This window comes from Argiope bruennichi, chromosome 6, assembly GCF_947563725.1.
Source record: "Argiope bruennichi chromosome 6, qqArgBrue1.1, whole genome shotgun sequence".
NCBI classification, from domain to species: domain Eukaryota; kingdom Metazoa; phylum Arthropoda; class Arachnida; order Araneae; family Araneidae; genus Argiope; species Argiope bruennichi.
The window spans coordinates 67,555,218-68,500,636 of NC_079156.1; the positions used below are offsets into that span (position 1 = coordinate 67,555,218).

General features: G+C 29.2%; 3 protein-coding genes and 1 long non-coding RNA gene across 9 annotated transcripts; 2 read left to right on the forward strand and 2 right to left on the reverse strand.

Moving 5' to 3' along the window:
- Positions 1-1,083: 1,083 nt before the first annotated feature.
- On the forward strand, positions 1,084-121,636 carry LOC129972461 (harmonin-like). Its single transcript, XM_056086604.1, has 14 exons — positions 1,084-1,329; positions 81,614-81,747; positions 94,932-95,005; positions 97,010-97,118; positions 101,770-101,794; positions 102,000-102,075; positions 104,014-104,102; positions 104,786-104,930; positions 107,462-107,616; positions 111,239-111,723; positions 113,691-113,744; positions 116,784-116,860; positions 118,674-118,802; positions 119,477-121,636. Exons 1-14 carry the CDS (start codon positions 1,310-1,312, stop codon positions 119,720-119,722), a joined length of 1,818 nt encoding a protein of 605 aa, XP_055942579.1. The 5' UTR covers positions 1,084-1,309; the 3' UTR covers positions 119,723-121,636.
- Positions 121,637-175,380: 53,744 nt separating this feature from the next.
- Positions 175,381-902,169, forward strand: LOC129971598 (transcription factor Sox-6-like). 6 transcript variants are annotated; one of them, XM_056085520.1, is made up of 14 exons: positions 175,381-175,489; positions 328,876-328,910; positions 391,539-391,611; positions 833,732-834,490; positions 845,616-845,787; positions 886,713-886,814; positions 886,932-887,084; positions 891,456-891,616; positions 894,077-894,212; positions 895,790-895,877; positions 895,972-896,172; positions 897,395-897,562; positions 898,748-898,955; positions 900,463-902,169. In XM_056085520.1, the coding sequence occupies exons 4-14, from the start codon at positions 833,736-833,738 to the stop codon at positions 900,728-900,730; spliced, it is 2,412 nt and encodes an 803-aa protein (XP_055941495.1). In that variant the 5' UTR covers positions 175,381-175,489; positions 328,876-328,910; positions 391,539-391,611; positions 833,732-833,735; the 3' UTR covers positions 900,731-902,169. The 6 variants fall into 6 exon arrangements, with proteins under 6 accessions (XP_055941495.1, XP_055941496.1, XP_055941493.1 ...); XM_056085521.1 differs by lacking the exons at positions 175,381-175,489; positions 328,876-328,910; positions 391,539-391,611 and adding an exon at positions 686,682-686,698; XM_056085518.1 differs by lacking the exons at positions 175,381-175,489; positions 328,876-328,910; positions 391,539-391,611 and adding an exon at positions 692,064-692,190.
- Positions 747,664-762,800, reverse strand: LOC129971599 (uncharacterized). Its single transcript, XR_008784813.1, has 2 exons — positions 762,583-762,800; positions 747,664-748,119 (listed from the first exon to the last, which is right to left on the reverse strand). It is a non-coding gene; the product is annotated as an uncharacterized LOC129971599 (long non-coding RNA).
- A 14,820-nt stretch (positions 902,170-916,989) lies between the features above and the next one.
- LOC129972524 (bone morphogenetic protein 5-like) lies at positions 916,990-936,222 on the reverse strand. The gene is made up of 6 exons (XM_056086689.1): positions 935,716-936,222; positions 932,888-933,077; positions 930,809-930,960; positions 927,549-927,722; positions 923,653-923,738; positions 916,990-917,932 (listed from the first exon to the last, which is right to left on the reverse strand). The coding sequence occupies exons 1-6, from the start codon at positions 936,101-936,103 to the stop codon at positions 917,672-917,674; spliced, it is 1,251 nt and encodes a 416-aa protein (XP_055942664.1). The 5' UTR covers positions 936,104-936,222; the 3' UTR covers positions 916,990-917,671.
- Between the last annotated feature and the right edge of the window lie 9,197 nt (positions 936,223-945,419).

The window sequence follows — 945,419 nt, forward strand, 5'->3', positions numbered from 1 at the left end:
AACAGTTTTGTAAAATCTGCAATTTTTCGAAAAATACGGAAAATTCAGAAATCGTTTGGTACAACCGATATATTCACTTTAGCAAAAATAAGAATGCAGCTAAAAAGAGTATTTTTTCGTCTTATAATATCTTGTATAAAAACATTTTTAACTTTGAAAATATAATCAAGAAATCACTTTTATTATTAGAAAATATTTTTCAAAAATAAGCTTATTTATGAGAATATTTGTATTCCAATTAGTGTTATTATTATATATATTTTTACATTCTCGTTTTATTTATTGATTAATCTTTAATTAATTTATTATTAATATATTAACTCTAATCTTAATCAATATATTATTTAATCAATTAATAATTTATTATAACTAATCTTAATTAATCTATTAATTAAATAATAATCCAATTATTAATCGGTAATTAATTTATTAGTACTACTCTTAATTAATCTAGTTATTTTGATATTATTTAAAAAATAAATGACATTAAAATAAATAGATTTTGAAAATCTTAGAATAATGAATAAATATAGAATAGTTAATGACAAACAAATATCACGTAAATACAAAAATAGAATATTGAACGGCAAGGAGTCAAGCTGTGCAACTCAATCCGGAAAGAGGCAGACGATAATAAATTCACCGTTGTTAGGCAATCCGGAATTATTTTTTATTGAATAAAATTGTTATATTGTCTTTTTAACATCGATGATTTATTGTCGATCTGAAATAAAAGAGCCGCATTTTGATGCGCATGTTTCTTTTTTACATCCTCAACAAATCATATTTCAATATTTTAGAACATGCAGAATGTTTGTCTGTTGAAAGATTAAAATTAGTTTCGGCAAATGATGCAACTGTATTTGCATCACGAACCTCGGTGCACCTAAAAATGAAAACCAAATGAGGGACGATCTTTAAATAGCGCGCTACAGAGAAACGGGGTAAAGAACCCAAAACAGAAAATGTTTTACTTTTAGAACGCGAGAAAAACACACGAACAACAACATTTTGAATTGTTCCGGTCTGCTTTGCGCATGCGCCAGGTACATCTGCTGTTCGAGGCCGACAGTAAGGTGGCGTTTGCTGTCAGAACAGGTGGCTGGTTTGGTTCACTTCGGTAACGCCATTTATTCTACATCCTTTCTGTGCAAAAAAGAAGAACGTAAACTTATCAATTCGGCAACGGTCGTTTTTTTTTCGGTTTTTCCATCGCTGTCGCTGTATATACAGCCCTTGTGGTGAAGGTGCATACCCTGTGCAGTGTTTTTTCATGTGAATTTTTACACCCATATCATCTGAAGAAAGGATGAGGCCGAAAGATGAGAGGTAAGAGCTATTTTTATGAATGACAGGAACTAAGCGTGTTGTTTATTTCTATCTTTGAAGCGGAAGAGAAATTTCTGCTACGTTCGTTTAATTTGTATACGTTTTTTTTTCAAACTCTTTTTAGAATATTTAAAAATAAAACGATAAATTTGCAGCATTTTCTCCTTTAAATATATATATATATATATATATATATATATATAAAACCCTCCATATAATTAAAAAAATTATATATATATTTTTTTCATTCTTAGTTGGATTTCATAAAAAGAATTATTTTTGTAGATATTGCAAAACATTGAATCTCATTTTTATTATCAATATTTAAATAAGAATTATTTATCTATTTATCAGATTTTTAAGTATTTATTGACTGAACCTCAGGTGAATGTACGTTAGTTTTTGACATCTATAGATTGTTTTTGTTTTCAAATGAAAATGAAAATATCATTATTTAGAGTTTTAATATATGTACCAAAGATTTTTTTAAATTAGAATTTCATGAAGTTACACCTTAGGCATTAAAAATAGCTAAATTTCGTTCTTTAATCATAAATCGTTCATGTGAAATACGTATATTCATATTATTAGTTTCTTTTTCGGATATAAAGTTAATGCATACTAAAAATGTTTAAATATAATGATTTAAATGTAATTTCGATTGCAATTAAAATATTTGTAATACTTTCTTGGCAATCATTTGTAAAATAAAACAAAATGTATATAAATAATTTTTAATTTTTCTTAAACTTTAAGTAATTTCAGTGTATTTTGTTTTCGTATGTTCAGTGTGTTTTGTTACTTAATAAAAAAAATATATTTAGTAATTGCGCACGATTGAAACATAGAATGAAGAATTTATGGAAGGTTAGGAGATCGAATAAAGTTACTGAAATCCAATTAGTTTTATACTGACTGAAAGTTCATGTTAAACTGGAAAGTTTCACGTCTTCTTTGTAATGACTTGTCACGAAAGTTTTGCTTGATTATAAATCGTGGAGAAAAACTATGTTTTTTTTTTTGATAATTAATCGTTTGACTATATTTTTATTTCGTATTTGGATACTATTCTGAAATTTGTTTTTGGAAACTTCGGGGAAGAATTCTTTGAAATTTCATAACCGTAGTGAAGTCTGAAAACTGTATAAACTATTTTTAAAGGTTAACTTAATACAGAACCATTGATTAAAATTTTACTTTGTGAAGTATGCAGATACACCCACAGTTGTAAATTGTCACTTTTATGCCAATTTTATCAGACAAAGACAATTAAACCTTTGGCATCTGGCAATAATAACGGGACTCAGTTATTCGCTGAATATTCTATTGTAACGTTACATATAAACAGATAATCGAATATATTTTTTGTTTGATTTATTAATAATGCTATAATTATTTTTGGGAATTGCATTGAATTCTCGTTATAAAATTCGAATTCCGAAATGAATTTCGAAACTTTGAATCAGCATTTTTAATACATATGATAACCATCGTCAGGATAATACGTTATTTTTACAATTTCTGAAACTTCTTTATTAATCTACAGTAAGTTTTTTTTGTTAACATTTGGTTTGATGGCGACATTTAAATCTTTACAGCGTTATATTGTCAAAGTGAAATCATGATTTCAGACACAAAAAATAAAAGAACCGTTCGGGGATCTAAAACCTGAATAGTCTTTCGAGTTATAATCGGGTCTATTCTTTTTCTTTTTTCAAATTTTATAACAGAAAGTTCGTAGCATCGTAATAGAATCTACGAATTCGCATGTAAGAACTTTGTTGTTACATTTCGGATTATGATGAATATTGATATAATAATTTCCTTTTTAAAGTGAAGGATTGAAATTACATTATTTTAGAGACCGATGATACATGATATAATTAATGCTTCATGTTTTAAAAAGGATTAGAGAGCTTGCGATAATATAGTGCGATTGATTTCTCAACAGAAACATATTATTATGTAACTTTTTCTCATAATATGATAACTAAATGATGAAATGATGTTATGACTAAAAGAAAACACACGAAGGAACATTCTTTATCATATTGCATACTAAAAACTGATGAAAAACTTTTCGAAATACATCATTTTTGTGTAAAAAAATTTTTTTGCATATCAAAATTTTTTGAGGAAAAACTTCGAATATGAGTTTTAATATGAGAATATGAGAAAATAATTAGAAAATAATTCTTAAAATAATGGATTTTACCATAGTCATATCTGATTCAAAATTTTATACAGATCATTTATTTAGGAGTAAGAAAGATCACAAATAAAATTGCATCTCGTGCCATTTTAGAATTATTGTTTTCATAAATACATGAAGAAACATACTGACATAATGCTAAGAATGTGTTTTTCGGATTCAAAAATATATAAAGCGCCCATATTCATCAATATGTGGAGGTTGAATTCTTTCAAGATTAAAAATTACACTCTATATATTTACATATGGAAAAATAAAATAATTTTAAATAACACTTAACGTTTCGCAAGTTAGTTAACTTGATCTTTACGACGCATTTAACTAAACTGAAACCTACCAGTCTCAAATTTCAGACGATTTCTGGTCACGATTCGTTGACACCTGCTGAGTGCAAATGACACTTCACTGGTAAGCATCCTCCTCTGAAGTTTCCTCCAACGATTTCATTACAATAGCGTCAATACGGAACAATGTTATTCGATCCGTGTGATGTTCCAATAAGTCGGATTCATTGTAAACCGAGTTCTGAAAGATGAGAATAATTTTACCTTTGCTCGATTGTTCCGAAATGTTTCATCAGATAACGGAATGAAAGGTGTCAGGAATCAGTTCCACAGAACTCATACAGAATTCGAACCGAGTGTTATGGTTACTTGATCCATGGAATCATTAAGGGAAAACTTTCCTTGCCTTTATAAAGTGTCTAAAATAAATTCTTGCTAATGATAGAGTCAGTCTGAATACAATGCTTGATGAATGTGAGGATTGTAAAAATCGTCTGCAGGCGATGAAATTTTATACAAAATATTCTGTTGAAATGATGGTAGCTGTAAAGAAAAGCAAATATAAATATTAAAAAAAATGTTTTTGAAACAGTTTTATTTGTATAAAATAAAGCAAATTTTTATTATTTTTTATTTTAATGGATTTCAGATTTTTAATTTTCAGTTTATAAATCATTACGGAATAATGAAATATTCTATTCTTAAATCTTTTATCAGATGGCAACGCTCGTTTTGAATGAAAATTTAATTAAATTTATCGATTAACTGATAAATAAATTTTTAAAAAATTAAATGTTTATATGTATGTATTATCATTAATAATGCAACGATAATTTCGAAACTAAGAGTTTCAGAGAAAGTGCGAAAACGATCCGAATGTTTCATTTTAACAAAATGAAATAAATTACATAAAAGTGTTTAGAAATTATATTTATAAATAAACATAAAATGATTAGAATTAAAATATTCTTGCTCAGAGCTTGAATTTAAAAAAAAATGAGTGATAAAAAAAGCCATGTATATTTTAAATCGAATAACACGAAAAAAAAAAGATGTGAGGTTGTAAAAAACAAAACAAAAACAACCCTTAAAAATGCCATTTTTTAAAAAAATTCTTGAGCCCTTTTCCTTACATTTTTTCAATAAACTGACTTTTAGATGTTTGTGATAACTGTTGCATTGTTTTACAACTACTCAAAATTCATAATTGATAAACATTATGGTTATGCTTATTTTTTTGTATGAATACGAATTCTTTTTATACTAAGCATTGTTACTCGATATTTCCCAACTTATTATTTTTGAGCGCTTTAATTCATTCGTTTGTAAGTTCTAATATGCATACCATCTACTTAATTTGTTAATGTTACCAACATCATCTGACTAGGGCTCAAAAATGCCCGTTCCAAATGATCTCTGGCGCTGTATCAAAACGACAGTTAATTAAATTAACAAAATTACTAAGGTCTGGCACTATTAGGAACTTAATTTTTTTTCATAGTATTCTGAATAAGACTAATTTAATACTAACCACTAAATAAATTAATTAAAAACCTCTACCTAATTGCATCATTCTAGAAGTAAATAAAGACGCAGAATCAAATCTAAAAAATTAACAAGAACGTTTTGTTGCAATATATATCTAGTAAAGAATGAGTAAGTTTACTGTAACTTTTTTTACGGTCACACAATTAATTACATTTTGATTGAATAAATACCTACTAATAAATGAAACTGTTTCATAGTGAAAAAAGCAATGCTAAAATTGCATTTCTGTTTAAAAGAAATCTTTTGGTGCAGTAAATATTTAGAAGTGACTAAATAAGCATACCGCAAGGAAAATAGTTTCAAAGATAGCGAAAATAACAGTAATAATATTGTAATTCTATGTTGAAACAAATATTTTGATACGATAAATAACTAATAGCAGCTAAATGAGCATACCGCAAAGTGAAATTATACCGTAGATAGTAAAAAAAAAGGTGGGGGGGGGGAGGTTGCAAAAATGTAATTCTGAACGAAACTAATAATTTGATGCAGTAAATATCTAGAAATGGGTGAGCAAGTATACTCCAAAATTTTACAGAGAAAATTAAAACAACAATACAGCCATTGAAAAAAATATTTACGATATTGCATCAGGTTTTAAACACTCAATTACTGTTTCAACTGAACATTATTTATGGAAATTTCGAACTTTAAGAACCATTGTAACATCTGCAAGTATCATTTAACTATATATTGCTTTATACTAAAGCGTTTGCAAAATTCCTAATGGAATCTAAAATTGACAACGCATATTTAATTTATGTCACGTGATCATGAATTAACTTCACTGTGATAGCTCATATTTATACTTTCTCGTATATGTAGTATAGAGAAAGTGTAGTAATCGTCAGAAAATTCAAACTCGAGATGTTGACAAATCTCCACATTTTAAATCACTCTGAGTTTGAAAAACACATTTTTAGAAAATGTCTGTCTGTCTGTCTGTGTCAGAGATAGCTCAAAAACGTTTTGATATAGATGGATGAAATTTAGTATACGGTCTTTACACCAAATTTGTATATTTCTATCAAATTTTGAGCAAAATCCGTCCAGAGGAAGTTTGACTGTTCGGCTGTTCGGATATAATTTAACATGATAACTTCAAAACGAAGAGAGCTAGATAAATTAAATTTGGACCACAGATTTAACATCTATAGCATAAATACCTGCCAAATTTTGAGCCAAATATAATCAGGTGTTGACTGTCAGTCGGTCTGTAAGCTCAGAGAAATGTAAACGCTATAATTCAAAAACGAAATCATTTAAATATATCAAATTTAGTACGTGATTTTGTGACTACTAGTGCAGTGTTGTGTCAAATCTTTGTTTCAATCGGTTGAGAAAAGCATGTCTAAATCACAAATTCGTTTTTTGGATAATATTAACCGCATGCTAGATATTTATGGCCACGTAACTCGCCAAGGCAGACACTGTAGATTCATTAAAAATGGTAAATTTAAGCCAAAAGTCAATATTTCTTAACACCAATGTCATATTAAACGTTCTCTGGCGTGACAAGTTTATTGGAGGGTATGCCAGCACATTTTGGGAAGATCACTCCCATTGGTTTCAAATTGTTGTTGTTGTTTATAATGGCACTTGCCATGGACAAGCTCTCTGACGAAGTCAGCGATTTTAAGCCAAGGGAGCGTCTCTTGTTTCAGTAGCGCCAACTAGAGCCAAGAGTACGTCTTAGCTACTCACACATCACATTTGCTTGCACACCCCCTTTTTACAGGGGGGCACATTCACGCATCTCACAGATAGAACAGATGAAGAACAGCCATGTCCGAACCGGGATTCGAACCCAGGACGCCCAGGTCATGGGGAAGACGCGCTACTCCTATGCCAGGAGGCTGGCACTGGTTTCAAATAACCTCATCCAGTCTATTTAAGTTATCGAATATATTTTTTTCCGGATTCAATCATACTTCCTTTATCGCAATGCAATTTCTGAATCAAATATCTGAACTGTCTCCTCATTACTAGTAAAAACAATGAAATACGTGCTAAGGAAAGATATAATTGCGAGAAAAGTGATAGCATGAGATAGATTATTTCTTTTAATCCGCACGATTCGAAACATACCAATTTGTCTTTAAAGATGGCACGCAGACTGTCTAATCAGTTGAGATGTCAAAGATGATAAACGGAAAAAGTTCAATGTCAATGCAAACTTTTGAACAAAATAAAAAAGAACTGGAGGCTTTCTCTTTGTAATTTGTTACCGTTGGATAAGTAAGTGTCCCATGACTCAAAATGGAAGACGCGAAGATTGCCTGAAATCACTGCAGTTTCCCCTTTAATCTTCTCTGCTTCTTTCTGTTTTCGGGACTTAATAACTAAAAATGTATAATAATAACAATGATTGCTTCACTTATCCGGAGGGATAGGCATTTAGAATGTGCCTCCTCCGGAAAACAATGCAAAACGGTTGAGATGTTCTTTTGTTTTTATGTGAAATAAGAATTTGCATGAATTTTGCATGACTTAACTGCCATAGGTTTGGTTTTTTTTTTTAAAAAAGCAAAACAAGTTCAAAAGGCTACAGATCTAAGATGCTAAATAAGTCAAGTTTGTGGTTTTGATGAAGTTTTCTGTTGTAAGTGTTCTTTATCATAAATGAAAGCTTTGAATATTTAATCATAATGTTTTGAAATTTGTAGAAAATGAATGGAAATTTTTTTTGAAAATTAACGTAAAAATGAATTATTTTCTGTCCCCTTTTTTTAAGTATGCCTATTCTTGTAGTTTGTCAATTATCCAATAATTTGCAACATATGAAGATTTGGTTTTCGCCAAAAATAACTTAAAAATAATACATAAATAAAATGTATTTAGTTTAATCATATCTCCTTTATTTTATATATTAGCAATAATTTTTTGGCATAATAGGGGAAGAATATGGCGGCTAACTGTGAAAAAGCATTTAGAAAATAGACTATAGAATTAGTATGAAGTAAAAAAATGCCAAATATTTATAGAAAATAAGCTTAATAGGTGATTTATATATCCTGACACTTTTTATGATCCAATAATATCAGACATTTTTATTAAAAATATTGTTGCAAACAATAACATGTTTTGAGTACTATAATGATTTATATAAAAAAGTACAATATATAAAGAATATTATACATATATTTTAAAATATCTTTCTCTATATCTTTGTTGGCATTCTATCAAGTACTATTTAACTGCCAGTTAATTTATGTGTTGTACCTAAAATTTTCATTACCTTTTAAAAATTTATTATGTTACAAATATTTCAAATTTTGCCCACAAATATAGAAGTATAAGGAAGATTTTAATAAAAGTTTAGAGATCTTTAATTAAATTGTCAATTGTTTTGAAAAAAAAAGTTCTGAAAATATTTTCATGGGTATAGGCACTTATGCACTTATTGTATGTGCAAAATGAAAAAGACGATTCAATGAATCCAAGCACATTTTATTTTTGTATGTATGATACTGTATGATTTTTATATGAATGTTAAAGCGTATAATTACACATTACTTTGACTTTGAAAGATTATCTAATCATAATATTTACACAAAGTTTGAAAACACCTTCACAAAAAATGGCATAATTGCTGACTAGGTTTTGTTGGAATGAGTTGTTTACAAATAATTCTTTGAAACCGAGCTTCCAAACAGAATTTGATTGACATTTAATTTTATTTTACTGCCTACTATTGTATACCACGCCTACCTTCTCTTCTTTTATAAAAAGGCGAATGTCTATTTAAGAAAAAATTGCTGATGCTTTGTTGACCCCGCCCCGTATTACATAAAGATGTCTTTTTCCCTGTCTGGGATTTTTAATTGAATGAAAAATGGATGATATAAGATTCACAAAGGCATCTATTTGTCTGTGAAATTGTTAAGTTTTCAAGATTTCCATGAAAGGAAAGACCTTCACGCACCATTCGTTTTCTTCGAAACGTTATTTTCGTACTTTTAGCAATGATTCTTCTTTGAATAGAATGGCAACAGCAGTGAAGGTGACACGAGATGAGTCAAATTTTAGAGGTCAGGTTTAGCAATGGAATCGTTGAAGAACAACCTTTTTACTTTATTTTTGATGAGCATAAGAATTATGCGTTCTCGCCATTTTGTAAGAATTTCGTAATAGTTAATTGTTTTTACGGTGTCTTTTCATTAAAATAATTAATTTCTAGATAAAGAGAATACCTTCTTTGTAGTAAGAAACTGGATAAAATATTTCTTAACGACTGTTGTTATGAAGTTGAATATATTGTTAATAATCAAAAACCGATAAGATTAAAAAGAATTATGTATTTGATGTTCAGAATGGGGATATTTTTTTCCACATATTTCTAATCGCTAGGAAAACTATTGACTCAGAAATTAATAGTGAAAACTCACTTTATTGTCAAATTGATTATAAAGCTTAGACATAATGACATTCAATCAAGCCATGTAAAAAATCATTCTCTTTTTAATGGCATAGTCATTCTTTTTTATCAAATGGCCACTTAAAAAATTCCGACCTTTTATTTTCCAGAATTAGTTACAGCAATGTAGATAATATGTTATTCAATAAGATTGGTGGCTTAATCTCAACTGAATAATTACGTCTGATTTTTATAACTTAGAACAAATTTTTCAAACCAAAATTACGTATTTCTTTGATTTGCGCATGATTATGGAAGAATATAATCATTTGCGCATGATCATGGAAGAATATAATCATTTAGGCATGATCATGGAAAAATATTTGATTGAAAGAGATCATGATAAATGATCTCTTTCAATAAGATATTTATCACTCACTAGAATTCCAAAGGGGGGGGGGCTCTTCGCAGTTGAAGTTGAGGAGCTTCCAGCATGGGGGTTGATTCTCGCCAGCATTGTGGGTACACGAAAAGGTGGGAAGTCTAGTTTCCCCCATCGATGCCGGGGCGTACTTCCTTAGGGAAGGGTTGTACCGTGGCCAGTGATGGCCCTTAGAATTGAACCACAATTTCCACCAGTGTTGCTGTTGCGGCGCTGCGATCATTCAAGTTTTATCGTGTGCTTTCCGGCGCGTCGGAGTAGCCAGTTTGTGATTGTCATGTACTAGAATAAAAAAATAAATAAACATATGCTGATATCTTTTCCCGTATTTCAAACGAATTAAAATAATCGCAGGGTATTATTCTATTCCTGTATAAAATGCTATCTTTTCCTTATTTTTCAAAAACTGATAGAAGTTATTGCAACTAATCCTGAAATTCAAATTCTTGCTCACGTTATTACACTTCCTGAATTTAACACGAAATCCATTTGCATTTAAGTCTTATTGCTCTGAAAATCAATGCTTTCATCTAAATTTCCTTTGTTAAATTTAGTATAAAGAGGAAATTAACTAGAAGTTTCAAAGATGAGAGTAACTATTAATTTGCATATCTGGTTTCAATTAGTAACAGTCGACTGCAATTGCTCGAAAGAGCAGCAAAATGCTGAGCCCATAAATTAAAAAGGAAAGACAGTAATCTCTATAATCTAAAGAAGCTTTGGTAAATAATCAGTTCCATGTAAACTTCAAAACATATCATTATGTTAAGAAAATTGTGATAAAAGTTAAATTTCTTCAAGAATTATGGCATAAATGAGGAGGAATCATAGATAATATCTTTCCTGCTGATTTATCAAGTGTAAGATCTGTAATCTTTTGAGTTGAAGCGCAAATGAGTCACTTCCAGCTTAGCAAAAATTTACATAAATTTAATTTTGGTGTATGAGGCTTTAGTTTTTTTAATTTATTAACTAAATTTAATTTATGTCTATTTTATGTTGAAATGTAGAAGAAAAAATTTATTATCTTTAAAAGGAAAAAAATGCGGAAACGGACATTTGAAATTTATTCAGATTGTTATAAAGGTTGTTCCAAAATTAACGCTGTGGTGGTATGTAGATTATTATGATCCATGCAGGAAGCAACAGGACAAATGTTTTTAGGAATATTTCTTTTAATAATCACATTCACACACTAAACAAGCACAAACACAAAGACAAGACATTCACTCGCGCGGCTTCACAGCATCACATTTCATTCCGATTACAATCGCAATGCACTATGGGCTGACATATGGGATGTCCTAATCAGGCATCGCCATCTAGTATCCAAAAGAGAAGATAAGAGTAATGCAACTGCTACAACGCAAGATTTGAATTTGCCACCATTCGTTCAGTAAAATATTAGCAACCCTATTAAAAGAACCCATTTGACAGATGATAGTTTAGGGTTAGTAAAAAGGGAACGTTACATGATAGAAAAACGTGTTAATGCTAGATTTGAGTTAAATAAAAAACAACTATTTTCTTTAAATTCTTACATTTTTATTGAATCCTAAAGTCCACAGGATAGAGTAATGTATGGAATAACACATATGGCAAATGGCTTCTACAGCTTTGTTAGCACATACGCAGTCTTTAGTCGAAATTTTCCATGACCATATTGAATAAATGTCACTGAATTTCGTTGATGCAGCGAAGTATTTCCTTTTTCAATGCATGTGTGCTCGTGGGCTTGTTGACATAGACCTTTGACTTCAAATAACCCCATAAAAAGAAATCCAATGATATTTACTCCCACGATCTAGGGGGCCAATTCTCAAATTGTTGAACTGAGGCCCGCAAGACTTTCATTATTTTTGAAATATTGTTCAGCAATGAAAACACGATGTTCTATCGTGTAACGTTCCATTTTTACCAACCCTACACTGTCGTCAAATGGGGTTGCCAACACTTTATTGCGCGAATGCTGGCAAATTCTAATCTTGCGTTAATTTTGGGACATCCTTTACTTTACTAGAATAAGGAAAGTGATATTTTACATGCTTTTCTCATTGAAAATAAAATGAATTAAAAAAAATTCCCAACAATTTTAAAAAGCTGAAAGATATCAGAACAGTAGCTGCTTCCTCTCTTCTATTATAATAGAAGCAGATAGTGAATTTAATTTGTCCCATAATAATAGTTGTAAAAAATATAAATATAGCAACTTTTACTATCAAATATCTAGATTAATTAAAAATATTCTAATTTTTATTTTGAGAGTCCAGATAGTTTCTTCAATAATTTCATTACTGCGTTTTAAATTTGTAGGAGGATTCCTTAACTGCGAAGCTTTGCTTTTGTATTCAGTTTCTGTAAGAAGTGGTTCGATGATCCTTAAAACTCGTTTTATGGATTTCTTCTTTTTCCGAAATCCGGAATAATGTAGATTCGGATACATCAATGGCTTGAGCTGCTGTTCTTATGATGGCTGCCCTGCTTATAGGAATATATTTAAGTTTTTGAAGTAATTTTTACACAATACTGTGTAACATCTGCAGTCTTTTTTTTTCTGTCAAAAAATCAATATTAGTAAAAGGTTCACCTTGACAATTATTCTGGGCAGAATATTTCTAAATTTTTTTATATAATCATTTTATTGCACCGAAATTGTTTTGTAGCTAACGTAATTGCACCTTTCTGTATTTTTGTTTTGTTTTTCTTTCAATGTACCAAGAGCTGGATATTTGACATTCGGTCTTTACTTGAAATTTTTTTGTTTAGCAAAATTGGTATTTAAATGAAATAAAACAATTGATTCTTATGGATTGATGAAATTAGAAAGGTATTCATAATTCATAACAATTAGGTTAATATAGAAATTGAGAGATATATGAAAACTTATGTCAGAATTCATGGAACATTGATTTTGATTGAGGGTTTCACAGTTTGCACCATAGTATGACTTATAACTACATTCACCAATAATTCCTGTTTAAATATTCACTTGCAACTATTATGGGACAAAGAGTGTATAATGTTTAAATAAAAACTGAAATTTTAGATGAAAAAACAGAAGTTACAGTTGGACAAAAGACGTGAATATAGAATTTTAGAATCGAGTTCTCATCAAACATTTATATAGATTAATAATACTTTATAGAAGCAGGAATAAATTTTTGGTGAATAATTTTAATTACAGCATTTCATGTTTTCATAAACATTAATTAATTAAGATAAAACATACATAAACTATACATTATGCAGACTGTAGTTTCTTAATATCTAATTCAATTCCAAATAATTTCTGCAAAAAATTTATTTCTGAGAAAAACTGCAGATTTCTCTCTTTCCCAAGGCAATATAACTCATATCTATGAAATTTTCATCACACATCTGTTGTTTGAGTATTTTGGAGAGTTGATATCAAAGCTATTATTCATTTTTTGGGGCGATAAACTCACCTGCATTCAATTTCTTAAATCACATATGATGATTATCTCAAAGACAGGAACATGTAGTCAAATAAATAACCTATGAACATCTTATGCAGTAATTTTGCAAACGTCGCTCTAATCTGGCTAATGCATCGGTGTCTGGAATAAGTTGTTTCCTTTCTCTAACGGCGTCTTTTTCGCATGAAGTACGTTTTTATCAGTCCTTAACCTTGGCTTGAGTTCAGTCATAGTGGATTAGCATTCTGTTTTCAGGAAATCTGAAATCGCGCTCAAGCGTAGTTTTCTGTTTCTTGTTGGTGGAAAGTGTCATGTTTCTGTTTTCTGCAGGCAGTAAATGGCTCATTGGAGAGCATTGCTTGACTTAATTAAATTTGATGAAGTATTCAAAGATGTGTAATGGTTATTTACTGTTTGGATTTTTAAATACTCTTGTCATCTGATGAACAAGTAAATGACAATATTTGTGGTAGACCTATCTGGTCTAGCTATTGTTGATAATTTATTGATAAATCGGTAAGGTTGTGTTAGCCTTGGAAAGGAAACATCACCGATGAATTTATAAACATAATCAATTTGACTTCTATTCGAAAATTTAGTCTATTTTAAACATGCTGATGTTTTTTTATTAATAAAGAATTTTAACAAGAACAATTTTTCATTTATTACAATAATCTCCAGTCTGAATTTTTATTCTAAAAAACTGCATTAATAAACTGCCTATCATTTGCTTGCTGCAAAAGAGGGGAACACACATAAGCTTGTAACTAATTCTGATATTCTTGTTAAAAGTCTTTATTGTTTACAAAAAAAGTATATATATATATATATATATATATATATATATATTGTAATTTCTTGAAATCTTGGGAAAATAAGAATAAGTCAGGTATTCAGAAATAGACATTTTTGCCGTAGAACATGTGGATCCAAAGACAAATTACAGAGTTCTCTTTGTCAGTAAATTAAGTCAAATAAAGAATATAGCAGATAAAATTTATAACATAGAATTAATAGAAAGCAAATTTACAATTAAGTTTTAAATTCTTACATGTGTATGAAAAACTCTATGCAAATCAGATGTCTTTTCAAACGGTAACCTTAAAGAAAGTAATCCCAAGTTTTGTTATGCTGATACATGATATATGCCATCATTTTTGTTGTGCCGCTTGCTACATGCCATCACCTTTGCTGTGATAGGTACATCTTTTAATGTTGTCATTTGTGCAAATGGGTTATTATGATATTGTGAATAAGTTTTCATTTAATCTATATTATACACGTTATCCTACGATTTTTTTTAAAAATTAAATCACAAAAGTAAAAACCCTGCCGTGGCTTCTTTTTGCGTTTGGAATTCCATGTTCTGAGAAAAATTATTTGTTTCTGTATGTTTAATTATCTCACAATTCTAGAAACATTCAATAAATTTATAAGATTTTAAATACTACAGGAGATAGCAATTTCTACAGGAACGACGTCATATCTTTAATTGTTTCTGGATTTGCAGATAGCATAATTAATATAAAGGAATTTTTACTTTCCCGGAAGACAGAAACTTATCTGGAATAATCGATGAAATCACCAAAAAAAAAAAAAAAAAAGAAATATTGCCACCACCATGTTGTCATTCTAAGAAATAAAAAAATGTTTCCACCGCCATGTTGTCATTCTAAGAAACTAAATAACTCTTATATGATTTCATGGTATAGTGCATGATATTTTTACAGGTGTTATTACGATATGTAATTCATTCGAATTGGGTTTTATAAAAATTTTACCATTTTCTTTCTTGTAAAAACCTCAAGCTCTTATGTTTGTTCGAAATATAATGAACAAAACCGGAAAGTAAATAAAATAATGAAGCATTAGTTAACGATAAATAATAATTAAAATAGTTATTTAATCGAGTTTCATGAAATGCATGACGATAATTTTCCTAATTATTACTGCTTGTAAAAATGAAATAAAAAAAAACATTTAAGATGTAGACAGTAGGAAAATGTTCTTGGTTGCAGTATTGTTCTTCTTTTCAATTGTGATCTGGTTTCCAGTTTTAGAAACTTCATATTAGAATGTAATTTTCAACTCACATGGGTCACAAGAAGTATATTTCAGTAAAATAAATAAGTGAGATCGATGTTTGTTTTGGAATTTACACAAGGGTTTTTATGAGGCAGGCGTTGTATTTTGAATATTTGTCACAAGACTAAGACGATACTTAAGCTAGGTCTCCCTTTTCAAATTTCAAACTTCAAACGTCATGAAGTTCGATTCTAGGCGTTAACATACTCTCCATACACTTGACATGAAATTGTCTTGAAGTCGAATCTATAGCCTGCTATCCTCGCATCCCAACGACGGAATTTTACAGACGATCAACAATCATTTTGGATAATATTGATTTAAAAATTGCCAAATGCAATTTGTGAATAAACGAGCAAGCAAACTAACAATGCAGTCCTAAAACAGTTTTACATACTTTCTAAAGTATTGCGCTGTCAGTAGTTAAGCCATCAGAAACTATAGTGTCTTTTTCTTCATAGATTCTTCACGCTTTTTGATCAACACAACTTATAGTTAAAATGTGAATTGGATCAAAATTGATCACTATCATTTTTTACTACCATAATTCTTTTCTACCATAACAAATTATATCAACTATTATCCTTACGTCCGACATGTATTCTTCTATTGTCCTTCAATTTCAGCTCGCAACGGACGATGAAAGATTATTTAGTCTAAGTTCTATTCAAAACCTCACACCTCCTCCTATTTTTTTTTTTTTTTTTTTTTTTTTTTTTTGGCAATTTGTGAATAAAATATTGTAAGATTGGATTTACTAGATTAGAATTATGTTTCAAAATTATAGTTGGTCAAATTTTGCGTATAACTGCAGGGCTTGTTGGATACAAAGCCATTTATCATTGTGATAAATTTTTATTTCTTTTAAGTAATATTTGTTTTTTTATAACAAATTTCCCCCATAATTAGTGCGTTCTTGTTTATTCAGTTTTAAAATGTTCTTAAGTTATTCATAAAACTGAAAATTGTTATTCTATTTTCGAAAGGTTTTCACTTAAAAAAAAAAAAGAATGCGGGACAGAGAGAGAGAGAGGGAGAGAGAGAGCTAGAGAGAAAAGAACTATCATAATTTATAGTTTAAGGTAGGAGAAAGTATTCCTTTGTCTGTTTCCATTCAAAGAATCAGATAAATCAAAAGCCAGAGAAATTGATTGATTTATACTAAAAAGAAAGAAAAAGGTATAACTTTAAGAAAATTGATCGATTGGATTCTTTGATATATATATATAATAAAATTTCGGTTTGTTTGTCTTATATGGTAAAAAGAGATGCCAATTTTATAGATATAAAAACTTTTTTTTCTAGATTATTATTATTATTATTGCTAAAATATAAGCATTAAATGTAAGATTATCAGTTTGGATATTTACTTGATCAGATTTACTTGATTTGATTTGATTTTTCTCTAACTATTTTTTCGGTTTTCTAACGTATTCATTTAAAAAATGTTTTAATAGTTTCAAAACATATTACTTCTTAATAAGAATTTCCAACATTATTAAACAATTCTGCATTCAGTTCTATTTTCAAACAAAATTATTAAAAACAATTAAATTATTTTTTCAAAAAACTATTTAATCATTCAAGAAGAAAAAAAAATGCAAAAATGAAACACAAAAAGATAATATGCAAAAATGTTTTTTTTTTTTAAATTTGTAAAAAGAAAACGGGAAATGACTCTTTCTTGTACTTTTATAATTAATACATTTCAAAATAAGCAGCCCACAGGTGAAACCCAATAGCATATTAGAGTAACCGTGGCCTGAAAGAAGTAAATCAAAGCAGTTATTATAAAAAAAAAAGAATTTAATTGAAATCGTGATTCACAACTGTACCCCTTGGCGAAGAATATTCAGATACGAATCTCGTTTAAAAGTTATCGTAATTGTCTTAAAACATGATGAAAGGAGAATTTAATTCTAGGTTCTTATGGTAAATTAATTATATTTAAATCTGAATAAAGAGTTTCCAAGTTTTGATTTTCACTTAATTTTTTATACGGCGTTGAGAAATTTTGTTCTGAAATGTATCACAGTTTAATTTCCTGTATATAAATATATATTCTTATTTTTAACTGCAATATATTCTTATTTTTAACGAACGAACGAATTCTTAAACGAAAGGATTTTATATACAAGAGCTTTCAAGATTTCCTAATCTTAATTATTGAAATTAAATGATTAATTAATTGAAATTATTGAATTAAATAATTATTGAATTAAATGATTTCTAATTCTTAATTATTGAAATTAAAAGGAAAAACCTACAATGAGAATTGCGTTCTTTTTAGTTGATGAATCTGTTCTAATCGTACTTTCCATGTATGTGTAGTTTCAAACGATTTCGCAAGAATGAGAAGTGACAGCTAATATTTTTTAAAAATTCTTATTACATGTTATAACTATTTATCATAACAATGGGACCAATCATAAATAATGTAAATGAAAGTGTTTTAATGCATTTACCAAGAATTTACGCTCTACTGAAATGAAAAAAAAATTTTTTATGCAAGGTCGGAAGACTGAAGACATTAGTTGAGTTTCTCACAAATTTTTAATAGCTGTCAACTTTGCACTTTCAAACCAAATCAAAACTTGCTTAATGGGATATAACTACTACTTGCAGAAATTAAAAAGAAATAACGCAACTTCAAAAGAATTGAGAGGTAACTTAAATTGTTTACTTTTCTGAACAAGTTCTAGGTTAACTTATTGAAATGGATGTGTGCCAACTAAATATGCACTCAAAAACTGCAATCTGAATATTGACTTTTCATTCAGCCCGAATATTTAGATTAACTTTCAATGCCAACTTCACATTCATATCATAACATAGATACATATTTGTGATTGTGCGTACAGTGAGGATCGATGATGAAAAATACAATATTTTCTCACCAAGCAGCCATCCATTAAGATTTCAAACACAGGTGCCCTGCTCCCTTATTTTAAGCGGCTATCAACATAAAAGATTTCGGTCAGTAGCTTGAATATGTTTGGCGCAGACCATTGTTTCCTATGCAAATCGCACTTTCGTTTTCGCCAAGATGAAAACTATAATTATCTCACCTTAACCCTTTTTAGTTTTTTTTTTTTTCGCTTACCCTAGATCATTTTTCCATCTTGTCAACAATCGGAACAGGGTCGATCGTGTTAGGAATGGAATTCGACGCGACTGGTATACGTTTTACGACTAGGCATAAATTTGATCGTCTTCCAACATGTTCCGATTCTTTGTAAGCCAGGCGTTATTGTATTCGTTGTGACAGCAGACTTGTGAAGGACAGAGAGGTTTCATTTTACCGTTCTTTTACGACATTTCATATTTTTGATTTTCTTTCATATTCTCTGGCTGGATTAATGCTGAGAGTGAGAAAAATATGGCTGGAGATGATCGTATCTTTTTACACACCTGTAAAAGAATGAAGTTATGTTATCGAGATGCATGTTTTGACACGTTTTGTCTGGGAATGAATTCAAAAATTTATGGTGCTTGTGTAAAAGCTCTGTATTGAATCGGTGTCTGAATCCTATGATGACATGCCATTGATATGACTGAAAACTCAGCAATTGTCTCATTTTTAACATAACATTCAAGAGCTTTAATTTGAGTTTAGCTCAAGGTTTTGATATGAGAAAATTTTTTTATTGGATCAAGATACTTTTCAATAGTAAATATTATGTGCTTATTTAACGAAAAGATTTACATTAATCTTTTATCAAGGGTGCCTATATATCAAATTACATATATTTTTTAGAGGTGATGTGTAATAGAAAGAAATTTTAATTATTGGAAAGGAAAATAATTTAATCCACTATTTGTATATTTTTAACTGAACAAATGATGCAATAAATTCTCGCTCTGCTTTGAGCGTCATATCAATGCTCCAGTTACAAAATATGCAAATTGGCTGCTGCATTATTGCATTATTGGCCGGTTTTGAGATGTCATTTTTACTATCAGCTAGTTGGTCCAGAATATTGGCACTATTGAAATTTCAATTAAATTTCTAATACAAAACTCTATGTTCTTGATTTTCTCAATAGACTTTAAAACCGTATTAGTTTTATAAACATAACCTGCTCTTTTTATTGTATATATAAACATTCCTTATAGAGTCGAAACCCATAATATTAGAGTATCTTTAAAAATGTAACTTTTCATGTAAATCCACCTTCTATTTATATGCTGTCTTCTGAAATAATGTATTTTCAATTTCTGAGACCTTATGCAAACTATGCAAATAATAAGTACAATATCTTTTCCTTAGTTTTCAATATTGGAGGAAAATCGCGCAATTAAATATTTGATGAAATAATAAAATATATTTGAATTTTATTGTAACAATGAAATTCGTTATTCAAAATTATGCAGTGAAATATTTTCAAAATAATTTCAAGAATCAAAGAATTTCAAGAAGAAGAAAATAATTTCAACCGAATTAGTTTCATGAAGAAAATAATGCTTTAAATTTTGATTTATTGTGTTAATTATTTTAAATCAATAATATGTTCGAATTTATCGAGGAAAAGGGTAAATATTTTTTTGGTTTTTAGTTAATTAAAGTTCTAATTAAAAATTACAAAAAAAAATCACTTCTATTGCATATTTTCACCTTTTAAAGTAATATTTATGTTAAATTTTGTAACTCTAGACCACAGATCTACACTGTAGAGCGCTAATACACACAAAGACACTCAGGCCATTATTATACATATTGATTATCTTTTGTCCTGGAATTTGAACTATACAATAATTTTTCAATAAACAGTGCTTTGAATTTATATGTGTTTTAGTTTGAATATAAAATATAAAATTATATGGATGTAAAGCAAAAAATAAAGCAACGCTTCCTAAATTTCTTTATTTTTCTTTTAATTTTTAATTAATTAAAGTTCTAATTTAGAAAATCACTCCAATTGCACCTTTCTACCCTCTAAAGTAAGATTTGAGTTAAATTTTGTAGCTCTAGCCCACGTAGTTTGCCCTGTAAAATGCCAATACACACAGAGACACTCAGGCCATTATTATACATAGATTATCTTTTGTCATGGAATTTGAACTATACAACAATTTTTCAATAAACAGTGCTTTGAAATTATATGTATTTTAGTATGAATATAAATGTGGAATTATAAATGGATCTAATGCGGAAAAATAAGATAACGCTTCTTAAATTTTCACTTATTTTTTTTACTAATATATATATATATATATATATATATATATATATATATATATATATATATATATATATATATATATATATATATATATATATATATATATATATGCTGCAAAATGAAAAGATGCGTAACATCAGATATTTGACTTTTATTAAGGAAGAAAAAAGCCATTTCAAACTTTCAACTCGCACTGAAAATTCACTGATTTTATTAAGTGAAGACTCAAGAGTTACATAAAAGTGATCGCGACCCTTAGATGGAATTTTCCGAAATCCACAACTCCAGCTGCCATCAGTTAAAAGATAGTGCTCCTAGCGAGTAACGAGACCTGCCGCAAATCATTGTTCCAAAACGCGCGCAGCAGGTCGGAACGTCAAAATCGTTTGGGTCCTTGAACCCGTTTACCTTGCGGATTGATGCGAGGACGAGAGTGCAAACAAACATGGCCGAGCTGCATCCATACTTCTCAAAATGTAGATATCAGCGAATATGCTGTTTTTCTCAGGAACGTGATTAATCACGTGATTCAATAGACCAGGACGTTGCCAAAAGCTAGCGACAAGTATTAACAATAACTTATTGAATGATCGCCTATTTTTGAATACTAGTTTCAAAAATGGAAATATGGAATTATCATGGTATAAAAGAAATGCAAAAATATCATATAAATTTTTAAAAAGTAATTAAAAATAGTTTCAGTTAAATCTTTGTTCAAAAAAAAAAAAAAAATTACGGAAAATGGTTCAACGTTTTAAACCTGTTGTATTGGTTTTTCAAAATTTTTATTTAACTTTTATAACTTTTTAACTTAGTTTTATCATTATATCCTTTGCAAATAATTCGCAAGTTGTATATAAATATACAACTGTTCCTCAAATAATTTTTAATGACTTCGTTGGACTTGTTAAAATAAATAACTGGAGTTTTAATCTATTATTTTCCTTTCAATTTTTATCTGTTTATATCATACTACATTTCACACAGGAAAAATGTTTGTATACAACAGTTTATTATGATATCCAAAAAAATATACCTTGATTATTTGAATTTGGAAGCAAAAATTGAATAAACTCAGAAAGTGAGATGATATCCATTAATCGTTCATTATATGTATGAGTATATTCTCAGAGCATCAAGAAACAACACATTGTTACAGCAAAATTCTCCAATAAAAGATGATTTCCTGATTACATTCCTGATTATTCTTAATTTTCGTTAAATCAAAAGCATTCGATAATTATCTATAAAGGATTAAAAAGTTCGATAAACATGTTTAGAATTTAAATGCTTAATTGAATGATGATGCATTTACTACATATTATTTATATAGAACCTGTTTTATTGTTAGTAATAATGGATACCTGATAAATTTACTAAAAACAATTTTCACAAATGAAAACAAGTAATATAATTTTTATTTAAAGAGTAATTTGTTATAAGTACTAAGCAATTCTTCAGATTAAAAAAAAGGGATATTTTTGTATATACATTTTCTCTCCTTATTTGTTGATGTTGAAAAAACAGAATGAATTCGATCGTTTGTAGAATTCATCTTAATTTAGTTACATTTTTTTTTTCATATTATTAATGTGTTTTATAGACATCACATTTTATTTATAAATTTATAAAACATTTTCATCTGAATTCTTTTTATCGAACAATTCTTTTATGTCAAAACATTTTTATTTATTTCATTACAATTATCAGTTGTAGCCATCAATTCGTCATTTTACTTTAACATCGATTCATAATGTCAGACGATTTTCAAATGGGTTGAATAAGAAAGTGAATGCAGCATTCTTCGAAACTTGCAGCAATAATTCTCATTATTGTTCTTATATTTGCAGTGATGCGTTTATTGCTTTGAAATGAGAATAACCTTACAGACCATCTGCAACTATGAAATGAGGAAAAAATTGGTCAATTCATCAATGATTTTTTCATTCTTTGTTCTTCTTTCTTCTTCTTCTTTTTTTTTTTCAATGAAAATTGCCACCAGCTGTGACTCTCGAATAAACTTCTTGGGGAAAACTGTTCAAACTGAAGGAAAAGTTAAGAGGGGAAAAATAAAATAGAACGGGCACTATTGACTGGAATCAAACCTTAGAAAATTCGATTGTTTCCGCTGCAATGAAGCGATTCTTAATGAATTCTAGATAGATAAATTTCTATTTGTGGAATAGCTGTGTATTGTTTTTAAATTCTTAAAAAATACGTGTCTTGATGTCGAATATATTCTTTTGATTATTTTGATAATTATGTCTTTTTATGTGACAGTTTCATTGAACTTCTGAATTTATTCAAAAGATCAAGGTCTTTTCTTGAGCAATGTTGTCTATTTCTTCTGAATTTCCTTTTAGAAACAATATGAGTTTATTTCAGTTCACCTTCAAAATTCAATTTCGTTTTCGAATTGAAAATGAATTTTTGTTGATATGAGCAGAAATTTAGGACAAATAGAATCGTATAATATATTTAAATTCAACATAAATCACTGTAGAAGCTTAATATATGATAAAATATTCACTTCAAATCAATCAAATTTTTTATCTTCTTTGATATTCTAAACAATATGATGATTTCTAAATGAGGAACAAAACAAGTGATATATTTTATATCAGATTCTTCATTACTAATAACTTGAATTTTCAAATATTTTTAAAATGTTTAAAAATGGAAAATAAATAAACGCAAAGCGCTTGCTAACATCACCTTAAGACATCATATCTTTGATTATTTCACTTTTTCTGCACAATGTATTTGTATTAAATGTGTCGTATGCATTTGTTTTAATTTTACTAGATATTTATTACATAATATCAGAAGAACAAAATATTCTAAACAATATGATGATTTGTAAATGTGGAATAAAACAAATGATATGCTTTATTTCAGATTCTTCATTACTAATATCTGGGATTTTCAAACCTTTTAAAAATGTTTAAAAACGAAAAAATAAGTAGAAGCAAATCGCTTGTTAAGCACAAATTAATAATGAATTAAGATTTATTTTTGATTAATAATTTTATATAGGACTTTCTTTAAATTACCTTTAGGCATCGTATCTTTAATTATTTCACATTTTCTGCTCTAACGCATTTCGTATGCATTTGGTTTAATTTTACTAAATATTTATTACATGAAAAGAAAATATAATTCGTGGAATACAGGATGTAGACATTTACTTGTTTTCTGTTTTAATAAGCGTTAAAAATTACTCAAAATAGAAGCAGTTTTCCAGCGTACAACAACCTCGTTCCTTCTTTATATAGAGTGATAATTTCCAACAAAACCTGCAAAAAGTCCTTAACCGTCTGTTCCTGTTAGTGCGACAAAAAAGCAATCACGTTCGTCACTAGAAACAATGGAGGAATGTATTCGAATTAGGGTTAGCGAGGAAGAGAAAAGTTACTGAAGCGCAACGCATCCGCTGTTGTGACAGGGGTATGTGCGAGCAAGTAACGTTTATTTTTTTTATAGTTTTCAATTTGCATGGGATGGGAGTCTTTCGAAAGTTCGAAAACATCGCCTGCTTTTGAAATGCGGATGACTTGATGCAAATGGAACTCTATTCTGGAAGTTTCGCAAATAGGCATTCCAATGTTGGCAACATCATTACGCTTTCAACTTATTATTCGCTGAAATTAAATTGTTATGAATATGAACATAATCTCATAAGTATTACAAAGTAAAAATTTTTATTGGTTTATTTAAAGTCAAAGATATCTTTAAAGTAGTTGTTAGCAAGCTTCGATTTTTTTTTTCTTAACAGTTTTTAGCGATAGTGTTTAAACTAATATAATTACTTTTAAGCGTTCTAAAATATTTTAAAGGATTCTTCTTCTACGAACACACGAACTCTTCCTGATGAAGAAACGATGTTTGTAATTGCTATTTTTTTAAAAAAAAAACTTTATTCTTAAAGCGTGAATCAGCACTTTAAAATAATAAAATCACATAACAAGATAGAGAGCTTATCGTCCATTTAGTTTAAAAATAAATAATTGTTTAAAGAAACAAACTGTTTAAATCTTGTAGGGGTATTTATTATTTCTTCTAGAGAATGACAAGCAATTCCTCTAAATTTAAAACAATGGCATTTTAATCTATTACGTGATATTTTCCTTTGTCTTTTAACCCATTTCTGAGATACTTTTTTTCAGAGTTTAAAAAAAACATTTAAAGCATAGAAACTAATTTTATGTTATTTAGGCACTTTTTTTAAAAATTGAAATTGAGAAAATTATAAATTTTAATGGTTTTTATATTTTATTTTCAGCTGAACTCCATCTTTTTTTTATCCTTTTCTTTGGATCTTTTTCGTTTTTTAGAAATTAATTAAAAAAAAATCATAATCCTAAACTATGTGATAAATTAAGCTATAGCCAGAAATTACTTGCATATTAATTTTTTTGAGTTATTCCACCTTATCTCAGCAATTTTTTCTAAAGAAATCATTAAAAAAAAAAAATTCTACGTCTATCAGTAATGTTTTTTTTTGAAAAAAAAAGTAAGAAAAAGGCGCACTACTTTGCAAATCTCTTTATCTTTTACTTTTATCCTTCACCGAATCTTTGGTTTATATTTTAAATTAATTAAATTTAATAAGAATGGGCGTCCTTCTTAATATATATTAAGCGCCTTTGATGACTTGTTTTATCGAAGGCATTTATGGTAAATAAATTTCAAATAGATTTCAAATAAATATTCTGCGCAATTATTTCTTAATGGCTTCTTCACTAAAATATTTCGACTTCAAACTTTGAAAAACATGTAACTCATATTATTTTAGAAGCTTTTCACTATTCTATTTATTACGTCTTGCATATTTGTAATTTTCTGTCCTTATTTTTATACACCTAATTATATCACAGCAACAATGCTTATAAATGGGCTAAATTTTTTAAATTCACCATTGTTTGATTCTGAATTTAAACTTAATTATTTTACATAAAACTATAATCCGAATCTTTAAGTCTTGATCAAAAACAATAGAAAAAATGTCAGACTGAAATGTTAATAACAGCAATGAAAATGATTTGAGAGTCACTATTTATAATCATCTCAAGAATGAACTATATTAATGCAAAATATGCCAAAAATATTTTTTAAAAATAGAAAAAATTATACGAAAAAAAACTGACATCATTGAAAAGATGATTTTTCTTTAAATTTTAAATCGATGAAAAAATTCTTGTTCTGCTATATTTTCGGAAATATTGCAGAAAAAATGCTAAAAGCTTTAGTAAATGAAAATTTCAGAGGATTGCTCCGTAGTGCATATTCACACTTCCCAATTATGCACGTGCTTTTTATGATAACTGTAGGTCAAATGGTCTGGTCTGTAGAGTATCAGCACACGTTCACAATCACACACGCATTCATCTTTATTAGTAGTAAAGATACTTCGTGTTTCTCTTTTAATAAGACAATTATTTAACAAAGAGAAAAAAATACATTTTGAAGTACAATTAGATAGCAATTGAAGCAGATTTGACAAAAATCTCATTTAATGATATTAAAAAGCAGACGATTCAGCATCCGATTTTGGTTAAATGAAAATCCAACGACACTCGCAAAGCGCTTGATTTTGACAACGCGCTTTCAAAAATATTTTTTAACAGGATTACTCGTTTACGAATTGATGGCTCATCACTGATTCTATACGTCATCAAAGTGAGTGATACTCATATGCTCCATTGCGTAACAAAGGGGAAAGCTTTCGATAGAATTTTAATAATATATAAAAAATTTAAAAGCTCAATTCCTTATTTTGCAAACTTTCCAACAATTAATGTTTCACGTTCAAGGAAAAATCAGACACCAAGTCTAGAAATTGAATTTTATTCTCTCAGACGTCTTAAGAAGAAGGAAGAAATTAAAGTTTCTTCTAATAAGCAGGGAGGGGTAGATTTTCCAACCAAACCGGTCGCCTTTCTTTAGATCTCTACCCTACTTTCGAACACCATTGTGAGCGATCACGGAATCGCCTCTCTCTCTTCTGGAAGAACCGCACGAAGGAAAAAAAAAAATCGTTCCTCCTCCCTCACAAAATCGTGTTACTTTCTAAAAGTAAAGGTGCTCGCCTGCTAAAAAGTAGTAGTGGGTGTGGGCAGCGGAAGACGATATTTGGTTTAATTCTTTTACTCTATTTGTAGCTTTGCTTTTTTAGATAGATATATCGATCTTGTTTTAAAGCACCGTTGTTGAACTACTTGAACTTTATTTACTAAAATACAGGAAGTAATAATAAAGTTGTAATTTTTTATGATATTATATAAGTATAGTGGTTCAAAAAATGTTCATACAACTTTTATTTTGAAAAAAATTATTCAGGAACTGATTTATTTAATTTAAGAATTCTTAAATTATGAAGAATAACATTTTATAATTCAAAATTAAAATTATTAATTTAAAAAAATGTCAATTCAAAGAATCAAAAGTGACGCCGTAATATTAATGTTAATTAACTGAATCCAAGGAGAATTGTCTACTCTATTAATGCTAAACCCCATACTCAAACACTTCAACGCGTAAATAAATAAACGATGAGAAAACCAACGAGAATGGTCTCCCATGAACTTTCTCGCATACTCTCTAATAAACTTGTCATGTCAGTGAACGCCTTACTTGGCATTGGCGTGTTTATGAAATATTTACTGTTGTCTTCAATTTAGCATTTTTAGTGAATCTCTCTTGCCATACTTGGCGATGCAATAAATCTCTGTGTTGTAATGAACTTTTATTTTAGACACGCTTTCCTTAACCGATGGAAACAAAACTGCACTTGTAGGTCACGAAATCCCATACCAAATTTCATATATTTAGGTTATTGCGTTTCCACGTTTCTGAAAGTACAGACCAAATGACAATTGTTGGATTCGTCTCAAAATTTGACAGATGTCTACTCTATAGATGTTAAATTCGTGTACCGAATCTTATCTATCTAGTTGTGGGAGGTCTAAACCGTGGAGATTCGTCAAAATCTGGAGTTCGAATGTTTTTACGATTATTATACTTTCTGTATACGAAGTACACGATAAAGTAAAAAGATATGAATGGTTATTAAAAATTATATTTCATTTACTTAAGAGGACAACTACAGGCGAAATAATTAGATAAAAAAATACTGACAAAATATTTTTTTAAATTCGCCACAGTAAAGAAAAAGAATTCCCACAGCTATATTGTAAGTTATATAATCTACTCTGGCTTTAGATTATTTTATACAATTATAAGAAAGAAAAAATACATAAGTTCCATAAAATAAGGCGCAACATACCCATAAAAAATTTTAAATTAAAAGCAAAATACTCTTCTAATACATGTCAGTGATGCCATAAAAAGATATTATTAAAAAAAATATAATATTCAAAATAATATATTATTAAATTTGAACATCATGTGATTTTGATTTCTTAAAGTGAGAAATAAAATAATTCAAACTCAGAGAATTCAAAGAAATGGAAAGAAAATCTTTTAGAAATATCACGAACATTAATCTGTAATTATAAAATCTGATTATCTTAAAATTATGTTTGTTTATAAGTAAAACGCTTAAATTATTAAGTATTTAAATAATGTGTTTTATATTTAAAGTATTTAATTAATATAGTTTTACAGTTTTCTAAAGTTATGTAGTATAGTTTTATAGTTATGTATTTATTATACAACAAATTTCATTAATTTATAGTATCAAAATATTTAGTCTGATAAAATATGTTCATTTTAAAATCTAATTTATAGTAACAAAATATTTAAAGCAAAATAAATATTTTATTAGAGAAAGTGTCAAAATATAATGTCAGTAAAAAATTAAATTGGAACTGATTAGAAGTTCTTGGAGTTTTGGTTGTAACAAAGAACATTAAATGCAGTCTTTCATTTTTTTTTTTATGTTATTTACCCTTTATTATACGTTACATAATTTCTTCATCTGTTCTTATTCAGAATCATTTATTCTTGTTCATGATGTAGTATTAAAAAGACCTCGATATATATAATAATGTTGAATATCGGCTTTTTTTCCCCCACTTTTTCGTGATACTTTTTGAGAAAAATAAATCCTTATCTAAATTTACACTAACTTATTAAAAAAAAAAAAGAGTACGAATTTTGGCTGAAGCGAGACATGAGCATGAAGTTATTTTTCATAGTGCCCAAAATTGAAATCAGTCAATCATTGTTATTAGCATGCTTCTACCAATGCCAATATTTATTAATGTTATCGTTTTTCAACATAAATTGTGGGTGGCATGTATTTTGAATATAAATTTGTTTTCGATACTGTATAATAGGACCATTTTTCTGAAAATTGTTTACTAAAAAGTTCATCAAAATCTACCAATTCTTTCATTAATGTTATTGAATTGCATTTTGGAGTTTAGCATAAGTAAGAATTGATTATAATTTTGTTTTTTAAAGTGTAGAATTTTTTCACTAACTTGAAATTTGTTGTCGAAAAAAATCATCAGAATCCACTGCATGTTTTAAATTCCAAATTCTGTATTAAAAACATTTTTTTCATTATCCTCATCCTAATTTAAAAACTATATACTAAATCTAATTTATTTTTAGAGAATCATTTTAAAATAAAAAGCAGAACACTTCGTTCTTTCTTTTACAAACGATAAAAAAAATTAATTCAAATAGAACAGGTTTACGAAGATATTGTCATCCTAAAAAACAATTCTTAACGACCTTATAAATTTGAAACAAGTTTTATTCCGAAAGTTGAACGCTCAATAAAATATTAACCCTGAATTTCAGCTGAATTGGTGCCTTACTACAAAGTATTCAACACACAATTAAACTTTTAGGAAAAGCAAAACAACCAGCCCATGCAGAAAAGATAAGAGAATCCAGCTGCGTTGGAATGGAATGAAAGAAACTATACAAATGGGCGCGTTTTACAATTCGGTAATTTTCACTCTTTTGTGGTTCCATTCAAAACCACACGGTCAAAGAAAGAATGTTTCGCTTAGGAGAGCGTGATTACAATTTATATCAGATAGTGTTTTCGTAAGTTAGTTGTAAACGAATCGTCTAATGTATTCGGTGTTGTTAAAAGCAAGAAGCGTTTGAAATACAGAACTGCTGTTGCTTAACAAAGAAATCATCGAATAAAACTATAAAATTTGTTGTTGAATCTTAAGCTGAAATTCAATCTAATTTGTAATGCAAACAACAACTTTTATATTTACAATTAAAGTGGCCGAATTCTGTATTTTGATTTAAAGCGATTTTTAATTCTAGGGTAATTTAATATATATTAAGCGTGTCCCAGAATTAAAGCAAGATTTGAATTTGCCTCATTTGTGCAGTAAAGTGTTGGCAACGCTATTAAAAAAAACCCATTTGACTAACTGATAGTTTAGAGTTAGTAAAAAGGGAACGTTACACGATAGAATAACGGATTAAAACAAGATTTGGATTAAATAAAAGACACATTTTTTTCTTTACATTGTTATATTTTTATTGAATCGTAAAGTACATAGGATGAAGTTATGAATGGAATAACACATAGGGAAAATGGCCTCCAAGGCTTTGCTGGGCACAAATGCACTCTTTTGTCCAAATTTTCCATGACCATTTTGCATAAATGTGGCTGAATTTCGTTGATGCAGCTTTGAATTTCCTCTTTCAATGCGTACATGCTTGTGGGCTTATTGTCATAGACTTCAAATAACCACATATAAAGAAATCCAGTGGTGTTAAATCACACGATCTCAGGGACTAATTCTCAAATTTTTCAACGGCCAGACTTTAATTGTTTTTGAATTATTGTTCAATTATGTTCTATAGAGGAACGTTCCATATGTACTAACCCTAAACTATCAGCCATCAAATGTTTTTTTTTCGCGAATGTCAATGGTTTTTAATAGGGTTACCAACATTTTAATGCACGAATGGTGACAAATTCAAATCCTGTGTTAATTTTGGGACATACTTTATATACGTTACAGTTAATTTTATTAATTATTTTTTATTAATGATAACCGGTAAAAGCGATGAATTAATTTTTATTAATGACAACCAGTAAGAACGATTAATAATTTTTTTAACGATAACCAGTAAAAGTGATTAATCCATTTATTGCACTGGCAGATTATTATCGACAACAATTGAAAGCTGAAATTATGTTTAATTTGGAATGCGAACAACTATTTTATTGTTCGTAATTAAAATAATCGAAATCTAGTGTTCGTGATAAACAATTTTGTTTGTATTTTTAATTCTTCAGTAGTTTAACATATGTATGTTAAAATTAATTTCATCATTCGATTTTTATTAATAATAACTGGTAAAAGTGATTCGTTAAATTGACAGATTACTATTGATAAACAGTTATTAATAATTCTTACCATGGTTATTATTAATTGAAATAACTGATCAATTATAAATTGATTTATATATATATATATATATATATATATATATATATATATATATATATATATATATATATATATATATATATATATATATATATATATATATATATATATATATATATGAAAGGAAATTCTAAAAAAAACAAATTTTATAATCATGCAAACAGAGCTGTAATTAAATGACCAGAAAGATAGTCGAAATTTAATAAATTTTAAGTAAATAATTTATTCTAGAATATAATTACAATCTAGATATTTGTTTTATAATGGAATTTCCTGACTAATCCGTATCCCATTTATGAAAAGCTCAGGTTTCCTTATTGCTCGTGTTATATTACTTCGATCTTTTATTTTTAAGTAAAGATGATTTGACCTTCATAAGCGGAGCTGTAGAATTTATTATTAGCGAAAAAGGAAATAAGTGTTATAAATATCTAAAATAAATAGTTTCAGTACATTCATTAACAGTCATGTATTTTATTATCTTAACGAAAATTTCAAATAATTTTTGAATTATCCATGAATTTTTGTATTCTGTTCTTACTTTGTCTACATTGTCTTAAATAATATACTTTTATACTTAACAGTATGCATGCATCTAGAATTTTATGCAACGTAATGTAATTGATGAAAATACTAATTTAAATCGAACCGAATTAAATGAAATACGTAAGGTATATTCCTATAAATATCAGAAATTCGTGAACAAATGTGTTTTTCTTTCATTTTAAATAATCAAATAGAAACAAAAATGAAAATTTGTCCGGAATTTAACTGTATAAATTTTGTTTTCAAAATTCATATTTTAGTGCAATAAAATTTTGACAATACAATATCAAGTGACGTTTTATAAGCAAATGAATTTTTTATGAGGAATTATTTTTATATAAATAAATTGTTTTGATTTTCTTATATGAATATATATGAATTTTGATTTTATTATATGAATATGAAAGCCAAAATTGATTGTTTTACATAAAGAAGCAATTTTTTATCAAATTCTCACGAGTTATTTATTTTCCCTTTAAGTTTCCCCCCTTCCCTTTAAGAAAGACAAGCAACAGCTGTATATTTTTAGATTTGCTAAATTTTCTTATACTTTTATTGGATTTTTAAAATCCCCCGCACTTAAAAAAGAAATGCAATCGCTTAATATTATTACTACGAGTAACTTTCTCATTTTATAAAACTTCCTCTCACAAAAAGACATTAACCATTTTTTTAAAAGTTTAGCCAATCGAGAACTTATATTTTTTTCAAATCATCAAATGAAGTCTATGTACCAATTTCCCAACAATAGATGTATTTTGACCTACTAATGTTTATCGATTACTTTTTCTTGTTTTCCGAATGTGCCTCCCTTAGATCATGGGAGTTGCAAACGGAAGATTCTAGGTGATGATAGTCATCTTTCTGTGCTATTATTATTCACAGTTTCCGGATTAAACAATAGTGATCTTTAATCTGATGGCTCGCCTTTTGCTTTAAGTAATATTGTTTTATTTGTTATCCACTACACGTTTAAAGAAAGACCATATGTGCAATAGAACTTAGAGGATCTCTTCTATTATAAAATCTGGTTTTCCTGAAACCAAAAAGGAAAACTGTAAATCTGAATGATTTTAAACTCGGAGTGGGTTTGAGTGATTTTCTTTTTTATGAATGTCTGTCTGCTCGTGTGTCTAATTGACATAATTCAAAGACATAACAAACTAGATCGACAAAATTGGATTTGTCATCTCTTTACCAAAAGAAGAATTAAATTAACCAATTAAAGGTCAATATCCAATTTTCCCCGTCAAAAAAAAAAAAAAAAAAAAGGAAAAAGAAAGACTTTCCAAAGAAATGTAAACGTATGTTTCTCTTTCATTATACAATGGAAAATTGATTACTCGAACTGAAGCAGTTCATAATCACCTATAATAAATCGGAAACTCCGTTAATAAAGATTCACTCATAAATTTTAATCTTAATTAATAGAGTTTTATTTAAAAATTTTAGTCTAAGTTGATGAAAATTTAATCATAAAATTTAGTCTTAGTTAATAGAGACTATATCATAAAATTTACTCGTAGTTAATAAAGACTCAATCATAAAATTTAGTCTTAGTTAATGGAAACTCAATCATAAAATTTAGTCTTAGCTAATAGAGAGTCAATCGTAAAATTTAGTCTTAGTTAATTGAGACTATATCATAAAATTTAGTCTTAGTTAATAGAGTCAATTATAAATATTAGATTCGGTTATGCTTCTAGACAAAATTTTCTGCAATGGTTTATTTGAAGATATAAAAATAAATACCATTATAGATTAACATCTTAATTAACTCAAAAATTAATAGTATGGATAAGTAATAGGATTTGCCGGTGTTACTGATTCTTGTTGTTTCCTTTGCATTTTCTAAAAGATTTTTAAAGAATATTTTCTTTTCCTCAAGAATACGGAACTTTGAGACAAATTTACAAAGCTATTTTTTTTTTACAAGAAAATACTATAAAATTGTTTTCATCACAATTAAAATGCGTAATAATGGAACTGTGTTTTTGATTTTTTCCTCTCTTTAAGTAACTTCTTGAGTTATAAAAGATCACTTCCCGATAAAGGCAGTTTACTGGCCGTCACATCTTTAAAATCATCAGCAATAGCAATTTTGACTCCTCTTACTGAAAAAGCCGTTTAATTTATTAAAAAACTATCAGTACTCACATGACAATGCCCGTGACGTGATGAATGTTAGAAAAATAAAATCAGAAAGACTTGAAATAAAGCTATCAAAACAAAATAAAAAAAATAGATTTTACATATTTTTCTGAGAAATCCTACGATAGAGTTCGTCAACCTCAACCACTAGATCAGTTTCAAAAGTTTTAAATTCATATGAAAATCACTACCCTTAAAGTTTCATTAATGGTTAAAGTATCATTAATGGCTCTTCGCCACACTCCATTTCCCCCTCCCCCCCAAAAAAAACACCTTGGTTTTTTAAATTAACATTTCCTACTTTGAAAAATATTTACTAACAACCATTGTTCCAATTCAGAAATTCATTGCTTCATATCAATGCTTGCTCAATAAATGCTTAATTAGTATTTAATCATCTTTCTCATGAGAAATATACATAGTATAACAGATAACTTACCATTTGCAGAACTAATATTTTTAACTTTCTAGTGTTACCTTGTAATTTGATTGCAATTAAGCAAGTTGCTTTGTACAAACTTTTTCCTGGAGCTAAATTCCGTAAATGACATATTAATGCATTCTGGCTTTAAATTCAATTTATAATTGGAACTGCGTTAATTAAATTCTCAAATTTTAATTAAGCTTCTCAAAATATTTAATTAAAAAAAATCATTGTTCCAGACTTTTTAGAAATTCAAACATATATACAATCCAAATTTGCGAGCTGTTGCCAAACGACGATTAATTAATTCGGTGAGATTTTAAGTCCACATAAGCGTTTTTTTTAAATAAATTTTCATGATTCATGGTTTTCTTATTTGGCAACATGCCAAACCAATAAAGAGGCAACATTCCAATTGCTGGAAAAATTTAGTTATTCATTGATCGAATCAGCGAGAAAAAAATGAACTCATCTTGAAAACAATTAATTTTAAATCAATCAATGAAAAAATTTGATCGTTCTTGTTTTAAATTAAAGAGAAATGTTCAAATAATCCCTTAAACGGATTTGAAAAAGTAAATGGAAAAAATATCGGATGCAAAAAATTTTCTGGTAAAGCGACTTAGTTTTAAAAATTCCTTAAGATTCTGTAAATTATCTTATATGTTCAAAGCAAATTTTTTTTTAGAAATACAGTTATTTGCTCTTTCTTGTTAGTTCAAGTACTTTTTTCTTAAGATCGTTAGAAGTAATATTATAAAGAAATCAGTGAAAAAAACAAACAAACTATAAAATTTTTAATAAAATGTTTTTCTACACTGAATTTTAAAATTCGGGCATTGAGATGCATTGAGTCATTGCGAATACCTGTGTGTCAAATTTCATGGCTGTAAGTGTGATGATAGACTTGTGTGGACATCGACAACACACTGATAGACAGACAGATACATAAACATTTCTTTTTATAAGTAGATATAGAGCGCCATTAAAAATTTTACTAGCTTGGTTAATAGAGACCTTTTCGGTTGATAGAGATCCAGATAATCAAGAACTTCCAACAGAAAATTTCCTATTTGCAAACATATTTTTGATGTGTTTGCACTATTCATAAATAAAATAAATGTTATATACATCTTTAATCCTTATTTAACAAACTAAAACATTTTTAGTTTTATTGCATTTAATTATATGAGCCCTTTGTCTGTTTATACAAATTTGAAATGTATTTATTTACAATCAGTTCATTGTGGTGCTCATTAAAAATAAATTTTGAAAAAATACTCTTGAATTTTAATTGACATCACCGGATAAACGATACTTTTTAGTTTTAAAATTGCCTTTTCTTTTTAAATAACAGTTTCTGAAGTGATTACGGTAAATATCAAAATAACAAATTTCGGAAAACAATGAAGTCAAACTTTTTATGGAAAAGGCAATTTCAGAAACTTTTAAAGTATTTTTGTCGTATCCAGAATCCAAGAATTCCAATCCAGGTTTTGTTATATAATAAATAAGAACAAATATTTTTAAACCACTACAATATGTGGAATTTTTATGTAGATGTATATAAGAATATAGAGGGACAGCATTCTCAATTTTTTAAACTTTTTCATTAAAAATTTTCATCCATAATATTGTTTAGTTCTATTTGTAAGCCAACTAAATTTAATATTACTTTACACTGCACTGTGAAGCTGCATTCTATTCTCCATTCCATTAAAAATATAAATATAATAAATTTAATTTGATTCTATTATATGACCATGAATTGGTGCCATTGAATGAAAATATTTATTGTTTGAATTACATCAGTGTCAAGATAAAAAATAATATACTTTAAAGTACACTTATTATCAAGAAGAAAAACGTAGCCCAGTTGTACAAGAAAGAAAGAAAAATTTTAAAGGCATAAATATTTTCTCAGAGAGTTGAAGTTGAAATTCCACAACTTTTGATCAAAGATATCAATCATCATTAAATACTGAAATTTGAATGTTATTCAAGCGTATCAAAATAATGCATTTATGAATACCAAATTGAAGTGGATCGAATTCACACAAATATAATACACACAATGCCAACAGAAACAACAAAAAAGAGCTAAAATTTCATTCAAATGTGCAGCTAATTTCCGTTTTATTCTAATGAAATGTTATCGAAGGTTAAAGGAATGGAGTCCCGACTCCCTCACACACACCATACCAGAACAATGAGCAGATGTTTATTCAAGGACTCTGCTATCACAATGGGATAGGAAAATGGTCTGTTGAGATGAATGTTGTGGGGTAATAAAGTCAGTAGGTTTCTGTTATTGTGAAGCATGAAATAAATGGGAGAATCTCATACTCCCACATGTCTCTAAGTAAAAGGATGTGTGTAGTTGACAGGATCATTGTTCTTGCACTGTTACGGTGACTTCATTGGCTTTGTTTCATTTTTTTTCTTTCTTTTTTATCTTTGGAAACTACCTGTATTAAATAACCACCGAAAATTTTCCACTGTTTTATCAAAAAATTTGCTAGTATTAAATAGAATTAGTGACTTTGATTATCAATTAATATATGCAAGAAAAAGCAAACACAAGCAAATTTAACAAATTCATAAACAAATCAAAATTTCGAAAATTATTGCCAAATATAAAAGATTGGTTTATAATTTTAAATTTTATAATCATTGAAATAATCTATAAATAAAATATTATAATAAGTGCGTGAGGAAATTCCTTTTTAATCGCTGCTATTTTGTATCATGAAATAATTATTTACTTTTATTTGTTGCGGACGAAGTTTAGAGAAATACATTGTTATATGCTCAGTTTTCAAAATATCACTAAAATATATGTTTCGTTTAAATAGAAAAGAAATTCGTAATTTATACTTAGAATTATACAACCGATATTGCAAATAAGGAACAACAGCTGTTTTATCAAAAGAGAGAGAGAGAGAACCTAGCTTTGACAGTAGTTTTGTACAGTTGTTTATTTTTTTTTATTTATAATGCTAATTTAGAAAACGGCTATGAGTTTTATGCGATTTATAATGTTATTCTTATTAATTTTCCAAGTCTTTTCAAACGATTTATTTATTTTCCATTTTTTTCGCCTGTTTCCATCAAAAATCCTTCAAGGATTTTTTTTCTTCTGAAAAGTCGTCAAAAAAAAATCTAATTCTCAAAACTTGGAGAAAAAAAAAAGAATGTTAAATGAAAATACATATTTCAAAGTTATTTCATTTATATATGTAGTTATTGAATGGAATTCCATTGAATTTAGATCACTTCAATATTTTTTTTCTCTCAAAGATAAATTCTGAAAGGAAAGAAAAATCATTTTTCCTTTTATTTTTTTACTTACATTATTCATTTGTTTACTTTCTCATACGTAATAAAGATGACAAAATAGATTTAAAAAAAATTTTTACAATATATTCGGGTATACTATTCTTAGAAATAAGAATAAACTTACACAAACCATCATTTTTCGTGAGATTTCGAATTTTTTGAGAACTTTATAAAAATAAAATTACTATTCAAGTAGAAATGAGATTTCTTTACAGCCTATGCCGCGCCTTTATATCAACTACTGCTTATATGCAACGTATAAATCAAGTTTCATAACAAAATTCGAAATTATATCCTTGGTTGCCAACGAAAACAACTTCTACCAAATCATCAGTTTCCTTGTAAGGGCCAAAACACCAAGCGGATCCACGATCCTGCAATTTACCAGTGCCTTCATCAAATCTCCCCCAATTTCAATAGAATGCCATTTCCAATTACCCCCAGGCTCTTCATGGTGGGTTGGCCCCTTATAATCAGATAAACTAGCCACAAAGTACAATTAAGATTCCACTGACTCCAGATCGGCTGACTGCCTTCAATGGATAGATTTCCCCCTTGTAATAAGTGAGTTACCTGGCCTTAGGAGGTCGCTCACTTCCTGCCGAGTTGGAAAGTGGGTTAAGTGCCTGTTCGTGGGATTTCACCAACAGGTCGGATGCGCTTACATCCGATTTGCTCTCATCTTCGGTATTTTACACTCGCTTTTCTTCAGCTTCTGACCCTTTTTCGCCTCACCTCTTCATACAAGAGAATTCTGTAAGTGTGAAAGATGGCCAGGTCTCAGGAGGAGAGCTGTATATTGGAAAAGACATCATAAATGGGCATTTGGGGGAAAACATCAAAAATGGGCTCTTGTTTTTGTGTTTAGTATTGACAGATAGAAAAGCTAAATTGTTATTGGGTAATTTTTTTAAAAAAATAAAACCTCGTTGAAATGTTAATATTTGGATTTTTAGAGCATCATAAATAATAAATATATCAAAGATTATATAAGTCATGATGTTCAATAATTTTCTCTTATTTAAATTTCTATATAAAAAATATTCTATATAATCTTTCTGAATAATCTAAAATATATTTCTGTGTAATTCTATATAACTCCGAATTTCTATTTTGTATGAAAATAAATGAGGGCATTTAATTAAATAAAATTGTAGATTATTTAATTCTATTAACTTCATTACATATATCACTGTACGTCATCAGTTATTTCTCGTGTGCTTACAAGATTTTTCGCTCTTTTGTTTCTTTAAAAAGTATTCGCTATGTTTGATTTTATTTATTTTTGATGAATCGCGTTAATATTTCCCCTTTTTTTTTTATAATAACTTGTAATAAAGGATATCAGTTGTGGTATTAAAACAGAATATTAAATATTAATATTCAAATTATTATTCGAAAATAATAAACTAAATTTAAGTCGCTCATTTGAAGCGTATATTTATCTAAATAAATATTTTTATGTCTCGTATGTAGCCTTTTTCTATCCTCATTCATCAATAAATTTATGTAATTTTTTTTTGTTCAGAATTTTTTTTTTCAAATTTTGTTACGATATTCAGTTATAATCAGGTTTAAGAACATCAATGCAATAAATTTTCTTTTGATTTCATTTCTCAAAAAGACAGTTAAATGCAAATAATTTTTATTTAATTTTTTTAAAAAGCTTCACTGATTTAAGATATGTTTATTACTGTAATAAATTGATTTATTTTGCAATAAAAATAGCTATGTATTTATACAATGTTTCTCTATGGTAATATATATCTTACCTAATATGAATTTAATTTGTCCCTAATATGAACTTAATTATGAACTGTCTAAATTTACGAACGATCATGTTAAAAAATAAGCAACGAAATAGATGGGATTTTTTTTTAACATTCAATGCCAGCTATGGATCAATTGAGCATAAGTTACATTAAAATATATGTTTTTGATTCAAACTCTCCAAGTTTACTATTTTCGCTCTAAAATAAAAAAAATGAGCTATCACTTATAATAATATTAGGAAGTGTAATTTAAAATGTTGTATACTATATTTTTGCAGAGTATTATGTATATTGCAAAATTTCTCATAATATAGTTTATGATAAGCAGTTTATTAGTCCTCGTTTATTAAACAAAAGAAATTATATCTTAAAATTGTGTCAGAGTTCTATGGTTATTATCTTTCCACCAATAAGCATATCTTACAATGATCTGTATACTATAAATCTTGAGAAGAATTTACATAGAATTCGCCATACCCCCTTAACCTTCTTCCCAAATTATATATAAGTATTCGTCAATAATTAAAGGTTAAGCTTTTATAAATCATAAAACTTTTACGACTTAATAGCCTACATCTTTTAATTTCGCAAGCGACGTTGCAGTGATTGCCCTGAAATACAGGTTTTACAAGGATTCTTAATTTGTAAATCATCGAAATCTATGAACGGCTAACAAGTTAGACAAACGAACTTTCTTCTTCGAAGCATTTTTTTTCCTATAATCGTTTGGAATATTAATTTAAATTATGTCTTGCATGACATCTGTGACTCATACAATTTTGACTTGTGGAAAAAAGTAAAAGAACATTGTAAGTGGATAGGAAAATTTCACAATTTATTAATGATGCAAATCAGAAATAATAAATTTTCACTTTTATAATAATTATTTACTTTCATTGTTACATTCACACATTAATAATTAAACTTATAATCTGTAGATAAAAAAAAATCAGGATTTAAGATATATCACAGCCATGATTTAATAGATAATTAAATTTGAATGCTTATGACTTAGTAACAAATGGACAATTTTAGAATGAAATAATGTATTAATAAACGATGAAATTTATCATCTGAAGATTATAACCATTTTAAATTACAATCATTTCCTGAAGGTGGCAGTTGCAGTTAGGAAATAAATAAAAAAATTATAAGTAATGTAATTAATAAACGATAAATTTTATCGTCTGAAGGTTATAAATATTTTAAATTACAATCATTTTCTGAAGCTTTCAGTTGCAGTTTGGTAATAAGTAAATAAAAATATATAATATACTGTAGTTTAGTGTAAATATAATTAATTTTGACAATTGAAATGATGTTCTTGTATGACGTCACATTTCATTTTTAAAGTAATGAAGTTAGTAATTAGAATAATATTCTGGATTCTAAATTATGTTTATTGTCTTTATGTTCATCAATCATATTAGCTTCATTAAATAATGTACTTAAGATTGTCTGAAATTAGTCAGATAAAAATCAGATAAGATTAAACCTAGAAAAAAAAATTAAAGCGAGATTCGAACCGAACATATAGATAGATCCTCGTAGAATGTTAAGGATTTAGGTTTGATTTGTCTATCTTTATCTTGTTACGAAATCTTGTTCTTAATTGCAAGCCGAATTAAAGTACAGGTAGAAAATTTAAAGAAAATTCGAACTTCCAATCTGGAACTCATGCAATATGTCTGAATCTTTTAAAATTTATGTTAAATCTTTATTTTATTTTCTAATTTTTACTTAAAATTTACTCTTATGTTATGTTAATTTACTTTTTTAGTTATTTTCCGAAATGCAGGAACAAAAAATTGTAATCACCATAAGGGCTTTAGTATGAGCCTAATTAAAGCAATGGGAAGCATTGTTCTGAAGTTCACTGAAAAATAGGTTTAAAAATTATTAAAATGAGAAAACAAAAATTGTATAAAAACAAGATTGATATCTTTCAAAGGCTTATATCTTGATTTTTAAGATAATGTAAAAGAAAGGTTTCTGAGCTATAATATGCCTCGAAAGTACTGTGGGAAATATAAAAAAATTATAAATATTTAATTAATCAATTTTAAAAAAAACTTTCTTTAGAGTGTATCTACTACTTCAAAAGTAATTATACGCCAAAATTGATAGCAACAAGCTTAATAGTTTTGAATAATTTTTTAATACATATCTCATCATGCCTATCGCAGTTACAGATAAAATGGTTACCAGTTTAAACATTATTATGATAATGCAAATTTGTGATAATACGACTTGAACAACAACAGCAAAAACTGTTTGGAAAGAATAAAACTTTTTCATTAAAATTTCTTCAAATTTGTGATAATACGTTTTGAACAACAACAACAACAAGAAATTTTGGGAAAAAGCAAAACTGTTTCATTAAAATTCAGAAAAATCCAAATAATTTTCAGATTATATTTCAAGCTATAAAGCAAATCTGTCATTTTTTAAATCAATTCTAAAGTCACACTTGGAGGAAATTTGTGCATTGGAAGAAAGTTCAATGATTTCTCTACTGAAAATTAATAAAAAGTAAATGATCACAAGACTCCTTTAATTTAAATCCAGCCTTTCATTCAATTCCCTGACATAAAAGACTTTCTTCAATTAATCCATTCATCAATCATTCCACAACATTATTTTTAAAAAAATTATTTTGATCTGGAAATCTGTCTTTTTTAAAGGCGTCAAAAAAGAAAATTTTTACATATGAAAGAAGCTTTATCCTCATCAGCCTGTTCATAACGGCCATATACCTCGTCGTTACAGAAGAAGATGGACATTTAACGGACAGCGAACTACAGCAGTTCCATTCTCCCAGTCAATCACCCATCTTCTTTTGCGAGGTTACAACTAGGAAGTGGACATTTTCTTCAATGTCAGGGTCATCACGAGCCACTGAAACGCCCGAGGATTAATATTTGTGCTCGCCTCAGGCTAAACTCTGAAGCAGCAGACTATTATTCTCAACGGATCTTATTCTCACGACTTGCCTGGTGTCGCTTTGTTTTCGAAGTGCTATTAAGCCGGTTTGGGATGATGGAGTGATTGATGTAATTCTTATTGGATGAGCGATAATGACCTAAGCTAATTATGATGCAGTGTCGCAAATCTCCCCTTGGTGCAATTATCCTTGACAGTTAGAATTATGTAGTCACCGCAAGCTTCTTGGGTCCAGTTGTTGGAATAATCTTCTTCGAGTTGTTCTCAACGGTCTTCTAGAACTTGAATTAGGAACAGGATTCTAGATGAATTTTCAAATTGTTCTTAAAGAATATTTATAAAAAAATGGTGCAGTTTCTCGAATGTAAACAGATTAAATTCTTTTACTACTTACCTGGATATTTTGACAGTTTGCTCATGTCTAAACTTGCTAAATTCGAAAGTATAGTTTTGATAATTGGAATACTTTTTTTCTTCTTCTTCAAAATTAGAACTAAAAATTTATTGTAACTGAATCTTTATTATACTTACAACATTTGTTTGATATAAAGTGATTTTATTCACATCAATGAGCTGGAATTTCCAGAACTTCAAGCGTCGTAGATTTTCAACATAAAACTATTAGAGAAATTTTTACTTTATTATGAAACCCATTGGATTTAATTTGATTTTGCGTACGATATCAAATGAAGGTTTGCCTAATAGAGGAATCTAATGCAAAGAGTATTATCTTATTGCCCCATTCTTTATAGTGGCATATGTTTGAAACGCATTATTGGCCATAATAGAATCCACTATAAGCTTAACATCATCTATCTTGATTTAAAACTCCCACTCGACTTGACTTTAGGTTATGAAGTTATCGACAAACTACTGAATTAAAATTTTGTTCTCATAATTGAAACTGAGATGAAAAGTGCTTTTAAAATTCCACATTATTTATATTAGAGAAGCTAAGCAATAAATTCGAATTTATTGCATATATTTTGATATTATAATCATCGTGTTACGAAACAAATTGCTTTAAGTCATTTGAAGACACAGATGTTCATAAAGAATGAATGGTCGAAGATGCTTTGTGTTCATAAAAGAATATCTTGCCTCATCTATCATAGAAATGCAGTGATTATTTCACAAAAGATGAATATGAATGGTGATAAAAATCTGGCACATAAAATATATTTGCATCTACTATATACGATAAAAATATCAACAGCAATTTGTCGATGCTATCTTGTCTATGATATATTATATTCTGAAGACAACAGTACAGGAACATAAAGAGAATAAATTCAGAGCAATTGTTTTTAATAATGGCAATACAAATATTGATTTATAGATGCTGCAAATCATTATAATAATGTAGCAGATGATTTATACTTGATAAAAAAATATAATAGTTCAATATTTTATATAAATTTTCTTTTCAAAGAAATTGTCGGTTTTAATTTTAAATCAATTAGTTTAAATGAAATGAAGAGGGGAGGGAGTAAGTTCAAAATTTGAACAGTTCCAAATGAAAATATCTTTATAACAGCTGATTTATTTTCACTCTTTATCTTTCATGAAACAGGGTGATTGCGAGCAAATTATGTATCTTAAACTAGATGACACCCGGCACGTTGCTGCCGCTGAAGAAATAATTTTGGAAATATCGTTTGACATTTGAAATTGCTAATCGGATTGAAATTTGAAATAATCTTGTTTAATTAGGAATGATGCAAAGAATGATATTTATTTTTTGTCGGCAATCAATACATTCATTGAAATTGAATGATATGTAAAGGAGAAGTATAAATAATATTTATTCCATTTTTTGATTTCATTATTCAAGTTTACTTTATGATAGACAATATTTTCTGTTTATCCGTCTTCAGCAAAAACAAATAAATTTCTTGGAGGCCCGACTCGTGAGCCTCCACCATAGAACTAGCTATGTGGAAAACATGGATTTTCTAGATTTGGAGCTATAAGTTGGCAAAGTTTCATCACCATCGGATTAACAATACGGCAGCGCATAAAATACAAACAAACAAAAATTCATTTTTATATATTAGATACAGTAATCGTACTGTGCCTCTAACCTTTGCGCAAGTGCAAGCCATAAGTTGACAATGTTTCATCGTAATCGGATTAACAGTTAGCAGCGCCTGAAATATGAACAAACAAAAATTCATTTTTATAGATTAGAAACATAAATCAAAGAAAGTCAAAAGAAGTATATTTTACTCTTATCTAATTTATATAAAAAAATATCCTTTTCATTACAAGAGTTTATATAAGTTGATGCCAATATTCTTCAGTCCTGTGCATGAATAAAATGGTCAATTCTTTCCTCTCAAGTAACATCGACCAAGTGTGAAGGATCACAATTATACCATCATAAGAGTTCTTCATAAAAATTTGTAAAAAAAAAATTATAACAGAATTTTTTTTATGAATTGGAAGTTGCGTATGTTCCAATGTCATTATTCATTTTTTGACTGATTTCTTAAAATGACTTTTTGCCACCATGATTTTTATAATTCAAAAATAAGATTTTATTATATATACATCAAGATTTATTCCTATGAAACAAATTTTTGTTGTATCTTAGATAAAATAATAGTTCCTTCTTTTAATTTATGAAATAATGTATTTCTTAGTCAAACTACCTTATATTCCTGCTCAGTTTCAATACTGAGTAACGTCTACACTTGTGTGATATGATAAATAAATTAATACTAAAAATGCAAAGATTCTATGATCAAAATAAATCTAAGGATCCAAAAATATCTTTTTTGCCTTGTGAAGCATGACTAGGAGACTAAAACATGTGAAAGGTAAATTACCGCACTACACGTGGATCACCTGAACTCAAGTGAAATGAGAGAAAAAAAAAAGAAAGAGTTTTCGCTCGAAAATATCTCGATATCTTGATGAGTCTAACCTATAACCCGAAGCTATCCGTTTCATAACCAACAAGATCTTTTCACAATCATTTCTCTCAAGATCTTCCAACGATGAACGAAATTTTCTCTTCCTTACGTCATGTTGTTTTGTCACAGTAGCGCGAACAAATGTTAATTTTCTTTTTTGAACATGGACAATGATGGGATTCGACGTCCCTTTTTAACGCTGCTAAACGGACGTGACAAGCATGTGACAGGAAGATGTTCAAGTCCTACCTTTTAGTATTCTTCGCACATCTTGCAGCACATCTGTACAATGACCTAACCGTTTTGTTTCGTTAGCATGTTCATTATTTCTCATTGTGAAAAATGAGACACAAACTCATTGTATTTTCAGATGTTGTTGAGAGTTCTTAGGAACTAGAGTCTCCTTTAATTTAATAAAATGGTATATAAATGAAATTCAAACATCCTGTATTTTATATCGATTGTGGAGTTGAAAATAAAAGAGGTCAACAATTTGGTGAAAGGTGCGGAAAGAATGAAGGCGGAATCTTTGAACTTTGACATCTTTACCGAGGATATATCTTCATTTCATTTCATTTAAGCAGGTGGTAATGGTTTGGTCTCACGGCAAGAAGATGGAAGATATTTCATAACAACTTTCATGGCCCCAATTTCATATTGCTTTTATCATAACTGCTTTAAGGATTACACAGCACACAAATATTTATTGTAAGTAGAGCGATTATGCAGTGGAAAGGGACAACAAGCAATGCAGTAACATATTAACTTGTATTTTATTTCCATCTCAGATAATTGTATTTATCAGGCAGTTTCCAAATCAGTTCTTTTTACTTTGTCAAGTACATAGCATAGAGAAAACATAATATTCATCAAAAAATTCGGAGAGTTTTTGACGAATCTCCATGTTTTAGACCATACTGAATTCGAAAAACGCTTTTTTTTTAGAAAACAAAAATAACTTAAAGCTAGACGAAGGAAATTTGGTATATGATCTTTACACCAAATTTGTAGATTTCTATCAAATTACAAGGAAAATTCGTACAGAGGCTGTCTGTCTGGCTATTAGAATATATTCTAACGCCATAACTACAAAACGAAGAGAGCTAGACATATAAGATTCGGTACACAGATTTAACACCTATAATATAGGTATCTACCAATGTTTGTGTCAAATCTAACGATGGTGTTTAAAACACAAATTCGACTTTTGGGATACTATTAAGGCATGCCAAGTATTAATTGCCAAATATTTGGCAATAGATGGCATATAGATACAATTCATTTTACTAAAGAAATCGGCTGATTTTGTCATGATAAACAGAGGATATGTTTAATGTTGAAATTTTTTATTTGCTACTCATCAAACGATAAATAAATTTAATCTTCTCACGTAGCTCTGGCATCATCTGATTGGTTGCATTCGTGTATATGAAGTCAAAATTTTATATATGCAATTTTACTCATTTACTGAAAAATATTAATTAATTAATGTTCGAAATATGATTGGGTTCTTTTTTTCTTTCTTCTCTTTTAAAATAAATAAAAACAAATACTATAAAATATCATACCAAAATTTCTGACTGACATGAAATATAAAAGTAGATAATATATCTGGATTTAAACTGATTTGTTTTACTTTCAGAAACACAAGCTGCTTTTTCTCTTCTTCTAATTCTGCACACTTTCCGGATGTCCTATATTTCCAGTAGCAGATATATCTATCGAATGCATCTAAATTCGTTTTTAGTCTATATCTTTTGCCTGCATTTTAAGGAAGATTTAGAGATCTAACGCACTTGAGAATAGCTCATTTTATGATAACTCCTAATCGTTAAAATACCACTATCAGAAATCATATCCTGCTTTTATCGAGTAAAAGAAGATTAAACCAATATTAGATGTTAATTTTTGTTCAATAGTTTCGAAAAGAATGGATTAACATTCATCTATTTCGTAGCAAATAGAGCGTTTTAAATACCTCAATAATTTAAGAAATATTTAAATTACTTCTTCAAAGATTTGTAATCTTTCATATAAGTAAAAAATAATAACAATTTCCAATCACGACTGTCTCCCGTTTCCGGTATTTTATATGTAAGCCATCAACCGCATAACAGAAATCTGTATTTCCGTTCTTTAAGAATAGAAGATCCTTTTCCAATAACTAGAACTCAGAAGTCTACGTTCTTAGAATTTATAAAAACCCGTGGTAATATACTCGAGTCATGCATCGGTTGTTGCAGAAGTATCGCACTTCGTGGATCAATTGGTAATTCTTGGATCAGACTGGTAATAATGAGTGCAATCGATGGTTGGGTTATCCATCGATGCGTTTACAATGTTAATCGAAATCCTTCGAAAGAAAATAAAAATTAAATATTTGGGCAAATTCCAGAATTTATGTCCTTCCGACATCCTGATTAAGTTTTCTGAAGCTGATGTTTTAACGGTAGGTTTTTGAAGATTTGTTTTCTGAGAGGAAAAAAACTGCCGTTTGTTGCTGATTTTGGAAGGAATGTCCATTGGATTATAACTAGGAAGGTTGCATGTATATGTAAACATCGGAAAAATGGAAGCAAAGCAGAACTAAAGAGTTTTTTCACTTCATGATAATCTTAAGCTTTTGTTTACTGTTATAAAAATAGATTTTGTTTATTTACTGACTGATATAGGTTTACAGAAACGTGACAATAACATGTTTTAAGCTTCATTCTTATAAAGGATGCGATTTATAAGTATATATTGGAGCTAAAGGTGGGAACATTAATAAGCTTATAGCAAGCGACATATTAACAGATACTGCCATTTCCTTTTCCACGAAAATAATCTATTTCATATGATTTGTAGAAGCTAAGATAATCATTTTATGACAATTTCCAAGAGATTTTTTTTCCTTCTTTTTTGTCAATTTTCAGTCTTCATATTTATTTCAAGTAATTTTTAGATGTATGAATTCAAATAACATAAAGAAATGTTTACAACATCCTATCGGGACGATTTTAGGTAGATTCCTATAGGAAGACTACCTATTGCAATGGATTTCATGACAAGACTTCAGAAAAATGTTTTAGTTCATCACCGATCATGGTCCCTAGAACCCAAATGCATATAACGCTTTGTCCGTGTTATCTTGTGAACAGAATAACTAGAGTAATTTTGTTTGGCTTGGAATATGTTGATAGAAATGTAAAAATCTCGCATGAGTTCGTAATGAGTCCGTCCCAAAATAGCCCTTGTGTTGCTTCAAACGGGACGTTAATATAACTAAACTAAACTAAACTGAGCGTCCTGGGTTCGATTCCTGGTTCAGGCATGGTTCTTCTTCTTGTGTTCTATCTGTGAGAAGTGTGATGACCCCCCCCCTGTAAAAAGGGTTGTGCAAGCAAGTGTGTGGCATGAATGAAGTCCGCCCTGTAAAAAGGGTTGTGACGCATGAATAGCTAAGACGTACTTTTGGTCCTAGATGGCGTTACTGAAAAAACGAGTGACGCTGTCTCGGCTTAAAATCTCTGACTTCGTCAGCGGGCTTGTCAATGACAAATGCCATAATAAACAACAACAAAGTTTTTAGATAACTGCAACATCTTAGATGTTAGGGGTTGAAAAGGGATTTTCACGCTCTAATTTTGACTATTTCTGACATCAACAATTTATGTCACTAGATAATAATTCAGATGGGAAAAAAAATCTATCTTTGCCTTCTAGTTTGCTGTGAGGAATGTTTTTTTAAAATTATTATCTAAGCGATTTCTGGTATTGATAAAAAATCTGTTTTATTAAAATCTTACATATTTATATAATTAGAAACCTTTGTTTTAATTTTTAATATTATTTGGAATGGTAAAAATAATTACAGATTAACAGTGATAAATAATATGATCTGAAGTAATTCGAAAACCAATGCAGGTATTAATCATGTTTAGTTTTATTATTCATAATTAAAACTAGACTATTTTTCTGTATTAGATATTCATGAAAATCATTAGATGCTATAGACTTTCTGTTATGTGGTAGATAGCAGACCAGAGGGCAGTTGGATTAACGAAAGTCGACCTTATAAGTCAGAAAAGAGGCATTATTAGTTGAAGCGTACTTCAAAACATGCAATATAATAGCAAAACCCATGTTCATTACATCAAAATTTACCAACTTAACAATATATATGTAATAAATATTACCAAATAGAATTCTAAATGCCCTGTTTAAGTTACTGAAATCTGCTTGTTATATAATATATTTTGCATCTGGCCTTTACGAAATCGTTGGACTATAAAGGTGGCAGGGGTGTGTAATGTCAGATAACTGAAATCCGACTATAATTCAAATTCGCACAATAAACGTAATTTCTACATAAGGTGAATTACAAAATAAAGTTTTTGATCTGCAAGATTTGTAAAAAAAATTTGACTGTTTTCTTTACTTATATATATTCATAGTTATTTTATAGTACACACTATATAACTCCTATATCTCCTAAAGTAGTAACCTAAATTCCTAGCCGGACTAGAGTACTTAATATTAAAGGTAAAATGTGTAAGAAATAAGAGTTGTAAACAAGTGCATAAACCAAAAATAAAATAAAATAAATATTAAATATAATAACATGATCTTTTTTATGCTTTAAAATTATTTAATTCTGCACCAAAACTTTTTGTAAATTGCAAACACTATTATGGAAATCTCTAAACAAAGGATTTTTGAGTAAAGAATATATTAGTATATTTTTAGAAATAATTATGGTTTAAATTGAATTTGATAATCATTTTAATTAATCATTGTCCGTCAAAAACATTAATATTTACGATTAATTTTTTTTTTTTTTTTTACTATTTAACCTATAGATTCTCATAAGCTTAAACATATTTATCAATAATAATCATTAACATTGATATATTTTACTTTTAACTGATAAATTGAGTTAGTATTAAGGAATCATTACAGCCATGAGGAATTAGCATTCTGTACGATAATATCCATGCAATGATTAATACCTACATTTTAATGAATTTATTTATATTACTTGAGAAATAGCTGTTTTTTACTCTTAATGCTTTTGCTCAGAAATTGAAAAATTAAATATGAATTTGAAAAACTTCGAAATATTGAGTGGACAATCATAAAATAATATAGTCTTAGAATAACATAAAGTTAAGAAAATGTGTGCTTTAATCATTTTTTTTTCTAAATGAATGTAATTTCATTAGAAATTTTATATATATATATATATATATATATATATATATATATATATATATATATATATATATATATATATATATATACACATATACGCACACACACATACACTATAAAAAAGAAATACTGATAATACTGATTTGAGCCCGCCCTCCTCCCGCCGCCGAAAAAAAAACACCTCTGCTTTCTTTACAATTGAACAGGTGGAAAAAAAATGAAGTCCGAAAAAAACTATATACAATTTTAGGCTTTCTTAATATTTTGTGACAATTTTATCTAATAACATGTTTTATTGTTTCCTTTTATTTTTTCATTCATTCATAATTGACTTAAACGTTTAACAACTGGTTGTGCCATTTGAATACTACTAATTATACTTATCAGTATTAGCAATTTTCTTTCTTACAATGTTTGAATTAGACAATATCTATTCATGTAGGAACAGTTCAATCTCTTTTATCAGCTGCTTCCGTGCGTGATTGGCCTGTTCATGTTAACCGTTTGATTGACATAAATGTTAGAGGCAAAAATGTGTTCGCGATATCGTCTGCTATTTTTCCAATAAAACCTCATTTCCGCAATCCAGACAGCATTTGAGTTGTAATTATGGAATACTTAGAATACATTGAAGAAAGTTCATTTAGTTTAATCCATTGTTAGAACATGCTTTTTCACATGAAATCCAACTCTTTCATAACTGATATTTTTCTAATTCTTAGAAATTGTTAATAAAACTTAATCAACTTAATTAAATGTCGCCATTAAAATTACTGTTGTATTATGTTCTTATTCCACCTTTCATCAAGAATAAGGTTAACATGTTTCTTCATAAATTGGATTTTAATTTATCAATAAATTATGGACCTTGGAAAGCTGTTTCGGGGAAAAGGTTACTGTTTTTGGAATTTTTGGTAAAGATAGGAGATAAAAAAATCATAACTTTTTCATATAAAAACGCAATTCAAAAACGATGTTATATAAAATATTTTAACGTATTTTTTATATTCGCTCTTTTTCCTAAAGAAAATTCCTTTTTTCTCTTAGTAAATTCTTTTATTGCAAGGGGGAGAATGTGCTAATAATAAAAATAAGTGCTGAATTTTTATAGCTTTACATTCGAAATTAAACAATTCGAATGTTTCTAATTCGAATTCATCAATATTTTCTTTGCTTCTTCGAATTTTTAATAAATACATTGTAAATATATTGTCTATAGTTTTAATTTATTTTATTTAATTCAAAATCAAATCTAAAAATTGCAAAACCAATTTCTTTATGTCTCAATTGTTGTTTAATTAAATACATTTTTATTTTGTACCATTGTGTCTATTTTGATTTATTTGACAATTAATTCAATCAAAATGCAATAAAAGTTTATAATTTAAAAAAAGAAATGAACAACTGCACAATTTTTATATTCTAAACGTTGTATACCTATTGCTTATTGATTACAATTACATATTTATTTATAAGAATTACTAGTTTTAAAATTATTATTTTTGTCACTTTATTCATTAAAATTATTTATTTAATTGTTAATTAATCAAGATTGTTAATATTAAAAATAACTCTTTACTCTCTATTTTTTGCTTATTAATTGCTGTTTTGTCTAGTGTTATTCATTCTTAAAACAATTTTTTTTTATTTTGAACTTTTGCTGTAATTTCCTCAGCTTTGGGGGAGTTATGAACCATAATGTTCATAGGAGGAATAAAGTAAATTGTTGAATTCTAATTGTAAAAAATGTTTCCAACTTTGAGATAATTAAATCTTTTATTATTTATTGGATGCTTATTCAATATACTTCGAACATTTATGTAAAAAGAAAATTCGAAACCTTTTGGCTCAATATTATTCTCTCTATATCAATTGTGTTGAAAATATTTATTTTTGTAAAATAGTTAAGGCCTTTTGCAATAGAAAGTTTTATTGTGTCCAGAATTCAAAAATAATTGATTAAAAACAATATATTCTTTTCCAATAAAATAATAATCAATATTAAAGTTTTCAAAATAAATAAATGATATATGTTTACATTAAAAATTAAAAAAAATTATTTCCTTCAATTTTTATCATAACTTGCTTATTGTAAGAAATTAATATTAAAAAATTTGAATATATAAAAATAAGCATATAAAATTATATCTCATTAACCACCTTTAGCGACCAGCTGGTTTGTAGTGACATATGGCCACTAAAAATCTTAATTAAATATTTCATGTAACTTGATCTTAATGGCTTTTTCAGATTTTGATAAAAATATAATTCATGTTTCGAAGTCTTATGCCATTCTATTAATTTTACTATGCATTTCTTTTATATTTCCTGAGTTCCCCTAAAATTCGTAAAAAATGCATAAATTCAAACAATGTAACCTAATTTCTAACCTAAATAATGCAAAATTTGGCATTTTTGTAATGTAATAGTAATATAAATATGAATATAATCATTCTAATAGTAATATAAATATGAATTTAAATCTTTTACAGATTCTTCTCAGAATTAATTAAATATGTCTCTTACTTTCTTGAAATCTGCTTTTCCAGTAATGATTTATGCTAAGAACATGATAGTAATTCGGATTGTAAAACAAAAACGAAGCAAATAGTAACTTTTATCAACAATTTCAATCTTTTCGAGAATTTTAAGAAGGAATTTCTAGGAATTTTTAGTATTATCATTGGTAATACGTTTAATATTCGCTTAGAATTTTTCTATTCTTAATGGAAGCATGCTTAACGCATTTTTTAAAAAATTGATTAAATATAGTAAAACATTTATGCAACAACATCATCGATATCATTTAAATGATAATTTCTTGACTAATAATATAATTAATTTTTGTGCTGTAATATTGTTGGAAATTACTGCAAAAAATTAATTAATTTAATTTTTAATTAAATTCCTAAATTAAATTTTTTTAAAAAATAGCTCCGAAATGCACATTTTTACTCTTTAAAGTATTTATGTACCAAGTTTGGTAGTTTTAGGTCAAATGGACTGGCCAGTAAAACGCCAGCATACACACGCACGCACATTCATCATTATTATAAGTAAAGATAACGAGGTGCAGCAGCAATTATATACGAGCAACTGCAAGTGGTTTTTTCTGAATTCGATTATCTTGTTATATCCATTTAGCGTGTTATCCATTTCATAATGTTATATCCATTTCATAATGTTATATCCGTTTCATAATGTTATATCCATTTCATAATGTTATATCCATTTTCCTTGTTATATCCATCAAACGGACTAGCCATTAAAGGACCAAAACATACACACGCACATATATTATAAGTAGAGGCAAAGAGGTGCAACTGCAATTATATTGTATGAGCCAACTGCAAATGATTTTTGCTGAATGAAATTATCTTGTTATATCTATCTTTCAGTTTGGAATAAGCTCTAAACTTTGCTAAACTTTTGAAAAATTATTAAAATAGTTAGATTGTGGTAACTATGAGATGTCATTCTGCTTAAAGATAAAAACTATAACTACATAGGTAAATTATAAATAGTTCTAATGAAATAAATTAGCTTCATCAGGCAGACTGAAGAAATTTATGAGATTTTTTAAAATTATTTTTTGAATATTTGTAGAAAGAAATATCTAACAATAAGATTGCTGAATTTAAAGAACCGTAGTAGGAAAAAATATATAAATCCTAAAAGTAGTTGCATTTTTACGATGATTCCTTTTTTTTTTTTCACTTATGCCTAAAACAGAAAGGACATTGTACTTAATAAAATGTCCCATTTCCGAAAGCATAATCTAGAATAACATCTTACCTATGAAGACTGTTCAAACTATATTCAGTTCTTTAACCCGAACAGTAACTTCTGTAAATATTAACTCTGCAAACAAACGGCACTGAAATGTCCCCTATTTCTTATAGAACAAATATAATATTCAGCACATGTTACGAGTCGAACGTGCCTGATAGAGGCGTCTTTGTATTTCATCTGCTTTTGGTTTTTGATAAGCTTATGAAGCAGAGACAGGCAGATGTTTCTTAGTTTAGAAAAGAGCATTAGAAAATCATTTGTATTCTGTGTTTGTAAAAGCTGGTCTAATTATTCTTTCTGCTGAAGATATGTTTGTTCTTTTAAAAACGTTTAATTTTAGAAAACAATAACCTTAATACCAATTAATGTTTTATTCTAGAACATGAATAAAATAAAGCGTTTGATAGAATTTATGATTCATATTTAAAGAAATCTTTGGAGTCAAATTTATAAACGACAGACCTATTATTTTATGTGGTTCATATCAAAAGAGCCAGCAGTTTTTGAAAATAATGATGTTTAATGTTATTTTTGCTATAATGAGTAAATAAAGAAAGACAGTGAATGCGAGTTAGATTGATCATATAACTAACTAGTTTGGGGTTGGCAAATTAACTAGTAATAAGCTCTTGTGAAAATTTTTGTAAAGGACTTCCAAACTGACTTTCTAAAATACATTCCAGCTTTTTCTTCAAAGATTTCTCATTTCTTTGTAAAATTTCTTCATTGAATTTGAGTTGAGTCATCAAAAATTTCATTAATAATTTTTTAGAATACCAGTGCTTTGTTTTTAATAAAAAAATTCTTAATGAAGATTCATTTTTTAAAATTACCAACTGAAAGTTATTTTATTTTGTTTCTACCAATGTAATCACATTAATATCTAGCAAAAGACCTATTTTTTGGCAAATGTTTAACAAAAAAAAAAAAAAAAAAAAAAAAAAAAAAAAATAGGGGCATTTTTATGTTTGTTTTTTATATGATGAATACTGTTTGAAAAGTAGCTCTTTAATTTATCATCCATGAATAATGTTTTATATGTTTGCAATATGAATCCATTAATGGCTTGAATCCAATACATTAAATTTATCCATATGTTTGTAGCATATATATAAGGTACTCACTTTAATCGCAGTACAATAACTCATTTCGTAATCGTCAGAAATAAACTTATTCATCCAACTGTAAAAAAAAGCTTAAAATGTTGCAAATAACACATTTTATGGTTTTTAAGTCAATAACTGTACAGAAGAAAAAAAAATTCTTCTCAAAATTTTCGTACATTGCTCCGTGGTTGTTCTATTGGTTAGAGCTAGGAGAGTAATCTTGACACTCTTAACTATTTAAAAAAAATTGCTAATAAAATTGACCAAATTGTGAAGCTTTAAATATTATTTTCCTTTAGATGATTTAAGCCAATCAATGGTTATGGCTTCGAGCAAGCATCTCACACTGATTGGTGGATCTTCCTCGGGAACAATTATTGAAATGGTCTAAAAAAGGTTCAATTTTAGTCTCAGATGTGTGAAGCTTCTATTTATTTTATTTTTTTAAGCTGTTAGTATATCAAGAATGCTTTACTAAACATTGCAATTTGTAAGGAATGCTGTATAAAAGGTTATTAATCTTTTCAGCAGCCGATTTAATAACTCAACAAGGATAAACTATATATATAATCATTCAAAGCATTTTTTAAATTGACAGTATGCGGCTATCTCTAACAGTTTAGATATTAGCTATTATACCATAGTTATAGTGAATATAGCATTATATAGATACTATACTATACCACATACACACACACACACACACACACACACACACACACACACACACACACACACACACACACACACACACACACATATATATATATATATATTATACCACCAGGACTATAATGAATAGTATTATATGTAATATATCCACATTATATGGGATCTAAAGAGTATAATTGAGTAAAGTGGAATTCAGAGCATTTAAAGAACTGCGTCATAGATTAACGAATTTTTTTATTCGAATTTCTACAGCACCAATGAAACAGACTTTATAAAATTATTCGATTTTACAATATTATATATATAATGTAAATTATCTACAGATGCTCTATCAAATCATACCAGAGAATAGAAAAAGAAATGTTATTATTAATATTAAATACTATTTAATATTAATATAATATTATTTCAACAGTTTGCACAGAAGTGTTGAGAACTTTCAGTTGACTTGGAATTCTTCTCCCTGTTACTATTCTTTATAATGAAGCTACAACTGCGCATCAACGAAATCTCTTAATTTTCAAAAATGTAATCCAACATTTCACTCCATTCAATAGAAATAAAAAAGATATGTTAGAATTCAAAGTGAATTGGAATGCTAAAACATATTTCGATCAATGCTTTAAAGAAGTCTTTGTAAGCATTCCATTTTTAAAACATTTTTTTCTTTTCTTCCCGAGTGATTAAATTTTTAATCTAATCATTCTTTTGAAAAATTATCATAATTTTGAAGAAAAGCGTTTCGTTATAAAACGCAATAACTTCATTTACGATGGTGAAATCGGAGAGTAAAACCATGGTTGCACGCAATAGTTATCCGGTTTATCTCAACATTTTTTATCTCTGATTTATCATTCTAGATAATCTGCTTTAACCTAAAAAATTATTTGTAACTCACTGAAAAATGAAATTTGAATATTTTGAAATTTCTGTTATAACTAATATGAAGTATAATTTTCGAAATTATTCGTGATAATATCATAATTATTATTATTATGGCATAAAATACTGTCACTTATTTTCGAAAAATAATGCAAAATGTGAAATATAAGTATTTTGCTAGCATTTATAGATCGGTTGAATCAACAAAATTGATTAACACGATAATAGTAAATAAATTTAAATATTTAGAGCTCTCTTATTTATTTTGCTTTCGCAGAAAGAATTCAAATTTCAGATATTGTTTTCGATCAGTTAAAGTTTTAGCGGTTTAAATACCGATTAAAACAATAAAAAATAAAGTAAAAATTTGTTTATAAATATTGAATAAAATTATGCGCTTATGGATACAAAGGATTTTTCTATATAACACATTTATTATTCATCCGTTTTATTTTCCGAACATTCGAAATTTATTCGAATTATTCAAATTTCTGCGTTATTTATTGAACATATTACTCAGTGATATTAAAAAATCCGTCTAAAAACGACTGCTCAAAAATGTTTTCAATCTTGTAGTTAATCCTTAGCTCGATTGATCAAGCTTTAATGCTTCTTAATCTCGTCGCTTTATTTTAGTCACCATGACAATCATACCTAATATAAAGCCATTTCATACTTTCGTTCCTAAAATCTTTGTAGATTCTTTTTAGTAAAATTAAAATTAATCATACAGAAATTGCTAATGAAACTCATCGATTATATCTTTGACCCTAGATAACTAAACTTATATTAGGATTACTATATCACTAATCATTCAACTCATAAACTACAAATCAAAAACAAATATAATTTTATATTTCTTTCATTTATTTCTATCAAATGATCGTAACTTAAAACAAGTGTAATTTCATTTAAATTAAATTAAAAAATAGTAAAGCGATAGAAGTTGGGGCTTAAACCCTTATTAAAAGTGTGCTGCGTACAAATAGCTTTGTTGCAGTCGCAAATAAACATTGTATTTTGTATATGTACATAAGAATATGCATTTACTTTGTACTTCTGTCTTTTTTAGATGAACATATAGTATGAAATTTGCATTAATTTAATCTTTTCTCGAATCCAAAGGGACGTAGCAGAAAAAAGTAAGAAAAATTGCAGAAATATTCAGAATTGCCGATTATTACGGTACTTCTGCTTGTTATCACTAAACATACGACTACTAGACGACGACTATACAAATTTCAAAAAGTAATCAGTGTATCAGGGGTTGTCCTCGTCATCTGACCAATGGTTCAAAATTACGAGGTCTCAAAAATAGCCCTAGTGTTGCTTTAAAACGGGACGTTAATATAACTAAACTGAATTAAACTTTGATAACCCATTTTATAATTTACCAAGGCATTTTGAGCGATGTGGTGTGTGTACGACGGGAACATATCAAATTCACAAAACTAGCAGGGGGTTGATGGTCTATTAAACGAATATTTAATTATCATAATCAAGAACAAGAAACAAATAAATAAACAGTAACGACTTCAAAAAAAATTACAACATCCGCTAGCCTAACTGTTTAATCATTTTGGAGCCTAGAACAACATTAATTGTAGGAACGTTCTACAAATACTGAAACCAACACTCGCCTTATGACAATTAGGACTATGGAATAATTTTTTGATTTCTCCGTTTCAGTGAATTCAAAACCTGTAGTGATCTATGCAAAATATTGGACAGTTCAATGAAAATCAAATAAGACTGTATTGCATATCTTGAAAATTCTACTTTCACATTTGAGCAGATTTCAATTCTTCATTCTTGTTTATATTTAATCTCCAGAAACAAAATGATATGTCCCTGACTGTTATTATATCGATTATTTCTGGCTATATCGATGAACCGAATCATTTGTGTGTTAGGCGGCTGACTACTAGTCACCCTGCCGTCCACGGTTTCTTTGTAATTCGCAAGAATCCGAGAAGTGGCTTGCGTGCGGCAGGGGTAGGAAGCCGAAACCCCGGGTTTCGCAGGGGCGGCACCCTTGCGTGATATTCAATGTCACGCACGCAGGAAGCCATCGAAACACGCACGAGAATCCAGCTGAGTCGTGTTCGAAAATTGACGGCACCAGACTCGTTGACTTTTTTTACGGCCTGCCATGCGTTTCCTTTATGTCGCTCTGAATGGCCGCTGTGAAGAGTGGTAGTGCTTTGAACTTGAGATGAACGTTAGAAGGACAGTTTTATTAAGGACTAATGACGATGACGCAGACGGGAACTCCTGGAGTTGAATTGGATGTGAAATACTTGATAGGTTTCCCTGTTTTTATCTTTTTATCAAACTAATGACATGGTGTAATTGAAACGCAGCTCAAGACGATGAAATTCCTTTAATTAACATTGGAATGAAAATTTCAATGAAATCCTTCAATGGATACATGAAATAATTTGAATCCTGCTCTAAGATGAAGCCGTTTTGAAAGCTTGGGTTATTTTATACAAATAAATCTATGCAGGAAATTTTTTATGCACTTGCATATTTTTATGATTCTAGAATTTCACCGCCAAGCGACCGATTTATATCGCCAAGATGGTTGCATTAAGTACAAAGGAGTTTGGCGATCTTCGTGAAATTCGAAAAATGTCAAGTAAACCGAGGGCAGTGAAAGTAAACAAGCATCAGATCTTGATTTTTAAAAAAAAAATTTTAAGTGTATTTTATATGAATTTTATTTTTTTTAAAAATGGTATCGCCATTATAGCAAAATATCGGAAGTAAAAAAAACCACACTCAGTAAAACAGAGCATTGTGATGTAATATCTGGAATCACCACTTATGTATGATATTTTGTGCCAACATACAACAATCATATATCTTATATAATAATTAGATGTGCTTCAGATCTTTATTTTTTTTTAAAAATTGTTAAGTGAATTTTTTATGAATTTTATTTTTTAAAAAAATGGTATCGCCGTTATAGCAAAATATCGGAAGTAAAAAAAACCACACTCAGTAAAACAGAGCATTGTGATGTAATATCTGGAATCACCACTTATGTATAATATTTTGTGCCAACATACAACAATCATATATCTTATATAATAAGTAGATGTGCTAGACATCCCAGTTGTGAGCAAATAAGCTGGGGCGTCTCGGCAGTAAAACTTGCCAAGATTTCAATAGTAAATAAAGGGGATTATTTTGCAAGTAAAATTTAATATCTGATAGAAATTTAGGACAGATAGAACAAATGGTCTACTCTAGTTATAAAACAGTAGAAAATATTTGTTTCTTAAAGTATTTGTTTTTTAATGGCAAATCGAATATGTGCTGTGACAGTTTTCAAGTTCGTAACTACAAATCGGTACACAAAATAATTATAATCAGAAAAAATAATTATGCCTAAAATCATTCCAAAATCAACATAATATATGAACATAAGTTTAATAATAATCACATTGAAGGTCTTTCCATTTAAATAAAAAAATAACAAAAAGTTCAATAAAATAACGAATGTCTATAACTTGGAAATCTAAAAAAATATATGATATTTTGCATGATAATAGCCTCTAAAAGTTAATACTATTACACAGAAAAAAATATAAATGTCTTTAACAGAGGCAAAATGTTTGTAAATATTGTTTGTATAAATTTTCATACAATTGTAATAAATATATCACGTTCTATGGGTACCGAAATTTTAAAAACACTTTACACTACTAAACACTTTTTAAAAACACTTTAAAAACACTAAACCATGAAAAAGGCAAAAAAAAAAAAAAAAAAAAAAACTGTATATTTTTATTATAGGAGCTCCTGTTAAATGCATTTTTAAAGGGTAATTCATTCACTTTCCAAAGTTATACAAATTATACATTTCTGTAATCAGTGAAGTTCCCCCTATTTTATTAAACTAAAATTGAAAAATCAACTTTGTGAAGTCTCAAATGTTCTCAGTTCCCCAGTGTTTTTCCTCATAAAATGCTTTCAACCAAGTAATCATATGAAATATTTATATAATGATGACGATATATTAATCCTGTACTGACGGTTCGGTGATTTCGAACGATCTGATGCTTATCATTTAATGACAAGAAAAGGAGTTTCATTTTTAAACGGTGAATAATTATTTCATTCCTTGAAAGCTACAACTTTAAGACGAATGTTAATGGGCCTATTATTAAATATAACTTTCCTGCATGGTAATAGGCCCAGTTTATTATTTCAACCTATTAGCTAGTAGCAAAATTCTTTTGTTGACCCATGAGATGTTAAACCATTTTCTTTGATTTAGTTTGGCTCATATATAGAGTTAATTTGATTTGCATATACGGTTTATAAAAATACCTTTTAATTCATAGACAGCAGTAGTGGAGCTTTATCCTCAATTTGTTCAATGTCTGAGAATATCATAACTAAGAAAAAAGCATTTTCTCCTCTTCCTACAGTTGCGAGATCACCATTGGATACAATTCCATTCTACGGTTAAATATCAGCACAAATCGACAGAATGAGAATGCTATCAGTGGTCGCATTATTGGCATGTTGCGTATTTATATTTGTCTATACGCTAGCTAAAGAGATCCATGAAATAAAAAATAAAACTTATGTTTTATAAACAGAAATTTAATGCATGGGAAGTTAATTGCTGATAATTTAAATATAATTTTTTAAATGTATCAGTCACTTTTAAATGTAAGAGGATTATATTTAGAGCTATTCGTTTTGGAGCAGTTCCAGTTCACATATCTAGACACACACTCCTTCACCCTGTCGTTGCGCCGATATGCTCTAAGTTTTCGGGACAAAATGTCGGAAAATATATATTATATATTTCCATAAGCGAAATTTATAAAAATGCTTCCAAAGTATCGAAAACGGTAACAAGGCGTTTATTATGAACTTATACAAAATATAAGAAAACAGATGCAAAGAATAGGCATTTCTCTCTTATAGCTCTTCTAGATGAACTGTTATCCATTTAATAGTATTTCAGATCTCATTGTCACAGATTAACTAATGAAAGCTATAATTAGAAGATTTAATGTATGACGCTTAAGAAATAAGAAAAAGACCATTGCTGTACATTTTAGATGTAAATATATAACAACATCAAGTCCCCCTCCCTTGCGAATGGATTTTCCTCCGTTCATAATGTTTACGGACACTTAAATCAAAACTACTCCTTGAAATTGAATTAAAACAATTAGTGATTCACCAATAAAAAAACAATACAATAACAAACGCAAAATTATAAAAAAAAAATCTGAAAAAAATATTAACAATAATTTTTAATTTGGTTCGTGAAGACGGAATATAACAAATCGGCATAAATATAAAATAATAAAAGTTATAGACCGGGATTCATTGAGTTTTGCTATTTATTCATGTTGAGGTTTATTCGTAAATCGATTAATATCAGTCAATTTAAACGCACACACACGCATCAATTTCTAGATGTCAAAACAGATTTTGCCTTCGATAAAAATGTTGACCGAAAGTGCAGGAATATTTTTAACACCACCAACGGTTGCAGACGGCGATGGATGATTATTTATACTAATTAAAAAACTATCTAATAAACAAACTACAACAAAAATGGTAAGTTAGATCATTTTGGTATAATTTGTTTAGTAAGCAAATTAATTTCAGCAAAATAGCACAATTAATGAGTGATTATTAAATTAATTAAAAACTTAGCGGAAGTTTTATTTACTTTATTTTATCATTATTTTATTTTATTTGTTCATTGTCTAAACAATCAAATTTCCATAAACTAGTGAGAGTATTCTCCTTTCTACTTTTTTGCACATTTATAGAATACTACACTCTTTGAGTTTTACTTCACTTTTTTATGAAGAGAATCGGATGGTGACGTAACTTTACAATTTTGAAATCAAAAGCTCATACCAAATTTGATACATCTACCTTCTGTAGTTAAGTCAACGTGTACTCGTACAAATAGGCACATAATTACAATACGATGTAATTGTCACGGAGTTTCAGGGCGATATAAAGTGTGGAGATTAATAAAAATGGCGAGATGGAATTTGTTAGTGAATGCAATACATTCCCGTTGTTTTCATCGTTTGCAAAAGAGTAAAACCTCATATAAATCAAGCGTAAACTTTTAACATTTTTGGAGAAATTGTACGATTAACAGTTATAAATATCTACATTTAAATGATCCAAGAAGTAAACTATTACAAACATAAATCGCAATCAAGATTGCAATAACATAATATCTTATAATAAACTTCACTTTAAGATAAAATATTGTTGATCTTATATTAATAGCTCGAAGCTCTACGTCAATGTGACGCGATCCACGTTCAGTGTTTATGTGAAGAATAATATCTCGGTATGTGGTGTTCAATGTACATCAATATGATTTTACTGTTTGTTTGGAAAAGCATAGTTAATACGACGGTTCATACGCCAGAGAGACCTAAACAATCCAATCCCATAGAGTTTAATGACTCTAAAGCCGTATGTTGTCATGCATCACCAAGATTGATGAGAAACCGTTTCCTGACTTTAACGCTGGAACTCTTAATAATTAAAAATGTACTCCATTTTTTCTGTTTCTTTTTTTATTATCAAAATAGTTGCTTAAATAGCACTAAAAGGGTTCCTTAACTTACAGATAATATCATTGATCAAGATGGAATTAGAGTTAAAAAACGCATTAATGATTTTATGCGTTTATTGTTTGGTAAAGCTGAAGCCAAGAAAAAGAAAGAAAGACGTGCTAAGAATAGACGCAATAACAAAACTAATTCCGAAATATTTTATTGAAGGTTCTCAAAGCTATCGAGTTATTACTTTGAGTCATGCTTTATTATGACGCTTATATCAGGTAATCATTCTTCTTATGAACTTATACCATATTCCATGATTTTTTTTTTTTTTTTTTACTGAGGGATAAGCTAGTTCTACTAACACTTGTCTGAAATAAATTAGATGAAAAATATTACTAATACTTATTTGAAAGAACTCTAGTGGAAAACGATTTTTAATTAAGAATTGTCTAAACTATAATATACATTTTTTACATGGTAATTTTTATAAGTTAGAATGCAATTTATAAACTGCATGAAACTATATCATGATGAAAAATTGGTTCAAAATATATAAAGTCAAGGACATTGGACTTCAGGCGATCAAATTTAGCATATAAATATATCTTGAATAGTAAGTATTCAATAAAAATGAGTTTTTCGAAATTTTTAATTAGATTTCTAATTAAAATTATTCAAAATTTTAATAATTTTCCTCAATAACTTTATGTAGTTGGACAAAATGAATTTTTAAACCATTTTAAAATTTCAAAACATTTTCAATACGCAAAGTTTATTTTCGCAATTTTTTTCTGATTAAAAAAATGAAAAATCAGTCTATGTGACAATAATACTTATTATTGGATTTATTCTCATTTATATTGCTGTGATATTAAATACATTTTCAGAGTACATGATATCGCTGCCATATTATAGAGAATAAATTTTAAAATAAAATAAAGAGATAGAAGAACCAAGTCTAAAGTATTTTAATTCTACGATATTTTGCCTTAGAGATTCGAATCTCCTTTAAGTTTTTTTTAAAAATTCGTTTTTAGTGTCATACGATGCCAGTCTGTTGCTAAGATGGCTCTGAAATTCGACGTCATGTGATACACTGTTATATATGACCATTAAATTTTCTATTCATATTTCATTTCTCAATCTTTTTTTTTATTACTGCCTCTTATGGCTTTCTTTTCTCTCTCTCTCTCTCTTACGAAGCATGCAGTAAAGGACGAAACATAAATATATTAGTTTTGATTGACTCACCCGTATTTACAGAATCAGTCACGTAAAATAACATTTCGAGAGACCGTTTAAAATCATGTAATTGTTAAAAGACAAGAATTATACTGCAACAGTGATTTACTGTTCTGCAGCTTCTGTGAGATTGTTGTGTTTACAATATTTAAATAGCTTCCGGCATATTACACCGCACCGAAAGTGGGTGAATTTAATGAATAATGTTGTCTAGTATAAACAATAATAAATTATCACTCTCATGTTATATTAAAATCACAAAATATAATTTATTCTAGAGTTCAAGAAATGCCTAATACGACCACAAATATAATTAAATAACATTTTTCAGAATCCTGACATTAATATAATTATATTTAAACTTAAATTAAAAAGAATTGTATTTCTTAATCATTGTACATTTTTAATTCTAACAAAATTTTAAAAATTGTTGATTACCGAAGGCTAAGTGAGTTTAAAAAAGACATCTTTCTATAAAAAAAAGAGAGAAAAAGAGGTTGTTTAAATTATAATTATCATGTTTATAATGAATATTTATATTCCAGAGAATTTTAATGACATAAATATTATAAAATGCACCTTTTGCAGCTGTATTTCATACGACTTTGATAATGACAGTCAGCCAAACGATTTTATTTCAATTTTTTTTATCTGATTTTTAAATTTTTTCTTAATATCAGTCAAACATATTTATCGTTTGCTTTCCACAGCGCGAACAAGAAAGAATAATTTTAAAAAAAAAGGAAATTTTATTCTCATTACCTATTCTAGAAAGAACACCCGCTAAATCATTTATAAGAAATGCGCCATCATTATTAGAAGAAAGAAAGAACAATCAATCCAATTTTATTTATTTATCAATCAGCATTCGCAGTGAGACGGAACTCTCAAATAATTAGTTTCGATTTCATCTCTATTGGAATTAATATTCTGGATTGAATTTCTGAGGTTCCATTTTTGATGAGAAATCTCTCGGGGCATCTTTTTCGACAGACGGTGGCCTTGTCAGGAATGCACGGTTTCACCATTCGGGGTCATTCATCCCTCCCGGGAGAGATCAGACGATAAACGAGTCTTGGGCCATTGAAGATCCTCTAGAACCCGGAACATCGTAGGTGTCGCAACTGTCGTGCTATGATGATTGCATTTTCGTCAAGAATTGTTTACAAAATTCTCTGAATTGATTTTAGATTTAGAATTTGGCATCGAATTTTTATACAATAACAACTAAAATTGAATCAACTTTCTTTTTCATCAGAATAATTTAATAATACTACGCAAACGACTTTTTTTCGCATCTGAAATTTATAATAAAAAAATGGTTAGTCATAGTTTATTCTTTTACTGAAATATCAGCATTTTTACTACAGTACTTTTCGTATCTTTAACAGTATGCAATCATAAATGTTTATATGCATCTTAAATTTTAATAGCTTTTTTATTATAATTTTTTCTTTTAATAGAATAATAACTAAGATTTATCTAAATTTATTTTTTAGGACATGTGTAATTTCGTTTGGTTAAACAATCATATTTAATTATTTGTCTAACCTGATAGTATACGTATGTCACGGCAAAATTCATTGAGGCAATAAAAAATATTTTATTATGAACACAAGTTTTAATGCTTAAGTCGTAATGAGGTCTTGCTAAAAAACACTTTTTACTATAGTATGATCTTTAATTTCAGGATTGCATAAGTTTTAATAGCAAAAGAAATAGGTGTATTGTATTATTCACCCTTTCACAGATGTAACTTATATTCTAAGAAAGAAACCGATTGTAGTATTAAAGTTTGTAGAAATAAGATAATTCACCTTTTCATGATTTTATTCTTCCCAAATCTCTTTAAAGCGAACTGAAATAATTCCGAAACTTAGATTTCTTTACTTTCGAGCAAATGCATATAAAGAGCTACAATGGAATTCTTTATTAATTTTTCTTTCTATATCATATGAAATAATAATTTCCCTGCATGCTAGTTATTTAGATGTTTCTTTTCTTAGTAATTCTAAGAATAAGATGTTTTAAAAGATCGGAGTTTTTTCGAATATCTTATATGAAACAATAAACTTGTAAATGCTGTAATTGTTTACTGAAAATTCACAGACCTACCTCTTCCAATTATCAGATCTTAACCTGTTTGGCTTTGTTTGAAATTGCCTGTTGGCTAATTCTTTTCTTCCTTGTTTTCCTTTATTTGTGAAGATTTATATATTAGAAAAGTTTAGAGAAGTATTTTTAACGTTTTTCTTTTTTCTTTTCCAAACCTAAAGTACTAAAAACATATATATTTGTTTTGACCATTTTAAAAACATACTGCATACTTTAAAAACATATTCGTGAAAAAGGTTTATCATTAGTAATAATTCACTTAAAGTAATATTTAAAAAATAAACAATATTACAAATAATTTTGTTTAGTCATAATTAGTAGTTCAATATTGAAATATGAAATAAATTGTTGATAATTCACAATAAAAATTGTTGTCATTTGTGCTGAAAATAAATATGTGCTTCAAATAAAACTTTATTGTTATGATATTGTGAAATATTTAATTATTGTTATGATATTTAATAATTATTGTTATGATAATTATTATTATTATCATAACAATAATTGTTATGACTTGATTAATTATTGTTATGATATTTAATAAACGTTTTATTGGTTATAAATGTTACAAGAATACTCGATATTTCGTTTTAATGTGATTTTTTTCTTCATAAATGAAGATTGTTTGGTCTGAAAATTCTGTTTATAATTATTCTATAACTTTATCTCTTTGCATTTGTTCAAAAAACTTAATATTTCTTAAAAATATAAATGAATTGACTGCAAAAGTTGGAAGAATGTATCATATGTTATTACATTTGATATATCGTTTGAAATTCAATTTAGTGTGCATTTCATATGCCAAAAGATGTCAAATCACCAATCTAATAAGCAAGAGGACTCTAAAAATGTTATAATTAAACATTTACCAAATCTCCAAATTAACTTGACAATTGAAATATATAATCTTTTTAATTTTTTTATCAGGATTTCTTTACCACCCAAAGTCTGCTTTTTAAACTTCTGTTGACAGTGATTGTCTTGAATATTGAAAGTAAGAAAATTGCAAAGATATATCATTCTTTGAACATCGAAATTAAATTCAGTTTGTTCCGGACTTTTAAATGGATAATTCTAACAAAGCTGTGATGACTGTGGTATTTTTAGTGGAAAAAAAAAGGCAAATTTTTTAAATTAAAAAAACATTGCAGTTTTTAGAAAAAAACTATATTAAAAATAAGGAATTAAAACTTTCCGGATTCCATCCTATGGTAGCGGGAAATTAATAGCCTCAGATAAACCACTGATAATAAAAATTCTGTAGAAATGAGCAGAAAACATGTAAAACGCTAAAAGAACTTCAATTACTTGAATTTTTTTTTCACTAATAATGAAATCTCCCTGGGGCCATAAATCCTTTTTTCCTTTACCTCAACAGTCGATATCATACCGAAATAATAAAGAAAAAGTGAAATTGATTTTATATCGACCGTTTTGTGAAGATTTAATACGGTTATTATTATTGTTAAAACGAAGACTTTATATGAAGAACGAAGGGCTATGCAACAAATTTCTATTAAATTAATTTAATTAAATATCATTAAAACACCAACAAATGTCTTCAAAGAATTGTTAAATGTTCTGATTATTATTCAAAATATTTTTATTTAAATAAATTAGATCCATATTAAATTTTCGATTTCCTTAAAATTCGTGCAATAGATCATGTACAGCAATTCTTCAACAAAATAAGATTGGCCTAAGGTTTGCTAGCGGAACTATTTTATTGTTTGTTTGGGTTACCATATTGGCGACAAAATCATGAAAGATATGATTTGAGCCAATATAGCATCTACTGTTGCTTTATTAACCTTGAAAATTATGAGATTCTGCAAAAGAAGAAAATAAGGTCCATGATTGATTTAAGGAAATAGCTATTCAAGGAGAAACCCAAATATCTCATTTGCGCAATTTATAAATATAGGTTTCCTATGTTAGATGACGAAACGAGCGGCTTTTAAATGATGCTTTTCATACCAATGAAAATACCCCGGCGTGTTTTGAAATTATTACTTAACATAAATATATGTAAAAAAAGAACTATCCTTGGATGTTCCTGTAAAAAATGACTCTTAAAGGTCAACAAATATATTCAGGGTGGAATGCAGTGAGGATGACTTCCTTATGGAATATTTATTCAGCGATGCCTACTTATTATTGATTTCGACATATTTGTCAGAAAATAACTTATTTAAGTGTTTGAAAGATTAAAGTTCTATAATGAAATGAAAGAAAAAATTTATGATATATATGAATTTCGTTACATGTGAGAAAAATAACGAAATTGACTTAGGAATCATTCTAAATTTTTTGAGATTGAAACGTAATGGAATTACAATCTGTCTATCTAAAAGGCTAACTGTGATGCTCAGAAATTGCTTTTATTACTTAATATGGAATGGCTTCAGTTAAATGTAAACATATTGGTATACGAACTTTTTAGACTGCTTTATTCAGCATTTTTAAAACTGCACTTAATTCAACCTTCTCTTAATTTGAGCAGCATTTATAATACAATAATTACATTTAATTTATGTAATTATTGTATTATAAATGCTGCTCTTCAAACCAAACATCTGCTTCAGTCAGAAGTGTAAAAGAAATCAAGAAATCAGCATTAAACAGAAAGTTCAATCTAGGACGAGAGTAGGCTTAACCGTCAATACATTGATACTTGTCACAAATTGCCTATGGAATGAACATAGCGACATAAGGTGAATAGATTTCACTGTGTTTAAATTGTTTTGATTTGAAGATTTTATAAAAAAGAAACAGAAGTCGATATCGATATTTTTTTTCTTTGTTTGTTATAGAATAAAATTAATTTAACAGTTAATAGATAATTTTATTGTGATAATTTTTTTTCACAATATCATCACTTAGTATTTTATCACAAATATAGTTATCTGAATTTTTTTGAAAAAGGTAACATGATTTATCTTTTTTAATATTATAACTTTTTAAAAATATCTTTATCCTAAATCTTTTAGCAAAATATATTCATTTTTTTTAAATGGCACTCTAAAATTCATTTATTTCCAACCTAATTTATTTTATGTAAAAATTTGTGAATGTGATATGAAAAATATCTATAAATTTGAGCCTGCATGTTATCTACAGTTTCGGGTCAAAATGTTTTCATAATTATTTTTTTACCTGGAAAAAAAATAGCATTGAATGGGATTTTGTTGTTGCCATACGTCAAGTTTTATTTTGATAGAAAAGTTGAGGAACTAGGATGCTTCGTACTTTCCAAAAAAATGCATAATTTGAATTTTAGTCTTATAAAATAGGGGGCATTTTACCGATTATAGAAATATATAGTAATGATAATGTAATGACCAGGAGTCCTTATGATAAGTAAAAGTTCCGTAATTTTACATTTCTCTCAAATTTCGATTAAACATACATTTCTTTTAATTCCATATTTTGATATATTTTTAAACATTACACATTTTTTTAAAACTTTTGATTTATTTCTGGTAAATAATATACTTTTAAAGAGGCTATTTATTAAGAAAAAAAATCATGGGTTTATCAGATTTTTCAAATTATTTGACATACGATATTTTTAAATCTTGATTTTTATATATTAAAATAAAAATCATTTCGTTGTAATTATTGCACCCATACTCACCTTTTATGTTAATCTTGCATCGATGTTATTTAGAATTGCCTTTTCTGATCAAATCAATTTTTGGTTTTAAATTCGAACATTATAGCATCCAGACATGTTTTCGATTTGCTGCTAAAAACAAATAATATTTTTAGAACGTTCTATAAGGAAAATGATTCATTCTTTTTATTTGTAAATTTTACATTAAGTGTTAGACTTAGTTGTGAGAAGTCCCGTTTGTTTATAACTCAAATTTCAAAGTGAAAAGATCCCCGTTTTCTTAAGATTTCAATGATATCTAAGGAATATCACCATTTATTATAATTCCCTTATAAAAACATTTTAGCTGAAATGTTATCTTATCCATTGTTTAAAGTTCCAGACAAAAGAAGCGTATGAATACATTTATTTTGATATGAAAAACAAGAAATATTTAATGCAAGAGAATACATTTTTGTTTTGATATAAAAAAAACGGTGATATGCTACAAAAAAAATTCAATTTAGTCTGCCAATTCCAAAGTTCTAAATAAAAAGAATGATGTTTTAGGTCAAGTAAACTTTGTTACATCTTCGTATTCATTCCGAGCTATTAGTATCCCAATAAGAATGAAAAAAAAAAAGTAATTTTCTTGGAAAACTAACAAAATGAAAGGGATGACAAAGGAAATTGAAACACGCCTCATCATTGAGTGCAAGGTACAATTAAAACTCCATCAAGTTCAGTAGCATAGTTTAATTTCCTACAATTGTTTAACATGAACCAATTTCAATTTCAGGGTCCACACAAAAACTAATTTTCTGATGAGAACTGGCACATCTTTTAGCTCATTAACCTCAGGTATCAGAATTGCCAGTATTCCGCACTACTACCCCTTTTTTCCGTCTCCTTCTCACACCGTCTCCTCCATCTTTCCCTTTTGAAGTTGGCAACACGTGTGTCATGGTCCGCAACCCCTTCTTGAATTTCTCTCAGCTATTAGCGAGGCCCTCACTTTGTGTCCCATGGGTTGGATTAGTCGGTTGCGGGTTTCACGGTTCAGCTGAACATCTTCTGGGTCATCCATCATCTTCATTACATGGGGTTCAATCCATCGCTTGAAAAGAGGAATCCTCACAAAAAGTTAATGGGAAAATACCCGTGGATTACTTAGTTGAGAAATATATCAAAGGTGGTTCTGGTTGTTGACCAGACTGTACAAAACTCTGCCTGCTAAAGTGAAGAAATTCAGTAATGAATTTGCAGATGTCAGTATAAAGAATAAATAAAGTCATACCAGTCATTACTAGCGAACCATTCTAAGGGGTGGATTAAACTTCTTGAGACCCCCAGATGCTAAAATTCTTGGTCGTAGGGAGGCTCTGCAAATATCTAAAATATGTACTTATAACATGTCGAATGATCAATTACTAGTTTTAAATTTCATAATTTATATTATTTTTAATAGGTATGATTACATTTTTAGTAGTAAGAATTTTCATGTTAACACTTTGCACTCGGATGGTACCTCTCACTCACCATTCAAGATGGTGCATCATTTTGACGTTTTATTTATTTAATTTTCAATTTTGATTGTTAAAAAACGTCTACAGAATGGTAAAAAGATGTAGATTGATTTTTTAAAGAAATTCGACTTAAAACAATTATGTATATTAATTTTTCAGAGCAATAAATAAATCTTTGTATTAGGTGAATAATTATGCATTGAATTAATTTTCGGAGTGCAAAGGGTTAACCTCTGCTCTTAGTTTAATTATTCTCTTGATAAACAAGGCGCTTTAAATTCATATATTTGATCTCCTATGCATTGCTTATATAAAGATGAAAGTCTAAATAATTTGTCTGAAGAATTAATTTAGAATACAATTGGATATGTCATTAATAAAAATAAATGCATGATTCAATACATTTCTCATTTCATGAAAATTTTCATAATATTAATACCGTTAGATTTTATTGCTTGAATAGTTCAAAAATAAAATCTAAATTCAAATAATCCTTGGAAAACTCTAATTGGAAATTGAATATGCCAGGGAGAAAAAATTTAAAAACATAAATTGTTGAGTTTAGGGTACAGCTGAGAGGCTTAAGTTAAATTTAAACAGTTTTAATTGTTTACTTATTAAATCAAAACCATTATCCTATAGACAATTAATTCCAAAATTTTCAAATAATGCTTAATTTCCACTATTTTATTTTCCCTAGTTTTCTTTATCTCTTTTAATTATAAAGAATAATTTGTGTGGGTATTTTGAGACTTTATAGAAAAGTTCGTTTGATATATTGTACCAGATTTAGCATTTCATATATTCAGAGAAATGTTTTTGAGTTCTTAGAGTTTTCATTAATTAAAGATTAAGAGAGATTTTAGCGTTTTTCCGTCGTAATTCCCACAAATATTATCGCACAAATCTGTATTTTATATCATTTTAAAATTCAAATTATAGGCTTTTTAATGATACTAATATAACAAGAGTAATTTTTCTTAAATTGATTTTCAAAAAAAAAATACTTTTTGCATAATCTTTGATAAGATTTTCCTTTTATTGTTAAGATATTATTAAAAGTATTGATATTTCTTCATCAACTATTTATTATTTCGATTTTCATCTGTTATTAAAACATATGGAACCTAAGAGTTTGTAAATTACCTGCACAATTTGCATGCTAATTTTTAAAAAAAATGATGTCACTATGCTGCAAAAGCTAATACGAATTAAAAGATTGATTACCTGGATACTTATGTTTTTAATGATATGTCATGAGATTCCACTCCATTTAGATGTTCTTATGCTGAAAAAACAGAATTGTTCTTATGCTGAAAAAACAGAACTGTTCTTATGCAAAAAAAAAAAAAAAAAAAAAAAAAAAGAATTGTTCTTATGCAGAGAAAACAAAATAGGTAAAGAGGTATTAAAACAACAAGGATTAAATATTTATCTGTATTTTATGGTTAAATACACTTAGTTGAGGGAATTATGAACTTCAAATTATGATTAAGATATTTAATTAAATTTAGCCAGTATTCTTGGATAAACAGATAATCACCAAAGGCGGCTAGTACCAAATAAACTCAAACAATTCATTTGTGCAGCTCGTTAGTACGAGCTACGGAGTCGACTCCTCGCACACTTCCCGAATCGACAAAACATCAATCAAAATACATCGTGGGGGAATTTTAATGCTACGATGTTAGGAAGCCAGAGAAAGAAAAAAACAAGACATATATATTTATGAAATAGCGTTACGCATGATAGATGATTTGGAAGCCGATTTTAGAGGGGTATTAGGATTTTTTTTTCACCGGTATTTTCAATCGTGGGTCAATCAGTCAGGTGGGGCAAGAAAACCGGTTCCACTCACTTCCTCAATCTTATGCTAAAAATTACTTTGTAATAATTCGTTGCGTGATCAGGTTAGGTAATTACGTTATTTCTTTAAATCAATAAAATACAAGAATCTTATTTTCTCTTCCTAGATTTCGCAATCAACGTTCCATTCTCTCTCCAAACAGCGCAGAAAAAAAAAAGTGTTATGAAACGATAAACATGTGCTAAACTATGCATTTTAATGTGTTTTGGAACCAGACGTAAGAAGCTATTCATTTATAGTCTGCTTTTCTTTCCTTCTTGATTTTAGGCATCCAACTTCAGGCCAAACGATTTTTAATGTTCTATTTGTTTATTTAAAAAAAAAGCTGTTTCTTATCAAAAGCAAATAGGTGCAAAATAAGTTTTTTTGTTGTTAGCATTGCTATGATGTTATGTTATAAGCTACTTTTAAAATGATTTTTAAACTTTTTTTGACGTAATTCTTTTTTTTTTCAACTCACGTGGAATTTGAGGAACAAATTTAAATGAGTATGCAATTTTTTAAAATAAGATTGAGTAAAGTTAATATTTAAAAACTTAAATCACAACATTTGAATGAAAGTGCTTTATGTTTCTTATTTATTTGGCTTCGATCTGGAATGGTTTAAATGCTATTATTCGTTTTTATATTATTCTTAAACAAATTAATTTTATTCAAATTCAACTTTCAATAAGGAACCTCGATAAACTAATTAATAATAGCATTTCCTTAAAAATGATAATAAAATTTTTTATGGTTTCTTTATTACTTTACTGCTTGCCCGATAAATTTACTGAATTACGTGTTTTTAAAATTAAAAATTAAGAAACATTCCTCAAATAACTTAGACTACTGCATTTAACGCATGATATAATGTTTTCGCATTGAAAGAGCATCTTATTTTGAAAGTATGCAATAGCCTTATCAATGCATTAGAGAAAATATGATATTAAATTAATGAATAACTTTAATAAATAGAAATAAATTCATTTGCTAAATTTCTCAATTTTTTTGTATTTTAAAAAGTTGAAAATATCTGAACAAATTTTCTTTAACTTTAGATAATGTTACTTTGAATTTCAATTCCGATATTTCATATTTTCTCTAATTAAAAGCTTATTTTCAAGTTAATTGAAAGTTGAGAAATGTGGAGTAATCGATATTCTTGATTCTAATTCCTTAATTGTTTTATTCATTAATATAATATTTTTTAACTTACATACCGAAATAGCCATTTATATTTTAATTATATATGTTTTAATCGTAATGTAATTTAATGTATTATTATCATATAAATGGTTGCACTGTTCTAAGTTGGAATTTTTATTGCTCCAGTTAATAATATTTCGTTTTAAAATGGCCATAATTTTTTTTTCAATTCTATATAATTTTAAAATGGATTCTTTCCTCTATAAGGGATAAATTTAGCTATTTCATAAATGAAATTGATAATTACTTTTTGGTTCTTAATTTTCAAACAGATTTTCGGTTAGAATAAAATATAAGAACATTTACAATAGTTAAATGATTTTTTCCAAAATTGCCCGTAAATTGTTCTTTGTTTTGTAGTAGAAAAATTATCCACTTTCAGAGAAAACAACTAACTATTCAGAATAATATTAAACATTAAAAAAAAAATCTTAACTTTTTCAATATTTATTTTTATTTAAAATTTATTTCTTTTTTATATTACATATATATTTATCACTATTTATTTTTATAAATTAATTTTAATTCTTATATATTTTATGTTATCCAATGTTTTTGTAACTATAAATTCTTGGATTTTTTTTTCTATGTGGCAGCAATAAAAAAGTTTCTTTTCGAAATTTGATCTATATGATTATTTTTTATTGGCGCATTTCCTTAAAAAGCTATCTGTAGCTTAGTATCTTTCGAGATTTTAAATATTGTTTTCCTCCAATACTTATGATCCCTTTTGAATTAAATGTTTCATAACATCACATTTTTAAAAGGACCGGAGTCATCCAACCAAATAATCTGTCATCATAGCTTCGAAAATTACTATGATTGAGGATTGTGATTCTTTTCCGCCTTTTAAGAATCAGATTTGTATTTAAAATGGCAAGTACTTTACTTCCAGCTGATATCTTTATAATAAGAATGTTTTTCGCGATTTTATGTTTCCAGGTGAATGGTATTTCTTTTCTAATTCCTCATCAGTAAATCTAAAATTCGCTTGAATATCATATCTTTTTTTTAATAATATTGCTTTGAGAAGGAAATAGACTGTAAAAAAAAGGATATTTTAATTCCATTTCAGTCTTTAAATTTTCAGTTAATAGTCGATATTTAATATATTTTTCTTACTAAGATCCGCGATTTTACATTAATCAAGATCTGAGATAATATTGTCTTAAAAATTGCTGGTAAGTTTAAAGAATTACAGACGTATTTATATTAAAACAAAGATTTCTACTTATGATTTTCTTTGTACATGTCGAAATAAAATTTTATATTTAAAAGTGTAACAAATGTAAAATGTAATGCTATAAATTTTATAAAGGTATCGACATAATTTTAAAAGATGTACCAATGTTTATTCGAACGCAAAATATCTTTCATCTAGCATGATTTGATTAATTATATAAATCTGTATTTGATACCTTTCGCAAGTGTTGTCAGTAAAGACTTTTTGTTGAGCGAAATTATTTATCCTTTATCTACGTAATGTATTTTTTAAGAAAATAAAATTTAACAAATTAGTAGCAACGCGAAAATACATAGTTTAAGAAAGCCAAGCGATAATTTTCAAATAAAAGAATTTTCTTACAATAATAATTAAATTCATATGTAAATGATTCTTAAATAAGATAAACTGATGATGGAAAGTTGACTTTGATTTTTATCATAAAAATATATTATTATTGTCTTAAAGTTGTTTTTTTTTATCATCGTTGAACCATAAGCCGTTTTTCGTGCTGAAAAAAGTTGAAATAATGCATTTGTAGTGACAAAAAAAAAGTTTTTCAAAGAGAAAGTTATTTTTTATAAAGTTTAAACAATTCTTTTGAAAGAAGAAGTCAAATTTTTTTTCAAAAAATTCTGCCGTCAGACGAAAAAAAAAAAAAAAATGAAATTGCTTTTGTCTACCAGAATGTATCTAGGCTATATTTGTAAATATATTTTAGTTTTCACTACTGAATTTTGTCGAATGATATATGACACTATTATGCTATCTGTATGGCACTATTTTTTTATCCATGTATTCATATGTTTCTATTTTATGCAAATACTTTCTCTTTTATTGACCTACTAGTACCGAATTTCCTATTCATAAATCCCTTTAGAAATGCTGCAAGAAATTAATTTGAGATTAACAATTTTAATAACAAAAAATAATATAATTCTGCCAAGTAATATAAAAATTAATGTAAAATTCGAGAGTTTTCTTAATTAAAAGCATGCAGTTTTCAAAGCAATATTATTCACTTGGTCTTACAACACGTTGCCAAAAAGAAAAAAATTAATTTAATAGAAAATAAAATGTCGAATTGCGAGAATTTTTTAAAACTCGAATTATTATATCGCATTGCTTAATTATCAAAACTTCTAAGATCATCTTCAAGTATTCAAAAGAATAATTCTTTATCAATTTTGTAACAAAAAAATATTTTTCATGGGTTATTACTAGTATTGTTTGGTTTTGCTGTAATAAATGTTTAATTTCCTTGGGTATTGGGCTTTTTCTGTCCTTGACGGAGAGATTAAATTTTCTGTACTATCAGTACATAGACATTTACAAAATTTTATATTGAAAAACCTTTTTTTTTTTTTTTACTTTGAACGAAAATTAACAAATTTTTGCTAATTATTTTAATTCTAATAAAAATATTTAAATTTTTATTAATATGATTAAAATTCTGTACTTTTTAGATTACATTTATCCAGTTTTTATTCGTTTTTAATTTTGGCAAAATTCGGATTATTTCAGTAAAAATGTTTGCAATTGAATTGATTAAAATATTAATAGTAATGGATTTTTTTTTATTTCAGTATAAGGTAAACTTTTTATAAATATTACGAACAGTGTTATTTCATAAAATTTTATTATAATATAGAGGGACGAGACGCTTTATAACTTCTTTATGAGGTAGATGAAAATGATAGACGACCTTCAGGAACGGTTGTTTAATTATTTTCTAAATTTTACATTTTACAAGACAAAACAAACACGAATACGAAAATACACGACACTCTGTTGAATACAATCTAATAATGATCTCCCTATAAGGATAATGGGAAATATACCTTGATGTTAATTAGGTAACGTCATCTGTTGTTCAAAAGGAAGGTAGTAGATTTATGTAACCGCTGCAATAAAGAGAAAAAAAAACAATGTTTTGATTTCGATAAAATTAATACATAATACATGTCAAACACATGGATTTTCTTAGATTTGGAATTTAAAACTCACAAGAATATTATTATTATTCCACAGTAAGAAAGAGAACATGGCATCGCATCACACGTGCAAATATATATTAGATGACTTGAGCAAGTACGTTTGTTATGTGATTGAGATATCTCGTAATCTCACTGTATTTCACTGTATATGTTTTAAAGTAAAATTCGTGACATCTTTAAAAAAAGATTTCAATTCCTGTGAATTAATCTACAAATAAACATCGAATTTTTTTTCCCTTCATATTTACCATCAAACGAAAATTCGTGAGTCATTTTATTACAGTCACATAAACAAAACGATACAAAAACCCACTTTAAATGAGAGATTAAAGCGATTTTTTTCTCTTAGAGTGCCAATAAAACCAGTCTTTAATAACTAGAATAGAGCAACACTTTTTTCCGGATGGGATTCACGGATCCAGAGCAGCACCAGCTTTCCCACACCACTTAGAGGCACGGAGGCACTTTGAGTAAATACTGATGATACTGATAGATAAAATCGGGATCAGCATGCCGGGGAGGATTTGTCGCATCCCGGTAAACAATTCCGTGCTAATTCCGTCTGAGAAAAAAAAATGAACTTATTTTCTGTAATCTTATTGTGTTCTTGGAGCACGCCGCTGAACTTAACGGTGACTGATGATGCTTTCTGATTTCAAAAAAAAAAAAAAAAAAAGTATTGGTTTGAAGTGATAGTTTTATAAAAAGGAGATAGATTTTCTTTACTTTCTTTTTATTTTAAAATGTTATATCTTATAGTTTAAGTGCGAATTCATTTATTTCATTCTTAAGGTAAAACTGAATTCAAATTTTTATGATTCTTTCTTGTTTCAAAAAAAAAAAAGTATTGGTGTTGAATTGTTAGTTTTATAAAAAGGGGGTACATTTTCTTTACTTTCTTTCTATATAAAAATATTATATATTATAGTTTAAATGCGAATTCATTTATTTCATCCATAAGGTGAAACTGCATTCAAATTTTTATAATGCTTTCTGATTTCAAAAAAAAAAAAAAAAAAAGTATTGGTGTTGAAGTGATAGCTTTGTAAAAAGAGGATATATTTTTTTATTTGATTTCTTTTTAAAAATTTTCTTTTTAATAGATTCAGCGCGAATTAATTTTTTTAAATCCAAAAGCTGAAATCGCATTCAATTTTTCCTCGTATATAGCTATATGTTTTAAATCTTCTTATGGAACCAATTGACGCATCATAATTTAATTAATAAAATGCTGTAATGCAAATTTTTTACATTTTTTTAATTCAAGTTAATTGAGTTGTTATAGTTTAAGTTAATTCATTTATTCATGTTAGTAAAGATTAAAATTAGTAATAGACTCTTTTCGCTCATTTTTTTTTTTGATGTGCTAAATTATTGCATAGTTTTCAATTTCTGACGATGTTACATTTCAATAGTTTAAGAACTTAGTTATCAATTTTTTTGGGTAACTAAATTTTGATTCCATATGGGAAGCTAAATGGTTGTAAACTTAAAAAGTTACAAAATTCCTTTATATTAGTAAAACCTGAAACACATTGATGTCTAAAAAGAAGAAAATACTACAAATATTTTTTTTCAAAAATGCACTTCTATTGATATATTGAATACCTAGAATTTTTTTTATTTGAAGTATGGAGGTTAAAACAAATGGAAAAGCATGACCTCTGATAGCAATATTAAAAAGAAAGAAAAAAGAAATAAATTTCCTGAACATTTATTGAAAAAATAAAACTTTTTATTTTTAATTTCACTTTATAAAATGCCTATTTAATTTGGGTCTTATTAACATCGTCTCGTGTTTTCACGGTTCAGTTTTAATTTCCATACTTTTGATGAAATCTTTTTTTTCCACATTTCAGTTTGCTAATAAATGTAATATTAATTTCTCAAAAGATGGAAAAAAATCTAAAATTCTATTTCTACAAAATTAATGATTTCAATAAAAGCAATCGATAATGAATTATTTCAATTTGGATAGCAAATGGAATACTCTTAAAAATAATTTGCTACTGTGGATTTGAAATGGATGGTTTCATTTACTAGTAACATAACTTCATTTAACTTTTATTAGATTACCAAAACTTACTAAAATGGAAAACAAATTTAAAATTTCAATAGAAAATTTATGAAATATTTTTTTTGTCATTGTGAACTTGCAAAATCCAACTTTTGTACCCGAATAAATAGCACTTTTTTTTGGTGTAACATACACTTTCTACATATTTTATCTGTAGAAAGTGTAAGTTCCACCAGAAAAAAAAGCGCTATTTATTTGGGCACTAAAGTTGGATTTTGCAAGTTCTCAATGAAAAAAAAATATTTCATCAATTTTCTATTGAATTTTTATCTTTTTTAAAAACAAGAAATTGATTTTGTGAAGTAATAACTCGTAAAAAGGTATTTGAATATTTTTTAAAATCTTCTCTCAATTTCTTATGCCTTTTAATTTAAATAATACATTTTAATATATTAAGTACTGAAAATAAAACATAGACGGATATTCTTTTTATATATCTTTTTTTCAGCTATGATAAAAATAACAAACTCTCTGTTTCAAATTGAATAAGTCGTGGAATTTGACATTATTTTTCTTTATTTAAAAGCTATACATTCATTTTTTTATATTTCTAATAAATTTGAAAGGCAAGAATTTGGTAAATTCTTCCATTCATTCCTGTATGATAATTTGATGTGTTAAATAATACATGTTATATTCACACACAAATAAATTCCATTTTTAAAATTTTAACAAAAAAGGAATTTTTCTGCAATAAGAATTATTTTCAAATTTTAAATATATTATTCATCAAGACTATTCATTTTAAATTATTTGCACATTTTGAATTTGTTGTATAATACTGTATAGCATAAAATGTAAAAACTCATATCAGTATGTAATAGTTGCAGTTTTTGTATACTAGACAATTTAAAAATGCAATAGTAAAAATTGTCCTAGAAAAATTCTGTAAAAATGTGTTAGAAGAAATTCCCATGTATATGTGGCAAACCTATGTAGAATGAACTCTACAGAATATCAAGCAAATCGCAAATAAAAAAGTGAAATATGAGCTATTTTTTAATTGTAAAAATGACTTTTACGTCCGGACAGCTTTTAGCTCTGAATTTTCTTTAATTTCCAACATCGTTCATAATAACAGTGAAATGAAGATTATTTTTTTAAGTATAGAAATAGAAGCTATTTTATATAATTTTTCAGTTTAATTTTTATGATTTTTAATCATTTCATTAATTTTTATTTCTTCTATTACAGCTACATAACTGGGCCGCCTCAAAATGGTTACCATCGAGATTACTCCACCATGCAGCCATACGCTGCGAGTATCATCAAAGTAATAACTTTGCGTAGACGTGGAAACGCACCTTTAGGGTTCTCCATCAGGGGAGGTAAGAATACCTGTTCTCTTGACTCGTTACACATTAATTATGCTTTAAAATGTTTTCTACTTGCCACCACATTTATGCTTTAAAACTTTCCCTTAACCTCATCTGTAAATCAATATTTCATTTAGGGTTTGACGATTTTTCAAACCTGGTTTTAAAAAACCGGTTTTTTAAGTAAATTTGTCACATTCGAAAACCGGTTTTTAAAGTAAAAAAACCGGATTTCCGGAACGCCCGGATATTCCAATTCTTAAAAAAAAAAAAAATTAAATTAATAAATAAAAAATAAATGAAAAGAAGAAGAAGAATTTTATCGATTGGGACCGATTCATCTAGCAGCTGAAGGATTAAGACGACGAGACGCGAATTTGTTAACAAATGAAGGTATATTGGTATTTCTGTTAAATGAACTAAAAAATTTGAACACTGAAATTAGTTCGGAATTATTATATTCTTTAGAAGAAAGAATTCAAAAAAGAAGACAAGTAGAATCAACAACTATTTTGCTGTATTTGCAAAATCCACAAAAATTATTAAGTTAAAACAGAAATTATTAAGTTATCTGGAAAGATATTGTCTAGAATATTTCTATTTCCTTATGTGGAAACCGATTCTGATGAAGAGCAAATCGAAGAAACTACTCGTCAGAGTAAAGCATTTTTAAAAGAAGCCATGGAAAAATAAATTCATAAGTTTCTTGAAGACCCTGAAGAAAAACTTACGAATCCAAAGACACTGAAAGCTGAGTTTTCATTATTTGTGGCAACGAATAAAAGAACAAAAATCTTAGATTTATTATTTGATGCCATGAAAACTATAAAACCGAGCTCAGTAATTAGTGAACGAGTATTTTCAATTTCAGGCAATATTGTGTCCAAAATTAGACTTAGCTTTAAGACTTAACCACCGTTCAGTCGGTATTTTATGTTTTTTTTAATCCTATTTTCTTAGGAGAAATTAAAATTAGTGAAAACAATATAAATATTATTCAAAATATTTGTTTAAGTTTTCGTTATTTTGTGTAAGTCATATGTATAAGTAATCTTTAATTTTATAGAATTTGATATTGGTTTCGTTTTTTGTTATTTTATATAACTTAGAGAAAATATTTTGCCCTATTCCATTATTTTTGACAAAAATTCGAAACCGGCTAAAATAGGTTTTTTTGGAAATATGGAATTCGAAAACTGGTTTTTCAAATAGTCGGCTTTTGTATAAACCCTAATTTCATTTCCAAATCTACACACAACTATAAGAAACAATCTTTAAATATTAATACGATTTTTTGGTGAGAGCAATGTAATGAACCGAATAAAAAGTAGGAAAGAGGAACCGTGTGAAAGTATATTTATCTATTATATAAAAAAAATGTATGTCAATATTGCGTTTTATTCGTTTACATTTCAACTTTCTTTTGCCAGCATTGTTTAAAATATTTAATGAAAATTTTTATTACTTCATAATAAATTTTATGCTGCGCTTGATGGTGAAATAGTAACAAAAAAAAATTTAAAGTTTTAATGAATACCGAAGTAACAGCAAATGAGTTTAAAACGACATCATTTGTTTTCAACTTTTAGACACATCGTTTGTGGCAACACTAATTCATTTTCGGGTTTGTTTATCTTATTCGTCTCTCGACTAGAAATTCTTATGAATACCTAAGCAATATATGTGTAAACCCTACATTTTTTTTAAGTAATGGAGCGTCAAGCGATATCAGATGAAGAAAATATGCGGAAATATATTAGAGGATTTTAAGGAAGTTTTTACTTAACTTGTCTAATTTTTTTTAATTTCATGTTTTAATTTTTCGTTCTTGCCAAAAAAATAGTTACAATGATGATAAGATTTTTTTTTAAATTTAATTAATGCTAAAATAATTATTTATTATTTGGAACTGAATTTTTTTGTTCATGACAATTTTAAAACAGTTTTTTTTTTTTTTTAATTTACTTTTGCTGCCTGGAGGGAAGGAATCAATCCCTCAGGAAACCCCACTTACCTGATTCGTGGACTACATCGGGGTTGGCGGCCGAAAGCGAGCAAGGGGCGATGCTCCTTAATAGTTTTAGAAAAAAAATTGCTGAAAAAAAGTTTGGATTCCATAGGAAATATAATTGCTCTCTCAGCTTGCATATTAAAGTTTCAGCAAAAACGAATTACTTTTAAAATTACTTTTAGCACAGCACATGGATTGATTAGAAATTGTCGCACACACACACACACACACACACACACACACACACACACACACACACACACACACACACACACACACACACACACACACGCACACGCACACACACACACACACGCACGCACACACACACACACACACGCACACACACACACACACACACACACACACACACACGCACACACACACACACACACACACAAATTGTTAGATTAATGCGAGTAAATGTCTGAAATATGGGTGATTTTCTCAATTATTTCTACAATTTTATATTGAAAAAAAAATAGTCGATGGCAATGTTTTCTAAAGCACAAAACGATCTATTTGATTCGAGTTATGTTAAGGAATACATGGTTTAAGATTGTTTGTTCTGTACCGAATTTACAAACAAAATAGAAGTACTGTCTAGAAAATAAGAAATGACTTAGTTAAAAAATCTCACGAAGTAGTTTCTGAGTTATTCTCTGAAATTGACGATATAACATTCAAACCCATTCATATTTCAATTCATCAATGCCATTCTATGAAATTGGGCTCGAGGAAATTGTTGAATTACTATCGCTTAAAAGAAATGAAATTATCAACATTCTAACCTCATCATAACATAGTGAAAAATCAATTACAAAAATGTAATAGATAACTTTCATGCACTTTTAGCCCTTTAGTTAATTAGTTGTTTAGTTGTTAATCAATTAGTTGTTTCTAATTAAAGGGGCAAACTAACTCATAATATTTCAGCATTTTTAGAAACAAGACTATAATTTTTAACATGACATGTTCATCAGTCTTTTTTTCCCATATTACTGTCACTATATTACTGTCGTTTTATCACTGTAAAATTATTGAATGAAGATTTTAGTTCAAAGGCACTCCAAACAGATATAAAAGCTCAAAGTAATATCCCATGAATGTCTATATACTTTGAATAATTATTTTTTTAAAAAAGAAAAAAGTCATCCATCAAATTTCTAGAGCTGAAAAAAATTTCTTCAAATTTTGAATATTGTGAATTATAAAAGTCGTTAATAAGAAAGTCTTTAATTAATTAAGTTAAATTAGATTTGAATGTCTTCCAGAGTATGAGGGAAAGAGAAATGCTATATTTTTATCGCCTGTTCTTACCAAAATTCTTTCTTGATAAGCTTTTGTGTCACTGCAGAAATGTGGTGGAATTTTGATCTACTGAAAGTACCATTCCTCATTCTAAAAATGTTTTTAAGAGGTTCAAACAATAGTAAGGCTACAAAGCTAATCTGTTGTTTGATAGCATTACAATATTTTAAATTGAGTTGTCTGTCTTTATTTTAATTTATATATATATTGTCAGTTATATAAATATGGCCATGTGCACAAACAAAAATCTTATTTATTATCATCGCAATGCGCTTGAATATGAAAGAAGCAAATATAACGATGAAATGTATCGTTGTAAAGTTTACTTTAAAATATTTTTTTAAAAAACTCATAATTAGGGGTGGGGGAGGAATAGTACGAAAATAAAATTGCCATCACTAAAAAATTATTTTTTGAGTTTCGAGATGTTGTGAAAACGGTTTTTACTTAATAAAGTTTGCTTAAAGAAGTTAGTTAGAGAAGAATTTTAATATTTCGATTAATTTTTAATTAAAAATATAATTTAACAATTTTAAAAAAAAACTTCCTTAGAGAACATCTACTGTCTAAAAAATAATTAAGTTCAAATGTGGAAATTTTAGACCTTAACAATGTGCCCTGTAGAGCATTATGACTGATTTTAGTAACATTTTTAATCATTTTTTTTCACCTTCAATTGTATATTTTCTATTCATTGGCGATGAAAGAAAATGATTAAAAATTATGTTAAAATCACACATTGTCAGACACACACATGCCATCACACATCGCCAATCACGATTGATATGATTTACAGATAGATTCAGTTTACAAACAATACTTGTTTAGCATCTTTTAAATGCCTTGTATTAACGATTCCTATAGTAAATTTATGCAAACATCGCCAGTCGCGGTGTTCTCAAAGAAAAAAAATGGCCCAGTGGATTTGCATAATCAAACTATCATGCGCAATTGAGACCTCTAATAAAAACAAAAGATATTTTAATTTGAACACAGATAATCCTTTAATTAATTGATTTGATAATATTAGTGAAATAATATCACTTTAATTTAAAAATTGTAATCATGGAAAAGTGAAAAATAATTGAGTTAATGAGTTAGAATAAAGAACTTCAGATAGCTGAAAAGTTATCAGATGATTCATTGCGCTCGAATATCTAAGGGCTGTCTTTAGTGAATATTTATACAATTTTATGTTATCTTTGACATTATTGTCGTTGTAACTTTTTATTTTGTAACTAATACCTCACAAAGGAACAATATCTTTTTTTGTGGGAGAGGGGGGGTTTGGATGCAAAATGGAAAAACGATGATGAACCCCTATAATTAAATAGAGGATACACCTAACAACATACTCCGCCAAATAAACTTCAGAGTAGTCTGCCTCTCACAATAGCAAGTATAATAAAGGGCGGTTTATGCTAATTTGGAGTGGAAATGCACAAAGTTAAAGACAAAAAATTATTTTCACTTCCTCTTATATAAAACATAAAAGAAAGAAAGCACTGCAGCCATCAGAAAATGCTATCTCCAAACTCGATAAATCTCCACTATTTAGATTTTCTTGAGATCTAAAATACTATTTTTAGAATGTCTATTTGTCTGTCTGGGAGCAAGTTAGCTTTCATTCACAAAAAGCCAGACGATGAAATCTGATGCATTGTCTCCACACGAAATTGTAGATTTTCATCACATTTTGAACGAAATCCGCCTATCTGTCTGCACATGATCACGATTCTCAAAAGTGTAACAAAGTAAAGAAGAAATTTGGCATAAGGTTTGTAATAAGTATTACAAAATATAATTCTAGAGAGTAGTCTATTTTTTTATGTGAAACCAAAATCACTCACATTCGAATACAGGGGACTCTTTTTCTCTTTAATGCTCCCTTCTCGCTTTTCTGAAAATGACGGTCCTCTGAAAGGGCCAAATTACCGGAGTGCCGGATAATAGGTTGTATATATATATATATATATATATATATATATATATATATATATATATGTAATGATATTTTAAACTCTTAGTTTAATCCACATTAATTTCCAAAACTTTATCTTAATTTATAGCCCATCGTAACTTCATTCTAAAATATTCTCTTATTTCTTGATCCAATTCCACTTTCGGTTTAATTAATCCCTTTGTAAAAATAATGCGCCATCAGTACTACGTATTAAATGAAAGTGATATCTTATGTACCCTTCAAAAGGTGTCAAAGGTCACACGTGTATTGAATTGGCGCCTGGCCAGAAATCCTATATTATATAAGACTAGTGATCATTTGTTCGTCCCTTTTTTACGTTCTGTGTTTGTGCCGAGCCTGCGTCTTCATGTTAATAATTATGCTTTCCCGAAATGGATATTAAAACGAAAATAAAAATATCAAGTCTATTTTTAAAATTTTATGCATAAATTAATAATGTTACATATATGCATATTTATTTTATTGTATACTTTTACCTCTACTAATAATTAAAGGGAACTTGCGTATATGTGTCTGTGCTCACTACATAATGGATTGTTTGACCTAGTCTACCAAATTTGTCATTTTATATGTTATAGGATAGGAATGCACAGTTTGGAGTCCATTTTTCTGGAGTTTTAATCAGGATTTTAATTACTTAAAAAAAAGTGAGATTTTGAAGTTTTACCGCGATAACTTCCAAAAATATAATTGAGGAAAGCTGATTTTTATGTAATTCTAAAAATTGCGTTTTTATGGATACCATTCTAGATATCTGGCAATATTTTTTTGGATTTTGATCGTTTTTAAAAATGTATTTTGCATGATTTTCCATGATCATTTTTATGTTTCCCCAAGTACATTATTGCGTATTACTATACAATATTTAAATTTTTTTTGTAAAGTACAAAGTAAAAAGTACACAAAAAAAGTACATTATTAAAAAGTACATTATTATTAAAAAGTACATTATTGCATATTACTATACAATATTTATCACATAAATACTGTACAATGTTTAAATTTTTTTTGTAAAGTACAAAGTAAAAAGTACACAAAAAGGTACATTATTATTAAAAAGTACATTATTGCATATTACTATACAATATTTATCACATAAATACTGTACAATGTTAAATTTTTTTTGTAAAGTACAAAGTAAAAAGTACACAAAAAAAGTACATTATTAAAAAGTACATTATTATTAAAAAGTACATTATTGCATATTACTATACAATATTTATCACATAAATACTGTACAATGTTTAAATTTTTTTTGTAAAGTACAAAGTAAAAAGTACACAAAAAGGTACATTATTATTAAAAAGTACATTATTGCATATTACTATACAATATTTATCACATAAATACTGTACAATGTTAAATTTTTTTTTGCATAATTTTGAAAAATAGGTTTTTATTATTGCAATAAAAATTCAAATCATTTTCTTCATTTCATCAAATATTTGATCAGATAACTGCCTTACATTTTTAAAACTAGAGCTGAAGCATTTTGATAATGATCTGTATATTTACTTGTGATATTATAAAATGAAATTATATTGCCACAAAAGACAACTTATAATTTGATAATAATTTCTCATATATATATAAATTTTTAATGGTATTATGATGTCATGAGACTCGACTTCTTGAGGAAGATTCATATACTGAATAAACATTACATGTTGCTGAAATAGCCCGGTTGTAATGTCTACCACAATTTCATGGTCAAAAATATTTTGTTGTGGTAATCATACATTATCACTTTGATAATACATGACTATCTCAATACATTTATATTGTATGCAAATGAGGTATCATGTAAATAAATATCTTATGCATAAGAGATTTAAATGAAATTGAACACAATCTATTTTCCCAACAAATAGCTGGTCTCCAAAACTGACTAATAGCACATGAAGCATAAAGCTCATTATGCCTTTAGAATTGTACCATCTTTTTTTATTTCGCTCACTGTTCGCAATATTACTCAATACTGTAAAAATAGTATAACAGCATTTTAAAGACTCTTATGCTACTTAGTTATTTTAACTAACTTAGAATATCTTTATCCGTAAAGAATAATTCTTAATCTATAAAAATGAGCTTCCATGCATGGGAACTTATATTCCAAAATGCAGCAAAAATGGACTTTTTAGCTAAAAAGTTTCTATTAGAAATCATCACAAGAGGTTATCTTGGAATAAATTTGGTAATTTTGAGCCCCGGTCAGATATCGAGGATGATACCTGAACTAGCAATTCTTTTCTAAACATCCACACCTCGATAATGGGAGACATTTATTTTTACATTTATCTTTACTGGAATTGGGTTTCCATGCTGAAATTCTATAAGTAGGACACCGCCGCCTTTCTGACTTAACTTAATGACAGTATCGTGCAAACATATTTGTAAACTTATTCAGATGTTTTTTTGCAGTTTACTCTCTAAATTAAAGTAGAGTTTACATTCAGCCAGCTACAATCCATCCAGTAAGACCACGCATAAGCAGAAACTATAGAATACCGTTGAGACGAGATCTTGCTATTGTCCGCTCTTTCATGCGCAATCTTTCTTCTGCGCATGCGTGACTTACTGGAATCTTATAACTGGCTGAGTGAAAACCCATCTTAAGTGCTAGATATGATCCTGTACTTCAAACTCTGAATTTTGTCTATCTGAAGAAGATAAAATCGTTTTCTTGAATAAAAATATACTTCGCTTGGAAATTTACCTATTCTTCATGGACTACTGCAAAAAACATATCTTTGATGATGATGTCTTGGTCCGAAACTTTGAGTTTTCTCTCTACCATTTTCTCTATAAATTCCACAATTAGGACCCTCTATTGGCTAAAATGGAAATGGGTTTAAATTGTACTGTAATTTTATTAAAACTAAAAAATAGGTTTATTTGGAAGAAAATTCTTTATAAACAAACAAACACACAAAAACAGTCCAAAGCTAGCATATTCTTAGAGAAAAAAAATAGCTGCTATTAGTAGCTGATATTGATCTTATAACTCTTGATTTCCCAATAGATTAGCTTGTTACCAATCTAAAAAAAATCTATTTGTTTCTTGGACTCAAAAACCAAATACGGCAATCCAAAATTGTTTATGAAGTTTCGGTTCATTTCGCCCTATTTTACGATACAATCCTACTTCACGAAATTTTCCACACTTTTCGTAATTGATACCTTAAAGCTCCCCGAGGAATTTCTGCTGTAAGTGTGGGGCCTGATTGGGTCTAACCAGTTCCGATTGACGTGGTATTTATGAAATGTGACAACCTGACCTAAAAAATAATTTGGTTCTGAAAACTTCAATTGATTTCAGAGAGAGAGAGAGAGAGAGAGAGAGAGAAAAGAATATCTTTCATAAAATGCTGATTTCCTTCAATTTCAATCTAATTAATTAGTATAAGCGGTGACGAAGCGTAATTACTTTCTGAGTTAAAACTGGAAGTGTAGCAATTGACTGTGCCAGGAATTGTGCTGACCTAGTTGCTGATCAATCAAAGAACAACTTGAAATACGAACAAATTGGATAAGAAGTAGATTCATGAAAGTTATTATGCTTGGATAATTAGTATGAATTAGAAAAAGCACAATAGAATGTGATATTTACTTTCTTGTATACGTAGTATAGAGAAAAAGATAGTAATCGTCAAAAAATTCGAACTCGAAATTTTGACGACTCTCCATGTTTTAGACTTCCCTGAATTCGAAGGACACATTGTTGGAAAACGTCTGCCTGTCCGGCTGTCTATCTGTGACAAAGATAATTCAAAAATGCTGTCAGCTAGACAATTGGAATTTGGTATACGATCTTCACACCAGATTTGAAGATTTCTATAAAACTTTGAGTAAAGTCTGTTCAAAGGAAGTTTATCTTTCCGATTGTTTGAATGTAAGTTAACACGTTAACTGCAAATTGAAGAGAGCTAGATGGATGAAATTCGATATACATATTCGAATACCTACAATGTAGAAGCTTGTCAAATTTTGGGCCAAAACTAATAACGAGTTGACTGTCTGTCAGTCTGTACTTTCAGAAACATATAAACGCAGTAATTCAAAAACGCAATGACTAAAATTTATCAAATTTTGTATCGGATTTTGTGACTACAAGTGCAGTTTTGTATCAAATTTTTGTTCCAGTCGGTTGAGAAAAACCTGTATAAAGCACAAATGCTGTTTTAGGATATTATTAACACCATGCCTGGCCTTAATCGCCAAAAAACTCGCCAAGGATGACACGATAAATTCAGATACAATTCTAAATTCACACCAAATGTTAATATTTCATAACTATTAAGCGCTAATTCCATGCAAGGCCTGGTGGTAAGGTCTCGGTTTGTGAGCCGTAGGGTTTCAGGTTCGAGACCCGATTCCACCGAAGAACCGTCATGTAAGGGGGTCTGTTGCACGTTAAATCCGTAATTCCAAACGTCCTCCCGCTGGTGTGGTGTAGTGTGGAGAGGGGGTACCAGCTCAGGTGTCGTCCTCGTCATCTGACCGCGGTTCAAAATGACGAGGTCCGTCCCAAAATAGTCCTAGTGTTGCTTTACAACGGGACGTTAATATAACTAAACCAAACTAAACTAAGCTAATTCCATGCAAGGCGTTATCTAGCATGACAAGTTTATTACAGAGTATAAGAGAAAGTTTTTAGGAGACCACTTCGCTGTTTATAAATAAGAATTGTATCTTGCTGCTTTTTATTGGCACAGCTTGGGAGATGAACGAATGTGAATATGATAACAAAAGGTTACCAGGGGCACTATGAATATAAAAATTGAAATTGAGAAAAGAAATATACCGTAAGGCAGGAAATATGGGCTTTTATAAATACGAATGATTTTTGGAATGGAATTTATAATTGCTACATTGATAACCTTTATGTGTGCTATATCGTTAACTTTCGTTCTCTGAATTTTTGCAAGTGCTTTTTTGAGGTTTGAGATTCTATGGCTCAAGAATCAATATGTAGATTATATTGCGCCAAACATTTACTTTTTCTTAATCCAAAGCTTAATAAAAAAGAATTTCAGTTAAATCAATGCAAAAGAAACGATTGGTAAAGTGATAATAAACTATACAAATTCAATATACATTCGCAAAAATTAAGATTAAAGTATGGTTTCTGAAAATACAAAAATATTAACATGTGGGTCAATATGTTAATATAAAATAATTGTTAAATAATTGTTGTTCAAATTGGCAAAATAATTGTTGTTCTTTTAAAGTAAAACAAGCGCTTAGTGAACGCAAATAGTAAATATGGGCATTCAAAAAAGATGTGAAAAACTATTGCGCTACAGTTATAATGTGAACACACAGACAATTGATCACCTAATTAAAGATATTTAAGTGTGAATCTGGTGTGATCGACTCACAGACGGTTTTTAAATGGTGTCAGGTTTTTTCTTATTTAAAGAATACTTGTTTTCTATTATAGATTTCGAAGAACGTAATTTGTTTAGGTTTCTCATATCCATTCTTTTTTGTTAATTGACATAAAGGCAGATCTGTATTGGTTCCTTCAAGCTATATGCAGGTGTGGGTGTATGTAGAAAAAGGTAAAGATTTGGCTGTCTTGTTGACCCACTCATTGCAGCATATTTCCATATCGGACGATATCCATCAAAATAAAACTGTAAAATTTCAAGAAAGAAGTTTATAATAAACTTTTAAATCTTTAAATGCCGGCGTCCTGGCATAGGGGTAGCGCGTCTTCCCCGTGATCTGGGCGTCCCGGGTTCGAGTCCCGGTTTGGGCATGGTTGTTCTTCTGTTGTTCTATCTGTGAGATGCGTGAATGTGCCCTCCTGTAAAAAGGGGTTGTGCAAGCGAATGAGTGATGCGTGAGTAGCATAGTCGTACTCTTGGCCCTAGTTGGCGCTGCTATAAAAAATAAGAGACGTTCCCCCTCAGGCTTAAATCGCTGTCTTCGTAACAGCGGGCTTGTCAGTGGCAAGTGCCATAAGAAACAAACAAATCTTTAAATAACATTAAATAGCATAACTATAAAATGATTATAATGACTAAAAAATGCTTAAAGAATCAATGCAAATGAAAGAGCTTCCATTAAGTTGATTCATATTTTCCAACAAAATATTGCAAAACTACAGTGGTCTCAACAGTAAAAACAGAACAAGAAGCATGAAGTTGAAAATATGATTTTTTTTCCGGAGAAGCTAGTGCAAATGAAATAAGGGCAGTATACCTTGATCCATCACTATAAACAGGAACGAAAGACTAATAATGGAACTTGCACTCAGTAAATACTCTTAATAAATACTCTCTACCGTAACTGATTTGCTGAAATTTTCAAAGGATTAAAAAAATAGATAGTGTGGATTTTTCCATGGCGGAAAACTGCTAATTGGATGTAAGGTTTAATTCTGATAACATAGTGAAAGTGCTTTTCTGAACTTATATATATATAAAACTGATTATATTAAGGGTCCAATGAGTGTATGCAACATAAAAACGGAGAAATGCAAATTCTGTATTGCTAATATATGTAAATAAACTTGATAAGAAATTATATATTCATTATTTGAGTTGCCAAAATGAACGAATCTAGCTCCCATGAAATCAATATTAATGATTTATAAGGATCATTTCTAGCAGTAAGAATATTCCAAATTTTCTCGTAATAAATGTACTTTCGTATTTTTAATCTCAAGCTTTTGTCGAATAATAGTTACAAAAGAACCTATCAGTATGCAATCTGTGGCGACGAATTGCTGGGATGAGGTTAATACACAACCAGAAAACCTAATGTTAATTTTGACTTATTCCGACTTATTGAAACCAAAATTTGCAACAGGACTTGCATTGTAATCCCTAAATCACACACTAAATTTCATATAGTTTTGAGTTATAGTGCTTACATGCTTGTGAAAGTGCAATACCCTTTTGACTGATCCCCCCGGGTGGGCACCTCGAAATGAGGATGAGATCTTTCGGCGTGGTGGTTTAATCTCAGCATCCTGGAGGGTACACGAGAAGGTGGGGGTCTGGCTCCTCCCAATGATGACGGGGTGTATTTCTTTAGGGAAGGGTTATGCCGTGGTCGGTGATGACCTTTAGGACTCAATCACAGTTCCTTCCAGTGTTGCTGGTACGGCGGTCCGGTCATTCAGCATTTTTTATCCGTTCGCCTTTGGGTGGGTCGGAGAGTCAGTGATATGACTTATCCTTTTGACGGATTCGATTCCTAAATTGATAGGTGTCTACATTTTAAAAGTTAAGTCTGTGTGCTAAATTTTATCTAGTTATCTTTTTTTTGTTTGTTTTGTAGTTATCGTATCAACTTATATTCCGACAACCGAACAAACATACTATCTTTGATTGGATTTCGCAAAACGTTTGATAGAAATCTACAAATGTCTTGCAAATTTCATCCATCTAGATAAATGCAATTTTGACCTGTCATCTTCCCATATAGATAAACACAATTCTTAAATGTATATTTTGGACTAAAAGATATCTAAAGCCTGGAGATTCGTCAAAATCTCGAGGGCTGCGGTGTCCTAAGGGTAAGGTCACGGGTTCCGAAACTGAGTTTTTCAATTTCGAGACCCGATTCCACCAATGAACCAACGTCTGGTGCACGTTCGTCGGGACCAAACGTCCTCCTGATGGTATGATGTCGAAGTTTGGAGAGCGGGTGCCAGCTCAAGTGTCGTCCTTGTCATTTGACCGTGGTTCAAAAGTACTAGTTCTGTCTCAAAATAGCACTAGTGTTGCTTTAAAATGGAACGTTAATATAATTAAATTCGTCAAAATCTAGAGTTCGAATTTTCCGAGGATTGCAATGCTTTTTCTTTGTATATTTCGAAAAAAAAAAAAAATGACTGATGTGAAAATATATGTGATTGTATTTCTTGTTTTCTAGGATGGGAACATGGAACTGGAGTTTTTGTTTCAGAAATCATTCCTGGATCCATCGCACAAAAACAAGGCTTGAGGGTGAGTAAATCTTAAGTTGCGTAAATAATCAAGATAAATTTTTATGATAATAATATGTGTATCTGTAATTAAGTTATTTACAAAAATTTTGATTTATTTCAATTGCGTTTTACCTATCTATATACACATCAAAATTATTAAATAGAACATGACAGAAACAAGTTTTAGAAAAAAAAAAATTATTTTTGACTTACAAACTTTAAAGAAGAAAAGAAAATAATTAAAAATCCAAGAGATAAAATAAATGTCTGATGCAAATTAATTATTTTTCCGATTTAAGAACGGATAGGTTTTTGATGATTGAACACAATATGTTTATTAACACTTTAGGGTAGCTAATCATTCAGTTTGTTGAAATTGAAATAAACTAATTTATTTATTTTGAATTTCGAAAAAAATAATAATAAACATTCATAATCACAAATGTCACTATTTGTAGTTAACTACTAAACATCACGCTGAAAATCATTGTGCAGTCTTTATAAAAATATTTATTTAGAAAGAATTTCATTCTTTAGATCTTATGTGGTAAAAAAAATTTTGAAACAAAAATATTTGTATAAAATCTTGTATTATTTCTCTGCATACTAGCAGGACTATTGAGAAAGCCTAAATCATAAAAATTTAATGAGATGGAGTTTTGCAGAGGTGTTGCAAGAAGTTGACAGGCAGTACTGAATAAACAGGAATTTTAAAAATCTGCTTTCATCAGAAATGTCACAAATAAATATTCTGGTGAATAGGTAAGGAAAAAATGTTTTTGCAATTGAAGAGAAAAAAATAGCAGAAATGTTATTGTTATCTTTCCATCTGTTATTTGTGAATTTTTTTCCTTACATTTATTAAAACATAAGGAACTAGGATTGATCTTTGTATATCGAAAAATTCCCAATTTTATAACTGAGTTTTCAGCGTTTCCTTTACTATTGAAGAATTAAAAGTTAAAGCTTTATTTTCCTTTAATTAACTAGTGGGAAAAATTGTTAATGATGTTTCATAAAGGTAAAGAACAATTTTATGAAGAAACACAAAAAGTTGGCAAGTGAGTAATAATGGTTTTAACTTATTTAAGCAACTTATGTGGGTGGTCAAAATAATTTGCATCATTTAATAACAACTTGGGTTCAAAAACTGTGTCGAGTGGTTTGTAAAGAAATATTTGATCCGAGATCAAAGGCTTAGAGGCAAGGTTTCTTTAATTTCAGTTTCTTCTTCAGATACTGAACTTTAAATACAACTTTTTGTTTCACACTCAAAGAAAAATAACTATTTATTTGAATTATTCTATAAATATTGTTGAAAGAATTCAAAATATTGGAGCACCAAAAACTCCGGGGTATTTTTATTGATAATTTAGGAGACTATCGGGTTTTCATAAAGCGAGAGTAAAACTTAAATAATTTGTATTTTTATGCATATGTGATAGAAAGAATTCCTAAAAGGGAATAAAAAATTTGAAAGTAACCAGAATTTTTGCGTCATTAATTTTTTTTTTTTTTTGAAATTTAATGTAAAAAGTTATCTTTTATTTTTATATCCATGAGTTCTGAAAATAAACTTCGTTTTGCTGTGAATTTTTAAAATATTTTAATCCACTTAGATGTGGAATTTTTATGATATTTTTCTGCTTTAGAATATATTTTAAATCTGTTTTGGGCAGCAAAAGTAAGATTTGGTTCAATGAAATAAAGAAATATGTTTATTTATTTTAAGTTAAATTTTAAACAATAATTTTTCTGACTATGGAAAGAAGAAGCTCAATTCTAGGATTATCTCAAAACAGACAATTTCTATATATAATTCAGTGAATTGTAAATCTTTTTAAGAAATTATTACCTCATGTGTTTACAGAAACTCGTTTTTTTATATTGCTTACATCTTTTTGGACATCTATTAATACATTAATGCTGTAACATACTATCGGAAAATCAAGATACTCTTACTTTTCAAAAATGTATTACGTCTGAACTCAATATTTTTGTTAAACATTTATTCCCTTCTTAGGTGGGTGACCAAATTGTCCGCATCAATGGATTCAGCATCCACAGAGCTATTCATATGGAAGTCCTCAGTTTGTTGAAAACATGTCCAGGAATTGTTCTGAAGATTAAAAGTGAGCAAATCTTTTTTATGTATATATACACTTGAAAAAAAAACTTCAAGCTTTAACCATTTATGAAATAAATAATGCATTATAGGTGAGTCAACTGATCAGAAGGGACGGTATTATTACAGTTGCTTAGGCAACATCACTTCAACCGTTACGTACAACATAGTAAAATATTAAGAGCGTTCGTAGTACCAAAACCAGAGAAAAATCGAAGGACTTAATCATTATTTGGGGGGGGGGAGGGGGAATCATATTAAGAATATTCGCAGTTTAATATTTTTACTTTTTACAGATTATTATTTTCCAATGGGTATATTCGCTACAATTGTTATGTAGCTTAGCTTATTGTTATGTAAAATTTTGTCTCTTTTCATTTTAATATGAGATGTATTTTAATCTTAATATATATAAATTACGTGTCACGTTGTTTGTCCGCGATGGACTCCTAAACTACTTAACCGATTTTAATCAAATTTGCACACCGTGTGTAGTTTGATCTAACTTAAAACATAGGATAGCCCTTTTTTTGAATTTTTAATTAGAATTTTAATTATTAATTAAAAACTAACTTTCCCGCCAAAAAAAATCTTTTCATTTTTTACACCGCCAAATGAGTAAGGGTTCAGTTGTTGTTTTTTTTTCTTTTCCCAACAGTAATCAGGCTAGGCTTAAGATTTTTCGGTGGATTATTTCAAACGATTCTGTTTATTTTCTTAATGTTTGATGCATTTAAAATTAAACATTGTTAATTAATCGGTCTTTAAGATACATTATGAAGTACTTTTGAATTAAAATAAAACAGAATAAAGGAAATTAAAAATTTCTAATCTGCATAGAGTTACCCCAACTGGCTTAGAAAAACTCACGCATTTGTGTTCCGTAACTGGCGTTGAAAATTCACGCATGCGCATTGTATTATGATTGTTTACATTTCAACGGAAGCGGACTCGATTTAAATTATTTTTAGGTTCGTTGCATGTTTTTGTAATTAAATTGTATTTAAGTTAGTTATATATTTTTTGTATACGCTTATAGTTTTAAGTACATCGTTTTTTAAGTAGTTTTTTTTAACCTGTTTTCGACCGATTATTTTAAACGATTCGTTTTATTTTCTTAATGTTTGATGCATTTAAAATGAAACATTGTTAATGAATCGTTCTGGTCATGATGAATCTGAGAATATTTTGTTGACAAATTCTTGAAATATTACACAAATTAGGAAAGATATTCTTTAGTGCCCATAAAGTTTAAACGCTCAGTGACTCTTTTCAGTAATCATATTACAAAAAAATACTTTGTTTCAGTAAAAAATATTATTATATTAATTGCAGATTAATCCTTTCCACTTTAATTTATAGTATAAATTCTACGGGAACTAACAGAAAATTAGAGAGATACATATTACGTTGTGACTGAAGGCGTTTATAATATTATGAGTGAATTATATATCAACATTTGAAGTTTTAAAATATTTTTATGAAGAAGCTATTAAAGTAGGAATTGCATAAAATATTTAATTATTAAAATTTTAACGAACATTAAGATGGGCGAACCGGCAGGTCGCCAAAGGCGGCTAGTAGGTTGATAAATTAATGGCGTTGCAAATAACGTGTGTTTCCCCAAATCAGTTTCTCATCAATAACAGTAGCCATTCAAAATCTAGATTAATTAAAATTTATCAAAAAATATTTTAAACATTAATTGACAAAGCGATTGTATTTTTGTGCCTTTACACAATAAATGATTAAGTTGAATTAGTTAAATAAAACTTACTAAGAATTAATTTTGAATAAACGAAACTAACTGAATAATTAAAAATTAACTATTATTATATAATTGTTACAAAAGATATAACCTATACATTGTTTTTTTTTAATATTTTTTTTCAAGTAAAATAATACTTACTTAAAATTTCAGTTTTTTATAATGAATTTCATATTGTCTTCAAAATTGATATAATATGGTAAATTTCACATACGAAATGTTTTATAGGAGTTCTTATTTCAAGCTTCCCTACTTTATGTAATGTTCTAAAAAAGCCATAAAGACATGCCGAGAAAAATTAGTTTATTGAAAATGTCAATCAGAAGTTATTCTAAATATATTTTTCAATATAATCTAATTTAAATCTTTTTTAACTGCGCATTAGGGATTAATGATATATATTACTAATGAGTATCCAAAGAGTTATAATCGTTTGTGTTATTGAATTTCAAACTTCCTTTATGTATTCACATGCAACGTGATTTGTTAAGATTATTATGATTAATTAAATAATTTGAAAAAGTTCATATACACGTAAACTCCAACAGATATTTATTTTATGGAAATTTTGAAGACGTTTTATTTCTATGTTTCCTTGAGATTTGTTAGAAAACAATAAATATTCGTAAAAGAAACGTTGAATACAATAGAGCTTTCGATTGCGAAAACATTTATCCAGTTCTGCATAAATTAATAATTAAAATTTAATAATAATAATAATAAATAATAAATAAATTAATAAATAATTTTTAAAAACATTATAAATTTTTAAAAAATGTTAAGTTTTTTAAATATTAAATAACTGATCTAATGGATTTTTTGTGGGTCATTTGTAATTATTATACACATTATCATTAAATAAATATTTCACTTTCATATTTATAAAAGCATATTAGGGGGGTGGGTCATTAATATTTTCAAGTTAAAAATTGGATTTTTCAATGTTTTTAGACATAAAAGTGATCTTAGCTGGAATAAATTTTAGAAGTTCTAATTCATAAGAATAAAAACAATACTGATGTTATTTCATAATAAGCTTTTGTTTTCTTTCATTTTCAAACTTTTTGAATTGGTGCTGTTATTTTGTTTAAGCAGTTAATAGAACATATGATTTCTAACTCACATATATTTCTAACAAATTTTATTGGAGGCAATTATTCTACATCTAATTTAATTTGCATAAACTCTCTTACAAAAAATAATTTCTATGATTTATCATAAGTAATTCTCGTACTTTGAAACATAGAGGATAAGCTGCTTCTTCTGTTTATTAAATAAAAGCATTTATATGTATATAAAAGTTTTAGTAAAGAGAGAATTCACTTACAATTAATTTCTTATCAATCAGTTAGAATGAAACTTCTTTAGGGTATCTCTTGTTAGTGCGCCATTTAGCTTCATCCTTATTCACTTTTATTCATTTCAATATTAAATAGTTATTTATGTTGTCACTAATATTTGACAGAGCAGGATTCTTTTAGAAATAAAACTAAAATTGACATACGATAGAGGATTTGTTCTACAATTCCTCTGCGACTTATAAACCCACATTTACAACCATGACTTAATAAAGAGGTTTTGTTTTACCCTTCTCTTTGACTTATAATATATCCCTCATAAGACTATTCGCACTTCCGATAGTTGACTACAAAAAATAAACTTCCAAAATAAAATGTAATTTCAAATCATATTTTTGATGATGACTTCGTGTCCGCGTTACCACGGAAAGGGAGTGCAGTAGCTTCTGAGGGTAAAGACGCCTGAGCAACCGAGGGCAGAAGTCTGACTTCGAACTCATATGAAAATGGCACTCACACACTTGCGTGCTCAACCCCTTTTTTCAGGGGGGCTCTTTCACACTCCTCTCAGATAGAACACATGGGGAAGAGCAGACATGCCCGAACCAGGGACGCCCAGATCACGGGAAACACGCCCTACCCTAAGCCAGGAGCCGGCGATTTAACATCTAAAGTATTTCAAATTTGGATTGACCGTCTGTCGATCTGCTCGTTCACAAGTGTGTAAACGTAGTAACAGCAACTTAATCTGACAATTGATCTTATCATTAAATTAGTTTGGTATGGAATGAGTGTCGAAAATGCATATTCGGTTTTCTTCATTATTCTACTAAGCATTAAGGGTGCCATAGCTACTGAGGGCAACTATAGCTACTGTGCCCTCCCCCCTCTTTTTACAGGGGGGGGGGGGCACATTCACACACCTCACAGATAGAACACAGATGGAGAACAACCATGCCCGAACCGGAGTTCGAACCAGGACGCCCAGATCACGGGGAAAATGCGCTACCCCTATACCAGGACGTCGGCAGATTATCTTTGTGTTTATAGAAAATAAAATCCAATCATACATATTATATATTTTCCCCAATTTTACATATACATACAGAATTTTTGTGTTTTATGCAAAATTTTAATAATTCACTTTAATGATATTAGAGTTGAAAAATACGATTTATGATCTATCAGTCAGGATAGAACTAGGTCTGAAATCGAGGAGGACATGCATTGAGATAATAAACTAGTAATAGGATTAATAAAATGAATGTAGCAGTCATTGGACTTCAACCTGAACATAAAATTGTCTCTCATTATGCTTTTATTATCTGTTTTTATAAACATTTATGGATCCATTCTTTTTGCTTGTTATTAAATAGATATTTCTCTTAGTTATTATTGCATCAGGCTCAATTCAAGGGTTAATAACCAGTAATTGTAGCATGTCAAGGGATAGTTTTATCGTAAAAATTGTTTTATGTCCTTAATAATAGCAACTATACTATAGTTTAGCGGTTTTATTTGATCTACTAACTATGAACGTTTATTTTGACTTCACTTGATTGAAATTAATAATCTTATTTTTCTTTTTTCAGGAGTTGGCATTCTTCCAGTTAAAGAGTGAGTGTATTTCTGTTTGTTTCTAACTAACTAACAGAATAAAAGAATTTATTTATAACTATTTGCAATTATGAAATATTTTTTTAAATATATAGTTTTCAAATTTAAATCTCAGATATGCGAAATAATTTTCATTGAAACTAAATGTTTGTTGACTTAATTTTGAATGTTGGATGTTGACTTAATACTGAATGCGCTTTTTTAGGCGAGACAAAGATCCTGTTACCTGGAAAATTGTAGAACCACCCCAGTCTTCTCTAATCTATTCTGATCAAGTAGCTGTAAGTTTTGTGCTTTTATACCATTACTTTTTTTCTTTTTTCGTATTAATATCAATAATACATTATAAAAAGTTCACATGTTTTTACCTTTTATAATTTGTTTGTTTATAGAAGTCGGCAAATCATTGATTTTAAGGGGGGAAAAAATGGCTTATTCTTTTATGTTTGAGAATTACTCAAAAAGTAAATGATAAATTGTACGATATTTCATTAAACAATTACATTAATTGTTCAACTACTTAGGAGCATATTCGTGATCAGAATTGATACAATTGTTACGCTGTGGAATTGACTTTGTATCGGCGTGTTATAAAAGTTTGCAGTCTGGAATGGATGCCGGCGCATGTTTATTGAGTGTTCGATTATCAGGGTTTTTTTTTTGTACCTCATTTACTCAACAGTAGGCGTTTTATGACAATATTGAGTAAAGATCAAAGCATATGGTGGAAAACGGCAACTCAATTCCATAATTCTCAAATGATAATTCTAATAATTCGCTACATCATTAACTTTACATAAACATCGTTAAAACAAGCATTTGTCCTATCTAAATATTGATTAGGACACAAAAATTAAGCAATATCATCTGAAATTATCATGGAATGTTGCGTATGCAACATGCGTCTAACATTTGGCGTGAATTATAGAGTACTTGGCAAAGAACATCAATAAATGAAATAAAGACCAAATATTTTTGCCTTAACTTTAAATATTACCCCTCTTTTTTCAAAATACCTATTGTATAATGTTATTAAATCACAAATAATATATATTAAAATAGTCATTTCTTCACAACCTGGAAAGCACTCATTGCAGGATTGTGGAGAAATAACCGAAGCACTCTGATGCAGCATCTGCCTCAAACATAACGGTTTTTAATTCCTCGTATGCGTAGTATAGAGAAAGTAGAATAATTGTCAAATAAATTTGAGCTCGAAATTTTAAAGAATGTTTTTAGACTTCCCTGAGTTCGAAAAATGTTCGTCTGTGTATCTGTTTGTGGCAAAGATAACTTAAAGAGGCTTTGAGCTAGACGTGTGAAATTTGGTATACGGTCTTTACACTAAACTCACAGATTTCTATCAAATTTTGAGTAAAATCTGTTCAGAGGATATCTGTCTGTTGAATACAAATTAAAACGTTAGCTACGAAACGAAGAAAGCTAGATAGATAAGATTCGGTATACAGATTTAATATCTATAGTGTAGACACCTCTCAAAGTTTGAGCCAAAACCAACAAGGGATTGACAGTCTGTCTGTCTGTACCTTCAGAAACATGTAAGAGCGATAATTCAAAAACGCAATGATTTAAATCTATCAAATTAGGTAAGGAATTTTGTGACTACAATTTCAGTTTTGTGTCAAATTTTTATTTCAATCGATTGAGAAAAACGTGTCTAAAGCACAAATTCGATTATTAGCAGCATGCCAGGGATTAATCGCCAAAACACTTGCTAAGGTTAACATGATAGATTCCGGGAAAATGCTAAATTCTCGCCAAAAGTTAATATGTCGTAACTATTGTTCGCCAATGTCATGCAGGGCACTCTTTAGTACAAGTTTATTAGAGAGTATGCGAGAAAATTGTGGGACGAGCACTCCCGCTGGTTATAAATACTGTATATAAAAATTTAATATTAAATCACATTCTGTTAAAAAAGCCATTTCTTCACAAAGTTGCTCCCATTGCAGGATTGTGAAGAAATGATCCAAGCACTCTGTTGTAGCGTCTATCTCAAACATAACAATTTCTTATTTTTTTGTTTTTTTGTTTTTGCATTCTTCTAGATTATACATACCATGCAAAATGCAGCATGTCGTTACATTAAAATATTAAAGCTAAAGAAGAATGTTAAATTATTATTTTTTAAATTCACATTCATGCTATAAAATGATTTCAAATTATTTTTGTGTATTAAATTGTATGATTTTTTACAGCATTCTCGTATGAATGGATCTACTCTTGAAAACAGTATTATAGTAAAAGTTGAAATAAGTGTTCCAGGGAATCAAAGTCTTGGTTGCAGGTAAGATGACGATTTCTGTTCGCATTCATATTCTTTCAATGTTTTCAATCTCTTTCTAAATAAATACTTTTTAAGATAATAATTCTCTAAAATCGCAGTACCTAGAAATAATTTCTTCACTCAATATAATTCATCTAATGAGTTATAACGTATGCGTATTAGTTTTGCTTTTTTTATCATTTTTAATTAATTTTCCGAATTTTTCTATAAATGCATTATTTTCTTTGTATAATTTTTCTGCTATATATATTAAACATTCATAAATTAAGCGTAAGTTCTTATGTAAATAATTTCCACAAGCAGTACAAAAGAACTCTGTTTACATTCGAACTTTTTTTAATGTTTTCAGTATTTTTTAAAATGAATACTTTTTGAGATAAAAATTCTCTAAAGTTCTCTGCCTAGAAATAATTTCTTCACTCACCATAATTCATCTAATGAGTTATAACATATGCGTTGTTGTTTTGTTTTCACTACCATTTTTTATAAGTTTACCGAATTCTTCTGTAGATTTATTACTCTCTATGTAGAATTCTTCTATATATATTAAGCTTTCATATAAATTAAGTAAAAAATCTTATATAAATAAATTTCCATAAGAATATATAATTAACTTAAATATTACATAATTAAAAAAAAGTTGGCACCATTAATTTAATTATAATTTTTTTTCTTCTTTTCAGCATTGCTAAAGGACCCGAAGAGCTTCCAGGCATTTTTATGTGCACCGTCAAAGAAGGCGGCCTTGCTGACCAAGCTGGTCTGCAAGTTGGCGACCAAATTTTGGACATGAATGGAACAAGTTTCAATGACTTGAAACTCAGCGAAGTATGAACTCTCATTTTTCTTATAGTCGGAAGGATTATTATTACATATCCAAAGATAATGGCTTGTGTTGATGAAATCACTCATGATTATTTATAAATTTCTATTGCGTTATTGATAGTAATTCTTCAAGGTTTTTTTCATTTAATTAGGCTTAGTTCCATTAGTGACTTCAGTCCTTCTGCAGATAATTACCCTCGCTGGGGTAATCTCTCTGACATGAGGATACAAGTAAAATCGCTGCAACCGATAAACATTTTATAATTCATAAAAATGTATTTTATTTTTTACAAACTTATTTATTGGCAATAACAACTTTTTAATCGACCTGCCTATTTTCCTTCCCCAGTTCAAACACCCTAAACATTTGCCTAATTGGACAATCCACTGCTATGGTTTGAGATCTAGAAGACTTGACAATTCGATCTGTTCTATTAATGTACCATCGAAATGTTAATAAAATGCAAGGTCTTTTTTTTAGTCGACATCTACATGCTGAAATTGCGGGTACGGTGAATTCCATGATCTACAAAGAAACTTTCGGAATTGGATTTCTTAATGTAGTTGAAATTTAATGGCAGAATTAATAATTGACATTGACTTATCATGTGTTACTTTATAAATATTAGCTGTTGCCTTGGATAGACTGGGATTGAAAATTATTGCTTTTCTTGATTACACAATAATTTATTTGATAGTGAAGATTGTTGCCTGGGTGAAATGACTCGAAGACACAGATTTGTCTTTTGTGGTTTATTGGTAACATCAACAACAAAAGGCTCGTGATTACGCCATAGTATTCAAGATTATATTGCGCCATAGAGTAGCAGGCTTAGAGAACTATACATAAAATTAGGCAGGGAGCCGAAATCACACTTCCCATAGTACATGAGTCAAATTCGCTTCTGCTGGAAAAGAAAATATATTAACATCAACAATGAAAACACGTAATATTTACATGATTGGCTGCTGGTTCCTCCCCGGAAGACCACTTGGTTAATTGAATTCTTAACAGAGTTATAATGTTGTTTTTTTCACATTTTAGATATACTTTATTTCATACCAAATTTCTAAGCTTTTAATTGAAAGAATTTTGTTTCTGCATTGTGTTCTAATTACCAGCTGAAAGAAAAAAGTACTTTAAGTAATTATTAATAAAATAATAATTAAATTTTTACAAAAGTTTGTGAATAAAAACTTGATTATGTAGATAACCGAATTTGAAGAAACGCAAATTTTCAATATAGTTGACATTTGATAGTGGGATCATTCATATTAAAATCAGATTTTTTTTCTTAGTTAATAAAGCAAAATCTTTGAAAATTCAAGAAAAAAAAATACAGTATGTGATTGTGAAGATTTTCAAACGTAAAATATATGTTATAAATAGATTTGCTAGAACTATATTTGCTTATTATTAATAGATTTTTGTAGGCGAACAATGAAGTTTTACAGTTTGTTCATAAAATACTACTGATAATAATTAAGATAAAAATTTATAAAATACACTTTCATTACCACGCCCTTAAGTTGAAAATATATATGTTGTTGTTTTTTAAATCTAAACTGTGGCTATAGATATTAAATTGTAAAATTGTGAATTTAGGTTACAATGAACGCAATAAGAAATAAAAATCTTAAGCATTCAATAAAAATTAAATGAACTGAAATAATATCATTGATGAAATTAAATTATTGGAAAATGAAGTCTCAATTTTCTTAGTATATTTAACAATCAATGATTTCATACCTTTACAAGTTTGTTTCGGCATGACTCATTGAATAAATAATAATTTAAATAACAATTTATAAAACTCACTTTTATTAGACTATCAGAAAGTTGAAAATATATGCATACGCTTTTGAAAAAAAAATCAAAATTTTGGAATAAATCGATATTTATAAGTGAATTTAATAATTATTATATTTAAAACTCGATATTAAATCTTAAAATTGCGAATTTAAGTCACAATTAATGCGATAAGAAACAAAACTCATAAGCATTCAATAAAAATTAAATGAATTAAAATAATATTATTTATGAAATTATGTTATTGGAGAATGAAGTCTCAATTTTCTTAGAATATTTAGCAATCAAGGCCTTATGCTTTTACGAATATGTTTCGGCATGATGCATTGAATAAATAATAATTTAATAAATATTAAAATAATAAAATAATAATAATAAATAAATAAAATTTTTAATAAAAAAAAAAATTTTTTTTTCTTTTTTAATACACTAATGACAACATAATTCATTGCGCAGATTAGTTTTTGTCTTCTGCAATTTTTTTATATTTTTTCCTTTTCCTCATAATTTTTTAATATCTGCTATTTTTATTATACAAATTAATCTTATTTATTAGATACTGTAGTTATTCAGGCTGTAATATTCTATATAGGATAAATGAATAACGAAATGCCTGCCACCGATATTGGATGTCGATCCCTGGAAATTGAAGCCCTCTCTGAAGTCTTAAAAAATAAAATATTCGTGTAAATAAAATTTTATTTGTAATTATTTTCTTTTTCAGGCTGTAGCTCGTATGAAATCAGCTAAAGACATTCGCTTGACCGTCAAGAAAGGGGCCGGAATCAGTCTGTTTCTTGACAACGGGTCCTCAAGTCAGCACTCCAACGGCAACAAGAACGAAGACACCATCTCGACCTCCCGAAGTCTGAGTGACGGGTAATTTACTTCTGTGAATTCACCGCAAGAAAAAGTATTCCGGAAAATTTTGGTTGAGGACTGGACACCAACATTTATTATCACATCAGTAGACTTGGCTTCAAAAGCCGTTAACTGAAGCCGTACTGTCCACTGAACTGATTAGCTATGCAGTTTTTCTTTTATTTTTTAGTGCTAAATTACTAGTTTTGCCTGTAATTTTAGTTTGCTTATGATAATTTCGGTTTCCACTCATACAATTGCTGGATGTAGAGTACTCGGCTGGGATATTATAGAATTATTAATATTATCATAATACATTTTCTGATTGAGCATAAATAAATGTTTTAAGCTTCAGAATTTTGGTTTATTATTTAATAATTGAATCAGTTTTTTTTTTTTTTTTTTTTTTTTTTTTTTTTTTACGATTAGGAATATATTGTAAATTGAAATGTCTCCATGCATTTTCTGTAAACTGTAAGTCAAATGTCGGAATAGCTTTAAAAAGTTACTGAAATTTTAATTTACATTAGATGTCACTAGATCACTTTTAGAAACGTATTTTCCGAACTTGCTATAGGTTTGTCGCTTTACTTTTGTTCTAAAAGCAACTTAACCCTTTAAAGGGCCATTTTTTTTTAGTCATATTATGTTAAAATATTTTTAGGATTGAAATTAGAATAAGAAAAGGAATTCATTTAGCTTCTTACATAAATTTAATTTGGTTAATTAATAATTAAGTGACAAAACAAGACACATCATTTTGTGTGAGATAAAGAACTGAAGCATCTTTCTGTCTTTCTAAAAAATTTGTCAGAACTTATGCCAACTTACATAATTTCATACAAAGATTGATAAATTTGGTGGGAAGCATACTTCTCACATGTCTTAGAAAGGTTAACAAAAAATTAAAGAATTCTCTTTTGAAATGCTGAAGCACTTTATAAAAGTCATCTATTGACTTGATTTGATTTCCATGAAAACATATTTATGTAAAAATTTAAAAAAACTTATTTGCATTAATTAATTTATTTTAGATGCTATTAGATGTAAAAATGTACTAAAAAATGTAAATTATTTCGCGATAGTTTTATTTTTAAATTAGATTACCATTACTAATGGGTATTTTGTACTTGTTAAATGTTTATTTTGGCTGAAAAATGAGACGAATTCTTACGAACTTTATGCAAATCATTAATTTTAAAATTTCGGATTTATATGGAAACATATTTGTGCCAAAAATTAAAAAGTCGTGTTATCATTTATTTTTAGCCTAATTGTTTGATTTTTAGACCGAAAAAAAAATGACTTTAAAAAAAATTCTACGACGTAATTAAAAGAGGAAAAAATTGCAAGAAAGTCAGATACTTTGCTAATATCTGTATATTTCCATTATATTTAGACACTTATTATTGATAAATATTGAGGGAAATTTTATATTGCATAGAGAGTATTAATTCAAAATAATTTGTAAGTGTATACGTTTTTTATAAATTTGATCATATGCTGTATAAAACAATAATATGCTAAAAAACTTAAGCACAAAACAATATATATTATTGAATTAATTTTGTTCTTTATAACTTAAAATAAAAGATCTACATATAATTTAAATGCAGAATCAGTTTTAAAGCAAATTATTATTTATATTTTAAATTAAAATTAAAATTTAGTTTCATATTTCAAAGTAAAATTCTTTGATTAAAATTTATATCATTTATAATACACAGCATATGCCCAGAAACGCATATAAAGCAACATATTTATAAACAAACTACAAAGGAAAAAAAATGTTAAAAAAAATTAACAGTTTTTATGAAATTAATATAAAAAAAACAAAGAAAAAATTTGTGAATTTGATTTTTTTGTTTTGTTTTAAGCCATTTTATTTAATGTAATACATTTATGATGGCTTCTTTTTTTGAAAATTTTCAACTGCAAATCAATAACATCACATATTTAACATAATATATTTATCTTTTGTAATCCTTTTACGTAAGTGTGTTATTTCTTGAGAGCAATCTTGAGTAGATAAATTTTGATAAGCATTGAAACGAAGTAATTAATGCGGCAGCGTCTACAAACCAATTAGAAAAGGCACAGCGTTCCTCTGCGATGCGTCAGTTTCAGTTGCATTTGTAAGTAGTTAGAGAATTTTTTTTATGTTTTTGCACATAGTAGTTAGCTGACTGCACGCTGGTTAGTTAGCATGTTATTTGCTTGCATGCCTTTTGCTTGGGTGTAGATTTTCATCACAAGATGCTGCATTCATTTTTATTTTATTAAAATTAGTTTAAGTAACATAGCAAAGATAAAATTAAGTAACATAGCATATAAGGAGCATAGTATTTAATATAAACCAACCCTGAAGTCAGGTTCTTTGTATAGAAGTAACAGCACCACCAACCACACACTGAAAATAAATGTACTAATCATATAAACAATTTAAGCGATTTTGAAATAAAAGTTGTACATAAATTTAATAATTAAGAGTTATAGTTTTTTTTCATTGAATGTGTTGAAATTTATAAATTTTTTTTAAAAGTAAAGTAAAAATTTTAAAAAATATTTTTCCATTCTAAATTTTATTTTTAATATATTTCTGTATAACATTATAAACTAGAAAATTTTCGTAAGAAGTTTTTAATCTTATTTTACAGATATTGGCTACATTCTGACTTTCTTTACTTTTTTTTTCTTGCAGCTATGGGTGAAAACATTAAAATTTCTTTTGATAAATGATTTAAAAAGTGATGGAAATATTTTAAAATAAATATTTATAGACACTATTATTTAAAACAATGAAAAAAAATGCTTTAAATTATAGGAAAATTATGAAAAATTGCTGGCTATACTTCAAATAGAATAAGCAGTTGCATTTGAAAGATTTCTAATTGATAGTAACTTTAACTTTTACAGATTACTTATATGATACACTTAAATTAAAATCATACTAGTGACAGGAAAAATAAAAAATAGGAATTATTTTGAATTAAATGTTGCTATTTTTTTATATTGTCACTTTCATTTTGTAAACAAAAATAAATGAATCTATTTTTTAATATTAACATACTTTAACCAATCACATTTGCAGTAAATATAGTGTTATAATATGTTTTTAATAAAGTTAGTGAAATTAGCTATAAAAGACACATAGAACAAAAGATAAATTGAAGTCGATTAGTCATAAAAGAATTAAAAATTGTCTCCGTAAACTATTTTGAAATGCTTAATTTATATTCTATTTAAAGAAATTCTTTTTATATGAGCTTCATTATATATATTAGGAATTCTATTGTAATTTTTTATATTGAATTCACAAAATGCTCATTTTTAGTTAACCAATACCTTTACAATAATAAAGAAAAACTTAAAAACATTCCCTACATTTAAAAAAAAAAAAATTGATATTTTTTCTTTCAAATGTCGGCATGAAATGCTTGAAAAAAAATAGCAACTGGTCTCACATCAGAAATTACTTTTACACCAAACTATTATCTTAATTTCTTTGCTACAACTTTCCTATCCTTCTGTTTTCAGCCACAAATGCCCATCTTCACATACACTTTAATATATAATATTTATAATTTATCACTTCTCAGTCATCCCATACATGCTCACTTGTACTTTCTTTTTCCTTCAGCCTTTCAGCCACGCTGAAGGACCATGATTTCTCCGGCAGTTGTTCTTCTAAGTCCGAGCGCAGCTCCTTCCAAAGTAGCGTTTCCAGTGATTCCGAGAAGGATTATTCCATTTCCGAGGAAAGTGCATTCGAAGCGGTGTCCAAAAAGAGCAGGTGGCCACCTCCCCCTCCAAAAAAGAGCCCATCTCCACCCATAGAGGATGATCCAGCCTGGCTACTAGAAGAGAAAAGAATGATCGAGGAGGATAGGAGGAAGTTAGAGGAAGAAAAGAGAAGATTGGAAGAAGAAAAAAGGAAGTTGGAATTGGAGAAGTCCTCTTCCGCCTCCACATCATCGTCCTCTCAGCCGACTTCTTTAGAGGACAGCTCTATTAAAGACAACAGCTTCTTGAATGAGTTGCAGAAAGTTGCAGCTAGAATGAACACAAAAGAGTGCAGAATCTTTGATGAACCTAGAAATGGATCTATTAAACCAAACAAACCTGGTTGGTAGATTTGTGCATTCTTTTATCTCTTTAAATTGTAATTGTAATTACAATTTCATACCCTAATTAAAATGAATTTTCAAATTTTATTTAATTTTTGCATTAATAAAAGTTATATTTATTTGCTAATTTGAATTGTTGAATGAATTAACTGTTTCAAGGCTACATGTGAATAACTGGACATGCTTCAGGATTTAAATAATTGTCAGAAAATGCAATATATCTTCTAGACTGCTTAAATCTAAGGAAAAAACATACTGGTCCTTTACAATAAATTTGAAAAATGAGCTTGCAAGATTGACGTATTGCCCATTGCTAGAAGATCCCTCATAGTTAAGTTTGATCCCCGACGAGGTTTGATGTATCCTGTTTTATCATAAGAAGTTTAAAAGCTTTCCAGTTAGTCAAAAAAAAAAAAGCTTTATTTAAGACTTCCATTTTTAACCCCTTGACATGTCTGGATAGGACGTAGTATTACTTAATTTTTAGTATTTAAAACTACAATCAAACAGAGGTATTAATTTAGGATTTAAAATATAAAAATCACTTGGAAATTCTTCAATATTTTAAGTGTTCTTTGTTTATCATACAGAATGGAGTAATAATAAATGTCCCAAATAGAATGCGACATCAAATTAGAAGGGTAAATTCATTCTTAAGTCAAGGAATTAAATGAGAATAATTGATATTCATATCATAATCAAGAGACCATAACGTAATATTTTATCTTACTTTACAAAGCTTTATGTCATATTATGAAAAAATGCATAGCTAATAAAAGATTTCTCATCCGAAAAAATAATGGAGATTAATATTTCCAATCTTTTGTTTAAAGCCTTGACTCTACAGTGACTCAAATTATAGAGGGAAATGCAAATTCAGAAAATTTCGAATTTATACTTGTGGAAATGAGATATAATATTAAAAAAAGAAAGGTTAAATCACATTGAATCATTTCATGTAGTCACAAAATTCACAATAAACAACAAAATAAAATCTGAGTGTAAATTTTAAATTCATATCTTTAGTTTCATCGTAGATCAAAATTGAGAGTATAATTAAAAGCAGAGATTGTAGACTCATAGCATTTGATACCATCGTAGATCAAATAATGCTGTTCTATATAAGTTCAGAATATAGAATTTAGAGGAGAAGCTCGAGAATCATACTGTTTGAACAACTGCGAATCAAAACTGTGTCAAAGTGCTTGGATAATCACATTTTGATTTTTAAACCAAAAACATGATTTCTGATATTTGATTCGAAATTGTGCTAATGTGTCATTGCTTGCTAAATGTGTCATTGAAAGATTTTTATTTTTGAATTAAAGGCAGGGAATAAATTAAAGGCAGGGAGTAATTTAAACTAAAAGAGAGCTTGTATTGCAAGAATTTTTCTCTATAAATTTCTCTATTATCCATTGTAAACAACAAAATATTTACTTTCTTCTAGTGACATATATTCGAATTACTAAAACAAACGAAAAAATAAAAAACAATATCTTTAAAACATAATAATCTTAATATCTTTAACATTATCTTTCTTATCTTTAAAATTAGGCAATTTAAAACTTCATCACATGATTTCCGAATTACTTAAAAGCCAGACTTTTGCAGTTTACAGTTTCAAAGCTTAAATGAAAAATAAAACTTCATTTTTCATTTAACTTTATTTTTATATTGGAAAGAAATTTTATTTGGAATTTCAATTTTATGTTTTAAGTAAAACCTTAAATTTAGATTTTTTTTCTATTATAGAAAAGAAATAATAATCTTTATAAAATTCTTGAGAGGAAAAAAGTCTTAGAAAACTTATTAAATGTTAATTTGCTCTTTCATAGTAACAATTTAGTATTAAAATCTGAATTAGAACTTTTTCCATTATGATTATTATTTTAGAAATTTTCGTTATTTCAAAAAAAAAAAAAAAAAAAAAGTGCAGCTATTAATATTTTTTTCCTTTTCCAGAAGTTTTGAAAGGCAAAAAAGGCAAAGAAGATGCAATTAAGCGAATGCAACATGGTATTTAGTTTTATTTTGCTTATATTTTAATTCTTATTCTTTAAATATTACATACTTTAAAGCATTGAGATGTTGTTATTCTTTTAGAAACAAATCTCATATAAAATTATTTACTAATTACTTTAATTGAAATGATATTTAGATGTATTTAAATTATAACGGTATAGGTCCCATATTCTTTATTTTCCAAAAATGTATGCACCACAGTAGATACTGTGTTTTTCGAGGACAAAAGTGTTAAAATATTAATATTTTACGACCTCTTGAACTTAAATTTAACAAAGGAATTAAAGCCATTGAATTGAATTTATGCATTTTGCAGTTTTAAACTTTTTTTTGTAATAGTGATTTATCCCATTGTAACTTTAGCCCAGCCACATATTTAACAAATTGAAAATTCTTATATCCAATGTTACACCATAAATCAAATATAGACAGAACAATTTATCATTATTTAACTATAATTGTTTTGATATTTATTCATTAATGATAGTTAATTTTCTGTTTAACAATATTAAATAAGGAACAACAAATGTATAAAAATGGTGACATAACGGATCCATGGAGTAAAGCCATATTTTGTAAAACTGATAACTTCATATATAATAGTCTTTAAAAATATCTAGATCTGCAGTTAAAAAAAAAGTATGCAAGAGTCAATTTTTTTTAACTGGAACTTTTATTTTAACTTTAACTTTTTATTGATCATGTGGGGATCAATATTATATAAGAATGTGATATATATATATGTTGGAAAATAAATACTAATCTGAAACATCAATAAATGATAATTAAAAAACTAAACAATTATTATTTAGAAATTTTTAATATACTTAAATGAAAATTCGGTTATAAATTATTTCATATTATAAATGCTAAATATTTTAAACGAAAAAGTATCTTGTATAATTTCGCAATCCTTATATTTTTCTGAGTCATTCAGCTTATGAAAGCTAACTGTAGCCTAAGAATTCCTTTTCTTTAGGCATTAAGAAATCCATAAAGGAACATAAGCAATAATAAACCATAAGTATATATCACTTTCGCAAAATTTAGGGAATATTTCAAAATTATTAAAAAAGGAAAAAGAATCTGATTTTTTAAAATTTAATAAGAATGTGAACAACAAGTCTATGAAAATTGTTGGATTATGCAAATGAATGCAAACAAACTAAATAATCGTTATTAATTAGCATGTGACATTTTGATGGTAGAGAACATACATATATCAAAATGGACGCGAGAGCCATACATTGATTGCTCAATATGCTACTATACAATGAGTGATTAGTTAATTGACTGTTCATAATGTAAGTACTTCACACATTCATTGTTCAGCACGGTAATTGATTGGTCATTTTTGAGTCTGTCATCCAGGACTGTCGAAACACACTGAAAGCGATGAAGCATGGAAAGAATCAAAATTATATAACAGAATATTCTTGTGTTATTAGCAACTTTTGCACTACCACAACTTCCAACTTAAGAAGTTTTGGGAGAAGCCTTCGGTGGTTTATTTACCCAGTGCACAATCGAACAATTTTCATCTATTTTTTTCGCTTCATATTAATCTTGAAATATCGTTTAAATTATGTAAACAGCATATTTTATTTTACTTTGCATTTCTGGCATAGTCTACATCTATGCTTACTGCAAAGAGTAAAAAAAAAGTATTTGTATTTGTAGATTATTTATCAGAAATATAATGCTTGATAACATTTACTTTTGTCTTATTAATTTTATTATTTCTTTCAAACAATTGTCATTAAAACAAGGAAATCTTTAACATCATAATTATCTTGATAAATGGATATAAAGATTCCGAAGATAAAGGATGTTCTCATTTGATATTTCTTTGAAATATAAAATTCTCCAAAATTCAGCGAACACAAGAAATTGTAGGATCTCATTTTTTTTCAAACCTGTGTCTCACATGTTTCTGCAAACTGCAAAAAAAAGGGGGGGGGGAAGATGCATTCGATTGATGAAGGCCGAATAAAAGAAATATCTTAAAAGATATTCTAAAATATCTTTAATAGATTTGTTTCCGGTTCATCAGTTTTTTTTGTTTTTTTTGGCTGTCAGTGAATTAATATATAAATCCGATTTAAGAAAAATGTTAGTCTAATTTATGACTTCTTAATGAAGAAAAGTTATCTAAAAGCAGAAATATTAACAAAAAAAATTAAGTCACTTGTAATATTTCTATTGAGTAAAAGTGAATCCACCCACCCTTCAAAATAAATTTATCTTTCCTGCTTTATATTTGAAGGAAATGAAAACTGTCTCTTGTTTACATTTCAGGTATATTCCGGAAAATTTATGCATAAAAAGGATACTGAAATTTTATAAGCATGAAACTATCTTGTTTGACTTCAATTTATATAAAATTCCATGTATGAAGAGCTCTAATACCAAGCACATGATTATATTTTTTTAGTTTATAATTTTTTAAACGTGAACTTTCAAATTAATTTATTGTTTTGTTTAATATCGATTTTCAAATAATTGCAATAATCAACAATGCACACTTTTTTTGTTGTGCTAGGATTTTGAAAAGCAGTTTCGTACAGACAATATTTTTATTAAAGATACTAATATGTTACAACCTTTATTCATCAAATTTTACTTTCATTTCATTTTACTGTAAAATATAATTTCTGAATATGCGAAATACTTGCATTTTTAACGGCTCTAGCAGATATGTTTAAATATGAAACTTTTCAGACAAACTTTAACCTATAAAAGCTACAGTTTTCTGCAATTTAATAATAGTTTATTTAGAAATTTTCATATAACTATATATGGGCAAGTATTATTATTTACAAAATGCTACAGAGCTTTATAAATTAGTTAACAATACTTCAACATTTATTTTATCAAAATAAAACCGTTTCAAAATTTGTTAAATATATTGTATATTTCACAAATCAGACGCACATATATATTTCACAAATCAGACATGCATATATTTTGAACAAGTTATTATTTTAAAAATCTTATTGTTCTCTAAAATTTAATTTGATGTTTTTTTATTAGAAATGCTAATGGAAGAATTTAGAGAAGCTCATCGTAAAATGTTTGGTCAACACTCCCTCGGTATTATGGAAGAGAATGTAAGTTAAATCTTTATTAATAATAAAGATGAATGTCTGTTTGTGTTTGTGTGTGTATGGATGTGTGCAAGTGTGCATTGGCGCTCTATGGGGCTTTTGACTTTAAACTATCCAACTTTGTAAAAAAACTGAAAAAGTGCACTTCGGAGCAATTTTTTAAAATTTTTTAACTAATTAAAAATTTAGCAAAATTCTGACGTTTTTCGAAGTCAGCTAAAAAAAATACAAGGAAAAGCTAATTTTTACATCATTTTTAAATTTAAAAAAAATCTTTACAATATGCCAATTTTTTGCCATATAATTTATTTCTTATTTTTAATTATTATTTAAAAAATGTTAAAATATTTACAACAATATATGCCATTATTGAAATAAAATTCAAATAGTTTTCATCGTTCATATTTTATCCTGGTTGTTTTTTTTAAATCGTTTTTACTGAACAGAATATAAAGACCCAACTTTTTACTAATATTCTCTACCAATATTAAAAATGAAAGTGTGTATGTGTGTAACTATTGACGCTCTGAAGCTAGTTTGTTTGATTTAAATACACCAAACTTGGCACATATTTTTAGAATGGAAATATTCACTTCGGTGCGATTTCTTTTTAGAATTCTAATTAAAATTTTAATTGATTAAAAATTAAGCGAATAATTTTACCTCACTATAATTTCTGAAAATATTGCTGAAAAAATAAATTTTACATCGTTTCAAAATTTTAAAAATCGTCTTTATAATGATATCAATTTAAGAGTCGTGAAAGTTTTTTTGCTAAGTTTCGGCAATTTAAAAAATAAAAATTTTAAAAAATTTAATAAATTTCAACAGAAGATTATATAGTTGTTTTCATATTCAAACCAGTTTCATTGTTTCACCAAATATTTAATTGCGTGATTTTCTTCCAGCGTTGAAAGCCAAAGAAGAAATATTCTGTTTACAACACAAATAAAAAAGCGAGAAGTAGGTAGAGCGTTGGATTCGCGTCCCTTAGGTTGTGAGTTCAAACCCCGCCGGCCCCAAGATTTCCCGCGTGTTTGGTGGCTGACACGCGTAAAATCTGTCGTAGTCACAAAGTCCTCCATGTCGAGAGTAATACCACTGGGGGTACTGGATCAGGGGTGATCGTTCTCTGATTCAGGTCTAAATTACGATCTGTAAATGAAGTCCGCCCCGTAAAAAGGGTTGTGACGTGTGTGTAGCTAAAGTAGTTCTCTTGGCCCTAGAAGGCTCTACTTTAGAAACAAAAGGCGCTCCCCCTCAGGCCTAAATCGGCTGTCTTCGAACAGCGGGCTTGTCCATGTTAAGTGCCATAAGAAACAACAACATAAAAAAGTGGCGTTACATTACAGCGAAATTTAAAAGGAAGGTGAACCAGGGAGATTCAATAGCGCCATGAAATTATGCAACTGTTCATTAAAAAGGTTGATTTACGTAATAAACAGAATGTAAGTAACACAATTAAAATAATGAGTCCTTAATATTTGTCGATTTCGCGAAATCTTAGATCTAAACGATTTATTTAAATTAAACGATAGTCCAGCCAGCTGGTCGCCAGAGGCGATTCATTTTAAAAAATTTATGCAGGCAAATAAATAATTATCTAATTTTGCGAAAAGTGTAGCAAATTCATATTATTTACATTAAATAATATTGTTTATATTATATATATTCATGTTTTTACGCTTTTTTCATTATATAAAGTATCAGATATTTCAAAACAGTATTCATTAAGTAATAATTTTCATAAGTCATTCCAAGAAAATTCTTTATCATACTGTATTTCTAAATAATTTTTTTATTCAACATTTTGCAGGGCCAAGCCAAAGAAGAAGAGGGTTCGAAGACAGCAAGTACAGATACATCTAAAATATTAATTAAGGCCAAAGCAAAACCTCCCCCACCACCTCCCAAAAATGTAGAGAATAATAAAGAGTGCCAAAAGGTAAGCAAAATTGAATGATTACTGGATTTTTTCATTGTTATATTCGAGATCATTTTCCCTTTTTAAATAAAAATTTACGATATTATAATAGAAAAAATTTAATACATTTATTAATTTTCATTAAAATGTGCATGAAGCGGTAGACTCTTCATCGATATTTTTTCCCTAGAAACATAGAAATATCTTTTCTGAGGATCCTTTTCATAAAATAAATCTAAATTGTGAAATTACTGCAATTTTTTGAAACTTTTAAAAACTTTTTTCTCAATTAAACTGTTTGCTTACCAATCCTTTCACAAACTAATAAATTGAACTAAAATTTTATATCGTTATCAGGTAGATATCAGATAGCTTTAGTCGAAAATACCAATATTAACTACAACTGTTTTCCCTCATACTTTTTCACTGCTTTAGTAATTACTCTCCATTGCGCTTTATATTTCCTTATGTTAAAAAAATTACATAAATTAATTCATAGCAATACTTTGAAAGTTGTGGTAAATCAAAAGTCATATTCCCACAACTTCCAGAATCCATTTCAAGTCTAGTTTGAAACTAATTACAACATAAGATTTTTTAAACATCTAAAGCAACTCTATTGATCTAATTGTTTTGAAACTTAAGAATATTAATCTACATATAATTATTAAATAAATACATCACTTTCATTTCAGATTACAGTCAATGGTCAAGTGCCAGGTCTCCAAAGTCAAACAATTCCAAGACCTGAGAAACCAACACCCCCTGTCGAGAAGGCACCAGCAAAAGAAACCCCTAAACCTCCCACACAACCACCAAGCAATGGCGTTAAAGTCACAGTTACAGGAAGTCGATCCCTCGAGAGCAGTTGTTCCGTTGCTGCCGCTAAAACCAAGACTGGAGCTCTGGTGGAAGTTACTCCTTGGACGACGAGACTCTAAGGAGTCAATTCCTCTCTAGTACATGTTTGACCTAATATTTACTCTAGTACACATAAGCAAGGGAACAAATATTTGTGTCAGATTAAGTATTCGACCTAAAAGAAAATCATGTTTCTTCAGTTTCTTTTGTTGCTTCAGTCGTGGTCATTGGAAGTGGATTTCAATTTGAACACCAGATCAAGGTTTAAGAAATGATGATACAATTTTAACAAGATAGTCTAAAGAATGAACTGAAACATATGGAGCAAATTTATCCACTTTTATTATTATTTTATCAAATGAATAATATATCAAAATGTATATTTTGAGGGTAGGATTTTAAATATATGAATCCATCTGATTTACAATTCATGATCTGTGAATTCCCGATTAGGGAAAAAAAAAAGTTTTAGAAGTAAAATTTTTTAAGAATTGCTTTTTAATCATAAAGGAGGTCTTTTGCAGTCGAAGTTTTAACCCTTTATATAGCAATAACAGATTAAAAATTGTATTTTGCATTAATTAAATATATAGAAAAAGTAAATACAACATTTTATATGTTACTGATATGATTTTTCTGCTCAAACTAGCTCGATTAATACGACAATGGCATACTTCAGTTCATGGTGTTCATTTCATAACGTTCCCTTATGTTAATCAAAGACGTTAATCTAAGAGAATTAAATATAAGGGGAGAGAGCAAAGACTTAAGGAAAAAGGAAAAAATGTCATTAATATGAATTCTGTAAAAAGTTTTCATCACTGATATTTTTACAGATTTATTTTCTCTTTTTAAACCAAATATGACGTGGAGTAGGAGCGAAAAAATACTGTGCTCTGCGTGCCATTACCCCCAATCAAAAACAAGAGGTAGTTGTTTGCATGAAAATATGGCCAATAAAAAAACCATAAAACAACAACAACCACTATCCCTTCAGTTGTCGCTTCAAAGGATTTGGTAATTTTTTTTCTTTTGTCATCATCTTATATCATAAAATGGTGCAACTATCAATTAATTTTAACAGGTGGGGTTTTACAAATGATACCAAGATTGTCAGAATTTGGATATCTTTTTAAAGTAGGATTATTAATAGTGATTCTCACAATGCCAGCCGCTAAGAGACGACATTAGTGCATTTATTTCCTGTTTTTAAACTAAATAGGGTAGAAAGTGAAAAAAATTATGCTCTGTGCGCCATTTTTCCTTGTTGAAGCCACTGTCTCCATTTATTGTTTTTATTCTTTTTAAATCTTTTTGCATTATAAAAAGATGCTATCATCAGCTATAGAAACAATTTCAGATGTGTTTTAAAAATGACTCATACTCTCTTAAAAAATACCTTGATAAAAAACTGTAAATAGAATTTTACTGTACAAACTTTTTTGTTGAATTCTACAACACTTCCTTTTATAGTCACGTATGGCGAAGAGCTGTTTGGAAACTGAATTCATTGTAACATTGATCATATTTCATTATTTCATGTGGTTTGTGCCGTCCAGGGGGATGAAAAGTTATTTTTCTGTATGATTCTATAGCTTCTGTGTCTTACTGGATCAAAAATTCTTGCATGATTCACATTAAATTAAATTGAAAGTTTGGGTCTTCGAGTTTTTACGATTTGTATATGGAGATCGAATTCATCCATTTTATGCATCCATTATTTCAAATTTTGATGAATAAATATCTAGTATAAATTTAGATACTAGATTATTGTATCATTATAGATACAGTAGGTATGGTACTTATTACATAGTGTACATAATTTCTAGTGTGTTGATTTTCCCAAATGCTTTGTTTTTCGAACGTATGAACATTCTTTTGAACAGTCGTTGCTGAATGTAATTGCTATAGATGTACGTTAACCATATACGTTTGTAAATCTTTTGGATTAAGAGTTGAATGTATTATTTTATGTGCTGATGAATTCATAATAAAGATATCCTTAAAAGACTCGAGATTTTTGTTTTATATTAAAGTTTTGTATTACATCAAGAACATTCAACCAATTGCACCAACTATCTCATTTTTTATAACCTGAATTAAGATATTAAAAATATTGAAAAGAACAGACCAATTGCTCACAAATAGAAATTTGTATATTTTTTTGAATGAGTATTGTATTATTTCATTTCAAAATTGCTTCATTTTTTTAATCATGAGTTACATTAATATACAGTGGCTCAAAAAATTGAGAGTACACCTTACTTTTAATTGATAAATCCAACTTTCAACATATATAACACATTACCGGGAAGTGCAGACATGTTTTTATTTTTACGCATAACAAATGGTTTAATTTAGAGTAAAAATAAAGAAAAACCAACGAAAAATTTCTAAATTGAAAATTTTCAGAAGCATTTTAAATAAACATACGCAGAATTTTGCCTCAAAAAATTGAGAATACACCAATGAAATTTTTGCAATATCACGCATAGAAATAAAGTGTCAATATTAAACTGCATGTCTTTTGGCTCTTATAATGGCCTCTAAACGTCATGGTACCGATTTGACCAATTTTTGGTGGTATTTGCATATATTTTACCCCATTCTTCTTGCACACTTGTTTTAAATGAGTTTTGTTTCTAATTTTGTGTTTTTGAACCACTTTTTCGGGTATGACCCACGAATATTCAATTCCATTGATGTCGGGGTACTGTGGTGGTGTGTGTAACTGCAATGAAAAAGACACCATATTTTGAAGTTACGTGTATTCTGTTTGGGGTCGTTGTCTTACTGGAAAATGAAATTTCCATCTAAACCCAAATTTTTAGCACTTTCCTTTAGATTGCTGCGAAGTATATCCAAGTAAACCGTATCATTTATAATGCCATCTATAAAAATTAAATTTCCTACCCCGGATGTAGCCATGTAACCTCAAATCATTACGGAGTCAACATCATGTTCAACTGTAGGACGTAAATTTTTTGGATACAAAGCAGTATTACGCTTTCTCCATACAGTAAGATGGTTGTCACTGCCAAAAATGTTGAGGTTTCTTTCATTACTAAATATAGATTTCTTCCAAAGGTTATTGGTCTTCAATTGATGAGTGTTTTCAAACTTCAAATGCTTTTTCTGAATTTGCAAGCTGATGAACGGTTTCTCTTTAACAATGATACTTTTATATCCAGCTTGCTTAATGGCATTTAGCACAGTTTCAGCACTTACACTTCTGCCTATGATTTGAAAAGTTTCTGCAACATGTTGGATGAACCATATGGTAGCAGCAATCTAAAGGAAAGTGTTAAAAATTTGGGGTTAGATGGAAATTCCATTTTCCAGCAGGACAACGACCACAAACAAAATGCACGTAAATTCAAAATATGATGTATTTTTCATTGTAAGCAACCGTTACACACACCACCACAGTACCCTGACATCAATGTCATTGAATATTCGTGGGCCATACTCGAAAAAGTGGTTCAAAAATACAAAATTAGAGACAAAACCCATTTAAAACAAGTGGTGCAAGAAGAATGGGGTAAAATATTTTCAGATGGAACCAAAAATTAGTCGAATCGGTAACATGACGTTTAGAGACCATTATAAGAGCCAAAAGACATGCAATTTAATAGTGATACTTTGTTTCTATGCATGATATTGCAGAAATTTCATTGGTGTATTCTCAATTTTTTGAGGCAAAATTCCGCGTATGTTTATTTAAAATGCTTCTGAAAATTTTCAATTTAGAAATATTTAGTTGATTTTTCTTTATTTTTACTCTAAATTAAACCATTTGTTATGTGTAAAAATAAAAACAAGTTTGCACTTCCCAGTAATGTGTTATTTATATTGAAAGTCGCATTTATCAAGTAAACGTAAGATGTACTCTCAATTTTTTAAGCAACTGTATATATATATATATATATATATATATATATATATATATATATATATATATATATATATATATATATATATATATATATATATATATATATATATATATATATATATATATATATATATATATATATATATATATATATATATGTATACATACACATATACATATATATATATATATATATATATATATACATTAATATATATATATATATATATATATATATATATATATATATATATATATATATATATATATATATATATATATATATATATATATATATATATATAGGTTATAAAACATATGAATGAATACAAAAATTAATTTCTACAAAATTATTATTATGCTTTATTATTCTCTTATATCATACATTTTTTGCCTCTTGCTAAACTTCCAAAAACAGTGTGATAATCATCCAAACAATTTTCGCGGCAATTTAGATTTCTCCAGAAAATCTATTTTTTTTTATTGTTTTATTCAAATATCATATAAAATTAATTAATGTCATGTACACTAATTACATTTTTTTTCTTTGTTATCTTTTGCATTTTCCTCAAGTATAAAAATAATATCATTTTATGATTTTTAAATCGTTTGGTTTTTATACTTTTTTGAAATGAAAATATTTTATTTATTCTCACAGCATGGCATCGATAAAATTTTTACAGCTCTTAAAATCGTTTGACTTTTTTTCTACTTTTCACATTTTTCCGTTAAAAATTAATTTGGAATTCTTTTAAGTTTGAAATATTAAATGAAGCCATAATATTTAGCTTTTCATCTACAACAATTATTTCCAGGAAGTTTTTAAGTAAAAATAATTATATGTTAATCTCATCTGCAGAGTATATAGTTTATTTAGTTTATTAACTTAAGCAGTCATCCATAATAGGTAAGAATTACTTATATTTATTCAGTTTTTTCCTGCCTGAAAATGAATGACATTCCAAGATCTATCGTACATTCTTCGTTCTTTAACTATTTCAGTTATGCAATGAAATAATTGTATCAAATATATCATATTGTCTATATTTAAATGGACATAGTTTTTAATAGTTCATTAAATATGTTAAATCAAACTATCTTCTATCCAGGATTTTTTAAGATATCAAATTCTTTTGGTGTTATAATATGAAAAAATATAAAAGAAAAAAAGACAAAAAAATTAATTTCGAAATGAACTTTTTGTACCAATTATTTACAAATGATTTATTTTCAATGATATTTAGCGACTTATACTATAAACAAAATTTGAAATCCTGATAAAAGCCCAAAATATAACTCCTGGGAAAGAAAACATTATTGGAACATTGTTATAAGATTTTTAGTATCTAGATATAAAGTGGCATTAAGCATTTTGTAAATAATTACTATTCAGAAGCTTATAAAATATTAATATTTGCAAGTATTTTATAAATAAAAATAAATGTAATAAAATTTTAAAAAATAGTTAAATCAGATTAATTATTAATGTGTAGTTAAATTAATAGTAGAAAGAAAAAAATTCATTAAATTAAGTTATATTTAAAGAATACTAATTTTTCACAAAGAACTTTTTCGATTCCAGTTAGAAAGAAAATAAAATTGTGTTCATTGTTAACATGGTGGTGAAGCTTCCATTATATACATGCTAACGTATTCACAATTCTGTTTTTTTTATTGTTATAATTTATTTAATCGTTTAAGGCTTTGAAAGATTTTGTATTTTCTATTCTGAACTAAAAAGAAAATAGATTTACTTCGAGCATTTATTTGTTCGTAATTATAATTGATTTTACATATGGTAATAATCTTTTTGGATTAGTTTAGTTTAGTTTAGTTATATTAATGTCCCGTTGTAAAGCAACAGTCGGGCTATTTTGAAACGGACCTCGTAATTTTGAACCGCGTGCTGCATTTTGAATTTTAATTAGAATTTTAACTTTTTAAAAGCTTAGCGATATTTTGATACTTTTTATGATAATTCTAGAAAAATTGACTGATAAAACTGAACTTTAAAATATTTTAAATATCTATTTTATTTAATAAATAAATTTATTTAATAAATAATTTATTAAATAAATACTATATATTTAATAAATAAATTTTAAATATATATCTTTTTAATGATTCGAATTATTTATCCTATGATTTTTTTTTTCTAAATTTTAACAAATATTTAAAAAAAAACTTTTTTACAAGATTTTTAAAAATTCATAGCTGCGCTGAAATAGAAATCGTTTTCATTATTTTATCAGATATTTAAAAGCCTGATATTATTCTATTGAGTAAGAAAAGTAAAATATTATTCGTATAATTTACTTAACGCATAAGAAAGTGAAGTTACAGTACCTCATAAGTTAGAAAATAGATGAACCAGGCAATTACATTTTTAACAGCTGTATGTTTTCATGCAACTCGATATAATTAGGATGATTTATGTATCAAATGAACATGATAGGTATAATGTTATTAAATCAAAACAGCTTTAAGCCCTGTCATAATTTGATGATCACAAATGTTTTTTTTAGGGAATTAGGAACTTCAAGTTGCATAATTGGAATTAAACTAATAACTGAAATTACGCTTACTTGACTTCATTGAAATTAAATTCAATATTCCCATGAACCAGTTGGTTGTCGAAAATAGCTAGTAAACAGATAAACATAATAAACGTCTACATTATGCAGGTAATACTTTTCACTTTTTGTCAGATTCATTCGAATATTTAAGGCAAATATTTAAATTTTAGTGCCAGGACAAGAAAATTCCTTTCTGTAGGTCATAGCGTTCCCATATGCACACTACGCAAGTAAAAAGACATTGGATCTTTTGATAAATCTATTTCTTTTGGTATACTATAATATTTTGATTTCAGAATCATATATCTTTTGTTGTACGATTCTTAAATTAGACTTAAATCTGCAATTCTATAAATAAAAACAACATGGTAAATCGCGTCCTCTACTTCCTTGCATTTCCGAGTTATCCTATTCTTAAATAGGTTCGGCTGAATATCAACTCAGTGTAAAAGCAAGATGTGAAAAAGAGTCTTCAAGAAAGTTGCTTGAAATAAGCTTAAAGTTGTCCAGTTCTTGATGCATAAAAAAATTTACAAAAAGGTGCAATTACGTTAACTGCAAAACAATTTAAATGCAACAGAAAGACCATATTAAAATTTAGAATCTTGCTTCCAAAAATAATTGTCAAGGTGAATTTTATGCCAATGTCGATTCTTTGAAAAAAACTATGGGCATAGATCCTAAGATTACGGAAAAAAAACTTTCTCTTAATAGCTCTCTTAACAGAAGAAGCATAATAAGATCAACAGATTAAACCACTGAAGCTCCCAAATTTTGAAATATATATATATATATATATATATATATATATATATATATATATATATATATATATATATATTTCAAAATTTGGGAGCTTCAGTGGTTTAATCTGTTGATCTTATTATATTATATATATATATATATATATATATATATATATATATATATATATATATATATATATATATATATATTTCAAAATTTGGGAGCTTCAGTGGTTTAATCTGTTGATCTTATTATGCTTCTTCTGTTAAGAGAGCTATTAAGAGAAAGTTTTTTTTCCGTAATCTTAGGATCTATGCCCATATCATAAAATGAGTTTCAGGCAGGGTCAAACCCATTCTTGAAAAAAAAAAAAAAAAAAAAAAAGGAGGAGGAGGGAAAAGGAGGGATTAATCTTTAATAGCTCTTTAAATTATCTCTAATTGGTTAGATTCTTAAAAAATAAAGTCTTATTTTTCTTATTTGATTACTATACCGAAAGAAATAAACTGGCAAAGGAAATAATTGCAATTTTCACTAGATTTTCAATAAAACTAAAGACGGCACAGAGTGTTCACCACTCTTTGACAAATCGTTGAAACCTCGCCAAATATTAACAAAAGAAAATAGTTATGTAATAATATTTGGCAATTCAACTCTTCTAAAAGCTTACAGTTTGGCAATGGTATCGCATATTTGATTTGAATAGCGAGATTCTTTAAAAAATTTAGATATCTTTTTAGAAATCATAAACACTGAATATTTTAACTTCACAGAAATTAAACTATTAAATATTCTTATTGCTGATGAATGAAAACGTGAGATTTTTTAAGGAATAAATATCAAACCTTTTTTAATACAAAGAAATTACTAAAACATTTGAATTGGTTTCTTTCACTATAAACTTTAAAAATAAAATATTTGTGAGTGAAAGTGAGTAAATACGCCACTTACACTTTCTAAAACAAAAGTTTAAATACATTGAATTTTTTCTTTTTACACTTCATGAAGTTTAATTTTGGCCATTAAAACTATGGATTTTGAAATTGAATATTTCAAAATCTTATAAATAGCCAGAGAAAATTATGACTTTACCAGGTGACCTGATGAAATATATCTTTGATTGAAATTACTTGAAGCATGCTCACTTTAAGCTTTTAACTATGATTCATAGATGGCAGCAGTAAACACTCTAAAGTCTAATATTCATTATTCATAAATGGTATTAATGTATAAAGAAGTGATAATTTTTCTAAAAGATAGAAAAAAATTAACTATTATTATTTATTTTTTTTGGCTCGTGTTAACTTTGATTGAAGTAAGTTCCTTATTTTCTAATGGATACTATATGAAAAATGTTCTCATGAATGCGCGTGAACAAACATCACGTTTTTGCGTCAAACAACCTCAAACCTTCGATTTAAGAGATTAATCAGTTCGAAGAGATGCCCATTAAACCATAAATTACGTTACGAACAATATGTAGAATGAGCACAATGTAAATGTGGAATAATTAATGCATATAACACTTACATGAGTGAGAAAAATATATATTGGAAATTATGTTTCTCTATGAAATGAAATCTATGAATCGAATCTCTATGAAACTAATCATTAAAAAATGAGCTAGAGGAATGAAATTTGGCATACACTTAACTCGACACTTTCAAATTTCGGTTAAATTTTGAAGGAAACTATCCAAGAGAAGTCTATCAGTGTATGGGCATGTGAATATATATATATATATATATATATATATATATATATATATATATATATATATATATATATAAAATGAAATTTGATGCATGCATTTATCATCATAATTACAGATGTGTATTGATTGTGGATCAGATCTGTCAAAGAATGCCAGTCTGTCTGCCTGTATATGTGAGTATGTATAAACTCCAATAAATTAAAGACTTAGATGTAAAAAAAAAAAAAAAAAAATAGGACGCGATCTTGTAAAAAAATTTTATAATTGCTTCAAATTCTGCATCCAAATGGCATGGATTTGGATTTGGATTTTTTGGATTTTATTGGCACAAGAGCCATGGTATTGACTAAGCTGCGCCACCAAATGGCATGGAAGACTTCCGGAGGCTTCCGTACTTTACTTCTTATAAATTATTTTAAGAAAAGCAGAATGTGACACACTGCTTCATTACACATCGAAGTCAGGAGGGAAGCACCCACCACTTGTGAATTTAGTATTGATGTTTGATAGTTTGCTATGTCCCACTTAAGCTCCACACCGTAATTTGTCCAATGATTTACAGTGAAGAACTGAAAACTAAGTGCTATATTATTTAAATTTACAAGAACATCGAGAAGCAAACACTGCTGCTAGTTTCGTTACACTCTATCTGCTGGTAAAGGTGAATTCTTTGAATGTCCTATGACATTGCTCAAAGGTGTATCTGTAAACTAATAATAAAACATGAAAAATTTTTAATCACTAGCATTAAACTTATAGATAAACAAAAATAAGATAATATTGATTTGAATTCACGGACTCGGTTGAGAAATTACAACTTTAACATATATAAAAGCACACTCTTATTTAAATATACCTACAAGGTGCTGAGAATCTCCGAGGAAATAGTTTGTAAGACAGGATTATTTCAGGAAAAAAACTGAAAATTTGGATAGAATTCCTTTTTTCTTTTTTTCTTTTTTTAAGTTTATCATTTACTAACAGGAATTAATGAATAGACAATAGATGGCAGCACTAATTCGATTTGAACGAAGAAAGAAGATCGAAGTTCCGTAAAAGTACGAGTATAAAATTTGATGACACACTTGCAATATTATAAACTAAAAGTGATTTTTTAAAAAAAAATAATTTAATGTTAAAAGCATGATTCACAATCTATTTCGAATTTTAAAATATATTGAATGAAATTTCTTTTTTTAAATTAAAATGTTTTTTTTGTGGCATTGAAAAAAAAATCAGTTTTATTCTATCGGTGTTCAATTAAAGAGAAAGAGATAATTTTGAGTGAAATCGTTTCCATCGTTTACTAAGATTTGATAATTCATGAATAGTTAATTTATATATAAGAGGAAGCTAGCAACATTCTGTGGCAAATATAATTGTACACTTGAAATTGCATAAATGAATTTTGCTCACTGTTTGCTTCTTTAGCATATGAAGCGTGCAGAAAATTTCATAATCATCAAAAAATCCAATTTCGATATTGGGATCAATCACCACTTTAGTATTTACATGAATTAGAAACCCCCTTTTTACTTTTTCGTATTAGAAGAATTGGAGAAGTATTGTAATGGTAAAAAAAAATTCGCACGAAAGATTCTGGTGCATCTTTACGTTTCAGACCTCTTGAGTTCGAAAAAGTCATATTTGGAATTACATTTGACTGTCTTTCTTTTAGTTTGGCATAAGGATAGCTACTAAACTTGTAGATTTAGAAAATTACACTAAACTTGTAGATTTAGAATTAAATTTTGAACGAAATCTATTCAGAGCAATTCTATATATCCGGATGTTCAAATATAAGTTAACATGATAATTACAAGATGAAGAAATCTAGATGAATGAAATGTGGCATGGAAATTTAATATCTTCGTTCAAATCTGTAATCAAATCAGACAGTAGGTTTATATCTGTCTGTCAGGACTTCCACAAACATATAAATGCGATGGGTTAAAAAAAGGTAATTCAAAAATATGAAAATTGATATATGATTTTGTGATTACGACCATAGTTAAGTGTCAGATTTTGATTTCAATCGGTCGGGAAAAAATCTGTTCAAAATGCACATTCAACTTTCTGATATTTAAGTATTACCACATCCCAGATATTACTCATCAAATATCTCAAGTTAACTATTCTTCGTCAATGGCATACTATTGATAATACACCAGAACATCTGTTAGAAACAATGCGAGAAGGTTTCGGAGAGACTATTCCGCTGGATGGAATTAAATATGTGAATGTGCATGCCTATCAATATGCATGTAAACATAATAACACAAAAATGAAAAGGACAAGATAGGTGAGATTTCGTAAGTAAACTTCACACAAAAAGGAAATTTTAAATAAAATGCATAAAAATCTGTGTTATTCGTACTCTAAAATTACAATTCAAATTTTATTAATTAAATTCTTGAATTGATATTTTGGGAATTTCGTATGAAATTTCTGGAAATGTAATCACACTTTTCTTGTATCATTTTAAGATTTATAAAATTTCTTCACAGTCGTATCAATTTAGCCATCGAGTATTTGTATCCTTAATTTTTATAAAGATTTAAAAAAACAATTTTATATATAATTTCCAATACTTTTTTTCACTGTTGCAATGAAATTTAAATAGTGCATACATTGTTTCTATAAATATTTAATTTTTCCATTTTTCAAAGCTAAGAAATGAGGATATCTACTGTAAATTTTAATATTCTTTATCAATACTGTAATGACGTGTTTACTTTTTTATTTTTATTTAGACAAGATTCTTAACGATCTATTATTAAAACCCTATAAGATATTAAGTAATATATCCGATTTTGCTAGAAAATTATACTTTTTATTTTCTATTTTTAGTTTCTTTCATACAAAGTATAGAGAAAATATTGTAATCGTCAAGAAATTCAAGATTTTGAAAAATCTCTACATTTCAAATTTTTCTAAGTTCGAAAACATATTTTAGGACTTATGTCTGTTTGCTATAACAAAAATAACTCAAAAACGCTTTGAGGTAGACGGATGCAATTTGGTATGGGACTTTTATTCCAAATTTGTAGATTTCTATCAAAATTTGAGCGAAATCTACTCAGAGGAAACCTTTAGTCTATCTAGCTATCTGGATAAAAGTCAACGCAATAATTACAAATGAAAAGAGCAACATGAAATTTGGTATGCAGATTTAACATCTAAGGTGTAGATATCAATCGAATTTGAAACCAAATCCGTCAAGGAGTTGATCGTCTGTCTGTCTGTATTTTCATAAGCATTTAAACGCAATAACTCAAAAACTCAATGACTTACTACATGTAATTTGGTATGTGATTTTGTTACTACCATTATAATTCCGTGTCAAATTTCGGTTTTAATCAATTGAGACAAACGCGCCTAAAACATAAATTTGATTTTCGGGTACTTATTGTAAATGCCAGGGATTAATCGTCAAAAAAATCACCAAGAAACACAGGATGAACTCATTAATAATACTTAATTCAGACCAAAGATTTATATTTCGTAACGAGTATTCGTCAGTTCCATACTAGGTATTCGTATCCTTGGCAAATATCTTGCATGGCATTACCCTCTTTCCCCTGTATTTCCCAAAAATTTTATTCAAAGCAAAGGGGGGGGGGAATACCTTTATTAAAGATTATGCAAGAAAGTTTTGTAGAGACCACGCCCGTAAATTTCATTCAATCTTTTTTTTTTCTTTCCAAATATTAAACCTGCTTCACGGTTTTGGCACATTTATCGTTTGAGCGCTTTTGCCAATTTTAAAGTTAAGATGTTTTCTTCATAATTTTCCTTTTCGCTTTTATTCCATAAAATAAACGATTTTTTTTTAAATTGCACGTGCAACAATTCATTATTAAATACTTTATTTCCTAATTATTGGAATTTCTTTAACTGTATGATGGAATTATAGTTCTTATTTATAATTTTACTTTAACTTTAAAATTTTAATTAATACTTTTAATTAAAATTTTAAACTTTACTTAAAAATTTTTATGTGGTAAATTAGTGTATTATCTATCTTTTACGATTCTTTCTCTACGTTTTAACAGATGTTTTTTATTAAATAACTAAAAAAATCATTTTTATTCATTAGGAATTATCTTTCCAATCCGCATACTAAGGAATTATCTTTTCAATCCTCATACTTAGGAATTATCTTTTCAATCCGTATACGCAATATTGAATAAGCTAACAAAATGTTTGCACACAAGATTTGTTTGGATTTAAAATGATCATTAGGTAAGTGAAATATTTAAATAACATTATATTACTTTATTGTTACAAAAACGGATTTTTTAATTTGAAAATCATTTTGAGGTTTCCTGTTTTTTTTATATTCAAATTGTTTTATAACTTGATTACTTGCTCTTAACAATCGGTGGAAATTGACATTCAATTTTGAAAATATATTCCAAGTTATACGCTACTTTAAATAAATAACATAAACAATTTTCTATCATTTTTAAAATTCTTAGCAACTTTATAAAAAAAAATTGGCTTTCAGCGATTTAAAAATCGTTTGAAACAATCTGCAATCTTCCTAGAAATTCCAAAGTATTAAAATGGCTTTATGCAATAGAATTTCTCATTTCAATTATAAGTAAAATTGCTTTCAATTTTATGCTTTATAATATTTTATAGAAAATATTGTTAATATGGAACAGATAATAAATATTTAAAAATAATATGTTTACAGGCACATTTTGATTTCAAAGTATGCTAATTTTAAATAAAACTTTATCTCCTCGCTTATAAATGTTTATACAGCTTCTAACAGCAGATTTGGCATGCGATAATTTTAATTTTTATGTTATTTATTTCAAGTATTGATAAAAAAAATATTAAAATTTAGATATAATTTTAATGAGGGTTTTTTTGACAATTAATTAGATAATTGCAATTTTATTATTAAAAAGTCATGAAAATAATTTAATCCAGAGCAACCCTAGAAATATAAGCAAGTTTATAAAACCAGTGGGGGGGGGGTATCACCCCAAAATTTCCTTACATATACTCTAATAAATATATTAGTGTATTATTAATGCATAATGTTGGCAAATAATAGTTGAGAAAGAGCCTAAAAGCGTGAGAGCTTTAGAGAATAGTCACTATTGGTGGCTATTATTTAAATATCAGAAAAACCGATTTGTATTTCAAAGGTGTTTTTTTTCTCGATTTGATGAAATTAAAATATGATACATAACTACATTTGTAGTCTCAAAATCATATACCAAATTTCATATATTTAAGTCATTGTATTTTTTAGTTATCGCATTCATATTCTTATGAAATTACAAACCGACAGACAGTCACCCCCTCCCCCACCGTCCAGTCGAATTTTGACCCAAATAGGATACATATTTACACTTTAGATGTTAAATCAGTGTACCAAATTTTACCCCTATAGCTCTTTTGAGTTTATAGTTATCGTGTTAACTTATATTCGAACAGCATATACCAACTTTCTTTGAATCGATTTCGTTCAAAATTTCATGGAAATTCCAAAATTTGGTGATTTAGAAATATGGTCTTTAGACCATATATCCAATTCCATCCATCTAAACAGATTAGTCTAAGATAGCGTCTCTGTTTCTGAAGCAGTATGAGATTCGATAATGAATCGTATGTATTTCCACAATGGCCGCAATCAAAAAATGCTGAACTAAGTGAGTGTCATTTGTACTGAGCAATACTTTTGCAAGGGATTTTCAGAAAAGATACGTCTGTAACAATTTTGACATGAATAATTTGAATATACAACCCAGATTCCTTCCAAATATGCTTTTCATGTATGATTGAGGAATGCGTTTCATGTAATGGTGTTTTCTGCCGGCACATAATATTTTACTAAGATTTGGAAAATCTCTTTCGTCAGTGTTATAGATATTTCGATAATATATTATTGATGCCCGTGGCACAATGTTACACAGTGAGTTGCGAGAATGGCAACCAAAAACTACAATTTAATCATTCCAGATGTACGTTGTACAAAAAAGACTTATCGGCCTAGTAATAGATATGTATTTTAATTTTCCAGGTTTCAAGATGTAACAGTTTTTAAAATTATGGCAAACAAATGGTCTTTTTATATATTATATTCTAATCTATTGCGTTTAAAATTGCGATTAATGTAGTTTTTTTTTTTCAGTGTATCGTTTCATTTTCGAGTTGAAAATGGTTCCTTAATTCGTTGTTTAAATGATTCTGTATGCCATCTCCACGCATAGTGATTAGTCTACTCAATTTAGACACCCTTTTAATGACTTTAACTGTCGACTTTATGAAACTTAGACAGTAAATAAATATTTTAGTGAGTATTCTGTCAAAATCTTGTTATCAAAGTTTCAATTATTGAGATTGACTTTCAGGATGCGAAGATGAGTAAAATAATATTATCAGGTGGTGATCTTCTATAACTCCAGAATTGATTAGAGAGAAAATAAATAAATAAAAGAAAGTAATTCCATTCTTAGGCAGTTCCAACTGTGAAGTGAGTAAATTCAATGTGTTTTCATGGAAAAAAATCCTTACAAATACATTTAAAAAAAATTGGAGAAAAAATTTTTTGAAAACAACTTTAAAGACTCATTGGGAAAATACAATTAAACTAGAAAAAAATTGTAACATTTACGAATTATAAGAAATTTATAACTAATAAAAGAGTTTTCTAGAATATAAAAACATGATAATACCTGCGGAAGCATTTTTCATATTATTAATAAATAATTTTGGAAGATCTTGTTGAAAGAAAAGAAGACATGATTCAAAATTTAGTGTCTTACACTGAGTTTATTATGGTTAAACCAACAAATTCCGATATTTGTTGGCATGTAAGATATTAGTTGGTTAAGTGTATATTATTTTTATTATACATAGTCATAGAAGGAGTACATGAGAGAAATTTATATGTCTTTGAAGAAATCTAATAACGGAATTGAAATTCAATCATCCCGAATGTCATCGTGACATTATACAGTGGCAGTTTTAGGTGTTTTGTGACCCTAAGCCGCTCTTTAATCATTTTTATTTAATTAAGTTCTTTAAAAGTTTTTTTTTATCTATTATGACTAGACTGCCAGGCATCCACACTTGTTCGATGTTATTGATATTCTAATAACAAAATGAACGCAGTGAAATATATAAGAATCTGGCAACTATACTTAATAAAAATGTTAATAATATATTACTATTTTATAATTCATTTAGATTATAATTTTTACTAAATAATTCATTTGGCAACTAGAAAGATAAAAATTTTTGATTGACATGATAGCGGCCCCTTCTCGGCACTTATTACTTCCCTTAGTAATTCTCTGCCTAGCACATCCTTGCTGCTGCCTAGTCCATCATGCACCACTGATCTATCGTAAAAGAGAAAAAAATCCATTTAATTTGATCCCTTTATACTTCCCGACGAATTAAATATAATTAGTTTTTAAGCCAAGATGGAACAATTTAAAATTTTAAATGATTTACTCGAAAAAGAAAGCATAATTTATTGTATTTATTTTTTCCCCTTATCGTTTTTATCTTATCTCTTTTTTTTTATACTTTCAGAAATCAATTCTTCATTTTCCCGCAATCATTTAAATTTCTTTAGCTTTTCTTACCTTTGACTTTTTTTAACGTTACTATGTTTCCATTCGTAATAAGCAGAGAGCAATCTTGCGTGGATTTTTATCTTCCCAGTCGAGAGACGCTGGTCAATTTAAGAAAACAGCACATAAAGAAACACATTAAAAACAGTTTAATCACTAGTACGCTCATCATCACTGGTGCGTCTAGAAAAAGTGATGGTAAGCGATAACGCCCATCCTGCAAAAACGAGAGTCGAGTCACGGTTGAGCTGATTGGAGCAGATAAGTCCATACTTGCAAAAGAAAAGCAGTTGAACTAACAGGATTAATTAAATTATGAGAATTGATAAACGGAGTAAACAGAAATCATTAATTTAATTAATGACGCGTTTCAGCTCCGTCTTCTGTAAGAAGATTGAAGATATTTCATCTTTTTCAACACAACAGCCGTGACTGCGTTGAAGAAAATGGGCGTGATCTCGCACTGAGACCAATTCATGCTACAGTTGATAAAATGGCTCGAATTAAAATGAATGAATTATTTTAAGTACACAAGTTTTGAAAACGATTGTGGTTTTACAATATAGGAAAAGATAGAAAACTATAAAAATTGTTTAATTTTATTATAATAGTCTATATGTTGTTCATTTGGATTAATGGTTGCTAAAAATTTTTGTTAAATATTTTTTGCAACTTGTTAATGGTTTCTTCATCAAAATACTTATTGTCTTTATATTATGAAATAAATTTGATGAAAATTTAAAAGAGCAAATTTATTTCAAAAGAAAATATCTGAAATTTCACCTTTGTATGGAATAGATGCTGATTTTATGTAAGTTGGTCGCTTGTAATGACCAATTTTGAAATTGTCGAATCTCTTTATATTAACTCAATAATAAACATGAGCTGCAGCCAAATAACCTCTTACACAAAAGTATTTTGGCATTAAAGAGGACATTTAGTGGTCAGTTTGTATCCAAGTTAAAATTATCAATTCATTTAAATTGATTTAAAAATAATACAATTCCCTAAGTATAAGAGAACAGTAGAAGAAAGAGACTACACAGCATCATTCGTATTATTTATTCATTTTTAATTAGAAACAGGATAAAATCGATACAATGTACATGATGGAAAATACTTATTTCATACTTATATACTTTTATGCTTATTTCAGTTTTATACTTTCTTAAAAAGTTACCGAAACTGTTGAATTATCAAGTATTCGTTGTACAAATCTTTCATGTGCTCAGAAAATAATTCAGCGCGATATTGAACTGATTTTAAGGATAGTAAGGACAATAGTAGAACTTTTTGGTTTCACTTCTGACTCTTTTTCATTGTCATTATCCTGATACTATCATCTGTTCGATTCATCCATGCATGACAAATTGTTTCTTCTATATTTTTTTTAACTATCTCCAAATTTACTTGAATGTTGATTCAAGCCTTGTGATCTACTTCAAAAAGACTTGCTAACTTTTCAATGAATCAGGATTCCACTTGATTGGTTCTATTAAAACCATTATGCCGAACCTCTTGGACATCAAAATTGCTTACTACAAGTAAATTATTAATTACTAGACATTGCAAATTTTGTAAAATCATTTAGAAACAGAAGATCTGTTCCTCATTTTTTTTATCAATTCACTACTTTGATCAATACAAACGATTGATCATTACATCCATAATCACTACAAGCGAAGTCTTCTGTATTTACTTGTATATAATTTCGAAATATTAACACTTTCGTGCAATATCACAATTTTTACTTAATAGGCATGCATTTTTAATTCATATTTTGCTCCTGACGTATCTTTACAGATTCCGAAGCAAACATCTTTTTTTAGTAATATTTGTATTTTTTAAAAAGTTGTATTTAAATTACTATTTTGCTTTACTTCTATCGTAAATTTTAACGTGTTGTTCTTAATTTCTAGCGATTTGTGTAGCGAATGATTGAAAAGAAAATGTGTGTATATATATATATATATATATATATATATATATATATATATATATATATATATATATATATATATATATACACAAAAGTATTAGAATCAAGTTAATAGGAAAAACAAAAATCAAATAAAAATTAAACCAAAAAAATTATTAAAAAAATATTAAAAAAAGAATCCGGCCTGATATATATATATATATATATATTTCAGATTTCGCTTTATTTTAATGGAATTAAAATGATTTAAAGATATCAAACAAACGCTAAACTACAACAGCAAAAAAGTGTTTAAGTTTTTCGATTCCATTTCGAACTTATTTATATTAGTAGTAGGGATGGAAAAAGTATACAGAGGCATGTGAAACTCCTCCTGCATGCTCTATCCTCCTTTCGTTTTTTTCGCTTTGCGCGCAGACGAATTCTACTCTACGACAAGTAATAGAAGCGCATTCAAATTGATGAGAATGACACTCTTCACTGCTCACATTTTGGGGAGGTTTTACAGAGATAATAACATTTACATAAGTGGTGAATCTTTTGCGATCTCAAGCATCCAATCCTCTGATCAAGAAGTCGATACTCTATCACCAGAATCTGCTCAAGAGTACAACATTTTGTTTGGAAGAAAGATATATTACATAAGATCAAATGCATAGTTACTCCTGCAAGTCAAATAGATCTCTAACACCACCTTTGCTTGATCTGAAGGTGAAAAAATATTTCCTTTACCGATGCAGGTATTATTTTTAATCTAGTAGGGTTTTTTTCTACACTTCCATTTTTGTAGTATTTATATTATTAACTGTAATACCATACGTTTCTTAATAACAGGAACAATTTTAACTGGTTCTTTTCATGGAACAAGTAGGTTTACGCTCTACCTGGTCGATGAAAAAGGCTATGGATTCAGTCTCCTGGTTGTGCTCTTAAACAATCTTTGCCAAGCGCTGACATACTGATGCTAGGTTTTATCAAAGAACTGCTTTCAGTGAGGATGGAATCAATCTTCATTTTAAAAACAAATGTGGGCTAATTTCATATGAAAATCCCCCAAAAGAAACTCATCTTAGTCAAAAGTGAATTTCAGATGCTACATGCGTGCTCCAAAGATCCTTGCTTTACTTTGATAGGTAGAAGATACCTATCTATACTCCAAATTTATTATGTGTTCTTGACTCGAATACTTGGTTTGCTATGCTAGACTAAAAATAATTAGAATCAGAAGTATTGCTAAAATTATCAACAATAAAATGCATTTAATTCTGAAAAAAAAATGTAACACACGCTTTTTAAATAATTTTTATTTAAATTTAAAAATATTTTTCTGCAACTTTTATCTATCTGTAAACTAAAATAAAAGTAAGAAAATATTTGTATTTTTGTTAAATTCTGCAATTAGAAAGAAGGCAATGGATCTCTGCCAAAATCTTTAATAGAAAAACACTCTTCTTAAAAAAATCTAACATGACCGTAAGTTATCAATTAAATTTTTACAATGTCTATCATTATTTGTTTCATAACTTCACCATTTAAAATTTTCTGATGCCAGCTGCATATTTAACGGTGTATTTATAAATATAAATCTTTCCTCACCCATAAATTTAGATATTGTTTAAGATTTCAAGCTTCAATACATCCAACACTTTAACAATAAAACCGTGTCAAATTCGATATCTAAGCTCAATCTATGTTCTAATATAATAATTACAATTTTCGCAATGCTTTGAATTCATTGAAGTCAGCATCCACAGAATTACAAGAAAAATACAAAAAGAAACGAAACATTAATCATACTTTCCATCTCTTGTTCCGTACAATTCTGTTAATCTGTTTCATGATATTCATAATGGGCATTGAATGACATAAAAGTGATTCATTATTGAGGTCAGGCATAATTTTCCGCCATTACCTTCAACGAAAACTACATAGGCGGTGAAAAAGGAACCAGCTCAATTCTTCGCCAACTTTGTAACCAAAAGGTAAGAAAAAAGCCGCTATTTAACATACAAAAACTATTTGCTTTCTCATTAATTCACTCAGCAAACTCCGTGCTAGGCCGTAACAATAGACAAGCTTTTAAGCAAGAATCTTTTGTCGTTACGAAAGCCAACGCCTTCAACTTCTTCTCCCAGAGAAAATCCGTCCATTTTCCCGCCGAAAACGAGAGGACAAAGAAAGCAACAATGATTCCGTGTTCAAACAAAGGACATTTAGCGGGCCTTTGAAAGAGTCTCCCGGTTGTCATGGCGACGCGTTGACAAGTTGCCAATTAGAGCGGGCTCGTGGCAATCAGGTGATATCTGTCACATATTTACGCCTGGCTTTGTGGTGGCGAGGCTCCGCCCTCCATTGTTGGGGTCGAGGTCGGGACCATTAGGCATCGCTTTTCTATCTCATTTTCGGACTCGACAATTGTGTCTGTCTGTTTTAACACCCACGGGAGAGTTGTGTTGCCGGCAATTGTTTGGTTTTTTTGTTTTATTCGCTCACCCCCTCCTCCCTTGCTGAGATTTTATAATTGCCTTTTAAGAAAGTGATGCCCCAAATCTTTTCTGGCGGATTAAAAGAAAAAAATCGTTTTGCGGTTTTACCCAATGGGTCAGATGAAATCATTTTCATTCCCTCCCTGAATAGAAGTTTATGATCTTAAAAGCTACAACCAGTTACAAGATGATTGCTTTTCCATCTTTGTGTGTAATGTGTGATTGAATCGCTCGAAGTCTTAGTTTGAAAAGTTATTTTCTTCTTTAAGTAAATTGCATTTTACTTTTATCGACTTAATCCAGTTTTTATCTTCTAGAATTCACAAATTTTTGATTGAGCCTTTAGTTAAATTACCTTTGTGGTTTCAAAGTGAGAAAAAAACTACTATAATAAGTATTCAAGAGAATAAAGGACAGTAAAAGGCATCAAAGTTAATCTGATAAAAAGGTCTCTAATGTTTCGGCACAACTTTCCGAAATTTCAAGTGAAGTGGCAAGCAAAGAAGTTCCTTTTGGGATATTTCAAAGTATAAAGAAATAGCCAAGAAATCTTTGCTTTCATACCCATATAGGAGATTTGAATTTTATTCTTATATGTTTATTATTTTACTCTTTGGTCAAAAAGCACAAAGTTACTAATCCAATATTAAAAAAAATTATGCCCATTATAAGGGTTATTCAACAATTTTGTGCAAATCTAAGATATATCGCACAAGATATTTGCGAGATTATTTATAATCTTGGCAATTCTTGAAAGATATCACACAAAGTTTGATTCAGGTATGTGCATTAGAATGTGTTTGATACTTATTTATTTAAAGACACTGATCTTTGAAATATGAGTAGGGAAGAATTTCAGATATCGATTGAAGCATCAATTTTGCTAGACAATACGGCTTACGAAACAATCTGGAGTATTAATACTTAACATATATTTATTAAGAAATGGCATATGTTAAAACAGGGACAAAACATTACTTAACTAACTTAAAAACATATAAAAAGGTAGATGAATGCGAGCGGTACGTCTTATCAACTCGCCGTCGAACTATCGTTTGCCAATTTCGGCACCAAACAATCATATGATTATCATGGCGTAATCAGTGATACAACATGAGCAGGACAGAATATGAGAACTATTAGATTAGCAGCTCCCACACAAATTAACTGTTTCAAAGGCTTATATTGAAATAGTTCTTTAGTTTTTGGATAGTAGATGAAATTATCATCAGTATCAAATTTAGATGAGGGATCAATCATAACTATGGCAACAAATTGAGATTCACCGCCTCCCTCTCCATACAAAATCTGTTCTTTGAAAGAAACTGCCAAAATTTTCTTGGATACTTATGGTATAATCTTTTTAGACTTTTTGAAGAGGGCAAAGCAATTACAACAACGTTATGCCCCTTGTTAATGGATTATTTTAATAGTGACATAAGGGGAAAACGATTCTAAACTGTTGAAAAGATTCTTTTTCATCATGATAATGCACAAAATGAAAAAGAATATTTCAATTCACAATTCTGCCGTTGTGAGAACAAATCACATTATTTAAGTTACCAGGTTTCTCCACATCTTTCTACAATAGCATAAAGGCAATGAACATACCCCGGTGCTACTCTAAATGAGCCTATACTAATATAGCTTGTCTGTAAATAACACTGTCTGTAAATAACTAATATAGCTTGTCTTGTATAGCATTTGGTCTAAAGGGGGACAAAATTTAAATTCGTTTTCTGAAATTTTTTATATTCTGATTTAAGAGAAGAAACAAATAAAACCATTCCCCATGGGCGCCATTTACATTTCATATGTCATTGATGACAATTAAGAGGGAAAGAAATCACATTATACTCCGTGCGCTACTTATTTTCGCTCCGCCGCTGCCTTCCTGTTCTCCCGAATGGTTTCGTTTATCTACTAAGTGTGCCGAAATAAGAAAAAATTCTGACAGAAAATAAATTTCCTCTTAACGATGAGGAGAATGCCAGAATAACTTCCTATTTGAAGAGTTAGGCAATTCTTATTACTTTGACGAAATAAATAAAGTAATTAAAAAGAAAGAGTATTTTTGGAGTAAATGTGTAGAGCTCAAAGGAAGTTTTGTTTAAAAAAATAGTGTTTATCGCTTAAAAACCTCGTATCTTTCTCATTCCAACAATTTATCGAACAACGCTCGTATTTTTTAAATATGAATAGGAAACATTTTTTCAGTCGTCTTAGTAAGGATATCAAAAATTAACGGACGTTATTATTTCGGCATTATGGCATATTATTTCGTCTCAAATACTGCCAACGCTAGATATTTTTGAAAAATTTACCACTCCAACTACCATGGTTTGAAAACAAGACTGTGAGTGACAAGAACGTGGAACAGTCATTGTGAAATTTTCAATTCTTAAATTCAGAAATCTTCCGAGTTTTTGCGCATGAGCCAGGAGGCGCTTATCTCGTCAAAATATCTGTGATGTGAAAGGAAATGTATCTAACGGGACAGAAATCGAGACCAAGACCTAGCAAAGAAATCTGGAAACGCGAGCATCTTACATCCGAAAATATTATTCTCAATATCCTGCAAAAATCCGTACTTGTTCATTTTTACGGTCCCACGTTTACTTCGCGATTATCAGATTACGCCACGATCGCCAATGTTGGGTTCGAATTGCACAGTTAGCAAACGTTATGCATATTCTTTTTGCCGATTTATCACCGGGCTTGAAATATAAAAAAGCACCATGTTCGATTGTATAAATACCATTAACAGAAAGTTATATAATTATGATTAAGTTAATTATTCATTAAATAAAATTATATGAAATATGATTCTGCATTTTTGACAGTTTTCCAGCTTCTCTGTCGGCTGATAGTTGCTTTAAAAGACAAAGTATGTGCCTATAAGAGAATTTAAAATTGTGTAAAAGATTCTAAGTAATCAGGCTTGTATTAGACCAAAAGACAGTTGGATTAATAAAGGTTCATTAGAAAACCACGTTTTCATAGCAGAATCAATGTTTATTGTAGAAAATATGTTATTTATTTTAAGTTTATTATTTATACCAAACATTGATTATTTCAAAAATTAAAAAAATTATATTAGTTATAATTAATGTTATATAATTTTAAATCAGAGCAACAGCTTATTGTTTATACTGCTCCATATTTGTTGCAGTCCTCATATAGGCGTTTTTACTTTTTCGTGTAAAATGTAAGCAATAAGACCAATCAGAACTCAACAGTTTGACCAATCTTCACGTTTCAGAACTCTACGAGTCCGAAAAACGTATTTTTGGAATTAGGTCCGCCTGTCTAAGAATGCAAAAATTAAAAGAAAAAAAAACTTTTGAGTTTCAATTATGAAATTCAGAATATGATCTTTACACGGAATTTGTAGATTTCTGTCAAGTTTTAAGTGAAATCCATTCCGTGGAAGTCTCTGTCCGGTTGTAAGAATATAAATTAACAATATAACTGCAAATTTGAAAGAACTGGATAGATAAATAGTAGTACACATAATTAACATCAAGAAAACAAAACAAGATTGTTTTTAATAAAAGTGTTAACAACAATTTAACAAAAGTGTCAATTCATATCAAATTTTCAATCTCATCTGTCAAAGGGTTGTACTTTCGTCTACTTGTAAACGTGATGACTTAAATGAAATTTGGTATGTGATCTTATACTTACAATTTTAGTTCTGCTCCAAATTTTTAATTGACCGGAAAAGGTGCTCAAAATATATATTGGTGTTTTTCGGTACTTGTGTATTAATATATCTCAACAATTTATCGTCAAGAAAAATCGCCAAATAACAAACGCTAGTAGGCCATTTCTTAGCCATTGTTTCGTAATGGCATACGATTAATAATACACATATATGTACATTTCTTAGAAAATATGCGAGAAAGTTTCTGGGGAGGGGGGAGGAGAGTATTCTTACTGATTTCCGCTTTAACATTTCTCTTTCATCCTATTGAAAACGCCGGAATATAAGAGCAGCCTGATTGGCGCAATGCCGGAACAGGAATTCTCGTCTAAAAAGCATTTCTTATATCTTATTAAGAAAATTATCAGTGGAGCATTGGTTAATAAATTAACCTAGATTTCCCAAGTTAAAAAAATGATCTAAAAAGCATAAATGGTAAAATCTTTCTACTGTTATGTAATTTTATTCGTCCCTGGCTAATCCTGGGCTAGTTACCAAGGATAAAATAAACGATTAACTTGTTAACGGAGATTAGTTACGGTTAAAAACCTGTTAACAAGACTTGCTGTGATTGGTTAAGATCGTATTAAATATTCATGAGGATAAGGAACATTCCAAGTAAAAAATAATAATAAATGCTCCATGGGATCAGACAAATATTTCTGAAAAGCCTTTTTTTTAGCAGTCTTGTAATAAATTTCACAGTTAATCATTAAAAGGGATAACTGGCAGCCTAAAAATATTTTAATCCGATTTTGTAGATTTAATTGATAAATTATTCTGTACAAAAAAATGATTCATTAAATTTTTTGTCAGATTAACAAGTAATCCATTTAACTACCATTAGCGTTACAATCCATTTTTTATTCATTTACTTACGTGTTCGAGTTCTCAAATTTTATGCACATATGTATTCCCAATAACGTAACACTACTTCCTTGTTATTTTCCAATTTCTAGTGCATGCAGTACACAAAGGGAAAATATTGTAATCATAAAAATTGAAATTCGAGATTTTGTCGTATCTCCACGTTTCAGATCTTTCTGAGTCCAATATATACATTTTGAAAATTATGATTCTGTGTCTATAAACACTACAAAACTTTGAGCTTGAAAAATGAAATTCGGCATATGGTCTCTATATGAAATTTGAATATTTCTATCAAATTTTGTAAGAAATCCATTAAAGGAAATATGCTTGTCGAACTATATTAATATTTAATTTAATATTTCACTTACTTAGCTCTTTTGTGCTTAGTTACTGCAAGCTCTTTTTCCTTGTAGTACTTCTTGTGAATAGTCGACCACCCCACCACCACTGAACGAAGTATCCACAGGATTTATTGTGGCTAACTATTATCGTAATTTTTCCTTGCTGTATTGTTGGGTTTCGGTTCCAAAAAGCTCAAGACTCGAAATTCGTTTTATGTAGAGATCAGTCTTGTATGTAGACTTTCTGTTCTTTAAATCTGTTTTTTTGTCTAACATCTTCCCTCTGATCTGGTATGGAATCTTGGAGAGAAGATGCCAGCTGAGGTTTTGTCCTCGTAGTACGAAAGTTGTTAAAAAAATTAAGGTCATTTTCAAATCTTTGTTTTCTTTAATACAGAAACATTAGTATAATTTATTAAATATGTTGTGTTGTTTCTATTTGACCACTGGGAAATTTTAATGTTTGAATTCCTAGTTCTTTTTTTAAAAATATTTATTATGCTTAAAGCATTTGCCCCGAAGAAAGGTGTCTCTGAATTAATAGAATTTTTACATGGTAGAGGAAAATCTCACCATTTTTTAGGGATGAATAGAAACATGATATTATAAGAGCACAATGCATTTTTTGTGTGGATGCATAAATGTCTATAAAAATACCACCTATGTCTATAAAGCGCTATCAAAATTAACTGTAGACGTGTTAAAAATAGATAGAAATTATAAGAAACTAAACAAAATATATTTGTTTAAAAAATTTATTAAATTCCCCATATTATGATGGCCCTTTGTATTATTTCCTTACAGGCAGCCAAGAATTTGTCAAAAGCAAGTGCTGTTCATGATTTTGTAAGTCCAAAAATCATTTATGTGTCTTAACTTCGATCGGGGCCCAAGACCAAATTAAGCGATTTAAGGGTTTTTAGACAATAAGCAAGTTCCGTCTTTCAGCCTATTGAATATGGAATTTCCCAATCTGCTGATCAATATTAGATTAAAACATGTAAGGATCCATTAGCACGGTAAGTTCTGAAATTCTTCTCAGTATACATAACTAGATATTTTGGATTAATGTTATAATTTTATGCTCGGTTTTTAAGTGACATGTACTAAATTTTTCTAAAACAGCAAATTAATTAAAAGCTGGTTACCAGAATGAGAGTCCATTTCAATTTTTTTGCTCATAAATCAGATTAAATTTAAAATAAATTTTAAACAAAATGGTTTAAAAGATTAAATAGCATTATCTAAATACAAATAGAAAGCTTGTTAGAGTTGCTGACTTTTGAAATAGACAACGAACGAGAAAAAATATTTGATCACATTGATCTGTAAACGAAATGGAAAATAAGAAATAAATTGTAACAAATCTGCTCTGAAATTCAGTGATACTCTTTTTTAATATCAATGAGCTTGAGTACATGGCCTTTAGAAATCAAGCAAAATGAAAAAGAACTCCGGACTTTGCAAAATTTCTTAGTAATTGCCTACGTGGCCTATTTAATAATGAAGCTTTATTGGAATCACCAGCTTAAGAAATCTTTATAAAAAAATTAGAACACAGGACTTAAACTTTATTGGATCAATATGACCTTCAAAAATTATTTTTATGTATCTTCCAAAAGTTCCCACTTTTAATATAAATATGTTAAAAATGTATTTCGAACAGCATGCGATTCATCGCTGCACACAATTTTCAACAGAATGATATCAACTTCTTTCGTGTTGAGATCCATGTATCGTTCCCACTTTTCTTCTGTCCCATTCAGGCCATAAACAATAGGAAGTGAGCTGAAATGGAACGAAAACGCTGTGTTTCGCGTCAGTTGAGCCTGAATTCGATGGACTTGAAATATCGCGTGCACGGCGCATTCGTGCCTGCGCGAATCGAGTGTTAAGTGTCCATATGCATTTCTATTTCCAATCTAGTCATGACCTACAGTTTTTAAGTACCAAAAAACCCGTTTTTATAGGCAGTGCTCTATGATGTGTGCAGCAGATATTTTTTTTACGATGCATGATCAAATTTTCATTCACCTTGCAATGCGACCCATCTTAAATAAGAAGGGGTTATAACGGTTTTGGAATCCGTTTTGTATGCAAAAGTGATTATTGCATCAACAACACATGTAATTTGTAGACTTTAAGGTATCTGGCTTGTTTTAGTACACTTTAGCCGATCTAAAGATCCACTTGAAGGTAGTAAACATTTATTCAGATTACCCTTGATTACCATTTAATGCGTATCTACTTTTTAGATATTAAATCTGTGTATATCGAATTTTGTTTATATAGCTTTTTCGTTTTGTAGTTATCATGTTAATGTATATTCGGACAACTGGACAGACAAACTTCTCTGAATAAATTCTTTTCAAATTCATTCAAAATATAACAGAAATATACAAATTTAGAGTAGAAATCATATGATAAATTTCTTCCTACTAGTTCAAAGAGTTTTTGATTTATCGCGTTCACAGACAGACATAATACCAAAAATGAGTTTTTCGGATTCAAGGAAGTTTAAGACATAGTGATTCATCAAATGTTGAATTCCAATTCTTTTTTGAGAATAACAATACAATGCATATACGAGAAAGTATATATATAACAGTTTTTCGTAATGTGTGCAGGAGATGTTTTTTTACTTTGTACTTTTACATTTTTCTTGAGCCTTTCTTATTGTGAGATCTTGAATGAGCAGATGGGGTTATAATTTTTTCGATATTCTTTTTTACGCACGCAGTTTTTTAAAATTTTTATTATTGCCTCTACAACACATATTACTTAGAAATTTGGAGGAAGTGGCTTGCTTAAATAAATTTCAGCGGTTTTGAGTTGCGTCTTCAGCTTGATTATCATTTGTTAAAAGTGATTTGCAATCATTTCCCTTTCTCGTATGCAAGGTTAATTTTGATTTAAGTGTTCGGAACATTGTAAAGAAACAAAAATTTAATATTATTATATATTTAAATCTAAAGTATACTACAAATACTTTTTTTTATTTCTTAAACACTCTGCCAACATGCATGAGATTTCCTACTGCAACTTCCGTTTATTAATCTGTGAAAATCGTATATGTATTGTTAACAGAATATCAGGCCGTTTAGAAGGATATATATTCTAGTAGTTAAAAGAAAAATATATCTAACTGAAAAATCTATTAAAAAAACTTTTATTTATTTACTGTGTATCACCACTTCTGTGAAGTGAAATCGCAGTAAGTGATAGGCGCGAGTTTCTGATGCGAACACTATTTTAGATAATAAAAATGACAATGATAATGAGACATCTCAGAAATTTGTTTTCTTTTGTAAATCATTGGTAAGAGTATTTGCATTTTGAAATCAAAATAACAACAACAAAAAAATCATATTTTTAAAGTTACACTTTTAAAATTTGCTTTGATATATAACATAAAAATGTAAGGTTTCCATTGAAATGTGTATAATAAATAAAATTACATAATCTACTGGTTAAATATTTTGTAACAGATCAAGAACCATTAACGCCTTTTTCCCGTGTTAAAAAAAAATGCAATAGTTGTATCTCATATAACTAATCACATATTTTTACTAAAGAAATAAAACTGAACTAAATAGTTATTATTCAATTAAAAAGGGGGAAAAAACTATTGCATGGTATAGATGTCAGGGGTTAAGAGTTTCAGAAAGCAATAGCTTCTAATTAGAGTGCAGGGCATGCTTGATTATAAATTTCAGTCACATTAGATGACAACTTTTCAAGGTCAATTGATCATATTACAAGGGAAAAAAATTTAATAATAGGGAGTGATTAAAAACATTATAAGCATTTAATTTAGTATAACATTTTAGTATAATTTTAACATCTAATATGCTAGTGAGCAGTAAGTGATTGATTATTGTTCCAGCATTTAATAGCCACAAATAATCCTGATTTGAAATTCATTAACCTGAAAATAAGCTTGAGGAGTATATCCTCTTCAACGCGACTTAAATTATTAACTATTCGTGAATGATTCTATCAGTATTAGTCATTAATAATTTTAATTTGTCATTAAGTTTTAATAAGTCATTAATAATTTTCAGTAGCATAACAGTAGACTGTCGGGAATGCCAAGGGAAAGGTTATTAGGGGGCCTTGACTCAAGACAATCGAAGAAATCTAAAAATGTCATATATTGAACATCCTTTAGCTGATTGTTGGATTTTGAAGAGATAATAGTTAATTTCTCAAAAATTAAATAAGCAATTTTATATTGATTGCAAAATATTGCCAATTCATGGAACATATGAAAATATGGTATAAAATGAAATGTAAATAAATCCTGGATTAATTCTTTACTCTGTCTAAATTATCTATATACCCAAAATAATAAGAAAAAAAACCCCAAAGAACCTCATTCCTCTCAACCCCAATCATAAATTCAATCTCGCCAATTAGATTTTGATTTAGAAGCTCTCAACCTATAGATATTTCATATGTTTTGTTTCACCCTCCATTTTAAGGAGAAATTTAAAAAAGACGCTACAACCGCAACTATTGTACTTATTTCGAAACTTTTCATTTCCTGTGACGCTCATGACCCCTAGATACATCATCATTAGTTGCCTGCCCTTCAACTTCAATTTCCCTAAAGATATCACAAAATAAAATTTTGATATAGCTCCCAGCCTCAATAAATGGACCGATTACCCTATTTTATTCGACAATTAATTTCTCTACTTTTCGAGCAAATGCGAATAGTAAAGAATGCTCTCTTTTCATTACACAGGCATGTTTAAAACAGCCCTTTTATTTGGTTTGATACGATTGACATTGTACAATCAATGTTATTAATGTAACAGGCGAGCAGTTGATGGACAAAGAAGGCCAAAATTCATTTAAAAGAAGCCTACAATGTGAATAAGCATTTCAAAAAATTAAGTACTTTCATTTCTAATAATATTGATACATTTCATTCTCTAAGGAATCTTAAACATTTCCAGATATCCCATGTTGCTGAATTATGCCTAGTATGAATATCCATTATACGAGAGATTTTCCAGACACTTATGCCAAATTGCATAAGTTATAAAGCACTTGACGATACTTTTGTATGATCACGTTAATAGGATTCCAATCAGAAAAGAAGATACTTCACAGCCCTGCGGTTGTCAAAGAACACATTTTAGAATGCTCTAAATGTTACTAAAATACATAAAAGTCCTTCTAATCCTCTTTAAATTGAGAATGGCGACAACTATTGTCACAAACTTGTTGTCTATGTATAGAGAAAAGAACATGCCGGTTGCAGAGGAATCTGGCGGCAAACAACGAAGTTGGTGCTCCTGTCTCGGGGAAAAAAAGAATATGGAAAAAAAATCAAATACAAAATTGTAGAACATCTGCAGTTTTAATCCAGAGTGAGGGCAATAATGCTAAAAGCAAAACGTATAAAGTGCGCATTTATTTGTTCGCCATTTTCCAAATTTGTGACAAAACAAATTGCGATAACAGCAATAAAGATTCCAGAGGTAATTGCGGATGGCTGGCAACATTTCGAGTACCAAAAATAAAAGTATCTGCTGATAACTAATAATTAACAATTTTCTGGGATGAATGTGTTGGATATTCTGGTCAAACAAATGCATGTTCTTAGCACTGTTGCATTTAAAATGTCTTTTTGTATTAATAGAAAGGTTGAAATTAAAGACTCTCTATAATTTTGTAATAGACTTCTTTTTTTTTATATCTTGAATCGTTTTCGAGATAGGAAAGGTAACTCTGTTGTTTTCCAATAGGTGGTGTAATATGTGTAAATGATCACACCACGTAGCGTATGGATTCTTTAATATCCATAGATATCATGTTTGTGGCAATAGTCATCGCCATTTTCAAGTTAAGGTAAAGTAAAAGAACTTCAGTGGACACTATATATATTCCTCAATATGTAATCATTATATCATACTATTTAACCAAAAAAATAGCAATTGTAAGTGCATAATATTTTATAAATAAAAAAATGAAGTATTCTTCCAAAACATTTCAAAGACAAAAAATTAAGTATACTTATATAAACAAAGATTAAGTGCTTGATCAACCAAGCACTCAATGCAACCTCGCAATGAAAATATCAAACATTAAATGCTTACATAACTAGAGACAGTGCTGAGTTTCATTTTCTAAAGACCAACTGAAATCGCTTCTGTATGAGCGCTCTTTATATTCAAGATTTTCTAGACATGTCTGCCAAATGGCATAAATTATTATGGTGACCGAGATGTTAGCGGCTAGAGTAATCATTAACAATAGCTTTGCATATTCACGATGATAACATCCCATGTCTCAAAGTCGATTATTATTTTCTAAGATCGTCAAAACAATACAATTTTGTTTATATGTTTGGAATATTATTTAAATGTACTCGCCTTATTAGATAAATATTCTATAATGTTGTTTTTCTAAAATCTTTTCCCAAAATCCATCACATGTTTTAAATAAAAAATTTGAAGTATTCCAAAGCGAAATAAAGGTGAATTTTGCAAATTATCCAAAAAATAATGTAAAAAACAAGAAATCTGCACACGTAACATTTTGCCACGGTTATTGAAGCGCTCATTACAGAACAATCTGCAAATTTGTTTACAAATTTCGATTTACTCGGACCAAGCAGCTGATTAGTAAATGGTATCAAAGGATAGCAAGCGAGGTGTGACGGCCACAAACTGGACGAGTCCGAGTAAGCCAGTATAGCGTGGTTTATGATCGCACGCTATAGTGTGGTCTACTTACCAAATATTTACGGATCATAACACCCCAAAGAAAAATAATATGATCAAATGCTTATTTTAAGCGACATTTTGATGCAGGCGTGGTTGTGGGTTTCTATTATTATTTCAGTAAGTTACTAGATAATAAAACTGCGTTTCCATGTCACGGATTTCAATCTATGCATGTTACATTGTATTTGAGTTGTTGATTTGATATTTGAAATACTTTGCTTATAAGAGATCATTTCTTATCATAAGATTTGGATATATAATTTTGGCATTTAATCCTGGCTGAAAATAATAATCCAGCTAATAATTTAAATGATTAGGTAAATTTTAAAATCTCAATTTTCCTTTTTAAAAAAATCCTCGACCACTTTCACATTTTGTGAATACCGAATATTATTTTCTGAAAAATAAATAACAAAAACTAAACATAATATCATCAGATTTTCAGTCTTCTTGTCAAAAGTAACTTACAAAACATTTAATACAATCGAAAGACTCCTCAACTTTATGGCTATCCTGGCAATATTCTATCTAAGAGGACTAAGATCAGCTAAAGGAATCTATTCAATCAAAAAATCTCAACCTGGACAAATAAAACTAATCACACACACACACACACACACACACACAGACACACACACACACACACACACACAGACACACACACACACACACACACACACAGACACACACACACACACACACACACACACACACACAGACACACACACACACAGACACACACACACACACACACACACAGACACACACACACACAGACACACACACACACACACACACACAGACACACACACCAGTGATATTCATTCATTGCATTATTTTTTTAAACATAAGACAGCTTAGTGTCAGAACTTCTAGGTCCCAATAAAATATTTCATTATAATATATTTAGTTACTTTTTTTTCTATTTTGAATCCTCCCCCCCTCCAAAAAAAAAAACACCCCTGCATCTTTACAAAAATTCTTATTCAAGTGACTGGCTGGAGTAAGTTAAATTGCATTGAGTAAGTTAAATTACATTCACAGGAATCCATCATCTTTTCTATTACGAATTTTTTGACTTGATTGCTCAAATTCGATGGTATCTACTATGTTTGAGCTTGAAAGGCTTCATCCATTTTCAATTTGGAGTGCTTTTTGAAGCGAATCCTCATTCAGACTCAAATCATATATCTCAAAAAATCCTTGACTGCTTCTTCGGAAGTTGCTTGGATATTCGGCCTGGAAATGAAAAAAAAAAAAAACTAATTTGTATAGAGATGATTATAAATGTTGTGTATATGATGAAAGAGGTTATTTGAATCTTCATTTATCCATATTTTAATCGTGTTACGATTTTGAAAATTTAAAGCGTTTATTATAATACTTCTTTCAAATACCCCGAGTACATTAGTCTTTACAAACTAATTACGATGCATATCTAAATTTCACATTGAATTTCCTTACTCCCTGGCAAGTAGATTTGAATTGACATTTGGATAAACATTTTGTAGATGGCAATATTTATTTTTTTATGGATGGATCTTTGAATATACACAGTTGCTGCTTCATTTCAAATGAAGAAAACCTACATTCTACAATGATTCTACAATCTCCACTATACAATAAGAAAATTATATGGTTTGGTTTACTGCATCATTTATAACAGCTCATTTTTTTCAATAAATTAACTCTAAAATTTAACTCTATTTAACTCTAAATTAAATCTGTTTCTACCGGGACAGCAGACAGCACTGTTGTTAGAGAATACCATTGTTCCATCATTGAATACCATCAAGGTTACAGAATAGTGGCTAATCTCTTTACAAATTGCCACTTGAAACAAAATGGTGCTAAGGATTTTTTTTTTTTTTTTGATGAAAGCATTATCAGTTTTCACCTTCACTATGTCCGATCTATAGACCCCAGACCTGAATATCAAAGATGTTTGATTTTTAAGAATACTTATGAAAGTTGGGTAAAGATTTATCAAGCGGCTAGCTGCTTTACAAATTACCACTTGAAGTAAGATGATGCTAAGGATACATGTGTTTGATGAACGCATCATCAGTTTCCACTTCTATTATGTCTAACTTAACCGACATCAAGCCTAATCTCAAGGAATTTTGACTTTGAGAATATTTTTGAAAGGTGGGTTCAGAATATCAAGCGACTAGCTTCTTCACAAATAGTACTTGAAATAAGATGGTGCTAAAAATACATATTTTTCGTAAACGTATCATCAGTTTCCATATTCATTATATCTGATCTAAACGATCTCAGGCCTGAATTTCAATGATTTTTGACTTCGGAATTATCTATAAGATTTGGCAACAGCCTTGGCAGCTTTTCGTGTTATAGCCTTAACATTTATTGTGATTCTCTTCACTTGGCTTTTGAACGTGATTCTTTTTCTTTTACTGCGAAGAGCAGTTGGCACTGATATTCATTATTTTGAAACTGGAACATATTTCCGCATTGTACATTCTTGATTGGATTTTATGACGCCCTGTTTGAAATTTCTGAATAATGCATAAGTATGACATGGTAACAAATTTTTTTTTGCCAATTGTTTCCTCCACTCTTTTACTAAAAGCCATGCTAAATTTTGTCATTTTCTAAAGAATAGCTATGGCTATAGATTAACCCTGTATTTACTCTATGTATTCCTGTATGTATTCCCTGTATTCACTAAATTCGTAAAAACAGTTTCCGGCTACACTGAAGTGTCGAAAAAAATATGCTCTAAAATTTTTAAAAAATCACTTACTAACCTTATTTTTTTTAGCAAGTAACTCATTGTCTATTATTTTTGCAAAATGAGTGGATTATCCATAGAATTTACAATGAGAAGATAAGCTATACCGATAAGCAAACTTTAGGAAAACATACAAAAACAGCGATAAAAAGAATTGTGCTAAAATTTTTTTACCTACGCAATCTTACAAATTCTTTAAACGGAAAAAAATGCATTCTTCATTTTATTTTATTTTTCCGTTTTTTCAGCGATTTCCTTAAATGTGGATATTAGCAGAACAAAAGAATACCTGATCTACATAAGTAAAAGCTTCAAAATAGAACAAGTTACAAAAACACTTGCTATAAAAAAATATTATTTTTAACAATAGCTGGATGCAGTTTGCCACAAAAAATAAATCATAATCAACCCTGGTAAAATGAAAATAAGAAGATTACAGCTAAGCCACCGACAAGCATAGAAGATCAGTTTCGGGGTTTGATATTTGAACCTGCGACGGTTTTTGTCAAAGTAATCTAGAATGCTTTAAAAAAATCAAAAGAATAGAATTGAACTTTTCTGATTAGAAAGTTGAAAAAAAAATTTAAAAAAAAATAGGGAAATGACGAGAGAGAGATGGCTGTAACTTTAAGGGGGAAAAAATTGTCATAATACTGTATTTACCTTAAATGAGAAAAAAAAGGTTCTTTAAAGATTTAAAAAGGCAGTTTTATTGTTCTCAAATCTTATTTTTTATTTATGTATTAATGGATAGTTGAATATCTTTTCATAAAATGGAAAGTTTTTATATAACTTCTTTAAATACAGTCACAAAAAAGGACAATTTTTATCTCTTTTTTTTTATATCCTAGACTAGAGATATCTTGTTTCCGGAACGTAGTGAAAAACATCTTTTTAGTGAAACGCACTTCTTCACGTTTTTGCTACAAGGGTATCAAACTTTTTTAAAACTAATTTTCAGGCTGAATTTCTTTGCTAAAAGCCGGCAAATAAAGCACTTGTAGCGCTGGAAAAAGTTAGTTCATACATTGTTAATTGATTCATGGATATAATAATTCTTCTGGTCAAAGCTATAATCCCATAGCAAAATTTTGAACTAAGAATAATGAAAATAATTTATTCAATAATATAGTCATTATTAAAGCAACTTAGCAACAATAAAGAATTTTTCATTTCATTGTTTTTAATTAAATCGTAGTCTTTTTTGAAAGATTGGGTAGTAATGCCTTTGCTCTAATGAGATTCCACAGTGTATGAGAATCCTAATAAGATTGCATGTTGATAGTCCCAAGTCTAACTCTCATCGTAAAACTTCTCTATTGGTTTACTCAAACCATGTGAAATTCCTGTTTTCGGAGCAATTTAAATAAATAGTAAAAAAATACATGCAAATTTCTACAGAGGTCTAACAAAAAAGTACAAACATTCAATAAAAAAAAAGTTCTGTCATTGGAAAATCCAAAAAAGAACCACCACTTTACATTTCTCAACAACATCCTTCACTTTGCAACAAACAGTACCATCTGATGCATTTCGAGCATTATCTCCTTAGCTCATTTCCATACATTATCTCCCTTGGTGAAACTCGCCCCCTTTTATGTCTTTAGGGGTGGGGGTTATGGCACTTGCGGTAACAGGTAGAGCTCTAAAAATCCTCTAAAATACCTCCGGAGCAGCAGCATCTCGCTGACGTCACCTGCAAAGCCAGTGTAGGTGTAGAGACATCAGAAAAGCGTCTCTCTCCGTTGCCGCCACTGCGATGTAAATAGAGGGGAACAAAAGAGTGCCGCCACAATGGGGGACCCCGAACAAAGGGGCTTTTGTGTCGACCCCTGCGAACAATGAGGCAGCCCCACTCGCTCGTCCTCCCTCTGGCTTAGTGACGAGGCCTGGAAAACTTTGCATTATACTGCCTGCCATAGAGGAAGCGTCCGTAGCTGTCCTGTGGATCTCCCAGATAGAGGATATTAACGGGAAATGCTGGGCTCCGCCGTCTCTTGAATAGTTTGCTATAAAACTTTGGATCGGGAGTTAAGAGTCGTGCCCTTTAACAAGCCTGGGTCAAAAGTAGTCTCAATATTGCAAGTGCCCTGCATTTAGTTTTGGAAAGTGAAGGTCATTTAGAGCAGTTAAGTGTAAATGAAAACGAGCTTTTTTATAAAATAACATTTTTTTAGAGTAGGCAAAAAAACGAAATGCTTTTTTTTTTCAGAAAAAAGTTTTTAGAAATTTTCTAGACCCTTGGAATAGAGGTAAGGGTTTACTACATAATAAGAGATATTGTGAAACAATTGTCAAATGCGGCGGCCCTAACCCCATTTGATGTAGTATATTTAACCGAGATTCATTCACGATTTAAAGATTCATGCTAAAAGAGAAGTATGACGCCGAAGAAGTATCTATAAATTACGTAACCAAAGCCTGTGCACTATGGCGAGAACACAGACTCAAATAGCCAAGAAATTGGATGTCTTTTGAAGTCAAAGAACTCATAAAAATTCCAGTCATCATCTTCTATTAGGGACATTTTGTCAAATATTTTGTGTTTAGCTCTCTCTGTAAAAAGTTAACACTCATTTAATGTATTTTATGCATTTTTAATGTTTTAGAACTTAATATATGATGTAAAATATAATGTTTTTTCCTATTCTTTTTCTGCACCAATATGCGTTTTCTCTAGAAGGTCCTTTAATGTTTGCATTATGTCATCAAGTGTAGTTTGTTCCTTCTTTCGAAGTGGGGTTGCTCTTCGGCGACCCCATCAAGTTTCACGCATGGCTAGGCCCAGTATTTGATCTTCCATAGGTCAAAGGGACCTTGAAACATCTATTTAAAACTAAAAGTAAAATTTCCCAATATATAAAAGGGGTGGGGGCTTGAAGATCAGGTTTACATTCCTCGAAGACTTTAAAGGGAAACCAAGTCATATTATTTGTGTTTCAAATGGAAGGATATCTCCAACAGTCATAATAATGGGAATTCAGATCGGAGCCAAAAATAATAAAAAGATTTCCCCCGATGATAGTGCAAATTATATCGAGATATGGAAGATTTCTTCAATACTTCTACAGATTCGGAAGGATTTAAGACAACACATGTTTATGTAGGGAAATAGGCTCAGTTCACCACTGCCTAATAGAACATACCGAACTCAAAGAAATTAAAGGAAGACTTATCATGGGTAGTAATTTTAACACAATTTTACAATACTTTGGAAATTTAAAAATATTAAAAGAAATGATAGAAAAGATTTCTAGTCTTTTACCAACAGTTTGAAGATTCTTTGAACTTCTGTTAGCGGTTGTCCTCTTATGCAAAAGTTGGATAGTTAATGAGCGTAACAGTCAGTCAGAACAATTCCTGTACATATGGCGTAGTTTTGTAGCAAAGGGGTACTGGCTGTAATTAAAAAAAAAAGCCATCCCAATGTAGAAAGGAAACTCAATTCACAACAATTTGATAATATTTAAATGACCCTATTCTTAAAAGCAGAATAAAAAGATAAAATCCATGCCCTTCTGCTTTTTATTCTTGTTCCCGAATCATTTAATTTAATCTCCTGATGCATCTCCTGCAAGTGTTTATATAGCAATCAGACTTTGAAATGCCACCAGCATCTGTCACATGAAGATGAAATTGCCGCGATTTCTTATCTATTTGATTCTAACTAGTTTTGGGGGCAATTCTCCATCTCCATAAGATTGCATATAAACTAAAAACAACTTGTTGACTTTATCTTCACGACCAAAACCATTTCGTAATTCAAAGAATGGTTGAGCAAAACAGAGAAGGCTGGTTCTCTTCTTAATATTTTCTTATGGTTTTTCCATGTTTAAGTAGAGCATCTTGCTGTTAGATTCTTTAGTATAGTGAAAAAGGATAAAAAACGTAATTTGAATCTCAACATTTCAATTGATTTGACCCGAGGTTGATTCTAATCTGCAAATCTGATGTCATGACTACAAATCAAGTTTCCTTTATCTCTCTTATTATGTAGCAGAATTATTGAGTATACATACATATGATGAGACAAACAAATAGACAGACTGTCTATTTACTGACTTAATATGGAATTGGAATTAAATAAACAATTTTGGAATTAAGATTATATGCTAAATAAAATTTACCTAGCCAACCTGTTGCCTTTATCGTGTTCAAACATAAACAATCACAGTGTTTGAACTAAGCCCGCAGTGCCTAACTAAAACAACTACTCACAGTGCCGATTTAAATATAAGCTACACAAGGCATCTTACAACGCCTTTTCCTGGACTTCCCCTTAAAAATTGTCAAAGTGAGCAAATGTCATATATATTAAATATCCGTCTTTGGCCAACAGCTTGTAAGCCTTGATTATTGACCTTTTAGATTGGCAACTATTGTTATTAAAGCATTTAAAAAAATTCTGATTCTATTCTGAATCTAATCAGTCTAATAAAATATTACTGCACGAATATATTGTATAGTGTATAATCTATGAAATAAAATGGAAAAGGAAAAATTTTCTATCAGAAAAAAGCATTTTTTTTTATCTTAATTTTAACATTGGTAAAATGAACAAATGAATGTTTATTGGATGAGTTTGAATTTCATTTTAAAATGTCACAAATAGTATATGAAATTAAATTTTTTAAAAAATGTTCATAAATAAAGGAAAAAAATTGCATGGAATTGAAATTGATTTTATTAAAAAGGAATTTTTTTGAATTTTAAGACAACGTAAAAAAGAAAAAGAAAAAAAAAGCGAGATAACAGTTTAATAAGATCTGAACATTATTACTTATAGGAAAGTCCCAGCGATTACCTAGCCGGCAATGATTAAAATTGCTTTAGAGATCAAGTAAACGTTTTGTTTGATACCAATTTTTAATAACTTCATTTCTTTTATATTTTCTTTCTTTTGATTGAATGGAGATTTTGGTGTCACTCCGAGTCTTCGTCCTAGCATTTCTAATAATATTTTGCAATTTCAAAAATTAGCTAAGTGGAATTTTGAATTAAGTGCAGTTATAAAAACATCAAATGAATCGGAAATGTATGCACAATAATTTGTTTTGTTTCCATTTGACTGTTGCCTCAAGGCAATTTATTTTAAAAACGATTTCTGTGCTATCTATGTCAGTGTATATATATATATATATATATATATATATGTGTGTGTGTGTGTGTGTGTGTGTGTGTGTGTGTGTGTGTGTGTGTGTGTGTGTGTGTGTGTGTGTGTGTGTGTGTGTGTAACATTATTTTATATGAAGCAGAAATGCAGTTTGAAGACAGTGAAGATGCTTTTAATTTCGTGACGTCGTTTTATTTCATTTTGAAGAAGCAGGCATATGTACAAGCGATGAGCACACAGAGCGACACAGAAAAGGAATGAGGGAAAAGCCCTTGGACATTTTATCCCTGGTTTTATATAACCTATGATTTTGATAGGGAAAACATTTCTTCATAGTACTAATATATTACGAGATTTCGATAGGGATTTTCGTTACATGCGCGGAGAAGGTAAGGGAAACACAGGGAGATTTTAAAAAAGAATTTGCCTGATCAGCGGTATTTTATCTCTTCACGCGTAGTGTGGGAAAGTTAGTTTTAGCTGATTCAGCAGTTTAACAAAGCTTCTATTGAATTAATTAAGTAGAGACAGTGGAATTGGATCACGAAATAAGAGAATATTTTAGAATGAAGTTACTATGGGTTAAATTAAGATAAAATCTTGAAAATTAATTAAATTGAAATTAGAGTTAAAAATATCATTACACACACACACACACACACACATATATATATATATATATATGATTAATAATTGATGGAATTTAATAATAATAATACATTTTTTGTAGTATTTTTTGTTATATGGCCCACATTTAAATATATCAACAAACGATTTCCAGGGAAGCATTTATAAATTAGTTTTAATATAAAGAAGAATTGCAAAATTTCACCAGCCTGCGTTTTTAAGGTATCTGTCTACGTGCGAAGACAAATTTTTGAAAAAACTGTTTAATTTTCATTTTTAGTTTATTTTTTAGGTTATTGCAATTCAAAACAATGAATAATACCATTTAAAAAGTTTTATGTAATTCGCAACTCAGTCAAATGGGGAAATTTGGGTAAAAAACTGTAAAAATTGGTGTAAAACGCAAAACATCCTAACAAGAATTCTAATCAAAATTTTCAAATTCTTTTTCTACAAAATATAGTTAGAGCTTTAGTGAAGGCAATGAACTAGGATCTAAGAATTATTTGCATTTAGAAGAAAGTTATAGCAGTTCGAGTATTTCCTAACTGAAAATTTATCAAAATTCTTATGCATAAACAACATTAATGAGCTCTAAATAAAAAACTATTCATCTCAAAACTATAATCCTAGTTCATTGCCTTTAGGATAGTATAAATAACATACATACAAAATTTCATTAAAAAATATTCATAATATTTTGAGATATCATGTTTTGCGTATCAAAATTTTTACAAAATTAAAGTTCCTCAAAAAATGCATTTAAAGTTTTTAATTGTGTTTTATGAAAAATATCTCTCTTTATTTTTATTAATATTCACCACATTTATATGATACACCTTCTTTGTTAACAATTTTATCTGTTTTCTTCTTTCTAACAGCTCTTAATTTTTTCCTGGCAACTTTTGTTGTATCCAATGACTGCCTTTTTGACGTGATGATTCTTTCTTTATCGAGAGAAAGGAAGTGTCTCAGGGTATAATCCCCAGGAGTTATTCCCAGTTCAAAAAAAAATTGCCAAGAGACCATAAAATCCATCATTAAAAATTATTGCAGTTATTGATGCTCCCAAACGTAAAGTCTGTAGCTCCACAAATGTGTTTTTGGGAATTATTGTCCACAAAAGATTATTGAAGCTTTCATTGGCATTTTGAGTCTTACCGTGTAAGCATTTTTTCAATAAGTTTTGATCACATAGCTGCATATATGTTGGCTTAATGATTTTAATAATGTTCTTTGGAAGACCTGCATTTGTTTCTTTGAATTTTTTTCCACAGGAAATTGCACGTTGATATTTACACCAACTGTCCTTTCCTGTTGGGCACTGTCCATGCATGGGATGTTTATTATTAGAACATGTGTGAGCAAATGCAGCAATGGTTGCACTCTGCATTTGCAATAAATTCCCTGCATTAGCTCTAATTGCTATCCCATAGTAATTTTGCAACTTATTTATGAAGGAGTCTGTTAATTTCCCTTTGCCACCAAGAGATTTATTCGATGACTTTAATTTTCTCAAACGAGTGCCTACTCGCTTCTGAATATGGCCAATGCATTCCAGTTTTGAAACGGAATCTTTCCCATAAATGTCTTTAACTGTATCATAGCCCTTAGAGTCACCATCTCCATAGTATTGTGAATAAATGAGTTTACGACAACTCTTGGAACGCTCAAATATTCTGTAAGCACCAAGCACTTCCATACTTCCAGATGAACCCTTATGATTTGCACACTGATGTTTTGATGCACATGATAAATTCAGCTTTTTCGTGTGACACCATTGGCAAAACTGAGACATCACTTCCATATCCAGCACCTTACCACATGTCACAGAGATTGCACTCACTACTCCATTCAGTGATGAAAACCCTCTCCGTTGCCATGTTCCATCAACAGATACACCACATTCAGTAATAGCAGCAGGGTTTTTATTGTCTTTTAACTCAGTAGCAGCAATATTCATTGAATTTTCTGCAACAGAACGAGCAGCACGAAGAAGCTTCAGTTCCTGCATTCTGAATGCTTGTTTGAAAAGAAAAGATGGAAAATTGAGGGTAGCAAAAAATTTCTTTCCAGCTGTATAACCCTTTCCAATGATTCCAAGTGCACACACAAGTCGAGTGTTTATTTCATTGGATGTGTTTTTCTTTTTAGATGAAGAAAAACCTTTGTAAAAGGAGCAATTCTTGCATTTGAGGCAGAAATTCGAACACAATCCAAAGGTAGAATCCTCTATCAAATACAAGTTGCTTTTGAAGCATAAAGGACGACATAAAAGAGTAAAAACACTTATTAATATCTCGATATCCATAATTCGAAATCCAGAAAGGTTATTTGTTTTCAAATCAGGAACATTATCTTCACATAACTGCGAATTCAGCAGTTTCTTTTCGCTGCAAGTCTTTTGTTTTGAATCTGATACACCAACAGAGTCTGCAGCTTGCATGGAAGAAGAATGCCTATTTCCATGAAACTTTCGTTTCTTACTTCTGTTAATGCTTTTTCCACCCATTTAAAACACTTTTTAAACAAAAAGCAATAAATATTCAAATCAAACTAAGCTGTATTCACTCGAAAAAGCAAAGTAAATAAACATATAACACGAGACGAACAGATGTTTTCAAACGTAAACAATGTTCGAGAAGCAGCTGTTGCCAATCTTTTCTGTATATAAAGAGCTGAAAATTAATTCAAATTTAGGTGGCTTGCACATAGTTTTGTATAAATTTAAAAAAATAATTAATTTATGATTTTAGGAGCGTATGTTTGATGAAACGACGAAAAACATTCAACTTCCGGTAAGCACTTCCGGTTTCGTTTTCGACTCTTTTGAATTACATAAATCTTCATATCTCCATTTCTATCAATCGTAGGAGAAAAATAAATACAGATTTAGAAAGCTAAATAAATGCACTTTAAAATAAAAAAATAAAAAAAATTGTGAATTTTGACCAAAAGTGGCCTTTTAGACGTAGACAGATACCTTAAACTCTTTTATTTAATAGGAATTGTTTCAGGTTTGGAAAAATTTAATTTTATAACCGATTTTTTTCATTCACTCCCCTCATATGTTTAAATTTTGAAATTTTCTTATACGTTATGTATATAGTTATGTATATTATTTGTTCTTGGTAACAATTCACCATTTTGATATTTTTAAGCCAAAATTACCAATTAATGGACCAACTTATTAAAGATTTGGATCTATTACGAATGGCAACAACTAGTTGTGATTTTTTTTTTGTTATTCATGTTTATATAATACTTAAGACAATGAATTATAAACTGAAGATTAAATAATAGTAGATAATTAAAATAAAAAATCTTTTTAGTTCACTAATGAAAGTTCGTCTTTAAAAACTGATTTTTTTAATTAAATTTATTCTGTTATCCTTTTTATAAACATATTGTCGCTATAATTCAAAAATTATTCTTTCGAATTCGGAGAATTCCAAAATAAGAAGATTCATTGACTTTAGAAATTAAATGCTTTGATGGTAGTAAATTTTTGTGTATTTAGTGAAACCAGAAAATAAAAATAGGAATGATGATTCCAAAGACTGTCTTCCTTTGTTCAATTTTTTAAAATTGTATTGCTTAAATCTATTTTATTTCTATACTTTATATTTTAAAATTTTATGCAAAAATATTAAGGTTGTTAAAAAAACCCTTACAGCTAATTTTTAAAAGTAATGAAATTCGATTTCTATAGAATTAATTTACTAATCCATATAATTTTTTTTAAACTTATAACAATACTTTACATTCTTTTATTGAAATACAAGTTTTCCTTGTTCTACGAGTTGAAAAACAACAATGTAGTTTTTCATTGTTACAGATAGATTTTCATGTTTTTATATTTCGAAGACTGCTTTTGTTTTCCTTTAATATGCCATAATCTGCTTTTCCACCATTTGCTTTTTTTATTCACGTTAATTTTATTTCCATTTTTTATTAAATATCCTATTGTTCTTTGGTCCAATTTAAGCAAGCAAATGTAAATATTTTGCTGTACCTTTAGTTTGGTTCGTGTATGGAATACATTTAATCATCAAAGAATCCTGAACTTATTCATAAGATATGTTTCATCTCAGATAAACTATTTTGGAATAAATTCCATTCTTTTCGATGTTTGCTTTTCCAACAAAGCAAAACTTTTGAAAGTGGTCATACTGAACTTAATTGAAACAAATAAGTATTAATTTTCGAGGTAACGAGCTCTGATATTTTTCTGAAAACTAACAGTCGTTAGTTTTATGTATCTTATGAGATTATGATACTAGTCGACTTGAGCATTTATGTAAATATCATATATTTTATAGTTTAATCTAAAATTATATAATTATATTATATAATTTAAAATTATATAATATGCGTATTTTCAATAAATAATGTTCACTTCATCCAGTATTACTCGTATGAAAATAAAAATGTATTCTATTGAAATTTAAACAAAAATTTGAAATTTCCTTTGGAATTTTAAGAAAAATGTTATTCATTAAAACTTAAGCGTGACTTTGATGTTTTTTAAGGATAATCTTGTTACATTAAATTGGCTGTTTTGATAATTGTTACATCAAATTGTTTTTTAGGTAACTGTTACATTAACATGGTTTTTAGTTTCATATTAAAAACATTCTTTTTAAATTATACTATTTTTCATTATCTTTATACATTTATTACCATTTTATTTATTATCTTTATACATTTATCCTTAATGTTTCCATTATATTTATAACTAACCGCCTTTGGGACCAGCTGGTTCGCCAATCTTAATGTTCGTTTTAATTTTAATAATTAAATATTTTACGCAATTCCAACTTTAATAGATTCTTCATCAAAATATTTTAAAACTTCAAATTTTGATAGCCATATAATTCACTCATAATATTATAAAGGCCTTCAGTCATAACGTAATATGTATCTCTCTAATTTTCTGTTACCTCTCGTAGAATTTATGCTTTAAATTAAAGTGGAAAGAATTAATCTGCAACTAATATAATAATATTTTTTACTGAAACAAAGCATTTTTTTTATAATATGATTACTGATAACAGAGTCACTGAGCGTTTAAACTTTATGGGCACTAAAGAATATCTTTCTTAATTTATGTAATATCTCAAGAATTTGTCCACAAAATTTTCTCAGATTCATCATGAACAAATCGATTAATTAACAATGTTTAATTTTAAAGGCATCAAACACTAAGAAAATAAAATAAATCGTTTAAAATAATCGGTCGAAAACAGGTTTAAAAAACTACTTAAAAAACGATGTACTTAAAACTATAAGCATATACAAAAAATATATAACTAACATAAATACAATTTAATTACAAAAGCATGCAACTGATCTAAAAATAATTTAAATCAAGAATCATCCGTTGATAATATTGTCAACAATCAGAACACAATGCGCATGCGTGAATTTTCACCGCGTTACGGAAACGCAAACGCGTGAATTTTTCTACGCCATTTGGGATAACGCTATGCAGATTAGATATTTTTAATTTCCTTTATTCAATGTTATTTTAATTCAAAAGTACTTCAGAATGAATCTGAAAGATCGATTAATTAACAATGTTTAATTTTAAATGCATAAAACATTAAGAAAATAAACAGAATCGTTTGAAATAATCGGCCGAAAAATGTTAACCCTAGCCTCATTACTGTTGGGAGAAAAAACTGAAGCCTTACTCATTTGGCGGTGGGGAAAATGGAAGATTTTTTTAGCGGGAAAGTTAGTTTTTGATTAATAATTAAAATTCTAATTAAAAATTCAAAAAAAGGGACCACAGGTGCACATTCCCGACTTCTAAGGTATACACGTACCATATTTGGTAGCTGTAGGTCAAATGACCTGGCCTGTAGAGCGCCAACACACACACACACACACACACACACATTGAGCTTTATTTATAAGTATAGATATAGATAATACTATAATTTGATTTCTGCTAAAAATTTTCTTGAATTGTGGTAATGAAAAATATTTTTCGTATAATTCTTAACTGTAGATTTTATTGTCGCAATGAAATTCAAGCTATTACATCGTTTTCTCAAATATTTAATCATGCGATTTTCTTCTAATATTGAAAGCTACATAAGAAAATATTTTGCTTCCTATTTGCGCGATTTATATGAGCAGTCAGAAAGTGAAATCATAATAAGGTGAAAGGTAATGAGCAACTTGAAAAGATAACTCTTATAATTACGTTTTCAATGATATTATGATGTCATGGGATTCGAATCCATTATAGAGGTTCATGTACCCATGTAAACTTGTGCACATTTGTAAAGTTTAGATAGCTTTAATGTCTATCTTGATCTGATGTTTAAAAATAATTTGATGAAGAAATCACGAGCACCAAGTGTGCTATTAAGAAATTTAATAGAAATTAAATACATCCAATATATTCGGCGAACCAGCTTATAGCCAAAAAAATTTAGAATATACTATCATATTTTTTACTATTAAATCTATGCTAAATGAGTTACTTATTCATATTACTTAGCTTAGTTTTAATACATATAGGCATACATCATGTTTCCGGCACTTAAATCTATATTGCATTTTTCTGATAATATTTGCCTAACTAATAATTGAACATCATATTGAAATATCTATCAATAGGGTTAGCGTTTTCAGATAACGTTACAAACCCTTGATGATGCTAGGATGCAGTTAAACATATTAATCCCTTATAGTAAAATGACGAGTATAGCTCGTCATTGAATTTTCAAGCCATACAGCACGATGACGTGGTATACGAGTCATGCGATTAAACTTACTGTTGAATATGATAGTAAATTTGATTTAAAATCCGTAGTGTACTGAATCCAGTAGCACTTCTTTATTATTTATGATTATATCATAGATCAATGCCACATTTTGTTTATCATTAGAATTTCTTGATATAAATCACGACCAAATTGTTGTTAGTCAGTGAGATTTCATTAGTGTAAACATTCAGAGTGAACATCGGTCCGGTCAATAGATATTTTCATTAGAGGAAAAACGTGTTGTGAAACAAACACCGTAAAGGATAAGAACAGGGCAAGCTATGAATATCGAGGTAATGGGAGAGATTCTGAAGAATCAGGAGAAATGAGCATATATTTTACATGATACTGATAATGAAACACGATAGCGAAATATTACCAAGAAGACGAAAACGTGCTAGTGGACTAATAAGTGATTCTAGTGAATGTTCTGCAATCGTAAACACATCTTCAGAAAAATGGAAGGAAATAGATAATGTGCCTGAAATAAAGAAATTTACGGGTGTTCCTGGCATAAACGCTCTGATTTTGGGACAACTAGGTTCTAATCCGAATCATTAGAAATTTCTGGTGTTGAATATCAATTTATGAATTGCAATTATATCCATGTCAATGATATAACTTTAATTAACAATATGTAAGATTTATAAAATGAAACAAGTTTTCTAAATAAAAATTCAATGGTTATTTCATGCGAAAATTTTCATTATTAAATCTTACTGGAAGGGGTTAGTAAAGATAGAGGAGATTTAATATAGTTTAGGTATAGGAGATTCTTTTTAAAAAATAAAAATATTTACTAATCAGATTTATTTTGAGAGTAAATTTTTAAAAATCAATCGTCATCACTGTTAGTATCATTGCATTCCTACTCCCTCTCTTAGTGTTGGACAGCACAGAAAAATGAATGAAGACCATTACTAGAAATCACGAATCTGTTTTCCAAAAATAAATAGAAATATCAATCAGATGATAATGATAGTGTTGTGAATAATTGTTACGAGCTGGTTGTTAAAATGGATGATGACACTTCTTTAACAATTCTGCATTTCCTTTTTTACTTTTTCGTATAGGAAATATAAGCAGCGAAAATTTCGTAATCGTCAAAAAACATTCGACTTCCACATTCTGAGAAATCACCCATTAAGTTCGAAAAAAATATTATTTATTTATTTATTGTGGTTTATGAGTGTTTTTAAACCATATATCAACAAAATTCCATGCGTAAATCGGAAACAATTTGGAATGCAGTCTTTTCAACAAATTTGAAGAAATCCTTCATGGTATTTATTACAAATCTACGTTTTATTTGTCTTTTAAATTGCAAACATAATAAGCGAAATTCTTCCTCTTTAGGTTTCAACAATGGAAGAAACTCCTGCGCTATAAGCAGTTGACAAAACAACGAAGGCAATTTGAATTTCAGATCAACAATGTAATCTGTTTCTAGAAAATTAATTAAAAAAAATTTTTTTTTAATCAGGAAAATTTTGCATTGTAATTAAATTGGTATCATTATTAAGATAATTTTTAAGATTTTAAAACAGTTTAGAAACCAATTGTATACGATAACATTTTAGTGCGTTATTGCGGCAAACGACAACATTTTGATAATTTTAATTAATTAAAATTCTGTCTAAAATTTAAAAAGATATCTCTCCATCGGACACACTTTCATATTTTATGATACACGTTTGCCAAATTTAGTAGCTGTAAGTCAAAAAGTCAAAGTCTCAAAAGAGCACCAATGCACACTGAGAAACACAGACATGCATATATTCACCTTTATTATTACTAGAAATTAAACGCGGGGGTAGAGCGTTTTATACATCTGCTTTGTACAGTCTACAATTCCACGGGCAATAAAAATTTGATTTTTCTTGATGTTCATGGGTTTGACCAAAGTTAGTTTGGTATATATATATACATATATATATATATACATATATATATATATATATAGTTACTATAGTTTTCATGCCAAGATGAGAGAGGGACAGCTTCTTCTTTATCTTTACTAATAATAAAAATGAGTGTGTGCATATGTGTTCGTTTGATTTACAGGTACCAAATTTGGCAGGTATATAACTTGGATGTTGGAAATGTGAACCTCTGAAAGATTTTTTTTGAAATTTTAATTATCATTTTAATTAATTAAATATTAAAATACATTTTGACGTTTTCCCTTGTTAACTTCTAAAAATATAATTGCACGAAAAGAAATTTTATACCATTCCAAGATTTTTTTTCAAAAAATGCTTTTTTTATGTTAGTAATTTAATAGCTGTGCAAATTTTTGCTGAATTTTAGCAATTTAAAAAAAATATTTTCTTGACTAATTTCCAATAATACATTGCATTGTTGCCCTGAAGTTTAAACCATTTTCATTGTTTCATCAACTATCTGATCGCAAGCTTTTCCACCATTGTTGAAAGTTAAAGAATATTGATTTTGGTTTAGTATCTATGTGCTTTAATACACCGATAAAAAAGTACAATAATAGTGATTCTTTATCCTCTTGGTGCCTATTATCATCCCTCTGAATTTGTCGGTCAAATTCGGCAACACGCTATAAATTTACTTATATGTATATGTCAAAAAAGAAATATATATCAACTAAAAATTGTTATCATGTTTAGTATCTATGTGCTTTAATACACCGATAAAAAAGTACAATAATAGTGATTCTTTATCCTCTTGGTGCCTATTATCATCTCTCTGAATTTGTCGGTCAAATTCGGCAACACGCTATAAATTTACTTATATGTATATGTCAAAAAAGAAATATATATCAACTAAAAATTGTTATCATGTTACTTTTTATCAATGTAGTTATTGACTGGTATATTGGATCCATTTAATTAGAACAATATGAAAAACAAAATAATGCACTTCATTTTATATTTTAGAAATCCGTAATATATTATTTACCAGTTTTCATTGCTAGAACTTCTTAATTACTATTTAAATCATTAAATTTCTAATTATCAAATTGTAAGTTTACTGAACAGGAACCAACAAAAAAACTGCAAGGAGAATAATTGGTATGCCCATTTCCTCTATAATTCTATTCGACGTTCAGTTAATCAAATTTAAATTAAAATTTAATATTTTTATTGTCAGTATTGCCCCATCATCAACAGATTTTGTATGGTCAAAGAAAAACTGTCAACCACTTCAATTGGATTTATTCTTTTTACGTTTAAAGTAATTCTTTTTAAAATGTTTTTTTATGCGATTGGTAAATGAAATAAGTTGCCGAAATTCACAGAAAATTTCTTAAAAAAATATTATAACTGTTGTTGCTAAGTAGGTAGTTGGCGGTAACACCTACGATACTTTTTCTTAGAATTGTTTTTGCATTAGAGGCGACTTTATTCGTGTAATTCTTGGTACCAATCCGCCACCCACTGATTCACGCTTTTATCTATTTTTTTTTTTTTTTGCTTTAATTCATCGAATATATTTTGCTTTTATACATTGAAATAATGGTAGTTCAGAGGTATTATCTCTTTAAATTCATCTCGGCTTATTTCTTAAAATAGAAGAGATTAAAATCTCAAAATACCTTTTTGGTTATAAAGCGCGAAGAATTTGGCGAAGAAATAGAATGCTTGCCTCCTCGCCCTTTCAAGCTTTGGAACAAAAGTTATGGGGTGTTGTTGAACCAATCATAGTATTCTAGTACTTATCTAATGCTTCCTTCCATTAACCCATTTCAATCAATAAATCTAGTCATTAAATATAAAATAATATAATGTAAATGAGATGAAGTATTTGCTATAAAGTAATCATAGAAAAGCCAGATCAGTTCTGCAGGGTAAGATGAGACTTAATGGCACAGTGCAAATATATATATTAATGGTATATTGCAAAGTATAAATATTAATGGCATATTGCAAAGTATAAATATTAATGGCATATTGCAAAGTATAAATATTAATGGTATATTGCAAAAATATTAATGGCATAGTGCAAAGTGATACAGTATGAATTTGTAGAGAGAGATAACTATTCAATTGATTGGGGGTTTGAATCCTTTGTTAAGAAAAAGTTAATTCGGACGAAATATTCACACATCCAGTATACTCTCCCTATACGACTTGTTTTGCATTTAGCATCGTGGCTGGTGAAGAGAATCGTGTACATTTTTACTTTTTCGTATATGAAGTATAGAAAAAGTATAGTAATCATAAAAAAATACGGACTCAGAAGTTTTTGACATATTTCCAAGTTTTAGACTTTCCTGAGGTAGAAAAACACATTTTTAAAAATATGTTCTTCCGTCTGTCTATGATAAAGATAATTTTAAAACGCTTCGAGCTAGACGGATGAAATTTAATATACAGATTTAAAACCAAATTTGTTGATTTTTATCAAAGTTTGAGCAAAATCCAAAAAGGAATTTACCGTTTGTCGGTCTGTACATTTAGAAACCTGTAAATACGGTAATACTAAAACGCAATGACTCAAATATATCAAATTTGAAAAGTGATTTTGTGATTTTAAGTGTAGGTTTATGTCAAATTTTGGTTTCAATTCTATCGATTGAAACAAAAATTCATTGAAGAACGCCTTTGAAACCCAAATTTGATTTTTGGATAATTTTGATCGCATACTAATTATGGCTTTTCTATTAATCGCCAAAGTACTCGCCAAGGGTCACACGATAGATTCAGTAAAAATTCGAAATTCACGCTAAAGTTTGATATTTCGCAACTTTCGTATGCCAATGCAATCCTCAATGTAACAAGTATGTAATGTAACAAGAAAAACAAGGCGTTCACTGGGATATCATTTTTATTCGAGAGTATGCGAAAAAGTTTTGAGATGATCACTCTCTTTGGTTTTAAAAAGTATCTTTCAGGTTTTTCAAAAAAACTATTAGATGAAAATGTTGGTACTTTTCGATATTTACGCCAATGAATGAAAAACATATTGTTTATACAACAACTATTTTGGTGAAAACTTGGCATCGTACCTAAAATGGCACTTGGGAGAATCTGAAATTTGCAAAGCAAAGCATGGGCCGTAAATATCAACAAGTACCAATTTCGATATAGACCTATAGTTTTGGTACCAAAATTACTACCAAAAATTTCATAAATTTTGCTTTATAAATTTTTATTATCTGCATTTGTGTTTTAAATTATCGCATTCGCATACATACGGATGGACTAACAGGCATCCTATTTTGTCCACAATTTTGCAGATATCAAAAACTTTAGTAGGAAAAAAAAAATGAACAAATTTTATTAGCTTGTGTTATTCCATTTCTGTTATTTCTGATTTCGTATTGGCATAATTCAGGAGATCTAAAACTTGGAGATTCCTTAGAATCTCGGAAATGAATATTATAAAGATGCAATGATTTTTCTTTGTATATTTCAAAAGTGAGAAAATAAAAACTATTCTCCGGTTAACAAACATTAAGACACAAGTAGACTGTCGACAGCTGTGGTGGCTTGGTGGTAATGCCTCGTCTTTGAGAGGGGAGGGTAACACGTTCTAGACCCAGTTTCACAGACGAAACATCGTGTAAGTGGATCAGGTGTACATCTTGCTTGTGTCGAAATTTGGTGGGGAGGATGCCAGGTCCATGTCGTCCTTGTCATCTGGTCACGGTTAGATATTATGAGGTCCGTCCCCAATTAGCCCTAGAGTTGCTTTAAAAAGGAATGTTAGTATAAATAAATAATTAACCATACTGAATGTTCTAATATTCTGTTTATAAGTCTTCAATTATTACATAGATCACTATAGAGTTTTATATAAATTGGTTGTAACCTAGCTATTGATTTTCAGGCTTATTCTGTGAGGCGATTTAAACCTAATTCGTATTTTATCATTTTGGTAAATTTTTTTAAGCAAAGTTGAACTTTTTTTATGTGCGATCATCCATGTCCATCATGGCATTAACTCCCCAGCTACATATCCCGCGATTTCCACGGATTGGCAAATCAGTTCATTTTTTTGTTGAATTCCCGCGTTTTTCGCAGTTTAGAGTGTTTATTTTTATTATTACATATTTTTATTATATTAAGTTATTATCGTTTAACATATAGCATCAGTTCGCTTTCTTTGAAAAATATTTGAACCTATTTGCAAGCATCGAAAATAAATTGTGATTTTAAGGAATTACGCAGCCAGAGGGTTAATGGAATAATTTTACTACAAATGAGAATACATGATGTTTCTTTCAAATAATATTTTCAAGTCAAATCGCAGAAATTTGCAGAAGAGCAACGTCGTTGACTTAATATAGAGAAATGCAAAAAACGTGACCGTTTGCCCTGGAACTCTTCTGAAATAAGCAGATGTTGGTCACTGGTGTGTTAAGGAAGCAAGTTAAATTTCACTGTTGAATAACATTTCTTTGGATTGCTGCAACAATAAGTATTCAGAAATTTATGCCAAAGAATAAATCGGACATTACTTTTATTTAAAAACAACATTTTATTTCTAGGTAAAATGCTCTGGTAAAATAGAGTTTTGAAATTGAAATCTGTTTTCACACAGATTCTAATTTAGAGAAAAAAAAAATAATAGTAACAGCGATGCTAAAAAGCAGCCCCATTTTCTATTTTAAAGATATTCTTTCTTCCTCCAAAAACAAGTGTTTTCCATTTTCTTTCTATCTTTCTTTCTTTCTTTCTTTTTTTTTTTTTTTTACTATAAAAATATTTTACGAAATCTTTTGTGGTCGCTTGAATTAAAAAAAGAAAAACAAGTTTGATTACTCCACTTTTCAACTCTTCTATTTCTCATCAATTTTTCCTCTGATCCAAATGTCAAACGAAAATGTTTTAAAATTGGAAAACGGCCAACCAAATGAGAAGTCATACGCCTTCTGCCTCCCAATCCACAGCAACTTCATCTGTAAAACGCTCTCATTCATTTCTCCGTTTGAGATGAATAAACGAAAAAGAGATTAAATAATCACCCTTCAATCAAATTTAAGAGCACTAAAGTGTAAAGAGCGCGCCGCGGCGCAACAAAATCGCGTGGCTCTTCGCTCAATTGCTCTCGAATGCATACACGAGTCATTCTTAGGATTCTGAGTGTGGCGCCCTCTATTGACAACGGATTGAAACGCTTCAATGAGTTCGGCCACGTGAGGATTCACGATCGCGAAATGGTCTCAAAACGATCGCGCAACATTCGACGGCTGAAACGTTTAGCTCCTAAACGAATAATCGGCGTGCGTTCGTTTGTTTACATCACTGTGACAGGCGCGCTCTTTTCTGGTGACTTACGACTGAACATGTGACAGGTGTTTCCAGCACTTTGATGTGTGACACATGAGCGAAAAGTGTGTTTGCATCGAATGACTTCATTGAATTGAATGGATAAAAAAATAATGTCATTCAGAATTGATCTGATTTTTATAGATTTTATTCAGTTGACCGCTTAGATTTGTAAGCGGATTTCATATGCTAATATATTCAGTTGTTTATGAATTTTTGTTTAATAACTTCTGCATTTTATTTTAGCAGTGCCGTGGAATTTTATAGTAATAATTCTGAAAGAACTGTTGATATTTTTATGAAGAATGTTTTGAAATTGATGAAGTTTACCATCTTATTTTAAATGACATTTCATACGTTTTATTGAATTTTACTGTTTTGTGAAGTGTTTTAACCTCAAAGATATTTTAATCAAACGCATGAAATATTTTCTTATTCAGAAATTGTTTACGCTTCAAGTATGAAAAAGAGTTTCGAAAAGATTTATTAAATATATATATATATATATATATATATAAACAATTAAAAATAAGTGAATCGACTATTGTTTTACTCTGCAAAAGCAGAAAGTTGAGTACGAAATTTTATATATTGGCTGATCATCCTAGGAAAAGTCACCGGAAATCATTTTGGATAACTGAATTCAAATAAACTGTTCCCAAAATAAAATAAACAAGAAAAATTCTGCAACAACGGAGCTACTAGGTAAGTTTAACTTTTATAAAAAATTCTTATAAGCATGGAATGTTATGTTTTATGAATCTTTGTAATTTCATATTTGTTTTTGATTCTCAATCTTTTCCTTCACCGTAACACAGAATAAGAATTTTGATAATAAAAAAGCCCAAAAAGATTAATTTTTTTAAAATTTAAAATATTTTATGTTTTTGAAAAGAATGGGCTCTAAGAAAAATACAAGCAATCGCACGAAAAATCTATTAAAAAAAAACGCATTTGAAAAAATTATTTAAAATATATGCATGGCTTCTTGGTAATGATTAGGAATTCCCTTTTAGCTAGAATATCTATTTTCTAATTAAAAAAAAAAATTATTATTTATAATAATATATTATTTGTTTTCTTTCCCATATGATTACGCTAACGTTATTTCTCTCATTTTTGCATATTTAAAATGTTGTAGTTACAAATTTTAGTCAAATTTCTATGTTCTTTTATTCTTAAATGATATAATTACGCTATCAGATCCATTTAAGGAACCATTAGAATAGTAAATATCTCAGATTTAAAAATCTGAGAACGAAATTTTTTTATTACTGAACAAGTAAAATGACATGTTTGTTTGAGAGTGCTTAACTTAGGGAATATTTGAATAATTTATGTTTATCTGAAATTTAACTTTCAATAAACTTTTTTGAAACTGCGGGGAAATTTCGACTCCGTTTTCCGGAATCATGATGAAACAACTTGATTAATTGTGAAAATCATTAAATAAAAATATATTTATTTCTTTTAATAATTTTGTTGAAGATATTAAGCAAAATTTATTGAAATTAATTTTTGGATTGAAGTTTATATTAATGGAAATAATACATGTTTAATGTGCAAAGCATTTCTTCTAAATACAAAATATTTACTCTGTTAGAAATTCTAACTTAGTAGTTAAATCGTGTAGTACCGGTATTTTATCTATATAGGACTCTATTGTGAATAAATATTCTGTATTGCAAGATTACCTTGACGCGTATTCCCACAACGTGTGAAGGGTTATATTGGAATGAATCTATATATATGTTTATTAATTTATAGAAAACGCTCCCTGACTTGTTTGTTTTTTCACCAGCATTTTAAAATTTTCACTACGCAATCTCTCTCGCGCTCCCTGATGCTCTGATTTTCTGTTGTTATTTCATTTGCTTAGAGAAAATAATTTTTTTTCCTTCAAATTTATCGTTTGGTAAAAGTTATTTTAAATTCTTGTGTCCATAGATAATTGTTTCTTAGCGTTAGCAGTACAATATTTTACTTCTTTTAACTTTAAATAACTCAGAGAAAAAAAAAATCATAATTTCCAAGAAAATGCTTTTATTCACTTGTAACAGAAACTTGAAACTGCAATTTTACATACAGTGGAGAACAATAGTAACTGAAATATAAAAATAATTGTGTTATGCACAGCTCAGGATCGGGAACATTAAATATATAAAATAAAGGTTTTCTATGAGCCATACACGATGTTAAAATAAAAATAAATGTTGTCTTATTTGACGAGAGCTATTAAAGACAAGTATTAGGAACGAAGACACTTTAGGCAGCATATAACTTTCCATATTTTCTAACTTTGCCAGCACTGGGACACCCGATCTCCACATCTCTCTGGTCGTGTAAATGTTTTCATGAGTCGAGATTTGAACTCGCTATCTTCCTCTATTATCACCCAATCTAGCAAATGAAATGAAAGACGTATGAAACTGCTGAATATTATTTAAATATTTTTCAAAAATCTTTGATATTAGTGATAATTAAATTGCATAAAGATTTTTAGATAAAAATTTTCAAGTACTACTACAGTACTTGAGTAGTACTTGAAACTACTCAAGTACTGTAGTACTTGAAAAGTACAGTACTACAAATCGGTAATATAGAAAAGTAAACCCAGCAAAAAGACATATTTAAGCAATAATAGCTAATGTATTCATACTTTATTTAAGAGGATGACTAACTATTTCTCATTATTTTACTATCTAAATTATTCGCTTTTTTATTCTCGTAAACATTGGATCAATATTATAAATAGACATTCTATCTGATAATCTTTTAGATTCTGCTCAAGAATTCTTTTCGATGTACCCTGCTTTGAGTTTTTAATAATATTTTTTAAAATTTTAGAATATATTATCGGGTGTCATTAAATATCCCTACTGTAGCTCTTTTGCAACAACGAAGTATTGCTACTCATTCTTGAAGTCATATAGCATTAGTAATAAACCTGTGTCATTAAAACTTTCTAAGTTACGCCTGTACTTAAGGTTAATTCCCCCCCCCCAAAAAAAACCCCTTTAAGATACATTTATTATATTTCCGATGTTGTAATTTTATGATAAATACTAATCGCATCATAAAAATAAAATCAGATGTGCAGAATCTATTTTTGTGAAAACCGTTGCTGCGATAAGTTTTCTAAGATTAATTTGATGATAATAATATAAATAGAATTTGATATTAATAATAATAAGATTGATTTCATAATTGATTAATCTATATTGATTTATAAATAATTAATTGATAAATAATTAATAAATAATTAATTGATAAATAATTAATAAATAATTAATTGATAAATAATTAATAAATAATTAATTGATAAATAATTAATTGATAAATAATTAATTGATAGATAATAACTGGATAATAATAATTAATTGATAAATAATTAATAAATAATTAATTGATAAATAATAAATAACTGGATAATAATAATTGATTGATAAATAATAAATAATAATAATTGATTGATAAATAATAAATAATAATAATTGATTGATTTAATAATTAATCTAATTTTGAGAAAGCAATTGTTGCGGTAAGTTTCATAAGATGCTTTAATTTTGATATTTACGATATAAACGCGATTTGTCATTAATAATAATAAGGATTGACTTAATAATAAAACTGATAAAAAGGATTCACAAAACATTAGTAGCAACGGCAGTTTTTCCATGTACCAAATTTATTTCATTTTATTATAATGATTATAGAAAATTACTTCAAAAAGAAACAAAATTGTTTGTAAAAAAATCAATAATTTCATGGATACTACCAAAGCTGAATACCATCAGCATTCTTGTTTCTTGTCTTCAAGTTTTATCTGATTGGATGTGGTAATTTGATATTTTTTTGCTCATATCGTTTGTTTTTTAATTTTGATTATCAGTTAAGATATATTTCTTCTTTTCATCTTCCTGCATATTTAATGACTGCTCATATTTTGGAACGATAATAATTGCAACAAAATTAGAATCTCTCTTTTTTTTCCTATAAAAGAATTTTAAATTTTATTAAGAAACTACTAATGTTATCTTTAAAGAAATAAAATGACAAATAAGTATATAAAAAGTTTATTAAATATGTTTCTAATGGCTTTTACTGAAATATCAAGTTTAAAAATCTAAAGAATTTGTATATTTAATTTCAAATATTTACTTTTTGCTAGAATAATATGCCCAGAGCATATTTTAAACCGACAGCTATTATATGATGTATAGTTTACTTTTTCCGTCCTTATTTCGGATTATTTTACTTTGAATTATTTCTTCAATCCAGATCTACATACTACAAACGTCACAAACTTTCCCCAGCACAATAAATATTTATACAGAATCGTTTTTTAAAAATTCCATTTTCTAAGTTCATTAATTTGGCATTTATTATTCCGGTTCAAACCAGTTGAATAGCTTATTGTTTTGTCGTTCCATGTTATCTTTCTTCTTCATTAATAACATACACAACTAAGTAAGCATTTGCTTTTTTTTTTAAAAAAAAATATTTTTGGAAAAAATAATGCATTAAAAAAATCTGAAACTTTTAATTCATAAATTATGAATGAATCGTATGTTTGCTCTTGAAGTGAAAAATTATTTCATAACAAAAATTTATTGATGTATTTCAAAAAGAAATTTAAACTTAATTATCAAGCTGTTATAATTTATTAAGCTGTCAATACAAACTTAGCATAATAAAACAATAGTCCTTTATCTTAGAAATATCATTAAGGAACACACTACCTTGATGTCCTCTATGAAGGTTGATAATTGTATGCATAACTTTATTGTTATAAATATTAATAAGCGTGTAAAGTTTTCGTTGTCCAAAATTTGAATTATAGAAAATAAAATTCTAAATACAAAAAATATGTGAGCAATGAACTTTTTTTAAGACCGATGCCATTACGGAATTATCGTTTTAATTGCAAACTTATCTTATGGAGAAGTTTTGATTTTATTTTCATCGCAGGGTATATATTATGAATATATATCAGGAATATATCAGAAAAGTATCTATAAAAATATAAGGGCGTCATATTGTTTATTTATCCTATAACTCAAAAAAAGTTCAAAATCCTCCTATTTTCGAGAGTACAAGTTAATAATGTTTTGGGAAAAGGTACTATAGTAAATTGGAAATATAAATTATTATTAAGGATATGTAAATATATATAGTAAATAAATTGGTGTTATAATAACTGTAATAATGCAGACTAACGAAATTTCGCATTAATAAGCTGAATATTGAGTAAAATTCGAATTTCAAACGTTAAAAATCAAATTATAGAGTCTAAATTAGTTTGAATACTTGTTTGTGTTGACAAGGAATTCAAAAAATAAATCGACTTAATGATCTTCAAAATATAGAAACTGCTATAAAACATATTATAAAATATTTCTCTCCATGTATATCTGAAGTCTCTGCTCTTTGAACAATCAGTTCTGACTAACTGGAAAATATAGTTTATTTTTATAACCTCGCTACAGTTTATCTCAGCTAAAAATATAAAGCTCTCTATAAATTAAAAAAAAAACCCATAAATTTATTATTACTATAAATTTTTTGCATAAATGTGCTTAAATTCCAATATTTCGTAATGAGTATGAATATACCCCAGAGAAAAAGAATAAATACAAGCGAAGCGGAAAAAAGTAAAAAATCGCTCTGTACCACAGTCACAGTTAATATGATGCTTAAGTGGAAATAAAAATAATATAGTTAACAATGATAAATTAGCAAAATAAAAATTATACAGTCAAACAAATAGTTAATCAATTAAAAAGACTTTTTCGATTTTATTGTTGCCCATCCGCTACAAATCTGATGTTATAAACAAAAATTATCTCCTATCATATACAATATCTTATAACTTTAAACGAGCAATTCTTGTATATATATATAAACGGCTCTAATGATTTGGATCACATTTTATATTTAGATAAAGTTTTACTTTTTAAGTTTGTCTATATAGATGTCTTCACTGAAAAAAAACGTGATCTTTACCCTAAAAAACATTTTTATAACTAACTATTAGGATAAGTATATTCAAATTTTACTTTGAAGTGTGCGCTGTGCAGTATAGTGGTCAGAACAATATGAATGCTTTGTGTAATGCAGGCCATCGGATCTAGTCGTGATTTTTACTTTATTTTTTTTTTACTCATGTACTTGCTCTTTTTTATCTGTGTAGTTATCTTTCTTGAAAAAAACCGCTTTTATATATATATATATATAAAAACATTTTTTTATAACTAATTATTGGAACCTTTTACTATCTGTTCTCATGATCCATATGTCGTATAGTACCATGTTGAACCCAATTTCAAACTGAGTGTAAGTTCAAAAATATAAGTAGTGGTAGATAAATTGCAAAGTTATTACTGTAATATAGCTGATAGTTTCGAAGAACATGTTAAACTAAGTGCATTTATGATTTCATTTTTATTTAAATGAAGTGTTCGTATGTAGGTAAGATTGAAAAAAACACATATGTAATCAGTATACGATTCGTATCTGAATATTTTCTCAAAAAAAAAAAAAAAAAAAAAACACCTATTGAGCTAAGTTTGGTTTTTCAGATATTACATATGATTCATAATAGAATTCTATATCTTAATTAAATGAAATATTCCTATCCATTAGTACAATTTTATTTAATAAATACCTATAATCTAAGATGAAAATTGGTTTAGCTAATTCAAGGATATTTTCAGTTGCAAGAAATGTAATACTTCCCCCCCCCTCTTCTTGTCGAACTATTAGATCCGTTTTAAGACTGTTTCACCACATTTCTATCCCCCGTTAAGATACTTATCGTCCAATCTGACTCGTTGCTGTAAATGACAAGGACACATGCGATTCAATGATTAATACGCTATATTTGGAATCAATCCACACATTTAGGGTTCGGTAAAGCCTCTTTATTTCGTGAGGCCAATACAACTTTAATGTCCCTCAAGAGAAATTTGCGATGATTACAGGGTACCATGTATTCGAAATATGTAATACTGTTTTCCGTTGGGGAATTAATAGTGGATATATACACGATTTCTCACGTGGAACGAAACCTCAGGTTCCTGTTGATTGGAATGGTGTGATATCCCTTCCCCCCTTTTTTTCGCAACCTGCATAGTTAATAGATATTTTTTTTGAAAACTTGTGGAATTGTTCCCATATTCCACCTTCGTAAAATAAATACATTTTGAATCATTTGGGAATATTTATTATATTGATGTTTTATTAATTCAAATATTAAGATGATATTTGTGAATTCAGAATTACTGGTTAACTATACAAAGGGACTTTTTTCTAATGATGTCATATTAAAATATTTATGAATTGATATTAATTTAAGAAAAGAAATTCTCTTAGATTATTAAATAAAATTAGTATTATTTTTTAATCAAGGCGATTAAGTGGAAAATTAAGACAGATCATTATAGTTTGAAATCAGAAATTGAAATAGCAATGTTTTTTTTTTTGCTAATATTTACTGAGAATTTGCGCCAATTCCTTTTTTAGCGTTATATTTTCCCATATTGCAATTTTTAAAAAATAATTGCTAATTAATTTGATTGTTAAAACCACTTTCGGTGTTAAATGTATTAGTAATTTTTATGATTTATTCAATCTTTAAGACGTATTCATTCAAATCAGAGCTAGAAAAATAATTGAAAACTTATAAACTTGATTGTAAGTAAAATTCTCAATGTCACATAAAAAGTTTAAAAAACTTTTTTCATATTCATTCTAAGAATCTTTCTATATAATCCGGTGTGTATTATGGAATAATTGAAACCAAATTGTGAAAATTGAATAAAGCATTACTTAATTCTGCATTTAATTTCCCCTTTAACTTTAACTCTCTATATATCTATACAAATTGCCTTTGTGTGTGTATACTGCAATACTAATGTGTCTTTATTAACTGTATTACACATTATCCGCTTCAGTGACCAGTTAGTACATCTATATTAATTACATTAATTTTATTTTGTCAATTAACTTTAAATCCAGCAATTTATTTAATTTGTGTTAAGCTAAAAGCATTAAATAATGTAAAAAAAAAAACCCCAAGAAATGAAGTGAAAATGAAAACCGAGCACGGGAAATATATTTAATATAATTAAGGATCTCAGTATGCGTATTTACCAATTAAAAAAATATTTAATAGAAAATTAAAATTGAAAGACAGAATAATTTGCTAAGACATGAAATTTAACGACATTTATTAACATTTATTTTATACATTCATGTCTTTAATTATGAAATTAACGACATTATTTATAACGTCATTTATTTTAGATATAAAAAATTTCATTTTAATTTACAGTTAATATACATTATTTAGTTAATAATAAAAAACATATTTAAGTTAATTGCAGCACGTAAAAGACTAATACAATATCTAAAAGAGACTACCTAGTCTTAAGTAAAATGATAGATTTCGGACCACGATTAAAAATTTTATAAAATGATACTGTAAATCCATTAAAAAGGTAAATTAGATTAAAGTCAGGAAGAAAAAGAAACAGACAACTACTGCTGAAAAATATGAAAATGAACTGAATCTTATTACAAAAATATTTTTAAATCTTAATAATTAAATTAAATTTTTAAACTATTGAAGGTATGGTATTTAAATATTTTATAAGGCAATGAAATTGATTTAACTTTTATTACAACAATGAAAACTGTTGTTACAAATTTTACATAAAAAATATTGTTAAAAATTACCAAGATGAAGAGGGAGAAATATTCAAATAAATTGATATCTCTGACAAACACACGCATTCACATTAATGCCAGGTTGGCGAAAAACGTCATGTTATATATAATATCTTCGAAAGTTATCACCAAAAGACGCAAAATTTTGCATGGGTTTCAAATTATTTTAAGTTCTAATCAGAAATACATAAAAAATGCTCTGAGATGCACATAACTCAGAACCTTAAGGTGTATTTGTATTATTTTTGATAAATTTTGGCTCTGTGTTTTCGTTTAATCTTATAGAGCACCCACAAATAAACATACAGGCATATTATCTTTTATTATATGTAAGATAAATAAAATAAATAATTGTCAACAAGCACAGTTATCTTAGGTTAAAAAATAAATTCAACAAGTAAGTGATATTTACTGAGGAAGAAAACATTTTATTCTAAATATTAGTAATTCATTAATTTAGATCGAAAAGTGCAATCGATGTACGTTATTTATTAGATGTTAATAAACAGGTAATTCTGAGACCTTGCGTCAATATCAACTAAATTACTACGATTCTTCATCAAGTAATAAGAGAATGTATATAATGCTTATTAAATCATATTTACAGCACTGATTATCTAGTTTTAGAGGATAACTTATTGTCCTCGATGTTTTTTGCCTTTTCCTCCATTTCAAATTAGAACAGCAGTTTGGAACACATCACGTCACTAACTTCTCTTGATTTTTTATTAACTATGAAACAAAAAGCAGCGAATAAAACTCCACAACAGTTTTCCCTAACAATTAAAAACTCGACAGGTAGCGAAAAGAACGATTCTGAAGGTGACAATTAGTACAATAGAAGGATTAGAACAAGAGGATGTTCAAGGAAAACAAAACTGTAATTGTTATTGTTTCCTCCATTATAATCATTTGCGCAATTGTCTATTATATTCTTTTTTTTTTAGCAACTCTGGGGAAAAGCGAGATCTCTTTGAGAACATAAAAGTTGTGAATTATTCCAGGAAGTAAAAAGGTTGAAAAATTCGTAGACAACTTCATATTTCATCGTAATTTTTCAGCCATTTTATTTAGTTTTTTATTTTTCTAATCCGAGTGGCTAGGACAAATAAAACTCACGTTAAAAAGCTAAACAATTTTGCGTCAATTTGGCGCATTGTTCTGCTGAGTTGTTTTGTGACTTTACGTAAATTATCCGTCTGCTTTAATGTGCAGAATTTTTTTCTTCTTTTTAAAGAGAAATAAATGTAAAAGTTGACGCAATTGTCGTTTGGTGTTTTCTTTTGAATATTATGCAAAAGGTTTCATTTTAATTGCCAACAGTTTTAATCATTCATGTTTTTTACTCTTTTTGAAATTAAAAACAATCACAATTCTTTCGTCGGTTTTTGATAAATGATTGCCTTTTTTTCTTGCACTTTTCTTTTGTCTAATATCAAAAATAGAATGCATTATCGAATTTTTTGTCACAATTTCGTGGATATTTATCCGAATGTTTTCATTGAAAAGAAAAAGCTTAGAAACTAAATAGAATATTGTATATTTACTATGTCGTATGAGAAGTACGTAAAGATTATTAAAGTATTTTAATCATTAAAAAAACATTCGAATTTGAGATTTTGACCAATCTCTATGCTTCAAATCTTTCTGAGTTCGAAAAACAAAAATTTGGAATTATGTCTGTCTTTCGTGAAGACGAAAACTCCAAAACACTTTAAGCTAGACAAATAAAATTTGCCATACCATCTCTACTCCAAATTCGTAGATTTCTGTAAAACTTTTAATGAAATCCATTAAAAGGAAGTTTGGCTATCCGAATATAAGTTAACTTGATAATAATAAAAACGAAGGGAGCTAAATACATAAAACTTAGTACACAGAATATCTACACTGTAGATATATTTAAAATTTGGAACGAAATCCGTCAAGAGATTGACCATTAATCGATCCGTACTTTCACAGGCATATAAATGCGATAACTCAAAAACGTAACGACATAAATATATGAAATTTAGTATGTGATTCTGTAACTACAATTATAATTTTGTGTAAAATTTTGGTTTCAATAGATTAGGAAAGAAAAAAAAAACACTCACAATGCACATTTGATTTTCTGGTACTTCTTTATTAACTGCATTTCAGCAATTAATCGGAAGAATATTTGTGTTAAGATCGCGAGCTAGTATTTTCTTTCTTAACCATTGTTCGTCAATGGCATTCATTTAATAATGCATAAATACATTTATTAGGCATTATATGGAAAGTTTCAAGGAAATCATTCTCGTTGATTTTTCTACTGTACTTAAGAAACTGCTTCCTCCATTAAAGCCGAATCAATGTTATGTACAAAAACAACACTTTTTTCATTGATATTTGCATTATGAGAAAAAAACACAAAATTATTTTTGGAAGCAGATCTCATCAAGCTCGATTTAGTAAGTCTAAACTTTCTGTTTTTTTTTTTTAAGTAGAATTTTTAAAGCTAGAATTATTTTTAATCTATCATCATAAATCTATGCAATACAGAAACGCTGCAAAATAATTATGATGAAATGTTCTGATAAGGTAAAAGATTACTGAAACGATTCATAAAAAAATGTCATCTAACTGACAGTTTTGTAATTAATGTCTGATACATTCTATAATATAAAATATTATAAAACTTTTCGACCTTAAGAAAAAACCTTTTCAATTTCCCTTAAAATCAAAAAAAAAATCTCTTCCATTCTTGAATAGTTGTTGTATTTGAATATATGGTCAAAATCGAGATAATCTCGCAATAAATAAATAGTAAAATGATCAATTAGTAATTAAAAAATTAAAAATGAAGGCTAAGTAAAAATATTTAATTCAATTGCTACTTTGAAATCTGGCCGATTTCGTTGGATGCACTGGACTAGAAGTAACTTCTAATTATTGCAAGAATATTTTCTCTTATAACAGTATCAAAGACTTTTAAATGTATGAATTCGCTTGATTTTTTTTCAGTATTTATATCAATGGAAAGCAATTAAGAAAATCAGTAGATTATAATTTTTTTATTGAAATTTGTCAAGTATTTGTATAAGATGAATTTTCCATTTATATTTCTTATTTTTATATTTTATTTGGCAATTTGGATGTACATTTTGACGCCATAAAATTTTTTTCAGTTGATAGTTTTTTAAAGGCGTGAGCGGAACAGGCATCGTTATAGACTATTGGTTTCAATTGAGAAAAAAAAATATTTTATATCGTGTGAAAATGAAACTATTTTCTATTGCGCAATCACTCTTTATATCTCATTTTAAAGGATAATTTAAAAAGAAATGTTTGCATAAACAATTTAAATCAATTGCTCTAATTTTCACTCATTCATTTCAACGAAAACATTGTAACACTCTTAGCTGTCTCCAAAACAGATTAAGAAACCGATGTAAACAAGATACTTAAATACGAGACACTCCCAGTGCACCTTAAGGATCGTATTTACACCCTCCGTTTTACCGATTTTGCTCGACCGCAAAAATAAAAGAGCTCCACGTGCCTCTGTTTTGACAAGTGGCCTGAATCCAAATGGATTTTTTTCTTAATTATTACCTTTTAAGATACCTCAGAATGTCTCCTCATGAGGCCAAGTGTGACAAATCCTTTGAAACCAACAAACCTTCTCTTGTTATTGAATATCCAGATCTGTCATGGATTTTGCATGGATCTATGCAGATGCTGTGTTACAGAGTATGATTTTTTTTCCTTGAATCTTTCTACGAGCGAATTTAAATTTGAAAAAAACATACCAACACTTTCTCTTTTTGAAAAATGAAATGTGTAAGGAATAGTTCCGAATTCAGGTATTTGGTGGTTTTAGACAGTACACATTAGAGGTACATACTTTAATAATTTAGTCGATTTAATTTCTAATTTTAATAAATACGTAACTTGAGTTTGATAATTTTTTAGACATATACACACACAAGCATAGGCACTCACACACACACACACACACACACACACACACACACACACACACACACACACACACACACACACATATATATATATATATATATATATATATATATATATATACACTCATGCGCGCGCGCACACACACACACACATACACGCACGCACCACTTTCTCGTTTACGAAGTATATGAAGAAAAATTATTGCAACCGTCACGAAATTCGACCCCGAGACCCTCGAAAAAATCTCTACATCTCAGATCTCCATAAATTAGAGAGCACATCTTTGGAATTAAATTTCTCTGTCCGTGAACATGATAACTCAAATTCTTTCAGAAAGACGGATGAAATTCGGTATCCGGTCTTTACACAAAATGTTTAGATTTCTGTCAGATTTTGCTCTTTATTCAGAGGAAGTCTGTCTGTCTGTACAAGTACAAGGGAACCCAATAACTACAGAACGAAAAAAGCTAGACAGATAAAGTTAGTATTCAGGATGTATCATCTAAAGTACAGATCCATGTCAAATTTGGAACCTAATCCGTCAAGGGGTTGGCCGTCGTCTGTACTTTCTCTTGCATTTAAACGTGATAGCTCAAAATCACAATAAAATAAATTAAATTTGTGTTTACTGTTGCAGTTTTATATCAAATTTTAATTTCAGTTGGTTATAAGAGAGGCCACGAAAATAAAAATTCGCTTTTCTGATACATGTCTCAGCGGTTAATCTCCCGTAATCTCACATTAGATTCACGCCGAAGATTGATTTTCTTCATTGTTCTACAAAGTACACAACTATCATGAGCGAAAATAAAAGTCTGAATACTCATACTGTTCACAGGTTTGGCCACAATTTCATACGGAAGGAAAATGGTGGGAAATAAGACCTTTATTAAAAATGCGAGAAAATTTCGATCTTCCTCGTTGATTAAATTTATTTATTAAGAGTCGTGATTACACGACATTTACATTCGAATACAATATTACTTGAGTAGTTTCTTGATATTTAAAGGTGCTATAATAAATAAATGGGCATAAAACAAATAGGAGCTCAAGCAAGTGTTAATACTAAATGTTAATGCTTTATAATTCACAGAATCTGCAGTTTATAAAACTTTATTTATTTCGCAACTTAGTTAATAATATTTTAAAATCGATCTGCCTCAGTTCCCTCCCCACACACACACATATTCAAACTACTGTAGACAATTGCCTTTGAGAAGGAGGGGAATGTTTAGTTTAAGAAAATGACCAAAGGTGCTGAATTAAAGCTTTAAGATAATTTCAAGTTGTTACCTTGTTGTATTAATAAATAGCATAAAAATGCAAATTTATTGTTTAAGATACGCTGAATTAATTACAGTTTTTCCTTTTATTTCTATGTGGTATCTCTTTAGCCAGAAATTTAATTTTTTTGCTACGAATTTATATCATGAATGCGAAAGAAATTTTTATGGGAAAAAAGTTTATAATATAGGATTATAAATAGTTTGAAAAAAAATTCTTACTTGTGAGCAAAAGGAGTTTTTATATAACAAAAAATTCCCATATGCTATTAAAAGAAAATTAAACTTAATACTGTCCATTCCTTTCTTAATTTTAAAGAGCCATCCCATTCTTAATTAGAAAGGCTTAAGAGAAACGTTGGAAGTGTCGAAGAAATATTTGTCGTGGTTCACTGAATTGAATTAGAGCAGAATGAGTACAGACCATAATTTATATTTTATCTAAATTCCTATTTCGAATGAAACTAACCTTTTCAAAAACTATTATAAGACTTTGTATTTATTTCTTCAGATATTGTTATGAACGCTGTTCATGTTAGAATGAATCCTTGTGGATTTTGCTTTCTTTCTAAGCGGTATAAATTTTATGTGGCCTGTGAAATGAATGACTATGATAATTAACACTTTTCAATTTGAAAAGAAAAAAATATACGAAATACATAAATAATTTTTTGTTTTGTGTTTGCATATATTAATTTAAGAGTCGAGTGAATTTCAATTTTAAAAATCTCTTTTTAGTTTGTGTTTAATCTAAATTTTGTTTGGATTTTCTGGAGATCATTGTCTACAGGTTATGGGAGCATAAATTTCAATCTCTCCAATTAATCTTTATCTTATTTTGATTTCAAGATGGAGTTATTGTGCAATTACTAAAATCCTGATAATTAAAAGTATAAGTCTGATTTCACATGATGATTTATTTAATAGTCACACAAAAAATAAACTTTTTGATCTATAGGAATGTTGCTAGTTATAATTTCTTTAATATTTTTCCAAAGCTAAATTTTGAGCATTCGAATCTGATTATTACTTCATTATCTAAATGGTTCTTTCTCGACTTACTTGAATTGCTTCCATATTTTAATGCGCCTCATTAACTTTGTCGCAAAGCAAAAAAAAAAAAAAAAAAAAAAAAGTGTTTTTAATTTGAGTCCCTTTTCTTTGACCGATATATTTTGATGACAAAATAAATACAAAATCTTATTTCTTTTTTCTTGCTCGTTCTATCAACCGAATAGATATAGATGTATAAAATCTACTCTCTAATGGATGTAGTCCAAAATTTCACATAAATTTTGGTAATAAAACCATTTGCTAAATTTTACCCCTCTAATTCTTTGTATATTTGAGTTAACTTGTTTACAAACATATAGACGCATAAACAAACAGATTATTCGTTGCCCTATTTAATTCAAAATTTGGTGCAAAGTCTGCAATTCTAATGTCAGGAAAACACAAATTTTATTCTAGCTTGTGGCATTTTCGAATTGTTATGTTCCTAGTCAGATATAAATTTAAAAGTCGTTTCTTCGGATTCAAGGATTTTAAAGAATTTTACATTTTTGTACACTTGCATTTTCATGCATATTTAAGTACAGGGTATGGGGGAAAGCATGGACAAGTTTAAATGCGTTTGACGATTGCAATATTTGTTTCTTTTTTACATTTCGTATAAAGGAAAGTAAAAATTTAAATTTGTTAAAAAATAAAGTTTAAGAAATTAAATTTAATTAAAAAATTACAGTCTCAAAAAATTAAAAAAACATATTTTTTGCATTAAAATTTTTATTTTAAGTTGGTTCATTTCTTCATTTTGCAAATTTAAATATCTCTGAAGGTTACAATATTTTTTTCCTTTTTTACATCTCGTATTAAAAAAAAGAATAAATTTAAATTTATTTAAAAAATTTTAAAAATTAAATGTAATTTTAAGAAATTACATTTTTTATCAAAATATAAAAACAAATCTTTTTTATTAAAATTATTATTTTAATTTTGGTCCATTTCTTCATTTTGCCTGTCAAAATAAGTAATAAAACTTAAGACTTATATTCTGGGGAACTTTATGAACTATGAATAATATTATTCAATAAATCGTCACTAGCAGCTGAGACAAATTGTTAAATCTCCAAAGCACTTCGTAACAACATTGCCACAATCATTTAATCTGCAATGTAAAACACAAATTAATCAGTCATACGCACACTTCCCTGTCTCAGACAACAGAATTAGGTCCAAGAGAAAAATAAAAAGGACGCATCAAGTGCCTCATTAATTAAAAGGCCCTCTTCATTTGCATAAATTTCGAATGAAAAACCGGATCGGACGAAATATCTCTCATTCCACCACCCTCTACCAGCGAACCGATGACCTGCTGTCGATGGAGTTTGATCATCATTTGCATTCGTGAGGAAGTGTTAGAATTGGTTCCACAACAACCTGTTTGCCATGCTCCGGAACACATCGAGCGGTTTTCCTCGCAACCATAATTCAGTCACCAAATGCATGATGTATGGGGGGGGGATGTCACCAGGTGATGTCATGCGCTCTTGTTCCTGAACTTCCAAAATATTCCGAACATTTTCGGTTACCGGTTTGGTTCTGAGAGAAAGCGGGGAACTGTTCTCATCGAAAATCATCGAGGCATACCTAATGAATTGCTGTTATTATTCTTTTTTTCGTGCGAAGACACTCTCTGGAACATCAATTGAGATATAAAACTGGGTAAAAGAAATGCAATGAGAGAAAAAAATTGACCTTTAAACTGTTTGTGTGGTAAATGGAGTTAGATAATTGGAAGTTTTTGTTCTATTTAAGAGTTCTACCGCTTCCTTGATCTATAGAGAGGGGTATTTTAAAACACGGATTCAGACCTGACATGTTATTACATAACGCAGTTTTAGGACCATTCTCATTTTTAAAACATTGTCTTTATCTTTTTTTTTTTATTATTATTATAGAATAAAAACATGAAATACTCCAGAATTAGTCTAATTGAAAAGTGTTAATATATTTTATGAATAGTAAAATTAAAGAATAATTTTTTTTATTTAATACTTTTATAGATTTTTTTAATCTTTTTAAATACATTAATTGAATATTTATTATTTGCAATTTGGAATAAAAGAAGAAATACTTACGAATATTTTTTCAAATGTGAGATTCGAGTTTAATTTCTTAACTGATTGAACAAATTTGTTCACAAAAAAAATTTATTGAGCCAATAAAAAATAAATCTCGAACTATTGGATCGTTTCTTTTAATTGAAATGAATTGCATGTGGAATCAATTTTGCTCATGAGTTCTCAAAATTACCTTTTGAACTGAAGATTACAGATTGTATATAATCAGAGTCTAGTTTTCAACTAGCGCAAAGTCTGTTAATTGTATAGTTAATGAGAAGAGTTGCTGCTTGCCCTTCAATTAATATCATTTGTTAAAAAATTTTGAAAATTCAAAATCCATTTAACCATTTCATTGAAATTTCCTACTTTATATCATGATTTTTTTTCATTCATCGTCTATTAATGCAATGTATTTTTCTTAATTTTTCTTTGCACATATTTACATAAAGCTGCAAAAATTTTTTCAACCAAAATTTTGTTGAGACATTAATAGTTAATTAATAAGGAATTATTTTTGGGTCTGTAGTTACATACAAGTACTAGAAAATCAAACCATCGCCTTTTTTTCCCGACTGATAGAAACAAAAATTTTATATAGAACTGCAATTTAAAAAACAAAACAAGAGCAGATAGCAAATTTTATTTGTTTAAATCCTGGTGACTTTGAGTTATTTGCGCTTACATGTATGAACAAGACAAGCCAATAGACATTCAAACCCTTGAAGGATTTGATACCGATTTTGATAAGATTCTACATTTTAGATGCTAAACCTGCGTGTCAAATTTTATTTATCTAGTTCTTTAAGTTTTGTTGTCATCGTTTTCAATGCTACTTGGACAGCCTGACAAACAGGCGTCCTACAAATGTGTTTCATGCAAAATTGATTAGAAATCAAGAAATTTGGTTCCAAAGTCGATGCACCAAATTTCAGCCATGAAGCTCAAGGCGTTTTAGAATTATCGCATTCACAGATAATCAGGCAGAGCAATAGACAGACATAATTCCAAATATATATATATATATATATATATATATATATATATATATATATATATATATATATATATATATATATATATATATATATATATTTCAGATTCATGGAGTGCGGAAATATAAGAATCGTCAAAATCTCGAGTTTTTTAACGATTACAATACTCATTCTTTGGGTACTTCGTGTACGAGGAAATAATAAAATATAGATAGACATATCATCAAATCATTATCATTTTAGGTTTCGGACTTTCTTGAAAGTATTTTGTATCTTAAAACGGAAAAATTGAATTTCTTTCTTGCTTGAGATTCTTTTTTTAAATTTTTTGCAGTAAAACGGTCTTTGTTTCAGGCATGTATAATATCTTTATTTTTTCTAAAACGAAAATGAAATTCTTCTCTGCTACTGAAATTCTAAGAATTTTAAAAGATTTTTCGTCTTCCCCCTCCCCCTGTTGATCGGAAAAGAAACCCATTGCAATTACTGAGGAATGTAAGACATTTAACATTTTCCTCTTTTTTTTATTTTCTACAACCTGTTAACATCAATAGTAAATATTTCCGAAATTCGTTAACAAGTATAACGTGGGAAAGTAATTACTGCAAATTCAATTCTATGATTGATACGCACTCCTTTGGCGCCTATTATCACCAACGCAGTCAAAGAATTTATCGAATGAATAAAATGACCTGAATTGTTCAAATTATGAGCAAATTACGATAAAATTGATCACTGCAGCTATGAAATTTCATTAAAGATTGCGCTTTAACTGAACAAGAAAAATTTCGTTACGAGAAAGAGTAGATATAATTAAAAGAAATACATTTAAAGTTTATGATTATTTAGATCAGAGATAGATGATTATTGATATTTCTTGATATTTTTTAAAAAAACTTATTGCACTATTTTAACACTTTGAAATTTTACACTTTTAATCAGCGAAACTGAAAAATAGGAGTTCCGTATCATAACGAATTACATTTTTCTTTCTGAGTATTAAGAATTCGCTTTTAATGTAAAATTGATATACAGCTAAATCTATTTTTATGTGTCATTTTATTGTGTGATTTTTTAATGCGGCCTTTCATAAAGCGGTATATAAGTAAACTAACGCAAGTGGTCTCTTCAAAACTTTCTCGCAAATTCTCTAATAAAATTATTACAGCCTTCTCCTATTACAAAATTGTGTACCCAGATAAGTTCGTAAATCCCTTTCAAGATATTGGTGAACAGTACTTACGAAATTTATATCTTTAGCATGAATCTAGTATTTTTACTAAATTTATCGTGTGATCTACGGCGATTTTTTGGCAATTTTTTCTGGCGCACGGTTAATACAAAGCACCCGAAAATCGAGTATGTATTTTAGGATGCTTTTTTTTTCTTTTGCTTGAAACAAAATTTGACACAGAACTACAATAATTATAATAAAATATTCATTTCTTTATTGAAGACACTGCATTTTAATGTTATTGTATCATATGTTTGGGAAAGTATAGGTTGACAGGCGGTCAAACTTTTTTGATGTATTTTGCTTAAAATTTGGATGCGGGTCTATATTTTAGATGCTAAACCTGTGCATCAAACTTTATCCATCAGGCTTTCTACGTTTTGTAATTTTAGAGTTCGCTTGTACTCAAACAACCGGATAGATCGATTTCCTTTAAATATATTTCGTTCCAAATTTTAAAGCAATCTTCAAATTTGACCTAAAATCCTTATACCAAATTTCGTCCATCTGGCTCAAAGCTTTTTTGAATTACCGGATTAACAATAAATATTTTTATAAGATTTAGGAAAATCTGTTTTCGAATTTTTTTGATGATTAACTCTTTTTTTTTTTTTTCGAAAACTCCATATATAAAAAAGTTTTTTAAAAAAATTCATTAGTATGAATAAAAAGTAATTAAAAAAGACGGCCCACCAATTATGCGTCCTCACATTACAAAAAAATATTCATATTCCATGACCAATTTTATCATATATGTACGTACAATAATTTTTGTATATCATGAGATGTTCTTGTATGTGATATTTGATGTACAAGCAAATAAGATAAAAATGTAATTTATCTGAAATTTAATTAATTTAAATACTTAAGTTAAAATAAATTAATTAACATTGTTAATTAATTTTATTTTCTTCAGAAAATCAATTTTTATCTATACTATGAGTTTCTGAGTTATACGAAAATATGGAAATTCTTTTATGTGTCTTTTTTACTGTAAAAATGCTTTAAAATGAGATGAAAATTCTATATTCTATAGCTCTTATAAAGTTAAATAATTTTTAAACGGTCTTAAAACACTGGTGTGAGTGTATTAAAATTAAAACGATCCTCACAACCATTGTTTCGCTAATAAACAATTTTTTGATTGAAAGATTTTTTTGAAATGTGAATTTGCTTTTAAGTCCATTACTTAACACTCCTACTTTAACTCCATTTACTTAATATTCCATTTGAAATATGAATTTAAAATATTTTGGAATTGTTTTATTAAAACCTTTCTTTTATTTTAAACTAATTAAATTTATATACTTTTGTAAACTCGCATCAGATAAAATGCAAGAAGATATTTTGTGGAATGACATGAATTTCACAATAAACTGAACTTTAATTTTTAAGTCAATGACCACATTATTGCGTTGAAACTGGTATCAAATGCTTTGGAACGAAGTGCAGGCATATTTGTTTCGATTTTCCAAGAAATTGTTTCAAAAACATGTACGTATCAAATAGAATGGAATGTATATTTTGTTAAAAAATATGAAACAATAATTCATTTTTGCAAATAAGGAAGTCTAAGTAATAATAAAAAAATGTATAATTATGTTAAATTTTCAAAAAAATTAAATTTTAAGAGTGAAATTAATTACGACATCTGTAATAGAGTTTTAATTTCTTTTGAAGCCTTCTCTTTTGAAACGTACTTATTTTTCTTTAAATTCGCTTACCAACATCATTTGCATAACTTTTTAAAAATATTAAAATGATCTTTTAAAACTAACTTGTATTTTTAAATATTTATAAAGTTCTTATTAAAGATTTTTTCATATTTTTATTACAGTTATGTTATCACTAAATACAACTTTAATTAAATGAAATGATAAATTTTTAAATTAAAATTAACCAGATTTAATTATGGAACTCAAGTACTTTTAATTACTTAAATATTTATTTGTATGAACAAATTAAGTATTTATGTTTAGTAAAAACTGCATAATTTTTTACTTTTTAATTGTATGAGAATTCTATTTCTTCTCCTATCAAGCAACATCTTAACTTGAATGAAATGATAAATATTTAAATTAAAAATAACAAGTTCTAATTATTGAACTCGAAGACTTTTAATAATTGCTTAAATGTTTATTTTCACGAAATTAAGTATTCGTGTTTGTATTCTTAAAATTGGTAAATTGCATAATTTTTTTAATATTTAATTATATGAAAATTCTATTAATTCTACTACCGATTGTATGGGGCATTTTTGTTCTATTTGAATGCTGTTTGTATTGGAAGAAAGTGTATTTGAACGCAGTTATGCAACTTTAAGCCAGCAACCATTTTATAGATTTCTGGTTTACTACTGTAAATTACATCTATGCATGTATATTTATGCATGCATATTTTTTATACATAACTGTATCAATTCTAGTCCCTTGTATAACTGATTATGTTGCAATGTAGTAGTGAATTTTGAGAAAGGGCAGCCTTAGTGTTTTGTCTATAATGCTTTTTAAAAAAAGCAATTTGTCAAAATATACATTAAATATAAATATGCACTATATTTTAATATTTGGATATGAATTGATTTATTTCGTGTTTTTATAGACGGGATTCTGAAGCGGATTTTTTATTCATTTCCAGCATTGAAATGTGTGCAATTATGCATTATTATTTGTGCAATTATGCATAAATATTCTTAAAACTTTTTAAGCTGATCTATTAATTTTATTTACTTTTGATTTCGTATTTGTAGGGACCATATCGGCAGTTCATTTTGCTCATCAGTAAATAAAAAGTGAAAAATAAGAGAAATGAAATATTTTTAATAGAGCTATTTTATGAGCATTCTGAAAATAAGAAATATAATAACGTTTTAGAAGCATTAGGCACTTAAAACAATACAGATGGAAGTAAAATCACAATAATTATAAAAAGATGGATAAATCCTAGAAAATCATTGAAAATTCAAAGATTTATAATATATTTTATGTGGTTAAAATCGCAATAATTATAAAACGATGGATAAATCCTAGAAAATCATTGAAAATTCAAAGATTTATAATATATTTTATGTGGTTAAAATCGCAATTATTATAAAACGATGGATAAATCCTAGGAAATCATTGAAAATTTTAAGATTTATAAAACATTTTATGTGATTAAAATTCCAATCCATCTAAAGTCTTTATATTACTACTAAAGAGAAAAATCTTCATACTTCCAAATTTGAGAAAAAAAATTAATAAAATAATCCATCTAGTTACGCCCAATTATGTATATACTAGATATATTTTATAACTGGCTGCCTTGTTTGCCAGCACTTAGCATAAACTGTCAGTAATGTTTAATTTTTTTAAAAAAATTAAGCATTAAATAATAATAATAAAAATGTATATAGAATTGCGTTTGACGTTAATAAAGCCGTATTATTTTAATAGCCTTGCATCTGCTCACATTGTTAATTATGTACATGAATATCCCTTATAGAGTTGAGCCCAAAAGACATCAAAGTGACAATAAAAATGGATAATCCTTTAATTGCTTGCTGTCTGTCGCGGTATTGAGATTTCTCTATCCGATCAAAGAATCAACATTAGCGTAAGATTCACCTTGACAATTATTTTCGGAAGCACGTTTCCAAATTCCTCATAGGGTCATTCTGTTGCACTTAAATTGTTTTGAAGTTAACATAATTGTACCTTTCTGCAATTTTTCTTCTTCTTTTTTCTTTTTATAACTGGATAATCACAACTGACTCGTTGCTTGAAAACCCTTTTTTTCTCATCTTGCCTCAAGTTGGTATTCAATGGAGATAAAACAGTTGATTTCCAACAGCGGATAAAATAAAAAAAATAAACATATGTAATTCGAAATAATTTGGTTAACTTTAAAAAATTGGAGGATGTATCAAAATAATTGACAGATGTAATGGAACATTGAACTTGATCGATGACTTCTCTATTTTGGTTACAGCATAATTTATTGTATAACTTAACAGCATTCGCCAATAATTTCCGTTTAAATATTCATTTGCTATCATTATTATTATGGGAGAGAAGTTGTATATTTTTACATAAACTATTTTAATTGTCGTGCAATTTTTCTTCTAAATTTAGACAATTTTTGAAAAAATGTTTGAAACTTTTTTAGCAAGGTTATTGCTTTGAAATTTAAACAATTTTTATTGTTTCGAAAGATATTTAATCGCATGATTTTCTTCTATTATTTGATACTGTGACTGAGTGATTTACGAATGACAGATGATCTGTTTAAGAACTAATGAACTACAGTTACAAAAAAATTAACACGTAAAACAATTTATACAAATCCTAAAGACGTTACTTTTCCGACGCTTACAGGTTGATAGCTTGTTTCTCTTCATCGCCGCTATAGGGCTATCTTTCTATTTGTTACAATACTAAAAAAGAAGAATTTTGTTTATTATCTGTATAGTTTATATAAGGAATAAGAAAGCTGAGTTATAGTCCTGTGGATATTTAAAAATATATATTAATAAATTAATTACGTTTTTATTGGCATTATGATGTCATGGGACTTGATTTCATTAGAACTATTCATGCGCATAATGTAATGAGCAGGTATTAAACTATTATTGATACAGCTATAATATTTAATCCAGTTTAATGCTTAAAAACACTTTATTGAGGAAATCAAGAATACCAAGATATTCGTAAAAGATTTATTCGAACACAAGCACAGCCATTACTCGTGGCGGCCTAACTGTACGTTCACGCGACAGTCTTTTAATAAGTTATAACAATGCTCTCACATATGTAAATAAACTTTTCCACCACATTTGAAATTAGAATAACATGGAGAACAATAATATATTATTTTTATTATCATTTTCCATAATTAATAATACGATTATTTTTTTCAATTTGTATGTCATTGTGTTTTCAATTTGACATAAAACCTTTTCAAAGAAAGCTCCCATTCCGATATGGATGTGACGTCACTCATGTTCAATTTTTGTCTCAATCGCAAACAACAAACTTTGGAATGTCAACTTTCGGGTAGTTGTGTGCGGAAACATTTAATTGCTGCTACAAGAAACAACAATGGGGAATTGCAAGGAAAGGGATATTAGAGAACAATAGATGAAGTATTTGTGCCCAGGATTGATTGCGCTATTCTATTACGATCTTCTGTAAATGCATTTCGAGAAATAATGATTAAAATTGTGCAACTTCTCTACAGTGATTGAATGCTGACAACGGTACCAGAAACAAAGCATTATTGAAAAATTGTGAGGTATTGAAGAAGTTTGTGGATTTTAGGTTAAACGTTGTAAAAGTGAAAATTAAATAGTTTTTGTAATATTGGGAATTTTTCAAGGATTTTCGTACATAAGTAAGTTTTTGTCCCCATTTTCTTTCATGACGTATTAATGAAATTTTTAATGTATTTGAAAATTTTACAATGAAAAGAGAAAATCAATAACATTTAAAATGTTTATCCATTTATTTATTTTATTCAATTCGGTTTTGTTTCAGGTTTTAAGAGGAATTTCATAAGAATTGGAAATGAATTATTTGAAAATCTTATTGAAAAATTCTCTGTTAGTTACACACACGCGCGCGCGCGCACATACACACACACGCACACATGCACATACATTTATATGCACACACACACACACACACACACACATATATATATATATATATATATATATATATATACACTCACGCTCGCGCACACACACATATATATATATAGAGAGAGAGGCCCAGATTTATGTATACTTAAAATATTAGAGGTGTCTTAATTTTGAAAAAATTAAATAGAATTGATAATATAGATTTTGGTTAGTCATTAAAAGAAAATAGGGCATGCATTTTATATTTCCGAGTTGTTTTAGATAGTTTAAAGTCAATTTTAACTCAGAAAAGCATAAAATTGTTATGAAAATTAAGTAAGTGTGCATAAAAATATTTCTAAAAAATTAGCTCTTAATTGGAATTAAAAAAATTATGTACAATCTTGTTCTAAATAAAGCTTGTTCTAAATAAATTTATATTCGGTAATAATAGAAAAATTATGTGGCCTGGAATATTGTGAAATTTTTAAAAATTATGTTATCTTTTAATTTTTTAAAAATTGTATATTTCGTTAAAAAATGTTTTTTAAAGAAATTTTGAATAAAATAAAAAGAATATTATATATATATATATAATTGTTTATAATTTAATGCGTATGCATAGAAAAATTCATAACTCTAAGTGAATAAATTCTCAAAACTGTCCAAGGGGAGTAATAATTAAATTTTAAAATGAATTTTTTAATTGTCACTTTTATAATCGATTCGCAGTGGAGAATGTCATAGAGTTGCGCCAGGTGTAGTAAAAATGTTTAAAAAATGTTTTAAAGTTTTTTTTTTCCAACTATGTGGACATGGAGCTGAATTCTTCAAAACATCTCTTTTCAACATTTGTTTTAATGGTTTAGGTTTACTCAGTTGAAATTCGAGACCTTCAACAAATGAAACGTATAAACGGATATTCGTGATTTAATGCTATAATTACTTAACAGAGGAGGAATGTTTCGATCAATGAAATTCATTTACAGGTCGTATGATAATGAGAGTTCAATTCGTTCATCGAAAACAGCGAAGTGAACATTTTCAAATAATTTTATTTCACGATTACATCCGTCCGTCGGATTTTGAACTAAAGACGTGACAGGTGAACATGCTTAATCGTGAAATGTATTCTATTTGAGACATTTTTATTTAAATTTAGCTGTATCGTGAATTCATGAGAAATAGTTTTGTTGATGTTGAAAGCTTTAAATGGAGTGGAAATCCAATTGAAACAATAATATAAGAAGATGCATTTAGTTATCTACAAAACAGCTGTGTCCTTTTACTTTAACTGATATACGATATTTTTTATAGATAGGGGCGTATATACAATAATAAAGATTAGTGCCTTACTTTAATTGATATTCGATATTTTTATAGATAGTGGCGTATATACATTAGTCAAGATCAGTGCTTTAGAATTTAAAAAAAAAATCATTTTTTTTAATGTTTATGGACTTTAGAAGAAAAATAAGCTAATGTGTTTTTATTGTTTTCAAATGCCAACTGAAAAAAATTACGCATATCAAAATATGTCTTATTCAAATAGATAAATTTATGATTTTCGCTCGCTCAAGCTCTTTTCTCCGGCTCAGAAACTGATCTTGTATGAAATTTGATATAAAAGCGCACTTTATAATGATCAATGAGTTTTTCAATCAAAAATGTTTGCTGTATTCTATAGAATATGTTAAGATTTTAAATTTAGCATATCATCGCTATACAGTTAAAATATTGTATAGCGACGTTTTTGACTGTTTGACTATACTGTTTTTAACGAATATACTCGTCATGGAAAAAGTGCAACAATTTACGTTATGATGAGTTTTTTTTCAAAAACAATTATTTTATTTATATAGCAATTGTTTAATTATTATATTTATAATTAATTGTTTATTATATTTATATAATATATATGTTTCTCACGATTTAGATACGCATTTCTCGAAGTGGTTGAAGCAGTTAACAGGTTAGTTACATCAAAAGCAAAATAAAAATTAATTTATGTGCTCAAGTCATTATAAAATGTCATCCTAATAATAAGGAAAAAAAATCCCTATCAATATATCATTTGTATATAATAAATATGCTAAATATATGTTGATATTCACAGTAGAGTTACATGCTAAATTGTTACATGCAAAATATGCTGAATATTTGTTAAAGATAAATTTGAAAACAGCAAGAAAACACATTAATTCTTTAAAATAGTCACCTTTAACTACATTCCCGGGTTATTTAAAGTGAGTGACTACGCTAAAAAAATTGATTTTTTAGAAAATAAGAAATTTTATTTTATTTAATTTTCTTAATGCTTGAACAAATTTCTTTATAAAATCGTTAGAATTTTGTTTCTAAGTCTATATTTTGGAAAATTACACCTATTTTTATATTTGTATTTACATATATTTTCATGTTATTTTACATCTTTTGATACTATTTTTTCATATTCTAATCTTAGATAGAATTTCTTACGAAAAACCTCATAAATTAAATCTAATGAGTATTTTTTTGTTCAAATTTGGTATAATAATTTCTCAGTGTGTTCTGCAGTTCCTGAACTAAAGAATAAGTAATCTTTTTTTGTTTAGAAATTTTTTTAGCGATTTTAGTGCTTCACATTGTGAAAGAAATTGAAAATTGTTATTCATCAATCAAATTTCAATATTTAAAGAATTGATAGAAAAAACCTCATCTTTTAGTTCAGGAATTGGAAAATATATTTACTGAACTATCTGCAAAATTTTAAGCAAATCGTTTGATAAACCTCTAAAGTTAGAAGAATTTTGCTTTAAAACTCTTTTTAGACAAAATATTTTATATCTCTTTTTAACCCTTTTACTTTGTATTTCTTTATATCTCTTTTATTTCTCTCTTTTTTCTTTATATCTCTCTCTTTATCCCTTTTGTCCAATTCTTAAAAGAAAAAAAAATTCCTACCTACTGATATATTTTGATTTCTCTAAATGTTTCTTTTTCAATCTTTTCTATGAAATTATTCAAAAAATGTAACTATTTTAAAAGGTTTTTGCAAAAAAAAAAAAAAAAAAAAAAAAAAAAAAAAAATTTCGAACTTACTCACATACCTTAACTTGTCTAGATACTTTATTAAAACAATTAAGATTTAAAAGAAAAGTCAGTTACATGCATTACGATTATTTTACGGTCAATACAATTAGTCGGTTGTTATTAATAATGAATGCGGTTGATTTAAATAATGACCAGTAATTAAAAATATAAATCATTAATCATAACCAATATTTTAAATCAGTTGTTATGAATAATAATCTTGGTCAGTGTTCCCTAGTATAAATATAATTACCATTTATTATTGATCACGTCCGGGTCACCAATTTAGTGATTGAAATGAGTGAGAATAGAACCTGTAGCCTTGTAATTCGCAGTCCAGTAACTAAACCACAATACAAAAGCGTACGCTCTTGTAGCGTAGTTGTTAACTGGCTTATATGCTATTCACCACACTTTTAACCGCAGCAATTACATTATAATATAAATTATGTGTTTAAATTATTACTGAACTGTGATTTAAACTGAAAAGCCGCTGATGAAAAACACTTCCATGAAGAATATTAAAACTTTCAGCTGTTCATTTTTTTCTAACCATGATGGCACTCTTCAAAGATATACTCCGGAAATGAACATAGTTTGTAATCAATGACCAGTAAAACTATTTGGAGTGCTGTATAACTATGTGGTATTTTTGAAACATAGTTCCGTTTATAAAAATTCCATCTAGAGTGATACAAGGTCTATTACTTGGTGTAATTCCTAGGGGACTCACAAATACCAAGACTTCTTCAAGATCATCCAATAGCTAAGACCAAAATGTCACTCGTCAAAATCAGCCTAAATTATTATCTCATAATTGTAATACCCTACAAAGGAAAACAGAAAGCAAAACCACAGAGCCCAGTCAAAAGCTACAGAATTCTGATTCTATAATGTTTGTGTATATGTTTATACATGTTATATAGGTTTTTAAAATGTTATTTATCATTTTTTTTCTTCTTTTTTCTCCCTTCATTAGCAATCTCTATATCGTTTACCCACGACTAACGGCCTCAAAAATGTAAAGAGGTTGCGTCTGTAAATATCAGTATTTCTCTGCAAGTTCAACTCATTGTCACCGTTTGTTTTTAGATATTCTTGTTCCCTTCATTTAATTATTATTTCACCAAAACGTTACATGTCACTATGCAGGATTTGACACCGATGGGATTTTCTGCGGAGATGTCTGGACAGTTTGTCGTTTATTTCTTTGTTTTTTCCTCTTCTTTTTCATTCGTCTTGTGCTCATCCAACTGGTAGATAACTCAGTGTTATCTAACCAGCACAGAGGCACAGGATGGCTTTATGTTATGTAGTACCTAGGGATTGGGTTAATTATGGGTTGATGATAACAACAATATATACGCTCGTAACTTCTCTAAAAACTTCCATAACATACAATTCAACCTCAACAGATTTAAAAAGCATATAGGCTAAAATATCTCAAACGCACTACATTTCGGTCCTCATCGGTTTTTCGCTAAACTTTGGAAATATAATCAAGTTCCACTCTGTTCCTGGATTAATCACTGCATTGTAAATAATCGGTTGTATAATTTATGACGGCAGTTCAGTTTTGTTTAATAAACTACATGCTCTAAAACAATAATTTTGTGCTACTGTACAAAATTATTGGTTGGCTCTTTTTTGTATAGCTGTTGCATCTATGCATGAATCCAAAACCGAATTTTCAAACACACAATAGAAACCCAAAATGCATTCCAATACAAACCTTCTTTTCCTGCTGAAACCTAAAACCTCCAAGAAGTTACAGTCCATCAGTATCATGTTCCTGTTTCAATTCTCCAGTCAGTAACAGCACATCGCTCATTCCTTTACTGTAACCATGAATGGCCGATGGTGTTCCTCGACACATATTGAGGAATGTGTAATTGGCCGTTACAATGTCTCCTCCACCCTCCGAATGACAAAAGAACCCTGTGCGTGTGTGAATATTCCATTCTTCGCATCCTTTCTGACATACGCGATGCAAGAATCCCGTTTTCCAGAGCTGGAATTGTAGTAGAGTGGAGAATGGCCTTTCCGTCACGGTGGGCTGATAATGAGTATTTGCATGCATTTATGCATCTGGGACGGGCATCCGTTAGGGGTGCGATTGATTAAGACGTTCGTCATTTCGATTTGTGAAGCCTTTGTTAAGGGTAAAAGTTGGAAATGGGATTTATTGGCAGATTCCATAGATGAGATTCACTACAGTTGAGGAGTTGGTCGAGATTGGAACAAATGAGAATGGGTATATCCATCGTTATCTGACCGGCGGCTCTGCTTTTTGTGGGCCAGAATGTTGTGCGAAATAAATCTTCTGGATTCAGAGATTTAGCAGAAAGAACGGGGTAGTAATAATTTTGAAAAATATTAATTTATGACAAAGTTTTAAAATTTGAAGAAGTTTCTTTCTTTCTTTCTTTCTTTTTTCTTTTTCTTTTCTTTTTCTTTCTTTCTTTTTTTTTTTTTGGTCTAGAAATAGTTTCCGGACATGGTATCAAACCCAGTACTTAATGACACAATTATTACATTTGTAAAAAAATAATAAAATGCGCAAGATTGTAATAGATAAATGTGCGCAAGAGATTAAAATCTAATGACTGAAAAATTGTACTTAAAACAAATAACGATAGTGAAAGATATATGAGGAAAATAAAGCTTCTGATTATGTAATAGAAAATTATTAAATGTATTCCATTCAGTATGTAAATACGTTTACATATAGTAGACTTTATGTAAACGTATTTGTATGTAGTAGTATTATGCAGAACTATATAATTTTAAATTTCGATTTTTTGCCTCGGATAGAGGGGAAAAATATTAAACTGTTCTCAATTGCTTCATTTGTTTTTCTCTTATAAGTTAAAAGTGTTAGTAAAACAGTGTATTTGTTCAAAAGCATCTCTTTCTCGCCTTTAAGAAATACAGATTTGCCCGATTTAAAAAATATAGATTTACCAGATTTAAAAAAATATAGATTTTAAAAAAATATATGCTTTTTATTAGTCGTTTTTGGCGACCAGCGGTTTTCAGGGAATTTTGGTTTGTTTACTCTCAAACTCTTATGCGTAACTTAATATTCATGATTCACTCAAAAAATGCTTCTTTCCATTTTTCGCATAATATTGTCATCGATATTGAAGCCGTGCTAGTTTAACAGATTAATACCTGCCCTGTTTGCTGGTGTATATAATGCATCCTATAGAATCAAATCCAATAATATTATAGCTTATAAAAACGCAATTTTTTGGTTGATCTTCTTTCTAACTTTTGCAATATTCTCTTTTTCGTCATGCTAACTTTTCAAATATTACATAGAAATCTTCCTTTTTAATTTTCAATGCTGGAAGAAATTCTCATGATTAGATTTTTGATGAAACAACGAATACGGTTTGATTTCAAGGCAGCAACTTAAAGGAGCAAAAAATTTCTTTTGAAAAATTGTCAAAACAAGGAACATTGACATGACGATTAAATTGATATCATTTGAAGGAAAACTTTTGGAATTTAAAAATAAATTAAATATAATCTTTTGTATTATAATATTTTCAGAAGTCATAGAGGAAAAACGTTGAAATTTTGCTAAATATTAATTAATAAAAATCACAATTCAAATTTTTAAAAAATCGCTCCGAGGTACACATTACCATGCGCCCAAATATACAAGTGCCAAGTTTGGTAGATTTAGATTAAAATTTTGATTACTTGATCAACTGAATATTAATTAATTGACTTTAATATTTTTATGAATCACTTTCTCACGTACGAAGTATAGAAAATATATGGTAATCGTCAAAAAAAAAAAAAAAAAAAAATCGAATTCGGTACTTTGATGAATCTCCAAATTTTAGACCTCCTAAGTTCGAAAAATATTTTTTTTTCCATCATGTTTGCCTGCCTTGATAATGATGACCTCAAAACGCTTTGAAGGATGAAATTTGTGAACTAACCAAACTAAATTAACAGATTTTTATCAAATTTTGAGCAAAATCCATTCAGAGGAAGTCTGCCTGGCTATGTTATGTTAACAACGCTTCGACGGCTTGACAGAGCTAACACACACACACACACACACACACACACACACACACACACACACACACACACACACACACACACACACACACACACACACACACACACACACACACACACACTCACACACACACACACACAATTTTATTATTATCAGAAATAAACGTAGAATTCCAGCTCTATTATTAACAGTATTTCAATCGTTTAAGAAAATTTAATATTAGTTTCAAATTAGTAATATTTATATGGTTGAATTCAATGCTAGTAATAGTAATTAGTGTGTGCATGTGTGTGTTTCTGAGATTCCATTATAAAGTGTCTTGGAAGTGACTCACAATTAAATAGCTTAATTTAGAGTTTAGCAAATTTTACTACTTAAAACTTTTTATATAGAAATTACTCTAAAATCAATGAAAATACCTGGATTTAAAGAAGAGGAACCGAGACGTGCATCGAAGATAAGTCTGCATAGATTTGAATCGCTTAAGTATCTCTGCAGGGCTTAGTTCGGAATTGCTCGGCAAACGGATCTAGAATCAAAGCTCAGATGTTTTTAGTTTTGCTTACTTTTTTATATTTAAATGTACTGGAACCGCTTAAAGAACATTATGGTTAAAATCCGTTTGGAAAAAAAAAATTTCGTAAAAATAATGATCTGAAAAAATGGCAGAAGGCTTTATACGATAGGGATATTTGATTTTTAATTTATTCCTACTTTGGTTAGAAAGTTGTTTAAGATTGTATCATCATACTTGATTTGATTTTATAGATACATTATAATAAAAAATGTATCGTCACGAGATGTCTATTAAAAGTATTGTGTTGAAATTAGTCTCAGTAAGTTAGTCCATTTCATCAAATATAAATATTGCAGAGAAATCTCGTTTTGTTTCATCATATTCCTGATTTCAAGGAGTATATTTGAACATCAGAATACATTTGAAGAACACAAGAAGTAACTTTCAGCATCAGAGTACATTTGAAGAACTCAGGAAATTATCAGAGTATATTTGAAGAATACATGAAGTATATTTGAACATCAAAGAACATTTGAAGAACACAAAAAGTACATTTGAACATAGGAATACATTTATAAATCACAAGAAATGTATTTGAACATTCATCATATATGAACAACCTCATATAAAAATCCAGCATCAAAAAGTAAAAGCTTTTGTCTGGTATTTTAAAATTTGACATTACTGAAAATAAAATTGAAATATGAAATAAAGGGGTTTAGAAAACGCAGCTAATGAAAGCACAGTTTCATATACATTGTTTATAAGACGATGTTAATTACATTTTCCTTCCTCTCGTGCTTCAATTTTTATGATCTTCTTACAAAAATCACTGTGCTTTTATACAAATAAAAAATTAGTAAAATAAATAAATTAGATTAAAAGGAAAACAAAACTTTCGCAATATAGAATGTTTTGTGCTTGAATTCGTCCCTTAATGAAGTGATCTGAATATGAAATTTGAATCTTATGTTTTTGACTGATTGGGCTCAAAGTTTGAAATATATTAATAATTCTGGTGGTGGAATTACAAGTCAAATTTTATCCATCTAAATCATTACTTTAATGCTATTGGAAGAGAAAAGGGCGATCTTTTTTTTTTTTTTTTTTCATTAAAATTTCTGGGAAGTGAAATTTTTGTTTCTCTCAATCTCTTTTTCGACTAATAATAAAGATGAACGCTCGTGTGCCTTGTGTATGCTGGAACTCTATATGCCAGACCTTTTGATTTAGAGTTACAAAATTTGTTGCATGGATCCCTAGGAAATTGGATTGTGTACCTCGGAGCTTTTTTCTGAAATATTAACTAATCAGAAATATGGCGATAACGTCCGAAAATACAATTGTACACCAATAAATTTTTCACGTCTCAAAATTCAAAAAATCTTCTTTCTAATGATAGGAAATTAACAACCATAGGAATTGTTCTTAAACTTTTCCAAATTTTTAAATATTTTGTTTGCCTAAATTCTAAAAAAATAAATTATATTGTTATCCTGAAATTCAAACCTTTTTCATTGTTCCATCAAATATTTTATCAAGTGAATCATTTCCATTGTAGAAAACTAAAAAAAAAAGGATTTTATTTAATATTTGTGCAGTTAGTTTACAAGACATACAAAAAAAAAAAAAAAATGAAACTACAGTACAGCGAAATTTAAGAGATAGATGAATCGAACATTTACATTTTAATAACGCTATGACGTTATATGTCTGGCTCCATTAGAAATGCTCTTAGACAATTAAAACAACCCAACCTTTAATGTCAGACTGTTTGACGGAATCCTGAACGTGAAGTTATATCTTTACGAAATTTAAATATAACCAATATTCCCAATCAACTAACTAGTCGTCTGAGGCGGTTGTATTAAACAACATGAGGCAAGACAATATGTAAATCAAGCCAAAAACGATTCATTTTGAAACGGGGAGAATAACAAAGGAAAATGACCAATTTAAATGCAGAAGAAAATGATTGAATGTTTTTCGATGCAAATAGGAAAGCTCAACAATTTGAATGCTTTTATGAATTGAAAAGAAGGAAAAAAATAAAATAAATAAATAAAGCAGCAAAATAAAAAAAAAGAAAAGGAAAAAAAATATGAAGAAAATCACAAGCTTTTTAAACATAATAAAACAATCCCCTTCTTTTTTAAAAAAATTAAATAGTTCAAACCTTTTGTTATCAATTTTGTGCGGATAAATTCATTTTATGAAAAAGCTGTAGGAATTCCAAAAAGGTGAAAAATGCCATTAGTCAATCTAGTTATGAATTTTAAAAAATAATAATAAAATGTTTCAAAACTTATTTTGTAAACTATTCTCATTTCATCTTAGGTGTGGAATTGTTTTTTTTAAGCATTTCAACAACAACAACAACAAAAAAAAAAAACATAATTTTTTTTTATTTAAAAAAAATATTTTTATTATTTTACCAGCTTTCAACTCTTTCTCGCCTGTTAGAAGTTGATTATTAAATTAGAATTTTAAGTATGGATAGTAACAAGTGTTTCAGACGAGGAATTCTACGTAAGAAGGTAAAATTACGTAAGCAATAAAAAAATCGCAGGCTATTTAGAATAAATTGCCATTGAAATCTGTAATAATTGGTTTAGAGAAGAAGTGCCTGGCACTAAAATTTCTCTTTCCTTTATTTGGAATAAACTATGCTTTAATAAAATAGTCTGTGCATCATAGAATTCCATGAATATATTCTATAGTTTATTATAATAACATTCGCAGGATTAATACTTTGTATGCACATATTTGAAATATATAACAAGATGCATTTCATACATTTGGTAATTCCGGGTCTGAAGAAGAAGGAACATACATACAATCTATACTACTATTATAAATGTGAAATTTTGGATGGATGGATGGATGTTTGTTAGTCAATCACGCCAGAACAGTTGAACAGAATTGGATGAAATTTAGCTGAGAGATAGATTATTGTCTGGAATAGGACATAGGCTACTATTTATTCCGTTTAATTGAGTGGTTAATTGTTTATTAATTAAAAACTAACTTTCCCGCCAAAAATCGCCAAATGAGTAAAGCTTCTGGGGGTTTTTTTTCCCCACGCCAATGAGATTAGGCTTAACATAATTTTGACTATTATTTCAAACCATTCAGTTTATTTTTTTAGTGTTCGATACATTTAAAAATAAGCATTGTGAATTAATCGATCTTTCTTATTCATTCTGAAGAACTTTTGAATTAAAATAAAACAGAATAAAGGAAATTAAAAATTTATAATCTATATTGCGTTACCCCAACTAGCGTAGAAAATTCATACATTTGTGTTGCCCCAATTGGCGTTGAAAATTCACACATGCGCAGGAGTAACAAAAAATAAAGCCGTTGATGCTATAAATTCCAATCTATTTTCACAAGCAAGAAGACGCGAGTAAAAGCTAGTGTATATATATATATATATATATATATATATATATATATATATATATATATATATATATATATAATATTTTAAAATTTAAATTAAATCCTAATTAATTTCCAAAGTTTTATCTTCATTTTGCCCATATTAACTTCATTCTAAAATTCTTATTTCCTGATCCTATTCCACCTTTTTTATTTAACTAATTCAACAGAAGCTTTTTAAAAAATGCTTAAATTGGTGGTTCCTACACTCCGAGTGAAGGAATGAAAAAACTGTCCAGCCAAGCACATTATTTTAAAAGATCCCTATAATTCCCTTACATAATTCGACATGTGTAAAGAATTCTCTATCAGAATCTCATAACATTTAAAAACTGGGTAAAATATTCTCCCTCTCTTTCCAAATTTCGACTTTATCGGGACACAAAAATCCCTTTTTGTTGGAAAACCAATTCTAAATTTACATATATTTACTTTTTTCAAAGTGTCAAATGATCAGGTTTCACTTTATTGGAAAAAATAACAGCGTTTCTTCTGTTTTCAGCTATTATATCTTTATATATACTACTACTACTACTACTACTACTAATAATAATAATAATAATATATATATATATATATATATATATATATATATATATATATATATATATATATATATATATATATATTGGATTGCCTTGGGATTCAAACCATTTTTATTGTTCCATCAAATATTTTATCGTTTGATTTTCTCCTACTGTTGAAATCCTGTCAATAATCGGATTGGCTGTATTCGAATATAAAATTCGGCTATATCCTAATCGCTGTCACCGCTTTTTGTTGGAAAATAAATGCTCCGTTTAATTACAACAAATTTTTCTTCTTGGTTCGTTTCATTGACCAAAAGTGTTTATTCTATCATCCATTGCCATATAGCCAACATACAACATCCCGATTGTAACCGGATCCTGTTTACTGAGGAACCAACTTTCAGTTTACTTAGATCTACTTGGTTTTTTTTTTTTTATTATTGCAAAATTCTCTGTAAACATTTGATATGATTCATTGCATCGAACAAAAAAGTATCTCTGCTGTCTCCAACTGTCATGAGCTCAACAGCGCTCTCAAATTTCCCAAGCCGAAAAACAATATCCCTTTTCCACCAAACGATCCCCAACCAAAAATAAAATTGGACACGCGCTGCTAAAAAGATCGTCTGCATAATTCCTCATTTGTATGTTGCCAGCGCCTTTTCTGAATTGTTGGTTTGTTGTCGTTCCAGATGGAGATATTGTGCAGAAGATGAATCGGTGAATCGCTTCACTTCTGTAAAACACGTTTTTCCACACAGAATGAACTCGATAGCCAAACGGAGTAAAAGGGCTCATAGGAGAGATTCTTCTTTCTAATGACTTCACCATTTATTCACCCAGGTTATTGCCTTTATAGTTTAATGTCGGTCTAAACGGCGGAACGCATTATTTTGTTCCAATTTTATTGACGTGAATTATGATAATGGTTATGAAGAGTCATCAGGTTCCTCTCGCGTTTTGTTTCTTTTTATGTTTGATTTTGTTCTCTTGCCGTCTCCTCTTTTGTTAACTTGCGCGCTTCATTACAAGGCCTTTTAGAAGCTAAGGGTAATTAATATCTTTTTGTTGTTTCCGTGCTCTTTCTACTAGCATCTAAAGAAGTGACTGCAAATTAGCTCTCTATGCATCCGTATGTTATTAATAAACTCCCACAATGTGGTTTCAGTTTCTTGACTTTTTTTATTGCTGTTGTTGTTTGTAACGGATGTCTAGTTTTGTCATGGTGAGGGAAAATGCTGGTAGGGAAATGGTGACCCATATCCTAATTTGAAATATGAATAGAATGAGATTAACCAATTAGAGAAATATTAAACGAGATAATTTTTTTTAACTCTAACCTGTAGGAAAAAAACGATGCTTTATTTATTATTTTTATTGCACTTTTCAAACATTTCTTTAAGGAAAGAGAAAACGTGTAACCGTTAAATGCATGATTATTTGTTTTGAATTTTTTTTAAAAAAAACTCTTATTATAGAAAATAGTCACAGGCCGACATCCTGGCCTAGGAGTAGCGAGTCTTCCTCGTGTTCTGGGCGTCTCAGGTTAGACCCTGGTTCGGGCATGATTGTTCTTTACCCTGTGTTCTATCTGTGAGGTGTGTGAAAGGCCCCCCCCCGCTGTAAAAAGGGGTTGTACAAACGAGTGTGTGAGTGTCATCTTCATATGAGCTAGTCAGACTTCTGCCCTCGGGTGCTCAGGGGTCCTTACCCTCAGAAACTCCTGCACTTCTCTTTCCCCGATCTGTTGGACTTGGTTTGAATTGGAGTTCAATCCAAGGGGGATAAGCAGCAACAACAACAACAACAAATAGTCATAAGCTACAAACAAATAAATTTTAAAAATACAAGTAATAATATGGCATGTTTATTTTGAAAAAAGTTGTATGTAGATTTTTGGCAACATATAGTACTTACCAGGAATCTAGCTTGTATTTAATATATTTTTCAAACACAACATCAAACATTGATAGCTTACCTGATAACAGATGAGTAGAAGTTTTTTAACAATTAGATCCCTCTTTTACAGGAAACTTGACAATAGAAACTATCTCTTCAGGTAACACACTAAACTTCATCACCCATTAGATTAAAAAAAAAAAAAAAACCGATGTTACTTACCTGCCAAAAGTAATGTCAACTTTTTTCTTTCCCACATGATTTATTGTCTGTGGTTATCAACGTGAATTCGGAAACGGACATACCTCGGTTTTTGAATAAAATTAAGTGGAACTGAATGCAGACAATTGGCAATAATATACATTTAAAAGCGTAAATAAATTCTCAATTGAACGAGGTGCGTTAATATTTCAAATAATTTTTTATATAAAAATAATATTTGCTTAAAATAATATTTAATAAAAATTAAATATTTAATAAAAATAATAATTAAAAAAATAATATTTAATAAAAATTAAATCTTTAATAAAAATAATAATTAAAAATAATAATATTTAATAAAAATTGCTTTATCTATTGAAGTTTATATATTTCCCTTAATAATGCTTTTTAAAACACGTTCATCATAGCTTATGCCTGTTTCTTTTGAAATAATGACTTTTGTGTAATAATTATACACAAAAAGTGTTACGAAATTTCTGATTTATCAGTATGCAGGCATTAGCACGTGGCTGAAATTTAATATATCTTGGAGTGACATGAAGATAAAGGATAAATATTTATTTCATTTCCCTCGAACGTAAAAAAGCATTCAAAATTCTGCTAATGTGATAACTTTAATTAATTAATAATTAAAAATAGAATTTCAGTTAAAATGAAAACCGATTATTAGTAAGCATCTGCTACTTACAATGTAAATATTTGCCAAATTTGGCAGTTGTAGATCCAACTGCCTGCCACGTCCTTTCCAAGATTTTTTTTTTACCATACATGTTGCATGACTTAATTTATAGACAGCATGTATGCTATCTGTAAAACAATTAATAAAATTTGATTAATTAATAATTAATAATATAACTGATTTTTTAAATGAAAATCTATCATTAATGAGCATCTTCTACTTACAATGCAAATTCCAAATTTGGTAGTCGTTGGTCCAACTGCCTACCATATGTTTGCAGGATATTTTTACCATACATGTTGTATGACTTAAATTACAGCGTATAAGCGTCATCATGGTTAAAAAAATGCAATTTTTTCCCCTTTCAAATTGCACTACCTTGGAGAGTTACAAAATGACAAGAAATAAAATGAGGAGGAAATAATACCGTGATGCCTTCAAGTCTCGCATAGTATTTAAATGCCATAAAAATGAGCAAAAATCAGTTGGCTTCCATAAAATTTTTGAATGTTACTTTTTTTATATTTGTTAAATGTAGATTTAATTGTCAAGAAATAATTTTTTTAAAAATCTTTTTTTGTTAAATTAAAATTAATTTACGCTTTCTGTTGCGCATCCTTCAAAGTTGATAAAATATTACATATGAAATTGCTCAACTATATATTTTTTAAATGAACCTGATTCTTTATCAATCATCTTATAAGTTAAAAGCAACATATCAATATTACATGCAAAGCAAAATATTATTTTATTTCTTCTTCTACATTCTTGACTTACGGCAACATATTGCAAAACTAAGTTTTGCAACAACAATATTATAAAGGGTGTCCCAAAATTAACGCAAGATTTGAATTTGCCACTATTCGTGCAGTAAAATGTTGTCAACCATATTAAAAAAATCACTTAACACCTGATAATTTAGGATTCGTAAAAATGGGGCGTTACACGAGTGAACAACGTATTTTAATTGTTGAACAATATTTCAAAAATGATGAAAATCTAGCAGTCACAATTCAGAAATTCTAAAATTGGCCCCCTAGATCGTGCGATTTAACACCATTCGATTTCTTTTTACTGGGTTATTTGAAGTCAATGATCTATGCCAACAAGCCCACAAGCAAGCATGCATTGAAAGAGGAAATTCAACGCTGTATCAACATCAACGAAAATCAGTCACATTTGTACAAAATGGTCATGGAAAATTTCGACAAAACAAGGCGAATTTGCCAGAAAGGCCATGGAGGCAGTTTGACCTATGTGTTGTTCCATACATAACCGTATTCTGTATACTTAACTATTCAATAAAAATACAGTAATTTGAAGGGGAGAAAACTGTGCTTTTTTTTTATTTAATTCAAATCTTGTGTTAACACGTTGTTCTATCGCGTAACATTCCATTTTTACTAATCCTAAACTATCAGCTATCACAAGGTTTATTAAATCGGTAGTCAACATTTTACAGCACGAATGGTGGCAAATTCAAATCTTGCGTTAATTTTGTGACACCCTTTATGTAAGAACAAAAGGCGAAAATATAGAGTGTTACAAAATTTAATAGATATTTTAGAATCAACACTCATTGATCCTCACATCTAAAGCATGTTTATTTTTAAATAATTGCAATTTTTAAAAAAATATTAAACAGGAGAAAAATAAAATTCAGTTACCACATAATGCATTCTATATTAATGTCATTTAGTGAACTTTTGGCTCGCAGAAATAAAAACCAGAATGAAAAAAAAATGCAAGTGTTGAATTTGCATACATAAATAAATCACTCGCACCAGCATGACTTTATTTTCCTCGAATCCGCATCCTATAATTCTCTTTGAAATCTTAATCGCTGTAAGGTGTAGGAAGTGAAAAAAACTGGCAGGTCAGTGAAATTGCAGCAATACATAACACGTTACTTGAACCTTTATGACTCCAACTCTATCAATTATATGCATAATTCTTTTTGTTGTACTAACAACACTGCATCAAGATCTCAAAGTACAACAGCCATCCACGAATCTTAATAAGAACCAATTGTGCATACTGAATTTATTGGTGAAATGTCAACTTCACCGCCAAGAACTTGATCGTGCCAAGCCTTCAGTCGATAGCTCTTGTAGTCATCATTACGAAACGCCAACAAAGCCAGCCAACTAAACGGCTTTTGTTGCTCTTTGGTTAACTTCTCAAAGCGTTAAATATTTCCCCATAACAAACGCTGTTCTTTTGTTGATCTTCATTGTTTTCGAATTCCTTTGTTGTGGGCGGAACAAAAGATTCGGCTTTTAACAGTGGAAAAAAGAAGAAGGAAAAAAAAAAAAAAAAAAAAAGAGGAAGGCTATGTTATTACCAAGGTCAAAGAGACTCCTTGTGTAACATGTTTTCGTCCACAGGCCCTATACTGAAGTGTTTGACCTTGACTTATTAAGCAAGCCGAATAAATTTTAGTTGCCGATTATGAGGTTTTTTTTTTTTTTTTTTTTTTTTTGTTATTTTTATCTGAAGGACTATATGTTTAGACTAAGTTGACAGAACCTGTATTTGGAGAGCCCTTTCTTTATTTCAGTGATCATTTTTAAGATTTGTTATTATTTCTAATTGTTTTTCGTTAATTTGCATTTATGTTGCTAAAAAAACTTCTGATTTATCAGCATGCAGGTATTAGCACGTGTCTGAAATTTAATATCCTTTTAAGTGATATGTAGATCAAGGATACATATTTATGTCATTTTCCTCAAAGATAGTGAAAAAGGTATTCGAAACTTTGATAATGAGATAATTTTTCTTTAATATTAATGTTTAAAAAGAGTTAATCTTCATTCTGCCTTTCATGTTTTGAATTTCTTTCAGGTACCTATCAACTCTTAACGAATCAAAATTACTAAATCTCTCGAAATATTCTTAGTGTAACTTCAAAACAGAGCGTTTAAAAAATCAAATCACAACTTTAATCAGATTTTGCTAGATCTGTATTTTAGATTTCTGGTGATTCATTGTTTCTTATTTAGAATTTTTATAGTCAAAGTAAATTTTATATTCCATACAGATATTGCTTCATCTTTTTACATTTATTGATTATTTCTCGACTTTTTTTTCTTAGGTCCATAGGTTTAGGTTAAGAGAATATATTCGAACACTTGTAATTAATTGGCTTCGATCAGAGGAATATTTTTGCGTTCCTTTCGAACTTACAGAAAGAATTATCCGCTTCAGAAATTTTCGTATTATGTTTTTCTGTAATGTAATGAGAATGTTAAATTCTGCTCATGAAAAATGTTTCCATAATCTAAAAAAAATATTTTTAAAACGTCAATACATTTTCTAATTTTATATGCTATCTTTTAAAATTACATAAAATTATCAAAATAGTAAAAGAACCTCGGATTATGTGGTTGAATCATATATCTAGATATGATGATGCATTGCTAATTTAAAAAAAAATCTTTTTAATATAAGAGGGAAAATGATGAAGAAAAAGATAGTCAATTAAAAAATGGCTGGAATATGTTTGCTGAAAAGCATTTGAAGCAGATAGGATGGACTTTCTTGGGACGGTGGGCTTTCTTGTCTGATATAGACAGAGAAGGAAAACATGCCTATACAAGTAGGCCTGTAATAGGTAGTAATGATAATGAACAGGAAATGGTCAGTATTTAAAATGGTTACGGACACGGTATATATGGTACGGCTTTCTAAATTCATCATGTGAAACGAAATTCATTTGACTCTAACTTATTAGACCATCGATGTCATGGGTTCTACGATGGTAAAAATTCTACTAGTTGATTGAGAGTATAAAATCTGTAACCGTAATAATTTATGCGTAAGTATTTGTTTCTAGAAAAATTCTCTCTTTAAATGAAAGTAAACAAATACATACTCCTCATATATCAGAAGGATTTAAACAAGGATAATCGATGCTTTTTTATTGATTCTGGAAGCGATACAATGCGATTCAAACAGCCAAAATCCGGAAGTAGAAAGACTATATACATCTCTAAATATTCAAAGCTAATTATGCTTCACTTTAACTTAACCCTCTTATAAAAACCTTAGTGGAAACTATTTCGAGGCTTCAATATTGCTGACACAAAGTCTACAACAGTCTGTCATAACTCATGAAAATGATGAGAACTTTTCACGGATCGGCGAGGTCTTTTTAACGAGAGGCAACAACTCATCTTCCCTACCAATTCAACCTGCCAAACAACCCAAAAACATTCTAACTTAATTTTTCTGCGATTTGTGTGCCTTTCCCGCGCTGGGACACACACACATTCGTATTATCGCATTACGCAATGAGAAGAACTCCAACTTTCGGCACCAGCGATGCAGATGAAAACAATGCCGATGATTTGCTAAGTTTTTTCTTTATTTTTTCCCCTTCCTCTCTCTCTCTCTCTCTCTCTCTTTATCATTTGGTGTTGTTTGCGCTAAAGCGTGACCGTAAGTCAATCGTACGAATCCGACACGTGGAGGTGGAGGAGGGTAACAGAAAATATCCTCATGTAAAAATAAAATGAATTTTAAATAGAGCTTGTCTAATGACGAGGAGTAAAAGACTAAGATGAGCGTGACATTAGGTTAAAACGTTTCCGTGTACACCGTGAGATCAGACGCGTGACGTGTTGCTTTTCGGGGAATTTTCGTCGGGGAGGGGGGATTAGCTAGAATTGGTTGGGAAAAAGCTCTTTCTCTCGGCACGTGTTCACCAAATAAGTCAAAGCCTTTAATTAAATAGAACGGCAGTCTAAAATTACTTACAACTGATGTTTCGTTTTTTTTGAAGACTCATGAGCTGTAAATTAAGTCATTAAAACAATTTAAATGAAAGAAAGAATACAGCTGATTTGCAGTGGAGTATTTCTAACTAGGCAGTTGCCTAGAGTTTCTAGGCTGATAGGGGCTGCAAGTAAGTCGACTGAAAACTTCATGTTTCTGTTTGCCAAATAAATAAATTCGCAAAGAATAAAGATTTTGGGAATAAAAAACTATTTGGGGAAAAAATTAAAATTTAATCGGGTATAATTGGTTTATTTAATATAAGTTTCATCTTTGGAATATGTACAAACCTCGAATTTTTGCACCAATATAATTGTATACAAACATAAACGCAGGGAAGTTTGGAATTATAATAGAAAAAGATAAATAACATTTATAAAGTAAATAATAATAATAAAACCTAAAATAATCACTAATGCATTCATAAATCAAACCCTTTAATTAAATAGAACAGCAGTCTAAAATTGCAACTAATGTTTCATTTTTTGAAGACTCTTGAGCTGTAAATTAAGTCCTTAAATCAATTTAGATGAAAGAAAGAATACAGCTGATTTGCAGCGGCCGATTTCCAAACAGGCAGCTGCCTAGGGTTTCTAGGCTGAGAGGGGGGCTGCAAGCAACTTCGTGTTTCTTGTTGCAAAATAAATAAGTGCATAAAAAAATACAAATTTTGTAAATAAAAAGATATTTGTAAAAAATTAAAACTTTATCAGATATAATTGGTTTATTTAATATAAGTTTCATCTTTCGAAATAATTTTGTCTGCAAGCGTAGATGCAGGGAAGTTTGTAATTATTACAGAAAAAGATTAATATGTTTTCATAACGTTAATAAAAAATTTTTTAACCTAAAATGAATCACTAATGCATTAAAAATGTATTGAAATGTGAAAGTAAAGTGACCAGTCTATATAAAAAAAGGGGATGGTCATTTATGAGGGGAGGGCACATGGCCTCAAAATATTTAAATCTGCCACTGATGATTTAGAACATCTGGTTCGGCTCTTTCAGCATAAAAGTAGTTTTCGTAGTCTAGCAATAAGAAAAGTACTGGCTGATGTGTTTCTGAATGGCTATTTTTTGATTCTTCAAATCTGAAATATTGAATGGATCATAATGTTTGAACTCTAAGATATGGGTTTGTATTACCTTAGTCACTGTTTATAATAGAATCCTCATTATATTATAGGCACTTTTGAAAGAAATATAGCAGGCTTAACATATGATAGTTTCATTTCAATTCAAATGAAATAAAATCCAATGACGACCAATAGAGGATTTTTAGTAAAGCTGACTAGGCAACTACCAAGGCTGCTAGGTTGGGAGCAGGTTGATTACAAAGTTAAAAGTTAGTTTTCCTAGTTTCCAGATAAATAAGCCTATAAAAAAACACAAATTCTATGAATGATAAAATATTGGGATAATATTAAAGTTTTATCAAGTATAATTGGCTCTGTTATTGTATAGCTCATTATGTTCGATTTGTTGGTAGAATGTCAATAAATATCGAAGCTTTACTTCAATGATATTGTAGACAAAGGTGGAATCTAGGTCTTAACAGAGAAACTAAACCAATTACATAATCACAAAACTAATAAAATAAAAATAAAAAAAAATAAGTTAAAATAAACCATTAACTTGTGGAAATGTCTTGAAACATGAAACTAAATTGATTATCTTATTAAAAGAGGGATCTCATATCCTATGGCCATAAAATATCCTGCTTAAAAAACTACTCAAGATATATAAAACTGATGAAAAATGCACAGCCATGCATGAAAAGTAATTGCAATTATCCATTAAATATTTACGTACGAAAGAAAAGAAAAACACGTTTGGTTAAAGCTGGGGAAAACTGACAACGAATCCACGTGGCGGTACAGATGCGTTTCATTAACCAGAGAAGACTCATCATATGCATAATGCTTATAGAATAGCTTGATTCAAGTTACTGTCTATATAGCGGAACTGTAAAATGAGCAGATTTCTATTTTGGTCCACTCTGTATATAGGGATGGGTATCAAACTGGAGTATTAAGTTTCAAGTTGTAACTGTTCACTCAAATCTGAGACTTAATAGAAATTTTTTTTCATAGTATGCTCTCGGGAAGTAGGTCAACCATTCAATTAAATACAAGGACAGCCTAAAATTACTTACAATTTTTTTATTTGTTTTTTTTTTAAGCATATACGTTGTAAATTTAATTATTAGAATACTTTAACATGCGAAAGAATTCAATTGCTTTGATAACCTGACTTGAATCTTCTAATACACAAACAACCTTTGCTTCTTAAGAAGAAAGTGCGAAAATAGAAGATGATTTCTAATTCCAATCCGGGTCAAACCCTCTTGGGGCCTTTAGACAAAGCAGATATTTCGAGGATTCTTTTCAATTTCAAGCTCTCAAAACCAATTATCGATTTAGTTAATACGTAATGAGTTTTAAAGTAAAAAAAAAAAAAATGCACGACAAACTGAAGTAACAAAACATTTAATTCCGGACATTTAACAAATATTTGTAGGCATAATTAGCAAAACACTTAATCGCTTTTAAATGAGTGCCTAGCTTTTTAGTGCCTAGCTTATAAAAAAATTTTAAATCAAAAATATTTTTACATTAAAAAAAGGTTTCAAAAAAAGCTAATTTTTTAACACTATCTAAATATTTGGATGCATAGTTTGTCAAAGCTATTGACTAGTTAATCAGTCAATTAGTTGCAAAAAATTTGTACCACACTGATTGGCTAGTGAATTTGAAAACACCGAAGAATTAAGTTCTGAAATTCAAAAAATAATTAATTTGAATTTGAATAAATTTTATTAGCCTATCCATTATGATTCAAATGAAAAAAAAGTAAATTTCTCTAAAAATAATTTTAAAAAAACACTTCTCCTTTAAATTTAAGGGGCTCCTATTCTATATTGTCTATTTGGTAACCCAGTCCTGCTCCCTAAGTAGCTTGCTTCTATTACATCCGTTATTTATATTTTCATTTTATTCGTTTCTCAAATCTGAGACCCGATTGGATGCTTCCATATTAACTTTTAAACCGTTTATCCTTTTATTTCAAAAGCTAACTCTTGTCAAATAAATAATCCAATTATAAAATTTAAAATCGGGTTATTTCTCGGATGACTCAACACTAACGACCAGATTTTCTAGATCTCAACAGTAAGTAAGTCTAGATCTCAACAATAAGTCGGGACATTAAATCATGGGTTGGAACTGTGCTTGCTTACTAAGAAGAAGAAAAGAACACCTTATTTTTTTACCCCAACACGTGTTTTGCAAATAAGTGAATCATTCAACTTCATAGAACGGTAGTTTAAAATTACGTAAACTGATATGTCGTCCTTTTTTAACGTATACGCTGTAAGTTAAGTGATCAGAGTAAATGTAATATAGTATGACAATATTCTTTGCTTTCTATGTGGAAATCACCAGTTGATTTATCAGCAATTTTCTGTTGTCTGTAACTTTGCTCATTTAGCTGTTTCAGTCTTGAATCACTTTCTGGACATTATAAGCTGTGCGAAAAGGCAGGACTGAATTTAATTTAAGATAACAATCGCAAGAATTGTCACCAGATGGATAAAGCAATCATAAAATCTTGATTTAAGTTGATTTCTGCATGATTTGAGCCAAAAGCATTTGCATTTTCTAGATTTCAGTCTCACACGCTTTGTATATGAGATGAGGATCTTTATCTTTAAAGGAATTTATTATCTTTAAAGGAATAAAAAAATTATATCATTCACAAAAACAGATTAACAATATGTTGTAAAAATTGGGATGGCAATTTTTTAGAAATCAAATTAGATTATTTTCGAATAATTTTTTAAGCAAACTCATTTATCATTTCTACTTATAATAAAGATGAATATGTGTGTATGTTTGTGTATTGATGCTCTACAAGCCAAATCGTATTGATAGGATCCCACCTATGGTATCTGTTAATTATATCTCTCTTATTTGCATTAAATATGAACGGGGAGACCAAGCATTCAATTTTCATTTATTTTATGCATTCGAATTTTATTTTACCTAAAAGTTAAATGTTGATCTGTATTTCCAAAATTTCTTAAGTATTTAATGTAATCCAAGGATATACAGTGTAGAATATCCTCTTTAACCCTTTAAAGGGCCATTTTTTTCTAGTCATAGTATGTTAAAATATTTTTAGGCTTGAAATTAGAATAAGAAAAGGGATTTATTTAGCTTATTAGATAAATTTAATTTGATTAATTAATTAATTTTGTTAATTAATAATTAAATAACAAATAAAGACACATCATTTGTGTGAGATAAAGAGCTGAATCATCTAAGTTTCTGTCTTTCTAAAAAAATTGTTAGAACTGATGCCAACCTACATAATTTCATACAAAGATTGATAAATTTGGTGGGAAGCATACTTCCCACGGCCCTAGAAAGGGTTAATTGTTATCCAATAGCTATTTTCTAAGCCGTTAAAAGTAGCCATATAGTTAGAATTGAAAAAAAAAATGCTTTAAATGATATAAAAATAATTATATTTGTGCTTTTAGTCAAAAAACTGAACTACTGAGAAAATTACTGAATTATACTTTCTATGTAATTCCCCAGTTGTGTTAATCATATCTTATAAAATATTTTTAACACATTTTTCCAAAAAAAAAAAAAAAAAATGTTGTGTATTTCTTTGATCAAATCTAAATGAATTATGAAGCTTTGAATATCACTATTTGAAACCAATCAGCCGATAACTCCAAGAAACGGAGTCAATTGATTGGATGGTTTTCCTTAAGCTAGATTTTGAATTAATCCAAATCGCTTAGAACAATGATATTCAAAGCTTTGTCAGCTAGTTTTAATCCCTTAGAACTTTTTTCCTTTAACATATTAATATGTTAAAAAATATTTTATTAAATATAACTAATAGGAAAAAAAGATTGGATACAAGATTCTGTAATGAATAATAGAAATTATAGAATCAAGCAACAGATATAATTATTTACGTCATTTAAAGCATTTTTCCAATTGGAACTATAAGCTTTCTCTAATGGCTTTAAAATGAATTATTGGGTAATTAATAGAGTAGTCACTTTACATTTCGGTCCATAAAGTACTTGTGAGACATCATTTCGTTTTTTTTTTCTTGATATATAATATTAGAGTTTTCTCAATGATAAATTGTATCAAAATCATTCAAGTCATTTTAAATCCATCTATTTTGAAATATGTAAATGTCATTATATGATGGTTATTTGTGTAATTGTGTGTTGTTTACCTCTTGTTAATTGTGTTCACGATGGTTGGTTCATCGTAATCTTGTAGCTATCCGATGAACTGTATATCCACCAAACCGCAGATTAGTAACGCTTTAGCTACTTCAGCTCTAGAAAAAAACGAAATAAAGGGATATGGTACAGCGCATTTCCCATTTATTTAATTCACTTAACGAGCTTTACATTCGCTCGTGTTGTTTATCTAGAGCTACTTAATAGATTTTAAAGCTTTTTTTTCTCTGCTGAGGCTTATAATATATAAATAATAATATTGTTACAATATTGTGCAAAGTTCACTATCATTTGTTGGTGTATATGAGGAATCGTACGACATAAAATGGTGTTATATTAAGTTTTCTAGAAGAAAATTTAAATTGGGGTTAACAAATTCTCTACATATTGTTGATGGAGATCCTGATTATATAACAGATAGCCGCGCGCTATATCAAATGGCCATTATATCGAGATAATAATGTCTCTTCAAATGACAATAGAAAGATACATTTTGAGTTTGGTATTTTTTTTTGTAAACCATAACAGAAAATGTTGGTAGGTTTGATTTTATTTGATAGAGTTCACTGGCATTATGGTATGGGTTGAAATTTTGCTTCATAACTTTATTTTAAAATTTTATCATATATCAGAATATGCCAGACTGTATAATAAACTACAACAATATCTAGTCTTGAGAAAAGTACGAGTTAAAATGTGTTTATGAAAAATCAAATCAAATATTTAAAAAAACTTTTTAAAAAATAAATAGATAAAGATTGGAAATGTTGTAGGAAGGATCTTTTAGGATATTGTTTTTAGGGATTTTGATAGATTTCTTAGAAATTATAGAATATGTAAGTTTTTGGAAACGCTATGTCAGGTGGCGATTTTATCTATAACATAAGAATAAAGTCCCTCTAGGAATGAAATAAAGAGGAAATGACACAGTTTCTATTTATTAATGAAAGACATTTGGCTTTATTCAATCCGAACAATGCTATATTTTCGCCTTTTTCAGATAAATGCAAAAATCTTCTCAAGAGTTAAAATATTTGGGATGCCCATTCTCAAGGATGGGGTAAAATTAGAAAGAAATTAAATTTAACTACAACCTCATTCATATGATTTTATTGAATTACAAATTTGCAGGGCTTGCTATCATTGTGAATGTCAAAATACTTCAAATGAAATTTAAATATATCATCCTATATTAAATACGATGAATTAAATACAATTACTTAATATGTAATAAATAAATTGAATCATGCACATTATGTAGTAATATTTTAAGTACTATAATGATTTCCTACCGATTTTTTTCATTTTCTATATTTTATATAAGCAATTAATTTCTAAATGTTGTTTTAATTACTTTACAAAATTGCTGTTTTTTAGTAGATTGTATTGTAGCTTTTACAATGAAGATTATTAAATTTTCAGCAATTGCTTATAAATTAATCAATATATTTTTCAACTGAAATCTTTTTAAAGTGAATTTTATTTCTTGCATATTGAGTAAGTATATTTTGGGTCGAGATGACATGAGGGGAAAAATGTTCTTTTCAAATTAGTATTGTGGTTTTATGTTTTCTTTTATATTTGCAAGCAATACATTAATGGTTCAGGGCAATTTTGTTCATAGTTTTGCACCTGTTCTTGTAACGAGATCCCTTGTGAACAATCTGAGATTGGTTATCCATTTTTTTTAATGGCGCCGCGCTTTTTAAAAAAAAGCAAAAAAAAAAAAAAATTAGAGACAAAATATAACGACTTACTCTATTTTCTTGGTCACTGACGTACTATTCATAAAAATGGCCAGAAGCCCTTAATTAGTAGGAAAAATCCGAGTTTCAGAATCTTTATCCAGGAGTTTAAAAATGATCCAGATTTTCCCCGGTTTTGATTAAAATGCCAAGAATTATTGGTCTTTTCCCCCTTTTATATAAATAAATAATTATTTCCGAAAATTTTTAAAAAAATAGATATGTAATTTCATTAATTTAGTTTTTGAAGAATTTCTCTTTCCAGTTTCAAGAATTCCCTTTATGAGATTGAAGAATTTTTTTTCAGAATTTAAAATACTTTCTTTCCGAATTTTAAGAACTTTATTTCCGAATTCAAAGTATTTTCTTTCCGAATGTGAAGATTTTTCTTCTAGAATTTTAAGAATCTTCTTTCTGAATTTAAAATATTTCTTTTCCGAATGTGAAGATTTTTCTTCTAGAATTTGAAGACCTTTCTTTCCGAATTTAAAATAATTTATTTCCGAATGTGAAGATTTTTTTTCTAGAATTTGAAGACCTTTCTTTCCGAATTTAAAGTAATTTCTTTCCGAATGTGAAGATTTTTTTTCTAGAATTTGAAGACCTTTCTTTTTTGGTTAAATATACCCATAATAGATGCTTAGTATATTCAGCTTTATCATCCCTGTATATTATGATAAATTGTTTAAAAAGAGATATATTGATTATATATCTTTATCGCTGCCTATTTAGTTAATAACTTCATTTTCCATTACTCCCGAACAAATTATTTTATTTAAAAATAAAGATTTTTCCGGATTACAATTTATTTATCTTCCTTTTAACCAGTTAGTGTATTGCGTTACATATTTGTCTTTCAGAAGCATGTCCAGAAAATCAAGTTATTTCACTTCTATCAAATATTTTCAGAAAAAGTTTGTTCACATTTCAAACTGTGTTACGTCTTATGGTTTATTATTATTTAATGGATAAAGAATAACCGAAAATTTTCGATTTGTAATGTAAAATCTATCGTTAATAATATGTTTTTATGTTAGAAAAATAATAATTATTGAATTTTGAGAGCATAAAAATTAATAAACCGAAAAATGCATTCATTACGATACGTATGTAGAAATTCTACTGCTTTAGTATATTGTTTGTTTAATTTACCGAATCATTGATGCGTGTTTAATAAGTAACGAATTTCAAGACGATAAATCTCTTTAATCATATTATGTAACTATAAAATATGAATTTTTCATAATCTTATTCCAATAATGCTAAGTTACTTATTAGCAGAATACGTTCTTTTTTATAAACACATTTTTATTAACTTGCTTTCTTTCTGTTATTTTTAATGAATTTCCAGAAATTGTCTAGAAATAATAGTTCAGAGCTGAAAACAGATAAAAAATAAACAGAACTAAGCAGTTTTCATACTATAATTTAGTATTAAAATGCAATATTAACTAACCTTATTGTGTATTCGGTGAAAATTTTGTCAGTGGGTATAGCTCATCGAGAAGTTAATTTAAAATCGATCACGAAATATCATACAGACAAAAAAAAACCAACATAAAATGATTATTTAAATAAAAAAAATTAATATACCGCTTTTGAAGATGAATTAAAAAGCACAAAATATTTTTGTCCAACACTATACAGATTCCTAATCTCAAACAGACTGCCCTGAAAATGTGTTATTGTGAATTCTTAAAATTTACAATCATAATATGAATCTATATGGATTAGGAGAAATTATTTTATACTTTTTATTTCGTTTTTAAAAGCGTGGCATATTAAATTATTTTTTTATTTAAATAATTATTTAATCATCTGTTATTTGTTTTTTTTCCTCGTTGAAGTCGACCCGAAGAAAATAAAAGAATATAAAGACCAAAAGAAAATTGTGAAAATAGAAAGAATGGAAAAGAATGAAAATAACTCTCCAAAAACACTATCTCAAGCAGTATCACAATTCAAATAAAAAAAAACTTTTAAAACTAAGAATATACCAGTGTGATTTGCTTTTTTCTATATCAAGTAGATAAATGGCTTTGACATTACTTTATTGGCATGACGATATTCGATTTGTATTTAACTTCTGTGGTATTGCAACTTTTTTTTCTGTTTTTCCTATACAGATACTAAACAAAATATTACTTCCTTGATTTCAAAAATGGAAGAAAAGCACGCTATTAAATATTTGATGAATTGTTGAAAACGGTTTTAATTTCAGGACAACAGTGCAATATATTTTTGGAAATTAGATAAAAAAATATTTTTTTAAAAATTGCTAAAATTCAAGAAAATTTTGCACCACCACACAATTGATATTACCAAAACAGACAATATTTTAAACGAAACGGCGTAAAATTTACTTTTATGAAATTATATTTTCAAGAGTTATCTCGAAAAAAAATAGCAAAATTCAGCTTAATTTTTAATTAATTAAAATTTTAAAAAATAAATCACTCCGAATTTGAGAGATACACACTTTCATTTTTAAGATGAGAGATTTGTCTTGATACTGATGTTATAGCAGGTGATATATTCTATGTAATTGGCCAGTACAACTGCCATGCCATCAAGCAATTAGAATTCCAATCATAACTTTTCTATAGCTAGTTTGTTGTCCGTTTCTATCTTATTATATATATGATTTCATACTTGAAATTAGGTAGTCATAAAAATAGGTTACTTTCTGTCGGAAACATTCACATGTCTTGTGGAGACACTTTTCTGTTTCTTTCTTAGTATTAAAATTTTAAAGGGTATTTTGAGATGCCGTATAGTCGTCATCTAAAATTCAAAATATAAATATAATACAAAATATTGTGTTTTATAAAGTAAATAAATGAATGAAATAACGGGAATCTCTGCAAATCCGGTTTACCTTTGTTTCAAGCCTAATCGTAGAGCGGAATCATCAGAAACCGAATAATTATTTCGTATGCCAAGGTTACTCAGAGTTGTTGGCTGTTCGTTAATGTTTCAGCTGATAAAAATTGCCGGACTCTTGAGGTCGAAGTTAGATCGTGATTCATAGAAACCAAGCAATTCCCCAAACGTAACGATATATTAAGCAATCTGTCATTACCCTTGACAACCTCGTCTATCATACACAAACGTTCGATGAACAAAAGTTCAAAGTAATACAATTGAGCACCATTATTTGGCGTCGATATGAATGGTCTTGATTTGATGGAGAAAAAAAAAAGAATTCATTAGTGAAACTTTTGAAAAATTCTTGAAATTGAATTGTTCCAGCAAAAACGTTGCATTGTCAGTTTCAAGGACGCTTATAATTACTGGTTTCTTTGGGTTAATTCGCGTTTTGCGTTATCAATCAAGCTGCAAATAGAATTTCTGGACATTCCACTTTTAAAAGAGGCGGGGACATGCTTCGGATTTGGATCTATGTGTGTTCTGTTTTCATCACTTTCGATCGTTTATCACGAGGAAATGTTCAAATAGATAATAAATAAATAAATAAAAATATGCATTGGAAAGGATACACTGATGATACAATATTTTGTTAGTTTCGATTTCTCTCCTTTTTAGAAGATATAAAGTGGCAACTATAGGAATTCCCCGCGTTCCAGACGAATTCTTTTGGACTATAAATCGTCTGACACTTCTGTAGATTTATGAAAGTATACTGAGCAAATGAATTGAAAATTATTAAATGGTAAAATCTTTGAAAATGCATTTTTCTTAAAAACGTCTTAAAGAGCAGGAAATAATGTTTTATATAATGCAATGCTGGGTGGTTACCAAACTATTTTCATTTGAACGTTTCATTTTATAAATATTAATTTAAACTAATAAAATAGAAACTATTCACCATGAGAATAATTTTGAATTTTTTAAAACCATTTTGACATTTGTTTTTCTTTATAACTTCAAGGAATTAATTTTTGGTCAAATTGTAATTGAATTATTTTTAATAAAGCAAAAATACGCCAAGCGACTGTGACATAAGTTACAAAAATTTTCCCAGCTTTTATTTTTAATTATGCATCTATAAAGTACTTTTGACTTTAAGGAAAACTAATTTTGTAATTTTTAATATATTCCAAAGCTTTTTGCTTGCATTTTGTAATCTTCTGCAAAGCCTTAGCTTGATCTGCAAAATAAACCAATGAAGATTCTTATTGATACATATTCGTTGATATACTTTACTTTAATTGGATTACAATATTTCCTGTGCATAACTTCATTCATCTTTAGGTAGTCGAGCTAAATATTTATTTCAAATAATTAAAATATTCGTTAGGTGCCAGTGAAGTTATTTATTGTGATTTATTTCTTATTTTAGGATTAAATATTATGAGCACATTTTCAAAGCAAAAATCGAAATAAAAGTTTCAAATTCGTTTTAAGATTTGCAGCAAACTTGTTTTGTGGATAATCGAGATAAATAAACAGAATTAATAAAAAAAAACAGGGGTAAAGTATTTATTTATTTACTTACTTGAGTAATTCGTTGAGAAAATATTGTAAATAATAATGAAAATTTTATAAATTTCTGAACATAATTCAAATATGACTGCCCTCCGTAGAATAAAAGTAATAATAGTTTAAGAATTATCTAAGGCAGGATGGTTTTTCTCTTTCTGTTCCTGGTTTTTAAAAATAAATTTTGAAAATGTTATTTAATTGAATTTTTAAATATTAGTCATTTAAGAATGCTTTTTAATCTCCTCTAAGCATAAAATATGATCCTCTATATTCAGTTAATCAAAACAATTCATTATTGTAATACCTTTGAAATTTTAAAAAATTTTCTTGGATGTAAGTTAATAAAATCATTAAATCATGTCGATAGCAAACTTTTTTATGGTAATAACCATCAATGTAAAATTTTGTATGGAAAAAAAAGTTAATAATAAATTTTAATTGATATCTCATTTTATTCCGTTGAGTTTCAAGCTAAATTTGCAAAGATTTCTTTCATGAACGCTAAGCAATTATTCATTCCATAATTCACATTTAAATTTATTTTGATATTACGTTTTCAAAATCAAAATATCAGTATTGTATTGTAGATTATTCCTTGAGTATTTTTTAAGGATGTATATGGAGTATTTTTTTAAATGTTAAACAATTTGCTACCTCCTTCATATTTAGTATAAACATTTTCAAGAATAGAATAGAAATAATGAACGGTCCTTTCCTAAATGTTAAATGAAAAAAAGTTCATTCTTGAAAATTTTATTATCTTACAAAATAAAGCCATAAAAATGAATGGAAGAAACTGAAAAAAAAAATTACTTTTCTAGACATTTTAAATAATGATTGTAACTATGCTTGTTCAGCTTGAATGTATAGGCTATTTCGAAGTAATAAAAAATGGAAAAATTTCCTGTTTTTATTTAAAACTTTTATTTTTTTAATAAATTATTTAAATCTTGATATATGAAAATCATATCATAATTATGCATTTTCTAGGCGCCTTTGACTAATTGGTTCACTGAGACTAATGGCTTCTAAAAATTTCAATTAAATGTATTGTATAATTATGTCATAATGTTTTCCTCAACGAAATAATTTATATCTATACTTATAATACAGCTCAATTTGCGCTGGCGCTCTACAGGCCAAACCGTTCAACTTACAGCTACCAAATTTGGTGCAGTTATACCTTGGAGGTCGGGAATGTGCACATGGGGTCCCTTTTTTTTAAATTTTTTAATTAGAATTTTAATTATTAATTAAAAATTAACTTTCCCGCCAAAAAAATCTTTATTTCCCCATCGCCAAATGACTAGGGCTTCAGTTTTTTTCCCGACGCTAATGAGATTAGGCTTAAAATATTTTCGACGATTATTTTAAACAATTCTATTTATTTTCTTTATGTTTGATGCATTTAAAACTAAGCATTGTTAATGAATCGATCTTTCAGATTCATTCTGAAGTACTTTTGAATTAAAATAAAACAGAATAAAAGAAATTAAAAATTTATAATCTGCATTTATAATCTGCGTTACCCCAACTGGCGTTGAAAATTCACACATGCGCATTGTGTTTTGATTGTGGACAATTATTTTCAACGGATGCGGACTTGATTTAAATTATTTTTTGAAAAGTTGTGTGCTTTTGTAATTAAATTGTATTTATGTTAGTTATACATTTTTTGTATATGCTTATAGTTTTAAGTACATCGTTTTTTTAGTATTTTTTAATCTGTTTTCGACCTATTATTTTCAACGATTCTGTTTATTTTCTTAGTGTTTGATGCAGTTAAAATTAAACTATTGTTAATTAATCTATCTATCTGCTCGTCTTGAATCTGAGAAAATTTTGTTGAAAAATTCTTGAGATATTACATAAATTAAGAAAGATATTCTTTAGTGCCCATAAAGTTTAAATGCTCAGTTACTCTGTTTTCAATAATCATATTATAAAAAAAATGCTTTGTTTCAGTAAAAATTATTATTATATTAATTGCAGTTTAATCATTTCTACTTTAATTTAAAGCATAAATTCTAAGGCAGCTAACAAAAAATTAGAGAGATACATATTATGTTATGACTGAAGGCCTTTTATAATATTATGAGTGAATTATATTACTATCAAAATTTGAAGTTTTAAAATATTTTGATGAAGAAGCTATTAAAATAGGTAAAATAATATAATAATAATATACATAAAATATTTAATTATTAAAATCTTAAAGAGCATGAAAATTGGCGAACCGGCTGGTCGCCAAAGACGGCTAGTTTAAAATGAATTCTGAGAACTGTTTAATTAACCGTATATAAATGTATATTTAGGAACACTTACACAGATCTGCTCATTGTGCTATGCATTTTTCATTTCCTTAATATTTTGTTTTCACTTTAATATATCTAGTTATAAAATAGGTGAAAGGAACAATATTTGAAAATAGGTACAGTTGAAAAAAAATTACTATCGCTTGATTTTAAAGCTAAACTTCAATTTCAAGTAGAAAAAAAATCAAAAATTTTATTAAAACTATACTTTATAATGAAACTTATTTAGCAAGGAAATGCAAATTCAATCTTCATATTTCGATCATCAATAATAAATAAACCAGGCTGAAGTATTAGTAGCAACAATAAAAACGGTTTTTGAGTTTTTTCACTTTAATAATGAAATATATATATTATTGTGAAATACATAAAAAACAATTTTCTAAGTTAATTAAAAAGATAAAAAAAAAAACATTATGCAGCAAAAAAATCAGTGCTAATGCAAAGGTAATTTTTTTAATTTTTAAGATGAATGTAAAAATAATTTTTATATTGAATACTTTCGGAAGCAATCACAGGAAAACGCCAAAATTTCGTGTAATTCTTAATTCAAATATTTTTAAAAAATCGTTCTAAGGTGTACCTTCGACTATCCAAAGAACATATTGATGCTAAATTTGGAAGCTCTAAGTCAAAAGATCTGGCCTACAGAAAGCGCGAATACGCACATTATTATTGGTAAACATAGAGATAGAGTTATGCAATTTGAAATATTCAATATTATTAAATTAATTAAAATGGCTTCGATTTTACTAACATTTGAATAACGATGATCAGTTTATTCAGTGCATGAACTTTCAAAATACATTTATTTTCTTAATGCAAATAATCCATTCCAGAATTTCATTTCATAGCCAGCTAACTAACTAAACTATAACTAAAGAAATTATTTTTAAATAAAGAAGATTAAGTTCTCGTTAATCTTCTTTAAACTACTCAATAACGTTTAAATATTCATGTTCTTAATTTTTACCTCATCATTTGCAATTCATAAACATAATCGGATATTTTATGATTATAAAAAGCGTTTTGAATGCGCAATAAATAAATTTTCTTGTCCATTCTGAAGGAACATCTGACCGTATGCAGCATATTAAATTGCCATTCTTATCAATAAATTTTGATGGATTTGATCAATCCATCTTTGTTCCTTTTCATTTTCATTTCTTATCAACCTTAAGAAGATTATATCGCCGGCCGCATCTTGTTAACTGTCAAAAAATATTGTACCACTTTCATGCAAATCCGAGCGACACGCCTGCTAATTTGCTTATCTTATTTTCTTCTTTTTTTTTTTCCGCAATAAAAATACCCTGATAACGAATATTTTGATACACACGAAACGCTTCAAGCCGTGCGATGCCATCCGGTAAAAAGAAAAGAAAAAAAGAAGCAGAACAAAACTATCGTTTGGTGATCGTTTTGCGCGCGTCACGCCCCAAATGCGCGCCCTTTCTCCGATTACGCAACAGCACCTGGTGATTCACCACCTGTTGATTTGAGAAACAGGCCACAAAGTGAGTGGGGCTTTATTTTTAAATCGTTCGGCTAAAGGAGAAGGGGATGTTCTACTCCCTTGCGTTTTGGCGCGTGCTGTGGATCACGAGGGTGTGTGTAGGTTAAGTCAAAGCAAACGATGGATTAGTGTTGACATATTTAAAGGAGGCGATTAAATAAAGGATTGAAATTGGAAGAAGTGATTAGTCATTAGTATTATATAACATATTTTTTACGAACTGCAGTGCAGATGTGTCTTTGAAAAGAGGCTTTATTTATGATGTTTATAATCAGCACCTACCCAGTTAGTGCAAACTTGATTTGTGCATCCTTGAATCAAATTTCAAACAACAAAACAATTATTTATTGGCGTTTGCTATGTATTACATTGCACAACTTGATTTAATAAAGAATACATGAAAGTGATTAAAAATTAAATTAAATCTATAAAGTTAACATTTCAATCGGAAACACAATAGTTAATAAATAAAATAAAAAAACGATTGTTTTACAAACTTACAAAATACAACCTGACATGCGAATTACTAGAATATATAATTTATAGTCGTTTATAAAAAAGAATAATTTTATTATTTACTTATATTTAAAAATATATTATCTTAAACCATTTTACAATCAACTTCATCTTGGTATCTTTTACGCATTTCATCATATTTTAAATACATGCGTACATTTCATATGCAATAATAAAACAAAATGTTTGGGAACATGAACTTATTTTCATAAAAATAATCCAAAAAAATAAAAAATGAAGCATGAATTTATTAATAAGTAAAAGGGAACTTAATTAAAATAAATGTTTTAGAAAATAAAAATACTATTATATTTTCTGCTTTTCTTATGTTTTTATAAATCTTGACTTGAAAGAAACTTTTTTCATAGTTCTGTTTTGCTCAACTCTTTATATATTTTACAAATTTCAAAACCGATACATAAACATGTTGTTTTATTTATTGCTAACCACTTTCGGTGATCAGCTATTTCGGTGTGAATATTGGTTATATTAAATTTAAGTTAAATTGCTTAGATAAAACTCCATTTCCATGATTCCATCAAATTATCAAACATGAAAGCTGTGTTCTTTTAACAATCGTGTATGTTTTATTCATTTCGCATATGAATTTTGTTGATAGATACCACTTCCATCGCAGCGCTATCATGTCTAGTTTATCTCTAAATTTAACAGTATTGTAGCATCACTTTTTTATTCGTCCTATAAACTACACAGATATTAAAAAGAATCCTTCTTTAGTTTTCAACAATACAAGAAAATCACACGATCAATGATTTCATAAAACAATGACAATGGTTTCGGTTTCATTCAGAAAAATAAAAATATTGTTGTGGCGTGTGCTTAAAAAAATGTTTAATAGTTACTTAAATTGAGGCTGATAAATTTTCAACCCTAAATTATGTTCAATGAAAAAAATAACTTTTTCGACTTTAAAACAGTGTAAAAACCATTTGTGTGCGAAAATAGTATAGCTGGTCGAAATTTGGAAGCTCTAGGTCAAACGGTCTGATTTGTAGAGCGCCAACGCACACACATTCATCTTTATTATAAGTTGAGAAGGGGCATTTTTTTGTGCAGGCAGAAGAAAAGACACGTTTTTTGTGAAACAACCATCTGATTAATATCTCAGACGTTCAATCATTTTCATTTTTTAAGATTAATTTGCATTCTAAACCTTTATCATTTGCATTCAGGACATCCTTGGTTAACATCAGTTGTATTAGCATAAAATAATAATTAAATTTGAAGTATCATAAATTTTGCGACTTTTGTGCAATATGATTGGATTATGAAAATATGTGATTGTCGACTTCCGCTGTTTTGTATATTTAAATTTTTCTTTGAACGGCGTGTTTTCTTCTATGATATAACCATGTTCGGTATGTCTCTTTTTATCACTATCAGTATATTGTATGAAATAATAAACAAGAAATTAAAGAGAGAACATATTACTTGAGAAAAATCCTGTTCTATTTGCATATGTGCTTTTTTAGTATTTATGCCTCTGTCTGCTCACTTTTATATTTTTTGATAACTTAATTATTTATGATGTGAAATTTTTAAAACATGTTTGAAACATGAAATTAAGCTCAGCTTATCCTTCAGAACGTGTTTCTTTTTCACATAATATCAATTTTCTTATAATATCAATCTATAGATTTGTTTATACAATTGTTTTTTAGAATTTTAGAGAAAAAAGTTGAAAATGGTTTTATAATTGTTTCGATATAAATTCTTGATTTCAAAACACGAAATTCGAAAGTACTTTAAAAAGTTTGAGGTTAATCATATTCTGTTCAGAGAATGCAACAGATCTGAGTTTAATTTTCTGTATGTCGAAAAAAAGTGTGCAATATTTTACTCCTATTACAAATATCGTATTTTTTTTCCAACAATTTTAATTGGATGTAATCATTCGAAAATAATTCTTTAAAATTATGTGTGGAAAGGAAAAAGAAAAAAAGTGAAATGTGAAGAATTTGGAAACAACTCTCCTTTTTAATAACAAGTTTTAAGGTCAATCAAGAATTTTGAAAACATTGACATATCGAACGAAACTATAAAACAAACTAAAATACAGTAGAATAAAGCGCTGTGATACTTAGATAAAATGCGATCAATGCAAATAGAAAGAAAGAATCAATATCTTTAAACGATTTTAAATAACGGCTTTTTAAATTTTTTATAATGTATTAAAAATTATACACTAGCATAATATTCAGCAAATTGCATCGGGTAACATGCATTATGTGCAAAACGTTCTTTAGGAAAAATCGCTAGACGAAAAGCTATCAAATTTGAAAAGCAGTAGTTAAAAATGTTTTTTTCTAAAATTTTAATCAACAATTAATCGAATTCTTTCTCAATAACCCAGAAAGCTTATTATAACACAACACATAAAAATCTTTTTTCTACATTTTTAATTTTTTAATTTTTTACTGATATCAATTTAATTTCTGTATCTTTTATATAATTTTAATAATTAAATTTTTTAAATATATTTTACAACAAGATTTTCCGTCGTTTTAGCAACTGAATTTTTATACAAGCGCGTTGCCACATTATTAAATGGAATCTTTGGAGTACATTATCGTTGCTCTAAAGACATTTTAAATATAACAGGAAGGTAAACGAATCCATTCTAAAATTTTATCCTATGATATTTCAAGCATGGAGTTCAAATATTCTTTAATTTCATTTAATTGAATCCCATTTATGCTAGAAAATATTCCTGACTTTTTAGATTTATAAGTTAAAAACTAATTAAATTATGGTCTTTAAATCTGAAATTGGTTTATTCCACTTAGGTATTGTTCAAAAATTTGTGAAGGTGTTTTTAATTATCACTTGAATTACTTTACTTTTTATAAAATATCTGATTCAGTTTTAGCAACAAAAGTTCACATTTTCTTAACAACAAAGCGATGGAAAAATTTTAATTGCTGATATATTGTTATAGATTTGAAACGAAAACCACTTTTCTTTCATTTCTCCTACAATTTTGAGTTAAATACACTCGCACACTTTAATTGAATTTTCGATTCTAACTAGGTTTGACAACACACCTTCTCTTATTAACAGCAAAAATTTGCATAATTTTCATTTATGGCGAGAAATGCTCGTTACCAGTCAAAAGATGAACCTCGGATGATTACATTCATGAACAATGATTAAGAAATCAATACTTCACAATGTGTTTGCAAAATTATTGTCTCCGTTAAGTATTTCCATACAAATTACTTTCAGAATAAATGGTTTCTAATCTGGAGGCGTTTATTTGAGGATGCACTATCTCCATTCTTGGAAATTAAAGAATCTTTAGCCAGGGTGTGATGATCTCTATCTTAACAACTAATTAAAAGTCCGCCCTCTGAGTTTAAAGGTCACTTTCAATTGTCTGCAAGAAATGACCAAAGCATTCATTATGAATAACCAGATGCGAGATATGCCTAATTTTGGTGAAGATTAAAAATTCCATTTCGAAATGTTGTCGTTTCAATTAAAAATGCTTGATGGTAAGTTGAAGAAGAGGTCAGCACTGATTTCGTCCTTTATTGTAATCTGCACATGCATTTCATTTGGCGTAATGGGATTTTAAATTTTGTATTCTCTTTAAACCACAATAAGATAGAATAAAGAATTCAATTTTCAGTGCTTTTGTGCTAACTGGAATTCTCAAACAATTCCTTCTTTTATCATCTTAAATAACTTGTGGGTTCTGACTCTTTGTTTCGTTAATTTAGTTTTTATTCATAAAATGGACCTGAACATAAATGAAATATCTCGAATAATTGTTAGTTTTAATTTGAAGTGATCTATGAGTTTTTGAGTTCTTATTTTGGCAAAATTTTATAATAAAAACTTTAAAGACTATGAAATTAATTAATAAATGCAATTACTTGATTATGCATGGGTTTTCCATATAAGGAATTTGCCCTTTGTGGTTGAACAGGCTTTTATGGGTTCGCAGGTCAAGTTTTGTGATCCTTGACACGTGGTTTATGTTTGTCTTATATCTCCTATTGAGGCTTCATTGAATCTGAAAGAAGATTATTAAGTTTATTTTCTCGCAAAGAATTTCTTAAGTAAACATACGTTTCACAAAGGATCACCTGGAAAAGCAAATAAAACTTTTTCAGAAATAACGAAGGCGATAAAAATTGCTTGACACCCAAGACATGATGAGTGAGTTGAATTATAGAGTACAATTTAAGCATATTCGAATTTTCCTTGCTTTTAACTACTTAGGGTCAGGAGCCAAGTAGAAATTGACTCCCATGAGTAAACCATTTTCCAAAATAAATAGGAAGAGGTATTGGTTGCATGTTTTAAATGCATGCCTTGTAGTATTTTAACCCCTGCAGTTTAAAGAACTTTAATGCCGTTTAACTTTTTTTTAAATTTACAAATCCATTGTCCAAAATAAGTACACATTTGAAGAACGATATATAGTATGAAGTGAAAAAAGGACGGGCGAGTCCTTTAAGTTATAGGTGACGACCCTATATTCAAGACTGGATATTAAGTAGGCAGCTGTCATGAGGATCTCGCAATTTTATGGGGCCCTGGGCACTTGAGACCCGATATTTTGAAAGCTGTTTAATTTTTATTTTTATTTAATTATAAAGGTGTGCGATCGAATTAATTACAATTTTTCTATTTAATTTTGCAACATTATACTAGCGCCATTCCTAATTAATTACCATTTGCAACATTTATACTATGTTATTTTATAATTCTAAAAAAAAATGTGGCGCTTCATAGTTTTTTTTAAAAAAAGACTCAATTTTATTAATTAACATTATTTAGGTTGTGTTAAGAAAAGTGTTGTCTTTTTTTTTTCTATATTGTTTGGAATTACCTTTAAGTTTCAGGTGTGCATTTTTTTAATACTCAATGTACTGAAATCAGTTTTTTAGAAAGTTGCTAGCGATTAAGTCATTTGCTATTTCAATTTGTCAAATTTGCTTAACTTAAAACTACTTATATTATTTGCTTAACTTAGAGACAAACTTAAGTTAAAACTACTTATTTGCTTTCATTTAATTATAAAGGTGGTGCGATCGAATTAATTAAAATCGGGTTTTTTTTATTTAATTTTGCAACATTATACTAACATCATTCCTAATTAATTACTATTTGCAACATTTATGTTATGCTATTTTATAATTCAAAAAAAAATGTGGTGCCTTATAATGTAAAAAAATGGCCTAATCCTATTATTATTAAATATTTTTTAAATTGTGTTAAGAAAAGTGTTGTCTTTTTTTTCTATCTTTTTTGGAATTACCTTTAAGTTTCAGGTGTGCATTTTTTTAATACTCAATGTACTGAAATCAGTTTTTTAGAAAGTTGTTAGCGATTAAGTCATTTACTATTTCAATTTGTCAAATTTATTTAACTTAAAACTACTTATATTATTTGCTTAACTTAGAGCCAAACTTAAGTTAAAACTATTTATTTGCTTTCATTTAATTATAAAGGTGGTGCGATCGAATTAATTAAATCGTTTTTTTTTAATTTAATTTTGCAACATTATACTAACATCATTCCTAATTAATTACTATTTGCAACATTTATGTTATGCTATTTTATAATTCTAAAAAAAAAAATGTGGTGCCTTATAATTTAAAAAAATGGCCTAATCCTATTATTATTAAATATTATTTAAATTGTGTTAAGAAAAGTTTTGCCTTTTTTCTATTTTGTTTGAAATTACCTTAAAGTTTTAGATGTTTTTTTTTTTTTTTTTTTTTTTTTTTTTTATATACTCGATGTACTGAAACCAATTTTCCAGAAAGTTGTTACCGATTAAGTTATTTGCTATTTCAATTTGTCCAAAATTTGCTATTTAAAATTACTTATATTAAAATTGCATTAAAATCGATTTTTAAAAAATTTAGCAAGTTTAAAGGGGGAAAGAGGCTGAAACTTTTTTCTCTGGCGACTTTTTTTTTTTTTCTTTTCTTCAGAAAGATAAAATTTTTGTGACTCTATTTTTTATTCGAAGCAGATTGTCAAGATTTAATAATTGATAAATAAATAAAATAATAAAACTTTAATAAATGATAAATTAAAACAAATTAAATTTTAAAAAGATATTCAAAAAATTTTAATGAAATGAATTGGGTCAGAAGAATTTTCTTATGTAATTTTGCTTATAATCATGATGTCTACTATAGTCAATTTTCCTAATTAATAATTTCTAAGAACTTAAAAGTGAACATATATTTCTAAATTTAAAATTAGCTTAAATGAAGTAAAGAATTACATAGTATGTTGTTTGAGTCAATAAATGTATTACTGAAAATATTATTAAATCTAAATTTGATACCATTTCCCAATTTTAATAATCATATTTAGTAAAATATTTCTTGATACGTCATTTAAAAAAAGTTTCCCCTTTCTGAAACCAGTTTCGTCTGAGTTATGTATCTTTAAATTTCTTTATTTCAGTTATTCAAAAAACGTTTTGAGAAAACGCCATTAGTGGATCTAGGAATAAATATTGAAAGGGTTTAAAATCATCTGAAATAGTGACATTCAAAGCTTCATAATTTCATGTAATTTGAGTGCAGAAAAGGGGATTTTATTTCTGTTTAAAACGTCCAAGTGACAAAACTCTTTTACACAATATGACAAAAGATATCGTGGGGCTATATAAAACTTAGCAAATATTTCAGTTGCACTTATATTGAGTGAATCAATTTAAAGATGTTTACAACTTTTAGGAGCTTTAAGGCCAACTCAATATTTAGCGATTTTTGATAAGTTTATTATAAAGAAATAGAAATTGTTTTTTAATATTTTCATTGAGTCAAAATTCTAATCAAAAATGGACAAAATCTTCTAAACTATTATGAAATAAAATTCTTCTGTTTCTATTCTATTCTTCTTTCTATTATGAAATAAAAGTATTTACTAAAAAAAAATATTATTTTAAATTAAGTGAAATCTTTAAGGTTATCTGTTTAAATTAAAAATATATTTACATAAAATTATTATTGATTATGTTAGTTAAAGTCATCCCATCATGTCTTATTTTATAACGTTTTCTGTTGAGGTATTTGTTTATTTCATAATAATGAGAAAATGGAAATAAATAAATTTTTTTAAGGTTAGATATAAGCGTTTTTCAAAAAATAAATTATTAACCGGTTTAATACAGAAGAAATGACAGAATCTAAAATAATTATCAAAATTGTTTTAGCGTTAAAGATGATATGGAAGTAAAAACTCGGAATGCTGGCTTAAAGTCTTATCAACCAAAAATGAAAAAAAAAAAAAAATTGTTTTAGAATTATCATAATGCAGAAAAATCATAAAGTAAAGAATGGTTATATGATTGGTTGGTTTAAATAATTGTCATCTCCAATAATAGTATTAGATCTAATAATTCCTATTACAAAGGAGAATTAGATAATTTTTTTATTATTATTTTTATTTCTTCAGTTACGAAATTATACAAAAAGAAAACACCGTAATCGTCAAAAAACTGGAATTCATGATTTCGATGTATCCCCACTTTTCAGTCGTCTGTGATTTCTAAAAACACATTTTCGGGATTAATTTTATCTCTGACAAATGAAAAACTTTTGAGTTTTGCGGTTATTATGTGGTTTTTTTTTTACATCAAATTTGTAAATTTTTATTAAACCATTTGCAGGAAGTCTGTCAGTATGATTATTCGATTACAAGTGAACTTTATAACTACAGAATGTAAAGATCTAGATGGATCAAATTTGATACTCAAATTTAGCATTTAAAGTAAAGATTTTTATCAAATTTTGAGACAAAGTCGTCAGGGGATTAAAATTTGTTGGCATATGCTCTTCAGCATGCTTGTAAAAGTGAACAGAAAAACTAATTATAGATGAAGATTAGAACAAAATTTTAGGTTCTAAAGTGATACACATCTTTAGATGTTTATCAAATTTTAAATCGAATCCATCAACAGGGACACTGTACTTTCGCACGCCTGTAATCGCATTAACTCAAAAACGCAGACTTATATAAATAAATAATAACTAGAATATAAATGTATATAAATATATATGTGTATTATATATATTATGTAAAATGTGTATTATAAATTAAATAATTATGTAAAATGTATATTAACCAAAAGTAAATATACATTTTACATAAATAAAATTTAGTATGCGGTAGTTTTACTACAATGTTATTTCTATGTCAAATATCAGTTTCAATCGGTTGAAACAAAGTTATCCAAAATGTATATTCGGTTTTCTTTATTATAATACGAACTCGTGAGCAAGACTTTGAAAGTAAAAATCTGAGTATTTTTCTGAGGCTGTATCCAATGCACACAATTTTATGCGGGGTGGAGATGGGTAATACCTTTAATAGACAGTATAATAAAAAGTTTCAAGGAGACAGCTAATTTACTGACCAATTACTGAATACGACGTTTTAAACAGAAAATTAAAGTGATGGCGCTATTAACGACTGCAGATTATCTTCTCTGCTGGAATGACGTGGAACTTTAATAGACCATTATTTTTGTGATTCCTGATTTTTTTTTAATGTACTTTATTCAAACGCTAGATTCGGAGTGGAGAAATCTTTCTATAAAGTTCTACATTTGTATTGGAACTTCTTTTATTAAGGATTGTTTTATTACTTTTTTAAAGCGGGAATCCCTGGTAAAATCATTCTTTCTTTTTTCTTTCTTTGTTATAAAAAATATAAATATATATATTTTGATATACAATAATTAATTTATGTAAGGAACGATAACAAACTTGATCAATCGATATTTAATCGATACTAGGAAGAACAGAATATCGATATCTAATCGATATTCTGTTCGTTTGGAAGTATCATTCCAGCAATGTTAAGTTATTTATGATCTGAAAATCATAAATTAACCCCAAGACAATCGAATTTATTCAGTTTTCTAATTAGATAATATATTTAATTTAGGATTTATATTGTTATTTCAAACCATTTAAGAATGTAAAAGATATCTACGGAGCATTAGCGTTTCGAAGTGAATTTCTCAAATAAATTAATTGCAACTTTGACTTTATTCCGAGCCTAATCCTTAGTTATTAATAGTTCTCAAATTCAACGCCCGTCAGATATCATTTCGAAGCAAAGCGGGAGGGTCTTAGAAACTGAAGCCCCGGCATCCAGGTTCTTTTCACACTTCCAAAACCAAATTGTTTAATCGATTTGATTTTGATTTTTATCGAAGAGTAATTTTAAATAAAATTGTAACGAATTAAAATAGTTAAACCGGATCATTTTCAAAAAGGATGTTTTCAATAAAACGCATTTAAAAAATGTGCAAATGAAATCTAAAGGCAATTTTAAACAGTAGTAAAGAGGAAATAAATGATAAATATTTTTAACACTTTTTAAATAATATTTAATAACAGAATTGGATATTTTTTCATGATAAAATACATTTTTTAGAACTATAAGAAAACATAAAATAAAATGTTTTATTGACAATTAATAAGTCATGTTGCTAGAATGATAATCGAAATAATAATTTAAGCAAGACTTGGATTTTAATTCTAATAAGTTCAATTTCATAACCTTTAAAATTACTGAAGCACTTACTATAACGCAATAATTTTCACACACATCCCCAAATATTAAGGGCTGGGGTCTTTTAAAACTTTGGAGCCCTTAGGAAGGGGTTAACTTTGCCTAATTTACCAGTTAATGACTCCAGTTTATTTTTTGAAAGACCCCATGACATCTTTTCTCAAGTCAAGCGATGTCACATATATACATGTCGAAAGCAATACAAATATTTACTTGTTAACAACTGCAAAAAATTATAATAAAATGAATAAGATTCCATTCTTATTAGATAAAAAAAATTAAACATAGACAGTACCAAAACGAAGATTTGGATTGTAATACACATCGAACACACTTAGCACACCCCAATGGCAAAGGGTTTGCAGACGTTTGGAAAAAGACTGCTTTCACTATTCTTCCCTTACATTCAATGTTCAGTATCAGCGGAGAAAATTGAAAAGACCGGAAACTTGATAAAAATCATGAAACTCTAGTGAAAAAAGGCAGGACAGAAATTCAAGATCCAGAAGATAATCATGATACACTGAGCATTACGTTTATTAAACATGAACAAAGGTCAAAATTTCCGAATTCTACACCAGTGTAAAAATTCCATGGTAAGTTATTGCCCAAGCTATAGCGTTCCATCTCTATTGTTATTCTACAAGTCACCTGAGGACAAAGGGGTTTCTAGAAATACAAACAATCCATTAAAAGAGAAAAAAGGGTGAAAAATTGTCAGATATCCAAGATTTGACTGACAAAATGAATTATGGCTCACAGCTTGCGAAGAGGAGATCGAGTTGAAGCAAGCGAGTTTTATTTATCCTTTCACTGAACCAGAGGGGTCACCAAATCCAACAAAAGGTCCGAATTTCGTCAATAACATCACCCGATGCGAGAAATAAAAGCGTGCTATCAATTAACTTTAACGTTCCTTTCTTTTCCAAAGCCACAATCACTAAAAATACGTGATTCGCACTCGAAAGGAGAAAACAAAACATCCACTTGTCCATCTAAAATATAAAAAAAGGCAATTTTCATAATTAAGTCTCTTCCCTCGGGGCCCCTGCACATCCCCCCAAGTAGATGGATGTTAGACGATCATAATCATACAGCGGGTCCCACAATAGAACCTAAAATGGAGGTCAAAACCCCGATTTTCTTCGGGGACGTGATAGTCTTTGGTAAATATGGAATAAAAAGAGAGTGTGGTTGCCTTTTATTTTTTTGCGAAAGAGAGCTGGTGGTTTCGTGATTTATGGTGAGTGGGGGCAATCACGTGACGATGTGCTGCTGGCCGGACTACGTGCAGCTGGAAGAAGGGTCAAGACGAAGGACCAGGGGATCGCGACCCTTCCGTGTTCCTACACAATGCCCCGTACCGGGCACTCGTGCACGATCCGGCCACAAGACAATGCAGAGATGGGCAACGCACCGGGATCTTGGCGCACGACGCCGGGTGCCCTTTTCGCTTGTTTCAGGAGAGATGGCCAGGGATGGCGGCGAAAGAACAACTGGCCCCTAAATGGAAATGCTCTCTCACTCCCACTAATGAAAGGGTATTTCAGAAATCCAGTCGAATTTTGTGATGTATGGAAGAACTCATGACTGTCTTGGATTAGACTCACCCCATGCTGGTTTTTCATTCAACCAAAAGAGTGTAATATTTCTGGAGCCTTAGAGTAAAGTTTGGTATAAATTTAAAAACAAGAATTTGCTTAGAAATTTCAGTTCTTTTTTTATAATTAAAGATTATGGTCATAAGAAGTTTTCAGCAATTCGTTTTGGTTTAAACCAGAACCAAAATTTATACCATTATATAGACTGAATCCACAGCATAATAATCAAAGTTTAGTGTTGCTGGTTTTCCATTCAAGCAAAAGAATGCAATATTTCTGGAGTCTTAGAGTAACTTTTGATGTAAATTCAAGAACAAGTATTTGTTTAGAAATTGGGGGAATTTTTTTATGACAAAAGATTATGGTCATAAGACGTTGCCATCAATTCTTTCTGGTTTAAACTATTACTAAAATTTATTCTATTGTATAAAAAACGTCTGCAATATTATAGTCAAAGTTCCTGTATAGCATTAAATACTGTAGATATCGCATATGATGGTTTGATAATATTATAAATTGTTGAGCCCTTCCTTTAATATTAAAATTCGCTTACTATTTCTTATAGATAAAAGAAAAACTATTGTAAAGGGGAAAAAATGGAATTTTTTAAAGACTGTTGAAAAACGCGAAATTTTTTTTTCGTTTGATGTGGTTTAAAATAATTAATAATTTAGAATAGTATTAGTATTTTCCATAAATATCATATGATTATATGATGTGTATAGAAAAGGCCAATTGATAATGTATTAAAAATTATTGTGTTAAAATAATAAGCAACTGTGTTGTAAAATATAAGTTGACCCATTCTAAACAAATAATAATGACAATAATAACTTGGGGATTCTATAAAAGTGGTCCACTGAAAATGAAATATCAAACCACGAATCCAAATTATAATTGCTCTAAAGCCGCATATTTGTTGCTATAAAAATTTGGGATTGGTAAAATTACAGGAAATAAAGGTTAAAGAATTGATTTCTCCAATATAATTTTGACTTTTTTTTATTTGTCCATTCTTCCGATTGCAATGATTTAAAAAAATTGATAATTGATAATATAGCTTTTTTTTGTTGTTTATTCACAAGAAATCAAAATAAAAAAAGCATATTTCCTTTTTTAAAAGAACCCATTTTTGATCAGAATGTTTTCGCCAATCGTTAATTCAATTCGTTTATTTGAATCTTTTAGTTTCTTTTTGTCCGAGCGAACTTTTATATTGTTAAGAATTTTTAATTTGTACCTGTATATTTTACATAGCCATTTTATTGCATTCAAATATTTTTTGTACCATTTAGGTATTATAAGATTGCATCAAATCAAAATGATATACAATGGAAAAAGATTTAATTTAATATATGTTCTTATGTATGTGATTTTTTTTATGTTTAAACCTAGGCCAATAACTTAGAAGAACTTACGGAAACTTTCAAAAGAAATTCAAACTTTTTATTTAAAATTTACCAAAATTAATAACGGGATATTTTAATAGAAATAGATGCTGAAACTGCCTTACACATTTCTAACAATTACTGAATAAAAACATCACATGTCGAAGACATCATTATTCAGTCATGTTCAAAACCATTTTTCCTTAAATTTTCGATCAAGACCTCTCCTGACTTTTTATCCTCTTCTCCCACAACTTAGTATCAGTTTTAGCTTATTTCAAAGCCGAATATATTAATAGACTAAATCCTATTTCCAAATCTAGAGAATATCTGTAGGATGCCCAAAGCACCCTTGGACCTCGATTTGCATGGACACCTCGTCCACAGCTTCTCCCTTTCGGCGAAGAATGCCGGGAACTTTTATTATCCGCGTTTTTGTTTATTACCCTCTCACCTCTGGCCCCTGGCTGCATCCTCCCCCGCATCCAAGTGCGTGCACCCCTCTTTTGGTGCCGCCTTTAAACGGATCCTTTGTTGAACATTCATTTGCATTTGAAGTGATTTCGCGAAACGGAATTCTTTCAGTTCGTTGTCTTGGAGGATGTACTGCCATGTCTTTGTTCACTGCAGCTCTGTGAGGATTTTCGGAATTCTAAAAATATATACGGGTTGTTCCATTGTGTATTAAATCCCTTGCGAGTCCTGTAGGGATTTGGTGTTTTTCGGGGGGGGGGGGGTTGATTTAGATGAAGGTATTCTTAAGAAAAATTTTAGCTGTTGTCATTTAAAATGCAAAAGATGCAAGATTTCTTAATCTGATGGTAGGATTTTTAGGTAGCCACACTGGTACCCGCAGTCACCGAAAGCAACATAGTTCAGAGTTTTTTTATCTGTTTCAAAATGAAATTCGTATATTTGTAATGGCATTCAGATTTCGAAACATTTCTAAAATCAAATAAGGAGTAAATTTTTATTTAGGAGTGCCATTTTTAGACCATAATAATTCATCCCCAATTTATAAGTCTGTAGTGGCCAATAATAAAATTCCCCCTTCCAAATGAAACGGTACACACACACCTGGAATTATTTATGACAAAGCTCGTTACAAAATAATTCACATGTAGCCAAAAACACTATTTTCTCAGGGCAACAGCTTTCAACCCTACCGATATTGAGATTTCCTTTAATCACTTACACTGGTAGAAGATTCACAAATACGCTTGCCAAAAATTAGTCCACTGTAGCTTGCAGTGAGATCGTACAAAGTATCCCATGCCTTATAGAAATCGGAAAAAGATTCATGTCTTCAAATGAATTATTATAATTTTCGACTTATGATTGTGTTTTTGTAAACTGTGCCCCTGCAAACAATCTTAACTGAGGTGTCGCAAACATTTTTCTTCTATGATGATCGACAACTGTACAACAAGTCATTGGCAGTTTTCTGATAAAAGGATTTCGACGATCATGGCACACCTTTCCAGCACCAAGGCTTGAAAATATCCAAAACACGCAGTTGAAATTAAATAGTTTTTTTTTCCTTCCCATTACGCCCTGAATCAGGATGAAACAGGATTAATAACAGTATAGTTTAATTGAATAAGTATACAGTATTGACATTAGTATAATCGATATCAACAGAATTGACAATAGATTAATCGAATAAGTGTACAATATCGACCATAACATAATCGAATAAGTATGGAGAATAGTATAATCGATATCAACAGAATCGACAATAATATAATCGATGTCAGCAGAATAAACAATGGTATAATCGATATCAACAGAATCGATAATAGTATAATCGATATATAATTGACCAACAATAATATAATCGAATAAATATACAGTATCGACAATAGTATAATCGATATCAACCGAATCGACAAACAATATTATAATCGAATAATTCCACAGTATCCACAATAATATGATCGAATAAATAAGCAGTGTCGACAATAGTATAATCGATATCAACAGAATAGACAATATTATAATCGATGTCAACAGAACCGACAATAATATAATCGATGTCAACAGAACCGGCAATAATATAATCGATCAAGTATACAATATCGATAATAGTATAATCGAATAAGCATATAGAATCTACAACAGTCTAATCGATATCAACAGAATCGGTAATAATATAATTGACAACAGTATAAACGATATCAACAGATTCGACAATAGTATAATCGAAGGGACAAGAGAGTGAGGTAAAAGGTACAAGATCATCTTATATGCTATGGTTCACACTGCATTCTATTCTAATTTTTCTTTTTTCTTAATCGGTCTTCTTTATTTCTATTTATAAATAGCGAAAACTTCATTTGAATATACGTTACCTTAAATATCACACGAACACACACACACACACACACGCGCGCACACACACACATCTATATAATTATGATTAAAATAAAAGTTTAATTATTATTCTATAATTATAATAAAAGTTTAATTATTATTCTGTAATTATAATAAAAGTTTAATTATATTCTTTTTCTATTATACGAAAAATACTCACTCCCTCTTTCTATTATATGACTCAATCACTTATTGTATACTCAAATTTCTGTTATACGTCTAGAAGTAAGTTTTTAGTCCATAATAGAAAAAATGATTAAATATGCAACTATTTCCTTTGTCTGAAACCTGATTTGGCTGAAAATTTAAATGGCATTTCAATAAGTCAAAATAATTTTGATGAAAAAGGAAATTGTCAGAATGGTTTTAATATTTATTTTTATATTATAAATTATTTTCAAAAAATAAATTTTCTTTTTCTATCACTCATAGACATTATTTCGAAAATTGTTTCAAATTACCATTTATGTGAAAGAAATCCTTAACCTCTTTAATTTTTTTTTCAAACTCTGAGCCAAAAGGCATAAAAATAAATGTTCTTAGCAACTTTAATTTATTTTCTTTTTAAAGAAATTTGTAATGCAAAATAATTCCCGCTGATGTTTTCAGGTTTCCTTCATAAATAACCCGGAGTCTTTATTGAGAAATTGATTGCATAACACAGCCCATTTCGCAATGCATAACTATGAATTTGACTGAAAAATGTTTTACAATGAAAGAAGAAACATGAATTAAAATGGCAAAACATTTTCTTTCTATTTCCTGATTTCCTGACGTTCATTGTATAAATACAATTGTTTCAGACGCCTCTGGATATTTTGCAAATGGTTGATCGTGTTCTATTTGCTCGGGTCGCAAAGATTGCCTAATCAGAAGTCAATTAACTCGGTAATTATTACTCTAAGAAAACTAGAAGGCCGTCTTGATAACAATGAGTCGTTAATGCAGTCAAAAACCAAAAGGCATTGTACATGGAGGCCTCTAAAATCCAATATTCTTTGGTAATTAAAAACAATACAAGGAACTCTTGAAGTGCATCATTTGTTCGCGTCACTTTCTCGTATTGTTTACGTTTAATGATTTTTTTAACATCGTTCGTTATATTCTCAATGGTTTCTAACAAGACTAAATTAGAAATTGCTGACCTAAAAAATAATTACTTACGAGTCGATTGGTGACTTTTTTTGTTTAGATAAACATGAACATTCTACTTTTTTTTATTTTGAAATTATGTTTGTTGAGTTGATTTTCGGTGGAGAAATGTCTTAATTTAGTTTGTTTATGAAGAAACTGTACCTTTTTGTTAGAAAGGATGTGGAGGTTTAGTTTGGATTGAACAAATATTTTCCTATGCAATAAAAACAATATGTAAGTTTCAGTTATCAAACAAATGTTAAATAGTTTTACTTAGATAGAAAAGCAATACTTTGATTAATGAAAAACATTTATGTATGCTACTAACAGATACAATGGGATGAAAATATTTTATGCCTGTTAGCAACAAAATCTAATTCATTTTCTCGAAATCGTCGTCAAAATTTTAAAATGTTTCAGTACTTGTCTGCGAAGTTTGAAGTGCTTTTAACAACTATTTATAATTTAACAAAAGTTGCACTTATTTCACCATATCAGCTGTTGTTATTTAGGTGTATTAACTTCATATGCGTTGAAGTTGAATTAAATTATATTTAATAATACTCCCGAACAGAATCCAGAGCGCATTCTAATAAAGTGAATTTGAAAAAACATTAATACGACATTTTTATGCAAAATAAAGAAAATAAAACCCTAAAAATTTTTTTTAAATCTGCTATTGAAATTTCAAGTTATCATTAAGAACAAAATTTTTTTAAATCAAGTGGTATCAATCCGACAGAAAAACATCCTGTTCTCCCATGACTCCTATTTCGCAATCGCCGACATTTAGAAAAGCGATAGATTTTGATAATCTAAAAATCAATCGAATTCTAAAAATTTTTGCTCGAGGTCAGAATTTTTTTCGTAAAAAAACCAGTTTAAACCGGTTTAAAACAATCACGTGATAATCTGATTATCATGTGTCGATATTTAAAAAACGACGTTTTTATTATTATTATTATTATCTCAAAATCGTTCGAGATCTAAAACTTTTTTTTCCCGCTTCTAAGCTTGAAATATTAAAACACACACACACACATCACCACCGTGCATTTTTAGCGTTCAAAAACCCCAAAGCAAAACAACTCCATGTTCTCACTTGCTAATAAAGTATTAATTTTGCATTAATATGTTAAGCAAAATACACTAAAACAATGCACAAATTAGCTTTTTTTTATGAAATCTAATTTTTAAATAAAATGATTATGTCGTTTATATCGCATGACTTTCAAATCTCGTATTTCTCAAAAAATTAGAGAGAGAGCGACAAAATGATTTCTAAAAAGTCTCAATTAGTTATTTTTGTTATGCAAATATTTTAAAGAATGATACAAAATTTGAGTGGCAACTCAAAGATCAATAAATAAAATTGTTTAAAATGCCTATAATATTCACATTCATTAGTATGGCAACATCAGTTTATGTTTAAAATGGCTATAGTATTTTCATTCATTAATATGGCAACATCAGTTAATAAAAGAATCTTTTCTATATATGTAGACTACAGTTTTCAATGGAAAAAAATATTAACTGTTTAATGGCGGAAATCTTTAATAAATTTTCTCTTTTGCTTAATTATATATGTGGGGAAAATATTTAGAAATTATTTCTTTGTTTAATTTTTATGGAATGCAAACGGTTTATGAGCTTCCTTTTTATTCATATAAATTACTAGAATGACTTTAAAAAATTATATAAGAATTTATAATCGAAGAAAATTCTTGGATTTTAATATAAAAGAGTTGCCTTACATACTTGTAATTATTTAAACATTTGATTCATATTAAGTTTTATTTAAGATTTTATTTTGATATAAATGAGTCTTGCGAGAGAAAATTAGGGAATGCTATATGTTGTGCCATTTTTTTTAAATATGAAAGACATGCATTGACAAAAAACTTACAGGTAGAAAAAAATTTGTAAATACATAAGAAATAAAGTGTGACTTTCATCTAAAAGGATTTCACATTAATATCACATCAATGAGGAAATATTTGATAATTGTTATTTTTTATTTTTCGCAAGGTAAATATTACGAATCCCTGCCTTTTATAACATTCTTATTATCAAGATTCGTAATACTTTTAAATGGATTTAGTCTTTTATATTATTTTAGCTTTAGGTCAAACGGTGATGCTTGTTGAGGGCTAGAACAAAAAACACATTTTTTTTTTATTAGTAGTAGAGACAAAACATTACAGACTTGTTATTACTGCGAGTGAGGGTTATTGTTTTTTTTTTATATATATTTTATGTTTTCCTTAGTTTTTCAGTGTTATTTGGTATCAATTACCAGAATAAAAAATATTTGATGACTTTCATCACAATAATAAATAGTTAACTTTCGTTTTATTTTGAATTATTATTTTGACTAAATGGAGGACAGTAACTCTGATTCTTCTGTTTTATTTTGATTAAATTTTGATTTATTTTGATCAAAAGGAACGAATTTTCGGAATGCAGATAAAAGAATAATATTTTATTCTTTTATAATATTTTATTCTTTTATAACCATTATGTCTTCTAAATGCCGAATGATTTTTTAAAAAAAAGACAACATTTTTCATTGATTAATTGGTTGATGCAAAACTTAAAAAAATAATATCTAACTTCATTATTTGCTATTTCGCACAATTTTATTCTTAGGGAGAGATGAAAAAAATTTTGAATTGAAATACAAACTCATTTTTCGAAGTTAATATTTTTCTAATTTACATTCCTAACTATTTTTAAAAAGTGGCATAAGAGTAAAATTCTTTCATTGTTATTAATGTTTATGAATTGCAGATATAACAATAATGCATAAATATTTCTAATAAGACAAATTTAGGAAATTTTTAGAGCTATAAAATAAGACAAATTCCCGTGGCGAATTAATATTCATTCACATAATAAATCAAAAAAATAATGCTAGGAACACCGCGATTGTGATGAGATTTATGCTAATTGTGAGTAACTTAAGGATCTAACAAGAAATGTAAATGTAAAGAACTAAGTATATTTTTTTAAAAAAGGAAAATCAATTTTAAGTTAAAAAATTGAATAGATAATACTCAGGAAGCTTAGTTAATTAACTAGTTTAAAAGTGGTTCGTTTTTAGAAATGGAAACTAAATAACAAAACAATATTTATCATCAGAAATCATCAATTAATATTTGTCATCAGAAATCATCAATTAATATTTATCATCAGAAAGACGCCAAATGATGATTAAAAGTTTTGGGATGATAAAAATAATGATAGATTTTTATTTCGATTGTTTTAAAAAGAAAATAAATCTTTAAAAAATAAATTCAAAACAATATAAAATCAAGCGATTTTTTTTCCACCTTTTTATTTTCTTGTACATGAAGAATATAGAAGAAAATATCATCATCATCATCAAAAAAAAAACAAAAAAAACCTCAAGATTTTTGAAAAATACCCATGTTTCAGATTTCTCTGAATCCAAAAACACATTTTAAAAAATTATATCAGTCTGTCTCTTTATCTGTCCATAAACAAGATAACTAAAAAAAAAAATTGTTGGATATATAAAGTTTATGGACTTAAGACCATCAAAATTTGAAAGAAATTCTTTCACAGGAAGTTTGACCGTCTGAGAACAGGCGAACACAATAATTCCAAAAATGGAAAGAGCTTGATGAATGAAATTCGGTACATTTAATATCTAATGAGTAATTTTTTCTCCGATTTTGAACCAAATGTGATAAGAAGTGGATCTTTTTTTTTTTTTTTTTTTTTTTTTTGCATTTTCGTGTTCATATAAATACGATAACTCAAAACTGCATTCATAAATAAATGAAATCTAGTGTAAAGTTTTAGCATTTAAATCATATATTTTTCTCAAATTTTAGATCAAATCTGTTCAAGGATTTATTATCTGTCAGTTCTGTACTTTTGCATGCATATCTCAAAAACAAAACAATGTGGATAAATGAAATTTAGGACATTGTTTTAATCTATAATGTGTGAAATTTTATGAAATTTTAAATCAAATCCGTCCAAGGGTTGACGACTTTGTATCGGTCTATAGTTTCACAAGCATCTAAACGCGATAACAAAAACGCAAGCATTTAGCTAGATAAATGAAAATTTGTACATGATCCTGTTACTATTATTGCAGTAATTTGTAAAATTTTTTGTAAAAATTTTTGTGTACATTTTTTTTAATTGATCGAAAAGATCAGTTCAAAATGCTAGTTCACTTTTCTTCTCTATACTACATAGCACAAATTAAGTCATGTTCAGGACACTGAAAATTAAAATCTGAGTATTGGTGGCGTTCACAATCCTGCCAAAATTCACAATTTCGAGTGGGAAAGAGGGAATTAACTCCTTTATCGAGAAATACACGAGAAAGTTGCAGAGAGATCATTCCGGCATGTTTTAAACATAGTCACCCTTATGACATGGACACCAGTCTTTGGGAATGCTCTGGACATCAAACATTTATACGTTTCTATTTTCAAGTTATATATGATGAAGAGGCGAAAAATAATTTTATGCCCCAGGTGCTATTAACATTATTACGTCACTGATCAACTAAACAAACTAAAAAATGCCTTGCAGTTTTCATAGAATGTAAATATTGAAGTAATTTAATTTTTTGACTCCTGTTGGAAAGCAAAATTTGGGATATGCGAAACAAATAAAATCTGATGATAATAAAATTATCACCATTTTCTAAGATATAAGCAATTTCATCAACAGAAGTCTCCAACTCCGGTGTAAAAGTGATTTAATCAGTCTGTTATGTAATAGTTTGGAATTTGGTTTAATTTTGCATAACAAACTACTCACAATTAGGTTAAGTTTAAAATAGTTAGTATTCCCAAAATCCACCGAACATGGTTAGTTCCTGATTGCTCAACTGTATATTTGGCTTAGAATAAGAATACCCGAAAACAAAGCACATACATTTAAAGAATGCAACATTCTTATTATTTGCATTTATTTCCAATTTACTAATATTTCACATTCCATTATTTATTCCGAAATATAAATAAACTGTGAGTAATCCTATTGAATAATTCTTTTTTTAATCAAATCTATGTTGATTTTTTAAAAAGGAAACTAGATATTATATATTTTAAACAATGGCTTATCAAAGATAAGTAATTATGTTATGACAATTTTACGTAAATAAAATTAATGTCATTTTTCTTAAATACGGATATTGCAGTAAAAGTAAGAAACTTAAATAATATTTCGGATAATTCTTTTTCTGGTAAATGTTTCGGTTCAAAGAGTTGAATTAATATGTTTTTCAATCACGTACGTGAAAAGTTAATCTGTTCCTTGAAATCACAAAGCAGAACTTCTTTGTTATAGCTTGAATGATCACTTCAATTAACTAAAACTTATCTTTTTTTGTTAATAGTTACAAATTTCAATACTCCTTTTCATTAACATTTACTTTTCGCTTTTTTTTTTTTTTTTGTTTTTTGCAAAATTTGAAGGTTATCTTAACGAAGTTGGAAAAAGAACTCTCTGAACAAAAATATTTTAAAGAATATTCGTTTGAGTTATGCAAAAACTATGTGATATTTATGATTTGTCTTGTTTAAATACTAGGTATCTATAAGTTTATTTTCTGTTTAGAGATATCTGCAGTAGAAAGTTAATGAAGGGAATTAAACCAAATTTCATATGCAGACTGCAATGGCATAAAGAGAAGAATTTAATGAAGTAGCATTTAAATTATTAGGATAGAAAAATCAATTATAATAGAGATTTCAATGGTCTTAGAATGAAAATATTGAAATCAATCGAATGTGTTGAAAAAATAATTTAAAAATTTCACTAAGCACAAATCATAAAAAATGCATATACACAATTGAATGACATACAATATGAACCTCACATAAAACATTCCTTTATTAATCAACCGGGTTATATTATTATTGTGTTTATTTCAACGTTATGTATGAAATAGTTCATTGGTAACTTCTCTTTCACTTTGTCTCTGTTGCGTATTTCATCGTTTCATTCCGTTCATTAATTTTAGAATTTAATAAAATCAAATTATAGTTGCTCCCCATCAGGACAGGCTATTTTATAGTCATTCTGTATTTCAATTATGAGAAAAAACGTTTCTTTTTATAAAAAAAATTGACAGAAAAAAATCGTTTATAAATATATTTATCACCTTAATTTGATTCATATAACATCCCTAAGCATTGCAATATATACTTACGAGCTTTAATTTGTAAACATCGTTTTTTTGTACAATGTATGGTCAAACAAAACTAAAAACCCTCAACTGTATTTTTAATTTTTTTCTTTCTCACGAATTATCCTTGCTAGTCAGTGAATTCAAAAATCATTTTAATGTTGTTGTGTTGTGACTTATGGCACAGTACAAACCCGATGACAGCTATCTTTCAGCGATTTAAGCCGAGTGAGCGTCTCATGTTTTTTCAGTAGCGCCAACTTGGGCCAAGAATACGACGTAGCTACTTCATACGTCACATTCGCTTGCATAACTTCTTTTTACGGGGGGGGGGGCACATACCTCACAGATAGAACACAGACGAAGAACAACCATGCCCGAACCGGGACGTCCAGATCACGAGGAAGACGCGCTCCCCTATACCAGGAGGCCGGCATCATTTTAATAACTTAGATATAGTATTATATGAGTTGGATTGGAATTCTTTCATAATGGCTTAATGGAAACAATTTATTTTGTAAACATTTTAATTGTATGGCTAGAAGACAGACGATAAACAAAAATTTAGATATTTTAGAAGGGCACTAACGTTTAGGGAAAATAGAAATATTGAAGGAAGAATGAACAAAAAATTTTAAGGGGACATTTATATTTCAATTAAAATAAACAGATTAAAGAGAGTGTTTTAGCTTGATAGTCGATCTTTAGTGTTCCGTCACCCTAAAAATCTCGCAAATGCAGACAAGGGAAAAAAAAAAAAAAACTGGAAGTAGTTTCCCCAAAAATTTCTCGCATACTGTCTACGAAATATATTTGTGTATTATTAACTGTTATACGATTTGTGAACAATATTTAAGAAAAATCTTATTAGAGTGCAATCTTCGATGAATAATCCCTGGCGAGCGGTTAATACTAAACTACGAAAAAACCGAAAGTGTATTTTGAACATGTCTTATGGCCGATCACTGATAATTGACGAAAAAAATTGTAATTGCAAAAAACACGTACCGAATTCTGTATATTTAATTCTCTGCGTTTTTTAATAGCCTCGTCTTCATGCTTGTAAACGCAGGGACTAATAGACTGCCAATCCCTTGACGGATTTGATTCTAAATTTGATACATATCTACATTTTAGTTCTTAAATATATGTACCAAATTTCATTCATCTAGAACAAAGATACATAAATTGCCTTTGTATTATTCGTTTTGCAATTATCGTTTTAACTTATATTCGGAAACCCAGACTTCCTCTAAATGATATCGTTCGAAAATTGATAGCAATCTACAAATTTAGACTAGAGACCATATATCACATTTCATCTGTCTAGCTCAAAGCGTTTTTGAATTATCTTGCTCACAGAAAGAGCGACAGACCGACGCAATTCCAAACAAGCGTTTCTCGGACTCATGGAAGTCTGAAACGTGGAGATTCATCCAAATTTCGAGTGCGAATTTTTCAACGATTAATATATTTTCTCTTTGTATACTTCGTATGCAAGAAAATACAAAAAGAACCTTTGTGATGACAGAAGGTTTGTTTTGATTTGTCCAATGTCTGCTATCTAGTGGAATTGATCTGAGCTCATCCCATTATATATGTAATGACATTTTCAAATCTTATTTAAACTTAATTAATTTCTTAATTTTTAGCTCAATTCAGTACATATTAATTTCATTCTAAAGTATTCTCTTATTTCCTGATCCCACTTTTTCTATTTAATTAATGCAACAGAAATCTCTATCAAAATGCTTTCGTCAGTGGTTCCCACGCTCCGAGTGAAGTCATAAAAAATTGCTGATCCAAACAAATTCTTCTAAAAGATCCCTATAATTTCCTTATCTAATTCGACGGCTATAGAGAAATCCCTACCGGAATCTCATAGTATATAAGCACTGGGGAAAATTTTATGCTCTTCTGCTTGTGCTGTGCTGTGAAGGACGTGTTTTGACCGTGGGTCTTGTACATAAATCATGCTACCCGGGAAGGAAATAAAACGAAGTTAAAAATTCAAATTGTCTTCCCTGTGTTCAGCCACAATTCTGCTTCAAAAATTATGGTTACATATGCCGGCGTCTTGGCATAGGGGTAGCGTGGGTTTCCCCTGATCTAGACATCCTGGGTTCGAGTCCCGGATTGGGCATGATTGCTCTTCCCTTCTTCTATCTGTGAGATGTGTGAATGTGCCCTCTTGTAAAAAGGGTTTGTGCAAGCGAATGAGTGATGCGTGAGTAGCAAAGTCGTACTCTTGGTCCTAGTTGGAGCTACTGTAAAAGCAAGAGACGCTCCTCCACCGGCTTAAATCGCTGTCTTCGTAACAGCGGGCTTGTCCATGGCAAGTGCCATAAGAAACAACAGCATGGTTACATATAAATATTGAGCCATTCAATATACTGAAGGCCACATATATACTCAAGTTATCAGATTTTCCGAACTCTAATTCGGACCACCTGATTCATGCCGAGGAGCTACGAAGAAAACAAAAACATAAAAACTGTGATTGTCAATTCATTAGTGTTGTCCCTATTGTTTTATACACAACATACTGCACATCACTGAAAATTGATAATATTGTCAATTGGCGATCTTGAATTGTTTTATTCACGGTGACCAAATTTCATGTGTTGTGAAAGTTGGAAATAAAATTTCTTATTAAACTTGTTTTAGATGCTTTTTTCTCAACCGATTGGAATAAAAATTTGACACAAAATGACGCTTATAGTCACAAAATCACGTACCAAATTTTATATATTTAAGTCATCGCAACTTTGAGTTATCGTGTTTACGTGTTTCTAAAAAAATAGACCAATAGGTGGTCAACCCCTTGTTGGATTTGGATCAAATTTTATTAGGTGTCTTGCTAATAGATATTAATTTTGTGTATCGATTTTTATATATTTCACTGTCATCGTTTTTTAGTTATTGTGTTAAAAAGCCAGACAGACAAAATTTTACCCGTCTAGATCAAAAGTTTTTGTGTTATCTTTGTCACAGATTTTTTTTAAAACTCAGAGAAGTCTAAAACGTGGTGATTCGTCGAAATCTAGAGTTATAATTTTTTGTCCATTACTATACTTTTTCTATACTACGTATATGAGGAAGTGAAAAGGGTACAATACAGAATATTTTAATTAAATCCGAGACTTCAGTTTTAAAGAATGTGAAAAAGACTGAGGCATTCCAAGATAGTCTATCACATTATATAAAACCATTTAAATCTTTCCATTAGAATAAAATTTAAAAATCAACATGTTATTAAGTCTGCCTGAAGAAACAATGAACAATTAAAATGAGATTATCCAATTTTCTGACATCTTCATTTGACCCTATGTATTACATATTGCTATTAATCTGGTTTTTATGCAATGAGGCTAATCATCTTGACTTTTGACCAACGAAGATGTAAATGATCGCACGTATTCGCATATTTGAATTCTTGAATTAATCAATCGGTGATCTAATACCATGTTTAACCAATTCTAAATGATTGAAGCGTGCTTTCTTAAATAATTTAAAGCATATGGATCATTAATAATACCCAATAGTTTTTCAGATAATTTAGAAATTAGATTAATCGTCTAATTTTGATCTGTTTTAGATGCATTCATAAACTTTGCTATAGAAATTCAGGATGTTTAATCATTCATTTCTGGGATTCTAATGCTTTCTTTAAATTAAAAATGAAAATAACTGAATTACGTATAATAATATGTCCTTTTTTTGAAAATTGCCTTCTTTTTTTTAAGTATCTGAAGCTGTCATAGCACTTAATGCATTCTTTACACCTGTAGTATTAAAAATGGGCATTAATATAATGGAACAAATAATTGCATTTAACAACAAAACGAGGAAACCTTGCAAAGATTTGTGTTTTACAATCTTGCAGGTGAAGAAACTAAGAATAATATTTCTTAATAGCTAATAAACATCTTTGTCTTTTTTTTTTTTTCGCCAATAACCTCAAAGGGTTGAGTTTTTTTCTCAATAATAAAAATTATCATCCCTCTGCGACCTTGCTCTTTGCTTGGCGAATGGATCGTATGCGCAGCTGAAAGCAAGGTCGTCAAAGGGTCCATCTCTGTTCTTTGGGATTCTCAGGCAGGTCTTTTCCCAGGACTTCCTGCTACAGAACCATTGCCCTATAATGGGCCAACTTCAGATCAAGTGGCAAAAGTCGCCAACCCATCGCCATGACTTTACAACGCAAAACTAGATAATCAATGGTCGGTGGCTGGCAGCTTCAAAGGGAAACTTCCTCCACATTGGATTCACGTCGATCTGTCTCCCTGGATGCTCTTCGTTAATTCTTTATTATTATTTTTATTATTTTTCGTTCTATTGGGAGATCGTTCTTCAACATGTCTTCCTCCCCCCTCTTCCATCAAATCTCTTTCTGAGTTCAAGCTTTCCGCGGCTATCAACATTCTTTAGATCAGCGTCAGGTGCAAAGATCATCTTTCATAACATTGGAAAGGACCCATCTCGTAGAGAATGAAACAAAGTCTTGTGACAGCTAGAGGTGCTTTTATTCCTTGGCCAGCCTGTCTTCCTCTCTTTTTTTCGTGTTGTATCGTTTTTGTTTATGTTATTTTTTTGTTGGCGAAGTCAAAGAAAAGACCAAAGCTTTCCCTGGCTGGGTTGTGACCCTCGCAAAATTTACTACTTGTGCATCCGTGAATTGAAAATGTTACCGAGGTCCATGCTGTAGTAATCTCTTCGATTTGAAACGTAAATATAAAAAAGCATTATAAATACCAGCATGTTTTCCATTGTACTGTCAAAAGAAAAGGATTTTTTTTTTATTTGTCATGTTTATTTCTTCACTGCAATAGGACTTGACGTTCAAACTTGATGCTTAACATGGACCTTTATTTTTAAAATTTGAATAACATTGTTTCAAAGTTTTTAAATCAGAAATCATTTCATACATCTAAATGTTTTTCTTTTATTTATTGAATTAGTTATCTAAAATGTATAGTTTTTTTTTCAGTGCCAAAAATGATTTGCAATTTTCAGAATTTTTCTCGCTGGTTCGTTAGTTCTTTGTGTTGTTCATTCCCTTTGCTTTTAAAACATCTTTCGTAATCTATGTTGTTGCAGTGTTGAAATAGGTTACAGCAACAAATTAAAAGCCAAAGGAATAGAAATGGGATGGATAGTAGATAAGTTTTAAGATTTGAAATATAACAACATAACAACAACAATAACAATAACAACATAAATAACAGACAATAAAATTCTGCTACATTATTATACAAAGGGCAACTCTCTTCTAACAAGCCAGACGTAATATAAGTTACTTGAAAATATTATAGAAATTCTTATTTTAGACTAAAATTGCGATAATAATGATAATGTTAGAAAAATGAAAACATGTTATTATTAATATTATCAATTTATGTAAACTTTTAAAGAAATATTTCTTTCTTGTTTTTTATAATTTCCATGTAAAAATTTAAAATCTCCCTAATAACCTCTTTTTGAAGATAGTATGGCATATGAAGTTAATTTGTACAATTTCCTTTTTTTTTCAATAAATCTATTTTTTCTTTACAGTTTTACTTTAATTAAATAATGAAATATTTCCAGTTTTATTTAAATTAAGTAGCTAGAGTGGTAGTAAAACGACATAGGATTACTTTTATGCAGAGAATTCGCTTGTATCTATTTGCAATAATTCGAATGTAAAAGAATTCCAAAATGGAGAAAATTCTCTAAAAGGCAGCCAAAAACTAAAAAAGTAAAATTACTTCAAACTATATAAAAAAAAGCATAAGGATCTAAGAAAAATTGAAGAAATAATCAATTGCATCTATTACACTACTACTAGCCTTATTTCTCTTCAGCTCTATTCATGAAATTTCTTTGATTCATGCAAAAGCTGTAAATGTTTTATGCAATCCATCGCTTATTATTGAAAAGCATTAAAAAGAATCCTTCTAGATTAAATAATTCATTACATTTCTTGAATTCGATAATTACAAATAACCAGTTGAAATGATCGACTCAAAACTTTCCCGCTTACCCTGTGATAAGGTTATTATACCATTGCATAAAATTGTAGGACATAATAGGGACACAAGCAGATGTAATCTCTTATGCACAAAATCTCTTTTGCGCTTGTGTCACGATGTAGACTTACACAATATCTTTTCACTTCTCCCTTGCACATAATATGCCTCTCGTCTAAAATAAATAGAATTAATTTCAGAATTTTCATCTTTTCGTCCACTTCTCTGCAAAATTATGTTTCGTTCACACACACACACACACACACACTTATATGTATAAGGTCTATGTATTTATTGGTGTTTTATAGAAAACTCTTTAAGATAGCTTTATTTTACATCTGTTTGAAAAATGGCTTGATTTTTTAAAATTCTTTACTAACAGACTTAAATAACGCAAACTATAATATAACAAATACTTAAAATGAAACAGATTATATTTGGGGGTGGAGATGTTATGGGAGAGAGGGACCCTACATTCTCATGATACTATTTTTCCCAAATGTTTCATACTAAAAACTACTTTTCAACTATCTCAAAGTTCTTTTTATAGCTGAATTTTGGAATAAAGCTTATTTTCTTTTTTAAATTAAGCTTTCTGAAACGAAAATAGAATTATATATGTATATAAAAAGGCTAACCGGAATTCTAAAAAAATATAAGTTGCATCTTATAAAAACACGAACATAAAACATGAACAAAGAATTCAAAGCCGAGAATGCCAAATTTTCTATTATGTTTACTGTTATTATTTCATTTCCTTCAGAATTCTGAACAATCTGGTAAAAGAACAGAAGTAATCACACACGGAAGTGAACAAAAAAAAATTTATTCTTTTTTGCACGTACAAATTTAAGCAGAAAAACAAGTTCAACAAAAGGTGTCTTGGTGAGAAAATTTCACTACAGCTCAAATTTCCATCTTTGTTGCTTCGTCTGTAGCAGACGATATTGGAGAATAATATTCACTGTAGACTTCCAACAACACAAGGAAGTGATATGAAGAAGATATCAAAGCACAAAAGGAATATCGTTTTTTCATTCACTGCTTTAAGATTAAGCTTTAACATTAAACTCTAAGTCATAGTGTATAATAGAGATTTTCTTCTATTTAAGTCTCTTTTTCACATTTAACAACAGAATGAAAGTAATCTCAGCCCCAAAATGAAAATTATCCCATGACTGGCTGGATCGTGACCAGACGGAATTCAGATTTTTTTTCAGAGCCAAAAACTTTTTTGTGACTCCACGTAATTCGTGTTTGCTGCAGCTTTAAGGCATGTTGAGTGCTGTGTATGTAAAGAAAATGTTCGATTCAGTTAATCTAAGACAAAAATTCGCACAGTAATCCAATCAAAGTTATCAAATTCAAAAAATGTGAATCAAATTAATTTTTTGTTTTGTTTAAAAATTTAAATATCTGTTAAAAATAAATATTACTAAAAAATGGAACTAATTTCGAAACATTTTAGAAAGAAAACATGGGCCAATCAAAGATAAAAATTAGTAAATTAATTAAGATTTAAATTGTGTGTGTGTGTGTGTGTAATGATATATCTAAATCTAAATGGGGGGGCCGCGGTGGCCTGGTGGTAAGGTCTCCGCTTGTGAGCCGTAGGGTTTCAGGTTCGAAACTCGATTCCACCGAAGAACCGTCGTATAAGGGAGTCTGTTGCACGTTAAATCCGTCAAGCCAAACGTCCTTCCATTGGTGTGGTGTGGCGTGGAGAGGGGGAGTGCCAGCTCAGGTGTCGTCCTTGTCATCTGACCACGATTCAAAATTACGAGGTCCGTCTCAAAATAGCCCTAGTGTTGCTTTGCAACGGGACGTTAATATAACTAAACTAAACTCTAAATTAAAACCTTAATTAATTTGCTCTTTTTTATCGTAATTTAACCTATAATTATTTAATTCTAAAAAGTTCTTTTATTTCCTGATCCAATTCCACCTTTTTTAATTAATGCTACACGAGCTCTGTAAAACTGCCGAAGTTCCCACGCTCCCAGTGAAAGAATAAAAATGTGTCAAGAAACGCAAATTATTTTAAAAGATACCTATAATTCTCTTACCTAAAACAACACGTGTAAAAGAATCCCTATCAGAATCTCATAGTATAAAATCCATGGGGATAAATTTTTCGGTCTCCTTCGTTCTTCTGTTCTTGTATCGCTTGTGAACGGAAGTCGGTTTCGTCCTCGTTTCTTGTACATATTATGCCTCCCAAGATGAAATAAAACGAAGTTTTAAAACTTCAAAGTATCTTCTCTCTTTGACCACGAAACTGCTTAAAAATATGTTTTTTCATTATATATATATATATATATATATATATATATATATTGTTCTGTAGTCAGAAAATCACAAAAAGCCTATCGGACTTTTCTCTCTTACACAATCCGATGCATATTTTTATACGCTGTGTTTCATTTCTTGTCGAATAGCGACGAAATTCAGATCCAATCATAAATTAAATCTAAAATTGGTACATGTCAAACTTCTGAATTCAAATTTTATCCGTCCGCTTATTAATCATCTTGTTCATATAGACAACGGACACGAACGGATGAAAATACAGACAACCCTGTGATAGATTGGGCCAAAATTTGATGCAAAAGTTCAATATTTGTGCATATGCTAGTTTGCGAATGTTTCTGATTTTTTTTTCTTTGTGCATGTTTTCAAATAATAATAATAATAAAAACCGTGAAGATTTATTCGAGAACAATTTTTTTGGTAATAATACTTTATATACAAGAAAATAAGAAACATATTTATGGAAAAAATATAATCCATTTTGCAACATAAATATGAAATTACGTTTATTGAACTCAAAGCATGAAAACCCCCTGCAGAGTTTCTATATAGTTCGATATAATTAGAACTTTTTCCCATAATTTGAAAAGAAAATTTATTTAGATTTTGGTATTTGCACACTTTAATTCTAAAACACAGCATTAAAAAAATTTCCAAAACTGGACTGATAATCTCTTCTCTTAATTTCACAGCATAATTCTAAAATATCCATTAGCACATGGGTGAACAAAGATACTGGCCATTTGGAAGTACAAAAGCATATTTTGACCCTTAGTTCTTTTGTCAGAGAATCTCTTCTGATTTAATCCTTTTGGTTTCTTTTCAGAAGAGAAGGAACCGAACATTTTCCTTCTTTATATCTGGGATATTTTGAGAAATCCTTTCACTGTGACCGAACCGGGGGCAGGTGAGATATATGGAAGTGGATGCGGGTGACGGTTACGATTAAAGCACGAAAATTATATATTTATTGAAGCTCCTAAACTGAGATTCACGGATGCTGTTTAAATTTCATTCTCTCTTTTTTCTTTACTCCTCATGAAAAATTGGTGAGTTTCAAAAAAAGGGAGTTGTTTTTGATTGTGATATCATTATCTGGTCACGATTCAATTAGCTATGGCGCTTTGAACTTGGGATAAAAATGGCGCGAGTTTTATGGCATTGTGGAGTTAATTTATTTTTCAACATAGTTTCTGTTGTTTTACTGAAAATGACAAATCTACAGTACACTCCTGAGTATCCGGTTAGCTACTATCCGGCTTTCGTACTATCCGGAATAGTTTTCTTTTATCGTAATTGAATGAGGAAGGAGGGGTTTATAAAATCAGCTATTAAAGGCTTTTTCAAAACCTAAAAGCTGCAAGTTTTTACTCTTATCTCAAGGTTACCTTTTCATATCAGTGTAATAATTTATCAGTAAAAAATAAATCAGTTTGAGCCAATTTTCTTAAGAATTAGATCTAAATTTTGCGTTAGTGTTTTGTTTATGTTTCCTGTATTTAAGTCGGGAATTACAGAATTTTCACAATGTGAACAGTTTATATCCTTTAACTTACTTTTTCTTTAATAAATTCTTGAAACGTGCAGTGCAGTATATAAACTACTAGTATAGAGCCTTCTATTTTAACTTGACCTGTTACCGGCAACTGCTTCTATGATTCACTGGGCCGTGGTTGCGCTCACATTCTACAAAGCTTGAGATAAATGAAAAGATTAGTACTCAATAAGAAGTGAGAAAATACATATTATGTAGTTAGTACCTTTGGTATGAAAATGTTTTCTGGCATTGCTGAGCAAAGAAGTGAGTTCCTAGATCTCCGGCCTATAAGGCTTTTTTATTTTCCAATCTGCCCTTCCGCCACATTAGGCCGGATACTCGGGAGTATACTATATTTATTAAAGAGAGGTAAAAAAAATGAATATTTATGCCAAAGGTAGCTATATATTGCTAAAGATGATTTGTAATTTAGTATAATTCGTAAAATTGTATATTTCATAATTCAGTATTTTGCAAGTGAATTTATTTTAGTTCTCCTTTACTATAATAAATTTGATCATTTTATAGTGTTGCCATTCATATTTACAGATGTTTATTTCATATATTTCATATTTGGAAAAATGAAGTTTAACGATTGATTTTTTCTACTCGCTTCATGGTGGGTTAAAGTCAATGAAATTTCTATATTTGTTTGTTTTTGATGAAAGTAGGTTAATTTAATATTTTCAGAATTTCAGAAATAATAAATTTTGATACCATTTGAAAGGTGTCCTCTGGTGCTGAATACGGGAAGAAATTGTTTATCAGATTCGATAATATGATAAAAATAAATAAGACGTGTATATCTAAACTTAAGAAATACAAAAGAAAAATATGTATACATTTTACTTTCTTGTTTTTGAAATATACAAAGAGAAAGCACTATAATAATCAAAAAATTCAATCTTGAAATCTATTCTACATTTCAGACCAATTGGAACTCGATAAACATATTTTTGAAATGATGCCTGAATGTTTTTGTTTGTTTTTGAGAATAATTCAAAAACAGTTTGATCTAAATAAATGAAATCTAGTATATGCATTTATACCAATTTCACAGATTTCTATGAAATTTTTGATGGGAAGAATCCCATTCAGAAGAAGTCTGTGTGAATACAAGATTTTTTTTTAAAAACTAATAAATAAGAAGAGCTAAATGGATGAAATTTGCTGCATAGAATTTGCATTTAATATATGATTAGTAACATATAAGTATATTTATTAGAGTACATTATTAGTACATTTATTACACAAGTACATTTATTAGAGATTATACAAGAAAGTTTCCGAGAGACCTTTTCCGCTGGATTACAAACGGAATTTTGATAATGTATTAAAGAAGAGTTTTATTTTTTTTAAAAAAATTCTGAATGTCAAACCAAAAATGATATGATGGAGAACCATTTGAGTTAAAGTTTTGCTGAATACTTTACCCATATAAATTTTCATGATTAAAAATAAATTATTAATATTATCAATTCATACGATTTTACGATAATTTAATTATAAAATTTTTATCATCTTATTTTATTTTAATTTTAGACATATGAATCTTTTGCAAAAGAAATTCCAGAATAAAGTCATTATTCCATTTTTACGTCAATCACATCAAAAAGCTATTTTTTCTTAATAATTTTGAACATTTTCTTTTTACCTGTGATATACATTTTTATTGATGAATTCCTGTAAATTTACAGTATGTTGAGCTGTTTATTCATGCACATGCGAACGATATAAAATAAAAATGGATCAAGCTAGAAGGCTTAGTTATAAGACAATAGCTTTGGACCAAAATTATAGATTTGCAACAAATTCCAAATAAAATCTATCAAAGCATTTAATACAGCAAGGAGGTAGACAAATAAGATTGGATATGTTGTTTTTACATCATAATTATTGACCTCTTAAATGTTGTGCTGTTTGGGAGTTGAATTTGTTGAAGGTGCAAATCCATGTGCATCCTAGACATCTACTTGTGGTTCAAAAATTACAGGATGCATTCACAAACTATCTCATTGTTTTTTTTTAAATTATTATATTACCATATTTTGGATCAAATCCTTAAACGAAAGGAATTGCTATTTCGAAATGAATGCTTGATTCTTTTCAAAATACAAAATGAGGCCGCCGTGGCCTGGTTATAAGGTTTCAGGCCCGTGAACCGATTCCACCGAAAAACCGTCGTGTAAGTACGTCTGGTGCAAGCTAAATTCATCGTGTCAAACGTCCTTCCGCTGGTGCGGAAGTTTGGAGAAGAGGGTGCCAGCTCAGGTGTCGTTCTCGTCATCGGAGCGTGGTTCGAAATGACGTGGTCAGTCCTAAAATAACAGTAGTGTTGCTTTAAAACGGGAAGTTAATTCAATTAAACTAAACCAAACTAAACTAAAAATACAAAAAAAGCTAAAATGAAACGTGCCAAATTGTGAAAATATATGAAAAAGTCTCAAGCAGAACAATCACTGGTTTATTGTAAACAATTTTTGAAACTTTTTAAAAAAAGCATTCAGTCTATTTCCGAACATTCTCAAACTCAAGAGAGAATTTATAAACTATTTTGCTCATTTACCAACAAAAACATTGCTTTTTAAATATTTTTTTTTCAAGCTATTCATGTGTCCCTTAATTTTTAAATTTTTATTGAGCATAGTGGTATTGTTTATGAGATAAAGCTTGATATTTAGCAGAAGTTACAAAACTTAAATTCTAATTCTTAAGATAGTTATCGTGTGTAATAGTAAAGAGAGGAAGAAACCATAAATTAAAAAAAATTGGGTAATTAAAGTAATATCCATATTTACATTTAATATTTATTGTATAATAATCCATTATTCAAATTTTTCCTACACCAAAAATAAAAGGAGTAGCTGATTATTAAATACTTCAAAAAAATTTATTATGGTAATTTTTAAACTTGTTGACAATATTCCTCATAATACAAGATACACAATCCTTTGTCCTTTTTCAATTCCTCATCATAAGTCATTTATGTACGGAGTTTTTCAATTTTTCTTCACTCACTTTCGGTAATTTTCTAATCTAAACTATAAAAATTGTCAAAAACATCTTTTCAAAGAAATGAAAGCATTGCTGATTTGAAGTTGCAAAATTCATACATTCGATTTTCGACCCATTGTTAAAACCTTATAGAAATTTCAACTTTCTGTCAAATCCAGGTTTGTAATTTTCAAAAAGTTTCAAAATAAATGTGAGGAGTTCGCAGCCAGCTGGGAAATATTTCGTTGTTTCTCGTTTTTTAAGTTACTCAATCAAGTAATTAATCATTAACAGTTTCATAGCTCATCCATTGTTCTATATTGTTTTCTATTGTGTATTGTAGAAACTTCAGCTCTTTGTTATTTTGAATTCTAAAACTTAACGAATATTCCGCCATTTTATTATAATACTAACTTTAGGATATTTTTGGAACTGTATTTGTTCATTTTTCCATCAAATGTCAAAAGTTTTCGTTGTAAAGTTCTTTATTTTTCAACATTGTGTTATGATGAAAAATGTGCTATATATATAATTCTGAATTTCTGTAATACTTTCAGTTCATCAAAGGCTATATTTTTTTTAAGCAATTTCCATTCAAATTGTTAAATATTATAAAATTACCAAAAAAAAAGATTTTTTTTTCTTTAATTTTCTTGTACTTTCAGTACAGAGAAAGTATTGTACTCGTCAAAAAAAGAAAAAAAAATCGAACTCAAGATTTTGACAAATTTTCACGTTTCTCACCACCCTGAGTTTGAAAAAACATCTTCGGAAAATGTCCTTCTGTCTGTCTGGATCAAAGATAACTGAAAAACGCTTTGAGCTAGACTGTTGAAATTTGATATAGGCTCTTAACATAAATTTGCAGATTTTTTTCAAATTTTGAGTAAGATCTGTACAGTGGAAGTTCATCTGTCCGACTGTTCGAATATAAATTAAAACGATGACTACAAAACGAAGAGAGCAAGACAAATAAGACAGATTTATTTATTGAATTTGGTACAAAGATTTAACATCTATAGTATATATCTATCAAATTTTAAGCTCAGTCCAAAAAGGGGTTCTCTGTCGATTTACACTTTTAGAAACATGTGGGCGCTTTAACTCAAAAACGATATGAACTATATCAAATTTTGTTGCTACAAGTGTAGTTTTGCGTCAAATTGCGTCAAAATCAATCGGCGAAAAAAACGTGTCAAAAACCAAAATTTGATTTATTTTTTTAAATATATTTTAACCGTATACTTGGAATTAATCGCCAAAAGACTCGCCAAGGATGGAGGTGGGATTCAGTAAAAATGATGAATTCATGCCATATTTCTTAACTAGTGTGCGCCAGTGCCATGCAAGGCACTCTCTGGAATAAAACCTTTATTAGAGAGTATGCGAGAACGTTTTAGGGAGACTATTTCAGCTGCTTCAAATTACTTATCTTCTACTATTGAAGGAATCTATAGCATTGATTTTTTGACCTGATTCTGATACTAATCACTTCGGACAATCGAAATTTTTGTAAAAAGAAACTAAATATTAAGTCACAACTTCTTTCCGTTCGACAAAGTTTTTCCAAAATTATTTATTTGAAATTATAAAAAGAATGCTTCAGATATTTCCACGTATTAAAGTCTTGATAAACTTCTTTCTTTATTTTCAAACTTACTAAATGCCTTTTTGAAACATAAATTACTTTTTATAAGAGCATCTTGAAAATACATAGAATTAGTTCACATCACTCTCTTAAACTGCTGATGAATGGAGGAAAAAAAAAAAAAAAAAAGGTGAAAATTAAATTTGAAATTACTATTTTGTCTCAATTTTTAAGAATTATTTTATTTTCTGATTACTGTTTATTTTTCGTTTACTGTGTTTTATTTTCCGATTATACTGGCAAAAATTACCTTTTAATGCTTTTCTAGAATCAGTTGTCTCATTTTTTTATTTTTTTTATTTATTTATCATTTTTTTTTTTTTTTTCCTTTTCAGATTTAATTTACATTACTTTTTTTTGCAAAAAAGACCGGGCATTAGAAGAAAATTGAAATCGTAGAATAACAGTTTTAGAATAAATATATTTTTTTTATTCTGCGAATCAACTTTTTCAAAGAATAATGGAAATATTGACCTTAAATTTTACCAGTTACTCCTTTCTATATAACATGTAACCAAGTGAAATTTTAAAAATTTAGCTGATTTTTAAAAAATTAAAATTTATCTTTGCAAGTTTGAACTTTTAAAAATTTATTTCTAATCCATTTAAACTAGTATTAAGTTCTGTACTCATTTTACAGATTCCTTTAATATTTGCTACTTCTTGATTTTAAATTTTCTTATAAGTTTAATAGTTTTTTTATGTATAAACTCAAAAACTTCTACATTCTAAATCCCTTATCCGGTTATATATCTTAAAATTTGGGTTCAAATTTAGAGGCATGTTTTGGATAGCCAGTTCTACAACTTAAGCTAATAAAATTGCTGTTGTATATATTTTCTCGCATTTTGTCATTTTTCGTGATAATTTGACCGGACTATTTCATCCTTGAAAAGCATTTCAATTTTTTTCCAACAACTCTTTCAACATTTGGATTTTTAAGTGTGCTTATTGTCAAAATTAAATCAGACCCCATATTTCATATATCTTGTGTGTAAGTCACTCGAATATCACTTGGAAAATATTAGTAAATCGTTTGGTTAAAAAAAAAAAAAAAAAAAAAAACCTTGCTGAAAATATTTTTGTAATTGAATGCATCTCTGTCGTTATTTCAAATCTGAAAATAATAATACAAAAAATATTTAAAAAATTGAAGTTTGATTTCGCAAATTTCAAGTTATTACGAGAACGTAATTTTTTTTAAAGTCACGTGGTGTCAATCCGACAGAAAAACATCATGATCTCACATGATTCATATTTCGCATCAAGGCGATAGTTTTTGCCCATCTCAAAATCAATCGAGTTCTAAAATTTTTTTAGAGGCTTGTCTTTTTTTTTTCCCGTAAAAAACTAGTTTAAACCAGTTTTAAACAATCACGTGACTATCAGATTACGCACGCGTCGATGTTTAGAAAACAGTGGTTCTCCCACCCCCATCTCAAAATCGCACGAGCTCCAAAACTTTTTTTGCCTGCTAAAAAAAAATTGGGAATTTTAAATATATATATATATTGTTCTGCCCTTTAGTGGCCAGACATGAGAATCGGGTGCATGTCGAACATTCGCACCAAGTTGTAACTTTTTGTTGATAATAAGTCGCCAAATGCGACAACCTTCTTTATCATTTTCTAATTACCCTATAAGCGAAAAATTAGTGCCTCAAAAGCGATAAATCGTCAATTTTCTGTCCGTGCATTTTGTGGCTTCAAAAACCTCAAACCAAAACAACACCATGTTCAACCATTATAATAATAATAATGTTAATTTCAGATCACAATAAATAATTTTGAAATAGCCAATATTTCATCTATTTGAGAGGCATTTCATCCGTTTATCTAATCTCATCTTGAACTTAAATTCGGATGAAAGATGCCATAATATCTAGATTGATCAGCAAGACGGTTATGACACTAGGACGGTTGGATCATTTCAATCTACATAATGAATTCATATGCTGCACTTATAAAAGTGTCAAAGATATGAAATATATAATTCTATTTTGTAAAATATATTTTAATTACATTGAAGGCTGAACTTAAAACTTAACAAATAAGAAAACATTTCTTTTGAAGTGCTTCTATCCAAAATCTCAAAAAGCAAAACCAATCTTTAAATTTCCGTGCAAGCAATGAAGTAAATATTTTAAAATCCATTAACTGCAACTGTCTCGTTTTTCAGAAGATAACGGCTTCCATTACTTATCTCATAAAACTAATTAATTTCGAGAAAGTTGCATCCAAACTAAATCAAAACAAGCCTTGTTTGTTTTCCAGAAGATTTGTAAGTAAACTAAATTTATATCTTGTTCTTGAATAAATTAAACTCAATATTTCAAACTTTGTTTCACTTAAAGTTGAATATCATAAAACATTTATTTACGTTGCAAGGCGCAAATATATAAATTCAATTGAAACTTCTACGAAATTGAAGTAAAATCTAAACATGATTTTAAGAAATCTAAAAGTGCTTTCGATACCATCAAGAAAAATATATTAATATTAAAAATGAAGACTTACTGTACAGATTTAGTGAAATGAAAAAATAAATAAGTAATTGTTACAAAAGTAATACATTTAATGCAAGGATTTTACTAACTATTCAGATTATATTGTTCAGACCAGAATAATTTAATCAACATTCTTGCAAGAACAACTAAAAATCTTTAAAATCTACTAAATAATACTTTTGATACTGTACTTTATTTTCAAGAGACTTAGAAAAAATTATATATGAAAAAAACGATTTCAGTTTCACATTCTCAGTCGAAACATTGTCCAGATATTACAATTTTGACACTTGAAATTAATGTTAAATTGCTTTATTTCCTCTGAAAGAATGTACGATGGTCAGGACAGTTATTTGTGAAAATAAATATCTTTAAACGATTTTTAAATATAAAATAGTTATTTTATCAATGTTTAAACAATCATTATTCTTCTAATGTAAATTATTTAAATAAAAATTTGTTTAAGTTATTTTTTATTGAATTTATAACCATCTATTTATTTCTGAAATACTTGAAAAAATGTAAGAAATTATATGTATAGGTCATCTACCGAATTAATAATGAAAGAATTGTTATAAATCCAAAAGAGTGAGTTCTAGTATTTTTTTTAAATGAATAACTGTTGTAAACTACTTTTTTCTTCCAAATAAAGCAGCTGTTTTCTCTTCAGGTTTATATTTGGTTTTGCGGTTCAATCTACAACTCACTTTTACAATGACGCCAATATCTATTTATGGTCGATTGTTTCGATTAACTGAAGTTTGTTATTGCAAATATTGAGTTAGTTTAAGCAAATTAATTGGAAACAATGAGGTTCAGTGACTATTTACTTTTAAGGTGAATGGTTTTAACAACAATAAGTTTTACATTTATTGTTTTTTGAGGTAAAAAAATAAAATGTGTTCGCCAGAAAAAAAAATCAGTTTAGTTGGTCAGAAATAAAATTAAGTATAGAAGACTTTGAAATTGTTTTAAAACTATTGCAAAAATTAGAACAATATATGTCTAGTTCGGTGGATAATTCATGAATACATTGTTATTAATATTTGTGAAAATGAAAATAAAATTACATTGTTAGATTTTTCCGAAATTAGATGAGATTCCTAAACATTGATGATAAAAAAATTTCATTTTGATATTATATTACTTTTTTTAATGCTTAATTTTGCTAGATGATTAGAATCAAAATATTTTTCAGAGTATTAAAAAAATGCTTTTTTTATTTATCAGCGATTTTTTCCCCTTTCAGATTTCAATTTATGTATACTGATAGCATTATTATCATAGTATCATAGTATTTGAAAGTTTTTATTATTATTTTTTAAAATAAGAATAAACAAAAAATATTTTGTAGTTTACTTTGGAAAGTTAGGGGATTTAGTTATTAACTCTTATTAAACAATATTTGCTTATTTTGTTATCAGCTTGTGTTTTACTCAGCATGTCCCGAGTGGTTTGAAATTCTATTACAAAAAATATTTCACATTTATTATCTGTTATAACTATTGTTGTTTTGCTGGCGAATACTGAATGACTTTGAGGATTTAAAAAATTATTACCTTAGATTATATAACCATAAATCTGTTAATTTATGGTTAAGGTACCAATAGCTATCTTGAGTCCTTTCCTAAAATGTAACAACTAGCATTATAAGAAAAAGACGTTTCGAGATACATTTGTTTTTAAGTGATACTAATTTCAGACTGTTAAAAACTAATTTCATTTTAGTAATTTCTAAATTAGTTATTTTAGTTATTAATTAGTTTAGTTATTTCGCAACTAGTTTGAAAATAGTTATTTTTCTAAAATAAAAATGGGAGATTGAGTGAATAGATCGTTGTATGGTCCATTATGTAATTTAACGGGGACAAACAATTACACACAAGAAATTTCTTATGTATGGCTAGTAAATTACATTCAATCGTCCATGAAGCCTTATCTACGGAATTCGTTTACATAGTTACACATGGAGCATGTAGTGCATGAGACATTTGTGGATTTGGAAGATTCTTTTTTACATTAATATTTGCAATAATCTTGCTTTCTTTATTATTAGAATCAGTGTGGATAAATGGAATTTTGGATTAGTTCCGATTCTATTTTATGGTATATATTGCTCTAATTGTTGGTATTCTCTACTTTTTTTTTTGTTTCTATAATTCATAGTTGCGTTGTGTAATAAAGTATTGGAGTTATTTTTCTGTCGATTTATCAAAATTTTAAATTTATGGTTAATAGCTGTGGTTATAAGAAAAATTTTGGTTAATTAGGATTCTTAAAACAAGTACCTCTAAAATATAGTGAGATATAAAATTAAGATATATGATATGGATCTAAGTGTGAAAAGTATCTAAAATGTCGGAAATCTTCAAGAAAAATCAAGTATTTCATAGATAGACGAATTACTTCTAAGCATGTATTTTAGATAAACATACTTACTAGAAATTACCATTGTGAAAGAGCTTACGAAACAGTTGAACCTAACGTTCTATCTGGTGAAAAGCGTGTATTTACAAGCAATTACCATTTCAATGCGATTCATATACTTTGTATTAAACAAAATCACTTAGGATGACCATTCTGGGTGGACATGGCAAATCTATCAATCTGTTGTCAACTAGATTACCTTACCATAACCTTTTTTCCGAACAAAATAGTGTGATATTTCCATTTCCACGCCGAATCACAGTCGCAGCTTGTAAAACCGTCCTCGAAATGGCAAATCATTGTTCATTTTTATGGACGTCAATCACATTTTGGCTGTTATAAAAATGATGCGGTGTTAATCGGGATTTCGTGATCAGGCTCTATAGGTGGGAAACCTTCACCCCCATTGTTGATCATTGTAGCTTTCTCCTGCTCGAGTGTCGGTAACAAACAAAAACAGACCAATCTGTCATTGTTGGGGGCTGGGAGGAGGTAAGATTACTTTTGGAATTGGAAAACTCATTCGTCTTGTTGCAAAATGCGATTTGAATTAAATGCGTGTGATGTGATCGTTGTTTGGTACTCAAAACTTCACTGTTATTGTATTCTCTCGTTCGTTCTTGCCTACTTTTCAACTGAGTTGATATGAAAAGAGTGTGGTAAATGGGTAGTTGAGTATGAATGTTAAAAGCATGAAATTAGTTCAGTAGAAGTGTGCGTTTAGGTACTGGGCAGATTCGTGGGTTTCAAATCAGTGAACTTCTGATGTGCTTCTCCATCAGTATTAAGTGCAGTGCGGGAAAAAATTATGAAAGCTGTTTAAGTTTCGAAAAGATCATTTTTTTTTTCCAATAAGTAAATTTTTTAAATCTTTTGCGGACTTTCGAATAACATACATAATTGCTGATATTATCGAATTTTTTCTAGATTATTTGTGATAAAAAACTTCGAAAATAGCGAATGTTTAAGATATTGCTTAACATCAATTGTATTCGTTGAATAAACAATTAGTTCAAAGCAATACAGAAATCTAATATATGACCTTCGTTGCCTTGAACTGTATTAAGAATTGAGGGGGAAAAAAAACCGACTATTTTATTTGAATAAATTAAATAAATATTTTCAGATTTCCTTTTGAACCTTTTTGGTCAGGTGTTTTTTCTCTCTCAGATAAATTAAGAAACAGCCTGTATATGCGTTATGTTTGGTTGAACCGAGACTTCACAACTTTTTTACTCCAAGGTCTCCACCAAGTACCGTAGCGATTAGGGGACAAAGACTGAATGTTTTAGTTTAGTTATATTAACGTCCAGTTTAAAGCAACACTAGGGCTATTTTGGGACGGACCTCGTAATTTTGAACCGCGGTCAGATGACAAGGACGACACCTGAGCTGGCACCCGCCTCTCCACACCACACCAGGGGGAGGACGTTTGGCATGACGGATTTAACATGCAACAGACCCCCTTACACGACGGCTCTTCGGTGAAATCGGGTCTCGAATCTGAAACCCTACTGCTCACAAGCCGAGACCTTACCACCAGGCCACCACGGCCCCAAGATTGAATGGTTGTTACAGATGATTGTTGTGGGAAGAGGACACGAAGGTAGAACATTACTGCGTGTATACTACGTTTGCGTGCTTTCACTTTCTCGTTTACTTAGTATAGAGAAAGTATAGCAATCGTCAAAAAGTTTGAACTCGAGATTTTGACTAATCTTCACGTTTTAGATATCCCTGAGTTCAAAAAAGACACGTTTGAAAAATGTACGTCAGTCTGTTTGTGACAAAGATAACTAAAAAAAGTCCTTGAGCTAGACGTCTGAAATTTGGTATACGTTCTTTACACTAAATTTGCAAATTTTTATCAAATTTTGAATAAAATCGGTTTAAAAGGAAATCTGTCTATCCGGTTGTTCGAATATAACACGATAATTACAAAATGAAGAGAGCTAGATAGATAAAATTCAGTCCATAGAATTGACATCTATAGTGGAGACACTTGTCAAGTTTTGAGCTAAATCCATTCTATGCCGGTCTCTACTTTTAAAAACATGTGAACGCTTTAATTCAAAAACGCAATGATTTAAATATATATGCAGTTTTGTGTCAAATCTTTGTTTCAATCGGTTGAGAAATACGTAGTGTCTAAACCACAAATTGAGTTTCGGATACTATTAACTGTATGCTAGGGATTAATCGCCAAATAAATGGCCAAGGATGACTCGATAGATTCAGTAAAAATGTGAATTCACGCCAAAAGTTAGTATTTCCTAACTATTTTCCGCCGATGCCATGTAAGACTTTCTCTGGTAAGATAAAGTATAAAACATTCTTAAATTCATAAGAGATAATGAAGAATTACTCCTATTAAAATAATCATACTAACTTTGCTTTTGCAACAGTTTTAATACTATCCCCTAAATCCCTTTTTAGTATCTTTTGTTTTATAATTAAATTTTTTTCCTAATTCGACGCATAATGCAAAGTTTGTCATTTTTACTTCGTAAAATATACTACGTGATGCTCCGATTTTTCATTCATATTGTATATTATCATGTTCATTCGTTATTCTTGTACTTAAGATTCTTACCACTTTTTTTTATCATTGTTGTTAATTCATATACATAGTCATATTCTGTCATTTGTATAATGTCTGTTTCCATTTAATTGCAAAGTGATACTTTTCTTTGATAAAGTCCACTTGCATCTATATCAAACTAAGAAGGAGCTACATGAGCTCTAGAAACGTGTGGTTTAGTGTTAAAATTCAAAATGTTTCTGGCGATGAAAAAATAAAACTAATATTATAAATGATTAATCCCTTCAAAAATCATTTAGTTACAAAATTGAGTGAAATTTATATGCAATTTATTGTGAATATATAGACACTAACTTCTTTATGGAATTCGACTTTTATTCCTTCAGTCACGATGAATTTCGTACTTAAATAATTGCAACTGTGACCTAAGAGTACAGCCTCCTCAAAAGTTTTTCCCCCCCTCTTACTTTTGGGAACTCTTTGGCAAAGTAGGAAATGCCTTAATAATAGCATCTAATTGCATATCTTGTTCCAGTCAACCACAAAGTTTGGATGTCAGATCGATAGTTCCGCTGATGACCCCAGGAACCATCCAGCTGTCCTGTTCCTCTTCAGAACCATCTGCAGGGTGTTAATACTTCTCGTTAAGTTGTATATAATGAGAAGTGTCTGTCCAATCTCACACGATAAACCTATTGAAAGAACATAATTCATAGTTTGACCAAACAAAATACCCCTATCCCATAGTTTTTTTTGGGGTGTTTCTATGGAACAAAAAGCAAACTTTACAAAAGTTGTAGAAAAGTACTGCTGCGATATAATAATCTATATAATCTTTTTTGTTTGTATTTTGGTTAGAGGAAAAAGTTTGGATATTTCGTAAATGGTAATGCGAAATCAATATAATCCTAGTCGAAACCTGGAAATGGCCAATATTGATAGGAACATTTTGTTGAATATAACATAGTGATGATATGAAATGTCTTTGGGATTTGTGAATTGCATAGTCTAGCATGAGAGCATTTGTTGCAACTCTAATGCTCTCATAACGTTGCATCTCTTTGTTTAGATTTGGTATTTAAGATCAAGGGTATGACAGCGCTTATTTTGCCGCAAGGTATTTAGATGCTTTTATTTTCTTTTTTCCCTGTTGATAAATTTCCTGCTTCCAATTATGAAATTTTGCAATTTGTTTTTAATTAAAGTTAAATTTTGGATAATTGAACATTTTAAATCCTAAAATAATATATTTTGTCGACACATTCGGAACTCAGTAAACTATTAATTTTAATTAAACTTTAATTAAATTTTAATTCCATATGGTGACGCCATCTGGTGGTGAATTTGAAAAAAATATTGTACAATTCTATAATAAATGTAATAAATATCACAAGAGATTTGCTTATAATTGCTCGTTATTTTTTGCTAGTATTTCGCAAGTTAATTCTAATTTTCAAACCTAAAAAAAGCCCCTAGTAGATATCTTGATGTTTCAGAATTTAAGATAAAATTTTTAATTTAGATTTTAACTTCAATTATTTTTATACTTAAAAAGTTAACTACCGAGATTTGGGGACATAATTCTATCATGTGGATTTCTCAAACATTATAGTTTTTGGTCTCTTCTTTGATTAAGTTGTTGTAATTGTGAATTAAAAATTTCTGCTAACAATAAAAGAGAATGCTTGTCTGTCTGTATGTGTTGATCTTTGATAAGGCAGATTAATGGATCTAGATTAAGAAAATGTTATCTCATATATATTGTGGATGATAGGAATATTTGTCTCGGAGTTATTTTTTTAGATCTTAATAAGTTTCCATTCATTAAAACTCAAGCGAAGTTTTTATTCTTTCCTTTACAATTTTGATTTTTTAAATCATCTGAAAATTCAAAAATATATATATGCTTTATGATTCTAACTTAAATATCTTGTAAATTTTCTTTAATTTTAATACATTTTTTTTAAATATTATCGATTTACTTTATACTAATACTTATGAAATACACATCGTTTATAAGACTACTACAATATTTTATGCGAGAATTTTCTTCCATTAATGATAACCAAAAAATAAAAGTTTGATTTGTTTTCTGTATGTTGAATAGATTTTTCAATAAAAACACAATTTTAATAAATTGTTTTATTATTTTCTCAATTATACAGTAATTACAGAATAAATAAGTTCAAAAGTAAGAAGTCGTGAATTTTTTGGAATGTGTATATTTATTAATACTCCTGCTTTTTTAAATTTATCTTCTACTAAGCATATAAAAACCAGCTGGGTGATCTTCTCGAAACTTCTTCGTTAATTCCTCTGATAGAGATATTAACGCCTTCCTCTACATAAAATTGAGAAAGAGTTTGAGTAAGTCCGCCTACCTTGCACGTTATTGATGAAGGATGTCTAAGAAATATAGATCATTGGCGATTTCCGAATCTTTGGTGAATCTAACATTTTTACTGAATCTGCCGGAAGAATATGTATTTTGGCTGCCTTTTTTTGTCTGCTGATTGACACAATTTTTTGACTCGAAACCACAGTTTTAGTTAATAGATAATACACTAAATTATATTGATTTAAATAATTACATTTATGAAATATTGCATTACATGAAGGCGAAAGTACAGACGGATACGGTTCAAATTCGTGAATTGCCTATATTAGATACTACAGCTGTATATCAAATTCTTTTTATCTAACATTTTTCCCTTTTAATTATTAAGAACACTTATACTAAATTTGTGTGTGAATGGATTTCGTTCAAAAGACATGGGACAGACAGATCTAATGGCAAAAATGTGTTTTCCGGATTCTTCGTATACGAGAAAGAAAAAAAAAGAATTGTGATCATCAAAGTTTAATCTTGCCTTAAGCTTCGAATTTTGCTTTTTTATAATAGTGCAATAAATATTTAAGCAGAAATTAAGCATTTTTGATGTTACACAAAAAAAAAAAAAAAAAAAAACTATTCAAATGTCCGAATGCTTACATTAAGTATCGTTGTATACTTTATAATTATGTTTTGAATAAGCTAAGAATTTTTATTTATGAATATTAATCATTTCTTTGCAAAATTTAGTTGAAGATGACAGAGGTAAGTGCATTGTTCAATGAATATTTATAGTAAGGCTTCTAAAATAGTACAAATTAATGTCTATTAGAATTTGAAAATTGTTGCTTAGGTTACCGCTAAGACAAAGCAACAAATTAAATAATTTATTACAGTTTTTCCAACATTCTGTTATTTATTACTGAAAGCTGCAACGTTGCAATTGTTTCTAAAGAGTACACGAAAGCTCAGAATATATTTTAAAAGCATAAAAAGAAAGATAACCAATCAATTTTCTTATTTATGTACCAGCACTCAAAATTAATTACAAACCTTTTCAAAACGTTAAGAACACTCGGGCATTTTCAGCAAATTCGTTTTAGTTAAAACAATTATTTGTATTTTCTTTTTAAAGTCTTTACAAACAAAAAAACAACAGGACTAAAACCAGCAATTAAATTATTATTCATCCGCTTGAAACCTAGTCAAGAGGTATTACATCACCGTTTTGCATTATCATTTTCGTCACGATGTTTTCGACCCCTCCACCCCCCACAGTTCGGTCGGGCCTTTATCTTTTCCAATGTGGTTGGAACAAAGCTCGACGGAACCAGATGGAGAGGGGTAGGGGGTCACATTCCAAAATGGGGAGACTAGAGGATCATCCTAGGGGTTAAGTGCATTGCTGGCAACATTGTTAAATATCGTCACGCACAAGCATTGTTATGTGGGCGTTGCGACCCATGGGTCAAGCCGACAGCATATTTCCCTATGCATTCGCTTATTTCATATGAAGGGAGGGAATGAGACATGATTTTGCGTTACTATTATTATTCCGGCACCCCAAGGCATAGGGATGTGCGGTAATCCGCAGAATGCATGGTTTCTGGGAATGCTACGAGGGTTTTTGTTGCTATTCAGAGGCAACAAGCAATAGGATGAAAAACAATGCGTTTTGTCAGACGACTGGCTTCTGGGAAGAAATTCAGCCCTCTGGGTAAATTGTGAATAGTCGAAACTTCAGAATTTAAATAGTTTCTATTGTTTGAGAAAGAGAAATCATCGCTGGATTTGTGTTATTCTTTTTTCAAGTATGTAACCGGATACGGCCAACAAAAGGGCTGAATGTAATGAATTTCTTTTATCTATTATCTATACTTCTTTTTGGACATGTAGCTTCTTAGAAAAGTTTTCTTGTTTTAAAATTTTAAAAAAGTGTTTGTATAGAATCAGGTGGTGAAACAGCATTTCAACTTTATTTTTGTATTCGATAGATGGCACCATAAAATCAATTTCTGTTAGAAAAAAAAAAAAAACTTTTGCCAAGTTTGCTTTATTATTGACAAATTTTCCTCTTCATTAAACACTGAGTTATCATTATAGTTATCGTAATATGCGTTAACTGTACCAAAATTTATCGTAATCAGTTTACAAGATAAAGTATAAATGCAAGAAAGATTAAGTTTTCGTTTATTTCTAAAATATTATTTTGATTGAGGCTGTTTTAAAAACAACTGTTAGGAAAACTACAACTCTCTAAATTATACAATAGAAAATCTTTTAATTAAAAGAAAATAATGAGCAGAAAAGGGAGAAAAACTGCCACCAATACAACAATTTTGATGATACAAATATTTATCTTCTTTTTACAAGATCAACCCGTTAAATAGGATTCACCCACTGATTTTTATATAACTTCGCGATTTTTTTGATAATTTTGGCATTTATTATTTTAATAAATGTATGATAAAAAATTATTGCCTTTGTTCTTGTGGATGTGTGATATCGATGAGCAGTTCAGAGTTTTCAAAATTTACGAAATGCTAGAAAATGGTTGGAGCCATTTTTTTTTTAACTTTTTACATTTTCAATATTTAAATGAGTATAAGCGTAGTTTGTTCAATTTCCACATTTTACTTTATTACTCTTAACTGATGTACTTATCGTTGTGCCAGCACTTTTGCACTATCCGAGTTAAGATGAAACCGATGGGAGTGCTTTTCCCCTTTCTTTCTCATATACTTCCCTAATACTACGTAAATTTCGGTTAACTTTATTGTTTAGTGGAAGAAAAATCAAATAGGATTTATTGGGGGTGATTCTTGGAATAATCGGATAGGGCTTGTACTAAATGTATAATTAATTGATACTTATTAATTATATAATTATAGAGGTCAACAATTGTGATCTAAATATGGAACATAGAAATTCGTTCAGCTGGTATGTTCACTTTTAGGGATTTTTCTTTTCTTTCTTTCTTTTTTCTTTGAAATTCATTTTTTCATGCTTTTTATAATCTGGATACGAAATTTGATTTCATTCCGTTTATTAGTTTTAACTATAGATGTCACCAAACATAGAAGCTTTTGTGGCCAATTGGTATTTTAATTTCCTGAAGTAGTTGGAGAAAATACAAAAACCTACTCTATAAAACTTTTCTAATCAATAATAATTGTCGCATATAAAATTAATACAAAAGACAATTTGAGTATGAAATGATTTTTTTTTTGACTCGGAGATCGATCTTTATAGTTTTCAATCTTTATGATGAATCAAGAAAAATATCTTACTCTTGCATTGAAGGATTTTTATTTAAAATCAAACCTTTATGAATGATTTAATTACAGATTATAATTTTAAAATCACGACAATTAATCTGATGCATGAATTGCACTTGATCACTACATATAGGAGGCTCATAACTCAAATTAACATAATGATACCAGAAGGATGGGAAGATCTAGCTTGTAGATCTCTGTATGAAAATTAATTTAATTCTGAAAACGATAATAAAAAACTCAGCTGCCGTTATTTGACAAAATATTTATTATTTGAATAAAATACAATTTCAAATGACTTAAAATTCCTTAGAAGCCTGATTTTTCTGAATTAAATTTTTAAAAATGTTAATAGGTTCATTGCATTAGCCAGTTAAAAGGGAAAATAATAATAAAAAAATCACAATACATATTTTATATGTTTATTTCGAAAAAATAGCAGGTATAAATTTTGATACTTTAGGCATTAAGGCCATAAATATGTCTCGCTAACTGACAAAACTGTCGCACTAATTAAATAAGATACTCACCTACCTCAAAAGTATTTTTCAGAAAAATGAAATGTGCGCTAAACTTTTTCTAAAAATATGTCACTCGTTCAATACGCTGGAAAAACAAAATGTCATATTATTTGAACAATTTTGACAGCTGACGTTTATTTTTATAAACTTTTGTTCAAAAGAGCATTATGCAATGGTAACATACATACAGCCAAATATTAAAATCAAGTCAACTGCAAGTGTACAATTCTCTTTTAAAGTTCGGTATCAAATTTGAAGCTTAAAGGATTTAAAGGTTAAATATCTGAAGCGATTTCGCATATAAAACACCTTTTGTGTAGCCTAATTTATAGAATTGTGTCAGTTCCATTGACAAAAAACCTCGATGAGTTACAAAATGATGTTATGTTTAACAGCACATAATGAGATATTCCTATAACGCACATGGTTTTCCGTAGGTGGCTTGATTTGTAGCTTTGAAGTCACTTACCGACACCCTAGACGGAGAATTAACGTGAACTTTTGGGTGAGGTTACTTTGATGGAGGTCTCAGCCGATGAAAGCTCTAAATCAAACTTAACGACTGAGTGGTGAAATAATACCTGAAGAGATTGCATAGCTCGAAAACTTTAAGAACAGGCTGGTATTTTGTTTCCTACCATGAAACTAGGCCGGTTTGTATTAATGGAAATGGAGACATGTAATCATATGTTAATTGATTTGTCTAGCCTAGTAATGAAGGTTGTTGCGATATATATATTCCCGCTCAAAATTCTACTCAAGACGCTTTTATTTGGGATATAATAATGAAGACTGAGTGGGACTAAGGGAGAATTCTATAATTTTTCTTCTGTTTTTTTCAATAAGTTTTTGCAAAATTTTTAACAGTTTATTGTAAGAAACAAAAATGATTTTTAGATTTCCTTTTATTTATTTATTTATTTTGCTTTTGACATTATTGCGTAAATTTTATTTGATATATGAATTTTGCCCTATTTTTGAAATATTGCTCTTTATGCTTATTAACAACTTAACACACAATGACGAGTCTGACTCACGCATCGAATAATTTTAATCTGCAATCGCGCATAATTTTAAATCTACAATTAAGTTAATTAAAATGCAAAAAAAAAAAAACATTTAAAAACACTGCACTATCTCATTTGCTCTTATATTATTACAGGAATTAAAATAATAAATGTCCCAAATAGGATGTGTCATATAATTAGGAAGTTGAGTGAAATCATAGGTCAAAGGGTTAATGAAAGGGTTAATAACTTAAAATTGTTCTTATTGGCATTGTAAATTATTGTAGTTAATTTGGAGTTTGAATACTTAAATATGTAGAAATATCTTAAGTTATAACATTTTGTTATTATAGAATTAGTTTATTTCTTAAGGAATTACAAGGAAAATAATAAAGGTGTGTGTGTGTGTGTGTGTGTGTGTGTGTGTGTGTGTGTGTGTGTGTGTGTGTGTGTGTGTGTGTGTGTGTGTGTGTGTCGACACTCTTGCTTGTTCCTTGATAATGGAACAAGTAAGACATCTGAAAGTTGGTATGTAGTCTTTACACCAGAACTATAGAATTGTATCAAAACAATCGGTTTTGGGCGAAACTCATCAAGAAAAATCTATCGTCTGCGTGCGTGCAAAGAAAATAAATCTAAAATGCATTGAGTTAAATTTGAAACTCTGTCATGTGGTTTTATAATTGGAATTATAATCTTGTATCAGATTTTTCAAGAGGTTGACTGTTTATTGGCTTGTCTTTTCTATTTGTGAATGCGATTTCACCAAAACTCAATTAGTAAGGCAAATGTTTTGTCTGCGGTTTTGATCACAAAATTGGTGGTCTGTATCAAATGTTTGATCCAATTTGTCAAAAAGAAGCGATTCAAAATGGTCTTAATTTCACTGTTACAGGACGATAAATGTAGTGGACAATTGGTGCCTGGACATTATGATTTTTCATCTCTAATCATCTTCAATGACATGGCATGTGTAAAGCTCTCGAGCGTCATGATTTTATTTTTTCCACTCCTGGATCAAAATTGGCTTTAAAAACGACATAAACACACTAAGGATTTTTTTTCTCCATTGTGTTCCCCTCGCATCAGAGCCCCTGGTTTCTAAGGGGTGTCCCAAAATTAACGCAAGATTTTGAATTTACCAACCATTCGTGCAGTAAAGTGTTGACAACCCTAATAACAAACCACTTAACAACTGATAGCTTATTATTAAAAATGAAGTGTTACATAATAGAACTATTTTCATTGTTGAACAATATTTCAAAAATAATGAAAGTCTGGCTGCCACAGCTCGGAAATTTGAGATTTAATTGTCTAGATCGTGTGATTTAATATCGTTGGAATTCTTTTTATGTGGTTATTTGAAATCAAAGATCTATGCCAACAACTCCAAGCACGCATGCATTGAAAGAGGAAATTCAACGCTGCATCAACGAAATTCAGTACATTTTTGCAAAATCGTCGTGAAAAAATTCGACAAAAGAGTGCGTATGTGCCATCAACGCCGTGAACACCAGTTGCCCTATATATTATTAGTACATAACTCTATCTTGTGTACTTTACGATTCAATAATATTATAACAATTTTAAAGAATAAAACTGCGTTTTTTACTTGATTCAAATCTTACGCTAACATGTTGTTCTGTCGTGTAACCCTTCATTTTTATTAATCATAAATTATCAGCTGTCAAATGGTTTTTTTAATAGGGTTGCCAACACATTACTGCACAAATGGTGGCAAATTCAAATCTTTCGTTAATTTTGGGACATCCTTTATATTCTCTTGCCCCTCCAGCGCTAGGCCACTTACATAAATCCAGGGAAAACCGCTCTCTTAAACCTTGTACACATTTTTGAAAAGCGATAAAACTGCTGAAAATTTTCAGTTTCTCCAAATAGGAAGGTTTGCCGATATTATATCAATTATCTATTTTCTTAATATCAAGAAACCAAAAGATAAAAGCTCGAAAGTTGAAAAAAAAAATGTCTATTGTTTCATAGCTTCCAGCAAACCGACACCACTCTTTGTATTAAATGTTTTGGCATAAGCTCCATTCTTTTCCGTGGAGGCGTATAATTGCATTTTTAATATACCGAGATACAAACACCTGTCACGTTTACGTTTCTTCTTACTTTCCGGACCTTTCACAGAGCCACACTTTACAACAATAGCCATAAAACATTACAACGTGGATGCACAATTAAAGGAAAGGTATTTCCTCCTCTCTACGGTCAAGGTCTTCGGTCAATCCGAGGCTGGCAAAAAGGATTCACCCACCTCGCTTCAGGATATGGCTGGAGGAAGGACAAGGGCGCACCCTGGTATCCTCAACAATGGATGTCTTCCTTTTGTGACGCCCAGGTGTCAGTGTCTTGGAGACTGGGGACCCCGTGGGTGGTAAAGAGATCCGCCAAAATTCAGATTTTCTGAATTCGAAATGGGATTTTGGATAGGAAAGCCATTTTGATGCAAATGGCCTACGAAATTAAATTGTCGTGGCGGTAAAACAGAATGGGATTATTTTTTAAATCTGTGCATAGAACCATTCTGTTTCATAAAATACTGATGTAGATGAATTAAATGATAAGAAAGAACCATTTGTTTCTTGCTGTTTTTAAAAAGGAATAATATGGTGTCATGTTTTATAGAAACAGACGACAAAGCTTGCTGACAATAATGGATATTTAGAAAATAATAATAAAAAAATTCGTTTTCGTTTTTCTAAAGTTCATTCGGTGAAGAGATTTTGAAAAACAGGATGTGTTGAATCAAAATTACAGCATCCAGTGGTTCAGACATACAATGCAAGTGGCATTTCTTTCGAAAAGAATCAGGGAATTACATTTTTGGAATAGAATGAATTCTTTAATAGATTCATCTATCATTAGAAAAAAAAGCAGGAATCTGATAAAAATCTCTAGATATGTGTATAGAATAGTCTGCTTCATAAACTGCTTTTTTTGATAAATTAAATGATAAGTAAAAGAATCATATTATTGTTTCGAGAAATAATAAAGAAAATCGTGTTATAACTGTTAACAAAAAATTATTCAAAATAATGAAATTTTAAGAAAATGGTTATTTTTTTAATTCCCTTTTTTAAGGTCATTTTGTAAGGAGAATATGTAAAAATGGAGGTTTTTAAAATCAAAATCACGCTTTCCAATATATCAGCCAATGAATGCGCATTGAATTTCATTTTTAAAAAATCAGGAACTGCACATTTAGCATTACAGAGTATCGTATATTTTTCTATTATAGTAAGTATGAGCGCGGAAATTCTCTAAATCTATAACTCTACCAGTCTTTATCCTTTCTAATAATAAAGGTGTGTGTGTGTGTGTGTGTGTGTGTGTGTGTGTGTGTGTGTGTGTGTGTGTGTGTGTGTGTGTGTGTGTGTGTGTGTGTGTGTGTGTGTGTGTGTGTGTGTTGGTCCTCTAAGGCGAGATCATTTGACTTGGAACTATCAAACATGGCACATACATATATTTTTCTAAAATTTTAATTAAGCTAAATTTTGGCATTTTTCTCAAATTAATATTAAAGCACAAAAATAATTTTTGTATCACTAAATTCAAAAGATTTTTTTTAATGATATCAGTTTTTCAGCCTTATAACATTTCCGCTGTTTTTAATCAATTTTTATAAAGCTTTTTTATTATATTTTACAACAATGTATTTTATTGCTGAACTAAAACTGAAATAAATTTCAGTTTAGCTACTAATATTTTATTCTGGCTCATTTTCCAATACTGATGATCCAGATATTTTAGATTTGGCTTATAATCAATAACGAAATTTGGCTGACATTTTTCTCTATTGAATAGACTTAGGTATATTTATATTAATAATAAAGATGAATGCATGCGTATCTGTTTTTTTTTTCTGTGTATTGGCGCTCTATAAACCAAAATGTTTGATTTAAAGCAACCAAATTTGGCTCATATATACCTTGGAAAATACAAATGTGCATCTCAAAGAGATATTTTTAAAAATATTTTAATTAGGATTTTAATTAAAAATTAAGCTAAATTTTGGTATTTTTCAATGTTAATTTCTGAAAATATTATTGCCCAAAAATAAATCTTATAATATTTCAAGAATTTAAAAATTTGTATTTTTTATAATTTTAATTTAATAGCAGTGCAAATTTTTGCTGAATTTTCAGTAATTTTTTTAAAATATTTTTTTTTTCCTAATTTCCAACTATAGATTAAATAATTACGCTGAAGTTCAAATCGTTTTCGTTACTTCATCAACGATCTGATCGTGCGACTTTCTTCCATTGTTCGTAACTAAAGAATTTTGTTTAATACCTATATAGTTTACGAGAGAAATAAAAAAAAAAAAAAAAGTAATTTTACAATACCACTGAAAATGAGTCATATAAACTGGGCATTTACATTTTTAATAGCACTATGATGTCATTGGACTAGTCTCTTTAAAAAAGATTCATCTAAATAATGAACCGAACATATGCAAGATTATTAAAATAACATGGCTTTAATATCTGATAATTTGACGAAATTATGAGCATGAAATTCCTTCCAAGTGATTTAACTTGAATCGGCTCTTACCATTATTCCCGGTAAACCAGCTAGTCATCGAAGACATCAAGATTTTTCATAAAATTTTTTTAAATATTGTCGTATTTTACAACTAACGTTTAATTTTAGAATCAAGCAAAGGTGAATATTTTTTAATGTACATTTATTTTTAAATATTGCTGTTTTAATTTGATGTAAACGAGTGTGTAAAATGAATAGATAGACAATTAGCAAAATGTATAGCAAATAGTGAAAAGAGCGAGATAAGGCTTCATAAATAATATGAAGTATTTGAATATCAAAGTTTGAAATTTGAAAATATTTTGCCGAAGGAACCCTTCAGAACCAAGTTACAAAATTTTTAATTTATATTTTTAGGAACCATTAACTTCGATGAACTGATGGCTAGAAAGAATATTTTATTTCTTAAGAAAATGATTTAAAGCTAATCGATAAAGGAACTATCTTTTTCTTACCGATTAATTGCTATAGTAAAATAATTGAGTTTTCATTGTTTGAAATATAATGAAATGTCATGTGTTATGGAAATTGATGACAAAAGATTTGTACAAATAACGATTATTTTTAGCGAATGTCATTTTTTTTTCAGTCCCCCCCCCCATTTGTTAATTCAATTTGACATCAAATATTATGAATCAAAACCTTAGTTTTTAATTATTGAGTCTGTAATGCTTATAGTATATACCTTTTGAAAGAAATTAACTATTAATTTTAGTTTTCGAATGTATATATTAATAATTTATATATATATTAATAATATTAATATTATTTATAAAAGTAATATACATTAATAATTGCCGTTAGAATTAATAAATACAATTTCTACTCTCTTGTGAACTAAATACGAAGAAAGTATTATATCATCCAAAATTTCGATACCAAATTTATGCATACCAAGGGGAGGGTGACATGTTTATTACAGAATACCAGTTTCGGGGGTGTAAATTACTTCTGTTGGTTTTATTTATGATCAAAGTTTTTCAAACAAAATTTTGCTGTTAAAAACTGGAGTTCATCAAACTTTTACTGTTTATCTTCAAAAAAAGGAAATACATTTATGCCTTATTTTCCAAAAATTTGAATCAAAGAATATTTTTATACAATATCTAGTTCTGAAATTTAAATTAGTTTATCATTGCTGTCGAATCTTTTGTTCGATAAATTCTTTATTACATCATTCCCAGAGGAAAAGATCGTATATCAAAAATTTTCTTCGGATAAAATCGACTGTTTTAGTTCCCTTTCATATTACCATGTTGCTTTTTGGCAGTGGCGACTTGGTATACATTTGTTTTATGAAGAGTGCCAACTAATCTATTTCAATTAAATGTTTTTCTATTCAGAGAGATGATATATATATAAACAAAAGCAAGCTAAAGAAGAATGGCATTAATTGATTTGCTTTTATACACAGTTAAGAAAATTTCATAAAAATATGATAAAATGTAAATTTTTTTAGTAGTTTATATATATTAAAAGTATTTAAAAAAATTTGAAGAAAATTCTGAGTCAAATTGAACGGGAAAAAGAATTTAAAAAGAAATATTAAATAATATTCCATGTAAAGAATATACTAAGATTAATATCACAGAAAGCTAATTGCTTTAATTAAATTCAGTTATGCGAACTTAATAAAGATGTGTTCATGTGATTGATTAGTGAGCAATAATTTTAATTGGAAAATCTCGGCTGCATATCTCATTTTTTGAGTGACAAGACAAATATCTTATATGTATGTACCAGTGACAAAAAAAAAAAAAAAAAATTGAACCATCACTTTATATATAAAAAAATTATTTTAAACTCATGGATAAAATATGTCGAAATTTAAATGTAATAAAAATATATTTGAATTTACTTAATGTCCATCTTTATTTAAAATATTTATGGTGATTTTTTTAAAAATATTATTGAAAAACAATTGTGTTGCTATAAATTTTTATAACAAAGTAATTGTTTGTCATTTGTTATGAATATTTGTTATTTTACAATTGTAATAAATATTTACAGCATCATAATTGAAAATATACTGAAATCAAAGCAATTCAAAAGTACATCACAATTATTTTACTATCGGTATGTAAATTAGAAAAATTCTTCAAGAAACTTTTTTTATAAATTTTTTGTCTGTTGACAAAATTTTTGAGTTTTGATAACCATTTTAACACCCTTAGTTGTGGTGAAGGATTTAGATATTGTACGGTCCTATGCAGTACACATAATTCTTTCTTTTAATAAGATAATTGATTTAGTTTTATATTTCAGAACAATGCTAACATTCTAATGTTTATTTAAGTATTTTTTTTATTTTTTAACTTTTTGAATTTATACTTATTTTTATCTATCAATTCTGACACCAAGCTGCATTTTTGCACAATATTATCGCAGCAGCTGTTGAATTTTATAAATATTTTAATAACAAGCGGACGTAACGAAACTGATAAGAACTGACTAATAATACTTGATAAAATTTAATATTATTCTAAGTTTTGATCATTAATTGGATTTGTTTTATTTAAAAATATATTTATTTCGCAATGAGTAAAATAAAGCTTGCGACCCCACTGAGCATCTCGGGCCTAGGCAGCTGCCTAGTCTACCTAGTTGAAAATACAATACTGTTCTATAGTAATTATTCAAAAATTTCAATGTGGAGTGTAAACTACTCATATATAAAATCAATTACTTTTTCAATTTCTTAAAATTAATTTGAAATAATTTGCTGAAACAATATAATAGGAAAAAGCATATATGTAAAATTTTATAATTAACTAAAATAATATTTAAGTATTACATTTTCCCTAAAAGCCTGAAAATATTATAATTATTTTTAAATTTATCATCTAAGTTTTTCTGATAAATTAATCCTAATTTAAACTTAAAATCAGTTTAATGACATCCTTATCTTCTTTTGATTCACTGTTATTCATCACATAAGTTTTTAAAAATAAAAAGAATTAAATAATTAAAAAAGCATATGAAATTGAATTATGAGTTTTATTGATATTGAAAACTAAATAGAATATATTTAAAACTACTTTTCTTATTGTTCTATTTCAGAAAAAAATATCTATACCTCCAATATTCTTTACAATCAAAAGTAATTATTTCTTTTTTTAAATCCTTTCAACATATTTCTTATGTTCAATTTTTTGCTTTTTCTCCGCAGACATATTTTGTAACGATGAATCCCTTTTTTAATCCCTCTTTTTTGTCAATCACAATTTTTATCCCTTTCAGTTTTTTTTTTCTAGTCCTTCATTCACTTTCTTTCAGCAATCTGAGTTTTTACAATGTTTTTTTTTTCCCTTCGATCTTTTGACACTTTCTTTTTTTCAAAGAATGATCTTTATTTAATGACCACAGACCCTGAGATTAACACAAGCGGGTTGGTTCCTAGTTTTTTTCCCCCTTTTGAATCTTATTTCATTGATTTCCTGCTCGTACGGCAAAAGGGATTTAAAATTAATTCTTTTTTTTTTTTCGTTGACTTCTTTCTAATTGCTCTTCCTCTAGACTGAGTCATAATTTGGATTTCTTTTTTCTGTTTTCTTTATTTTTTTTATTTGACTCGATTTTTAACAATTATAAAGTTAATATATTTATCTTTACACTCGCTCGATAAAAATGACATGTTAGAATTTATAAAAGGGATGATACAACTGAGATGTTTTATCATAAGCTTATAAATGTTATCAGTTAATGATTTTATTGCTATAAAGTAATAGATTCAACTATATCAATTATGAGCGGAAGTTCAGAATCGCAAAGGAGTTACCCCGCTTTTACCTAATTATCCTGGATTATCTGATAAATTGAGGTCGAATACAAAACTTTGGCGCCAATCTAATTTTTTACCGAACCTGTTGTGTGATTTTTGGCGATTAATCCTTGGTATATGGTATTTATATTACCGGAAAATCAAGTTTGTACTTTGGACCGATTGAAACCAAAACTTGATATCATTTGTTTTTAAAAGATCGTATACTAAGTTTATTTATTTCATTGCATTTTCGAGCCATTTCGTTCACATACATGCGAAAGTGCCGGCAGCAGGGGCGATCAACTCTCTGGCAGATTTAGTTCAAAATTTCATAAAAAAAACTGTATTTTTGATTCTTAATTTGTGTACCAAATTTATCTATTTCTTTGAGTTTTTTTGGCTGTCGAGTTTACTTTTACTCGGACAAACAAACTTCCTGTGAATGGATTTCTTCCAAAATTTGATAAAAATCTCCAAATTTGTTATTAATATCACATACCAAATTTCTTCTATCTAGCTCTTAAGTGTTTTTTGGGTTATGCTCACAGATAGACATAATTCCAGAAAAACTTTTCGAATACAGGGACGTCTGAAATGCGAAGGGTCGTCAAAATCTTGATCTTGAATTTTGTAACCGTTACAATACTTTCGCTTTGTATACCTTATACACGAGATAAAGTATAAAAAATATTTTTAGCAATAGTAATATTATAAAGGTGAAAAGAAGGCGATGGAACATTAAATCAAACTTTTCCAAGAGGATCCTTTTAAGTGCCCGGGACTAGAGTCATAAGATACTTAACTCGGAATCTAAACGCTTATAACCCAGAAAAAATGCCAAATGAATTAACTAAAAAGTCTGATTAATGTTGCTTAGTTATCGTTTTGCAACTATGAAAACACGTACTTTCTCTATTTACGAATCGGCAAAGCAACTTTTGTTCCCCACCGCCGATTATATTTGATTAATTTTAGCGGTTACTTTACAAAAAAGAAAAAAAAAAAAAGTTATATTCTGTATTGTGAATACAATAATATACTTAGCATTTACATCGATACAGTAAAGTATTTAATACTTTAAATACTTTGTATCTTTTTAACACTTTTAAATTGGTAGAAAATCGTGTATTTTGATTTATAGAATAAGGAAGATATTTTTTTCAGACGACATCAATAAATTAATATAACTACACACGCATACATCTGCTCCTTATATAAATTTTAAATTATTTATATAATAAATATAAATACGTTCATTTTAATTTATAAATTTTTATGGTATTTATATGTGCAGATGCAGTGATTTTGGTTTGATCTAATATGTTGTGATCAGTGGATAAAATAGAGCTGCGGTAGCCTGGTGGTTAAATGGAACCGGGGAATTTCAGGTTCGAGGCCCGATTTCACCGAAGAACTGCCGTTTACGCAGGCGTGGTACACGCTGAATTCGACGGGGCCAAACGCCTTCCCGCCGCCGTGATTCCGAAGTTTAGAGAGTTGGGAGTTAGCTCGGGTGTAGTCCTCGTCATCTGACGGCTCTTCAAAATTATGAAGTCCGCCCCAAAGTAGCCCTAGTATGGCTTTAAAAAGGGACGTTAGTATAACTGAAATGAATGAGTAAATTACTTCAATCCATTGAATATGATATATTAGAAAGATTGATTTAAATTGTCTTAATGAATGATTTTAGTTTTGGTCAAGTTTAAGATAGAATTTTCAAACGCCCCTGGGCTAAAATTCAATTATTACATTGGAAAAAATGGTCCTGTTTTCGGGTTTTATCTTATGTTCATTAAATCTTTTGCTATATTTACCGACTTATACTTCGAAGCGAATTTCAGTTATCACGGATAAAGGGAAAAATAGATTTTCTCTTTTAATGTAAAATTTCTCAACGAAAAATAGCTTTTTGTTTTGTTATAACCTAGAAAAAAAGCGAAGCTTTTAAATTAATTCGAAAATGGTGTTCTTAAAAGAATGAATTGTTTAATTCAGAGAATTTCTAGTTTCGTCAGAAATAATTATAGGTCTTGCAGATTAGGATATAAAGAACTTCATTTCGAAATCAGTTTATTTTATAACTACAACTGTTTGAAAAGATTAATCATTTTATAACAATACGCGTAACAATCTTTTTAATTCTGATTTCTGTTTATCTTACATAATCATCTGTTGACTGAGACACGATGTTTTTGAATGAGAATTCGTATGTTTTTTTAAACATTAAATTGGTTTGAAAAGATTGTTTTCCCCCAAGTTTATTATTTCTAGCGAAAACGATTTCAATTAATTTGGAAACAGAAATCTTTTAAAATCAAGGAACTTGTTTTGATTGGCCATGATTTTTTTAGAATAGATTTTCCCTTAAATTTTGTCCAGATGTTGCTTTTGCTTTTAGTGCGATGCTTGTTGATTTAAAAGTTTTTTTTTTTTAAATTTGTAATGTTTATTTTTAACGACTATTTTTGTGAGTTGAAGGTTGGGTTCTGACAAAAGATTAAAGCAGGTAACAAGTTTGTGAATTTCTTTGAAATCTTTTAATTATTTCATTAAAAAAAACTTTCACAAAATTGTTTTGAAAATAAACGGATGTATTGCAAAATATATACTTCTCATCTCTAAAAACAATAAACTGTACCCAGCCGAAGTTAGCCTGATTTAGAAATAATTCTCAAGCCCGGAGGTAACTGAGCTTAAGGACTTTAAACAAAGGAAGAATCGAAACTCCGGTAATCAGTTTTGCTGCCCACTATAATAATAAAATATTAGTACACTTATTTTTTATTGATCAAAAATAAATATAAGATACCAAAAAAACAAAGGTATTTCGTCCTAAGCTTAATTTTAAAAAAATGCTTCAGATTAGAACATAAATTTAATACTTCAAATAATTCAATGGCGTCTTGTGCAATATTATCATGGAGATGTTATTAATGGGAACATTTCAGCACAACATATATTTTGCGTATTTTAATAACTTTTGAATAAGTTAGCTTTTTAAATTGATGTTATTAATAAGTTTTAACTAAATAGCTTATAATTTTTAACTTGAATTAAAAATTGCACTTTAATAAGATTCTTTTAAACTTTTTTTCCTACAGTCCTTGCAATTGTTGACAAAAATTGACTCAATTGTTATTGAACCATTAAAAAAAATCAAGAATAATGTTAAAGTAAATGCATATGTCTGTATATATCTTACAAACATTGTATATTTTTTTTTTTTGTTATTTAGTACCCATTTAGTAATTTTATTGATTATTTAGTACCCATTTAGTAATTTTATTGATTATTTAGTACCCATTTAGTAATTTTATTGATTATTTAGTATCCATTTAGTAATTTTATTGATTATTTATTATCCATTTAGTAATTTTATTGATTATTTATTATCCATTTAGTAATTTTATTGATTATTTAGTATCCATTTAGTAATTTTATTGATTATTTAGTATCTATTTAGTATTTTTATTGATTATTTAGTATCTATTTTATTTTATTTCTTAAATTTTAAGCTTTCAAAAAAAAATTGTTCTCAGTTAAGAACTTTTAAATCCCAAGTCTAATTTCTTCGATTCAGTACCTTTTTACTTCATAGATATGTATGATACGGTTGTTACGGCACGTAAGCAGCAGAAAATTTGAACAAAGTTAAAATGCAGTTCTTTGAGAAACTGAAATTGTATTTGATTGTTGATGTACTTAAATATTATGCGTAAAACCAAATAAATTACTGACTATATTTATCATTTACAGTGAAAGTATGGGATGCTTCAGAATCGGGTGTTCTGTTAATTAAACTATGATTCTACTCTTCTGTTAATTCTGTTCTGGGCCTAATAGACTGAAGGAGTCCTTAGTCGGTAGCAATAAAAACAAAAAATGCAATGGAATAGGTTGTCATAAACAACGCCAAGAAGTGAAAATTGCAAAAAACACATGCAAGTTTAGAAAGCATTGCCAGCTCGCATAATGAAGGCATGTAAACGATGAACAATCACATGGCAGCATACCTTGGACATCTCAACAAATGTTTAATGCCAATTTGTGGGCAGGAATTCTCGGTGATTTATCACTTGGGACCATACTTGCTGATCAACTTCTGAATGGAGCAACGTATCTTGCTTTCCCACAATAGCAAAGTGCATAATAGCCTCTACATTATATACCCAAGAAGATGGACTCGACATCCAATATCCATTGATTGGCTCCCTCTTTCTCTGGATTTGAATCCTTTTAGTTCTTTTCTGCAATGTCACCTTAAATCATTAGCTTATGTGTTGCTTATGGACACAACAAAGGATATCATTGCGCAGATTATTGTTGAGACAAAATCAAAAGCATACCTGGTATCTCAACGCGCATCCGTTACCACTTTTACGTCGTTGTAAAATGTGTAATGTAGTCAGCGACCGCCACTTCCAACAACGCTTGTAATTATAAAAAAAATTTGCAGTTATTATTGTACTTTTTGTTGTCTCATCATGACTTCAAACCTTATATGCGTTTTCTACGATTTTCATTTTCTCAGTTTGTTTTGCGTCATCATCCGTAAAGAAAATTCTCTTGTTATGAATTTTTTATACTGTTGGAAAAGCCAAACAAATATTTTTAGTGAAAGGAATAAATCTTCTCATTGGAATGAATCTGTTCGCAAAATGCTTTTCCATTAAATGAAAATCCTCTAAATACAAAATTTGATATAATGGCCTTACATATAAATATAAAACTAAAAAATTTGCAACGTACAGAAAAGTCTGACGAAATGAATGACATTCACTTCTTTGATGTCATTAATTTTTAATTTTATGCATATTGTATATTTTTCAAACGTAGAATAATATGTCATACTTCTTGAGTTTTAATTTCTTTTAAAGATTCATTAGCATGCTGTGGAGATTTGAATAGTTTTAATTCAACATTTAAATTTATTTTTATTGACACACACACACACACACACACACAAAAAAAAAATGTTTGAAAAAAGCTCAAATGTTTGATATAGTCATAGAAAATAGTTACACCAGGAAAAAAATGAACAAAAGTAATAAAGATTCAAAATATTTTATTTAAAAAATATCGAAAACATTGTATATTGTTCAAGGATAAAAACCTTATATAAATCTTTAGCTTAGTGTCGTCATCAGTATTATTTTCTTTTTAAATCCCTTTTATCAAATCTCTGATCGCAAAACAAAAATACGACGTTCCGAATTTTCAAAGATCAAAAATAAAAATTAATTTCGCAATCATTGCATTTTATTTTCCAGAAATTTCACAATTGTCAAAAAGTTCCAACATTTAACTTAATGCTACTCGTTCGGATGACAAGATTGCTCAGGGCCTGTCCGCCCTTTACCACACATTATGGAACTCGGCGCAGTTGGACGATCATAAATTCATCACTTCAAACTTTTGAGATTTTACCGATAAGAAGTGAAACCATTTGGAGAAGACAACATTGGTGATAGTTCGCCCACCCTAGTAGATATCCCTTGATGGCCTCTCTTTTGGTATTTCGTTTTGGACTTCATGATTCTGTGCAATTCGAAAACTGTTTCGCAAGTTGTAAGGCTGCTTGTCTATAATCTCAGATTTGTTGTGATTAATACAATTTTAGTTAGTTTTACATAATACTATACATTTGCTGTCAGTAGTCCAAGAAATAATCTTTCTCCTCCTGACTTTGAGGTACAAAATTCTTAAATACTTAAATTCAGCTTTCGGCGAACTCTATTTGATTAATAAAACTCAATGTAATAATATTTTTTAAATATCCAGCTTATTGTGATTAATACAATTCCAGTTAATCTCTGACTTATTGTGATTAATACAATTTCAGTTAATCTCTGACTTATTGTGATTAATACAATTCCAGTTAATCTCTGACTTATTGCGATTAATACAATTCCAGTTAATCTCTGATTTATTGCGATTAATACAATTCCAGTTAATCTCTGACTTATTGCGATTAATACAATTTCAGTTAATCTCTGACTTATTGTGATTAATACAATTTCAGTTAATCTCTGACTTATTGTGATTAATACAATTTCAGTTAATCTCTGACTTATTGTGATTAATACAATTCCAGTTAATCTCCGACTTATTGTGATTAATACAATTCCAGTTAATCTCCGACTTATTGTGATTAATATAATTCCAGTTAATCTCTGACTTATTGTGATTAATACAATTCCAGTTAATCTCTGACTTATTGTGATTAATACAATTCCAGTTAATCTCTGACTTAATGTGATTAATACAGTTTCAATTAACTTAGCGCAATCTTAGTCATTTTAATTACTGACAGTAATCCAAAAATTTTATGTCACTGCTGTGCTAATTCTGTCACGCTTATCAAAAAATTATTCTTTTTAAGTTTTCTGTTGATTCATTCTGTTAAGTCAAGATTAATATTTTTGCAAACTTAAAAACTTTAAGGGCAATAATTTGTCAAATATTTATAAAAATTAATATCGTGAAAAATGGAAAACTACGATATTTTAAAATTTTTTGTCGAAGTTTTAATTAGCACCTGTTTAACAGAATTTATTCAGTTGTTTTTTACTGATTTGCCTGTAAAATTTAACATTTTTTATTGTTTTAAATTTAAAAAAAATATTTATAGCAATTAAAATACTTAATCTTGGGCAGAAACTAAATTATATTGAAATATACTAAACTTCATCCCCATAATAATAATAAAAGTTCTATGGCAGTATATTGTTAAATGAAGAAATCGTCATTTTATATATCAGTACTGATATATATAATATGTAACATTATTTGGTTGAATCAGAATGCAGGTTAGAAGACATAGACGAGTCTTGTATTTTTAATTTCGATTTATTCTCTCATGGGAGACAAGCATGATTATTTACAAGAAGGCGCAGTGTGACACAAAAGCAGAAGTAAGAAAAGGACAAAAAGTGGCCGAAACAAATGATCAATAGTCTTATATAACATAAGATTTCAGGCTACGTGCCGATGGAATACATGTGTTGACCTCTGACAAGGGCAACGAAAGTATCACTTTCATTTGATATGTACTACTGATGGCGCATTATTTTTACAAAGGGATTAATTAAACCGAAAGTAGAATTAGATTACAAAATAAGAGAATATTTTTAGAATGAAGTTACTATGGGCTAAATTAAGATAAAATCTTGAAAATTAATCAAATTGAAATTAGAATTAAAATATCATTACATTATATCAAGTAAAAAGTTCTGAAAAGATAAATCGTCTTTTTTATCAGGTGTTTCTATTTTGAGATTTTTAATTTCTTTCATTTCCACAAAAATTTGGTATAATTTTTATCCCAAAATGAATCATAATTGAAATTCCGTCTGATCATCTGTGGGATTTAGAACACAGTTCAGAAACAATCAGGTGAATAAAATTCGATATGTGGCCTTGATTTACCATCAGTATCGGATCTGGACAAAATCTATAATTACTTTGACACTTTATCTATTCGTGCGTGGGACCACGAATAATTCTCGGAAAAAACCAACAAGGCAGTTGAAATTTGATGTGCTGTCTTGACAGAAAAAATTATAGATATATAAATATCATATTTTGGACCCTTTATTACGACGCCTAAAATAAAACGTGCCATATCATTAAAGTATACGGCAAGTCAAAATGTAGAAATTTTAGGTTACAAAATTGTATATATTAATTATACCATGAATGAATCATTGTATTATTTGACAAATTATAATCATTCTTGAAAGTAGTACAAAGTAATAAATATTTAAATTCTCACTCCTTCTATTCAAGAAAGTAATAGTTACAAAGCTAAAATGTCAAATCCTTGTATTTTGCAATTTTAGGCTGTATAATCCCCAACCTTACCACCACCAAATCTCGAAATTCGGAAAATCTAATATACCCCAGTTACATGAATTTCATATTAAATCGCCGGTTATTTGTAGAAGAATGGGGGGCGCTGGCAGAGGATATTTGCATTGGAGAAGAATGGGCCCCACAATGAAGATGCAGAGAATGCACTTGCCGTGAAGGCTGGTGGAAAGATCTTTTCATCTAGAAAGAACGGGGCTTTGTGGATTGCTGACAGCACAATGCTCATCTTTGATTTATAGAGCTTTTAATGTGCAAAGCTTCAAGTACAGAAATTTAATTATTTCTGGAGCACAACGGGGAATTAATATTATTCTCTAAGTATAACAATGGGTTTTAAGGCCGTTTCAGTTGCGTTGTATTGCTTGGATATTAAAAGGTTGTTACATGTCGTAAATAAGTTTTGCAGTTTTTTTTTAAAACTGAAAATAAAATGTTTGAAATAATATTTTTTCCTGACTCCAGTGATATAAAATTTATCGACTGGCATACTATCTGTAAATTACTTGTTGCGACTGCATGATAAAATCAACATGAGTGGATCCTCCCAAAACTTTCTAGCATACTCACTAATTAATGTCTTATTCCTTTTCCCCATAAAAAATCATGGATCTTGGCAAGGCAACTAGGTCTCAAGTAATATAAAGTCTATAGGCTGGCATAATATCAGTTGTAATGTCTTGATTTAGACTGATCAAATAACCAAGCAGAATTTTCGAACAATTCTTTATTTTACAGCCCTATATATACAAAAGAACAACTTGTTCTAATCTTGGTTAAATAAATAGTTATTTACACCTGTAGTAGGAGACACAACAGTCGAAGTCGAAGGTTTATCTTGAAACTCAGTTGGTTCTCGGATTCCGAACTCGTGGGCGTAGTCCAACAGTCCGCCTGCAATTCGTTTCTTCTCCTCTTCCTAAAAAAAAAATATCCGCACTTTATTTCGCGACAATCTTTGCCTCTTAATTTATATTGGTCATTTGAGCTCTCTTTCGGCCACTCGGGGTTCAGCAATATGCTCTCTCAGCGGCGCCAGTCGGTCGTGGTGAGGTCCTTTGTGTGATGCACCTTTCATAACTGACTATTCTGGAACACGGAGTTATCATAGTCCTTTGAAAACTAAATGAGAAACATTTAGCATCCAGATGTTTGGACACCCCTTTCTCTTTGAAGGTACTATCAATACCTCTTGGACGAGGAATTCCCACATGTGGTCTTTCACTGTAGTCGCTAATGAACAGATGCGAGATCACCCAATTGAAAAGATCCAACGTCTGGCTATCTCGAGGAGTTTAGTAAGTAACAGCGACGACACAGCTGGCTGTAAATGTCTTATCAGTACTGGGAAACGGGGAATGTTACGCAGTACACTACGTGATGCGGATGTATGATGAAACCTCATGAGTGGTCTAGTATACTCTCTAATTAAAGCCTTACTTCCCTCTCCCGTAAAAAAATTAAGGATCTTGGGTAAGGTCGCATATGCCTTGCATGTTATTAGTGAACAGTATTTAAGAAAAATAGATTTTTGGCCTGAATCTAGCATTTTCACTTAATTTATAGCGAAAATACGTATTTTGGACACCTTTTTGCAGACCGATTGAAATCAAAATTTGACACGGAATTACAGTTATAGTCAGAATTATAACATAAATCAAAAGTTCGAATTTCATTGACTTAAGTCATTCCATTAATAAGTTATTGCACTTACAGGCATGCTAAAGTACAGACCGACAGACGATAAGACCTTTATTTTAGCTGCTAAACCTATGCATGACATTTTATCCATCTAGCTTTTTGCTTTTTTTGGAGTTATAGAGTTCATTTATAGTCGAACAGCGAGACAGACTTGGCTTTTTCTCAAATTTCGTTAAAAATTTGTGAAAAATCTATAAATTGAAGGCAAAATCCATATACCAAATTTCACCAGTCTAGCTAAAAGCTTTATTGAGTTATGTTCATAGACAGGCAGATAGATGTATTTTGTTTGGGTTTACTTTTTGTGTGTTAAAGGCAAGGAAAAAAATTTTTCAAAATTTTAAGTACAATTTTAATTAACCCTTTAAAGGACCATTTTTTTCTAGTCATATTATATTACAATATTTTTAGGCTTGAAATTAGAATAAGAAAAGGGATTCATTTAGCTAATTAGATAAATTTAATTTGATTCATTAATTTGGTTAATTAATAATTAAGTAACAAATCAAGACGCATCATTTTGTGTAAGATAAAGAACTGAAGTATCTAAGTTTCTGTCTTTCTAAAAAAATTTGCCAAAACTGATGCCAACCTACATAAATTCGTACAAAGCATACTTCCCACGGCCTTAGAAAGGGTTAAAATAGCAATCAAATTTTAGCTTTTTTTTTTATCTTAAAACATTCTTTGGTTATTATTGATCAAAAACTATCTTAAACGATTTGAAAATTTTAAAAAGAATTTTTTCAGTGATACTAATTACATTTCAGTTCAACTTTTTTTTTTCTAACAAAACAAAAACAAAAAAAAAGTTGTTATATATGTTACAATATTTTTTATTGTTATAAATGACTAAAAATGTTAACTCCATTCTCAATATTTACTGTTCTTAACTGTGTTGAAGACTATGCTATGAAGCATCATAGTATTAGTAAAAGAGTACTTTGCTTTCAATACAATAAATTTTACAGAAAATGTCCTGACTGTGTGACACATATAAGTTAGTTGTATGCCAAAGCAGAAAGGTTTACAGATCACATTTAGATCTAAAATATTTGCTTTTCTATTCAGAGCTTAAAACTTTGAAATGTTGAGTCGACTGCATAAGGTACGATTCTGGTAAGGTAAGATTCTCAAAATGAAAGCTTAAAATTGTTTTCGAATGCTACTTAGTAGAATTGTAGGGATAAAACGCTTATCCTTAAATATCTAAGGGATTATTGTGCCTTGTTAGTTAAATTAACTTGTTTTCATGGATAAAATGTCTAACTTTGGTATTACCGGTATTTATCCAGGTAGATGCATTACAATGTAAAAGTAGTAATTTGAAGAATTTAATTCTATGTACTAAAACTAATACAATAATTAGAAAAATAAACATATGAAAATATGTTATTGCATAATCGGTGCTTAGCATGCATAATCCTCTATATATGTTTATTATTTTCTCATATAAAATGTTCATTCTGCGCTTTAACTAATCAAGCAAATATTGCTGTGTTCCTTGGGAGTTTGATTACATTGATTGATAATATAGATTTTTTTTTTTTTTTGGAGTAACAGCAATATCGCACTCTTTTTTTTTTGGGGGGGGGCATTCCAAGATTATAGTTTTTGGCATTTCACTATTTTAGATTACATAATATTCTTAGCGATGGCAGCAGGCCCCTTAGCTTGAGAGCTGTAGTCTTTTCATTCTTTTATTATTTTTTTAGTTATTTTTTACATTAAGAATTTGATGGCTAATAAAAACAATAAAAAAAATTGAAAAAAATGAATAAAATGAATGACGTAGAAGATTTGCAGTTTAGAGCTGCATGGCAAACTACCCTGGATAGCATGAAAATTCGCGCACTGCGCATCGCTAAGTGACAGATCTCAAAGTGAAAAGCTTCTTTTCTTCCCCCAACTGAATTTAATTGTCAGTATTCAACAGTTTCTGCAATCCAGATTCGGGGCTCAGTCAATTATTGCTTCTTATTCAAAGTTATATTAGATCTCTTGATTTTTTTTTTCTTTTGCTTTCTTTTGTTTGCTATTTTTGTTTTGGTTCTGTTTTTACACTTCGAAATCATGCTTGCTTATGAAATAATCATCATCTTTTGTTATAAGTCACTTATACAAAAAAAAAAAAAAAATGATGGCTATTACTTTCTTAAATACAATTCATATGATGACAATTTTGGACTATTCAAAAGTGAAAGTGCTTTTAAAAAAAATTGTATTTCGTTTGTATTTTATCCACAAATTTTTTTTTCAGAGCTACTCATTTATTACCTGACCAGCCACAATTCATTTTCAGCTTTCTTTTTTCAGTTTACCAAATAAAAGAATGACATTTTGATTTTTCGATTAGATAGAATTATGAGTATAAATCCATTATTTATCACTCAAAAACATTAGATTATAAACATATACGTTCATGACTCGATGAATTAAGACAATTTTTTATTAGTAAAGACTTACGTTTCATATTTTTGAGTTCCATTGGAGTCGCTGGACATGTCTTATGTGCTAATGGCAATCTTATGGCATGCCATTTATGTCCATTTAATACTCTTGCTACGCTGGGTCTAACAAAGAAACAGTAAGATGCAGTTCTTTAAGTCATGAACACATTTCGCTTCTTTTGTTTATTCTATTCAGTCTTAATTGTCTCATTTTGAGTTTGATTTCAAAATATAATCAGCCGGCGTGTTCCCTTGTCAACATTCTTATATGCTTATGCACATTATATGGCATTTTTTTTAAATTTAATTTTTCGTAATATAGTTAAGACAATCGAATGTGCATTTCCTTTGATTCAAAATTCTATATAGATCATCAATTTTTATGTAGAAACCACAGACCAAATGTTACTTATCTAAACCAGTACGTTTAGATAAGTAAAGTTGATTGCCATGTTTTTGAGGTACCAAATTCAAGAACAGCCATCCAGCCATTTCACGCATTTGATTCAAACTTTCATGGTACTTAAATTCTTTTGTTAACTATGCAAAATTTCAATAATATATCTGTTTTATTTATGCATTATTACATGCATTTGTAAATATAGATTGTCCTCTTATTGACAGATTTGAATCAGTATTTGGATTCGTCAGATTGAAGTTCGTCATATGTAACTATTGTTAAAACCTCATAATAAATTCCATTCACCAAGCTTATTCTAAATTTCAGTTTTCGTTTCCGCACATAAATATATTACAAAAGAAATATCCACACTTTACATAGGCATCCTGAGAAATCTGTATTTATTTGGTGGAGGCATTTTCCTTCATTAGAGTTTAGGTAACTTATTTTCGATATAAAAGCGAGAACCTGCTTACTTGCCTTGGAACTTCTCATCGATGTACTGAAGAAGATTCCCGATGGGATACACAAGCAGATAAATAAATTGAAAAAAAATCCTGGAGTCAGGGATTAAAACTTGACCAAAATCTTGAAACCGAAACTTCGCTGTACGCTCTTTGTATACTTCTTAGATAAAAAAAAAAAAAAGTTAAACTTTCACGAAATGTTCATTGTCTTACTCGTTCGTTATACCCTTATTCATCTCCATTAGGGCACGTGGATGGAAGTTTGTGTTACTTCAGCACCAATAACTGATTATACTTCCTACAGGAGGGCCTGTGGCATAGGTCATTTGACCTTTAGAACTCGCATCTGGCTCCCGTCTCCATGCTTTGGCGAGGATTGTCATTCAACTACCCTGGATGTATTGGGAGGGTAGGGATAATTCCAACGTTGTTAAGGTATTACCCATTGCATATAGTAATCAGAGTTCACTTACATTTCATTGAACAAGAGGATTTGAGATTAACAAGAGACAGATCCTCTTTCCACAGAGGATTTCTAGAAAGCCTGTGAATTTTTAGAAATTTCATTATTTTAATTAGAAACATAGTAAATGAAGAATTTCTAACCCGATGTTATCTTAAATCCATTTCATGGCAACGCATTAAAGTCAAATCTTGATGAAAGAATTTAAAATTACCGAAACGAAAATCTTTAGATTACAGACATCTGGGTACGATAACTCTTTCATCATCCAGATTCGAAGATTTAACTTTATTCCGCACTCAAATCCGCCAGCACTTTTCAAATACTCCGTCTTGATGGAAAACTTCTGGCAACTTTTCACCTCAAGCAACAGCGTAAATGAGCGTCTTCTCTAACAAAAGTAGCAAATACATTAGGATTAAGATAATATTAATCCACATCTTAGAAAATTTTCCATTCAGCAGACATCCAAAAATATTAAATGGTCCTTAGCGCAAAACGACATTAGTTCTCCACCATCATCAAGTTTAATGGAAAACATGCTAATTCTTGTGTTTATAAGGGTTGTTCCGACATTCTATTCTCTGCGTTTCATTGTTAAGGGATTACACAGGCGAAAGACGACCCTTTTGTTCTGCGACTTCCATTGATGAGGGTGAAGAGACTAAATCTTCTGCATTTTAATATTTTCTCCGCATCATCATGGCGACTTTGCTTTCGGTAACCTAATCTTTGGGATTAGGCCTAGGCACCGTTTTATTTTCTACCATCTCCAATTGCAAGGGAAGTGAGTTGAAGGAGCCGAGGAGTTGTATTTTGTCGGGCAAGTGACATTTTGCCTTGAGACTTTATTTGGTTAAAAGAGTATAACGGTTTGTGTGGGCTTGTGTTTATGTTATAAAGGCGGAAGAAAATTTTAATTTCGAAATCGTCATTCGTGTTTAAAATTCATGCATTTTCGTTTTAAGTTTTGATTCACTAAAAATGTTGAAACTTTCTTCCATTAAGGATGGAACATTATTTTCTTTTTATTTCACAGAAATTTAAATATCTTTTTATTTAATATCTATTTACCATTCATCAAGAGTTTACCCTGTTTAGTGGCTTAGTGGTAGACTGAGAGAGGAAGGAGGGAATAAATTTCCTGAAATCCAGATCCAAAGGTAGTCTCTTACCTATTTGTGAAGAGAGAAAATATTTTTTCTTATTACATTCTCGTATACGTAGTATATATAAAGTATAGAAATCATCCGAAAATTCGAACTCGAGATTTTAAAGAGTCTTTACGTTTTAGACCTCTTAGTACGAAAAACATATTTTTGGAAAAGGTTTCTATGTAACAAAGATAATTGAAAAATATTTAGACGGAAGAAATTTGGTATGCGGTCTTTATACTAAATTTGCATATTTCTATCAAATTTTGAGCTAAATCCGTGCAGAGAATATCTGTATGTTATTTCGAATATAATTTAACACAACTACGAAACAAAGATATCTAGAGCGATAAAATTTAATGCATGGAATTAGCCTCTGTGGTTTAGACATCTGTCAAATTCTGAGTCAAATCCAACAAGGGATTGACCGTTTGCCGGTCTGTGCTTTCAGAATCATATGAACAAGATAAATGAATGACGAGATGATTTAAATATATCAAATTTGGTATGTGGTTCCTGTGATTAAAAGTGCAATTTTGTGTCAATTTTTGTTTCAATCGATTGAGAAAAACGCATTTAAAACAAAATTCCAATTTCGAATACTAACCACATGGCAAGGAAATGACTCGCCAAGATTCACACTACAGATTCAGTAAAAATGATAAATTCACACCAAAAGTTAATATTTCGTAACTATTGTACTTCAATATTACACATAGCATTCTCAGGATAACGCCTTTATTAGAGAATACGCAAAAAAATTAAGGGAAAACCGCAACTTCTGGTTATTTTAAAGTATATTTTCTATGGCATATCAGGCCCAGCATGATTTAGAACCATAGTTTCACATTTATTTCCTTTGAATAATAAAATTACATATTTTCGGAAAATGAGTTACTTTGTGCGGTTTGGTGTCGCAACAATTAAGGACCGGAAGAGGCATTTCCGTTCACTGATTAGTTACCGCAGTCATGGGAGGGGGTACGTATCAGTGTGTCAGAACTCGGCTCTGTTGATCGTGGTTGCCCTGTCAAAGCAATGCATGTTCTGTATTAAGCATTGCATGATTTAAGGAGGAAGGAAATATCAGTCTTCTTAATATGTTCTATAGAGTAGCATTCAAAATAGAAATATACATATATATATATCTAAACGACAAAATACTGCCAGCAATCGGGATTGCCGCTGTAAGTTTGCCTCCAAATGAAACACATTAAAGTAAAATTCCTCCAGTAAATCATCAGAAAGGCACTCTACGCCGTATATTCAGGACATATCAAACAATTGCTCAGATGCAAGAAGATCACTTTGACTGACCGCAGGAGCCTCTTCCCTTTATCATAGGTCCTTCATTCATGTTTTTGGCTAAATAGGCTAGACCTATTAGAATCAGATTCATTTATTATTATATATTCCTCTCTCATCACACACACATACTCATACGCACATTCATAATCTCCAACCATTATTCACTTTTTCCATACAGGGATGCAATAAGACATCTATTGATGCGATGCATTTTCAGAACAATAGCAGAAGGAAACCTTCCAATACCCAAAGCTGCTCTTTGGTATGGATACAGCTTTATTGTTAGTAACAGAAATGTTTGATGAAGGAATAAAGACTTCAGATGAATTTTGCACATACGCATTACGAAATAATTTCTCTTAATCTTACATCTATGCAAACAATATCTGCTTGAGGAAAAGCAAAGAAGTAAAAAAAAAAAAAAAAAATCTATAAAATAAGTGAATATTTTGCTTTTCATATGGCGAAGCAAAAATAATTCTACGATTTTCAGTTTATTACCACTTAATATTGTTTTGTTAGTAACGTTTTCTAATAATGTAATCTTCTTCGTTTTACAATTTTATTATGCCACGTTTTTGGCATAAATGTTTTGTTTTTTTTTCCTTACTTTTGTAAAATGCAGATTAAAACAAAAACGAATACAACTGCATTCGGGAAAATAAACTGTTCTTTTCCGGCTTAATTTCTAGAGAAAGTGTATCAGACAAAGAAAGGAAATTACAAGAGGTGGAGGTGGGCTGGGGGGGGGGGTAGAAAGAGGTGTGTGTGTGTGTGTGTGTGTGTGTGTGTGGAAAAAGATTAGTGAGTATCCGAGACGGAGATACATACTATCCATATGTCATTGACAACTGACAATTTTTCTATAGCATAATAAAAAGATTATCCCGAAAAGTGGCATGGGTGGAGTTAATTATTGAACACATTCGCCGTTTAATATGTTATTTCAACATTAACAAAATATGTTGGTATATCAATGCTATGAATACTTTTCTGCTATTTAAAAATGGATGAAAGAAATAAATGGATAGACAACAGAAATATTGTTACATATAGTGATTAGAATCCAGCATCCTACTAGGCGACTTTTAAATAAAATAAAAGTTCACATTATAATTTCAAACTTTTTCTTCCTTGAATCTTGAAAGAAGGATTTGTTCTTTCTTCAAATTTAATGTCACAAATAAAATATTTATCAACTATTGCATTTAATTTTATTAATTCTGTTCTCAGTGAAACAAAAATGTCAAATCTATTACACTTGCATTTTGATTGAATTTCTGATAAAGCAATATTACTCTTTAAATGAAAACAGAAGAAATTTCTGATATGGGAAGCAATGATATACGTCAAATCATAAATTTTATTGTGTATTCTTTATTAAAAATATGACGACTTAATAGTTTTTCTGAGGAAAAATGGAAGTCTCAACTTTTATTATTAGTGTTTCTTTCATTGCAAGGGAAGAATTTTATGTTACGATGATTTTTTGGTATTGATGCTTATCTTTCACTGAAGCAGAAAAAAAAATTAGAATCTAATAATTTATTAATTATATTTCTATTTTATTAAAATATAAATTTAGAATCTAATGAATTTTTATCATTAGATTCGATGATTAGATGAAATTAGATTAGATGAATTTTTATCATTATTTTTTTATTAAAAAAGAATATATTTACGCTGTAATTCATGATTACCTTTTATTGAAAACTTACCGCTCATTTTTAATGATTACCTTTTATTGAAAAATAATTCATGTTTATTTCTTAATGAAGAGTAAGGCTTTCAGATAACAATGAAATTTGTTATGTTTAGCTATCTTTAATCAAGAAAAGATAAAGTAAAAAAGATCATACGATAATGTAAATGAGATTTTAATTTAGTATTCTAATATGCCCTAATAAATCCATAGGTAACTGAAGCTTATCTTGTAGCTAATATACCTCTGTCTAATGCATTTGAAATCAAACTCTGATTCAAGATTCTGACGGAAACCCATTAAATCTAGTCCGATTGATCTCCGGTCCATTCACTGGACACCATTCGATGTTATTAATTTCGCTGCATAAGACGTTGCCCAACTTCCATAGCGACTTCTGAAATGCAATTCGAGAATCGCCATTGACCCTTTTTAACAAAACACGCGACCATCTCGATCTCCAGTAAACATATATCCGCCCATGCCGACCGTTCCGCTATTGTCCACCACCACAACAGGCCCAAAGCAGACCATGCCCGCTTTGTTTCTGCGTCTCGCTGCCTGTCAGCATTGTCATTGTGGGCAACAATGGCCCTTTCCCATTTAGCAAATCGGGTCAGGAGTGGAAAACTATTGTACCACTGCCGACAAAAGGTCCCCATGGGTTCCCACAATGCATCTCTCTCTCTTTCTGTGTCTTTCTCTCCGCGAAAATAAAAGCTTCTACTCTAACAATACAACAGGATGCCACTCGTTCAAAACTCAAATATAAACTTCTCTGGCCGGGACAAAGGCCCGGAATCTGGCCCGTTTTGCGTCCCATCCTTTCTCTCTATCCTTGTGTTTCACTTGGGGGGTCGCCCCACCTACCCACTTCCCATTGTCTTCCTCGGGAAGGGTCTTTTGTGTCGTCGCTTTTTCGCTATCGCTGACGAGAAATTTCCGTCTTTTGTTTCGTTCCAAATTCGATGGGTTGAACGGGAAATGGCTCAGGGCCGATCATTTTGATGGCATTAATTTCTAATTATGAAACCGTATGTTTTATTCATTTGTTAAGTTATAGCTGTTTGAAGGAAGAGGGTTAAGCATTAAATGGGGTAAATGGATTTTTAATTGGCCTTTTTATATTTTTGTACAATGTAACATTTTCTTTCCTTATTTGTTTATTTAGGATTTATTTCTATGCGTGAAATTTTATTTGCTATAATTATTCTATATATTCTTTTATCGCATTAAATTCAAAAACCATAAGAAAAAGCTTAAATGACTGAATTTTGGTCTACAACTTGTAATACGTAACACATAAAATAAAGATGGATCACTAAAGTCTTTACCACATCCACCGCTTAATCTCGGAACATAAGACTGGTTATCTGTTGTCGGTTTCAGCATACTGTCCGTTTCAGTTTCAGAGAGTTTTCGACGATTCTATCTCACAAAGGGAGGTGTGCATTTCCGGAATTAACTTTATTGCTAAATGTAAACATCTCCCCGTTTCATCTCTCCTCTCACCCCTATTTTGTTGAATTGAACCCATCCTAACACATGCGCAAAAACGCGGAGGGTTTTAGAATCCGTTGGCAAACAATAAGTATTGAAAAGTGGTTGCGCACCAAGCAATGGGACTGCTTAACTTGATCACTTATCGATAAAATTCGTAATTAACATTCGTCTCGAAAATAAGAGATATAAGGGAAAAAATATAGTTATAGAACATTATCAGTTTAGAATGAAATTACTGTGTGTCTACGACAAGAACACTTCCAGACGATCGTCTATGTTTATGGCGGGTGTTATAGAAACGGGTTACTGTAGGAAGAGTTCATTGCGCAGAGGTAGAAATTAATTCGTTTCTTACGGTGGCACGTTTAGCGCCAAACTGGCGATATTTGGTATTATTGCATATAATTCTTGAAAGCAAATTTAAAAAATAATTCACCAAGCTGAAAATCATTTGCATGCTCGAAATATTGAAAATATCTGATATTCCTGTCATATGTATACAAAAAACAAAACAAATCAAATAGAAAAACTGAATAATTATTTGTATCTCTAACGATTGCATAAGAAGGAAAAACCTTCAATTTTAGTACCTTAGTACCTTCAAATTTCAAAATAGTGAATGCACGAAGTGAAAAAAAAGAGAGCTCTCGTCAATAGGCTCACTTATATTTCTTTCTTAGACATGATGGATAATATTCTGGAATTGAGAAAAATAGCAAAATCTCAGCGATATTTCTGAAAAGTTGGAAACAACCACCAAATAATGTGCATTTGATGCTTTCTCTTCTTTGCAGTAATGTGTGCAAAATTTCATTTTAAATCGATGATTCCCAACTGCTAAATATTTAACTTTTTTGCTCGAATATCACTGATACAGATTTATGCTGTAGATGGTTGAGATACCTCATCTTGAGATCATAAGATCTTAAATTGGAAAAACTATTATACCGCGACTATGGGCTTGAATCTGTCCAGGTTTAAATTTCTTGTTGTTGATGCGACACTGATATCTAAAATAGAGGAATGCTGAATTATTGTCTTTTCATTTGAACACTGTTCAAAATTCTGAGATTTAAAAAAAAAATTACTTATTATGAAGAATGGAAATTGGATATTGATCTAACTAAACGGATAAGTGGAACCTCTAATTTTCTTATTGTTGATTTATATCCTGGTGATATTTTATAAAAAGTGTGGTAACTAGATTTATTGCTCATTAAAGAAAAAAAATATATAGTAACAATGGTATGCCAAAAGGAAAGGTGGTCATAGAATTACTTGAAAATGTTTAAAGAATTTTGCTGTTTCTTTTTTAATATTTCTATCTTAATAGAAAATTTAATACTTCGTACAGCCATTATCTAAATAAGATTCTCGACTTTTAAAATTACTGGAAGTGAGCGATTAAATTAACTTCTGATGTCTTTTCTGATTTACGAATTTTTCAAAGTGAAAGTACTATTATCAGAACTTTAGCTGTCGAGAATTTTTATTTGTTAATCTGATGCCAGAAACAGCTGATCCATAGTACAAAAATTCTATAGCATTCGATTTGTCTTAACTCTAAAATTATAAATCATTTTCAAAATTCGGGTGAAATCTGTGAGTGGAATGTCTTTCTGTTCGCCCATGTGCATTTGAATGATAAATATAATCATGCATCGCATCTATATATTTCTTTCGAAATAACTAAATAATTAGACTGTTATGAAGATAAGAAAAATGTTCCCAGAAGATACGTTCAAAGCTCATTTATTCATCTGCGGTCATTTGATAAATATTCTCAGTAAAAGAGACTGTTATGCCAAATACTTTTCTACGAATTTAATTTTTTAAAGTAAACTTACTCAGATCATTACAAAAGGAAACCAATGGGAATGGTCTTCCAACAGCTTCCTCGCATATTCTCTAATAAGCTTTGCCAGAGAACGACTTGAATGGTTAGGTAAATATTTCGTACAATAGTTACGAAATATTAACTTTTGGCGTGAATTTAGCATTTTTACTGAATCTATCGCTTGATGTCTTGGCGAGTTATTTGGCGAATAATTCTTGGCATGCGGTGAATAGCAACCGAAAATCGAGATTGTGCTTTTTTGTTTCAATCAATTTAGACAAAAATTTGACACAAACTGCACTTGTAGTCACAAAATCCCATACTTAATTTGATATATTTAAATTATTGCATTTTCAAACTATCTCGTTAACATATTTTTGAAAGTACAGTCCGACAGACAACCAAAACGTGGTTTGTTTCGTTCCAAACCTTGAATATGTGTCTACATTATTGATGTTAACCCTTTAAAGGGCCATTTCTTTCTAGTCATATTATGTTAAAATATTTTTAGACTTGAAATTAGAATAAGAAAAGGGATTCATTTAGTTTATTAGATAAATTTAATTAATTAATTAATTTGGTTAATTAATAATTAAGTAACAAATCAAGACGCATCATTTTGTGTGAGATCTAAGTTTCTGACTTACTAAAAAAGTGTGTCAGAACTTATGCCAACATACATAATTTCATACAAAGATTGATAAATTTGGTAGGAAGCATACTTCCCACAGCCCTAGAAAGGGTTGAATAAGTGCACCGGATCTTATCTATCTAGCTCTCTTTACGTTATAGTCATCGCATATTCGAACAGCAGAACAAGCGGACTTCCCTTGAAGGGATTTTATTCAAAATTTGGAATACATCTCCGAATTTGGTATAAAATCCGTATGCCAAATTTCATCTGCCTAGCTCAAAGCGTTTTTTGAGTTTTCTTTGTCACAGACAGACGGACATTTTCCAAAAATGTGTTTTTTGAACTCAGGGAAATGGGGATTCGTCAAAATCACAAGTTCGAATTTTTGATTTTTGAACGATTATTATACTTTTACTTTACTTCGTATAAAAAAAATTTTAAAAAAAACCCCATTAACTATGTGAATGTTTAATCTCAGCGGCATGTATTCCGAAACTGAGAAAAACAAATAGTTACGGTAAATTCCAAAGTAGTAGCAACAGGTGAAGGTAGTTCAATAAGCTCTAATCTATACATAATAAAATTATATAAATATCGTCGTTTATTAAATCCGACGCAATCGTTTTATGCATATTTGGATATTTGTAACAAATATGCATCAGTAGGAAAGTAAAAATATTAATACTAATTCAATCGATTAACCTAATATCAATTTAACTGATGCATATAAAGTAAGACAAGTGTGAAATGCTCTATCGCAAAGAAAATCTAGACAATTTTTACTGAAAGAAAATTTTCCCATTTCATTAACTTCCTTATTCCGAAATTCTTGCTCTTGGGATTTATTGCTCTTATAGCCTCTGACTTTCGTTTCTACAAAACTCTAAACAAAGTTACTTTAATTTAACGCATTGTAAATCTAATATCCTTGATTTGTTTTGAAAAATTAACTTTCAAAACAAGTAAAAGCTTCCGTTTACCTTGCAACACATTCCTATCAGAATAAAACGCAGGAGACGTCAATTTCTTCTTACAGGCCGTATTATTCCCTAAAATTGGAAGGGAGCGCGTTCAGCCCCCGTGTTCTTTCTATGGGCCTTTTGTACGCGTGTCTTTTCAGACGTAGACAGATAGAAGGAACACACCATGCCAACCAAATCAAAGAACCGCCACTGGGTGGAAGTAGTAGTCTTAACAATGGACCACCAGAGTGTGTTGTTCCTTACCGCATTGTCCGGCTTCCATTGTGCCACAGGCGGGTCGTAATGGTGAATTTCGTGTCCCCTTTCATTTATTTACTTCCTTCTTGTCTTTATTTTGTGTTCTCTTTTGTCATTTGCAGTTTGTTACTTTTTATTCATTCATGGTCTTTTCCGAAAAAGGGAATTTCTTATCGAGCTTTACTACTAATGGAAAAATTTCCCTATTCTTTTTTCATTATTTTCCTCGTTTTACTGTTTTCCCTAAGTTAGGAAGAATATGTTCCAAATTTTTACAATTGGTAGCAAATTAATTTGAATTTTATAAAACCGAGTTATGTATTCTTGTTTCCATATTTGTTATTACTCCAATTTGAAAACCCTGTTGCATCATTTCATTAATATTTAGATAAAAACTTCAAAAACTCATAAAAATTTCTTTATCGAAGAAATCTAAAAGGATTTTCAGTTTAAATCATTAGAAGCATACGATGGGTGATCCTTTTAGCCACTTTTAGTATCATTTTTTCTTCTTTATTTTGAAACAATCTAGACATGACTCTTACTCCGTTCCCATGGCCCGTGTGTGTCTTGCGTCCAGCGCATTTTGCCCTCTTTCCCTAATTTGGGGTTTTCCGGAGCTCTTTGGTGTCAGTTCATTTTACCAACAGCTTTGCGGGAAGTCCCGATGGACGAACATAGGTGAGAGTGGTTCTACAATTGGTCAGATAGCGGATTTATGATTATATCTGTAAAGGCACTGGGACATTGGAACGGACTTTAGGACGATGAAAATTTATACTAGCAGGCAAAACTTAAGATAGAGGAAATAATGCTATTGCAGTTTTTCGCAACAAAAACTAATCCGAAATCATTCGAATCAATTTCGATATCACCTGCTGGATATGGAATCTCTTAATTTCATTACTAAATACTTACTCGGTGTAAACGGGATATTGTAGTAATGACTAGGGGGGGGGGAATGATATTTTTTGTTTACATAGGAAGATATTCGAAATGTCCATCTAGCATATTGATACACGTAAAAGGACATCTAGCCGTTGTTTAAATCGTATTTAAAAGCTGTATCTAGCAACTACCGGTAATTTTCACACGGGGATAATGTATTCTAGATTATTGTGCCATATATTTTATCACTGATTAATGTAATAATGCCTCACCAACAGCTAGAAAGTATTCCCGTCGCTATCCATCACTTCTTCCTCGCAATGCCAACATCATCTGCAGGTTGGGCGACAGACTGCGAAATACCGGAACCGTCTACCCTGCAAACAATCTCTAGGATACTGGTGGAAGAACGCAAGTTTAGCTTACGACAAAAGGTGTACTTCGACGTGTGGAATAATCTCCCAAGTTGAGAACACATGCACTAGTCAGGGAAATAAGTGCGAACAGCAATACTGTTCTCAGGCTATCGCAGTACTGCCGTTACATAACTGTACAAGGTTTCAATTCAAGTGAATTTCAACGACGCATTGGCTTTTGTGAATGGTTATTGCAACAATTGCAGCCGATTAAGTTTTCATTGCATTGCACATATCTTGTGAACAGATGAAGCGCAGTTCGCACGCGATTGTTTACTCCAATAGTCACAGTAGCCATGTATGATCTGGCACCAATTTTAATGCAATCAGCCTGTAGAGACATTAAGATCACTAGTCTATAAATGTGTGGGCCGACATATTGGACAATCGATGAATTGTTTAATATCTGCTGCCTGAAAGGCTCACGGGACATTCGTACTTGATATTTCTCCTTGATGTTTAAAGCAATATCCTAGATGACATGCCTTTTGTGGCAATACATGGCTAATGGTTCAAGCATGATGCAGCTCCGGCATATTTCAGTTGTCTTGTGTACCATTGGCTGGATATCAAATACACAGGCCGCTGGCTTGGACGTGGGGGGGGGGTGCTGTTTTATGTCCATCACGATATACAGGTCTGACCCTTTTAGATTTCTTCCTATATGGGACCATGTGAAAGATTGGTTTATAGAGACCCAATTATGCACTGATCCCAGACGTATACAGTCAATATATGCATCCCAGACGTGTACAGTCAAACATTCCATACTCGAGCATGCATGCTTCTATATGCCCTCATATCTATAAAAGAATCGTTTAGCCACAGTTGGACCAAATTTTTATCCATCATTGGTTATATTTGAGCCAGGATCCGCTGCCAATGGGCTAAAAAATATCCTTACTAGAGAAGTTCGATCTAAAATTGGATTCGAGATTGATATAAAATATACCGATCGTAGAATACTAGTTTAAAGAACATGGCTTGTGTTCGAAGGAAAGTAGTGATGCAATCAAAAATAGCTTCGTCTTAAGTCTTTTAAATGCTTTACTACCGAATCATTGTGGAAATAAATATAATTATTTCTTAAAACGTTCATCTGAAGTGGAAAAACTTGGTTTTATAATTATTGTAAAAAGTTAAATCATAAAGATCAAAACTATGTATTCTCAAATTAATGAACAACTAATGATATAGAATTGTATACGACGCCCATTTATTTATTTATTTAATATCGAAAATAACATACACGAACGACAAAGGCTTAAGATAATAAGCAAAATAACACATGATTCCTTATCTTATTCTGCCCATCACCTTTCATTTCTTCTATTTAATTCTTCTGCTTCGTCTTACTTTCGTTGTTACTTTTTAATAATACATTTTTGTCATTTTCCTAAAGATGAATACCAGGTTTGTTATTGTCAAAAGTAATAATTAATTACAAAATAGATAAGATAAATTTTGATGGTATCTTATGAATAGGATTACTCTTGAACCCTTTAATCTGTACTAATTTTAACAATGAATGCTTCTCTGTGTTGTGTTGGGTGTGCTACAGAACAAACCATTTGACATGGGGCTTTCAAATTTTGCACAGATGTAATTTGGAGGATAGAAATATGAATGGCAGAGCGACACTTTCATTAATAACAAATCAAGCCATATTATATAAAAAAATTATTATTGCATGAAATTTATTTATTTCATTTTAAATTTTTAAAAACTGCCTTTTTTTAGCGATACCAATTTTGTTATCGTGCAAATGTTTCCTCAATTTTGGAAATTTTTAAAAATTTTCATTTTCTTATGTTAAAAAGTAATTTTATTGTTATAAGAAAATTCAAACTGTTTACATTATTTTATTAAATATTTAAATGTGCACTTTTCATCCATTACTGATCGTTAAAAAAAATATTTTCTTTATGATGTACGCAGTTTACACGAAAAATCAAAGTGTAACTATATTATTTCAACAGATAGCTTGCAGATTGAAATAGATTATCTAGACAACTTTTTATATTACTACTATGTAAAGGTGGAAATCTCTACTATGAAGATTCATACACTCAATAAATAGAGCATGTTTGGAGTTAATGGAATAACATGGCTTCAATAACCGTCATATTTGATTTTTAAAACTACTTCATTGAAGAAATCGGGGACATTATTAAAAATTATACACAAGAAATTTAATTGAAACAAAACCACAACCAAAATTTCAGAAGAGCTAGATGGTCGTTAAAAAATAAATGGCTTATAATTGGACGTTTTCATGCTATTTCAAAGACCATCTGAAGGAAGATGCACTATCTTCCTGATGTAGCGGTTGATTGGTCTAAAATAAAGAAATTTCAAACTCCATAACTCGATTATTTTTAATTACAAAAGAGCGAAGGGGTTTTTTTTTATTGCTTATAAAATACGAATGTGCCAAAAATATTTTATTAAATATGAAGAACAACGTTTTGAGATTGTGTACAAACTTAGACATTGTATATTGTTTATCAGTACATTTACTGCCACAAATAATATTTTAAGATTCTTTTTTCATTTGGAGCATTTTTTCAAATTAAAAAAAATTCCAATCGCTAATTGTTCAGAAATTAGTCTGGCGCTTGTTAGCTATTTGATTTTAATGGTAACACTGAATATATGCTTCATGATTAAAAATTTTATTTAAATCACCGATATTAAGTCAAAATTAAGTATTTTATTAGTAAATGAAAGAAGCTATTGACCTTAGTCTCGGGTATATATCTTCTCTGCTGATTTCCATTTTCATATCTGATAGATGACGAGTTACATTAATGAAATCTAGCATCTTGATGTAGCATAAATGCAGTTCGACGTGAATCTCTTTTGATTTAACCCATAGCTATATTCCCTATGCTTGTCAAACCCTTTCTGATCAAAACTTTCTCCTCTTTTCTACTTCTTACTTCTTACTTATTTATTACTTTTCTATCCACTTCTCTTATCTATGAGCATGTGGCTTCAAGGTTGAAGTTGAGAGCCGGTCAGTCGACATTGTTGAATATCTATCATTGTTATACCGAGCTTTGTCTTCAAGTAACTGTAGCCGCAGGCTGCTGTGTGACAAAAGGTTAGATAATGCAAGATTCCCTTCATTCAGCAGTTTTGTGGATTCGTTGCCGCTGCTACCCCTTCTCCTAATTGGCCTGAAAAACAAAAGACGCTTTGTACCAGGCGATCGATTGTTTTCTCACGTCTATCTGGCTGTCTGATTTTTTAATAATCGCAATTAGTCTATGCTTATGAGAACCATTTCGAGAATTCACTAGTAAAGGAAAATTACGACGATTGTTGAAATCATTATTCCCAAACTAGTTAAGGTTTTGTTGACGTTAATCGGTAGTAGGAAATGGTTGTTCTTGACAGGTCCTGGTTGCTTGGTAAAATTAATGGTCAGAATTGCCAATTATTGTTTTATTTACAAATTTATTAAGCTTGATTCATTAGCTTTTTATTTCTTGTATTCATACAGTGTTTAGCAATTGCCAAACAAAACAATTTCGCTAGTTTAGTAACTGCATGTCATCTTGGCAAGGTCTTCCAGTACTCTACGCTCACAGAAGAAAAGATGCAAGAACATAGTCTCCTACCAACACAGCAAATAGAAGTTTTAATGGAAAAAAAAAAGAATGGCAATGATAAAACACACACACAAAATGTTGGACGAAAAATTCCATTATCTTTTGGCATCAATTGTAAATATTTATTTTTAGTTCTAACAATGGGATTTATTTCAGAACTAATATTTATCAACGATTAATTACCTTAGATCATCAGTAGTTTGCCTGAAATATTAGTCAAATTTAATTTTAGTTAAATTGTTTGGATATAATTTTAAGCCCATGATTCTGCCAAATTCTCAGATATTTTTTTCGCCATCTTCTCCGGTAGACGAAAATTTCTGTTTTTCGTTGCATTAGAACAAACAAAAACAAAAACTCAAACAAGTAAACATTTACAAAGCGTTTTAAATGCTTAAAAATTGTAAAATATAGAAGAAGCGCGTTACGGCCACTCTGCGGAAGTTCCACTTGAACGCGCTAGACGTGTAACGGACGATGAAGAGTTAAAGTCGTGTTATTTGAATTGTCTTATATTCTGTTTAATGTGTACATGAACTTTTCTAATGGAGACCAGCTCCATAAACCATAATGCTATTAAAAATGTGCGTGATTCCTGTCTTTTAAAATATACCGTATTTTAACTTAATTTTTTTATTCATTTTTTTCTTGTAAATTAGAAATTAAACATATAGATATTAAATAGAATCCTTCTTATTTAACTTTCAACAATGGAAGAAAATTATGTTATTAGATATTTGATGAAACAATGAAAATAGTTAGAACTTCAGAGCAACAATGTAATCTTTCGTTAAAAAGTGGGTAAAATTTCAAATAAAAAATATTGACAAAGTTCAAGAAAAATTTGCATGTTCATTAAATTGATATCATGAATAAGGCATTTTTTTTAAAATTATGAATTTGTGTGAAATTTATTTTTGTGCGATGATATTTTCAAAAGTTATCGCTGAAGAAAGCTAAAATTAATTTTAATTTTTAATTAAATAAATTCTAATTAAAACTTTTTTTAAAAAAATTAAGATATCACATACTAGTTTCCGCCAAGTGGATAAAGATACATATTGTCCAGTATTATACCTGATGCAAGACCAAGTTTTTCAATTCGGCAATTTTGGAGCTTCTGACCATTGACTTTCTTCAACTTCTCTGGCTGATTATTTAATCAAATTATTTTTTTTTATTAGTTGGCAATAGACGTTGCCCAGTTAATCTCGCAAAAAAAATATAACATAACTCTTTGGTAAAGGATGGTGTCAAAGGTCAATGTCTTTGGTATGGCTGCCTCTGATTGTATAGAGTGATATGGAGCGAAAACAATCTATTTGTCCTAATCTATTATCAGATGTCTCTAAAATAATCGTTTCCTTTATTTTTCAGCATTAAATCGCACTTGAAATATAATCCATTTCAATTTGAGCTAGACGTCAAATATCAGTATATATCTTCCTATTGGCGATTGATAATTGGGTTCGTTAAAATGCTAATGCATGATTGTATTTGCGGACTTACTTTTATAATTTCGCTTTAACAATTCTGGGAAAAGTTGATTTAGAATTTTGCCACTATTTTCTAAATTTTAATTTATCCGGCATTATTACTAGTCCGATTATTTTTAAAAAATCGATATCTCTTGTAATTATTATCGAAACTAATTAAGAATCGCATAATGATAAATAGCATTATCTGAGACATTGCTTAATGTAACATCAGTATCCATTTTTATGATATGCTAAGGCTACTTAGAATAAAGTCTTTAGTCTAGAAAAAGTTTTACAACCAATAAGGGCAACACCCCTTTCTCTTATTCGCAAATAGTCCACGTTTCCCAACATAAATGACGACAATTTTTGTTCTGTAGAAACGAAACATATAATGATAAGTTCTTTTAAAAACATGAAAGTTTTTCCACTATAATGTGGCTGTTAAATCTCCCTCCCCCTATGTATTCTTTCCATTCTGGCTTATAGACCACAAAAACCATCAACTTTTCTACGGGAATGGGGTAGAGGGTTGAGGGATGGACACGAGAGATAGAGAGAGAAAGAAAGAGAGAGAATAAAAAAATCGCCAAAAAGTTTTCGCTCTACCTTTTTGGAATGGTATGAATTCGTAGACAAACTTAATGGCTCCGGTACAGTGGAATGAACATCTCCGAACAGTCGAACAAAGGCCGAAAGTCCATTCCAACAAAAGGGGGGTGGGTAAGAAGAAAAGAGGGGGAGATGGAAAAAAAAATCTGGACTACAAAAGGCGTCGAAACGAATCAACAAAAGAAAGCTAGCGAATAAAAATAAAATAAAAATAAAAAAAGGAATTACAAAAATAACAAAATTTCAATCCCTGCACGAGGCACAGCCTGAATTCTGAAAGAACTGAAATCTTATTTTCGCCGTCCATTGTCAAGTTGCACTATTTTCAAGCAAGAGAAGAAGAGGATTGCACTAGGATTCGACCCTCCCCACCCCCACAACCCCAACAGAAAACATAGTCTTATTTTTCTTTTAGTTTTCCTTTTCAAACTGAATATACACTAGTCGGTGTTCCTTTTTGTTTGTGCGTTTCATCCCTTAGTGTTTCTTATGTGTGATATTTAAGGTTCGTAAGGTTTTCATTTATCTGTCAGCCAGAAAAAAGCCACAAGCCTTGATGCCTTTGTAAACATTAAAGGGCACATACGTCGAGGTTTTTCTTTGCAGTTGGCTATTTCGGTTTTTTTTAAAGATATTTTTGTCTCTTTAAGGTGTAAAATTTGACTCTTATTGTTGTAAAAGACTTATAAGAAATTTTTAGTTCTATGATAATAGTTTTTCGTATTTCTAAATCAAGCAAAATGCGAAGATAACTAAATAGTGGAATTTAATAGTTTTGCATTCTAATTAAAAAATTTCTATGCTCAAAATAATTTTTTTAGGATAATACAACCATTTTGACTAGATTTTTAGGGTTTGTATATCCAAAATATAAGTAATTAGGCCGACTTTCTATAAACTAGATGATATATGATAATGGCAACGCGCAGAATGCATTTCTCTACAGGAGAGTTCGATCTACAGTTACCAAATTTAGCGCTTAGTTAATTATTGATTATTAGGAACTCGCTATGAAAGCTTTGTAAGTTTTTAATTAGATTTTTAAATAATTAAAAATAATCCAAATTTTTCTTCGACAATTCCTGTTTTTTATTATAACAATCAAATTTGCAACATTAAAAAAAAGACTTTCCGTATTATCAATTTTATTAACGTTTCTCAAATTTTAAATTTTTAAAAAAGACTGACACAATTCGTAATTACGCTTTTATTTGATCTAGACGAATGAAATATGTTATATGATCCTTACATCAAATTTATAGTTTTCTATCAAATTTTGAGCTAAATCTATTCAGAGAAAGTCTGTTCAGCTGTTCGAATATAAGTTAACACTATAATTACAAAACGAAAAATGCTAGATGGGTAAAATTCGGTACACAGATTTATATTCATTGGCAACTAACGAATTTTGAACCAAATCCCAACAAGAGACTGACTGTATTTTCAGAACCACATACACGCAAGAGCTGAAAATATGCAATGACTTAAATGAATCAAATTTTTTATGTGAAACTGTGACTGCAATTGTAGTTCTGTGCCGAATTTTGATTTTAATCAGTTGGGGAAAAACTCATCTAAAACATAAAATCCCCTTTATTAAAAAGTATACGCAATAGTTTGAGACCACAGCAGGAAAGTTTGAGAAACTTATTTTTTTCATTAAAAGAAAATTTATAAACGATATATTTGTCAAACAGCGATATAAATAGCATTATAATATTGATAATTAAAAATGAAGTGCAAATATATATCTATGTTTGTTCCTTTTAGGATTTTTTTCCCCCAAGATTCGAAAATGTGCGTGTCTAAACTTGCTGTTGTCCTATTAAAGCAGATCAGATTATCAGAGGTGAAACTAACGAAAATTGAAGTACAAAATTTCATGCGCATTGGCAGAATGCCTAAGAAATTATATATTATTTGCAGTGCACTTTGGGTATCAATATATAATGACATTAGACGCTTTGTTTTCCTGGAATGAGATCTCCTCTCTACATAATATTTGGGATTACTCAAATCAAAACTAATCACTAAAATGGGATTGAAATAAAATGTGATCAACAAACAGGAAATAATAATAATAATAATGTATGAAAATGTCATAACTTTCAATTTGGTCCAAGGAATTAACATTTGCTTGGATTTATTCGCATATCGATAAATCAACCAGTTTAAACATAAAGAGAATAGACTCAGTTGCTAGATGTCAAGGAAAAGGTTGGTATTTCGTATCTGATAATGACACAGACAAAAAGAACATGATATTTAAAATATTATCTAACTTTACAGATAGCAGTGGGCAATTATATAAACTGTTTACTTACTTATTCAAAATTTCTTCTTTAAGTAACTTGTCCGTTATTTTCACGTAGATTACATTAAGCAATTGAATTCTGTTAGCATTTCCAGAAAACAGAGCTTACAAATTCAATCATATTATATTGAAAAAAATTTTTTAAATTAGTTTTTAAAGTTCTTTAAAAATAAGTTTGAAACTAAGAATTTCAAAAATTAGTTTAAAAATTAAATTATTAAAGTCTTCGATAAATTTAAATCAGAAATTGTACCCAACAGACATTTGTTTTTTCCCAGCGATTAAACAAATGACAGAATTTAAAAATTAATTTTTAATTATTTTTTCATATGCTTTTACGAATGAAATCCTATTTTTTTCTTCTCTCAAATAAATGACTTTTTGGAAAAGCAAAAAGATACAAACATTTATAAAGAAAAAAAATTGAAGAAAATAAAAGAAACAGAAAGAAGAAAATCTTGATTACAATGAAAATGTTAGTATCAATATGTAGAAATCTTTTCAGTACCAAAAATTTATTTTATTTGTAAATTTATAATATTTTTTTCCAAAGAAAGTTACTGCATTTGATAAAATGCATTTTTATACAGTTTATTTTTAAGTGGCAACATTTCAGGAATTGATTTATTCTTACAAACGATATTTTTCTTACATTACTGCGAAAAGTTTTAAAATATTACAATGTTTTGAAAAATAATCTTATGAGAATAAATTGAAATGGAAGAATATTACGGACAATTGCTTTTGAATTATGTGCAATTCGATGGGCGAAAGTAAGTTTAAAAAAATATTTGTTGAAAATTTCTTACTTTTATGCTTCAATTTCAAAGCCGAATAATTCTAAAAATTGTTTTTTAGGCGTATTCTTCCATTGTATAGTAACATCTCTTTGCTATGAGCAGTTAAAGTATACAGTTTATTTTTTTAGTAATTCTTGGAAAAAGGCCAAAAATATTTTTTGAATTATTAGATGAAAATTCAACTTAATCAAATATATTTTCATTCTTTCGTGTCATAAATAAATTCTTCAATATTCCTATGTCAGTAAGCATATCAAAAAGCAGTAATAGTTATTAGCAGATATTATTCATGCAGCATATAAATCTTAAAAATTGAAAGTCATCGTTCTTTAAATTTGCTCAATTATATTCGGATATACTTCCCAAAAAAGAAATAAATAGGAAGAATAATTATTTTTGTTTTATTTTGATTACTTTCTCACAACTTCAAGAATTATATTTCAATCAATTTCTTCACTCCATTGTGGATTTCCATTTATGGTGGATTATTTAGAAATTTCAAGTGGATGTCAAAAGCAGGACAAATTTTTGCAGCAATATTAAATCTATTAGCTATCGTGAAAAAAATATTAATAAACTAAATTTTATTATTTAAAAAAAAACATGAATTGACGAATTAAAATTGTTTTAACTCTAAATTCATTTTATTTCAAAATCTTAAAAATATTAATAACTTGATAAATCTGCAAAAATCACTACCAATTATCTTATTATTATTTAAAACTCCTGATTCATGGTTCCATACTCTTTCAATCAATGTCAAGAGAGTACCCTAATGGTTTTTCCAATATTATATATTTTTTGAAAAATTCCAAAATTTTATATCTTTATAGTTTTAAAGTTCCCATAGTATGATCATGCAGTTTTAGGTAGATTCCTATTGGAAGACTACCTATTGTAATGGTTTTCATGACGAGACTTCGTGAAAATTTCTTCAGTTCTCCACCCATTATGGTACCTAGAACCCAAAACTATCCTTCGTTCAAAAGCTTATATATATATTCTTTACCTATGATATCTTGTGAACAGCATAAGTAATTTTGTTTGGATTTTAACTGACTTGGAATATGTTGTTAGAAATATAAAATTCTCGGATGAGTTCGTAAATGGTCCATATAGGTCAAAAGGGATGGAAATGATCGGTACTTCAAATTTTCATTTCCCCATAGCTTTCTTAATATTAAAGATTGAAAAATAAATCCAATTAGCAAATGAGCACCTCATTAAGGCGAAAAACTATTGTGTTTAAAGTTCCTCAATAACTACAATATCTTAGAAGTTAGGGACTGAAAAATGATTTCCATGCCCTAATTTTGACTACTTCTAACATCAACAATTTATATTGCCAGATAGTAACTCGGATGTGAAGGAACCTACTTTTGCCTTCCAGCTAGGCGACAGAAGGTTTTTCTTGAAGACGGTATATTGTTCTATGTAGATTGCATAACATATATCATACTTATCTATATAGCATATATTTTTTCTACAGCAATACAAGCACCAAAATTTAAAAAAAAAAAAAAACATATTTAAAGTGATTTATATATATATATATTTATTCATTAGTATTCTTTTTATACAATTTCACTAAATTCTCTGGGAATTATATGTGCATTGTTTACTAGTATCTGTATCATTTTTTTTTCTTTTTAGGGTTCAAATCATCTGTCTGTATCCTGATTCAAGAGGTGAGCTGTTTGCCTTATGTTATTGCTTTTAAATATTTATAATATGTATAGGGTATTCTCACATGCGGCATTTTCAAGGAATCTATCTCTCATTATAATAATCACCAAGTATAATTCTCATTAATCATATATAGTAGAAAAAAAATGAAAAAAAAAAGTTTTGCATATTATGACAATTTAAAATATATTTGAAATCTTTCAAAATGGAAGGGGGAAGAGTTGTTATTCACAAACCGTTCGATTCTGAGACAGGTTTAATATTAAAATATAAAGTAGAGGGCACAATGTATATTTCATTATTGTAAGAAAAAGATGGCAAGCATTTTGTGCTACCATTTATAATTGAAAGTGGTAGCATAATAGCAGAAGGCAATATTTGTTTACTCTTTAAGAAGAAAATATAATTCCTTACCCGTCACTAAGTTATCGATATAGAAAATTTCACAATTAATAAATCTTTAAACATATTTCTGCTTTATTAATAAGATTTAAGAGAAAAAGAGTCATTTTATAAGTTTGTTTTAAAATTCCCCTATCTTATTTTGAGTTGATATTTCAATTATTGTCATAGGACATCGATATAAAATTCATTACCTTAACTAGCCTACACAAAGATAATTTCAAGGGCACTTTTAACTTTTTCAAACTTAGCAAGTGGTTTATGGGGTTTAAAAAGAAAGACAATAGCTTAAATGCGATCAGAAGCAGGGGGGTGCAGATATCCATATTCTGGATGTAAAACAAAAGGTATACTTAGAAGGCTTTTTTGTTGAATTTGAGGAACATAATACAAAGAAACTATTATAATAGTTAAAAAATTCGTATTTCAGATTTGAGAAATTTTCTCGTCTTAACACTCCTTGAGTTCTCCTTCTCGCAAAGCGCACTTACAGAATTATGTATGCCTATGAACACAATAATTGTAAAACGCAAAGAGATACAGAGGAAAGATTTTCTGCACTATTTACACTAAAATCATATATTTTTGTCACGTTTTGGATAAAATGTTACGAGAAGTGTAACGATAACTCAGAAAAAAGCAAAAATGTAAATTAAGCGCTGTTTGTGGCTTTTTTTTACTAGTTTCGTATTTCTTGTCGAATTTTGGACCAAACTCATTTGGGGATGGACTTTCTCTTTAACCACCTTAATGTGTTTATTTCGACCTGATAACTCAAAGAAGCAACGAGTAAAGAAAATAACAATTAAATTTCGCTCCTAGCGCGTAAATTGTAGACCTACATCAAACTTTCAATCCAGTATTTCATAGGGAAGAAATGTTTTCTCATATACAAAAAAATGTACAAAGAAAATCTGTTGTAATTACCAAGATATCGAATTCGAGATTTTGACGAATTTACACGTTTCAGATCTCCCTGAATTAAAAAACACATTTTTGGAATTGTCTTTTTATCAGTGAACATAACTTAAAAGCCCTTTGAACTAAATAGCTGAAATTTGGTATATGTTCTTTGGACTAAATTTTTATAGAATTTTGAACGAAATCTATTCTGTATATTCGGCTGTCCGAATATAATTTGAAGCGATAACTATAAAATGATGAGAGCTAGATAGATAAAATTTGATACACAAATTTGACATCTAAAGTGTATATATGTATCAAACTTGAAATCAAATTTGCCAATGAATTGGCTGTTTGTTGGTCTTTACTTTTACATACACATAAACATAATAATTCAAAAGCTTAAATACTTAGGTAAATAAAATTTGGATCAAACTTTTAGCGTCTGAAGTGTAGATACTTATCAAATTTTGAACTGCATTTGTCAAAGGGTTGGTTGTCTAAGTGCCTGTCATTTCACAAGCTTGGAAATACTATAGCTCAAAAATGCAACTAGTTAAATATATAGAATTTCGTATGTGATCTTGTAACTATAATCATAGATGTATGCAAAATTTTGGTTCCAATCAAACAGAAGGGAGGCGTCAAAAATTCTATTTTTTTTTAGTATGTATGCATTATTTATTTATTTAACCCCCACTGGCTTCATCAATCTATTCTTAATGGTGTATCGCCAGTATGTGTCAATCATTCTAGTGATCACCAAGGCTCTTTCGTAACTGCTGTTGTCAATGGCATTCGGTTAATAAAACACAAGTACATTTATTAGAGAGTATGCGAGAAAGTTTTAGGAAGACCATTCCTTTTGGTTCATTATTGTTTTATACTTGTATATAAAAAATGTCGAGAGGTAAATATTCCAGTTTTTCATATTTTAAGTCTTGCCTACACTTGAATAATAATAATAATAGAGAGATTCTTTGATAATATTTTTGACTAGGAACAAAGCGAAATTATCTTTTTATTTGATTTCAAAACCTTTATTTTATTTACCTCTATCTCCTTTTTTAAATACTTTTTTTTATCTTCAAAATCTGCAGCATAAAAACTAGGCTCTTTTCAATACTTCATTCATGTCAAAAATTGTTTGTAAATTATTTTTATGCCTATGGTGAACATATTTTTGAATAACTGAGAACTGTTTACAACATAATAATCTTTATGAAGAAAAAAAAAACGCAATAGTCTTGTGCGGTCTTTTTTAGTAAACAGCTTTTACTAAATCCTGCCTAACTTTTATTCCCTGCATTGTGCGAATCACTCTTGGAAATCATTTTTCACTCCAACTCAGTGTGGTGTCGTTACGAATGGTTATCTCTTAATAATTTTGCGAAGACATGCCTTAAAATTTGATCCTTGACTCACGCCTTGATCATTTTTCAGGCCCGTCGCATGCCTTTTATTGTGAGGTCGCGGGATCACCAGGATGTCTTTCTCAACAGAGTCGGTTGTCTGGACTTGATTCGAAGAAAATTTGTTAATTACTTTCAGCCTACTTGTGTCATCCATATTAATAATGGCTTTTCACCACGCTTTGGCGGTTAATGCCATTTTCACAAAGTATTACAATGGTATATCGTTAAGCAATGAATACAAACGAAATAAACTAATCTCTCTGGCAGATTTATTAACATTATCCATGGGAAAATAACCATTTTTTAAAAATACTTCTTCACTGTTTGTAGCTAGTCCGGTTTACGCCTTTGTTTTCAGTCCGGTTTTTTGTTTGTCCTCGGTTGTCGTCACGTTGTTCATTCTTATATAATGAGTATCAAACGTTTGTGTATGCATAGAGCTCGCAGCAATAAAATAATTTTCAAAGTTTTAATTGGAATGAATGAAGAATGGTTCAAATCAACTTATTCTTTTCAAATTATTATTTTAAAAAAATTTATGCATGTATCTGGATAAAATATGGAAGGAAAATGATTTATTAACCCTGAGTTCAGCAAAATTTTTCGTTTTGAGAAAATGCATTTGATGTTATCACGATGCAATTAAATTTTCGAATAAAATCTTTTAGATTTCAGTGATATTTTGTATCGTCAACAGATGAATTAAAATGAATCCTTAAAAGCATATTGTGGGAAACTTATTAAAAACAATTTTGAAATGAGTATGGCTACATTTTTAATTTCAAAATCTTTCTTAATCTTTAAAATGTTTTTCTATAAATATTGAAAATTGTTACAATGCAAAGAAGAATATCCCTGTTATATTTGAGTTCAAGGTAATGTAATTAATTTTATATAAATTATAATATATGGTTTTGCTGTAATTTTTCATTGCGATCTATTAAGATCAGAATACTAATAAGCAAAATTTTTGACAGTTCTTTTTAACAGCAAATAAATTACTACAGGGTGCCCCACAAGGTATGCAGTGTCTAATATTTACAGATTTTGATAGAACACATCAAGAACGAGTATACTGATGTATAACGTACAGGGTTCCCGCATATAGCGTCATGGTTTGTCTAGAAGTTACAAGTACATAAAAAATATTCGTCTTGACTTGTTCTACCTGAATCTGTAAATATTAGACGCTGCATACTTTGTCGGACACCATGTACTTTAAAAGGGATATTTTACCGTGGCCATTTTTATACTATCTTTATAATCAGGGGTGGACATTAAGTCAATCGCGTTCGACTGGTGGGCCACAAAGACATTTTGGGGTGACCACTTTTACTAAGACCTAAGACGCGCATACTAAAACATTTATGGAACACCGATGGCTTTTATTGTTATTTTCTATTTTGCTATTTTTATTATATTTGTAGTTAATGTAGATAAGTACATTTTCCGCATTTATTACTTATAATAAATATTGTAGACTTTTTTTTTATTTCGTCATACCTACGTCACTGGGTGGACCGCAACACCTTGAAAAAAATTAGAAATAGTCTGTACCTAGGAAAAGTCTGCCCACTCCTGTTTATAATGTGTATGGGAACACAAAGTCAGTTAATTAAAATTATATATTTAATTACTCGATGATGTACTAATCAGTAACTGGATTTTTTTTAAGAGTGAGCAGTTGATTATTGCTCTATTTATCTAATTTCTATATGAAAAAATCCTTCGAAACGAAGAGTTTTGCATATCTGCAGTCTTCGAACGATTCGATCGCTCGAAAAGCTTTCTATAATCTTATATTCCCATGCAGAGGGGAGGGATCGAGGGGTGTTATTCTATTTCAGGATAAATGTTGATATAACAGTCCCATATTGGAAAACTTTACTTATATTACCCTCCTATCGTTGAACGAGTCATTATATATTGGATATTATATGTACTATTGGTTATTATTTATAATTGCTTTTCACATGTTTGCTAAGTATAATAAGCGCAGTTTAAATTAATGCGAATTAAACTGTTGTATTTCAAAAGTATTGAACTACAATAGCCACTAACGGTAGGTTATGAGACAAGTGCAGTAAAGTAAAAAATCTAAATCAACTTGGAATATTTTTAACCATAAAGACAATATAGAAAAATTGCTAATACCGATTTTGACAACACTAATATATTTTTCAATGGTACAATTACATGTTATCAAGAAACGGTTTAGTAAAGCAAAATGTAAAGAATTAGAAGCATTGAGAAATCAGTTACGGAGATAGATGGAATTGAAATTATGTATTAGTTTAGTTCGAAAATATGCAAGGGCTCCAAATCTGACACTATATTTTGATAATTATTACAAATGAATCGCTGATAATGTATTTGAATCTTAGATATAGATTGGTTGTTTTAAATCTTATTCTGTATTTTAGATATTTCCTTTACAGACAAAAAGATTTGATTTTGTTCCTTTTTAACTTCAATTTAATCAAACAAATAAATAAAAAAAATTTCTTCTGTGTATATTAAGTTTTATTAGAAATATTAAAATTGGTTTTTGTTTCCTGCTACTTGTGAAATTATTTGTCCTCTTATTATCACATTAAAAATTCACGTTTCAGATTTCTTAGCAAAAGTGATATAAATTAACTTTCTTAATAATTATAAATATGTGATTAATATTTATTTTTGATCCCTGCTGCACAATTGATCAGCCATTTTTTGAATTCTGGAATCCTTATTGCAAATTATACCTTAGTGTATTTAGATTGTCATTCAAAATTAAACCAACTGTAATCTACTTTAAAAATTGCGATGATACGTTCTAAAAAATTGCTGCTAAAGTTTCCCTAGAAAATGAAACAGTCCTAGCAATACCTGAGCATTTGGTATTGTTGTTTCTTCAATGAATGATTGTGTCTAGTAGGCCATTATAGGAAATATTATAGTAAAATTTATAAAACTTTTTAAAGCTTTCATGCAAACATCATATGTGTTTTCTATTCAGATATTTAAAGAAAAACTGATTTTGATTAGACATTCTAAAATATTTCTAAAAAGTAAATAAAAGTCAATTGTAAATTATTTTTTCATATAATGACAGAAGACCATCTACCTCGAAATTCCATACTTTATATATTCTTGGAAGTATAAAATATATTAATATTAGTTGGATTTCCGAAAGGACCGTGGAAAAAAATGATGCGGAATTTTTCCGGTTGTTTGAAATCATTCTACAGAACTTTTATTCCACCAATTCATCGAACACAATAGTACATTTTACACAACATTCGCACCTGACAGAACTATCTTCTTTTTTATTTAAAGAATGAAGCTAAATAAAGACTTTTTTTCCTGAAGACAGGAGGGGGGAGCTGTACCTTCCCCCATGGTCTGGGAAGGAGAATGGTCAGCAGAGAAAAAAAAATTTCAAATTCTACGCGATAGAGCCTTTAGCTCTGCCAACAACCAAACGCAGAGATTTCCGAACAAAAACGCGTGCATTACCGTTTGAAAATGGTGAAAAAAAAATAAAGGAAGAAGCGAAAAAAAAAAAATAGAGAGAGGAAAAAGAGAAATGTATAAAATAGGGAAAAAATAAATAAAAAGCGGCGAAAGCAGCAAAGAAAGGGTACGTGTGGCCTTTTGTCGGCACCCGGCTGGCCGCATGTTGCTCGAAGACACACCAAACAATAGCCTGCCCAGGGAAATGATCGTCAGGGGCTTGGACAATGAGGGGGCGCAAGTACAATGGGGCACCGGCATTCCGCCCCTTCCCTTACTCCGGCGCCCCCGTTCGAAATGGAATGGGTGGCGGTGTGGAGGTGTGGAACGGAGTTCGAATGAAAAATACCGCCTTTTCGTTCGTCAAAATCTTTTGATGCCGGCTCTTTTTTTTCTATTATATATTTTTTTATTCCATTCAGTGGACAAAACCATTGCTTTTGTTGAACTGGTGTTTTTGTCCCTTTCAACTAAATAAGCTTATTTCAAGTTTTATTATTTTTTTTCCCTTCTTGATTCTCGATTTTTTTTTTTTTTTTCGTTTCTTTTATGTACACACGCGCTGAATCGCTTTTTATTTCAGTTGGAAGGAAGGTAGGTATCTGTGGCTTTTATCGTTTCTGACTGTGGAGAGGGTTTTACCACCATTATTTCCATTCCGTATTGATTACAGGTCTCAAAAGAGGGGAGGTTTTTGAGGACTTTGAGGTTTTTGTAGGATTTGCATTGTTTTTGGGTCCTGCTCACCGCTCACTCAGATGCAGAAATCGACCCGATAGAGCTACTTAACAAACCTCACACAGGTAACACGGCTCCATTCAAATGCAATTCAAATGAGTAGAAATAAAAGAGGACGAAAAAAATTTTTTTTTCTTTCTGAACTTTACTGTCATAAAATCTCTTGTCCCCCCAAACATTTTATACCTTTCTTGCATTTTCTAAGATGTCTTTGTTTTGAACTTCTTCGCAGATGCTTCAGATTTTGTTATTTTAAAGTAAAACGCTTTTGTTGCTATTCTTTGAAAAAGAAAGGAAGAAAAAAAAAAGTAGTTTTTTTTTTTCTTCCTTTTTTGAAAACTCTCATGTAAAAAAAACCGACTTTCTATAGAAATGGGAATCGGACTTTTCTTTGTTGATCGCTCGTGCCAGTTCAACAGAGTACTTGTAGAGTTGTATTTTCAATATCAGTACTTTTCTCTTTTCAAGCAAAATCCCATCTTACTCTCCAGCCGCTTTTATAGAAACTAGACAAGAGCTGCTGCATCACTCACTGAATTGAAGTAGAATTAAGTTTTTATGGGTGAACTTTGCAACAACTTTTCGGACTGTTTATAAAAACCAACTTCAATACTTAAAAAGATTAAAAAAAAGATTTTTTTTTTTTTTTTCAGTTTAGGGTTAACGGATACTTAACAAATATTTATACAACTTTGAGGTTTTATTTGAACTAAAAACCAGACATACTTTTTTGAAATTAAATTATTACGTATCAATGTTTTCTTGTACAATAGCTTATATATACGAGTTATTTTTTTAAAAAATAGAATCTGTCTCTAGTGTATAAATATTTCCTTGAATGATTACATTTTCAAACAAAATTTCATTAACTGAAATTAACTAAATTGTAAAAAAAAGCTCGTATATGAAATAAATGATTGTGATTTAAAACTAAGTACAACTTTCATGCAATAGCTTGGGTATCCGAAGATAGAACTTCAATCGATTTGGCTCTCATTGCAACAACATACCTTCATGGAAAAAGTAGCATGACGCACTGTTTAAGATTTGTCCTTACTTAAGAACTAAAATACCATGACATATAGCATATTTCAACCTTTTCATCAAACATCAAAACAGTTGCGAAAATATAAATATAAATATCAAGATGATAATGACAATTTGCCATAAAGTAATTTTTAGTTTTTCTTAATAGCAACAACAAAACATCTGATAATGATACCAAACTCTTTTTAAATGTTCTTTGGTGATTAGATGAATAACTACAATACGTAAATCGATCTCGTACTTTGAAAACAAGGGAATACAATTTGTTCCAAAGTACAATACCTTGCCTATAACATTTCAACTTCAATCATTACTTGTGAATCTTACATGAAGTAATATGAGGTCAGTTTATTGCGTGTATTATACTACTGTAAAACATTCGTCGAATGTACGACCATTTTAAAATGTGAGAAGTGGAACTCAATGTCAAGTTTTCGGATAAAAGCATGAAATTGTGTATTAAGTCATACAAGTCATTACACATCATACATTAAGTCATATTTATGAATTTCATTTTCTCATTAATATCAACAATAACCATTATGGAATGATGTGAAGAGATCTGTATTCTAATTATTCCATGTTCTTGTTCATTTGGTAATCGATCGGGTGATTGTTGTAGTTATGAATTTTTTTTTTCACCGAATGCGTTAGTCTTCTTTCTTTAGTCGCTTAATGCCATTCAGATTTCAGTATTTTTGTACGATCTCCATCACTAACTATCCATTCCATAGTTCATAGTAATTAGAAAATGAAATTACACTGCCTCAAAAAGACAACATTGCAATTTGAAATAGATTACCTAAGTTTTTATAAATGTCTTGTCTCAATTCGTTTGATCACCAAAGGTTAATTTAGGATAAATAACTGCTCTACAAAATTTAGCTTATAAGATTAAAGTTGAAAATAGAGCTTAAGTTGTAACTGGAGGATATAAAAGCTTGATATTACTTTAGGTCTTTACTAATGAAGTATGTTACAAAAGTTTGACAGATTCCCAATTTATCGATGTTTATTTCTAATAATAAAATTATAGAAATGCAAGATATTTAAATTATTAAAAGAAAATATTCAATTTTTTTATATTTAATGTTTAGAAAATATTTAATTTTCCTTTGTCAGTTGAGTAAATGTAATGCGTTGTTATGATTGATTTTTATAGCAATTTATATAAATTATTCAATTTGCCTTCGATTATACTAAAAATTATTTTTTTCATTCATAGGAGCAGTTGCTTAAATTCAATTTTTATTTATTGTTGTGTTTTTTTTATTATCAAAATATTTTGTATGTAATAATAAATCAATACTTCACGTAAGTATCCATCAGGATTTATAATCTTAGCAAAGAAATCTATGTAAGTTTCGGAACCGATTTATTCCGAGATCCTTCATGCATGGGCAAATCTATTAAAATTAATGCATTATTAAGTTACTTTAGAAGTAAGTGAAATAAAAAAAAGTGATTCATCAAATTGTACTGATATTTTTCAAAGCTCTAAATAGTAAATATTTTTCTTTGCCTTATTTTTACTTTTTTCTATGCAAAATACAAAAAAAGCATTGAAATCGTCAAAAAATTCGAACTCGAGATTTTGATAAATACCTGCATTCCAGATCCCCTTGATTCGGAAAAATCCATTTTTTGGGTTATGAACATAACTCTAAAGCTATTTGGCGTGGTTCAAAATTACGAGGTCCGTCCCAAAATAGCCCTCGTGTTGCTTCAAACGGGACGTTAATATAACTAAACTAAACTAAAGCTATTTGAGCTACATGTCTGAAATCTGGCATATTGAATGATATCCAAATTTATAAAATTCAATCAAATATCAATCAAATCCATTCAAAGGAAGTATGTCTATCTGACTATTCGAGTACAAGTGAACTCGCTAATTACAAAATGCATAGAGTTAAGTTGAAAAAATTTAGTACACAGAGATAGCATCTGAAATGTAGATACTTATCAAATTTTGAACCAAATCTGTCGGTGACCGTCTGTCTATCTGCATTTTTGTATGCATGCATGAAAATGCAATAACTCATAAACGAAACCACTTAAATCTACGAAATTCTGCCTGGTATCTTGTTACCACAAATGTAGTTTTGTGTCAAATTTTGGTGTGAATTGACTGGCAAAAAAGCGCTCTAAAATACGTATTCAGGCGATAGATTCAGGTATTGTTTGAAAACTAAAGGATCAGAGAACATTATTAAGCAATAAAAAATATATTCGATATTTTGAACGATTTTCGAAATTTCAAGTGTGTACATACACCTTAAGGAACAATTTGATAATTATTGTTCCATTTTCAAAAGGAGCAAATCAATTCTAATTCATGAATCAAATCTCATTTTAGAAAATAAGGGAAAGTGATCATGCTGCTCACAAAGCATATAAATAAACACTTTTAAATAAAAATCATTTTCTATTGCTGCAGACATCAGGATAATGCTCTTTTTAATGTGATTACTGAACACCTTTTATAACTACTTCGCTCACTTTAAAATTCTGTTAAATCACTTATTTATAACTTTCTATTCTTGATTTCCTCAAAGAAGCACTTTTTTTCAAATTGGAATGGAGAATTAAAATAGTGTTATTTCAATAGTCTCTGATTTGATCTATTCAAATTCATTGAATTGAATTGATTCTTTTAAGGTTCATTGTATACACGAACCTTTCTAATAAATCCGCATTATTTGAAATCATTGGACGCTCCATTTAATCATTCTAACTGCTCGTTGCCTTTTAAGTACTTTAATTTTAAGCTACTCTTCCTTATATAAACCGCGCTGATAATGAAGAGAATGTTTCTTCCATGACTTTCTACAGTGGAAGAAATCACTCGATTAAATATTTGATGAAAAGATATTTGAACGCAATTGAAATGGAACAGAAGTAAAAACAGAAGAAAAGCAAGGTCAAATATCAATGATAACAAAGTCATTTATTTTTCTTTAAAGTGAAATTAACTTTCCTTTCAGATTCTCATCTTTCATTCTAAAATGAAATTAAATATTGAGATTGTAACATCTTTCGATTTGTATACCTAAATCAACGATATTTTTATTTAAAAAAAATCCGTTGAACGCTTTTCATATTATTTGCCTTTAACAGAAAAATAAATCATGACGATATAAAACGTAAGTAAAGTGAAGCAAATCAAAGCAAGGAAAATTATTTTGTATGGCATATTTTCAGTGGCAGAATCAGTAATGACATAATTTAAAACTAGATATCTTTTAAAGATAATTAAGAATTTGTGACTTCATTCGATGGCATTAAAATTATCTAGTTATAATCCTAATCAAGAAAAGAAAAAGATTTCGCTGTATTCAGTGGCTAAACAATAATTTTTACATAAAAACAGTTTGAACTTGTCAGAAAGGAAAAGGAAAATTTTACCGAACGATTTTCTCTTTCTCAAGCAAGTTTTCGGTCTTAATCCAGATTTCAGATAGATTAGTAGCTCCATCTGTCAGATCCTATCGCAACTATTTATACATTTAAATTTTCGCTTGTAATGTACGGTTAGATAAGACGGCAAGTTAACAAAAGAAGTGATTAAACTTCAAAACAGCTAGAAATTTTGCTGACAAAATTAGTTGGATGCTGCCTCTTATTATTAGATTTAGAAGAATGGTTGGCTTGAAGTTTGCAAGCAAAGGATGGGAAAAAAAAATACTCTATCTAAACAAATATCTCTTTTACCTAAATAATTTGTTCAATGTGAGTATCTCTACAAAAAGATTTTTTAGGGGGATTTTCAAATTCGTGATATTTTTATCCAACACATTGCATAATTGTTTTTATTTATTACATATATGTTCAGGACATTGCAATTCTATATACTATAAATTTTTAACTCTGCCATGTGATATTTATATATAATATAATAATTTGTCTTTGAAAATCGCAATAACAAAAACAAGTGTATGCCATCTACATTTTCTAAAACGAAGTATGTAATTGTTCTAATTTATTGCATCTATATTATCATAATATGTATGCATTATCGTTTATAATGACCTCGAAAATTATTTTAATACTTAAAATAATTTGTGTACTTTAAAAAAAAATTAAAATTTGAAATATTATCCTTTTGTGAATATAATCAACATATGAGTAGCCAAAATTATGGAATAAATGCAGTTGAAATAAATTCGATTTCATAGAGGTTTCACTATCAAAAAATCATTTCAGTGAATTCATGTTAACCGATTCAACGTAATATGTATAAAGGAATATTTTTTTTTCAAAAGAAAAAAAAATGTTGAAGTCTTCTGATTTCTATGTTAAATATTAAACATGATTAAAACATCTTTTTCTTAACTTTCTTTCTTCTTACGACTAATACTATTAATTTGCTGTTTCACCATTGCTGTGTATCAATTTAAAAAAATCCACTAGATATATAATTCAGAAAACATATTGGATTAAGGGCATATAGGACCTTTAAACCTTTAATTTTTAGAAAATTTTATGATTTTATTTGATAGCCGAAACCCTTCTGAAATTTTTTTGGTTTACACTTGTGTGTAATTAGTTTAAAAAACCCAGTCAGGAACGTGAATTTCACTGTTGACTTTTCACTCAGAAACGTTCACTTTGAAGTCATTTTTCTCAGTACTACATTTTCAGAGCTCGAGCGCAGCATTAAACAAGAATGATTCATCGTATTATTGTGAAATTTTCCAAGTAGTCTTATACACACATAATAAAGAAGATCTTTCAAAATCAAAGCATTATTATGTATATTTTCTTTTTTTCGTGTTTTTTTTAAAACATTATGGTTTAACAACATAAAAAGTAAAATTACTCCAATAAATCTAATTACCAGTGAATCTATTTAGTATTTATCACTTTGCATGATTATCTATATTCTTTGGGAGAAAATTGGTGTAATATTTTTCTTATATAAGGAGTTTGTTTTCCGAAAAACTTTGGTGCAAGCAAATTCTGTCATCGACAATTTATACAGAACATAATTTTTTACAAATATTTAATTAATAAAATTATTTCTGGCTTAAAAATTCATAGCTATAAAATGCCTTATAAAAAAACTAGTAAAAAATCTATTAGAATTATTTTTTAAGTTAGGGGGAGTCCCATTTGACTTATTTTTAAGATTTGTTTTAGCTATTAAAGGTCCTATAGAATCTTTAAGTACTTTACTAGTGCAATAATTAAAGTAGTTAAAGTACCCCCCCCCCTTCAAGAGTTTCAATTTAGTTATTTGTACAAAACTGCTCATTTTCTAAAAAATGCCAAAATATTGCTAAATTTATATCTATTTCTCCAATGTCATATTAATTCTTATACTTATGAAAAATATGTGATATTTTAATGGGAGGTATCTTCAATATAAATGTCTCGAAAAATGTTAAAATAAACAGTGCAATAAATAACCTTTTTTTATACTTTTAAAAGTAATTCTTATAAAATGTGAAGCTATAAGTGTTTATAAATTACAGCATGCGGGTTCAGGTATGAAACTTTCTACGTTTTATCTAAATCAGTGAAAAATAACTAAGTGTGTTGTATCATACGGAATGCCTCGTCCGATCTACCGATAGTCTTGTTTTACAAGACCATTTCAAAGACCTCAGAACAAACGATTAAGCATATAAAGATTTAGAACAAACCAAACTGACCTCACCATTCCCGCTTCCTTCTTCCTAAATAACCATCTTAATCATAAGGCACCTAATTTTCAATTCAAATATAAACTTCTTTAAGTGGAAAAATTGACATTCAACCTCAACAGTGCATCGAAATTCGACGCACAGGAGAAAAACCACCTGTTTGCGTCCACCGAGTAAAAACAATAATGATAGGTTTTTGTACGGTTATAATGGGCTTTCAACTAACCTTTCTATTGCTCGTGAGCACGATCGTGACTCGGAGGATGGAGCTACATGAATCGATCCATTCCCCACCCCTTCCTCCACCCCCTTTATCGTTTTCGCGGGTGGTTACCTCCCGCATACTCTTCTCTGAAGCTTAGGTGTTAGTCGTTTCCTTGTTCTGGTTTTTAAGTTTTATTCTTGAGCTAATTGCTGGTAAATAATGCATTACCCGTGTTATTAGATAATGGAGTTACTTGTTCCAGTGGCTTGATTTTAAAAGCGGCTCATGAATTGTAGATTTATTAACAGAGTTAAGGACAAAACAATCAAAGTAATGGCAGTTGATCGAAATTTATTTAGCTTTGTAAAGAATAAATATTTTTTTCATGTTTAAATTTTCTTAATAGTCTGGCGATTTTAATCTCCCTGATTGAAAAATAAAATCAGGGAGATTAAAATCTCTAATCCAAAACATGGTAGCAGGGTAATGTTTCTATGTTTTTGATTAGTATTTTTGGTCTATCTCTATTTTATTTTTAAAATCTCCTTTAATCTTTTTACCGTTCTCTCCTGCCCGCGGAAATTTCTCTTTTTTTCTCTGTTTTCCGTCGCATTAAAACAAACAAAAATAAAAACTGAAATAAACATTTACAAAGCGTTTTAAACGTTTTAAAATGTAGAAGAACGCTTGAAGCGCGTTACGGCCGCCCTGCAGTACTTTCAATTGGACGCGCTAGACGCGTTACGGGCGACGAAGAGGTTAAATTATACATCAGTGAATTCTTCTACCGCCCCCCCCCCCTCCAATACATATGTACATACGTAAACATATTTTAGCAGTAGGCCGAATAGGATAAAAATACGAATAATTTTAAAATTTTGATTTATTTCAGCACGGGAGGCATGATTTACGTATTAAGAATAAGAGGCAAGAAATATGTGTCTACATCGCGACACAGACGAGGCCAAAATTTTTTCATTCACTGGTTTTTATTATGAGAGTGTGATAGGGATTTCTTTGCCACGAGTCGATTTAAGAAAGGAAAATTTACGCATTTTTAAAAGATTGTTGCAAACATTAAGGATTTTTATCCCTTCGCTCAGAGCATGAAAACCTGTTGAATTTAAAGTTACCTAAAGAGCTTGCTAAAAGTAATTAAATAAAAAGTGGAATTGGATCAGGAAATAAAAGACCATTTTAAAATGAAGTTAGTATGGGTTAAATTTAGATTTAAAAAATTAGAAAATTAATTAAGAATTAAATTAGATTTAGTTTATAATATATATATAATATTAACATCGTTACAACAAACATGATAAAATGCCGTAACTGAAGCAATGCAAATGATTATAAAAAATGTTTAAAATCATCTTTTTTTTAATTAGATGGGAAAATTAGATAAAAATAAGTTAGCATCAATAAAAAGCTTTTTATTAAATTTTAAAGTGGTGCAAAAATGGTTTTTAAAGCAAAATATTGGAAAAATTTGATAAATTTTAATTGACAAATTTAATTAAATGTAATTAAAATTTAAAAGAATGCTTCTTATTAAGTACCTATAACCAGTAAGTAATTACATACGGAATTTAGTAGTTCTAGGCTTAACAATGCAATAGAAAGCTTTAAAAGATTTTCTCATATGTGATGGAATTTACAAACAGTATGGCAGCTAATATATAATACGCTAAAATCGTCATTGCCATAATGTTTTTATTACTGTTTTTGTTTGGAATAGTTTTTGCATTGTTTTATGATTAAAACTTTTGTTCTAACACTGTCACAACGACGTTTTTAACCACTAATATTATTTTTAATCCATTTAACTTTATTCTGATTCTCTTACTTAAGGTTTGCTTTCATGATAGATTTAAGTTTCTTTTTTTTTTTTAATTTCAAGCTAATTATAATCTTGAAGGAGACGTTTCAATAAATGATTATTAATTTATGTTTTTGAATCAATAAAGATAATTCGATGAATGCGATTTTATTTTATTTAGATTCCAATTGGACCTATTCGATTCATTTAATTATTATACAAGTACTTCATGTGTTTATTTTTCAGAGTAAAAAGGTTAAACAGAGCATATTATTTTATTGTGTTTAGTTTTTTACAATAAAAACGATCGTATTAAATAATGGTGAAAATTTTAAGATGATTAATTAATTTGAAAGATTATTTTTTTCATTAAGTTCTATGTCAAATGGACTTTTATAATAACTTATTGGCAAATTTTAGAACTATGAAATAATATCACATATTAATAATTAAATAAAAATACTGATTTCAGGTGAACCTTTTCAATGCTATTCAAAATAAATGAATAAATATAGTAAACAAAGTATAAAACAAGAACCCACAAATAATGCTATTACTGGGTTTGATATTTTTTCAACTTATGTAGAAAGAATTATAAGAAAATTTATCTTTCAGCCAAATCAACAATAGTTCAAACTGTGGAAATATTTCTGGGTAAAAAAAAAAGAAAGGGAATGAATAATTTATGCTATTAAAAAAAGATTAAATAATTAACCAGCTGGAGTAGTCTCTCCAAGACTTTATCGCATACTCTAATAAATTTGTCATGCCAGAGAACGCCGCACATGGCACTGGCTTACAATATGTACAAAATATTAACTTTCGGCGTCAATTCAGCATTTTTACTGAATCTATCGTGTAATCATTGGCCAATTATTTGACGATTAATCCCAGACATGCGTTAATAATATCCAAAAATCGAATTTGTGTTTTAGGCACGTTTTTTCCAACCGATTGAAACAAAAATTTGACTCGCAATTGTGCTTTCAGTCACACATTCACATACCAAATTTGGTATATTTTTCAGTCTTTGTGTATTTGAATTATCGCTCTTGCTTATTTCTGAAATTACAGACCGACAGACAGTCAATCCCCTCTTTAGATTTGGCTCAAAATTTGGCGGGTGTCTTCACTATAGATGTTATATCTGTGTACCGAATTGTATTTATCAAGATCTCTATATTTTGTAGTTATCGTTTTAATTTATATTCGAATAGATGGACTTCCATTGAATGGATTTTGCTCAAAATTTGATAGAAATCTGTAATTTTAGTGTAAATACCGTATATTGAATTTCAACCGTCTAGCTCAAACCGTTTTGGAGTTATCTTTATCATAGACCGACAAATGAACATTTAAAAAAATGTGCTTTTTGAAGTGAGGAGGTCTAAAATTTGGAGATTCGTCGAAATTTCGAGCTCGATTTTTTTTATGGTTACTGTACTTTCTCGATAGTAAAAATGAATGTTCTACTTCAAGACTCTAACAGAGAATTTTCTGTTAAAGAAAAACCTAGGGATTTGTGTAAAAAATATAAACTTCAAATTTCCAAATAAATGCTTTTGATAACATTTCTCATTAGGAAGCATTAAGATGTCATATCTTTAAACATTATACCATAAAATAATGTTCTTAACCATATTCATACTCATGAAGAGGCTGAAACTTTGTATATGAAATGTACAATTATTAGTAATGATTAATTGTATAGTTAGTACAAAAATTAAAAAATAAGATTCAGAAAACAATCGATCATCATTTGTTTCTTATTTCCAACGAGACTAACCTTATTATTAAAACGATTTACTTAATTTCATGCAAATTGTCATGTTTGCGATCGAATAGCCCTTACAAGTTCGGGCTCTTTACTCGCAAATAATTCCTTCTCGGCAATTTCTGTTGTTATTATTTTTTGGCACGCTTTCTTCCATTTTGCCCTACCTTTCTATTAAAAGGCATTTTCAAACGTGATGTAGATGGATAGAGACTTATGCTCCTCCTTTCATATTTTTAGTTTTTAATTAATTGAAGGTCCCCTATCCTTCAGAAAACGTGGCAATAATGGCAGTTGCTGAAAGAACCGAATAGGTTGATCGTTGAAGATCATAAATAATTTTATCATAAATAACAATTTTCAACAACCATCACGATCTGATGGTAGAAAATTATTTATTGTTGCATATTTGTTGTTGTTTATTCGAATCACGAATATATTCGACTTGTTGCGTCTGTTCGTAAAAGGCAACTGAGAATTAACTAGACATTCAGTCAGGGCCAGCCTCTTTTTATATAATTCTCGAAACATTCATTAACAGTGGTGCCCCCAAATGAAAAATAAATGCAAATGAAGTCGTTACTAATTTATACGGTTATTCTGTTCCTGGTTTCCTTGATGAACTCTGACTAAAATGCCACCCCCCCCCTTCCGTTATTTTGGAGGGGTATCTTTTAACTTTAGCAAAAAACAATTGCTCTTTTACATATTTTGTGCGAAATACCTTGATTTAAGTAATGCCTTGATATTAGCTTGTCAAAACATTGCCGCAATTCACTGAATGACGTCAAAAACATTTTAAGTTGCATATAGAGAACATACGTTGCTCTGTTAAGTACTTTGCTAATTTTCTGAGACATTATCTAGAAGTTCTTGTTCTAGTTAATCATATTGACTTCAATCAGACAAAAGATTCATCAATAAAGCTGTCGACACAACTTTAGCTAATACTTACAAAAAGCTTTTTATAAGAATTAAATTTATAGATAATTCACAACGCTGGTAAGTTATTTTCTCTTGATTAGTATATAGAAATTTTTTCTTTTTTGTAATTATTAAAATTTGTAAAGAAATGATTTGTTCATGATCATTTTATCAAATGATTCTTAAAAATGATTTTATTTGTGAGTATACATCTAAACCTTATCGCTTGACATCTATGTCAAATAATAATAAAGGTGAATATATGCGTGTTGGCTTACTACAAGAAAGAACTATTGACTGGGATATCAAATTTGGTAAAACATATTTTAGAGGATTTAAATAAACATCTCAAAGCAAGTTTTTTTTTGAAAATTCAATAAAAATTATTCTTAAATAGAATTCGGCGTTCTTCCACAATAGCCTCCGAAAATATTGTTGCACAAAGATGCTTGTTAATATTTTTATTATGTTAATATTAAAAATATTTATTAATAATTTAATAATTAAATTTAAAAATATTAAAACATTGTTTCAAAATTTTAAAAACTGTTCTTTTAATGATAAAAATTTAATAGGCGTGCAAATGTTTCCTGAATATCGGCAATATTTCTTATTTATTTTGCTTAATTTTCAACAACAGGTTGCATTCTTTTCCTAAAGATCAAGCCATTTTTATTGTTTCATTAATTATTTAATCGCGTGATTTTGTTTAATTGCTGCAAGTTGAGAACGAAGAATTATTTCTAAAATCTGAATAGTTTGCATGAGAACTAAGAAAGTGAAGCTACAATAATAGCAGTTAAAAGGCAGATGGGCTTTAATAGCGTTATGATGTTATGGGACTTGTACCCTATTAAGTAGGTTTATTTATACAACAAATAGAATAAATTTAGTGCTATTAAAATTATATGGCTCTTATGAACGTCACAACTTGATGCTTGTTGCTGTAATTTGTTGTTGAGGGAATCATTAGCATCACGTTATACATAAGATATTTAATGAAAATTAAATATAACCACTTACCGCCAAAAGTGGTTAATTAATGTGGCAGGAACAATATAATGTTGTTATTAATCAATAATATTACAATCTTATAAGCAAATTTAATTTTTTCATAAATTTTTCTCTTAATTATCCATTTATTTGATTAACCGGATCATGACGCATTTCAATTAAACCAGCTGATTGCAGTTCTACTGTATCTTAATATAAAGGAGATAAGTAAAAAAATTATTATTTTGGAGATACATTTTCTCACCTCTAAGCGAAGAAACAGAATAAAAACTCGCATTAAAAAAAAGAAAAAAAAAAAGGTCTCGCACATGAAATTCATATTTTTATATTTGAAAACAGGGAAATAACAGTGAGGACAAATAACAATTGAAACATCAAAACAAAATATTCGTCACTTTGTTTCCCAACTCCATTTGACCACCATTTCCAGCAACTTTACCTATTGTGCGTGTATCTTCCTTTCAACGAGATGCACTCATATTTTGGAGTTTTTATTCAGCGCGAAACATTAAAGTTGGCGAAAAAAAAAAAAAAAAACGCAGCTATTAAGTCAAACTATTTATTCTCTTTCTGATAACAAGTGGGCTCGGGGTAGCGCTTTGACAGGATGTTATTTTTCAAATATGAGCATTGTCAGACGAATCCAAGTCGCCACCCTGTATCTTTGTCTGGCAACCACGATATGTGCGTGCTTGCCTCAGACCGTCCCTGTGTGGTCGATACAAAACAAAAACAAAGACAAAAAGACCACGTTTTGTTCTCTCCCAAAATGACAATACCCTGTTTTGTGACACACCCAAAGTGACGCACTACACTGCCCATTGTATCCGTTACCTTTTGTCGCTGGCATTCTATTTTTTTTAATAATAGCCACGGAATAGAAGGGAGGGGGTTGGAAGATGGCATTGTCTGTGATATTTTCTTTGCCCCCTGTTACTTTCGTTTTTTTACCACCGCACGTCGCCAAGGTGAGGGTCTTTTGTTTCTATTCGAAAGATCCTAACCTTGAGAAAAGAAGGGAGGAAAGAGTTCTTTTTTTTAATCGTTGTTGTTGTGGGTTAGGGGGTTGGAAAGAGGGTAGGCGCGAACTTTTGTATTCATCGAGCTCGCCCTTGTACCAGGTGACCGGATGATAGCTATTGTCTTCTCGTGGAACTTGTATTCATTTTGTTCTTTTAAAATGATACAGTTTGAGCAATTTTTGCGGATCTTGATTGTATTGTGCGCGTGGGGGAGTGATTGATTTGGTTTTTGTGCTAGAAGATGCCGTAATCGTCCTTTCGAATCGAATCGTGAGTTTTGCTTTTTTTTTTTTCCCCTCCAATTTTTGTTACGGTGAATTGAAATCTACACTTAGATTTTAATTTTACAGAGATAATGCTTTTATTCATATATATATATATATATATATATATATATATATATATATATATATATATATATATATATATATATATATATATATATATATATATATCTTAATATATATAAATTACGTGTCACGTTGTTTGTCCGCGATGGACTCCTAAACTACTTAACCGATTTTAATCAAATTTGCACACCGTGTGCAGTTTAATCTAATTTAAAAGATAGGATAGCCCTTTTTTGAATTTTTAATTTAGCAGAAATCACATTATAGTATTATCTATATCTATACTTATAAATAAAGCTCAGTGTGTGTGTGTGTGTGTGTGTGTGTGTGTGTGTGTTGGCGCTCTACAGGCCAGGTCATTTTACCTACAGCTACCAAATTTGGTACGTGTATACCTTAGAGGTCGGGAATGTGCACCTGGGGTCCCTTTTTTGAATTTTTAATTAGAATTTTAATTATTAATTAAAAACTAACTTTCCCGCCAAAAAAATCTTTTCATTTTCCCCACCGCCAAATGAGTACGGCTTCAGTTTTTTTTCCCAACAGTCATGAGGCTAGGTTTAAGATTTATAATATTATGAGGGAATTATATGACTATCAAAATTTGAAGTTTAAAAATATTTTGATGAAGAAGCTATTAAAGTAGGAATTGCATAAAATATTTAATTATTAAAATTTTAACGAGCATTAAGATTGGAGAGATACAGATTACGATATGACTGAAGGCCTTTATAATATTCTGAGTGAATTGAAATTTGTAGTTTTAAAATATTTTAATGAAGAAGCTATTAAATTAGGAATTACATAAAATAGTTAATTATTAAAATTTTAACGAGCATTAAGATTGGCGAACCGGCTGGTCGTCAAAGGCGGCTAGTATATATATATATATAATATATAATATAAATATCTTTGAGGAAATATTTCTCTCCATGCTACAATAGTTTCAGTACTACAATTCGGAATAGTGAAGTTATTAATCCTATTCTTATTTAAGCGGGGAATATGGGTAAAATTTTTATTCATCCACGTCCAGGTTTGATAATTTGATATAATGAAATAATTCACTTATTTGTTTTGACGACTAACTAAATAAGACAGAATGAAAATCCTATTTTAAAATTTGTCGATCCGAAAAATTGAATAAACGGATAATGCTGATATTGTAAACAAAGTGAAAGAGACTTCATTACTAACATCTCATGCGCAAAACCCTCATAAGGTGATACGACCCATCATCGGCAGTGGTACCATTAATCAACCAATATCATTATTTATGTATCCCTACGAGAAGAACCTACTTAATTACACGATAACTTTTCATTTTCATACTCGAGGTCCCCCCCCCGAAGAGAAACATTGAAAAATAACAAAGAATTACGCCCACCTTACCTTCAATCCATGTTCAACTGAATATCAAGCCTCAGCAACCCATGGCATCGAATATTGTGATTGATCACAATAGCACTTATTGGAACACTTCCGACCTTTATACATAGATAAGTTTCATCTTCACCACTAATTTTGTATCAACCAGAGAAGCAAAAATCACTCACCATACCGGAAGCTCCTCATGCCCGTTTCTGAAGTGTTTCCCAGGATGACATTTTGAGGGATAAGTAAAATTACTGAGTAATTCTAATTTTTTAAAAACTTATATAGATATTATTCTATAACCTTTTTTTATAAGTGATTTAAAATAAAAAAAATTTCTAGTTTAATAAACAACGATTAATTTAAACGACTAAAGGCGTAATTTAATTGCAAAATAAATTTTTTAAATAGTTTTAAAGACACCCTTTGTATGTATATTGAATGGTAGATTTTTTTAATTATTATTTTCTTCATTTCAGTCTTTAATATATGGTTCATTATTATAAAACGCATGCAATCTTGAAAACAATTACTTCTCAAATTCTCTGTCAGATGGCACCACTCATATGGAATTCAAATTTCATTTAAATTAATACGTTAACTGACAGTTAAAAATCTGAAAATTTGTATTCTCGAAATACTATAAGTTTCCGAATTTCGGAACTCCCGTACATCATGAATTCAATGATAAATCGATTTAAGAAATCCATTCTTACGAACATAAAGCAAATGAAATAAAAGCGCAAAATAAGATGGCATCAGAAAACGTATTTGCAATACTAATAACATTAATTCTAATAACATTTGAAATATTACATTGAACACATGGAAGACTGAAAATGTACTCATCGTTCGGTAAGCGGTTGACAGCTAAAATCTTTTAGCAAAACTTAATTACTTTAACTGAAAGTTAACATATCACAATAGTAAAATTGGTAACAAATTTTGATTTAAAATTTTCGTTGATTTTTCTTTTTATCTTATTAAGGAACCATAGAATTTTTGCTAATCTTGTGTGTGGAACTTTCAACCTAATATGAATCTAAGATTTTTTTTTCTTTTTAAATTTTTCACTGGTTTATTTTTGTGGATTTTGTTTCTGGCCTCATGGTTAGATTGATAGATATAGCCTGTTCATTTACATCAAAAGAATTCTTTTAATGAACTTTAAATTTTTTGTAAGAATGCAATAAAATTCTTTTTATTTTATTTAAAAACAATTATGTCAATTTTTGTATTAATCAACGATTAAAATACTGTGGATAGCTAATTTAGTATAATTTGAATCTAATTAGTTAGATCACAATAGCGAACATGTTAAATCAGTTTTAACCCTAGAATGCATGACTTTTTTTTTTTACAATTTATAATGTACGTGTGTGTTTTGAATAGTTGCATATAATTTGGGAAAATCATCAAAAGAAATTTAAAATTATTTCTTTCCCTGAAATTAAAATAATAATAATAATAAATGCCCCAAGTGTTTACATTATGATTTAAATAATACCCCAATAACATATATCACATTATAACAATCTATACTTATAATAAAGCTCAATGTGTGTGTGTGTGTGTGTGTGTGTGTGTGTGTGTGTGTTGGCGCTCTACAGGCCAGACCGTTTGACCTACAGCTACCAAATTTGGTACATGTATACCTTGGAGGTCGGGAATGTGCACCTGGGGTCCCTGTTTTTGAAATTTTAATTAGAATTTTAATTATTAATCAAAAACTAACTTTCCCGCCAAAAAAATCTTCCATTTTCCCACCACCAAATGAGTAAGGCTTCAGTTTTTTCTCCCAACAGTAATGAGGCTAGGGTTAACATTTTTCGGCCGATTATTTCAAACGATTCTGTTTATTTTCTTAATGTTTTATGCATTTAAAATTAAACATTGTTAATTAATCGATCTTTCAGATTCTTTCTGAAGTACTTTTGAATTAAAATAACATTGAATAAAGGAAATTAAAAATATGTAATCTGCATAGCGTTACCCCAAATGGCGTAGAAAAATTCACGCATTAGCGTTTCCGTAACGCGTTGAAAATTCACGCATGCGCATTGTGTTCTGATTGTTGACAATATTATCAACGGATGATTGTTGATTTAAATTATTTTTAGATTAGTTGCATGCTTTTGTAATTAAATTGTATTTATGTTAGTTATATATTTTTTTGTATATGCTTATAGTTTTAAGTACATCGTTTTTAAAGTAGTTTTTATAAACCTGTTTTCGACCGATTATTTTAAACGATTCATTTTATTTTCTTAGTGTTTGATGCATTTAAAATGAAACATTGTTAATGAATCGATCTGTTCATGATGAATCTGAGAAAATTTTGTTGACAAATTCTTGAGATATTACATAACTTAAGAAAGATATTCTTTAGTGCCCATAAAGTTTAAACGCTCAGTGACTCTATTATCAGTAATCATATTATTAAAAAAATGCTTTGTTTCAGTAAAAAATATTATTATATTAATTGCAGTTTAGTCATTTCCATTTTAATTTTAAGCATAAATTCTACCGGAACAACAGAAAATGAGAGAGATACATATTATGTTATGGCTGAAGGACTTTATATTATTATGAGTGAATTACATGACTATCAAAATTTGAAGCTTTAAAATATTTGATGAAGAAGCTTTTAAGGTGGGAATTACATAAAATATTTAATTATTAAAATTTTAACGAGCATTAAGATTGGCGAAACGGCTGGTCGCCAAAGGCGGCTAGTTCTATAATAAAAATAAGTCCCTTTTTATCAATATATTTTTACTATATACAAAATATATTTATAGGGTTTTTAATAGTAGATCTATTTATACAAAAATCATCTTAGCATTTTTCCAATCTCCAATCTAATTCTGGTACCGCTATTGCCATATATCGATGTTTTCTACAAATGTTCATCAAAAAGCATTTAAAAAAGGATTTCCAAACTCTCATTGTTCCCTTTGGAACATTCATGTGAAGCTTATAAACGGAAATAAAAACGTGTAACCAAATAGATACACGATGTATTGTTGTAGAATTAAGATACTGTGGGGTCTAAAATAATCTTTCTGTATATATATATATATATATATATATATATATATATATATATATATATATATATATATATAAAGGTATGGTAGCAATTTTGAGAATGCCTTAACATTTTACGCGAAGGTCAATTTCAACGGTATCGAGCGCTTTGTATATTCTCTCTTGGGATGAAGCCCTTGTGAGATGCATTTGATGAATTTCACAATTCAGAAATGGTGATACTAAGAAATTTACATGTACGTGAAGTCTTAGGAATGTATTCCGGTGTTTATATGAGAAAATGGCGACATAAACACTTTTCTATCATCCGTGTACTCTCGCTCTCGTTTCCGTGATTTCTTTAAGCTTTTCTTACTTTAGTATTGGATGGTTCTTAGGAAAATAATTGTTGTTTACCTGAAATAAATATTATAACAAAAAAATAAGAGCTGTTGTAAACTCTGGGCAAAAATTTGATCCCATTCTCTAGTCCAAAATATCGTGGCACAATAATGAATTGATTAGTTCATTTTTAAAATGTTTTTAAAATCTGTTAGTTACAAAAGACGATAACAAGCACAACTCAAATAATAAATATCGTTTTAAAACGAGTGTTTATAAATGAAATTACAAAAAAATGAGAAATGGCTTAGAATATATTTAAAAATATGTTGAAAGGCTTGTTAAAATTAGAAAAATATTTCGAGACAATAAAATTGATACTGTTGAAAAGTTTATTTTTTAAATTTTAAAGTGTGGTAAAAATGGTACTTGTAGAATACTGTTATCTAAAGTTATTGAAGAGAAATATTAACATTTTGAATACTTTTAATTAAAAATCAAATGACTTTCTTGGTGAGTACTAATTATGAAAGAAATAAAAACTCGACATGGAGCATTTGAAAATTTTTTTAACTCTGCATTTCGTGTCATGCAATTAATAAGACAGCATATAAACAGCATTATTTTAAGATATCAATAAAAAATATCAAAAATAATTTTTGAATTATAACAATTACATTTTTGAGTGCTAAATAAAATGTATTCCTTATTTTCTGTAAAAATTCTGTTCTTTATACAACTTGCAATAAGATACTAATTATTTTTTCTATACATTTAGAATACAATAAAAATTATTTTTTAAATTCTTCTGATTACGAGGGATTGAACAAAATTCACTGCTCGGTGTTTATTTTTTAAGTAAAATTTTTATCATAATCGCGATAAATTTTGGAAACTATTTAAGACTTGATAAATATATGTAATTAAAAATATGCATGATAATACTTTGTCACCATCGTTTTCCTATAATTTAATATTTTAACACCATTAATAAATTCCGTTGTTTTCAGAAATCAACACTATTTTAATATTTTATTGATCAAAATTGATTTAAAAAAACTGGAGATAAAGAACTGTTGTAATTATCTCACTTTGCAAAATCAATGACGTTCCTCTCATTAAAAAACTTCAATGATTAAAAAGTAGAATAGATTGGAAGATTTTGGTAGCTTTAAGGTCTGTCTTGTGAAGCACTAACACAGACACGCGCACGTACACTCAGATTTCCTTTTACAAGTATTGATTTTGTTTTCATTTGAATCAAATTCCATTTTCTTTAGCGAATGGCAGTCAAACAATTAAATGGAATAGCCAAAGATAGCTTTCTTTTCCTTTATTAACAGCAAAGGAATGCATGATTACAACAGCAATTTGCATCACAATAACAAAAGTATTGACCAAACTCGAGCACGCCTTTTTTTCAAAAACGATTCCTTCAAGTACACTTCACTGTTGTTTATTTAAATAGCTGCAATACTATTAAAAGCAGAAGAAAACGGATGTTGGATTCCATTCGCTGTATCCGCAGTCACGAGTATTTTTCTTCACGTTCGGTTCATAAAATTTTACCTCTGCTTTTAAAAGGAAAGAGATGTAAATAGACATAAAAGAGGAAGGAGTACAGATAGGTTTAAATTATTACGCTAGTGAAGCCGTTAACGCTTGTCGGGCTTTTTTTAGGAGGACAATTTAGATTTTTGCTTTTGAAGTTAGACACGTGTTTAAGTTTCAACCCTTTACTCAAATAGTGGGTTTATATGAGGGCATAAACCTATCCCTTTTCTTCTCATTTTTTTGTTCTGGTGGTATTGGAATTCTTTTCTATTGTGAAATGAGGTTGTCGCATGGTTACACTCCCACATATTAAAGATGTGCTGAGATCTTTAGCAGGCTTTTGTGTAGATGTGAGAAGATACATTGTGGTTCTTGAAGTCCGTGAATAAAATGGTATCCAATTTTCTCAACAACAAAAAAATGAAGTAAAATCTTTTAAAGTTTTGTTCAAAGAATCGTCCAAATCGCCGCATAACAAGAAAGACGTTCTTAATTCAAACTGAGATAAGCTACTTAATTTAATCTGTACCGCCCAATAGTATAAATAAATTTTTTAATGAAATTTCATTATTCTTTTAGTTCATTACTTATGCAATATTAAGTAATAAGAATAGAATGTAGAATATTTTAAAATAATATTTTTCAACACTTTATTAATAACAATTAATGGTTAAAGCATCTTTATTGCAATAATCTTTCTTTAGTAGCTATGCATAGACTTTTTTTTTTGAATTTTTACTTTATCTTACAAGAAATATAGAGAAATATAGAAAGTATTATAATCAACAAAAAATTAAAATTCAAGGGTTTGAGAATTTGTACGGTTTCAAATTCCCCGAGTTCTAAAAATACATTTTTGGCATCATATGTTCATCTATTTGTGAACACAGCTTAAAAACTCTTTAAGCTAGACGGATGAAACTTGGTAATTGCCTTTACACCAAATTTGTAGATTTCTTTCAAATTTTGGATGAAATCCATTTGGAAGAAGTCTGTTTATCTGGCTGTTGAATGCAAGTGAATTCGGAAACTACAAAGCGTTAAGTGCAAGATGAATATAATTTGGTATATAGATTTAGCTTCTAAAATATACACACTTCTCTCATTTTGAACCAAATTTGTTTCTTCCTTCTTCAATCTGTTATCTATAAAATCATCTGTAAAAATCTTCTTTCTGTATTTTCACATGCATGCAAACGCAGTAACTCATAAACACAATAACTTAAATCAATGAAATTCGTTATGTTATTTTGTGATTACAACTGTAAATTTGTGTCCAATTTTGGTATTAATCGACCGGTAAAAAGGCTCTTAGAATGTAACTCTAACAATAGATTCAGTAAAAATAAACAAACTAGATTCACGTCAAAGATCTATATTTCTAACTATTGTACACCAATGCCATGCAAACTATTCATGGCCTTATCTAAGGTTAAAGATTCTATGTAGCGAAAGAAGGAAATAGTCTGTATTTGAGAGTAAGCTAGAAAGTTTCGAGGAGATTATGTCAGATAGAAATAAAGCGATTTGTTTTTAATATTACTTTAGGATCTTTCTTCTTGGAATTTTTATTACTACTATATTTAATTTTTAATTAAAAAAATTTCAATAAATTCTCATGAAACTTCCCTTCATTAAAACCTACACTATCCTATAACGTACAAAAAAAAGTGGCATTTAAATCTTATTTATCAAAATTTAAAGTGACTCTTTTCTTGATTTTTCTTTCTCTGTTTCAAAGACAAATAACTGGTGAAAAAAAAATCTAAAGCCTTAAATCTTCTGAATAATTAAACAATCGTTTTTGCTTAATGTATGAAAGACTGCTTACATTAAGCTTAATAAAAAAAAAATTACTTGTTATGAAGATAAAAGCTGTTTGTGTTTAGTCTTTCTCAGAGTATTATCATTAGTATTTAGAAAAAAAGAAGTCACATTTTAATTTGTCAAGCGATATTTTGTTACTATACATATGAAATCGTCAAAAATCAATGAGTGATTATTCAACAATTCTAAAGGTATTTGTTAACTAAGTAAACAAAAAGATCTCTTCTGTTATCAGTGACCTTGAGGATCACTAGAATAGCTTCTCGTTTGTTTTTGCGAAGAACATAATTTGTTGACGAATTGTATAAACAAAGCTGTAAAATGAAGCTATCCTGGGATAAAATGTGTCACCATCATTACAAAACGCTTGATTGCATTAACTTTTGCTGAATCATTAAACAAAAACGATAAATTTTAGAGCACAGCACAACATTATACATTTTATTTTACAAAACAATGTTTCACGTATTTTAAGAATCTTGAAATGTGAAACAGGCCATAACGTCATTCTATACGTATAAAAAAGAATAAAAAAAGCTCTGGTAAACCTTATTCAGTTTTTCTTTTTAAATCACAAGTTGAAAAGTAATTCAATTCTTAATTTTACTATTCGATTTTTTTTATGGCAAATTGCATTTTTAGATAGAATATTTATAGAAAAACATTAATTTTTATCATTCTGTTTTGTTTTGAATAAACACAGTTTGAATTTTATCTCTGAATTGCTTATTTATTTTATTGCTTACAGATAACCGAAGGAATTTAAATGATTTGCTATAAGCTGCTGCTGGCATAAAATAAATTATTTTCAAAGAGCAATTTTCGTTCATATTTTAAGTCTTTCATTTCTTTTTTAATGTATGTATATGTTAAGGTTCTATTGGCCAATATTACCAAATTTGGTACATATATTTCTTTTAAGTTAATGTGCAATTCGGAGGGATTTTTTTTTCTGTCAGTTGACAGAATCATGGATGTTAAGTTATGTTTAAATGATTTAATTGAAATTAAATATTACTAATAGCCCCAAAAAACTGCAGAAAAATTACAGTAGCGAGAGAGTTGGAAGATAGGCGAATCTGACATTTTCGTTTTTATTAACGATATTATGTCATGGGATTGGCTTCCGTTAGAAAGGTTCATATACAGAATGAGAAAAACATAAGACAATTAAGAAGATAGGGCTATATTGTCTGTCATTTCGACGGAATCATGAACATGTATATAAATGATTTAATTGAAAATTAAAAATAATCATTATCTTCGGCAAACTAGCTAATCGCCAAAAGCGGTGCAAAAGAGAATATTTTCACTTAATCATACAAGTGGGGAGATATTAGTTATTAATTTAAGAATTGGAATTTTTGTAAAAAACTGTTGGGGTATGGCGATCAAATGAATGCATTTTTGAAAATTAATGAATGAATTTTGAAATGAATTAGCTGAATACGTAATTGTTTTGAGTAATTTAGGATAAATATTCTCATAAAAAGGACATATATAATAAAAAGTATGATCGTTTTTCGATCAAAAATATTAGTAATAACTATTTATTTTTGTTCCAACAAACACGTGTTATTCAGTGTGTTTCAGTGCTTGGTACAAAACACGAACAAGTTATTAAAAGAGAAAAACTTAAAGAATGGCATATTTTCTCTTTCAATAACATAGTTTATTGAAAATCGCCACAAGTAATAAAATATAAAAAATATAATCCTTTTATAGAACAGAGAAAATAACATCATCGAAATAAAACGTCATCAAGAAATAGCAGTAACAATAAAGTAGAGCAAAATAGTAACTATAAAGATGTGTAAATATTTTGCTCATTCAAAAAAAGACCTTTTCTTCTTTTATTATTTACCACCTTCCTTGAAATCGCAATCATAGGAAATAATGAAATAATGTAGCAAATAATAACAAGCAACGTATGGCCATAAAAATAGTCATTAAATTATTGGAATTTAATAGTCATTGTCTTGCCATGTTTGTTGAGTTGAATGTTTGTTGAGCATTGAATTCATAAGGAAACGAATACATTTTAAATGTTGTGTGATTTTTATAAAACTCTTCATTTCGTTAGTAAGGCATATTTAAATCATGAAATTTACTTCAAAACTCAATAGATTTATTTTTTGTGTAACAACTGCTCTTAGCATATGAAAAGGGACGTCTTTGAGGGTAAGAAGATATGCAACAAAAGGGAGCAAATTATTATCGAAATAAATATTGTAAAAAATACATTTTATCGATGAAAAACTGCAATATTAAATTTCAAAGGCGAGAAATATATGCAATAATTTATTTTTGTTGTAGAGGAAAAGTTCAATTACTTTTATCTGATCTATTTACAAAAATGTTGCATATTATTTGCTAATATTTCTCGCATGTGATATCAAGACAGAAAATGACTAATCTACTTACATAAGCAAGCTCTTGGTTCGCCTCATGATAGTCTTATTGTCCTTTGCAATCTTTTACTAAGAATATTGGTTGTATTTAATTTTAATAATTTTTATACATACTTCTATATTTAAGATTCTCTAGACAAAATTATTTTAAACATAAAATTGTGGCAAACATTAAAGCCGTATTGTTTTATTAGCTTTATACTTATTGTGTACACGAACATTTATTTCTAATGTCAAAATGAAATGCGTTGAAATAGGATATACTTTTGAAGAAATACGGAGTTTGTGTTTTTGAATGCGTAGCTATCAGTCATTTAAATCTATGGGAGCATGTAATTACGGAGCGTGGTAGGTCTTGAGAATTATTATTCATGTTTTTATATTATAAGGTACTTGTTTTTGTGTTTTGTTTTTGTTGTCAACATATTTCATATATATCAAAATGGCAGTAGAAGTTTGAAATTGTTTAAAATTGCAAAATGAATTAGCAAAACTTAAAAGTTATCCTAACGAACAAGTGAAATTGATAAGTATTTTTAAAGGTTAAATTTTCAGATGTATTCAGTGATGATAATGTTAAAGTTTCCCTCCTTTGATAATTAAATCACATTTGCATATTATGAGAGAATAAATTCGTATATATCTCAGTAATATTATTTGGGGAAAAAAAGGGAAAAGCTTGTTAATTTTGAATATTTTGTGTTGAAGTGAAGTTTTTCAAAAACCATTTTATAGCAGCGTATTCGTTTCTTTGATTTTTCGATAAAAATATTAAATTTTAAATTTTAATACTCTTTGAATATTTGGAAGTGTCGATGAATTTATTATAAACTGTGTTTGATTCTCATTCTTTACTCAACAAATAAAATCTCAATATTTTTTTGTGATTGCTTTCACATTTTTGCTGAATAAAACCAGTTTAAACTGGTGTTTGAAATAAGTACGAATTCGAAATCCATCAGAAAAGATTGAGATACAGGACGGCTGGAAAAAGGAATCCATCCAAATAGGCACATCTCGAATATCCGAATCGGCGCATTGTCCAGTCTAAAAATACCCATCTCGCTTGTGTCCATTCAAAATCCATTGACCGTCTCGGATGCACTGTAATCCATTCAGTCTTTTTGAATGAAAAGAGCGGGAAAAAATTATTCCTTTTTCTTGGATGGTATTTGTTTGCGATCGTCGTCGGTTTAAGAAGTGTTTCGGTTTAAGTTCCTGAATGCTCTGTCCATTTCGCCTTTGAATGGAGAAAAACTAGCTTTGCAAAATCCGTACTGGATCATTTTTAGGCTATTCAGTTGGATTTTGAGCCTTTTGAGGATATAAAGACAGGAATTATTCTTTGCATCGAATGGTTGGCTATTCTTTCTCAGTATAAACTGCGAGATGTGCCTTTTTTTAGGAAGATTTAACAAGTTTTTATCGAAACGAAGTTTGCAATTCTATCATCTGGCCATGCATGAATCGAAACAACTTGGGAAGACTCCTTCAATAGGGATTTTGAACAATTTTATTTTAGAATTAGTTTTGATACTTGAGCCATTTTTACAATCCCTCTTTTTTTTTTATAGTATTTTACAAATAAACTTCGAAATCCGAAAGAGAACTTCAGATTGAAATAACTAACGGATTTCATTTCTTTTTTTAAATAGACATTTTTTTTTATGGTTGAGGATATTTCTGTGTATTTAGAGTACATTAACTAACTTTGAGGACCATTTCTTTCACTGAGAATGTTTTTTTATTTAATTTCAATTATTATCTAAACGAATTATTTTACAATTTTTCCTTTGTTTAATTTTATTATAGATTGTTTAGTTAAAAAAAATAGAAATGAGATAGACCATAGAAATTTGTATAGAAAAATCGGGGGACAAAAAACTCTCTTATTATCTAAAATGTTGGATGTTTATAAAATACTACTGATAAATGATTTTATGATGTATTTTTAATACTTATTCTTTTTTATTTTCCACCATTATCAAATTCCGTTTACGAGAAATAAATTACAGAAAGTCCATTCACTCCATGTTTTTTTTTTTTTTTTTTTAATTTTGAATCAGAATTCAAAATCAGTTTTCAATCATGCAATCTATCAGTGAGTTTTGAAAAAAAACACTACAATTTTTTTTTCTCTTTTAATAAATATTTGCTTGCAACCGTTTTAGTTTTTTATTAAGAGAAAATAATCTTTTCGAAAAATTGAAATCTATCTATCTGCGAACCTATCAAAATCGCGGATTTTAAGTACTTCCATTAAAGCTTATGATAAAAATATTATTTTAGCTACATTTCAAAATTAAATTGAATCCTTTTTTGGGTTTTTTATATACGAAGTGTGTAGAGGAGGTATTGTAATTATCAAACAATTCGAATTCGAGATTTTGCAAATCTATTTCAGACATCTTCGGATCCGAAAAGCACATTCTTTGCGTTATGTCTGTCCTTACGTCTGTTTGTTTGTGATCCAGATAAATCAAAAACGTTTTGAGATAAACGACTGAAATTGATATAAAAATTTACGACCAAATTTGTAGATTTCTATCAGATTTTGAACAAAATCCATTCTCAGCAAGTTCTGTTGCTGTCTTTTCGAGTACAAATGAATTCGATATCTACAAAGCTCTAAAAGCAAGGCAAATAAAATTTGATACACAGATTTTTGGATCTAAAATATAGATACTTATCAAATTTTGAATTAAATCCATCGAATAGTTGACTAACTGTCGGTCTGTACTTTGGTATGCATGTAAAGACAATAATTCATAAATATAAGGAATTAAATCAATGAAATTCGGTTTGAAATCTTAGGACTACAACATAGTTTCGTATAAGTTTTGGTGATAATCAGCTAATAAAAAAAAGCATTCAAAACATTTTTTAGCAATAGATTCAGTAAAAATACTAAAATCAGGCTAAAGATCTATATTTAGCAACTTTTATTCACCAATTCGCAGTCTTAACTCAATGTCCTGAATTTTATACATAATAGAACGCTGTCTCATACTCCCGCATTCGTAACCATTCTGGTCACTGAACGGTTTGATAGACATGTTACTGGGATTTTATTAAATACCAAAATATTTACAGTAGAAAAAACAAAAATAACTATACACAGAATTAACAAGCATATAATAAATGATAATAAAGTGAAACCGTTTACAAAGATTTTCTACTTTTAAATATTTTAGAAAAGTTATATGCTGATAACTTTCTGCTTATTATTATTCCATAATCCATCTGTTTATTATTATGGAATAATAATAAGCAGAAAGGTATTATGTATGAAAAAAATCACATGAATTCTAGGTTCACTTGTTATCATGACATAGATGAGGATGCAGTTATAAAAATCTACTAAAAAATAATTTGATTAATGATAACAAAGAAAATAACTGTTTGAAAGATACAAATGTATGTGAAGAAACTATGGTGGTCCCCCCCCCCCCTTAGTCCTTGTGAGTATGACACTTGATGTTGAAAGTTAGGGAGGCAAGAAAAAAAAAATCTCTATTTTCACTGATAAATTTGATTATCCTATCCTATAATCTCAATTTTTTTTACAGTCTAAATAGGCTAAGACTTTTTTTTTAGAGAATATGTGAGAAATCTACGGAGAGACCACTCTCGATGATTTTTAAAAACTATATAGTTTCGTATCGTATTCCAAAATCCATATTTAATCTACAAACATCAAAAATTTATAAGTTTTTCAAATATATATCGCATCGATTCAACATAAATTCTTATCCTTTTTTTTTTCTTTTTTTTTTTTGTAAATGTAAAACATTTATTTCGTCTCCAACTAGTTCCCCAAATCAATGCCCATTCCCCAAACTGTGCGAATTCATAATCAATGATCTAATCCACCAAGGGAAACAGCCAGCCTTCGGGCAGTTACAATTTTTTTCCCCCATCCAACTCCCTTTCGTTGAAGAGGCCTTTCCCATTGTCCACCATGCAACCCATCGATAGAGCAGGCGAACTATTTATCGAATAATTGTCTGCATCCATATTTACAGAGAACTTTTGCCTCTGTTTCTGAGGAGAGAACGGGGTGCCGAAAGCAATTTCGCAACACAAGCTGTAGGATTAGATAATCGATGGTTAAACCGGTGCTGTAGGGAAGACTAAAGAGTGGGTTCTTGAGGATGGATGGGGAGATATTGGCAAATCTTTATTTAAAGATAATATTGAGTAAGGTAGCAGAATATAGAACCCCCCCCCCAAAATTCATTTTCATGCCATTTATGGGCAAAATTATCACAATATTCACACACATTAAACTTACACTTATTCATTTCATGTCATAGTTTATTCAATCGAATAAATTAATAAATCTTGAGTCGTAGTACCACAAGTATATTTTACAATATCAGTGGGTATCGAATATTTGCTGCTTTAGTGTTATTTTACTTTTTTTTTTAATTAAGAACTAGATGAACAGTTTCTTTCCTGTACTGATGTATTTCGTCGCAGTTGGTATATAAAAAAAGGGTCTTCACTCTCTTTCCTAATTATCCAACCTTTTCAATTATTTGGAACTGGTTTTGGCAGTTACTGGATTATGTGATATAAATGATATTTTGTAATATAATTTATTTTAAAACTGTAGTCGCTCATCCATTCCAAGAGCAATCAACAGCTATACAATGATTGCTCTTGGATGAGAAATTTATTCCGAGTTTGACAACCATTCTACCATGTCCTTTATTTATGTAATGTTATAGTAGTAATGGGAAGAGAACTTTTTGACAACATTAAATCAAAAATCAAGTTGAATAAAATGATTTATTTAAAATTTTTAAAAAGTTTCAATTGTTTTTTTTTTCTCTTATTTTTCACATATTAATCATATATCGTTTTTGAAGCGTACAGAATTTTTTAAAATTTGATTTTTAGAGTTAAACTTTCAGTTTACTTAAAAATTGTTTAATATTTAAATAATGATATATATATATATTGGGAGTATTGTGCAATTACTGACGTATTTATAGCCATTTGTTTAAAAAATACGATTACACTTTTTGCAACAGAAAGTTTTGTCGTTACGTGTCTGCAAATGTTTTTCACGAAACAAAGAACTAATTTAACGAGTGTTGCTAATTATTTTTTTTCTGTCTTGAATGGATAATGCCTCTTTATTTCTGTTTTATTTATTTGTGTTTCAATCAAACAAAAGAAACTGACCTTGATTTGTTATATGACAAAATTATCAAACTGGATACCTTTCAACTGTGTGTTCAATGTAAAACAATTCAATATATAAAAAGTTTATTATTTCGGACGAATAGTCTAATTACCTAGTTTTGCAAGGGACGGATTAAGATCAATCTCATTCACTTTTGTCCCTAAATGTGATTACTGAAATGATTCAGAGGATATTCATAAAAGAAACGAAAGTGTGTTTATTTCCGGACCCTACGGGAAATCTGTTAAAAATTCCAGTTATTGTAAAGAATTAATGAGAGGACAAATATTTAAAGGTTTTTATCGCATCATAACAAAAATAGATATACAAATAACGAGCGATTAACATTTACTTGAAAAATAAAAATGATTTATTATAATTGATAAAATAAATAATGGATATTTTCCAGATTATAAATTTTTATGTATTAATATTCCATCATATTATTTACTACGATTATATTGGGTCTTAAATTTTCATTTTCTCTTATAGGTAGTATAGAGAAAGTTCAGTAATCACCAAAAAATTCTAACTTGAGATTTTGACGAATCTTCACTTTTTAGACTTCCCCGATTTAGAAAAACACATTTTTTGGAAAATGTTCGTCCGTCTGTCTGTGACAAAGATAACTTAAAAACGATTTGATTTTTACGGATGAAATTTTTGTCTTTGCATCAAATTTGCAGATTTTTAAGAAATTTTGAGTAAAATCTTGAGGAAGCCGCTCTCCCCAGCTGTTTGAATATAATTTAACTACAAAATAATGAGAACCAGATAGAAAAAAATTGGTGCACAGCTTTAACATGTATAGTGTAGACATCTGTCAAATTTTTAATCAAATCCAACGAGGGATTGTTTGTGTGTTGGATTGTACTTTCAAAAAATTGTAAATGCGATAGTTAAAAAACGCATTTATTTAAATATACACAGTTGGTACAGAATTTTTATGACTGCAATTGCAGTTTTGTGTCAAATGTTTATTTCAATCTTTTGAGAAAAACGTGTCACAAACACATATTCGATTGCCAGGTACTATTAACTTCATGCCAGGAATGAATCTCCAAATAACTCGCCAGAGATAATACGACTGACTAACTAAAAATGTTATATACAAGTCAAAATTTAATATTTCGTAACTGTTGTATGCCAATGCCCCGTAAGGAATTTTTTGGCATGACAGGTGTATTAGAGAGTATGCGAGAAAGTTTCGGAGGGATCACTCCAGCTGGTTTATTCATGTAGAAAGAAAGCTTATCCATTATAGTAAAATGCTCATTTATATCCAACAGTTCATCTCAATTCAAATAGCATTTCTTTATTTCTATATAGCAAACGAAAATGTATATATAGTCCTTTAGACGGTTTCCAACTGCTATATGCTACTCATTATCCTGGTTCTGAAATTAAATCGTCCTCATTTTGACAAATATTTTTCCTTTAATACGTTTTCGACATAATTGGGAAAATCCCAAAACTAATCCTTATTTTTTGATATTTTACGTATTTAAAATCCCTTTTTCAAAGTATATCTATGGAAAACATTTTCGAATGAAGCAATTTTTTGGCAGAAAATCATTTAAAATTTCAATTTTATAAATAGAAAGCTGAGTGTTTATATTGATAGATTTCTCCCCTTCTTAGTCGTTTCCAAATATTTCAAAGAAAAATTTTCGATTCATAAGCTTTGGAACATAAAGTATCTCAAAAACTGTAAAAAAGAAAATATACGATGCTTTAAAAAACCATTAAAACATTAATATCCAACCGAAAGAAATTGATTCTGAATGATTGGAAGTGAAGTGCAGTATAATTGGCAAAATATATAATATTTTTGAAATTATTTTCTAAACATCATGTTAAATTTATATATATATATATATATATATATATATATGTAATACTTTTCGGAATCCTGTCGGCTTTTTAATATGTAAGCATTATTTGTTGTGAAGCATGATGTAATTTGAAGACCTTGAAGATATTTTTAACATTTTTAAATTCTTTTTAATATCCATTGGGAAAGCATAATTATTTACAAGCAGAGACGCGGACAAGACGTCCGCCACAGCGCAGTACGAAAGCCGAAGTGGGGAAGAAGGGCCGAAATAAATTATCCCTCGCCTTATATAAAATTAGATTTTGATAGGGAAAATATTTCTCCACAGTGGTAATATATTATTAAGATTCTGATAGGGATTTCTGATACATGTCAATCACATGTAAGGGAAACACAGGGATCTTTTAAGAAAGAATGTGCTTACTGGACATTTTTAGCCCTTCACGCCGAGCGTGTGAAAGTATCGGCGTTTAGCTGACTAAGCAATTTTATAAAGCTTCTCTTGAATTAATTAAGTAGAGAAAGTGGAATTGGATCACGAAATAAGAGAATATTTTAGAATGAAGTTACTATGGGCTAAATTAAGATAAAATCTTGGAAATTAATTAAATTGAAATTAGAGTTAAAATATCATTACATATATATATAATTTTTACATGAACCAAATAAATATTTTTGGTCAACATAAATCTTTCTTTTATTTATCCTTATTGGTTTTGATCATTAAAAAATTCATTTGGAATCGAAAATTATAAATAGTATAGAAAATGTAGAGATGCAGGAAAAGCCTATTTGACGAAACTTTTATAAGCGTTTAGCATCGTATGTAATAGGGTAGAAATGATCTTGGACATATGAAGTTTCATCTCTATTTTTAGTATCGTATATATAGGATAGAAATGATGGATTAATAAAATTTCCTTCTTTTTTTTAGTATCGTATATATAGGATAGAAATTATCTTAAACTAATGAAATTTCATTCCTATTTTTAGTTATCTTAAAATTTTAAACATCTTTTTTAAAAATTTGATCGAATAATCTGTTTTAAGTTTAATTAGGCTCTAATGGTTCAGTAAATTAAAATACTGATGGTTTTTATAGTAATATATTAAATTGCTGATCTGATGGTTATGGAATTCTTTCGGAACATTTGAACGAAGTATAAACGATGTTGATAAAACGAACACAAACACCTTTTCAATCGTCATACAATGCTCAAAAACATCTCACTTTTATTACATCGAGAACATTTCTGCTATTTTTTTTTTCTTTCTTTCTTTTGCTAAATAAACGAAAATGAAAATTCTTCAATGTCATAATCAGGATGGAGCTAAAAAAATAAATAAAATAAAAACCCTAGTAGTGCCATCTCTCAGGTAGAAACAGACCACTTTTTCTACGCGGCAGCATTCCGAAAGACGCGGATTGAACGAAATGGAGGAGCTCCACTCCCTACCCCACCTAGACCCCTTTAACCACCCTGTTGATATCCCTCCATCCTCCCTTTGTGCCGGGCACCCGAAATGAAACCGTATGCATTTTTCTGCTGGCATATCTGCATACAGGCGAGCGTGCTTTTGCCTCTTTTGTGCAAGCATAATTGAAACGAACGAAGGAAACCCGGCCAAAAGAAAAGCAGGCAGCAGATACATAACATATATCCGTATGGATAGAGATAGAGAGAGTTGGGTTTCTATCAAAAGTAAAAAAACGTGGAAAAACCATTCCCCCTTTCCTCCTAAAAGATCTGGAAGGCAACAGCCTAATTTGGTGTCTTGTGCGCTTTGACTACGGCAAACAACATAATGCAGCTCGAGAGCCATGACAATGGCTGAGGCTCTCTTGTTAGGAGAGCTAGGGGCCATTGAAAAGAATGCCTTTTTGAGAGGCCTAATGGAAAACTTCACAAAGAGCATTCTCCCTCCCCCAACCCCCCGTCCCCCCGTTGTATTGGGCAGGGCCCCGGAGTAGTGTATGTGCTGCTGACACGAAATATTCAATTTCTTACGTGGAAATGTTGTTCGAAGGCAAAGGGAAGGTAATATTAAAATGTTCTTGTTGTCAACGTCGTTTGGAAGGAAAATAATAGCGCTTTCGTATCAGTTACAGATATATATTACCTTGTACGTTCTTTATGGGAGAGAGCGCGTGTTGTGAGCTATTTATTTATTTTATTTTAGTTCGAAGTTTATTTATTATTATTCGGTTGCATTTTTTTCTTCTTTTATAATCTTTTTCAGAAACTAAAACCCCCTTCCTTTCAATTTGCGTGCGAGTGCGTTGGCAGAGGAGGAGGGTTATGGTGAAGTTTGTATTAAAACGGGGGCTAATAATGTGACTATTATAAATGTGCTGAACTTGAAGTGGCCGCCATTTTGGGATTTGGGAATATAATACGTTTCTGATTCTGTGTATATTTTGTAAAATGCTTTAAAGAGTTTTACTATTTAGTGCAGGAATGCCTATAAAATTAAAATAACCAATTAGTAATTTGAGATTCCAAAATTTCAATCAGAAAGATATAAATGAGGAAGTCATATTTATAGCACTGATATAAAATCGAAATAACTTCCTTGTAATTTGAAATTTAGTACAGCAACGAGTTTGAGAATATTTAATGAAATTAAAAAAAAATGTTTTTATAATTCACTTTAATTTTTTTGGTGAAAAATTTATTCTTCAACGTGCAAGTTATCAGTGTTCAGTAACTAATTTTCTATAATATATTTATAAATACATTTTAGAGTCTTTAGAAAACGAAAAATTAAAATATATAAGTGATACATGTTGAATTTGGTATCAGGATTGAATAAAAAGTTTTACTTTTGCCTTTTTCAATTAGTACAATAAAAATCTTTGTATAAAAAGGTAAGAGAAATACTTTCATGAATTTTAGTAAGCTAATTCAGAAATATTATATTTTTTTCATATATCTTTCTTCATTTTTCATTTCAGAATATTTCATAAAAAAGTAAGAAAAGATAAAAAATATCGAGCAATATAAGAAATTTACTAAAAACTCGAATTTGCAAAAAATTAACATAAAAATTAGAATTTACAAAAGATTGACCTTAAAATGAATTATTAAATAATGAAATCAAATATTATATATATTTGTCACAAGGACTTTTATAAAGATTTATATATCATAAGGGAAATGATATTTTGTTTCTGATAATTCTGTAAAGAATTTGGAGTACATTGAGCAGAATATCTCGTTTTTCATTAGATTTATAATATAAAATGTCTAAACTTTTTGATGATAGAAATATGTAATTCTCTATTTCTCTTTCGAAAACACCTATTTTTATCAATTCACTTTCCTGATAAAAATTACTAAAATTGCCTGCATTTTCTACTTAATTTTCCAAATAAAACATACAATTGCTTTCTATGCTTAATTTGCTTTATTCAATGATTAATTTACTTAATTTAATTGCTGTTGCTTTCTGTGCTCAAATAAATAAGATGAATAATCGATAAATAAATAATAGAATTTTCTTGTAAATTAAACTTAACTAAGTTTATTGAATAACATTATCAATATTTAGATTTCTTTTTGCTACACAATTCTTTCATATATGCTGCCATCTCAATAAATATTTTTCAAAATGTAGTGGGTTATGTAAAGTGTTTTCCTTTTCTCTGTAAAAGTTCATTCACTGCAATAGTTTGGGTTCTGTAGGGAAAAAAAATTATAACCTCGATTTTTTATTTAAAAATTTCAGCACTTGTTTATTGATTTTTTAGTAGCTCAATAGCACTACTTAATTCAAAGTATTCAATTGTTTTAATTACAATATCTTGTAGTATGTATAGAATCGTTTCACTTAACTTCTTACACAAATATATGTGTATTAATTAAATAAAACAGCTGGAAGCTTTTAATTAACCTTGAAATGATGAAAATCATTGCATAATTTTGTTCTTTAATATTTTTTCTTATAGTTTTTTTTATTTTGAAATTTTTTTCCTTCTATCAAAGTTTTTTTTTATATAAATAAATAAAGCAGAAACTTTAGGAATGTTGCGATTTGTCTAGGAAAATATTTTATCACTGTCCAGAAAAATAGAAATTTTCTAATAGCAAATTAATAGAAAAATAGAAATAATCTAATATTTTATTTCGTGCAAAACGTTTTTCAGTTTGAAAATATGAATTGATATGTAATAATTGCAGCTATAAATTCCAAATTGTTTTAAAGAAATTTTGATAAAAATTATAAAATGCTCTAAAAACGATGACAATATGGATTTACATCCAAGATATAGTAAAATAATTCAATTTTTAATAAAGGAAATAAAATGGTCTTCATATATATTTTACTTATCTACTTTTAGACAAAAATTGATTTATATTCACAAGTATAGAAAATAAGCTAGCAGAAATTTTAAAAAATTTCTACCTATTGAAACATTTTTGTTTGAATCTGTTTAGATTGTTTTGAATTAAATGTTCTAATTTCTTGATCTGATCTAAAATTAAGTCTTCTTATATAAAATTGATGTTTATTATTGACAAATTATTCCTAAAATCTTTATAATTTGCATCTAAATTCGTCTTGCATATGATTTTGAATTTAAATGCTTAAAGTAATAATGCTTCATTTTTAAATACTTAAAACTTTAATTTGTTTTTGTTTCTTCTTATTTATTTAAAGTTTTTTCTTGTCAGTTAAATTTTTTTGCTATGTATACGCGAAAAACTTTTATAAAGCAATTCTATGTACATTAATTATTCACAGCGTTTTACACAATTTATTAAAGATCCTCATAACATAAAATTTATTTTGAAAATTTAGAACATTCCGTTATATCTTTGTATTAATTTTTTTTCCAAATATACATTCTAATGATTCTAAATATTAATTAGAATTAAAATATAAATTTTGAACAAGTAACTATGGAATGTTCTTCAAACATCACTCATATCTTATCATCATAGACCACGTAATATAGCGACAGTGAGGGAAATGTTTTATTCTCCTCAAATGTCTGAAATGACTAAATTAAAAATATTTATTTCACAGCGTAATTTACCAAAAAAAGTTTAATACTTTAGTCTAAAATGACTAGTTGGCAATTATTTGGTCGTAAATATAATTTCTTCAAATTTCATTCAATCTATGGCTGTAGATCTATCAATATTACAGCTATGAAATAGTGAGAAAGAGTTATTTATTTCATAGCTGAAATGAAATCTTTTTTTTTTATTACAGAATTTCCCATAATATAACATTTTGATTGGGGATAAACATCAGAGTGCAGTCGCTTCTAAAAAGTGAGTCCAAAAATGGACGCCGTATAATGTCGGGCTTTTGAAGGGATAAATTCGGTTGCTAATAGCATACAATGGGACGTCGCCTTTCTTAGTCCCCTAAATGGGAGAAGGAAAAACGGCAGAGCCTCTTTTATGTTTTTCCCTTTTTAAGTCAGCAGCGATAATGGGCGGATGCGATGGAAAGGATAATGCACTTTATGCCCTATCTCTTTGTCTGCCATTGTTTTAAGTAAGGGTTCCGCGGGCGGCCAATTATTTCGACGTTAATTCAAAATATTTGTTCCGACGGCGAAAAATGGGGGCGCCCTTTATTTTCTAATTGCGTATGCCAAATCCCTACGCTTGAGAAATATAATTAGGGAAGGATTACGCTTCAATTTCCAATAAAGAAATAAGTTTGCGTCCGCTTTGTCTTGTCTCGGCGGCTCTTCTTTTGTCTGTCGTAGTGGTCCAAGTCCTGGTTTCTACAGTAATTTAAATTTTGAGTCAGAAAGTTAAACTTAGGAATTTAATCCATTTATTAAAGGAGATATATACAGTTTTCTATTAATAATGATATTAGTTAGCTTAGTCTTAGCTTCCCGTTGTTTATTTATTTATTAATTGTATTGTTTATTAATCTTTGAACATTTGGTTATTATATTAATCTTTCAAGTACGCTTTTGGAAAATTTGAACTTTCTTCAGTAAATCCTCTTAAATTTAATACCTTAATGCCTTCTTGGTTTTTAAAGGCATAATAATGAATCGTTGAATTTCCTGCATTTCGAAAGTAGGCTGCATAACCTTATTCATGAATTGATTGAGTTAATGATATTTTGTATTTCATGTAATAAAAGATGTGCAAATATACAATTACTTGTAAAATGGTTTCAATTCGATAAGTTCTAAGAATACAGGAGAAAAGTGGATTGCCAACTTATGGTAAGCTACGTCATTTTGTGTATTCCTTGATAATTCCAGTAATATTTAAACTGCAAATTGGAGGATCTAGAGATTCTGATAAGGTCCTGACTTCGGAGCTGGAGGATTCCATGCTCGAAATCTAATTCCACCAATGAAGGGCTGTGTATTCATTAAATCTGTCAGGACCAAGTGGAAGGACTGCTTACTGCTTTATTTTGGAAGTTTGAGAGATTGTCCTTGTCATCAGATCGCGGTTCAAATTCGCGATTCTTTTACGTAAAGCTCTGTTACAGCTCCAAAACAGGACGTTAATATATCTGAATTTATTGTAATTAATTGTAAATTTTGTTATTTTTTTCCATATATGCATGTTGCTTTACATTATTTTAATTTCTTCTTTCCTATTTATTGATAATTCTCTTTACTTATTTTATGTATTTGTATCTGCACTTTCTGCGTCATTTACTGTCCAAAATTTGATCATTTTTATACATTTGATTTCTAAAAGAATCATTTTATTCTTGTTTCTTCGCCTTTCAAATAATATAATCTTATTTTTTTACTTAATATGCCCTTATATATGTGAGAAGTTAATGCTTTCTTTATGGAATATCTTTACATATGCTTGTATCTTTCTCCTTTGAAACTTCCTTTCACTGTTTATTGAACATTATTGATTTACATCTGTAAGCCTTGAATTATATTTGTTGCTTTATGATGAGTCTTTTCCCTAAAATCTCAAAGAAAAAACAAAAACTTACTGCACGAGATAAAAATGATATTTCTTGTTACAACAACACAGTATTCAGAAAGAATTGCTGAGATCAGCAGTCCAAAGAGATATTCATTTAACTATTCTCTCATGTCTCGATTCCTACTTCGGTCTATACGCTTTTACTTTTATAGCTCTCGAAACAGGGCTTTGTATGTTCTAGAACAAACTTGAGATACCTAATGGAGATACCATCAAAATTTTTGAATATCAATGATTCTTCTTCTTGCTCAGCAAAGTCGCCAAATGAATGCCAAGTTTATCGTTAAGGCGGAAGAGGCATTAACTTGATATTACATTACTTTATATGTGAAACTATCTTCTTTACCAAGTTACATTCTGCACAGGGAACCAATCTTGTAAATTCGCAACAATATCTACTAATATATATAATATTATTATAATGTGAAAGTTTCTTTAATAAAAAAAGATTAAATTATAGGAATTTAAAAAAGTTTTTATTTGATTATAAAGGCTTTATTATGATTTACTTATGTTTTATAGGGAATTATATTGCTATATTATTAATTTTATATCGTTATTTGATATATTTTTAATTCATAATTATGTCGCATGTAATTCAAAAAGTTGTGAACTCCTGGTCTAAAATATCTTACATAGTTAGCAAGTGCAGATTTATGTAATGTAATTGCTTATCAATGTCTTGAGTTCTCCCAAAAGCATTATTTAGATTTGTAGAATAATTTCATTTTAATCTTGTGTTTAACTTTCATATCTTTTCTACATAAATCGTCTACTAAGGTGAATTATTTATATATAATTTTTGTTCCTGGGAAGATGCAGGCAATTATTCTACATATAAATTTGTTATGATTGAAAAATATTTGGAGATTATTTTAAAATTTACTTCAAATCTCCATGTGAATATATTTAATTTCGGTTTACAATAAATACAGTTATAATTTTCTTAAATCTCTATAATTTTGGTTCCAAAATCATTTTATATTTTAATATTAACCTCGTATATTCTTACCTAACTTGCATTTTCTTTATTTTATTCTGTCTCTCTTTTAATATGTTTGTCATATTTTTTTTCTAAGTAATTAGGATAGAATAAAATAATTTTTGTAACTTTTATGTCTTAAGAAATTGCACAACAGCAAAAGAGGTATTCTTCACAACATTTAAATTTCTGTACGTAGAGAGTGTGTGTGTGTGTGTGTGTGTGTGTGTGTGTGTGTGTGTGTGTGTGTGTGTGTGTCCGTTCATCTTTTGATAACTGAAATTTAAACTGATAACTGAAATTTAGTTTCAAACTAATAGTTTAAATCGATAAGATGGCTGTATTGTTTAGTAATTAAATATATTAGATATTATTCAACATAGAGTTAAATTAACCATGCTCGTTAATTTTTTAACATTAATAGATTTCCAACACTTTTTTTTTTCTAGCAGCCCTATCTTATTCCCCCCTCCACCTTGTAATGAAATTTTCTACAGTTACTGTTTAAAAGGCAGGTTAATCATATTCCTGCTACTGCTAACTAATACTTTTTTAGTAAATCTGTGTGAAATAAGAACACGGTTTTCCTGGGGTGTTATTAAATTGTTCATTGAGTTTTTTAATTTTTCATCAAAAATGTATATCGATATCTGTAATTTAGCGTCTATAATTTTTGCGAAAACTTTTCTTTAAAGATTTCTACATACTTTAAATACATCATATTGTTTTTAAAGTGTTCAGATTTTTTTTACATGGCATATTCACCTTTTATGTGTTTTGATTGATTGATATTAGTTACTAATTTGTGGTGGTGAATTATTAATTTAACTTGTTAAGGATTGTGCATTGTAACCGTGAGTGTGTTGTACTTTTAATCATTAACTGCACAATTATTCCTTACTACATAGCTTAAATTTTGTCTTTTCTGATTAAATTTGCATCAATTTATTATATTGTTAATAAAAGTAGTTATAAATAGATAATTTTTAGTGTAATTAATTTTCACACTGATGAACTTTAACAAAGAAATTATACTTAAACAATAACTAACTTTAAATTACTTTTAATTATAATTTTACTTTAAAACCAATTTTTTCCAATTTTTTTTGTTGCAGTTTTTACTTTTGTTTATAAGGAATTAAATAAATGCGCTTCAATGATGAATATAGATCACGAAGCGTAAAACTGAAATAAGTATCATATGTAGAAAATTTTGCATTTATTTGCAAGATACTTTTTACTCTGCAATATTTTAAAATTAACTTATTAATTATATATATATATAATTAATTGCCTTTTATTGTTTTTTTTTAATCATTTTCAAGTCTGGAGAGCGATGAAAAAGTTTAGAACCTTTCCTTGACATTTCTGGTATTTTACTTTCTTCTTCCTTTATTTCCTCTAAAAGTAAATTCTATTTTTCAAACCATGTGGGGAAAAATAATATTTTGTTGCTGAATATAAGCAATAGACGGAAATTGGGATATTCAGTTATAATATTCAGTTTTTCTTCTATGTTTTTTAATGTCTAAATTTCTAAAAGTAAAGTTGCATTAAATTACATGCAGTATTAACCGGAATGCACTCGAATGTCTTCTCTCAGTCACCATTCAAAACGGAGCATCGTTTTGAATTTTTTTTTTTTAAATATTAATTGTTAATACCTACAGAATGTTAAAAAAATGTAGATTCATTTCTTAAGGAAACTCAACTTAAAACAGTTGCATGTATTTATTTTTTGATGTTATAAACAGGTACATGTATTAAGTGAAAAATGATGCAGCGAATTATTTTTCTGAGTTCAAAGAGTTAAATAAATTGTTGGTTAAGGCTGGTGTTAGATTAATTGCTAAAAAATCTTCTTGGTATTAATCAGTAGTATACAGACAACCTTATCTGGCAGTTTAATTAATAAATTTTAAATGAAAAAAAGTTAAACAAGTATGCATTGCGGAATATTTCACATCCTAAGTGCACAGTGATGGGTTTGATACCCCCATATTTAGAGTATTTTTTTGGTACAAAATAAACTAAAATTCATTTTAAAAAGTCAGTAGCTATATAGGGAAGCTAATTTTGATTGAAATTGATTGATTTGAAATTTTGAAAATAAAGAATTAAAACTACTTGTTATTTCTTTCATTCCACAGTGAACGATATATGCTTATATACATTCCACTTTTCCTCGCAATCTCTCTTCATTTTCCCTTACTTTCGTGTGTTTCCGAGCAATTACAAAACAAACGGATCCTCTTCCAGACAATCGGTGGAAAGCACATTTTCATATTTGGCGTCCTTTTTTGCCCGCCAATAGCACCCTTTCTCCGCCCTAAAAATCTTTTCATTTTATGATCCGTTCAAGAAAACGATTCTTTTGTTGAATCGATTCATCTACAATTGTCGAACTGCAGCGTTTAAGAAAAGAGAAAGAGAGCGATTATATTTTCATTTCGATTAATTAAAAGGCAACAGGCTTCCAAGAGGGGTGGAATAATGGCAACGGGGGGTTAAAAGGTCTTAGATGAAGTCTAAGTCAATGATATTCGTGTGAAAGCGAACTAATTAAGTTTCAGCCTTAGAAGATCTTTTGTGTTTCGATACAAGAATCAAAGAGATAAATTTACTTTCAGCGGAGGAGGTTCGCTTTTGTGTAAATAATCCATATTCTCGGTCCGTTTTCAATGAAAGCTTTTGATTTTTCTATTAGCCCGAGGAGTACATAATTTAATATTTAATTAACTTGTTTAGGAATTGTGAACGGGTAGGAATGATCTCATCGTTATTTAAGGGAGAAGAAAATAGACAATACCTTTGTGTTAGATGGGTATCTGTTGAAAAATTCTTCGCTTTCACCTTCAGGTGAATTATGGTTGCAATGGTCTAGAATGAAATTGGATTTTATTTGCATGCTCCATTAAAATGGGTTTTAATTTGATGCTGTTTAAGTTTAGTTGTCATGCTAATTTTTTCAATTATGAGGTATCAACGGATGGATAAAAGGCTTTATCTTGCTTTAAGATTTTAGTTTTTCTCTTATTCTATGAATTTTGCCGAACCATTTCATTTAAAGATTGTACCTCTTCTTGTAAGAGGTACTGTATCTTCTGCACTGTATGAATACTGCAAGACTGCATTTCCAAAATAGAAGACTATTTCAAAAAATTAAGTAATTATATTGTTGAAAAATAGTCATATAAAAATTCCTGCTTTCATTTGCAACATAGAATTCCTATGTTATACTTATAGCCATAAAGAAAAAGTTTTATTCTATAGATGTAAATTTAAAATATTTTTTCATAAGATATCAAATTATTTTTAATAATTAATAATAAATCTTGCATCAAATTTTATTTAGAATTTGTTATATTAGGTTGAAATTCTATCCCTACATTATTAAAATTAAAATTTAATATTATTTATCTGTTCTTATGACTTTTCATCATGAATTGTATGCTCGAGGATTTTAAAAATTTAATTCAAGGTTTTTTTTTTTTTTTTTGCCAAATATTTGATATGGAATCAAAACTTTATTTAAAAAACAAATATCCTTTTTTTAAAGTTCTACACAAAATATCTAAAAAATCTTGAAAGAAATTTGTTAAGCTTTTGTGTTTCAGCTTTCCTGGTTTGATTCTTAAGGTAGGTTCGGAGGGGATTTAAAAAAAATATTTTAATGTTTATATGATATTTTTTTTATTATTATAAGGATAAAATGATGAATAAAAGTGAAATTATTTAAATATATATGTAGCTTTTTAAAAGCATTTTTTGATGTAAAATTTAGCATTTATTTGAAAAATGTAGGAATTGCTCTAGAGAAAAAAAATAGTCACAGTTCTTCATTTTTATTTGTGACATTACATGTATAACATATTTTAGAGTGTAACTAATTTTTATCTAAGAATTATATTCAAAAATAAATTTTTGTGTGTAATATATGAAATTATTTAGGAAATTTCTAAATTTTTCCAACAATATTTACATTAAACAATCATAAAGCTTAGTGGATTTATTTGCTTGATGCAAATATGGTTGAGGCTGTCTAATAAAGCATTCAACATCAAAACCATTGTTCATTACCTTCTGCATAACGCAACTAGCACTAATTATAAATTTCATTAAGATATCTTGATTATTTTTTTTGAGATATTACGATACTCGTACAGTAGATTTATGAAAAAAAGTCGTTTTCCAGAAAGTTTATTTAAAGTTTTTAAATGCTTATAAATAAGCATCTCTTATGTGTCAATAGCTCGCTATAACTAGGCTTATAATTGAAATAGAGACAAAGTAAAGATATCACTGGCAACAAAAGTGTACCTATTTTTTGAAACTGTAAAAAAAAAAAAAAAAAAAAAAAAAAAAATGTGAATTTTTATTGAAATTTCTTTTTGGTGGGGTATATACAGAGTGACAAATTTCATCATAAACTCATTTAGAAATTTAGTTTAAACAGTATAATGCTTCCAAGCAGAACTTCATTTTGTACAATGTTTTCCTAAAACGATATATTCTACCTATTAACAAATAAAATTTCTAGATCTCTTTTACGATTATTATTTATTTCCGTAATTCGCAATTGCTTGTGACAAAGTTTCTTGAGAAGACATCTTTTTTTTTTCTCAACAAATATTATCCAAAGCAAAATCGTATATCGTATCGATATCATAAAATAAGCTCATATCGATAAGAGGAACTGTTATTCAATGTTACATCTTTTCAATCCAACATTTCTCTTTAATATCCAATGGATAATCACTAACAGTAAAGTCCATCTAATACGATGGACAAACCTCCACGCCCTAGAATTGTACTTCTAATAACATAATCTCTTGAAACCACATAGCTCCCAGCAAACCTTTTAAGGGCTTATGAGACTAAAAGTAGATGAAGAACTACCTAAACCCGGATCAGAAGAACTCGTATTTGAGAAAAACCTTTCTTTAGGCGGATCATTATTAAGGATCGGTTTTCTTTGGGATTAAAACACGTGAGTTGTAGCAAATGGATGTCGAACGCAAATAAAGTATTGGGAATCACATGAACCTTAAAAAATTAGATCTTGCAATATCTAATTAATCTTTCAATATATATAGATAAGCAATATATCTATATATATATATATATATATATATATATATATATATATATATATATATATATATATATATATATATATATATATATATATATTGCTCATTCTCTTTATATACAAAGACTAATGTTTTCTATAAAAGAAATCTGTAGTTTTTCTACTATCTTGATGGAATTAGACGCACGTATTTTCAAAGATTAGATGAAGGTAACAGTCAGTTTTCTGAAGCTAAAAAGTGAATTAAAATATCCCCGAATTAAAATGAATCACGCTTTTGGGGTTTTTCATCTATATCTACAGAAAGTACTATCTATCATGAAAACAGTGTTTTTCCCCTCCTATCGTAAAACACAAAATGCTATCTTTTAAATATTGCCAGTTTCATTTATATACAATATATTCTCTTTAATGTTCATAATTTAAAAAAATTAATTTCAAACGTAGTTTGTCATAATGTTTTTAGTGTTATGCCCATATTTAGACTAATTTCAATGTTCCGTCAAATCATTAAATCACTTGCTTTTGTTCGTGTTAAATTAGGAATATCTCGAAGACAGAGCTTCTCTTCGCTCGATAGTTTTTCTTTTCTTTTCTTTCTTTTTTTTTTTTTTTTTTTTTTTGTGTGTGTGTGTGAAATTGTGTTTTTTCGGAGAAAAATTTAGATATTAATTGCATAATACTGATTACATATGAATATTTTTCAATCTTACCAACGTATTAACTTGTCATTTAAATAATAAAAAAAATAATGAATGCACTTAGTTATTCGAAACAATCTGCTATATTACAGTATTCACTTCACAGTTTATAATTATTTACATTTTTGGCCGGCGTCCTGGCATAGGGATAGCGCGTCTTCCCCGTGTTCTGAGCGTCCTGGGTTCGAGTCCCGGTTTGGGCATGGCTGTTCTATGTGTAAGATGTGTGAATGTGTCCTCCTGTAAAAAGGGGTTGTGGAAGCGAATGAATGATGCGTGAGTTGCGAAGTCGTACTCTTGTCCCTAGTTGGAGCTACTAAAAAAACAAGAGACGCTCCCCCACCGGCTTATATCGCTGTCTTCGTAACAGCGGGCTTGTCCAAAACAAGTACCATAAGAAACAACAAACAACAACTTACATTTTTGAACTTACACTCAATTTTACCGTGGTGAAATCGGGTCCGAGATGGCGCTATAAGGCATTGTCAGCAGGAGAGTAGATAGAACAAGTAATATATAAATTAAGTCAGTTCCTACTTTCGCAAGAATTGAACTCGCATTCTTCACCTTCAAGTGAAAAATACTGAAATCCTGTCATTTTGAGCTACTGCCTGTTGATTTCAATTTTCATTACAAACTGCTAAAACTGTGTTTAAAGTATTAAAAATTAATTAAATTTAATAATTAATGAATTAATATTTGAAAAAACTGTATTAACATCAAGTGTCATCCATTATAAGTTTTAAATGTATTTGAATTTGAGTGAATGAATAAAAAGTATTTTATTAACGATTGAAAATTTGAACAAGATATATAAATATTTATAAGGAGAGTGTGAACTAATAGTAGGAATTGAAAAAGGCTGTAATAGTTAGTTATAAAAAAATTGTGTGTGTGCAAAATCGCGTTTCTTCAAGCAAGATACCAATATAGATGAACTTAAAAGACAAAACCTTATATAAATGTAAAATTTGATCCAAATCGTTAGAGCCGTTTCCGAGATTCACGAAATGAGTATCTATACAAGAATTGCTCGTTTAAAAATATAAGATTAAAAGAATTCCTTTCCTCAGGTAATAATTTTGAACTAAGATTTTCACTTCGATTAATTTTCTCTTGCAGTAATTTATAGTACAATTTAGCCATCTGGGAAGTCGATATTCCAGGCAGTGGTATATTTAGGCATTTTGTGACCCTAGACAGTGCAAATTGTTATATTTTGTTTGTCAATTTAAATTCTCAACACTACTTAGTTTTAATTAAATCGACATGTTTACTATTTATTTTGAGTTAATATTCTATTTTGTAAAATTGTACATGCTTTTATTTTTATATAATTAATAACTGAGAGCATATTTTATTAGATGCTTAGTGTTTATAAATAATGATATAATTAACATAATAAAAAATGCAACATGGAGAAATATACTTAACAAGGCATTTGTATTATATTTATACAACTTTTATAATTCATAGATTTTTTTTTTAATAAAATCGACTTGCTTTCAGCTTTTATCATCTAAGAGTCTTTGAGCAGTTGCCTATTCTGCAAAATAGGAAGTCTGTCGCTGATTTCTAGTGAACAATTCTGGTAGACAACAGTGGCTAATATTGTACATAATTCGAAATGTATTTTAGAAAGTATAATATTACTAAACGTTTCATAGATTGCCCTAAAGTTTGCATCATCTTTGGTTGTCCCTGTTTTTGCACCCGGACAATCGGCTGTTTATCAGTTCAGAAAACATTTAAATAATAAAACAATTCATTTGAAAATAAACTGCTTTTAATTAATATACCTTTGTTCTATATTTTGATTTCAAATAGGGAAAAAAATCATAACTTTTCCGTGCTAAAAATATTTAGAATTATTTCAGACCGAAAATAATCTTATGTTATGGATGAAAAACAAAAACAAAATCCTAAACTTTTTTTTCTCGTTATAATGTCATGTTTCAGCGTTACAGGTGCAATCATGTTTCATAGCATGATTTCATTTGTTTTAAAATTATTATCAAAAAGACACCATAAGAGATTCTTTAAAAAAGATTAGCTATCAATAATGCATGCGAATTATTGAAATTAATTAATCGAATCAATTAATCAATCATATACGGTAATGAAAATGAAATTATATTAAGATATAGTTGTTCATTGTTTTTTGCAACTGTTTTGATCTTTATGGTTTTTGAAAAATATTTTAGGTTAACTGTTTTTAAATTTCCCGAGGACATACGCATATTTTAAGCACACCTTTCAGTAATATTGATTAAAAAGATTTTGTCATTAAATATTCACCATTAAAAGTAAAAAAATTTCATCAACTATTTTTCTGTAAAATCGTTTGACTATTTCTCTACATCATCAAAAAACTTAGTGTTTTCTTAAAAATTTTCAAGAAATTCATCTTTTGGAAAGATTAGTGACTTAGAAAAATGCGAGTTCCTTTGATAATCTTGTTACGATCTTAATGACCTCAATTTTTAAAACATCGAAATTAATTATCATTCAAGTGGCAGATTCAAATATCAAAAAGAAACTGATGAAGAGTAGGTATATCTAGTCAACGGATTCTCAAAATATAAGAACAAAAAATTCACATTTCTTTTCTAAAACAAGTTCTTCTCTAAGTTTCAACTGGATTGATAGTCCCATAGTTATATGGATAAGTTTTATGTAAATATCGATCATTGTTTAGTAAGACAAATCCGATATCGTATGCGCCATTTCTAGTGGTCAAATCTCTTCGCGAGTTATTAAATTGCAAATTTGGCTTATATTATATCTGACTTCGCAATATTTCAAATGCTTATTTATTGATGATTATGATGTTTAATTCATATTTAAAATTATTCAACTATGAAACACAATAAAATAAATAAAAGAAAATGCTTAAAAAACAAGCTCAAACTGTTGAATTTTTAATTCAGTTTCTAACAGACAGCTCTGTTGAATATAATAACATATTAATTGCTTTATTACACTTGCTTTTTATTTTTAAAGTCCAGTGGATTTTTTTACCTTATCAAATTTTATGGCATAACCTGTAAATAGTCTTTCGAAATTTTATTATTCTCCTTTCACTATTGTTTCCCCACACACCCACTTAGTTTAGTTAAGAAGAGGGAGTGAATAATAATTTTTTTTTCCTTTCATAACAGCTACGAACGTAGATCAGCCTCAGTAACTAATATATTCATTCTGCTGTTGAATAAATGTATCTATTCGGCAACTTAAATAGCAGATACCCGTGGCCTTGAATAATTTGCAGGAGCGCAAGCGTCCTTTGATTGTGAGCCCTCGTTCGGTTCCTTAATAAGCAAACAGTAGGCATTGTGAAAAGCGATCGAAGCCTTTGTTAAGAAATTCCCACGGCTTATAGAAAACGAAATGATTTATCGCCTGCACAGCCCCCCGAGCACTTGGAACGTGGTCCATTATGACTTAATTACTTCCTAATTTCTGTATTGCCAAACAAATCCGAGACAATGGTCCTAAATAATGGATCACGTGCAAAAGAGAAATACGGACGTGTCTGGGTGGCTGGCGATTTTTAAAAGAGCGACGCAACGGGATCTGCAGACTATGGGTTTTAATGAAATAAATGGACCCATTAAGGGATGCCCATTGTTTTGTTGGAATAGCGTGATTGTAGGTCGTCTAGGAGGTAGGCAGAAAAGAACCAGCTGTCTTTAACACGTTTCGAAATTGATACCTGTAACGGTTTCTCGATGCATTCATTGTCACTTTATTGGTAGAATGCCTTTCTATGAGGATATTCCGAAAAGTTATTGGTTTATCAAAACTTTTATTCAAAATCAACGTACTCTTAAATAATTATGCATGCATATAGAAAGAGATCAAGTAGATTTTGTGGATTGACAATCTTTTCTGAAAATATGAAAAGACATATTAGAAAGGTCCTCCATGTGCTGAATGATTGGCAAGACGACATCTGATTTGACATTTTACTCTATAACGGTTTGACTCATAACAACATGCATGACTCATGCAACACAACAACTATAAACATCTTGGACGGAAGTGGCAATCAAACCCACAATTATCCTATTTTTGTAATCAAAATCCCACAGAGTAAACATTTCCAACATAAATTTATAGAATATTCACTGAAAATATCAAATACTGTTATTAAAGTTAAATAAAATCAAAATTCCTTAAGTGCTTTTAATAATAGTGTTTAATATACGATAAAATCCTCTAAAGTTCGTAAAAAAATTGGTTTTCTTTAATTATAAGATCAAGATCATCGGTGAGAAAGTAATGAATACGCCTTGCTTTCATTCTTTTATTTAGAAGAGATATATACTTCAAATAAATATTTTAATAACTAGCTCAAGTACTTAATGGCTAGCTATATTATTCTGAAGATTGCACAGTTTAATAGAATTATTTTGCTGCGTTTTCACTAAGTCAAAAGCTGCTATATCACTAAGTTCATCATGATTTAAAGCTTGACATAGAATTCTACCACTCGAAGGTGAAAGAAGTGAACAATCCAGGATAAAATTCTGAATTGGCATCGTCATGAAATCTGATAAATCAATAACGGCTCTCATTCATATTTCTCTTAAATGGTCTCTAAAAAGATAAATTTACTTTGAAATAAGAATTTATTTATTTTATCAAAGTTTTGACTATTTGTTTATTATTTTTTTAAATCGAAATAGTAATAGATAGGAGTTGAAATGATTACTTTGTCTTCAAATGACATGCAACAGTTATTTTATTTGTTTTAAAGGTAAATTTACATTGTTAATTTTGATATTCTTATGTAGAAAGTATTCGTTTTGTTTCGGTATTGCATTTTCTTCGTTTCGATTTATTTTACGCACTGGCATAATTTTTTTCTCTCTATTTTATAGACATTTTTTTTTTTTTTTTTGCTTGTCTTTTACTCAAGTACAGAGGAAATGAATAGAGGAAAACAGCATTTATTTTCCATTAGACGTACAAAAATTCTAGAAATATATTTTTGAATTGTTTAACTATTGCAATTGTTAAACTGGAACAATTATAGTTAATTTTTATATAAATTATTTAGTTATAACAATTATTGCCGTTAACTATTGTTAAATAACTATAACTTCGGTTGACGTTTTTCGTGTTAGTATAAATATTATTAGTAAGGGGAAATAATAGAAACTTTACTGAATTTGATAAGATTTCCAGAATCTGGTTTTTAGGTCTACCGCAAGATATATATTTTCAAACTTCTGGTTTATTTAAATATATTTTATACAAACTAGACTTTCCAAAATGTATCACAGTGTATGTTTTCTCATTAACTTATGAATTAAAATTATTTTTCCTTAAATTTGAAATTTTTATTATAGTTTTAATTAACTCCTCTTGTTTCATGTTTCTAAAGATGAAATTTTGCCGTCGCAGTTTCTTCCTTTTTGGTGAGTTAGAGCATTGAAATAGTGCACATTTTTTTGTATACTGGATGGATAACTTAAGGAATTGAATTTCTGCTTACTGATTTATGCAAGTAAATTTTTCCATGTTAGTAATGCCATTTCATAGTTAATTTGAGAAATATCAAGTATTCGAAATATTCATGATAACGAATTATATATTAGAAAGAGATAGCTCTTTACTTTCAAAATTTTTCTTTTATATATATTAATAAAAGTATATTTTAAAAAATTGCTTTTATTAAAGTTGTTTTACCTTTTCTGGTCTTCAAAAATGAGATTAATTCCTAATATTCAAAATACAAGTTTGCTTGATGCAGCTGTCGTAACAAAAGGCGCTGATATTCAGTAGTTGATTTGTCGATATTAAAGTATAATTTGCCCCGTTTGAACTTCGAAGGCAAAAAAATCTGTATCAAAATATTTAATCAAAGTCTATTTGGAATCGTTTATACATCGGAAAAAATATATATACATCTATTAACGAACGCTCTGCTGAAGTGCAAAAATGAGTTTTATTTCTGTTAGATAAATTTGATTCTTTGAAAATCGAGATGAACTAATTCAACGAAGGAAATACGAAAGATAAGATTTTAATAGTATTCATTTGTTGATCAAATAAATAACCCTTACAAAAAATAATCCTACGTCAGTAGTTGAAAAAATTCGGAAAGAAATCAATGCAATTACAAAGGATCTTGAGATAAATGTTTCAGAATTTCAAGTCGTGATAATAATTATCTTCTTTTAGTCTAGACTTTATTCAGTAGGGTTAAAAATTATGAGAGTAAGAGGTAAAAAGAGATTTTAGAGAACAGAGAATTTTAGAAGAATTTTAGAGAACATAATTATATACAAAGTGTACAAAAGTGCATATTTTATATAACAAAGTGCATATTTTAATTTTCCCCAATAGCTTGCTTTCTAAGCTGTTAAACATATAAATCCAATTAAAAAATGCGTTAAATGATGTAAAGAATTCCATTTTGTGTTGTTGGATACAAAGAATAGGATGTTGAAAAAGTTACGGAACCTGAATTTCTACATAATTTTCCTGTCCTATTATCCATATTTAATAAAATATTATTGACGCACTAATACCTTAAACCAAAAAAAAAAAAAAAAATCCACTCCAAAAAGTTCAATAAAAAAGAAAAAGTTCCACGATTACAACTGGCAACGTTTTGAAGCTCTGAATTTTATTATATTTAGTGAATAAACCGCTCTCTTCTAAAAGACCGTTCTTTGACTCCCCGATATTTCTCAAAGCAACCGTTGAAATGTTGTAAAATTATCTAAAATAGAGATATTTGAAGCTTCATAATTCTGTTTTGGTGCAAGTGTATAACACGTATTTTTTTTTAAGTGCATCAAAAGTATTTTACTAAATATGGATAATAAGACAGCAATACTGTCTTTAAAAAAATTCTTAATTTTTTCAGGAATCTATATTTTGACTGAAGCAATATAAAAATATAATTCTTTACGTCAATTAAAAAATTTCAGTTGGAAGCATGTGCTTATTTCTAACGGTTTTGAGTTTAATTATGAAATTACAACATCAACATCCTGAATGAAATATTTTTTTAAAAAAGACTACACACACACGCGCGCGCGCGCACAAACACAGTCAAATATTTAAATGAGGTTCTTTCCCATGATTTATCGAGCATTGCAATTCTAAAAATTTTGTTAAAAAACATTTTACTATTCATATGAATATCTTTGTAGAGAAATTGTCATACTGGAATAATAATAAATATTCCACATAAAGAACTGACATCTGGCCTGAGGGAGTTGGGTCTATTCGGAATGACAAATCGATGACAATAAACGCTCTCTTTCTGCAATTGTTTCGCGACGGAAATTCGACTTCTTTTTGTTTCGCACCGGGGCAAGGTCGTTTCATTTTCAGCTGCTATTGTCCTCGGCGGCCTTTCCCCGCTGTTTTCTTTTTTCCGACCAGAAGCAATTAGAATCTGCTATGGTTGCATAACGAAGGGAAGGGGGGGACCCCCCCCAATATGTATCGATAGAAGAATTAGACAAAGGGACCCTCCCCCTCTTTTTTTCGAAACACATTGTTCAGCTCCCCCTTTAAGGACTAATGATGGTGTAATACCTTATTTAGATCGACTTTTCTGTTATGGTTTGGATTGGAAATGGCATGTTGATGAAAGAAATGCCATTTTATATTTTGTATCGTTACAGATGATTTAGGGTTAAGATTGCAAATGAATAGTTTCTCTTGCTAATTCAAAAGTTAATAACTTACTTTCAATGAAATAAAGCGTATCTTTTTTACCATGAAATAATGTGCATTTTTTTCTGCGATGAAATAAAAACAGTGAAGATTGCGTTGGTATAGTTATTCAAATGATAATATATAAGATTGATAGTCACAAATGAGTTGAATGGAGATAAAATACGCTTGAATGTTTTTCATTGTTCTTTCTAACAATTTCTTGTATAAAAAAAATCAAATGAATGTATCCTATTAATGAATAACAGTTTTTAAGAAATGGGCTATTCGTAACGCATTTGTATTTTACTCAAGACTAATTTTGTTATTCACTAAATAAATTTAAAAGTGAAATTGTGGTGACCTAGATCTATATCAATATACCACTATAATTACTATATACAGGATTAAAGGAAGGTGCGACAATTGGGAACGGAAATCATGTGTCTATTGCATGTTTAACTGCGTGAGTTATTTCTAGAACTTAACACTTACTAAGGCCTTGGGAAGTATGCTTCCCACCAAATTTATCAATCTTTGTATGAAATTATCTAGGTTGGCATAAGTTCTGACAAATTTTTTTTAGTAAGTCAGAAACTTAGATGCTTCAGTTCTTTATGTCACACAAAATGATGTGTCTTGATTTGTTACTTAATGATTAATTAACCAAATTAATTAATGAATCAAATTAAATTTATCTAATAAGCTAAATGAGTCTCTTTCCTTATTCTAATTTCAAGCATAAAAATATTTTGACATAATATGACTAGAAAAAAATGGCCCTTTAAAGGGTTAATCAATTAGTTTTTGTCAATAAAATACAACTTTAATCAGTATAGCAAAAAGTAACTTTAATATAACCAATAAAAGTTAAGGAAGAAATGCAAACTCACGACACATAGGACGTGAAAATGAATATTGATGAAAATGACTAAATGGTTGTCGAATATACGGGTGATTTTTAATGGCATATAGCACAGCCTCTAAGTGCACGTAGCATTGACGAAGCTTTGTTACCGCGCAATGCCGATTATAGCATAATAATTTTAAAAGTGTCTTTAATATATTTTTTATAACTTTAACCAGCATACATAATAGTTGTAGTAATAGTATCAAAGTAGTTTTAAATAATATTACAAAATGTGATTGAAACTTTATTCATGTGTTAATTACAAATGATAAAACAATGTCTGCTTAAAATACACAGTTTATTATTTTAGAGAACAGTTTTAAGAAGGCATATATCAATCTTAAAATTGTATAAATCAGGTTTATGCGCCATTCAATTCAAACGCGTGACTCACCCATGGAAGGGTATAATTTTTAATTGTAGTACAAAACAACTAATCATGAATGAAGAATATTTTTGATTTTATTAAGTTTCGACATAACATGTTTTCTAAAACAGCTGTTATAAAAATATATACAACTTTATCGCTTTTTTGGATGAAAAGTTTTCTTGTGATTCTGTACTTCATCATCAGGTGTTTATTTTTAAAATTACAGTATCCGATGGATTTTCTATTGTTTATGACCCTCTACCATCATAAATATTTAAATTATTTTTAGCGTTTACATGATCAAAATATTTTTAATTAATAAACTACAAAATTTGGGAAAAGTAATATTAATTGTGAATTTGAGTAAAAAGTATTTAGAAAAACATGCACGCAGCTATTATTATATTATTAGATATACCTTTAACATTATCTGTATATTAAGGAATACTAATACTATTGAACAATAGAAATTAGGTGAATAATATTTTTTAGCATTTCTTCATTATTTTGATTTATCTGTCAAATTATTTAGCAGAGCAACCACAAATGAATGAATCCACAAAAGGCATTTATTGCCGCGAACTTCACTGTATTGTTTTAAATTGAATCTTCTAGGTTCTTTTAATCAAAATTCACTTGTTAACTTTTTCAAATTCAGTTATCATTTAAACTCCAGTAAAAGACGTTTGAATTTGAACTTAATGGAGAAGTAATCGAGATAATCCGTTAATCTAAATATAATTGATGTAACTGTTCATTTATACGCAAGATGGCAGCACTAAGTCTGTTTTCGTTAATAAAGATGTAAATGATATGAGGAACCGATATAAAATGAATGATTTTAAATCTCAAAATGTGTGTTCGTTCAATTGAAGTGGTAAAAATGACTCTTTGGTAGTGGTTAGGTAAAGAAACTCTTAGAACCGCTGAGATTTAACATCAGAGTTAAAATGTCCCAACAATAACATTTGATTAAAATCTATCTATATGATTCCGTAAAAATATTAGGATACACTAAAATTGTAAATTACATTTTTTGTAAAAAAAAAAAAAAAAAAAAAAAAAAATGCACCAGATACTTCTTATTTTTATACCCTTGAAGAAGATAAAATGAGTTTTAAAGAAACGAGGAAGATTTATATCTTCATTTCAGGGTGCAATGTTTTGCGATATCATTATGAATATAAAAGAAGTGGCGTCGTTAAGATAGCTAGCACTCAAGGCAAGCATTTTTTTACATCTCTTTAGTAATGTTTAATATTAAAAAGTGAAATAAATGTTATTACGAATTGTATTCGTATCATCCTGCCTAAAAGAGCCTAGATCAACCGTTAGAGGATCAATCGTTATTCATACATATATACGAATACAACATATTTGATTTGGAATGCAAAATAAATGCTGTAATCTTTCATCGTCTAGATACTACCTAAAAATGGTGATTGGCCTCTACGCCACAGTCATTAAACGATCTCATAATTTACCAAAAGAGAAGAACTTGAATGAAAGTAAATTTCATATCTGGACAATTGTTCTAAGTGAAATGTAATAAAGAACAAGTCTTTATTATTTTAAATTATATAAACTAAAGCAACATCTTAACACGTGTGATTTATTTTATTTTTGTAGGTTTTTCAGCATTAAAGTGTGAAGTCTGAAAAGAAGATTTTACGAGATCTGCAACATCATGACATCCATTCAGGTAAATAATGTTTTCAAATATCCACTAACAGAGATAATGTTCTAACATGACCTTCTTTGATTTAGAATTTGATGATGAGTTTAGCTTTTTCAAAGCAATTGATTGCTGTAATAGCTTAATTTTCATTTTCTTGTATACGCAATATATACAATAATAAAATATAGTAATCGGTTAAAAATTCACAGAAGAGATTTCAACGAATATTTCTATGTTTCAAACCTCAGCAGGTCTGGAAAACACATCTTTAGAATTATGTCTATCGGTTGCTCTGTCTATCTGTGAACACGATGATTTAAAAAATGCTTTGATCTGGATGGAATATGACATGTTTTTTATATTAAATTTGTCGAATTGTTGTAAAAAACATATAAAAAGAAAAGAAAACACGCATTAGATATTTCAATGAATTCCATTAAATTCTGTCAAACTTAAAGCAACAGGAACTCTGACTGGCAATTCCAGTAGAAGTGAGCATAAAAACAACCAAACTTTATAGAGCGAAATAGACAAAATCTAGAACTTAATTTAACATCTCAAATGTAGATTCTAATCAAATTTTTAACCAAATCCTTCGAGGGATTAGTTAACCATTTATCGATTTGTCGGCTTGGATGTAACCGCAATACCTAAAAAACGCAACAATTAATAAATGAAATTTGGTATGTGATCATGTTACTAAGATTATCGTTTTGTGTCAAATAAATAAAAGGAGTGAGGAGCCATTGTCACTCGTGATTTCAATTTCCTGTCCATCTTAAACTTGCAATTTTATAGTTAGGACCAAGAAAGAAAATTCTAAACAAATAATAAAACAAATAAAAAAGTAGCATTTTTATCAGTCATAAAGACATTGGAAACAAACCAACCGACATCTTATCCGAAACAGTTTATGTCAGCGGATTTGCGTACATTCCCTTTATTCATCTTTCTTTCATTTGGGGACTTGTGAATCTCAACATTTTAGATCTACCCGAGTTCGAAAAATACCCTTTTTTCTATTATATCTCTCTGTGACAGAGGCAAAAACACTTTGAGCTAGATAGATGAAATGTGGTATGCGGTCTTTGCTCCAAAGTTGTAAATTTCTGTTAAAATATGAGAAAAATTTATTGAGAGGAGATCTGTTGTGGCGAATTGAATTGAGCGAGGATAGAACCTGGGACCTTGTGGTTCGCAGCCCAATAACATTAGATACAGCGAGAGTTACTTTATTACTATTTCGTACGACAGTTTCTATTGATAAAAAATACTAATATAGTTTTATTTTTTTTTGTTGCATCATTTTGTAATTTTTTTTTATTTGTCATATATTTAGTCTATTCTTTTGAAATTTGGATTTGCAATTTAAAATGAGCAAATTGTTTCGCCAAAACTGTTATCGAATGAAATTTACATAGGTATTTGAATGCACATTGAACAGGAAAGCATAACTTCACTAAATTCATGCACACACATTTCGGATGTGAATGTATTTTCTCAATAGGGAACAAATATTAGATTTTGAATAATAAATTGAATTTACCACACATTTTTTTTGTGTGAAAATACGCATTTGAATTACATATTGAATAGGATACCTATATTCATTTTCATGTAGGGATATGCGTGGGAATTGAAATGAGCAACGAAATAACCAATTTATTTGTTTTGCTTAGATAAATAAAATAAAAATACGTCAAAACAAAATAAAAATGGGAATCTGCAATCGCAAATTTCAAGTAATCATGTGAGAACATTGTTTTTTAAGTCACTTGGTATCCATCTGACAGAAAAGCATCATGTTTCCTCACATGACTCATATTTCGCAATTATCAATATTTAGAAAAGCGATAGTTTTTTTAACTATCTCAAACTCAATCAAATTCTAATTTTTTTTCTTGCAGAGCCAGTCTAAACCTTTTTTAAATAATCACGTGACGATCAGATTACACATGCGTCGATATTTAGAAAACGGTGTTTTTTTTCCCCCCCATCTCAAAGTCGTTTGAGCTCCAACACTTTTTTTGCTAGCTAGAAAAATTGATTAAAAAAAAAAAAAATCCGACACCTTCCCTTGCTGTTTCGTTTTCATTCCTATTTTTTCTCTGTGCTTCTTCGGGCGAAAACTTCTTACGATTCTGACCTTTATTGACCAGACAGAAGAATCGGGTACATGGCAAATATTCATGCCAAGTTGTAACTTTTTGTTGGCAATAAGTCGCCACCTGTGACAACCTTCTTTATCATTTTCTAATAACCCTACAAGTGAAAAATTGATGCCTCAAAAGCGATAAATCGCCAATTTTTTGCCCGTTCCTTTTGAGGTTTCAAAAATCCCAAACAAACAAACAAACAAAAACCCATCATATTCTCGCATGATAACATATATTTTCCGGAGAATAATTAAAACACTGAGATGTTTCGATTCAGATCAACTAATACTTTTCTTTTCTTAGATTGAAATCCATCCTTAAAAGATTTCAAAATCCATTGTTATGGCTTATATAGAGAGATGTAACTTTCTAAGCATTTACATGTGGATATATGTAACCAACGAAAATAAATTTCATGTGGTATAAGCACTCGTCCGTACATTTTCACGACAATTGTTACTCCCACAAAAGACTGAAAGGATGTAGTAGATCACAAACGAACATAGCCCCTCCTTTCTCTCATAAATAACTCGAACAAGGCTACCTGCGGGAAAGCACTGATAAGGCAGAATTTCACATTGTAACGGACTTTTGTCTCCAATGGGAACAATGGGCTTGGAATGGATGAGGCATAAATAGCGGACCAACAACGGCAGTGAAAGTTCTGGCGGCAACAATGGGCCATAAACACGAATCCTCTGAAGGATTTAGGGTCAAAACATGTTGTTCGCCTAATATGACGCTTGTTTTCCTTGTAGCAATTTATCAACGTGCGACACTCGAGCTGTAGGAGTGGATGTTGCTACCGAACAGCGGGGGAGAGAGCATTAATTATACTCTCCGGAGATTCAAGGCAAAAAGCTCAAACTGTGAAGATACTGTGACTGAACCTTATTGCGCAGTTATAAGTAGAAAGAATATGCAGCTAAATTCTAGTCTATTTTTGAAAGATGGAAGCATTATTTAAATAAATTGCAATGAGTGATGAAATACAAGAATGTCTTTTATAAAGTAGGATAAAAAAAATGCTTTACACTATGTAGCCTGAGTTGAGGACTGTCTTAACAAAAATATCTTATTTACTTTGACCCTTTTTATTTTTCCGCATACGTAGTATAGAGAAAGTATAGTAATCGTCAAAAATTCGAACTCGAGATTTTGACGAATCTCCATGTTTTAGATCTCCCTAAGCTCTAAAAACAGATTTTTAGAAAGATGTCCGTCTGTCTGACAAAGATAACTCTAAAACACTTTGATCTAGACGAATGAAATTTGGCATAGTCTTTGCACCAAATGCGTAGATTTCTATCAAATTTTGAGCACAACCCGATTAGCGAAAATCTTTCTGTCCAGCTGTTCCAATATAATTTAAAGCGATAACTACAAAAGAAAGAGAACTAGATAGATAAAATTCAATGAACAAAATGAACATTTATGGTACAGACATCTTTCAAATTTTGAGCCATATCCAATAAGGGACTGACCGTCTGTCGGTCTGTACTTTCCTAAACATAGGTAACTCAAAAACGCAGTGGCTTAAATATATCAAATTTGGTATGTGATATTGTGACTACAAGTGTAGTTTTGAGCCAAAATTTTGTTTCAATCGATTGCGAAAAACGCATTTACAAATTCGATTTTCAATCAAATTCGATCTACCAACTGCATGCCAGAGATTAATCGCCAAATAAATCGCCAATGATTACACGATAGATTCAGTAAAAATGCTGAATTCACGCCAAAGGTTAACATTTCGTAACTATTGTAAGCTAATGCCATGCAAGACGTTCTCTGGGGGTAACGCTTTTATTCGAGAGTGTGCGAGAAAGTTTTGAGGAGACCATTCCCGCTGTTTGGCTATTGTTTTGGCGAGGTTTTTTATGTATTTCGTATTTCTAATATTTTCTAATTTTGATGTCTTTGAAAACTTTTATCTGAAAACAATCTTAAAATTCAAAAAGTTATAATAGATATCTACTCAAATGGTGGACCAATGGCTAATTTCTAAATCGTTAGAGAAAAGCGTATACTTCCAATCAAAGGAGATGATTTAAATGATGTAAAAAATACATTTTATATTATTTTGTTAATAAATACGTAGCTAAAAGAATATCGAAATTTAAATTTTATTTAGAGCCTTTGCCCTATAACTCACATGTAGTATAAAAATTTTGATGCTCTAACATTCCTTTTAAATTCCATTCTTCTTCGATTCCATTTCAATGACTGTTAAACTGTTAACAGTCGTCGATAGATCAGCAGAAATCAAATGCTGATCAGCCGTTGATTGAAACTCAAACAACAAATCAAAAGCACTCAATACCTGGAATTTAAATGTCGTATCTTTTTCAGGTCAATTAAGAAAATGGAACGAACTTTATTACTTAAAAATATCAATGCTTAAGAATATTTTAATAAATTTATTTAATAAAACAAAACATTGTATAAAAATTAGATTTCATAATTTTCTGACCAGTTTACTGATTAAAACAAAAACAAAATTTATTTCATTACCTCTTTTAGAACATTATTTCACTTTTCATTTTCAAAGTAGCAATATATGTATTTTTAACTGCTTAGAAATTAAATAATGTTTCACAATTACAGGGATTTACAAATATAATTATGAATATTTTATAAAATTCTCCCACTATCTAATTAAATCTCAAATTCTGATACTGTCTAAAGCAATTCTTTTCTTAGCACAACAGAATTTGTACTAATTAGAATTGGGAGTCAGCAATAGTCGATTTAGCAAAATCGATTTTTCTCAAAACAAGCATTTGACAAAAATTATTTGTGCCCTATCATATAAACACAACACATTTCTTTGATATTTTCTCTACTAATAATAGAGATGATAGTGTGTGTACTTTTGTGAGTTTTGGCGCTGTGAAGTCTGATTAACCTGCAACTCCTAAATTTGGCACATATATTCTTTAGGAGATGACAATGTGTAGTTCGGAGCTAAATTTTTGAAATTTTAATTAGAATGTTAACTAATTAATTAAACTAAAATTTGAAGTTTTTTGCTAAAACTTCATAAATAACTTTCTAAAATATTATTGCAGAAAAGCACGTTTCAAAAGTTGTCTTTTTAATTATACCAGTTTAAACAAATTATACCAGTTTATTATTCTGAATTATACCAGTTATGCAAATATTTTCTAAATTTTGCAATTAAAAAAAAAAACCTCATTTTTAAAAATTTTATTTTCAACAATAGGTTACAATATTGTCCTAAAATTATACAAACTATTTTCATTACTTTATCAAAAATGTGATCGCGTGATTTTTTTTTTTTTTTTGAAAGCTGTAAAAAAAGATTCTGTTCGTTATCTATGTAGTTTATAAGAGGAATAAAAAAAGTAAAGTTATGATACTACAAAATTTAGAAAAAAAACTAGACAATTAAGTTTTTAATAGCGTTATGATTGGTTTCTTTTTAAAAAGTTCATGTACTCATAAAAAAGAAAAAAAAATGCCGGACTATTTAAATGACACGGTTTTAATATCTTTTTTTCTTTTCTTTTTTGCTTAAGAATGAATTGTTGTCAGAATCATGGAAATGGTTATATCTCTAAGATTTAACCGAGATTCAATGCAACCAATATTGCCCGACGAAGTAGATAGTCTCTAAAAACGGCTAATATATAAATAAGTATTTTTTAAAATCAATTATTTGTATTCTGAAAATTCTGCAGGTTTCAAGAATTTTCTCTCACAGCTATAACTATACCAAAGGTAGTAAATATTCCAAAGTGCAAAAACTTTCAAAGCGAACATAACAATGAGCGGAAGCTTTAAAATCCTTAATTTTTGGTTTCGGTGGACCAAGTGATAAAACTGGAAGTGATAATATTCCCTGAAAACACTCGAAGAAAGATAATAAACATCTTATCTCTCGAGAAATTTAGTACAATCGTAAAGAAAAGAAAGACTTCGAGTGTGCAGTCATATTCCGCTTTCCTATTGTCTGTGATGATATCAACAAAAGATATTGAATCCTTTTGTCCTTTTCTTTATCAGGACAAGACTCTTCACTTTATCGGATGTGAGTAGCAAATAATTCAAATATTAAATCGCTTTCGTTTTCGAGCTCTGTGATTTGATGTTGAATTTCGGTTCACATTGAGAATGAACTGTAGAATTTTAATATAGTAATCACACTGACACACGGAATTTTTAACTGTTCTCTCTCTCTCCCTTTTTAAGCCGCCTTCGACGACTAATTGGTTCGCCGGAAATGCTGGTTGTATTTAATTTCAGTCAAATTTATCATGCATAATATATTTATGATTCCCTAAATAAAGTACTTTTAGAATTGTGATAGACATTAAAACGATGTTATTTAAATACCCTTTCGCCTGCTTTGTTCATTGCGCACATGAACTTTTCTAATGGAGAGAATTTGGCATGATATTTTTAGGCGATTGAAAACGCAACTATTCTGGAAAAAATCTATCCTCGAACTGTATTATTGTCTTCCGCGGTACTAAAATACTACTTTCTAATTTCTCATGTAAACTGCTCATGTATTTCCCTAGAAAAAATGGCATAACAATTGCATTGGCACCATTAATTTGATTTTGATTTTGAAATAACGCAAAAAAAAAAAAAAGTGTGCAGAGATATTTTTTTGAAGTAATCTATGGAAAACATCAAAATTTTATTTTTTTGCATTTAAATAAAATTCAGATTAAAAATTTTTTGTCGTTACGAAGTGTGCATTCTTTCCTTCAAAAATGTATTTATGTCAAATTTGTTAATTCTGGATCAAACTGTCTAATCTGTAGAGCTTCAAAGTATCTACACATATGTACGCGCACGCATGCATGCATATTTTCTTATTATAGTGAATTCTTATTTAGTTGGGAAGGGTTATCGTAACGTAAGATCTAAGAGACTATTGTATTCGAATGATTTATTGCAAATAATGACTCAAGAAATTTTATGAAGAAATTTTTTATGTTCAAATATAATAATATGTCAAGCATTTTATTAATGCAATATACCGTACTTGCGAGTAATAAAATCATTTTATAAAATTTAGATGTATAAAAATAAAGTATCCGATGAATATTAGAATTTGGAAATTAACGAAGAAACAAAAAAGCAATAATTACTCAAAAAAAAATCTTCAGTTTTTACATTACTATATATTCATATAAACTATTAAAAATAACTGTTATAGGCTCTTTTATTTCGAACCATGTCATCTAGTCAACCGATAACGATATAAGCATGCAGTTCAAACATTAAAAAATGATAGAGCTGGCTGCGAAGTAGTTTTGGTAAAGAAAGATATGAAGAAGATATTGTGATGTCAGTCTAGTTAGTTGATTTATTGAACGTAAATTAAAACGCCAAAATCAGAACCTCCTTATCAGTTATTATTTACAAATATGTGCAAGTGATAAAAGCAGAAATAATCCAATCTTCATTACTTCAGTTTAAAATAATTCACTTGCAAATCGGTTGAGATTCTCGAGCAACTTCAGCGATTGTGATTAGAATTTTATACACTTTCAAATGACTCCGAATATTTTAAAAATAGAAGAGAAATTTCGTGAAGGCAAGCTGCCAGATGTATAGCTAAGTTTACAATCAAATCGCCAGAAATGGCGCAACATTTAATGGAAAGCAGTTGCTACCAAAACGCCAAAATACTTTCAATTTATAGTATTAATAACAACATATCTTAAGTATAGAAATTTAACAAGGTCTATTTTACAAGTATATTTGAAAAAATCATTCATTTTAGTTGTAAATAATATTCTCTTTTCAAAACAATGATCGGTACATTTTGCATTCATATATATCTTACCATGTGCATCGATATTCTTTTCTTAAATTCTCTGTTTGTATGCAAAGAAGAATTTTATAACAGCCCCTATTTCGGCACCCGTTTCACGATACCTGCTATATAATTCGTGCTTTAAAAATCTGGAAAAATCAAAAGTCCCAAGATCTAACTGCATTTATGTCCCGTTAAGCAACAATAATAGTTCTATTTTAGTCATAATCATATCATAATAATGAATAATAGTCATATGACGATGCAGCATCTAAACACCCCCCCCCCCCCCTATTGCTTTGCATTAAAATGAGGACTAGCAAATTTAACGTTCATCAATTCCATTTACATATCAGTATTCGGTAAAATTGGATGTTGAACCTGGAACCTTCCGTTCGAAACCGAAACCTTGCATCCAGCAACCGCAAGAAGCTATGTTTACACTTTAGATGGCTTTTATATTTGTAAACAGCTCCAAGAAAATAGTCTGTTAAAATCAACTCATCATTAAAAATAGACTTTTAAAAAAAATGCATCTGTAGTTTCGTAATTATATAGCTTTCAATGCATCAAAAACGTATCTATTTCTGCAAAAATTTTACAACATTACTCAAAAGTTTAACTGTCCATAATTTCAATCTAAGGCATTATGCAAATTACAGCATTTTTTAGTAGGATATCAATGTTTGTTTGTATTTCTAAATTTAATTCATTTAAATTTTCTGTAAACGAAAACGGTTACGACTCCATTAAATTTTTCAAAAATATGTGTTATTTCCACTTTCCGAAATTTTATTTTTCTTCGCAAATCTGAGAATTTTTTTTTAAAGAATTAGTCGGGTCATTCCTTCAAAAATAAAATAAACTATATTTATTCGAAGCAAACAATTGATTTGATATCTGAATCCTTTGATTAAATTAAACTGTGACATTCCACTTAAAACATACAAAGTTTTTTTTAAACTGAGATTTAACATGGAAGAATTCAAAGGGGTAAAGGAAAAAGAAATATTAATTTTTTCTTTAACTCATATCTCTATCTATTGTTATGTCGCTGAAATCTTTCTCTATCTCTAAACAAACGGCAGCTGCATTCTGTCTCAAACCCCCGCTGCTGATAAACTTGCCTCTTATTTTACTTTAAGAAAGAAAAAGAAAAGAAAAAAAAAGAAAGAAAGAAAAAAGGGAGAGCAGTGCAAGCCTAGTGAAAATAGAGTAAGCGAATGTTTGAAAAGGAACTCGGTGGATATTACAAATGCGCAACTCTAAACGCGCATGATTAGTATTCTTAAAGCGGGAAAACTCAAATGGAAATGAACCAGGTATGGACTCTTTTTACTTTTGAATTATTTCTAAGCATTGCGTGGAGAAGTTTTGAGACTGTTTTATAATAATAAGAGCTTTTATGAAACTTGTCCGTGAACAATTATTTTCTTCATTTATTTTTTTGAATTTTTTTCCATGTAAATATTAAGAATAACATTTCATTTAAATATAAAGTTTCAAAAAGAAAACAAAACAAAACCATGAAAACTCAAGTAAAAAACATTTTTAATAAATAATACAGAGCTCCAAACGATTTTTTTATATATGCATTCAAATTAATTTCTTTTTAACTGAAACGTTGCCAACTAGAGAATAGAAACTCCTCTTCGGATTATAAATAAGAAAAAAGGTTAAAGCTCATCAATAAATAAATGATGCATTTGAATGCAATAAATGAATGATTCATGCAATGAAATCTGTTGTGTACAATAATTAATACAAAAAAAAATTCTAAAATTTGCCTAAATTCGAAATAAATTGAACACTAATTTTAAAGTGGTGAAAAAGTCTGCTTTGCGCAACAATTCTTTAGGAAGATTCAATTAATTTAAATTCTTATTGAAATTTCTAAAAAAACAACAGATTATTTGGTCATTTCTTATCATACATAGCTTATAGCAATATACAAAGCCCAGAATTCCCATGTTTAAACCAAAAATTATACTCAAACTTGTTTACCTTGCGCTTACTCTTTGACAAATTGTTTTCACATAGGCGTATTTTGACACGTTTAGAAAATTCAAAACAAACCATTCTGAAAAACATTACTCTAAAACAAGCCACTGTTAAGTTTTTCTTTTAACTGAATGAATATAAATAAACAAGTTATTTAACGAGTTATATTAGTTGTTTGTTAATTTGGGAAAAATACACACAAAAAAAATCATTTCTAGGTTTGTTTGTTTTCAATATTAATGAAATACGGAAAAATTATTTTATTCAAAACTATAAGCATGATTTTGAAAACCATATTGCCTTCAGAGGTTACAATCTGTAGAATACAGTACACTTCTGAATATCCGGTTCGCGTCTATCCGGCATTCGTATTATTTGGCCTAGTTTTCTTTTATCGTAATTGAATGAGGAAGGCAAGGCTTCTATTAAGTCATCTATTAAGGACTTTTTCAAAACCTAAAAACTGTAAGTTTTAACTCTTATCAAGATTTTATCTTTTGATATCTGCGTAATCATTTATCAATGAAAAATAAAACTGATTTGAGCCAATTTTCTTAAGAACTAGGCCTACGATTTACGTTAATGTTTTGTTTATGTTTCCTGCATTTAAGTTATTCGTTGCAGAATTTATGTTAAAATATGATCAGATTATATGCTTTAACATACTTTTTCTCTAATAAAAGAACGTTCCGTGCATATATATATAATATAAACTATTAATACAGAGCTTTCTATTTTAAGTCGACACGTTACCGGCAACTGCTTCTTCGATTCACCAGGGTGCGGCCGTGTTCACATTGAGATGGGGATTAGTACTCAATAAGAAATGTGAAATACGTATTACATTAGTGATTTTTGGTATAAAAACTTTGTTTTTTTTGGTATTGGTGGGTAAAGAAATTGAATTCATAGAAATCCGGCCTATTTGGCTAGTCCTTCCACCATATTTGACCGGATACTCGGAAGTGTATTGTATGTCAAAGGAACATTTATAAAGCTAATTTTCAAAAAAAAAAAATATAATAATTTGAATCAATTGAACTTTATCTAGAAGCTGAATTGTGGCTTTATATTACAAAGTTCGAAAAAAATGTGACTTTTATTACGATTTTTTAAATATATTTTAGGACGAATTTTATTTTTATTTAAACTTTTCCGCAGCATGCAATTCATTATTACTCTGCAACATTATTGTGGTAAGTTGGCGAGCGAAGTCTGCATATGCTGCAGACAATGTATACATTTGTAGTAGCTTGCAGAATGGCTAAGCATTTTTAAGCAAAATATAAATACTAATTGAAGATGTTGTATATTTTTCTTGAGTATTGTATGTGATATTTAGACATTTTATGGAATAGCAAATGCTATTTTTACGACAGAATGGCCATAAATTTTATTCATTTAAATCTTTCTGTAACATTTACTCGCACTTTAAACAGTTTGTCAGATATTCTTTATTGCGCAACAAACTGGTCTGGATTATTTCTCCAGCATAACGACTTACTCCATTCTCATGCAGCACAATACGAACTTAATTTTTTTTTATTGCATAAATTCACGAACAAAAATACTATAATTTGATTTTCTTGTAATAAGTTAAAAGTACAAAAGATAAATTTGGAATTTGAATCAAGTGAGTGAAGAATTAATTTAAGAGCATGTGCGTGCGATATTCAATATCACGTGCCTTGCCGCTTAATATTCGAAGTTGCTGTGGATCGTAGAGAGCCGGTTTGTGAACTGACGTTTCACATTTTCCTAAATATTCCTGGTCATTCCATGGAATCTTCCATTTTTACTTTCTCGTATATGTGGCATAGAGAAAGTATAGCCATTGTCAAAAAGTTCGAACTCACGATTTAGACCCATTTTCACATTTCAGGCCACCACGAGTTTGAAAAATACATTTTTGGAAAATGTTCATCTGTCTCTGAAAAGGATAACTGCAAAACGCTTTGTGCTAGTTTGTTGAAATTAGGCAAACGATACTTACACCAAATTTGCGGATTGCAGTCAAATCTATTCGGAGCAAGCTCATCTGTCCGAATATAATTTCACACCATAACTACTAAAGATGAGAGATAAAGATAAAGACTATCTATATAAGAGAGCTAGATGAATAAGATTTGACACACATATTTTTTATAGTAAAGACATCTGTTAAATTTCGAGCCAAATCTAACAAAGTCGGCCTGTTCTTGTAGAAATATATAAATGTGGTAGTTCAAAAACGCAATGACTTAAATATGTGAAATTTGGTATTGATTTTGTGACTACAAGTGCAGCTTTGTGTTAAATCTTTGTTTCCCTCGGTTGATAAAAACGCGTCTAAAGCACATTCTGTTTACAGATATTATTAATTGGTTTTCCACTGATTTCAAACTTTACCAGCGACATATACAAAGGGGACTGCTGGCCTGTGTTTCGCGGCAATTTTTATAATTAATAATCGCTTCCCTTTCGTTTAGTTTTTAAAAATCTTAATTTTATTTCAAAAGCTTCTGTTAATTTTAGCTATTCGATAATTTTTAAAAACTAAACTTCATTTTTATTTAAATTTGAAATATACAAATTTACTCAGTACTTACAAGACAAATGTTAAAAAAATCTTACTTAATAATAGCAGTTATAATTTCAATATCTGTGGCAACAACAAAAAATATGAATGAAAATCTATTTATAATTGTCTATCACTTTCATATCATCGCAATATTTACGACGAAACTTTTAACAGAGATTAAAAATAATTTAGAAATATTTTTGCTTCAGAAAAACGCAAAGCTTGACGAATTTCGTTCTTTTTTATTTGCATAAAATACTAAAAATAAAATGAAGTGATTATTGGCATTTTTGAATTTTAATGAATGGCTGAGTCTGTAATGGAGCATAATTAATAGCAGACATCATTAACTATCTTCCCTTGCCGCAATTTTGTTGCTTTCTAAAGCATTGATAAATTTTAATGAGAGCATTAACATTTTAATGCAGTGACCTCATATTTAAATCACCCAGAAATAGTTCAGGGGAAAATAAAACAAATACGAAATTCAATTAAGCGGCAGAAGTTAGCATCTTTTTAATGGCTGCCAGTAATGCGTTTGTCGCGCATTGATTCCAACTAATTAAAAACAATTTGAATTAATCAATAATCTTTACATGCTTGTTCAGTGTATTTAGGTGATGATAAATGTGTCACAATTAATCACTGGAAATTGAAATCAGTTTTCCGGTTTGAACCGGAACGGAGAATAATTGCTCGATAGACAAAATTTTCAAAACATGTCTAGGAAAAGATTGCTATTATTAGTGCTGTCGATTTCTAGGTTCAAATTATATTTGATTTTTTTTTTAGTTAAAACTCATTTTAAAATGCGATTATTTCTCTGCCTGCAGTTGGCTTAAAATTTTAATTACAATATTAAAAATACAAACTCCTGTTAATTGTGAGGGGAAGGCAATGTAGTAAATCATTACTCCTATATTACATACTATATCAAAAATGTAAATGACGTTAAAATTTGTTATAGTTTTTTCTAAATACCTAATGAGTTTAAAAAGATTTGCTATCTCATATACAAAATATAATTAAAGTATTGTGATCGTTCAAAAATTCGTTCTTCATGTTCCAGATCTCTCCGAGTCTGAAAAATACATTATTGGAATTTTACTTGTCTTTTTGCATATCAATTAGTAAACAAGTTTACTCAAAAGTCACCAGCCTTGTGGAACTGATCAAATTTAAAAACCAATTCCAACATTCAACATTCAAAGCCAATTTAGTACCTGGTCACTTCATAAAATATGAAAAATTTTGTTAAATTATGGATAAAAATCAATCCATTTTCTTTTCGTGTACATTATGTTACACGCGAAAATGGTAAGTCAAAAACATATACAGTTAGATGGATGAAGTTAAGCGTATAAAGATTTAAAGTGTCTATATTTATGAATAGTTCAAAATCTATACGCTTTGGATCAAATTTGATACAAAATTAGAAGTATGAAATTTTGGACCATCTATATCAAATTTTAAACTCAATCAATGAAAGGATTGTTCAACCTATATACCTATCGATTTATGATAGAGTAGGCGGAATACTTGATCTCAAGTTCCTCAACCTCCGGGCATTAGAATTTAGGAACAAAGGTAGTTTAACAACAACATAGTAATATAGTTTTGTTTAGTTAATTGCAAGATGTTTATAAAGTATTAATACTTATTAAATAAAAAAATGCAGCGGGGAAAGAAAAGAGTAGAGGTTACGTAATGAAGCAATGGGAAATGATTGGTCGCAGTGGCAAGTTGGCATGGTAAAGATGCAGATGTTGGTTTAATTGCAGATGAGATGACGTGGTCTTCTCTTGGGACGTTTTTGATAATATTTCTCAATTTCCATATTTGCGATATTTTCGCATTTATCCTTTTTCTGCCAAAAAATGTGGTGGATAGTCTTTTTTTTTTATGGAACTCATTGATAGAGAGTTGAAAGTCATTTCTGGTGTCACTAATTCAAATAAATTACGACATACTATTTATTTGCCTCGCCGTTTTGGGGAGCCTTTCTAATTCTTGAATAAGCGGCTTGTAATAATCTATATATCTGTCTAGGTGTTAGTAAAAGCGATAATTGAACAACGCAACGGTTGATAAAGTTCTTGTCAACTGCCGATGGACAGGAGACAATCTAAATCCATATTCAGTTTTCTTCACTGTAATATGAAGCACAAATATTGCATTTATATATGAAAAATTCGTTGGGAGAACGCTCATCTATTGGAGTTGGTTTCATCTAGTACTTGTTGATTCAATAACAGAAAAAATACTTTACAACGATTATTGCAAGACTAACTAGGAACTGATTTTTTAAATAATTTTAAAGAGAAAATGCATAGTATCAAAGCTATGATTAATCATTTTTTCCAGAAAATAAAGTTTTTAAAATCTAAACAAGGGTGTAGTATTCCGAAATAAACAAGACGATTTCGAAATTACACTCGTTCGTCCAGATTGAAAATATAAGTCAGATCTTCTTATCAACAGGTAGTTCAAATTAAAAATACTAGCCAAATTTAAGTTTGTGATAAAAGTTATTTCTGAAGATTGCTTTAACCTACTATATTTTCACTTCTAATTATGGGGCGCACTAATCTGATCAACAATGATGAATCGGTACGAAAAGAAAGTTGCAAAGGTAATATAAAAACGCATTATTTGAACTTCGCTATCGCTATAAAATAAATCTCTTATTTATTCTTAACAATTGCAATTATTTGATACATATTAATTTTTAATGGTAAATGAGAGACCTTTTTGATATTATTTTTAACAATATAAATATTTATGAAAGGAAAAAGATAATGCATTATCATTGGATTTGAACAAATTTTCAAGGATTATTCATTGAATATGAGCTTTAACTTTTATATTTATTTAAAATTTTCCATAAATATATTTTTAAATGTTTGCGACTGTTGATTGAAAAATTTAGTTGCGAGAAAGATAAAAATTGACCATAACTTAAATCAATTTTTCGCTGAATAGATCGACAATAGTAAAACGAGAAATATTACATGCTTTTTTATCTAACTACAATACCTCATTCTTTTCCTTGAATTTAACAGAAAAAAAGTGGAATATATTTTCGCTGGAAAATAAAGTACCAAAATAAATTTCTTAACAAAATTTGTCTGACGGCCATTTAATGCACATTATTAAAACTAAAAAAAAAAATCTAGTGTGACATTTTAATGCTACTGCTGTAAGCCTTTTGTCCCACGACGAATTTATAAACCATATTACACCTACGTGAGCACAATTTTAAAAAGAGCATGGCGGTCTTCACGATAAACACGCCATTCATCATGTATGCTTTTATTATCACTAGATAGTTGACCTTTGCCTTGCATGCTAAGATCTTCACGTAAAATCGTAGTTAAACATTCACGAAAGCTGGTCCTCGTAAAGCATTAACATGTTTAAGAAATGTCCGCGAAAGTGAAATATTGCTGTCCGTGTGTTTTAATTTTGAATGTTCTGCATGATTTGTAAACCTAGATCTTTAAGCGTGAAATTTTATTAAACCTTCGCAGGGTAATTTGAATATGAAACAAAGGTCTTCAGAAATGAATATGTATGAATTAACGAATAAAATTTTGTTGATGTCTGCATACAATTGTAAACAGCAAAGCCGTTTGGTTCTTTGTCTTATGGGTGCAATAGGTCTTGTTATTTGGCTGGAAAAGTTTGCTGAAAGTCGTTTCCACCAACGGATGGTTCTATTAAGCAGTAGATTTACGTATTTTGCAGGCCCTATTTACTGTGTTTGGGTGATTATACCTATATCTAAATTTGATTTTAATTTGGCTTATTTGGCAAATTTGGCTTATGCAAAATTTTGTAGATTTCAGATGCCCAACTATTTTTTTTTTTTTTGTACTCATTTATTATTTTCTTTATTACATTAAAGTTTTTAAAAACAATATTATATGTTAATTCTACTTTTAGACACATCATTTGTGATAACATTAATGAATATTTTTTATTTTTTAGAAAAATGGTAATTTTTCGTCTCTTGGCTAGCAATCATTTAAATATCTGAACAATATATGTGCTACTCTGCATTTGCTTTTTAAATAGTAATAGGGCATCCAGCAATATCAAATGAAGAAAAAAAAATGCGAAGAAAGGCTTAACGGTTTTATGAAAATTTTCATTTAATTTGTATAAATTAAAAAAAAAATCATATTTTAAATCTTCTTCCTTACTGAAAAAGTTAAAATTACAATGAGATTTCTTCTGAATTTTAATTAATGCTGAACTATTTTTTTATATAGAACTGAGGGTTTTTTTTTGTTCATTATATTTTTAAAACAGTTTGTTTCAATTTACATTTGTTGAAACCCCATTAACCTGAATTCGTGCCTTATTCGAGGAAAACATTGGGGTTTCCGTATACGTGGAGCAGGGGCGAAGTAACCTTTATTTTAAACAATGAAAATGGATTTTGCAATTGATGTTTGGTTTTTCAAAAACGCCACGACTTTTTATGTTTTGGTCATGGTTTACTTCTTTTTTCTTTGTTATTTGACTCTTTAATTCATAGATCCTAGATATTTCGGTATTGTCCTAGATCATTCACAGATCCTAGATTTTTGGCATTCAAACTTGTAACCAAATCCTTTGGAAAAATTCGGAGCAATTTTAGGATATTCTTTTAAAAAAAATTGTCATGTCTTAAAACATTGCAATAATTCTAACATTTTACATTGCATTTGAAATAACTTACCTAATTACTTGATGCAAATTTCACAACTTTTTATTGAAATTTTTGTATGAAATTGAATTCGGACAAAAGACTTTTTTTCCTCCTTAACCAAATTAAAAATTAAAATTCACAAATTGATTATATTCAGTAGTATTATGCAAACCAATTAGTATACAGTTAACTGTTCCAGATAAATACTTTCATTGTAATCACGATTATTATCTATATAACAAAGATAATAAATGAAAACCGATTCAAGAGCATACATTCTTCCATAATCTGCAGCTTTTCAAACTGAGCTTCCTAATATGGAAATATTAAATTTAAATCATCGGCCTTTGTTTATAAAGCAAGAGATAATAGCCGAGTGGAAAGCTAAACGTCTTGAATCCAGTCCTGCGCATCAATAAAGCCTCAATTTATGGTAGTGGATTAGGCGATTGCTGTCTGCTCCAAAGCGTGCGTAGCCAAGTCCCATAAATAATCGATTTCTCCGAGATCCCTGTCGTGATAATCCCAGCTGAAGATGTTATCATTGTTTATCGCCAAATAGTTTCCAATCTTTTCACAATGAAGCACGGATTACTTGATGCAAATACGCGATGAATTGCTTCTTGAATAAAGTCGTCTTTTATTGCGCAGGCAGAGCTTGTTCTTTTGGTTTGTTTTATGATCGAAAGCGCTTAAGTAAACTTTTTTTATGCAAATAAGGCTAAATTGTGGCTTGAGCGAAAGTGAATGGAAAGTAAGGAAAGTGATTTTATCATAGAATGGTGTTACCTTGTGAATTTCGTTATGTTTTTGTCATTTAACCCTTTATTTACAGAATTATTTTACCATCCATTTTTTTAATTTATTTTTGAACTATTAGTTAAGTTTTGGTTCGGAATAAACTCAAGGAAGCAGAAAAACCTTTTTTTAATTAATCGAAATAATTTAATAATTAATTAAAGATTTTTAATGTTGTTTTTAATGTTGATATCTACTGCTTTCCTCTAAAAATACACTCTTCGTGTTTTTTTTAAAATACTATTAGAAAAATAGTTATATTACGAAGATATCAGCCGGATTTAAATGCTACTCTTTAAGTACCGTCTGTAAATGAAGGGTTAAGGGGGTCCTTAAAATTTTTTTCTATTAATTAATTAGAATTTTGAAATTTTTTTGTTCTAAGTAACCATCTAACTAATACAAATTCACAAACAAATTTCTTTTAAATTTCTTTTAAATTTAATTCTTTAAAGAAATAGTGAGGTTATTTTAAATCGCTAAAACTAAACATATTCTGGGGAAAGTTTTCAATTTTTTTGAAAAATTAAACTTATATATATGAGTTCAATTTTGATTCAACAATTTAAAAACTATTTCAATAAAAAATGAGAAATATTTGAATGATAATTTTTAAGAACTCTAAGATACTGTTTGGAAAAAAGAAGTCATATTTTTTAAAGTAAACATTTTTTTTTTTTTAAATTTTCCGAATCAGAATTAAAGTATGTTCAGTAATTCAATAAAGTAGTATGTTAAAAAAAGATATGTTCCAAATCTCACCCCTTAATCTTTATTCCTCTCTTGACTTATAACAATCTGAATAGAAGAAATCTTGAAATATATATCATGGAAAAGCGCTTAAAGTTTAAGCTGGCTTTCAAACAGGTTGTCTGAAGCCAGCTTTTGAAAAATAGGCATCATTCTGGAGCAGTTCCATCATTTTGGAGTTTTAATGGCTGTATTCTAAATAGCGGAGTTTTGTTTTAGCGCTAGGACTCGATTAAAGAAGCACCAAGATTCAGGCTCTGTAGAGTGTCGCGGTGGCTTGGTGGTAATGTTGGAACCGGAGGATTTCAACTTGGACTCCCGATTCCACCTAAGAACAGTCATGTTAGCGGGTCTGGTGCACGTTAAATCCGTCGAAGTCAAACGTCCTCCCCCTGGTGGGATTCGGAAGTTTGGAGAGGAGTGCCAACTCGGGTGTCGTCCTTGTTATCTCATCGATCGCTGTTCAAAATGACGAGGTCCGTCCCAAAATAGTTCTATTATTGCTTGAAAACGGGACGTTAATATAACTAAATTAAACTCTTAAGTATTGGCGTTTTGCTTCAGCGTCAGGGCTCGTTTCAAAAAGCGCCGAGATTCAAGCTCTGCAGGGCATATTGCATATTTTGGTTTAGAGTCTGTGGAGCTGCAGTGTTGCAGAATCGGATAAATATCTCTCTTTATCTTTTTGACATTGTTTTTGCTTCTATGGAGTCCCAGTAATATCTGGCAATTTTTAAAACTGTATCATTTAGGTTTCGATGCTTCTTTCCCCCTTTTCTTTTCAACGTTTTCAACGAAAAGAAAAGGGGGCCCCTTTTCTTTTCAACGTATACTAGTATACGTAGAGCATGATAAGAATTGTCTGAGTGCTAGATTTTCCAAAACAATACACCACAAAAATAAATAGCTGGTACCCTAGAGGTAGCTCGTCTTCCCTGTTATCTGGGCGTCCCGGGTTCGAGTCCTGGATCGGGCATGGTTGTTCTTCACCCTGTTTTCTATCTGTGAGGTGTGTGAAAGAGCCTTCTCCCCCTCTAAAAAGGGGCTGTGCAAGCGAGTGTATGAGTGCTATCTTCATATGAGCTAGAAGTCAGATTTCAATTCTTGGGTGCTCAGGGGTCTTTACCCTCAGTAGTCCGTTTTTCGTGGTAACGCGGACACGACATCATCATCATCATCACAAAAATAACTATACTGATCGTTCTAATTACACGATTCAAACGCCATTTTAAAGAAAAAGAGACTAGAACAGGGAATTTTTTTAAATAAAATAAAAAATGCTACAAAATTTTAAGATTTTTGTGTCCCAAGTCCCCCTTTAAAGAAAATAACAGTATGAATAAGGTTAGCATACTTCCCATATATACGTATATCACTTCCTTAATACTATCTGTCACGCTATCACTCGTGAAAGTAAAAAAAAATATCGACATTAGCAACACCGAGATTCTATTCAACCAATTTGTAAACCTAAAAAAAATGATACCAACCAAACCAGCGAAGTTAGCATAAAATTGAATATAAAGCAGAAATATCTGAAGTTTATTGGCAAAAAGAAAGTGTATTCACGTCTAATACCGCCATGAAAATATTTATTAACTATTCCTCTCCACAATGCAAATGCGAAGAGTATATTTGGGCTAAATTCAGCGGTTGGACGGCTGCCTTGAAAACGGTTGAAATAATTTTGATTTAGGTTTATAATGTGTGCCAAATTTTATAATTAAGTGAAAGAAGAAAATGATAGAATTGGAAAAGTAAAATCGAATTTAGAAAATGATTGCGTTAAAAAGTTTGTCTAGCATAATTTTTTGTTATCAGAGTTTTTAAACTTATATCGATTTTTTTTATCAGAATAGAACAAATCATTATCTACCCACTTTATTCATGTTTTATTTACTTAGCAATTAAATGTTCCTTATCAATACTTGGCAGTTAAGGCAATGCTTTACTATATATAATTGATTAACGTTTTAATAAAAGAGTAGAAAAAGTTACTAGATTTATTTTAGCTTGATTGCTCAATGTTGGTTAGGTATAGGTACAGCGGTTTCATAAAAATCCGAAAATTAAATAAGAATTTTGAAATAATTAAACAGTTAATCATTTTAAAAAAACTTTAAAAAAGGAAGGGAGACTAAAAAAAGGGCAAATATACGATTTTCAACTTTTTTGAATATTTCATACGCATGTTCATATTTGGGTGTGTTTATTCTATATAATTGATTAACGTTTTAATAAAAGAGTAGAAAAAGTTACTAGATTTATTTTAGCTTGATTGCTCAATGTTGGTTAGGTATAGGTACAGCGGTTTCATAAAAATCCGAAAATTAAATAAGAATTTTGAAATAATTAAACAGTTAATCATTAAAAAAAAACTTTAAAAAAGGAAGGGAGACTAAAAAAAGGGCAAATATACGATTTTCAACTTTTTTGAATATTTAATACGCATGTTCATATTTGGGTGTGTTTATTCTTTATATAATAATTTTTTTTATCCAAATAAGATGAAATCTTGTTTCAAAAACTGATTTGAACGAATGTGAATCATGAGTAACCAAAGTGATTTTATTGCTTTGAGAGCTGCACCCCCCCCCCATTTTTTTAATATTTGAAGGGAATAAGACTACAATAAGTTCTGTTTAGCAAATAATGTTTTAGAAGCAAATGAATTCAGATAAAGCTACTAGGTTTTTCGAATTTCAATCCATGATGCAGATTGAAAGAAATGATGGGAGGTAATGTTGATATTTATGTAGAACATACTTAAATAAAAATTGTTAACATAATATCTATTTATACCAGGTCTGTGAAACTTCAATTATTTATTAATAATTGGAAAAAACTCAGTTTTTTCCCCTCTTTGGACAAATATGGAATATTGAGATAGGCAGTATTGCATGTTAAGCAACAATTACACCTCTTCTTTTTACTTTTTCTTAATATAGTAGTGTTTTTTATTATGAACTTTTGTGATTTTAACAGTAAAAGCAAACTCCTAATTTTTGTTATATTATTAATATTTTCTATGAAATGTTCTTATGCTTTTTATTTATCAGTTCAACATAATTTGCAACTACAAAAAGAAATATGTGAATTACCCCTTACAGTTCACGAAAATCCCACAGGGGCAGCTCGTAATTGAGGAGGAAAAACTTCCGGTATTTTGGTTGGTTATCGCCACCCTTGTGGGTACATTAAAAGAGGGGGGGGGTATCTGGCTCCTCTTAGCGATGACGGGATGTATGTCCTCCGGGAAGGGTTGTACCGTGGCCGGTTGTGGCCTTTAAGCCGTGTTCCTGAACTGGACAGGCATCAAAGAACTCCAGAAAACCGCAATAGAGGGTAAACAAGGGAAAGCGTGCCCTGTCTGAAGATGAACAGGTGGTAGGAACGCCGCTTTAGGACTCAACCACAGTTCTCGCCTTTGTTGCTATTGTGGTGGTCCGGTCATTCAAGCTTTTCCGTGTGCTTTCCGACGGGTCGGAGTAGTCTGTTTGTTATTTGTCTCTATAAATATAGGGAAAAAATCATTTTTGTATAATAAAGCAGTAATTTTGTTACTTGAAAGTAAATAAGAGGAGATAATCCTTCATTAAATTATTAGTTAATGAGATTATTTTTAACTGATAATAAAATCACGTATTTAACAATATTGCACATATAACCAGCCAATAGTAATATCATATTCTCATACAAGATGCGCAAAGGACTCCAAAATTAATTTAGCACTTAGTACTAGACATGTGTCACGTTATCAATAACACGATAGTTTTATTCCTCGGGGAAAATTTTGAGGGGAACGGAGTTACTGTATTCTGATGAAAAGGATGGGAGGGAGGGGGATTAGATTAGTTAGCTTATATTGTTTGGCAACGGATTCTAAAACTCTCTAAGCTTTTGCGCATGTGTTAGGATGGGTTTAATTCATCAAAATAGGGGTGAAAGGAAAGATGAAAGAAGGGGATGTTTACATTTAACAATAAAATAAACTCGGATTACTCGCACATTGAATTAAAATAGCACGGTTAGAAACGCCACGATACTCACATACACGTGAAAAAAAAAATTGAACAAGGAATTATCTAATAGGGCGAAAATCAAGGTCAAAGAATGACGAAAGAATTCCGGAATTGCGCCCATCCTTTCGTATATTTCCCCTTAATGAGACAGAATCGTCGAAAAGTGTTTGTCTCAGAGTACTGAAACGAACAGTAAATCAATATCATCTCTGCATTTTTTATCCAGTTTCTGAAAGCAAAATCTCTCTTTGGTTTTAAATGTAAGTTTCGAAGATCATTTAGAGAAACCAGATCTCACATTCCATTACCCAAAACATTAGGTGCGATAAGAATACGATTTTTTATACATATATTTTATATTCCTGCACTTTGTCTATTTAGAGCGAGCTCTTCTTCGCATTCTTTATCATCTCGATGAATGAACATGACTGGGAAAAATACAGAAATAGAAATCTGGTGTGCAAGACAAAATTTATTCCGACCTCAAAACAAACACTTCTGTGATTTTATTGAAGTGCGTTCTTTTCCTTGCACATAAACCGTGGAACAAACGACTATTTTTACACATTCAGAGATCGTTAATTGGGTGGGTCCATTAGAAAAACTCTCAGGAGAGATGAGATAGAGAGAGAGAGAAAAAAAAAAAACTCCCCATCCCCTGCGGGTCGAAGCTTTTGGTACCCCGAGGTATAAATCAGCTCTTCTTTCCTCCCTTGTAGATGGATTTATATCTCTACGATCAGAAAACTTTCAGTGGTGACGAAAGGCGTTTAAAATTGTCACTGTTTTCTTTTCTTGCATCTTAATAGAAATAAATGAATGCAGGATTGTTCGGCGGGGAATGAGGCATTATTAATAAAAAGATTTTTTAAACAATCCTGTTGAAATATTTCTTGTTGGGTTTAAATAGATGCATTCGTATGGACGATTTGAATCGGGAATCCTGTATTTGTTATATTTATATTTGTAATTGCCATTTTTTATGTGAATGATAAATGAAGTTTTAAGGCATTATGTGCAGTTTGTTGTATGCTTCCTACTTTTGCAATCTGCAGACCTCTGGCTTCGTGTTATGTGCCCACTTTTTCATATAAAATTTACAAGCATAATAGTGATACAACTTTACTTTTCAACTGACTGTTACGGGAAAATAACAAGCGGGGTGCATTTAAGAATTTCGTAACCTGTGGTCTGTGTTTTTGATAATTATAACATTGCTCTTGTATGTCCCTATTAAGGCGCGTTCCGACCTGTGATCTTTACGGATATGGCCTTTAATCTGCCAACGGACCCATTGTTGGATCAACTGACCATTGTTAAACTGAATATACATCAAAGAACTCCGGATAGTTTAGTTTGGTTTAGTTTAGTTATATTAACGTCCCGTTTGAAGCAACACTGGGGCTATTTTGGGACGGACCTCGTAATTTTGAACCGCTGTCAGATGACATAAAGAACTCCGGAAAACCACAAGAGAGGAAAGTGTTCTCGTCTGGAGACAAGCACAGGTCGTTGGAACGGGGCTTTAGCCGGTTCAGAGGATCTTCAGGGTTGAAGGTTCCAAAATAGTCTGAATAGGTCATCAGTATTAGCTAAATTGAAGAAAAACAATTCCCCAAATATTGTTTGAAAATATCATTAATTTTTCTAAAAATGAAATTAACTTAAACCACGGAGGTGATTCTACCTGATAAAGTGTTGGGGTAAACAACGTTCCTGAACGTGAGGAAGAATCTGAGATATAAGTGGTAAAAGTAAGAAAAAGAAAAATTAGTATACAAGTATTTTGTTAAAAAGTCCATAATGAAATGAATGTCTTGGTGACTAAAGGCTTTTAATATATTCGTAGTCAATGATTATGCCATGATTTGATACTTGTAGAAGTTTTACGATTTTCCCTATTTTCGGCCTAATCTTTTATTTTCACAATATTTTCGCACCATATCGACAAATTTCTTACAATCGGCATGGTGAAATGAAGTATTTGTTATAGGTTAGATAATAGCATAGCGATTTAGATCACTTTTGTCCACAGACGGTACTATCGTGAGAATCAAAGATTATGGCAATTAATTTAGAATATTTCTTCTAGTGTCACATGCTTTCATATTTTTAATAAAATATGAAAAATTTGGTGAAACCATGATGATTGGAACATGGCAATTTCCTTTTCGTGATGCCTTGATGGCAAATGCTCAAAAGATCAAATTTGCCGCTACATAAGTCTCATGCTGTTTCAGATTAGAACATAATATGAAATAAATTGAATTGTTGTGGGTTTAGTTGCCTGTCAAAGTTAAGGATTTTTGAAGAAGATTTAATTTGGACCTGACATATAATTGATTAAACGGTGCTTTGAGGATCTTGTGAAAGCGATATACGATATTCTCACGAAAATTAAATTGATATCTAAGACTGGCATTGTGAGAGCGCGTTTCGTTCATGTGATAAAAAGTATTTTGTTAAAAAGGGGAAATTATTTTTGCGTCCGATATTGTTTAAAATGTTTTTAAAGTATTTAAGTACAAGGGAATTGAAAATATCAAGTCTCAAATCTTACTCAATCAATCTAATTTTTGGAATCAAGGTGCATTTAAAGCTCGAATTGAAGTTAGATCTCGCAGATGTTTTAAGAATTCTTGCTTTGCTCCGAACAAAAGAAGCTGTATACTATTTTTGAATTGTAATAAAGGTTGATCGATCGATTTTTTTCGTTTATTCAGTGAAAGAAAATAATGGGGATTTTTTTTTCTTCTTTTCATTAAACCAAGCAAAATGGCTATTTCAGTTAGAAGTTAAATTTTGCTAGCTAAAACTGGTGTTTTAATAAAGCCATGCATTCAGAAGAATTTAATTTTAATCTATCAAAATATATTTACGATTGAAATAGTCAACAATTCAATAATATTCGGAATATAATTTCACTCTTTATGTTCTTTGTTTTCTTAATTTTTATTCCACAATTTTTATTTTTTGAAAACAAAAATATAAAACAAATGTTCTTTGCTATAATTTGTCTTTGAAACACCTTAAACTTTTATCAATTATAAATTTTCCCAGATAAACAGTTATTGCAATTCGAATTATCAAGAATTGTTTATGAATTACTTTATAAATTTTTAATATATATACATTTTCAATAACTTATTGCGGATTTATTTTTCGAAATTCAATTACGAAATTAAAAGCTTTTCTTCTTTTTTTCTTTTCTTTCTGACCGATTGAAATCAAAAGTTGATACGGAATTACAGTTGTAGTCACAAGATCACATATTGAATTTCATTTATTTAAATCATTGCATTTACATGCAAGCGAAAGTACAGCCGAAAGACGGCCAGCTCTGAGATTTGGCGAGAATCTATAATTTAGATGCTAATGCTAAACCTTTGTACCAAATTTTACTATCTATTTTTTTTTCTAGTTATCTAGTTTATATTCGACAGCCTGCTTTCGATTCAAATCTACAAGTCAATATGCTAAATTTCACCCGTCTGGCTCAAAGCATTTTTCTGTTCTAGTGTTCATAGACAGACATAATTCAAAAAATGTGTTTTTAAAAATCGTAGATCTGAAGCGTGGAGTTTCGTCAAAATCTCAATTCCAATTTTTTGACAATTACAACACTATCTCTATATTTCGTATGTGAGGAAGTAAAAACATCTGAAGTTCATCTGAAAAATTAAAATAACCACATTTTTTTCTGCAAGATCGATCCATATTCGGAGATAGCCGGAATTTTCCATAGTATAATATTCTTGTACTATGCTGTAGGGTGTAATGCAAACTTCTTACTCCCAATTATTATTTTTCTCTTATCTCCTGAAAACTTCTCTCCTTTGTATGTACATACATGTTTACACGCACACTCCTCCTTCGCAAACGGCAACAAGCAAATGTTTAGAGAAAACTTTCCTTATCATAGAGCAGCATGTTGTCCTAAAATAAGTTTAGTTATGATGACAAAACATATATTTAGCTCGCCGTGTTTTATTTATATCCTTTCCTCCATGCCCTGGACCACAGGAATCTTTTGTTAATTTTTAAATTATACCTCACCGAGCCCATTTTAAAACACCCTTTTCTCGTTTACATAAAGCGAACCTAATTTTAGTCTCATTGGCATCCCGCCCCCCAGCAATCGACGCTGAACGTGACGTCCGTTTGACGTTAATGTGACGTCGCAAGCCGTCTTTTCCAACTGTTTCGGGTAACGCAACCTTCTGGAAACGGACCGAGCAACGAGTCCCCGAGTTCTGATCTCTGCAGTAAAGGGGGTAGGTGGAGAATAAACAACCCGCGACAAGAATGCATTTAACTCTTTCTTTCCTCCGAAATGTTCTCGTCACCATCTGTTCGGAACGCTATTAATAGGAGCACGCGAAAGAACAAGAAGGCGCGTGCGATTTGCCGACGCGTGCCCAGCACGTGTTGTAGATGACCCCCGCATCGTTCCGGGAAAAGGCCACGATCCCGTCTTTATTGGACATGGTTTCTATTCCTGGGGTTGGCCACCCTTGGACAGAAAAGGGGCCTTTCTTCCACCCCCTGAAAAATCACACTTTAATGAGGATGGCGGCTGATGAGTATGACTATGATTATAGTCGCCGACAGCATATGTTGCCAGTTTGGAGAAATCTTTCTGTGAATTATTATGCACAGTTGACCTGAATCCGAAGAAGCATGGTGTCGGTTTGACTTTTGCTCTAAGATTAATCTATTTGAAAAGTGTTGGTGTGTTTGTTAGAATATATTTCTATATTTTTCTTAAATCATTAATTAATCATTTGCTTGCTGCTATACGATAGGCACATTGCTGAACATGACATACTTACTTATTCTTACTTCATTGCTTCAACTACTTTGTTCAATTTTGGATGTATTGAACCTTTTCTTCTGATTTTGTTCGACTTGAATGTGGAGTCAATTATAATGTTGAAAATACAAGGTTGCTATATAAAATACATATATTTTCAAAACGCTATATAATTAAAAAAAAACTAATGTCCAAATATGAGTGGTATATAAAATGACCGCAAACCTCCGCATTCTATACAAATGTGCTGCTTGCGCTCCCTGGATCACATGACACATGTCCAGTCGATAGTTGAAATCGGCGGACGCATTTTGTAGAGTCATCCTGTTATAAATGAAACAAATCCAAGTAACTTGAATCAGTCTTAAATTTCTCCCAGAAGAAAACTGTCCAAACTGTATGTGAAACTGCACACAAAAAGAAATACATAGTAAGAGAAAAAAATAGAAAAAAGAATCAATTTTGATGAATTTCTCTTAACTATCACAATTGCACACGAATTTTTAAAGATCCAAAATTGTATGTTATAATGATTCATGTTTCCTGCAAAATAAAAATCCTTGTTCCTAATGACTTCTTTTTTTGTAATGCCGAATTAAGATCTATAAAAAACTTTAGGTAAAACAAAATTTTGGATTTTTTTTTCTCATCAAAATTTCAGGAATCATATATTTGTGCTGATTTTATTCTAACCTTTTTTGAACTATTTATAAAGAGCATAAATTATGATAGACTGAAAAAACAAATAATTAATTTAAGGTGCCTTTCCAGAAATATAGGTTTATTTTTTTTGAATTTCAAAGAAATATAAAAAGAATTTTGTGTAATGATCTGCTTTGAAACTTATCAAAACATTTGTATTAATTTTGATTTCAAAATCTAATAGAAATTTCGAAAAATATTTTCTTTATTAACATTTGCAATCCTAACAAAAAAAAAAATGTTACATTTGGTGGCTGTCTGTCTGCACTGTTGAGCATTTTGAACGAATTTTTCACCATGCATATTAAATGACTCAATCTACAGCTAGTAAACTGAGCATTATTACACAAATAAAATACTGTCGATAAAAAAACAAAAATGCCATGTTCAATTTGAAATAATTGGGGTAATTTTCTTTAAAAGTAACAAATAGCTATCTTTCTTAATAATAATAAATCATTTTCTTTATTTGTTTTTCACCTTTCATGGATTATCCTAAGCTCTTTCGATTTCTCAATCAGAGGAGATTCTGTTTTCAACATAAGTAATTAGATCTGTATCTGTCTTTCGAATATCTAGAAAGAAAACGGGTCATTATTTTGTCAAAGGAAATCACACCTTATGTTTCAAAATGGGACTGTTTTATCAAAGATATAAATTTCTCTATTCGGCACTTCTTTACAAATGACACACTTGATAACGAAGTAATCATAAAAATGTCGGAATGCCGAGTTTTTGCCGGGTGATGAACTTCTACACCATATAAACATTCTTCTATCTAATTGTAATTTACGATTTAAGATATTTTTATAGTATGTCTCAAAAAATAATGACTTTCTTTTCCCAGCCAATATTTTCGACAGAGACGTGAATACAAAACATTTGACAATTAGTATGTATTTTTTTATCATTTGCACGCATCGTATATTTCGCCAACAGTAAAATAATTCAAAAGCTAAGTAAGTTTTTAAATAAAGGGAAAAAGATCGTTTATGAGAATGGAATATTAATTTTTTTTTAATAATCCTATGCAAAAAAAGTGATGTTATCTTTTTTTAAAGTAAGTACTGTATTATGAAAATAGTTTGTAAACTAACAAAATCCTTCAAAAAAATTTTTAAGTGTTCATAATAGTCAATGTTCAATAATATTTAAATTAATTGAGGATTAATTAATTTTATATAACTCTTATATTTGGAGCAGGATATTTCTAAAAAGGATTCCAATATATTTTTGCTATCTAACAAATTTGAGTCATCTTAATTATATATGTTTGAGCTGTCAGTCATTATGACTCAAGTTGAACTAACCTGACTTAACTTTTGGGCACTGAAATAAAACGAACAATCAGAAAAAAAAATGGAAAGTAAATAAGTTAAATAAAAAAACTGATGTGAAAAAATACCATAAATAGGATTTTTTATTCATTTTTCAGCAGGCAATTTCATTCATTTAAATCATAATTCAATCATCCTTAATTATATATGTGTTATAGATTCAAAATGTTTTAATATTCGATTGACACATTCAGAGGGTTGTTAGTAGACATCAAGAAAAAAAAATGAAATTAATCATAAATCGCAAAACACACTGAAAGCGAAATTCGCGAAAAATTAACGCAGGTGACGCCGTAACGGTGGAACAACAAAAGGCACAATAATAATTACAAAAGAATTTATTTGATTAATTAGTACAAGAGTGTTTGAAAGTGACGACCGCTGACGTTTTTGCCTATTCCTACAAGGATTTTAAAACTATTTTCAAAGACTGGCTGGATGCTTTTAATGTTTGTCGCAACAATGACAATCCATGAGATCTTCTGTTGTGTCCATAAGCTTCATATGAACAAGTGATTTAAGGTGACACCATAAGAAAAAGTCATACGGATTCAGATCTGAAAAACGTGGAAGCCAAGCAATGGGTCCCGCCCGTTCCATTCATGTTCTTGGATATATACCATCGAGATAATTATACAGGGTGTTTATAAAGTCCCGGACCCATTTTGATGTTTAATAACTCATAAAATAATAAAGATATAAACACACTTATGGCATTTATTGATGGAATAACTCATATATTTTCCTTTTCAGGTTTGAATATTTTTACTTTTGTAAATATCGTCTGCGAGTGTGGTTAATTTCAGATAATTTCATTTTCCAGTCTAAATATTGTCTGCTTATAATTGCATTTTTCTCTCTTTTGTTTTTGGCAACTATTGCAATGTTATGTTTACTTTTGATGTGTTTGTTCTATGTAGTACTTTTGTATGTGATGTTTTATTCGAGCGGATATTAAGGAGAATGCATACACCACAAGAGAAAGCACAGATTTTATGGTGGTTCATAGAAATGAAATCGATAGTGCAAGCACAGAGAAATTTCAGAAGAATTTACCAAAAAGATCCTCCATCCAAAAACAGCATCTTGCGGTGGAAAAAGAATTTTCTAGAAATTGGAAGTATCGAAGATAAGAAACGTTCCAGACGTCCTTGCACAAGTGATTTTGATGTTGAGCGTGTCAGAGAGACATTTTTCACAACCCTAGAATATCTGTGAGATCAGCGGCAACAGAATTGGATATGCCAATTTTGACGGTGTACAAGGTTATTAAGAAAAAATTAAGACTGCATTCATACAAAGTTCAAATTGTTCAAGTTTTGGAACCGAACGATAGGCCTAGGAGGATGGCCTTTGCAACAGATATGCTAAGGAGGATAGAAGATGCTGCTGATTTTCTGAAGAGCATAATGTTCTCCGATGAAGCATCCTTTCATGTTTCTGGCATTGTTAATCGCCATAATGTGCACAAATGGCTCTGTGGATGCCGACATGCTTGCCGCTACCTGGCGTGAAATTGACTATCGACTTGATATTCTCCGTGCGACGAAGGGGGCACACGTGGAAGTTCATTGACAAGGGTCATGAAACTTTTTGAGTCTATTTAACCATTTATGTTATTAATTTAAATCTATCTTTACTATTTTATGAGTTATTAAACATCAAAATGGGTCCGGGACTTTATAAACACCCTGTACATTTAGCGAAAAAAGATGTGCAATGGCACAATCATTCCTACACTGCTATCGGCACACTTTGCAACATTTCCAAGAGAATGTGTTACAAGGAAGCAAGATGCGTTTCTCTATTCAGGTGTTCGTGCAGCAAGTGCAGTACCAAAAGATGATTTTCGGAGGTTCCTGTCCACGTACTGCAACTCTTGAGATTTCTACGGTACGCTAGCAATGGGTTTATCCATCACTTATATGCGTGCATTAATTACACTTCTTTCTGGACTCGGAATCTTCATGTACATTTCCCGATTTTCATCCTCTCAACTTGATTTCCGATATCGTGTTCCATTGCAATTTGTGTTCCTTTTGATGTCAAAACTTTAGAGCACCAGAATGATAAATTTAAGAAGGAAAGTTATTTCGGCGCTAATTCTTTAAGACGTGCGTCCACATAATATTTCATATTTATATCTAGTTTTAAATACAAACTATTTAAAGTTGATCAAAGATCAGTATAGGCTAATATATGAAATTGAAAATCGGTATAAATCAGGGACCGAAGTTGTAATTAAAAATTTAGAACCATCCGGGGCTTCTGTACACTTTTTCGCGTACGAGTTTCTTTTATCTTGTTATGAATGGTAATTCTGTTGCGGATGTTTTCGATTATTTCGACCCTGATATTCTTATATCCACACAATTTGATAATATTCCCGCCATTGTATCAAAATTTCGTATGTCAAAAACACATAACAAAAAATTTGATATGATATAATAGTTGAAACCAAGAGCAATATATTCCATTTTCAGGCGACATACAACAATTGCATATCACTTGAAATAACTTGAAAATGGATATAGCTATAGGTAGAATGGAGGTGTTTTTACCAATGAAATGTTTTCATAAATTTGAACATAAATTTTGATACAAAAATGACACATAGATATTGATACTTTATGGAATATTTTGAGACTTTCAGTATAGCTTTAATTTCATTAAAATATTTCCTTTTGCAAGTAGATTTAATAAAACCTTTTAGAAAAAGGAGATAATAAGAAACATTTAAAAAGTTCTTTTGGTTTTTTTTGCCTTCGGCGCATAAATTTTCATTCATATATTTTTTTAAAAAGCAATTATAAAATAATTTTATTAATATTTGTTGGCGTTCTTATTCAAATTAGATTTCACTGATGGTAAGAGACTGATTTTGATTCCAATTAAGTTGACTCTTCAGCATTCATTTTGGGGAGATATTCCTGCCTTTTCAGAGATTTCGGTTTATAGAAGGAACTCTTTTATTGTGTATGGATGCTTAATAGGTATTTCATTTCAAATTATGCGATACTTTTGACTTCACTCATTTCTCGTCGGATAATCGGTAGCTTTATCGTAAATAAGCAGCTCCATTTTTGTGTCTACTACTGTCCCATTTGGACACCCACTGTACGGCACATTTATTTTTGAAAGAAGTGCCGGCGTTGAAGCGGGCACATTTGTGTAATTGCCAATTAGAGGCTCCGAGGGATTATAGCAAGGGACTGTAAATTACAACAGAGGCACTTTTAAGAATACAGAAACACATGGGGGCAGAATTTAGTTGTTTTCTCTTACTTCAACAATAAATCGTTGGCAGTTCAACTTAAATAACGGCCGGGAAGTAGCTTTTTTCCAAAACAAAAGTTGCGTCGGGTCTGCTGGATGTTTCGTTGCGCAAGGCAGAAGAAATAACAAAGCAAAAATGAAAAAGGAGGCCCATTCAATGTGCTCATTGTTAAGGCTTGGTTGAGGTTTGCGGGGGTTTGTTTATATATTTTCGGCGCCCATTTCATTACCGGAAAAACACACCGAGACCGGAAAAAATTAACAAAAAAAGAAAGAAAGAAAGAAAGAGGAAGAGGGACGAAAAAAGTCCAGTTCATAACGCTTGTTACTGCAAGCCCGAAATGAATTGAGAACGTATTTATAGCTAACCATCTACTTTCAATGTTTGTGTTGGCGCTTGCCTTACTCTTTCTTTTGCACCTTGTTTGTTTTTTTCGCGGAAAGGGGGACAGAGAAGGTGCACAAAAGTTTGCGAAGACGGAGATTTATTAATAAAAATGTGGAAAATATCGGGGGAAATATGGAAACACGAGGCGTTTTTGAGCGATCTGCGACAGCCCGGTGAGTCAAGAGAGTGGCGCCTGGCAAAAAAGGGGATAATGACATTTCAAAATAAAGCTCTTTTTGACATCATCCTCTGGATTCTTCGCTGCAAGCGTCAGAGAAGAATATAGGATGACTTTCTCACGTAAAGATTAATTTGATAATAAAATGCGTTTTTGTTTTTGAAAGGATTTTTTTAAATAGATTTTCAAATAACATGCCACTTTTTTAACACTTTATCTCGAGGGAAAAAATCTGTGACTTCATGCTGTTATGATGAAACATATAAAGATAACATTCATACAGCTCGTAAGATATGGAATGAGAAATAGCATTATACGAGAATGAATTATTGGATGAATTTATGCTGTTTTAAACATAATTCTAATTTGTAACTGCGTAAATTGTTACTGAAATGTTTCTTTTTACTTTCTCTTCAGCGAAATATAAAGGAGGTATAATCAAAAAATTTGAACTCGAATCACGGCATTTCAGCCTTCCTTGAATTCGAAAAACACATTTTTATCATTATATCTGACTGTGAACTCGGTATCTCAAAAGCACTTCCAGCTAGACGGATGAAATTTGGTATTTGGACTAACGATCAAATTTTGTGATAAAACCATACTTAGTAAATCTGTCTGTCTGCTTTTTAGATAACAAATGAACTCGATAAGTCCAAAATACAAAGAGCTAAATAGATAAAGTTTGGTACACAAACTTAACATCTAAAATATATATATTTTAATCAAATTTTGAAACGAATTTGTCAAAGCATTGATCATTTGTCCATCTGTACTTTCGTATGCATGCAAACACAGTAATTCATAAAAGGAATGATTAAAATAAATAGAATCCGCTGTGTTATCTTTTGACTGCCGTTCCGTGTCAAATTTTCGTTTCCTTCGGTCGATAAAAAGATGTTCAAAATATATATTCGCGCGATAGATTCAGTAAAAATGATAGTTTCACGTCAAAGATCTGTATTTCGTAACAGTTGTCCGATAATCTTATGAAACCACGATACCATCCTATGTCCATAATTTTGCAAACGGAGAGGATAAGACCCCGCGTATAGAGTATGCGAGAAAGTTTTGGGGAAACCACCCCCACTAGTTTATTTGTTTTCTTTATCACAAAGAAAAAATATTGTAATCATTAAAAAATTTCGATTTTGATGAATTCTCATGTATCAGATCTCCCTTAGTTTGAAAAATGTTCTTGGAATCGTATCTGTCCGTCTTGAATACAGCAACTCAAAATCACTTTAATCCTTTAAAGGGCCATTTGTTTTCTAGTCATATTAAGTTAAAATATTTTTTGGCTTGAAATAAGAATAAGAAAAGGGATTCATTTAGCTTATTAGATCAATTTAATTTGATTAATTAATTAATTTGGTTAATTAATAATTAAGTAACAAATCAAGACACATCATTTTGTCTGAGATAAAGAAATGAAGCATCTAAGTTTCTGATTTCTAAAAAAATTTGTCAGAACTTATGCCAACCTACATAATTTCATACAAAGATTGATAAATTTGGTGGAAAGCATACTTCCCACGGCCCTAGAAAGGGTTAAACTAGACGGATGAAATTTAGTATGTGGTATTAATAATTTGTAGGTTTTGATCAAATTTTAAATGAAATCTTTTCAAAGGAAGTCTGACTTCCCAAGAACCGTTGGATATCATAATTGTAAAACACAAAAAAATTAGAGGATAGCATTTGATAAACATAGTTATCCCCCAAAGTGAAGATCCATGCTACATTTTAAGCATAATTGTTCTGAGGTTGACCGTCTGTCGGTCAGTATTTTCGCGTACTTATAAGCGTGCTAACTGAATGTACGGGCTCAAATATATCAAATTTTGTATGTGATTTATTAGTTATGTGTCAAGTTTGGTTTCAATCAATTGGAAAAAACGCGTTTGAAACCCGAATTCGATTTTTACATAGTTTTGACCACATGTCAGGGATTAATCGACAAAACATTTGCTAAGGATTGCAAGATAGGTTCAATACAAATGCTTAATTCATGCCAAAAGGTAATATTTCGTAACTATTGTACGTCAACAAGGCGTCGACAACTAGACAAGGCGTCCCTGACAAGGCGTCGATAACTAGAATAATAACTTTATTAGAGAGTATGGGAGAAAGTTTTAGAGAGACCATTCCCACTGGTTAAAAAAAGCTAGCAAGATTTCAATTTCATAAAAAAAACAGTGTGTAATAATTTTTTATGTGTTTTGCAATTTTTCTTATTTCTTTAAATATATATATATTTTATAATCAGATATTACCGTTCACAATTACTCTCTTCTACTTGAAATGAAATTAAGATATTTTGGAAAAATTATATTAAATTAAATTTTTAACCTATGAAAAAAATCCAAAAACATCATTTTTAGCATGATTTAAATAATAAAAAATAGACACTTAAAAACGGCCTGTTTGTCTACTGTTTAAAATCCCCCATTCAAGGAGGGGGGTCCCATTTTCATCTTTTTAATGAAAAAGTAAAAATAAGATGGTATTTTATTGACACGGCCGATACCATATCCGTCAACATCCCGAATTTATAGCAAAGTGTTAAAACTCTCCATTGCTTTCTGATTGTCCGAAAAACTCATTTTCCTTCGGGACGTAGGTTTCAATCATTTTTACAGACTGTAAATTTGTCTCGTTTGAAGTTCTAAGTGCAAGTTGACAGAAACGCTCTGGCGGGCGAGAGTTACCCCCTTGACAGGCCTATTTGTTACCTCCAAAGTGTGCTCTTAACCCATATCCACTATCTTCTTTGTTTTTGTGGATGGATTGATGGACGGCGCTGAGTGAAGAAAAGAGAAATAAACTATATTTTACCTCCCTGATTTTTTTCGAGATACTCTGCAGAAAAAGAGAGAGTGAAAGCAAAGGGGACTAAAATATTGTGAAACTACGTCGGAAGAACTGTTGGCATTGTGAAACAACTTCTTTCTATATAATGGCATTTTTATTTTTGTATATTTGTAATAAGTGATGTAGAAGTGAACTTGACGAATATGTATAAAGATTCCTTTATTCTATACGAATCTGTAGTAAATCCATTTAGAAAAAAAAAATCCACAGTGGGAGTGGTCCCTTTAAAACTTTCTCGAATATACTATTAAACATGTCATGCCAGAAAACGCCTTGCAAGGCATTGGCATATAGCAGTTACGGAATATAAACTTTTGGCGCGAATTTAGTATTTTTAAATGAATTTATCGAGTCATCCTTGGCGAGTTACTAGGCAAATAATCTTTGATGTGCGTTAATAGTATCCAAAAACCGAATTTGTGTTTTAGATATGTTTTTCTCAACATATTGAAACAAAAATTTGACACAAAACTGCATTTGCAGTCAGAAAATCTCATGCCAAATTTGATTATTTAAGTCACTACGTTTTCTTCTCTAGTAAATCACTATGTTTCCGAATGCTCAGACCGACAGACAATAAACTCGTATTTGGATTTGGCTCAACATTTGACAGGTATCTACACTATAGATGATAATTCTGTGTACCGAATTTTATCTATCTAGTCCTCTTTGTTTTTTAATTATCGTGTTAAATTATATTCGAAGAGACGCACAGACGTACTTCATCTTAACAGATTTTGTTCAAAATTTAACAGAAATCTGAAAATTTGATGTTAAGACCGTATCCCAAATTTCAACCGTCTAACTGAAAGCGGTTTTGTAATATCTTCGTTGAAAGACAGGCAGACAGTTGGACATTTTTCTAAAATGTGTTTTTCGATCTGAGGAAGGTCTAAACCGTGGAGATTCGTCAAAATTTCGAGTTCGAGTTTTTTGACGATTACTATACTTTCTCTATTCTACGTATACCAGAAAGTAAAAGAGAGAGAGAGAGAGAGAAAGAGAAAAAAAAAATCTTCAAGAATATATGAAAGGACTGAGTAGTGAGTTTTGAAAACTTAAAAATATATTTCTTTAACAAATTGTTAAAAACTTTTCTCAATCAATCCAATAATTTCTTTTTTCATTATTGTTTTTATATTTAGTTATATTATTTTAAAAAGCATTGTCATCACTCAATTATGGAGAATGAAATCATTGCATTCTTTAAAAAGGAAAATTGTCTTAGATTGGACTTGGGGGATTAAATCATTTCCCGTTTAGGTGGTATGAAAGTTTTAAATGAGAATTTCCGGCTCTGTTGTTTACCTCCTCTTTCGACTGAAGTTTTAAATTATAGATCGGTTTTAATATCTGTTGTAAAGTTCTTTCAGAATAAGAAAAAATAATTTAAAAAAACTGTTGCAGTTTTATTATTTCGAGAATCTAATCACTGTAATTTCTGTAAGTTCCACAAATATTATATAATTTTCTAAATAGGAGTTGTTGCTAGTTTTTAGAGGAAATAATAACTCTCAGCGCAGTGTATAAATATATTTAAAGCAGCTATTTTTACTTCAAATAAGATGTTTTCGAAACATACGTAATTGTTGAAGTATTTTACTAAGTCACTTTTGATTTTGATTATTACAATAATTATGAAGAAATTTATTTGAAATTTTTTATCATTTCAAAATTTATTTCATTGAAAAATACAGTGACAAATAATGTGCGATTTGTTTAACGATTATAAACATTCCCTTTTATACGAATTTGACATTTTTAAATTATACTTTATATGCTAACATTTTATTTATTTGGCTTTTTTTTTTCTATTTTTAGGTAAGAAAATGCCATTCATCATTATGGATTAAGTAAGTTTATTTATAAATTAACTACTTTTTATTAACTCTAATTTCATCAGTTATCAGAGTAAATATTCCTTGAACCATGTTATGGATCTCTTTCTCCCACGCTCAAAATACAAAATGGGTCTCCTTTTAATAAAATGCCATCTCTTTATTGAAATACTTTCCTTCAAAAACATTCGCTAAATAGAAATTTTAAATTATTAATACGAGACAAAAACAAGGATTGTTTACTTTTGTATTCCCATTATTAATTATAATGCGTATCCTGAATTATGAAAAAGTGTGTAATTTTACTTTGCATAAGTTTAAGAAAACATTTATCATAAAAATGCTCACATTATCGTGATGAGTGTCCCACATTGACTGAAATATATTCTTGAAACAATAGTATCCTTTATTTTGCTTCATTTGTTGGCGTTTCTTTCCTTTCTTTTTTTATGGCTTAAAGGGAAAAAAAATCCTTATTATCGTCTTTATCGCTTTCTGTACTGTTTTCATTATTTTTTTTAACATTTAGAAGTGTACCGTGGTTTATAGAAATTTTAGCAAATACCATGTCTCCATCCATGAGGTGAAAATTATATAGCTCTGTACCTTCTGTAAAAGAACAAACGTGCGTAAAACCGCAGCAATTCGATTTCACAGCTTTTAATAAAATTTCGACTCATAAGAATTCTAAAAATATATAAATAAATTGCAAAATCTTCATTAAAAATAAATCATTTTTCTTCCATAATATAAGAGATAAGGTTTAAAATCATGGTTCTATAGCAAATTTCGTTAAAAAGTTCGTTAAATCGAAGATCCTTAATTAAAAGTTTTCTACATAGCTTAACCATTTTGTATTTGTGAATTCAGTGCATTGCTTTACAATTCTTTGTACTTTCTAGTGGCAAATTGGAGAAAAGTCTTAATGTTTTCAATGAATTAGGAATGGTTTACACATTTGTTATTAAACGACTATGCCAACTAAATGGTTCGAAGAATAATAAAAAATTTAGTCTTTAGACTGACGAAAAATCCCTAAATAGTGAAATAGTGTTTTCCAACAAAAATCATTATAGTATATGCTTTTATTGTGTATGAAATTATATTATACTTTCATGTAGGAAAAAACTTATTGTATGTTCATTATAATTTTATGAACATTACAAACATTTATGAAGATTAAAATAAACATCTTTATAGAGATATTTATTTTAATATTAACTAAATATTTTATTTAAGCACTTCTATTATGGAAGAATATGTAACAACCTTATCAAATTCTGTTATCGATATTTTGACTTTTAAGCGTTTTTTCATTAAAATTGTGCTAAAACTTCTTGCGAAGACATCCGTAATACTTAACTCATTCTTTTCTAATTAAATTACAATTTTACTTAGTTCCGCGTGCTTCCCTCAAAATGCATTATTATATATCCATCCTTAAATGGAATTATCCACTCTGATAACTTTCAAGATAAAAATGGATGGGTGGATCTTTCATAAGCCAAGAACACGACTGGAAATAAAATAAAGCCGTGCTTTGTTGTACTTAAAAGTAAGTAATCCTACATCTTTGAAAGAGTACCTCGATCCCCGATTCTTGCCTTGTTTCCACTTCTTCCTGACTATTGTGTCACGCCATTGTAATTATGCATAAGATATTAGGACTTGCAAGTTCCCCCTTTTTCTTTAATGAAAAGTTATCATTTACTTCCTGCTTGCCAGAGCCCGGCTGACAGCTGTCACTCAGAACTCTTGGATTCGAGAAATTATTGTGTTTGTCTTTTCCTGTATGGAACAATAAACTTCTTCTGTATTATGTCGGATTTTTTGTCTGTTTGTTTTATGTGTTTTTTTGGGGAAAAAATGAATACTTCATGTTAGGAACGAACTTAAATTCATGTTTTATTCTCTCTGACGTTGCTTTACAGAGAGTTCAAATGAAGGTCAGAGTTAGGAAAGAGCTGCTCTTCTACTTCATGTCCATCTATTCTACTTTGTTTGAATTAGTTGGTGAACAGTTAAAGAATGAAAGAAGTTTATTTTAATTTGAAAACTAAAGAAAAGCGATAGAAAAGATTAAATGAAGCTTAAAAAAAAACTTTCTTCTAAACATCACAGTTTGGAATGTGAAAAAAAAATTGAACTTCAGTCATCTAGTTGTAGTAGAATACTGAATAATGAAATTTATTCCATGCGAATTCTTATTAAAGCAAAGATATTTTCTTCATTTACTTTTATCATATTATTTTTCGCTAGCTCATATACCTAAAAGGTATCGTCATAGAAATCATAAAAAGTTTTCTTATAGTCATAGAAATCGTCATAGAAATATTTCTAATATTTCTGTATTTGCGATTAAAATTTGAATGCGCGCGCGCGCACACACGTGCACACACACACACACGATCCAGCCGATTGGGTATAAGGTTCATAGTAGACTAGTGGAGAAATCAAGAGCAAAAATGTATTGCGTACATGCATACCCAAAAAAAAGGATGGTGAAAATCATCATAAATTGTATGTAATTTGAAATATCAAGCATAGAGAGTGCAGCGGAATCTCGTTTAGTAAGCATAATTAATTCACGAATGTTATTCATAATGCAAAACATTCGTTAAAAGTAATTTTTTTTTCATATTAATCCAAGTAAAATAGAGCAATGCATTCCTATAAAAAAATATTCAAACACATTTATAATAAGGTAATTTATTATTTATAATGCATGCTTTTTTTACAAAAAAAATTTTCAGAAGACTTTTGTTGAAATCGAACAATTTGGCGAAAATGAAACATAGCATTATTGTTAAATGAATTTGTTGCGAGGATAGTTGCTGCCTTACAAGGAGATGCTTTTCAACATACGACGGAAAAAATTTGACAATCCTTCAGCATCTCCAGCGGTAATTGGAAGGTCGTTATTCTGTTGTGTCTCCTTCGCAGCTTTTTCTGTGGCACAGAATGCAGCTCTATAAACACTTCGGTAATCATGACTATGTTTTCTCGCCATCTCATTGATGTCGTTTCGTTATCCACCTGTAGCCCCATGATCTTGGCTATTGTCGATTAAGGATCAACAGGTAGATATAAGAGTTTATTTCAAACAAGTACTCAACACAGATGGATACAATTAATTAAATATGTGACGTCATGGTGTCCCCTCGGCACTCGTTCTGCGAGACATTGCTCATTAAAAGAGTCATTTATTTACATTTTGTTATGCGAAGTTCAACTGTATAATAGATTGAATCTTGCACTTCAGATAATGTGCATTGGTCTCTACAGTGCAATTTGCTATTATTCTAATTTATATGATGTATTTTATAAACAATCGACTTATTGTTATGTATTGCTTTTTGAAACTCTATTATTTAAGGAAACGCAGCAAACATGCAATCAAGTTAAAAGTTTTTCGATAAGTATATAGAAGAAGAAAAAACATTTGAAATACGTTTTCTTTTATGATTGGCATCCTTAGCATTTCTTATAGACGGAATTTCTGATGTTTCTGACAACAAAAGAAAGAAAAGAGGAATTTCTTCAGTAGAACATTCTTTCTCTTCTTCCTTTTTCGTATTTTTAGAAAAGTCGTATTTCAGAATTTGAACTATTTTTCCGTTTAGCTTTTTCATTTCATTTCCAGACTAGCGCAGCTCAAAGCAAGGATTTTAATTATTTCAGCATTACTTTTTATTTATTTATGGTTTAAAAGTTAATTTATTTCTTTTGAGAAATCCGAATTCGATCTTGATATTTATGGACCTTCTTAATGCTTAAAAAATTCTCAAAAGAATTTTTTAGATTTTTTATGATTGTAAAAACTTTCCAAAAAAATATTAGACAAATCTAAATATTACGATTGATTAAATCTGAACTAACTGATAGCAGGCCCGATTTGAATTATCGAATATCTGAATTTATTTCCTCAATTAGATTATTGACAGTAAAAGGGCTGTTTTTCAGAAGGGGAAAAAATTGTTTATGATTTTTTAATTTAATTACTACATTTGTTTTTAATTTGTTGCCTAATATTATATTAAAATATAATACTTAAACGTATCATTCAGTTGGATGTCTCACTGACTTTACTCCTTTTTATTCGAAAAGACTTTATTTTTTCCTATTTTCTTTCTCTCAAAATAATCTAAGTTATTGAGGTCGGATAACTGAAGTTTGAATAATTTGAGTACTGCCATACTTCGATTACGTTAATTATGTTTCATGTATCCTTACGAAAAGAAATTCTTTGTTATTGAAGTCTGGTTAAAGTGGGAGGAGTTCTAAGATCTTCGTTTAGTTTTACCAATTTTTTTTTACATGAATGCCATTAAACCAGATAACCAATTATTTTATAACTAAAATTAATCTATTCATCAATTTAATTGGTAATTAATGCATTAATAATACTGAACTATGAAGTTACCGACTTCATTCATTGTGTATGGCCTGTTATCAATTACTTTAGATATCAGATTATATATTTTTCAATAATTAATCAATAACATTGGAGTAAATGATATTCAGGAAGAAAAACAAACGCTATATTATTATGAAAACATTTATTTTTAAGCTGAACTTTTCATTTTATATTAGGTAAAAAAAACATGATAAAGTAATTAAAAAAAGTTTTTTTACTTAAGGCATGTACTCACCAATATACCTGTTGGTTTTGATTATTGAAAAATAAAAATATCATTTTTGCTAAGAAATTTATATTCTTAAATTTTCACTTTCCTCAACTATATTTTATTTCACCACTTTTGACATTTTATAAAAAAAATTACATGTTACGATGTTCTGAGTTTTTCTCCTCTTTTTTACATTTGAAAATTTTAAAGGTACAATGGAACCTCTTTAGATATTGTTCATTAATTGTTGTTTACTTTTGAACCTGAATCGTTATTCACTCTTAATCGGGTTCGGATTTTGTCTTTTTATAGCCCTTGCGATGCGCATTATCCTTCTTTTATATATCCCTCTTTTTATAAATTGGCGAATTTGGATTTGCTAAAATGCAAATCCAAATCCGCCAATTTAGCCCATTGCCAATTTAATTAATTAGTTAAGGATTTATTTTAGATTTCATTTTAACTACAGCAACTTAGTGAAAATATAATTGGTTTTATTTATTTATTTACTATGATTTTGTACACAGTTAAGCGGGCACCAAGTTTTTACAAATACAGAAATAACTAAGTGAACGTAATGAAATTGACAGAAATCTGGCTAATTTAAGTTGTCAGATTAATTCTTTATAATTCATAGAATTTACGTTTTTTAGAAATTTATTTATTTGGGGCAATTAAGCTGGTGGCAGTTTTTTTTTTTTTTTTTTTTTTTTTTTTTTTTTTAGTTGACGTGTCTGCGGCACCTCTCAATGCAGCGTATCTTGAAAGTTGCCTAGTCTGATTTGTAAGAAAATCCGCCACTGTGTCTATTTATTTAAACATTAAAAAAAAAATCGTGATAGTTTCACAGTTATTCGATAATAAATTGTCAATTCTAATCTTTCAACATTTTTTTGTGATTAAATTATCAATAAATTACCCTATTCATTTCAATATTTTTAAAAAAATTGGGGCAATTTCATGATTATTCGATAATACGTGGCCAATTCTGATCTTTCATCGTGTTTTTCTTTTCTTTTTGTGATTAAGTTACCAATAAATTACTCTGTTTATTTCAATATTAAAAAAATCGTTAAAATTTCACAATTATTCGATAATGATTTATAATTCTGATCTTCCAAAATATTTTTTGTGATTAAATTATCAGTAAATTTTATTAAATGTAAGAATTCAAAAACAAACAAAACTTATCGTTTCCATTTTGTAAATATATACATAAAAACTTCTTTAAAACATTATTAATAACTTAAAGAAAGAAATATTTCCTGAGATTTAAAAAAAAATCGTTTGGGACAATTTGTAATTTTTGATAAACTTCAAGATATTAAAATTCTTTGTTGCAATATAAATTCTCATTTTTAATTAAAAATAAAGATTTTATATTTTAAAATATTTTGTGCTAATTTTAAGTTATTTTTATTTGCTGTCATAAAAATATATTAATGTTATTTTTCGAAATTTATATCGCGTAGTTTTCAAAGTATTTGATATTCTGTAGTTTTAACTTTTGCATAAATATTTTCTATATTACAAATTTTAATCATTAATAATGAAGTATAATCATGATCTTGATGAAAGTTTTATAATAATTAATTGAAAAGATAATTTTTCTTCAGCACAAAACAACAACAAAAAAAAACAGTAAAGGTAATCTTATTGGAGCAATTATTACTTTTTGAATAATCAATATTGTTCGCAAAATTGAATGTCTTAAATTGCATTGCAGTATTAAATATTTTTCAGTTGAAATGTACTTTTCGAAAATACTAATATTCTAGTTTTCCTAGAAAATGCTTCATTTTGTATGGCGCACTGAAACGCGCACAAATTGTCTTCATTGTCTTAAAAATGACCGGAAGATGTCATTCTTTTTCATTTCTTGCGAGATGAAATATGTCAAGAAATGACGTCATTGCGTTGAGTAATCACGTGTTCTTTTACGTAATGCTTGATTAATGAAAAGACAAAATGATACATTGCTTTAGCATCGCATCTCTAAAACAGAATTCATATGAATGAATGATCTCTAAGAATCGAAAAACATGAATGAAATAAAACAGAAAGGGGGTTTCATAAGCGGACATAATTATTTTTAACGCTTGAAGAACTATGCATGTTGTTTAAAAGAATATAAAACTGAGCATGTTTTGTTAAGATAGAAATCAAAATATTTATCTGAATTCAGTGTCTTTTAGACACTAAATAAATGGAAATTGTAGGCATTTTTAAGAAATAATGCCCTTTTTTATAGATTTTCATTTTAAGGATTTATTAATATCATTTATACATTTTACTGAAACAGAAGGTACATTATTTGAATATTGCCGCACTTGTAATTAAAACAAATAGGAAACATTGCATATTTTTGTCTATTTTGAACTTTATTCAATTGTGTTTTAACTGGTAATAAATGGTTCTGTTTCATGCTTTGTTTCATAATTTAATTTTGTTATCTTGGTTTTTGTTCTTTTAATATTAAATAGTTTTCCTTCATATATGAATTAAACAGTTAAATGTGAAATTTAGCTTCAAAAATCTTTCATGGAATGTGTATTGATATCAATCGAAAATACTTGATTGTATAATTTATAGGTGTAATCATTTTATCTAATAGATTATATTACTTTGAATTGTGGGAGTATACAGAAAATAGAAGGAAGAGTTATTATAAATTTTTTAATCAGTCTTGAAAAATTTCTTTGGGGATATTCAGCAATTCATTTCTATCGAATCTACATCACAGTCGCTATTGGTTAAAGATTTGAAACTACGTTTCTTTCATCATTCACCAATTAACCTATAGATGTTCAATGTAATAAACTACCAAATTGAGTAAATATAGAAATGTTAAAAATCAGTAAACAATTTGTTTCTCACACTGCGTAATTCGCTCCGATCAGCATTCTTGACTTTCCAGCTGATCGCGGGTATTAATTACATTTGTTTAACGTAAACAAGTGATTTTTGCTTCGTCTCTGATCTCTCCTCCTTATTGGTTCGTTGATTTCAATCTTATTATGAAATGTTCTTTCTTGCTCACACTAATCGTATGATTGATCGGATATATCTAGCTTTCCAACCGACTATGCATGCGTTCGAAAAGTGCGTGCTTGAGGTGGAAAGTAATTCCTCCTTTCTATTGCCACTACAGTATAGGTTTATGCTAATTCTATTATTTTCTTGTTTACCTTAATCACGTAACCCTTTGTAGCGGGTGTGGATCCTGCGCCTTTACACACAAAGAAAATTAGAAAAATAAAAGTTTTTACTATTATTTACTTATTAACGAGCGGCGTTCTGTTCTGTTAGAACTTGTTATATGTTAAGCAGTAACTTGAATTATATATTTATAGCATTTTGTTTTCCTGCTTTTACTACCTACTTGATATTATTTACGCGTTTAGTTTGGGGGTTTTTCACTGGGTAATTTTTTAACATCATAATATATTTTTAAGTGTATATATATGCATAATATATTTATTAAGTGTGCTAGAAATGTGTCGGCTTCAGTCGGTTTTAATCGCATGCTATCGACAATTATTATGCAGAGATAAAAACGTAGAAAAAAAATAATAATCCCGCGCAGTTAACTCTTTTTAAAATCAGATTTAAAATGAATCTGTTGATTCAAATATGACCATAGGCTTATTTGATTTTAATCGATTGTTTATAGACATCTTGGCCGGCGTCCTGGCATAGGGGTAGTGCATCTTCCCTAGGATCTGGGCACCCCGGGTTCGAATCCCGGTTCGGACGTGGTTGTTCTTTATCTGTATTCTATCCGTGAGGTGTGTGAATGTGCCCCCCCTCCCTGTAAAAAGGGGTTGTGAAAGCGAATGTGTGAGTTTCATCTTCATATGAGCTAGAAGTCAGACTTCTGCCTTCGGGTGTTCAGGGGTCAGAAGCTACTGCAGCCCCTTTCCGTGGTAACGCGGACACGACATCATCATAGACATCTTGTTTCCTAAATCGTGGTCTCAGATGCGAAGACGATACCCAGACTAACACTTCCTTCGTAAAACTTCTATGCTCCACCTGTGTGAAATTCTTTGGCGTATTTGGATGCAAAGAGGAAGCATTTTTTTTAAGAAACGATTAAATTTTACAAATTTGATGAAAAATCTTGTTTAGTAACAAACATGTAAGGTATATAATAATATCGAATAGAGATTGGTTATAAACTGCCATAAAATATGAAATGACTAATCAAAAAAATATTTCGTACATTTCTTTCTTCCTCAAGCTTAGGTGTAGCAATTCTATTTGACTTTTTAAAATGTTTTTTAGTTTCCTTAAAATATAAAATATTGTTTATTATTTTATAAAGAAAAAGATTGCTTCAAAATTTCATAATTTACATTGTTAATAATGCATTTAACCATACGCTATTTATTTTAAAGTATTTTTTTTTATTTTAACATTTTGAATGTGTTTTAAGAATTTTTGAGTCGAAAATGATTTTAAAAAAATGTGATATAAATTATGTAATTCATATTACATTATCTAAAACTTTTATTAAATACTTTATTACGTTTTGTTGATTTCTAATGTTAAAATAAAGCTTTTCAAAACATTTCCATAAAATAAACAAACCTTCCAGCAAAATAAAAAACGCATTTTACAACTATCTATATCATATTAAATATTCAACAATTCTACTTTCCCATTTTAGTCTGCTGTGAAACAAAAACACAAAGAATAAATATATTACTTCACGTATATCCCCTATCGAATTAGATTTCCAAGCACGATTTCCTTTTATAGCACCAAAAAATCTGCATTTGCCATTAAAAAAAAAGGGCAACAGCAACAAAAAAAAAAAAGACGTCGAAAAGCTGAGTAAATTCTAAAACAAAGCCGCGCGAACTAAAAGATTTACAAGGGCGTGCAACACTTCCTTTTGTTATGACTTCCTCCTCTCTGGCCGGCGACGTCGTAAAATTGCGAGAGAACCAAGACGGCTTGAGGCGCCACGTCGTTCAAACGATAATTGCGAGATCGACGACGTCGTACATCGTAAGGTAAAAAGTGGCTCGAATAAAAATGTGAATGAAAACGATTTGCTTTTAAGAAGTTCTTAGGTGGATATTGGCATTTTGTCCGGATTCGAAATTAATCGCTTTTGATTAGAAATTTTGTTTAGAATAATAAATGGAAAAATTGGTTTGGATAATGATAGCAATTATTTAGTGATATTGTATGCTAATTATTTGGGATAAATCATAAAGGAAGAAAATGGTATTTGAAATGAGTTGTAAAAGTAAATGTAATGACTGATATAAAATTTGTTGATAAACAAACCGTTTTATCTTTCCCGTTTAAATTTAAGATGTTTATTTTATTTTATGTTTTAATCGAACACTGGATTTTTTTTTTTTTTTTGCAAATGTTTGTAATTATTTGTAAATAAAAATATATAGGAAAAAGAGTTTAAAAAGTTCATCTTATTAAAAAATTATTTTAATTTGTATATTTATTTGTTTTATAACTATTTAAAAAAAACTAATTTTACTGCAAGCTTTCTAATTTCGAATCAAAAAGGAAAACGTAACGTATTTCAATTATTTACTAAGCAAAGCAATTCTGTTTTAAAAAACGCAAAGATATAAGCTATACAAATATGCATGGCTGGACATTGTAAAGTTAAAGTTTAATGTCTCAGTATTAAACTCTAATTCATCGTTTTTGAAAGTTTGAATTTGTTTTAATTATTATTTCATGAATCGTAAAATTATTTTACTTAGATGTATATATCATATGAAATCAAATATTAAATGTAATGCTTTCAAAATTGCTTTCAAAAATGGAGAAAACAAACATTGAAATGCCCTAAAGCCATATGTATTTTTCCAATGTGGCTAGGGGAAATTCAAACGAAACATGAACCCAACTACAAGAACAAAAACACAAACTTAATTTCAACAATCAATATATGTAATCTTCTACCGCCGTCTGTAACGTTGGGCGATTTTAAAAAATACTATATTTTAGCACATTTTTACCACAATGGAGATTTACTTTGTTAGCCTTTCTGAATTTATTAACTTTATCAATATGTATTTGTTTTTATTTATATGCCCAATAATATTATTGAAACATATATTTGATTTTATAAAATTTCTAATAAATTAGAAAACGTAATGTAATTTTTTTTCATTATGTTTTCTGATCAATATATATTCTGGAAATATTTCTGATCAATCGTACTTGATAAAGTGTTAATATAATACTAATTTTATCACTCATAGAATCTGGTTTCTTGTTTTTTATAAACTTGTAGAGTTTTCTAACAAATCTGCCTGTGACATCTTCTCAGATTAGCCGCCTTGGCAGCTGCCTAGTTGAAAATCCGGCTCTGCTTCAGAACTAGTGAAAGTGGTGTCCTCAAAACTTTCTTGCATGATCTCCAATAAAAATGTCATCCCCCTTTCCTTCCTGATGCATAAGAATTATGGATTTTTAATGGAATTAATTCACTTGCACTATTTGCGGACTTCAAGACACGAATTTCTTCTGTATGAATTTCTTTCGAAATTTAATAGCAATTGACACATTTTGTGTAAAGACCATATACTGGATTTGTAGCTAACTCAAAGCGTGTTTGAGTTGTCGTTTCACAAACAAGCATAATTTCAAAATTGTATTTTTCAGTCTCGGAAAGATCCGAATTGTCGAGATTCGTTCAAATCTCGAGGTCGAATATTTTAATGACTGCAATATTTTCATATCGTGTGCGAGAAATTAAAGAGAGAGAGAGAGAGAAGATAGTGAAAGAAACTATTCTGCATTTATAAATTATCATTTTAAAAAATCTTTGTTATACGTTTTCGCCTAAAGAATATGTATCAAATAACTTGACTCCTTCATAACAAAATTGACGGTCAGCTAGAATTTTAATAAGTAACAGCAACTATTCATTCCTCATAATAACTTTTTTTACAAATTTATGCAGGCTGAATTTGGTTTGTTTTGCCAATGTACCGTATTAAACCTATTTGAGGATTATTATAATAAAATATGAAGCACAATATCTGCTTGTTATGAACGAGAAATAATAGTATAGACAAGATAGAGGACTGTACTGTCATATAGGTCGTATGACAGGAAACACGAGCAGGGTAACTAAGACCCAGTAACTGAGCTTCGTTGCACATAGATCATGAGCTAATACAAGATTAAATAAATTCGATCAAGTTTCTTTTTTTCAGCAGTTCCATCAAACCCTTCCCCACCCCAAAGAAATAAACTTTGATAGAGGAGGAAAATAATTATAGTTGTTTGTTTTAAAAACTAATGCGAAGTTATGATAACAAAGGGACATTCAGAACGGATCGTTTTGAATCCATATGGAATTTGGAATATTTAATCATTTGGAATATTTCAACTGCGAATAATGTTAAAATCTCATTTTTTAAAAGTATTCTTTTACAAAAGTTTTTATACACAGTTATCCTAATTTTCTTCAGCATTAAGAAATAAAACTTAATAAATTATTAAAAAAAAGTTTTTATATATTTAGTGGTCACTTTGGATTTTGTGGTACTATGCACAAATATAAAGAGCAATGCTTAGGGAGGAAAGGGAATTAAAAATGCTAGGAACCAGTCTGAAGGAACATCGAAAAATATATCGTTTTTTTTTTAATTTCATATTTTCAAAGTTAATAGACTAGGAATTAATAAAAAGAATTAGACATCAATTTTTTTTTACCCTTCTCTCTGCAGTGGATAGAAATGTAAGAACGTAACAGTGCAATACAGCATATGTTAATTTCATATGCCCTTAAATCACAACTTTTGGTGTTATTAATTGATGCTAAAACAAGTATTTGATATAAATAAAGCATACAACATACATTTATGTTTGCAATATGCCACTTCTTTTATATATACATTTTTTTTATTGTAAAAATTTGATAGAATCTTTACTTCAGTTACCTAATATTAAATAAAATTGCATTTCGAAACCTTCTTTAATCCATTTAAATTCGTCTTATTTTACTTTATTGTTAAAACACCCAACGTGAGATTTACATCGTTGAGGAAAAAGACAACAAAAATTTATGAATAATATTTACATTACAATAATCCCGTCAAAAATCTAAACTAATTCAGTCTTTTTTTCAAATTTGTATGCATGTCTCGATTTCTTACTTCTAGAGGACGTGTGTGAGTCCATTTTGTATTAATTGATTTATTCTGACAACTCTTTAGAAATAGATTACTCTATGACAAACATTGCTTTGGAGCAATAATTTGATCCACTATTCAGTTTTCAAGGAAATTTGTTTTATAAAAATTCTGAATAAAAAGAATGTCATGAGGAGTAACATAAATTGTATGACATACTTTCCATGTTCATACTTCGCACGCAACTGGCAGCATTATTCGTTCATCAAGGAAGGAAGTATTGACTTTCTTTAATGAATATGATGTTTACTGGAAGCAATGATCACTGGGCATTATTTTGTTTGAATTTTTGAAGATCCCTGTCGAACACAACCAATAAATGTGTTTTCTTTGCATTTCACTATGATGACGTATGACAAGATGCCCACATCGAACTTGTTTTGTTTGTTCCTGGTCTTCTTTGTCTGAAATTAGAACGTTTTTTTGCAGCTGCTACTTGTTTTTTTGGAAAAGTGGCGGTATTTGAGCAGATGATATGATGAGTTGAGTTGAAACTTAACTTCCAAAATTGCAAGTTTGTCTTTGACATATAGTTTCTAAACACAAAATACGTCATATTTTTGAATGTATGACGTAATTTTAAGTGTATGACGAAGGAGAGAAAAGAATGCTCCTGTTGGTTATTTTATGGTTTTCATCTCAAAATTCAAAGTGCCATTCTAAATTATACCTGTAGTCTTTATGTTTTAAAATATTGAAAACTTATGAAATGTATATTAAATTCAATGTAGGACTTCAAATACAAGGATTTTTTTTTATTATTACTGTTGTTTAAAAAAGAGACAAGGAACTAGACGTTTGAATTTTCTCCTTGGATATTTTTAAAACCTCCATCTGAAAAGTTTTTACTTTCTACAGTCCCATTCTAAAATACATCTCTAGCCCTGCAATTTCGTAAAATATCTTCTAAAATTTGAATTAAATTAACCCTTAATTTGAGACCGGAATCAAATATGACTCCGCGTTTTTCATTAGCTCTGATTATCACGTGGTATTTTGTGGTTCCATACAATGATCTCCTCAGTACCTTCAAATTGTTCTTTCAGCGGTATGTTGGCAAAAGTCTGAGTATGAACACTTGTGTATAACCGAGTTATTCTTTTTCAAAGTTTTTGTTGTTAATTATGGATTTATTGACTCCATATCCCTGAAACTGCTTTTAATTTGAAAAATGCAAAAAGAATAAAGAAATAGTCTTAAAAATTATTTTAAAGTATAGTATTCTTGTAGCAATTGCATTACTCTTTCTCTTTTGGATAATAGATGGCGGTGCGTGATTTGGTGCGCATCCCATAGTGCATTGCGATTGGAATGAAAAAGAGATGATTTGCTGTTCTGTTAAGCTGCGCGCGAATGTCTTGTTATATTTGTTTAGTGTGAAATGTGATCATTAAAGAAATGTTCCCGAAAACATACGTCCTTTTGCTTCCACTGCAAGGATCATAACCACATAACCTGTATTCCACCACATTCTTCCTTTTTGTTAAATTCTAACAGTTATTAACATAAATGTAATTCCGTAATATCTAAATGAAGTAAATACTCATTAAAAGATTGCTTAAGTATTTCTTATAGCATCTTTCCAACATTTAATATTATAACGTTTAACATTTTTAATATTAGTAATTTTAATATTTTTGATAACTACATGATTTCTAGAATGTATTGCGTTTCCACAGTAAATTCCAATACTGTTTACAAAAGACCAAAATAAATAAATAAATAAAAGATGGAATCGTTTTGACACTATGTCTCTGGCCGCGTGAGGAAATTTATGTCTCCAGTTACAGGTTAATTATATGGGCTTAGTTAGCTGCAAGTTTACCATCAAATGCAGGTTCTTATTTTAAAATTCTGCTTTCGGTAAAATCTTCCCATGTCTTTTAAATAATATTACTGAAGGCAAATGAAGTTAGTCTTCTTAACCTGGCATTTCTACCAATGAAATGCAGCTGGATAGCGCATAGATGACCATCATATTCCAACATAACTAATATCTTATCTAAACTTGAACTTTCTTCTATGTCGAATAACTCAGATTCTTTCTAATACATTTCTGAATTACTTGATTTAAGGTTACTTTTGTTTCCAGTTCCTTTTTAGTCCTATTTGACTGCCATGCCTGGCATCCTCGCGTTCTGAGGAGCTTCACTTGTCACTGTGATTGACACTGATTTCTCTCAACTTGCTCGGCGAAACTGGGTCGTTCTCATAAAACAAGAAATTCCCTTGACACCAGGATTAAAAAGCAGAAGAAGAAAAAAAGTTTCTTCAAGAAAGCCGTGGAACAAAACATCCGACCTCGACATGCCTTCCGTTCGAACCGTAAAACACGCCCGGACATTTCCGAGATGGCTCTCCTCTTCCCTTACTCGAGAATGAGATATATATGCGATGTTTTGTGTTTTCTTTTGGGGTGTGTGGGCGATTGTTTTAAGAGTTTCCTCTGGAGGGTCGGGGAGAGGCTGAATTACGCGATTCGGGCTGTTTCGTTGTGAGGTACGACATTCCACTCGTCTTTTGTTTTTAACTGTCACCAAGTTGACGGGAATGTCTGTGGACGAAGAAGTTATACGACAGAAACTCCCTGCCATAAATTTCGGTTACGATTTCCTCCGAATGACATCTTTATTCTAGAGAAGGACGCTTTGTTGTCAAGAAAGGAGGCGAGATTCCCTTATGCCAGCCCAAATAAACGTCAAGGGAGGAACGGTGGAGAATCAGAATTCGTAGTTATTCAACGCTTCTTTGAACGGGCGCATGTCTCTTCAGCAGTTTACATTGATCCGTATATAACTAGATTTCTCTCTTTTTACTTTCTTGTATATTATATTCAAGGCAAAAAGCAGCAATGATCAAATTTCGATGAATCTCCTTTAAACCACATTGAAACCAGAAAAAAATTGGAGTGAATGTGTTAAATTCCAGAAGTAGCGAACTACATATGTGATATTTGATATCTAGGCTTGACATCAAAACTGCAGATAATTGTCATTAGATAAAATCTTTCAAAGGGAATCTTGTCTTCCAATCCGTCCATGTACCTGTGAAGACATAATTTGCAAACGTAGTCTAGATGACTAAGATGTGGTTTATGTTTTTACCATTATAACTATCCTAGATGCGGTTTATGCTATATATCTTAAACAAACAAAGTTGGACCCAATCTTTCAGTGTGTTAATTGTCTATATGTATATGCAGTAGTTACCACTTGCAGTGATCCCGATGTATCGTTTGACTTATCAATTGTACTGATTGCACGACTGTATGGATCAATTGTACTAATCAATGTAGCAAGGAACGGTTCTTTCGTATTCGAATACGTAGAAAATCGTCCCGTTCTAATGATCCAAGATTCGCTTATAATCTGTTTTGACATCTGGGCAGTTAGGGCTGGAGGTTTTATTAGGACTACCAGGAGGAATGATTGTGATTCACTGAAAAATCAGTAGATCACTTTGAAGATTATGGGGCCTGGTTCAGCACTGACTTAAATTGAGAGACATATATACAAGGAATAATTTATCATTCACAAATGAATCGAAGAGATATCATACAGCATGAGGACAATGATGATGAAGAGAAACCAAAAGAGAAATCACATTCACACTGAGAAACTTTGCAAGCCCTTCGACCTTTAAGGATATCAGACAAATGCCGTTCAGAATCTTTAGCTGAACATCGTTCATATGATATATATATCCAGGAAATTTCTAATAACTGAATAGCCTGATAATTTTTTTAAAAAATTTAAAAAGTTATATATGTATATTCTTTAATCCTATATACCGTGTCGTTTTTCTGTTTCTAATTAAAACGAATGATAGCACTAATGATGTTATATGGTCTATTTTTTCCAGCTTGATACATTAATAAACAGAAGACAATTATATTGTTTAATTTTCATCAAATTGTGAATGGATTATAGTATCCCCTTTAATGTTTTTAAGCTATGTCAAAGCCAAATTCGTTGCAGTATTTGACTAGAACGAGTTTTGTTCAGATTTCAGTTTTCAAAACAATATTTTTAAAAATTGCGTAGAAATGTGATTTTAATTAATTTTGATATGACTTAGTGAGATTTAATGGCGCCAAACTATTTTTGAGTATCTTAACTAAATATTTATTTGATTATAAAAGTCATATTAAGTAGGCTATCCTTTTCCAAATTTTAGTTAAAATTTTGTCAAATGCTAGTTACCAATAGTTATATTTTCTAAAACGTTGTTGTTTCGTCAAGAAAGTAGAAGGAAAAAATTCACTTTTCATTTATTAAAGATTGCTGAGTTATAAAAATTTGAATAACCTAACATGCGATGTCCTGGCCAAACCAAGAAATAGGAAAGATTTAAACTTGACCTCCAGAAGGCATATGGTATTTAGTAAATGATCTGGATCCTGCAACAGCAAAGAGTCGGAAACTATGATTCAGTCCAAATGGCCATCACTGACCACGAGATAACTTACCCCAAAGGAAGCATGTCCCGGTATAAGCGAGAGATAACCCAATAAATAACTGCTACTATGCTGATTTGGGGCGACTAACCAAAAAGGATGTAAAGCAAAATAAAGATTTGAATGTCACTATTTTCGACCATTTTAATACCAGTCTCGAAAAAGGCGCACCAGTCAACTCACTGATTCTTCAAGGTGTCCGTTGATAGGTTTAAAATAAAATTTCATAATTTGGCCAGTATTATTTGTAGAGCCTTAACGAGCTTCTCTGACCTGCCTTGACTGATCATCAAACTGCCATGACAGCAATACTGGTTGGAAGTATAGTTGAGTCCCAAGGACCTAGGTACATCCCATCCCGTGGGAAATACATGTTGTTAACGATTGGAGGTAGCCAAATTCCACCATTTCTGTATCCACCCAGGTGGCGAGAATCAACCACCATACCAGAAGCTTCCTATACTTATTTTTAAGGTGTCCCCCGGTGGGAGAATATTGTTTGCAGAATACTGAAACCTTTTTTTGCCTAAAATGTTAATATGCCTAGAATATTTTACTAAATATACTAATAGTACATAAAAATTTAGATTTCGCAATTTCTTCTGCAGTGCATTTACTGACTCTATTTTTTTCACTTCGTTTCGAGGCTTTTTTTTTTCTGTTAAATTATTTTTTTGCTTTTAACGGTTTAAAAATGAGTTACTGAGCTACTCTTTGTATAACCTCATGAAACCATTCAACCGCTTCCAATGAAAAGAGTCCACAAGCTACTCTATAATATGACAAAACAAAATTTTGTAACAGAGACAGCAAAAAAGAAATCGGTCTTCACTTTCCAAAGAAAAAAAAAGTCTCCCGACAGTGTGTGAAATCCTTCCATCAAAATCTCCGATAGGGCGCGGAAGTAAGTAAAGGATATTATGTGCAAAATTCCCGTTCTCGAACTCTTTTCCTCACCCGCTCGCAGCAATGAGTGAATGCTCTTGAAAAAACACACTTTTTTCGCGTCTTTAGGGAGTGAAGTCTGAATCGTGTACCCGGAGCGTAAAAATGGAACTCCGGAACAAATCGACATCTGTAGAGCCTTTTCGTCGCATTCTTTGAGCGCGATTCTTCATCCTTTCCTACGCATTATGTTTTTAGATTTTATTTTAGATTCATTCGTAATATTTTGTTCTAATAATAATAATATTTAGTCACGCCTAGTAGATAGTTTCAGGGGTGAATTTAAATGAGAAATATCTTCGTGTCTTTAGAGGAATAAAATATTTAAAATTGTGGAACAAAATGTTAGAGTTCCATGGAACAAGGATAACTTAGAAGAGTAGCATTTTTTTACTTTCTCGTATACATAGTATAGAAAAGTATAATAATCGTCAAAAAATTCGAATTCGAGATTTTGACGAATCTCCACGTTTTAGACCTCTCTGAGTTCGAAAAAATACATTTTTGGAAAATGTCCGTCCGTCTGTCTGTCTATGGCAAAGGTAATTTATATTCATAAACTCATAATTATACTCTATGGCAGCAATAATTTTTTTTCCTATTATATTTTGCTATACGTATTATTGGAGTCATGAAAAATTTATATTCATAAATTCGCAGTCATAATCTATGGCAGTAATATTTTTTTCCCCTATTATATTTTGTTATACATATTCTTGGTGTCATGAAAATTTTATATTCATAAACTCGCAGTCATACTATATGGCAGCAAACATGTTAATGATTCCCTTTTCTGTCGTAGTTTGTCATACGTACACTTGGAGCCATGGAAAATTTGTATTCATAAATTCGCAGTCATACTCTATGGTAGCAATAATTTCTTTTCCTTTTATATTTTGCTATACGGAGTCATGAAAATTTATATTCATAAATTCACAGTTATACTCTATGGCAGAAATAATTTCTTTTCCTATTATATTTTGCTATACGTGCACTTGGAATCATGATAAATTTGTATTCATAAATTCGCATCATATTATATGGCTGCAAATGTGTTAATGATTCCTTTTTCTGTCATGATTTGTTATACATACACTTGGTGGCTTGAAGAATTTATATATACAGATGAGGTCTCAAAATATTGCTGCAAGACAAGATGGGGTCATAACTAACTAGAGAACCCCCTCGTTCAACTTAACAAAATTCTGAAACATTAGAGCTGCAACAAAGTTTCACGCCAGAGTCTCTCCTAAACACATGAGCAAACATCACAAAAAAATTGTCAGCGAAATATCTGCGGACAGACATTTAGCTTGATCCCCGCTGACATATTCACGAGCGATTGAAAAGCTGCGTTATGGCACGAACCCGGCTCATATCTGGATTAGCTCATAACGTTAGAATCCGCTGCTAAATATAATGCGGACAGAGAGAAAAGCCTCTTCGCCGTCCAATTCATCACCGGAGCCAAAGGACCGAGGAAATGATTTGTTGCGAACTGTTTTAGTTCGAAAAGAATTTTTACGAGTGTCACGGGTTACTCCCGTAAGACTGAATTATTAGTTGCACGACCGTCTAATTTTAGCTCAGAGTAAATAATTTTAGACTGCGTTTGCCTGGAAATAGCGCATACACTCATTGTTGGCTTCAACCCTCTCCTCCCAAAGATGATTCCTATAACTAAAAATAACACCTGCGATGTGAATGAGCCGGTCGTACACCGCGTGTGGGGCATATTTGTGGTTAAAAAGATCTACGTCAGCTTTCATTTATGAGACGATTAGTTTTGTTTTGGTTTTTTTGTATCAGAGAATTTTGCTGTGGCAACGTCGAGTGGACCTAACTGGGTAAATATGAGCAAGTAGATGTAGAGAATGCTTGTCATTATTATTATTACTTTAATTGCGTCCAGTCACAATTTCGCAAGTGCTGCTGCTGCTGCTTGAGTGTTTGTTGCCAAGTTAAAAATTAAGCTTGATTTATTATCGCTTGCAGGTGCTTTGTTGTCTTGGGCTGAGGTAGGGTGATATCAAGAATAATAACAAAAAGAAAAGGTTGAAGAAAAATTAAATGCATATTCAAAATGGGGGGAGAGGTAGGCTAGGAACTCCTTCCTGGCAGTCGATGCCCCCAACTGGAGTCCTGAAGAACAAATCCTAAGTCTCGGAAATTACGAAACGCTTTCTCTTATCAGATTTTTCAATATCAGGAAACAAAAATAATGCAGAGAATCACTTTAAGTTTAACATACTTACAAAAATTGATTAAAAAATTTAAATTATTTTAATTTATCACTCTTCTTGCTCTTTTTAAATCGTATTCAAGCAAAAAGTAGGTGGGATTTTTTTTTTTTTTTACTACTACGCGATGAGTCAAGGGGAAAAAAAGGAAAGAAAAAGAAATTGAGCATTTCTAAGAAAAACAAATCTATTTCATAAAGTTTTTTTCACTCTTCATTTAGTATAAAGATAACAGATAACAAATGAAGCGCTGCACTAAAACATACCAAAACTTTTTACATTTCGCAATTTGCTCCCCACTGGTATTATTCTTTAACCCTCTGCACTCGGATGGTGACTCTCACTCACCACTCAAGACAGTGCATCATTTTGACGTTTTATTATTTATTTAATTTTGATTGTTAAAAAATACCTGTAGAGTAGTAGTAAGAACATGCAAATTAATTAAATGGGAGAATTCAACTTAAAACAATTATATATATATATATTCATAGAAATAATAAGTCTTTGTATTAGGTGAAAAATTATGCATCGAATTACTTTTCCGAGTTCAAAGGGTTAAATGTATCAGTGCTCCAGTATATGTTACGATGTAATATCATTAATAAAGATAGCAAAAATTAATTCCATTTATTGAAATCTATTCAATTATATATGTGTTTTTTATAAATAATTTGTCCAGAAATCTACTGTCTTAAGCATCATTGACATTTTTTTACCACATGGATAGTTTTGCCAACTTCCTCGGTGTAGTTTCAATTCATACCTTGGTGCTACCCATTATAAGTTTAGAGTAAAAGAGCATTGAAATAAACGCTTAATGTGCATATAGAATTGGTATTAATTTTTCTATCCAATCTGAATTAATTTACCATATCTCCCATTTAATAAATCTTCTGTTTTTTCACATAATTAGTTTTCTTCAATGACCATGAACTTGTATCAATGAGCATTAATTGCATATGCACATTAATGCAATACTTACCAATATTTAAACATATTTTAGAAACATAAAATACCTTCAATTATTTTTTGCTGTTCAAAAAGTTAATGTTGATTCTCAGGGATGTAAACTTTCCAATTAATGAACTAATGAAGAATTAGATATATTTCTAAAATTATAAGCTATGCTTTGAACATTATTTAAAACATTGTATTGCACTTAAAATTATATTGTATAATATAAACTGTTTTAATGCATTAATCGTATTTGTGTTTTAAAAAAGACTCCTTGTAGAAGCGTATTATGAGTGATAAAAATTGCTCAAGTTTTACTTACCTGCCGTTAAATTTTATTATTATTATTATTATAAAAGTTTTAAACTACATATACTGCAATTCAGTTCGTAGACCTGAGGCCTTTTCAGTCAAAATGTTGCTGTATATTGTTCTATCAACAAAGTTCTTTTTACAACTTCCGGGTTTCATAAATACTGTTTTTGTTGTTTTATTCATTCCTTATTCTCTAGAAAGTTCATTCAGAGAGTAAAAACTATTCCAAGATAATAGCTTTTGTGACTTTATTGCTGGTACATGCGATTTGTTATAAAGTATTGAACTTTGCTAAATGGTATTTTCTTTAACTATAACTTTTAAATAAATGACTTTTGACTATCCTTTTTTGATGTAAATTATACTTGTTAAATGCATGCAGCAATTTTGCCTATGATGAAAACTTTCTTATTCACAGTTTATAAAATGTATAATTTTTTTGTCACATTTCTGAATCAATACAAATTCCATTTCCTAATGCAAAGTTTAATTCAATAACTTATATAAATCAAGTTTATCGATAGAGTTATGCAATTTTGTAATGTTAAATTTAATTTTCATTGGAATTTTTTAGAATTGTAATATTTTTGATAGTTTGTCATTTTCATTAGAAAAAAAAAGTTTGTCATTTTTCGATTTGAGTTCAAAACAATGTTTTGTTCATCATTATACTCTGCTATATTGTATAATGTATTTATAAATTCTTTAACAAAAATGTTCATAATGAAATATTATTAAAAGTAAACTATTATTTATATACTATAACTATTTATAGAACTATATATTTTTAAGTCCTCAAGTCTTTTTTTGCATAATCATTTTTTTATATGATAATAGTTGTATATATATATATATATATATATATATATATATATATATATATATATATATATATATATATATATATATATATATATATATATATATAATATATAATACACACAACAGTTATTTAAATTTCAGTCTTTTATTAAAAGTTAATTCAGAGTTTTCAACTTATTTTTAAAAAAACTGATAATTTAATGACAGTTTTTCATTTCGCTATTATTGATAAGGTTTTTTTTCCATTACTTTTTAATAATAGCAAAACAAAATGGGTGAAAAAGAGGGAGATATAGAGATGTTCTGGCAATGATTTTTGATATAAGCATGCTGTTAAAAGAAATTCTTGACCAAATAAACCAGAGATCGATGAATAAGGGCGAGGAAATAAATAAATATTATAACTCGAGGTGTCGTTTATCGTTGATATGCCATTGTTACAATAAACGCAAATAAATATAATCAAATCTCAATAATTTGGTAATTAAATGCAATGTAAAAATTTACTCGAATGTTAGAATTACAAAATCTATAAATGCGATTATGGTTAAAAAATATATACTTGCAATAATAAAATTTTGAATTAAAAAGATGCTGTGAAAGAAAAAAAAATCTCCTCTTCTATCTGCATGAATACGTTAACTGCCGCGCTGAATTCCTCACAATGCAATTTATATGACTCCACCGGTCACCGGTGATCCCTCGGCAGTCAATGTGTTAGATATCTGTATCAATTACCCTGATATTATGCTAATAACGTGTTGCATCAATACTGATTTGAATAATTTAACTGTATATTTCAGAATTTTGCAGTTACATGGTTATCGCTGTATTTAAAATATTTTAGTATGTCAAGTTATTTACGGCAAAGTATTCTCTTCTAGTAGAACAAAATAATCAAAATTCCGTGTCTTTTAAAGCATTGTAATTGGAATAAACTTAGTCATTGATTATGTTTTGATGTCTTTGAATAATTATCTCATCAAATTGATTTACGTTTATTCAACAAATTGAAATTTTTCTCCTAAACTAAAAAGCATATCATTGCTTTTCATTCCATTTTTGACAGTTTCCTAAAAGGCCGGAAATAAATTTGGTATGCATCAATTCATAAGAAAGATTTTAATCATATCATTTATGTGTTAGTGTACAAATTCATTGTATTTAGGCCCATTAAATAGCAAAAATAAGTACTTCATCTTTTAAGAAGTACTACGTGGTTCTGAACTCATTTGCAAACTCTAGGAATATATCTTTGATTAAATTTGTTACAATTTTTTGGTAATGCTCTCTACAATTTGCTGCTGCTGCTTCGGTGCACCTAAGATTTCGATTTCTGACTAAGTGTTATTCTAAGCGCTTCTTCAGAACGCCTCTTGAGAACTAACTACTCTTGAGAACGCAAAAATTCTACATGGAAGATTATCGATATGATCTTCCATATAGAATTTTTGCGAGTGTTTATATTTTGACACCATCAATTTACTTTCTTAGGAAGGCACTTTTACACAATTTTGCAAATGCAAATGCTTATCCAAACTTCTTAGCATTAACAAGAAGTTTGTTATTTAAATATAGCTTTATACCAGATGCTGTCTATAAAATATGGAATATTCTGTTGGCTTATTGGAGCAATTCTGCTTCATTTACTGTTCTGCTCCTTTTTGCTTTAAAAAAAACACAGCAGAGAAAATCATCTGAAATGTTAAAACTCAACTTTTTTTATTAATTAGAAAAAGAATTGGAATTTTTGATAATTCAACGATGTTTGCGCTCTTCTCAAGGGAAGAGTATTTCTATTTTCTATCCTAGCAATCGTAATTTATAGAAATTATATTTCGTGGAATGCCTAAACAATAGATGAGATGTTGCATTCATATTAAGCTATAATGGCTATTTTATATTTCTTTCAAAATGTGTCAAATATCTACTTTATTTCCATTATATACTACATACACAGTTGCCAACACGTTTTTTTGTAGAATACTTGAAGACTGAGTCTAAACTAATGAATAAATTTTATAGATCCTTTTGCAATTAAAAATATTGAACTTACTGTAAAATACATATAATTTATTGATTCATCGCAATTTTATATGTACTAAATTAATTAATCATGTTAATCACATCTCATCTAATTCACCTTCTTTCTGAAAATACGGATTCAAAAGAAGACCTATATAAAATTCATTATATACATTGAACTAATTGACTTCAACAGAAAAAACAAATATTATAAATAAAATTCCATATACGTGGAGATCAGTAGATCAGTCTAGTTTCCGTTTCTGATACCTGTTCGTGAATATTTGAATAACATGCTTTCCTTTCACCTAAGCACGCAGTCAGGCATACAAATCATTTTCAAATATAACGTTTACAGAACAATGCGAAGAGTGGTTACTCACGCATGACGAGAGCATGCTCGTACGATCATCTCCCCCTCCCCCTTCGCCTGCAGGTAGGCCGATTCCCGTTAAGATTTCACGGCCGACCTCTTTTCCGACCTTGCCTGTTTCTTCTATTTGTTGACTTATTTACAGTTTTCTTTCTTTCTTTTTTTTTTTATGTTGCCCGCGTCCTTCAAAAAGCAGGTATTTCACTGCCGAGTTCTGTAGTAGGGCAGGGAAGAGTGAATAGCGACGTAAATAGAGCTTGGCGGTGGTTAGGATGCGCAGATGTAGATGGCGCCACAGTGTTTTTATGAGCATAGCATTGCGTTTTACTTAAAATGAATTGAATGAGTTAAAGTTACCAAATTGATAAATGTTTTAACCACATAAAGAGTATCATTTTTAAAATTGGATTGGATTTATATTGTATTTATTATTTTTGCGATCCCATCTGCTCTGCTTTTACGAGTTCCTCATATAAGAATCTTGCCCATTTTATGCACAATTATATAAAAACGATTTATCAGGTCAAAAATGCGCTTCGCAATGTTTAAAGCTTCATTTTCTATCAAGGTTGGAAGGTTGAAATACACCAAATAAGAAAAGACCACAATTTGACAATAATACTAAATTCATGGACAAACTCTAGTTTTAACTGACTTGTTGGGACGAAATGCTATCCACAAATTTACGTTCGCAAATCTGGGATTATTTTTATAAGCAATATTTAAAATTACTGTTGGCACTGTATAAAATATTTTATATGCATACCATAAAACTCCTATTTTGAACGATGAATTCAAAGTCCGTTAATTTAGTCGAGATTTTCTACGTTATTTTTAAATTGCTTTACTGAGTGAAATTTATATCCTTTAAGTATTTGACGTATTTGATATCTGATAAATATTTTTAATAACTTCTGGTGAAAGTCTGAATAACTAATTTGAATTCTATAAAGCATTCACTTTTCGAATTTTAATTTAATTAATAATTTTTTTAAAAAAACGCCTATTTCTTTCTGATGGTGAAGGGAGGAAAGAAAAGGAAACGAACCGATTGGCTGCATGCCAAAATATGATTTTTGTGTCGAAAGTGTTTTATATTTTGGTTTTCAATACAGGTGTTTTTTACCTTTCTATTTTTGTACTTCTATTTCCCATAAAAGGAAATTATAAACCATTCTTAATTGGAAATATTCCATCATTACAGCTATTCCTTATTTTCCATTGGTTTGGAGTTTTCTTAAAGCAATACTGAATATTTATGTATAAAATACGGTTTGACGGCAAATACAAATAAAGTGATCTATAGAGGCAAAGTATTATCAAAATGTTATTGCAAAAAGTTTGAAATTTCTTATAAAAAAAGGAAAAGGCCATTTCCCAAGTTATTTTTAATTTTGCACTTCCTGTCAGTGAATCGCTGCTGCATAATGATCTATATTCATCCGTATGAAATCATAATTATTTTTCAAGTTATCAGGTTTCTGTGAAAGGTATTAACACCAAATTAAATGGATAAATAAATTGGATGCAAAAAGCATAAACTGCTTGTATCAAAATAGAATAACTATCAAGCCGACTTTTTTTATTAGCATGGACAAATTACTATTCCATTCCGTGTAAAAATAAATACTTTTCTTCAGATTCTAATTAAAGAACATTTAAAAATCGTGTTATTTTATACAATTTTTTTCACAATGTTCCGTCCAAAAATATTCCGTCTAATGTTCTCTAAAATAAAATTTTAACAAAGATGATGAAATCCTTTTGAATATCCAGTCGATCAAGCTTATATTGTTAGACAGAAACATTAGGTCACTCCAGTGTTTCGAATGGATCTAAACGGCTTTATTTTTTTATCTGAAACCTTTTTTTCGTTGACATATAGGAACAGAAAATGATTATCTTATCAAGTTGATTATTTTTATCAAGTTGATCATTCGTGATAATCAAATGATTGCAGTTGATCAATTCAATCAGTTCTACCCAATCACAGTTGATTGGACAGAATTTGATTATCTTAGGAATGTTGGTTATTTTTATCATGTTGATCATTCGTGATAATCAAATGCATTCTCGTAAATATGTTTCATAATAGATAAGCCTCTTTGCTGTTAATTTTGCAATATATAAGAAATTTGTGATATTTGATGAATTCTCCTACTTTAAAAATTTTAGTTTCAGAATTTTTTAAATTAATAAATCAGTTTATCTAACAAATTGTGCTAAGTTATTGGTGCAGTTAAAATAACCGTAATGGTCATATGGTCAAAGCTATAGATATTTAAAAAAAATCAATCATTTATAACTTTTTAATATCATCAATGTAGAAATGAATTATAGAGTTAATTTCACAGACAGAAAATGAATATACTTTTATTTAAAAAAAACGAATATTAAAATAATTTGTAATCAACAAATCCTCATATTAAAAAAATAGCTAAGCATTTTGTAAGTATAAGTATGCGAATAATCAGTAGAATTCCGTCATTTCTTGGTAATCCACAGAATTTTATTTAGCATTTCAAACAAGATTTAAAGAGGTAATTTTATACTAATCTTTTTAAGGTAAGCGTCTAGTATTCCACTAGATACTATATACATACATTTAATTCATGATGCATACAGTTTCTGTTTCTAAATTTAAGACTCAGTCTTGTAAAGTTAGTTTAACCCTTTCTAAGGCCGTGAAGTATGCTTCCCACCAAATTTATCAATCTTTGTATGAAATTATGTAGGTTGGCATCAGTTCTGACAAATGTTTTTAGGATGACAGAAACTTAGATGCGTCAGTTCTTTATCTTACACAAAATGATGTGTCTTGATTGATACTGAATTATTAATGAACCAAATTAATTAATTAATCAAATTAAATTTATCTAATAAGCTAAATGAATCCCTTTTCTTATTCTAATTTCAAGCCTAAAAATATTTTAACATAATATGACTAGAAAAAAAATGGCCCTTTAAAGGGTTAAACGGTATATTCAACTTATATACTGATTTATATTCAATGAACAGATATTGTTAAGCATTTACCAGCTATTACTTTAAAAATGAGAATACAAGAAACTTCCGATTTTCTGCTAGAGGAACTACCGCTTTGTAGGAATATCCATGGTAGTTAGTTCCCAAATGTTATTTAAGAAATTTTAATCACAAATTTTAAAAAAGAAGTGTTTTAAAACATATACTAAGCAGCGGGTATGGTCTCCCCACAATTTTCTCGCATACTCTCTAATTATTCTTTCCCTTTTCTTTACATAAAAATTTGGGACCCAATATCATAAACGCCACGAGTGTTCTCATTTAAGTTTTTCGAGTCCCCAGAGTTGTTTTTTATTGTACAGTAAAGAAAGCGGGGCGTGTACATTAATTACATAGCATTGGCGAATAAAAATCAAGCAATACCGATATTTGGCATGAATCAAGTGTTTTCACTAAATTCAATGCAAGATCTTTGGCGATTAATCCCTGAAATAAGGTTAATAAACGGAAAACCGGGTATGTATGTTAGATGGCTTTTTTTTTTCTGGCCAACTGAAACTAAAATTTGATAAATTATGGTCATAACTTTATACAACAAACTTCCTTGGATTAAGTCATGGAATTTTTCAGCTATTATGCTTACTTGTGGAAAAGAAGAAACCGACAAATGATCAACTCTTCAACATATTTGGTTCAAAATCTGAAAAAAATCTAAGCATTAAATGGTAAAACTGTGAACCAAATTCCATTTACGTAAGGTATTTCATTTTTGAATGATAGCGTTTAATGCATTAAAATGAATAGATCAACAGGCGGTCTGCCCCCTTGATGGACTTCGTCCCAAACCTGATACATATCCAAATTTCATTTATCTTACTTACTCTTTAATTTTTTTTTTTTTTTTGATTATCATGTTTACTTGTATTTGAACAGCAACATAGACAGAATTCCAGTGAATGCATTTCGTTCAAAATTTTATGCAAAACCCATAAACCAAATTTCATCCGCCTCGCTCAAAGTATCTATATGATTTCTGAAATGTGTTTTTTCGAATTTAAGAATATATGAAACGTGGAAATTCGTCAGAATCTGGAGCTGGAATTTTTGTAATTTATTCTATAAATATTTCCTACGCGAGAAAGTGAGAAAAATGAAGAATCTATATTTTGCTTTATAAAACTTCAACAAGCTTTCAAATACAGAAATATGTTATTTATATTCATTATTGTATGTATTGGTCAGCTACTATAAATATATACAGCATTTTCAAGCTCTTTCTTAATTTTTTTATTGACCATTTTTCGAATTGTTCGTAAAATTCGCTTATCTGAGGTGTCGTAACATACAATTCCATGAATGACGAGTTTACTGTACTTTTCATTTCTTTAAAATAAATTCAGTTAGAAAATCTATTTCTTTGCTGGTGATGTATCTTTTTTGAAGGTTGACACAACAGCTGCGAATTCTTTCTGACTTGTCTTTTATGATTTCAACTTGATTCAAAAATACTCGCCAAACGTTTATTGTATGCCTTCTGACGGAATCTGAGGAGAATATATTTCTGACTCAATTCACCACTGCAGGTTTTGAAGTTTTTCGATTCTGTGTCTTTTCAAGCAATGCTTAACATTACAGCTTTTATTGTTAAGGTGAATTTGATTGATTGAGCAAATTCTAATATCTCAAAAAATAATTTCTGATTTTTAATTGCTAGATATCAAAGGAAAAAAAAATGTGACATTTTAGCATGATAATGCTTACAGGTGAATACTACCTGTAAACTGTACGGGTTCAGTATGAAAAGTCATTCAAAAAGCATTAAAAGATAGATTTTTAGTTAAAATAAATAAAGTTTTTGCGCAAAACCTTCAGAGAATGTGTTTGCTTCAGATTCAGAATTATGCTACTTTAAAGTTTAAAAATTAATCTGTTCATTAACATTAATTTCATTATTTTGCAGTTTTTTTTTTTTTTTTTTTTTTTTTTTGTAATTTAAATCTTTAAAATATTTTTAAAAAATTATTTTGCAGCAAACAAAAATAATTTATTATTTTTATTATTAGATTACGCTCGTCGCGATTATCCTAAAGATATATATATTTGTAAACACATTATCGTTACTCTATAGTTTTCATAGAAAATGAAAGCTAAGTTTAAATAATCTTATTATATTTTACGATCCTACAACGATGTTTCGGTGCTGAATTTCGATTTTCCTGTTTTTAAAATTTGTATTTATTTTTATTGTTGACATACCTGGTATTATTCGGTATTAAAATCCTTTCAAGTATAATATTTTTAACTCAAAAACCATTTTTGATACGAAATATTTCATCGTCTGCTTTTAATTAAATTAAAAGACCATTGAATAAAAAAATAGTTATTTTTCTTCACAATTTATTATTATTTGTTATATTAGTACTGCAAATTTTATTTGCAAATGCTGTAGAATAAGGAAGGTTGTATTTGTTTGAGCGATTCACTTAAGTTTTAAAAGTGGTTAAATCATTACTTAAAGTCCAATAAAAGCATTGTCCAAATACATATTAGAATGAAAGAAAAACTTAAAAAATAGTGGTAAAATATTTCAAAGTGTAAAAAAGGAAAAAATAAATTGTTCATTTTTAATTATCTAAATATTTTACCAATTTTTGTACTTTGATAAGTTGACAGTATTCGTTTTCTTGTCTTACATGAATAAGTATACAAAATTTTGTTGCATTTGACTCAGTTGTTTAGCGCGTTGTCGCAAATGACCCTCCGATTTTTGGAGATATGCAAGCCGTCATTTGCTTTGGGAAGAGAGAGAAAAAAAATGTCGTGATGAGCAAATGACGTTTACCGCCATCGATAGTTTTCGTGGAAAAACTGTGACAAAATGTGACAATTTTCACTTCCAAAGATATGACTGACGCTCCATTTTATATTGCAGTCATAAACAATTGGAAAAAAAAATGTATTTCTGAGCACGATTGTCAAATTAAAAGCGTACGGCAAGGTATTAAGAGGAGATGTGAAATATATACACATACATCTCAAAGCCACAATTATTTTCATTAATACTCAGATTATTTCAATTTATTTTTTGTTTTCTAATAAACATTCAAAATGAATGAATAAGCATTAAAAATTGATTGTAAGTCTGAACGCAATGAAAGTAGATTAAACTGAATCAGATAATGAAATCAGTTTTATGTTTTAGAATGAATTATTTTAGTATTTATCGACAATAAAACTGTAGCGTCCCATATTAGGTAGCCATATACTGTGAATAAAATCATACATTGTTTAACTGTGAGTTACTTCAAAGAAACTCTTGCCTTTAAATACAAATATTAGTCTAATATCTCAAATATATATTTCCATAACATATACTTAAATGAAGTTAGTTTAATTTTGCTATCTAAAAAATAATTAAGATAACCAAAATACTATCAATCATTCAGTCAAATGGGTATTAAAGTTATTAATCTATTTAAACAAAAAAAAAAGTTTAAACCAGATCAGATAAAAAAAGAATTTACTTAATCCGATCTTTGAAAAACTCAGAAAAATCAAAAGGACTCATCCCCAGAATTGCGAAAAGGGGCAGGGGGCCTCTTGAACAAAGAGATCAAACCCGCTGATCCTGGGATAATTATGAGGAAAAAATGCCACCTTTCATTGAACCCATTATCTCTCTCAGCCCATTTCCATAACCGGCCCCCCGTGTTACCCCCGAGCCACCCAGGTCACTTTTTGTTGTTCTCCACCTGCGAAGAGGAATGTGAGAAGGTGAACGGTTCCTCGGGACGTAATTGGCTATCAGCTCAGACACAAAGCATGATGTGTCGTCTCTTCTCTCGCGCGTTGTCCTTCCTTATCAACTCGCAACATCTCTTCCCTGCGATCCGAAGGGATGGAAGAGGGGTCCTTCCATCAGTGCTTCCTCGACACTTGTAGATCTACGAGAACCGCAAGATACATTAATTAGACACTATATACTCTGAAGGCTCGAGATGTTTTTTTGATATTTCACTAATATTCGGATTTTTTAGATAAATACGATGTTTTGAAGAAAATGAAAAATATTTTGAACCATCGCTAGACATTGCAAAACGGATAAATAAATGATTTTACGTTATGAACGAGAATATTCAAATTGTTTCAAAGACATTTCTGAAAATTTAACTTAAATATGAAATTTAGCGAAACTGTATATGCGAAAATCTCTTATTATTTGAAAAAAAAAAAGCATAATTTTCTTGTAAAATATTCTTTCTTAAAGCTTACAATAATAATAAGCTTTATAACATACTCATTCTCATGCCTTACAATGATAGTAATAAGCTTTATAGCATATTCATTCGCATAACTTACAATAGCAGTAATAAGCTTTATGACATTTATTCGCATAGCTTACACTAATAGTAATAAGCTTTACAGCTCATTTATTCTCATAGCTTACACTAATAGTAATAAGCTTTACAGCACATTTATTCTCATAGCTTACACTGATAATAATAAACTTTACAACATATTCATTCTCATAGCTTACACTAATAATAATTCTACAGTAGTATTCTTTGATTTCATATATACTTACCACCATAAAACATATTTCAATTCGTGCTTAGCTTCGCAGTAAAGTGAAAAGAAACAGTATATATTAAACCCCTTTGATTGGCTGAGTGGTTCCAAAATTTGAAGCAGATCTACAATTTTGGCATCAAAACCCACATAACAAATTTCATTAATCTAGATTATTGTTAATTTGAGTTCTCGGACAGCAATCTTTCTATACTTGAACAACAATCAATGATATAGTATACATGAAAATAGATTTTAAGAATCTGTAATTTTAGTGTAAAGATATTACATTAAAATTCAACCACTAGTTTTTTGATATCGCTTACTTAAATGCCTGAATAGAACAGATCGTCAGGGAGCAGTGACGGATTTCTAGTTAGGTTAACTAGGCAGATGTTTAAGGCCATCTGGTGATGGAAATAGAGTAAAGCAAGTTAATCGTTGTCAGATATTATTCATAGGATTTGTATTTTTTAAATAAATTTTTAGGGTATTATTATCAATTATAATCATTCTATAATTTATACTACCTATACGAATGTATGAGTACTGTATATACTATCAATTATAATCATTATTATCAATTATATCAATTATAATAATAGTATAATGAGTTAGATTCTGACAGTTTCAATATGTTTACTTAATTATTAAAATATTTTATAAAATCAAGCATCTGTTTCAAAATATTGAGTACAAATGTAAATGCCAGTCGGAACTCATAGTAGATCACTAAAGAAAATTGCATCTTGTATATAAAAATACTTATAAAATATGAAACTAATTTGCCCACCTAATTATAAGAGAAATGTACATTACCCAGTGCCTCAAAATATCCATATCCATCACTGTCAGGCAGTTTCATAAAATGCCTTAACCCAAAATTTAATAAATATCTACAGTTCTAGAAATACAATTATATTCTAAACTTCAGTTCTTGAGCTCGTTGTGGATTTGATTTATGTTCATATATACATGGATAAAAAATAGATGACCTTATCATTTTGACAATTTAATAAAAATTTGACAGAAATCTACCCTTTGGATATAAGAATCAGATACCAAAATTCATATTTCTGTGGCTCTCTCTAATGTTTTTATATTTCTCATTTTCATAAACAGAAGTTATAATAACAGGATTTCTTTTAGTCGAATAATGTTTTAAAAATGAAGATCCATCGAAATCTTGGAAAGATCTTGATGATGACAATACGTTACATTTCCATGTTTCATACACGGGATTACAAAAATGTTTTTCTTTTGTATATAGCATATCATTACAAAATGATAAGTAAAGCTGCAGAAACTATTGATTCCTTTTCTTATTTTTCATTAGATTAGATATACATCTGTATATGAAACGTAGACATTTAGCTAAACTAATATAACCTAATTCAACCTTTTGACTGACAAATTTTCTAAACTTCCTAACTAAATGCCTTGTCCTGTTTGGGATACAGAATCCTATTGGATATTGCATCTGATTGTTATTTTTATCCCTATAATAGCTTAAGGAGATTTCAGATTTTCAAGCGTTTGGATGTCATTTTTGCACCTTATCTTCAAAAATACTTTCATTTAAAAGCAGCTTTAAAATTAAAAATTCAGTTATTCAATGCGCGTGTCATATGTCATGGTATGCGAAAGGTTTGAAGCGTGTGCTGGTAGGAAGATAGACCATAAAATCAAGCTTAAACTTTTTTTTTTTCCTAGAACAGTTGAACAATTTGTTCTAATCTTTTAATAAATCGCTCAGAATCACTAATCTACAGAAAGGATGCATTTCTTTTTCACTTAAAGTTATCTTCTGAACAGAATGTCGAAAAACGACTGAGTTACTTGATGATTTTTTTTTTTGAATTAAGTTTTTTTTTTTTTTTTGAGAGTGTTATGATAATGTGATAAAACAATACTGTTTTGGAAATTTTTTTAAAGAAGTGTGATAATGATATCTCTTTAATAGCATAGAACTTAAAATGAAATAACCTTTATTAAATCACGAAAAAATATTATTAAATCATTAGAAAATGAATTTTATATTTTAGTTATGAAGTTTTTTTTATTCATTTGAAAAATTTTCATTGCTTTCTAAATTCTATGCGAACTGATTGGTTCTTCTTTTATCTACGTTATGTACATTCTTTTGAAAGTTATTTTGAAACAAATGATGATTATGACATTAAAAAATTACCTAATTTAATTCTTTTGTAATATTCATTAAGCAATATTCATTTTATTCAGATTGGAACTCATAAATGGCAGTATGGACAGAGCAACTTTTGTAATATTAAATTTTCCGCTAATAGTTAAGCAGTTTGTTCTGAAATTGTGAGATGCGTCAAAATCTCGAGTGCGAAATTTTTTGCCAATTACAATATTTTCTTTTTGTATATTTCGTATATAAAAAAGCAAAAATCAAGGAAAAAAAATTAAAAATTAATTATAAATAAAATATAAATTAAATTAAAAATATAAATTACATTAAAAATATAAATTAAATTAAATTAAAATATAAATTAAATTAAATAAAATATAAATTAAATTAAATTAAATTAAAATATACATTAAATTAAATTAAAAATATAAATTTAATTAAATTAAAAATATAAATTAAATTAAATTAAAAATTAAATATAAATCATAATTTGTGATTTTCCTTTATAGCCAAGATCTCAAGTCAAAGTTTGTTATTTATTTTAAATTGTTAAAAAAATGGCGTAAAACTTAAAATTATTTTAACTTTATTTGGGAAACTTACACTGCAGTTACATAAAGCTCTTGATCCCTGTAAGAGAGTTTCGAAAAGTCATCTTGCATAGATCTTAACGATGCTATTTAAATAGAAAAAAAAATGTTGAGAATAAACTACACTATTTATTGAGAATGACCAAATGCCTTCCTTTTGGCATGTGAATAGTCCAGTTTATGAAAAATCTTCGCAACAAAATACATTATTTTGAAAGAAGAAAAACTTTCGTTATATATATGCTTATATCTCTTCTTCTTCTTTTTTTTGTAAGTAGTTTCGTTTTAATTTATTTTGTTGGAGTATTTAAAACTTCAAATTTGATTTTTTTTATTGGCTTTAATACTAAAACATACATATGTCTATGTATTAAAATTTTCTTTTGGTAGATTTTAGTTTCAGTCACTGTGATTTTTTACCTTTTACTTCATTCATAATTCAGAGTTGAATATATATTGCCCCTAATTTTAATTCGATAAAAAGTTTCTTCTGTAAATGATGATCAGATAAATATTGGTATTTCTGCAGAACAGTCTGAAAGAAAAAGAAAAAAAAAAAAGAAGAATTAAATTAAATGACGTAACAATTAAAATCTTTTAAATTGTTTTACACTTTTACATAATTATATTTTTATTAATAATTTCCTCAAAAAACAATTAAAAAAAAAAGAACTTAAAATATTCTATGAAACGATCACAAACAGTTCATAAAAATCTAGGAAGTTTCTACTTACTATTAAAACTATTATGCTTATATAGAAAAGGTTTTGGTTTTGTACTCATTTAGACTTCAAATACTCAATTTTAGACATTCATATTACACCATGGCATCATTAGAGTATAATATAGTGTTACAATGATGTGTATGTATTTTACTGCATTAAAAAAAAATTATGTGTAAATTGTTTAACAATTTAAGTACAGTTTAGCCTGAAAAAATTTTACATCATGCCGATTCTTTCTTGAAAAAACTTAACACTAACTGGTTCCGATTTAAGATTCTTTTCCAACATTTAAATGCAACAGACGAGAAAAGTCCTTTGAACCTTTTTAAAGTTCATTTTGATGTTTTTGTCCATTTTAACCACCTTAATTAATTCATTTCACTGCTAATTGACTGCGAAGCTTGTTCTCGCCATGGTTTAATTTAATTTTGATTCTTCACACCATGACCTCTCTTGCCTTGCAACGCTTAATCCACAGAACTGAATAACAAATAGCTAAGCGTAGTTCTCTACTTCACACAGCTTGGTGGAATAGTAGCTACAGACGATATTTTAAGTGTTGTCTTATCTGGAACAGCAATCGCACACCGGCATTCTAATTAACCCGTAACTTCCACCCCATTACCTTACAGGAGCTAGCTAGTCCACTCAATTTCTCGCTCGAATTCATCTGAAAGGGCGAGCTGGTTGCCCCCCCCCATCTGCCCACACGTCAGGTGGGCGTGGCTTCTGCCCCCTCCATCCTTCATCTTGGTTGTCACGAGGGAACAGAAGCCGAATTCTTTTGCTGCTCATCATCTTGTTTGGAAGTTAATTCCGTTCTAAAGAGAGTGGGGGATGCGAAAAGTAGGGGGTTCAACGACATTTTCACACTTCATTGTGGCGTTGATGGTTTTCTTTCAATTCTTCTTCTTTTTCTTCCCTTAATGAATTCAGTCAGAAAAAGTTGAGGTCAGTTGTTGATGGAAGCTGTCTTCGCCCGTCTTGAAACGGACATAAAGGAGAAAATTGAAACGTAGCGGGCCAGCCGTCAAGCAGCAGACAGTGATACTTTTCGAAGTCGTTGACGGCTTGAATTTTACAACAAGGTATCAACAACAATGACATGCAAAAGGATCTGTGGAAGGTACTCGAGACGTTGCCCTCACACTACTGAAGTATGATGGACCAATCAAGGGGAAAAAAAGTAACTAGAATATCTACTTCAATATTGGGATATTTAATGTTATGAAATGAATATGAAAAGATTAGGGTAAGATTAATCAACCGAATTCCCTAAAATAAATCGATCTCAAACAGAAAAGATATCATTTTCGCTCGCATTTCATTTGTTTTAGAAAACAATTCAAATGAGTTTTTTGATGGTGTGCATCGATATGTTTTTTTTTTTTTTTCTTTTGGTGCATCTTCTCGAACAGAAAGCAATCCAATCTGTATTAATCTTATTAACTCTTGGTTTATTCAAAAATTTGAAGAAGCTTTAAAAGTAAATAATTTTTGAGGCAAAAAATTACAAAATAAATAAAAAAAAAATTTACATGGATTGGATGGTAATGAATCCAGGATTTATTACTAGATAGGATACATCACTAGATAGTTCCGTAGCTGTCTGAGCGATGCATGAATTAAAAAAAAATTAGTCTAAGGAACAAAAATATCAACAATAAAATGATTTATAATTCATCAATAGTAATCCTCCATTCAGAAATTCAGCCATCTGACGAAAAAAAGAAAGCATTTTTTTTATAACGATCACCCTTTTGTTATGTGTTGTCATACCATCAAAAATTATATTTAATGTAGGGAAAAAGAATGTTTTCTTATGTATAAATATAGTTCTGTATAAATGACGACGCACTGAACACTGTCAAACCGCTGGTTATTCTGAACGATGTTTTATAGTCTTCCTTTATTTAAAACATTCCTAGAACTGCAAAAGCATTTACTGTGTAAATTGCAAAGTTTTATTCTGATAAATTATAGTTTCTTGAAAAAAAAAAAATTCATTTCTATCATTTTTGTGCAAATTGTGTTTTTATATCTTCAGTCTTGTCCTACCGGGGGGCGTCACCAACGTGATGGTTAGTCCCCGCCACTCGGGTGGGTACAGAAATGGTGTGGAGTCGACAACCCCCTACCGATGTCAGGTCGTGCTTCCCACCGGAAGGATTGTTCCGCCACCGGTGATGGCCCTTAGGACCAACCTTAGTTCTAGCCAATGCTGTCATGACGGTCCAGCCATTCAGACTTCTTTTTATGTGGTCTTCAGGGAGAATCAGAGTAATCAATGTATGATCTTCAATTTTTATGAAGTAATGAATTTTATAGTTGCTCTGAACATCTGAATGAACCGGCACATATTATCATTTGAATAAGTAATTCATGAAGAAGAAAACGAAAACGTTCAAATGCTTCCCACCCTCATCACTTTCCTCCTTATCCCAATTTTATTTGACTCAAAGAATTTTTCAGTCAGTGTCTTCCATAATAATATTTGTGGTTATTTCAGCACGTTTTTTTCCTCTGAATAGTGTGTTTACATGCCTCTAAATTTGATCTTCTTATCTCATTCGATACAAAATGTGTACGATAATTATTGTCTTGAAACTAGAGTAAAATCTCTCTGGTTTCAAGATGTTTACCTTTTGTAGTATAGTGATAAAAAAAAAAATCTAGTTTGCATTTTGCACATCTTCTTGTAATCCAATGAAGATTAAAATTTTATAGGGATCTGAAAATCATATCGTTGATACAAATGCAAAATATTACGCTATGTATTTAATGGAACATTCGATACTTTGTATTGATAATACTGAAAAAAAAATCTATCTAGTTGGTGTTTTGAATATCACCTTGATATGTAAAACAGACAAATAAAGGCCGTTCATGGCCCACACAAAAGATGAAGTATCCAAAATCTCACCTCTAACTTGCCGAATTGTTAGTTGCGCTGTTAACAAGCACACACACGTAAACACGCATGCGCACATGCAAACACACACTGATGTCTGGCCGTCTAGAAATTGACAGAGATCTACAATTTTAGTGCAGGGACTATTACGAAATTTTATTAATTCGTGCGCTTTGTTTTGTCTTATTATCGCTTTTGCTCACAGGTGGATAATGTCCCTAAAGTATTCTTTTTTTTTCTTCTAAGGGAAGTCTAAAACATATATTCATCAAAATCTCCAGTTTGAATTTTTTGCTAAATATTTTATGTCTTTCTGTATTTCGGATGTATTTAATAGTGTTGTAATATTTTGAGAAGTAACTATTTTTACTAAGTAATTATTTTACTAAGTGTTTTTACTTAGTAATTATTACTAAGTAATAATTTTCTTCCATAGTGACTAATAAATGAAGCATAACCCATTAATTCGCAAGCTATGGGCATTGTTTATCTTAATAAATATTTAATAGTCTCTCGTTCTATGAGAATCCTATGAGAATATAATCGGTGCTCTTTTAAACCATTGGAAACATTCCACATTGGCTTCTATTTCGAATTTTTTTTTTCTATTTTATGGTGTTTTAGAATATAATGAGAGCAGTTAAACACATTATTAAGAAACACAAAAACTCAGCTGCGTACCTTTAGGTATACAATGCAATGATATACAATTACTATTGTTTAAAAATTTATAGCGAGTTAAAATTTAACTCGGGGATTGTTGAAAGTAAACACAATGGCGTTCCGAGCTGCTTTGAAACTACCGCAACCGGCAGAGTTAAATACCACAAAATAGATTCAAAAGTGATTATATCGAACAATCAACACACCCAGAACTTTAAAAATTCAGTGTACTTAGGCTTATGTTTTCTTTCATCATTTTTATTTTTTCATTTATCTGATATATGCGTTAAATAAATGTTAGGTTAACTGCTAACAGCCAGCTATGCATATTATATTGTAATTATTGATATCTCTATTGTCAAACACGCATTTTTCTAAAGTTCTCGAAGAAATTAATTATTTTGCACAATGGTGTTTCAATTAAAGTCGAGTGAGTTTGTTTATGTAAACAAAACAGCTTAAACATTCAATGTATTCCCATTATTATTTGAAATGCGAAGTTTTTGTTTCTCCGTTCCTTTATCTTTTATGTTTTTCTGAATTGTCCTGACTCTACTTCGTAGCAGTTCTATCTTTAATTATAAAGGATAGAACAGAAATACGCTAACTTTTCCCAGTTTTGCATTCTGAAATAATCATTGGAATTTATATTCCGAAATTCTATTCGCCTTTTCAGAGCTAAATATTTTAGGCGGAATCTTTCTCACAATTTTGGTTTCAATTGCATTTTGAAAATAAATGGTTTTAAAGAAATTCTTTAAAATTAGTGTTTCTATTAAAGATCTTAGTTGAAACAACTTTTGCTCGAATAAAAGATATAAATGTTTATAATACATACTTAAATTGCAGTGTGCTAATTTCTTAAGATATTTTATAGCTTGTCATAAAAAATAGTAGGCTTTTATAATTTGATTGTTTTCAGAGCAAACATTTTTTTAATTGGGCCTGGTGTATTTTACGCAAACGTTTATTCTCTTTTAAGACCTATTTTTTGGTCTTTATTTATTTTTCTGTAGTCTTTATTTTGGTTGGGCAATATACATTCCTATGTCTAATTTTAAGATTGCTGAAAACTGTTACTTTAAAATTTTCTTTGTCTTAATTTTTCGGTATTTAGTTTTGCGCTGGAAGCACAGAAATAAATATATCGTATCAAAGAAAAATATTTATATGATCATTTAAAAAGTCAGTTGCCTAGTTGTTTTCTAGTTCTAGAGTTCGATCAGTTATGTTTTGTAACTTTGCATTTTAGTTTATTTTTTTTTAAGAAAATTATTTTCAAAAACAAAAAGATAAAAATAAAACAAACTACAGATATCAATTTTAAATGTTTTTGAAATTTTTATATAATGGAATTTTTCTAGTATTGGAATTATACTAAAATTATTGAAAGATAGTTCCTCAAATTTTAAACTATAGTTCATTTTCCAATTTTCTACTATACGTTGACTAGCCGTTGTAAAGGAATGGCTGGAACAGAAGAATACTTTGAAGCGCTGCCTGAAGGCATTAAAATATTGCAGTAGTAAAAACCAGCGGAAATGGTCTCCCCAAAACTTTCTCGCATACTCTCTAATAAACTTGTCCTGTCAGAGAACGATTCACATGGTATTGGCGTACAATAGTTAGGAAATATTTTTTTGACAAGAATTTAGTATTTTTACTGAATCTATCATGTCATCCTTGGTCAGTTATTTGTCAATTAATCCCTGATATGCGTTAATAATATACAAAATTCGAATTTGCGTTCTAGACACCCATAATTAGTTTTTATCAAGCTGTTGAAATAAGAATTTGACACAACATTGCATTTGTAGCCACCAAATCCTATACTAAATTTGATATATTTAAAAGTTATTGCTTTTATATATTTCTGAAAATACAGACCGACAGACAGTCCACCCTTAGTTGGATATAGCTCAAAATTTGACAAGTATCTACACCATAAATATTAAATCTATGTGCCAAATTTTATATCTCTAGCTCTCTTCATTTAGTAATTATCTTATTAACTTATTTTTCACAGCCGGACACAGACTGCCTCTGAATGGATTGCATTCAAAATTTGACAAAAATCTACCTATCTGATAAAGATATACCAAATTTCATCAATCTAGATCAAAGCATTTTTGACAGATAGACAGAAATAATGACAAAAATCTGTTTTCCAGACTTAGGGAATTCTGAAACTTTGAGATTCATCGAAATCTCGAGGTCGATTTTTTTTTTAACGATTTTAATACTTTATGTATACTTCGCATACTAAAAAGTAAAAAAATAAGTAAATTCTATCAAATTTAAAATTTAAAAAAATTAACGTGAGGAATTGCACCATTTAGCGCAGGAAAAAATAAATGAAAATTTATGCGTTGAAGGGTGGACAGCATAGGTGCTCCGAGAGGCGATGTATAAAAACAGTATTTTTATATTTACTTAAAAATTTTAAAATCAAAAGAGCAGGATTGAAAATGGGAGATGGGGGGATCTAAGATATATGCTTAGTATCGTTCACTGCCTGCTATTTTTATGCTTACTATTTGCACTTATAATTGTGCATGTTTTGCGTATTAAATAAAAGGAAACTTTCTACCAAAATATCACTAACAGATTAATCGAATTCAAATATCGATGCAATAATAACAAATACCAATGTTTAAATCTGGTTGCTTCAACATACAAGTGCTTTAGAACAATGCTCTATTTTTTTTTTCTTTTTATTAACATCGGCTTAAAAAATGGCTTTAATTATAAACAATTCTTTTATATAAAATGAATATTGCAAGCGAACCATATGGTAATAAATAACAGACCATAATTATTACAACCGATGGTAAATTTTTTTGCAGTAATCTATATACATGTCTGAAATCGTATCTGTTGCCATTATCAATCTCATAATTATTGAACAGAGAATGGCGTGTAATTTTTTATCGTCCTTTTGTCTTTATAACCGCCACCGTTGCAACTTCTTTCCTCCTCTGCATTCCATTTGAGGACCACCCCTAACATCTGGAGCTCGGATTGAGCAGGCAAGCGAGGCGATTAGTTTGAATGATCGATGAACGATTCCACAAGATGATTGTCTTTATCTCAAGAAAGGCAGAAGCGATTCTTCGAAAAGAACAGTAATTTCATTTACTTTTTAATCAAATCTGGATCTTCCATTGGCTCATTTCTCTTGTCCGTCCACACCTGCGATGGGCAGTGTCGCTCTATCACTGATTGCCACAGTTTTCAGTTGGCGCTGATTTGAATACCTACCTTGATTTTGTTGGCGTAAAAACAATATTGCTTCCTTATCTTTGCCGAAGGTTTTTTTCCCCCTTTAATATCGTTTATCTTTTATAAATTAGTTTGAATTTCCAATTGACAATTCTTGTTTTTCTTCTTCTTACAATGAAAATGAAATTGGGGCTGATTTATTATAACAAAGGCAATCGATATGTGTCGTATTTTTAAATATGATTAATAAAGCTTTTAAAGTAATTTATTTTCCTCATTTTTTTAAAAAAAATTGTGAGGGCTCCTTATTGTTGCTCAATATGAGAGGCTGTTTTGTAATAGCAAGAAAGAGAGAATCTCAAAATAAATATCATTTTTTAAAGCATATTTTAATTATATTACGACTATAAGTTCAAAAATGATTGTTTTCCACAATTTGTTGTTGCTGAAAAGTTTCTGAATTTGAAGTAGAAATAATTAATCAAAACTTCCGTAATTATTGTATTTTAGAAGTTTTATGAAACCAGTTTCCATATCTTCGATTTCTTTCTTCTCTTTTATGGATATCTGGAACTACGCCAAAAAATATATATAAAAAAAAATTAACTACTCAATCGACAAAAATAAATAAATATTTAAAAAAAATAGTTTCACTGTAATGAATTTTCTCTAATTGGTTGCTTTATCACAAGAAGAATGACTTATACAGTTTAAAAGTTTTATAAATTAAGTTTAAATATTTTCAATATATTCCATTCTTTTAGTTAAAGTCGCACTGAAAAATTACGAGGTCCACCAAAATTAGCCCTAGTGTTGCTTTAAAAAACAGGTCATTAGCTGAACTAAACTAAACTCATAGAGTTCTGAAGTCAATATGACACAAACTAATTTTTAGTGTCAACATTCAGCCATTAAACCAAGTTATAAAAAAAGCTATAATAACAATAAATTATATTTAATCTTGATTTTGTTATTTCCTAAAAGACCATTTCTCTTGCCTCTAGTTATCTTATACTATACTTTGCCATTCTTACAACCTGAAAAGATATAAGTAACTTTTTTTTTTCTAATGTTTCAACAAACGAGGTTATTGAATCAATGTAATATTATATGCATAAATATGATTTCGGCCCGTTTTTAAGAAATGATGCTAGTAGTAATGCGTGCATGCGTGTAAATTGGTAAAGTAGAATTTAAAAAATTTGACAATGACCTTCAAAAATTAGTGTGTGATTTCTGGTTAATATTTAAAAAATATTTTTATAATTTGTTGAATTTTGTGCTGAAGAAACAACATTTATGGTTTACAGCTATATTACTATTTCATTGCAAAGAAAAATTGCAGCAGAAATACATCGTTTGCTGTTGGACATTTTTCAAAGAATGGTCTCGGCAATTTAAAAATAACTTTAATGCGCATAACAAAGAACATGGTAAACTACTAAATAGGATCCAGTTGCAGATTTGATAGCATTACATTATGAAACCATTAATGGTGAACGATATAAAAACGGTCAATTGAATGAAGCGTTGAAGGAGATGTCCAGAATAAGGAAGACGATTTATAATGAGGATGAACCCAGCACGTTATTTTCGCTTACGTGTTGCCGTACTGAAAAAGAAACCCCTTATAATCACTTCGTTAAGATATATTGCCCTATCTTATTCATCAGATGTTGCTCCTTCAGACTACCATATTTTACACCTAGAGATGCCACATTAAACAGATAATTAATTCTTGGATAGTAAATATTCATTACTAGGAAATAAATCGATTTTAATACAAAAATATCAAATTTGGGAAAATGAAATAAGAAAAATAAAAGAAGGAATTGTATTAATAAAAAAATAAGTTCAAAGTTTTCCCTCTCTAATTTTGGAGCCATTTTATACCCTTTTAAAATTTAAAAAAAAAATAACCGTTTTAATTAATTGTATTTATTTCTGTGCATTTTTTAAAATTGAAATAAATTCTAAATATTTTCAATATATTTATAGTATTTTTCATTATTTTAGGGACTGCGTTTATACATTTGCGCATTACAATGATATTTTTTTTTCGATATACAAGGAGAAATTAAAAAATATATATAAAGATATACATATTAATCCACAAAAGTAATAAATTGCCTTTATCTCCACTATTTTACTTCATTGTATAATTAGAAACATCTCGGTGTTTTTAACTTTTAACATATATTTGATACAATTTGGCGAACTTTGGATCTAATGCTATAAATTAACTTGCAAACATCTACATTAGCGTTTGATATTCATATTAGATCATAAAGATTACAAATCTGAGCCTATATTTTGTATATGAACCTTGGGGTCTGCAATAGGGTTGTATGTCTTACTTTGCCTAAATCTTCAATAATGCTAAGCGAAAATAATTAAGACCTCGATGTTAAGTTGAAATATTTAATTCAATGCCTCAAATAACTATAATTATCAGAATTTCTTTTTAATTTATGTGATATTATTTCTTCAGTGGTTTGTTTTGTTTCTCTAAATAAATATTCGCTTGTGAATACAGAAAGTCATAATGAACCAATGAAAATCTTTTCCTTTCTCAAAAAGGGTCACGTGTTTTAAATGTTTAGATTCAGTTTCAATAGACTGTCATTTCCTGTTTGAATTTAATGCCCAAATAAGATGTTACCGTTTCATCTAACTCAAACATTTAATGTAAAATAAGATAGTTTATGTAATGAATTTAATTCAGCAATTTAAATTCATCCGAAAGGTATTTATTCATTTACATAAAATTTTACTATTTCATTTGAGGACAATCCTTCTCAGCTATTCTTATAATAACTGTTATTTTCAGTAATGGCGAATTTTAATTTTTGTTGGCGTAAACACGATAGTAGTGTGTCCAGAACATACACCATTCATTCATACATAGATATCAATTCCCGCGGTTGTCCAATTACGATTTTTCAGAGGAACCGGTTTTTAAAACGCACGCGGAATGTAGTGAGTGAAATAAACTAATGTGAAAATTAAAATAAAAGCTGATAAAATATCACGGTCGAAAATAAAAATCATTACTTTCGTAGCATATTAAAATGGCAGCCCCCTCTTGGCATGTTTTATTATATCAGACTACATTTCACGCGTGAAGTCTAAATTGGATGTAGATTATAACATGTTTACAACGACTTCTGTTGGCGTAATTTTCGGTTTCTTGGAGGTCGTTTATAGAGTATAATTTTTTTAACAGGGTAAATGGGTAATTGCATTTGATGTTGGCGTGTTCTTGATTAAGATCTTGATAGAAGATTGTTTTTGAGGGTTTTTGGCTTGTTGAAAATATTGCTCGTTCGAGATTGGAGATGAATTTTAATCCCAGTATAATAAAAACAAAAGAAATGACTATATTTGATAAGAAATTAATTTAAAATTCATTGGTTTGTTAACAGACTGTCACGTGTTAAGAAGTTCTTGATCGAAATTACATTTTTTTGATGAAATAAATAATTAAGAAGTATATAATTACTTATGCAAAATATGTTTTTTTTTAATGAATTCAGAAAATATACCATAACAAATTTGTAACTGTGTGGGAGAAATTAATTCGTGACAGTTGCTGTTCGTGTTAAACTGTTATTGAAATTCAATAAAATCTTCCTATTAATCTGTTAGATAAATGTTGCATTTTTCAAACCTTAACCTGCTTTGTTTGTGAGCCACTATTTTAAACGACCCTAAATGATGAAAATGAATCCAGAACTATCTGTTCGCTTTAAAGTTTGTGTTACATGAAAATGAGAATGTTTGGATGTTCATATTTGCCATATTCATCATCTTCAAATATTTAACTGATCCTTTGTGAAATAGAAATGCTTATAGGCAAAAATGCATTACTTTTAGATCTAAGAGCAGAAATAATCTATATCCGTCATAGAGTTTTGAATGTATCAAAAGTTTGAAGCAAAACCTAATTTGAACATGAAGTTTCTTTTTAATTCAATTAACATAATAGCAAATTAAATTTCAAGGCTGTTAAATATTTTTTATGGGGTTTTTTCAAAGGATTAATAACATTTATAAAAAAATGAAATTCCGAAATCTCTGACTTTGTTGAGTGAGATTTGGAAATATCCATTAAAAGTACAGCGATACTCCTAATACGATTTAAATGTTTTTTTGCTCAATTTTGTTTGTTGAGTAATGTGTCTTATTTCTGTCCTTTCCTGACTCAAAGTATTGAGATTGTTAAGTCCAACCCAAGCACTCTAAAAGGAGGTTTAAGTTTGAATGGCCACTCTATTTCAGTAGTTTATCAGAGGAATCAAAAACTGAAAAAGAACAATGTAGATGAGTTGTAAAATTCTAGATTATGGGACTTAATTTTCTTTGATCCATGCAACATGATATTTTTATCTAAAATTCTTACGGATTTTGAATGAATTTATAAAAATAGCAAATTTAACTAAATTGAGGAAGCCTGAATATTTCCATACTAATTGCTATCTGACAGTTTTCTCATTTTGTCCACTTACACAGCCAAACCCAGTTTATTTCGCCACAAATTTCTGAGAAAAATCAATCAATCTAGTCAGTCTCTACGGGACAATGTAAAGTCATAAGACATGCAGATTAGGAAACATGAATTCACTTATCCGTCATTCTTTTCTCTTCAGAGTAAATAATGCGACTAAATAGGTTGCACTCCTTCTCGATGTAGTCCTGCAAGGAACAACAAATGATTAAGTGCGAAATTAAATATTCCCAAGGTCCATTATCTGTACGTGCAAGAAGAGCTATCAAAACTCATTGATCAGCACCACATCAACTGTTGCCACATCCAGCGACGTCTAATCAATACTCAGATAAATTTTCCAACACCGACAAAACAATCTGATTATTACACAACCGCCAGTAGCCAGTCTCTTTAAAAGGATCGGTTATATGACGCTTTGTCCTCTCGAAGCGCCCAAAGCTAAGGCGGGGTGAACCCACGTGACATGAACCTATGAATACCTAGGGTGGAGCTGGCCAAAGACATTTTGTCTAAGAATAAAAAATGATAAGCCATTTTGTTTTTTGCTTTTCTTTTACCCTCCTGTTCCTTCTATCTCTTGCCTTTTCTGTTTTTGAATATTATTGACAGTCGACTTCATAAATCAGACACTTGTCTTTGTCGTCCTTCCGATCACATTCCTACGATCGAACAGTTCCATTCCCCCCTTTCCATTCCCCCATTTCTTTTGGAGCATGGAGTATTATTTGTCGGCGTTTCTTTGTTTTTTGGGCAGCAGCCAAACTTAATAATAATGGGGAAGTTTGCACCTGAAAGCCCTGGTTGTCATAGATCTAAATCACGTCGCCTTCGAAATGCTTAAAGACTTTTCCCAGTGTATCGCATTACCAGGGGCACCATGGTCAATCGAGTTTTATTCACTGTTTGGGGATTAGTTAGATGCAATTTGTATTCTGCAGAACACTGATGACATATTTGTTCTCAACTTCACGGAGGTGCTTTGCTGGTGTACTTTCATAAGAGCCACCCTGGAATATTCGCACTATTAGTTTCTACACAAGGATCCACAATTTGAGGTAACTTATTAGCAGATTACTGAAATTACATTCTTGAAAAATGAAAATAAGTGGAAATAAACATGATAAATCTTCGAAAGAAATTTCATCGTTTTTTCTTTTTTTCTGAGGATCACACGTATTTAATCTTCAAAACAGGCTTTTAACACTAGATGATATACTCGGTACTGTTCGGCATGAAAATAATTCCAGGTTTAACATAAAAAAAAACTACTCTTATAAAAAAAAAAAAAAAAAACGTTAAACAATTTAACAATTTTAATTAAACGTTAACATTAAAAACTAAATTTATATAAAATATAATACATAAAATTATTTTCTTGGCCTGAATTTTTTAAAAATTAAAATGTGAGTATCTGTTTAATCAAACGATTTTTTAAAGCGCTGAAAGCTAGTAAGCTAGTTTTTAATAACTTTAATAATTTTTAAAGAATGGCGTATAATTTAATTAGTACTGAAAATGATATTTCAGAGATAGATAGAATTATTAATATCTTTATTCTGTATTATTAATTCTTCTTTCTGTCTGTAATATATCTTCATTCGATAGGAATAGCAACATGAAAGTTTGTATAGATATCAGAACATAACTTTTAACTAATAAAAAAGTTAACTATTTATTGAATTGTCATGAAATCCGTTCTGATACCTCATAGTATTTGCGACAATAGTTTGAAGAATATGTATTCAGTAATTTGGATTTCTACGGAGTGCAAAAATAGTATTTCAATTTTATTTTTGTAAATTTATGTATTAAATTACAGCATTTAATAACAATAAAAAAATATCGCATATAGCATCCAAACTTATCTAATGGTAACTGTACAATGATATTAAAATTTTTAAATCCGCGGGATTTGGGGATAATGCTAATTTTTTTTAGATCCATTAATTCATGAATATATCGAGATTTCAATTAATTTATTGCATTAAGTCTGTCCCATTCTCAGTTATCTCTCAGACATTTTTTTTTTTTTTTTGAAATTCTTTGAATTTGATTTCTTCAATTTCTTTTTCTCCTCAATTTCACATCCCATGTGACCTGATCAATTTCGTTTTCCACTTCTAAACATTTTACTTATTTCTAAACCATCCTTTGCAGTCTACTCAAATTTCATACAGTTTTCTTCAAATTTGTAATCACAATATATCCTTATGCACCAGACAATACTCGGTAAATCCAAGAATAATCTATATTATTTTGATTGCGAATGAGAAAAGTTTTAAAAGCTGTGGAAACATCTTAGTTTGGCTGGATTTACTACAGTGAACCGGAAATTCCTTGCATAATGATTGATTTTTGATTGCTTAATAAGATCCAGCATAACTGATTCCATTCAAATACATTGCAAACGTTAAATAAATTAGTAATTTTAGGGAAATAAAGTACCAGAATTTTTTTTATATAATGTCTTTGGAAAAGTCCTTTATCTCGAAATGTGCTATGGGCATATGGTATTGCATTCCAGTAAGCTGAGAAATGAAAAATGATGCTTTATTCAACGAATATTGCTGAAAATAATAAAACAAAAGCTAAGAAAAAATACGTTGGAAGAGCACATAAAGAACAGAACTTTCAGAAAGTAATAATATATAAGTAAACAGAAAATCTCTTATAATAAAATAACAGTAACAGCACTATGAATGGCGGATGGTGTTTATATTTCAATGGCTCGCTCTATGGTAAAAACTCCAGACAGATCGAGTGACTCATTCGAGGTCCTCATATATTTGTAGGCAGAGCATGATGTCACATGTAACTCTTCAGAAGAATCTCTAGATACCGATTTTTAACAAAGATAGGGCAGTAATTCTTGTATCTTTCAGAACCTTATTTTTTGTCCCAAAATCGTCGATGTCGGAAATTATTGACTTCGCAACTATTAAGAATCTTTGTAAATCTTTCTTTTCAACTAGAACATGGCAGGGAAACAATATCACAAATTCATGACAATGTCTTATAATCGGAATCAAATGCATAATTGTGTCGAATTACTGCTACTTTATCTTTTAAAAATTTATTTTATTTTTCCTTTTTGCTTTTTTGTTCTTCTTGAACAATTTGGCTTGGTGTATTTGTTCTGCTTGAACAATTTGGCGTGGTGTAAATGGCGAGAATCAAAAATATTCATAACCGTATACGTGAAGATTGTAACGCATCCCAATCAGGAAATCTGAGTGAATGAAAAAAAAAAAAGTGTTGTAAATGGTAAAGTGTAGAACCAGGAACGTAAAATTGAACCAATGCTAAACTTCAGTATTCATTCCAATGGAATGAAATCATGATTATCTGAAACTTTCGCGAATCATTGCATATTTGCAAGACAAAAAAAGGAATTGGCATCAAAATCATCGCAAAATCGCCAGCAGTTAGATATGAAATTAGCGGAATTAGATTACCACTTTTAATGCAATTACCAAATACTAATGTAATTAGATTACCAAATATTAATATAATAAAATGCGCAATTACTTTTGTCATGTGAATGAGATTTTCAAGAATTGACTCCATTGTTGGTAATTTCAAATTTTTTTCATCAAATAGATTTGGTTTATCTTGGGTTTTCTGTCACAACACCTATAAAGTTGACTATGCTGTGCCAAACGGAATGTTAAAATCATATCAATGTAAAAAGTTTTTTTTTTAAAGATTATAAAATGGCAGTATTAAAATGATCCACTAAAATATTAACAGATTTTAAATCAGCGGATAAAGCTTAATAAATTTTAAAAACGTATGGATAGTTCCATCAAATAAAACTGATGATGAAATTAGTTTCGTCTCCAAAAACAACAAAAGCTGAACATTAAAATTTGTATAGACTACTAGAACATAACGGACAGACATATGATGCATCAGGAGAACATAGGCGGATGGTCATCAAATAGAATTAATTTAAAACCTGAACTTACTGAACAATACAATTAAAATACAAACAAATCACTTCTCCTTTCCTATCAGATATAAAATACAACAATTCAAGCGTGTATCGGAAATTAGATAAAATTAATATCTTAAAACTGAAAACGATATAAGTTTTAAATATCTTTCACCACAGGATGGCAACTACAGATCGATTTCACAATGAGTATCGTGTATACAAACAACTCTTAACTGAAGTGCCTCAGGTTAGTAAAAGAGATATCTTCACAAAAAGATTAAAAAATAAGCGAGTAAATAAATGAAAAAATGATACCCACACATACGTATTGTGTGATGGAATAAAGACCTCTTGGGTTGGGCGGAGTACCTCGTCTTTTGTTCTTCTTCAGAACCCGTTGGCTTATCATAATTCTTTGATGACATATTTCAGTATTGGAGTTCACCTTTGTCTCACAGAATAATAATATTCACCCATTTTTATTCATTAGAATAGATAATGAAGTAATCGAACCCTGGCGTGTATTTATTTACGCTCAAAATCGAAATGGTTTTGGATTTCAGTGAATAATGTCCTCCCAGGTCAGTTCTTTGTCGAAATAATGCCGATGCATTTGAGATTTTGTTTCTCGTGTGATGACCTACGGAAAACAATGATGCGATAAAAACACATTAACAGTAAATATCATAAATATTTATGGCAGAGAAACTGCATAAAAGTTGAAACGGAATACTTCTGATACAGTTAGAAGGAAAATAGTGGGCCTAATAACAATGGCGGGTACTTTTAATAAGGTATTATGTTGCGCCGATGTGGAGCAGTTTTGACGTGAAGTTTTTGTTTATAAATTATATGAAGATGGAGTGTAGGTGTAGATTTATGTCAGTGCTGTAATGAGATGATTGTATAAATTGAATATAATAATTTTTGTAAGTGGCAACATAAATCTTCCGTTTGATATCGCAGTATCAGAGCTAACTCTGAAATATTTTGGCAGTATTTAGAATAACAGATTTTTTTATTTTGTGATTAAAAGTATGCCAGAATATGCATAAGACTTGTATATAAATTTTTAGTTAATGATGTATTGTTTGATTTGCTCAGTTCATTTCTTGGCTGCGACACAAATAATTACACTTACTTTTATTGATATTAGAAAAATGTTAGAGCTATTAAAGGTTTGGGAAATTGCCTTACTTAAACGGTAGTGACTAACATAGAAATGCAAAAGTCTAGTTGTGTGGTATTTTTAGATGGCTCTTAGATTTTTAGTACTTGAAGCCTCTAAATCAACCTCTTACTGATGTCCCGTAGGGTCTAGGAGTAAACTTTCCTTACAGTTGGATAGAAAGGTTGAAGAGTAGTACGGGCTCCTGAAAAATATTCTTTTTGGTTTCTTCTTTTAACCCTTTCTAGGGCCGTGGGAAGTATGCTTCCCACCAAATTAATCAATCTTTGTATGAATTTATTTAGGTTGGCATCAGTTCTGACACATTTTTTTAGAAAGACAGAAACTTAGATGCTTCAGTTCTTTATCTCACACAAAATGATGTGCCTTGATTTGTTACTTAATTATTAGTTAACCAAATTAATTAATCAAATTAAATTTATCTAATAAACTAAATGAATCCCTTTTCTTATTCTAATTTCAAGTCTAAAAATATTTTAACATAATATGACTAGAAAAAAAATGGCTCTTGAAAGGATTAAGGTTACATCAGTGAATGAGTCCTTAACACACCAAATCGTCATACTAAAGTTATAGGATAATAGATGACGTGTTATATATTCTTTATCGTATATTGCATTATAAAATATCCAATACTGGAATTATCAGAATCAGTCAATAAATAACAGGGCAGGTACAATGTTAGGGACTTTCTTCAGCACTTGTTACCAGTGACGAAAGATGGTGATATATTTCAGTTTTCAGTGGAAGCGCACATATTCCTTTCTTCCAAATAATATGAAGACCATCAAGTGCCGTCTACATATTTCTGTCCTTCATTAAGCACACAGACCTGTTCCTGGTCGAAATCCATGGAACATGGTCCATGCTGAGTAGTTTCATAAAGTTTTAACAAATTTGAAGATGAGAATCAAATCGAAGAAGTCTAGATAAACTTCCTCATGGTATTACGAGAATGTCTTGTCACATACAGTCAATTAAATAACAACAAGAACAACAACAAAAAAAGAACATTTGAAGAAGTTAAAATGAGAAATCCCGAGTAACCCTTTTTCAGACCTGCCTACTTCTGTTTGGCATCCATATATTCGGTGAGTTAAAAGAATACTATAGGAACAACAAATTCAGTTAAACAATAAAATCGAAGAATACTCGCGAATAAGGTCAAATAGCATTCTAACAATTTCTACAAACAAGGTATTTTGCAACTAACGTCACAATGTGATAAATGCCTAAATAATTGCGAATAAAATTTCCAAGTTTTTTTTTTAAATAATTACTGTGATATATTTTCTACCTCGTTATATCTTGATTGCATTCTGATAGCAAACAGCTTTTATATTCTTCGAAATACGAAGTGATAATGGTATTATTGTTAGAACAAGTATTGATATTAGATCTAATTTCTGATTAGCTTAGATGATACCACATTCAAACAGACAATTTAAAACAACAAATCGATCTTTAAAAATATTTATTGATCCTCTATCTTGATACACGCATCTCTCATTACATCTGTCGGAGAAATTTACTTCTAACTAGAGGGGGTAACATAACTATTATTTGCTTCCTTGAATTGTGCTACCTTTCCGATACTCCGTTCTGAGCATCTTTTTATTGCTTGTTACTCGTTACGCAGTGATCGATTATGATGGAGTGTGAGCTTCCCAAAACTAATTTCATTTGCTTCTCTTACGTTTCGACGAGAGTTTGCCTATTAATTTTGATGGAAACTCGAGTCTAAACGGCCCGGAATGGAAGATTTAACTGCGATGAGGTCAAAAACGTGAAGAGGGAAGATTCGAGAAGCAAATGGAAACATAGTTGCAGAATTTCAGATATATTCGAGCTTTTCTGTTACTTTTTTTTTTTTGACACATTTAGTTCCAACTTTATTAAACGAAAAAAGTGCTCAATAGCCTTTGTTATTCTGCTGTTGGCCTTCTCAATATAGCCATTAAGGTAGATGATGTGGAAAAGTCGATTTTTGGAGAAAATATTCAGAATAATTCTATGTAATAATTTTAATTCCTAAACTGTCTTCTTTATAAAAACTGTTTGAATTTTATTCCTGTGCTCTTTATTTGGAAAGTTTCTTTTTTTTAAAAAACTATCTTCATAACTTACATTTTAATGATAAATTTAAATTTCTAAACAATATTTTCTCAACTTCTAAATTTTGTTAAATTTTTCTTACAAAAAAAACTTTACAAACTTAGATCCACTGCATGTATTTTGTCCAAATTTCATAGAATAATTTAATTCACGGCAAGCTTTTTTGTCATAATTTCTTAAAATAATTTAAATTCACTGCGAGTTTTTTGTCCAAATTTTGTAAAATAATTTAAATTTACGGCCAGTTTTTTTTTTGTCCACATTCCGTAAAATAATTTAAATTCATTGCAAGTTTTATTTTATCCAAACTCGTAAAATAATTCAAATTCACTTCAAGTGTTTTTTGTCCAAATTTCGCAGAATAATATTTCAATATGTCGTTTAGTTCCTAAGCAATATAATAATCAATCTGTTCATTTAAAAAGATTTCGCAATTGTTTAATGCTTCATAATTGCAAAAATAACTCTGAAAATTTCATTTCTATATCATTTGAAACTTCAATATTTAAAGACTGGATTGATATACAGGGTATTTCTTAGTTCAGAAACTAGATAATATACTTCTTGCAATTCTCCATATTATTTTCTACAAACTTATTGAATTTGTATCTTGAAGAAAGCATCTAAAATTAATTAACCGTGTTCTTTTTCAAAGGCCTGTGATTTTCGAATTCCAAAGAAAGTATCTAAAATACTCTCAATTCTATGTATATTGAACCTAATAAATTTGATTCAAAAACAAAGCATCTGTAACTAGGTAACCACCAACCAGATTAGATAACTAAATTTACCATTTATTTTCTACAAGTCTTCCGATACCGCAATGCATATGAAAACTTCGTTAAGGACGAGGAATTAGTGAATTCATGTTAGGGGAATACATCTTCCGAAGTATCAAACTTAAAACTTGTACAGTACAAGTACAAACTTGTTTGTACTGAATAATTTGAAAAAAAAAAAAATCGAACATTAACTTCAGAATTACAGCTATACATTTTCATACTATTTTGTCAACCACATACATATTGCGACAATGTGGTGCCCCATACGAAGCATTTTCTTAAATGTTCTATAATAAGAACTAACCAGAAATGGAGAAAAAAAAAATCATAAAAAGTGGACTGGTGTTGGAGAGAATGTGAACCCTAACATTAGACCACGTGCAGAATACTGGAGGAGCTCCGAAAGTTAAACAGCAAGAACAACCTCCTCAACTCCTTAATTATACTCTTTATCACATACAATGTCACAAGCGAGGATCGTTATGGGACTCTTAATGGAGATATGTTGTAGGTTAAAAGACCATTAGTATCTGAGAATGAGGCAAATTAATAGATAGCATACGGTACAAATTGTATGTGACGATCAAATTGTAAGCTCTGACGGGTGTTATTAATATAAAAATTTAATGAAAATGAAAACTTTTCATAGACTTTGTGCAGTAAATGAAAAAGTCCTGGACAAAAAACTATGATTTTATGGGTTTCTGGTATATGACAGGAATAGTAAAGAGATTTTTGGTGTAATGAACTTAGACTGATTAGAGGATGGTAATAATCTAACTATCAGTAGTTTAATTTTTTTTTTTTTTTTTCCTCTATGCAATGTAATGTTTCCAGATTTAGTCTTGAGGCATTTACTGGCTTTTAGATTTTTATTTTTTATAAATAGGAAAAAAATTATTAATTATTTAAAAAATTATTCAAGCTAAATGTGAAATGTGAAATGGCAAGACACCTCTGATTTAATAAATGTAGCCAGTTAATTCTATTGTGATATGCATGTAAATTTAACGTCTGCCTCTTATTCGGATATGAAGTAGACTCTCAATAATCCGACAGATACTAGATTAAAAAATTGCCACATTAATGAAAATATTACAAAAAAGTTTATTATGAAGGCAGATTTTATGAGTAAAGCCTTTCTTAATTACTTGTAACTACCCGCCTTTGGCGACAGTTTTTTCGCCAAAATTTTTGACTTTTTAATTGAGCATCCATCTGGTAATAGTTAAGTCTGTTTTGGCGCTGTTTGCTTTTGATGCCCATTTCTTGATTACTCTTATCTCATTTCCGTTGACTGAATGGAAAGCCAACACTCTCTAGAGCATTTCTGATATTAATTTGCAGCTCCAGTAATTAACGTTGCATTAAATTTGTAAAAACGTTCAGTGAAGCAGTCTAAATTGATCGTATAGTGTTTGGTTTTCATTTGTCTTTTGCCATACAGCAATAAGCAATAAGAAGGGTTTCTGTGCCACATACATTAGCGTTTTATATACTATATAGATATTACAAAACGTACGAAACGGAAATTGCATCCATATCGAAACAAAAAATGGAAATTTGATTGAATTAGGCTAATTTGCATCTGGCAGCAAAAAGTAAACGTTTCTTAACGTTAAGGCTAGAAAGCTCTATTAGTGTGCTACTTTAAAATGCCAATATTGAAATATTGCTTTGTTTCTTTTAAAATATTTCTTTGTTATTGAGAAATCACAGCGAAAATAATTGGCTTTTCAAAATTCATAGATAATAATTAGCTTTTAATTCCAAACTGTAAAAACAAAAGTTATTTTATATAACATTTCCATACAATTTAACCCTCTCTTACTTGTTAAAAACAGGAAATTTTTCAAAGAGCTGTCACTATATTTTAAACCGTATAATTGATGACAAATTTCCTTCCACATAATTACGGGCAACGTTTGCTTTTTTTTTTTTTAAATAAATACATTTCTCGCGGCATTGCTGAATTATTAAACAGTCGAATTCTTCTCCGTCAAGTTTTTCCCAATTACACATTTTGTCTGTAGCTCCAGTTAATTATACGAATCGTTAAGGCCACAGTTTGTTTGTTGCATTGTTTCTTCATCGAGTAATGAATAGGAATGAGCGGGTAATTAATATCGTTTGCTAATGAAAATATGATTAGTTTTTTAAAGAAAACAATCTATTCAAATGGGCGGTCGCGCAGAAAGATGGTGCAGTAGTTTTTTATTTATTTATTTTCTGTGTGTGTGTGTGTGTAATAAATAGCTGTGAAAGAAAGAAAAAAAAAAAAGAGTGGCCAAAGGCGTGATTTTAAAACTACTGAGTAGGTAGGTTTCTTTTATAAATGCTTCGATTTGGATTTCGTGATTCCATTGGTGGAATAAAATGTCAAGTAAATTATATTCTTTTTGTTTATGAAAATGGATAACGCGTTGCGTTCATTTTTTTTTTATTGACAGTTGTCTCTGGAAATTAATCTTTAATTTGCCATTACAGTCCAAAATAAATGACTAAGAGATATATGGTACCAATAAATTGTATGAATTATGAATTTATTTTGAATTGGCTTTCGTTATTATTAGGTATAAATTAAATTGATTGTGATTGTCAAAATGGGTATAACAAATTGCTGTTAAATCTTCTTTAATAAATGGGTTATTTTTAGATGATGGTTTCTTGATACAGTTGAATAGGAAGTAATTATTTTTTTTATCAATTTTAATCTAAAGGGATTTAAAAAAAATATTGAAAAAGGAATCGCATTTCAAATTATAGTAAATTACCTTGTTATCGGCATAACGAATGATAATAGCACCTGTGTTCAATATTTTATACCCCATCCTCACATTCCATAGTATATTGATCGGTTCCATTTTTTTTTTCTTTTGAAAATACAAATATAAATAGTGATGTTCATATAGTGCAAAGTTAAAAGTAGATAATATATTAATTAGAATATACAGATAAGGATTTCCATTTTCTGTCTTGCTTTTTAGAAGTAAATTTGGATTATTAAATAAGAAAAATAAGCAATTATCTAGATACTACATAATTATAGAGAGCTGCAAGATCTGGAGAATTTTTTTGGTAAATTTTGAAAGTTATTTAATTTTGTGGTTTAATTACAGAGGTCGTGGAATTGCATTTATTCTAATTAAAATCTAGTATTGTCTAAATTAATATTCTAGTGGTACTCCTAATTACTATTTGTAAGTTTTGTTATTCTGAAGAAATGTGTGTTTATAACTTTAAGAAAATGTCCGATCTCTTTATTAAACATTATTTAAATTATATATAAAAAAATTGTCATTATTTTGATTATTTTTAAGTTTTGTTCAGCAATTTTTTTATATGCGATTTACTGAATCCAACTTTTCAGAAAGTGATTTGCATTTAAGTGCTTTATCGTTTCAGTTTATCACAATTTGCTATTTAAAAATTATTTATTTAAAAATTAAACTAAAATTGATGAAACAAATATTTGGTGTTGAAAATAAAGAGAAAAAAGGGTGCCTAAGACCCTTTAAAAGGCATAATCCATTCCTTCTTAGGGGTAGAAGGCATTTTTTATCCTCTGGGTCTAGAATATTTATCCATATCCATGGATCGAGGATAAGTGAGAGGGAGGAGGAAAAGCATTTTCTTATCATCAAAGTGACATTAGAGTGCCTAGATATCATTTGCTGTAAAAGTCAGTCAGCTTCAGTAAATGAAGGTTAGAAATGTTATTGGACGCTGTTCAGCAGAAACTGACTCATATTTTATATTTTTCTTCGAGAAAAAGCAAACTAAAGATTTCGACAGTCGGTAAAAAGCTGCGGGTTATCCATTTTTAGAACTCACATCGATCTACAGGTTTTTTGAAAAATGATCTGCAGGTTAAAAAAAACAAAAAAAAAAACAGAAGATAAAAATCAAACTATGAAGACTATTTAATTAAATTACCGATCCGTTTTAAAGCTTCTTTTTGGTTGTATATTTCGTAATTTTGAACGAAGCCAGGGGACGCCTTCAACATCTAGCCAATCCTCCGTGGCATGACTGCGGCAGAATATATCGTACCAATGGATTTAGCAAGCTCTATAATCGCATACACAATATATCTTCTGTAGAATCAGTACTCATTTAGTTGCAGAATACGCGCAAATCTCTTCTATTACTGAAGCCGATATTTCACTCCTTTGCCATTCAGAATGCTTAAATCAGGCAGGATAAAATGCACAATTACACAACAATAAAATGCACAACACACATTCTATAGAATTGCAATAATAATTACTAATATATCATATTTCTTTGTCGTCCAACTTTCATTTATTTGAAACTATGCGTTTTTTGGCGACCAATTGTTTCACCTGGAATATTTTTTGTGTTATTTGAAATTAAACAAAAGCATTACAGTAGAATACTAAGAGTCATAGAAGTTGTGTCGTTTTAAAAGTTTTATATTTAATCTGTTCATTATGGATATCAAACTTTCCAATAGAATCAAATCCCATGACGTCATAGTGCTATCCCAATTTTTATGATGATTTGTCCTTAACATGCAAGGATGCAACTTTTCTTTTTTATTTCACAGATACACTTTACAGATATTAAACAGACTTTTACGCGATAAAAGTCTGCGCGATAAAATGTTTGACAGAACGCGGTTTGAGCAAAGACAAAATTATATATAAGAAAAATATACAATACCATAAAATTAAATTTTTGAATTTCAAATGCTACAAAAAGCAGTTTCTGTAAAACTATCTTTTGGGAAGTTATGACTCAAACACGCTAAAACATCCCTTTTAGTTTCCGCTGTGTATTTTTTATTTGTTCAGCACCAAAAATAATCTACCTACTTTATTGGCCTATTGTACACTTGGCACTCTTTCTCTGAATGAGCATACATAAACATATACATATTCTTTTCTTCTCTCCAACAAAACCCTCCACTGCTACAGAACTAGATACGAGATCTTCCAAAAGAAGCTGTCACGTCCAATGCGAACAAGACTAATTATACCCATAGCTGCGAACAATCACACAGAACAAATGCGTGGTCTTAAAAACAGGAAAAATTAATATCGAATCACCGGTCATCAACAACATCAGTCCTGTTGAGTGCCTACATAATCCGAATCGGAGAAAGAAGAAACCTGTTCTTTTCTGACCTCCTCTGAATATTGTTTGAGGAGAAAGGAACTAGAAGTCATTTGAAAACTAGATTCAAGACTGAATGATCAGTTGTCACAACCTTCAGCAGACTATTGTTAAAAAGCTTTAATTAGGTCAATTTGATCATCTGTACGACTTGAACGAATTGTCATTTTTTCTAGAAAAAATTTACGATGCATCCGACTTGAATATAAATGGATTTCTATGAAAAATTGATATAAATATTTTGTATAGTTATTTCAATTTGCTATCCTGGTCTTATTTTAGTAAGATAATAAAGTTCGGTGCTTCAAGCATAAAATTAACTTATTTTTAAATTTGTAGAAAAAATATAAGAAACCGTGGGGCTTGTGTTAAGGCCTCAGCTTTGGGATTGGAGGGTTTCAAGTTCGAAATCTGATTTCATTAAAGACTCGCCGAGTATAAAGGCCTGATGAAGTTAATTTTAATGTAATGGTTTAAATGTTTTAAGACCGGTGGTGCGGAAGTTCAGAGAAGAGAGTGCCAGCTCAGGAGCCGTTTTGGTTACCTGATTATGGTTTAAACTAAACTAAATCCTTACATTATATCAAAATGGAATATCAGTACAACGAGATTTTTTTAAATGTTTAATTTTTTTAATGATATTTAACCCACTATCTGAAACATCCGTTTATTATTTGTTTACCTAATAGGTGCTTAATAGGTCATAATGACTGACGTTTCTATCAGGGAATTAAAACTAATTTCATGCTGAATGCCTTCTGAAAATCAATAGTTAGCTGTTTATCTTCTCGGATATGAAAAATACAGAGAAAAAAGTATTATCATTATGAAAAAGAATCGACTGCCTCTTACTGCTCCATTTTATTTAATTTGATGAAACTTCACATTTTAGGATTTTATACTCCCAAAAGATTTTTCAAATTTCCTTTTATTTTTTTATGTGTGTGTGTGTGTGGTTATATCCGTCTGTCAGTTGATTTGTGTGTGAAAAAGATTACTTAAAATCGGCGAGATAGAAATGGAATCCTATGTGTGGTCTTCATTTCAAGATTGTAGATTTATGTCAAATTTTAACAGAAATACGTCGAAAGTAAATCTGTATCTGATCGAGAGTATATAAGACAATCGCTCAGTTCAGTTGAATGAAACTTGGAAAATAATTTTATCACCTTAATGGATGTATATCAAATTTTGAATCAATTCCGTCGTGGAAATAATTGATTGTTGCTATTTTTATGATATGCATGTGGGTGCTTAAAAGTACAACAAATTAGATGGATTAGTCTCAGTATATAATACTTCAATCGAAATTTTTGATCTATGCCACTTTTTAGACTAAATCCGTCAGTGCATAGAGTATATGTTTATCCTACCTGTATGCGAACACAATAGTTCAAAAATTCAAAATCCAAGATAAATGAAAATATAGTTATGAGGTCTTGACATTAAAATTGTAGATATAATCCAATTTTGGACTTTTTCAGAAAACAGGAAACTCTCCAACAAGCATTAATTTATTTTCTTCTGTATAAAATGGAATTAGAGTGAAACATAGAGGAGTATATCAAACTACTGCTGTTTGTCCTCTTGAAAAAAATCTCTTATAATAACAGAGAAAAATTTGTATATTTTGATTCTTCAGCTCTAAACTTGCATTCATACAAAATATTATATATAGTGATTATAATTAAAGTGACCCTATTCAGACTCCTCTAGAACCTGTTTTGACAAACGGATTTTGATGAAATTTGGTGGTATATACGCTATATGGACCATGGAGGAAAATTTCTGCAATGAAAAAAATAGTTCACATTTTGACAGCCAGGGTACACTTTTTAAAAATTCCTTATACGAACTAGACAAACCTATAAAGAGATTTACAGTCAGAGCCCGAAAATCATTCGGTGTGCATTTATCATTATTAATCATACTCTTACAGAGAAGTAAATTATGCCTGCCGTGGTGGAATAAATCTAAGTTTTAGAATTACAAAAGATTAATTTAGTTTATTTATTATCTATTCGGCAGAGCAACTGTTAAAATATGTTCACATTATATATATATAATATTAGTGCATCACACTCGAATTACTGCTACGTGCGATGAAAATATTAAACAGAAGCAAATAGTGGATTGCATTTTCTAGCTTCGGTAAATAATCAGCGGGAGTATGCTAAACTTCCCCGCTTAAGAAAGTCTTATCTTTCTCCCTTTTAGTAAAATTATGAACTTTCTGTAAGGCCGAGAATGCTATGCATGATATTAGCAAATGATAGTTACGAAATATATATTGTTACAAAAATTTTTCTGCAACAAAATACCGTCGATCAATCATAATAACCAATCCTCCAGTTTCTTTACTTGTCGGCGACTCCGACTCCTCTGACACACGACTTCTGACGATCCACACACTTCACTGCAGCGTCAGAGTGCCCGTCTTTTATAGTTCCGGGAGGCGGGGCTAGAATCTTCAGACCAATCAGGGCGTATCTGAGTGTATCTTGGTTCCTACTGGATGGTTCGTGAAACTTCTCGAACTTTCCAGTATGATCCATTTAGTCGCCAAATTCGTCGCCAAGTCGTCGAATGGTCGCCAAGCTCTTAGAATATTGACGCGGCAACCGCTCAGCACAGATCTTACAACGGTCTTTCTCACGATGACACTATTCGTGCCGGGTAGCAAAATTACAGATTTGTAACAATATCTTAGGGGGAATCTAACATTTTTACTCAATCTGTTGTGCGAATATATATTTTAATTTTTTTGCTGATCCGATGAAACCAAAATTTGGCAAAAAAAAAAAAAAAAAAACTACAATTATAAGCACAAGATAGCAAGCATATCACTGAATAATAATTTCAATGATTTAAATCATTGCTTTTACGTGCTTGCAAAAATACAGTGTAGACATTGCCAAAGTTGTGTACAACCATTGAACAGATTTGGTTCAAAATTTGATAATATACATAACTAGGTTTTTACCTTTTGGACTTATCGAGTTAACCTGTCGAACAGCCCATCAGACAAACTTCCTGTGAATGGATTTCGTTCAAAATTTCATTAAAAAAATCTGCAAATTTCTAAATTTTGTGATACTGTAACTTCAACTTTTTTATTCGACTCGTAAACTATGCAGATTTTTTTTTTTTTAAATTTAAAAGAAATCACACGATCAAATAATTGATGAAACAATGAAAAACGTTTGGATTATTGGCTAATAATGCAATTTATTTTAGGCAATCAGGCATAAAATTATTTTTAAAATATTTCCAAAATTCAGCAAAAATTTGCACAATTATTAAATTTGTATCATTAAAAAGGCAATTTTCAAAATTTTGAAACGGTATAAAATTTATTTTCATGCAATCATGTTTTTAGAAATTATTGCGATAAAACGCCAGAATTCAACTTAATTTTTCAATTAAAATTTTTAAAAAATCGCTTCGAAGTATACTCCAAGATGTCAAATTCGATAGTTGTCTGGCCTATAGAGCGCCAACACACACACGGACGCATGCACGCACGCATATACACTCGCATATATGCATACTTCTTTTTTATTAGAACAAAAGATAAAGATTACGACTTGAAACTTCTCAGCCTCCACGTTTGTACACAGTATTATTAAAAGGAGTTATTCTATTTTACAAATATTCTGAAAACTATATTAACGCAATTAAACACATACGAATCTGATGAATTATACTTCATAAAGTGTTAAAATTACCCTAATATTTTCTCCTCTATAGAAGTTTTTCAAATACATTTTTTATTTAGCAATTGGAAAAGGAATTTTTTTTAATACACCTGATAGAGGCCTTAGGCAGCTGCCTCGCTTGTCTAGTTGGAAATCGGCCGCAGGGAAGAACACTCCCTTAACTTTTAATTTCATTAAATAAATTCTGATATTCTAAATTATTTCCTAGAATTTATTTTAATTGCTGTTATGAGTGAAAAGTAAAATCAAAGATAATAAAGCCATTCGAAAGTAAGATTCTAGGTTGAAGAACCAATGACATTATTGAAAGATTTATTGAACGATTTCTTCAATCTGCATACAAGTGTTAACTATCACAACGTATTCTTTGTACTTGTTTTATTTAATAGTTGATTATTCAAATCGTTTCTAATCTAGAAGATAAATCCTTATCAATGCTTTCGGCTTGATTGTGAGTTTGGTAATAATTTATTTGTTCCTTCTTGGCGATTTAATGGGTCATTTGAAATAATGGCTTTCAGACGTCAATAAGAAGTTTATTTCAAATGTATATTTATATGTTTAACCTCCAGGGTTTTATTTATTTACAATAGTTTATGTTTTCGTCAAGGAAATATCATAATATTTTGTGACTGCAGTGATTGTTTTCTTTTAAAACCAAAAGACGTTGTTTCATTTTTTTTATCTCTTGTAAACCTTCATTTACTTTGTTTTATTTAATATCGTTAATTAACAAGGATATCTGTATGATAGTGTTTTTTAATCCGATTTTGTTTAGTTAGATTAACATCTAGTTTTGAATTTTCATAATCATATTTAATTTGATGTTTGTATTCTCATCTGATGATTCGTAAACGTCTTGGCATGTTTCAGCTTCTTGTTTGCATTTATCTATTGTTTAAGAGGATAGTTTTCTTTTTTTTTTGATATTAGGAAATTTGCTTAGAATTTTCCTTTTTATAATTTTATTTCTAAATTCCATGATTTTATGTACATCCACTCCATTGATTGTCGTCACTGATTGTTGCCCTCAATCGATATATTTAGTAAAACGATTCATGTAAAAAAGGTGAATCTAATGATTTGTTAAAAAACAAAGGATATATCTTTGTTGGTTGTTTGAAAGCCTTGATATTTTTAAATCTACAGTTTTGTATTTATCCTATGTATGAAGATTTAATAATTTAAATAATTTAATTATTTGTTGGTCTTAATTAGATATATTTTGTTGGTCTTAATTTGGTCCCTTCCAATTTTAACAATTTTTGATTTTTTTGCATGGCTTTGAACAATGCATTTCATTGTTGCAATAAATTCAAACCGTTCTCATTTTTCAACACATATTTAATTGTGTGACTTTCTACCATCATTCAGCAAGAAAGATTCTGTTTATAAGTCTATATGAGTTTGCATTAGAAAAATTCATGTATATAATAAACACAAAAGTGCAGATTTAATAAAATATCAAGGTTTTAATCTCTTTCACAATTTCTTATCTGACAACATCTTGAAAGTCCATTATTTAAACTACAGAAAATTTTGTTTGACTGAATTTGAATGAATTTTAGTCAAACATTTCTTTAGTTTAAGCAATGAACTTTCAAGATGTTGTCAGATAAATTGTGAAAAGGATTAAAGCCTTGATATTTTTAAATCTACAGTTTTGTATTTATCATATGTATGAAGATTCAGATATGAAATGCAATCAAACATCATATGTAATCAAACAAGGTATGTACAGGGTGCGGCACAAAAACTCGGACAAAGTTATTACATCATAGAATAGAAGTTAATTAATTTCTTTTTAATTTTTGTTCTTTTCTTTTTGTCTACCACTTCAATTATAACATATTTTATAATGTATCTTTTAGTTTATTTACTGATTTTTGGCATTTTTACAATGCCAAGCAAAAGTTATGCTATTTTAAAGTTGGAAAACAAGCAGATGAAGTCGTTCGTTTGCTTGATGTGCCTCGGCAAGCACTGATGCAATCTATCGTTTCAAAGAGCTTGGCAATGATGGTCAAAGTCCAGGAAGTGAACTAAAACGTATGGTGAACACTTTCAGTAGCCGTAGGTTATCAAAAAGAGAGTTCAATGAAATTCATTCACATGTGAAAGATCGTTCGTGAACTGGAAATAAGGGACCGATCAGAGTAACGAATGGCAAACTCAGAGCGTGGACTTAAGCCTTATAAGGTCCAGAAAGTTCAGCTTCTCACTGAAGAAAACAAACTCGTGCGGCTCCAAAGACGCCGGAAACTTTTGAAACGGGACACATGTCAGCACTGAGAGAGATTCCTCTTCACTAATGAAAAGCTCTTTACCATCCAAAAGTTCGTAACTCCTAGAACTATAGGATCTGGTCTGTAGGCCACCAAGTACTTCAGCAATTGATGAACATAAAAAAAAATCCAAAGTTGGTCATGTCTGAAGCGAAATTTGTGAAAGCTGCAAAAATCTCTGGTGTTTGTGGATGAGGGAGCTAAAATAATTCATAAAGTGTACCAGTGGGACATTCTAAAAGCTGTTCTGTGGGCCAAAACGCACTTCGGCAGTGTGAAGTGGGAATTTCTCTGCATCAGCTCACAAGGCTAAAAAGACAGAGTGGTGGAAGGAACATTTTCTGGACGTGATATCATCTGGAGAATGAGCACAATTTTCACCGAATCTCAATCCCATGATAAAAGTGTATGGTCCATTTCGGAGTCTAGAGCTTGTACTAAACGAAATAAAAGTTTGGACTCTCTAAAGCAATGGCTTCTGCTGGAATGGGATAGATTCAAGGAAAAAGACTTGCGGCCCATTGCTGAAAATTTCAATAAGCGTGTGCGCCTCTGCATCACTGCGAAAGCCGGTCATTTTGAAACCAATTAAATTTATTTATCAGTAAAAGTCTGCTCTTATTATTATTTGTTATATTTTGTTCATTTATTAATTTTTAATCAAGTTATATTAAAATTTATTTATCCAGGTTTTTCTGCCGCACCCCCCCCTTTTCTGGTATGCTTGTATGCAGAATTGGAGTTAAACAATCTTCAATGAAAAATGCCTTTTAAATTATTAACATAATGAATCTTTTGATGTTACACTTTTCTCTCTATGTAGCGCACGATTTTCAGGAATATTGGATGCATTTACTTTCAACCTCTTATGCATGACTTGATGATCATAATTCCATCAAAAAATATTTTTAAGCATGAAATTGGGATAGAAATTAAAAAATGAAATAATCTCATAGACTTACACGTTCCGTGTATTGGGTATGTAAATTATATAATAAAACCAAGTCCCATGACCTCATAGAGCTTAACAATGAAACTATTCCGTTCATCTATCTTCTAAATTTCACGATAAAGTATAACTTCATTTTCTTATTCTTGAAATCAATCACATAGATAAAAAAAATAGAATCTTTCCACTTTAACTTTCTCCATAAAAGAACGCTCAACAACAATAAAGATTAAATATTTTATGAAAGAATGAAAACGATTTGGATTTCATTCGCACCAATGAAAACATTATTGTAAAATATACTTAAAAATATCTTTAAAAGTTAAATACAAACTAAAGAATTTTACAGTTACTAAACTAATATAATTCATTAGATATTTTTTTTGATGTTAAAAGCAATGTAAAAACTTTTTTTTGTTAGGGAATATTTTTGTAAGTTATCGCTTAAAAATGGCTAAAAAAAGTTAAAAAATTTTAAAATCATTCTAAATTGCACATTCCCATCTATAAAAAATATCTGTGCCAAATTTGGTAGGTCTAATGTCATTATGTATAGTGGCAATTTACACACACATTCTAATTTATAATTAGTAGAGATGACACCATAATAGTTACTGTCAGGGACTAATTATTAAAAAAACATGTATTGGAAAGAAATCGGTTTATGCAGTTTTACTACATTTTAGTCTTAAAAATTTAACTGTCAATGAATAATTTCATGTGTTGCTGTGTATTTTTACACTAAATTGAAGTTTAAATGTAATAGTAGCTTTCTTATCGTTTTCATTATAATAAAAATTAAGACTATATCATTCATGACTGCGTACGTGGTAGTCATATAGAAACACTAACAGAAACAGAAATAATGGGAGATAAATTTTAAAAATTCAGAAACAACAATTAATTTTTAATTCTCATGGTAGATTTTCTATAAATACAATTGCATTAGAAATGCTGAGCAGAAACAATGCATTTGCTTACTACTTGCATTTAAAATAAAAATTAATTTTTAAAAAAATTTTCAATGTCATCCTCGTTCGCATGTTTTACAGCTGTGTTGTCGCTTATCTGGCACGTTCTTTGTCCATTACAGTTTTCGATTATATTACAAAACTCGTTTCGAGTAAAGTGAAGTGACGTCAAGCTAAGTTCGTCAAGTAACAAAGAAGCAAAAGAAGAAGTGAAAAAAAAAAATGAATTCCACCATTTTCAGAAGAGTATTATTTCTTCCAGAGAGATAGTGGAACCGCTTCGACAAGACTCTTCATATCGCATGAGTGTCTTTTGTTCCGACAAAAGAAGCCAGAGTTTTAATGTCTTCTTTTGGAGTGTGCCACTCGCGAGAAGAGATAGTGTGAGGACTGTCTGTAGCTCTTAAGTTGGAATTTATGGCCACGGCATAATAGAGGTCGAGGCTGTGGTCAGAAATCTTTATGCGAGTGCCTTGTCCTTTGTCCTCAAATATTTCTCACTCAATGATAAAGACAAAGAGACAAGTTCACTGCAAAGTACGAGAACTTGCAAAGCGAGCATTCAACTTTTGATCCTGCTTTTATGCTTTTCTTAAATAGATCTGTTTATAGCCTCGAGATCTACGATGGAATCAGATTTTATTGTGCTGGCGAGAAGGAATGGTTTTAACTTCGATGTGAAACATTTTACCCAGGATTGTGTGAATTCATTTTTAATAGGGTTCAAGATATTCTAGTTCCTGTCTAGACAGTGCTCTTATCCTTTAGATATATTTAAGGTATTTCCTATTTTTCTGTTGGTGAAGATCTTGAAATCTGATATGGTTTAATTTTCGTTTTACAGGGTACTAAAAAAATTATCACTGGATAACAGAATAAAATGAAAACATAATTTTACGAAGTATGTAGAAATTATTAATATTTATACAGTGGACACTTTGGGTTCAAATCAAAATGGTCAGTCACTATAGCCAAATGATTAGTACAGCCGAAATGCTTTAAAAATAATGCAGTCCGGTAGGAATGCGAGAATGCTAGAAAAAAATAACAGATCACTTGATATCATTCATATTATTCAGTCCTTTTAATTAGATATGGAAAAATCGATACAATGTACAGGACTGGAAAATATTCCTACATGTTTAATTTTTTAAACTTTCTTAAAAAGTTACCTAACTATTGAGTTATGAAGTATTGAGTTGAATAAACCTTTCATATGAATAATTCTCAACAAATGATTCAGCACGATATTGGAGTGATTTTTATAAGAGTCAAAAGGCATGCTGAGGTTTGAGAACTGATGGTAGTATCTCTTCTGTCTCTTCTTAATCTCCATTGTTATGTTATATAGTCATCTATCTTTTCGATTCATCTGTGGGTGCAAACTGTTCAAGTTTTTAGTCATAGTTTTTAGTTTTCTCCTAATTTACGTTAATGTTGATTCAAGCTTCTCGCTTTTCTTTGGAAAGATACGCTGACTTCTCAATGAATTCAATGACCTCTTGATTGATCCTAATAAAACTTTCTCACCGAACCGCCTAGACATCGAAATTAATCACTGCAAGAGAATTGTTGATCACTAGAACCGGAAAATTGTCTATGTATTTTAATTGAGGGAGATCCTCTCCTCACTACTTTGATCTGTACAAGTGATTAATCGTTACATACATGATCACTATAAGCGAAGTACATTGAACAAACGATGAACAGAATTTCTGTCCAGTTTAGAAGAAACTTTGGTTTTAACATGCCCCAATGCATCACAAAAATTTTAAAATACATCATTTTTTCAGAAACAGGCATCATTTCTTTACATCTCTTTCGAAATAATTTCCTTAGTTGATTTGTTTCTGCTATCTCAAATGAATAAAGATGAAAATTGTGATTTGAATTTAATTAGATAACTTTTGTATTCAAAGAGAATATAGACGGCTACTACATAACAAAATCCTTTCCCCCCAAATTTTTTTAAAAATGGGCTCAAGTGTATATTTTATAGGGCCATGTTGATGAATTTTAGATGCAGACTGCGGCAGTGACATTTTGGTGCAAATAGAAAAAATTCGTTTTCAACTATTCATTATTTTTTATTAAATTTTTTTCATCGTCAGTATCAGTAATAGAATTTGGATCAACAGATCCAATGATATTCTCTACTCGGGTTTCTATTTCAAAATCCATCTAGTAGTTCTGCATGCTACTTAGTATGATATTCTTTTATACAAGGTTATTTAAAAAGGAAGAAAAATTTAAATTATTCATTTCCATTAAAAGACAATAAATAGAAGCATATATGATTTATCAGTGAATAGAAGGAAATTCAAAATGCTTCATGAATTTGGATGACCCCCCTTCCCCCCGCCCAAAAAAGGCACTATTGCTTATGAAAAAATGGCCACATCTCAGGAAAAATTATTTTATATGATACCATATACAAAGAGTGAATCCATTGTTATAGTTAAAAGTATATTGGTAGCAGAAGAACAGAAACAATGAATACATTAATAGTAGAAGAACGGATGTAATGAAGAATATTAGTAGTAGAAGAACAGATGTAATGAAGAATATTAGTAGTAGAAGAACAGATGTAATGAAGAATATTAGTAGTAGAAGAACAGATGTAATGAAGAATATTAGTAGTAGAAGAACAGATGTGAAGAATATTAGTAGTCGAAGAACAGATGTGAAGAATATTAGTAGTCGAAGAACAGATGTGAAGAATATTAGTAGTAGAAGAACAGAAGTAATGAAAAATATTAGTAGTAGAAGAACAGAAGAAATGAGGAGCATTATTAGTGGAACAAAAGTAATGGAGAACATTAACAAAAGAACAGAAATAATGAACGTTAGCAGAAGAATAAAAGTAATGGAGAACATTAACAAAAGAACAGAAATAATGAACGTTAGCAGAAGAATAAAAGTAATGAAGAAAATCAGGAGAACAAAAGTCATAAACATTAGCAAAAGAACAGAAGTAGTAAAGAATATTAACAGGAGAACAAAAGTCATAAACATTAGCAAAAGAACAGAAGTAGTAAAGAATATTAACAGAAGAACAGAAGTAATGAAGACATTAGTAGCAGAAGTAACAGAAGTAATGATAAAAATTAGTAGCAGAAGAACAGAAGTAGTGGCAGATTCCGTTGCAAGTTCAACAAAGAGTTGACTTTTCATTAACAAATTTAGTTTTGGCACAAAGAATTTATTGAAGACGGTTGCGTAGCAAAGAGAAAAGTACCGCTTGTCCTCGCACATCAGATAAAAATATTAGTGATAAAAGGTTATCCGAATTGCTTTCTAATGTAACCGTAGAAATCCACAAACAGGAAAAAAAGTGCAGGGAATGTCATACTAAAGGGCATGATATGAACTTAAATTCTATGCCTGCTATTTTTCAAGAGTGGATGCAAGGAAAAGTTTGAACTTTACTCCTCTATCCACTGATGTATCGTATGTGTCTCTATTTATTATCGTTCATTAGAAATAACCATTTAAAAATCTGCTCCTTCTCTTTGAATAACCCTGTATTTTAAGAAAGAGTAGGGTACAAGGACATTAAATTTTTTTTTCTCCAGAAAATGTAGCAATTTTTGCTAAGTCGTCGGCAAGTTCATTGCCTGGGACACCAGCCAAGCAGGAGCATGATTCATTTTTCAAAAAATGGCTTTTGAATTTTAGATAGCTTTTTTCAATTTAGATAGCTGTAACGCTTTCTTTATTTCCGCGTCGGCCGAACAAAACTGTAAAAATAGTGTCATCTCTTCTCATCTCCGTGTTCGGTGCGTGGTGGATAGCCGCTAAAAAGATGCGTTTATTTAAAGTACCGGATATAAAGGAAAGGAGTGATTATTTTGGATGCTACGTTTTCTTTCCCACCCTTTAGCATGGGGGTGCCCATTTCACAAAATAAACAAACATTTAAAAGAAACATATCAAGATAAAAGAATGTTCATAAACGATGCCCCAAGGAAACTTACACTCTTTGTATTTATTTAAAATCCTTTTTTTCCCCTCCAACTTCCTGTGTGCCCACGTTCAAATCCCCACAACAACCAATTACACAGACGCACATTAGGTAAATCCCCGAGTGAGAGAAAGAAAAAAAGAGTTGACGTAAAATGATGATGTCGTTGCTTCCGTTGTTTCGGTAGCACTTTGTCTAGTAAATGTTCAGACAAAGTTTAGGTTTACGAATCTTGAACTCTTTAAAGTAAAGTAACTTTTAATATTATTTTATAAACATGTATATTTAGGTAATTGGAATTTAAGATAAACTAATATTATGAAAGATAATTAAGTTATTTTTAAGTTGTCGCTTCCGTTGTTTCGGTAGCACTTTGTCTAGTAAATGTGCAGAAAAAGTTTAGGTTTACGAATCTTGAACTCTTTAAAGTAAAGTAACTTTTAATATTATTTTATAAACATGTATATTTAGGTAATTGGAATTTAAGATAAACTAATATTATGAAAAATAATTAAGTTATTTTTAAGTTGTCGCTTCCGTTGTTTCGGTAGCACTTTGTCTAGTAAATGTGCAGAAAAAGTTTAGGTTTACGAATCTTGAACTCTTTAAAGTAAAGTAACTTTTAATATTATTTTATAAACATGTATATTTAGGTAATTGGAATTTAAGATAAACTAATATTATGAAAAATAATTAAGTTATTTTTAAGTTGTCGCTTCCGTTGTTTCGATAGCACTTTGTCTAGTAAATGTGCAGAAAAAGTTTGGGTTTACAAATCTTGAGCTCTTTATAGTAACGCATTTTAGTGTTATTTTATCAGCATATATGTTTAGGTCCTTGGAATTTAAGATAAATTAATATTATAAAAAAATTAAATTATTTTAAATGATATTGAAGTACTATTACCTTTTTCATTTAATTACTGAATACTTGCTTATTAGTTCTCCATCATAAAATCCTTGGTTTTTTTTTTTTTTTTTTTTTTTTTTTTAACTAATACCATTTTTTACTTTTTGAGTATAAAATTAATATTTCAAATTGAATAAAACTTTTTTCTTCCCTTTTTCTCTTCACTAAGATAACGCCCATTTTTAATTCATTTTCTAAATAATTTATTTAACTATTTTTGGCTCGGAAATCTTCTAAAATGATTTCTTTTTAATATCTTAAAAAGGTGAATGAAAAAATTTGGACTAAAAAAATTTTTTTAATGTATTATCTTTGTTAAAAGATGGTGGAAAGAAAATTTGTTGGCCGAGAATTGTGTTAGCTTACATAATATCCCAATTAAGATGACGATATTTCAGTTCGCATTATCTTTCGCAGTAAATTAAGCAGTGCCGGAATGCTTTAGATTTTGGTTGTAGGGGAGGAGGAAGATAATAATAAATTCATTTTTTTTTAGTACTTACTTATTACCGTGACAATTATGAATCGATTCTCGATGATTCACAAAGTTAAATACATTCCATTGATTTATCGCCAAAGATTGCTCTCTTATAAGCTCTTTCGTAATTTTTCTGCGTGCCGTACATTTATTATGCGAGAAAATTTGTAGAAGACCATTCTCTTTGATTCAATGCAAAGTAAGTTCAATATAAATATTGACTTTCATCAATATTTACATTGAACATTTGTAAATAATTCTGATTTTTTTTATATGAATTGAAATGTAATTTATATACAACATTATGATGCCTCAATGTGGTAAACTGAATATCTGTAAGGCGACTTCTACATTAATTGAAGTAAGAATTGTTAAGTACTGGGGACTTCTGATTATTTCTGAATAACAAAAATAACTCTGGATAAAAAAAAAAAAAAAAAAAAAAAAAACAGAAAGGAAGAATGAGATTTTGGCTTTCTCGTTACCGAAAAGACAAGAATAAATTAATAAAACATATTTGTATTCATTTTAGCATATCCATTTCACTCTGAACCCTGATTGGCTATCAATTAAATAGAAAAATACAAAACTCAAGATAAATATTTGACATGTGTTCTGTATGATTGTTTGAAAAATTATTCATTAATTATTACCCTGGATAATTATTTAATTAGCACTAGCATCTCTAATGAGGTAACAACTTCACTTTTGAATTTTCAAATTTAAATTCCTTAAATAGAAATTATGTTAATGAGAATGTAATTAAGGTTAATGAATAGAATGAGGTCTTGTTATTATAACGTGTTTTCAAGGCTGAATCAATTGTTAGATTTCTTGCTTTCTCTAATTATGTTTAACAGTTGCGAAAAAGAAATTTTAATTGTATGTCTTACGCAGTTAGGCTAATAATTAATTGCAAGTTAGTAAAGGTGATAAAATTGTTGTATTTTTGCTATTTTGTAATTTATTCTAAGAATCGTTTTTACCTGCAGAATTTTTAATATTTTGTTAGAGAAATTAGAGAATGAAAAATAAATTTCTTGATTATTTATCTGAAGTAATTGGCATCAAGTTTTGAAAAGTGAAATTGTAAGGTTGTTACGAATTTGGAATGGTCCTGGAATGGGAAAGGAAAATAGTTTCACAGATAGCTTTAATGGATGCCATACCAATGACGTTCGGCTTGGCAATAAAAATGGAACCCAAAATATTCAAGAATCTTGGCGGTATCTAATGGGATTTTATTTCCGCTGTCTGCTCTAGAACATTGTATGTCTTGCCTCGGAAACTATCAAAAAATTCATGAGTCAGTTAGTCGTTAGGAATAGTTAGGAAGAGAGACAGAGTAATTGAGTTCTCTCTGAGTCCAGAGCTGTTGCGATTGTTTAATAGTAATTTGCTACTTGCAGGCTGCTTTCTACTGCAAATGCTATTCTTGCGTATTCTTAGTTTTGCTACTTTGTACTCTTGTTTTGTATAAAATAAAGCATCGTTATTTGTAATTTAGCTTGGTGAACTTTTTATCATACTACTAATGGAATTTATTTTTTGGTGAACTTTTTATCATACTACTAATGGAATTTTTTTTCATAATAATAATAAAAACGGAAATCATAATAATTGTATGTCTACTCATTACTGCATTTTGATCAAAATATTAGAATAAAAGTTATTGAATTTGACCCAAATGTACTTTGTAGGATGAAAATGTGTATTTAGCAATTTTTCGACTCTTGAATTAGTTTGAATTAATCAAAAATAATTTTCCATGGCATAAAATTGTGCATTTTTCTTTATTCATTTGCTTATAATTTCTATACATTTCACTCTTATTTTTAATGAAATTTATTAACGGTTCCCATTCTGTTTAATGTAATAGATTCTGTTCTCGAATGTGCGGTATAGAGCGTTTTAAATCTGTAAGTGTCAAATGCCTTATGATAACTGGTTTCGTTAGATAAATGTCCATTTTGCAAGTTACATGAAAGTTATTATTGAACAGCCACACCAGTTGGAGGAAATTTGTTCTTACAAGATTTAACATGCACCAAGTTTTTAAACACAACAGATTTTCCATGGAAGCTGGTCTTTCAGTTCCTAGCCCAGATTCAGTCCTGAGTTCATCATGATCCGCCATTGCTATGACATTCAAACTTGGAATTCGGTTTGCCACCTCAGATGTTGTTCTGGGTATCTAAATATATGGTATTAATGTTGGCAGTTGTAGCAGCAATGTGGTGGAATCTTTTTGGTATTAAGGTCCAATGTAGGACATGTTGTGTCAAACATTAAGTTACCTAAAGAATAAAAGAATCTTTTTGGTATTAAGGTCCAATGTAGGACATGTTGTGTCAAACATTAAGTTACCTAAACAATAAAAGAATCTTTTTGGTATTAAGGTTCAATATAGGACATGTTGTGCCAAACACTAATGTGCCTAAACAATAAAAAAATTAAACTGCTACTGAAGTGAAGTCGTGGAAATCAAAAAAGTCAAACTCTGTGATATAAAAATAATACATTTCAATTGGAAGACTCCATGGCGAAAAGTACAATTTCAAGGAACCAGTGACCTTGGGGGAGGGTAAAAGTTTCGTGTGCTTTTTTCCACCCACTTAGTTCTTAAGTTTGAAGACAGATAAGAAGAATGTTAAACGATAAAGATTAAAATTAAGATATTCAGTTAAAATATGGACAGCACAATGAATCACACTACAATTAGAACAAAGAAAACTGAGCTGTCTCAAAAGCAGATATCTGTGAGTATAACGTGCATACTAGTGTGACCGATACGGAGAGAGTCAAATTGACATCAAGCTACAGCTTTACAACAGCCTAGATAGCAGGAGGATATTGAAATAGCAAGAAATGCTCTTCTAACTAAATTTAACTAAACTAATTATGAGACAAGCCAATGTCTTCTCAGCAAGCAACTTTTCTATTCAAAACACAAACATTAAAAAAAATAATAATAATAATTAAAGCAAGCGGGTGTAGTCTGCCCAAAGCTTTCCCGCATACTCTCTAATAAAGTTGTTATTCCAGAGAACGTCTTGCATGTCATTGGCGTATAATAATTATGAGATATTAAACTTTGGCGTGAATATAGCATTTTTACTAAATCTATTGTGTCATCCTTGGCGAGTTATTTGGCGAATGAATCCCTGGTATGCGGTTAATAGTACTCGAAAATCGAATTTGTATTTTATAGACGCGTTTTTCTCAACCGATTGCAACAAAAATTTGAAATAAGCTGCAATTATGATCACAAAAACCCATACCAAATTTGATATATTCAATTTGTGTTCATAAACTGTGTTTTTGAATGATTGCGTTTTCATTTTTCTGAAAGGATAGATCGACAGACAGTCAATCTGCAGTTGGATTTGGCTCAAAATTTGAAAGGTGTCTAGACTACAGAGGTTGATTCTGTATATCGAATTTTATCCATCTAGCTCACCTCGTTTTGTAGGTATTGTTAAATTATATTCGAACAGTCGGGTAGACAGATTTCCTTTGAGCGGATTTTGCTCAAACTTTGATAGAAATCTACAAATTTCATATAAATACCGTATACCAAATTCCATTCGTCCAGGTCAAAGCGTTTTTGAGTTATTTCTGTTACAGATAGACACAGACATAATGCCAAAAATCTATTGTTCGAATTCGAGAAAATCTAAAACATGAAAATTCGTCAAAATCTCGAGTTTGAATTTTTTGACGAATACTATACTTTCCCTATACTACGTATATTAGAAAGTAAAAAAACTATTTCTATTTTCAAATTTAACCCATTTCACTCGAATATCTTCTCTCAGTCACCATTCAAGACGGTACATCATTTTGACATTTTATTATTCATTCTAATTGTTAAGAATACCTACAGAATGTTAAAAAGATCTGGATTCATTTTTCAGGGAATTCCAATTTAAAACGTTGCATGTATTTATTTTTTTGGTGTAATAACAGCTCCATATATTTAATTAATTATGCATCGGATTATCTTTCCAAATGCAAAGAGTTAATTTTTTAATTATTAACTATATTTTAAAATCTTTTAATTAAAAATTTATTTTATTTTATTTCTCATTTCTAAATGAGTAATATAATTGGGTTTTTTTTTCTTTCTTTTTTTAAAGTTTAAGGTATCGTTTTAAATTTTCTTTCTATTTGTATGGCGCAGGAGCATCTCCTACAGTCAGAGGGAAAAAGATCACAAGCGCAGAACAATTTAGATTCCCCGATTTACCACAATCTCGTTATCCACTGACGAATTCTCGTCCTACAACTTTCACCCAAGAACGTTAGCAAACTACCACATCTTTTCTTATCCCAAAAGACTGCGGCGAAGGAAAAAAAAATCAAAACAAAACCCCTCTTAAAAGGGGGACAATCGCGACTTTCATTCATTGACTGAGCGAACGGTGGTAAATATAGAATCGGCAGGAAGCGACTTAACCCTTTCCGCCCGAGAATGGCAACATGTTTCGAGTAACGGCCCTACTATCTCCCAGCGCAGCGATGGTGGCGGAAGATAAAAGAATCGTCTGGCGGACACAAAGAGGGCTTTTCATTGAGGACGGATGGCATCGGTGTCGCCGCGGAACGGGAGAAACGCGGCTGTTTATTTTACGCGGTTGTTTGTTTTTGGTGAATCGCATTCTTCCGCGCTTCTTCCTCCTGCGATCATTATCGAGAGAGGGCGCTAAACAATTCACGTCAGATTGCGTTGAGAAAAATACAGGAAAGCGTGATTTTTTGTTATTTTAATTGATTAATTTATTTTATAATCATGTGAAAAACAAATTCCATTAAAAGGGAAAGTTTTTGATCGGGAAGTCATATAATTAAACTGATATACATCTGTGAATAAAAAACAGAATGCTGTTTTTGACATTTTATATATGAGGATGAATGTTCGCTTGTATGTCTTTTATACAAATAAATAGCTCGACATTTCTTAATGAAATTCGGCACATGTACAATTCAAGACAAGAGAGAAGTCCCTATAATTTTTTTGAAGTTCAAAAGATAATTAAAACATGAATTAATAAAATATTTGACATTGAACCTTTTTTCGCTGCATATCTTCCGAAAGTATTTCGTAAAAATTAATTTTACACTGTCTAAAAACTGTGTTTAAAGTAAAATTTGGTTCAGTTAACCCTTTAAGGCCGTGGGAAGTATGCTTCCCACCAAATTTATCAATATTTGTATGAAATTATGTAGGTTGGCCTAAGTTCTGACAATTTTTTTTAGAAAGGCAGAAACATAGATGCTTCAGTTCTTTATCTCACAAAAAATGATGTGTCTTGATTGGTTACTTAATTATTAATTAACCAAATCAATTAATGAATCAAATTAAATTTATATAATAAGCTAAATGAATCCCTTTTCTTATTCTAATTTCAAGCCTAAAAATATTTTAACATAATATGACTTGAAAAAAATGGCCCTTTAATGGTTAAAAGATAATATTCTATTGTCTTTTAAATGAACTAAATTTTTATCTTTCTCACGTTTTCTTTTTATTCAATTTCGATATATTTTTAAATTTAATGTGGTATATAATCTTTGACAATATTTTGATACGCAATCTGGGATAATATCATGGTTTCAATCAGTCATTTGATCGAGTGTTCTGGATAATATTAAAATTAAAAGAATATTTTGGGATTTTTAACTCTGAAGTAGGATTTTTGCTTCCACTTTTCCTACATACTATAATTCGTAAAGTTATTTACAGAAAGCCGATTCCTTTAAATTCACATTTTCCAGCTTTATCAAATAATAAAAATGAAATTTTAAATAAATACATTTCATATTAATTGTTTAATAATAAGTAAAGCCACTATTCCAGGCGAACAAGTTGATCGCCAAAGACGGCTAGTTAGTACTTTGAACCCTTGTACTTTCACCACGAGATGTATGATGTACGTACGAAGAATAAGTGGTAAGAAATATCTCCGTCCATATCGCGGCACAAGAGCAGAAGAGAACAAAATTTTTCCCCACAGTTTTATTATGAGATTTTGATAGGGATTTCTTTGACTCGTGTAATCTTCGGAAAGAGAAATTTAGGTATCTTTAGAAGAATGTTGTAAGCATTAAGGATTTTGATCCCTTCGGTCAGACTGTGAGAACCTGCTAAATTCAACAGTTTTATAGAGCGTATGCAGAATTAATTAAATGAAAAAAAAGTTGGAAATGTATCAGGAAATAAGAACATTTTGGAATGAAGTTTATACCGGTTAAATTAAGATAAAAATTAGGAAATTAATTAAGATTTAAATTAAATTGTGATATCATTACATATATGCATACCACGTGTTGGCATATTTTGCAACAATACAATTACTTTTATTTATTATTGCTTTCAGATACTTTCAAAAATTCATAAAGAAAAGCTAGATTATTTAAACTACTTTATTGAATTGATTGGTATAAAAATTATTCAGAGGTTAATTCCATTTATTAAAACCATTCTCATTTGTATTTATTTTATATGATATAGTTTCTTTCAAGAGCAACAAAATAACATATTTTGCAAACTTATCGCGTATTTCTATATTGTAAATATACTACAGAATTTTATGCAAATGCTGTTTAAGATTAATATGATCCTGTCAATTTTTATTTGTTTTATGCTGGATTGTTAGTTTTAATCTCAATAATATAGCTAATTTCGTAAACCTATAAATACATGGATGGGTAAGATCAAATCGTGTAGGTATTTTTTTAAGATTTATGCAACTACTGTTTAAGATTAATTCGATTATGTAGTTTTTCTCAATTATTGCGCCTTAAAAGATTTTAATTCTTAATGAGAGTCACGACTGAGACGAAGACGTCAATTTGCCACCAGAAAATCTCCGTAAACATCTGCTTTCTCGATGCATATAAAATCGCGTCTCTGTCCAAAAAAACAAAACCGAGCAGCAGCAGATTAGAATAATTTCGATTCTCTGCTGAATACAATTTCATTTCTTTGAAGACACGCCCCAATTTACGCGCCAAGCCGGGCACAGTTTAGACATGTTATTAATGTCAGTGGTTGAAATTAATGACCAAATCATAAGATATTGAGAATCGCAAAAACAATGAGCCCTGTTCTGTCTGCTCGGAATCTGGCAGCAGTAAAAAAATGAGTGATATTCCTAAATTAATCGTAATCGACCTCCGCAGATTGGGAAAATTGGGCCCGAAAGCTTGTTAAGATTCTCATTTCAAGAACGGGGTTCCATCGAGAACAACGGCACGTTCTGTCTCTTGGTGGTGAGGTGGACCATTAATATGCATTCCTCCCGATCTACGTGGTCCAAGCAGATGTAGTGTCCGAAAGCTTTTTAAATTGATGGTACGTGGTCCTAAGGGGTTATTATTTCATAACAAAAGGTTCTTGGTTGGATGGATCTCACACTATTCGCGTATTGTACTCCATAATTCTTGAAGGCCATGTCTTAACGTGAAACGTTTATTTAGTGGAGAATATGGAAACCTATCAATCTTTAGTCGAACCAAAAGGAAAAAAAAACTATTAAGTTTAAAACTAAACACTATTGAGTTTAATTTTCTTTAGAAGAAAACGTTTTCGCCTTTAAGGTGTATGTACACACTTAAAACTTCAAAAATCGTTCAAAATATCGAATATTTTTTTTATTGCTTAATAATGTTATCTTATCCTTTAACTTTCAAACGATACCAAGATGTTGTCAATATTCGAAATATTTCTCGAGTTATAATTACTTTCTTGAGGTGCTTTCGTTAAAAACTCTAGTTACGGTGTTTTTAAAATTCATTTTATGAAGAATGCTATTTTTCCACCATGTTGCTTCATTCAAACAATCATAACTCAACAAAAAATGAACCAAATACAGTGATTTATATATCAAAATAATCTGTATGAAATAGCGGATGTTTTGTGCCTCAATCAAAGTTATATTTATAGAAATAAATTTTAATAGCTATTTAAAAGTTAAAATGACAGAAAAAATCTCGCTTTTTCTATTCATTGTTGATGAAAAAATCGTTAAAAAAAAACTATATATTTTTATAACTTGATTGAGGCAGACAACATGAAGACTAATATTAGGCATCATTTCCAACTAGAATTGCGTGTCTGCACAAATTAGAATTGAAGATATCATGTTTCAAAAAATAGCCTAATTAGCTCATTAAATATTATTTAATTAATTAATTAATAATTAGTGTAATATGTTTTTTTCTCACTGAAATGAGTTTAAACATATATTAATGACCTACTGTGAAAAAACAGGATTTTTAAAGTTAAAATTTAAAAAAAAATCTTCTAGTGTATACGTACACCTTAATGAAAATTATGCAATTTGATTATGTCGCTATCTTTTCACTGTATGATATGGACATGTTTTATTAGAATCTTTTATTAGAAATTTTGCTAAAAATTTCATAATTTATGCAGCATATATAAATACTTGGTTCGAAGATTGTTGGCTGTAATGTATTTAACACTTTTAATTTTATGTTTATACGCACCAAAGCATTTTCAATTATGTACTTTAAGCTTTCTATTACATAATTTTATTAAAAGTTTCTATTTTTATTAATATATTATTATAGCATTTTTCTGTTAAAATTAGTATGAAATTGAACAGGTACAGAATGCTATTTGTTATCACTATGACAGCAATTAGGTGACTACGTTAAAAAGTCGATTTCTTTGCGAAACTATAATTTTTTTTAAAAAAATTTTAATGTTCTTAATGTGTGAACAGGTTTCTTTATAAAATCGTTAGAATTTTGCTTCTAAATCTATTTGTTGTGAAGTTAGTTTTATATTTTCATTTGCATATGTTTTAATGTTGTATTAAACCTTTAGATGCTATTTTCTCAAATATGGAATGTGATCGTAAATTAAAATCTAATGCATATTTTTTGTTCAAATTTGGTGCAATAATTTCTCGGTGTGTTCTGTAGATCCTGAACTAGAGTATAAATAATCTATTCATTTGGAAATATTTTATGGTTATTTTAGTGCTTTACAATGTGGAAAAAAATGGAAAAATTCGTGTTAATTGTCATCGAACGCCAGTATTTAAATAAAGGATAGAAATGCAGCTTATTTTTTACTTTGGGAATTAGATAATACATTCCTTAAGTTATCTGCCAAATTTTAAGTAAGCCTCTAAACTAAAATATTTTTGCTTTATGTCTCTTTTTTCCATTAAAAAAAAGAATATTTCTAGCGCTTAACTGGCATATTTTGGTTTCATATAAGTTTTTTCAATTTTTTTTATGCAAATATTCAAAAATATAACAGTTTTCGAACGTTTTTTTTCAAAAAATTCTTCGCGAATGTAGTCACATATCTTAAAACATTAATACTATGACTGATGAGATAGATTTATTATGCTAGAGTTTATAAAAAGATTTTTTTAAACTATTAAAAAGGTACTATTTCAGTATGTTGGGATTTTTTTTAAACTTTAATTACTAAAATTCATTAAAAGTAATTTTCAACAATCGAGTATTGTGCTTAAATATAGAGGTTTTTAAGCGAGTAAATTGTATATGTGTTAGAAAAAGTACTTAGTCTATTGATAAATCTAAAAACTTGCTTTTACTAGTGTTGTGATATATCGATAAAGCAAGAAATATCATTTAGAAATCTCTTTTGCATTGCTTTGAGAAATATTGCTTGACGAGTTAAAATAGATTTAAATCTTGTGTAAAATATTAAAATTGCAAATAATACATGATATATTTTTGTAGTGTTTAAATGCTTGTAATGTAAAAAATTGTAAAATATAGTCTGGTAGCTAAAACAGTGAATAAATATTTGGATGTCATATTTCATAAAAGAATTTTTTAAATAAAATATTTAAAAAAAATTATCACTCTTAATAGAGTAAGAAATGCAATATTTCCTAAATATTTTTTTCAAAATATATTTGTATCTGAAAAATTGTGTACTTTTTATTTTATCAGATGGAAGGTATTCAATCTGTGGACATTTTTGTCAAATAATTGCCACATAATTATCTTGTGAAAATTTAGTCTACACTATTAAAGAATAAATATTTTTGAATTTCATTTGATAAATACATTTTTAGAATAAAACAAAGTTTTTTAAGTGCAGCAAAGTTAGAAATGCCATTAGTTAAAATATTAACTTTAAAAATGTTCACATCAATAATCTAAGAACTTTTTATTTTTCGTTACTGTTGTATTTATGAACAAATTTCTACAAAACAATTTGAAAATAATTGCAGAACAGCAATCTACTAAAAAGTTCATTCTTCTTTATTGATAGAAATTTTTAAAAATCAGTTTTAAGAAAAAAGATAAGAATTGACTGATAATTTGAATATTCCTGAAACCGAGTAAACAGATAAACGTAAGTAAACAGATTTAGCCTATTTACAGCTAACTATTACCAGCCCTTGCCTATACCTCATTCGTTTTCCATAATTATTTTGTTTCCCATCTCCGCTACATCAATCCAAAAACGAGTCAAGACAATAACGAGCTATACTTCCCCTAATAACAAAGATCCATCAACCATTTCGACATGAGAGTTAATCAGAGTGGAGTTCTGGGAATTTTAAAGTAGCTGTTCTGTGTACACAATCACTTTCTGCCTCGAATCGCTGATAACCAACTTGGACTTGGGAGTGGAAGCCAAATCATCGATATCTTGCCAACTCGAAGAGTTTATTAGTATTCAATAAGCGATCAGTTTGTTTGATCGCAGCAAGGCTGGGTCCAGCATTTACACGGCTATGAATAAATCATGGCTAAATAAAAACTCATTTGAGTTCGGTTTAGGAAGTGAATGTAGACATGCCATGAACTGGAGCAGTCAGCCTTTAATTATCAGCTGTTTAAATTAGGCATGTCTTCACGAAGTTCCGGCAGGTATTGAATGGAATTGATGGAAATTGAAAAATCAAAGAAGAAATTTTCTTTGGTTGGGAAATATTACAGGTTTGATAGTGAGAACAATTTAAGGTAATCAGTTATAATTTATATTTCAGTTTCGTAAGGCAACCTGTTGCGTCATGCACTAAGCGCATGATTTTCAATGAGAGAAAATAAATAGGAAATTTTGAAAATAACTCATGATAGGAAAAATAATAATTACATATTTATTAATTTATTAGAAAGACAATGTTTTACGAATGGTTTTAGGTTGCAAGTTTTATAATGGTTTTGGAAGGCAGCCACTTCCATTCCAATCTCTATATATGGTCATTATACTCAGGATAAGTACATATATAAAATTTAATTAATAATAAATTAGGCATATTTTTTCGAAATACCAGCAAATATTGAATGAAACTAATGGGATAGGAAGTTTCAAAGTTGATGTGAGAACGATTTGAGGCATTCAAGTGCAAAATATTTGGTTTCACAAGATAGACTGTTGCATTATGTGGTAAACATGCGGTTACAGTAGAGGTTAGAAATTCTGAAAGCTATTCATGATAGAAAAATAATTATTATGCAACAACTAATTGATGCAACTATTTTAGATCCAGTTAAAGTGGTCTCCCTGAAACTTTCTCGCTTACTCTCGAATAAAAATCCTACACACCTGTCCACTGTATGAACCTTGGGTAATTCCGCAAGCCAACAGTAGTTAAGAAATACAGAGATTTTGCTTGAATCTAGCATCTTTGCTGAATCTATTGTGAAGATATGCATTTTGAATGCCTTTTTGCCGAAAGAATGAAATTAAAATTTCATAAGGAACTACAGTTGTAGTCAAAAAATAAAATACCCAATTTCATTAATTCAAATCATTCAATGTTTCAATAATTGCGTTTACGTGCTTGCGAAGGTACAAATCGATAGGATGGACAACCCTTTGGCAGATTTAGTTCAAAATTTAATCGGAATATATATTTTATGTTAAAGCAGCGTACCAAGTTTCAGTTCACCCAGAGAACGCGTTGCAGGACACTGGCGTGCAATAATTCCGAAATATAAACCTTTAACGTGAATTTACCTATTTTATTGAAACTTGTGTGGGATCCTGAACTTTCTGGCAATTAATCCGTGGCATGCGACTAATAGTATTTGGGAATCGACTTTGAGTTTTAGAATGTGATTTTTTTCCAAACTACTGAAAACAAAATTTGACACAGAACTACAACTGTAATCATTAAATTACTTACCATATTCGACAAATTTAAATCAGTGCGTTTTGAACTATCGCCTTTACATGTTTCTGAAAAAAACTAACAGGCATCAACGCTTCGTTGTATTTGTTTCAAAATGTGTATATGATACAGAAGTTAAATCTGTACACCTAATTTTATTTATCTATCTCCCTTCGTTTTATAGTTATGCTAAATTATATTCGAACAATCGGATAGACACACTTCCTCTGAGCTGATTTTGTTCAAAATTTGATGAAAATCTATAAGTTTGGCAAAAACACCGTATACCAAATTTCATCCATCTGGATCAAAGTGCCTTTGTGTTATTTTTGTTATAACGAATAGAGAGACACTTTTTCCAAAAATGTGTTTTTCAAACTCAGGGAAGCCTAAATTTTTTGATTTATTAGAATCTCAATAATTACAATTATTGACAGAATTCTACGTTTGTGCTTATTAATATGTGCCATGGAACTTTGATGTCAAACTTCACATATTGTCTGTTTGGAGATGTGGAAATCCTTTGTGTCTTTATACACGTGGATGTCGCATTTGATTTCACCAATATATATATATTTATGGTTGAAATAACAGATAGAAAAAAAATATGCATTCTTTTAATTGAGTTTTGAGTCAGAGCAAAACAACGCTATTCAAAAATAAAATGAAAATCAACATTGGGAAAGAGTATTAAAAGAAAAACTTGTCTAACGAATGAAAAGATAAAAACTCTGAAAAATACTTTTCACATTACCCCTCTGCGAGTAAAATCCTCTAAATGGGATAAGCAGGGGTTTCTGAAAAGGGTAGTACATTTTGTGTCGCCTTTGTGTTCAAATTCTTTTAAATATGTCCGAATTTGAAAGAATGCATTTATTTTAAGAGTAGGAAATACTTATATGATTTTTTTTTCCTACAATGAAAATGAAATAAAACAAAGTTGTTTGATATGTATATATATCAAACATATGTGTTTTCCAATACACATAATCAACATATTTAACTAGTAATTATTTCGATTTTTCAAAGAAGACATTAGCCAATAACTATTCCATCAAAACACTAACTTCAAGTCTTCAAGTAATACCTGTACCACTGAAATCAACATTTTTATCACCAAACGTGTAGCATATTCTTGGCAATTAATCTTTTCTGATGAATTACTTTTAACTTTGAGACACGTGCTTCATGTTGCGTACAAAACTAGATTTATAACCCATCAATCTCGTTAACAAATTATTGTTTGTATAAAAATTTTCCGAAACATCTCTGCTAATTTTCAATCAAACGAAATAGCTTCAAGAAACCTTCGTTAACCTTGATAGGCCGAATCCTTTTTTCCCTAATGTAATTACTACGATCTTCTGATAAAACTCTTCATAAAATTTTGACGAAGTTAGTCAATTAAAAATTAACTAAGCACACACAAGTGTGCAGGTGTTTGCTAGACAATCCCGATAGGCATCTGAACAGCTCTATATACTGACATCGGATGCCATTTATTTATTTTCTTGTGAATCGTTCCATTCTTGCTGAACGGTGATTTCTCACATTTTTATCTATCAAATTAAATTTGCCCTATCTCTATCAATCAGGCTGCGGACCTGCATAAAATATATGATCGGCGGCTTGTCTTTTGTTTGTTTTTTGCCCGTTCTTTTAGCACCCGAGCTATTATTACCGACCTGGGCATTCTTGACCAATGATAAGGTCATTAATAATTTCGTCTGCGAACCCCCGGGCGACTCTTTAGGGTCGGCGAAACCCATTTCAGGAAGACAAGACTTCCCCTTGTTCACATTCTGCTGTGTAATGGATAGGATAGTTTTGGACTCGGCCTTTTGTTTTATTAATAACACTTTTTTTTCTCTGCACTTTTTTTTTCTTTCACCATCGGTGTTCCAGGCTTCTAGTTTTCCAGCAGCCAGGTCATTACCGCCGGCCCAAGGGGCAACAATTGGCCGCTTGACGTCGTTCGAATTGTTTTCGGCGGGGTGGTTTGTGTTCTGGAGATGGCCTTTTGTCTGTTGCGCACTCTAATAATTGCTCTTTGTGTTACAATGTAATGCTCTTCTCTGGTTGTGTGAGACGTTCTTTTGTGAAATTGAGATGATTGTTAAGCCTGTGAACAACAATCATTTCGACCATTACCACATTGCATTTTTAACTTGGAGGGGATTGCGATTTGAAGCGGAGCGGTGGACAAGTGTTTTAACATCACGTATCAGAATCGCTGACTGTTCTTTGACCTTTGAAATGTTGCAATTGGTGCAGTTTTTTCCCGATCAAATATAGTTAGATATGATTTTGATTTTTTTTAATGTGATAATACTTACAGACGTGCATGCTATCTGTAAATTGCGACATGCGGGATTAAAAATAGTGCATTACACTCAAGAGGGCAGACTGTTAATTACAAAATTTGGCAGATATTTTTATTTTAAATTCAGTAGCGGATTTACAAAATTTGCGACCTTAGGAACTACACTAGTTATTAATTATTTTCACATTTCAATAGATTTTTAAATTAATCAGTATGCCAATGATTTATTTTATGTTAATTTTATTATAACATTGTGAATATGTTTTTATGATACAAAGTAATATTTAAATAGACGCTCGGTCTCTATAAATACTAATATGACAAAATAATCCAAATAAAATAGGTGTGAACCTGATCAATTGTACTTGACAAAATCCTAATATAATTTACATTTTTTATAATTTCTATTATAAAGTAACAAAGCTAATTACATTTTTGATTCTCATCAACCCAGCGGATAATAGTCATTATAGGCAGTGCCTACTGATTATAAGTGTTTGTTAATAAAAATGGCTTTTCAAAATTTGAATTTGATTTTTAATTGAAAATCTATCGAAATTTCCAAGTTTTCCCTCAATAATTCAAAAGCATATAATCGAACAAAAATAATTTTTGCACTATTTTAAAATTTAAAACAGATTTTCAATTACACAAAGTTTTGCTTCCTGGTTTCTCTTTTTCAAGTTAATTTTAAATTTTTAAAAAGCTAATAATTCTGCTTGTAAAAGCGCCTACTATTTTCTGAATGGATTTAGCTATAAAATATGAGATCATATTCTGCCATCCGATCTTTTTATACTTGCTTTAATATCCAAGGATGCAGCTTCAGCACATAAGTCTTCTAAATTGAATAAATCTTTAAAAAAAAAAAAAAAAAAAAAAGTCGAAGATACGATGAAGGTGACACACACTAATAGAAGTTTGCGGTGGTTTGACCTTCAAATGGGAACGCACGTGCAATTTTTTTTCCCGAACTCACGTGTGTCATAAAATAACGGTTGCAGCTTACTTAATTTAAGACTCGTGAGTGTTATCTATTTGTTTTAATGGCAGTTTACAGAATTTTGAGAACTATAAAGGATAAGTACTTTTACTGCGTTTTAGAAATAAGCTCCTTCGACTGTTATTGTAGCAAATAAAAGAAAAAAAAATCGCTCTTATTCTTAGATAGGATTTGATCGTAAAGCGTTGTGTCCCTTTTATTTATTTTTTGCGAAGATAATAAATATTCTTTCAAATATTCTAATCTTATAAACAAACATTTAAATAGTACCTTCGTGAAATTAATTGTATGAAGCAGTTACAGAATAACTTTAAAAACGGAAGTTCTCTATATAGTTTACAGTATTGTTCAAGTAAGATAAATGTTTTGTAGAGTGTATCTTTTCATCTAATCTTGTTACATCATTATTGTTACTTTGTTTTAATGCATTGAAGCACCATTATATTTCGTATCGAATCTCCTCGACATTTATTATGTGCATCGTTATTTCGAACAGTAGTCAAATAACTGACAAACCGACATCCCTCTTCAAAATTAGGCTGCGGTGGCCTGGTGGTAAGGTCTCGACTTGTGAGCCGTAGGGTTTCAGGTTCGAGACCCGATTCCACCGAAGAACCGTCGTGTAAGGGGGTCTGTTGCCCGTTAAATCCATCAGACCAAACATCCTCCCGCTGGTGTGGTGTGGAGAGAGAGGTGCCAGCTAAGGTGTCGTCCTCGTCATCTGACCGTGGTTCAAAATGACGAGGTTCGTCCAAAATAGCCTTAGTGTTGCTTTACAACGGGACGTTAATATAACTAAACTAAACTAAATCCTTTACAAAATGTCCACACTGCACGAATAGGAGGACATTCATCCTCCAGGTGCTTGTACATGGTTGCTTGTTAGTGGAATCGAATTTCGTACTTATGAAATTTCATTTTCGAAACCACCATAGCACTGCGTATGACAAGGCAATTGAAATGGATAGATTTTGAGAAATTATGCCCTAATCTAATATACGATTTTTATACCAGATTTGTAGATTTCTATCAAATTTTGTGCAAAATCCACTCAGAAGAAGTTTGTCCAACTATTGGAATAAATTTTAACTTAATAACTACGAAACGAAGAGAGCTAGATAGATAAAATTCGTCACCCATAATCCACATCAGAAGTCTAGAGATCTTTTAAATTTTGAGCCAAATCCAATAAATGTTTATAGATTTGTACTTTCAGAAACATGTAAATTTGGTAACTCAAAGACACAATGACTTAAATATATCAAATTTGGTACGGGACTTTGTGACTACAATTGTAGTTGTGTGTCAAATTTTTATCTCAACTGATTGAAAAAAAAAATGTCTCTAAAAAACATATTCGATTTTCGGATACTAACTGTATTCCAGAGATTAAATACCAAGTAACTCGCCAAGGATTACGCGATAGATTCAGTAACAATACTTTATTCACGCCAAAGATTAATATTTCGTAACTATTGTACGCCAATACCATGCAAGGCGTTTTGTAGAGAACATCTTTATTAGAGAGTATCCGAGAAAGTTTTAGGGAAACCAAACCCGTTGTTGTTTTTTTATTTTGGAAATTAAATGTTTAGGCGGTTAGGCATCTTTCATACAGCAACCTACGCACAAACTTCAAAAGTTGACAGACAAAAGCTTGAAAAACGATAAAAATATATCTCAAAGTCATCAAAGGAAGGCAAAACATTACTCACTTTCTCACAAACCGCGATAAAAATATTAAACTTACTCATTCAATCTATTAAAAGATCGCGAACAAAAACAACAGAAGCACAAAATCATCCCGATCAATTTCACTTTTCAGCAGCAGAGTCAAAAATTATCTCTGTTTACATATTTCACTTAATCAGGGTCAGGCAAAGGGCGCTTCAACACACGTGTAAAGTAGAGAAGGGACAAAAGCTTAGTAATTAAAGGGAAGGGTCAATTGGCCGAAACTTCATCGACCCAGCCAAACGACTGCCATTACCCGGTGCGTAATGAGTCCAGATTACAATGTACGTGGCAGGGCGTGCTGCTACGCAAACAATGCCCACTCGACGGCTTTTGTAGAGGCAGAGGAGACGAATGCTTTGCGCAAGGCTATTGTTGATGCATAAATAATGGCTTACGTGTGAAAAAAAAAGTGGAATCTCGGCTTTAAATGGGCACGACCTAGGCAGATAATTCATTGGCTAAAGAAGGCATCAACTCTTAAGAAAAATTGTTAGCGTAATGCGAGGAGCATAATATTCCAAAATTCGTATTCAGAGAAAGTACTGGGTGGTAGATTTAGTTTTTGGTGATGATGCATTTAATTGATCACTATCGGAAATTTAAATGCAAATCGATCGTAATTGCTAATGATTAGGACGAGCCTAAGTGAACTTTTAATTAGGAATATAAAACAAGAATATTTTCGATCAGGGAGAAAGAAGAGGCTTCATGTCTGTAGAATGTGGATATCTGCACCACTCCCTGTGAATATTAAATAAATAAATAAATAAAAACACCATTTCTTTTGTTTTCTGAATAGATTTGCCTCCAATACCACCCTGTTTTTCGATCTAGACTTTTGAAAAAAGAAATTACATATTTTGTATTCACAGTGTGAAAGGGAATTTATTATCTTTCCATATAACTCAACCAAAAGGAAAAGGAGAAGGCATTTGAGCTGTCAAACTATTTCCTCAAAATCTAAATGCACAATAGCAAAATGATAAATATAGATGAGCCAGTTAAGATTTTACTCTTCTACGTTTTTGCAAAAGGCGCAAATGATTTAATTCCAAGAGCAAAAGCTTATATGTAACATATTTTTTGTTTAAGTTTAGTGTTACAGTCTGCAGACATTACAGCAGTGGTTCTTAACCTTTTTAAGCCGCTACCCAAATTTGAGAAATATGTTCATGTCGCGACCCAAAAAAAGTCAAAATTTTTTCATTGCTTTATTTTAGATCGTATTTTTAAAAAATCTTCAATCCTACGATGATGATTTTTTTTAACTTACACATTTTTTATTTATTTTTTTAATAATAAAGATAAACAAAAGTACTTTTCAATCCAAGGAAAATTTAATTAATAATCAAGTGTTTTTAATAATTTTTATTGACCAAATTAAAATATATTTATAACTTTTTGAAAATAATTGACATTTTAACTTATTCCTAAAAAAAAGAAGTATCAATGCATATGTTAAGTCTTTTAAATTTTAAATGCAAGTCATACAGTTTTAATGAGAACCTTGTGCTTGAATACATTTTGAAAGATCTTTAAACCTCGGTTGAATGCTTGTCAAGGAGCACCTTATATCTATTTCGGGATTTAACTTGTTCCAGTAATTGTTTTTGATTACACACAGAGCCGAAAAACCAGCCTCACACATATATGTTGTTAATATGTTAACAATTATTGGCTTTTCGGTTTTTAATTTTAACCAGAAAGCACTTTGTATTTATATTAATTGTTCTTGAAATTGATTAATATTAACAAATTCCTCATGCAAATCACCTACATCAAAATTAAATGGCATTCAAATATTTGGAGCGCTTCTCTTGTACGCCCTCGCCAGCTTTGTTCCATTTAGTTCTCACCGTTATTATCATCACACGTACTTTTTTTGCTCTCGCTTTTTTAATCAGCTGATATTTTTTGATCTTGTTAATCACACTCATTTTCGATTGTTGATATTTATTCAAGTCGTCATTTCTAAAATGTCTGAAATTTGGTGTATTACTAACTTTTTTGGTTTGACTCAGCGCGACCCAAGAAATATGCTTCGCGACCAAATTTTGGGTCGCGACCCATAGGTTAAGAACCGCTGCATTACAGTATCAGAAGTCCATTGGTTACAAATCGTTTCGTTGCTTCCCAGCTCTTAGATTGTTAGTTCAATAACTGGAAAGACCGTTATAAGTTCAGCTCTATTCGATGCTGATCGGATGCCCGATCAATGACTTCCGGGCTTGGCTACAAACTTGGTTACACTTTAGTGACTTGGCAACGGATGTGGTGACTTTGGCTACAAAATAGATAATACTAGACTCTTCTAGAATTTTAGTGATAGAGTCAATAGGAACCGAGATATGCCTGATTGTTCCAGAACCTGATTGTTCCTGTGAAATTCTGATAGGGATTTCTTTAGACGTGTCGATTTAGGTAAGGGAAATATAGAGATCTTATAAAAGTATTTGTTTAGATCGACAAATTTTTACCCCTTCACCCGGAGTGTAAAAAACGCTGAATTAAGCATTTTTACAGAGCTTTTGTAGCATTAATTAAACAAAAAGGGTGTTACATATTGTTTAGTCGACAGGATCACAAAATCATTACATATATATAATATCATTTAAACATGATACTTTTTATTCATAATCTTATTTGATGTTTGCTGAAGATTTTTAACTTTGGTTTATAGTAGAATAACAATAGTTTATATTAGAATCACTGATTTATATATTTTGTTTTCATTTTTTCATTTAAATAAGATGTATGGCATTTTTGTTATCAGAAAACTTATAATCTAAAATTTTTATATAAAAGGCTTTAAGAAGAGCTAATATAACATAGTGTGTACATATCTGTGTTTAATGATATTTTAAAAACTAATTTAAATGTTAATTAATTTCTTAATTCTTATCTTAATTTAAAGCATATTAATTTCATTTTAAAATGTTCTCTTATTTCCTGATCCAATTCCCACTTTTTATTTAATTAATTTTACATGCGTTCTCTAAAACTGCTGTAATCAGCTGGTTCTCACGCTTTGAGAACCAGCTGAAGGGATAAAACTCCTTAATGCTTAAAACATTCTTTTAAAGATATCTAAAATTACCTTTCTTAAATCGACATGTGTCAAAGAAATCACTATCAAAATCTCATAGTAAAATCACTGAAGGAAAAAATGTCGGTCTCCCCTGCTCTTATGTCGCGATGTTAAACGGACGTCTGTTTAATTATCCCTTCTTGTACATAAAATGTCACCCGTGGTAAAATAAATCGTTTTAAAATTCAAAAACATATATATATGTGTGTGTAAGTATATTTTGAAATCTAATTTAAACTTAATTAATTTCCTAATTTTTAATTAATCTAGCCAACATTAATTTAAATCTAAAATGTTCTCTTATTTCCTGATTCAATTCCATCTTTTTTAATTTAATTAATTCACCACGAGTACTAAAATTGCTTAAGTCGACCAGTTCCCACATTCCGAGTGAAAGGATAAAAATTTTTCAACCGAAGCGAATTCCTTTTAAAAGATCCCTATATTTCCCTTACCTAAATCGACACGTATAAAGAAATCCCTGTCAAAATATCATTGTATATAATCATGGAGATAAATATTTCATTAGATTTTCCCCTTTTACGCCTCTTGCATCGCTGGTGAACGGAGTCCAGTCCGTACTCATTTCTTATACATAGATTATGCCTCCCGGGATGGAATAAAAGTGAAGTTTTAAAATTCAAAGTGTCTTCTCTCTCTTCGGCCCCTGCTTAAAAAAATATGTTTGCACACACGCACGCACACAAAGATAAAAAAGTATTGGAGACTTAATTATTAATGGAATTTCTTCTGAAATGGAAATGTGAAAATTCATTTATGTTTAATTTATTGGCTATTCATCTTGATTTTTGCTGTTAAATTCTTTATATAAACGCATATGCATTATTTTACATTTTTGAGGTTTTCCTACATTATTAAAATGAAGTACAAAATTTAAAATTCGTATTAAAATAATAAAACTATGTACAGCAACTTTTAAAAGCACGTAAAATAAATCTGGGCGCTGGTATCTGACAGAAAAGAAGAGCATTCTGTTTGTCATAAAAGCGGTCTTCATATTTTGAATTAAAAAAATAAACTTCCTCCTGGACAAACTTATTTTTGGGCTTTGTTTATCTGAAAGAGGAACTGTCATGTGTTGAAGCAACTCTTGATCTTCTGCCAGATTTGAATCACGGGGATGCCCGCGCGCGGGATCAATTTCTTGAGGGTAGCCGGAAATACTCTCGTGAGGTCACTAGCAGGCTGTGCGTGCGTAAAAAGATCTGCTCTCGCTTTTGTTCTGTATATGATTTTTCTCTTGTAATTTTTGAGGGAAGGATTAAGAAAGTATTTATGATTTTAATATATTAACTATGTGTGTGGTGAGAGGATTTTTAATCTGATCCCAGAAATCCAAATATTAGCATGAAATTAAAATCCAACTTAAGGGGACAATGGACTTTGAAATAAGCAAAAATGGAAGAAAATATGAAATTTTATTTTTATTGTTTCATTACCAAAATATATATTTATATTCAACTAATATAGTGCTATAAAATGTATTGTTTAATAAAATAAATATGAGGGACGTAGAGGAAAACAAAAAAAGTGGAACATTTTAATGATTTTTCTCAAAATGATATTGTAATTATATTTAAATATCTTTGAAATGTTCCAGGTGTTTTAACTTTTGCAGAAATTAATTAGAACTGATAATAAAGATTTTGGTTAGAAATGGAAAGAAAATAGGGTATACATTTTAAATTTCAAGTTTTTTAAATAGTTAAAAGTCAATTTTAGTTGAGCAAAACATAAAATTCTTATGAAAGTTCAGAAAGTGCGCATAAGAATATTTTTAAAAAATTGCATTTAATTGAAATTGCAAAATTATACACAGTTTTATTCCAAATAAATTTATATTGGATAATAAGGAAAAAATAATAGAAAAAAATTATGTCGTCTGGAATATTTTGTAATTTTTAAAAATTATATATCCTTGAATTTTTTTTAAAAATAATGTATTTCATTTTAAAAAGTTTTTTAAGAAATTTCACATATTTATTTTTTTAATACAAATGCATAAAAAAATTTCTTAACAAGTGAATAATTCACAAAAAAAAAGGCCTAATAGACCGACCTTCAGCTATTTAACTATAACATAAAATATGAATATAATAGAATAGGAATATTTGTATAATAATGAAAAAAAATCTAGTTATATATTTTTTTATACAAACTACATTTTTTTGTCCCATTTTCATGAAATTTGTCACATGTGCTCTTCAAGAAAAGTAGACTGTCGATTATGAAAACTTCAAAAGTTAATTAAAATATAAATTAATTAAAAATTAAGGATTGGTTCGATACGATAGTGCGGTACTAAGATAAAATGGATTCTTTCCATCTAGATTGTCCTGAAAATATTATGTCTCAAAAATGATTTTTACATTATCTAAAAAAATAAGAAATTGCCTTTTTAACAATATCAATTCCGTTCGATTTGTTTTCTAATGTTAGTAATGTTTAAATTTAATTTCATGCACAAGCTGCAACACAATTTTCATTGTTAGGCTAAAATTCGAATTAATTTCATTATTCTATAAAAACATTCTAGAGCGTGATTTTCCCAATGTTGAAATTAAGATTTTTAAAAAATTCTTTCTTGGAACATTAATTCAGAAGTAAGAGTTTTCATTTCCTCTTTCTTATCTTATTAGATTAAATTATTATTAAATAACTATAAATTATTAAATAAAATATAAAAAAATAACTATATATTTTTACAAACGATTTTTGTAAAATTTTGGTGAGAGTATAATATTTTCAAAACAGAAGTGAAATCGCTCATTTAACTAACAGAAGGGTTTTATCTTTTAGCTTTCTCATATTCTTAGACGATATAGAACAATTGTTTTCGGTTCTTGTTTAAAAGTCTTGATCCCCTAAACTTATCAAAGGAGTACGAAGAGAGACTTCGAACCCTCAAAGATCATATTAAGTCCACAAGAGTAAACTTCTCTCCCCATCTGACTTCTTTGACTCAATATATATAGTTTTGTCTTTTGTAGTACACTGGATATGAATTTCGGGCGCTTTCCTTTCGATCGATTGGATACAAATTTTAATACAAATTCATGATTTTTCAAATTCATGAAACTGAATAGCAATTTCAGTTTTTTACAAAATAGCAAGTCAAATTTAGCCAAATTTTTCGTGTCAACAGATTTCATCAAAACTTTGGGAGAAATGTACAAATTCAATATTAAGACTACATATAAAATTTTATTTCTTTATTTAAATTCGTTGTATCGTATTTACAGACAAAACGAGTAATAGAGAGACAGACAGACATAATTCCAAAACTATGTTTATCAGATTTAAAGAAAAGGATTTTTTGACAATAGGGATATTTTTTTCCTTGTATACTTTGCGTATGAGAAAGTAAAAAATGTAAAACACCCAACCCAAACCACACTTCAGCTATTTGAATTGTAGCGATTGTGAATTATCAAGTACAGAAATATTCAAATAAACTGCCAGAGAAATGGTCACTCCTTGGACGGATTTTGTACAAAATTTAGCATTTATCTACATTTCTGATGATAAAATGATGTACCAAATTTCATCTATTTGGCGCTTCACGTTTCGTTGTGCCCCCATGCATACAAGCAGATATACAAATTTCGTTTCCCGAATTTTATCAAAACTTTGTCAAAAATAGACAAATTTAATATTAACTTTACATACCAAATCTCACTTCTTTATCTCGATGCGTTTGTAAGTTCACAGATCGTATTCACAGAAAAACCGATCGAGAGGAAGACAGATGGACATAATTCCAAAAACAAGGTTTTAAGATTCAGAGGGGAGAATTTTTACTTTCTCGTATGCATAGTATAGATAAAGTAGTAGTAATCGTCAAAAAATTCGAACTGGAGATTTTGACGAATCTCAACATTTTAGATCTTCCTGAATTCGAAAACGCATTCGTCTATCTGTCACAAAGATGACTCGAAATTGCTTTGATCTAGAAGAATGTAATTTGGACTTAATACCACGTTTGTAGATTTCTATTAAATTTTCAGCAAAATCAGCTCAGAGGATGTCTGTTTGTCCGGTTGTTCGAATATAGTCTAGCACATTTATTACAAAATGAAAAGAGCTAGATAAATAAAATTCGATACCCAGAATGAACATCTATAATCTAGACACTTATAAACTTTGAGCCACATCCAAAAACTTCCTAACGTTTGTCGGTCTCTACTTTCAGAAACTGTAAACGCGATCACTCAAAGACGCAATGACTTAAATACATCAAAGTTAATACGTGATTTTATGACTACGAGTACAATGCTTGTTTCAATCAGTTGGGAAAAACGCATCTGTAAAACAAATTCGATTTTCGGATACTATTAACCGCGTGCCAGGAATGAATCGCCAAATAATTCGTCTAGGATGACAAGATAAATTCAATAAAAATGCTAGATTTACATGCTGGACTTAAATACATCAAACTTAATACGTGATTTTGTGACTACGAGTACAATGTTTGTTTCAATCAGTTGGGATAAACGCATCTGTAAAACAAATTCGATTTTCGAATACTATTAACCGCGTTCCAGGAATGAATCGCGAAATAATTCGTCTAGGATGGCAAGATAAATTCAATAAAAATGCTAGATTTACATGCTGGACTTAAATACATCAAACTTAATACGTGATTTTATGACTACGAGTACAATGCTTGTTTCAATCAGTTGGGAAAAACGCATCTGTAAAACAAATTCGATTTTCGGATACTATTAACCGCGTGCCAGGAATGAATCGCGAAATAATTCGTCTAGGATGACAAGATAAATTCAATAAAAATGCTAGATTTACATGCTGGACTTAAATACATCAAACTTAATACGTGATTTTGTGACTACGAGTACAATGTTTGTTTCAATCAGTTGGGATAAACGCATCTGTAAAACAAATTCGATTTTCGAATACTATTAACCGCGTTCCAGGAATGAATCGCGAAATAATTCGTCTAGGATGACAAGATAAATTCAATAAAAATGCTAGATTTACATGCTGGACTTAAATACATCAAAGTTAATACGTGATTTTATGACTACGAGTACAATGCTTGTTTCAATCAGTTGGGAAAAACGCATCTGTAAAACAAATTCGATTTTCGGATACTATTAACCGCGTGCCAGGAATGAATCGCCAAATAATTCGTCTAGGATGACAAGATAAATTCAATAAAAATGCTAGATTTACATGCTGGACTTAAATACATCAAACTTAATACGTGATTTTATGACTACGAGTACAATGTTTGTTTCAATCAGTTGGGAAAAACGCATCTGTAAAACAAATTCGATTTTCGGATACTATTAACCGCGTGCCAGGAATGAATCGCCAAATAATTCGTCTAGGATGACAAGATAAATTCAATAAAAATGCTAGATTTACATGCTGGACTTAAATACATCAAACTTAATACGTGATTTTATGACTACGAGTACAATGCTTGTTTCAATCAGTTGGGAAAAACGCATCTGTAAAACAAATTCGATTTTCGGATACTATTAACCGCGTGCCAGGAATGAATCGCCAAATAATTCGTCTAGGATGACAAGATAAATTCAATAAAAATGCTAGATTTACATGCTGGACTTAAATACATCAAACTTAATACGTGATTTTATGACTACGAGTACAATGCTTGTTTCAATCAGTTGGGAAAAACGCATCTGTAAAACAAATTCGATTTTCGGATACTATTAACCGCGTGCCAGGAATGAATCGCGAAATAATTCGTCTAGGATGACAAGATAAATTCAATAAAAATGCTAGATTTACATGCTGGACTTAAATACATCAAACTTAATACGTGATTTTGTGACTACGAGTACAATGTTTGTTTCAATCAGTTGGGATAAACGCATCTGTAAAACAAATTCGATTTTCGAATACTATTAACCGCGTTCCAGGAATGAATTGCGAAATAATTCGTCTAGGATGACAAGATAAATTCAATAAAAATGCTAGATTTACATGCTGGACTTAAATACATCAAACTTAATACGTGATTTTATGACTACGAGTACAATGCTTGTTTCAATCAGTTGGGAAAAACGCATCTGTAAAACAAATTCGATTTTCGGATACTATTAACCGCGTGCCAGGAATGAATCGCCAAATAATTCGTCTAGGATGACAAGATAAATTCAATAAAAATGCTAGATTTACATGCTGGACTTAAATACATCAAACTTAATACGTGATTTTGTGACTACGAGTACAATGTTTGTTTCAATCAGTTGGGATAAACGCATCTGTAAAACAAATTCGATTTTCGAATACTATTAACCGCGTTCCAGGAATGAATCGCGAAATAATTCGTCTAGGATGACAAGATAAATTCAATAAAAATGCTAGATTTACACAAAGAATATTTAACTCTCCTAAGCCAGTGCCATACAAGGAGATCTCTGGGATATCACTTTTGTTAGAATGCATGCGAGAAAGTTTTGGGGGGACCATTCCAGCTGTTTTTATAATAGGAATATTTTTTTTTCATGTATACTTTGCGTACGGGAAAATAAAAAATTTAAAACGCCCAGCCCAAATGGATTCCTTTTCATTTCCCGAGCCATATACAAATCTGATACAATTTTAACCCTCTTCATGCTAATGCCATTAATTACACTTCAACTGCCATCCCATAACAGCACTGTTCAGTGTAATTCGCCTTTCGGATAGCTTCATCATCCGAAATCAGCTTATTAGTGCCCAAAATCGTGACCTACGGTGGCGAGGCAGCATCGCCTACCCGATAAACTTCCCGCTACCGGGCAGCAGCATATTCAACAGCCCATTGATAAATAGCTCTTAATTGTTTACATACACTCCTCTGTTCTTTTTCCTCGGGCTCATTACTCTGTTTTTGTTTTCTTTTAGGTAAGTGGAGTTTTTCGCACGCTTCTCGCCAGGAACACAAAGGGGGCTTGTGCAGCGACGAGACCCACCCCTGCTCGCCGAACGCGGTAATGGTATTCTGGGCAAGCGAAAAATAACTTATCGTTCGAATCATCGCCACAGGAAGAGAAGGGCATTGATTTATTTTAGCTGTTATTATTGCTTATTTTGTTACATTTAACGAAGGGCTGAAGACGTATAGGTAAGAAACTAGCGATTATTATGTTGTTTTCTGAGATTTATTATAATGCTATTTTTGATTTGTATAGTGCGGTTAAGAAATAAATGATGTGGACATTATGGTAGCAACTTAGGAAAAAAAAAATGATGGAAGTTCGGGGCACGACTTCAAAACACTCACAAATAAATTTGAATGTAAAAGTATCACAGCACACCTAGTTATTAAAGGATCAAAACTATTTAGCATTTTTCATACATTGCCCAGCTACCTTATTTATTTATAATTAATACATTAATTATTCCTTGTGAGCCAAAAATATTCAAATGCACGGGATTTGAAAATATAAATACAACAAACCGTTTAAAAAAGAAAAGAAAAAGTGAAATCTGCTATCGCAAATTTCATTTTATCATGTGAGAACCTTCTTATTTTAAGTCATTGTTTGTCTGCGTCGATATTAAGCAAAATGATGGGTTTTTTTTCATTCCAAAATTGGTGTAGCTCCAAAAATTTTTTTGTCAGCTAGAAAAATTAAAAATGGAAATTTGTAAAAAACAAAAAAATATATATATAATATAAACTTTTTACCATCTTGCACTTTATTGGCCAGACACGAGAATCGGATACATGTAGCACATTCGCTGCCAGCTGTAACTTTTAATTGGAGATAAGTCGCCAAATATGACAAAATTCTTTATCATTTTCTAATAACCTAAAAGCGAAAATTTGATGCCTCAAAAGCAATAAATCGCCAATTTTCTTACATTGCATCTTGTGGCTTCAAAAATCTCCAACTGAAAGAACATCATGCTCTCACGCTATTAAAACTCTTAAAATTTCCTGAAGTGACAAGATAACGAAAAGCAGAAAAATTAATGAAATAGATAAAAGAGAGGAAAATTTAACTATATAATATGCGACATATATACATATGAAATTCCACTAAAAATTGAAGCCAAGACTTCAATTTTAACATGGTTATAAGGCAAAAAAAAAAAAAAAAAGGTTTAACAGAAAGGATATTGTCTAAATAAACGATAAGGTGTTGCGTTACACAGGCTTAAAAAAGCGCAGTTGTGATGAAAGCTATAACTTAGTATATTTTAAACTTGAAACTTACAAGATTAAAGATGAAATTAAATTTACTCTTCAAAATAAGATTTTTTTAATGTCCGAATTATAACCAATGGAGAGAAATACGATGAAGCAGCTCCAGTAAGAATTTCAAAACAAAAAGAGAATAAAAGGGGATTTCATATTTCAGAAGTGAAACTGGACTTGAAAAAAAAAGACTTGTTTTCTCAGGAAATTAGGAGAAATAAAGTTAATGCTATTAAAGGAGAACCCATGCAGAAAGTGGAGTGTTCTTAGGGTTGAATATAAGTGATACAAATTAATAAAGGGTGAAAAAGTTAATCAAATAAAAAAATACAAAACAGGGGGGGGGACAGAAGAGTATGGAGGGAAAAAAAACCCCTCGAAGTACAAATAAAACTGATCAATACATCTTTAAATTAGATACATAAATATTTTAAAATCTAGTATGGAAGTAACATTATCTATTTTTACAACTGTGCAAACTCTTACAAAGACAACAATGATGACTTTGCATTACCAAATAAAATCAGAGCAACCATCGAATCCTTTGTTAAAATGTCAAGTTTTTGAACAATTTTTTGACAGTCCTATACATGCAGGAACCAAATAATATTATGCGTAACGCCTTTATTTTTTTTAAGGAGAAGTCGTGCATATTACTGGACTGTCGATGGAACCGTTTTAAAAATTCACTAAAATTACCATGACTTGTAAGAAACTAAGTTACTTCTTAAAAAGTAGGATAAGAAAAACTTTATGCGGATAGCTTCATCGGAATGAACTTTGTTGCACAGTTGGCTTTCGATAAAGAGCAGTATTCCTCTTCTACTAGCCAAGATGCTTTTAGTGATTAATTCTTTCGGAATGCTATTTGGGAATAGCAACATCTATATTAATTGAATATAGATTTTGTTATTCCCAAATAGCACTGCGAAAAGCTAAATGACTAAACGACTTTCCAATTACATCACTTATATCTTAAACTCTTAAGAAACCTTGAATACGAGGAAGAGAAGTGCCTGGGCTATGCAGATCCCATACCCCTGGTGATATATAAATACTAAGGGATGGTAAATAAATTCATTGATGATGTCGGGACGTACATTCTTGTGAAGACTGTTAATGAAACGTTCTGCGTACTATTCAACGACTATATTATTTCCTGTGGGGTTCTAACAATTTAATTTTATTGCTGAGTCCCTGTAATAAATTGTGGTTTCTTTTATGGTAACTTCCTATTAATAATCTTGTAGGAAAGATGCAGTATATATTTTTTTTTTAAAAAGAAACATCAAACAATTTTAATGAGTGTCAGAAAAGCAAAAAAGAAAAATGTTAGTGAGCTTTCAAAGAAAATATCATGAAATTTATTCAATAATTTATTAAATTCATTACTGAGTTTGCTCGATTTTAACATAAATTTTGAATCACTGAAACTTTTGTTTTGTTGTTTAATAATAGCAGAGCATCTGCATGCATCAATGAGTTTGTTTAAAAAACTAATGTACCAAGCATTGGAATTGTGCATTTACTGCAATTTCCAAGATAAGATGCAATTTCCAAGGTTTTTTTAGGAAATTTCAAAGAAAGAAAAAATATTATTTTTATTCGAATATGGTAAATTTACAAGGTACTTTTTTCAAGTCTTTGGATTTATAAAAAACAAATTATATTCAATTTTATATTTTTCCAAGTGTTAAACATAATTGCATTACACAGAATCTTATCAGAAACTTTCTAAGAAGCAGAGATTATGAAACTTTCGAATGATTTAAGTGATACGTTTGAATTTAGGATATAGATCATTACTATTACGGATTCAAACTGTACACCTTTTCTTTTTTTAAAAATTGAATTTAACCCTATTTTGATATTTTTTTTAATAGTAACGTCTCATCCTAAATGGCGCTGCAGTTTATTTATTTCTAAGGATCTTTTTCAACTTTTTTAATATTATAGAAAACAATTCACATTCAGGAGTTTTATATTCTGTGAAATGTTAGATATAAATGCATTAGATAGCACTTGGTTACCCTTTACTGTAACTTCCAAGAAAAAGAGGTTATAAACCTCTCTGATGGTTACCAGAGGCTTCAACTTGGCCTATAGATTACCACTTCCGTTCTTCAAGGCCATGAATCATGTCCTTTTCTTTTTTTAAAAACCAATTTTAACCTAATTTCGATACTTTTAAAAAGGCAACATGTCATCTTAAATGACGGTACAATTTATTTAATAATAGCCAGGAATTGATATCCTCGAGCCTCTCCATCGTGACCGTTTCTAAGGGGTGTTCTACTTCCTAGGCTTGGCGGGATCCATCTTCATCACCAGAGGCTACGACTTCTGGACTACACCCGACTACCCTCGCTTTCACCAAACTCATCGTACCTTTCCTACCGTTACGGAAAGGTGGGCCCAGTGTCTGACAGAGACTAATAGTCCTTTGCCGGCTCAATAATCTTTGTTGCAACAACAACGGCCTGAAATAACAACAGAGATAAAAACTAAAGCACCGCCATTAGCAATCCCCCCCCCCCCCCTCGTCTCTGGCCCGCGCATACTTTCCTTTCTCATCGAAATAATCCTTCATTTGGAGGGTCCGGATTGCCTCTGGCCTATCAGAAACAAAAAAAAAGAAGAAAAAAAAAGAAAAAAAAGAAGGGGAATGCTGTGAGGACCTTTTTTTCTTTCGTGTATTTCCAATCTTATACTAGCCGAGGCCTGTATATAATAATCCGATAAAGATCTAAATAAATAATAAAATACAATTTCGGGCGAAAGTTATCAATCTTGAGGATAAAAACCCACATAACAATCATAATTATTCTCCAGAATATTGGCAACGATGACGAGATATTTTCGAACCTCGTTAAAAGTCGTTTGATCGAAAAACAAAGAAAAAAAGTCCCAACCCAAATTTGGAAAAGATAATGAAACAGACTCAGAAGTGTATGAGATTTTCATTATTAGAGTTTTATTTTAACTTTAGTTAATAAGAATTCCACTTGATGACAGAGAACGATTTTCTAACAATCGTTTTCAAGTGAAAAATGAAAGTAACAGACGCTATCTCGTACGAAATAGAGCTGATCGAATTAATATCCCCGCTGAAACAGTTGAGCAGGTGGCTGATGCATATTTGCACTTATCTAGCCTAAATTATAAATCCATTATTTATAAATAAGAAATTAAATAAGCAGTGAAATATTTTAATGTAAAAAATAATGAGAAAGTTGTTTATGACTAAATGAAACCATTAATAAAATTTCTATTAAATAAATGCTGAAAGTCAAAAGTCACTATTAAATATGTGTAATTATTTTTAATAAGTTTTTAATAAGAATGTAAGCGAAATGTTATAACGTTTAAATTAGAATGCGGATTATTAAAAATAGAACTATTGCAGTATAAAACAATCTGAAAACTTAAAATTATTTGCCTACAAAATTCTAAAACGTGCTAATGCGATTTTAATATCATTGTTGAATAAGCTGCAAAAAAAAATGCATTAAAAGAATGTTTCAAAACATTTCTTTAAAATTAAAAAATTAATTAACAAAAAAAAACAGTACAGCAGCAGATGAATTTCCATATATGATATATTTATTGTCCATGGATTTAAAGTGCATATATATATATATATATATATATATATGTGTGTGTGTGTGTGTGTGTGTGTGTGTGTGTGTGTGTGTGTAATGATATTTTAAACTTTTAATTTCAATTTAATTAATTTCTAAGATTTTATCTTAATTTAGCTCATAGTAACTTCATTCTAAAAATATTCTCTTATTTCGTGATCCAATTCCATTTTCTCTACTTAATTAATTCAAGAGAAGCTTTATAAAATTGCTTAGTCAGCTAAACGCCGATACTTTCACACGCTCGGCGTGAAGGGGTAAAAATGTCCAGTAAGCACATTCTTTCTTAAAAGATCTCTGTGTTTCCCTTACATGTGATTGACATGCATCAGAAATCCCTATCCGAATCTTATTAATATATTAGCACTGGGAAGAAATATTTTCCCTATTCAAAATCTAAGGTTATATAAGGCGAGGGATAATTTATTTCGGCCCTTCTTCCCCACTTCGGCTTTTTGTACTGCGCTGTGGCGGACATCTTGTCCGCGTCTCTGCTTGTAAATAATTATGCTTTTCCGATGGATTAAAAAGAATTTAAAAAGATAAAAAGTCTCTTCACTGTCTTCAAAACTGCATCATGCTTCACAACAAATAATATTACATTTAAAAAGCCGACAGGATTCCGAAAATTGCTACATATATATATATAGGCATAATAATGCTGAACCTTATTATATGATCTTGAAACCTTTTTCTATGATATATTTCATATATGCATAATGTAAACAAGATATAAAATAAGGCGAAATGAAAGTTCCCTCTAATATTCATTGGCCCTAGTATTCATTGACTTAGCAATTTTTTTTTACATATATTTTTCATATATTTGCAACAGAATTGTTTCGCCAAAGTCACTGAAATAATAATTTCCTTATTTCTTAATTATATTTGAAAAAAATCTAAATAAAAGTCATTGTGGCTATGTATATATATATATATTCCACATTACTTTTTCAATAGTTTGGTTGAATTCAGTCAAACTTTACATACTTATGATTTTTTTAGACAAAGAAAAAGCATTGCCAACTTTTCAAAAATAAAAGTATAATTAAATATTTAATTAATTAGAAAGAAACCAAAATTTTATCAATTCATTTCCCCACAGAAATTTCGTAACAAATTATCCCACAAAAATATTCTTATGTTACTTTAAAATAATAATTTTTTTTTCCTTTTCAATTATATCAATTTCTTTTCCATGCAACTTTTTTTCGATTTTTGTCATTTTTTTTCAAAATTTAATAAATAATTGAATAGATGCAAACGATTTTGAGGAAATTTATAGATATTCCTGCTGCTAGGTAATGACGAGTCTACTTTGAACTACTCTATTTTCAATTTTTTTATATTTCTGTTTTTTTATTTATTTTAAAAAATTATTTTTTAAATGATTCATTTGAAAAACAATTGCCGGTGTGCATTAGTAGAATTCTATATTAACATAAAAGAAAGGCTGAAAAGCAGATAATTAAATAATTTATACCAGAAAACGCTATCGATATGATTTATTAATATTGAGAAAATCAGAACGTAGGAATTAGAAATTAAGCTTTTCAATAGATATTCTCATTTTAATTTAAATAGTTTTAGATTATGAAAAATGTACTATAATATTTTTTACATATAGCTTTTTTTAAATTAAAAATATTATATAAGAAAATATGCACATTCTGTGCAGCCCTGTTTATAACAACTTGTAAATTTATCCTCGGCAAGGTAATTAAATCAAATTATGTTGCCAAGAGGAATATAAATTAAAATTGCGCTGTAAATCAACTCAGAGAATGAAGACAATGCTTTCGAGTTGATACTGGAACATTTTTGCTTTCTATAAACTGAATATTTAATTGAACATGCTATTTACATTTGCGGGATTTGTGGTCCTTTGATTAAATATGTACACATTCAATGTTTAAACAAACTGCAATAATTTATTATCTAATGAATACATAATTACAATAATATATATGATATAATAATTATTAAAAATGGCTATTTTGAAAGCGATTAGGTTAATTCGCAGCAATTTAAACTAGAAGAAAAGCTTGTATCATCATTAAAGTGACATAAAATGAACTGGAAATAAGCAAAGATGCATTATATATTGCAGCATTTAATAATAAAAATAATATTTAAAAAGCATTTTTACTTTTTAAATCAAAATATTAGGCAGCAAAACAAAATTGTAAAAGTGTGGTATACTAATAGGAATGCTATATGTCAACTGGTATTATGGTATTAATAAAATATTTTAATTTTTGGTAAATTTCTTTATGTTATTCATTGTAGCTTGATTTCTATATTACATTGTGATCAGAACTTCCAGCTTTTAGAATTTTGCTTTGATGCCCATATTTTTGAATCAAACTAAATCTTTTATACTGTCGGATACATTAATAATTTTTTTTAAAAAAACTTATTGATAATTTTAAAAATTATTTTCTACTTTTAATTTCTTTTATAATTATTTATTATGGATAAATATGGGATCTCATATTTTTCTGATATAATTCCAGATGGAGCCCCGATTTGAAATCAAAATTTGTTTTAAATTAATCGATTAACTGATAATTAAGTCCGAAAAATGCAAAAATATTGAATTGAAGTTTTAAAACTCTTGTGCATCAAAAAGTAGAGCAAATTAAATTCAAAATCCCTTCTTCAAAAACGTAAAATAGATAGAAATAACAAAGCGTAAAACTAAAAATCGGTAATTATATCATTGGTTCTTTTTTTTAATGGGCCTTTTACTTGTACAAAGAAGGGGAAAAAAGTGCAAAATATATTTTAATTTACACATAATTAATAATCTTTTCATGATTTCTTCACTTTCATCAAAATTTCACGTTCAATTCAATTTGACAACTCAAAATTATTCTTCGACAAGACATGCACGTTGAGTTGCTACACGAAGCTAAATATCCCCCTTAAACTGCAACAAATGATTAGAATTTTTGTTCTTTCATGCAATTACGCTGCCTGCTTCTAAAGACCCCTCGTTCGGTATTAATCCCAAATTAATTTATAGCTCGGAATTCCTTTCGAATGTTTTTATTCTTGGAATTACAATCCATGCTATCAGCTGGGTAATTTTAACATAATAAATCCTCCCAATCTCTGTACCATCTCCGTACCATGAGGGTGCTTCTGTCCCTTAAAAATGCCCGAAGATAGTTATTCGAAAATAATAAACACTGTCCCGAGGTCACAGGTCGGAATGTTCCTTCCTGCCAACCGCATACAATTACCACCTGTTTTTTTTTCTCCTGCTTCTTTACATTGTTTTATATGTCGTTGTCACGTAATTGTAAAGTAACACAAAACTCGATGCAGGTGCTTTTCTTACCTTCCTGGCTCGCACGCAACAAGCCTCTCTAAAAGCAAAGCTAATTGTCCTGCCATGTTTGGTCACGTTTGGGTTTATAAACATTAAAATTATTTAGTGCTCCCTTGTTAATGGAATTATCTACGATATTAAAAAGAGAAAGTGTTGAACCAAAATTGACTTTGCTTATGATGGTTGTCTTAAAAGAAATATGAACTCTTTTCACTGGGAGGGTGCCTCTCCCTCACCATTCAAGGCAGTGAATCATTTTGACACTATTTATTTATTCTTCAATTTTGATTGTTAAAAGCGCCTACAGAATGGTAAAAAGACGTAAATTAATTTTTCGGGAAAATTCAATTTGAAACTATAATATAGATTTTTCGGAACAATAAACAAGCCCTTGTATTGGGTGAATAAATTTTGCATAGAATTACTTTTCCGAGTGTAAAGGGTTAAACTTCATGTGTAGTCATGTTTTGATATTGATTCTCTTTTCCTTCATGTATACAGATTTTGCATTTGTTCTAATAATAAAAATGCAACTTCCTGATTAGAAAGCATTTTTGATATAAATTTATGAGAAAAAAAATTATAAAATAAAAATAATACAGTTAAAAATTCTGTATTTTGGTATTAAATACAATTTTTCCTTCGCGATTAACTTACACCTGGCGAATGCCAGTTAAGAGTAATCCTCTGTTGTGCATAATTTTGTAATTAATTATTAAATCAGATATACTATTATTTCTCAATCTCTCACTGAATATCTATTTTCAAATTTTTAATAAGATTTAAGTTTTAAAATATGTCCTTATTAATATTTTTGTTCTCTATATTTACAAGATGATATGGATTTGGCAGTCTTGATTATCAACATCATGCCTTTGATAACATCTAGATATAAATCATAAGAGGTAATCCATGCCCTTTATATCTGATTATCGATATTGAATATCTATCTTCAGCATACGATTACCGCTCAGTTTAGCCAAATATGGCTCATGTGCTAACCCCCCCCCAAAAAAAAAGCCACACAAAAAAACCAAACCAAGTATACGATTACCATCTTCTAACACCAATATTAAGCTTACTTTGAAGACCAATATATTCGAAAACCTGTATTGAACACCAATGCTTTGATTACCATCATATCTATACAGCAAACAATAGAAAGTTTAGATAGGTCCATCATTATTTGGAAACCCTCTATAATTATTGATCTTATCTTCTAAAATATAGAATACAACGTAAATTTGTTACTTTGCATAATTCCTTATATTTCATCCTATTGTATGTTTTTGTATTATTATACTTTTATCAGAAATTTTCAGAGTTGTCAAGACCATTTCAAATTATATACATATTGGATGCAAAAGTAATTTATTTTATTTATATAAATTTAAATTCTTTGCCAAATTATGATAGTGATTCTTGACAAAATAACAGTTACAAACGGTAATAATATCTTTGTAATTAGTATGCTTTTTGAAAATAGGAGATGCGGAAATTTCAGTAAAAATTTTTGACAAGAAAAGTCGTTAAATTTGACAATCTTCCCAATTATCATCGATGCCAAGTCCTTTATCCAGATTCAGAATTTTCAATATAATATGTCATTTCCAAACAAAAATTTATTGAAACTTTTGTGGATGTAATTGTTTTTAAAACAGTTTTAACCCTTTAGACAATCAAAATTTTCTACTATATCAAACTGCACTCATTAAAAAAGTTTTTTTGCAAAACAAATAATTTTTTTACAATGAACAGCATCAATTTTAAAGCAAAACAAAGGGGAAAAATGTATTCAAATATTCGTGTCCAAACATGGAGAATTTGTAACCCTCCATACTATTTTCTCATATCCTTTCACAAAGAATATGAGACCCTATCGACGTCACAATAATATGTGATCCTTAAATTATGAGAATACCGAGGCAATTTATCCGCTGGTATTAAAAGACCAGTGGAAACTTTAAGAGCCCACCAAATGGTGTGTTTATTTTTTGGCTTAGATCGTAAAAGTAGTGAATTATCATACAAGAAAGAAGACAAAACGGTGGGTCTTCCACCCTAGTCATGTGTGCCGGGAAAAATGGAATTGCTCGGTTTCCACCTTTCAATTTAATAGTGGCATAAGTCTTGTCGTTTTAATCGTGTAATTTAAATAGAGAAAATATATACTTATTTCCAATCGTAAAATTGTAATATCAAAAGCTTTTCACCTTGGGTTTTTTAATATTTTCTCGTATAAAAATGATACACATAGAAAGAATAGTAATCATTAAAAAAAATCAATTTCGAAAATAAATGAATTTTAGCTTTTTTTCATGTCGAAAAATAATTCTGAAAGCTCCAAGAGTTAATTTTGATATGTTCTCCTTATATTCTAATTGCAGTGTTAGATAAAATCACAGACAATTAATTCATCGTGGAATCCATTTCTATAAAACAAGTCGGAATTTTTTCATTATATTAAGAAATATATTTTAATATACGCAAGGAGATTTATGTTTAATTAAAGTTTTACACAAGTATTTAATTATTTAATTTACTAGTGCGTCGGTATTTTCTATTGAATGATATATTCATCATTGTAAATTATGTTATTTATTTTAAAAGAATGAATGTGTAAAGCATTAATTGCATAACGAATAAATCAGAATTACTCAAAATATGATAAATTGCATTATTTTTGATATTACAGTTTTACAAAACAATAAAATGATTATTTAAAATGTATGCAAAATATTGTCTTTTTCAGAAATTTTTTTTTCTCACATTTATCGTCAGCAATCATAATTCGAAATATTATTTATTTTGTATCATTACTCATTATTCAGTTCAATATTTAATGAATTTATATTTTAATGTATAACATTCATTTATGAATGTAATTGAATACTAAAAATTTAAGTTGATGTATTTTCTCAAACCATTTAAAAGGAACTGAAATTTAATCAGAAAATTCTTTTAAAATAGTGCATAGATTTTTTTATTCTTATTTATGTAATGCAAATTTTAAAAAAATTTAGAATACTTTAAAATATTTAAGTTAGATTTAATTTTTAACTTAAATATTTCAAAGTTAATATATAAATATTTTATATATTAACATATTTAATATATAAGGTTTATATTTCTAATTTAAATATTTTACTAACTTTAATATTACTTCATTAAAATATTGAAGTTATTTTTGATTTTACATTCAAATTGATTTTTTATGTGAAAACGCATATGAAAAACTTTGTAAGAAGAAGAGGAAGTTACAACGTCCCAAATTTTTCTTCTAAATCGATACCCAATTTATAATTCATCTTATGAATCCTGATATTTTTTAAATCTTATTCACGAAATATTAATCGAATATCTATATTAATTTCTTATCAAAACAAGGTAAAGAATTTGTAATATATTTCAAATTATAAAAATATCATATAAATGATAATATAAAAAAGTTATTTGGTCACATAATAATTTCTAAACAATTATTCAATTCAAGTGTTAGGTCATTAAAAAAATATTTACAGGATAGGATTGTAGCTTTTTTTTCCAAATTTAATGAATTGCTTTTGTTTGAAAAATTTAATCATGTTATTTGAGATGTATGCAAACAGCTTTCAATTATAGCAGAATTCATGATATATTTATAAATTTATAAGCAAAAACATTTATTTCAAAGACGTTTGCATGATGTGATTTAGTTATTTATTTGTTTCAAAATATTTCTTGATAGTTAAAACAAGTTAATTACATTTAAATTAGGGCTAGATAGCTTTTACCAAAAACATATTTAGAAATTTTTTTTAAAAAATGCAAAAGAATTTTCCCCAAAAAATATATTTTTTAAAATAAAAATGATATATATATAAAAAAAAAAGTTTGCTACTGAGAGTTTTAATTTTACCTTGCAGGAAATTCTACACATTTTTTTCTAACTTAAATCGCAAATTCCAAATCACAATGTATACAAAAAATACTATAAAATGTTTAGAATCTGACAGACGATAATTTTCTCTCATTTCAATTCTCACATCTCATTCTTTTTTTCTCAATTTGATATGTTTCCTCTGTTGATCAAAGGTTCAGGAAATTCAATGAGTGAATTGTTTATATTTTTGATAATTATGTTTTCCACTCCTTTTCAAAATGTTTACATTTTCGGTAATAGTCATTTACGGTATTGTTTTCTAAAGCTTTTTTTGTACGGTCTGAACTTTGTTTTCGAGTGAACGAGTAATACCGGTTGCGGTTCGCGACCTGCATATCTGACCGTGCATGATGCATGCAACTATCTATCGATTGAAAATTCCGTTCCTGAATATGTAAATAATTCCGGATTTTTCTTGTTTATTGTCTAGTAAGTATTAAAGAATTGTTCTTGATGAGTTTAATTGATGGTTTGTTTGTTTTATTTAGAATTTTTCAAATACCTGACATCATGCTATGGCTTATAGATATTATGTTTATGTTTGCAAGATATAGTTTGGGTTCAATTTAAACGGGTATATATATCTATCTTTAATTTTAAACGATTCCATTTCATCCCTTCAGTGACTTTAAAAAAAATAATTTTAATGTTTGTATTGACTAAGTTTTACATTCATTATTTTTTTAATTCTCTCATTTACGTACAATGATGTTTCTATTTTCAGTTAATTAGTAAATAAATAATCAATTTTCATGAGCTTCGTTATTTTTATTTACAATTATTTTATAAATAATTAAAAAAAACTTCTCTGTTGTTTAATTATTATTATTCCATATGTTTCGTCATAGAAAAAATTGTTATGTCCGAATTTTTTAAAAACATTACTTGCTTAAAATTTTCGATTAATTAAAGTGTTCAAAAATCATTGATTTATTAAACGCATAAATATACAGAGTGATTGGTAAGGTTGTTGAAGCCCTTTAAAGTCACAAATGTTTTTCATATAGCCAGAGAAGTAACGTGTACATATAGAAAAGTGACTATGCTGAATTTATTGAAACAGTTTACATCACCCCTGGTGGTGAAATAAGCAAGCTACAAAAATTTGCCAAGCATTTCAATCAGAAAATTTAGCTATATCATAATAAAACATAGGAAAAGTTTCATAGATTTATCTGCAAAATTGGCGGCGATTTTTAAGATTAAAGTTATGAACTCTCCATGATTTGAAAAGGAGTTCATCTAAAATTGAAAAATGACTTCTCCGTTATTATCGTTCAGTTCTTTTGAGTTAAATAAAGGCGACATGAACTTTAAGCAACGAAGAAAATAAAAATAATTGAAAAACGCACTCGGAGGGATCTGAAGATACGTTTCCCAACTATCACCATAATTAATTTTTTAGTCTAATTTGTATCTGATAGACAAATGTCTAAGCAGACAAATCATCCTCAATTGTATTTCAAGTATTTTTTTTTTATTATTATTTTCATTTTCTTATTGAAATTCAAAGTAAACGTGAAATGTCTAATTATCGCATCATAATATTCAAAGATATGCATATTGTAATTAATACAAAACATGCTACCAAAATGAAAAAATAAAAAATAAAAATGGGAGTATTTTCCTTATGCAAAATCAGTTACAGGTTATGAGGAGGGGACCTGCGAAACCCGGGGCCTTGTGCTCTAGCACCATTCGCAACGACCTCTGGCCGGTTTTATATACCTGTTTTGAGGAGGACTTCTCTTATCATTTATTTGCATTTTGCATTAATTATTTTTCTACCGATAATAGACCGCAGTTCAACTATATTTGCTAAAATGCATATTCAACATACTGTTATTCTAAATTATATTTTATTTTAAGTTCTTGTTTCAGACACGAAATCTTCTATTTGCCTTTAAAAATCAATGAAATAGTCTCTTCCGAAGTATCGAAGCTTGCAAGTATGGCTCTTGCATCAAGAAAATGCCTTAAAAAGAGGTCATTTTATTGTAGTGTAAATATAAGGAGAAGACTTTCTTGCTTAACAGTCATCATTCAAACTCATTAGATCCGTCCCACTTAGCTTTCGTATAAGACTTAAAACTTTCCCAAGTCTTCTTTTCTTAATCACTGAATTAATCAAACGCTTGGGAACAGGTACAAATTCTTTGGCAAAGATGCGAATTACTATTTGTATGAAACTTTGTAATAGTGTGTTTTAATTTACTTATAAAATTCATTTAAAATAATCTATTTATAAAATAACGAAACCAGAGAATCCTTATTGGTAAGTTCTTCAAATCGGGTAGATTCTTGGTTTCGAAATCTATTTCCATTGCAGACCCATCGTGTAAACGCGTCTGGTGCAGATTTTAATTCGACGGAATCAAATGTTTTATTATTAATGTGACACGAAAATTTGAAGAAGGAAGTACCGATTGAGATCTCTTCCTTTTCATCTGACCACGATCCAAATTTTTTAGTTCATCCCGAAATAGGCTTGTATTGTTTCGAAAAGTTAAAAATTAATTTTCTCTGTTCCATAAACAAAAAAATTAAAGAACCAAATTATATCCATTTTGATTTTTTTTTGTAACTGTTTGATCAAATATCGATTATATCTTTCATGATATAATTTTTCACTCGTTGAAGCAAAAGATCTCGTTCTTTTCCGGCAGATAAAATTCCCTGACCCGTTGATGCTGGCTCATACTTTTTTTAGAATTTCTCGTCTAACTCTCAAAGATATTTGTTGAGCGCACGAAAAACGTGTACTTGAGATTGATGATGACAATAGACGAGAGCTATTACACCAAAAGCGAAAAACATTTGTAACGGGAGCGGGTCGATTCCTACCATTTCATGACGTCCGATTCCGATTAGAGATTTGATGATAGAAGAAGAATGATGAATCGATTCCTATTACCGGAAAGGTTGAATTAAAACCAACAAAACAATCTTCCACGATTTTTCCATAGGCTAAAAATTTCGTTATGTATTTAAGAACGTTAATTTGTGGCTTATAAATCAAATGGGATATATTGTACTCCTGGGTTGAAGCCATGCTTTGAAAAAGTTTAACAGGCAAATTATGGCTAAGTAATAGAGCTGTTCGAAATCTGTTTGCTTGGGGGTGATTTTAAAATATAATCGCTTGATGGGACATTAGATAGTCAGGTATTTAGAATCTCTCTATTTCACTTCGCTTGCGGGTTGTATAGGTTTATGAATTTTATATATTAAGTACTATGATATTCCAAGACAGTAAACTAGATAAACTTTCTTGGAAGAATTGATGAAAGAGTGGGCAATTGCCGTAAGGGGTCTAAGTAAATGACCACGGAAGTTCCTAGGAACTGAACGAAGAAGATGGAAGTGTTCATGGAAAAATGACATTGCCAAAATGTCTAAATTACTAAAATTTACATATTAACATTTATAATCATCAAGAAAATGAAAATGAAAATATAATAATGTATATAAATTCCGTTTTTAGTCATTTGTTGGGACAAATAAGACAACTTAAAGTATCAATATCGCCAAGATGCTACAACATGAGGTTAATTCAAGCTGCCATCAATTTCATCTCACCGCGTTTCGTAATTATAAAGAGATTAAAATACAAAAAGAATTTGCTACTTCTGTGTTTTTTAAATTTTGAGTGCAATGATCCAGTTGCCTACTGAATGATTGCGCCTTCAAAAAATCATTTTAACCTCTATAAGTAGTTTCTCATAAGGTTTAATATAAATACTCAATCTTCTCCTCCTCTACGTACTCGCTGTTTGTTTAAAGTTAGATTATTCAAACTTGGTTGGTTGGACTTCCTCCTGGGCTACCTTGGTTGGTTGGTTGGTTGGTTGAGCTGCCTGTTTGGTACTTTGTTTGCCTGTTGGTTTACCTTGGTTTCTTGAGCTGATTGTTTTACCTTAGGTTGCCTACTGGGTTACTTTGGTTGCTTGGGCTGCCCACAGTGTTACCTTGGTTGCTCGGGTTGCCTACTGGGTTACTTTGGTTGCTTGGGCTGCCCACAGTGTTACCTTGGTTGCTCGGGTTGCCTACTGGGTTACTTTGGTTGCTTGGGCTCCCACAGTGTTGCCTTGGTTGCTCGGGTTGCCTACTGGGTTACTTTGGTTGCCTGGGCTGCCCACAGTGTTGCCTTGGTTGCTCGGGTTGCCTACTGGGTTACTTTGGTTGCTTGGACTCTCCACAGTGTGGCCTTGGTTGCTCGGGTTGCCTACTGGGTTACTTTGGTTGCTTGGGCTGCCCACAGTGTTACCTTGGTTGCTCGGATTGCCTATTGGGTTACTTTGGTTGCTCGGGTTGCCTATTGGGTTACTTTGGTTGCTTGGGCTCCCACAGTGTTGCCTTGGTTGCTCGGGTTGCCTACTGGGTTATTTGGTTGCCTGGGCTGCCCACAGTGTTGCCTTGGTTGCTCGGGTTGCCTACTGGGTTACTTTGGTTGCTTGGACTGCCCACAGTGTTGCCTTGGTTGCTCGGGTTGCCTACTGGGTTACTTTGGTTGCTTGGGTTGCCTGCTGGTTTACCTTGATTTCTTGGATTGCTTTCTGGATTAATACGAGTAATAGTATGGATGGAGATCATGAATTTGACGAAGAAAGTAATAAGTTCTATTTTGTGTCTGTCGTAAATAAAAGCTGCTAAACCTCCTAGTAATGTTTCGTGTGTTACACGCAATCTAATAATTTTATTTTTATTGTGGGAAATTTGTATTCATTTAGTCGCTTTTTTTAATAACAATGTCTAGCTTTATTATGTAACTTTTGATCCTGAACTGGACTAAATACCATAGATCAAGAAACCACCACCAGATGATGATTGGGCAAAGCATCGTGTGTCCTTTGAAAACTAGGGGTAAAACTTTCCCGTCTTAAAATTATTAGTAGATTAGAATAGATTTGGTCATCCATAAGATAGTATATTCTTGTTCCTCTTGAGTAATAGAAGATCTAACAATCATATGCATATGAGAGTAACAGAGCAAGATAATAATAATAAAAAATATTGTTTGAAGTATTAGAACAACTTCAGCGTTACTCCGTGATGAAGGCACGAATACGGAATTAATGCGTATTTTTTTTATCTATATTTCATGGGCCCCAAATGGAATAATATTAAAAAATAGCGTTAGAAAAAAAATTTCGGCTCTCTTTCATTTTTTAAAAAATGAGATTTTTAAGTTCTTGTAAATAAAGATTAGTGACTGACTAAAGTAGAGTAAACACATTTTATAACTTAGTTATTATAAATCAAAGTGATTGAATTTTATTAGTTATTGTGTCTGATTCACAGATGCTGTGACATTCGTCCAAAAAATATTATGTTAAATATATGTTTTAAAATAATATTAATACACATTATATACAACTAGCACAGTATTAAACTTGTAAAAAAAAATTTTCTCCAAATTGTGGAAAAAAGAGAAAAAATAACAGAATATAGGAATCAAATTTATGCTATTGAATAGTTGATGCCTCGAGCTTGAACTTTCAATACAGAAGAGTGCGAAACGCCATTTAAGCAAAGTACGGTGATCGCCCGAAACATTAATATCCTTGCGAATTGTCCACATTTTATTAATATCGATTGGTTGAATTGAGTGAGACGAGTGGGTATTTTGCTTCTTAGAATGGCTGACACTAGAAGAAGGAAAAGACGGATACAAATTCCTCTTCTAGTCATCGGCTTAGCAGAATCCCCTTTTATACATCAGTCCTTTAAGAATGCAATGTGTCTTTACAAACTGGGGTGGGGGGGGTAGAGAATTTATATTATCTTTGACTGTGTTTTGTATGCGAACGTTTTAATATTATGAAATTCCAGGGTTCCGAGGCTGTTAGGAATCAGATGTTTAATTTTTTAAATAAAAATATAGGGAATTTTCAAACAAGTCCATGTAAGAGACTATCTTATATTTTTTTTTAAATGTCTTCCCTTAATACTTATGCAGAAGTTAAACTGCGTTCCACAATGAAATAGCCATTTAGATTTAATATTTTAAGCGATATTTTATGAGAAGTATCCTAGAAAATTTGTAAGGGGACACTCGCACTTATTTTTTTCATTTGACAATACTGCTTACTCTCTTTTACGAGTTCACTTATTAATTTTGTTCACATTTTGACAGGATATATATATATATATATATATACAGATTCCGTCTAAGAATCACACTCTGATTGGAGAAATGAGTTTTTTTGGATTTTTTTTTCCAACTCTTGCCAGTAAAAAAAAACAATTAATATCTGCAACAGAACCACAGCAAATGTCATTTAGAAATTAATATCATTGATGACTTAAACCATTGTTACTGCCACATCTAACTCTCAATAAAGCCAAAAAAAAAACAACTTGGAAACGAATTTACTACCGTCAAAAACGTAATGAGAAACCTTCTTTTTATTGTGGACGAAGTTTATTTTTTCTTAATTAGCTTTGTCATTCTTTCCTTTTTCTGATTGAAACAAATGATTGCGCTCACAAAGGAGTCATTTTATAGCGTTCTAATTAAATTTTGATATAAAATCCCAATCTTCTCTTCTTTTTTTACGTGCTCGCTGTTCATTTAGAGTTTGTGTTTGAGCAAATTAATTGCTCGAGTTGTTTAAGAGCTTCGAATGCAATCTTATCGTCGATTTTAATACTGTGCTTCTGGCAGTAAATTAATTCAAATGAGTTTGGGAAAAGTGTTACTATTAATAAGCCTTCAGTAAATCGAGCGCTTACCATAAAGATTTCTAACTAAGTATGTTAAAAGAATGTTCCTTTTTTTCATCTTCTGAGAGATATAAGATATTAAGTTCTTATTATGCATAGTGGCTAAATGTTTCATATTAGCCAGGATACTATTCCTTGTCCGGATTGAAAATACCTGAATTGTCCTGAATTCGAATTAAGTATCCCTGATTATAATTATTTTCACGAAAAACAATAATTCATATGTTAAAAATAATTCTTTTCCCAATATTCAAAATGTGTCTTAGGTTTGTTCTGGATTTGAATTAGATTACCCAGACTATCCCGAATTTTATTGTAAAGTCAATGGTATATATCAAAGGAACTCTTTGACCCATGCAAAAAATATGTCTGTTTTGTTTCGAATGTGAATTATGTGTTCCATATTGCTGCAATTTTTATCGAAAAATACACATTTGATGTAAATATTATCTTAATTTTATATTTTGTATTTCTCTACTAATAATAAAGATGGAATTGTATGCATCCATACATATGAGTGCATCTGTGTGTGTTGGCAATCTGTAGGCCAGACTGTTTGACCTTCAGCTACTGAATTGTACATATATTTGGAGGGTGAAAATGTGAAACTCGGGCATTATATTTTGTAATTTTTATTAGTTTTAATTAATTAAAAATTATGCTGGACTTTAAGGTTTTTCTGCGCTAATCTCTGAAAATATTATTATACAAAAATAATTTTTATACTATATTAAATTTTTTTTAAAAAAAATATTTTTTCGATGATATCAGTTTAATAATCACGCAAATTTTTTCTGATTTTTTTACATTTAAAAAAAATGTCTTGGCCTAAGTTTCAAAAAAGATTACATTGAAAATAGTTTGAATTTCATGTAAACAATGTCTGATCAAATATTTAATCGCGCAATTTTTTTCCATAGTTAAAATCTAAGGAAGGAGGATTTAGTTTAACATCTGTATATTTTACGAGACGAATGAAAAAGTAAATTTGTAGTACTGTGAAAGTTAGAAAATAAATGAACCAGACGATTGCATTTTTATTAGTGCTATGACATCATGGAACTGATCTCCACTAAGAAAGCTCATGTATATTTAAATAGCATGGTTTTAATATCTAATAATTTGACGGAATCGTGAATTTGCAAGATGTAATTGAAATTATTATTTATGGTGAAACAACTGTTCGTCAAATGCTATTAGTATAGAAAATAAAGTAATTCGACATTTTTCGATGGATTAATGACTCCCATAATATGATATCTGGGTCCGCATTGTAATGCAATGTAAAAATAGAATTTTAAAATGTTAGGAACTGTGTAAATTTCTGTTATTTTTTGCATTTCGTTTGGCAATTCCAGAAAAATAAAATTTCTTCATAAAAGAATTTTCTCTTTTTAACTAGTATTTTGTATGTAATAAAATTAAACTAAAACATCTTGTTCCTTCAACTTTTTCTTTATTTAAACCTGATTATAAAAAAAATGAAACGAGCTTGTATGTTTTGCATTTATTAGCAAACTGATCTGAAATTACTTTTAATGTAAACCAAATGCTCACGCGTTCATTTTTTAGGTTTTCAACAAATTATTTATGTTTTAAAATCAGGCATTCCAAAATAATTATAACTTTTTTTTTCATAAAAGAAATTTCTGTTTTTTAGGTATTTTAAATATAGCAAAATTAAACTGAAACACCTTCTTTCTACTTTCTTTTTCTTTATTTAAACTTGATTATAAAAGCAATGAAATGAGCTTGTATTTGCATTTATTAACAAGCTGATCTGAAATTACTCTTAATGTAAAAAAAAATGTTCCCGCATTCCCCTTTAGCGGTTTTTAACAAATTATTTATGATTTAAAAGCAAGTATCATAACAATATAAAGGGAATTCAACGAGAATTTCGACATAAACGGAAATTTTGAAACACGCCGATTTAACAATTAATTATCAATCGCAGAAATCAAAATATTTAGCAGTTGTTGTTGTTATAGAGAACGAAGGAATTTCGAGCGGAAAAGGAAATGTTGAACAACAAACAAATAAATAAAAGAAAATTGTTGTATTTACTTGAAATTGCATTTTTCTTAAGAAAGAATTCATGTTTCACCTTGGAGGAATTAAAATCCTATTCAAAAAAAAATTTTTTTTTGTCCTACATCCAGTTAATTTAAATTACGGAATTTTTGCAAAAAAGAAAAAAAAAAAAGAATGAAATTTTGGAAGAAAAGATTTTGAAATCCTTTTGCGTAAAAAGTTCATATTTTGCCGTTATTACCTTTATTTGTTAAAAATAATTCGCACTTTTGGCTGTTAGAAGAAAAGTAAGTGCCGTGAAAAAAAGTTATATTGTTGAATTACGTTTTGTCGAATCCCTTTTTTTTCTATGCCCTTTATAAAGGAAAGCCTGGAGACAAATTCTGCTTCAAAGAAAACAAACTAAACAATGGCAGCGCAGTTTTCTTCGAACTCGCAGCTTACGTCATTGAACTTTATAATCAAAAAATGGGAATGCTGAAGTAATTAGAAAGAGCGATTACATTTCACCACATTTTGCCTTCAGGCCGTTTCATCTAGAGATGCGTATTGGTATCTATCAGTGATGAAATATTGCTTCCAGGCATTTCAACGTCTTAATTTCAGTAATCTCTGTTAAATGTTGAAGTCCTCTACAAAAGCAAAAAAAAAAATTATTTCGGTTACTAAAAAGATGACGTTTTTCTCACACACATGCACGTGCAAGAAAAAATTTCATTTCTTTAAACTGATATTTATTCGGTCTATAATATGAATCATAGTACAAGAAAATGATAGATTTTATCATAGAATAATTCTTTAGGCTACAAGAACATTTAAAAGAATGTACTTTTAGTTTACATAATTTGATCGGTTTTTTTTCTCTGTTTCGATATGTTGTTGAATTATGCTAAACGCTTCTTTTTAAATTCGTATGGGATAATAATATGTCATTAAAATCCGATTGGGTCTTTAGATTGTCTCTGTTCTCCAAGATTTCATTCTCCATTTTAAATGGTAACACTAAAATTATTCTTTTCGGTCGCCATTTTTCATGCATGCGAAATTACAATGCGGTTTCCTGACATTTAATAAAAGGTTATATTTCTAAAAAGGAGTCAATTTGAACTGCTTAAATTTTTCAAATGTATTTCAGAGTATCACGCACTTTAGCGATCAATATCAGTATCAGCTTATAAATAGACAATATAAAAACTGACAAAACGACACGTTGTTGCTTATTTTTCACCATAGTAATAACATTCAACGTATTATTACCATTTCCTAGATCGAACAAAATGTTCGATTAAAATTGCAAATGATTAGCGGTGTCTTTCTTGTTTTTGTCTTTTCTTTTTTGAAAAGTTCTTTCAACTTTTAAAAGAATGTAAATTCTTCCCTTAGGACAGCAAGAGTCATTTCAGGGTTTGAAACAGAGCAATTTCACAAATGTCGACAAAAATTGAAAACAAAAATAAAATACAATCAGTCGAAAACCTGTAAAACATATATATGATATATATTTATAATTCAATCAATCAAATCAAATCAACAAAAAGACCAAGCCTTCCAACATTTCGAACAAGTGGTCTATCTTCATAAATGATAGTTTTTTTTGAAATTCTGAAATTGATAGGAGAAAATATTAGAGTATTATTTCATCAATTTCTGAATGAATATATCTTTCAGTTATGAAGGTATTTACTATATTGTATTTACTGTTTTGATAAATATAAAAATATTTTATGATATGAAATATCAGATCACGTGATGAATAATAAACATTTTATTAACATCTGTCTTTATCATCCCTTAATGTATCCTTCCATTAGATCTTGTATCCATTATCTTATCCCATTTCTTTTCAATAAAAAAAATATATAACTTATATACTTTAATTTATATAACAACATAAAGTATATTAGTTACATAATTTATATACTATAAAACATATTATTTATATTATAACATATTATAATATTTAAACATATAATTTAAAATATCAAATTATGTTAATCAGGAAACCATCGAGGTTTGGCATTTAAAAATAAAATCATAAGTTAATTAGAAATTTCAGATCAGATGATGAATATTAAAACCATTACTTAATATTTGTCTGACATCGATTCAAGTATTCTTCCATTCGATCTTGTATTCATTATACTGTATTTTTTTTAAATAATCAGAAAGTTTATACTATATATACTGTAAGATGCCTCAGTTGTATAATTTAGAATATCAAATTATGTAGATCAGGAAAACATTGAAATTTGCCAACTAAAAATAAAATCATAATGAATTATACGAACATAGTTTGTGTAAACGGATGCCATTATAGTTTTTTTTATATAATATAAGAGAATTGATGAAACTTTAAAATAAAATACATACCAAGAGATTATACAGTGATATGCATTTGAAATATGTGTTTTTTTGACAAAGGTAATCCCGTTACAAACTTAATGTAAATTTAGCACAACCCTTTTTATCTTAAAATATAGCTATGAGATATTATAATTATTAATTGAAGTGAGAGAAGATATTTTTATATCAGAAAAGCATCTGTTCAGCATATGAAGACTTCAAAAACGGAATGATTTTTAAAAATGCATCGTAAAATTGTAAAAATTGGAAATATTTGTCTCCCCCAATTAACACAGACGGTAATTTTTTTTTCTCCATTAGTGACATAAGCAGAGAAAATGCAAAATTTCATAGCTCATTCTATATATAATAAAATTATAAACTACATTCCAAATAATCGTTTGGTGCACAATGAATTGGAGTTTGTTCAGATCTGCAAAAGGATCTTATTTTAAAAAAACGAAAATCTTTAAAATGGTAATTAGCTCTTTATCACATGATTGAGTTCAACCAAAATTTTATACTGCTGCGATATTCGTTAAATTATAAAGTGTAATGCATTGAATTAAGTTTTCTAATTAAATCTTAAACTTTCATACCAATATCAAAAGCAGAAATTACTATTGTTACCAACCATGTATCATAAAATGCCTTTTTCTTAATAATGGAAACGCCATTTATATTATGGCTTTCTGTATTTCCGCTTATAGATATTCCTGTTTTCACAAGTCAAGATTCTCTCACTTTACAGTATTATATTTCCGGTATTTTTGAATGAACCAACAAATGTAATTTAATTGCAATGGATAACTAATAACCAACGAATTACAAGACTTAATCATGGTGGTGAAATTTTATGAATGAGAAAAGGTATCTATAAGATATTAAGATATGCAACTTCTGTGGAGGAAAAAAATCGATGCATTAAACTGCAAAATATGAGTCTAATCACTCTATATCATATCTGATCAAAGATAGGCAATAAAATTGATAACTCATAGCCGATTACAAAATTGTGTTTAAAGTGGGATATAGAGAAAGAAATAGTGATCCAATCTTCCTCTAATATAATGACAATGCTGACTCTCTCCCTGAATACTATTTCAAAGTGCAGGTCCTGCACCATAAAAATCGTTAAATAATCCAAATATAATGCAAAAACGATGGTCCTTTCCTTGAATACAGCCTTAAACACTCCCAAATGATCCCGCAAAATCGCAAACGATCTTTTTGTAACTAATACAAAACCAATGAGGTCTATTCGTGAATGCTATCTAAGTGCAAGTTCTGTGTCAAAAAATCGTAAATAACTTTCCTACAATACGAAAACAATTATAGTTCGTTCTCTGAACACTGTTTCAAAGTACAATTTCTGTACAAAAATCTGCGAGAGTGGTCTCTCCAAAATTTTCTTGCATCCTGTTTAATAAAGGTGTTATCTCAGAAAACACCTTGCATAAAATTGGCATACAATAGTCACGAAATATTAATATTTGGCTTGAATTTAGCTTTTTACTAAATCTGAAGTGTTATACTTCGCGAGTTATTTGGTGATTGTTCCCTCGCATGCAGTGAATAGTATCCGAAAATCGAATTTGTGTTTTAGACCCATTTTGCCCAACCGATTGGAATAAAAATTTGAAGCAGAACTACAATTATAGTCACAAAATCCCATACCAAATTGGATATATTTAAATCATTGTAATGACATATTTCTGAAAGTACAGACTGACAAACGCTGTTGTTGAATTTGGCTCAAAATTTGATAAGTGTCTAGACTATAAATGCTAAAGCTGCGTATTGTATTTTATCTATCTAGGTCTCTTCATTTTGTGGTTATTGTGTTACATTATATTTGAACAGCTAAACAGATAGACTTCCTCAAAGCGGATTTTGCACAAACTTTAGAGTGGGCATAAAGACCATATATCAAATTTCATCCATCAACATCAGTGCCTTTGAATTATCTTTGCCCCAAACAGATAGACAGATGGATATTTTCCAAAAATGGGCTTTTTGCACTTTGGGCGGTAGGTCTAAAACATGGAGATTCGTCAAAATCTCGAGTTCGATTTCTTTGACGATTGCTATACTTTCTCTATACTATATAAACGAGAAAATTAAAATTCGCAGAACAATGATGACTCTCTCCTGGAATATTGTTGCAAAATATAGGTTTAATACCAGAGAGAACGTAGACTCACTTTCTGGTAATTACAAAAAAAAAAAAAAAAAAAAAAAAAAAAAAAATTATCCCTGAAAACTACTTGAAAATACACCATATTCTTTTACCATTCATTTTCGAAGTTTACACCCAAATAACAGAATATTGAAAGAACCGTATACCAGATTATAATATGTATAATTTTCATGAAAACAAACGATTCCCACTTTTATAACAATAAAAATTATAGGAATTTATACAAAAGCTATATTTACATAAGATGATTAAGTAAAAATTACTCATTACTTATAAAATTTTCAAATAAAAAAAATCTTCAAGGACTTAGTTTTTAAATACAGACCACTAGGATCCGATAATGGGTATCTTTTCGAAGTCTTAATTATCTTTGAAAAAATTCAGTACAGGGTGTTTAAAGAGTTTTGATTTGGGTGGAATAAAAGAAGTTAGATTACATACACAAGAGATTAAAGCAAGCAAAATTTTCATTTTGCATACAAAAATGAAGTGAACATCGTTATTCATGACGTTTTAATTTGTATCCGTATCCGACCGCCCAAATTAAGAAAGAATCCATTGCAGAGCTTTTGTGGGTCAAGGCACGTGTGGGCACAACAGGAAGTGAAAAGCTGGAACAGATGACCAGGCTATGGATCATTATAATGTCGTATTTTTGCAAAACGCCTAAAATAAGGCTAAGATAACTGAAAGGTAAAAAGATGATTGACATGGACATTCGTCTGAACTGAAGATTAAAAGAAGACTGATAATGGGTTTGAGGCAACCAAGTATTACAAAGTAGTAGCTGAGTATTGAAAAATTAGACCTTTTACTCTATTTAAACTATCAATTTCATGATTTAAGAAATAAAAGATGACTTTTCGTGCATAAAAACAATTTTTAATCGTCAAAAAATTCGACCTCGAGATTTGGATGAATCTTCACTTATTGACATTCCTGAATTCATAGAACGAATTTAAAAAAAAATAAGTTTATGAGTCAATCTTTTCTGTGAACACGATTCTGTCTGTAGTTTCTATACCAAATTTTGAATTATCTAATCTGTTAATAGTAAAATGGTTTGTCTGTATTTTTCTGTATAAGAGAAACGTAGAATAAAAATTATAAATCTCATATTTGTTGAACGAATATATTTCAACAGAAATTGGTGTGGAAAATGATAATGTGATTAAAGTATGTGAGCTTTTGTACACCTATCTGTACATAGTCTTAGAAATTAAACTGTGTTAGTTGAATACATACGTTGTTTTGTAAGCTATATGCTCGTAATTCATTTCTGTTTTTTGACTTTACACAAGGACTTTTCTGAACTCTTTATTAAAAAAATTATTATAATGGAAATAGCACCACAAAAGTAGTAATGCTTATGGATTAATATGATTTTCTTTTTGTTCTAATCTTCGATAGTGGCTTTGCCCTGATCGTAGTATAACTTTTTAGCCCTTCTATCTTAAAATTATTTTTAAAAAAGTGACTTAAATGCACACACTTTTTGTTTTCATAGCGCCTACTACATCTATAACTCCCCTCTCCCCTTACACTGTGTTTAGTGCAGGGCTGCATTATTAGACTTAATAGGAGTTACGATTCAAGATCTGAAATTATCATTAAAACCATGCAAGAGAATTTACATACAAATAAATGAAGTTACAAAGTATGTTTTTATTGATTTGAGCTTTGTAATACGACTTAATCAAATTGCCATAAAAGTCAATGAGAAATAAATAATCAATTAATAAATAATACGAGAAAACTTATGTCGTATTGATTGTGTTTGCTAACCGATCAGCCACTGAATTCTCATTAATGAGCCGAGATTTTTTTTAAAGTGAATTATTCAAATTATCATTGAAATCTATGGTATATGGAAACAATCTATAATGGTAATCTATGGTATAATAAGTGATCAATTAATAAACAAAACTAATAATATCTCGGAATGGGTGTTTATGCTAGCTGATAAGCCATTGAATTCTAATTAAAGAATCACGGTTTCCTTAAAGGGAATTATTCAAATTATCATTAAAATCGATGGTAATTATCTATAGTGGTAATATGGTAATCTATGGCATAAGAAGTGATCAATTAGTAAACAATACAAGAAATGAATCTCGTCTCTGAATAGATTGTATTTGCTAGACGACCAGTGTCATTAATGAGCCAAGGTTTCTTTAAAGTGAATTATTGAAAACTGCGGTAAATAGGAAATCAGTTAATAAATAATTTGAATAGATGGAGAATTCTTCTTCTCTTGAAATAGATTATAATCATGAACCAATCTGTCATTGAATTTTTATTTAATCCCATAGCTATATCAGTATTTTCATTTTATAATTTTAGTACGATTTAGTAAATTTTATATTTGTTTATTTAGATTTCAAGAAACGAAATTTAGATAAAATGATTCATTCAGCATTCTTTTTTCATCGATTAACGAACAATGATAGTAACGAGCACGATGAGCATTCTTTTCGTCGAATGACATTGATATTTCAATATTTTCGTTTTCATTGCATGAAAAGCAAAATTATACAGGGAGGGGAAAGTAAAGATTGTGACATTTCCTAAACAAACATTCTTCCTCTAATATGAGAGTTCCCGCCCCTGCAAACAGCCCTATCATTTCGCCCTTCCTTTGCCTCAAGCTCCAGTGGAAATGGAAAGATAGCATTAGACAAATGCCTTGGACGTTTCGGGGATTCAAAACGAAGCAATAATTAAGGATCAAATCAAAAACTAAAGCACAATTTTGCGTGAGCCCCACTCGTATCTTTTTATTATTATCATCATCATTATTTGCCCTTTCCTTAAACGCTTCTCGGTAAGATTGACAAAACGAATTTTCTAAAGAGCTAAACCTCTCGCTGATGAATGAGTTTTGATTGCTGTAGCAGTTACGACCTCACAGCCAAAAAAAGAATGATAATAATAACAAAAATAAAGAAAATAAGAAGGGAAAAAAGATTCAGTGGCTTTCAAGAGAAAAAAAAAATAAAAAGAAATTACGACATGTTTCAGTTTCTTTTTATCGGTCTGAGGCCAGATCGAAGAATAGGCATCATCGAACGCCTGTCAAGCTTCTTGATGTCGTTTTGCAACGGAGATGATCTTCACTTTGTTTCCATTCCTTTCATGGGGGAATGTAATTAGTTCTAATTGTTCGAATACGTGCTTCAGAACTGCCTTCTGCCTTGATGGACATTGGGGGATGAGGCAATGCAAGGGGGAAGGAAATGGAACGGACCCAGTGGAACAAAACTTTTAATTACAGTTCGATTTAAAAGAAACATGACTGGTATTATACCATCTATTCAGCTCGGCAACATTGGCAACAGCGCGCAAATCATAAACATGACAATACGCCCAATGCTAACAGCTTTTGAATGGCGAACCTGGTTATTATGCGTATCTTTGCGTTTGATCACGTTCGTAACATTTTGTTCCTTGACAAAAATATAATATCTTGATTTCTATTCAATGTGTTTGTTTGTAACATTGCAATGCCAACGTGCCTGAAAACCAGGGTATTTAACCTGGAATGAGTCAATTTTACCTTTGATTGCCATTGCAATCAGAGAATAATGGTTGTTTGCATTGGATAAATCAACATTATTGAGAGAAAAGAATTCATTTTTATGTATATTTATAGATATAGATTTATATAACGCGGAATTATTCATACTTGGGGGGAGGGGGAATATTTGTAGTTTTTACTAATGAAAAAATCAGATTTCTGTTGATTCACAAGAATTCTGAAATTCTATATATACATAAAAAAAATCTCCCTAAAACATTCTCGCATTTTCTTTAATAAAATTCTTATTCCCTCTTTCACTCTAACCTAAAATGACGGATTTTCGTCAAAGATGTGAACACCGCGTGTGCTCAGATTTTTATTTTAGCGTCCTGAACATGAGAGTTGCATGCTTCCTGTTATAAGTCAACTTTACTACAAGAAAGGAATTAATTTACAAGAATTTATTTTCATATATATTTATTAATATAGATTTATATAACACGGAAATATTCATATTTTTTCAGATTATTTTTAATTTTTGCTGGATTTTTTTTTTCAAGAAACAAATCAGAATTTCTGATCAATTATGATATCTCTGAAATTCTACTTGTTATAAAAAAAAACAGCGAGAATAGTCCCCCTGAAACTCTCTCGTATATTCACTAACAAAATTTTTATTCCCTCTTCCATTCCCATGTAAAATTATGAATTTTGAAAGCCGCGAGTACTCAGATTTTTATTTTAGGGTCACCTACATGAGAGTTGCGGGCTCCTTATTATAGTAAATAAAACCTATATTTGTAGTGTCATGCCATTGGTGGTTAATTATTATGAAAGAAACTATTAATGTGTGAATCCTTAGCGATTTTTATTTTATCAATTCATTTCTAGAATGTGATTAATACACAAGTACCAGAAAACTGGATTGTTTTTAACATTTTTTCCCAATAGACTGAAGGCTGAATTTAACACAATTTTAATCACAAGTTCCCAAAATGAGTTATTGTTTGAATTATGGCATTGACAAGTATGCAAAGGCAAAGACCGCTGGATTGAATTTCTTGATGGATTGGACTCAAAATTTGATATAGATCTTCATTTTAAATACTCAACTTCTGTACAAAATTTTATTCAGTTAACTCATTGCATTTTATAGCTATTATGTTTAATCGTTTTGGACTGAATTGTACTGGGATTAATAATGGGTTTTGTTCAAAATATGTTAACATTTGTAAATTTGAAGTAAAGACCATATGCCAAATTTCAACCGTCTAATCGCAATCCGTTGCTACAACTCTAATATTTAAGATGTTAAAAATCTCTTTATTATTTCTTTTCATTGATTTTGATTTATTTATATTGATTTAGTTGATAATATATTAATTTATTTGATAAACACATCGATAGATTTTGAAGATCACATTTTCCGTCATTTATTGACAAGTATGCATTTAGATATATTTTATTTAGTTTAGTTATATTAATGTTCTATAGAAATGAATCTTATAATTTTAAAATGCGGACAGATGGCGGAATCCTCCTCTCGAAGCTTCTGTACCACACCAGAAAGAGGATATTTAACTCGATATAACAGATTTACGAACCAACAAGTCCACACGTCCAACGAATTCTTATTGGACTTGGATTTCTAGCCTCGAGGTTCTACAGCTAAGCGACTGGAATTCAAGATTGGGATTTATTTTGGACATTTCAAAATAGCACAAACAATATTAAATCGCGTAATGTATTTAATACGGATAAATTTATTACGTTTGAAATATCTTGCATTAGAAGATGTGATATGTTAATTTGTTTCAATGTTTACTAAACAAACAAACAAAAAAAAAAAGCTCTTAACTAAATTGAGCTCCTTCAAATCTTATCAGTAGTTTCTTTTTGACAGTAACAAATCATTAAAGTTTACTGTCTAGTAAAAAAAAAGGATGTAATAGTTTATGGAAATTAGATACCTAATGGACTCTACTACCTCCACTGTAAATTAAAAAAAAAAAAACTCTTTTTGATACTATGTGTCGTTTTTGCCCATCCTATTCGAATTATCAAGGCTTTGATTGATGAAATCAATTTCTTTCTTTCCAATTTTTTTTTCAGTGATTTATAAGTGAAACTAACAAGTTCGCAAACGTTTTTTTTTTTTTCTTCAAATATTCATGAATATTTGCTTCGTCACAAGTAATAGTAATAGATTACCGTTCGTTGACTAAAATAGATGATGATGTTGCATTCGATTGATGATGTCCTGAGTAGCCCCGCTTTGAATTCTAATTAATTTCACTTGACTGAACGTTTCTGTACGTTTATGAATCGATATAAATCGTCGAATAGTGTTGAGATATTGAATTTAAGTAAATTTTTTTATTGGATTTGCTCTGCTTTAAGATTTATCAAAAATTGTTTATTATTTCTATTAAAACTTTTAATTTCTATTCAATTATTTTCTTCGTAACAATAGGTAGATGAAAGCTTTTTTTTTTAGTTTACTGTGACAAAAGTTTATAATTTTTTTTCAATATGATAAACATAAATTTGATATAAAATTCTTTATATCTTAGCTAGATTTAAAATGCTTGACATTTTGATAACAATAATCCTTATTATTGCTTTTCACATGAAGATCTCAGCCATTTACGCCATATGGATTATCTATAAAATATGCAACTTTTCAAATAATAAGCGTTAATATACAGTTCAGGAAGGTTCAAAAGTGAATACCTTTGTCAATCAATAAAGCAGAGAACTTTTCCCAATAAATATAAATCAAAAGTTATTAAGTTATTACAAATAATAGGAGAATGAAATCAATATGATGTATAAAAATGTAATCGAATGAGTCGAAGACACTGACCGCACGTGCTGTTGTCGAGTTCTAGGGCTAATAAATTAAAATCCTATTAAATAACCTGGCGTATGATTCATTACATTTAAAAAGAATCAATTTGATTTTTAAATAATAAATATCGATATTCGTTATGATACGTCTCTTTGTTGTGTGATTAAAAATACAATGTAAGTAGATTGGAGACACAAAAGTAAACAAATATCTTCTTTGAAAACATGACTGGAAAAGCCAACCGGCTGAGTTAAAGGCTGTGTTGACCGGATGAGTTAGAGGGGGCCAGCTGAGAGGGTTTCACAAGCCTTGCTGTTAGATTTTACAACTAATCATCTAACATTACGACTGCGAAGGAAAGCATGCAATAATTGATTAAATGCAAAACATTCATCTTGTGTATAGAAAGTAACAGAAAGACCGAATATGGTTTATGCTGAACAGATCTCGCGGTGGTGGTAAGGTCTCGGCTTCGGAACCGGAGGGTTTCAGGTTCGAGTCCCGATTCCACCGAAGAACCGTCGTGTAAGCGGGTCTGGTGCACGTTGAACCATCCGGGCCAAACGTCCTCCTGCTGGTGTGGCGTGGTGTGGAGAGGGGGGTGCCAGCTCAGGTGTCGTCCTCGTCATCTGACCACGCTTCAAAATGACGAAATCCGTCCCAAAATAGCCCTAGTGTTGCTTTAAAACGGGACGTTAATAGAACTAAACATAAGCTGAACAGATCTCAAATAGACCTGTACCGCATCCCCAGATACTTTGGAATTCTTTCTGAAGCATGCATGAAGATGGAATATTCTACAGCGCGCACGTTTGCCTTAGCTTTTCATGTGCAAATAACCATTAAATAAAGAGGTCTCACTCTTTATTGTCTTGTCATTTCTATTTTGTCGTGTATACTCTAGATTATTCAGATGAAGTTTCTAATATACTTCCATATTGTTTTTATGTTTACAATCTTCTCTGCTAGATTGAGTGGGAAAGTTTGAATAACATTTAAAATAAAAATTATTTAAGTTTGAGGAGATTTTTTCATTAGCCCTGTGATGAGCATGAAAACATATAATTTTGATCACTATGATGTGATCAGTCGCATCCTTTCTTCTACGGTCTGCCAAGCAGTCATTAAATCTACTAATGGGAAAGAGAGGAGGAAGGATTTTGCCGGCATAAGATATATCCGTATACCAAATTTTTTTTTCTGTACATTTTTTTTAGTAGCTTTTAATAATTCTTATTCAATTTTTTCCTATTTATAGGAAAGGCACGCATTTTTAACGTTATTATTTTGCGACATTATGATAATTAAAAAGATTTTTTTAACTTTATAATCTTACAAAATTATTAACTTTTTAAAGTCTTAATTAAGTTTTAAATAAATAATATTTACATAATTTTAATATAAAGTAAGTATAAATTAAATTTTTAATAAAAATTATTAACTTTTTTAAGTTTTAGTGAAAAAATAATTTTTATAGAGAAATTCCTCATTGTGCAACTAAATGAAATTTTGGAGGTCCTTATTTAGCACATTTTTATTATTGTGTGAGTGATCATATTGCTAAATATTTAATATTTGTGGGAAAAATCATATTGCTAAAATATATGATCACATGTCCATCTGTTAGTGTATGTTTATAAGGTATAAAAAAAGTTGATTGTGAGTTTCCTTTATTTTAAATAGAAATTCTGCACTAACTTTTTTCTAGTAATACTTAAGAAAAAAAAATTTCAATAGCCTGGAGAGGATCAATCACTAATTTTTAAATTTTTAGAAATATGGATATATTTCCAATAAGAAAAATGCTTTAAAAGTGAAGAATAATATTTTATAAAGATTGAAACTAAAAAAAGCGAGGCATATCTAAATTTTTATGCAATTTTTCGACTCTATTAGTAATAGTTAATAAATGAGCATTATTAACACTTGAGATATGAGCCTTATTAACAACAAAAAAGTATTTCCCTTATTCTGAGACTAAAATTAGATGGTTTATGAAGCTATGATTATCAGTATTTCAGATTGTTTGAATGATTACCTCCAGGAAGATCCCTCAGTCGTTGTGCGGCTTCAAATTGGCTTAAAATAAAGAAAATCAAAACTTCACAACTCAGTTGCGTTTATTCGTAAATTTTATGAAAATTTAAACTTCGTAATTGTTCCAGAATATTTATTCACAAACACAATGTAAAATATTATATATATATTTTTTTACTTCATTTAGAGCCTTTTCCCAATTTTTAATATAAGCCAATTTTTGGCTGTTTAAAAATTAGTTATTTGGTTGCGATTATATTGGACATCCTATATATATTTAAAAATAATATTTAATCTAACCTTACCTGCCTAAATAATCATATTAAATTTAATTTTTTATTTTATAATTTTTTGTTTTATAAGGTGGAAATGAAAATTAATATTGATAATTATTTAGGAAATTGCTATGCTTCAAAAATGGAAGAATTCGTATCATGTATGTACAAATCATACTATTTATGTACGTTTAAATGCTAGATAGCATATTTTGTTGATTTTATCATGTGACATCAAATAAACTAAGCGCTTTTATATCATTTAACAAAATGATGTGTTAATAAAAATATCAATTAATATTTTTTTAATTCAAAACCTATGAAGTTTAGTTTAGTTATATTAACGTCCCGTTTGAAAGCAAGCAACACAAGGGCTATTTTGGGACGGACCTCGTAATTTTGACCCACGGTCAGATGACGAGGACGACACCTGAGCTGACGCCCCCTCTCCACACCACGCCACACCAGCGGGAGGACGTTTGACCAGGACGTTTAACTTGCACCAGACCCGCTTACACGACGGTTCTTCGGTGGAATCGGTCTCGAACCTGAAACCCTCCGGTTTCGAAGCCCAGACTTACCAGGCCACCGCAGCCCCCAAAACCTATAAAGAAAAATTTTAAATTTAATGAAAATTTTTGGTGCATATATATTATTACCAATATCAGTTATTATTACCAATATGTGTATATATCTGTATATATTATTACCAATATTAGTACGTAAATAATATAAAATTTTTAAGAATTAAAAAAAAATTTTGAATTATCCCACGTACTTTATGAAAAATTGTTGTGAAATATTTTAATACCTCTATTAACACGGTTTATCATAACCCCTATTTAAAAATGGTGTTCATTTCTGAGACAGAAATTAATTACCACAGACTCTAATTTCCTTTGCAATCTAAAACCATAGTCTGGAAGCCGTATTAACTTAATAGTCCATCATTACCTGCTACTCATGGACTGAGTGTTGCTGGTGATGTATGCTTTTTGTGACAGATTTCATCTTCTTTTTTGATGCCTGCCTAGTAATCTATCGTTTTGACTCCGTGAATAATAGCACCAAAGAAAAACCTCCATATTTCCTTCAACATCATTATCTCAAAAGACAGTGGATGTACAGCTAAGGGGTGCTTTCTAAATACGTCCACGAACGTATGAATAATGGCAGTTTTGTCTCATTATAAAATCTCATACTGTCGTTGGGTAATTATGTGTGGCATAGGCTATGCATGACGAACGTCGCAAGAAAATGAGCAACAGCGTGGTCATTTGGGGAAAATGCGTATAAAATCTTAATTAAGTCGGCAGAAAACAATAATTACACGGAGTAAGAGCGCCAAGAAACAAAACGTTAGCTGTTTATTTTGTTAAAAACATAGCTCTCTTAATAAATGAGTTACCATTATTAATTCAATTCATTATAAAGGTAACATAGCGTCACAACTACGTCAGTAGATGCTGAATTCTTAATGAAGTGGTTTCAACCTAACATTATGAGTGTTACTATTTAATAGACGAAAAGAAGAAGAATGTGGATTTTTCTTTGACTTGAATGAAAAACTAAAAATAATTTCTCACTTTATAAAAACTCCAATATTTAATTATTTAATATAATAAAAAGTTAATACTTTAGATAAAAAATATTTCTATTGGTTTAAATTATTCTTAAGAATTCTACTTAATATTATCTCTACATTACAAATATCTGCTTATGATAATGATGTGTGTGCCTCCCGCTCTCTCTCTCAGTGTGTGTGTATGTAATAAATTAAAATATTCTGCGTTCATAAAATTAATCGTTGAATTCAAGTGAAGTGCGGTATAATCTTAACATCAGATTCATTCATTCTTTGAAGTTGCTCTAAAATTAAATAAAAGCCTTAAATGAACGTCTTAAAAACTATGCATGTAAAATAATTTATTAACGGGATTTTAAAAGTTTATTATATATTAAGAGCAATACCTAGAAAAAGAAATCTATATGACAAATTTCTTTGATAGAACCAGCGGCCTTTAAATGAAGGAAAATATTAAAACGTGTTTTCCCCCCATTTTTCTTGCATACTCTTTAATAAAGGTGTTGTTCCAGAGAACGCTTGCATGATATTGAATGCAATAGTTAATAAATATTAATATTTGGCATGAATTTTAATTTTTACTGAATCTATCGTACGATCCTTGGCGAGTTATCCCAATCATGTGATATATTGTATTTGAAACCTGAATCTGTGTTTCAAACCAGTTTTTCACAACAGATTAAAACAAAAATTTGACACAAAACTATACTTTTAGTCACAAAATCCCTTATCAGATATGATGTATTTAAATCATTTCGTTCTTGAACAGTCGCGTTTACATACTTCTGAAAGTACAGACCGACAGACGGTTAACCCCTTGTTGGATTTGGATCAACATTTAATAGGTGTCTACACAGTAGATGATATGTCTATGCATCCAATTTTATCCACATAGATTTCTTCGTTTTGTAGTAATCGTGTTAACGCATATTCAGACAGGAGGACAGACGGACTTTTTTTCAACAGATGTGGCTTAAAATTTGATATTAATCCTAATATTCGGCATAAAGACAGTTACCAAATTTCATTCATCTAGCTCAAAACGTTTTTGAGTTATCTTTGCCACTAAAACACAGACATTTTCCAAAAAATGGTTGCTTTTCAAACTCAGGGGGGTATAAAACGTGAAGATTCGTAAAAATGTCGAGTTCGAATTTTTTGACGATTGCAATACTTTCACTATACTTCGCGTACAAGGAAGTAAAACAACAAACAACTGAGTGAAAATATTTAAGCTGTAACGAGTCCAGAGATGGACATTCGATTTAAAATAACGAATTGTTAAACTATCACAATATTGTTACGAAATTTCCGGGTTCGTTTGGATAGTGGAAATTATATGGTGTGGAGAACGCTCAATCAGCAAGCGTCAGTAGAAAAAAAAACAACGACGTTTATCTACACGAAGACACACAGGACAGCACAAAGACGACAACTATATACAGCTTAGAGGAGACAATTATCTTCAGCCGAGACGTGCACACAACAAGACTCTACTGCAGAGAGTAGCGCACAGCTTAGTTCAGCACTAGCTTGATTCCGTCGCTGCTCTACTAATCTCTGGAAGATCCGTTGTTTCCGTCGATTCCGACTACTACTGCGGCAGCTGCAGACTGCTTCCTTTTATAGGTCTCAGGAGGCGGGGCTAGAAGCCTCTCAACCAATCAGGAACGTTCGAGGCGTATCTCGGTTCCCAATGGACGGATCGGGAAAATTCTCGATGTTTTGGGTATAATCTATTTTGGCACCAAAGTCGTCGCCAAATGGTCGCCAAGTTTGTCGCCAAGCTCTGGGACCTCCGACGCGACACCTGGACTCCATCCAATACAGATGACTGTAAAACAGTCTTTCTGATGATGGAACCAACTATGCTGGGAAGCAGCATCACAGATTCGTAACAATATTTTAAAAGTAAATTCTTATGAATTAATCGAAAATGATCAATACGAAATCTTATTAGAATAATATCGCACCGGTGATTTATCGAGGTAGACCAAGATTCAGTTAAAAGTTTAGAAGTGTAATTTGCTTTCTATCTTTAAGTTCCATTGGCTCTGCCATGCTGGACAAATCATTTAATAATGTAAGACTACACATCAACATACGGAATAGCTTACTTGTCGAGGTCATTTGCCAATTTTACAACAATACAAATTATTTAAATTCAAACTTCACTTTAGCTTCTGAGCTGTGCAGATTCTGTCTTTTCCACATACCAATTAAAGATTGGATTTCGTAACTATATAAATCTTTGCTTGCATGCTTTCATTCAATTGAAATAAATCTTGATTCTTAATAGGTACATTATCATTAAAATTAATTTGTATTCAAGCGACTATCGTCAATCATGTAGTATCAATTTAATTTCTGAAATTACTACCTTTTTTATCAGAGGAAAAGGTGGGCGATGGCACTGTTCAGTGTGAGATAATACGTTGCTAAAACTCGGTGCACACAACCATTTCTGGTGTACCAAGTCGTTAACAGCAAAATGTCGATAAAATGGTTAGTACATTGATACATTGGATAGCAAATGATATAATACATCAATCCAAATTATCATCAATACCTAGGGGAAAAGCATCTTAAATGACTTGTCCGGCACTTCTGAGTCGTGTGAAATATATGTGCAATATTTACTTTCTACCATATATTTCAATCAACTAATCCTTCTCCTTCTTTTTACTAATGACTTGTCCAATCCAGTGTGTGCACTGAACCTGGCTGGATGTGTGCACCATGACTTTATGCTAAAATGGATATTTTTACATTTGTAAGGTTACTTAAACGTCTCATAAAATAATTTCATTCATTGAAACTTTTGAAATATTTAAATGTAATTATAATTATTTAACCGTTAAACAATGTGATAGTGATTCTTTCGTTCTGAATTTTTAGACTAACATCCCATGGTTATTAAAAAAAAACAAAAACTCTTATTGACATCTGTTGACAACGACGCTTAGGGTCAGATAACAATATAATTTATCGCCGAAAATATACTCTTTGGACCATTTCATACACATAATAAATGATTTTGTGTTTAGCTACATAAAGCTTAATGTTAGCTTTGTTACTATCCTTTTTCTTTTGATTGACTGGATCTAAAATTTAACACTAATTTATAACTGCATAGTTAACACTTTAAAAATTTCATTAATTTAACTTGTTGCGTTTTTATTTTGTCGTTTTCCATATATTCATTTATATGAATACGGATTAGGTGGATTAGAGTTACAATTTTTTTAAATCTATTATTATGATAATAAAAACCATATGCCAAAATGCATCCATTTAGCTCGTTTCATTCTTGACTTATCGTGTTCACATTACTTTGCCGGGCAAGCATATCGGTGACGGATTCCATGCAAAATTTAATACAAAATTGATCAAAATTTTGGTATTAAGACCACATGCCAAATTTCATTTTCCTAGCTCGTTTTGTTATCAAGTTATCGTATTCAAGGAATATTTTCTATGAGGGGAGGGACATTCTGGGAGCTCTAATTGAAATCTCGATATCTAGTATTTTTAGAAATTATAAAATTTCTTTGATGCGCTTTTTATACATATTGGTAGAAATAGAGACCAAGTGTTGCCCACTTCCCGGATTAAAAAGGGTATCGACCTTTAGGCTTAAAAACTTTTTTGTATTCTTGCGTTATCATATTTTAATATTCAAAATTCAATTAACTCTCTGTTTGATCTTTCTACTCATTAAATGTTGTGAAGAAAATAATAGGTATTTATTCGATAGTAGACAGATTACTTTTGCTGAGAAGCAAAGAATTGCATTGTCTTTAATACAAAGGACTCTCATATTATTTCGATAACATGTATGTGAGCAAATTTAAAATATAAAAACAAAATTACTGAATTCAAAGCTTTTTATTTATAAAAGATTAATAAAATTATTGTAAAAATTTAATAATACAATAGCAAATATTTGTAAAATAAACTATTATAACCTTAGTAATTTAAAAGGACCTCCGAGAAATTTAGCTACAGGGACTCTAAAATAATTAAATCCGCTATTGTATATCATAAACGAATAGTATTTCATATCTGCCCATTCATAAACGAAAAAGTTCAAAAGTTCATATCTTTATAACGCTTCTGTTCTGTTCAAACATATACTGTGCCCATGAAAATGCCTTTGTTTACACTAAATGGAGAAAATTGCGTACATTTGTTATTGACCCCCTACCTGAGGCTTTGTTTTACTTTCAAGTTGCGCAGCTGCATTTTAATTTCCTTTAATTACTTGCTAACAACCAGCGCCTTGCTTACTGGAACTTCGGGGAGACAAAACCTCTTATTATGACTGGTTCGAGCTCCGAATGACAATGAGCTGGGCAAGAAGATCGCACTTTCTAATATTTTTATCTTCTGCCTCTGTCACAATACTAGAAATTACATCATCAGCTGCAAGAAGAGTGTTCTGGAACTCAAGGTCACTGAGAGGAATGGCGTTGAAATGTTTTAACGCTGCCATTTAAATATTGTTTCAATTTCATATTTACGTCTTTGTTCTTTGAAGTATGGTTACACAAACAGCTTTTGGCCTGTATTTTTAAGCAATGAATATGGCTATTCGTGATATATATAGAATTTTAACATGAGAGTGCTTATAGGCTTGCGTACCATCCGTGAGTTGCATGATGATATTGAATGATTAAAAATCTTGCAAAATCCTGTATAATTAAATCATTGAACCTAAGTTTATCAAACTAGACATGTACTTATTTACTTGGATATGAAGTGCTCACTATGAAATGATTTGTCCAAAATTTTTATAAGTGGTTTTTATTAAAATTAATAGAAGAAAAACAATTCAATGGTTGATATCGGAATCTATTATTGGAAAGAGGTAATTTTTACGTCATTTTAAAATATTTTTAATAAGTTGAGCATTTTTTATAGTAATTTTATTTCCATACATTCCGTTTATTTTATTTTTATCTAATTTGAAATATTTATCTTTCTCAACAACACTTTTTTTTTCATTGTTTTAATAATTGTGCTTACACGTGTGCACTTTGTAAGAATAAAAACCTTTTGGGTACCGCTTTATACGAAAATATTTCCGTTAGGGATAGATTTAATTTGTTGAAGCAAGGAATAATATATTAAACTCTATAGTTGACAAATTAAACTCGTAAATTAGGTAAAACGAATTCTGCCGCATTTGTACCCAAAACGTTAAATTCATTTATGCGAGTGTGTGTGCATGTGTGTGCGCGTGTGTGCATTATCATTACTATAACTAAGATTAAACTTTGAAAGATAATATAAAGATTGACGAATTAAGCTCAAGAATATTATCATGGTAACTGTTGTTTACTAACAATGTTCTGAACTAGAAGTTCTTTTACTCTTAAAGATATTTTCCATTATATTATTTGAGAATATATTTAAATGCACCTACCTTTTAGTTTCACGATGGATCTTTTCCTCGACCTTGAAATATGCAAGCTTTCTCAACATTTGATTTTCAGAATTGATATTAATCTAAAAGAAATAAATAGAATAATAAATAATATGAACGATTATTATGTTTTCTCTTTAAGAAGAAAATGCAACGTATTTTAAAACATATATTCACTAATTAACATTAAATACATGAGTATATTTATAAAGGTGGAAAGGTAAATCAATGGCGCTTCGAACATTTTAAGATGCACTGAAATTGATTTTTTTTTTAAAAATGATAACCATTTTTTAGCTTGCCAAACTTTTATTTCATTGATCCTTTAGTTCTTTTAATTTATTATTTTTTTAATACAAGTGCAATGCTAGTAATAACTCTTTCACTTTTATAAAAAAAGAGCTAAAATGAAATTTTACCATTCAAATAACATGCAGATCAATTTCTAATTGTACTTTATTTATAAATGATACAAAAGCACGAAATCAATCAAAACTATACTTATAGTGAGTGTGTTGCGATTTTCTACAGAACTGCCCGGTTTTAAATACACTAGTTTTAATTTCCACAAACACAGCTACACTACAAAATTTACAAACACACATAGACAATTAGGTTAAAGTAAACAGTATGGTGGAGGAATTCCACCGTTTCCAACCGAAAGCATTGGGCGTTAGCGCAAGGGTTGAACATGGGGAAAAAAGTCGACCTCAGGATGCAGGTCTCATTCAACTGCTTGCTTGTCTGTAAACGCCACAAGGGGCTTTTGTAAAACGCCATAAGGGGGCGATCTCTGCTCAAGGGGAAAAAGAGGTGCTACACACTCTCATTTCATGGAATATGGAACATTCTAAATGTAACCTACATCTATGTTCAGCAGCGATTCAAGTAATTATTGCTATATTTCTCGCACCCGTTAAAATCAGGATTTCATATGCTATTGATTATATGAAACAATCCATCAACCATGCATTTTTCACTAGACAATGCTTGTTTTATAATCAACCAATCTTTATATGCCATACTTAGATCGCAATCCTAATGATAATCTTGTCATTGCATAAATTTTAATATACATATAGGTTGGTTATGGTGAACATGTACTGTATTAGTCTGATTCATTCAAAGAACATGATCAAAATTGGTACTTCGTGTCATTACAGTTTTCAGTCCAATCCTGATTAACTTACACAACAGAAATTCATAAATTTTGTAACGCAGTGTATATAACTATCTATCAGTGCACTCAGATTAAACATATAATGTACATTTAACAAATATCTTCCAAATATCTTGCTGATTAAAAATGTAAAGAGTGTTCCAAAATGAACGCAAGATTTTAATTTGCAATTATTCACGCAGTAAAGCGTTCGCAACTCTATTTAAAAACATTTAGCAGCTGATAGTTTAGGGTTAGTAAAAATGAAGCGTTACACGATAAAACAACGTGTTTTCATTGCTGAACAATATTTCAAAAATAATGAAAGTCTGGCTGCCAAAATTCGAAAATTTGAGAATTGGCCCCCTTGATCATGTGATTTAACATTGTCGGATTTCTTTTTATGGGGTTATTTAAAGTCAAATTCAATGCCAACAAGTCCACAAACAAGCGCGCATTAAAGGAGGAAATTTAAGGCTGCATCAACGAAATCTAGCCACATTTATGCAAAATGGTCATGGAAAATTTCGACAAAAAAATGCGTATGTACCAGCAAAACCGTGGAGCCCATTTGTCCTATGTATTATTCCATACATAACTCTATTTTGTGTACTTTACGATTCAATAAAAATATAACAATTTAAAGAAAACACTGTTTTTATTTCATTCGAATCTTACTTTAATATGTTATTCTATCGTGTAACGCTCCATTTTTATTAACCCTAAACTATCAACTGTCAAATGGTTTTTTTAATAAGGTTGCCAACACTTTACTTCACGAATAGTGGCAAATTTAAATATTGCATTAATTTTGGAATACCTTTTAGAATCTTTTTTTATTTTCCGATTTGCACACCCACTCATTTTGTTGTTGCTTATTTCGTAGGTATACAATCTTTTATTGGAAGCGAAAGTCTTCAACCCTTTCAGTTCTTTCTTCTTTCTCCACTAACTTGAAACTATTGGAGTTCTTATCAGCACTGTCAGTTAATTCCTTCGAATCTTTTTTTTTAAAGCATGGCATTGATTTACATCCCATGCAGCATTCAATTTCTCTGCTCAAGACAAAGAGCCTTATTTAACAATGCCGGCAAAGCAAGAACCTGTGGAGATGCAGTAGCTGTTGATGTAAAACCTGACCCTCAATATCGCTGGAGGGCACACACTGTTTGGGTGCGGCATTAGGCCACCACGTTACGCTGATGTCCCCTCTTGTTGTGGCACCCTCCCCCTGCTTTTTTTTAAAAAAAGAAATCTTGACGTTATTAATGAAGGCCTGGTCCCTAAGAGGAGGCACTGTGCTTTTTCTTCATCATCTTGTTCCTTGCTGTTAAACGCCGTCCTCACATAGACGTTTTGAAGCGCTATAATTTCGAATGCCCCGTCATAAAAAATGGTTAGCCTTATGAATCAATAAATCGGGCGGGATTCATGTTTGTTTACAGTGGGGTGCATCAAGGTTGAAGGGACTCTTGATGTTGTTGAAAAATAGAAGGTAAAGCTCCCTTGTTTAAAAAAGTTGGAAATTAATTTTGATATAACTTCAAATTATAGAAAGACCTGAATCCATCAAGTGTGATATAAAATAAGTTTTAATAGAATAAATTCGTTTTAAAATCAAGGCAGATATCATCCTTCTGAAATATAGAATATACTTTAAAAGAAATCAGATCAAGCTTCATATTTTCACATTTCTAGAGACTTTTCGAAAATGATTTGACGGTACAATTACTGGTAACCAACTTTATTAGCACAAAATGCCCAACAATATACTTACGATATCTTCAATTCATTGGATTTCAAAATACGTTTTTTGATCTTATATACTTCAAAATAAAAAGATAATGATTTATGTATTTTTATTTATTTATTTATTTATTTGGTACTAGCACTTAAGATTCTTACATTTACACAGTTTAGGTGGGTGGTACGTTCTTAAAACTAAGAGAACTTGGCAAGGCTGTTATGAAAAAATATTAGCAAGAAAAAATTATTGTGGATATGGAATGTATTGTTTCGCTGACTATGTGACAAACGGTACAAAAAGTGAACATTTTTAACATATATCTGAAATTTGATGAATGTAATCGTCTCTTCAAACATCGTCCATCATTTTTAGATCCTATATTTATAAATTAAAATATTATTCTGATACGAGATTATTCCTTTATATGAGTCTCGTGCATTTCAGATTTCATTTCTAATTATTGAATACACGTAGCAGCTGATAAGAATGAGCGCACATAAAATACAATATCTGGTAAAATTTTTCTTTTTTGCATATATTCAGCGTATCGTTCCAGGTGCAGAAAGTAGATTTAATATCCCACTACCTAAAAATAAAAACCCGGCAACACTCCGGATATGGTCTTTAACTCTCAGTTTACGAGCAGACGACAGAAATACGCCGAAAATTACATTTAATCAGCGGAAACCATTAAAAACATCCTCTACCAACGATACACTTTGTTACATTAACCGCTAGTTAGGAGATTTGGCCATAAAAAGCCGAATCCACCTTTTGTTTCAAAGTTCCAATTGTTAACAGTTTGTGCTGCCATTTTCTTTCTCATGCTAAGTTACGGTTAAAGTGAAAGCTTCTTTTATGTTCGGCGGTGAATCGTAATCGTTACGATGTTTGACAAACTGTGGCAGAGCACGCCAACCCATACTCCCGGCCAATGAAAGTAAAATTCTTCATCTTCTTTGTCTTTATAGCCCGTTTTTTATTACGTGAGACGGGATTTCTTCTCCATTTTTTTTTTTATTGTTCTTTATTATTATTTTTTTTTCTCTCTCTTGTTCTTCCTTTCAGTGACCTCAGAAACTCAACAGTTACATTTTTACTGATAATCGTAATAAATCGACGTAACTGTCACTGCCTGGAAAAATAACTTTCTGCAGACTTTGCTTTAAAAAAAAAGAAAAGAAAAGAAAAAGAAGAAAGAATGGACTGGAGTGACTTAGAAATGATTAGAATATATTTATGAACGTGAGAACAGGGAATAAAAATAATATTTCTGTTTAAAAAAAATATATGATTTCGTACTCTATTTCCATCAAAGTGTATATAATTAAATCGTAATTAATATATTACTGTTTTATTAAACAGTCAAACTGACATGTAATTATGAATTAAATATTTTTTCCCCGCTTATTGCACTTTAAAACCTATTATACAGATACTGTAGCGAAATTAATAGTATATCTTAATGGAAAATAATACCCAAATTTATTTTAAAATTTTGCCACCTGTTTGCTTAACAATAGTTAGAGAAATAATTGAAAGAAGAAATGGCATCCATGCCATTTTAGTATATTCCATGTAAAAACTTTTGTCAAAATGGCAAAATGGGCCCTACCAAAATGACAACTAATTTAAAAAGTCAAACGAACATATTATTTCTTTCTATGCTTTCCTTTAACTTAATCTTTTTCTGAAATGTCTTTGAAGAATTTTGCTGCAATTAAGTATTATGATCGCCAAAATATTTGATCTCAAGATCTTCACATTTCAGATTCGTTTAAGCAAAAAAAAAAAAAAAAAAAAAAAACATTTGCCAAGTAAAATTTTTGTCAACAATTTTTATCAAAATTTTTACGTTGCAAATTTTTTTAATTATATTTGGTTAGCTATGTGTACGTACGTTAACTCAAACTGGAAAGAAATATATAAAGTGGTGTTTACATAAACGTTTTAAATCTGTTTCAAATCTTGTATTAAATTCGTCAAAATGAAAACTGTCTCTCTCTCTCTAACTTCGTGTTTATAAACCACGATCATTTAGAAAAGATATGCATTATTTTTCATCTGACATTACCAACGAAATTGTTAATTTTTGTGAAAATATATATTTGCCCATCTATATGCATGAATATTCGAGCATGTTATCGGGGGGGGGAGCAGCATGCAGAATGAGTGAAAATCGGGATGAAGTCTTGGATTGAATCAGATCAGTGTGAATCAAATTGTATATTTATTTGAATCACGTTTTGAACAAAATTCATCTAAGGAAGAGATATTTTTCAGTAATAGATTTTTTTTATTATGGTACGAGAAAAGGAAACATCGTTCTTTTTTGAAATTCATTTATTGTTTACCTATTTATTTTCTTTTCACCAAGTCAAAAAAAAGCAACAAAAAAAAACAATAAGAGAAGGAGTTAAGTGAAATTGTAAGCTAACCTGTTTATTAAAAAAACGTTAACTTCTAAGCTCCTAAAGGTGTTGCCTTTCCAACATATGAAACAAGATGCTATAAAATTTTATTGAACTCGTCTTCTTTCATTAAATATCATTTTATTAAATAGTTAATAATTATTTTTGTATTAAATTATAATTTTTTATTGTCATTATAATTATTATCGCAATTATTCCATTTTACTTTCAGCTTTTATAAAGAATGAAATGCCATTTTTATTGCTAAATATATAAAAAGTATTATTGTCACGAATCTTACATTTGTTCCAATTAATAAGAACGGTTAAAAATAGTTATTAAAATTTATTTAGTTTTACGGATTATCTAAGGAGAGAAATCTATTACTGCTTTTTATTTTAACAATACAATAAATGAGTAAATTCTGTGAATTTTCTATAGGATTAATTCATAGATTATCAAAACTGTTATTTATTAGATTATATTCTTTTAACATTTTATTTCAAACTTGTCGCTATATCCACAACTTCGCATTTGTCTCTTTCTTCTCTACATATGTAAGAAAAATAGCAAAAAGCATATAATTTTAAATCCTAAATTAAAAAATTGATATAAAGTTAGAGAAAGTTGTACGGTAATGAAATTGTTGTTCACCTCAGTATAAAGCAATTTTTTTTTTCTATTTTAAGACAATTTAGAAAATAATGTTTGAAAGGTTTTTTTTTTTTCGCCAGAAATTATGGCTGACAAATCTAAAGTCTTTTCATTCCCATTTTATGTACCTAAGAAGGGCGTACTTTTTTTTAATAGATCAATAAATCTTTCTACGTGCAAAGGAACGTGTGTTAAATTACGTTTGTTCCGTCAAGAGCTATATATATGGAATTATATAAAGTTTAAATAAACAAACAAATGATATTCAGTTATATATTATCGTAAATAATAATAATTTTGGTGGATGCTTGGCCAAAAAGAAGAAACTTTTTAAATTTATTTTGCCACTGGAGGCATATTTTGTGCACAGGGAAGAAAATCGATAATAAAAAGACACGTCTACTTACACGGCGATACAACAGCAAAGTGTGTGTAGTTCTTTCCCTCAGTGATTTTATAAGGTGATTCTGATAAGGATTTCTTTGATACGTGTAGACTAAGTAAAAGGATTCTTAGGTATCTTTGGAAGGAATGTGTAAATGTTAGGGATTTTTTATCTCTTCGCTCAAAGCGTGAGAAATTGCAATAGTCACTAGTTTTCTAAAGCTAAAAAGCTCTAAGCTTTAATAAAAAAGTAGGATTTGGATTAAGAAATAAGAAAGCATTTTAGAATGAAATAGCTTGGACTATTTAAAGATAAAAATTAAGAAATTTATTTAGATTAAAAATATACTTACATATATAGTTTAGAAATTTATATCGTTTGATGTCTATTTCGAACGCTTTAAATTTAATCTTAACTAATTTTCCAAGTTATTAAGAAAACGCAAATATTGGTTTCAAGTAAATAAATGTGGGATAAATATTTAAAATTTTTAGAATAGTGAACTATTTTTAAAGAACTAAACACAATTCCACTATATTTAACATAAACACATCGGCAGCAACTTTCACACCCATTTTATAACCAATTTTATACATTTGTAAATCTACATATTTCCCTTCTGAAGTAAAATCATAAATAATATTTAATATTAGAGATTTAAAATGAATAGCATTTCAAGATAAGGAATAATCAACGAATTTTTAAAAAGAATTGGGAAGATTAATTCTTAAAAAACAGAAAGAAGCTTTAAAGCGGAAGTAAAATTCTAGTATAACTCATGCTGTGAATAATGCTCTTTTCAAATTATCATTAAAAAAAAAGAAGAAGACCAATGCAATTTTCATAAATTGATTTTTATTGCTTTTCTTTTTCAATCTTTTTTTTTTCTCGTAACAATAACAAAATTGTTCGAATTAGAACGTATGTAACAATCATATTCGTTTAAAAAAAACTTTATTCATATAGCCTAACTTCTAAAGAAAATAATAAACTGAATATTACATTAATAGAAATAAGAAACTTCGTTTAATCAGAATTGGCAAAGTATTGCTTATAAATTTCGATTAAAATTATTCCAGATGAACGATTTTTTTCCCCCGCTTGCAATATATCAAACGATAAAAAAAAAGTTTTATATTCTTAAAAATACAATTTAAAACATTCGGACGCACTAACAAAAACTTTCAAACACCTGAAGCCATTTCAATTCGCATGATATAACAAAGTCTCTCGATCGGAAATATAGAATTGCAAACGATATAATATAGATAAAGAAAAAAAAGAGAGAAAGAGACACGGAAATCGTTTTTCCATTGAAAGCTTTCACGTATTGTTAAACATTCTTTCCCTTTCACAATTCGAATTCCTTTTGTTAATTTTAGGGGTTCCACATATTTGTTACAAAGAAATATATATTATGAAATCGGACAAAATGTTCGGCTGCGATCAGAAATAACAACGGAAGCGAAATAATACTATGAAAAAGAAGAAAAAAAAGACCAGAAAGAGAGAGTAACACAAAAAAAGTATTTAGGGATCCTTCCTCGAAAGAAATTATTTCATCCTTTGTGATCGGAACCGAAAGAACCTGTAATTTGTGTCCGCGGGCTTCCAACATTCCAAGAGAAGATTCTTTTCTTATGGGTGAAATTTCCCACACCTATTATCCCCCATGTCTCTAGCTGCTTCAATTATCCCTTCCTATTTCATGACTTTAACTGCTATCAGTGAGCTCAATTGCCGTTCGTTTTGGGCCTTTTCTTTTTGAGGCTCGCGTGAGGCTGGGCTGCTAGCTTTTTGTAAAGTAAGTGATCGTTTTGTGACGCGCTCGGTGGCAACGGCTCGAGCCTTCCAGTCACGGAATTCGAGTTAAAAGTTTGTTACTGCTGAATGGTTGTCACGGGAGGGGAGCTTGTCGAATGTTGTTGAGGGTTTCAATTTGTTTCCCCCTTTTCTTCGTTGTTTCTTTTTACAATAAGCAGCTAAGGCGTTTTTTTAGGATGATTTTGAGTTGAAGAGAAAATTGTTTTGACTGTTTGATGAAGGAGCTTACGTTTTCCTAGTAAAACAATTAGAGGCAGTTCATATATTAGAGCTGTAGAGTTCCAGTATCCCCTTGCAATTATTTATAAAAACTGTGTTTAAAATTGTTTGTTTTCATTTTCTTAAAATTTCATTGAACAAAAAAATAAATAAAAAAATACTGTTGTTAAAAACTTAATTTTTATTTTCAATATAATAAGTGCTGCTTGCAGTGATCACTTTGGGTTCGAATCAAAGTGATCAAATTCATAATTCAATTCTCATTCATAAAAATTACGATATAGAAATATGAATGAATGTTAGTAGAATAAGCTCACATACTAATAAACATAGAAAGGCACTTATCTCTACTTATTTATAAGGCAGAAATCATAAGGAAACAATAAAAAACAATATTTTCAGCAGTAACGAGCAATTTTTTAATCAGAGCTTTGATGATATTAAAACAATTTTTCTAGATGCTCTTTAAAGTGAAACACGCAACCTGGACCTCGTTATTGTCTATAATATGTTGTAAGCATAACATAATATAGCATAGCATGGCTGTTTTATTTACCTCTCCTATAAGCAGTTTCAAATGACATATATTACGACAAACTGGAATAACAAGACATTTAATTACGAATTTAAGCGAGTTGATGTCAGTACCTCTTATATAAAGACATTTAGATTTAAAAATAATTTCATATAAATAGTAAAGGAAGTTATAAAACGTTTTTACGCAATTTAACTACTCTATTGGCAAATTATTGAATCAATCAACTAACTGACAAAAAAAAAAAAAAAAAAAAAAAAAAAACATGCATCTACATGTCGAATGTGGTAACATAAGATAAATAAGTAATTTGAATAATATTTAGACATTTAAGCAATACTGTTCTATCTCGGATTTTAAAACCCTCAGCGCTTTTGTGCTTTGCCTCGAAAAGTTTATTTCAGCAAAAAAAAAAAAAAAAAAAATTGACAAAAGATATCTTTACATTTAGCTATAGAGTGAAAGATTATTCATGGAATTGGGAAGTGTAACAACTGCTCATCTTTCTACCTTTTAGCTAAGTATAAGCGTCAAAAAGGGCTCATCTCGGGATCTTAAAACGAGCAGTATTCGTTTTTCTTTATTTTAATGCACGAAAATAAAAACACAAAATTAAATTACACTGAAATTATTGCAAAAAAAAAAAAAACATTACAATGACTTTCCCCCTCCTCCTAAATTTCTGTGCCTCCAGTCAATTGCATATTTTGCTTATTTGATAATAACTCGGAGGTGGTAACCTAGTGGTAGAGTCTTAACTTTGAGAATAAGTCCTCGAGATAAAATTATGCCGATGACACACCATATAAAAAGACTCAGGGCAAGTTTAATTTGTAATTCTAGGTTAAATCAATCCCACATTGTTATGGTCAGCATGATTGGAGAGCCATTATTATTTTTTTCGAACACAATAAATTGCTTGAATAGCTAAAAATTGTTTTACAATTTTTGATAAACTGGTTTGATATTACGTGGTTTCCACTTTTTAAAATGTAAAATAAATTGTGAAAACGTCATAAAAGGTAACATAATATTTGTATTGATATTTTGGAGGAATTTAAACATTTTACTAAGGAAATAACAAGCTCATGCATAGCAATAAATGCTGTAACATACCAATGTATATGAAAATTATTTGAATTTTCTGTATTATGAAAAGTAATAATATAGTAATGAAGAAAATTAAAAGAGAAAATAGAAAAAAATATGATGCATTCAACTAATGAACTTTTAAAAATGCTTTTGGTGAAATTTACCGCAATCGAAATTTTCATGTTCTTTTCGCATTCAAGCTGGCATATAAAAGTTAAATATTTCAACCTCTACATTGAAAATAAGCTTTTTTTTTTTTATCGAATTTCAGAGAAAATGACTCCCTATGTTCAGTCAAAAACCTAAAAAGAAATAAAGATGACATTTAGTCAGATAAATAATTTAATGATAGTATAGGATAATTTAAGGACATTATTATATCCTAATTACTAATAAATCAAATTAAATAAAATACACAATAGAAAATAATTTCATTTAATTGATTTTTTGAGACAAATTTCATTAAATTCCTTAAAAAAAAATTAGATCCTTCTAGAAAATAAGTACAGAAACATAAAACGGAATATTTCAGAGAATATATTCGATCTAAATAACTAGGGAAACATTATTATTTAAGCTGAATTACTAAAATCATAAATTTACTGTAAATATTATTATGTTTTTTTTAATTATAAATATTTAAGACAGATAAGATTTCAATTCAAATAAAGCAATTATTCTAAATTTCCTTTGACTCCAATTCTTTCAGATTTAAAGTTTTTTAAAAGGCTTCTTTATTATATGTAGCTTGAAAATTGCTTTCGCTGAGATTTGTCATAAAAAAAAGAACACAAAAGTCAAAATATTATTTTTTTCCAAAGAATATTCGAAAAAAAAAAAAGATTCAGAAATTACCCTTTCTTGAATTTCCTTTTTTTTTTAACATTTAAGATTAAAGGGGAAAAATTCTTTATACTATTTTGATTTTTATAAAAGGTAAAATACCTAATTTGGAAATAGCGATGTTTTTTTTTTTTTAAATCTTAACCAAAAAATAAAAAAGTTCGCAGACGATTCAGAAAAAAAAAAAAACAATAAAAGCAAAATGCAGAATAAGAAAATGAATAAAAAAGTCTTTAGTCATAATGAAAAGTATAAATTAATGAAAAAATGTCATTAAATTGTTTCCGCAACTTTTTTTTCCCCCAGCCACCCAACACCCTTCTACGAGATCATCGTTGATAAATTAAACGACCACCAGCGATGACTTTAAAAAAAGCTCGAAGAAAGAAAAAAAAAGCAGCGCTTTGAATGTGGCTATTGTTCTAACAACAATAATCACATTCAGAAGTTCTATACAAAGAGTTCAGAGAAAACCCAAAAAAGGCAAGACGAAAAAAAATTTAGATGCGTGTAGGTTTTAAAAAGAAGTGAAAAGAAAAGTCTCAAGGGAAAAAAAAAACAGAAGCGCATTCTTAAAAGGAATATGACACTAATTTACCATGAAAGACAGATGCAAAATCTAATTCACACTTTGTGAATTGTCATAGAAGGGTTAACAGAAATATAGCACGAATTATTGAAATTTATTCTTCTTATTACGATAAAAAAAAAAAAAAAAAAAGAGTGAGAGAAAGAAAAGAACTTGGAAAGCGAGACTAGGAGGGTTAAAAAAAATACTAAAAAAAGCGTAAAAAAAAGGTGAATCATTTAACGAGGCTAAGAATGTGGAAAAAAAGGATTAAAATGACTCGCAGATGACATATTCGTAGCTTTGAAGATTTATGAACCTTGAAACGCATTATTGCTTTCTTTGATCTGAAACTCAACAAAAGAGGTTTTGTTATCGTTTCAAATTTGAAAAGTTCCACGCGTATTTGATTAGACATAGACTATTATTTAATATTTACTCTTTTAGAGTTTAATTTTTCCTCGTCTTTGGCGGCAACATAAAGACGAACGTTTGGTCATTAGCTTTACAAAATGAAAACTTACAAAGCAAGTTTTGAGAAAAGGAGTTCTTTCTTTTTAATTATTCGTTGTAGATGCTTTTTGAGTGATATAAAAAATGAAATATGTATGCTGTGACATTTAAAAGAAAATGATACAAGGAGATAAAATGTTTTATACAGATCTTTTTTTTAGAAAACGCAGATGTTATATAAATTGCTGGAGTACTTCATTTAATTACTTGATACTTTTGTGATCATTTAAACGCAAACGTACATATATTTAGGACGTCGTGCATTTAAAACGCAAATTCCACCCTTATCTTTAATATATAACATTTACCTTTCCTCGGGCAGCTGTTTGCTCACCTTATTAATAATATTAATCTAATCATAACAACTAATTTGCATGAATTACATCTTACAGCAGCAAAGAATATTATTTTGAATCATATAAAATGATAAAATAAATTAACATCCAGTTGTTGAGGCTGAAGACTATCAAAGTTGTAGTTCGCAATATCTCGAATATGAAACACAATAGATGGAAGCGACCGTTTAAGACATATATAAGGGTCATGGGCTTTCATATGAAATTTTAAAAAAAATTGAGAATATCACTAGAGTGGTTTTGGATAAGCGACCTCATCAGGAGTTTTCTTTAAACAGAATATGCAATGAAGTGAGATTTCTTGAGATTTTTTCTAAAATGATTCTGGAGAAGGGCGTAGGACTATTGATGACATATCAAAGGTACATGATTTTTCATTTATAATAAAAAAGAATGTGCGTGTTTTGACGCTTTACAATACAAACCCTTTGATCTAGAACACCACGGGCTCACTTTGTAGGGTAGAAAATAGTACCCTAGAGCAATTTCTTTGAAATTTTTTGCAATAATTCTGAAAGTATTATTGGGAAAAACAAATTTTTAAACCATTTTAAAATTTCAAAAAATTTTCTTAGAAATTTAGTTGCAGTACATATTTTTTGAGGGGCTATTTTTGTAAAACACATTTTTGAATAATTTTCAACAATAGATATTATACTTAAACCGTTAGGAATTTGAACAGTCTTCATTGTTTCATCCAATATTTAAACATGCGATTTTTTTTCCATAACTGAAAGCTAAGGAAGAAGCCGATTATCAGAGTAATTTGCAAGAGAAATTAGAAAATATTGTAACGTTATCGCAAAAAAATAATGTGAAATTCGAATTAGATTACCATGATATATCTTAAGTTTGTAATGGTTAGCGATGTCATGGGACTATATCCAATTAGGAAGGCTCAAGTACGAAACACAGGAAAAAGTTTCATGGATAGGAAAGGGTTATCTGTAAAATTGGTGGAGATATTTGTGATTGAAATTATGAACTTTCCGTCCGTGACTTGAAAAAAAAAGGTTTCCCTTAAGAATTTTTTAAAAAAAAGTGTTCTCCGGTATTATCATATAAATTTTTTCAAGTTAAGCCACTTATGGAAGAAAAAGAAAAAAAATTATAAACAATATATAAACAAAACCAAATTAGGGGGGGGACCTGAGGATATATTTTTTGCTTTTGGAACGAACCCTTTTTCAAGTCATGCAAAGTTTAGAAATTTAGTTGTAAATATTTCGCCAATTTTACCGATAACTCCATGAAACTTTTCCTATGTTTATATTATGGTATAACGTACATTCTTTAAGCTGGACTTTTTTGGCCGTTCTTCTTTTAGTTTTTGCGAAATTTTTGTGACTTTCTCATTTTGCCGCTAGGGGTGCTGTAACCTGTCTCATAATTACTGCATAGTCACCTTCTTACAGGTACATGTTACTTCCCTGGCTATACAAGTCAGCTTTTGAATTTAAAGGTCTTAAATGGACTTGACTGATCCCCCCCCCTCTCTCTCTATATATATATATAGAGGGAGAGATATGATATATGAGAAATTTCTTTTACAATAATCCTTTCTTAAAACAGCTATCTCAAAACAAATCGAAATTGTGCATTTAAGTAGACCACCCAATTCGTTTAGAACGAGAAATCAGTGTTCTAAATATAAATAAAATAGCGAAGGAAATTTATTATCGGTTTTTAAATGATTCGTCGAAGGTTGTCCAAGATGTCATTGAACTTAACATTCGTCTCTGTAGGACCAGGAGAAATAAATCAACAATGAATCGCCTACAAAATGTTTCCGCCGTTCCTTGTGGAAATATATCCGACACGGAAGTATATAGAACAAGAAACGAAATTACTGATATTTAGAATGTATAATGAATGCTTTAAGAAAATAAAGAACTAAGAGCAAAAATTTCAACTAAAGAAAGTAGGTCGAAGCTAAAAAAAAAATGCATGTAATCTTAAAATATTTTTCAAAAATCAGTAAAAAAAAAAATCAGATTTCATTTTTCCAGCTGCAACAATGGCATATTATTATTATTGAATAATGATAATTTGAAAGTGTAATAGGTGAAAAATAAAAGCTAGGTTGAAACAGAAACTAGTTTGAGGTCAAAAAGATTTGAATGTATAAATCATAAAATTTGTCTAAATTAGAGTAACAAAACCTTTATTGTATATCAGAATATTTGAACCCGTATTTAAGAAATATATGCAAAAAAAAAAAAGAAGAAAGAAAGAAATTACGAATTTCAGAAATGAATTTATCAAAACGATATTTCTAAAATTGTTAAATTCAGCTTTATACAAAAATGCGATGGCACTGGTCATGTCAAGAAACGAAAGAAAAAGAAAGTTAATTTGTTCTTTTTATTTTAAAATGTCATATCTGCGACATAAAAAATCGTGCATATTCATATATGTCCAATGTATTAGAATAGAAAAGTGGAATATTAAATAGGCACAGTAGGCAACAACTTGTGGGTCCCGCATATTCAAGGAGTCCTAAGGTTTCGAAACTTTTTTGAGGTATTATCAAGATAATTTAATTTTTGTGTTTTCATTTTAATTTGAAATATCGTAAACTCGAACTCATTCACATTAAGTTAAGTGTATTTTTTAATTTTAGAACATCATTCTTTCAACACTCCTAGTTACTCACTTTTTATAAATTTTACATTACGTTTTATAATTTAAAAAAAAGAAGATTAAGAATTTGAGCTTATAATTAAGTAGTATTTAGAATTTATTAAAATAATTTTCATAATTTTGTTTTAATCTACATTTTCTTTTCATCTTTTTATACTCTAAATACTGGAACAATCTGTCTCGAGACTGACAGACTATTCAATATTTTAATTAATTTCAGTTTGTGAAAATTTGCTAGAAAAAAATGCTTATTGAGCGATTTTATGATTAAAAGTATCTGCTTTTTAGGTAGATTTCTATAGGAAGATTATCTATTGCAGTGATTCCCATGATATATATGCGTATAATGCTTTGCCCATGTTATCTTGTGAACAGGACTACTAGACTAATTCTGTATGGATTTTAACAGGCTTTGAATATGTTATTAGAAATGTAAAAATCTCGGACGAGTTCGTAATTTCAGTTAGTAAAATTGGAGCGTTACACAATAGAACAACGCGTTAACGCAAAATTTGAATTAAATAAAAATACAGTTTTTTTTCTTTGAATTATTGTATTTCTATTGAATCGTAAAGTACATAGGATAGGGTTATGTAGGGACTAACACAGGGCAAATGGCCTCCACGGCTTTGCTGGCACATACGTGCTCTTTTGTCAAAATTTTCCATGACCATTTTGAGTATATGTGGCTAAATTTCCTGATTCAATGTACTCGTGTGTGCTTGTGGGCATGTTGGCATAGACCTTTGACTTTAAATAACCTCATATAAAGAAATGCAATGATCTTAAATCACAGGATCTATGGGGCCAATTCTCAGATTTTCAAACTATGGTTGCCAGACTTTCATTATTTTTGAAACATTGTTCAACAACGAAAACACGTTGTTCTATTGTGTGGCTCTCCATTTTTTAAACCCTAAACTATCAGCTGTCAGATCATTTTTTTTAATAGGATTACCAATACTTTACTGTACGAATAGTGGCAAATTCAAATCTTACATTAAATTTTGGACACACTTTGTTATGCATCTATCTTTGAATACTGATAAATTAAATTTTGGAAAACGTATTCTCTATCATTTTTACTTTTTTTTTATTATGTATTATATCTAAACAAACCAGTTGTAAGTCATTTAAGTTGTAAAATAGACCAAGAACTTTACTTCTTTCAAATTATTTTTCATTTCAGTTATTTAATTTATGATTGATCGTTATTACTTTTTTTCCTGACAGAAAAATGACATGAATTTTCTAGAAAGACATTTTACTAATAGTTCTGGTATACCAAAGCAACCCTTCTTTTACTTTCATACACACTTTCGAATCTGTTTCATCCCTGAGCTGTCAATAAAGAAAGAGAGCGAAATAACTCAGGAAAGCATTTAGAAAACCGTCCTACCATCCATTTGCCTCCATCGCTTGTTCTCCAAAGAAAAGATAATCTAATCAAAACGACGTCATTAAAAAATTTTAATTATCGTCGCTTCATTTATTATCAGCAAAATGAGCTTCGTAATACCAACATGTCTTTATATTATCGTTTATCACGGCTAACACCATGGTTGGGTTACATAAACAGTCGACCTTATCATTCACAGATTTATTTTTATTTCTTTTTCGGGACATGCAAAAAAAAAAAAAAAAAAAAAAGCGGTGGACACCACTGTCTGTAGTTTACAAAGTTGTGTAATGCAAACGTGGACCGCAACCTGACTGCTAAATGCATAATAATAATAATAATGCGATCTGGCTGGCATTGTTGAGACCCCCCCCCAACATCTTTTTGTTGCTGTGGCTTCAGGCTCATTAGTTCTGTGCTGTTCGATAACCACACCTGAGCCCCAGGGTGTGACCGCCCTTCCATAACCTGTCACCATAATAGTGACTTCCAATGGGGCATTTGCTGTTAGTGAGGTAGCAATCCGTCTAGATCTGCCGACAGGGAATTGTGGAAGTTCAGCAGGTACAATGAGTAAAATCGCTCCAAATTTTGATGAGGGTTCGGGCCCTGTTATTCCCTAGGAGTTAGAAAGTGACAATAGGATTAGAAATATTGAAGTAAATTTTTTTGAAATTAATCGATTTCTTTTTGGTTTCTTGTTTAGGGAGAGAGAGGTTGGTCTATTGGAATGCTTTGTAGGGTTGTCTAATAAGAAAAGATGTATTAAATTTTCTAGTGGGAAGGCTAGGCCCAGAGATAAGAGATTTCCATCTTCGGGCTTGGGTAAACTATTTAGCTTAATTTTTTTTCTTCGAAATTAATCGATTTTTTTTAAACCTAATATATGTTGAGGATGGATTGTCTAAATTCTATTAAAATTGTCTATATAGCTTGTTTTAAAATGAAGTGGTGGGTTAAAAGTTTGAAATTGTTATACTAGAGTAAAAATGTGAGCATTTTTCAATTGTGAATGTCTTTTTCAAGGTAGCAATTTCAATTTGCGTTACACACAGACACGTTGAAAAAAAATCATTCAAAATGTTCTACAGACAAATAGCAACCAAATTCGGTTGTAGTTACTTCTTGAACAGTATGTTTTCAATAAAAATGGGTTTATCAAAAATTTTATTTAATTTTTAATCAAAAATTGATTAAAGTTTTTTACTTAGCACTTCGGAGCATATTATTGCTACTAAAAATTAAAAAAAAAAATTCAGAGATATCAGTTTTAACTTCCGTAATTTTTTTTCCTAATTTAAGTACTTTTGAAAAAAATGTAAACAAATTTTGCAATAATACTTTTTTGATTGTTCAAGAAACTGCGTATAAACGTAAGCATATTGCGACTTTGCTATATTTTTATATATGTATGTCTGCGAGCGCACTCTGTCGCTTCTATATAATTATTAGTAAATAAATTTTAAAAATTAAACAGGCAAATAAACCTAAAATATTGTATGTCTAAAGATTCAAATCTCTTTTTAGTTTTTATATACAGCAGAATCCCTAGTTTATACCACCTTAAGTTGCTTGAGTTGCTTTACTCCCCCCTCTCCTTTCTTCGAATATTTTCGATTACCAGTCCCCCTTTCACACACACACGAAAAAAATAACTTATAATTTAGAATAAATTCATAGATATTTGATTCATTTTTATTTATTTATTATTATGATTATGATTATTTTGCAACGTATATATCACATCACTCATTTTAAAGATAGTATCCAGCCTATAAACATTATCACATTAAAAACGAATAGACATAAAAGAGAGAATCTCTTTGGTAACAAATTCAGGGCATGGTATACATATTGACTAGAAAAAGAAAAGAAAAAGACCTGGTAAAAATCATTAGCATTTACCTTAAAACTCTTTGCTTCACTTTATCTTTTATTCATTAATTGTCATTTTGTTGGCGTTGGCAATTGTTTTTATCTTCTATTGAACCCCTGCTACAACTCACGATTAATATTCGTCAGAACTGTGATTGAATCATTATGCTACGAAGATAGAATTATATCCATATAAGAGACTAAGGCTCTTTACTTTAATTTGTATTTTATCCATTAAATATCAATTACTTAAACTGACATTTTAGTATTTATGACAATTGGCAGTAGATGGTGCATTCCTGTATCGCTTAAATTCGTGCTTAATATGCACCACGATGTAGCTGAACCATTACAAGACGAAGATAGAGCTATATTTATGCTACAATTAATCTATCTTATATGAACGTTTCATTTTGAAACTTCTTTGTGTTATTTGTCCCTCCTGTTTTGAAACGAATTGGCATACTAATGAATATACGTAATTTTTTTTCTCACTTTCTCTACAATGATTTAGACAGGAATATTTTAATTGTAACTATCGATATTTACAAAATGATTTTCTTCTCTTAAAAACAAATTATTTCTTTTAACGCAAAGTACATTTTAAAAATTACCCTTTCTCACAGTGGGTTGAAGTTGCCATCTTCAATTCTTAATTGCGTTTATTTATTTATTTATTAATTAAATGACAAAAAGCTGTCCATTTTTTTTACGCGCCTGTATACGAAAAATCGTTTTCATTGTTCAAAAAATTAAACCTTGAGAGTTTTATATCTAATTGCATTTGAGATCGAAAAAAATCATGTAATTATTTTATCTTTTCATGAAAAAATATTAACACAAAAAGACAGAAAGAAAAGAACGAGAACAGAAGGTTGAAATTTGCTATGAAGTTCTTCCACCAATAATATCTGTAAAATCGATATCTGTAAAAAAATAATGTATGTATTTCCTTCCATATACTATGAACACAAATCAAAACTACAACAAGCTCAATGGATGAAATTTAGAATATTGTTGTATTATAAGGATTGAAGATCTGTATTAAGTTTTGGATCCATCTGGTACTTCTGTCTCAATATATCTATTTATGAGATTAAGAACGGGATGATTCAAAAATGCACCAAAATATTTTTTGAAATTCGTGTTTTCTTCTTAATCCATGAAATGAGTACATTATCTGTTTGTTTGTCACTTTGTGTGCAAGTAATTGTAATAAATAATTCAGAATCATTACAGACCAGATAAATGAGTTTGATAAAGATACCAAAATTGTAGATCTATAATCAAGTTTTGGGCATAATTTGTCAATCAAAAAGGTTCAATATTTCCTCATTACATTACGAAACTAAGTCCAAAACTTAAGCTGCAAACATCATGCAAATTGTTTTTCATTGTACTGACAATTCGTCTATTACTGTTCACGTAAACGCGATAGTTTAAAAATTCAAACAGCTAAAAGAATGGGTTTTCATACAACAAATTGTATATTTGTACCTAATTTTAAAATTAGACGCGACAACGGGTAAAATCTTGAATTTGCAACTGTAGATCTATATCCATTTATGCTTTTAATTGATTAACGGGAAAAAATCGATTTTCTACGAAACCGAATATAACACAGGCTGTATTGTCTAAATACGCGAAGGAAAAAAAATACCCCGCTATAGCATACCCGCTGGATGCTTTTATATTTAAAAATGCTTCAAAAATAGCTAAATAAAGCTTCTTATTATCAATTTTGTTTCTAAAAAAAATTGAAAAAAAAACCCAACTCGCCAAGCTAGAAGGCAAAGGTAGATTCCTTTACATCCAAATTATTATCTGGCAACATAAACTGTTGATGTTCGAAATAGTCAATATTAGGGCTTGAAAATAAATTCATCCACTCCATCTAAAATTCTAATTTTCCGGATAAACAAAGCCCGGTTAATCAAAGGTATAACGCTTAAGCACTTCCATGATTTTGATTTACTGCTGTGTAAACCCGCACTAAAATCATTCCCAACGGCAGTTATTAGCTCTGGACGAAGGAAGAAACAACAGCAGATAAAGGCGGTGGGGTGAGGACACTAAATCAAAGAGCCCACCTCTGACAAGAAAGAACAATAGGGGGATGGGGTGCATTCTTTCTGAAGGCTTACTCATTTATGATCGTCTGCATCGACGGAATAATGGGCCGAAAGTGAAATTGGGAGTGGCTCGCTCTCAACCCGATCGGCTCTTTAATGGGATTTTGGCCAAATAATTATGCTGCTTTTACAGCATTAGTTTGAGGGGTGCAACGAACAGGTGGGGAAAAAAGAGTGCTGGAAAAAGTGTTACGTAATAAGGCAACAATGGTAAGATGATTGCTCAGATAAGTTAAATTATTTCTTAAAAATTGGACTTTGATTGAGGATTAGGAATAGGTTTGGTCGTAGAAAGTTCAGATTTTTCCATGGGATGTTCGTCCGTTTCTATTACCATTAAAGTAATCTGGGGTTAATTTTTGTATGTAAGCAGCGTATTAGCTCAGTTTAGCTATTATATCAAATTGTCATATATTTGCCAAAGCAATTTATTTGTGCAATTCTTGTGTCGGTTAACTACATTTATTCTTACTATATATTTTCTCGAAATGTCAATTTGGTATGGAATAAAGACTTTCTAAAAATTGAACTTTTAGACATGAAAGTTTTCATAACCCTTTTTGCTATTGGTAAGGAAAATTGATTAAAAACACTTGCAGTATATTATTGAAAAATGAAGAGCAACTTACTAAAATTAATTCAATTTTATCTATCATTAATTGAGCTGTTTTTATTCTCTCATATAAGAAGAGTAAAAAAAATACTGTAATCGTCAAAAAGTTTAATTTTGACGATATTTGACGAATTTCCACATTTCATATAATCCTAAAATACAAAAATACATTTTTGGCATTGTTTTTGTCTATCTGTGAACACGATAATTCAAAAATGCCGTGAGCTAGACGGCAGAAATTTTTTTATTAGAAATTACGACCATATATATATTTTTTATGTTAAAGTTGAAGTAAATTCCAATCAAAGTAAATCTGCCTGACTGTTCGAGTATATACGAATTCGATAATTACAAAACGAAAAAGAGCCGGATAGATAAATTTGGTACAAGATTTAACATCGAAAACATGTCTAATTTTCAGATTTTGAACCACAATCATCAGTGATTAACTGTCTATCGGTTTGTACTGTTGCAGTAACTTACTAAACGAAATGACTTAAATCAATGAAGTATGATGTCTTATCTTGTGATTATAATTGTTTTGCGTTAAATTTTGACGCCAATCAACCGTCAAAAAGATATCCAAAAAACCATATTGTCATGACAGGTTCAGTAAAACACTAGATTCACGCAAAAGATTTATATTTTGTAACTATCGTTTACTAAGGCTTTGCAAGGATTCTCGTAACTACCCTTGGTCCATAATTTTATGTTTCTGAAGGGAAGTGAGACCTTCATTGGAGAATATGCGAGAATGTGTCGGGGAGATTCGCTAGTTCTTCATATTTCTTCCACATCTGCAAGTAAATGGAAACTGCAGTATGGGTTGGTCTGATGAATAAGACTCAAATTTGTATCTGGGTGATTGCTGGTCACGGTTCCACCAAAAATTCAACATATATGCTGCCTGGAACCAATAAATGCTGTGCTTATGTCAAACATCCTGATGTCGATGCGATGGAAGATGAAGTATTAATGTTTTTCTCATTTACTGATACAAAATACAGAAGGCAATCATTAAATAACTTTCGAGTTTTTGTTAAAAAGGGAAGAGAATCTAACCAACTTCGGCAAGCATAGAAAGCACAATAATTGTCTTAAATCTCAAGAGGCGTGAACTAGTAGTTGATCTTTTGTTTGATTTTATAAATGCTTAATCAATTAGATTTGTAGGGTTTTACTTGATTTGTGTTAGGTTCAAATCCAGGGCTGTTGCATCATTCTGTTGATGGGAATAAATAAATATTCCGTCCAAGTCTTAAAAGGTCTGACTTCCAGAACTGGATTGGCAGGGGCGTTTCACGTCATGTCTTGTAATGTTTTGAAACAAAGCTTAAAAACAAAACGTTTTTAGCTGCTTTAAAGTATTAGTTAAAGTGCTATATTTTGTTTGTTTGTATTATGATATCGGCGGTGTAGGTTAAGCCACCACTATATTGAGATGTGTTGTTTAGCATGTTTTTTTTTTAATTGTGGTAATTTGAATGGCTTAATAAATAAATATATTTATATGTTTGTTTCAACATATGGCCTACATAACAAAATTTAACTTTTATGCTGTGAATTCCAAATAAAATTGGTATAACCGGTAAAATTTGTCAATCTCGATACAGGATATATTAGTGTCTTATAATGAATTAAAGAAATTCATATGCGACTAATATTCGATTTAATATGGATTCATTCTTAATAATAGGCTTCAGTTTTCATTATAAAATTCATATTTTATTCTGTAATGAAGATATTTAAGCATAAAATATAATTTATTAAATAATTACGTCGTTTTAGTATTGTTTTATTATGATTAAAATTGAATAAAGTAAATATGACTGAAAATTATTTAAATCTTTTAACTTACACTTTACTTTATAATATTTTAAAATAATACTTATGCTGTATTGTAATTATTGAAAAATGAATCCGTTAAACACAAGAAAGGTTTTATTATACACTATTTTCACAAAGTAATTCTTTTGCTATGAACACAATGTACTTTTTTTCAATGAATGCTATACCAATTTCAATCTTTTTCATTACATCAGTTTTTATTCAGAAAAATCAATATATCCTAAATTTTTTTTAAAAATTTTTATTAGTTTATTCCTTTTATTCTTCCGACAGACAAATGTTTTAAGTTAATCTAAACATCAAATTTTTTCTTGATAAATTTGTGAGTAGATTAGGACCAGTTATTTTTGATTTTACCATTTCTTTTTATGTGTGAAATTACTGATATTGAAATATTTTTGATTGTTTACTAAATAATTAAATTTTTAAAAATGCTGTTTACAAAACGTATTTCTTTATTATCTATATATATAAAAAAAAATAGAGATCCTCCAATTTCAAATACTTTACCTTAAAAAACGTTAACATTTTCTTTTCTTTCTTCTTCTTCTTCTTTTTTTTTTTTTTTTGCATTTTTTTAAAGCATTCCTTAACATGGATTATTGTTTTAATAACACTGAGGTGACAGCAAGTGATTCTACTGTGTATATAAATTTTAATTTCAACCGTAATTTAAATACTTGTTATCAATTTTTTGAAGCAATGCACTTCGGCACAATTTGTATGGCAGATATAATTAGAATTATATTTTCCAGGATCAATTCTAATTTAAAAATCCAAATTTTTTAAATCTTATAAATTTAATTTAAAAATATAAAAATTATTCTAGTATTTTAATTACTTGAGTTTAAAAAATTTTGCGTGTAAATAAATCTAATTTTTCTATTCTTAAAAAGCACTGCAATTTAGGAACTGAAATGAAATTCTAAAAAATATATAATTATTAAAAAAACAATTTTTAAAGAAATTCTGAACTTTTTTTTTTGCTGCAAGAGTTATATGAAAAACAATTTATTATCTACATTTTCAAAATCCTTCTGATTAATTCCCATACGTTTCCACGCTGTCAAAGTCATCAATGAACAAAGAAAGAAGTTCATATCTCAAATAATGATTTTTTTTTTCTAAAATTTTCATTTCGAAATCTGAATTAAGCAACCAGGTAGGATTATCGTGTTCCCAATCATATATAAATATATCAATTCATTTTTGCATGCATAAATGCAAAGCATGCGCAATAGTCCATTAATTTACGTCATGTTGGCCGTACATCTTCTTTTTATGCCTGCAGTTACACGAAAAAAGTTCGAAGTGATAATAGATTCCTGTGGCTTTGTATCTTTTGATCCTTTGAATTATAAACAGAAAGAAGTAATAATTTATTTGAGTTTTTGTGAATTTTGATTCTTTATTTTTGATATACTGAGTGGATATAATTTTAGCTTTTCAACAGCAGTATCAAATACAAAAAAAGCTTATGTTGTGGAGAAAAATTCATACCAAAATTCTTGCAGAAGTTCAACGTAATTAATGATACTTTATAATTCTAACTTTAACGTAATATTATAATTCTAACTTTAAACTTTATAACGTAAACTTTATAATAAACTTTATAATTCTTATTTCGTGTAACTTTATAATTCTAAAAATGAAGAGGAATATCTTTATGAAACATGTAGAAGAAAGAAGAAAATTCTATTTACTTTATCTGTATGATATTGTATATAGAATATTCTATTTACGACTGTTTTATAACAATTCTTTTATTTTCATCAAAACAGTTATTAAAGAATAGAGTGATAATTATTAAATATCATCTTTCTTAAAGGTAAGCAGACGATTACGACAGATAATCGAGTTTCATTGTAATTACTGAATTTTTTTCAATATTTTTTTGCTTTATTATTATTTTGTGTAATTATTTATTCTGAATAATTTGCATTATTTTCAATAAAAAGTCATTTAAATTTTATTTCTGCTTAAATTTTAATGCTATTTTCTGAAATTCTAAATTAAAAAAAAACTTCTTATGAAAAACTTTATAAATTAAAATTCAATTTGTAAATAATTTATCAATATTTTCTGTAGTTCCAGAACTGCAGTATTACACTCTTTTAATTTAAAAAGCTATCTCAATTGTTTTAAAACTCTATAATGTGAATTTTTGAAGAAAAATCCATGTTATTTATCAATCGAGTACCAGAATTTTAAAATTATATAAAAACCAATTTATTTCGTAGTTGAAGGACTAGATAATATACTTCTTATTTGTACAATTTTTAACAAATTATTTAATAAGGTTTTGGATATACAAGCATTAAACTAGACAGTTTTTGTTTTATATCATTGTTTAACAAAAAAGGAAAAAGAAAATTTTCAGTTATCATACTTTTTTTTTTGTTTTATAGGTATTTTTTTCCATCTATTTGGTGCAAAAATTTTAACGTTTAGGTATTTCTAATATTTTTCAAAAACTAATCCCCATCATAGTCATATAACTTAAACGAAATCAAACGCATGAATTAAAAAAAAGATGAAAAATTAATTTAGAAAATTTCTAAATCCGTCCAGGAATTGAATCTTACCAATAATTTCGCTGACATTTTTTCTCTTTTTAAATACAGTTTTTCTCTTGTATTTATATTGATGTTATAAAAAAAAGAAAAAAAACTAACATTATTTGTTAATAAAGTACAACAGAAATATTTTGAATCTAGATCGAGTCTTTAAAGATTATGTTCGTTTATTAACCTCAAGTAATCTTATAATAAAGTTAAAAATTAAATGAATGAATTTTTTTTTTTTTTAATTTTCCATTTTGTCTGAAGATTAAATAAATGACTAACGTTACTTAAAGCTTTTAATGGTATATATTATCTTTTAAACCAGAGGTTTTTGATCGATGATACATGCACCACATGCATGGTAAGTTACTTCTTTTTTTTTTTAACGATGCAAGTTTTAGACAAATTATTTAAATGAATGAACGATGACTTCCCTTTTTACATATTGTTTTGATATTTATTACTTAAATATATATATATAATATGTTTACACTACCTCGTTCTAAATTGGAGTCTACGGTAGCAACCATTCTCGCTAAATGCTCGGATACTAAAAAGAAATAAGTTTTTAAATATTTCATGTGATAAAATTCTCATGAGCAATTTCAAAAAAGATATCACAAAACAAATTTTGGTAAATAAAGAAGATATGAATCGATTGCAGACAAATCGATCAAATAATTAATAATAATTAATTTCATCTCATCATATTCGTGAAATCACATTATCAAGCATACTAATAATTAAACTAAGTATAGGAAACGATTACAAGAACTTTAATTTTGCTGGGGGAAAAAAAGACGAATATAAAAAATAAATTTATAATAATAGATTTTGTGATCGCGTTGATCCTTGTCTGTCACAAATGTAAAATTTTCTTTAATGTATTATTACCCATTATTTATTATATTATTTGAAATATTTGACGTATAATATTTTATAATGACATAAAAGTTTCATCTTTGAATATAATTGAATAATAGAAATCTATGATTTTTTATTCTTTCATGATAAACACTTCATTTCGTTGTCAGAAAATGTTTTTAGAATGGATTTTTTTTTATCTTATTCATTTGGGAAATTATATATTTTTTAAATACTTATTATTTGAAAATTTTGAAGCTCCCTCTACCATACATTTTACAAACATTCATGATATTTACATTTCTGCTCTGGTATTATTGACTACCCGATAGCGGTAAAAGTGTTTTCTTTGCTTTACCACTGACTGTACAGGAAAGCCATCAAACTGAAAAAGAAAGGTTCTGGTTGAGTAATTTCCCTTTTGTGATTCGTGTCATCGAGTGCTTGACTACTGTTTATGATAAGAATCTCTACTAGTCGTACATGTCGAGGATAAGATTAACAGCTTAACAATAATCATATTACTCAATTGTCAAAATCTAAAACAAGCATTTCTGAGGTTTTTGATAACGTCGTAAATGACTATTGACCCAAAGCAATAATCTAAATTACAAGCTGCCATAAATAAGCCTGACAGTGAGCTCGCCACTAAAGAATTTTTAAAATATCTTAAGTAATAAATAAGTAAGATCGATTTCAAAAAAGCGAAAATGATTCAAAATTTTATTGAGAATTAAAACAATGTAAATATGAAAGGAAAATTCTCTCCTGAGATTGAAATATTAATTGATTGGTTTACATTCCAATTGTCAAAATTTGGAATTGACTTGTTTATAATTCGGTGAAAGATATTAGAAATGTTAGAGATATAAAAATTTGAACTCTTTTAAATGTATATTTCAGTTCTGTTTTTAAATAAAAGTTACTGAGTAATTTTTTAATCTGATTTTGAACAGCATGTTCTTTTCATAAAACCAATGATGGTGAGTCTTTTTGTCAAAGCTTTTTTGCTTGGTTGAAACAAAAATGAATAAAAATTATTTGTCTAGAAAAATCGGTAAAAGACAAAAATTACTTCTACAGGTCATATCAACTTATAAAAAAAAGACTATTACGTGAAAATTTAATATTAAAGTAAAAATTCTTTTCCAAACTTAAAAAGAATAGATAACTTTAGTAGTCGTACATTTTTCATTTTTTTTCAACTATAATTCAAAGTATAGCTTCAACTTTCAATTTCAAATAAGAGCCGTGTTATTCTCAGGAACATAAAATTTAAATTCACTATTTTGTAGTATTTTTTATTTAATTTATTAAATGTGTATGATACCATAAAATAATTACGAAAAACATTTAAAATTCTTTAATTTTTGTAAAACAAATTAGTCTAATAGAGCTAAGTCTTGTTGAAATGATTTTATTTGTTGCATGAAGTTGGAATACAATACATCTGTAAAAGCATGAATTAAAAATTAGATTGTAATAACCAGTGCTGAAAAATTAATTCTTTTATGTATCAAAAAGTGTTTTTTTACTTGTTTCTAGTTCTCAAATATTTTATTATTAATGTTTTTCTTTTTGTGTTTATTTAAAAACAATCATTACATATTGTAACTAGTTTTTCATAATGATTAAAATAACAAAATAACTCCAGGTGCATGAGGCTGGATAGAGATGACATTGCTTTCTCTGTGCTTGCAAAATTCATAATTGAATCCTTGATTAAAAATTGTTTTAAACATTGAATCGGACAGTGATAAATTTTACACAAGAAATATAGATGTAACAAAACACCAACACTTAAAAGTCTTGCTAGTTTACTTAGTTTAATCTGTGTATATTTTATTAAATGCTGTATTTTTGTTGTAATGCAATCAACCAACATACTCCAACGATATACTCGGTGATGGCAGGTAAGATTCATAGGACATTTGCCACACCCCTACCACATCAAATTAACTGGGAAGATGAAATAATAATATAATCAACTAAACATGAAAAAAAGATCTATATATAACTCAGAATGTTAGAAGCTAAAATTTCCTCTTTGAAGCAATATTTTTTTAAATGGAAACAAAAACCTGTCATAAATCAGGTACCAAATTAACTTGACAGAAAATTCTCATAAAAAGATGTAACCACAAGGAGGAATCGAACAACACAAAAGCATCCCACTGCTGGAATGTTGACCCCTGCCTGTCTTAAAACAAAAAGCAACTCAAGCCAGCAATAAAAAAAAGACACTACTAGAACAAATCACCTTTATAATGTACCGACTACAACTACACCTTATAAAAGAAAATGTCTTTTATTAGACGGCGAATAAAGGGCACGGTATCTTCAGAATAAAGGGGGAGGGGAGGACAGGGAAGCTAGTTTTCGTAACAAAGTAGCCTGTCATAGGATAGAGGGTAAATGTTATTTATTCTTTGGTTTAATCGATAGGTGATGGGAAGATTTATGGGAATTCTGAAAAAAAAGTATCTATCCGCTGATCGAAGGGAGAAATGCATTAAAAACTGACGTCTAATCACTGGTGGAAAAGAGGTGTTGTCAAATGACTCGTCTACCAGAAAGCCTGGCCAGTTAAAATGCGGATAAAAGGCTGTCTTTAGAGATTCGATGAGTTTGTTTCTGGGTCGATGAGTGATAGCTTGATGAAAGAAGGAAAATTTTGAAAATTGGAAATCATCTTTGATGAATCAGATAAAAGAATTGAAATAAAAGATAATGAAAACTGTCCCTGATATTTTGAAATTTTCTTTACTGGCTGAGAATAATTGTACAATTTTTTAAATGACTCTTTAGAAAGCTGCATCGGTTTTAAGGAAGACTTTATAAGGTGAATCATTTAGTAAATTTTCAGAAATATCAAGATTTATTCTAGGAAGTAATTATTAACACTTAAAATAAAATAATTGCGGTTAGATAGCAGCTGGGGAAAAGTAGGACAGGTTGTCTAGAATTTTTTGGTTAATGTATATAGAACGAATTTCGTTTTAATTCCGAACTTAACAATGTAAATTTTGTTCTTACTTATCTGAGTGAACCTTTTACTAATACTGAGTAACTGGAGCTTTGAATTTACAAATCAAGGATCAATGCGGAATCATTTTTGTAATTTTTTTTATAATGTAAGCAATAAATCCTGTCTGGAATGAATTAAATGTAGACTTTAAAAAATCGGGATTAAGTATCAAATTTTAATTTTTCAGTAATTTACATCAACATACATCGAATGTTACTGAGACACTATTTATTTTATTATATGACGAATGTAATAAGCTCCAGTGAAGAGATGAGTTGAAAATCATATATCGTAATGCATGAACTGAAATAATATAAACAAACACAAAATATTGAAAATTTCTCGATCAAATTGTTTAGAATTATTATTAAATTAATATTCTTTATTTCATAAAAAGTTAAACCCTAAGAAAAATTAATGTTTTCTTTCACAATTAAAACTTTGAATTATCGCTGATAATTCTGATGAATTTGTTCCTTTAACGTGGGGGGATTTAAATTTTACGTAAGTACATATATTTACATATTTACGTAAGTACAAAATACTATTTTTCATTCTGAAGTAATACTTTGACATAAAATTTTATTTATCCACCACATATGTGGCATTTATTGTTATTCCGTTCATATAAGTATACAAAAGATATCTGGAAAAATTGGAGCATTCACAAGAGATTCAGTTTTTAAAATTTACTAGGATTTTAACTTAATCAAACCGTTAAATACCAAAATTTTGAAATTTGATGCATCTCTATGAGAATAGTCAGCAGTAGCACACACACACACACACCCAAAAAAATTAATTCACTTCAGATGATAATGCATGAGATATTTCAGGATATTTAATTAACTGTTTTGACCTCTTCGGAAAATGCGTATTAAAATTGTGTCGCAAAAATTTAGTGATGACGAGTGTACTCGTCAAACAGAGTATGTGTAATGTGAAATTATGTTCTGGTGAAATAACTTTTATTTTTTATTTCAATAACCACATTTACTTATTTACTTAAATTAACATACATTTTTTGCATATAAACGAAAAGAAACATAAAAAATTAATTTATTATTTTAATTTGCTGTTAGAGCATGGTATTGTGCAAAGCATGGTACAAAAGTATCCTCATCCCAGTTTTTATTACCAGGCATGCCACTTATTGAAAAATCTAAAAGAAATTATGGTTGGCCAATTGCTTCTGGGATGACTAATACAAAACTGCGATGCATTTAAGAAAAACTATTCATATTATGTGCAAGATTTTTTTTGATAATAATTATTAATAATCTTTTATTTGTTCCTCTGATTTTGACTTGGCCACAAAATATTTTAAATGTCTTGAAATGCACGAATATATTTGACTTTTTACTAAAATTTTAATGCAAACTGCAAATTGTCCTTACTTATTACTCCTGAAGAATAAGCTCGTCATAGCGGAAAATGTTGTACTTTTTCTATGACGAGTATACTCGTCAAAAACATGCAACTGCCGACGTCCTGGCCTAGAGTTAGCGCGTCTTCCAAGTGATCCGGGCGTCCCGGGTTCGAGTCCTGGTTCGAGCATGGTTGTTCTTTACCCTGTGTGAGGTGGGTGAAAGAGCCCCCCGCCCCTGTAAAAAGGGGTTATGCAAGCGTGTGTGTGAGTGTCATTCATCTTCATTTGAGCTAGAAGTCAGACTTCTGCCCTCTGGTACTCAGAGACCTTTACCCTCAAAAGCTACTGCACAAACTCGGCTTAAATCGCTGACTTCGTCAGCGAGCTTGTCTATGGCAAGTGCCATAAGTAACAACAACAAGTGAACAGTTCGCTACTTACTCACATTCGGAATCGATTGTTTCTCTGTTTCTCTTTCAAGTATGTTTGATAATAGAAAAAATCTTACAGATTGCGCAATGATTGACTGCAGATTTATAAGATGATATTGTTTTTCGACCCAAAATGATGACATATCGCACAAAGTTTGCTTTGGAGAAATACTGAGGAAGTCGATCAGCAATCAACTTCCAGCATCACCCTTGTCCTGCGGTTTTGTTGCAGTTTGTTTATATTTTCTTTTCTGATGATACTTAAAAAAATCCCATAAGTGGTTGAATAAAGAATGAACCTGCGCCTCTGGCAGATCGGCATTCCAGCTATTCTCTCCGGACAGCATTTGACACAATGATTGTGTCACGGACACGGTATTTGCATATTCCGACCATCCATTTCGGCACCTGTCTTTTTGTTCGGCGATCGCGTCGCTCTAATTGTAGACTTCTGACAAAGACGTTTGCTCGACGGAATCGGACAGGGTTGGACGTTCGTGATCGAAATCAATTAGAAAGTTCCCTGCCAACCACCTGCGGGGACTGCATATGCATTCATCTACAATCGATTCTGGCAGCAGGCTTTCTCGATGCCGATAAAATACAACCTTAGAACCATTGTTGCTAAAGTCGTTTGCTCTAAAGCGCCGTCGGATACAGAAGCAGCTTAAGTAACTAATGTCTGTCTGCTACTACTATTTTTGTTGTTGTTTTGTATTTCATTATGTGATAGATGATGGCTTGTTTAATACCTTGTTTAACCATAGCCGGGTGTAAAATTTAAATATATTATGGAAAATTTGAACTTTTTGTTGCTTCATGTTGATTTGCTTTCCTAATGCATATTTAATACTCGTTCCTTTTCTTTGAAAAATGGTTTCCTGACACGATACTCAACCAAATGACGTGTGTTGATGTCTTGGTTGAAACATTAAGGATTATATGTTGATATAAAGCAAAACTACTTAAATTATGCATGTTGATTTAAAAAATATTCTGAAATGATGTTACTTAATCTTAAGAAATCGTCGTATACATTAATTTTGGTCCCACAAAAACATTGATGAAAATATTTACAAATATTTCTATCTAACTCTTCTGTTTTTGTAAGAAAAATTGATTGAAAAAAATACATCTAATTTAGAAACTTTATAATAAATTGAATAAATATAAGAAATCAATATATTCATTTAAACATTTTTTTTATCATAAATTAACTAGGTGGTATTTTTGTATTTTAATTGTATTTACCTTTGAGATTGCTTAATATTTTTTTTTTATTATTCATAGATGATATCGCGGGTTAGTTCCATACCAAAGTATGATCATAAAAAATAAGTCAAGAAACTTTACTTTAAAGCATTATTTTACATTAAAAAATGATTCAAATAAGTTAATAATTATTATTTTCATGTTTGTAATTTTAACCGCATTATAATAGCTCAATAGAAATTAAGTTAGACCTAAAGTACAGGGTGGACATTAAGTAATTTTTCTTGCTTGGAAGTTCTGCAACTAAAATTAATGAACGGAATGAAACCAAATTTCATTTATAGAGAGTGGGAGGATAATGTTATAATCTAATTTTCTCTCTCTTCATTTAATTTTTAAAATTTATTCATATTTACATAAGTCATAGCATGAGCGCATGCTCAAACACATATCTATTTACATTCGCGCAATTTATCGATGTATAAATCCATTTAATGAAACAAGTTGTTATAAAATCCTTTTTAAATGTATTGAAATTAAAAAAAAATATTTTACAGAAATAAAATTGGTATTAATAAATAACTAATTTTTACTTCCTTATTTTTACGGAAATCATAAAACACAGAATAAAAGAAAGCGAAAGAAGGAAAAATAAAACCAAGAGAGCAAATTTATCCTTGGATTCGAGAGAAAAGTGGGCAAAGTGCCAAATATGAGTTGCAAAAATCTTTACCGAGCCATATATTTATTCTTTGGGGGATTATATATATTTATTTTATCCTATATATTTATCTTCGGGGATTTTTTTTAATTCCACCCAAACATTGTAAATTTTTTAAAATCCATTGGCTTTTACACCTGTATTTAATACTTTTAACTTTTGTTCATGCTTGACTTTTGCGTCGCTTCATTGTAATGCGTTTTTTGCACCACTGTTTCATTTAAATTTATTAGCCTCGTACGTACTTGAACTTTTATTTTTGGAATTTGTATGTTGATAACTTTTTCTTTATATTTTATCATGTGTGGTATTATAGTTTGGTCTATGATTTTACCATTTGCTTGGCGCAGCATGATCGAGTATGGTTCTTGCACCAAAAAACCCTAACCAACCAACCAATTTGGGGGATTTATTTCCTATATCTTTTTTCTTTTGGGGGATTCCCCCCCCCTCCTTCTTTTTTCTTATTTTCTTATTATTATTCTGTTTTTCGTTTTTCATTGGTGTCGCAACAAAATTAGAACTGATAAAACAAATTTTTGAAATAGGCGGGACAGTACCATTGCATTTCTAATGAACAACCGATGCTGTTGCTCATGCAACAACCATTCAAAATGAGTATACATCATATTTATTCGTTCAAGCATACATAGAGAAAGTGCTGCTTACTTCAAAAAATTCGAACTCGTGATTTTCACGAGTATAGTCGTTTCAGACTCCCCTGAAATGAAAAACACATTATTGAAATTAGTTTGTGAACACTTAATAAAAAAAAAATCAATTTGTATATTGTATTGTCTCTACTGCAAATTTGAAGACTACTATCATATTTTGAAGGAAATCATTCTGAAGAAGTCGATTTTTCTGGTTCTCCGAAAGAAATTAAACATGGTAACTACTAATGGAAGAAAACTAGATCAATAAAATTTGGTGCATAGATTTAGCATCTAAAGAGTAGATTTGAATCTTAGAAGGATCGTGTTCACAGACATAATTCCAAAAATATGTTTTTCCAACTCGGAGAGGTTTGAAACTTGTAAATTCGTCAAAATCTCGATTTCAATTTATTTATTTTGACAATTACAGTACTTTCTCTTTATATACTTCATGTACGAGAAAGTAAAAAAGGAAATGGGAGGAAATATATTTGAAAAAACTGAATTTTATATGAATTTCTCTCTCATAATTTCATTCTGAATTCTGAAATTCGAGTAATCTGTTTATCCACTCACTGGATGGTCGAGAGCAATGCTGCGTGTAATGTGCTCAAAAGATAAAGCAAATCGTAAAATAATACCCCTCCTTACTAACTCATTCACTAATTCCGAAATGTTCCTTTTCTCCGAAAAGATAACAAAGACATCTCAGAGATCTCCAGTCTAAAAAAAGTAAAAATCCGCACTGCCTTTCTCGGTACTTCTCCTTGACTTTTATGGCACTCGCTACTCCCTAAGCATTCGAATTAATCCCATTTTAGATGTTTGGCAATTGACTGGAGCTATATGTTTCCCAAAATGTGACAAGTCGTCTGCGGTTTCGTTGCGTTGCCATCACTACTTTATCGTCTGATAATCATTGACGAATACGCGAAGCGACGAAAAATACGCATCTTCCATTATCTGTGATAAAAGCCGCAATTGAAGCAGACACAATAAGTCTGACAGCCACAATGCGTTGTGGCAGGTTGTGCCTCCTGAATATCCCCCCGCCTTCTCAGGATTAAAAAAAAGCAGACGATTAGACTTCGGGGTCACACTATCGCCTGATAATAACGAAGGCGCCTGGCGCTCCCTTTTTTCTGTCTTTCAGATGGGGGGATGGGAGATGCCCCCCTACTGTTCTGAGAATCTTTAAACTGATATGAAAGAGAAATTACGTGCTTTGAACGCTTTTGTTCATAGAAATTAGCTAATTCTATTGTGGCATAAACCGATGGGTGACAACGTCTATTTGAATGGAAGGCTGTTGTAGCATGAATGCTAATACAATGTGTTCATCGTTGATTTTTTTTTACTTCCCAAATTATGGTTATAATCAGTTGTATCATATGAAGAAATAAAATATCTGGTACTTAAAAGCAGAAAAGATTGAATGGTAGAAGCTTATATTTCACTTATATCGCGCTTAATTTTGGAATTTCACTTCTCGAAATCCAGATGGGGTCATTTTTGATGGCGTAGCAGTCAGTCTCTGAGTAATTTGACATATAATAAACCAAAGGACTGCCGTATTAACGACAGCGCGGCATTAGAAGAAGTATATTTTCTTTAAAAAAACATGCATGTACTGCACAAAACATAAAAAATTAAATAGAGAATAAAATTTATGAAGAGTATTATAAGATATGTCACTTCAGTAAACAGCTGTTTATTCTCCATATTAATAATTTTAGTTTAACATGCCAACCAATTTGGATGTAAACGAAAGATCGCCAATAAGAGAGGCACATAACCGAATGTATTAATAAAACCAGTAGGAGTGGTTTTCCCGAAATTTTCTCTTTTTTATATGCTCTCTAATAAGCTTGTCATACCAGAGAACGTCTTACACGGCACTGGCGTACAATAGTTATGAAATATTAACTTTTGGCTTGGATTTAGCATTTTACTGAATCTATCGTGCCAGAGACTAATCAACAAATAATCTTGGCGAGTTATTTGGCGATTAATCCCTGGCATATATTAATAGTATTCAAAAATAGAATTTTTATTTTAAACATGTTTTTCTCAACCGATTGAAACAAAGATTTGCCACAAAACTATACTTGTAATTACAAAATTCCATACTAAATATGATGAATTTAAGTAATTGCGTTCACATGTTTCTGAAAATATAAACGGACAGACAATCAACCTATAGTTGGAGTTGGCATCCGTAGGGTTCAAATAGATGAAAGCCTAAAATTTCCACGCCGGACTACTTTCCGGTAATTTCCTGGAACAATCGTGTCCCCATTAATGCAAAACTGGAAAGATTTGTTTGGGACGTTTTGGATCACGTGCCATATAACCAGGACTTAACAGGTTTTTATCTGTTTGGACTCATGATGAGGTTACTCGGCGGTCGAATGGTAATGATGAAACGGGCCGTTTAAAGCGGTTGTATTAACAGATAACGGCACTCTGTGAAACCTTGATTTTCAAACTGATCCTATACTGGGACAAATGCTTCAATACGGATGGCAATTATACCGAAAAGTATTAAACTAGCAATATTTCATTTTCGTTTCGCAATACCATTCGTAACATTTTTTTTTATTATTGTGTTTAAAATTATTGTATTAATTATTAGTATATCCTCTTATTACAACGAAAAAAAATACTATTTTGCATTATATTTGTATAATAAATATATAGCATTGTAATTCGTTATCTAAGCTTGCAAATGGAACGAAATCACTCCGGTTGTTAAGACTGGAGAGTCTGACAACTGGATTCCGATTTCTCGAAAATGGGGGAACAATTGCCTATTCATACATTTAGTAATTATGAGCTTCCATATGAAAAAAGGATTCGTAAAATCGGATAAATAGTTGGAGCAGGAGGATGTGTTCTTTGGATTTGTTAATTTTTTTTTATGTCAGATAATTCAAAATCTGAGCAGAAGTCTATTGTTAATTTTTGTGCCAACTTTACTGGCATCGGCATGCAATATTTCGTAGTCTTACCTCCACCCACCCTTTCAGACAATGCCGATTTGGCGAAGCGGATTATGAAAAGCACTATAATTTATTTTATTTTATTTTTAATCAATGCAACTTCTCCAAAATTTTATTTTTATGGATACTTTTCCTTAATATATGAGATTAAGTATAAATACGATTAGCGTCGTGTAAAATCATTATTACGAGGACAGCCGTTCTCCAAATTACTCATTTTTATCTAGTTTAATTAAGAGTTGTAAAAATTAGCTGTAATCAAAATCTGTAACAAGTTATAACTAATATACATAAAACTTAGGAAATTGATATCACATTCTTTATATCATAATTTGCTGGGTGCTGTTGCGAATTTTCCAAGCATAATGTGCTTATATGGTTTCCAAAAAGGCTGCTGTAGGTTCAGAGGAGAGAAATGGCAATTATCCAAATTAATAAGAATTGATTATCCTAATTATAAATAAAATCCTCAATGGCCCAAGAATATCAACTAAGACAGTCGATCATATTAAACCAATGCTTCAACATACTAAAGTGTGAAACTTTTTTATGGTATGTGAGTTACCCGGATTATTTACTGCTTGATCTCACTGATTATCATTTCATTCATATTTCAAAGTCCACCGATAGCGAAATCTCTCTGGTGCAAATAAAAATATATAATAAACGGGTGACTTAACTTGAAGTCATCGAAAATTTCCATTGACCTACCATCATTCAAAGTATTCAGATTGACGATAAAGAGCATCCTTTATCTGAAAGACGACGATTTAAATGGATTTTGAATGCTCTCTTGGCCATTAACTGATAACTGTGAGCTCAAAAGCCGCTGTCACCCGCACTAGTTGTTAGGATAACAATCTCGAGATCGTTTCACTAGATTGACCATGCACGTGTTCACAGATTACACAGTTATTACACGCCCGGCTGACCAAGCGCTTCATGCTGCAGATCACCATCACGGTGAAATTAGACTGATACAGGTAATCTATTAGTTTCATTCCATCAAAGAACAATCTCACTCGCGAAAGAAGAAGGAGTGGGTGGAAGGGGGCACAGTTTGTTCTCTCTCTATCCCGCCTTCCAATCAACTAACAAACCAATCGCTGTATCGTTCGAAAAACAAAAGAAAATCCCATAATGCTCGGGTGTAAGGGTGGTCGCGGGTGCGGCAACGGTAGCCGGTTTAGGTGCGGCCGCGGCGACTTTTGACGGTAGCCTCCTACATTACACCGCCCCCTCAATTTCCATACTAACACTCCATTCCTGAACGGTGCTGTATTTAAAGGCCGCAAATCATAAATTATAGCGCAGACCCCACGCACCGGATGATATTGTTTGCATTTTTTTCCAACCATACGTGTTTTTGACGCGGAATCGAAGACTTAAAGCAACCGCGCCCTCACTTCAAGTTATGGCTTATCCAAGGTGAATTCTCGCAGCAGCTTGCTATTTGTCATGTTGATGAGTAAAATGTAATAGATTTTTTTCGTGAGAACCATTTCCGCTCAAACTTCTTAAACAAATTCAGAGCAATACGTGGAAGAAAAATTTCTACCAATGATTTTGGCCGCTGCAATCAGCGGCGCATTTCCGACAAGGCCGAGCCTAGGGCCGCTGGGCTAAGTAGGACAGCAGGCAGATCGATTAATTAGCCTAACTAAGAAATAAATTTGTAAAAAATGCGAATTTTATGAATTATGTTATGATAATATAGACACTTTGCAAAGTATAATTGGTCAGGTAATATCTGTTTCATTATATCTACTTTGTTTTTAGTATAATACTTATAGTCGTTATTATGACAATATTTTTAAATACTGAACTTCTGTTTAAAGAATAGTAAATACCAAAATGGATATTATGCATTCTTGAATTTAAAAACACACACACACATTTTTCACGAAGTTACCACAATAAACAAATTAACATAAAATAAAACGTGAATGTGATGTTAATGTAAAGGATGTATTGAAATGCGAAATTAAATTAATAAATTTATTAAAGGAATAGTGGGACGATTTATTTGGGAACTTCAGGTCAAGTGATTTGCCTTGTAGAGTGCCAACATATTCTGCTCTTGATTAGTTCATTAGGACTTTGAGTTATCGTATATAAAAACATATAGACTGAAAGACAAATAAAACAAAATAATTCCAGGGATTTATTATTATTTATGAATCATGAATCAAATAAGGGATTTGATCGAATTTTTGACAAATCTGTATGAATATCATATATCAGGAAATAAAAATATAAAATTTTAAATTTTCCGAAATTCATAATTGGTTTGTTGTTTTCTGTAAAATTTTGTAATTCATAAATTATAATATTTCATTGCACTGCTTCAATTGGCTACTCAAAGTTAGAACTATCCTATGTTAACCGATTTAGCCCTCAAATGTCTAATTTTTAACCATTGCACCAATAGTGAGAATAACAACGTTCTGTGTTGGGCGCAATGTTTCGCTGTTGTGATGGAGTTCATTTTCATAGTCCAAAATAAACAATTTGAAATGAAATTTGTTCTCGGAATTCGAGCCAACAAATAAATGAAAAAACCGAGAACGGAAATATTTTGATAAATCGGCTTGAATCTTAAAATATATTTTATCTCTCTTTTACTTTGAACCTTTAACTCAAATCAAAGAGAGTATATTTACTTCAGTAAATAAAATGTGGTATAAATTTAGGAGGTCACTTTCTTAAGTGCATTTTAATTAAATTTGGATTTTGTTTACTGATACCCAGGTCCTGATAAATCCCGTTGGGACTTAAAGATAATGGAAGTTTTAGGTTTATCTTCATCCTACCAGATTTCCTGAACCAGTATATTTCATTTATTTATTTAAGCGATTTTCAAGTATCAAATATTGTGTCAAACTGAAATAATAAAATATTAAATTGCCGGACATTTTTAAAGAATTTGGTTTCAGTACCTCGGGTGTGAAAAAAGTTAACTTACATTTTAATGTAATTTTCAACAAAATAGTGGGAAAAAAACTATTTTTTAAAACACATTCTAAATAATATAATACAGAGTTTATCTTTACTGTGGATTTTTGAATTAATAAGTCATCACAAACGTTTCTTTGATCAATAATAGAATTTAGTATATGGCTACATGTAGAATTAAATAACTTTGAAAATATTGCAAAGAAATATCTCTGTCCTCTCTATAAGTTGAAAAGCCTTTGGGCAGATGACTGTTATAGCTATTTGATGATTCAACGCGCTAATAGTATAAAATATTATGTTGTTAATAAGTTATAAGGGAATTTCAATCTGTATTTAACTAACCTCAATACTTATTTAAGGTATAATGTGTGATAATTTGATATTTCAAGTTTAAAGCACATTGGAATATCATCATGATGTAAAATGACAGTTTTTACCATAATAAAATATTACGCTCTCTTTAATTACCCGAGATATCATGGAATATAAGTTTTAATATCCTTTTTTAAAAGATTGTAAAATAAAATATAAAAAGCTTCCCGTCTTATTTCATACGTCATTAACTTTAGCAACGTTGATGTAAATTTGATCACACTAGACACCTCAGTAAAGAATCGCTGACAGAACATAAATGTGCTATCTTTAATACCGAACAAATTAATCGATCAAAATGTAAATCACTTTTGAATCCTTTTATCATTGAATGGCAATTTCCTTACGAATGTCGATTATCTAAAAGCAGTGAAGGAGAGGGGAGGAAAAAAAAACAAAATAGTTGCACAAGTAAAAGGTCAATTTTAACATGGAACCCTTTATATCCCTTCCATGAAGATGCCCTTCCTCTTTAATCCCATTCAATAATTCCGTCACTTGTGATATGGCCAGCTTCTTCAAAAACTATTCACGATGAAATGAAGGGAAAAAAAATATCAGCAATAAAAAACACAAGGTATCCTTATATCTTTTTAAAGACGATGTTGTCACTGGTCGTTTGAAGTGCGGATGGGGCGAGTTTGGAACATGTTTCTGATTAAAAGCCGTGATAAAGTTGGGCGCCATTGAAAGAAGACCACTGGGATTCCCTCCCTCTTATTGGCATGGCATGGAAGGGGGGGGGGACTGACTGCATGCTTTGGGTGCTGATGCTGAGCTGCACACATTAATCCTCATTATCTTCTTGGGGCAGAATTAGAGCGAAGAAGAAGCCTCGGAATGTCTGGTTGTCTCTCACCCGCCCGACCTGGAGGGCATCTACCCAGCATTTAACTTTTCCATAACTGGCCTCATTATAGGTTGTCTATTGACTAGGGGTTCTTGGGGTGTGAAGCTACTGATCTCCACCCCTCTGTCCCCCTCGGAATAATAAACACGAGGGGTAGGCAGTGATAGCTCCCGAAAGGGGGGGGGAGGCAATGATAACTGCATCGGCATTTGGTGGGCAGTCGAGAACTGTAACACCAGGGGCGTTTGTTCTGGGCTAGGTGTGACGATTGATCGAGCAAGGATAACTGAGAGATGAGAAAATGCTTTGTAGACAAAACTGGTCTTTATTTTTTTTTTCCAATGACTCTTTCGGGCGTTTTGCTGATGATGTTAGTACAGATCAGGAAAGCTGTGGTGAGCTCAGTAGGTGGTTGTGTCAATAAAACGACAAATTTGTGTCAAACAGAATAACCATGTTGTTCTGAGATAATATGATGTCACTGCCCCATGGCGTTTCTAAAAGCGTATTGATTTTTTTTTCATCAACCCATAAGTTTATTTATATTTTCGACATGGATTAGCTATCATTTTCTCAAATAATCTGAGCTAGGAAACTATAAAGTTATAGTTTCATTTTTGTCAAAAGTATTCGTCTCAGGCCCATATCTTTCATTATAAAACTAAATCATCATAATCAGTGTTTATAATCATTCTTCTTCTTTTTTTTTTCAAATTTGAGATTGAAATGATAAAAAAAAAATTGCTTTTTTAAAATAAAAAGTGCTAAAAACATTCAATATCTTGTTGGTAACAAATAGAGCTTTAAATGCAATTAAACTCATCACATTCTTTTCTAGATTAACAATCTAAAATAATATTTTTAATAATGTTAATTAATATTTGAATCTTTATTTATTTCTAGACACTTTTCAAAATTTTAATACACTATTATTATTTTTTTTTTCTAACACGAATAAGAGGATTAAATATTTTTCGAAATATTTCCATTTGAGGAACTCACCGTAAAATAATTGATCATGAGCCATAGGGTTTCTTGGCTCATGAGCCATAGGGTTTCAGGTTCGAGAGCCGATTCCACCGAAGAATCGACGTGTAAGGGGGTCTGTTGAACGTTAAATACGTCAGGGCCAAACGTTCTCCCGCTGGTGTGGTGTGGTGTGGCGTGACGTGGAGAGGGGGTGCCAGCTCAGGCGTCATCCTCGTCATCTGACTGTGGTTCAAAATTGCGAGGTCCTTCCCAAAATAGCCCTAGTGTTGCTTTGCAACGGGACGTTAATATAACTAGACTAGACTAAACCAAACTAAACTAAACTTCAACATTTCACTTTATCAATCACCAAGTTTTAAAATTGTAATATTTTGCGAATTTCCAATCTTTGCAATTATATTTTTTTTATATTTTGTTATTGATAATAATTATACTACAAAATATACGATGGGACTTGAATTTTAGTAAAGAAAAGCATTCGTATAGTATTTAAATTTGTAAACGGTCTAAATTTATTTTCAAAAATTACATACATGATACAAAAATTACATACAAATTGATACATGATTTTCAAATGTTAACAAAAGCCCTTTAAACACTGTTTTATCGTGGCATTTTATAAAAAAAAAATATTACAAATGAAAATGTGACAATTCCAGACACCGAGCTTTATTTAAAGAGATAATTATCAAACACTAAAATTTAGAAAATATTTTCTTGTTACCTAAAAGTTTACCATTGATTTTAGCTCCAAAACGAAAATATAAGGTTTAAAAAAATCTGTTCCGAAATTAAAAAGATATTATTAAAAGATTAAAAAAAGATCTTTAATTGTTAGACTCTTGTCAGTCCAGCCTTCCTATTGTGCCTAGTATACCTAGTCTTTAATAACCATCGAGAGGTAATTTATGTTAAGAAAGAGCTATAAAGTAGATGAAAATTTAAAATAATTATTAAAAATATAAATTTTGATCAATAGAAATTTCGCAACATAATATACTTTAGTGAGTAAGTTTATTCGAATTATTCGTTTTCGTTATCAGTATTATTCCCTTCCGTATATCTTTCTCAAAGCTCCAGCCAACAACAACAAAAATACATTTACAAAAATTAAGAGAACCATTTTTATCAAATCTCTTTATTAAAACTGTAGATCGATAATTATAACACGGGAACTTCGATATTTCTAGACTGAATTTTTAAATCAGACAATTACATATTCGTTTAATAAATATGAACTAAAAATGGCGAAAATATAAATCCAACAATGTACTTACTATATCTTTATTTATTCCATTGTAAGTCATCAAATAAAAAAAAAAAAAAAATTCAGACCCATCAACTCGTTGATTTGGATGTTAGTTCACAGTGAACTATAATGCAAAATTCTTATTCAAAATGCCTTCGCAGTATAAAATGATGTGCTCTAAATATGCTCTAAAATTACTCGGACGTTAATATAAGACCCCGAAACTGATATACCGCAGAAGAAAGCATACCGGGAAAGATTACGAAAGGAAATCTTTTTAAGATCTTACTAAGATAAAATAAGCAGGTTATATTAAAACATATATAGTTAATTTCAAAGAGATTCATTATTTTGAAGCTATGGCTTAAATAAATAACTTCTAGTAACATCTTAAAATTTTACATTATTTATTTTTTTTAATTTTATTTCGATTATTTTACGAACACCCACTATGTATGACCTTCATTAAAAAAAAATTCACTGTATTAAAATCCCATCATATCAATCTATTTTTGTCTCTCGCAACATATAGAAATGAGGCAATTTCTTCTTCTTTGCATCATCGTTAAGCTAGAAAAAAAAGTATTTTTAAGACGCATTCTTTATGTATGAACTTAGAAAAAACTAGCAATTGAATTCTATTAAGTAGGAAATTCCATGCTGTTCGACTGCGCTCGTATTTTGTGACTTGGACTGAACACTCTGCAGGAAGTTGCATGTCATTAAAGAAATCTACGTTCTGAAGAATTCCGCTCTCCACCCCACCCCACCCCACCCCGAATCACCTTTGCAGTTTTTTTTTTTTTTTTTTTTTTTTTTTTTTTTTTTATCTAATGCTGGAATTTCACAATGCAAACAAATTTTCAAAAGTTTTTTATCTTTCTTTTTTCCATTTGAGAAAATAATGTATTTATTCTACATAAACTTGTGTTTTAACAAATAGGTTTTGGAAATCTCTTTTAACCCTTTAAAAGGCCATTTTTTTCTACGCATAGTATAGTAAAAAAATTTTAGGACTGAGACTAGCTTAAGGAAAGTGATTCATTTAACTTATCAGATAAATTTAATTTGATTAATTAATTTATTGTGTTAATTAATAATTAAGTAACAAATCAAGATACACCATTTTGCGCGAGATAAGGAACTAAAGTTTTTGTCTTATTGAAAAATTTGTCAGAACTTAAGTCAATCTACATAATTTCACCCAAATATTGATGAATTTGGTGGGAAGCATACTTCCCATGGCCTTATAAAGGGTTAATCAGATAGTTGAGGATAATACGGTCACTCTTATTTCAATCTAAAATTGTTTTTGTTGTGGCAATGTTGAAAAAATGGAAATTACCTCATGATTAAATATTTTAATATACTTGATTATTAGCTCTAAATCCATTTCTACTGAGGATGGATTTAGAATTAGTTCTGTGCTACTTGTTTTATGTAAATCAAAAATAGAGGGGTTTTTTTTTCTGTTTTGATTTTTATTTTTAAATTGAAAATTCCGCACCATTTTTTAAAGGTAATATAACTTTATGCACTCTGATGGTGCCATTCAAAATGCTGCATCATTTTGATGTTTATGTATTTATTTTTTCATTTTGATTGTTCAAAATACCTATAGAGTGGTAAGACGATGTAGAGTAATTTTTCGGGTTAACCCTTTCTAGGGCCGTGGGAAGTATGCTTCCCACCAAATTTATCAATATTTGTATGAAATTATGTAGGTCGGCATAAGTTCTGACGCATTTTTTTTAGAAAGACAGAAACCTAGATGCTATAGTTCTTTATCTCACACAAAATGATGTGTTTTGATTTGGACTTAATTATTAATTAACTAAATTAATTAATTAATCAAATTAAATTGATCTAATAAGCTAAATGAATCTCTTTTCTTATTCTAATTTCAAGCCTCAAAATATTTTAACATAATATGATTAGAAAAAAATGGCCCTTTAAAGGGTTAATTAAACTTAAAAAAATTATAAATATATTTATTTTTGGAGCAATAAATAAACCCTTGTAGTAGGTGAATAATTATGCATCGAATTACTTTTTCTCGTGCAAAGGGTTAAAGGTGTGATATTTTTTTATTCAAGTAAATTTTCCAACGTTTCCGATGGATTCAAAAAATTTTCCAGAACAGTTTTTTTTTTTTTTTTCTCATGGCAATATTAATTTTTTTACTTGAATTTACTTTTTATTTTCATGCAAAAATAATTGAATCCTGTCATAGTCCCACTACTACGCACTTATAGTTTGGAAAATTCACGTAGCGGTGACAAAACCCTTTCCACCGCTATTTCATTCATTGTGACTATGAAGAATTTTTCAACAATTTTATTTGCCCTTACTTTTTATTTTCGATAATTCCCATTCATCATCAAAACTGTTCCATTTAACTTTTTTTTTCTATTAACCAATTACTAATAAATAGCGTATCATAGACTTTATATGAGATAAGTATGTAAACAATCCGAATGTGTGAGCTGTTGCCAAATGATAGTTAACAAATGCAGCCTGATTTTATATCCACATAATCGTATTGCATATATATATATACACACACACACAGTACACTTCTAAATATCCGGCCTAATGTGGCGGAAGGGCAGGCCTAATAACAAAAAAGCCATATAGGGTGAAGTTCTATAAATTCATCTCTTAGGCCACCAATACCAGAGGACAAAGTTTTTATACCATAAGTGATTGCTATTATACGCATTTTCTCGCTTCTTATTGAATACTAAGCCCTCCAATTATTTCAAGCCATGAAGTATGTGAACGCGAACCGGTGAATCAAAAACAGCATTTGCCGGTAACGTGTTGAGTTAAAATAGAAAGCTCTGTGCTTGCAGTGTATATATATTTATATACTACTACATTGCACGTTTCAAGAATTTATAAGAGGGAAAAGTAAGTGAAAGATATAAACTGTTCACATTTTAACTTAAATTCTCTAATTAATATAAAAGAAAACTAGGCCGGATAGTACAGTAGCCGGATAGTCACGAAACGGATACTCGGGAGTGTACTGCTGATAGATTTTATGAAGCTGTTTAAAAAGGAATAAAAAAAGCAATCAGTTGTCCAGAAGTAATCAACATCAACAACAATAACATTAATTTGCTTTGAGAGTGAATTTTCATAAGAACATGCAGTCTCCAATTTCATTCACAATTCCGGGAAAAAGAAAGGGCCGAGCATTTTAGTTGTTCCACTTTTAACAGCTTCCGCGAACAAGGAAAAGAATATAAAAACTTTTATAATAAATGCTTCCTTCCCCTTCTTGCCGAACGTAACCAAACAAATGCAGTACTCCAGTAACTGATCCCAACCAACAGCTGCGGTCTCGAGCACTTGACTTTCCGTCAACTTCCCTTTTTTTTTATTTATACATATTTCCTCGCTCGCAATAAAAGTATTAATCAAACCGAAGAAGAAAGCCAGGAAGAAAAGAAAAAGAAAAAAAAAGAACATATTCCGTCACTCGTGGAATTATATTTTTAGATATAAATTTCATTGCCTTTAATGCCCGGATTCGTGTTTCGTCTTGATGCCATTTAGCAATACGCTGCCATCTGGCGATTAAAAATGCTGAAGATCTCAACGTTGTTATTATTTTTGATTTTTAATTTTTTTCCTTCTTTTTTCTTCTCTCTCTCTCTCTCTTTTTGACTGAGCAAACGAGTATCCCTGGAATTCTATACCGTCTAAATGTTTTATGAAGAAATGGCAGACTAAATTTAGCCAGCCGAGCGGCTAGAACAACGTATGTTGATTCTAGCAACAAACTCTCCCTTGCTTAGAATAGAACTTCATCTTTTGACACGGCCAAAAAACAATAATGGCGAGCAGTGATATCTGTGGAATTTTTTTTTCTCCTTCCTTGTTTTTTAGCAGCAGAGAGAGGGGGAAAAGGATCGTGTTGCGTCTTTTGAGACATGTTCTGTCTGTCTTATCAGAGTGATTGAAAACAAGGCTCTCTCTCTGAGAGATGTCTGTCTGTCCTTCTGCCTCGTTATTCGAGGAGTAATAGACAGAATCTTCTGAGAGTTAAGGTAAATAAAGAGTTCATAATGCTGATACGAGTGTTCGCATTTGGCCGGGCTTTTAAAGTGACGCATTCTCTGCCGTGGAAGAGAGTTTTGGGGGCAGATTGTTGTAACATATGTTCCTTGGGAATTGTTTATATTCCTTTGTGGGGTGCCGAAGCCGGTTCTTTGTCACTTTCTGGCAAGGCGAAGATACAATGAATAACAGTTAAGATATGCAGCGCAGTTTACGCCTTGGCTTTGCTTCATGCTGGCTTCTTATCTATGGTTTGACAGGGGAAAAACATAATACGCAGAGCTAGAAAGACTACATAAGCTATTTAAAGAATTTTTCATTTGTGAAGGATGTTTTTGTTTTTGAAATTTTTAAATGAAACATATCTTTTATCTTTAAAGTGATTGCTGAGTCTATGTTTAAATGAATTTAAATAAACGAATCATCTCCCAGAGGCGAGATAGAATGTGCATGCCATATAAAATGCTTTTTTTAAGATTTCTTTCATGGAAAAGCTTGGAATCGCTTCAAATGAGCTTAAAATTTCGTTGAATTTTTTGGTGCTCTGTTAGCAAATGCTTTGAGAAATTATTCCAAGTTGTATTTTAAGGTTTTATTAGTCAATAAAATTAAAATTACCCTCTTCCTCAATTTCATCATTCCTTTAACTATCTTATTTTTTCTTTCACCTAATATGAAAACATCGTCACACTTGGGAATATATTGCCTTAGTTGTTCGACTGAAAAATAGAACAGAATACTTAAGGATATTGTGAATTATGCATAACTAGGAAATTAAACCTCTGCTCATTCCTCTATCAACTCCACTGAATCACACTGTGATTCTTTTTCGATCACTATGTGATCCAACTCGCTTCACTTGCTGGCCGTTATTTTTTCCATTTCTGTTTGTTATAAAAATTATAAAGAAATTGACTATTAAAAATAAATTTAAATTAATTCAATTATTTATTAATTTTAATTTCATCAATTTCTAAAATCTAAATCAAGAATTTCTAAAATTGAAATTGTCCGTCAGCAGGGAGATATATATTTAGATGTTAGAAAGCAAAAATATATAATTCTGTATTTTTTTTAATTCTTATGATAGCTCATGAATCATTGATATGTTATTAATAATTGCCTGTCCAACACTTCTCACTTTTTTTAGAGAATCCCTGCCCAAACCCTCAAGGAAAAAAAAAGACTTTCACTGCACATTCTCTATGGGGTAAAAAAAAAAAAAAAAAAAAAAAAAACATGATAAAATTCTCTATTTTAACCACTCAACTGATTTCGACATTTTTTATGCAGGAACGCTAGACAAGCCACCAGTGATCACCTTACCCTCCTCAACTACCATTTTCGAGAGAAATCTCGGAAACTATTTCATCGCAAATTCTCTGGGTGAAAAACTACGACAGTTAGTTTCAAAGCCCCGATTTTTGTATCGTTTCAGCAATTTTAATTTCATGATTTTAAATACGTCATTAATGATTTTCTGCACCTTACTTCTCATCCTTCATTTTCTGGAGATGTCGGAAAATAAAACCTTGACATAGCTCCAAGCGTCGACATCTGAACTAATTTCACCAAACAGGAATTTAATTAACCAAACAGAATACTCTTTTTTTATTTTGCATGTATATTTTAAAAGGGTACTTTCATTTAAAATAATAAGATATATGAGCGCATAATTCGAACTCAATCATAAAAAATACAATAAATGACAATATAAAATGAATTGAAAGTGTATTGCCAATTTAGTATTTTTCAACGTAACTACTATTCATGTTGAGGTATTTATACCAGCATTGGATCAGTTTGAAAATCCAAGTCTCATGGAGCACTGTGGGCTGTGAGTAAGGCCTCTGTCGCACGGTTCGTTTAAGGTCGTCGACAGTTAAACTTCTGACCACAGATAGCCTTTTCATGTGTCCAAACGGATGAAATCTGAGGATTTCAAGTCCGGGTTCTATAATAGGTTCTAAAAAACTTCCCTACCGAATCTTTGCAGTTTTGCACGAACGAAGTAAAACTGCTCTCGGAATTTGTTAAAAGACGAGCCGGAGTCGAAACCCTCAAGTTTTCATCCATCTGGACCATGAAGAGGTTCTTCTGCGTTCAAAAGCCGAAGTTGTTGATTATGACCTTAAACGGACAGTACAACAACGGTTCTACTTGGAGCCGACGATGTTCTTTGAGACATGACTGGGAATAAAGTGTTTAATTCAGTACTGGGAGAAATGTCTCAATATGAATGGCAATAATATTGAAAAGTAATAAATTGGCAACACTTTCATTTTTGCTTCATATTGTCATTCTTTGTATTTTTTTTATTATTATATTCAAAATTATATGCGTTACTTATTGATACCCCTCGTACTTCATCAATGTTGCTTGGCATTGATAAATTAATGCTATTAATATCGTGAGGAATAACTAGTCGCTTTGTATGAATGGCATTTGTATGAGATAAATGTTGTATCGAGCAGTAACTAACATGAAGAGTATTTCTCTCTTGTCTCTTTAAGCAAACGTTAGCAGATACTATGCAATTCAAAATATGTTTCTCAATTTTGAACACGGGACTGACATGACTTTTCACTATCTGCAACTTCTGTGATTCTTATGACTTTTTATCGAGATATTTACTTTACATCCACTTGTGCTTTTCATATGTGGCTCGTTCTGAAGTGGTGCAGTTTAATTATGAATCCTCCCTGGACTTTGTTTCAAAGTTTCTTTGATACCTGAGCATCTTGGCGAACAAGTTATTAAAATCCGGCAGCCTTCGTCACAAATTCAATTCATTTGGCGCATAAAAATTTCCCCATTTTCCTCGTAAAAGTCAAGTGGAGGCTATGCACACAAACCGAAGCACTGTTTCAAAATTCGATGAAAAATTAATGAATGCCCAAGCGGATATTTTAGAAGGATCCGCCAATGTCTTTACAATCCAAACTCCTCTTTTAATCTCCCAGCCTCCTTTAGAATTGTGCAACGTTTGAAGGTTTAAAGACAGAAGAAGAAGAAAAAGAGCCCCCAAAAGGATAGAGAAGACTGTTGATTTTCCAGATCTTTTATCCTCTTCAAGATACGCAGTGCTGTGAAAATTAGGAGACTAAATCAAACAACTTAAGACGCGTGATTTTTCGTTAATTACTCTGTAAGAACACCGTAGTAATCATTTTGTGGTTATTAAAAGGAAAGCTGTTTTAAAAGAAAGAAGAATTATTCTGAATGCTTTTACTCTCTCTGTGTGCTCGCTCTCGAACCTGATTAGTTGATCTGGAACACTCGAATCTATTGCGCAGTGTTAACGCTTTTATCCTTTATTTATCATGCCTCTCAAGGGGGTGGTCGGGAAAAAAATTCAATGGATCTATCGCGTCAGCGAATGTACCAAATTTGGTACCTGAAAGTAACGAAATTCATTATGGAACTTCAAAATGAGAAATGTTTCAAGTACCATTTACATTTTTTTTTTACTTTCATACCTGTTCATTAATGGTTTGAAAATCCTCCCAGCTAAAGATGATGATGGATTATTGAAGCAGCTTTGCTTTAAGATATCAGGGATTTAAAGTTTTGAACGGTTTAACAAAATAGGTGTTTATGCCCTCTGCGAAGGTTTGTTTGTTCTTTATTCCTCGTCAGTTCTTAAGTTTTCAAAGAAAGGAAAAGAAGAAAACTCGGAAGTTAAGATTATTGAGGCTTATTTTGTAATTATTAATGTTTATTTTCTTTTATAATTTGTGATTTAGCGGACTCAATTTATTTTTTTACTAAAATACATCGACTGTCACTCACGAATTTAATTTTGGAATATCTCTTGCATTTTGCAGAACAAATACATAAAGCGACATAAATGACATGCGCATTTGCGTTTATCATATGACTGTATGAGATAACACATGAACTCATTTCATTAACATTGGAGCGGTTAAACGAAATAGTAAAGCTAACATTTAGTCTCTTAATTTGAGGCATGTGTTCAAAATTTAAACAGAATTTAAAAGCTATTAGATCATTAATTATTATATTAAATTTTATGTCCTTTTTATTCTTTTATCATTATAAATGATAAAAATATTAAAAATGTGTATAACATGATTGATTCATCTTGTTTTCATAAAATTTGCAAATATGCGTAAGTTTTATGCATTCTAGAATAATACCCATTCTAGAGGGAAAAAAGATTTATGTAATAAAATGCGTTTAAATATTGAAGCAAAATAATTATTATATTTATATATATAGTTATATTATTTTTATTTTACTTATCAAAATTAGATATATAAATATATTTTCACGTGTTATGTCCAATAAACCTATTAAATTATCCAAAAAAAAAAAAACTTTCAGGTTTTTTTTTCAACTTGTACCGAATAAAATTGTAAATGGTGTTATTATTTCAAATTTAAAATAATCGGCTCAATTCAGTTAATTCGAATTCGATTGTATTCATAAATTATCTTAACTTCTACCAACAATTACTAATCATTGCAGTCAAAGCGCATTTATGCATGATTTCCCAATGCAATCAATAATAATTCAATTTATTAACAACAAATATTGACGAAAAAAATAAAGTTGTTGAAGATATTTTCTCAATAGCAAGCTTTCAAAATAAAAGTAAATATTTCCGTTTCTCTCTAAAATTTTAATAATTTGAAGTCATTAATAGCAATCTTTGATCACGTGGTATATAGTACGCTACTTTTAGAATCTTTTTTTTATTACTTGCACTATTATTTTCGTCATTCAGTCAGCAGTAAGTATTATTGAAAAATAGAAGTTTTTTTTCCTTTCTTTTTTTCATGACTTTAAAAGTCATGTGATCGACTTATCTGTGTTTCCTTGCATTTGATTTAAAATGAAATTTGTAATTTTTTTTGAACATTGTAATTTTTTAAATGTTTAAAATTTAATATTTTATAATATACCTATTTTTTCGTCTTAATAGTGTTTTATTCAATTTTACAAAACTATGAAAAGAAAATTCATACCTGCTATAACTTTTAAAAAATGCTAAAGAAGTAACTGTTAAAATGCGACATTAGTCAGCTGAAGTGATAAATAAACAAAAATAAATTAGAGAAAATATTTTTTTATTTTCAATTCTTTTCAAGTTTTATTAAATCTGAATTATGAATATTTCTGAAGCAGATTTATATATCTGTCTGAAATGTGTGAACAGTTTATGCTCAACACTTATATTAAGAAATAAAAACTTCCTTTTATATGTGTGTTTTTGAAATAAAAAGAATTTTTAGATGAGAGCACAATTTTATAAATCCGAAATTTTAATTAAATATTTTTAAATATAACAATATAATTTGTTAGAAATAGAGAAAAGATTTTGATATTTTTCATGTTTTAAAGCACAATTTCAGTTATTTCGGGAAAAAAAATATCGAAATATTTGAAAATAATTTTTGTATAAGAAATCTGTTCCTTTCATATTTTTTTTTAAAATATAAAAATTTTTTCCAAAAATCTCATTCTTTAGAAATAAGAATATTAAATCGTTGCCACCAAAATGTCTTTAGTTTCCAATTGAAATTAATACGAAATTATCTATAAAGGAAATTTTCATTTATTTTATTCAAGCAGATAGTGTTTGTTCACAAGGTTTTGTTTTGTTTACGAACAGCCAGTAAAACCAGACATGATAGCAATCGACTTCCGGTACAAAGTTTTTGCTTTTTTATCTATCAATTTTGTATCTCATTAATAATTAATATAAGTGCTATTTTCAACTTTATTATTTTTTTTTCAAAATGATTAATATATTTTTCCAGCAGTTTGCTTACTTATTCAAATGCTTTAAAATGTAATGATTGATCTGATTGCTCTGTAACGTCACAGTCACATGACTACGTTAATGTATGTCATTTAAAATCTATTCGAACTCCATATAATTTACAGTGGCATTCTTTTCCCATTTAGGAGGATTAAATTGTATCCAAAATTAAAATGGTGTGTTGTATTTGATGTTATACTTGAATACAAATTTTCTTTCTGCTTCCAGATTAATATGGCTTCTAATTAGATTTATAAGTCCAGAAATTTTTAAATGTTCACGAAATATTATTATTATTATTGCATTACAGTGTATGTGTGTGTGTGTGTGTGTGTGTGTGTGTGTGTGTGTGTGTGTGTGTGTGTGTGCTTTAAATAAAAGTTCGCTGATGGAAAATATTTATTTTGATTATTTGTTTATAGTTTTTTTAAACATGGAACTAAAACAATGACTATCCGTATTTAATGAAGATTTATAAACAAGTTAACCTTTCAAAAGGCTAGTATAATATGGATTGAAAGGTTTTTTTTATTTTATTTTCTTTTGTGTGCATGCATATATAAAACCAATCATACATTCATCTTTAATTTTCTAAATTTTCATATACTGCTTAAACTTTGGTCATAAAATGACTTTCATACTTGTCTATAATTTGTTTCATACTTGGCTATATTTATTCAAATTCAATTTATTAGAACTATGTTTCAGAAGTTATTCACTTCTTATGGAAGTTATAATTTATTTTTTAGCTATGTTCCTATGCTATATATTTGCTTTACCATTATAGCATTGCTCAAAATATACTAACTACTGCTCTCTAAATTTTAAGTTTCAAACCCTGAAAGTTTAATTCTGTATATTCAAAAAATAATGACATAAATATATATTAAATCATGTTTCACCGAGACAACATTTCTGATTTGAATGAATGAAAATATTATTGTGTGTTTTATTTCTCAAATCTGCTTCTGAAGAATCTGTTTCAGAATCCATGATTTTACTTCGTAAATTAAAAATAATCATTCTTTGTTTATTTTATTAGAATTAATATTAAGATTAATCTTAAGAATATGCTTTAATATTTGTTTTAAAAAATGCTTTCGTGGAAAAAAAATTATCGTCCAATACGCATTTTTTCAGGAAAAAATATCGCCTGCGAACAATTTTTATTTAAATTAAAACTTTTTCGCTGGTGGCAATTACAATTCAATGTAAACTTCTGCAAAAAAAATTGTTTGCTTTTTATTCTTTTCATTTATTATTTAGCATAAAATAAAGTGAGAATATAATTATAATGAAAGCTTTGATATATGTATTTTCAGCATTTGTTGACTATCGTGAATTAAGAATTATCGAGATAATTTGTTTATGTAAAAATCATTTATGTAGTTACAGAATTACGAATTCCATGTAAGTATTTAACAGAATTTACTTTTAAAGCTAATTAGATTAAACTAGTCTTTAATGTTAATTAATGTTCGTCATTTTAATATACTGTGTTATTTTGATTTGATTTGCCTAAAAAATGTATTTTCGTCAATATATCCATTATAGAAATTCATCGAAAAGATAATATGATTAAAAAATTTTTAATAAAATCTAAGTTTTAAATTAATTAACTTTTTACAAAAGTTTTTAATTTCTATAAAACTTTAAATGATTCTAACGTAAAATAAATTCGTTGCCGTGACAAAATATCAAAGGAATTATTAACAAAATCCTCCTATTTTTCTCACATATGTAAAATGCAATAGAATAACTAAGAATTAGAATATTGTTATTAAATTTTTCTATTTTAAAATTGAAGCTTAAACAAAAGTATTTCACGTAGTAATATTGATAAAAAGAAGACTTTTTTATTGATATAAGAAACTTTTATTCAGCAAGTTTTAAGAAAACAGAAAACTTGTAAGATACATAAATTGGATAATTCTTAGTTGTATCGAATTTGCTTTTGAACTTTTGTTTATTTTATTATTTTTATGATAATATTCATGAAACTTGAAACCCTTTTAGACTTTGTTAAATTTTTTCTTTTTTATGTGTTAACAAAATCAATTTAATAGCATAAGGTGCATATCAAATACACTAAACAATTAAATTTTGGAATGAATGCACATTTCACAAAAGGGAGATTTGATCACATGCTGGATGACACGTTTGACATATGACTATAAAATCATTTGAATTTCAATTAATAATAATAAAATTTATTGAGTTGTAACAATCATTCGAAATATTAGATATTTGTATATTGCTTTGTCATTATCTGTACTAGTATTTATATTGTATTGCTATTATCTGTACTATCAACCAAATAAAATAGAAAGCAATTATTTTTATCTCAACTAATAAAAAAGAAGAGTGTGTGAGTGTATTGATACTGTATGGGCCAGACATTTTAACCTACAGCTACCAAATATGGCAAATGTATACCTTTGTGTATAAGAATGTGCATTTCTGTATGATTTTTAAAAAAAATTTCATTAGAATTTTATTTAAAAATTAAGCTGAATTTTAGTGATTTTCCATGATAGCTTCCACAAATATTATTGAGTCAAATTTTAAGCATTTTCAAAATTTTAAAATATTTTCTTTTTAATTATATGAATTTAATAGTCCTACGAATTCTTCCTAAATTTTGGTATTTTTTAAATATATATGTAAACATAATTTTACAGATATTGACCAAAATAAAAAAAACTTTTAGAATAAAAATCATTTTATTTCACCATTATAAGCATATTTTGTACAAAAAAAAATCTATGATAAAGAAAGGTGTCTGTTTACATCGTGACACAAGAGAAAAGGAGACAGAAATTGTTCCCTTCAGGGACTTTATTATGAAATTCTGACAGGGATTTCTTTGACACATGTCGTCTTAGGAAAAAGAATCTCGGATATCTTTGTAAAAAAATTGCATAGCTGTTAGGGATTTTTATATCTTCTCGTGGAGAGGGAAACAAACGAATCGAAAATTTTTTAGTGATCATGTTAGAAAAAATTGGAAATAGAAAATTTTAGAATGAAAATAACATTGTCTAATTTAGGAAAAACTTAAGAAATTAATAAGAATTTTAATTAAGATATCTATAATATTGCCTATTTTCAACAATACATTACATTGTTGTCCTGAAATTCAAATTGTTTTCATTCTTTCTTCAAATATTTAATAGCATAGTTTTCTTCCATTGTTGAAAGCTAAGGATGAAGGATTCTGAGTAATATCTGTAGTTCAAAAAACAAATAAAAAGACTGAAGTCAAATTAATATAATCCAAAATGAAGTTTTAATGTTTGACAGAAGTATGCGCATGAAATTACACCTGAGCTATTTAATTGAAATTAAATGTAGTTAATATTCTCGGCGGACCAGCTTTTCTCTAAAAAGGATTAGTAATAACTAAACTGATATAAAAAGATGTTAATTTACTGCAACTATCAAAATTCTTATTTTTACAACATTCTATTACATTCTGAGTATTTTATATTAATTAGTTTTTAAACAAATGTAAAAATACAAATATCATTTATTCATATATCCTTTTAATTGCTGATATATTGATTAATTTTATTATTTAATATTTGATCATTTTAGTATAAACATTTAGTATTTAGTGTACCTGTAAATTGAAATTAGAAAATAATATTTTATAAATTAATTATTTCTAAGCGCAATGTGCATTTATCTGTGCAAAAATAAGATATAACTCATTAAATTCTAAAATAAGAGATATAGAGTAACAATAATCGAACGAATTTCATAACTTTTATTAATAAAATTTATAGCTATAATTTTTAAAAATTATAATCGAATCGATTTTAATTGAACTGTAGAATACAATTCTCTGCCATAAATTGACAAAAAATACTTCTTTCTTTTCAGTTTATTATAAATAAAATTCCAAACATTCGAATTCTAATGAAGAGATGCAAATATTAATTTCTCAAGACGCTAGTTACTCTAACATCAAACCTCGTAGTCACAGCTGGATTATAAACATTGCCACAATATTGTTACTACTTTGACATTAAAATATGTTTTGTGATCATTTTAATTCTTGCGTTTAAAATTCATTCTATTTTTACGATCTTTATTTGAAACACACAAACTTTTTTTTGCATGCTTTTCTAATAATCAATTATTTTCTAGGTAAGAAAAATGACTTTTTGGACCTTGGTAAACAACAACCAAGGGTAAGTTTATTATGAACTGACTTAATATTAATTAATGTGCTATTAAATTATGCACAAATCTAGTAATTAACTTGTTTTTAACCTTTGTTGGCTTTGCTAATTGTTCTTTAAAGAATTAATTATTGCTAAAAAATTCCTATGGTGTAAATGAATAATTGTAGCAATCTATTAAAAAATAGAAAATTGATTGTAAAATAGCTTCTCTTGCTACATAGGTGATTAAGGAATTAAATGTATTGATTAGTTATGAAAAGATACAATTGCTTACCTATTAATTAAAAATTCTTTATTATAGTTAGCTAGAAGTTTGAATTTGTATTTCTAATATAGAATAGGATTGTGCAGGTGAAATTTTAGGTAATTGAGATTTCTTCACTTGAAATATTGTTAATATCTATGAAATAACTGCATTTAATTAAAATTTAATTTTACTATATATTCTTCTTTCTTATTAGTAAAATAGCAAGCATTTTTTTCTCTAGAATTAGAATCTTGATGATTAAATGATTAATATTGCAGAAAAAAAAGGAAAGAAATTAAATAGAATTACAACCTCAATTCATAGACTAAAAGATTACCTGGACGAATTTTTTGACTAAATTCAGAATTTTTCTGTCTCGGAAATATTTTTCAGACTAGTTCTGTATAACGAAAACAAAACATTAAATATAAGATTTTCTGTACTTATAATATTATAGACTTCCTCTGATGATTATAGCTGAACTGGCCTAAAATAATATCTGAAGGGTAAAATTTATCTTTCGAATGGTTAGGTTTTTTATTATAATTATATATTTTCTAATGTATAACATTTGTCTATCTTTTATTACATATTCATAATATTTTTTAACAAAAAGTGCATTTGTGTTCAAAGGGCCGGTGCAGATACGTGTAATGAAGATTTCCAATAAATCGATCCCTTGTAGGAATCTACGTAAACAAACTTTTACTAAAAAAAATAAATAAAGTAAACATTTCTTTTTGATGTATTGTCTTTCTTTCCTCAATGACCTACAAAAGGGCTCAATATTGTTAAGGTAATGACAAAAATTAAACCACTTCAGGCTTTGTAATTTAAGTATAATTCTGCAAAATATAAATACTTTTTAAAAGGTATTAGTTAAAATTTTTCTTAATATCGTACTGCTATTGATATGAGATTTTTCTCCTAATATTTAGACTTCGCAAGTTATCTTTTGCTTTTAAGAAATTATATTGACGTTTTATTAAAGTATAGAAAAAATTATATACCTCTACATTTCAAACTTCTTTAAAAAATTATTTTTTAGCATGATTTGGTGCATACTTGGCATATTAATTATAAACAAATGAAAAAACTACTGGAATTTTTTTTTAAATCGTTCAAAACGTACAGCGATAGTGGGACATAAAACTACCAAATTTGGCAAGTGTGTATATATATATATATATATATATAATATACAGTGGGTAAAAAAAGTTTCCGTACGGATGACTAAAATAAAAATAAACTAGCATAATTTCTAATCTTTGCTTTTTATCTTTATAAACTACTTATATAATGTTAATTTGAGTCTTTCAAAGGAAGTTTCATAATAAATTCTCTTTTTTACAAAACTCAGCCAGTCCGTTTGCAATTTTTAAGATAAATGACGAAGTTTCATGCAAAAAAAGTTTCCGTACGCAATATGCAAATTTCTCCTGACGTGCTCTACAACTAATCCACAGTAAATATTCGAAGTTTGATGGTTTTTCAGAGTGAAGAATACGGCATAACAACAGTTGTTTAATTCCAATGTTCCGCTGATCGTCTTAAAATGGAAATTTAGAAATCCATTCGAGAGTTAGTGATTCGGTTGCGAAAAAATGGATTATTTATGAAAAAAAAATAGTGAAATGACTTACAAACCCAAGTCTACAGTGCAGTATATTATTGAAAGATACCGTGATGTGTAAAAATTTGAGGATAGAGATCGACCCGGAAGAACTCAGAAGTTAAATAGCTGGTATAAAAGAAATATCATGTGTAAGGTGCAAGATAATCCCTCGGATTAGTGCACCTCAACTTGCAGTTGATTTAATGGTTAATTACTACATTAAATTCGCATCTTAAATTGTAAGAAATATCATTTAAAAAAGTTTATAATGGATGTGGGGCCCGTAAGAAGCCTGTTATAAGTCTCTGCTACAGAAAAAGAGTCTCGAGTTTACAAAGAAGCATATAAGCAAGCCTCTATCTTTTTGAGAATCGGTCCTTTTTAGTGATGAATCAAAATTTAATATCTGTTGGTCAGATGGTCGAGTTATGATCTGGAGGGAATCAAAATTGCATATGTTACTTAAGAACTTATGTGGAACTGTGAAGCACGGTGATGGTTGGAACATGGTATGAGGGTATATAAGTGCTGCTGGTGTTGGAAATTTATGTTTTATAGATGGAAATATGGATAGGTATATGTATCTTGACATTCTAAAACAAAATGTTTTAACCAATGCAGAAAAACTGTCCCTTGGAATGGACTTTACTTTTCCACAGGACAACGATCCTAGGCACACCTCCAAGATTTGTCAAGAGTAATATCTCTATCATGTTAAAAAACAGCTTCACAGCCCTCCCCAGTCCCCTTATTTAATCCTTATAGGACATTTATTGGAAGAAATCGGTTGTGAAGTAAAAAAATATGACATAAAGAACAAGGTTGAACTCAACAGGGTCATTCAAGACATTTGGAGTAGTATTTCTCCAGAAACAACAAAAAAAGTGACGGGGGGTTATGCCACAACATTTGAGAGAAGAGAAAAAGGCCAAAGGAAGGCCTACCGATCATTAAATGCAAGTTTGTCAGCATAAAAAGGGTTCCTCATGTATTATGTAAATACCGTACGGAAACTTTTTTGTTCCTAATTAGTTCCTAATTGTTCCTAATTAGTGGTTTATTCTTTCAATTTAAGTATTTAATTTTCTTCATATTTTTTTCCTTTATAATATTCATAAATAATAAATGAAATTCTGTTAAACCAATTTTAAAATTTTCATTTTCATAACAAAATATTTTGGGCCAAAAACTAAACTTTTATTAACAGTCATAGCTGCGTACGGAAACTTTTTTTACCCACTGTATGTATATATATATATATATATATATATATATATATATATATATATTGTATAAAAATGTTCATAAAGAGAGAAATTTCACAATTTTAATTAAATATTTGCTTAAAAATCAATCAAAATTTTTACATTTTTCCTCACTTGCAGTATATTTTCGCACAAAAACTTTTTCTGCACTATACTAAAAGTAAAAAAATTGAACTTTATTTTGTTTATGAAAAATGAATTGTATTTAAAAACAATTATTTTCTTTAATTTTTAATACATTTATAAAAATAATTTTTAAATTGTTTTACACTTTTCATTGCTTAAGTAACTACGTTTATAGTGTGTAGTATACTTAATATAGCAGAATCAAACATAATATATTCTCATGCTAAAATGTTTCGGGCTGGAGTTCCGAATCTTTATAAAATATTTTTCGTATCATTTCATTTCCGATAATATTTCCCTTTCTTTCATTGTCAAGAATGTCAAGCAAAACATAACAAGACGTCTTTGGGACAGAGTAGTAAAATATTCCGGTTTATGCTACCAAAACGGAATAACTTTTTTTCATCCATTCCTTCTTATGATTTCATTTTCCCCTCGCACTCTCGCTCTAATATGTCACTCATCCGGAAGATTCTCTGCTTGTTATTGCACGCTTTATTTCGAGAAGTGTCGAAAGCCCTCTCTGACACTTTAGCCGTAACTCAAAAAGTTATACTTTTTATTGCATTCCTGCTTTCACTTCATTATGAAGAGACCGTAAAAAAAAGGTTCTTTTATATATTTGGCTTCTCTTCGCCGTCTCCTAGACGACGACACATCATTGAAGACGATCGGGACGCGGTTATTTCCTTTGGCAATGATATCTCTTAAAATATCTCTATCAGAGCTTTAAGTTTTTAGTCTTCTGTTGATCGTAAAACTTAAGTTTATCAGACCAACTTCGGATATCAGAATTTTTTTTTTCAATCTGACTGATTTTAGGTATTCTTAAAAGTACTTGGAATAATTTTTCTCCCTCTTTTTCATATTATTAAAAAATAAAATAGTATAATTATTAAAAAATTCGATATTATGATTTAGATTTCGAAAAACAGGACATTATGATCATTCAAATATAGATCTAATTATAAAAAATTATATTATGATCATTCAAATATAGATCTAATCATAAAAAATTATATTATGATCATTCGAATATGGATCGAATCATAAAAAATGATACTATGATCATTCTTCATTAGGATCCTTCGAATATAGATCTAATCATAAAAAATTATATTATGATCATTCGAATATAAATCTAATCATAAAAAAATATATTACGATCATTCTTCATTAGGATCATTCGAATATGAAACGAATCATAAAAAATGATATAATGATCATTCTGCATTAGGATCATTCGAATATGGATCAAATTATAGAAAAAAAATATTATGATTCATTCTGAATTATGTTCATTTGAATATAGATCGAATCATAAAAAATGATATTGTGATTGATCTCTGACAAAAAATTCTTTTGGTGATAATGTATGTGCTTCCTAATTTGAAATAAAAATTAAGCTAAAAATATTCAAGAATTTTAAGAGATATGTAACAAAATAGCGTTTTTAAGTTTGAATTTTTTTCAATATATTTTAAAAATCGTCGTTTAAGAAGCCATTCTGGGTGCTTTTAGAGTATTTATTTCATAAATGATAAGTTTATATGGAAATTCTTTTTGGCAGCGTTGTGACATTCATTTCCTAATATCGGGTTCGAATATCACAGAATAATATTATAAAGTTAAGTGGAAAACTCTCTCAGTTTATTCACACTAGAGATGCTTGAAGTGACACTACTAAAATGAAACTCGCAATTTGTCTTTATTACATTGTAATTGTATTTCAGTTATTTTGTTTTTAGTGACTGCCTTCGAAGTAATTTTTTCAATACAGTGCTGTTCTAGTTTGTTTCTAGTCTAATATTGAAAATAAATTAAATTTCATTCAAATATTGAATGAAAATTCATTGTTATAGTAATCTTGTACATTTCAATATTTCTTTTTCTTAGAATTTTTATAGACCTAAGATTCATGTGTTAAACATTCATAAGAAAATGTGCACAATAGTATTTGATGAGGAAAAAGTGCTGAATAGTATTTACAGTATATTGAGAGATTTTATTATATATTAAGCGAAAAAAAATGTCACAATAAAGCAAAAAAAAAACAAAAAAAAACGGAATTTTATTAGATGCATCAGGATAATAACGACATTGATTTTATTTTATTAATAATTTCGAAAAATTGATATATATTTAATTTTTTCCTCACGTGATTTATTAAAGAACTATGCGTTAAAGATCATGCACTAACGTAGAGCTTTTCGGTCTCTTTTGACTTATTTTCCAGCAATTATCTGCTAGTAGGTTTTGTGTAATATGTATTTTTTTAATCCCTTTTCATTTTTTCAATTAAAGAACATATTCAAACAAAAAAAGCATAGAATTAAAAACAGTATTGGGTTTCTATACTACTCCACAAATTTAAATTTAAATTAATTTAAATTTAGATAGAAAGGATTCCAATTATTGGTGTTGACTGGATTGATATTTATGATTTTTTGGACGCCGAGAAAGACATTTAGCTTTAGTTTATCTAAAGACATTAGTTACGTTTATTTAATTAAATTAATATATTTTTTAATTTCTTCTCAGCCTAAATCCGATGTTAGTTTTAACTACGATTTATTTTCTTTTATAGAAAGACTTTTAAGAGAAGTTAAAAGAGGAAATAGTATTCAAATTCAGAAAAAATATTTACGATGTGAAGGGGTAAAAATCTGTTATCTTTCTTTCTGACAAAAACATGCCTTACTACTTATCATATATAACTTTTTTTAATATTACTCATTTAAATTTAAGAACAGTGATAAATTCTATTATTATGCTGTATTATTAATGCTAATATATTACTATCCATTTTCATTTTCAGATTTTCAATTATAAACCTGCAAATTTTCTGAAAATTCGAATTAAATAGTCACAATATTAAAAAAAATGTTGATTTTTCAGAATTTAAACAAATTGAATCCCTAAGAACGCTATTAAAACAACTAGGCTATTTCGTGCATCCATTACTTCAATTTCCAAAAACATTACCAAATGGGTTTCAATAAGAATTATAATCTGGACGCTTGAAAGGCTGAAATAGACTTTAATTTCCGTAATCGAAGCATAATTCCTACCACCGATCTTTAACCCTTTGGCGATGACCAGACGGTTACAGTTACTCGCTTCATCTTCATCCGTCAATAATCGGACGGGTAATTACCAACGCGGGGAAGACCACCCCTGTGCGAAAGGGAACTATGCTGTCGCTCTGCTTCACTTTCAGAATGTCGAGTAGGGCCTTTGACAGATGTGGAACAAACAAGGGGCACAGACCTATCACTTTTCCGGGTTGGGGAATCCCTCTTGGCTTAACGACCATCTCTGAAATATACGAATATTCCAAAGTTCGTCCGAAATTTAAAGCTTTGTAGAAGTTACAGTTGAAACAGACTATATATGTCCAAATTTTTAAATGAATCCTAGATTTTATTAATAATTATATTTTCAAAATAATTGATGATAGATTTAGAAATTTGCTGTCGGTATAAATATTATAATTGAACTTAAATTCAGAAAATGCAGGATGAAAAAGGAAATTCCCAAATACATTGAACAATTTTAAAAGAGGCAATATGTTATTAATTCGTTTATGTTTCATTAATAACCTCAGAAGCTAATCTGAACTTTTCTGATAACAACGAAGGTGTTTCGATGAACGTATCAAATCAGTTATGGAAGCTTTTTTTCCCCTTGAAGTTTTCCCTGAATAACCCAAGTCTGTTTTATACCAACAGGAAAGAAAATTGTCTAAAATCATGCAATTAACTTACAAGATACACAATCGACAAAGCTGCCGATCTCAAATAGTACACAGATTATTACATTCTTGGCAAAGAAACATATCTGTAAGATCTTAAGTTCGTGTCCTGACTAAAATGAAAGTAATGGGATTTTAGTTCAAATTGAAAATGACTTCGAATTTATACCTTCCCTTTCAATTATTGTTTCAGACGTCAGTTCAAAGGGCGATATTTTATTTGATTGAAACGCAAACCACATTCGATTTTGATCTTAAAGATATTTCGACGAATGTTCTGGTACTTTGAGAAATGACTGATATGGTTTTGAAATGAGCTGGAGCATCCGCTTTTAAAAAAAAGGTAATTCATAAGCGATGAAGATTTCATGCTACCTGAAGTGTCCGCCTTGGCTCGTGTGCCTTTGAATCTGCAAATCACTCTCTTCCCATTACTTAAACTCTTAACAGCTTCGACGAATGCTCCGATTATGGGCCAGTCAGGGGCTATGTGTGTTTTACGAATGGGCAGGTAGTGAAGAGCGGACGTCACGACTGGCGGGTCACGGCTCGCTCTAGGCGTCCGCTCGCCTCCACGATAACTCAATTAAGCGTTTTGTAATGTGGAGGGTCGCACTTCGCACCTTTCTCAGGGTTTTTCAGCACCCTCCGTTTTGATTTATGAACCTGCCTACTGATTATCGCTATTCTTTTAATCGAGAACACAGTTTTCGATAGCGATCAATTGAGTTCGCAACTCATTTGTTACGATTTCTCACCCGAAGAAGTTACTGAGAATTCTCTGATCGAGAAATTGTTCTTCCCATTCGATAAATGTCGTTTCCTTTTGTTGTTGTTTTTACGATTTTTGCTCTGCAAGATAGAAATCGAACATAATATAATTAAGAGAGGAGGAGTTTTTTGTAATTTTGTTTCTAAAAAAAGAGGGCGCACTTATAAAAGGATATAATTCGATTTGATGATGAAAAGAAAAATAAATAATGAAGTATGTAATTTGCCTTGAATGTAGCTAGAAATGTTTTTTTAATCTAGCTTTTTGAGTAGCACATCGAAAAGCCTTCAGTGATCCAGACAATGTTTGTCCTAATTGCCATTGTCTTCAATTTATCTTTTTCTCTTTGACTATAATTCATTTCTTTTTTCTTTTTTTATCATACTAATCATGGAGTCTAAAACTGTACAATAAACTGCCGGAAATGGGAGCTCTAATCTTATCTTTACTAGTTGGCGGGTATGAAGTTATATCAGATAAATGCATTTTATTTATATATCAGATAAATGTATGTTAATAAGTTGAGAGCATGAATCAGAGTTTGTCTGGTTGTTGTTTCGTTCCGTCATAACATGCGAGTGCTGATATATCAATTATGCGAAGTAGGGATGAAATTGCTTCAAGACCAACATTAGCGAATTTATTACAATACTTCATACTTTTCATCCTCTAAGCAAATGACACTGCCACGATTTCGGTTTCGAAGTTAGATTCCATTAAATATCCATCTGTATGTGAGCTTGCCAATCCTTAATCTGATTTCGCAGCTCAAATGTTCAAATGTCTATGGTACGGTTTGGTAGCTTAGGGAAAGAAGTGCTAACTTATTGTCTCCCTTCTCATTTGATCTTGTTTCAAAATTGTGTTGTCTGTCCCATAATTTTATGTATGATGTTTAAATAATTATGGACGTTTAAACATGGATATATGGACGTTTAAATAATTTAACATAACTTTAAACTAAACAGATGTCTTCTATGTATGACAGAGGGTTATTTGCTAAATCACCAGATCTGTGCTATATTTCTTACGCCAGCGAGCGACTTGTAACAAATATTGAAATAACACTCCATTCATCTAATTTTCTAATGGATCTAGATTATAAAAATGTATTTTAGCACTGATTTTATCATGATTATTGATGACCTTTGAACACTGCATTCTGAAGAATAATTATTCCAAAAAAAAACCAATTGCTTTTCATTAAATACACCGGCTTGGTTAACTAATTACTGCTTCCCAATATTACGAAAATCTTACAGTTTTTAAACTTACATCTAACTGTCGTGTCATTTATGGACCGAAAATTTCAGTATTACTTTAGTTGATTTTTTGTTAATGAATGGAATCAAACCACTTCATACCTATTGTTAATCAAACACTTTGTAAATCAATATTATATAATATTTTCCTGCATCCAGGAATATAATTTTGATTTATAAACAATATTTACTATTGCCACAAATTGGTTCAATGGGAAATCGTTTAGAAAAATTGTACATTAAAAATTTAAGTTCTTTTAGTTTGTTTGTTTATATGAAAAGATAATTTAAAGGTATCCATTCTATATGAAAGCAGAACTGAAGTCTGTTTTAAGAATCTAAATTTTTATAAGTTAATTCACTATTTTTAAGACCAAGTTTCTATTTTACTACAAAGAATTCCCTATAACCTTTTTTATTTAAGAAAAAGGAAATATTATTTAATATTTAAGCAAAAAGAATTTTCAATGCATAATACTATGATGTATTTGTTAAAACTATTATATGATTATAAGGCTTATGGATATTTCATAAGAGTATATATATTATATAATTAGTAATATAGATAGATATAAAGTCATCTAAAATGTCTGTTGTGGTAATTAATTTTATATGTCTTCAAGAAATGATTGTGTTAAAGCAGAATTATAATAGCTTTATTCAAACTTAAGTAATAATTATTTTCATGGCGAGTTATATTATCTTTTATTGTTGTAAAATAATAATTTTGATTGATTTCGATTGATTCGATGATTTCGATGGCATTTCAGTTGAAAGTTTTTTGAAATATTAGAGAGAAGCGATTTCAGTTATTTTCCTTTTAATTAATGGTAGAGAATATATATACAGAGATGATTAAATGTAATTTTGAATTATGATGTGAAAAGTAATGGGTTTAAAAATAAATAAATAAACACAGAAGCAAAATCTATTTGCATATGCTGCATTCAATATCATAATCTTCTAATTTCTATTATAAAGCAGTTAAAATTAGCTATTTTTTAGTTACAATTAACTATAATAATAATTTATGATTTAGATTTGCTGGTGTCACATTTTTTAGATATCATTCTATCTTTTAAATAAAAAAGAATAGGCACTCAAAAGTTACAGAAAAAGTTAAGAAATTATTCATATAGACGGCTGCCTTACAGGTGTTTATTGAACGATCAATAGTAAATTTAAAGCTTAAATGAAGTTTAATTTTTGTGGCCCATTTAATTGCCAATTATTCATTCCCTTCTCTTGTTAATAAAATGTCACATAACATTCGCGCATTTGTTCAGTTGTCTCATCACAAAGAATTATAACTCGCTAAAGCTCACTTCTAAACTTCAAGTATACAGAAACCCCTTCAATCAAACTCAAATCACCAAGCAAGCTTGTATCTCGGAGTTACCTCGCCCACTGCGGAATTTAATCGCGAAGGTGTCAATTTAAGACGGGACCATTATCGATCAACTGGTAAATGAGAATTCCTTTGTTTGTGCTCGCCACTCAGGCAGAGGAGAAATCCCTGTCGATCAAAGGTTCTAAATGAAATGAGATGAACCAGTTGCTTCGATGCCATCTTTGAACGGCGGGAAGATAGATAAGAAGTAAAAACTATTGATGAAAATGAATCGGAGTGCATTAGTTTCGTTATACGTCGAATCGATTGCATTCGGAGACGGAACAATTGATTCGATTCATTAAGATGAGTCAGATTCGCTGCTTATTATCTGATTCTTTTATTTCTGCACTGATATAAATGGAAATAATCATGCTACCAATGAGGAAGAGTAACATTTCAAGTTAGATTTAAAAGATGATGACGGGTTTCAAAATAAATAGCTTTTAAAGGTTATTGATATGAGAAATGGACTCTGATAGAAAAGCTTCTGATTAAGTCTGGATCTAAAGGCAAGTGGTAATTCCTTCAGTAGCATTTCTTTATTTGTTTGGGAATATTTAACCCTGACTACCAATGGGGAGGGGGGGTGCATACATCCCACTAACCTTTTAAAATTAGCTTAAATAGTCCTAAGTAAAAGATTTTTGGTTTGGGAGGTGCATTTGACCATCATGTCCTATCCCCGAGGGTTTAAAAACATTTGAAAAAAAATAATAGATCTAATACAGAAGCTATTATCTTTATTTTCAACGTGATCGCAGAGAAAAAGATTTTAAAAAATTGGTAGTCAAAGGGTTAATATTTTTTCATAATGATTGTCATTTATCTCATTTTTAAATATATTTCAAATCTTTGTTAATTCATAAGAAATTATTATTTAATAATGATAAAAAAATTTTATAATCTTAATTTAAAATTAAGGAAAATGAGCGTAATTCCCTTAATGTGAGTATTTCATTAAAAAACGAATATTCATTGTGCTTCACGATACAGTATTTTTCAACATCTGTTAAAATTTCAAAACCTGTTTCCAATATCAAGTCAATATTTTTTTTAAAAATATGGGTAATGGAAAAGAAAATAGCTTATTGTATTTGCTTCAATGCCCAATAAATTACCGCCATGATAAAGAATTTAACATTAATTTCAAACTTAATTCGAAAATATTGACAACTCATTTTAAAATCTAGCTTATCAAGGTTGCACGTTAGTAGCATTCTTCTTTTCACATTTCAATTAAATTTATTTAGGAGCTCGTTGTGGAGATAATGAACAACAACAACAACAAAAAATATTCTTAATATTCTGAGAGTATAGAGAATTGATTGACCGACTCGCAATTGCTTTTGTCCCCGGGGCGATTAAATCCTTTTAAAGTCATTAATTCTCAAACTAATAGATTTTCTTTTAATTTTATTTTTAATGAGTATAATCACTTGCCGTGATCAAATAAGAGAGGCAGGATTCCTGTAATGAGTGAATTCTGTTTTTTTGTCCACAAAACCTCGTTTCCCTGATTTCGCAGGACAATGCATGGGCGTGGGCCTTGTGCCCCTGAGCTGCACAAATTATGATTAGGAGTGTCGGTGAAAAAACCAATATCTACGTCTTTTATCAGACGCGGAATAAATCAATGGACCAGCTTGACAACTTCATTTGCTGCTGCAGATCGTAGCTGGCGTTCGCACTCCGATTATCTGAGCCACCGAGACAATTAATTACGCGTGCGCAAAATCTCTGAAAAGGCCACATGGCTTAAACTCTTCACTTTTTTTCACCTCGTTCCTTCACGTTATAGAGGGGTGGGTTTGGAGGATTAGCGTGATTTCTCCTTGGCTTTTTTTTCGTGTTGAAAGGCTTTTGTGGTCGAATGAAGGTTGATCAATGGTCTCCGGTCACAAGATATGTAAAACAAATCTAATCAGATTTGACCTCAAATGTAACTTTTATTTCATTTTCATTCCACACGAAAGGTAACGATTGATCAATTATAGCTGCTCTTCAGCTTGATAAAGTAACTTTCGGAATTGAGCTTATCAGATTTGAAATTTATCATTAAGTCATTCATGGCTTCCTGAAACATTCCATTGAATACGTCAAAGTACCTTTATTAAGCGCATCATGAATTATTATGCATTTATCTAAATTCTAGAAGAAAACATTCAATCTAGACATGATGAAAAGGAATATATTATAATTCTATATGCTGCCTACTTAAAACAGTATATTAAATTGGCTCATTTTTCAAAAAAGGAAAAATAAATGTGTATAATATTTTTAAAAAGATATATTTCATCTTATTTGACATTGTTAGAATCTGATGACTTAATATGCTGCATAGAGAAAGAGACGAAAAAATTAGAAGATTCAATTTCCTCTTGATCAAAACATCGTAGCACGGAAATATATTTGTATCGATTTATCTGTCTTATTTCCGTCTGGTTTTATTACAGTATGTGCTGAACGGTTTTTATATCACGCAAACCAGAAAAAGAATATGAGCTTAAAAATTATCATGTTAGAAAAAAATCTGCTTTGAAATATGTTAAAGCATTAATTAGTAACAAACGAAAAAATAATTATTTTGGAAATTTTTCACAGAACTATAGCAATATAATGTGTTTCAGGTCAAACTGAAAAATAACAAATTTGGTAGTTTGTTGCATGAGGTTATATATAAAGAAAAACTTTCCTACCAAATCGTGTTTAAAATTTATTTTGAAAAATATAAAGAAAAATATTTTATTCAATAAGATATAACATTAGAAAACTAATTTTTGGGTTTTAACATAGTATAAAAATGGGTTTTGTTTGATTATATGCATGGATGTTAAATGAGGATAAATTTTAAAATTCTAATAGCACCTTTTTGATTTTCATGAAAAGAAAATGGATTAGACAAATATTTCAATACTAAGCGGTTGCACTAAGTGTTATTCAATTTTTTTTCATCGTATATGTGCGTTCTCTTATTTTAAATAACTTTATATGTCTGTACAGAAGTCTGACTTTTACATTTAATTCAGTATTTGAGAGATTTTTTTTTCATACATTTTGGAAAAAACAAAACTCGGATTTCTAAAAAAAATGATTTTAAGATTTTTATTGTAATTGATTCTCTTGCTTTCAATTTTCAGTGAAATTCTAATAATATTTAACAGTTGCATGCCATTTTTTTTTTTTTTTACAAATTTTTAAACAAGAAGTTTTTAAATATTTCTGAACTTATTCTTTCTACAAGAAAAGAATTATACATATAATTAGTTTTTTTCCTTGAAATGAATTTCTAAAAATAAAATTAAAAACTCTATTTCTTTATTGGAAACGATGGTTTAACCGAATTAAAAAAAACAAAAAACTATTGAAATTTTTTTGTATACCCCATTATTAATTTTGTGTTGAAAATTACTCAGTCACTAAATTAAAATAAGCTTTTTTTTTTAAAGTTTTTTATCAAGTTTGAAAGCCAATTATTATAGTTAACATATTAGATTTCAAAAGTTAATTTTTATATTTGCGAAAGATTACATATTATAAAAGATGTACTATAAAAATTGAAATAAATTAATAAAAAAACATGAAGACATGTGTTTCAAGTCACATTGTGCACTGCCGTAATCTTAATCAAATCTCGAGATCTTATTTTCTTACTTGAAAAAATAACAAATTTAAAATTTGCTCGAGGAAATGAATATAATTTGAATGACAAGGTAAAACGATACGTGAAAGTAATATGATTATAATGACTTTTCTGACTGCACTTGAACGCTATTTGAATCAAGTTGATTAAAAAAGCTTTTGATCAAATTGTTTTATATTACATTTGGTGACTTATTCTACTTCTTAATTTGTTTATATATTAAATTGAATTTGCGATATAAAATTACTAATTTCTGCTCTTTGGTTGTAGTATAGAATATAAATCTGCCGAAACTCATAAGCTTTTATCCAATGGAAAAACATGTCTTCTTTCACTCGTTTCATTATTTTATCACAATTATTTTTTTTTCTAATACTACTATAAAATGTAGGTTGTTGATTTTTTTATTCAACTGCCAAATTAGTTTAGAAAAAATATCAGTTTATAACCAAAAAATTGTTTATTTTTGAAAAACCTAATGCTTATACTAATGCCTAAACAAACCTAATACATGTTAAAATACAGTGTATAAAATTAGTTATCTTGATTATTTTAATATCTTAATATCCATAAATTTTGTTTTAATTTTATAAATTGAATAATGTATTCATAATGTTTCCAAGATAAATTTATAAATTATTTGTTGTGAGTACTGAAATAATATTTAAAAGAAGAATAAAGTGAGTTTCTAAATTATTAAGGAATCGGTCAATTTTATTCTTCCGATTTATGACAGCCATAAGTTTACGCCGTAGATATTACGATTAGCAACAAAGTAAAGGCCCATTGATCCAAAAGAAAACATTGTATATGCAAATAGCTTTTGCGAAGCCTTAATAGCAGACGCTTCATTGAGGAGTTATAGTTTCCGATTTTAAATCCTTTTTCTTTTGAATAGAAAATATATATCGTTACATTGCATAATTCAAGCATAAGTAAGAATAACTAAACTAAATAATAATAATTGAATAACTAAATCTGTGTCAAAATTTCTGATTTTTAGTTTGGTTTAAAAGTTGCAAGTTTGATAATGGATATTTGTATTTTTAGAAGCATTTTACTCTGTGGATATTTTTGAAATGTATTTATTACTTTTTGTCTGACAGGAATGGAAATTTTCGTGGTATGGCTTGAATTTGAAAGTTTCTCTAAAATAGAAATTATCTTTCATATTTTTCTTTCTATGGATTACATTAATAATTTGTTGTTAAGCAATTCTTTAAATAAATTATAAGTCTCGAATGCAAAGGAAATTAAAAATTGATAATGGATAGTAATAATATGCTTTTCTATTATATTCTTCTGTGTTTATTAGATTCGTGATTATGAAAACCAACTTCATTTAAAATATTTCGTTAAAAATCGATTAGATATATTGAATTCATTCAAACTGAATTAAAACTCTTTTTAATTATAAAAATTTCTTTAATTCCTTTTATTATTTTACCATTATTTAAATTTGAGGATGCAAAAAACCATATTAAATTAAAAATAGGTCAAGAAAAAAACTTTTCTATTCGGAAAAAAAATTTCAATTCCCTTTAATTGTATAAAAAAAAATATAATAAATATAAGTAAAAACAAATTTTAAAAATATAAGTAAAAACAAATTTTAAAAATATAAAAAAATATCAAGTGCACAATATATCCTTTTAGGCGCAATTAATTCGAAGTTATTTTACTCACTTAAAATTTCAAATAATGTTACCTTAATTATTTCATTATTTTACCTAAACATGCATAGAACTATTGTGTTTATAAGCGTATAATCTGAAATAAATACTTTTTTCATTATAATTCGATAATGATATTACGTTGAATTCATAAAAATCACAAATTTTCTATTAATTCATGTTGAAACAATATGACAGCTTTCGCCTTAAATAGAGGATGTGATTTGATTAGAGAGCAGAACAAAACAGAACAGTTCAGAGCTTAAATAAATTTCGGTTAAATCTATAGCATTTTCATGCAGCTTTGAGTATTTAGTACATTATAATGTATATTTGGACTTATTTATGTTATTAGCATAAAAATATTATTTATTAATGAATTAATTTTGAATGAATTTATTAATGAATTAATTTACATATTTTAGAGCCTAAAAATTTTAATCCTAAAGGGGAAAGAAATTTGTTACTCCGGTAAAAATATAAATGCATTTTTTATAACTTTTAAATCTATCATATTTTTAAAAAATAGATCATTTTCACAATTTTTTCTCGAAAATTTTTTTTTGTGTGTGTTGATGAAGGGCTAGAGGAGAAAATGAATCCAACTGTTATATCAAATGTGTCTAGAGAAATGAAAAATTACTCGAAACATTTAATAAATAATAAAAGAACAAAAATTCCTTTCTTAGACAAAGAGGATTTATAGCATTTATGAAAAAAAAAATTTGGATACACTCAATAAATAACATAAGAACAAAACCTTTTTTACTAAACAAAAAGGATTTATGGTATTTAAAATCAAATAACTTATTCTTTCCTTTGACGTTTTGTATAACTCTATTTATTCCTCTTGACTTTGCTTTGTAGAGGTCAGCTAGTTTCAGGTTGTTGCCTGTCTTCAAATAAAACGAATCCGGGAACACTTGGGAACATTTTTATTTAACCTCCCGTGTCCACTTGACCCAGATGGACACTGGTCCCGTCAATCCCATCGATAGGGATTGATTGGAAATAAATTGCAATAGGCCGTCCAAGGCCGGTTACCGCCTGCCTGGGTGGCTGATTGTTACTCCGTTGCCCTAACCATTGTTTAAAGCAGTGAATTGCTATAGGAATCCTACACAGAAATGGATATATTGACCTATATTGCTCCTAAAAGGCTGAAGAAAGGTTAGATTGCCTAATTTTCAAGGAAAATAGGCAAAAAATTAAAATGAATGGGATCCATGCCTTTGTAAATTAATTGCTTTATTCCACGAAAGGAAACAATGCTGTGTTTCGGAAACAGATCATTAAATTAGGACTAATATGAAAAAGAAAACTTCTACATTTCCTTTGTAAATGAGAAAAGGGAAAAAAATTTATATTGTTCCTTAATAATAGATTTTGGTGTTAATGCGATTATGAAAAAATACATATGTTCAATTATTTTTACTTAATGACATTTCTGATTGTTAAGAAAGTTTTCAAAAACGAAATGATGTCCTTTCAGCACGAAATAGCATATTGTGTTCTTAATTGTATTTAATTACTATTTATAGATTTTCTGTAAATTGTAATAGAATAAAAGTAATAGAAGAATGATATTAAAAATGTTTAAAATTATTTTAAGATTGCAAGACAAATTGTAAATCTACGAACATGTAGAATTATTTGCCCTTGTCCTTAGTAGGCTATAATCAACTGAATCATTCTACTTTTATTTACTAGAATACTAATTAATTAACTTTAAAAACACAATTTTACTATTAACTAAAATTATTTATTTATGTATAGCATTCATTATCCAAAATTGAATAATGAATTTTGGTATATTGTAATGCATGATTTGATGCACAGAAGCAAGTGAAGCATAGTTTATTATTAGTATAATCTACATCTAACATCCATTTAAGAAATTTAAAAAATAAAAATAACTATTATAAAAATTGTAACTTAAAAATACACTGCATTATTTATTTATTTATTTGCAAAAATTTGTAAAGTTTAAAATGTGCCTTTTATAAATGTATTAAAATTTATCGCTTATAAATACGCTTAAATTTGTGTACTGTGCTGATGCTAGTTAACTTCAGAACTATCGTTCAAATAAGTATTTTCAAGCATTCTAGAAATAAGACATAAATATTTATTAAAAGATATAATAAAAACTCTTCGTTTACACGGATTCATCGTCTTTATTGCAGATTTCTTTCTTAAAAATTATTATTATTATTATTATTTTGCGGAGTTTGTTTATTGCAAATGGATAACGTTATTTATCATTCATTAACAAAACATAGACTTGCGGTCGAAGGCAAGGAAATCCATTGGAAGGAAGATTATTATGTCATATTTTTCTGCAGAAACTGATCGTTCAATGCATCCGTTTCAACGTGTTTTTTCAACATTATTATTTCAATGCAACCTAATACAAATTATCCCTCCTGGAGATCTATGAGGTAGAATAAAATTCAGAAGCGGCAAAGGATGTAGTGTCCTGTCATCGGTCCATGATAAAGATCAAAAGAATGAAACAAAGAACTTAAAAACAAGAAGTGATTCTGAGGGAACGCCATTTTATCATCAGCTTCTTGTCTATAGCGTATCGATGGCTGCATAGACAGGAGTGGTCCGAAACAAAAACAAAAAAATCACTTTGTACAATTACCCCTTGTCAGGTAGTTTGAAAGACGCGCGCTTCACAACTGTTCCTTGCATCCCGCCCTTCGAACATTTACAGTCAGAACAACGACATCAGGTGGGGCCATTTACTTAAACAGCTTGGTCCAAATTTCTTGCCTTTTTTAGAACAGCAACTTGTTTACAGAGAATATCTGGTGATGCCGACTAGGATAATATTCCAATAGGTTTGGAATATGATAACAAGTTATGTACGCACTTGTTATTCATATCTTTGATAACGAATATATGAATATAAAAAAAGAAAAAGAAAAAATCTATTTTTTCAAGGATAATTGTAAATAATTTTTAATTATTATTTCGAGTTTTTAAGAAATTACTCAAAATTAAATGATAATAATTAAAAATTGCATAAAATTTTCAAATATTATATAAATATTATTGTTATTTTATGTTTAAATAATAAAAAAATTATTGTTATTTTATTTTTAACCCTTTATTTACTGACGGTACTCAAAAGTGCCGTTTAAATCCGTCTTATATCTTCGTAATATGACTATTTTTCTGATGGTATTCAAAGGAGCACGGATAATGTAACCCAAATAGCAAGTAGTAGATATAAACTAAAAGTCGAAATTAAAAATATTTAATTAAAATAATTAAAACATTTTTATGAATTAAAATTGTTTTCTTGAATTCGATGAGATTACTCTGCAAGGAAACGTAACTACTGGTGAAAAAATAAAGTTAAAAAATGGATGGTAAAATAATTCGTTAATAAAGAGTTAAATCAAAATCGCATTTAATTGACATAATTTTTATTAAAAATTTATATAAAGAATGATTTAGTTTGATTCGTTTTGGGAATTTGATTGTTAAAAAATAATTAAGTACTATTTTCATAAACCAATAAGTTGCTAGTTCATTTAGAAATTTAGAAATTTTGTGAATTATATAGATAAAAAGGTAATGTGATACATTATAGTAATAAATTCCCTGTTCCTGAAATTGGTAATCCCGTAATTCATTTTTTTTGTTTGTTTTTAAACAATTGTGGATCTTTTTCATTATTTTTAAAGAAAAGACTCAAAAATGAATTATTTAATCGTATCGAAAAATTTTCTTTTCTTTTCGTGTTATCCTTTAGTTATGGAATTTAAAATAATATTACTTTTTCTAATGTATAGCTTTAATTAAAAAAATTATGGAATTTATGCCTTTTGATCGTATTCATTGTTACCTAATATTGATTTATCAAACATAAAATGTGATTCCCTCTTCTTTTCCCGACGCGTAACAAATGCTTGACAACTCGGAAAAGAAAAGGCTCGGTAATTAAAGGCTATTCCAGCTCGAAGCGCAGATGTTCGCAGGCGCGCCTCGAAACAAATATACATACAATCACATCGTTTTGTGTAATTAATATCCAGCATTCCCTGCCAAGATCGAAGCGTCTCGGGAGATAATGACCCAGGCCGTATTAATTACTTTTTTGTGGTGGGATATAAATCGTGCTGTTTTTCACGGCTGACAAAAAAACGACAAATAAGCACACAAAACGAGAGAAATAATGACTTTTGTGTGGTAGCGAGCTGGTCGGGAATAATAAATCGGTAAAAGGACAATCACTGGAGCCAATGGCAATGGAGCTAGGGTTGGGGCGGCGGCTGCTTTTAATTGGCGGGATTCGGACAGAGGAGAGAAACTATTTGTGGGGAAATGATATGCGAGTCATTTAAATCGGATAGAAGAGAAAAGGAATTGAGCTTTTTGCTTTTCACCTCTTTTGGGAGACGTGACTCGAATGCTCATGCGACGGATATTAATAATGAAATGCCAGATCATTGAATAATAAGGTATTTTAATTGTTATTTCGACATTCGGCAGAGGGTAATACAGCGGCTCGATTGCTACTCCATGAAGCAATAGGCACTGTCGGGTTGGCCAAAGAAAATGTGAAAGTTATATAATTCTATGTAAATTAGTATTAGGTATATAGGAAAAGAAAATTATTTAAAAATTAATTTTAACTTATTTATAATTTTTTTTAATTAAAGGTTAACAATTTCCATCTGAAATATGAAAACATGATAATATTTTAGGCTTGATTCATCAATTTTTAAAATATTTTCTTAACCCTTTGGGTACACATTTTAATTTAATTTTTTTTGGAGGGGGGAATATTTGGTGTACATTGAATATTATTATTTTTTTTGGAACATGTAAAAGCTGCGCAATTTGGTATTAAGATAATTTAAAGCAAATAGTATTACAAAAAAAGTTGAAACAGATTCAAACAAATGTATGACGTTCTGATGCGTCAAATGTAACCAATGGATTAAATTCTTTTTCTTCTAAATTATGCAGCAAGAACAATTTTCACATAAAAAAGTGTATTTTATGTCGTCAGAATACTCCTATGTATGAATTAAGTACCAAAACAATGAAAAATATTATTGTAAAAAATACAAATATTTTTCAAAATATTATACAAATTAGAGAAAAAGATTCCATGGAATTAAAATTGGTATCATTACAAAGCTTAGTTTTGAGTTCTAAATAGGTGTAAAAATAACTTTCGCGTGATAATATTTTTCAAAATTTTTGAGATTTGAAAAAAGAATCAAAATTTTGTGATCAGTAGTAAAATCTATCTTGCAGTCTTTAAAAATATAATAAAATTACGAAATCTCCGACTCTAGTTTAACTATCTGTAAATTTGGAGAATCTTAATTTAACGCTCTGCTACTAAGAACATTTTAAAATGTTGTTTTTTTCACATATGAATGTCTCATTATGTATATGGTATAAAGCAAATTAAGATAGTATGCCCTTCTATAAATATTATCGTGTTAAAAAGCCTATTCGTTTGAGAAAGGTAATGAAAATAATGTTTCAGTTCATAAGATGTTTAGAATATAAATCTTATATAAATGGAAAAAGAAATATAAAAGTATAAACTCTACTATCATCTATAAATTGTTTAATAAAAAATATCATTCATCCGCTTTCAAACACATCGCAATGATTGAATATCTTAAAATACAATATACATTAAGTATTATTTAGATGCTTTATTAAAGATCACTGTATTAAATCTGTGGCATTTAAATCAATTTCGTTTTTTACATCAAAATTTCGTAAATTGATGAATTAACGACTTTATGCATGTGACATATATGATGAAAAGAATCTTTCAAAACATTCTTCGGAGTAGACCATTCTAAATAGAATTACCAAATTTTGCAGGTAATTATTTCTTGAGTAATAGAGAATTCAACAATAAGAAGAAATTTGTCAAGATTATTATTGCATTTTAATTAAAAATTAATTAAAATTTTATCCTGTTTCTTCAATAATTTTAGATCATATTAAGGCACAGTATTTGCAGTTATTTCAATTTTTTAGCACAATTTTTTCTAATTTTAATAAAGTTTAAAATATTTTGATTGCATTTGACCATAATATTTTTAATGTTTTGATTACTGGATTCATATGCAAAGCGATATTAAAAATATTATTTCACTACTATATTATTAATAATTAATTTTTAAAAATAAAAAAATAAACATATAAAAAACTAAAATATTATCATACTACGATGTTTTTGGCCATAAGTTCAAATTTTCTTAAAAATTTTTTTAGATAATTTTTAGGTATTTATCGTGCTTTATAAAACATTTTTTACATTTACGAATCTCTTGAAAAAATCCCCCCACCCCTCAAAAAAATCTAATTGTCTTTACTTTCATTCAGGTTCTTTGATTTATTGAAAAAAATAGTCTAAAAAATTATTAAGTTAAAAAAAAACTCTTTAAATAAAAAATATTATTCTAAAACTTCAGGTTAATATTTGAAAAATAAAAAATTAAAAAATGGGGAAAAATATTTAAAAAAAGATATAAATAGAAACGCACATTCCGTTAATTGATATTAAATTAAAATTTTAATTATTTTTACATCATTTTGGAAATAATTATAACAATTATCAGAAAAAAAATTATGAAATAAAATAGGATATATATTATTGTATTTACAGAAAAATACCCTGAAAAGTTTATTTTAAAAAAATCTGCGTGACTGATAAAGAATTATCAAAACTTTAACTAAATAAATTACAACTGCTTATTTTATTTCTTCAGAGCATTTCCTGATAGTTTAAAAGAGGAAAGAGTTTTAAGTCGGGACTTGCGTGACTCCATTTATGAATAATATTAAATTACAGATCCGAATAAAAGTAATTACATAACAAATAAATATTATTATTTTATTTGTAATTGATAAATGTGTGTCCATTGCAGGAAAATGGGATCATTTAAAAAAATGCTACATAACGCTTATAAAAAAAAACATTTTATAATTAGTTTTTAGAAATTGCAAAATGCAATCATGAGAAATTTTCAGCAACATAATTATTAAATATGTTTTATGGGATTTTCCTGCTTTCTACAAATAATTCTCCTCTTCAAAATTGAGCGAATTTTTTTTCTTATTGATTTGTTTCAATGCCATTGAAAACCTGTATATCTTTGTGTGGTATAAAATTAATTAAATTTAATATATTTTTATCTTGTATAGAAATTTTTACATTCCAATTAATATATTGTAAATAGAAATGCATTACTTAACAAAAATCAGTACTCAAATTTGAATAGATTTCTCTAATAACATTCCAGTTAACCATCCAGCTGACAGATTCCTCTATGTATATCCTGAATTATTTATTATTTTTAGAAAATCCTTAAATTGTAATTTATATTATCATATTAATATTATATGTTTTAATATTAGATCTTTTTATTTTTATGATCATTAATCATATCTTAACCACAAAAGATGCAATCTTTATTAATTAACAATAACTATTATAACAATAACTATATAAGGAAAGAGAAAATTATAAGACAACATAGAGAATCTCATAATAAAGGTCTTTTTAAAAGAATGTGGGAAAAGAATCCTTTTCTTTACATAAATAATTATTTATAAAAAAAAAAATTGTTAACACAATAGAAAAAATTTGATTTACGGAATTTAAATCAATTAACTTGTTCGACACAATTAAAAAAACTTTACTAATCAATTAACTAATGTGAAGAAGTAACAATGCATGCCATTTAATATAGTTTGCAATAAATAAAGGATGTACTACGAATTTTAAAACAATTTGACAAATTGTATTTGAGGTGCATCAGATGAGTTTCATTAAATTTATATAGTATCCACTTATTGATAAAAAGATCAAAAATTAATATACCTTTTAATTTTTAGGGAAAAATTGTATTGTTTGAAATCATGGACTAATTCAAAATATTTTAATGATTTAATAAGATATACAGGGTTTCAGTAAATAACCGAAGCTGCTGCAAAGGATTTTGATTATTATTATTCTTAGAAAATTGCTGTCTTGTAAAACTGGAAACATATATTTAAGGCGAATCCCTTTTCTATTTTAAATCCAGGAGTCCTAGCATACAACCCAGCCTTGCGGTTTTTAAATAAGAGAGAGCTATGAAGTTTTCAAACATTTGGGCGTAATTTATTACTCAGTGTATCTTATTCAGTTTGTCTTCCCAGTTTTTGTGTGCAAAGAGAATGGCAACTGCCAAGAATACCGACGTTTCTTGCCAAAAAACAAACGTGGAATTGGCATTTTCCACCAGTGAGAGCCCGAGAACGTTGCAGATATTTTGAAATATGTTAATTCACATAAAATAAAATTTCATTTGGGAGGAGGAGATCTGTGTGATCCGACAAATGAGAAAAAAGTTCTAAATTAGAAACTCTAGAGTGCCGTTCCAGCATAGGACGAAAAATGATGTATATCTAATTTAATATTAAAGAGGCCCGGGAGAAGTTTTGGAAGGGTGGCGGCAGAATAAGGTTTCTAATTTTAGAGTTTTTATTTTTTCGTCTATTGCCACCCAGTTGTATTCCGACGATAGAAATTGTATCAGGACGGCTATTTTAATCTTTTGGCCTCATAAGAAAAGCAAAGGCTGGGGAACTTTTCTTTCACTTGAGTTTGTGTCTTTGCCATTTTTGACCGGCTTGCTTTCTTTCAGTGGCCAATCAGAAGTATAGTTAAATATAGGACTAAGGCCCAGCAAATCTCGCCAATAAAATGTATTATTGAAAAGAATTTAATGAGAAATAAACACCGAGAATAGTACAAATTCTATTTCAGAATTCCTGTTAGAATCTAGGACCTTGGGAAAGTTGCTGTTGCAAAATTAAGAGAATAGAAAAAGTATATGGATTCATTTAATCGAATTCTATTTGTATAATCGCATTATTAAAAAATTTTCAGACTGATTTTGTAAAAAAATTCTAACCAACAGAGAAAAAAGTTTTTTAGAAGAGTTTTTTTTATAGGAATTATTAACAAATATTTCAAATTTTGGCTGTACACTGTTCAGTACATGGATAAAATCTAAAAGTATTACATACTATTAGATTATTCAAAATTTTGGCTGTAAATTGTTCAGTACAAGCATAAAATCTAAAAGTATTACATATTATTAGATTATTCAAAATTTTTGGCTGTAAATTGTTCAGTACATGCATGAAATCTAAAAGTATTACATACTATTAGATCAAATTACAGATTTATTTTAAACAAGATTAATATGGAATGCATTAAAAGAAAACAAAGTGTTATTTGATACGATTGAAAAATATGAATTTATTTGAATTATTAAATTACAGGTGTGCAAATTAAAAGATGTATGTACTGCGAAATAAAAGCGGAAGCGACAATCCTACATCAGAGGTAATTTCAAAAGAAATCAATCTTTTAATCTTAATTTGAATTTTGGCAAAAAATTGTGATACAGTTTTTGATTGATGAATTTATATTTCATCATAACATTGTTTGAAATTGAAACCAAAGGGAATTTCATATATATATATATATATATATATATATATATATATATATATATATAAAATAAAGAATTATACGGAAGCGAGACTGATAACATTCATTAAAGAGAACAGTTTTTAATTAACAATTTAAGTAATTTTAAGTAACCATTTTTGGGAAATAATAGTTTTGGAAGATATGAATATCAGTTTCATAGTCAAGTTGCAGCGACAGTTAACGTATTTTTGGGATCAATTAAACTCTATTTGTCTCTTGTTTCTAACATCTTGACTTCTTTATATATTCTTTCTTCTGTCTAAATGAAACAGTAAACACAATCGAGAAATTCTAATAATATTTTGCTGCTGCATTAATTAGTTAACAAAGTGTTGAATTTGGTGCAACTATAAAAAGTTCATTGACGCAGCCTAAAGATTTTGTATGGCATTTTGTTTACAATTGATTGTTGCCATTCCGCAATGAGTAATTAGAGAGATTTCCGTGCCACGTATACGAGAACTTTTATATATATAGATTCCAAATCCTGTGAATTAAAGACATCAGGATAAATTTTAAGAAATATTCGTTCTTTTTCCGCATTTCCATTATAAAAAATATTTTTTCAAATTCTCTTTGGAGGGATTTAAAATAATAAGTTTTGAGATTTATTTAAACTCTTCTCAGAATTAAACATTTCGGAAGAAAAGATTTAAAGCTTTTTTTATGATTTTAATTTATCGAAACAGATTAATTAACAAATACCCCCCCTTCCCTCCATTAACTAGATGGAGGAATAGATTCTCTATTCTTGATCTTCTTAACTACATTCTTAGATGGCTCTTCATTATAGACGAGATTGTTTTAACATCAGATAGGCAACATATTAAAGTTCGTGAGCTAAGGATTTTTTTTTCTGGACATGAGAATGGGGTGTGCCAATAATGAAGATAAAAAGTATCTCTGGGGATCCTATCGTGAATCTTTAACTGCACCAGGCACGCTCATTATTTAAAGTTACTCAGGCAAATATAACAATTTTGGTTAACCATTAAATAAAGAAAATAAATTATGGCAAAGAAGAAGTGCGATTAAATATAAAAATACTTCTCTTTATGAATTCAAATGTTTATTTAATAATTATTTATTAACTTTAAGTTTCTCTTGCGGTTTTAAGACTTGAAAATCAATTTAGATTAATAGAGTTCCTTTTATATTTTTTGTCAACTATTGCAGAAAACTCTGCTTTCAATTCATAAAAAAAATTATCTGACTTCTCTAAAACTCTCAATATATTCAGTATTTATTTCTGTTTTTATAAAGAGTGTTTCACTTTTTAATTTTCGTTTTTTAATATCATAGTTATCGTAATCGGTTGATAGCGCAAACAAATATCGAATTTTTTTTCCTATGAATGATGGCGCCAAAAATATAATTGTCTTATTTTAGGAGTTTTATATGCAATAAATATTATAAAATCAGTAATGGTGCTTTAATTTTCAATTTTCCAGTGAAATAAATTGATAAATTTTCTTCAGATTATGGTAAAAGCAAATGGTCATCATTGCTTTATTTTTCAAATTTCTTTTCTTTCTTTTAAATTAGTGAAAAATATTAGAACTGGGTTAAGTGATCAAAACGCCATAGAAAATTTAAAATTGCATTTTGAAATAATTTGATATACGCTTTACATTTTTCGAATTGAGATTTTTTGTATTTTTTATCACTTGAAGTTTCTTGAATGTTTTTTTTACAAATCAAATTAAAAACAATAATGACAAAGTTTGAACATAGAGACAATATTGAAATATACATTGTACATTAACATAAAAACTTTCTGGCTTTGTTCTTTTATCAGGCGAGGATAAACATCTTAATCTTATCATCTTAAGAAATAATCTGAATAAGGTTCTGAATAATATTGGTTCAATATTTTCAGTTTGAAAAAAAAATGATATATATGTTACATGAATAGATTTAATTTTCATTTAAAAATAGTTTAATGTTTTTATTAGCATTTAACTAATTAACTTTAATTAATTTTTAACATTACCACTTTTTCCTCATTAGTTTACAAAATTTTTCTTCAAAAAACTTGTAGCGATGAACCTTTCCTGGAATATAAAAATTTTCTGGTAACACACGATGGTACAATCTCTTAAATGAGATTTTCCTTCATAAATTCAAATACTTTAAAATGTAAAAATATATGATATTTTCTTTTCATATATAGGTTATTGTGATGCTAGTGTGTAATAATAAATTCATCATCATAGAAAAATATATTCGAAAATCCGTAGTGCTGGTATTTTATATTGCCTGGTAAAACATTTTACAGCTGCTTAATTTGAAAACATATTTATATATGAAGCAGATTTAACTTGCTAATAAATTGAGTAATAAGTGAAAGCAGCAATTTTGCGTAAAACTTTATTTTGGCCCATGATATGAATAGGACAGAAAAGGTACTATGTCATTAAAAGTGCAAGACAAAAATAAATAAATAAAAGAAACAATCAGAAAACAATTGAAATTAAAATAAAGGATCAAATTAATAATTCTAAAAGTGCGTTATTAGTGAAATAGTTGATGAATGCAATGATACTGGGCATTGTTTGCCTCACCAAGTACAAATGTTCCGAAATGTACGCACACTCGACACCTTTCTATGGATTATTACTTGAATGCAATCGATAAAATATTTAATAAGAAAGTATATTAAGCAAAAAAGTATATTAATATTATTTCATTTCGATCTATGAGTTAAACTCATGGACTTAGTGATGTAGCAATGGAGAGAGGAATGGAAAAGGGAATACAAATGCCTGAAGCACCAAGTTTAAGAAACATTATAAAGACAAAATTTAGGCGTATTTAAGACATTTTTCAAACTTAACCCGGAAGCCTCTTACCCTAGCTACATCACAGTCATCAACTTTACTTAAGCGAGATAAACGCATGACAAATATCAGCCATTGAATTTGCTTAAGGAATTAAGAAATCATCACATATAAACAGATTCTCGTCATAGATTGGTAAAATCGTGAATGATATCTTATCTAAAGTAGCCATTACCATGGTTCAAAGTTTTGCATGATTTCAAATTCATTTGAAACATTCACATTGATCGTGTTTCGAATATTAAACAATATATGTTTAAAAAAACTATTTAAGTGTCTGCACTCTAATAAAATGGTGAATTAATAGCAATATCACCCTGAAAGAAATTTCATTTTTGTTAGCATACATACAAAAAAAAAATGGTTAGTATTGTGACATCTCTACGTAGTTCAAAAATCATCATCTTAAATAATACTTAGCAATACTGTATAGTTTGTCCTAACTATGTATCATATTTATACATAGTTAGTCCTCAGATAGAATAGTACTATCATCTCTTTTTTTTTTTCTTTTCGACAAGGTAAATGGTAAATTTAGCGATTTTTTCCTTATATCTATGGTTGTCTTTACATGGTTTTAAGTGTTGTTCAGTAATCTTACTTATGAATATATGCTTCTCAATAGCTGCTTAAATATAAAGCTAAAAAAGATGGAGAATTTTTTTAAAATTTGAATTTATAAAAAAGTGCCTATCCAAACTTGCCATGTCAAAAATAGGAAGTTCTGTTTCCCCCGCCCCCCCCCTCTCCTGAAGTTATATGTAAGCTGTTGTCCTATCAAAGTACAGCCGATAATACATACTATCGCATTAAATATCCCTCCCCCGTTAACTTGAAATAACGCAATCGTTGCCGAAAATTTAAATTGGTCACACTTTTATCACATTTGCACTTTTAATACTTTATATCACTTTTATACTTATAATCGTAATATAACATTGTATCCGACATTTTTTAATACAAGTCTTTTTTGTTTCAAAACTGAGCTTGTTTTATTCCTTTATTATCTGCAGAGTCAATTATCTGCTTTTTTGATATTTTTCCATGTCTTTTTTTCTGTATTTAATAACAAAATAAAATATAAAAGTAAATAAATCTGTTTTTAAACTTAATAATATTATTTTTTGTGTCCGAAATATTTTGGCTTATAAGAGTTAAAAGGATATATCATTTCAAAATGTATTTGCTACTTAAAAGTTTTTGAGACGAAAATATAATGATTATTCCATATGCTTGCAGAAAGAAGATGAACATCTAAATCTTTCGATTTAAAAATTTTATCTCTTGCCGCTTCAAAATATGTAAAAGAAAAGAAGGAAAATACATAAATTCCTTCTTCTTAGTAGGTTCTAAATTTAAAGATTTTCTAAATATTTAATAACAATGCTATAATTTTTTCGTTTAAAAAAGCCAAATCTCGCAGTGCCCTTCCACTTACTAAACATTTTTTTTTTAATCAAGGAACAAAAATAAATAATAATAAGAAAGAAATACTATGCTTATCCAAAAGCAGTTAGCAGTTAATAGTTATTAGCCACAAATGAATAACTAACTAAATTTAGAGTCATTCATTATATAAAGTAATCAGTGTTTCTCTTAATTAATTTGCAATGAAAAATTTTGATAAGCTCTAATAAAATTGTTTCATCAAAAAGACTTTAAAAGACTTTTAAAGACAAAAGACTTAAAATTGTTTCATCAAAAGACTTTTTAAGTCATTGTCCATTAAAATGCAAACTTTCACAAACAAGCATTATGATAAAAGAATCGTGATATTTAATATATTAAAAAAATCTTACTTCCAAACTTTGTTAAAATGTTTCTTAATATTTCTCAATGTAAAATATCTATTCAAGCAAAAAATATCCTATTTAAATCATCACGTATTTATTTTCAAGAACATATAATCTCGATATTCATTTATAGTTGTGTATGTCTAACTTCTATAACCTCCAACTTTTTTTTTCACACATTCATTGAGCATATCATCATTTATCTTATCTTAAGATAAAACTGAAAGAACAACAAAGAAGTACATCACACAGAATAATAATATATGGCATCAAAACTAATCTGTTCAAATAAAACATTTTAAGAAGTCAAACTATTTAACATACTTGTCTTGCAATAAGTAAGAAAACTTTTCCTTGTGCACGTATTTTAAACCAACCACTTAACAACATGCAGATGAAGGGCATTAAAGGTGTTTCGATTTAAATTGATCTGCAGTCGCTTCTATTTTATTTGTTTGTTTGCATTTTCCCCCTACCATCTTCTTTCGCTTCCGTGGATTTATTTATTCACTTTTTTTTTCTTTACTGCAGCAGAGACGATTGAAACTACCTTGCATGACATTTTGTATCTTGAACGAATTACAAATTCAGATTTAGATCTTTTTTTTTTTACCTTGGAGACGGGAATGAAATGTATGCGTTCACCTGGCAACGTAGGCATGCGGCAAAAGAATGGGATCATCAGTAATTACTGTATCGACGAACCTGTAATTGGCCATATAAATTGTTAGCATCGGAAGTATAGCAGGGTGGGGTGCTGCCTCTGCCCGCCGCCCCCTTAAGCCTGCGGACAAAGCGATAAGATGAACTTGGAACAAAAACAATTCTTTTTTCTTTTTCCTTTACTGTCTTTTTTTTACCGCCTCCCCTTACTTCGATGATAGCAAGTGGAATGTATTTTGCCGCTTTGCTTGTTTTCTTCGGTGGCGTTTTTAAGAAGCACTTATCTCCGCCCCTTATGCCTTTGACAGGGCGTTTTTTGGAGACTCAGAATGACTGTCAGAATTATTTTCTTTCAATTGGCAACTTGTGAAATGTTTTGAAGTGATGGTTGTGACTAACTGGAATTTTTTTAAGCATGTATTTGGCTTGTCAGTGAACCGCAAATGAAGCCAACTTTTTTTTTGTAATTTTGTTTTTAAAATAGCTGAGTTCTCAGCAATGCGAGCTTTCAATCAGTTTTTATTTACAATTTTAATAATTAAAAGGCAATTTTTTTTTTATTTATTTCTGAAAATATTTTTACTTATTTTTTATCTCATTTTTTTTTCAATATTACTTTTATTTATCTAAAGAGCATTTGAAGCATCAAAAATTATATCAAAATGAGTTGTTCACAAATGAGCAAATTTTTTATAATATATTTTATACAATTAAAGAAAAATTCATTGAGAATATACAGGATAATTCAAAATGAATATAACGATTACAAACCACTTGACACCCTGCGATTCTTTTCTATGGGGCTATGTGAAAGACAGGGTGTATGTGCTTCCCATGCCCAAAATAATTAAAGAACTCAAAGTACGCATTTTGTGAAGCACTTGCATCGGTGACTGCAGACATGCTTCAGAATGTATGGCATGAAATGGACTATCGCCTAAATATTGCCCGTGTGACCAAGGGAAGTCACATAGAACATCTATGATGTATGTATACAAAATTTTGTAGTTCCGTCTACATTATGTGTTAATCTTATCGATAAATTCTTTTTCATTAAATAGTTATAGCCGTTTGTAATCGATATATTTATTTTGAATTACCCTGTATTTTATCTAATTAACATCAGTTAAAATCCTTAAATTTTGATTTGTTACAGTCAGCTAGAGCTAGATGGTGATTAGATTCTCTTTGCCACATCATTTTACATAAAAGAGTTTGAAGATATTTATTTAAACAAATCTATATGAAGACTAATTAAATAGCATTCTTATTCTTCAATACTGATTCTATTAAAAAATAATCATTAAAACACTGCTAATAATGTTTTCATTCTAACATGTATTCAGTGCTGAGATGGATTAGCGAAGAATCTTTCAAATAAAAAGAGATCACTGTTTTGATCCTTTTTTCCCACTCCCCCAAATATTTTATGATACTTTAATTTTGATCATATTTCCTACGTTTTTATAAATGTTTCATCATTTTTAAGTTGTATTCTATTAAAGCATGCAAGAATTTAATTTTAATAAAATTTTAAACTGCGCCATTTAAGAGAACGTTTCCTAAAATATTATGAACCCTGCTTTATTTTGAAAACAGAACTCAACAAAAAAAAAAATCCTTTGAAAAAGTTGGATATCAACATTTTTTTTGTGAAATTTTTTTATTAAATGTTAGTTACGTTAATTTATCTGAAAAGCTAGACATTCCATGAATTGTAGATATTACGCTTGATTTATCCTTCTTTTGTAAATTGTAATATCTGTAAATCTGACATGAATTTTAAGAAAAATTAAAATTTTAGATATTTGTTTGAATTTAGATTTTAAAATTGTTACACCTAAAATTGTATTGAAATGTTTTCATACTTTAATAAAACTGTTATTTTTAGGAAATTTATTTAAAATTTATTATATTTCTACTATTGTAAAATTGAAATAAATTGTATTTTCTTAATTAGGTTTTGGATGATATTAGAAACATCTGAAATTGTGTAGCGTTAATATTATTTCGAAATTAAAAAAGCTGAAATAAAATTAACGACACTTATACAAAATATTAACATTGAAGGAGTAATAACAATATTGAAGGAGTAGTAATTGCTTGAGATGATAATGCTATGCCGTTTTTATATATGAAACATTCTGTTAAATTTGGATCTCAATTCATTCCTTTAAAATCCGAAACAGAAATTTTAGAACACAGTATTTAATGGTCAAATTAATGAATAATAATGAATAACTTCACAGGAAGAATTAGTGAAAATTTAGAATTGCAATTTGAACATGAAATAAAGAATTTTTTTCAATAAAAAATTTTAAATCCCCTATTCCTTAGAGAAAAACTTTAATTTATACCAGCATGAATCACAGGAAACGAAAATTGCGCCAATATATATATAAGACAATAGTTCTACGTACAGATAAAAAATTTACGCTCAGTTAGTGTATGTTTAAACTTTAAAAGCATATAGATATAATCTGGTATTGATAAAGTTAAAAAAAATAATAAACTGATAAATGACAACATAAAAGAATTTTTATTTAATAAGTAACTGGGAAAAATAAAATTAGTAGATACAATAGCTGCCCAAAATATTTATTGAACTGTTTAGTAATGATTTATTTAATGAGCAATTAGTTAAAATAAAATTAAATGAGATGCATTAACTTTGCAAAGCAATATTTTTCAGGTTACTGAATAAGATATCACATTTGTTACATATCCTAATGTTTTAGTATTTCTTTCCTTTTTTTTTTTTTTTTTTTTTTTACTGTTTAACCTATAGAATTTCATTTAAAAAATTTATTTTTTCTAATTACTATTAATTTGTTCTGAAAGTCAGACTTGTAGAATGCAAAACATCTTACTTTAATCAAGCTGGCTCGAATCAATTCGAAAATATACCAAAACTAATCTTTTTGTTTAGAACTGTCATTGTTCAAAGACTTTCAGCGTGTTTATGAATTATTCTATTTAAACAGTAATATTTTAATTTAAGTCTGCTTTAAGCCTGAATTTAATGAGACTGATCATTTTAGGTCTTTGCACACTTAACAATTTTTTAAAGTTTTATTGTTCATTTGATACGAGAATTCGCTGACGGTAAAAATACTCATAACACCTGAAATGGACAGATGTTGCATAACAACGACATGTTTTCAAAGTATTTTAATAGAGGCACGCCTTAGAAAATTTAAACATCAACAATCCCTGCCTTCTTTATTATTCAGAACTTACATTATTCAAAGATTATTCGTCGAACCCGTTTCTCAATGTACGTCTAGGCTATAATATCTTTGTTAAAACAACCAATAAAATCAGAAAAAAAAGCCACTTTTCCTACTGGTTTGCGTCGAAATGTCGCCTTATTAACACAAAGCGTAATTAAGTCTCTTGTATACACAATAGATACATCTAAGAGCTCTTAAAGAGTTTCCGTGTAAACAAAAGCAACATAAATCAATCGAACAGCTGTCATAGGTATCAACTGCTGTGATTAAATATCTCGATACGTGCTGCACTATTTGTGCAAATCCGAAGCGTTTAAATTTCCGTAATTATCCCCAATAAAAAATCAACAGAGTTGGCCTCAATGATCATTTAGATTCACTAAACGTGCTGCGCCTTCAGTCACAGCTCACTCGCTTCTCGAGTTATGAAACAGCACCTCAGAAAAAAAAGAAATTTCTATCTCGATTTCCACTTAATATGCATTGTAATCTCAGAAACTTCCGCGTGCCGTCCGTAGGATCGCCAGGATATAGCAGAGCAAGAAGCGATAAAAAGAGTTTTTGAATCGATTAGACTCTAGAATGTTTCAATCCTACGCGAAGTGATCTCTTCAACACTTCTTCGTAAAACCGAAAAATTATCCGGATTTTTTTTTTTTTTTTTTTTTTTTTTATGACGACGTTTTGTGAGGAGGGTTTTTAGTTTAGTTTAGGTTTAGTTATATTAACGTCCCGTTATAAAGCAACACTAGGGCTATTTTGGGACGGACCTTATAATTTTAAACCGCTGTCAGATGACGAGGACGAAACTTGAGCTGGCACCCCCCTCTCCACACTACACCACACCAGCGGCAGGACGTTTGGCATGACGGATTTAACATGGAACAGACCCCCTTACACGACGGTTCTTCGGTGGAAAAGGGTCTCGAACCCGAAACCCTGCGGCTCACAAGCCGAGACCTGACCACCAGGCCACCGCGGCCACTTTTTGTGAGGAGGGATAAGATAGAAGCAGGCACATTTTCCAGAATCATACAAAATTTAAAATATAAAAATGTTTCAAAATCAACTTTTAAAATATGCGAAGTGTATAGAATTTGATAATTTTTAAATTTTAAATCGAATAACTTTTTGAAAGGTGAGGATTTATAATCCTTTTTAAAGTTTCTATGACAATAAGAAAAAATTTTGTTTTATAATATAGGGAATTTTTTCAGATGTTTTGTCATATTTGGCTGCAATAGGCCAATCGTTTTGGAAGAGATGTGGATACAAATACATATATGCATGCATAATCACAATGATTTTTATTTATATTAAATTTGGAATGCCAATAAAAAAATTCATTTTTTAAAATTTAAAATATCAGTCGGCAATTCTTTAAAAATGATAGATAAAAGAAGGAGAGTAGTCTATATCTTTTTTAAAAGAAATTTTTAGTATTATTAACGCAAAATAATAAAATAAAAACTATAAAAAGACTACTTTTTTCTCTGCCTTTTCCAATGGAATTAATTCGGGTGGCATCGAAATTAATAACTTTCAATTTTTTGTGCACGCTATGTAACGCTGTTTTTTGTAATCGCCTCTTTCTTTTTCTTTTTTTTTTTTTTTTTTCCTTCTATAAGGATTTAAAAGTAAAAATTGTACTGTGTTGAAGCGTTTGTATAACAGGAAATATGTCCATTTTAAATTATGTAGTCCTGAATTATGTCTATTGAAATTTTCTAAATCGATAGGTATGCTTCATTAGTTATCATTAATGATTAACGTTTATTAATTTTGATGGCTGTATTATTTGACTTTTGCAGTATTTGTCACTTATTTTAGTCAAACAAAACTTATCTTCCAGTCTAAACTATTGCATTACAGTAAATTTTACGCTCAAGGGAAATTTTGTCATTTAATTACTGACGAATGTAAAAAACCTATCACAATATTTTCCTAATAACATGGTACATTAAATAGCAAATTGTTAAGAAATCTATCTCTGCGGTTAATATTGGGAACAATAAAAATAAAAATTCGACTTTCTAACTGCCTTTTACTAATTAATTTCAAATAAAGTCAATTACAAAATTGGGTACTCATTATAATTTATTCCAAAGAATTTGAAAGGCTTATTAATCTTTTAAAATAATATAAATAATAATATCCAAAGACAATCTTTTGTCATGTCTTCTTTCAGCCTATTTTAAGTATACGGAAAATACATGAAATGATTTCTCTTGCAGTTATTTTCTCAATAACAATATTCTCCACTTTCTTATATATATAAAAATATCAAAAAGAACTTGTAACTAATAAACTTTGTCGCCATTCTTTTTTTTATTTATTTAATTTTATTATTTAAAGTAATAACTTTGAAGCTTACGAATTGAGGATATTAAGTTTTGAACCTATTTAAAAAGGACAAATACATAAAAAAAAAAAAAAAAAAAAAAAAAAAAAAAAAATTGATTCAATAGGGCCATTAAAATTTTTACACTATTTTCTCTGTTTTTGATCGACTTTAACTTCTATAATTTTCAAACAGTAATAAAATTTATTTTTTTAACTAACAGAACAAGAATGTAAGTAAACACAATAAATAAGATTTACATTTAATAATTTACTTCAATAAATGAATTCAATTATTAATATTTAAAATATTTTTCTTATACGTGAATGAAATGAATCAATCAATTATTAAATATATATGCTATTTTTCTATTAATTTCTGTTTTAATATTCGCCTTAAATACAACCTTAAGTAAATCATCTTTATAAATATACCTGTTTTAGAAGCTTTACAAATCCGAATACAGAAGAACTAAAAACTCCATTTATCTGGATTAAATCGGAAGAGACCTGTTATGGCTAATCGAATATCTGGATTACTGAATAAACTGGATAACTAGTGAAAAAAATATAATTGCTTAGACAGAGAGCACATTTTTGTTATGGCGTATTAATTTAATGATTACAAAAGCAATTTTACTTTATATACTTACATATTGTATTGAACTACCAGTACTTGAATAGTTACTTCGCTACTTTTATTCTTTTTATTCGGGAAGACTTTGATTGGAGGTGTTTTTTCTTTTTTCTTTTAATGTGATCTAGATAATTGAGATCTACTATTATTTTATCCAAAATTTTATTCATTTCAGCAATTTGATGCAAGTCCCACATTTCCAATTTTCGACAATTGCAGTATATTTGCATTCATCGAATTCGGGAAAGTACAAAGTATGAAAGATTATCATCGCTAAGAATGTTATATATTTTGCTATTTGAACCTATTTTGTTTGTTTGTTTTGGCACGATTATTTAATCAAAATATTAAGCTGAGAGTTATTTTTCATTCTTTCTTTTTATAGTATTAATTACCATTCAGTATTGTTATTTTTTCACTTTTGGATCTGATAATATGGACTTTTAATTTTTAAATAAAATATCTTAAATTTTTAATACTAATTGGTTAAATAAAAGTTTTTTCTTCATAGTTTGCTAAAGGATTAATAAATGTGCGTGATTATATTATCATTGAAATATTATATATTACTATATATTCATGTTTTGAAAACTGATTACTTCATTTAATTATAATTCACTAAAAACTGTTTTTAATCTCTGTGAAAGATAGATTGAAATTTTTGAATTATAAAATTATACGAAAATATTTCTTACGCATGATTTGTATTTAATCTGACAATGGATCTAAGTTGAACCCAACTTACTCTATTGAAGCGCTTTTACTCTTTCTTTTTTAAAGTTAATTGAACTTTATTTCTCTCTCAAATAAATAATTGAAAGATATTTTGACAATTTTTTTTTAATTTCATATCGATTTATGGATTTAAAATGAATTAATTTTCCTATCGAAGTTTTATAAAATGCTCAGTACGCAGTGTATATGACCAGTAAATGATTTCTTGTAAATAATTGTTTTTGTATTTATGTTTCTATGTATTTTGCATTTAATTTAACTTTTGCCTTTTTAATTCCGAATAAAAATTGGTAATTTCATATCAATTTTGATAATGATAAAGAATTTTTCCCATGATATTCTAAGGAAATGCGGGAAAATCTTTTAAGAAGAATCTTTATTAATTCTAGTTATGTTTAGCCCCAAATTTTTATTCGATTTTAGTAATTAATTCTAAAATATTTTTTGTATAAAAACATGCATTTATCATCTGTTATTTCCTCATTTCCATGTAAAATTAATGCTTAAAATAAAATTATTCTTAACAAAAATATCATTTCAAATATTTCAAAAATTCATCCAACTTATAAATGCGTATTTTTAAATCATTGAGCTTTATTATTTTATTTCTATTGCTGAGATGAATTTCCAAGCTGTTTTGAAGCATATAATGAAAACATTTATATTTCATTAACAAATGACATTCTCTGGGATTCAGATATAATACTCTGGAAATTCATTTTAAATTCTGTCTATTAATCTTAATGAAGATCGGATGACGTTCGAAGACATAACAGAAGCATTTTCCAAGCATTATATAAGCAGCGCTGAGGAAAAGATTATTACTTCAGTTTCTCTTAATGTTTATAAATTTAAAAAAAAATTAGTTCTTGTCCATGCATATGCATTTCCATGGAAAATAAAAATCATATTTTCAAATTTTTTTTTTTTAAAAAAAAGGAATTCTGAAAAAGCAAATGCATGACTATATTTTTTGAGCTCCTTAATGGAACTGACAATTTTTAATCGCTTTACTCTCATTAAAAGTATTTTACTTAAAATGTTTATTTTTAGAGGCATTTATTTAATGTCTTCCTAAAATTAATGTAATAAATTGCGATTTCTGGTTGTAATAGCACATCATTAAAGTTCATCTTAAATTTCATAAGTCTTCTACCCTTGCCGCTGTTACAATGACAATTGTTTTTATTTCAAAAAGTGCAAATATTTATCCGCTCTTTATTCACTTGATATCCTTTCTATTTTTGCTACTTCAAATTCTCAACTGATGCATGCTCAGGGGTGATGAAGACTTTCTCAGTTCTATCTGTTACATAGTTTTTAAAAATGACTCTCTGAAATGCCACTGGACCGAAGTTAAAGCTACTTTATCCATCCTTCAAATAAATAAATCAACTTAATACATAACACTACATTACTGAATGAAATAAGAATTGGAAAAGAGAAATAAAAAAAACCTCGGAATACTACCAACTGATTTATGGACTCGAAGAAAAAGCCGCTATCAAAAGAAAAGAAAAAATGCCAATCGTAGAACAGAGGCCCTCTCTCAAACAGAGAAAGAAACACAGAAGCTGTTCAACAAACGAACCCGCAGGGAGAGCCTGCGAATTCATTTAATCTATAATTCCGACTTCTCTTAACATTGCGAGACACTTTTACCATCTCTTTGCCGCGTAATAGGCCCCATTGAAATTCAGGTCGTGTTTCTTTCCCACCCTCCTCCCAGCTCGCATTGGACCAGGCCTAAATCTAAAGAGACAAGATCGGGCAGTAAAATAGAGCCACTCTCTAACGTATTAGCCACGATTACTTCATGTCCCCGGTTAATAATCGTTTGCAAAGATAAATGATAGGGAAAAGGTTTCGCGAAATTAATTCGAAAGCGTAAAAGAAGGATGGTGTGGCTTCGGATTCGAAGGCATTGATCTTTTGTGTCTGAGGTGTTGGTTTGTTTGTCATCCCCTTCCTCTCCTTTTCTGCCCAAGTACGATCCCTTAGGCACAACAAAGTCAGACAATATACACGAGATTGAGTTTTTATTATCCTTTTAAAATCCAAGTACTCGTGTTTCAGCTAACTTGTTTATGGTTTTCGTGAGATGGGACAGGTGAGTTTTATCGTTTGTCGATTTCGCTGAAAACGATTTTGAACACATGTTCTTTTGCTTTCAAAACACAAGGTGGTGCTCCCAGGAAAAGATTAATGCAGTGAGAAAAATAAACCTTTGTTTGAGTTGAAATTTTATGGTTACATATAATCCAAAAGGTAAATAAATTATATATTAGTTTCCAAATGCCTTTTTATTTTCGTTATTCATTATTCAGCTACGTATACAGGATCATTACTGACAGAAAAACTTCGAGTGTCTGTCAGCTAATTTTCTTTGAGATTTAAATTAATTTTTACTGTCAGCTTTGGAATTAAAAGAACATTGATTCAATGTGTAAGATATTGAATCAATTTCAGAAAAATACAGCTAAATATAGCTTTAAATATATAAATAAATATCAGTATAAGCAAAAACTAATTATTAATGTCACAATAACAGTAATAAAAAAGTTGTGTACTTTTGTTAAAATTATTTCTTGCTTACTAGCATCATAGTAATTTGGGTACTACTAATAAATTCCTTTAAATTTTTTTAATTCGGAACGCTTCACTTTAGAAAAATAATTATTATCTGGTAATTAAAATCAGCAAACAATCACTTGAAACCGAAAATCTTAAAAAGGCTGAAAAAAATAAAGAATAAATTATCTGGATTAAAATTATTAATTTTTTTTCTCTCGAAAACTTGAATTTTATAACTCCTAAATTTTTTTAGGATTTGGTGCATAACTATCTAAAGATACTTGAAATATCCATTTCAGACATAGAAGTGAAATTGGATATTCTTATATAAAAATGTGATATTTAACTATTTATTGATTAAAGTGCATACAACAGTTTTACATTACAAATTACCGAGATATGAATACGTAGCAGAATTCTGTTTGCACCCTTTTCATGTTTACGCATAAACTTTTATGTATCAGACATTCTAAATGCCGTTTAATAACAAATACAATAACCTGAAAATGATAGACTAGAATTTGAATAAGGGAAATAATTAAGAAAAATAAACTGAAAAGCTCTTATTTTCCTTTAATTTTTACAGTTCGCATAATATCTATTAAGATTACCAATTGATGAATCCTATGAAATCATCGACTGCTATTGCATCAATGCAAATTTGGACACCAAGTGATAAAATATTTCATATTTAGATGTGTCTGTTTAGAGCATGTTTGAGTGCCATTCTTATTTCTTGCGATTCCATGAAAATAATTAATCTAATACCTAGGTATTATCATTCTTTTGTATATAGTGAATGAATGAAGTCTGCGAAATTTTTGGAAGAAATATAGAAAGGCGCTATTCCTTGTATTTCTCTATGTCTTAAAAATGTTTTATTTTGCTCTATGCATTTGAATTCGACACAATATTTCTATTGTTAATTCAATTTTTTGTATGAATGCTACAACATAGTCGGATTTTAAGCAACGTCAGTTCAAAAATACATCTGAATCTTTCCAGAAAAGATGGAAACAAGAATACAAATAAGAATTTTTTTTTCTTTTCTGATAATTGCAATGCGCGTCTTATGTGGTTAACATGCAGAAATAACCATAAAAAGGAACCATTGTTACTTCTTTTGGAGATTTTTATTTTATTTCTTGATAGATAAATTGTTTCAAAATAAAAGTTTCTATTAACTACTGTACTTTACACAAGACAAGAATATAAACTAAAGAGCTTTCAATCCTTTAACACATCGGTATTGTTAAGATATCTTTGATGTCTTCCAGGCATACACAATGTACCTACGTAGGTTGTTGATTCCATTATAGTTAAATTAGTGTAAGTAGCCTTTCCATGCCCGTAATAATAATAAATTTAATTCAGTTTAAATTTCGGTTACTTTAATTTTGCTTATCAATTTACTTCTCATCGTGAATCCTCTACTCCTACCCTTTCCCGAGAGAATAAGGATCCAAGTCTCGTGCTAAAATGAAAATGAAGTACTCAATGACGAACTATCAAAATTAAGTAAATATTTGGTTTTTATATTACTGCAATTTTAGTTTAATAATTTATTATATAGTTACTTTTTGTCTCCCGCCACCACCAGCACTCGAAAGAGTAACTCATTAGATATTCTTATGAAGTATCTATGTATGTATTCTCCACCAGTTGCCCTTATTCAGAAGATGTTTATCTAGAGTAACTGTCAAAAAGGCAGTAATTGATTCGCTTTTAATAAATGATAAATACAATCCATCAATTGCGTTTGTTATCGAACATTATCGACAAATTCATTGATTATTTGCACACTTACAGGCAAAATTTATGATAACTATATTTTTTATTGACCTTTCCTTTAATCAATTTTTTCAGTTCTTGTTTTATTTTGGTTTAATATTTTTATTCCTCTAAAAACGCATCGGGAAAAATACTTTACCATATTCATTACGGATTCTGACCGGTTCAATTAAAATTAAAATTGAATTTAGGAAAACTGAATGGCAGCAAATGATTTGTAGAAAGACTTGACCAGTATTTAGTCATTAAAAAATTAGTAACGAAAATCATTTGTATTCATAAGAAATTTTGGTATTAAGTTATATTTATATATAGTTAAAGTTATATATTAATAAAGTTATATTTGTAAAATTTATAATATTTTTTTTCTAAATCTCACAATTTGAATTTGTAATTAATTTTCTTTCAATATATGCACAGATTTCAATATATGATTTTTAATCAATTTAAAATTTTCACTTACATTTTCAAAAATTTCGCCAATCAATGCGCTAAAATTGCAATTACAAAAATATTCGTTCCGCTCCTTTATTTCATTCATCATCGTATGATAATGTTTTTTACTTGATTCATCTGCCCTGGTGCGTCAGTCATTATTTTCTATGCGCTATGATTTTTACTTCCGCAATTAAAAAAAAAAAAAGGTCAGTTTAAAATTGTTATTATGTTAATAAGAACAAAAGTAAATTTAATAGCCACATAAACATTTTTTTCCTTATCATAGACTGTAACATTTGCAAAAGCTCACGAATGAAAGATTTGATGAAATAATTGCAAACATTGTTACAAATTGTGCTTAAAATTTATTAAAATTAATAAAAAATTGTTATGGAATCCCGTAAAGCTAATTTTTGAAATTTCAAAGTAGCGTAGGAATGGTTTTTGGTCAACAATATGCACTGAAGTTATGGAGAAAAAGCTTTAAATTTTCAATTCAATTTAATTAGGTAAAATCTAAAAAATAATTTTAAAGAACCCTTTCTTAGTAAGCAATTACTCCTCAAGAAGGAATTACATACAAAATTTGGCAATTCTAGGCTTTAAGAAACTTGGCATTCTATGCCTATCGATTTCGTATGATGCAATTAGAAATATACATCGCTAAGCATCGTGTTAAAACCTAAAAATAAAAGTTTTTTTTTTTTTTCATATATATTTCTGGAGGTTGGAGATAATGATTCTGGAGGTTGTATTGATAATGTACCTAGAGGTCAAGAGCTTTCATATGAAATAAAAAAATTGTCGAAGTCAACATATAATTGTCACTGGCGGACTCTGTCAAAACGCTTCCTCGTAGAAAATGTATGGTAAAGTATTGTTTTTCAGATTATTATCTAAAGAGGAGGGAGGAAAGGAGCGGTTGACTTCTGACGACATATCTAAGGCTCCTAAGCTTACATATGAAATAAAAATTACCGGAATTGGACCAGTGGTTAAGTAACTAGATTTTCGGTTTCGCCAATTATTTTATATAGATAATTTTAAGAAAACGAAATCCACACGTGTATAGCAATGTCCTTAAATAATTAATAAGAGGTATTTATTAGTTTTCGTTACACTGGGGATTTTCATTTTAGTGCAAGATGCAAATGCCAAATTTTATCATAATAGGTTTTGAATTGGTCTTTATTAAATAAAACAAGCATTCTGTATTTCATTTTTTTTCTAATTTTTACCAAATAAGCTTCTTTTTGCTCAAACTTTAACACATTATAGTGTAAGAAATTCATGAGTAAGTGGATTATTGGACGAATATTTAGAAAAAAAGGTATTGAAACATTCTTATCATGGCAGGAAATTCATTCATTCGTTTTCTTTCATAAGGCAATTTTTAATTTTCTTTCTTGTCAATAAATGAAATAATTAATGATAATCTTTCAAAGCTTTTCTCTTCTTTTTTCCTTCCATGAAAAAAAAACCTGATATTAGGTTACAAAAGGAATTAAATACGTTTAATAAAATAAAAATTAAGCAAACTGTTCTCTGATAAAGAAGCATTAAAAATAATTGTTTCGTTGTTAAACATAGCTATTACAATTTTTTCATGATTTTTCACCATTTAAAATGAAACTATTAGATAAAATACCTCTAAATGAATGCAATAATATTGTGAAAACTTCCGTTTTTCCTCATTATATTAAAAATATTTTAACTTCCGCATGACATTAAACGAACAAAAATTTTAAAAAATAAATTTCAGGAGTCTTTTTGGTTTCTTTTTCTTAGGCAAAAAATATTGGATTTCTCCGTATGAATTAATGTATTTGCCATGTGCGACGGCTATTTAATTACACTTTTGGGATACATTATATCATTCAGTCACCAAGGATAACGCTGAAGAATCTTGTAAAAAAATGTATTAGGTTCTTCCAAAGCAGCTTCTTTCTGGTTTTAATATGTGTAAGTATAACATTTTAAAAAAAAAAATCCAAAAGGTGGTATTTCAAATATAATTAATTAAAGTGAATAAAAATTAATTTAATGATTTTATTTAAAGGTTAAAAATTACAAATATAGAGGTTCATTTGAAAAGGTGAAGTAAAAATAATATTTTTAAAATATATGTGAAATGCTATGCTTTCTTTGTTTGTTTTAAACAAGGAAAGTTGATAGCTGATTAAAAATTATTGATAGTGAATAACTTCATTCTAATCAAGTTCTAATCGATTTCTAAACGTATTTATTAAATTTGAAATATTTCTGAATTAAAAGATAAATAATTGTTTTGCATTCATTCTTTGAATTTTAATTGTATTATTTTTTTTAAATTTCAATATCCTTTTATTTTATGCTATTAAAAATCGTGCTATATTAAATAAAGATTTTATTTTTAATACTTTTCGCAAACGGAAATCATTTTTGTTGTTTTACATCTTGTAGAATTGCTATAGCTAGACAATTTTTTTAAAAAAATTTAAATAGATTCATATATTCTTTGAAAAATAAAATGTTAAAAGAGTAAATGCTGATATTTAAACTGAGAATAACTTATTAAAATAAAACTAAACAAATTAAAGCTCATCAAAACTAAAACTATAATTATAGACAATTAAATGAACTTAACTTCATACTACTACCAATTTTTTTTCTACTATGAAATGATTTTACTTGAAATAATAAAATAGAACACTTTAAAGTGTTTTGAATGATTACATTTACCATATTGACTGCATTCAAAAAATATATCTTTACTTGTTAATAGTTTTACATGCATGTCGAATTGATCCTTCACTGAATTTCTCTATCTGCACTCCTGTAATCCAGAAAGTTTTCATAAACCAAAATGTATTAGCTATTCATTGGTTAATATTTATTATCTCTCTTTTAAAGTAAGTTCTTCTGAATACGATGCAGTTCCACAATTATTTGTCCTATCCTCAATAAAAAGTCGTTTTCACGAAACCCTCTCAAATTTCTAAGAACGTTTTCCTTTATTGTATCAATATACTCAAATCGATGGCCATGAAATATGTTAAAGTTTTCGAAGTAAAATTATTTGAAATTTTAATTTCATAAATCAGAAAAAGATATATAGTGCCATATCTTGGAATTAAGTTAATTATAAAAACATTTGTAGAATTTTCACGAAATTCAAATTCACAAAAATTCACGAATAGTAATCGCATCATGAGAAAGTGTGCTATCATGGTGCAAAACTCGTGACTTATCTCACTTTAATTCGGGTTTTCATCGATATAAGATCTTATTCAATAACGTCTTTAATAGTTAAACAATAATTAAAATAAATGCCAATTTTCTAATCAAATAAGTATATTGAATCAACTAATTGAATATTCTACCAGGGCAGGATGCTTTTATACAGATTTATTACTTTCTTTAATGTCTCTAAAATACTCTTGTATTTGATAAGCAGTTGCCTTTAAATACTTTTTATAGCATTTAAAATATATTTATTACAGAAATTGCGATGTAAAAACATATTTTAATACACATTCTTTTCCAAGTTATATTCGCCATATGGATAACCAGCAGTGTTAAAATATTTTCCTCTTTAAAAAGAATTAATTTTTAGAGTATAATCTAGTCGCCGATCGAGTATAATCGAGTCACCGATTTCTAAGTGTTGCCAGATAGTTAGAATTGGCATATAAATAATTTATAAAAGTTTGCACATAATTTCCTTTATATGTTCGTCTGAAAGGAAGTGGTGTTCTCCATGCATTTTGATTAGAGTAATATAACTGGTTATATTACTATGCTTTTAAAGTAGTAGAACAGTGAAAGTATCGTAATTATCTTTTAGGTAATCTTATTGTTGTTTTGTTATTCTCTGTGCCCTTCTTTTGTTTACCATTGTTTTATTTTTAAAAAAATCTGTTAAGATAATGAAATGTCATATTTTGACTATACTTTGGGATGAATTATCTTAATGTCCTTATTTTTCCTAGATTTGAGTAAATGTTCTAAATTTTCGAGAATTTTCTGTACATTTATAAATTTTTTGAACTGCATTTGAAAACTTTTAATTTTATTTATAATTATTAATTATTAAATAAATTCAATTTGGAATTTATATTATTCATACAATTTAATGGCGGACTATGAAATGTTTGTCAACTTAAAAAATAATGTTTTTAAGCGTATGTATGGTATCATATTTTTAAAAGTATGGTAGTGGTTAAAACATGGTATTATGACTGGGATTAAAATTGCCCGCATAATATATATACTACGTATATTGAACAATTAATAATATCCAAAATACCACATTTCTAACCGAAGCTCATTCCGATATCTCATTATTACCAATAGAAATGCAAAGGACAGATTTCATCTTCCCATTACAATCTATTCAAGTTTTGAACGCAACCTAACGATCCATCCTTAATAGGCAAGAAAAAAAAATCAAACACAAGAAATCACACATATCACAACTGGAATACTAATAGACATTTCGACGCAACATTCTTCACCAAAAATCAAATGAATTGAGCTAAAAACAGAGTTTGGTAAAACGTTCCGGGGTGCACGCGTAAATCATTTTTATCGCAATCAGATCCCATTTTCTGTCTCTTGATTGTACATTCAGTCTCTAATTGCTTTGGGGATATCCATCCCCTAGTCCCTTCCATCCCTGACACATAAATGCCACTAACGATGCCGATCTTTCAGATTCTTTTCTTTCCAATCGATTTAGTTCGATTTTTTTTTCTGCCATCCTCTTGTATTCCCATTGATACCATACATAATTGTCCAATAGACGATTGATTAGGGACTATTTTTCGTCTCTCTGCACTTAGAACTGCTTTTGTGATAATTATGTGGGACCTAACGATTCTTCTTTGTGATTATAATCTGGGATTCCTTATTAAGGGTGGAGGAACATCCACAATGCATTTGAACACCTGTCTCTTCAGAAATGCGTTTATACTTCGCATAGATATATTAGATTGATTATGTTATTGAATTACATATTCGGCTTTCTTTTTCGGAAACGTTGGCGAATTAATTGTCTAAGATTTGTCTGACGAGTTATTATTATAAATGCATCAAACACTGGAAAGAAAGAAATGGGAAAATTATGTCAATAGAGCGAAATCGGGTCTGTGGTTAAACTGTTGGTCTATTTCCAATGAATCAGCTATAGGTTAAACAGCCAAAGCTAGATTCACGTTCATTGAATATAATATGGAAGGCTAATTGTGAATTGATATATTCGTAAACCGAAACCAGTTTTTCCATATCTAAACAGGACAAAATACTACAGTATTACAATGTTATGAATATTAGATACGATAAAAATGTTGTACCATATCATTGTAAAGTTTGGGCAGGAATTTATATAAAAATAATTAATCTGTTTCCATCAAATTTGAAATCCAGTTTATTTATAATGGAAATATTCTTATTCATTCATTACTGTTATAAAGCCTTCTATTTAAAAAACCTTAAAATGTTTTTCAGTTTTATGCATCGCTTTACTTGCATCTCTTAAACCATCATCGTAACTTGCTACATACTCTTTTGCTTCTCATTGCTTCACCATTAGTACTGCTGGTACAAAATGTTTTCGCCATTGATAATTTTAAAAAAACTCAATTTGAATAGAAATGTTCTGATAAAACACAACCAAATATCAACAAAGTACAAATTAATCTGTTCTGAGCCTGAGGTGATAACATTTGTGCATATAAAAACATTTGTGCAGATTTTTTTTAACACAGACTTAATAAAAAGTGTTAAATGAAATGAACAGACTTAATAAAAAGTGTTAAATGAAATGAACAGACTTAATAAAAAGTGTTAAATGAAATTAACAGACATCAAAAATTTGATTAAATGTAAACAAAATTTGTATTTTTGACGCTTCTGTGTAAAAAAGAAAAAAGGTTTGATGTATTAAATGGATTGGGGTTGAAGAAATGAAATGTTATAGCTTTAAGGTGTGTTTTCCTTGTATTCGACAACATTTAATTATTTTCTAAACTAATAGGTTTTTACCTCATTAAAAAGTTGTTCTGTGTGATTTATTTTGCTCATTTTTAAAGAGATTGATGGCAATATTAAAAATATTTATTATTTAAAAAAGAGAATTAATTTTTTTATTTGTCCTGGGTGATTTGCTTTTGTTAATTTTGAAGAGTTTTTAAAAGAAGACATGGCAAAATTGAAAATATTTATTACTTTAAAAAATTAATTATTCTAATTGATACATCTAAAATTAAGAGTTTATAGAAATCATGCTTGGTAAGCCTGAAGAAATCAATAACCTCTCATCATAGTGATGAATATTTTTCTCAAGGACAAGGTAGAGTAAACTCCCGCATTTAATGTGTTTTAATTCACCGTTTTTTGTATTTAGAGAATTTATCCTTAATCCACATATTTCAAGTTTTTATTATGCAATAGTTTGAATTTCAGCGAACTCGAAAACCAACACGGCATGTGTTCTACTATCTTTAAACATATATAATTTTAAAAAAAGCATTCGAATTAAATTTTTCATTCTACAAATAACCAAAGTTCTACCTCTTTATTGGACATAAAATATTCTTAAATTAATGGACCAATTTCATTCGGAATATATCTAACACGTTATAAACTGTAAACACAATTAATAAATGTAATATTTCAATGAGAAAAAAATTATCTTCAGTTTTAGAGAAAACATTTTTAGTTTTGAAAGTTTTTATATTAGAAAAACATTGCTCCGTATGTACAAATGCTTTTTGTGAATAAAGGATGAAAGACAACAGCCATGACTAGATAGATTATCCATTTCAGAAAAAATGATTTCAAATTTAAGCTAGTGATTTATTTAGATCTATATACACATTTGGTATTTTATAATCGAAGAGAATATCACTTCAATTTAATTTAGAAAAATTAAAATAATTTGAAATGTCAACAAAAACATGAAATCAGACTTTAAAAAAATCTTAATTTTGAGACATTCTTTAAATATGCGTGACAGTTAAAAACAATTCTAATAACGCTTTAACAGAGACTTCTCGCGTTGGAAAACATGATAACTTTTCTTACTTTTGATTCACAAATGTAATCTCAATAGCTCTAGATTACCTTGGACTACTAAAGATACCCTATTCTTCTATTTAACGCTCAAACAGTGGAATGATGTTTAATAAAGTCAATTATCTAGGTAAAGTTAATAGTTATAATGCATTGTGCAAAAATCTCCTTTGCTTTCCTCGCTCCCCCCCCCCCTCCTCCCATCCTTTTCTATTTCTTGTTCCTTCACACCTTTCGGACAACGTGCAGGTTTCGAAACCATCAATATGATCCTGACCTCCTGATGAAGTACCGAATTCTTTTCTTGATTAACTTCTGAATGGACCATTAACAAAATATTCTTTTTCTTTCCCACCTTTTCTTTCTATCTTTGCCGTTAAATAACGATTTGCAATTCATAAGATTTGTTTAATTGATACGTAAGTTTGTTTTCTTTCATGATTGTTTATTGATTTCGTTTATTTATTGACTATTGAGTTAAAAAATATTCTGTTTTGAAAAGGGATAATAAATTTTATTACAAAATCAAAAGGTGGGAAAATAATATCAAAATATATTTAGTTTTAATTCCATGACCATTACGTAATTCATGCTTAAACTTTTTATGTCCAAGTATTTGAATGTAAAAGAAATTAAAATGATTTTCAATGCATTTATTACAAACTATTTGGAATTGACAGTTATATCTTTAATCAATGATATTTGTTATAGTTTTTGTATCGTTTCTCTTTCTTTTTGTGAAATTATTTTTTTCGTTTTATTAAATTCAATGCCTCATGATTCAAAATTATGGTGATATATTTATTTCTTTTATAGTAATAATTTAAATGAAATGTGAATTTTTTGTCCAAACAATCGTATAAAATGTTTTAGATTCTTTATCTAAAAAAAATTTACTCGTAATTATACTCGAGCCACACAATAAAATTACATTTAATATATTTGCAACATGCTTGTATAAATCCAGGAACCAAAACATTGAAAAATATTTATAAAATGCATTTCAAATTTTTTTAAAATTTATTTTAAAATTAGAGTGAAAGTTGTACGGAAATAATCCTGATATAACTCAATAAAATGTATTTATTTATTTTATATTGAATTTTAAAGTTTATGAAAATTGACTTTGTTTCATAATATGCTCTGAAATTATAGAGAAACATGCAAAATTTATATTGATTTTTCATTAAAAATCTAATTAAAATGTCGCAAGTCTCATTTTAATACGTGCTTATAACCCAAGAAGTAAATGCATGCCAAATTTGGATTCTCTAAATTCATCAGTCTCCTTTATGGATTGTTTTGAGCGATTTTTTTCATCATACGTATAGCAGTTCACAGATAGTAAGTCAATCTATAAAGATTAGCATATAAAAATGCTAATATCATAATTCTAATAATAAAATAATCTGAGCTACTTTTAAATAACTTTATGCTTCTATAGGGTCTTCAAAAATTATAATTATCTGACTACTGATTCAGTAAATGAATTGTCTTAGCCACGCAGTAAATTGCTTCAAAAAAAAATCTCAGCCCTGAAAAATTTGTTTTATTAATACATAAAATTATTTTTCAAAATTAAGAAGTTAAATTGAATGAAATAATTCAAATATAATATAAGACTTGTGATTAAAAATCATAATAATTATGTTCATCTGGGCCTATCACTAAAAGCAGAAACCAGTTTACAAACTTCCTCCATCAAATTTTATTGAGATTCTAGTAATAGTTTTTTATAATTTAATTGGATAATAATTTTTTATCTCCTATCAAGACATAATAAAATTTCAAAGCAATAAATTTTATGTTTACAACAGAAATTTCAAAACGCTCAGACCAGTAATAAATTTTACTCCATTCGGTCGCTTATCACAATCGAGTTTTAATGTTATTTTTTAAAAAAGAAATGTTTAAGCTCGAAGTAAAACGCTATGTGATTGTTATATAAATTCCTAATTTCATCTATCCTAATGGGCTTTATTTACTAATTATTATTTTTATTTATTATATTACTTTTACTCATCATCCAGGGGTATATATATATATAGATTACATATTTTGTCTGTATATACCAACTTTCACCTGATCAATTGGAGAGCCATTTAACTTATCTTTATTCCTTAGAGTTCTAAACTTTATTTCATTTCGAACTTGATTTTATATATTTACATAAATTAAAAAAAATTCTTGAATTCTTAAATAATAATGTTTTCTGTGCGAAATTTTGGTATGGAGATTATAGATTCTTAATCCTTTGAGAAAAGGGATACAACGAATGATGGACTCAATTGGGTTAACTCTGGTGCAGTTACAAATTAATCAACTAATTATTTATTATAATCGAAGAAATTTAGTCTGTTTTTATGTTTGATATTTTAAATAGTTGTGTAAATAGCAAAAAAAAAAAAAAAGAAATATTAAATAGTCTGCAGTAAAAAATATATCTGATACAAGGCTTTTCAAGTTTTTTCAAAAATCGAAATAATCATTTCAACTTACACTTGCCAACAGAATTAATCACATTATATTTATACTTAATGATTCTTCACATTTTCTAGAATTGATTTAGCAATCATATCTCTAATCAGTCATGAATTTTGTGAGATATTCATAACAACAAATATGAATCTCTATATAGGACATGGATCGCCAAAGGAGAGGCTCAAAAACTTGAAAGAGCAGATTGAGACAACAAAAAAAAATTAATAAATAAATAATTATTGAATATAAAATGACATTCTATAAGTATTTTTCTTTCATCAGCATCTTTCAGAGTTTCAACGTTTATCACATAACCCAATCATAAAAGACAAAAAAAAAAAAATAATAATAGTAGAACATGTATTTCCCCCCCTTTGTATGTTTATTTGGAATTTCCTTAAACATAAATTTCCGATTTGAAAGTAGATTGCCATGTTATGATTAATGGAGAAAATTCTAAATGCAAATTTTCTTTCGAAAAAATTGACTCATACTCAGAATATGAATGTATTAGATGTAAGACGATGAAGAAATTGCGTTTAATTTAGAGATATTTTATTATATATATATATATATATATATATATATATATATATATATATATATATGCAAGTATGGCAAAGAATGTTTTGATATTGATTAATTAAAATCCCAAAACTTTCTGAATGTAAGGCACAATCTAAAACAAATATGAAAAGTTAGTCTGCACTTCCCAAATTTCAAAGGGTTCAAAACTTTGTGTTTAGTACAAACATTTTTATTAAGTTTTGCAACTTTGGAAGCATATGTATTCACCAAATGAGAACTATACTTGTTTGTGATATTTTTCAGCATTTAGTTTATCCAAAACTATTTCTACTTACATCATGAATACTTTCTTAGCCTATCGAGGCTGCTTGGTTGTTTCCTCTTTTCCCAGGAGTAGTTAATCCCTGGAGAACTAATCGCGTCCGACGATCGTTGGTGGAGCTTCTGTGCAGTGATGAGAAAACACATTCACAGTGAAAGCGGCAATAGTAGAAGGGGAAACCTTACACTTCGCACGGTTCTCTCTGCCCGAATCCCAACGGGAACTCGCTGCAGTAGCGGCCGCAGGAACGGTTGACTGGCTCCCGAGCTTTGATGTGGAGAAGGCATGAATTCATCCTCAACTTAATGAAAAGCAGGATGCATCGGACATTTTACTGAAGAGCGTGAATTAGTTTGGTCCGCTGCGTGACATTTTTTTTTTATATAGAATGAGGGGAGTCAGAAACCACGATGCGAGGATCTTTTCGAAGCGGTCGGTAATGTCTGGGGATTCAGAGTGCTTTAATTTCCCTGCCTCAAACAAACCTCATTAAAGAGTTATTGAGCAGTCAGAAATCGTTGCATTTAAAAGAGAAAATTGTTAAAGTTGTAAAATGCATCGTTTGAGCAACTCGCAGTATCTTTGCTTAATGAATCGATGATAAAGTTTCCGAATTTAGCTTCCTTTCAAAAAGCTAATAATCTCTAAATTCTCTGCCCTCATGCTTTTAGAATTATTTTTGTTCCTGCTTCAATTAATTTTTGGTAGCTAATAAAGATTTGACTTATATAATTGAAGTCTTGATGAAATAATCAGAATTGATACACTTCACAAATAAAAATTCATTGAACGAGGTGTGAAAGTCTATTATTAATCTTCATACAATTTTGAACATCAAAGAAACTATTCTACCAACACATTTTTTTTAAATATGTAAATTGTTGTTTCTTGAATAAATGGTCTATCATAAGAAAAAAAGTATTTCCTTTATAGAAAAGATCATTTTATAAGAAAATAAAAAAATAAAAATCATGAATGGAAAATTCTGAAAACGTATAAATGCAGAAAATGTAAATTCATTTTAATACAATTGTCTTTATAACGTTTTTTTTGTGTGTGTGTGCTTTTTTTTGCCGTGTGTGTGTGTGTGTGTGTGTGTGTATATGATGCAATGATATAACTTAGTCTAATTTAAATCCTAATTAATTTCCTAATTTTTATCCTAATTTAGCCTATATTAACTTCATTCTAAAATGTTCTCTTATTTCTTGATCCAATTTTCACTTTTTATTTAATTATTTCTAACACGCGCTCTATAAAACTGCTGAATTCAGCATGTTCTCACGCTCTGAGTGAAGGGATACAACTCACTAATGCTTACAACATTCTTTTAAAGATATTTAAGATACCCTTTCCTAAATTGACAGACGTCAAACAAATACTTATTAAAATCTCAAATTAAAATCACTGAAAGGAAAATGTATGCTGCTTTTGCTTTTGTATCGCGAATTAGACTGCTTATTAAGAATTCGCTTATTCTTTGTATGAAAATTATGTCCTGATTATACAAATCGAAGTTAAAATGCCAAAAGTTTTTTCTTTTTAGCCACCCAACTGCTAAAATATGTTTGCTTACTTACACACACACACGTGCGCGCACGCATGAAAACATTGGGGAGAATTTGTAGGTATAAAAATAAATTATATCTATAAGCCTTATTCTGTATTGATTGCGAATAGGAACGATAATTATACGCTGTATAGAATCCTTATAAATTGAATAGACTAAAGTCTCGTCTATTGCTCGTATTCATTACATCTGACAGTGAATAGGCGTTATTAATAAGAACTGTTTAATAAGATAGGAATTGATAAATTTGTTTATAGTATTAAGGTGAAATGATTCTACGCAACATCTTTCATCGAAAATTGAATTTGCCTAATGATAATCCTAATGACTCAAGTAGGATTCTTAATTTTTTTTCTAGCTTTTTTTACTACATTAGTTCTGTCATCCGTATATTAATCTTTTAAAAATGTGGAAACCAGAATAATTAACTTCGTTATTCATTACTGATTAGATTAAAACAATCGCGCAGTCAAAGTTATGTACATCAACTAGTTCATCAAATGCCAGTTAAAAGTCAATATATTATACTAATTAAACAGTTGTTGATAATCATGTTAATTAAGCAAGGAGGATCTGATTATCAGAGTAATCGTAGTTCAAATAGGATAATAAGAGTGTGGCTGATTTTAATTATGCCAGGAACATTGATTGAGAATATTATCTGTACACACAGCTTCATTTTGATGCAGCTGTGATAAATAGGATTGTTTGAAACATGAAAATGATTGGTCTTATTTTAGTTCACGGTGGTGTTTCGATGTATACGAAACTGAAGAATAGATGCAAATTTATTTATAGATGTGTAAGTATATAGGCAATTTGCAATATTAATGTGAATTTGGAATCAATTTCGAAATGCAAATTTCTTTTGTCCTTGTTCCGTCCCGAAATTTGTTCCTACGTAGCAATATAATTACTTTTTTAATTATATCAACTTAATTTTCAGGGTTATTGAAGTTTATTATATCGACCACTCCTTGTTTTTAATTTTCCATCTCAAAATTTTTAAAACAATTGTTAATAAAAGGATTGCTGTAGAATTTTATTGCTTTAAAATTCATCTTGAATTTAGAAGAAAATTTCTGTAAAATTTTCAATTAAGCATTCTGTGTTTTAAATATCTAATTTAATTCTTTAACGATTCTAATTCTAATCGTATTGTTTACAAATTCTCACTATGCAATCAAAGGAATATAGTAATTTTATTGAAAATAAATTCACATCTTGAAATAAAGCTCTTTTCGCAAAATGAAAACTGTTATAATAACTTAATTAATATCGAAAGAATGTTGTATTAGAATTTTTTTTATGCAGCGAGCAGGATATTTATAAATTGAAAGTTGGATTTCGTCGATATGATTCAGTCAAGTAGTGCTTTACTAAACATGCGATCGTAATCTTATAAAAGTCTTTGAATATCACTTTTCTTACTCCTTAGCAAACTGTTTACCTCAAGAATAATGTATCATATAGAAAACTGTATGTAGTAAATCTCGGAATTCAGCTATCAGCTTTTAACTATTATGAAATAGCTATTTTCGAGAAAATTTACATCACTATTTTTATTACTTAAACGAATAATTTGTTTCCTTTTCATAAATAGAGATTATAAAATATATATAACAGCAAAAAATGCTAGACAATATTACTAAATATTTATTGATTTATGCCACTGAAGCTCTTCTCGGTCGCATAAGTCTTTTACAAGACGAAAATTGCTCATGTTGATTCGTTAATTTGTTTCTCTTTTTTTTTTTATTTGATGAAAATAGTACTGAAACAGAATTTATACTATTTAGATTTGATAATTTTCCTCCTATAATATTGAAATAAAAATAGTATTTTATAAATTACATATTCAGTAGTTATTCGAAATTCCATGATGTAAATCCAAAGTTAACTAAAAACTCATGTTTTTCATGAATAACTGTGAAGATTCAAAAGCTGAAGTTGAAGAGAGATTTCAAAGCATATAGGTTGTTGACAAAATATTTTTTATACAATAAAATTTTACGGAACTGTTATTTTACTTCTTTTAGCTCTTACCATTACCTCAGCTTAACAATTCTTTATCAACTGTCATGAATCTATGGGCTACCAAGAACACAATTTTTTTAAAAAAATTTGAATAAGCATTTTTATATTTTGGTTTTTGACGTCATATTACACAATGTGATTTATATTACGAGTTAGATTTTACAATACAATATTTGAAAATTAAATTTTTCTTTAATAATGTATGATTATACACAAAGGTATTTACTAAAATTAGTTATTTAAAAATTAAATCTCATATAATGAACAGATCTAAAATTACCAAGAAATTATTAACTGTATTCTTAATGCATGCAAGTTGCAGTGTGCTAGCTATTTTATAAATTGATTTAATTTTGTATTTAAAGTATTGAATTTCAAATAATATTTTTATGCATAGGCATTTTTATCGAGGAAAAGAAAACTGAATTTTTACTCAAATGCATTTAGCAAACTTTCTATATGAAGTTATTGTCTTTTATCTGTCATATTCTTTATAACCAAATACAACTCTGTTTATATACAACAACCGAGAAATAAAATTTTTCGGAATAATAATGATTTTTACACTTTTAAGCAACATTTATATATCTTTGTTGAGTTTGAAACAAAAATGCACATTTAAAATATTTATCCTAAAAATTTCATAGACACTAATTGTTACCTGTCGTACTTTTTTTGTACTTTATTATTCTTTATAATAAGTTAAATATCGGTATTAAAGTTTTTGGTTATATTTTTAATAATTTATCCTGTTAGCTTCACCATGTTGCTATTTTTTTTGATGAGAAAGAATTTGTATTTGAAACAAATTAATCCAGTTGTAATTTTACAAACTTGCAGCTCTTGAAATTTGATAATAATAATTTATCTGAACATGCCTTAACCGTTATTTCTCACTAAGATACTCATAAATCTCATTAGTCACTTACAAAATGCTTATATGATACATTAATATTTTACTTAAGCAATCAAAGTATTATTATAACTACTTTTTTTTGTGATTTTTATTACAATTTTTTATTAGTATTCAGATTTTTTTCACATTTTGTTACACAAAATCTTTCAATGCAGATACCTTTCAAATATATATAAATTAGAACTATTAAAATGGATATTTGAGTTTTTAAAATTTATCCTATATCTAAATTGTAATGTTTCTTAATAGATAAGATTTCTTGTTAATTTATATATCAAATTACATTTATTCATTATAAGTTTTTCAGTTAAAACCATTTAATTAAAAGCTTAATTGAATGCAAATAAAAATGAATTTTAAACAGTTTCACTTATTTTTGTATGTGTGCTTATTTTATTTTATTTTTTACAGGTAAGCTACTCTTCAATGGCAGATTCCATTAAAAGTAAGGTATTTACAACATTAATGTTTTTAAAATTAAGACTCTAACCTAATTTAATTAGTGCACAAATGAGATTTTTATTGTAATCTATTGTATGAAATTGGTGAGGAAATGACTTTACCAAAATATATCATTTTTATTTTATATTTTTAGTTCATATAAACCAAAAACCGAGCTTTATTATTGATTGTTGGTTTTTATTTTTGTGTCTTTTAACATGCGTGCATTAGAGCTCAACGTCCTTAAAATCACGACACTGACCATATCTATTAAATTATTCATTGTTCAATATAAAAGCAAATCTTATGAGCGGTATCGAGTTCTATATTGCTTTAGAATTATCTTTAGAATAAAATTAGCTTTGAATTATTCTTCCGTCTACCTCCGTCTTGAATACTTCCCCGCCTACCTACTAAATAAAATTATTTAGAAACAAAAGAAAAAATAATTTGTGTTCTTAGATTAAAGCCTTGCAATTTTTGAAATGTTTCAAAATTAATATTGATTTTATTATAGTGTACAAAATATACTTACGACATGATAATTCTTAAATTATTCACAACATTCACAGTATAAAAAATAATAATGCTTTTAAAAATTGTTTTACACTGTATCACATTTTTCAAACTGTACAATGCTTACTATTCTTTATTGTGGAGTTTTCAAGTATGATAAAAGAATTAAATCTGGAGCATTACTGTAATATTAGTCATCATCATGCAGTTTCTTTCTTGCCAATACTGATGTAGGTACTTCTGCTAAAGGAATAATTTAGGATTTTCTCAATGGCTATATGAATATTTTTTCAAATGATATATTTCATGTAACGTTATAGAATTTTTGATTGCTTAGATACAAGCACTAAAATATTGAAAATTACAATTAAATATTTTTTTGTTTAAGAATTAAAGTAAAATGAATATAATAAATTTTTAAGCAATTTCGATCATTGGACTTACTGGAATACAATCGAATTATTCCTTTGGATAAAAAGACCCTGAACACAGCAAGGTAAATTCCTCGTACCGTGCCACCTTTGGTTGAAGAAATCAAAGTTGAATACTTTTTTATATTTATAAATTTCGGATTTATTGTTATAGGTTGTTACTAAGTATATATTTCTTTTTTTTTCTATCTTTGAGACATTGTGTGAGTGTGAGGAGGACTGATTGTTTTAAGTAATACAGGGTGGTTATAAAATCTTTCGCTGATTACAAAAATTTAATGTAAAAAAAGTATTATAATTTAGCATATGATTGTTTCGATACATTGTAAAGACGTTTATAAAGTTTTTAATAAAATTATTCTCCTCAGTAAATTCCAATATGAGCATACTTATTAGCTCGAAGAATATCATGGTGGTATTCCAAATCTTGCCACATATTATCCAGCATTTTGGATGTCACACTAGACACGGCATCTAAGATCCGAACTTCGAATGCATCAATATCTTCAACTGACATTGCTAACATTTTCTCTTTTATGTAATCTCAAAATTGTCACTGAATAATAATGGCCGATTTACCATGGATGAAACCAAAGATAGTTGGATGAAACAAAATTTACGATGGATAAAACCCAAAATCACACTGAACCGCTTTTTTTGTTTTTGTTGTTGTTGGCGCCACATTGATAATAATTGAATGTAATATCTATATTTATACAACAATTGCGCTATCAGTTGGACTGAAAAAAATTAAAAGCATGACAATTCTACAGTTAAAATTTAACCCTGTTGTATTTAATAATTCTTTTGTAATAATTTTTTGTAAACAGAGGAAGACTTATGGCCCCCTTGTATATTATGCTTAAAAATCTTGCTATTAGTATCATCGTTAAATTATATAATCATTAACAATAATTGACTAAATGGAACTTGAAATTGTAATAGCAATTGAAAAGCAATTAACTATTTTATTAATGATGCTTTAGAATGCAATCTATGTATAAACTTTTATTGCGCTTCTTATCAGTTTCATGCATCTGCTCTTATTCACTCTCAAATTAATCATACGAAGATCATCACATTGCTTGAAAAATTCAATATAACTCAGTGCATGCATAAAACAAAACATATCGGCTGATAAAGAAGCCCGAAAAAACAAACAGGTATCTTTCAACATCGACAGACGCCCTTGTTCAAAACGTGCCCTGCATTCGTTCTTCCACTTTTTGCTCCGAAAGACAGGAAGCCGGTAAACTGCCGACACGAAGAGCAATCAACATAGGCTCATTACGCCGTTAAATCCACACTTAAAAGCTGGTGGGCGGCTGGAGAGATACACGTATGCATGCACACCGATCATCGCCGAGAGGAACAAAAATATCATTTAGAGTGGTCAATGAGTACGAGGGGTGGTCAGCAGAGTGGAATCGCGGCCTGCCCGCAGTCTAGTAATTAACTGCAATGTTGCGTGAAATGAGAGGGCCTCTTTACAATAGATTAATTGTTCTCAGGCGAAAGGCCACAGTTCAGGCAACACTGGTTCAAGTTCGGCGGTGTAAAAAAGGCATGTACCCTCAACGTTGAATTTCGATCACGTAAAAGCCACAATCAACCAAATACATAATTGAACGCGAGAAGATTGCCAGAAGAAATTGATCTCCGCGAAAAAAGTAAAGGGAAAACCTTGATATTAATGGCCTGTAAAATATCGTATTAACTTTTTGAAATGCTTTTCAGAGATGGGAATATGCAATTGCCTAACTCTTTTTCTGTTTGAATTTAAATCTGTTACAATACTATCGCGTATTCGAAATCTCCGTGACAAAGGTTAATTCACTGAATTATTAATAGTTCTAAAACCATCTAACTGTGATTAATTTTTAAAGTTTATCGTTTAAAACCATTATTCATCTTATTCAAAATCTAATTACTTGCTATTTATTGGATTGCACTTTTTCTTTAGAAAAACAATTTTACGGCTTTTAACTATTTATTATCTAGTAAAATTTTTCGTTTGTGTATTTATTATGATTAGCATTTTAAGTTAAATGTAACTCAATTAAATAACAAGAATCAATCAAAAAATATTTGGAGTCATAAATTTCTAATAGATTATTTTCATTAGAACAGCTCCAAATATTATACTCATGCAAGTTAGAGTTATAGCATAAATTATAAGATGCTTTATTTAACCCTTTCTTTACGGACGGTACTTTAAAATACCGTTTAAATCCGGCTGATATCTTCACGATATGACTATTTTTTCTAGCAGTATTTGAAAGAACACGATGAACATATTTCCAATAGAAAGCAGTAGATGTCAGCCTAAAATTAATATTAAAAATCATTATTACTAATTAAATTAATTAAATTATTTTAATTGATTTAAAAAGTCTTTTTCTGCTTGCTGAGATTATTTTGTACTGAAACTTAAATAATGGTTCAAAACTAAATTTAACCCTTTCTAGGGCCGTGGGAAGTATGCTTCCCACCAAATTTATCAATATTTGTATGAAATTATGTAGGTTGGCATAAGTTCTGACAAATTTTTTTAGTAAGTCAGAAATTTAGATGCTTCAGTTCTTTATCTCAGACACAATGATGTGTCTTGGTTTGTTACTTAATTATTAATTAACCAAATTAATTAATCAATCAAATTAAATTTATCTAATAGGCTAAATGAATCCCTTTTCTTATTCTAATTTCAAGCCTAAAAGTATTTTAATATAATATGACTAGAAAAAAATGGCCCTTTAAAGGGTTAAAAAAATTGATGGTAAAATAATTCGTAAATAAAGGATTAAAGCAAATTCTCACATACGAAGTCATTCATTATAGTATTTTGATTCTTTGATAAAAGCAACATGTTTTGACAGACATTAATATAGTACCATACAACAACATTAATATAAATCAATCCACTTTTTAGAGAATAATTATTATTTCTTCTGAGAATAAAACATTTGAAATCTCTTCATCTTGCTGCAGCTTCAAAATTCAAAATTTCGAAAACATGCATTACCCATATTTAAAAAAATTGTATAAAAAGTGCGACGGAGAAATTAAATAAATAACTGAAAAAAATACCTTTTTACTTTTCTTAACATCACTTTGTATTTCAAAGATATCTAGTTATACTACTATAAACTCATTGGAATTCAGGCTGTCTAAAATATATTTTTCTTTTTTCGCAAATTCTTATACTCAGCGAGATAAACCAATTTGTTGAAAGATTTTTGAAAGGCAGTCTCATTACTTTTAAGATTCTGGGTTCAGGAATAGTTTTTAGGGTCGCTCAATGCGACTTAAATGTTTATCTGCCTTCACTCAAAATGTATTATATATCATAACTAAACACTTATTGTGAAGTAGTATACATTCGCATAAAAGACCCATAAAAACATCTTTTATTTTCTCATTAAAAAAAACCCCAAAACCCTAATGTGTGTAAATCAGTCATTAGAACTCTATTTAATAGCAATCATAATTTTTTTATAAAATTTTATAAATTAATATTCCCTGTATGTAAAAAATTTCATAAAGTGGTTCATATTTAAACAGAAAATGCCTCCTTTGTATTCCAAAGTAAAATTGAAAATTAACGTTAATCCATTATTCCAAAGAATCATATCCAAATATCAAACGCTGTCATAATCAATTTTTTAAAGAAATATATGTGCTCATATTAAGAGTTATCCTGCGTGTAGGAAAACGTATAAAAGTATAAACTTGTAATATGCATATCACTAGGCAGCGTTTAATAAATTTCTATTATTGCAACATATATCATTGCCATGTGCAAGAAAAGGGGATAAGTCGTTACTATAAAATCTGCATCATAATGTGTGGTCTGTGTGAAATGAAATTATAAAATGTCAAATATGTGCACTCCTTACGAGAAAAGGGTGAGGAACGTTTAAATCAAGTGCATCTGAAGAACTTCTTTTCATATGCCAAGAAGTCCCTAGGTAAGTAAACTCTGTTTGGACACTTTCCAGATTTTAGTCAAGTTAAGCTTCGAACAAAAGTAGTGTTATATCTTTCCAAAATCCCATCTTTCCGCAGAAAACTCTGAATTCAGGCAAAGAGGTGAAACGCAAACTTATGCCAACATTTTTCTTTTGTTGTGAAATTCTTTAATGCTGGTTGCCTTTTTCTCTAGTTATAATTACGTTTTCTTGAATAAATTCGGGCAAATGTTACCTTGGAAATATTCATCTCTTTAGATGACAACGATACATTAGTAGAAACAAATTTGTTGTAATTTTTTGTGTATTAATAATGTCATAGGAAAGCGGTTTCGACAAAACCACGTGTTCAAAACAAAGGCAAACTGCCAAACGAAACATCGGAACCTCCACCCACACCGGCTCGCTTCGAAAGAGAGAATAAAACTCAACCGTCATTTTTCCCCTCTGCCATCTCGAGTCCACAGCTGTTGCCACTACTTCTGTGAAATAATAACTCTATTTTAATATTTAAAATCGCTTGCTAGAGGGAAAAAGAGGTCAACGATTCTTGCTATTCTTTTGAGCACTGCTTGAATGTGGTAAGTTGCATTTATGTTAGATAAAAAATTTTTACCAATAAATTCTAATATGTTTTTAAATAAAAGAGAAAAAACATTTTTAAAATCGTAAGAGTTTGACCGAGGATAAGAGGGCTTATCTTCACGAATAAAAATCTGATAATTTATCTTTGAGTAGGAAAATGTGTCTAATAATAATCTGAATGCATTTTCTTTTCTGTCTAGAGAGGGCTTTTACCTTTAATTCAAACAAAAATTAAGAAAAATTCATAAAAATAATTAATTATGGGTTTTAATACACATTCAGAGGATTTGTTTTTAGTTTAAATAAGTGCAAGAAAATTCATTGTGGATAGTGATAATTTTAACAAAATATTACAATACCCTGAAAATTTAAAATAGCAACAAAAAAAATGATGGAAAAAAAATTCTAGCCTTTTAACAACACTCTTTTCTTGAACTTTTGTTGGCCGTTGCCCTCTTAGCAAAACTTGGATAGTTAATGAGCATAACAGCCAGTCATAATAATCCTTGTTTATATGGCTTAGTTCTGTGATAACGAGGTAACTGGCTGAGATTAAAAAAAATTTAAACAAGCTTAATTCTAAAAAATCCTCTTAATAATAAAATTTCATCTGAAAAAAATTAGTCTTAAAAATTTGTATTTCTTTCTATTTTTGTATACTTATTGTATGATATAGAATGCAATAACAATAATTGCAACTGCATTGAAAAAACATTAATTATGAACAATCTATTCCCTAGAAATAAAATTATTTTTGTGCTTTTGTTATCTTTGAATATTTGAGAAATTACATCCCTGCGAATCTGAATCGCTTCTACTGACTGGAGCTTTTTGTCACATATTAAATAATATCGTCAACTTCCTTCACGCTTTAGTAATGAATAATAACTTATTTCGATTAAATTCAAAACTCTTGCCATTTCTAATAGTATTTATTAGAATATATTTCTTAGTTAAGTTACTTTCTTCAAAAAATAGTTCAAAAAAAGACACTAAACATAGCGAAGTAAAGCTCAGTTTTAAAGTCAATAATTACTCAATAAGTTAATAATTTGGTACTGAATAATTTATTTGGATGAAATAGCACTGTTAATACCAGAACTTTTTTTTTTCTATCTAGTGGCAAGTTCAATGCACCTAATGCATTTCATTTAATTATCTATATAAATTATCCTATCACATTCGGTGTTTGTTTGTAATTTATAAAACATTTTCGTCAGATCTATGTATGAACGAATTATTTCTCATTATAATAGCATTTTCGTAACTTTTAATATAAATCTAAGGTTTGATCACCTTTTGGGGGCACAGTTTGGTTTTTAACCCTTTAAAAGGCCATTTTTTTTTTTCTAGTCATGGCATATTAAAAAAATTTTAGGATTGAGATTGGCTTAAGAAAAGTGATTAGTTATATTATTAGATAAATTTGATTAATTAATTAATTATTTTAGTTAATCAATAAGTAAATATCAAATCAAGATGCAACATTTTGTGTGAGATAAGGAACTGAAGCATCTAAATTTCTGTCTTATTGAAAAATTTGTCAGAACTTATGCAAATCTACTTAACTGCATACAAAGATTGATGAATTTGATAGCAAGCATACTTCCCGTGGCCGTAGAAAAAGTTAAGGACAGATAATAGAGGCACTGCTTAATTTTTATTTGCAGATTTTGGATAAATAAGTAATATAAAAGAATATTACTGTGGCTTAACAAGCAGTTATAACATAAGTTTATTCGCTGTATGTTTGCAATATACATATTTTTATGGGAAAATTTAAATTATCAAATAAATTTAATAATATAAAGAGTGATATTACAAATTTTACAGAATCATATTTTGGTATCGTTGTCCTATCAGACGGCATTAGGATTCTATAGTATTGTATTTTCGCTCTCAGTCCTTTTATTTTATTGATAGAGTTTGTGATATATTGAATAAGTTGGTTAAATCGAACTTTACAGTTAGTGAATCTGTGTGATGATGAAACACGCTACAATCACTGTGATTAGTTAAAATTCCTGCCATGTGGTTGCTTCATTTTATTGTGAATTCAACTCGCATATGATTGTTTCTATTAGGAAATGTTAATAAGCATTTCTATGCGATGAAAAATAGGTCTGAACATTAGAAAAGAATTCTTAGAATTTTGAGGTTTGAATCATATCAATTTACCCGATTAATTTATTAAATTTTATTTCAAATACTCATGGCGATTGTTTCAATCGTGCATTGTAACCACTTTCACTTTAGCATGACAAAAAGACGGATCAACTTTTATAATTGATTTCGAAAATGTTGATAAATCTTATTAATTTATAAAGAAATTAACTAATTGTTACAAATTCTTACATTGTCTGAAACTTCATGGAGTATGAAGATATTAGAAATAAAAATAAGAAATTGAAAAAAAAAAAAATACTTTCAGAAATTAAAAAAAGATTTTTTCAAAGAAAAAAAAAGGGTTTAGCTCATCATTTTTCTATGTATCATTCTCATTCAACTACTCGATTTTGTAGCAGTCATAACATTTAAGTGACTAAAACCCACCGTCTAACTTTATAAAAACAATGTGTTCGCTTCAAGAACCACAGAAAGCACATTTACCCGTAGTATAAGAAAGGGAGCATTAATGTTACAATCCGTTATTTCAGCGTCTGCATCTGTTTTCAGCCTTCCAAAGCAGTTTGCATGTTTTATTTTGCCCGTGTCAAATAAAGTTTTAGATTCCCTGTTACAGCTAGAGGGAGAAACGTTTTGTTTAAAAGTTGGGCGCCAACTTCCGCTCCGAATTTGAAGACGAGCCAAACTGGCCGAAGGTAGAAATGGAGGAAGAATATGAAAATGGTTGCATTACTGCAGCTTTCTCGCTGTGCGGTGCCGTTGGGAGAAAGATATGATAAAATAATTGTGCCTGGAAATTTCATGATGATAAATAAATAAATAGAAAAAGGAATATTTCACATCATGGGGGATCACTGTCAACTACAAATGAAATATTTGGGGAATAAATGTAAACGAATGCGTTTTTATATTTTCGTATAAGAACTGCAAAGAAAATATTATAATTGTTAAAGAATTCGAAGTCGAGATTTTGACGAATCTCTACGTTCCAAAACTTTCCGAATTCAAAAAAAAAATCATTTTTGGCATTATGTGAATTGGGAACAAGATAAGTCAAGAAATCTTTGAACCAGACAGATGAAACTTGGTTTCTGGTCTTTAGACTAAATTTGTAGATTTCTATCAAGTTTCGAACGAAATTCTGTAAAATGAAATATGTCTCTCAGTTGTTCCCATACAAGCGAATTCGATAATTGCAAAATGTAAAGAGCTAGAAAAAGAAAGTATAATACACAGGTATAACATCTAAATGCAGATTCTTATTAAATTTTGAACCAAATTTATCAAAAGAAAACCATCTGACGGTCTGTACTTTCGCACGCATATAAATGTAGTAACCCATAAACACAATGACTTAAATCATTGAATTTCGATATGTGATCTTGTAACTGCTATAAATGCATATCAAATTTTGATTCCCAAGCGGTCAGAAGAAAGACGACCAAAATACATATTCACGCGCTAGATGAAACAAACATGTTAAATTCTCGGCAAGATCTATGTTTTGCAGCTATCAATCGCCAATGCATTGCGAGGGGGGGGGGGGGTTGCGGAGGGATACGAGCTTTATTATAGAATTTGTGAGAAAGTTTTAGAGATTCTACTCTCACTGCATTTTTAAAAAAGTTTTTCAGAAAATGGGGAACCTGAATAAAATTATAAGTAGGGTATGGGTAACGTCTACTAGAATTACCTATACATAATAGATTATAAAGTTTTATGCTTAGTGGATTCGGCAGTTTTGTTGTTATTTAGTTATAATATTCCTCCCATCTAAAAACAATTTATCTATATTTAGTTTTGAGAAGACGGGCATCTTTACTTTTTAATGATTTTAATGACACTATTCTGATAGGCTGTAATTGTATTTATAATTACTAATTTCAAGCTTGATGGCAAGTACTTTTTAACAATATATTAAATGTTTTGAATATATATATATAAATTAATTTAGCTGTAATAGTAGGCGAAAATCTCGAAAATGGAAAGTCACTTGAACATTTTATTTTCCTGTTTTATAAATATGTAAAAAGCAATCCATATATCAATTTAAACTTTATATTCCATACATGAAGCATATGTAGAATCAGTTTTGCCTAATTTTTGATTCACGTATAATAATTCAAATTCTATGGAAAACATTCCATCAGTTATTAGATTTCGATACTTTAATTATATGTCTTAATATTATAAAGTAAAAATTTAAATCAGAAAATATAAATTCCCGAAATTTTTTAGCATTTTTAATGCCATGGATTTTATTTTATTTCTCTGAATATGTACATAAAAGGTCAAAATAAGAATGAATAATTGTTGCAGTTCATATATGTAACTTCAATAACAGATTCGACAATATTAATTTTTTAAATACAAATAAATAAGTGGAAATGATTTTTTAAATGTTCCCAACAAACCAACTTATATTCAAATATTAATTTATTAAACTTTTTTTTTCTTTTCAGAATAGGTTTTTAACTACACTAACTAGCAAAAAAGCGGTAGAATTTTTTTTTATGTATATAAAATGAAAGAACTTTTGCAAATATACGTGCATCAAGAAGTTTATTGTTCTTAATAATACGCAATACAAAAAGCTTGTGACACTTACAAACTTATTTCCTTAAAGGATTTAATGAGATCACATTTCTCCACTATTTCCATTTTCTAAAGCTGCTTCCTTATTTTCCTAAAGTTGACGTCAAGCAAGTTTTTATACTTTCTACATATTTGTTTCGAAATTTGACAAAATATTCCATATGTCTGAAACGTGTTTCTATTTTAATAAAATATAAATCTCATCTAAATATCTTGGCTGCAATAAGGAGCCTTTTGCTATAATTTCATTCCTCTGTAAAAATCCTTGTTATACAGCATTTATTCACAACTTTTAAGCCTCTGAAGTATGCGCCGCTGTTAAAATAAGTATTACTCCTATTATAATAATATTTTCTCTTAAAATCTTTATGTATTTTTTAACTTTTAAATAATTTATATTTCAGATGTGCATTTTTAATATTAAATTGTTGATTCTTTTATCTTGTTGAATATCAATCCCATAAATCTGCTTGTTTTTTCGCTATTCGGATAAAACCAAATAAGGCAACCGGTTTGTGCAAAATATTTGTTCTATTGAAAATTCTCCTATATCTTAAATCGAGTATTCATATGACTGCGCCATTTCGAAGTAAATGGTCTAATAGTAATAATATTATTGCTTTTATTATCTCAAAGTCTTTTTCTATATTGTTTCCCGATAGTTGAAAATGAAACCATGAATATAAATAGCAAATGAAATAAATTGATATTATTGGAAGCAATAATTCATTTGTGAACCTATCTCTAAATAAACATTTTGAGATAGAATTGTTTTCATAAATACTACTGAAAAAAAATCTACTGCTTAATTTTTCTAAAACCGATCATTGCGTTTTTATTAATCTGCTGAACGATAAATTTCAAATTCAGTTTTGCAAATCTACAATATAAAAAGTTTACTTTTATATAGCGAATTATATAGTTTAGAAGCAGTTTGTAATAGTAAATCCGAAACACATAAGATGATGCTTGATTTTTGATTTCATAACTACATCCTATTTAAGTGTACATCTAAATATAGAGTAAGGAATTTGCACATGTGTGGATTTTAAACAGTATTTTACCTAACACATATTAAAGTTTCCAGAGTATGAGCGATTATCATTATAACAAATGAAAAGAAGATAACTGACCAAATAAACCATAATCTCTTAACCCTTTAAAGGGCCGTTTTTTTCTAGTCATATTATGCTAAAATATTTTGGGGCTTGGAATTAGAATAAGAAAAGGGATTCATTTAGTTTATTAGATAAATTTAATTTGATTCATTAATTAATTTGGTTAATTAATAATTAAGTACAAATCAAGACACATCATTTTGCGTGAGAAAAAGAACTGAAGTATCTTAGTTTCTGTTTTACTAAAAAAATGTGTCAGAACTTATACCAACCTACATAATTTCATACAAAGGTTGATAAATTTGGTGGGAAGCATACTTCGCACTGCCCTAGAAAGGGTTAAGGAAGTATTTAAAGGAAATCACTCCGACCTAACTCTATTATCCCAATGCATTTAAATAAGCAACCACTGTAAATAGTAAATTTGGTACTAAAGTTACTTACAAAATAGCCTTCATCCGTTCAATAATCAATCAATGTTTCAACATAATCCCACAAATAGTACTTTACATTTTAGAGAAACAAGAAACTGCTTACCTATCCGGTAACTTCTCATCGGCGTTTTCTTGGTGTCCCCAGAGTCATATAAATCGAGACATAATCATTTTCGAAGACTGCCGACAGAGAAAACGGATAAGACTGCAAACAGGTTATAAATGATTGGATATTGAGAAAATGTTATGAAAACAACTTTGAAATACGGATGATTTTATCAGATAAAATGTGTGAGATCTTTTAAAAATCATCCTTGTTTAAGGAAATTGAAACTTTTCAAAGAAACAAAACAAAAGCATTAGAAATTGGAAAGTGTCAGTTTGAAATTCATTAACTGTTACATTTTATATAAGACGAAGAAGAAATAGTGAAAATTTCGGAAGGAATGTGTATGAATGTATTATTTTCAAATTTAATCCTCTTTTATCAAACGATATAATAACAAAAGAATTATGGTCATGCTTCATATTTAAAGATGAATGATGTTATAGATGCTTTATATATGAAGAAGAAATTTTTCTAAAGGTTATCTTAGCATGATATTTACAGGAATCCTGAAAAATATATGCATCGACTTTTTTTTGTGTACCGAAATTCTAGTATTGCAAAAGGGTTGTTGTCTGGGCTTCAGCTTGCTAACTTATACCTAATAGGTAATTCAGGTTATTGGATTTAGTTTTCAAATCTGCGCGTTCTTCGAAGTATAAACATTAGTTGTAAACATTTCTAGGAGAGATATCATGAATTTAAGTTTAAGATTAATCATACAGAAATTGCAATATCCATGTTGAAGGTCGATCGATTACAATTATTTTTAAAATGTTTATTTTTCCACCTTCAAAGATCCCCCTTTATTTCCTTTTCTGATAAATAATTTTAGAGTTTAAATTAAATAAAATTTTTATCTGAAAAGAGATAATTGCATTCATTGAATCATCTTGACTAAATCTCAAAATAATATTTTTTCTGATAAATAATTTTAGAGTTTAAATTAAATAAAAAATTTTATCTGAAAAGAGAAAGTAGCATCCATTGAATCATCTTGACTAAATCTCAAAATAATATTTTTTACAACTTCGTGAAATTTAAATTCTTTTATTTATTTTTGTTTCTTATAATAACTGTAGAATTCAAATGACGAATCACAATGAAATATGGAAATTAAATAGTAGTTTTCTGCACAATAATTCAGCAGACGATTGTTGCCTTTATCTTCTAGTGATCATTATCTTTCGAAAAAAAATGATATTAGTTTTGCTTATTTGGTCTGATTTTATAGGGTTTATTACAAAATTGAGTTTCCAATTTTATAGGATTGATTGCAGAATTGAATAACTAGTTGTATAGGATTTTTTACAGGATTGATTATATTGCTTCTTTGCAATAATACGATGACTTAAAATTTGGTTTGCACTCGGGTGATTTCACTCATTGTAGATGGATTACAGTCTAAGACAATTCAAATTGAAGTTGCAACACAAACCAAGGGTATATCACTACACCTTGTCATAAAATCAAAAATATGGTCATAAAACATTTCAAGTACTAGAAAATTGAGCAGAATTTAAACATCACTAATGAATAACCTGTGCAAATGAAGCTTTGTATCAAAGAGGAAATTTCTTGACAACTTTCTTATAGGATAAGGAGAAATGAATTTTACATCATTCACCTATATGCGATGGTATGCTCCTATTTTACCATACAATAAACTTGAGTTCTCGATTATAAAGAACAGGATAATAAGCTTTTTTGGGAAATTTAAATTTAATTCATTTTATTTTATATTCAATGCTTTTCAATAATATTTTGCTACAATAATTAAGAGGCATATAAATTGGCTAATTAAAACAAAAAGTATATATTCTTAGTTTTTCGTCGACTTGCATTTAAAAGTTAAATTTAAAATTGAGAACTTACCCAAGTCCAGAAACAGAATGCAAGAAAACATTATAGAAAAGAATGCGATTGATAAATGTTAAATTACTAAAAAAAAAGAGTTTTGAAAGACAGAAATTTAATAAAATAATTTTTTTTAGCATTCAATCAGTAATTTATCATTTCTATTTTTGGCGATTTTATCAGACAATAAAACCTACTTGCATGTGAAAGCATGGTCAACGCAAAATATCCACCCTTAAGCGAATAAATTCATCACTGCATTCTTGATGGGGAGATGAAATGTTTAACTTTTAAAATACTAAAATTGTGATCCATTTTAATAATGTTGAAATAATCATTTTCCTAATTTTTTTCTAATGAATCGTCTTTTTGGCGACATTGTTACGAATAGATCCTTCAAAAATATCTATTTCTAATTTGTTTTTTGCAATTTTTTTCTTCTTATTTGTATATTTTAATACGATGAAGGAAATAAGGTATATACTTAAGCAAATACTGTAAATTGATTGTTGTATCCGCTTCAAAAATTTGGTTCAATACTGTTACAGTATAAAACCCACTTGCTTGATTCCATCTATATAAGCCACTGTATTTGTGAAATATTGTGTTCACATTCATAGACAAATAGATGTAATTCCGAAATTGTTTTTTCGGTACTAAATTTACGTACAATATAAAGTGTCTCGTATAAGTAACTATTCATACGAAAAAGTAACAGTGCAATTTCATGCTGTAGTTAAATATTATTGATTGCATCATTTTTCTGTTATAAATAAGATAAATTATGATAGGAATTGAAGAATCGTCTAATACTAAATAATATTTAGATTTTTGTGTGTGACTTATGGCACTTTACAACCCCGCTGACAGTTATCTGTCAGCGATTTAAGCCGAGTGAGCGTCTCTTGTTTTTTCAGTAGCTACAACTAGGGCCAACAGTACGACTTAGCTACTTCACGCGTCACATTCGCTTGCACAACCCTTTTTACCCCATTCACACACCTCACCTATAGAACACAGAAGAACAACCATGGCCGAACCGGAACTCGAACCCGGGTCACCCAGATCAAGGGGAAGACGCGCTACTCCTATGCTAGAATGCCGATATATTTAGATTTGCAATTCATAAAATAGTAATCTATAATTTAATATTTTTGTTAAAATTATTTAAACTTTCATTAAGATCTATTCAAAATAAGATGATTGCCCATTTCTGAACATTCTTTCTGAACATTCCCATTTCTTGACAACTATCTAACCTACTTCATATATAAATATAACATTATCAATTTTTTTAATCAAGAACTTTTATTTGAATACAATAATTCAAACTTAAAGCATCGCTTCAATATATTTTCTGCGAAATTTTCTTAAATCCAAATTTTTTAAGTAATATCCGATATATTAGCATTTTTAAATAAAATGCTATATAGGAGGCAGGCATAATGAACTTAAATCAATTGTATAGAAAATTTCATTTGACATTGCACTTACCCATTTAAAGTTAATGACAATTAATTATAAAATTTCATAATTTTAGCATCAAATTTATCTCATGATCTTGTTATTAACGGTGCAGATAATAAAAGTGTAGCAATTTGATTTGATTTGTTATATTAAGGAACCGTTTTGAAGTTATGTGAAAGCTATTTTGGAATGGGTCTCCGGATTTTGGGCAGTTTTAGATAATGAATAACTCCATACCTTACTTTGTCCATCGTGCCAGTTTCAGAATTCAATTTAAAAGAAAGTCTCTACATACCAAAACTGTGTAATATCAGATTGGGGGGGGGAGAGAAACACTTACTAATACTATATCAGATATGAAGTCCAGTTTGTCTTGTTTTCAAACCTTTCCTATTATATGCCAAATAGTTCATATTTTTTTCTACACAAAAAAAAAAAATTATTGGTTTAAGAATCTCAAACATGCAAAAAAGGAATTTTCAATTCTTCCGCTGCTGTATGCAAATACCTTGATATTAGGCAATTTCTTTTAAAATATCAAATTCATTGAATTCAATAAATTTATTTTTTATATCTTAATTCTGTTTTGTAAAGATCTTTTGAACATACATTTAAATGAAATGCATCAGCATTTATGACTTTTTCTATCTTTTAAATGATTTTTTACAGTTAGAGTTCTTTTTATCCATATTCCAATTATTATAATCAGATTCCTAAAATTTTACTTTCTTTTATTTTCAAAAAAAATCATGCATGAATGTTAATTAATGGCTAATAACTTATATTTAAATAGCAATTTTGTTAGAAATAGAGGCAATAAAGATTTGCAAATAATACTCAGATAAATTCTTAAGTTTTGATATTTATCATTATTAAAAATTCAAATTTATCAAAAATATAAAAAAATTATCCATTTTCATGGTACGACTTTTGAGTCGAGACTACAGATGAGAGATCGGAAATATTTCTAATAGTTTTCAGGCAACAGTTCTCAAAATGAAATAAATTCAGAAGTTTAAAACATTAAAACCGTCCAAGCATTTGAATATATTTCTTGTTTATATGCATATCAAAATTCCACATTTGAAATATTCAAAAAAATTTATAAATTTTAATTAAGTACAAAAAACTTCGATTTAATCATTATACAAAACTTTTTCATATTTTAAAGCTATTGGATTATAGTAATGGGCTCTTAGCGGGCTCGATGTCACAAACCGAAAAATAAATCCATTTAAATTAATATTTTTATATTTCAAATCAGTTTGCTATAAAGAATTTAAAATGATTACATTATAACAACTTCTTTTCAACTATCATTAAAAACATTGATATATTTTAAAAACATCTTATGAATTTTCTGATTAAAGCTCCTAGCTTAAAACCTCTCACTCATTCAAAACATACATCTTAAGCACTCAGTTCACACAGGAGTCAATACTTCCCCTTGCCCCTTCTCCCTTCTCCTCTTTCTCACCTGCAAACCGGGCGTCAAAATATTAATAAACGTGCTCGCAATGTAAACGACGAGCCTTTTCTTTGCACTATCCCCCCCCCCCGTGCACGGTATACCATTTTTTAAAATTGATTGTCACCTCTCTGCCTTAATCGATCACCGCTCGTCGTCATTAGTGGCGAAATTTATTGCACGGACGCATTGATGAACGGCTCGTAATTACACGGCCTACGCGCCTCTCCGCTACACCCTTAATAGAAACACGAGATACTATTCTAATTCGAACTCGCCGATGGCAAAGGGGTGCCCACCCCGCACATTTTACCCTTTTTTTTTAATACGACCAGATTATCCTCTGGTATTTAGTTGCTTATTATATGTATGAACTCTTTAAGTCTAAAACGTGATGAGACAGTCTGAATAACATATGGAGTACATGAGCGCAGTATCTGATTCTTGATTTGAATATGCATCTTCAAATGTTGTCACATCTCAATATAACATCACACTTGTCAGTCAACAGGTGTCTCATTTTATTATTATTATTATTATTTTCTTTCTTATATATTTTATGATTAGAGGTTTTCATTGTTTGAGAAATGATTTTTGTTAATGCCAGCATGTGTATGTTAAACGATGTAAGTTTATTTTAGAGGAAAAGAAACAGCAAGAATCACTGGAAAATGTATTATAGAGTTGAAAATTTTAAATCTTCTCTTCTTAAAGATCATAAATTAATATCCGTATAACCTGATGAGTTATTGAAATTTGATTTTCATATCAAAACGATATTCCTTTCAATAATCTAAACATAAAAAGAATGAGTTGGGATTTCAAACATTTTGTTACTGAGGGAATAAATAGAATTTTTTTTCTTTGTAAGAAGAAAAATTATGTAAAGTTACTAAAAGGGGGAAAAAATTGTAAATTCTAAAAAAAATTATATGTTGTTTATTCTTAACAGTATTGATGATTTCTCTGTAAAGCAAGAGACACAAGTGAAAATTGCGAATATTAAGAATAATTTTAAAGATTTGAGTAGTACTTTCTTGACAATTATTTAGTAATCATGCATAAATCTAATACATATAATTACAATCAATACATATAATCTAAATCATAGGATTAGAATTCATGCGCAATATGGCAAAAAATTCATTACATGATTTAACTTAAAAGGAGGCATATCCATCATATGTCATATTAGAAAAAATAAGCCATAAATAGTTTCGATATTATTTATTTTATACCATAAATCATCACGAAGATGAGAAACAAATTTATGAAATTCGGTAAATTTGAAATATAGCAATCAATGCTTTATCTTTTGCATTACATTTAAAATTTATTTATTAAAAATGGTTGTATTAAGTCAGCATTCATTTTAAAGCTTCATTTGAGGCAAGCAGCCCAATATTCTTGTAATTCTCACACTATATTGATGACATTTAATTCACAGTACTGGATTTATTTTTTAGTATTTGTCTTAGATCTATAAAAACGTTCAATTATAGTATTGCAACTGAGAAAAATTGCACTCTTTAATAAAAATAGCCTTATTTAATACTTATCAATAATGATATTCAATTAACTTAACACCACTAGGGGAAAGCAATTAGAAAGTATATAGAGTCTTTATTATTAAATTAAAAAGTTAAGTGATATATTTTTTAAATAGTAGCTTTACTTAAAAATTTACCCATAATGAGCGGGCTTTTTCTTCCATTTTTACACCTTTAATTCAAAATGAAGAATAGATTAGTGGAGCTTATTCTACTGTAAAACAGAAATAAACTGATTTTGTGATAAAATAATCAGATTCTATTGAATAAAAATTGATTTTTTGGTTGTTGACTTAATGCTTTTGTTTAAAATAATTTTATTTCAAAAATGACATATATCTTAGTCCATGACATTTAAAATATATCCTTTAATCTTTCTTTATTGATTTAGCTTTATCATGATTAGCATTTGTATTTGCTTTTTTTTTTATATTTTGATGAATAATGATAATCATTTTTTTATTTTATCATCAACATGGGATTAAAATTAATCATAAAGCGCTTATCATTTGTTTATTAAGAACTTACATCTCATCAATATTAAATAGCCCTTACGTTTCTTAAATACGAAGCATTTTGAAAAAATATTCTTATAAATAAACCAAGCACCAATTTAATATTCCACATATAAATATCTAAAAAAATGAAACATTGAAAATTCAATTCCCGAAAGGTTTTGGTATCTCAAATCAAGCACTATTCAACAGGTTATTTATTGAAATTATCTTTTTCCAAAATTTTATTATTCTCCTTTTATCCATATAATAGAATTTGGATTTAGTAATCTTTGCTTTAAATATCATTTAGAGATAAGTAGATTTTTTCAGTTCAGATCTGTTAATCATTGCTTTCAAATTCATTATCAAAGGATTTTCAATAGATAGAGCCAGGCTTTATTTAAAATGTTTAACATGTTTAGCCTGTATACTTAGTTTTTCTGTTTTATATATATTATAATTTTTTAAAAATTTCTTTGCTGTATGCAAAATTTGTTCTTTTTTCTCCTCATTTTTAATATGCAGTCTACAAACCAATCTTGTATCAGTACCTGCAATCTGTTGTATCAGTACCTGCTAATGAAGCAAGTCAAATTCCAATAAAAAATATATCATATAAACACATTTAAACACATTTATTTCTAATTTCAATTACTACGAATTTTAACATCTAAAATTTTTTCAATGTTTTAAAATTTTGATTTGTGATAACTGTTTTCATACAAAAAAAAAAACTTCTTTTTGCACAAAACATATAAACAATGCAAATGCAGTTTTACATGACTAAAATTTAAATATGAACTAGTACAAATAATAAGATTAATATAATGCTAATAATGAAATTAAAATTAAAATACATTTGAATCTAGGTATCTATCTGTCTGTTTCTCTCTTTATATAATATGGAGAAAAATTTGATGCTAGAAATTTCTCGCTACTTAGAAATTTCAGTAAGCAAACTCATCTTGCAAAATTTTTATTCTTTACTTAAAAAAAATATTTATATGTAGAAACTTTTAAGAAAAAAGAATACTCAAAAGAATTCATTTCTCAAAAAATTATATTTTTTAAAATACAAACAACAGAGACTTTAAAAATTATTAATGCTGTTTTTATCGGAATTTTATACTCTTTTGTCGAGACTTTACACTTACTCCAGTTTAAAACATCATTTATTTAGCTGAATTTCTTTTTTCACACATATAAAAATTTCGGAATTTATCCAATTCATTACTGAATTTATCCAAAAAATATCATGCTAAATTCAGTAAGATTATCGCACTTTAGAAATTAAGAGAAACCAAAAAATAACGGTTCTAAATTATTTCTTTTAAACAATCTCTGATCATTTATTCTTATTGTAGTAAAAATTAATAAAGCATTTTTTCCTTCTCATTTAATTTATATTTCAATTTATCTAAAGAAAACTGTGTTTCCTATTTGAATAAATATACAAAAGTTTTTATGCAAAAACTTTTATTCGATACACAGATATTTTATCGGATGTACAGAAACTTCTTCTATTGCAATTCCATCATGTTTGAAAAAGTTCGATATGTAAAGATATTTGATTTATGGAAGTTCAATATATGCATGTTTAAAGGTATTTTAAAATATTTAATTTTTGAAAGACTTACCGACATTTTCATGTTGATAGTAAGCAAAGTTTTATTAACTTATTTGCTTTATTTTTGTATTTTTCAAATTTATGAAATTTAGATAGCTATTTAAGTTTTGTAATTTTCATAATTATAGATTTTTAGTCTAAACAGTTTTATTTTACTTTACATCATCTTTGAAAAAAAAGCGTTGAAACTTTATAAGATATAGTTTGGTATAAAAGGTCCTATTGAATGAAAATATTCCATCAAAATTAACAAAAATATATAATCATTCTGCTCAGAAGCTAACTTTTAGAGTGAATAAATAAATAAAATATCATGGCTTCAGGGATTAATATCTATCAAGCGAAAAAGGACAGCATAACCTTGTTCCATCCAACCTCTCAGTGCAAACATCCAATCTGTCCTATGAATAAGGAAGAGTTACTAAGTTTCTATTTATTATAATTCAACAGTCTGTTTCATCGATGCTCCGGATAATTGCTTAGTCAGTTGGCATTATCCCTACGTGTCGGCTTTATGCAAATCAGAGGCCCTATCCTTCGATTATGAATCATTTAGCCATCCAGAGTGTATCATTGGTTATCAATGCGGACTGCCATACTTGTCGAACCAGTAACGATTCCTTTGATGGGCGATTTGGAAGTCGGAACTCTGTATTTATGAGCCATTCTTTTAATTATTGCCAAAAGCAGATAATGAGTTTTTGTATTCACAAGATGTTGCTCGGCCCATTTGAATAGGAGTTCTTGTATGGGAGCTGGTGTAGGTTTTTAACCTAGAAGGCGATTAAAATCTGAACACAGAATGTGGTCGGAGAGACACGTGTTACATTTCTGCCGGGGGCAGTGAAGATATTATTATTTTTTTAAAAAGTATTTTTGTCTCAGCCTCCTGTCTTGAGTTAACATAAGCATTACATTATCTTGCTAGGTTGCAAAATGAACTCGCGTGACTGTACTTGCGGTTAGTAAATATTTTGGTTCAGAAATATCTGGTACTACTTCAGTGTACGAAATGTTTCAATGAATAAATTTCTGATTTTTCTAGAATTTTTTTTCAAAATCATGGATCACAATAAACTGTATTAATCGTTACAATATTAACTTGATAATGTTTATTAAATGTTACTATCAATAAATTTCTATTTGCATTGGAAAAAATAGTTCAAAATACTTTAAAGGGGATTGGATTTAAAATATCAAATTTGTAGATAGTTAGTTGTTAGATAATAGATGCTAACTTAAAAGAATTTTCAAAATTTTAATAACATTTTTAATTAAAAGTCATTTTTGTTCAACTTTAAAATTCCAAAAATTAACTTTACAATGACACCAATTTTATTTTCATACATTGTCTCTCAATATTTTTATGTATATTTTATTCTTTTATTGATTTAATTACTATATTTATTTATATATATTCACGCCGAAACGCTCTTAAATACATATTTATTTGTAATATCATTACTATATAATTAAGAAAACAAATTTTATATGTTAAAAGAACCGACGTGAAAAAACTTAAAACATTATCATGCTACGATGTTTCAGATTAGAGATCAAATCCCTGTGAGATTTTTTTTTATATTATTTCATGAAAAATGATGGTAAATGAGAAGCTATACAGGTTGTGAGCAATTTAACGAAGTTATAGATTTTTTTAAGCTCAACCCGGGAGTCTCTAGATATTTAAAATTATCCATGTGTTTCTGAGTTTTCTATTGAATTTGACACAATTCTAATTTTTAGAAAAACTATAACTTTAAAAGAATAGTTTAATTAAAATGTATGTTGTTTTCATTTAGAAATGAATTCTTCCCTAATGGAAGAGACATTTAAATTTTGGAAAGTGAGTGTTCGCTAACATAAAACTTTCAGTAAGTCAAAAATCTTTGATATGATCATCCAAAGTATTTGAAAAAGAGAACTGGGGACAAACGTTTTAATATTATTTATAAATAATGTTTTTAAAAAACATTTAGAAAAGTTTTTTATTTGAATTAATTTTTAACTTCAAATGTTTTTTCATTCACATATTAAACTCACATAATTATTTTAATGTTATTTATCTAGTATTATTTCTTTAAAATGCTTTAATTCACTTCATAATTGATATTCCATAACAATATTTCACTTACATAACAATATTTTACTCTTTTCTACAAAATATTTTTAGTTTAGTTTATTTTTAAAATATTTAGCATGATTTTTTCAGATCTTATAGATATGAAAAAATCGTGCTAAATTATCAATAAATTAAAAATTAATTTTTATTTTAATTAATTATTTACTAGAATAAATCCTTTCTTTAAAAAACATTTCATGTTTGTAAATACAGAAATTTTTTTGTTCATTTAGAAAGACGCTTTTTGGGCTTTGATATCAGAAAGAAATAGATCATTTGCATCTTCTTAGATGCGGGAATTTATAAATTGAAAATATATAAACAATTCTTAATTGTTCAACAAAATAAGAATTTCAGGAATCATAATTCAAAGAAATGTGTCAAGGTACAAAAATTATTACTAGCATCAATCCAGACACCCATACAGTCTCAAACATTAACATATACACACTTAAGACAGTTACTAAAATTTATCATTATGAGAATTTTAATATTTATAAAAGCTTAACGAGTTGTATTGCCGTTGTATACCTGCAAAAGCTAATAACTAAATCTCGAATAACGTTACAATTAAAAAATATGTTATGCATAAAATACAGCTATATTTCATACATAAATATAGTTATAATTTACTCTATGCATAAAATATATTCTAACAATAAATAATATATTTTGTAGAGCTATATTTCATGAAACTTAGCTACTTAATATTCTTTTTGCATAGCAGAATATGTACCCAGGTTAAGATAGCAATTAACCAATAGATGAATTCACCAGTTAGATTATAAATTTTTATCGCAAATTGTTTCTGGGGACATGACATTTTATTATATTATAATTTTCAGATATCTTCATTACTCCAGCCATTTTTTTTTGTAAACATTAATAACTTAGCTTCAAGGCATTTTTATGATATGATATAAACATTACAGAATTCCCATTATTTTCATTTCTTGATCTTGTTCAAAGGTTGTATGAACTCCATTTAAGTTTCGTTTTTCTATGTAAATCATTTTCTTTCTGACCTGGTTATTATATCGGTCTAATCTTCAATCAAAACAGGAAAAAGGAATGCTTTCCAAAGTAATATAATTTAAATTAATTTGGAAATGTGGTTATTTAATTATATTGCAATTAAATTATATATTTAAAATTTTACCATTCATAAAAATAAGATGAATATTTTCCAAATTTTATCACAGCAAATTGATAACAACTTAAATCTAGTTATTGAAAATACAAAATATTATCATTTTATAAAAAGTGATTCAAAATAGTATTAAGTCAAAAGTTACTTGGATATTTATTATTTATTAATTTTAATTCATTTAGTGTGGTTCAAATTATTTATATTACAACGTATGCAAGCTTTCCAAATTTGTGAAATGTAGACACTTTATACTCCTCAAATTTTATAGTAGAACAAATGTATCAATAAGCGGTATTGTTAATTTAATATCAAAAAGTAGAGTAACTTTGATATCTTAAATGCAGATCAGATTATGAAATATTCTTCACTTGGTCTAAACATTTATGTTTATTCTTAAGTTAAAAAATAAATGCAAGGCAAAATTTTGATTTAGATAATCTTTATCGAGATTCTATTGGTAAAATTCCTTGACAACAGAGCATTTTATTAATATGAATTTTTACTTTCCGTATACCTATCTCTTTCAGATAGCCGTTCCTCAGCCATCTATTGTTTAAAGAGTTCAGAAAGCCGATGTTTTTATTAAACGTTTTACTGACAATATCGAAAATGCAGTCGTTTCTAAAACGAATCGTAAACCTCGAATTTATATAATTTAAAGACAAACTCTACTTTTCAAAAATAACAATATTCACGTAACTCTGTATGAAAGTAAACAAGTATTTTAAAAGTAATTTTCGAATGAGAATAGTGACTACCAAACTTTTTAAAAATTGCCAAATAGCAAGTGCTTTTCGTTTGACAAACTCCGCAGCCAATCAAAAATGGAGGGGACTCGCTAGAATCACTGTGATTGGATAAGAGAGGATATAAGAAACCTACTTGTACTGCACTAAGAAAATTTTAAAATTTTATTTTAAATACTAAATTAAGAAGGTTCAACATATATATCTTCCATAAAGCTTCATTTTACACAAACTGGACTGGTCAAGGATGACAAGGTTCTAACTCTGTGAGCTCACATTATAATGAACCTGATAAGGCACTGAAAATGAATAACATGAAAAAACAACTTATAATATTTAGTATTATCTAGAAGGAGAACTGAGGATTTAATACGGTATTATTTCAATTAAGGGGATGCCTTATCAAAGATTTTGAAACTTAAACTTTCTATGCACAGGGAAAAAATATGAAAAGAAGAGACTTACCTCTCAGTGTCGTTTAATCCATTAAGATATAACTCAAGTTGAAGCTTCAATATCCATTTAAAAAATCACTTTTAGTATGCCTTAAATGCAAGCACGTATCGCTCACTCGCATCGACGTGTAATACTAAAATTATTCCCGGACATCTAACGGGACATTTGGTGAGGTCACTGACATCACGTAACATACTAGGGAGAGATGATGAGGTGGGAAATATGGAGAGAGAGAGAGAGAGCGAGGGGGGAAAATTTCATCTTCCTACATCTTTGAAAGATGGGAGCAATCCTTTCCCTCTGACATCCTGGACATTTCCTTAGTGATGAAAGTTCACTGCCCCCCGGAATTACTTTTTTTAAACTGGTAACTACTCTCTGTTTCTGATGGGGGAGGATCCGAAGCAAAATGGCGCAAGTCGGAAGGGGTGCCTCTATTTTTAGGTTGGGCCATCTTACGGATAAGTTTTTACATCTCGGGGTTTGTTCGAGTTAGGTGTTTTCCTTTCGACTTCCTACTTTGGGAAATTGCGGAGCTGTTGAAACTTCTCATTTTTTTTTCTGCTCTCTCTCTCTCTCTCTTAACAGTCTTGCAGTCATTTAGATTCGCAACGAGCTGGTAAGAATCTTGGAGGCATTTTGTTTCTCGGAAAATAGTGGATGATTTAAGGTTCTGCTTCTTTCCCACGGCTTCACTTGTTTTAGGTCTTTATCCTTTTGCTGTACTTTCATTTCTTGCACAGGAAGGATTATGTTTCGGAAGTTTCAAAACCAGCTTTGTTATTGGGAGTAGTATTTGTTAACCATCTTATTTTAGTGTCATTGAACTGGAGTTATGTTGGATGTTATTCAGAAATCAACCTTTATATTTTTAAAGTCTTATGAATTTTTGTTTTATAACTGAATTATTTTAATGATATTTAATGAGAAATGTTTCATGGGAAGGCAGTTTGAAAATCAGATTAAAGTGAAAAATAAAAGTGCAATTAAAATTCTGATTCCACTTTTATTTTTCATGAAATTGACTTTCCGATTTGTGAAATAAAGGAAACAAACACTTTTCATAAACAAAACTTATTTCTGACAATATTTAAAGAATTTTTTGATTATATTAGAAAATTTCTTAATTTACTTTTTGTCATTTGCAATATGTAATAAAATTCCCTTTTACGAATAAAAATATTTATTCGCCAAAAAATAGATTTGTGTCATTTTTCAATTTCTTAATATATAAGAACCTGAATTCCGTTTCCCTCACTTTTAATAAAGTTTCAGTTCAGCTTCATATAGTACCTGAAATCAATAAAAAAGAAGTTTGAAGTACCGAAATTTAACATCGACTGAGAATTAGCATTATCAGCTTATTTTTGCATATTTTTTATGAAACGTGAGATTATAGTTTCAGCCAAATAATATTACATCTGTTTTTCTTTATACTTAATACTAAAGCTTCAAAGTTTCCTTTTAAGAAAAAAACATCTGTTCTCATGCTCATCATTTTATAATATAATTTTAAGCACGGTTATTTATAATTTTTGCTTTTCATGAGAAATGTTTTCCCATTACTTGTAGAATAAATAGTATTTGTTTAAAAGGATGCTTATTGTTTCTGCTTGTAGCGATTAATCAAACTGGAGTTCATGGTCCATTATTGACAAGAAGTTCTTTTAAAAATATTGTAAGAGTTGTGTCATTTACTTATGTGCGATGTTCTGCGGGTTGATAGGCGTAAAAAACGAATCGGAGATCATAAATCAAGACTAAGTTCAAAATGTGATTGTCATACTCAATCAAGTAAAGAACCTGAGAGATGAACTCATGTAAAAGAAAAATATATGTTTTATTTATAAAATGAGGCATATTTGCGAAGTGCACAAATATCAAACATTGACGATTTCTTATACATCTGCAAGCTGCTATCCAGTCTAACCTCTACAGATCCTGCAATTAGAAAAAAAATGGTGGAATTCTCGTCGTATCATGAACATCATGAATAAGATGCGTACCAGACTGTACTCGCAGCATTATGCATGGAGCAGTCATACGCCAAAACTTTCGTATTCTGCCTGCTAGAAAAAGTAATGAAGGCATGATAATTTTGTTGATTGTAATAGCCAATGCATACATCCACCGAAATATACTTATCATTATTCAAATATATGTTTTTACTATGACGATCATCATAGATAACATAGGCCAACGCCCTGCTGTGGTCGAATCACATTTCAAAGCACAACAAGCATTAATGTAAAAGTTTTGTTAAAACATCTTCCAGAACCATCCAGATAGCCCATTCTCTCAGGTGTTCTTTTTGAGATATATCTTTGTTAAGTAGTCCTCAATAATATATGATGAAAAAAGTGTTCTACATTTCCATATGATTCCTATTTCTTTTTTAGTCAATCCATCATCTCCAGAAATTTGTACATCCCAATGTTGAACAATGTATCTTAAACATTTGCCGTATCAAATAACTTACAATCTTCAAATATATAATATAATAATCCTCAAATAAATCAAATTTTTCTTACCATGACTTTAATAAGAAATATATTTTAATTTAATATTTTTATATTTAATTTTGGCTTCATAATTTTTTATATGGTGGTAGGAATTAAACGGTAGATTCTTAGAGTAATTGGAGGATTAAGCAAACATATATGCTAAGTTATCGGTTTTTATATTTTATGGCAATCTTTAAATAATTTATTTTTATTTATTGGTATTTTCTGTATTATTTCAGTAATTCAATGTACAAATTAATATAAATAATTTTAGTTTGTGTATTTTTAAAATTTTGGCTGTGATTATGCAAGTACCAAATTTTCTCCTTTGTAATTAAAAAAAATATATATTCTTATATATACTCCTTTCCAAAATTAAGGTGGCAAACATGTTTTTCAAAATAATTTTAAAGTTCTGCCAGTAAAATTGATAGAATTAGTATTTTATATATTTTGGAGAAAGGGTAACACAATTTCAACCTTCAGTTTAGAAAAAGCAGTTGTTTGGCATTAGTTTTTGCAGAACTAGTGGTATTGGATCGTTTAAGCGTCTGGGATTTTTGCCTACAGTTTTGTGAATATTGAATTAAACCTAGCAAGTTAGCCTGTTTACAGGGAGAAGTTCTCATAATCGTTTAGATGATTTCATGAGATGGAAAGCCATTGGCAGGCTTAAAGTTGGCCATTCTCAAGCATAGGTTGCTCGATGGTTACAATAAATTAAATTTTTCTTACCATGACTTTAATAAGAAATATATTTTAATTTAATATTTCTATATTTAATTTTGGCTTAATAATTTTTAATATGGTGGTAGGAATTAAACGATGGGGTACCGAAAGTGATATCCAGGTTATGGAATCAATTCCAAATAGGTGGTATTTTCACCAGGAAGTCGACTGATGCAACGACATCTGCCCAAAATTGCTACTTGGCGTAAGCTGACAACGGCTCTTCAGCTTGCTGTTGCGTCTAGAATTAGAATTTCAGTTCAAACAGTAGACCCTTTACGCCCAGCATCCAGGCATGTGTGTCCCTTTGACTGTATCCAATAGGAAAGCCCGGTTGTTTTTGAAGCCGTACACATCAGTCTTGGATGCAACAAGAATGGGTGTGTTCTTTTCAATGATGAGTCGATATTCACCATACAGAGTGATCCATGTTGAATCTTCATCAGGAGAGAACGAGGAATTTACTATCATCCCTCCTACGTAAAAAAAAATCGACAGATTTGGGGGCAAAGGAATCTTGAGGTGTCATTACGTTGGGCAGTCGTACACCACTGCATATCTTCGATGGGGCACTGTCAATGCTCATCGCTATAGAAATGCTGTCCTTGAAGCTTATGTGAAGTTGTTCCGGGCTGCTGTTGGCCCAGATTTCGGTTTTATTCACAATAATGCGTGGCCACATAGAGCTTAGATTATTAATAATTTTCTTTAAAAAAGAGGATATTCGACGTATGGATGGGTCCTCGAGGTCTCCGGATTCCACTCCTATTGAACATGTATGGGATGGTCCAGGAAGAGCCAATGTATAGAATAACCTTCCTCCCAAGATCCCCAGGGAGTAAAAGCCGCGCTTTTGGAAAAATGAACTTTGTTGCTACAAACATTTATTGATACCCTCATAAACAGTATGAGAATTCATTGTTAGACTTGTATAGCAGTTCACGGTGATCACACCCATATAAGACAGACTTTTCCCGAGATAGATATTTTATCTCTGATTCTAGATTTAATTCTTTTTGATATGCCTTGTTTCTTAATTCACAATTGAAATCTTTTCCATATTTTTTTACTTTACAGTATTCTTTCTATCATTGAATTTATATCTGTACCAAATTTCGTGGCAACACAGTAATTAGTTAATCAGTTTTCACGGATTTTATATTTGTGACCTTAATTTGGACATGAGTGTATATAACACTTATCTGACAGATTTAATTTCTTATTTCGAAGTTTTTGAAAAATTTATATTTCCTTTAAACTTTTATTCGTATGTCCACAAGAATATTATTTTTCTCTTCTTATGCTGGCATTTTCCGCATTGTATTTAGAGAAATGAAATGTTAGATTTAATCGAATTTAAGATAATATCCCTAAAGAAATATATCGTACGATCCATTAATGATTAACCTTTTCAATGGAAAATAAAATAAAAAGCTAATAGAAAATTATTACTGAAAATAATTCAAGTAATTATACAAAATGACACAAGCATTTACATTTCTGCATTCATTCCAAAGTTATAAAATTTATTTCTTTGTTTTTAAACGGTAGTTTCGTTTTTATTTTGGCATCCTAATCATAAAGAAAATACTTAACATTAAGGTAATAGCATTTCTTTGCTAAAAATTTCAATATTTTCAGGCTTTTTGCTTTCATTTTAAAATTTTGGACTTAATACGAGGAAAATACCATTCATGGAAATTTACTGTATCAATAATTTCTCAACAAAATTGTTACAAACGGGAGAAAGCAAATGTTGCTCTAAACTTCTAATGTCTGTATCTAATAATTAATGAGATAAAAGTAATCAATCACAAATCTAATAATTAATGAGATGGTGTCTTAATATAAGCAAAAGATGAATAATACAATATCAGATAAGGATAAGATGTTTTAATTTTGTACTAAGTTAAAGATACACTGATTAAGATGACATTTTCGTAAAATATTATAACTTCATAAGCATTCATATGATAACATCCTTTATTCCTTTCTTTTTCTTATTAAAGACAATATACTTTGAAGTACGTTTAATTTCCTATAACGGATATTAATTTTTATTAAAATAATGATGTTATGGCGCATTTATTTTACGAAGAATTATATATAGAAAAAATCTGCAGCAAAATTGTACTAATAGCAAATGCTTTTAATTGTTAAAATCAATGCATTTTTTTTAATTATGGAAAATCGAATGTTTCCGAAATGTATAATTCTATCAGAAATAAAGCTCTGAAGATATACTGCTAATGAAAATTAATTTGTTTCGTTAAGAAGAAAATCATCCATTGATAAAAACTAAATACTAACTTGAGAAAGATAAATAAAAGTTAAAAGGGGAAATTAAAATAAGAAGCATTGTATGTATCTGAATGTAAAATTATGATTAAATATGAAACCATCCTTGTGAGTGAAGGAACTCAACTCTTTATATTTTTCATGGTCTTTTTTTTTAAATCTAAAAATCAATTTAAACTTTCATTTAAAAAAAGAAAGAGGAAGCAATTTCCTTATCATTCTGTTTTAAAAAAGTAATTCTTCTGAATTCAATCTAATTTTTTTTCCATAAAATTTTCAGCACAAAAGAAATGAAAACAATACTTAATTTATTTACTATTAGAAATATAATGATTCAAACTTATTATTTCTCCGCACTTATAGAGTATGGCGATTCTGAAATCGTGATCCAATTCGATCAACTCTACTTTGGGTATTATTACGTAAATAAATGAAAGAAATATAAAGACAATTATTTTTTAAAAAATCAATTTTAATGTCTAATTAAAATCAATAAATTTTAAAAGCTGCAACTGTTTAGTTATAAGGTTTTTTTTTTTAAAAAAAAAACTTTCTTTATTCGAGTTAATAAATTAATAAGTGAATGATTTTTCTCAATAATTATTAATTTTAAAAATAGAAACGAAGTATCATTATATAGAGTTTATTGTACTTTTTCTATTATTATTTGGATATATGAAAAAAAAAAGTTTGAGTAAATGGATGATGTTTTATTCTGATAATGCTGTAAGTTAAATACTCAGTACTGTAATTTTTTTATAATTTTCGCCTCTATTAACTGATTAAAACTTTTTTTGATATCTAATTGAAAAAAAACTTTGATTACTAAATTGCAGTTTGCGATTTTATTAGAATATTGGTGGATGGTCATGTTTTGTATCGATTGGTCATGTCCATTGGTCGATTTTCATATTGGTCATGTTTGATATCGATAATGTGATACTTGATTCAATAGCGATAGAATTTTTTAGTGTATTAGTTATCTTTCTTCTCCTAAAGCTATTTTAAACCTAGGTATTAATACTTTTAACTCGAAAATAATTATGAAAAAAACATTGACATCCAAATAGAAAAAATAAAACACACAAATGAAGTATAATTAATGTAATTATTATAGCTCATTTAGAATAAGAAAGCAGTAATACCAATAAGAATAAACCAAAGAAAGAAAGAACCAATCAAGAAAGAACCAAATCCTAAATAAATATTTGAATTAATTGTTTTTGTAAGGATAGAAGAAACAAATTCAGCGAAACTGAAGAAAAAATTTTTAATGCCACACTTATCCAAAATTATTTTTTACGTTATAATTAGTTTATTGCGTTTCCACTTGGTTTGTTATTACGTTTAAATCCTCTGTAGATGAGATGGTTTCTTAAAGTAAATCTGAAATCTGTGAAATGGTAATTCATTCCCAAATATATAGCTATGTCCAGTTAATGTTTCATATTTACATGCTGTAGACATCAGAGCTATTTTGAGACGTAATAATGCAGATCATATTTTCAATCTGTAGTCAGATGACACCTTAATCGCGCTTCTTATCCAAACTGTACCACACTAGTGGAGGACTTTGACCATAACGAATTAAACACAAGTTAAGTCCGCTTATTACGTGGTTCTTTGGTAGAAATGTATTTTGAACTTGAGAACTCCCAACGCTGTAAATAACTTTCCAAACTAACAAGGATGTTCAATTAATGACAGATTAAAAAATTGTTTTCATAATTTGGTTTTTAACCTACAATGAAATGTTTATTTAGTTTAGATTATTTTTCATTTATTACTAATTATGAGCAACTCATCAGAAATATGGTTCAAGAAATTTTCTATAACTTCAAATAATGGAGGGAAGGAATCTATAATTTGAAAATTTTGAATGATTTATAGAGAATTCTCCTTTAATTCCATGGTAAAGTTAACTCAACTTGAAATATTATCATTTCATTAGAGACATATTTAAGCAGATATTTTATTTATTATGACGCTATAATCTATGTTGCTATTATTAGTACATAGATAATAGTAAAAAGGCATATAAATAGAAATACATCCACTAAAAGATTAATTTATTTTCACTCTTTTATTCCTCCAAAAAGACTAGATTTTGCTCATTTGAATTATTTAAAAAGTCACTCAGTTTTGTATTATAATGATACAATTTTTCATTTTATAATAATTTAAAAAAAAATCCATTGTACATAAGATCACAGTCAAAAGAGAAAGGTAACAATGCATTTCATTCAACATCTGCTTACGTTATGTATGTCATACTCAATTTTTTATTAAAAGGAACGAAATATATTTCGAAATTGAAGTGATCCGTCACATTTGGTGTTTATCCTGTGAGTTTATAAACCGGCTATGTTTGAAGTTTAAAAGAAGACAATAATTTGTATCTGTAAACGATGAAAATAATTCCTTAATACTTTAGAAATTAATAGATGTATACTTACAGAAACTGCTTCAGTTCATTATTATTGGAACTATGGTTTCTGCTATTACTTAGTTACATTAGTGCTATTACTATTTTGTATAATTCTGGTCTCGCCCCCTCCCTTTTTGTATTTTTGTTAGCACACGCTATTATTTCTACTAAGCTATGAATCTATGAATTTTATTCTATCATCACTGAATATCTTCAATAATAATTTTTTTATAATTGATTTAATTTTAACTTTTTATTCATCTTAATTTATTGTATCTTTTAAAAAATTTCATTTGATTTGGAATAATTTTGAATTTTTGGATCTCAACGTTATCCACATTTTATTTAAAAAGTGATTCATTCCAGTTTCTTAGAAGAAAATATTCAAAAAAAATTCAATAAAATAATCGCATATCAAGATTGAGTTATAAATGGAATAAATCATTTAAAAATTAATTTTGTTTTCTGCAAGTGTCCATAGAGTGAGAAGTTTTGATAAATTTTTTCGGAAAAAAAAAGAATTCCGTAAAGAGGATTTGTCCGAATTGATTTAAATTTTATAAAGATTTAAAATAAACTTCAACATTTTTTTGAAAATTAGTATAAAAATACTTCATCCAAATAAAATCTTCAAAAAAATCACATTTTTTTTTTAATTTCCAAAATTTTCTTTGTAATTACAACTTATAAAAATTTTGTTTAACAAGAAGAGAGGTATCTCTTAAAATAAATTATATGAACCTTCTCAATAGCATTAAAATTTTGTTAATGTCATTTAGGATTCTTCTTTTGCAACTAGGAAAGCAATAAAATTTATTACTAATAGAGTCTGCATGAAAAGCTCATATAATGTCTAATATAAAACTCATGTAATTAAAAAGTTAAAATGTTTTTAAAGGAGCTTTTGAACTGCGATAACGTATTTACTTTCTGTAAGTCATATAGAGTAGGGGGGGGAAACGAAACCAAAATCCGCTGAAAAAATTTCGAAATATGTAAATTTACTGATATGAGATTTCTTTATTGAACTTAATAAAGAAATTTATTGTGTATAACGAAACATCATAGGCCCACTTTAAATGATGATCATAGGCCCACTTTATGATTTTCAGTAACCGAAAATCTATTCTAACGCATGTAGATAAAGTTTGAAGTACATCTTAGAGTTTTTCTATATTTGTTTAGTCATGAATTTCTTTATACGAAGGTGCAAATATGGATGTTTCCATGATTTAAATTGAATAAGAAATATTTAAATTTTTTTAAGTATTAAATAATGTCAACAACTTACACATCTACCAACTGATGATGATCATATATTTTACTAACGATTGGCAAATTGTTTTGAAAGCAAACTGTGCTAATTTTATAGTTTTCTCAGATAACTTTATTACATTTATGTTGAAACAGAAATAACATTACTGTCAGGATTACAAAACTGTCTTTTTTAATATCTCAATGTAAACACAGCTTTCAATACATTTATTACATAAAAATCGCTTTCTCATTCAATAATTAAAATTGCTATAACATTACGCCAAACTTATTTAATCTCCTCAATCACTTTTTGCACTGATAGCCAGGATATTTTGGTAGACAAAATCTAATACTATACTTTGGTTTGCACTCATGAATTTATATTCTATCAAAAAATATATAAATCGTGCTAGGGAGGGGGGAGGGGTAAAGTCATGTTTTGTAATGATTAAATTAGTGCTGCCCAGTTAAATTGTTTTCTATTTCTGACATAATCATCAGAATACAGTAAATTCGTGGTCAAATGATAATGAGTTCGAAATTTGATTGTACCGAAAATACATTGTATATCTGGCGCAAGTTAAATATGTCAGCGTGAAACAGCGTCTTAAATTAATGCGGTTTAGAATTCTGAAGAAACGGGTGCAGACTCTGATGTCACCCTTATCATCTAATAATAGTTCAAATTTATGATATCCATCTGCAAATAGCTCTTATATTTTTCAAAAATGTGAATTTAACTAAAAGGCAGAGTCCTCTTAAACTGATTGTCGTATATTTTATGTCTGGCACATTAAGCGAATGTATCATTTTACCAATCATCTTTCAATTTGAAATGCGGTTTATGATGATTTTAATTTTTACGAAATATTCTCTCCAAACTTGAGAAAATATTCTCAGAATTTAGATGCAAACTATTTATTCCTTCAAACAATGGTTTTACATTATTTAGTGAAAAATAAGGTGAATTAATTAAACAGTCAGCTTGTTATCTTTAAATATCACTCATGACAATAATAATTTTAAATAATTAAAACAGCAATTTTTTTTTTTTATCTTTAACTAACATTAATTTATTTCAACTTCAATTTTTGTTATATTAAAAAGTTTTCAGTTTTCTTCCTCTGTGTCATATTTCCCTTTTAAACAGCATTTCCGTTAAGCTCTGCAGCTGCTTCACACAAACTCTTTCCTCAATCCTTTTCTCACTGACTATATCAGAATTCCGAAAATTCGCTTGTCCACACTGAGACGTACTTAACCCACGCAACAACTTTGGGAATAATTGCTGAGCATATTTTCCTCTTCTTCCCGTGTGCCTCCAGAAAAAGAGAAAAGGCTAAGCACTCTTCTCCTTTTAGAGCTAAAAAGTTCACAATCAGAGGTGAATATCCCCATAACCATGTTACTTATGCCACTGTCTCTTCTTCTTTTCATTTCAACTCTATGATATATATATTTATACCCTTTCTCCCACGACATCAAATTTCGTTCAACATTTCCGTTGTTATTTTTTGTCCCTCGTCTTAGGTGCACCCCTTGCTTCCGGTGTGGTGGAAAGAGAATTTATCCCTTTCGTTCCCTCACGACTCCCACGCTTCGGAAAAAAAGAATATGAACCCCAACCCCTTTGAGGAACCTCCTCTCCATCCCTCTCCCCACTCCCACATAGGGATGAATCCCGTCTGCGGATGCAAGTGACAGTCGGAGCATAGTCTTTTTACCTGTGTGCGCGCGTGCTTGTGTCGTTTGGGACTGTTGTTTTCGCCAGGGGTCAGTTACATGCACTTTGTTTGTTGATTCTGTTATCGTCTGAGGATACCATGAGGCATTTTCGTTCGGTAGATGAAAAGTAAGGTATAAAAATTTTGTTTATAATATTCTATCCCATTGCTAAAATGAAATGCTAAATAGTAAAACATGTTCTTCCTTTAATGGTAAAAAATTAAAACTGTAATATTTTGTTTTTTTACATTGCTAACGATTTTTAAATATTACTCCTATAATCTGATTCTCCTAGTGGCGCTTCAGATGTAGAAAATCCAATACTCCATGCAAAGTACTAGATTTTCCTCATTTGTCTAAATTTATTGAGAATAATTTTATAAGTATTAGTTTCAAGTATTCTTTTGGCCGGTACAAATGGTTTGATTTTTCCGATTCCATGAGTACTATATTTTGTCTTAATATGACCAAGATTCAGTGAGATCTAACAATGTGATCTATTCAGTGTGTCCTCTATTCTATCTTATATTTTTAATGTCAACAAAAGCGAAAGGACCGTGCAAATTATTTTCAATGGTATTGTTATCTTTAATTTATAAGAAATGGTTCTGCCTCAGATTGCACAGTAGGAATTTACTTCTGTGAGAAGGAAGAATGAAATGGAGAAATCGCCCCCTCCCCCTCCTCTTCCAACAGCGGATGTGCAGAGGTTCTTAACCCCTGCTGATGAGACAGCCATAACGCTCATTCCTTAACAGCTATGAAATTTAACTGAAATTCTAAATTTCTATTAAATTTTACTTTAATATTTAATTAAATTATTGGGGTAATATAAATAAATTGGAACAATAATGGTTGCATCGAATTTGATGAAATGAATTGCATTTTATAAAATAAATAAATAAATAAAAATGTACTATTTTTATCATTTAAGCTATAAATGTTTTGAAAAAAAAAACAAATAATATTTCAACAATTATTTCAAATATGCATTTTTGATGATACTATGTGGTTTAAAAAATTCTTAAATTAAAAGTATTGCATTAAATTAATTAGTAGTTAACTGATTTTTTTTCTTCTTCTGTTAAATTTTTCAATTTTTTTTATTTATCATTTTATTAAATCAAATGCATCTATTATAAAATATTAATTTTATTTCTGAAATCCGCAATTTATAAATTAATATTAACTTAAAAGTTTCTCTTTGCTGTTTCAATTCGGCACATATTATGTCAATAAATCTTTATAAAATGTCTTATGATAAAATATATGAAAATTAAGAATCTATAAATAACATGCTTAAATTTTACTGCTTAATTGTATTTTTATAAAATAACAATTTCGGATTTTCTTAATGAGCCTTGACTTTTTTTCAGTCTAAATATCATATTTGGAAACACTAATGCCGTCAGACACAGCAAATATTTGATAGAAATTCTATAGCTTTTAATTTTTTTAATAAGTACATCACTCGATTATTTCCTTTTCTTATTATTTAACTCTCATTTATATTCAAAGTACAGCGTCTGTTTGATTGCATTAGAAGATTTATATCTTTTATTTTTTAACAAGCTAAATCACTCGATTGTTCTCTTTTTAAATTCGTCTCTCTCATTTATGTTTTCTATGCATTTGCATTTTATTGAGCCATATCATATATATAATGTAATATAATATAACTTTTTTGCTTCTATAAAAATTAATAAAATAAATAAGTTTTTGAAATTTAAATTATGAGAAATTCTTTTATCTAACAGTTTCAAAAAATAATTATTGGCTTTCACATTATTCAAAAAAAATTAATTTTAAATGTTTTACTTTTGGGAAAAATAATTCCTATATAGGAAAATCATCATTAATTCGGATTGTTATTCAAAGTATCATCATTTTAAAGTGTGTGATGTAATTGAAAATCCGTTGTCTAAAAGATAACTTTTCAAGTCATACATAATAAGATTAAATATTACAACGCAATTTTTACCCTATTTTTCTATTTTCTAATAATATTAATTTAAATTTAATTAAAGAATCATGCAAATCAAATAGAAAATTAAATACTACATTTTTTATAATAATATATTAATCTACATTCTTAAAGAATTTCAAAAATAATTTAACTCATTCTTTCAATTTGGCCTAAACAAATCTTGCAAATAATTAAATGCTTTGCAATTTAAATTACAAAAAATGTAACTTTTTTTAATGAATAGCCTCATCTTTGTTAGCGCCTTAACGGAATCGGAGAACTCATCATCACTTGCAACCAGGAAATGATACTGAAGTAATCAGACCTGAGGCTTTTGGAAGCGCATCTGAAAAGCCTTGTGACAGCATAATAATGTTTTATTTGCACAACAATCGGAACAAATTACTGCACTCCCTTTTCATTATGTCTCATGCCAGTGTCGCAATCAGGTTTTTGTAATATGCGTTTATTTTTAAAGCATCTTTGTGTGCACTGCGAAGAATTGCTGCGAATGCGCATGCTTTTTATATTGCTGGTTCAAGTTCTAAAGAAGTCCATTTCTTTTTGATAAGCGTGTTTATTAAAAACACGCTGGAAATGGATGAATAGAGTTAAAATGATTGGATGACCGTAAGCGGTGTCATTGCCCTGTTTTCGTTTTTTTTTTTTTTTTTTTTTTAGACCTAAAAAGTAATTGTGCGCTTTTGAGGATTAAGAATTTTGAATTTCTCAAATGCCTTACTAGAATTAATTTTAATTATATTACGTTGATTCGTCAGAGAGGAATACCATTGGATTTGTAGCATTCTTTTTTATATGTGTATTCAGTGACCTGAGGAAATATTTTATTTGCTTGTGATCGTCGTGTGTGAAAATTGTTTTACTGAAATTAAACATAGAATCATCTATATCTGTTTATCTTTTAAAAGAACGGGAAAAAAAAGAAAGATAAAAAAAATTGGGATAATTGTAAAAGAAACTAGATATTTTCTAATCCAAATTGTTGGTATTTTCAAAAAAGTACCTATTAGAACCTAAAAGCATCAAAGGGTAGTATTTATAAATAAAGAAATATGTTTTTAATATTCTTCATACTTTTAATTATAATACTTATAAAATCATTACTCATTATTATTTCTCAGTTTCAAGATAATTATTTCACACGGAATTGTTAGAATTTATTTATTTATTGACAAAATCTCAAAAATGCAATGCCTAATATTGTTTGGAATACAAATATTGGGAAAGCTATGAAGCGTTTAAATGGACATCAGTTGTTTTAGCTAAGATTTCTTTGTTGACAACATTTTTTTTTTATTTTTGATTCACGTACATAAAATCTTAAAAGTAATGAAAACACTGAAGATAATAAATTAATGCATAAATATTTCTTGCAACTACTGGAATTTTAAATTATATTGTTAAAATGAAATTGAATTGTTTATTAATTGTTTGTAATATTTTTATATTAATTCTGGTTAACACAAGACTGTACATATATATATATATATATATATATATATATATATATATATATATATATAAATATTCATGTCAATAAGAATTTTATATATATATGAATTTTAATGACTATAAATTTACATATTAATTTTACTTTAGATTTAAAAAATAATATAATTATTTGTATTACATATGTTACAATGTAATGCAAGTGCTAACGATATTGCTCATTGCCGGAAACCAGAATATGAGCCTTTAATATTTTATAAGAGTTACTTGGACTTTCATTTCGAAGTTTTTATGCTTGTAAAATTTTAAGTGAACATTGTCTTTTCTTTGATAATAATGAACTCAACAAAGATGTACTTCATTTCAAAACAATATATTAAATCATACTTTTATTAGTTAACTTAAATACTGATTTCAAACTTAAAAAAGGATATTTATATTATCATTTATATACAGTCTTTTGGAAAATAAAAAATAATAATAAATAATGCCCTAAGAAAAAGGAATTGAGAACAAATTATGTAGAAATGGTGAGACTGAGACCTTGAACTGAAAACAATTTCAGTCTTCCGGTATTTTTAACGAGTTTTATGTTGTATAAAAATTTAATAAACTTAGCTATGTGCGTTCATTACAAGATAAGTCAAATAGAATAAAGGCTGAGACAATGTTTTGATTTTTAAGAGTTTCTGCCAAGGTATTTATAGCATAAATTCTCTTTAGTTAACATTTCTTAATATATTACAATCTCCTAATTATTTTTTAAAATTAAAGTTATGCAAGACCTTTATTTATATTCTTTGAAACATACATATTTTTATAATAAAACTTAGACGCACTTTCGATTCTATCAAACTGAAAAAAATTTAACTGAATGAAATTTACATATGCACGAAAGTTTATTATCCCCCCCCAAGTGTCAAAACATTTAATAAGAATTATCAACCTATCTTTATCGTAATCGAATTATGAGTAGATTTCTGACGAAAGATATATTCTTTATTAACGAATGTGAAAGAAATTTGCCTTTTGAGCTCAGTCATTCTCTTATAAGAAGAATTTCTTTATTCAAACGTATAAAAATAGAATTATTTTTCTTTAATCGAGGTGCCAAGGTTTCGTACGAGCACTGATGTTGTCTATTTAAAAGAACCTTTGTTTAGAGAACAACGGAGAACACCTGAGCTGTGACATCAAATTGTGAAATGGCAAACGAAAGCGGCAGATCTTTGTGAGCGAAGCTGCAGCTGCCGAAATGGTTTTCTTCGAGTCCAAAACAAATATGAACTAATTTTTTTAGCTGAATTGCAGTGCTTGGAAACGTACAATTAACCATCAGTCTTTGGGAAATCATTTTATCTATGTAGGAAACAACATTAAATGCTGCCTTTGTCCTTTGTAGGAAGCAAGGGTAGTTAGGAGAGAATATCTTATAATAACTAACACTATTTCTTATTTTTGTAAATGGTTATTTACATTGATTTTTATACTGATGGATGAGTTTCCGAATTAAATTTTTCAAATGCGTGAAAAAATTGAAGGGTATTGTAATTATGCGTTTGTTAATAATTCAAGTTGTTTTCTCATTTCTGCTTAGTTTCTATGTTTCAATATAAATATTTAATATTCATTTAACTTGACCAGATCAATAATGGTAGTTTCTTAGAAAATAACACTAACATCTTTTGGAAATTACTGAAATCACTAATTATATTTTGAATACTTTCAAAAATGAGTTATAGAAATAAATAAATCATTATCGTGATTGGGTGTTAATCATTTACTTAGACAACAGCTATCTTGATTGAAATCTTCCGAAAAAAAATTTAAGCTTTCTTATTTTTAAAAATAAATTTTGTTAAAAAAAAAAAAAAAAAAAAAAAAAAAAAAAAAAAAAAAAAAGGCTACATGATTGCAGTTTTAAACCAGGGATGAAATTGGCAAGTAATAATAAGATGCATGCATGATTTTATATTATTTTTCGATGATTTTTAATATGAAGAGCAAAACTTTGAATTGATGAATTAACATTTCAATTCAAATATTAATTTTCAAACAATAATTCACAGTTAAATGATATTTCAGATTAAGTTTGAGTTTTCTAAATTATTATTCATCATAATAAAGTCTTTATTTTTATTATAAAATGTTACTCTATAATTTGAATTTCAGAAAAATTTATTAATTAGGATTTGCAAATTCCAAACACTGTTTAGTATTAAATTAGCACCATGCAATAAAATAAGTAGATCATTTTCTGTTTTATATGTATTTTCTTACAATTTTTTATATTTAAATTCGTTAAAAAAATTTTTGAAGCTGTGAATTTATTTTTCAAAATGTTTTTATATTAAATCTGTAAACTCAATTTACAATCAAACAAGCCTTGAAACAATCGTTTGTTGTATAATTTAATTTCAATTTTTTAAAACATATAATTTAAATTTTTTCTTTGTTCAACCCATTACAACTTCATTTATTTATTTACGAAAAAAGAATTCAAATAAATTAGGGAATTTTCGCTCGCACATGGATTAATTTTACTTTTTTTTTTCAATAAATTTTCGGTAAATATAAAAGAATTGCTTTAAAAAGTAATTAATTTTTAAAAAGAATAATAAAATCTTTTCATTTTTTTCTTATAATTATCATTATAATTCAATTATTTTCATATTCATTATTTCTGAATTGATACTGGATGAACTTTTTACGATTTACAATGTCTTCGTTCTCACAGAAATAGAAAAAGTTGTTTCTCTCTTAACGTACTTAAGCATGCATAGCACAAATCTTTATTTTTTAATTAACATTCCAAATAACTACATCATTTTTTTTGGGGGGGGGAATCCCAGATTTTCACGGAAAGAAAAATGTGTGATATGCTTGATTATGTTTTTAAATAATGCTCTCAAACTGTCATTCCTCTTAATGTTTCTACAGTCAAAAATTAGTGAATTATGTCGAAATATGAATGAATGTCACGCATTTTAGAAGATTTTACCATGGTTGTTAAAAACAGTCTATATTTAAAATATAGACTTCAAAAAATAATATACAAACAGAATTTTAAATAGTGGAAATTTCTCATTTGCAATTGTGATGATTATTAAAAAAAATTCCATGGCATATCTAAGATTTTATTTCACTTTTTATATGAAAAAAGAACTGTAAAACAAAATCTTAATTTATAGTCATTAAATTTTAGAAAAATTAATAATCCCTTATTTAAACTTCATTTGTAGAAATATATGCAGTTATATTCACTTAACAATCAAAATTGATAAACATCTTTTTCTCGAAACGTTTATAAATCATTCCATTTTTTTTTTATTGACAACGACTGAATGTTTTTAAAAAAATTACGAAAAGAATCTAAAAATTTGAAGTGAAATTTAATAAATTAATGAACGTTTTAGAATTTATTAGAGCTTTCTCTTTTTAGAATGAATTAATTTTTACTTCATTCTAAAAATTATCTAAATTTATAACGCTAAATAAATATTTTATTTTGGAATTATACATTTTTTTCATATCTAATAGAATTAAGTATGTCAAAACCTAGTAAGTTCTCATATTATTATATGCATTATAATATGAAATATTATTAAAAGAATAAAAAAGTATTTCTTAATTGAGATTTATTTTATAATAAGATTCTGAATTGATAGTGTATTCCAGAAAACAATTATTCCATTTCAATATAATGTTCATTTGTGTTTAATTAAAATTCGATAAATATTTTTATAATTCAGCAAAGGATATCATGATTATTTCTCGTATATTATCTTTTCCATGCTATTCATATTTATAAATGAAATAAATAAAAATCATAAACACAGAATTGTTATTTAAATTTTTAAAAATACTATCGCTTTAAAATTATATTCCAAATAAAATCTTTAGAAAATAGCCATATATGTGATAAGAAAATAATAAACATCTAAATAATTTTTTAAATAACAGTAAAGACTTGCTTTATAAAGCAACTTTATTATGTGAAATCTCTTCTTTTACTTTATTTAAAACAATTAGACGTAAGAAATTAATTTAATTAATGCAAAACGGCGTCAATCATTGTGATAATGATCGAAAAGACGAACTTCTAATCAACTGAATAAAAATATAAAAACATTTATAAGAAGAGCAAGAAATTATATCATCTTTTACAAAGTTCTTAATTTGTTTTTAAAAACTTCAAATCTATTGACTATTTTAGAGTCTGCTGATCCGCAAGTTTGATTATATTTGAAAATAAGTATTAAATAACGTTTATCATAGTTATTTATCTCGCATTTACATTTAAGAAATGCTTTACATTTTATTTCGCATTTATGCAGTGTTTGCATACATACGTAAATGGATAAGAATTTCCGTTTATAATAATGAATAAAATGTTACATACATTTATTTGAATAAGAAATGAAATCGTTGATTTCATTGGGTTATTTTTTTAGCACAAAAGCCTTTTTAATCAGATCATATAGCATGGATATATTTATTAAACCTATATTTGGAGAGAAATCTTGAGTTGACCTGTAGACTTGAATTAAATGACATTTGAGTAAATATTCTCAGCCTCTTACTATCTGGGAATCCGCATTCCATGTAAATTTTAAATGTGCCTTCATTTGGACTAAAATTGGTGAAGTTTCCCTTCTTTCAATGAATTTTAAGGTTTAAAATATTTTTGTGTGTTATTAAAGACATTTACTTATTTTAAGACCATATTTTATTTTCATATCAACAAATTGCATCACTTTTATTCATTTCTACATTTGTGTGTGTGTGTGTGTGTGTGTGTGTGTGTGTGTGTGTGTGTGTGTGTGTGTGTGTGTGTGTGTGTGTGTGTGTGTGTGTGTGTGTGTGTGTGTGTGTGTGTGCGCGTGTGTGTGTGTGTGTGTGTGTGTGCGCGTGTGCGTGTGTGTGTGTGTGTGTGTGCGTGTTACCATATATCTTCCTTTTTATTATTATTATTTTTTTTAACATTTCGCTTTCGAGAGCATTTTTTTTTTATATATTTTTCAGCTATTTTTAAATAGTTATGATTAGTAAATAGTTTAATGCCTTTTTTCACAAATGAAAGTACCAACTTTGTTCAATTTTGTAGGCTTAAAATATGAAAAAATGTTATATCTTCTTAAACATCGATAAAGGAAAGCAGGTTTTTCTTTCTTTCTTTTTTTTTTTTTTTTCTCTTTCACTTAATGCTATTTTAAAGCATGCTTTTATAAGCGAAAATCAAATTGCTTCTCTTAAATACTTTGACATAATAAGCCAATCGAATAAATTGTATAATTTAAATAATTATCGCACAATTTTTTTTAAATTTTAAACTAGCAGAAAATGTTTTTTAATTTAAATGTCATCGTACTCAAATGAGATAAAATTATTTGCATATTGCATTTTAATTACATTATTAAATACGAATTATACATATCGTGAGACTAACAAACTTTTGTCAAATATTTAATCTGATTACGATTAATTTCTAACATAATATTCTGCGAGAAAAAATATCTGCATTACGGTTATAGAGGGAAATAATTATTTATCGTGTCAAGGATTAAATTTACCTGCAGATGCGCCTACCTGAAAAAAAAGCAAAATGTATTGCAAATTATTTCACAAATACCTTGTTTGAAATTAAAGCCTTGAATTTTTGTTTCAGTCATATTTCATCTTGTTGACGGGTTTCAATAGAGCTCGAGCTTCTTTATCTATTTACATCCATTTATAGATTTTACAATAGCGAAGTAAATTGCAGTTTTATTCAACTCCAAAGTCACCAAAGCTTAATTGAAATTCTTACAGTGGAAAACTAGTTGGATGACCGTCAAAAAAATAGGATGCGTCTCCATCCTACTTATCATTTTTTAAAATTATTTCTTGACACTTTTGTTGCAGATGATTTATAAAAGATGAAATCAGTATTTAATGATAATCACTCCGTCAGCGTTCCTTGTACGTTTTACATATAATCGCATCTGTTAATCTGTAATTCTAATACCAGATTATTTACAAATCCGTTGAGCTTTTTGATTATCTTTAAGTAGAATTAGGTCGAGAGATCATGGAAGAAAAGTAACTGCTATATTCAGTTTCATTTCTTAAATTACTTTTATAATTAATTGAATTCTCTCGTTTACATTATTTGCTAAATTTGATACGAAAACATTTATTAAAATTATATATTGCTCAAAGAATATAAATTAGGCTTGATTTATATAGAGTTATGTCTTTGAGTAAACGAAATAAATTTTGGAATCGAGTTCATTTTTTAAAAAGAACACATAAAGTCTATTAATCGAAAGAAGATAATTTTATTTGTTTGAGATCCCCCCCCCAAAAAAAAGAGAGAGAGAGATTATTAAATGAACTATGAAAACATGGTGTGAACACATTTTTTGTCCAGTATAAATAGAATTAATGCATTAATCGCTTCCTTCTACTTTTATATGCTTCAAAATATTTTGTACAATATCTAAATTCTGTGTATATTCCATAAACTGGAATTATTCAAACACTAAAATGAATCATCATGTTTTGTAAGGTACTGCGAATGCAATGAAAATCGATAATAAATGCTGAATGATGAAAAAGTTATGAACTTTCTTTAAATGGTTCAAATCTTATAATTGCATTATTTTTTGATAAATTAATTTTTATATTTTCATTTAGCATTTTAAGATACATTTTTTTTAATCAAGCTGTTTCAATTTATTTTATATGTTAATTATATAGCAGTGATGCAATGAGAAACAAATCAAGGTTGCTTTCTCTATTTTCCTTGATTCCTTGGGCGTTATGAAAACGCTTATTTTCGAAATTAATCGAATTTTTCTTCTTCTGCTTTCTTTGAAAAGCTTTATTTTAGAAGATAAAATCTGAAAGTTTTTAAATGAGCTACGTCATACAAATTTATTTTATTTTCAAAATTCATTGAATTTTCAAGTAATTATAAATATATTTTTTTTCTTCTGAAAATGGGGTTTCTAATGTAGATTTATTTCTCTTCATTATCAAATAATAATCCAACTAATCAAGTTCTATTACTCAAGATTTCATGATTTCGATAATATAATTATAGGCTCATGATAACTATATTCCCTTTTTTTTTTCTTTCGTGAGTTTTTAAGAACTTATTAGCCGTCATATATTAAATATTTTCCAGTCAGAATCTCAGCAACTATATCATTATATTAATTAAAATCAAAATTGGTCTTGCTTTAATATAATCGAGTTTTAAAAGTTCTGTTTGCTAATCACGTGAATTTCATACGTGACAATTAAATTTTTTTAAATTATTTATTGTTATTTTACTAAAAAGAAATAATTACTTCAGTTCCTTGTTTAAGAGTTTGTCTGAAGTTGCATGAAAACCTATAATGTGCTGAATCCCACTTTCAAATCTTAAGTATATTGAAAATTCAAAATTTTCTGTATTAATGTAAGATATTTTAAAGTGGTTAATTTTCTTTGAATAACTGAAAAGCTCGAGTTTCTCAGATATTGAAATAAATTATTCCTCATGCTCTTGAGAATTAGAAAAATATTGTCTTTATTAACAAATAGGAAAAAAATAAAAATACTTCACTATAAAATAATTCGAATAATTATAATTAATATTCATTATATTACCCATTGCAATTAAGAATGGAGCTATAGGTTATATTTACATAAGCTATTTGTGTGAGTAAATTCTTCCTCAAGTCAAAAACGTTTAGCTTTTGAATAATAGTCATTTGCATTCCATATCCTAACCTTTCACTTTATACCATTTATTTCTATAAAAGCTACTTAACACATAGAACCCTCATACAAAAAAAAGCTCATAAAACAAGCATTCTCCTCCTCCCCTTTATCAAAGGACCTTGTTGCCAATCTAAAAATAATAATAGTCACCTTTAGCAAGAACCAGCGCGAGACAAGCACTTGGCAAGAGCATCCTTTCAATTTGTCTCTCCCTCTGAGAAAATAAAAGAGAAATTCCAACAGAATCTTCAGCTAACCCCTTCCTCACTCTATTCCGGGATTGGAGAGCCGCATCCTCCTCCTCCCAGTGCTCCTAGAGACAGGGATTGGACAGCATCCACGACGCATGCGTGTTTGGATCGTTGGCTGTGGTTCAAGAATCGGTTGGATGGAAGCACCCCCTATGTTAATATCCCGGCGGGGCATAATCACCTTTTTGTGGCCCTCTATTGTTCTGCCGATGGAGATCCCAAGAATAGCAACTTTGTTCTTGGGCTATAGTTAGCGGTAGGGCGTGGGCGATCGAAAAGAAAGCAGTAAGCAATTTCTGGGTATTGTCTGAGACCACGTGGGGTGCTTCACTTCGGTCGGTATGCGCTGACACGGGCTCGAAACAGCTGTTCCATCAGTTGCTATCTGGAAACCTGTCTAATGGCATGAGGAGTCCCAGACAGGGGTTGGGGTAATCGTCTATTGTTTACGGGGAATTCTATCCCGAAGGCGCTCGCCGGAGAAATTTGTTAGGAGCGGTGTCTGATTGCTAACGATTCCGGGGAAATGTAACTTTCTTGCTTGTTCTGTTTGCTTTTGATCGACAATGCCAAGAAATAAAGTAATCGCTTTCGAGCAACAAAGTATGGCGGCTACAACTTTTTCAGAAGAGGTGAGGAGACAAAGATTAGGTATGAAATGGAAGTGCTCCAAGTTTTTAACGAGCCATCTGATTATTTATGGAAACTTGCACATAGTTAATGGTTTTTTTAAAGACAAAGAAGACGGACAAAATTTGCATTCACGCAATTCCCTTTACCACTTGTAGTTTTTAATAGTTAAAAGGAAAGAGAGGTGGCAACAGTAAAACAGCACTTGGTATTTGAAAAAGAACCGTACTTCTGGTTTTATTCCTTTAGAACACTTCTTTTTCTTCTCTCATTTGTCTATTTTATTACCAAAGATTCTTGCAGAATGTTTTAATCATTCCTTTAAAAAATTATCTAATTATTAAAGTTAATTTTATTTGCCAAAATTAATTGAAAAATATGAAAAAGTCAAAAAGTAAAATAAAAACCTCTCACCTCTTATTGCTGTACTTGTACATTTTCAGCCCCCCCCCCCCCTTTTTTTCATTATTTAGAGATTATCAACATTATTAGTTATTATTTCACCTAATGACTGTTAAGCGAAGAAAATATGAATAATTTAAGTTCATCCATTCAAAGAAATAAAAGGAAAGTTGATTTGTCGATGGATCGTCTAAAAATTACTATTGGAGCTTAGGTTGAAAAAATTATTCACACGAAAGCAAATAATAATTTTGACCTTATTATTGGAATATATTTCAAAACAAAACTCGTGTGCTTAATAGTGCTTTTCTCAAGACACTGTACTATTTTCCTGCGAATCTAAATGTATGGTCTATGGAAGATATGTCTCTTGCACTCTACCTAAAATATCATACAATATTTTAAATAGTTTGTCAGTTAATTAAGTGTAATAACAAAAGGGTACAAATACTTCAAAATTTTAAGCGTTTCACTCTTGATTTTTTTATTTCCTTGCTGTTTCCTTCCGGTTATTATTTTACAATGTCTAAATAAGTTGCTTATTAAATTGCTTCTCTTTGCCTTTTCATATTCTCATGAAGGTTTCATGAGCATTCAGCAAATAATTTTATGGAAGAATTCTCATTGACAACATACTAAAATATAATTCATTTTAAATTTCATGATAACTTTTATTTTATTTATATTTGAAATTTAAAATAAATCTGTATATATGTGATTGATTACAAGAATGTCTACATCACTTGCTTCTGAGAAACTTAAAGATGATTTAATTTATGCTTCATGTTTCATTGTGAAAAAAAATCATATAACATTAATTCATTTTCGACATCAAATATTAGTTTCATTTGTATAATTAAACTCGATAAACTAAACTATTTAAAGAGACAATTTCATTTTGAAATGAAATATCGTGTCCTAAGCAATATTGTGATTAATAAATGCTGTTCTAGAAATTTTGTTACTTTCCAGAATGTTTTAAAGATTCTATAATGTCAATTTTTTTCAGAGTTACATATAAAAACTTTCACTACTGCTTCTAATAAGTTATCTAATTGCAAATAAATAAGAAAACATTTTATTTCATATTCAAAAAAGCATATGATAATAAACAAGATATAAATTATATTAAATGGAATTGGAATTAATAATTGAAAAATTAATTTGAGAATTAATAATTGAAAGGGAAGGGCCATACGGTAATTTAAGTTTGTTATTATTGCATATATAGTTAAAGTAGTAAAATTATTTTTAAAGCTATTTCACTCTAAATTTAATTTTTTTTATAAAAGGCTATGATTTTATAATTTTAATGATTTCTCTATCTCAATTTTTTTTTAAAAAAATGGTATTTCCTTAAATTTCAATTTTATTTATTTTTATGTAGCATAATAGTTAAAAAATAAAACAAAAAAGGGAAAAAAGTTGAGCAAATTTTTAATGTTAAAATTCTTTTTAATGAACTATGAAAATTAAAGTTACGATTTTCTTTTAAAAGAACTGAGGTTTTATACAGCTCTTTTTCTTTTTTTTATAATTATAATTTCCTACCAAATATTTCTCTCGTAATTATTAGAGAAAATCTTATTTCTGACCCATAATAACATGCAAACTTAATGAACTTTTTTATTTGTTTTCATCAATCTTAATCAAACTAGCTAAGGTTTTCAATTTCTTTTTTGCTTTTATTATTTGAAACATCCATTATCCTTATATTAAATAATGACATTCAGTAATTAACAGTAGATTAGTTTTATTACTATTATACTTCTTTAAACTAAATATACCGTACTCGCAGCATTTTAACTAAAGATATGAATGCAGAAGTGTTTTAAAATAAATAATTAGTGAAAATGTCTTTTCTCTAAATTATAGCAAAGGAGCTTGAAAATGATAAAAGGATTAAGTTGCATCTTTAACACAACAATATAAATATAAACAGAGAAAAAAAATCAATTTAAAACATAAGTATAAAAATATGAAAACAACGTTAAACCGTAAGTAGCTTGGTTTAGAAAAAGCTAACCTAATCCTGTCATTCGTTGAAGCTCTTTACATATGTAACATAAATTGAACAATTGTAATCAGGGTTAAACAGCTTTTATATTGGAGGAAAAAGGGGAGGATAAGTCGATTGAACGCTTTGCATTCAATTGTTTGGTTCTTTTAATCAGAAGAACTGTTCTGTTCTTGCTTCAATTATCATCTTTCGATGCATTCAAAAATATGCATTGAGCGGCATATTCTTTAAAAGGCTTTAATGTCATGATGACGATTTCGATAGCAACATTCAGAATTTGAGTGTGGCTATTGAACATATGGTTGCGAATATCCTCACAGTATCTGCCATGAGATGGACTAAAAGAAATCATAAAGGACAATTATTACGTATCTTATTTAGAAAGAAATTATAATCATTTGTGATCGTTGTATGCAATTTGATTAGCTCTGTTAATGAATTACTGGATATTTTTGAAAATCGACTTTCCGATTTTGAACAAAAAACAATGGTTTAAACTGATATAAAAGTCAGTTTAAAGAGGTACTAAAAGTGGACGGAAGAAAGTGATTTTTTTTTTTTTTTACTGTTTATCTTTCTGTTTTAAATTGTTTTAAAATAGTCAAACGGTTATGTTCTATACATATTTATAAATAAGTTATATAATGTAGGAAACGCATTTCATAATTTCTTTTTTTTTTTTAATTTTTTATTTTGAAATATTTATTCGTATCCTTTACATGCCACTTTTTCAAAATGATCTGACTGATTTTGATTATAGAAATAACCCTTTTATAATAAAGTTTGAAAATTATAGCATTTAACATTTATTGATTTTAAAACAGGTTATATTCATTTACATATTTATAAAAAATATTTCAAACTTAATGCTAAAAAACTCATGCTGTATATAATTTTCATGCTGCCAGATGTGACGTGAAACAAGATTTTTTGTTCAATCTTATAAAGCATTTTATTGTATTTCAAAAAAATGTTTATCTTCTTCTGTTTATTTGGCAATTTATATTAATGTGGTTTGTATTTTCAACGCATTTCTTGGAAGCTAAAAATCCAAATGTTTATTTAAATGAACTTATTTAAATGCGCATAATTAATAATTTTGACCAGTAAATTTTATGTTTGAATCTATGTTAAACCTGTAGAATGAATTTATACGAAAAGCAGGCAACTTACGTTAATTTTCCTTACAAATTACATATAGATTCTTAAAACTTTATCATAAAGCTTTATTTATTTGGAATTTTGTAAAATTTTGTAGAATAATCCTGCTTTTCTAGTTTTCAAATTAAAAATTGATGAAATCTTTCAGTGGTATAAAACTTGAAACCATGTGTTAAAAAAATTTAAAAAATGACTGTATTAAGTCTACTCTTTAAATTTATTATTTTTTATTTCTTCTACCGATGGTTTTTGAGTTTCTTTACTCAATATTTTAAAAGTCTACTTCAACGATGTTCAATTTCCATATCAAAGATGGAAATTTAAACAATTTTTTAAAAGTTGGAAGAATTATTTATTATTTTATTATTTATTTCCTAAGAAAAGTTTTCCTTTCAATAAATATTTCGACTTCTAAATTTCCATAATTAAAAAAATTTAATAAAAATACAATTTTAGATCGATTCTAGATTCTTTATAGAATAAAAAGTTTTTAAAAGTTACAAGTCTTATATACAATACAAGAATGCATTACTTTTGGAAAAATGGCAGCATCTTATGAATACCAAACACAATATTTTACATTTAGTTTTGTATTATAAAATATCACTTGTTTTTATTTTTTTAGTATTGTGTGCTTTTCGATTACTCATACTTACTAGATTTTAAATTAACTAATTTATCCCCCCCTAAAACGAAAATGAAATTCCAAAAAAAATATTAAATGGTCTTAATTTTTATACTGCAGTTATTATTTATTGTTTAAATTTCTTTTTTTTTTTTTTTTTTTTCTTTTTCCTCATATTACACTCCGAACTTTTTCACAACAGTTTTTTTTAGTACCATTTATTATTATTTTTTCCTTTTTTTTTTAATTCTTCTATAGAATGTAATCTTTCAGCAATGGTATCTCGTTTTATATTACAGTTAAAAACAAAAGTTTTTTTTTTCTTCGTGATTATTATCAAGTAAAATGATAGCGAACTCAATGTGTCACTCATGCTGGGGCAAAAAAATTTCTTTTATCATTTTGTCTGTCAGCCTCCATATCAGATGTTTCTAAACAATTTCTTTCCTTTTTATTTCTTATATTGATTTCTTTTTTTTTTAATGAGAATATCTTTCAAGGAAAATAAGGATATATTTATATATGTTATAATTGCTTTTAATTGAGCGAAAATTTTGGTTATAATGCTGATTTATTTTGTCAAAATATTTTAGTAAATTAAATACGGACCATAGATTATCGAAGCGTTAAATTAATAATTTCCATATTTATTTTTCAGAGCGTGTTTCAATTGAAAAAAATTTGTTAAGCATAATTCTTATAGCAGCAAAAATTATTTGCCTTCTGAAATTTTCTTCAAAATTATTTTGCCTTTTGTCACTAGGTTTTATCATCAAAAAAAAAGTGGGGTGGGGGGAATTCGATAGTGAAAAAAATAATGAATAATTAAAATTTAATAAAAGAAAACTTTATAAAATGTATTTTTTTTTATTTACAAATGGTTCTTTTTTAGAAGCAGAATAAGTATCTAAACTGAATTGATAATAGCCAAAAATCATAAAAGTTTTACACTTTTTTTAATCATCCTGTCGTTTTCTTTGCATTAATGCAAATTGTTTTAATAATTGAATTCCATTTTAATAAAACTTCGCTGTTATTTACACAGATTTTTGCAATCAGATATATAATGCATTTAAGGAATACTTTTGTGATTAAATAGTAAGAAATAAAAATAAATCCTAGCGTATCTGTATGCTGATTTTCAATTGAAATTTAAAGATGCTCATCCAGATATCTAAACAAATTAGTTATTAGATATTTTAATATAATCCATTATTTATTTGAAAATAAAAGTTAATATTTATTGGAAAATTCTTATTCAGTTCTTCTTATCTGAGAAACACAAAAATTGAATCCTGGTAAATTGGCCGATTTTTTTTATCTACGCAATTTCAATTTATACGTAGAGGGTTCAAATGGATAACTACATTTAGCTAGAATTAGAATTTAAAGAATTAGAATTTATGTCTTTATAATATCGCTAACTCATTTGTTTCAGATTTTATTACATTGACTCTTATGGAAAAGAGTCAAGGGCTTTTTTTTTTAAACAAAACTGACAAATCAATTAAACTGAAAAGAAAAAAAAAACTTCTTATGTACTTAGAAATTTTGCTCACAAAGGTACTTGTTTTGATATTCGACCTTCGATAAAACAGCAGCTGTGTACAATTAAACTCATATTTACAACAAAATCTGGTGTTCAGCATACCTTTTGAATTCGTGAGTTTTGCGCAGCATTTGCGTACTTATATCGCTTTTCTTCCCTATTTTCTTTGTGCTTGATATCCGAAACCCGTGGTGGATCAATTCAATTCCAAAGAAACTCGACAAAACAAACCGAAAGATTGTTTTATGAATCATTTTGTCATTTCGCCATCGACAATGCCCCAGTAAAGTCCTTGTCATATATTTGATGGAGATATGAATGGTTACTGAAAATGAATTTCCTTCAGTTTTATACAATCTGGAAAATATATTTTCCCCAACATTATTGTAGACAAAGATTTCTTTGGAAACTATATGCTTTGTATATATTGACACTGATAATAAATAATGGCGGATAGAGATTTGAAAAATGCTTTTTCAAATGGTAATTTGCGCTTTGTTAATTTACAATTTGTAAGGAACAAGCGATGAATTAAATTGACATTCGGAATCTCCTGACGTGGGACATCTTCCATGAAAATAACCTTTCACAGAAATGTTGATTCGATTTTTTTAAAAATATATATATACAAATAAATTTTCTAAATTTGTGAGCAAACCGAACTTTATTAAAATTTTTGCGATATGAATGTTCCAATTCGCGTTGTGCAAAAGACTATTAAAAACGATATACATTCACCCCACTCATAACAGGATTAATTTATTCCACGCTGCATCGATATGGTGTTGAGAGAGGGTAATACATCTAGTACAGTGAAAATAATAAGATGGGGTAAAAAACATGGTGCTTGGAAAGGATGTCCAAGTTTGTTGAATCCTGCTATGTAAAAATTGTGTAATTGGGAAACTAACACACCGTATTATTTGGAATCGCTTAATTACAATACAGAATTATTCGTAGAAGGGCTGACTGTATATGATTTTGTGTTCAAAATAATACTATACACTTTGAGTAATCTACAAGATATCGGATCAGAAGATTGCCGAATTGAAATAAGTACCGGATTATTAGAAAAAAATGTATTTAAAAAAATGTATTTTAATAGCATACTTACATTACCTAAAATATTACAGAATGTATCGAATTATACAGGAAACTGTGCTATATATTAAAAAAAATATTTCAAAATATAATTTAAAATTCTATTATTTGCTTCAGAAAAAATAATATTGGTTTAGGTACTTTTATCCTTTCCACGTGCCCTTCTTAAAAATTAGAAATATAAGACAAGTCGAATTAAGCGCTAAACTGTTTTGCCCGAGTGCCATACATGCAGCGATTTATCGAATTTTGATAGTTGAAAGCAAAAATTAAGTCATTCATAACGATTATAATTCAATATTAAAACAATTAAATATATAGATAAGTCAAATATTCAATGGATTTCCATTTGAATTATAAATAAGAACATATTCCCAAAATAGAAGATGGCATCTTATTAGATAGTAAAGAAAATAAAACAGTTAAGTGGTTAATGCAATATCGGATTGCCGAGAGTCTATAATTCAAGTTCATACAATAAAATTGATTTCCTACAAATGATAAAAAAAGAAAATATGAAATAATGTTTGTATAAAAAAACTGCAAGATTTGTAAACTTTATTTATATATTTATAATACTTCATTTATAATATATACTATAAAATAAATAAGTTCTACACTTTTTATATTTATATATTTATATTCCTTCATTTATAATATATACTATAAAATAAATAAGTTCTATATTTTCTAAAACCGATTTTTATAATACTAATAGCTATTAGTATTCTCAAGAAAGGCGGGATTTAAAATATTGTACACAAAACAATTAAAGTGAGAAAATTTTAATCTGCATGAAACGTTGACCAAATCGAAAAACAAATATATTTGGCAAAAGCGATGTATCCTCCACTTATTGTATATAATATTAATTTACTTGACTGAACAGCGGAGTTTATTCATTTTAGTGAATAAACATTTCAGAAGTTAATATAATTTTTTTTAAATGTCATTAGACAGTAATCGGTGATTTCTGAAAGACAAAAGAAAATGCGATTGTATTATTTATTGAAAATATATTTATATTGAAATTTACAGAATTTGTGATGAACCGAGTATTTTTCCTGTAATGAACTATCTTTATTATTATGATTTCAAGTATTTAGAGGCGTGATATCTTTAAAATCTAAACAATTATTATGAATTTTACAAAATTTTAATAGTGATATGGAATAATCTACCGATTATCCGTGAAATTTAGTGGATTGGCAACCGCCGATAATCCGTCAAATGACCGAAATATATCTCGGTGCTATAACTGAGGACACATATAACAAGAAAATGTTTTTAAACATAATAAATAGTGTGGCATAAATAGCAGACTTCTATACTTACTATTTTTGTTGTTTTAATTTTATCCTAAAAATATAATTTTAATAGTATAAAATAACATTGTAAATATAATTTTATAAAAATATCCCTATCATTGTATATTTATAATTAATAAAGATAATGTAAAATATTATATACTATCGTTATGAATTTTGAATGAAGTTTTTTCCCTTCAACAACTCCAAATGATTGACAATTTTCAGTTATTTTGTGACAATGATATTTGAATAACTTTATGCCAATTTGAATAAACTTAAACAAATAATGTGATTTCCCTTAAATAAAATACTAATACTAATAAAATAGTATCTTCTCTGGTCCTCATCGATATCTTTAAAACAGACATCGAAGAAAATGTGAGAAGTTGCATTTAGTTTTCTTACATTCAAATACCATTCCATTCGATGACTGTTTTACAGTGATATAATTTTACCTATTGTTTAGCACAGCATGTTCAACATCATGGCTCTTGTTGAAAAACCTAAACAAAAATCAAATCGTTGGTCTTCCTAGTGAATCTCGCTTGATCTAATGTATGCATTGCTTATATTATTTGTATGTAGCTTCTTTATTCTATTAAATAACGACACTTAACTAATTTTACTAAACAAAATCGAAATTTTCCATATCTAAAACCTCCCAAAGCATTCCAAATTATCGTCATGTTATCGCAAAAAGATAATAAATTAGAAATAAAAAAAAGTGGAAGGAAAGTATTCCTTCGTAGGTGGCCAAACACACCCGATAAGTGCTTCATTCGTATTTGCGCAATTTAGCACGTAGTATTGTAATGTGTACACGAACTCCTCACGATTTCATCTATTATGGTGGAACTATTGTCCATTTAGATTACAGCACTTTTTTGCCGACTTTGCCTAAGGGGGGCATCGTGCATCGTTCTCCGAAACAGTTACTTTCGGCTCCTTTCTCAAAAGTTGGTTACAAAAGATCACCGAAAAAGAACGCAATAAAATTGATTGTATTTATCCTCGAATATTGATGCTATAAAAGCTTCCTTATTCTGGATCATGTTCGGACTGCTTTCTGTCATATCACTATCTGATTGTATTCGTTAGTTATTGTACAGAATAAAAGGGTACTGGTACTTTGCGTAGAGGCTTCACAATTCATTATATCTTGTTCACATTTCGACTAAGACCACGTCTGGAATTATGACCTTAGGGATAAACGATTGGTGGAAATATTTCCTGTCTAGTCAACCTTGAAGTTGCCCAACTCATAATGGTTTGGGTCTTGGGTTTTTTTTTTTTTTTTTTTTTTTTTTTTTTTTTCTCGTTTTCGAATAGTTGAAATCTTCTATTTCAGAATAAAGATATATAGTACAATGTGTTGCAATGATCGACTATTTCCCGTACCATATATTTTACGTGGCATAAAGACAGGAGAATTAAAGGGTTAACAATCTCCAAAAAGCAAATCTTGATAAAGACAGTTTACTTCAATAACATTGACACTAGTCACAAGAGAAGGCGAAATTTTTTTTTTCTCACTGTATCTTATATTGTTTATCTAAATATACTAAAATTAATTATATTGCACCTGACAAGAGAAGAGTAATTTGACGATTGACCACTTTATCGTACCAGTGCACGATTAACTGAGAGAAACGCACAACTACTAGTTCAGCTTTTAAATCTAATAATATTTTTGTTTCCAGAAATGATTCCAAAATCATATATTTTGGAAATAATATATATCTATAAAAATTTGAAATCGATAAAATATTTTTAAATTGAAAAAGGAATCTGATTATTTGAAAAGAAATATTATATATAATTTACGTTAAAAATATCAAACTTATTAGTCCATTTAGGCAACAGTATTAAAGAGTCAAATTTCTTAAAATCCTAAATCCTATTTGGCAATTCGTGCGTCTAAGACCTTAACTCTGTGAACTGAAGTTTATATATATACTAGCCGCCTTTGGCGACCAGCCGGTTCGCCAATCTTAATGTTCATTTAAATTTTAATAATTAAATAGGTTGAACCGGAGTTTAACCCCCTTCTTCGCCCAGTTGCGATAATGCGCCAAAGCTGGCAATCTATATTATGCACTATAATTGAATATCTGCTCCTTTGCTTTTGAACATTTCGCAAGACCGTTGTTGGCGATTTTTAAAAATTGCACCACACAGGGGGTTAAACTCCGGTCGTACCATTAAATATTTTACGCAATTCCAACTTTAATACATTCTTCATCAAAATATTTTAAAACTTCAAATTTTGATAGTCATATAATCCACTCATAATATTATAAAGGCCTTCAGTCATAACGTAATATGTATCTCTCTAATTTTCTGTTACCTCTCGTAGAATTTATGTTTTAAATTAAAGTGTAAATGATTAATCTGCAATTAATATAATAATATTTTTTACTGAAACAAAGCAATACTTAAAACTATAAGCATATACAAAATATATATAACTAACATAAATACGATTTACTTACAAAAGCATGCAACTAATCTAAAAATAATTTAAATCATCCGTTGATAGTGGTTGTCATGACAACAATCAGAACAATGCGCATGCGTGAATTTTCTTCGCCAGTTGGGTAACGCAAATGCGTGAATTTTTCTACGCCAGTTGGGGTAACGTTATGCAGATTATACATTTTAAATTTCCTTTATTCTGTGTTATTTTAATTCAAAAGTACTTCAGAATGAATCTGAAACATGGATTAATTAACAATGTTTAATTTTAAATGCATAAAACATTAAGAAAATAAACAGAATCGTTTGAAATAATCCGCCGAAAAGTATTAACCCTAGCCTCATGACTGTTGGGAGAAAAAAAAGCTGAAGTCTTACTCATTTGGCGGTGGGGAAAATGGAAGATTTTTTTGGCGGGAAAGTTAGTTTTTAATTAATAATTAAAATTCTAATTAAAAATTCAAAAAAAGGGAACCCAGGTGCACATTTCCGACCTCTAAGGTATACATGTACCAAATTTGGTAGCTGTATGTCAAATGACCTGGCCTGTAGAGCGCCAACACACACACACACACACACATTGAGCTTTATTATAAATATAGATTGTCCGAAAGATATATAACGAATTGATATTTAAAGAAATGATTGCCGTTTTCTTAAATTGTTTAAGCTACCATACTTGTGTTTAGAAAGTCATTGGCGTGCAAAATATAAACATTAGGCTCTATCACAGAAATTTAAAAACCGTGAGACGAGTTCGATTATCTTTGCGATAATAGTCTAACTCACAAAAAAGAAAAAGAAAATAAAGAGAGTATTGCTAGAGTGTCATTGCAATAATCGCACCAGGAAGAATTCGTGCAATTACAACAAAGTTTTACGTTACCAGCATTCAATTAATTGGCAATGTTAAAGTAGGGACACTTTTGAAATTATATGCATAATTCCAAAATTTCAGTCTATGATATAAAAAAAAATATTTTATCGAATACAATTTACTATAACTTTCTTATGAATAATAAAAATTAGATAAGATTATATTTATAAATGCTTTATGTGATGCCTAATAAATGCTTTATGTGAATTCTCTTGGTCGCATGGGCAATCACCATACAGCGGTTCATTTTATAACAGTCACTGAACATACATTCTCAGTCAATGATGCACACTCAGTAGCTATATGCATATTCTTCATGTGGTTATTTAAAACTTCTGAACTTACTTCTTGGGTCTCGATTCCGTTTGCATGCAAAATTGAACAAATTGATGGTAATATAATGAATGCTTCATAAGGTAATGAACTGGTCTATGGTTTGGATGTTGTTCACGTACCTTAGGGCAATAGTTACTATGCAGACAAATTTCAAGCTTCCCTCAGTATTTTGTTGATTTCTTTTTCTTTCCATCATGATTAAAAGAAGTTATAACCATTTGTCATCGCTTCTATTGTTTTGAATACCCCTGTATATACAATAGGTTAGAAAAGATGAAATGTAATCTTGAATGGATATAGACAAATGCATTCCTTTCCAATTCTTCTTGACTACGAAATAATCAAATATTTACTAAAAAAGGAGAAAAGAAGTGATGAAGAGGAAACTGACACATAGATGAGAAACTTACACGAAAGAAGGCAGAAGAAATATTATAGAATTTTCTTAAAATTTGCTGAGAAATGTTCAACCATATCAGCCTTTAATATCATGCTTCATTGTTTATAGAGTGAGTTTTTAAAACTCTGGCGATAATCTTGTAAATAAGCTTAAAGTTGTATGCCATCACACTAAGAAATGAGCAATTTTTGTTTTTCTAAAGTATAAAATTAAGTATAATTATTTGTTTTGATTTTAAATAATACTTTAAATTTTCATTAATGTTTTTTAATTATAATAATGAAATTCGGTGCTGGTTAAGGAAGCAATCGTTATATTTCATAATTTTAGGTATACTTGGGATTAAAATATTTAAAAAGAATTCAAATTCCTAATTCGATACATTGCAGCATGGTGGGATTTGTTTCGTTTATTTAATTTTTTTATTTCGTTTTTATAATATAGTTCGGTCACATGCGCTAAAAATGCATTTAATATCGCCGCAGCTTGTCTGTAAATAAATCCAATAGCGTAAATGATAAAAAGTATTAAAAATATTTTCAGTAATTTATTAAAATTGGAGATACTGAATAAAATTGTTATCACTGCAAAGACTATGTTTTGCATTTTAAAGAAGTTTAAAAATTATGTTTGCATTATAATATGCTTCGACGTTATTGAAGAAAAATGTAAATTTTTAATTAAAGGTTTGAAAATACTTTCTTAGTGAAGACTTACTAATGAAGAAGTAACTAATGTCACATTTCATAATTCTTTACCAATTAACTGCGGAATTTATTTTTTAAAGTCCCTCAAGTCCACCTTTTTCAAGTTAAGCGATGACGCATATATTGTCGAACGCAGTACAAATGGTTGCATAGTAATTTTTGCAAAAGAATCATAATAAAGAGAATAAAATTTCATTTTTATTAGATAAAAAATTAAACATCGACCGCGTCCAAATGAAGATTTAGACTGACATATATACACATCGTTCGCATTTAACTGGTTAATCCCGGTAAAGTGCCATATAGAGCATTTTGCACGAACTTCAATCATGCTTGTCGAAAGTTATTATTATTTTTTAAAGGCGATGGTTCTTTCTGTTAGAAAGGATAAATCTGTAAAATAATAGATTAAATTTCATTGCATAAACTTGATCATCTTCATCTTTGAAAGACACTTTCCAAGGAGAGAATACGTTTCCGCAAGCAGTGGCACATATTGTCGCCGAGCCAGAGGAAACAATAGGTCCGCTTGTCGGCAACGCCGGAATATCCTTTGTTTCTACCAGCCTTCTCTGCCGTGAGGTTACGGCTCTGTGGTGAATCCCAACAACATCACCCTTTTTGATGCCTGTCTGAAATTGAAGAATGATCAGATGTTTTATATACTAAAATTAAATCTGTCAATTATGAATATATCCAAGTTGCAAAGATTTAAAACATTTTATGCTAATTCTTTTGTTAGTATAAATTCCAAAATATTCACACTGTAATGTCATTTTCAAGTAATAAGGATTTTTTGAATGCACAGTCCTACCTTGAACGTGGAAATATCCAAATTGGGAATTATTTCAATAATTCCCAATTGAAACAATCCAGTTTTATCACAATCTTAAACATAGGTCCTATAGATAAAGAAACAATATATTCTATATAAGTAAAAATATTCCTAAGATATTCTTATGCAGAATACATAATCGCTATGTCATAACTTAAAATAGCTCTGATTGCAATCCAATCACATATACCAAAGCATAAAAGTATTATAATATGAAAAAAGTAAAGTAAAAATTTTTACTATCTAACAATTAAAACTTAGAAAAGATATATCCTCTTAAAAGCCTTATTCGGGAAATTTTGAGAAATTCTAAGTACGAATGAAAGTGCTGACATATTATGACTTTTATTATCATTTACGAATTTCTCTCTATTAACTTGCTTACTTTTCTATTTAATTAATTTCATTCGAAAAATTAACTTTTACTTGTTGATGTGCGGATATTATTTTTATTAATAGCATAGGCGCGTATTTCGTATGTACGTTTGATAAAACATTTTTTGTTTGAAAGTGAGAGAGACAATACTTTCGTTTCTTAATATTCAAATAACAAGTTTATTAATTGATATGAAATTCAGCATAAATATTTATATTGTATATTAATAAAAAATTATACTGATATACGTTTAAATGTTTAGCTTAAATGTACAGCATAAGACCTTGTTAGTTAACAGTATAAAAACAATATTATTTAAAAAGAAAATACTAAACATTCCTCTTTGATTGTGATTTCTTTACATTGAAACTATCCAGCTGTGAACTGTATGGATTCGCAGTCCCTTACAAAAGTATAACAAATAAACAAGATGAGTTAAAGAAAGACACACGCATCCACCCTTTTCTTTCAGACAAGAAAGGCCTTACTTAACTGTGTTTATCATTCGCCTCTTTTGTAACAGTGGAAGCCCACACATAGCCCGCAGAGATGCATCTCCAAGAACTAGAAATCTACACCAGAAGAGCAAGAATCCGTCGAGACCGATTCAAAAAACGACTGGAGACATCGTTTCTGTCTGTGGAAAAATCCATATTTTGTAGCATTAATCTCCTGTGTTTTATAAATCTCTGTTTCCAAAGGGAACACCTGCGTAGAGCGGGGTGAACGATTCCTTTGAATTTTTCCTCCTCCTTTTGTGACTGAGGAGGGCGTAATAGATAAGGACCCCTGTGAGACACTTAACTTCCTCCATAAGACTCGGTATGTTCATGAATATATTTGAAATTGAAATGTCTCCCCGCGTGGTGACGAGGTTCCTTGAACGGGTTAAAAGTTGGGATTCTTTTTTTCGCGAATTCTTTCGGATTCTTTTTCGTTTTCTTCTTTTTTTTAAGAGTCCAATTGGATGGGATAGATCTGTTTACTTGCACGTAATGGCACCCATTAGAAGAGAGTTCCCCTTGCTCTGCATATCAATTGAGTAAACAAGGAAAATATTTAGATTTTTAAATTCTTTAAAAGGATAAGAGATCTGTGTGGGATTTTCTCAATTGGGAACGCGGAAAGTGGCGAAAAAAGGCCAACGGCGTTATTTGTGACTATGTGCTCTTTCTGATTGAAAACAAATATATGATTTTCTGTAGTGAAGATAATTCTTCTCTCCTGCAATGAAATGTATAAGAATTTGAGGGAGGGGGGGGTAGAGCTTATAGTTACCTTGCTGTGCTTCTCGAAAAAATTAGATAACTATTGTCTCAATAATATTTTAAAATTCAGTAATTCAATTTTCTAATTTCTTTCCTTTTTTTTTTAGTTGTGAAAAGAATATGGAGGATTTTTTCTCCATTCGAATTTAAAAAGATTGTTTAGTCAGCTCACATTAAATAAATAAATCAATAATTTATTTAAATTTTATATTTTACCGATATGCATTTTTAATTCAATTCAATGTAATTTTTGCAATTCAAAAATAAATTAATTCTTATTTTTTTAAAAAAATCTAAAATTATGCCCATTTTCCTCTTATTTAGAACATAAATTTTCTAACTTTTTTAACGAACTTAGTCTTAAAACTGACTGCCATTTTAAAAAGGTTGCAAAAATTTCTAAACATTGCAAGGGAAATTTACTTAAATATTCTATCTTTACGACGATAAATATATTTACAGTGTAAACATTTCAGTTTGTCTCTGATAATTTGAAAAGATATTCAAGATTTCGCAAAACTAGCAATATATTGCTTTATAAAGATCTCGGAGCAGTATTCCAATGCAAGAAATTTTTCGGATTTTTATTTTTTGCAGAAATTATAATAAAAGGAAACTTTCCATAAACCGTTAAGAAATAACAATTATCTATATTAACCGAATAAGTACCAGAAAATTAAACTACATTTTTTAAAAATAAATTCAATGAATTTTTCAAAAAAGGGCATTAAAATGAGTGTTAGGATCGAATTTATCTATGTGAAGATTTGAAAAAGGTCGTCATAGAGAGCTGATCTTATATAACTAAAGATGTTATTTAGAGAGAAGACATGCAAGCATACACGAACCCATGCAAGCACACCCACGCACGCAAGCACTTCGATTCTGAAGTATTTCCCGTAGTGATGAGAGCATACTTCTTGAATTCTCAGAAAAAAAAATTACTGTAAATGCGTCAGAAAGTTTCATGTTGTTGAGTAAGATAATGTAAAGGAAATAAAGAAAACCAGTAATATTCAAGAATCCTCTTGTAATTAATAAAAAAAAAAACTTGTTAAAATATTAATACATAACAGAACTTACGGACTTGTTTCTGTTGTTATAATAAACAATGATTAAAAATTTTATTGAAAGAAAACAATTTAGGATTTAACATTTAACCTCTATTAATCTAGTTTTGGATTATCCAAGGTGATTATGCTTTCAATAAGTTTAGATAATTGAGTTTCTGCTATAATGAAAGCGAAAAGGGCAACAAAATTGGAAAGAAAGACACGGGATTCCTGGTGATAGAAAAGTAAATAAAAACAAACAAATAAAGGAATCTTATGTAGAGTACTTAGATATGACACATAGAAATCGTTTAATTGGTTTTTAAATTTATATAATGTTATGAATCATGTTCAATTATAGACATCTATTCGAGTAGATCAGTTACAAAAGGTAGATTGTTTCCTCCCCCCACCCCCATACAGAACCTTTTTTTTTTTTTTTTCATTGTATTCCACATTTAACATTTTTCTGAATCTTATTTTAAATTTTTTTCCTTTATTTTAAATTTATAAACATATTAATCTGATAGTAATCATAGGTTAGATATTGTCTGCACATTTCGATACGCGAAAAATCGATATGTATGATTCAAAAATCGCTCATCTATAGAGCAAAGCATTGAACTTTGAGCTACAAAATTCAAAGTGTATTTATTTTTAGAGAAATATACGCTCATTGATAGCGAATATTTTCAAAAGTTTCATTATAATTTTAATAAAAATTAACTAAAATTCCTACGTTTTTTTCTCAGTGTCTCATATCCAAGTATATGATTAACACAGAATTATTTTTACACCACTTAAAAATTTAAAAAAAGGGGGTTCTATATAATAATAAATGTGTTTTCAAACTTTTTTTATTAATGTTATTAAATTTTTAATAAATGTTTATAAATGTATTTTACATTAATTGTTTTCGTCATATTTGTACTGCATTTATATTACGCGCGTTACTAAATGCATTCTTAAGAGCGCGTTATCTTTGCTGTAATAAGAGTAAAAAATTGTAATCGAATAAATATATATACAGATTATCATGCTACTTTATTTTAGATTAAAGGGTGGAATCTTCTTCAAATATTTTTAATCATGTCTGAGAGTATATTATTATCTAGAATCTGTAGTAGGTTCTTTAGAATCTATGCCGCGACAATTCTCTTTTTGTTTTGTAACCGGAAATTATTTTTGAAAATAAAAAACAGTAAAATATGGCTTTGTGCAAAAGCTGATCTATCCATGAATTCCACAGAACATTATCCTTTCAAACTCTTAATGAATATACAATCAATAACTTAACGGCTTGAAGATGGATGGAATTTCATTGGTTATTTTTTTTCCTGAAAAAAAAAAAAAAAAAAAAAAAAAAAAAAAAACAGGAAAAAATGTTTTGAAAAATACTTTGCAACCGAATTTTTTGATGATATAATCTTACTAGTAAATTCAAATATCGTTTTCCTCTTGTATTGAATCAAATTCTTTTTAAAATAGCACATTTCTTGAGATTCGAAATATCGATTTTAACCAATTAAAACATAGCTAAGTGCTTATTTATAGCATAAAGTTCTGCAACCATATGTAGATTTAAATAAATGGGTTCTTAATTGGGGATTTTAAGATCTTTTTAAGTTCAAATGCTTTTTCACAAAGCCTGTACAAAATCTTTCAATTTATAAATATGGATTTGTAATTAATTAAAAAAAATATTCCAATTTCAGAACTTAGTTATTTTATCTATTTATTTATTTATTTATTATTTATTTATTTATTATTTATTTATTTATCTTAGTTTATTATTTATTTATTTATTGTTTATTTATTTATTTTAGTTTATTATTTATTTATTTATTTATTATTATTATTTTAATATTTTACTCAATTTGTTAACTGAAATGCATTTTCATTGCTGATTTGTCTTAAGCCATGGCAATTTCTGTTTTTTCTTTCTCTGCCGTTGTTAAAGAGTTATGAAAATCTATAAGTTGGTTGTAAAAACACAGTATGTAACAGTTTAGAAACATTTTACAAATGTGAAATATACCTTTACATAGCAACGTCTATTTTACTATCTTAAGTCGCTGGTAAAAAAAAGGGGGCAGTTATAAATGCTTTTTATTTGAACTTATAAATCTCTTTAAAGTCATTTATTTAAATTGAACTTGCTTCTGCGAAATATATATATCAACCCGGCTTTGCACCTTTTTGTAAATTTTGCGTAAATGTAATAAAAAAAAAGTCAGAATAGGGGAAAAAAAAAAAGAATGTCTTCCTATTTTAAACCCCAATAAAAATACGTTAATTTTTATTTTGAATGGCTTAAATATGATAAAATAATATACCTCAGAGATTTTTTTTTTGTTCTGGTATAGATCATTCATAAGCTCGGATTATTATTTGATATTTTTTTCCTTAATACTTGATAAGTGATCTTCATAGCTATAGACTATATTTTGTATTATGAAACTGTTAATATTTTTTTAACAACTTTAAAAATTTTGTCCTTAAAGAAATTATCTTTCAGGAATATCATTAAGTTACGCTAGAAATTTTCTGCATATTTAGGCTAAAATATTAATTAATAAGTCCTCAAAACATCGCCTTTTTTAATGACATTATTTGAGTAATTATTATATGATTGATTGATTAATAAATATGGTATCACAAAACCTTTTGTTTCTCTTTGTGCTGCAATACGAAATCTGCCTTTATTCAAACAATAAGTTGATTCTTCTCATGGAAAAGGCAATATCTATTGCCGTTTATGCCTCCAAATAATCTTAAATTTTACTATCTACATTCTAATAATAAAATCAAATAAGTTAAAAATTTCGATCTGAATTGAAAACAAATATGGCAAAATAGTACAAGAGAAAAAAATCAACATTTCAATATAACAGATACTGAAAATAATATTTTTCTTATAGATGTCAGAATAATTATTTCGTGTGCGTTTATAATTTTTATTAGGCTTTATTACTCTTGATTTAACTCGCATAAGCTAGATTCATAAAATAAGATTGAAAGTTCATTTTTATTTCGGTTTGAAATTGCGTATCATATTATATACCCAATTTTGATATATATCGCAAAAAGGGGCGCATTTGCATAATATTTTACTATTCTTTAAAAACTTTGCAAAAAACTTAAGTCTAGTTATTTCATATTAAAAAAGGCATGTGAAAACTTTATTATCTCATCTGCTGGGTGAAATATTAGACCAGATGTGAAATGGACAGACTTACGTGATCATAAATTAGGCATTGTTTTATGGATTTCGAATTCATTATTGAAAACCATATATATATGAGTGTAGTTTTAATGATAGTTTTAGCAAAATGAAGCATTAAAATTTTATTTCATAGTGTAGCAAAAACAACTCTATCTCAAAACGCCTATTCGGTCTTTTATGATATAGTTGCTAAATTATCATCATAATATGCAAAGTAACTGTTTTTATTATAATAAGGAGGCAAAGTTTTGAAATGAATCTCATAATGGAAGAATAATTCATGATTTAATTACCAGTTATTAAAAAAAATACAATTTTCATTTGATATAATAAATGTATGCCCTTTCGTCGTCTGTAATTGAGCGCAAATAAAGGAAAGATTTTATTGATAGACAAAATGAACTTAAAACTAAATATGCATTTGATATCAACAATTTTAATGAAATTAAATACTCTTAGATATGAACATAATTAGAATTTTAGAATTACTGTTTCAAAGCAATATAAATGTGAATTAATAAAATAAAAAAAAATTAAAACTTTTCAAGATAGGAAAAGAAGTTTCTAAAGTAAATTTTTAAGTAATTAAGTTTTAATTATACCATTGAAAAATTTTACAATATATAGAGCAGTGCAAACAATTCTTCCTTATAAATAATTTTTTTTTTCAAACTGCAGAATTTCAGTTGATATGTGGCTTGTTTTGGATGCAGACATTTAAATACTCTTTACTTAAATTCACTTATTGATTTTGTCCTAAAGATAAATTTCTGAGAAATATTAGAAGCCTAAGCTTGAAAATTGATTCCAATATTAAATCTCTTTATATTAATCGTTTTGTTGTATTATTATATGTGATTTATATTTTGTAAATAACGAATTCTTTATTGGTTAGTATAAATGAATTAGTGGTGATCTTAAAAATTGGTGTCGGCGATCTTCAGTTGGTCTTTTAGTTTTTTACAAGCCAAAATTGAGACCGAAAAATATAGGCTGGAATTTTACACTAAACTTTAATTTTTCTATCTATTAGTTTCTATCTATTTATTAAAATTATTTTATTTATTTTGAAAAAGGAAGAAAATGAAATATATTTTTAAAAATGATTCTCCAGAATTTTTTTTTTAAATCTTCAGATTTTTTTTTAATTCAGTAAATTTAATTTCAAACAAACAGGCATTATTTATCATAAAACCTGCGGGGTTTATAAAAAAGCCTGCGGGAAAAAAATAATATTCATTATTTTAAGCAAAAAGTAGTTTTTAAATGTGTGATTGGCTTGCTATATTTTAAATAATTCAACAACATGTAAGAAACAAAAGTAAAAGAAGACCATTGAAGAAATTCCCACATTCTTAAAATTTTATGAAATGTATTTACTTTATTACTGTTTCATTATCTTTTGGGTTTGAATACATCAGGAATTAAAGAATATTAATATTTATGAATCTCTTTTAAATTGTCTTTCAGGTTGAGATTTTTACAGCCGAAATGTATTTTCATTCAACATTCCTTCATTCATACTATTTTTATAACTATTAATTCTAGACATTTATGTCAAAATGAATAATTTCTTTTTTTCGTGTCAAATTTGAATTACTTTTCTTTTCAAATAAGTAGGGTAAGATGACAATAACCAAAGAAGACCAAGATTATTAATACGATTAGATTATATAGTTCGAGAAATCAGCGGTCACCGAATCGTGCTGATTAGTTGTTATAACAATATTTATTTGTAGAACGTTGTAGGTAGCTGTACATAATTTAACATTTTGTAGATATCTTTTGTTAGGTTTAACTGATAAGTTAGAGTTAAATAAATAATGAAGTTGTTTATTTATCCATAACAATATTTTTGCTTTTTAAAGATAATCTAGTTACACTAAGTCAATAAGATTTAAACTTATTAGATACTTTGTTGATTGTTTATTAGTTTTTTTTTTTATGTAACCACTCATCAAATTTATGTATACTTTTTCCGATTACTCACAATTAGAACTAGAGGAAAGGTAATTCATTCAAAATAAAATTGGTGAAACGAGATATGAAGAATGTGAAAATATTCTACCTAGTTTTTATACAGAAAATAAACTTTTACAGAAAAAGGAGGCCTAGTTTTTATACAGAAAATAAACTTTTACAGAAAAATGAGGCCGCCTTATGCAAGCTAAATATATCGTTTTAAACTTATTCTATATAAACAGTTTTAAATTTCTTTCTTGTTAATAATATCGATTCTACTTTCTTGACAACATAAATGTAATTCACAGTAGTTGATTTAATATTTAAGAAATTAGTTACAAAGTTAAAAGGAATCTAAGAATTAAAGAAATACAAAGAATGTAAAAATATTCTGCTTAGTATCAGTTAAAATTACTGAAGTAATGTGAAATTGAGATATGGATGGGTGACTTAAGTTACAGTTCAATAGTTTGAGACCCAACTGTAGTAAAAGCTCCACCCTGTATACGAATTCGGATCACATTAACTCTTCGCCTACAATGACGTGTCTAATTCACACACTAAATTCAAAAATTTTGAGAATTAAATCTGAAATAGGATGAAGTAGTATTTACATTAAAAGACAACGCATGCATGGACAGGCATTAAGTATTCGTTATTTTTTTCCTTTAGTTGTTGTTTTTTTCTACTTTTTTTTTAAATAATTATAAATATAACAAACTGAAAATATCTAAATTATGAAGAATAAATAAATTTGTTTATTAAGGGATTAATTTAAATCATGAATCAAAAGTTCTTCCGCTGTTGTGACGCTGAAATATCTTGCCATATATCGTCCTCGCCATCTCTCCATGGTTTTAATATATCCCTCTTAAAATATCCCTCTTTTAGATTAAAAAAGGACTTTAATGTAATTAATATCTTTAAATTTCATCATTAATTTATTGTCTATTCTTAGAAAAAAAATGTGTATTTTTTATTTGATGAATTTATGAATTTAGGTAATGCTCAGTCGCCGGTTCTTAAAATTGCTTGTGATATATTTTACAGCCATAAATAATAACATAACTGCTGAAAAAATTACAGTTATACATCGAAAAGGTGACTTAATTTTAAGGAACTGATTTCTAAATAAAATGAATGAATTTAGTATGACTTGCACTTGAAATAAAACACTAAAAAATATTTGAAAAGTTTTGAAAAAAAAACTTTAAAAAAGTAATAATGTATAAAAAAATTTAATAAAATATAATCAAATTTAATAAAAATACATTTTATATACTCTATTTTCGTTGTTCAAAAATTCTTGTTAAAAACTTTATTTTAGGATATCTGTCACTATCTTGTTAATTATTATTTATCTTTCGAAGTTATTTAAAAGAAAGTATTCACTATATTTTAAGCTGTTTTATATAAATATTTGTTGACTTTAGACTTCACACCTAAAACTCCGCTTTGAACCGAGTTCAGCTTTTGGTAGTTACGGCCAGTTTTGCGTCCATGATAATTCACCATTTTGATTCAAATTATTTTGTCGAAATTCATTATAGCGATTACAAGACTACCAACATTTTTTATTAGTATCCTTTTAAGACAGTAATATTATTCAGGGCATTCATAATTATCTGATAAAAACAATGCACTGGCATCAATGAAGACATGCTTTTTGAAATTTCTACCTAATCATTTTCACCGATTTAAAATATTCTGAGGCGGCATCTTTCAAAAAGTTTCAATGGAAATTTTACATTAAATTTGATCATAGAAAAATCTTTGGAGCTCAGTTTATTTTATTTTATTTTTTCTATTATTGGTGGATATTAGATATAAATTGCATTCTGTGCGAAAGGTTTGCAGCCGGTTTTTCTCAGCAAAAAGTTTTGCTCTATTGTTTAAAAGACTGATGATCTTCTATGCAAAAATGCAGCGGCATCACCTTTTGCTTTGTATAAGTAAAATAGATCATTGGAATTCCAATAATATTCACTTTTTTTTAATCAGTTTTTCCTTTTGTGGATTAACTCGCTTATCTTGTTCATCAATTTTAGCATTTCTTACGAAAAGGATTTTGAACATAAATATATGTTTCTTTAAATTACTTTCCTCCTTTCTTATTCTTATAATGAATCAGTAGCAATGAAAAGCAGGGGGGAGGGGAATCAATGTTTTAACCCTCACTCAATTTACTAAACTACAGTAAACAGTAGATAGAGAGCGGAAGGTTATAAGCAAAGTAAGCAATCATTTTGTTTACTTTGCTCATTATCGTAAACGATGCTTAAGTCTGCTTTGAGCGTTTACTCAAAGTAGCTATTTTTTTTTTTTTTTCAAGAAATAAAAGTTTTTGAAATTTTTATTATTAATGGGATGCTGCACTATCTAAAGAGGTAAAAGTTGGCCATCCTTTATTCAGATTGAAAATATTCCGCATGCAACATAGCATTTTCCGCTTAGTTTTTTGTAACGATATGATATAAATTAATTGTTTCCAAATATTTATAGCACTACAAGCAGAAAATAATGTAAAAAATTACTATGTATCCCTCGTTTCTTTTCCCCACCCCCTTGTTTTTTCATTAAGAGTTCCTATCTGATATTATTCTTAAAAAATTGATTTAAAAGATTTTGTCCATAGCTACCCTTCATACAAACGTATTATTATTTTTAATTATTTTTTTTAGTTTATTCTCATTTTCTAAATAATCTTACAATCTTGTGCAGAATTCTGTACGAACTCTCCTGTTGCGGGGAATACAAGCATTCACTCTTCGAATTTTGAGAATAAAATATAATTTTAGAAATTGTCCATTCTTTTTTTTTTCAGTCTATTTCTGCAGTTTTAATCTATAGCTATCTATGCAAATATATATATATCGTTCTTTCGATCTCTCGCTTTTTGCATTGAATCAAAACCCTCAGTGAATTTTTCGCAGTATGGAATGAATCTAATATGAAATAATTGTACTTGCTTATAATTTTTCATTCAGCATATTTCAGTTCATCTTGTATTGTTAGTTTATTAGTTGGATTTCCAATATTACCGCTTTTCCATGAAAGCAAAAATTTTAAGTGCTACTCGTAATCAAATATGCACGGGCATGATTAACAAAACAGTTGTTCCAGCTTCTAAAATACAGTATACATTTAAGAACATTATATTTAGAACTTTATATGTTAAATTGATATGTAATATGCTTAACATTCTGATCAATGAAAATCAAGATGCACATAAGAAGCCCATATTCCCAACGGACAAATTCGATATTGAAGGCGGTAGTCTATATCAATGTATACTAGTATGTGCGCGTATGCGAGTACATACATGCATAATACATGTGAAAGGGATTATACAAATCCAGAGTGTTTTATGTCCTATCTTGACCAAATGCGGCACTTGTGTTCTTTAAAATAACAGAACGATCATTGTAAATGTTTCCTGAGGTTTATTAAAATAACAATTAAATGAAAATAACAATGTTTTTGGCATATTAATGCTATTATCACATAAAAAAGATTTTTACATTATTTGAAATTACTTTTTATTTAGTTTAAATTTTATTTAGTTTAGTTTAAATGCCGAACAATTTCTTTTTTTTATATCAAAAATTTTCAAAAATATTATTTTTATAATTTGCAACAATATTTTTCATTTTTGTTATTATCAAATATTTAAACCTCATTTTCTGCCTCCATTGTTAAATGTATAATTGATACAATCTGTTTCTTTCATGTATTAAATACATATCCAACTCCAAAATAAGTTTTCCTTTACCCATGGTTTGATGAAATAAATTTTTAAAATATATATTTCAATTCAATTTCGCACAATGAGACTCATTGAAAAAATTTTGTTAGACAATTTTTGTTCTTTTTACACCTGCTTCAAATTGATACCTTTTACAAAATAATGAGACATTTACTTTCCCATTTAAACAGACTTTTAATTTCATTTCAATTTTGTAGTTATATTATTTTTTTCTTTTACATTTTCACTTATAGGAAAATAAGAACCACCTCTTACTTTTCACATAATTTTGGAAAATCTGAGAATTAGTTCTTTTTATATATTATTTTTTAAAAATATTTTTAAATGTCATTTTTGGAAATTTAGTTTCTTTTTTCTTATTGTTCCGTTTAATTTTTAAAGCATCATATTGTTCTTTAATCCATTATGTAAAATGGTGCAGTTATTTTGAAGGGTTTTTTTTTCCCTGAAAATTTTTATTATTCATTGGCCTTGGGAATTTAGTTTCAAACATTTAGCATTTCAAAATCTGAAATAGTAGAAAAATAATTTTTTTCGTATGCATTTCTATTTTGATTAAATTCATGTTTATCAAAAACAGAGGAAAAATTTTTAATATTTTTGTGTTCTGAATTAATATTTTTATAGCCATCGAAAACCGATATATTGTGGAACAAGCGAAATTAATATTCCATCGATTAATTAATACTATGTTTTTAAGAAACGTAGTAATTTTTTCAGTCTCCCACAATGGTTTATAAAAAGACTGAGAAAAGTCGGAAATTCTGCTTGTGCATAATAAAAACCAATATTAATTGTTACACTTATTTATAATGAAACGATATGCCTTTTAGATGAAATTTTCAATAAACAGCGAAACGGAAAATTCTCATTTAGTGAAAATGGAGAATATAAGAGGCAATCTCGTCAAAATCCAATTGCTAATTGAGAATAAAGTATTAAATAGATAATTGCAACTCTTTATGCATCATAGAAAAATATGTAGTTTTAATGAAAAATTCACCGGATTTCTTTTTATATCTTTTAGATTAATGTTATGAATCTGAAAACTAATTTTTTAATAAAAATATATTTCACAGAACTTTATATTCCAAATTTTAATTTTAATCATATATATATCATATACTCAAAACTTACTAATTAAAAAAGTAATTTTATTTATTTCGAATTTTATTTATCGAGTATAAAGTTTTATTTTAGACCTGGTTCTTCGGTGAATAAACTGAATGTTATTAAAATATACTCTTAATTATAGCATCGATTAGGTTTTATATTCCAAATTTTAATTTTCATCATATATATCATATACTCAAAACTTACTAATTAAAAAAGTAATTTTATTTATTTCGAATTTTATTTATCGAGTATAAAGTTTTATTTTAGACCTGGTTCTTCCGTGAATAAACTGAATGTTATTAAAATATACTCTTAATTATAGCATCAATTAGGTTTTATATTCCAAATTTTAATTTTCATCATATATATCATATACTCAAAACTTACTAATTAAAAAAGTAATTTTATTTATTTCGAATTTTATTTATCGAGTATAAAGTTTTATTTTAGACCTGGTTCTTCGGTGAATAAACTGAATGTTATTAAAATATACTCTTAATTATAGCATCAATTAGGTCTTATATTCCAAATTTTAATTTTCATCATATATATCATATACTCAAAACTTACTAATTAAAAAAGTAATTTTATTTATTTCGAATTTTATTTATCGAGTATAAAGTTTTATTTTAGACCTGGTTCTTCCGTGAATAAACTGAATGTTATTAAAATATACTCTTAATTATAGCATCAATTAGGTTTTATATTCCAAATTTTAATTTTCATCATATATATCATATACTCAAAACTTACTAATTAAAAAAGTAATTTTATTTATTTCGAATTTTATTTATCGAGTATAAAGTTTTATTTTAGACCTGGTTCTTCGGTGAATAAACTGAATGTTATTAAAATATACTCTTAATTATAGCATCAATTAGGTCTTATATTCCAAATTTTAATTTTCATCATATATATCATATACTCAAAACTTACTAATTAAAAAAGTAATTTTATTTATTTCGAATTTTATTTATCGAGTATAAAGTTTTATTTTAGACCTGGTTCTTCGGTGAATAAACTGAATGTTATTAAAATATACTCTTAATTATAGCATCAATTAGGTTTTATATTCCAAATTTTAATTTTCATCATATATATCATATACTCAAAACTTACTAATTAAAAAAGTAATTTTATTTATTTCGAATTTTATTTATCGAGTATAAAGTTTTATTTTAGACCTGGTTCTTCCGTGAATAAACTGAATGTTATTAAAATATACTCTTAATTATAGCATCAATTAGGTGCAAGTAAAAAAATTCGTAATGTTTTTATAACGTGCGTTAGCTCTAATGTTTTTATAATGTGCGTGTATAAAAACATTAGAGCTAACATTTCGTTTAACGTTTAATTGGAAATCTAATTGAAAAATCAAAAAGTAACCTAAAACCCGAAAGAGTAAGTAGTAACTATATTCCAAATTTGGTATTCTAATTTCTAGGACAATATGCGAGCGAATATACTTTACCTTGTTTAAAAAAAAATGCATACCTTAATAAAACAGCGCGTAATGCACATGCAAAATAGCCATGTTGGAAAAAAATAACCATGTTATTTAAAAAAAATAACATAACTCTACTCTTGTGAGCTGCTCCTGGTTTCTATTCATTCCAACTTGTCAATCAAGGGAACCATGCAAACTATTTTAACTCACACAGGCAGGCAACTGTGACTTGTCTCATCCACGCGCGGAGCACTCTCCAATCAAACAAAAAAAATAATACTGGTGCACGATCTCTGAAGAAAAAAAATAATAAAGATGTGGTGCTAAACAAAAGTTAGAAAACCATCCTGAACAAGAGGGACCCATTGCGCTCCGCTTCTGCGCAGGCTCCTCCCCTTTCTTCTGAATAGGCTCGTCTGGAGGGTTTGGCCTAAGCCTGAACCTGTTACTTCGCAGTGAAGCAGAGCAGTCGGAGATTAGCACGCCGCTACATCGGGCGGATAGTGAAGGTTCGGAGCGTGTTATCGCTGTTTTTTGCCAGTCTTGCACCGGAGCGAATGTTTGTGTTTTGTGTTGGATTTCTCCGTGGAACTGTTCGCGCCGATTCACACTCCTCTTGATGGTCGTCGTTGGCCTTTGTCCGTGAGTATCGTTTGCTTCCTCCTTTTTCACTCTCTCTATTAAAGGGGGGATTCACCGTGGTGTGGTTTTTCGGGGAGTGAGAGTTCTGTGTGGTCTTTCAGCTGTGCATTCACGCTCGACTTCCTCCGATGAAAAAGATAGTTTTCCGTGTTACCTCGTATTTTTACTCGCGCGATTGCTGATGTGAATACTTAACCATAATTTGGGATAATTTTATTATTATTTTGATCCGGTGAACAGTCCCCCTCTTCCTCTCTTAAATGACAACCGAGAAAAAGCATAATTTTTGAAATCTGTTGACAATCTTTTGTATGCAAATAAGTGGATTTATTATTATTTTTTTTACTGATGGAGGAGGGATGATTTTTTTGAAGATTTTAATGTAACTCCACGCGATTAATTTTATACGTTTTTTATTTGTAATACCCCTTCTTTTTATATTAATGCTGAAGATTTAATTTTTATAAGAAAAGACACTAAATGCAAAGTGTAAGATTTGAAATTTAAGAAAAAATTGCTTATCCCCCCCATGTGCTGTTATATGCAAAATAGAAGCAAATTGCCATGCCTAGGCATGTACTTTTTCCTTATATTTTAAAAATTAAAAGTTAGAAAATATCTGCACGTCTGGTGAGGGCTGCGTATTAGAAAAAGTTTGTAACTTCTTTTAAAATGCATATATATATGATAATTGAATTTTTCTGATCATTAATAAATTGAACAATATTTATCAGTTGACAACATCGCGTTTTTCTTATCAGTTCCTTCTGAATGAAAAGATCATCCACTTTTCTACATCTTAATCAGTAACTATTATTTGTGACATATGTTAAAATGTAAGTCCTAAGCATCTGATATGGCATCTGAACATGGAAATAAAAGATTTTTTTTCGTTTATTATCATTTGTAAATTATGGAAAACACTGAAAATTTTTTATATAGTCATCTAAAATTATTAAACATACTTAGATAATATATATGTTGAACTTTGATACTCTTACTTTCATATTTCATTCCAAATGCACGAAAAAGGTGTTAAGTTTGGGGGGGGGGAGTTCAGTCTACATATAACAGAAACGATAAAAATTTAATTTACATTTTGCCTGTTTCACATCATAAATGTATGTTTGAATTGAAGATAGTAAAAAAAACAGCCGCTAGGAAATACTATTTTTTTCAAATATCTAATTCAATAAATATCTGTAATCGTTTTGGCATAAATTTTTATCTAACATGCAATTAAAGGCATGTAAATAATTATGTAATAATAAACATAATAATAAGAAGAATTAAACTTTTTAAAGATTTATTACTTTTTTAGTACCTACTTATTTCACCGTTCAAAAAGATAATTTAGTGTTTCCATGAATTGTAATTAATATAATTATTTTAATGATATTTAGTTTTAGGAAATTAAAGTGACTTAGTTTTATTGAAGTAATTTTAAAACAATTATCATAAATCAATATATAAATATAGTGCAAAATTAATTTATGTATCGATACATTGCAAAACATCTTTGTTTAAAGATTAGAAATAAAGGTTTCTTAATTATATTTTTTTATTAAAAGGAAATTGTTGGGGGAAAAGCTAACATTTTTTTATAGAATCCTGAATTAATTTTTACTTTCTCATCCCCCCCCCTTCCTTCAAATGAAGAAAAATTATTGTTGAAATTATTCTCTCGAACACTGATATGTGGCGTCATTTTTTTTTTTTTTTAAATAGTGTGTAGCGGGGAAGGGAGGGAGGGGGGTAGAGTAAGAAATGAGAAATCTATAATAAATTGCTCTATTGTATTAATTACAAATAACTCTTGATTATCAAATAGTATAATAGTAAATTAAAATGCTGTATTAACTGAAAAAATAATTTGTATAGATACCGATAGTTTAATATAACTGTAGTATAATTGTAAGTATTAACAGAGAAGGTTTTACAACTCAGTTATTGATATTTTCAGTGTAAGTGGTTTATACATAAGTTTAAAAAACAATTGCTGAAATTAATATTTTTTATAGATATAATTAATTAATTCAGTCTGTCTGCTTTTAAGAGATCAAAACTGATTCTTTTTATCACAGTTTCTCAATATTCTAGACAAGTCTATACCTGATTGTAACTTTAAAAAATTATTGTTACCTTATATTTATTAACTAAGAATATATAACAAAAAAGTGTAATAAAAAATGTTTATTATTAATTTAATTTTGAAGAGTTTACCACTTAACTTATGCATGAAATATATACAACATATTATCATAATATTCATATATATATATATATATATATATATATATATATATATATATATATATATATATATATATATATATATATATATAATTTGCTTTTTGCTTTAAAATAACAATAAATAGTTGATTTTTATATTACTGTTTGATTAATTAATTTTAATTATATTAACTATTTTTAATAATATTTTTATTATTTTTTTAATAATAGATAATTAATTTAGTGAATACAATTCAATTTTTTCATTCTTTTATGTATGCTGAAAAAAAAGTAGAATTTGTGTACTTCCGGTATTTTATGTTTTGTAAACTTTATAATCAAATTAAGAACATTGTATATGAATGAATTGCATAGTTTGGAATCGATGTTTGATAGCAAACTTAGCATTGCTTTATGGAGACAAAACATCCTAAATCATCTTATAAATATTTTTAAAAACTAATTTTTGAGAATAACAGGCATATCTAATTATCTGACTATATTATTTATAGATTACAATTAATTTATTCGTTTTGTTTTTGTTTTTTTACAATTAAAATGCATATTTATTTCTATTAATATTCTTAATGTTATGCCAAAACATTGTTCATGTTTCTAATTCTGTTTTAAACTTCAGATTAATTAGTCATTAAAGCTTATTAATGTCCATAGATTTGTTTAGTTCCATATGCATATCTTAAATAGTATGTAAAAAAAAAGTGAAATATGAAGGAGATAAAATATGTTATTTTAAGAGGTTTCAAGTAAATTGTAACAAAGTGTAATTTTCTGGGGGGTTTTTTAATGTTAGTTTCTTGATAAGCTTTCAGAAGTAATTTTAATTTCCTCATGAAACCATATCATTTTCTTTGACCGGATATTTTTTGCTGTTTCATTTCATATTAACACGAATTACACATTTATTTAATCAAGAAATTTGTTTTTATAAAGGGATTTTTTTTCCCTCGTCGTGATTTTTAAAAACTGATAATATAAAAATAAATGTAAAGGTAGAATGATTTTACGTTAAATTAAAGTTTAGATAAAACTTATGACAAATAAGTACATAAACAATGCACTATGCAGTTTGGAATTGTAACTACGTCATACGATTCACACTATATACGTCATTTGATGAAATGCATCTATCTTTTGTACTTCATTACGTCCCCCTAAGTTCATCCTTTTTCTTTTAAGTTTTTTATATAACTAGCAGCATTTTCATCGAGTAATATCTATTTTTTTCTTCCAAGTATAATCATAACATTTCGTTTCAAAAATATAATAGTATCTTAACAAAATCGCGTGTGATGAATTGTAATCATTTCATTACTCCTTGTTCCATGATTCTGTTTTGAGAATTTGATAAAAATTATCGCATTCTTGGAAGCATTCGGTATGCTTGGCCTTCTTGATACATGCGTTTTGACTCCCGAGTGGGGTCATGCACTTGAATTTTAGGGCGCAGAAACATAATTATTCTTTTCATAGATTCTTCATTATAACATAATTATTCTTTTCATAGATTCTTCATTATAACATAATTATTCTTTTCATAGATTCTTCATTATAACATAATTATTCTTTTCATAGATTCTTCATTATAACATAATTATTCTTTTCATAGATTCTTCATTATAACATAATTATTCTTTTCATAGATTCTTCATTATAACATAATTATTCTTTTCATAGATTCTTCATTATAACATAATTATTCTTTTCATAGATTCTTCATTATAACATAATTATTCTTTTCATAGATTCTTCATTATAACATAATTATTCTTTTCATAGATTCTTCATTATAACATAATTATTCTTTTCATAGATTCTTCTTTATAAGTAAGCAATGATAATTTAAATATCTATTTATTAAATATATTAATTCAGATTTTAAAAATTACTATGATTATATTTTTATTGTTAATTACTGTTTAATTTTTATAATTTCCCCTTTTCTTTTATTCCTTTTATCTTCTATAAATATATGTACATATAAGTAAACGATAGTAATTAAAAATCTGTTAGTTACAAATGTTTCATTCAAATTTAATAACTAATTATGTTTTATTGTTAATTATTGTTTAATTTTTATAATTTTTTTTCCTTTTTTTTCTAATTTTTTCATCTTCTCTAAATATGTATACATAATTTTGCATTAATTAATTTACACATGGGTTCTCGCAAAATCATCAATTTTAAAAATATTTACTAATTAGCTGCCAGTAATTTTTTTACAGCTTATGTGGTAAAACGAACGGGGGGAAAAATTGAAATTGCTCTGATTTAAACGAAACAATGCAACTTTCAGATTTCACTTATTTCTTATTAAATACAAAATTTATACTTTCACATTTTTAATTTTTTTATTTGCCTTACCCATCTAAAAAGAAATAAATGGAAAATATTTTATAATATGAACGTTATAGAGAAATACTTGAAGTATTAGATAAATACAAATAATATTTGATTAATGTATAAAACACAGAAAGTATCAAATAAATGCAAATCATCATTGTACGAATTGAGAATTGCGTCATGTATCGCTTCCACAATAAATATGTTTTTAAACTATAAACAGAGAACTATTACTTTTTTTTCTATTATTATTTAAACGCAGACAGCCGTTTAAGCGCAAGTCGTGAGATTTAATTTAGAAAGAAAACAAATATAAGCTGTTTTTTACACGGAAGAATTTGTTATGTTCTTAAAGAAGCTTTTAAACGTTTTTATTTTTCTATTTCAACGGGAGAAATAATAAAAAGTTGTAAATTTGTAGATAATCGGATTGGAGCATATTTTATTTAATCACATTATTTATTTAATGTATTTGTTGTTGCCTTTCAGCTTCGATTTTTTAAAATTTTAATTTTCTATTAGTAAAGAGAAAAAAAATTAAATTTTCCGTATTTTTTTTATGATACTAAAGTCATAAGAATTAAAACGCTCTTTGTATACAGCTTTTGTTTTATGCATGTATAAAACGAATTTTAATTGAAACTTCTGGTTTTTAGACAACAAAAAGCATACAGGAAAGACTCAAAATATGAATGTGTCTCGAATGAAATACAGTTTTTATTTACTTATATTTTGTTTTGACTGCAACCAAATATTTGTTTTACCCTTATCTGTTATCATCGTAATTATCGTCTTCCGTCGAACAATAATGAATTTTATTGAAATATCTTTTTTTATCCAATGCGCTCTTAGACTATTCAATACAGTTTGTGATATTAATAACTAATAATACTACTAAGATATATTAGTAATTTGAATTTTAAAAATTCTAAAGGGCAGTAGAAACAATTTCAAAAAATTTAGAACATTTTCTCTAAAGCGAATTATATTTAACTTCTAAATATCAGATGGAAAACTGTGACATGCGAATCAAACTTGTAGAGAAATAATAACCTTTTTATTATGTTTTAACACGATAATTTCATTTATTATTTAACCTTTTGAATTGTTCTTCATTTCAGCTATCGTATTTTATAGTAGAGAAATTTCTTTTAAAGCACTCTGTCTGCAAATATCCATAAGTATTAAATCAAACACTAGGTTCGTCACTATTTTTATGTTAGGATTTTATAACAGCGCCATAACTTCTGCTCGTAAACGCCTACAGTAAAATCAAGAATGCAACGGTATCCCTTACGGCAAACGAAATACAAAACCTATCACTCATCGATAAATATATACTTGTTTATTTCTTCAGTACATTCACTCGGTAGGTCGTGATCTGCCATCTGATGTACTTCCTTAAGTCGTATAATTCGCGTATATAGGGTACAAATAAATGTGCGGCTTTTCTGTCTTTTTATGGTTCACTTTTATTGTCGTAGGTTTTGTGAAACTTCACTAAATGATACTTTGTTCACGATTAATCACAGGTAGTGAACCAGCAAAAACCGGTACTGTTCGGAACAATTGAATTTATAGGTGGGCATAATGTCCAAATTGGCGTAGGTTATGACACCAATGGAGTATTAAATTTAATTTTTCGACAGTGTTTTTTTTACGTAACTGACAATAACAGGACACTAACAAGTCTATATAGTCTTGAGTCATGAAAAACTATTATTTGTTTCATTGATTTAAAATAACAATTCGATCGTTTCATAGCTATTGTCTATACTAACAACAGGTTCTCTGAAGTAAAAAGATATTTTTATATCGGTAAAGATATTAGTTTTGGAATGTTCTTTATTTTTAATGGATGACTATTAACAGAAATGAGTTTGTTCTAATTGTTTATTAGTTGGAACTAACAGCCATTTCCTATAAGTTGAAATTTTATTTGGATAGCAAGGATATAGTTGATTTTTATGAATCTAAAAATAGTTTTTGTATAAACTATTTTTAACTGAGTAAAATAACTTAAAAAATTTATGTTTTTACGGAAAAATGAATTCTTTTCCTAACAGTTAATATCCTTTTAATTGTCCTTAAAGTTAGTTCGAATTCGCGTGATATCTTACAGTTATGCCATTTTCTCAAATCCCGTTTTGACTAGTATTTCAGTTTATCCATATTTATATAATTTGGTTAAACAGGTAATAAAAGAAGTCTCAGATTAATATCATTGATTTAATTCTTATGTAATATGAACAGTACAAATAGTGTGTTATGCAATTATTACGTTTTATTGTTAAACATAAGTTTTAATATCATTTACTTTCTTATTTGCAGTCAGCTTATTTTGCTATTTTTGGTATCTAGAAATAAAATAAATGTAATTTCATTGAAAAATACCCATAATTTATCTTAACTCAGACATCGGCACTTTGCCTCATCGAATTTCTTTATGGATTTTAAGAATCAGCCGAATTTCTGAAGCATTATTCGTCTTAAAAAATATTAGACTAAAACATAATGAATGTGCAAAATCTAATCTTTATTAGCATGCGACTGAGTAAAGAAAATAATTTATGCGCAAGTTTGCAAATATCTTTTGTCTTATGGTTGTATAATGCATGACATATATTTAAATTCTCTCAACCAATGAAATGAAAATAAGATCCAGTACCATAACCACAAAGTAGATATGATAATTAATGCTTAAAGTATGAAAAGAATTTCCTGTAGTGATTTTGAAATGAATAACTTCAGGAAATGCACCCAAATGCAACGTTGCCTTTAAGTGACTGTGTGACTTGCTTACCGTGACATAATCGAATTGTTCACTTAATGTAACTGTTTTCTGTATCTTTGAAAAGCCATCTTGTGCACGATCTTGTCAGGATAGAATTTTCAGCAAAAGACATTATCCTCTTTTCTGCATCGAAAGTCGATTGACGTTTGAGGTAGTGGCACCACAATCGACTTTTGTCTCCTCAAAAAGATTGTTCCAACGAATTTAACAAAAAGATGTTTGACATTTGATTCAAAGTGTCTTTTCTCTTGCGTTCTTGCATTGATAAAAAGTCTTCCTTGATCTCTGGTAACGTCATTTTTTTTTTTAAATTCTGATGTCTCTTTCATTATGAAATCCTTGCAATTGTTTTATTGTATTCCATTGCTTTTCCTTGCCATCATCTTTATAGATTGATCAGTGTAACCGTAATCGTAGACTTATTATTTGAATTTATAAGGGCCGGATTAAGCCTCTATAAGGGGCCTTTAGAAAAGCAAGTTTCGCCTACCTCTTAACCCTACCTATACACTTAAATAAATTATATTTGGAATATTTGATACATTTCAAAAGTCGATATATTTTTAAAATTTTAATTTAATCTCAGCATAAGCATTTTTTAAGTAATAAATATTGAAATACTAAAATACATACTTGCGCTACATTTCAAAAGAATTGTGTTCAGTTTCTCACATAAAAAATTATTTAAAACCGTTTTTAAAGAGCGGTAAAAGAATTAATTTGTATATCAAATTAATCCCTTAATTGACGTGTTCGTGCGTCACATTTGCTTCGAAGTGTTGTTTCTTAAATTTATTAGCTGAAATCAAATCATTCAGTATTATAGCATCTCTGTATCTATAATTCTATGTATTCTTGTATCATATTATAGCTACAAGAATAACTGACAGTCCATAAATATCTCAAGTAGTCAGTGGATTCTTAATTGAATGAATAAGACAGCACATTTTCAAAATAGAAGATTGGATTATAAAAATAACAAACAATTAAGGGTTTAAAGCACAAATTTATATTACCCTGATAAATACCGCAATCAATTCTCGAGTCCTCGTAGATTCCAAAAGTTGCGGGTATTACTAGGCAGTACCTTGTTTTCTTATTTGATAACCTGGCTTTGTTTACATTTTAAAGCTTTTGAATCTCCAAACTTTAAAAGATTTCACTTTGCAAAGTAACATTTTTGACACGTGTATTCCTAATATTTAATTCTAATTGTTTGATTTTTGTAATAATTGTTATAAAAATTTCAGTAACTCAGTTCAAAGAAAGTACATTTCTAGCGTTTAAATTCTTAATTCTTGTAAAACATTTATCATTCATTAAGTTGGTGTTATATATGTATCCTTACTTTCATATCTATGTTTGCATATTTTTATTATATCCATAAAATGTTTGTTTGTATTTTGTGTGTCAGAATTCAACAACTTGACCAAAAGAGTAATGACATCCTCAATAATGATTGCATATATTCTCTTTAAAGAACTTTACTCTGAATTAGCAGAAATTTTGACTTCGTTTAATATAAATTAAATTACTATATATATTGTGTTTCCGCTAATACTATATAAATTTTTGACAAATTCTTTTCCCTTTAAACATTTTTATCTGAAATTATTAATATTATTTTCTTGGAATTTTTAAACAGTTTAAATGATTTCTTCCAACCAATTATATAAACCAATGGAATTCTGAAATCCATTGGAAGTTGTAGAAATACATACTTCTTTGGAGTTGTAAAAATTTTGCTATGCTTGTAATTGCCAATTAAATAACGGCCCCTTCATCCGATCTTTATTAGAACTCCATTTTTTATAGATATATAAAATTTGAAAACAAGATTTATATAACATTACTAATAAAACCATTATTATGTAGTGATTTCCTGGAACTCTTCCCAGAATTAACTTTTATATTTTAAAGCTTATAGTTTCTGTAACATGAATTCAAAATTTCTAAGAAAGATTAGAAATTCTTATGCTCTTATATAAGTTACCGAGTTTTTCATACCACTACCACGATGGGTGGCTGGAAAGACAAAACGCGTCTTACATTCAGTTTCGCAAGCCTTTTTTAAGGCATGCAAATATATCCTCATTGGGTACAAATATAATTGGTGGTGAATTCCTCCGTAATGAAACTGGGACCCCTCGTCGGGATGCTTCTTCCCCCTTCTCGCCGACTTCTAGACTGAGGTCACCCGCCGCGACCTCCTGTTCTTTTACGGGGTCGTTGGTGCTCATAAAAGGCACCCCGGCACTTCGTTAAGGCAGTCCAAGATATTCGACTCCCTGTTGATTTCATTCCCAACTACCAGTCCTGTTCGATTGGGATGCAGAAGAAAAAAAATAAGCAGCTTTCCCCCATGGAGTTTGAACGTGAAAAGGGTTTGTTTCTCTCGTTCCAAATCGAAGAATAATTGGCGAAAGGGTGGGGACGCGTTCCCAATGCCTACCTTGTGCGTAGCCCTCCGGGGATCTCTTGTTTCTTCTGCTTTCGAATTAATTAATAGAAAAGAAAAATAGGTCCCAAGAGATTATGCATGGAAGATATTTTGTCTCTTTTCACATCGAAACCAAGGGTTCCGCAATCCCTTTTTTTTTTTTTTTTTTTTTTTCAAAGGATGCTTGCTGGGTTCGCATGTCATCGAATCTGTGTGCGAAATAGATCATGATTCCTGTGTCTTCTATATTTAGGAAGCCCTTGCATATTGATTAGGTGATGAAAAGCAAGATGAGGAAAAATGTATTATCTTAAATGGAATAATTCACCACGGGAATTATTTTGTTGATAGACTAATTGCAACAACTGCGACTTAGATTTTCGTAAATTGAATAAATTCATAGAATATTTTGTTGGGTGAACGACTCGTTATGGTATTGAATTCGTTTCTTGAAATAACCTTAATATTCTATTTTATCAAACGAGGTATTTCACTTGTAAAAGAGTGTCAATAATTCAGTCTAAATAGTTCTCAACTTTATTATTTTTTTTATATGTATAGAATTTTCTGTACAGTTTTCATGTTAAATTTCACTAGTTTATACTTGAGGATTTAAAGATTGACGATTTTTTTTTTGTTAAGTTTTACCGGTAGTCAGTATTATCAGTCTTTCAGTATGTCTCGGCAATACATTAATTCTTGCATTTATATAAATGAATTTCTCCATATAGTGAAAGATCATCACGTAAGAAATAGTTATTGGAAGAAACGAATCCTTGTATGTCAAAAGACAAAAGAAGGAATGAAAACAGTGTAATTTATGTGTTAAATCTTTAAAAGCATTACACAAGATTTCATGTATATGATGCAATCGTGTAAAAATTGCGGTATACAAAGAAAAAAATCAATTTGTCCCAAACTTGCAGGGTCACAAAGACATCTCCGTTTTTGAAGTTAGCCTCAGAATTCATGATTAGCTGTTTATTGTCTTTTGCACATCAGTGATATTTCGACGAATTTCTTTTTCAGTTTTAATTACAAAAATATTTTTTTTCTGCAGTAAATATTTTGCTATAAAGAGCAGAATATTGCTTTTTCTTTTCTGAGTTCATTCAACAGAAAAGAATAATTTAATTTAAGTTCCACCGTTTTTTTTTTATTTATTTATTTTTATTGACTGTTAGATCAGATGAGCTCTTCACTAATCTAAGGTAGAAACATAAAACATTTTCTACTTATTTAAAAATGAATTTTGCTGAATTTGTTTACCTATTATGTTTTAATAAAATATTTTAAATCTAAATTACTTGTTCCGATTATTTCTTCTTCTAAATTTTATTGAAGTAACTAACAAAAGCACTGTTTATGCTAATATTTTCATAAACGCAAAATTTGTTTATCCGGTCTCGCTTATGAATGTGATTCATAATTTACGCCCTGATCTAAAGTTACGAAACGATCTTCAGATCAAGAAATTTTTACCTTCTCCTTTTAGCCATTTATTACTAAAAAGTATTTTGTGGCAAATTTTCATTTTTGCATTTCTATTTGCTGCTATTTAATAATAATTAAAAAAAGTTTACAAATTGTTGTAATTTGCAATAAATTTTTGTTGAAATAATTAGGAAATTACAAAATGACATAAATTTAAAATAAATCTTTTTCCTTAATTTTTTTTTTATTTAAGACTCTTTGAAGATTCATTTTATAAAAGCTTCATATCTCTTCTACAATGACCTAACCCCCCTCCCCCCCAATAAAAATCCACGTTTGAAAGAACGCAAATACTGACAGGTTTCACAATAAATATCTGACTTTCCTTTATCAGAAATGATACAATCCGTTCCGCTTACCTCATAAATCATTTTCCAGAAGGGGACTGCTTCAAAAAGGGATTTTGAAAATCATCTGGTTTAATCTCCTGAAGGAGATATTCTTCCTTCCCTGCCCTTCTATCAACTTAGCAAACTGTAATAATCATTTAAGAATGTGTACAACAGATAAACAAATTCTAATCATAGTAATCTTGAATTATTGTTAATTTTAAATTTCCCCCATTCTCTGATTATGTCCGATTCTTGGAAAATAATTCAATAAATTTCCTGCAGAGAGGCTGCGTAAACGGAGTACACTGAGTTTATTGGCGTACCGCTGGGCTGTGGAAGGATTGCAAGTAGGTTGATTTAAAAAATGCAATTAAACTATTTATAAATACAGTCGTAAAAACACGTTTTATTTATTATAAAATACTAAGACTCTGATGGGTATTTATTTTAAACTATTAAAATCATTATTAAATAAATTTTAATTTATTATTTATTTATAATATATTAAAATATTAATTTTTTATTTAATTATGTTATATTCCATTGTACAAGTTTTATATAATAATAATTTTTACATTTATAATTGTATGAGGCTTGTTATTTCCGTATAAAATTTCATAATAATTAAAACTTATTAGCAAGGAAATAAATCATTAACTAATTATTTTTTTAAATGTGCTTTAATTATTTTATGATATTATATTAAACCTTAAAAAATCCTTAATATATTTATTAAGCTAAATTAGTTGACAGAGTCGAATTAATAAACCAGTTATTTAAAATAGGGTCTCCTAATATGTACTACTTAGAACGGCTAAAAACCTAAATCCGCTTCTACATACTATCCTAATTAAAATTATTTATGTGTTTGTAGTATAAACAATTGATTGAAGTGCTTTTAAAATACTCTTACAATATAGGTGTCCATTCGCATTCGATTATAAATTGATATCCTATGAATGCCATCTTAACTGACTTGTACTAAAAAGTGATATATTTTCTTCGGTTGTTGAATCATGGCAGATTTTTCATTAAAAAATAAATCTTTTTAATGCATTATTTTAATGAATTAGATAATACGTTTTTTCTATTTAAAAAAATATTAATTAAATAAACGGCAAGATAAGTTAATAAAGAAATCATGTATAAATAAATATTTATTTCAAAATCATTCGTTAAGAATGTAAAAAAATTTAAATGGGATATCTGGAAAGAAAAATATTATTATTTGTATTACTTGACGCCTCAGATGGCTAGCTATTCGCGAGGAATATTAATTATATTTGATTTCAGATAAAGCGCCTAGCTATAACTTCATGTCCATGATACCTCCAAGTTATCTGACTTTCAAACTCTATTACTTTTAATTGCTTCACTTAAGTTCTACTTATTGTATATATGAACCTTTCTGATAGTGACCAGTTTTTTTGGCATCATAGCCTATCAAAAGCTTAAATGTCCGGTTCATCTATCTACTAAATTTCGTGTATTATGACTTCAATTTTTTTCGTCTTGTAAACTACGCAAATATTAAATACTATCCTCTTTTTCTTTAATTTTCAGCAGTGGATGAAAATGACATGATTAAATTTTGTTGGAAAAATGAAAATGATTTGAATTTTAAAGAAGTTGTTGGAAATTTAAGCAAAAAAGAAAAAAAAAAGTAGTCAAAATTTAGGAAAAATTTGCATAACTATTAATCTGACATTATTATTTTTTAAAAAAAATTTAAATCTGTGTTAAATTCTTTTTTGTGCAATAATATTTTCGAAAGTTACTATAGAAAAATGCCAAAATCCCGCTTAATTTTAATTGATTAAAATTCGATTTTCAATTTTAAAAAATCGCACCATGGTACATATTCCCAGTCTTTTAAATTGTGTATGTACCAAATTGGCAGTTATGATTCAAACAATTTGGCCAAAAAAGCACCAAACACACTCACAAACAAACATTCTTTATTATAAGTAAAGAATATTATTTCATTGTTTAGATATATAATTTCACTTGGATTGCTCTATCATATAAATCATTAAATAGAATTCAACACTCAAAAATAAACATTTTGCTTCTCCAAACTAGGGAACTTTACCTTAAATTTGAATTCTGTTTTACTTCATGGTGGTCCTATTTGGATTGTATAGCCTGATCCACACAATAGAAAGAATTGTACGAAAGTATTGGGGACAGTAGAAAGGATTAACTTTCTGAAAAGGATGGTACGGTTCCCATGGTTACCTAAAGTGATTGTTTGTTCCCACCCCACTGAAGAATTTTTCAGAATACCAGGCGAACTTTGGACACTAAGGTTGAAGAAAGGTCAAAAAATTTTTTCTCATATTTTAATATAATCGCACTGTCAACGAATTTTTGTAGATTTAACCGAACATGAATTATTATTTTAATATCCCTATTTTATGTATTTTTATATGGCCTCTAAAATTGAATGCAGTTGAAATATGTTAAAGAAAATATTTAGTATGTGAAACATATCTGTGCTACGAATCAATATATGATTCGAAATTTTCATAATCTCAGCGATAATAACACTTAACACTTAAGATAATAACACTTTTGTAGATAAGATTTGAACTAATTAATTATAATTTGAGAACTAGGCAATAATTTTTGAAATTTTTGTAGTGCAATATTAGTGAAATTATCCATGATAGATGAAATCGTTATCCAAATAGGTGAAAATGAAAACCAAAAGAATTCAACTAATGAATCCCAATTCATATAATGAATCAAGTTAGTCTATTTTTGTTAAAGAAAATATATTTCAGTGAATGCTTTTTAAAAGACAAAATATATTATTAATACATTATAATATTTTTTTTAAAAAATATCTATACATTTTTTTTTTTTTTACTCGTGGCCAATGAGCTTTTGTGTTTTGCTTCAGAATTGAATTCGGTATAAAGGTGACATCATCTACAACATCTATATTTCGTTTACTGTCAAATGCAACTGTTAATGTTGAAAATTATTATGACCTTAATAATAATTATTTTTTCATATTAAATAAGAAATATTGAAAAGCAGCAAAAATTAATCCGAATTGCCATTGTTTCTAATTTGATCAATACGATCCATCACCTGCAAATCAATACAATCAATACATACCATATAGTTTTTCATTACAAAATTTTCTCGCCAGATTATAACATTTTGGTGTTATTATAGCAGATTATAACAGTAACAGATAACAAGTATTGATATGAATTTTTCATTGTGGTTCAGTCCTCAACATGTGGGTTTAATCTGTTCAGTAAAAGATGCCATTGAAAAGAGTAGGGATTACCTGTGTATTATTGTTGTTGCCAGCCATTGTTCGCTATACCATACCCTTCAATAGCTATGGAATTTCCGTAGTTGCTACGAAAGTTAGGCGAAAACTACGGAATTAGGGATATATAGTGAAAAACTACGAAAAAATTACAAAAAAAAAAAAAAAAAAAAACTTTTTCCGAATCCCTTTTCACAGCTATGTTGTGGTATCAAACGAATTTTTAGCATGTTCAAAAAAAAAAAAAAAAAAAAAATGCATGGAATCTTGTTTCAACACGAATAAATAAAATAAATACAGAAGGTGCAGAAGTCTTACAAAATTACTGCAAACATTACAAGTATTTGAAGCAATACAACAATTTATGTAAGAGTTTGTTATGATGGTACACTAAGTAATGACTCGAAAAACGTGTTTGCTATTTAATGAAAAAAAAATGTAAATGGTCTAGTAAATATTGTTAATCAGTTAGATCAATAAAGTTGAGCTGTGTGATTGTTTAAAAAAAGTATTTTACTTATATATTAATAATAAATGTCTGTTAAATAATTTTAAATAATGTTTAAAATATTTGTTTTAATTAATTAAAATTCTTTGGAAATATCTGTTTTTCAATAATTTGTCAATACTCCGTTATATGTAACATGTCGTTAAGAAATACTACTGATGTCTGGGTGACCAGGGTTGGAGGGTATGCTGTACTGTAAACACCTGAAAGCTAGGCAACCCAGATAATAAAATCCACCTTGAGAGATGGAATAATAACTATACATTATTAATGGTTAATTGACCAAACAAAAATTAGTTGGATTCCTCAGCCATCTCTTCCCAAAAATGTGTTATCTCTCTTTAATCTATGGGACACACCCCTTTCTTAGTGTCGCAGCGGAAGCGCGTGGGTTAAGCAACCTGTTTCAATTTAGAGTCGTGGCTTGTCGGTTTCTTTTTTTAAGAATATCTATCAGCCGCATGAAAATCAACAGAGAAAGGGGGAAAAAATGTTTTACTTTTTTTGTTTTAGGAGTGACCAGCTCTGTCTCCAGATTTCCACTACAGTGTACCCTTGCTTTTCTTCGCACCTGTCTCTCTTGTCTACACAGACGCTAATCTGAACAAAGACGTGTTACGTGGTTAATGTGTTTGAAGCGCAACCATCGCACCATTTAAATAATGCATTATTTTACACATGGAGAGAGAGTTGTGCGTAGCTGTATGTTATTTCTCTCAGACAATGTAAAGTGATGGAAATATCACCCATATAAAATCTTTTTCTAAATTGTTCTAATCTTTTAAGCTTTCTCCTCCAATAGTATTTGTTAGCCACTATTTGGTGATTATTTTTATTAACTCTTTAAAAAAAAACACTTTTTTTCTCGTCATAGTATGTTAAAAAATTTTACTAGTGAGATTGGCTTAACTCTTTGACTACCAACGGGACATATACGTCACACTAACCTTTTAAAATGAGCTTAAATAGTTTTTAGTAAAAGTAATTTTTTTGGTGGGGAGAGGGTGTATTTGGCCGTCATGTCTTAGCCACGGGGGTTTGAAACATTTGAAAAAAAAATCGGATAGATTTGTCTAATACAGAAGCTATTATCTTCATTTTCTACGCGATTGCAGAGAAAATAAAAAAATTACTAGTCAAAGGGTTAAAAAAGTTGATTCCTTTAACTTATATAAATTTAATTTCATCAATTAATTAATTTGGTTAATTAATAATTAATTAACAATTTAAGACACACCATTTTGTGTGAGATAAGGAACTGAAGCATCCAAGTTTCTGTCTTATTGAGAAAATTTATGAGAGCTTAATGCCAGCCTACATAACTTCGTACAAAGATTGATGAATTTGGTGTGAAGTATACTAAGAAAGGGTTAACAAAGCTCGTTGTTTTTCTTACATTTTACTGTTTTATACTCTTTGGAATTGCTTCTTTTTATTGATTTATAAGTTTAGATATACGAAATCGGTTTCATCATATATGTTTAGAAATATATTTATGAAGCCTTTTATGTGGATAGATTATTTTTTGAAAGCTATATACAGTAGACTCAAATTAAACTGGCAGATGGCAAACCAGAGTATTACTGTATTTGTGGTAGTTTATTTATAAAGAGAACGCACACATAATTTAATGTCGACCCTGTGTTTAATCTATAATATTTTGCGAAATATTATTTTAAAAAATGAGAAATAGTCTATCGTGTATGCCATTTTATTCCCCTATTTGTCTCTCTGGCAACTCAGAGATTATATTAGCAGTTGCGTGATCGAATAGAAGAAACTTTTGAAATTTTAACTTCGATTTATTTCACTACGGGAGGCATTTTATGTACAAGAAGCTATGATAAAATTGATGTCCGTTTACATATCGCAGTAAAGGTGCAAAAGGGACAGAAAATTTTCCTTTCATAATTTTACTATGAGATTTTGATAGGGATTTCTTTGACTCATGTCGATTTAGGAAAGGGAATCTTAGGTATCTTTAAAAGGATGTTGTAAGAATTGAGGATTTTTATCCCTTTGTTAGGAGAGTGAGAAAATGCCGAGACTAGCAGTTTTATAAAGTGCATGTAGAATTAATTAAATAAATAAAAAGTGGAATTAAGAGAACGTTTTAAAATGAAGTTTATATGGGCTAAATTAAGATAAAAAATAACGAACTTAATTATGATTTAAATTAGATTAAGAGATATCATTGCATATATCTTGGTTTTGAGAATATATATTTAATTGCTCTTGAATATTGTAAATTGCTTTTAGGATATTTCCTCAAAACTTTCTTTTATAAAATGTGATATTTATTTATCTCTTGAATAAATATACACAAACATACTGTTTTCTGTTCAGGATGCAATAATTTTTCTTTAGACCTATGTATAATTATCCTACTCATAAAATTATTTCTTAAATAAATAAACAGTGAAAAAAATGCTTAAACTTTTAATCTTTTTAAGAATAATTTTTAAAGATTGTTTTAACATTTTTAGTTCATAATCAATGGGTTCTTAATTTTTTTTTTTTTTTTTACTATTAAAATAAACTTAGTTAGATTTTTAGCTTATTTAAAATATTCTTAAAGTGCTCCTCCTTTATTATCCCATTCTTAAAATTTTAACATTATTCATTCTATCAGGTCTTCATTTCCACCCTAAATTTTAAAATAAAATGATTTCCCTTAACACAATTAATTAATTTTAAAGCTCTTAAACAAATATGTTTACAAAAAAACATTTTGACCTTGCACTTATCACTATTATATGCGGTTTTAAATTTTAAAACCGTGTTGATCTCTTGAACTATTTTAAGTGTGGGAGAAATTAAACCCTTCTTTCTATTTTTTTAATTAAAAATTTTAGTGGCGCTATACAATTTGTTTTACTTGTTTTTTGTGTTGAAAAGAGGCGAATTATCACCGGGGTCAAGACGCATTTATTTTTATTCATTCTTTAATTCTCTTGAATGGTGGTCTACTTTTTCCATTTCTTGCATATCTCCCCCCCCCTTTAACATCACAAGTATGGACTTCTTTTTCCCCCCGCCCTTCTGAAAGTATCTAAAAAACATCACATTCTCCGAAGTAGCGGGATACGGTGTACGGAGTTCATTTATAATGATTTCGTTTCTCAATCTGTCGAAATTGAATCCGACCACACATAGTCACGTGTTACACAGAATATGGGGATGGTGCTGAGTAAAAAACTGTTGCCTTTCGATCTTGATGCACCGGACGAACGCCTTATGTTTTCTCTGGGATATGTGGAATGCTTTCCGTGTTTATGTTTAATTTCTTCTCGTAAAATTTCGATGGAACGTATGTAAATTAGTTTAGCTGTCCAGCTGCTTATCCTGCGATTTCCGCGGGGTGGCAATCAGTCCATTTTCTATTGCATCCCGCGTTTTTCGCAGTTTAGAGTTTTATTTTTACTATTACAGATTTTTGTTGTATCATATTAGTATCGTGTAACTTATAGTATCAGTTCACTTTGTTTGAAAAAATATTTGAACTTATTTTCAAACATCGCTTTTAAATGGTGATTTTAAAAAATTACCCTGTCAGAGGATTAACAAAACTGGTATTAATAGAAAAAAATTTAAAGAAAGTTCAAACAATTTAAAGTATAATAATATGTAATGGTGGATTCGTCTACCTTTGTATTATTTTTAGAATTCTTTTCTGATTGTATATAAAGAATTGATAGCATTAAAAAAAACTCAAAAATTTGTTTAATATCGGCACACAATACGTGAATATAAATACATTTCATAATAAGAAATGTTACTGTAATATATTCTTAAACATGCATTTCAAAATTTAATAAAACCAGAGAAAAAAAATGATCTCTTTCGAAAACAACTGCCTTCTTTTTTTAAATTTTCAAAATTTTATAAACATGTATTTTGTGCAATAGTATGCTCTCAGTTTATGGAAAAAATAAAATATTGACTAATTTTTAATTAAAACTATTCTGATGAGTAATTTCTTACCCAAGAATTAATTCTATATCTTATAAGAAATAAAAAATATAAAAATTTTGAATAAAGGCTTAAATTGTCAAAAGAAATATGACGGAAATATTATTCCATCATGAAATTTCACAACATTCTTCAAAAATCATGATTCGTTTCCAGACATGTTTTCAAAATTAATAGTAATATATAACATTTGATTTTCGAAACATATATATATATATATATATATATATATATATATATATATATATATATATATATATATATATATATATATATATATATAATATAAATTTCAAATTTTATCTTTATTCAATTGTTGTGTTTAAAAAGTCTGTTTAATCTTTATTTCAAGTAGTGCTCCAAGATTTCATTTTATGTACAAAAATTTTCTTCAGTTTGATTTTAAACTTTTTAAAGTTTTATATTCAACAAAAGAAGTCTGAAACCCTCGTTCTTGGAATATCGTGGTTTTTCTTAGCGGTCAATTGTACCAAAAAAAAGGAGTTCCTTTCACTGTATGTGATGAGGACGATTTTTCCGTCAGTCCCTTTTTCGCCCGAGCCTTTGTGTTTCCGTGCCTTGAGCCTCTGCTGTACAAAATTCATCTGTCCGACAAAAGATATTTCTCTTTCTTAACGTCAATGCTCTGGAAGTTTTCTAAGCATCAGTTACAAAACGGCTTTTAATGCCTTTCAAGATTCAAGGTCTTGGGGTCCAGGGAGGTCCAGGATTAAGGCCTAGGATTAAAGCTTGATTAAATGTATTCTTTTTGTTGCTCGGACATTTCTACGACGTTGAATGATTTGAGTATTTAAAGGTAGAAAGGCGGCAATTTTTTTGAAGATTTGTGGTTGATGGTTCTACTTTCTTTTTAGTCAGTGATTGACTGTTAAAGAAGTAAATCGATCCATAAATACATTTATTTATATTGATTGGATTTTCAAAAGCTGTGAAATAGTACCGATCACAAATAATCCAGTTGTTCAGTTTCATCAAAACTGTTTTACAAATATTTTATACCATGTGTATGCTCTTATAGAAATAAAGCCATTCAGTTTAACGTATAGTTTAACCAATTGTTCTATGCTCATCCCGTTTTGGCTCCTTTTGCACATTTTCAATGACTTGCTTGGCATAAAACAAGAAGTATAGGTTGATGTTACAGTCACAAAAATTGATTTTATTGCTGTGATTCGACGCCAAATTCGCCTTTAAGAACAATTATTGTAATTACTTTTTTCCATAAACTTCATCATAATTAATTTTGATTGGGTGTTTTGTATATTTTTGTTTATTTTCAGCACACACTTACAAATCGGTGTCGAAAATCATTGCGAAACGATTCATCATTAAAAAAAAATGTTTTTTCATATAACAATATGTTGCTTCATTCTATGTAAACAGTATGTTGCTTCCTATTGTCTTTAAAATATGAAGTATTTAATATGTATGAATAAAAACTCATTTGGCGATGCAATGAATATATTTCAAATTGAGAAAAGAGTATGGATTTTACTTAATACTTAAATTAATTAGTTTTTCTGATTTTATATTTATGTTTTGGATTTCCTGATTATGATATGCAAGTTTATTACTTATTCAAATTAAATGACATTGGGATAAAAAATCGTATTTTTTTAATTAAAAAGATGAAATTTTGCGCATGTGCTAATTTAACCGAAATGTAGAAGCTAATTACTGAATGCAGTTTTTAGGACAATAATATATTATTTGTAATAATTTAGAGTATTAGAAGGTCGGTGCTTACTTTCTATTGACTATTTTTGTCCAACAGATTGTAGTAAAATTTCGTAAAACCATTTGCGCTCATAAAAGTTTCTTATTCAATAGTTAATTCCTCTATAACTGTAGAGACAAACTGCATCTTATGTGAGTGAAATGTGAAACTTTGGATACATGCTAGTGGATTTGAAGGATGAAGATTGAAAATTGGCAAATAAAATTTTCCTGGTTCATGGACTAAATATTTTTAATGATAATTTCATATTATAAGAGTTTCACTTTTTATAAGTATATCAGTCAGTCATTTACCGTTACAGATATGCACACTCATATATTAATGAGTAGTGTTGTGCTGGGAATATATTCTTTGTGTGTGTTTTCTCGTCTCAAAACCTGCTCTTGGTTTTACATCAGAATCTAAATGCTGATCTATAATATATTCCATGACATCGAGTAACTTTAACATATACGTATGTGTGCAACAACTGTCATAAAATATACTTCACTGAAAAAAATTATTCTTGTTTGTTTGATGTTTAGTATCAAACCTTGAACACATGGAATAGAATGGGGTCAGGTGCAGAGGGGGAAAGGTCCTAACAAATGAACAAAAAATCACAGTTTTAAAATGGCGTTGTACGAGGAGTGAAGAACTTCGGTATCGACCCCCTCCCCCATCCAGTCTGTTGTGTCTTACCATGAATTATATGGTGATGACGGTGTTTGGTGCCTTTTCTAAAGAGAAAAAGCTTCCCAAGTACTTCTCGCTGGCTGGGGAGAAGTGTCATCCAGCGAGCTGAGGTCATAAATTTAAAGGCTCATTCCACACACTGCGGAGTGATGGCCTACAGATCGTCTGCCACTATTTGTTGACACTCCTTCCTTTCCATTCGATGCTCCCTCGCCTCTTGGAAAAGTGTTCAGCTGACTGAGTGACTGTTTGGATGCACCATATTTTTCAAACCATTTTGAGAGGCACTGAAAAATGAAGCCATTCTTTATTTTTTGGCTGGCTCTTCCAAGACAGGCTGTTTGCTTAAAATTGAGTGTTGAAAGCAACTAGAAACTCTATGATGATTTTATAAGTGTATCAGAAATCAATTATGCTATTTTATTACAATTAACAATAAAAAATCTGTGGATTAAATGGGGGATTTTAACGAATTGATACATTAATAGTATGTATTATATTGGCACATTGATATATTTCTTTTCCATTTTAATGGACCAACTTTTTCCTTATAACTCCATTTAAATCCTTTGCGTTTTATGTGATTTATCTTTAGTGCGAGTGAAAGTAAAATTTATTGTTCAAAAAAAATTTAAAAAAAAATAATTAAAGCAGTAAAATTAAGAGGAAAAACATTTCACGTGCATTTAACCATGCTTTTAATGAATCAGACTAAAAGAAATATTATTCCACCATAACAACGTAGCATTACATTTTTATATTATAATCTACAACGATATTTTTAATTATTTTAAAAAAAAATTAAGTATCGGATACTTTTGTGTGTTGAATACATAAATTTAGCCAAATAAATTTTTTATAAGCATTGTTTCTATCGTTTATTCTATGTTATAATACCCTGCATACGTCTGCTTCATTTCTAACCCTTTCGGTATGGATTTATTTGAAGAAATTCTTTTGTTTGGAATTGATTTAATTTGCTGGTGCGCGGAATAGTACATAAAGTTAGTAGATTTTGTGTGATATTTCATTTATTTGAACGATATAATATACATATTAAGTGTAATTGGTTTTTTAAAAAAACCGTCCTCTTACAACTGATACCAATTAATCTTGCCATAAACTAAAATACACATGTTTGATTTTATTCCAATTTGAATGTACAATTAATTCGTCATTTTTAACCTAGGCAAAATAAATGCAGGTACTCATTGACGATACATACTTGACGACTCTCAATTGTCGAATGTACTCAAGTGGTTAACTAAGATAACTGATAAAATGATGAAAAATTCTGTATTGTATTTTTCTTCAAATCCTTCGCATCTTAAATAGTCGAATGATTCGATTTATAATTACATTATTGAAACGGAACTGGGATAACATAAAAAATGTTGTGTACTTATCAGCTTTGATGTTGATTTAAAGGTACGTCAATGATCAAAAATAACAATCGGGTTATATGACACTATGATATAAACAGACAATTTTTATGTTATTTCGGCCTTTTTCAGTGGCAGAAAAAATAGGAAAGTAATATATATATATATATATTTGCTGCATTTAATGTCGTGATCAGTCGTCAAAGAACTTAATGCTTTTTGAAAAGTTTAAGAAATAAAAAAAAGCATTTAACAATAGGAACAACTCAGATTTTTGTTGCTCCTTAAATGATATAAAAGTGTGCAATAACCCAGTCCAATCTTCAATTCATGTTTAAAATTTTATCTGCAAATTATTTTCATTCGTATTAATTGAAAAGAAAGGTGTCCTTAATTTTATATAGAATGCGAAAGAATCTACCGTTTGTTTAAGAAATGTATTATAAAATATCTATAATATAAAGAATTATTATTTCTGTTTCAGGAAATGAAATGTGAAATTAAAATATTTTAACAGAGTTTCATTTTCTGCATTTTAACTGGCTTTTAAGTTTCAGAAATGTAAGAAATTTATTAATCCTGGCATTCAAATGTGATAGTTCAAAAAATTATTATTTTCTAATTAAAATCCTTTAATTCCTTTTACTTATTGAGTAAAAATTTCATACTGAAATGTAATTTTTTCATGCAAATTTACCCATATTGAAAATGAATTAGTTATTATAGTTCTTAAAAGAAAAGAAATTCTAAGTGGTAATATAAAAATTCACGTATTTAGAAGCCATTTGTTTAAAGAATGCTTTGTTTTTAGCCGTTAAACGCTGAATCAAGGTTTTTTACACGTTAAGGCTCAGTACTTTTGAGAATTAGATCATTTTTTGGATCGTAAAATAATATTATTTAAATAGATGTTTCATTTTCTGAAATAATAGCATTTGAAAAAAAAATTAAATTATGCTTCGAAAACTTCAATGAAACTTCTCCGTTTATCACAAGCTACAACTCCTTTATTGCGTTTTTCTTTCTCATATGTTTGTGGTAAAAATTTGCTCATTCGACTTATTCGAAGTGCGAATAAGTTTTGAAGAGTCTTCTGATAGAGAAGAAATAGGTACCCGTCGAAATACAAAAAATACTTGCAGCTTATTAAAATCACAACTTCTGTGAATATTTTATATCGCATTAAGATATAACTAGTTTATAGTAAACACTTTTTTCTTTTTAGCTTTGCATCTCTTTATTTGTTTGGCTGCCATTACATATCTGTCAGCACATCTCTTCATCATCGTTTGACAGAGGATGTTTCACGGCACGTGACATGTCGTTCTTTGACTGTGCCCTTCCCAATTCCACGAGTTCTAAGTCTGACGAGACGTCTCCACGCTTCGTACCTGCTTCAATTCTCCCATCACCTTTTAAACATCATTTTTTCTCGCAAATTAGCTCTGTGACATAAGGATGCTATACGTCGATCCCCCCCCCCCCTTCATTCTTTTTTCAAAGAATCCTCCAATCATGGAATTAGGTTCCTACGTTTTTGATTCTTTTATATTTTTTCGACCGTTTTCCATTTGAAAAAAAGTCATGTGTCGCAAAACGATCCATCACCCAAGGTAAATATTAAAATTGAGGTGTTACTGTGGGCAGCTTGCCAAGAGGAGGAGTTATTTGGGGGTGGGCCACACCTACTACCTTCTGTTCCGTCTTGTAAATAATTTGATGTTATATGCACCGGCGAAAAAATGAGAAAGATAGAAAGGCGGCTTCTCATTGGTGAGAAATTGTGAGAGAGAGATGATTTTAAATTGAATTATGCGCCTCGTCTAATTTAAGGTGACTTAAATCTGTGTCGTTCGCGACTCCCAGAGGTAGAAAAGCGGGTCCTGGCTGAGGAGACGTTACCATTCCCATCTGTGTGAAAGTGGCCATTGTGTGCCGCCAGATGAAAGATGCATCTCGGGACCGAGGGACTGTCGCCATGCAAGGCGATGGATCATCTCGACTGACGTTAAGAAGCTGGATGATGATCCATTCACAATCATTTGAGATCTGGAAATAACGCCAAATTGGCTGTATTAGTGTCTGCCTTTATAGCTTATTAAAGATAAGCTTGAAAAATAAAGAGTATTGGGTTTTGTAACGACGTCCCATATTCTATGATTTATAGTTCATTGGATACCTTTTAACTATAAAGACGTTTGTGATAGTAAAGTTTGTTTCCTTGACTGGAGTTAACATTATTCAGAATTAATCATTATTCTTTTTATGAAAATAAACTTTTATTGAAATCGTAGTAACACTTGTTGTTAAATATCAATCATTTCTGTTAGAATTAATTTTTTCAAACAACTGAAGAAAGCACTTCGAGTTCATTTATTATTGATGGGCTTCTTTCTGATCATACTCTGATAATCTTGTGATATAATACGCGTTCTAGTTAAAAATACAGAATTGTTTTAGAATTGTAATGTATCGACAAATTCAAACATATGCATCTATTTATTAAAAAACATCATTTACAATTTCATATCCTTTTATTTCTGGTTTCGTATTTTAATTCAGTTTTAAATGTTGCTAAAAATGTAAAAATAAAAGTATAATTGGGCATCATATTTTGTACTTTGAAATTTTTAGGCGTAGGATTTTTTCTTTTCAGGCGTAGGATTTAATTTTGTCAACCTCATTCAAAAGGTCTGAATATTTTCTATCAATTCCTGTGCATCTCTACTTTGAATTATTATAACTCGTGCACAAACATAACTAACTACTGTGTCGGCTTTTTTAAATAGTTTTAATCAATTTTGAATTTAATACTTTTATATATTGAATTTTAACTTATGTTTTTTTTTATTTAGTGTTTACATTTTCTATTAAAGTTACTTTATAAATTTATGGACAGCCTATTTCGAATAACATTGATTAACGTATGTTATTGGTTATATTTTCAAGTAACCAAGAGGAAAAAAAATGAATCCGAATCTTATTAATTCAGAAGTTAATTATTCAATGTTGATAGCAATCAACTTTAAATTCAAATGCAACTTAAATGTTTTTATGCAAACGGCGAAAAAATAATTATTGAATTCTCTATAATGCGTTAAAAAGTTTGATAGTTAGAATTTAATATTAAATATGTGATTTATTTGCAGTCAATTTCTTTCAGTTGCACAGTAATACGATTTATAAGAGTTAATACTTAATTTTAGAGATTGAAAAAGTTTTTCTTTATAAGCATTTGTTTTATTTGCTATTAATCTGGATATAAAATTTTGCATATAAATAACATGTTGAACAATAAATTTCAAGATATCATTTTCTTGAAAACTAATGTGCAAAACAAATAAATAATGTAATTAATATTTATTATTTTTAAAAGTCATGCCTCAAATACCTTTCCAAACATTATATTTTTAGATTTATATTGAATCAGCCGATTACCTCTGAAGTCGAGGTGGTGAATCCCCCCTATATTGTCTTCTTTTAATTCCTTTCGGCTGCATAGAATACGATTTATTTGTATTGATACTGAATTTTAGAAATTGGAAAAGCTTTTCTTCAATAGCATTCGTTTTATTTATTCCTAACCTAGGTATAAAATTTCGCATATGAATTACATTTTTGAACAGTAAATTACAATACATGCATTTTCTCAAAATGTGAAGTGCAAAACAACTAAATAATGTAACTGGTAATTTTTTTAACAGTCATGTCACAAATACCTTTCTAAACATTATATTTTTAGTTCTATATTGAATCAGCCGATTACCTGTGAAGCCGAGGTGATGAATCTCCTCTATATCACACTTTTTTAATATTCCAACTGCTGTTGTTATTTACTGCTCTCTTTCTAAAAGAAGTTTACACCGAGCGACTTTTCGTGCCATGAGAACCAAGATATTGACTGTCAGTCCCAGGTGCAACCCACTTTATGCTGCAGCTAAACAATAGTTATTTCTTAGGTACTGATGAGATGCGCATTACGTCAATATACTGATTGTTTGTCTCTGTGGACTCAGGCGCTTCTGGCAAGGACAACACGGCTTGCCTTGTTTGCATTTTCGCATGGGGAAGAAGTGGTGCTTGATTTTTTTTGGTCGCATCTCTAATCAACAATAAGACAACTGTGGATTGTGTGACATTCCTACACACCTGCCGGTACAGTGTATGCGTAATGAATTCTCCTCCCTGGTTATTTTAACCCCTACGCAAAGGTAAGAAGATACCATACTGTGTTTGTCATTGTTGATTGTTTAGGCTTAGTCTTCCCACTTATTCCATGACCTCTCTTTAGTGGTCTGTAGCGACTTTCCTATTTTTATGGCCTGCTGAAATCAGTGGCCTGAAGTGGTGACCGGTGCATAGTGTGTGATTTATTCGCCTTCCAGACACCGTCAATAGCGTAAACAATTGTAAACGGCACTTGAAATATTGAATTATTTTTTCGGTCTTCTTCAAATTGGGCTATAAAAAGTGACATTAATGCCTTAGTATATTATCATTACCTCATCGATTACGTCCAATGTATTTGTATTTCTCATGTTCCCTGATCGTGATGCCAGTGGGCGAAACTTTAACCATTGATAGGGGGAAATTTTCATCCTGATATTCTTAACCTTTTTGCAGTATTTTACGATTTGAATTAAAAAATCATAATTTTAAAAATCATAATAATCATAATTTCAGTTATAATTTTATTTCTTTGAATGTGTATTTCAGCATTGTCAGGTTTGGCTATGGCGTCATTAAACATCAATTGCCCATTCTCAGTCGCTTAAAGTTTTTCCTTTATGCATTTTTGCATGAATTAACTTATTTTTAAAATATATGTGAACTAATCATTTATATAGAAATTAAATTAAATCATTATGTTTAATGCAAAATATGGAATTAATGAACATATGGAGGCTTATATGAATTCTTAGCTGAATCAAAATAGCAATACCTTCTCAAAATAGGAGGTGTCATCTAATTAAATATCTAGAAAATAAAAAGAATGGAACTGGATTTTAGTGTTAGTGAATTTCCAATTAACAATGCTCAGTATCAATGATTTTTCAAATTAATATAAGAGAATCGATCTCTTTGAAAAGACTTTCTTTATTGCTATAAAATTAGAAATGCATTTTATAAAATATTAGCAAACGAATGCAATCTGCTTATTTATGATTAATATGCCTAAATAGAAAATTCTACTAACCTATTGCTAAATTCTAATAAAGGAGGAATTCGAAATGTATACATCATATTGTGTACGTTTCAAATCGGAAGTTTAATCAATGATGTAGTAATGAAATAGACTTGCCACGTTCTTGTTTGTGTGAAAATAAATGCTTTGAAGTAATTAAAAGAAAAGTTTTTTTGTTCGCATTGTGTTATGTATAATTTAGACAGAAGGTATGGTATCTTCAAAAAAATAATTAAATTAAATTGAAAGACGTCAATATGAAAAAATTTTCTTTATTGAATTTTTTCGAGTTAACCTAGCAGACTAGTTAATTAATGCTATATTAGTTTCCTGCCAACTTATCTTTATATTGCATTGATCGTGCAGCTGTTCGTGATAAAGCATTTTTTTAATTTATACAAACCATTCTTCCGTTAGTATTATACTATGTACTAACGCAGAAGTTTTTAATCTCTAGGTAGTAACCCCCAGATGGGAATGCATAGCAAAACATAGTTGTCTCTAGTTCAATAAAATGAAATGGATAGTAGTTTTTAAATCGGTTTATTTTGAAATTCAGTAAAAATGTCAAATTATGATTTGATTAATACTAATCAAATTATTAACGCATTATAAAATTGCAATATTAGATCAAACTCTAGCTTAATTGAAGGTAAATGTAAACAATAATAAATAAGAAAATTTTGTCTTCTGCTAATAGAGGAGCATCCATCTCCTGGTCCAGCTCGCACGAAAACCAAGTCTGAACTGAGGGATTTCCTTTTTCGCCACCCTAGAGGGGTTGGCGCTATTGCAAGTGCACTGAAACAATAGTGCCTTCTTTTAAATATTTCAATATTTACAATTAAAAATAATGTAGAGATACATTTTGATTTAAAATATTTTTTTAAAAATTAGTTGAATAATTACTTTAACTTGAGTTTCATTTTTATCGATCATTAATTAATACTTCATTTGCATCTATTTTACCAAATTTGAAGTCGCGAAATCTTTTCACTCTAATAAAGAAAGAAAACTGAATCAATTTCAAGGAAATTCCTATGGTACCTTCATATCAATTTTCCGATTCCACATAATATTCTTTTACTGGCTTTTTCTTTGTCGTCTTCTTTCATTTGCTGTTATTTTTAGCTACTCTCCTTGATATTACACATAAAAGTTTATTTCACAGAATTTTATAACCCCATTATTTTTATATAACCCGGATCATTTTTAGTCTTCTTACGAAACATCTATGAAGAATAATTGTAAAAATTCCTTCTATTATTCATCCTTTAAAAGTAGATTGATGGGAGTCCCATCGAACATAAAAATGTCTCGGGTTTTTCAGCTGCATGTGTACACAAGAAATAAATCGTGTACTGTTCTCCTAAGCTGTGAGACACGTTTGACAGCTGGGAACAGTTTTCACTATGATCCGCGCGTTCCGTCTCATCCAGAATTCAATGAAAATGATGCTAAAAGGATTACGTCGCTCTGTTCTGACCAGGGATTTTATCGGACGCTGTGAAAAGCTCCAAAGTAATAACTTGGGAAGAAAATGAAAAAATTAAATAAGTACGCTATTAACGCCTACGTTAAATTGTAACATTAAATCATTTACATTGATTTTTGTACTTTTTAAAATTTTAAATGAATGAATTATCGTGACATTCTTTAATCAGTTAACTGTTTTTGACGAGTATGCTCGTCATGGAAGTACATTTTGCGTTATGACGAGATTATTCGTCAGAAGTCATAAGTAGTGAGAATTTGCAGCTTGAATTACAAATTTAGTAAAAACTCAAACATATTCGTAAATTTCAAGATGTTTAAAATATTTTGAGGCCAAGACGAAATCAAAAGAACAAGTAAAACATTATTACAAAGTATTACGGATAAAGAATTATTATCAAAAAACCTCGCATATAATATGAATTGTTATTCTTAAATGTATCGCTGTGTTGCATTAGTCTTCCATTTTTTTTTTTTTTTTATGTTTCTTTTCGTTTATTTGCAAAAAAATTTTTGTTAGCTTAAGCAAATAAATAAATATGATTATTGGAATAAAAAAATAAAAGTCATTTCCTTACAGTATAATTTCATATTACACATACCCTTGTGTTTGATAAGTATACTCGTCATCGCTAAATTTTTGCGACACAGTTTAGATAAGCATTTTCCGAAGAGGTCGAAACAGTTTACTGTTTAAAGACTTAACATTCGGATATTTAAGTAGTTATTTTTATTTTCTATACATAAACTAATTTCAAGCTATGGCAATGCCGTTTTACACTAAAGCACCGTAATTTTTACTATATTGATGCTTGATTAAAATTTTGATTCAAAATTTAATTTGCTTATTAAATATTAATACATTTATAGTATAAGCTTAAGGTAATGAATGTTTTAATAAACATGTAGCTTATCCTACATCAAAATCAAACACTTAAAATCAAGCGTTTGTATTTTTTTTTATATTGAAATAGTAGGGAATTTGAATAGTTTATTTATAAATTTCTATAAATTGGTGAAATTGATTACAAACTTTTTATTTTTAAAAAAGTAATTTATAACCAATCATTACATTCTACGGAATTGTTTGTACAATGAGACCTAATTTTTAAAGATACTTTATTTGTATTTAGTTTTTATGGAGTGAAGACAAAAATGACATAAATCAAAATATCCATTTCTTACAGTTTCAAAAAAATTATGAATGGAGTAGACATAAATGATATTATTTATGTTTAAAGTTAGTGTTTATTTTTGTAAAAATAATTTTAACCATAATTAATAACCATACTTAATAATTAATAACCATCGTGACTTCATTTTTCTTATACGCTTGAACACGAATGTATATGAATATTATAAATGAACGAATGACGTTCTTTCTTTAAATCCCCCCCCCAAATCCCAAATCACAGTCAAACGTTCTGCTCCTTGCACCCCCCCCCCACTCCTTCTCTCTTCCCTTCAGTAAGTCCCCAGTAAATGTTTGATCAAGAAATTTTTCATCGCCCTGTCCTGTGATGCTTATAAATCTTATATCAAATTGTGAAACATTATACTCTCATTATCTCTCTTAATTCTCATTATGCTTTTAGTTAATCAATTTTTTACATTTCTTATAATAAATTATTGCTTCGTTTGATGTAATTTATACAGTAATGAAAGAACTAAATTCCAGTGAAATGATAGACAGCAGTCTTTTTCGGTTATAGATTTCATTGATAACAAATCAAACAAAGGGATTATTCTTCATATTTCCAGTTTCCATTCCTGCATATAATCATTCTACTTGTTGCAATCCAGCTGTACATATATAAATTTCCGCTTTAATGGCTTTGTTTATGTTATTACATTAATCTCAGGTTGCTTAATGTTTTGCAGAATCATTAAGTTAGCCATAAAAATGCAGGACATTTCTAAAATTAAAAGACAAGAGAATAAATGGATGTAGTTAGTTGTTTATTCAAACCTAAGCATCTTGCAACTTACTAAGATGGCAACTTACTGAAGGCAAATTCTGTTGGAGAAAGGAGTAACATTCCTGAGAACAGGTTAATAGTGAATTATTAGAGATTATATTGTTTAGCGGGAAAGATTTGCATCTTTTGTCTTACTTCCAAGTATGTACAGCTGCCATTGTCCTTCGCCATCTTCGTTTAACAGGATGTAAGGATTTTTTTCCCCTTTCTGTTACATCTGACGCAGAAGTTCTGGAAAGCTGTTTAAATGGACACTTCTAAGGAAAACGATGCTTTTGTACTGAAAGATGTATATATTTTTTATTTAATCGGTGTTAAAATTTCTATTTTCTTAACCTCGTAAAAGTTGTAACAGACTACCAAAGCATCTTTTATGGAACATTTTCAGAGTATAGCAGTTGTAACTAGTTCATATACCGACCTGGAACAGCTCAGTGTCCTTTGAAACAATACTACACCATTTTTCGGAATGTATATTGTTAAGATAAATAATAAAATCTTTTATTTCTACCATATTAGAACCTCCATAAAATCTTTTTTTAGTGAGAGTTTTAGTATTATTAAAAATATCAATGACGTAATGCAGTTATGTGCAGAAACTTTTTTATGAGAGAAATGTACTTGTTATATAATACAGACAATTGACTATTTTTATTGATATTTATGATTTGTTTTCGAGGTGGAACGTGTTCTTCCTCATAAGGGTTCGTGACTTGGTAAATTTCTTTTTAAATAGCTACTAAAGTAGAAAAAAAAATATTTTTTTTCCTCAAATGCAATAAAAATAACGCTAAAAAGTGTTATTGATAATATATAGTATTATCTACATATTAGTATTTGAAAAATGACTGCTTGAAAGCAATGCTGTTCTGTGTAATAACAATAATATTAAATTGAAAAAATAAAAGATATTTTTTGCGATTCAATCACTGAAAAAAATGTATGATGCGAGTATTAAACTGCTTTAATCTTTCCTGGCTGTAAAAGAATTATAAATATTTGATATCTCTTTGTTAAATTGAGAACTTTCAAATTATTACATTAAACTTTTGACTTGATCATTGTTACATACCTGCTGTAGTTGTCTCCCTAAAACGGTCTTGCATACTCTTTAATAAACTTGTCATGCCAGAGAACGCCTTGCATTGCATTGGAGTTCAGTAATTACGGAATAATAACTTTTGGCTTGAATTTAGCATTTTTATTGAATCTATGTGTGATACTTGGCGAGTTATTTGGCGATTTATCCCTGGCATGCTTTTATAATATCCAAGGTTCGTGACTTGGTAAATTTTTCTTTAAATAGCTACTAAAGTAGAAAAAAATATTTTTGCCCCAAATGCAATAAAAATAACGCTAAAACGTGTTATTGATAAAATATAGTATTATGTACATACTAGTATTTGAAAAATACTTTATTGTTTGAAAGCAAATCTGTTCTATGTAATGACAATGATATTAAATTGCAAGAACAAACATTTTTTTACGGTTCAAACACTGAACAAATTATATGCGTTATTTTTATGCGAATACTGAATTATATTATCCTTGTATTGAACTGCTTTAATCCTTACTGGTAGTAAAAGAATTATTTTGTTATAAATATTGGGTACCTCTTTGTTGAATTGAGAACATTCAAAATATTACATTGACTTGATCATTGTTTCATACCAGCAGGAATTGTCTCCTCAAAGCGTTCTTGCATACTCTCTAATAAACTTGTCATGCCACAGTATGCCTTGCATGACGTTCAAATACAATAATTACAAAATATTATTAACTTTTGGCACGAATTTAGCATTTGTATTGAATTTTATCGTGCCATCCTTGGCGAGTTATCTGGCGATTAACCCTTGGTGTGCGTTAATAGTGTTCAAAAATCGAATTTTTGTTTTAGACACGTCTGTCTTAAACAATTGAAATGAAAATGTAACGCAAAACTAGACTTTGTCACAAAATCCCGTACCGAATTTGATATATTTAAGACATAGTATTCTTGAATTGTCGTATTTACTGTATTCTTAAATTATTATATTTACATCTTCTGAAAACACAGACCGACAGACTGTCAACCCATAATTGAATTTGGCTCAAAATTTGACTTCATTATAGATGTTGAATCTGTGTACCAAATTTTTTTTAATCTAGTTTCTTCGTTTTGCAATTATTGTGTCAACTTATATTTGAACAAGCGGTCAGGGGAACTTTCTTCAGGCCGATTTTATTCGAAATTTGATAGAAATCCGCACATTTGGTATAAAGACTAAATACCAAATTTCAACCGTCTAGCTCAAAGCGTTTACAAGTTATCTTCGTCATAGACATACAGACAGATAGATAGACATTTTCTAAAAACGTATTTTTGGAACTCGGGGAGATCTAAAACGTAAAAATTCATCGAAATCTGGAGTTCGAATTTTTTGACGATTCCTATACTTTTTCTGTACTTAAATGTACAAGCAAGTGCAAATCATATCTGAGAAATGTCAAAGTTAAATAGATTTTAGAAGTTTTTAGGAAGACACTGATCGATAGATAATTACGATAACTAAAATTGTTTAAAATTTGTTTTGAAATTTTTTAGATCCACCCGTTTTAAGGAGTCTGCAATTTTGACCTTGAAGCTCTGAATAAAAGCTCTATATTTAAGGATTCGACTTTCGTAGGTGCCTTATGATGCAAGCAGCGAATGCAGCGTCACATAACTTTTTAAAAACGATTGTTTTAGAAGAAACCGAGTCATTTCTATTCACTCTACAATTTAAGTAAAGAAATTCGAGAAAAAAAAAAAAAGATTAGCATAAAAATCTTCCAATTTAAGAAAGAAAGAAAAAAGAAATCACTAATATATTCTAAAAACGTTTCTTAGAAGTAAACAATTTCATAATTTTCATACGGAGGAAGTAAAAAATAAAACATATAACTTTTCGCATTATGAAAAGAAAAAAAAAAAGACTTTGTTACAAAAAAAATATGTAACAAAGGTGCAGAGGATGTGTAATGAATAACAAAGCGACTTACCTACCAACCTTTATCTCATTAAAAGTACGGGGATTTTATCTTTTTTCCATCTTAATGTCAAAATTGAAGGCTGTACAAGAGAAATTTCCTGACAAGAATTTTTGTTACTTTTTCTCTTTCTTACGGCTATATTTTATCTTTAGCTAGAAAAAAAAAATCTCTGTAGAAAATCAGTGTCTACTTAGTAGTCGTCATATTACGTTTTTTCTTCCCCTTATCCTTATCTTTTATGTTGGAATGTTGAGAACATTTTATTTTGTATTAAAAAAAAATTAATTATGAAAGTGTTAAAGATTTCGTTAAATTTCTTGAATATTTATTTATTTATTTTTACTTTCGATTTCTCAGAAGTTAATGGTAAGACTGTAAAATTTCAGTAAGTTCTCAAAATAGTTCTGTTCTTTCTTTCAAAGATTATCGAAATTTATAGATGTGGTTAGAAGTTGCTCCTGTTTCAGTCTTGAAATCCACGTAAAAATAAAATGACACAAACCAAATAATCTGATCAGTTTTTTTGTTACCAATTCTTAAGGGGCTATAGGACCTTTAACAGCTAATACAAACCTCGAAAGTTGGTCAAATGCGACTCGCTCTAACGTAAGAAAAAATTCTTAAACTTAATAGTTTTTTATACCACAGTTTTATAAGGAGTTTAACCTTATAATTATGAATTTTTAAGTCAGTAAAATAATTTTAGTTAATTAAAATACATATGGAAAAAAAAAGCATGTTCCGTATAAATTGTCTGAAGACAGAATTTGCTTGCGCGCAACGCTTTTCAGAAAATAAGCAACTTACATTAGCAAATGTTGTACTAATTTACTCCCAAAGAACATAACTTGATAATCATGTTAAGTTATAAATATTTTAATAAATTTACTGGAGTTATTTCACTTTTTATGTTGTCAAAACATGATAAAGCTTTTTAAAAAAATATTTTTAGCATATTAGTAAGTACATGAAATAAAAATATATATAATAATGCTTTGGTTAATAATGAGCATACCTGCGAAATTTCATATTAATATGATGAACCACTTTTGTTGCAAGCTCTGAAAATGTAGTATTGAGGAAATTACTTTAAAGTAAAAATTTCTGAGTGAAAAGTCAACCGTGATTTTCACATTTCTGACTGTATCTTTTAAACAAATTAACTTACACATATGTTCAATAACAAAATGTTTAGAAGGATTTCGACTATCACAAGAAATCATAAAAAACTTTCGAAAATGAAAAATTTAAAGGTCTTATAGCCCCTTAAATCTAATGATGATTAAAAATGAACCAAGCGATTGTTTCGCAACTACTTTTGCAATTTTTTTAACACTATTTAAAGGTTTTATGAACTTTTAAATTGCCCCTGAATTGAACAATATTCTCTATATTTTGAAATTTAATCATTATGAAAGTTGTTAACCTGATAAAAACCCTACATCAGGAGCATGGAGGTTGTTTACTATCATCAGTTTCAGAATATTTTTTACCCGGCCAGTTATCAATTTTCTAACGCTCAAATCTTAATCATTCGCAGTTCAAAAACGATTAAAATTATTTATTTGTGACAGCGCGCATTATTAATGATTGAAATATTGTCATTTTACTGTTTTAATATATTAATGAGGCTTCCTGATGTATAACATTAATATGAAAGATAACGTTCATAAAGTTTTTTGGGTCGCTTTTAAATGCCATGCTGTAGGCGCTAAATAATTATCATTCATCATCACCTATTAGTCTACGAACCTCAATTGCATCAGAATGTAATTGCTACTACCAATCTCTGTTTTCGTGAAGTTGCATTATCTTTCAGTTGCACTATGGTTTCATTTTGCATTACAACACTGATGAGAGGGTTGGCGCATGGCCTTGGGAACTCATAATTACGATGGTCGTTATGATTCAAAGAGCAAATAATTTCTCTAAACGTAATTCTCGATTATGGTTTTGAAAGGTAATTTTTGAATTGCAATAAGAATCGCTCGTTGAGTATATTTTTTTTCTTTTCCTACTTTGAATATTTAATCAAATTATTAAATTTTTAGCTAAAATTACAGGGCTCAAATAGTACTTTAAAAGTTAAATCAGCTCAATAAAATAGATTTCATGTTAATTAATTAAATCTAAATTTATATGATTTTTGATGGCCCATCTTTAATCAAATCTTAGGCTGTTTTTTACCCCCAATTTACTTCTGAACATCGGCTGTATTCGGATTATAATCAATTCGGATAATTGAAAATTTGATTAATAGCAATTTCATTTTTTCCGATAAGGCGTTGTAAAATTGTTTGATTCAAATTATAAAAGTAATCGGTAAATATTACCACTTATTTACATTTTAACTAGTTCAACAATCTATCACATAACAATCGCAAATACTACTGATTTTTGTAGATACCTTTGCATTTTCCCATAATTATTTCTCACCTCTCTCATCAACAACGTGACACATTATTTACTGTGCTAATTTTTTCCCATGAAAACGCGCATGCATTTCTTATCTCTCTCATTAACAACGTGACACATTATTTGCTGTGCTATTTTGTTTACCATGGAAATGCACATGCGTGTATGAAATGCGCATGCTCTTTGAATTATATCATCTGCCGATAACTATTTCTTACAAACCTTTATAAAATAAGAGCCAATGCCAACTTTGACGCATTTTTTCAAATATTTATTGACTTTATTAATAAAATGAAAAACATTGCACTATTTTCTGATACAAGTTCTGTTGCTAAAAGACTATGGTAGCGATTCTACCGAGATTATACATAGAATTCGGTACAGTAATTTAGTTTTTGCAAGCATATAAAATTACCTTTTGTCCTTTAGTTTGCCCTTTATTCATGTTTAACTATTTAAAAATTCCATTTCAATGTTTGGTCTTATTGTCGACTTGACATAAAGTTAGTTACACATTTCAAAATTAAATATTCGTATTTTGTATATATTGCATTTAAAATTTTTGGATAAAAAATGTAAAAACACATATGTATTGCAATAAAATTTTTCATGTTGTATCTAGAATTTTTTATGTCGCTAACAAAAAATATTTTTTTATCTTACTTTTTAAGATATGTTAATTCATCTTTCTTTCTGGTTCTTAAAAATACTGCATTAAAGGTTCGAGCTGAAAAAGTAATATTGAAAGTCAGCTTCTAATATAAGTATTTAACTTTTTTTTTCACTTAGTTTTCAAAAATTTTGATAATCTAAAAGCTGCAGTATCTAGCAAAATTTTGGATATTCAAAATAATGAAACCGAATCTCTTCTTTGTTAAACATCATTACAAAAAATTCAAATTTCAATTGCACTTCAAGATTGTTTTCCCTTTTTGTGACAAATCTGTCATTAAAGTAAATTTTCAATAAAAACAAACCACAACATAAAATTAAGAATTGTAAATAATATGTTTTTCAATTTAGAGAAAAACATTATGTCTCTTTTATATGTTATACGAAAAATCACGAAAATATTTTTAGCGATTGCAGCTGGATCATAGGGAGTGATTGCTGAAATAAAAAAGAAATAATATATATTATGTAATTCACTTAATACCAATTATAATTTTACACACTTGATTCGATAAAGAGCTGATGTAACTGTATAGAAAGAAATATAAAGAAGTGCCATTAATTTATTAGGCACATTATGCCCTTAAAAGGATCTCGTGTGATATGATAAAATAACACATAACTGAAAATATCTGGTTAAGTGCCTTTAGGGACTCGCATCACGAATGCTGTACTTTCGTGTGTTTAATTTCTTTAATTGAGAAACCCCGATACCATCCTCTTTATTCAGCTTGAATATCCCCTTCTCCCATTTCTCAGTGGATGTTTTTTAAAAAAAAAGACATGATCAGGCCAAGGTTGCCACTTTCGGCCATTAAAATAATGGCCACTACTATCTAGAAACAGGTAACTACTTCACCTATGTGACATGTTGGAATCAACGTTACCGTAAATAAGTGAGGATGACAAAAAAAAAAAAAAAAAAAAAAATGTGGAGAAGATTATCCAACGACGATTACCTTTTTCGGCACTAGTCCTCTGTTGAAATGAAGCAATCCAAATGCAGGCCACGATACCTCTTTGTCAGCAGCAGTAGTCTACCAGCGAAAGTGTCTTGCAGCGTCGCTCGGGGCAAAGCGTCGCAACTTATAACCGCATTCTTCGTCGTATTGTTTCGCCACAAGGTTGTTTGGCCGAGCAGTCCCCACAATAGGCGACAGTCACAAAAAAAAAAAAAATAGATGGAGCAAAGAGATAAAAGAAAACTTCTGCCTTCATGTGATTTAAAGAATTAAAGAAGTTTGGGGCGACTTCTTTTTTTTCATTGCTAGGATATAATTAAAGCGCCTGTGTTTACCTAAAACCTGTTTGAAGTAGCTTTGTAGGAAAATGAGTGTGTGGTTGTTGTGTTTTTTTTTCTGGTGTTACCTCGATCATTAATGACGAAAACCGATTATACGGCGATTGAAAAAGTTGCTGACAGTGGACTCGGTGATTGGGCTTCTTCTAAAGAACAAAGGTGTTTTATTTGGCTATGGCGATCAGAGAGACTTGTTTACATATGACCTTCGATGGTTGCCAAACATTTCACACTCCTCGGGCAAGGTGTGAAATGGGGATATTCGATGGAAGGCGCGAATAGTTGTAATAACGTACGTGCTTATTGTATTAAGTTAGTTAAAATTTGTTTGAATCGGTGTCTTTTGGTTGGTAATCGCCGTTCTTCTGGCAAATTGCGAAATGGGAATATTTGACATAAGGTATGAATAGCTATAATATGCTTGCAAATTATATTATTAGTTGAAATTTGTTTAAGTTGGTGTCTTTTGGTCGATGATAAATTTTTTTCCTCTTTATTATATCTTTTATTCTCTTTTTATCCATGTTATCCTCTTTTTATCCTTTTTTAATACATATTATATGAGATATAGTATTGTGTAAGATCGTTTTTTAACAAATATCTGTTTAGCAAAGGGAAATTAAATGAGGACATAAAATTTAATCCGTAATAGCATTTTCATTCTTATAATGGAACTATACTTGAAGCACTTTGAACTCTTAAGAAGTTTTTGAAATTCCTTAAAGCATTGATTGATGGGACTACAATTTACTACAAGTGGCTGGACAATATATTTTGATCTTCAATTGCCGGATGCAAAAATACAATTACCTAATCTAATTAATCAAAATAAGTAATGAAATTTTTTAAAAATAATAAACAAAATTGAAACAAAAAGTTTTGAAATATTTTGTAATATTGTATTTCTGTCGTTTACTTTTGAGTAATAATTACATGTTTCTTCAAGTGATAGATTATGTACTACTGAGTATCCTCTGTTTTAATTATATTTGATGGGGTAGTGATCATACCTATTTTTTAATCATTTCATATAATTTAAACTCTTTACTTATCGTCTGTATAAACAAATTGTGTTAGCTTAAACTATCTTTTAAACAGTAAATACTTTTTTATTTTAAGAATAAAGAACTGCACGTTAATAAATATAGCATTTGCATTCTATAAGTAATAATTCAGGTTTTACAATGATCTTTTTGAAAAAAAAAAAAATAGAAATCAATATCAAATAAAAGAAAAGATAACTATGCAAATACAAAAAAAAAAAAAAAAAAAAAAAAAAAATAGCTTTAACCTTCCTGCCATTCCATAAATTCATTGATTTATTTCGAAAAGCGTAAGCAAGAAAGTAGCCTTTCATAAAAATGAAGAATTAAATTTTTTTATAATATATTTTATTAAATTATTTCTATTACTTTTCATAATATTCTTAAATAATGAAAAAAAAAAAAAAAAACATTTTGTTATAACTTAACAGAGACAAACATAAAAACTACTATAAAACGAGGCAACTATAAAAATAATATAGATAGGTTCTCACTGTGTGTCAACAACATTATCGAACGAAACTGAAAAGCTCTCGAAAATTACTATCATTCCATCTCCCTATTTTCCATATTTCTATTTGATCAGAATTCGCATTTCTATGGGCGAAACCCACATAACGCCCGTACGTGAAACATTTGCTTATATTATTGCTTATAAGGTATCGCGTTTCTCACTTAAATTTATTAAATTGCTTTTTTTATACTCCTTCTTCTTAAAGAAAAGATGCACGCGGATTTTTTTTAATGCAATATTCAAATTTATTTCTGGAAAGGTTTGAAATAATATTCGAAACTGACACTTGTAGGTTTATGAAAAAGTAATATTTCTATATGCACAATGTTTTTTTCTTTTTCTCTTGAGATGTCGTTTCTCCATTCTGTATATTGTAAACATTATTCAAAATCGGGCGAATTTCCCTTTACTGGCATTAAATTGAATTCTTGTTCCCCGCTCCGTATAGAATTTTTAATAGGTAATTCTTCTATATATACTGTCTATAACTGTTCATGTTATTCAGGTGTCATAAATTACAGGCTGTTGTTTTTTGTAGTATTTAGACATGAATAAACTGTTTGGTAAAAAATATTTCATATTTCTTAAAATATATTCGCACACAGTGCTTAAAAAACTTTATAATAAAATTTTACTGCAACGAATATGTAGTAAATGGATCAAACAAAATCTAGAAAGATTCGATGAAAATAAAAATTTAAAAAAATCGATCTTTGATAAAAATGAAAATCTGTTTCCTTTAAAAAGTAATCTTAAATTATGACTGCTTCATTACATTGCTTATCGTAACAGTCATCATTAATTTTTTCACATTGGCTACTTGGCATCTGTTGGCGGTATCAAATGGTACCGGCTAATAGATTTCAAGCAAATGAAATTTTTGATATATGAACTTTTGCATTGTGAGCGACGATATGTAGATTTTTTTATTTATTTAAATATTAGAGAGAAATTTAGTTTTAATTTTCATATGTGATATAAAATAGAAAAATATATCAATAAATATATAGAAAAATTTCTATATAATTTTTGATTTAAGTATTGTTGTACTGCTACTAAAATGTATATATTTTGACGAAAGAATCTGATTTAATTTTCATGCAATCATGGATCTGATTTGATTTTTCTCGAATCAAACAATCGATAAATCAGTTTTTGAATTATTGATAATCAGAAAAGAATCATTTGTTATTAATGAAATTTTCATTCTTTTCTTTCAGAAATAAAAACAAATTATAAAAGTTTTTCTAAACATCGAAATAATTGATAAACTTTCAAATATTCATTTTAAACTCATGTTCTGCATAGAACCATTTAAATTAAATATCTTTTTGAAGGTCAGTCTCATATTGATCCTTTAAAATAAAAACCCTGTAGGCCAGTTGGAAAGCGAAAGTAGATTCGTTTAGCCTGGCGATATAAAGAAAAAATAAAGTCACCTTCTTTCGCCATTTCCATTTGTTATTTCATTAGGATTGGGGTTATGAAAATGAAAGATATTGGAAGTAATATAACTTTTTAAACATTAAAATTACCAAATGTGAAGTTATGTGAAGATGAAGATATAAACTTACCCAAATACCCTGTGAACCAGAGATCTTACTTAGAACTCAACCTACTTACAACATATTCTTTGCCTGCTAAATTTTTGAATGATGGATAACATTTGGGTTCTTTGGACAAAACTGGAGAAACTGTGCTGAAATTATTCCTAAATCTTTTCTTGAATACTATTTCATTAGATTGACTCCCTGTAAGATATCTACTTAAAACATTTCATGAATCATTTGCTCTTTATTTTTCTAAAGTATCATTTAGCGGTTTAAATAAAACCAGCCCACTTTACGACTGCAATAATTTTACAGAATTGATATTAAAATGCTGGCTGGAGCAAAACTAAAAGCAAAAAGGGATCGTTTGTGCGATCGGCGTGACAGGTGGGGTGTGTACATCAGGGATGAACTGACGGACGAATTTTTCGCCTGCCACTTGCCTTTTCTACCTTGAGTATCTGCTACTGGGTGGAGTTCTGCACCTGTCGGCTCGGACCAAAATTAAAAAGACATTTTTTTTTTCTTTCGGACTGCTGTTTTTATTGTGCGCATTATATTTTCACTTTTCAATTTCACTTTGATGTCATCTCTTCTAAAATAGGTTCGTATCTTAAAGAAAAATGGATTGGTCTCGCTTTCGAAAAGAGATGTTTCTCTTTTCATGACTTTTTAAAGTTTCAATGAATTTGAGGATTTAATTTTGAAAGAAGTCTGAAGATGTAATTATTTAAAAAGAAAGGTAGTTCTCTCGTGTATTAAAAATATTTGAAAAGATATTTCTGAGATTTGCATTTTCATTTCATTGCTTATGTTTATGGCAGCATTATTCCTTGAAATTTCAGAGTCAATGAATGATGGCTTTTGGTAGTGATATTGCTTATTTAAATTTTCCCATTCCTTAATATAAAATGCCATGATTATGTGGTTATTGCTTATATTCTGCTTGCACGTGTGATATAGACTATATATTATCAAGTATTTTGAGGTTTTTTTTTTTTTTTTTTTTTTGCTAGAATTTTGCATTATAAATTAAATAAAAATGTAATGACATATTTCTCATAGGATATTTATTTCCATGAAAATTGAATTTGGTAAAAAAATGAAGACAACATTGGTAATATTGAAAATTATTTTTATGTCATTATAAATGATTATCATATATGAGTATCTTCTCTTTTAATTCTGATTTAATCACAAAAAGTATCAGTAACAAAATTTTAAGCCAAATTATGTTATCAAATCTTTGTTGTTGTTGTCTTTACTTTCTCGTATGCATAGTATAGGGAAAGTATAGAAATCGTCAAAAAAAATTTTAACTCAAAATTTTGACGATTCGCCACGTTTTAGACTTCTCTGAGTTCGAAAAACGCATTTTTGAAAAATGTCTGTTTGTCTGCGACAAAGGTAACTCAAAAACTGTTTGAGCTAGATGGTTGAAATTTGATACATGGTTTTTAGACCAAATTTGCATATTTTTATCAAATTTTGAGTAAAATCTGTTTAGAAGAAAGTCTGTCCGGCTTGAAGTGCAACTTTGTGTCAAATCTTCGTTTCAATTCCGGTCAGAAAACCGTGCCCCAAACACATATTTTATTTTTGGATTCTATTAACAACATGTCAGGGGATTAATCGCCAAAACACAAAAAAAAGAAGAAAGAAAACTCGCCAAGGATGACACGATAGATTCAGTAAAAATGCTAAATTCACGCCAAAAGTTAATATTTTGCAACTATTGTATGCCAATGTCTTGCAAGGCATTCTGTGGCATGATAAATTTATTAGACCGTATGCAAAAAAGTTTTGGGAGGACCATTCCGGCTATTTTGTTTTATCTATTAAGCAGCTTCGAAACATAGCTACACATATTAGTTGTATTTAAAAAAAAATTTTTTTTTTTTGTGAATATTCTTTTAAATTTATGATTAGTTTCTGATTATATCTGTAAATAAATTTTTAAAAAATCTTAATCCATGTCATTCTGAACGAGTTTTTCTGGTTACAATACCGAACTAGTAACGCTCTTTCTGACAATTTATTCGTGTACATGTCTAATCAAATCGGATGTAATCCCAATTGTTCTAAAAGAATGAGCTTCCGGACACCAAAGTGGACAGAGGAAGGAAATGGCCCAACCGAAAAGAGGAACTCGATCTTAGGACACGAGATTGGGAATGGTTAGGGTTATTACAACATTCAACATGGTTTGCTAATATTGACTTTTACATTAGATTACGAGTAGGTATTTGTATACTCAAAATATATACTGGCCTCTGTAGTTGTTTTTATGTATATTCCTGAATCTAATGTTTCCCCTTTTCCTCTTCTTTCTGAATTATGATTTGAAATCAAGAGACAAAAATTTAGAGTTTTAAACGCTTCGTAAGCACTATATCATTATAATTCAAATAAACTTTTTTTCTTCGTACAAAAAGTATTATATCAATATAAATTGGGAGAGACTTTTTTTCTTCAAGGGGAATTCTTCAAGTATAATTATTTTATTCTGTTTATTTAAGAACTAAAATTTTTTTAAAATAAATAATATATATATATATATATATATATATATATATATATATATATATATATATATATATATAATAATAATAATAATTTTAAATAAATAGAGAAGCTCCTTTTTTTATGATGGATTTTTTATTTTTTAATTATTTTATTATTACAATCATTTTTCTGTAATGAAATAAACTGTTCTGACTTGCGTTATACTGTAACTTATCTATTGATGATTTCTTTTGAGTAATTTAGAATTAAATGCATCATTCTGAAATAATTTGGGGAAATTTGAAATTTTTTATAATTATTTCATTTATTTTATTTTCGTAACGAGTATTTTTCTGCTCATCAATCCCCTCCTGGGGCATTTTTTTGCAAGATTTTTAATTTTTTACAAGAAAGTTTTCAAGATTTTTATATTTCTTTAGAGTCTGTAAATTTTCTCTTATTTTAAATTTGCTCGAATTTTCTATCAAAGGCTATCCAACTATGAAAAAAACTTAATATGTATGAAAATTGGATTTGCTCGAATTTTCTATCAAAGGCTATCCAACTATGAAAAAAACTTAATATGTATGAAAATTGGATTTGCTCGAAATTGTCTGTTTTTAACTTCATTATAAAACTGATATTCAAATTTTATAATTGATTCAAATATTAAACTGTAAAATTTACATATCTTTCAAGAAGTTTTATAAAATTTTCAGATTTTCAACTTGCATCAAACTATCTGTAAGACATTTGTTCTGCAGTAAAAATAGGCAATGTTACTAAATACCAAAAGTGTTAAGAATATTTAATATTTTGCAGTTTTAACTAAACTAAACATAATTTCCTCTTTGGATTTTAACTAAGCTAAAAATTTTGTCAGTTTTTCTCTTATATTTTTATAATATCCAGAAACTGGGAATCAAACACTGTTTCCTTTTTATTAATATTTTAAAGCATTCTCTTTAAATTATATATATGTATTAGGATGATGGGAACTAAAAGTTCCCCAGATATGTGCAACAGGTTATTTCTAGGTACAATTTCCGCACTTTCTGTCGGATCCCCCATCTGTTATCTCCCGCTCAGTGAAACCCCATACATTATCGGCCGTGTCTGTAAAAGATTTCTGTTGTCCCGGCCAAGTGCTTACAATGTGGAGTCACGCTCTCTGCTCTCTCTTGATAAGGAGGAAATAATGTCCGGACGGACCCGCAAAAATTTTACCCGGCCCCATTTCCCACTTATCGGAAGCGCTGATTGAGAAGCTTTCGTGGATGAAAACTATCTCTTTGCGTACCGATACGGCTCTTTGCTGTTTTTTTATCTTGTTATTTCTACGAAAAAGAAGCTCACTTTTTTTTTTATTTCCATCTTTGCAGTTGTCTTTTATGATGATAAGTGAAACTATATAATCGTTAAATGAGTACGAATGGGAGGGGAAGAAGGGAGGGGGTGGGGGTGACGGGGATCTTAAGATAGCAGAATCGTGAGGAAAAACTGTGGACATATGAAAAATAGATTTGGTTCTTGGAATTATCTTGGAGGCAATAAATAATGTATGCGATCAAAAAATTAAGAGTTTATATAACGAAACCCCTGAGCTTTAGCTTCGATTATTCTAGTCATAATAAGACGGATACCTTTATTGCAGGTAACATATGGTGCATATATCTCTTACGGTACATTACATAAATTTTGATGGTACAATATTTATAGATGTAAACGAATATTTAAAATGAAAATAAAATGTATTTTTAACATTTTATTTGAAATTTTATGATTCAGGTACATAAAGTGTCTTTATTATATCTAAATGTGGTACGTCAAATTGATCAAAACTTTATATTCTAACAAAGCATTTCTGTACGTCAGTTATATCCGTTCTCATATTTTATTTTGTGATTGTTGTATGTTATTATAAAATATCACTATCGTTAATGGTTTTTGCTGTTATATCAAAACGTCGTATACTTTGTTTATGGAAGGTTTTTTTTTTTTTTCCCCGTACGAACTTTTGATTTTTGATAACAGTAGTGAAATTTTTCAGCTTTTGTCACACCCTTAATTTGAAGTCTATGATCATAATCGCAAAATCCATGTGCTAATAAGCGATACTATATGATTATTATTGACAACTAAGTTTTTTCTGAAATTTAACTCGATCAATAATTATTCTTCGTATAAAATTTTATTTTGCTAATATAAATAAATAATAACATTAAATTTTTTTTCTGTAATTTACAAACTTTCTATTTGAATGAATTAATTTTTAATCGGAAAATGTCTTTATGATGTACGTTTATTTCTGATTATTTATTTGATATGAAATTTAAGGTTCGGGAATCTGCTTTCAACAGAATTTATGTTCCATTTCGTTTTATAATTGTTCTTTGAATAGATATTTGGGTATCATTATTATATTCTTATTACTCTTTTTGATATATAAATAACTATAAAGATTGCCAGTGCTTTGCTAAAAGAAAGTGGTGCTTTATTTTTATGTTTGTTTACACATGTCCCTCAATTTGCAACTCACGTTTTATAATGTAATTTATTTCGATTTGCTTGATATCCTTTCATCTGCTTTCATACAAAGCTGCTTTAAACTATTACGTTTTAAAACTGTTATGTTTAAAAGCATACGTTTATGAAAAATAAATTTGTCTTACTAAAAAGATGTGATATCATAGATTGTTTGTTTAATTTTGTTTGTCACCTATTATTTTGATTTCTCCATCTTTTGTATCTAAAGTTACGTTCATGTAAATTTTGTTCATAAAGTCAAACAGAGCTTACATTTTAAAATGCTTATTTTTTATTGCCGTTGAAATATCTGAAACTTAGCATATAAATCCCAAAAGAAATAAAAGGAATAAGTTCTTTTGTATAAACTCAATAAATATAATATAGATGTATAGATTTATTTAATTTCAATTAACACTAACAGCATTGCTTGTTTAATGACTTCTTGTTTCATTAAATAGAATATATTCTACCGTAATAAAGAATTGCACTAAAAATCAGTTATCAGTAATCATTTTTAACTAGTTAGTAAATTCTAGTAATTAACTTAACTAGCTAGTAAATTCTCACGCTAGTGCACTTGCTATATTTGTGTAACTGAAGAAATTTATGAAAATCTTGATGCTGGAGCATCTTAGAATTTTTATGAAAAGGTATCATTGAGAAAACACGCTTAAATACTTTATAATTTTCATTTTTGCCTTTTGATGCCAAGTTCAGTAAGAAATAAATCTTTATATATCTTCATCTGTTTAGGTTTTGCTTTCCCATTTTTGATTGATACTTAAGCAAATTCCATTATCTTAATAAGACATCTACCTCTTTTATCTTTTCTCGCCTTTCCCTTGCTTGAATAGCTTTGCAATTTGATCCACTTGATATAATTTCAACATATTGATATCTGTCCAGAAGTGAACCTCAAATATCACCAGAGCCTTCGCTGGAGCGATCAGATTTCCAACTACAGAGGGGCGTGTCGGTCAGATAAAGAATTAGACAGCCTATTTTTTAATTCTGATCTATCTCTGCCATCTCCTCTCACACTTAAATCCAGATATAAATTTGCGCTATAAGATGCCTCTTTTTTGGTTCCTTCTGATCGTGTTAGACGTCAAAAGTTAATTGAGCGAACCGATTCCCTTGACAAATGCCTTAATCGTACAAAAGGGTTGGTCAGTTAATTTGATTGCGTGCTTCTAAGCCTCGAAATACAACTTACTTATTGCGAGCGAGTGTTTGCCTAGCTTGCTCATTTACCAAGGATCAAGTCGTAAGAATGGCCGAGATTAAACTTAATTTATTTCCGTCGCTGCCAGAGTAATTGCTCAATCCTCTGCCAAAAATTTTTGTTCGTCCATTCTTAGGTTTAGATGCAGTGTTAAGAATGCCGAAGACCGCTTTTTCCCTAATATAAATGAATATTTCTTACTATGTGCAATGGGTTAACCGGCTTTCTTCTGTGAAGAAGTTCATTAATTACAGAATTAGTCTAAGGAATGGATTTGTCATGTAGATTAGGTTAAGAAATAAGAAGAAAATGGCTGAAAGCAATTATCCTTCGCTTCGCTTGAGTATCTAGATTAATGGAACATCATTGTACTTCATTAACTATAAAGGTTTAATATTTACACAAAAGCGATTCTTTTACGATACATGTCAAGGTCACTGGAAATGGATCCTGTTGGGAAATCGAAAAATTATCCCTTTCTATCTCTTCGTCGCTGTTTTGTTGCGATACATTTTTGATGAGATGAAATATCGTTTATATTTAAAAATTTTGCAAGTCAACATTTTTTTTTTTTTTTTTTTTGTCTAATTTAACATTCAGCGTTTATATAGCAATGGATTGTTAATGAAGGATCGAAATATCTTGAATAGAGAAGAATTTAATTGGCTGTCAATATAAATGAGAGCTCTAATGAAATCTCAAACAATTCTGCTGGGGAGGGATGAAAAAGGAGGGAGGGACTTTTTATACAGCTTGATTTCCTTTTTTAACATAAACATATCTATAGAGTGATATATTATTTGTAAATTCTAGTATGGATAATTTCAAAAAACTTGTTCAATGTATCCCACATGGCATATCGTTGGACCTAAGGCTGGAAATTTGACAGCTAAACTTTTTACATAATAAGTGCTCAAAGAAAGGTTTTTCTCAAATTATTAATTAAAAATTACTTTAAGTTTTCACAAAATTTGGAACATATTATAATATATAAACTATTTTGACACCACTTAATAATTGGGAAAATTAGCTTTACAATTCTACAAATTTTTATTTTCGTACAGTTTTTTTCTCAGATTTATATATATATATATATATGAATAAATTTTACAACAATATATTTCATTGTTTTACTAAAATAACTATACACACAAGTGTTGCAGCAATATTAAATATATTTCCGCTTATTCGTTATATTTGCTATCGTTAGGTATAATTTTTAAATAGAACGATAGGCGAATCAATTTTTAGAAAATTTCATTATACAATATTTGTGACAAGTTCCGAATCCCCTATAATATTTTTTTATTATAATTATTATTAAAATAACGCTTCGGAGGAAAAAAAAATTGCTTAACGAATTTTCGTTCAATAAGAATGTAAAACTACATAATAAAATTAAACCCGCGGTGTCACACGCGATTGAGAAATAGACAACACTCTTCTAACAGCAAACTGCACATTATTTTAGCAGTACAGGAATCTTTTTTCTTATGGAAGATAAATTATGGATTCCAAAATTAAATTAGTACCGCTCAACTGATGAGAGTAAAAATGGTCTCCATTAACAAATTATCAACAAATTTATGATGTTAAATTATACGATGTATTGTTGATTACATTCTTTGCTTTCATCATTCTGAGTGTCTAAGAATCGTCTTGAAATCCACACCTTAGTAATAAAAATCTGCGTAATCAATTCATCTTTCTTTCCTCTCTCTCTCTCTCTCTATATATATATATATATATTTTGCTTCTTCTACTATTAAGCCAATTGACCTTCATATTATTTAATTTCCGAGAATTCTATGAATTTCTTTTTTCTAGTAGTTAAAGAAAGAACATTTTAACTGTAAAGATATCCATATTTCTTATCATGTTGATGTGATTTACTAATCTGCAGTTGGATTTATAACTGGGAGAAATTATAATAAAGCTAATGATACATATTAGAGATTTTGCTACAATTCAGTAAGTATAAATAGAAAATAAATTTAAAAAATATATGGTAGAAAACAGATTTTAATTTTTTAAATTAATCCTTTCAGAAAGATCATTTATTTAGAATACACTTTTTAAAATTCTGATGTTTTCATTAACTTAAATTATTAAAAAATTGTATACAGTATCCGTGAAAGCTAGGTATCGCTAAATGTGAAATATTGATGACCTGATATCTCTCATCCCTGAACGGGGAAAAAAACGCCTTATAATATATTCATATATTCATCAAAAAAAAGTTCCTCAGAACGATTAAAAAATCATTTATGAGATGATAGTCCTTGCTTGGGATAATAAAGTACCTGTTAATCTGGATTATCAATATATTGCTCTTTTTTACTTCAGCAACTGTTGGCTACGCACAAGATTTTGCGATTCTCAACTCATTTTCTTTTTGCAAACTTCTATATTCAATCAACAGATGGCGCTTTTATACCCGGAGCAGAATCTCCATCTCGCCCACACTTTCATTTGATCAAGAGCTCCGAGTAGCCTCATCATCTGCAGCATCATGGGAGTTTTTCCTCAATTTCGAAATCGTGCTGCTAGCAGTGATGCAAGGGTGGAAAAAAAGATAAGAGAATGGGTCGGTATTTATTCCCCGCTCCACTGTTTTTCCATTGGAAACACAAACATTTTCCACTGCATTTGTGGGAGCGGTATGCCGACCATTTATTTCCACAGCCAAACAACCCATCTTTTAGCCTCTCTGGGATTATAACTGCTTCTTAACTGTGGGAAGAGAAAGACTTGTCTCTTTAGCTTCATCTTCGGAGGTGAGTTTCACTTCCGGTGGGGGTGCTCGAGATCGACCACATGTTTTTACTTTCTCTCTTTTGGAAAGGGGGGGGGGCACAGTCGTCTTTGTCGGCACATGCCGCAGGGAAAAGCGTGGGAAAAAAGTGTCGTTTGGTGTAGATGATGTCTTTTCGGAGTGCTGCGATTTTTTTTTTTTTTTGAGCAGTTGTGGAAGAGGTGTTCTGCTGATAATTCGATTAAGAATAATGGGGGGAAGGTTTTCTTTTCTTTTCGCGGCTTTGACTTTGGATTCCCTTAACGTGATTGCTATTCCGACTGGTATGGCAGTTCATTTATTTTTCGCTCTGTTTCTATATTAATAAGCCTGCCTTCTCTGCTCCTGAAGGTGTCGTAACGTTAAATTGTAAGAGATACGTTTACTTTGCGTGTAAGCCGCGCGTGTCATTGCGAATGCTTATTTCCCCCACCCCTCCTTATACACTAAACATTGTAGTTCTTCTATGTTTCTAAAAAAAATTTCACCAATTTTGGAAGACTTGTCTCTTAATCTATAATATGTGTAAATGTCGAATAAGATCTTATTTTCATATGATAATTAATAATTCTGTTTTCTGCGATTGAGTAAAAATGTTGCTGCAATTTCTTAATGACTGTGGTGCGATAAAGAAAAAAAATGTTAATTTTTTTTATTATTAAACCTTTAATTATTTTTATTTAAGGAATGTTAAACTTTATTATTACTAAAAGAAATGATGAATTGCTGTTCGTTTCAGTATTATGAGACGAACTTTTAGACGATTCTATCTCATTAAGGGGAGAGACGCGGAAGGATAAGCTCATTTCCGGAATTCACCGTCATTCTTTGAACTTGATTTTCACCCTATTAGATATTTTTTGTTCAATTTTTTTTTCACGTGTATGTGAGATTCGTGTCGTTTCTGACCATATTATTTTAATTCAGTCCTCTAATAATTATTAAAAGAAATTATTTTATTGTTAAATGTAAAGAACCTCTTTAACGCCTATTTTGACGAATTAAACCCATCCTCCGCGAAAGCGCGGAGTGTTTTGGAATCCGTTGTCAAACAATACTGCATTACTAACTGGAACATCGGGGGTTCATGTTGTTTAACCAACTAATTCATCATATTCTTCACGAAATAAACGTTAATTTTTCCGAGCAGTAGAGACTCACTTCATCTTAGATTATTTAATGGATGAGTTATATTTAAATTAATAATGATAGCATCACAATCATAATGTAAGATTTTGTGTCATCATCTGCTCTTTTAGCTTCGAGTCTTTTGCGATTTTGAAATGATTATTATAATACAGATTTGGGTATAATACACAAGCCTACTGTAATAGATTGTTTTATGTTCGAAATACACGTAGTTAAAATGAAAAAACCAGAAATTTTATTTCTTCTTATAGAGATTTAAGAACTTGGAAGAAACAATTGTTTAAATCTCGAATTGATCAAAAACGATTATAAATTGATTAAGTTTAATTGTCCTCTAATTTTTTCTGGTAATTTAAGCTATTTAAATAAACAAATAAAACATAAAAACTTATTCGAATTTATTTTTTTTAAATCAATTTTGACATTGCTATGAAAATCCAAATTTTTTTAAATTTTTAACATTTAAAGTATGTTGTATCTAATACATCAGTCAGTAACTTTACTCTTACTTCTTGAAGATTCAATAAAATTCCTTTATTTCGCTCATCTTTCATTTGTAAATATTTCCAGTACGATCTAAAATCAATAACTCATAACTTACACGGTTCTCCAAACTCAAAAGTATGTTATAACGCACCTGACGATTCCATAAATCAAAAGATCATGCACTTCATTCCGCAAGGTACGATGCTTATCTTCACCCCGTTAAAACAACCGTGAAATTCTTCACTCTTCGACTGATAAAACACCCTAAACACAAAAGACCCACCTGTACCATAATACGTGCCTTCCCATCACCACCCCCTCCTTCACGGTCAGTCGTCTACAAAACAAACAGATAACAGTACTCCTGTTATTCCAGTGTGTACGCGCGTGTCATATCAATTTGGAGGTGTGTTTGCCCCCACCTGTAATCGAGCGGTCCCCGCCCCCCTCCGTGTGCAGCAGAGCGCGAAAATGGCCGGATCTCTTTGTCGAACGGAAGAGAAGCAGGCGTGTGGTTGCCGCCGAAGAGTGTTGCGGTGGTTCTTCCGGCACTCTCCGCGGCAGGTTGCAAAGGAATCGTGCCGTAGGCTCGCGTCGATTTTGCCGATGCGAGTTAATCGAAGATTTTATGTCCTTCGTTTATTTAAACATGCATAGTTTTTCATTGCTGCTTTAAGGGAATGTTTATTTCACACTGTATTTAAAGTAGTTCATGAGTCATTAAAGCTTTTTTACTCGGGATTGTTTTTATGCTCCAAAAATTGATCAGAAATTAAATTTATATTTGTGTCTATTATAAAAATATCCTACAAAATATTAAATATAACAAAAAATTAATACATAAATATTGATGAGGAATATTTAAATGACGCATGAATGATTGTAATGAATTTATTTCGTGCTGATATAATGTATATCAAAATGTTCCCTATCAATTAAGTTTGGTTAAGTTTAAGTTCCCTATCATTGCGCATCCAGCAAAAGGGGGGAGGAGTAGTTTGGTGCTAAGTACTTGATGGAATACATTGACATGACTTCATACAAATTACATTTTGAATATTGAAGAATCTGATTTGTAATTAAAGTTTTCAATATTTCCGTGAACTGAACTACTTTATAAGCGTTCCTATTTAGCACTGTGTTTTTTGTTAAGAATATCAGTTATAAAATTTAAAAAGGAAATAGATTTGAATCCTTTTATTAGGCTTTAACACCATCTTTGAATGAAAATGTGTAAATCATTTGTTATTTATCTAGCTTGTGTTAATTTATGAGAAAATTATTCATATATATATATATATATATATATATATATATATATATATATATATATATATATATATATATATATATATATATATATATATATATATATATATACTCAATTGCTAATTTCCGCGAAATTGTTGTTTTCAACTAAATTTTAATTATATTAACCAAACTTATGATAAATAAAACCAATTTGAAGTTCTTAAAAGAGGAAAAAAAGATTTCATTTACAATAAAAAATTCTTGAATTATTTAGTTTGATGAAATTATGTATTATCTGATATATTGAAAATATTACCTTATTTTGTTCTAATACGTAGCAAGCTTTTGAAATAATTTAAATATTTTGTACTTTAAATCTTTCATGATTGATATATACAGGTTAATTAAATTGATTTCAGTTACTGCGTCAGTGGTAAACATTATCCACTAATTGATTGATTGTATAATTAATGTCAACATCAATAATGAATGTCAAATCAACATATAATTGATATTTTTATTGAAATTTTTTTTTTACCTTTTCTTAAAACGTGTTGTTACATTTAGGAGTGAATAAGGAACGAAATACATTTAAATTTATGATTTAATTAGGAAATTCTTTAAATATATAGCTCAGATAATTGGACATAGCTTCAACAAGAAATCATATGAAGCTAGACAACGTTATGTAACCAAAGAACATTCAACTTGAATTGATGTTTATTGCTTTAAATGTATTTCATAATATGTACCGTCACACTGTTTGCTAAATCTTCTATAATTACGAGGAAGATTTGTAAATTTGTTGAACAGTAATAGGATGTTCCTGTCTATGTCCAAACAAAGCATCATCATGATCTATATTTGGAAGGTGGAATTTATTATGGCATAAGATATGGTTTCAGTATTTACAGAAAGCATCTGACAACGAAATGGTGCCTAACGGGCTATAAAAACATCATCCCTTCCACAAAATCCTCATTCCATAATCAGTAGCTTTAAAGTGGGGCGAGTGGGGGATAACTGTAAAAAAGTAACACTTGTCTCCATCATTATCACAAGATATGAATGTTTATTCATTATCACTAGATGCAAATGTTTATTCTACGAGAACTTTCTTCAATCTGATTATATGCATTTATGTAAACCGTTTTTACTTTAAATTTTTTCTTTTCCAAATTTTGATATCTAACTTCATTTTGTATGTCACCATAATACGACACGATTGGAATTAATAATTCATTGAACAATTATTGCTCTATTTAAATGTAATTCAGTGCAATTATAGTGGACATTTACTGTCAAGATAATGTAACAAAATGCCATAAATCATGTTTGGTCCTCATTTTCAGTTCGTTGTTCTCAAATAATTATGTTAACAACAGCAAAAAAAAAAAAAAAAAAAAAAAAGTTAACTTTTCAAGGACATCCCAACAACCTCTATCGGTTGAATGAGTAAATTCTTTTCGCGCGTGTATGATGGAGAATGTTTATCCCTTCCTTATCGCTGTTCCATCTTCAAGAAAAGTTGCTCGCGTGTACTCGTCCTATCAATTAACAATTATCAATTCCTCGACCCAGATTATTCAGGTTTTTCAATTCCAGCACATTTCTTAAGTGGGAATAAACATGTGACGTCACTGGAGCCTTCCTACCAATCAAATCGCTCCCGGGATCAGGATTGGGAACAAAAGGTTATCGCTAATGGTGGTTGATTCCGTAGAAACAAATGGACGGGAAATTGCAACACCTTCTAATGTGATGAAAAGGGCTTTTTATATTTCCTTCAGTGTCAATTCTTGAAAATGGAGAAGGAGATTATCAGGCCTGATTGCTCGTTTTGTTCAAGTTTCTCTTAATAGATTGAGTCGGGATGATTGTGTTATTTTTTTGATTCCGAGTGTCAGCAACTGTTATCTTATTGCTTTGATCGCGGAAGCATTTCTTCTGCCTTTTCCCGGAATCACAATTAAAAATCTATCAGCTTGTTTCTCAGCGAGTAATTCTTATTGAGCTAGCTCTCAGCTTGCATTATTGCTGATATGTAATATTATGATAGGAAAGCAGTCGTCGAGGCCATGTGTCAGTATGTAAAGCTTCTGGATAACATCAACTTCTTTTATATATTGTCACAGTTTTTTCCCCTTAATTCGGAAAACAAGATTTCCCATTCTTCTAAAAGCATTTCAAAGCAAGAAATCATTTGACTCACCATTTTTTAAAAATATATATTCCATGAATCGTTGGCGTATTTAAGTATTGTGCAGGCCTTAGCAATACGTTATGAGATCTTTTTAATAAATTGTTCAATTTAGTTTCACATTTCAGTATATTTTTAATTTAAACAATGTGCAAATGATTTATTTGAGTTATTTTTTATTTTAGTAATTTTTTAAGTAATATTTTATCTATTTTAAATAAAAATTTATTTATCATAACTTGTTATTTTTTCATTATAACTAATTATATTTACTATTTTAAATTATAGATAGCCTAACAGGCTCATTTGCACATTAGATCTTTGAAGAGAAGAAAACGCGCGATTCATATAAATATAATGGCAATGTGAAACCTAATGAAGCAGATAGGAACTGTACCAATTATATTCGATAATGTTTTTGATATTTCTATAATTCTATGTATCATAAAATATTAATAATTCATATAATTTATATTTTTTAAAGTTTATTGTATGGGAAATAGGCTAATAACATCTTATTTAATCCATTCAGACAACTATCGTTTTCTTTTCTTTTTCGAGGGGTGGGTGTTGTTGCTGTTGTTGTTGTTTTCTTACGCTGAAGACATGTAGGATACATAGTTTTAGCTGTTTAGCTGAAACTTATGTGATAAAGTTTAAACTCATAAATATATAATATAAAGAGAGAGAGATAGGTTAAAAAAAACATATTAAAATGTAAGCATAATTTTTTAAGCAGAAGGCAATTTTGAAGATAGTGAAGAGACTTTCGATTTTTTAATTTCGTTTTATTTCCGTCTCGGTAGACATGATTTTTCGCACAAGCAGTAGCTACGAGCACTACACAGAACTGTGTAAAATATATATTGTGAGAGAACTGAATATATATTGTGAGATTTTAATAATGATTTCTAACAAGTGTCAATCACAAGTAAGGGAATCATAGAGATCTTTTTAAAAGAATGTGCTTATTTGGACAGTATTTTATCACTTCACTCGGAGTGTGAAAATCGCTGACTAAAGCATTTTCACAGACCTTTTGTTGTATTAATTAAATAGAAAAAGTGGAATGGAATCAGGAAATAAGAGAATATTTTAGAATGAAGTTAAATATGAACTAATTTAAGACAAAACTTTGGAAATTAATTAAGTTTAAATTAGATTTTAAAATATCATTACATATATAGATAAGTTAAAAAAAAAACACTATTTGCATTACTTCAGTAAAACTCCCATTTGGATGACGTATATAAAAAAGTTAAATATTGTAATTCTAACTAGTAAACTTGGAATATTTTTGTTATTTTATAATCGTATGTTGTCATTAATGTGTCAATCAAATCCCTCACTATTTTCAAATGTATACAATTTTAAGTTATCTAATTACTTTCAAAAATAAATCGACGGAAAATTAGTCATATTAAGAAAGTTGAAACGATGTATATTTATTTGCCTGGTGTTTATCATTTATTTCGGAGTCAAGAAATCAGCGCTAAACCTTTGGATCTAATTAATCCTTTTAGGAAATTTGAAACCATGTATACTTGTTTTTTTTTTGTTTTTTTTTCCCCTCATTCTGTTTTGCTTCGGATGAATGATTTTTTTTTTTTTTTCATATTTCTTTTTGGCTAGTGAAAAAAAATTTTTTTTTTAATAATTTGTTAATGTGACTGAAATAATGCGTAGAATACAATTTTAACTAAGTTATTGAACAATAGTAAATGAAAAAAACTATTTTTACGTGATACATTTCTAAATTTCAAGTATCTCTCCAAGTTCACCGTTAACTTAATAAATAATAAGGTAACGGAATTTACATCATAACTTTTTGCCATTTTTTTCAATAACGAAAAAAAATAGTGAAAAGTCCATATTCCAAGGTTCATGTTTCCTTGCTTGATCTCCCTTCATCCTTTCACTCATAATTTCCAAATTGTAATACCCTCCCAAATTAGCCGGATTAATTTATTCAGGGATTCCCTTCCCCTCTAAAAAACCGAAGGAAGAGGGAGACAGTTATGAACCCGATCTATTTTTGTCTTAATCCCTCTGTAGGGTGCTTTACGCGCTGAAACTTCAGCCTAAATCGTTCATCAGGGTCTAAAACCGACCGAAACGTGGAGAGAAGAAAAAAGCTAGAGCTTCTTTCAAGCTCTCCTCCTCCTGAAGATTTTTTTTTCAACACTCGCGCCTCCCCATCCCTTTCCCTCCGTCATTTTCTTTAAATTATTTCCGTGCCTTTGCCTTGCTTAGCTGCGTATATCCTGTGTCAGGTAAACAATAGGATGTCTTATTTTTTTTCTCTCTCTCTCAGAAACTTTTTTGTTGTTGTTTTTTTCCTTCTCTCTCTCTTCGCCGTGGATGGTTTAAATATAGCGAAAACGTGAGACGGACGTGAATTAAAAGCTGAGCTTAGCTCATAGAGAGAGAGAGAGAGAGAGAAATCTGTTTAGTTACTTACTTTTGAAAGTAGGGAAGATTTCTTTTTGCTACACTTATATGCATGTATAAATCAATAAATGTATAACTGTTATCGAAATAAATCTTTTCTATCATTTTTTTTTCCTGTATAAGAAGTATGCATAACGAAATATGGTAATTTTCAAACTATTTAGTTACTTATCAAAAGTAAATAACTAAATTTTGAAAAATTTTAATTACTTACTTTTGATAAGTAACTAAACAGTTTGAAATCCTTTTAGTTTCTTTTGAAAGTAGGGAAGATTTCGTGAATGTTTCTTTTTGCTATACATATATGCATATGTAAATAAATAAATGTATAGATTCTTCTCTAAATAAATATTTTTCTATCATTTTTTTTTTTATTTCCTGTATAAGAGGTATGCATATCAAAATATGGTAATTTTCAAACTGTTTAGTTACTTACTTTTGAAAGTGGATAAGATTTCGTGACTGTTCCTTTTTGCTACATTTATATATATAATATAAAGTCAAGAACTGTACTGTGTGTTCTCTCTATATTTTTTGTTTCAATTTTCTGTATAAAAAAATGCACAGCAAAATATGGTAATGTTTGAAAATTTTTAGTTACTTTCTTTTGATAAGTAACTAAACAGTTTGAAATCCATTTAGTTTCTTACTTTTGAAAGCAAGGAAGATTTTGTGAATGTTATCTGTTTTTTTTTTTGTTGTTTTTTTTTCCTGTGTAAGAAAAATGCATGGCGAAATATGGTAATATTTGAATATTAGGTTGATTTCTATAGGAAGGCTACCTATTGCAATGGTTCTCGTGACAAGACTTCGGGAAAATTTATTCAATTTTTCACCGATCATGGTTCCTTACACTTCCAATCCACCCTTCTTTCAAAAGTTTATACCGCTTTGCCCATGTTATCTTGTAAGGATAACTAGAATAATTTTGTTTGGATTTTAAATGGCTTGGAATATGTTGTCAGAAAGGTAAAAATTTCTGAAGAGGTGATAAATAGCTCATCTAGCAAGCTCAATAGGGGAGGGGGGTAGAGGTTGAAATTTTTATTTCGCTGTAACTTTCGTAATATTGAAGATAGAAAAATAAATCTATTTAGCCAAACAGCGCCTCTTTAAGACGAACGACTTTTGTATTTGAATTTCTTCGATAATTGCAATATCTTGAAAATCACTTTTCAGCCTCTAATTTCTTAATATTGGCTGTTTCTAACATCAATAATTTATGTTGCCAGATAGTAAAGGAATCTACCTTTGTCTTCCAGCTTGCAGAGATTCTTTTTTCTTTTCTCTTTTTGCGTATCTAGATATTTTACACTAATTGAGTCCAGAACAAAAGCATACTATTATGAATATTTTTCCATTTCAACCTGGATATGGCAATTTAGAAATGCAATTAGTTAAATAGATAAAATTTTGGGATATGGTTTTTACTAAACAGTTATAAATCTGCAACCAATTTTAGACTAAATCCGGAACTCATAAAAGAAATATTTTCAAAATGGATTTTCAATTTTCCTTACTGTATTGTATGAAGCTAAACAAAAACGTGCCGTATTTAAAGTATTTTTTTAGCATTCGCAACTCAATTCTGTGTGTCGAATAAAAAATATATGCATTATTACTATCCGCATATTACCAACGGAGACATTAAATATATTGGTTTGATATTTTGAATCGACGCGGCTTGGCTCTAGTTAGATGTCTTAAAGTCTTTCATAAAAAATTTTTCTCATGTACAACTACTTCATTTTGAGTTAAAAAGAAAATAAGTTGTAAATATACTTCTTTTTATTCCGTTTTAAAACAAATAAAACCGGTCATTTCTGGATGCTATTTTATACTGACCTCATCAAATTTTATAGTTAGCACATATTAATATCTTTTATAGCCTTTTTTTTTTTTTTTTTTTTTCCTTTTTCTTCTTTTTTTGTTCCCAGCGTGTCAACTTAACATCATGAATGAAAAATTCTTCAAGCTATAAATTTAGATTAAATAATTGGAAATGGTTTGTTTTCTAATTTCTCCGCTTTTAATTCCGCAATTTGTAATTGGTCCTTTCGAGGCCCTTTTATTATAGAATTTACGTTACATGATCTCTCGTACAAAACCGCGCTCGTCGAGATGCATGATCATCAATTTTTCAGTTTATTCAAATAGACCACACTGTTGTTGATTTATCTTTGCTTTGTTCGCCGCATGAATGAAAAAGCAACCGTAAACAAACAGAACGAGGCGCGGTCCGTGAAAGTGCTTTGTCGTTATCTGTCCTGTCAAGTAGGTCATCTAACATGTCACAAACTGTAGTCCGGTCAAATGGAAGGAAATAGGTTGGCGTTCTTTAACTTCAGCACCCAGAACTGTCGTTTGCGAAACTAATTTTCTTTGACGATTGATCTATCTATCCGATTTCCCTATCCCACACTCTTGCTGCTGTCTCTCTTGGCATAATAACCGAATTATACTCGGTATCAAATATACAGCTAAACAAAGCAATATGAATGTATAGAAGCTTGTCTTTGAACCGGAGTTGACAAATTTTTATCTTTTACTTCCCTTACGTTCATCTTTAATTATAGCCTAGGTTTGGCTTGGCAATATTGCCAAATCCAATACTGATACGTCTGCTTTTTCAGTAATTTAAAAGTGGACAATAGCACTTGTAAGAGTTTCTCTTTTAGAGAATTAATAGCTTCTACTGTTAAGTATAGTTATGCCTTCCTATTTTTTTATATGAATCATTTAAATTTGATTAAAAATCAAACCAGAAAAAATTTCTCTCAAATTTTAAATTCTAAAGAAATTTCAATTCTGGATTGTAACAGAAATGAAGCTATATGAGAATTCTTGTCCTTATAGATGGAACTCGAAATTGTCTAATTTAGGGTTTGATTTGAATTTTAATGCTTAACACATTGACTGCCGCATGACGCGCCAGTGCGTTACAGATAATATGTAATTGGACAAACCATCTATGTTATTAGATGAACTCTTCTCTACTACAGTCAAGAGATAGCAAAGAAGGGGTCAACTAACTAGATAGAGGACCTGAATATTGGGTGTGAGTCGTGGCAGCGAAAGTGTTAAAGCCAAAAACTTTTTTCGGATCTGGAAGCTAATTGTCTGGAAATTTTATTAAAAAAATTATAAAACTTCGTAATTTTTCGTTTTATTTTAAAGTTTTCTAATTTCAATTGTAAATCTCAATATTTGTTCATACATTACTAAAACATATAAGCATAAGATGTATCTGGATGACATGTAAGTCTAACTGTTTTCGAAATTATAACGAAAATGTTTTGGTTTTGACCTGAAAAAAATTATCCCCACAAACTCTGTGAAAGTTTTATTATATGTGCAAACAACTGAAACTTCTACATTAAGCATTTTCACTTGAGTATCACATTCAATGTGCATCTTGTCTTTCCCCAAATTTCTCTTTTTCCTTATTATATCTTATTTAATTTGTTTTGTTTCTTCTCTTCGATCTTGTACGCAATATTTTGTTTCTTTCACCTCGATCTTGTACGCAATATTTTGTTTCTTTCACCTCGATCTTATACGCAATGTTTCGTTCCTTTCCCCTCGATCTTGCACACAAAACAGTTCCTTCGGGAATCTCTAGAAACAGATTCCCGAGAGAAGATCTCTTTTTAGAGATTCAGAGATCTAAATTCGGAACCAGTTAAAAACAACCCACTTCCGGGCGGATTAAATCTTTTTCTGATTGGTAACAAAATTGAATAGCAATTGAAATGAAGTAGATCTGTTGTCCCAATTAAGCCCTGGTTTGTGGCTTCATCATTCCATAACTGTTGCGGTTTGCGCATGTTTCTACTAAAAGCAAGCTCATGTTCAACCACAACTAGAGTGCGCGCTCTATTAAGATCTGTTTGATGCCACATAAGCTGTCTAGAGTGTGTAATATATTTGTCCGCTAACCACAGTCTCTTCGTATTTTAACAGGAACTCATTTTATGGAAAATATTCATTCAGTGTTTTTATTTCATTTAAACACTTTCGGGACATTTATTATGTCAAGATGTACTATATCGAAATCGATTATAATTTTTAAAAAATTAATAACTATATCAAAACAGTTTTATGTCAGGAAATCCAAGATAATACTTGAAGCATTTATTTATATGAGAATAGGAATAAAGTTTTGACTCACTTATTTTACATGCTTAGGTTTTGAAGAACAAAATAGTCTACATAGTTCTAATGTTCTAAAGACAGTTTATAATTTCCGTTTCAATATTAAACAGTTTGTTTAGTATTGAAAATAAATAGAAATTAAAAATCAAATCCCCATTAAACATTTATCATGTAAAGAAATAATGTAGCTTTTAAAAGCTTCCCAAATAATAGGTAATAGTGAGTTTACTTATTCCAAAAGCATATATTTATACATATAAATGTTCGGATCTTTTTTGTTGTAAACGAGTTCTTTGCGGCTGCGAAAAATTCTTAGCCCAAGATAGAAAATTAAAAGATAATTAATAAACAATAAATCTTTGGTAACATTTAGTTTAAAACCGTATTTTATGAACGTTTATTGTTATTATTTATGTTGAAGTAATTTTTCTGATTATTTTATTTACAAATAGTAAAAATCTGAAAATATTATGAGAGACTTCGGGATTGTAACATGCTATGATGCATTTCTTCATGCGGCTCCAAATCTCTAAATAATTTTTTTTTTCTTAAATTAACATTTTCTAATAGGTGATTAACATGATCCGCGCATTCGTATCAGTAAACTTTGAAAATTTAATTTTCCCTCCAAAGATCAGGATACCCCTCCTATGCCAAGGGTTAAAACTCGCCGCATATCCCCGAAACCCCGTTACCTCCTCATGCGAGGGTGGACTCACCTGAAAGGGGATTGCCCTAGAGTAGAGTAAAATCTTTCCTTGAATGAAATACCTCAGAAACTACTACCAGGGAGCCCCTCTTTATTGTGAGTTGCTTTTTTTAGCCACACTTTCTTCTTTTCCTTGATAAATATTTCTTTTCCCTCGTTTTTGGGAGAGGGGGCCCCGGGCGCACCTTTCCGTTAGAATATTTTTAACTCTCTACTAGCATACATTCATCCGTATGCATATAGATATGTTGCGCGTGCGCTTTGTCGCTCCGCTCGTAACTTGTGCGGAAAATATAATAAACGTTGAGGCCGCCCATCTTCCGCTTGCTATTTTGAAAGAAGGGGTTCGTCAGTCGGGACTTGTTGTGACGTGATAACAGCTGTGGATAATTCGAAGGGGGTGTTGCAGGGAATGAGTTTACATTCATTCTTTATTTTAGATTAATGCGAGTCCCGAAAGAGTGAATGTGTCGATATCAGATTAATATATTATCGAATATAAAAACAAGCGTAAAGAGTAAGATTTAGATAATTAATTACTGACAACTTGTTTTCAAGATGTTGCTTTACATGGTAACAAAAGTCGGTTCGAATAGTGAAATATCTTGAACTTCTAGCCCTTCCCTTGTTATGTTTATATCATATTTTATGTCATGCATAATCGTGTATTGCTTGTTCTTCGGATATTGTGATCTGGAAATTTAAAGCTACTCGGCTTATATCACTTTCACCATCTAACTGCTAGTAGTCACAAAGGGTATGCGACAACTTTCAAATAGCCTCTTCTCATAATTATTCTAAAAATAAATTGAAGAAAGTATTCATTGTGACACAACCAGTAGTGTTTCGTTTAACCTTTTTTGGAAATATCTGCTTTAAAGAATGAACAGATGTCATCACTAACACTAATATTGCACTTAATGTTCCTAGATAACAACATGATCTTAATACAAAGGGATAAGCTAAGCATCTGTTTATAATTTTTAATTTCAATATTTCATTCTTCTGTTTATAAATAATAATTTGGATTAGAGAACGACTAAAAAATTTATTCTCTATTGTACTATCTTTATTCTGCTTGATAAAAAAATGATTCACTTTGTCTTTTAGATTTCAGCACATTGTGTATTTATTATCAATGAGACGAGTATTAGTCATTCCTTCTATGATTTAAAAGCATTGCTCTTTAAAATTAAGCTTACATAAAATATTTACGTGTATAATATTTTATGTATAAATATATAATATCAAAATTGCTATATTTAATGCAATTGCTTATTTCAAGTTGCACTTTATTATTTCATAGGTATCGCAAATTCAGCAACTAGAATACTACTTCAAATAGCCACCCTTTTTTTTTTAAACAAAATTTTTAAAAAACGATTCGTTTAAAAACGTTCGTTATTTTAATCGCGCTGATTATGTCTTCTTTTACCCTTACAGCTAGATAAGTTAATAAGACATCCATGGTGTGTGCTTGAGATCCAAGAAGCGTATGTTGTCAAGTTGTAGTTTTCTTCTTTAAATTATTACTGCATAATCCCACCCGTCAGACGGGTTTCACTTCAACGTGCTACGAAGTTCTTATGAGCTCTTTGGAAAAGATGAAATCAAAATATTGCCCAGCTTTTTCGATTTTACGACCGGGTGTCGACTCTGTTGTGAGGTCTCGTGCGTGCGTCATTTTACCAGAGACGCCAATCGATAGAGATGACGTTAAAAAAGAAAGAAAACGTGCGTTGTGTTGATTTATACGCTAGTAGTTTGAAACAACACCCTGTGATAATGTTATCGGGACTAGCAACTGATGTCCCATGTTAATGAGACATCTGGAGATGAAAAATGCTTTTAAAAAATTGTTTTAGTTTTTATAATTTGCATTTTGTAAGAATATCAATGACAGCTATAGTGAAATATGCAAGTAAATAAATTTCCCGGTATGCATCATCACAGTGTATTTCTTAACTGTTCAATATTTTGAGAGAATTTGATTTCCACAGCAACAGGTGATTTTATGTATAGTACAATTTATTTAGCACAGAAGATGCTTAAATTCATGGAAAATTTTTTGGTATAGATCTAGAAGAAAAATCTCAATGATACTTCATTAATGATTTGGGTTTTCTTTCATGAATTTAATATAAAATTAATTAGTTATTATACCAAAAATTATTTATTATATCATGAAGACAGTTTCGTTTATATTAAGGTATTTGACACAGACTTAATATGCTTTTATTTGATACTTTAGAAATTTCCATGATTTTCTATACTATTGAAAGACAATTGTTAAACTAAAAATTAAATTATTATTTTTAACATTAATTATAACATTATAAGACAAATTAAAAACTAAAATTTTTAAAGTTAGTAAAATATTACCACACATTTTTTTTGTAATGATTTACTTTATTTTTTTTAAAAATATTAAAACACTAAAACAGATTGGAAAATTTATATAATGTTAACTTTCTTCATAACACTGAAACCTATATTTAGAATTAAGTTTTTATCAGTCAACTCCAGTATGAAAATTTAAAAAAATATTAAGAAATCTTTTTTAAACTAAGAGAAAGTAACAGAAAGTGAGCAGAAAAGGTAACAAAATGTTTTCTTCATGTTTCAGTTTCATCATCAATTTTCAAGAGCTATTACATGAATATGCACTGTAATTTATAGATATAGTTCTTGTTAACTTTTATATCAAAATGCTCACACAAAATGTAATTCTTTTTTTTTTTTTTTTTTTCATTCTTTCTTTTTCGAATTTTTCAGCTTCGAAATAGTGACATTTCATTATGGCAAGCATGTGCAATTCCGCTAGAAAATCATTTTTAAACGTCATTAAGAGCGCGTTAAAATTGTTGTTGGCATTATCGGAATGTTTTACCTTTATCAACTACTGGATGAAATGGACTTAGTCCAAAGTAACCTGTCTCGCACATATTCGCATTGAAAAGAACAAGAAAACTATAGTTCTCCACACTGAATGAATGATGTATGCCGTTCGAGAAATTCAATTTGTCTTCTAGAGACACCCGCTATCTAAAAGCAGCGATACTTAAAAAGATTCTTGGAGAGAATTGAAATTCATCAAGTATTCCTCGTTTAAAGACAAAAGTCACGTGGAGAAAAAAAAAAAGGAATGGAAAAGAAAAGGAAGAAAGAAATTGAAAAGCTTATTCCGCAATCTTTTTGTCCGCTTGGCAATCACTGAGACAAACGGAAGAATCATTCGGAGAAAGAAAGAAAGAAAGACGGGATTCCTTCCCTTTGTTTTGTTGGAAGACCAGTTAGCGAAACTGAAAATAGACGAGGCGGTGGGGATTACTCGCCAAGCCTTGGCTTTGTTGGCGACAGTCTCTTGATGAGCATTTGATGATGTCGCTGATATTACACATTCTACGCAAAGCAATTAACTTTATTTCTTTCCCCTTCGTCCCTTGTTGCCTTTTTAATTTTCTTTGTAGAGCGAGAGAGTGACATTTTTCCTTATCATTTTTTTCAAAGATGCAAAGTGTTATGGATTATGATGAATAGGCTAATTATACAATTTGCTAAACTTTTAAATTGGATAATCCTCCACCTTTGGCTGAATTATTTCTCAAACCATTTAAGATATGAAATTGTATCACTCTTTTAATAATTTTAACTTTTTGTCTTTACATTCCTTATTATCTACTTTATAAACCTGTAAAATGATTTTTCAAGTTGAACATAATTAGATTCGAAAAACGAAAAAAAAAAAAAAAAAAAAAAAAAAATCATTAGAAAAATGTTAAACATCTTTAATCTCTAAGAAAATAATTCTAAATTATCTTTCTTCCACTTTATTTTTAAGAACCATAAATATTAGGAGAAATTTATTATATGTGAGTGCATTTTGTGGATTTCATATTTTTTATAATTTCTCAAAAGTTATTAAATAATGAAAAATCTTATTATATTTACTATATTCTTTTACTTACCAAATAAATTTTATTTATACCCATAAAGGTAAAAAGGACATTAAGCTCTCAGAATCCAGAGGGGGGGGGGGCTCTACTTTTGATTATAGCCGTAATATTTGAGACACCTTTGTTGGGCAGTGAGAATAATTATGTTTTAACAGAAATGGAATTTGTAAGTAATGAACATATTATTGCATTGTTCATTTCTCGTGTAACTCTTTGCGAGTGATTTCTTCGTTTTGTCACTTGTTAAAAATTACGTAAGATGTTACAAGATGAAGGTCAGAATCATAAGTGTTAGATGTATCACATATTTATGCCGCTGAAATATGAAACTCAATATTACCTGTAAACAAATTTTAAATATTATCCAAATTTTGCTTCTCTTACTTCTCTTTCTGTAAATATCAGTATTTTCAATTTAATACTAGCAAAAACTTGACGATAATGATATGGACATTGTATCTTTATACCACAATCTGATGTTATGCTATGTATATAATGATGTATTTTATAATAAATATATTCAAGCACTTTGTCCTAGAGAAAATGATTCTCTGAATTCCAAAACAGTTTGGTTTTTTGGCGTCAAGTCTTGCTTCAATTTAAGATAACTGGAGTTTAAAATTGCCCAAATAAACCTGTAGGCGCCTCTTAGATAATAAATAAGACAGTTTATGGCAAAGACTCACCATAAAATAGACGGTGCCATATCACTGTCAGGACATTTCTCGCTTTTAAAGTTCTAATAGGAGCCAATAGCAGATGGACATCCCTTCTTGCACCTTTCGGCAACTTTCAAACAACCATGTTTTTACAATAGCGGAACATTTTGTTTTCATTGGAAGAAGCGTCGCGCCGACAATAAGCCCTTAGCCTGTCATCAATGGGCCTAATTGTTCAACAATTTTCTACCAGCAAAACACAACAGGCCTCGGAGCACAATGCTAACAAACGGGAGACCGTGCCACTTAACTTTTTTCTTATTCCCTTTTTTTGTCCAGACCATGGTTTTCGAGCGTTTTTCCCACTGCTTTTGACCTCTGGGGAACAACAGGTGGTTTTATTCTCGGCGGTAATAAAGCCATTGTTGCGATCCTCGCATTGTATTTTGGCGTCTTTTTGATGAAGAATGTGTATTGTGGGTCTGTGGCCGGGGTGAGAAACTAAGTTAGCCTGCGGGATTCTGGTAATTAATGTGTTTATTAGTGTTGTTTAATTTGGAATAACGGGGCCATCGGCATATTGCAAAAACATTAATTTTTCTGTTATTCAGGATATAAATTGGATTTTTTTTAACATCTTCATTGGAAGATTCACAGATCCTTTTATTTTTGATTATGGTTCTAATAAGCTAGCATCACGATGCAGTCCCCCATTATTTTGTTTTTTACTCAAGGAAAGCGTGTTAAAAACGTGCAGCACGAATGAATTCACAACACATAGTCACGTGGCAGGCATGTCAGTAAGTAATATTACAGACTATTCCTTTTCATAACATATTGCTGATGGAGGAATAGTTTATAAAAATAACATTATTTCCTACAATTCATTTACATAATGGCATTACAACATTACAGAAAACATTATGAAAGCCGATGTTACAATCATACCTGTAGCCTAATAAAAAGACAAAGTGTAATGGTTAATAATTTTTAATTCTTACGAATTTGAAGTTACCAGATCCATGATCATGCTACCATCGTCACCGAATCCGATTATCTTATTCAAAAGTAATTTTATAAATTAAATTCTGCCTTCTTACACTTCGTTTTTTTTTAATTCGATAACATAGATTCAGTCTAAGAATTCCTTTTAATTTATATATGGTTCCCTGTGGACCTTGCTACTTTTCGTTTAGTCACTTCTTCACCGGATAACTTTAAGAGCAATAATTAGTTTTTCTTTGCTTAATTGTGAGCTGTGAATGATACAAGCATTGTATTTCAGAGTTATTTTATTCTTTTCCGACACTTAGAAGTAGCCATTGTTTGTATTGACGTGAACAACAGTATAGTATTCTACTCTTTCAAACAAATTAACAGTGCGTATGTGAATGACCTGTCTTTGGTGTATGAAGTGGTGAAAAATACTCCTTATGTAGCTTTCAAATGTGACGAATTCGAATGTTCAATATTACACATTTTGGGGTATATATAAAATTTTTAGACTGTTAAAAAATACCGTGAACTATGCGTTGAAATAATTGGACAACTGATGTCAGATTTGTAGAATTACTTATAATTTGAAATAAAATATATCTATATAATATATTTTTGTATTCTTATATAGAGAAGATTTTAAATTACCCAATAATCGATCTGGAAAAAAAAAGTCAAATTTTTTTTTATTGCAGATTTTTTTATTTAAAATCTTTTCAATTTATATTTATTTATATATTTCTTGCTTTTACGTCATAATAACATTTCTTAATGTGATTAGTTGGAACTGAAGGCATGCTGACGGTGTTATTAGGTGCGGGTTGTGTTATAATTTTATTATAATAATGATTCATTTCAAATTATGAGGATTCGCTACAGTACTTACAGTTATATCGATTAGTTTTGAATTTATTTTTTGCGATCGTATGTGAGTCCTTATCTTAACCAGTTTCACGCATATTTTTCATCCAAAATCGCAGAAAAAAGTACAAGCAAAAAAAAGTTCTTTTTTTATATCACTGTTTATTATTTATTATTTGATGTATTATGATATTAGTTTCTCATGTCTGTATATTGTCTCTTTCAGGAGGATGTCATCTAAACGGAAAAGTCCTCCGACAAAATTCACGCCAGACGATCTCAGCAATGGGCATCACCCACGATCTTCCACGGACTTGCACGATCATCTTCATCCTCCTCCCATACCAGAAGTCGAGGAAAACCCTCTGAACCTACAACAAGGTTCTTACGAAAGCGATAATCGACTGGCCAACGAGGCTCAGTACACGTTCGAAGACGACGAACATTTCTTTGACAACATGACCTCTTCTCCGGGCGCGTCAGATAGTTGCTCTCCCTACCCGTCCAGATTAGCGGATCAGGACTCGGACAGTGCGACCAGCGATCCGGAGGGTAGGTCTGAGAGTGGCACACTCATCAATTGCGGTGCATCTGCAGCATTTGCACATACCAGTAGGAAACAAAGACTCTTGCAGAGCGTGTCGGATGCTTCTGGAAAAGGACTCAATCCCACGGAATCGGACTCCGATTCCGATGCCGGATGTTACAGTGGCAGCGAGTGTGGACTGTCGAGTAACACCGACCCGAGACTCGCTTCTCCCGGACAGTCCCGGACAATGGAGCCTGTGCCCTCCCCTGGCAGCAGCCACCACAGTGATGTGAGCAGCGGGAAGCCGGTCAACAGGAGATCCATGGACGATGTGGTCAAAAAACTGACCTCTAAAATGCACAACAGTGCTCTCAGTGAAACTGCCCACGGATTCAGTCCATCGGATTCGATCAGTTTCCAAACAGACTCTTCTTCGAATAGGAAGCACACGAATGGGTATGTAGAATTTTCTTGTAAAGGCTTGATGTTCATGGATGCAATATGCTTTAGATACATTTCACAGCTGTGCACATAACGCGTAAATTTAATTCGAAATCAAGCTAAATCAATTGTTGGGGCATTAAAAATCATAAATGAGGCAATGAGAAAATAATAGATAGGGTCAAATTTTTGCTAATTGAGTTAGACTCCTTATTTTACAGTCATGGAAAGTGGCAGTTGTGGTTTCCTCATTACGAGAAAGAGGAAAAACTTTTATTCGTTTTGATTTTAAAAGAAAAAGTGCATTCTAAGTAAGCAACATTTCACTTTACTTTAGCGAAAATTATGAGTTGACCCATTTTGATTCTTAATACCTCAAAACTCTAAATTAAAAGATGTAATGGCAATTTTTAAGCCTATCCAACACTTCTTATTTATTTAGCTGAAATGTTTTTAAATTTTCTTTTCGACAAATAATGTCCGTATATAAGCATTTCTTTCTTCCATTTTGTGATTGCTAGAACTAGTTAAGGATTCTGTAATTAATATTTCAAATCTCTAATTACAATAAATATTTGTTATAATTTCTAAAACATATACTTTTTTTTCTCCATGAACAATATGTATAATCATTAAATAGATAGTAATAAGTCTTTTTTAAGTATGCAGTTTTTCCAACCAGTAGCAGATAATAACGGAAGTAATTTTCATATAGAAAGAAGTTGAAATGAGATTTTTTTCCTTCTATTCCCCCCCCTCCCCCCAATTTTGCTTTCAACTTGATTTTACCCAAAATTGTAAAAAAGAGAAAGAAAGAAAGGAGAATACGGATTTTTTATTCTGTGACTCAATCTTTCACTGAATGGATGCACGATTCTTATCTGAATAGATTGCTTCCCCAATAGTAAGTGATTGCCTCCGAGTATGTTGCTAAAACTCTAATAATTATTATTTGTAATAAATATTATAAATAATAATTATTTATTATAAAAAGTTATTTTTTTCCTTCAATTTCATGATTTTATTTATTTATTTATTTAGAAAATTTCACTGATTAAGCAGTATTTACAATTGTCATTTCAAATGTATCGGAAAGGAATGCTTTTAAAATATATGACAGTTGATTAAAGGACACAAAATTTAAAAGGGTTTTAAATCGTTTTTTTTTTTTCTCTGAAAGTGAACAAAATGTGAACACTGTTGAAAAAATTTATGAAGGGCCCAAAATTCCTTGTGCATGTTATGAAATGAGTACACAAAATTGAAAGTTACTTTTCTTAATCATTCTTTTATGCAAGTTAGCACATATAAGCTTATCCTGATTTCTTAGTACTTTATACCTGTACATTGTCCTCTTGCATGAGCTAAAGTAGTACCAAGAAACAAGTTGTCCCTAATTATTTCCTTTTATTTATTCTGTGCTTAGTGCCCCTTAATTACTTTTGCAATGCTAAGTCCAGTCTGACTCGCTCTGGATTTGTGCTAATCCGGCTTGACTCAGACCTGACTGATCCGAGATTAGACGTTACCAGGCCTTTAGCATTAGTCCCGGAATGAAGAAAGCATGGTCATTGAGCTGATTAGGTCAACTCAGGATTGTAATCTGTTGCTCTTAATAAAGTTTGTTCTTAGGATTAATTGATGGGAAATATCTATGCCGATTTCGACCCTCGAACGAATTTAGTATAAGAAGTACTTTATACGAAAGATCCATTTGCATTTTAGGAAAAGTAGAAGTTTCGATGTTTTGTCCTTGTTTTTTAAATAAACGTTTTATTATTTGAAATTGATCTAACTATTTTTGAAAACTTGAAATTGATCTAATATTAGTCGTAAATTTACCTTTCTTTTATCATATGATTATTCTCTTTAAAATATTTACTTATTAGCCTGTTATTAAAAATTTGTTTATGAGTTTCTTCAGAGATATAAACTGGAATACTAATAAAAAAATCTTCGCCTCTATTATTCTATTTTTTGTCCTTCATTTTTTACTTACTAACCTATTATCAATAATTTGCTTATGAGCTTCTCCAGGGATATAACTGAGTTAATAAAAAAATCTTCGCCTCGATTATTCTATTTTTTACTTATTAGCCAATTGGCAAAAATTTGTTTATGAGCTTTTCAGGGTTATAAACTGGAATAATAAAAAAAAAAATCTTCGACTCGGTTATTTCATTTTTTCCCCCATTTTGAATTAAAATAAAGGCTATAAATAATTATAATTATTTATTGTTTGAATAAAAGTATAATTATAAGATTTAGATTCTTGTATGCACAAGTTTTATAATAAATAAAATTATTAGCGTTAAACCAAACAGATTATTCTTAAATTCTCGTAATATACCTTCTAAAATTATATTATGTATTCACAAAAAGCACACATATCCCAGATTGAAAATTGTTGCGGGTTTGAATCGTGGATCAGAGATTTTTCACAATATCAGTTGTGTTTTTCCTCCATCTTTTCACGACATTTCCAGTAGCTTTTGAGTTGATAGAAGTATGGTTGAACAACAGCTGCTGCTTCCTTTTTCTAGAGTTGACATGTTGACTTCTGCGTGTCGCTCAAACTGGAGGGAGAAAAAGGATTTTTCCAACTCCCCAATGCAGAACAATAAAAGCAGGAACGAATTCATGCTCCATTTTACCGTTATAACAGCCCAGAAAATTGATACAGGGCTTGTAGTTTTGAGGCTTCCTGAGTTTTCTTCTAAGAACACTTGGAAATATTTCATCAAATATGAATTGTGGATTAAATTATAACATCAATTTACTAATCTGGACAACTTAATCCATTCAAGATCTAAAGTAAGAATTTTTAGTAGGGATACAATGTCAAATGATGTACTAAAATCCATTTAGTTGTCGTTTCATCCAACTTTTATATAAAATGAGTTATGAAAACAAAAATAATAAAGCTCTGGACAAAACTTGAAAGTTAATTATAATTATTGTAATGATTTATGATTTAAATTATGGTGTAGGGTAAAACTTCGCATTATCTTTTTGATACTTTTTTAAAGTTGACATTAGCTACTTATACAGTACAAATATTGCGCCAAGAAATGAAAGTAAAGAATTTAAAAGCGATTTGAACCTCTTGTTCGAAACGTAACGATTATTGTAGAGCCTGTAAATGTTGTAGATTTAATTCACCCTTCATTTTTAAATACTCTTTTAATTATATAGCAGCAGAAGCGTGGCAAACAATGTACTTAATATCGTCGCAATGCATATATGTATAAATGCAGTTGCTAAAACAATGAAAAGTATTGTCGTAAAGGAAATAAAATATTTTAAGAATTAGAAAAATATATTAAAAAAAATTGAATTGTTATTACTGATTTGCATTTTAGTTTTAAAATGGCCTAAAAATTATTTCATGCATCTGAGTTATTAAAATTAAATTTTAAAATGTCTGTTAATTTTAAATTTTAAGAAACTTTTTCGTAGTAAGCATCTACTGCCTAAGAAATAACTACCTGAAAATTGATAGCTCTAGTATCAATGATCTGTCCGTTTAACACGATTTTTAATTATGCATGCCATGATGTAACTCGCAGAAAAAATACCAATTTATAAACATCGTCATGTTAAGAGAAATGTTTATCCATCTGTTTAAAATTATATTAATATTTATTAAAAATTTTTTGCTAAACAGTAACAGATTTCACATTTTACGAGTTTTTGATTTTTACCATCACAGAAATTGAAACAAAAGATTAAAAAATGGCGAATCCATAATTCAAATGTACTTTGTTCTATACGTCAATTATTGCCACAGATAGTATAAGTTACCAATATCTGTATCCTGTTATACTGCTCTTACATAATGTCAAACATTAGTTTACTTTTTTCATAACATTTGTTCTTTTATTCAGGAAATAATTTTAAAAATTTGTCGAACGGCGGGAAATCCCTTCTGACTTAAGAATTCAACTTTTAAGTAATATTTTTTAATATTGTTTTGACACATATTTTACAATGATAATGTTTACAGCTGGTATAGTATATTATCTGTAAATTGTAGCTTGTATAAGCTTTTTTTTAACAAACTATTCGAAACTCTGTGCTGCGCAGATCTTTGAATTTAGAGCTACCATACTTGGGTAATATGTCATTAAAAAAATTGTAATTGATTGTAATTAAGTTTTTAATTGAAAATTCATCTGCGTTTTAAAATTTTTCTTCTCTAACATGTTCTGTATTATACAAAATTCTTCTTGAAAAAAATTATAAAAAAGCTTTTCAGGAATAATCATTTTTATTTCCCCAAAATTTTCTCTCTAATTTAAATATTTTTTAAAAAATAATTTTTTATTTTACAGCAATGTTTTTATTGTTTTAGTTACTGGAGTTATACACACTAGTGTTGCGACAATATTAAATACATTACTTATGTGTGCTCATGATCGTTATTATATAATTAAAAGTTAATTTACAAAATAAAATTACAGGACAGGCGAATTAAGTCTTCATCATGCATACTACGATTTTGGGACTAGAATTCCTGATCTCTATTCATATATATTTATAATCCTTTCATGTATTCAATCTCAGAATTTCATAATGAAACATCACCCATTAAAATTTGAAGTCTGTGATAATTTGTAATTATTTCTCGCCCCTTAGAATTAATTATTAAAAAAAATAAAAGACAGGCGTGGTTTCGTGATTGCGAACTGCCCCGCAATGAAACGAAGAAGACATTCAATCCGTGTCTTTACTGTTGTCCGCGAAATATCTCTTCGCTACATCAAACGTCATTAACAGTTCCATCTGACGAGGTTTCAATTACCCTAAAAAAAGTAAATATCGAAAAAAACTCGGGTGTATCTGTAACTGTGGCTGTTTAAATATAGAAACCGCGAGACACTTGCGCCTTTTGTCTGGCTAGTGATTATCACGATGAGAATCTTTGCAAATTGAGGAATCGCTGGAACACTTGAAGATCAATGACCAAATTATAAATAGCTTGTGCTGTTATTAGAGAATGGAATTGAAATATCTGTACTGCGAGCAACATCTCTAATTGGTCTCAGTGTGTCCTTTATGTAATCTATCCTGGATGTCGACGAAAGTTACTTGAATTAATGAGCAAATAAAGCGAAACTGTAGATTATGATAATCAAAGAATGATAGGATTTTGAAATTGATAACATTCCGTTGGCTTGGAAAGTTCTGCAATAAAATATGACCCTGCTCAGTTAGATTTAGCTGAAATTTTATATAACCTGCGAGATCTATAATGTGCCATGAATTGAAAATCTTTTAATGTTTTTTTCCCCCTTCTTCTTTAAATTATGATAAAATATTAAAAGAAAACGTATGAATGAAGATTTTAAAAAAGAAAACGTATCAAGTGCCCCAAAAAATAACCCCCTTCCCCATTTTTTTTCGTATCAAAAAGTAATATATACTAAGGTTTCAAATTGAGAAATGAAGAAGTGTCCTATGCACTCTAATCAGTAAGATCGCTGTGGTAAATCTCATCTGTGATTTAAGCCCCACGATGGGTGACATGGAATTAAAAACCGCATTTTTTACTTATTTATAATTTTCAATGAATACATTTTCAAAACAATTTTAAGGACATTCAAAAATTATTTATATGGGTCTAATAAAAAAAAATTGGCCTATAAAAACTGATAAAATTATATCTACAAAACTTAAAAAATTATAACGGAATTGGCATATTTTAAGCAAAAGAAATTTTATACCCTTAAAATACTGTTGGTTAAAAAGTTAAATTGTAAAATGCATTGTTCGTGTCTTTTTTCTTATTTGAATGTATTTTGTTGATTTTTGATTTCAAGATGGTCAGCCTTCATTTCAGTTTAATATTATGTCATGTAATCAAAAATAGGTATGTTAGCATTTTTTAAATTCCCTATTATTTATCCGCATACCCTTTATGGATAGATAATGATAAGATTTGTACTTGATTGATAAAATTTACAGATTTAATATCTAAAGTATAAATATAAATCCGTCTTGGAACGAAATCCACCAAAGGATTTTTTTGCTCTGTATTTTAACAAGCATGTAAACGCAATCTTAAAAGTGGACTGAGTTAAATATGCGAAATTTAGTATTGGATTTTATAACTACAATTATAGTTCTCTGTCAGATTTTAATTTTAATGGGACCGAAGAAAGGTGTCCAAAGTACACAGTTAACAGTATCATACCGATTATACGCCCAAGGAAAAAAAAAAAAACACTCTGGAAAAAATTATTTCATAACTATTGTTCGCTAATGACATGCAGCTAATACGCCTGTATATTTATCAAAAAATATGCAAGAAAGTTTCAGGAAGACCTGGTTTTGAGAAAATTACTCTTATATAATGCTTAAATCATGTCTATCATTTCTTCGACTTCTATGTATATCGTTAAACTTCGCTTTAGGGTTGTAAATTATGTTTCTTTACAATTATGTTTATTAAGAAAGGAATAATAGTTGATATCATCCAGTTGGGGAGCGATATCGTTGCCAAGACTGGTAACCCAAAAGCAGACACTCATTGTTGTACTGCGCGGCATGTGACCGCCCATTGTCGTCAGCTCATCTTCAACTACCACTCGAAGCTCCTGTCACAGGTGCTCACCATTGCTGCGCAGCCTCAGTTCGCACCTCTCACACCAGAATTCTTTTCACTCTCTTCTTGCCTCATCTGTATTTTTATCATTTTATAGCTAAAGAGGGAAGGAGAATTAACTCTCACTTAACAATGGATTAATTTCTTAATTCAGAGTTGTTAATTGTTTAGTTTTATAATGCTCCAATGTCAATGATGATTCTTTTTCAGATTATCTGGAATTTATGGGGCCGTACCTTTTAGTATGGATTATAAACCCTAGACCAAAAGGTAACTAGACAAACATGGGATCCACGAAAGTGTTTGGGGTTGGGGGGGGGGGGGGCTTTTGAAAATTAAATTAATCACAGTCAGTAATTATAAAAGTATCTTATTTTTTGAGATATTTAATTATTACTTGTAATACTTCGGGTGTAATTTAAAAGGAGTAAGGAAATAATTCAGTATTTGTTGGAAAAGCCAAATTAAATGCAACAACTGGAATCTTTAGTATATGGGCCTATAATGGGCATATAATGTTGCTAGCCCTACAACATTATATTCATACCATTACGCAGACAGCAATATTAACGAATTAATGTTAAATCTAAAAATGTTTTGTTCTTCTTAACTTACATTTCATTTTTTAGTTACGAAAGAAAAGTACAAAAGAATTTAATCTAATCTTCAGTGTTTATCGTAAATTGAATGATACAGTTTAATTAATATAAAATATTTTTAAGGTTTCAATTTTTTTTTTCAATATTTTATTCTAATAAGCTTAGTTCTTCCGTCAATATCCTAAAAGGTGTGTATTGTATAGAAGTAACATTCAGAGGAGAGGGGAAAGTTAACTGATTTTGTGTTTGCAATTGTTAATTTTTAAATTAGTCAAAATTAAATCGGATACCATAATGCAATTCAAAAATTGTAGGTAATCCAGTGCTCCATTTATAATTAATAAAAGCATTCCTAAAATAAAAGTTCTCTTCTAATTTATAGAAAAAACAGCACTAGAGATTAACTGTCGTAGATTTAATTACATAAATTTAATAAAGATTTAATTACTTTTATTTAAAAAAAACAAAAGTTGTTAATTTATAATTCTAAAGAAAAGATAAGTAATCATTTGAAAGTGATATTTAAATTTCGTAAATGATTTTCTCGTAATGACAGCAGCATTTTCAAATCGGGTAATCCTGATTTTTTTCAACAATTAATTCAAAGTAGCGAATTCTTGGTACGTGATTTCTAATAATTTGGAAACAGGAATCTGATTATTCAGCTTATTTATCCTTTAAAGAACTGCATTTTCATTACTGCAGGATTAGGTTGCCTTTGTCTGAATCGTAAATCTTAAGATAATTTAGAAATTCTTTTATTCCACTCGATTTTAAAACTCATTCGACTTGAGTTGTTTAAAGGAAATCCTCATTTTAGTTCCTAAGACTTTTGATTAAATGATTTGGGAAAATCTCCAGTGAATGCTTGCTTTCATATTATCCGGAATAATGGATTCTTTAGAATTTCTACTTTTAATTTGTATTTCGTGTGCTAAAGTTAAATTTTGGAATTTCCTTAGGAAAATGATTTTGTTTCTTTAATTTATTTGAATTTCGCATGAAAAATCCGAAACACAGCAAAAGAATCATTGTCTTGTTTTATTTCTAATCACTTTCACTTTTCTAATCTGGGTTTAATTATGGATCATAGGATTTAACAGTTATTCAGTTGGTAAAATAAACTATTCATCAAAATGTATAAAATTTGAAATTTTTTTTCAAATGTTTAGCAGTTTTTTTTTTTATGAAGGACTAATCTAAATTCTCTGAAACCTTTCACAGAAAATGTTTACTGTAGCACAAACTTAAATTTAAAATGAAAATTCTTATATATGCAGGAACATAACTGCAGGAACATGGAAGTAAGTTTTCTAGATCCGGAAAAATTGTGGATAAAAGTTATCCATTGACTTTGAATGATTTATGGAAGATTTGGATGATATGTTTTCATTTAATTATGAATTTAAAGTTTTATTTAAGATACTTGTATGAAATATATAGATATTTTGTATATCTTTAAAAAAAAGGAGGACAGTTAATTGCAAATACTTGCTTTAAAAAGAAATGTAGATTATTTTCAGCACTTCTGCATCGAGTTTCATTGCATTCTCATATTTGGTAACTGTTATTTTATAGGGGATTGATTCACTTCACATAAAGGTATGAGTGACGGTTCGAGAATGTGTTCCTGTGCGTAGCAGTGTTTAGCTATACGAAATGAAATAAATAATTTTAGGCATAATTTATTTTATTTTGATTATATATATATATATATATCGGTTTCTTAAAAGTGCATTAAAATCATATTCAGAAATAGCCATGAGCATTGATAAGCTTTCTTCTTCTACTTTATAGTGCAGTATGGTATCTTATGAATTTGCAAGAATAATTTTTAATCGTTTATTTAAACGATGTTTAACCTCATTTACTAAATTTAAAATTCGGCAGGGGCTGGATACGATGTTGAAAATCTCTTAACTGATTTAAATAAAACAAATGCAGTAAAGAAAATTTTTATTTTCAATTTGTATTGACAATGACGATAGGGCACAATACTGATTAGAGAAAATAAATCTTAAAATAGTACCGAATTTTTGTGTAAAAAGTATGTGACCAAAAAATAAAGAATGCACGATGTAATTTGATTTTTTTTTAAATGTATAATACTGCTAACCTGCATGCCGAAAATCAAAAACTTAAATAACTTATTTTTGTTAAAAAATATTTCGTATTTTATTTTAATTTTAAGAATATATCCAAATGATTATCAATAAACTAGGACGAAAAAAGGCCAAAGATAAATTATAATGTGAAAGAAGAAAGTGTACATTACATCAAGAAATTCCATTAAACTATTGTTCGATTGTGTCAAATCTCAGCAAAACAAAGGAATGAGTTTATGTGGCATCAGACCATTTTAGTGCCTTATAAAGAAGGAAAAACTATCAAATGAATACAGAATTTATTCTTAAAAAAGGCAAATCATCATATTCGAAAGACACTTTAAATCTGAGTATATTTTTTTCAAATTAGTATATTAATATTTTTTAAAAACGATTATAATTATTTTTATTCCATTGTAACGTTAAACATACCTGATTATTTTATGTGTTTTTCTGCAAAAAAAAAAAAAAAAGTATCGTTTTGAAACTAATAAAAATTATTGAATAAATTGATACTTTATTTTGATGCATCAATTTTTATATTATTCGAAAATCTATTTCCTTCCGAAAATAAGATTTTAAAAGAAAAAGAAATAATATAGAAGAATAAGAAGTGTGTCCGTAACGAAAATTTTGCAAACATTATCGATATAAATTTATTTCTTTGATTGAATGATTTTTTTAAAACTATATTTAAAATGAAAAGTTGGTAAATTTAATGTTATTGGGTCTCTGAATTATGATTAATCTATTTTATGCTATATATTTTTCAAAAGCCAACTTTTAATTCTTAATATTATTTAAATTTTTATAATGTTTTGATATAGAATTATTCCAAAGTAGCTTTTTTTTTAAAAAAAATTACCATTGGTAAATGTTAAAGATTTGTATTATGTTTTAAATTTGACATTTAGATTTAAGAAAAGAATTTTAAAGATATATTACTAAAAAAACTTAGTTGTCGTTGAATTGCTAACTTTCTGAAGTATAAATGTTGTTTTGTCTAATATCTAATTACGATTAAGAATTCTCTATTGTCAGAAGTATAGATTTCTAAAACTGGTATAAATTGATGGTCTGTACGTTGAGTTTCATTTGGACTGTTTGTTTTTCCTTATTTTAAAATGCAAATTTTAATGGGAATTAAATTAACGCATCGACTGTTAGAGTTCAAAGCATAAAAATCTACTGATCCAAACTAAATATTCTAGATTCACCTAACGCAGAATGTTTTTATTGAGAGACTGAGCTTAGAATGATAATAGTAACTGGATATTTAGTTGTAAGATATAAGAAAACTACCATTTATTACTTTAATATTATTCTAAATTGGGTCGAATTTACATGCTCAAAGGGACAAAAAAATCCATTTCACACTGACATGTACCATTTTTATTTCAAATCATTTCTTTGTAAATATATATTCTTTTCAGTTTATCAAGAGCTATTTATAAAAATGTAAAATAATAAAAAAATAATATAAATATGTAAAATAATAAAAAGTAAAAAAAAAAAAGAACTTGCAGTAAATTGTAATCATTAATTATTATAATATATTTCTTATAATTTCTTGAAATTTACTATAATTTTCTGGTTTAAAACTATACGTGTTATAATAAATCATTGTTTTGTACTATAAATGATACAAAAGTGATAATTATATTGCAACTGATGTTTTATAAAGTTACTGACATTAGTAATTAAAAAAGGTGCTCGGCATTAGTCTTGCTTTCAATGATTTGTTAACAAAGTCAACATTATCAATTATTTATAGAACATTCATTAATAGAATAGTACTTTATTTTGTACTTTTTTTTTTCTCCCTTTAGAGATACGTCTGAAGAGAGGCGGACGGAGCGCGTTCTGGTGGAGAACGAAGACATGAAAGTGACCATGTCTGACAAAATAAGTAGCCAGGAAAAATCCAGGGCCCTTGCCGATCTCATCAACGAATTACAAAAAGTGAAAGCCCGATTGGAAGAGGAACAGATGATTCAAGAGGTACAAATAATTGCTATTATCACTTTTGCTCTTGAAAAAACACTATTGGTTCCCGTTATTGGAAATTTAGGTGGTTTCGAAATGCCGATCTTTTGTTCATATTAACTTGTAGAGGGATGGGATTCTTTATAATTTCACTATGAGACAGATGAAAATAATAGACGAGTTTCAGGAACAGTTATTTAATTATTTTCTAAGTTCCGCATTTCACAAGACAAAACACGAATATACACGACACTTATTTAGAAAACCATCAAATAATAATCCCCTAAGAAGAATCGTTGGAAATATACTTTAATATTAATAAAGCAACGTCATCTGTTGTATCAAAAGAGAAAATTGTAGAGTTATATAACCACAACAAACTGTTTATTAGTTATTATGGATGGATAATTTTTACTCTTGTTCGAATCCACTTTTCTCCATTAACGAAAATATCTTAGTTAAATAGTATTCTTAGAGTAAAATTATCATTAATAGGTTATTTTTATTCTTGTTTGATGCACCATTAAAATTCTTATTTAAACATTATTCTGAGGCTGAAATAGTCGATTCTTACTATTTGAACGAAACAAGAAATTAATAGACAATAATTACTGCTTTGTTTTACTAACGAATATAGATAAATTGGAACATAGAACATCTGTTGATCTATGTGCAGATTTTTCCACAATCTTATCAATAAGAAAATAATTAATATTTTAGCGATATAGAAAATAATATTGAAATATATTTAGTCTTTTATATCCTTATGTTTGTCAAATTTGAATTATCGTTTGTAAACCGAGATCATTTACGATCAAAATTCTTTTTAAACGTTAAGTTTGAAGCATCTAAGCACAAGAATCACTTGTCCCAACGCTTGTGTATTATCGATAATATTTTAGCTCGCGATTAATAGTTTTAAGAATGGAATTCTTAATACTATAATAAACGTAAATGAAAACTCATACAAATTAATTGAAAGCCTTTTCGCCGCATTGTAGCTTTTGTTTTCAGCGATATATTGCATCTGTTAAACAGATGACGCAAGCTATCTTTCCCTTTCTACCAGAAGGAGGGTCTGAAGGAAGAAGAACAAGGGAATGATGTGAGGAAGAGCGAGTTACGGAAATTCATGGTGAATATTGGGAGTTCACGGTGCATAGAAATTCTTGGTGAGCTCACACCACCGATGCTACGCGAAATGCTTCTTGTAATTTGCCGTGTCCAAGCACCCAGCATTTTCTGGATGTGTCCTTCATGCCAGACGGCTCCCCCTTTTGCTTGGTATGGCGCAAAAATTCTCCTGCCCCTCAGCAATGAGAGAAAATCATTAATCAAAGTAGCTATCAATCTAAAATTACAGTACTTATCAACGCTTCGGCACCATAGAGTTATTTGTTGTTAATGCAGTGCACAGCTGCGTGACGTCTCATCATTTGGAATGAAAGAATTGGAAGCTTTAAATTATAACTAGTTTGTTTATATTTAAAGAGAAATTATCCATGAATGAATTAACTTTAAAAATATCTATTAGATTTTTATTGAAATCAAAATTGATGAATCAATGCAATGATAAAGAATATCTGTGGAAAGATGCCAAAAAAATGAGTTTTTGGATAATACTGAAACGTATTCATTTTGGGAGAAAAAAAAAACATTGAAAAAAGTATCTATTAGGCTTTTTACTAAAATCAAAATTGATGAATTAATGCAATGATTGAGAATATTTGTGAAAAGATGCCAAAAAAATGAGTTTTGGGATAAAACTGAAGCGTATTCATTTTGAAAAAACATTGAATAAAAGTATCTATTAGGTTTCCTATTAAAATCAAAATTGATAAATTAATGCAATGATAAAGAATATCTTTGGAAAGATGCCAAAAAATGATTTTTTGGGATATCTGTTAGACTTCTTACTGAATTCAAAATTGATGAATTAATGCAATGATAAAGAATATCTATAAAAAGATGTCAAAAAAAATCGGATAATTGTTCGAAATTTTTTGGGTAAAACTAAAACATATTCATTTAGAAAAAAACATCGAAAAAAAATCCATGCTTCTTCATTAAATTTCTGTTTTAAGGTTTGGCAAATTTAGAGTTCAAGAAAACTTTTTAAAATATATTCGATATTTCGATATTATTTAGAGTTACATTTACTACGAGTTCGTTGTATGAAATTAAGAATTTCGAATGGTTGAGTTTCAACTCTACTCATTCATAAGTTATTAAAAGTTCTTTCATATTTTTTTCCGATCTTATTTTACTCTTGAGATGAGTTCCATCTAGCGTAGTGACGATACTGCACTTCTTAAATAAAATCGTTTTTAACCTTGCAAGATTGTATCGCATTTCCTGTTTGTTTCTTAAGTTGTATTCATCTCTCATCAGTTAATTAACTCATTCATGATTCTATATTTACAATAATCTTTTCTTACTATCCACTTTTTTAGTACAAAGATTTTTCTAAATTTATTTTTCTTGACTTTCGTTTCAACACATTATCTCTCTTATTAATATAAGAATCCCGTTTCTCTCTCGTTTCTAAGGCAGTTCTGTAAAAGATACCATTTTTTAGAATTATTGTGTTATATCTTCTGTTGCTTCTTTTTTAATAGATTTTAGCATGTTCTTATAATTTCATTACAGATTTTTTTCTTTATAATTTATATTATTATTACAGTATTTTTTATTCTTACTTTATTATTCTCTTTGTTTTTCACGTAAGCTTAAATAGTTAAATTTCGGCCCGTAAATTCCTAAGTGAAGCTGTTTGCTATAATAGTAAAGAATACTGTAATTTTCGTCTAGTTCTGTGTAAAAGGACACCCAAAAAATTCCAGCACAGTTTCGCCTTTCAGTCGACCCCACCAGCGGCAGTAAATCGTCAAGTTCCCTTCAAAACTGTCCCAGCAACAGGTCTAATGGTTCGTACCATTGAGGAGGGAGGAGATACTGTTGTTTTTGATATATACCTTCCGTTTTATTTTCGGCGTATATCCTCTGTGACGTGTTTCTTTTTTGTTGAGTGTACGGTTTCAAGCTCTGGTGTATAGGAGCATACATATAGGAACATTTCTTCCGATTTTAAATTCAGGGGACGAAAATGGAGTGCCTCCAAATATATGGTGGGGCATATAAATCGATTGCTTATTGCATTAGCATCAACTATCTGTAATTTTACACTTCTATAATAGGACTTAACTTCTCTTCCTCCCTATCCAATTAAGCATTTGTGAACTTTTATTATTATGCCAAGGATTATTTTGGTGATACTTTCGTTGACAAAAGCAATCTGATTGTAACTCTTATTTCTAAAAAAAAAAAAAATTGAAAGTGTAATTTCCTTAAGATATTTTCGTCAGAGATAATCAAAATTTTACTACTGTGCAAGAACTTTTCTAGAATTTGCTAGTGGTGTAATCTTCACGACAAAAAGATTCGACTCAATTTTTAAGGGAACTTTTATTATAAGGATCTCAGTCCAACACACACATTGCACGGGATGATCAACGCAGAATAATGGTAGAAAAAAATAATAATGTGTTTCCTGGCTGTTCCTAATCTCTGTTCCAATGCTTTGAAATCTGCCGTAGAAGATAATCCCCAGACGAATAGTTCCAACTAAGCGAATGCTGGCAAATCGCCCTGTCGTCCGACTGCAACCCTTGGGAATGGCAAATCCTCCGCTGGGGGTCTAGCTAGTGAATTTATAGGAAACCCCTTTCTTTCCTTCGTTTGGATGCATTTTGGATTCGGGTTTCCCCGACGCCGAAAATTACTCGCCCAATAAATCTGGAGTGATACATGGTGTCGAGGTCGTCTTGTGTTTTCAACGCCGTGCGAAGAAGACAATGTTGCACTTTTTAGTCGCGCATACATTTGTCTTCGCTCAAACCCACACAAGGTCTCCAACGCTTCGCACAAAGGAAGGTAGTTTAATTTACCGTTCCGCTGTCGGGGCTCAAAAAGTCTGGGTGATACTTGATGGTTCAGGTTGCGAACACATGTGTTTAGATCTTATACAATTTTTGGAACTGAAAGAGAGCGTCGTTCGTTGGGTTCATTGTGTTCGCAATCCTTTGCATTCTCATGGCAAATAAAAGAAATACTTCCAAGTTTCACTGCTATAAAAAGTTGTTGGAGCTGAATCTTCTTGTGAAGGAGGATGAGAGGAGATTTTATCGCTTGTGGTGAAAGTTTGTTGAATGTGACTATTATTCTTTTTGTAGAAGAGGGGTGATGGAAATGTAAGGAGACATAAGAACAATTGCGTCTATATCAATATATCCAATGTTATAATCAAAATATTTGGTTCGGTTTTGTTTTGCCACAAAATCCTGATTTAAAGCAGTTGATTAAGATAGATGTTTTTTATTTTCTCGTGTACATAGTATAGAATAAGTATTGTAATCGTCAAAAAATTAAAACTTGAGATTTTAACGAATTTACTTTTTTTTTTTTAAAACCTTTCGGAGTTCGAAAAACATATTTTTGAAAAATATCTGTCTGTCCGTGGCAAAGATAACTCATAAACGCTTTGAGTTAGACGGCGAAAATTTGGTATATGGTCTTTACACTAAATTTGCACATTTCTATCAAATTTTGAATGAAATCTATTTAGAGGATGTTCGAATATAAGTTAACACAATAAGCAGGAGACAAAATAGCTAGACATATAAAATTTGGTACACAGATTTGACTATAACTTAAATATCTATCAAATTTTGAGTCAAATCCAATTACAGGTTGACTCTGTCAATCTGCACTTTCAGAAACATGTAAACGAAGTAATTCAAAAATGCAATGACTTAAATATATCAAATTTGGCATGGGATTTTGTGCCTAAAAGTGCAGTTTTGTGTTAAATCTTCGTTTCAATTGGTTGAGAAAAATATGTCTAAATCACAATTGGATACTATTAACGCATGTTATGGGTTAATCGCCAAATATCTCGCCAAGGATGACACAATATTCAGTAAAAATGCTAAATACACTCCAAAAGTTAATATTTCGTAACTATTACAAGCTAATTCCATGTAAGAGGTTCTCTGACACGACAAGTTTATTAGAGAGTATGCGAGAAAGTTTTAAGAAAACCACTCCCGCTGTGTGAGTATTTTCTACCCGTACAAGAATACATGCCTGATTTAAAAAGTTTTTAGTCTTAAAATTACTGTTGAAATACTTCTCTTTTTAAAAATCTTTCACAATGTTACATATTATTTTCAGATTCAATTTTTATTTTTGGCGTCATTGTAACTGGCCTATGCGCTTGAATTTCTTTCAGTAAAAAAAGATTCGCCTGCTCCAGTCGTGAATTATAAAAAAGGAAGTACATCATGCCTGAACTGGAATTTCGGTTATCGTTCATTTTGTTTGTTAAAAAAATTTTGAAAAGTAATTTTGTTCACTTTCATGTTTAACACATTAATGCAATCTCTATCGAGATCAAGAACTAGCTACGAAGCGCACGATTAATTACTGAGACGAAGTAGTTTGTTACAAAGTAATGCATATCGCTTCGGTTTACAATGTACGGTTTTTCTTTCATTTACAAATAAAGAACTCCTTTCTGTCGAAATTACTTTTTCGCGCTCTTATCTATGTTAATTTGATTCATTTTCATTCAGTTGAAAATTGTAATGAGGTTTAACATGTTCTATTCGTAGATTACTCCCTTCGTGGTCTTAATTTCGTGGTGAGCGAAAGTTTAAGCAAGAATGATTTTAATTGCTGACTTCTTATATGCATGGCGCGATTTTTTTTTTCTCATTAATATTATTCCCTCATCAACTAATTTCATATTTTGAACATTGCCGACTGCTGTTAATTATAGAGGAATTCTTTAAAATGAAAATACACACACACAAATTCTTGATGAAATGAGTTTAATTATAATGCTTTTTAATGAAAATGAAGATATCTATAATTATTTTTATGTTGTTTCATTTCGGCATGCCTTTTTTTAAAATCTTTCTTTTAAAAAAAAAAAAAATTTGAAATAAAAAAATCTTAATGGGCAAATGAGTATAAGCGTCTTTGCATTTTATTTTTATTTTAATGCGAAATGATCCACAAAGAAAACATTACTAATATTTTTTCCACTATCTTTCTAAGAAGTGAACACAATTTTGAAGGAATCGAATTTGAATCATTGGATGTATAAATTTTTAATATTAGGTGCTTGCATGTATTTTGATCATTTTTTTTTCACTTTAAAAAGGCATTTATTGAGAAAAATTGGTAAAATATATGTCAATCAAAATATTTTCCATCAAAATTTTTCCATTCCAAATTTTTCTACAACTTTTTCCCATTTTCGCCCAATAAGTCTTGCAATTAATTGTCTTCGATTCTTTTAAATCATCCTCTAGGCCTTTCTTTGTCTTTGACATCAAAATCACCACTCTTTAAATCGTTCAAACCAAAACCGATGATTTGGATATGGCGGAGCATAAGTTTTTAAAAGTGTCTGATGGACTTCAGCGGCAGATTTCTTCAAATCAAACAAAACAAACAAACATTTTGAAACATTCTATGGTTGGGGTCTTTATATACTGAATAACTCAATAATACTAAATTGGTAAAATCCAAAACCGTTGTCGTTTATATAGATAATTCGCATGTTTACCCATAGATGTCGTTGATTAAAATGCATGTAAGCACCTAATATAATCATATATATTCCAATAACATGTTTTAAAAATGCGGAGGGACTTAAATTGTTTTTGGTTTTATTAGCTTCTTTAAATGATAGCAGATTATTTTAATCATCATTAATACGAGAAAAGGCATAATTACTGAAATAAAATTACCTATCTTTATATCTTTTATATAAAGATTGGTAATTATAAATTTCTAAAATATGAAATTTGCAGTCAGTAGAATGTATTCAAAATCTTTGACTTTTCAAATAAGTTACCAAACAAACAAATTTAGCAGTTGCATTATATTTGGGCAAAATAAGGCAAAGGTGCTTCTTTTTTACATATCTTGTCATATTTTAAGTTATTGTATCAATAGTATCAAAATCGTATACAAAAACGCCTAAGACATCCATTTATGTGCTTCAGACAGTGCAAGACACTAACTCATTTAGCAAGTCCTAAGACGTGATTTTCACCGCGTAATTTATTTTCATTAATACTTATTTTTACAGACCTATTGAAGGGGGGAAATCTGCTTTGGTTAGTTTTCGCTTATTTTTGTGGGTTAATTCTAATTTTATTCAGTTTTATCACCGCTAATGGTGGCAGGTAATTTTTTTACGGTTGGCGAGGATCCCAATTATAAACCCTTGACTATCCTGTATCTGTTATCGTTAGCAGTTCCGAAATTCCAAAATAAAACTCAGGGGGAAAAAAAGTAAGTATCCCACACAATAATAGAAAAACAGCAGCGAGTTCCACCCTAGGAGAATACTTTGGATTAATTTTTCAGGAAAATGCGTTGTAGTTCTTGCACAAATGACTGAAGAAACAATTAAAACACGGGTTCGAAATTACCGTTACTAAAGGTGGCAGAGGCTTAATTGCCGTCTAACTTTTCAACAAAAGAACTAGGAGGGAAAAATTCCCCGCCTTTTTCAAGCCAGCTCGCCTCGAAATAGTGATTCCTGAAATATTCCACATCGTATAAACAGATGGTTTGGGGTCTAAAAATTTCCTCGTCTCCTGTCTCTATTGTTTCACGTCTCGTTAAAATAAGTGCTTTCTCGTCGGAAGTATTTTACAGGAGAGGATATGTTTATTGTGGTGTTTGGGAAAGGAGCTTTCTTGGCCCGATTTTGGCGAGAAACGATCGGTTGCACAAGGGGACGGGTTGGATTTATATCTCCTGTTGTCGCCTCTCAACTTCCTTTCGTCGAGCCATTCATAATTTCCGATGATGGAAGTTTCTTGGCTCGGCCTGCCTGCGTGTCACAATGAGAGTTTTCCCGAAAAAAAAATGGTGTTGTTTCTTTTGGGTTGCTTCTTCTGAAATGATTGCTTGGAGTTGGAAAATAACTGTTATTGTTTGCTGGGAAGGAAAATTTCGTAATTCACTTTTTAGGAATTTTTCGTCACCTCATCAGTTAGGATTATCAATATATTTTATTCCTTTCGTATTTAGCGTACCATTATCTTCTTTTCTTTTCTTCTTTGGGATTATCCGAGTCATTTTATGTCTAATGTAGGAAAATATTGTATTATATTCTAATAATTATTTATGGTGAAAACAATATTAAAAAATTATATTCCTGAATTTTACCCTTTATTGCCCTTTTCCTAGAAATTATGCAAAAAATTCATTCCATTTGTGATTTTGCTTATTGCAAGATAGGAGCATTGATTTAAAAAAAGAAGAACAGAAATTATTGTGTATAATGTGAAATTGGAAAAAGGGAGAAAAGAACTGCCCCCCCCCCTTCTTTTATTTTAAAATAAAAATTTTCTTTGTTTGCCACTTTTTAAAAAAATTATTTTTTACTTATTTATATTTTATTATACCATCACCTTACAAATTTAAGTTTTAAAAACAATATACTACACTACAATCTTATAATTCAATTTATTGAAAGCTGAATTAAAAAATATTTTCTTTGAAGTTTCGAATTCATTTACGATATATAATTACTCCATTAAGTAAGAAATTTTCTATTAAATTTGCATATGAAAAAGTTTCCCCCAAAGGACATTTCTCCTGTATGTGAAAATAAAAATTTTCGCAGTCCGCCACTTTTTTAAAGCTATGTTTTACTTATTTATATTCATTTACACTATCATTTTATAATTTTTAAGTAATTTACTACACCAGAATCCTATAATTCAATTTATTAAAAGTTGAATTAAAAATTATTTGCTTTGAAGTTTTGAAATCATTAAACTATAAATACCTTCTATGATTACTCCACTAAATACCACTATCACTCTCCGCTTATTCCATTAAATTTGCATATGAACTAGGTTCCCCAAATAACATTCCCCTCCCCCTCTCTTATGTAAAAATAAAAATTTTCTTCGTTCGCCTCTTTTTTAAAATTGTTTTGCTTGTTTATATTTTTTAAGTAATTTACTACACTAGAAACTTATAATTCAATTTATTAAAAGTTGAATTTAAAAAATATTTGCTTTGAAATTTTGAAAATAATTTATACGAAATGTTACTCCATTAGTCCATGATTACTCCATTTAGTAAAAAATAACCGTTTCGCTTATTCATTAAATTTGCATATGGAATAAGTTTCCCATAAACTTCCAAATTGATTGCTGCTTCTTTCCCACAACTAGTTAATTATATAGCTAAATCATATTAACTGTGGTTATTTCAAATTCGATTTCCACAAGATATAATTCAGGATCAATGATACATAAATAGGAATATTCTGTTATGTTGAAGTCAGTTGAATGCTGTGTTGACATAGACAAACAAACGTAAGGAAAACTTTCATCTGTTGGGACCCATTTCACTGCGAAACGAAATATGTTTGGAAAAATCACTGCGATGGATGCCAACTGGGCTGCAAAGTGTATTGTCTATTTATTGGCAAGGTGGCGGACGTTTTATTGCTTCCTCGACTCCACAGCTGGGATTGATCAATGAGAGGACAACTCCCGCTGCTGTTCCAGACAATGGCTCTTCCGCGTGAAAGACAATCCCAACGCCCAAATATGGCACCAGAAAACCCATTGTGTTCTAGTGGCTCTATCTAACGCCACTTCGGTTTATTTCGAGAGGTTTGATGGCGTTCAAGAACTCGCACCTTCCACCAATATGCTTGTGCGAGGATTTACTTGTTTGTTCACGAGACGGCGTTGTTAACTGCCAATTATGAAAAACGCCCCAATAATGAATTAATGTCTGTTAGTTTGTGAATTCGTAATATAGAATCAGTTTTGCAAAAAGAAAAAAATACATGTTACTTGAATGTTAGGATATACCAGTTTAAAAATCTCATAAATTTGTTTTATTAATTAAATTATCGCTTTTATAGAAATATATTGTTTCTTTTTTTATTATTATTAATGGATATTTATTTATTTTTTTACTTTCTCGTATATGTGGTATGGAGAAGGTATAGTTATCGTTAAAAAAAATCGAATTCGAGATTTTGATGAATATCGCACGTTTTAGACTTCCCAGAATTCGAAAAACATATTTTTAGAAAATGTCTGTCTGTCTGTGACAAATGTTACTAAAAAACGGTTAATCTAGACGGATGAAATTCAGTACACTGTCTTTATACAAAATTTGTCGATTTTTATCAAAATTTAAGCAAAATCCATCCAGTGTCTGTCTGTCTGTCAGCCTGTTCGAATATAATTTAACACGACAACTACAAAACAAAGATAGCTAGATAGATAAAATCCGGTACAATGAATTAACATCTATATACTACAGACCTTTCAAATTTGAGTCAAATCCGACAAAGAATTGCTCGTCTGTCTGTCTGCAGTTACAGAAACATTTATATGTGATAATTCAAAGACGTAATGACTTGAATAAATTGATGCCCCCCCCCTCCTCTTATTACAATTGTAGTTATGTGTCAAAATTTTGTTCCAATCGATTGGGGAAAATGAGTCTAAAACACAAATTCGATTTTTGAATATTATTAACTGAATGCCAATGGATTTATCGCCAACTAACTAGTCAAGGATTGCAGTAAAAATGCTATATTTTGATAAGGTTAATATTTTGTGACTAATACCGCCAATACCATAATACGCCAATGCTAATAATTTTTTTGTGCTAAGAATTCCTGATCAATTTAAACATTCTTATATTTTAAAGAAAATATTTAGCTACAATTCTTTACTATGAAAATAACTTAGAAAATTAAGGGCAGACGTTCCTGTGTGCTAGTTATTGTTTTCTTGATTTGCAGTCAGAGACTGTTAGTCACTGTATATTCTCAACACTTTAACTATTGCCAATGGATTGCGGTGAAATGACACCAATAGCGAATCCTCAATTGTTACATTTTAAAGAAGACATTTAGCTACAATACATTACTATGAAAATAACTCAGAAAATCAAAAAGACACATTCCTGTGTGCTGGTTTTTGTTTTCTTGATTTGCAGTCAGAAACTGTTAGTAGCTGTATATTCTCAACACTTTAACTATTGCCAGCGGATTGCGGTGGAATGACACCAACAGCGAATCCTCAACTGTTAGATTTTAAAGAAGACATTTAGCTACAGTACATTACTATGAAAATAATCAGAAAATCAAAAAGACACATTCCTATGTGCTGGTTTTTGTTTTCTTGATTTGCAGTCAAAGGCTGTTAGTCGCTATATATTTTCCAACACTTTTAACTATTGCCAGCGGATTGCGGTAGAATGACACCAACGGCGAATCCTCAACCGTCTGTGACCCCACCGAATCCCTTCTGAAATGATAAAGAGAGTCCTTCCCTTCTTTTCTTCCTTTCGAGCGAAGAAAAATCTTTTTCCTCTACATCTGTTAACATTTAGTTTTTGTCTGCCGAGAGAAAACTATGTAAGCAAGTGAAAGATCGTTTGTCTCGGCACTGTGTGAATCTCCGTAGGGGTCCCCTGGGTTACTTAGGACTGCCTAAACCCTTTTCTCCCTCCGGTGCTGTATAGCCCTTACCCTCTTGCCTGAATTTATCTTCTGTACACGTCACTTGTCTTATTAATATAGTTGCCCTATCATGCCCTTAGGCCAGCGATTTTATTCCAAATCACTACGAAACTCATCTATATAGAAGATGGATGATCATCTACGTTTCTGGTGGTGAAGAAAAGGGAATTTTTTCAGTTTTTTTTTGGGGTTATCTTTTTAGTTTTTGTAAATTGTGGTCATGTACTTCATCATTGCTCAAATGGAGGGTCTGCTCCCTTGAAGGAGTTACCTTATATTTTTATAATTAAATTGAATTATTTAAATGGCGTGACTGATGGTGATCAGAAGATTATAAATCTCAAGATAAATTAGTTGTGCATTATAAATTATCTGGCAGAAGTATGCTGGGATGCAATAGAAGGTTACTTGAAAATTTATGCAGCACTTACTTTGTATGAAACATAAAGTAGAGAATTGTTTCAAAACGGTTTTCGATTTCATTCAGCTACGCAAGTCTTGGAATTTGATCCGAGAGTGACTTGATTATTTTTTTTAAAAAAAATCGTAATGTATATTTCAATAATATTGAAAATGCTTTTTTTTTCCCCTTCATCTTTTCCAGATGAAAAAAAGAGCGTCTGCAATTTTTTTCCGCACCTATAGAATCGGAAATTAATTAAGCGAATGAAGAATCTGTGATTACTAAAAAAAAAAAAAAAGAAATTCTACTGAATGGTTTCCCACATTTTAATAAAATTATTTTATTATGTATTTTCGAATAGTTATTATAGAAGTTTTCATACTATTACAATCGTACAGTATTGTTCCGTGCCATAATATGTGGAATCTTGATTCAGTTTATAAACATTGTTTGAAGTATACGGAATTATCTAATAAGACCATTAGCATCAGCATAAATTTTAGATTTAAGAGATTATTCGTGTTCAACATAGTGATTTCGATTTTAAGTGGATTTTTAAAAATACTTCAAACTTATGGTAATTTTTATATCACTGTGTTTGAATGCATGAACATAAGGCATGTCCAACTCTTACGATGAAATATAAAAAATTTGACAAATGATCAACGCCAAAGGTGTTAATATCAAAACCCTTAACGAATATCTTTGAGGTTTAGAAAACATAACAATTTTTTAATACAAATTAATTTAAAAATTCCTAATTATATTTATTTATTAAAACGAACCCTAAATGTAGAACGCATTCTCCATAACCTAAATATACACAAATGCAGGTATCACAATACGATGCTGTTCAAACTGAAGACGAAATGTAGTAAACTTGGGATGTCTGAATTTTAAAGATGTATTGCAATAAAAAAAATTTCCTAGTTTGGACATTTGTATTGGTGCGGAAAAGTATTTTTATTCATAAAAAGAAATAAGCTTCCTATCAGATTTATCGACATTCTCTTTGTAACAATTTTTAAATTAAGCAATAATGACAAAATATTTCTCGAATTTGGATAAAATGGTTTCTGAAAAGAGATGAACAAAGGCATTAATTTTCTGTTGTCCTTTTTTTTTTTTTTTTTTTTTAAGGTAGATTCCTAAAGGAAGACTACCTATTGTTCTCATGACAAGATATCGAGTAAATTTCTTTAGTTCTTAGCCGATCATGGTCCCTAGAACACAAAACCACCCTCCGTTCAAAAGTTTTTATGTGTATAATACTTCCCCCATGTTATTTTATGAATAGGATAACTAGAGTAATTTTGTTTCGATTTTAACTAGCTTCGAATATGTTATAAACATCTCGAACGAATTCGTAAATGACCCATCTAGCTCAAACGGGAGTGGAAATGGTGGTAGGGGTAGAAATTTTCATTTCGCTGTACTTTTCTTAACATTGAAGATAGAAAAATAAAACCAATTAGCGCCTCATTAAGACGAGCAACTTTCATATTTAAAGTTTTTCGATAGCTGCAATATCTTAAAAGTTATGGGCAGAAAAGTGATTTTGACTGTTTCTAACATCAACGATTTATGTTGCCAGATAGTAAAGGAATCTACCTTTGTCTTCCAGTTTGCCGAGAGGAATTTTTGTAATGTATTTTGGAATTAAATATAACTTTTATAAAAATTTCAGCTCTTGCTGCTCATATAAATTTCAGTTTTGTTTATTGTATGGACATTCTAGCATTTGAGTTTGACATCCATGATCTTCGATTTGAAATGGGAAATTTTGTATAGTTGTCATTATCCATTCTCATTTCACTTTGATTCCCCTCATTGGTAATATGTGCTTGCTGTTCGCTGTGTTTTACCTACCCAGTTTATTTTAGTGTTGTCGGACCCTTTCAACTCTCGATTCGTGTGGGAAGGGGACCCTGTTGTACCAAGAATCATCCATCATCATAATCATCACCGTGACACAACAGTCGGTATTTTTCTAAGTGTGGGTGTGACTAGAATATTTCAGGCCCATTGCATCTTTAAACATTTTGAATGATCTTCGACAGGTTCTTTCTGCATGCACGTTTGCATTTATAACTAACTTCGTTTGGACCAGTGATGTTGCAGCGTGTCTGTTGTATCGGATCTGTGGTCGATATTCTAATTAATTATATAGCATAATGGTGATGTTTTATGAATTTCATTTGTACTTTATAATTAATTAACAAAAATTCAAAAACAAAAGAAAAAAAACTGGTATGATTATTATAGGAAAATTTCTTAATGGCTCCAGAATAAAAAACTTCTTTTCTGCTATGGGAATCTTAAATGTGTGTTTGCAATACCAATATAAAAAGGAGAAGGGGAGCAAATTTAAATATAATTCGAATCTGAAGTCGTTATTATTGTATGAAACGTTTTAGGCTTGTTGCTATCTTTATTTTTTAAACTTACTCTTAATTATATTGTAATGATAACGTATGCACAAAAAATGTATTTAATTTCATCGCAACACGAATATATATAAACGCAGTTAATTAAATAATAAAATGTATTTTTTTAAAATTAGATAATATTTTTTACGAAATAAAATTGGTATGACTGAAAAGTTTATTTTTTGGATTTTAAATTTGCACTAAAATGTTTTTGTGCGATAATATGCTTTGAAGTAATTCAGGAAAATTTATAATATTTTGTATAATTTTTAAACCATGGGCTAAATTCGAGAATAAACCTCAAAATTATCCATAAGGAACAAATTTCCATAAAAATGCTTTGTGCTTACTTTTATTAACAGTAAGATACCTACAGATATAATTGTGTTTTATTAAATAGATACATTTCTATAATAAACGTTTGTTGATTTGTATGATTTTTTTAAAAATCTTTTTAAATATTTGTTTTTATTATTTGTGATAAAGTTTTTTAACGACGTTCTCGGGATTATTTTTGTTACATTTTAATAAAATATCGAATTAATAAAATGATACATAAAGAAATATTCTACATAAATCAGTAAACAACATATATATACTTAAAATGTAAACATTTCGTCGAAAGATATTGAAAAAATGAAATAGTCAGATAAATTTGTTTGAATCATTCAAACTTGTTAGCAAAGTCAAACTGGAAATTCAACAAATTAACGTATATGTACATTTAAAATAAAAAAAGATTCTACTTGTGTTTATGTAAGTGAAATTGCTGAATAATTGTCCTGGACTTTACTTTTTATGGAAGCTACCATTCGTATTTTAAACATATTTGTTTAGAGTTAAATTCTTCTTGTGTAAGATTATTAAAAAAAAAAGTGTAATTTATCGCTCTTTTTGTTTTTCACATACATGATGATACAATGCCCTAACAATGACGCTTTAAAAAAAAGAAAGAAACCCTTTCATTGAATTATTTAACAATGACAGGGGGACATATTTATAGATCTGAAATTAGCATATGACGTCTCAGTTAGAGTGGGAAAATTTACAGTCTTTTGACTATTTTTTCAAGAATAAGTAAATCAAATTTGGTTGACGTGCAAACATTTATCAAGGCTTTATAACTAAAATAAATCATACCTTTGCGATGTTAATCATTGAATTCAAAATCAGGAAATTTCTTCTTGCTAAACCAGTATCTGGATAAGGAATTAAAACTCACAATATACTATTATACATACACCAACAGTATTAATAAATAGCATTGTTAAAAAAAAACCTAATTTAATACATTAACGAAAATGTGTCAAATCTTGATGTATAAAGGATACGATAGGTGGTCAAGTAAATCATTTGTCGATTGTCTGAGTTAATCGCTTGAGAATTTTTTTTATGGAATAATTAATTATACCGGAGCTGAACATCGGCTTTTCTATCTCAAAGAACTGTTTCGATACCCTTGAGGTGTTGCAATTCGGAACTGGTTCCTCTTAAATATGGGTCGCAATCTGTCAACAATAGGGTCGAACTGACGCCTTTGTTTAATGACAAGAAGCCATTGTAAAATCGGAAACTTGACGGCAACAGGAAAACTTGAGTGACTAATCTAGTGGTTAATTTTTTTCCCGCAAGGCAGAAAAAAAAGAATAAAAAGTACATGTGCAACAAGTAGATAGGACTTTGATCTGAGATTACTGAAAATCCACAACAGAATTGTTATGGCATAGTGTTTGAAATGTGTCAAGTTTCATGACATTAAGTTTCAACTTTTATGGCATTTCTGACAAACAAGTGCTGAAAGTAATCTGTTAAATTTAAATTCTTGTAACATATATTTTTGTTTTTATTAATTCATTATAAGATATTATAAGAGAAAATTATTATCAAATTTTAATAGCAGTTCCTCAATATATGTAATAATTTAATTAGATAATTAATTAAAGAATGTGATAAGTATAGCTATTTTTAATTACACATCTCCGATTATATATGTGAAATATTTTTCCTTTTTAATAGTATGAATTCGCGATGAAAATCACACTTGTTGCAGGATTGTGTTCTCATTCAGAAAAATGTTGACCTAGATAGTTTCACTCTGATGAGGGGAGATTGAATTTTATTCTATATTTATCTGGAATTCTACTAAATATTCTCTAAAACTAAAACTAAACTAAAGTATTCTCTTGAGAATTCGGAAAGGGGAGGAGAGTTAGCTAATGCATTAAACTCTCAATAATCCCCAAAGCAGGCAGTAAATATATATTGAATGTCATCGCAACGCACTTGAATATAAGTCCATTAACTAAAGTCATACAAAATATCGTTGTAAATTATACTGAATATTTTTTAATGAAAAAATTTGTGGGGCGGTGGATCAAATGGAAATAAAATTTAAATCAATCATAAACTTGTTCTTTTAATTGTAAAACTGGTTAATCTGCTCAAAAATTATTGAGAAAAAAGTTTAAAATTTTAATTAAAAATCAAAGAAGAATAATTTTGAAAATCCTTTTCATAACCGTCCGAGAAGTAAATACCTGGCAAATTTGATTATTCTAGTTCCTATGGTTTGTCTTGTAGAACTTTATGAACGATTTTTTTCATCATGTATGTCTCAAATTTCAGGTAGTACGTCAATTTATAAACATTATCAAGTTGAAAACGTAACATATTATCTTTATATAATATCATGTAAGGTACGAAGATTGATTTTGAAATATTTGTAATGATTTCATCGTGCATTTATCTTATTTTGATTACTACAACTTATTAAGTCAGGTAAAAGAACTGATGTAAGAATGTTTTCAAATATAAATGAAAGGAATGAACATTATTAACTATGTTTCAGATTTTAGTTTGTTAATAAATCACAAAGTCACTTAAAATAATCTCGGAAAAATTCATAGCTCTGAAACACAAGTGGCTTATTTCAAAATCACCCTTCATAAATGTATCAAGACGCTACGTAATGATAATATACGAGATCTCCCATAAGAATGAGATTTATAGAGACTTAAAAATATAACTCTTGATACCCATTCATTACACATGTTACGGACTACAAGTGGTGGGGCCATCTGTACCTTGCGCTTCTGCTTTCGGTCAACCAGTGATGTTTAAAACAGAGAATTTAGTAAAGCATTAACCTCGTGAAGTAGCAAATGTTTTTTAAAACTCTTGTGTGGAACGTGACTTAAGCGAGTAACAATCCTTTCGCTACGCCGTTATTTATGAGGACTCTTACGAGTGGCTTGTCTGATTAATAAATCAAAATTTCAGACATGTGTGAAATACTTGTTCAAATGAGGTTCATGGTTCTCCGAAGCGCGATGGGGTTATTTTTATTATCTTAATTCCCCTGTGTGGAATTCACAAACCTCAGCGATTAAAAATCATGTGAATGGAATGGATGGTCCGACTCCATTTTGATCCCTCTGCCATTCTTTCGCCTCTTTTTGGCACGTTGCCACCGGGATGTTATAAGTTCATCGGCATTCGTTAAAAACATGCTAATTTCTAGTATAGTTTATGATTTTTGTTGTTATTTATGGTTATTTTTTTTATTTTGTAAATGTAAATTTGGATCAATGGTACTCTACTTTAAAATTGTCGAACGTTCCGGATAATGTGCCTCGATTTTAACTTAACTGTTTTTGACAAGTATGCTCGCCATGGCAAAAGTACAATATTTTGCGTTATGACGATGTTATTCGACAAGACTAATACTCGTCATTTTTGCGACGCAATTTAGATAGATGCACATTTTCCGAAGAGGTCGAAGCGGTTAAGGGGTTAACCTTCAAAAAATTGAATTTTCAGGAATTTTACTTGCAAAGTCTTACCAATATAGATACATAAAACTGATTGAAAAATATAGCTAAAATACATATTAAAATATATAATTGAATGTTTGTTGATTTATTTTGCTTTTTTAAAAAATTTTATGTAATTATTTCTTGTTTGAATTTTTTTAATTTTATTTTCTTAACTTCACCCAAAACTCAACCCAATCCCCTTTTGACCAGCTCTTTAAATTTTATTCCTGGTTCTAGCGAAGTCATGTACCACCCATTGTACCATTGTGATGTAATTGTACTATGTACCCATTGTAATACCCATTGCATTATAATGAATGATACAATTTTTAAATAAGATATTCTAAAGGTTTTTCAAAATGATATAGGTGTTGCAGTTAATGCGATTAAACGATTTTCCGGATTATGTTTTCATTAATAATAATCACTAAAATGATTAATCATATCCTCTTATGGGAATTTTAAATCGATTAATCACATTGACCGTCAACTTATATTCCACCAAATAAAATTTCTACACCAAATTGAATCGAATCATACTATTGCATTAACCAAATAGTCTTCAATGTACTAACATATTTCTCGAAATTCATAAGCAAACTTTATTATTTGAAAAATTAGTTATTAGATATTAATGTATAATAGGATTTGATCGAATTCATACTTTTAACATAGAATTTTTCTGTCAAGTGCATTTCTTTGTAATCTTAACATGAAGAATATAATACACTTTACCGAAATGCTGCATTAATAAATAGTTTTTTTTTTTTTTTTTTTTTTATGGAATAGAAGTTTACAGGAATTGATGTATGAGAAAATAACTCCAAGAGTGAAATAGAATACATTGTTGTTTAAAAACAGTTCTATATACGTCAGCAGGAGATCTATTTAGCATAATTATATTTTCTTTCAGTCAGCATATTTTTTACGTAAATTCCTATAAGAAAACTACTTATTGCATAGGTTTTCTTGATACAACTTTAGAAAAAATCTCTACAAATATTTAGCCCTAGAATCAAAAACCACCCTAAGTTCAAAAGTTATGAATATATATATAAGTTTTCTCTGTGCTGTCTTGTGAACAAGATAATTGTATTAATTTTGATTCGATTTTAACAGGCTGTTAGAAATGTAGAAACCTCGGATGAGTTCTAAAATGGGCCATCCAGTTCAAAGGAGGTGGAAATGGTGGAGAAATTTTTATTTACCTTTAACTTTCTTAAATTGAAGGTAGCAAAGTAAATCCAATTAGCTAAATGAGAGCCTCATTAAGACGAACAATTTTTGTGTTTACAGTTTATCGATAACTTCAATATCTTAGAAATTAAGGGCTAAAAAGTGATGTTCAAGCCCTAATCTTTCCTGAAATTAGATTCATGAAATAGAAACTTAGATGAAAAGGAATCTACCTTTTCCTTCAAGTTTGCTGAGGGGATTTTTTTTTTATTATTATTATTTTAAATTGCAGAAAATAATATGCCATTTACTGATAGAAATAAATTGTAAAATTCATAAGTATTGAAAATATTTTTTTTCGCTGAAAAGCATATACATTTCAAAAGGACTCGGAGATTAGACAAACCTATAAAATAATTCTTAATTTAATATTGCATCTTTGACTACATAGGCTTTTTTCTCCCTTCTTTTCGTTTAGAATGGGAAATTTCCAAAATCATTTCAAAAGAATAATCAACGTATGCTTTTAAAGATTTATCTTTACTCAAATCCGCACTTGTCGACATTCACTTCAAAGCAATTTCCATTTTGAAGATAATCGAAGGATTTTCTCAAATTAACACGGGATTGATTTGATATATTTAGCGCTACAAAGATTAAAAAAAAAAACTTTTAAAACAAATTCCTTCCTAACTCTTCGTTAAAAAAAATGCACTTATTTACAAGTAGGGAGGGGAAGAAAAACTCTCTGCCCCCACAAGCACTGATACATTCGCTTCCACAGGGAACAGGTGGCAGCGCTGTTTTCATTTTCCCGTTCAGCGCTGCGAAATCAGTGTTGATTAATGGGTTCGAAGTACAAGGGTTGGTGGCACATCTCCCAGCCTCTATGAAATAACTCTTTTTAAAGAGAGAGAGTTAAATGTCCCCTAGTAAATGAGATGCGAAGAACTCCTGAATGGGTTTGAAAACATAAGCAAAAATTTGCGGCTGTTTGTACTTGGAAGCTTACTATACATTCTTCTTCTTCTTCTTTTTTTTTTTTTTTTTTTTTTAATCGGTGGGAGAAAAAGAATATTGGTTGGATTGTAACTTTGAATAAAAGGCATGAATCGCTAACTGATTAAAAATTCAAAAAATATTTTTATTTTTAATTTAGTTTTATGCAATGTAAGGAAATTATTGGGTATGAATGGCAAGTGTTAAATCATAAATTTAATAGATATTTGCCATGGCATCTCATCGAAGTGTTTCGGAAAGAAGTGATAAAATAAAACTATGATTTTGTTTTTATTTGTTTATCTAAAAATACGTCGTATCTGGGCTTATTTTATCCGAAGATTTTCTAATAATCCTTTCCCCTTTTCATTATCAAACTCATTCAGGGCTATTTATCATAAATCAGATATGAAAGTTAATATTGGACTCATTTCAACTACAATCTGTTAATTGTCTATAAAATGAAACCCTATTCAAAGCGCAACTAGTAGCAATCGCGGATTTCAAACTAAACAGCCATCTACGGCCGCAATCAGATATATTATAAATTTTATTTCCCTAGTTGCCTAATAAATAATTTTATGAAAAATACAAATTCAATAAGTAATTAAATATTAGAATAATTCTATAAAATTTGTCAAGTACTTGTCACTAATTATAAGATTATTTATATAACCGAACGAAAGATTGAATAATATTGTCTTACAAACGTGGATATTATACCGTCTGGAATCATAATCACAAAATTGCTATCCACAACATTAATAAAATAAAAGAATTATGCTAAAATAAATCATTAGCATGCTAAAAATATAAAACTAAATTCATTATCTTATTAAAAGAGAGGCTTCTTAATATAGCCGTTGACCAATTGTGTTATTCAAATTGGTTAGACAAAAGTTATCGAAAATTATTTTTATCAAAACGGCAATCGATAGAAATTAGTAATATAGCTTTTTTACTCTTATTCTAAATAATATTTATCTATGAAAATTGCTTTTATATAAATAATTATTCAAATGATTATTTCTGATAACGCTTAACAACTTCGCTTGTATTTCCATTAGATAATGCTAGTGTTTAAATACACTAGCATTGTCTTATGTGCACTCATTTTCAAATTCGTGAACATATTTCATAGAAATAGGTCTGAAAAGATTATCTGAAACAGCCTTTATGTGGACGTTAATGGCAAAATATGCTTTATGTTACAAACGGCGTTCATGAGATGAGTGCTTGCGGTTGCAGACGCCCAGAATGCCTTGCTTTATTTATTCATTTATTTTTAGTTTAAACTTCACAGGTGCTACTTGCACTCTTCGACCCCTTTTTTGTGTGGTTTCCGTTTTCGAAATTCTGTATTTGAAATGGGCCCATTTCGGAGGGTCGGTCAAGCACTGGAATGCCTTTCTTGTGACATTTCGACTTTGGTAATGAACTGGTGTCTGCGAATGGATAGTGGGTGAAACCGAAGAAGGGATCAGCGCTTGTCTTTGACCTCCCCCAAACAATGTCACTGCTCATTCTCGAATATCACCCATGATGGGGTCCAGGGCCCTTTGTGCGCCCCCGTTTTCTTATCACCCCACAGGCTTTTCCGCTCGTTTCTAAGCGGGAAAAGTAAAAAAAAAAAAAAAAAAAAAATTAGATGGGTGCCTTTGCCTGGTAATGAGTAAACAACTTTCAGCATCGGCTCTTTTGAAGTACTGAATAAACATACCCCTCTGTCCTTTTGTGGAACGCAGTGTTGTCTTGAAATCAAAATTTTGCGGTTCGGACTTGGTGTGTAATTCATGCTGTGATCAGAAATGAGAAGAAACGTATTAAAATTAATAAAATTTTGCAAAGCAGTTTTTAAATGTTTAGGATCTGATTTTTAATTTTAAATCTAAAAAGCAATTGTCTTAGAATTTTTCAACCAACGTGGAAAAATAATAATAATAAGTACAAAAAAAACTATCAATTCATCGCTAAAAAGCTAAAATTTACTATTTAAAATTTGTACATTGTTTTTTTTATAAACTAATGTTAAAGATGCTTTAAAAATGCAAATTGCCTAATGAGGAAAAGATAAAATACAATTCAGTTTTGTTCTCAATAATAATTATTTTGATATTTAAGACAAAAGTCAAATATTAAACCTACGTATGAATCAGTGCAAATTAACATTTTATATAATTTAAACTGTTTTACTTTTGATGAGATAAACAAGAAGAAATTAAGATCTCTGCAAAGATGAATTTCTACATATGATGGCAATCCAAAACATGAAAAAATTTAGAATTCTAGGAATATGTTATCTAAAATTGAGTTGTTATAACTCTAAATTCCATTTTTAAAAATGGACATCTTATTCATGATTAAAATAAATAAAACATATTTTTTCCCTGAAAAAAAAAAGAATTGAGTGTTTTTTTGGTACGTAAATTGGTGCTTCTGTAAATTATCTCTATTATTATTAGATATAATTCTACAAATCAGGTCTGAAGCCATTAGAAACTCTATAGTAATTCAATTTTTGCTACTACAAATTATAACCGAAATTGGTGAAACCCCACCTCAATCAGTCCAAATGTTCCGTCTTACAGTTGAATAGTCCCCCAGAGAATTCTCCGACGTGAGAACCATGTGGTGTGCTTTGTCCTTTTGGCCACATGTTACCATACATCCAAATCAGCAAAATGTTCCCTTAGAGACTATTTTCCTTATTAAAGTGGGTATATTTCGTTTGAGAACGGAACATTGGATTCGTTTAGCATCTCCATCATGACGCTCATATCTGTGGTTGGTCTTGTTGATGGGATTAGTTGTTGAATTGAGACTTCATTCCGGCTATTCTTTCTTTATCTTGTTTTAAATTTTGTCGCACACTTTTATCCACAAAGAATTGATTGGGTGGCTGTTTGTATTGTTCTTTGAGACGAAAATTTTAATTATAAAAAAGAAGGTTAAATCAAAACAAGCTAATTGGTAAAATTTATTTTTTTATCTTTTAAAAAAATGCTAATTTTTTTTAAAAAAAATCTTGACTAAAATTCAATCTGCGACCACATTTTAACAGAAATATTTTTTCCCCATTATATCTAGTATTTTCGCTTCCGTAAAGACATAGAAGGAATACGACAAAGGATATATTTTTTTAAAATTTGGTTATTATTAATTGTGTTAATGTTTTAATACTGAATGTTTTTTCAACTATGTATGTTGGATTAGTTATTGAATTCGATTATAAAAAACATTTGTATCCTCAAAAAAAAAAAAAAAAAAATTTTACATTAAAAAAAATTTAGCCATTTTATGCATATATCTTTCTATTGAAATACAGATGAATTCTGGCAATGGAAAACCAAAATAAGAGATCCGTAGTAAAAGATCCTTAATTTAATTTTATTACTGTGTGAAAATATTATTAAACAAAATCATTGTCACTATACTGAATCTCCTAACTAATGATTACAAATTTATATGGCATATATTTTGTAAAAACCAGTTTAGTTGGCAATAATGAATAACAAATGCTGTAATGAAATCTTGCAGAAATCGTGCTTTTTTAATAGAATATTTAAATTTCGGATGTGAAACGAAAAATAAAAAGGTATCAAATCTTATACATTTTAGCTCACAACAAACCACAGATCTCATAAGCAAAAAAGAACATTCATTAAAGCGCCTTCTGTTTCTTTTCGAAAACTAACTGTTGAGTATCATAAAAAGTCTAGTTTGTTTTGTTCCCTTTTATCTTCAATCAAGTGCCACGCCAAAATAATTTTTCCATAATGGAGCATCAATTACCCTCGAGGTTGGTGTAAAGATGGAACAAATCGTATCTTAACAATGCTTTCGAATCCCAAGAAGGCCTCTTTTATTTGGCGGTTATTTAATTGGCATCTGAAAGTGTTTTTATTTTTCTGCGGCAGAACAAAGGTAATCATTAAGAAAAGAATGGGACAACTTTTTAAATCATTTTGTGGGAATATTCAATGAATATGTTGCATTTTGCTGTCCGGTTTTTTTTTTTTTTTTTTTTTTTTTTTTTTAATTACAATGGGTGGAGGATACGATACCTTGAGAAATATAGCTAAAAGGCATTTTTCATCAAGAAAAGTTCTGTGAAAAACATATTTTTTATTACTTTCTTTTATTATTATTATTATAATCGATGTTATCCTCTGGCAATTGTAAATAATTCAAAACCCATTATCTCGTTTTGAAGGAAGGATATTTAATCTCTGTGTCTGTTTTATTTCCGTTTATGAAATTGTTCTTTTAATAGTATTTTTTTTTTCTCCTTCGTACGTTATTGGAATTAGCGGACTAAACCTTGTTTTTTATTAGTTCCAAATGCCAGTATTGTTTATACAAAACCAAATAGGAATATAAGTTTATTATTGTGTTAAAAGAAATAATTGCTTTCATTCTTCATTCTGTTATTACTTATGCGGATATGAATATTCTTTCTGAATTCTTTGTTGCCTGAAGAAATTTATTTCTTGCACTTTTTTTAACATTATCCAGTGTCAGTTATCTGATATAATTTAGTTTTAATTTAATTTTTTTTCATAACGTAGCAAATTCTGGCTTAAAGAATTCTTATTTTATCTCAAATTAGACTGTTTTGAATCGCAACTAAAAAATGACTTCATGTATCATTGAATACACTATTGTGCCCTTAAAACTTTTTAACATTTCTATTATTCTTGGATTTTAGGGAGAAAACTTTGGTTACAAATTTCAGAATAAATCCAAGTTAAACTCTGTTTATCAATTTTATAATAAATCCTAGTTAAATTCTATTTATTAATTTCATAATAAATCCAAGTTACAACAATCAAAAAAAGTTTTACTGCTATACCGTAGTTGGAAAATAAATAAGAGAATGAAGTATTGATAAAAGATTTAAAGTGATCTTTTGGTTCATTTTAATGAAATTTGATGATCATATTCTTACAAATCAAAGAATATGATTGAAGAAAATCATTAAAAATTTTAATGGCTCAAACATTGGCCTGGTCCCTTGCCCTTTATGAGTCTTGAAATACAGATTAAGAAAAACCGCCCTAATGAATAAAAATTTATTAAATCATGACTCGAATAAATTCTGTTTTCTTACCTCACATAGATATATATATTTCAATTTAAAAGATTAAAATGGAAATTTTTTTAAAACTTAATATACAGGAAGAATAGAACCAAAATTTAAATGCGTTTTTCTTTAATCTTTGAACTTGTCGATACGAATCATATGAAATGTGCGTTTCATTTTACGCTTATATCGTGTGATTCAATGATATCCGATATTATAATCTGATTCAGTAACTTTAGTATCTACGATACAAAATACCAACCATAACCAATCATATGATGATGTTAAATTTTACCCGACAATGCATGACTTATTTTTTTATTTTCTCAAATAAAATACTTTTTTAATTGCTACATATAGTTTTAAAAAATGTTAAAGTAGTGTTTTTTCCTGAAATTAAAAAAAAAATTAATGTTCCAAATAGTTACATTATAAATTAAACATTATTCCAGTGACACAAATCACATTATAACAATTCTGCAATAGAAATAAAAGTCCCTTTTTACCAATATATATTTTTTTCGAAGCAAAAAACAAAAAAGTATTTTTATTGTATTTTTCCAAATTTCAAGTTTAAATCTAATTCTAGTACCGCTATTGTCGTATATCGGTCTTTTCTACAAATCATCAGAAAGCATTTAAAAAAGGATTTGCAAACAATCATTGCTGTCCTTTAGAATATTCATGTGAAGCTTATAAACGGAGATTAAAACATGTAGCCAAATATCTACACGATGCACTGAAGGGTTAATTCTCATTGAAATGCCAGTGATACGTGCCCCAACGACCGTGAATTAAATTAATTATTTACTATGATTGGGGAAAGTAAAGTTCACCATTGGATTGTTTACTCTGGTGTTTTGGTGCCATGCTAAAAAGATTCTGAAGCAGGCAAGATCGGCCGCTTGGACGGATGATGGGGGTGCTGGCACTCAAAGAAGTCATTTCATTCATAACAACTATTTCGGACAGAGTACCCAACCCGTCACGGCTCAACGGAGACTGCAGTCATCCATCAAGCGGGTGCCAATGAATGAACTTGCTCATTTGCTTTAATTAACTCAACCCTCAATGGACGTATTTCGGTGGCATTTGGCTAAAAGGAAACGTAAACCGATCGTCTAATGAGCAGCCGGTGACCTTTCGGGGAGATTATCAGGCAGTCGCCTGTCTGTCTTGTGTCACATGGCCCGGCGGTCACTTCTTCTGCAGAGGACCCACAGAATTCGAAACCCAGTAACTGCGGCGACGGATTTATGACAATTCGACATCCGGCCTTGCTTCTTGTTGTTTCAGCCTCGGCCATTATTTTTGCACCCTTCTTCTTCTGTAATTGTGCAGCAGTATCTATTTCCGCTCGAAAAGGACTTGGGTCTTCAAAAAAAGTGTCCCTTTGTTGTATATATATTGGATGATGTTTGAACTATAGTTTTTTTGTTTGTTTTTTTTTTTCAGTTTTCACTGACCTTTATCCAGTTAAGTTAAGAACCGAGTAAAAATTAAGGGAATTTATAGATTGTAGTTATAAACATAAACGTTTTAAATTTCAAAGTGTACCTGAACTGAAGAAATACTCTAAGAATTAGTCAAAATTATGAAACGAAATTTTAAGAAATTGACCAAAAGACATGATATAATCAAACAGAAGTCAAAGATATATGTTTGGATACTCTGACCTATATCCATAATATGTGGGCGTGTTTTCTTTACTTGATGAATGTTAGCTAGCTTTAATATGTCATAATTCCAGCTTCATATATGCTTAAAAACAAATTTCTTAAAACGGGGGATATGCATCTCCTTTTTATTGGGAAAATAAGTGTACGCTTAATATTTGAACATTCCTGATTCCAATGACCCTTCACTCATTGCGAATAAAGTATTGAACACGATTTCCTAAATAAGACTTTATGTGTAATAGTTTCCCAAATCATTGTTATGAGGGGTGAATTTTTTAATTATTTTAAGTATTTTGCTACTATGTTTGCATTGTATTGCCTTTTCTGCGTTACCTTCCCTTCTTAAAATCAGGATTTCTTTCTCTCTATTTTTGAATACTGCCATTACAGAAAAAAAAAAAAAAAAAAAAAAAAAAAAACTTTTACGTGATTAAAGTGTTTTTCAGTTCTTGAATATAACAATTATGGAACTGCCTTTCCGTTGTCTTTTGGTCCATGTTTTTATATTTACTGTAAATGGATTTTCTGTGTGTACCGACCGACTTTGCTTGGAAGCCTGATTTAAAGGAATCTTTTATTTCATTTCTCCCCTTTTTGCAAATAAAATCATTATTATTATTTGCCAATTACAAATTCTAAGAATTTTGCACCTCTTGAATTAATTTGAAATATACTGAAATATACACCTCTATTAATTTGAAATATACTTGAAATATACTATATTGAAATACTCTTAACTGAAATATACTACTTTGAAGTTTACTATCGGATTTATTTATTTTAAAATATTATAATAGCAAGATTTTAAATTTAAGAATTTAAAAAACAGCTTTTTTTTTTCCAACTCTGGATTATTTATGTTTCTCTCGTCATATCTGAGCTCAGTATGTTGTCGTATAATTGCTTTTTATTTAGTTTTACATATTCATATCTGTCACTCCCTGAAATAAGTAAAAGAAAATTTAATGCAATTCCAATACTAAGTAAATTTTCATCGATATAACTGAAATTTCAATAATATTAATAATTATGCACTATTATTGTAGATGCCAACAGTACGTGTGCAGTCAGATTTATTTATTTTTAAAAATTAGACAACCTTGATTTCTTTTATTTTTAAACCTTCAAAAAATAAGCAGCGTGAGAAGTTAATTTGTGAGGAGAGTAGATCTATGTCTCTTAGCATTCCACCTTCACCATTCCCTAAGAAGAAAGGATCCCTCTCGACTTCCGGTGCCCCCCCCCCATTCTCGTTCCTGACCCCCGCCATCTTTCACCTCAACAAAGTTCTCCCACTCTTTCGGTGCTCATTTGGAAAAACAAAACGCAGGAGAAACCCACCGATCAATGACCTTGAACTTGGGTGCCCCTCGCCGTAGCATCTGTTTTGAGTATATGTGCATCAGCAAAAGTCATTTCCAGTGTTTTATTTATTTTTTTATGTGGAATGTGAGCTTTCTGTTACTTGTGGTTTTTGCCCCTCTAAACACGTGGTTCCAAATCAGCATTAAAAATGTTGGTAGTCAAAAAGATCTTTTATGTTATATTCATGAACATATTTTTTCCCCTAATTTTCTGGGAATATATTTTATGAAGAAAAAAATATCTTAAAAACTAATCTTTCTTGTTGTGATTCATTTTTTTTCCATTATTATTATATTTGTCAGTAGATACAGTGTAAAGAGTTTTTATTTTTATTCTCTTTCCTTACTAACATAGTTGAGTCTGATAGAATATGTACTATTTATAGCTTAAAATTTTTTTTGGAGTAATCCCTATATCATTTAGAAACTCAGCATTTCGATTAATTTTTAATTAAAAAACTATTAACATTTAAAAAAAACATTCGTAGTGAGCACCTGCTACTCGAGAAGTACTTAATCCAAATGCCGAAGCTCTTAAGTTCATCAATCTGCCCTGTAAAGCATTTTGAAAAAGCAGATAGTAAGCCAGCTTATACATATTATCATGTTAATACGATAATTAATAATTAATCACGTTGACAGTTCAGGAAAAGCTATGGAGTTACATTAATAAGATTAGATAAAGTATTCTGAATATAACTGAGTGATATTTATTTAAAGAATGTTAATTATAAACATCAAATATCGATTGTCTTTGTATTTATTATGAAACTAATACATATTTAAACAAAAAATTGGTTTATTTTGAGAAGCTCTTCTTATATTTATAAGAAGTATAGAAATAAGTACAGTAGACTCCCGATTATCCGCGGGCGGGTTATCCGCAGTGCGGATTATCCGCGCCTACCGCACAAAGTTTTTTTTTTTTACTGTTTTTTTTCAAAAAGGTGCAGTTTTACACTTATGCTTTTGTAATTACATAATACATTACAGTATTAAAACATTACATATGTATTAATTTTTCTGTGTATCCTTGACGCCTCTCGTAAATACAAAGCACTTTTCTGTTTTCATTAACAAAATGCATTTTAGGTTCGTTTTGAGTGATATACTAAAATATTAAGCGTTAGTTAAACATTTCCTGCAGTTTATTTTACGTTTTATTGTACATAAAACGATTTTTCAAAGTTGGAATAACTGTTTTTTCTTTTGCTATACCCGTTTTTAGCTTTTTTCGGATTATCCGCGATTTTTGTTATCCGCGGCGGCCGCGCCACCCAATTCCGCGGATAATCGGGATTGTACTGTATTTCATTATTTATAAGTGCTTAAGTCCTTCATACTTTTACACGAGTTGTCAACTTGATTTGTTTTTGAATATTGGTAATTCGCTTAATTGTACAATCTAGAATGGTATAGTTAATCAGTCATAATTAACGGTATATCTAACTAGCCATAATTAGACAATAAATCTACTAATTCTTACATTCCAATTTTTTTTTTTTTTTTACTGGAAGTTAGTAAATGAAATTTTAATTTTGAGAAAGGTGTAGAAAGTGAAATCAGATTTTCTCTAAAAGTGCTCTACAAGTACATACTAATTAGTTTTTAATTAAAACTTAATCGTAATGTTACTGTTTTTCTTCGGTAAAATTCGGTAAATTATCGTGCAAAAAAAGTTTTTGTTACTAGTACTAAAGTAAAACTATTTTTCTTTTTTTCATTTCAAGATTCAAATATAGGTTTTCAGTGATATGATTATTTCCATGCGATTTTTATAATTTTTTTATATCAGTTTTAAATATCATTTTATAATAATGCTTTTGCTGTGTATAACTGCGTGCTAGAAAAAAAAGCAAGATCATGAGTGATCATTGAAAATATTTTAATAGCTCTAACTGAAACCGAGCAAAAAAAAAAAAAAAGTTTAGGTTGTTTTCCAATTTATGATGCAGCAAAGTCTTATAATAATACTTAGTTAAAATTTCACCAAGTCATAATGATATTAAATTTTACCTGTTTTGCTAAAAAAAAAAAAAAGTAAATAATTTATCTGTGTATAGTCAAGAACTTTAGGATAGCACGCACCAGTTTATAAAAATAGAGTCTTTGATTATAGAGAGAAGTGATTGCTCTATCCTTCTCTTAACTTCGTGCAATTATGTCTGGAAGGTTTTGTTGCGAATGTGATAATGAAAGGTTCCTGTTTCGAAACCGAAAATCCAAATAACCCAAATCTTTATTAAGTCAGCATTCTTAGTCTGCAACCCGCTATCAAACTTTCACTGTTCGAGCAATGCAAAACGCCTTTCGTCGTGCGGGACCCTTGGAGCTCGTAGAAAAATCAACCCTTCTGGCATCACTCTACCCCGCCTATTGTTGCCGCACCATCCGTCATTCTCGTTTCCACACCCTGCTCGAAAATTATGGGCCAGGGGGTGTTAGTTATCGACATGAGAAAGTGTGTGACTCTTTCGGCTTTGTTGTGCTTGGCGTCTTTCAAAATGGCCCGTTTTCGACAAAAATAATTGTATTTTTAGCAGTTCCGCTTCAACTTGGGTTTCCGTATGTACCTGCTTTTCTCATTTTCGGTATTTTACTAGCGTCGCTTGTAGAAAATATTAGTCACTAAGTGAAATTGATACTCCTCGCTTTAATATGATTGTGTTCATATTTGTTGTTGGTGGAATACTTTTCAATATACATGTTGAAGATTTAAAAATTAGAAAAATACTTTTTTTTAAATAAATACCGAGAATGTGGTGTTTTCTAATATTAGCTATTATATCTGATGTTTTCTTAATTTCTTCTTCAATAAATAAAAATAAGAGCTTCTTAAACTCTTAGAAAATATGTTGCTTTAATTTTGAATTAAAATATATTGTTTAAAATTCTCTAGTGCAGTTTCAAAATGGAATATTATGGTATATTTCGAGGAAGAAAAAAAAACTTTTAGTACTTGAAACACCTTAAAATTATGAATATTTCGTTGATTTTTTTTAAATTTCATTTTTGTTAATGATAACTTCACAATTAGACTGATTAGTTGAAACAATAACTTCAATAAACATTAACAAATTTTTAACAAATATTCGCTAATATTTTTCTTGTTTTTCCTTCGTAAGTTTTTAACAATTTCTCGTATAATTAAAGCTCGTATTCAAATAAAATTGAATCTAAAGCTGTACTGATATCTTTGGGCAGTAATTCTCGAATGGCAATACTCATTCAAATAAAATTCAATCTAGAGCAGCACTGATATCTTTGGTTAGTATTCAGTCGACTTAATCAATGAATTGTATGAATGAGCTGTGTGATGAAATGGAGGAAAATGATATCCATTTATATAAGTTTAACACACATATTTCTTCCTGATTCCACTAAAATTGACACAGTTAGTGGACGAAGCTGATTTAAGATTCCAGAGTGGTTCTAATCTCCACCTACGTTTCGACTGAAGCCCCCGAGAGTGAAACAGCGCGTGCCAAAAACGTGAGTAGGCCTGAACATCGTGGGCTAGATTGATTCATAGAGGAAAGAGTCTTATTATATTGTTTCCGCTCTCGCTTGACATTGAGGTCAACTGACTGCGCTCGATCCACGCCTTTTGTTTAGCCACCTCTGCCTCTGCGGGAGATCCTTTTTTATTCTACGGACCCGAATCCCTAGATTGATTTGGTGGTTTTCTTTTACCACTCGCTTTCATACTTTGCCTGTAGGATTATTGCTCGACAGTTGACAGATTTGCAAAATGTAAATTATTTTCCATTTGCATAAAATGTGATTACCGCTGTTTTGCTATGAATGGCTGGCTGGTGCATCAAAAAAGTGTTAATAATTGTAATCGAAAGCGATGAGCAACATGAAATTACGATGTTTTATCCCTGATGTTTTAAATAACTTGCACTTCATGCACTAAGTATTTATCAATTCTTGGTTATTGTTTTCAAAAACCTCCTAATGAGATGCAACTTCAAGGAATAGTTTGTGGATAAAGATTAAATAAATTATCAGTAATTTTGCGTAAATTATAAAAAAGTATTTTATTAAGAATCGGTTATTTGATATTTTGATTAACACATTGTGTAAGGCGCTCTAAAAGTATGGTTGGAAAGCAATAGGATGTGTATATGCAACTTTTTAATTTGCATTTGATATTATATTTATATGAAGTGTTCTTAAATATTACTATATATATTATACATGTATTTATTATATGAGAATTTTTACATTTTAACTATTATTTATTTCACAGACTTGAAAAGCTTTTGATATTTGGTAAAGCTTATTACCTTGTGCAATGGTGTTCGGCACGATTTGCAGCAGTATCTTGCTTTAAGACATTACGGACCGCTAACGAGTTTTTTCTTGTTGCGTGTCCCGTCTGTTATTGCTCAATAAATAATAAAGTTATGATGGTTTTAGAAAGTACAAGTGTGCCTAAAAATGTGCTGTCTCAGTCTTACAGATTTCTTTGCCGTCCTTAATGTGTTAAATATTTGCCTCTGGCTGGTTATGCATCGATTTAGCCGAAAAAAACATGAAAACGAGGTATATCGTGACCCGGCCACAATGGTCGGCCTGCTAGAAACGAGAAATCTCGTGACTCGTTTTGTGTTAAAATACTGGTCAGCACTAATTAGTATAAAAAATGCATTTATGCTTCTGAGTTTGTTTGTCTTCTAATCGTGTTTCTTATTAAGCTATGATTTCTTTTTGTAAAGCATTTATTATTATTATTGCTATTTAAATGTAATTTAACTGTTCTCCAATATTGTATTTAAAATTGAGAAACAGAGCTTTTAGACTTGGATATTTTCTATAATTAAGTCTAAACTGGTTTTCAACATATAATCCATCATAAAAGTCGACTTAGAACTTTCAGTTAGTTTCAAACTTAGTTTTTCCGGCTATATATCACGGTTGTCGCGTATGTTATTGTTTGCGTTGTGCTCATTTCCGTTACTAGTTGTAAAGCATTTATGTAAGCTGTTTTCTCTTATTGGTGGAAGCAATTTCTCGACAGCGCTACAAAAATAACACTAGGTGTGAACTTTCTGTGGTTTGTTCGCATAAACAACTCTGATTTGTGCGGTAAACAATACCGCTGTATTTCACGAACGGTTCCGTCATTTCTCCGATTTTTATTTACGATTCTCGAACCGCGAGGTATATAAAAAAACAGAGATAAAACTTCATTCAACTCTTTTGATGTCTGCCGTTTCACGCCTCCTCCTCATTCTTGCAAGATGCGGAAGAAAGCCTGTGGCTTCTTTTAAAAGAAAAGAAAGCAAAATGTTTAATTCAAGAATAAAACGCATCGAAACAGTCTTCCATTGAGTATGAAAGAGTAGAAGCCAAAGCTTCTTCAGTATCCTGTCCACATGATGTCTCTTCCAAGAAGCCAACCCATCCCTGCTGATATTCTAAACTGCTTGTTCTAAACTTAGAGAAAATAATAAGCAACTTACTCTTCTTTTTTAATTCTTCCCAAATCGTTGTCAGGCACCACCTCCGAATACAAAGGCCAACTCTGTCCGCTATCGGAAACCGTGGGTCATGGGTCGACCCATCCTTCGCCGTTGGACGCGGGACAAAGCGTTCCATTGTGTTTCAGGCGTACCCCTTTGCGCAACTTGTGCAGCGCTGACAGAATTATGGTGGCCGTGTGACGTCACGAAACAATGATTGACTGGAAACAGCTAGAACTTGCATACCACATGACGATAAAAGACTACACTCACTACTGTGGAAGAGGAGTTTAGTTGTTTCATTTTTCTCAATCCTTTTTTGGATTTTCCTGCAGCGGAAATGGCAACGAGGAATTGTCTTTGGTCTCTTTCTCTCTCTTGTTTTTTTGTTAACCCTTTTTCTTTCCTCTCCCTCTCCTTTCGAAGTCCTGATAATCTCGTTTTTCAGGCTCCTGACTGATAAAAGAAGCTATTGCTACCAATAAAGTAGCAGCTTTCCCCTCTCCTCCTAAAAAAAACAACGGACTCACTTTTGGGATTTTCCTTGCTATATAAAGAAAAGGGAAATTTTAACCACACTCACTTTTTTATAGTATAAAATATTAATTTGAATTCCTGTTAGAATCCTTACGTTCCAGAAATATTTTCTCTATTATTTAAAACCAATTCTGAAATACCTGTGATTTAAATATTTCGCCTTTAAAACATTACCTCATGTTTTTTTATGTTTGTATATAGGAACAATAAATGCCCTAGAAAATTCAATTCAATATAGCAAATAATGAAATAACCCGTATTGTAAAATTTGGTTTATTGTTTACTCCGTTTTTTGCGGAGGGGAGTTAACTTTCTGTATTTCTCCCTTTCCCTCTTTCTTGAGATTTCTGTTTAAAATATAAAAAATATAGAATAAAATATGGTTTTATGGTAATTTTTCATTGAATTATATGGAGAAGTGGATCAGCTTTTGCTTTTAATTCTTTGGTAGGTTGGTGGGCTTCTCCCCTTCCCCTATTCCATCCCACTCGCCGAGTTCTTTTAATTCCTTATATCTTTATTTTAATTTTTTTTCAATCGTTCGTATTAATAAATGTTCTGCGTTTTAAACTAAATCATTTTTTTTAGCTCTCCTCTTGATATGCTGGTTTTTAAGTTGTGCAAAATTGTGTTATTGATGACAATGCCATTTGAACATAATTTTAAGTTAATAGATTAATTTTAATTAAATTTTGATTCCAAGACATACTAAGATTAAAGTTATGAACTATTCCATAATGTTTATTTCAATAATGAAATATTTCAAAAATTAAAAATATTAAAAATTTTATAAAATTTAGGAAAGCAAGTTAATTTGTTTGTACTAAAAAAATGGAAATTTTTTATAAAAAAAATGTGGAGGTTAAAGCCTGAGGTTTTGAAAATAATATTATAAAGAAATTAACTCTCAATAAATATACGAAAAACGATAGTTAAACCTTGATTAAAATTTTAATATATATTCTAAATGTAATTAAAATTCTAATTAATTTAGGGTATTTTTGTTCAAGCATCTCACTCTTCGAGTTCTGTTTTGAGCTCTTGAATTTTGATTATTTTTAATCTACATTTTAGCACACTAATTAGAACATTTTAAACATTTTTTTAAACATTTTTTTTTTAATCTTTATCTCACTTTTGTTGTAGTATGTTATTGATGTCCCACTTTCTGTTTGTTCTTACTGTTCTGTATCTTGAGCAAAATAGATTTTATGGTTTTATTTATTTTTCTAATAAACTTTTTTGTACTTACTTATAGATTCTATTCTGTACTAGTATAATTTTTTTTTCTTTTAAATAGCCTAGTGTTATATCAGATATAGCAATACATTACATCATCTGCCAGTTCCTTTATTACCTACAGGTTTCTATCCTATTGTATCACTCCGCGTGTGGTGGTTAGTTTTATTGCAAGAATGCGTTAAAGAATAGGAATTACAATAGTCAATCTATTGGGAGCATAAATTTTATTTTTCTGTGACAAGAATGCTTTAAAAAGTCCACACTGTCTGGTTCTTTCAGTACAAACTCCATTGTAAATGTTTATATTACCACTTTTATAGAATATTGCTCTTAAAGAGTCTGCTGTAAATGCTACGAGAGAATAGAAACCTTACAATTTGAGCCCTGCAGATGGTTTGCACACCTGACCAGCTGGTATGCAAATCATTATTTCCACCATCTATTGTCCATTTCCGAATATCGATTGATATCTTATCAGTCCCACATAGTTATGAGTATCAAATGTCCATTCGCTAGTTAGGGTTGACTTACCTGTGGCAGTATTGAACCAAATCTCATCCTGTATTCTCATTCAGTATTTTCCTTTAAGCAGTAGCATGATATCTTGTATATATTGGTCCAAATGTTTGATTCTTACGAAAGTAAGGGAGTATTTTTTTCCCCTTTTTGTTGTTGGTGTTAATATCTGTTTTAAATTTTTGTAAATATGTAAAATAACCGTGCAATTATTTTCCAAGACATTTTGTCGAAAGTTTTGTATGTATTGCGCGCAAATTTTGTAACTAAAGAATTTGCTAATTAAGATTATGTAAAAAGACATTAATTTTTGAAAGAGTGAATCATTATATTTTGGATATATGTAGAAATTGTTATTATATAAATATTTTCGAGTACGTAGTATTTATTATATGTATACTTTCGAGTATTATTTTATCATCTTTGTTTTGTGTCCACTAAATTCTTTTACTTTTGAGTTGTTTGTTTACATTCTTAAAATAAGTTTATCTGCCTCTTAAAATCCAATTTGGCGCATATTATTTGATTCTTATTTTTCCTTTCGAACTTTAATTTTAAAATCGGACAATGATCCTGTTATTGATTTTAAAATGTTTGATTTTGTCGAACTTGTTAATTATACATCTCGTCAGTTTAAGGATTTTTATTTTTCCTGATTTTATTCGATATAATAAATTCACCCATTTTGCATATTCAGTAATGTAATGTAGATAACTGTTATTTTGGACATGTGCTTTAATTTCTATCAAAAATATGTATATTTTCTACAATTTTTATACTAAATTAATTCATCGCTATTTATGAAGCAGCCCACTTCGTACTTTAAAAACGAATTATAAAATTAAAACTTTTCCAATTACTACCTATAAAATATTTGTTATCAAAAGACTATGTTGTTATTTACAAAAGGTCTATAAAAAATTCTGGTAAATTTTCAGCCAACCCCTTTGTTTTTTCAATCATCTGTAATTCTTCATTGCGACATTGATTCAAATTAACCAAACCTATCCATCTTTAAAATAAAGCTGGACCGAAATCCAGCCTCTGTGCATTGAATTCAAGGATCGGGGGATGGAACGATTAATTTTAATTATTCTTCGTTAACCTGACAACATCTATCACGATGAATATTTCCTAAACCTTTGAAGGTAATTGTCTTCCACTATTACTGAAGAAATAAATTCTTTCTGAGCAAGTACAAAAGACGGAATCAGGTTATTTTATTGTTGAGGAATAATGTTGCAAGTTCCAAGTTTGGTCTTGCAGCTTTAGGATTAAGACAGTAACAGTTGCAGTTAAGACAGTGTTAGGATTTTCTTAATATCACTCGTAGATGATGCTCAGTGAAACATCAGTTCATCGAGCTGTTTTATTTTATTTTTTCAGTTAATGCGAGCACTTCAGGAAATAAAAGTATTTTTTGTATTTATATTTTTTTCTTGGCAATATTCTTAAAAAGCATAATTCATAGCCAATAGTAGCCAAATATCTGTGTCGCATGCATAAAATTAAAAATATGCACAATTTTGTATCAGAATAAACAATTTAGCTATGCTTTTTACCAATTTTGAAATGTCTATGTATTATAATAATAATTATTATTATGAACAATAATAATAATAATTTGAAATATTTGGGTAGTTCAAATTTGTTTAAGCAAAGATGATTTTCGTTAGTGAAAAAAGTTTGTCTTTCTATCCACCAGACCTGGATAATTTTTTTTCAAAGTGATGTGTTTATTTATTAAAATTATTGACTTAAGTATTTAATTTTTAAATATATAAATGTTTTAATTATAATAACAATATTTATCAAATGACATGATGCATTTATTAAAACAGATAAACTTACAAAATTGCATCTATCCTACAATATGTTATTTTAAAATTTCCGTTTTCTTTTATCTATATACAATTTTAGACTCAATTTTTCGTAATCCTTCTTATACAATGTGTCTGACACATATTTCAAATTATTGAAATTTATTAAGTGAAAATATTTAATTAACGTGTCTGATAAACGCTTCAAATTATTGAAATTGAAAATTTGTAATAATTAAATGAAAGCATTAACAAAATGCCCTAGACAGGATGTGACATCTCAGTAATTCGTAAGTCAAGGGGTTAATTCGTAATTTTTAATATATTTGTATTTTGTTTCCATTCAGCTTCATATTGGTCAACATTGTATTATGCATATGATCCTTCCAGGAACAACAATAGAATAATTGCAATCACATTCCTGATTGCTATTCAAGAATGACAATATTTATTATCAATAGCAATTACAATTTTTAAAAAAATCCCAATGTCATCGTACAATTTATATATTTAGGTTTTTCAAATAAACTTCATTGACTTGCAGTTTGTTATAGGCTTTTGAAATAGACTTCATGTGAATTAGTAAAATAGTGCAGATATGTTTCTGCTTTGTTTAACAATTATTATTTCTAGATGAAATATTGCGTTAGCTATTGTTATGCATGACCATTATGTAGTGTTACTATATATATAGATTACACATTTAAAAGGAGAAAAAATACTTTTGAGTTCCGAGTCTTGAGAAAAGTGGTGGGAAACTGTTAACTCTCCATTCCTCTACTTTGTTGATTCAACAGACATAATTACCCTCCATTCCTATCGAAAAGACGAGATAGGAGCGATATCAAGTTCCGAGAAACATTTCAAAAAATGGCCCCACAAGAAAAATAATAATTCGAGAGTGGGAGTTTCAGAGATAAGTTCATAATGCTTACATCTCCGAGTCATTATCACGAGAATATAAATTCGTCTCTTTTTTTTTTCCAGCGATGGAATGCTTTATCTTTTACCACTACTTGCATGCTCTTTGTCTGTCATCGAGATGAGTGTAAACAATGACTGTGGAACTGTAACTTTTATTATTATTTTTCTTCTTTCTGTTCAGCCACTTGCTGCAGCAGTGTGACCTCGCGACCCTAGGCCGGGAAATTATATCCGCCGCTTCGTTTTAGCGCAGCACCAGAGGAATCTAATTACGAGTTTTGCGGAGATGTTTATGACTTCGATGGCTTTTTGGTGCACAGCTCGTTTCGGATTGCCATTGTTTGAATGGGAGACGATTTTTTTCGGCAGTCCATCAAGAAAACCACAGCATGGCCTATCTCTCGTTGTGTGTATATGTTCTTATAATCGGGCACAGTGGATCTCGGACGGTTTTTTTTTCTCTCCATCGTTCATTTCCGTTGCTCTGAATAAGGAGGCTTTGTTTCGCTTTCATTGGTTTATGTAATACAGTGATAACTTTAACAATATACTTACTTATTGTCCTCTCCCGCCCCTCTCTGGGATCGAAGATCTGGTGCTGAATGACTGATCTTGTTTCGATTACACCCATTGATTAGAAAAGGCTGAATTCAAGGGCATAAGGGTTACAGATCAGGCAAGAAATCTTATTAATAGTAGAATCCGAAGATGTCTGAGGTGTGTGTTGTCTGAAAGATGTTTGGACTCCTATTCAATAAAAGTGCATAGTAGTTACCTCGTGAAAAGCGACATTAACAAATTGGATTTTAAAAAGCGGCTTGCGCGGAACAAATCTTTTGAATTTTCAAAATTTATGGGTTATTTAATAGAATAGGAAATATCATTCTTGTATTTTTTTTAACAATTTTAACTCCATTAATGGTTTTGTCGAATCAGATTCTTACATCGAATTATCGTATTTTATAAACCTACAGACTAAACTTCTTAACAAACTTTATTCTATACAATGTTTCCAAAAAAATCTGGATTAATTCAATTCTGTTTCGATAATTTGTTATCATATCAGATAACTTTTTGATGTTCGGACTTTCCTAGTTAAGTTTTCAAAAATTTTGAAACTTTTTCCTTGACCAATGAAATTTTTTCAACTCTTAATTATCTTATTTAGATAACATTAAGCATATTATTTAGATATCATTATTTGAATTCATTTTAAAACTTAAACGACACGTAAAATAGTTTTGCATGTCCATTTGATTTTCTTATTTTAAATTAATTATTATCATGATATAATTGCAGATCTAAAAATCAAAAATTCTATTAGTCGATGCAGACGTAATATAATTATTTCATACGTCACTGTGTATGAAAGATCTGTCTTGCTTATATCGATTGTGTGGCTTAATATCGATTTAGATATAACATTTTCTGGTACTTTTACTAGTAAAAATGTAAGAACATTTTGTCTGTGCCAAAATCTACTGAGATAAATTTAGAAATTTCTAGATCTTTGTTATTACGAAAAAGTGATGTCTTGAAAACTCGTGACATTATGCATGTTTTTTTTTTGCAAGCATGCCGTTTTTCATGTGATTTGAATTTAGGGGAAATTTATTTCAAATCACGTTCTAAAAAAGTATAGTTAAAGTTATAGTAATGATGATTATGGTGTACTATACTATTTTATATATTTTTCTATTAATAATTTTAAATTCAAACCTCATGTTACTACATAATATCAAGGTATCACAAACTTGCGAACTATCAATTTTTTTAAAAAAAATGTCAAAGTAAGCAGAATTTCTCATTATCACAACTTGGATTTTTTTATTTAGATATGAAAGATCAAATTATATTAATTAAATTAATTAGTATTAATTATCTTGCAGGGCGCCGAAAATGCACGACGAGATGCCGAACAACAGCGGCAGTCAATGTATGAAAGAGAGCAGCAGCAGCTCTTTTACCAAAAGCAAATCCAAGAGCTGCAGGTAAGATTTCGTTGATCTCCTCATACTTCTCTTTATGATACAGAAAAAGAAAAAAAAAGCGAAAGAAAATGCAGTCATCTTATGTATATGCTGTTACAATTGTATTGTTTTTTCTAGTGTCAAATAAACGGTAACTCCAAGGGTTCACTCAGCTGGCCCCTGGTGGAAGGGTCTCATCTAGCTCTGAAGTCCCCGACCTCCTGCGCTGGACCCCTCAGACCTCAACCCACCACTGCCGTGACCAGAAGGGCAACTGACAACTGTCCTATGGTAAGCCAGTGGGAAATTTATTGATCATTTTATCAGCTAACAGATTTTTCAAATAAGACGGCTTTCATTTTTTAAATAATATAAAAATTTCTGTTGGTTACTGATAAGTGTATAACATTAAATGAAGCTGATATATTTAACATTCGAACGAAATATCAGTCACAATGATCTTTAAAATTCATGTTAAATAACCTAAAGATGAAGAAAGATGCTCAGGTCAGGTAACAATATTTTATATGCAATGAAACTTCAAAAACTACAAAAATACCACATGCATGAACAATACTTATTATCTTTTTAGCCAAAAATATAATTAAAACTCCATTTTTTAAAAAAATCGTATTTAGTTTTATTTTCCGTTTCTGCTAGTATGATATAGAACTTAGGAGACAAAATATTAACTTGATCTTTCTTGTCATATAGGCACAAATTAAGACGTCCATTATAAAATAACTTTCGTGTAGTTTCGAAACTAGCTAGACTTCACTCTTTAAGAGACTTATTCTCTTTATTCTAGCTAGACTTTACGCGTAAATAAAACATTGTGTGCTTATTTATTAAACAACTGAAGATAATTTGCCTGAACTCCCAATTTTTTAATAAATATCTGATCGTATGTCTCTCTTCTCACATCACATTCTTTAACAATTAACATGACATACTTAACTAATGCTTACTTGATCCGAAAACATTATCAGTCCAGAACTAAATGATATCAGCATATTTATCGCGACTTCAGTGACTGAGCATTTTGTAACATAACTTTTTCTTTTGTTGTTAGAGCTCATTCGTGATTTAACGCATAAGCATGCTTTCCCAACAACCACCACAAAAGTATACTAATTAGTATGCAAACGAGACATTTAAGAAGCCACTATAAGAGATATGGTGGGCAATTTTCCATCCCGAACTATTACCCGATCCATCTTCAGTGCAGAGAGATTTAAAAAACTGCTCCCGGGAAAAGACGGAAAACAAAGATGTATAACCAAAAGTCGGGAAAAACAAGCCAAGTAAAAGTAACGGTTTGCCTCTGGCGTGGGAACAAAAGATGGCTCCCCAATTCGGCGTAATGCACAAATGGCAAAATTATGACTCTGTCGGCTGTTTGTAGTCGGGGTGTTATTTAATTGGCCTCAAAGGCCCCTGGATATTAACGAGGGAGGCTTTATGGCGGAGTGGCCCGTATTGTTCGGCGGCGATTAAATTTTCATACGGCTAATGCTAATAATCGTCATTCACTGGGTGTTCTATGTGTTGAATATTTGATGCTCGGTCGGCCACAATTCTTCACTTAGCTTCTTAATGCGACATCAATGACTGAAGCAGTGGCCGTTGTGATTCACTTTTAGTGCTCGTTGCAGCGGCCGGGTAATATCTTCTTAATAACGATGAGCTCTTCTCTCGCTTCAAAATTTGCCCTTGTTTTCTAAACGGAACGCCGTGATTTTGGGGCGTGACGCTTGTCTGTAAAGTGGCGGCCTCATAAACTAGTGGGATTGGATGAAGTTGCATGAACCGGCTAGTTTTGTCGTTTTAACTTCTTGGGAAAAAGAAAATCTTGGATTTTTTAAAAATTTTTTTGTTTAATCGCGTTAATACATTTTTGTACTATTAGAAAATATTAATTGTTGGTTTTGCTACGATGTGGTGAAGTGATTTACTTTCCCTTGAAATTGGCATTCATAATAATCGTTTTAGCGAAACCGTGATTTTATAAATTTTGCGGGTATTCCAAGTAAAATTTTTTTTGAAGAGTAATCCATTAAAATAAATCCAAAATTGAGGATAATCATTTATACTACAGAGAAAAATTCTATAAGAGATTTAAAAAAAAAAAAAACATTTCTGCATTTAACTAACTGAATACTTAGCGAATTAAATAAGTAATCTGTTAATTTTTTGCTTTGATGCAATTTCATTATTAATAGAAATTTCATCATTTTATGTGTATGTCTAGATTTTAATTAAAGTTAAAACTAGGTTTGTAAACCACAATCAAACAGTTTTTATTTTTTTTATTGTAATGTTTTTTATTTAAACTTCGTATGTAATAATAATAATTTTCGTTCAAAAAAACAGAGAAGAAATCTTTTTTATTATTGTTATTATTCATTTATTTTAAAGTAGTTGGTATTGAAAGATTGGTAAGGTAGTGGTATTTAAAATTTATGAAAAGAAAAATATTCTGAAATTGTAAGCTGGGAGGTAGAGATGATTTTTACAGGGAGATATCATTTAAGTGCATATTATTTAATGCCACTGGTATTAATTAAAAATAAGTAATCAATTGAATATTTGTATCCTTTTCAAGAATAATATTCTCCTATTTTATGCAAACTACACGGTCATAAGATTACCTAACTATTTTCAAGTGCATGTATCTATAAATATTGAAAATAATTCTTATATAAACAATTTATATATATATATACATTATAAAAATATAAACATTTAATATGTAGTTCTTTATAAATATATAAAATATTTAATATTATAATGTTAAAAAAATTAATACAAGATTTATATTGATCGAAGGAAAAAAATAATATTAATCCATTATCTATTAGATTAAACAATTCAAAATATCTTCGAATAATGTAAATTTCTTGATTTTTCATCTCTTTTAGAACTCAGCTTTTAAAAGCGGATTTCATAAAGATATTTTTTCTTTCTTGGCTTTTTCCAAAAATGTTTTTTTTTTAAATGTCTACTGATAATTCGGGGGGAGGGGGCTTAGTTTAATTTTTATATTCTATTCCTATTGTTCAGAGAAAAGGATATTATAGAAAATTTAAGTTTAATCTTTAAAAAATCTTTTTTAATAGTTCTTTTCTTTCTTTCAGTGGAGTAATATAACTCCACTGAATTGATAGTAACTTGTGTAAGAAAAATGTTCTAATTCCCTCCCCCTCAAAATTATTCAATAACCCTTTCTCCTATTCCTTGCCGAGCTGGATTGCTATGTTTTGATCTTGTGAGTGTAGAATAATTGCCAAACGTGGTGGAATGAAATTTCCTCACTGTCTAAGGGGCGGGAGGGGATGCGTTCCCTCTTTGCTTAAATGATCCTTCAGAGGCAGTTTGGATCGCTCTTTCTATTGGTTGTGAGCCTCAACTACGTCGGTCACTCATCTTCATTTAGGCCATCTCCCCCCCCCCTCCTCACAACAGGCGCGCACACACTTCACTTGTTCAGGCATACATACCTTGCATATTTTAAACACGGACCCGCGCTCGCAGGAGTTTATTAGCTTTGAATTTCCCTCAGTATATAATGCGGTTAATATTTTAAGAGAAACTCAGGCGAGATGCGCCTCAACTTCACCAGTTCGAAGTGCTGCCATTCGAAGCAATAAAGAAGCCTGCCTTATGTGAGCAGAAACAAAGAGCTCTCCTTTTCGGAAAAGCAGTAGATGGCGCATCGGAGGGTCTTTAGGGAAGTTTTTAGGTTTTATAATGAGGGAGTATTTTTCCAGAATAATAAAAGTGAATAGTTATGGGGATAGTGGGAAATGAAATTCGCTGCTTTAACTTTTGCATCCACAAAGGAATCTGTGCCGAATTGTACATTAAAGGAAAGCTTACTTTGGAAGGGAAATCGTTGTAAAAGATTCTGCATTAGTTGGACAACGGAAGACGTGGTTATGGGCTTATGTCGCAAGTCACGACTGGGCCTTTTATTTTTACTGTATTTAGATTTAAGAGTTTTGACTGCAGCACGTAATGTAGGCATAGTTTTCTATGAAATTTTTTTTGTTAGCAGCGAAGTTAATATAGCAGACGTTCATATTTGTAATGAAACGAACAAAAAAGAAATTTCACAATTCTAAAACCATGTGAAGTAGTATTTTTGATCATGCTTATTAAAAAAATTAGTTAATTTCATGTAACAGTAATGTAACGATTCTTAATATGAATTTTAAAAAATATCTATTTTCATTATAAGTTGTAATTTCTAATAAGGGTCATAGATATTAATTATCAAGAATATCAAAATAATTTTTTTGATACAATTTTTATGATATTGAAAGTCTTGATTTTTCTATAAAATACTGCCATCGTTTGGGCAAGTACGCATATCTACGCGCAGTGCGTCACTTTGTCTTAACAAATTCTAGACCATAAAAAATAGCATTATAATGAATTAATATTTACCAATAAATTAACGTTTGTTAATTTAATATTGATTTCATCTTATTTTGAAGCTTTCACAGTCTACTTATTCGAACGCAAACCATTAATAAACTTTTAATTAACTCTTCCTTATCCGATCTTTTTTTGGTAATTTTTTGTTTGTGTATGTTCTGTTTTGATTGAAATATAATGCTCTTCGAAATGATTCCTTATGCAAAAATTTGTATTTTTCAGCAGCTTCAGCCTGCATCCCAGCCATGGGTTAATCAGCTGGCCCCTCCCATCGCCAGCCCTAGCCCCAGTATCAGCAGCTCCGATCCGGACGTGGAGGCTGATGCACCTCTCAACCTCTCTAAACCGAAACACTCTAAAAGCTCATCCAAGAGGCCCATGAGGTGAGTTGCCCACACTGATGCACCGAACCATCATTTTCCTGATTCTGATTTATTTCCATCTTTGAAAAAGCAGAAATGTGAAAAGTTTTAAGAAAAAAACGTGTTCAAACTCTTAAATATTCAATTTTTTGTTTATTTTTTTCCTTTTATTTCTTGAATGGGGAGAATGCTTTTAAAAAACGTATTTTGAATAGGATTTGTATCTAAGAAACAGGTTGTTCCCAACCGGCTGTATTGGATTTTATTTAAGTATAAAAAAAATTGTGAACAATAATAGATATAAAAAAAATATTTATTCGTTCATTCAAAACTGTCGTGTATATGTTGTAAATTAATTTATTAACAATTTTATTTAGAATCTAATTGACAGCCTTAGGCATTAACTTCAAATTTATTCTCTTAATATTTTACATCATTTTTTTCTATTAATTGCTTTTACTTGTATGAAAACGTGTTTCATCGAGTTTCAGAAAGAACTAACATACACACATTTTAATTCAGAGATTCATTTTCAGATATTAGAAACTATTTAATTAATTAGTGTTACATTAAAAGGTGAAATACAGATAGGTACAATAAAAGCACCAATTTAACATTTTCTTAATTTTGGTCATACAGTTGAAATTCCTCGATTACATTCAAACGGCGGCATATTGTTGAGTTTAGAAATTTTTATTAACACTACCCGCATTTTAATTTCATAATATAAATTTTAATGAATCATGATCATCCGAATTTTAAAATTCTTCTGATTCATTGTAAGTGTTTAATTTAGAAAAGGATGCATTTTTATATGACCATCATAAACAATAGTAGTACGGTAAAAGTGAAACACTTATTGTGAACAAGTTATTAATAGATTAAATTTCTGTTTTAAGTTATGAATGAAATTTTAATTACTTAGGCTATTATTTATTCACAAATATCAGTTGTAAGGCTTCTTCGTCATTTTTTTAGCTTAACAAAATTTTCTTAAAGCATCCCTACAGATAGTGTCTTTGTTTCTTAACAAAGGTTTTCACACGTGTTATTATCTGGTTGCTTTGAATGAAGGGGGGAAAATATGCAGAAATTAGTAGATTTCCTTTTCAAGCTGCATTTTCTTTGTTATGAAGCTAATGAAGACCATCCTTGTTGTTTTTTTTTTATATATTAGTCTATTCTAATATAAGGAAGACGTATTGTACTGCTTCCTGTTAATTTGATTGTATTGTATTTTCTATCGCAAGAAACTTTTTTTCTTCTTTCCATGCTGCGCTTAAATATTTTGTTAGAAAAAAGTTATTTCATCTGATCAAAACATTCCTGCTATGTAAATGATTTATAAAAATTAAATTGTATCTATAAGAATTACTTTTGCTTTGAGTAATGTCTTTTTAGTGCATTTGAAAAAGCTTTTTATAATTAATAATTTTAATGGAAAGAGTCATTCAAAATGGCTGGATTCTTTTTAATGAATCATTTTAAATATTAAACGACTATAGAATAAATGTTAATACATCTTTTGCTTTTTTTAAAAAAAAATTAAAAGATTTTAATCTCAGAGTTTGGCAAATACTTTTCCTTCAGTGCAGTTCCAAACAATTTACTGTTTTTAAAAATTATTTTAGAACAATATGTGGGGTTGCAATTTTGGGGAAAAAAAGGGGGAAGGTCCCAAATTTAAAGGCCGTTGATCATTCAAGATTATCCATTATGGGAATCAGCTATAAATGCGTATTATAAAAAAACACAAAATATCAGAAAATGTAAAACTTTTTTTTAAAAAAATTAAGTTTAGATTCTTGATTACCTCGATCTACTTTTATATCTAGCCATTTTACTGACAATACTTATACTGAAACATTATTGTAGGAAGTTCACACTACTTCTTCAAACCATTTTCAAATTATGCATTTTCTGCGACCATTTATAGGTTTAAAAAGTTCTTGGTAGTCAAAAATTATATTGCAAAATTATACTTTTCCGCACTTTAATTTAAAATTTGCTTTAGCAAATTTCAGTTTCTTTAATTTTTCTCCCCCCCCCAAAAAAAAAAAATTATAGTAAGGAAGCTCTTTCATTTATCTACACTTTGCTTTTAGAATATCAGTTCATGTTCACGAATGGGCGCTCACGTGCTTAATGAGTTACTTTGTTGTGAATGGTTTGATATGAGCGCCATCTGTTGAGTACTATTTTAATGAAAACATTGCAAGTCATTTTCAGGGAAGTTTATCGTAATAAAATATTTCTAATTTACTCAGTATAATTCAAAGAAAATCAAAAAGAATTTTATTCAGACATTTTAAAACTTAATGTACTCACTGACTTATAAAAAAAAGGGGGTAAAAGGATCACACGTTTATGAAATAATTTTAATCGAAGTACTTGCAGTTATTTTAAGAAGTTTTCTGCAGTTTGAATGGTTGCTTTCGATTTCAATTTGCTTATAATTTTCATCCTCTCTTTTTTTCTAAGGAGTCCAACCAGTGTACCAATGCATGAAGAAAGAACGTCTTTGTCCCCCAGTACTCTCCAACATCAAAGAAATCAAAACGTATACGACCAACTTACTGCCATGACGCGCGCAATGCAACACCCCAATCCTCTGCAGGTAATTATTATTCCTACAAAACTTAACATTTATATGTCTGTCACTGACTGGTATTGTCATTTTAATTTTCTTCTATACTGCGTATAGAAAGAAAAAGTATTATAATTAATCTTTAAAGAATTCCAACTTGAGATTTTGGTGTTTCACACCTCCCTGGATCTTGGGGGGCGGGCGGGGGCATTTTTTACGTTATGTCTGTTTATGAATACGGCAATTAAAAAAAAATTGAGCTAGGTGGATGAAATTTGGTATATTGTCATTATACTAAATTTGAGAGTTCCTTTCATTTTGAACAAAATCCATTCAGACGAAGTCTGTCTGACCAGCTGTTCAAATACAAGTGAACGCGATAACTATCAAACATAAAAAGCTAAATTGCTAAAATTTTATTTATTAAATTATAGATTTTTATTAAATTGTGAACCAGATCTGTCATAGTGTTGTCCGCCTGTCGATCGGTATTTTCATATGCATGTAAACGCGATACCTGTAACTGAATGATTTAGTAAAATGAAATTTGCTATGTGATTTTACAACTATAATTATGGTTCTATGTCAAATGTGAATTCAGTCAGTAGGAAAGCAAATATCCAAAATACAAATACAGTTTTCGGATACTAGTTTCTTTAAGTTTTCAGCTAGTTTCAGCCAAAACGCTAGATTCACGCTGAAGATCAATATTTCGTAATTATTGTTTTGTATGGTGCGAAACAAAAACTCTCATATGTGGAATACTAGAGATAAAAATCTGAGCACTTGTGGCATTAACGACCTTGCCCAAATTCCACAGTGTTTATGCGATGGGATGGGGATAATACTTCCATCAGAGTGTACGCAAGATAATTTCGGAGAAACCAATCCTTCAGTTTTTAGAAATAAATATTACTGAAATCCTAGTTCCCACAGTCTGAAAGCAATTGTTTAATCTGGTATTATATTTGATATATAACTACCGAAAGTACGCAGAGTTATTTAAAGCATATAAAAATATATCCTGATTGCCAGCAAGGACATTAAAATATATGATGAAAAGTACTCATAATGACTGGCAATAAATACAAAATAGCCGTCTTGTTTGTCTGGAATGCCTTTATGCGCATTAATATTATGCGTGAATTTGCATTTATTTCTATAGATATAAAAAAGTTCACTAGTCTTATAGTTATTTTATTCATTCACATCCAATGTAGATGCCCTGTTACCATTTATTTGCAAGTTCGATAATACAGGCTATAAATGATTGGTTCACCAAAACATAAAAGCAATAATGGAATTGTAGAAGTTCATCAGCTGTAACCATTTTAATAAAAACCCAGGGCAAAATTGCTGTGACAAATATTTTCAGAAGAGTTGATGGTTTCTCGCAGAGTTTATGCTGGAAAATCAAATGCATTTTACTGCAAGCTCTAAGTACATCTACTAGTCTGGTCTTTCTAAAATAAACTCTCCTGGTCTTGTTCTGATTATTATTCTTCGCAGCGTTACATAGCTCTCGTGCTTCTTAATAATTATCTGATATATTTGCATCAATGGTATTTTATTTTTATAGTTTTTTTTTAATCATCTATTTCTTGCAGATGGCACCCTCTGCTTATCTTCCGGGAGCTTATCCACCGATGCCGCCTGGAATTCACATACGACCACCCGGTATGATGCCAACACAAGGTGCGTAGCCCTCGTTTTCAAAAACTTGAATTTTTCTTTGGAAATCACAAAATGTTCAATGGCTGACTCGATTTTTTTTTTCCTGAATGTGCAGATAAAATGAAAGATGTGATGCCCTCTATTCCAAGCAGTCACATCCCGAGCAGTCTTTCCCAGCATCCTGGAACGTTTCAGAATTTCAACTTGCACATGTACTTGTCCCAGTGCTTGAATCCACATGAACCCTGTGATATCACCTCACCCCCAATGGAATCGGGCGACAAAAAGCATGATTCTCATCTGGCAACTTCCCCAAGTAAGTAATGCCTTGATTTCTTAAATTTGCAATTTTATGATTTAATATAATCTTGTACTATTGTAAATACTAGAACTGCAAAAGAATCGCACGAATCTTATTTTAATAACGATACTAAATATTTCGATAAATATAAAAGATGGATGGTTAGTTAATTGGGCAGAAAGAATAATTTATTAAGCAGTTACGCAGCCAAACTTGAGAGTACTCATAGTAATAAGATAGTGGAACTCACAAAGAATTCCTCTTTCATGATTGCTCGTTGTAGCTGCTCTTTTTAATTTTGGAAGTGCTCCGTCAATGAATAAGTTCTTACCATATGTTTTTAAAGCTGACATTACACGATACAACGAACACCATTCAATAGTGGGCAGTAGGTAGTTTATGTGGCATGTGGCGAGACTTCGATCCGTGAAATGTCAAATATTCGCTTTAGAAGATATTTCAGTGATACTCTGTTTTCGACATTCGCGTCGGAGTAGGTGTAGAACATTCGTAGGAAAAACCACTTGTTTATGTGGTCGTAAGGCTGCAGGGACGAGTCACTTTGCCACCTTTGATCAGGTAAATAATCATTTTTTAACACAAATTTGAAAAAGAAACACCACAAAGGTGATAGCAATAGTTGAAACTTCTGCCATCTGTTGGCTCATTCTAACCATCAAATGTTCGATCAAGTTTAATTGCATGAAACATTACCGTACCGTCTAACAGAAACACTTGACTTTGAAATTGATGAATTATTTTACTCTAACGATTCATCGAAGATGTGATTCAAGATTCAGCGCACGGTGTTGTATGAGATTAAGCATAATAGCTTGGTCTAATGCAGTGCATTTCAAGTATAGTTTCTTTCCTGGCATTCCCGTTACAAATCTCGTCGCTCTGGTACAGTGTAAGTTTTATTAAACTGCATACAGATTTAGCTTTTTCAGTATCTTCACCATTACAAAAACACAGGAAGATGATAAAGCAAGCACACATTACATCTCACTGAGATGTTGACCTGAAACTTGGGATCACCTATCACTCAAACTATTATTGCTGCCATATCAAAAATGTTATACAAATTACATTTCAGAAATTTTTCAGTTATGAAATTGCCAAACATATTTCTGTTCACCTTTTATAATACAAATGATGATTACGTTTTCAACAAAGAAATGCTTGAAAAATCTTGTGTATTTCTTTTATGAATGGATTCTTTTTATCTTTTGAACAGGTAAGCTTGTGGGTGCCAAAATCATTCGTCAGACTAAGAAAGAGGGTGAATCAAAGCCTCACATCAAGAGGCCCATGAACGCCTTCATGGTGTGGGCCAAAGATGAGCGACGGAAGATACTTAAAGCCTGCCCCGACATGCACAACTCCAATATATCGAAAATTTTAGGTCAGTAAAAGCTTTATATTTTACAAAATTTTGAACTCATTCTCATTAAATAAATTTGTCATTCGAAAATGAAAATTATAAATGAATATTTAAGCAACACAATACGGTGCGGATTGTGTTAAGCATGGTCATATATAGAAGCGAAAGGAATGCGAACTATAGAAGTCTATCTTTCGATTAATAGGGTTTAACATTTTGATAATTAGATTTGCAATTTTGGTATCAGATTGCATGCTTTAATATTTAACTCGTCATGGTTGATTTTTAAGCAATCACTTTCACATATCCATGGAATAAACTCGAGACTTTTAATCAGTTGATGGATTGGTTTATATGTTTACTGTTCTAACAATAACTCGGTGTGCCAAATTTTATTTATCTAGCATATTGTGGTTTTATTTTCTAACACATTTTAACCGATAAGTCACATTTCCCGTAAATCTATTTCGTCCGAAATTTCTTAGAAGTCTATTATTTAAATGTTAAATCCGCATACCAAATTTAATCCTTCTCATTCGTTATGTTATAAGAGTTATTGTATCTGCTAGCAGAAGACAATCCTGAAAATATTTTTTTCGAACTAATAAAATATATAAAACATGCAAATTCACCAAAAATCAGTTTATTTAATGATAATAATATTTTCTATTCTTGCAATTCGTTATTTTCCATTTCTAATTGCTACTTGAACTGACGGTATGTAAAAATAGCATAATGATGTTATTATTTTTAGAATATGTTTTTCCGCTGATGTCTTGAATATTGTTCTGACACTGACCTCCAGTTGCCCAAGCTTTTGATAAACTTACAAGAGATAAATTTACCAAAATGTCTTAACTTAGATAGAGAATTTGAAATTGACCAGTGTAAAAAAATATTTATATCAGAATTATTAGTGTAATTAACTCAAACATTAACAGATATATTACCATTATTATTTTTTTTACGAACGATTCTGCTACAATGATCATATAATAGTGTTAAAGTACCTCTCTTTAATAAAACTGAAGAAGATTAATGGCTTTTAAAATACCCTTCCTATAGAATTAATCTTTTATTTTATTATATGTTCTGTTATAAATAAAAGCCAGTTTTCCTTCTCAGAGCCCCCCCCCCCTCCAAAATTGGGACTAACCCTTCCAATGTGGAACGTCTTATAATATCGCAATACTTTTCCCTCCTCAGGTGCTCGATGGAAAGCTATGACTAATAACGAGAAGCAACCTTACTACGAAGAGCAGTCCCGACTGAGCAAATTGCACATGGAGAAGCACCCAGACTACAGGTACCGGCCCCGACCCAAACGCACCTGCATCGTGGATGGGAAGAAACTGAGAATATCGGAATACAAGCAAATGATGAAATCTCGGAGGCAAGAGATGCGCACCCTGTGGTGTGTATACTTATCTTGTGTGAATCGTGCATTGAAAGACACACGTTCGGCAAGCTGATTATTAAATATATACACTAATACAGTGATTTCGAAATTATAACTATTAGTTGCACCCCGCCCTAGCTTCAGAATGAGATATTAATCTTCCTGATCTAAAACCATTTCTGCTAACTGTATATATCCCTCAACTCTTTAGATTATGACTCCAGATATCTTCTTTAAAATGCCCCTATAAATAACAAATAAATATGACTAGATCCTTTCCAACCCACAGTGCACAGTGGATTGATTACAAACACAGTACAATTACGAACATAGTACATATACAGTGTTTGTAATGCTAGGAGAAAGATATTAAATTGCATTCAGGTGAAAAGTTGATAAAGCAAAATTACTAAATTTAAAATATAAATCTCTTTTTCAAATTTGATATATTTCCCCACTTACCTTTTTTTTATTTTTGAGAAACTACACAAACTAAATGTATTTATCATTTGTGAATTAATTCTGTTTTTCTATGAAACTAAATAATAAGTAGTCAAAACTGTATCAACTCGCCGAAGTGTGTCTTCTAACTTTGGAATTCTACAATTCTATATATTCTGTTATGTATGTTTTCTAGTGCATGAAATATGTGAATACGTTTGAATTAGTAATTTTTGTGTCTAGCTCGTGATGCAGAATTTTCACGTTATAATTTATCTTTTAACGAAGGAATTTCTAATGAATATCATGTTTTAAGGAGTTTAAAATTTTGAACAGTCGTTACGGATGGCCTTTGATTCAATAGCAAACTGTATGGGTTTTTGCAAAAACGATTGGCTTATTTCTGATTAATTACTAAAACAAAGACACGAGATAAATGGATTAACTTCAGATATTTAAATTGCTGTATAAACAATTTCTAAAACAAAAAATCAATTCTGTAGTAGTTTCTAACATTTTTGTCACTTTATGTGTTCTCGTAAATGCTACATATAACCCTGAAAATCAACTATTTAAATGTCATTAACAGCTATCATATGTTTTGCCTGATTATAATATAATTTAGAGTTAACTATTTGAATGGTGTATAGAATAAAGTTAGTTATTTATGAAAATAACAGAAATAACTAAGTTAATTTTAGTGTATGAACCGATTTTAAATCTCTAATTAACTTACATTCAATTCGTTTTACATTGAATTATTTCATCATACCCAGTTACAGGTTAAAATAGACAATTCAACTAATGTCGTGGTTGCTCATTATCTTAGCCTGTGATATGACGTCTTTCATTTTACCTTTTATTAGATCCTAGATTAAATTGGTACCGCGTTTGAGACGTATATCAAGTGAGCAAGAATTGGGTATTAAATTGCCAATCTTCACAAGTAATAAAATATTATCATAACCATTTTACACCTACTGAAAATATAACATTTTGTTCATTTTTACAATTTTAGATAGAAAAAAGAATATTTACAACTTGTAAGATTTTCTTTTTACATTATTAATCTTTTCTTCAGGTATCGTGACGGCCTTGGCGTTATGGACTCGCCCACCATGGTGACACCCACTTCCTCCATCATGTCAATGCCAAGCGTATCGACAAGCCCCAGCAGTATGGGCCATCCCCTGAACATGGGTCTAAACCCCGCCAACGGCAGCATGGAGGGCCACCCTGTCTTATCCCCATCTCACCTGTCACCCGACCGAACCTCTCCTTCTACCTCAGCCTCCTTGCAACGCATTCAAAATGAAAACAACCCCGTTTCCATGGAAACCTCCACGTGAGAGTCTCCCCACCAGTCCATCGGACATTTATTTGTAAAGCATTTATTTTGATGATGGATCCAGTGTGTTCTCTATCTCGGGCTTGAGGGGTTTGCTGGACAGTGTACAAAGGATGATGTAAATAATTATCCATGTTTCAAAAAAAGGATGTAGTAGAAAATAGGCATATTAGATCAGCTGGACTTTTGTACTTAATATCCTTTCTGCTAATGCTCAATCAAAATTTATTTCTTGTAAAAAAGTTGAGGGAAATTGACTTTTCTATTTTATGATAGGAATAGAGGAATTTAGTATTTATATAAGAAATGGGCTTGCAAAATTATTTATTTATTGTTAATTCATTCTTTTTAATTTGGTTATTTATTGTGATCATGTAAAAGCCAAATAAGAAAAAAAGAATCGCGATAGCTCATTCTTTTTCATTTAACAAATGAAATTCTAATCTTGGATGTTTTATTTTTAAGGATTTTGACTAATTTTAATTGTTGATTTTATGTTATTTGTAAACAAATCATTGTTTAAATATTTTATATTCTTAAAAGTAAATTTCCGGTGCCGAGCACTAAATGTTTTTTTTTTCTCTTATTAATTGTACTTTTGAAAAGTACTGTAAATGAAATGTGCAATTATTTAGTCATTAAGAATTGTATGTGAGTCGTGATTACATTTAACAAATCAAAAAAAAAAAAAATTTGTACATAAATTGTATAAAGAGCCACCTTCTGCATAATCAAACTGATAGTAAGTCCCTGTGTATAAAGCAAATGGTAATCATGTATTGGCGGAAAAGAATATATCCTTGCACAACAGCAACCCCTCTCCCCGAGCAAGACTTTCGAATTACACCACATAATTCTGTGATGCTTAACTGGATCCATCTGTACCTTCTTCAGAAGACTTAACCGAAGTTATTGTAATATCCAATCCATCAGCATTTCTTCAGTTGAACTGTTTTCGCTGTTCAGTCAGTACAGGAGAGAAAAATACAACCGTACATGTAGGCTATTCTATAACAGCTTCAACAGTGTGTACAGAATATTATAAATAAATATAAGCTGTCATTCCCATTATTTGGACACAGATGTGGGCCAGTTGCTTCTATGAAAACAAACTAAAGGGCATTTTTTTTTCTGACTCTCCACTCTACATTGCCAAAGGAAGCCCACGGTATATATAGTGACTTGTGCAGGCTTTTGAAAATTTGATGTGCAAATACAACTGCTCAATGTGAACTCTCTTCTAGTCTGTGATTTAACCATCTGTTGCAGAGTACATTTTCTTTGTGTTTTTGTTTTTGTAACAGTATTATTGGACGAAACAAAGGTGGTTTTAGTTTCATCTCTTAATTTGTACCATGTGCTGTTTTTTGTTTGACACTTAAATATTTAGAATTTCATCTGCGATGATTGAATGAAAATAAACCACTTTTGTGAATACAAGATGTTGTCTCTCATTTTATTTCATTTGTTTGTTTTTCTCGTTAATTTCACACTTAAATAATATTATTGTTTAAATTTCAGTGCGTATACATTAAAAGCAATTTTTAACCAATTAGCTGTTTTTGACGAGTTTATTCGTCAGGAGTCATAAGTAGTGACAATTTGCAGTTTTAAGTACAACTTTAATAAAAACTCAAAACATATTCTTAAATTTCAAGATGTTTAAAATATTTTGATGCCAAGTCGAAATCAGAGGGACAAATAAAAGATTATTATGCGTTTGTACGATGCTTTGCTCAATACTATTCTCTAATAGCAAATTAAAATAATAAACGAATTTGTTTCTTTTCATTTATATGCAAAAAATATGTGTTAGTTTACGTAAATAAATCAATGGGATAATTGAAATAAAAAAATAAGTCATTTTATTTTATCATAATTTTATATTACACATATTCTGTGTTTGACGAGTTTACTCGTCATCGCCAAATTTTTTCGACACAATTTATATCCGCATTTTCCGAAGAGGTCGAGACAGTTAACTGATTAAAATGTATATAAAGTTATGAATAAAATCTTCTAAACTTTTCCCAGAAGTTATGCATAAATTAGAAAAGATACAATAAATGCTTACCAGCAATCTTGGGGAGGGGGGGTCTCTCTCTTCTGGGATTGTTTTCTGTACCGAAAAGTACATGTATGATTTTTTTTGAGTATAATTGATCAATTTCATTTCATTTGCCGTAAATTTTATTACAAGATTTTTAAAAAAAGGAAAGTATATATGAAATATTTTTATTAATTGGAAGTTTCCTTCTAAATAAAACAATTCTTTCTGTAAAATATAAGCTACACGCAGTAAAAACAAAAAATCTGTGATGTATTCTAATTTTCCAGTTGTTTACTCATCTAAATGATTTTCAAAAATAAATAAATAAAATAAAACTTTAAAACTAACAGAAGCAACCAAATAACTTCACAAAAGCGAAATCATTCCGAATATGTTTGTTCTTTTTAAAAACTGAAAACACTGAGTTGAATTCCGTTTATGCAATACATTATTTTTATTGAAATTATAAATCTATGTTTTACAATAAAATAATTTCTTTCAAATTTATTGGCTGTACTTATACAGTTTATTTCACAAATAATATATTCGATCTCGTATAGTGCTAACAAAAATTTCATTTAATTTCCAATTGTTGAAAAAGGAAATGCAGTGTTTATAATTCAAAACGAACTTTTGTTGAGTCTGTTTTGGTCAATGTATCCGATTGCAATTTGTTGTAAACACTTTAAGAATCAGGGGAAAAGAAAATTTTAAAAATATCCATTCCATTTTCCTCGAACACGTGTTCAGAGTGTGTTACTACATGTTTAATGATACCTCAAATAATCTTCTACAATATGCTTATTAGGCTTGCTTCCGATTTAGACAGAATCAGCGTGATTCTTCTATACGTGCTATCTTACAAGAATTTCTCAAGCAGGAATTAAAAATAGAAAGAACGAAGCATTCTTGAAATTATTGCACGAGCACCTCAAAATCGTCCCTTAATATTAAGTGTTGCATCACGTTGCCGAAGGCAATAGTTTCACAACACTTTCGTTCTTGTAAAACTTGCCGCCAGGAAAAGCTCGCAGTAATTGGTGTCCTTCGTGGAACACTTTTTAAGGTCTTGAGAAGTGATTGCAAAGGAAAGAAGTCAGCAGTAAATCTACACCATATGATCTCGTATTAGAATCCAGAGGTTATTCGTGAACAACATAGGGACTTTTAAGTATCCTATGGGATTAGTATTCTTTATTCTGTCACACACGCGTTGTGGCCATAGATTTTCTGAGGCTATGTGCATTGAAAATGGCTGTTCCAGACAAAAGCCAGTAAGCAAAATGTAGTCTTGAAGAATATAACTTTTGTATCATAAGGATACAGATAATACAAAACACAGATATCACTTTAAAATGGGCCCCACTACATACAAATATCACTATAAAATAGAACGCAGAATCTTTTGCCCCTTAACCCCCCTCCCCCAACCATTCATGTGACACTACTCAAAGGAATATTGGAAAAAAATACCCAACCACAGCAGCAGTATCACAGTTTGCATTTCACATCCATTATCGTCCTCTTCCTGGCAGCATTCCAACTCCTCAAAGTGTTTGAATTTAGTTATCTTTTTTTTTTAAATCCGTTCTTCAATATAGACCCGCTCAGCAAGCCACTGCTTGACGCTGATATTCCAAATAAGATTTCATCAGCAAATCTGTAACTTTCTTTTTGTCATCAGGAAGAATGTCTTTTCAGTACAGAATACTAGTGTTTGTAAAATTTTCTAATTTGCGTACTATTTTTTCTAATTTACACGAAAGAAACGGTTGTCTGGTAGTTAAAGTTTGAATTACTGTTATTTTTTTTTATTTTATTTTACTTATAGTGCATTTTTTATCTGCACAGTTCATGTAACGCATTTCAAGTTTCAACAAAATGTATCAACCAGTACGGACACAGCTTAAATTTGAATAGAATCGGTTTAATTTTAAGGTATCCGACTAGGTTCGGAGATGAATTTTTAAAAAATGATACATAATTTTTTTTTTTTATTTTACTAAATAACTAAAACAGACTTCAAAAGTCACTATCAGGAGAAAAATAATACACTCATTACCTTTAATTTTTGAAAAACAAACAAACCTGTTTATTTAATGCAAATTTAGCAAAATTTTCAATGTTAGGAAAAAGAGTAAGTTAAAAAATAATGGAAATATTTAATTTTTATTTCACCTATATATAGCTCAAACTACATAAAATGTAACAGACCACAAGTTAAAAATTATTTTAATAAATAAAAATTTTATGAGCATATGAAGTTGCCATTAATGATTTTTTTGTCAAAATTTGTCCATGTTTTGAACTTAAAGTACCTGTGAAACGTGTCTAAATAAAGCCATCTTAAAACCCGCAGTCTATCTCACCCTCAAAGGTATTGGATATATGCATACCAAATTTCATGAAATTTTATAGAATTGATTTTGAGATATAATGTTTTCCATGAATCAATCATAGTGAAATATTCATTCCTCAAAAAATGCGTTTAAGTATTGTACTTGTAAATTAGTTCATCCCAATGAGATGGAAATAAATGCAGCTTTCACGCATTTTTAACGGAAATACCTAAATTAACAAACTACAGTTGAGGTAGGCAGAGAGTTAATATAAACATTTCAAATATTATTTTGGGAGAATTTTACAGTAAAAATAAAATAAATCACTCATTTTCAGTTAAAAATATCAGTTTCCGATTTCATTTTTATTTGTTGCGTATTATTAAAACTATTGTATTTACAGTTCTATCTCACATATATTAAAAACAAAGTCTGTTTTAGAATATGCGAAGTTTGGACTTCATTTTCAAATCATAAGAAAAACTCCAACATTTTCTGGAAAAATCATCTTTTTAACCAAGTCGGTTACCTTAATCAATCGGTCTGGTTTTAAAGGCCACGTAATTGCGTTTCGAAAAACTAGATGGATTTTCGGCCTATCATTTTATATACAAAAAAAAATTATCAATAAATTAATATTATGCCTCAATGATAATTAAAAGTTGTATCAATTAGATAATATTAATGGTAATGCACTTATCAAAACTTACCTGGTATAATTTCAGGGGATATGGGTCTGCATTGCACTTGTGACAAAATCTCGACTTCTTGATCGCTGATTTGAGACTTCATTCGACGATAGATGTATGTCTGACAAAATTTAAACTGTTCTTCTTTATGTTAGTGCAGTTCAGAAGAAACAGGCAACCAACTCAGTTATTGTCCGCTTCGTCTACTTAGGTTCAAAATGATGACCATCACAGACAGATACATTCCGGGGATTATCATAAATGAAGTCGTTAAAAAATTCTCTTCATTTAGAAATGAGCTAGATGAAAAAGTTTTAAAACGTAATTTGACATATTAAGAACCATCCTATGTTTTATCCCGAGTATGCTATTATTTTCATGGATTTTTTTAAATAAATATTAAATTATCTGTCTCAAATTCTTAGTTAAAATCTTTTTATTTTCAGTATTTGCGAGCAAAATTTCGAGTATATATAATATATTTTATATTACTGCTAACGAAATCCCAACACCAAAGTTCGCCTGCAAATTTAATTTTGAATAAAATGCGAAAATCTATTATATTAAAGAGTTTTAATATGCTGCTTGAAGTTTTACAAATTATCCCAAGCGATTTTTATTAAATACAATTTTTCAATAAATTATTAATAATTTTTGAAGAATTATTAATAATCTTTGACCCCTGTGGTATGATTTAGCACGAGTACAAAATACACGACACTTGTGGCAAAATAAGATTCACCGCACCTTCATAGAAGATAGCGGCAACGCCTATGAAACGGATTGATCGAGGCGAAGAAACCTGAATATACGGAATTCGTTGTTGATATTGATACTGTGGAATGCAAGAATATGTCGATAAATTGCCCCCTCTCCCAATATCAGAAAAATTACTATTTACCACATCACGTTGTAAATAGGACAAAAAAAAAAAAAAAAAAAAAGAAAGAAAAAAGAAAAAATGCGACGGTATATAGTTTCTGATGCATCCTCTCATTGTATATGTTCTTCATCTTTGAATGAAGCACCCAAAATTGATCCGAATCGTTTATCAAAGACTCTCGTCTATACTATTACGATTTTGCCTCTTGAAATTCACGATAAGTTTTTCTCCAAATGGTACTAGTAGGAAAAGACAGAAACACCACCTAGTTCTTATGGTTGAAAACTTCAAGACATTTATCTCCAAGGATATGTATATTTAACAGGTGAAATCGTCTCATATCTTGCATATTAAGACTATCAACTAAAAAACTTTTTTTTGACCAGGTACATCAAGCAAGGAAAATAAGTTAAGGAATATCCTATTACAGTCAAGCATTTGATAGACAGTACTTATATAGATGATTCTATCATGAGCCAATTTTATTTCTCTACAGAGCTTTCACTATCTCGAGAAGCTTCTGCGTTCCTTTCCTGAAACTGTGAGATGCAAATGATTGAACCTTTGAGCATTAGGCAATTTTCAATTCCACTGCAAAAATTGACCTTTCCATTCTTCACATTTGAAATCTAATTTCTAAGCCTAAAACAGCATGCATGTGTATCACCAGACACTCTTTTCCCGACATGATTCCGTGTGACTTCTGGCTTTTCTTAAATTGAAAATATTTCAGAAAAGGACCAAATTTCATCCCAGAAAAGTATAATATAAAATGCGGCGGACTAGATTCGAAAAGAGACTTTCTCAGTGTTGCTTCCAGAGAGTGCGAGTCAAGAGGTGAAATAGCGGCCGAGGAGCAAGGGAAGTATTAATGTCCCAAGCGCCATTAGAACAAAACATTAGTACGTTGATATCATTTTTTTTAAATGAAGTATAATGAAAAGGCAATAATAATAATAATGGCGTTATTCAATTTACTAAACCACCGATAGTGATAGGGAGCGAAAAATTATATTATGATCTGGGTACAAGTTACTCTCGTTGCGCCTCTATGCCCATGGAGACTACATTGAAAATAATTAATGTAAGATTTTTCTATCTCAATAAAAACATTCTTTTTATATAAAAAAAAGGTCAAATCTGTTTTGAATAAACCTCCTATTACATATATTTAAAAGTAGATTTTTCTTCTTCTAATAATAATATGTTATTTTCTTAATTCGGTCTCGATAATCATATAGTCCATTAATCTTTTTATTTTTTCACGTATTTGTCCCTTTCTCCAGTACCAGATTAAGACCTCACCACGTAGTGCAAATCTCGTGTCCCCGCATTTTTTTTTTTTTTTTTTTCGCCTCACAAATGTATTGTGCTAAATAATTTTTTTCTTGATTTTAATTGTTATCTCTATATAAATAATTTTGATCAGCGAAGTTTGACAAAGAGTTTAATTATTGGTGATCTTCAATATAGTACTATCAGTCAAGTAATTACAAACAAAAGCATTTAAAAAAATGACAAAACGGTTTAACACAATTCACATACTATTTAATTATTGGAGCAACCATTTATTTTTGTTGTTGTTTTTCAAATTACAAAGCAACATATGTTTGAAAATAGTAAAAGAAAATAATACCAAAACTTGCAACAAAAAAAAAAAATAATAATAATAATAATAATTATTTGAAAATATTGTTTGAGTAATATTCAGAAAAGATATTTGTTTTTATTTCAGTAAGATCAAGTGTACAGTCCCTTATATATTGAATAAAATTACAAAATTTAGTACTATATACTGTAAATACCAAAAAAACAAAATTTCGAAGCTTCCCCCCCCCCGGCCCCACCTAAATTGGGGCCCTCAGCAGATTTCCATTTAACTTATTTAAATATTCCTTGACTGTCTCTCCCTTCTCTGCTAATCATTGCCTTCATGCGCCTTCCAAATCTGGATTTCTACTTCCATGAATCATTTATTTTAGTTCAGATTTTGATTCCTAGATGTCACTACGGAATAGAGAAACGCTGGTTCTGTGTTGGCAAATAAAATATGTCGTTTATAAGAACCGAACTAGTAAATAGTAAAACGCTTTTTCATGCAAATACTGTTTTTGTAAGACATAAAATGTTATTTATGTCTTGCTCTTTTTTAATCTATAAAATACTCTTTCTAACGAACCAATTACATTAAAAAAATATGAGTATAATATTTCTGTAGGAATAATTGAAAACCTTAATCTTTTTTTTTAAAAAATAATATTTTTTTGTGGAACTACTATTATCATCTTGGACACCTGCCGGTTTCCATTAACGTTAATTTACATTCAATTCATTGTATTTTTTAAGACAATATATTTGTCAAGAAGTAGTAAAAGTCAAGAAGTCATTGATGAAAATGTATAGGGGAACTTTTTTTTTTAAGTATTCGTACTAGCATTAATTAGTTGAATAGAAAGTTGTTATTCGTTAGATATATTTGTAAATATTAATAGAAAGAAAGCCTCGTAACTTCCCTCTTCATAATATATGAGTGGATCATGAATTGATCCGCGCTAAATTTAACGATAAGTAGAACCATAGACAATATTATATTCAGTTTGAATTCAAGCCTTTGAATTTAAGGTCTCGTTTTCAGTGATTTTCAAGTTTAATTGTGGAAAAAAAATTGCATTATAAAATTTTGTTTTTCTCCAAGATATTCCATAAATTTCACATTTATTTGAAAAATTGTGTATAATAAAAATTCGTCATGGCTTGGCGAATTGTTAAGGTGGAAAAAAATCTGGTTATTGAAAGAATAAGGAATATTAATGGTAATATTCCTTAGCAATTTTCCTTCTATAGCAATTTTTTTTAAAGTTAAATCTAAAATAAAAGTTTAGAATTACATTAAAAGAAAAAAAAAATTACTGCACAGAAATATCTCGGATGAATTTCCAAAATAATAACGATAATAAAAAATCCTGCCTTAAAAAAATGCAGGGTAAGAGAAAAAAAAGAAAAAAAAAAAAAAGTGAGAAAGAAATCTTCCATTTTTCAAAAAATATTTTACATTAAAATAAAACCTTTACAAAACAGAATTAATATTACATATGAAATGGAAAACACAGAGAATATAACACAAATATTGAGAAAGTTCCCTGTTGGGATGAAAACAGTGATATCACAAGAAAGAATCGCGCCAATTTTTAAAATTAAAAAATGCATGTAATACTTAAAATTGATTCAGTGTTCAATCGCTTTTTGTACCTTTTCATTTATTATGCGCTTACGTAAAAAGTCTAAACGTAAATTAAGAAAATAAAAAGAAATAGTTTTGTACAGTTAGAAAAGTATGTTAGTATGAGTTTTCTTGAATGTGAGTTACAATTTTCCCATTATTTCACTTTGTTCGGAGCATTTCTTACTTAAAAATTCTTTAGATGAATATTAAATAATACACTATATATTAATTATAGAATATTAATTAACTTACACAGCCACAGATTTCCCAGAGTTTTTAATATGGTCTCCGTTAAGTCATTAAAAATCTTAAAGTATTTTGCAATTAACTAAGCAAGCAATTCATCGATAAATTTAATATTTAGATATTTTCACCACAGATGGCGCCACGAATAGTCTCCATAGACTTTATATATTTATAACAGGAAATTAAATTTTCTTATCTGCTTTCCTTATCCTTAACCAATGCCAACCGATCTTTTTTATGCAAATTAAGTAACAATTTATTTAAATATTAAAGGCTGGCAGTTGATTTTCATAAACATAGTTGAATTTCATATAAAAATATAATTAGTTCGAAATATGATTAATTACAAAATACTCGAATGAATGGCTATTTAATGTAATTTTAAAAAAAATATATTCAATGCTTTTGCGATTTTTCCTCCTTGAAATCTGCTGCATTGTACTTCCTTCTCCTAATTTCTTTATGCACAATTATGACAGATGTCTTGATTTTGGGGCAAGATTTTAGATATGTCATTCAGAATCAAAAAATGTTCATTGCTCCAAAAATATTTAGAAAAAAATAAGAAGCATTTAAATAATAATAATTCTAAATTCAAATTAAAATAGTTATTAAACAATTTTTTAAAAAAGATGAAATAAGTCTTTAAAATTATTTTGTTTGAGAATCAAAAAAACAGTTACCTTGATCAAAATATCGTTCTGGATGGTTCCATCTAGGATTACAACTTATAGGTTAGAAGTTTCAAAGTAAGAAAACTTTATAACTTTCTTTTTATTCAATTTTTCAAACATTAGAGATATTTCTGAATTATAAATAAAAATTTAAAGTCATTGAAGTAGACTTTCATACAAAAACCAATTAAAGGAAAGAAAAATTAGCTTACCTTTGACGAACATGTTCATTGCTTGCAAACTAAAATATTTTAAACTATTGAATGATTACTGATTTTACACAGAAGCAAAAATACCGAAATTCTAATGAAACTATAACTTCCATCTTCAAGCACAGGGAGAAAAAAAAAAAAAAAAAAAAAAAAAAAAAAAACGGAAGTGGAAGAGATTACACTAATAAATAACTTTTTAAATGATCCATCAGTTATCCTTCATTTATTTTATAGTAGTTGCCTTTCGGGCCCAGTTGATTCGCTGGAAATATTAAGTATGCTTGCTTTCAATTAAATTTCTTTTGTAAAACTTGATGTTAACTATTTCTTCAACAAAGTTTTTTAAGCATCATTGTAAATCCATGTTATATTAACAGCCTTATACTTTTTCTGTTTATTGTGCATATGAACCTTTATAATGAAGTCAATTCCTATGAAATCAAAGGGATATTCAAAGCATAACTGTAGGGTAATGTACTTTCCAGTAATGCGCAGAATCTTTGTTCTTTAGTTTTCAGCAGAGGTAAGAAATTATGCAAATAAATATTAGTTAAAAGAATGAAAATGATTTTATTTTCATTGCAACAATGAAATTCATTGATACAAATTGTGCATAAATTGATTATAATTTTTCATTAACAGACATTTTAATAAAACGATCCGAAATGCACATTTCTATGTTTCCAAGTATACCCGCACCAAATTTGATAGTAGAAAGGTCTGTTCTGTAGAGAGTTAATAGACACACATTCTCTTTTATTATGTAGAACATATTCGACTACATATTTATACACAAAAAAGTGAAATTTAAATAAAAAATTTGTAATATCAGAATCTTCTAAAGACAATCCTCCAACTCAATTTTAATTAGCAGATAAACAAAAGGCAATAAAGAGGGCTCTCCCCCCCCCAATTCTAATGAACCGTAAAAATCTACCTACGAGTAGAGAACAAAATAAATTTATCACTAAACGTTATGTACAAACATGGTTATTTTTTGACGCAATCGGCGTGAAAAGTCAGGTATAAAAGGGGCCAACTTTGGATCCCCTCTTCGAAGAACGTTGCCATCAGTGAAACTCCTATTGGTCTCGAAGCTTTAGCTTCTTAGCCAAACTCAAAAATTACTCGGCTCTAAGTCGCATTCTCAGAGAAGGAATAAAAGAATGCAAAACTATCGTAACAGATCTTTTCCAACGAGTTGATCAAACGAAAGAAACAGAAAATATTATAATCCCAGAATAAGAGTTAGCCGAACATTGTACCAAAATTGCGACATTAGGTCCATATTCGTCCAAAAAGACATTCCTGGTCCATATTCTTCCTTAAAAGAAAACTCAAAGAACTTCTCGGTTAATGAGAAACTTTAATGAAACATTAAGACCCATCTCATACCACTGATGGCAATGCTCTTTGAAGACAAGTCGGAAACCTGGTACACCAGTATGGAAAATACTTGAATCTTCACCTTATGATTATGTTTATAGTTAGATAATAAATTCATTTTGTTGCAACGGCCTTAACCAGAACCGGCCTTTTTTATAAAGGGACCTGGGTGCAAGAAACCATTTGGGGCTCTATATTTTTAGTAAAGTAAAATAAATTACAAATAGAATTTATAATACTATTGTGTGTGTTTATTTATTACGTAATTTTGCTTTTGCTATAAATTATTTCAGAAAAACTACAATTCTTTGCAATTTTTTTTTTTTTTTTTGGATGCTTAGTGTAGCAAGTGCATTTAAACGTTCTGCACACATGCCTGACCAAGAACAATTCTTTGTTAATTTTAATTTACAGAAAGTGTGTTCAGCATTTGCTATGGTAATTGGCAACGTAAAGAAAAGTTTTAATATTGTTAATACATTTAGAAATAACTCAATATAACTATTATTTAGTATGTATTGCAATATGCCTTGTGCTTTATTCATGCACATCCTTTTCATTCAAAATCAAATAATGTAGTAAAAAAAATCTCGATTAGATTTTTATTTACATCTTGTTATAAAACTTTACAGCATCTGCACACTTATAGCAGACTGTATTATATCTGTAAACTTCGTGTATTTTTTAAACCGACGATTGTTTCAGTTAAATTTCTTCTTTCCATATAGCTATTATTATTCAGATTATTATTTCAGTTCATCATGTTGGGGCCCTGATACATAGCATCCACTGCCCCCTCCCCAGATAGACAATTTGAAAGAACATTAAATATCAGCGCTTTTATGCTTGGGAAGAGAAGTATAATAATAATAAAGATAATAACATAGATCAAGAAATACAAATCAATGGAGAAAATAAAACGAAAGTAATTAGTAAAAATCAATTAGCATATTACAATTATGAATAAATAAAATATATTAATTCGTAATTATATGAATACTAAAAAATATTTGTTTTCAATACACTTACATTTGAAAAACTTATTCCACTTTGTTACCTCCTTCCACAAATTAAAAATTTTTTCTCCTAAGTCAGCTTTCTAATTCATTTTTAAATCTTATAAACAAGCGACTGACTCTTCCTTTTTATATTAAAAATGTTTATTGCAACATTAATTCTATGGAAAATCGAATATTTTCTGAAGATGTATTTTAACATACAAAATTTGTACAGTTAAAATACATCTAATGAAACACTTATAGATGATTTATTTAATGCAAATATAGTGACCAACATTGTTTTCAATCATTCTGGAAAACAAAAATATTTAATGATTATCAATCGATTAAAAATATCAATCGACTTGACTTCTCGAAAGATTTCAAAACATACATTTCTGAATTCTCATCCCACTGGCTACATAGTTACTGACTTCTGAAGTGCTTTTATAAAGACTGCCATGCTTTTTTTCCCTGCATAATCTTTTAAAATGAACCCCCCTCCCCTTTTCTAGATGTAAGTTAAAGATATTTTTTATAATTTTCTTTCCTCCTCACAACAAAATATCGCCAGTTATGTCAAAATATTTTGCAAGATTACCCTGAACTCTGGTAGCAAATCGAAATTGCATGCTAATCAACACATCCAGACTGATATAATATAATGTATGTTAATCTTTGACATAGGAATGTATTTAACTTCTTAATGGATCAATTATATTTTAAATATTTATTCTAATTAATTTATTAAATTCTAAGCTATATAATATGGAAACATATGGTATTTGTTTATCAATCCTTTGAATATTTCTTCAATAACATAGTTATACAGTTGAATAAAGAAACTATTTTCATCGGTATCAATCACTTTTCTATGGATTATCTATTGTAAATTAATCATTCACATGGAAATGAAGAACATTCCACAATGTATTATATGCTGCAATCTTTCCACACTATTTCAAATCCCTATTGCAATTAAATAAAAAAAAGTGAACATGAATGTAGAATTAAAGAAAATAATATTGATTATCATTTACAATGTTATAGATTTCAAAATTTCTTTTGCCTCATATATTAAGAATTTTGTTACATAATTTGTAAAGTAAAATTCTTTTTATAGAAACAATGCATATATATTTCTCAAAATCAATGAGAATACACTTAATATATAACTTTGTACACTAAATTGTAAATTGTGTTAACCAATCTAAAATTTATTTAAAGTTCACAGAAATCCTTTAAATAATTGACGACATTTGGTAAATATTAGAATATAGGTAATTTATAAAAACTGAACATTTTTATACACAAAAAATTATAACAGATATTAAGAATTCTCATTTAGACACCAGAACAATATAGAATAATCCACCATATTGACACTAAAAAAAGATAGAATAATTTACAATCATTAAAAATAAAATGAAACTTACTAAACTGAATTTTTTTCATTTTTCTTAAAAATTATACTATTTATATCACATGTTGAATTAACAATTGTGATAAAAAGATTTTACCCACTTACAAAGCTACTTTCAAAGCAGTGAACAGAGAACAAAAATCAAAAACTGGTGTTATTTTCCTCGATACCAGATAAAAAAATGTAAATAAATCATAATATTTAATTAAACTTGTCAAATAACAATGGTAAACAGCAATTTTTACTTTTATTTACCTTGATGACTTCATACACTTCTGCTGTTATTTTCTTCACATTCATAGTTCAAAAATTTTCTGTGACCAGAAAAGTAACTAGAGTGGTAAAAAGTTCAAAATGAAACAAAACATACATGTACTTAAAACTTTTGATGGAATTTAAATGTTATAATGTTATTAATAGCATCTACAATTCTTTTATGAATGTAGTAAACATTCTTAAAAATAATCTATTCTCAGGGTCATCGCAAATTCTCATATCATAAGAAAAATAATTTTCTTCTTAAGATGCAAGTGATATTATATATATATTAGATCAAATAATATACATCCAAAGCATAAAATTAATAACTATTTATTTCAAAATGAGATTCAAAAAATTGTACAAAAATAGATTTTGAATAAAAACAGCTTACTTACATAGCATGTGTTAAAAATATATGTTAAAAGTTACTTATCACAGCAATATTACACTAAACAAATATTGAAATGCAGGCTATATCATTGATAAATGTTATATACATTCTTCAAAAAACTTTATAGATCAAATCTTATCAATATTAAAACATTATTCACACGGAATTCATTTACATCAATGGAATGTATAGAAAATGGAATGTTTATGAAATACTTGAGCTTGGTATTAAGTTTTCATCATCTCTCCCTTTAAAAGATAGCAATGAAAAAGATTAAAGACACTAGTTCATGTAATATTAGTAATTTCATTAAAACCTTAAAAGGATAATCAGTGTCATTAAGTTAAATCTTTTTTAATACATTAACATACAAAAGCATGATTATGGATAATTGAGGAATACAGGTTTTATCAACTGGACAATCTGCAAAGCATAAGCTCCAATCATATTCAAAACTCCATTTCTATAGATATTTTGATTCATGTTTCAATTTTTTAAAAGTCTGATTAAGAAAATGTAAAAAAGGCATTCACTTGATGTTTGGTTGGAAAATATAACAAATTTACGACTTACTAAAAGTAAAGTTTTACATACTCAAAATTTATGCCACTTCAAAAGCAACTAAAATAATTTCGGAAATGTAAATTTACAAATCCACTGAATCTCATTAAAATGAGAACATCGTAATAAAAATATTAAGCTCTTAAAAATAAGAAACAAATACTAAGAGAGGAATTTATGCTGAAAAATCTTAATTGATTCTAAGCAAGATAGAAAATGTTTCCTCTAGATGAACACACAAAAGCAAATAAAGAAAGAAAAAAGAAATCTAATTTGTATTATCAGCAGTTATTCATACTGTTGCAGTGCAGCAATCACATTTAGTGCAAATATTCAAAACTCCTAATTTTTGTATTATTTCTTCAAAACTTTTGTAATGCATTAAAAGATTAAACAAATAGCACCACAGGGTAAGTAGTATTATAATGCGACACATTTTAACAAAAATCAATAAAAAAGCTGATGATTATATTAGTTGGAAAAAACTCATATTTTTAATGAATAAAAGAAATCCATTCAGTAAAAACCAAAAATTAGGAAACAAAAATAGAAATTGTACATACTATTTACAATATACAAAAGCAAACTTAAGTAAAAAGTACATCAAATATGAGTATCATCATTTAACAAGCAATACTATCTCTCTCAATAATCCAAGTTTAATAAGAGCAGGGAAAGAAAAATTCACAACAAATAATAAATATTTCTTTTTTCATTTGGCAAGAAATTTAAGTCTAATGTTTATACCATATATGAAAAAGAATAAATATTTATTATTGTTTGCAAAAAACTCAGTTTATTCTTGCTCTTCTAAAACTTAGAAAATTAAAATTTTTAGTTTCTTGATAAGGAAATGCCATATCATACAAAAAACAACAATAGAAAAGAAAACACTTAAATTACAAGTTCAAAATTACTGAAAATGTAAATGAAATGGAAGAAAAATATATGGCACTGGCAATTTAAAAATTATTTTATATAAATTACAAGGAAAGTCATTTAAATGCATTTCACAAAATTAAAAAAATAATGAAATTTTTTTCAGAATTAAAAATGTAATTTGTAGAATGGACAATGAGTATAAAGGCACAAGATATTCTAATGTTATTCTCAAGAATTATTATTTGGCACAATATCGCAAATGACAACAAAATGAATGAAAAAAACAGGCAAAACCTTTAAAAGCCAAGATGTACAGCAATTTTAAATGAAGCTAACCGACAGTAAATTTCACTTCATGAATTTTTATAATACATGAATTAATTCTAAATTTTAAAAAAAAACTAGATAAAAAAGCAGTTAAGAAACTGAGAAAATAATTAATGAAATGTTATATAATGCATGAATAAATATAACCTAATACCTCATAAATAAAAGATTTCTAAAAATAACTGCTGAATAACTTTCAAAGCAAAATAAATTCTCCAATTTATCTTTAAATCCTTTTTTCACATACCAATAACATTTGCAACATTAGACCACAACTCGGCCCCAACACGACTCTCACCAAAAACATCAAGAACTACGATTTCATCATGTTTGCGAGATCTTGTACATTCTCAAATGCCTTATGTTGCGCATTCCAAACTGTCGTACATAAGGCCCATTAATGGCATCCACAAGACTTCACAACCATATTTTTATAATTCTTGAGAATAACATTGGAATTGTCATCAAAGTATAGTACTGTGATAGGTGAGAGCTGTGTAGGGGCACAGCATGGCTTCGGGACAACCGAGGGATCCATAAGGTGAACTAATGTTTGTACAATTGCATGGTTAGTTGCGTTCATGTGTGCATTTAGAGGAAACGAGCATTCTCCCTGGCAATAGAAGGCAGCATATCCATCTGGTGCAATGATCCAATCCTGTAGTAAAAAATAATTCATTACATTATAAAAAAAAGTATTGTATAAAAAACATGCATGATAATAATGAGATTTTAAAAAACAATTCTGGTTAAGAAATGATAAATACAGTAGAATCTCGATGCAACAAATTTTTATCTAATGAAATATAATTATTAAATAAACTTTTCAACATAATTTGATTTTAAATGGCATTTACTCTTTATATAGAAATGATCTTTCATAATATGATGAATTTTTTTTCTAATATTTAATTATTTTTGCTCAAATTTTTTGCAGGATCTCTAAAAGTTTTAGAGCTTCTCACCTGCAAAGTTCTACAAATTCAACCAAATAAGCCACCATGAAAAAAAAAAAAAAAAAAAATGAGAACTCTTGTTACCATAACGATTTTCAAAAACATAATTTAACTTTTGCAGACATAGAGTTTTCAATTTACTCCATGTTAATAAAATATTACGATTGCTGAATGTACTAATAGGCATGACATACTACAAAGTATTTCAAACAAGAGTGATGAAGACAATGAAGAAATTATCAGAAAAAACCTTACAAGAAGAAATAGCAATAGCATTTGAGATTATACAAAGTGACTAATAGTTATCACAGATGCATTTTAATCCTTAAAATGCATCAATCCTTAAAAAATTTCGAATTTTTTATGGAAAATATTTTTTATTTAAACAACCCTTCTACAAAGTAGGATTACAACTTTTTTATAGTTTTTAAGTTTTAGTGCATGTGTTTAGTGTCGTATAAGTCAACTTATAATTTGGTAATAAAAATTTACTAAACAATTTTTTTATGACAAAGGTAAGAGGAACAATGAAATTTCCTTGTATATTAAAACATTAGATGTAAAATATTAAAAATGCCAAGAATATTTAACTAAATATAACCAATCAAACATGGAATTGCATAAAAATGTTCGTTTTATACTTCTTTCGGCTGCACATTTACTGATACAAATAAATAAAATGCCATTCTTTCTGCCATTTAAAGCATTTTTCCAACTGGAAACATATGGCAACCTTTAACAATTGAAAATTAACTACTGAGCTATGAATAGAGTGGACATGTTTAACCCTGTTACCTGTTTATCAATTTGGTTTACTAAATATCGCTCTTTTTCCAAGGCACAGGAAGTTTATTTTAAATGAAAAAAAAAACGAAAAAAACCCACTAAAATAGACTTTAAACTTTGTAATGGATATCAAAACATTTGAGTTGAGGATGTACAAAGGAAATACTTGAATCACTCCACTGTTACACAATTTACATGCCAAAACAAAATGAGAGTAGTTGGCTTACAAAAACAAATTTCCCATGAACTAGCTTTACAAGTATAATGACTTTTCAATAGAATCAGATTGAAAATACTGTCTTCCAATCTTGAATATGAGACATAAGACTAAGTTAACAAAGTTATTTAAGCATTTACAAATCTGAGATAAAAGATGTGGAGAAAATTATTAAAATGAACTATGAAAAAAACAATAACATAGAGGAACCAAATTATATAATGACAAATATATCAGTAATGCAAACAGTGAGTGCATTCAGCCTTCGTAATAGTTGCCCTAATAAAACTATACTGTACGAGAGTGATCTATCACGTCTTTCTCCGAGAAGAAGTCACTGTCTTTCAAAATATTACAACAAGTTCTTTAGTTACAATGATCAGCACAGAACTTCTGCTTATCTTCATTCACAGCATAATTATAAGCGTTTAAAGAAACATAATCCCTTTTCCTTCGCAAATGAGATGGGTCTACCTTCTGGAGATATGAAACCACATTCCTTAAAACCTTACTTTAATTTTAAGTTTGACCCTGATCGAATTCATTTCTATACTGATCTCTTGGCCAAGATTAGCAAAAAGTCAGAGTTACCTGAATTTACTAGACAAATGTCTCTGGAAACAATTCATAGCATTCCATCTTCGGATCTGAAAATGTACTCTCCTTTACTGATGGCAGTAAAGGAGATGGTGGAGTTTCTGATAGTGGCGTGCACATTGAGACTCTTGAAGGAGTTACTGACATTTTGATTAGAAATCCTGTCAACTGTTCTGTATTCAAGTCCGAACTTAGTACAATCTATAAAGGACTTCAATTTATCGACACGTCATCTGAAATTGTCTTCGGGGACTTATGGATTTTAATGGACAGTTGTGCCTCTATACAGCGCCTTTCTCATTGGACGAAAGTGGGGGACAAGATTAGCTTGAACATCTTAGACCTTATTGCCAGGCTTTCCGCTGAACACTCTATACACTTTCAGTGGGTCCCCTCACATGTTGGTTTAAATGGTAATGAGATAGCGGATAACTTAGCTAAGACTGCCTCAGCCGACATATTTCGTGGTGATGCAACACTAACTTATTCTGAAATCACCTCTGTCAAAAAGATAAGAGTCGAGTGCACTTTGGAGAGTCCCATCTGCTCACCCTTTGTACTTTGGTAAAAGTCCCTGTTGGTGTCACCGTCTGAATATGCCTAGAAAACAGCAAATGGCTCTCTCGTTTTTTGAGTGGAACACCAAATCCATCACCTTCCAACACGAACGGAGGACCTTTGCTGAATGTCCTTGGTGCAAGACAGATCAAGCCACCTCCCATCATATTCTTAAATGTTTAAATTTTATGATTTTTGATATTTTAAGGGATCCACTATTATTTTTGAACTTAGAGATCTCTTAGAGATCTTTGGATTCATGGAGGTGGTATAGCACAGCTATACCATCTGGGATCAGAAACAACAACAACATGAGTACAACATGCTCATCTTCAATTACAGCAAGATGAACATCAAATTACACTTGAATGACACTTTTACAAGTAGAACAAATATTGGCGATGAACTTGCAATTTTAATCTATGATTAGATGAGTGAATACTCTACTAATTTAGGTATTCCACTTCATATTTACAATACTAAACAGCTTAACAGGAGCATAAATATCTTATACATATTGGTAATATGAAAACCTTTTTCACCAATGTAATCTAGAATTTGTTAACTTAACTGATTAATTTAGTTTTAAATATAATTCTGTTCACAAAATGCTTAATCAAGACAAATGGATATCAGCTGATGTTGCATTAATAACGGAATAGATATTATGCTAAATGTCAAAATTAATCCCAGTTAATTAAAATGCTTTAACACAAAAAAAAATGATTTGAAGGGTACCCCCCCCCCCTTTATGTAAAGGCGGTGGTTAAGTTACACATATGTAGGAAATGCTTTATAAAAATTTTGTTCAAATGTAAAAATTTGTTTCTATGACCAAAGTCATCAATTCGGAAACTATACAAAGAATATACAAAGTTTAAACTTTAGAGATATTTTCCAAAGGTTCAGAGGAAGCTATAAGTTAAATGCACAGTTTTTGGTTATTATAAATCTAATATTACAGAACTTCCTATTCCATGATGTGTTAGGATATAGTAATTGTTAAAATACAAAAATTATATAAGCTGAAAGAAAAATAATCTCAGTTTGGATAATATTATAATTTATCAACAACAATTATTTTTTCTTAATTAATTCCAGGTGATTTACCTTGATTTGTATTTTAAGAAAGATTAAAAAACAAATTCTAATTCTTTTAGAGTGATAAACAAAATTTTTAATTTTATTTAATTTTAAAAATAACAAAGAATTTGGAGAAAAATATGTCTTATTTTTTTTTAATGTTGATTCTAGTAAAATTAACTTCAATACTATAGATAACTTCAAAATCATCTGTAAGTTAAATAAGTATATCAAAGTTCAAACAAAGTAAACAAAATCTATATTTCACTTCCAATGCTAACAATACATAACAAGGACAAAAGTGCTGAACTAAATAAAATTTGGATTTCACTTGAATTAGGACTTGTTAAATTGTGTATAGTAACCCCAACTGCAATTACAAATGAGCAGCTCAAGGTTACTGAAATTTCATCACAGATTCTTCATTTTTTTTTTGTTGGCAAATAATAAATTATTCAACTTAGTTTGAAATATTTCATTAAAATTTCCAACAGGAGATAGTGAATGCAATTTCTTTTGATAAATAGTTAAATACCATATCCATAAGATTTTATGTTTTCACGTATATTTATAGTTGTGAGGATTTGTAGCAATCAGAAATAGCAATATATCTTTTCCGTTCATATGAGTTTGTAAATAGAAAATGCAACCCTAATTCAGAACTTAATAATCACCTATTTTTTTTAAATAAAATTATTTTTTTTTTAAAAATCTAGGATAATTTGATATAAAAAAATCCAAAACTCCTGAAATATAATTGAAATGTCAAGTAGCTTTTTTCCCTATAAAACTATAAAAAAAATAAAAATTATAAAATTCAAAACAAAAACTGAAATATAATCCAAATGTTAAGAGACCTTTTATCTTTTGTATAATTAGAGTTGTATGGATGCCACAATTTGCTATTTTAATAAAAAACAAATTCTAATAAATATTACTGCTTCCTCTTCAAGTGCTTAGAGCATGTGCATACACATTCAACTTTTAATTTCTTATTTTCTGCAACAAATGTTACGATGCATATTTCTGCACTTATCTGTACAAAGACTTTCTTAATATTAGTTCTGGCATTAAAAGCATTTATAAAAAACAGATGTAAACAAACCTTTCTATTTGGTAGCATAAACAGAAACTGATGTGTACTTTTTAGATAGAATCCGATAGTTTTAAAATTATAATGTTTAGAAAGCTAGCATATTAGCAATGTGATATGAATAATCATAAAATTTTTCAAAATGTTCTGTAGGACAGATCATTACATATTGAGTTATTAAATCTGGCATACCATTACTTCTTGGATGGTAAGTGTTCACTAGGAAGAGGGGGTGGCTTTTTGCAGTTTCAATTTGGTTTTTAATTATAAATTAATCAAAATTTTAATGTTATCCTGTAATACATACTATTATATAAAACACATTTTTTCACACAATTTTAAAAACCAAATAAATATAATAAGGTTTTTGATTTGTCATTTTTATTGCAATGCATTTGTTTTCTAATTTTAAGAAATTTTAAAAATATTTTTAAGCATATTTCACAGCAATACTTTCATCAATTAACTAGTTTGCAATATATGCATAATAATATCTGTTTAATATTGAAATATTAAACAGATTCCTCATATGTACACTATTATGAATATCCAAGTCAAAACAAAATTTTAAAATAAAAAGAAATATGGACAAATTAAGCCTCAAGCATTACCATGTTACAATAATTCAGAATAAAGTTTCAAATCTCTTTCTCTCTCTCTCTCTCCCTCCCTTACAATTGCAGAAGTTTATAGCAACAAAAAAGCAATATGATATAGAATATTTCAAGATCAACAGATAAAAAGATAATTTATTAATACAATTTATATAGAAACATTCAATAACTAAATAGTGATTTTAAAGTTGTATTTAAAGCCATCCAATAACTAAAATATTAAACTTGAATATCTGTACAAATCAAAAGCAATTTAGAAGAAAAAACAGTAACAAGTATGCTTTCTCATCATTTAGCATCATAAATGAAATATGATACGAGATATTGTGCATATATACTATAAATGAGAGGGAAAAAATTATAGATAACAGAATTTAAGAACTTTTATAATAGATAAACATATATAAATGAAAAAAAAAAATGATTTTTAAAAAAAATAACATGTAATAATAATAATAACAAATATTAATTTACCTCCCATCCTAAATCTCTAAAACTAACATATAAGGTCCATCTTTGACAGTTTCGTTTTGAATGATATCTGTCTCGACCATTGTAACCTGAAAAAATATCAGTAGTTTAGGAATTTACAAAATTTTATTAAAATGTTTATTAATCAAAAGAAGCTTCTTTAGAAATAATTCATTTGCCATCAGAGGAAGAAATAATGTGTTCAACAGTCATTTACAAAATTTATTATTTTCAAGGATACAGAAGCACTGAATATATTATTCATACATCAAACAGGAAAATATCCTTCATTATATTTTACTTTTAAATTGTTATTGATAATATATAACTAAAATAACTTATATATACTAATACTAAAAACAGACTTTGTAATCAAGATACAGACTGGAAATTGGAAAGTATATATATATATATTGTTACAAAATTTTTCTTCTACAACAAATACCGCTAATCAATTGTAATAGCGCAGCACATTTAATTGCTATAGTTCAGCAGTTTGTTTGCTGTCTCATCCTCTCAAATCTGTTTACTCGTCGGCGACTCCGACTCCTCTCACACACACACAACTTTTGAAGATCCACACAACTTCTTCCGCTACACACGACTTCTTCTTTGCAGATTCAGATTGCCTGTCTTTTATAGTTCTGGGAGGCGGGGCTGGAATCTTCAGACCAATCAGGGCGTACCTGGCTGTATCTCGGGTCTTAGTGGATGGATCGTGAAAGTTCTCGAACTTTCCAGTAGTATCCATTTAGTCGCCAACCTCGCCAAATTCATCGCCAAGCTCCGAGGTTATTGACGTGGCAGCCGCTCAGCTCAGATCTTACAACGGTCTTTCTTACGGTGAGACTAGCCGTGATGGGAAGCAAATTACAAGTTTGTAACAATATATATATATATATATATATATATATATATATATTACACTTTGCACAGGAGTTAAAAGATACATCTGTCAAATCTGATATAATGAGTATGGCATTTAATAAGAATCTAACCCCATTATAAGCAATTTACAATGCATTGTCTACGAGTGAGAAATAAGTATATGAATATTGTAGGTTTATAATTGCTAAAAGAACAAGTTAATTTATCCTATAACAGACAAATTATAAAATACTTTTGAAATTATGAAAAATGTTTCAGTAGTAAGGAATGCACTCCCTGACACTCATATAATACCATAATTAAAGTATGCAGACTTTTAAAAAGAGAATAAAGTTGAAGATGTTACTAATTATTTAAACTGACTAATGCAGAGTAGCAGAAACACCATTAAAACAAACAAATTCAATTTCCCTTTCTAGAATATCTTAATATTAATAAAGAATACAACATGATGGGATTAATATTTTACATATGGGCAATACAGTTACTTTCAGAAAAAAAATTTTTATCTTCACTTATGGACAACCACTGTACCAATAAGAAGTTGGAATTTTATTCCCCTGAGTAAACTTTGCAGAAGTATATAAATTTCCCGTTTATTATGTTTTACCCACATAGGTTCGGAAGAATTAAGGCAACAAATGTCATAATCCTCAGTATGAAATTCTCAGCAATTTTCCTGTATCAATAATACTAATCTTTTATAATGAAAGTTAATGCATATTGATAATTTCATTTACAGAAAAGCTATATAATGGCATTTTCAGAAAAACAACTGTAAATCTTTCAAAAATAAAGCATGTTACTTTTCAGTGTCATATTATTGCAATTATAATATTATGCTTAAAAATATTTATAAAATAATTACTGCTTATACTGACTTAGTATCGATTAGCAATTAAGCAATTATTAAGACCCTATAAATGAAATTCTAAGTAAACATACTCAATTTTCCTTTATTGAATTACATTTTAAAATCTGATAATTATTTGCATTTGAAAAATGTTTCATTATAAATTTATATGTCATGAAAAATTGAAAATCTCGGAAATTTTTTGGAATTTGGGTCCCAAATCCTAAAGTTATAAGACAAAGAGTAATGCTATTAAACTCAACAAAAGTAGTTTAATAGAAAAAGATCAAATAATAAAAAGAATCAGAAAGGATTTGAAAGAAGTATTGAATATTATAGGACACTTTATAATTTTACAAATGCTTCAATAACAAATACTACTTAATTCTGTAAGTACAGAACTAAGTTTTTTTCAATACTGAACAAAAAGCAATTTGTTATAGATCATTTAAAAAACTGTTGTAACTAAAAAATAACTCTTAACTAAAGAAAAAAAAAAACTGTTTTAACTAAAGATAAATATATTTATTTTTTATACTCTTTATTGATATTGTCTATAATGATTAGGTTATAACATGGAGTCTATTAACAAATTATCATTGCAATGTATAATCGCTGTGATAATTTTCACAACAATTATACATTGCAATTACAATGGATTTTACTGTACATTACTTTGTGAAACTCATCATGCAGGGGAAGAGAAATTAATTAGCATACAGAATCTTTTCATTAAATAAAAAATGTAGAAAATAAATTGCACTACAAATATTCTCTTCCCTAATAACATTTTAAAAAGATGTTGCAATTTTTTAACATTAAGTTTCATAATGATTAGTGCAAATCATTCAGCAATACTATATATTTAAATTTTTACTGAAATTATTAATAATAAATATATTAAATGCATTTTAAAATGGCTATTTATAAAAAAGCTGATAAAATATAAATTATTTCATCATAATTTCTCTTCACATCAAGCTGGTGAATGAGAATGTTATCTTCTGAGCAAAATCCTAACTTGGCCAAATAAAAGATAATAAAGGTCAATAAAGGTGTGTTTTTTTTTCTGTTTTAGTCATACCACACCAAATGACCCTTCTCTTTTTTCTCTTCAGTGTCTTCTCTTTCAGTGCCCATATCAAAATAATTCTTATATTATAATTGGAGAAATTATATGATCTTGTATTATCATTTGTTATAAATATTACTATCAACATTGTTACATAAATGTCAAATATTATTAGCATAGCCTCCCCTGACTTCTTCCTGCAGTAAACTCAAATCCAACTACATGGTATCAGTGGTGACTTGAACAATTAAAAAGTAAGTGATTTGGGATATATATATATATATATATTTTTTAGGCATACAATATGTTAATATCACCTTTCCAACAAGAGGATAAAATCATAAAGATGCTTTCATCGCTCCCTACCAGACTAATAATTTGTTCTTTAAATTATTAATTATTCATTCTAAATTTTTCTTTCTTGTTTGACACCTAAAGAACTTAAAATTTAAAAATATAAATGTTAAATCGTATACACATTTCAGTTAAAAAGAATTTATAAATCCCACACATAGCTTTACAGCATTCCTAAATCATTTGAAATAAATTTCCCCACATATTAAAAGTTATCATTAAATTGATAGCATCTTAAGACAGTTTCTATCAGAAGGGAGAAAAAAAAATAGAATGCACTAAAGAAGAAATTATTTTCATCATTTATATAACAATATTAATGACTTGCAAAATTACAGTATAAAATATCTTAACACTTTAATAACAATATAAGGATTTGTATTTGATAGAGGAAAATCTGTTAAATATATAAAAATATCTATCTGTTAAATACATCCAATATATTCTTATATCAAAATATAAGAATATTTTTTGTATTAAAATAAAACTATAAATATTTTTTTATTAGACTTACAATAAAAGAAATATTAATTGCATTTTGTTAAACATCTAAAAAATTATTGGAATTGTCTAAAATTTTATTCATCATCTGAGCCTAAATTAATTAAGACAAGTTAAGTTATGTTAGCCATCGTAAGTTTAATTGCAATTACATAGATAAAAAAAAAATTCCATAAAATTACAAATAAAAACCATATATAAACAGAAATAAATTTTAAAATAAATATTCACCTGAATAAGGATTATAGCTTTCGTGGTCATAGTATCTATCTTCCTTTTGACTTTTTGTTGATCGGCGCACTCGAGGTTTGTCATTTGATTTAAAGTAGGCTACCATAAATGGCTGGTACTCTTCAGAGCCTCTTGAACAACTCAAACCAATTTCATGAGGATCTAACGTACGGGCTAGAAAAGAATTATTTCAATGAAAATTCTTACAAGGCAAGCATAGAAATAATGCCTTTTACACCAATGTAAACTTTGTTTTATTTTGACTTTTTAACTTAATGCTGGTTAGTTACTTAGCCCTACAAAAATTTTGAATAGTTATGGAATTTAACTAATAAAAGAAATGGTGAATAAATCATGACTTCTAAGCCTTATCATCTTAATACCTCTTTCAGGCTATGAATTAATCTGACAACCAAATTTATATATAAATAAAAAAAATTTCGATAACAATCAGCACAAATGTAAATTTTTAAAAAATATGAAGTACCAATATCAAATGAAAATGTTATGTACATTTGAAAATTAAGTTTTCTGGATAAATTTTGTATTTTAACACAGAAGAAATTGTGGCAAGCAGTTTCAACTATATTTATACCCCCAGAATGCTTAAATGACATGATTCACAGTTCAACCATTAAAATAACTATGGCTTTTTATATTCAAGTTGTTCGGTTAAAGACACATCAATCATGTGCATGTATATATTTTCACAATTCCACAATTAAATTTTCTATCTTTTTTCAAAAAAGTTTTTACAGATTTGAAAAAATTCAAAAAGTTCTGTTTACAGATTTAAAAGATAATATGTTACAAACAATTATATGAAAATAATGAATGCTCACAAGGTAAAAAAATAAATAATATAAAGAGTGATTTTCAATATATTTGGTAACTATTGGCTAATGTTGCAAAGCTGACAAAAAAAAAATTGCACTTTTTTATTTTGCTTCCCCCCCCCCCACTTTTCAAAATTTCCAAATCAAAAATAATTATTTTGATTTTTATGTATTGGAAATCAGATATGATAAAAATCAAGACAATATATTCATAGAATTACTTAAATTTAGCAATGAGAAGGAATAAAAATGTTTCATTTTCAAAACCAATAATTAAGTAAGCTTTGAAAACTCTTGTTATTACACTTATTTTCAGACAGAGAAACTTTTATATTTGTTTTTCCCCATGAATGCAATGGGAGTTTTTTACATGCTATAAATGACAGAATTATAAGTTAATATGTTCCAAGCAAATTATTTACAATAATATTTTAAGCAAAATTGTCAGTTCTTGACAAATCTTTTTAAAAAAATATTTTGCATAACAATAATAATTTTATAAGAATTTTTTGATTTAACACATATTTATTATAACACATATAGTCCATCCACCCTCTTCCCAAAAAATATCATTTACTAAAAATTATTTCATAAACAATCATTATTTTAGTCAAATTAATGAACTGCATAAGGATCATAAAGCAAAGCACTAAATATTGAAGTTTATGATTTTTTTGAAAAATTGCATCTGGTTTATAGCTAAAACTGGATAAATAGCAATTTCAAAATACTGGGAAAAGTACATGAATGTAATTAATGCATAAAATTGCAGATTCTATAGTATGTGAATAATGGATTTTCTTTTCTGAAATGAATAAGCATCTAATTCTAATGACATAATAATTTCTCATCAGGATAATTTTATTTATCATACAAAAATATTGATATTAAAATCTTATTTCTATATTGGTCAATTTTGGCAACAAATAGTATGCCAAGAATATTGGATGTGAATAATTTCAATACAAATTCATTATACATAATTTCTTCTTCATTTTCTTTAAGATTTTCTCAAAAATTATATTTTTAAGCTTCAACTTGTGATAAAGATTACAGCCATTTTATTTTAATAGTCTTGCACTTACTCTATTTTTTAAATGATTTTTTAAGAGGAAATCTATTTCATGCCATTAAATAATAAAGCCAATCTATCTAGGTCCAGGATCTTTTAATTACAGTAATATTTTGTGGTATTATTGTAACTTCAGTTTCTTATTTCACATAGAAACTACTCAAACAGAAACTTTCTTTCATAACTTTCAACAATGAAAGGAGAGCACAAAATTTATATTTGCCAGAACAATGAAACCTGTTATTAAAAGTTATGCAAAAGAAGAAAGAAAAAAAATTCTAATTGACAAAATTTTCTATTTAGGAAAATTTTCAGGGCAATTGAGCCAATGTCATTTTTTTTTAATTTTTAATTGGTATAAAAATCAGTTTTGTACAATATATTCAGGAGCTATGGCAAACACTTAAATCTCAATTTTAAATTAGCAAAAAATTTCAAAAAGAATCATTCCACAATGCATATTTTTATCCCCTTCCCCAAAGTTAGTAGCTTTAAATCTAATGGTCTACCCTGTGAAAAACCAATATATAAACACACATTTCTTTTTATTAGTAATAAAGATTTTACTTTTTAACATGTAGAAAATAGTTACTTTTTTTTTTTTTTACATTTTCCAAAACAAATATAATTTATCACAAAATGCCATTATATGGCAAATTGACATTTTAATAATAAAATTATTTCTTTAACAGAAATTTTTAATTTATAAAAAAAATTAACCACATAATGGTCAGTTTCAAAATAATTAAAATAATATTGTTTGTATTAGTGGTCTATTATTTACATGGTTTAAAAGAAAATTCTGTTATAAATTTTTTTTAGCTACATCCTCTGCAAAAGAAAATCACTGCAATCATTAAGATGCTTACATAATTTTTTAAAGGATGAAATTATTTTCTTAGTCATAATTATTAGTGTCGTTCTTTATTCTTTATATCCTTTATTATTTCTTCTGCATATTCATATATATGAATATATATATATATATATATATATATATATATATATATATATATATATATATATATATATATATATATATATATATATATACATATCACAATCTAATGCTATTAAAATTATTTAACTGAATACTTCATTTTAAAATAGGTAAGGCCATTACTGACGGAAAAGGATAAGTAACAAAAACATTAAGAATATATAATTCACAATTTTACATTATAATAACTTGTGCCCAATGATGTTTTGAAATAAGAAAAAAAATGGCTAACTATAATTTTAAAATAATGGCATGGTTATTTTACAAAAATTAACATGGATATTAGCCAAGAAAAAAGACTAATGGAAAGCAGCAAAAATATTTCAATAAATATGAAGAAAAAATATCTTACAAGAGTCTAGTTCTTTAATCTTCATGTATAATCCAAGGTTCTTCTTTCCAAATGATATCCAATTAATAGCAGGACCAGTAACATTCAACACTAACCATCCATTTGCACGATTCGATATAACAATTTCATCCACCAATTCTAAAGTATTTGCACTGAAAAAAGGAACAGGTATAAACACAAATTTTAGCAGTGTAAAATTCATTAACACAAAAACAAATTATAAGCACAAAGAGTTAAGTATAATTTAGAAAGCAGATAGAAAATGAAACACAAAGAAGAATTTTTACTCAAACTACTTTTTATTTATATTAAAATTCTGAATAATAACAACACTTAATTTAGTATAAAACTTGATTACAAAAATTGATTATTTTTGATTTCATAATTTGTTCAATGGATACAGACAAAGAATACTATATCCTTAATATCAGAAATAAACCTACAGTATCAACAACAAAAAAAAGGCAATATTATCTTATTTTTATATTCACATCTTTGTTGTTTTACCATCAATAAAGATCATTAATATATCTTTTTCTCAGTGCTCTCAGATTTGGTATATTTATATTAAATAAAAATTCTTAAATTTACATGTCAGACAAATAGATTTTTTTTTCTTAAGTAAAATAGTCGAATTAATTAGTAACATTTCAAATAACCATGATGTTTTTCAATTAGATAAGAGAGTGAATTGTCTTTATGAATTAGAAAGAAAAATATAATTTCTAAGGATTAAAAGATACAAATAAGAATCTAGGAACTAGTGGATATTTATAGCTCTGGTTTATTCAGCAATTTTTAGATTACGCCAAATTCCATTATATATAATGTAACTATCTAGGTGATGTTTCTCATTTACTTGGCAATAAAATCTGAGGGCCTAAAATATCTTTAAGTACCAGAATCTGTATTAGGTAACATACTTTGTTCATATTTTTTTTTATTTAACAAATATTTGTTAATAAAATAAATGCAATACTTACCAATAAAATTTAATTATTCATAAAGAAAAAGAGCATTTACAGCATTCTAAGCAATTTTATATACTACTGTGAACGATAATTAACCCAATATTACATAATATCTTAATTGGTCTTTGCTTAACCAATTGATTAGCTGTACAGAAAAGACAAAATATTAAACACAACTCATTTATATTCAATGTATATTTAAAGTAAATACTAAAAATACAATCAAAATATTTTTTGATAATGATAATTTGTATTTACAAAATGCTTAATCGTTTTCTTTTCTCCTGGGCAATATTATCTACGTAAGCGTTTCCACTGTAGAAAGATAAGTAAAAATATTATTACTGACTGCCATGATGCAATGACATTAAGGAAATCTTTAGGGAATTTTTTTCACTCTTTTCACTACACTTTGTTTTAATATATTTCACTTGATAATTCAGTTTCCATATTCACAACAAACTCAAGCCTATTGTCCAAGATAATATGACTAAACCAGAAAGTTGATTTCAATCAACTGAACCCAATTCATCACCACACTGATAATATAATACATGTATCTATTGGATACATGTATTACATCAAATTAAATCATTAATCAAATGACTCATTGTATTCATTAATCAAAATTAAACAAATTTTATCTTGTACATAGACTTAATTTCTAGAATAATCATTACCTAGATGATTATGAATCATCTAGGCAATGATTATGTAAGTAATAAGCATTATCTACATAAACTAGATGCAATCCTGGTGTTTAAAACCTTAATTCAACAAAATAATTTCTAAATACATTAATAATAATTAATTTCTACTGTATTTAAATACATGAATAAATTAACAGAGTATAATGATGCACCTTGCAGCCTTTTCTATGTAGTCAACTTGTGCTGTAATTGAATTTTTAAAAGAATATTCTATGACCTTATTATTTCTAGGATGCTCAAATCTAGCAATTATATCAATAATTTTGCAATCAGTATATTTCCAAACTGAAACTTAGTAATTAACTTTTAATTCATTGTGTATCAAGAGCAAAATTAATGAATATTAATAAATTTTAAATAAATACAGTATTATTACACATATAAAAAAAAGAACTTACTTAGGAGCACCATCTTCTCTAACAGAATACAAGCTCAATATGTATTTAAGATGCTTATTTGATATGCGTCTTGACACATTCCGATAAATTCTTAATTCAGCTTCAACAATTTCATCATCTTGTGAAACCTCGCTAACATCAAACCAATATCTTTTGTCTCGTTCATGACGCAAATGAGGATATTTATGAACTGGAAGCAAACCGACAAAATCAATATATATTGCAGGAAGAAGTAAATAATTATGCAGATAAAAAATTAACATACCATGTTTTTAAAATGAATTAATAAGCATAAAATAATTTCTCCTAGCACCATACAGATTTTTAATTCTATACAGATTGCCTCAAAAATTTGTAATTGTTAATTTTTTAAATTAAAATGTATATTTATAATAATTTTAAATTAAGTTAGTACAGGGATAAGAAAAGTTATTTTATATTTTCAGCCCTTTTTAAAAAATATGATGTATTACATTTTTTTTTCTTTTAAGAATTATTTTCTGTATTTTAGTCTTCAGTGTGTGAAATTTTGCAATCAATTTAAAACTAACAAGTTGACACAGTGCCACTAGTAAATATTAAAAAAATACATATTATTGCAAAATTTGTACTGAACAGACAAACAAAAAGAGTGAATTAAAATTGAATTTTATCCAGTTCTGAACTATGTTTAAAGTTTCAAGTCTCTAGGTCATCAAGAAGTTAGTTTAAAGTCAATTATAAAACTTGCACTGAACAGACAAAGCCGATAGTGACTTAGTGAAAATGTTTAAAGAAAACTCAAAAATATAGCTTATAAAGAATTATTCAACATATGACATTAAAATTATTAAATATATTTGTGACTAAATATTTCATGGATAGTCTTTTTCCATTTCATCATGTTACTTGTAGTTCCATTTAGAATTAATATTAATTAACATTTACATTTTTTTATTTGCACAACTAAAAATATAAATAAAAACATCAACTTTAGAAAATGAAGTATGCAATGCTTTGTCAACTTTACAGAATAAAACTACCATGCTTAGCACTTCAATTTGATGACTGTAATAAACAGAATAGTAATATTGTATGAAAGGACATGACTATATAACACAATTTGAGAATCTCCATATTTAAACTCTCTTTCATTGATTTGGAATACCTAGACAGTACAAATAGCAAATATTTAAGAAAGGTTCTAAGAAAATGTAATTCGTCAATAATTAAGAAAGTATAATATTATTTTTAGACAATTAACTACTACTTAATTACTTTTGAGTAGAATTTTATTTTCTCATTCATTACCTTTGTGTTTCCTCAAACAAAAAGGAGACACCTAAATAACTATATTTCTTACTATATTATATATAAATTATATTTCTTCTTTTATTAAGTTTTATGGGAAAAAAAATGCTTTAGTAATTAACTAAAGTTCCATTTATAAAAGTTTCTCCCATTCTATAATCATTTTACAAAAATATTACATCACCAGTTTAGTAATATTATGCACTGTTGAATAAAAGAAAATTTTTATCCTTTCTTTTATTTTTAAGCAAATAGTTAATTTGATGTAACTTTTAAAAATGAATTCTTGACGAATAATCATTTCAAATTTTATATATGTATAAGAATAAAGCTTTTCATCCCTTCAGTAGGTCAATAAGTTAAGGACCAAGCATGCTTGAGAACTAAACACTGGGATTTCGCGTTAGGCTGACCACCTAACCGGGACATATGTCTTGTACACCAGGGCAATCAGTCAAGCAGATCAGATATGGGCCTTGGCCCACTGAGTTTAGTTTTTTTTATAAGAATAATGTAACATACAACCAATTCTATACTGTAATTTCTAATTTTAAATTCTATGCATTATCTAGTATTAGCCATTTAAACTTAACTCTCTTACAATATCATTAAATATTTCAAGTTGAAATTCAGAATGTGTGGATACTTCAAATCTTATATTAGGAGACTGTTAAAAAGTCAAAAATTTTAGAGGAACTTTAAATGCTCTAAAATGAAAAATAAAAAATATTATTTATACTTATGAATATGATACTTATTAAATCTCAGATCTTATTAAGATAATTTTGAACTTCATAAATTTTTTTAACTTCCTAAAATCATTCTTTCCCTGGCATTTCTTCACATTTATAAAATATGAAACCAAACTTATAAAATTCAACTATTAATTCATGGATTCTTATCTTTCTAAATTTAAAATTTTCATAAATGATATATAATAAGCTTGTCTTAAATATCAAATTATTTGAAAAGAATTATTGTATTTTAAGCAAAGAAAAATTGAGTTACTTATTGAGTAAAGCAATATTTCTAACTTGATTGGATGGAGATCCTATTCTTTATATTTTTTTTATGAGTTTTCACACTAATTATTCTTAAATAATATCCAGTATTGTAAATAATGCAGACGATTTTAATAATCTTTACTGACAGATTTATTTTTATTACAACGTATTTAAGCAAAACCAATAAAGTAATTCTCAATTTCAATAAATAATTGTACGGTATCAGGAAATACATCTTGCCTGTTAATTTACATAAAAAAAATCCAAGAAATTCAAATTTAAAGTTGGCAAAAAAAAAAAAAAAACTTTAATACATGCCTTTTAGAACACATGGAAAACACCGATACTTTCACAGTAATGAATGAATACTATCAAACGTATTCGCTGAAAAACATGCAAGAGCTTTTATTGATCGAAGCTGAATTGATTTATACAAAAACATTAAATTAATAAATTGCGTTATTTTATGTTATCATTCAAAAGCACATTTTCTGTAAATAATTACCTCTTAAGAATAAATTATTAAATACTCACGTTTATCATTCCTGTTGACAAAACTCATAATAAAATCAGATTCCATGATTTTACGATTTTTTTTCCGTTTTCTAGTTTGTTTACGATCTCGGTTCTCTTCGTCTTGTTTCTCATCTCTATCTTTAAATGAGCGATACACATCTAACAAATAATTCTGAGCTGAACTATGCGAATCAGGATGCACATGACGAGGCTTCGGTCTATGTTCTAAACCGAGTAAATGCAATATTTCTCGTTGGAGATTATTTCTATCTTTTTTCGTAAAAGGTTTGTATAAAACACTCTGTTGACGACCATTGTCAGCATAAAAACCACCGGATAAAGATGTTACAACTTTGCAAAAGTAAATCAGAATAACAACAACACATATAAAATATCGTGCAGCCATTCTTCAGGCACTAATTTCGCAATTAATCTCTCTTCAACAAATTGCACCCTATCCCAATACCCAGACACGCACCTGCGTTCCACATTGCTCTCTCAAATAGCAAAAGGAGAAGATTTTCAAGAATTTCTAAGTTTCTTCGTTGCATGCGCCAACACTTGAAACTAGTTTACTGCGCTTCTCTTTAAGAAGGGTTACCAAAACTTTACGTGCATTTTTTTTTTTTTTTTTGCTTTCACATTTTATTATCTTGCGTTAACGGAATTTCTTGAGAATGGACAGCGGCGGATGTCCGGACCACTGGCCAAAGGGAATGAGGGGAGTACAAGCAGATCGATTAAAAACTTATTAGTCTAGCTAAGTTGCAAAATAATTAAACTCGTAAAATTATTTTTATATATAACATATTAGGCCGGTCGTGTTTGTTTTTAATTATTCAAGTCGTTATTAAAAATTGAAATAATTACTTATTTAAAATATATAGAAAATTAATTTTTCCTTCGAATAATCACATTATATCCCACTTGAAAGGTCTTATTAAATAATAACTTTTAATGTTACTTTTATTTGAATTTTTTATAATCTATCATAATAACTTTTATTTATAAATAAAAAAATCATTAACTGATAATTATGATAATTTTTCAAGCATTTTATAACTTTATATAGTCATTTTTCCCAAGATATATACATATTAAAATATAGAAAGAGACATGTACAATTTTGCAAGTATAAAAACAGGAAATCCATATCTGTTGCTTAAGTGAAAAAAATTTGAAATGTGGAACTAAATTGGTCAGTTACTAAAAGAGGAACTTCATAAAATGCTTACGCCCGTTACTGGATGTAAATAATAACAAAATTGAAAGTTTACATTGCTTACAAAACTTTTTTTTTATTTTCTTGTTTTTTTTGTGGCAATTTTTCTTTAAGAAGCAGATTTTCATACATTTTTTTTAAAAAAGTTAATGAAACATACTTCCAGTGATTTTTGCCATCATTAAATTTTCCAGCTTAATAAAAGTGAGATTCCAATAATCGATTTTCAAATATTTTTTTTAATTCAATAAGCATAAATCTTACATTAATTTTTTTCAAAAAATTAAATAAAATCCATTAAGGAAGATAAACGGTTCATTTCTTTTATAACTTGTGAACCAAAATTTTTTAGAAAATTAAGTTTAAATTGCACTTTTCATTTCTATAAACATAATATATGAGATGAATACATAAAAGGAAAGAAAATAGATAAAGTTTAAAAAGAAACAGGATTCATCAAAAAATTAAGAATAAATAAATACAATCAAAAATGCTTTATATATATATATATAATCATTAACCAAACATATTCATGTCTCAAAATGCAGTTTAAATGAATAAAATATTTTTTACAAATAAATTATCAAGTACTCACGCTCTTCATTATTGTTGAAAAAACCCACAATAAAATCCGCTTCCATAAATTTACGATTTTTTTTCCATCTTCTGGATTTTTTAAATTTTTGGTTGTTTTCGTCTCTTTCGTTAAACGCACGATATACATCTAACAAATAATCTCGAGCTGAGCTATGTGCATTATGATGAGTACGACGAGGTCTTGGTCTGTGTTCTAGACCCAATAAATTCAATAATTCTTGACGGAGATTTCTTCTGGCTTTTTTCGTGAAAGGTTTGTCCAAAACACTCTGCTGACGCTCATTGTCAGCATAAAATTCTCCAGACAAAGACAATGCTTCTTTACACAAGAAAGTCAGAATAATAGTGAGGCATATAAAATATCGTACAATCATTGTACCAACACTTATTCAGAAAATTATCAACTTTCAACAAGCCATGGTCCACTAACATGTGGCAGCGCTTAGTCGCCGTACTAACGAAATGAGAAGCTTCTCAAATATTTTTCAGGTTTCATCGCTGGTGCGCCAACTTTCTAAATTAGTTTACTGCGCATTTTCGAAAATAGGGTTACCTGACCGCAGAGCAAATTCTTTCTTTATCACCTTGTTACCTGACAAAAATTGGTATTTCTTAGCCGATTTACAGATAGTAAGGACTGGAAATTTAATCTGTATAATAATAAGAGACAGTGACAAGGAAGATACAAATGTTCTGGTAATCAATTTTATTTATAATTTATTTGTTATCCTCAGCGGTTCTTTCTAAAAGGGTTAGTTGTCTTAATAGGATGCCGAGAAATCAAAATAACTGCACATTTATTTAATTTGAAAATGCTAAATTTGAGGAAAGAGATGAAAAATGCGAAATTTTTATCCATTTAGCTTTGTTACTAAACATATAAGAAGACTCTCTCTTAAATGTGTTTGGATTTTTAAACAATTCGTTTTCTCAAAATCTAATGTCTAATAAATAAATATTTTGATGGACCTTTTTTTATTAGAATACTAAAAAATAGAAAATTTAAAAGTAATAATATAGAATACAATAATTTAAAAGCAATAATATAAATAAAATTGTAAAAGAATGAGGAACTGATAAAAAAATTCAATTCAAATCAGAATTTTTATCACATTTACAAGGTATTTTAATTTTTAATGAATATGTAGGTATTTCCTTTCTTTGGATTTTCGTTGCAATTAATTTTTTTTAAATATTTTTAACAGCCCACACTTTTAGTGGTATAATTATTTTGTTCGATGTTGATACATTTGCTTAAAAAAAAAGAAATTCTTTTTTATATATTAATTAAAGCGTGTTTAATTTTCTTATTATTTTTGTCTACTTTAATATATTTCAAAATTCAACGATTATAAAGATTACAAATTTAATTAATTTAATAAAGATTACAAATTTTTATTTAAAAAAAATTTGATACAAGATACTGTTTGGAATCAACACTGAAATATTTAAATATTTAATTGTTACCAATAACGTAAAAATGTACAAAGTTTCAGAATTCTACAACATCAAGTAAAAAGGAAGATATCGCCTGCAAAATCCCGTCTTTGGAAAAATAAAACTTATCATCTTAACATAAACTAAAGAACACATTTTATAATAATATTTTCATAAAATGAAAAAAAGAAAAAGCTCTTATGGAAAAAAAATATTTTAATAATTTATTTCGACATTTTGTTTTATTCATTAGTGTTAAATATTTAACTAATTCATAAAAAAATATACCAGATGGATAAAAAGTTTACTATATTTCATTCGTTATTAATTTTCTACTGAAATTAACTTATTGAAATATTACAAAAAAGAGCATAAATGCGATATTACTAGCAAGCAGAGAAAGATATAATTTGCTTCATTTTTTACTAAATACTGTTATGAAAACATTTTATCTTACATTCCAATCTGTTGCGTGCTGAAAAGATTAGCCATCTTGAAATGAATGAATTCAGTTTTAAAGTTTATACGAGGGCCATTTATGGTATTCCCATATCTTTAAACTAGAATCAGAGGTTGAGGACGACATCCATCATCTCCAAACTTTTAGATCACACCAGCGGGAAAACGTATGATGTATTTAACGACCCCCAAGCCTTCTACACATGTTGGGTTTTCAATGAATTCGACAATCGAATCAAGTACTAGGGAAAAAAATACAAAAGATAAAAAAATAATATTTGAATCTTCTTCGAAAAAAAAAAACAATGCTTTAGAATTTTAATCTTATTTTCGTTAACAAGGGAAAATTTTAAAAGATATAGTTTTATATTTCTTCCATGATATAGCAAAAAAAGTACTATTTTTCTATGAAGCAAGCCACAAACCACTAAAATCATTTCACCTCATCCGGTGTGAATTCTTGAAGACAAAGAAAACCGACTTTTTTCCTTTTAGTAATGGATAGGAAGAAAGAAATGTCTAAAATAAAATGAATTTGGTGATTCTTAAGGAGGAAAATTCAATATATAGAATATATATTGTAAATTTTTATAACTTTCATACTAAAAACAATTACTCATAATTTTTTTAGGGTTAAAGGAAAATTGAACAATCAAATAATACTATCAATATACTAAATTAAAACTATCAATAAATACTTTCAAAAATGATTTTTAAAAAAAGTATTATTAAAGATTTTCGTTTAAAGAACTACATTTATCATAAGAAGTTTGAAAGTGAACTGAATTAAATGTAAAAAACCAAATTAAGAAAGGGATTCGTACATCTGAATAATAAGAATAATTCGCCAAAAACTGTTTATTGCTTTTCTGTAAACGGGTTCTGCATTTCGGATAGTTTGTATTGTACTAAGAATTAGTGAAGTAGTTGTTGTTTTTCCCCCATTTCTTTTTTTATTATATAATTTATATTTCTTCTTATGAATAAAATTGAAGATTCTTTTTTTTTTTTCATTTTTATAAGCTTGTTATATAATGTTGTTTATAAATTTATGCAAAAATTGTAAGAAAACTTTCATTTCTATACTTTATTATGGAAATATGAGGTCTTCGAACTATGGTTCTTTTATTTTTCCACTTCATTGATAACATAGAAAAATTCGACTTTAAATGAGAAAATAAAACGAAATGTTGAATTTTAAAAAAATTCAATCTATATTCTTAAATTTTATTAGAAATGTATGCATATGCACCGAACATGTACAAAGTTGTCACACTTATGAAGCTTTACTTTTCAGTATTTTAAACAAATCAACGGCAGCATCGAGCTAAAGTCGTTCATCGATCAGGCATAAAATAAATCTCAAGGTGGTCAATGAAATAATCTAAAAACGTGTAAAGTATTGATATTTAAAGCTTCATAGTTCGATCAGTTTTAGTCGAAGAAGCGTGAAACTTTTATTTGTTTGCGCGCGTGTGTGTGTATCTTTAACTATTTAGAAATGAGCTAGTAGGTTACGATAGATAAAATTTAGCCAAATTTTATCTATCTAGCTCTTTGCAGTTAATGTTATTTGTATTTAAACAGCAAGACAAACAGATTTCCTCTTAATAGATAGTGTTCAAAATTTGATAGAGTTCTATAAATTTGATGTAAAGTTTACTTGCCAAATGTCATCAGTCTCGTTCAAAGCTTTTTTGAGTTAGCTTTGTAATAGATAGACATTATGCCAGAAATATGCTTTTCAAATTCGGTAGATCTGAAACGTAAAGATTCACCAAAAACTGAAACTCAATTTTTTTTTCTTTTTTTTTCTTTCTTTTATGAATTACAATATTTGTTCTATATTTTGTATAAGAGAAAGTAAAACGCCAGGATGAAAACATTATAAATAATAATGAAAACGATCTGAGCTTCAATTCACCAATAAAATATATTGCTGTAAAATGCACTTAAAATATTTTTTAAAAAATTAATTTTAAAAAATCGTACAACAAAAAAAATATTATTGAAAAGATAGGTTTTTGAATTTTAAGATAATGCGAAAAAAGGAATTTGTACATTTCTACTAGTACATATTGTAACAGAAAAATACTATATTCTCGCTTAATTTTTAATTAAATTTAAATTTTGAAAATATAAATTTTTATTTTCTCTGATGGTAAAAATTTGAACAATTCCGTTTTCTTCGTGTGTGGTCAACGCTAATATTAAAAATAAAAGAGGGGAGGTAAAACGTTATCCTTTCGTTAGAAAAGATAATCGTTTATCAGAAACTACATACCATGAAAAGATTTTATCTTGTCGTACAACTCGAAATGCAGATAAACTTCAAGAAATCAGCATTTCATCTTGGTTCCACGATGGCGGGACCATTGCCTTTTGACCGGAAATAGCATAGGAAGACCCCTCCTCCCTAACAATCCTTGACTTCTGAGAAAAATATACAATCCCATTACAACTGGGCAGGGATAATGGTAAAAAGGAAGGGAAGAAGATAAACATGTCATTATTTGACTTTTCACTCAGGGGATATAAAGCGTGAAAGACATCACGACGTACAACCGTCGAAGGGATAAAATACTACTCTTCCCTCCCCCCTACGAATGCCTTTTAGAACGAATCTAAAGTGGAAATTCTTTTTGATTGTAATGGGAGGTGGAATATCTTTAATCCTTTGAAACAATTCCGAAAGGTCCATCCTCTATCACTAAATTCTTAAGCGAAAAAGATATCACATATTAATAATTAATACAGCAAGCAACTGTACAAATATTAAAATTGAGACTTTCATTGAATTAAATAACATATTCACTGGATTCAGAAGCATTAAAGAAAACTAAAAAGGTTCGAGCCTTTTACATTGCTTGATAATGTCTTTAGTTTAATTCATCTATCTTTATTTTGTTTTGAAACAAGCATCCTTTGGCGATTAGTTGGTTGAATATTGTTGTGTTCCTATTATATTTCTTATGCCTAGTTTTGATTTTCACGATTTTCTAAAAAAAGAAGTATGTTTAAATATCAAATTGTGATAGATACAAGAGTCGAGTTATTTTAATAGTTTTGCACTAGTTCTATTTATTGTGAAAATGAGTTTTTAGTTTTAGTTATATTAACGTCCCGTTTTAAAGCAACTCTAGGGCTATTTTTGGACGAACCTCGTAATTTTGAACAACGGTTAGATGGCAAGAACGATACCTGAGCTAACACTCTTCTCTCCAAACTTCCACACCACACCAGAGGGAGGACATTTGGCCCCGACAGATTTAACGTGCACAAGACCCGCTTACACGACGGTTCTTCGATGAAATTGGATCCCAAATCTGAAATCCTCCGGTTCCGAAGCCGAGATCTTACTCCTAGGCCACCGCGTGGACAAAAATGTGTTTTTCGAAGTCAAAGAGATCTGAAACATGGAGATTCGTCGGAATGCGAGTTCCAATTTTTTGGATGTACAATAGTTTCTCTATACTTCATATATAAAAAAATGTAAAATTTGCCAAACTCCAGGAACATTTTTAAAAATTGTTACCATTAAAAAGACTATTTTGTAAATGGTGTAAAATTAATTTTTGCACAATGCTTTTTTTTTTTTTTTCAATTCCTACTATTAGTTCACACTCTCCCTATATATATTTATACATCTTGTTCAAATTTTCAATCGTTAATAAAATACTTTTCATCCATCCACTCAAGTTCAAATACATTGTTTTAAACTTATAGTGGATGACACTTGATGTTAATACAGTTTTTTCAAATATTAATTCATTAATTATTAAATTTAATTAATTTTTAATATTTTAAATAGAGTTTTAGCAGTTTGTAATGAAAATTGAAATCAACAGGCATAGCTCAATCAGTAAAATGCAAGGATTTCAATATTTTTCACGTGAAGGTGAAGAATGCGAGTTCCATTCTTGCGAAAGTAGGAATTGACTTTAATATATATATATATATATATATATATATATTACTTGTTTATGCTATCGCGGAAAAACGCCCAAAATTCAGCTTAATTTTTAATTAATCAAAATTCTACTTACAATGTCCAAAAAAGGCGCTCCGAAGTGTACACCCCTATCCTACTATTGTCCTCCGAACTCCAAGGTATATGCATGTCAAATTTTTTAGCAGTAAGTCAAATAGTCTGGCCTGTTGAACATCAACGGACATACCATTTTCACTTTTATTATTAGTATTGGAAGAAGAAATAAAACAGCTAAAGGCTTATGAAATTTTAAATATTGAAATAAGAAATTTAAATAATTAAATTTCAAGCAAATTCAAAGGCAATTACTAAAAAAAAATCTAAAAAAGGAAAATAAAACCATTTTAATCCATGTATCTATATTTGTTCATATGTTAATTTAATATGATTAAAGTCTATATCGAAACAAAAATTTTAATCAGATATCAATATTTTAACTGAAATATTCCTTAGCATGTATTCATATCACGCAGTAGGTCAGTTAATATAATACAGAATGCATAGAAAAACATTTCATGGAAAAAAAAAAATTAATGTTATAGCAACATGCATAAATACAAATCTTGTATTAAAATAATTTTAAAATGTTTGCAAAATATACTGAAAAACATTTTTTTAACTTTGCCTATGTAAAAATCCAACTCTGGAAGTAAAAACTTGCTCTGTAAAAGTTTTAAATTATCTTTTTCCATCAGGTATGTGGTCATATGCAAAGGTATGTCAACCTCTATATATTAAGTTTAAAAAAAAAAAAAAAAACCCTTTTACTATTTTTAATTTAGCCGTGTTTTCCGTCCGGTGAGCAATTTTATGATAATTGCTTCTGTATATCACTAAAATATATGAAACATAAAAAGTATTCATAGCGTTTGAAGAATTGTTTATCCGTTCCTTTTAACTTGCAAAATAAAAATTGGTTTCGAAGCCATTTTCAAAATTCTGGATTGATACAAATTGAATTTCACTATGATTAAAATGGTCCAATTTTCAGAATATAAGTAAGTTTAGTTTGATTGTATTAAAGTCCCGCTTTAAAACAACACTAAAACTATTTTGGACCACATAATTTTGAACCGCGGTAAGATGACGAGGACGATACCTGAGCTGGTGCCTCCTTCTCTAAACTTCAGCACCAAACCATTAGTCATTAGCGGACATTTAGCCTCGACGGATTTAGCGTGCACCAGACAGACCCTCTTACACGACAGTTTTTCAGTGGAATCGGGTCTCGAACCTGGAATTCTCCGGTCCCGACCTCATCTAGACCTTACCACAAGGCAACCACGGTTCCATGAATGTAGAAAAGAATTGAAGATGGACATGGAAGTCTAGTGAAAAACAATTAAGTGAAAACAGGAACAATGCCAACTAATATGGGCTATTTTATAATCATTTCACTGTTCACATTTTACATAGACCGTATCCATACAATTTAATTTTTAGAAGAATTAAAGAATAAAACTGGGTTCATTTACTAAAATAAGGCAACTATTTTATGTTTAGTAAAAAGTGGTAAAATTCATCACAGGCTGATTTTTTTCAAAATTAAATCTGATTGAAAAACAATAACTTCAATGAATCATCATCTTAAAAGTAATAAAGGGGACATTTTATTCCAAATTGGAATTTTCTAGTTTTAAACCAATATCGTCTGATGCCTGTAGAGGTTGCTATGATTCAAATGATGAAATCAGCTGCGCGATATTTTAATACTTTCTATGTTATGATAATTGCATTTGCCATATCTTAAATGTAGTAGAAAAGAGATTATGTAATCAGATAAGTGCGAACCATTTAAAAATGTGTTTTAAAAAAAGTATAGCTAATGTTTTAAAATATAAGCAAATTCAAATTTGCAGAAAGCTAAGAATATTCAAGACTGAAATATTTGTCTGAACAGAATTTCAATCGCAACTTACAATTTACGTTAATAAGTATTTTTGAAGCACTTCATAAATCGTGGAATCTACAATTTTAATATCTTGCACCACAATTAATGCATTTGTATTCGTAAGC

Bases quoted from the DNA above. Each gene is read 5' to 3' on its own strand.
- LOC129972461 (XM_056086604.1), top strand. From the start codon at position 1,310: ATGAGGCCGAAAGATGAGAG. The intron at 104,103-104,785 runs GTAAGATGACGA...TCTTCTTTTCAG, and splicing joins AATCAAAGTCTTGGTTGCAG to CATTGCTAAAGGACCCGAAG. The intron at 107,617-111,238 runs GTAATTTACTTC...TTTTTCCTTCAG, and splicing joins TCCCGAAGTCTGAGTGACGG to CCTTTCAGCCACGCTGAAGG.
- LOC129971598 (XM_056085516.1), top strand. From the start codon at position 763,155: ATGGTCGTCGTTGGCCTTTGTCC. The intron at 763,178-833,731 runs GTGAGTATCGTT...TGTCTCTTTCAG, and splicing joins GTCGTCGTTGGCCTTTGTCC to GAGGATGTCATCTAAACGGA. The intron at 891,617-894,076 runs GTGAGTTGCCCA...TTTTTTTCTAAG, and splicing joins TCATCCAAGAGGCCCATGAG to GAGTCCAACCAGTGTACCAA.
- LOC129972524 (XM_056086689.1), bottom strand. From the start codon at position 936,103: ATGGCTGCACGATATTTTATATGTGTTGTTGTTATTCTGATTTACTTT. The intron at 930,961-932,887 runs GTAAGTTCTTTT...TCCTTTTTTCAG, and splicing joins AGAGAAGATGGTGCTCCTAA to TGCAAATACTTTAGAATTGG. The intron at 923,739-927,548 runs GTGAATATTTAT...ATATTTTTTCAG, and splicing joins AAGCTATAATCCTTATTCAG to GTTACAATGGTCGAGACAGA.